Genomic DNA, 1,130,045 nt, shown 5'->3' with positions numbered 1-1,130,045 from the left:
CTGGTGGTGGCTGCATTCATTAGAGATGGACGTCAGTGAGAAGGCAAATCTGGAGGACAAGGTAGAAATACGCAGTCCAGTTCTCTGTTCCAAAGGAGATTTCCCACTGAGTTCCAACTCTGGAAGACTCTAGCTTTTATATTACAGGTTTTTTTTTGGGGGGGGGGCAGTGGTGCTTCTCTCCTTTAAGTTTTATTTTTATTGAGAAATATTGTATTTTTTTCCCACCAAGATCTTATCAGGTATGCCCCTATGCATATTTTAAAATATAAATGGGTATAATTATAGTAATTTTACAGGAGCAAAAAAAAAATGTGGTTTCTCAAGCAGAATTAATTTCCATTGAAATATTTACAATTTTATGTACATAGTTCAAAGTTAAAATCAATGTGGGTCAAATTGTCACATACTACACGTTGGTGAGATACAAAGTGACCTTTCTGTCATCAAAATTCAGCAATAAAAATCAGTGAGATAGACAAGTATATTTAAGAAAGGAATCTTTTTTACAGTAAACAATATGAAAGTTAATCGGTAAAAATAAGTGAAATGTGTAAATGAAAATCAACTTTCACACTCAGAATTATTATGAAGCATAAAGAAAGCCAGGAGAGAACACACTTCCACAAATAAATTTTCAGCCTGACTTTCCACAGCAAAAAAGCCAAAAACAAACAAATGAAAAACTACAGGGAAAAAAAAATCTGTCTTCAAATTAAGACGTATCATATGTTAAGGTGGTCCCAAAATATAGTATATCAAGCCCATGTTGTTACAGGAGAAGACACATGTAGGCAGAATCACAGAAAAGTTACTTCCTGAAATATCACAACAGGAGATTCCTTTAAAAGCTCAGCTTGCTTACGAACTAGAAAGAACAAGTTCCTGCCTTTCTGAAGAATTTTTGGACTTTGGGCACCAAAATCCCCCAACAGCACTAAACACCATCTCAAAATATTTCAGTAAAGTAGCGTAAACTCTTTGTTACAGCATCTGAAAAAGTTCCCTTTTTACCACTTCTGACATTCACAGTTCAAACAATTAAAAAAAAAATAGAACATTGATATTCTCTGAAGCATTTAAGTGGTAAGAAAGGAAGTATTTCCCGACGAATTTTACAGTGCACCTGAATGGAATTAGCCCGTCATGATTTAAAGCTTAAATCATATCCATATGGCTTTTCGAAAGACCCCAGAAGCAGAACCAACTCGGAAATCCAGAGACACTCCTATGAACCAACTTGGAAATCCAGGGACACTCCTATCGACACGGATGCATAGTTAAACAGTAATCGTTCCTTTGTCTTTTATAAATCACTAACAAGAATAATACTGTTAATTAATGGTGAATCATTCTCCAGTGATCTATTCATGTTCTCTGGCAGGCTGCTCTGGAGGTGGTAGGCAGCAAAGTGTTGATAAGTATATTGACTCAACTTGGAAAGAGATTCAGAATCTCAGTATGACAACTAATATGTATTTTCTTGTTATAGAAACATTTCACTCTTCTGTTCACAATCCACTGTGGCTTACTGAGTCTTTTTATAGAGCAGCTCAACTCCCCTGCCTAACCTTTAAGGCCCTCCATCAATTCACACCTCACACACCTTGATTTACTGGCTCAGATGCATTCTCTCTCTCTCTCCCTCTCTCCCCATCATGTGGTTTTTGTTTGTTTGTTTGTTTTTTCTTTTTATTTTTTTTTTTGCATCGCTTAAGTCTTTCCATTCTTTCTTTCCATCCATGTCCACTCTGTCCTCCGAATTTGACTCAAACAGCAACTGCAGTAACTACATGGGAAGAAGATGATAGAAGAAGTAGGAAGACCTTTACGTTTCACCTGGAAATCTTTTATGGTGTTTGTGGAAGATGATGCTGGTTGACTTCCCCAAATCCATTCCCCCTTCACCCTTAGTATCAGAATTCCAAGTTTGGTCAGGGTCGCAGCGTGCTTTTCTAGAAATACTTCTCCAGGCTCCCTTGCACTTAAGGGTACCCTGTGACATGGCTCTGGACAGTGAGACAGAAGTTAAGGGTTTTTGTTTTTGTGTGTGTGTTTTGTTTGTTTGTTTGTTTGTTTTTTGTTTTTTAGTAAGGAACTCCTTCCTGCTTTCTCCTTCCTTCTTTTCCCCACCAGGAAGGTTGATACCATACCTGGAGATATAGTAGCCTCCTGCCACCTTGATAGGACAACCCTGAGGACAAAGACGTATGTGCTAAGGATGGTGGAGTGGGAAAATGAAAATGCTTGGGCCATGAATGAGTGGCCACGAATGGCCTTGTTCTGTCTCCCTCCTCTTCCCCCAGCCTCTGTGTGAATCAGATCAACTTTACACCATTTGTGGGGTTCTTCTGCTATTGTAGACAAGCACATTCTTAAAGTTCACACACATTCATAAAGCAGTTTTAGGTTTATAGAAAAATGGAGTAGAAAACACAGTTCTCATACCTTCTTACCTTCCCGTACAGTCTTCCCTATTGTCATCATCTCTCATTGTATGGTACAGTTTTTACTATTGATGAACCAATATTGGCACATATTAACTAAAGTCCAACATGGACATTAGGGTTCACTCTCTGTGCTGTACTTTCTATTTTATTTTATTTTTTATTATGTTCTATAGGTTTTGTCAATTTTTTTAAAGATTCATTTATTTATTTATTTGACAGAGAGAGAGAGATCACGAGTAGGCAGAGAGCTAGACAGAGAGAGAGGGGGAAGCAGGCTCCCTGCTGAGCAGAGAGCCCAATGCGGGGCTCAATCCCAGGACCCCGAGATCATGACATGAGCTGAAAGCAGAAGCTTAACCCACTGAGCCACCCAGGTGCCCCGGTTTTGCCAAATGTTTAATGACCTGCATCCAACATTACCACACCATACACAAGAGTTCACTGCCCTTAAGATCCTATGTTTCACCTTCATATCCTCCCTTCCCTTGAGTCCCTGGAAACTGCTCATCTTTTTACTGTGTATATATTCTTGCCATTTCTAGAATGTCACATAGTTGCAATCTGACACTATGTAGCCTTTTCAGACTGGCTTCTTTTACCCAGCAATTTGTGCTTAAGATTCCTCCTGTCTTTTCATAGCTTGATAGCTCTTTTTTTTTCTAGTCACTGAGTAATATTTCATTGTATGGGGGGACAACAGTGTGAGCTCCATTCACCCACCGAAGGACGTCTCCTTTGCTTCCAGGTTGGGGCGACTATGAATAAAGCTGCTATAAACATTGGTGTGCAGGATTCTGTAGAGGCCCAAGTTTTCAACTCATACAGGTACTTTCCATCCCTTCTTGGAGAGACCCAGCGTCTGACATGACATCCCCTCCCCTTTCTCCATCCAGTTAAGAATGGCAGATGGCATGGCCAATCTGGAGATTGTCCCCAAGTTTGTACTGGTGCTGGCGTTGGCTTAGCAGGGATTTCTGAATCTCCATGTGCCTTAAGAAAGTCACATAAATAGTCTACCCAAGGACCAGCTCACTGGTGCCCATCACTCCTACACACCCTACCCCCAAAAGATTCCAACACGGAAAGGGGACCTCGTGCAGAACTTTAGAGAAAGCCGCAGGGATAAGGGTATGCAAGGATGACACAGTTAAAGACCGCTTCGTGCCTGGAGGCCTTGGAGGTCTGTACCCAGCAGGTGTGTGACACCCATCAGATGTGCCCCATGATAGAACCAGTTTCTGCAGACCACCATGGACAGGAACCAGACTGGGTGAATACAAATGAAGCCAGCGCCAAGGAAGGACAGACTTACTTTAATGGGAGGTGCCAATCTACTACCTCATTGTCAAGTGGGACAAATGTCATTATGGAAACCAACCGAAACAAAAGCAAGTATTATAAAGCTCTAAACTTTACACTGTGTACAAGTCATATGGGGTATTTGACCTTAACTGTTTCACCTGTAGAATGAAGGAATTACTGCCCCTTTCACCGAGTGGTCTTAGGGACGGAAGGAGGTAACTAAATAATGACATGTTGGTTTCTACCAGTACCCACCCCGATCTCTAATAACCCCTAGAATACTGCAGTATTGATAATGGGTTTTCATAGCCCTTAAGGCTCTATTAAGAAACTAGCTTGTCTGCATTTCTGAAATTTCTCATCTCTATGGTGAGTCAGGTTAAATTTATGAAAGAAGTTCACATACATTTCGTATGCCCTTGTTTCCCTCAGCAGGTTTTTCTTTTCTGTTCTTCCCCACTCAAAATGTCCTTCTATGTTCTAGGGTCCTCATTTCAGTCCCTACCCAGACGTACTTCCATTACAGGTCACGGGCCACCATATAATTCTTTTACTATCAGATCCCTTCCTCTGTGCTGACCCGTGAAGGGTTAGTGGCCTGAAAAATGGATCCCTCTTGGGTCTGTAATTAGTGATAGTGAGCTAATTAGTGTGTCATTGCTTCTTCCAAGGTGTTCCATTTTAACAAGATACTCTGGTAGATACTGGCTTTATCCCAAAGGAATACTTTTTTTTTTTTTTTAAACAGTTCTGATACCACTCTCGAGTGCTAATAATGAAACATTTTGAGGTTAGACACTCTTTGGGGGCCCCTCATATCATACTCTGAGCTGTCTACTCTGCCAACACATACTATACCCTGATCAGTCTAAACACTGGTATCCTAGAGACCTGAGAATGTTAATTTATCCCCACTTTACACAGCACCAAGGGGTGGCACGGGGCACTGTCAGCCTAAGCCAAGTAAGGAAATTTATTAGGCGGAAGTAATTTTACTGACCTTGAGATGAAATTCTGCCCTTAAACCCTTACTGGAGTTATACATTTTATATTGGAAACCAAAGAACACTATAAAACCCCCCTTTAAAACAGACATTTCACAAAGGGAGTGTATCAATAATGTGAGCATTGGGAACATACTGTATTTATTCTTACAAAAGTCAGCTTTGGGTAATGGTTGTGTCTACCCTAAATTTGGGATGTTAAAACATCTCAAATCTGTGATATTCATGCAGGGTTTCTTTTTATGTTTACCATCTTTGTTCTTTCCATGAAATATAGGTGCCATTACCCCTTACGTAGAGAAGAAAACACCGCCTGCCCCTTTTGGCTCTCATCCAGAAAGGCAGGCTTTCTACTCCTTCCCCATCCTGTCGGGCCATAAGTGGTGAGTCCTACTATCTCTTTCTGATGAATTACTAACACTATGTATTTAGAGAAAACTTTAAGAACGTTAGATCTGAGAACTGATTGGTGACAGCACCATCTTGCTTAAAATATTTGAAAACTCCCTTCTTCCTCTTGAATTCATTTCCTTACCAATATTTGTTGACCCTATTTACCAGGCACTAGGCCAGAAACTGTGGTGAATACAAAGAAATCATTTCTTCCCTGAATGGCTCTTAACAATCTCTTAGAAAGGCAAGGTACATACAAGGTAAGGGAACGTTCCCCTGGACCGTGGGCCAAGTCTGGCTCACAGCCTGCAAGCTAAGAAAGATTATTTGTATTTTTAAGGGATTGTAAAAAGCAAAACAAAACAAAAACAAAGAAGAATATGTGATAATCTGTAAGTCGCCGATGGCGCCCAAGATATTTACCATCTGGCCCTTTCCGGAAAGAGTTTGCTGACCCCTGCTCTCGGCAATTCTGGATGTCTCTAATAGGATACAGCCCTTCTCCAAAAGCAAATACTGGAGAATATTCTCATGGTCCCCATGTACACACCCATTGCCCAGCCTCCTCTCTGATGTGTTTCCAAGGGTCACATATGTTTCTTTATATCTTGAGAGAGAATTTCAGTCTGTCTCAGCTCTGTCTCCTAGTGCCGACTTGTGCGGAAGGGCGACTGCCGCAAGAACAGGAATAGCAACCTTGATCAGTAGTTGTGTCTCAAGTACAGAAATGAGGTGAAGGCATGCTTTTCAAGGTTTGGGGAAGGGGGAGAGAAACGCTCATCATGACCCCCTCAAGACCCCAAGAAGCAAGAGCCCGAAGTCTTGGAGCTCTTAGCTATCAGCCCTCGGTCACCAGATTGACCACCTAGGCACTGGGTTTCTGTGCACACCCTCCAGCACAGACCCAGAATTTCTGCTCTCTTGCCTTCTAGTGTGATTCTCACCTCAAAAGTGGGAAGGCTTCTATACACACCAGACATCCTATATTCATCCAAACCTAGTGCTTCAGGAAATTGGCTTGCAGAGGGTTTTAAATTCAAATCCATTTTCAATGCTTAAAAATCAGAAGATTTCATGAAGATCTGCCAGAGCTCTAACACGCAGCACTCAGTCACGATGGCAGCCATGAAGAAGCCATAGGCTCTCTAAATGTCCTCCTATCACTGCTTCAGGACCTTTGAGCCTGCCTCACTGTGTTTCCTGACCCCTTGGGTCCCTGTGGATGCTTGTGTTCCTAACTCCTGTTTTAAGTCCTCAAGAACGCCAAAAGATCTACTCTGCACCCATAAGGATGGCTACTGTCAAAAACCATACCAAAAAAAAAAAAAGTAAAGAACAGGTCTTGGGGAGGATGAGGAGGAAATTGAACACTTGGGGGCCACTGGCAGGAACGTCAACGTGGGACAGCCACTCTGGAAAACAGGATGGTGGTTCCTCGCAGCTGGGTAGGTGCCCAAAAGAATTGAAGCAGGACTTCAGCCAATATTTGTAGGATCATATCCCTAACAGCTCATTCATGGTGGGCAGAAGGTGGGAGCAACCCAAGTGCCCACTGACAGATGAACAGATAAACAAAACGGAGTGTATATATACATACAAGGGAATATTATTCAGCCTTCAAAGGGAAGGAAATTCTGGCACATGCTATGAACCATGAGGACACTACACTGAGTGAAATAAGGCAGTCACACACAAAAACACCCACAAATACTGTATGATCCCACTTATGTGAAGTGTGCAGAGTGGTCAAATTCACAGAGACAGAAAGCAGAGTGGTGGATCCAGGAGCTGGGGCAGAGGGATGGGTTGGGTTTATTGTTTAATGGATACGGAGTTTCAGTTTGGCAGGATGAAAAAAGTTCCAGTAGTGGACAGAGTTCGTGGGGGAGGAAATTACACAAAAATACCAATGTATCTAATATCACTGAACTTTATATCTAAAAATGGTCACAATGTTAAATTTTGTGTTATATATATTTTCCAACAACTTTCAAAAGTAAAAACATCCTCTCAGGATTTATATTTCTGTCTTGAAAAGCAATGGGTTTGCATCCAGACTATGCCACTTACTGGTTGTATGGTATCAGACTACACATTCTCTTAATTAAAAAAAAATCTAGTATCTACATTCATGGATTGTTAGTGAGAATTAAATCAGTGTCTATTACTCAGTCATCAAAAAGAATGAAATCTTACCAGTTGCAGTGACAGGGATGGAACTAGAGGGTATTCTGCTAGAGGAAATAAGTCAGTCAGAGAAAAACAAATATTGTATGATTTCCCTCATATGTGGAATTTAAAAAATAAAAGATGACCATGAGGGAAGGGAAGGGAAAATAAAATAAAAAGAAAATTGAGAGGGAGACAAACCATAAAAGACTCTTAAGTCTAGGGAATGAACGGGGTTGCTGGAGGAGAGGAGGGCAAGGGGAAAGTGTAGCTGGGTGATGGGCGTTAAGGAGGGCGTGTGATGGGATGAGCCCTGATTGTTACATGCAACTGATGAATCACTAAATACTACCCGTGAAACTACTACAAAAGTATATATTCACTAAATTGAATTTAAATAAAGCCTCTTTTTTTTAAAAGAATTAAATGAGTATCGATTGTGAAGCGAATTGTAAATAGTAAACCAAGTTCCAGATAGGGGGTAGTGTCACGTGACTGCCACCTGTCAGTGTGAAAGTTGCATGGAGATGTAATCCTTTCCAACCGGAATAAAGGAGGAGGCTTTGACGAAGGACAGGGCATTGGAACTGGGTTTCAAGGAATGGGCAGAATTTGAAAAGGTGCCAATACACGGGGACGTCGGAAGGAGAGGAAGAGGCATATGGAAAGGGCCTGAAGTGTCTAAGTAGGTGGTGTATTTGAGCAAAGAATCAGGTTTGACAGGAGGGCAGAGTGGAAAATAACATCAACGGTCATATTAAATGCTTGCCTAAGAAATTTGATTTTCATTCAGTAGACAATGGGAAGCTATCATGAAATTTTTTAAAGATTTTATTGATTTATTTGACAGACAGAGATCACAAGTAGGCAGAGAGGCAGGCAGAGAGAGAGGAGGAAGCAGGCTCCCTGCGGAGCAGAGAGCCCGATGTGGGGCTCGATCTCAGGACCCTGGGATCATGACCTGAGCCTAGGCAGAGGCTTTAACCCACTGAGCCACCCAGGTGCCCCAGCTATCATGAATTTAAGAAGAAGGCTCACTGGAGCTCTCCAAGTCCTAGTGCAGACTTGGAAATAGAAAGTATATTGAAATACAGATAGATTGACATGAGAGAGACCTGTTAAAATACTACAGAAATCTTCGGGGCAAGATGGTAGAAGAGGAAATTAAAACAAAAGGATACAGGGGCACCTGGGCGGCGTAGTCGATTAAGCATCTGACTCCTGATTTCGGCTCAGGTCATGATCTCAGGTTTGTAAGATCGAACCCCATGTAAGGCTCCATGCTGGGCGTGGAGGCTGCCTGTCTTTCCCCTCTGCCCGCTCCCCACCCCTGAAAAAAGAAAAGAAAAAAATTTTAAAAAAGAAGAGGATGCAAATCCTAACGTCAGACTAGTAAGAAAGTCTTCTGACTTGTTAGTACCTTATAATGATGGAAAACTCATAGGAAATGTGGACCTCTCTGATGTTTCCAAGAAGAGGACTAGATACCCAGTGTACAGCTTGAGTCCGGTGTTCAAACCATGCCTCCTTCTGCCTACTTGGGTAGATTGTCATCAAAATGTTCTCCAGACCCCTCAGGTTAAAGATGTTCATTGTTGAACTTAAAACCTATTTATGTCTCAGCTTTCTGATTCTTAAAGAAGTAACATTTGTGCTCCCCCCCCCCCTTCTTAAACAAGCAAAATATACTCTTTGTTGAACATCTGGGGAAATCATCAAAGTGCAAAAAAACAAAACAAGGGGCACCTGGGTGGCTCAGTCAGTTAAGCATCAGATTCCTGATTTTGGCTCAGGTCATGATCTCAGGGTCCTGGGATCAAGCCCTAGATTGGGTTCCATGCTCAGCATGGAGCCTGCTTAAGGACTCTCTCCCTCTGCTTTTCCCCCTCCCCAGCTCCCTCCTGCCCCCCAAAACAAACAAATAAATCTTTTAAGCAAAATAAAACAAAATGTCATCTTCACAAGTAGGCAGAGAGGCAGGCAGAGAGAGAGGGAGAACCAGGCTCCCTGCTGAGCAGAGAGCCGGATGCGGGACTCGATCCCAGGACCCTGAGATCATGACCTGAGCAGAAGACAGAGGCTTAACCCACTGAGCCACCCAGGTGCCCTGATGAACTTTTTTAATAAAAGAAATTAACATTGAACTCTACATGGTATTTTTAACTCCTTTCATTCTGGTGACCCAGTATTACTACAAGAGAATACATCAAGCCCGTTTTCCCCTTAGTCACACCGTTAAACGTTAATCAGGTAATCTAGAGTAAATCCATCCCCCAATTCTGTTTTCTTTACTCTGTAATGGGCATGCCCACTGCATTATCATAAAGCTGGGGTACCAAAACCGCTGCATACTGGAATCACCAGGTGAGCTTTTTAATACCCCAAACAGCAGATCATGCCTCAGGATTTTGGGGGTGGGAACTAGACACCCATCATTTCTAATGTCTCCATGTGATTCCAATTGGAGCAACGTGGAAGAGCCAGATTTCAAGGTTTAAATGGGACAACATCTACAAGGCAGCTTGTGGGTAGAAGGCACTCAATAAATAGGAACCGCTCTCATTTACCAAATGTCTACTGCACTGGCAAACTGTATTCGTTACATCCCTAACCACCCATCAGATCGCTGTGATGTTTCATTATCCTAACTTCACAGAGCAGGAACCCCCCAATGATGAAGGAACTTGCTCACTGTCCAGAGCTCATAATTCAGGAGCTGCGATTCAAACCCAGGTCTGCCAGAGTAGAGCCCCTGTGTTCCCACGACATTGCATTAAGCTACAGAATCCCCCTCACCACCACCACCTTTTTTCCTTCCTGGCTTTCCTAAACCTACCTAAACCAGTTTATCATGCTTTTCAAACTGATTCGGTTGTATAGAAAGGAAAATTAAATCTCCCTTCTGTAGGCTTCTATCCATATATCTTTTAACGTTACTAATTTCCATTCCGAGCCAAAGAAAATAAGGGTTAATTTGGTGGCAGAAGCAGACTGTGAATGTCTATTTGATATGTGATGTTACTTGAGTTCAAAATGTGGGTTTTATCACTTGACCGATAGACGAGTTAACCACGAACAGATTAGACACGGTTATACGTCTGCATCCCACTTGACGCCCTGTTCTTCTAAGTATCTTTTAAATATGGAACATTTGCTAGAAGAGAATTTGTATGGACTTCAGGCAAACTAATCACCACCACTAGAGAATGAAGCACACATGTCTACACATTTCATGTATGTACATAATTGTTTTGAAACAGACAAAATTCCTGGCGACACCGTGATTATGACGAGGCTGGCTATCCTGACTCTGCTCAAAGGCGCTGTTGGAGGACGACTTCCATCTGTGGGTACTTAGGAATCGAGTCAATTTTTATCATGTAGTAAGACACAGTCAAATTATTTCCATAACTTTGGAAGTTACTCATTCCACATTTTCTTTATTATTTTTTTTGGCATGTGAAGCTATTTTATTGCTCTGACCAAATGTCTATGCCTTGATAGCAAAAACATTTGCTTTCTTCTCATCTTCCTAGATATTTTTGGAAGAACAAATTGACAACTCCCATGAATGATTCTGAGTTAGCCAGAGAGCATCTGCTGCAGGACGGCTCTTTCCTCTTCTCAAGTTCACGGAGAACCTAAGCTCATCATTTTGACAGCGAAAGTATTGCCTCATCTGAGGGGACAATGAAAGGACGCCACATTCAAAGTCCCGGCCACTCACACCCATAAAATCTTAACATGTTAATGTTTCGTCGGTAGAAGCCAGCAGGTGCCATGTGTACTGATAAAGCCCGTCCACTCCTGAATGACTCCCGGACGAATCTTAGATTCACTTACTTAATTTGGGTCTTGACATTTCTCTATAAAATTTTGATATCCAGGTGGGTTCTATTTTCAAAAAGTTCAAATGGTGGGGAGAGACAGCCATGATCACGGCATATGATAACACTTTTCACGTTAAAATTGGTAAAAGAAATCTCTTTCAAAGGAATTGTCACACCTCGTTAGTGAAGACTCAGGGTTTATTTCTTCATTGTTCATGGTGTTGATTTTCTTCACCCAATTTCCAGCATGCCTTCAGGGGCCAGTTTTTGCTACATGTTTACTTTATTGATGGGTTTCTTTTTAAAGATGTATCTATCATTAAAGATCCCCGGGAATATGTTCAAGAAATGTTCAAATACTGGGCTTAATAAAATTACAATAGGCAACATAAGCCAGATTGAGAAGTATCTTGCCAAGCAATATTTCTCAGCAAGCCATTTGGAGGGACTTTTTTTTTTTTTTTTAAAGTAGTTGGTACCTTGATCAAAAACACAATTTCTGGCGCCTGGCTCAGTGGGTTAAAGCCTCTGCCTTTGGCCTAAGGTCATGATCCCAGGGTCCTGGGATCGAGCCCCGCATCGGGCTCTCTGCTCAGCGGGAAGACTGCTCTCCCTCCTCTCTCTCTGCCTGCCTCTCTGCCTACTTGTGATCTCTGTCTGTCAAATTAATAAATAAAATCTTAAAAAAAATGCCTATATTTAAAAAAAATACAATTTCTCCCTTCCCCCTTTTCTTCACATTAGTGTTCTTTATACTTATTAAGTCCTACATGGCTAACAATTGTAAACTATTCCTGGCACTTGTATGCAATCTCAAAGGAATTGAGAAGTTCTTAGTGACAGGATTTTTCTTTAGGAAATTAATTTGGAATTCTGTTCCAACCTTTGGGTTCCAAAACCAAAGGAGGGGAGGGGGAAGACTAATTCTCTTAGTGACAAACTCAGTGCTTTTTTGAGTTTTCCCTGAGGAGAAAACTGTATTTGAGTGACTGCTGACAGCTCATTCAGCCTTTGTGACCACCAGAAAAGAAAATCTCTACCTGCCATGAGGAAAACCATGGTGGGTGTTGGGGTCAGCGGAAATATATTTGGAGCCAGGGGCTAGGGAATGCCTGTGAGGCAGTAGATTGAAACACTGAATTCTGAAGCAAAAAGGAGCAAAATGATGTGAAATATGGAGGGGACGGAGAATTTTCTGGGCCAGGGGAAAAGCCTATAAAAAGGACGCTGAGGAAAGAGATCCCTATGTTTGAGGAACAGGCATGCCTGAGTGTGTCTGAAATGAAGTGGTAAAGAAAAGAGGGTCACAAGAAAGAATTATAATGGATCAGATAGATCACGAGGGACCTTTAAGCTAGTAAAGGGTTCCAATTTTACTTTATTTATTGAGTAGAGTTTTAAGCAGAACAGTGGTATGATTTAACTTCAGTTTTAAAAAGATTACCCTAAGGACGCCTGGCTGACTCAGTGGGTTGAATGTCTGACTCTTGGTTTTGGCTGAGATCATGATCTCGGGGGTGTGGGGACTAAGCCCCATGTCTGGCTGCACACTCAGCAGGGAGTCTGCTTGAGATTCTCTACCTCCCCCCTCCCCATGCATGTGCTCCCTTTCCCTGTCCCCTCCCATTTTCTCAAGTAAATGAATAAATCTTTTTTAAAAAATTAAAAGATTACCCTAGGGATGCCTGGCTTGCTCAGTCAATGGAGTGTGCAACTCTTGATCTCAGGATTGTGAGTTCAAGCCCCACATTGGGTGTAAACATTCTTAAAAATAAAAATCTTTAAAAAATGATAACAAATAAAAACAAATTAAAAAGAATATTTCCCTGGACCACTAGAATCTTAACCTAGATGATGGAAGATCAGTGAAGAAGCTGTTAAAAAAGAGAAATGATCAAAACTGGTTCAAGAAGAAAAAATCACTAAGGCTAAAGATTGATGATTTATGAGGCACCAGGCACAGATGGCTGTAGAGATGTATTCTTTCTAACTACCAATAAATATATAATTATTTTTAGCCCATCGATTCTAAGCTGTAAAAAAACACAAAGTCTTCCTGAATAAAGCTAGAATAGCTTTAATAAAAAAATGATGAAAGTAACAAAAAACACATTTATACGTTCTACTTTTTTAAATGAAGGAACCCCTCTACTTTTTGAAATGGAGGTATCCAGGGAAAAACCATATGAGTCCATATGAGAGTCATTTGATAAAATTCACTAGCTATTGCAAAGAAAAATTCTAAATAAAACAGGAATAGCAGAAAGCTAAGTGGTGGGTTTTGGCAGCCAGAGGGTAAGTTGTAAGGAAAGCTCCACCCACTGCCACAAAAGGACCAGTTTCTGTACTTGTTCTGAGGACACCTGCCCGTGGCAACAGGTGTGGACACCTTCAGCACCCCTGGCATGTAACCTCAGACCAAGACTTACTGCTTACCTCTATTTCAAGGGCCATCCAAGGGAGCAGTCCTGCTCCACCAAATACCTCTGCTCTGAGGATCAGCCCCCCTCGCCTGGCCTGTCTATGGGGCAGCGGTCCCAGGGATGGGGCATTTTCTACCTAGTTTCCTTTTCCTTCTTCCTGGAGACCAGAAATTTCAGGGACTTGGCTAGGCAGAGTTTCTCAACCTTGGCATTGTGGAGCAGGTCAGTCTTTGTTTCAAGGAGCTGTCCATCGATTGTAGAAAATGCTGCAGCATCCCTGGCCTTTACCCACTTGATGCTGGTTGCATATCACCCTCTCCATCTAGTTGCAAGACCCCAAAATGTCTCTGGACATGCCTTAATGTCCCCTGGAGGACATAATTCTTGCAGTGGAGAACTGCTGGGCTGGAAGACAACGGTATGACTCTGTCACAATGTAGGGCTTTATAGGGTTGCCTCTATACCCATAAATTCTCATTTGGGAGAGAAAAAGGGAAACTAGCTGTATTAGTCAGCTTGGGCTGACCAAACAAAATGCCATAAGTGGGGTGGCTTAAGCAACAGAAATTTATTTTCTCACACTTTTCGAGAATCAAAGTCTGAGACCAGAGTGCCAGAAGAGTTGGGATCTGGGGGATCTCTTTCTGGTTTGCAGACAGCTTGCATCTGTGTCCTCATACGGCGGATAGAGTACGAGCTTTGATATCTCTTCCTGTTCTCATAAAGGCCCTAGTTCTCCACCCCATCACCTCATTCACCTTGATTACCTCCTTCGAGGCCCTATCTGCATGCACCTCGGAGGGAGTTAAGTCTTCCATGGGTGAATTTTCGCGTGATGTAATCCCATCCACAGCAATACCTAAACAAGTTTTTTTTAACTCTCTACCTAAACCCAACAACTACATTATATAGAACAGACATTTCTAAATTTAAATCAGTAACAAGACAGGGATTTCAGCTTATTATCACTATTCTTCAACACATTTTAAAGATGGATAAGGCTAGAAAGTAAAAGAACAGTTTAATGTGGGGAATGGAAAGATAATACTATCCTCATTTCCAGTGGGTATGACTATATACTTAGAACATACAAGATATCCTGCTAAATATCTTTTAATACTAGTAATAGAATTTGTTAATGTGGCTGGCCACATCCAAAATTAATAGCTTTTCTTCCTACCAATATTATGCAATTAGATGTTAAAATAGGAGATAATCCATTCATAAGAACCATAAACAAGATGAATTATCCAAAGAAAATCTAAGAAGACAGGAATCGGATTTAAATGAAGCAAATGATAACATTTTATTGAAGGATAAGATCTGACATTGGAGGGACAGCCTTTCCTCTATTAATATATGACATTTATTGCAGATCCAACCAGATTCACAATATAATATTTTTTCCAGTTGGTCAAAATAAGTTTAAATTCATATGGAAAAAGAATGTGCAATAATTTTCCATTTTAAAAAATGACATCAAGGGTGGGCTCACTCTATCAGATACTATAAATCTACTGTACTCAAAGCACTACATCGTAGCATAATAATAGACACTAGTTAATTGGTACAAATGAAATCTAAAATGAACATAGTCAATGATAAAGCTGACATTTTGATTTCATAGCAAAACATTTTTTTTCTCTGTTCAATGATATTCGCCTTCCTGGTTAGTTATTTGAGGGAATATAAAAGTATCCCACAAGGGCTAAAGATAGAAGTGTAAAAAAATTACAAGACAAAAATATCCGAAGAAAAATTAAGAGCCTTTTTTTAAACCTTGGAATGGAGAGAAAGCAAGACAGTCAAGCCTTGAAAACATACGGAAAAAGTGGTAGATTTGGTTACAGGAAATTAAGAGGTTTTTGCCCAAGAAAGAGCAGCTGCTGCCATTGTCCAGAAGGGAGGGAAGAGTAGTCATAGTGGCGGTGGCAGTGGGGCTCGAGAGACAAAGTTTTGACTCCCATGTTAAGGCAGCAGTAACAGGATTTCCAGATAGACCGGATGTGGGTTTGAAAGTGGGGAAAAAAGATCCAAATCGTGTGAGATCATTTTTAAGAAAAGAAATACAAAATTACTCACATCAAATTAGATACAAAGTGAGTATTTCTTTAGAATGAGAAAAAAAAGCCACAACAAATTACAAATTTTAAAAAGCTGCCAAATACCATAAACATTACTAAATTTAAAAAAAACATACTATTTTTAATCAATCAACTGCTAGAAACATTTTGGCAGTAAACTCTTTGCTATCGCCTTTTCTATGAAAATGATTTTATTAGTTTATTTTGTAGAAAAAGAAAAGGAAAATAATTCAGTCTTTGCTGTAGCATGGTTGATCAACTCTTGTCTTTATTATTGAGAATTGGATATATGAAACACCTGCCATCATTTCATCTATATGTGTGTGTGTGTGTGTGTGTGTGTGTGTGCGTGCGTGTGTGTGTGTGTATACTTACTATCTGGAGTACAGCTTTATTTAACCTTGTAGTCTACATTAAAAAATTCTGATACATTCTATTTCATGAAATTTTCATCTAAACAAAGGATGGATTATTTATAATTGAATATGTTGCATTATTGAGTATTCGTGGCAAGAGAGAACTTCTGTTTTGACAAGGCAATTTTATGTCTCCAGTGTTCCAATATTTAGCTAAGTTAAAGGCTCTAATATTTAGCTAAGTAAACACTAAATATTACATGTCTGATGATTGGAAGAATTTTCCACAACCTGATTTCTGGCTCCTCAAATTTCAAGTATTATTATTTCTCCTCTCTACCCAATACCTCTCAGTGAGATAGGTCATGCTCATAATGCAAGACAACCACAGGACCTGACCCTTCGTGTCACAAAGCTGGCTGAGTCAGCATGGGGGTAGTTAGGAGCTTTCCTAAAGCTCCTGCATGCAAGAATACTGAGAAAGAACTTAACTATATGTAAGAGTGTCTGTGGACAACTTAAGGTTATCTTGCTAAATCCAATCTAAATACATTCCTAACACAACTTCTTCTTCTTCTTTTTTTTTTAAAGATTTTATTTATTCACTTGACAGAGAGATCACAAGTAGGTAGAGAGGCAGGCAGAGAGAGAGAAGGGGAAGCAGGCTCTGCGGGGCGGAGAGCCCGAGGCAGGGCTCAATCCCAGGACCCTGGGATCATGACCTGAGCTGAAGGCAGAGGCTTAACCCACTGAGCCACTCAGGTGCCCCCTAACACAACTTCCTCATAGCCAAATCTCAAAAGTGCTTATGGCAGCGACATGGGGGAATGTGATAAAGGGAAAGTCAGAGGGGGAAAAAAAAGAGTTTTAATTAATTGTAGTTAAAATATTCTACGTTTGCAAATATACAAAAATATGTGACATGTAAATACATTTAAGTACTAGGGTCTTAGGAAAGCTTCCTGCAAAAGAAGGAGACTGAAACTTAAGCTTTATTAATTCTTGGTAAATTCACTTCGGCTTGACAGAAGAATCATATATGGTTTCCAGGTGTCTGCTGGAATAACACAAGCAAAGCCCTTGAGTAAAGACATCTCCTTGTTGAAGTTCATGACATTTACCTAAAATGTCAAGTGGTTGGGGAGCACCAGGAAGGGGAACCTGCCCCAACTGGCTGCCTGGCTCAGGAAGCTTTTCTCCATTAGGAAAGAGAGCCCTTTCCTCTATTAAGAAGCACCAGGCAGCCTGGTCTGGGAAGACTTTTTCAGTCCCTTTAGGTGGCACTATCATGGACCTTTGGGAGTCCCCCTAGCATGAGATCAATCAAGCAGATGAAAATAGTACAAGAGCTCTGAAAATTAAATTGTCACTAGACCCATCATAGAGTGATTTATTGCTAGAATACAAGCTTTAAATAGGACCCAGATTCTTCTAAAATAATAGTCAAAGTGTCCAGGATATAATTTTAAAAAATCACTTGTTACATACCACGAACAAGGAAAATCATAACTCAGATGAAGAAGTACACTAACCAAGATACATCAAATATTGGAATTACCCAGCAAGGATTTTTTTTTTTTAAAGTAAGCTCTATGCCCAATGTGGGGCTTGAACTCACAACCCCAAGATCAAGAGGCACATGCTCTACTGACCGAGCCAGCCACCTGCCCTGATCCAACAGGGATTTTAAAGGAGCCAGGTTAAAAATATATAAGTAAACAATTACAAATTCTGTTGAAACAAATGAAACAATTAAAAATCACAGAAGAGAAATAGCAGTTACAAAAAGAATGCTGTAGAAAATATAGAGCTGAAAATACAACAGTAGAAATAAAAATTTGCTTGATGGTTTAATAGTAGAGTGGAAATGGCAGAGATAGAATCAGTGAACTTGAGGATCGGTCAACAGAATTTATCCAATTTGAACAATAAAGAAAAAATCGACCAAAATAACCCCCCAAAAACTGAACAGAGACTGAGAAAATGGGAGCAATAACAAACAAATGAAAATCCAGCAACTATGTTATTGGAATCCTAATCCTAGAATAAACAGGGTGGGTTGAAGAAATAGTGGTTGAGAACTTTTCAAACTTGATTTAAAAAAAGAAAAGAAAAAGAAAAAAAGAAAAAAAAAACAGGTGAGGGGGGGAAAAGCCCTTAAACTATAGAATTAAGAAACTGAGCAAACTCCAACTATGTTAAAACTCAAAGAACTCCATGCCAAGCCATAAAATTATACTTGTGAAAACTAAAGACATCTGAAAAATCTGGAAAGCAGAGAGAATGAACACATTCACTACAAGGACCACCACTCTGAACATCAGTGGATTTCTTTTTTTTTTTTTAATATTTTATTTATTTATTGGACAGAGAGAGATCACAAGTAGACAGAGAAGCAGGCAGAGAGAGAGGGAAGCAGGCTCCCTGCTGAGCAGAGAGCCCGATGCGGGACTCGATCCCAGGACCCCGAGATCATGACCTGAGCCAAAGGCAGCGGCTTTAACCCACTGAGCCACCCAGGTGCCCCCATCAGTGGATTTCTTATCTGAAACCACTGTAGGCAGAAGGATGTGCCACAACATTTTTCAAGTGCTGAAAGAAAACAGTTGTCAATATCAAATTTTACATCTGGCAAAACTATCCCTTAGGAATGAAGAGGCAATAAAAATATTTCCAGATGAAGGAAAACTAAAAGAATTTATTGGTAGCACATCTACACTTCAAGATTGCTAAAGAATTTTATTCAAAAGTAAAGAAAATGAAAAAAGAATCCATTTTGAGCATCAGAAGTTAAAGAGAAAAACCAATGCAAAGAAGAGAAATATGGGTACATGCAATAGACTATCCTCCTCATGGGTTTTGTAAATCATATTTGATGATTGAAATATACTGTGACCCTATCCTCTACTCAAAACAATGCTATGGAGAAGTGGGGAAGGTAAAGGAAACTGAATGGAAGAAAGGATTCCACATTTCACTCAAAGTAATAAAATGTTGATGTTGGGGGCACCTGATGTTGGCTCAGTTGGTTAAGCATCTGCCTTTGGTCAGGTCATGAACCCAGGGTCCTGGGATCAAGCCCAGTATCGGCCTTCCTGTTTAGCAGGGCATCTCTTTTCCCTCCCCCTGCTCTGCTCAAGTGTGTGCTCTCTCTTTCTCCCTCTCAAATAAATAAAGTCTTTTTAAAAAATTTAAAATGTTGATACCAGTAAAATGTTATGTCATATACATATTTTATAATACCCAGAGCAACCACTATGAAAACTATACAAAGAAATATACAAGGAAAAAGCACTCTACATAAATCAAGATGAAATGCTAAAAAATGTTTATGTAACTTTCAGGAAGCCAAGAAAGACAGGATTAGGAACCAGAGGAAATTAATAAAAGACAGACTTAAGTTCTAATATATTAAAATTCCCTTTAAATATAAATGGTCTAAATACAGAAATTAAAAGTACATCAAAAAACACAAGCCAACTATATGCTGCTTACAAGAAACTCACTTAAAATTTAACAACATGGGCTGGAAGTAAAAGGATAGAAAAGTACACCATGCTAATGTTAATTTTTAAAAAGCAGGACTGGCTATATTAATATTAGATAAAGTAGACTTCAGAACAGGGAGTATTATTAGAGGAAAAGAGGCACATTAGACAACAATAAGAGGATCGATCCACCAGAAAGACAACAATCCTAATGTGTTTTCACCAAACAGCAGAGCCTCCAAAACATGCAGCAGACATCAATATAGCTGAAAAGTAAAATAGGCAAATTCACAATTATCGTTTAGTCTTTAATACCTCCTCTTACCAAGCAATATAATTAATAGATGGGTAATCAGCAAGGAGATAGAAGATCTGAACAACACGACTAACCAACAAAAAATTGATATATGGAATACTCTACCCAACAAGAGCAGAATAGGCATTATTCAAGCATCCATGAAACATATACCAAATCTATCATATCTTAAGCCATAAAACAAACTTTCATATGTTTAATATAATTGAAAACAGACAAAATATGTTCCCTGACCATAATGAAATCAAATGAGAAATGAATAACAGGGAGACAAGTGGAAGATCTCCAAACACTTGGAAATTTAACCACATAATTATAAATAACTTATCAAAGAGAAAGTCTCAAAGGAAATTTTAAAATACATAGAAGTAAATGAAAATGAAAATGGAAACACACTATATTAAAATACATGGGATGCAGATAAAGCAGTGTTGAGAGGGATATTTATTGTACTAAATGCTTACCTTAGAAAAGAGGAAAGGTCTCAAACCAATAATATAAATTCCTTTGTCAAGAATTACCAGAAAAAGAGCAAAATAAGCCCAAAGCAAGCAAAGGCCATTCTTTTTTTTTTTTTTTAAACATTTTATTTATTTATTTGAGAGAGAGAGAGACAGTGAGAGAGAGTATGAGCAAGGAGAAGGTCAGAGGGAGAAGCAGACTCCCCGTGGAGCTGGGAGCCTGATGCGGGACTCAATCCCGGGACTCCAGGATCATGACCTAAGCCGAAGGCAGTCGCTTAACCAACTGAGCCACCCAGGCGCCCGCAAAGGCCATTCTTAATTCCTTCACTTCTCTTGTTCCCAGGCCTATATTCCATTGTCTAGCATTATAATTATTCCCCTACAATTGTCATTAATCACTTATCTATCTTCTTTATTTTTGTACATAGCCAGAAAAAATTTTTCTCCACATTTGTTTGCAAGATTTCCATATAACTGGAGAACATCACAGCACTATTGACCAAAGTCATTTCAAATCCATCACCCAACCTCTCAGATGATCACTTGACACTGATAAACCTATCCCAATTTTCTGGTAAATCTACCTTCCCACTATTCAGTGGACAACTTCAAATCACCAACATCCCCTTCCCCCTTTGCTCTAAGCTAATAACCTCTCTGTATATATTATACAAAAATAGTTCTACTCCAATAAGAACTGCCTCTTCTTACACCCAGAGAGCCCATCAACCTACTTGTATCTATACACACATATTGGCCTCCCTTATAATTACAATAGAAAATTCACTGTTCCTATCTTAGCTCAACCTTTCCACTTACCCTTTTTTTCTTTTTTTAAAGGAATTTGTACTGCCATTTTTTTCTTTCTTGACTACAGTATTAATTTCTACTAGATCCTTCCCATCCAAAGTAAAGCATACTCTAAGATGACCTGCTAAAACAAACAAAGAAACAAACAAAAATTTCTACTGGATACATCCCATTCAAAGTAAAGTATACTTTAAGATGACCCATTGAAACAAACAAACAAACAAGCAAGCAAACAAAAATTTTCCTGCGACCCCACATCCTAACCCAGCTACTGCCCATCTTTCTCTGGGCCTCTGTAGAAAAATAGAACATTGTCTATATTCACTGTCTCCACTACCTGGCCTCCCATTTGCTCTTCAAATCATCCTAACTGGGTATTTCTCTTGACTTCTCTAATAAAATGGGCCGTATCTCACCAATGACCTCATCTGGCTAGAGCTAATGTTCACTTCTCTGAGATCATCTTACTCGAGCTCTTAACATTTTGACACGAGGCGCTATTCCCTCCTGCTTGACACACATTCTTCACTCAGTGTCCATTCCTCACTTGGTGTTCTCTCATTTCTGGCTGCTTCATCTCAAACCTTTTACACTTCTTTGCCCAGACCTCTACATGTTTTGGTGACCCAGGACTCTCTCATTGGCTTTCCTCCCACCTTCTGTGATCTCATCTGGGTAATTTCAGTGGTCCCAGGGCTTTAAATACCATCTTTAGCAGACAAGTCAAATTTATATCTCTAGCCTAGACCTCTCTTCAGAACTCCAAACTCCTATATTCTACTTGACATTTCAATTTAGATGTCTACTAGAAAACTCAAATGCAGTCAAGCAGAATGATTAATATCCCTTCCTGATTTGCTGCTCCAAAGTCTTCTACTTCTCACCAAACACATTTACCATCTACCTAATGGCTCAAAAAAACCAAAAATTTATAGCTTTTGTAATCCTTGATTTTTCCTACTTTGGTGATAAAAACCAGTATTCTAATCCATCCATGGGGACTGCTGGAGCTGCTTTCACGATGTCCTATCTACCTATAGATAGATACCTCACGATGTCCTAATCTACCTAATCTTACCACCATCTCCAGTTACAACCTTAGTCCATTTCATCTACTCACCTCCCAACTGCTTCCTAATTGACTTTCTGAATTCACTTAAAACTGAGACACAGCTAGCAGGTAATTTTAAAGCAGCAGTACCTTAAACTTCTCTAGAGTCACATACTGTATGTGAGTGCTTGCTTTTACTTTGAGGCTTAAAATATATGTTAAGGGAGAAACTTGGAGAAACATCTTCAAATGTCATTTTAGACTGGAAATATCTGAGCTTCTATTTTGAAAAGACAAAAAGCAGAAAGAGGAACAGATAACCGAAGTTTGTAGAAAATAATAAGGCAGAAAGAGGGGAATTTTGAAAGTTATCCTAACAAGCAAGAGAACAAACAGGAAGGGGTAGGGTAGGCCCTCTGCTTGAGACAGATGGTGATAACAGACGACAGCAAGAAAGCAGGACCACTGCGTTCCTGTTCTGCCTGTCTTCTGCGTCAGAGACAATGATCTTCAGACTAGAGACAGGAGAACAAACTAGTTTAAGAGGGACTGATGTCAAAGATAGGTGGGAAGATAGAGAACATCAAGTGCCCTTGCTAAGATGAACTTCAAGAGAGGGCTGGAGAGAGCAGGGGGTGAATCTTCCCAACCAGTGACTGTTCCCTCTGAGGAATGGGAGAGAAGGGGGGGGGGGTGGGGAAAGTGTCACAGGACTGGAGAGGAACAAAGGCAGTGCAAATTTTCAATGGAAGAAAACAGTAAGTTCTGCAATTCTAGATCAGTGAGCCTGACATTAATCCCTAAGCAAAATTATAGAACAGATTATTAAAATGGATGGGTTTTCAAAGAGTATAAGATGAGGGCATGGAAATTCTTACAAAGGGAACTGGTATTCACTGAGACCTGGCACAGGCTCATTAAGATTAAGTTGTACCAGACTAACCTCATTTTCTTTTTGGGTAGGTGAACCGCTACTGTTAAGAAGAGCTAATATCCTTTAGCACTTATTTGATGTGAGCCTCTAGGTTAAATGCATTATTTACATTTTCTCACTTGATCCTAAGTATTATTTCTCTCTATTTTATTGATAAAGTACCAAAGGTTTAAGGCAGTAACTAGCCCCAGACCACATGGCTAAAACAGGTGAATATGCTTTTAAGCATAGGTTGGCATATTCCAGAATTCATGGTCTCAAACTCTGCTCTCTAATGCCACCAAAGAGTACAGGACTGCTATATTCCAAGAGTATTATTGAAATGGCACATCTGAATTATATCCATGGCCACAAGATAGGCAAAGATGAACCAGCTGATGGGATACTTGGGGTGTCCATCAATGATGGAATGATTATTTTCAAAAAGCGTTGAATAATGTGTATTGTTTACTGAAAAAGACATCTCCAGTGATCTTACCCCAGAGCCCCATCCTTAACCTATCATTGGTTAACTTTTCATGAACAACTTGTCTCAATAAGTAGGTGGCATATTATCGCTATGTGGATGACCTGAAATCTGGCTGGCTAGTACCTGACAACAGAACTGGATTCCCCAAAGATCTCAGCACAGGTTGAATAAAACCAGAGGCATTATATTAGGAATAATTGTAAAATCTATCACTTAGGTTTTTCAAAATCTACCCAATGTCACATAGGAAAAAAAAAAAAAAAGAAAAAGAAGAGCTAACAAGAGTTCATGAACGGCTCCTTCTCATGCAGTCGGTCAAGGGCAAGCTCAGTGGTATTACAGCCCCACAGTACAGAATTTCCCCAAGGCCAAAAGTCAGATAAGGAAGTTTTAGATTACATCACTGAACTGACTCTTTATTGAAAGTTTCCAAGATCACGCAGGTAGAAAAAAACAGTGCTAATAGCTCACTCCTAGAGAGTAACACAGGGAAAATACTGGAGAATAAGCAGCCAGGAAGCTGAGCCATGGTGAGAATTTAAAGCAGGAGAATTTAAAGATTTCAGTGAAATCTTTCTCATTCATGCTCTTTCTTTTTTTAATGTATACTGTCTTCTCCCTCTTATATACAGCAGAAGGCCTCCAGGTGCTTCATTGTTCTCCTTCCCTGTACTGTCAGCAGGCCTTTCATAGCTTTTGGAACAATATTATTTGGTTTACTTTATTATTTTAATGTTTAAAAAATTAGAATGTTTTCAGTTTGTTTGTTTTTTTTTAATCTTTCACATGGGCACTATTTTAGACAATTGTAGGCTTGAACATGCATGTGTCCCTTGATGTTAAGGGAAGCCCATTTTCAGATTATGGCAGGTGCCCTGAAGCTTTCTTTTTTGCTTGGTTCCTGATAGGTATTTTGGGAAGTATAGACAGCAGCTCTCAGGAGCCTATAAAAATCATATTTCATAGACATATGAGGAAAGAGTATGATGTGGCTATGCAGGAAGCTAAGATACTTTGATGTTACATTAAATTATGTGCAGTAGAAGAAGAAGCCGATCATCTCTCTCTACACACAGCTAAACCTGCACATGGACTAACGATTAGTTCTGACCCTTTAAGAGGACTCACAGACATCCCTGTATTTCCTGGGTGATGGAGAGATCTGAAACCATGTAAAATGAGAAACTCTTAAAGAATTTGGGATTTTTTCCTCTGAAAAAGACAGTAGTTGCTATTTAGCAAGCTATGAAAGTGACTAGGGTAATAATAGGTTATCAGAAGAAAGGGAAAAATCAGAGTTTTATCACTTTACCCACTAGTGTAGTGTTTCTAGCATTAGACTGGCCTGGGTATATAGCCCAGCTTCACTGCTTACTAGCTGCTTAACCTTGCTCAAGTTTCTTAACTGCTCTGTGCAGCAGTTTTCCTATGTGTATAATGGTCAAAACAATACTATGTGTGTCATTGGGATTAAATGAATCAAGCTACCCAAAACACAGAGAATAGTGGCTGGTACCTGTTAAGCACTCCATACATTTTAGTTACCCATAAAGCACAATAGAAATTTTCCTCTTGTTGGATAACATAAATGAATAATTAGACTTTGGGTGGTGATTCTGCCAGGAAAGGTAGTGATGGGGAAGAAAAAAATGATCAGGTCAGGTTTGAGAATTGAGTTTGCTGGTGTTTATCATGAAGTAAGCCAAGCTGCAGAGAAATGCAGTATAATTACTAAAGTTAGGACATTTGAAAATATCTAGTGCAGTCCCTTCACCCAGCAAGATCAAACACAAACTCATTGTTATTTAATTTTTTAAAATTGGATTGTCAAGACAGAAGTAACCTAGCCAGCCCAGGCGAACTTCTTGGACTTGGCATGTAAAGACAAGACAATAAACCCTGTTGAGAGTATTCTGTCCATACTATTATGGAAGTTACCTCTTACTTTAATATGAGCAAAGGTGGCCCATCAGAATAAATTATAGTCTTGCGGATTATCTGAAATAAGGACAATATATATAGACAGATGAAAATACTTCCATCATGAAGTAACTTTTATTACATCTCTGGGCAATTAACATTTCATGATTATTGTATTTGCTGCTCTAAATCTTCTTCCCCAAAATGACAAATTTGAGAAATAGAAGCTTTTTATTTAACAAAGAAAATGCTAGATAGCAGTTACCGGTGTTAGGCTAGATTCTCTCGGTCCCAGGGTCTCCTGATTCCTTCATTCCTTAAGCAAATTTTTATTGAACATCTACTAAGTGCCAAGCTCTTTTCTAAGCCCCAAGGAAAGAACAAACACAAAGGAGACAATGTTGCTGCTCTCATAGAACCCACATTCTAATGAGAAGACACACTCAATAAGCAGAAAGAAGTCCAGGAAGTGGATATCACAGAAAGTGTTAGAGGAGAACTGAACAGGGCATAAACATGGGACAAAACTAGGTGGTTACTTTGCATTGAGTGGTCAGGGAGCCGACATCTCAACTGAGATGGGAATGACAATAAGCATCCAGAACTATGAGGATCAAGAAAAAAATATCATTCTAAGAAAAGGAAACAGCACATAGAGTCTTAGGTGAGAGAGAAGGCCAGTTTGGCTGAAAGGCTATGGACAGGGTAGATGATGTGTATGGGACATTCAGAGATGCAGAGTCCAGATCACTCATGGCATGGTCGGACAAGGTAAGAAATTTAGACTGTAGAGGTGCCTGGGTGGCTCAGTCAGTTCAGCCTCTGCCTTCAGCTCAGGTCATGATCCCAGGGTTCTGGGACTGAGCCCTGCATTGGGCTCCCTGCTCGTCGGGGAGTCTCCTTCTCCCTCGGCTTCTCCCCATGATTCATGCTCACTCTTTCTCTGTCTCAAAATAAATTAAATAAAATCTTAAAAAAAAAAAAGTCAAGACAAGACATTAAGACTGTAACTACAATCAGAAGCCAGGCACTTGATGAATTTTAAGCAAAGGAATGACATGATCAGATTATATTAATATGAATCAATCTTGCTATTACATGGAGATTAGGTTACAGAAAATAAGCAAGCAAACAAGGAGATCAATTGGAAGGTTGTAGCAATAGTTTAGGCAAAGACATGGAGATGACTTAGTGAGAGATAAGATAATGGACATAAAGAGAAATAGATTTGGGGTAGTTTTTGGAGTTAGAAGTGATAGAATTTGGGGATATATTAGAGAAATAGCTAAATTATGGATGTGTTCTAAGTTTTTGGCCTGAGAAACCTAGTAGAAATTGTGCCGTTTTCACATATTTCCTAGTTTAGAGAAGTTCTCTCATGGACAAATTAAGTTTTAAACATCTATTAGCCACTCAAGAAGAGCTGCCACATATGAATTTGGGTATCTGAATCTAAATTTCAGAGAAGGGGTGACAAATGAAAGATACTGATTTGAAAAACTTTAAACTACCTGAAGCCATGAGAATGGGAGGTACCACTTAAGGGAATAGGGCCAAGTCACTGGGCCAATGGTACTCCAACATTTAGAGATTGGGTAGAAGAAGAGGAGGAGCCAGAATGCAAGACTGAGAAGGTTGGGGGCGCCTGGGTGGCTCAGTGGGTTAAAGCCTCTGCTTTCGGCTCAGGTCATGATCCCAGGGTCCTGGGATCAAGCCCCGCATCGGGCTCTCTGCTTGGTGGGGAGCCTGCTTCCTCCTCTCTCTCTGCCTGCCTCTCTGTCTACTTGTGATCTCTGTCTGTCAAATAAATAAATAAAATATTAAAAAAAAAAAGACTGAGAAGTTTGAACTAGTGAGTTAGGAGGAAAGGCGGAAGAGATGCTACGCAGGAAGCCAAGAGAAGAAATAATGTCGAGGGGGGAATGGCCAGTTGTGTTGCATGCTGGTTAATGAAATAGAGTCCTCCAGATTTGGCAGTTTCACTGGAATGGTGGGTACCAAAGCTCTACTAGAATGAATTCAGGAGAGAATGTGAGGTGAGGAAAGGAGGAGAGCAACGACTGACAGGAGAATACATCTAGACTGTGTCATGAGTACAGCCCTCCACAACTGGGCTTACTCATAATACTGAAGAGCTCAAAAAAACGTTCATAATTATAAAGAGGGCATTTGTGCACCTGTTTGTGATTTGGACCAGATGACCTTGGAAATACCTATCATATCATGATGTTCTAGAATTTTTTTTTATTCTACAGTATTTATCAGACACTGCTCTCTTGCTAGCCTAAATTGTCAGTGCAGTGTCCCCCACCTGATCCCTCTGCAACCTTATCAAGGACAGATAAATTATTTTCATTAGACTTTATAAAATACTGGAAATAGCTCTTGAATTTTTATTACTTTCTCAGTAGACTCTAGATTGGGAAAAATTGATCTCATTCAACTGTCTCATCATGTAGATAAGGCAGTTAAGGCTCTGAGAAGTGAAATGACCAGTCAAATGCAAAATTCAAAGATAATAGCAAAGTGAGGGCTAGAACCCACATCACCTCGTTTCAGGTCTCATCATCTCATTACTTCTCCATTTTTGGCTTATAACTCTTTAATTCTTATAAACTCTCTGCTCACAATAGGAACTTTCAAAGTTGTGTAAAAATAACAAAATAAAAAGCAAGCAAGCAAACAAACAAACAAAAAGCCCCCGAAATTCTCCAATTTAGAGAACTGAAGTTCTTTTTTTGAGGCATGAGCTAAGGCATTCATTCCTCCAGCTGCTGGAGTATTGGCCATGGATGGCTCCCAGCCAAGCCTTCTCTGGGAACTGTCAAGTCATAGGGTTAGATGAACCATTATAAGGTGGAAGTGGTAAATCCAGAATTAAACGTCAGCAGGATAAAGTGTATAATTAAACTGCATTGGCATCTTTCCCTCGGCAAACCTATGGCTACATGATGGGTCCAAGATGATGAGCTTACGGAGGAGGGAGAAGCCCAACAGATGGTTCAGAGATGGGTCATCCTGACGCGCAATGCTGTTGCACTACACCTTCACTCAAGGGTGTCTCTAAAAGAAAACTGTGAAGGGAAATCCTCACAATGGGCAGAGCTTTGAACAGCCATGTCCAAAGGGCACAGCAATGGACAGACATTGCATCTGGTCATCCACCTTGATGGAAAGAAGGATGGACCAAAATGACACTACATACCAATTCATGAACAGAGCAAAATGATTTAGCTGGTTGTTTAGGGACCTACAAAAAGAGAAATTAGCAGACTGGCGACAAGGGCATCTGGGGAAGATTTCTGTGGGTGGGCCTATAGGAATGAGCCCAAGTGTGAAGATCTTTGTACCATGTGTAAATATGCCCTCTGGAAAGCATGCTGCTCTCCTTCATCATTCTTTGTAGAAGAAGCACTGAACAATGAAAAATACAGAATGGCATGGCCATTTGCCACCCTCTAGCCTCTGTTATTAGCCATTCCAGTGCTGGCACAATGGTCACATACACAGAGAAGTCCCAGTAGCAGGGATGGAGGCTATGCTCAGGCCCAGCATGGCTCCGACTCACCGAGGCTGATCTTGCTCCTGCCAGTGCCAAGCATCCCACCCCCCCAGCAATGGAGACCAATGCTAAGTTCTGATATGGCATAACCTTCAAGGACACCAGCCAGCTACTTGGCGATCAATTGACCACTCTATGGCCCTTCTGTTCTGCAAGGAGCAGCAGCAATTCACCTTGGCTGGCTGGAATCAAAAGACATTCCAGGCGTGGGTTTGCCTTGTCAGTCCATAGGATCTCAGCACCATAATTCAAGGGCCTACAGGGTATTTGATCCACTGACAAGGGATCCCGCACAACATCGCATAGGCTTAAGAGACTCCACTTGACAACGAAGGAGATATTGCAGTCAACACATGACTGTGGGATCCACTGGTTTGATGACACCGCACCACCCATAGGTTGCCAGTCTAGGGTGATGGAGGAGCCTTTCGAAAGTGTAATGGAGGCACCAGCTTGGAGCTGAGACTCTACGACAATAGGGGGCTTATGCCCCATTGACACAGTAACACCCTAGACCAATGACTACTACATGATGCCATGTTCCCAATAGGTAGAATATATGGGTCTGGGACACAAGAACAGGAAGTAGGAGTATCTTTGTTCACCATCCCTCTGAGTGACCAACTTGTAGAATCTGTGCTTTACATCACTACAACTCGGAACAACGCAGGTCTTGATGTTCTGACCCCCAGAGGGGGACATGTTCTATCAAAAGATACAACAAGAATCCCATTAAACTTTCAATTAAAGCTACTGCTGTCCCTTTAGTGTCCTCATGATGAGAAGAAAGTAGCGTAGAGGGAAAGGAGTCACCATCCTGACATGGTTGGTTGCCTGCGAGCATCAGCGGGAGGCAGGGCAACTGCTTCACCATGAGGGCAGAAAGAGTATCTTTGGTACCCATGCAGTACCCTGGGGAATCTCTTGGTATACTACATTGCCCATTTTGACAATGATTGGGTGAGTGCAACAGCCATGGCCTAAAAATGTCATGGTCCCCTGGGGGCTCAGACCTGTAAGAGATGAGGGTATGGGTCACCCCATCATATAAGCCACTTAGACCAGCAGAAATGTTGGCCAAGAATAAGTGAAATCTACAATAAATATTAGAGTAAGGATATAGCGAAAAGCTTAAAAAAATATGTAAGTGGAATCAAGCAGCACAGGAATTAGACTTAAGACAGTATATGACCCAGATTCCTTGTCCAGGACTAAGGAATTCGTTACCTCAGTTGCGGGTAATAATGACAACTAACGGCTTTCAGTTGAATTTTTATCTGTGAATTGCCCTAGCTAAAAGAGCTGCCTTGCCCAAGGTCACACCTCTTCCTGGGGCACAGTCCCTATCTAATGATGGGTGATAAAGGAGTTCATGGACTTAGGCCCTTTGCCTTAAGTAGGGACAACTCTGAAGGCTCATCCCAGCTCCAGAGCTCCCAGGCTCTTTGTTGAAACTTCAGTATAGTTCTGCTCCTACCTTGACTCAAACCTGCTTCCTGTACCAGCCATTTAAGGGGACTCACCAATGAAATCACTGCACACAACACAGATCCCATTTCTCAGGGACAGCTAATTCAAAAAGCAAAAACCGTGTGAAATACTATCTCTAACCATGAGAATAATATTCTAGTAGAAACTTTCATGATATTGGGAAAATTGGGTTATGACAGTTGTAAAATATTTGCTCCCACTTTTATAAAACAAATGTGTATAAATAAATGTAAATATATCCTGAGAAGGAGCATAAAATCGTGAGATACTAACAGTAGCTATCATTGGGTACTAGGCTCAAGATGTTTTTCTGTACTTTTAATAATCAATACTAGACATGTTTATTTTAAGCAGATAAAGTGAAAAACTTGAGGATAATATATATAGAAAAATAGATGCACGTATAAAACAGAAATTCATAGAGACAAGAAACAAGATAATTACTCTCTATCCCAGAAGACTCTTGATTTAAGAATGGGAAACCATCTCTTCCCTAATTCATCCATTGCCTCTACTGAATTTGCCAGGTGAGGCAGACAGACTGGAAACTCACCCACAGGAGTGCAATTTCTTGGTCCTATGGTCATTCTATATGTAACCTTTGGAGGAACTGCTAGACTGTTTATCAAAGTGGCTGCACCATTTTATGTTCAGCACTCATAAGCCACATTATTTTTCTACCCTTGGTTTAAGCACGTTTCTCTTTGGGTCTGAATATTCTGCCACAAACAGATTAGTCATTTCTCTTAGATGGGTCTGCGCAGGTTCCAACCAAGTGAAAGGCTAGAGAAAGTCTTTGCTTCCCAAGGCACCAGCCATGTGGTGGGAACAAGTCAAATAATCTGGTTTTTCTTCAAGACTCACACTCAGCTCTTAGAGCATTTCCCTTGCTGTTCCCGTCCAGCCAGGTTGGGTACGCTCATAGCCAACCCACTCCAGAATCACTACATCAAAAGTGGGAGCTTTTCTGATTGGCTTGCTTATCCCCATGATCTTCTCAAAGAAAAGAACCTCGTTATTATCCACTCGATTGCTTTACCTTGCATAGGGAGCCAAATTTTAATAAAAACCAGAAACTGTGAAAATTGTTAGCCAGGGCAAGGTTGTTTTGTTTGCTATTAAAAAGATTATGCTACTTAAATTTTATAAGTAGGTGATACTTACTTTTCTTTTCTCCTCTCCCAAGGCTGGCTCATCCCCAAATTTGTTAGGAAATTCGCCATATACTGTGGTTGACCATCAAGTTCAATCCCCGGGTTCTCAGCAGCAATTCTCACCTGATAAAAGGAAGCATACAATCCTCAAAACCATTTTTCTGGTACAAAAATTTAAGTGCGGGAAATTATGATTTATTCAAGTGGCAACGAGGAGCACAATGGTCACAATGTCTTCAACAATTTCACAGAAAATGCAGAAAAACAGTTTCAAGAACAGTTGTTCTTTGATCAACTCTAAATAAAAACCAAATGAATCCCATCAAAATATATTTTCTGTGAAGTTTTTTTTTTGAGGACGCTAATCAAATGCAGTTCAAGAGCAACGTGGCTGCATTTAATGTGATTTCAAACTTCACTAATCTGAAGTAGTGTGGTTATAAAACATTAATAAAGCCTGTATGTATATAGTTTGATGTAATTCATATCTTTCTCAATCATGAAAAATAATCAAGCATTACATAATTCAAAGCTGACTGGATGCATACATTATAAACTGTGTTTTTGCTATTTTCTTTAGGAGGTGACAGATTAGCTGCTGAACAGACCCACCATCTTTTATCGGATTTATTGAAACTTAGTGTTGGCCTCTACAGATTGGAGATAAGTGCAGTTTCCAGGAATAAAGCATCCGTATTAATGTAACTACCCTGTGTCTAGCTTTCCAGTGTCCTGGCTTCCTAGAAGGAGAAATCCTTAATCTCTTAGAGACATGGATACTGTGTACTATGTACTATGTTCGTATGTACTATGTACCATGATATTAATATGTTACATATTATATATTTCTTGGCCACTAGATAAAGTCCTGGCTGAACATCAGACTTACTTGGAAAATTATTTATAAGCTATAACTGGTCATGAGTATTATAGAAATAATATTTTTCAGTCATTTCTGAATACATAATATTTTTACTTAGCTCAAATTTCAGAAGATACAAAAGGTTACACTGTGATAAAATCTCTCTCCCACCCCTATCTGCTAACCATCCAGTTCTTTGCTATAGAGGCAAAACCAGTATTATAAGCTTTTTGTGCAGCTTTCCATAGATATTTCATGCATATATAAGCAAATATATACATTCATCCTTCTTTTTAGCAGCACTGGTGGCAAATGATACTCTTAGATTTTTCACTTAAAGTATCTTGAAGATTGGCCCGTATCTGTACATAAAGTTCCTGATTCCTTTTTTGCAAATGCATTGTATATTATTGTATGTGTGGGCCATAAATTTAGTCTACCTGGAAAGCTTTTAAAAATATGTGTTCCTGGGCCCACCCATAGGACTATAAAACCAGAATCCAGGGGCTAAGTTTGGGGAAGATGTATTTTTAATCAGCTCCCCAGGTAACTGTCACCCATTCAGCCCCATATCTTCCTGCAGATTGGTTCTGGGGAGTTATCATTTTAGGTTATCTATTCTGAATATCACTATTTCCAGCTCAGCTTTTCACTGGGGCTAGCAAGCAGAGGTTATATTTTCCGAAAAGAGCCCGACTCATCATTAGTACGTTTCTGATTGAAAGGAGGTATATGCTACTTATTGCTAGATTTATAGAACCTTTAAAGCAGGAGGAAAAAAAAAAAGATTCCTAAAGATTGCTGCCAGTAAAGTTACCAACTGATTTGTCCCATATCACTCTCAGCTGAAATGATTCTCGGTGAGTTTCAACTTTTCCTCTGTTTTACCTAACTCCCCTCAGCAGCTCTGTTTTCCCTCTACTCAGCAGCTCTCAGGGGGAGCTGAGGCATCAGAATAATGACAACCACAGTACAGGCTCTGATCAAGTCCCCAGGAGAAGTGTACCCACCCCACCCGTGGATAAAGACTGATTTTAATTCTCCAAGAAGGCCATGAAAATCTCCTGGGTCATCACTATATTCATTCGGTCAAGGGGAAATTATTTATTTTTTTATCAAACAGAAGAATCAAAGGCAAATGATGGCACTTCTGTATCTTCTCTTCTCCCTCTCACTTGTATGTAACATGTTTTCCCCCCTCCTAGTTGCTTGTGTTACAAGATCATCTATCATCCAATGGTTTCTCATTACATTTGTATTAAAACTCCTCTTCCAATCCTCTCCTAAACTGAACCTTTCATTTTTTTAATGTTTGCTTCCTTTCTGGTTCAATCAGGCTTATTATCAGTGGGAAGGCTTCAGGGAAATGGTCCATCCCCTGAATTTGCCTGGGGGTCTTGCAAGTAGCTTTAGAGCCCTACTATAAGTGATACTTTGTTTCCATTTCAGCAATTTGAAAAAACAAATAGATCAATTGCTTTAAACAGCTAAAATAAAAGATATGGTGTTCCTTGCTGCTTTGGATTCTCAGCATCTTAATCAATGGTAGTGACCTTTGAGATGGATTTTATGAAAGCGGGAAAGGAACTAACATGTATCTATTGCATTCTGCATAGATTATTTAAACTAATGGTATAAGGTGTATTCATATGTCCCCATTTTATAGATGAAGAGTTTAAGACTCAAAGAGGTGAAGTAATTTACCCAAATCCCACATCTGGTGAGCAGCATTGCTAAGGCTGGAAACTAGTTCTGATTCCAAAAATTATGCTGCTTCTACTAAATCATGTTTACTATCTAGACAAATTATATAATTTAGAGGCACATTTGCTAGAAGAAAATAGTAAACATATTTAGATAAAACCTATTCGATATTTCATTATGAATCCCCAAACTGGATAATTGAGGTGATTCAATTTCCTAGACAAGCATTTCTGTGGCTGAATGGATAATTATTGAACCTATTGTGCTATCAGATCATTCAGATCACGTGCTATTGAAGAGAGCCATTATTCTAAATATAGTACTATACGTAAATTGCGCATTGAGTTTAGTTAGAATAGTTTTAGCTCTGAGTGTAGCAGCTCCTTGAGCAAGGCTACAAATGGAAAAGTGTTTGCACTCATGCACAGTTCTATACTAAATCTACTCAAACCTTAAAAGTGGATATACGGATTTAAATATTGGCTTTAAACATGGATCACTGACACACACTAATGCTTCTACGGCAACATCACATCGAGAAAGATCAACCTCAATAAGACCTTTTTTTAGTCTAAAAACAACAACAACAACAACAACAACAAACACACACACACACACACACACACACAAATTTGTTTTAAGGACACTGCTTATCTGTTTTGAACCTCTCTGGGTTGTGAAAATTTCTGCCCGTTTTCTCAGGAAAGCAGAATCTTTCCCTGTTGCCTTTTGCTTTTGTGTCACTGGTGGAAAACAAGTCACAAGGCTGCCACAAGTCTGAGGATAGAAAATATTTTGCAGAAGTGGGCAAGTGGGTGTGAATTGAGTAGCCCAGCGACTGAGTTTGCCAGAAGGCCCAGGAACCGTACTTGGCTGAGAGAAAGGATTGGAATTAATTATTGGGTGCTAGGGGTTTGCTATCTTAGGTAAGTTCCATATAGTGCACAGTGCCTGCTTTACTTATTAATGACCTTTAGCTCAGATTTTCCCAAAGTCTTATCCTTGGAATAGGATTCAGCGGGATTCTCTCAAGGTTATATGACCACAACTTAATACGGTCAAGTAAGCTTGAAAAATTAGAATTGACTTACTACCTTGTTAAAATATATTCATACATTAAGTTATAAGCAATTTCTCTCTGTCTCAAAACCCTTGTTGCCAGTGTATGCCTCAACACAGTTATTGCTCTTTTTAAATTTTCTTTCCTTTTCTTTCAGGTCATAGATGCTATATTTTGTATGAAATTATAACATGCCAGACTCCCTGATTCGAATTTCTCTTTATTCCAGTTCCCTCAAAGAATATAAATCCTAGACATGATTTTATTATCATTTGAGATTAAAGTCATAGGACTTCTTCATCGATCCTTTCCTTCCAACTATTTTTATTTTTGACATTTAAATTATTTTTTAATTTATTTAAGTAATACGTGCACATAGTTTATGAAATCAAATAATCCTAAAATTTTATAACAAAAAATGGTGGCTCCATGCCTCACCTCTCTCCTCTTCCTTAGGGGTACTATTCTCATATTTATATATCTCCCAATCTGTAAATAATATGCGTATTATTTTTATCTTGCCCCCTTTTCTTCAACTTTTATTTTTATGTTATAGTTCATAAAATTTCAAACATATTTAAAGATTTATTTATTTATTTTAGGGGGGACACAGAGGGACAGAGGGAGAGGGAGAGAGAATCCTAAGCAGACTCCACTCTGAGTGCAGAGCCCAACACTGGGCTCCATCTCACAACCCTGGGATCATGACCTCAGTTGAAATCAAGAGTGAGACACTTAACCAATTGATCCACTCAGGCACCCTCCAAAATTTCAAACATATTTAACAATAACAGGAATAATACAATTAACCCTCATGAACCCATCATTCAAATTTAACAATAGTCAACTTCACAATCATTCTTTTTGCTTTTAAATCTCTTTCTGTTCTATGGGATTATTTTCCATTTACTTTTTTTTTCATTGAAGTATAATATAGATCTAGAAAAGTACAAGTGTCAAAGTGTACTGCTCACTGCATTTTCACAAAGGGAACACACCCACAAATCCAGTATTCAGATCAAGAAGCAAAAAATCAGCAGCCTCAGAGCCCCTCCTTCATTAGAGTCCCTCACTCATGCTTCTTTCCATTTGAGAACCACCAAGAGTCACTCTCCTGATGGCACAGATTCATTTCCTCTGTGTTTGTACATCACATAAACGGAGTGACACAGTATGGATTTTTTTTGTGCTGACTACTTCCGCTCCTTGCTCTATTTCTGGTATCCATCCTGTTGGGTGTTGTAAGTTTTTCTTTCTCATTATTATTTAGTGTCACCTTATGTAAATATCCTACTATAGATGGGCATGTCAGTAAGCTCTGCCTTTTTTTAAGATTTTACTTATTTGTGTATTTATTTATTTAAGAGAGAGAGAGAGCATGCATGTGTGAGAGAGCATGAGTGAGGGGGATGGCCGGATGGAAAGAGAGAAGCAGACTCCCCGCTGAGCAGGGAGCCCAACAGGGGTTGATCCCAGGACCCCGGATCACAACCAGAGCCAAAGGCAGATACTCAGCTGACTAAGCCACCCAGGCGCCCCAATAAGTTCTGCTTTTTAGCTATTTCAAATAGCATGGCTTTGAACATACTGAAAAATGCTTTTGCTGACCATGTGCTTGTGTTTTTGTTGGGTATATACCTAGGAGTGGAAATTGCTGGGTATAGAATATGGTATCCTTTCAAAACGTTGTCCAAAGTTGATTATCTCAATATATATTCCCACCAGCGGTATATGGGAGTCCCAATAATTCCACATCCTTGACAGCCTTTTTTTTTTCTTTCATTTTTGCCATTCTGGTGCCACTGTAGTGATACCTTATTATGGCTTAATTTGATTTTTTTCTCTGTAGACTAATGAAGTTCAACACCTTTTCATATGTGTATTGGTCCTTTGGGTATCTTCTATGAAGTGTCTGGTCAAGTCTTTAGTCAATTTTCCTCTTGACTTGTAGAGAAACTCTTTAGGTGTTTTGAATGAGTCCCTTTTCAGACATACGTATAGACAATATCTCTTCCTACCATTCCAGTTTCCTTTTCAAGCACATAATGGTATCGTCTGATGAATGGGAGTTTTATTTTATTTTATTTTGTTTTATTTTAAGATTTTATTTATTTGAGAGAGAGAGAGCACAAGCAGGGAGGGAGAGGGAGAAGCAGGCTCCCTGCTAAGCAGGAAGCCCAACATGGGGCTTGATCCCTGAGATCCTGACCAGAACTAAAGGCAGATGCTTAACCCATTGAGCCACCCAGGCCCCCAGGAAGTTTTCAATTTTAAAACAGTACCATTATCCATTAAAATTTTTTTTTGGCTGGTGTTTTCTATGTGCTGTTTAAGAAATCTTTGCCTACCTCAATGTCCTTAATATGTTCCCCTATATTTAATTCTAAATGCCCTACTGTGTTACCTTTCATGTTTGGAGCAATCTATCCAGAATTTTGTTAATCATATAAGGTAGATATATGTGTATATACATTTTATGTATATACATTTTGCATGTGTATACACATTTTGATACTGATCCAGCACCATTTATCGAAAACTTTTTTGTTTTTCCACCCTATTGAAGTATTGTATTTGTCATAAGTCAGCTGACCACATGTGGATCTTTCCGGAATCCCTCTTTTCTGTAGGTTTGTGCTTACTCAAATACCACAATTTTAGGGGCACCTGGGTGGCTCAATTGTTAAGCAGCCGCCTTCGGCTCAGGTCATGATACTGGGGTCCTGGTGTCCTGGGATCAAGCCTTGCATTGGGCTCCCTGCTCAGCGGGAAGCCTGCTTCTCCCTCTCCTGCTCCCACTGCTTGTGTTCCCTCTCTCACGGTGTCTCTCTCTGTCAAATAAATAAATAAAATCTTAAAAAAAAAAACCTACAATTTTAGTCATGGTAACTTTATAATAGATATTGGCACTTGCAGTGTAAGCCCTCCAGCTTTCTCCTTCTTAAAGACTGTCCTAGACTTTTTTTTTTTTTTTTTTTTGGTTCATAGCATTTCCATATCAACTTTAGAATGAACTGCTCAATTGTTTGAAAAACAATAATAATCTGCTGGCATTTTTATTGGATTGAATTGCATATAGAAATTAATTTGAGGATAATGGACCACTGTAAAAGACAGAGTCTTCCGACCCATGAATATGATAAATATCATTTATTTAGGTCTCATTTAGTTTCTTTAAAAATGTTGTGCATTTTTTTAGTGTTCCTGTTTTGTATGTCTTCATTAGATGTACTCCTAGGTATTGGGTATTTTTGATACTATTATACATTATATACTTTAAAATTTTTTAATTTCTCTCTTTATGTGGCTGGTATACAGAAAAACAAGTGAAATTCAAATATTGGCTTTGAATTCAGCAATCTTGTTAAATTTACTGATGATTTAGATTCTTTTATATTTTGCTAGATACACAATCATATTATCTGCAAATAATGATAGATTTCTTTCTTTCCATCCTTTTTATACTTTCTTTTTCCCCACTTACTTGCTTGGCTAGGAGTGCTGGTATAATGTTGAATGGAAATGGTGTTAGCAGGCATCCTTATCTTTTTCCCAATTTCATGGGAAAAGTTTTCAGTATTTCATGAGTATCATATGAGTGATAGGTTTTTATAGATTTTTTCCTTTTTTTTTAATTAAATGACATCAGATAAAGGGCTAGTATCCACAATCTATAAAGCACTTATCAAACTCAACACCCAAAGAACAAATAATCCAATCAAGAAATGGGCAGAAGGGGCGCCTGGGTGGCTCAGTGGGTTAAGCCGCTGCCTTCGGCTCAGGTCATGATCCCAGGTCCTGGGTTCGAGCCCCACATCGGGCTTTCTGCTCAGCAGGGAGCCTGCTTCCTCCTCTCTCTCTGCCTGCCTCTCTGCTTACTTGTGATTTCTCTCTGTCAAATAAATAAATAAAATCTTAAAAAAAAAAAAAAAGAAATGGGCAGAAGACATGAGCAGACATTTCAGCAAAGAAGACATCCAGATGGCCAACGGACACATGAGAAAGGGCTCAACATCACTCCACATCAGGGAAATATAAATCAAAACCACAGTGAGATACCACCTCACACCAGTCAGAATGGCTAAAATTAACAAGTCAGGAAACGACAGGTGTTGGTGAGGATGCGGAGAAAGGGGAACCCTCCTACACTGCTGATGGGAATGAAAGCTGGTTCAGTCACTCTGGAAAACAGCATGGAGGTTCCTCAAAAAGTTGAAAACAGAGCTATCCTATGACCCAGGAATCACACTACTAGGTATTTACCCTAAAGATACAAATGTAGTGATCTGAAGTGGCACGTGCACCTGAATGTTTATAGCAGTAATGTCCACAACAGCCAAACTATGGAAAGAACCTAGATGTCAATCAACAGATGAATGGATAAAGAAGATGTGGTATATACACAGAATGGAATACTATACAGCCATCAAAAACCACAAAGTCTTGCCATTTGCAACAACATGGATGGAACTAGAGGGTATTATGCTAAGTGAAATAAGTCAATCAGAGAAAGGCAATTATCATATGATCTCTCTGAAATGAGAAATTTGAAAGGCAGGGTGAGGGGTCATGGGGGTAGGGAAGGAAAAATGAAACAAGACGGGACTGGGAGGGAGACAAACCATAAGAGGTTTTTACAGATTTTTAAAATCACATTAAATAAGATTCTCCTATTCTCAGTTTGCCGAGATTTATTTTTTAAATCTCGTTTCCTAAATACTTCTACCTAGATTAGAGGTCAGCAAACCAAAAGCTGATTGCCTCTTTTTTATAAAGTTTTATTGGAATTCAGCTACACTCACTCATTTCTGCATCGTAACATCTCTTGCTCTACAGCAGCAGTGTTGAACAGCTGCAGCACAGGTCCATATGTCCTTCAAGCTTAAAAGATTAAGAACCTGGCTCTTTAAGAAAACGCTTGCCAATCTCTGATCTAGATTGATCATATACTTTTTCTTCCTTTTCTATTAATAGAGAAAACCACTGATAAACTGGAACAGCAAACCAGTCTTGCATATGGGGGAACATCCCATGTGGTGATAGTTACCCCTTTTATAATTTGCTAGGTTGGATTTGCTAATTTTTATGTATTTATTGTCTCCTTTTAAAGTGCCTCATTTGCTTTCTAAAGTCTGCTGCATCTTAACCTTCTTTTCCACCTTTATCTGGACTTTCTCTTTCCTTTTTCCCATTGTTCTTATCTTGCTCAATTTAGATTCTACTCTAACAAGTCTCTTCTAAGTGTGACTGTGTCCCTCTAGGCTTAGGTCTTCTGGTTTGAGAGTTCCTGGGGCCACCAGTAGGTACTCACTAGAAGGTTCTCAGGAACACCCTTTGGCCTTCCCTCAGCTTTCTCCTTCATAATTCACAGATGGTGATGGGTCTAAAGCTATGAGTTCTTTGTCGACACCTGTTCATATTTTAGGTTCACGGGAATACTTTATCCCCTAATTTACTTGTAGATGCTGTACTTGTATTTTTACTTTTGTTACCCTATTTGTTCTTTCTGTTTTATTCTAATTTGGGGAGATTCACTGCTAACACAACAGCCTAGAATCCTGTTTTATTTCTAAATCAAGTAAAGGCATATTCTTTGTCATGCAGCGATGTAAGGTACTCACGTATGACTAAAGCTTTTATTTTTTTTTTTAAATTTTTTTATTTTTTCAGCATAACAGTATTCATTATTTTTGCACCACACCCAGTGCTCCATGCAATCTGTGCCCTCCACAATACCCACCACCTGGTGCCCCAACCTCCCACCCCCCACCCCTTCAAAATTCCCAGATCGTTTTTCAGAGTCCATAGTCTCTCATGGTTCACCTCCCCTTCCAATTTCCCTCAACTCCCCTCTCCATCTCCCCTTGTCCTCCATGCTATTTGTTATGCTCCACAAATAAGTGAAACCATATGATAATTGACTCTCTCTGCTTGACTTATTTCACTCAGCATAATCTCTTCCAGTCCCGTCCATGTTGCTACGAAACTTGGGTATTCATCCTTTCTTTCTTTCTTTCTTTCTTTCTTTCTTTCTTTTTTTTTTTTTTTTTACAGCTTTATAAACATATATTTTTATCCCCAGGGGTACAGGTATGCGAATCGCCAGGTTTACACACTTCACAACCATAGCACATACCCTCCCCAATATCCATAACCCCACGCCCTCTCCCAACCCCCTCCCCCCATCAACCCTCAGTTTGTTTTGTGAGATTAAGAGTCACTTATGGTTTGTCTCCCTCCCAATCCCATCTTGTTTCATTTACTCTTCTCCTACCCCCTCAACCCCCCATGTTTCATCTCCTCTCCCTCATATCAGGGAGATCATATGATAGTTGTCTTTCTCCGATTGACTTATTTCGCTAAGCATGATACCCTCTAGTTCCATCCACGTCGTCGCAAATGGCAAGATTTCATTTCTTTTGATGGCTGCATAGTATTCCATTGTGTATATATACCACATCTTCTTTATCCATTCGTCTGTAGATGGACATCTAGGTTCTTTCCATAGTTTGGCTATTGTAGACATTGCTGCTATAAACATTCGGGTGCATGTACCCCTTCGGATCACTATGTTTGTATCTTTAGGGTAAATACCCAGCAGTGCAATTGCAGGGTCATAGGGTAGTTCTATTTTCAACATTTTGAGGAACCTCCATGCTGTTTTCCAGAGTGGTTGCACCAGCTTGCATTCCCACCAACAGTGTAGGAGGGTTCCCCTTTCTCCGCATCCTCGCCAGCATCTGTCATTTCCTGACTTGTTAATTTTAGCCATTCTGACTGGTGTGAGGTGATATCTCATGGTGGTTTTGATTTGTATTTCCCTGATGCCGAGTGATATGGAGCACTTTTTCATGTGTCTGTTGGCCATCTGGATGTCTTCTTTGCAGAAATGTCTGTTCATGTCCTCTGCCCATTTCTTGATTGGATTATTTGTTCTTTGGGTGTTGAGTTTGCTAAGTTCTTTATAGATTTTGGACACTAGCCCTTTATCTGATATGTCATTTGCAAATATCTTCTCCCATTCTGTCAGTTGTCTTTTGGTTTTGTTCACTGTTTCCTTTGCTGTGCAAAAGCTTTTGATCTTGATAAAATCCCAAAAGTTCATTTTTGCCCTTGCTTCCCTTGCCTTTGGTGATGTTCCTAGGAAGATGTTGCTGCGGCTGACGTCGAAGAGGTTGCTGCCTGTGTTCTCCTCGAGGATTTTGATGGATTCCTTTCTCACATTGAGATCCTTCATCCATTTTGAGTCTATTTTCGTGTGTGGTGTAAGGAAATGATCCAATTTCATTTTTCTGCATGTGGCTGTCCAATTTTCCCAACACCATTTATTGAAGAGGCTGTCTTTTTTTCCATTGGACATTCTTTCCTGCTTTGTCGAAGATGAGTTGACCATAGAGTTGAGGGTCCATTTCTGGGCTCTCTATTCTGTTCCATTGATCTATGTGTCTGTTTTTGTGCCAGTACCATGCTGTCTTGATGAGGACAGCTTTGTAATAGAGCTTGAAGTCCGGAATTGTGATGCCACCAACTTTGGCTTTCTTTTTCAATATTCCTTTGGCTATTCGAGGTCTTTTCTGGTTCCATATAAATTTTAGGATTATTTGTTCCATTTCTTTGAAAAAAATGGATGGTACTTTGATAGGAATTGCATTAAATGTGTAGATTGCTTTAGGTAGCATAGACATTTTCACAATATTTATTCTTCCAATCCAGGAGCATGGAACATTTTTCCATTTCTTTGTGTCTTCCTCAATTTCTTTCATGAGTACTTTATAGTTTTCTGAGTATAGATTCTTAGTCTCTTTGGTTAGGTTTATTCCTAAGTATCTTATAGTTTTGGGTGCAATTGTAAATGGGATGGACTCCTTAATTTCTCTTTCTTCTGTCTTGTTGTTGGTGTAGAGAAATGCAACTGATTTCTGTGCATTGATTTTATATCCTGACACTTTACTGAATTCCTGAACAAGTTCTAGCAGTTTTGGAGTGGAGTCTTTTGGGTTTTCCACATAGAGTATCATATCATCTGCGAAGAGTGATAGTTTGACTTCTTCTTTGCCGATTTGGATGCCTTTAATTTCCTTTTGTTGTCTGATTGCTGAGGCTAGGACTTCTAGTACTATGTTGAATAGCAGTGGTGATAACGGACATCCCTGCCGTGTTCCTGACCTTAGCGGAAAAGCTTTCAGTTTTTCTCCATTGAGAATGATATTTGCGGTGGGTTTTTCATAGATGGCTTTGATAATATTGAGGTATGTGCCGTCTATCCCTACACTTTGAAGAGTTTTGATCAGGAAGGGATGCTGTACTTTGTCAAATGCTTTTTCAGCATCTATGGAGAGTATCATATGGTTCTTGTTCTTTCTTTTATTAATGTGTTGTATCACATTGATTGATTTGCGGATGTTGAACCAGCCTTGCAGCCCTGGAATAAATCCCACTTGGTCGTGGTGAATAATCCTTTTAATGTACTGTTGAATCCTATTGGCTAGTATTTTGGCGAGAATTTTTGCATCTGTGTTCATCAAGGATATTGGTCTGTAGTTCTCTTTTTTGTTGGGATCCTTGTCTGGTTTTGGGATCAAGGTGATGCTGGCCTCATAAAATGAGTTTGGAAGTTTTCCTTCTATTTCTATTTTGTGGAACAGTTTCAGGAGAATAGGAATTAGTTCTTCTTTAAATGTTTGGTAGAATTCCCCCGGGAAGCCGTCTGGCCCTGGGCTTTTGTTTGTTTGGAGATTTTTGATGACTGTTTCAATCTCCTTACTGCTTATGGGTCTGTTCAGGCTTTCTATTTCTTCCTGGTTCAGTTGTGGTAGTTTATATGTCTCTAGGAATGCATCCATTTCTTCCAGATTGTCAAATTTGTTGGCGTAGAGTTGCTCATAGTATGTTCTTATTATTGTCTGTATTTCTTTGGTGTTCGTTGTGATCTCTCCTCTTTCATTCATGATTTTATTTATTTGGGTCCTTTCTCTTTTCTTTTTGATAAGTCTGGCCAGGGGTTTATCAATCTTATTAATTCTTTCAAAGAACCAGCTCCTCGTTTCGTTGATTTGTTCTATTGTTTTTTTGGTTTCTATTTCATTGATTTCTGCTCTGATCTTTATGATTTCTCTTCTCCTGCTGGGTTTAGGGTTTCTTTCTTGTTCTTTCTCCAACTCCTTTAGGTGTAGGGTTAGGTTGTGTACCTGAGATCTTTCTTGTTTCTTGAGAAAGGCTTGTACCGCTATATATTTTCCTCTCAGGACTGCCTTTGTTGTGTCCCACAGATTTTGAACCGTTGTGTTTTCATTATCATTTGTTTCCATAAATTTTTTCAATTCTTCTTTAATTTCCTGGTTGACCCATTCATTCTTTAGAAGGATGCTGTTTAGTCTCCATGTATTTGGGTTCTTTCCAAATTTCCTCTTGTGATTGAGTTCTAGCTTTAGAGCATTGTGGTCTGAAAATATGCAGGGAATGATCCCAATCTTTTGATACCGGTTGAGACTTGATTTAGGACCAAGAATGTGATCTATTCTGGAGAATGTTCCATGTGCACTAGAGAAGAATGTGTATTCTGTTGCTTTGGGATGAAATGTTCTGAATATATCTGTGATGTCCATCTGGTCCAGTGTGTCATTTAAGGCCTTGATTTCCTTGTTGATCTTTTGCTTGGATGATCTGTCCATTTCAGTGAGGGGAGTGTTAAAATCCCCTACTATTATTGTATTCTTGTCGATGTGTTTCTTTGATTTTGTTATTAATTGGTTTATAGAGTTGGCTGCTCCCACGTTAGGGGCATAGATATTTAAAATTGTTAGATCTTCTTGTTGGACAGTTCCTTTGAGTATGATATAGTGTCCTTCCTCATCTCTTATTATAGTCTTTGGCTTAAAATCTAATTGATCTGCTATAAGGATTGCCACTCCTGCTTTCTTCTGATGTCCATTAGCATGGTAAATTCTTTTCCACCCCCTCACTTTAAACCTGGAGGTGTCTTCGGGTTTAAGATGAGTTTCTTGTAGGCAACATATAGATGGTTTTTGTTTTTTTATCCATTCTGATACCCTGTGTCTTTTGATTGGGGCATTTAGCCCATTAACATTCAGGGTAAGTATTGAGAGATATGAATTTAGTGCCATTGTATTGCCTGTAAGGTGACTGTTATTGTATATTGTCTCTGTTTCTTTCTGATCTACTACTTTGAGGGTCTCTCTTTGCTTAGAGGACCCCTTTCAATATTTCCTGTAGAGCTGGTTTGGTATTTGCAAATTCTTTCAGTTTTTGTTTGTCCTGGAAGCTTTTAATCTCTCCGTCTATTTTCAATGATAGCCTAGCTGGATATAGTATTCTTGGCTGCATGTTTTTCTCATTTAGTACTCTGAATATATCATGCCAGCTCTTTCTGGCCTGCCAGGTCTCTGTAGATAAGTCTGCTGCCAATCTAATATTTTTACCATTGTACGTTACAGACTTCTTTTCCCGGGCTGCTTTCAGGATCTTTTCTTTGTCACTAAGACTTGTCAATTTTACTATTAGGTGACGGGGTGTGGACCTATTCGTATTGATTTTGAGGGGGGTTCTCTGAACCTCCTGAATTTGGATGCTTGTTCCCTTTGCCATATTGGGGAAATTCTCTCTAATAATTCTCTCCAATATACCTTCTGCTCCCCTCTCTGTTTCCTCTTCTTCTGGAATCCCAATTATTCTAATGTTGTTTCGTCTTATGGTGTCACTTATCTCTCGAATTCTCCCCTCGTGGTCCAGTAGCTGTTTGTCCCTCTTTTCCTCAGCTTCTTTATTCTCTGTCATTTGGTCTTCTATATCGCTAATTCTTTCTTCTGCCTCATTTATCCTAGCAGTGAGAGCCTCCATTTTTGATTGCACCTCATTAATAGCTTTTTTTATTTCAACTTGGTTAGATTTTAGTTCTTTTATTTCTCCAGAAAGGGCTTTTATATCTCCTGAGAGGGTTGCTTTAATATCTTCCATGCCTTTTTCAAGCCCGGCTAGAACCTTGAGAATCGTCATTCTGAACTCTATATCTGACATATTACCAATGTCTGTATTGATTAGGTCCCTAGCCTTTGGTACTGCCTCTTGTTCTTTTTTTTGTTGTGAATTTTTCCGCCTTGTCATTTTGTCCAGATAAGAGTTTATGAAGGAGCAAGTAAAATACTAAAAGGGTGGCAACAACCCCAGGAAAATATGCTTTAGCGAAATCAGAAGAGATCCCGAATTGTGAGGGGGGAGAAAGGGGAAAAAAGGGGTTCAGAAAGAAAGAAAAAAAAAAAAGAAACTATTAAAAAAAAGAAAGCCGATAAAGAAAAAATATAAAAAGAGGAAAAAAATATATATATTAGATAAACTATTTAAAAAACGTTAAAAAAAGAAAACGGTAAAAGTTAAAAAAAATTCAGCAGAAGAAGAGAAAAAGAAAAAAAAATTGAAAAAGAAAAAAAAATTAAATTAACTGCAAGGCTAAAAAATCATGGGGAGAAAGCCATGAGTTCCGTGCTTTGCTTTCTTCTCCTCTGGAATTCCGCCGCTCTCCTTGGTAGGTGAACTTGGTCCTGGCTGGGTTTCCCTTAGATCTTCTGGGGGAGGGGCCCGTTGTAGTGATTCTCAAGCGTCTTTGCCCCAGGCGGAGTTGCACCGCCCTTACCCGGGGCCGCGCTGAGTCATCCGCTCGGGTTCGCTTTCGGGAGCTTTTGTTCCCTGAGCGCTTTCCGTAGAGTCCCGAGGACGGGAATGAAGATGGCGGCCTCCCGGTGTCCGGCCCGGAGGAGCCGAGAGCCCGGGGCCCCACTCCTCAGTGCGCCCTCAGAGAACAGCGCCCAAAGACTCCCGCCACCCTGGCCTCCGGCCGCGCTCCGAGCTGACCGAGCCTGCGACCGGTTCAAGGCAACCCCGAGCTGAGAGTCACTCCTCGGCTCTGTCTCTGCAGCCGGCTTCCCCGTTCTAATACCGGTAAGCTCTGCGACACTCAGACACCCCCGATCCTTCTGCGACCCTGCGGGACCTGAGGCCGCGCTGACCCCACCTGGGCTTCCAGTTAAGCCTCTGGAGCGATGTCCCTCAGCGGAACAGACTTTTAAAAGTCCTGATTTTGCTCCGTTGCTCCGCCGCTCGCCGGGAGCCGGCCCCTCCCCCCGCGGTCTATCTTCCCGTCGCTTTGGATTCACTTCTCCGCCAGTCCTACCTTGCAGAAAGTGGTTGATTTTCTGTTTCTGGAATTGCTGTTCTTCTTCTCTTCAATTTCCCGTTGGATTTGTAGGTGTTTACAATCTTTAGATAAGCTATTTAGCTGATCTCCCGCTACTCGAAGTAGTCTCAGCCTGCTACTTCTCCGCCATCTTGACTCCTCCTCCTGACTAAAGCTTTTAAATCACTTATTTAGCATTGAGTAATTTTAAAGATCCCACACAGGCTAAAGGGACAGGTGGTTCAGTTACGTGCTGACCAGAAGTTTAAGCCCACCCCTGTAACAGGACTGGGATGTGTGCAGTAGAGAATCGGCTTTATCCACAGAGAGTTCTGGCCTTTGCCTTGGCTATTGGGAGATCTCAAGGTCCCTGGAATAACCTGCCTGACAGGAGTGTTTCTTTCCTTGAGAGAGTTTGCTTCTGAAGAGTCTAACAGTGTGATACATGATAGTATTGGAACTTGCCCTACCCATGTTCAAACTTCTGGAAGACTGGAGACTAAATGTATTAGCCAGGACCTCCAGGAATGACCAGAGCCTGAACGTCAACCACATGGGATCAAGCCTCAGTAAAGGTTCCAGACACCAAAAGCGCAGATGGTTGGCAAGAGTCAGACGGTTGGCATATTGTCACAAATGCGGATCACCCAGGAGAATGATGTGTCCCTGAGGCTGATGGAAGGTTCATGTCTGGGACCCTCCTGGACCATGCCCTGTACATCTCTCCCTTTGGCTGATTTTGATTTGGTTTTGGTCATGGCTTGTTGGTCTTGTTTGTTTTCTCTATAATAAAATTGTAATCCTAAGTATAGGGCTTTCCAGAATTCTGAGTCATTCTAGTGAATTTTCGAAATTAAGGGGGTAGCAGGAGTCGCTGACTTTGTAGCCAGCTGGCCAGAAGTGAGAATGTTTGAGGAACCCCAAGCTTGTGGTGGGTACCTACACTGAGGGCATTTTTGTGGAGGACCGTGCCTTTTCCTGTGAAGTTTGGCCCAACTTCCAGGTAGGCGGTATCACGGCTTTTGATGAAAACATTTGGGCATCCGTGTATTATACAAATAAACACAAATTCATTATGGGATAAGACTAATTAGGAAAGTGTATGCTAAAAGGGCATATTATAGGGAATACAAATATTCAACAATGAGAAAGCATTAAAAACACATAAAGGAATTAAGGTAGTATTTGTTGCCAGTTTGATAGCATTATTGCTATTACTCTAGAATGCTTAACTCTTTCCTGCCAGTGAGTCCTACAGGGTTCAAGATTCATCTCTTACAACGAGGATCAATAGGAAAAATGGGAATCAAACGACAACCAGCTGCTACTCTAATGCAGATCTGAGGAAAGTACAAGGGTCCCTGGGTCATTAACTACACAGCTGCTTCGGAAAAGGACAAGGAAGAAGCAGATAACCAGGGACACAGACTTGTCTAGCTCTCCTTCACATGTGGAAAAAAGCAAGCACAAAGTACATAGGTAAAAGGATGCATATCTTGTGGCCATGCATTTTAAGTTACACTCAACCCACCCACTAGGAATGATGGCCAACCTTTTTCTTGGTCCACTGAGTTATGTTTTCTTCTGAGTAGAGTTCTCTTTTCTCTCTTGGGCAAGTGTGGTAGGCCATGCCAGACTTACTCTACGCAAAACTCAAGTAGGTTCAATGATACAGTAAGAGCTATGATATAGAAGCATAGGCTCTGGGATTATCTTGCATGAAACTACAGTGCCTTCTACCCAGCCCAAGTCATGTAAGAGACAACCACCAATGGGTCTATGATGACCAGCCAGGAAGATTTTGTACTTCATTTTGGGCCATGGTGACCACTAAATTTCCGGTATCCCTCCATGAGAGGCAACAGACAGTACTAGAGAAGCATGTCTACTAATTTGCATTCTTCATCACCTATAATTTTACACTTGATCTCATACAGTTTTGCTCATTCGGTAATTTACAGAGTGAAAGTCAATTTAGACTAAGTCCAAGTTGTCAACATCATCAGTATTTGAATGTAGAAAGTGTGCTCTGGTTTAGAGCTGTGGGTTGTTACTAATCAGGTTGGTGACTATGGGTATGGACTATGACTACAAGATTTTCAGGACAGACATTCTCCTTGCTCTGATAAACTCCACATGATATGTGGTTTATCTCCCCACCATAAGCAAGAGTGTTTTGCTCCTCAGTTTAGGGTTATTTTCTGCAACCATAAAGGAATAGGGATAAGTACATGGGTAGAAAGGCAGAATATGGGAGGCAGGGAGATCACTCAGCTATAACGTGGTAATATACGATCTTTATCAGAACTTTCCTAATATTTTATTAAATGTGATATTCTAGGATTCAGTCCACTTAACTGGGGGATGTAAACTGTTCCTGGGTGGAGGGAAGAAGCTAAGGTCCTCCACTCAGTGAGCAGTCCTAAAACCCTCACTTTCCTCTGAATCACACCCACTCTCATTTCCTCCATTTCCCTGGAAGCGTCATCTGTCATCCCAGAAAGAAGAATGAGATGCTAAAGACACCCACTCAGTTTGTCACTCTGACATTTGGTCATATTACTCAGCTTCATCAAGATTTTGTTGATTAACAGGTATGGTTTCTAGGCTGTCGGTACAAGATTAGGCACTATTTCTACTGGTTTTCCACTCTGCTGAGTGTCTTTATGTGTTCTTCTAATAATTTCAACTGAGTTAGGAGAGACTAACAACCATGATAGGTTCGCCCTCAATACTTCCAGGGAGAACTGTTTCCTTACTTCTTTAGGAAGAAAACTTTCTGTTAATTGGCATCTTTAATTATAAGAAAGTTATTCCCTGTGTTGAGTTAGTTTCCAAAACTTCCCTCCAGAACAATGTGTAGTAGATATACTTCCTTTCCCAGAGGACCAGATTTAAACATATAAAGACAGCTATCTACTCTTTTTTTCCCAGGCATTATAAATATATTCAATAACTTCATATGTTCCTTCATACACTTCTAGGATGTAATATTCCACAGACATCATCTAGGCAACTTCATGGTAACTGAGGCCCAGACCAGCAGATGAAGGGAAGCTCCATTCTAAATGCCAATTAATGAAAGTAGAAGGAATGACAGAATGAGGGAGACATCATTTCAGAACCTCCAGTTAATATCAATTTAGATAAAGTTCATCAGGGTTAAAATCCTTAGTTAAATTGTTGATGGAAACTTGGACATTCACTGGGTGTCAAATGAATACCACACAGAGTACTTCCTAACTACAAGAGGTTAAATAAAATTGTGTAAAGAAGGTTCAGACCACAATCACTCCAGTGAAAGTCAATTTTTAGCAATTTCAGCAATTAATGGTAGACGAACTAGAAGTAATATATCTTCTGATGTGATCCAAAGCATGAAGTATACAACATCGCCTATGGGAGTCTGTCCATGGTGTTTCCCTTGAATCTAAACAATTAAAATCACTATACACGGGATAAACCTAAAGAGAATATAACCAGGGAAGGCTAAAATGGTGGAATATTCTGGAGCTCAACTGGCTTTTCATCTTCAACAGTCATAGAAAAGGGACTATTCTAGATTAAAAGAGATGGAATGGATATATATACACACACACATATGCATATATATATGCATATGTGTATATATATGTATATGTTTGAGATGTATACATATACATCTCAAACATATGCACGAAGGTGTTAACAGTGTCAATCACCGAATGGTTGGATGTGACATTCTTTTCTTTTTCTTTGTATTTTCTATTTTTCTACAATGAATATTGCATAGTCTTTCTATTATAATAAGGCATTTAAAAACATTTATGGTCAACCTGGCTAAGTGAGTTCCTCAATCCATATGAGATTTTTTCCAGATCCTGCCATACTGGTCATTCTCCCCTGGTTGAGCAACTCTTTGCTATTATTGTCTTCACATAGGATACCCGTCATTTGGCAGTATGCCTCAGATGTGATCTTACTTGTACAAGGTGGAACCTCTGATCTGACCACTACTGTCGAGGCAACTGAAGACTACGTTGCCTTTCTGGAAACTCAGTCACATTGTTGACAGTATAAATAGTCTGTAGACTATAACACAAGTTAATGATTTAGAATAGACTATGTAGAACAGAAATTGCACTATCGAGAATAGAAATTAAGGACATGGCTCTGGAGGTTTGGGGAAAATCACTTAATCTCACTAAGCCTGTGTTTTCTCATCTGTAAAGTGAAAAAAATACTAGAACCTGCTTCATGGGGCTGTTTTGGGGGCTAAGTGAGACAGCATAGCAAAAGAGTTGAGTGTAGTGCCTGGTTCACAATACATAATAAATAAATAAATATGACCTATTATCATAATTATTATTGTGGTTTGTAAAATCTCAGCATGAAGATTGCTAAGGATCATTAAGACTCCCTCCAATATTTCAAAATTACTTTGATCAAAAGTGATGCATTTGACCTAGTGAAAATATCTTCTCATAAAAAAATACAAAATAAGTAATAAATAAGTAATTTTCTTCATCTGGCGATAAGTATACCACCTGTATTTGTTTTCCTTATACTATGAAGTCTTCTATTAACTCACCAACATTGGATCCATTGAATGTTTAGGATCAGTGGGGCCCCAAAAGCACCCATTTGAATGGAGTAACCCTAAGAATTCTAGGTAATACAGTTTAGGGGACTTTCATGTGCACCAATATTCTATGAGATACCCAGAATTTTTAAAAATATTTATTTGTTTTAGAGAGAGAGAGCAAGAGGAGTGGCAGAGGGAGAGAGTATCTCAAGCAGATTCAGCACTAAGCATGGATCCCGACGTGGGGCTCTATCTAATGACCCTATGATCACCACCTGAGCTGAAATCAAGGGTGAGATGTTTAACCGACTGAACTACCCAAGTGCCCCATGAGAATACCCAGAATTTAATGAATCCCCTGGATGACAGCATGCTCTGAGCTCTTTTGTGCCACACAGTCTGCTCCGTGTGCAGGTAATATACTCAACAACTTGTTAACAGAATCACAAAACTTAAAGAGCCAGGAGGCAAAAATCTCAGAATTTTTGAGAGCATCCATTAAAATCCAGAATTAAATGCCATGGCCATCTGTGTGAGAGGTAAAGTGATGGAGAATCTTAAGTGTTAAAATAACTGATGCCCCTGAAAACCCAAAACAATTAGCCCAAGAACAGAAAAAAATAGAGAGAAATGGAATTAAAGTAAAACATTCTCTTGGAGTTTTACATTATTTTAGTGATCTAAATGAAATAGCTAATTTTACTATATATTAATTAGGATCTGTTCCACTGCAAATTATAGAAATTCAAGGGATTTAAATAATAATGGCATGTACTGATTCACGTAACTGGAGTTCTAGAAGTACAGCAGATTTCAGGGTCTGGCAGGATTAGCTTTCTGTCCCAGGGGTGATTCTCTGGGCTCTGTCCTCCTCTTTCTGTTGCCTTTATGATATGGTTAGTCATAGCTTTAAAACCTGCTCATCACCTCTTTAAAAGTTTATCATTTCAAGGTCAGAAAATATTTTTCAGAGATTCCCAACAAGTTCCCCTTGACCTCACTGGCCACTACAGACGTCTTAGCCCCTCCCCATTCCTGAGCCAATCATTAACAAGGAAGTGGGATCCCTTCTGAAACACATGGCTTCAGGTAAGGGAGCTGTGGACGGGTGAATGAATAAAAAGTGGGGCATTCTTGGCAAAGGGGAATCAATGTTGGGTAGGTACTCAACAAGGAGTAATTAAACACTGGAGGTCGGATGAAGTAGGGTATTATTTTATTTTCAGAATATTAGTTTTTCTTACAAAACTTGGCTTTTAAACAATTATGAAGGAAAAGAATCCAAACCTTTTCCCATCTACTTTTCCCCTTTGCTAAAATGACAATAGTAATTCTGAGTGGGAATGACAATATTGTTATATGTCTTATCCCTACTAGGTTTTAGAATTCCCAGTGGTTCTGAACACTTTCAACATGTGTGCTGTTTGGAAAAACCTAAGTGGTGCTCCTTCCCTTGATTTTTAGAACATGGGATTTTTTAAAAAATGAAGATGCAAATCTGTATGTAATAACCCAAACTTCGGTGTGTTGTTATATAACAGCCATTTGATGTTTGACAAGTTTCTGACACTCTTTAATGAGCTTGTTTATATCTTTAACTTTAGAAATAAATTTACCAAGTACAAATCTAGCACCAAGTACGATAAATTCATTATTTTCTCCTTGAGGAGTGGAGTGGCATCTAAACTCAGCAAGCCCCTTCTTAATTTTCTTTAAGTGAAAACATACCTATATGCCCTAATGATTTCTGCCTCAGCACTTTTTCCTCTGCCTTTCATTTTTGTTAACCAAATTAATTATCATTTTCTTATTATTAGGGACTTCTAGGCTGTTGTTTGTGGGGGAAAAGTCTTAGGAAAGCCGTTTTGCGCCTCTGAATCACAATTTCCTCCTTGGGTCATCAGGTTCCATGAATCACTCATTCATTCAGTGAGTATCTAACTGCTGATCATGGTGTTGGGAATTTAAAGAGAAAAAGAAAAAGGACTTGGTCCTGGCTTTCAAGGAGTTCATAGGAAAGTAGGACATAGGCTATACATACATCTAGCACAAAGGAATTTTTAGAAGGGGTTCAGTACAGTGTTGGAGATGGGAATGGGGTATTTTGGAATACCTAGAAGAGATGACCTAAGTCACCTTAAATCTAGAAATGAATGGACGAGTTTTCTTGGAGACAATGATATTTGCGCTCCTTAGGGAAGGATGGGTGGGCATCAGCCAGGAAGAGGCAGGTGGGAGAGGAGGTGAGGACACTCAGTGACAGAAGACTGCAAGATCATAGGCATGAAGTAAGGACACAGCTAAGTACCAAGGGGAAATCATAAACAATTCATGGAATCAGAGAAAAAAGTGTGAAGCAGGGAGTAGGAAAAGACAAGGCTGGACAGGAACCAGACGATGTTGAGAGATGTTCTGCCCTGTAGGTGATGAGCATTCATTGAAAGGTACTATTTAAGGGTTCGACTGAAATGTCAGCCTTGCTCTAGCATCTTATTCTAACCTTCTTTAATTCTACTTGTGGATTTTATCTTTAACACTTAAAACAATCGGAAGGAAGGTCAAAAATTATGGGATCAGCCATAATTTTTGACCTTCCCAACCTCACGACCACTGCATCGTTGTTAGTGTGGTGCTATGATGTGCCAAGCTTCTTTCTCTTATTCGAATGAACCAAAATAGTTGTGAAACATTTTTGTGTCAAGGAAACACATAGTGAATTAGTCAAGGGTTTGTCAAAGGAGTTCAGCAAAACCCCCACCATTACCCTCGATTATGCCACCCTCCTTTCAATTTTCTTTCCATTTTCGTAAGGTTAACTGTTCCCCCAGGTACACAAACTTCAGAACTAGCAGAGTACTCTGTTGCCTTTGCACTCTCTGAGACATACAAAATTCTGGGTATTAGAACCAATTTTCTTCCTCCTCCTCCCTCCTCTTCCTGTACTTAGAAAAGTCTCCTATTAAGATGCAAATTCTAGAAGTGGGATTCATTAAGCTATTATCAGAGAATGGCAGCATGAATTCGCTGACTCGCAGATGCCCAATCACAAGGGAAATGTGTTTGCTGTCCAGGGTCAAGTGGCCAGAGGTGAAGGGAGACCTGAAGTCTGAGAAGGAAGGACCCAGCCTCAGCTCTGCCTTTTCATTGCAAGAGGGCCATTTGCCGCCACGCTGGCTTTTCTAGTAATGCAATCCGTGTCAAGAAATGCCTAATACTTCTTAACAAAATAATAGGAGAGTTTATTATTCAAAAGGTGTAAATTCAAAACCATTAAATAGAAGCACATTTCTTTGATTTGACTACAGACAATATCATCTCAAAAATAACGAAATGCTTGCCTTGTTGATGTGCTAAACTTTCCTGGGTGACCTGGTAGGAAAAGTATGTGCAGCTATGATGGGGAAACTGAGTTCAACTTGGAGCCCCTGTTTTCTTCATCCTCGCTTACAGGGTGCGTGTTTGTTCACCCCCCCCCCATGACTCCTACACTGTTGAATGAACAGATAAGAGATTCCATAAGTCCTGGCAAAGAGTGGGACACAGTTCTCTCAGAATTCCCTAGGAAGAGAGGTAGAGTCACTAAAGAACATCAAGACCGTCCTACATGGAGGTCTGAAGAAAGAGAGAAAAGGGTAGGGGGCTGTTTATAAGATAAGGAGGGGGAAAACACGAGAGGACACTTCTCCTCATGACAACTTAAGCCCACAGAAGCTTTCCAGTAGGCTGTGTGAAAGAACAGGTAAGCCAGAGAGAACTCCTGTGACCCCTAGTCTTCTCATTGTCCTGCAAGGCTGGCTTCATGGATGTACAACCGGTGTAGGCTTCGTTCTTAACCCACACTTGTGTTTCATGAGCGGACTGACAATGGAGCATGAGTGGAGGAGGTGTTAGCACCCGTGAACGCCACCCTTCTCTGCCACCCCACCCATGGCTAATGCTCAGGATGCCTCCTGAGCACAGAATTCCTCTGGACATACCATGAGTGCAGATTTACTGAGATTCAAAGCAAGGACATGGTAAACTTGTTACAAACATGTCTGAGTGAGCAGAGGCTGTGACAGTCACAAAAGGCCAGGCTTTCTGTTTGAACCAGAATTGGCTTTGAATGCAGAAAGAAGAATGGCACTTTAAGAAACGTGAATTATCCGATATCATATCCTTTCCAACTCAGGTTACATCCCAGGGTTAGCTAACTGCTTATGATAAAAAGGATGTCAGTCAGTTCTTCTTTACTCATCAGTAACCTAAGGTACAAAGTGTTGGTAAATTGTGCACAGATCAATAGATGAACTAAAAACAATAGTTCTCTGTAGTGATTCCACTGTTCTGGTAAAAACAAAATCCATATGCAAATATGAGCTATGAGATAGGAATTGTGTAAATTCAAAATTCTGTATACAAGTTCATTGCTCTAATATTTGCATTTCAAACTGGTATTGCACAATAAAAAGAATGGAAAAATTCATGCTAATAATTTATAATTTTAATTCATTTTTACTTAGAACAATATTAAATAGCAAACACCATGACAATTTCTGAAAGCTTTTCTTTTCTTTTTTTCTTTTTTTTTTTTTTTGGTTAAAGATTTTACTTATTTATTTGAAAGAGAATGAAAGAGAGAGCATGAGCAATGGGGGAGGGGCAGAGGGAGAAGCAGACACCCCGCTGAGAAGGGAGCCAGATGCAGGAATCGATCCTGGGGCTCCAGGATCATGACCTGAGCTGAAGGCAGTCACCCAACCAACTGAGCCACCCAGGCACCCTGAGAAAGCTTTTCAAAAGAAAAGAAAAACTTTAAGGTTTTTGTTTTTGTTCTTGTTTTAGTTTTAGGGTCTTTTTTTTTTATTAATTTGAGAGAGAGAGGGAGAGAGCATGAGTGGGGGGCAGAGGCAGACAATATCCAAGCAGACTCCCACTGAGGATGGAGCCTGAGATAGGGCTCAGTCTCACCACCCCATGAGATCATGACCAGAGCCAAAACCAAGAGCTGGATGCTTAACTGACTGAGCCATCCAGGCACCCCAAAACTTTAAATTTTAAGACCATTCATGATGTTCTTTTTCTGCTTTTTGAACAAGGGGCCCCTTTTGCAGTGGACTCCACCAATTATGTAATCAGCCCAGTGGCCTTATCTCTTGAGATCTACCTGAAACTTCAATACAAATTTTTGTATTTCTTAACAGAACATGTTTGTTCCAGATGAGCCTTGCTTTCTAGCAGGGCTCATTTCATTTATCTCTATCATCCTTTTTCCTGCTGTCAGATATAGGATAAGAAAAGCAATGCACTCCAGCCCCAATTCTGTCATCATAATTGAAGCTTCCTCTTGTCATCTGAACTATAGAGAGATCCACTTGGCTTGAGAGACAATAGACTGAATTCCTTGATGGTCTCCAGAAGTAAGCCCAGTACAACCTTAGAAAAAAGCAACCGGAAGAGGGACACCTGGCTGGTTCAGTTGGTAGAACTTACCACTCTTGATCTTGGGGTCTTGAGTTCAAACCCCACATCGGGTGTAGAGCTTACATAAAAAAAATAAAAAAGACAAAAGAAAGGCCCAGCCTACTATTTTTCTTCTTTTTTAATTGGATATATTTGACATATAACATTATGTAAATTTAAGGTGTAAAACGTGTTAATATGACGATTTATATATTGTACTGTGATTGCCATTGTAGTGGTCCTTAGCACCTCTATCCCTTCATATAATTATCCTTTCTTCCAGCTTATGATTCTTTTTTTCTTTTTAAAGATTTTATTTACTTATTTGACAGGGAAAGAGACCGTGAGAGAGGAAACATAAGTAGGGGGAGTGGGAGAGGGAGAAGCAGGCTTCCTGATGAGAGGGAGCCCAATGTGGGACTCTATCCCAGGATCCTGGGATCATGACCTGAGCTGAAGGCAGATGCTTAACGATGAAGCCACCCAGGTGCCCCCCAGCCCATGATTCTTAACACTTGTGATTAACCATCCTTTTCCAGGATGTGGGGGCCTATCTATTCAACTCTAGACTTCACTAAAAACAAATGTTCATCTGCAACAAAATTCATGCTTCTAGAATTTTACCTCCAAACTGAAGAAACACTATCCCCATTAATTGAACATTGATTCAACTGCCAGGGGCAGAAAGCCCTTCCCTGCCACCCACCCCCCGGCCAAATAATGGCTCCAGCAAGTTGGAAGTTCTTTCTTCTCAGAGTCTGGAAGTAAGTGATGCAGGCCCACTATGTGCTCTCTGCTGACAGTGACTTCTGTTTCTTGCTCTGCTATGCACAACCTCCATTCCCAAGACTTCCTGGAGGTTCAAAATGTCTGTAGCCATCAAGCCTGTCTGCAGAAGAGCAGGAATGCACAAAAGGAAGGAGAAGGCAATGCCCCCCTTTCTTTAAGGATGAAATGAAGTGAATGAAACACAGCACTTCTACTTACACCTTAGTAGCTTGAGTTTAGGCTCGTGGCTGTACTAGGTGCAATAGGGACTAGATAATGGAATACTGTGTTCTCAACTAACAACGTACGGTGCTGCTGCTATGAGAAATGAGGAGAGTAGAAGTGGTGGGAAACTGTCTCTGTGCCATATCGAGACCCCATCAGCTTGCATGCTACTAAGTCCCTCTAGTGCAGTGCCTCATACATAATGTAGGTGGTGATTAGCGAATAATGTTCAATGAGTTCCTAAATAGTGATCATTTAAATTCATAAAGTTTCCTAATTTCTTCATGTCTGTTCATTTTGGCTACTAACTCAGAAGCAGATAAAAAAGAATATAATTCAAATGCAATAACAAAAATATTTTTTTAAATAGTCACACTGTGTTATCTGCTTTAGACACACTGGATTTGTTTTCTAGTAACAGATATTCTTTTTTTTTTTTTTTTAAGATTTTATTTATTTATTTGACAGAGAGAGATCACAAGTAGATGGAGAGGCAGGCAGAGAGAGAGAGAGAGGGAAGCAGGCTCCCTGCTGAGCAGAGAGCCCGATGCGGGCCTCGATCCCAGGACCCTGAGATCATGACCTGAGCCGAAGGCAGCGGCTTAACCCACTGAGCCACCCAGGCGCCCTAGTAACAGATATTCTTAAAGTGAATTCTGTATGACAATGATAGACAGACTGAATGTGCCAGATGCTTTTTGAGGGGAATCTTTACTTCCATCAACACACATTCTGATTCAGAATGCTTGGGGTTGGGCCAGGAACGGGAATTTTCACTAGGTACCCAGGGTCATAACCATGAGAAACACTACCACAAGACGTAGCAGCCTGGGCTGTCTTCACTGTAGTTTGCTCCCTCAAAGCCCAGCAGAGGACCACATCTGTAAAAGTCTGATCATGACGTCCAGAATGTCATCGTTCTTCCTGTACCTTCCATAAATTACTGCTAATTCCAGGCTGAACTTATTTCTGGAGTTTTCTCTCCGAAACTATGAACTCCTTTCTATTTTTGCATTTTTCCTGATTCTATCCTATAAAGCACACTCTCAAGTTCTCTATAGTACAGGAAAAGATTCCTGAGAAGCCTCAAGGACTGGCTGGGGGCGGTGATGGTTTGGCAAGAATGGAACGGATGCTATTTGCCATTACTCTCATTCATCTCATCCCTAGATTGGTTAACCAGAAATGTCTTTAGGGCTGCCTGGGTGGTTCAGTCGCTTGGGTGTCCCACTCTTGATTTCCTCTGGGGTCATAATCTCAGGGTTGCAGGATCAGGTCCCCATTGAGCTCTATGCTCAGTGCGGAGTCTGCTTGGGATTCTCTCTCTCCCTCTCCCTCTGCCTCTCCCCCTGCTCATGCTCTCTAAATATATAAACAAAATCTTATAAAAAAATAAAAAACAAAACTTAAAAAATAAAAATAATAAAAAAGAAATATTTTTACTCAGTGCATCAATAGTACAGCTAGTAAGTACGTATCCTAACGTAATACTTATGCAATATTTGGTTTCAGATAGAATACATTAAGATATAATTATGGAGTTTTGATGTTGATTTCATCCTGTGATTCAATGTTTCCTAAAATATGTTATACATCTTATATACATGAGGTAATTTTAAGTGTACCTTTGAAGATTTATATTTGAGTAGTTCCATTTTTATTTTTACTCTCACCTTGCATTTATGGCAAGCAGCTCTAAATATCTATTAGTGGGAGTGATATAAAGTTTTCTTTTAATTTTTAAGAAGAAAATGAGTTAATTTAATGAAAAATATTAAGCTAAAGGGTGTTCAAGCAAAATGAGAATCATGTCCTTGTGAAATAGAAACATTTCTCTTAATAAAGCTAAAATAAACAGAAAAAATAAATAGAAATGGCAAATCTAAGAGTTGGGTGGTTTGGGGTGAATCTGTCATCTCCATAACCCTGTTTCTTCATGCGTAAAATGGGAACCATAATAACCAACTCAGAGGATTATTGTATTAAATGAAATAATTCACAGATAGAGTGTGTGTTCAATACTGACAACTAATATTATTAACGTGGATCTGATTTTTATGTGCATTATCTTGATGTTCAATGTGAAATCTGTCCAGACATGGAAAGAAGATCATCTGGGCTTGTAATGAAAACTTTCTTCAACAGGTAGCCTCAGAAGAAAGGTGGTAAGTGTTCATTAAGAGCCTGTGAGTAACTGATGCTTTGTCCATGCAGTGCAGCCATTAAAAGAAATGAGAGTTTGCTGGAACGTGGGGGTGATGCTTCGGCTGAAGTAGGCATCCCAAGCAAAGGTGCCTCCGGGCAGAAAGTTCCTATGTGGTAGAGCAGAAGACGTCACATCTCTAAGGACACTGTGGAGAAGAGGGCACCAGACCGGCCCTGGCCTGCCTGCTTCCAGACTTCAGTAGAAGGAAGACAAACAAAAAACTACCTTCTTTTAGCTAATGTGACTTTGGCTGTTTATTATTTCCTGTGGAAGGAAAGCAAAACCTGTCCGAGAGGTGATTATAGCACATCAGAGCAAGCAGTATGGCTGGCACAGAGGGGTCCCCTGGGCCAGGCTTGGGAGATCAAGGGGGAAGTTGTGAAAAAAGAAATGAGGGACACTTGGGTGGCTGAGTCAGTTAATCGTCTGCCTTCGGCTCAGGCTGTGATCTCAGGGTCCTGGGATCGGGCCTCACATTGGGTTCCTTGCTCAGCGGGGAACCTGCTCCTTCCTCTCGTTCTGCCCCTCTGCCTGCTTGTGCTCTCTCTCTCTCTCAAATAAATAAAATATTAAGAAAAAAAAAAGAAATGAGATAGATATAAATCTGTGAACGTGGATCCAACCCTAATGTATGAACATTGTTAAGAAAAAGGATGAGGGGATAGAACAGTGTTTTAATAAATTATCAATCATGTAAAAAAGGATATATATATATATGTTGCATGCATATGTTTAACATATATACTATATATACAGACACACACAGAAAGAAGGGAGTGCTGAGGTGGGGGGTGGGGAGGCTGAGGATTTGAAAAGTCTTCATAGCAGAAATGAAGGTCAAGTGCATTTGTGAGAGTCAAGGGTGGTAGGTTAACAAAAGGAAGACCTGGGACAGAAGCAGCCCCTGGAATGCAGCCACAGGTACATGGAAAAGCCTGATTTGGGGAGTGTGACTTTTTTGCAGAGAGGCAAGCCCCTCAGAGTGGCTAGAGCATGAAGCACTGTGAGGTGCACCCCAGGGTAGGGACAGAAAGGAGTCTGGAGGGACTGGAAGAGATTATGCTGAGTGAAATAAGTCAAGCAGAGAGAGTCAATTATCATATGGTTTCACTTATTTGTGGAGCATAACAAATAGCATGGAGGACAAGGGGAGATGGAGAGGAGAAGGGAGTTGAGGGAAATTGGAAGGGGAGGTGAACCATTAGAGACTATGGACTCTGAAAAACGATCTGAGAATTTTGAAGGGGTGGGGGGTGGGAGGTTGGGGGCACCAGGTGGTGGGTATTGTAGAGGGCACGGATTGCATGGAGCACTGGGTGTGGTGCAAAAATAATGAATACTGTTATGCTGAAAAAAATAAAAAAATTAAAATTAAAAAAAAAAAAGCAAAAAAAAAAAAAAAAAAAAAAAAAAAAGAAAGGAGTCTGGATGGATTGGCGCCAGATCACACAGGATGCCTGGCTAAGAGAAGGGGGACCGAGGGTGCCACCTTCAAGACAAGAAGTAACACGGTCAGGACTGTAGTCTTGAAAGATCAGTTTGGTGACATGGTGGAGGGTGGATCATCGTGTGACACGGGGGGCCATTGCCAAAGTCTGGGCCAGAAATGCAGAAAACTCCCTAAGCAGGGGCCACTGGGATGTGGGGGTTACTGGAAGTTGATGGAAACTGAGAAGCGGCGGCTGGTGTCTGAGCCCCTCGACTGAGCAGAATCTAGAACGTGGCAAAGGAGATTATCCCAGTGGAAGCTGCGGAGACGGAGGGCACAATTTAGAATTCACTGCATCGGACGTGCCAAAGGCACATCCAAAGGGCCATTAGCTCCATGGACCCATGGGTCTAGCCCTGAAGGGAGACAGGGACGTGGATAACTGATGCCTCTTGGCCTCATGTCAGAATGCTCCAGTAAAAGCCTGTCTGACAAAGTGTCTTGAATAATACAGCACGGTATGAATCAATGCAGATGGGAAATGACCTCTGATTCACGTCTTCTGGTTCGTTTCCAAGTCATTCGTGTCATGCTCCAGCATCACCAAGAGGGTCTGGTCTAGCTACGTGAAGGACAGTTCATAGTAGCTTTAGTTTCGGGACCCTCTGACACTGATTGGTGGTCCAGTCTCCCCCATCAGACCAGAATGTCACAGCTTACCCCAGAAGTTCTGCCAGGAGAGGTGCTAAGACATACTTCCTATTCTGAGAGTAAGATGGTCTGTTCCTGAAATGTACAGCCAAGTGGTCTTTCGGGTATCCTGGTAATTGACGATACAGAACGTCCCCCTGATGTCTGCAGTTCCTGAAGACAGGGTTGTTTTAAAAGTGATGGCAAAAGCCAGAAGACTTTAAAAAAAAATTTTTTTTTAATAGTGGGAAACAGTGTGGCATTCCTGCAAAACCTCACAACGATACTTGGCTCTGCCTGGTGTTAGAAGTGACCAAAACGAATCGGGTCCAGAAGAGCATTCGGTAAAGCTGCTTTTCTGACTCTCTGCCTCTGCCCTTCCCGCTTCTGCCACTGAGCAGATTGCAAGAGGCTGGCGCCGGCTCTACATGGCTTAGTAATAATTCTCATTAGCACGCTGCCTTGGATGTGTGTGGCAGAGCACAATTCAGCTCCTCCTCGGTGTGAATCAAGAGAAGAGCCATGAAATTCTCGGGGTGTGCAAAATGTTGGAAGTCCTCAGCCCAGGAGACCCCTTTGGGTGGGCAGAGAGCCCTCTCCTTTCTCCCCCCAACGTGGTGGGAGAGACAAAGAGGGATTTGGGTACCGCGTTGGGAACCTCTGGTTCCTCCTGCCCCCCTACCCTGCCGAGGTTTCATCTGTGGCTTCCTACAGCACAGTCGGATCCATTCCAAACCCCCGCGGGCCGTGCCAACCCATCGCCCCCGCTGAGCGAACGCGATCCGCTCTGGTCCGGGCGTTTGACCACCGGGCAAGAGTCCGCGTGCACCTGTAGTTCCATGACTTTGGGGAGGTGACTCCCGTTAGCGTTCATTGTGAAAGTGAACGGGCTGCTGTTTGCTCAGCTGCGGACGCCAAGGTGACTGAATGATACGCAGAGGAGACACGTGCAGCCTTACACATTCCCAGCCTGCTTCTCAGGGGCCGTATTTCCCACAAAGGCTTTCACATGCCATCTGCTGTCACATGATACCATGTGCCGGGGCCTTATAAGAAATGGATTGGATCACCCCCTTTCTCACTCCTTCTTTAGAAACGGCAAATTGAACAAGACATTAAGTAGGTTTCACACGGCAGGAATTATGTGCATATGAAATGGAGTGAACTAAAAAGAATTTTCATTGTAATTGCCGGCTGCAAGATGGCACACACACACCCTTATGAAAAATTTAGAGAAGTTCTCGGAGTTCGTGGCTAGCAGAAGAGAGGTGTGTGTGTGTGTGCACGCGTGTGTGTGAATTTGCTTGCCAACAGAATGCCCCCAAAGAAATTTAGATGGGGAATCCAGGGGCACTTGTGGTAGGTACATTTTTTTTTTTTCATTCTCCTCTTGCTGCCATGGCTTGGGCGGACCAGAGGCGAAACTCAGTGGTAGAGAAGTTCCACGTCGTGCAAGCCAACGGAACGCAAGCCAGAGAGAACTCGTGCAGAGTGTACCTGGGGAACAAATGAATTAGCACAGCCTGCCAGGTCTCATTCCTGAAAGATGGCACTTTTCTTTGTTAATTGAAAAGAAATGTAAAATGGGGAAAATAGCAAAAAAAAAATTTTTTTTTTTTTTTAAATAAGAAATAAAAGATCTCTAGCTCTTCTTTTTCTCTTCTCCTTCCTGACCTCTGACAGCACACTGGAAGGTTTCAGTCTTGCATTTTCATGTATTATTCTGATACCTGTCTGTAGGGAGCCTAGAACGGGCTGCCGGAGAGATAGTCTATAATTGAATGTTCTTTCAAGAGAAGGACTTCTATCAGTCCTGTCAAGGGAATAGGAGCTCCACCTGCTGACTTTTTTATGTTTGCCGACTCTGAAAGGATGCAAAGCATAAAGAAATTGAATGGCAGTCATTTCTTTTATAATTTCTCCGTGGAAATAGAGTTTTCAAAATTATTGATAAGATGTACCCATCTAACCAGGGCTTTCAAGACGAAATTGCAATCTATAGCTTGTTTTAAGAGTGGGGATTATATCTGGCTTCCCTGAGCCAGTCTAAGTAATTACTTTAATCTGTAACAACATATAAATTCATAAATTGTTGCCACCGTGGCTCTTAGGGAAAGCTTGGCTTTTCAAACCCCGCGTCTCTCAGCCATAAATTTACACTACGCAGCTGGTCCACGCGGGTGCTTTTTTAAGAAGCCACAGTCTCTTATTATAGACGGTTTGGAAGAAATGCTAGCTGGTTTTGATCTAAGGAATAAAGATCAAATCCTAGGGAAAACATTAGTATTTTTAATAGTGTAGATGTGCTTTGAGTATTTGCCGTCTGCATTTCTGAGAGTTTTATACCCACATACAACCACGAGCCATTCACTTGTCTTTTCCTTGCTGAAAATCGCCTCGAGGACCGTGGGCTACATGACAGCTATGCTCATGTAAACCAGGGGTGTTCACAGGGGAGCGCCCGTCAGAACCTCGGGCAGGACTTCCAACACTCGCTAATACGAGCAACACAGGGGCGCCTGGGTGGCTCCATTGTTAAGCGTCTGCCTTTGGCTCAGGTTGTGATCCCAGGATCCTGGGATCGAGCCCCACATTGGGCTCCCTGTTCAGCGGGGAGCCCGCTTCTCCCTCTCCCACTCACCCTGCTTGTGTTCCCTCTCTCACTTTCTCTCTGTCAAATAAATAAATAAAATCTTAAAAAAAAACACAAAAAAACAGATTGCTCGTCTTACCCCCCAGGGTCTCTGATTTGGGAAGTTTGGGGAAGAGCCCAAGACTCTGCCTTTCTAACAAGTTTCCCGGTGATTCTGGTGCTCCTGGCTCCCCGACTCCCCTTGGAGACACCCACTAGTCTAGACCAACTCAGTTCAAATTTGGGGATTCTTGTACACCGCTGCACAGCATCCCTCTACTAGTGCTCCAAGAAGAGCTCTTTCCCAGTCCTATCACACGGCTGACATCTTGTCAATATTCTGAAATAGAATTTTCCAAGACATGGTATTTCCTAGCGAATACACACACTCAGCATAGCTCTCTGCAATTTTGTGCTATGGGTCTGACATGTAACGAAGGCCATTCTAGACAGCAGCTACACGAGCTGAGGTTGGAAGCAAAAATCCAAAACCCTGAAGTCCACATTGCTCTGATGCGTATTTTAATTAAGAAATGCGGTCTAAAAGCAGGGCTGAGCAGTGGCAGCGCACACGAGCAACGGTAACTTTGGCTTTGCACATAAAATGTACATCAGGAGACAAAAAATAAAGCAGAAAATAAACAAGATGAACTCAAAATACTGTAGCAAATGTTGGGCTGAAACACTGCCAGGTGTGGAGGTGTAGAGAGAGATGAACACACATTTTGGTGGCAAGGCACAAAACTGTTTAAATCCTCTTGCAGAAGTTTCTGAAAACTGTCATTTTGGCATGAATCTATGAGCAGAGTTACTGGATTTATCATGGGGGCAAACCAGCAATGCTCTGTGAGAATTGTCCCATCTGACCTTGAACGCTGTGTAACCCCTCTCAAACACTTCCATCACATATGCCGAAGAATGGAACAGAGAAATGAATTCAGGAATTTTTTTTTCTATACAGTAAGAACATACCAGAAGGTGTGACATCCCAATGAATGGTAGTGAGTTCATGTTCTCCTAAGTAATTAAGTAATGTTCCTACAAAAGACTCAAACTGTTCTTTTGGGGTCTATGAGAATATGGTATACATAGGTATCTGTAAATAAATTTTTTTCTCTAAATTGTTTTATTAAGTCTAGTTTACTACAAGTTCAAAAATGCATCACTACTTCTTGTCCGTGTTGGTAGCAGAAGAAATGTCTGAGGTGGGAGAAGCCAGTGTAGGGCAGTGACCAGAAACGTTAGAATAATGACGCATCATGTCTTCGTTTACTACCTGGAAAATGGCTGTTGAAGGGCAGGCGTGGAGGCAGGTTACCCTAAACCCATTTGTCCTGCAAAGTAATTAATGAAGTGTTCTAGCCACAGCCCATTCACTGCTGCCATGGGAGAGGGTCTTCTCAGCCTTGAACTTCTGATCCTACAACTCAAGGCTCATCAGCAGAAGGGAAGACAGAGGACTGTGCTCTCTGACCACATATGCTTCAGGCCCCTTTGTACATTTCTAACTGTGAGGTCAAGACCCAACCTAACAAACAAAAAAAAAAGACCCAACCTAACAACAAAGTGGAAAAGATAACCCCTGACCCAAGGACCTGCCTTTGTGTCTCCAAGCCCCATCTGTGAAGTGCATTTTTATAAGGCAGGATTTCCAAACACTGCATCACTTTCTGGAAGGAAGATAGAAAAAGAAATAGAAAATGCTAGAATGAGACCATGAAGGAAGGAAGCATGAGAAATTTATGTATTAGTGAGAGAGGTTTTCCTGTTTTGGGGGTTGTTTTGTTTTGTTAGATTTTATTTGAGAGAGAGAGCTTTGGGGAGGGGAGCAGAGGGAGAGGGGCAAATGGACTTCACATTGGACGTGGAGCCTATTGCAGTGTCAATCCCACGACCCTGAGATCATGACCTGAGCTGAAACCAAGAGTTGGCCACTGGGTGGCTCAGTCTGTGAAGCATCTGCCTTCACCTTGGGTCATAATCCCAGGGTCCTGGGATTGAGCCCCGCATTAGGGTCCCACTTCTTCCTCTGCCCCTGCTTGTGTGCTATCACATAAATAAATAAATAAAATCTTAAAAAAAAAAGAGTGGCACAACAGACTGTGCCACCCTGGTGGCCCTATATTGGTGACAGAATTTAAGAAAAATGCCTTTGGATTCACCCAAAGTTTTCTCCCTTCACTATTTCCATATGACTAAGTTTAAAGGTAATCCAAACAGTTTTTACTGTTGTAAGGATAATAATAACCCAGCAGAGTGAGTGTGTGTAAATGATCCATGTGCAGACTTTGGTAACTTACTGTTATCACCACAGTGTTTAGAGGGAGGTGTTCCCTTAATATGACAGATGAGGAAACTGAAGGCGAGGGGCTTGCACACTATTTATAAATGAGTGAACTGGGCTGATTCAAAACTGGCTCTCAGACTCCAGAGCCCTCATGTTTCCAGCTGCCTCCACATACTGGGGGGATTTTAGTGGGATCTGGGAAGTGAAGATGTTCCTTAGTGGTTAACGTCTTGGGATGGCTTTAGCAGTAGCTATTCGAGAGTCAGGACATGGCATAAACCTAAGGGAAGGAGAGCATGAGAAAGTGGCACTTAGGAAGGACCTCAGGGATGGCCATCCTGGGAGGAAGGACCAATAAAATCAAACCAGCTTTCTGACATAGTTGAGGACTGTCCCTGGCTATGCTATTCAGGGCATGGACTGATTTATCATCTCAGCACATCTGTACAGGGGGATTGCTACTTATGAAGCACTAAACTTGGGTTCCTAAGACAGAGCCCCTGCTTTGATGACAGCCATGCAATGGTTCTCAAACTATCACAACTAGAACATGCTAGAACTTAGAAATTCTGACACCAGGCTGTTTGGATTCACTTGCTCTGGGGTGAAGTCTGGGTACTCTTCTTTTTTCAAAGCTCGCCTGGCGTTTCTAAGGTACCGCCTGAAAGCACTTGTCTAATGGGGGAAGTTCCCAATGTCAGGATGGGGTTGGGTCATAGGCACATGGACATAATATGTCCTTTGGCTTTTGTAGTGGCTGCGCAATTGTCATTTTCTGTTTGCTGCAGTATGTGAGAGGTTGGAAAACACCCAAGTCATGAGCAAGCAGACATACATCACAGTGTCTGGCAGGGGGCGTTCATGTCCACATGTCTCTACAGGGCGCTGTGGAAACAGACCCATTATAGAAGGTAAGTGCTCCAAGCAGAGCCTCACAGACTCTCTCCCAGTAGGGCACAAAACACAATTAGGAAACTGAGGGAGATCTCAGAAGTCATCTTCTAGCCCAACATTTTTGTCCCAGAGTTAAGGAAGCTGCTTCAAGTTACAGAACAACTCAGGTGGGGAGCCGGGCCATGGACCCTATTCTTTCAGACCCTCTCCAGATAATCTTAATGGTAACTTATAGCCATAACCCCGCAAAGGCTGTAGCATTTAATTGCATAAAGTAAAAAATTAAATGTCTGCCCCAGTCATATTTATAATGGGGCATCACCTTTCTTCCATATAGTATGTACTAAGGAGAGTGAGAGTCCCAGAGACAGACACTCAAGAGAAAGGATCTCTGGAGAATCTGATTATTTCCTTAAGCCCCATAAGAGGAAAAGAAGACACACAGAGCTTTCCCCAGGTAGGTAAAACGCCAACTTCCTGCCAAGCCTTCTTTGCACTCTCTGGTTGCCTCTCCAGCCCCTCTGCCAGCCGCAGCTTTTTTTTTTTTCAAAGATTTTATCTATTTATTTGACAGAGAGAGACACAGTGAAAGAGGGAACACAAGCAGGCAGAGAGGGAGAAGCAGGCTCCCTGTTGAGCAGAGACCCCGATGCAGGGCTTGATCCCAGGACTCTGAGATCATGACCTGAGCCAAAGGCAGACACTTAACCCACTGAGCTCCCCGGGTGCCCCTGCCAGCTGCTGTCTTCATTGCCATCATTACTGATATTTCTCTGAGGGTGGGAGGAGGCTGCCAGCCTACTCCGTCCTCCTCAGACTCTCTCATCCCACTCTTTCCTAAAGTGCCTTCCATCCAGCCACTGGCCCCTTTCTTTTCTCTAGCTTGTACACTATTCCTCCTTCTTCCTGAGGTCATGCCTGTCACATGGCTCAGTTCCTGACATCATCACCAACACTGCTGCTGGGCTCATCTGGCGATACGACCATCTGCACCACCATTTCCAGTGGGAATTGTGGCTGTCTGGCTTGTGACATTCGGACCCCTGGTCCTCCATCCCCGGGAGGTTTGGTGGATCTCTGCTAAAACGGGCTCTGGACAGGTACTGGGTGGCAACGCTCTTGTGCTCTGCCACCGGCAGGCTTACCACCACCAGCCCTGGGGCTCTGCTCCCGGACCATTCTCTGGCCCTCTGAGCCTCATCTTCTCCTCCATATTGGAGATGTTCAGCTTCTCAGAGTCCTCACAACTATTTGACTGCAACCGTCTTGCAGAGCTGTTGAGTCTAAGGACTTTGGCCAACACACTGAGTCTGAATGTCAGCTGTCTCATACGAGGTATGTGACTGTGGGCCAATCACTGACCTTTCTGAGCCTTTGTGAATGGGGACAGCAGGGGAGCCAACACCGTAGTGTTGTGAGGACTGAATGGGAGCGCATGTGCCGTACGTATGTGGCACGGTATCTGCCCATAGAAATTGCATGTAGTCATTCCCACTGTTGCTGTGACAGAGTACCCTACAAATGATCTGTCTACAGATTAGGATCTGTGTAAATCGCATACAAAATAAGAAGATCGCAGGCATCCAGACTCTCATCACTCATAATGATTGATGTCAAGCAGCAGAAGTTTTGTCATTAACCAGGAGTTTCCCATCAGAGTTGCACATTTTGCTGCTACTCTCAGCACAGCCTGGTGACATTTGACTCTGCCCCTTCTGTTCTCTATATGGCTCCATAGGCTAGCTCTTTGTTTTTAGGCTAATGCATATAGCTCTATGCTCTCCCAGATTCCCAGGAGATATTCTGTCATATAAACCCTTTTCCCTTAAATGTGCCATCGTTCAGAGATGAGACCCACATTTCCCAGACTATTATTCTATTATTCTTTTCATAAAATACTTTATCTTAAAAATTTTGCGCAATGATATTTTCCATATCATTTTAGTTAGGATATAGCTAAACTGCTATAAGAAAGGAACCCCAAATACAATGGGTTAAATAGGGGAAACTTGTGTTTTTTTCTCTCATGTAACAACCCAGAGGAATGTGTGTGGTCCAGGGCACACAAACCACAGGTCCATGACCCCAGGTCCTTTCTGCATTGTCCTACCATCCCCTGGGGTGTTATCCCCATCTGTGTTCTTGAAGCTATTTCATCTTGATGTCTAAATTCCAGAAGAAAGGAAAAGGCAAAATCCAGGGTAAATAGCTTCATCTTTACAGAAATACCTCAGTGAAGTCTCACACACCATTAATACCCACATCTAGGGGTGCCTGGTTGGCTCAGTTGGTTAAGAGTACAAGTCTTGATTTTGGTTTAGGTCATGATCTCAGGGTTGTGAGACCAAGCCCAGGGTCAGGCTCCATGCCGGGTGCGAAGTCTGCTTAAGATTCTCTCTCTACTGGGGCGCCTGGGTGGGTCAGTCAATTAAATATCTGCCTTCAGTTCAGGTCATGATCTCGGGGTCCTGGGGTCAAGTCCCGAGTTGGGCTTCCTGCTCAGTGGGGAGTCTGCTTTTCCCTCTCCCTCTGCCCTCCCTCTGCTTGTGTTCTCTCTCTCTCACCCACTCAAACAAATAAATAACATCTCAAAAAAAAAAAAAAAGGCTCAGCTAGAATGGAGGGAAGTATTATGAAAGTAACAGACATCTTCCTACTCTCTTGTCTTAACACCACTCCCGGAAGAAACCACTGGGGAAATCCAATGTTGTACTTTTCAGCCATTTTGAGATTTAGATAATGATAAACTTACCTGTTTATCTCTAAATAATATCTTATAGACTCTAAATAGTCTACCAAAATCATGTATCTCTATATAATACCATACTGACTTCCTGTAATGCCTAACTAGGTATTTTGTCCTCATGCTGAAGACAGCTGAAGAAGTTGGATGAAATACAGAAAGCACTTCCTCAAAAGCATCGAAGACTCGTGAGATGGTAAGGAGACTTGGGGTTCAGATGTCAAAGAAGACAACTAAAGAGACACCCAGTCCTCAACATGCTTTTTTTTTACCTTAGGACTTCGGCCAAGGCAGGAAGCAGTTGCACAGCTGAACCACCCTTTCAGTGATATCTCCGGGGCTGTGAGCTGGGAGGGGGCAGGCGGAGAGGGAGAGAGTCTCAAGCAGACTCTGTGCTCAATGTGGAGCCCGACACGGGGCTCGATCTCACGACCCTGAGACCAAGACCTGAGCTGAAACCAAGAGTCAGACAGTTAAGCATCTGAGCCACCTGGGCGCCCCAGGAGTAGGTATTTGATCAATCAAACCCCCTCTGAGTTGGAAATCTGAAAATCCATATACCCAATGTGAGGAGCAAGTAAACCAGCCTTTGCGTGGACTTGCAGCCAGGTGTGGCTCATTTAATGGTGCAAAGAACCAACCATTGACATTACACTAAGATACTTCTGGAATGATGACCCTAGTGCTATTTGTACAAGCAAATGAGTATCTTCTCAGGAAGAAGCCATCACCATACCAGGCCTCAAATTTTCCTCTAAATAATTTGTAAAATATACTATGCATATGGTAAAATAAATATAAATATATAAAATATATTATGTATTATATATAAATATATAAATATACAATATATAATATATAAATCTATATATATTTATATATTTATATATAAATATAATATATAAATATATAAAAATAAAATATAAATATATATATGAATGTATAAATATAAATATAAAATATATAGTACGATATACTATGCAAAATAAGCATGCATAAAAAATAACCAGGCTTGTAAGACCATAGGATGTGATGCTGAATAACAGAGGAAAGATAAACAACAGAAAGAGAACCCTGAACTCAAGTTATCAGAATTATCAGACATGGTTCCTAAAATCATCATGCTTGCAACATGTATGAAATAAAGTCAAAGCCTCAAAATATTAGAAGTGAATTGGAAACTCTAAAACGCAATGTAGCACATGAAGAAAAACCCCAAGCTTAAAACCACCTAAAAGAAAATATCCAGAATGTAGGGTGAAGAGACAAAAGGAAGAATATTACAAAAGAGAGGATAAATGGTATACGGGTATACCCGTATTGTTGTTGCAGTTTTAGCCTAAAAAAAGGTGAAATGAGAGAAGGGCATGAAAGTAAAATTCGAAGATGGATGAGTTCTGTGTTTTTCAAAAGCAGTGAAGGCATCCCTCCACAATTCCATGAATCCCAATGAACCCAAAGTAGATTAAACAAATCTGCACCTAGACACGCAGACTAAATAAATAAATAAATAAATAAAACCTTTGAAACAGCATGAGGAATAAGGAAACATTTCAAACATTTCAAACGTTTAGACTCAACACTGACTTCTCTGGAGTAACCAAAAAGCAGAAAACAACAGAGTGATATTTTAATTAACATTAAAGTTTGAGATGGTAAGAAAATAAGTTATTTGTAATTAAATCACTTCAAAAAGTGCAGGAAGAGTACAACTTGGAAGCTAGAAGACAAAGAAATTGGAATGTTACAAAGGGTAATCTATCAATAGAACAGTTGGGATAAGTCACACAAAACAAGATTACAGATTTAACTCAAACATATCAGTAATTACATTGAACATAAAAGAACCAAATATTCAATTTGAAGAAGGGATGTACAGATTGCATGTAAAACAAAAGAAAACTCAATTATACACTGTTTATAAAGATATACTTAAAAAGGATAAGGATACAGAAAGCTAGAGAGTGAAAGGAAACAGAAAAATCATTGAAATACTAACTCCAAGAAATCAATGGCAGTCATACTGATAACAGAGTAATCTTGAAGATGAGAAGCTTCAGCATAGTCTCTACAGAGAAATGGTTTTTCTACGTAATGATAAAATGTTCTACTCACCATGAAGACTTAATTTAAAATTTGAATGTGGCTAATAACATGGACTAAAAATATATGAATCCAACACTGATCCAACTAAAACAAAAAATTGACAAAAATGAGACAATTTAGTTTGTCTCTTTCAGTACCTGATAGAACAAAGCAAAAAAGGAATATGTGAGTGTTAAACAATGTGATGAACAAAATTGACCTAACAGACACAACTTCAAAGTACATATTTTTTCAAGATAAAAAACAGCCATAAAATTCTCAAGAGAGAATGTATTAAAGTATATTTCCTAAATACAATGAAACTGTAGTAGATATGAATAAAAATAGGTAGAACATGCCTGTAAGTTCGTAAATTAAGAAACAGTCTTCTAAATAATTAATGGGTAGAAGAAGCAATCACAATGGAGTTTAAAAATAATTTGTATGGAGCACTGACAAAAATACAATATATCAAGACTTGTAGAAAGCAGCTAATGCAGTACTTATGAGGAAATTTATAGCCTTCAATGAATATATCAGAAAAGGAAGTTAAACCATCAGTGATCTAAGTGTCTTTATGAAGAAATTATTAAAGAAGAACAAATTAAACCCATAGAAATTAGAAAGAAAGAGATCATAATGATTAGAGCAGAAGATAATAAAGAAAGAGAAACGCTCAATACTGACAATCAAGAAAGCTAAATTTGGGGCATGTGGGTGGCTCAGTGGGTTAAGCCTCTGCCTTCAGCTCAGGTCATGATCCCGGGGTCCTGGGATCGAGCCCCGCATCAGGCTCTCTGCTCAGCAGGGAGCCTGCTTCTTCCTCTCTCTCTCTCTCTCTCTCCCCCTCTCTCTCTGTCTGCCTCTCTGCCTACTTGTGGTCTCTGTCAAATAAATAAATAAATTCTTAAAAAAAAAAAAGAAAGCTACAATTTGGTTTTTCGAACAAACTGATAAAAGAGATCAGACCCTGGAGGGATTGATCCAGGCAGGAAGAGAGACGGCACATTAGCATTTGCTAGGAATTAAAAACAGGATATCAACACCAGTTGGACAGACATTGCAAAGATTGTAAGAGGATGCTGTGAGCTTCTTTACGTCAATGCATTAAAAACTTTAAACGAAATGGAGAAATTCCCTGGCAAATTTAATTTACCATTCAAGAAACAGCAGCTGTGAATAGTCATATGAAACTGAGTCCAAAATACACTGGTGGGGGCGCCTGGGTGGCTCAGTGGGTTAAGCCGCTGCCTTCGGCTCAGGTCATGACCTCAGGGTCCTGGGTTCGAGCCCCGCATCGGGCTCTCTGCTCAGCAGGGAGCCTGCTTCCCCACCACCCCTGCCTGCCTCTCTGCCTACTTGTGATCTTTCTCTCTGTCAAATAAATAAATAAAATCTTAAAAAAAAAAACCAAAACTGAGTCACCAGTTAAAATCTTTCCCACAAAAAAAACTCTAGGTCTACCCAGCTTGTCAATGGTGAGTTCTACCAAACACTGAAGGAAGAAACTATTACAGGCTTAAATAACTCCTCGAGATTGTTTGAAATAGGGTACAGTCCCAAGATTGATTTTATGACACTGATACCTTAATATCAAAACCTGACAAGCATAGTAAGAGAAGGGAAAGTTATCAGCATTCTCCCTCAAGAACACAGATGCCAAAATCCTTCATAAAAGAAAAGCAAGCATAGGACCAAGTTTTTATTTCCCCAGGACTATAGAGCACAAGGTAATTGAACTCAACATCCATTCATAATAAAGAAATGTAAAAAAAATTTAAAAGGGGGCTTTCATATGCTGTTATAACAGATCTATAGAGAAAAAAAATCTTGTAACAAACATTCTTAAAAAGGTTGCAAGTTTTCCTCTAAGATCATGACAAAGTAACAGAAGGATACTAGCTTTCAACATAATGACTTTTAACATTACCCATTATAACAGTAAGGCAAGAAAAGGAAATAAAGGATTGGGAAAGTCATAGAAAAGCTGTTATTAAAGAACTTATAATTGTATATGCAGGAAAAAAGTAACTATAAATTATTCAAATTCATAATTGAGTTTATAATTTTGTAGGTTAAAATTCAATACACAAAAAACCAGTATTTTCTGTCTGTCATCAATAACAGAATGAAATATTTAATGGGTTCAATTTTAAATGACATCAGAATACTATATATATGGGAAGATATCAAAATTAAAAATGTCTAAGGCCCTTCCAGAAAGAACTATAAAAACTTATTAAGTGGGGCGCCTGAGTGGCTCAGTGGGTTAAAGCCTCTGCCTTCGGCTCAGGTCATGATCCCAGGGTCCTGGGATCGAGCCCCGCATTGGGCTCTCTGCTCAGCGAGGAGCCTGCTTCCCTCTCTCTCTGCCTGCCTCTCTGCCTACTTGTGATCTCTGTCGAATATAAAATAAAAAAAAAATCTTTAAAAAAACTTATTAAGAGATATTTAGGAATACCTAATAAATGGAGAGATACCCTATGAACATAGATTACAAACTGAATGCTGTAAAAACTGTAATTCTTCCCAAGTTGATATAGAGATTGAGTGTATCTCATCAAAATCCCAAGAGACTGTCCCCTCAGTCCTGCTCGGGATCTACTTGTCTATCTTTTTGCTGCTACCACACTCACTTAGTATCAGGTGGGGCAAGTCCTCCCATCTTGTTCCTCATCTTCAAGAATATCTTGGCTATTTTTTTAGGGGCACCTGAGTGGCTCAGTTGGATAAGCATCTGCCTTAGGCTCAGGTCATGACCCAGGGTCCTAGGACCAAGCTTGGAGTGAGGCTCCCTGCCCAGCGAGGAGTCTGCTTCTCCCTTTGCCCCTCTGCCAGCTTGTGCTCTCTCTCTCTCAAATAATTAATTAAATCCTTTTCAAAATGAATATCTTGGCCATTTTTAGCTTTCTTTTCTTTTTTTTTTGCATTTCAGAATAAAATTACAATCAGTTTATCCAATTTCATTAACCAAAGTAAGAGACCTACACATGACTAGACACTAAAATTAAGACAGAGGCATCACCGCAGGCAAGAGGGAAAGGACTGGCTTTTTGAAAAATGGAACTAGGACGATTAGATATTTAAATGGAAAAAAAATGAAATTATACCCCCATGGCACAACATAACTTGATCAGTTATAGACGGATTATAGACTTAAATGTGAAAGGCAAGACAATAATGCTTATAGATGATAACATAGGAGGTCTTCCTGACTTCGCATTAGTGGGGACATAATGCACCTGCACACGGGTCTGTGCCAACAGCAATAGGGTCTTTAGATGAATGGGAAGTTGCTCGTTCTGCACTTAAGCCCTTGCCAGCCCTCTGGGAGCAATACCCTTCCCATAGCTATCACATGAGCACTGCTCATGGGACACCTGCTGTGCTGAACCAGGTGAAATGGTCCCAGCACCCTTATTCATGGGTAGAACTGGGCTTCTTGAAGTACCCTGGCCTGGGAATGCGAGAACCAGACATCCGCTTGGCCAGGAAACCATGCACCATTGGAGGATAGGCAACCATTACTTCTTTCCCCCCATTCTGAGTTTTAGGTGCCAATTTTTTTTTTTTTATGTGTGTTAATTGGGAGAGGGTGTAGTATGGAATTAAGAGAAGAAAATGAGGGCTCTGCCAAAGTGACAGTTCAAAAAAATTTCTTGGTGGCCTACTGACCCATAATTTGCTTGAGTTCTAAACAAGAAAAGCTTTAGCACGTAAGCAAAGCAAACGGGACTTAGATATGGAATGCAAAACACATGGGAAAGTCAGGTGGCTCCTGAAGACTGTTATAGGTCAGGCAACTCTCCATCATCTTCAAAGAACTATTAAAGATAAGCGATATTAGACAGTATCTTATTGGAAAGGTATAGGAACGTCATAAAACACCTCTCCCTTTCCTCTCCCTCTACCCCTTACCTCTAAATTGTCTCTGACCTTTTCCACCATGTCCAAAATTCCACCTTGGAGGAATTTTTTTTACTTTAAGCTTGGATCCCTACTACAACGTGAAGAAAACCACAGTTCCTGGCATTTTGGTATAAAAGACTGTATTATTCAGAATAGGTCTTGATGGGGGGTGGGGGAGCAGGAAGCACTAACAGGAGTGGAGGAAGGCTCTGCCATGGGGCAAAGACAGAAAAGAGAGAAGCAGAACCGGAGGGACAGGTGCCCCAGGAAAAGGGTTGGCTGGATATGGCTCAGGTTTGGAGTTCAACAGGCAGATCTGGGTAAGAATCATGGCTGCACTGGACTAGTGACTTACCCAGTGAGAACCTCATTTTTCTCAGCTGTAAAATGGGACTATATAGTACCTGCATATGTTTAAGGATCAACGGAAAAAGCTGCTAAAAAAAGCACCCGATATTTGGACCCAGAATAAGAGCACATTAATTGTTAGCTCCCATATGGCCAAGGTTTTGCCTTTTTTTTTTTTTTTTAAGATTTTATTTATTTATTTGACAGAGAAAGACACAGCAAGAGAGGGAACACAAACAGGGGGAGCGGAAGAGGGAGAAGCAGGCTTCCTGCAGAGCGGGGAGCCCAACGAGGGGCTTAATCTCAGGACCTTAGGATCATGACCTGAGCTGAAGGCAGACGCTTAACGACTGAGTCACCCAGCTGCCCCAGGTTTCGCTTTTTCAAAAAAATTTTTTTCCATGGGCGCCTGGGTGGCACAGTCAGTTAAGCTGCTGCCTTCAGCTCAGGTCATGATCTCAGGGTCCTGGGATCGAGCTCCGCATCAGACTCCTTGCTGAGCCGGAGCCTGCTTCTCCCCTGCCATTCCCCCAGCCTCTACTTCCTCTCTTCCTTTCCCTCCTTCTCTCTTCCCCCCGCCACCGTGTTAAATAAATAACTAAAAATCCTAAAAAAAATTTTTTCCCACCAAGACAATCTCTTTCAGAGCCAATTCCTTTGTAATATCTCACATCTATCCACACACTTAAAAACTTCCATCAATCAATGCCTTTTGGATTATTTAGGAAAATATTCTTTTAAAGAATGCAGAATGAGTCCTTTTTGTGTTCCTCGTCTCTCACTATTTTGGGGTACTGTTTTTCAGAAGAACAATCGGGACTGGAAGAAAATGAAAATATCATTGGCTTCCACAATTTTTTCTTCCTTTAAGTTGACAGTGTTTCTTCTGCCTCTCTCCTGATGAAATGTATGGAAGTTTCGATAAAGGTACATCACAATCTGAAATAATATATGAATAGTTCGGACATAACTCAAGGACAAGGATACTTAGGTAAAAGCCTACCTTCCCCGGAAGCAATGACACTGTCTTTGAACAAGGCCAAGGGAGAATCTAATTGATTAAAAAGGAACATGGCTTGTTTCTTTCCCTTTTGAGCAGGAGCTTTTAAATTCTTTCTTTAAAACCTCAACTCAGAGTAAAAAATATATTTTACATTGTGACCTGATACACACATATATATTGTGTGTGTGTGTGTGTGTGTGTGTGTGTGTGTGTGTGTGTGTGTGTATTGGGTTGAAATAAAAGTTTTATGGAATAAACCTTACCCTTACTGTATCTTATACACTAAGAAATGTTCCATTCGGGGCACCTGGGTGGCTCAGTGGGTTAAAGCCTCTGCCTTCGGCTCAGGTCATGGTCCCAGTGACCTGGGATCGAGCCCCACATCGGGCTCTGTGCTCTGCGGGGAGCCTGCTTCCCCCTCTCTATCTATCTGTCTGCCTCTCTGCCTACTTGTGATCTCTGTCTGTCAAATGGATAAATAAAATCTTTAAAAAAAAAAAAAAAAAGAAAAAAAAAAGAAACGTTCCATTCTACTCTAATCTTTTTAAATGCTGTTTGAGACCATTATATTGATTTTACGTTTCACACTTCAAAAGCCACTGCTTCTGGGTTTTACTCATTTTGCTTTTTTGAGCGAAAACCCTCCTCATGTTAGTTTTAAATGCATTTAATTTGGTCCCATTTCCATTCCTGGGATCTGTCTCTCCAAATATAAGTATTAGCTAAGTTGGAAGAATATCGAGAAAAATTAGGTCGTGATTGGCTTGCGTAACTGAGCTTCCATGTAAGTAAATGTAATAAGGCACCTCTTACCATCTTTTCTATTTCCTGCCCATTCAACTTTTATGATTTTACTCACTCTCTTTTCTTATTTTCCCCAAAGACAAACTTTCAGCTGTTCTTTGGCATAATAAGGACAACATAAGGACATTACTGAAGGTTACGGAGCACAGTATGTGCAAGGGGTATTATTTCTTCCCATTCATCACTCAAGGTTTTTTTGTTTTGTTTTGTTTTTATTTTGTGTGTGCGTGTGTGTGTGTGTGTGTGTGTGTGTGTATTTCAAAAAGAAGCTTTTACTTTTCATGAGACAAATAATAGAAATATAATATTTATATTATATGCAATACATATACTTCCTTTCAAACTATAAAAAAGGAGAGGTTTCTAAAACATCTCCTTTCCTTTATAAAGTTTTATAAAGGTACATTAAGGGGTGCCTGGGTGGTCAATCAGTTGAGCATCTGACTCTTGTTTTTGGCTCAGGTCATGATTTCAGTGTTGTGAGACTGAGTCCCTTGTTGGGTTCAGCCTTGGGCATGGAGTCTGCTTGGGATTCCCTCTCTCACTCTCCTTCTACCCCTCCCCCTTGCTCATGCTGTCTTTCTCTCTCTCTCAAAAAAAAAATTAAGTATGATTATATATTTGTCCTTTGACTTAATATTCCAGCTTACCAGAAAGAAAATATAATAGTATCCAAAGATAGGTAACCATATTAACGTTGGCACAACAAGGTCATCCCTTCTTACTTATACAGACGCTAGATTTAGACAAGTAGAGTAAGTTGCTCAAGATTCAAAAGCTCAAAAAGCCAGCTCCTGGTAAAACTAACCCACACACCTAGATTTTTATACCAAAAAACCACCATGTATTTCCTTTATGTAAACATTAAAACCACACACACAGATCTTAAACCTTATGTTTTTTAATCTGCTAATTCCAATAAAACACGCTTGTATCACTTCTCTTTGAGTTGTTTTATTGTTGTTGTTGCTAGACTCCTATATTTACCAATTATTATACAGAACATATGTTGAACCTTCCAACACATCGATTACATACATACTCCCAGCACACCATTTATTCATTTAGAGCACTCTGGAGCTTATAACCTGCTCCTGTAATTTTTCCCACAAGGATTCCGTGCTTTCTGTTGGCCTCACAAAGAAACTCAGGATTCTAATTTATCTTTACATTACATTTGCTTTTATTTTAACCCCCTCAACATTGAAGAGAAAATCAAAATAAAATGCTTTCCTTTGCAACCTTCAGTTCTAAGCAGAGCCCATCGGGGACTTTAAGAGAATCACATTTAAAACCGATTCTTGCATCGGTAAACACCTTGCATGAAGTTAAATAAGCTTTGCCCATTCTAGGAGAAAGCAAATTAAACAGCAGTGCATGTCACTTGCCTGAAGTGACAGGAATAACGAATACTTTGTATCCACTTCTCTACTCCCATTAAAGCTAACTCTTTCTCCTAAGATTGTATGGAGGTCCTAGGATACTTCTTAACCTACAGGAGATGCTGGATCTAAAGCCAGAGAGCCCACACCCTTTTTTTTTTTTTTTAATTAACAGCTCCATGGAGATGTCATTTACATACCATCACCCCGTACTGATTTTACCTGTAACAAAATCTCTGACTCTGAAACTTGAAAGGAAAGCAATTGAAACATAAATTTCAGGCTTTCTGGTTTACACTCATCAGCCTCCCTTATGATTTTCTCACTCCCTCTTCACAATTTTTCTTCCCCATTGCCCCATTACTTACTGCTCTGTATACAGTCAGTCGATTGACACAGCTACCCCGGTATTTTCGCACGGGAGTGTTCAAGGATTCCATACCAATTATGTTTCGTTCCAAGTAGGAACAACCATAAAATAGCATCATTATCCTTGAAAACACAATCATCCCTGTGTAGGGCAGGCATACAATTACTCCTGATGCTTTCTTTTCAGAGAGAAACAAATTGGCAGACGGGATGGATTTGGAGGTATAATTTTTCCCATCACCATTAACACCTACTATCAAGTTTTCCCTCCTAACATTTGAATGGCAGCATGGATGGCATCAGACCCCAGTCCCGTGACTAAACAAAAGGCAAGATGGCCATCACACGTGAGCCTGTTATGTCCTAGTGAGGACCAGCGGCGTCAGTTTCTGGATAATATCTGCGACAGCGATGTCTTTCTTAAATTCTGATACTTTTTTTTTTTTTTAAAGATTTTTTTTTTTAATTTATTTATTTGTCAGAGAGAGAGGGAGAGAGAGCAAGCACAGGCAGACAGAATGGCAGGCAGAGGCAGAGGGAGAAGCAGGCTCCCCGCCAAGCAAGGAGCCCGATGTGGGACTCGATCCCAGGACGCTGGGATCATGACCTGAGCCGAAGGCAGCTGCTTAACCAACTGAGCCACCCAGGCGTCCCAAATTCTGATACTTTTTATGCCAACTTTCTAACTCATCTGAGACTGTCAGATCTATACACATGGTTTTGGTGTCCGAAAGATCTTATGAAAACCCCAAAAAAGTTTCCCTTCAGCTGCATCGTGTCGTGAGTCTGCAGTTATCCTGAGGTTACAGTGGGCAATGTCCTGCTGGAGATTTGAGTTTCTTACTCTTACAGGGCAAGAGAGCATGCCAGAAAACCAGCTTTGGAACTCACCCCCAGAGAGAGGGAACATGAGGAAATCCTGGAATCACAGAAGTAGAGGCTGGGGCAGGACAAGGTGTTCTTTTTTGTAGGAAAGGGGAAAATGAGGTCCTGTGCACCTTGCAACAAGCCTTTGTCCCTAGAAGGAGGTTTAATCATGCTGGGTATGTTTTCAGGTTAGAAAAGGGATAGTTGGGTGCCTGGGTGGCTCAGTGGGTTAAAGCCTCTGCCTTTGGCTCAGGTCATGATCTCAAGGTCCTGGGATTGAACCCCACATCAGGCTTTCTGCTCAACAGGGGGCCTGCTTCCCACCCCCCAACTGCCGCCCACCTGCCTCTCTGCCTACTTGTGAGCTCTCTGTCAAATAAATAAATAAAATCTTTAAAAAAAGAAAAAGAAAAGGGATAGTTATCTAAACTCTGAGGGTATAGATTCCTGAGAGGCAAAGGTTATCAGTGGAAAAGCTGAATATTATGAAGCAACTGACAGAAGACAAACTGTAGGAACTTTTGGCCAAGACCAAAATGGAAGGAGCTGTATTTCCTTCTTTAAAAAAAAAAAAAAATTATTTACTTATTTATTTGAGACAGAGAGAGAGTACAAGCACCACTGGGGGGAGACGCAGATGGAGAGGGACAAGCAGACTCCCCACAGAGCAGGGAGCCCGTTGCGGGACTCCATCCCATGATCTCAGGATCATGACCTGAGCCAAAATCAAGAGTCGGAAGGTGACCTGGGTGACAGAGCCACCCAGGTTCCCGGGAGCTGTATTTCTTAAGGGTATTCACACCAGAGGCTGAACAGGAATCTGGACAGTGAGGCAGCATGTCAGAATGAGCTGCAATCTTATATCTTATGTGGGAGGGCAAAGGGGAAATTCACAATAGCAATTCGCAACGGCAACCCCGCAGCGGAAGAGCAAGACCCATCTTGGGTCTAGAAGTTTTACTGACTGTTTTGGACTACATAAGGCTGAGGAAATTTTTTTTTTTTTTTGGTGATAAATTTATGGAGACAGGATGTATTCATTTTCTATGGCTGCTATATCCAATAACCACAAATGAAGTCGCTTAAAACAACACACACTGATTATCTTCCAGTTCTGGAAGTGTAGAGTCCAAAGTGGGTCTCACTGGGCTAAAATCAGGGTGTTCCAGAGCTGTCTCCCTTATGGATACCCTAGGTGAGACCCATTTCATCACATTTCCCAACATCTAGAAGCTGCACACATTCCTTGACTGGTGACTCCCTTACTCCTGGGGGTCAGACTGAGTCCATCTCCCACTGATAACTCCTTGTTTCTCTTTGCTCTGCCTCCCTCCTCCACTTGTAAGGACCCCTGAGATTATAGTGGGCTCACTTGGGTAATTTCCTTATCATAAAGTCACCTGATTAGCTACCTTGATTCTATTTGCCACCTTAATTTCCTTTTTCTATTAACCTAACATATTCATGGTTTCCAGGGAGGAGGAGACAGATAGCTGTGGGGAGGGGGAATTGTGCTGCCTACCACACCCAGGAACTCCAACAAGATCATACCAAAGGGAACATAAGCAAGCTGCGGAATGAATGGACCCAACCCTGGTTCTCAACACCGGCTGCATGTACAATGGCATCACATTTACAAAAGCGTCACATTTACAAAATACGAATGCCCGTGTTACACCCTCAAGTGTTCTAACTTAACAGGTGTGGGATGGGTTTCAGACGAGGTCATGTTGGGATTCATGGCTCTGGATAACCCAGGGGTGTTTTACACACAGGGAGGGTTGAGAACCACTGATTCAGGAAGCAATGGAGTTGCCATCTTAACTCTAGGGAGCGAGCACAGAAACCCAGATCATACATATTCTAGAATTCTGGGCTCTGCCAATTTCCATCAGTTACTTCTATTACATATCAAGTCCCACCTCTTTAATTTACCTTGAACTATCAAATTTAATGTGTGGGCTTTCAATATTCTTAGAAGTAAAGAAATCTTCCCCTAGAAAATATATTATTTAAAATTGCATTTTATACATTTTAAATGTACTTCCCCAACCTGTCTAAAATTGTTTTCCAAAAATACTGTTCCCCCCAAAATTACATCAAGCGTCCATCAATAGTAGTTTATTCCACAATACATACCTAGCTCAAGTGTAATCAAGAGTTAAACTCAATTTCATTTACCTTAATGAAATCTATTTTCCCGAGGCTTCGCTCTATAGTACTTACTTCATAAACACTTCACGGTATTTCAATCGGTTTAGGCTTTTTCTACTTTGTTACTTTTCTTACTTTATTTCATTCTTGCATATAAAAATTGTTGGTAGTTGCCATGGCAATTCTAATTGATTTCTTTCTGCTGTTTTTGTAGGTTTTTTAAAAGATTTGCACAATACATCACTCATATTGTTATTTTTATCTCTGTAAATTTGTGATGGCCTCTCCAAAAAAAAAAAAAAAAAAAAGGCTGTGTAACAAGAGCATCAGATGTTACTTTGTTCCATGTTGAAGGCTGTGAAGAACAGCACGGAAAACTGAGGAAGAAAAGCCCAGCTGGGAAGGGCAACAATGAGGGTTACAATTCAGAAGTAAAAGCGTGTGTCACACAAAAGACAGAGTTCAGGTTACCCGAGGGAGTGGCCCCGCAAGGGTGAGGGATGTGCTTTTGGAGAGAATTCAACTTGTCAGGGTGACTCAGCTCTGGAAAACCAGTGAAGATGGAGGGAGAGGCAACCAGATGACAAGGCTCCCATTCTCTTTGCGTATCTCCTGGGGGATCTGGACACCTTCTCTGCAACTGCTCCACGCGCGCACACGTGCCCACAGACATGCGCGCGCACGTGCATGCAGGAGCACGTGCTCCCAGCCTGTAAACTGTACCTATTATCAGGAGCAGCTAACATTCTCATTTCAGTAAACTAGAGATGTCTTCTCCGACGGGCTGCTGCTGCAGGGAATGACCTACCATACCGTTCGCAGCTCTAGAGATCATCAGAAAAAGTAAAGAAAAATTCTTGTGGATCTGGAAAGAATTGGACTTGGTTTTAGGTTCACTATAGAACTCCAGGAAGTTTATATATCACACTTTTTTCCCCAAAAGCTAATTGCTGTGGAATACAAAAAAAAAAAAAACAAAACCCAAAAAACAAAACAATAAAACCAACAACCCCCCCCAAACAGAACCCAAACCAACCTACCAACCAAACAAAACCAAAAAACAATACAATCAAATAACAAGAAAGTGAAGGTAATTTTGAGTCATTATGTGGTACACCTAAAACTAATGTCATGGTTCTATGTCAAGAAAGAAACAAAAGTAAAGATGGAAGAATATGGTGAAGTGGGGTAAATTCAGGACACAGACAGGGGCCTGCGAGGGCTGCATCGTGGTTAAAGACCATTTGTGAATCTGCCTCAGAGCTTCTTGGTGGCCAACGCAAAGAGGAAAGCATGATTGGAATCAAGACTGAAGATGCCTGTTCAGGAAACACTGACCAGCTGCACCAGAGAAACACGGTCTTTCCAACGACTGAGACAAGTCAGAAATTCTCCCAGAGGAGGGGACATTTTAATGTCATCGACAGTTGCCTCAATAATATCCCTGCAAAGCACCAAGTTTCACAATAGCCACTTCCTCAAAATTCCCATCAGCTCAGGTCAAGGGCATGAGGCAAGGGTAAGACTCTGAGAAAGCTATGGAAAGAGGGGAAAGGTCCTGAAAGCCAAACCTCTTACTACCTCTTGGCCTTGGTGATCTAGAGAGTTAAGTTCCTCCATGTGGAGAGGACTGCATGGCCGGTATTATCTGTTGGTAAGAAAATTTCTGCTGAATCCCATCACGGAGTGAAACCAACCCATCTGACCAGATTGGATCCTACAAGACATTTCAAATTCTTGCTTGATGACAAGGAAACCTCATCTTACCCCGGTGTATGAGGAGAAGAAAAGGTCTCAGGGATGGTCCACATGATTCATCTGAGGAACCCGTTGTAAAAAGTACACGACACAGACCTATGTGAAATATGCAAAAGTGTTGGAAAATAAATGCCTCGCATAACCTACCATAAAACTTTTACATAAATTATTACGACCCTGTTCCTCCAGTACAAGCATAAATGTGTTTCCAATAAATGCATTTTATTATGTTTTGCTTCATAAGACCACCCTATTATAAATTCAGGATGGGTAAAAGAAAAATTAAAGAGCCTCTCTTCCTTTGGCAGTCAGAACAAGGTTTCTTAAACCAAAAACATATGTTTAAATTTAGCTCCACTTGGACCTGCTAGTTACTGACTGATTACTGACATGTGTTCGGGCTCTAGGGACCTCTGCCCGCTCTCTACTTCTCAGCTCAAGACCATGCATCTCTCTCACAAACACACTAGCACGCACTCCACACACTGGGAATGCAGACACTTAGCAGGTAATGGGGACCTCGTATTCAGAGTAGACACGATCCTTGAGGAAAGAACACCATGGAATGCCGCATGCAGTACCTTACCCCGGGATCTCCAGTGAATGATTCTTGCCCAATTCTGAACACCCTTTGAGCTCGTCTTGCTCATTGGCAAGTGGTTTTCCTCTGCATGTTTCTCAGTTATGTGCATGACATGCTAAAAACAACACATTCCTTGACCGGTGGTGCTTCCCTAGGTAAGTGAAAGCAACATTCTGCTGGTGGGACAATCTTAGCTAACAACCAGGGGAAATACAGCTTTGAAAACAATCTAGCCTTGTTCCTCTTGGTGGCGGATCTTGGTTCTGGCGGCCACAGTGATGGGCCTCACAGACCCCCAAGTATGGGGAGCAAAACTGAGGGACACTCTGAAACCCACCACCATGTTTGTGATTGGTGCCAAGGCTATGCTTCCTATGCTGCTCTAAGCCAGGGGCTCAGTGGGTCAGAGACACAAAATCAGGCCCACCCCCGGGAGACCCAGGGATCTTGTGATTAGCTCCAGGACTCCTGACGCCCTCGTTGTGGGGGGATGCTTCTTTCCTCAGACTTGCTTCAGGTCTGAGGACTTGTAACTTCTCCAGCTCCTTCTCCACAAACATTTCCCCTGAAGACACCTTTGCCTAGTTAATCGTGTCTTGGCATCTGCTTTGCGGAGGATAAGGACATGACATACATTGTTTAGTTTCAAGAGTAGGTGATGTCACCCACACTTAAAGAAATGCATCTTTCCAGGGTCAAGGACTATGGCTCTAAAGTAGTTCTTTTGCCTGGAAAGGATATATTACATTCTGAGCATGATATTGCCACCCATAGATTTGGATCCTGAATTGAACCAGACTAAAATTCCTTATAATTGATGTTCTAGAACAAATCCCTAATTTATTCTCTTAGGCAAAAAGTCAAAATGCTTCCTCTAATCCAAAAGTCATCCATCAATCCATTCTTCCCAAGAATGCTGAGTTTTTGTTTCCTTTCACATAAATCCTATCTGTAGATTCCATCAATTGGAATGTACCAACAAGAATATGGTCTGCAGCCTCAATCTCAGCCTTTCTCATGATTGACTATATTGGCAATATTCAGCCTCACATTTTTGCTTCCATGAGAGAGCCATCCTATCATCATGTGGATAGGTAAGTAGACATTTAAGATCACTCAAGGAGAGGCAGCTTTCTGGGATTCTCTGAGGCAGCAATCAAACCCTTTTCCCTCTCATAATTTGGAACCACAGTGGAGTCAGACAGAGACCAAAAGGTCATCTTTTAATACTTGGTAGACCTTCTGTCTAGACCATGGGTTGCCCTTCGAAGCTCCTAGTGCAGATAGAAGACTGTGGGACTCCCAGCTGTGGGTCAGAGCCCAGCAGAAGAAGACACGGCCACCTTGGCCAATGGCAGATTCAGAGAGAAGGGCAAGTCTTGCCTGAAAACAGGCTAGCTCAAAACCAAAAAAGTCATCTCTTCCTACCCCATGACTGAGGTAAGTTACTTTTCCTCTCTGGGGAAGTCGTGAGAGTGAGAAAGGCAGAAAGGAGTGTCTTATTTCTTCTGCAGACAGTGATTTTATTGTGTGAGCCATGATGGGAAATTAGAGAGTGAGGTCCTACCAAACCCCAGGCCCTGATCTACCAGTGGGGGAGGTCAGTGGACTTAACCGAGGATGCAAAGGACAGAAGGTCACGGGACCACCTTAGCTCTGAGGCTAGCCAGGTAGACCTCATGCAGAACACAAAGCAGACCGTCCTCTCCTTCATTTCATTACTATTTACATGTTTCAGAACATTCAAGATTCACATAAAGTTAGCTATGGGCTTTTCTAAATAGAGCTCTTACATCTTAAAAATAAATCCAAGGCTTTTAAAGCTCTGTAATTATCTTGTCTGTTATCTTGTCTGCTGCTTCATCTCCCTTCCCTCCCTTGATCTTTTATCTGTATGGGGGTTTGCCATTTTTGCACAGCTCTTAGAGCCTATTCTGGATATTTTCAGAGATGGGAGGTAGGAGAATAGATATGTCACAATTTGTGTGACTTACTCATTTTTCTGGAAATTAACTCCTCAGGCACCTGATGAGTAATAGGCACCTGGGCATTTGGATTTTGAATAGGATTTTAATCATGCCATGTCATTGCTGTGATCACATGTAAGGATGAACATTCTCACAATTTCCTACATGGTGGCATTTCTACCTCCAGTTAAATTGCATTTTTAAAATTGCATATTTTTAGAGACTCCATCCTTAATGATTTGGGTAACTAATTTAGAACTTGGTGACCTCTGCAGAGTAAACTTATTCTTTGGGGCAAGATGTATAGAGTACATGTGATGTATCTCAGAAAAAATACCATGTTTGACTGAAATACCACATAAACAGATGTAAATTTATGTAGAGCTTTCTGATTTAAAAAGTATTACATACTCATGCAAAATTTAGAAATTACTAAAAAATATATAAGATGGAAAAAAGGAATATAAAGTAGAATAAAAACCATCTTTTTAATTATCATTTGATGCAACCATTGACATTTGGGTATCTTCCTTTATAATATTTTATATCACACACACACACACACACACACACACACACACACACGAGATCGTACAAAGCAGAGCCTTGTATCTAACTTCTTTCATTCTGTGAGCAGTTTCAAATATCAGCAGATAGACATTAAAATGTTTTTTAATGATGGCATACACAAGAATTTACCATCAAGTATTTTATCAGACCACCCTTTTTTTCTTTTTCTTTTCTTTTTTTAAAATTATTTTAATTTTTTTTATCATGGTAAGTGCACTCTTTAATCCCTATCACTGATTTCCCCAATCCCCTACGTACTTCCCCTCTGCTAACCACAAGTTTGTTCCCTATAGTTAAGAGTCTTTTTCTTGGTTTGTCTCACCCCCTTTCTCTTTTTTCGTTCCTTTGCTTTTTGGCTTTGTTTCTTAAATTCCACATGTGAGTGAGATCATATGGTTTTTGCATTTCTTTGACTTCTCTGGCTTAGCATTGTACTCTCTAGCTCCATCCATGTTGTTGCAAATGTTGGGATTTCATTCTTTTTTGTGGCTGAGTAATATTCCATTGTGTATATTTATCACATCTTCTTTATCCATCCATCTGTGGATGGACACCTGGACTGCTTTCCATATGCAAATAATGCTGAAATAAACATAGGAAAGCATGTATCCCTTTGAATTAGTGTTTTTGTATCTTTTGGGTAAGTACCCAGTAGTGTAATTACTGGATCACAGGGTAGTTCCATTTTTAATTTTTTGAGGAGCTTCCATGCTGTCTTCTACCATGGCTATACCATTTTCCAGACTACTCTCAAACATGTAACACCTGCCACTCCAAATTTGCCACCTTTGTAAATAATGTTATCATAAGTATTCTTCTATAAAGTTTTTTTTATAATATTGCTGGTTTGTCCCATAAGAAAAAAAAAAACCAAAATTACTGAATTAAAAGAAATTTGTATTTGAAAGGCTAAGATCAAATGATAGGTTATTAATTTACCTTGGGGGAGAATCCAATGGAAACAATTTTTTGCTGGTATCAGAATTATTGAGAATTCAAATTAATAGAAATTCTTTCAGGGACTATAGAATCAGTACAGTTGGTGGGAATCTTGAAGAATATTTCATCCAGGTCATGGGGAGTTCTGATGCCTATGACTTCTTCAGTGGAACTGATGTCTTTATGTCAAAACATTCTGTCATCACCAACCTTATTCATAATGCAATTTAGAGAGCTCTTGAATTGCGGTACTGACCATATTATAAAGCATTTAAAGCTCCACCTGTGCCCAGGTCCCTCCCTACGATCAACCAAAGGCTTCATTTGTCCCAACTGAAATGCACCACCCATGGGGCCTGGGTTTTCCCAACGAGGATGTGCTGATGGAAATGACTAATAGATCAAGACGTACTGAAGAAGTAAAGTTCACAAGGAGGACCCGAGCACCAAGCATCATAAGGGACAGAGTCATGTGACAAATACTGAAGATGACAGGAAAGTACTGATTGCTTAGAGGTACTTATGATAGATAATTTTACTGGTAAAAGACTGTAATTTCTGGTTTTTTCATGTTTTGCATAAATAACCAATTTACTATGTACTTCTGACTCTTCCATCTTTCTCCCGACAGTTTGACTATGTTTTCATTTCTCTTGGGAATCAGGAGAATTATGTATGTGTTTCTGAAGTTCTCTTTCACCCCAACCCATTCCCAAAGGTAGGTTTGGAATCAGACGGGAAACCTAATTGAAGTATATGTGAAAACTGAGTAAGAAACTAACAAGGAAGACAGTCTAGTGCTGTTTACAACTGGAATATCCATGGTTGCCTTTATGGTTCAACATGGATGTGTCTGCATGTCTTAAAAGGGACACAAGAAGTGTAGACACTCTGATGTGTAGCTCTTTGGGGCTAAAGTAGGTTAATTAGCTCCTCAACCACTGCCTTTTGGGAATTTACAGGCTATGGGAGTATTCCTCAACTAGACAGGTCTTTAAAAATGCAGATAATAGAACCAATATTCAACAAGTACAGAGGGAAACAGATACTTGATGAGATGAGGAGGGCTCACAATTCTGAATTCACTTGGTTGAAAACTGATTCATTCATTTCTTTGGCACATGTTAATTGAGCATCTACTATATGGTAATGCTAAATGAGACACTATGGATTCAGGGATGAACAAGACATGCAACATCTTTGTTCTCTTATCTGCACTTACATTATGATGGAGGGGAGAGAGAATAAGAATACCCAAGGGCACTACAATTTTGAGTACTGATAAGTGCCAGAAAGAAAAATGAAAACAGCCGAAGGGGATGGAGAGTGATGGGGGTGCTACCTTAGTTAGAGGGTCGGACCTGATGAAGTAAGGGAGTAAAACCATGAAAAAGCACAGAAGAAGAGCTTCCCAGGTAGTGGGGAACTACAAGGTCAAAGGTCCTGAGGCACATAATCACAACACAGATGCCATTCTGGTAGACAGAACAGAGAAAGAAAGGGACAGGGTGCTAACAAATGAGCTCAAGGAAACGGAGGAAACCAGGACCTTCTAAGCAATGGACAGAAATCTAGATTTTATCCTCATGGCCCTATAGAAATCCTATGGAGGATTTGATCGAAAGAGTAACATAATCTTATATCCTGTGGTGGCTCTGTGCAGGAGCAGGAATTGAAGCAAGCCCCCCTGGAGGTCCTCGTCAGGGCAGAGGGTGACTCCAACTGTGAGGACAGTAAGATGGGTGGAAAGCGGTCAGCAAGATGGCTGATTTTGAAAGAGTCAATAAAACTTGCTGAAGATTGAATATGGGTTATGATGGAAGAGTAAGAAGAGGAAGAAGCACAGATTTTTTTTACTGCAGTAGCTGAGACAACAGTGATGGGATTCACCAAGAGCCCTAAGGGAAGGACAGGTAAAGGGTGGGAGGGAATTAAAAGTTCTATTTGGGCTGTTTTATCAAGCTGCCTATTAGATGTACAGGTGGACTACCATCTAGGCAGCAAAGGTGAATTTAGAGTTCAGTGAGGACTGTCCCAGACGGAGGTAAAAATTTGTGAGCCATCAAATTATACGTAGTATCTCAAGCTAGGGGACTGTATGAGATGACTTATAGGGAGAATATGGGGCCAGAAGCAACAAGAGAGAAGCCAGGGGATTTGAAATCCTGGCAGTGTGCCAACATTTAGAGGTCAACGAGAAGCACTGCTGGGATGTTGAGGAATACCACAGTGAGAAGTGACCGGGAAAGTTTGCAAATGGCGGTCACTAGTAGGATGATTTATAGCCTATGCAATTTATAGTCCAAACCATGACTTTTTAAAGTTATTAATAATTCTTCCAACACCACACACATAAACTGGTACTGTTCTGGGCAAACAAGAACATATGGTCACCTTCGCCACGGTGACCTTCATGAGAGTGGTTTCAGTGGAGTTGCAGTGATGGCGGTCTGGCCAATGTGGGCTAAGAAGAGATCAAGGAAGGAAAAATGAAAACAGGAGGCACAGGTAACCTTATTGAGAAGCTGGAAGAAAAATGGGGCATGGCTAGAGGGGATATGAAATCAAGGAAAGGGTTTTTTTTTTTTTGAATGGAAGATATTATAGCATCTATGTAGGCTAATGTGGAAGGATCTAGGAGAGAGAAACAGCTTGGCAATGCAAGGGGAAAGGAACTGCAGCAGAAGCAGATTCTGCAAGTAGGAGAATAAGGATGGAGTCTGTGTGTAAGGGGAGTGGCTAACACTACATGCGCATTAACACAATGGTGGCGATGTACACTGTGTAGACCTAGGTATACACGGTGGTTAGATTTGGTGGTGGGAAAAGGAGTTAGCTTCTCAGACAAAGCAAGACAGACTCTACTTTTTCCCCTCCCACAAGAAGCCACAGTTTCCCATTCGGGGGCAATTTTCTTCATAGGTGTTAAGAAGAGATATGGGAGCTATTTTTTTCTATCAGGAAAATGCTCCAGTATGGAGCCTTTCATAGTTTACCAGCAAATGTGGAAATTCTCTCAGGTCCAATTTAGATCTGGCAGAGAAGATGAATATTACAAGTCAGTCAGCAACTGGCTATAACAGATGTTTTTGTTGAACTGTGAACATTAGCAGTTCTATTTGGCCTTTTCAGAATTTGAATTAAGAAACTGAAGAAATAGCCAAGGGTACATGGAGACCCAGGTAGAAAAAAATCCCGTGGCCAGAGAGGTGGAATGTAACATCTCATGAAAGCTTTAGTGTTGTGTGTGACTCTGGGGAAATTACTGTGATTGATCTGTAAGAGGGAGAGGGGGAAAAAAACTTACGATTAGCAGAATTCAGGGGTTTGTGGATATGGATCGTCTCTGTCAACCATTAGTAGGAATTTTAGGGAAATGCAAGCTTTTTGCTGGAGCAGCATAAAATAAGCCCAGCAAATGAGCATTTCCAGTGATCTAATGTCTAGGAATAACTCAGTTCAATTGATGAAGCAGAGAAAACCAGAATAAAATGGTGCAGATTCCAAATTATGTTCTCTCCAGACTCGAACACCCTTGAACCTGCTCCAAGGCAGGGATAAGAGCAAGGATCATTTTTCCTTCTCATTCTAGATCATTCTCTCAAATGAACTAAACTTCCATTTCCCTTTTTGGCCAGATAAAGTTACTGAGAGACAATTTGCTCATCTGGAAAATGGTGAGTAGTCATTTCCAGATGTGCCTCCGGTTTCTATAGACATTGGTCCACGGCAATAGAACTATAATGCAAGTCACCTTTGGCTCCCTCCCTAACCATTGCACCTGCTAAAGTAACTGCAGGTAGGACCCAGGCCTGTGCACCAGGAGACCCAGCTGCTTGTACTGTGACCCTACCACCTATGCATGCTACTGCCATCGTGAGAAATCGACTATACCTGGGCAAGATCGGTGCTTGGTAAATTAGTACATTACATGGTGAGACATGGAGTCCCTAAAAAAGACCTTTGAAAATGGCATAAATTTAGCAGTTTATGGGTAGTTGAAAGAACTATCCATGGTTGCAAGACAGCTGCAAGACAGTTGAAAGAACAGGCTCCTAATGTTCTTGGTTATTGATCTCACAGACCATTCTGTAGTTCAGCACCTAATTCCTCAGCGTACCTGCTATACATTGCATCCAAAAGAACTTCCCTGTTCACAGTGGGGTAAAGGCAAAGTACATTTCATGATGTACTTTCATTATAGATATAATCAGGTTATCATCCAGTATGGATAACTACCACTTGTGGAGAAACGTTTTCTTCGCTACTGTATGCCATCAGTAGTGTTTGTGTTCACTGAAAGATGTTTTTTGAACTTTTTTTTTAAACGAACACAATGTTAACTGAAGAAATAGATTAACTAAAGAATGTAGTATTTCATGGTCAGTTCTCATTTAAGATACTGCTCAGATGCTTAGAAGCCACCGCAATTGTAGCCGTATCCTATGGACGTTGACCCACCCTTTAGAATTCACCTGTGAGGTGCAGGGGTAAAGCTCAGCCTGTTGTAAACTATGATCAAGTACATAGATGAGGTTGTTTCTATTGTTGCCAGGCTCTAGGAACCCTTACTTTTGGTGGTCACCTGCCTTTTATCATGTATATTAAAATGCACTCACATTCCACATTAAATGTAATACGTATATAGAAGAAATGAGTTGAGTTGCCCTCAACTAGTTGACCTACTGCCACAATTTAGAGGTATTTAATTAACACTTATTCATTTCAATACTACATTCTTCCTTGCATATTGTGGAGTCAATAAAATATTTTTTATATTTCCAAATATTTTTTCAGGGGTTTAATGAAACATTTGCTAGTTTTTGTATTGCAATTTTCCTTTCTGGTTTCAGAGTGAAGAATTTTTGTGGGGGAGGGTAACATCTCAAACATTTTTATAGGCCCTTGGAAAACTCATGGACCTTGGGTTTGGCACTCTCATGCTAAATGGATATAATGGACCTAGAGGTTGACAAAGACCTTGGCCTTGAACAATATCTGAAACTTCAGCTCTACAGAATTTCAGAAAAATTGGACTGGGGTATAAATTCTTCACCTGGTATCCCACCTTCTAGTTATCAGATGCAATGGAATATTCTTTATAACTTTTCCAACCAGACTCTGCTTTTCCTGTCTTCTTCCACCAGCTCTGAGAGGCCTCTGTCACTTCACAACAAACTATCACAATACATTTTAATTTTGTCTCCCTGCCTGAAGATGTTCCTTCCTCAACAGAGGGCCAACAAGTTGGGCTTGCTAAAATGACAGTCCACCAAACAACTTTAAGTATAATACAACTAAACAACTAATTAATTCATTACACTGAATGACTTGGATGTTGTGTAGTAAGGTACTACGTATTTTTTGCTGTGTAAACATAAATGTTTGGCTTTATCTGAAGTATCTTGTAACTTTCCACCAAAGCATTTTTACTGACTCTTCTTTGAATATGCTTAACACAGTTTTGCTGTTGATTGTTCATTAATCCAGCCATTCAACTAACATTATTAAGGACCTACAGAGTCCCAGACATTGTAGTAAGACCCTGAGAATTCAGGAATGAGTATGAGCAATCCTTGCCCTACTCTAGTAGAAGACAAATAGTAAAATACATTTACCCAAAATGCTCCAAAATGTTTTGACAGAGGTTCTCACTGGCTACAGTGAAAAGCACAAGGGAAGCGGGGTCAGTTCTGTCTGAGGAGAGGGAAGAGGAGCGGGTGATTCAGGAAAAGTTTATTTCTGGAAAATCCATAACCATTTATCTGGCATACATTTGGACAAGGGCATTCCACACAGAAATAGTAATAGGAACAAAGGCATTGAGGCAAGAAATAGATCTTGAAAGTATTGTTGAATTAGCGAGTTTGTATTTATCAGAACAAAGATAATAAAATTACAATAAATTGTATTTGGCACTTAATTAAAATATTAAAACTTAAAATAATGTTGTGAGTTTTAATATACCTGCTACTCAACTTGTCAGTATTTTTTAAAGCTATCTTAATGGTCTAGAAAACAACCATTTAAAAATACATAAACAAACAAAATGCATAAAAACATGTGTCTAGGGGCATACATTTTTATTTTTTGTCTCAGACTTTAATATGACTTAGCATTGGCACAGTCAGATACTGTTTTTATTTAAAATTTTGACATTTTGGGGGTGGCTCAATTGGTTAGGTGTGTGGCTTCAGCTCAGGTCATGATCTCAGGGTCCTGGGATCGAGCCCTGCATTCAGGCTGCCTGCTCAGCAGGTAGTCTGCTTCTCCCACTCTTTCTCTTGTTCCCACTGCTTGTGCTTTCTCACTCTCTGTCAAATAAATAAATAAAAGCTTAAGAAAAAGGCTTCCATTTAAAAAATAAAATAAAAAAATAAAATTTTGACATTTTCTTTATCATGGGTTATTTGCATTACCTTTTACTTAAAATTTCTTTCCAGAGAGGAGGAAGATGGCAGAGGAGTAGGAGACCTAAATTCGTCTGGTCCCAGCAATTCAGCTAGATAGTTAGCAAACCATTCTGAACCCCTCAAACTCAACAGGAAATAGGAGAGAAGAATAGCAGCAACTCTATGAACAGAAAAGTGACCATTTACTGCAAGATAGGATGTCCAGAGAAGTGAATCCGAGGCAATATATGGGATGATAGACTGCAGGGGGAGGGAGTCTCCATCAGTCACCTTACAGCAAGTGATGGAGCCGCAGAGCACAAAATCAGAACGTTTAGAAGTCTCCTTTATGGAGGGATGTCGTTCCAGGGCTAAGCGGAGGTGGAGCCTTGACTGGGTCAGTATAGTCTCAAGTCCCGTGGGGTCACAGAAAGATCAGGGGTATCTGAGTGTGGCAGAGCTCCCAGGTATCAGAGCAGAGAAGCCAGCTGCAGAGATGGAACCGAGGAGGGGCTCTCAACTCAGGGTTACAATAAACCATGATCCAAGGCACAGTTGGGTCACTGCTCTTCAGAGAAGGACCCCACAAGTAGCAGATCTGGGGAGACACCCTTTCCTCCTTCAGAAGAGCGGTGCAGGAGTGCACTGCAGGAATCTGCTGCATTTGGAGACTCCAAATGGGGCCATGTGCCAGAGACAGAAATGCTCGGTCACAGGCTGGGTGAGCTCGGAATGCAGTGGGAGACCAGGGAGACAAGAGGGATTCACTGCTTTTCTCCAAGGCGCACTGAGGGGTGGGGCCATGAGCTCTCAGCTCCTCTGGGCTGGAGATTGGGAGGCTGCCATTTTCATTCTCCTCCTCCAAAGCTGTATGGAAAGCATTCAGGGAACAAAAGCTCCCGAGAGGGAACCCCAGCAGATTACTTAGCCTGGCTCCTGGCAAGGGCGGTGCAATTCCACCTGTGGCAAAGACATTTGAGAATCACTGCAACAGGCCCCTCCCTCAGAAGATCAGCAAGAACATCCTGCCAAAACCAAGTCTACAGATCAATGAGAATTGTGGAACTACAGAGCTAGGGTAATACAGCACATGGAATTAACTTTTTAATTCCCCCGTGATTCTTTAGTATTTCAAAGTTAAAATTTTAAAAACTTTCCTTATTCTTTTTCTTTTTTTTTGAATTTTTCCTCTTTCCTATTTCATCCAACATCTTATCAATACCTTTAAAAAATCTTTTTTTTCATTTTTAGAGTCAATTCTATCCCTTCATTGTATTTAACTTTTATTTTTTGTACACATATGTTTTCTTCCTTTAAAATTTTGGGATACAGTTTCCTCTAATAGACCAAAATATACCCTAAATCTAGCATATGGCTTTGTTCTAGTCTCCTGCCTGATCACATTATCATCTTTTTTTTTAATTTTTTTCTTTCTTTTTTAACCAGCTTATCAATTCTTTTTAAAAAAATCTTTTAAAATTTTCATCATTATAGTCATATTCCATGCCTGCATCATATTTATCCTTATTTTTGTATATATACAAGTTTTCCTTTCTTTAACATTTTGGGAGGCAGTTTCTTCTAATAGACCAAAAATACACCTGAAATCTCATGTGTGGCTCTGTTCTATTCATGAGCATGATCATATTCTTTTCTTTTTTTTTTTTTTTTTCCCATTTCTATCCCCCCCCACCCAGGTTACATGTGTCTTCTGATTCGTTTAGTGCATATTTTTCTGGGATCGTTGTGACCCTTTTAGCATTTTGTTCTCTCATTCATCTATTCTTTTCTGAACAAAATGACAAAATGGAAAAACCTAAAAAAAAAAAAACCAACAACAAAAAACCAACAGGCAGTTCCAACTCAGGGACATAATCAATATGGACATTAGTAAGATGTTGGAAGTAGAGTACAGAATGACGATTATAAAGATAATAGCTGGGCTTGAAAAAAGCATAGACGATACTACAGAATCCCTTTCTGGAGAAATAAAAGAACGAACATCTAACCAAGTTGAAATAAAAAAGACTATTAATGAGATGCAGTCAAAAATGGATAACTCCTACTGCTAGGATAAATGAGGCAGAAGAGAGAATTAGTGAAATAGAAAACCAAATGATGGAGAATAAAGAAGCTGAGAAAAAGAGAGTTAATCAACTACTGGATCACGAGGGGAGAATTCAAGAGATAAATAATACCATAAGATGAAACAATATTAAAATAATTGGGATCCTAGAAGATGAAGAAAGATAAAGGGGCAGAAGGTATTTTGGAGCAAATTATAGCAGAGAACTTCCCTAATTTGGGGAAGGGAACAACCATCAAAATCCAGGAGGCACAGAGAATCCTCCTCAAAATCCATAAAAATAGGTCAACACCCCATCATCTAAAAGTAAAACTTACAAGTCTCAGAGACAAAGAAAAAAATCCTGAAAGAAGTTTGGGACAAGAAGTCTGTAACCTACAACAGTAGAAATATTAGCTTGGCAGCAGACCTATCTACAGAGACCTGGCAGGCCAAAAAGGACTGGCATGATAAAAAGTACTCATGAAAGAAATTGAGGAAGACACAAAGAAATGGAAAAATGTTCCATGCTCCTGGATTAGAAGAATAAATATTGTGAAAATGTCTATGCTACCTAAAGCAACTTACACATTTAATGCAATTCCTATCAAAGTACCATCCATCTTTTTCAAAGAAGTGGAACAAATAATCCTAAAATTTATATGGAACCAGAAAAGACCTCGAATAGCCAAAGCAACATTGAAAAAGAAAGCCAAAGTTGGTGGCATCACAATTCCGGACTTCAAGCTCTATTACAAAGCTGTCATCATCAAGACAGCATGGTACTGGCACAAAAACAGACACATAGATCAATGGAACAGAATAGAGAGCCCAGAAATGGACCCTCAACTCTATGGTCAACTCATCTTTGACAAAGCAGGAAAGAATGTCCAATGGAACAAAGACAGCCTCTTCAATAAATGGTGTTGGGAAAATTGGACAGCCACATGCAGAAAAATGAAATTGGATCATTTCCTTACACCACACATGAAAATAGACTCAAAATGGATGAAGGACCTCAATGTGAGAAAGGAATCCATCAAAATCCTCGAGGAGAACACAGGCAGCAATCTCTTTGACCTCAGCCGCAGCAACATCTTCCTAGGAACATCGCCAAAGGCAAGGGAAGCAAGGGCAAAAATGAACTATTGGGATTTTATCAAGATCAAAAGCTTTTGCACAGCAAAGGAAACAGTTAACAAAACCAAAAGACAACTGACAGAATGGGAGAAGATATTTGCAAATGACATATCAGAACACTAAATAAGAAAAATATGCAGCCAAGAATATTATATCCAGCTAGGCTGTCATTGAAAATAGGATAGATAAAAAGCTTCCAGGACAAACAAAAAGTAAAAGAATTTGCAAACACCAAATCAGCCCTATGGGAAATATTGAAAGGGGTCCTCTAAGCAAAGAGAAAGTCTAAAAGTAACATAGACCAGAAAGGAACAGAGACAATATACAGTAACAGGCAATACAATGACACTAAATTTATATCTTTCAATAGTTACCCTGAATATAAATGGGCTTAAATGTCTCAATCAAAAGACACAGGGTATCAGAATGGATAAAACAAACAAACAAACTAACTAACTAAGAAGACCCTTTGATATGCTGTCTGCAAGAACCTCATTTTAGACTGAAAGACAACTCTAGATCTGAAGTGAGAGGGTGGAAAATCATTTGCCATGCTAATGGGCATCAAAAGAAAGCTGGGGTGGCAATCCTTATATCAGACAAATTAGATTTTAAACCAAAGACTATAATAAGAGATGAGAAAGGACACTATATCATACTTAAAGGGTCTGTCCAACAAGAAGATCTAACGATTTTAAATATCTATACCCTAAACATGGGAGCAGGCAATTATATAAGTTAATTAGTAACAAAATCAAGGAAACACATCGACAATACTACAATAATAGTGGGGGACTTTAACACCCTCCTCATTGAAATGGACAGATCATATAAACAAAAGATCAACAAGGAAATAAAGCTTTAAATGACACACTGGACCAGATGTACATCACTGATATATTCAGAACATTCCATCCCAAAGCAACAGAATACACATTCTTCTCTAGTGTGCATGGAACATTCTCCAAAACAGATCATATCCTGGGTCACAAATCAGGTCTCAACTGGTACTAAAAGATTGGGTTGATTCCCTGCATATTTTCAGACCACAATGCTTTGAAACTAGAATTCAATCACAGGAGGAAAGTTCGGATGAAGTCAAATACATGGAGGCTAAAGAGCATCTTACTAAAGAATGAATGGGTCAACCAGGAAATTAAAGAAGAATTAAAAAAAAAAAACTCATGGAAACAAATGAAAATGAAAACACAAGTGTTCAAAATCTTTGGGATGTAGCAAAGCACTCCAAAGAGGAAAGTCTGTAGCAATACAAGCCTTTCTCAAGAAACAAGGAAGGTCTCAAATATATAATCTAATCCTACACCTAAAGGAGCTGGAGAAAGAACAGCAAAGAAAGCCTAAACCCAGCAGGAGACAAGAAATAATAAAGATCAGAGCAGAAATCAATGAAATAGAAATCAAAAGAATAGTAGAGCAGATCAACAAAACTAGGAGCTGGTTCTTTGAAAGAATTAATAAGATTGACAAACCCCTGGCCAGACGTATCAAAAAGAAAAGAGAAAGCCCCAAAGAAATACAACTATAAGAATTTATTAAGAGCAATTATATGCCCGAAAATTAGACAATCTGAAAGAAATGGATGCATTCCTAGAGATGTATAACTACCCAAATTGAACCAGGAAGAAATAGAAAACCTGAACAGACCCATAGCCAGTAAGGAGATTGAAGCAGAAATAAAAAATCTCCCAGCAAACAAGAGCCCAGGACCAGATGGCTTTCCAGGGAAATTCTACAAAACATTTAAGGAAGAATTAATACCTATTCTCCTGAAACTTCCATAAAATAGAAATGGAAGGAAAACTTACAACTCATTTTTTTAAAAGATTTTATTTGTTTATTTGTCAGAGAGAGAGAGAGAGCATGCACAAGCAGTCAGAGTGGCAGGCAGAGGCAGAGAGAGAAGGAGGCTCCCTGCTGAGCAAGGAGCCCGATGCGCAACTCGATCCCAGGACCCTGGGATTGCGACCAGAGCCAAAGTCAGCGGCTTAACCAACTAAGCCACCCAGATGTCCCCCAACTCATTTTTTGAGGCCTGCATTACCTTGATCCCCAAACCAGACAAAGACCCCATCTAAAAAGTGAATTATAGACCAATATCCCTAATGAATATGGATGCAAAAATTCTCACCAAAATACTAGCCAATAGGATCCAACAGTACATTAAAAGGATTATTTACCATAACCAACAGGGATTTATTCCTGGACTAAAAAGTTGTTTCAACATCTGCAAATCAACCAATGTGATACAATACATTAATAAAAGTAAGAATAAGAACCACATGATAGATGCAGAAAAAACATTTGACAAAGTACAGCATCATTTCTTGATCAAAACTCTTCAGTGTAGGGACAGAGGGTACATACCTCAGTATCATAAAAGCCATCTATAGAAAAACCCACAATAAATATCATTCTCAATGGGGAAAAACTGAGAGCTTTTCCCTAAGATCAGGAACATGGCAGAGTCCACTATCACCACTGCCACTCTACATAGTATTAGAAGTCCTAGCCTCAGCAATCAGACAACAAAAAGAAATAACAGGCATCCGAATCGACAAAGAAGTCGTCAAACTCTCACTCTTTGCAGATGATATGATACTTTATGTGGAAAACCCAAAAGACTCCACTCCAAAACTGCTAGAACTGTATGAACAGGAATTCAGTCAAGTGTCAGGATACAAAATCAATGCACAGAAATCAGTTGCATTTCTATACACCAACAAGACAGAAGAAAGAGAAATTAAGGAATAGATCCCATTTACAATTGTCCCCAAAACTGTAAGATACCTAGGAATAACTCTAACCATAGAGGCAAAGAATCTGTATTCAGAAAACTATAGAATACTCAGGAAAGAAATTGAGGAAGACACAAAGAAACAGAAAAACATTCCATGCTCATGGATTGGAAGAACAAATATTGTGAAAATGTCTATGCTGCCTAGAGCAATCTACACATTCAGTGCAATCCCTACCAAATACCATCAATGTTTTTCAAAGAAATGGAACAAATAAGCCTAAAATTTATATGGAACCAGAAAAGACCCCAAGTAGCAAGAGGAATGTAGAAAAAGAAAATCAAAGCTGGCAGCATCACAATTCCAGACTTCAAGCTCTATTACAAAGCTATCATCATCAAGACAGTATGGTATTAGCACAAAAACAGACACATAGATCAATGGAACAGAATAGAGAGCCCAGAAATGGACCCTCAACTCTATGGTTAACTAATCTTCAACAAAGCAGGAAAGAATGTCCAATGGGGGAAAAAAAAAGTCTCTTCAACAAATGGTGTTGGGAAAATTGGACAGCCACATGCAGAAGAATGAAACTGAACCATTTTCTTACACCATGCACAAAAATAGACCAAACTGGATGAAAGACCTCAATATGAAAGAGGAATCCATCAAAATCCTTGAGGAGAACACAGGCAGCAACCTTTTTGACCTCAGCCGCAGCAACTTTTTCCTAGAAACATCGCCAAAGGCAAGGGAAGCAAGGGCAAAAATGAACTACTGGGACTTCATCCAGATAAAAAGCCTATGCACAGCAAAGGAAACAGTCATCAAAACCAAAAGACAACTGACAGAATGGGAGAAGATATTTGCAGACGATATATCAGACAGAGATTTAGCATCCAAAATCTATAAAGAACTTATCAAACTCAGCACCCAAAGGACAAATAATCTAATCAAGAAATGGGAGAAGGACATGAACTGACATTTCTCCAAAGAAGATGGACAAGTGGCCAACAGATATATGAAAAACTGCTCAACATCACTTGGCATCAGGGAAATACAAATCAAGACCACAGTGAGATACCACCTCAAGCCAGTCAGAATGGCTAAAATCAACAAGTCAGGAAATGACAGGTGTTGGCGAGGATGCAGAGAAAGGGGAAACTTCCTACACTGTTGGTGGGAATGCAATCTGGTGCAATCACTCTGGAAAACAGTATGGAGGTTCCTCAAAAAGTTGAAAATAGAGCTACCCTATGACCCAGCAATTGCATTACTGAGTATTTACCTCATAGATACATAGGTAGTGATCCAAAGGGTCATGTGCACCCGAATGTTTATAGCAGCAATGTCCACAATAGCCAAACTATGGAAAGAGCCTAGATGTCCATTGACAGATGAATGAATAAAAAAGATGTGGGGTAGATATATATATAGATATATATCTATATATATATCCACACACACAATGGAATATTATGCACCCATCAAAAACTGAAATCTTGCTATTTGCAATGATGTGGACAGAACTAAAGGGTATCATGTTAAGTGAAATAAGTCAATCAGAGAAAGACAATTATCATATGATCTCACTTGATTTGAGGAATTTGAGAAACAAGACAGAGGATCATAGGGGAAGGAGGGGAAAATGAGACAAGATGAAATCAGAGAGGGAGACAAAACATAACAGACTCTTAATCTCAGGAAACAAACCGGGTTGCTGAAGGGGATGAGGGTGGGAGGATGGAGTGGCAGAGTAATGGGCATTAGGGAGGTTATGTGCTATGGTGAGTGCTATGAATTGTATAAGACTGACGAATCATAGACCTGTACCCCTGAAACCAGTAATACATTATATGTTAATAAAAATTTTTCAAAAAAGAAATATATTCATTAATTTAAAAATTTTTTTTCCCATTTTTTCCCATTAATCACTTATCTTGATTACTGAATTTTCTGGCAGCCCCTTAAATTCTGCATCCAAGGCAAGTGCTTCACTCAACTCACTGTAATGCCAGCCTGTAAAAAGCCCATAGATCTATCTTTTTAAAGGTCATTCTCTCACAGTGCCAGACAGGAATTGCTAAAGACCCTGGTGGTTAAGACCGGGGAAATGGGGGCAAATTCAAAGTCTCTTGTAAGAGCATAAGTGGAAAATAATGAAAGCCTGAGCTATGGCAACAAAGAGGGTAGAGTGGAGGGAGGGGGAACAAGGTATCAGGAGTGAAGAACAGGAAGAAATGGATAAAAACTGGATATATAGTAATAGTCTCTATTATCAAAGCCCAACAGAGTCCCCCTTCCTCCAGAAATTCTTTTAAAGCCATTTTACACCATGGTAAATTCTTCTACCTCCTTATCTCTTTAAGTAGATTATAACCTCTTTGCTGCAAGAGACCATGTCTCCTATTTTTGTTTCTCCTACAGTGTAATGCATACAGTAGATGCTCAATAAATATCTGCTGGAAGAACTAGAATCACCAGGGCTTTTTAACATGGCTCCAAGGCAGTGCCCATAATAATTAATCCAACAAAACAAGAGTTTATATCTTCTTCCTTGGGTATATTTTTAAGGTTAGGATGCTCATTTATCTGTCCGAGATGGCATAAATGATTTCTTAGGGCCCTTTCCAATTACATGATTAACAGTCCTTTTCTGAGAAGAGTTTTATATATGTTACTGCTAATAGCAAAATAACTTCTCCTGGGGCCTTTTCCCCTTTCATGTGATTACACTGATATTTTAGAGAAAATGAAATTACTGTATCCCAGCTGAGAAGTCCTTTTGAATTTATAAAATGCAGAGATTGCTATAGAACTGTAAAGTTGAGGCAGATCTCTTATCCAATCATCAATAGATGATTTCATTTTTTTTTTTACCATCTTTCTTACAAAAGTTGTACCATGGTTACCAATGTCCAAATTTGACATTAGTGTTACCCTTGACAACTAAATCCTAGAGTTTCTCTGGAAATTATTCCAGTTATAGTAAGAAGATGATTATAGTTGTAGAAAAATTTGAACTTCATACTTCTGAGTGTGGCTTTGACCGATTTCCATTTGTGGTGATATCTTGATCCATTTTACCAGAAATTGCTATTTGTCACTATTTATTATTAATACTATTATTTTGAACAAGGGACTTTTAGTAAAGCTCCTTAAAGGAGCTAGATCAATCCTTTGTCCTCTCTCCTTTCTGAGATGATGAACAAAATGCTGAATGTGGAGTGTCCAGCTGGCATGATGATGAAGCTGTCACATTAGCTCTATATTACTTAAATCTAGGTTTCTCATTTCCTTCTTTCTTTTTAAGATTTCATTTATTTATTTGTCAAAGAGTGAAAGAACACAAGCAGGGGGCAGGTCAGGCAGAGGAAGAGGGAGAGGGAGAAGCAGGCTCCCTGCTGGGCAAAGAGCCTGATGCAGAACTCAATCCCAGGACTCTGGGATCATGACCAGACCCCAAGGCAGATGCTTAACCAACCGAGCCACCCAGGCATCCCAAGAATTCTCATTTCCTGGGAAAAAGAAGATCACTAATAAGTTTATGCTGTTGTTTTCCAACTGTCTTATGATTCAGAGCTGAGTATAACTGATAACAGAATTCGGTATTTAGAAGTGGGGTGTTTTTGAGCAAACCTGAAATGTGGGATTGACTTGGTGCAAGAAATGGGGCTTTAAGCAATAAGGACTTGAACACCTGAAACTGTAAAGTTGGTGATCCTTGTTTTGGAGTGGCAGAATATTTGGTGAAATTGTTGCCTGCTCTAGTTGGAATGCAGGCAATGGCCTGGCTGAGGCAACATGATTAGGAGAAATGGTGGTGAACCTTTGATATATTGGCACATGCTGTTTCTACCACTTTCAGCAAAATCCAACAGAAGAAATGACCTCAGACTAGAGCTACTCAGGCCACAGACAGAAGAGGAAGGAAACATTATTTTTCCAAGGGACTCTTTCCCTGCCTGTGGTCTATGAGTTATGATGTGGGAGTCCCGAAGCCAACTGTTTCTGTTATTTGAACTTGAAGCAGTTATAAACAGTGATGGACAAATGACAGTCTAAATACTGGTGCCCACAGGGAAAGGGAACAAGCCTACTGCCACCAAGGTAATCAAGGATGTTGCCCTCTTATAGGATCCTGTTGACTCTAACTGCCTCTTGGCAGCAGTCATGGAGTCTAAGAGGAGGGAGATGGGTAGAACATAGAGACCTGTAATTAAAAGGAATTTCTCAGGCTTAATATCTATATCCAGACAAACTCTTTGGCTATTATTTCTTAAACTTGGACTTTACAAGAAGCAAACAGAGCAAAACTACATTACATATAGAGGGAATTCTATATCCAAAGTACTTCCTTCCCTTCAAGACTGGCTTGAAACAGTCTATGGCTAGTAAATCCCTTATAGTCTCTGGCCAGTAAGGGAGCCTTAGTCCCTAAAATTACACCAAGAGGAAGACACCTGGCTGGCTCGGTCGGCAGAACATGTGACTCTTTCTCAGGGTCATGAGTTCAAGCCCATGTTGGGTGTGGAGCCTACTTGAAAGAAAGAAAGAAAGAAAGAAAGAAATTACACCAAGAGGAGTTTGATTTGAGACCTCTGTAGCCCCAGGTAGGGCATCTTTACCAAGCCACTTCAGAGGAAGGAAGCAGAGGAAAAGGAGGATGGAGATCCTCCTAGAGAGAATAACCAGGTTCAGCTAGATTGGCCAACTGAGGAACTCATTTCATCCCAAGACAGAGAGTCCTTGCTATTCCTGTCAAGTAGAATTGATTAATTGCTATGGACAACTGATGGTAAGTTTCCCATCAGTTTGGGAACATCAGATGGATATTTCCCATCCTCTCCTTTCTGAATAAGAGGTCATTATGGTAGCTATCCTGTTCCTTCTTCACTATTGTATAAGGGACACCACTTGCCCTTTGATTTATACAGTGGTTGACCTATAACAAACCAGACAGATGAACAGCTTTCCATCTGTATCTGAGGGAAAGACCGCATTTCACCTAAAAAGCCTACACTTTGAGCTGGATTCAAGAAAAGCAAAAGACTTTATCTACTTCAGGTTGTTCTTTTTCTGGAAAGAAATTGATGTGTTGATAAATGTTTAACCACCAGCTGGGGTAGGGTTGAATATATTTACATATATACATAAGTTTATTATAAACTTTACTGATATAAAGGATTTGGAGCACATAATTTACTACTACTACTAACACTCTACTGTAAATTCCTTATAGTTAATTAATTCTCACAGAATGCTTTTTATGACAAAGCAATTGACGAGTGTTGTTCCAGCATGAATGTTGGTTGATGAGCTCATGTTAACGAGAAAAATGAAAGTGTAGTGAGGAAGACAAATGTCAGAATTCCACCAGTTCATCAACGGCGTGAGAAACTCTTAAATACTAGAAGAATATTTCCTCAGTATTTTATTTACAATGCAAGGGCTATGATCACAACATATTTTTAAGTTTAATTTGCATTAGTAACATTTTCTTCATCATTCTTAAGACAGCCAACAAAACAATAAATCAAGCACTGACTTATGGTATATGCTGATTTCCAGGGTGTAAATATTCCTACCGTGGCTGATTTTGAGAGAACATTGTGATGTTCCTGAGGGCAGAGTTGGGAACAGATGTGCTACCGCCTACCATTTTAAAGTATCTCTACCATATAGATATGACAGATGTAAATGTCAAGTGCACAGACAATAACAAAATGTAAAAAAAATGAGGAAGTGATCAGTTTTGAGTATATAATACCTTTGTTTTTAGTATAGTTTATTTAATTGCAAGTTCATATAATTCCATTCTTTTTATTTCTTTTTCTTTTTATTTATTTATTTTAAGTAGGCTCCATGCCCAGCATAGAGCCCAGTGTAGGGCTTGAACTCATGAGCCTGAGATCAAGACCTCAGCTGAGATCAAGAGTCAGCAGATGCTTAACTGACTGAGCCACCCAGGTGCCCCTATAATTTCCTTCTTAATAATGACTGTATCTAATCATGAACTCCCAAAATTTCTGAAATTTAACAAGTGGTTTTTGTGAGCTGGTGTAAGTCTTACTTCCACACCACTGGAAATTTCCACACCATCTGAATGATGGGTAACCTGAGGGACAGACTGTGGTAGACAATTGCCTACCCAATAGCTCTCCTTTTAATTTCCCTAACAAAATCTGATTTTATTAAATGAAGCACATGTCAACTTAAGAAATGACATTTCTTTGTCTTCCATGGAGATGGGGTGGCCCTATCATTCTAGCTAATAACTTATAAGTGAATGACACTTGAATGAGACTTCAAATCTCCTCACAAGTAGGCAGGAGGAAGCTGACTGTGTCTCTTGTTCTTGGCCCTTCCCATTGTTATGGGTCCGGTTAGGCTACATAATCCTCCAGTAACACTTTAATCCCCAAATACTAGAGGCTAACACGATCAAAGTTAATTTTTCAGTTCATGCCCCTTGTAGGTTTCTGGGGCAGCTCTGATCTCCGGATCACTCAGGGACCCAGATGTGGCCATTCCGCCATCTTGCAGCTATACGATCTAGAACACACAGGCTCTTCAGGGGATGTGACGTTTCTGTGTTTCAGCCCAGAAATGAGATACTTCATTTCTGCATCCAGCCTATTGGTCAGAATTATTCTTTTGTTTCTAACTACAGGAGAGACTAGGAGCACACCTTTGTTAAGTAAGAAAAATAAAACACTGAATTCATTTAAGGCCATCATTTCTGGATTTCTGTTATAATTAAATGCGATTCCTGAACAATACCCTTGGTACCAATTTTTGTAAGTGGACTACAGGCCCAGTCAGTGGCATACAGAGTGTGTTCTATTTTAACCCTGCTGGAAGCATATACAATTTCAGCAAGTGAAACGAAGTGGAAGGGCACGGACCCAACCCCGGCCTTCTTCTGCCAGGAAGAAAGACCCATGTTCCAACAAGAGACCAAGTTCTTGTACACTCCTCATCCAGAGTGAGTCATAAGGAATGCAGGCTTTCGCGAGAAATCATTTTCAACATTCATATGGTTTCCTCTTTTGCCTTTCTGAGAAGACCTTTGCCCTACCCATCTGTCTGAGAAGAGATTAGAAATTAAAGTGGAAAGTATGCAAAGAGAAAAGGAAGGTAGTATCCAGCTCTTGACGTTAGAAATAGGACAGAGCAACAAGATAGAGTCCCTCGAGCCAGGTTTTCCCCTGAGAAACATTGTTCCAAATATCCGGATGCCCCATTTAGCATCTCAAGGCCAAGCCCATCCTTGGGTCTGATCTACAGTCAGAAAGAAAAATGATATGACAGACACTAATTGAAAAACCCACCCTTGGGGCACCTGGGTGGCCCAGTGGGTTAAAGCCTCTGCCTTCAGCTCAGGTCATGATCTCAGGGTCCTGGGATCAAGCCCCACATCGGGCTCTCTGCTCGGCAGGGAGCCTGCTTCTCTTCCTCTCTCTCTGCCTGCCTGTCTGCCCACTTGCAATCTCTGTCAAATAAATAAATAAATAAATCTTTAAAAAAACCCCAAAACAACAACAACAACCCCCCCCCACCCTTCTGGTCCCTGAAGATCATAGGAAGACAGGGAAGGAAAGCAGACAACGAGACAGGGAGTGTTGTGACCAGACCTGAATACTTGGGTTTGTCCTCTCCAGGCTTTGGCTGAAAAGCAAGAGCAGTGCAGGAACTCAGTGATAACAGATCTGAAGGTAAAGCTGAGAAACACGACAAGCAGGCCAGAGAGCTGAGCCCCTGTGGTCTGCATTTCCGAGCCCTTCTGACTTCCTCTGTGGTATAGACAGCAAGTGGAAGCCAGTGGACATTCTGAAGGGTCTCCCGTGGATGAGTGAGGGGCTGGGGGTGACCTGCCAAGTGAGGGGATGGCCCAGATGATGCAGCTAAGGGCTCCGTGGGATCTGGAGCTGTGTGACCCGACTGAGGGGGTGAGGAGTGCCGAATACCACAGAGCATCCCTTGAGTCAAAAGAATGGATCCCAAGTCACATCGGCCACAGAACGCAGCACTTACGACAGTGGGGCAAGGATCCCACACGTGGGCAAAGAACGCCCCCGCAGCCCCAGTGGATTCCAGCCAGCACACGCCAAGGCAGCAAGTGCCTCTTCCCTCCCCAGCCTCACATCCATGAGGACCCGCCAGCTCCCTGGCCCCAAACCACGCGGATGTGATTTCAGAGAAGGGAACAAAAGGGAAGGTAGGCTCTTTGAGGACAACGATTTTGTTTTCCTAGAGAGACTAAATTTAACTGCAAGGGACCATCAAAATGATTGGATTGGACTAAACAGAATCTAGATCCGATTAATTACTAAGCCTACTCACCAGTTAATTTATATTGATCTTCAGGAGGTGGCACAGATAACTACAGACAAAATAATGGAACAAGCCCGTCCTCAGCAGTGGGATGGGTTAAACGTGGTGACCTCACCACAGAGTGGTTTTGCCATCAGCGTCTCAGGAGGATATTTTTTAAAAAAGATTTTATTTATTTATTTGAGAGAGAGAGAGAGCATGAGTAGGGGAGAGAGGGAGAAGCAGGCTCCCTGCTGAGCCAGGAGCCCAATGTGGGGCTCCATCCCAGGACCCTGGCATGATGACCGGAGCCCAAGGCAGATGCTTCACAGACTGAGTGACCCAGGAGCCCAAGATACTGTTTTTTGTTTTTAAAGATTTTATTTATTTATTTGACAGACATAGATCACAAGTAGGCAGAGAGGCAGGCAGAGAGAGAGGGGGAAGCAGGCTCCCCGCTGAGCAGAGAGCCCGATGCGGGGCTCAATCCCAGGACCCTGAGATCATGATCCGAACCGAAGGCAGAGGCTCAACCCACTGAGCCACCCAGTCGTCCGATATATTTTTTTATTCTCCTGCCTTATTTTTTAGGGTTCAGATGGATCTGCATGACAGGGCTTTTTTGTTTGTTTTAAATAACAGATTTCAGTCTAAGATATTGGCAAAGAACCTGTGGACTCTGGTTCAAGTTTCCCTTCACTAGCTGTGGAGTCATGGGTACCTTACTGTTCCTGAGCCTCAGCTTCCCAATCTGCAAAATGGGGCTGTATACCTCACCAACAAGTTCTTAGGGAGAGTAAAATAAATGAGTTAATCATTGGGAAGTGCCTGGAACAAGTCTTGCCAGAGGGTCAGCATTACACTTTGTCAAAGTAACTATTATGGAGGCTTTATTGTGTGAGAACTTCAAGCTAGCTCCCCTCTCCTATTCAGGACTGTGGACATAGTCAACTTCTCCAGAAGGAACCATTTATGTCCAGAGGCTATCAAGATCAAGAAAAGCTTATTGATTTGGGGAGCTAATGGATGCGAACAAAGGACTTCCTTCAGGGGAAGCAAAAGATACCCTGGGACTGACCACTCCTCATCTCGCTGATGTTTCCTATTAGGTTTTTTTTTTTTTTAAGATTTTATTTATTTATTTGAGAGAGAGCGAGAGAGAGAGCACAAGCAGGGAGGGGGCAGGAAGAGAAGCAGACTCCCCATTGAGCAGGGAGCCCAACCCTAGGGCTCAATCCCAGGACCCTGAGATTGGGACCCGAGCTGAAGGCAGACACTCAACAACCGCTCAACGTCCTGGGACACCCAGGTGCCCCGCTTCCCGCTTCCTGCTGCTCCTACCCAAAAGGGAAGCCATCAGTGACAACAACACAGCCACCCTAGGGGCCCTCCGGGAAGGACCACAGGGAGGACCAAGCCAGCGGACTCATAAACTCTGAAGTGATTCTGTTGCTGTCAAGGTGCAGGAGGAGGCTGCCGACCTCCACACTCCAGAATCTGGCTGAGTTATGTCTCAGCACGTCTAGATGGGGAAGAAGACAGAGAAAGTGAGAGAGGGAGACAGAGAGATTGAGAGAGACAAGGACTGAGACGGAGAGGGAATCTTACATTTACCAATGACAGGCGCATGTGGAGCCCAGATGACTGCCTTGTTCTTTCTTTCTTTAGCCCATCAAGCACCCTCGGATCCCACACAGTCGGCCTCAGGTGTCCTTTCTTGACTCCTCCCTTAGCCCTGGGTCTGCAAAACCAACTTTAAAAGGACCCTGTTTTCCCTCAGCTTTCTTCACTGCAATAAAGAACCCATGAAACTATGGTTTGGATGAGTTCATTTTTTTTTCCTGTAAAAATTATATTAAGATACATACACAAATATTTAAACTTTTTTTAAAAGGGTGTCCATATGCCTCCTAAGATGCTCTCTTCAATGACGGGGTTTCCGTTCTAAGAGCAGCTAGAGTCTACGAAGGTTATTATGGCTAGCTGGTGTCCTGGAGTGAGGAGCAAGGAGCATCCTAAAGGCATTTAGGAAGGGGCCGCAGGAGGATGTGTCAGGTGACAGCCACTGTGTAGCAGTGGGAGGCTGGGCAGGTTGCGTCTCCCTTTTCTCCGTGAAGAAAGCAGATGGGCGAATGGCAGGGTGAGAGCTGACTCGGGGCTAAGAATCCGTGGCAGGTGCACTGGGTAGCGATGGCAAATATATTACAACAACAAACACAGCTGGGCTACGTCCCATCGAACTACCAAGCTGAAAACCTCAGCAGCAGCAATGGGAAAACCTCATATAAATCTTGACCTCCAGCATCCCTTGCTTGGGGTCCACACTGGACAAGAAGCCCCGGGGACGCACGGGGGTTGGTGGACTCAAGGAAGCTGGAGAGCGTATGGGTCACCGGGGGTGTGGATAGCACTCAGGGAGAACATGCCGATGAGAATCAATGAAATAAAGTAACGCAGATGCCTTTCTTCTTTCTCAATAAGACAGTTTTTCCTAAGGTCTACAGACCTTCCGTTCGATTTTAAAGCCCCTCTTTAAAAAAATAAAAGGACATCCCCACTTTTGACGTAGGCTCCGGAATGCATAAGATCCATTGTAAAAATCTACAGTCTGTTTGAATGGACGTTTTAAAATATTTTCAATTACAGATTTACGGCAGAATTTTTCATAGGCCTGAATTGTCTGTTTAATATTAAAATGATTCTTGTAAGGAGCCATCTGTTATACGATCCGGCATGGAAACTCTTTACAGGGCTTTACATCAGCTCTCGCTCCAATGTTTGTCATGCTTCAAATATCCTCAGGCACTCGTGTTTCCACTTAGAGGAGCAAGGTGAAGGACTTGGAGGCAGGACATCATGTCTTCCTGATTATTCAGTGGCTGTTACTGAAAACACTATGTTCAGCATATGGTTTGCTAAATTGTCTTTTTCCCTAAAGAAACTTTGACGTTTTCCATTCCTCTGACAAAACGATGCTTTGAAAAAGAGGACGTTTTGATAATATTAGAATCTCCTGTCAGAACAAACTTGGCTCTTTGCATTGATCAACTCATTTTTTTCCTTCCAAACCACTGTTTTATCTTTTTTTTTTTTTTAAAGATTTTATTTATTTATTTGACAGAGAGATCACAAGTAGCCAGAGAGGCAGGCAGAGAGAGAGAGGAGGAAGCAGGCTCCCCGCCGAGCAGAGAGCCCGATGTGGGGCTCGATCCCAGGACTCTGGGATCATGAACTGAGCCGAAGGCAGAGGCTTAATCCACTGAGCCACCCAGGCACCCCTGTTTTATCTTTTTAAACAATAATCCACTTCTGCTCACTTTTCCCCCCGAGCTACTCCTCTCTTAAGGAATAGGTTTCACCGCAAGTGTTCAGCCTGGTCCACTGGGTGGGGAGCCGCCCGGATCGGTGTGTTGGGAAAGATTCTGAAGCTGAGCTCTGGCCCATTGGGAAGGAGCACCATGACTGATTACTTACATCCGCCGCGGGTGTAGGAGAAATGGGCATAGGCTACATGAGCCATTTATTTGCCGTCTCTGCCCTATTCTTCTTCTCTGTCCCCATGCTATGGTGCTCATTAATAAGCATTGCGAAATGGCTGACCTTGGGCCAAGCACACAGAGTAAAATTAACGCCTCCATCCGGGAGCCGAACTTGAATGTGACACCAAAGTAATAATATTAATAATGGCAGTACCAGAAGCTCCATTTGGTGAGCGTTTTCTCCCTTCTAGGCATCTAGGTACTTTGCAATCATGAAATAATTCAGTCTTTACAAACATTCTGCAAGACAGACATCATTCCCCTATTTCAGAGGGGACGAAAGCTCCAAGCGGTTAATAATTTTACTGTGCTCATCCTTTTGCTCAAAACATCCTCAGAAGAGGAGAGGCGCCCGGACGGCTCATTCTTGGTTTCTGCTCAGGTCATGATCTCGGGGTTGTGATACGAAACCACGCCTCAGACACGGCTTGGCTCAGAGCCTGCTTGAGATCTCTCTCCCTCTTGCCCTGCCCCTCCCCCTGCTCACACATGCTCATGCTCTCTCTCTTTCTCTAAACCTGATCCCCTATGGTTGCCTTGGGTTGGCTTTTCAGAAGAACAGACTCTGAAATGAAGATCTGCATGCAGGAGGCTTATCAGGGAGTATTCTAGAGACTAAGGGGAGTCAGAGGGGTAGGAGGAGGAAGTGGACCTCTTCAGGATTTGCAACAATGGCCTCACCCAACCCCACAGGGAGCTCCAGAATTGAAAGGGGCTTGTAGAGATGTCCCAACTTGACAGGAGGGGGCAAGGCCTTTGTACCCCTGCATCAACCAGTCGTTGGCCCTGGGTTGTGTATGAGGAAGGAGTTATCTTGGCTTAGGGCAAATCCCAGATCGCAATAATGCTGTAAGCCCTTGGCAGTTGGAGGAATGAAGGCTACACTTCTGCAGCGGGAACTGAGAGCCCACCCCCCACAGCACCCACCATACCTGTCTTCCCCATTTTCATAAGTACTCTGATTCCCTGCTCAGAATCCTAGGAATTGTCCTTTACTTCCCATTCCCAAATATGTAGAGTGAATGATTGAAACAACATTCAGTCTTCCCTACATCAGGCTCTTTATACTTCCTATTCCTGCATCTTGGAATCCTCCAGCCCACCCCAATCCACCCTTTTCCTCTGCCCAGCCCCCACCTGCCCACCCTCCTTTCCATGTTCCAAGGCTCAGCTTCATTGGCAGATCCTTGGGAAGCCTATCCCGGCTCCCTTATCCAAAGTACACCACAGTTTGCAATGATTTTACTGTTTGCTCACTGTATCCTCTCTCCCACTAGAACTGTAAGCTTCATGAACACGGGTTTGTTTGTTCATGTAAGCCTGGCACCTAGAACCCTACTTAAAGCCTATAGACTCACATTATAAGTTTATAGAGTGAATGGCCTGAAGAAACAATTTTGCAGAACGGGCAGAGAAGAAAGACAATGGTCATAAATGAACATGACCTAGTGAAGGTGGGCCAAGGTGCTGTGAGACCACAGGGCTGGAACCTGGAACTTAAGGATCAGGAATAATGTCCCATAGAGGTAATGGATTAGAGGTAATGGTATATTGATCAAGCAGTGGACAGAGAAGGGAAGGTGAAAAGATGGGAGGTGACAGAGGATGGCAGAAGTAAGCATCCATAGCAGAGAAAACAACTGCCTCATTTCTTCCTGTCTCTCCCAGACCAGTACCTTTCTTGGTGTTCTGGACACCGAGAGCCGCGCCCCCGCCTTCCACACCTGCTGGGTCATTTTCCTCACTGCATTCAAATCCCAGCTCAGGGTCTCCCTGCCTGGGACACCCATCACAGAACAAAGAGAAATCCCATCCTGAGCTTGGCTAAGTTGACCACTCCCTGAGTGGTAATAAGCTCCTCTCTGTGGCTAGGAGATATGACCCCACATGATCCATTCTTGGATAAGTCTGCAAAACCAGCTGTCCATTCAATTCTGCTTAAATAATCCCTTTTTAATGGTCTGGTCAATTGTCTGTGTTTTGAATTTAATTAAATTGTTACATCTCAACTGAGTGGTCAATTCAGAAGAGTGAGGTAGATCCAATCTGAGCTTTTCAATACTTGGTCAAAGTAAATAATCAATGTCAGTCTGCCTAATGGTCCTGCCATGAAAATTAGTTGTGATCTTAGTGGTGATAATTTAAAATGAAATGGCCTGACGATCATATCCCAAGTGAATTAATAATAATTTTATTGTTATTGTGAAAAGTGAAACAATAAGAATTTTTGAAAGGTGGTTGTGTCCAGTTCCCTTGGGTAGGTCCTCCTGTTAGGAGAGCCAAAAGCCTGGTGCTGTTCACTGAGGGCTTTAAAATCCTCCAGTGTAGGTGTGAATCAGTCATATAGTGATTTATAGACTTGAACATGGCCTCCATTTACATCTGGTCAGGAGGCCAATAAGAGTTCACATCCTCTAGAAAAACACCACCAACAGAAATAGCAAAAGGAAATTGTCTCTACGGGTCAGAGAGGGATGGGATGAGTCGAGCACTACTGTTTATATACGAATCAAGTAACAGGAAGGAAAAAATAAGCCTGTTAATACTTTAGGTTCTGTTCCCATGTCTGTTTTCAAGGCTGTTCTTGCTATTTTGCCTAAGCAAAGCTTTTGTTTGCCTTTTTAAGGCTTGCTTTGTTTTCAGATGTTAGCACATGAAAGGGTTTGGCAAATGTGTCTCTCTGAGGCAAAACTGAAGAAGTGAGAAATTCAGACACTTGTAAAATAAAAAGATATTTGCTTTTACTAAAGTCCACTTCCAGCTCTCCTGTCTGTCAGTTCACCCCCTTTTATCCAACAGTTGCTTGGACAAAAGATGTGTGAACTGATCTAATTCACAACCTGACTCCTACATCCTCAGTATGGATATCTAATGCTTGAGCCTCCACGCTGACCTACCATTAACCATCAAGGAGTCTTGTTTTCTCTCCTCTTGTGTGTGTGTGTGTAAGGAAATTAGTGTAAAGAGGTTTGCATCACTGCTTTTCTGTTCCTCTGCTTTTCCCAGGATAAAAATATCTGTTTTTGTCCATCCCTTTAATGGTGAGTTCAACTTTGACCACCACAATGACTTTGGCTTGAATTCTCCAACTTACTGAGGGTCTGGCATCTTTTCATCATTTCCCGTTATCTATCTTAATATAATTCCAAAGGCTTTCCTCTTTCTTCTCCTTTCCGTTCAAAAGAGTATGTAATTCTCCTTCCAGGCACACATCAAAGCTGCCTAACACGGTCTCTTACCCTTCTATTGCTCACTTCATATACTTGGGTCCTTAGCAAGGCTAGAGGCTTATTTTCATGTCTAACCAGAGTACTTTTCCCCTTTCTCCTCTGCCCACAGACTCATTTTCCACTTACCAACAAGCAAGTCCAGTTCAATCCTCTCTGCTCACGTTCTGCTTCTTTAGACTATACAGACAAAGCAGGTTGAAACAAGGTTTCCCATCTTTCCTACCACTTGGACTGTGTCATCATTTTGTAAAGATACCAGTGACCTCTCCAACGGTTTCCATGTGCAAGTCAAATTCTGTGTCTCAGAGTTCTCCCTACTGCCCCTGCCCCCACCACCTGACCCCCAGCACCCTCTGCCTGCTTCATTTTCCCCTTGACATTTCCACAACCAGACTGTTCCCCTGGACGGGGCGGGGGGGACATCATTCCCTCCAAATCACCTTGACCTCTTCCAGTATGCATTCTTGCTTACTTGCCAACTGGAATGCTATGAAAAAGATTTTACATGAATGGGGTCTCTCATTCTTTCCAAATTCTTCAAAGAACTACTTATGGTTAAATAAGTTTTGAACGAGTTTAGTGGCAGCCACCACTCAAAGATAGCCTTAGAATCTTTTAATCTATTTTTATCCCTCATTCTTTTCCATTAAAACCTTTGTATAACAGGTTAGCAGACGTTGTACATTTTCTTGACTTAGGAACTAATTATAAATGTTAGAAATCAATTTTGGGTTATGCTGCTTCGAGCTGGTGGCAAGTTGTCACTTGATTTTCCACAGTACACGGAAGAAGAGAGGCAGTTTCCATGTCTTGGGAGGAAGGTGGAACAGTGTGTCCCTGTCATTTGAGAGTGAAGGAAGAGTCTGCAAATTTCTTCAACCACTATATCATGTACCTAAAAAAAAAACATAACACTACTTCAGAGAGGAATGTCCCCCCTGTAATTAACTCACATTCACGGACTTTAAGGAACAAACTCTTGCTCATTCTCCACTTTTTGCTTCCTCCCTGTTCCCTACAATTGAAAAAAGAATTATTTCACAGCTTACAATTCAGTTCATACTCCATCTAACCTACTTGTTAACTCTCCCTGCTAATGCTGATAAACTGTCTTTCTTAACTCATCTTTGGTAACTCTTCCCATAGGGAGATAGGGGCTAAGAGAGGGAATAAAAAAAACCTTTGAATGTTATCTTTTAGCAGTTTGGTGATCCCAGTTCGACTAAAAAAAAATGATGTGGGAAGCATTTCCCCATTGGCTGTTTTCAGCTAATCCTTTTAAGCTTTGTCTGGACATTTATCTATAGATTTCTTTCTTTATCTCTTATTTATCTCTCTTTTCAAAGACATTAGTTAGATAGTAAGATACCCTTTGATCTCAAGATAAGTCATCTTCTGAGAATAAAATTAGAGAAAATCAATAATGTTGTGGGAGAATATTTTAAGACACAGAACGCTGTTCATGTTATATACAGTGGAAAATGTTGTAAAGCAACATGTATTGTGCAATCTCATTTTTCAGTCTATTTATTTATCTATCATGTATCTTACACACACACACACACACACACACACACAGGTACAAAGAAAGCCAGTTAAGGTAGTAAACAGAAGCTTAGGGGGAAACAGAATTATTAGGGCTCTTCTTTCTATCTTTTTTCCCAATTTTTTTTTCCTGGAGAGGATGCATTATTTGTATTAAAACTATTTTTTAATAGCATTTTTAGTATCTTAGCACATGTTGTGGACTGTTACCAGCAGAAACTCTATTAGAAAGCTTCTATTACTAAAGACTGACTGTTAAAGACTGTCCTTTATTGTAGCCATCTCTGTAAAATTTTTTTCAACTGGTTATTTACCAAAATCAACAGGAAAACAGGCTAACAGAAGGACAAGAGAGAGTCATTTCACTTTTTAGAAAGCACTAAACAATTAGAGAACACATAGCTCTCGGCCAGCTGTCTGCTCTATCAAGAGTGGCAGAGACACGGAGGTTCTGTTCCTGACATGAAGAGAAGGTACATCAGGGTTGGAGAGGATTGGAAGCCTGCTCCCTCAATGTTCTGGAGTCCCAGCCCCAGAAATGTGATAAAAAGCTAACATGTGTTGAGCTTACTGTGTGTATGCACTATTCTAAGAATTCTTTATGTGTTAACTCACTTAATCCTGTATGGTAAACTACTATTATCCTGCTTTTATAGATAAGGGAGCAAGGGCATAAAGACATCAATCTGCCCAATGTCCTAGCCAGTGAGTGACAAATCTGAGGTTTGAATAAGGCAGTGTGGCTCCAGAGCTCATGCTCTGCAGGACTGCACCTTACTGCTTCTCATTTGTTCCTACTGAATAGGGTCAGGGTCCTTTCATCATAAGAAATACTCCACTTGCAGTGATGGCTGATTCCACCATGAGACTCTATCTGAACTAGAGTTTTCCCAAGATACACAGGTGCTCCGATAACAGGTAAGTGGAGAGAAGACTCTGGTTGGATCCCCCAATCAGATCCTGGTTAGAGGACTTCGGTGCACATAGTTTCTCTGGAGGTGGTTTGGGAAGGGAGGAGTGAGGGAGCAGGGAATGTGAGGCCAGAAAGGAGGGAAAGTCAATAAAAGGAGTGTTAAGTTTATTATGGGCAACTGAGTCTTGACTTCCCAGGATCCCCTGACACATTACTTAGAACCTGTCTCAGACTGTCCTGCCCAAGGCTGGGAGAGCATGGGTATCTATCCATCAACAGCATCCTTGCTTGGTCAAGGATTGCTACTGGGCTTGCGTGCCTCTGGGCTGCTCCACAGGCAGGCTGAGCACGATGCAATGAGTTGGAGAAAGCCCCTGGATAGACAAAGAGTGAGGAAGTCCGTGGGTATGAGTGCGAAGCTGTCAGTGTGCACAACAGCTGTGCCCTGGGGAACTCAGGCAGGCCATCGGTTATGGGGGAGGGCCTCGACAGTGCTTCATTGGTGCCCCATCCAACCAGTGTTGGCTCTAGATTTCTTCAAAGTCGTTAGAGGAAAGGCAGAGGAATGCTCAGTGAATTTCAGAGTGGTTCCCAGACCAGACACATCAGCATCCCTTGGGAGCTCATTAGAAATGCAGATTCCTGGGTCCTCCCCAGGTGTCCTGAATCAGAAACTTGGGGAGTGTTGCCCAGCAAGCTCTGTTTGTGGAAGACCTCCAGGTGATTCTGATGAACATGGAAACTCTGCAAACCACAGCTTTAAGGTGGAAAGGGCCCCATCCATAAATCAAATTATCCTCTGAGAGAAGATGGAGACTCAAACTTCTCCAAAATCCCAAATAGCCACAATGCAGGTTTCCTAGCCCTGAGAATCTCACAGATTCAGATACTCCCCAGACGCCCTGTAGTTTCATAATTTTCTATGTTAGTTATACCAGGTGTTAGGCTGCTATAACAAAAGAAACCAAAGACAATGGCTTAAACAAATAGAAATGTATTTCTAATGTAACAGTCTAGCCCACAGAGGCTGGTGGGGATGGTTCTGCTCTAAGGAAATCATTCAGGGACCTGAATTCTTGCCCTCTTGGCACTCTGTCATCTCCTTGGGTGGTGTTGGCATCTGGGTAGGCAAAGCCAGGTTCCTGTCTCATCCAAATTCTGGCCATCGGATACAGCAGACAGAGACAAAGCTCAGAGCCAGAAGCTTATCTTAGTTTGCAAGTAACAGTAGTTGAACATAACATTGCCTCAAATATTCTACTGTTCCAGACTGAGTCACTTGACTGCGGATGACCACACACTGTGCTGGGCAATGTTGTTGGCAGCTTAGCAGCTTTGCTCCCAGGAAAAAGGGATCTAGAGGACAATCCACAGGCGGTCACAGCATGTGCCACAGTGCAGGCCTTCCAGTATGAAAGGTGTCACTGCTCCTGTTCTTTGCTTTGTTTTTTATTGTATTTACTCATGTCCTACCTTGTTCCTGGATGGTACTGAGGCGCCTTCAGTGTGTGAGTTAGAAGATCGCATTCGGATGGCTTATTAAGACTCCTACACCATTTTCAAGCCAGAAAGCACCATCTACTACATCTTTTAAAGAAATCTATGCTCAGGTATATTGGACCAGACATCTGCCGTCTGGTAAAGAGCATATTACTGACAAAGGGACTCAGATCAGAATGGTTCTGAAGAAAATAAAGGTATATGACAACATCAGCACTTTTAGATACAAGGGAGAGAGCAGAGAGAGGATGAACTCAGAGGAGGATGATAGTAGTAGAAGGCAAGCCTGTTCCTACTGCCATTTTGCCCAGACCTGGCAGGGCCCAGGGATGGATTTCTCTCTCTCTCTCTCATCTGTGGGTTCCAAACCCACCCTACCAGGGCACTTGACCAGCAGGTTAGTTCCCAGGTTTGGCTCAAATGGGGCTAATACTGGGGGAGCAGGGAGTCTAATGCATGGCAAGACTGGGAGGCGCCAGGAGGCGAGGTCAAAGCCGACATGCTATAGGACTCCAAGCATCCTTGGAAAGGAGCATAATGAACTACAGGTATAAAAGGGAAAAGTTTGCATTTTTTTTTCTTAATAAAAAGAGCAAAAAACCAAGTAAAAGAATCGGAGGAATAGAGCAGAATAAAATGAGGTGGAGAGCCAAGTGTGATGAGCCATTTCTGACTTTGGGGCCGGTTGGTGGCATTTTCTGACTGATGGCAAGTTCTGTGGGTGACGTGGGATATCAGAAAGAACCAGGGTTGGTGTGGGAAAGGAAAGTGCAAGAATAATGGTGTTCTGGGGCGCCTGGGTGGCTCAGTGGGTTAAGCCGCTGCCTTCGGCTCAGGTCATGATCCCAGGTCCTGGGTTCGAGTCCCACATCGGGCTTTCTGCTCAGCAGGGAGCCTGCTTCCTCCTCTCTCTCTGCCTGCCTCTCTGCCTACTTGTGATTTCTCTCTGTCAAATAAATAAATAAAATCTTTAAAAAAAAAAAAAAGAATAATGGTGTTCTGAACAGCGCAACTCTTAGAGCTAAAGGCAAATCTCTATTATTTCTAAAGTAATATGTCGCCTCAGCACAGTCTGAGAATGGATCTAAAATAACAATTTTAAATAAATCATAATTAGAAGGTTAATCAACGGATGTGGAGCACAATAAAAGACACAGGCCTTGAACTGGGCCCCGAAGCCCGCTGACTTGTTCTTTTGTACCTTTCCCTCTAGGAGGAGGGCCTATAGATTACATCTGAATATATCTCAGTAAACCTAACAAGTAAGCATGAGCACAATTAAGCCACTCGGCATAAGGCAAAAAGCCTCGCCCATGTCAACATGCCGTAGTGTCCTTTTATTTTTATTTTTTTTATTTTTTTTTAAAGATTTTTTATTATTTATTTGACAGACGGAGATCACAAGTAGGCAGAGAGGCAGGCAGAGAGAGGAGGAAGCAGGCTCCCCGCTGAGCAGAGAGCCCGATGCGGGGCTCCATCCCAGAACCCTGGGATCATGACCTGAGCCGAAGGCAGAGGCTTTAACCCGCTGAGCCACCCAGGCGCCTCCGTAGTGTCCTTTTAAATTTAAAGCTGCTATGAAGCCTGAAAGGAAATACCAATCAGCAGCCTTTTATCCTCTTAATGAAGGCCAGCACCTTCATATTTTTATCTCTTTGCTTTATACTACACAGAAATAGCCTGAGGATGTTGTCTTCTTCCTGCTCACCACAGAATTAGCAGAGAATTGTACATACCAAACTATTACCATTCCCTCATCGTGTACTCTAGCAGGCAAGAGATCTTCAGCACTATTTAATCGTGCTCACCTGTATGTATAATGTGCAGAGTTTCAGTTACATGAAAGAGACAGACTTCTCTGAATGGTTCCAAGGTCCTAGCACACCCTGGGGTTCCATGACCATGCACAGCTTCGCCTCTGCAAGACAGCAAGATGGTCTCTGTACCTCTTTCCTCCTCTTCCCTGGACCTTGCCTCCTCTTCTACCCTCTGCCCTGGGTCACGATGCTCTCTCAGGGTGAAAGGCACCCAGAGCCACCCTACCTGAGGTCATGTTACAATTCTGCTACCCATTAAATTACTTGGGTGAGCTCCTGGAGCTCTCTGAAGTCCAGTTTCCTCGTCTGTCAGATGAGGACAAACCTAATAGACTCGTTTGGAGGATGAAGTCCCTTGGTAACAGAAAGCCCTTTAGAACAGTTCCTGGCACAGAGCAAGGAATCAGTATGTTAAATGTTTCTCCACCTCTCTCTCTCTCTCTCTCGATTTTATTTATTTATTTATTTATTTATTTATTTATTTATTTATTTATTTGAGAGAGAGAGAAATAGCAAGAGAGAGCACAAGCAGGGGGAGCGGGAGAAACAGGCTCCCCACTGAGCAGGGACCCTGATGCACACTTGATCCCAGGACCCTGGGATCATGACCCGAGCTAAAGGCAGACACTTAACCGACTGAGCCACCCAGGTGCCCCAGCCCACCTGCTTTCATTCCAGCTTGTAATACCGAGGAAGGAGACAACACGGTGTCCCCAACCCCTGGCATGGCTCCGACCCACCTCCAGGCCAAGGGCAACAGTCCACGAGGCAAGCTCTGGAATTCCTAACTCGAGATTTCAGTTCCATTATACACACAGCACAGAATCTCTAACTCTTGACTCTCCTTTTGGCCAGCATTATGGACTTTTCCCACTTCAAAACTACAAAACTTCAAAACTTTGGCTTCTGGCCGAAACGGAGAGCCGTGGACAATTATTTCCCACCGGAAATGGCCAAACACAGAGACAGACAAAATATATAAAGGTATTCGAGATGCTAGAATCGGGCCCTGAGAGTGACTAATTCTTGAGGGAAGGGAAGTAAATGAAGTGGCACCTGTGATTGCTACAGCTTAGTGACTTCCTTGAGAGATCGTCCAGGCCCCATGTATGGAGCGAGAACCGAGTAGAGCCCAGGAGGCTCCCTCTTTCAGCTGCAGAGACAGAGCTAAGAATCCAAGGAGAACTTGGTGGTCCCAGAAAGGAGAGAACTGCATAGAAAGATCTCAGAGCATCTGTAGATAATATAGATCCGTCTATATGACCTGGAATCAGATGAAGGAATAGAGGGAAAGGATGGATCACAAAGGAGCACGAGGGAACTTTGGGGAAAGACAGATCTGCTCATTGTCTTGATCATGGTGTATACATAGGTCAAAGCTTTTCACTACATACTCAATATATGTGGTTTACTGAATGTCAGTTATACCTGACAGTTACAAAACCGTCAAACAAGAAACCTTACCCATAGCCCGGTTTCTCCTGGCTAACCTTGTAGTTTGGGGTGTTACAAAGATCATTCACAGTTCAAACAGGATTCACTCCATTCTCTTGGTTCTCTAAGCTCTGTTCCTGAAGCATGTCTGGTCTCTGAATCTATCGCTTGAAAGCAACTCCAGACTTAACCATTTCACTTCATTTCTTTGCCTTCAGCAACAGGAAGGATGCCTAACATCTTTTAAGGAACTGTCATTAGGGAGCCCCATGGAGCACTCCCAGAGAGTGAATCTGGTTCTGGCAAAAAACCAACAAAAACCATATTCTTTCTGGCACCCTGGCAAGAGCGGGCTGTCTAGAAGGTTTGAAACAAAATTAGTGTTGACATACGATGCAGCAGGCCCTGGGCTTTCTTCCGCACTCTTGGGTCCCTGTTATATGTTCTTGCTACACCCCTGCTCCCTTCAGCCCTTAAAGATACTTTCCATTATCTAGTCCCATGAACTCTGCAGAGAGACAGTGTTAATTCACTCCTAAAGTTTAAATACTGGAGAAAGTTCATCTCTAGATGAGAAGCTAACAAAAATAAAGGTGTTATTTAATACTGAGAATTAGGGACCTACACAGGATGCCTTTTGCTTCCCTACACCATAAGCATCTGATTTAATTACATATACTGCTATACTCCACTGCTTTCACCTTGATCTGAGCAACCATAACCGTCCACATGATTACCCAGCAGCTCCTTAACTAGTCTCTCTGCTTCAACCTTTGTCCCCCTCAGTCTGTTTGCAACACAGCTGCCAGAGCCATCCTTTAAAGATAAAAGCTAGATCATGTCACTCCTCTACTCAAAGCCTTGCCTTGGCTCCTTTTCCACTTGGAGCAAAATCCCAAATCTCCCATGTATTCAGGGTCCTTTGTAACCTGGTCCATTGTTACCTGTGACCTCTTGTCCTGCCATTTACTTTATTCTCATTCTTTTCAGTGCCTCTAGCCTCTGTTTCATTTCTGGGACTTATTGGGTAACTTACTGCCACAGGGGCTTTGCATAGTCCTTTTGCCAGTAAAGTTCTTCCTACCATCAGCAGCGTAGTTTACTCCTTCAACTACTCTAAGTCTTTGCTCAGATGGTTCAGTCCCAGTGAGGCCCATCCTGACCTTCCTATTTTATTTTGTTTTATTTGAGGGAGAGCAGAGGGAGAGAGAGAAAGAGAGAGAGGGAGAGAGAATCTTAAACAGGCACCACACCCAATGCAGAGCCCAATGCGGGGCTGGATCTCACAAACCTGAGATCATGACCTGAGCCAAAATCAAGAGTCAGACACTTAACAGACTGGGCTACCCAGGCGCCTCTGACCTTCCTATTTTAAATTGCACCCCATGCCTCATTTAGTTTACTTATTGTCATTTATTGTTTGTCCACAAGGGCATGGATTTTGGTGTGTTTCTTTCTCTAATATATCCCAAGCTGCTAGAAAAGACCGTCGTAGCATGTGGGAGAAGCTTAATAAATATCTGTTGAATGAGTAACTGATTTTGTATTCCTTGACCTAGACACGAATTAATACTTGAGTGATCTTGACCTGCCTAAATGTACATATGCCAAGGTGGCCTTCCATTAGGAGAGAGACCCTAGTCTGATTTGAGGCTGGTTAGGGTGAGTACAGGTCACCTCTGGTTGTTTTTCTAGCAAGTTGGGCAGTCAAGCTCTTAGTATTTTAACGATTCTCCTAGTATTTTAATGATTCTCCCGAATTGTGTTTACAGTTTTATTATTATGGCTACATGGCTTGTTCTGAGAGAGGCCCATCTGTCTCATACCTCCTCCCCACTCCATCTGTCTTCCCAAAGCATGCTCTCTCTCCCACTTTCTTTCTTTCTGACCTTATGATTTAAATAAGTGCAAAAAATCTTTGGCACTATCCAGAGTGAATGAAAAGCTCAAGGCTCTCTCTGTTGATACAACAAAGGGAAGCCAACTAAATCAATTAGAGGAGTGGGGTGGCAGGGAGTGTGGGGTGAGAAGTTTGTTTGCTTGTTTGTTTATTTATTTATGTGTGTATTTGTTTAAACTTCGCTTCATCCTAAAAAAAGACTTAAAGCTGAGCCAAGGAGAGGGATGGCTTTTTTTTTTTTCTTTTTTTAGTCTAAGGAAGGGAACTAATATTTTTAAACATCTACAAATTGTGAAAGGTGCTGTGCACACATACACACACATATATTAAAATATATGTCATCTATAACATAAACTAAAAATATGTTTAAGTTCAAAATTTTTTACATTTAAAAAAACTCACATACACAGAAATTTAGAAAAATGAACATCCAGATACTCACTATCCATAATCACAATTTTAAACACTTGGGCATATTTGTTTTATCTACCTAGATAACTTTTGGCCGAGGAAATTAAAAAACTATTGACATCATAACACATCACCCATAAATATTTTAGCATCCATTTCTAAATTCCCTACATCACCCGAGACCATTATTCCACCTAAAAATATAATTCCCTAATATCTAATTCATATTTAAATATCTCTAATTGACCACTGATTATTATTCTTTCTGATGTTCTGATTGTTCCCAATTAGGGCTATGGGAGCCCCATAAATCTGACTCCTTTTGATGTGATTCCATTAATCTTTAAGTATTTCATAGCTTTGAGGCTTACCGTCTTCTATCCCTGCCACAGGCCAGAAATCACATGGTTCTTAAAGGACCTCTGATTCCTTTTGGGAGAAAAGAGTATTTAGAAACCAAAATCTGGTCACCAGGGTGCTTATTACTCCTGTGATGTCATTGCTTCTAATCTAGGCACTTTCAGGGCTTGGACCTAGGAAATGTATTTTCAAAATAACATGGATTAATAATGGTATTTTCAATTCTCACTTGAAAGTCCAGAGTCTTTGCTCAACTTACATGATTTTCTACCTGTTTTATTTAGAACATCTTGATTCTTAATATATTATTTGCTTTATCCTATAATATTTATGAAATAGTTCCAAATCACAATACCATTATTACCACAAATAACAAAATTATTGAATAAAGTGCAAGATCATTTAGCAGCTTTGTTTTTTTTTTTTGTCCTTAGATATGCGGACACTAATGAACTGGGAATTAAGTACCTTGCTCAGATTTTCATCAGTAAGGGGCAGAGCCAATGTTCTACATAGATTCATTTGATTCACTTCTTCTTCTCACTCCCCATCACCAAAACTACAGAAAGAACTAGAGGAGACAATCAGTTGAAGGAGACAGATTGACAACAGAGAAAGAAAAAAAAAAAAAAGTCAGAAAGGTACTTGAAACAGAAGATGGGTGTGGGGCTGATGAAAAGTCTGCCTGGGGGTGGGTACAGTGAAACCAGTCCCCTGATTACTCCCTTTGCCCTAGGATTTCCCTTTTCCCTGTAACTACAGTCCCAGGTCAGCAGTCTCAGGAGTACCTGGGAACTTGCTAGAAATGCAAACTATCAGGCTCCACCCCAGATGTCCTCAATCAGAAACTCTGGTGTGGGACCCAGCCATCTGTGTTTTCACCAGCCCTTAGGAGACTCTGCTTCAGCCAAAGTCTGACAGCCACTGCTCTCTAAACCTTATGATTTCTGTTCTGGAAAGTAAAATTCCCAGAAGCTTCCTAGGAGAAAAAGGGTTTTTATATTTTAATCCCTCCCCACTCCCCTCACCTGCAATGCATATAAACTTATCCATAAATAATACATAGAATTTTTCTGTGAGTATATTAAAAATGAATATATGTGCTATTACTCCATATATCTCATTCCATTTTTTTACTTTTTGCACACAGCATTATGTTCCATATAAACAAGAGTAGGTATTTTGTGATAATAAAAGGACCAGAAATGGAGGATGAGGAATGAAGAATAAAATAAAAGAGAAACCTGTGTGGACGCCCAACAACCACATGCCCCAGACTGAGGTACATGACCACTCTGCAGCCCCCAGTCATGTTCCAATTTGTAAAATCGTGGGGATACAAGTGTTTCCTCTCAATGTCATAAAGTCACAACACACCTAAAACTCAATCTTCCTATCTTTAAAATGGGAATAATTACAGCCTGACCCATGAGGTTGCTGAGAGAATCCTGTGAGAGTTTTGTGAGCTGCAAAGAGCTACAGAATTGTGACTATTACCAGGTCCTTCTCCAGTGGACTGACTTGTAGTGAGAGCCATACGGCGTGTACACAAAGGTGGTTCTCCACACCACATAAGATCCAAGGACAGCCAAAACTAAAGCGTGTGTCTAATGAAGAAGTGTTTCCCTAACTGGAAATACATCAATGATGACATCACTAATACACTAAGGAGCCTTAGTGTATTAGTGATGGTGGGAATCTTCCACGCTTGTTTTGCTCTTTTAAAGCACCTTCATTTGTTTGTGTGTGTGAGATAAGAAGTTTCTTTTGAGTTATGTTGTCTCAGTTTATCCATATTTATGTTGCCATGCCCTATGTTCTGCTTTTCTCATACTCAACAACCATCAGCACTCACAATAGCATGACTGGGAAGGAAGGAATATGGACCAAAAGTCTCAAATTTATTAGGGATTAAGTGAACCCCCAAGAAAAATAAGCAATCACAAATATTCTGTCTTTACTATGCTTCTTTCTCTATACTTTCTTTTTTTTGGGGGGGGGGTCATTTAAAATCATTTGCAGAGTGACAACCAACACATCAGGTCTGTGCCAATGATCCACACATTCATGTCTCTTGGCCACACATCCTTATTAGACCCCAGACCCACATAGCTCACAGGTTTGTGGACATCTTTGAGTTCCAGAGATCCACAAACTCAATATATACAACACACACCATCACCTGCCTTCCAGGCCATCCCCCTCCCCCGATCTTCTGGTTTCATTATTTCTGCAACAATACTCTTCCCCTATCCGGCAAGGCTAGATGCTTCCGACACCTCTTTGCTCACCAAATGGTGATGAAATTATTTCCATTTTACCTTTAAAATGTCATTTGAATCATTTTCATGCCTACAGTTTCTTTTTAAATTTAGCACTTGATTATCTTTTATCTAAACAATTGCTGTAGCTTGATTTTTGTCTTGACTTCAATCTCTTCCTACTTCATTTCTTCTTCCAGGAAATATCGAAACTTTAATGACTAACATTTACTGAGTTTTGATTGTTTACCAACACCGTTCAAAGCATTTTCTGTATATTATCTCATTTAATCCACACACAAGGCATGCATTAATATACCACCTCGCTCCTCTGCTATGAAACCTTCAACTGCCACCCATTACTTCCTCCATGAAATCCAAGGCTTTCATTGCGTTCCCAGTATAGACCATCAGGCAGTTTCCTTACCACCCTTTCCCGGATTCACTATGTTCTAGCCAACTGGATCACCTATCATTTCCCTAATGCACCATGTGCTCATGGCTCTGGTTTCACCCATGTTATCACTCAGCATTTTCCATCTCTACCACTGCTCACCTTTTAAACTCTAGCTTAAATACTATCTCCTTCACCAGACTTGCTCTAGCTCTTACAGTAACCCTCATCATTGCTTTCTTTCTCTTGTTAATTCATTCACTAAACATTTATTCCCTTCATTGTTCTTTCAACCAAAGTTTAATTTTACTACTAGGCACCCATGCTGCCATTGTACTTCACATCTCTGGTATGTTCCTTAGAAATTGGTCTTAGACAACCGACAGAATGGGAGAAGATATTTGCAAATGACATAGCAGATAAAGGTTTAGCATCAAAATCTACGAAGAACTTAGCAAACTCAACACCCAAAGGACAAATAATCTAATCAAGAAATGGGCAAAAGACATGAACAGACATTCTCCAAAGAAGACATACAACTGCCTAACAGACACATGAAAAAATGCTGCACATCACTTGGCATCAGGGAAATATAAATCAAGACCACAGTGAGATACCACCTCATACCAGTCAGAATGGCTAAAATTAACAAGTCAGGAAATGACAGATGTTGGTGAGGATGTGGAGAAAGGGTAACCTTCTCACATTGTTGGTGGGAATGCAAGCTGGTGCAGCCACTCTGGAAAACAAAACGGAGGTTCCTCAAGAAGTTGAAAATAGAGCTACCCGATGGCCCAGCAATCACACTACTGGATATTTACCCCAAAGTTACAAATGTAGTAACCCAAAGGGGTACCTGGGCCCCAATGTTTATAGTAGCAATGTCTACAACAACCAAACTGGAAAGAGCCAAGATGTCCATCAAGAGATAAATGGATAAAGAAAATATGGTATATACATATACAATGGAATACTACTCAGCCATCAAAAAAATTAAATCTTGCCATTTGCAATGATGTGGAACTAGATGTTGGATGGAACTACTCTAGATGATGGAACTAGAGTATATTATGTTAAGCGAAGTAAGTCAGAGAAAGACAATTATCATGTGGTTTCATTCATATGTAGAATATATGAAACAGCACAGAGGATCATAGGGGAAGGGAGAGAAAACTGAATGGGAAGTCATTAGAGAGGGAGAAACCAGGAGAGACTCTTAACCATAGGAAACAACCTGAGGGCTGCTTGAGGGGAGGTAGGTGGAGGGATGGGGTAACTGGGTGATGGACATTAAGGAAGGCACTGATGTAATGGTTACTGGGTGTTATATAAGACTGATGAATCACTGACCTCTACCTCTGAAACGAGTAATACATTATATGTTAATTAATTGAATTTAAATTTAAAAAGTAGGAAAAAAAGAGAAATCTGTCTTAGAGTAGAGATAAGGTTAACACGTCTGTTTCCTTCTCATGATTATGTTTGAGGATCTCTTCATTTTTGTAGCTCAGTCTACCACCTCTTTGACATGGTGCTTAGGATTCATACATGCAAATGTTCATTCATTCATTCACTCATTCATTCAAAAAAAAGAAAAAAAGGCTTACAAAACTCTTGTGTTCCCAGAACTGGTACAGAACAACAAATAACCCAGTGACTGCCCTTTGGAGTTTATAGTCCAAAGGGTTATAAAAGTCTGTTTGCAAATAATTAAAATGCAACACGGCATATGCAGGAAACACAGTAATTAATCATGCCTCCCAGGGCAAAGGCAGGTGACAAAGGGCATTTGAGCCAAGTCTTTAAGGATAAATAGGAGTTCACTAAGGGAGAAAGACAATCCAGAACAAAACAAACTGTATGTCAATCAGCTTCTGGAAGTCCTTAGATACCATGCCAAGTGGACATGATTGTAGGAAACTTAAGGTAATTTTGAATAAATATTTGCTGGATACCCTATGAATGCTTTCTCCCATTTGTGTGGTTCTGGAATCTTATACCACATTGGGAATCACTTCCTTTTATCTACTTGCATTTGGGGTAAAACCCAAATTTTACAACCTCTTTTCTGGCTCCACAGTATTCACCTGCACAACCCACAGGCACTAGCAAAAACTCATGAAATGAAGTGGTCATACTGAGACGGGAATAGACATGTGATGTGCACGAAATAGGAAAAGGAGCACCAAGCCCAGAAGATTCGGTGCAGCCCTCTAAGGAAGAACAATGTAACTCATGTCACCTTTCTATGGGTAAGTTTTGCTTGTCTGGGTGTCTGTTTTAATGTGGGAAGAGTTTGTTTTCAAATTTGTTGAGCTGTCAGTAAAATCATTAATTTTCATCAGCAGTACAATATGCAAGAAATCTAAGCCTCTGCTAATCTGCTGAGGTCAGCATTATTTTTTCACACCAGTGCTTTGACCCCCAAACCTGCCCTTTTAAGAAGAAAATCTAGGATCAGTCATTTGACGCGCGCCCACGCCGCTGGTCCCGCCACACACTCATACATAGTGTCCAAGTGCCTCAAAGGAAAGACTTATAAGTCTTTTACTTCCTAGGTCCCAGGCTTCAGGTAGGTCTACACAGTAGGCCACTGAACCCCGGTCCCACCCCATCCAGGGGATGCTTGGTCACCCCTGTGGAGATGCTCTTGCTTTGACATTTCAGTGGGTTCCACAGTGGGGTCTGCTCCCATGCCTGAGCTGGGGCTCCCCACATCACAGCCCTATAACCAGACCCAGAACAACTGTCAGCTATAGCCCCAAAATATGATGGAACCTTGGCCAAAACATGATGGAGTCTTGGCCCCCATGTTGAGCTCCTTGGGCTAAATAACCTACCCAAGTTTGCACAGCTAGAGAGAGCGCACGCGATTTAGAGGAAAAGTCAAGTTTACATGTAAAGCCAAGACTTCTGGGAATGTCTTACTTTCCCCAGGAAGTTCCGCACCTCAGGTGAGAAGTCTCTGTTGGTTCAAGGGCTTGAGAAATGAGACACAGGTTTTGTGAGATACCTGAGCTTTCAGGATTATCAGCACTTGATGACTGAGAACCTCATATCGTGTCCAGCAGGTCTCTCAAAGGAAGGATTCCTTGAGTCTGGGTGGCTAGACTCCTGCTTCGTTTGGTGACTTGAAGCACATGATCTTTCATCTGAAGGCATTCTGGATGTGTCTTCCCGTGCTTTACGCAAAGCTCCGTGTCTGACCCAGTGGCCTGCTGGCATTGCGCAGGGAGAGCCTTTTTCGCACCACATTTGGTCAATCAAAATATGAACTTGGTACAAACATGAGGGAGGAATAGCTTTCAAATATGACCTCAAGATTTCAGAATGCATCACCTCGGGATAAAAAGTCTCAGGAAATGGGGGCACCTGGGTGGCTCAGTGGGTTAAGCTTCTGCCTTTAGCTCAGGTCATGATCTCAGGGTCCTGGGATCAAGCCCTGCATTGGGCTCTCTGCTCAGAAGGGAGCCTGCTTCCCCCACCTCTGCCTGCCTCTCTGCCTATCTAAAAAAAAAAAAAAAAAAAAAAAAAAGTCTCGAAATGTGTTAAACCATTGAGACATATAGCATATAAACCCACGTTTTTGTCCTTCATCCATGCAGTATTAACACACACCGTAATCATAACAATAACCCTAGTATGACGTACCCTTCAAATTATGTTATATATATATAATAGAACTCTCCATCAAAACAGATAATGAAATAATAAACACAAATTTTGACATGAACACACTGTCTCTCATCTGAAAGAGATCTTTTAAGAATGATAAAAATAAATGTCTTTCCGAAGTGGGCTGCTGATCTCAAGTTCCTATCAACGTTTCATCTTATCCCCTGACCTCACTTTTAACTTGACCCTTTATCCTCTTTGCCCCCGGTGGTGTGGTTCTCTCTGCAAAGATGGCCCACGTGCCCCAAAGAAGGCAAAGTGAATGCAAAGTGTGGAAGGACGGGCTGGGGGGCACCATTTCCTCCGGCTTGGCTCTGCGTCAGAAATGTCACCCACTTCCAGGTTTCAATTTGCTCGTTGGCAAATGGAGCAGGTGATGGAGGAAGGGCATTAGGTGACCTCTGTGTCTTTCCGCCTCTGACATTTTAGAAGTCTGGCAAGCTGAGGAGATTCTCAGCACCAGCCTCCTCCCGATGGTGAGGACCACTCAGATGCCCCAACCCAAGGTCGTGCCATTTTCTCACGTGATTGCTCACGTCCACAGAAGCCCCTCCAAGCCCAGCCAAGAGAGAAGCCCGGCCACCCACAGGGCTTGAAGTGAACATTCGAAATAGATAATATTTTTCATTTCAAAATATTTATTCAGTTTTTGTTGTTGCTGTTGTTTTTAGAAATAAAGGCATTCTCTAGTCTGTGGTGATTCAAAAAGGGGGGGAGGACATAAATTGAACAATCCAACAGCCGAGTGTACCCATCTTAGAGATGTAAACACCACCACCGGCTCGCGCCACAAACACGTAAAAGCCAAGGCATACCGTCCACACGCGGCAGGCCACCCCGTATCACCCGTCTACACCGTTGATATGTTACCCGATGGTAACCGTCGGGCAGCTTCCCTTCTGGGCGAGTACAAGAAGCCACTGGGCATCACCGCTTTTCTAACAGGGCGCCTGCGTGGACACCCAACCCGCGTCCGCCCCCCACGCCCTCATCTCCCGCAGGAACAAACTCCCCTCCTGTCCTCCGCAGCCAGCACGCGGCCCGCCGGCCCTCAGGTGCCCCACGCGGGTCACCCGCAGCCGTTGACGCGCATGCGGACTTCCCGCTGCAGAGAACCGTGTCTCGGCGGGACTCAGGGGCTCCACGTCTGTGATTACCTCAAGACCCCGATTTTCACTGTGGGCTCCCCGAGAGGGCTGATCTAGTCTCCCCGACTCTCCCGTAGAATGATGCTCGCGACACGCCGAACCCGACAGGAAGGTCCAGACCTCGCGTTCCGACCGCCTCGTGCTCCCTACGTCAGACCGCGGGCGACTACGGGTGCCGAGTCACAGCCCAGATGGGACGTGCATGGGACACATTTCTGAACCTATCGCGAGGGATCCCCGACGTCAGATCTGGGGGAGGCGTAGGGATGTGTCCAGCCCCTAACGCACGTGTAACGGACGTGAACCGGGCACCTCGGGGCGGGGGGCCCCCCTGCTTCACTCGGGAGAGAGGAGCGAGGGGGCTCGCCGGCGAGGGAAGTCTGCGGCTCAAGCTGCATTTCAATGCAGTGCTTACTTTATTCACCAGGGGTCATCAAAGGTCTGGATTTCCTTTGTCTACTTGTTGATTCCTGTACGCACTCTGTGCACTCAGGCACCCCTGAGGTCTTCAGCCTCGTCTCTCAGGAAATGCCACTTTGCTGCTCCCTCTCCCCACCGCTCCCGACCCTCCCCCGACCACTCAGCTCCCAGCCAGCTCCTCCTTCTAGACCTCTACCAGCGCGCGACAGACAGGGGAGGGGGACGTCCCCGGGAAGCAGGGCAGAGATGCCTTTCGTAACTAGACCAACTGATTTAAAAAGGAGAAAGAGGAAATGTGGTATTGGCTTCTTCTTCTTCTTCTTCTTCTTCTTCTTTTTTTTTTTTTTTAATAATCACTGCTTTGCTTCCATTTTTCAAAGTCATAAAGGAAAGGTAAGGCTAACCCACCTGTTTTCTAGAAGCATGAACTGAACCGTGTGCTTGGAAGGCAATGAATCACGACTCCCACCTGTTCAATTGTGCTCGGGAACTAGGTTCCTCGATGGCCAGAACGGGTCACCTGAAGAACACGTCAGGATTCCCTGAGACCTTTTCAGCCCCCGTGAACAACTAACTAAGGGAAGGCTTCCAAGAAGATTCTGGCACCAGAATGGGGGACGAGGACCACACAGGTCTTGGTGGGCCTGAGGATGGCTCGACTAAATGTGTCCTTTTGAGTGGCTCAAACTGTTTATCCTAGTTTTCCTGGGATGACACCCTTAAATGTCTTTAGCATGAAGCCAATTTGATTCTTTCTTACCCGTGCCCTCTGTAACTGAGAAGCTCTAAAGTGAGGCAGGCATCAGCCACAACGAGGTGTGGATTTGGCTTCTAGAATTCTCCCCCAGGGCTGTGCAGCTCCTACTTCGGAATCAAGTCCACTTGCCTTTCCTCCTGCTCCCAAACAGGCAGAAAACCAGTCTTGTTATTCAAGTGGGAATGTTTCATCTGTTTTCCTTTTATGCTTTATTTTAATGCAATAGTAGGGGGAACTTGGGGGCATTAAGCCTCTGCCTTCAGCTCAGGTCGCGATCCTAGAGTCCTGGGATCAAGCCCCACTTCGGGCTCCCTAATCACTGGGGAGTCTGCTTCTCCCTCTGCCTACTACTGCCCCTGCCTTGTGCTCTCTCTTTCTCCGACAAACAAATAAATAAAATCTTTTTTAAAAATGCAATATTATAGGATCAAAAGTCCTATATATATGCATCCTAAATATACGAGGTAATAGCGTTGAAAGAGGCAATCAAGGGGCACCTGAGGGGCTCAGTCTGTTGAGCACCTGCTCTCTGTTCCGGTCATGATCTCAGGGTCGTGGGATCAAGTCGGGTTCCCTGGGAGCCTGCTCGTCCCTCTCCCTCTGTACCTCACCCAACCCCTGCTCGAGTTCTCACCTTCTGTCTCTCTCTCAAATAAATAAAATCTTAAAAAAAGAAAGAAAGAAAGAAAGAGGCACTCGAGACCATGGAACAAAGGAGGGGTCAAGTGTGGCAGAGCGCACGGTTGAGGATGCGAGCTCTGAGCAGTTTGAGGGGACCCAGACCACAAGGTCGCCCAACGATCTGGGCTGCTGGCTATCTTCTTATGGGCTTGTCAATGACGCAATTAAAAGACTATGGGACACAGGGGCACCACAGTGGTGTCAACTAAAGACAATGACTTGCTAAGTCTTGTCAGAGAGAGAGTTGATAGCCGACACAAGTTGAGGGAACCTGGTTTGGCACAGCCCGCCGAGAATCCAGGACCTTTGGAAACCCTCACACTCATCTGCAATACACATTTTGCCAAAATGTCCTATGCCACTCTGCCTGGTTTTTAAGTTACAAAACCACCACTTATGACTTCTTAATTTCGTGACAGAATATGGATTTACGATCATGAAGAAGGGGGGCGGGGAGGGGGATAGAGGCCCAAGGCAAGGCCAGTTGCTGTGTATTTTCTCTTGACACAAAGTCTAGCTTAAGAGATGAACTAGAAAACCCTTAAGGAGCAGGACTGGTGCACTGGCCCCTCTGTTTTATGTGGACTCCTACAACGCAACACCAACTCCTGCAAAAGTGCAGCTTTTCCCGGCGTCCTCCCAGTAAATAGCAGGGACGGTTATTTCAAAGTGACATTTATACTGTCGACGGGGAGCTGATGGCTGAAGGGGGAGATAGTGATCAAGGGATTTAATCCCAGGACCAAGGGGAGGCAGGTGTCTGTGAAAAAGATAAGAGAGCCCAGAGCTGCCCATGGCCTCTTATATTTAGACAAAGGAAAAATACCGTGAGCACAGAAGGCTTTACCAGCGTGTGTGTGTGTGTGTGTGTGTGTGTGTGTGAGAGAGAGAGAGAGAGAGAGAGGAATAAAAAACTAAAAACTACTGGCTTTGTCCAATACTTCTTATTTGTGCCTCCATCATGCCCTCCAATGACGGCTGATTTCCTTGTCCTCGGACACAGCAGTGATGTCCCCTTCTGTCCCCAGAAAATTATCGGTAGGTCAACAAGTATTTTGCAGAGCTCCACGGGTCACAGACACCATGGGTAAAGCCCACAAAGTCTATCCCATTCCAGGGGTCTACCTCTCGTGACCCAAGTGGTTGTTTACTTGTTGGCTTTTGTTTTCGAGTGTGCCTTCAGGCTCTCTTGCCAGAGAGATGGCAAGCAGCTTGCCGGGACACTGGAGAGGGGACTCTGGAAAGAAATAGAGGCTGCTTTGGATAATCGCGAGGGCTCTTCCTGCTCAAACACCTCAGACTCAACATAACAACATCAGATGCGAATCACCGACCAACAACCTGTGGAGTGCGTTCCTACTCAGAGGTAACTCCGATAGCAAACGACGGAATAGGATTGCCTTGCTTGATGTCATTTTACCTAATGTGGAAGCTGAGGCTGTCTTCCTCCTTGCCCCTCTACACATTGCCGATCCATGCCCCACATCATCATAGTCCAAAGTGATGAGCAAAAATCCACTTCAGGAATCAATAATAGATTTCCAGCAAATATCAGAGGGTATATTAGACAGAATTCTGAGGTATATACAGAAAACCCCCAGGTGAAATAGTTTTAATAGGATAATTATGTATCCGTCGTGTAAAGAAATTTGACAATAGACATTTTGAGACTGGTGTAGGAGATCTGTGATCATGTTAGGGACCAAGAGGTCTAACTTTCTATCCCATCACCCTCAGTATGTGCCTTCAACTCATGGCACAAAATGGCTGCTGGAGCTCCTGCTCTCATCCCAGACAGCTGAATGGAAGAAAAAAAGAAAAAGCATACCTCTTGCCTTTTATGCAGTTTTACTGGAACTCCCAGAAAACGTTTTCACTATATCTCATCCACCAGATATAGACTCAAAGAAGGCAAGAAAACATATGTACGTGGACAGCACTGGCCCAGGCTTCTGTAACTGTGGGAAGAAAAAAGAATAGTTATCAGAAAGCAGTTGTCAGTTTGTTCTTAAAAGAGTTCGGGTACTGTACAAAACAATGTAATATTCCTTATTGTCTTAGTTTCTGTTTTCCTCAATATTTTAAAGTGAATTCACATATGCCAGAGACCCAAGCTTCCAAATAAATGGCGGGGGAAGAAGTTTCAAGTGCAATTTTACCTTGAGAAATGAAACTAAAATTCTGAAACTATATTTAACTTACAAGATTTAGATTATATCAATTGTTTCTTTCTTTTCCCCAAAGCAGAGCAAATGCTGATTATTTCATCTGATGTTATTAAATTTTTTTTTAAAGATTTTATTTATCTACTTGACAGTGACAGAGAGCACAAGCAGAGGGAGCAGCAGGCAGGCTCCCCGCTGAGCAAGGAGCCTGACGCAGGACATGATCTCAGGACCCTGGGATCAAGACCTGAGCCAAAGGCAGACGCTCAACCCACTGAGCCACCCAGGTGCCCCTTATCTGATGTCATTTTAATGAGAAAATAATTTGATAATAGGGCACTATCTGTTTCCATGTCTTTTCTACATGATTGTGTTTAAAGAATCTCTGTATGAAAATACATATGCCGCTTTTACCAAGAATTTCTCTTTAGCTTTTGATATTCAAGCCATTCTCTGGAAGAGCTTATCTTAGCATCCAAATTCCAGATGTTCACTTTGAAATTTTCATGGGTGGCCTTCTGCCAGTCCCTCATCTGTCAGGGACTTGGAGTGACATGATTACTTTTTCAACCTCACTTTAATTAACTTCATGAGATCTTGCCCTGTTGCAAGGTCTCCAAGCTCTATTTACAACGGATGCTTATCACCGGAGACACTCACAAGGTACGATCTGCTAGAGAGTCAGCTACAGGAGATGCCCTCCTCTTCAGTGGGGAGAGATGTCTGGGTGAGTGTTAAAATTCTAAGTGGACAGTTCGTTGGTAAATATTTTTGCATTATGAAGACTTTTGTTTCTACTGACAATCTGATGAAGACAGGAGTTTAGATAACAAAGCTGCGGATAATGAGGACTTTTTTTTTTAACACTGTGTTGTACTTCAGTTAGGAAGTCAGTTAGAAAACATTACATATATATACATACATATACATATATATACACATACATATATAGAAGCGTTTTGCCTCTGATCTCGTGTAATGTTCACAGCCTATAGCATAAAGTCTTAATTCCCATTTACAAATCAGAAAACTTGGGGCACCTGGGTGGCTCAGTTGGTTAAGTGTCTGACTTTGGCTCAGGTCATGATCCCAGGGTCCTGGGATCAAGCCCTGCATTGGGCTCCCTGCTCAGCTGGGAATCTGCTTCTCCCTCTCCCTGCACCCCTCCACCTGAATTGTGCTCTCTCTCTCAAATAAATAAAATCTTATAAAAAATTATAAAACTTAGCAAATCTAAGTAAGTTCTAAGTCCAGGACTGTCTTCCACCAAGGCCTATGCTCTTTAGTCTAGAAATACATTCTGCTTTGAGATTTTGATCACCTTGCTTTTGAAGATTCCCACTGTTGATGGAAAGGACAGGCAGGACAGAATGTTTCTTTCTGGGTAGCTTCACAGAAATCAGGCTTAGAACTTGGAAGGCGGGAGGCCTTCATATCTTTATGGGCTTTGCAGCCCCGTGCATATAAATTAGGGTGTTTTCAGCTGCAAAAAACTGAAACTCTTGCTGAAATGGACTGAGAGCAGCGATGATCAAAGTAGGATCCCCAGGCCTGAAGAGTCAGCAGAACCTGGGACCTTGTTAGAAATCAGAAATGCAGATTCTCACTTCTACCCCGGGATACCCCAAACCCAAAACCCTGGGGGTGGGCCCCAGTGATCCGTGTTTTAACAAACCCTCCGGGAGATTCCACAGAATGTTGCGTGGGAGGGCTATAGTTTTGGACAATAAAGACATGAATTTTCTCACTGAGCTGGATGTACACAGAGTTACCTTCAGGAGCCACAAGATTGGCCGGTTCTAGTTCTCCGGGATACTCTCACTTCCCTCCTTCACCCGAGGGCCACACCATCCAGAGGCAGATGGTGAGCCACCTCCTCTTTTGGCTTTTTCCAAGAGTGCAAACGGAGAGCATTTCTTTTCTTTTCTTTCTTTTTTTTTTTTTTAAGATTTTTTTATTTGTTTGACAGAGAGAGAGAGATCACAAGTAGGCAGAGAGGCAGGCAGAGAGAGAGAGAGGGAAGCAGGCTCCCCGCCGAGCAGAGAGCCCGATGCGGGGCTTGATCCCAGGACCCTGAGATCATGACCTGAGCCGAAGGCAGAGGCTTTAACCCACTGAGCCACCCAGGTGCCCCCGGAGAGCATTTCTAAAAGTCCTCCCGACAGGCTTGCCCTCATCTTTCAAAGGCTGGAATTCTGTCTCCTGACCAAATCTTCAGCTCATTATTGCTAAGTTGAATGGGGCCAACAGGAATGGATGAAACTAAGCCAGACCCATTCCCTGCCCCATGGCCATAACAAGCAGGAATCATACTGGAATAAAAAGGAGGTTCTTGGGGCGCCTCAGTGGCACATTGGGTTAAGCCTCCAACTCTTGTTTTTGGCTCAGGTCTGATCTCAGGGTCATGAGATCCAGCCCCAAGTTGGGCTCTCCATGCTCAGCATAACGTCTGCTTGGGCTTCTCTCTCCCTCTCCTTCTACCCCTCCTCCCATCTCTTTCCCAAATAAATAATTTTTTTTTTTAAACTGAGGTTCTTATTGGCAAGAGAGAGCAGAGCAAGGAGGTGGCATGGGGGGTACCATTTGGTCAGCTCACCACAGCAAGTTCTTAGCTACATAAGGACTTCAACCTGGAATCTGTAAATTTGTTTCAATAATCTGATCATTCTAAATCATTAGACTTTTAAAATTTCAGGTCAAAAGCAGCCACCTAGAGATCATGTTTTTCAGTTTGGGTGACTAGAGGCTGACATTTAGAATCAGCTGGGCATCATAATCTACTCAACCAAACAGTCCTTTACTAATACCAGTTAGAGATCTGTTTCACCCATGTTAGCGGAATGTTTTATATTTTTATACCGGAGCTCTGAGATCATTATAATTGAGAGGACACCAAATGATGGTTAAAATAGGTATTTTCCTTCCACAGTCTTTGAACATCTTCAAATGACAGGTGTTTCTTAAGAAAGGAAATTCTACTCATTGCGCTTTCTACAGCAAGAATAAATTTTAAGTAATGACTTTTTAAAAGCGGAAATCTGAAATGATGAGCAGCCTGCTTTGATCCCTGTGCTTTGCTGAACAACACACGCGGTTGTTGGAGGCAGGTAGGAGCCCCACAAACATTTCATTTCTGCTCGATTCACAGATGAAGCTATCAGTCGGGACGACGAGTAATTACCACATCCTCGACTCAATCACACATGAGCCGCGATGCTCTGCAGTCGCTTAGCTGGAACATGGAGGTGATCTCTGCAGAAGCGGTAAACGAGCTCATACCCAGGACCGTCTAACAACCTGCGCACAGCCTGCATTTCATTGTTGCTCTCAACCTCAGCTCTCCCCGACCCTCCCATTGCTTGAGTTTTTCAATTAAGTGCTTTCCTCATTTATATTCCGCCTCTGATCAAATACCAAAAAATGTGGATTAGTCACATTCCTACATAAATTTAAACATTATGTAACAAGTATCCCAGCAGCATGGAAGGGACCCTCAATGGCGCAGAAAGCCCCGGGCTGGCCCTCAGTGGCTCCGAAGCCCCACCTCTGCCACCGACCTGCCTCGGGGTGATTCGGTGCACACCTCCGGGCCCTCGGTCTCAGCCGGGAAGTGGAAGATGGTCTCCAAATCCCCTGTCAGTTCTACCGTCCGGCTAGAGAAAGATCCGAGGAGAGGTAGCTTGGCGCGGTAGGAGAAAACCTTGGGTTCAAATCTCAGTTGGGCTACTTATTAACTCTGTGCCCTTGGGCGAATTATTTAAAATCTCTGAGAGTGTTTTCTCATGGGTAGAACAGAGATAACATCAGCCCCCACTTCTCCGGCTGTTATGACACATTGAGAAAAATATGTTGGACGTGGCTGGCATTGTTGATGCCGTTGCGCTCGTCACTATTATGATTTAAAGGGAAAGGAAGAATGCCACCTTGTTTTTTCTCCCTATTCTTCCCTACTAAGACTCCTGCGCCCACATCCCCTACCCACAAAACAACAACAAACAAAGCCACAAAAATCCCAACCAGAAAACAGGTGGAGACAACATGGCCCCTTTCTTCCCACCACACATTTGTTAACCCCTTACTGTCCAAACACTGACACTTTGGATTGATACAATGTTACATGTCCATTACATCGCAGCAAAACTGGAAAAAAGAAAAGTCTGGTTGTGTCAGAGCATGCCTTGAAATGCTATGCCTCTAAGAAAAATCTGGAAAGGGCACTATTGGCTCCATTTAAAAACAAACAAACAAAAACAACAGGAGAAAGAAATTGACAGCTGGGCGTTGTTTTTCTTCTCTGTCCTCTACCTGAAGGTGCTTCAGCATCACCTGTGGGGCTTATTACAGTTCAGACTGGTGTGTCCTTGGCTTCCAAGTCTCTGGCTCAGGAGGCCTGAGAACCTGCATTTCTTACCCAGTCTTAGGGGCTGCTGGTCTGCGGACCGCACTCTGAGAACCACGGAACTGGTCCACGCCAGGCTGCTCCTCAGACTTTGACAAGTTTGTGAACGAATACAAGTTTCTAGCCCCAACACGGAGGGACTCACTCAGTAGGGCTGGGCCAGGTCTTAGGAATCTTTGCTCAGCTTTGAGGAAGCCGCTCTAGTGGGTTCCAGGTCTGCAAACACATTTCCCAAACTCGCCTGGTGGCTTTGTTGACGTGGCACTTTCCTCCAAAGATCCTTCACCCTCTGGGCCTCTCCTCCAGGTCCACTGTTCACTTGGCATCATTCACCCCAACTTTTTTTGATTTGTAGACGGCTGCGATTTCTCCTTGTTTTGATCTCTGCTGTTACCAGAAGCTAGAAGTCCCAATGCCTCCTAATATTGTGTTTCTGCCTTGCAAGACATTTCTCTTTCTACTTCTCATACACGTGTTGTTCATTTCTCCTCACCCCAATTCCTCTCCCCAACAGGACCAAAATTTCTTGGTCCTTTGGGGCAATGACTGTCCTACTCAAAGCACACCCGGGCACAAAGCCTTGCACGTATGAGGGATCGAAACAAAGATGTTAAAACAAGCGGATCACCTAAGGCAGCCAGTTGCCGCCACCTCCGCTACCATTATCATGGACCCCTATCCCCCCCCCCCGCCGCCAATGTTTCAGTAGTAATAGCTAACATTTATTAAGCTGATTTTATGGACTGTTCCAAGCACTCAGTCTGCATCAAATCATGTAATCCATTTGATTAGCTCAAGGCATCTTGCAATCACGGTCATTTTGTTCCCCTTTAAACACGCCTTGGAAGGTCTGAGCACCACAGCCAGCTCTAGTAGGTGAGCAAAACTGAAGGGACCAGATGAAAGATGAATGAGGCAAAGCCAGAAGTCCTAGTGCGACACAGAGGCTACGTCCCTCTGCTGTGTGGGAGGAAATCCTACCTCCCACAGCGCTGATTCCCCACCCCGAAAACGGTCTGCACAGACGACCAGGCTGATGACCATGTGCCTTGATTTGGGTATAAAGAGGAGCATGGGGGTGAGATCCTACATCAAGTACAAGGAGATATGGGCCAACACCATTAATTATGATATATGTGAATCACGGAACATTGATGGGCCTTATTTCCTTATGGGCAAAAATGAAAATAATAGGATCCCTTATTGTGATGATCCAGTGAAACAATATCATTGGAAAGAGCCATTTTGTCAGTTACTTCATGAAACTGGTAGAATTCAGGAGTTGAGGCCAAGTGAAGGCTGGGATGGGAAGTTCATAGGGGCTGTGTTTTATCACAATGATTTTGGACACCTGTGACCTGAGGGGCACCCAACTGGCCTGAATCAGAGAGGCTGTACAGCCTGCGATGGGCTCAGACAGCCCCGTACAATCGTCTTGCTTCCACCGGAGTTTCTCGTGGCAGACTTGTCAGTTCAAGAAGCCAGACATTTGGGTAAGTGAACAACTTGTTTATATTAATTGGAGGGTCTATCCTTACTCAGGTTAACATACAAACACCAACTAGCTTTGCATGGTTGGAATGTGCGTGGAGTTTTCCAGATGAAAATTACTGTGTACACTGAGGACATACAGAATTTAGTTTTGTTCAAAACGTCTCCGAGGATTGCCTGCCATTTTGAAATTCCTATCCCTGATGCCGGGGTTGTGGTTTGGGTCCCAATTACCACACGTGTGTTTCAGTCTGTGCTGGCAATTGTAGTATCTTGACATCACAAAGAGCGGAGAACCATCTACCTCCAGTAAATTCTAGTTCAGTCTCTTATACTTGTATTTACATAAACTTTATTTTAAAATGTGAAGAAACTGTGAGGAGGACAAGACTCATTGAATATTATTTCACTTTCAGACTTACGAATTTTAAGTAGGTGCCAGCATCTGGCTACTCCACGATTCTCTGGAGTGCCCTTGTACCGAAGCATTTACATGTCAAAACACATATTATTTCATTATCATTTCCTTCTCTCGTCATTGGCCTTTCTACGAAGTCAGAGCATTGTATTGATGTTTTTGAAACCGTGCTTGTAGACAAGCTATTTGAGCCATGAATTTAATTCCGGAAGAGTGAAAATGCAGTGGGAAAATGTATGCTTTGTAAAGAGAGAGCGCGGACTGAGTAGGCAGAGGACTGGTGATTGCTATTCGTCCTTGGTTTTGCACAAGAGACTGAAGTAGAATTAACTAGGGGTGGATGGTTCCCCGTTCTTTGGGATGTCAAGGCCGTTCTATTAGACATCTCCCTGCTTGCTTCGTTTGTCCTCTGGTGTGCGTCCGTTAGTTACGGTTTGCGAAAGTCATCATGGGCAGATCAGAGTTTTCTGAGGGATAAGTCAGCTGTGGGTGTGAGAGGTAATCCTAAGAACAATGGCCGCTGGCACAGCTGGACCCTTAATTTGATATCCACATGTGCATTTGTGCCCGGGGGCCTAATGAGAATGCCCAAGTGCCTTCTGTCAGCGGCTCTGCTAAGTGCCAATTATGCCATTTAGTCTAATGCGGTTATATCCTGGGCTGTGTTTAAAATATTATTCTCCTTCTGACCACTTACTGAGAAACCTTTTTCCCCTCACAGGTGTCAGTACGTCAAAAAGCTCCTGAACATTTGAGGAGAGCTGAGAAGGCTTAACCAAGAGTCAAGAACGAGACTCAGTTTCCAACCCTAGCCTGTGGGCTAAGGCACTTCCACAAACAACACCTTGTTCCCTCTTGATCTACGGACTTTGAATTACCACCTCAATTTATACTTGAGGAAACAGAAATAAGCAATAAAGGGCCCTTGTGGGGCTCATGGATAAGTAGAAAACTGGGGAATCTAACACACCTGGCCTGATCCCAAAGCTGGTGCGGTCTTTCCAAGATCTTTTCCTCCTCTGTACACCCTTTGCCTCACAGATCTACTCAGTTTATCCAGACAGTCTTTGAGGCCCGGTTGTGGGAAGAGCACAACAGTGGGTTTGAGCTTGGCTTTGTCTTTGGAGACGCTCAGAGAATTACAGGTAGGCAGATCGATAATAGGAGGAAACTGGGACCAAGAGTATGTCGCTGGAGATCTGTAAGGATGGCCGCCATCAGTTCATTCTTCCCTTTCCGGTCGTGCCACCCTTTCAACTGAGAACAGAAGAGCATCTCCCCTCCCCTGGAATCTAGGCTTTGTTGTGGTCTAGAACATACAGTGGAGTTCAGTATCTAGGACTTCAGATCCCTGACAGCTTCCGTTTTCACTCTTCTGGAGCCCTAAGCTGCTCTGAAAAGAAGTCCCACTACCCTTCTGGAAAGTGAGACGGGGCCATCCTCCAGATATCCCAGCCATTCCCGCTGAGGTACCCGACATGGGATGAAGCCTCTAATACCACACAGAGCAGAGCTGGGCCATCTCTGCTGAGCCCTGCTAAAATTCCAGACCGACAGAATAACGAGCCGCAAAAAGTTCTGGCTTTAAACCACCATCCTGCGGATGGTCTATTACATGGAAATAGACATCAGGGGCAGAAACACCACAGAACAACCTGAAGAGAAGGAAGAGACGATGGGGGGACTTTGAGCAGGATTCACAGATGTAGAAATTGAGTTGAACCTTGCAGGGATGAGTGGACCCTCGGGGAAAACGTTCTCCACCTTGACCCCCAGAGCACCGGTTCTATCTTGATATCAAAACACAACAAAATGACAAGTTAGTAATACCAGAAAAAGGCTCGAATGACCGGAGTTTTTGCCTTTGAGATGAAGAAGACCTCCCTTCTGCAGCAATCAGAACAAGACCATCGAAGGGTAAAGACCTAATTGCACACACGTGCTGAGAGACACTTCTGCCACATGGCACTCCCAGCTCCACGTCCATTTTCAAGCCTTCCCCTGTGTTGAGATCCAGCCTTTCTCTTCAAAGATTGCCCCTCAACCTTACCAAGTGACTTTATTTGCAGCCATAAAAACATGCTAAGATTTTTTTCCTCTTAGTTTCTTAATTTTTATGACTTCCAAAGGAAGCACTTTCCAGTGACTTTTCCGCAGTAGGTGCTCTTGAAACGGGTGTGGAATTAAATGGTACTGAGTATGCAATTAATTTGTCAAAAAGAACAATTTTTTTTTTTTTGCAAAGGAAGCTATAAAATCCAGTGACTTTTGCTAAACTTCTTCTCCCAATTTCTAATGAGTCAACATGTGTTGAGAAGAAGAAATTAGTCAGAGAAGAACGTCTTCACTTTTGCGAGGGTGACTCAGAGATTCCCCTGTTGTGGTGTTCTGGGCACCTGGCTGGGATGAGTTGGGTTAGGGGTGAAAGAGAAACTCTTTCTTCACAGACTTGAGAAGAAATGCTAGCAGAGAATCTTTCGTACAGAGTTCAGTTGAGTAAAAGCAAATCGTAGCCAGACTTTGGTTCTAGGACTCTGGAAAAATGGAAGACATTGTTTTCCCCCAGCCTGGATATCGCCTCAGCTTCTGACTGGGTTAGGCCAAGCCACTGCCCCACTACACAAGACAAACAGAAGCAAGATAAGCCTTCAGTGTGGCAATCTCACAGAAGACATGACTAGATAAACACCTGCCTTTAACCAGAATATTCCACACGTGCTTTGAGAAATTATTATGGGAAAACTGAACTAGGGTGAGGAAGGCCCAGATGAGCAAAGCTCAGCCAGCTTCTGAGGCATTGATACCTCAGTGGATGGGATAAACACGATGATAATATGACAGTGGGAGCGAGGGGGGCACGAGGGCATGAATTTGTGGAACACAGTCTGTGAATAGAATTTGCCAGCCTATACTACCTTCAACTTCAAGTGGGAGAGTTTTTCACTGGAGATGCTTGTTCTCTTTTAATTGAAGTACAGTTGAGACAGAATGTTACATTAGTTTCGGGGGTACCACACGGTGATTGGACGGGTCTTATGTTGTGCGATGCTCACGCCATCTGTCACTGTACAACCTGATTATAATACCATTGACTGTATTCCCTATACTGCGCCTTTTGTGCTATGACTTACTCATCCCCTCACCGGAAGCCTGTACCTCCCGCTGCCCTGGTTGGAGATGCTTTTAGACCCCAGCCTGGGAATGGGAACTGAGGGCAAGAGAAAGGAAGTCAGGCTACCTTCTCGTATTTGGACAGCCCCACTTACATTAGCCATATTTGTGGAACCCAAGATGGGAAACTGTGATCTCATACATTCTGACAAGACAAAATCTTTGAGGTATGTGTCATGGACTGAATACTTATGCCCTCCCCCAAACCGGTATGTGGAAACCCTAATCCTGATGTGATGGTATTTGGAGGTGGGGCCTTGGGGGAGGTAATTAGGTCACGAGGGTGGAGCTCTCAGGAATGGGACAAAGCGCACTTAGGAGAAGAGGCCGGAGAGCTGGCTCTCTCTTCCTGCCATGTGAGGATCCAGGAAGTCTGTAACTCCGGAATGGTTTCTCACCAGACCCCCACCATGCTGGCATCCAGAACTAGAACTTTGAGAAGGAAACTTCCTGTTGTTTATAGGCCACGAGGTCTAGAGTACTTTTACTTTTAAGCAGCCCAAACTAAGAGAGTAAAAGACCCAGGGTTAGAGAATAGCCATAGCACAATGAGGTAGAAACAAAGCCTTCACCCCAAGGCCAAGTTCAGGACCCTTGTCCATCTGTGTGTTACTGCCCACCATTGAAAATGCTTTTTACAAATTGCTATCTCTCCAGGAATTAATAATATTAGGCAAGGATGTCAGTGTGTTTGAATGGTGCTTTCCCCGCACCCCCCAAATCTTAATTATTATTTTTAATTGTACTAGTAACTGGAAGGAGCAACATATGGGAGGGCACAGAAGTGGTAAGCAATTATTTTTAAGTTGGATATATTCAAGCCTCACTTCGGCAAGGACCCAACCAGTAAACAGCACTGTGGGAACGCTAACATGGAAACTGGTTTCAGCTTTGTTTATCTCGTATTTAATAAACATTGATGGGGAAGCTGTGTGCAGGGTATCGTGCCTCCTACAGACCTGCTCTCCCATCTGCCTGGTCAACCTTTCCTTGGAGAGAGCCTGCCAGGACAGCGAGCTCCGCAGGTCCCCAACAAAACTCATCTGGCCCCAAACCTGTTCCTCCTCCTGTGTTTCTTATCTCCGTAAATGACATCACCGTCCTCCCAAATGTTCAGGCCCCCACCTTCCCAATCGTCCCCGCTTCCTCCTCCTCCTCCTCTCTCACCATTCCCCACATATCACGTCAACTGTCAAATCTGACCAGATTTCCCAGCCATCCCCTTCTGTCCATTTAATTCTTCTGCAACTTCTCATCTGATCTAAATGATCTGCCCATCGTAAATGGGCAGCTTGTCATTCGCGCCATCCATCATCTCTTTACTTTTCTTTCCTTTTCCCCGTAGCGGTGTAGCTGGGGGGAGAGAGAAACGCTGTTCTTGGGGATTTGGAGAAAGGAGGGCAAAAAATCAGAGCTGCTGCTGGGGCCTTGGACCACAGCAGAAGAGCGTCATCTGACCCGGGGCTAGCACAGACAAGGGGCACTTGGTCCGCCTCCTCTGGTAAGGCTCCAATATCCTTGTGGACCTAATTCTCTCTCTTCCCCTTCCCAGCTGATCCCTATGTCACAGCCTATCAGTGACTCTATCATAAAGTTCTAGTCACTCCTCTGATTAAAACCCAGAGGGACTCCCTAACAGCTGAAGGTAAATTCTAAACTTTTGAGCATTACCGAAAAGCCCTTTGTGATCCAGCCTCAATCTGATTTTCTGCCACTTTTTAATTGTCTTCAAAAATATTTGAGGTATCTTCCACCAACATCAGACCTTCAAATAGCTTCTTGACTCTCACACTTCTGTCATCTTCTCCTCAGGCTTTCCTCTCTATTTGGAATGTCCTTTATCCCGTATTTCTATTCGCCAAACTCCTATTCAAGCTGTGAAGCCCATCTCAATTGCTCTTACCAATAAGAAGGCTGCTTTGCTTCCATCTGCCATTGTCAGGTCTAACGAAGAGTTTCCTCCTCTGTGTGTACCAACCACAACAGCACCAACCATGTGTGTTTGGTGTTTTGCTGGTCTGTGTACCCATCTTTCCCTTTAAATTGAGGGGAGAAACCATGTCTCTCTCTATATATATTTTTCAGAAGATTTTATTTACCTATTTATCAGAGAGAGAGAGAGGGAGCAGGGAGAGTAGGAGAGGGAGAACTGAGCAGGGAGCCCAATGTGGGGCTCGATCCCAGGACCCTGAGACCATGACCTGAGCCAAAGGCAGATGCTCAACCAAGTGAGCCACCCGGGCGTCCCACTCTCTCTCTTAAAAAAAAAAAAAAATAACTTGGTTTTATTAAATCCTTCTAAAACCTCCAATGTGTACTTTAAAAAACAACAAATCATAGTCCATGTTTACAAAACATCTAATTAAGCGGCACAACTATAGTAAAGGTACAAATGCTGCAAACAATTTTGGAAATACACAAACCAAGCAAAAACACTCCACTGAGGAAAGGAGGACATAGAACTCTCAGAGAGTTGTGTAGCCCCAGCCACGTGAGCCTTGGGCGGTCCACAGAGCTTTCAGATGAACCGAAGAGTATTCATGAGTCGGGGACATTAGTGAAGAGACTTGCTGATACATTTGCAAGGTAGCCCGGAGTTCTAACACGCAGTAATTTGGAGTTTTATTTCACACAGTTATTTGGATAAAGTAGCTATTAAAACTTCGTTTCTTTGTGGAAAAATGGCCTTTGTGAAAGACGCTGATGATCAAAGTCAGGTAATAGCTATATAAATTACTTTAATATTAAATAACAGATCATAAGGGAAAGCATTTAAGTTCTTCTCAGTGTAATTTCATTGCATTTTATAGACAAAAATAATGTCATTATGATATCTGACAATCTAGCCCTATGCCCCAAATTCCCAGTGCCGAAGTTTTAATTGGTATATCCAATCTGTAGGCACACTTTCATCTATCTGAATAATATTCAATAACCAAGAAAGAACTGAGAGATTTCTTTTCTCTCTCTCTCTCTTTTTTTTTTTTTTTTGAGAGAGAGAGAGAGCAGGAGGAGGAGGGGCAGAGAGAGAGAGAGAGACTCTCCAGCCAACTCCCTGCTAAACGGGGAGCCCAATGCGGGCCTTGATCTCACAACCCTAAGATCATGGCCTGAGCTGAACCAAGAGTCGCTTAACTGACTGCACCATCTGAGCACCCCTCATATGTCTTAGCTTGTATTTTTCAAACACTCAGGAAAGCATAAGGCCATAATAATACTTTAAGAGTTGCATAGATTTTCTTTATGAATGGAATCTATTTTTAGCAGTTTTAACCATATATATACTTTCAATAATAATATTGATGAAATTCAAAATGGTCAGACTATCTGTTCTAAGTATCTTACAAGTATTAAGTATGAGCTCATTTAATGGGGATACAATGTACAGCATAAGGGATGTTGTTAATAATTGTAGCCACTTTGTACGGTGACCAACTCCTGATGTATATAAACGTGGAATCACTGTGTTGTGCACCTGTACATCACGATGGTCAGAGATCAGACCCCCGACCCCCTTCCTTATTGTGGGTGTAATCTACAAAATCTCGGGGCAAAAGGTCTTTGCTCCTTTCTAGGTGAGTAATATGCTCTTTTCCTTCAGCTTGAAAGGTATCAGACACCTGTTTTTAAAAAAGGCCTCCAGGGCACCTAGGTGGCTCGGTTGGTTAAGCGACTGCCTTCAGCTCAGGTCATGATCTTGGAGTCCCAGGATCAAGTCCCACATGGGGTTCCCTGCTCAGTGGGAAGTCTGCTTCTCCCTCTGACCCTCTCCCCTCTCATGCTCTCTCTCTCACTCTCTCTCTCTCAAGTAAATAAATAAAATCTTAGAAAAATAAAAAATAAAAATAAATAAAAAGGGCCTCAGGGCTTCTCTTTGTTCTCTAGATAATCTCCAAAGAGTTACGATGTCCTAAGAAGAGAGAGGTGAGGTCTGCTGAAAACCTGGCTGAGCCCCATGGGAGACCGGGTCCGCTAAGCAGAATAGCAGCCCCTGGAATTGGAGGACCCCACAGGGCAAGCCGGTGCCCAATCCCGTCCCGGCCGATCCCAGAGGTTTCACCCAACCCTGGGTGGCCTCTGCGTGTCTGTGTTTAAATGTGAGTATAGTCAGGGCTGCCTGGGTGGCTCAGTCAGTGAATCGTCTGCCCTCAGCTTAGGTCACGATCCCAGGGTCTTGGGATCGAGTCCTGTTCCAGGCTCCCACCTCTGCCTGCTGCTCCCCCTGTTTGGACGCTCTCTCTCTTTCAATCTGAAAAATAAATAAATAAATAATCTAAATAATTTTTAAAAAAGAAAAGAAAGAAGATAAGCTGCGCACAGTTGACACAGGATGTTACGTTAGTTTCAGGTGTATAACATAGTGCTTTGACAAGTTTGCACGTTACCCTGTGCTCATCACAACGTAGTTGCCCCGTGTCACCATACAATGCCATTATCACAGGATTACCGACTATATCCCTTGTGCTGTGTCTTTTATTCCTGTGACTTATTCATTCCATAAGTGGGTGCTTGTATCTCCCACTCCCTGGCCCCCATTTTGTCCACCCCCACATCACTCCCCTCTGTTCTCTGCATTTGTGGATCTGACTCTACACCTGATCCCAGACATTCTTTTGCTTTTCTCATAATAACAATGATGATCACTATAGTACTCAACCTGTGCCAGGTCCTGCTTTAAATGCTTTAGGCTTATTAAGTCGCTGAATCATTACAATAATTTGATGAGGTAGAGCATTATCGCCCAATCTGATGGATATGAAAAGTGAAGCACAGAGGGGCGCCCGAGTGGCTCAGTTGGTGATGTGTGTGACTCTTGGTGTCGGCTCAGGCCACATCTCATGTGTTCTGAGACTAAGCCCCATGCTGGGCTCTGCGCTCACTGTGGAGTCTGCTTGAGATTCTCCATCTCTCTTCCCCTCCCCCTGTTCACTCACTCTCTCTCCTCCTTCCCCTCCTCCCTCTCTCTAAAATAAATAATAAATAAGGTGCCTCCTTAGCGCAGTAGGCAGCGCATCAGTCTCATAAAATAAATAATAAATAAATCTTTAAAAAAAAAGTTTAAGAAAATGAAGCATAGAAGAGTTAAGTAACTTTCCCATGAGCTGAGACTTGAACCCGAACTAAATCGAACATCTACATTCCTACCACTAGACTACCCCGCCACTCAGGAGCCTTTGAGGGAAATATTCTGGCTCACTTTTATCCAAGGCAGGATAATTCAGATGGTGAAAATCATTTGGTGAACCCATTTTTGAAAACCTGGTAAGTGCAAGTGTCAGTGAGGATGGTACCATGAGGGACGCCACTTGCTACCGGTGGCACCAGAGGCTGGAGACTCTTTGCCAGCATGGAGGAAGATGAAGAGAAATAAAACTTGGTCTCCATCAATTGCACTGTCAGTCACTGACACCCTAGATATGTCTGAGCTCGTGTGTCAGGATATGGTGCACAAGACTGTCCTGACCTGCGTTGCTCGTGGTAACCCAAACATCCCTGAGAGCCTCCAGCAGTCCAGTGGGTGAGTACATTGTGCTATGCTCACACAATGGTATGTGACAGAACAGTGACAGCAAACGAACTTCTGTCTCACCCAGCCACACAGGTGAAATGCTAAGTGAAAGAAACCAGTGACAGATAAATACATATTGTGGGGTTTCATTTCCAAGTTCAAAAACTGGCAAAACTAAACTAAACTAGACTATTTATATATTCGTCTTTGAGCGATAAAACTGAAAATCAGCAAGAGAGTCACTACTCTACACATCACGCCATTGCTTACCCAGGGGACGGAGAGAATTGGAGTCAGGATGGGGTATGACAGGAGCTTGTGGGTATTGGCAAAAGACTAGTTCTTGACTCTGATGGTGGTTTTATGTGTTCATTTAAAAATGCTTGGTTAAACTTCAAATATAGCACTTCTCTGCACATGGACTAAATTTCATTATAAATAATAATTATTTTAAAAAGTTAAATGAAAGGAACCCAGAGAGAGGGAGAAAGAAAGAAAACAGGAGAACAGGAATCAGGGATGTGAAATAGCTCTTGTTCCCCCATCTCTGGGTCACACTGAAGATACTGAGTCCCAGGACAGAGCACCCTACTGTGTCAGCCTATGCCATGTGCCTGAAACTATGCCAGGGTAGGGACAGAGAGAATCTTGGTGACAGTGTGGGGTCCCCAGAGAAGTCATGCTAGGGTATTAAAGGAAGGGGGATCGGAATGCCAGAAGACCCCCAAACCAATATATCTAGTAGGAGTTCTAGAACTTTTTTTTCCCCCCACCTGCTAAATGGAGGTTGGGAAGGATGAGGATGTGATAGTTTATGTCCTTATTACCTCATCTTAGTGAGATAGAAGCCCTAAAATCACTCTGCAAGCCAGAAAGCTCCGCATAAAACAGGCAAGACGTTATTCCTAACAGCAACCCAGAGAGGCTTCACCAAAGGTGTGCTGCATTATATTTTGTGGCAAGCCCTTGAGAGGGCTAACCCCATTTCTAGAAACAAGGGTGGGTTGTGGCCAAGTTGGATGAACACACTGACTGGAAATCAACTGTGAAAACAAGCAAGAAAATTAAACACACACACACACACACACACACACACACACACACACACAAAATAAGACAAAGTTCATTTCATTCTTTCTGTTCCTCTTTAGCAGAGAACAATGAAGCCACAGGCTGGTGACTTCTGGCAACCCTGCCACAGACCAAACCGCACGACACATCACCCTATAATGCCCATGATTATGGTGGTGGTTGTTTTGAAAGTTGAAACCTGCTGTAACATTCATTTCAAAATGTTTTTAGGGCTTTTGCTTGTTTTGTCCTCCCTTTCAATAGGAGAATCAAGGAACAACAAAATTCCACAAATTCTTTCATATAAATTATTGACCAGGTTTTAGGGTAACCTTTGTTATGCCAGAGTTATCTGGTAGAAATGCACTTCCTGGAAGCAAAACAGAAAGAAATCAAACTCCCATAGTCACAACTTTGGGACAAGCACGGTCCCTGGTCCTTCAGGTGGCTGAAGAGTAGAACTTTCTCCTCCCATTTATTCTATTAAAAAGGACATAATAGCATGGATTCAGTAGCCACCGTACCCCGCCCCCACCCCCCGAGATCAAGATTGGCTTGTGAGTTTTTAAGAAGATTTTTTAATTGCTTCACTTTTTCTTCATTTCCTCTTTACTCAATTTGTTCTCCTGTCTTGGGTAAATTCAGCAAGACATGGCCACATCAAAGAAATGAACACCAACCACAAGGTCATTATTACTCAGAAGGAATGTGATGAGAGAGAATGTGTAAGAGTGGGAGTGTATGAGGCTTATGATTTTCAGATTGTACCAGAGAACAGATACAGTGATTTTCCAATAAATGATATCCCTCATTGGACAAATAGGTACAGTTTAGACAGAATAGTGTAACAATCTTTAAATGATGACAGGTATTATTATGGGAAGAATAGAGATGCATGTTAGCACTGTGGGTTAGTTGTATTTAAAAATGTTTTTTTGAATTGTTTGTATTATAAAAAATGTGTGCACCTTGAGGAATTAGAAAAATAAAGAAAAAGAAAAAAGCACGTATGAGAATTAAAAAAAAAATCACTTATTACCTACCACCTAGATAAACACCTAATACTGTGATATACTTCTCCTCCACAGTGTTTATTCTTTCATATTTCAAATCACATTCATCTACTTTGTTGGTATCTTATCAGAAGTTTCAAAATATGCCTAAATAAAAACTGAAGAGTTCCAAATGTGAATACATTAACTCATCCCATCATAAACTTCACAGAGAGTTTCAGAAGCCTCCAATCTAGTTTACATTAATAACACGTCAGTCAGACTCCCACAGTCCCACTGCTCAAGTTCTCATTCTGCTCTGCATCAGCCAGTGAGTTCTCATTTGGGGGCCAGTATGATCGGAGCTCCACCGGACTCTATCCCGATCTGTCTCCCACTGGAATGGGCTAAACTCTGCCAGCAGCTCCCAGCTGTCAACCCCCTGGATTCATGTGTCCATAAAGTACAGATTAGCAGTGAGACACCCCGTTACACTAGTCAGAATGGCTAAAATGAACAAGTCAGGAAACAACAGGTGTTGGCGAGGATGCAGAGAAAGGGGAACCTTCCTGCGCTGTTGATGGGAATGCAAGCTGGTGCAACCACTCTGGAAAACAGTAGGGGAGTTCCTCAGAAAGTTTAAAATAGAAGAATATCTATCTGTGGAAAGAGCCCAGATATCCATTGACAGATGAATGGATAAAGAAGATGCGGTACGTACACACACACACACACACACACACACACATACAGGAATAATACTCAGCCAGGAAAAAGAATGAAATCTTGCCATTTGCAATGACAGGGATGGAACTAAAGGGTATTACTTATACTAAGCGAAATTAGAGAAAGACAAGTACCATATGATCTCACTCATGTGGAATTTAAGAAAATAAATGAACATAGGAAAGGAAAAATAAAATAAAATAAAAACAGAGATGGAGGCAAACCATAAGAGACTCTTAACTCTAGGAAACAAACTGAGGGTGGCTGGAGGGGAAGGCAGTGGGGGGAAGGGGTAACTGGGGAATGGGCAGTAAGGAGAGCACGTGATATATGAGCACTGGGTGTTATTATGCAACTGATGAATCGTTGAACTCTGCCCCTGAAACTAATAACATAATTTACTTAAATTGAATTTAAATAATTTTTTTTAAATGCAGTTAATCCTCAACCACTCTAGCAATTAACCTAAACAAAATGATCCCCACCCACATCGTGGGGTCGGTTTGGATCACAACAGAAACTGCTGCTATTTGTGGCGAAGGGACTTACGGTTGTGCAAATATTCCCCTCATTATATTGCTTGCTTTTCCATCTGTCTTACACTGTTTGGGGAAGCATAACTTGTTTTGGTGTTGTTGTTTTAGGTATATGTAATTAAATCTATAGATATTTTGCTCTGTGATTTTATGTCTTTGCTTCAGGCTTTTTGTATTTAATTTTTAGGCAAGTTGGAAAATGCTTATGTCAGGGGAATTGTTAATCATGTCTCAGCCCAGGCATTTCCAACCATTCAGTTTGGTGCCCTCATCACCTTCAGTGTAGGGATCTGATTCACTCTCACCTCGTATCCCCAGACACAATTTCTTGTGACACCATAAGGAGTGGGTATCCACACCGAGCAGTGTGACAAGGACCAAGCCTAGGCTCAGGGACACAGACGGGCACAAGCCCGGATGCTCAGGCACCTGGTGAGCCAAGTGGGGCCCAGTTTCCCACCTGCACCCACTGGGGAATTTACTGCCAGGCCCCTCTTCGGGCAATCGAAGATTCTCGCTCTTTGGGTCTGCGCAATTGGCAAGTGACCATGAGGCTCTCCTCAGCTCTCGAGCGCTGTCCCTCCACGTGGCCCTTCTCCAAGTTGGCTAACCTCCTATCTTTTGATTTGTTCGTATTTTTTTGGTTACCTTCCCACCATCAGCTCCTGGAATTATGGGACTCTGTCTGGTGACTCTCCTGCTTGCTCCTTCTGGCCCCAACGCCCCATTTCCCAATTCTCACCTCCCATTCAGAACAGAGAAACAGATTATTGTGCCATCGTGACATCTTCAATGGGAATTATGAGCAACAGGGAAGCTGTGTCTCCTCATCTTTACACCCCTCAGAGGAATATCTGTAGGCCTGTTTACAAGGAGTGCCATCCCCTCCTAGAACTTAAAATGGGTTAGGGTCTCCTAACGTTGTAAACAAGAGAAAAAGAAAAGCAATGAAGGCTTATTTCAGTATTGAAATTGGTTAAATAAAAATTTAAACCTCACCCATATGGTGGAACTGCATGTATACAGGACTCGTTCCTAAAGTCAGTATTCAAAATCCTTTAGTCACTCCAAGCAGAGTTTCCTTACATCGAACACACTGAAGTTTGAGGTTCATTTTGTAGACCACAGGAAGGAAGTAAAGGATGATCTCTCTGTGGTTGTAAGTCACTCAAAGTATTCTGCCTGTAAAATAATGATGAAATCCCTAACAAGAAACGGGGGAATGGGTAGGGAATTCCAAAGTATTCCCCTTTTATTCAGAGATCATTCTACTCTATTTTGATACTAAACCTTGTAACCTTGATCTGTGTTAATAGATGTGTTTGTTACTCTGAAAATTGAATGAGAGAGCAGAGTGGTATTGGGAATAAAATTACCAAATAAACAAGCAAGTTATCATCTATCATCTATTGCAATAGAGAGATTAGGTAGATGTACCAACTCTACTGAAATCTTAATAACAGTATATAACTACTGTTAATATATTAGTGGGTTTTTTTCCCAGACTTTTACTCAAACACACACACACACACACACACACACACACACACACACACTGCATACATTGTGATGAACCTCTTGAAGCTAAATATTTTCATACTCCCTAATTATTTCTCAGATTTTTTAATCTTTGGAATTTTTGTATTTTTGGAATACAAATTTAAAGTTTTTTCTTAATCAAATTAAATTTTTAAGTTCATTCCATTTCTCGTTGTACAATGTTTTCAAAAATGTCTTTGCACAGGAAAATAAAATTAATATCAATGCATACTTTTTTAACCCTTAATTTATTATATCATGTGTTTTTTCCATTTATAACCCAGCTTTCTTTTGGTAGAAGATATGCAACAGGGAATCAAGTCCTTCCCCTGCAAAATGTTAGCTGATTTTATCACTATTTATTTTTTTAATATATTCCTTCTCCACAAATATATTTGAAAGGCCCCCTATATCATAAAGTAAATTCTTTTTTAAAAGATTTACTTATTTATTTGAGAAAGAGTGAGTGGGGGAGGAGAATCTCAAGCACAGAGTCCACACTGGGCTCAATCCCAGGATTCTGAGATCGTGACCTGAGCTGAAATCAAGAGTCAGATGCACAACCAACTGAGCCACCCAGGTGCCCCTATAAAGTAAATTTTTATTCTATTCTTAGAGTTTTATGACATTCTAGATTTCTCTCTATTCCTACACTGGATCACATTTTTTAAATGGAGTTTTATAATACATTTTATTATCTAGAAAATCTATATGTCTTTCCCGTCTAAATATTTTCCCTTGGGTTGTAAACTCTTTAAAAACAAGGACTATGTCATTTAAGTACCATATTTATTGAAACTGTACATAGGCCCAACACAGTGTTAGGCAATAAAAATACTTTTTATATGTAGTTATTTGATTTTCAAGGTTTTCTTCATATATTTTTCATGAGTTCTTCCATATCCCAATTCCATGATTAACAACCAATGACTTAACATTTTGGTAAGTGAAGTGTAACAGAAGTTCCATCCTGAGCTGAAACAAAATTAGAAATCTTCCGAGATTCTGCTTGAATTGTTCTGAACAGCAATTGCCCTGAGCCATCAGTATGGCAAGTACAATGTTCACAAAGCATCACAAAGACACCAGGATAAGTGTATCAGTATCTTATGGCTGCTGTAACAAATTTTCCCCAATCTGGGAGCTCAAAACAACACACAGTTCTTCTGTACGGTTCTGGACATCAGAAGTCTGAAATCAGTTTCACTGGGCTAAAGTCAAGGGCCATATACTCTCCTGAAGCTCTAGGGGTGAATCCATTTCTTTCCCTTTGTACCTGTCTCTACAGCTGCACGGTTTGCTTTCTTAACTCCCAGCCTCTTCCCCCATCTCCAAAGCCAGTAGAGGAGGATCTCACTTCCATCATTATATTGGCAGCTCCTTTTGTAGTTAAATTTCCCTCTGCCTCCTTCTTATAAGAACACTTGTGATTAAATTTAGCACCTACTGGAGATAACCCAGGATAATCTCATTTTAAAAATCCTTAATTCACTCACATCTGCACAGTCCCTTTTGCCATATGAGGTAACATTCACAGGTTCCAGAGATTCGGACCTGGATATCTTGTGGGACCATTATTCAGCCTACCACAGTGAGTGAGCCCAGCTCTCTGAGTCTTTGGTTTTAATTCATGGGTCAGGAGAATGCATTGTTCTCTCAAGGAGGCATCTCGATCCAGTAAGATGGTTCTTCTTTCACTCATAGAACAAGATATGAGCAGCTATGTAAGTTACAGAAAAGTGACTGCCTTCAAGGGGGATCTACAGGTTTGTTATTGTTGCTGCTGTGTTTTTAAAATGTAGACTATATATCCTGGACAGTAGAATCCATGGATGTTACCTATGTCACAGGGGAGGGAAAATCTTTTCCTCTACCCTCTTAGGTCTGTTGCTGGGGTGTGTAAATTAAACTGACAAAAGACTAACAGAAAAAGTTCATTTCATATGCACATGGAGAGCCTCACAGAAAAGAAGTGAAAATCTGAAAAAGGAGTTTACCTTTTTGGGAGCTTATATGCCATTTTAACAAAGGTTGCTAAATTTCAGATAAGTGGCAAGTGAAAGGAAAATGGATTTGGGTTTCTATGGGTGGTAAATTTGAGGAAAGTAAATATATGGTGAAAACTCATGGAAGATAAGAGTTATTTTAGTAAGGTTTGTTTGTGCAGTTTGTTTGTCCCTACTGATAAGGGTTGTTTTTCTTCTGGTAAGGGCGAGGGGGAAGGAAGACCTTCACAAGGGAAAGCTGTTCAACAGATAGGAGGAGGGCAAAGAGCCCTTCTTGCATGTGCTTCATTTTATTATTTTTATTTACTTATTTATTTTAGACAGAGAAAGAGAGAGGGAATACATGAGTGGGTGGGGCACACAGGGAGAGAGAGAATCCCAAGCAGGCTCAACACCCAGCACGGAGCCCGAAGCAGGACTTGATCCCACAACCCTGAAGATCATGACCTGATCTGAAATCAAAGGGTCAGACACCCAACCGACTGAGCCACCCGGGCACCCCACTCCTGCATTTGTTTCTTAATTGTCTTCAGCTCAAAATAATTCTTATGCAAAAGTGGTGTGTCTTGGGGTGGTGTATTCAGATCAGCTTCGATGCAGATGTCTCCAAGTCTTCTAAGCCTTGAGGACTTGTTCTTTTCTATTATATCTATCTGTCTGAGTCCTATTCCCTTACAATTCTCATTCTATTTGCCAGAGAATGATCACTCACACACACACACACACACACACACACACACACCCTTAACCAAATAAACATATGTATAAAATAATACTTATTAGAAGAGCTTTTTTAAACAATGTAAAGTAAGGGAGCTGAAAGTGACAGGGCAGAGCTGGCGGCATCATTTTTTGTAGGGTCGTTAGAGAAGAGCTCTCTGATGAGATTACAGCTTAGCAAAAGCCAAAAGGAAATATAAAGGAACAAAGAAGATGGTTAGTTGGGGAAAGAGTATTCTAGACCAGGGAACTAGCTCGTGCAAAGGCCCTGGTACTTTGCTATGTTGCTGTGCTTCGGGAGCAGTAAAGAGTATGACTTCACCCCTGCCACCCACTTCTCCAGGCTCCTCACCTCTCTCTTCTTGTTCCAGCCAACTCAACCCTTTACACATCGTCAGTTTTGTTTTTCTGAGTTTGTTCCTACAGAGTGTGTTTGTGTTAAGTAATGTTCTAATCTCAGTAACAAATTTAATTCCCTTCAACTGAAGAGGAAGAGGTTAAAGTAAATTGCTCAAAGCCATCCAGCAACTGGGCTGGAATCTGAATCCCCGCCCTTAGGTTCCTAGAGCCCAACCTCCTACAACATTGCCTATCACCTCTGCAGACATGGAAAACTTTGCCTTTCCCTAGAATGGTCCCCTCTACCCAGAGTCTTAGGACTCAGCTTTTGTTGTTCTTCTAACACATTCCTGATTTTCTCCCCAGTCACCTCTTCAAGGCATTCAGCCCTGTCCATTATGCTCAGATGACTCCCCGTCTTTTGGTTCCACAGGTGATGGTCTTATCTCCCCCAAAGGAACCATAAGTTCCCTGATACCAGAGCCCATTCTGCACTTCAGCAGTAACATCCAACGAGGCTGGCACACAAAGTGCTCAGAAAAAAAATAAAAATTTGAACTATGACTATTTTCCATCAATTTGAAGATACATGCTTTTGTTACACTGAACATCTCTGAAATCAGTCATTCAATTCATGGTGTGTCAGAGTTAATTGGCAGGTTTCTTTTCTCTCCTAGCAGCCTTGTCGATTTGATAAAATACAGTAATTAAAAATCTTGACCTTGACCCTTCATTTGGTACCTTCGTATTGTGAGGATTTACTCAGCGTGGTGGAATGAAGAGGAAATGGCCTTGCTCTTTCCTGACCGCACAGTGCAGGAGCAGAAAGCTCTCTGATACTCTCCAGCCTAGACCCAGTAAAATTCCACTTATTAGACTATTTAAGTGACTCCTGAAATAAAGAGAAAAAAATCTACAGGTAGAACATGATGGTAAGAGATTTGGGACCTTGTTACAGACAATAAAAAGGGGAGCCTGCCATCCGACAGAGGAAGTTTCTGAAGTACGCAGATGAGGTCTTCTACGATTTATTTTCTCTGCTGGAAAAAGGAGCTCATGCAGGAAACACGTTAAAACCAAATAACTACAAGAGAGATGCCCACACTTTCCTGCAAGTCTGATTATAAATAGGAGCTCTGTGATCGTGAGAGTCACTCATCTGTCAGCGGCAAGGCCATACCTTGGGAAGCTACCATATCTTGAAGCTCCAGAAACCAGTGGAAGGTGGAGGTTCCTGTCAGCCCTTTGAGGATGGGAAAAAGGCTACACCTCAGAGGCTCCTTGGGGCAAATAGAGGCTCCTCTGGGCAAAGACTCTGGGTAAAGGAGAGCTTCTTGATCAGAAAAGGTGGGTGTCAAAAAATTATGTGATTTCTTGCCTTCTTACTTCCCCATCCACACTGGCCCTCCAGTTTTGCCCTGTGTTCTCCAAAATGAATTCTAATTCCCTGTGCCTAAAAGATAGACTGAAATCTGCCCTTATTGCCGAAAAAGGGCTGTAAATAAACATCAGACTTTGACTGTCCCCTCCTTCACCTTACCAAAAATATCACAAACCAATGCAGATGTTAGCTCTGTTACAAATATTTATGGCTGCCTTCTTCATCGTCGTCTTTTTCTTCTTCTTTTCATGCCTGAATTATAGGAACATGGATTGGATCTTCAAAGCAATATACAGGGTTTAAGCCGAGCGATTCCCAGGCAAGTCTGTGGGAGGCACTCAGCGAGAATCCTGTAATATCTCAGAGGATTTATTCCTTTTTAAGGTCTTTTATAAGAAGCCTTTGCTAAGGGATTTGCAAGAACTCAAGATTATTTAGTGATAATGGCTGAGAAATGTTGCTGGAAGTGTAAAAGGCAGTCACATTACCACCCAAAGAATTCCTTATAAATAATGTCACTATGGCACAAAGAATACCAAACGAATTTAATCATTACCTTCTAATTGAAGGGCTCTGCCAAATTTGCTGCTTGTGCTGCGTTCACTATTCTCTGTCCAGTGGGACTCTGTCAAATTAGACAAAGAGCAAGAGAAGGAGAAGGAGCCTGCTTCATCACAAAGCTGGGGAGACAAAGTCTGGACCAAAGCCTTGGTGGTGGGAATCAGATATTGCGTCTCCTATGTCCCAACATTTGCCCTGCTAACTCCCAGAGGGGCCCCGTAATCCTCGGGTTTTGGCCAGTGGAAGCGAAATGGAGGCACATTCAGGGATGCAGGCCGAGATTCTCTTAAACAAAACAAGGGCCAAATAATGCTTCCAGACTGAAACAGAATACTCTCTTTGAATAGGTGTTTTCACCAAGAGGGAAAAAATAAAACAGAAAAAAGTAACTCAGTTACATGCCACATTTTTAAAGATAAGGACTTGAATCAAACTTTTCTAGAGTTCTTAAACAGGGCATGCATGTACACAACTTCACACATGAGTTCTCATAAAGTCCTCAATTACCCAGCAAGTCTGTGGCCCAAATCAACTAAATTGTGTAGTTTTTTAAAAAACTGCTGATATTTTACTTATTGATGTAAGTCATCTGTTCACCCAATGTGGATCTCCAGCTCATGACCTGGAGATCAAGACTCGCATGCCCAACTGACTGAGCCAGCCAGGTGCCCTAGGGAACTGAGTAATTAATTAAACAATGACTAAAACATTTTGCATTTAATATTTTGCAAACATTCAGTGAAAAGTTTTTGTAAATGGTTTTTTCATCTTTTATGGCTTATTCAGTACAGTAGTAGAAGGACCACTGTTGATTCTTTTGGTAACTGGGGATATTCTAGTTACTCAGAGTTATCTTCTTGACCATCAGTTCTATTTCTACAGAATTAGAGATGTGGAAAGCCAATTAATTCCAAGAGATGTCCTGGAAATTGTTTTAAGATTCTTGATATGAGTTCTTAAAGTATCACGGCCTCTCAAAAAAAGAAGAAAAAAAGAAAGAAAGAAAAAATGAAAAGAGAGAGAGAGAAGTTCCAGTTAATTAAAGACCCTGGTTAAATAGAAATTCAATGTTTTAAGTTCCTCACTCTTCCACTCACCCAATTCTTGTCCATACAAAACTACAGATTTAGTTTTACCTCAAGATATTCAAAGAGATAACATCCCCTTCACTGTGAAAGGGAGATGTAAAAACAAAATCACTTAATCACTTAAATCACCCCATATGCAAATACAGCACCTCCTAGGAAATTGTTAGTGAGTGAAAGGGCACACGCCTTCACAGCTGAAGCCAATGCTGAATGAAGATGGTCTGTCGTTCCCCCATTTTGTGAGGCCTAGGATGTTGTCTGTGTAAAGCAGACAAGATGGCTGGCTGACTGGCCTGTCATGGGAGAGCGCTACATGCCAGAGCCCTCTGTTTTGTTACCACGCCACAAGATAATGGGACCTTCTCATGAGAACACTCACAACTTGACAGACTCTGAGATGAACACAAATCGTTTAAGGGGCTTCATGTGGAGCTAGACAATAGACCTCACTGTGTTCTCAAAGGCAATGAAGTATTACTTACAGAGAATTCACTCAGGCCTGGGCACCAATGGGTTTCTCAGGGACGTGGCAACATCAAACAAGACGGGGAAGATTTAAACAAGCAATGTTTCTAAAGATTCTAAAGATTATATATATATATATATATATATATATATATATAATCCCCGTTCTAGAAATTTCCATCTAAACCCACGGCTCTGGGTTCCCTGCCACTCCTCCACAGTCTGGCTTTGCCAAAATAGGCTTAGTCTGTGGAGATGAGAAATAAGAAAAACAAACAAACAAAATACACACACACACATACACACAAACCTGAGAAAAATAAGCTGCCCTCTTATTTCTACTTTCCCTCTCTACTGAGAGCTCGGGAAGATTGAAAACTGGGAGAGTTAAATATAGAGACACTTCAGGGATTTCTCAGGCTATTTTCCCCATACTACCTATCTCATTTGGTTTCATTCTTCTATTTGACTTGAGCTTCACTAAGGATAGGAGGGCCCCATGTAATCTTCATTCCTTCCCTCTTATATGGTGCCCGTGACGGAAAGCCACCTTTTGGGAGCCAAAAGAATTTGGAATTCAAATGGAGTGTTTTCAGAGAGAAAAGATAAGGGAGAAGATTGAAGAAGGTAGGCTGATCCTGTGAAATCATTCATATTTATGTAGAACTTTCTGTTTTCAATGCCCACGGCAGTTCAAATGTGGGAAGAGCACACGCAGAAGCCGGGGAGCCAACGGGGCCGACTGTGTCGCTGGCCAGTAAATAATCCCTTTCTTTCCCAGATCCAGCCTGTGTGCTCTGCTTTGTGCAAGTGAAACTTGCCCTTTTAAATATTTTTCCTTTCCTTGATGTCATCACGTTTCTGGTTTGTAAGGAGGTTTGTTTAAATTTCAGTGTATGGAGCTGTTTGTTTATTTATTTATTTATTTAGAGAGACAGAAAGAGTGTATACGAGCGACGGTTGTGGGGTGCGGGGGAAGGGCAGAGGGAGAGAGAGAATCTTAAGGAGACTCCGTGCATGGAGCCAGATGTGGGACTCCAATCCATGACCTTGAGATCATGACCTGAGCCAGAATCAAGAGCCCAAGGCTTAACTGACTGAGCCACCCAGGCACCCTCAGTGTATGGAGGATCTTTGTGTGAAACTGTTCCATTCAAGTTGTTGTGTGGTTTTGTTTCTTGATGACACCCTGATACCTTTGCCATCTCTTGGATTTGCTCCCTTTTCCACCCACTCAGAGCTGACTCCAGTTGTCTCGAGTCTAGATAAATGCAACACTCTTGTAATATCTCAAGATCTGCAAGTCTCTCATTATGGCTCCTAATCTGTCTTTTTTGGGCATGTCAGTTTACTCTAGAATGTTATCCATCTACTCATGACATTGCCCAATTTTAAAGTCCTCATTGGGTAGACGACTCTGAACACGAAGTATAAACTCTGAGGCATGGAACACAAGGCTTTCTATTCTCTAGCCCCTTCTCAACTCTTGTGAACCAAACCCTGCCTCTTGGCCATTTTCTTTCTCCCTTCCTTTTGCACTTCAGGCACAATAGGCATTTTGGAGTTCCCTGTACAATTGGGTTTTTTTCTCTTTTTTCAATCGTTGTTAAATTGCTCCCTCTGCATAGGTTTCTGTCTCTGACTCCTATCTGTTTGGTGAACACACCCATTGCTCCTCAAGAAGCAATTCAAGGACTCATTGATTTAGTCTACCTTCATCTCCCAGAATGATAAATTCCCTCAAAGACAGGAGCCATGCCTCACTTGTCTTGAATTTCTAAGTTCTTCCCTAAAGTAGGCAATAAATACATGTATATTGAATGTTGAATGAAACAAATGAATTTTTTAAATGTAATTAGTCTTTGTACAACACTATAATGTTGAGGTACTTTCTACAAAATAGCTAAGGACACAAGAAGGCCTTTTTCTCTTCTCCATGAGGTGACATGATGAGAGCACAGAGTTTCTAAGTTTTGAGGCTAGTTCCTGGCTCCTCTACACTGTACGTTGAGTGTTCTTCCGTAAGCCACCCTGGGAATGATACTTTAATGTTGCAATTACCTGTATGGTGTGGGATCCAACAAGAAACAAAAGGTGCACTCGGTTTGGATTGCAAAGACAATTAATTACTAGAGTCTTTACAGTATGAGGAGCATTAAGTATGAGGAAGATTAAGGAAACCAATAGGGAGTGCTGGGGCATGTAGTAATTAGCAATGGTAATAAGCCATTACCACCTGGTCCTAAAGGGGCAAGTGGAGAAAACCATTCCTGGAGCCTGAGGAGAATGGGAGCTATCGAGCTATAAAGCTTCCTGACAAGAGGGGGAGGTATAGTGATGCAGTTAGCGCCAGAACAAAGCACACTTCAGAAATGAAGCAGGGAAGAATCCTCTTTCCTCTCTTTCCTCCCTCTAAGCTTTCCCTTGGTTGAAGCCAACCAGAAGCTAGATCCAAAGGCACCTGGTGATGTGGTCTGGAGAGTCAGACCCATCCTCCTCCAAGCACAGCACAGGGTAGAGAAAAGCAGAGAACATCTGGGGGAGAATACAAGGGAAGAAAACCAATAAGCCACTTCATTTCTTTGGCGGGGGGGGGGGGGGCACAAAATACATATGAAAGTGATGTATATCTTAGAAATGTAATGCAAAAAAGAGTATTTCCCAAATTCAACATTGTCAGAAATACCAAATAATCAACAGTTACTTTTCTTCTCGAAAGGATGACTGGGACAAGTGTGGGAACAAAGGATGATCTGTGCCTAGTCTGTGCTTAGATAGCTCTCTTATGGCGAGCCTGGTGTTGATGAGGCCAAATGAAGACATTCAGTCATGTGAGCACAGTGTTACATGGACACAGGGTACGGCTGGTGTCCGGCATCTTGAGGAGGCCTGTGAGCATCCGTTACCACTACTCCCCAAATAATTTGTAGCAGTGTGTGTCCTACTGTAGGTTTATGTCAGAGGTGAGATAATCAGGCATTAGAAACAATTTTTAACACAATGCTTTTAAAAGCAGATAAGCCATTCCTAGTAATTATCCAAAAATCACCCAACCACCCAATTCGATACTTCCTGTGATAAATACAAAGAACAAAGCCTCACAGAGGGTGTTAGAGTGCAATCCAGATGAGGATTTGAGAAACACTCCAAGGAACTCCCCCCAAAAAGGATTTACCCCGTTTACCATCCCCATATTCCAGTGTGAGAACCCCCATGAGTCTCGCATTAACAATCCTCCTGTGGGGCACTTGCAATTGTTTCAGAAGTCCCCTTCTAAAGTAGTCACAAGGTATTTAGGATTGGTGACAAATTGGCATATATCCCCATAATTTCATTTGTCAGACTGGTCAGATCACTAGTTTACTCATTTAGCAAGTATTTGCTGAGAAGTTACGCTGTGCCAGTCACTATACCAGATGGGTTCATGCAAACAAGAGGAGCACAATGGGGTAAGAGATGGGTGGAAAGAAATCACAGAACGTTCAGAGCTCGGGATCTTATCAGAGGAGACACATGTGTGCCTCACCAGCCTAAATGAAAGGAGGAAGGGGAGTGAAAGGAGAAAGCTACAGGATTGGGGCACGGATGAATAATGTGGGCTCGCTTTGGCAAAGAGACACATCTGCAGGTATCACGTACATTACGCACAATTATGTGAACACTTATTATGTGCCCAACAGAGTTTTAATATGTTGGTAATTTCTTTATCTTTCATTCTTCCCTTGCATGGTGGGCATTGTGATACCCATTCTTTTGATGGAAAAGTTGAGATTCAGAAAGAATATGGTTTCCCCCATACCCAAGCACCCAGTACATTATAGAGTCAGGAATCAAATCTGATTCTGTCTCCAGAGTCCATGCTCTTTCCACTCTGGATGTCAGCCTCCTGTGGGGCTGAATTAGTAAAACGTCTTCTCCTTCCCCTAAAATTTGGCAATTCTGAAAAGCTGCTTTGACTTTAGTGGTCTCTGGAAAAGAGCAAACTGCTAACGGGGAACTCGCATCCTTATAGAAAGCTCTTCACAGTTTTGCCCTCACTGGTTTTGTCTTCTGAAGAAAACCTAAGACAACACACAGATTACTCAACAAGTATGTGGTGAGTAAACAGCACCACAATGAAGCAGTTACAACAATAAAGCACAAGAAGATGTCTCAATTCTTTCCAAAGACTCATTTCCCATCAAATCCCAATTTTCCACTTGAGAACTGTGGACCCTCCCAGTATCAACAAGGATGAGGTGGTATTTCCCTGTCAGGCTGACGCTGCAGAGAGGCAGACTGTGACAAATGGCGGCAGGACCAAAGAAAAGACCAATAAATGAGGAACTTTGCTCAATGACCTTCTGGATTTCTTGGCTCAGCACCTCCCATAGAGAAATAAAACATGGCAGAGAAGATGACCAAAGTGCTTCAGGAAGTTGTGTCCCCTTTTCTGGGATTCGTCGATGGAGCTGGTTTCCATGATGACCTGTTCTTTTAATTGCACATCAGCAGGCTGAGAACCAGGCAGTTTCAAGGAATGGGCGGTCTGCCAGATACTGTTTCTTCCTTCAACGGGCTCAGTGAAAACCACGGGACCCTGCCCACCCAGACCACAGCAGGAGATGAACAAAAGCCTAGGTCAGTTGTGTCTGAGATGTTTCTGTTTCTACACATGGCTGACGTGATTCAGTAGCAAGTGTCCACTCACCGTGGAAGTAATGGAAACAAAGAGAACACAATCCTCCCTCTCCCCACATTAGCAGAGCCTGAAGGATCCTCCAAATCATGTACTTCCCAGGATCGGCTAAAACCATTTCTCCTTCCGCCCTGTGGAAAGCAGCAAATAAATCTGGGGCTACCATCTTATCTCCGCCTGTGTATTTCTACCTGTGATGCATGGTGGTGAAACATATTTTGGATCTTGCTTGATTGAAGGTGGGAAAAAGAAAGAACCCAGGGCATTCCTACTCCCTGGCTTGCCTTCTGTCTACATCACCATGGCTTCCAGTGAAAGCCGAGTCTCGTCTTTGTCTCTAGTTCCCACTGGACATGCCCACTAGGGTCCCAGCTTCTATTAGGTAACCTTGGCTGCTGAGCCCCAAGGTCACTACCAGGGCTCCTGGTGTTGCTAATCTCTGGGTTCCCTCATCATCCCATTTGGGTCCTCCCCTGCTCCATCACCTACATAACCAATTCCCTGAATAAATCCACTTGATCGACTTGAACTTGATCTTGAACTTGATCGACACAGGTGTGTTCTTCCCTTTACTCTGCGGGTGGTACCCAGAAGGCGAGACAGCAAACACAATCTCAAGTCCGGTACCTCCAAAGCCAAAACTGTCCTTTCTACCTTCCTGCTGGCTAGACGGTGTGTTCACATCAAGGGGGTGAGAAATTGGACTTCACTCTGGGGGCTCTCAGGGAATAACTGGTGAGCGTCTGAGTCTCTCTGACATGTTGTGACCTCCTGAGTTTCTCATGTCCAAGTGGCCAGCGTTTGGCCGGGAGGGAGGAGAGCCCATTCTGGAATGAGGATAGAGGGCTCCGTTCACCTCTGTGACCTGGGGTAATGGAAAGGGTTTGATATAGTATCAGACGCTCTAGAAATAAAACTTACTCTCGAACATGTGTCAGGACACTTCGCTGCAACAAGAGATAGAAACCTAATCAAATTAATTTAAACGATAACAAAAACTTAGTGACTCCCATGACAGGAAGGCCCAGAGGTCACACGAGCTTCAGACAGGGCTGGGCCTGAGGGTTCACATAACGCTCCAGGAATCTGCTCCCTCTCTCTTCACTGCTCGGATCTGCTTTGCTTTGCTTTGGTTTCTGTCTCCAGCAGCTCCCGCTTCTGTGGGATTTTAATGCCCTCGATCTCAGGAGAGACATTTCCTCTCGTGTCACTACCAGGGCTCAAGCGAGGACTCTGGTTGGTCCTGCCTGGATCTGTACCCACCCCCAGAACTATCTGTCACTCCATCGCTGGCGACCAGAGGTCCTGGGAGCACGCCACTCTTCAGCCACCTGTACCCGGGGCAGTAGAGTCCCAGGCAAGTGACCACAGCCCACAGGGTGCTGTGAGGCCGTTGGGCACCGAGGGAGATGTAGCTGAAGCAGGAGATGGGCATGGAGGTCTGAGCCCAACACCGACTCACTGAGAGCTCAGGCAGGAGTTCTAGCTTTCATCCTTGGTCTCCTCATTCGTAAGACGTGCAGATTGGGCTTAGAATGGAAATTTGTAAGCGCTTTGAACCCACAAACTCTCTATTTAAGCGTCATGCAAAATACACATGCAAAACTAGCGACGCTGGCTGGAGAGGTGACGGGGGGCTGTGGCCCACCTGCTCTTCTCTGCCTCCTCTCACCCCACACGGGGCTCCTCGGAACCCCGCTTGAGAAACCTTGAGGGAGCTGCTCTCCAAGGCCTCTTCCAGCCTGAACTTTGGGGAATTCTACATAGGTCGTCCAACCCTCTTTAATCTAATTTTTCTCACTTTCCCTCTGTTTATTTTTTGGCTAAAATCATGGACATTGGCTAGGTATGAGAGGCCACTTAGGAAAAATAATCATTTATTTAAATGCCCGGCCAATTTACTTTGGCCTATTTGGAGCTTGTTTTTCCTGACGGAGAGGGAATAAATTTCTCAAACCCACTTTTAAGTCCGGGCTAGAAAAGGTGAGTGTACAAGTGAGGAAAAGCCGGGAACGGAAGTTGCCAAAGCTGAGCGGAGCGGGAAGCAGTAAATCCAAACCCCCGGCCTCCCCTCAGATGCGCACCCGCCGGCGCCCAGGGCCAAGAGCCTCTCTGGAACGGATGGCAGGGGAGGGTGTTGTGGGTTTTGGCTTCGCCGCTTGTGAAAACTTGCTTTCGGGGAGACCCCTTCAGCTCCAATCTGAGTGTCCTTTATTGCCGCAGAGTATCAGGTGAGAGAAGGAGAGAGGCTGGGACGTGGCCTTCCTCCAGCCAGAGGCCAGGCCCGGTCGGGGTCCTTGGATCCAGGCAGCACCGAGGCTGGGACCTCTGCTTCCCTTTTCCCTGTGATCGTTAATTCGGAAAAGGGCTAAAGAGAGGCTAGAGGTCCGACACGCTTCGGTCCATCAGTGGTGGTCTTCTTGCCTAGGGACCTCAGAATGAGCAGGTGACCAACGGGTGACACTGCAGGGGAAGGCCGGCCTCCAGCTGTGGTGCGCGGGCTGGTCCAGGCTGGGGTCTGGTGGGATGGGTCAGGATCCGGGCCATACCCGCTGTTAACGAGTATAGATAACCGTCCCTGCTTGGCGAGGTGTGGGGAGTCAAACCAGATAGACGCGTCCACACCCGGGGGGAGCGCAGTGCAGGAGGGATGACCCTGGCGGAGCTGAAGGGAGCTTTACGAGCGTGGGCAGGAAAAGAGAAGGAAAGGGAACCTTCTAGAAGACGAGGGGAGTGCGACCACGTCCCGTGGCCTGATGCACCTGCAGAGGTTGGAAGGCTGAGCACAGGGTTGCTGGGACCCGGCCCGGCTGCCGGGGCTTGACTGCGGATGAGGTCGGGGAGGATAGGACGGGTCCACAGGCGCTGATTAAAGGTCTGGTCCTACTCGAGCTGCACTTGGGAGCCAGTGACTGGGAGCAGCGGAGGGACACACGCAGGCCTGCGTTCAAGAAGATTCTCGAGGCTCTCCAGGGGGAAGACCAGCCCAAAGCCGTCCGGCGCAGCCAGCCAACAGCCTGCTCCGCTCTGCTGCATGAAAGCGTTTCCTCAGCTCCGAGCCCTTACACAACGCTTGCTCCTGTGTGACCCTCCGCACATGCCCGCCTCCGCCAAGCCCGAGTTAAAGAGGAGACGCTGGAGACTTGCGGAAGCGGCCACTGGCCCAGCGGGAGGCGGTGCGGGGAGAAGGAAGGAGCGGAGTGGCTCGGATGCTCTTAGCGAGGAAAGGGACATTCGGGGAGAGCCTGCTGCGCCCCGGTCTCCGTGCGAGGTGCTTTGCACTAGGTTCTCACTGAACAGTTGCGCCCCGGTGGACAGCCCCGGCCTTCTGCCAGTTGCTCGAGGCCATAAACTTTGGAGACATCCTCTTTCGCTCACACGGCGTATCCAGGCCATGAGGAAATCACGTTAGGGCTCTTCCTTTAGAATCTATCAGAATTCAGCCCCTTCTCTCCCTTCACCGCAGCCAGCCTGGCCCAGCCCGTCATCTCTCCCAGATCCTGCCCCCTGCACACTGTCCTCTGTCCGGCAGCCTGGGGGACGGACTGAGAATCCAAGCTGGATCACCTAAACCCTTTGCTTAAAATCCTGCAGCGGCGCCCCATGTCACTAAGGTAAAGCCAACACCCTACCCTCTGTCTCTAGCAACCACATTGATTCCATCCTTCCATTACCCCCGGCCTCCAGTCTGACTTCTCCCCTCATGGAGAAGTCTCACCCTACCCATCCTGGCTTCCTTCCTCTTCCTCAAACTCTTCACGCATGTTCCTGCCTCAGGACCTTTGCTCTAGCTGTGCCCTCTGCCTGGAACCCTCCCCTGGCAGGCATCCCCTCATCTGGGTCTCTTATCTTCAGGTCTTCGCTCTTGAACGTTGCACTCACTACCCTATTGAATTTTGTGACCTGATACTCCATCGGGCAGTCAGTCAACTGGCCTTGGCCTATGCCTTTTCTCACAGCAATGACCGCTTTCCGTCACAGTACCATTTCCTTATTCATTTTGTTGATTGTTCATGTTCTCTTGCTAGAAATAAGCTCCATGAGGGCAGACGGCCTCCGTTTCACTGACAAGTTCCGAGGAGTCCGATCAGTGCCTGACGTTCAGTAGGTGCTCAATAAATTTGCACCCAAGGGCCAGGAGCACGGATTCGGCCGATGGTCCGAATCAGTGGGAGAGCCAGCATGGGGACTCGGGGCTGCTCAGGGGCAGGTCCTGGCTTCTCGCTGCCCCACATGAGTGGGAATGAGAAGCCAACGGAAGCCTTTGTGGAGGACAGTGTGGCCGGTGGCACTCGACACGGATTTTCCATTAGTCCTGCCGATGTGGGGCCGCACAGCAGATGCTGCTGCACAGAAGAAAGTGAGCTTTCCTTGCCCCATTTTGTTGCGGCAGTTTTTAAAAATAAACAAATGAATAAAACCGATGGCTGAGAAGACATCCTGTGTATGCTTGCCCATGCGCGTGCACACACATGCGTGCGTGTGCGTGCTTGTGTAGGCATTGGCCTTCATCCTAGAACCTTACCTCATTCAGCAGGCATTTAACAAAGGCAGCATTATTGAATACCAGCTAATTATCTGGCAACAGAGGAGAGACGGAGAGATGCATGGGGACAGCGCACCTGACAGGATGAAACGTTAGTCATCCACAGATGTCTTTCAGAAGGGGGACTAGTCAACAAGTGCTGCTTTACGAGCTCCCCGTGGAAACCCTTTATTTCCTGCAAGGTTTCAGACTCGAGAGGCAAGGCTGAATTTGCAAGAAGGAGCCTCAGAAGTCGGCAGTACTGCCTGGAGGTCTCCGGAATGGCCGCCCCGGATCTGCTCCTGCCACCACCACCTGCGGTCGGGGGCGGGGGGTTGGCGCTGGGAGTGGGTTAGCTGGCTCCCCGTGCTCTGGGTTAACACTGGGCCTTCAGTGGTTAAACCTAAGGCCCGTTCCCAAGTAGGGAGGGAATGTCGCTGCCACCACGATCCTGCGGAGCCAGAAGTCTAGGTGGGGAGGAGGCAGGCACCGATACGGGGAAACTGAGGGCGGTCCTCACTCTGAGTTACGTCACTCACTCGGCCAGATGCTCGCTCTCCATGTGCAGGTTTGGATATAAGCCAGGGAGGGATGTTTTGCTAAAATACAGGGGCTCTACGGAATGCTTTGTTCAGGAATAAGCCACACCTTCTAGTTGCCTCAATGTATGAGGTGAGCAAGACCACAAGCACTCTTGGTGATCCAAAGAGGTAAGAGTTTGCTCCAGCTTTCTCCCAAATCACAGGCAGTGGCCTATGGTAGGGTGCAGCTGGATAAGCTGCTGTTACAACAGAAACTAAATTTATTTTGCACAGAAATCAAATGATTTACCCCTCCCCCCCCCCAAAAAAAAACTTTCCGAACTACTGAAGACACCAGGGATGATATCAAAATGTGATCTTCAGAGAGATGTATTTTCTTATACAATAGCTGCTTTACAAAGTAGTTTCTTCCACAGAAGAAACATCCAAATCTCCCTGCTCCTCTCCCCCACCCCCGCCCACAACCCAGCTCACTTGCCTTGGTGTGTAAAAGAGCACAGGGGTTCGCTCAGTCCTAACCCTGTTGTGGTCTCCACACTTGACAAATGTCATCTCTGACATACTAGACATATACTGCCCCACCTGAGATTTGTAGGCTGGGGGTCATAAAACACGTCTGATAAGATACACTCCTGGTCTCACCACTGCTTTTCCAAATCTCCTCATTGTAAATGCTGATCGCATCTGCTCTCTGGTCTATGGTGACTTGGGACATTGTCTATGCCAAGAGTTCAGAGGCTTCAGCTTGCACCCAGATCCCCCGTGGGGCTGGTTACGATACAGTTTTCCCGGCCACCATCACCCACCCCCTTGATGTCCTCATTCCAGAGATCTCGGTGGGGCTCAGAAATCTGCATTTCTGACAAGTTCCCCAGGGGTGTTGATGCTGCCTGCTCTGGGCTCACAGACTTTGAGAACCTCTGTTCTCTGCTTTCTACTTTGATTGCACTTTGAGAAAGAAATAAACAACAGTTGTCTTAGAACTGAACCCACGTGGAGTCCGCAACATTGGCCCAGCTCTGAGGCCAAAGAGCAGCTGGAGGATTGGCTGGGAAGTGAGGGCTGGGCCTGAAAGTGAAGGTAGGTGTAGTAGTTCATGTTCCTCATGGGTCCTTGAAAGACCCTTCTTCACAGAGGAAAAACCCAAACAGTGAAATGATCAGTATCAGTTTGGATTCCTTCAGTCTTAAGGAACAACAACAAAATATAGGGGGCATTTACTGGCTGTTACAATCGAAAAGTTTAAAGATGGCTGATTTCAGGCATGGCTTGATCCAGAAGCTCAAAGGAGTTTTTCTCTATACTGCTGTCCTCGGCTTCCTCTCTGTGTGCTCCATTCTAAAATGGACTCTTCCATCTGGGTGATGAAATGAACTAGAGCCAGTCCCTCCCATTGGTCAAACTCTTGGGGAAGCATGCTGTGACAGCAGCTTGGGAAATAGCCCACAGGGTTCATGCCCTCCCTGTGTTCCAGAATACAGAAGAAGACAGGCAAGGCACGGATGGAGCCACAATGTGTGAACCATAATGGCCATTACCACTTGAACACTAAGGAAAGTTTGTGACAATTTAAAAATAGCCCAGTCCTATGTTTATTATCAAAGCTAACTATTATGCAAACCTACCTCCATTCAACTGAGAAAAATGACACCTTTTACCTCGGGAACTGTCACTCTACTTTCATCTCCTTTGCCACCATCAAGCGTGAAGTGGTGGGCTTGATGGTGGAAACCTGTCATTTTAATGGGAGAATTTGCCAGAGGGAGTAGCATAGGCAAAGCAAAATTGTAGCCATCATTCTCCCCTGGATCTACAATAACTTAAGAAAAAAACACACACAAAACTTTCCTTCAGCTGAAAAGCACCTGCCTGGCTGCAGAGGCGAACAGGAGACTCTAAGGGGACATAATGGTATTCTCCGTGCTATTTTCAGTCCCGTGGAGTTTTCATTTAGTTCTTCATGTAATAGGCACATGTACAAAAGCAATTAAACTAGAACAAAGCGGAAAATAACAGCAGGCAACTTGCTGTCTTCAGTTACAGTGCTCCCAATCTGGAACACTGTCAGTCACCGGTGGGCCTGCAGAATTAAATTAGTTGAGGGGGAAAAAAAAAATGTTTTTTTTTTTTTTTGGCTGAGTCAGCATCCAAATATAGGAATCCTTCTGAAGGATTGCAGGTTTCTCAGAGGGCTATGCTGGAGGCAAGGAGTAGATTGATTTCTAAAAGTCTATCCAGGAACAAAGAATTATTACAAAATGTGCTAGTTTCCTGAGTTGGGGTCTGGAAAAACCATTTCTGGGCCCTGGAATCATGCTTCCCTCTTGGAGACCCTGGACTTCGTCTTTATTTCCTTCTGCTACACCGTCACAATTACCATGTTCCTGGGATGATAGCTGCTAAGGATGGGCGGGGGTCCTGTTTTCGTTGAGTTAGGTGACAGTTAATGGGAACTCAAACTCACTCACGATTAGGTGGTGTCTCAGAAAGACACTGGAGGTTAATGGGACCAGAGGGACAGAAACTGCTGGACTTCAGACACTGGCTACTATCAACACCCCCTTGTAGGCCTTCTCTTCCACCAACTCTCTCCTCTACACGGTCCCCACCTGCTGAAGATAGGTTCCCACAGATGGTGGATGATGGCCACCAAAGGCCTCTGATTCATGCCCTCCAGTATCTATGACCTAAGAGGTGAGACACTCCCTCCTCTCTCTGCTTGAGAACAAATCGTGCAGAAAAAGGAGCCCACAGAGGAGGGGAGAGAGGAGTGCCCTGGGAGCGGAATACCCCAGAAGTCCAGGTCCCAGAAAGCAGAGTGGGAGAGAGCGCTGAGGCAGCGGAAATTGTCCCAAAGAGTGAATGCCACAGAGCGATCAAATAGAAAGGGACAGAAGAGTTCTTGATGAAGTTTGTGACACACCAAAGTCAATGTCACATTCATCTGGGCACATACCCTGTGGAGGTGTAAACATGAATCACAGTCCTTCTCCTGAATTTCTGTGTCCTAGTGTTGTCACGGGACGCATTACTGTGGTGAGTGTTGATATATTTGTGGCTGTACGTGTCAGTAGGTTGTATGGTTAATGGTGTTAATCAACATAAAACAAAATTTGATACAGGACCCAGGAACAACAGTGAAATAAATCCCAGAAGCGAGCCATGATGGGCCTCACTTGAGTCATAGGCCCCACCCTCCCTTACCTCATCCCCAGAAAAGATGACAAAGTACAACAGTTGGTCAGGCTGAGCCACGTCACAGGGACTCCTGTGGGCAAGGGGTCTAGAGAGAGCCCCACTGGGGTTACATAACCGGGTCCGGGGAGAAGTTGTTTCCCAAGGAAGAGCGCAAAGAACAGTGTGTGTAGGACCAAAAAGAATGGATCCAGGAGCACAGCGAAGATAGACACATTCCTAGTTACCCAATAACGACTACTAGTCATTCACATCCACTTTTCTGTCGCACCGACGACGCATCACGCCTGTGTTCCGTCTCGGGTGTGCAAACGTAAGTGGGACAAGGCCAGAACCCTTCAGAGTTCAGATTGCTGGGTTGACAGATGAAAATAAATCAGGTACTATGGGATGAGTGCTAAAGGGGAGGGATTTGCAAAGTGGTGGAAGAGAAGAAGGAAAAGGGGTGAATTCTGCTGGGAACAAGGGATTGGGCTGGGCTTTATGGGGAGTCAAAGTTTCAAGGAGGGCTTTGAAGGAGCGTAAGAGGTTCCCAGCAGGGCAAGATGGATTTCCAAGGACGTCTCCCCAACTCAACTGACCATTAAGCCCGTTTTGTTGGAGAAAATTACAGGTTTGCATGACGGAGGACAAGACTTGGGAAATACAGAGCTAGTCCTAATTTCAAATATGAAACTAAAGCTTCTAGAAATCAATTTGACCAAAGTCACCCCACCAGAGGGGGCAGGACTAGGGCTAGAACCCAGGCTTCTGACTATCCCGAAGGTGCTTCTTCCATTCCCCCACATAAAACCCTGAGTATCAGGGTCAAGAAGAAGGCTGGGCCCTGTCCTGGTTTGCAATAGACAGGTCTGGAGGACCAGCTCCGACCACAGCTGTCGTGTGCTCTGGCATTACAGACTCAGTAGCCTCGAAGATGTCTCGGCAGCAAGTGCTCCCTGGGCCTTGTAAATTCATGAACACGTGTCGGAGCAAATCTGTTTCAGAAAAACACAACCGGCCGCACAGACCCGTGAGTGCCCCTGCATGTTATTCCAACAACTGACGGGGGTTGAATCACTGTTTAATTAATCGCCGATGGCCGTGTTTTCACGGGGCCTATTTCCTTATCGGAGCAGCGCCTCACGGTGAAGGCTGGCCCTGTGGTTTCCAGCAGAAAACAAAACACTGGGCCGAGAGACCCTGTTTTACTCACATGAACCGGTGGGGCCCACAGCCCAGCGCTCGGGAGAGGCCTGCCTGGAAGCCGCGGCCCGAGTCCCCTGCTGCGGCGTTTTCCCCGTGGAAGGCTGGAGACCGGGTTTCCCGACCAGAGGCCCAAGGCCCCGGGCGAAGCCAGTGCGGGGGCCAGGCTGGATGAGCCAGACGGGCAAGAGGTTCGGTCTGGAGGCAGGAACCAGAAAGAGCAGGAGCAGCGGCTCGAGCCACCCCAGCACAGGTGCAGGCGGGCTCCGTGTCCCTTCCCCCACGGGCTGCGTGCCGGCCGCCCGGCCCCCTAGCGCCCTGCCCCGCCGGCCCCGGGCAGTGGCCAGCAGGTGGGCCGTATTACTGAATATCCGCCTCACCTGTGGGAGCACAGTCCCAGGCAGAGACAAAGCATCCCGCGTCCCTGGATGGCTGGCCAGAGGGCACATGTGCCCCCTCGCCCACAAGGCTCACTGGAATAGCCTGTCATTCCCGGGGACAGATCAACCCTGACAATTGTCAACACCAGGGAAACACTGTCCAAGGCACAGTAAACCAGCCGTGTTAAGATGTGAAATGAACCTTCACTCTCTGCAGCGCGGTAAAGATTCCCAACTGTCACCTCGGGAGAAAATAAACCACAAAACCTGGGGGTGCCACCTCCCCGAGGGACCTTCCCCACTCGAGCCCAGGCCTCTAGCTTCTGACAACCTGTTCGCTTTTCGTGCTGCGCTCGCGTCCTTGGTCTGCAGCAGGTCAGAGAACGGAGTCCCTGGCAGGGACCGGGCCCTCTAGTAAGACTCGCTTGGGTGTTTTTTGTGGTTTTAGAGAAAGACTCTCCATGATAGGATTCCTGGCTCTGCCGTTAACTGGTTGTGTGACCCCGGGCACATTATTTAACCTCTGTGAAACAACACTCGAGCATCTCACAAAATGACTGCATGGGATGCTGTCTGCGAAGTGCTGAGAACAGCACCGGGACGCAGCAGGTGCTCCAAATGGCGGCTGTTAATGTCGTTTTTATTATTAAAACACAGTCCTTGGCTTTGAACAGCTCACAGCCTAATGGGAAAAGCAGACCTAGGTGTGACTCATGCAGGGTATAATGGAACAGTTGTGTAAGTGTAGGTTGTGATTATTTCTGGGTTTAGGATCACTTTTGTATAATCTGTTCCCTGTGGTGGTTTTGGTCCAGCTTGACAGTGACAGCATTTGGAAAAATTCCGGGGAAAAAGCACAGATTCTCATCAGGATGGGAAGGTGTTCTGGATTTTAAAGCACATCAAGATCTTTGTCTAATAGGGAAGGGCAGGAGGGACCTGGTGATGCCAGAAGCGTTAAGCAGCTTGGACCTCAACTTTGTACTAGGGGAGCATTTAAAATTACTGTGCCCTTGGGGCGCCTGGGTGGCTCAGTGGGTTAAGCCTCTGCCTTCGGCTCAGGTCATGATCCCAGGTCCTGGGTTCGAGTCCCACATCGGGCTTTCTGCTCATCAGGGAGCCTGCTTCCTCCTCTCTCTCTGCCTGCCTCTCTGCTTACTTGTGATTTCTCTCTGTCAAATAAATAAATAAAATCTTTAAAAAAAAATAAAATTACTGTGCCCATTCAACCAAGATGCCAAGACAATTCAAAGGAAAAAGGATAGTCTCTTCAACAAACGGGGCTGGAACAATTAGATATCTAGTAAGCAAAACCCCACACCTTACAGAAAAATAAACTCAAAATGGATCATAGACCCAAATGTAAGAGATAAAACTGTAATGTTTCTAGGAGAAAACCTTCATGACTTGAGTTGGTAAAAAAAAATGTTTAGATATGACAAAAAAGCATAATGCATAAGATGAAAAATTGATATTTTGTTCTGCATCAACATTAAAATGTGAATGAAAAGACTAGGGGGTGATACTTTGCAATCATATACCTGATACAAGGCTTGTTTCTAGAATACATAAAGAACTCTTACAAGTCAACAGAAGAAGACAATCTGATGAAAAAAAAGGGCAAAAATTTTGAATAGATATTTCATGAAAGAAGATATATAAACGGCTAAGAAGCACTCGAAAAGATAGTCAATATTATTAGTCATCAGGGAAACAAAATAACAATTAAAAACACTAACAGCACTATCTGATCACACGGGAAGACAGAAGAGAAGACAGAACCCTCAATCACTGGTATTGGGAATGTAGAAGGTGCACACTGGAATGCAGTTTAGTAGTTTTTTAAAAAATTAAACATAAGCCTATCATATAATCTAACAATTCTGCTCTGTATATTTATAGAAATACACCTAAGAGACATGTAAACATGTTTCTACACAGAGGCATGCAAACCAATGTCCATAGCAACATTATTTCTAATAGCCCCAAACTGGAAACAACCCAAATGTCTGTCAACTGCAGAAGAGATAAACAAACTGTGGTCTATCCATACAGTGGAATACTGTTCACCAATAAAAAAAGAACACACTGTAACATGAATGAGCCTCACCCTCTTAAGAGACCTAAAAGTAGCCAGATGCAGAAGACTACATATGGTCAGATTCTGTTTAGAGATAAGATAAATTGATAGAGACAGAAAGTAGATTAGTGGCTATCTGGGCCCAGAGGTAGGAGCAAAAATTGACTGAAAATTTGTAGGAGGGAACTTTTGGGGATCATGGAAATGTTCTAAAACTGGATCATGGTGATGGCTGCACAATTCTATATTGTTTAAGTAACTGAATTTATAAATAATCAGAATGGGTAAATTTCATGCTATGTGAATTAGACCTCAATAAAGCCGGTTTAAAAATCCCAGTGTTTAAACTTCCCTCCAGATCCATTACATCAGAATCTTTGGGGCCCAGGCACCAGTAGTTTTTGAAACCTCCCCAGGGTGTTTCAATGGGCTGCGAATGAGAACCAACGAGGTAGAGGAAAAAGCATGGATTTGAATTGCTTCTCCGTAATTCACCAGCTGTGTGACTTAGTGCATATTATTTAATCTCTTCAAACATTATCTTCCTTGTTTTTGCAATGGAGAAATAGCATTTACCTTGTCAAGTTTTTTTTTTTTTTTTGAGGCCAAAATGAGATGATGAATGTAAAAGATTGCAGAATGATGTCAAGAGGGACAACTGTTAACATCTTGTGGGATCAGCAGTCTAGAGATGACAGACATATGATGTGAGCCGAAGACCTGGAAGTCAGCCACAGGCTTAGCAAGACACTCTGAGTACCACACATCCTTGCATCAGGATGCCCTCGGAGGCTGGGCTCCAGGATATAGATGGCCACTCTGTCTACGCTAATTTGTGATAATTTAAGACTCTCCTAAAGAGCACATCAATGGGAGGTGCCTGGGTGGCTCAGTGGGTTAAGCCACTGCCTTGGGCCCAGGACATGGTCTCAGGGTCCTGGGATCGAGCCCTGCCTCAAGCTCTGTGCTTGGCGGGGAGCCTGCTTCCCCCTGTCTCTGCCTGCCTCTCTGCCTACTTGTGATCTCTCTGTCTCTGCCAAATAAGTAAATAAAATCTAATTTTTAAAAAAAAGCACATCAATGAGACCAGGCTCCCAACACTAATGGACCAAACAATCCAAAAGCTTATTTTAGATTAAAAATATCTAGGTGTAATCAATAATTCAGGATAGTTTTGCAACTGGAAATAGGGCCAGAGAGTTGAGCTTCTGATCCATCAAAATCCTCAGCCTATCCTCTCATAGCTATCCTCTCATAGCTACTATAAAGATATTCACGTTGTATCAATTTGGGTGTGTTCAGCTGCAAGTAACAGAATACTTGATTTGTAATGCCTTAAATCAGGTTTAATTTTTCATTTAGCAGATAGTCTCGAAGAAAGTAATCTGACTTTGCTTTGGAAAGTCAGTAGTGTCATGAAGGATCTAGGCTCTTTAAATTCTTGACCTCTATCATTCATCCCACCCCTTGTGTTGGCAACCCCTCTCCTCAGGGTCAGAAAATGGCGGCCAGATCCCCCAACCACTCATTCCCATGTCTCACGGGACAGCATGCCAAGGAGAAAACTGGGCAAGGGGTGGGAGGGGGCCAGTGTCAAAAAGGTTGTCTCTTCACATACTTCTTTCTGATTAGGAAGGAATGAACCCTTTTTCCCAGAAGTCCAAAGATACCTGCACTTTATGTTACCTTGGCTGAAACTGGGTCAAATGTCCACCCTGTTCACAAGGAAGAAGGAGGAATGGTTGTTGGAGAGGCAACCGCGAACATCTGCTATGTCACTTATCTTCATATGGTGTTTTATAGCTATGCATATGTAGTAGACAATGTTCCTAATTACAGGCAACAGAAAATGTTACTGGCTAATTTAACCAGAAAATGACTTTATTCATAGGATTTTGAGTAATTCAGAGTTGTCAGGATGTCTGAAGAATGAAGCTTGAGGTTAAGCTGCCAGAAACAATGTCTAAATACATCCGAGCTATTCTGACGAAGAAGCCTCTGCTGTTCTCCGTCACCACATGCAGAATCTCCAGCCTGTGCCACTGCTGTTTCCCTGAGGAGAACTCCATCTTGCTGTCACTGTTACGGCCACCATCATCACAGAGAGAGAGTGCACCCACTCCCGGATCTTGGCTGGTGTGTCGCTCGCTCCCAAGTCCAAGTATACTGTGGGGGCATCTGATTGGTGGAGCCCAGGTCATATGACCTTGCCTGGCTGCAAAGGGGTCTGGGAAGGTATCTTGGCATTTTGGGTACTTCTAATGGAAGCAGGTCTTTGTCCTCCACCAAGACTCATAAAGTAGAGATTTGACAACTTAGAGCTTTAGACCATAGGCACCTAGAGCGAATTACACAGGGCTACCTCAATGTTAATAATCTCATCTAATTCACAACCTTCTGCAGTCACCCTCGGGTTATAAAAAAAAAAGGTTCAGAAGTCACTTGGCAGGTCCAAAAGTCTAAACTCTACAGGAACACGCAAGTTAGTGAAGATTAATGTCCAAGGATGGTCACTGTGCGTTGTTACAACACATTAATTGAAGACAAACCAGATGCCCTCACAGAGGTACCTGTTAATAAATTGTGGTTTATTTCCAAAATGGAATACTGTGTAGCCTTTTTTAAAACGGGGTAGATTTATATGAGCTGATTGAAAAAGATGTACAAGATGTTCCAAAATGAAGCGTAGAACATAACTCCACTCCTGTTTGGAGAAACTTAAATTATACACATACAGCCCTCCCTGATGCCAAACCCTTAACGGCGCTTGTCCCAAGGGGTGTGAATAATGGCAGCCTGCACTTTTTCTGTCATATATTTTTGCAATTTTTTAAACCACAAAACACCTGATACATGCCTTAATTGAACAAAATGGTTCGTCCCTCAGTCATCCACATTGCTCAGTGTCTCAGCTGTTATGAGGACGGTAGGTGGGGGCTTGTCCGTGCTGGAGGGCAGGTGTGCCTCTAAGGTTGAGACACTGAGGTGAAAATTAATGAGTCCCTCAAAAAGCATGGTCAGTGGGAGAGGAAAAAGGGCAGGGAGCTCGGTTTTCCATGAGAGGCTGGGTCAGCAACACTGAGGCAGGAGGGGTGGGTCACCGGCTAGAGCTGACGGAGGTCAGGGATCAAGAGTGGGTTCCAGGCAGCCAGGGAGTGGGGTACAAATCCTGTCACAGATCAGGACAGGATCCCACAGGCCCAGGCATGGTCAAAACTTTTCCTCAGGTACAGACAGGCAGCTGCCGGTTACTTTGTGAGATGCTGGCTTTCTATTTAATGGTACTAACAATGTTGATGAAAAATGTTCCTGGCTGTAGGAATCCTACATTCCAACACCATAAAGGGTACAAAGAGGGGGTACAGCCTTCATGGAGATGAGCATGGACATGGACTTAGTGATTTCTCAGCCAGTGTAGACAGAGTTGGTCTCGGATGACTCCAGGGGAGAATCTCTAGTTGAATGGTTGGTTTTTGTCAAGTCCCCTTGAAAGAAGTGACTTCAGTATTGATGGGGACATCCCAACCTAGGCTTCTCCCAGGTTTGCCTTTGTCCTAGACTTCAGCTGTGAGAATCACGGCGGGAACCCATCATGCTCCAACTCTGAAGTTCTTAGAGGATGTTCAGGCTTGAAGAACGTGTATGATGAACCAACAGCACTCCAGTGGGTGCTGTAAATCCTGCTGACGTGTCAAAGTGGGCAATATTGCTCGTTAGCAATCAGAATGCCTGACTCATACTGAACACAGGAGGACAGCTGAGGAAGGAGACCCTGGCTGAAGGGACCGCCATGTTGTCCTCTTTCCTTTTGTTGGAAGCTTGATGTTGGTAGCTCACTCTCCACACTCCCTAGCACCGTGTGGTGTCTGTCAGTCTGTCAGTGCAGGTATCACAAGTCACTGGTGTTAGGTGTGCGTGCAGAGGTGGGAGTCTAGAATGATCATTTGAGCCAATTCAGGAGCGTTTCCCCTGGAATGATCCTTCAACATCCGTGTGGACTTCAGACTCAGTCTCCTTGGTCAGTCCCCACGCCGAAGACAAGACTTCAGGGCAGTTTGTAGAATAATCTGGCATGTACCACACTATTGGGTTTTTGTCCTTCCCCATTTAAAAAAAAAATTACTTTTTAAAAAATTTTAATATTTTTAAAAATATTCTTTATTTATTTGAGATAGAGAGTGAGAGAGAGCATGAGAGGGGAGAAGGTCAGAGGAAGAAGCAGACTCCCCATACTCGGGACTCAGTCCCAGGACTCCGGGATCATGACCTGAGCCGAAGGCAGTTGCTTAACCAACGGAGCCACGCAGGCTCCCTCGTTCCCTGTTTCTTATTTTGCTTTGCTTTCCAACATCAAGACACCCTAAGCCACTAGACAGAGCTTCTGTCCAATATCTTCCTGTGAACAATCTCCAGGTGTGCTGTTTGGAGTCTGTTCAAAACATAAAAGAAACGTCATCAGTCTTCGGAGGCAACACAGCGTAATGCTGCAGAGTTCAAGCTCAGGAGCCAGACGGCCTGGAATTGAATCCTGCCTGTACCCTGTGGGCAGACTTCTTAACTTCCTTGTGCCTCAGTTTTCCCATCTGTAAAATGGGATGTTGTGAGGATTAAATTAGGTTTTTGTTTTTTTTTTTTTAAACCAAAGGGTATGCAGTAATGCCTAGCATACATTAAGTGCTGGACGAATGGTAAGTGTTGTCATCATTCAAAACTCTTGTTGGCGACCTCTTTAGGACCTCACAGGGTGGGAGGAAGGGGATGGAAGGCCTCGAGCATCATGGTGGGATGCTCGTCTTCATAGATGGACAGATGGGCTTGGCTCAGTGCAATCCCAGGTAAGTGGGCCGAGAGGATTATCTCACATAGACTAAACTCAGAAACTCACAAAAGTGTTTATAGCCCCCATACCAATATGTTCATTTAAAGCAAGATTTCGAATAGGCAAGGGGGGCACCCAGATATTCATGTCGGCGGGTCAGCGTGTCCTTCCCTGATATCAAAGTCTACATGAGAAACTGAGCTACCGTGAAGGTTAGTCGGTGAGCATGAAAATGGACACGATAACCTCAAATTGTACAGATTTCATGCTGTGATCCCCTCTTGGGAAGAGAATATTGGGGATTTGCCCGCAGAAGGGAGGGCATCTTCTAGTCCTCTGGTCAGGAAACTCTCGCTTGGGAACAGGGAGGACAAATTCGGACTTGTTTCCTTTTTCTCTGCGTGTTCCGGGAGTAGCCCATTGTGATGATATGCTCCCTCCAGACTGTGCAGGATATCAAGCGGGCAGGGTCCACAGCTTCCGCTAGGCCAATACAGCGCTCCAGGACTACCCTTGAGTCAGACTCGGGGTATGTCTGAGACGGTTTCGACACTGTAGTTCCAGACGAGTCCCTCTCGGACTGAAGGGGTGCCGAGTGGCGTTTCCAGCCACTGAGCGGGGAGGGGATGCTCTGTACAATAAGATGGAGATGTGCATTAAGCTGAGTTCTTCTAAAGGCCTTTACGGAGTGGAAGAGTATTCTGTAAGCCACTTGGTGCCCTTGTGTAGGGTACGCTCAGGGGCAACAGAGGGTCAGTGAGCTGCCTTCTAAGCAGTGTGGTTCTACCCAACAGAGCCCTCTGGGAGCAGAGATTAGAAGGGAGCATTGCGGGGTACGGGGGGGGCTCAGGAGGAGAAGGAGGAGAACGTCTCAGACGGGTAGTCAGGAAAACCCAGAGGTGGATGCAGACATTGGCGGGGATTGGGGATGTAAAGTGAGATCCTTCCGTTTTGCTCCAGCATTCTTCGGTGAAGCCTGACCTGCAGAGGATGATGTGTGTGTGTGGCTGTGGAAGGGACCAAGGGCTCGCAGTCGGCTAGGACTCGTCCCAGCCTCTGAGACTGTCTTCGGGATAAGAGGATGCCCCGCAGTTGGCTTTCCCACGGGGGAAGCAGTGGGGTTGAAAGTGCTGTTTCTTGAAGCTTGAGCCAAACTCTCTCTTTTGGACTGGTTCATTCTGCTTTTCCTATGTTCTCTCTATCTCTTCCCTTCCTTCCCTCTTCCTCTCCCTCTCTCCATCTGCCCCCTCCCCTCCCCAGCAGCATCTTACCTGACTCTCCCTGCAGTGCCCTTAGCTCTGCTCCTCTGGGATTCTGCCTGTTTCCTGAGCTGTGTTCTCCAATCTCCCCAGTAATTGGGTGAGCTAGGCTAACGGCCTTCCCATGAATTCCTTATTTCATCAATTTATTTATGGTGAAGCTAATTAGAATTGATTTCTGTTGTTTGCAGCCAAGAATTTGGAATGATAAATTCTTATTTTCAAATACCCTCCCCCCTCCTTGGTAATTTACACAAACACAACAGCTACAAGGAATAAGTGAGAAAATCCTGGCCAAGAGACAATTATGGTGAGTGTGGGACAAAGCCAGAGTGATTTTAATACACAAATTTTATGTTATATGTTTCCATGTCTTTGGTTACAGGTGGGTAGTAAATTTGGATTCAAGCTTCCTAGTAGCCAAAGCAATGACAGGAACAATTTGTTACACAATTCTGTGCTCATAAGAAAACAAAAGGCAAAACCCAGTAACTCCAGGAAGGCGTAACTGATACTAACACCTGAAAACAATGTCTTCCACGGGTTCTCCTAAGGAGAGCACGGACTGAAGTCCATCCTGTATGCTATCCACGCAGTAAATAGAACACAGTTTCATAAAACCACAGGTGAAAAAACAGAAGCCTTTTCAGCGAAGAGGAATTTAGAGAAATCACTTCTATGGAGAGTTAACACCATACAGCTATTGGGACGGGGTCTGGCTTAATTTAGGAACAGATCTTGTAAGAGTCAACTTTCAAGCAGCTCTCCCGTAGCGCGGTATGTTTCCCAACTGACCTTTTGAAGGGTGCCTGCTGCATTAAATCTCGAATTATACTTTCACAATCTCCTGGACTGCAGGTGTTCAATGCTTTTTGATTAATTGTAAATTCCTGTTTCCACAGTGGGCTGAACTGGGATTACAGCTAACTACTTCTCCTCCTTCTCCCCCTTCTCGTTCTTCTCTTTGGGTGAGATGTAAAGAATCCGATCTGATTATGTTTGGAGGGAAAAGCAGCCTAGCTGTTATCAGAGGTGTTCAAAGAAGTACCCATGAACACAGTCAAATCTTTTTCTTAAAAAATAGGCACATACCCAGGTTCATAGCAGCACGATTCACAACACCCCAAAGGGGAAGGCAGCCCAAGTGTCCACGCACAGATGACTGGATAAGCGAAATGTGATCTGTCCATACAACAGACTGAAAAGGAAGAAAATTCTGACTCTTCCGACGACACAGATGAGCCATGAAGACATTATGCTGAGTGAAATAAACCAGCCCCCGAAAGACCAGTGTACGTCTCCTCTCCGGTGAGGTACCCAGAGTAGTCAGTCATCGCGTCAGAAAGTGGGAGGGTGGTGGGCAGGGGCCTGGGGAGGGACGAGGGGGAGTTAGTGTTGAATGGGGGGCAGCTTCAGTTTGGGGACAAGGTCTGGAGATGCATGGTGGGGACGGCTGCGTGACGCTTCCTGCCACCAAGCCGCAAACTTTCATATGATTTAAGGGCTAAATTTTATGTTTTGTATGTTTTACTGTAATTAAGAAAAAAATGGGGGAAAAAAAAAACCAATTTGGAATACTCTAAAAAAATAGGTGAATGGCCTCAAAGTTTCACACCATAGAGCCCAGCCACAGTAATTTCTACTTGAAAATCTTTAAAAGTAGGCATCGCCAAATGCCTACCTTGGCCATTAAAAAAAAAAAAAAAATCCCCCCAAGTCTCCTAAGTTTGGAACGTCCAATTTTGAGCAATTGAGCGCTGTGGGGAGCCTTCCAAGATAGACTGATTCCGAAACATACACTGGGGTAGATGAATTTATCAGCTTGCTGCCTTAGGTTGTTGACTGTAGCCAGCTGAGGACGTGATCATATTAATTCCCACCAGCCTGTCTAAGCTAGGTCCATTTTGCAGACGAGAAAACCAAGACTCAGGAAAGACCAAATGGCTTTCTTTGGGTCACACGGAGAGTAAGGAGTGGATCTTGGATCTGAACCAACGTTCTCTACATGTCTTGTGCACAGAGACCGTAGGACTATCTTGTATTAACACCTAATGACTCCTCAAGCAGTGGCCATAAAAAATAAAATAAAAATAAAAAATAAAAAGTGGCCCTTTGCTGGGTTCTCTGGGCTGCATGGGGCTCACACAGGACAACTAGCAAGGCCTCATTCGTGACCGAAGGTGGCCTGTCCTGCATCCACCAACACCCTCGCAACTCACGCAGGGGTTAGAGTGGACACGAAATGCGTGCATTTCCCTCACGAGTTCATTTCCCCTTATTTTCTCCCAAGTCAGTGTTATGGAACATCTATGGGGTGTCACACTGGTCCAAAACCAGGGGCAGGGGGTGGGGTTCAAACAGCGCACGGAGAACAGACTTGGTGAGCAAGCAAATCTCTGCTTGCCCCGTGCCCCGTCCTCCAGCTTTGGGGCACAGAGCCCCAGGTGGGGAACCGGTGCAGAAGCAGCCCTCCCTCCGCCAGCTGCCTCCCACCGCTCCTGGGGTGGGGGGGGCAGTGATTTCCCAATGAAGCTCGTCCCGCCTTCTACCTCACTCCCCTCCAGCCCTTGCTAATTGCTTCTAATTATACGCCTCATGGGTCCCTCTCCCCCTGGGGTGCGTGTCCGGAAAACACACCGTGTTCTGTCTCCTCATGGGCTAATTAGGATTTGCTGCAGGAAGCCTCGGAGCTCGGAGCCTCCTGACGTTCCAGAGACGCCGCCCGCATTGGTCCTTCTCGCTGGTGTTCCTTGACTGTCTGCGTGTCTGTGTGGGCTCCTCGGCGTCATCAGCAGTCAGGCGCAGCTGGCCGGATGAAAGGGGTCTCTCCTCTCTTCGATTCCGTGCCTGGTTGGCAGCCCCCAAAGGGTGCTTCGCGGAGTGTGCAGAGAGCTCGCCCTCCCCTCTCTGCACTCCCTCGGCACAAGCTGCGTGCGAGGAGGGCTCGGGGGCATGTTCCGGAGTGGGAAGTCAGGGGTCTCCGTGGATTCTCCCACCGTGGAACATGAGCGCCTCGGACTCTCTGACACGGTGTCTTGGGCCCCGCGGCTGCGCGCGGTTGGTAGGACTCCCAGCACGGGGGGTGTTTCAACCACGCAGTGACGGGCCTCCTCAGGGCTCAAGCTAGGATCCCATCTTCAGTATCAGGGGGAAGGTCACTGCCCTGCTCAGCAGCCCCTTTGTGCCACTTCCAAAATGTTTTACTACTAATGATGTGCTATGTGCTGGCTAATTGAACGGGATAATAATAAAAATGAGATGTTTTACTGGGTGTCGGTCTTCGTTTCACCAACCCTTTGTTCACTTGGAGCTGCAGAGATTTGATGAGTGTTGTGGGCACACAGATTGTGCAAAGCCCGAGCTGGTCTTTAGTTAGCCTCATGCTACCCCCACCAAAGGGTTGCCTGGAATCACCCCCTTCAACACCCCCGACTTTTAAAGAGCTGACCACAAATGCAATGTGCTCTCACCTGCACCTGGGTTTGCGACTTCCCTTCCCCAACCCCTGCCTCCAAGACTCTCTTGGCTGCCACCTCACTGCCCTTTCTCTTGGAAGGCATGTTCTCTGCTCTTCCTCCTGTGGGGGGTTCATCGTATGCCTTCTTCAATGCTAATATTACTCTCCTCAGGAGCAGAACGCTCAGCCGTGTTGCTCGGGCAGATCTTTAAAATCCAGGGTAGTATATGAAGGTAAAACCTAAATTCTTACAAGCATTTGATATTCATCCCAGGGATCCAGAAATAGACTCCCTTCTCAGAGAAGAGAGGTACCGGCTACCATGGCACCGTTTGCCTTGGCTTGAAGGGTGCCATTTTGGACAGCAATGTGAGTTTCCTTTCTTCTTTTCTCTTGCCTCTGTGAAGAAGGAAGTGCCAGGGACCTGCCCACCCCCTCAGCCAACCCAGTACTCCCTGTTCAGGTGCTTCTGCCAACTAATTAACACCTCCTTCACAAGCTGCAAATTGGACGGCAGATGCACATGAACGCAGAACCCAGTGGGGAGTCTCCTGCTTTCTCTCTACATAGATTTCACAAAAGGCAGGAAGTGAAGTCAAGCCGGCTGATGGGAAATTCACTTTGCCATCATGGCCACCCCCACAATCTCAAATAAATGTACGGGCTTCTAACACAAAATAAATCTCACGTATGTTTGGAGGAGAGGCCCATGCTGGTTGTTTTTCAAACGTCACCCAGCGGCTTCTTGAAGTCCCGCAAAAATTACTGAACATCTTTGGGCAGCGCTTGGATGGTACCCGGGGTGCGGGCACATTGGCGGACCTGCCCCGGGCCCACTGAACGTCATCCTCCCGACCCTCCGAGGACCAGGGTCTCGATCATTACATCCCTGCCTCTGGTCTCAATCTGCTCCAATCTGTCCTTTATTTCGCTGCCAGGGTTCTGTCTATGAGCCAAAGAGGATCATGTCACTGGCTTAAAATAGTTTTTTGCCTCTCCAGATCCCAGAGGATGTATTTGAAACTATGGCCTGCGGGCCCACAGCCCCGAAGACGTCTCCTGCTTGCCTCCCCTTCTCTCCCGATGTGCCTTCATACTCCACACACCCGAGCCAGACTGAATGGACTGTGGCCCCGGCCCCCGCAGTCTTTCCCCATAGCTCTGCCTTTTAGATCTCGGTTCCTGTCCCATTCTCGCTCCAGAAGCCATAATTCCTACTTTCTCCAAAGAACTCGGCAAGAATTTCTTCCCTGTCCTTCCATTCAGTCCACGTCAATTCATTCCTATTCGGTCCGACAAAGTCTACTGAGTAACTAACTTTTCTGGGTCCAACACTCTGCCGTGCTCAGGAGACAGAAAGGTAAGTTAAGCCGCAAGCTCCCTCTCCAAGGAGCTTACAAGATGGTGGAGTAGGAGAGACATTCGTAAATAACTAGAATAAACTCCAGCGGGTCCTCCTGGAAGGCATGCCTCCAGGCCTGGGGTGACACAGAATAATTAATTCTGCAGAAATGGCAGCAGGCATGGGGGAGGGCACACATGTTGGGGGAAAACTTCAGAGCAGAGGCTGACATGGGAATGACACAACCTTAGCTTTCCTATCCCTTCATTTGGTTCCATGTTTCCTGGTGCATCGAGGGCAGAGATTTGTGGGAAAATGGGGAGAAAGAACACAGAGATGGGTGCACCCAGTTACGTGGAATGGGCCCAGAGTGCTGAGAATATTAAGTATAATGGATATTGGGAGATATGAAGAACTAAGCTTTGCAGTATGTCAGAAATTCCCTCTCAGTGGAAGGGGGCTGCCAAACCACTTTCGTCGCACTCCACGGACATGACCAGGGAGCACCAGCATCTTCCACTCCTTAGTCAGTAGATGCCTGTGCTCCAGACGCGGTTTAGATAGAAAATGCTAGAGAAGGTAGACAGCCCAACCGACCAGCAGTGAATTTCATGCCCTCTTTCTCCAAACCTTACCCCCTACCCTTTCTCTGAAAGAAGTTTTATTCATTTCTGAAGGGGAGAACTGGGTGTTGAGGAACACCCTGCCGTCAGTGAGGTCAGGGTTCCGAGAAGCATCCCGGTGGCTGCGGGCCAGCACCCACTCCCTCGCAGCACAGGTAAGCCTGCAGCTAGGTTCCTCCTGAGGTTACGTCATGATGGTGGCTGTCAGAGCGGCCCCCTTGCTAGGCTTCTGTGGGCCTCTTAGAGCATCTGCCAAGATCAGAGAGGACACCCCCTGTCGACTGCCCTTCGCTAATCCGAGGGGCCCAGTTCCGGAATATATCAAGGGCCGGGAGTCAGCGATCTGACCCAGGGTGGGATCCTGGGCCACAATGGGGATCTCAGAAGCTCTTCTTTGGGGATTTCAAGTCCAGATTGATAGGATGTATCTCCGTATGTCTGTATCTACACATACATACCCATCTATATTTATCCACTTATCTATATGTAGAGAGAGACGGGCTGGTGTGCTCTCTTGTCTTCAGGCTGGTGGAGTGCAAGCCTTGGAACGTGGGTTGGCCATCATATGCTCCGTGCATCAGAAGAGCAGAGGAGGCTGCTTAGATGGGATGGAACAGCCAGGCCAAGATGAGCAGAGATGAAAGGAGAGAGGGCGAGGGAGAGAGAATGAACGCCAGAGCCGGGTCAGTGTCTCAGTTCACTCACGCATCTCCTCACACTGGAGCCTGTGCTTTTCCAATCACCTTCCCTTCACCACTTAAGCAAATCCTGGCCCAGCAGAGTTGCCCTTCCCCCTCTGAAGCCAGGCCTTCCCAGCCTCCTCCCCCGACTCTGCAAGGGTCCTGAGGTTGCAGCCCAGAGAGCGGAAGGCCCAGAGAGGGCATCCTGGTATCCTCTGCTGGGGGCAGTGGCAGCCCCACTGTGCCCACGTGGTCCCCATGGCTGCCATGCTTTAGGGTGGCAGGCCCCCCTCCTGGAACCTGTCCCAGGCAGCCCCGGAGGCAATCCTGTCGCAGGTCACTTCCTGGATCCTTCTTCTTGGTGAATCATTAACAGGTGGATGGACTCTGGAGGCAAAGCCCTTCCCGGCCTGGGAAGGAGAGGGACAGCGGTTTTGTGGCACGCTTTCCAACGGACCCAGCTGGGCTGAGGAGGGGAGCAACCCGAGAGGGACGCCCGTCATGGACCCTGGAGAGAATGCTGAGAGAGGAAGCCGAGCGAGCGTAGAAGCCCGTCAGAGCCGTTGGGTTGTCTGCTTTGACTCTTAGAATTTTACAGGGGGGGATGGGAAACCAACATTTATGACAGGCCTGCCATGTGACAAGTGCCCGAGTTCCCCCAAAGCCCATCATTTCGGGAAGATCCTGATTGAATAGGTGAAGAGACCGAGAGCAGAGTGGTCAAGTCATTTGCCGAAGTGGTGAAGACGGAGTAGATTCCCAGGTCACCTTCCTCCCAAGCTCGAGAAGGGACCCGGCCACAGTCACCCAGCAAGAGTCTGGTCTCGGGCTGCCTGCCCAATGCCCTTCGCCTCCACCATGCGGCCTCCAGCAGGCGCCAGGCTGAATGGCTGACCCCAGGCAGTCTGAGCCCAGCCAGACAGGCGGACCCGAAAGAGAATGGAGCAAAGGCCCATGATCTGTCCCCCTCACCTGCCCCCCCGCAGCAGGGCTCTACCAGGGGCTATGGGCAGGCCTGCCCAGTGACAGCTCAATACAGATCAGTCAAGTCTCCATGAGGGATGAAGCCCTAGGAAGGGTCAGGGCGGAGGAAAAGTGATGTCAGAGGCAACAGAGGAGCCCAGGCTTCCTGTTCTTGGCCTGGGACAGGCCACCAACACTGCATCCCGGTGGCGCCAGGGCTGGATAGCATTCAGGGGCTGAGCCCTGGATGGCGTGGGCAGCCCTGGGGGCCTGGAGCCCAAAGGGGCTTCTTCCCTCACAGGCCCTCGACCTCAGACATGAGCTCTTTCTGGGGACAGGAATGTGGCCTTTTGAAAGTCGAAGCAGAAGTGAGCCCAGGAAAGATGATTGCGGCAGCCACTGGAGTGTCCAGAGCCAGGGGCTGGTGCAGGAGAGCCTCCTGTTTGCTTTCAAAGATAACCTGTGTCTTTTCTCGTGGCCCCAGAAGGACACCAGGGAGGCATCTGGGAGCACTTCAGGGTACTCTGAGCTTCTGAGAAAGGCCGACCTTGGCAGTGCACATGCCCAGTACCCTTTCTATGGCAAACTGGGAAACCTAATGACGGGGGACTCATGTTTCCCCCAGTGCCCGTGTGGCAGACACGGGGTGTGTGCCGGGCTGACACCCTTGACTTCTTCAGAGTCTTCGTTAGCTTCGAGGCTCTCCAGAGGGATTTCAGCCAACGAATGCCTGAGAGAGTGACCACCAAGATGCAGTCTTGTCAGGAGGGTGGGGGGCTTCTGCGAGGAAGTGGTATGATGGCCTCGCTGATTCCCCCCAACAAGGAACCCCTCCGCTGGGTAAGAGCAGTCTTTGTGCCAGAGCACCTGCCGAGCCTCCATCTGGTTGGCATCTCAGGCTGATGGCGCCCCCGCCTGACCCTGCTTCTGGCCCTTTCCTTTTGCAGGTGGCATTCTCCGGGGAACGTGCTGCACTCCCAGCTCTGTCTCAGCATCTGTGCCCCAGAGAGCCCGACCCTCGATACTCAAGAGCCTCACCCTTCACAGACAGCCAGACTGAAACAGCAGCCTTGAGGACAAGGGTGACTGTGTTTTCTGCATTATCCCCAGGGCCTCGAATGGTAGCTGGCACCCAGTGTTGGGTCTGGGGCTCAGTAAACACGTGTTAAATGAACGACGTCCAGATTTCCGACTTTGCTCCCGCCGGGTCAGGTAAGTCTGCAGTCTGCGCCGGTACTACTCCTTATCCATCTTCTAGTTCTAATTGTAAAAGACACACACATCCCTATAGTCACTGCAGCATTATTTCCCCCAAAGAAAACAAAAACACTGCAGCATTATTTCCAGTAGCCCAGATGTGGCAGCAACCCAAGTGTCCATCAACAGATCAATGGAGAAAGATGTGGTGTGCATGTGTGTGTACACGGAGTATCACTCAGGCACCAAAAAGAGTGAGATCTTGCCATTTGTGACCACGCGAACGGACCCAGAGGATATTACGCTAAGTGAAATCAGTTGGACAGAGAAAGTACTATTTGATTTCATTTATATATGGACAAAAAACAAAACAAGGAAACAAACAAAAAAACAGAAACTGACTCATAAATACAGAGAACAGACTGGTGGTTGCTGGAGGGGAGAGAGTGGTGGGAAGGGGTAAATGGGGGAAGGCGAGCGGGAGACACGGGCTTCCAGGGATGGAATGAATGCGTCAGGGGGATGAAGAAGGCACAGCATAGGGAACACCGCCAGTGGTACTGTGGCCGCGTCGTATGGTGACAGATGGCAGTCACACTGGTGGTGAGCGTTGCAGGACCTACAGGCTTGTCAAGTCACTATGTTGTCCGCCTGAAACTAAGGGGACACCGTGTGTCAACCGTACTTCAGAGAAAAAGTGCATTCCCAGAGGTGTGCAACCATCACCACTGCAGGATTTTTTCATCTTCTCAAACAGAAACTCCACACCCACGGAACAGTAAGTTCTCCTTCCCTCTTCCCCCAGCCTTTGGTAACCTCTATTCTACTCCCTGTCTCTGTGAATCGGCCTGTTCCAGGTACCTCCTACACGTGGAACTGTACAGTATTTGTCCTCGTGTGCCTGGCTTGTTCTATATAATGTCTTCAGGGTCCATCCATGCCGTGGTACCTGTCAGAGTTTCCCTCCGAAGCCTGAAGAACCTTCCTTTGTAGGCACAGACCACACTTAGTTTATCCACTCATTAGCTGATGGCTATTTGTGTTCTCTCTACATTTTGGCTACTATGAATAATGCTGCCAAGAACACTAGTGTATAAATACCCGTGTTTAGTCTGTTTTCAATTCTTTTGAGTAGATGAGTGGAATTTCTGGATCATATGGTAGTTGTATTTTTAAGTTTTTGAGGGCCCACCAAAGTGTTTTCGGCAATGCTAGCAGGCACTTTTCAGAAAAAGGGTCCCATGGTCAATAGACTTCATCCTCAAGCTCTTTTAAGACTCACAATGCACTTAGCAGAGTAAAGGCTCTGACAGGGCCTGAAGTAAAGAATCTAAGTCACTTTGATCCACCATCCTTCTAGCATTTTGGCAGTAGAACTCTTTCTTTGCAGAGTAACTGGCATACACACCAGCTTGCTGGTTTGGAAAACAGTTCTCTGAGCTCAGCAGGCTGACACAGAAAGAGCTGGGGCTCCAGGGCCAGTGCAGGGTCACTCAGAGCCCAGAGACAGGGCCCTCTCCAGCTCTCAAGCTAGCCCACGGGGTCCTCCTGGTAAGTTACCTTCCTTCTCCTGAGGCTCTGCACCCACTCTGTGCCCTGCCTGCCCTAACTTTTCTCTGCTTCTTTGCTTCTCGAAGGTTCACTTGGCCTTTAGGACCAGCTCAGGCACCTACCCCCTCTCTTGGGAAGCTCTGGCCCTGCTCTCCTGTCTTCCCAAGTGGGATTAGAAGCCCCTCTCCTGCTCCGCTCTTGTGCAACCGTGTTGCCCTGTTAAATGGCTGCCGTTCTATCAAGGGGTCAACACCACGATTCGCTTGCATAGACCACCACGGAGGAGCTTATTAAAAATACAGATGCCTCCATCTTACTCTACAAATTCCAACTCAGTAGCTCTGGGGTGTGCATTTTTAACAAGCCCCTCAGGCAATGTTCTTGGGCAGATGATTCTGGAATGGCCCTGGTTGTGAGCTCTGGGAGGAGAAGCACCACTTCGCCTCCTGTGTCTGGTTCACGATAAATATGGAATCCACTGAATGAATGAATGAATGGAGGAGGGCGTGCCCTCATTAAGGAATGAAACAGCTCCCGTTTCCTGTTCTGTAGAAAATGAGGTTGGAAGAGACGTTCTCTGTTTTCATAAAGTTCAGGTTATTTTTCCCAAGAAACTATCAGAACCATACACAACACACAAGCCCAGGCACCTGGAACCACTGGGCAGATCTGCTGAAGAGGGTTTAGTCCATGCCGAGATTTACCAAACAACCTGGGACTCATGAGTCACCATATTTTTGACTTTGTCAATTTTACCGTAAGTTAGAGACGCAAAGGGCAGCAGACACTTTTGTCTGGGTGAATTTGGTCTCATTCTCTCTTAGAGCAAGTAGCTGAGAGGCAGCACCGTGAGAGGCAAGAACCCTTAAGTCTGACAATTATGGAGGGAGGCATAGGGGACCCCCAGAGCTGGTGCAGCAGCCCTCCTTGCTGCTTGGAGGGGGCACAGACCTTTAGCAAGGGGAGGAGCTTTTCCTGGCACAGTCTTTGAATGTAAAACCCCAATTCCCCTCTCCCTGAGGACGCTGCAGGTTTTGAGAGACAGCACTGGCTTCTTATAAGAGCTATGGCCTGAGAAAAATGAAGGCTCCCATTGCTTATAACCTCTCACCATTGCAGAGGAAAAAGTTGGCTAGGACTGCCAAGAGCCAGCAAATATTTGGTTAGCTTGGAAAGAATGGCGCTCATTTTCCAATTCCCACAGACGTCTGTATGCCCAGTTCCTTTTATTAAAAACTTCAAATCCAGAGATAAAGTCGAATGGCACTCCAGGCTCTGAGCCTTCATCTGTATCCCAGGGAGCAGGACCCAGAATCTAAACAAAGAAAAGCTTCATCAATAGAGCTCATGAATTTCCTCTAGGAACAGGAGCCGGCATAATGCAAGGATCGGCAGAGGGTCTGAATTGCGGTTTTCTTTGCGTGGGTGTTTATGGAAAGTGCTGGAAGACATGCCCCTGTCCGAGAGGGACAGCAAATTACGGCCCATGGGACTAATCTTGCCTGCTGCCTTCCCGGTTTCTGCACAGCCTGGGAATTAAGAATGTTTTTGATTTTTACAGTTTTAAATAGCTGAAATAAATCAAAAGAAGATAAATATTTCATGACATCTGAAAGTTGTGTGAAATTCAAACTTGTGCCCACAAACACGGTTTTATGAGAGCACAGCCACACCCATTCGTTTGCGTGTCGTCTGTGGCTGCTTTCGAGCGACAGGACAGAGCGGCTGAGACTGAGACCATACGGCCCGCAAAGCCTAAAGCAGATCCTATCTGGCCGTTTGTAGAAAAAGTGTGCAGCCCCCTGGAGTAGGGGATGGAAGGCCTGGCTCTCACTGGTATTTGCACTAAAAGCTAGCAATAAATAAATTAAATAAAAATATAAATATATATAAACACACACACACACACACACACACATACACGCACAGTTAATGATAAAAGCAGATACCTTTTTAACCTAACAAGTGGGTCAACAAATAAAACAGTGCTGGTCAGCTCCGCAGAAGGCCTCGTGTGTCCTTTCCTCCTGACCGCAGTTAATCGGTACCTGGACCTTTGTGATAACGTGTTCCTTGTTGTTTGTGATACTTCTACCACCTAAGCTCCGTCAACGAGTCACGCTTGCTCTCGAACGAACCACATACACATAGAACACTGTGCGTTCGCTTCTGTGTCTTGCTTCTTCCTCTTAGCCTAGTCCGTGAGACTCAGCTCGGAGGGTGTGTGTAACCGCCTTTGCTGCCTGGCCTGTTGCTCTATGGCTTTAGCGAAGTCCACCTCTTCGTTTTACTGTCGCTGGTGGACAGGTGGGGTGTTTCCGGTTTGGGGCCAGTTGAGACGAACCATGCCGCGAACACCTTGCGTCTGAACCGTCGTCGACTTACGCAGGAGTCTCTCTGGAGAGGGCGAGGAGTGGAATTGGTGGATTGTGGACAACGTGTGTCTTCAATTCTACCAGTTAATGCCAAACTGTTTTCCTAAGACGCTGGGCCGGATCGCACTCCCACCGGCTGCCTCCTTGTTGAAGGAGCAGAGAAGCTCCCTGAGTCTGTCAGTCAGCTCTCTTTCTATCTTCAAACTCTGAACCACAGGGATCTGCTGCCTTCAACCCCCCTTCCTTGAAGGGCCAGACAAGGTGAGAGAGACCCATCATCTCTACTGCTTCGTAACTTAGGTCTTAAAAATGTAGGAAAAGACCGTCAATATCCCCAGAACGATCCTTGGGAGAACGTGATCTTTTCTAGGCTCGTGGGCTTGGCTGCGGGTCCGCCAGGTGTGAGGATGCCCTGACCACCCTCTCCCCCACCTGATGGCGCTGGCTCCGGTGATGGGAGCTGAGGAAGGAGGCTCATGGCAGCCGGTGGGTCAGGAGGCCTTCCAGAGCCTGCAGAGTGCACGGAGGGGGCAACTGCCCCTTTTCTCCTTCAGGCAATCAAAGGACTTCAAAGATCATGTTATCAGCTCCCAGGAAGCAGACGTTTGTGTCTTTTTCTGCAGGGTTTTGGGAAAACAAGGCTGAGAAGGCCTAATCCTGTTAGCCAGCGGGCCGTAATGCCCTCACCTGAGGGACCCAGCACTCAGCGACATTTCTGAGGCACGATGTAGCATGGCACGGAGAAGGCACGAATAAACCCCAAACCCTAGCACACATTTATCCAGTTTGTGAAGCGGATTAATAGAATAACCAATAAAACATGTATAAAAGCTTTAATTAAGTCTGATGAAATAAAACTTCATGTTTTATTTATGGACACTCCCAACATGTAAAGGATTCGGGGACACATTCATTTTTACTGCCATTTTGTCCTCATATCTATAATTAAATCCAGCCGGCAGTTCTGGCCCAAAGCAATGCGGCATTTTAAAGCTGGCCCTGGACGTGCTCTCCCCCACCCCCCCAATCTGCTTTTCATTATAATTACCATCCCAACAGGAAGGAGGCTTATGGTAAAACAAAACACAATAATCAAACAAACAAACAAACAAACAAACCCCCCAGGGTGTTCCCATTGTGTTTCAGGAGGCCAGGCTGAAGGAGCATTTCAGGCAGGTGGGCGGTTTTCTCCAGTTCCAGTTTTATTCTGTACCAAGGGCACAATCCCTTCATTTTACTTTTGACATTAAAAAAAAAAAAAAAAGGACTTCATGAAACAAGACAAAATAACTTATGATTATACGAAACATAACTGTGACAAATCACAAAACTATACATATTAATAGAAAAAAAGTGTACCTAATTCTTTAAAAGATTTATGACAACAAGCACCAGATGTGCCCCGAAAGAAAAATCGGCCCCATATCCAGTATGATATATGCAGTTCATTTCTCTACGTGAGTGTATAGCCATGTACAAGGGTCTGTGTGATTTATGGAAACCAGATTTCCACTTTTCCCCCCCAAAGTGCTTTATGTCAGCAACATTACACAGGATGGTCTTCTGTCTGTACACAATAAATCTCGTCTTTTTTACATTCGCCATTTCTCCAATGACTGGTTTTTGGTGCTTTGTTTTTTTCTTTTGCTTTATCCATTGCAAGAAAAAAAAAGAAAGAACGAAAGAAAAAGAAAAAAAGTAACCGCAGAAATCCCGCACTACCAACAAAAAGTGCCATTCCAAAATGCTGCTAGAACAGATCACAAACAGTCAAATAGAATACCAAAAAATTAAACTGGACATTTACAGTCACTATTCCCGATACTTCAGGGCGACTTGAGGATCAAGGTTCTTGGGCGGGGGAGCTGGCCCTTTACCTCTGCTCTAACCCAGTAACGTGCCTGACAGCGGGGAATTTAGAAACAACACAACACCACCAATGCTCTGTTCTATCAGTGGGTCCTCTGAAGGCCTTCTGTCTGCTTTTGAATCACCTATGCAACCTGGGGGAGATGGGCTTTAGTGAAGGGAGACACCCCACAGGACCAGTACAATCCTTAATAATGTTTAGCAGCTGATGGGTGGCTAAATCACAGCTGACATTTTGAAGTGGTCCCTTTAGGGAATTAAGAGGATGCCTCAAATGAAATGTCTCTCAGCAGACTGATTTTTTTTTTTTTTTTTTTTTTACTGTAATAGGATAATTGGCTTTGGGCTGTGTGTATTTTCACAAGCACCAGTTTTTTTTTGTTGTTGTTGTTGTTGTTTTGTTTTTTTCAAAAAGGGGGAATGACAATCTCTGCTCAGATGTTTTTGAAAATGGCTGGTTGTATATCAAGTAGAAAAGGGCCAGGAAATGGAAGGGAATTAATTTTTTGAAGCTTCTACTTTCGCTGCTGCACACACGATGATGAACGCATCTCTGAACCCTGTGCCATGTGAAAGCCAGCAAGGGACACATCGGAAGGTCAGGTGAGATTCTGGAAGCGAAGGACGGCCCGCACCGTCTCCAAGGAACCTGACTGTGTCAGGCCCTGAGAGCTGAGCTCAGAGCCACAGCCACCAGGAAACACTGACAGCCACGTGAGGGGACACGAGCTTGCAGGCTGCACTGGGCCCTGCTTCCCGCGCACTCCCTCTGCTCACACCAGTGCCCCCCGGGGCTGGTCTCCATTCCTGCTGAGGAAGGAGGCCCTGCAGGTGCAGCTCCCCCCACCCAACGCCCCAAAAGCAGCAGTGAGGGAAGAGAGGGGCGGGGCTGCCGCGAGGCCAGGGTCAGACAGACACTGGGGCAGAACATCTCCTCCAGCCAGAGAGGAAGTGACATCCAGAATGCCTGAGGCTCGGCTTCTGGCTTTGTCCTCCATCCCTCTGTCCACTTCACGCGATACAAAGCCATAAGGCAGGGCTCCCGCCACTGCAGTAACCCCTGGCTTTTCATCTTTTTCCTCCTCGTCACACAAAATAGGAAGTACGCTCTGAGCTCCTCAGAGAGGCTTCCCTATTTAAGGCCCGGCACGTTGTCTAAGGCTACAGGAACTCGCCTCCCTTTTCTGGGGGCACCTAGGACACACGAGGGACGGCAACATTAGCACGCCCGTGTCCTGGTTTAGACCAAGGGGCAGAACCCACCGAGTCTGCAAGGACGCTGGCAGCCCACCCGCAGACTGGGAAGCCTGGGGAGCCTTCTCTCACAAAGCGGAGCAGAGTTTTGTAAAGCGAGTGACCTCCCTCCTATGAGCTCAGGACGCCTGCACGGTGGCCTTTCTCAGATCAGAGCTCACGAGTCCGACGGAGTGGACTGACCGCGGGACCTGGAAAAGCGGCCCCCATGCGTGGCTCGTTAGTCCCCTCACTCTGTGGCACGTGGGGATCAGGTCCAGCCGTGCAGCCCGACTGCAACGACTTGCCTGTCAGGAGACAAATGGTCCCCAGATCCCAAGTGTGACACCGCGCCGGTGAACTCTCCCTGGAGACTGTAATGATCTCAGTGGGGCAAAGAGCCCTGTTTGACTTTACGAGAGGAAAGAAAATGAAATGTGACAGTCCTGGAATATCAGGCTTTACCCCGTGTCTTTGGGGTTTGGCTACTTTTTAGGGCCTACGTGTCAGACTTTAGATCTCTTTAACACCTTTGTAATCACATCCCAGAAAGTGGCTTCCTACTCAGGGTTGCTATCAAACGACCAAGAGCTCTGTGAACATTCCAGGCCCTGGAATGAGAGTTTCAGGAAAAAAGTTAACGTCTGCTTACCTTCCCTGAACTTTCCCTCTACCTGCCTCAGGGCCGACCTTGCGAGGGCTGATCAGGCGAGGGCGGGTGGGCATGACTGAAGGCAGACGAGCAGGAGGTGAGAATAATGAGGAGGAGAGGACAGTGCGGGGGAGAGACAGACAGACGGATGAGCAGGTATCCGAAAGGAGGTGAGCAGAAGCTGTGCACAATCACTGGACATCGGGCACCTCTAGTTTGGTTTTCTGAGAGAACCCAAGATCTCAGCTCAGGGGCCCCTGCTCTCACATCTCCTACAGAGGACGACTCGGCACAGCACAGCGCCGAGCGGAGGCGATGGGACAACCAGTCGAGCGATCTTTTCCAGGGAATGAGGTCTTCGAGGTGGAGTCCCTTTCTGCTACAGCCCAGGGAGGGGGCTGGGCTCACCCCGTTTCCCTCAGGTGGCTTTTGTGAAATATGAAACTACTGTCCCGGGGGGGCTCACAGGCACGGTGAGCCGGGGCCAGGACGAGCTACAGCGGTGGCAAAATGGACGTGACTGGGGTGATTACAAGAATTCTTTGCATCCAAAGAACAGACCACTATATATTTTTTTCCTTTAAAAGTAGACGTAAATAACAAGTCTTTAAAAATAAAAGAAGGAAGATAAGTTGCTGGAGTATAAAAAGGTTGTAGTGCCTTTCAAAGGACTGTGCTTCACAGAACCTTCTTATTTTGCTTTTGGAGAAATATTGCAAAGCAGTTGGTTAGCACGGGCATGGTGAGAGGAGAGAGGCAGCCGCTCCTGGGGCTGCCAGGCTGGGGCCGGGGCCAGGAACCGGGGCTGCTCCAGGAGCTGAGCCCACGCTGTGCTTTGGCGGCAGGTTTCCCTCGTTGCCTGGTTTTGCAGGAGCCAGCAGGGATGGTGAGCCGTGGGGGAGGCAGTTCACTGTGCTTCTGGCAATTGGGCTTGTCCTTCCCCATCTGGAGTCTGTGCAAGGGTGGTCCCCAGACTGTATCTGCACACACGCATCATTTCACTGGTGTCCTCTGAGAGCTGACAGCCGGAAGTCACAGGTATCTGGGAGAGTGACTCTAAATTCCCTTTGAGAAGACAGTCCTGCTGGTCACCAGCAAGCCCAGAGAGGAGGAGCAGCAGCGGCAGACGTTCCGGCAACGCCCGGCTCCGACCAGCCCTGCCTTCCAGAGACACATCTGTGAGTCTGCAGCCTCCGCGAGGAGGAGGACATCCTTTTCACGCAGTCTACGAGAACGGGAAAGTAAAAGGTGGCAAGCGACACAAAGGTTCTGGATGCCAGCGGGAGCGGAGGCCAGGGGAGCGTTTAGCCTTCAGTATAGACAGAGGAGAGCTGGCTAGGACAGCGGTCCACGGCGCTGATCTGCAGGAACGTGGCGTCTTCAGGCCCGCTGCGAAGGGACTCTCCGAAGAGGCTCGAGGACGCCGAGGGCAGGTCATACACTAGAAGAGAAGGAACAGGAAGTTCAGTGTCCCGCCCGGCCACGCCCACTGCGTGCGCACGCTGCGCATGCGCGCTCGCGTCGCAGGGACCGCCGCAGGGAGGGAGGCGGCCTTGCCGGCGGAGGCCCAGAATGAGTCTTGGCACAAAATACAGGCTGAGCAGAACTAAAGCGTTCTAGGCAAGGGCGAGGAGGGCCTCAAAAAGGAGATGATATTGAAGTTGAGTCATAAAGAAAGATGGGATTTTCACAGATGGAGAGGTAGGGAAAGAACATTCTAAAAGGAGGAAACAGTGCAAAGACGGGGAGGGAGAGGCCCGGGCAAGGTCAGGGGCAGCACGTGTAGCAGACGTGTGAGGGCGGGCCTGTGGGGTCAGGCCTCTCTCCTGGGGGCTGTGAACGCCGCGCCCAGCACAGCCTTTAGTGCTTAGGCAGCTGGAGACCAATCTAAAGTGTTCAAGGAGGAAGGGGGCTTAATTTATGGTTCACTTTTGGGAGGCCGTGCTCGTCGTGGTCCAAGGGGGGCAGGACGGTAGACAGAGCTGTCTCGGGGAACTTGCTGGAAGGCTTTGGCTGTTGCCACGGTCTGGGGGAGACATTATGGCCCCCCGCGCCTGGGCGGTGGGTGTGGCGCTGGAGAGGAACCCGAAGAGGAGAGACATTTCAGGGGTAGAGTCAAGAGGACGGGATGCGGTCCTGTGCCGGGTTGAGCCATTTCCAGGCCGGACACGGCAAACCCACCCGTCTCACCTGCGAGTCTGGCGGAGTTTCTAGTCTCAGACAGCAACCCACCTGCAATGCCCGAGTGAGCGGAGAAGGCTCTGTGGAACACATCAAAGCCAGCCTGCCCCATGGGCGTGGGGGCCAGGCAGTCCTCGAAGGAAGGCGCCCCACCGCAGGGGCTGCTGGGCAGCACGGTTCTCTGGGAGTCGGGGTACTGGGGGGGGCAGGATGTCTGCAGCTGCCCGTAAAATCCTGCAATGCAAGCACGGCCGTGAGTTCCCGCAGAGCCTCAGCCCCCAGTATCGCCCGGAGGTCGCCAGACCCCCCCACTCAGCCCGGCTTCAGGTGACAAGACACCTTCCCCTCTTAAGCCCACCTGTGAAATCTTTGCGGCGAGCATCTGAAATGCACTATTTGAGCAGAAGCTCTTCTACCTTCAGGGGCAGGCAAAGCTTGTTGGCCTCTGACTTTTTTTTTTTTTTTTAAAGATATTATTTATTTATTTGACAGAGAGAAATCACAAGTAGGCAGAGAGGCAGGCAGAGAGAGAGAGGAGGAAGCAGGCTTCCTGCCGAGCAGAAAGCCCGATGTGGGGCTCGAACCCAGGACCTGGGATCATGACCTGAGCCGAAGGCAGCGGCTTAACCCACTGAGCCACCCAGGCGCCCCAACCTCTGACATTTTTATCTCCCGCTCCAGGAAGGGCAGCTGAAGGGCTTCTGACCTCCCCCACATTCTCTCAAGAGTCCTGTCCACTGCAAGCCCGACCTGCAGAGAACATGCTTGCCCCATCCCTCCCACCAGGTTTTGAGGTCTATCTTAACTTCCTTTATATTCTGTTCTGCTTTTCACATTTGGTAAAACCTGATATATGCTCTTAACAAGGCCCACCTGGAAAAAAAAAAAAAAGAGCAACATAGCATCTAAAAGCAACATAGATCTATCTAAAAAAAAGCAACATGGATCTATCTATCCATCTGTCTAGAACTTATTCTAACAGATAATTTCATACACATTTATATCCTTCTGATTGTTTTGAATAGGTACATAAAGTCCCATAGAATGGGATGTGCTCTATTATTATTGCTGATCTTTGTAGTAATCGGGACAACTGGAGGTGAGGATGTCATGTAATGAAGAAATATGAGGAAAGACTGCTTAATATCTGAAAATAATCATTAACGTTCTGCTGATTTTGTTTCATTGATCTCTTTCAATATTTTTTCTTATGTGACAGAGGTTTCCGGGGGGGCTTTTGTGGTCCTTTTCCATAAGCCCTCTACACCTCCCAAGATACTTTACCTTTTCCTTCTTCCTGGTCTCATGACACATTTAAGTCAATGGATTGTTTTCCTAGAGTATAATATGCTTTTACAAATCTAATAATGAAATCTTCACTTGATACTTTATTGAAGGGAGAGCTGCAGCTCACCATGTCTGTTTGCTCAACTGCAAAGCGTGACGGTCTGTTTCACTGGCTACTGTGAAGATTAAGGGATAAGAGAGACCATATATAACATTTTAAGATTCTTCAAAGCATCAGTTATTACTGATATCACTTCTCCGGTAGAAAAAAAAACCGGAGGGATTAGTAGAGAATGTGACCCATGGTTCATATTGATGGTTCATAATGATGGAGAACATAGGACTAATTCATGGACTGTGGCTCCCTAGTCCTATGTGCCTTCTTCCACTAGAACTGCACCTTCTTCTTAGCGATCAGTAGGTAGGGAAGGTGTTATCTGGGTTCTTTTTAGCTCTCTTGAAGTATAACCAGGGCACACGGACATATCCAGCCTACTATGCTCATCACCTTTCTCATTTCTGGCCAGTGTTCTCAAGATGGCCTGTATAAACGTTCACATCACCCTTGGCCAGGAAGCCTGTTCTGTGGCTGCTGGGGACATTACCAAAGCATGTGTGCAGTAACTGCTCCAAAGGAGACACTCTGGCTCTCTAGGAGATTATGATCCAAGACAGAGGGACCCATGAGGAATTATGCATGGGGCACTCTTGCAGAAAATGAAATAATATCCTTTCAAAGCAGACTGTAGAATACTTTATAAAGAATCTGGAGAAAAGTGCACATAAGGTTTGGGGGGAAGATTAAAAGCATGTATAGCAGTATAGACTAGAAAAATACTTGGGAGAATACCATGTCAAGGCAAGAGAAGAAAGAATGGGAAACCATTGGCCCTTTTCTGTTGGATCCCCAAAGGCTTCTGTGTGATCTTGAAAGACAGATGGAAAAAGGACCCAACCAGACCACCTGAAGACACAGATAACTGATCAACCAATATGGACCAACTCGAGCCTGTAGCCAACAAAGAAATACAATCAAGACAATAATACAATACCACATTCCACCTATCACATTAGCAAAGATTTCAAAAAATCATTCTCGGTGCTGGTGTGAGAATGACAAAGTCACTTCTGTCCACTGTTGCAGACACTGTGAGAGGCAAGCTTCTTGGAAAACCACTGGACACCTGTATCTAGAGCCTGAAAAGTGTTCACATTCATACACCTGAACCTGGGGATTTTACTTCTGAGGAGGTATTCTCAGGGTCTATTCCAAAGAACAGAAAAAATTCTGCATCGACATGGTCATGACTGTGCTAGTTGTTAGAACAGAAAACCAAAGAGCCAAATGGGCAACCATAAAGGAATGGTTCAGCAGAGTAGTACATTTACATGATGGGAATATTAAGTAGGCACTAAAACATCTACAAGGAGTTTTTAACCACATGGAAAGACCATTATATAAGGTTCAGAAGAAAACAAAAATATGCAAAACTGAATATGGAGACTGGGTACAGACATGGGCAAGTCCATGCCTAGCATAGATGGCAAGGTAAACTTTCTTTTTTTAGAGAAGGGGAGAAAGAGAAAAAAACACAGGAGTGGTAGGAAGTGGGAGAGGGAGAGAGAGAGTACGGAGGGACAGAAGGGGTGGGAGAGAGAGAATCTTAAGCAGGCTCCCAGCATGGAGATCGTGTGGGGCTTGATCTCAAGACCCTGAGATCACCACCTGAGCCGAAACCAAGAGTCGGATGCCAGACCAATTGAGCTGCCCAGGCACCCTGGCAAGGCAACCTTTCTATGGTTGTCTTTAGGCCGGTTTTTTTGGTTTTATATTTTTCTGAGTTTGAATAGAGGTGAAGATCATGCTGGAGCCAGACTTCCTAAGTTCAAGTCCCAGCTTAATCACTTACCCACTGTGTAACCTTACTGAATTAATTAGCCTCTTGGTGTCTATTTTCTAATAGGTGAAATGGGGCTAAAAGTAGTACCTATACTTCATGGAGTTATTATGAAGATTAAGTGAGTTAATATTTACATATTTTAGAATATAATTTGATAATATAGTTATATAGTTAATACTTAATCTATTTTAATACATGTGTTTGTTAAATAAATAAAATTAAAGTGACATTTTTATAACAACCTGTCCTCAAAAACTAAAAAACCTCTAGTTATTAAGAGAAATAAAATTTTCAAAAGGGCAATAAGTAAGTCCTTCCCTCACAACCCAATGTGAGAATGGACATAACAGCAGGCATGAGGCACACACCCACTTCCCAGGCAAAATTCTCTGGAACATTCTTGTCCCTGTGGGGACCTGAGCTGTATGTATCTTGCCCCTATTGGTTCCTAGATCCTGCACTAATTGATGCATATCTTGGTTTCTTCACTTACCTCGTACAGCAACAATTCTGAGTGGTTTGAAGGAACCTGGGATGGGTGGTTTCGTGTTGTGGGAGGTTCCCTGGACTGATCTTGATTTTGGGTACCTGGTGGCCAGGCACAAACACCAGGAGGAAAACATGACCATGAACCACCATAGTTGGTTTATTAGAACATAATGTGTCCTGACTGAGGAGAAGAGACATTTGCTATTTCTATCACTCTGCTGGCTCAGCTCAGGTTCGTCACCCATCAATTCGCCGACAGCGTTCCTCAGTGTGCTGTTAACCCTTCCAAGAAGAGAAGCCACTTCTCACTGAACTCCCACAACTCCCCAAATAGGGACATTAATCATTCAGGTATGTCAGGTACATGCATAGAAACCTTCTTTAGCTTTTTGTGAAAACCATTTCTCTTTCTTCTCTTCTGCTTCTAAGAGGGCAGGAATGTTACCTGGCTTCAACCTCCATCTGAGTGTTGTGATGTGTGCGTACAGAAGGTCTGTCATGTGGAGAAACACACCAGGTGCCATCCCCTAGACTTCCCCGGCCGCCTGGATCAGTGTGAGGAGGCAGAGTGGACTGTAATTCTTGCCTGTGGGTGTGTTGGCTGACACGAGAAACAGCTGAAACCAGAAAGGGCCCGAACGTGTGTTGGATCACTCTCACAGCCAACTCAGGGAAAGAAAATCCTCTTTATTAAATCCCTCCCTCCCAGAAGCCAGGCACTGGAGATGCCAACTGCACTGGTGTGAATGGCTGTGGTCAAATCAAAGGGCTTTAACAGACCCTCTTCCCAGTGCAATTTCCATAAAACTAAGAAAAATTTTAAAAATTCCATTAGGGTCTTGCCACACACACAACTCCCCAGAAAGCTTAACCCATTTTCTGATGAATGGCTCCTGTATTCCAGCTGTTGGATTTTGTGTAGTGAATTTGGATGGAACTCTACCTCTCGACCAAAAGCAAAATGAGGCAAGATGTTAGCACATTTTGTGGGCATAACACGTAAGAGTGATGGCAAGGTCAGCTAATCTGTCAGTCAGTCCGTCCGTCCGTTGATGATGATCAGGGGCTGACCAAGGTGCTGTTGGGGAAACCAAGAAACAAGATAATACCTTGTCCTCGAGGACTGGCAATGCAGTTGGAGCAAGAGCACACAGTTACAACAGCGTAAGGACACACACAGACCTCCACGTGGGCAATAATTCTGTTGGCTGTCACCTTCCATTATAAAATCACCCTTCCCCCATTTAACACATTCTTCTGCCTCCAAAAATGGCAGGGGTGGGGGAGGGAAGAATCTACAGATACACTGGGTCTACCCAGACTGCAGGGTCATTCCTCCTCTTGTCAATTTTGGGAATTTTTTTTTTTCCCTTCTAAAACCACACCTGTTTTAATTATATGTATATTAAAAAAAAAAGTTTGGAATTAATTGTACCACCCAGAACATACTATTCTACAACATGTAGAATAGTATAAACAAAGAAGGGAAAACTTTTTTTATCTCCACATTCGGATAGGGCCAGATCCATCTACACAGAACTGGAATGTTCTATGTATTGCCAGGTCTTCTGTTTTCCCCTGTAATATTGTCTGTGCGCTTCACGCGTCACTGACCTTCATTCTTAAAGAAACCTTCCTGTTTTGTCCCCTGGGGTCACTGATCCTCTGTGACCACGGGTTTGATTAGGAGTCCACAGTCACTCCTGCTGCTGGGCTCCCCCCCAAGCTGGTGTGGGTCCCCTCCCCAAAGTGGAAGGGGGTGGGGGACATCCGAGGAGAAAGGAACTTGACTGTGGTAGCAGAAGCGTGTTCTCTAGGGCGGCACCGCCCCACAGAACTCTCTTCGATGAAGGAGACGCTCGCTGTCTCTGTCTGTCTGTCTTGCTGTCGGTATAGGAGCTGCGTGTGTGTCTGAGCCCTCGCGGTGCAGCTGGTGCAGCGGAGGGATGGGTTCTTTCAGTTAAATTCATTTTAATTATAACTTAAGTAGCCACGTGGGGCTCGTGGCTCCTGTCCTGGACAGTGGGCTCTCGGGCCGTCCGCCTTCCCAGTGTTAGCAGACCTTGTTTCAGAAATATTTCTGGCTAAATTCCTGAAGGAAAAACACATGACCCACCATGAAGGGCTTAAATAAAAGCAGACAATGATTCTTAGACTCACGGCCTCCAAGATAGAAAATATATTAGACTCTTGATTACATTTATCTTTTCCTTAAAAATTTACCACTCCAATCTTGGTGGAGAACACCAGAATATATCTACATCAGCAAGCAAACAACAGTCACCCAGCTTGCAACCCTCCAGAGGGCTGATGAGTGACCACTGGGAGCATTTCAGCGCTCCTGAAGGAGTGAGCCATGTTCCCTTCTGGAAGCAGGAGAAGGAAAAGGAAACAAGTCGCACACTTTCTGTGGGCTGTGGGCCTAGCTTGCTGGGGTCCTGGGAGGGGGACAAGCCCAGTCCTGTCTCCAGCGGCCCTACCACATGATGATGGAGTCAAGTCCAACACCAAGGCTCGACCCAACTGTTTGTCCCCATGGATTGGAAGAAGCCTACACCTTGTCAAGGCATTGCGTCGGGGGCTGTGTGCTCCCTGGGTCTGCTGAGGTAGTAGACGGCTTTGCAAAACGGAATTCTCATTTTCCTTTAACAGGCTGGGAACCACCATGGAGCTCTGGGCACCAGGAAAAGCGCTGGATGGACAGTGTGGCAGAATCAAAGACTGACCTGTGTCTGTGGTGAGCTCTGCCCGGACCACGATGACAGCTTAGAGAGGCAGGCAGCCCGCAGGGGAGCCCTTCACAGGCAACAGTGTGCTCCCCCAGAACTACTTCCCCAACCAGGCGTGGCCTGAGAAGGCTTGGCAGAGTCCTTTGTGAGTCTTCTCAAAAACCATGCCAAAGGCCATCACTTCCCAAGCCTCCTTGATCCCTTCGGATGGGAAAACCCTTCCACTTCTGTGTGACCTGGGGAGAGCCTTTCAGCAGTCAGGCCAAGCAAGGCCAAGGTTAGCCCTGGCCAGGCCTCAGGAGCCAGCTGCTTCCTTGACCTTCCAGAAGGAACTTGGATTACTGTGCGTTCTTGCCCCATTGCTGTATTTTTGTAAAGTGAGGGGCTCACAGTATCTGCTTGATCAGCAGATGAAAGTAGTTAAGGGCGCAGGTTCAAGAGGACTGACAGAGAAGACCTACGGGAAGTGCAGAGCATACGCCTGGCGCACAGCTCGTGCTCTCCAAATGCTCCTTTTTCCTTTTCTTCTATGAGCACAGGCATTTCCAATTCTATACTTTTATTCACTCAATGACTATCTACTAAGGACTCAAGTGCTGGAGACACACGGTGGATAAGACACACTGAGTGCCTTCTTGGAGCTGATGTTTTATTTTTTATTTTTTTTTTTGTTTGAAATATTTTATTTATTTGTCAGGGAGAGAGAAAGAGAGAGAGAGCGCACAAGCAGGGGGAGCGGCAGGCAGAGGAGGGAGAAGCAGACTCCCCACTGAGCAGAGAGCCTGATGCAGGACTCGATCCCAGGACCCTGGAATCATGACCTGAGCCAAAGTCAGCCGATGCTTAACTGACTGAGCCACCCAGGCTACCCTGGAGTTGATATTTTAGTGAGAAAGAAAGAGAAACATGTACATGAGAAACCTGGGAATACAGTTTTATACCCTATATGACACATAAAGGACACTTTCTTTCAGGGACCTATCGAGTCCGACTCTGCTGCAGCACACATTCAAGGCAGGAGGAGGTAAAGGCAACAGATGAGAGAGCAGTTTGGGTGCTGACAGCAGTTCCTTTTGTTGGCCCCGGCTCGTGGTGGCGGGTACAACTGGGGGGCATCCGCCCCGCAGCTCTGCTGAGGACCAGCCCTGACAGAGTCTTTTCCCACCAACCGCTCTGATCCCCTGGTGCCCGGGGGTGGGGGGGACACGCAGATATCAGAGGCGCAGGAAGAACTGGCTGTGCCCAGCTTTTCGGTGGTACAGTTGTTTGCTAGCCAAGTGGAAGGAAGGATATATATTTATGAGCTTTATGACTCTATTTTTCCGCAGAGACTATAATTTTGTGGGTTACTTTAGGAAATGTAGAGGGTTGGGGCTTTTTTTTTGTTGTTGGTTTTTTTTGTTGTTGTTTTTTGTTTTTTGTTTTTTTGCCTCTGTCCTATAATTGCTGCACAAGCAGGGGCATGGGTGAACCTAGGTGATGAACAGGGCAGGGGGCAACCCATTCAGAGAGCCCAGGGACAGACAGAGTAGACACACGACACCGCTCCCCTATTTTCTCCTTCTCCAACACTCTTATGGCTCTTTGCACCGATTCCCTCCTACTCTCTGGGGATCCTGGAGCTGCCCCCATGAATACCTTCTGTAAGCCCTGCACAAGGCCACTAGGGAAGAGAGGAAGACACAGGTCAGCCTCTGCTAACGCCCCCGAAGGACACCAGCATGTGGTCTTTGGCACTTGACTTCAGGGCAGACTTCACGCACTCCAGCCTTACTCAGAGGTGGGCCCGGTGAAGCACACGCTGACTATCCACATGATGCCTTCGTATGAGAAAACTTGCAGGATTTCTTCTTAGGGGCCTCTGTAGAGTCCTGCCTTGCAAGAAGGCGACTCAAACACTACTCCCATTGCAGAGACGAGAGATGGAAGCAGAGATCGGCCCCGCTCCCTGCCTCTGCAACCCGCACTGGGCATAGATGACACCATAAAAAGGAAAGTGGAAAACTCGCACAACTGTTTTAATATTGCCAAACGTCAGATTTTCGAAATTATTCAAGGACCTAGCCTTTATCTTAAAACAAATGGACAGAAGAACTAAAATAGCCCACTACATAAGTTCCTGCTGGTTCAGGGCATTCTCCTTCACAGTCCCTTTGCTTGGAGATTTTTGTGGAACACTCTGGTTGGTGTTATGCTAACTGCTCTGGGAATTCTGTCAGAAGGAAGGAAAGGGACTAATATTTGGTCCAAGTCAGGCACCATCCTATGTGTTTCATACAGAAAATCTTCATCCTTACAACAACTTTTGAGGTAAGCAGTGTTGTTCCCAGTTTATAGACAAAGAAGCAGAGAAGTTAAAATCACTTACCCAAATCCTCAGAGCTACCCAGGGTCAGAGCTAGGACTCAAACCCTGGTCTGTTTGGTGACAGAGTTCATACAGAGTCCTAGGGCTTGAGCTCATGGACCAAATCATTTTAAACAGAGTTTTCCATTTCTGTTGAGGTCCCTTACTGCCAAGATCAAAGGCAATTTACTGACATTGGACCAATATTTCATAATGTACTAGCACTTTCATTAGGGAGAAAAGCATTGACTTAATGAATAGAAATCAATAAAATCACCTAACTGCTAAAAAATTCTAAAAACCCTCAAAAGTAGAAACAGAAGAATTTTAGACATTTGCTTTGGCCAGTTTTCTGATTTAGCCACTATTTTATTTCTGTCCCTTGCACAAACAACTTGGATCTGGGTTTGAATCCTGGATGACCCATTAAGCAATGGTGTTAATTTATCCAGTTTGGACAAATTATTTTCCTGCTTGAGTCTCATTATCTTTTAAAATAACACCTATTTCATAGGGTTGTGGAAAGCACTATCCATGCACGTGTTTAAAAAGCATATATTGTATTCCGTGGCAGGTAGGAGGCCCTGCGTAAATAGAACAATTATTATGGCCACGAAATGAGCTCAGAAGTATTTCTAGATTCTGTATAATGTGCACGCAATTCCTCAGCAATGTTTTCCTCTCATAACCCACCACCCTCAAGTACAACATGATACTGCTTTTAAAAGTGCAATCTCCACAATTCGCTTGTCCTTGTTTGGCTCCTGGTCATGGCCAACAACACCCTCCAGGTCTTCATCTAGCAAGAACTCTGCTCAGTCTCCTCCCTAGAGGCCGTGGAGACACGGACTCTTCATTTTGATACAGAGTCTATAAATGGGGAAGCTGCAGGGACGGCTCACAGACTGTGTGAGGAAGACAGATTTTTCTCTGGGCTGAGAACTGAACCAGCTTGCACAGCGCTCGAGCTATTTACGACTGACATTTAAGCATCTACTGTACTGAGAAAGAGGAAAATAATGGAAATAATAACCCTTACAGTTCCATGTGGACCCATTCCTCTTGAAGGAGACCGGTGACGGTGGTTCAGAAATCGACCACCGGAGCAACTGCCTGGTCCCCTTGCCCTCGGGCAGGGGGGCTGCAGCACGAGCCCACCTGGATCCAAGAAGGGCGCCGTTTCCATCTGGAGCATCTGCGGCCGGGTGGCGGGCCACAGTGAGACGCGAGCGACACTCAGTGCTCTCCTCCCCTTGTGCCCCTCGGCGGGCTGCACGAGCTGCTGAGGCGTTTGGTACCATGAGCCACACTCTTGCCCTTGCCGTTGTTTCCAGGGCCGGGCTGGGGGAGAGGGAGAGGGTCTGCCAGCATGTCTGCAAAGGGTCCCACGAGGGGCTGGGAGGGGGCAGGGCCTGCTACTGACACGGACAAAAGGGAAACGCGGCACAGCAGAGCGAGAGGGAGGGCAGGCGTGAAACACTCCTGGTTCAGAGATGTAATCCATTTTCATTTAAATACCCTCAACCCACCCAAACCCTGGCCCTGTGGTGGCCTATGGCTTCCAGATTCTCAAAGCGACGAGCTGCCAAAGTAAACTGACTGCAATGTGTCTTAGGAATTGCCACGTGTGGGTATCGGCACTTACAGTAAAATGGTTCAGTGAATCCTGACGGTGATAATGAAACACTTGGAAATGATATAAAATAAAGACACTCAAGACCAGAAGACCCAAAGAGCCTGAAATGGGTCAGAAAGCCTGGCTTTGCCGCCTACCGGCTGTGTGGCCTTGAGGAAAACACAGCCTCTCTGAGCCTCTGAGTCCCCACATCTAAAAGGGGGATGATTATACTCACGGGGCAGCATAATCTTCACAGTGGGAAGGGAAAGCAGCAGAGGGAGTGAACGGATGGGGTTCACAGCCCCGTGGCTCACCCCAACACCCGCCTGTGACTCAAACATCCTGGACATATACGAGGCCCAGAACAGAGGGTTCAGGATCTGGCCATTCTGGGTCTGACGGTTGTGCGAGGTGACATCATACTGATGTGGCCACTGCTTGGGGTTCTTAAGAAGGAGCTGGGAATTTCTCTCTGAGCAGGCTCCGCCTACTGAGTGGGATCACATGGAACAGTAACTGTGCAAATACTTGGCAAATGGTAAAACCCACGGCAGACTCCAGCCCCTGCTGCCTGATTACAAGCCTGGTGCTACTCATCCTCCTACCTTCCCTGAGTCCAGAGCTGTGCCTGCCCCGGATGAGGATGGCTCTCTGCCCCACAAAGCTCACACCAACTCACTCGGGGCTATTTGGGCCTGGAGCAGAGCAAGGAATGAAGGACAAAGAATGAAGATTTAATTCTGGGTGCCCTTGGCCTTCCAAGCAAGCTCTGCTGTAAGACAGGTCTGGCAGGGAAGAGGAGCCCAGACAGAGATGAAAAGAAGGGCTGCAGCACCCCCACTGGGATCTAGGAGAGCCATTCTGGTCTTGATAGTTTTCAGGTTGTCCTATATTTACAGAACTTCCTCAGGAAGTAAAGGAAGAAGGAAGCTGGAAAGTATTTACTTTCTCCACCACTGGCCAATTGCTTCCTTTGGATTCTCTCTGATTGGAGCAGCATGGCAAGGGCGCACTGAGTCCTACACCTGGGGTCTAGGCCAGTGGCTCTGAGAGTGGGAGCTACAGCATCAGCTCCAGCTCGGCTCTGGGCAGACTCAGCAAATCAGAATGTCTGGGTAAACGGCCTGGAAATCTTCATGTTGAACAAGGTATTTCTTACACTAAAGACTGAGAGGTTCTAAGGACATCTTCAGAGCATTTTTAATCTTTGGGAAGTTTTCCAAATGAAGGACCAACAGGAAAATACACAATAGGTCTGATTTCATTTGAAATGGAGGAAGAGAGTGCTTCTGATGGGTCTCTCTTCTCTTCTGCTGCTCCCCGGCCTTTCTGCTGGACTCTGAGGATTGCAGGGATAAAGAAATCATGACTATCCTCAAGTGACTTTATATTCTCAGCAGATATGGATTAAACTGGCCTCCTTCCCCACCCCAGTGCTTTTCCTGCCCATTTAAGTTCTTGGTCAAGGTGAAATCATGGGGCCTCATTTGCGTGACTCAGAAGGCTTGGTCATACTGTGGGTCTCATAGTGATCTTGTGACCCAGACTTCTGTTGTCCAGCTGTAACCAGATCCCCAAATATATCTGGTCCACTAACTAGGTGACTTCCGGCTTGTTCGAAGCCAAGTCTGTGATTATACAATTTTCCAGCACTCAAATCTAAGAGTGGGCAAGTTCCCGGCAGTCAGATGGAAGGGGGTGACACAGATCCTGGAATCCAGTGACATTCTTAAGGTTCTGTAAATGGAACATCCACTGTGCCATCTCAAACCCAATGACATATATTTCTCTACTGTTTTCCTGCAAGCCCAGATTTCATCTCAACTTAACATTCTAGACAGTAGATTTGGGGGAGGCCTAATTGTACACAACAGGAACTTTACCATGAGGCCAAGGTTCAGGAGATACACTCAAGCCAATGGCACCAGTGTGAGATGGGGCTCCCTTTTCGCCACTTGAGGGTGCTCTGATCGGTGTATATAGTCTGCAGGGTCCTTCCTTTCCTGATTCATCTCATCCTGCTGTACACTTACGTCCTAAATTTTAAGAATGTATTAAGCATCTAAAAATTTGCCAGGTGCTACAGAGAATAAATAGATGGGATGATTCCCCATCTACACATGGACCGTGAGGACTATTCTCTCACGGTTGAGTTCTAAGGTCTTGCTTGCCAAAAATCACTGCTTACATATAAGCCCAGGATAGGCAGGATTTGTGTCTGTTCCCTGTCCTGGTAGAGCCTTCGCACCGCAAACAGAACCTCGCATGTAACAGGAGCCACGCACTGGAGAGTGAATAAATGAATGAGGGAGTGACACCCATAGCTAAAGCCTTTGGTGAAAATGCTGATGGGGAGAGGAACTGCAACTAAGCTCAAAGATTCTGATCTATGAGCCTTCTATACCATAGCCTATCGGCGTGACTTCCTGTTCTAACGTGGAATTTTTTTTTTTTTTTTTAATGCAGGAGGAAACAAAGATGATCAAGATATGATCAGCCTGGTCCAGGTGACCTGGAGAGTTTTGCTGCTCCAAGCCACCCTTTTCTGTTGGGTGCCAGAGAGGCTACTGAACCTGAATGGGAAAAAGAGCAGGCAGAGAAATTAGGTAACTTGACCCAGTCACAGAACGCCCTGAGCTCTTTTAGGAAACCATTCCAAGGTCAAGGAACTTGATCAATTACTCTGAGTTCCATCTCTAAATCAGGGCAGAAATATATTTCCAACTCTCTTCACAAAGTTATGATGAGAATTCAGATATTCATCCAATAATATCTTGCTGATCAGTTCCATTATAGTTAACAGGTACTGATAAAACTTGTATACATAGGAGTAATTTATAAAACCTACATTGCAATATAAATGTAGGTACTCTCATTGACCTCACCGGTAGTGATAAAAACGCTGCACCAGCCCAGATCGACAGGTACAAAAGACCCCGGGTAAGTACACAGCTAATTCAGATCTCTGGAATCGTTTTGCCATAATGATGAGAAAATTTAAGAACTTGAAGAAGAGGTTGTGCTTTGGGATGTGTGATATGAGACGGGGTTTGGTGGGGGAATATAGTGGGGGAAGGGGTGGTTGTTACACTTCAACGATCTAGAAAAATGCCTGAATGTTTTTACTTCATGGCCTCATCTTATAAGATCTAGTTCTTAAAGACCTCGGAAGAGAACGAAATGGAGAGTTTAGTCAGAACAATCTGGCTGGTGAAGGACATTTTCTATAATCAGAAAGGGCACTCACACTGTAAGTTAACCAACTAGAAATTCTAAGGAACTAGGTTTGTTTCGCAACATGGTCTGAGCCCAGAGGATCTGAATGAACGCAGATCAAGGCAGTTCTGTTGTTTCGTTGTTGTTGTTTTGTTTTGCTAACACAGTGGCCTCATTACCGATCACCCGTATGTTCCTGATGTTGGGTCCCCCCCGCTTTATTTTAAGGAAACGCCACCCATAGCTATTCACATTTTTTCTTCTAAGCCATCAACTGCTAGTCACAACTACAAGGACAATTCCAACTAAAAATACAAGAATCGTAAGACACAGATTGCCATTAATATGTTCAGCCCTGAAGAGTCCAACTAAGCAGCCTGTAAGATAGACTTACAAGAAAATATTTAACTTGATTTGAAGAGCTCCATTCATTAGAGGCTAAACTTCATGAGTTTCAGATAGAAGACTGAACATTTGCTTCTGGAAAAAAAAAATGTCATTAATTCCCCCAAAAGAATGAAAAAGCACTAAATCTGTAATAATGTTCATCAACCACTTTTCTATAAATGTTTTTAAGTTAGCTGACAGAGAAGTCACAATAGTCAATGAAACAGAAATTTTCTGGGTATTTCCCTTCTCTTCGATACATTTTTGGGTTCCAATTAGGAAAACAAAGTGTCACGCTACAAGCAACACAGCTTGGCGGGGAAAGAGCTAATAGCAAACTGCTCAGTAAGTATGATACCCACCCAAGCAGCGGGTGCAGCACTCCATCCGTGTTAATACCAAACTACCTTTAGAGCTCGATACAAATATGGAAAGAGGCTGAATGACATTACTAACCGAAGGAAGATGTGAAACAACCTTGCTGCACACGGCGGCGGGACTAAAATGATTGACCATGCCTAGGGCGGGGTCATGGGCACTCCGCTCTGTTGCCGAGTCCACACTGGCACAGTCTTCCTAAGGGATCGATGGCAGACCTACCCAACTTTAAAATATGCATATCCAATAATCCGGCAATTTTTCTTCCAGATAATTCCTGAAGAAAGTACGCAAAGAGATACAGATGTGTGTGAGGGTGTTCGTGTAAGCCCTCATGTGTGTATAAAGAGATTTAATATAGCATTATTAATAAAATCAAAGAAGTGTCTATCAGCAGCGGGATGCTTTTAAAAAATGACATGTTCCTGGAGGTACTATACATCTTTTTTTTAAAAAGAAGTTGATCTATAGACCTTTACCTAGAAAGCAGAAGCCTATATAAATTTTAAAAAAAAAAGGTAAGTCATAAAATAAAATGCAGAATATGAGCCCATTTTTACAACAGGGCATGTGTGTATATATGTTATACATGTAAGTATATGTAAGCGCACACACACACACACACACACACACACAACATACATTTAATTTCTATAAACATCTAAAAAGTCACTAATGGTCTTGGGGCACCTGGGTGGCTCAGTTGGTTGAGCATCTGCCTTTAGCTCAGGTCACAATCCCAGGTCCCTCGGATTGAGCCCCGCATTGGGCTCTTTGCTTGTAGGGGAGCCTGCTTCTCCCTCTCCTGCTCCCTTTGTGCTCTCTCTTTCTCTCTCTCTCTCATTCAAATAAATAAATAAAATCTTTTTTTTAAGTTATTAATAGTCTTAATAGTCATTACCTTTCATCAGTGCTGAAAACAACTTAAATTCTTTATAAGCCTAAGTACACTAAGCATTAAAAAAAAAAAAAAGAACAGGTAAATTTTCCTTTTCTAATTTAAAAAAATCAGTGAGAATTTTCAAACTGTGTTGTAAAGACTGTGCCACGAGTCCAATAGCCCAGATTTGATAGTAATCTGACTTCCAACAGTTACTCTCACATGCGTGCGTTTGAGAGGCAAACATGCCGCACGTGAAGCAATGACACACACACACACACACACACACACACACACACTGTAGTGGGGCAATCTCACTGGGGACAATGAGAGAGAGAGAGCGCCCCCTTCCCTAGCAAGGCATATCCAGTGGTTGAGAGCAGAGACTCTTGTCAGATGGTCCTGCGTGTGCTTTCCAACTCCACCACCGTTTGGAGCGTAAGAAATCTAGGGTAAGTTTCTGAATGTTTCAGTAATTCAGCTTCCTTATCCATACCAAGGGAGGAAACGATGCCTTCTTGATAGTGTTGTCATGTGATCACTGAGAAAGGGCACTGCAGGCATTCACCACCCTGCCTGACGCAGAAGACATGAGATTGAGTGGTCAGTGGGAAACCACAGTCTCACGGACCACAGTCCCTATACCACCTGCAGAATATTAGCCCCGGAAGGGACCTCATCATTAATAGTTCCACACTTCCGGGGCACCTGGGTGGCTCAGTGGGTTAAAGGCTCTGCCTTCGGCTCAGGTCATTAATCCAGCATCCTGGGATCGAGTCCCTCATTGGGCTCTCTGCTCTGTGGAGAGCCTGCTTCCTCCTCTATCTCTGCCTGCCTCTCTGCCTACTTGTGATCCCTATCTGTCAACTAAATAGATAAAATCTTAAAAAAAATAAAAATAAAAATAGTTCCACACTTCCACATCTCACAAACAGAATTCCCAAGCAACTAAACACTTACATGGTCCTGGGTCTATAGGCACCATCATGAAGGAGAATGAGTGTGGGACTGGGGTCAGACTGTTCCTCAAACCAACTCAGACATTTGCTAGGTGTGTGACCTGGGGCAGGGTGCTTCATGTCGCAGCCCTGCCTGGAGGCCGGGTATGCTGGTAATGTTACTAATGTTATTTTGAGGATCTAACAACACCAGTGGGTGTATCCAGAGCACCCAGCATCTGGAACATGGAAGAAAAAATAACAACATCAACAACCAGGTCTAATTTACTGAGCATCTACTACAGGCTATGTATTTTCTCTCGTTCTTATATCAACTCTGAAAGACAGGTGTTACTGTCTCCCGAGTAAGAGCCAGGAAACTGCGATTCGGGGCACCGCATGACTTGTCGATAGGATTCCAATTCAGATCTGCCTCACTCTAAATTCTTTTTATCTACTTTTTTTCTTCTTTCTTTTGTGGGGGGGCAGTGGGGGAGAGAGAAAGAATCTGAAACAGGCCCGTGGCCAGCATGGAGCCGGATATGGAGCTCGATCTCACGACCCTGGGATCACGATCCAAATCAAGAGTTAGACGTGTCACTGAGAGCTACTCAGGCACCCCTGCTTTTTCTTTCTTTCTTCTTCTTCTTCTTCTTCTTTTTTTTCTATAGTTCATTATTTCTCTCCCTGTATCAGCTGGGCAAGTCACAATTTCCTCTTCTGGTAATCTCTTCTGAGATAATATGACCAATTTAGGGGTACGTAAACTAGTGGCTGTGACGCTTTGAAAACAAAACAATGCTTTGAAAGTGTTCAGAAACAAGGAACTTTCATCTATGGGGATGCGTCAAACACCTCCTCCCCTCGCTGCCACCGCTACGTGTTTCACTGTTGGACACTCAGCCCCAGGTGGGCAAGGAGTCAAGGGAAGGAGTACTTGCTGCACTAAATTTCCCTTACTGTGTAAGGGGCTCATCAGATCATCCTCCTTCCTCTAAGGACAGGTCCCAGGCAGATGGAGCAAGTGCCCAGAGAACAGAGGGACCCGGGAAACTTGACACTTAATCACGGTTCTGCCAAGGGCTGGCTCTACCGATCAGCCTAAGAGGCCATAAGCAAAAATCTCTCCTTCCTCCTCCCCAACCCCCATCCTTTTATTCATTCATGTTTATTCAATAAACTTTTATTAAGCACTTACTACAGGAAAAACACTGCAGGAGCATACAGTTCCTGTCCCGAGGAACTTACAGTTTAAGGATGGTTAGTTGATCCAGTCATCTTAATATCCTTAAGGCTATATGGGTTTTAGTGTGTGTGTGTGTGTGTGTGTGTGTGTGTGTGTGAGTAGATACTTAATTACATGTGTGGATTATTCACACTTCAGTCCTTTCCATAACCAATCGTTTAAACAGCTCTTCCGATGACGATGACCAGCTCACACCCCTCCCACAGAGCCCAGCACGCTGTGACACCAACTACACCCCCTATACACACCTAAATTTAACTTTTGTTTAATAGAATTAGCACACTGTCAGAATTCATCAAGTACTAGTTATGTAAAACTGCTCTTGTGGTAATTTTGTAGTAATTAAGTATATAAGAGTAATTAAGAATTTCTGTGCATCTAATCATCAATCCCTAGTACTATATACACATTAATAACATCATGGCTGATAACGAAAATTGGTCCTGATTAGGACGGCTGCTGCTAACAAGGGAATGACACTGAAATGTGCTCCTTGGCTCATTCTCCTTGTGAGAATGTCACAGCTTTCTCAGTGAAGACTATTATGCTCTGATTTACAACCAATCTTATTTTTCTTCCTGAGATTTCAAGGGGAAATTGTGACACACGCTTAAATTCTAAGCAATACAATTTCTAGACTTAACTACTTTATTATTTCACAACTTCACCTCTGCTGAAGTGACTACATTTCCTGTGGGACGGGTTTGTTTATTGTCTCTACAATTTGCCTTTAAAAAAAAAATAACCTTTAAACATTTAGCATAAACCCCCAGAAATGACATCAGTCGTGTTTGTAACCCATAAGACACTTCTGGAAAGCACCCTTGCGCAATCCCTGTAAGTAAACAGAGGAACTCAGAGGAAGAAGCTGAGCTTGTAAGGGCCACCTCATGCCATTTAAATATCAGTGCTCTGAGATTCCTTCAGCTTGAAAGATGATTTGACTGTTTGGTAGGACAAGGCCTTTCCAAAGCCTGTTGTTCTTGGGGGCCTGCTAGCAGCTGAAACCTTTTGTTCCCTGGTGCGGTCAGTTTGCACTGGGCTGTCAAACTTCCCATGCCATCCCGAGGTGGGAAAATGCCACCACTGTCTGTGAGCTGACTTGCCCGCTATAGGGACTGCAGGCAGGACAACGCTAAATCCTAAGAACTACAGGAGCCAGGACCCACTGGGAAGGCCCCCCACTCCTCACGGTTGCTGTCTCGCTAGCAGACGGCCCGGGCTGGGGGGCAGCTCCCCGGGATTCTCCTCAGGAAATCTGATGACTGGCTCATGCATGATGGACATCTGTGTGTTGGCTACTGACATCTCCAGAGGGTAGAAGTAAGAGCAAGCCATGAAAGCACAGAAATCTGAGACTGGGGGGAGAGGGGCGTTAAGGGGCAGAACCCTCAGAAAGCCTCTACCACTGATTTCCAAGAGGTAATCAGGGTGAGGGAACCTGAGAGACAGCTCCCTTCAGCAGATCAGGAAACCAGCTTGGGGAATGTTTGGCCGGCCCCGCCGAGTGTCTAGCCAATAAACATTAGGAACAGAACCGCGGCTTGGTTAAGCCTGGCAATGCCCCGAAATACCCTCCCTTGCAGGTGAAGGCGGCCACATGCCCACACTCAGGGTTCGCTTGTACGTCCTTCTTCTCCCTCCCCATGTGTGACACCAGGATGAGATCCGGGGAATGCTAGCACCTATATTGTCAACGGGAGGGTGGAAGCCACCCTTCACAGATGGCAAAGCAAAATGCCGGCAGGGGCTGGCCCATCGTGGGCTCCACGGCTGCTCCCCAACCCAGCACTGTCCCCCACTGGGTGTCTTGTCTCGGGAGAAGAGCGAGCACGTACGCGGGGAGGGCTGCCCTAATACGAGAAACAAATCTGGAAAAGTCTTGTGCTCTGGATAATGTGGATTGCAAATGACAGGCTCTTTGGGAAAACTTGGGATCGGGACAGACCACTCAAAATCTGTGAAACCTTCTAGCTCTAGCAGTAACAACATAACCAAGAGGGAATCTGGGCAGCCGGTTCTATGTGGCTATAGGCTCCTTGGTGGTTTGGAAACGCCCACAGGTGTTGGCTGGAAACGCTGGCTTGCGGGAACTGAGGTGACAGGTGCTAGGACCACCTCTTGGTAAAGATCGTGATCTGCCCGTAGCCAAGGGCCACCCAAGGCCAAGTGTGCACCTCTCTGGGGAAGGAGCCCTTAGGGTCCTTCCCATTCCCAATTGTATTAAAGAGGCCCAAAGGGGCTCCTGCCTGTGTAGCAGCTAGGTTGAAGGCTCTTTTCACTTCCTTCTCTTGCTATCCCAGATCCTCTCGCCTAGAAAAGATTGTGGGTGAATGAACACAATTCCCCATTCTTCTGACATCATTCCTCTGCTTAACCAGTGGCATCTGAGTGAACTAGACTGTTGGTTCAGTCACTTGTTTGGGCGTGGGTGTGGCACAGGTGTGGTCCAAAATAATCCCAGCAGGTGGGATGCAACATTCCCCCCTCTCCAATTCCATTCCTGGCAACAATGCCCTAGCTTACTTTCTGAAAATACCAGGCTGGCTTCACGGTTCAGTGGGATTCTACTTGGCATGGTCCCAACTCCCTCTACAAGCTGGTCTTGCTGGTTCCCAGCCTTCTCTATTTATCTTCAAAATCCTATTTAAGAGTCACCTCTAGAAACACCTCTATGACACCTTCCTCTGAATAAACCAGGTACCTCTTGATAGAATTATTATCATCATCATCATTATTATTATTGCACACATCCCTGCACTGATTAAATGACATTCATATTTCCTGACACCTTGTGGGAGACCAATAAACACTTGCTGAATTGAACTTGGCCTCTCCTTGATGGGTCCAGAAGGAGGAAGGTTGTGAAAATGCTGTTTTAGGAATTCCCATGGCATTCTAACAGCCTGGAATGAATAGGGCATTTAGAAAGAAATTTTCCATTAGGACCATAACAAAATGTACAAATATCAACTCTCAGGCAACTAATCCAGGCAAAATTCTGAAGCTTGCCCGGGCAAGAGAATGGTCCTAAAGAGAAAGAAAAGACTGAAGAACGGGCTTACATGATTGGAAAACGCGGTTCCTATGTTTACATCTAAAATAAAAGACTAAAATGTACTTAGAAGTTGCCTTGGAGATGCCATCCAAACAGAGACCCATAAATGCTATCAACATTCAAACACGGAGAGAGACGACACCTCACCCACCTCACTAATGAAGGCAGCACGAATGGATGAAGTCGATACACAAACAACAAAACTGAGCTCTGGTCCTGGGTCACTCGCTAGGTGAACGAACTCAAAAAAGCAGCACTAATAATCTTTTCAAAGTGTGCCTTTTCCAAAACACTCATTAATGTTGTAACAATGTATGGCAACAGATGGTGACTATAGTTAGCACGGGAAGCACTGAGGAAGGGTACAGAATTGTCAGATCACTATGGCATACACCTGAAACTAACATTGGCAAGCATACTTTGATAGCAGATAAATACACACACACACACATACACACACACACACAGCACACAAAGTCTAAGAGCTATATCCATCAATACGGCAGTAGCAAAGCTCAGCAGGATGTCCGTCATTTTCTTCCTCATCTAGAAGACCGAGCCCTTTGAATTCTAACTTTCATGGCTCCATGTAAGGCAACAGCATCTACATACCAGTATATTTCCCCACGGAAAGATGGAAATACGTCTTGACTTTGGTGTGCCTTTGACTGAGAAACACGTAGATGAAGAACGTGGCTTGGAAACATGGACCTCTTGTTAAAGATGCCTGTGCCCTTTGGCAAGAAGCCAGCAATGCCTAGATATTTTGTATTCTTCTGTCTCAGCTCCCATCTCTAAAAATATACTGATGACATTTTTCTCTGACCTCTACCTACCGCAGGGAATACAGAAAGGATGGGGGTGATGGCGCTCATTAAAACCGTGAACTTCTTGGAAGACAGAACACTCCTTCATTGTGGCTATAGTGTTAGCAACCCTAACACAGTTCACAGGGTTTTAAAAATCTAGTTTTATTAGGGGATGAGGTTCTCCGTGACCAAGATGCTGGATGACGACACCCAGCAAACTAGTCCAGCCAAAGCTGCCAAAAATTGCAACTCATTTAGAAGGTCTGTGTGCCTCCCCTTGCTCCCAGCACTGTATCACCCGCTTGACAAATATTAGATGAATTTGCTCTTTATTCTAAGGAGTAGTTGATGAGAAATGCTCGTGCCTAGCAGGTTCCAGGAAAACATTTTCAGACAAAATGCTTGGAGGATGAAGTAAGGCTGCATTTGGATGCCTACTCCTTCATTCTTAGCAGTGGCCCAGCGGTTGAAGAGTAGAAACTCCCTCTATGAGCCCGTCACAGCAGCCACTCGCCCATCTTCTAGAACAAAGTTATGATTTCCCAATTTGCATAACTATATCCTGATCTCTTCCAGAAAGTCTTGTCATACGTATTTATTTTTAAACTGCTGCTAGCAGTTTCTTATTGGCCATGGGAATTTTTAACAATTGAAGTAAAAGTTAAGAAAAAAAAACTCAACAGTTTCAAGTTGACAATATATTCATTATTCAACTACAAAAGAGAAATATGGGAGAAGAATCTTTTGCCAGGAGGTAGGGTGAAATGATAAGGTAGATCTCATTTTCTATGTCGTCTTGTTTTGGTTTGCATTTGTTGGATGAGACAGTGTCAATCATTTATTCAGTAAATATTTACTAAATGCCTACTTTGCACCAAGAATTATGTGTGCCCAAAGGCTAGAAACATTATCCCCACTCTCCAAGAGTCCAATAAAGAAAAGGGAGGGAGAAGAAGGAGAAGCATTAAATTAATTAAGCTCCTACTCTGTGCCATGTGCTTTTCTTATAACTGTGCACTCTTATAACTACTGATGAGAGAAGGTACGAGATCCCCAGAAATTGTTCAGCGCCTCACAGTTGAGTGGATTGGTATTCGTAATCAAGTTGTTCTAATTCCAAAATCTCTTTTAAAATGTCTTCAGAAAGCAGAAAAAGAAGAAATTATCCATTATCCCTACCCTCATGATTTAAAGACAAAACAAAACAAAATTGTTAATGTTTTAGAAAATTGCCTCCCCCCCCCTTTTATTTTTTTTGTCTACATGTAGGGTGATTTTTGAATTTTTAAAATATGTTTCACAGTTGTCATCAAAGTGTTATACGGCCTTTCATTGGAACTATGGCATGATTGCCTGAAATACTCTGTTATTTTTTAATAGCACTGGAGAGAAAAATCATTGCTAGTCATATGACGACACTGACTGACACATGTCCAGATCTCGGCAAAGTTAAAATATGAAGGGTAAAAATGAGTTTGTTGTAGGGTCAGTGACTTCTTCTGCATTCCCAAAAGCCCACCCTCGTCTACCTCCTGCCTGCTGGTAAGGGTGGCTTCCCAGCACAGGGGACCTGGCTCTCTCCCACATTAGACAAGCCTCTCTCCTGGGTCAGGAGGTCTCTCTCAGCAGGGAGAGCGCTCTCTTTGTCTTCTCACACATGCACTGCTTTATGTACAGTAGGTACTCAAGAAATATTTCTTGTCTGGATAAAGAAATAACTAAAGCTTAAGAAGAAGGTTACCAACAAAAGAGGGAAACCATTACCATAGGCCCAAAGAGTGGGGGGAGCCTATGTTTCCTTGGGGAATGAGGGTTTGTGTGACTGCACTCAGGAAGAGAGAAGAGGTGGATGGAACTTGGTTGGAACTTGAAGTCAGAGCCAGTGGCCTGCTCTTCTCAAGGTCTTTCCCCTCCCATAGGCCACTACTCTGTCCACGTGGTTTCCTCTTTGGCTGTCCAGACCCCTATTCCAATATCCTCACCCAAGCCTGGCTCCACAGCACTGCCTGATTCCGCCATCTTGGGAAGCCACTCACATCTACTCATACGCAGCTGGCATACTGGGTAAGGTTTACCTGGGGACACCACCCAATAGCATCAAGTAATAACTCACATGGAGCAAATTCAGGAATCAGCAAGAAGCAGATACAGCAGAGTCCTATTTTTCAGAAAATCTCCTTTCAGTGGACAGTATCTCCTCTGCCCCCAGGAAGGAGAAGGCTACACATTCAGAGTCCAGGTTATTCCACAACTTGACTTAACTTTCTAAGGATGTTCACAAAGATATCTGCCTGAGTCAGCAAAATCGGTGTAAATAAAGAAATTCAGCCAAACTCAGTTCTCCATGAATGTTTGAAGTTCAACACCAGATCTTCACATTTTGAACAACATCATGATTTCTCCTGCCTTCCTTTCCTCCTTTTCTTCCTCTCCACACTTACCAGGTACCTTAGCGCATAGAGAACTGTGCTAAGTTCTCCAAGAAAAAGAACAACAGGTCAGAAAATTCTGACCTCAGAAATAAGCTTACACATTAATAGAAAGGCACGTGTTCCTCACAAAGGAGTAACTTAACAAGGTAGAGAAAGAGAGACCAAGAGTGTTATATCAGAAATGCAGGTGACATGCAGTCAGAGTCCAGAGCCAGGAGAGATGCAGTCCAGCTAAGACTCTCATCAGGGAAGGCAGCAGAGAGGAGGTGTCCTTTCACCTGGGCCTTGAAGGTTAGAGAGGTTCTGGGGATATGGGACCTGTGGGGGAGGGGGGTGGTATGCCTGGGCAAAAAGCCCTCCTGCTGTTCCCTTTTAAGTGACTGTTTATTGTTGAGGAAACAAGATGCTGTTGTTAGGGCCTCTCCATGAGGTGTTAAATCACTGCTCAGTAAACAGATCATCACCTTGGGCTGACTGCTCTGGGCTGTCCTGAGTTCTACCAGTTTAGGGCCAACACCGGGAAAACACTATGAAATTTCATGCTGATGAGGTGTGACATTTTAGAGGAAAGTTCTAAAAGCCAAAGCCTGGCATGTGACAGAACTGGAGGAACCCACCGCTGGTAAGGAAGGCTCCCGTCTGACAGCGACGGCCCGGTATCACTCTCCCAGACTCTAGGTCAGCCCCCCACTTACCATGGACGTGGATTCCATTTGGTTGAAAGGAAGAGTTTGTTTCTGGCTGGTAAGACTTCAGGTGTGGCCCACCTGCTGGCTGCTGGGTGTGGGGAGGCTGCGTTCTCTGCATCACTGAAGAAGGAGCTGGAACTCTCCGGGGGCTGATGTGGTGAGGAGATGGGGCAGAAGGTGCAAACCTGGGAAAACGATTACAAAAGGAAGCATGAGGGGCATGAAAAAGCGGGAGCAGAGACAAACTCTTCAAAGCCAAATTCCAATTTCCACACTGGTTGGATAAGAGCGTGACAAAAAGCCATCAAAAGAAATTGATGAAGACTTTCTCTCCCATTTTTAACCACTGACTTCTCAACTGAAGGAATAAAAGAGGTCAACGAAGGGAAAATGTAGTCACAGTTTGGGTTTGTCAAGCCTCTTAAAATGCATTTCAAATACTCTGGGTTTGGTGAAATTCAAGGCCCATCTTTGGCCAGGCTCCCTTTTCTGCTAATTTTTAAATTCGTCTGCATTTTAGGGGAAATTTGATCCTTATGTTTCTGATTCATTTACACTTAGCTCATAAACATTTTGTTCTGTGAGACATATCTGGGGTCCAAGAAGTATTAGAAGTCTTTATTATAAGCCTCTCTCATCCTGTTCTCTTTAAACAATACATTTTCTTTTGCCAAGAATGAGGGAATTTAAACCTCAAAGATCAAGTGTGGTTTGAGACCCAGAACCTATCTGCCTGGGTTCTGTGATTGGCAAAGAATGCTCGCTGCTTGGGGCACAACCACAATGCCACGTGGGACATCTCTGGCAGTCACAGATACTAATCACAGTAGAGCTACTGCTAGTTTCTGAGGAGGGACAGACAGATACAAGGTGATGTGGTCCATGTACCTGAGACACAGCCTGATAACCACCCACCAGTCTTCTAATTGCAAGGGGGACTTTGGCAGGGTCCGACTCCCTGGGTTTAAAGTGACTTTCTAGCACCAAAGGGAAGGTGTACTTGGCAGAGCAGCGTTCAAGTTTACCAGTGTCCACAGACCACCAAAGCAAACCTCGGTGCAGGTCACTGGGGGGCTGGGACAGGGAACCCGTCCGTGCTGTGAGATGAAGTGATAAAATAACCAGGGAGCCCAGGGAGCCCAGTGTATCAGCAATGGCTTGTTCCATCTCCTCAGAAAAGTCCCAGCAAGTTGAAAACTTCCAGTCGGCCAGCCTTGGCCTGACGCTAACACGCAGCAGGGGCCCCAGTGCACGTGGCTAACTGCACAAGGACGAGTCCCCTCCCTTTGCTGGGCTTTTGCGTCGGGCCATCGAGGGTCAGAAGGGAAACCCAACCAGGCAAGTTTGTAAAGCAATTTGCACCATTCTGAGTCAGAATATGTAATAGGGCAGAGCCTCTCCATTTGTGTGGCATCAAGAAGGAACCACGGGATGGGAAAAAAAAAAAAAAAAAGTACGGCATTCATATTCTAGACGATTCCTAAATGAATTCCATCCGGTGAGGGCTATGGAGGAAGGGGATGCGGGAACTGAGGAAGGAGGATGGGGAAAAGAGAAGACTCCAGAGGAGGCCGACACGAACTGGCTGTGTTAGGAGGCCTATTTTCACTCTGCTGCAGGAGAAGAGTAAGTGAGTACCCTGGGCTGGGAAATATATGTTTTCCAAGTGTATCATCTTAATTGGAATTAGCCTGGAAGATGTGCCAAGCGGCCGTGAGAGAACACATCGCAGATGAACCCTGTCACTGCCCTGAGAACATCTAGTAAAAAACCCGTGTGCCAGGATTCCTCATATGGAGGCTATTTTCTTGGGGAAAGAGTCCCTAACGCGTCTGGCAACTCTGTCGGAGGTCATGGGAGGGAGCCGGGGAATTGTGGGATCGCAGGCTTTAGGGCTAAAAGGAGCCCACACGACCACCCCACCCCAGAGCCCTGTGGGCAGAAGACCCCCAGGGAGAATGGGGAGGACTGGAACTGGAAGACAACCTTGTCACTGGCATTGCGAAGTGGCAAGATCCGTTGACTTGCTTCCTGACTGTATTTCTTCATCCGGGAATGAAAGACGCAGCACACTCCCGACGGTTTTCTGGTATTTTCTCTAGTACTTGTGCCACTCTTCCTTTCCATTGAGGACTGACGGGGCAGAGATGTGTGGTGGGGGCAAGTCACAGTGTGTGTAAGGCTAAGCCTGATATTGTAGGCTCGATGGAGGAGAGGGATTCTGTGTTACAATCCCCCATGCTCCCGGCCAGTGAGTCTGACTCACAAACAAGGGTTTGATGAACAAAGAGAGAAAACGTAGATGGCAAGGGGAAAGGAGGCAGACTGTCAGCAATACAAAATCTTCTATAATTTGGGGTGATCTGGCTATGGAGTGAACTATGATTATTAGCTATAAAGAAGGGAAGATTTCAACTCGCTGAAATGGCAGAATTCATTTAGGAGTCATCTAGAATGTAAATTCCATACAAGAGAATCTACATCTATATCTGGATTATAGAGCTACATATAAATTATATAGCTATGTATCTATCAAGAGAGCATATAATTATATGGTAATTATAAATCATTCTTATCTATATTCATTCATGCAAATTCCAAACCCTGGCCATGCCCTCTTGGCTACCACGTATTTCCATAATGTAGTAACGGTGAGCAGAGGAGAAAAAGTGCGGTGGTGTCACATCAAGGTGTTAGCAATCCTTATTTCAGAGACCTGGGAGGAGTCAAATATATATGCTGACCCTTCGACTGACTCCACATTTCACTTTTTGCATTTCTCTCCATGTTATTCGAATAAGTAAGATTATATCGTATAAAGTTAATGCAATTTTAAAGTATAGTGTGTCACTTCATACGAAGTATTAATAAAAATTTAAAAGTAAACCGTTCAAGGTGAGATAAATGTACACCTAAAGAACTCCCTGGCTTGAGAAGGAAAGGACTGATATAAAAATGTTAACTTTTACAATACAGAGAAAAGATGAGAAGTGACAAGATGTGATTACAATTATCCACACAATTGCTAGGAACAAGGAAAGAAAGAAGAATTCAGGGCTAAAAAGCCCAGCATAAGGAGTGAGTGTATAAATGTGACTGATTTTCAAGTGTAGTACTTAGATTCAATTTTGTTACTGCTCAAACATGGTACATAGTATTTTATGGAAAAACCTCTCACATTCTCTCTACTAATTTAAATTTCACTTTTATGAACCTGCTTCCACGTTCACCTGCTCACAGTAGAGTAGAATTTAGCAAATTAGAATCCGAGGCGAGGGGGCAGGAGGGGAGTGTAGGGGTCGGGTGGCTCCTCTGTCAGTGGGAAGGCCCTGGGAGCATCCAAAACAGTCACTGACCACTCGGAACAAGACTGATGCCAGAAGTGCTTTAGAAAAAGCCAAAAGGACTTGAGAACCGAGTGGTTTGAAGCCAGGCACTCCAGAAGCAAGCAAAGAACCAAGAACATCCACACTCACGCAGAAGCTCATTAAGCCGAACATGAGATGTTCTTACTGTTACTGAGGGTAGCGTGTGGGGGCTTAGGGCCCCATTTTCTTAGGGCCCTCACTGATTTTCCAACCTCGTTTCTTTAATACGCCCACATACACATACCAAAATGAATATGGTCTGGATATTTTGCCCCAAACAGATTTTTTTTTTAAGTCCAAAGATGGTGAATTAAAAATTTCTGATGCTAAAGTAAATAGTTTTGAGGCTGAGGCTAAACTGCAGTGATTTAAGATGTTCCTCCCAGGGACTAGCTCATCCCCCATTCCGTCGGGACAAGATGGCGTCACTCTAACTCACTGGGAGCTGCACAGTCTGCGAGCGGGAAGAGAGAACGTCTGAACATTTTCTGTCCCCCAGCTGCGGATCTGCACTTCACAGCTCAGAAACTACATTCAACGTAGCTTACCAGTCTCTTCTTCAAGACAATAGTTGGTCGTTAATATAAATATGCACGCAACAGACTAGAAATTAAAAAAAAAAAGTCACTGCTTACCAGAAACACTTCACACAAAAGCAAACCAGAGAACTGAGTCAACCACTAGTTCTCCTTTAGTGGAGGAGTTTGGATAACCTCAGCAGGGAGCCACTGCCGGGTTCAATGGTTTGTGCCCCTCCCCCCACCTCCTGCCCGAAAACACAAAAACAAAATAGGGGCGCAAACAGATTTTAAAGGGCTCATAAAAATAATCTCCTGGGGAAAGAAAACAACCTAAAAAGGCTTCTGTAAATAAATATCTATACACACCTTAGAAAATGTGTGATTATTTGGGGGGATTTGGTCAGTTACGCTCCTTCCCTTCTGTCGCCCACTGCCACCCTCAACTCACACGGAGCTTTCCAACCTTGCAGTGAAGTGGGCCAGAAGCAAAGAGGTCACGTTTCCGATAATGCGGTACTAGAAAGAATCTTAGATTGTTTCACAGAACAGCAGATCCCGATTGAGACACACAGTACTGACGAGGGTCATAGGACAAATTGCATATGGCAGGAGATGGATATCACCAAAGACCTACTGGTCTTGGATTCTGGCTCTGTCCTTACCAGCTGGGTAATCCTGAATAAATGCCCTGACTTCTCCCAGCCTCTATTTCAAGTATAAATCTCAACACCTACTGGGGATCATAAAACCTGAGATAACATATTCATTTATTCATTCAAGAGATATTTATTGAGCACTGACCCAGAGTGTGGCCCTATTCTAATCACAAGGGACAGAGCAACACATGACATGTGTCCCTGCTTTTGTGCGACTTCTATTTCGGGGAGGAGAGGCAGGCGATGAGCAAAATTAAGTAAGCAAACCGTATATTGTATTGAGGAAATGAATACTCTGGAGAAAAATCAAGAACGGAAGGTGAGGGGTGGGGTGCATTATGAATAATTTTAAATTGGGAAGTCAGAGATCTTGAAGTACTTTAGACAATATCTGACATCTTCCAGAAGATCAACACATGCTCATGGGATGACTGCTCTAAATGGAATGTACACTTAAGGTTAGCCTGATGTGAACGCATACCCAGGGCTTGAGAGCGCTGTAAGACTGTGGTTCCAGCACTGCATCTGAATTTCTATGGAGTTCTTAAAATTTAAAAAAAAAAATCTTAGGACTCTTTTCTCTCTTGACTACGCATACACGGAAACTAAGTCTCAGAGAAAGCAAGGCATTTACTCATTGGGCTAATTTTCTAGTTCTAAGAGCAAATAGTCATGGTCTTTCTTGTGTAAGGTCTCATTTCTTGGCCTTGGGTTTTCCCACAGAGTATCGTGAGTTCACATATTCATCCAATCATATCATGTTCCAGCTGGAAGGCAACAGAGTAGCCTTATTTGGATGAGATAAAATAGGCCCAGAGACATGAAGTGATTTTCCCAGTCACACAGCTAGTTCTCCAGATACCACTTTGTCCCAGTGAGGTCAGATGTTCCCTAGTGGAGACGCACAAGGCAAGGTGGAGGGGCAGGGTGAAGGAGGGCAGTGGAGGATTCCTATGCGAGCACCTGAGATTTGGAACCTTCTCACCAGCTGGCGGGGGACCGGTGTATCAACAACCCACGGCCTTGAAGAAACCTGGTGACCAGTTTCCCAGTTTGCTTTGGTGAACTTGTTCATTCTGCACTAGAGTTCTTCGTGCCCAAGTTGGGCTTACACTTTTGGTCTTTCCAGCTGGGCAACTCCTTTCAAATAATGCTGTCTCCTGTCTGTAAGTCCAAGGTATCTCTATGTCAACTAACAACTATATTTCTTCAAACAGTATCTGCTAATAGGCTATGTTGCAGGCTAAGCACATGTCATAAATATGTCTTACTTTTCTTCATTTGTGCTGGATATTCAAGCAGTTCTAGCAAGCAGCGTGGGACTGTGTGGTTTAGCATTGTGTTGAGGGTTAATGCTTTGAAAAGAGGGGTTTCCGTGATCACGTAGATTAAATGCTGGTTGATATGTGCTTTGGACAATTCTTCCCCCCCCCCACTCTCTTCCACAGGGGTAATGGACCTCCCAAAGAAGGAAGAATGCATCAGAATAGCTCGTTTCATTGTATTCACTCAAAAAATATTATTGATTTGCTGCTAGGGAGTAGAAATAATGGATACAAAATGGTCTATGGTAGATTTGGGGAGTCATTTTTTATCCCCCAAAGAAATGTGGTGGTTTTTAAATCCATCTGTGAAAACTAATCAATAAAAAGTGGCTTTAGCCGTTGGCCAACTACAGAGGGGGAAAAAAGGAATCCTTTTCAAAACCTAAAAAGAAAAGCACAGTTTTAAGGATTTCACATCTGATTTAACATCTAAAAAAAACCCCCCAGTGATAATACCCCACTTTGTATAGCCAGACAGCACTCCATTTTAGTAGACTTTAGTGGTCTTTATAACGATTTATGAATCACTTCATGAATTCCTGGCTGACTCATCTGGGTGACTATAGTATCTACTTATACTTCCCTTCTGTCTCACAAAAGAGACACTTGGACTCAGTTCAATCCAGATTTGTCCCCGAATGAATCACAGCACGTTACTGGGGGAACTGCAAATTGAATTCTGCTTCTGAGACAATCAAGACCAGCTTTTAGTAATGAAGAAACAGCCGCTGGGAAGTGTGGGTAATTGCAACACTGTCCATCTGGGCAGGACCAAGGCCCGCCAAGAGCTGTATGTCCGTCCGAGGGTTCTGTTCCAAACTAGTCAAAGAGCCGAATCCATCTCCTGCAAGGGCTTAGTGCTGGGTCAATATTAACTGTGAATAATTTCTCATGTTCAGCAAGACCAAGACTCAAACATGACTGCCGGAGCCTCCAGAGACCACGACAAAATGAGGGCTGTGAACTGGCTATAGGTGAAATGACCACGAAAGTTTTTCACAGAAGACTCACGCGTATATTATGATGAGTGAGTGTTTGTGGAAAAGAGGATGGTGTGTCCTGGAGGACACCTTCTGCACTTGGGTATAGGGGGTCGGTTCTAAGGCCAGAAAACAAAGTCACCAATGCCCCAAGGCAGAGTGGATTTTCTTCTAGGATAGACTGAAATAGGGCAGAGAGCATCACAGTCTCTCCCTCCCTGTGGGAATGAAAAGGGAGGGGAGAGGACACCCAGGATATGTCAGAGAAATGAATTATGCAGGACACATTTAACCGAGAGCTGGGATTTTTTGGAATATCTTGACTGCAGAATTGGCTGTGACTCTGTTGTTTGTCTATTTCAGAATCTGATGTGATGGGGAGAAAGGGAAGGAAAGTCTGATTCTGCCAAATCCTCTTTACAAAAAAATCACCAACCAGAAGAGAATTTATCCAGAGTGGTCTTAGACATTTGATGTCAAAAATTCTGCTATAAAAAAGAAAACCTGCTGAATGAGATCATCCTTTGGGCAGCTCCGAGCAGGTCAGAGCAAGAGGATTAACTCACGGTCCTGTGGCAAAGAGAAGCCTGTCTTGTTCAGGACGGTCTTAGGCAGAGAGTTCGGTCTGCTTTGCAACGGAGTGGATCAGATGAAAGCAAAACATTCAGAAGTGAGTGTAACGAGAAAGCCAGATGGGAAATGAGGGGGAAGAGTGTTGTTTTTGTCCAAACATGAGAAAGGAAGGCACAGGTATATAAAAAATGGCCCTTTCCATGTCTTTCTCATGGTCTCAAACTGTGAACATGAGCCTCTTGACAACATTGGAAGAATGTTTAGAATTAACTTTAGATGCAGGACTCCTGCCGAGTACGGCCGGGCACCTTTGGAAACCACTGCCAAATGAGACCTTAAAAGCCAATATAATCCATGAATTTGAAAGAAACTAGCTGGTGCTGGTTTGATCAGTAATAACGTGGTGTTTGTGTGGATTTTTTCTTTTTTCCATTTCAAGATGTCAGGTTACTACTGTAGTAACCATAAGGGAATTTTCTGTTCCTTCCATTGAATAAAAGGCTCAATATTTGATTAGAGAAACGAACTGGAGGAAACCACAACTACTAAAAAGTCACAATCAGAGAAGGGCTCTTGGCTCTTCTAGATGAAAAGAGCATCAAATCCTTCGATGTCTGCTACCATTTTGTATGTCCAGCTCCTTAGCCAATGCTATGCAAACACAAGTATTTAATACATGTGGGTCACTGCTGTTGAGGAATTACTCTGTTCAACAGACCATAGGCTCCAAAGACTTTGCTTCCAACCTGGTGCCAGCATTTGTGTCCAGGTGGATGGTACCTTTGCCCAGTTAACGCCCAGCCAACTCAAGTCCACTTGGAGACTATATTTGTCCAGAGGCCACAGTTTCTGTTTCTGAGGGGAAAGCATCTTATTCAAGAGAATGTTTCCAAGCACAGACTCTGGGGAAGATGATCAAAACCTAGAAAACTATTTCTCCTTGCAACTAAACAGAAAAGCAACCAAAGACTATATTTCAGAAAAAGGAGCAAAAAAATTTTGTCTCGTGGTTTCTGCTCACTTAGGTGGTCTCACCACCACCAGCAGGCAGATGGTTTTTTGCCTGTGAAAAGATATACAATTCCTTCACTGCCCTATCCACCAAGCGCTTCCCACCCAAGAGGGCAAAGGATAAAGTTGATTTCCAGCTCACCCTAGAAAGTCTTACAGGCTTTCATTTTGGGAATTCCGTCTCCATTTGACCTTTGTTTCACAGAATCCTTAGGAAAGGAATACACAGATACATCCGAATCACGTAATGGCTTAGTTTGAACTCCACGTTGCTACATGCTAACGCAGTAAAGTGGAGGCCGCAAGAAAAGGAATTCATTTTACCTCAAGCCTTCCTTGTTATTGTCATGACTCACTTTCCTGACTGAAAGTCCAAGGGGACTAAAAAAACATCATCTCGGGCTTTGCATGAGGTAGATTTGTTTGGAATGTGGGAACAAAATAAAGATGGCTGATTTGGCATTCAGAGGTGAAATGAATGAGACCTCTTCAAAATGAAGAACCACCGTACTTCAAAATTAAATATACATGGAAAACAATCTGCTATGAAGGGATATTTGGACCATGAGTCAAGCTGTTTGTCTGGAGGAGTGACACACGTACGCTCACATCGGCATCTCTTGCTTTGTCCTGAGGTGACACAGAGGACAATGTGCAGAGAGAAGAGCAGCAATCCCCTCTCAGGGTTACTGTTTCTTTTCCCAGAAACCATAAAGGAATCATACTTGTAGTCCTCCTTCTGGTCACATCGGTTCATTCCACACACTGCCCAAGCGCTGAGGGGGTCAGAGCCGTAAGCATGACGCAGCCTCTGCTCTGAGGGAGCTCCGGCTCTAGTGGATTGTGAGCAGGTCAGCAAGGATGCAGCATAATCTCAGGGACTACTACATCTTCGAAGAGAAACAGAGTAGAGTTACGGAAGAGAGTGGGGTTCGGGGTCTAGGAGAGGGATTAGGGGAAGTGGTCAAGAAAGGCCTTTCTGAAGAGGTAACATTGGAGCGAACACCAGAAATGAAGGCACAAGTCACGGAAAGTTCTGGTGAAGGTGCCTTTCAGGTTTCAGGAATAGCACGTACAAAGGGCCCAAGGCAAGATGAGTTGGTGTTTTCCAGGAATAGTAAGAAAACCAGTGTGGCCAGAGCAGAATAAGCATGAGGAGCTGCGGTGAGGGTGTGACTATGGCCAGACCTTAGAGGGCACCTATAAAAAGGAGTTTGGACTTGACTCCAAGCATGCTGGGGGAGGGGTGTGAGCAGGAAATCCTCAGAGACTCCATTTATATTTTAAAGGGTCCCTCTTGTGGTAGGGAGCCCTGGCCTTGTGTGTGCTAACTGGATGGGGGTCCACAGCTGGATGTGGGGGGCAGTTAGGAGCCCACGTAGTTGAAATGGGAGGGGGGCATAGTGGTGAACTCTGCTTGGAGAAATGAAGCTGATTGTGTGTGAGGGTAGAGCTAATAGGACTTACAGATATTAATGAGATGAGGGAATGCCTGAGAAGAGGAGAAATCAGTTGACTACATTTTTTAAGTTCTTAGTAGTAAGTTAAGATAGCCATGCAGGCTTAGCTCTTTATTTTCCTCCATTATCAAGAAACAGACTGGACTCTGAAAACTATGCTCATAAAAGTTTTGCAGACAACACAGACATTAAAATTAGAGACAGATCAGAGACAAAGTAGAGAAGACTAGAAAAGCCAGTTCAGCAATGTCTTCTGGCTGTTATCTATTTTTTTTTTCCCCAATAAAGCTATTCACAATCACTAGGTAGGTAAGAAGAAAGAAGCAAATATAACCAATTTCCCTGTATGTGCTAAAAGGACTAGATCAGGGGAGAATTTTTTTTTTTTAAGATTTTATTTATTTGAGAGACAATGAGCACAAGTGCAGGGGGCAGAGGAAGAACCAGGCTCCCCGCCGAACAGGGAACCCCCTGTGGAGCTCGATTCCAGGACTCCAAGATCATGACCTGAGCTGAGGGCAGCTGCTTACCCGGCTGAGCCACCCAGAAGTCCCTAAGGGTGGCATATTTAAGAAACTGTTAGTAAAGTGAGCATCTCTATGAGAACTTTCATTCCACAGGCCAATAACCCAACTGATTTATCCCCTGCCACAAGGGATAGAGCATGGCTGTGGTCACGGATCAGCACTGAAGAAGCTTAAAGACTTGTGGGCTCTTCTGCCCTGGAATAAACCTGGAGAAGCACCAGAAACCACAGATACGAAGAAAAAAAATAGAATAAGGACCCCAAGCTTTTCCAGTCTAAGACCCAATGTTGTAACCTCCATTTTCAAGGGCGGGACATTGGGATTTTCTGCCTCTTCTCTGCTCACAGCATTGACATTGGGAACAATGTTCATCACATTCAGAGATTCTCACATAGAACGTGTGTGTGTGTGTGTGTGTGTGTGTGTGTGCGTGCACTGCAGGCAGACTTTGAACACCACGTCTCTCAACCCTGAATATCTGTGCAAGTCATTTTCCTACCGAGAAACTGACCCCTTCGTGGGAAGCTGAGTGATAACTGTTTTCCAGAAAGTGCTGCAGCCCCAAGAGAAAGGATGGCGCTCACAGTCACGTGGCCCGGGGTGAGCGTGACATGAACAGCCTGTCAGAGGACGATGCAGAGGTCAACGAGCAGGCTGAAGAAATGGCTATCTGAGCCCGTGTTTGTCATTCAGCTCTGGCTTTTCTCGGGTATTTTATTTTATTTTATTTTTTTTTTAAGATTTTATTTATTTATTTGACAGAGAGAGATCACAAGCAGGCAGAGAGGCAGGCAGAGAGAGAGGAGGAAGCAGGCTCCCTGCTGAGCAGAGAGCCCGATGCGGGCCTCGATCCCAGGACCCCGAGATCATGACCTGAGCCGAAGGCAGCGGCTTAACCCACTGGGCGCCCACCCAGGCGCCCTTTCTCAGGTATTTTAATGCTCAAGATTGATAAGCTTTATTTTGGGGCCAGTGCTTATCAGTTGTCCTGAAAGTCAGGTGTCTTCCTGTCTGTGTGGGAGAGTCTCTGGGACACATGTCAGGGAAGGGCTTAGAGCAGTGCTCAGCAGGTAGAGCGTGACTACAGTACAACCCACAGCAACATGGATATCTCTTAATGACACCAGATCTTCTCCCACAGAACACGAGTGCGGCCAACTTCCTGATGATGTCAGAGCTCTCTAACACAGAGCTGATTTTTTTTTTTTTTTTTTTTTTTGGACACTTAGCGACTCTTCAAAATCCTCTAATATAGGTCATGACTACATAAAACACAAGCTTGGAATTGTAAGGGGCAAAACTGGCATTTCTAATTGTATTAAAAAAGAAAATAATATAAAACCCATGTAGCCCGGCTGGTTTAGGATATACAAAGAACAGCCTTTGTCTCTTGAGGACCACACAGCCCATTCGTCTATTCTTTGTCATTTCTTCTTCTGTTGGATGTAGAATATGTTCTGAACTCTTGCTGGGTGGATAACACAGTGAGGCCTTTGGAATGTATGCCAGAGCCCTCAGGGTGCCCTTCCTGGGCAAAGACATAAATCCCTGTGCTCAAGAGAAAGCCTGATTTCCTGAAGGCAGCAGATGAGGCCACGCCCCCAAGCACACACGGAGCCCCGCCCCTGCTGGCTTCCCCTCCTCGCAGCTCTTGGGTGCACCCATGGTGCTTGGCTGGGTCTGACAGACTTTCAGGGAGATTTTTTTTCTTCTATTCCTCCCACCTCCATGGTTTGGGGGTCATTTTCTGGGCCTTTCAGTGTGTCCCGCAGCCTCCTCTCCCATCTGTGCATAAGAGCCTAAGTTATGATGGCCTGTTGGCCACTGTCTCTCCTCAGCTGGCACACTTTGAGAGGACAGTTCTGTCAGCCTTGCTGACCACTGCATCCTCAGGGTATCGCCTGGCACCCAAACTCCAGCTGTCTAAGCAACTCAGTAAATGGATGTTGCCGGTGCTGGGGTATGTTTTGATAAACTTCACTATTTTATGTGATGCTTGTGTTTTTAGCCATTAATGCACATCTACTAGGAGATTAAGAAGGGAGAGGAGAGGAAGATTGTGCTGTATGCACACACGCACGCGTGCGCGCGCACGTGTGTGTGTGTAAGCCAAAAGCTGAGTGGGTGAAGAGCACAATATCCCTGTTTGCTGAGAAAGTCCCAGGGAAGGAAGGACAGTGAAGCAGCCGGCCTAGTTTTGAGCTGTTCAGATGCTATCGATGCAAATGGAGAAGGATGGGGGGAGTATTAGGTTTCTAGTTTTGACAATCACAGGAAAGCAACGTAGGGAACCACCACAACAGATTGGGGGCGGGGTCCTGGCACTGTGAGTGTGTGTGTGTGCACGTGCACACGTACGTATGTATTAGAGCAATTGTGTGTTGTAGCAAAGTATGCAGGTTACATAAGATGGCTTGAACTTCGAGAACTGGGTCTACCACCATCTAGACCTATGAATCGGGGGGACCACTCTCTTCTGGGAAACTCCCACCTGGACAGTGGGAGCTGGCAATGGCCTCCTGTGTCCTAGGCATTCCTGCACTGGTCCTTCTCCCCGTCAAGCCCTCCCTAGCACGCAGCACTGTGAAATACCACACACGTATTCTGGAGGTTATAAGGCAAGTTTTAGGTTCCTGCCCTCAGAAAACTAGTGATTCAGTTAGCAAGATAATATCCGGGAAATGATAAATAAATAAAAGAGATGATAAGAACCGAGAAACAAAACAGGGGAACTTGTCTCTGCGAGCTCTAAGATGCAAGATGGCTTTCTGGGTTGAGAACTAATCCAAGCTCCAGCCATGTTTAGTCAAGAATAGGACAAAAATGGACGGTCCTGATTTTTTTCTAGGTAGAAAAAGATCCTGAAGTAAGAAATAAGATGCAGAAATAAAGTCAGTGAGCAGGACTGTTTGACAAGAGTTGGAGAACAGTGCAGAATTCCAAAGAAGTTAAATAGAAAACAGTTGCTATCCTTAACCCCTTAGCATCCAGAAAAGCTACAACATGTTTCCAGTGCTGAATGAGAAAATGCTCTCAGTATAGACCAGTCCTGGTTATCCAAAGGCCCAGAAAGACTGTGTGTGTGGGTATATATACCTATCTATCTAGAATCCTAGCAATGTCACATCTGATATGGATAAAAATCAGTACAGCTTCTCAATGCTTGATACAGACTCAAGAAACTGACATTCCTTTTTTGGTTAAGGTATTTTGTTTGACTACTTTCTCAAAAACAATTGTCCCTAACATTCTCTGCTGTTGATTCCTGTCCTAGACTGTGTATGCCTCGAGGAGGCCACATCCGTTCCCCATTTTCAGTCTCTTCTGGCTCAGAGATGGGGCCCCTCGAAGCCCTTCAAGAGTTACCCCAGGTGGTCAATCCACAAGTCTCCTTGAGCTCTGCACCCTGTTCTGTAGCCATCTGTGGAACGGAGAGAGGCAGCTGCCATGCTCTTGGGCAAGCGGAGCGACGCAGATCCAGGGGACTTTTCTTGGGATTTTAAGATTTCTCCATCTCAAAAAGGGATTCACAGCAATATGTTCGTCTTCTCTGCTCTCACAGACATGCTATGAAACCCAGTGAACCGACATTTCCAAAGACTCTGGGTTCCTCTTATGGGAAGCCACTGTCATAAAGGATCCCTGGCTCGTTCCACATGACATCGTGAAACACCACTTCCCATAATAAGTTTAAATCAACATTAGGTGACATGGTGTGGTGCTGTGTAAATCACCAAAATGATGTGTCATTCAGGTAATATTTCCAAAATAAAAATGGAGCCTCATCAAATTGAGAGAACTTGCATTTACTTTAAGACGCCCAGGATCAAAGAACCTGATGCTAACTGGTAGACGTATTGGACCTTTCCTGACTTCTGACAGTGACTCAGCCCATTTTATTAACAAGCTAAAACTAAGTAAATGATGAATCAGTGCCTGCAAAGCAGGAAAAAGTGCGTTTCCCACTAAAAATTGCGAAGTGTGATAAACCTATTTCCGTTAAGAAAACTGCTGGAGTTTTTACTGGGGGATTTCCCAGGCAAACAGAGGCAAAGATATATAAACCAAAAGCGGAAGGTAAGCACATTTCCTCTTAGTGTTTTTAATGCTGCACACTAATGCAAACACAGTGCATAATTCAGGGCTGTTTCATGTCACCTCCTCCCCAAACCTGATCGGAAGAGATAACCTTCCATCGACTTGCCCAGTCCAGTTGGGCTGGCAAAGGAATGGGCCACATGCCTGGTGGGGATAGCACAGCACAGGGCAAACCACAGGCATGAGCAGGTCCATTTCATCACCCGGCCATGTCAAGTACCGTTCCCTTCCTCCCCTTCTCCTCCCCTTTTAACTTCCCATGATGACCTACATTATCAACCACTGTCATCACTTAACAACACCCTCTGGCTTCTACACCTCAGTCTCTCGGCCTGGCCAGGGTTGCCTGCCTTCAGGCTATGCCTCATGTGAGGTGTTTCGCCCGTGTGGCTCATCTACTCTTAATTCCCCACGGGGCGCAAGCAGAGGCTCAGAGGAGTAAAAAATCACCACATCCTCTACGTGAGGTTCCTGATGAGAAGGAATATGTCTGTTGGAGAGGAAAAGAGCAGGCAAGTCCCAACTCTGACATACCCTGCAAAATAAATGTTCTGAGTCTTTAGAAATTGTCAATGTCATGAAAGAAGATGATGATGATGGTGGTGGTGGTGGTGGTGGTGGTAACTTTTTAAAAACTGGGAAACTTCATCAGATTCAAAAGACTACCAAGAAATGAGAACTGGTATCTTATTAAATCCTGGATCAAAAGAAAGGAAAGAAAAGAAAAGGAAAAAATAAAAGGAAACTAGCTATAAGAAGCATTAATTATACAATCGAGGAAATTTCGGTATTGACTGCGTGTTAGATAATGCTTTATTGATGTTAAATTTCCGGAGCGTGATAATTACATTGTGATTATGCAGGAGAATGTCCTTCTTAGGCGATCCTTCCCAAAGTAATTAGGGCTAAAGCTCAATGATATTCACAACAATCTCTCAGAGTGTTCGGAAACCACGGGAAACAAACAAAGGCTCTCTCAAGTCGGGAAGAGAGAGAAAGAGGAGGGAAAACAGTAACAGTGGGTGAACGTGGATGTGGGGTGTATGGGTGTTCACTGTATTATTCTTGTAGTTTTTTTATACGTTACAAGCTTCCAAAGATGGAATTGAAAAAAATTAAAATTGTAAGCTAAGATAAAATGTTAAAGACACACAAACCCAAGCGGCAGGAGCGTCTGAGGAACGCATTCAAACATTCAGCACCCGCCGGAGCTGCGTTTTGAACGTCGGGTGTGTGGGGGGTGGTTCTTAACACAGTCACGGCTAAAGACTTTTTCTATCTTCATTTCTTTAACGGGTGTGTGCAAAAAGGAGACACACAGATTGCTTTTCTGTGGTGTCTTTGTAAACAGAGTATTAATGAGTATTAATAAGAAGATGGATGAAGGAGAGGCTCAAGTGAGAGCTTCTTAGCTTCTCAACCTTGTGGTGACCTTCACGACCTCATGGAGTAGGATTCTCAGCCAGGCAGAAGGAAACGAGAGGATGATTAGCCCGTGGCTAATGTCACTTAAAACCCAGCTCCAAAGTTAATAAAACACTAAAATGAATAAGCTCATCTCAACCTTAAGAAATACGTCAGATAACAGGCAGGACTGTCTGCCCTGAGTGTCCGTGAACTTAGGAGATGGTTACCACTTGCCCTGCTCTGCTGATGGAGTGTGGGGGAGGAGGTTAGGAGCTGCCTGCACTGGGCCACATAGGCGGAATGGTTGCGAGAGGTCTAACATCTTCAGATCCATATTCTGATGGACCGTTAGGCACATCTACATGGACGGTTTATAGCTACTTACTACCCCAACCCTAAAGTCCACGTATTACCATTCTTTCTCTCCCACTCTTACTCCTACTAAACACTCCCTTTGCTTCTGTTAATGACACACTTTTCCATCCAGTCTAGAGTTGTAACTCCCAAATGGATTTGGCCCTTGCTCTCCACTCCATAAATACATTAATAATGAGCAATTCTCCTACATAACGACACTTCACCTTAGTTCAGGTCCTCATACTACTCCCAAGGACTCCTACAATAACTTCTGTTTCATTCTCCCTACCGCCTGTCCCTGCTCCCAGCCTCGATGACTCTGCCATCTTGTTGCCCAAGTCCCTTCTCTATAATGACAATCTGATATATCTCTCTCCTCATAAGTGGGGTATATGGTTCCACATATGGAACCACAAGTGTTTCTTCACTTTCGGTAAGAGGTAAATCCCTTGGGATAAAATACATGGTTCCACACAAGCCAACCCACTCTTACTTGACTTCATCAGTCCTGTCCACTCTGGGTGATGGCACCTGAGCTTACCGGAACCTAATTCTATGCATGTCCTTGTCCCTCTTATGTCTCGTATGTGTCCCTCTGGCTGCCTTGGATGCTGCTCCTCATTTATCCATCTGGGAAGTTTTAACCTTCCTTCCATGCCTAGATCACCCTTTCTTCCCCTCACTCCCTGAGGCAGAATTAGGGACATGCTCCCCAGGCTCCTGTGGCATCTTGATTACATCTTTTATCCAAACAGCATCACTATCCTTTTTTATACATCTGTCTGTCCTCATCCACTAAATCCTAAGGACAGCACCATGTTTTCATAATCTTGACATCTCTAGCACCTGGAGCAGCGTCTGACACGTAGTACTCAAAAAATGTATTAAATGAACAGATGTATTAATAAGTAAAGAGGAGGCATAAGTAAAAAAAAAATGGTTTATCAAACTTAAAAACCATATATATATATATTTTTTTTTTACTTATTTAAATACTCATAGATCAGACCAACACCAATGAAACCACAGATTGCTTGAAAACCTTCCTTCCTGCTGCCCACTCAACCCATTCTCATGTCCTAGGACTCTAGGATCGCACAGGGGTCACCACAAGACCTTTTTTCCCTGTGGGCATCTGGGAGCAACCCCTACATAGGTCAGTTCAAGCCTGCAACACGTGAGGAGGAGAAGAAAAGGAGCCACATGCTGTCCACACCACCGGATGGTTGGGCAATCCAAAGACAGACGGAAATGTCAAGATTTAAAACTTTTTTCCCAAAAACTCTCTATGAGGGTGGTTTCAATGTAGAGTGGTTGGAGAACAGCCTCTGGCTGGTCACCCACACAAAATCCTGTGCCCTCTTACGCTATACTCTCAAGCTGACATCGATCTCGGTGCCGGAGGTGCCATTTGCATCTGGAAAGCTTTTCCGCCTCTGGGGACACTGCCTTCCAGCTGAGTCACCAGAACAAACTGCGGGGAGGTGGGAAAGATGGGAATTTGGACAGGTTTTCCCACCATCAGACACTTGGGCTGGTGACCGCCAGAATCTTCTCAGCATTTCCCCGGGGAAAGTAAGACAGATAATGAAATATTTGAGCCACGTGTCGTGTGCACTTTCAACATGTCACCTTTGGACAAGTCGGCCCAGCCGATGGATTATTAATCAAATTCAGCAACAGTCAAAAGACTTCCTTGTGCCGGGAAATTGAGCGGCGACACCTGTTAGAAGAGAGACAGATGGCCTTACCTCTCGGCCCCCGTGTCCACAGCTGCGAGCGGAGGTAACTGGGAGGCGGGGTTGTGGGGGCTCCCCTGCACATTCTGTCCCGGAGAAGGGTGGCCGACGGCGTGTGGGGGGGGCACGGCCCCGGCAGCTGCTCCGCTTCGGCTCGAATGACCGCTGGCGAAGATGGAGGCTGCAATCAAGGGAGAACCGCGTCAGACCGCTCGGGCTCTACACCTGGAGGCTGGCAGCAAGGGTGCTTTAGGGGCTCGTTCGTGGTTCTCTTGGTGGCTTTGGGGGAACAGTGCTTCACTCAGTGGATATACACAGCTTTTGTTTTCAGGGTGGGACAGGTTCCTGGGCTCCTGTGTCTTTCGTGCTGCTCGCCCCCCGCCGACACTCATGGTCGGACTCGTCCCCTGCCTGCACACCATACAATTAGTCGATCGTGTCGTGTCTGCATCTGGGCGAGGGTCTCAGAGTTAGCCCTGCTCAGTCACAGAGACACTGCTGACCCCGAAGGGCATAACAGGCCGTCTGCCTCTTCTCCTGGCTGCAGCGAGCCTCCGCGGGTCACGCTGCCTCTCTCTCTGTTGCGGCTAAATCAGGGTAATGAGAATATCGTCTCCTGGTCCTCGTACCAGTGTAGGAGCCGACACCCTCTGAACCTCAGGGTCTAACTGAGCCCGGCTGTTTCCCTGATGGTGTGATGGATGGACACACTCTGTCTCCATCAACGATGACTCCATGCCCGGCACCACAGAACATGAAAAGGGGCCCCAAACACAGCTCTGGACCCCTGACTCCCCCCCACACACACACACACGCACGTGCACGGTTGTCTATTACAACAGAGTGAGTTAGAGCCACACTCGTCGGGGCAGCCTAGCCTTTGAGAACTGTACGTGACCTCAAACTTAAATATGTGCCCATTTAGATCAGCTAATTGGTACAATGTCACAAAAGAGACGGGACTTGTCACTTTCCGAGTCTATCACTATCAGAGAGGCTCTCAGTGTCTGGGACCTACTCCGCACACGTCTCATTATGCTGCAGTCGCAGCAGCAGCGTTGCGCCGACTCTCTTCAACTTCCCTCCCTGTTCGAAGCGGCTCGAGCTTTATACCCATCTCTGCTCTTTTTGAACTTACTCTACTGATGTCAAAGAATAAATGGATCTAAAAAAAAAAAGGCATCAGGTTCAGGATTAAGAAGCAGCAGCCACATAATCAAAGAGATTGGAGGGTTTAAAAGTTCAGGGCGCGCCGCTTTTAGACCAGCCCCACTCTCTCCAACCTCTCCCGGAGAGCACGGATACCCCACATGACCCAGCCCCCCAAAGCTTCATCTGACGGAACAAGAGTTCAAGTACTTAAAGGAACATGTGAGGAAGCAGAATTACCATCTTCCCGCTCAAAAGCTACTGACAAGGACGTGCTCCGATGTGAACGGTTTATTTCGGGTAAGTTGGTGCAGTGTCAGGTTAACTCTTGTCCTCGGAAGCCCGTGTCCTCCATGGCCCTCCGAGACCTGTAGAGGCGGTGAGACTAGAAAGTGCTTACTCGCTCAGAAAGGCACCTTGGGCCGTCAGGGCGAGGGGGGTCAGGCTCCAGAAAAGTTGCACGTTTGCACACTGACTAGCGTCACCTTATGAATCACTACCCGCATTTGCGCTCAGCTCACTCGGGCAACCACAATTCTGCTTGTATCCCAGATAATAATTTTACCGCAGGGAGAGGGTTGTTTGGATTGACTGCGTGGTAGTTTCAATGCTGGTGTTTGTCAGCGTGGAGCTGGCTGTTTTAGACACGATTCCAGAAACTAATGGAATAATAAGAGGTCACAGAGACACTGTGGAAAAGTGGCTCTTTTTCTTTCTGCCTTAGTGCAGAAATGCGAGCTCTCCTTTTTATCCTGTTGTAGTTGCCAAATGCGCCCCTCGCTTGCTTTCCCCTGGAGGTATTTTTGCACGTGTGTGTGTGTGTGTGTGTGTGTGTGTGTGTTCCTCACGAGGGAACCACCTCTGTTGCCTCTGTTGTGTCCATCCCCGTGGGCAACAGGGACTCTCTGGTGTGTGTGCTCTGAGATCTACTCTGTGGTTCAGTAGAAAATGGGGTGTTTCCCAGAGGTCTCCATGAGCTGTACCAGCTACATTTTTGCATTTGCTGCAGGAAAATACCGGGTAGGAAAATCTGGCATTGTTCGCAGCCTGCCACACCCTTCAAGGCTGAAAGGCCTGGTTAAGGGCCTCTCCTTCATCCTATTTAGTAGCCGGGACCAACTGTCTGCCATCCCTCCAGCCCTCCATCTGTCCATCAAACCTCTAACCATTATTTTTTTAACCTAGTATTTATTAAGTGCCTACTACATGCTAGCCGCTCTAGTCCCCGCCCTTGGGGGGCTGCAGTCTAGTGGAGGACACAGATCTCTAGACACTCATTCTATCAAATTCCGAATCTGCCAGGAGAACCATCCAGTGGCGTCCTGAGTGCTTTAACACCCCGTCTCATCTGTGGCCCCACACTGTGACTCAGCTCTGGTCAAGTCGGACAGCCGGGCACGCGGCCACCACAGCACAGCAGCAGACCCCGTGCTTCCGACGGTAATGTCCTCTACCTTCCTCTACTCACTTGAATCCTTCTGCTCTGTGCGGTCACTTATGTTCTCTGACTCCTCTCTTGGCAGCCAACTATTCCACAAGTGTCTATGGAGGACGTACTGCGGGGCAGATGCTGAGCAAGGTCCTGGGATAGACGAGGGAACAAGACGCCCCTGGTGCTTACTCTCTCCAACAGCATCATTCATGTTTGGTGGAGTAAAGAAGGACGGACACAATCTAAAAGCCAATGGAGACCGTCTTGGGCCCAATGAGTAGGAAAGGAACAGAAAGGAACATTTATCTACCAAATCCTCTTCCTTATTGGTCAAAGGTGGCCCCATCTAGGGTGTTACTTCTCCCACACAAGTAGGTAGGTGTAGCCAAGTGGCTCAGGTTCCCGCAGATGCCCAATACCCGGGCATCAAAGAAACCCCAGGGCAGAAAGCCAGAGATCTATGGTACAGGGGAGGGGAAGGGCTTCTGAGTAATATTTGCTGCCACATGTGATGGTTACCAGAGCAACGGCTGCTGGGAGGACTAGGTGGCAGAGAGGGTATAAGGTGGGCTGTAAGAGGCGTATGATACAGGGAAGAAGTCTCCGGAACCTGCCCTCCAGCTGCACTGAGGTCAAGTGCGGCCTGCCCCACCGTTAAACCCACACCAGCAGCCCTTTCTTCCACTGCTAAAGCTGGTGGAAGGCATTGAAACCGGCAGTGACCCTGTGACTGGGGACCCCAAGAGGATAAGAAAGGATGGGTGTTAGCGTTCAATTCAAAGTCTGAATTTGTAAAATATACAGAATAGTTTCTTATGTTGGCTGAAAGAAATCACCTGTGTACAAAATGGAACCCAGGACTTGCCTCTGTTTCCCAAGAGATGGGATGAGAAGCAGAGTATGAAACCTCTCCTGGTGAGGTCATGTAGTCGAAACTCATGGTTCAGTGTCTACACAGAGGACTTGGCATACAGTCCTGGACAAGAGAGCTGCTTGTGGGTGTTGCCTGCAGCCCCTACAACCACCAGAGACTTAGAGGAAATGAAAACAGAGCCTGGTGTCCCAACATTCATTCAACTCCTTGTCACATACCCTTGTGCTATAATGGACAAAACTCGGATGAGAACTGAGGCTTGGAAGGGTTGCCCTTGGCCTCAACCTGAGACCCACATTTCTCAGGGGCTGTCCCTGTGGCACAGGAAATGCCTCTCCTACCTACACTGACTTCTAGGAATTTCCAGCTGTATCAATCATACATCCAGGATTCCATCTTCGTGTAGTCTAAGAATATCCATTCATTCCTTCATCCATCCATTCATCCATTCATTCATTCAAACATAATTTTCCAGCTCCGACTCCACACGAGGCAGGTTCTGATCTCAATGTTTGACTCCACCAGAGTGCCCAATGCAACACATGCTTCCAGACAAACGCTCGAGCTTTGCCAAGTGATTTTTTTAACCTCCAGAAGAAAATCTCCGCATCAGAGTGCAACGGTAAGGTCATTTACAAAAAGGAAACATTTCCTTCCACACACACCCAACCAAAGTGGCGTACAACAAGGCCTGTCAATCAAAGCATAGGGAAAGAAACTGATCCCTCTAGAATCAGAGCAATATTAACAAAATCGTTGTGATCAAATCAACAGGTGCGCAAGGCTGCCCACAGGGGTGGCCTTCATTGTTTGGTGTCACCCCAGGGGTTCGTGCTATTTTCAAGGCTGGAAGAGAGCTTTCAGGTGAACCTCCAGACGGCGCTGATGACTGGCAGCTGGAACAACTGATTAGGCATGGCCGAGGAACATATTGGAAATTCTTATTGCTTTTGTGATTAAGAGATGGTGGGCTCCCCAGGGAAATAAAAGCCTGGTCTTGAGATGGATTCGTGAGCCCTGCCTTCAGCAGAGGACAGGGAGCTGGCCTCCCTGACACTTTGGGTCTCCTCTCTGGAGCACAGCTCACTGCAGGGGGAGGTGTGAGTAACTCAGCGGGGCTTTATAGTTTCAACAGAGCTGGTCTGTGTGGCCCCCGGAGCCATCTCCCCAGCTCCCAGGACCAGGGCATTCAAGGCTTGAACCTTTAACTCTCTCGGGTTAATATGGGTTAAGAAACAGCTCTCTCTCTCTATCCAAATGAAAACAATCAATGTACTTTTCTAGGGGTATAGACGAGATACCCGGGGACCCTTCAGCTGTCAGGTACTCACTGTATGAATGGAGGCAGGCGAGGTGTGTTCCCGAGAAGAGCCCACCTGTTTCAGGCCCTCTCCCAAGGCCAGAGAAGGCTACCCTGGTCACTGCTTGGCGACTACTGTCTCATCACTCGAGAGGACAGGGTGGAGGACCTCCCTCGTCAGGTGAGGGATATGGAAAAAGCCAACTAGAGGGCATATGCCGGTTGAAAGCAGGATGGGCAGTTAAAAGTCCTGCTTTCCAAGTTTTCCCTTGCAAACCGATCACCAGGAACAGATACTGATTCTGAGTCACCCGGTCTTAGAGGCAGGGAGTGCTGAGCTTCTGAGCTCGTATCCAACTTCCCCAAGTCCCCTGGGCTGCTGAGGATTGCACCTGGGGATTGCACCTGGAGCCGCAGGTGCTGGGCCGTTTCGCAGGTGCATTTCATCTTCTTCCTGCCCTCTACCTCAGGACCAAGTGAACATTTTATGGAGTAATTTGCAGACCTTTCCTCAGTTTACTGATGAGCAACCTGAAGTCTCCTTGGGCTCCTGATGAGGGTACCTGGCCTGGGTCCTGTGGCTGGTAAGCAGTTGGGCTGGGACCCAAACCCAGGAAGACAAATGGCAGATCCCATGCCCCTAACCAGCCCACTATATTGCCTCTCGGACACAGGGCAGATTCAAGAGGAGGCCCGAGAGTGGACACTGCACACTCCATTTTGCAAAGACTGGGGTCCCAAGGCATCCTTCCCTCACACACACGATGCATACAGCGAGCTTCAGCTACCCAAAGTCTGGTTAGAATGCCAAAAGCATATTCCCATTTCCATTCCTGTTCATCCTAGAAGCCCTGAGGTGACCTCAGCACGGCTGAGAGAAATTTTCCAGCTCTGAAAATTAACTCAGGCAACAAGTTAACGAAATTATTTGGTTTGGAAAACAAACAGCTGGGAGGAAATGTGCTTTTTTTTCCCAAATAAAGATTTCAGATGCCTGTCAGAGACATATCGATCTACTGGTGGGAAGGAAGGAGATCAGGGAGGAGGTATCCGTGAGCAAGCAGACATACACACCTGTTACCGCAAGTGATCACGGTGTGGTGGGCTGAAAGGCCACCTCCTCTGTCAGTCACGCACAAAGCCAAGATTCGCTGTGCAGATCGGGTGTGTCTGAGCATGGATGGCACACGTGCATTTGGCATCTTTCACAATTGCTTAAAAAGCCGTGGCCATTGTAGTGGGCCTGCTCTCTTAGGAGAAGGGGAACGAGTTTTCCCCGCAGACTGTGAACTCACTTACAGTGAGTGCTGCAGTAACGCCAGGACCCTGAGAAATGGTGGGGAGTGCTTGGCAGCTGGTACACGGGAGGAGGTGGGGGTTCAGCTCTCATCCTTCCCGCAGTGTTTCCTGGTCTGGGCACAGAGGGCGCGGCTAAGCATCGAAGCCAGGCTCTGTTGGCTTCCACAGAGATATTAAAAAGAATTAGATTTCCGCGTGAATGGAAATGGTGAGGTTGACCTTGTGTCTGCCTCCCCTCTCTGTGCCCCTGAGCACCCCCCAGGAGGAATCTGAACCTGGGGAAGGAGTTAAGAAACAGCTGAACTGCAATGGGAACGTGAACTCCTCTGCCCTCACTGGAAGTTGGGCACCCGAGAGAGACCGTCATCAGGCCGGTTGTTCGGAGAACGGAGCGCGTTCAGTGGGAGTGAGATGGAGCTCGGTGTGAGTCTGAGTTTTACCAACTCCCAGCAGTGTGTCTTGGGTAAGTCACTTAACCTAAGCTCGGTTTCTTCATCTTAAATAAGGAGACTACCTCGCTCACAGTATGATGAGAAGATCGTATAATATATGAAAACACGCAGCACAGTGCCTGGACCACAATTTAGTGCTTGATAAACCACAGTCACCGTTCTTTACCTATTTATAATTATTCTCACCAACAGGATATAAAACCCAGGCTTAGTTTGCTCCCACCCGAGTCTGGCCTCCTACCTAGAGATGCACATACACGTAACCTGGGGACTGGGCTCGCTTTAAAATGCGGGCGAGCATGTAGTCATGCTCTCTGATAGTAAGCACTGTTTGCTCAATCTTTCTAAGGCAAGTTGCTGTAGAGTGTGGAGGGTCCGTGAAAGAATCCTGAGAGGGTTAAAATGTCCTTTGTTTTACACGGGTAATATGCACCTCTGAGTTACAACCCACACCGCCTTTGCTTTCGGTTTAAAAAACACCACCGTCATTTTCATGCGTGACTGTGCCTCGTTAAGGAGTGAAAATGGGCTGTTACTAGAATGTCAACACAATTGTCCCTCTTGAAGCTCAGTTTATCTTGAAGTTTTTTTTACATTTTCAGCCCTTCGTTTTATTTGTTTCTCCAAGAGCCCGAAGATGCGCTGCGGTTAGTTTTCAGAATTCAAAAAAAAAACCTTCCCTGCCATCGTTGTGAAGGACTCGGCCAGCGCTGGGGGGCGACAGGAGGTTTGCTCCCCAACAGTGGAAATCTGGGCCACGGTAATTTCTGCGGTTCTTTGCATTTCACACACAGAGAACAATTAAATTGCGCTGCTGTTCAAGGGAAAATGCTCTCACGGCCCAAATGTACGAACCAGGGAGAAGTTTCCAGCACGGGAAAAGCCTCATCCACTGGAGAAGGGCAGAGATGCGGCAGATACTCCTGGCCTGGTTGCTGGTGCGGGTGAGGAGAAGGGCTCGGTTCCCCTTCTCTCCCCTCCCAGGCTCCTGTGGGCATCCCCGCCTCCCTGCACCCCACTGGCTGGCGAGAGGCAGCATCCCACATTCCAGCCAGCATTAGGGAACTGGGAGGCTTCTGAAGGGTTCCCAGAGTCATCTCTCTAATCTTTCTCTCCTCCTGGAGGCATGAATAATTTTAATATTGCCAATCCCTAAAATTCTATTCTTCCCATCTGTCTTTTTTTCCTCCTCCCTCTTTGCGGTGTGGATTATCCAGCAGTACTGATAAGAGGATAATGAAACAATCCCTTCTCAACCGGCTCGGGCGGCTGTCAGAATAAAATGACACCATCCGTACATCCTTGACATGCTACCCCAAGCTAATTGATGGCAAACAATGGTAACTGTCACCTGTGCACTAAGACAAAGAAAACACACTCGTGTCACCTGATGGGAGAGCTACCTGGCAACCGATGAACAAATGTATTAGATAGACGTTCTATTACGGTAAGAGAGGGTACATCTCCGAAGAACATGCCTATTACCTTTGAGCTTAAGAGTGTCGCTGTTCACTGGGGAACAGAAATAAATAAGGTAAAATGAGAATTTATTGATGTCTGGACAGTTACATGAATATTCAGGTTCTCTTACAAATAGATATTCCCACATGAGCACCAGACTTCCGTGTAGGCTGCCCAATTATACTTTCACATCATGCAGCTGGATTTACAGCCAGGGAAGAAGTTATTAGTATTTGGAAGAGGACTCATGCTTACATGCCTTCCTGGGATGCACTGTGATACAGCTAGCAGATGACGGCTGATGTCATCCACATAGACGCCAAAGGTTACCGTCAGACATTCTGAAATAACCAGGTGTAATTAACTGCATGAGCGGAAGCTCCTGAAACAGCTGCGTTTCAGAACAAAGACATTGTGTTACAAGTAGAACGGCGTCATCTGGCAGCTCGCTCAACTTCTCTGGGACCAGCATTTCATGCAGCCCCTCTCGGGTCTTCCCAGACAATGCCTGACTTATCTAACCTCAAATCTCACACGGTATCTTTCTTCCCTTCACCTCCCAACCCACTTGCTCACAGAGAGTTCGTTACAAAGCCAGGCAGGAGGGTGATAGGAACAAAGAGGACCCTGCCAGGAACCCAGTACTGCCACAATGTGTCATGTTATCCAGCATGTTGAGCAGGGCGGGAGGGCGGAAAGAGAGACGAAAGATGGCGCAGGTGGGGACAACTTTCTGGGAAGCTCTTGCAGGAATGCTCCTCATCTCCACTTCTGGAATGAAGTCTGATTTGGCCACAAAAACCAGTTTTAGTAAAAAATACTGGTTCCTCCAGGTCCCCGTTTTCCAATCCTTAGATACCTCCTACCTGTACCTTCGTGACCACAAAAGAGGTGCCCTCACTTTCAGATGCTACAAGACAACCCCACCTACTCGACTTCCATGTGACTATTTCTTCTTCCTCTTCCCCTTTCTCCTCCTCCTCTTCCTTTCCCCCTGCTTCCTTCTCTTTTTCTTCTTTTAAAGTAGGCCCCTTGGGCACCTGGGTGGCTCACTTGGTTAAGCGACTGCCTGGGCTCAGGTCATGATCCTGGAGTCCCAGTAGAGTCCCGCATTGGGCTTCTCGCTGAGCATGGAGTCTGCTTCTCCCTCTGACCCTTCCCCTCCTCATGCTTTCTCTCTCTCTCTCTCTCCCTCAAATAAATAAAATCTTAAAAAAAAAAAAAAAAAAGCAGGCCCCTTGCCCAGCCTGGGGCTTGAACTCACCACTGAGGGATGGAGAGCTGCACGCTCTACCCACTGAGCCAACCAGGCGCCCTTCCATGTGATTTTTGAAATCATTTCACAGAGGAGACTTCTTGGAAACAGACATGGAACACATACAGCCAATCCAATTTTTAATGCAATATTCTTCTGGCCAACCCAACAGTTGATTTATCAACTCTGAGCTCTCCCGAGAACCTCTCTCCCTTTCCCCACTCAGTGAAACAGCCCCTTTGGGGAATTGTGGTATTAGTGGGGAACCATAGTGCACACTGACCCCTGGCTCTAGCTAAAGCTGCCCAGATGATGAAGGTGGACTTAATGGGACCCCAGAGGAGCCCCTGTCCTCTTTTTTCTGTACTTTGCCCATGTAGTGAGGATTTTCTTACTTTGCCTTCAGGTGCCTAGGGTTGCCTCTTAGTGTACTCTCAGGAGAGACAGTCTCTGAGAAGTCATTCACATGTAATCATGAATTATGCTCATTTACAACCTTTCTTAAGGAGTTTAAAAGCTTTCCTCCATCTGTGGGATGGAAGGTTCAGTCTTCAGTTGCATGAATTTCAAGCACCCTTATTGTTGGGTAGAAAGTATACTTTAGCATCCTCCCTATGGTCAATCTTTTACAATTTTGCTTTTCTCCTGGGCATTAGGCAGTATGTCTACAAATGGCCTGAATCTCAAAAAACAATCCTTGATAGTCAAGGGTTTAAGCCTCTTCTTTTTTTTAGGAAAAATAGACCTTAGCAGAATTAAACCATGGCCGTTCTCTGTGCTATCCCTGCCAGCCCTGGGCTCACCATAACCAGAACGGTGGAGTCTGCCTGACTTCTGGCAGCTTCTTCCTGAGAGGCAGCCGCATCAGTGAGGGCTCGTCTCCCACTGCGGCACGAGGCCGCCTCTGCAGATACCTGCTGACAGTGTGAAGACTTTCACAGTAATAATTCCATCTGGGAGTCACTACATTTGGGCTTCCATAAACTATGGGAAGGAAGACGGGGTGCTGTGCTACAGGCGGTTTAATAAGTGGTCTGGATCCCTTCAATGGAAACAGCTCTGCTGGTACCTGTTTTAAATACTGGGCCTTATAAAAATCCTTGCAAGCCCATGGGCTAGAAGACTACTAAAGTATTTGCTAAATCTAAAATGCAATGGGGAGGGACACCTGGGTGGCTCAGTTGGTTAGGTGACTGACTGCCTTAGGCTCAGGTCATGATCCTGGAGTCCCAGGATCGAGTCCTGCATCGAGCTCCCTGCTCAGTAGGGAGTTTGCTTCTCCCACTGACCTTTCTCCACTCATGCTCTCTCTCATTTTCTCTCTCTCTCTCAAATAAATAAATAAAATCTTAAAAAAAATGCTATGGGGATCAAAGAGCCTGTATGTACTGGCAGACTTTTATCTTATTTTTTAAAGATTTATTTATTACTGGGGGGGGGTAAAGGGAGGGGGGGAGGGTCTCAAGCAGAGTCCCTGCCTGGCACTGAGTCTGACCTGGGGCTCGATCCCACAACCCTGAGATTATGACCGGAGCCAAAACCAGGAATCGGATGTTCAGCTGACTGAGCCACCCAGGCGCCCCCGTATCGGCAGACTTTTGAAACACAACGTGATCAAACACATGGAAGCCACAAGTTTTCTTGATTTCACTCAGTCATCGATTAACACCTCAGATATTAGTGGAAAGCAAACCTGTTCTGTAAAGGGCCAGATACTAAATATTTTAGGCACTGCTAGCAAGAGGCAATGTCCTCAATTCTTTGAACAACTGTTCTCACCCAAAAGTTAATAGTCTTTTTTACACTTTACATTCACAAATCTTAAAAACATCTTTCACTCTCAGGCCATCAAAAACAGGAGGCAGGCAGGCCACAGGTGGCCCACAGTATCATAAATTATCTGTTGTAAGTCGACTACTAAAAGCCATATAGGAAATAAGGAGCTGTCTATGGACAGAAACTAAATTTGAGGTAAGCAAATGGCCAAGAATACTTTTCTAGATGCCCAGGGGTTATTTTGAGATCAAGGGCATGGCCTGGACAGTCTATTTATGAAGTGACGTCAGAAGGAACCAAGGCTTTCCCTCGGCAGGGCTGACCAAGGATGGTGTAAAACTGTGTAGGGTGAGGCCATTGGTCCTACTTCTTCCTTTCTCCACCCAAGTCCCTGCTGATCAGACCCTCTTTTCACCCAAGCCCCTTGACACTCTGTATGAGCAGCCCACGTGAATCCAAAATGCCGGGTTCATAGATCTGAAAATGGGTCTGAGAAGAGCGGAGTTCTGAGGTCACTTTTTGACTTGAATTCTTCTCAAAAGGAACATGCGATCTCAGGACAGTGACTTCTGAACCCCAAGTGGCAGCTCCCAGCACTGAAAGGAAGGCAGAGAAGGGGTTCCAGTCTCCGTCACAGACACGGACTGGGTCTGGGGGCGATTCTCTAAGTGTTTAAGCAAAGAGGAAGGAAAAGAGAAAGGAGCCCCCGCCGCAGGGAGCGCACCCGGCTCTCCCACGCCGTCTCCCTTCACTCCCGAGTCGGTCCTCGGAGCCGTTCTTCTTACCACCGATTCATGGGAGAGGAATAAGCTTCCCAGAGTCGAGAGCCAGGCCCGGAGCTCAGACCGAGCGCCACATCCTTCCTGCCATTGCACACTACCTCTAAAAGAAACACAAATAAACGGAAAAAAACTCTCTTTGAATTAAAAAAAAACAATTCTTCTCAAGACAGTTTGACGTTGTGATTCTAGAGGCATTGCTGCCCAGGTGACAGGCTTCTAATTTCAACTGGATTTTCGTTAGAGACCTCCAGGGCGTTTCCTTGACCTAGAAATGCTATGTGAACGACTAAACGTGCTGATCAAATCGCCCACTTGTTCAGGCTTCCGTGCGGTCCCCATTTCTCGCAGGGGCATGACGGCTGACTTCAGGCTCCTGATCCCTCTCTCCTTCACAAACTGTGGCAGACGTTGTCCTGGCATTTGGATAAAAGCAACAATAACTAACAGATGCTGAACACTTGCTGTGTGCTGAGGACGACGGCAAATGCTCTGTACGGCCTTGAACCCGGCGACTGACTTCAGGGAGAGAGAAACGAATTTGAGTTGGAAAAGAAGGAACATTCCCACCTATTAATGTCCCATCTGAGCACACAGCGACCACACAGGCAGTCAGAGGTATTGTATAAAACAGGGCCGACAACAGCACCTAAGAAAAGAGAATACTAAACTCGGGTTGGTGCAGCTCCCACCCCAAATGGCCTCGGAACTGCACAACTAGGGATCCTACATCATTACCAGCCACACAACGTGTTCGGGGCCGGCTGATGCATTACAGCTTTGATTTCTCAGAAAAGGTGACATGCATCCCTGTGGACCAGTGGGAGAACCAATTTCCTCCACATGCCGAGGACAGTCATCCCCCTTTCCCTCTGAAGAGTGAACACACATCCCTCTTTCTGCAACCCCTGGGAGAAGGGGGAAGAGGACTCTCACGGACTCCCCGGGGGAGGCTGCGGTGAAGACGGCGGGTCCACAGCCTCCTGGGGGTGTGGGGCGTGTTCGCAGCGCTGCTGCCGGAGCAGACGCCGGACACGAGCCGCTGAATTCACGGAGAGGGACCAGGGCTGGAGCCGAAGGGAGGGACCAGGCGGCTGTCTGGAAACTGTCACGAAACTGTCAGGAAAGCCAGTGCAGCCGCCACACTTCCTAGGAAAAGGGGGTTACGATGCTGAGGGGGAAGCTGTACCTTCTAAGGCATCGGTGCCAGCCAGTAAGGAGGCCTTGCTGCCGTGAGCCGTGGCCAGGGCCCTGAGAGGGACAGGTCACCCTCCAACGCTCCGGAAGATGCGCTAGACGCCAGCCCTCAGCCACCGGGAATGAATCAGGTCCACGATGCCCTCTTCAGCCAGTGCCTGTGACATGTTTTCCTTTCCCCGTTAAGAGTAAAACATGACAAATACTATCCAAGCTAATTCAGTCACGTCCTTCACTTCTGAGTTTTATGCTACTCAAGTTTATTTTCGGGGTGCAGATAAGTGTCAAAAAAATGAACTTTCACGGTGTGAACGACAAGCACCGTGAAAACACCCACTTCTCTTTTTCCTTCGTTCTTCACGGGAAAGACACATCTACCTCTTCCTCCCTTTCCTTAGAAGGTCAGTTCAGTCAAAGCAGAAGGTCAGGACTCTGGACCCAGAAGTCTGGCCCATAACCTCCTAATCGCAAAGTAATTAGCTCCTCATTCCAGAAATTCTATCCTAATTCTCTGCCTTGCCACCTGTTTCCCAAGACCTGCATGTGGCCTACTTCGAAGTGCATGCGGGCCTTCTTTCTCACACCTGTACGAATGCCGGCAAAATAACACCAAAGGAGAACAGAAGAAATAACTGTGCAAAGACAACCAAGACTTTGTTCAACGGGTGTAGAGCTACAACCGACCCAGCTTTACTACCTTCTTTTCCTCCACGAGGTGTGGAACTAGTTTTGCTCATCCACAGAAAAATATTTTTATAGCAAAAACCTGTATATATTATAAAACTGAATAATGCAGCTTAATCTTGCATGAAAAACTAACATGAATACAAGGAAGTAAGTGGATATGGGAAATTGAAGCACCAAATTAAGCAGCTTGCAAACATATAAAGTCATTGACATTAGCTGCAAACATACGAATGTGGCCTGTGCTGTCTGGGAATCACAATTTTAATTTTCTTCAGTTGGGTAGTTACAAGATCTCACTCTTAATCAAAATATGAGTAATGAGTAATGAGTGGGGGGAGTAATAATGAGTAATGGTCAGGGGAGATGAGCTTAATATCCATTGGTAGGTTTCCTGTAATGAGAAACAGAAATATATACTATGGGGCAATTTTTTCCCCACTATTTGATTCAGTTTTATTATCTTTGTAAGTATTTAATTATAAGTACCAGAGCAACATAATTCTATTTCTCATTGTAAATATAGGGCATATTAGCTATAAATTATGTTGTCTTCTGTGGACAGATTTCCATCATGTGGTTTTCACATATAGATTTTGCTCCAATTTTCCAATTATTATATGTTTAAACTTCACGTTCATTGAGGTATAGCTGACTGTAACATATTTTCAAGTGTACATCGTGGCGATTTGATATACTATCTAGATGTGAAAGGTCCCTCTCCCCCATCTTGTTAATTATGGGCAATTCTTATTGTAACTCCCACCTGTCACAACTGAGATCATGTTTTGCTGGAACAGTCCCACATTTTATGATCCAGAGCAGTAGTTTTCAAAGTGTATTTCCTGGACCAGCTGCACCCAGTGTCGCCTGAGAATTTGTTAAAGATCCCTGGCAGAAATTCAAATTCTTGGGACTAGCCCAGATGTACTGAATCAGAAATTCTGGGAGTGGGGCTCTGCAACCTGCATTTCCCAGATTTTCCAGGTGATCTGATGCACACGAATGGACTGGCTCAGAGCCGTAGAGGGCGAAATCTAGAGGTTAAGGGTACTAGTGTCTGCAACTGAGAAGAGCAGGGCTTGATGCTGCTCTTACTATTTTCTTTTTTAAAAAGATTTTGTTCATTTAATTTTTAGAGAGAGAGCAAGCATGAGAAGGAGGAAAGCCAGAGGAAGAGGGAAAAGCAGACCTCTCGCTGAGAAGGGGCCAGCCAGCATGGTGCTCGATCTCATGACCCTGAGATCATGACCTGAGCGGAACCTGAGAGTCAGACACTTAACTGACTGAGCCACCCAAGCCCCCCCAACCCCCCGAATTCCCAATCCAACTTGATAGATGAACCACAGATGTAAGGGATGTGAAGAAAAATACGAGATTCTGACAAGCAGTTCAAAGCAATGTCAGAAAGAACACGGGAAATATATGGCCAAATGTTTCCCTTTAAATCACTTCTGCAAGCCCAGTGTCTACCTCCTTCTGGCCACCTCCAGTTCCAAGTCCTTCTGTCCCTTTTTCACCTCTGGTGAATTCTTAGCAAATCACTGCTTTTGAAGATCAAGCAAGTAATATCTGTTGTATTTTCTATAATGTTCTATGCCTGCTTTTATAGAGTTCATGTTATTTGATCTTCATAATTCTGTAAAGTTTAACCTACTGGGAAATTTCTGTGTCAATTTAGAACCTTCTAATAAAGTCCTTAAGTTAACAACCACTGTTTGCAAGTAGACTGTATGAGGCACTTTTATATAACATTATTTCTAACCCCTACAACTCAGCAAGCTACCCCAAGATAGCAAATGTATTCAACTTAAGAATATAGAAAATGTATTAAAACATAGACCATAAATTGCATTAAAATGCAACATTAACTATTTCATGAAGTATGTTAAATCTTGCATAGATTTAATATGGTGCTATTTATTATAAAATGCGATGATATTGTGAGAGAGAAGGCTTCATTCCCCAGTAATGAGGGTGAGGGGAAGGGAAGGACAATATATGACTTCAAAAATTCCTGCCCTAAAAAGAGTCTTTGTTGTTTTTCTACAATTCTCTATAATATGAGCGTTATACTTATACTTTCTCCCGAAAAATCTAACATTACATTCAAAATAAAAATAGTTCAATAGAACTCGCAAGTTCTAAAACATGATAATTATTTTATAACTGAAAACAAGTGGTACCAATACAATCCCCCCATTCTTGTGCATTTCCTTGTTCCAGCTGCACGAGCTGCTCACTCGACAGGTGGTTTCTGTGGGACTCGAACATCTCAACCACGCTGGCCTCTATGTTGTCTTCATGGCTAAGGCCACTTGCAGATGTCACGTTTTGCTGAATCCATAGTTTTGTTTGAGGGGAGCCGTGAGTTTTGGGACCACCCGTGGGACAGATCCTCTCCCATACGGCATTCTCCATTACGACACTCTCATGGTATTACAGACTCACTTGCTTATGCTCGTCTGTGCGTTAGTTGACTGAGGAAGCTGACAAGACCTTCCTCACAGTCACTAAGCCTCCGAAGAGGCCACCTTGATCTACTGACTGTGAACTACTTTTCCCTCAGATGATAAGAGAAATCACCCAAATTTACAGGCTAGTCTGGGGCATTATCTAGATATCTAGGGTATAGAACTTCTCAACAAAAGGGCAGAAAACCTAAGTGAGCTGTCCCTGAGAACTGCTCCTCCTTGTCCCAGGCTTTCCATTGGGTCACCAAATTGCTCTCCAATTAGCTCAGGATCACGTCTGGGGAGCCCTGGGATTTTCAGAATTGTAGGCAAGTAAACGCCTCAGTGTAAAGTAGCCCTCAGCGCAGCCTCAAGTGATATTTTAGCTGCTTGAACCCGGAGCCCTGTTTTCCTTCCACAGAAATGCAAGTCTTTTCCGGCAACCCTTCCTAATCAAATTCTGTCTCATCAACTGAAAACGGTCTCCGTAAGGGAAGTCAGCATGGTAGGAGACTTGTAAGATTTGTATGTGTCAGAAATGACACCTTCCCTGTTCTTCCTAGTGCTCTGCAAACTCTCCGTCTCTTGGAATCTCACAAACTGTTGTTTACCAACCCACTAAAAATGTCCATTTCAAAACTGTGACTTCTTCGAACTACGAGTCTTCAGTCGTTGGTTTCTAAAATGTCTGAGTGCCCACTGTGAACCTGCTTCTGATCCTACAACCACACAGACTCAAAGGGTTTCCGACCAAATATTTTTATGATAAATCAATTTACTAGCACTTAGAAGTATAAGTGCTTGACAATCATTAAACAAATATTTTCTTGACTTTGTGTGGCAGCAGGTAAAAGGAATGGCTCCAAGCACCCCTACATTCAAACAACTCTTCATCTTTGTCAAATTGCCTTAACACCTCAGAGTTCACATTTAACTAACTGATGAACAGCTTCATTTTCCTTTGGCATTTTTCACTGTTTGACTTCTTTCCATAGGTCTTTGGTACAGGTTGGAAACCTGTAGAAACATGCACTCCCGGCACATGCATTTCTAGAACTTTAGGAGGAAGGTTTAACACATTTTCGTTTTGTAGTTTTTCCTCCTGCTTGGTTCTGCTCTGGGTTTGCTGTGTATTCAGCAAAACAGAGGACTTAATCAATTTTTCAAAAAGGCAAGAACAAAGAAAGTGAAATAGGACCCGAGGGAGAAAGGAAAGAAGAGAGACGTAGGCAAGATAAACTTTCAGCTACACACTGACCCGAGACGTAAAATTCCAAGAACAGAGTTCAAGAGCATGGCCACCTGCCTGCTTCAAATGTTCCCAGAATCACAGAAAATTCCAGGCACTCTGAAGACGCTCTGTTGACACTGCGACAATGCAGGCTCCTCACCCATTGTGGCAGCTTGCCTGCTGCGGCTGGCGGTGCGAAGCTAAGAGCCCATCATCGTTTTGAAGACCCAATACAGAAAAAAAAGTGTCGTGAACAAAAAAAGGAAATCTGTCTGGACTGACAAAGCTGGTTCAACATAAAAAAAAAAAAAAAAAGGGAACAACACCGCCAGCCGTACGAAGCACGCGCCAGAAGTGTGACTCCTAAGTTCTGAAAGTCAGCTACACACACAGCGAAGGTACTAACGTTTTCCACAGAGAGAGACAGCCACACTTGCCAAACCCATTTCCAAGTGGGAGTGCAGCGGGACTAGCCCATTACGAGAAACCACCTACATTAGACGCCGGGCTGTTTTTCAATCAAGTCTGGTTAGCTTGGACTCTTAACTGCCGGGTACCAGGTCCTTAGGAAGATCACGGATTTCTGGACTGAAGTAACTAGGGAAATGCTATATAGACTGCTGTAAACTGTTAATTAAATGTGCGAGAATAAGTGTTCACATATCAAATATTTGGCAAATCAAACAGACATATGTGCAAACAAAAACGAGTCACGCTTTCTCATGTATATATCTAATACAAAATATTTACGTGAGTTGATAACATTGTGCTTTGGTAGATCTCATGTGTATGTACCTGCACCCCAAACCTCTGTATGATGTGGTCTGCCCTTCTCCTAGGGTTTCAAAAGGCAGAGGCTTGCTTTTCTCTGAGAGAAGGAACCTGGAGCAACTCACCAGCGGGACAACATCAAGGATGTCTTTGACAGACCCTCTCAAAATATTTGCTTACAGCCCTTTCCCCTGCTTTCAGATCAGCTGAGAACTGGAAAGTTAAAAAAGTTACAGAAGCATGGCTTTTTCTATTCCGGTGTTATGCATCAATAACTTCTTAATTCTCTATGGCTTATTTAGTACCTTTAAAAAGAGGGGAAAAAGCCCAGTTTGCTGCCAAAACTCTGGGAATCAGATGGGGGTGGCAGGGGGACCTGCGATCCACAGATAATCGAAAATCCCCATCGTCTGGAGTGTGGAGCTGGTGGGACTTTTGCTTTCATATTCATAGCATGACAGTAAGAGCTTTCCATATGTGAGGATGACAACCAATTATGTTTGCACAAGTACAGAATCATTATAGAGAGTGGAAAATGGACAAAAATCTGGGCTAACAGAGTAAATGAAAAAAAAAACAACTTTCTTATTGCGTATTAATCCTTTCCTAGTTTTCATTACATAGGTGATATTTTCCAAATATAGAGTCACCTGTTCTTCAAACATGGGCAGAAGGACACTGGTCTGGGAGTGCCTTCCCCTCACCCCACCCAGTAGCTGACAAGCCCTTCTTACAAGGTGGCTGACTGATGTGAGACTTTTCTTAGAGACCTGGGGCTTCCTTTTGAAATGCAAACATGACAATAACTGTTCCATTAAGAAATCCACATGCAGCCTGTTACTTGAGTAAGGGGGAAACACTTCCTTTGGGTCTCAATCAAGTTAATAAATTTAAGATACCTGGGAGAGCCGGGCACACTGGACTTTTGGCAGAAGCCCAGAACTACAAGAGCTAATGCATGATTTTACTGTGTCTCTTTAGGAGAAAAAACAGTCTTCTGCCAACTCAGCTCAGCAATCAGATGGGAAGTGGGGGAGGGGGCAACTTGTAGCTCGTTGAGAAAGCAAACTACAGATGATCTTAGGAGAACTGTTCTTATGTGAGTGTTCCCTTGAGCCAGAGCGAAGGGCCTGGGAGGGGACAGCTGACGCGGCCTCTGCTGTGGTTACCTGGATAGAGGTCAGGCCCCGGCCCGGGGGAGCATCCCACCGCCCCATCAGCAGCAGCGTCGTGCGGGGAGGGGGCCGACTGCAGGGGCTGCACGGTGAGGCAGTCCGAGAGCAGGTCGGGATGGAGTTCTGCGCTGGACCGCAACTAAGAGACGGAGAAAACAGAAGACATGTGAGAAAGGAAAGCTGTCCCTCAGAGTACTTCTGGGGAAAGGCATCATGTCCTAAGGTTCAATGCAATGCAATTCACAAGTATTTATTAAGCAACAGTGGTGGGTCAGGCATTGGGCCTCACAGAGAGTCAATGATGGTTACTTTGCCAATCCTGATAACACCTGGCAGGGATTCCGGAAAACACAGCTGGAGAAGGACTGGACTCCAGTCTTTGAAGTTTCTACTTCTGGGAACCCAGTTTCCTATTATGCTTCCTTTTATTTGCTCTGTATCTAATCGGAACTTGTAGTGATAACAAAAACAAATTCAAGAATATTCGGTCCAGATTCGAAGGTGCTTTTTTTTTTTTAAAGATTTTATTTATTTATTTGATAGACAGAGATCACAAGCAGGCAGAGAGGCAGCCAGAGAGAGAGAGAGGAGGAAGCAGGCTCCCTGTTGAGGAGAGAGCCTGATGCGGGACTCGATCCCAGGACCCTGAGATCATGACCTGAGCCGAAGGCAGAGGCTTTAACCCACTGAGCCACCCAGGTGCCTCCTGAAGGTGCATTTAAAATACAGACATAGGACCAGGAAGATATCTTGGAGATAACTGAGAAATATCCATTGAGATCTGGTGCCTATAGATTGTACATGAGAAGAAAATACATAGGTTAACTTCTTAAATACGACAGAGCATAATTAAAAGCAAAACTCATGTCATTAGCAGCAACAAAAACCCAACAGTAAGTTACATGGAAAAAAAAAAAAAAAAGCCCGACCTAATTTAGATCTTCGTTTTATCACAGTAACAAAATAATTCTTTATATATTAAAGAGTTTCATGTAAGAAAAAAAAATCAAGCTATAAAATGTAATAAAGAATAGGCCAAATTTATCTGATTTCCTCATGAAAAAGAACTGTGAGTGTAATTTGAATGGGGAAAAATCATAATGAGAGGTTTAGGTGTAGAATAATATCAACCTTCTGCTTCCATAAAAACATAATACCTTAAAAATATAGAACAATACCACTGTTATGGATACTGCAAATAGTTAGCATCTTCAGTATTTCAAGAGAGCATATGAATTGATTTTGCTTTTATCCAGACAAATCTGAACCTTCAGCTGCATGGCTGGCGTACACTGACTCACCCAACAAGGACTCATGGAGCGTCAGATGCTCCTCCAGGCTCTAGGACCAGTGTGGTACAGAACGTCTACTCTAGAGGGGAGGGAGCCCGTGAGCACCTATAGTACCCCATGTCGGGGGCAGCTGACACTGTGGGGAAGCACAGAGCAGGGCAGGGAGACGAGTGCAAGAGTAGGGAAAACGACCTTAGGCGGAGGGGCTGGGGAAGCCTCTTGGAGAGGGCTCTTGTAAAGAGCTTGGAAAGGAGGGAGGACAGGAGTCCTGCAGATTCGTGGGGCAAGAGCCCACCAGTCCCACAGTGTACCTGGATGGCCAGAGAAGAAATAAGACTAGAGTGGGCCAAGCCTGGGGCCTGGAGAAGAGAAACAAGATGGAAGCATCGATGTAGGGCAGGGGGGTGTATGTTCCTTATAACCAGGAAAGGGTGGACCAGATCACTACAGGCTCTTAGAAGCCCGGAAATGACCCAGTGAGGGAGGTGGGACTGCCTCACTGTGTAGCCCTTGATACAAAGAAAAAAGATTTTTAAAAGGAGAAATATAAATGAACATAAAGGATGTTCAGCACGATTGCACGGAAACGCAATGTCACAACTTTAAAAAACCTTACCAAACTAATAATAAAACTTTTAAAAAAGAAGGAGTGGTAGTGAAGGTACAGTGAGAGAGGCATTCATAAAAGTTGTTGGAAGGAGTATACTTTCTAGCACAAACTTTCTAGATGGTATCTGGAAATACTTTTTTAAGAAGCATAACTGAGATCATTTAATCTTAGAATCTGTTTTAAGGAAACAGCCAGAGAGGTGAAGGAAGATTTATATCCGATTTTTTAATAATACACAGCATTATTTGTAGCAATATTCATAATTAGGGAACATTATTTAAATGTCCCCAACTAAGGCTAATAAATGATCTTACACCAATTTGATGGACTCTTAGTCAACCATTAAATTGAAGCCCATGTAGATAAAGGAAAACACAAAATTTTATATATATATATATATATATATATATATATATATATATATAAAATGATCATTTCATAAAGCACATAGACAAAATATGGTAAGGAAGTACAAAATCCAATTTTATTTACTTATTTATTTGTTTAAAAGATTATTTATTTATTTATTTGACCGAGAGAGATCACAAGTGGGCAGAGAGGCAGGTAGAGAGAGAGAGAGAGAGGAGGAAGCAGGCTCCTCGCTGAGCAGAGAACCTGATGTGGGGCTCGATCCCAGGACCCTGAGATCATGACCTGAGCCGAAGGCAGAGGCTTAACCCACTGAGCCACCCAGGCGCCCTAAAATCCAATTTTAAAACTCATTTTTGTTCCCAGCAGCAACATTATGTATGTTTTGTTTTGTTTTGTTTTTAAATCCTTTCCTCTGCTTTCCATATTTTCTACATTCCAATGATGTGTTGGAGCTGGCTTGCACCAATCCAAGAGTGCCATCCGCATGTATCTTTCCCAAATTCCCCACGCAATGATGTCAAACTGAGAGCTTGAAATTGGTCATGATGAGAATATTTCCGCCTTAGAGACTGGCAAATGCTACAAATTGGGCTTTTTTCATCTGGAGAGCCAGTGGTTAACTACACCGGCACTGTACAGACAATGACTGTGACCCATCCTCTGATCACAGAGAAAACAAGACGCACACACAACACCAGTAAGCTACTACTCCATAACTTTAGCATTTCTTGGATCCCAACAAGCTCCGTAAAGAGACAAACACATGTCCGGGTCTTAGTCCAAGAATACGAAAATGGCATAGTGACCTCAAGCATTAGAGAAAGAGCATTTAACACATGTTCATGAACTAGCCGTAATTACATTATAATTTCCTTAGCTTTGCCACATTGCGATCTCTGACCAAGACCATCTGAATTAATGGCTAACCCTCTCAGGGCTTTTGGAAGGTATGTTTGTTATTTTGGTACTAACCTAACACATGCCGCGTAAGAAAAACTGGAAAAAAATCAAGGCTTTGAATGAGTTCTGGTGATCACTTTTAATTTATATTTCGTTGTTACAATGTGATCTGGGGCCCATATGTTCTATTGAGCATAGACATGAATGTCTCTCTGCTTTCTATTACTCTAGGGTTTTATAGTTATCAGTACTGATGCTGTCTTTCCAAGGAATTTCATGGCCATGGACACTCTCAGAGTCAAAAGCAGACAACTATTCCTTAGCTTCAACAACTATTCATGGCTCCTAAGAGGGTGATTCCATACGACTTTGTGGGGAGCGTTAATTTGGTTTTCTCTGGGATTAGGCATGGTTCTAGAAAGTGCTTCTTAAATCAAACAAGCCTTAGGGAACTTATGCATAATTTCCAAAGGCAGGCCATATGCATAAAAATGCAGTAATGATGTGTAAGTTCAGTATTATCCTCTCCGGCCCAGATTATTAGACTAGGAAAGGGCCTTCCAGAACATTTACGGCTCTTAAACATTCTCAAGTCCAGGAATTATCTAAAGGGTGAGGCAGGGAGATATAGAAGGATCTCCTGGGAGGGATGTCCTTCCATATAATAATTTTATATCTGGAGTAAGAAACCCAACTATTTATATACAACAAATTACATAATGTATGTTTCAACATCTTCTTAACTGCTAGGAATGTAAAGAATATAGAAAGAAATTTTCCCAATAGGGGATGATCTCTAACTATGGCTCTCCAGACTGGGCATGTGGCAGAGTCACTTGGGGCCCTGCTGCAGGGCCTCTGACCCGATCATCTGGGCTGCATATCTAATAAAGTCCCAGGTGAGGATGACGCTGTTGGTCTAGGGACAGCACTTTCAGAACCACTGTTCTCTTCGAATCCTGATGAGGAAAGTTGAGATGGTTCTGGTTCCGGGAACAGGAAATGCCTTGTAGAAATTCAGAATTATAAAGACCAAATTGTCTTTAAGACATGAACCTCATGTAACCATTTCTTATTATGTCTCCTTGTAGACCTCACCACAAGAAACAGTTATATGAGATTCGTGTCTTAAAACAACTTGGATTTTTGTCTCCTTTCACAGGATTAAAAAGAGTTAAAAATTTTTCAATACCGTCTAATCACCTGCCCTTAGGAGATAGCAAAGAACTTGCCCTTTATGGAAAGAAACTTTACTGGTCTTTATAGAAAGAAGCGACATTTTAACCCACTAATCATCAATTCGCCTGTTTGAAAGGCCTGGCTGCTGTGTTGCCCAGCCCCAGGGATCCTGACTTATACCAACTCTGTGGCCCTAACCGAGCCCCGTGAGCACCAGCGTAACACTGTCTTCTTTATCCTTCTCACCCAGTCACTGCAAAACTACTTCCTGGGCCTCAGCCATATGCCAGGCAGTGTTCTAGTGGCCCGACACACATCAGCAATCGGAGCAGACAAACATGCCTCCTGAGGAGCTCACACTCTAGAAGCAGTGAAACAAACTAGCCAGATAAGTAAATTTCCTAGAAAGTAGTGACTGCTATAGAAAAAAACAAGAAAAAGATAAGGGGTCGCTGGTCCAGGAACACAGGGGAGAACTGTGGCCTCACTGGAAAGATATACTTGAGCAAAGGAGCTGGGGAAATTAGCTAAGTACCTATTGAGAGGAAGAGAGTTCTAGAAAGAGAGCTCCTGGAGCACTGCCTTGCTGTCTGCAAACATCCCATTTATCATGGCTGCACACTCCTCCTGCCTGGGATGGCCCGTGTTCTCCCAATGTAGCTTCTCCAAGACCCTGTGTAGGGCCTGGATGAGTGGAACCTTTTCCGACCAGGCCAGCCCCCACTGGCCTCCACGGTACAGGGAGCCTTGTTTCCTGTTACGAGCTGAGTCTGCACAACTGTGTTGTAAAGCCCACGAGGACCTGCTAACTGACTGCCCTTCAAACTTCCAAAATTCTGTGGCCCCTGGTTGGGCGGGGCCGGCAAGGGGGTACAGCATCCACCTCCCATGAGCTCCATAAGAATGAGACTATCTACAGGATGGTTCCAATCTCTAGTGGTTGTGGCTGTGTCTAAAAAATACAATGTGGGCATGTTTTAAGGACCCCTACACAAGGAGATTTTAAGAAGGTACAGATCATTGGAACTAGGGCAGAAAGGCTGCTGCTATTCTGCCCAAATCCCCTCTGATCACTTCGATGCGCTCTGTGCTGACCCCCTAAGCCTTGGTGTTTCCATCCTTTGGCTTCTGTGTACTTGACGGCCAACAGCCAGCAGACCACTCCCCACCCTGAACACATATGGAACCAGTCTCTTATGCTCCTCTGCCTCTAAGTGGGACAGACTCTGAGATGTGTTTCATGCTCTGGTGTCCCCCCACCCCCCACCATGGGGTCGCTCCGCCCAGCTTCTTCTTCCCCTTCCCTCCTTCCTCTCCCAGATTCTCCTGGGAACACTTCTTTCATAACACACACGCACCCCAACCTTGGCTCACGGCCTGCTTCCAGGAGCACACAACTGAGGAAACATCCCGCAGATGTGGCTCAGGAATGCACAGAGCAGGTCAACAGGGCTCACGAGATGCTCAGATGCACAGTTTCCTTTGGGACCCGCTCCTCCCCGACACCAGGGGCACGGTAAACATGATCACTGGAAGTGTGGTGGTCTAGGCGATTATGGATAAAGCTAAAAGCCTAACTATGGAGTCCAAGTTAAACACAAAACCCAAATTTACAGGAATAATCAGCATTCGAAGGGGCCTCAGGTACCATTGGGGCCAAAGCTTCGTCTTCCACATGACTTCCCCGCAGGACCCCAGTAAGTGGCTCTCAGCCTGGGCTGGATTCCTTGTAGTCACGGGCCACTTGCTTCTTCACCTTGGCAGTAAGCTTCAAGTTCAGACAGACCCGATTGTCAGGAAGTATTACTGCACACGGAGCCGCGACCTAGCTCTTAGCGATTTTTAGGGCTGCGTGTATCCTTGTGTTCACGACAATGCAGTAAGGCTCACAGACGAGCTAGGAGGAAATGAGACATCTCCGAGTCTCCAAAACCAATCCATGAGTCTTGGAGTGTTAATGATCCTGGGCTTCCGTAACCCATTTTCGGGCTTAGTTTCTCAGCCCATCCAGGTGCAAGTAAACACATTGGCTCCTAAGCTTCTGTACGCTCTCTCATTCTAAAATATTTGTTCCAAATGATAGTTTTTCAACGTTAATAATGAAATCACCCATCAAGGCTCGACAAGGTTTCTACATTTGGAAACTTGAGCTGCTTCCCCAACAATGCAGGGATTTTTCCTAATATATAAAAACAAGGCACCGTCAATTGCGATTTGTATTTGTTTTTTGTTCAAGACTATTCTGTTAATGTTTATAAGCTCTCGAAACAAGAGACGGAAATTCTACTCCCGTCATTTTCTCATTTCAGATATGATTGAATAATCGGCCAAGATTAAGTGAGTCAAGTGGAAATAATTAGGAAAGGGAAAAAGGCCCAGATTCTTCAATTTTCAGTTCCATTACATTTTCTTCCAAGAGCAAAGGCATTCTGTTAGTCTGAAGTGAGACATACTTCCAAAGAAAATGAGGCACAATCAAAAGCCTTTTGTTTTCCCTTTCTCCAATAAGCAGAGTCTATCTGGGCTGTGTGTGTTCATGCACCACCTTATAGGGATTCCTTTGTTCTCCAGAAATCAAATGCCACCAAAATATGTTTCTGAAGAAACTCAGCCAGAAGGAAAGACAAGTAGGATTTTATTATTTTTTTCCAGAGGGTTGAGGTTTAGTACCAGAACATTCTCATCAAGCGTTCTCTATGACACTTGGAGCAATGTGGATCTTGGGGAATTGACTCATTGCCGAAAGCCTTAAAAATAATTACAATGAATTAACCTATTCTATTAATTACAATTAATTTCCAATTGAATCTAAAAATTCTCTCTCTGGGGATTCCGCAGCACTGACATTTATAAAGTGGCTTTGGCACATCACAGGTAATTAATCTCCAACAATCTGCTATCAGATTAATTTCCTTTGGGAGTGACCAACTTACAAAAAGAAAAAGAAATGATAATGAAGACTTAGACAAACAGAACTGGGAGAAGCCTCGTTGGGAACATGAGGTACTGGCCAGTTTGGCACCTGAATTTCTATAATAGGGGATACCGATCTAGTTAGCAAGGATTCCAAAGGTCAAACATTTTTTTGCCCATAGCTGATGAATGAACATGCCAAAATATTGGCGCAGAAACACTGCGCTGGGGTGTATCTCAGTATGAGGCGGGAAACATCCATTCCAGTATAATGGACACAACAAAAGTGCTGGTTATCCCATCAAAATTGGTGACTGAGGGGAACTGTTCACAGAAACAGAATTTCAGAGTAAAAACGAACAAGGATCCAATCTTCCCATGGGCCCGCTCTATGGCAGTGCTGTCCAACGGAACCTTCTTCCATCGCACAAGTTCTGTTCTGTACTAACTAGCAGCCACCAGTCACGTGCGATTAATGAGCACTTGAAATGTAGCTAGTGCAACTGAGGAAACCACTTGTAATGTAACTTAATTGAATTTTAATTAATTTAAATTTAAATGAGTGCTGTTGAGATGCCCCCCATTACTGCATATCCTGGTGGCAGCTTAGGCTTTGCCTAAATATCTTGGACGACTCATTTCCCTACAACATGGTGTCCGCCATCGTTCAATATGTCTGATCCTTAGAACGTTCTGCCTCAACCTCAGCTGTAATTGGCCTCCCCTAGATTTCCACGCATGGGGGGTTTCTCTTCTCCTTCCGCAGACCACACGGAGCAACTTTGCTCATAGTCGACGTTATGGCTTTCTTTGTATTTGAGAAGTCTCGAAATGCTGTAATAACCAGCGAATTTCAGCCCTGAGAGGGGCCATGCTTTAGTGTGTCGGCCCTCCTGTAGCAGTTTTCCATCCAGACTGAACATCTACAGATTTTATGTAGATGACAGGATAGTGAAGCAGGAGGAGTGTGGGCGTTTTAGTTGAACAGACTGGTTCAGTGACTGTGTGATCCTGGGCAGGTATGTTCACTAGCCTGCCTGTAGTCCCCCTTCTATAAAATCAGGATGACAGCAAGGAGCTATCCTTCTTGTTTTGAGAAGTAATGTAGATTTAGAAAGCATTTACTAATGGCTGACACACAGAAGTCACTTACCTAAACCGTCAGCCCCTGCTCTCCCATGTAAGCATACTATTCTAACTCACCCCTCCAACTCCTCTAGACACTGGACCTCACTGGGTGTGTAAATGTGGAAATATAACCCAGTGCTGATAGACTGAACTAGGGTCTGGCCAGGACAAACTCATCACTTGTTCAAGATGCTCTACTTCTATCCATGCAGCCTAAAAGAATTAGTAGCATTTTTAAAATTCATGTTACATTTTCCTTCTGTTTTTCTCTCTTTCTTTCCCTCTTTCTCTCTCTCTCTCTTTCTTTTCTTTTTGTCCATTCATTCATTCATTCAATCTACTGCATTCATTCATTCATTCATTCCATCTGGATACATGAGCCCTTACCATGTGTCTAAAACTTGGTGAGGCCGAGGAGGTAGAGCAGTGTACAGGACAACTGAGTTCCGTGTCCCGTGGAGCTGAGAGTGGCTCAGATGAAACTCGCCAGTAAGGACACCCCGAGGCCTTCTTTTACAGGGGAAGCTCTGCACTCCTGAAGGCCCCCTACCTTGGGAGGTGAACTCCTGAAGGCTGTGCTGTTGGGCGGTACAGAATCTCTCGGCTGCCTATCAGTTGACTCTATCGCTGGCTGGCTAAGACTTCATTTTCTACTTCAGTGCCATAGGCAAACTTGGCCAAAATATTCTCTGGCTCCAGAGGTGATATCCCATCCCTGCGGGCGAGTGCATTCTCTCTATATAGAGTTCTCTCTATACCCACTTAACGTGGCGCAATCTGACTGTCAGCCGTTTACAAGCACTTAACTGTGTAGCTTAACTGTGGTCACGAAAGGAAAGAGGGTAGGCTCTGGACCCAAAACACCTGGATTTGAGCTTTCATCTCCTTACTTGCTGGAAATATTAGACAACGATAAATGACTTGTTAATATCTCCTTAGTTCAGTTTTCTCTGTACAATGTGGACAATGTTGCTGTTGTGGTCCAAGGTTGTTGTTAGTGGTAGGGAACCTGAGACAGCCCCTCATGCCTGGTATACTGCATTCAATCAATGCCAACTACTATTTCTATCCTTACTTTTTTTTTTAATTACTATTCAGTGTGGAGGCTCCATAACACCGTATAAGGTGTACTTGGATTTTCTTTTTCTCCAATCTATTGTATCTCCTTTTGTACCAACCTCTTCCTTTTGCACACCACAGTGTGGCAATACAACAAAGAGATGAGAATGGAAACTTTGGGGTCAATGGATCAAATTCAAATTCAAATTCAAAAGTCCAAATTTCGGTTCTGCCACCTACTAAGAGGTAGCCTTTGTCATGATGCTAACTCAGTCTTGAAAGGCTTCAGTAGTGTCCTCTGCAGAATGGGGGTGAAAACACCAACTCTGTGGGGTTATTATAGTATCACTTGACAGGACCTGAGGAGACTGGCTTGTGAGGTACAGAGTTAAATTCATTTGTCTCAGCAGAAACAATTATGGTTGTTAGGAGGGGTACCAGTAAGAATCCCCTGGGGTCTTATTTATCCTCAGAAGATAGAGTCTAGGGCCAGATAAATGGTATCTGGATCAAGACGTTAGCGTAGTTTTCGCACATGACCATCACCATGAAATTATTCTATCTCAGAAGAATATAGCTAGCTTTCATTCTCTTAGAAAAGTCCAAAATAGATCAGAAATCAAAGCCAACCACAAAACCTTTTCAGAACACTTGTGGGATGTGAGTACTTCATCTCCATGACCCACTTACCCAAGTCGGTACCACTATCTAGCCATCTTGGACAGACGTGGGGTTGAGTTTTGAAAGGATGTTGAAATCACAAAGGCATGCAGCTTTGGTTTTTCTGTATTGCTATATCTGTAAAAACACCATTTTCTTCCTAAGTCAATAGTGTTCTAAAACTGACACCAAGAATCTTACAGGGTTTTTGTTTTTGTTTTTCCCGAGTGAAAAACAATACTCGAATGGACACAGTCAAAGGCAGATGCAGACTACATCTGGAGGAACATCGCAAATGCAGAACGGGAAACCGAAGGGTGGATGTTATGTTTAAGACAATTAGAGAAATATTAATAAGGCATTTCACTTTGTCACAAAAAACCATCCTCCTTCACCCTTTGGGGCCAGGTTACGAGGCTGTGAAGACTCCATGCACGATAAGGGTTTCCTTCTACTCTCGGCTTCATAAATCCCTCCTGCCCACGGCTCAGCGCACTAATGTGACCACACGCACTCCAGCCCATCCAGTCAAGTGTAGCTTTTTTCCTCCTATTCAAGTATTCTCAAAGTTTAATTAAACCAGCCAGCTATCTCGCAATTACTACCCACCCCCCTGCTCCCGTCCATCTTACCAGATCCTCATTGTCTCCCTTTGAATTGATCTCTGACTAGAGCCCCAGCCGGTGCTACAGTATAACAAATGGGGGGAGAGACCAACAGCAGAACTCATTTTTTCTTTCCTTTCTTTTAATTAAAACGGATTGTCTGAAAAAGATTTAAGGCTGATTTTAACACGCACGAGTGTTTGGACAATTTTTTAAAATGCCTCCTTGTAGAAGTTGAAGGCCATCATTTCAATGGAGAGCCCTTGCTTTCTGCTCTCGCATCCATCCCATGCTCTCTGCTCAGTTTAATTTCCCCAACATGCACGGCTGACAAGGCCACTTCCCCACCTGCAAAGCCCTCTAGTGACTCTCCAGCAAGCATCACCTGCAGCCCCGACTCCCAGCTTTACCAGGCTGGCTGTCTTCTAGCTGTGTGGCCACGTGTCCCATGCCTCCGAGCCACACAGAGCCCAGCCAGTCCCCTCCATGCTGCTTGTTCAGGTTTCCCGTTGCTCTTCTGGTCACAAGCCTCCTGCACCTGGGGTCCCCTTACGTCTAGTCCCTGCATATTTACCACACACTCTTCATACTCTCCCAGGCCCTGTTCAATGTCATCCCTTCCCTGAAGTTTCCAGGTCTTCCTATTCCAGAGTCATTCCTTCCTTTTTAAATAGCAATGGCAATTTCTTTTTCTTTTTTTTTTTTTAAGCTTTTATTTGTTTATTTTTATGTGAGATAGAGAACACAAGCAGGGGGAGCAGCAGAGGCAGAAAGAGAAGCAGACTCCCCACTGTCAGGGAACCCGATGCAGGGCTTGAACCCAGGACCCCAAGATCATAACCTGAGCCAAAGGCAGATGCTTAACTCACTGAGCCACCCAGGCACCCAGCAATGGCAATTTTTATCACCCTGCGGGGACCCGTGGTTTTCTACACAGTGTCGTACTTATTAATAAAGTCTGTATGTGTGTCACAGAAGACAAAAAAGCTCCTTGTAAACAGAAACCATGTCTGTTTGATCATGTAAGCTAAAACAGTGCTTCTTTTTATATGAAAGGTCCTCCATAAATGTGGGGGGAAATTCATGAACAATGAATGAATAAAAAATGAATCAATAGTTGCTAAGGACTCATTAATCCATGCTTATCCCTAAAAGCCACCCCTAAAGACAGATAAAATCATGTCTTCCTGCACTGTGTGGGGAAGAGGAGCAAAGCAAGGAGAGCGCGCCGAGATTGTCCGCTAAGAATAAGACAGGAACTAGCCAAGTGGAATCTTAACAGAAGTTAAAAAAAATAGACACTTGGAAAGTTTATTTCCTTATAATACTCAGTCCCTGTTCATGCCAAATCTCACTAGATAATACTATTCACATTTATATATTGCCTCTCGGAATGTGCAAATGAGCAATCCTTCCAATAGGAAATGCTAATTCGTTACATTTATACTTCCCATCTCTCATTCATCTGGAAGGGCTGGGAACACTTCCCAATTTCTACCTTGCTTTTAAAGACTCAACATCTAACATATATTTGGTAAGGAGAACACAGAAATTTTGAGCCGAGTGGGCCTGAAATGGCATACTCTAGCCCCCTTTGAGACAACCTACACAGCCAAGACAAGGACTTGCATCTTCTGACACCTGGTGACCAGATGACCAGCCCCGGCCCTGGTTCCCCCATGACTGCTTCACATACTGCTGGATATTCCTCCAGAGCCTTGTCCCCCTGGGGTGATGCCACCAACATAAGGGCTGGCCCATGGTCTTCTTTCCATCAGTGCAGAGAAGCATGTACTGAAAGTAATGTCCCCACTCCTGTCCGAGGACTGTATGCTTCAGATGATGTATGAATCACAGGACCTCTGATCCGCAGGGGAAATGAAGCTCTTCTCTTTGGTCATGAGAAGCATGTCTGGCTCAGAAAGTTCTTTAGGGTTAGGCCCGGAACAGTGCCCGTTCTCCTCTGGAAGGTTCCTGTAGTCTCTACAGCCTCTGCCAAAGCGATTTCCATGTTCAGAATCTACCATTCCTCCTTGGGAATGGACAATCCTTTATCTTTCTTACCATCCAGCCCCTGCAATGAACTCCAGCTCCTCTCAAAAACAACCCTGTCCCAGAAACCCAGACTGGAAAGCCAGAAGTCCAAGGGAAGCATGGGAGGACGATGAGGGTGGCCGGCAGCCACTCATGGTGCCCGGACCACATGTCAGATGCTCTGTCCTAGACTATATCAGTCCTGCTGTTTCTGATCGCATGGGGAGAAAGAACACTGGCCCGAGACGAGGAAGCAGAAACAGGTGTTGTCAATGTCGCACGCTGTCCTCTAAGCCGAGAGACCGATGTTCTTTCTCTTCCCCAGATGCCCTGCCATCTGCAGGCCTCCCCGTGGATACTGTTGTTCTCAAGGACTGCAAGGAACTTCAGACCTGGTGGTCCGCCATGTCTAGCTCCACGCACATTCTCTAGGCCTCCCGTTGCCCGCCTGTCTTCATGATTAGCGCCCCCTTGGGAAGACACTATTCTTGGAAGTAATTTCACATTCTAACACTGCAGGAAGCTAGCCCAAGTTGTAGCTACTTCAGATCTCTGCAAAGGGCCTTGTGCATTGGTAACTCTTAGTCCACTAGAAATAAATTTATCAAAGATATACTCATATATATGCCCAGGGAAGGAAAAGTGCCATTAAAAACATGTCTTCCCTTAGTCCCCAATAATCCTCCCCCGTAGAACTAGGAAGGACAGATATGTTGTAGAGTCAAACAACAAATATTTTTAGCCCATGTTGGGGGGCATGGTTTTGGTCTGACTTTAAAGACAGAAAATTGAATTTTATTTTTAATCCAAAATTAACAAGTCTGTGGTAGTTCATATAAAAGAAAATCTTAGGAACATATGATTGAGAAATAATATTTGTCTACTCTTCTGAGAATTCTGTTTTACTGTCCATGGAAACTAAAGCCTGTGCTGTTCAGCAACGACCCAAAAGTCTGTAGACAATGGAAGGGCACACATCCTTGGTAAGACTCCCACAGTAATCAGACACCAAGAAAAAGCAGTATGCGCGATACTGGCGACTTCATTTTTCCCTAGTATTTCCAAGATCAAAAGAATATCTCTATTCGACTGACCTGACACAGTCCTCAAGCTCCCCACTGGGGGACTAAGCAAATTCCTTGGTTTCTCATGGCATGACTCTGGGCTAAAATGCTGTAACAGGAACAGCAAACAGGGCTGTCCCCCTGCGACAACGCTCTAATCAGTTTCAAAGTATGTTTTGTCGGTTCTCATTGACGCCACTCAAAGGAACTGGTCATTCGTGGTCTCAAAAGTTTGACAACAAATTGTGTGATTAAATTCCTTAAACACGTCTGTCCATTCCTAATCCTCTTTGGCCAACATCCCTTTCAGAGAAAAATCGCAGCACTCCATGGTGCCTGATTTATATTTCATTTTGAGAACAGGAAGTAAAGGGATTAAAGTTAAGGATTAAAACACTTACTCTTTACTGCATTTTTTTCTCCTCCCGAATGGCTTCCCGGTTGCTATGGCTACTGTTCACTGGTCCTTAGCCCTGAATGCGCACGTCTTTGCATTAATAAAATATTTTAAATGAGACTTCACAGAAAACAATAGGGAGAGTAGTTTCAGTTCAATTGCTCTTGGAAGAAGAAGCTAACATTAAAAAAAAAAAAGTCTTTTCTTTGTCTTTGTATGGGTATCCTCAAGAGTGAAGCCTGAGCTGCAAAACAGCACAAGGACCACGTCAAGCTGCGCGGTGCAAAATCGGAATTACGCCGGTAGGGGCGCGGGAAGGCGACTCTGACATGGTGAGTCCGACCTGCCTTTCCAAACCAGGGCGTGTAGGAAGTGGAAGGATCCCTGGGAATTTCTTAAATGTTGCAACACCACAGAACATTTAAAAGGCAAAAATGCACGTAGATGTGGTGTTGCAATTCCACATTGCAAACACCAGCCAGGAAATGAAAAACCGGGGCTTTTGACTATCACGAAGTTCAGTTAGGCACAGCGGGCGTAAATATCCTTGCTCCGTAGCCAAGTCACTGGTGGTCGTGGCGGCAGCATCTACAGAGGAGAGTGGCCACAGAGGCGACGGCCACGAGCAGCACGTGCCCCCAGGGCTGAAGGCGTTGGCGTGGATGGTGCACAGAGTGGAGGCTGAGCTGAGCGTCCAGGAGGGTGACAGTGACAAGAGAGCAAACACAAGTGTGTGTTTTGCTCCTCTAAAAACACTCCCCTGACATTCATTTTAGAATATACTGCCTACATTCCTTTACACAGCCAAGGAAAATAAAGGAGATGGAATAGTAAAACTCCATTTTAAGATTCTATTCTTCAAGTCCAATAGCAGGATGGGCTCCAGGATAAGCTATGGAATGACTTCGAATACACCACCCTTCCTCATCCATTTTTTTTTTTTTTTTCTTGATGCTTGGTTTTTCTCATCCCCGACATCCAGTAGTTTCAAACAGCCTATTGAAACTATCTCCCTGAGGTCTGGATATCCTTGTCATTTCTCCCTTCCTCTGAGCCATGATCCACAGAGGACGGACAGAGATGCTACTTGAAATCCTGTCATTCGAGCCATCTCGACAGATCAATGGGAGTGAAGGGACTGCGCATCACCTTTGCCATTTAACAAAACAAAATCATACAGGGGTCTTCTGGAGACGATCCCCCAAGTAGAGCCATTGTGATGGTGACACTCTGAGCCCTGTAATACAGGCTAGAGGAAGGAGTACTGTAAGTACAGGTGAGCAGCTCCCATAGCAAACCATGAGACAAACGGTGCTGCCCGTGGATGGGACGGCAGTTTCTGAAATGAACTTGAATGGAAATAGAGAGAGTTACATGCAGACCCACAAGGTACAGAAGCGTGTCTTTCCCAACACCCATGTTCCTTCTTTCCTGGCTTCAGTCTTTTCTTTGAGAAGCCACTTGTGCTTGGGGGACAATCCTGACGATGCATGGCCACGCCAGGGTCCTACTCTTCTTGCCCACCTGCAGTCAAGAGGGGGCAAGCGGAGCTTACTGCTGAGAGGCACGGCCCACTGAGGCTCTCAGGTCTCCGCATCTTGGGAGCAGAGGCACCAACTGCCTCTCCGGGCTCTCTTTCTCGGATGTTCCCACACTAAACAGCTTTGGAAGACTGACCGGGATCATCTTTTCCCAAACCAAAGGTCAGGCATGCTTTCATTCATTATAAAGGATTTGGGTTCCCTGTGCTCAGAATTTCCCTCGTGTCACACAGTCCACTGAGTGTACAAATGGTGCCTGGCACTCTCTGTGTCACTTAGAGAAACTGGCACAAGAAAATGAGAATATTCTGGCTACTGCTATTGCTATGAGGAATAAGTTTTCCTTTGTCTTCCACCAGCATCCACGAAGCTGGAGTTGGCTAACTTACTAACGCACACGCAGGGTCAAATCTCAGACCCCTTATGGTGCCTGCCACCTACAGAACCATCTCTAGCTATGCAGGGCACTGGACCAAATGCTTTTGCAGGGTTCCTTCCTGTCTCTATCATCAATTTGAGTCACTCCAAGTCAGCATGTCCACATCACACTAGAGGTCCAATCTCAAGTGATTCACTTAAAGAGTGTTCTAGCCATCAGCTCACCGGGCACTCTCCTGGAATTAGGGCCTGCCTACAGGGCTCTAGAATGATCCCATAGCCATGTGTTCCATGGCTCATTAGGGCACGTAGGCGATCCCACATATAGGGGACAGGATGAAAGGGAGCCCTGAAGGATAGAAATGGAGGGTACCCGTGTGGGCTCAGGGTTGCCCACCTGGATGGCCCTGTTAGCTCCAGCCACTGAAAGGAAGGTGTAGAGAATTTTGAGGCAGATAGTGCCAAACATGGGGGCCCTCTAAGGGCAGGGTCTCTGTCAGGGGGCCAGACCGCCATCTAACAGAGGGCTGGCCGGTCTAGAGCTTCCGAAGATGATCCTCCCACCAACAACTTGACGAGTTACAAAATTTCCCATGGTGGAAACTCAGACAGCCCAGACTAAAAACAGTAGCGTCAAAGGAGCACTGGAAGTAGAGTCAGAAAATCTCAGCTGGGATGTAGTACTCCTGTCGCCTGAGTGTGCTTCGTAAAGTCATTCAGCTTCTTGGAACCTTAGGTCTTTCATCTCTCAAATGGGGTTACAATAGTAATTGTGGAGCTGCTGGGAAGATTCAAGAGGTGAACAGCCATAAAAATTCCCAGGCGTGTTTTAAGAGCTAGCATGCTGCTTCTTGCTATCGCTGACAGTTGAAAAGCTAGAACTAGTACTGAGTTTGTGAGTGTTTGGCTGTGTTAAGGTCTCTGGTCAGTTTCAATCTTAACATCCTGATAGGGGAAGGGGCTCATAATCGGGGTGGATACGGGAGGTGGGGAAAACAGGAAGCATGAGGTTCCTCGGCCATGATTTAGAGCACCTTAGTAGGTCTGAGTCTTTAAGACCTGGAAATTGGGGAACTTGTACATATCTTTTCATATAAAAGAACAAGATTACCTTAAAAAGGAAGGAATCCCTGATTGCTATTCTGAATACACAGAAATGAAATGATTTTTGTATTTGCTTATGTATAGATGAGGAAATGTCAAGGATGTCCTTTGCACTGCCATCTCAAAATAGAATTTATTCAAAGTCGACAATGAGTAAATATTACCCAAATTCCTATAGCCAGTGATTATGGGCTAGGTTAGCCCAGAGCTACTATGATACAGAGCTGCTCGTCTAACATGTTCTGCCACCTGTTGACCTGTTTTCCTTACTGACCTTCCTTTTTCAGAGCCCAGTGATGTCCCTGCAAATACTGTGTAAGCAAAACTCCTCATATCAATGGTTGTTACCATACGCCACTGAGTAAAAAGAATAAAAACAGAGAGGCCCCATAATATGTTTATATGTGATAGAAAACTATATGGAAAGATATGCATTGGTGTTAGGCATGTCTATCACAACTCTGCTACTACATGGCTTTTATGCTTCCCATAAGTGAGAATGCCAAATGGGAAATACTAGAAAAATAATTGCCGGAAGTAGGGTGGGAGAGGAGTAAAGCCTCACACAGGAGAGGAAGTAGCCAGAGAGCTCAGCTAGCTAGTCAGGGAATGCATAGTTCTAAGGTTATTGGAAACTCTGCTCCCAAAACACTTATCAATGTGGTTATAAAAGTAAGCTTTGAGAAGGTACCAAGAGATAAGTCCCCAAAAATGGAGAGAGAGGAATCTGTACCTTCAATTTCAACAGGGAAAAGAAGGAAAGAAAGAAAGAAAGAAAGAAAGAGAGAAAGAAAGAAAAGTAAGGAAGGACAAGAAAAGAAAAAAGAGAGAAAAAAGAGACTAGAAATACCACTGAGCATCAGAATCCTTAAAATCATGCTTGGAAAGATTGTAGAAAGAATTATAGGTTGGTGAGCAGTTCAGAAGGAGGGATGTCAGTAGGAGCCAGGATAGGAATATTGAGATCTACCAGAGAATCCTTATCTCCTTTTTTGATGCCATTATGTGAAAGCAGCATGTATAAGGAAGCTAGCGTTCAAGAGGCTAAGTAGCAAAATCTCCCATGGTAGCATTTTGGACAAGACTGAGAATCCTGGAGCTGATGACAGCCCAGCGGGATGCAGTCATCACTGGAGGAGCCAGCGTATCTAAAGAATATCGATGAATGGGAATACGCCAGCCTAAACAGCCTTGTCTCCTTTCACCCTAAATTCCCAATTCATCCCCCACGTGACCACCATGATTATCTTTCTAAATCATGGATCCGACCACAGTCTATGTTTAAACATCTTAGCATGGCTTGGAAGGCCCGTTGAGGTCAGTTTCCTTGTCAACTTTCTCAACCTCGATGGCTTGCCTCAACAGCCAATAAAGGACATGCGGTTCTCACGTGACCCTCACTGACACTATTCCATGGCATGAACAAAATGGAATGAAGAGGGGAGAATGCAATCCACATGCTGAAAAATCTGGAAGCTGGATATTAAGAAAAAATTGTAGCGAACTAGAGATCCTAGCACAGAATCTCTCCAGACATCAGCGAGGTCAGAAATGGAAAAGAGGCCTCCTGGGAAGACAGATTAGGGCTTACGTGTGGGTGTTCCAGGGCGAAGGTGAGTTTTTGAGCTACGGAGGAAAAAAAACTATATATATGTGTGTGTGTGTGTGTGTGTGTGTGTGTGTGTGTGTGTGTGTGTGTGTGTGTGTGTATATGGAGTGGGGAGAGAGAGAGAATGTTCGGGCATATGAGGCTAATTAAATAACAAAAGAAGAGACTGTCTTCATCATCAGAAAGCTTAAGATTTCATGAAGAGGCTTTATGAATATCTTTTGGGACTTTCTAAATGTGATTCCCCGTGCTGGAGGATGTGATTACATTTAAAGACGCTTTTAATTCTGATGGAGTACAGCTGTGCCCACAGCTGGACCCGGGGAGTGGCAGTGTAGCATGCACCCGTCCCAAAAAGCCACTCAGGGAAAACATCTTTCTATTCCAGTTAAAAAAGGCAGCCAGACAGAGTGCAGCCTCCTAACAGTTAACTCAAGGGTTCGTCTGTACTCGACAAACAGCGGAAAGCGTGAGCATTTAAGATGTCACACGACACTTTGCTACAGTTTATAAAGAGGGCCCCGGATTGTCGGGTGGGAGAATAATCTTTTGCCAGAAGGTTCTGTGGAATGCCAAGATTGCAAACAGTATGTCAAGACTTATCAGACAGTTAGGCATTAGGTCATATTAGTGAACCTGGGTGCACATTTCTGTAGGTCTTTGGGCTTGTAGAAAAACAGCATGCCACCTTTTGGCATCATACTTGGCTCCCTCTCCACTTCTAAACTTTGTCGTTTCTCAGAAACCAACTGAAGAGAGTACAAGTAGTAATAAAAAACGTATCCCGATTCTAAAGGCCAAAGAAATAAAATGGGGTAATGTATACAAAATGGCTCTGAAATGTCAAAGCATGAAAGGTGGCAAAATAAGACTCTTTCTTTCTTATCCCTATGGCCACAGTCACCATTAAACCAGCCAAATTACAGAGATTGGATTCCGCCTGGTAAACCCCTCATGTGGAGCCTCGAGGAAGGCTCACACATGGGCTTGTCAGCCTCGAGGAAGGCTCACACATGGGCTTGTCAGGCTCCCTAACTTCCAGGCCAGATGGTAATTCAACCAGGAGGGGCAGGAAAAACCTCTGCTCCACCCAGAGAATTCTTCCGATTTTCGGACTGTCACTGCTTGACCCCACTCCTCAAAGCCAGGTTCCTCAGCAGCAGTGGAAGACAGGCCAGTTTCCTCTGTACTGTAACACCTTTTACTATCACCTCCCACCTCTGTGACCACAGCTCCCTCCTCCTGGGGCTGAGCTCTGTCTACGTTTAGGACGGCAACAAGCCCTGCGCTTACGTGCTCTCACGAATACCTCCGACAAACCTATGAGCTTGCTGCTACTGTCTCCAAGTAGCCAAGGAGAGCGTGAAGCTCAGGGACGTTAAGTAACTCATTCATGAAACCTGGTGACGTCTGGCTTTGAATCCAGGTCCAGGATGCAGAAGTCCGTGCATGGACAGGAGAAATGCACAGGTAACTCACACGAGAGGAAATGGAACAGTAAATCATTATAATAAGGAAATAATGAGGAGTCTTCTGTCAATCTAGAAAAGGCAGTCAGGAAACAACCAAGGTTGAAATGGGCATGAAAGCAAAACTCCTCGGCTGAAATCTCTAACCCTCCCTTTCTCACTCATGTAATGATATCTATGGGTGGGCTGACCAACAGTAGAGATTTCCAACCCAGAGATACGAATTCTCTGGATGAAAATAGACATCAGGTCAGTCAGCTTGTCTGGTCAAGATTTTAAAACATGTACACCTGACTACAAATGTGTTTCTTTGTGAGGAAAAAGCAAGGTAGATAATATAAACAATTACAGTTACGTCATGACCTCAGTGTCTAGGTATCGTTTTTAAAAGGCTAAAATCTCTTTGAGGGAAAAATAAATTAATGGAGGAGTCTGGAGTAGAGAAAACTGACTTACTAAAACTTCATTAATCACCTGTCTTGTCTCTTAGAAACTTTTTCTTAGAGGATTTACTTATTTGGGGAGGGGCTGAGAGGGGCAGATAGAGGAAAAAAGAGAGAGAGAGAGAGAGAGTATGGGGGTGTGCCAGAGAATTCTCAAGCAGACTTTCTGCTGGAGGCCGAGCTGGATTCCAGGACCCCGAGATCATGACCTGACACAAAATTAAGAGTTGGCTGCTTAACCGACTGAGCCACCCAGGTGCCGCTCTTACAAACTATGAATAGACAACATGATGTAATTCTTGTACTAATATGAATCTTTATTGCATAATGTGGCAAGCAGCACGCTAAGTGCTTTTCAGTCATTATTTCATTTAGTATGACATAAACACACTGTATTAACAAACATTGCCTGATATAAAATTAGGATAATAATGACTGATTTAAAAGTTAACATATTATGATCAACTTACATGGTCCTGTAAATTCTCTGATATGTAATGCAAAATGTTTGTAAAAAGTATCTGCTTATTTGCTTGAACTATAATCCTCTTTTACCCTCTTAGCAGTGTCTGTAAATTAGTTGGCACGAACATATTTGCTGTGAACAATCGAAGGGTAAATACAAAGGGGGTAGGACCAGGTACATTCAATAATTAACTTCCTTCTGTTTTCCCAGTGAGCCATCAATCTGCACTAACATTAACCACACCCTGAGGTGTGCTATACCCCGTTTTCATGTGGTTAGTGTCACCTTCAAATGAAGTAAGCTCAGCTGAATCATAACATAAAGGACTCGAGTTTGTGGGTGTGATGGTTATTTTTCTGTGTCCACTTGGCTATCCTCTCATCCCGCTGCACAGTAAGACACTGATCTGGGTGTTGCTGTGAGGGTATTTCTCAGACATGGTTAGTGCCTGTGATCAGCTGATTTTTAAGGAAAGGAGATTATCCTTGATGATCCGGCTGGGCCTGATCCAATCAATAAGAGCAGGACTGAGGTGTCCCTGAGGAAGAAGACACTTCACCTGGGGACTGTCCCCCAATCTCTAAGCTAGAAAATCTGGTACCATCTTGACTCTTCCCTTCCCCTCACCCCTGGCGTTCAATCCACCGTTACTTCCTGTTCACTCATGTTCATCCCAACGACCCGCTAACCCTCATCCAGGCCTCCATTACGTCTCGTCCAAGTACATCCCCCTCTGAACTGGTCCATGTGCTTCCTGTCTGTTCCTACTCCACATTTCTGCTTGCTCTCTGTCCGATCAGCCCAGCCCTCGTCAAAATCCAGCTTTGACATCTCTGGATGCCTCAAGGGAGAGGAGTGTGTCTTGCCATTTTTTTTTTTTTTAACACTCCAGCACTTAGCAGAATATCAGATACATGGTGAATGTCAGGTAAGTAGAAAGCAATCGACCAGGGCACATGAAGCCGTGATTCTTCTTAGTTGGGCAGAGTCTTTTTGGGTATTGTCATGAAAGCCATGTGAAACAGTCACTAGGGGTCCTGCATTTCTTTTGGCTCAGATAATCTTTCTTCTTTCCTTTCTTAAACTTAACTTTTCTTTTATATTGATTTGTACTTGATATACAAAGACCTGCATGTATTTAACATATACAAGTTGATTTGGACAGATGCACACATCCACGAGACGATTACCATAGTCAACATAACAGATACGTACAGCACCTTCCAGAGTTTCCTTGGGTCCTGTTGTGGGGTTGTTTGGTTTTGGGTTTGGGGTTTTGGGTTTGTTTTTTTTTTTTTACATCATTTTTTTTGTCATGGGAGGCTCTTAATTTTGGAGAGCCAGTGAAATCTCTAGAGCCTTTACTTAGAAAATACATCTTGGGGCGCCTGGGTGGCTCAGTGGGTTAAAGCCTCTGCCTTCAACTCAGGTCATGATCCCAGGGTCCTGGGATCGAGCCCCACATCGGGCTCTCTGGGCAGCAGGGAGCCTGCTTCCCCTTCTCTCTCTCTCCGCCTGCCTCTCTGCCTACTTGTGATCTCTGTCTGTCAAATAAATAAATAAAATCTTTAAAAAAAGAAAGAAAGAAAGAAAATACATCTTGCTCATAATTTCTGGTATTTCATGAGTTTCCTGAAATCCATTCAGCTGTGGAACCTCTCACCCCTTTATAGTCCATGGAGCCCAGGTTGATAACCCGTGAACAGAACCAAATATCACAAGTTCAAGTTTGTCTTTAATTCCCTCTGGTTTAGGTCTCAGCTTCCATTTCCTTGTTTGGGTCTTTCTTGCACCATCATCCAAGCATCCACATGACCCAGAAGGACAGGCTATCGTAGTCACGGAACCGTGACTCCCCCTGCAAGAAGATTCAGTTCTCAGGGAAGGAAAATATCTGCAAGGACGCTGTCATCCCATTGTTCTTTATAATATACTGCCCTGGATTGCAGGTGATGTGACAGAATGATGCCTTCTGCTGAAATAGGGCCCCCTTCACCTCTGAGGCCCTGCATCTGCCTTTCCCGTGAAGTCACCCTGGAAATAAATATTCACAGCTCAGAGAGCCAAGATACAAACAAAATGCGAAAATACTGCCCGAGGATGTCAAAGGCAAAGCACAGCTGAAGCTGAAGCTGGAAGACGAGCGCGTGAGCAGAGGGGGTGGTGACTTCTCAAGGATGCGCGGGCTTCGAGACCAGAGATGAAACATGGAGCCTGAGGATATCTGTGGTGAGCTCTGCCATGATATTTTAGGACATATATTTAGGCAGCAGAGAGTCTGAGCTAAATGCTTTCATTCCAAAACCATTTTCATCAAGAATTCACAAAATCTAATAAGAGAAAGGGAATGAGAAGCTTAGAAAGCTTCTGTCAATCAATCAAAAAAGCAATTACCTAGGAACCATCTCCATCCGGTAGCCGTGCTGGGCACCATACAGCCCAACTGCTTACTAAAGCACCTGCTGGAGGGTCCGTGTGCCTCACGTGGTTGGTCAGAGCTGGACCAAACACCCTCATTTTTTGCCCTAAATCAGAATTTTCAAGGAGAGGTAAAACTACTTTGCCATATATGACAAAGTATTGTAAAGTCATTGAGGACAATATAAAAACCCAGAAGACTTCACTCCTTAAGAATGTCTGTCGTTCCAAAGGAACTCTCAGACTCCACGTTCCACAAGCATTCTCTGTGAGACTTGATCATGGCATTTCTCCGATTGTACTGAAAGCACATGAGTCTGTGTGTCTTGTTGGAATGTAATCTTTGGGAGGGCAAGTTCAGGTCTCGTTTCTAAACTCAGAGCTGTGGCGGGGCCCCTCGTGCTGACGGTTCGGGGAATCACAAATGCTGACCGTCTGGCGTCATTTTCGTGGGTGGGAGAGGAAAGCTATCCATTTCTCTGTCTAGCCCCCAGTCCTTCTAATGCCACTGTGATTGAGGACACGCTGCCAAACAACGCAAGGACAACAAGCCCTTTCTGTAGCAGGCTCTTCTAAAAGAACTTCAAATAGGAAGGTGTTTTTTTTAAGTAGTCCTCATGCTCAGTGTGGGCTTGAAGTCATGACCCCGAGATCAGGAGTCTCCTGCCTCTACCAACTGAACCAGTGAGGTGCCCGGCCCCCACCCCAAGAAGGCCCAGTATTTTGACTTACACGGTGCTTTTTAAAAAACTGTGCAGCTGATGCATTTTTCTCATTTCCACTGTTATTCAAATGTGCTCCTGACCATCTCCCTTCAGTAGGTCCTTCTCTGTGACCTCCATATCAACCCCCACGCTGTGTCCCTGCCTGCATTTATGCTGCTCACTTTTTGTTAACCTTTTTATTGTCAGGTTTCCTCAAGACAATGGGGCTCTATGGAGACAGAGAACACACATCTGTCTCGTACCCACATGCACGTCTGAGTCTAAGCCAGTGCCTGGCACCCCGTGGGGTGCTTAGTAAATAATTGTTAGATGAAGGAAATGAACTTATTTGAGATTATTTCTCTAGGAATTTACTAGAAGAGTTTGATGAGATGCTCTAGAGGAAAAAGATGATGTTGTTGGCTGAGTAATTCTGACCAGTGCTTCAAGTTCTCTTTCCGTTGGGGTATCATTCATCTCTGGTTCTGAGAATTCTTACAAGAAGAAAACCCTGAATATTCTTTAGCTCTGCATTTCCCAAACATATATGACAACAACAAACTTGTTAAAAGGGGTATCTCATAACATTCTGTGGGATGAGTTCCAAAAACACACTTTGGGCAACACTGCTTTAAGTCTTACAAAAAGACCCTGGCTGGGCCTCTAGGCCCACAGACACTAGCTAGTAAGTCTTTTTCGGCATTTACAAGGCTGAAGACAGCTTTTCTGCTTTCTCTAGAAAGAAAGCGAAGCTTTTCCTCACTAACTGCTTCTTCCATGGACAGCTGACCCGCCTCTCCACTTCCCACACCCAACAGGGATTCTCGGGTCCCTCCTCACCCCACCAGCACCACATGGTGACAACAGCGCTCTCCAAAGCAGAGCCAGAGTCACTTTCCTAAGCTGCAGGCTTCCACGCGGCTGGTCTCAACTTCAAATCAGTGCGATAAGTCGAGTGTTAAACCAAGATGACTTCTTTTTATCACTTAAATTGAATTAATTAACATCACTACTTTGGACCACAGTTATTTGCCTTATAAAGACATATCCAGGGCCTTTCCCAGAATCAGTTACCCTCCACTGAGGCATCAGGACATTCCGGCAGGAGGGTAAGGCCCACCATTGTTTTGAGGAGAGAGAGAAGCAATTTGCCACCAACAATCTTTAAGGTTAGTGAATGACTCACTTACCAAGCATCAACAACAATAACAACAACAACGACAAAACATTTTAGTGACATTTCAACATCACAGAAGCATCACTCATCCAATAGGATTTCCCATGTGATTTGCTACACGTGGGAGTAAGGGGGCAGCTAGTTCATCTTGAAATCCTACGTCCATGATCTGTGCCTATGACTGACATTCCACTAAGAGACTGAAAGAAGATGAGGGGAGAGGGGAGGGAGGGAGGGAGGGAGAACAAGAGAAAAAGGAAAGTCACCATCTGGGAAGGCCTCTGATTATGTGCCCTTGTGCACACCCCTGCTGCACGGATGATACTAGAACCAACCAGGAGGAAAGCGAGAGCCTCACCAGCTCCTCTCATGGATGCCTCCATGTAGGGAACTGGATGTTTTCATGTAGCTTTTGAAGATCCCAACAAGGGCACAAAGCAAGGTGAGCTCTGCGGCGCTTAATGAAATTGTCTCACTAAGTGAAATGGTGGTGGTTCCGAGCAGAGCCCACAGAACCCCCAGATCTACCCGAAGAGGCGCGATGTGTACGTTGCTCCGTCTGAGCCAGACAGCGACCCATGGCGTCCCCCTGAGCACGAAAGCGAAGTGCAGGCTGCATTCCTGCAGGTTGGGAATGCTGTTCTGGGTTTATCACAGCCTGCTTGAGGCTGCGAATGTCCAAGTCATCAACCAGGGAGGGTCAGAGGTGATGTTAACTAAACGTTTCGCAAATCATAGCTAGAGTCTGGCACCTTCGTGGAGCTGTGAAATGGGCGAAAGATGCGTGCTGTCTCTAACTTTTGGCCCAGCATTCTTTTGCATTTGCTTTCTAAAGTCCATTTTGATAACAAGCCAGAGTTGAAAGGACTGCCCCCCCCCACCCCACCGCCCATCACCACCATCACCGCTTATGGGCACTTCCAAGGTGCAAATGAAAATTTCTGATAAAGCTCACAGCCTTGAGGGAAATTTCAAGCGGCTCATTGCCTTAGTTTTCTCTTATTTTGCCACTCATTATCAGGCCGAATTGAAGGACAGATTTTGCCTTCTGCTCTGCCGGCTACATTCTGTTCTCACCAGAGACCACAGCTGGTGACCTGAGTATCTTGCGACTCACTTATCCGTGTAGCCCCCTCTTTAAAGAGCTCCAGATCTGCAAGGCGCATTCATGGAGAAGTCTGTACATCAGCTGATGGAATGTGTGGGTGTGCACACATTAGGCAGAGATAAAGTTACTTTCTGCATGCAATGAGCCAAATTATCCCAATTCCTTTGCAGAAGAGCTTCCCCCCCTTCTTTCTTTTTGTAGCTCGAATAGTATTTAGCTAAGCTTTCAGGTCTTTGGGTTTTCACTAGGCTCCAACAGGTGTGGGGAGGACCACGTGCCCACGGCCAGGTCATCACTCTCAAGGACTCTGCCTCCCCCAGTAGACATCTGTCTTACGGCTGGCTGAGGGTGCCTTGTCACTGGCCTGGGTTTCAGAGTGGGGCCTCAGAAAGCCGGCAATGTTAAGACCCAAATAATGTCATTTAGTGTCCAGGGGGAGGTTAAAAAGAGGATTAGAGGAAAGCAGGCAGGCAGGGTATATTAAACAAGTCCATGACTAACAGGGTGTGACAGAAAAGGGTTTTATTCTTTTCAACAAAACAGTTCCCTAGGGCTGGGACCATTACTCCACTGTGCCTTTATCACCTTGGAATTTTTATGGTTATTTTTGATGAATTCACATTTTTGTAAAGGCTTTTTTGAAATGATGCCAGTTTTCAATTTTTAATTAAAGTCATAAATAATCTTAATTCTGCCTTAAAAGGTTTATTGTTTCTTACTTCTTCTTCTTCTTCTTTTTTTTTATTATTGCTGCCAGGAAATATTTCAAATACCAAGCACTGAAGTGAGTTAGCAATTAGAATCTCTCCAAGGTCTAGTAACAACATCGTACCATGTAAATATTCCACGCCAGTACACCGGCACGAAGTCTGAAAATGTGGATTGCCTGATTTGGGGTTCATTAGCACTGCTTCTCTGGGGAGTGGCATTTCCTCTTTTTATTGGATGGAGCAACTTTCCTCGTTTTAATTTCCACAGATTAATTTATCACTGATTCGTAACAGATTTTTAAAATCTTCAGATTAAAGAAACAGGTTAAAATTTGGAGAGTAAACATGGTAAACCGGTCCCTAAATTCTGGGCACTAAAAGGCAGCCACAGCCAGCTCACCCGTTTGCAAGGAACAGGGTGCGCAGCATCAAAAGCTGATCACCGCAGACATAGTATCTCATTTTCTGGAAGACGAGATTGAGAAAATATTGAAATATTTGATATTTAGTTATAATATTGCTCCTCGAAAGTATATCCTTGTTACCTAACTGCCTGACTGTTGAAGTCTGTCTGTAAATTGTCTTTACATTTCTATTTTGTAGTCTCAGGGTCTGATTTTCTTTTTTTAAATTAGGGCTTCAAGAATCTTTTACACAATCAGAACTATCCCTCCTTTACATAGAGGCTGAGACACACCACATTTGAACAATGGAAATCAATTAATTAACAATTCCTGAAAATATCTTATTCTGTTTCCATACATACTGTCAACCCAGGTCACCTTCTTACGTAGACTATCGCACTGGGGCTTATTCGACTGGATGTGAGACCTGCATTCTCTCCGGTTCCAGGCCGCTGTTTTTCTCAGGGAAGGCGCTCTCCAATCTTATGATGGATTTGGCATTACGGTAAAACCTCATGCATTTCAGACAACTTAGGGGTGAATGGTCAGATTTAGGAGAAAAAAATCTCTCCAAGAGTTGTGATTCTGGTTTGTTTTGGTTTTGATTCTTAAACAAAGATAACTTACATCAAGTTCACAAGACACACACACACAGAGATAATGACAAAAGCCAGTAGGCAGTGGTCCTGCCGACATAGCGAACAGGATGCGAGGTTGGTGTTATTTGAAAAAGATGAAGTACCCTCCTTACAACTTTGTTTATATCATTAACTCACATAGCAGTTCCTTTGCACTTGTTCAGGACAGGATATATTTAGTTCATCATCTGTTATCCTCTGTTGATAATGATCATCTGTTATCAGTTTACTGTGTTCCAATAAAAGAGACTTCATTGTATTTATAGAGGAAAAAAGTGATTTTAACAATTGACTTACAAGAGTGGGTTTATATGCAATTAAGATTTTCCAATCCTTCCGACTGGGCATTTTTCTCATTCACAAGGAAGAGGTCAAATTCTTTCCATATATGAGCCCTCAACTGGCATTGTGTTAACACCTCTCAAGGAAGAAAAAGCTCAAGTAAAAAAAAAAGAAAAAGACTACACAGCATTTCCCAACATAAAAGTGTTAAATCCCCATAAACCATGAAAGAATGCACGTTTCTAGTTCAGTAGAAGCACTGATGACCTGAAACCACAGCCACAGGGTTTGATCACATCATTGGTTTAAATCACTTGACATAAGTTAAATCTTAAATCTCCCTTACACTTGTCACGAAGTGCCCTTCCATGAATCAGTACCATCTTGACACAAAGGAAACACTCAAAAAGCTAAGGTCAGCTCAGTGTGTCTGTGTTTTTCTCCCATGGTCAGAAGGTACTTGTTGGCCCCAAAACTTACAAACTCAGTTATTGGGAAATGCGGTGAAAGGTAGTAAGCTCCTCAGATCTCAAGGTGTGGGAGCACGACATGACCAACCTCCTCCTAGAGATTTTACGAGGTTAAGAGAGAGAGAGCGTCAGGTGGGTTGGCTGGTTGATCTTTAATATTTCTTCCAAATCCAAGATGCTATGCTTTCTGTGTACTCTGAAAGATGCATTAATTCCTCAGTAATGTAAAAGTAATTTTAGGTTCAATTCCTTTCTCGAATTTTCGTACACCGTACGTATTAAGAAACGTGTTTTCTCCTAAGTTTGAAGCAGGGATGCTCTCTACTTATCCTAGAGATACACCTACCTTCCCCCTCAGAGCTAAAATGGCTTCAGCCAATTGATATTTTATGAAAAAGCACTTATCTCCAGAAAGGGTTTTTGTTGTGCTGTTTTTCCCAATTCAATTTTCTTTAGCTATGTGGACGTAATTTCCATAAAAGCTTTTTGTCATTCTCTAGTTTGGGGACTTTTGCTAATTTTCTCTGATTCTTATTATACGAGCCCTCCCCAGAAATTCACAGCTGGTTATATCAGCTGTGCAACCCACCACATTGCTATTACTTCATGAAGCTGTCCCTCTCCCCAAAGCGTCTAATGCATGTAACAACTGGAGAAGTGTAAGAATTCATTGCCCCGCACGTGGTCCCACTACTGCAGAAGTAATTTAAATGTGCCTTTCCTGGCTGGGTAAACGCTCTTCCAAAATTACCTTTTTCCTTGCTTGTTGATCTTTGGAAGAATGCGCCTTCACATGCTTTCGGAGGGAACTGGGGTCTGTATAGCGTTTGGTGCATCCTGGAATTTGACAAGCATAAGGTTTCTAAATAAGAAAGAAAAAAAGAAACCAACTGTAGTTAAATCATAAAGGTAACTGGGGAAGATTGACTCAGACTACTGACTTCAGAGCATGAACTATTACCAAGTGACTGAGGTGAAATGCTGGGTAACATTTGTGCCATTTATTTATTTATTTATTTATTTATTTATTATTATTATTTTTTTTTTACATTTGTGCCTTTTAATTTGAAAGCCCAGTAAGTTTGCACGAAGGCCAAGTGGAAGGCAAACTTTCAAGAAACAAGGAAACATCTTTAGAGGTTCACTCTTCCCACAAAAGCTCTTGCGGCATTTTTGGACGTGGAAATTATTAGTAAGCATCTCTAGTCATACTTACAGTTATACTCCCCTGAAAACAATCTTTGGTACTGTCAGAAACTAGGAAACACACATTCTTTAAGAGTTCAGGTATAAGGAAGCTGCAGGAAAGTCCAGAAAAGACTGGGAATGTTTCAGAGGAAACCTGATTCAGAAAGAAAGAAGGAGAGAATTAAAAGGGAATATTAGTGGAAGGTGAGTGAGAGACAATAGGTCTTTCAAACAACAGACAAATGAAAACTCAGCCAGAGGAACATTAATATTATTATAGGGATTACAGGATTAGAGGAGTCCCGGTACTCAGCCTGGGTTATATGCCCGAGCCCTTGACGGCATGCATTGAAAACACCAGTTTTAGCTACTTCAAGTCCCCCATGCTCCTGAGAGATGTGAGGTGTGGAGCCTAAGGCTGAGTCTAGAATCTTATTAATTTATGGGTCCCTGGTGATTGGTCTATAATGATTAGGAATGAATGAATGGGAGCATTGCACATTGATTCAAAATGTAGCAGCTATACTTATGGTAATAACAAAATGCTCCAAGGGCTGGAGAGCTATGTACTTGAGCTATGTACTTGTATTTCAAGCTATGAAATAAAGCAAATCTTTCTGTCTAATCGAAGAACTACACTAAAAAAAATCACAAGATAAACTGTGTTCGTAAGTCACAACTTACAGTCCCTCATCTACCCTGGACCTCTGTAGGTGAGACTACTTGGAGTTGTGCCTACAGGATTTTATTTTATTTTTTATTTTTTTAAAAGATTTTATTTATTTATTTGACAGACAGAGATCACAAGTAGGCAGAGAGGCAGGCAGAGAGACGGGGGAAGCAGGCTCCCTGGGGCTCTATCCCAGGACCCTGAGATCATGACCTGAGCCGAAGGCAGAGGCTTTAACCCACTGAGCCACCCAGGCGCCCTGCCAACATGATTTTAAATGTAAGGAGGGAAAGGAAGCCTGTCTCTAAAAGAGGATTCTCGCTTGAGGAGCCTACTATGACATTAACAAAACAGACCAAAACAGACCAAAAAACCCCATCAAATCAAAATAAAAAACCAGGAAAAAAAATTCAGATATTTTTCTCTTTATGTTTTGTTCCTGTTCCCTCGTGCATGCTTGTCATTTTGTGCGCCAACACAGACATGGGTTACATTATTTGCCCTGCTGAAAGCCATCTTTATGATTTGTTTTTATTTTTGCCACTTTTGATTCCAACCACAAGGTGAAGTCATGAATATATAATTTATTTTGACACACCCAATATGAATTCTAAGTGCAATGTATCTGTTCCCTGACTGACTGATTGACTCAATCACCCAACAGGTCTTATGGTTTTGTGGGGTGCTGGGCACCGTGTTACGACGTATGAGAAGTCTGACCATAAACAGTGGATGAACAAGGCTCTCGATATCTCAGGTTTTCCAAACAGTCAGCCAATATGGGTGGAAGACCCTTGCCCATGAGTTTCCATTGGGTAAACAACAGTTTTCTTTCCCGAGTTCACACGGTATTCTCACACTGGCCTTCCCTACCCTGCCCTGGCTTTAGGGGAGATCTCGATGATATCTGTATTGGCAGTCATGTTGTGACCACATAAACTCACATTTCGAGCCCTCCAGGAGATGTGGCATGTAAAAAAACTTTAGGAATATTAACATGTTATATAAATCAATATCAGCATTATTACCACAGTCGCTACTATTTGGGTTGGAAAGACAAGAAATGGGTAATGTGATTTTTGTACTTGATTCTGAGATGTTCTTGGAGAAGGCGTGAATACTCACCACTCTTCCCAGGTGGCTTCCCTCTCTCCCCTGCTGTCAGCCCCCTGAGATTCATGTTCCAAGTGAGCAATGTCTGGTGCTGGTCCAAGAGCTACTGGTATACTGGTCATTTTACCTCAGGTTACCGAAGCTTTAAGTGGCATGCTACACTTTATCAAACTATAGTTTCCACATGTACTGTAAAATCATTCCCCCTGTCTTGATATTCAAGATGCTGATAGAGAAATAAGTCAATAACACTTTTCAGGGTTAGAATTATGAACTCTGTAATCCTTGCGGAGCAAATAATTTTCCAAGAAGTAAAGAATCCATTGAGTTGAAGAAAGATACTTCATCCAAAATTCTGACAGCATTAGCATAAGGAGTGCTTAATGAAAGGAAATGGGGGCCTGAATTTAAATAACACATTCATTCTTCAAGCAGCTACAGTTTGCTTTTTAAGACAAATGTTTAGTTTTTACGTGATTTTAAAAGAGTTTACCAATTCATCTAATGCAATAAAAATTTAAACAGGAGGGCAGGTCTGCACCTTAAAGGAAGGATGATGGTTTTAAAAGATTTAATAGAGCAGTGTTTAAAAAAAAAAAAAAGTAGTTGGGTTTTAAAAGCTACTGCATTGAACCAAATCATGAAATTATTATCTGTGGTAGCTTTCCTCAAAAGTTTTAAAAAGTGATTTAAAAAAAAAAATCCAAAACGATTTCAGAAAACGCTCATAGTCTGATTAGCTAAAATTAGCTCCGAGTGAAGAAGGGTACTGTGGAGCCATAACACTTCGGCTCACAATAGTTCTTTCAAACTACAGATAACTAGCTAGAGTAGAGGCAATTTCTCAAGACAATCTTGTCTCGTGAATGTTCATTCTTCCATGATAAAGTTTAATGACAAATTGGAAAATTTATTAGATTCTACCAGGACAGTTTTAGACATACAACATAGGGCATTTTAACATAATTTATTCTTTTTCCTATTTCTACCTTTTAAAAAATCCTGCTATTCACCAAATTTATTCATTTCATATTCTATTCTGTTGGTCCTAAAATCACTGAATTTATTTCAGCTAGAGCAGAAAGGCGCTCTCCTCTGCCCATAGTGCTCTAATTATATTCTAGCTATTTACTAGGCAAACCATCACGCTTATGGATATTAGGAGATAATTCTGTTTAGAAAGGTTATGTGACATATAGCTAAAATGACTTCTATCAATATGACTAATAGAGACTAATAGAAAATTTAATAAATATGTCAACTATAACATCAGAAGAATCTTAAATATGTATGAGAAGGTGTGTAGAAATAACAGTATCTTTTCAAAATTCAAATTCTGGTGTAGTTTAATAATAGACATCAGAATGTTAACACTGAAAAAGTACTGTCATGAATACATTATTTGCGCGAACGTGGGATAAGAGATCTGTGGTGTGTATAATACATTTGTCCTGATGGCTTTGTTAAGTGGAGAGAAAGTGCACACTGTCTCCCTGGCGTCGTGGAAGGAAAATGGTCTCAAAACTCTAGAAATGCAAAGGAGGATGATCAACGGGACAGAAAACAGAAGAGGCTCAGGAAAGGAACAAAATGTTACTGCACGAAGAGAGTTAAGGTGAAATGATGAAAACCAGGGGTTCTCACACGGGTTATGTCAGTGGATGTGCGGCTGTTAACACACAGGAGGCATAATGAAGCTGAATCCTGGGGAGAGATCTGCTGATTCTTTTCAGATTGCCCGAAGGTGAAAATGCCAGGTGGTTTCTAAAGCAAAAGGCCAGACTCATACTCGGTGACCGCGCCAGCCTCAGAGTTCTTACGTCAGAAGGCAAAGAACCAGAGTAAGGGCTGGGGTGGCCGGGCAATGGCAGGTAGTAAAACCAACAAAGACCAAACCACTTCTTATTCCAAGCAATAGCGTATAGTATCTATTCACGCATGTCTTGGTATTTAAACACTTATTTTCATGCCCAGTCCCTGGTAGTGGTTCTTTGTCCTCCAGTCTCCTACGTGCCCCTGACCCATCTCTGCTTTGTACACAGAGGTCACCAAGGAACCTCTTGGTCTCAGGCAGGTGGGAGATTTCTAATAACTTGTCACTACAGGCCCCTCTGGACCTTCCCCAAGTTTCCACTGCTGCCCTTGGCATTGTCCCTCTAACCTGCAGACCATAAAGCAAGTCCCTCCACCAGCCCACCATCAAACGGGCACTCCCTCACCCCGGGACTTGGGGCTGGAAGTTGGAAAGCTCCTGCCCTTCTTACAGTGTCCAGATGCGTCCTCTGGTGCTTGGCACGGTCGCTGGAGTTACTGAAGGCCTTCTGACAGCCCGGGTGCTGGCAGAGATACGGCTTCTCGCCTGTGTGGCTCCGCAAGTGAATCTTGAGATTCTCAAGCCTGGAAAAGGCCTTCTTGCAACCTTCAAACTGGAAAAAAAAAAAAAAAAAAAGAAAGAAAGAAAAGAAAAAGAAAACAAGTTTTAGCTGTTGAGAAGGAACTTGAATGTTTGGGTCTGGGGGACAGGGGGAAAAAATGTCCTTAGCATGTATTTAGTCTAAAACGTAAAAGACAAAACAAAAAAATAAGATGAAATCCAAATAGTAACAAATGTGACTTCTAAAAATACCCATGTATTGATGTGAACTGCATTTTTCCACTAATATACATGCCACTTTCCCTACCAGATCTGGCTCCCAAACTGATTTCTGTGATTACTTGTGTCAGAGAAAATTTGCTGTGAGCCATCTGGCTCAGTTAATAAAAATACAGTAATGCGTGTCTTAAAGATTTATTAAAAAATTAACACACTTTTCCATTTCCAAATTGGACTAAATGGAAGGAACCAGGAAGGAAGAAACTTTTTACAACTAATAAACTAAGAACAACAACAACAAAAAATCGAAGTGATGGACGAGAGTGAAGGTGGGCTTCTGAAGACCAAGGGTCCAGGATGCAAAAGGCACGTGTCCGTGGGGTCGTCACGACCAGAAACTTCCTGAACTATCTCAAGGAGTTTTTCAGCTGCCAAAGAGCGACTCTGTTGGCGTACACACTGATGCCAAACCTAATGAGATAAAAGCTTTTAACGTGCTTTTAAAAAAAGGAACTGGAACACAATTCATGTACTACTGAGAATGTTTTCCAAATGAAGTGATAGTTTCACCTATTTTTGTTTTTCTAAGGAATGTTGTTACCTCGTTCATGAAAAGAGGAATTGAAAATGAGAGACCGAAGGTTTTAAGAAATGCTTTATTGGTTGGTCAATAATATTTATTGATGGGACTCTTTACTACATGTCTTGTGGGTAAAATACCAGCAACTATATTAGAGGCTCACAATGATCCCAATCCTGGAAGTGACAATCTAATAAAGAAAATGTGTTACAGAAAGCCTGTGCATGAGTTAAAATGTGTGATGGGCATTTATCCTGGGACTCTGTCTTTTTGGTAGTAAGCCCCAGAATACTGATGTCACTTTGACAGTTTCCATCCCATTTGAGTTCCCACTGCACAGGAGATTTGGGAATATGGAAATGGTGTTTAAAACAAGAAAACAAGAAAAAAAACCACCTCACTTCTTAGGGAGGAATGGGGGGCAGAGAGGAGGATAAAATAGAAGGAAAGAAGGTAAACTCAAGATGGTTTCCATTCCAAATCAGCAATGTTATTCAACCTTACTACAAGACATTTGATAACATCCCTCGGTTCTCTCATTTATTACAATAGGTGGTGGAGGACAGAGTGCATCGTTGGTGAAGGGATGGTCCAGAGCTGGCCAGGTTTAGGGAACGGATGGACCGAGGAGAAAGAATACCCAATGGTGTCATAACGCCATCTATTTAAGTCATCCAGATTTCACATGCTGGAGTATTTTAAGAAATTTATGAAAGTTGCACTTATTTTTGATTGAGAGTTATACATGTTTTGCAGACATATGTTGGTTTATTTCAATTTTGATATTTTGCTTAAAATAATTTTGGTGTTTTCCTGATTTCTATTTCACATAAAAATAAATTTAGCCTGAACAGAAGATGATTGCTGACAAAGCCACTACTTTTTCAACCCAGTGAAAGGCATATAATGATACACCGCTCGAGGGAGAGAGGGGTTGAGTGGCTTATTTCTGCAGGTTTTTGAGAGGGTCTCAAATCTGAGAAGAAAGGGGCTCACTGTCAACCCCCAATTCATGACTAAGAAGCCTCTGCCAACCAAACCCCTGGTTTTAAGGTTCTCGGGAAGGACCACTGGGAGCGAACTGCCGGAGCTCGGCTGATTTGACCTAGAGTCTCCTGGTGGATCACACTTAGGTCTGAAATGAGCTTGTGGTTTCGGCCCCCTCAAGCCCGTAGTCTGGCTCCTAGCAAGCCTCTTTGGTGGGACAGATGTCATGCTGGGGCCAACTCCAGGGTACAGACCCAGACCTGAGGCGGTCCCAGGCTCCCCTCTCTCGTACAAGTCATCCCAGGTGCTGGTCAGAGAGAAGGCTGCCTTGTGTAGGTACCAACACGGGAGAGGAGACCCACTTTAGAATAGACGATGAGGTTTCTGTGAGCGCCACACAACCAAGACCCCCAGATCTGCCACAGAGGGACTATAGGGACATGCACATCCTTGAACTAATTGAACCCATCCACTTGATCAGACATAAATTGGAAGGAAGATTGGCATTTCCATGCTCTCTCCTGTTCAGCATCTATATAAATGTCCAGTAAAATGTACAGTTCAAGTCAATTAATTGCTATTATTACTATTAGCAGAAACAGTGATCAAAGACCAAAAGGCTTGCTGCAACACATTGAAATGAGTGGAAAGTGAATTACATCTCAGAACATCCTGACTGTTTTTAAAGAGCAAAGATGGGAGGAAGACATGAGCTCCCAGACTGAAAAAGACAATCAAAAGATTATCTGTAAAAATCACGAAAATCCAGCTGATGTCACAGGTCTCCTCTGCAGCGGGAAAGGCTGGAAGGTGACAGGGTCTGTAGGGCTCGCACTTGCCCAATTGTCAGGGGCAGAGACTAAGAGTGAAGGGGTTTGACCCCACTGGGTTGTATATATAAAAGCAAGAGAAAGGCAATTTCTTGGACTCAGGGGCTCATAATATATACCACCCAGTCACTCTTGTTGGAGAAATTCACTTGAAACCAAGAGCCCCAAACCAGGAAAGTCAGCCACTGAGGAACTGACACAGGGCTCCATGGGGGGCCTTGCACCCAACACCTCTGGGCGGTCTGGAGAGCACCACACCTGACTGAACTCGCCACACTGACAATTCTGCGAGAAGAGGAAGGAGGTGCTATTCATTTTTCTAATGGTGTCTGGATGAAACTTAAAAGCAAACAATTGTGTAATGAATCATTATCATTCATTACGAGAAAAACCCTGTAATTCAACACAAGAATTTCCTTTCCCTCAGGGCAATTTTACCCCTAGATTTATAAATTCAGTTAAATGCAAATGCATTAAAAATAAACTAACATTGAGATAGAAGTATAAAAGACTGTTACAAAATACTCCCAAACCGGCTGCTTTGGGCGTCTGGGCAAATGGATGCTTTTTTCTGTATTAATGTTTTTTTCATGTTTTCCAGATCTTTAATGAGTGAGTTCCGCCTTGCAAATGAACATCTAAAACCTAGGAAAACAAGAACGACAGAAAGAGCATTTCCTTGGGTTTAGCCAAAGGCTTTCTCATGAGGTTCCTATCATGCAAGGTCCATCCTGAGATCTAAAGTCCAAAGTGTCACCTGACTGCTTTGTGCCACAGTCACCAACCTGGCCTTAAGCAATACTGGACCAACAGGCTCCTCTCAGGTGCTCTCCTTCCCCGACTGGCTGTAGACCCACACACCAAGGACCAGTAGAAGTAGACCACCAGGCCCCAGGTTGCCTGTGGTTCAAACACAGGTCATATGGAAAGAGACAAGAGAAAAACAAACTCTCAGACTCTAAGGGGACAGCAGAAGGAGGAAACACAGAATGCCAAAGAAAGACAAATACAGGACAGTAATGTGGGAGGGAGTGATGGCGGAGGGAGGTGTCTGATGTAGGCTAGTAATTTCACGTAAACATCATTGGTGTTTTTGGTCCCCAGCAAGTATGCAGTAAGCCCCCGAGCATGGCTACTATGTGTGTTAGGCTCTAGGAGCAACACAATGAATGACACTCAAGCTTTCCTCAGGGGGAGACGGACGCAAGGTCAGGTGTATGGTGGGCCAGCGTCCATACTGATGCAGCGGGAGCAGGGCTTCTCAAAGAGGCACCGCAGGAACCAGCAGCATCCCAGGGCCCTGGGCATCTGTCAGGTATACAAACCCCTGGTCCCTCCCAGAAGAACAGAGTGGAACTCTGGGGTGGGGACCCAGCGATCCGGGTGCCGACAAGCCCACCAGGAGATTCAGATGTTATATCCCTGAAAGCCATTCATACTGTAGCCACTGTTTATTTACTCCGGAGAACTCTCCTGACATGGGTAAAGTGTCCTGCGGGATTCACCCACTTCTATTTGCTGCAAGAGCTATGTGAACGAGCAGCAGCGCTGGCTCGAAAAGGAAGCTCTCCCGATGCTGGCCAGGGGTGGGGGGGTCATCTCCATTCACGCAGCGAATGGCACAATGTTTCAGCCAGTCTCGCACTCGAGAGTCTGGAATACTCCTTACTTTGTCGAGAGTCTGGAATACTCCTTACTTTGTAACTGGCCATCCGGCAGAGATGGTTCTGAAAGAGCCATTGCCCACAGGCTCCCTCAGTGGCCTCCAGACCAGCAACACACCCCACGTTTCTAGCGCCCAGTACACTCCCCTGCAGAGAAAAAGCACAGAAGGGGGGCCCTAGCTTTTCATTTGCACATTTCAGCAACTTTACAGAACACACAAGAACAATGCATGAAATTGTAAGTGACAGAACTTTAAATCTCGGGGGGGGGGGGGGGAATGCTGCATTACAGGAAGCCTCACTCTGAGAATGATCTCTAACTCCCAGGCTGTTTGCAAGTAACAAACTTTAATTAAAAAGTATAAATTGCCTCAAACCCAGAGAACCTTAGCTTACACCATTTTGCTAATTTAGGAGATTACTTCATATTTAAAGGATCACAACCGGACTGTAATCACCATGCATATATACTGGCTTGATTACAGATTGTTGACATTAAGTGGTATTAAGATGACCTTTGAAATATTACTTTCCCTTTCTATTAGAGGCTTTTGTGTAAGGTTCTGAAAATGAAAGGCTCATTAGACACCATTAAAATAGGATTTATTCCATATGTGTAACCAATAATCAAGTAGAATATTACTTCCCTCCCCTAATCAGCTACTTAATGTACCGAAAAGCACACTTGGTGTTCAAAGCAGTAGTAACAGCAAACCTTTCCTGATCAGGTTTCTGTACCATCACTAATGTCAACAAAACCCAAACAGAAAGGAGTCTAGGATGCCGGACAGGCTTTTTTTTAAATATACATTTGATTTCAATTAAGCGTCAGTGTTTATGACCCTTGGAGGTATACACTTTTACAATTTCATTGGCCAAGACCAATTAATCCCATTAGCGTGGCCATGGGTGCAGTTGGCCAGCCACTTGGGGAATGGACTGGCGAATTATAGGGGGCTGATGTCGTCTTCTTATGGCTCAAAGACAACGGGAAATGCACACGGGTGGAAAGATTGGCAGATATTTCCAAGGTGTGGATACAGTCAAGGTGACTTCCACAATAAGACCAAGAGTTCAGGCCCACTTGAATTACGGAAATACCTGCCAGAGGCGTAAATGAGGGAGAGGGCCAGGAGCTGAGTGCTGGGGCCACCTCGCACATCTCAGAGGAGGTGAGAAATCTGCCTCGAGGTTTCAGCCTTGCTTTGCAAGTTTCCTTCTGAGACAGTGCTCCCAGCTTGAGGTGTCACGAGTCCCCCAAAGTCACCCGGGCATCTTGTTAAAATGCAGATTCTGATTCAATAGGTGTGGAGGGAGGCCCGAGGTAGTGCATTCCTAACGGTCTCCTAGGTGACACTTCTAAAAATGTTGAGTATTTGGGCGCCTGGGTGGCTCAGTGGGTTAAGCCACTGCCTTCGGCTCAGGTCATGATCTCGGGGTCCTGGGATCGAGTCCCACATCGGGCTCTCTGCTCAGCAGGAAGCCTGCTTCCCTCTCTCTCTCTCTCCCTGCCTCTCCATCTACTTGTGATCTCTCTCTGTCAAATAAATAAATAAAATCTTTAAAAAAAAAAATAAATAAAAAAAAAAATAAAAATGTTGAGTATTCAAAGATTATCCTTTGAGAAATAAAGTTCTAGGGATCATTAAACTACCCTGAGGTTGATAATACACAATTTAACGGGATTTTTTTTTTAAAGAAGAGAGAAAATAAACAAAAGAACTAGAGCAAGAATACAAGAATAAAGAAAGGGATTGCATTTGATGAACCAAACTGTGGCAGCTTCATCCTTCAAAGTGTGGATGAGTAAAATCTAAATTTAAAATGTTGGCTGGGAGGATAACAGAAAGTGTTGTCTGGGGGAAAAAAAAAGCAGAAGAAAAGTTAAAAAAAAAAAAGGACAAAGATGCAAAAAGAGAAAGTCTGCGGACGCCCCTGGGGCCACCTGATTTCGCTTCTCCTCCTGTCACATTGGGACATTTGGCCCATCTCTTGCCACCCTGCGGTTTCCGTTCCTAGTGACTTCTTACTAGTACTGGATGTTTGCGTTAAGTTCTTAGTGTTTACCACACCGGTTTGTAGAAAGTGTTACATAAAGGGAGAAAAAGAAAAGAATTCCAACGTTTTGAGGCTTTTCAAGAGTATCTGGTTCAGGAATTCATGACACTGAGTTAGGATGGAATGCATTCCTCTCTGTGTCTCATTCTGATGCTGAATTCCATGGCGAGGGCCATGAAGAGGTTCCCACGTGCTCTCACTCTGTGATATTCCTCATGTTTTCAGACTAACCACCTTCTTATCTGAACAATGGACTGACAGAAAAGGGATTTCTATGTTTCCTTTGGCTTCCTAAAAGGTAATAATACGTTATAATAGTATTTCAAAGGTTCTACCCAAAGGAATAGTAGCCTCGCTGGGATATTATTTCAAGTCTTGGTACAGTTACTCCTGCAAATTTTAGAATTCTTTTAACTTCAGAGAAATCAGTGCAACCTCCCCCCCCACCCCGCCAATGGGACTGATTTTCCAAAGATCGCAAATAACTAAATAGATTTGCACTTGCATTTCCTACGCTAGCCCTCGGCGTTTCCCAGCCCATCGGTCTGGCTGCACAGCTCAAGGGGAAAAGAGACTGAGACACTCGGGGCTCATGAGTCGGCCTGTCGGTGCACACCACTCATCTGGTGTTTTGAAGTGGGCGATCGTACTCATTTATCCAGATCTTCTGGAACCATTAAAAATTTTGTAGAATTAATATAAAACCCTTTCCGTAATGTTTTCCTAACCCATAATAAAGAAATCCCAGTTACTATGTTTTTCCCTGTTATTCTAGTGTACACGATGAATCTATTAAATAGCTCATAAATGCAACTTCTTGGCTTGTTGTGCTTTTTGCTTTTGATTAAGAAATCTGTATAAAACAAAGTTTACCTACATCGGCAGTATGTATGCATTTCTTACCAGCTTAAGGCCATTCGTTGCTTCTTAACATTGTGGGTTACGGGTAGTGGTTGATCTGTAAAAGGGTCCTTACTCTACATGAGGTGGCAAAGTAAACGAGGATACCACTTAAGAAACAAAATGGAAAAGAGTGTTTTTGAGAAGCCACATGACAATGTAGAGAGAAATATGTTATTTCTGTGCCAACATTTGAACCATATTACATTTTTATGGAAATTATCAAGTGTCTGGTTTATAACAACTGACACTTGCTGGGGACAAATGGAACCTCATTGTGGGCCCTGTGTGTACACCCGGAAAGTGCATACCCCACAGTGAAACACTGGTATTTAAGTCAGATCCTATGGCCCTCTCCAGCTAGTCCGCAAATATAAGGTATCATATATTATTCATGATGTGTCAATACAACGCCAGAAAACTATAATCTCAAGCAAATAATTATTCTGTGAGTGGGCAAATAATGAAAAACGTTGTTTAAACATAACAATAAGTAAGTTGCCCGATTCTGCTGTTACTATTCACATCGATTTCATGCAACCTGCAAATATGCAACCACTCGAGCACGCGTGGCCGTTAGAGCTCAGTGGAGGCCGTCTGATTACACGTCATAGAGCAAACGTATTTAAGGCCTGTAATTGGTCCCACATAAATACACCTAAAAGAAATCAAATTCCTTAATTTTCTTTGTATCTGTGTTTCTGATCACGACATGTCATATATAACTCCGAATGAGTGTGCCTACTTAAGTGCCATACTTTCAGGAACTCTCTGTAAAGGGTACACAGAAAAGCGACTTGCAGATGTTTTGCTACTCTCTGTTAAAGAAGACAACTGTTCTAATTCCTTCAGTCCTGGTGTATACACCAAGAGACCAAGTCCCTGATCCACAAAGGGACCAGGGACTATAGTTTCTTACACATTCAGCATTCGATTAGGCCCTGCGGACGATACAAAAGTAACATCAGGCCCCATCCTACTTTCTCTGCATTCACAGAACATCCCAGGAGATAGACACAGAGCACAATAAATCTGGAATCTGACCCAGCCCGCTTCAATACCCCTGAATTGTTTTTTATATACTCAAGTGAGAAAGCTGACAGCAGTGGGAGGAATTGGCCTTTGGATTTTAGGCATTAATTTTCACCTTTCTTCTTTTTTTTAAAAGGTCAGAGACATTCCCTACAACTCTAATTTTACTAAAAGATCTTTCCAGTTTCAGGTCTTTCGAGACAAAGAGGGATAGCTAAAGTAAAACACAACAGAGTAAGCCAAAGGAAGCAGGGGAAACGGAAACAGAGAGAAGACTGTAGGCAGAAGAGAGGCTGAGCGCACCCGTGGTCAGCCTGCCCGCTTCCAGCCTCCCCCCTCCTCCCCGCACCCCGGGCTGCAGGCCAGTTCAGCTGCAGTCCCCTAATGAAGCAGCAAACTCCTTTTTGCCTCTGCCTCTGCACGCGCTGTTCCCTGCGCCGGTGACATATGACTGACCCCTCTACTTGGGGTCACCTCCTCTATGACGCCTCCCTTTCTGCTTTCACAAGGCACAATAGGTCACTCCCCACATGCCCACCGTGCCTCGCCCACAGCCTTGCTAACACGCGGAGGTACACTAATTGGATTGTTGGTTTCCCCCACTAGGCTGTGAGCTTTATGAGGACAAGGGACTGAGTCTTATTAATCTTTTTATTACCGGCACTGGGTACAGTCCTTGGCATGTACTCAAGTGACTGCAGATTATTTGCTAAATAAATGCTAAGCAAAACGGAGAGAATGAACCCTTTGTAAAAGAGCATATTGATTTCCTAGACTTCCTTGTGGAGTAAACTCATTAAGGCCTTTTAATTAGGTCGGGTGAGTTAGCACTCGTGATGACATCAAATGGTCAACATGGCAAAAGCTATAAAAATGTATTTATGGGCTTTGCCGGATTTGAATGTTCTATAGAACTACTGTAAGAGATATATTTAATTATTTTAACATCTAACTATGTGGGAAAACAATAGTAATACCAACATATGGGTGTGGGGTCTTTTTTGTTTATTTGTTTTGTTTTGTTTTTTTGGTGGATGCGATACATTGACCTCTCTATTGATGTTCTGAGAAAGATGTGCCAACCCTGGTGAAGGGAGCGAGCGGTTTTCCTAACATACCCTCTTCTAAACTTGAGCTAAACATACACAGACCCATTTGGAAGATGTTATTAGCAATAATTCAAGGCAAATAAATGTATGCCTTCTTCATACATAAAGGAAAAGAAACTGTTTTAAATTGCCCTTTAAAAGCTGAGCTAATATTCTCTCCAGCATGCCAGGAAAGAGCCTCTCATCAGAGCTTCTCATGCAAAGACAAAAGCTCGTTGGGACCCTGCCCTTCATCGCCCCGAGTCAAATATCCCCAAAGAGCAGATCAAGCAATTCTTACGATGCCACGCCTTTGCCCACATCCTATACCCAGACTCTTTGGATGGGAGCAGACATGAGCATCCCATATGATCCCACACTACAGCCATACCTCGTTCCAGAACTTTCTGTGCTCAGAGTATGGGGGCCGTAGCAAGGCCTTGGCTCTTCCTTTCCCTTTGGCAGTGGACTGCTACCCAGTAACTGCCTCTGACTGCAAAGATGAGAAATGCCACCGCTTGCCTTCAGTTTTATTAAGAATTGGCATGCTTGGTTTAACAGAGCTAAGCAATATATTTATTTACTATGGTGTTTCCCAAAATGATTGCTGAATTCTGTCATCTTTTGACTGAGAAACTGTTTGCGGGTTGCAACAGAATGTATGCTAACATACATACAGCAACACAAACCTCCAAGACAAACTGTTTAAGTCAATTTGCTATCATATAAGCACATAGGTGCAAATATGTGCATATGCACTTGTGGGTACAGCCATGGGCACACACTTTAACACTTACACACAGAGCCCACACAGATTCTGTAATAAATGTGTGTGTTTAAGATCCGTGTGCAGGGGTGTAGAGGCAAGCATGAATTTGCCAAGAGAGAAAAGGAAATTCACACACGAAGAGAATAATTTACCATAAATTGGCCCACACTGAGTTTATTCCAAAAAACAGAGTGCAAGATGCCAAATTTTTAATGGCTCTTACTATTCTAGATCTGGCCCTGACAAGCTTTGGAAGAGATGCAAGTGGGCAGGAAAGATGGGATTAAAAAATTATATCTTAAGCCTTTTCACTTTCAAATGTAAAATTTCTACCACTGTGACAGGGGGAAAGAGAGTGATAGGGATATTTTCCTGACACTGTGCTTTTCTCAACAAAAAGCCGTCGATTTTCATTATGTGCTGCTTAAATATAAATTCTGTTCTTGCTAAAAGTCATCTGTGTCTGGCTGCTTAAAAAAAGAAGCAGATACGAAAATCATGGAACTCAAACCTTGCGTTAGGCCCGCAGACCTTACAGAGGCGTGAGCTCCACAGGTCGCGCGTGGCCGCCCCACGGTTGAAGGACTGACGATCTTCTGTGACAGCCCACACTGCCTCATCAAAGCCACTCACTTGGTTGCTTCCAAAACGCATCACACCCAGTCTTCTGCCTTTCCCAGCTGAGCTTTCCCACATGGACTTTCCAGCACACACCTGAATGGTACACAGCAGGTGCTCAGAGGACCCTCTCTTTCCTCTGCTTGCTCTCCACCTTCCCTATTCTGATGGCCAACTACCTAGCCCAACTCAGAGCCTTCTTCCTTCTTGGTCGTTGAGAAAGCCACTGTCCCTTTTTGCCTCTTCTTCCTATGATCCTGTGGTTCCCTCACTGGCAAAAAGCGAAATCCATGAACCCTTTTCAATTATGACTATTTGGTTTTTGTGACCCACAGGACATTCAATCACTATAGGCACACACTGAGTTTTAAGATCCTTATAGTTCTTAAGAAAATACTTTGGCTAAGAATTATCATCTCAATTCCCTTGACTATTCTACTTCATGAAACTTCTACCTCCTCTCTTTGGAACTTGACTCCACCAATCACAAGAATGAGAGGTCTACACAAAATTCTATACCTAAAACCATGAAGCTTGGGGTAGATGTGGCTCATCTCAGATGTTTTAATTTGATGAGAATATTGGTCTTTTATGCAGAACAGTTAGTCTTTTCACTGAATTTAAACTTCTATTGTTTCTTATTCTCCAAGGAAATAAAAAGAAAAATGAGTAAAACATGTTGTTTCTAAGACACATTTCTTCCTTTATGTTACCTCTTTGGTCATCTTATAAAGCCAATAATCCTGACATGAAAGTACTTAGCACACAGGAAATTCTCAAAAAAAAAAAAAAAATTAGCCATTATCTATATCATCTTTTATGTGTTCAAATGTTTTCTTTTTGGAGAGGGGAGGGGCAGGGGGAGAGAGAGAGAGAGAAAGAGAATCTTTTGGTTTTTTTTTAAAGATTTTATTTATTTATTTGACAGAGAGAGATCACAAGTAGATGGAGAGGCAGGCAGAGAGAGAGAGAGAGGGAAGCAGGCACCCTGCTGAGCAGAGAGCCTGATGTGGGACTCGATCCCAGGACCCTGAGATCATGACCTGAGCTGAAGGCAGCGGCTTAATCCTCTGAGCCACCCAGGCGCCCGAGAAAGAGAATCTTAAGCAGACTCGGCGCTGAGTGCTAAGCCCAATGTGGGGCTTGATCCTAAGACCCAAAGATCATGACCTGAGCCAAAATCAAGAGTCAGAAGCTTAATCAACTAAGCCACCCAGGCACCCCAAATTTTCTAGTATTTTCTCCTTATTTTACAAGTGAAGGGACTTTAAGGCCTAGAAAGGTTCAGGAACTTGCCATAGTCACACAGTTGGTAAGGGGCAGAGCTGCAGTTAGAATACCACCTTCTGGCTCAATTATTTAAACATGTTTTCCCTCTATGCAACTCCAAGGGAATGTTAGTTCTCAAAAGGTCAAAGAGATAAAGAAAGAAACATGTCTTGTAAGGAATCCAAATACATTTTTTCTTTTGTTTCTTTACAAAGTGAAAAATATTAGTAGTTTAAATTTCCTGTCCTGAGTAGGGTCAACCATTCTAAATTATACCAATCATTCTCACAAACTCTGAGCATTGAATAAATTCATTAGTGATGACTAAAAAGTATTGTAAGCCTCATGTTCTTGGTTCTAATCTTCTTTTATGAGACCTGGCATGAAATAATCTACCTGAGCATTCTAGGAGGCCTCAAGGATGCCAATAATCAAATACTTCACGGCACGAACGCTGACTCATTTCATCAAATGAAGGGGACCCTGTACTTACTATCAGTTTATCAATGGTGACAAACGTTTGTTGTAGCACTTCTAACTCCATCTGAAGCAAAATTCTTCAAGAAAGAGAAAACAGTTCACTCTGCTATTTTCCTTTGTGGGATGGAAGAATCCAACCTGTGTCACGTTAGAAGACACATGGCTATCAATGTTTAAACCTTGGCCTCCACCCCTCGTCTGAGCTCCAGGCCTACTGCCTATTCGGTATCTCTGCAATGATGGCTCACAGAGGCCTCCAAGTAAATATTCCAACACTTAGCAAGGACCTTTCCCCTAAAACAGCATCTTCACTTCCTGCTCCCTCGTCACCCAGCAGTGTAAACCCAGGGTCTGCATGTAACCCTTGACAGCTCCCTCTTCCCCATACCCATGTCCATCCACTCTTCAAGTCCTCAGAAGTGTCTCTCAAACATGCCTCTTTCTCTCCAGCAACATCTGACCTCCCTGCTCTAAAGCATCCCCTCTGACCCGGGCTACACTTCAATAGACGCCCAGCAGGTCCCTTGGCCCACTCCTGTCCGCACCTGCCATCTAGTCTCCACGGTGCCACCAGAGTTATCGTTGGAAAACTGGAAATCTGATCTTATCACTCTCCTGCAGTACATTCTTCAAAGGTTTCCCACAGGTGTCAGAGAAGGACCAAAGCCTAGTCATGGCTTACAAGGTTGCACTTGCTCTGGCTCCCGCCCACCCTCCAACCTCGTCTTCTTCGCCACGGCCTCCTGCCCTCTCACCCCTCCGCTTCAGCCACACTGGTCTTTCAGCGGCTCCAAGGTACCATGAGCTTTCTCACCCCAGGGCATTTACACATGTTATTTCCTCTGCCCAGAAAATGTTTTCTTCCTATTTACCCGGTTGAATCCTCCTCATCGTTTACAGCTTAGATGAAATACCCCTTTTTCAGGAAAGCATTCTCTGTCCCCAAGCTTGGGTTTACTCTCCCCCTTAGAGAACGTCGTCATGGGATGTGAGCTCCTTCAGGACAGGGGCGAGGCGGCCTCTTCACCATGTGTACTAGCATACACAATAAGCTCTCAGTGCAAATTTGTTGAATAATGGGCAAACAAGTTATTCTATATTAAAATGCAAATTATTTACATTATGATGCTATCTTTCTCTCCCTCCCTCCCTTCCTTTCTCTTTTCACAATTATGTTTCTAGGGCTTAAAATCTACTCAGAAAAACTGTATACTCCTAAGACCAGTGCTCGTTCTAACCAACAATGGGGAATAATAAAAGATGAGTAGAACTTAACAGACCCTCAGGTCTGGAGAAAGAAAAAATATTTGTGAAGCCCTCTGTAATTTCTAAGTGATATATGAAATGCAAATGTTTTCTAGATTCCAACTGCACACACAGAAATATCTCAACTCATTTTGACAAAGTTATTCACCAGGGAGATGAATAAATAGCTCCACTAAATACATATGGTGCAATTATACCCAGCAATAAGTGACAATAGGTCTTGCTTTATAATAATCTGAAAATTCAAAGCCCAATTATTTCAGCGGCTCAGTAAATAATACTGAAAAGATGTGGTGGTAAAGCAACCTAAGAACAGACTGTATTAGTAAACGCTAACGATCTCTTTATGATCCGCAGAGCTAACTTCTTTTTCTTCTGAAGGAAAGAAAGCATTTCGTAAATTAATAAGAAGAAGAAGAACAAGAAGAAGAAGAAGAAGAGAGAGAAAAAAAAAAAAAAGACATCCACAAGCTACAGCCAAGAACAAAATGAAAGCAGGGAGTACTCCTTTTGATCTTCCAAAGTAGTATTTAGTTAAAGAATGTATGCTGTACTACAGAAAAACATGACCAGAAACATGAGCATTTGGGACCTGGAAAATACAGTCGTTGGCAGCTGGCCTTTAAAAAATATATTTATAAGATTAAAAAAAAAGAAGAAGGAAAAAGGGAAAAAAAAAAGGATTTGTCTCCATAGTTCCTAATTTTGGGGCAAAGTGATACTGACTTTAATGAAAGGGGTCAGTTTCAGACTTCCTTTTGGAACACAGAAGCCAAGTAATTGGTATGATTAGCAGTTTAGATATGCAAATCAAATTCCAACTTGAAATGACTGAGATGGAAAGGCAACCTCAACAGGAAAGAGAAGGAGGGAGAGAAGGAGAAGAAGCAGCGTGAAGGCCACACCTGCGTCCTTCTGGACAAGGGGTCAGGCGAAGACAGGTGAGGATGCTGCTGAGCCCATTCAGACAACCTCGAGGGCGAGAGGACAGGTCCGCCCACAGGGAGAGAATTTGGAGAATGACAATCAACAAGGCAGATCTGTAACTCCTGCCCCATTTAGAGCTCTTGCTTGCATGCTCTCTGAACTTGTGGTATTTATTATTTTTCTAATTTGAGCAAACCATGTAAGCTTTTGGCACCTCAAAAAATAAAATCATATGGCCAATAAAAATGTTTATTCAAGGGGAAAAAAGTTAGCTTAACAGCACTGGCTTCCTTCTTTATTAGCCACCTGACTACGGGGACGTGGTAGCGGGCCTCGCTGCTCTTCTGCTGGTTTGGGGCCCACCGGGTCGAGACCCACTGGAACCAGAACCTCCAAATGGCAGCAGCCTTTGGGGGATCCCAAAGTGCAGGGGGTCCCATGGTACTCTCTGATCTTCTGGACCCAAGCAGGCTTACCCAATTTGAGGTTTCTTTCCACACTATGTATCTCCATCATATTATTTACTCACATGCCATTAAGTAAGAGTTTCAGGAATCATCTGTGCAACAGCTATCTCTCAGAGCCTAGCACAGTGCCTGGAACCTGCCAGGCCTTCAGAGAAGGAAAACGACAAAATGTGGGACTGATGTGTAATGTTAAGTCCCATTATCCAAAAGTCAGAGCTACACTCTACCATCATTTAGTGAACAACCAAAACCCAATTATCTGAAGTTATCACGTAATTATGCGGAGACAATGCATAGGGCTGAAGCGATCATATGCCAAGGGGCTGGGACAATGCCTCTCAGACTTTAACGTGCACAGAAATCTCCTGAGGAATTCGTTATAACCCCAGCTCTGACTGGAGAGGTCTGCGTTGGGGCCTGAGAGTCCACTTTTCTAGAAAACTCCAAACCCACCCTGATGCTGCTCCTCAGGCCACGCTTTATATGGGAAGGTCCCAGGAGGCCCAATTGACAACCAAAACACAGCTCTTCCTCCATGGGAATCTTCCTTATTTTGCTCCAAGAAAACCCCACAATGTGATCTTGTCTGGGTGGTTCCTGGTTTAGATACTCACACCGGTGTCTGCTTGGAAGGGGAGAAAGACCACCATTTCTTGGTTTTCTCTGGGACTTGGGATCCCTACTAGGTATATTCTCTGGTGGATTCTGTATCCCAGAAGAAAATTTAGCCATGTCTTCATCATCCCAGTGAAAGTTTCATTTGTGTCAAGGGAATTTGGCCGGAGGAGGGGGGGCAGGGATGAATGTGGATTTTCTATAGGGCATTCTTTATGATCAAATACTTCAAGAATATTTGTCTTTCTTCAGCTCTTCAAAGAAATTAGTGGATATGTAGCATGTAGGTGTTTATAAAACACAGAGGGTCCTCTTTATTAGGATTTCTTTCCATTTCTGTGATCAGTGTCACACAGGTTTTTTTTTTTTTTTTCAAGTTTCCAAGCCATTGTGAAAGCCTGAAATGGGCTGATGGTTACTGGTATTTTGATCTTTCACACCAACTTCCATGTCGATTAACATTCAATGATTCCTTCATAGAGGGACAGAGTTTGAGGGGTTTTCTCAGTGACTTAATAGTGTAGACTGTTCTGCAGGCACTATCTCAACGTCTGTTTGTAAATGCGGGCTTGCCTCACACCACAGAACAAAAAGCCAATCCATATTTAATTATTTTCCTATGGATTAAAGGTAAATAGTTTTAAATATGTTTTTTTTTTAAGATTTTATTTATTTATTTGACAGACAGAGAGAGATCCCAAGTAGGCAGAGAGGCAGGCAGAGAGAGAGGGGGAAGCAGACTCCCTGATGAGCAGAGAGCCCGACATGGGACTCGATCCCAGGACCCTGAGATCATGACCTGAGTCAAAGGCAGAGGTTTAACCCACTGAGCCACCCAGGCGCCCTTAAATATGTTTTTGATAACAGTTCTTCTGCTAGTACTTGATGTGGCTCTCCTGGAAGAATACTTCCAATGGTAATTAAATTTGTTCATTATGTATGTGCCTCCTCCACCTCCAACAGACACACACAGACACACACACAAACATGCACACACACAGACACATATGCTCACAGGCGCGTGCACATGCACGCGTGCACGCAATTGCTGAAAAAGTCAACATGTGGTTTTATGTCTGTAGTACACCAATCAACATATCAAAATCCAAATTTAGAATCCTAATTCACAATACCATTTTTTTCCTTTTTTCTCCTCCTCACTTGGAGTAAATTAAATTCAGTCTTTGTTGGAAGGAAATGTAAAATGTGTTTCACACATACATTTAACACTAATCTGTTCTCCCTACCTTAATTATGCTTTGAATTTCTGTGAGATCTGATATTCCAGGGACTCAATTTACTTTTATAAATATTCATTGATTCTCCCCCCACCCTAACTCCATTAGTGCTGCCTTACCCTCTGTTTTGCACTTGGAGAAACTGAGGCACCAAGGAAGAAGCCAAGGCTTGTTACTTAACACAACTATGGAGCTGAAAATGTGACTCAGAAGCCCCTTCTGATAAAGGGACAACCCTCCCCTGAAGCTTAGAAATAATGGTACAATGTTCCAGGATTAAACCAGAGGCAGCCTGCCCATATTCTAGGCACAGCTATGCTCCTTGGTTTTTCTTCTCCCTAGTACAAAGTGCCGTAACAGAATAGCAGCCCTGTGGCTAAAGAGGAATGATTACAGAAAAGAACAGTTGGAGAAAACAAGGCGAAAGTACTTGGATTTTAGTCAGTGGGAGTCCATCACAGTAACTAATGGGCTGAGAATGTTTCTATTTTTTCACCGAGTAATCCATATGCAAATTTCGTGCAGTATTCAATATGCACTTCCAAGCTCAGTAAATGTTTTCTATTCTTTTCTGCTTCGCTCTCTCAGCTTTTTCCAATTAGGCCCTGTTTATTTAGAAAAAAAGAAAATGTCTAAAGAAAGGATTAAGCTCTGTATCTTATGGAAAAAGAATGAATATCAGAAATTCTTTCAGGATCTAGAGGACGCATTCTTTACTCATCCTCCCCACCGGGATGGGTAATGAGAATAAAGCAAAAGGAGGATGAAGCTTTTTACTTCATTTGGTTTGTTCAGCTGAAAACATGCCTTTGACTCTCTGGAATTAAATCCAAAATTCATGACAATTCAAACAATGGCACACATGGCATAAGCCTGTGGGCAAAAATAAATAAATAAAAGAGAGATGTGGAAGCTCAAAAGGACCCACCTGGGGAGCAGAAGTTCTACAAAAGCAAAAGAATTCCGGACACAGAGGGGACAAGGGGACAGGCTGGGGAGATCGAGCACAAAGGGCCGAAGCCAGCAGCTGTGTCAGATGAAGATGACCCAGGAAGCAGGACTGTAGACACGGGAGGGCTGACTCAAGGGGTGAACCCCACCCCAGCCAGGGGGGCAGCAAGGGAACATCGTGAGTGGAAGTCAGGTCCTTCTATCCTAGACCATGATACTCAGGCAGACACGTGGTGTTCTGTCTTTTTCAGGATTGAACAGGAAAGGTAAAGATCATTTTGTGCTTTAAAAAAATAAAGAAAGAAAGAAAGAAAAGAAAAGAAAAAAAGCAGGCAGTTCAACCGAAGTTTGTCCGTAAAAGCCCAGCACTTGAATTCCACAGGAGACACAGAGATATGGGTGTCAGGATGCCTGAGAAGCAGTTTTGCCACTGAGAAGGGCCTCAGAGAGAAAACATACATACGATATTTTACAAAGTTAAAAGCATCACAGCAATGGAAGAGGGCTCATGGGCAGGGGCTGTGCTTGGCACTGAAGAACAGGAACTATCCAAGATGCTTCTGGGATCTCAGAACAGATTCTTGTCCAACACAGTTGTGAGGATTTGTACACTTAACTCCGATCATTTTAACTCCCAAAATTTAGGGATTCAAAAGCCATTGGAAAAAATATTTGATAAATTATATTTCAGGACACCTGGGGACTGAATAATAGGTCTATTCTTCAAAAATCCCCATGTTGAGCTTGGTTGTTAGAGGTAGAGCAGGTAAAAAGCAAAATCTAGGGGCACCTGGATGGCTCAGTGGGGGAACTTATTATGACTCTTGATCTTGGGTTTGTGAGTTCAAGCCCCATGTTGGGTGTAAAGGTTACTTTAAAAAAAAAGAAAAAGGAAAATGTAGGAAAAGGAAAGGACCAATATAATCAGCAGAGAGAAGTTAATGTTTCCCTCTAATTGCAGCTATGGGAAAGAGGCAGAACTTGATTAGAGTAGAGCAAACACACAAGCCAGTGGTTAGGGCCACTCCATGGTCTGCTCCCCTCATGAATAGGTCCCGCTACAATCTATAGTCTCTGTGGTTTGGCCAAAAAAAAGAAAAAAAAAAAATGAAGAAGAGGAAGATGAGGAAGAAGAAGGAGAAAGAAAAGACTTCTTCACCTCTGGTCAATCTACCTGCTCATACCATCCATTGGGAAAAAAATATTGTGGTAACGTTACCTAATGGTCATTTATAAAAGTTAAATTCTATTCTTCAATGCAGCAGTTGAAAGAAAAAAATATCACCTCCCATAGCTTTTTAAATTTTATTTTTTAAGTTCTAAGACGCAGCAAAGCTCTCAAAATTTAAATTCCTTAAGTCTTGAGCTTAGAGAAAAATAAACTAAACAAAAGCCTGCCAAAAATCCAGGCTAACTATTAAAATGTTACAAGCAAGTGCCCTGGGTTTGAGACTATAGTTGGTATCCAGATCAACAGAAATGTCCTGGACAGAAGCCTTCAGATCACCATGGAACAGGCTTTGATGCCCTTTGTCTAATTCTGTGGAGACCCAACCCTCAAGCGGAATATTTTTGGCCCATCAAATAAAGGCCTTTCCCAGAAAGCCAGAGGGCTTGGAGACATCATTCGGATTCTCAGCCCATTCTTAAGTAACTTAACAAGCAGGATCTAACTTCTATCTTTAGGGTGCACCAAAAAACATTACATGGAGGTTTTCTGTTCTTTTTCTTTTTTTTTTCTTTCTTTCTTTCCTTTTCTTTTCTTTCTTTCTTCCCTCCCTCCCTCCTTTTCCTTCCTTCCTTCCTTCCTTCCTTCCTTCCTTCCTTCCTTCCTTCCTTCCTTCCTTTCTTTCATCCCATGGATCAGTTACATTTTTTTTTGCTTTCATTACCAAACTGGCTTCTTCCTTCGGCCAACTCCAAATCAACCCCAGAGTGTCATCCCGGTACAGAAGCAGTCTTGCGCACAAGGGGGCTGTCAGTGTGCTTTAACAACTCTGGATATTTTGACTCTGACTGGCTCTTTCTTCAGCAGCATCGCTGAAACCTCAAGAGCTCCCCACAAAGGGGACATTTCTGTCTCGCCTCTCAGGCACATCAATCTACACGGGGCAGGCGCCAGCTGATTAAGCCCCTGCATCTTCCCCAGCAAAGTGTCTAAAAGCGCCATCCCGAGAACTCTCCCTGGAACTCACAGCATGGCACACGCAGTTGGAGCTAAAACCTGCAAAATCTTCCCTAGGCCTCTAAGCCACCTGCCTCCCACTGGGCTCAGAATGGGAAGAAAATCTCACAATGGCTCCTTATCTGTGTATCTGTTCTTGCTTTGAAGGTGTGGCCTATGGGCCTCAGACGGAAGAGCAAGCTCAAACTGTTCTCCAGCAGTGGGTCTGGAGCGCCGGCCTGGGAGTCTGGGACTCTGCCTACGCAGCAAACTCCTCCTGTTTCTGCAGCCATCAGGGTATTTGGACAGAATCACACTTCTCCGCTTTGGCGGCCTAGCCAATTAATGTCTCTGCTTTCCCTTTCATAATTAGCACCTTGAAAAAGCAGACTATAAAAATTGCTATTGAGGTGGCACTGGGTCTGTCCGCACGAGGAACAAAGACCCAAACCACAGGGAGCTCAAGGTGAGCCTGGAGAGGAAAAGTGCGTATGGGAGATTTCAACCGGGAGAGACGATCTAGCCGCTCTGGGGGATACCGCTAGTGTAGCACCCACAGAAAACGGGATCCTCACCCCAGAGGCAACACAAGAGAAGAGGGATTTTAAACAGAAGCCATATTTAAAACGTTGCTATTAGGCACATGGATGTATGCGCCACCATTCTGGAAAACAGACCAAGAAATCTCAGCACCGACAGAACTCTTGGCGAAGTTTCTTTAATCCTCATCCCTAGTCTGCCTCACAGGCATAAAGGCAAGAGCTTCTCCGTGCGTTGCCTTTTTGTCTTAAACACGAAGGCTCGGGTCCACGCACAGACTCACACTATGGGTGTCATAAGACAGTGCACGGTGTACTGCCTGAGACGTGCATGTCACAAAGGCCCCTATGGGGAAGGGGAAATGAAGCCCCAAAGAAAGCTACTGTCATGGTTACTGAACCAGACCTTCAGTGCTGGAATGTTCCGTGGCAGTAAATGTCATTCTCCCGAAGTTCTTCATAAAGAGCTGATTGGTAACGCAAAGCTGCGGCGGCTCCGCTGCCTGGGTCCTGCTCTTCCACCAGGATATTGTGACGGCGCTCCCTTCCGCCCTCTCAGCCCCCGGAAAATAGCTTTTGCAGGTAAATATCTGCAACTGCCAAGCTCTCAAGTGAACAAATGTCCAGTTCAGAGGTCACCAGCCTCCACAAGTGATGCCATAAGAAGGCTTTCTGAAGATGAGGGCAAGAGAAAGAAAGTGCCATTTTATTGAGCAGCTGGTTGGTGCCAGGCCATGGGTCTGGTGCTGTCACAAAGGTTTCCTAAATTAATTCTATTTTTAAAAGGTCATGACCTGTTGGGCCCCTTTTACACGTGAACGAGTGGAGGCTCTAAGAAGTGAAGCAGCGATGCCCAGAAGTAACACTGGTTGGGGTCACCATGAGTCTGACGCGGATGTGCCTGCAGAGCCCCTCGTTCTTTCCATCCCTTGTCTTTTTCCGTGCAGGGTCCTGGCTTCCGTGTCATTCAGTCACTCATCCCACAAGCAGGGGGAGGCTCTGACTATGGGCTGGGTGTTGTAGGCCTCCGCACGGGCTCTCCAATGGGGCTGGAGTCCTTGCCCTCAGAGAGCTCGCCCAGCATTTGGTTAGGAGGCCACGTGAACAAACAGATGCAACAAATTGGCACAGAGTTAAAGACAAACACGGACTGTGTGCATCTGGGAGGATCCCACACAGGAAGGCACTTTGAGATGGGTGCCAACATATGGCTAAGAGTTCAGCGTGCGCAGTAGGTACATAGGGAGACCCAGGCAGAAGGAAGGCCACTGACTAGAGCTGGGGAACAGCTAACGAGCCGTGGGAGCCGGCTGTGAGAGAGGGGCAGGAGGCCCACGCTGGTTCAAGGCAGAGTAGGAGGCCTGGGACAGGCTGTGGTCAAGGCTGCAGGATAGCTCGAGCCCCACTCTGCACCGGGTACATTGCTTTGTTTTCAGTAGGCACTCTATAAATCCTGGTTTGAACATGAAAAGCAGAACACACATCTTCTCTGACTAAAACACTCCACTGGCTTCCTACCGTCCTCAAAATAAGAGCCAAGTCCTCTCTGCAGTCAGCCAGCCAGCGAGGCCGTGTGATCTGGTGGCTGACATGTCTCAGGCCTAATGTCCTCAGAAGCACGGCAGCTGCTCTCCCAAAGACACAGAAGGCCCCTTCCACCTCATGGGCTCTCCACGCCATTTCTTCTGCCCAAACACTGGCCTCTACCTATTCCCAGGGGTGGTTTCTTCTTCTCAGGTCTCGACTCCATTATTGCTCATTCTAGGATACACTCCCTGGCCACTTTCTCTTCAGTGGCTTAACAGCTGCAGTGAACTGAATTGTGCACCCCTCAGAATTCCACGTGGGAATCCTGACCCCTCCATTCCACAGAATGTGACTTTGTCTGAAGATGGGGTCTTTACACACGTAATCAATCAGCATGAGGACACTGTGGCGGGGGCAGCAAGAGAGGAAGGCTGATCCAGTATGACTGATCTCCTCACAGAAAGGGGGGATCTGGACAGAGAGACTCACATGCAGGGAAGACAAAGTGAAAATACCGGGAGAGGACGGCTGTCTCTAAGCTAAGGCGAGAAGCCCGGAACATTTTCTTCCCCCACAGCTCTCAAAAGTAGTTAACCCTGCTGATGCCTTCAGACTCCTACCCTCCAGAAATGGGAGACAACAAATTTCTTTTATTTAAGACATTCCGTTGGTGGCACTTTGCTATGGCAGTCCTCGCAAATGACTACATCTGCCCCGGTCCCTACGAATTTCCTCCATAGTACTTGCCGCCATCTTGTGGAATCATAGGGTTTATTTATTTTTTCTATCCCTGTATCTATCTTATAAAATGTTGTCTCTGTGCAGGCAGGGGTCTTTTCTTGCTTTGCTCATCTTATTCCCGGAACACAGGAGGGTCACAATAAATTAACAGTAAGTTCATGAAAAGATTGTGCTTGGGTAGACTGTGACCGACAGTCTGTGTATCACACACTGTACTGAACCTATGCATGTTTGCGGGGCCTCCCCACTCCGGGCAGATGCGGGAGGGCTAGCCTGCGGTGCCCCCGCAGAACCTGCCAATGGTGAGATCAGCATCATCCACTGGTGCCTTACAAAAATTCTCATTTTGCTCTTTGCCCAAGTTTTTTGTACGAACATAGTTTGAAAGATCCAGTTGTTTCTTTCAATGTCCTGATGTCCCGCCAAACCAAATTCAATTGATTGAAATATAGCCTGCTGATGCTTTTGTAAGGCTGGAGAAGTGGATGGCAACCTTCCACCCCTTTGCTGAATGGTGTAATTGGCCTGCCATAGAGAATTGGGGAATTTTAACACATTCCGCATTTGGCTGAGCTCACCAATTATTCCCCAGTTGCTATCAGAGCCACAGACTTTTCTTCTCTGGGGTCATTAAGCTTGTCAAAACTAATTTGTCACCACAACTGCTGACCCTCATTGCTCTGACAGCAGCACAAGGATCACCCTAAACAGGCTCTTGCATTACAAGAAAGTAAACGGTTCAGCAGAACTCGCTGTGTTCTTGCTGTATGCCTTTCGTGGCCTTTTGACCCCGGAAGATGTGGAAACTACCCCATAATGGACCAGGTCTCAAAATCCGCGTAGTAGTCACTTTGGTACTATAAAATCTGTATCTAGATCTATACATATAAATAAACAAGAAAAATGAATAAATGCTTGGAACACAGGCTCGAATCCAAGGTGTGACCAAAACTATGCTATGCTTGGGCTTGAGCAAAACCGAGCGCATTCCATGTTCTCTCCATGCAACCACCCGACGGAAGTCAGGTGGAATTAAACACACCATAAATCACAGATCCGTAATAAGCCAGTCAGAATAACATTCTTTGAAAGTTTCTTGATTGTAAATGCAAAAATATTCCAAAATCAAGGTTGCCAACATTCAACAGAGAGAAGGAGACTCGCCGTGAGGAAATAGCGTTCTGTTCTGAAGCGGTACTTTGTGGGCTCACCCAGATTGAGACTAGTTACTAACCATTTGCCAGAGTTGGCAGGTTTTGTGGGTCTACATGCAAATCTCTGCACAATCAGACAAAGGTAAGAACAAGTCTATTAATTTCAAAGCCACCGAGGAGGTCTGCAGACTGCAAAGCGGGCAGCATGAAGGCTGCCTTAACTCTTTCCGGCTCGAGCGCACCGCTAACTACGGGAGCCCATGCAGCCTTCCTGGGCAGGTGAGCATCTCAGCGCCTCTTGATGCAAACATGCAACAGGAAAACGACATTGTCTGAGAACCTCTGTCTTTTCTCCTTAAGGAGATTCAAGCCTCAGTACAACCGAGTTGAGAGTCACCAGCTGCTGCGAAGTTTTCTTGGTCGCGCTGTGAGTCAGACTTTTGTCAATCACAAAGGGGAGCTGCAAATACCTGGTCCTCCCGCTCATGCCTCATGGCTTCTTCCCCCGAATTATTAACTCCCTCCTTTTAAAACGGGCACCAGTTCCCTAATGAAAATTCACACTGCAAGTGTACAACTGGCGAAGGGATTAAAGGTCTTGAAAAAGAGCCAAGACTTTGGCTGTTTATTTATATTTATTCAAACAAATTGGATAGGCCGGTAGTTGGGTACTGATGTCACTGATGTCGAAACTGCCTCTGAGCAGTTTTTTGTTTGCTTTCAGGTTGAGAGCCGCCTGGAGGACCGGGTAAGGAGCAGTGAAGGAGGAAGCAATGACAAAAACGAGGCGGCGGAGGGAGCCGTGAAGGCCAGAATCCCATGGGAGCCGCAGATTTAGCTGAGTTCTAATGATGTCATTCCGTTTTTACTCTAGCGACAGGGATCCCCCACCCCCAGACTCTGCATTTTCAGCGAGGAGTAAGCTAAAATCTTGGCAAATCTCAGAGTCACAAAGTCCTGAATTGGCAGCCAAGATCTGGATGTGAATTTTAAGTTGTTTTCTTCCCAAATGTCCAACAAGATCTGCTGTGATTGAAGAAAGGAGAAGAAAGAGAGATTTATTGATATATAAAAAGCCGTATTTCAGAGTTGCCAGGGCTAATCGATAACTGGAATTTCACAAGAGACCACGTTAGGGTCAATAATGGGAAGGACACACATATAAAGGCAAGTATAATTACATGGCATAAATAAGGAGAGGTTACCAGAGTCTGCACATTGCCAAATGCCTCAAATATTCATGTTCTTTGAAAGACTTATTTTTGTGTCTATGGAGGATGAATAAACCTCACTAAAAAAAATTAGGCTCTTCCCAAACCTTTGCTCATTTCTGGAACTGAACCCTTTTGCAGGTTCTGAAATGTTTCACTTTGTTTTTCATTAATTTGACATGTTCACACGTCCCCTGTGCTGCTGGAGCTCTGCACAGCCCTGGCAGCCAGCACGGCCGCACAGCAGGGCAAGGACGGCTCCCACCGTCTTCCTGGCCCCGCTGGAGATGTGCCGCTGGTTCTCAGAAGCCGTGAGGTCATGCTCTGCACCCCCCGTGAAGCCTGAGTTATCGCAGGAAACCAGAGACTTCTTGGTGGAGGGCCAAGCCTGATCCCATCTCCAAGTCCTTGGTGACTCAGCCAGAGTTCAAGTCCACTCTGTGCTTGGGACTACCCTGTGATACAGACATCGAATGTGAAGAACCCCGGCTGCTTTAACTAAAGGGGGCTTTCTCCTTGGTCCTCGGCTCCACATCCCTACAGTGGAGGGTCATTTAAGACCCAAGCTCTGTTTTGTGACCCAGCTCTAGAAATGCAGGGAAGCAAAGGGTGTTATCTCTGCCAGCTCAGACTGATAATATTGTGGTAGGGCTTTGGCTGGGGGCAGGGGGGAGGGCTGGGAGGACAATGTTTGCAGTACAGAGAGTAGAAAATCACACGTCCTTTGGAGACCGTGCCTGCCAGGGCCTTCTGTATCCCTTAAGTCCGTTTTCGGTTTCATTGCTGAATCTGACTGCCATGAGGCTGCGATGAGCTGCACATGACATCCCACTGGTACACTGGGCACTCTTTCCAATCCATGCAGGTGTATGGACTGCTCCAAGCCGCCAGATTCGTCTTAAGTCAACCACGGCATCAGTGCGCTAACTGGTAGAAGCTTCTGGTAGCCGGAGGTGTTTTCTAAGCAGAAGGCCCAGAGAGACTGCTGAGCTGTGAGGTATCGCTGCTGGCCCCAGCCATTAGCTCCAAGGAGAGGATGTATTGTGTTTACCACAGATTGATGGGACTAATTCACAGAATCGTCAGTAAAAGCTGCGTACCTCCTCAGACTCTCAATAGCCTTTTGTAGACAGAAAGATAAATCTAAAGCTCAGTGAGCTCATTTAATTCTCACCTGACAGCCAGTAATAACAGAAGCATCATATAAAGGTTATGTTTCAATGAAAAAATCTATTACTGAGCATACAAAACACACTTGCATTAATTACATTTTCTTTGCACTGCATTTGACAAAAGGTCAGAAATTTAAAAAAAAAAAAAAAAAAAGAAGAAGAAGAAGAAGAAGAAACTACCCCACAAACCCAGGGAGAACATAGGAAGAGACCTCTACTTATTATCTGAAATTTTCTTTTTCTAATCCCCAGGAATTCACTCAGACACTCTGTACTTTAGTGACCATGTTTAATTAAATCTGATGTTCTGAAGATGACTGGCCAAAAATATTATCAGACATGTAACAACGATCAATTATTCTCCAACAGATGATGTTTCTACATTTTTGAAGTTGCACATGTCTAGAACATATCTTTCCTGTCAGGCTGGGATATTTGACAAGAACAAGAGAGAGGAATAGCATCTTTTCATATTTTGTCTTCACAAAAGGTTATCAGGTGAAATGATTTAAAACAGACAATGTCAAGGCCCTGGTATTTTCAGAGTTTCAGGGTGATCGTGGGTTAGGAGGGTGAAGTTATGTTTTTTTTTAAGGGGATTATAGTCCTTCAACTTCAAAAGTTGTAACAATTGAGGGAGATCTTAAGAGACAGGAAATTTTCCTCAACGAAGAACTCTCCAGGAGGGTAATAGGCTCAGGGTTTTGTTCTCATTTAGAAATCGGATACAAATAATTTTGTTCTCCTAATCTTAGTCCTACTGTCTCTTGTGTGATCTTAAACAGACTTAAAAAAATCATCAAAATACTCTTGAAGGCAACAGTTTTCACACTTGAAAAGGAAAATAATAGTAATCCCTCCTAAGTTTTAAGCATCACAGAATGCTTAGTGGTATAGAGTAGACACTAAAAAAAGTTAGTTTCTTCACATATCAACCCAATAAAGGTCATATATGAAAAATTCAGCTAACACTATATTCAATGATGAAAAACTGGAAGCTTTTCCTCTAAGATCAGGAATAAGACAAGGATGTCCACTCTCGTCACTTTTATTCAACACATTACTAGAAGTCATAGCTACACAAGTAGATGAGAAAAAAAAAAGACATCCAAATTGGTAAGGAAGAAGTAAAACTGTCACTATTTGAAGATGATAACACAGCAAATCCTAAGGATTCCACCAAAAAACTATTAGAAGTAATAAATGAGGGGCTCCTGGGTGGCTCAGTGGGTTAAAGCCTCTGCCTTCGGCTCAGGTCATGGTCCCGTGGTCCTGGGATCGAGCCCCGCATCAGGCTCTCTGGTCGGTGGGGAGCCTGCTTCCTCCTCTCTCTCTGCCTACCTCTCTGCCTACTTGTGATCTCTGTCTGTCAAACAAATAAATAAAAAAAAATCTAAAAAAAGAAGTAATAAATGAATTCATTAAAGTTGCAGGATATAAAATTAATATACCGAAATCTATCGTATTTCTACAACTGCGTTACAACACAGTAGTAGAAAGAGAAATTAAGAAAACAATCCCAATTACAATTGTGCCAAAAAGAATAAAATACCTAGGAATAAATTTAACTGAGGAGGTAAAAGTCCTGTACTCTGAAAATTATAAAACACAGTGAAATAAATTGAAAATTACACAAAAATGGAAACATATACCATGCTCATAGACTAGAAGAGCTAATACTGTGAAAATGTCTATACTACCCAAAGAAATCTACAGACTCGATACATTCTTATCAAAATACCAGTAATACTTTTCACAGAACTAGAATAATCCTAAAACATGTATGGAACCACAAAAGACCCTGAAAAGCCAGAGCAATCTTGAGCAAGAAGAACACAAGTAGTGTTCTTGCTTTTGTAAAGTTTCACAATCCCAGATTTTAAGATATACTACAAAGCTGTAGTAATGAAGAGAGTGTGGTACTGGCACAAAAACAGATGCATAGATGAACAGAAGAGGATAGAGAGCCTAGAAATAAACCCAAGCTTATATGGTCAATTAATAGACCAGTGGAACAGAGTTGAGAGCCCAGATATGGACCATCAACTCTATGGTCAAATAATCTTCAACAAAGCAGGAAAAAAATATACAGTGGAAAAAAGACAGTCTCTTCAATAAATGGTGCTGGGAAAACTGGGCAGCTATATGTAGAAGAATGAAACTCGACCATTCTCTTACACCGTACACAAAGATAAACTCGAAATGGGTAAAAGACCTCAACATGAGACAGGAATCCATCAGAATCCTAGAGGAGGACATAGGCAGTAACCTCTTTGATATCAGCCACAGCAACTTCTTTCAAGATATGTCTCCAAAGGCAAAGGAAACAAAAGGGAAAATGAACTTTTGGGACTTCATCAAGATCAAAAGCTCTGCACAGCAAAGGAAAACAGTCAAGAAAACAAAGAGGCAACCCATGGAATGGGAGAAGATATTTGCAAATGACAGTACAGACAAAAGGTTGATATCCAGGATCTATAATGAACTTCTTAAACTCATCACACACAAAACAGATAATCATATCAAAAAATGGGCAGAAGATACTAACAGACACTTCTCCAATGAAGACATACAAATGGCTATCAGACACATGAAAAAATGTTCATCATCACTAGCCATCAGGGAGATTCAAATTAAAACCACATTGAGATACCACCTTACACCAGTTAGAATGGCCAAAATTAGCAAGACAGGAAACAACGTGTGTTGGAGAGGATGTGTAGAAAGGGGAACCCTCTTACACTGTTGGTGGGAATGCAAGTTGGTGCAGCCACTTTGGAGAACAGTGCGGAGATTCCTCAAGAAATTAAAAATAGAGCTTCCCTATGACCCTGCAATTGCACTACTGGGTATTTACTCCAAAGATACAGATGCAGTGAAAAGAAGGGCCATCTGTACCCCAATGTTTATAGCAGCAATGGCCACGGTCGCCAAAGTGTGGAAAGAACCAAAATGCCCTTCAACGGACGAATGGATAAGGAAGATGTGGTCCATATACACTATGGAGTATTATGCCTCCATCAGAAAGGATGAATACCCAACTTTTGTAGCAACATGGACGGGACTGGAAGAGATTATGCTGAGTGAAATAAGTCAAGCAGAGAGAGCCAATTATCATATGGTTTCACTTATTTGTGGAGCATAACAAATAGCATGGAGGACAAGAGGAGATGGAGAGGAGAAAGGAGTTGAGGGAAATTGGAAGGGGAGGTGAACCATGAGAGACTATGGACTCTGAAAAACAACCTGAGGGTTTTGAAGGGGCGGGGGGTGGGAGGTTGGGGGAACCAGGTGGTGGGTATTAGAGAGGGCACGAATTGCATGGAGCACTGGGTGCGGTGCAAAAACAATGAATACTGTTACGCTGAAAAGAAATTAAAAAAAAATCATAAGGAAGAGAAAATATATTTACAGTTCTGTACTGTTATTTTCAAAGAAAAAAAAAAGTCCACATATAAGTGGACCCATGTAGTTCAAACCCCTTGTTGAAGGGTCAACTATACTATCACTCTGGTGGAGCAGAATGATTTTAAAAACCAAAAAAAAAAAACCAAAAAAAAAAAAAAAAAACAAATCCCCCAGCTGGTTAATCACACACAGGTGGTTGCCAGGGCTGGAAGGAGGAGGGAACAAGAGACTGCCTCATGGGTACAGTGTTTTCTGTTGGAGTGATGAAAATGTTCTGGAACTAAATAGAAGTGTGATGATTGCACAGCACTGTAAATGTTCTAGATGCCACTGAATTGTTCACTTTAAAATGGTTAATTTTATATTATGTGAAATTTACCTCAATAAACAACATTTCAAATGTGAAGAAAAAAAATGGGGAAAAGGGTCTTCGATAAATGGTTTTGGGAAAACAGGACAGGCTATAGGCAAAAGAATGAAACTGAGCTACTTTCTTAGACCATACACAAAAATAAAGTCAAAATCAATTAAGTGTGAGACCTAACACCATAAAAATCCTAAAAGAAAACACAAGCAGTAATCTTTGGACATCAACCTTAGCAATATCTTTCTAGATATATCTTCTCAGGCAAGGGCAATAAAAGCAAAAATAAACTATTAAGATGACACCAAAATAAAAAAGCTTATTAACAGCAAAGGAAACCGTCAACAAAATGGAAAGACAACCTATGAATGGGAGAAGATATCTGCAAATGATAGAATTGTTAAGAGGTTAATATCTAAAATATATAAAGAACTTATACAACTCAACACCAGAAACCAAATAATCCAATTAAAAATGGGCAGAAGACCTGGACAGACATTTTTCCAAAGAAGACATACAGATGGCAACAAATATATGAAAAGATGTCCAACATCACTAATCATCAGGGAAATGTAAATCAAAACCACAATGAGAGATCACCTCCTACCTGTCAGAATGGCTAGTATCAAAAAGACAAGAAACAACAAGTGTTAGTCAGAATGTGGAGAAAAGGGACCTTTTGTGCACGGGTGGTAAGAACAAACTGAGGGGCGCCTGGGTGGCTCAGTGGGTTAAAGCCTCTGCCTTCGGCTCAGGTCATAATCCCAGGGTCCTGGGATAGAGCCCTCATCAGGCTCTCTGCTCGGCAGGGAGCCTGCTTCCCCCTCTCTCTCTGCCTGCTTCTCTGCCTACTTGTGATCTCTGTCTGTCAAATAAATAAATAAAATCTTTAAAAAAAAAAAAAAGAATGCAAACTGATGCAGACACTGTGGAAAACAGTCTGGAGGGTTCTCAAAAAATTAAAAACAGAAAAAACATATGATCCAGTAATTTCACTAGTGGGTATTTAAACAAAGAAAACAAAAATAGTAATTCAAAAAGATAAGGCCTTATGCTTATTGTAGCATTACTCATAGTAGCCAAGATATGGAAGCAACCCAAGTATCCCCTGAAAGATGAATGGATAGATAATGGTTATCTATATATATGTACATATGTGCGTGTATTCATTGCATACATACATATGTATGGACACACACACACACACACACACACACACACACACATGCAAGGGAATCTTACTCAGCTATAAAAAGGGATGAAATCTTGTGACAACATGGATGGACCTAGAGGGTATCCTGCTAAGTGAAATAACTCAGACAGAGGAAGAAAAATACCAGGTAATTCTACATTCTATTATGTATTCTATTATTAATTCTATTATGTAGATTCTAAAAACATAATGAACAAATAAACAAACACCAGAAAAAGAATCATAAACACAGAAAACAAATTGGTAATTTGCCAGAGGCAAGGAGGTTAGGTAGCTGGGCAATACAGGTGAAGAGGGTTAAGAGGTACAAACTTCCAGTTATAAAATAAATAAGTCACAGGGACAAAAAGTACGGAATAGGGAACACAATCAGTAATATGGTAATAATGTTCTATGTTAACAGAGGGTAACAACACTAATTGCGGTGAGCATAGCGTAACATACAGAATTCTCAAATCACTGTAACATATACCTGAAATTAATACAGCATTGTAGGTCAACTATTCTTCAATAAAAAACATGTAGATTAATTTCCTTTCCCAATTCAATCACCATAATCCTAATAGTTCATAACTTTTGCTCACATGGTATGTTTTTAATCATCAAGAGTCTAGGGAAGAATTATAAAAATATGTAGAAAAAAAGTCAAGCTTCCTAACCTCCAGACCAACACGTGGATGGGAAGGCCAGTGCAGTGGAAGGGTAGCCAGAAGACACTACTTCCAAGACCACCGATGCCCCTTCTCTTTGCAGTGGACAACACAGCTCTCCTCCAACAAAGGAAATGCTGAAGAGGTACCAGCTAATGACCAGGAGCTACTGGCCACCAACCCCCCCACTCCCATCTGTGCTGTTTATTTGGGTCCAGGAAGTGGAGGGAATTGCAAAGAACCCCGTAGGAAATACATCCCAACCTCATATAACCGTGACCATCATGTACGTATGTGTTATTGTATGTTCGAACCTTCCTCCTCAAAGTGTGGTCTTCAGACCAGCGGCATCAGCATTGCCTGACTGCTTGGTAAAAATCCAGAATTCCCAACCCTATTTCTATGGAACCAGAATCTGCACGTTAGGAGAAATGCAGGTAATTGTTTGGGAAGCCCTGCTTCAAACATGCAACGGTGGTCTTCTCTCCTTCCTTAGACTTTAAGCTAGAGTATCAGCTCCAAGAGGGCAGGGAACTCTGACTTCTGTGGACACATATAGATTCTGAAAGACTCGAAGCAGCCTCTGGTGCACACTGGATGCTTAGTGTGTCACTGTTAAGTGACTGCCTTGTCAGGGCCGATAAAATTCACGTAAGACCCCGACTTTGCTCAAGACCACCCTGGGAGATGGCTACTGCAACCGGTAGGAGCAAAAAAGTTTGCTCAATTTAATGCAGAAAAATATTTATTAAGCATATTCTAAAAATTCTGGGATTATAGTAAATTAAACAGCTGTAGTGGACTAAAATTGACTATTAAAACAAAGTTTTTTTTTTTCTCCTCAGATAATGCTTAATGATGATATAAGGAGAAAATGGCCTATGAACTGCTTTAAAAATTTACCCCTTTAAACAACTTTATCTAGGTATAACTTACATACCATAAAATTCACCTATTTAAAAGGTTTCTGGTATACGAAATTTAATAAATCTACTGAGCTGTGCAACTTGCCATAACCCAGTTTTAGGAGACTGTTACTATCCCAGTGAAAATCTCTGTGCTCATGTGTGGGCAGTCTTTGTTCCTACCCCAGCCTCAAACAACCCCTAATCTACTTTCTGCAAAAAAGGGGCATCATCTTGAGGACTCTTCCATCGGGTACACATTTTTTGTTTTTGAAGATTTTCTTTATTTGACAAAGAGAGAGCGGGGAGAGGAGGAGAGGGAGAGAGAGAATCTCAAGCAGTCTCCACGCCAGGCATGGAGCCCCAGGCCGAGCTCGATCTCAGAATTCTAACCTGAGCCAAAATCAAGAGCCGGACGCTCAACTGACTGAGCCACCCAGGCGCCCCAATACCTGCTTTATCCAGTATGTGCAATACTTCCTGAGCATTTAGCAAAGAAGCCCGGTTAAGGATCGATCTCCGTCTGCCAGCCCTGGCTGAATTTCAGTTACTACAATGCACCTAAACATAGTTCTTTCAGTCCACTTTTCTCTTAAAAGTTCTTTAACCTACTGAAATATCAGTATTAGTATTTAAGAATAAATGTACCAGTGTGTTTTTCCCTTCCTGGGCTATTGGTGCAAAAAAAACAGGACATTGCCTGAATCCTTAGTTACAATGCCTCAGTGCCAAGGCTGCAATGTGGATAGTAAGAGAGATGTGTTAGGGTGACATGAACGGACTTGGAGACATGGCCATAACATCCTGCCAAAAGAGAAAAGCAGTGTGCTGAGAAATAAGTATGGTACGATCCTATTTTTATAATAAGAAAAAAAATCATATGTATGCACTTTTCTATGTTTCTATAGCCATCAAGAATGTGTAGACAGACACACACCGAACTGTTAACAATTATTACTTTAAGGGGGAGTGTTTCTGGGGGCAGGAGGGGAGGAAAACTTTTTCCACTGTAATGAGGAAACATTGTTTTGCTGTTTGAAAAGAAAAAATCCCATAAACACTATCTTTGAAAGAAAGGTACGGTACTATTTTCCAGTTTTCAGATTAGTTTCCTTCTCCCTCCTTCCCTCCCCAGCATAAATCTAAATTAATATGGTTTTACCAAATGTGTGAGCTAAATTATTATGTGGACTGTGGAGACCTCTAGGTTATAACTTGGGTTTCAGAACTGGATTTCGAATTCACCTCACTGGTGAAAGGGAATGAAGACGTTGGTAATGTGGTTTGATCTGCAGCGAGAGTAGACCAAGGTTTGAGACAAAACCTTACCTTCATTGGCTCTCCAAGTTTCCCTAAGTCAATGGAGCAGGGAAATAGGGCCAATACATAGACTCACTCTGGCACGCAGATGAAAGGACATACAGTCCAACAGCCCTGGTCTCAATACTCCTTGTTGTCCAATTCATTTAGATAGAAAACTTATCAGTAGAACACCGACGGAGATTTTTTTCAAAAAAGGAACTAGCATTTTTGGCATCACAAAATGAAACTGTGAATGTACACATATATGAAAAATACATGTTTGTGTGATAAGTGACCTATAAAAACGATTATTAAAGGTACATTTGCAAAGATGTTTGATTAAATAACACAAATGCACATGGATGCTCATGGCTAAGTTTTTCCCCCTTTTATAAGCTTTTGTTATTCTTGTCAATTTTGTCATGACTCCATTAAAAATATTACATCCAGAATATTACACCCAGAAAGCCACACCAATGGTCTGTGTACAGCTCGATTGGTTTTTGGACTTGAACACACTCATGTAACCACCACCGAGGTCAAGAAATAGAACCCTTCACTGTGATTTGTAAAAGAGACTGAATCTTTAATTTTGGGGAAGAAAGTCTGAATTATCAAATACCTTCGGCACATTTAAGCAGTTATTCCATCCGGCGGGATTCAGCCTGCTGTCTGGGTAAAATTTAAGTACGAGTGAGTGAGCAAATTTTAAAATGACTGCACAGAGTCTAGAGACAAAACATCCCTGGAAAATGAGTTAAGGCTCCAACAACGTGGCTCACCACCGGTCTTTTCCATTGTGTCACAGTACAGGCTGTCAAGACCGATGACTTGCTCAGGTTTGAGTCACACAATTCAAGCCAAACTTTTGACTCATCTCTAGGTTCATTTTTACCCCTAAGCTTCCTTTGTCACCAAGGTATAGTGCGTGAAACGCATGTGACCCGGCACACTGAACAGAGCCTCACTGTTCAAAGGAGGTAAAACAGACGATTAATTTGTCAGCACAAAGTGAAGACTCAGAAGCCCGGAATATCAATCTCTTGTTCAATTTGTTATTCTTTCTCTGAATAAAAGGCTGCTTAGAATCCACATTCAGGTTAGAAATGCAGAAGTTCAAAAGTGAACAGACCCTGCCTACTTTCTATATCTGACAAGAAATATCTCCAAAGAAGAACAGGTGTGGGGAAAGGATTTTTCTGTGGCCACAGGAGATCCTCTGTAGGTCCTGCTCCTACCAGAGGCACAGGGATGTGCTGACTTGATCAGGATCGACATAAGGCACTCAGAATCAATGCCACGAAAGCAAAGATCTCAAGAGCTAGAGGGCATGTCTCTGATTGTTCTTTTAGCTGTGCTGAAGCTTCTGGAAGGCTTGGACTCTGGAGAGCTCCTCTTCCCCACCACACAGAATGACTATGAAAGACTCCTCTGCTTGCTGTGTATGAATTAACCAAAATAACTCGGGCCCTTTGTTTTTAAGTTCCATGCCTGCTTTGTTAGAAGCCCGAATGGTCGCTTTCAGAGTCACTCCTCATGACTGGAAAGTCAGGCAATGAGCCCCTCTGTCCAGAAATTGAGTAAAATTCAAAAAGAGGCATTTTTTGAGTCCACTTTCGGATAAGGAAGCTAGGCGAGGGGCTTAACATTGACTCTGTTATTTCCTGTGTCCAGACATGCCCGAGGACTTGGTGGGTAAAAGCTACCTAGGATGGAATATTTTAGCTAGACTTGTTGAGTGGGTCTGCATCCCCATGAATAACATGCACTGCTCGGACACACCCTCACTCCCAATCAGGAAGTCGGCAATTCGGGTTCAGTTTCCCTCTCTGCGCAAGTACGGAAAGCTGGCGCATCAGGTAGTTGAAAACAATTATTAAGGGTGGTTTTCAGAGCTGAGACACATATATCACCGCCAAGAACCTGGCCCAGATCCTTCTAGTAAGCTCAGAGATTTCCTAACGCAGAGAGTAAATAAGACCTTTGCCATTTCACAGATGCTGGTAAAGATTTGGGACAAAAATGATCACAAATGAGATATTTTCATGGTGAAAAATACAAAAGTAATTTGATCTTCTAGTCCTTATATTATAAGCAGATAGTTTTGTTTCCTCTTTGACAGAAAATGCTGGTAATTTATGGAACATGGAATCCAAAATGCAAATTTTTCTCTTTCTTAGTCAACTTGGGAAAACAAATGCATTATTTGGGGGAAAAAAAAATCACAATTTTATCAACCTTAAAGCCTGCCGTAGCCATTTTCTTAAAAACTTCAGCAGTAGGAGACCACCAATATATCCCAGAGCAATGATCCTTAACCAGGGACGATTTTACCTCTGAGGACACACATGGCACAATAGAGTGTGTGTGTGGATGTGGGAGGGAGTGGGGGCAGAGCTCACACTAAGTGGGGAGAGGCTAGGCATGCGGTAATGCACAGGACAGTACCCCCAACCTAAGAAGGAACGAGCCCAAAATGTCAGCAGTACTGGGGATGAGAAATCCCTGTCCCAGAGTGTGGTGATAGACTATTTGTAGGGGTACCTGGGTGGCTCAGTCATTGGGCATCTGCCTTTAGCTCAGGTCATGAGGGATCGAGCCCCGTATTGGGGTTCCTGCTTCACATGGAGTCTGCCTCTCCCTCTCTACTCCCCCTGCCGGTATTCCTTCTCTCGCTCTCTCTCTCTGTCCAATAAATAAATAAAATCTTTTAAAAAACCCCAAAACTACTTGTAGGAGCAGAAATGCACAAAAAACAACAACAACAACAACAACAAAACCAAAAAACACCCTATCCCAGTCAACACAGTTTAATTCTTGGGAACTTCTGAGAACACTTCTGGAGGAAACCCTCCTGCACAGTGCTAGCAGTGAAAGATGGGGCTGGGGGGAAGACGCACATGAATTCAAAGCAGGTTTAGGGGTTCAAAGTTGGCTGTATTTGCCTTACTATCTGGCCTTGGTGTTTTGCAGTAAAATTAAAAAAAAAAAAAAAAAAAAAGGAAAGAAGAGGAGAGGAGAGGGGAGTTAAAAAACTTTATGGTTTCCATCCTCACTGAAAAGTACCATGGCAAAGTAGCCTCTTAAAATGAGGTCACTTAAGGGCTCATTTCAGACCCTTCCGGTCCACACTAAGCACTTCCTGTCTGACATCACCTACCTCAGAAGGAGCTTGAGGCTGAATTCCATTTTGTATTTTAATGGTGCCACTGACACAGAGCAAGACTGGCTCATGATAAAATTGACCCAGCACTTAAAAAAGGAGTCATTATCCGATTTCTATGCAGTCATCGTTTGTACCTAAAAATAGCATTCTTCTGAAATGAGACGACTCTAAATAAGACATTTGGGGAAACTAATAACAGGTTTGTGAGAAGAAGAGAGGAAGAGGAATGAAAAGAGATCTATCACACAATTAAGATGCAGACACAACCAACACACCAGGACCCTGCTGGCACCACGGCAGCCAGGATGCAAAGCTGGGTCTGAACACAGATTAATTTGCAGTACACACGGTAGCATGATCCGCATACGGTTATCTGATGGGCGCACTCAACTTTCCTATGAGGTGTATGTACATTTCAGCCTGTAATAACAGTTCCAAAAGGACGGTCTTGTATTTAACTGACGATTTAGCTCCAGCAGTTAAATCCCACTGCATTTTAGAATTCTGCTGCCTTCCCAGAGTTGGAAGGAGACAAGGTGACACACATGACTCACCCTTCTCTCTCAGGTCAGTGTTGGCCACTGGGGCAGCACTGGGGGGCTCCCGAAGCCTCTGTTTTGAGTGGCATCTGTTTGCGGACAGGAACCCACTTGAGAGGCAGACCTCCTCCTGCTGTCTGTGGTACAGTAGAGGCTTTGGTTCACAGAGGCATGTTAGGACACTTAACTTTCACAGAATATAGTATAGTGGTGTAACATTTCCTATCTCCACTAGTGTTCCCATCTAGACTAGAGTGAGAGGGGTGCTCTCCTATGAACACTGAATGAGTCCATTAGTTATGAGAGAGGGAGAGAGAAGGAGGAAAGGGAGGAAGGAAGGAAGGAAGGGAGGGAGGAAATGACGAAGGAAAGGAGGGAGGAAGGAGGAAAGAAATGGGTTTTTAGGAGTAATTCCTGATTTGGGAAGGATGAAACTGGATACAGCTCCATTTTCTCTCCCCTCCCTAGTATGGCTTTGAGGGCTTAAGACTGTTCCTCTTTGTTTTAGGATGAAATCTGTGCATGTAACAAATGGCCCCAATTCTCCATTCCTCTAATGGAACTCTTTTTTTTTTTTTTTTTTTTTTTAAGATTTTTTTTAAATTTATTTGACAGAGAGAGATCACAAGCAGGCAGAGAGGCAGGCAGAGAGAGAGGAGGAAGCAGGCTCCCCGCTGAGCAGAGAGCCCGATGCGGGGCTCGATCCCAGGACCCCAAGATCATGACCTGAGCCGAAGGCAGCGGCTTAACCCACTGAGCCACCCAGGCGCCCCCTCTAATGGAACTCTTAACTTCCCTTACTCTATGCCCTCGTTACTGGTTATCTCTGGGTCCTGTGAACGAGTCAGGCAGAATAGAGTTCTCAGGTCTGGAGGACATGTCAGCTTCTTTGGGGTTACAGATAATGACGGGGGCTCCCCAAGGAAGCATGAACTTCTTCCTCAATATTTGGGGTCAGCAAACTTCTACCTTATTTCTGATTTTTTAAAAATATTTAAAAAGAATTTATTATGAAAAACCATAAACATATAAACATATATGAGAGTAGAAAGAATAGGGAGATGAACTGCCCATCACTTTCACCAACAATTATTAAAATTTTCCCCATATGGGGTACCTTGGTGGCTCAGTGGGTTAAAGCCTCTGCCTTCGGCTCAGGTCATGATCCCAGGGTCCTGGGATCGAGCCCTGCATTAGGCTCTCTGCTCAGTGGGGAGCCTGCTTCCCACTGCCCCCCACTCTGCCTGCCTCTCTGCCTATTTGTGATCTCTGTCAAATAAATAAATAAAATCTTTAAAAAAACTTTTTCCACATATGCTTCACCTATCCCTTTGTATTTCTAATATATTTTAGTAAATCCCATATCACGAGTATATTTGTATTTATTTATTCTTCAACTCATTTCAAAAATGATTTAAGGGGCACCTGTTGGGGGGGGGGGCTCAGTCCTTAAGCATCTGCCTTCGACTCAGGTTAGGATCCTAGGGTCCTGGGATCAAGCCCCGTGTTGGACTCCCTGCTCAGGGGGAGGGAGCCTCCTTGTCCCTCCCCCACTCCCTCTGCTTGTGTTCCCTCTCACTCTCTCTGTCAAATAAATAAATAGAAATCTTAAAGAAAAATAATGAAAAAAATGACTTAAGAGAGGGGCACCTGGGTGGCTCAGTCAGTTAAGTGTCTGACTCTTAGTTTCGGCTCAGGTCATGATTTCAGGGTTGTGAGAAGGAACCCCTGTAGTGCTCCATGCTCAGAGCAGAGACTGCTTGAGACCCTCTTTCCCTCTCCCTCTGTCCCTCCATCCCCTCTCTAAAATAAATAAATAAATATTTCTTTAAAAATTATTTAAGAGAGACTTCACTTTTAGAAAAGGAGATTCTGATTTTTGTATTGTAATAATTCTTCCCACGGCACATGCTTCAGTAAGTCAGGTCATCCTGGAGAATTCCTGCTTCTGACAGTAAATGAACGTCAACCAAACTGTAAAGTTTGAGGGCACAGTCGTCCACAGATGGTCCTCAATTCTGGTGTTACCTGCAAGTTTAAAGGGTTCTCAAGAACCATCCTCAGGTTTGATAATTTGCTGGATGGACCCAGAGAACTCACTGAAAGCTATTATACTCATGGTTATGGATCATTCAGAAAGTAAATACAGATGAAAATCAGCCAAGGGAAAGACATATATAGGGAAGAGCCTGGGAGGGTTCCAAATATGACAACTTCTGCTGTCCTCAGAATATATTCATTACCCTCCATGCACTGATATGAGACAATCCGTGTTGGAGCACCACCATTTTGGTCTCCTGAGCTTTGGTGTCCAGAGCTCTTACTGGAGCTCCATTCTGTAGGCACGACTGACTGACAGCTCTCGTGGTTGATCTCCGACACCAGGCTGAATGACATCACGAGACCCAAAGCCCTTACCCTAAATTGCATGGTTGGCCTTCTTGGCATGGCCAGTCCACCTTAAGGTCCAATGTGGGCACCTACCACTCTAAAAAAGACACTTCTATCAAGTATGACATATATTACCTCCCAGAACCCAAAGGCAAAGGAAATCTCTCACTGGGCAAGGCCAAGTTTTTTACTGCACAAATTAACTTACTTGTTCTTATTGACCATGCTAACCCTAACCTTTTCTCTTACTACACTTGACTATGAGAATAGTTTTTACACAAAACTGTTGGGAAATTTTAAAATGAGAAGTAAGTTATATCCAGCAATAAATATCTCTGCTAATGCGAGAAGATCAAAAGAAGAAGCTGACCTCCACATAATAGTTAAAAATAAGAGTTACGGAAGAACAACTTGAAAAATATACACCCCTTCAACTACGTCCCAAAGAAGAGGAAACATCAAAAGTTTCCAATATTTTGTATTTTAATTTATTTTTTAATCTTTTACATGTTTACTTTTCTGTTGAAAGCTAACCAAGGTTTTGGATGTAATCCGTCTCAAGCCTCATGGACCTCTAGGTAAGTTTTCTTTACAGAAGAGAAGCTTCTTATAAAACTCAACATTTTATGAACTCAGATCACTTGTGATTCCTTTAAGTGCGAAAAATAAGTGGACATATGGTACAAATTCTCACTCATTTCTACGTTATTTTGCAAGTGAGATGTGTAAAGCTCTTCAAGACCTTCCCTGCCATACATGAAAACAGACTAAAGAGTTCTGGATTTACACCTTTTTTTCCTTCTCGATGTGAAATTTTATGAATTACATGCAGTGGCAGGTCAAGAACTGGGTTTGAATAAATTAATGAATGATTTCTACCACACTCACCAAATTGATGAATATGAAGGGACCATGGTTTAATTTCACGTTTTTTTCTGCTTTACTAATCCATTTCTAGATCCAAACCCTCCCCTGATGTTTGGCCAACCACAGCCGGGTTCTGTTTCTATTCAGTCGAAGCTTCTGGAGTACCTTGTCTACACACATGAAGAAGTATTTACTTCCATAAAGAATCCCTGCTCCGTTTGAAACTTATCTTTCTTTGTGATTTTAATGCAGTCGAGGCACTGAGTGGGGCTAGGAAAACTCCCTATGAACACATGTGGCCTCTCTTACTCACTAGAAGTCAGGCAGTTTCATCTGTGTCTTTAGAGAAAGCACTGGTTCTCAGCTTCCAAGGGCAGAGGAAATTTACAATGAAACTATCACAAGTTTAAAAGAACAGTGCTCCTATGTTTCTTCCACCTCCAAGTGTTAAAGACTATAGACTGCGGCTGAGGGGAAATTAAGGACCCTACTGACACATTTCACGGAGCCTGTGAAGCTGAAAAGGAAATGAACCCAGTTGCAAAAGTATACAGTTCGCTCAGGCAATTTCATTGCCTTCGTGTGGGGGCAAATGTCTTCGAATGTCGTCTGCTAGAGAAAGGTGAATATTCAGGAATCAAAAAAGCAGCCAATGTTACCATGAAAAAGAAGAAGGGAAGGGAAAGAAGAGATGACAGGCTTAAAGAATATGAGGATGCCCGTGGAGGATGAGGAAGGAAGAGAAGCAAAATGGGAGGGAAGCCTCCTGAATCAGGGATCCTCAGCTGTGGTAGGGGGGCCGGCGGGGGGGGAGGTGAGAATGTCCCGGGGTTACAGTGTAGTTTGAAAAAGGGCATTAGAGGAGCACCTGGGTGGCTCAGTGGGTTAAAGCCTCTGCCTTCGGCTCAGGTCATGAATCCAGGGTCCTGGGATCGAGCCCCGCATCGGGCTCTCTGCTCAGTGGGGAGCCTGCTTCCTCCTCTCTCTCTGCCTGCCTCTCTGCCTACTTGTGATCTCTGTCTGTCAAATAAATAAAAAATAAAATCTTTTTTAAAAAGGCATTCGATATTATAAGCTTACATTCCGAATACAGAAAAATATCTTTCATTTTTGTAACACAAACCTTGGTGAGTCCAGCTCTATAAAATCTTCTTGGCTGGTGGAGATAAGCCTGTTCTAACCCAGCAGCCAAGAAGATTCTCAACAGGAGAGGGAGTGAGCAGACAGAGGAGGAAATATAAAACAAGTGCATCCCAGAGTGCACGGGAAGGAAGGAGAGGGCTGGGATTGGATTTACGCTCTTCAAAAGAGGGCATTCCGTTTTTAAAGACTGAAAACCTGAAAAATATCACAAACACTTTTAGAACCCTGTTTCATAAAAGCACTTAATGCAATGTCAAGTTAACCTTGGGGGCACTTGACATTCTGGAACACAGTCAACCTGTGGTACTTTCTGGAACCTAGCTAAGCCCTGGGTGGGACATACTGTTTTGCTTTTGCATCTGCAGGGCTTCTCTTTTTTGAAAGGCTCAAAGCACTTTACAGGTGTTTACTTTATAAAATTCTCCAAGTGCCTAAAATAAACTAGAATCCATGTAACATTTCAGGTTTTGCCTACACTCTTCCAAATCAACGCATTTGGCTTTCTCTTAGTCCCTGGTGGCTGTCCATCTTGACAAGCCTCATGGATTCACCAGAAGACAAAACCATAATCACGGGATGACCCCACAAAAAGCACCAGGACATTCCAAACCTCCACAAGCCTGTGTCAACAAATTACAGCTAGCAATAAGCACAGATAAATTAGGTGACTATATGTGGAAACTGCTAAGGTAGATCAGTAACAACAACAACAACAACAACAACAACAACAAAATGAAATCGCATGTAGGTGAGCCATCATAATTCTGTCTCCGGCTCAGTGGATCAGTAGCCAGTGGGGTCCTGGCGGGCCATATGTGTATTTATAAATATATCTGCTAATGTAAAGGTCGTGCTGCTCACTGCTCAGGGAAATGAGGCGCATTTGGAACCATCCCTAGAAGATTTTGGTTTCTTAAAAAAAAATATTTTGACAATTTGTGACAAACGCAAGCCTGCCCCCATATGTTTTGTACTATTTAAAGGGAAATGACACCCAGTTGCTTTCACATCAACACGTGAAGTCTTCTCTTTTAATAATGAAATGAGGAGGTGAGAAGGGGGGAGGGGGGTTACCTTGCACACATATTTTAGAAGATGTAAATATCTTTTCAAACTTCGTATTTCCACGCTTCAAGAGGACAGAGCTTCTAAAATCTGTGTTACTGTTCACAACACAGGAAATAACAGAAACTTTCAGATTTGAGGAGGAAATGGGAAAATAATGAATGACAAGAAAACAGTGGTAGATTCTTGTCAGAAACACAGTCTTCTGGCCCCTTGCTCACTTTTTCTACCCAGTACTTGCTGCTTGCTTTTCTGGGCATGGGGCGGGGGGGGGGGGGTCCAGGGGAAGGGGCTCCGCTTCCATGTTCCGCTCTGCTCCCCTCTGCAGAAATCTCTTACGGATTAAGTTAGAACACCCAGGAAGCTCAGTCAGGCCTGGGAATTGCTCTATGGCCACAGACCCAGAAAGCCCAGGACCGACTTCACATCTGCTTGCACGCCACTCTGTTCTTTAATACCAACAGAATAACAAGGTTTCCCCATGGCATGGAAGACAGAAACTCAAAAAAAGAAAAGAAAGAAAAAAAAAAAACAACAATGACCCGCAAAAAAACAACAACACTTGGATGACATCTTTGGTGAAGAAAAAAAGCTTCTGACAAGAGGGAAAGGTATGAAAATATTTTGAGAGAACTTGTTTAATCACTCAGCAATGCCTTCCGTTCAATCTAGCCCTCGAATCTGAATAACCACGACAGATGGCGCCTGCTAGTTTAAAAAAAAAAAATTAGCTAAATTTTCAGATGACGCAGCCTTCTGTCATGTTCTCCTACTCCGAGGCGTCTGCGGTGTTTCACAGGCTCTGAACCACGGGCTGCTTGCTGGTGACCAGTTTCGCTCTGTATCCACAGAATTCACACCACTTGCTACCTTGTGCTCAGAACTCCAAGGGCGAGGGTTGGGGTGGGGAGACTGTCATTTTGGATGACAAAGACCTTGATAGGCCATCCATCCCCAACCCAGATATAAGATATGCGTTTAATGCACAAAACCATGTTTGAAATGTAACGGCCGAGAGGACAGCTCTGGGCTCTGTCAGCCTGGCCATCTCTTTGTAGCAGAATAAACTCATATCTGATGCTATAATTACAAGCCTAATGGACACACTTAATTTATTTTGGAGAACTGAAGTTGATATCCACTAGTGCTATTATTGAAAAGACTAATGAGAGCTGCTCAGTAAGAAAATAAAAGATTTATTGAATTCCTTTTGGCACCCGGCACAGCTTAGCAATTTTGAGAGCCCATCAAAATAGCAGATATATACCCCGCTCAGATGTGCTGTACAGGATGTGAGCTGGGTTTCAGATTTTCAATAACAAATCTGTCACTCCGATTTTAATTAGACGGCTTAAAGCAGCTACATCAATAATGGCAGAATGACGGCTCAGTTCAAAGATCATAGAGATGTTACTCTACTTTAATAGTTCTTTTATACAAGTACATATTTCAGAAGTTTGTGAGGTATTCATCTAGACTATCCTTTTCACCAGAGAAGAGGAAAAAATATTCCTAATCGAACTGAACCACGAACACTAGCCGTCACCAGCATTTCTGAACCAGGCTGTTGCATCCAGCTGGTTAGGAGGTCTAATTTCACACCGCACAGCAATGAAATGCTGCTAACTTTTATTTGTGAGTGTAAAACAGTAATATTTCGTGACAGCCAAAGGCCAGCAGACGCCGCTGGGTGCACCCTCCACTGGTCTAACCCTGAGACAAATGGCAGTCTCGACAGCCGAGCCTTTCCCATGAGCAGCTCACAGGAGTGCTCCAGGAGGACTTGCCCTGGGAGGGGGTAGAAGCCTTCGGGAGAAGTGCACCTGCTGCGGGGAGCACCCCGCAGCCCCAGAGAAGGTGAAGGAAGCCTCTGGGCCTCCTCATTTCTTCAAGGGGTGGGAGGTGTGTTTAATTGTCATTGTATCTCTTTCCACTGATTCTTACTATAGGAATAACAATCTATTGGTTGCATCAAGAAACACTGGGTATTAAGGAGGGCCCGTATTGCATGGAGCACGGGGTGTGGTGCATAAATAATGAATCTTGGAACATGAAAAAAAATAAAATTAAATTAAAAGAAACACTGTTAATATAGTGACATATCTCTTTCTGTATTTTATCCCATGGAAATATATACACAAATGTTGTTGATACAGATATATATACACAAACCCACTTTTCTTTAGAAAATAAAATGAGGCTACATACAATCTGTACGGTTTTTTGCTTAACAACTTACAGTAATTATCTTTCCATGTCAATAAGTGTACCTCTAAATCATCATTTTTAAAAAGTGCATAATATTCCAGTATGGATTGCCCATCTTATTTATTCAGTCCCCTCTTGTTGGACATTTAGGTAGTCTCCAATTATTTTGCAATGATATGAGAATATGTGTGTGTGTATATATTAATACTAATATAGAATACATGAACATGTTCTGTCTATATTATAAACATGTGCCATGCATATACATATAATTTAAGTATTATGTTAGAACAAGTTATTTTAGGATAAATTCTTAGAACTGGAATTTCAAGGTTAAAGTATCTACATTAAATTTTTTTTTTTTGGATTTAAGATAGACATTGTTTTATTTATTTATTTATTTATTTCTATGAACAGTTCTGTATCTTTTTAAAGTTTTTTTTAATCTTTTTTGAGTTTTTATTTACAGTCTTTTTTAAGTTTTTATTTACAGTTCAGTTAGTTAACATACAGTTAATGTTAGTTTCAGGTGTGTAATTTAATGATTCAACACTTGCATACAACATCTGGTGCTCCTGACAGGTGCACTCCTTCATCCCTGTCATGTTTCCCCCATCTCCCCGCCCTCCCCTCTGATAACCCCTCAATAGTTAACACTATTTCTTGGTGTGCTTCTCTCTCTCTCTCTTTTTTTTTTCCCTTTGCTCTTTTGCTTTGTTTCTTAAAATCCTCATATGAGTGCAATCATATGGTATTTGTCTTTCGCTGACTGGCTGATTTCACTTAGCATAATGCCCTCTAGCTCCATCCATGTTGTTTTAAATAAGACAGATACTGTTTTCATGCCTGGACCTGGAATGCTTGTTTCGGGAGCACCTTCTCCTGGACCAGATCCTGACAAAACCCCAGCCCCGCTACTATCACTGTCAGAGCATCACGCACATCCCTAAGTTCATCTCCACTTCCTCAACAATGTGGTCTATTGCTCTCCAGAATGATGTGGGCATTCCCTGGACCTACTTCCTGAAAGTCATTCTGTCTGCTCAGTCCTCAGTGATGGAGGCACAGCTGTCCTGGACTCCCAGCATGACCGAAGTCCCAACACTGACTCTGCTGTACCGAAATATCGCACGTTTAGAAGGGACACCAAGGCCCCTGTGGCAGTGCCGTTTCATTGCTCTGCATCAGCTCTGCCACTTTTTAGTCTCTCTGACCTGGGGGCAGTGACTTATCCTTTATGTGCCTCCGTTTCTTAAATGCTCATGCTTCCTCCTCCAAGAAGCCTTCCTGGACCGCGCATGTCTGAGTCAGAGGCCTTCCTTTGGGTGCTCACACCATTCCACACTTCACCCAGCACAACACTTACCACATACTTCATTGGTTACCTGTCCTTCCCCAAACCTAGAGTGGCAAAGCAGGAACCGTATGTGACAATACTGGCAACTACTCACGCACCATTCATTGTAAAAGGTAATCACTGCGGGCCTTCTTTGTTCTGGATACTAGGGCTACCCTGTTGCTACAGATATAGGAGAGAACACAGCTCTCATGTGACAGATACTCAGGCTGGGGAGGGGCAGACCAGTAGCCAAATAGGTCAATATATACAGTATGGCAGATATGGTAACTCCTATGGAGAAAAAACAGGACAGAGTAAGGGGAAGGGAATACCAGAGGTTGGTGGCTTTGAGCTTAGGTAGGGTGAGGTCAGAGGAGGTCTCCCTGAGAAGGTGACATGTGATGGTATCTACAATTGGGAGAGGTCACTCTTACCCCTGGAGTAACCAACTCCTTCCTTCGGTTTTAGACATGAGTGCTCTGAATAATATTTTGTTTACTAAAAGGGATCGGCTGCTCAAAACAATACTAGTAATAAGTAAAAAATAAAAATGAAATTTAAAAGACATTTTTGGGTATTTCTCCTCCTGCAAACAGCTCTGTGCTAGGCACTAAATAAAGTGACTTTCTGACCAGCATTAAGTCCCCAAAGAACAAAAGCTTCTGAGAGGAATCTTCAGCATTTCAAGTTCTCAGTGTTGAGGGAACTTATACACACACACACACACACACACACACACGTGTGGGTGCACACGGAAGCCCAAGTATACGCCGTGGCAGAACTGGTATTAGAATCCTGGTCGGCTACCTTGAGAGCCCACACCCCTCCACTCAGGCCAAGGTACTGGCCAGAGCAGCAGGCCGCCAAGCCACCTGAATCCCCATGTGATTCGGGCACTGCTCTGTCCGAGTGTCCTCCCCCCGGCCGTGCCGGGGCGTTTAGAGACTGTGGGAAGCTCAGGCTGAACCTAACCTAGAGCGGTCTTCACTTTAAGAGTTCACTGGCTGAGCCTCTGTACAGTGCAAGCGATGATTGTTTTTAGAAATGAGAAGGCCTTTCAATTGAGATTTCTTCTCAAGAACTAGGTAATTCTAACAGTCAATACAAAGTGAGTGTTTTCTAAGGACGCGCCGAGGAAGCGTTGCTCCTGGCCCAACTGTCTGCATCAGATCACTGTCCAGTTCTGCCTTCTGCTCCTCACTTGCCTTTTCTTCTTTTTTTTCCTGCTTCCAGCTGCCAGCAAGTCAGATAATTAAATGCCAAAGCAGTGACACTTGGCATTTCAACGAGCGCTCTGTATTTACTCCGCAATCCCTCTCGACAGCCCTGCTGCTCAGCGTGTGTGCGAGCTCTCGGCCGCTCTGCCCAGCTGAAGGCTCCTCTGTTGCAGAGCTGGACCCGCTGAAGAAAGATGAACTCGGGCGGCAGCCTAGGACCCAGCCCCAGAACTGGGGGGGAGGGGCACATTCCCAACCTCCTCACCTGGTCACCTCTCGGAGTTTGTGCCCTCGATGCAATTAAACAAGCTTTGTTAAGGCCAGAGCCCTCCCTGTGTTCACGCTCTGCTGGGGTACTTGTTAAGTGGATTCTGGATTAAAGAGAACGGAGCTGTAGGTCTTTTCATGGGAATCGGGCACTGCTGGGTTATTGCACGGTACGTGCCTGTTAGGTGATGTCACCTCCACGGCCCACCCTATTTTATATGAGGCTTACCAGTGAGAACACAAGTGGACATCGGACATGAGAGTCTGACCCTAGCCTCCGTGGCTGTTTGAGGTCTGGGAAGAACTGCATTCAAAATCTGCCTCTTCACCGAAGCTGTCACGTGCTCAGGCTGCAGCTTAGCCATCGCTTCCTCCTGGAAGCCCTGACCCAGAGAGTCTGGGGTCAGTGCCCTCCTTGGTGCTCTGACACAGCCGATACTTCACACAGCTCTCAACCACAAGCTCGAAGGACAGGGACATTGTCTCACTCACCGCCATGGCCCCCATGCCAAGAACAGGGCCTGGAGCAGATCGAAGGTTCCAAATACGTGATTCCAATCACACTGCTTGGTAAGTCAGACAGAAAGGTATTTTCAAATCCCTTCAAGTCTTATTGAGCTAAATATTGTCCTAAGATCATCAACATGATTATTAAATTCACAGATAATTTTTATTCATTCATTCATCCATTCAAGGTAATACATACATACTGAGCACCTACTATTTTCCATGAATTGTCCAAAAGACTTGCTATTCAAATATTCTTTTACTTCCTCCTCTAAGAGCTTTTGTTTTTCCTGCTCAGGGAGGCAACTCATGGGCTACATCCAAGAAACTGGCTCACAAGAGCTCTAGGGGAAATTTCTAATCAATGACCACATGGTGCTTCATCGGAGGTGGGCACCATTGCGAGGCTGTTTACACTGTGGGTGCCTTGCAGGGCAGAGGGCGTCTAGTAGATGCTCAATGAGTATCCATGGGAAAGTGAATAAATGAGCAGCCCAGACATGCTGGCCACTCCTGCATTAAGTTACTAGGTGGATGCGGTCCCTGAGATGCAAGGGGACAATAAAATCCGTGCGTGGTGCTCCCTCTGCCTCTGCCTCAATTCCCAGCACAGTCAAGATGGAGGAACGGGACCAGATTTACCCCTCTGGCCCAAAACACATACCACACACACACACACACACACACACACACACACACACACCAGACAAAATATATAAAACAACACTGATATTGGAAATCAGGCAATAAAAGACAGGGATCCCCAAGATGAAGAACAGTGAGGTGAGGCCTACTGGTGGCCCAGCTTTACCGCCTTGAGACTATTTCCAGGTGGCAGCCCAGGGAAGAAGGACCCAGGAAGAAGGCAGTAGTCTCCCTAAATTGAGAAAATAAAGGGGGTACCAGGGCAGCTAGAGTTTATAGGACAGAGTATAGAAACCTACAGAGAAGAAAACAACCCAGAAAGAGAGCATCTGCAGAGGGTCCCCCCAAGGATTCTGGAGAGAACTAATAAGGAAGCCCATGCATTTAAGTAACTCCCCGAGTGTGAGGAAAACATCAAAGGACTAGAGGGAACAGTGCTGGGCACTCAGGGAGCGGCCCTGATACTCCCACAAATCAGAACGGAAACCTCAGTGCTCACAGGGCATGGGGGCAGGCTACTCAGGGTGGTCGTAGGGAACAGTCAACCAAGAGACTGCTCCAGCTGCCTAACAAAGCGAGACCTGAGGGCCGAACTATATCAGGTAACTTAACTATATCCCAGAGCAAAGCTCAAGAATATTCACAGGAATGCAAAAATATCAACCACCTAACAAGGCAAGATTGACACTGTCCGGCATCCATGACTATCAGGCATGCAAAAAAAAAATCAATCTGGTTATGATGGTTATGATGGATTGATAACCGACCCGGATGTTGGAGTGAGCAGGCAAAACCATTAAAATAGTTGTTCTCACTGTAGTCCTTATATTGATAGAGCAAGAAGGGACATGGCAGGCATTTTAGAAATCAAACTTCTGGAGATGAAAACTGCAGTGTCTGGTAAGAAAGTCACTGGAAGGGATTAACAACGGATCTGACATCACAGAAGCAAAGATTAGTGAGGTTGAACACAGAGCCAGAGAGGACACCCAAAGTGAAACACAGAGAGAAAGAAGAATTTTTCGAAAGGAAGAGAACTTCTGATTGCATGACAGTACGTCTGGCTTCAGAACCCATGTTCCTGCCACCCTGTCACACCACTTACAGCTTCATGTGACCAGTGACACCGTCACTACTGAAATCTGCCTAGTGGATGTGGTGACGTGGACTGATGTTCGCCTTGAAGTCCTAAAAGCGGGGAAAGAGTGTGGGAGAGTGTGTATGTGGGGGGCAGTCTGTATGCCTGAGCTTCCCGTACAAATCTGGATCTGGACAGAAGTTCATGAATGGGGGGTAAAGCACACCCAGGCCTACACGCGCTGCTTCTGGCTAACGTGATCATGCACGAGGAAAGACGACACTGGAGCAGAGAGCAGCTTTTACACAATAAATTCCTGTAAAACCCAACAAGTTCCGAATTTACTCTTCACACATGAGTATGGCCCAGAGGCATCTGAAAAACCAGCATCTAATTAAAAATAAAATAAAGTTTTTACTATGGCCCACTACCTCACTCATAAAATTCTTTTCCCATGAAAAGAGCTTACGGTAATGTGGTGGTTAGCTCAACTACTTTTTTCTTTTCTTCTTCTTTTTTTTTTTTTTTTTTTTAAAGGAAAACAGGTTTTGATTCCTGTCTCCTCTCATGAGGTGGGCTCTCAGGGCCCAGGGTGTGGACCTAGCACTGGGCCATCCCAGCTGCTGGCACCGGACATTTGGCATGAACTCAATCACCATTAACTCCTCTAATCATTCAACCAAAAGAAGGCACAGAATCACCAAGTCACGACAGCCCCAGGTTGAAAGAGCTAGTAAGAGATCATCAGTGCATTTATCAGTTTTAGTTGTCCAATATTTATGCTCCCTTCCTAATTCACCCACTGTCCTTTGGGAGATTTAGGTCTTCGTGAACATGAGATATTGAAGGAAGACAAGAGTAGATCCAACATCAGGCCGTTCTCCATCCCAACCATGGGGACCAGGTCAGCCTGGGTCTGCATGTGTTACCTACTACAAGCTGGGCCAATACTGGGCCACTGAACTATGAGTAAGCAATGCACTTGTTAAAGAATTGGTTGGCGGCTGTCATGGAGAAAGTGTGCTGACCAAAGTTAGGACTCATTCACAGACTCTGAAAGATGCCTCGGGTGCCACGGAATGCCACGCGTGGTCCTCAAGCCTCCCGTTGATCCTGTGAGAACCCCACCTTCTGCCTGTGTCTGCTGACCTTCAAACTAGGGATAATAATAGTTGCTACCTCAAAAGTGCTTAGAGCAGTAGCTGACACAGAGTGGACAATAAATGCAGCAATAATAAGTCATGCTTTACTATTATTATTGTCGATTATTTGATATCTGTTGAATGGGAGAGGTATACCAACCACATGAGTTTATTTGGGGTCAAATGCTATACTAGCATTTATACTAGCTATACTAGCATATATAACCATTTGGTGCTATACAAATTTATGATGTACTCATCGTAAGTCTGAACTCTCTAGGTTAAGGAGACCGTTGAACATCCACTCATGGGATTCAGAGCTTTCACAGATCCCCTGAAACAGCACACGGAGTTGTGTGTGTGTGAGTGTGTGTATGTGTGTGCACACGTGCACCTCTGTGTTTTGAGCTGGGCTGGGAGTGCTCTGTCATCTTCGTGAGTCTCAAAGCCATCGATACCCCTAAAGGATGCACACCACTGTCTTAGAGCTTCTGGAGACAGACGCAAGGTCCCCTGACCTCACCCAGTGCTCTTACAAGTTTCTGGGCTGGTTTAACCATGCTAATAGCCCCCAGAGCAGCAGCTGCCCACAGCCAGTTCTTCAAGAGCTTGCAAGGCCCTCCACCTGGGCACTAGCCTAAAGGCTGGCGGCTCGATGAAGGGCCTGCTGGCAGAGGGAGGGAGCCAGCTCTGTTCCAGGCCACAGCATCAGCTGGGAAGGGGAGGGGACCGCACAGGTTTCTCCACTTTGGGGTTGTCTTCAGAGAAAAGCAGGGTGTGAGAGTTGCATTTCTGGTCCAGTAAAGGCTCCAAAATTATTTCTGGATTGATTAAAGCCCCGCTGGCATATAAGGGTATGAAGATAACTTCCCTGTTAGAATAATGTGAGATGGGGTGGGGAGGAGAAGGCGGTGGCTCAGGAAGCCTGGCTTGCATCGCGATAGGGCAGGTTATTTAGGAAGTTTCTAAAAGAGATCTCTCTGGTACATGGTACCATGGTCATTTGAAGGAGAGGATCAAGGCTTTGCTGCTCTCAACTGTTACTTCCCTTTTCTGTACCTTGGTTTCCTCACCCGTTAAGTGAGGCACCTGTGACAAGCTCTTGTGGTTCCTACAGCTCTATCACTTTGAAAGTTAGTAGAAAAAAGGGCAATTTTATACAAAAAAAGGCTGAACGTTTTCCTCAATGCCAATTGCACTGGCCAGGCTTAAACTGTCACAAATCTAAAGCAAAAGAATCCAAATTCATGAGTTTTTACACCATGAAAAGTCTTCAGCATAAGCCAGTGCCCTAGCCATTGTTCTAATGATGGAGAAGGCTGGACTCCCTCCCCCTAAAGGGCACCGAAGGGGGAGTTTTCAAATATGACAGGGAAGGCAAAAATGGAGGTCAGACGAATCCACATCTAAAATGATCACTAAATACAGGAGAGAAAAAGCTGAGAAAATTAAAATTTCACTTGTAAATAAAACGAGCCTATTTCATTATGAGAATAATGTCTGCAAATTTTCAAGTAATTTAACTTGAAATTCATTTCCCTTCTTAATTAAAAACCCAGACTATGTCACATGTAATTTTAAAATGCAAAGTGGATGAAGAATGGGAGCGGCTGGTGGGTGGAGGAGGAGAGCAGATTCTCATTTGAGGAATGTCTGATAATCCAACTTACATCCCCTCAAGCTGGTCCTCCGCACTCTTGTCTACGGGGGAAGCCTGGCTTTGGAGGTTTACACAATGATATACTCCATATTGGGCCTTGAAACTGCCTAAGGCCCGAGCCACATACGAAGTCCAAATGTTTCTTCCAAGACCTTCCTATGGAAATCAGTTCTTTTGAGAAGGTCTAGAAACCAATTCTTGACTCTACACCCAACCCATCGATTTCCTCTACTGTTTCCTACTAAGAACTCATACAAAACCTACAGACCTTTCCGGAGCACCTCCACCCCCACCCCATACACCACACAACTACACTAGTTTTTAGGTAAATTTAGGTAATTACCTAAAAAATAAACGAAAAGTAAAATATGATTAAAGCCTCATGAAATAGTTACAGGACCTCTGAACTAAATCAATCAGTAAGTGATTTTGTTTCTACTGTTGCTAAGACACAGTGACTGTAGAGGCCATAAAGGCGTACAGAAATGCATACAACATATCCCCTACCTTGAAGGAGTTTACAATGCAGGAGAGAAGGTAAGAGGGACAAGTAACTCAGACACCGTGCAGTGCTCTTGTGAGGGACAGACGGGCTGAGGGACAGGCCGGTTCTCCGCGGAGAAATACCTCAGTAGTGCGAGATTTCAGTTGATGACTAACTAGTGATTCACAAGAGGAAGGAAGAGAAGGAGGACGACTCAGGGACTCTCACATTCTCTTGTTGTGGTAACTGAGAAAGGGATGTTGTTATGAATGAGGTCAGGGAACAAAGGGGAAGGGAGAGACACAACCAGGAGACAGGTGGCCCTGCCCAGGACTCTCTCTGTTCTATTTGCCTTCGAGAAAACCAAGAACTGTGTCCATGGGGCAGCGGGTGTAGGGGTGAAGAGGGTGGGCTCTAGAGTCCCGGGCACATGGCCTAGCTCCTTAGGCCACAGTTTCTTCATCAGCAAAAAGGAGATGACGCGAATGCGTAACACAGCGGCTCTAAAGCAAGGGGCTGGGAAAGAACCAGCGGGAGGGTGAGCATCGGGCCACTCGCATAATAAACCTGAAATACATTCTCTCCTCGTCAGCCCTGGAGCTCAGGAGGAAAGTCTCCAGATTGCAGGCCCCAAGGGCGTGCGGGTCACAGCCGGTGACCTCTCCCGCGGTGGTTCTGGGTACCTGGCCTCCTGCAACGGGCGCACTGCATCTCCCCGGAGGATCTGCTTCCCTTGCTGATGAGGCTTCTGACCAGGGCCTCCCCCAGCCCCTCTTCGCTCTGGTCCCACCTCCCGTCCCCACTGCCGCATGAGGCCTGGGGTTTCCAACATCTCCCACGCCAGCTTCACCGTAGCCCTTACTGACTTGGGCTTCTCACCTGCCACCAAAATTCTCCGAAACCCAATGTGCTTCTATCATTTTCCTACTTAAAAAGCCCGCAGATATCCTCATGGCTTCCAGGGGCCAGTGTTCAGGTCGCCTGCCCTCCCTACCAAGACCTCATCCGGCAGATGGCCCCAACTACGAGGAGTTTGCCTCGCACGCCGCACCTCTGGGCCACAGCACCGCCGCCACCCCCCCGTCCCCAAGAGGAGACCCCCATGTCCACCTCTGCACGCTGCGCCCGACCTGACACCCAGGAAGATCCGGCTGCAGGGTCTCCCGCGCTGCAAAGCCTTTCCTGCTCTCTTGCCGGGACAGCCACTGCTCCTGACTGCAGGCGTCAGATGGCCTACAGCTCGGAGGGCTGCGCCACTGAGGCGCCACTGAGAAGCCACGGAGAAGCCACTGTGCTGATCCGGTCTCAGAAGCCACCTGAGAGAAGCCCAGAGAAAGCCCTGCTTTTTGGAATGGAACATCCGAGGCCACCAAGACGCTGCCGCGTGAAGCCAGTTCCCGCCTGCACGGAGGGAGCCGGGCTCAGCCCGCGGACCTGCACGGGGCTATCTGCGCTCGCTGGCACGGAGCCGGGGTTCGCTTCTCACCCAGAGCTGCCCGCGTGGAATCGGGCACTAGAGCCCATGGCCTTGCTTGCCACGGGGAGCTCACTCCCGTCAGCTGCTGGCGCAACGTCCTTTGTCCAGACATCTCGGCCCAGCCAGCCACACACCGGGCCTGCTTCGTCTCAGCATTACCTCTGAGGTTCCGCTGGCGAGCGGTGCCGTCCCTCCGCAGCGGAACACGCCTCGTGTCCTCCCGTGCACGCGTGGCCGCCCCACGCAGCACCCCAACCACATGGGCCTCCGGCGCGCTGAGGGTTACCGCGGACCCGCGGCCCGAGGACAGTTCCAACAGCCGATGGGGCAGGTGGACCGCGCCTGGAACGCCACGTGTCATCGCCACCATCAAACCCACAAGCGAGACCACGGAAGGGAGCCTCTCCCTCAAGCGCCAACAGCAGCTCCAAGGTCTAGAGGTTTACCCGCGGCGCCAGTTGGCCAGAGAAGCGGCTCCGGGGAAGCCGGCGGCACGGTGGGGCCGCGCCCCGCACAACGTCTGGCGCCAGTGCCGGCCTGCGGGAGCGGGAGGTTCTAGGGAGCAGGCTGTGCTAAAGAGGCTGCTTGACAAGTTGACGTCAAAAAAGCCTATAAATATGCCATCGGTTCCCGGTGCTGGAAGGTTCTTCCTGATGTGCGTATGGCGCTTCTCACTGATGCTGAGGAAAAGCCCTTCCGACTGGTTTCGGGCCAGCTGCATCTCGATGAATCTCTCAGAGAGACTCTTGGGGAGAAGCCCCCCTCCTCTCAAATTGCCTCAAAGCACCGGGTTCCTTTTCTTTTGTGGTTCTTCACCCATTTAGGTAAATCACGGCAACGCGTCCGCTCCTGTCCCGGAGCCGCGAGCTCTGCGGGGGCAGAGATCCGGCGCGTGTGGGCTCCAGCTCTCACTGCTCCGGGACTGTGAGGCCCTGACACACCGCGGGCCTTCAGGGACGAGAAATTCTGCAAAACAGCCTTGCTTTCCTTGCCTCGGCCTCCCGCTACCACCTCTGTCCGCATGTCGTTTCTGTCCTGTCCCACGGATAGAGTGTCATTAGCTCGGGGCAAGGCCCCCACGGCTGGCCCCAGGCTGAGAAGTCCAACCGCACACTCACCTTCCCTGCAGGTGAATGGAAAGGTGGCAGAGCTCATGACACCAGACACCACCCTCTAAATATCCCTGCCTCCACAGGAAGAGCGCGGTTAGCATCAGGGACAGTGTCTGATGGGAGGCAGGGTCAGCGCCCTGACGGAACTGACGGTTTAGTAGGGCAGATGAATCGGAAACACATAGAATGAGTGCGCACGGCCACACAGAGAAGGTGTCTGAACCGTACAGACAGAAGGAATATCTCAAGGAAACGGAGCTACAAGAGATAGGAGAAATTACTGGTCCCGGTGTAGCTTATTAAAAGTTACCTGGCTTAAGGCTATTTCACATGAGGAATTTTCATGCTTTAAAGGGATCAAAATTGATTCTGGTGAGTCAGGTGCAATCCCATTACTGATGCTAAATCTCTTGAATTCCAAGCATGTGCAAGAATTTCTTCCTTCATTATTGCCTAAAAGCAACTCTCCTCATTGTCTTGAGGGCCCCCAGAGAGATGAGGGAGAAGGGGCCACGTTAGCATGTTGGTTCCTCTTCCGCATCAACAAGAGGTCCTTGGGGGACATGAACTGGGTCCCATAACCATGGAGCCAGCACTCAGTCGGTCAGGACCAGCGAGGGCCTGTAGCAGGCACAGTGGGTCTAACGATGTTAAGGAGATAGAATTCCAGCATGTAAAACATGGAGAGAATAAGGAAATGTTAAGAATGTGGGGATTTAAGTCAGTAAGACACTGAGAGAGGGGAGATGACAGGAAATCATGAGGGTCACAGAGGAAGGAGGATGGAGGAGGCCTGGAACAACGTGTTAGGACTGTTAGGACAGGGAACAGAGGAGAGAGTTCACTTCCCCTGGGAAGGAGACCCCCGGGAAAGGGCAGGGGGCTGGGCAGGCACTGAGAGGGAGGACATGGGTGAGAAGTATGACGTAGCTATAGGAGAGGGTAAGGGTACATGAGCTAAAGTACAACCAGGAAGTTGAATCCCTAAACCACAGGAAACTTGCAGGATCCTCTACAGCGGAAAGAGGCCTTCTGTGGAGTTATTTCTGTGGAATTATTATGTCCCCCAGGCCTTGACTTTTATCCCCCCTGGAAAAAAGAAGATTAAAATGCAAGCAGTTGAAGACAACCCATGGAAAACCATGCACAGTAAATGTATGTCTGTCAAGGAGGCCAGTGGCCGGGGTCAGAGTCATTTGTTAAGAAGCTGGAAAGGGGCAGATGAGAGGAACGGCACCAGTGAACTGCAAAGGGAAAGGGGCAGTGGCCGGCTCAGAGTCCAACCCCAGAGCTAAAACTGCAGTGACACGAGGGGCAAGGAAACAACACGTCAAACTCCGACGACCTGATGGTTTGCCCAGGCTCTCCTGCAAGTGGCAGAGACAGAGCAGAGGGACGCCAGGGGGACGTCAGTCCTGGGGCCTATGTGCAGCTCTGTTTCCCGAGATGTGGGAAGGGCTGTTTGCAAAGGTGTTGCTTTGGTGTCCCACCACTTACGGTCAGTCCGTGAGACTGTCTAGTACTCCGAAAATCAAGATGTAGAAAGTGACCTAGCAGCCTCTTCTGCAAACGCATCTTATCAGCAGTTACTTGTAGTAGCTATGTGGGGCACTTTTGCGGGGAGGGCCTGACTTGCTGCTACAGGGGAGACACAGCACTAACATTCAAGGCTGTCTGCGGCTCCACTTGATGGCGTAATAAAGGTGGCGCATCTTCCCAACACTAGGAACAAATAAGGAGTTCCAGACTCATGGAATGGACGGTCGAGTGGATGGAGAGAGGAATGGACACTGTACATCCCTCATTGTTGCTAGCATCATCACATTCCTTGAAGGTTTTCTAAGAGACGCCGCATAGAATCTTGCTCTTCACCGTTTCCAACAAGCTCAGGTCCAACCCAAGAACACTGACTGGCGTGGGGCTGTGACAGGCCCATCTGGTTTTCTGGGGCCGTGGAAGGCATCAAGCGTAAGTTAATCCTTGTCGTGTACCATCTTCTCTCATACCACCTACCAGGCAGGTCCAGAAGACGGCAACATGTCTGGGTGGATGCCTGGCCACTTGCCAGCTAGTTTCTTTCACAGAAGGACATTTGGAGCCCTGAGAGAGATCTCAGAAGTTTCTAGAGGGCTCTGGCAGGCTCTGAGCTCTGCATGTCTACCACAGAGGGAAGGAATCGCGGGATAGCTTTAATCTTATTCCACCTGCAAAGTAATTGCTTACACTTAAAAAAAAAAAAAATCCTGGATTGGCCTGTCTGATTTTATTATGCCTTTCAGAATGGCACATTTTAATTCTTTTGTTGTTTCCACGGAGTGCTATTGTATTTACTTGCTAATGCAGAGAACAGAAAAGAACATGACATTCCAAAATGTACTCTTTCCCATGATTTGCCCTTCCTCTACCAGCATGGGGTACCTTTACTTCATTTTTCTCCCCTACACAGCTGCATAAATTAAAAAAGAAATCATCTGACTACAGTGCCTCTTTTTGTCTCTTTTTTTCCCCCTCTTTCCTATTAAATACAGCTCCTGTCCATGGTGATCTTGGCATGGAGACTCTAATCCCCCCCCCAAGTTTCCCCTACCCTAGTAAAGTCACGCTTACTTGTGCCGGGCTCCAACGGCTTGTTAGAGCTCCAACTATTCCCAACTGTAAAGATCAGATGTTTTGCTCCACACTACAATGTTTATACGTCTGACTGCATTCCTCTTTAACAAGTGGCCCATGACAGAAAACAAAGAAGTTTCTTTTTCTGTTTTTCTTCTCGATAAAAGCTGGGGCCCTCTATGAACACAGAAAAAGATGATCCATAAATGTAATGTCTAAGTAAGTGCAAACTAGTAAACACAGAAGACTCTTTGGGTTTCTGGTCGGTCAGAAAAACCAAGCCTGGCAATGACAATCTATATCCACGGGCATATTTAGCCAATGGACAGTTTCAAACTCTTTTCTTTACCAAGACTTTTCTCGGAAACAGGAAAAAAAAAAAAATTGGCTCGCATCTTAGCCTCCTTTATTTCCCCAGTCACTTGTAGAAGCCTTCAGGCAGCTGGCCAGAAAGGAGGTAGGGCAATCGAGGCCTAAGTCACCACAGGGTCACTGGCTCTTTTTTTTTTTTCCCTAAAGATTTTATTTATTCGCTTGACAGACAGAGATCACAAGTAGGCAGAGAGACAGGCAGAGAGAGAGGAAGGGAAGCAGGCTCCCTGCTGAGCAGAGAGCCCGACACAGGGTCTGATCCAGGATCCCAGGATCATGACCTGAGCCGAAGGCAGAGGCTTTAACCCACTGAGCCACCCAGGCGCCCCAGGGTCACTGGCCCTTAAATATTAGCAGGAGTGACATAGAATCCAAACGTGCCTGAATTGGAAGAAATGAGAGTCAAGGTGAAGGGCCATGACTGAGACTCTCCTGCTCAGTAAACAATGTTCTCCTATCCTCAGTACAGTCCTTGTCCCTGTACACAGACCCTAATTCACAAAGAAAATTTTAGACCATATCAGTCAAAATTAGATATGATTTTTCTGGGGCTCCTGGGTGGCTCAGTCGGGTAAGTGTCAGACTCTCAACTTCAGCTCAGGTCACGATCTCAGGGTCATGAGAACAAGCCCCACATCGGGCTCTGCACTGGACGGAGAGTCTGCTCAACACTCTCTCTCCCTTAGCCTCACCCTCTCTCTCTACCTCTCTTAAAAAAAGAAAAAAAGGTATGATTTTTCTGTCAGGAAATTCTACAATTTTAAGATTTGTTAATTGCAAGGCACTGGTTCCTGGTGGGTATTTGAGGCCAGAAGGGAGACGTATGTTCCTCTCTAGAATAACATCTTCTACCACAGATTGTGTGGACATACAGCAGCTACTATTAGGTCCATTATTATTATTATTTTTTTTAATGAAATGTGTCACCTAGCAATAGCGAGAGATTTTTCAAGTAATAAAACATCTTAGCGAAGAAAGCAAGGTTTGCTTTCTTCTAAGAAGTCTAAAATTACTCTGGAAAAGAGAGGGATTATTGCTATGCAACGGCCCACAGAAGCAGAGGTCATCTGCGTTAGGGATAGGAGGCACAGTCCCAAATCACAGTGTGACGCGGCAATCTAGTCCCATAAAAATTATTTCTTAATATCTCCTGGTGGTTTTTGCCATTCCCAATGGAAATGAAAGCTTTGCAATGTTACTAACCTATAAACTGCCTAGCTTGTTCTACCCACATCAGTTATAAATTCATTTGCAGAGAAAAAGAAGAGAAATAAACCAGTCAGGATAATTAAAATAAATTAAGTGAGGGACTGTCAAGAACGACTTCCCTGAAGGAAAATGAAGTCTTCTTTAGGCAAATTAAATAATAATTCATAGAAAATGAAAACTATCAAACAGATTCTCAATACCTCGGAGCCACGGGGTCTAGGGAGTGGGGCGTTTTGCACCTTGACAGTGTAGGCTGGGATTGACCGGACAGGAGACCCTGCCCTTCACCAGCACCTCCTGTGAGCAGATGGGGATACCTGTGCTGGGTCTGCAGCTGTGCAGCCCAGGAGCCGGGAAGCCTGGGAAATAAATCAGGCTTTGGGCATCTGCTGCAGATGATCTGCTCTGGGGGTTTGGTAGTTATCCAAATTCAACTTTTTTTATTTTTTAAGATTTTATTTATTTTTGCAAAAGAAACAGAGATCCTGAGCATGAAAGGTGGAGGAGGGGCAGAGGGAGAAGCAGACTCCCCACTGAGCAGGAAGACTGATGTGGGGCTTAATCCCAAAACCCTGAGATCATGATCTAAGCTGAAGGCAGACTTAGCCACCCAGGTGCCCTCAATCAAGCTTTTTTTTTTTTTTTTGGTAAGATTTTATTTATTTATTTGAGAGAGAGAGAGAGAGAGAGAGAGAGCACAAGTGGGGTAAGAGATAGGAGGAGATTCAGACTCCCCCCCTGAGAAGGGAGCCCAATGTGGGGCTTGATCCCAGGACCCTGAGATCATGACCTGAGCCAAAGGCAGATGCTCAACTGACTGAGCCACCCAGGCACCCCCCGAATCAAACTTTAAATAGGGGCTGAAACTTGCTTGTGTGATAAGAAACTGTTCACAGAATTCCACCACCACCTCTTTTCCCCAACCCCATTCTGATCTCTCAGGAAGATTTACTGCAAACTTGTTTATAATTAGGAATATCTTGCTATTATTCTACCATCTGATTTTTCATCCCCAGTGCCATATATACTACTGAGTTCCCAATTAACAGAAGCTATTCCTCAAAGCTAGCTATAGTTTGAGGCACAGGACTGGTCTCCCTAAAAAATACTGAGTAAGTCTTGAGATCAGGCCCAACATTTAGTAGAATGGGGTAACTGGCAAACAAGATAACACCACTTGCATAGACCAGGAAGGAGCTTCAAATTGGCAGGTCACTTGTTCGTGTGAGGTCATGCAAGGGGACAGACCATGCAACTCCCTCCACCTGCACTATGGCCTGGGAGAGAGGGAGAACAGAGAAGACAGAGGGCATGGGGGTCCAACAGCATGCGCACAATCAAAATCACAGGGGGCTGAGTTAGCAGATTATTACAAACCCAACGGGCCTAATGCCACTTATTGAACTCAGCATACCACTGACTTCAGTGGAACTTTTGCCCCCGTAAGGGAGGATAGCATGAGGCCCAGAAATGCATAGAATTTGAAACTACCCATTTATAAAAAAGGGACAAAAAAAATCTTTAAGAAAGATACTGTTTATATAGTTTAAACTAGATACTCCTGTGGGAAAGTGGAACCAGTAAGAGGGATCCAGATACAATCTGTAACACACTCTGGGAATCCTTTTTGTCCCCATGAGCCTGACAGACTTCTTCTGAACCTGGGAAAACTAAAGGGGAGACCCACTACACCCTCCCCCACTGAGAGACATCCAGTGGTGAAACCTCTTTTTTGCCCCCTCAGGAGACCCCAACAGAGACCAGTGGGATTCCCGGGGCACCAGACAAACCAAGCCAATCAAAATAGCACTACAGTGGCGCCTGGGTGGCTCAGTGAGTTAAAGCCTCTGCCTTCGGCTCAGGTGGTTATCTCAGGATCCTGAGATAGAGCCCCGCATCGGGCTCTCTGCTCAGTGGGCAGTCTGCTTCCCCCCACCTCTCTGCCTGCCTCTTGCCTACTTGTGATCTCTCTCTGTGTCAAATAAATAAATAAAATCTTAAGATACATATATATAAAATTATTTTTAAAAAAATAGCACTACAAAGGCTCTGAAGATTAAACTGCCACTGGAACCACGGCCTCTGCAGTAGTCAAAGACGCCAATGCTAAACCTAAACAGGGCGACTGCCTCTAAAATGAAAAACGGAAATAGAATCTGGAGTTTCCAAACATAAAAAACAACATGTCAAGGATAAAATAAAAAATCACCCATCAACCATGAAACCAAGAAAATCCCAACCTGAACGAAAAAGATGATCAACAAATGCCAATACTAAAATTAATCAGATAAATCAGATGCTGGAATTCTCTGAAAAGGATTTTAAAGCAGCTTTTGTAAAAACGCTTGAGTCAATTATAAATTTTCTTGAAATAAGTGAAAAAAATAGAAAAATCTTAGGAAAGAAATAGAAGCTAGATTCAAGTGGAAATCATAGAACTGAAACACAAAATAACAGAAATTTTAAAACTAACCAAAAAGAATCAATTGTAGGACAAGAGAGGACAGAATCAGTGAACTTGAGGCCAGAACAAAAGAATTCACCCAATTTCAATGAAAAGATAAAACATACTGAAAAAATAGTCCCCAGAGCCTTTGGGGCCTGTGAGGCAATAACTAAAGGCCAGTATTCCATCATCAGAGTCACAGAAGAAGACAAGAAAGAGAGTAGGTCTGGAAGATTGTATAAAGAAATAATGGCCAAAAACTTCCCAAATTTGGCAAAAGACACAAACCCACAGCTCCAAATAACTTAGTGGGTCCAAACAAGACAAACCCAGAGAAATCCACACTAAGACAAATCATGATTACAATTTTAAAAATAAAGGAGAGGGGCACCTGGGCGGCTCAGTGGGTTAAGCCTATGCCTTTGGCTCAGGTCAGGGTCTCATGGTCCTGGGATGGAGCCCCGCATCGGGCTCTCTGCTCAGCGGGGAGCCTGCTTCCTCCTCTTTCTCTACGTGTCTCTCTGCCTACTTGTCATCTCTGTCTGTGTCAAATAAATAAATAAAATCTTTAAAAATAATAATAAAAAAATAAAAATAAAGGAGAAAAATCTTAAAAGTAGCCGGAGAGAAAGGATACGCTAGTTATGCATGAACATTAAATCAAATGACAGTAGAATTTTCATCTGTAACCGTGGAGGACAGAACAAAGTGGTTTCACATGCTAAAGGGAAAGAGCTGTCAACTGAGAATTCTATACCCAGAGAAACCTTCTTTCAGGAGTGCAGGGAAAACAAAAATATTCTCAGATGAAGAAAAACACAGGATTTGATGTTAGCAAAGCTACCCATAAAGATGAACTAAAGATAGTTCTTCAAACTGAAAGGAGATGAAAAAAGAATCCTGGGACATCAGGAAGAAAAATAAAAAGGGAAAAGATAGAAATAGTGGTACTTACAATAGATGATCACTTGTTCATGAATTTTATAAATAACATTTGATGATTAAGACCAAAATTACAACATCATGTGATCCTCAAGACAATGATGTTTAAAAGTAGGGAAGATAAGAAGATTTAAATGGAAGTGAGGCTTCCATACTTCACACAAAATCTGTAGGGAAGGCACAGGCCCTACCACAGCTACCATGGTCTTAACAAAGAAGAACTGAGGGACAAGAGTCACCCTCTTTGCTGGAAGGCTTACTCAGGACAGTGTCCTAGTGATAGAAACACAGACATACTGATCAACTGTGGAGAACAGAGAACCCAGCATCTGGCCCACACAAACATGTTCAACGGATATTTGACAAAGGTGCAAATGACGGAAGGACAGCCTTTTCAACAAATGGTATTGGAACACCATAGGTAAATGGATGTCTATAGATGAAAATGAGTCTTGACCTAAGCCTCATACTTTATACAAAAATGAAGTAAAAATGGATTACAGGTGGTGAACATAAAACTATACAAGTTTTAGAAAAAAATAGGTAAAAATCTTTGGTGTCTAGAATTAGGCCAACCAGGCCAAGAGTTCTTAGATTTAACACCAAAAGCACTATCCATAAGAAGAAAGAGTGATAAATTTGTCCTCATCAAAATTAGAAGGTTTTGCTCTGAGGAAGCCCATAGGAAGACGGAAAAACAAGCTACGCTTGGAGAATATGTTTGCAAACACATATGCAACAAAGGACCAGTATATAGATTATTCATACAGATAAACAGATATTTTTAAAAACTCAAAATTCAAGGTAATAAAACAATGCAACTAGAAAGTGGGAAGAAATGTGTATAGACATTTCACAGAAGAGGATATATACAAGGGAATACATGAGAAGATTTCAACATCATTAGCCACTAGAAAAATGCAAATTAAAACCAGGAGATATCACCACTTGCCTCTTAGAATGGCTAAGAATAAAAAATAGTGACAACACCAAGTGCTGACAGGGATGCGGGGAAACCGGCTCACTCACACACTGCTTGGAGGAATGTCAAGTGGTATGGACACTACAAAAGAGTTTAATAGTTTCCTATAAAACTAAGCATAAGGGGCACCTGGCTGGTTCAGTAAGTAGAAGTATCTGATTCTTGAATCTCAGGGTTATGAGTTTGAGCCCCACATTGTATGTAGAGATTACTTTAAAAATTTTCTTTAAAAATTATCAGATGACCCAGAAACTGCAACAGTGGGCATTTATCCAGAGAAACGAGAACTTATATCCACACAAAAACCTGCACAAAAAATATTCACAGTAGTTTCATTTGTAAAACGCCTCAAATGGGACTCAACTTAGATGTCCTTCACCAGGTAAATGGTTAAACCAAGTGTGGAACACTGTGAAATAAACATACCCTGCAATATTACTTGGCAATAAAAAGGAATAAAATATTGATACAACAAACTGAATGAATTTTGAATTGAATTAACAAATTGAATTTTCAGTGAATTAGGTTGAATGAAAAAGGCCAATCCAAAGAAGTTACATATGTGTGATTCCACTTATGTAACACTTTTGAACTGAAGAAAAAAAAAAAGCAGTAGGGGACGGATTAATGGTTGTCAGAAAAGTCAGGGATCGGGGATGGGAGGGTGGGAGGCAAGTAGGGATGATTATGAGTAGGAAACAGTAGAGGTCCTTGTGGTGTGGTTTCAAATGGTCAGTATCTTGAATTGTGATGGTGGATGTGAGAACCCAAATTGTATAGAATTACACATGTGCACATGAGTCCATTTCTGTATCATTTCCTACTAGTGCCTGTAAACTACAATTATCTCAAAAAGCATTTCAATGTCAGAAACCTAAAGAGTGTCACAATTTGAACGATGAAACCAGGTAATATTTCCACTATGAAGTTAATTCTCAAACGTGGCATGTGGCACCCTCAGCCAGATGCACAGCATGGAGAGGTCCCTGGGCAAACAGCTTTTGTGGGGAGTTTTTCATCACTCAACTAATCACCACTGAAAAGCCACTGCTTTATGAGAGAAAGGGGAAGGGGATGTTACGTTCAGACAGTAGTAGAATCCTTCCGAATGAAGACAGATGCTAGTAAACACCTTATCTGTCAATTAGCAATTACTGACACCAACAGGTCTTTAGCTCCAAAGGCCAGTGACACATCTGTTTTCTTCACCAAAGACTGATCGGCACCTGGCACAGTCCCTGACTCATGAGAGACACTCAGTAGAGTCGATTGGTAAAGAACAAATTTACACCTCTCAAAGTGTGGCTAAAGAAAGAAATTCCTGCCAACTAGGACTTGACCATGCTCTAGCTCTGTAGGTCAAATAGGGATTTGCTGATGTGTTAACCATCCCCTAAGCTTGTGCCTTCTTCTACACAGAAGAGTGAAGAATACCTTTTTTTAAAATTTTTATTTAAATTCAATTTAGTTAACATACAGTGTATTATTAGTTTCAGGAGTAGAATTTAGTGATTCCTCAGTTGCATATAACACCCAGTGCTCATTACATCACGTGCCCTTCTTAATGCCCCTCACCGGTTACCCCATCCCCTCCCCTCCTCCCCTCCAGCAGCCCTCAGTTTGTTTCCTATGGTTACAAGTCTTTTATGGTTTGCCTCCCTCTGTGTTTTTATTTTATTTTTCCTTCCCTTCCTCTATGCTTGCTTTTAAATTCCACGAGAGAAATTATATGGTATTTGTCTTTCTCTGACTTATTTTGCTTAGCGTAATGCCCTCTAGTTCCATTCATGTTATTGCAAATGGCAAGATTTCATTCTCTTTGATGGCCAGTAACACTCCATTGTGTGTGTATGTGTGTGTGTGTCTGTGTAGACTACATCTTCATCCATTCATCCATCAATGGGCATCTGGTCTTTCCCATAGTTTGGTCATTGTGAACATTACTGCTATAAACATTGGGGTCCATGTGTCCCTTTGAATCACTATTTTTTTTTAATCCTTTGGATAAATACCTAGTAGTGTAATTGCTGGGTCATAGGACAGTTCTATTTTTAACTTTTTTGAGACACCTCCATACTGTTTTCCAGACTGGCTGCCTCAGTTTGCATTCCGATCAACAGCGTAGGAGGGCTCCCCTTTCTCTGCATCCCTGTCAAAACTATTGTTTCCTGAGTTGTTAATTTTAGCCATTTTGACAGTGTGAGGTGATACCTCATTATGGTTTTGATTTGTATTTCCCTTATGCCAAGTGATATTGAACATTTTTTCACGTGTCTGTTGGCCATTTGTGTATCTACTTTGGAGAAGTGTCTGTTCATGTCTTCCACCTATTCCTTGACTGGATTTTTTGTTTTTTGGGTGTTGAGTTTGGATACCAGCCTTTTATCTGATAGGTCATTTGTGAATATCTTCTCCCATTCTGTAGATTGCATTTTAGTTTTGTTGATTCTTTCCTTTGCTGAGCAAAAAGGCTTTTTATCTTGATAAAGTCCCAATAGTTCATATTTTGCCTTTGTTTCCCTTGCCTTTGGAGGCATGTCTAGTAAGAAGTTTCTGTGGCTGAGATCACAGTGGTTGCTGCCTGCTTTCTCCTCTAGGATTTTGATGGATTCCTGTCTCACATTTAGATCTTTCATCCATTTTGAGTCTATTTTTGCATATGGTGTAAGAAAATGGTCCAGTTTCTTTCTTTGGCATGTGGCTGTCCAATTTCCCCAGAATCATTTGTTGATGAGATGGTCTTTCTTCCATTAGATATTCTTTCCTGATCTGTCGAAGATGAGTTGACCATAGAGTTGAGGGTCCATTTCTGGGCTCTCTATTCTGTTCCATTGATCTGTGTGTCTGTTTTTGTGTCAGTACCATACTGTCTTGATGACTACAGGTGTATAATAAGGCTTGAAGTCTGGAATTGTGATGCCTCCAGCTCTGGTTTTTCTTTTAGAACATTATTTTGGCTATTTGGGTCTTTTCTGGTTCTATACAAATTTTAGAACTCTTTGTTCCAGCTCTGTGAAAAATGCTGGTGGTATTTTGATAGGGATAAAACTGAAAGTGTAGATTGCTTCGAGTAGCTTAGACATCTTAACAATATGTGTTATGAGTAAAGGAATACTTGATGTAATGACCTAAAGCTGTCCTAAAGTCAAAATTAATTTTCAAATACCCAACCATATCCATGTTTAATATTTAAACATATATTAAATTTTATACAAACTAAATTTCATACAAATCCAAGAACTGAGCACACCTCCATCCTTTCCTCACTCACACACACACACACACACACACACACACACACACACCAGAGTTCATCCCTTATAGTATGCATGCCCTAGAATTTGAAAAAAGAAAAGACCTAACTGACAAAGGGGTTCTTAGAAGTATGGAATATCAAAGCGAGACCGTTTCATCAGGCAGGGAACCACACTGTTGTTTCTGATGTGGAAAGTGAAGGCTCTGGAACTTGACAAGAGTTTCACAGTATCTGTGCCCTGGCTAGCTCTCACGCAGAAGTAGCTCCCTGAACATGAGCAGAAGCGCCCAGCTCCTGCCACCACTTGTACGGAGAGGGTGTTAAGAGAGAGAACAGTGTGTCAGACATCTTGCAGCAGGAAGTTGTGTCAGCTCTTAAAACGTGGAAAGCGTTTTACTGAGATGCCCTGGAGGCCAGTGTACAAACTGGTAGGTCAATAGCCACCATTATAATGGGTGTCCATTTTACTCTTACTTTTACTTTCCCCTCCCCACCCCCAAAGTCTCTTACAGGAGACACAAGCGTTTCAGCAGATGTCACAGGGCTCAAATCTTCAGGCAGCTCAATCAACGCAAAGGATACCAGAAGTAAAACACAAAGAATCATGTAATTAGAAAACCTGGATGTACCAGCTGCAGTTATAATTTCATCTGAAGGGTTAGTACATTGGGAACACTCAGGAAAATCACACAAGGCCTGGAGTCTCATCACTCCGCTTGCTATATCTTCATTTGTCATACTTCACATGGTGATGGATGCAATTATCAGTACTTTCATTTTTGTTTTAATTTAATTATAGTTTTGTATTTTAACCGAGGCGTAACATAGGAGTAGACAATATTTTCTTATTATACAGTTTGTAATGACTTTAAGTGGGTTTGAAATTCTAATTGAAATTTATTGTACCTTAAGGCCAATTATTTTTAGAGGAACTGAAGTCAGATTTTATAATACAAAGTCAATGAGACAATAGGACTCCCCACTGGAAACATCGCTTTAGGGCAGCTAGGCAGTCTGTTCATATCATGGCCACAACTAAGTGGTGTTAGAGTGTGGACACTCAGGGGACAAGAATAGTGGTATTCACTTTATTCTTATTTGGTGCCTAGGCTAATGCTTAGTGTTAATCACACACACACACACACACACACACACACACACACACACACAAGCAAGCGCGCGTACGCGCATTTTCCAGAAGTAGTTTTGGGGAGGGGGGGGAGTGACTTTTGTTTTCAGCTATTCAAAATGTGAAAGCACAGAACCAAAGAAAAGGGATTAGTGAAAAATTAGTTGTTTGTATATCTTAACGTTAGGTGCTTCTTTGAGAAAGGGGGAAACAAGGAAATCCTTCTGAAAGGTTCTGCATGGAAACTGCCCTGCTCCCTTTACCCATGGGATACACAAGGAATACAAAGAGGTTCTAAACCAAACCCCTCTCAAAGTAAAGGAAGACATGCTCATTTATGGGACAGAGTTGGTAAGATTCTTAACCCAGAAGCTCAATATTTCTTTTCCATTATTAAGGAGAAAATGGTATTAAACCTGGCTGATGGGCACATTTATTACAACAATTCCTTCTACTTTTGACGATTTTTGTGAATTTCCATAATAAAGTAAAAAAAAAAAGTTAACAGTGGATTTGCTGTCTTTGTAAAAGTATTCCTGCTCTCTAAATATTATTCTAGTTTTAATTTAACCAGTGTAAAACAAAAGACCAGACTGTGTGATATCCAATAATCTCTACTTTGACCAATTCTGATAAGGTCAAACACTTTTATCCCCTAGGAGGTGCCTTACAAAATTGTCTTTAGTTTAATTGGATGTGTGTGAAGATTTTCCACTTGGGAATAAAATCCTCAGCAAATCCTTGCACAGTGTTTTCCCTGTGCGATGTGGAGCCAACGGGCCAAGGCTCTCAGTAAGGCTGGCTGCCAGGGTAAATTGTGGCTTTCCTGGCTTCACACGTGAGCCAGATGTTGGGGATTTTCTGAGCTATAGAATCGTGGGGAAGAAGGTTTTTGCATTTCCTGTGTTCTCATTCCAGCTCTCAAACTTTCTGGATTTATGGCCAGTCAACAGTGTCACGAACTGGCCTGGAAACATCTCCGGAGTAAAGCCCATTGACAATGCACCTGCCTCTGCCATGGCCTCATACCATCTGTCAGATCAGGGTCTCTTCGTACTGCTTCTTCCCCCAACTGCTCTGCAGAAAGTCAGGGAGGAAGTTGTCATCTTTAATTTGCTGGAACCTGCAAGTCAGTGCAATTCTACTATGACTCGAAAACAGTTTATTGCCTTTACGATTTTATGATATTCATATTTGTCTATCATAGACAAGACATTCACGAAGGTACAAATGTATATGTGTTATCACGGGTACATGTAAAAATTTCCAATAATCTCACTGTCCTTGGAGAACCAACATCGTTTTCATTTATTTCCAAGGATAACTAAGCGATTCCTGGGATCACAATGAATGTCTATACTTGCCATATGCATGCAAACATACATTTAAACATGGTATTACAAGCACTTTCCTTATTATTAAATATTTTTAAATGACTTTGATGGCTGCATACTTTCATTGAGGTTATACCATAATTCATTTTCCTAGTCCCCTACCACTGGATATTTAGTTTGCTCTCAATTTTCTTTGTCTGTGTAAACAATCTGCTTTGCCACATTTTGACGCTAGAGAATCCAATGAACAATGATCTGTTTTCTGAATAGTCACTTCCTTTCTATTTCAATCAGCCTTCTGAGGAACAGCATTTCTCAGACTCTGGGATGCATCGGAATCATCCAGAAGGTTTTGTTAAAACACCAATTTCTGGGCCCCACTCCCAGGACTTCTGACTGAGAAGGTCTGGAGGTGGGTCTGAGAATTTGCATTTCTGACAAGTTCCGTGGTCTGGACCACGCCGTGAGAAACGCTGTTCTGGAGAAGCACCTGCTGGATCGAGGAAACGGACGCAGAGAGAGGCTTCTCGTCGTGGGCTCCTCGCTTCTTCACTCTCCCATCGAGAAATAAAAAGCTGCTTCAGTTGATACTTCACAGCGCAGTCCGTGGCCTGGCATGTGCTCAGGTGCCCTCCTTGTGTTGAAAAATGTTTGGCAAATAAGTAATGTTGGCAGGAGAGACTGCAGTTTTGACACCCACACCTCGATTTGGGATTCATTTTTCTCACTCAAGATCTGGCAAATGCATCTCTTCCTTAAGGTTAGGCTGTGAAAATATACTCTGACTCACAAACCTACTTTAAAATACCACCAAAAGTAATCAACTATTTCCACAACTAATGAGAATTAAACATCTTCGTTTTGAGTTGTTTTACATGTTTTGCCTGTACAGAGAGATCTACGTACTTAACCGGAACTGTGCATTATTGTGTGACTAAATCATCAGGACGAGAACGGTCTCCCTGCGCCTAGCCTCTCCCTGATGTCGCCCATGCTCAGCCCTGCTGCCTACGCTGTCCTCCTCAAATTCATTCCTTATTTACTGTTTATTATTTGTTGCCAACAATATGGCAAATGAGATGTTCAGAAATATTACTTCTGATGCAGCACATCTAAAAACGCTGGTTAAAAGCTTTTAAAGAATACCTTTTTAAATGCATGGCTAACCTGGCAACCGAGCAAGGGAATGTTTTAAAGGCCAGAAAACGTACACATACACGAAGAAAAAATGCCTGCAATCAAGGGTAAGCGAGAACTGGGGATATTCTACTACTTCTGGGCCCCTTAGAGCGCGGCTCCTAAAGGGGCAGGTGGGAAAAACAACAAAGCGTGGATCTAGATTTGGGTTTAAGTTCAGAGAGAGACTCACTCATAACGGTAACAAGGTCAGCAAATGAATGAGGAAAAAAAATATGTATAAACAAATCTGCCCTACAGAGTGGGACATTGGACAAAGATGTCTTATCGCTTGATAAAGAGAAGGGGAAGGGGAAGAAAAAAGAATTGCCCAAAAAATTGCCCAAAGAATTGCTAACCCCAAACCCTGGATTTGGATCATATATTCATATTACTTGTAGGGGCCAAAACACCCCAAAACTGCTATTTTCTGTTACGCTGACAGAGAGCTGAGAGAGTCCCTGAGATTTTAGAAGCAACAAAGGCAAGCCCTCTCTAGAAGGATGTGTTTTCAGTCGAGGCCTGAGAAACTCCCAGAGATGACGTTTCTCAAGAGTGTGGGCTCACAGTGAAACGTGACCCCTGAGCCATCGTCAGGAGACTACTCACTACAGAGTACGACCTGAAAAGATTGTCAGCTTTGTAAGCATTGAAATATCATGTCTATTAGTATTATTTAAATAGCCTAAGAAATAAAAGCGAAAAATAGCATATGTCAAGTAAGCAAACAATTTTAAAAATTGAGCAGACAGTTTTGAAAAATAAAAACTACTTCTGAAAATGGCATGTGCAATGAATAAAAACAAAAATTTAGTGTATGAGTTAAACAGCAGAGAAGACGTGGCTGAAGAAAGACTTAGTAACCCAGGAAGTGGATGTGCAGACATTAGGTGGGATAGGCAGAGAGCCAATGTGATTTAAAAAAAAAAAAATTATGCAAGTTTAAAAGATATAGAAAGTAAACAGAAAACATAAATCAACTACTAATCAGAATTCCAGGAAGTGATAGCACAGTGATGGAGGGAAGGCAGTATTTTAAAAAAAGAATGGTCCTGAATTGAAAAAAGACAAAATGCTGAGTCTTGGGAACGACGATGATTTCTAAGTGGCACAAATGGAAAATTCATCCCTAGGCACATTACAGCGAAAACACCAAAGACAAGGAGGAGACCTGAAAAGCAGCTGAAAGAAAACTCAGATCACATACAGGGAAACAGCAGTTAGACACAAGAGTGACAGCGGTGGCCAGGCAGAGAACGGGACCTCCAAAGTGCTGCTGTGAGAAGTAACTATCTAGGGCGCCTGGGTGGCTCAGTGGGTTAAGCCGCTGCCTTCGGCTCAGGTCATGATCTCAGGGTCCTGGGATCGAGTCCCACATCGGGTTCTCTGCTCAGCGGAGATCCTGCTTCCCTCTCTCTCTCTCTCTGCCTGCCTCTCCATCTACTTGTGATCTCTCTCTGTCAAATAAATAAATAAAAAAATCTAAAAAAAAAAAAAAAAAAGAAGTAACTATCTAAAACCACACACATGGTGTGAAGGTTTTTCAAAAACAAAGACAAAATAAAAATGTTTTCAGAAAAGGGCAGTTGGGTGGCTCAGTTGTTTAAGCATCTGCCTTCGGCTCAAGTCATGATCTCGGGGTTCTGGGATCAAGACCCTCATTAGTGTCCTTCTGCCTGCCCCTGTCCCTCCATCAGCTTGTGCTCTCTTTCTTTTTCAAATAAATAAATAAAAGCTTTTAAAAAAAACTGTTCCCAGAAAGACAACAAACAGAGATTCTCACTAAAAGAATTTCTAAATAATGTCCTTCAGAAAAAGTAAAAAATCATCTCACATTGAGTTCCTTTTTTTTAATAAAGATTTTATTTGTGTATTTATTTATGTATAGAGCACCAAGCAGGGGGAGGGGCAGAGGGACAGGGAGAGAGAGAATCTCAGGGAGACTCTGCACTGAGCGCAGAGCCCCACATGGGGTTTGATCTCAGGACCCTGAGACCATGACCTCCACCAATCCCAAGAGTCAGATGTTTAACCAACTAAGCCACTCAGTGTTCTAATCTCAAATCAAGTTCCGAAAACAAGAAAGACTGGGGACCAAAGAAAATAGAAAAATGTGGGTAAATACAAGTATTTACCATTAATATCACACTAAGATTTAATTTAGGGATTAAATTTTTTAAATTTTTTTTTAAGATTTATTTATTTATTTATTTATTTGACAGACAGAGATCACACGTAGGCAGAGAGGCAGGCAGAGGGGTGGGGGGAAGCAGCCTCCCTGCGGAGCAGAGAGCCTGATGTGGGTCTCAATCCCAGGACCCTGGGATCATGACCTGAGCCGAAGGCAGAGGCTTTAACCCAATGAGTCACCCAGGAGCCCCTAGGGATTAAAAAAAAATTTAAATCAATAAATTCTGGAGGATGGCATAAAATCCTGGTGGGGAGTGAGTGGAATGAAAATACTGTTTGGAGAAAAGGTACAGATATTGAATGGCTTTACTTTCTGTTGAGGTAAATATTGACATTATAATGTCAAAATCTGTGGGATATACTTAAAGCAGATCTTCAAAGAACATTCATAATCTGCTATGCTTATGTTAGCAAGTAAGAAATTACTAAGAGTTAGGGAAAAAAAAAAAAACCCACCCTGCAGAATTAGCCCAAAGCAATAGAAGGAAAAAATAATATGGATAAGAAGATAAATTAATAAAACAGAAAACAAAAACGCAAAATAGAGGATAAATGATTCAAAAATTAGTTATTTTAGGTGAATAATAAAATAGACAAATCTCTGACAAGATTAATGAGGGGTGGAGAAAGATGACATAAATTAATAATAACAGGAATGAAAAGGGGACATAACTATAGAAGCAGCAGAGCTTAAAAAGGTTAATACTTTATGTCAATAAATTTATAAAGATGAAAAAGACAAGTGTCTATAATAACATAAATTACCAAAACAAACTTAAGAAAAAATGGAAATCCTAAACAACACTACAGCCATTAAATAATCGAATCAGAAATTTAACATCTTCCTGCTTGGTCTAGATGACTTAACAGTTGAGTTCTACTAACATTCAAGAACCAGAAAAGTTCCAATATCTATAAAATCTATCAGAGAATTGAAATGAGATAGGACTAGCACAAGAAATAAAAGCTATAAGTGATCCTCATTAATATAAATGCCCAAAACGTGAAATAGTGATTGGCAAACTAACTCAATTCAATATATAAAGGATAGTACACAGCATGATCGAGCCCAACATTTCTCTCTAGGAATGTAAGTTTTGTTGATCATGTCACTGAGAGATTAAGGAGAAAATCATATGACTAGCTCTACAGAAAAAAAAAAATGTTGAATAAAATGCAGTAACCATTCAGGATAAAATTCTTTGCAAACTGAGCAGGTAAAAGTACTTGGTAACCTGTTCAAAAAATATCATACTCAGTTGGGAAATACTGCCAAACAGGAGCTTAGTGGAAACTGAGGAGTGCGTGTGCTATCGGCATTTCTACTCAGCATCACATGGAAGGTTCTGGTCTGTACAATCAGACAAGGGAAAGAAATGAAACCTATCAGGACTAGAAAAGATGACATAAAAATCACCATGTATGGATTATGTAATCTTACATAGAGAACTCCCAAAGAATCTACAAATTACTAGAATTACTAAGAGTTTGGAGAAGCTTCATTTATTCTCTTTTTATAATTACTCAATAATCCATTGCTGTCATTGTTCCTTTTGGTGCTTAAATTGGCCCAAATGCCTGTGGAAATTCCTGTAGGCCAGCGCCTGTGTTCTTGTAACATGATCCCCATGACTCTTTGAGCAGATCCTTACTTTTCAGTAAGTAAGATGCAAATCTTTTTTGGCCCAAAAAAGATGATCACTTTGGTCTTTCTGTACTCCAGATCTGGAATTAGCTACTCCTATAAGGAGCCCTATTTCCTTTTAGTGAAGAATGATACTAGAAACTGTTTGCTGAATGTGTTTATTACTAATGGGCTAACAGGTCCTTTCAATGCACAGGGTTAGGCAACATATTATTGTAAATTATGAATTCATTTGATAGAACCCATTCAAATTTACTACCGCAGATTTTTTTTTCTTACCTTCTTTTATCAGGTAATTTTATCTCTCTTCTCTTACAGGAAAAATATTGTGGTTTATAATTATATATAAAATATATCCTTTGCTTATATATAATATACATATCAATATATTAGTATACTATAAATATAAAATATATTTGATTTATATTTTAAGATATATTTATTTACACTTATTATTTATCTACTTAATTGTACAATGTTTATATTTTTCATACTTACAATACAATTATTAACACTAACAATAAACCTACTAGGTAGGGTTTAAGATTTCTTTGCAGTTCTTTTTGTCCTTAGTATATATTTCGTAAGAATACATATATATTATGAGTACGGTTAAAAGAATATGAATTAATTATTTGGTTATGTTATCTATTTGATATGCAGTTAGGATTGTTTTGTTTTTGTTTCTATTCAATTTTAAGGTTTGGTACTTTTTCATCCTTTATGGTTTTAATTTTTTACTCTTATTAGGTAAAACAGACATATAGTTCTAAAGCCAAAACTATATAAATAGGTGTACTCCAATCCTGATCACCAGCAACTCAATTATTCCCTAGCCCATCTAGTCAACCACTCCCATTAGTTTTTCATCTTACCCTTCCTATTTTTCATTTTATAAAATTAAGTGTATACACACACCATACCAACACACATCGCTGTAAACTTGTTTCCCCTTCTTTGTGAAACAAAGGGTGACAAACAATACATATTCTTTTGTATCTTGTTTTTTCCACTTACAAGCTATCTTGGCTATCACACCTTATCAGTTTATAGGAAGATTCCTTATGCTTTTAGAGCTTTATGGGATTCATTTGTGAGCATGAGCCATGGTTATTCAACCATTCTCTATAGTTAAACTTTTGAGTTTCTGATATTTTGCCATTGTAAAGAATACTACAACAATTAACTATATTTATGCTGCTGCCTATTTATGGAGGTATTTCTGAAGGTAAATTTTGAGCAGCGGGATTGTTAGGTCAAGGCAAGATAGATATGTAGGTCTCTTAGACACCATGAAGTACCCCATCACGGAGGCTGTGATCACTCTGCATTCTCACCAATAATGAGTGAGAATCCTTGTTCTTCTAGACTATCCAGCAGAATGCTTTCTTAAGAAAGGATGCCTTTCTATGCACCCAAGAATTTAAAATGTAAATTTGTTGAAGTAATTATTTATAAAAGCAGCAACAAAAATATATATTATGCCATGGGGGAAACATACTAACACCAGCTGCCTGAGATTTTTAGGTTAAAAGAAAAAATGTAAAACTTAGAGAAAGACCTTAAAGAAGATACAAAGAAATGGAGAGACGAGGCGGAGTATCCAGGAAGAAGAAGACTCACCTCTGCAAACATCTCAATGATTCTCTAATTGAGTTACGTATTCAGTGAGATTTTAATCAAAATCTAAATAGGGTTTTCCAAAGATGCTGATGAGCTTATACTAAAATGTATACAGAAGAGCCAACAGCCCAGAAAGACAGGCCAAGACAGGCTTAAAGGAAAACTAGGCTGGGGACTTGTTCTATCAAATCACAAGACTTAGTTGTTGTAATTGAGTATAGCACGGGGACAGAAAAAGAGACCATTGGAAAAGAATACAAATCCCATAAACAAACACATTCATATATGGAAACCTGATACACTACAGAGTAGGGAAAACATAGACTGTTAAAAAATGCCACCAGAACAACAGATTGTCTTGGTGGGGCAGAGGGAGGGAGGGAGGGCGGAGATTCCCCACCATTAAAATAAAATTTTTTTCAAATAAATCAAGAACTTAAAAGTGCAAAACAACAGGTTGACACATTTAGGCCAAAATATAGGACATTATTTTGAAGATCATAAGGTAGGAAAGGTGCCTTACAGAAAACATAAAAAACATAAGCCATAATGAAAAAATTGACGTTTCACTTGAAATTAAGAATGCTCATCAAAAGATGTTAAAGTGAATAAAAGTCCAAGTCACAAACTGGCAGAAGATAATCACCAAAGAATAGTATTCAGAATAAATGGAGGACTCCTATAAATCAGGGAGTAAAGGACAAACAATCCTATTTAAAATCAGAAGAAAAAATACAAACAGTCAATGAACATAGGAAAAGGGGCTCAGCTTCACTAGTATGTAGAAAAATGCAAATTATAACTCTAGTGAGAGCATATTTTATACCCAACAAATGGGCAAAGATTAAAAAGGTAATTAAAAACCTGAACACGCACATCCACCATGACTCCATGATTTCTCTCCCAGTGAAACTCTCATGCACATGTCTCCAGTAAACAAGTATAAGAATAATTAAAATAGCACCGTCCAAATAATAAAAAAACTTGATATAACTCAAATAACCATGATGGTAAGCAGGATAATTGACGCTGGTATAATTATTTAATAAGTACTGCATAGAAGATTAATGATCCTTCGGTCCACAGATCGACATGGATAACTACTGAAAACTGCATGGGGCCATAAAGAAAGTCATAAAAGAAAGGCCTTCGGTGTGATTCTGTTATACACACTTCATAGGCAGACAAAACCAAACTGTGTATTTCAGGGATACATATACATGTGATAAAACTTTAAGGAAAAGCAAGATAAATATTAATATAATATTAAAGTGGTAATTTCCCCTGATGGGGAGAGAGAATGAAAGAGACACGGGAAGATTCTAAGACTTAGATAATCCTCTGTCTCATAAGCTGCGTGTTAGATTTATCAGTCATTTCGTTATCCTTTTAACTGAAAATATACATATATGTTATATTCACTCTCTGATAAATAAGATATATTTCACAATTCCAAAATGTTTAATAAAAAGAAAGAAAAGATGATTTTCTTAGTCATTTACCTAAAAGTTTCTAGTGGCTTCCTGTTGCCTATAGGATAACACCCAATTTCCTAGTGAGGAAAACTCAATGCTCTTCCCACCAGGCCTCCAGTCACCCCTGCAGCCTCGTCACTCACCACCTATGCCGCCGGCCCTCATCTCAACTTGCCTATGGTCAGGTGACACCCTGTGTTATCAGTGCCCCAAGAGCTCACCTAAGCTACGCACCTGCCATGCCCACGTACTCCTCCTGTGTCAACGTCACCAACTCCTGTGCTTTCAAATCCAGCAAATGCCAGATACTTAGAAGAGTCTTCTCTGAAAATTCCTTTTTAAAAGATATTACTTATTTGACAGAGAGAGGAGAGAGCACAAGTAGGGGGAGAAGCAGAGGGAGAGGAAGAAGCAGGTTCCCCACTGAGCAAGGACGTGGGGCTCGATCCTGGGACCCTGAGATCATGACCTGAGCCAAAGGCAGACGCTTAACTCACTGAGCACCCTTCTCTGAAAATCTTGATGTATGTTTTTTTTCTGTGCTTTCACAAAGCTGTATTTTAATCAATCTGTTTATAGGTCCCATCTCATTTACCTTTGAGATCTTTGTAGCTAGGGGCTCTATTTTCAAAACAGTTCAACCAACATTTCCTGAGTATTAATTTTATGTCATGATTGTGCTAGACACTGAATTTCTCAGGAGCAGTCCTTATTTCCTACCATCAGAGAGCTTGCAATTTAGTCATGCTCATGTCTGTACTCTATGCTCACTGGGGTGCCCAGCGTAGTGTGGAATATTCAATTGATGTTTGACAAAATCAATGAGGGAATCACTCAGTAAATGAACAAACTAAGGGAAAAATAAGAACTAAGGGAAAAATAAGAACTGTTCTTTTCCAATGAACAAAGCCTTTTGGCTTTCTGGGTTTTATTTATGACTTTTTAAGGCTGTAAATTTAAGCTGTCAAAAACTAAGGTTTTTCTAAAAAAAAAAACTTACCAAATAGGTTTCTAAATGGAGATATTTTAATTTTTCTTATGAAACTTTTACAAAAGATTAAATTCAACCAACCAATTAACACCCAGATTCATTATACAACACAACACCAAGCAATAGTACAAGCTGTCTGGGGAAGTAGAAAGTATTAGTGAAAATATCTCTTTTTGATCTCTCCCATGCGAAGCTCTGTTTGTAAACATGTTTATTTGCTGTTCACATTCTTTAAAGTGAAAAAATTCCCAAGAAAGAGTTCAAATCAAGCATTCTTTTAAATTTCTCAATAGCTTCAGGCATCCAAGTAAGCAGTCTTCAGATCTGCCACTTACTTATATTATATGCCAAGAAATACTTAAAATGATGCATTTCTCAGATACTAGCTTTCAACAAACCACGTGGGAAAGCAAGTTTAGATCATCTGTGTAACACAGCTATGCCATTCAGATGCAACTTCATTCTCCCTACACCGGCCTCCCCTCTCCAGTGGACATGGACTATTTATTATTCTCCCCTAGACACCTCTTTGTGGCCTTCCTGGGTGGTTCCTGCTAGTCCTGCGGTGGTAGGCTGAATACTGGCCCTTCTAACCATGTCCGTATTCTAGCCCCAGAACCTGTGACACATGACATTACATGGTCAAAGGAACTTGGCAGGTTGATTAAATGAGGGTCTTGAGATGGAGAGATGATCTCGGATTCTCCAGGCAGGCCCAGTGTAACCACAAGCGTTCTTCTAACAGAAAGGCAGGAGGATCTGCATCAGGAGTAGGAGACGCTATGACCGCAGAGGAATGCCCCACAAGCGGAGGAAAGCTGGTGGTCTCTATAAAGCTGGAAAGGGCAAGGAAATAGGTTCTTTCTTCAGGGGCCCCAGAAGAAACAGGCCCTGCTGACTTTCGCCCAGTAGGCCCACTAAAACTTTGGGATTTCTGATCTCCAGAAATGTAACATGATAAATCTGTATTGTTTGAAGAGACTACATTTGTGATAAATGTTACAGTAGTAACAGAAAACGAATCTCCTCATTTTAGACTTTATTCCTGTATGCATTATCTGGCTTCAGCATCGTTCTGGGCCCTGCAAATACTCAATGCTCTCATCTCTGAAACAATCTTCATGCCTCGCTGGGCATCCCTTTGTACTCCGGTGTGATGTGGATTAATGTGTTCTTTGCTGGCTGTGATACACTGCTGATTCGTTGTTACCCCAAAGCCCTTTGCAACTCACGCCCTCGCCACCTCATGATGGCAACATGACCCAGTTCTGGAAAACGAGCCAGCTATGGATGTTTGCTGGGTAAAAGAAAAAGTATGAGGAAAATCTGCTTTCCTACAAAGGGGGATGGTGTGACCACTGTGACCATTTCCCTCTTCCTTTCCTGAAAAGGAGTGGTGGTGGTTAGACTTGCAGTCGCCATCTTACTGTCATGAGCAAAAGGCCAAGAGAATGACGAAGACAGGCTCTGATATTGTTGAGTCATGGAGCCAAAGCCAATAACTGCCTACCCTGGAAGCTTCCGGTCTCATGAGGACCACAGCTCTTGTTTGTTGAAGCCACTGCAGTGTGGTCTGGTGTTACTTGCAGCTAAAAGCACACCCACGAACACATGACACTCTCTCTCTGGTAGCCCCTGGAAGCACAAGCAGCCAGACCACTGAGCTTTGGAAAAGATAACAGAACGCTCCTTAGCACACAGTTTTATGCATTGCCAAGTATGAAAAGAAGGAGACAGAGAGAGGGAGTGGGAGGGAGGGAGAAGGGAAGAGAGAGCAAGAGAAAACAGGAGAAATGGGGCAAGGAGGGAGACAGAGGAGGGAGGAGAGAAGGAAACAACTCAAAGCCAAATTTCAGTCACTGCTGTACAAGTACACACTGAGAAAGAAATGCTGGAGAAAAGAACCATCCACCTTCATCACCTGGGTCTCACAGAATCCCATGCTATTTAATACACATTGAGGAACTTGCAGTGATAATCAAGTTGAGTCTTTCAAGCACGCAGTCACTCCTTTTGACATGAGCGTAACATCTCCAAGTTCCCCCACTGTCATTCTGCAAACCTGAACACCAAATCAACCCAAAGCATTCCAAAGGAGATTACAACTAAAATGTTCTGGACATGACACATAACATGAAATTCCCAGAGCAATGATCTGGATCACTATGAACCATCTAGAGGAAATCGATGTCAAAGGAGATCAAAACTTGTTCTGGGAATAAAACTACTTTAGCAAATTTCTGAAATTGTCTCTCCAGTGCTCAAATTACAGACTATCTCACAAAATTTGAGATCTTTTAAGGTTCTTTGGTAAATCTTTTGTGGCTAAGGCAGAGATCTAAAACAAACCTGGTCATTAGAACACTCCATTTATAATGACTGTTACTTTGGTGGTGCTTGAGTGTATCAGAACGTTTAGAGGCTGAAGTCACAGCATATATGGACAGCCTATCCAAAGACAGCCCCAGGACTAGGAACAGAGACAAGGAGAAATACTGGTCTTGTCCTCGTGAATCTCAGATTCTTGCTGAGTAACAGACATTAACAAATACATGTTACAGGATGTAAAAGGGGAATTACAAGTTTTTTGGGGGGGAATGAGAGAATAGATAAAAAAGAAAATGAGCAAGAGCACCCCTCCATTTTCCATGCTCACAGACTGGAAAAATTATTGTTGTGAAAATGTCTGTATTACCCAAATTAATCTATAGATTCAGTGCAATTTCTCCCAAAATACCAGTAGTATTTTTCACAGAACTAGACTAATCCTAAAATTCACATGGAATCCTAAAAGGCCCCAAATAACCAAAGCAATCTTGAGAAAGAAGAACAAAGCTGGAGGCATCACAATCCCAGATTTCAAACTATATTACAAAGCTATAGTCATCAAAACAGGCGGGTACCAGCACAGACACATAGATCAACAGAATGGAAAAAATGACCAGAAATAAACCCATGATTATATGGTCAATTAATCTATGACAAAGGAAGCAAGAATACACAAAGAGGAAAATTCAGTCTCTTCAACAAATAGTGTTGGGAAAATTGGATAGCTACCTGCAAAAGAATGAAATTAGATCACTCTCTTACACCACACACAAAAATGAACTCAAGATGGATTAAAGACATCAATGTGTGACCCAACACCATTAAACTAAAAGAAAACAGGTAGTAAACTCACAGACATCAGCTTTAGCAACATTTTTCTAGATATGTTTCCACAGACAGGCAAGGGAAACAAAAATAAATAAATAAATAAACTGCTGGGACTCCATAAAATTAACTGTTGCACAGCAAAGGGAACCATCAACAAAAAACAAAGAGACAACCTACTGAATGGAAGAAAATATTTACAAAAAATATATCTAATAAAAGGTTAATATCCAGAATACATAAAGTTACTCACACAACACCAAAACAACAACAACAATAACAACAACACAACAAAACCCTCACAAATAATCACTTAAAAATGGGCAGAAGACCTGAATAGATATTTTTACTAAGGATACACAGATGGCCAACAGTCACATGAGAAGATGTTCAACATCACTAATCATCAGGGAAAGGCATATCAAAACCATGAGATACTACCTCATACCAGTCAGAATGGCCAGTATCAAAAAGACAAGAAATAAGTGTTGATGAGGATGTGCAGAAAAGAGAACCCTTCCACACTGTTGGTGAGAATGTAAACTGAAGTCACAATGGAAAACGGTATGGCGGTTCCTCAAAAAATTAAAAATAAAAATATCATCCAGGGGCGCCCGGGTGGCCAGGTGGCTCAGTGGGTTAAAGCCTCTGCCTTCGGCTCAGGTCATGATCCTGGGATCCTGGGATCAAGCCCCGTATCAGGCTCTCTGCTTAGCAGGGAGCCTGCTTCCTCCTCTCTCTCTGCCTGCCTCTCTGTCTACTTGTGATCTCTGTCTGTCAAGTAAATAAATAAAAATCTTTGAAAAAAAAAACAAAAAAACAAAAACCATCCAACCCAGTAATTCTACTGCTGGGTATTTACCCAAAGGAAATGAAAGAACTCATTTGAAAAGATATCTTCACGCTTGTGTTTCTTGCAGCATTATGTACAATAGCCAAGATATGGAAGCCACCCCAGTCTCCACCGGTAGATGAATGGCTACAGAAGATGTGGTGTGTATATACAAGAGAGTGTTACTCACCCATGAAAAGAACGAGGTCTTGCCATTTGCAACAACATGGATAGACCTAGAGGGTATAATGCTAAGTGAAATAAGCCAGTAAGAGTAAGACAAAAGCTATATGATTTCACTTATATGGAACCTAAAAAATAAAACAAATGAACGAACAAACAATAAAACAGAAAATAGACTTGCAGATACACAGAACAGGTGGTCACCAGAGGTGAGGGCGTGGGAGGAGGAGCAAAATAGGTGAAGGGGATTATGAGGTACAAACTTCCCGGTGTAAGATAAGTCAGTCATGGGGATGAAAATTACAGCACAGGGAACAGATTCAATAATATTGTAATAACTCTGTATGGTGACAGATGGCGACTACACTTCTCATGGTGAGCATTGTATGATATACAGAATTGTTGAATCACTATGTTGTATACTTAAAACTAATACAACACTGCTATTAGCATACTGAATAAGCTTTAATTAAAAAAACAAAAACAAAACAAAAAACCTTCCTTTTTATTGATGGGTTGAAGACCAGACCAAGGTGTGGAACAAGAAAAGAGTCCTTGACATTTTAATAGGTCGGCCGAGCAGGGCTGTTTCAAGTGGAGAAATAACAGATAAGATAGAAGTGACGAGGTAGTGGGAGGACTTTAATACCTGAATTACTCAAGTTCTTCCACAAGCATCAAAAATGTCTTTGGAGACAAGGCTGGAGAATGAGTTAATAGCTAGTGACAAAGTCACCCAGGAGACGAAGGACTAAAGGAGAGCTTGGACAAATACTGTAGCTTGGGGAAGTTCTGTGTCCCCGAGCAAGTCCACAGCCCGCCCAGGGGCAGCAGTCTGTTGTGCAGGTCTCTTGGTTCAGGGATGGGGGGTGGTGACGCTGGAGAAACAGATACCGCTAATGGGATCTGGGGTTCCAGAGAGCACTTGAAAGACATGGAGACTACTGTACTGAGCAGAGGCTGTGTGATCCCTACAGAGGCTGTGGAATCCCTACAAGGATTCCATCCTTGCCGTGACCCCATGAGACACCCATCAGTAAACCCATTCTACTACCCTTAGAATATGGATTTTTTTAATACACTTAGATTTGAGTCCTGGCTCTCTAACGCATTCTATCTCTGATGACATAAATTTAAAATGAGACTGAATCAGTCAATGAGGTAAAGTTACCCTCCCAAAGAATCACAGCAAAGTCAAAGTAAAATTGAAATTCACAGGCCCTCCACTTACAGGCTATGGACTAGCTCCCTGAAATCGCCACGCTCCCCATGGTGAATCCTCCCATCTTCTCCAAACTGTCATCAGAAACATTCAAACTCCAGCTCCCACCTTCACACATTTTGTGTCACTTCTGCATTCAGTATTCTCTGTGGCACCTAGCACTGCAAAATGTGTCTTGAAACAACTGTTAGAGTACATAAGTGCATTCTATTTTGGGGGACTGGAGTGGGGCAGGCAATTTGGCAATAATGATCAACATTTCAAATGCACCCACCCTTTACATAACAATATCACCGCTAAGAATTTAAGCTGCTGCTATACAATGGAAGTATGTCTTGCCCTTCGTACATAGATAAATCCACAAACACAACCTCACACACACAAGAGGCTAATAAGAGACAGAGCAGCCCAGTGGGTCAGAGCATGGCCTCGGGAGCAAAACCGCCTGAAGTGCAAATTCTGCCTCTTCCTGCTTCGACCCCACTAGGCTTCTTGGATCTCTATTCCTCAGTGTGCTCATCCCAAAAGTGGGGCGAAGCATAGTACCGGCATCACTGACTTACTGAGAGAATTAATTATACTTGCAAAGGCCTTGGGCCAGCAAGTATTAAGTACCGGATAAATGTTAGCTGTTCTTATTACGACTTTCAGTCCAACAACCTGAAAATAAGCTTAGCACGTGGCAGGGGTAGAATGGCGAATTCACGGCGGTACATCTGCAGAAAAGGGAAGTCACGCAAGATACTGAAATTTATCTGTACGAGCTTCTCATGTGTCGGGCAACCAGTTCTGTCCGGGGCTTCTGTCCGGGGTTTTTCTCCCGTGCAGGTGTGTGTTAGCCGTCTGCTGAATGAGTACAGCACTACCGTGGCCTGAGGACATTCAGGATGAGCGGATACAGGAGACAAGGGTTCAAGCGGGCGGTGTGCGCGCACGGGCGTATCATCTTTACAGACCCACACGGGTCCTTCCTGCCCACTGCCTCACTGCTCAATTCCCAGCTACTCCGGGAAGGAAACGTGTGAGCTACCTTCCTCTCGTCCCTGCTTCCTAAAGACTTGCCGCAAAAGCTGCCAAAATAATTTGGGAGGAGGGGGCTACTTCGGCCGGATCTACACCGTCAGCGTTTTGCTGTGATTTCTCTCTCCCGCCCTCTCCGCCTGACAGGTGAGCTGCACGAGAGCTCCTGGCACAGGTTATTGTGAGCACCGGCTTGTAACTCAAATCGGTTACATGATTCAAGAAAACGGGAGCATTTCTAAATCACATTTAACCATCCATATGGAAATTTTGGAGAGAGAGCAAAGGGCCAAACCAGCCAATGAGAATATAACTGAGCTGTAGTCCAGGACATGAAAAAAAAAAAACTGTCGTTTCTGAATTCAGGTCTCGCCCCAGCATATTTCTGAGACGAGGAACAGGTGATGACCAAGGGCAGACTGTGGGTGAGGGTGGGGACAGGAGGGAGAATCAGCACGTGCCCCTTGCACGCCACAGTCACTGGGGACTCTGACCAATCCTGCGAACCAAGAGTCGCTAAGTCCGTGCTGCCGGTGAATCCATGGAGGGCGGCAAAGACTTAGCCTTGTTTATTGAGCAGGAAAGTGAGAGAACTAGGGTCTAAAACCCAGGTGGGCTGGTTGGAAAACCCCTGCGGTTTCCTCCAAAGCTCAACGTTTCTGGGCACGGTCTGACTTTGGTAATGGTAAAGGCTAAAGGAAAGGGTATTGGAAAAAACAGAAGGTCTATCAAAAACTCCCAATGGTGCTCCTTGACCCAGGGAATCACTGGGAGGTGACAGATGGTTCAGAGAGTCCTTCGGGATCTAAGCTGCCCGGCGAAGAGGAGAAGGTTACAGCTGAGGCCCACCATCAGGTAGGTACCCTGTTGTTGGCCAAAGTGAACTGATGAACCCTGGTAACCCAATGCATTCCTGGGACTCACGTGGAAGGTTTTGTTTATGCAGAACAGGCCTCGTGACTAAGAGCCTGATTCATCTTCCTGGAGGAAAGCACTACCGGTAGAAAAGCTCAGGAAACCAGCTGTCCATCCGAGCACCCAACAGTCTTGCGGTGCTAGGTTCAATGCTGCATGAGCCTGATGGGTGCCGCCCTGCCTCAGGGGACCCTAAAAGAGAGGGGACATCTGGGACTAGGGGATTAAGGGGACTAGGTAGTAGCAAAAAGCCCAGACTAGACAGCAAAACAGCCAAGATCTGAGCGTGGGATAGTGCAACCCCTGCCCCCCCAGACCCCCCAGGCTAATGTGGGAAATAAGGTCCAGTGCTCCCTGCGTCCCTTTTCCTCCTCCTGTTCAAGGCCCTTCCTTCACCCTGGTGCCAGCTACAACCATCTCTGGTTGCCATCCTTTTAGTCCTCAGCCACTGCTAAGAGATGTTTCGATCCCTGCTTGGTTAGCAGTTAAAAACAAATATGATGCTAACAGTCCCAGGGATGGTTGGGATTTCGATGGGGATTCGCTGACAATTGAAAAAAAAAAAAAAAAAGCCTAAAAAGCAAATATCTAGTAGTAGAATTTCAGATCCTATGAAAAATTGGTAATATATTCAAATCTTACACACAGGGGCCCGCAGGCACCCATAAGACAGGAAGATAACACATACGTGTAATTGAAAGTATATCCATTGCATATAAATCAGGAGGTATCTAAGTTCTAAGTGTACTCTTGCTGTGGAGGATCGAGGCGTGGGTAGCGATCAGATTCCCTTGGAACAGACCTACCGCCTGTCGTCCCTGGGGTGTCACGCCAGCTCTCGGGGAGGCAGCGTTTGCTCTCGGGACTGGAGGCTGGTCTTCAGCTGGTGTGCCTCTCCCTGTATACTCCAGGGCTGCATGTCCACGCTCTCTCTGTATATAGGCTCCCATTTGCCCAAAGAAAGCTCCTAGCTTCACAGTTGCTTAAATTCTACTTAAACTTAACTCTAACAAACTCTCCTGGTCTCTAGGAAGTCCACTGACAATAAAGGCCTGAGAGTGGCCTGGCCTGGTTTGTCCGTGGCTCAGAAGGGCATGCCATAGATCCCTTGGGGTTTTCAGAGGCTAGCACAAAGCATGGCGCTTGGCCCACAGTAGGCCCCACACATGTTTGTTTGGGGTCTGTGAACTGCTGGGCCAGGACAAGCTCAGCACTCAGGCAGGGTTAGAAATTGCCACCAGCCTTGGACATGAGCAGTGGTCCTGAGCGCACTGGGCAGTATTCTAGTCCTAGGTGAAGAGGAGGACGGTAGCTGTCCAGAATGCTCCCAGTGTATGTTCAAAACCCAGCCCCCACCCCTCCCAATAAAAGGAACAGGGCCTATAGAAGTCTGTGTGGGTCTCTCCGCCTTCATGAGCTCCCCCATCCTTAACTTGACGTCTTTTGTCATGGGGGTAAAGACTGCTTTCTGTGGCCGGGACAACTCTCAGAGCACTCCATGTTCATGTGTCCATCTGGACCATGAGCTGGTCACAGAGCATGTGCCCCACAGGTCTGCTTATGCAAACTCTGGGACAGTCAACAGGGTCACGGGCTGGTGATCTGGAAGGTTCCGGCCCCGAGCTCAATGCTATGAACTGACTCTAAAACCACTGACATTTAGAGCTGGAAGAAGGTTTCCAGATGATGGTATCTACATTTTGAAGATGGGGAAATGCTGGTAAGAACAGTGGTGATGCTGCCACGATCATGCACTTGATCCCACAGAGTCAGGACCCACCACCCAGTGCTATCACTGCCACGGCATGGCCATCTCTGTGGCTCAGCGTTCTGCGATCACAAGCAGCATTCCTGCTACTCACAAGACAATGGAGGAATCTAAAGAAGAATCTCCCAGCATCTAAGTTAAAACCCTGAGTCAGTTCGTCTCTGCCTCTCCCTCTCTCTCCTCCACCCCACTCCCTCCAGAGCCGTTCCGAACACCATGTGTGAAAGAAAACAACAGAATGGAAATTGCTCATATGGAGCAGGAGGAGGCTGCCCACCTCCCTCGCACAGCCCGTGCGCAAAGACAGCCCCTCAGCTGTGCCGCAGACACAAGGTGGCTCGTGCTCATTGTTTATTGTGACAGCTGACAAGCCAGCTGGCACAGATCACTCCTCACTGCCAACAGAGATGCCACCAGGACACGTGTGACAGGTGCCAGCTGCCACTCAAGAAGATGGGTGGTGTCCTTGCCAGTCGGCAAGGTGCAGCCCAAGGTCCAGGCCCTGGAGGGTTCCCAAGGGCAGGGGGACCGGCCCCACGCAGGCCGTCTGTGGGAAGGGCGCTAGCCAGGTTGTCGGAGCCAGGGGTGGAGCCCAAGTCTGTTCAGATGCTCCCCGCGGGGCTGTGTTATATTTGGCAAAGGACTTGCAGCTCCGTACAGAGCAAGGAGGACAAGGAAGAGGCAGAGTGTTGCATGGGAAAAGCATGCCGGGCACCGCCAGAAGTATGGGCCGGCCGCTGAGGGATCGGGCAGCCTCCGGAGCAGGAGAGGCCTCCTCTCCCCTAGCCTTGGCCAGAGCCACCTGGAGTCACTGCAAAGGGAAAAGTGGTTCCTCAGGAGAGCTGGGGGAGGGGTGAAGGAGAAGGGGCTAGTGTTGGGACAGGGCACGGGACACAAGGGCACAGGACACAAAGAAGGCTCTCAAGGGGCAGGCCTTAAGGAACACAAGAAACCCCTTCTGCCCTCAAGCTTCCCCTACCAGCCTGCTCCGCATTGGCTAGAGCACTGCTGTCTACCCTAGCACCGCCACTCTATTGGGCCAGATAATCCTTCCTTGCGTGGGGGGCTGTCCTGGGCCCTGCAGGAGGCTCCACAGCCTCCTCAAACTTTTCCTACTGGACTCCAGGAGCGACTCCTCCTTCCCCCAAGCTGTGGCAGTCAAAACTATCTCCAGACATGTCCCCTGTACCCCAGCATAACTCCCAATGGAGAAACCACCACTATCAAGGTCAAGAGCACAGAGTCAGGCCCCAGATGGCCTGGGTCAGCTGAGTCCCAAATCCGTCACTTACTAGACAGGTAATTTTGGCTATGTCACTCCATCTTTGTACTTGTGTCCTCAGCTGTCAAAGAAGAGGGTAATTACAGAACCCACCTCTAAAAGGTGGCCCCAAATGTTCATACAGGGAAAACTCTCAGAGGAGTGTCTGGCCCACAGGAGACATTCCTCTCCTACGGAGAAACCCAGGGAATAACGCCATTCTTCCAGAATCCCTACTGGCAGGGCTCCGGCTTAGAGTCTGCCCATGAGAGGCTTCTGTGTGCAACTTGGAAAACAGAGGAGAAGGAGAAGCCATCTTTCCCCACTAGGACAGGCCCATGGAGCTGTGTGTGGGAATTGGTAGGAGGTTAGCCTCAGCTTCCAGACCTGCAAATACCCTGCTGTGGTGCCATGATGACTGAGGTCATTTTGGCTGTTTCTTTTGATTTCTGGAAGCTCCTAATCTTTGGAAGCCAGGTGCATTTCCTGAGCCGTCCTCCACCAACCTGTCAATGTGTGTCTAAGACATAACTTTCTGTATGAAATCCCTTTTGCGTAAAATATCCAGAGATGGTCCTTTTTTCCAGACCAAATTCTAACTTATGAACCCACTGAATTGATCAAGAAACTAAAATCCTGGGGCACCTGGTGGCTCAGGTGGTTTAAAGTCTGACTCTTGATACCAGCTTGGGTCTTGATCTCAGCATTGTTAGTTCAAGCCCTGCTTTGGGCCCCACACTGGGCACGGAGCCTACTTAAGAAAGAAAAAGAAAGATACTAAGATCCTACCATCAGGAATATTGGGTATGTATGTATCTATCTACAATGGAACCTTTATTTCCAAAGAACATTCCAAAATATAAAACAGGTAACAGCAGTGCTTTTCAAGATGGCCAGGTGTGTGGAGAAGGGGTGTACCTTCCCACATCTGCATACCGTAAGGCTCTGAAAGACCTTGTTCGCAAACCTCTGTGGTAAGAGAAGAAGCCTGAAGTATACAGCAGGCCCATGTTCAGAAAGTACTCCAGCAGAAGTCTGCAGGAAGCTGCCCCCGGGCCAGAGAAGGGAGCAAGCGATCGCTGGCTTGATCCGCTGTGTAAGATGCACTGTGCCCGGCCCTGGCAGAGAGGGGATTCGTTAAGAAGCAGTTTCCCTATTCTTAAGGATTTCAGAGTCAAACGGCAGATGAAAATAGTAGCAAGGTCCAAAGACCAGGAAAAAATGGGTGACCTGTCTTGGTGAGAGGCCCGTGGCATTTGGTGGCTGATGAGGACCTGTTGTCGTCTGAACAGGGCCTCGGGGAGCAGGGGCTGGGCTGTGCAGCACGAAGGGCTCCCTGACTCCCAGGTGTGACAGGAAGCCGGCTCACAACGCATCTAGAATAGGCAGCTTCCCAGGCAGGGGAGGAAGCCAAAAACCTGGTGTTCCATCTCCCTGGTGAATCACGCGCAGAGCTGTGCTCCCGGTCCGCGTCTCCTGTCCAGGCGGTCCCACCGATTAGAAGGGAGTTGCCATATGGTCATTATTTTCTAATTTATTTTTAGCAAATTGCTTTCATCTGGTGAGCTCTGTTTGGGTGGGCCAGACACCTTGTTCCCTGTATTTCACTTTTCATCTGCTAGGACTTTCAGAAGACTCAAGGTACTCATGGGAAACTGGGCATATCTGCTCTGAACACTTTTTTTATTGTTTTGACACACCCGCCAAGAGATTGGTCTCTCTTTCCAGCACCGCTTTCAAAAGTCAGATTTTTATGGTTGAGAATTCTCATTAAAAATGATTACTTTTGGCAGCAGAAGTCGGAAAGGTGACAGGAGAGAGGGAAGTATTAGAGGCACTGAGTTTTTTTTTTTTTCTTCATTTGCAGAAAGCCTGCTTATAAAATAAACATCATGGGGAGAATGAAAAAATATATATGTCTGAAAAACACAATGAAACCCCTCCTAACCTTTATATGTGTTACTGGAAGTGATTTCCTAAGCACAGGGGCTAAACCACTGCCCGGTGCCCAGATCCCCTGTTCCTACCTCCGTAGCTGGCAGCAACCCCGCGGAGTGCCAGGCATGGCCCCCCCCACCGGGCCCTCCAGCAGCCCCAGCAATGCCTGAGCGGAGCATGCGGGACCCCCAAAAGAGATGCCTCTGAGCGAACACAGCCTCGGCTAACAGTTACTTGAACACAGGAGAGAGAAGAAGACAACGCACACCACGGGCACCAATGCAGGGACTAGAAATCTAGGCAAACCAAACTCTCGGTAATGCTATATCTCTCTTCCACCTGTGTCATGGGCAAAAATAAAACACATTCATTCCTAAGTCTGCAATAATTCTCTAAAGGAACTGAACATACACTTTTCTTGATACTCTATTTAGCTATATAATTTCTTAAGGACATTGAGATTCATGTTTATCATGCAAAAATATTCCTCCTTATATTTGTGTGTATGTGTGTGTACGTGAGAGAGAGAGAGAGAAAATGGCTGTGTTCCCGTATGCGCCATCAGGAAATGCGGGAACCTGGTGGGTCCCAGCCTGAACCGTTTTCTTCCCCTGCTTGTTCAGGTGTTGGATCTTGTCCCTGGTTTCCTATCTAGGAACAGAGGGAAAACGTGGCTGTGCTTTGGGAACCTTCAGCTCTCTGTGCCAGCTTGGCCCACAGTGTGGTGAGGCCTGTCAACTATTCCAGGTCCCTTGGTGGCCCACGACGTCCCATGTCCTCAACCATCCAAATACCAGCACCTGTCCTTCAGAGATGAGCCAGTAGAGGCTTAAGGTACAGACTTTAAGACCCTACAAGTTTAGAAACCACTTCTACAGCAGACTACTTTTTTCATTCTATATTTCTGTTTTGAGGAGTGTTGCGACGTTTATTCGCAATATCCCAGGAAGCAGTAACAATTATGTTAAAATTCAAAGACACTTTCTCATGATATAATCCATTTCCTGCCCTTGGAGAGTCACTGTTACTTTCTGTATGATTCCTGTACTTACATATGTGAATAGGAATAAGAAACCCATTCCGTGTCTCCATTTATACATTTATAATTTGTATACGGGGTCCGGCACATCCCAGGCCCTCGATAAATGTTATTTGGCTTCCCTATCAAACATGGAACACAGGTAGGTCTGAGATCTGCAATTCCTAGCTTATTATTTTGTGGATATAAAGTATTTGGTCATCTTTCCCTTCACTTTTCTCATTGGTGCATGATCTCTTGATGACAAACGGGAAGTCTGGAGGATAAAGAGTCTGCAGCCAGAATACCCCTAAGTTCAGGACAGTCACAGGAAGGCAGTTGCAAGCCTGGATGACCCAACTATGACAAGGGACAAGGCAAGACAGATGACCAGAAGTCCAGGTAGGCACTGATCAGGAAATGGGAGAGGTCAGGGCCCCAGCAAATGGTTGGGCAGGTGTTCTTAGCCCAGGCACCCAGTAAAGGATGATGGGAGCTGAAATCCCAAACATAGGGGACACCTTTTACTTCTTCATGCAAAAGTACCTTATGGGCTCCCTGTGATTCTCAGAGAGCCAAGGGCAATGAAAGGCAGGGAAATTTGAGGAAATAATTGACATGGGGCCCAAGAACCAAGAAGACTCAACAAAGTCTTCTCTCATTCAGACTCTCATTCAGAATCTCATTCAGACTCAACATTTTCTCCCAGCCAGCAAGCTTTGATATGTACTCAGCCAGTGGCAACTTGAACTCCTGGATTTGGCCTCCATGGAACCTACTGCATTTCTCAGACCTGCATGGGGACACTGGGCTGTGAATACAGGAGAAGGGGATCATACGAGGCTAAATCTCAGAAGCAGGAAACTGAGAGGGGGCTCCAGAAATTGTACTGGGCTGAAGAGTGTTCCCAGAATTCAAGTCCACCCAGAACCTCAAGATGTGACCTTACCTCGAAATTGGACCTTGACAGATGTAATTAGTGAAGATGAGGTCATACTGGAGTGGGATGGGACCTAAATCCAATCTGCCTCATGTCCTTGGAGGAAGAGGAGAGACGCAGACACACATCACAGACGAGGAAGGCCATGTGAAAACGGGAGTCAGGGAGCCACAAGCCAAAGGACGCCAAGAACTGCCTGCGACCACTAGGCAGTTTGGAAGAGACAAGGAGGGATTTTCCGCACAACTGTCAGAGAGATCACGGCCCTGTGAACGCCTTGATTTTCGACTTCCAGCCTCCAGAACTGGGAGAGGGTCGTGCTCTGTTGTTCTAAGCATGGGTTGAGATAAAGTTGGGTCACTCCATTATGGCCCACAGAAAACAAGTACAGAATCAGCCGTTCCGGAGCCTTCAAAGTCCTAGGATGCACTGAGACCCAGGGAGACATGGAGACTGACCTAAAGGGACAGAGCGGAGTCCCTGGGACTCCGAGGTCCCTGGGACCACCAAGCCTTTCACTCACTTGTTCATTCATTCTGTCAATAAACATTCACCAGGCGCTTTCTTGCTTGGAAGATGTCACTGCCTACTGGACGACACCAAGACAGACCTCTCCCTCATGGAGCTTTCCGTTTAGTAGAGCTGGCAGATAATAAACAACTGTCTACACAAGCAATTATTTAATTACAGATAAGGGAACAGCCACAGAGAGAAAGAGCCTCCAGTATGAGATCACGGGATGAGGATTCTGGAAATTAGACAAAGGTCCCCTGGAAGTGCACTGGAGAGGAAATCTGAAGAACAAATTAGAGTTAGCTCACCACGCTGTAGAAACATTAGATGTCAGCTCACCAGGCTATGGAAACGTGTGTGTGTGGCATGTGATGAAAGGAGCTTTTGGTGGAGGAGGAGGTAGAGTGAGAGGAGGATATTCCAGATAAAGATTGAGACCTTTTCATCAATCTTCTGTCCATCATACTACCTTTCTTAGAAACTGATACAAAAGCAAGAGAATGTCATTGTCCTACCAAGTTGTGTTAAACAGACGTTAACCACAAAATCCGTACAACCTAAAAAAGACAAAGGAAACTCTCCTTCCTGGGATGCACTGAACTATACATGTCCACCCTAGAAATACAATGTTCTATCTGAAACATTTCACCTTCTGTGAAGCCAAAAACACCCTCTCTCCATTTCCTCCCACCCTCTAGATAAAGTTACGTTGTCGTCGGATTTTTTTTTTTTCCCCTTCTTGTCCACAAAGAAGTTCAACTACAGTAACAAAGACTTCTCTCCACAAGAACTGGCATAACCAATCTGGCCTTGATAAATAGGAATTTGGTAAATACTGCACAGCTGATAAATTTGTCCCAATTATACATGCCTATCAAATTCAAAGGTGGTTTTGTGGCAGGCCATTAAATGCATGGTTCAGTTACAATCTTCCTGCACATAACATTTCTCTCCTGGTTAAGGCACCAAAAGCTAATTGAGAGATCGGTCATATTTTCCACTTGAAGTTCATTACATTCAAAGTAAGTTGAGTGCCGTGAATGACTGGCTGACCCCAACCAGCCCTCACCCAAAAAGTCAACTGCCACAGAGCAACGCTGTCCAACAAAAAGATTCACGCATCTGAAGCTCGTTTATATGGAGTCAACCATGAAGTCAGGAAGAATCAGAAACTACTGGAATTCCCATTGTTTCTGAAAAAGAAAGAGCTCCTGGCCAAACTGTCTCCTTTTCTTTCAACAGCGAGACCTTAAGTTCTATGATTCCTTTGCTTTCCCATTTCCACTTCACACTAAATAAGTAAGAAGAATTATATCCTCCTCAACAGAACAAAGGGCCTGAACGAGTTTCGGCATAATACACTGGGCCAGAAACGCCATGCGGGTGTTTTACGAGACTTCATGTGAAGTGACAGTGGGGCTTCCCGACACTGGAAAACAACGGAACTCCCCCGCCTCGAGATTTCCAAGCTCGTTCTCAGTAATTGCCTTTGCCCACCCATCCCATCTCAGTCAGAGAAGGCTCTGATGTGTTTCTGCAACCGCTCGGCTCTGATGCCGGCTTGGAAAACCTCCTCCACATGGACGCACTCCATCACCCAGCATTAAATGAGACATCTAAGGATTCTGCCACTCACCATCTCTGTCATGTTTCCTCAGCCCTTAGAGGACTCCATTGTTGTGCGAAGCCACTACAATCCCATTACCAGCTGGCATGCGATCAGATGATAACCAAAGTGAACACAAATACTTAAAGAGCACAAGGAACTGCGGAGGCCTCCCCCTTGGGCAACTCAGCCCAGGAGATTTTCTGACACCTGATCCACAGACCGAACAATCACATTGCAAGATGCTTTCAATGTCAAGGAACAAGCATTCAATCAGCCCTCATGTGCCTGTCATCTGGTCCTGGGTGCTTATGAAACAGGCAGCTTGACCTTTATTCTTCTCTAAAAACTTTTTCAGAAACCACTAAGTTGTTCCAGCCTTCTTCCCACCGCACCAACACTCACATGTTTGCGAAGGCCAGTTCTTGGTGCCCGGCCTCCTGCTCGGCTCCGTACGGCGCCTGGAAGTTTGCTCGGAGAGACTGAAGAGAGATGCCAGTTTGGTTCTAAGGGAGTGACTGGAACCCCTTCAAACTGTTGTTTAACTATGCCTTGACCAGTTTTCCCACTTCCTCCACCGACCGGTGATGGGGTCTGGGGGCCGGACACCGTGAGACAGAAGATGAACCGTCCCTGCCTTCCGGAAGTCGGCAGTCTGCTGGTGGGCACGAGCACATGCCCGCATGCGCACGCACACACACTAGCACTACAAGGTGAAACGTAAGTGTCATATGAGGGATAGAAACAGAGTGAGGATAAGCATTCAGAGAAGAGAGACCTCTCCTTGGGCAGAGGTGGTCCCCAAAGTCTTCCCAGAGTGCAGATGACCAGAGAGAGTCTATAAAAGTGGGCTAAGGTTTAGATCCCTGGCCCCGAAATTTGTGGAGATTCCCAGGAGGGCAGTGTCACAAGCAAAGACAGAACCCTTAGAATGAACAGCCTGACTGAGTGAGTCAGGGGAGAAGCTGGGAAGGAGCAGGAGGAGTAGCCCCTCCTTAAAGTACGTGCTCACCAAGTGGTGTCCTTTCATCCATATTTAATGTCGGCTGCTAAGCCCGATGGAGAAAATGTAGCAGAACCTGTGGCTATGAAGGTCAGTTGGTTCCATGTGTGACAGTGACATCAGCAGTCACACTGAGCTGTGCTGACCAAACTGAGGGCAAGCAGGATCTTTCCTAATGAGGCTGCTTCCCCACCAGCTGTGGGGACGGACCTCATCACAGCCCAGCCCCGTGGAACCTGCTTCCAATAATAAAACACAGTGACACTGCAGTGCTGCGGGTTTCTTCACAAACACGTGACTTCTGCCTGTTTGGATTGAGAGAGAAGCTCTTAGGGGGAGGGAGGGATGAAGGGAGGCCTGGAACTGAAACGAGCGTGGCTACTTGCGAGTGGCCTCTGGGCAGGCCTTGCTGGGAGGGATGGGGAACAGAGCGATTGCCAGCTGGGGATGAGGTGTGGAGACTTGGGCCGGGCTGTGCTCTTCATCCTCCCTCCTCGGTCCCAGGGAGCGCGCAACCTTGTTCCCAGAGCTCACAACTGAAAGAGAAGTCACTGAGGGCAGAAATAAGGTCAATCACCGCCTACGGGTTGTTTTCCATGAACTAAAAGAACACCTGCGTTGTTCTTTCTCAGTTACGGTTGATCATCTTTGAATTAAATTACAACAGACTAAAAGGAAAGGGGCTTCACAGGCTCCAAGCTGAAACTGGGATCCTGCCTGGGACTCAGGGCTTGAAGAAGCAGATGAGGATGGCATAAAGAATGGTTCTCAAACCATCTCTGACCTCAGCTCTGGGATCTGACAGTCCCCTTGGTGGCAGCTGTGGCAGTGAGTCCGGGTCCTGGGGAGGCAGGTGTGCACACTTAGAAAGAGCCCCCACACCCGCTTCACCGCCCTCCCCGCCAAGACGGAACATGCCCCTGGGGGATCCCTGTGACAGAAGGACAGACTACACGTGGCGACAAGCCAATGAGACAGTGTTCCCTGAAGAGAAAGGAAAGATCAGGTCTTCTCGATTAGAGGAATGAGCGCAAAGAACCCTTGAGTGACACAGGCTGGGGTTCACGTTCTGGCTGTCCTACTTCCTGTGTGTGCCCCTCGGGGTCTCGAGGTCTAAGTACAGAGCGAGGCAAGAGCAGTTTCTTCCCGCACTGGAGGGTAAAGGCCCCCACCCAGTGTCCGTTAGCGGGCAGCTAGTATGTGCTGGTTCGGCTCCTGTAATGCAGCACAAAGGACAGAGTCGAAGAATCAGGTGAAGATGTAAATAATCTGGGCTCTGGAGGATGCTAAAACTCATTAACAAAGGACTGAAGTTTATATGGGATATTTAAACAGTGCTTTCAACTTTGTGACTTTTTTTGTCTCTCAGAAGCACCCTCAGGGGTAACCCTGGCCCAGAAGGTTCTGTCATTTGCCTGACATCACACATCTAGCAAAAAACGAGACCAGAACAGGACGTGTGTGCAGATCTCTTGGATTAAATCACACAGTGCCAGAGTCTGGCAACCTGACCACCCCGCATATTTTCTTCTCATAACACAAATTTGCTCACTTAGCAAACATTTACTGAGTGCCCATTAGATGCCACTTGGCCCCATCAGTGACCGGCGCAGCAAAGAACTCTGTCCTCAGAGAGGGACGTGGGGAGGGAAGGCCAACAGTGCGCAGGAGACGTACTAATAAAGAAGGAAGGAGCACACATTACAGCATGCCGCAAAAGACGGATCATAGCAGGGTACCGGGCAGACAGGGTCAGGGCAGGGAAGGGTGCGTGGCTGCCGCTGGAAAGAAGGCGATAGGAAGAGATTTTGTAAAGACGGTGACTACTGAGCAAAGCCTTGGAGGAGGTGAGAGTCAGCAGATGGCGGGACAAGAATGCTCCAGACGGAGGGAACGGCCAGTGTGAGGACACTGAGTTGGGGCATGGCCACAGTGGGCTGGGAGGGGGAGGCACGTTTGCCTGTTGCTCAGATGGCACACCAGAGGCTTAAATGTCGGGAGGACGCTGTAGTTCTTCCTTGTAAGGCCTGGCACCGGCAAGGCCCTCACAATCCGAGGGTGCCATTGTCTGTGTACGCGGACACCGCACCCAGATTACTGGGTCGAGGGAAAAGTCACCCACCCACCCTTCCTAGAAAAGAAGCCTGAATTTTAAAAAGCTGTACTTAGTAACATGGATTCTACCACCTTGGCTTTTTTTTTTTTTAAGATTTTATTTATTTGACAGATTGAGAGAGAGCACAAGCAGGGGGAGCAGCAGACAGAGGGAGAGGGAGAAGCAGGTGAGGGAGAGCCTGAGCAGGACTCGATCCCAGGACCCTGGGGTATGATGTGAGTCGAAGGCAGACACTTAACCCACTGAGCCACCGGGTTCCCCCTACTTTGGCTTTAATCTTGAAACTAAGTAACTTTTCCAGAAAGCCTGGGCTTCCTGCTATGAGACAGGTTTTAGCCTTCTCCCCAGTCATTTACATGGCGTCAGCCTACAAATGTCTGATATCCTGAGAATTAGTGCCGAGCCGCACTGAACAGAATGAGTAATTAGCAGCAGCACACACGGTGGATTCATTTCAAATTCTCTCTTGCTGTCACCCTGATGGAAGCAAATGATAGTGGTCACGCAGCTCCTTGATCACAACCGCAGTAACACGTACCACAAATCAACCTCCACCTGCTTGCTGGGCCAAAAATAGAGCAGCTCCGAGATTTCGGTGCACCAGAGAAAGCAGCGGTCTCAGGGACTGACAAAGACACAGCTCTGATGCGAGCTTGTTCAAGAGTAAAAGGCATCCGCAACCCTTGGACAAGTCCCTGAGAGGATGCAGAAGTTTCTGAGACTATTACCTAAGCATACGCTATTATTGCTATCCTCTACATAATATGTGAACGCCACGCTCGGCTACATTAGAACGCATGCCCTAGCCTTTGCTGTGTTAGCCATCAGGATCAGGTTGGAATGATGGTTCAAAACAGAAAGTGGAGACCATCAAGGAACAAGCCAGAATTACTAACCCACATTTGTTTGTTTGTTTTTATAAAGATTTTATTCATTTATTTGACAGAGGGAAACACAGTGAGAGAGGGAAGCAGGGGAGCAGCAGAGGAAGAGGGAGAAGCAGAGGGAGAGGGAGAAGCAGCCTTCCCAACAAGCATGGAGCCCAACGTGGGGCTCGATCCCAGGACTCTAGGATCATGACCTGAGCTGAAGGCAGACACTTAACGACTAAGCCATCCAGGTGCCCTTCCATGTTTGTTTTTAAGTGATTATAACATTTTGTATAGTTTTGATGCAACTGGGTAAGAAATTTCTGTTCTCTGCAAAAGCTCTCCTAGCCACACTTACCTGCCTCATGCTTAATGAGTTAATATCACCAACAGATAGACGCAAGATTCTGTCCTCTACACGAAACTGTGGCGACTACAGTGGCTATCACAATCCATTAGCCCCAAATCTGCCTTCGATGAGGTAACTTCCAGCCTTGGGTAAATTCCCATTGTTCATCTTATGCTTTGCAAATGCAAGCATCCACTGTGCCCTAGTCAGACTTTGTGTCTAACAATTTAAGTTAGAATCTCGTTTTTTTAGAGATTTATTTATTTATTTGATAGAGAGAGCATGAGTGGGAGGGGCAGAGAAAGGGGGAGAGAGAATCTCAGGCAGATTGCCCACTGAGCTTGGAGCCCAACACAGGGCTCGATCTCATGACCCTGAGATGGTGACCTGAGCTGAAATCTAGAGTCAGACACTCAACTGACTGCGCCACTGGATTCCAGGCGCCCCTGGAATCCCATCTTTAATTAAGATGATGTAGCACTGCATTTAACACAGAGAGGCAGTTTCCTCATTTCTAGCAACTACTCAAGGACCTAGAGACCTTCCCTGAGCTGGCCCTAAGCTGCCTCCGGTTTTCTGTCAGAAACGGCCCGCTGAAGCACTTGTCAAACTGCGCATTTACCTGACCTAAGCATGTGACCAGCCGGCCTTCGCTTGGGTAATTCACAAAGCGTCGCTCAATTCTTTTCGGTTCATCTGGAACAACCTGTCTCTACAGTTTGAAGCTCCCAAAAGCACAGGCTTTGGTGTACTGCTTGGCCAAAGAGCAGCCGTTGGATACATCCAGTCACAAACAAAACATGTTGAACAGCGGTTCAGTTTTTTGTCTCCCACGCGGCTTAGGCACTTCTCAGAGGGTTTACTTAAGGGACCTGCTTAAATACGGCAGAAAGCGCCAAGTGTATGTCTGATGACTTGCTGTGGCAAGGCACCATGCTCAGACCATCACAAGGTCTTGCTCGTTCAACTCCGACAGCAACCCTCTAAAAGGCCACCTAGGGGCACCTCTGTGGTAAAGCCTGTGCCTTCAGCTCAGGTCGTGAACCCGGGGTCCTGGGATCAGGCCCCGCATCGGGCTCTCTGCTCAGCGCGGAGCCTGCTTTCCTTCCTCTCTCTCTCTGTCTGCCTCTCTGGCTACTTGTGATCTCTGTGAAATAAATAAATAAAATCTTTAAAATAAAATAAAATAAAAGGCCACCCACCACTATCACCCTCATTGCAAAGATAAGCAAGTGAAGGCCTCTGAAAGGTTGAGCACCTGGCCCAAGTCGCAGGGTCAAGAAATGGTTGTCCTCCAGCCCTTGTACTTGGCTTGATGTCTATATGACTAGAATTTACTCCATTCATCTCTCAAATTTTTCCCTGTCCTGAGAGTCTCTTTTATGAAAGCACATTTTAGCATGCATTTGTAAAGGATATCTTTACCTTTTCCCCAACCTGGTTCTATGCATTTATGTAGAAAAATTAAACTTTCCAAAATGCAAATATGTATGTATTTCCTGGTAGCTAAATTTAGCAAATATGCCCTGTCCTAATTTCTTAAAAAATTAGACTTATACCTACCAAATGACCCATACACTTTACTCCCAATGAAGTGTGCCCAGGAGAAACCCAAACATATGTCCACACTGACACTTGTGCACAAAGGTTTATGGCTGTTTTATTCCCAATCGTCAGTAACTGGTAACGGTCCAGCAGGAGAGCAGATAAATAAAATGGGTTGTATCCACAGAATGAAATACTCCTTGACGCTGTAAAGGAATGAGCTCTATCGATACACACAACACCATGGATGGGTCGCAAGGTCATCACAACGGTGAAAGAACCCAGGCACAAAAGAGCATGTGCTACAAGATACCATTTGTTTAAAATTCTAGAAAATGTAAACTAATCTGCAGTGAGAAAATCCAGATCAGTGGTTGCCTAGGATCCCCCACTGAGTAAAGGATGGATCACCAAGGGGCCCCAGGGAAACTTTTAGGCGTGATGAGAACGCCCTCTGTATTTTGTTTGGCCCAACGATGGCATGAGTGTATACAGCTTGGTTCTCTCTTTAAAAGGATAGATCTTATTATTATGTATAGAATATACCTCAATAAATCTGAATAAAGGTACATAGGTTTCTAAAAGGAACCATTTATATATTGAACTCCAGTTGATGAAATCTTTTTTAAAAACACACTCAGAAGTGTTTGAAAGTGCCCAAGTCCTTATCTGGTACAACACTCAGTTTCAGCTAGCTACACTGTTTATTTTAGATTCTAAAGCTCCCGGTAGTCAAGAACCAGTGATCATTTTTAGCTTGAGTTCTAGGCAGCTCCCAACACAGCATTAGGCATTGCAACTGTTCAGAACATTGAATCTAAACATATCTCCATTCTATTTTTCCTTGCTTTCCAAAGAGATCCTGGGAGCAGAATCTCCAGTGAGCCTGCTAGCCTGGTCATCAGATCCTGAAAGCGTGTCACCAAGAAAATGTTTGCATCTGTCGCTAAACATACAAAGGCTGCCAGCGACTCAAGATTTGGGGTGAAGTATTGCCCTTAAGTAACACTCAGAACTTCTCCAAAACCTTCTTTATGTTCAGACACGTGTTAGGTAACCTAGGTATACAGGTTACCTGTAGGAGCCATACAGCTAGCGTCGCCTCTGAGGGCTACGTGCAATCCGGAGCTCGAACTCCAGGTTTTCTGTAAGATGAGGGATAAGGGGAAGGAAGATGATGAAACAGGGTATAGCCTCCAAGAGGTTAGAGACTCACAGTACCTCAGCCCTAAATGTGTTCCCACCCCTTCCTGTCTCAAGAAGACTAAAGCCTATTAGACTACTCGTGCTGGTTCACAAACAGGGAGCTACTGACCGTCGAGGAGACTCAGACTGTTTAGAAGCTCACATGGCAGTTGGACTTGGCTGTGATCTGTGGAGTCCATTCTCATTGAACAGGGTTTACACCGGGTCTGATATTATCAAAAACTTCGAGTGAAACCAGTCATGGACAGTTTCATGTACAGTGGCTTAAAAATGTAAAAAGAAAAGCAAACACTTGGTCTTCCCCAACACATGGCTTGAGAAGCAGAGTTTTATGGCCTGGCTTACTCAGTGAGGGTTAATTTTTCCCCAAGTGACAATGGGAGCCAGAAAAAAGGCCACTCCATCATCCGATCAAATCCAAGTCACCCCAGCCTGTCTGTAGGTGTTTGGACTGAGACTGTAAAGGGAAATTAAATAAACCTTCTCAGAAAGGAAGTTTATCAAAAGTGCTAGGTTTTCATTCTAATTAGCAGCATGGCTGTACCAGTTGCAAATACAGTTGTCATCACGTCAAGAATCAAAATGAAGGTCACGATAATGTGTGGATAGAATTAATTCTTTTTCTTTCCTTTCCCCCCTTTCTTTTATTCTCCCTTGTTGTCTCTCTTCTTCCTCTTCCATCCTTCCTAGGGGAACACACTTATTTCTGAATCAGCCCCATCCGTGTTTGGAGCAGCAGAGGGAGGTAGCTCACGCAGATGGAGCCGCTCCTTGTGGCCACTGCTCACCCTGAATTAGGCTAGAATTCTGGCTCCTCATTTCTAATGTTTTTCACAAAGATTAGTTGGTGGGGAACTCGGAGAGTCTGATGGACAGGCTGCCGCCCACGACACGGAGAGTGTCTCAGAGGAGGTGTGCCCCCTTGGAACTGCCACTGAAACTGCACAGAAAGAAGTGGGCAAAAATAGAGGCGAGATTTTCTTCACGTTTATTCTGCCTTCCTGTCTCAGCTCAGTGATCAGTTTCCCAGACAGCCGTCCCCACTTTCCCGATTAGACTGCTTCCTCCCGCTGCCCACACCTTCAGTCCTGTGAATCCCTGGCCGCTGCCCATCTCCTCTCATGCTCCGTGAGTTCCACACGCCATGGCCATGCCTGTCCCGCCCTGTCAAGCACTAGTCCCCAGCACTTAATTTATTTAGCACAGTGATGAGCAAGAGAACACACTCAACCACTGTCTGCTGGAAGAAGAGGTGAAGGAATAAATAAATAACGACAGGGATGAACAAATGATGTCTCCACATGGTAGGTATGAGTATCTGTACACAATGCGTTTCTAGATAAAAAGATGAGATTAAGCATGAGTTTCACATAATTACTGCAATTTTTAAGAAAACTGGGTAGCCCATGGAAGCCTTATTACCAAGTCGAAAGGAAATAAAGATTCCTAAGAATTCAGGAGTGAGAGATACACTGAAGTACATAAATCATGATTCTTGTGCACAGAGGTTTTTAGAGATGGAAGAGCTCTTTTTGGGAAAAAATCAATAGGGAAAAAGACTTGGGTTATTCTGTATTTCAATTAGGATAAAATGTTGCAAATAATTTCTGGAAACAAGTCATAGCAGAGAAGAATGAATTTTATAATGTACCTTTATTTCTGCTTTGGGTCAAATCATGATCCCAAGAACATTATCGACTACAACTAGTAAAAAGCTGAGAGAACATGGTTAACCGGTGCTGTAGACCAAATGTGTCCTCCCAAAGTTCGTAGAGTGAAAGCTAATCCCCAGTAGGACAGCCTTTGGAGGTGGGGCTCCTGGGAAGTGATCAGGTCATCCCAGCAAAGCCTTCAGGAATGGAATCAGTGCCCTGCCAGGAGACCCCAGAGAGTTCCCTTGCCCCTTCTGCTGGGTGAGGGCACAGCAAGATGACTACTGTCTATGAGCTAACAATCAGGCTCTCATCAGACACCAAATCTTGACTTCAGACTTCCCAGCCTCCAGAAGTATGAGGAATAAATTTCTATTATTTCTAAACTACCCAGCATCTGGCATTTTTCTATAGCAGCCCAACTGCCTAAGACGACCTACGAAGGCTTTATCCAACATCAACATTATACAGGCAATAGCACTCAGGGTTGGGCTCTCAACATCCCTAGAGCTGGGAGAGAGTGGGGTTTACCCAGATAGTATTTACGAAAAGAGAAACAGTAAGCCACTCAATTATCAAGCCCCCTAAACACGGGTCAATTGTTATTATTATTATTATTTTGCTGGCAAATACACAATTACTGTTATTGTTTTCTATATGAAAATAATGTTTTCCTGTTAACATGAAGCAACAATGATATGGTCAGTTTTATTAATATGCATTTAAGTATGAAAGCTCAATGAAAGTATCAAAATGGATGTATTTTAAATTTCTTCATTGTTTGGAAAGGTGGCCCCCCAAAAGTCCACACACATATACACACACTGAGAGAAAAAAATCATCTATTTATCCAATGTTGTTCAACTAAAATAATACAATAATACAAATCACTTTTTTTTTAAGATTTTATTTATTTATTTGACAGAGATCACAAGTAGGCAGGGAGAGAGGAGGAAGCAGGCTCCCTGCTGAGGAGAGCCCGATGCAGGGCTCGATCCCAGGACCCTGAGATCAAGACCTGAGCCGAAGGCAGAGCTTTAACCCACTGAGCCACCCAGGCGCCCCTACAAATCACTTTTTAATGAATAATATACTTCCAAACCTAAGAGCCATCCCCCTCCCAACCGGGAGATATTTTAACATCTATTTTCTTTAAGCATACTTATTAGACCTTATTTTAAATATATGTTGAAGACCCTTTTACCAATATTATTTCATCCATTTAAATTAGCAGGTGAGACAGAAGTAACGTTTATTGATCAGGTATTATCAGTAGTATCTTATTTAATTCTCGTAATGTCCCCTGAAGTTAGATAGGTCTTAGCACTCTCTAACAGATGAGCAGAGAGAAGCAGAGAAGGGGTGAAAGTCACACAGCTGGTTAAAGAGTGGGGCTGGATTCACAGCCAGGTCTGACTCCAAGTTCCATGGGTTTCCAGGCTCTGAGGACACCTGCTAGGCCGCCCCCGCCCCCCGCCCCCTGCCTGGAACCTGCAAGGCAGGAGGAGGGATCAGCCCAGAGGCTCCTTCCAGTCTCCAGCCTGCCCCATCTTTCAACAATAATCACGGCTAAACCTTTGGACACAAACACAGCCTGAATCCGCTACACTGTAATTAGCTCTGTGGCTCGGGTAGTTAACAATTCACCAAAATACAGTTTTTAGTAACCCCGTTAAAAGGACACATCTATTTAACTGAACAAGCCTTAGTCCTTTCAGAGTAGAAACAACCAGTTCATTCTAGGATTGAAACCTTTTCAAATTGCACTGGAAAATCAAACATATTTCTCTCGAGCGCTCCTTCCTCTAAATGTGAGGCTCTTTCTTGTCTTTCGAATCTATTGTTCAGTTAATCTGTGCACGCCAGAATATTCTAATTTAAATCTGAGCCTGGGACATGCTATATTTTGTTTCTAGCTGCAAGAGTGTGAATACCATAAATAACATGCACCGTGCTTGTTCTCTGTTCCTAAACAGTCTGATAAGCTCGTATTGAAGCCATCTCAGCAACCACATTTGACAGCTCACTAGGAACCTGTTCAATCCAGCCTCCCAACCAGTCCGTCACTGCTGCCAGTTTCCAGGCGGACGAGGCATTCAGAAACCAGGCTCTACATGAGAACAGCCCTGGCAGAACCCTCGGAGGAGAGGTGTGCTCCGGCTAACAGGCCGTCAATCTGTCAGTTAAGATTCCTCAGCCTTCTCCAGCTGAAGGCCAGCTCAGTGCTGGGAGGAAGGGGGAACACGGCACAGGTAGGGGGCCTGTCAGCTCCATTTCCAGGGGGTATGCCAGACCAAACCGGCACAAACCAGAACACCAGTGCGGCTGCAGAGCACTTTCCTTCCCTGAAGTAACTCATTCACCCGTTAAATAAATAGTGATCCAACATCAACTAGGTAACAAAGACACCATGTTCCCAGAGACCCTTGAAACCAGAGCTCCGCAGGGTCAGTCCCTGAGTCTGTCACACACACAGCAATACAGGCTTCTCTACATTTTTGAACACTTTCTGGGCCTCAGTTTCTCCATTTATAAGATGGGGATAAGTTAATACATCATTTCACAGCCCTGCTGACAAGACCAGATGAGGTAAGGCACAATGTAACACAGTGTAACACAATGCTTGACTTCAGGGGAAATATTCAACCAAAAAATCTATCCCGTTCCTTCTCCTCCTTTCACTGGAACTGAAGATTTTCCCCATTAGCTCAAATCATGCAGCCTTTGTCTTAAAATCAAGAACATATAAGACTTGGAAGAAAAAGCAGGTTTTTTTTTTTCCCCCTTCTTTTTATTTTTCAGTAAAATGTTTACTGAAGTGTAACATACCAAAGAGTGTAAGTCATCAGGTTCCGGCTCCCTGAATATTCACGGTGACACACCCGTGCACTACGCCGGGATCAAGGAACAACCAGGCCTCCAGGAGCCACTTCATGCCCACTTCCAGCCACTTCTCCCCCAATGACACCCTCTTTCCTGAGTCCCAGTCCCACAGGCTACTTTTGCCTGATTCTGAATTAAGTAACATCTTAATCATGTTGACACACACAAATTGCAAATGGAAGTGCAGGGTGTTTTATGGATTTGCAGCCGATGAGCCTCGCTAAAGGGACAGGATGTTATAAAAAGAAAGAAATGCATTGACAGCAATGAAATTATCGTAAAAAAGGTAACATGTTGTTAAGGTGCTGGGATCTCCTCTCTGTTTCTTATTTTTATCCAAACACTATAGAACAAAAATAAGAAAATCTTATCCATTACCAGTGGTAGGACTCATTCTACCTGCTATCTAGCATGGTACTAGCTTGAGAAAGCATAACACTACAAAGCAATGGGGAAGGAAATATATATATATATATTTTTTTTAAAGATTTTATTTATTTATTCGACAGAGAGAGATCACAAGTAGGCAGAGAGGCAGGCAGAGAGAGAGGGGGAAGCAGGCTCCCTGCCGAGCAGAGAGCCCGACGCGGACTCGATCCCAGGACCCCGAGATCATGACCTGAGCTGAAGGCAGCGGCTCAACCCACTAAGCCACCCAGGCACCCAAAGAAATATATTTTGAGGAGAGAAGAATTATCTAATTCTGACAGTAACTGCCATCAGCCAAACTTAAAATATAAATCAGTAATTTCCCCAAAACACATTTGAAACTTAAACCTCCTTGATCTCCTCCTTAATACTAAAAAACTACCTTCGAGGGTGCCTGGGTGGTTCAGTTGTTGGGAGTCTGCCTTTGGCTCAGGTAATGATCCCAGGGTCCTGGGATCAAGCCCCACATCAGGCTCCCTGCTTGGCAGGAAGCCCGCTTCTACCTCTCCTACTCCCCCTGCTTGTGTTCCCTCTCTTGCTGTGTCTCTCTCTCTCTGTCAAATAAATGAATAAAATCTTTGAAAAATAATAATAATAAATTTTTTAGAAACTATCTTTGAAACCCTTGGGATCCTTGGAAAATAAATTTTAAAAACTATCATCTAGTCAACTATAATACTCTTTGCCCCTTGGGATTAGAAATTAGTAATGACCAACAACTCTTTTCTTCCCATTAGACCAAAACGGGTGCCCCCACCATTCTTTGTTTTCTTTTTTAAGATTTTATTTATTTGAGAGAATGAGTAGGAGCAGAGGGGGAGACAGTGAGAGACAATCTCAAGCAGACTCTGTGCTGAGCATCGAGCCTGACGTGGGGCTCGATCTCACCACTCTGAGATCATGACCTGAACCAAAACCAAGAGTCAGACGCTGAAGGGACTGTGCCACCCAGCCTCCCCCTGCTCCACCCCCCCGACTCTTGATGACACGACAGTGAGAGTCCGCAAAGCTCACACTCACCCAGGGGTCAGCAGTGCTTACAGGAGGCTACGACGAGGCGAGGCAAGCCAAGCCACCTATTTCATTCCAGTACCCACTACAAAATGCGCCTTAGGCCTGGATGGCGTAGCGTCATGCGCTGACTTGCCGAGACACTGGTCACAGAGGGGTGCGACATCACATAAGGAAATGCAAATCAAAACCCTGAGACATCACGTCAGACCCGCTAGGATGGCTACAAACCAGTGAGAACCCACAGGCGCTGGAGAGGATGTGGGGCCACTGGGACACCCGTGCATCGCTGTGGGGTGACTGCTAGGGAAGACGGTTCCTCAGAAAGTTAAACCAAGAATTACCAAGTGCCCCAGCAATGCGGCTCCTAGGTTCATGCTCGAAAGAACTGAAGACAGGAACTCCAACACACACTCATAGACACGAGCTCACGGCAGCCCTGCCAGAACGCCCAGAAGGCGGGAGAGACCCAAATGCCCATCAACAGATGAGTGGCTAAACAAAGTGCAAATGTACAAAATGGAATATTCCTCAGTCATAAAAAGGAATGTGATACAGAGGCACACTAAGTGTTGGCAGACCTCAAATACATGTTAGGTGAAGGACGCTGGGAACAGCAGACCCCATGTTATAGGATTTCATTTATGGGAAATGCCCAGGACAACTAAATGTACTGCATGTCACTGAATGATTAATGTCGCATTATATGAATTTCACATCAATTTTTTTAAAATGTGGAGAAAAAAAAGATAAGGAAAAAAATAAAGGAAAAAAGGGGGAAAATGGGGTTGGGTGTGAGGGGGAGAAACTGCTCATAGGCACCGAAGAAAGAAATAGTCCCAGCGGTATAAAGGTGATGAGGTAACAACTGGGAGATGTGGCAGAAATCGCTCCAGCAGGTCTGGTCCCTTTCTCTTTGACAATGCTGTAAAGGCTTGAAATCCTTTTTAAGCCCTATTTTTCCTTTCAGTATATGGGTGGCAAGGCACCTAGACTGCGATTGGCCAAGAAAGTCCTGGCCAACAGCGAGAATCCAGACAACCAGAGGGTTCGGTTCAGCCAAAAATCCGAAGAACGCCGTAGGCCATCTGAGCCGTGGCAGGAGGGGGAGGTGGCAGGCGAGAATTCTACCACTGAACCACCAATGACCCAGGAGGGGCAGGTGTCCAGCAGGTGGGACAGGGGCAGCACATCGGCTCTGAGAGCGAGAACAGCCTGGGAGAGAGCCCCATCCCGAGGGCCTTCCAGCCTACTGACACTGCCTGTTTTTTGGGTGTGAGGGCCCCAAAGCCCTGCATTCAGAAGAGGGTTTCAACAGGTCAGGTGAGAGTGTAGGATGGAGCAAGAGGCGCTGGGTTCATGAGGGCCATGCAGGCCTGTCACCGAGGGTCAGCCCTCCAGTTGGCGCCCTACATCCCAGCTGGGAAATCCGGTCCCCACCAGCCTAACCACCAAGAACCAGCTTGCAGTGAAATCTACCAAAACTATAAAATGTAAAAGAGTATCTTTTCTTTCTCAAGAATACTTTTTAAAATTTTACATTAACCTTTACAGGTTTCTTAAAAAATCTTACTCATTTTTTTTTAAGATTTTATTTATTTGAGTGAAAGAGAGAGAGAGAGCAAGAGAGAGCACGGGCGGGGTGAGTGAGCAGCTTCCCACTGAGCAGGGAGCCTGATGTGGGCCTCGATTCAGGACTCCAGGATCAAGACCTGAGCCAAAGGCAGACGCTTAACTGAATGAGCCATCCAAGTGCCCTAAATTCTTATTCTCAAAAGAACTTCTCAGTGATAAATACATTTAAAGATGGCAGAATGGCCCATAACACAAACCACAGGTGTAGAACTGTGCACCATGTAGCAGCCTAACAAATCTAAGTAACTCTAATGCACATCAAGGAAAAAAAATATGTGAAAAATATCAAATGATGAAGGGATAGATGATCTCACCCTTTTGGGGTCATGATGCATCTTTCATGAGACGTACCCCAACATTTATAGGACAGGGGCAAGAGGATGAATGGAGAGCCATATAGATCATAGGCCATGAGGTACCTGCTCACCCAACTCAAGTCCAGATAGGCAACTTCTGCCCATGAGATGCCCCATCTCTACTGACAGTGCCATCTACCTTTTAAGTTCCTCAAAGACTCTGATGCTGGAATCCAGGCTGAATCTTGTATTTTCGAATATCCCAGGGTTCTACACCAGAATGAAGCAGCGTTGGGAGAGCTGCCCATACCTGGAGTTGGCTCCTTTTCTCCATCTCAATTCTATCTTACACCACCATGGGCTTCAAACACACTCCCACAACAGCTGTGCCTTAGCCACCCTGTAGACCTGGGGTATACCCACCTCAAGTGAATGAACCAGAGGAGGACTCCAGAGAAGACCCAGAAGAAGGCACAAGGCCATTTGAGTAGGGCACTCTTGTCCTAGAGTTCTAGGAGTTGTTGTAGTCTCCACCTACAACAGGGTCTAGGAGGAGGGGCACAGACTGTGGGTCAGCACATACCCCTGGTCCTATAGATTCTTTGCCCCACAGGGAAGGAAGAAGATGGGGGAGGGCTCAAGTGGGACTCATCAGAGCTGGGCTCCTCAAACTGTTCCATCAATAAAAGTGTGGACATCACCTAGGAGCCTGCTAGAAATGGGGAATCCCAGGACCCACTCTGGGCCTCCTTAATCTATACACGTTCCTATACACATTCAGGTTCAAGCATGGGTGCTGGCTGGGGACCCCTTTGTCCCAACTGAAGCATGGCGCTGTACCTAGCGACTGTCAATTCCATGAATGTGCTACCTGACCAACTATGAAAATGAAAGCCAGCTATGCAGATAAAATGACATTCCCTTTATGTGCATGACAACACAAGGGCCTGTTTTATTCCCTAACAACGCAGGCAAAGATTCCAAGAAAACTGGAATGCCGTGGGTCCTATCTGCCTTTCTGGGTTCAGAATGAGTCATGGAGTTTAAAAAAAAAAAAATCTTAAGACATTCCCAGAAACTTTATTAATTCTGTCAGGGCATAATATCATCAGAAAGTAAGTAGACCCCGAGAAAAATCTGGCTCTATAATTAAGAGTAGGATTCCACAACCTAATTATTGTATTTTCAATTAAAGCTGAGCTCTCGGTGTGTTTTTCCACTCTTTCTTGAATTAGCAGAGACCTGTGAGCATGTTCAGAGCAAGGATATGTTAATTAGGGAGAGAATTTCCCAATAAGAAGCTGGGCCCATGACGCCTGGTAATTAGGAATATTCTAACAATCCCCTGACCCTTCCGAGACCGTTTCCTACTGTTAGCTGCCCTCGGGGACTCACTGAAGCTGAGTAGCAATTTCAGCTCCTTGTCACTTTGGCTGCTGTCTTTGCAGACTGTCACCTTTCCAGGTCTTCAAGTACTAGTTTGGGGAGCCCACTAGCACCGCACTCTCTGGCACTCCCTTTTTCAATATTGTCTGCACTTCTGTCCTCAGGGAAACGTGAACTTGAACCAGAAGTTCACGTTGGGGAGTTCAACACCCTTCTTGGATGGGGAGTCGAGCAGTGCAAGTTCCTCTCACACAGAATTCTGAATCTTGTCTTCAGAACTCAAACGTCGCTTGAGCAAGAGCATCCCTCTTCACCTAGTGGTGACTGGGGCCAAAACACAAATGTGGGGGGCGGGGTGGAGCCCTTCGTTACTTCAGATACCCCAGCAGCAGCAAGATGGTGCCTGACTTCCCCGTGGGGCTGTGGGTGCAGGGACTGGTGGGCGAGCCAGGGCGCTGAGGCTCTGGAGACGTGTGGCAAGAGTGCGTCTCTGACGGAACAGCAGATGAGACAATAAAGCGGAAGCACAAAGCGAAGAAGGAACAAGTCCAGCCTAAAAGTACCAGGAGCAGAAATAATCCCAGGGATTATTTATGCTTCCTAGGGCTTCGCAGTGTGCAAAAGCACTTTCCAAAGGTGCACGTTCTCCTTCGATCTTTACCACAACCGTTCATGGTTGATGTGATCCCCACTTTACAGATGGAAAGTGAGGCTTGGACTGCTTGTCGGAGACCACATAGCTAGCGAGTCAGGGGTCCACAGGAATTTAGGCAACATTAGTCAGAGTTCTTGACTAGTCTTCGACTGCAGCAAAAACCAGAAAAGACTCTAGAAGGTCCAGTCAGATCCTCATGAATTGGAAAACCTCAGGATATCCCAAACCTACCTCCTGATGGCCTCCTGTTCCACTTCCTATCTAGTTAAACCTCCACATCAGGCCAAATCTTTTTACATTTATCTCCCATAGACTCCCCACTTTCTACTTTTCATCTCCAGTGCCCCTGGCCTAGCAGGGGGCGTGGCCACTTCTGTTATTGCAAGTGTGCCCTAACTGACGTCCTTCCACCAGCCCCTCACTTCTGTCACACAGCTGCCAGCGGGTGACAGAATGAGCCTCTTCAAGCAAGGTCAGGACACAGTCCTTCTTCAGAAGTCACCCAACTTCCCAAAAGGCACAGCGTCTTCCTGATCTCCCTTCCTGTCTTGCCTTCCACATCAGTCTCCTCCTACATCAGTCTCCTCCAAATGACTAACTCCACCCCCCTCACTCCCCTCACCCAGGCCACCCATACACAAGCCCTCTAACCTTGACCACAGCTCCTGACACTGCCCAGGGGTGGGATGCCCATCTCTTCATTCTTCTCCAATCAGAATCAGCCCCTTCCAAGGCTCACTTGGGTGGGATTTCCTGTCACCTACCCAAACCCCTCTGTCAGAGTTTCTCTAGATGCAAAGGTGGGGAGTACGGTGGTTGGGGGGGGCGGTGCTTACCCTTGAGCTTCTTTATCTGTAGGTTTTATTTGCTTGCCTCACCTGCTAGATGGAAAGAGCTTGGGTCACCTTTATTACCACAGTGCCTGTAATTCTTTTCATGGGGAATTACCAACTGAAAAGAACCTCAAGTGAGAATTTTCCTTTAAAGGCTATTTTTCTCCTCCTCCTCCTCAACAAGAATTCGGAATTAACTGCATTTTGCATTTCTTTTTGTTTGTTTCTGGCTGGGAAGCTGGAAGTCAAATCTCTTTATCCTCAGGCCTTGCCCTATTCTAATTTCTATCTTCTCTCACCCTTATTTTCTACCTGAGTTTACTGTTCTATAGTCCCCTTCATTTACCTCAACCTCTGTGGGACAAGATGAAATATAAACAAATAGATATAGGCATAAAAATCAGGATTTTGAGAAATGACTGACACCTTGACCTGAAAGTAAGATTACCCTTGGGAAAGAAGTGGAGAAATCAGCCCGAATTCATTACAGTTTCTGTCAGTAGTCAGTACAGGCCCAAAACAAGCAAGCGGTTTGCTCCCTGAGACGCGAAGGGTGCTAAGGTGGAAAAGAGGGGTGGCTGCTGCTTTGCAGACCCCGCAGCCTGAGACACTGAGGTCCAGACAGTAAACAGGTACCCAGTAAAGAGAGCAGCACCCGGAAATGTGGCCCTTCCCTGGGACTTCCCAGGCTCACCCCCACCACACTAAGTGGTTGCTAGTGGGGCAGGGCTTGGAGAAAAACTAGGGTGATGCACCAGGAAGAATGACAGAAAGGCTGATATTTGGAGCAACCTCCTTGATGCAAACATCCCTCCAGCCTCCTTATATGTGAGTTAACCTCCAACTCAGGAGAAGGGGAAGCCAGAAGGAGGCGGGCTGGCAGGAGAAGGAGCGGGCTAAAGTAGATTTCTGCATCCCACCCCAGCGAAGGCAGAAGGAAAAAGCAAGGGCCCAAGCCAGGGGGCATCCAAGTTCCCACCTTTTGTCTCCATAACTCCCAAGCCAGGGGACTTTGGGAAAATCATCCACCTGTCTGAGCCCCAACTTTGTCCACCCTAAAATGGAAAGAGCTATGGTTTCCACACTGGTAGGGGGATCACATGAAATGGCACAGGAATTTGCTTTATAAACTCTTCATAGGTAAGACTTATTTTCATTTCAACAAAGATTTATCGAGAGAAGCCACACAGGAGTGCAGATCACAGACTCCCAAATCACAAGGCCTGGGGTTTAAATTCCAGTCTGTCACTTCCTAGTTTTGTGGCCTCGGACAAGTTACGAACCTCTCCAACCCTCCATTTTCTTATCTGGAAAATGGGATAAAAGTACCTGCCTATCCAACAGGGTTACATGAGGATTAAGTGGTTCGTTTTTTATCTAAAAAAGTAGCTGGCATCTAACACACGTTACACACGTGTTTCATGAATGCCTCATAAGCCAGGCACCAGGTCAAGTGCTGTAGGCAACCACACACTCACACAGAGTAACAGTGGACCCTGGTAGAGCTTTCCAGGCCCAGGCATTACCTTTACCTATGACTCAAGCAATAGGAGACAAACAATAAACTTCTCCGGAACAGAAAAAGAGAGGACCACCCTGACCAGGGGATCAGAGCTGGAATTCTCTCGAATTTCTAATCTCAGATTTTCATCTGCCCTGTGGTCACTTGATTAATCCGCAGTATCTTTCTAAGAGTTGCCGTGATTCATTTATGCTCATGAAATATTCAAGCAGTTAAAAAAAAAAACCATTTATTTAATGAACTATTATTATGACAGCTGTAGAGAAATTTCGCTTTGGTGTTTGGGAATATCTTATACACAACTTTCAGCTGCCCACATTCAAGCAAGACACAAACCCCAGGAAGGGCAAAATAAAAATCACTTCACTGGATAAAACTTTTACAAGATATCCCACCCATCGTTCGGAGCTCTGTAGCGTTTTGGTTTTGTTCCTGTGTTTGTTTTAAGTGGCACATTAATGAAGGAGAACATCGTTTCGTTCTTCCTGCTCACCTGGCCTTGAGGAGGTGACCTGGTAGAACTTCAATGAGGCCCAAGTAAATTTTGTCACTCTTGGATAATTCATTCTGTAATTAATCAAGGGTTTTATTTGAGGAAGATTAGCAGCCAGCCATATTCCAGTTCTGACGTTCTAAAAATATTATCCCATGATTGACTACTTCTTTTGAAGTATGGCAGAAAAGTCGTCCAACGTGTTACCAAGTTCCAAAAATCCTCTCTGTTGACACAGAAGGAAACCTCTAATTACATGAGTCACTGTAGTTTTACAACCGAATAAACTGTTAACTAAATTGGAAAAATTGTCATCAAGATGATAAAGGCCATTCTGGAACTCCACACCAAAGCGCTCCTGACTGGTACCTTTCAGAGAATGACCCCTTGTAAAAGAGATTGATGTGTGGGAGATTAGAGGTGAAATCCAATACACTTGTCCAGATCTCAATAGGCTGCTGTATCCTGATTAAAAGGAAAAAGAATTTCCTGGGCATGTTCCTTTAATATTTTTATCTTAGGAGCGGGCCCTGGAATCCACTCCGTAAAGTACTACTATGGGCATGTTACAAGATAACCGGCCCTCTCCGGCTTGTGCCAGAGTTTAGCCACACGTATTCAATTCCCTAGGGCCCTTTTGTTCATTCTTTTTCTTTAAAGTCTACATTTGCACAGATTCCTTAATCCTTATTTCTTAAAGGCGTAGGCCTAGCCTTTGCCTGCATTAAACGTGATGCAGACTCTTGTCCCAGCTGTAGAAACATCAGGAAGATGACACCCTGGGCTCCCTCCTAGCTCTGCTCACCTGCTTCCCCGCCCATGACCTCCAGGGCCCCCTCCTGCACAGCTGACAATCTGCCCGATAACCCCTCTCCCCCACCCCGTCTTCTCTTGTTGTGAGCCACTGGGTAAAGCCGGACAGCCCACCACACATCAGGCGCCGTAACTCTCCCACAAATTTGGGTACAACAGAAAAAGGAAAAGCAGTTTCACTTGGACTGGGCACCAGACCTGACTCTCATCCTGCCTTTTTTGGGGGAGATTTTAAGGAAAAACACCCAGCTGCTTCCACACACTACCTGCTTAATATGGAATTTGACCGGCCACCTAGTTCTCCGTGTGGGACTGTCCAGCACACTCACACAGCAAGCTGTATTTGCACATATAAAAACTGGCTGTGAGGAACAGCATTCGAGGGCTTGACTGAAAGAGGAAGATTTTTCCTAGCTGCCCACTGCAGTATTATTTCGTTGCTGAAGGGCAAAACAGAGAGGTGTCCAGACACTGTCTACTCTCACTCCGAACACCTCTTTCCCTCCTCCAACCAATGCATTACCCCGACTTACTAACTACGTGCTCCTTTCACTGCAGCAGCTGGGCTCCCACAGGTCTGTCGCCTACAGAATACAGCACTTCTCAGAGTCACAGGGCAGCGACACTGGAGGGAGGCTTACAAACTGTGGGGTTTAATTCCCCCAAACCAGAGAGATGAAGGCAGAGTAAGCGTAGTGACCTGTCCAAGGTCCCACCACCAGGTCATGCCACAGCCTGGACAAGAGCCCACTTCTGGCTTCCCAGCCCGATGTTCACTCCCACTATTTCTCCCAAGACATATCTGTTTTCTTCCAAAATCTGTCCAAACCGCTTCTGCCGGGGTCATAGGAATGTCTGTGAGAAGTTGACTCTGCAAAGCCTGTGGGCAAACAGCAAATGCAGGGACAGTCCACCTCAAACTGGGAAGACCTATATGTCAAGAGGCAAGACAAGGGCAGGAAGCCCTGCTTTAAAGGGACAAAGATGCTGGGGGAGTACCTCACGTCTGTCATGGCTGCTGTGGAGCCACTGCTCCCCAGGTAAGACACTGAGGGGAGGGTCATTAGCAAGGGCTCTCAAACGAGCTCCATGGTCCAGGGGCATCAGCCCCACGTGGGAACTTGTGAGACAACATCAGGCCCCAAGCCAGCCCTCATGAAACAGAAAGATGTCTTAGTGTCTAGCCCTCCAGGTGATTCTGCTGCTTGCTGAGGTCTGAAAACTGCTGGTCTGGTCAGCTCTGCGGCATGAATAACAGCAAGAAGCTGTTCGGGAACCAGGGGTATCTGCCAGCCTGGCCATTCGGCCACATGCTACTAGAGACTGTGCTTTTTAAAGCATGGCTTCTCAAATGTGGGTGCACGTTGGCATCCCTGGGAAGCTTTAAAAGACCCTGATGGTGTGGGTTCCCCCCTCCCAAGACTCGGACTTAATTGACATTGGGGTGTGGCCAGGGCATCAAGATTTTTAAAAGCCCCCAGATGATTCTAATAGGTAACATTTGGAAACCCATGTCTGAAAGAGCTTCAATCACATTCTGCACTCAATTTAAAAAGACTTCTTCTAGATTCTCTCCTCATGGGTCCACGACTCAGCTTCTGCTTCAAAACCCTGGTTATCATTGGGAAACCCAGACCAGTTGGGGTCTGTTTCCCGTAGGCCAGTAACTCTCAACTGCAGGCAATCCACCCCCCACACCCCGGGGGGAGGTTTGGCAATGCCTGGGGCCATTTTTGGTTGTCAAAAGATGGGGAGATGAATTTCCCTACTGAAATCCAGTGAGGAGAGGCCAGAAGGACTGCCTGACATCATATACTGGACAGAAGAGCCCCACAGCAGAGAACAGCCTGGCCCAAAATGTCATTAGTGCTGCTTTTGAAGAGTCCCACTGTAGACAAATAACGGTTCTTCTCAATCCGCTTCCGCTCACGCACCTTCGGCTGCGGGGAAGGAAGGATGGGTCCGTTCCACAGGCACATCTGTGCTGACTCACTGTGGCCCCACCAACGCCCCCTTTCCTGTGCGGGAACTTGTGTGAGGTTATCGATTGCTAATTAAACTGTTCTGCATTTTCTATTTGAATACAGTTCTTTTTGTATATGCGCTGTTGGTCAGGGTCCCTAGAGGGAAGAAAGGACAAGTGGGAGGATGTGGGTCCAGAAATCATACCTTATACCCTAGCAGTTCCCACGAGCAGCCTTGGCTCTTCATTTGCAACTACCCAAGCTTTAAAATGCACCAAGCCCAAGGGCATGCAGGATAGAGACGTGAGATGGAAGCAGGGCCAAACGCGGCCCAAACCCGGGCTAGCTACGAGCAGACAGACACGAGGAGCCACAGCGGGTTACCCCTCTGAGTCCGTGACACGCGGGCTGCAGGCAAGGAACTCGGGCAGGAGCCCGCCACTCGCTCATCTGCTTTTATTTTGCCAGAAAAACTGAGTAGAGCACAAAGCCTCTTACCATCTACTCTCCCGTTTTATCCCCAAATCTTCAGCATCCACCGTTCCAAGATTTCCGCACTGATTCCGAGCCATTTACGTCGGCCCAGGTGTTTAAAGCTCCAGGTTGAAACATTTGGTTAATTAACATCGTGCCGCAAACACTCAGAATCACTTCAGCTGCCACTAGAACAGAACAAAACTACCAAAGACAAAAACTGTAGGGAAAATACAAACAAATGGTGGTATTCTGTGAAAAACAATATATGATTTTAGCGACAATAAAAGCTGCGAGAGCTTTCTTGAATTAATACGGTGTTCGTGGAAAAATGCTTCTCTCAAAAACATTCTCTGGACTTTCAGTAAAGACGTGAAAGTCCGCATTTATAACGAGGACGCAGCTATGAGCCAGGATGCCGAATCACTGGCACCTTCTTGAAAAGAAAAATGGTGCGTGGAAAAGCAGTGCAAACCCCAAGAGTGGCGATTTTGGAACTCTCAAATGAAATGGCCATTCTTCTACCAACAACCAAAAGTCGTTTTTCTCCCCCAGTTTGGGGGGCGCCACGACGCTCTCAGCTGCGGTTCTCCACGCCTACAGCCCACCAAGTCCCCCCACCCCCACCCCCGCCCCATGCCAGGCCCAGGTTAACTCTTGCATCTTAATTCTTGTAAACACTCATTTGTGCCTTTCTTTCCAATCACTTTCAGTAAAACATCACTTCTTTGGAAAGGGGCCTGAGGTGGTTCTGTCAGAATTAATTTTTTTAAAGTATGAACTGTAGACAGTTGGAAAAGAAAGGCAGCTTTCTTCATTTTGAGGCAGGGGTCAGGGTGAGGCACACTGAGTTTTCCCTGTCTTGTCTTCTTTTCCAAGTATGAGGAGGGTGGGGAGGGTGGGGAGCAGGTCTGGCTCACGCCTTGGGTGGACTCCCAGGTGGCGTCCAGGTGTGGCTGGTCCGCGGCCAGCGGCAGATCAGTCTGCAGGAAGGGCTGGGGAGGGCTAGCACAGCACGACTCAAGCAAAGAGACTAGCAGGCCCACAGGTTGGTCCCAGGAACAATGTCTTAGTCACTGGAGGGCTGGGAAGGTGTAGTTTTGAGCACTGTGTTTTGTTACTCAGACTGCTCCCAGGAAAACCTTCTCATCCCACCCCCCACCATGTCCCGGCCACTGCTACAGACTTGTGCATGAAGCCCAAACGAATAATCAGAAAGATGCTTTCCCTCTACGTTTGAGCTTCTGGGAACCCACACAGTGCCTCTTTAGGAGAATGTAACCGACTCACAGCAAAGGGAGAGAAGAACCTCATTTAAGATAAGAAAATGATGCAGTTCCAACTCATCTGTGGTTCCAGCAACACAATACAAAACTGGTAGGCTAGGGGCTGACAAAGACTCTCTCATCAAGCAAACTTCACACGGGCTCCTCCCAGCTCTCTTCCCAGCAAGGCCTCCTGCTGGGCTCCATCCTTGGCTTCTCTAGTCCACCACAGCAAGAATCCCTCCATCCTCGATGCCTCCTCTTGGTAATTTTCCAACTATGGACCCCGCATGCTCCTCCTTGGCCATGAATCCCCACATGTCCTTCTATGGAATTGAGCCTATCTCTATACCAGCGTCTCTTTTCCTCAGTTGCGGTAGTTACTGACTCGAATCCAGCTCCGGTGCTCCCCCAGATGCAGCAGCTGCAGGAGCGTGGAACCTAGCACCTGGAGCCCCGGCCAGCACCCACTGCCAGCTGGGGTCCCCAACACTGGGGGGCGGCCTGCAGGGGACGGTTGAGAGCACAGGTAAGGGCCAAGAGGCGGAGGTGACCAGCATCACTAACAGGGGCCGGCCCAGAAGACAGCGGCAACACCCTTCCAGATCCCAGAGAAGCTGGGACACTGCCAGGGGATGCCCAGCAGCAAGGTTGGGAGGGAGGGGTCTTCTCCAGAGGGAAACCGAGCTCCTACAGTAGAAGAAAGAGCAAAGTCTTTGAAACCGCATGTAGCTTCCAATGTTCCTGCAAAACGTCCCACTTGAGGAGGCATCCCCTCGTGCCAAGTACTATGAAACAGGCATACGGTATTTATGCTATGGATCTGTCCAGAGACTGTGAGAGACATGCCACAAACCCTGCTCCTTTCCCTTAGGAAAACAGCACCTAGTCTTTCCCTGGTCTTTCAGAGCTTCTGAGTTTTTATCTCCTGCTCCTGTTAGCCTGGCCCTAGTCCCATTTTCCGTTAAAATCCTTCAGTGAGAAAGAATCTAATTTTGAATCTGATGGAGAGCAGTTATCCTCAGAAAGAAACTGTGGGCATGATTTTTATGCTGTGATTGCTCACAACACTGTCAAAGAGTTAGAGACATTAACAAGTTTTCCCATGTCCCTTTGAAAAGAAGAGCGTTACCCCGAAAAAATGTTCAGTTCTAGGACAAATACAGGTGATTTAACTTCTCAAAGACTTTGGGCAGATCCCTCCCTAAATTACCGCAGACACCATCTTAAAATCACCCCCTCCACCCCCCGACAAGAGAATGGGACAGAAACAGACCACAAAATGCCACAGGTGAGGCAGAGTTTCGGCTGAGTCAGAAAGATGAGTAAATGAGAATGCTGAAGGAGAGAAGACTGACTCCATTGTTCGGTATCACAGCACTAAGAGTCAACGCAAAGAAGGGACCTGAGCAGAATTGATTAATTAATTCATTAAGCCTGAGGTTGGCTCCAGGGGCAGGGGGGAAAAAAGGGAAAAGAAAGGAGTGGGGTTTGTTCTCGGCATAGAGCAGCTACCATAGTAGCCAGAAGCCCAGTGCCCAGAGTTGCCATAGATTTTCCGATTCCAAGTCCTGGCCATTTCTTGATTCAGTTCTGTGTTTCCGAGGAATGATTTTTACTAGTCTTGCCCCCACATTCTTATAAGAAGCTCTATTACTTGAAGAGACAAACTTTTTGCTATAAAATTGATTTTTTTTTCTTCTACACATGCAGAAGAAAAAGAAGTAAGTTCTTGGAAAAAGAAGGAAGTTCTGGTCCCAATAGGCAAGGGCTGGAAGACAATCAGACAGCAGGCTTAAGGTGAACTTAAACCTAGACCCAGACTCACAGCCTAACCGCAGAGATCACTAGTGCCCCAGCGCCGTCACTTTTTTTTTTTTTTAAGATTTTATTTATTTGACAGAGAGAGATCACAAGGGGGCGGAGAGGCAGGCAGAGAGAGAGAGAGAGGAGGAAGCAGGCTCCCTGCAGAGCAGAGAGCCCGATGCGGGACTCGATCCCAGGACCCTGAGATCATGACCTGAGCTGAAGGCAGAGGCTTAACCACTGAGCCACCCAGGTGCCCCCCGTTAGACACTTTTGAGTAATCGTGGAAAACGGAAGACGTGTCAAAGGCCGGGGGATGGGCAAATGTCATTCATGTTTCCAAAATGAAGAAGGTAGATTCAAAATTTGTACCGAGGTCACCTTGGGAGATCTTGGGAAAAAATCATCAAAGGTTTATTAAAAGGATTTTTCACGGGAAGCCAGAAAAACTAGCTGCAGTCAGTGAGAGGCAGCAAAGCTGGACTCAGAACTGGCCGTACCACCTAAGCTCATTTTCCCCTTTGATTACACCCAAGTACAGATTTCAACAATGAATTCTACAAGGTCTCTTACGATAGTCTTAGAAACTACGGGGTAGGGATGTAAAACTCGTCATAAACCATTCTCAAAGTTGCTGTCCACCTCAAGGGAGATTACTAGCAGCATGCCAAAGGATTCTGTCCTTGGCCTGCCCAGCTCAACATATTCTGATGAACTTGGGTAAAGACAGTAACAGTAAGGTGCATCCTTATCAAATCTTTAGAGGTCATAGCACTGAGAAAGGTAACAAATACACAGAATGGCATGGTATGGAGCCAGAGAAGAGGAGTCTGGTCTAGCGGGATATGGTGTTCCCTACTTGGGTCCAAAGGAGCAAAAGTACACCAGTATAGGCTGGTTGATCCCTGGCTTAAGCTGCAGTACAGGAAAATACTACGTTTTCATCAACAGGAAGTTAAATATGATTCCGAGATGGGTCAAGGTCATCAAACAGAGCTAATAAGGGAAGTTGCATTTAATGTGCATATGGATTCTGCAATTAGAGAGGTAATAAACCCTTTCTACGCTAGGCTGTTCCTGGAACATCCCTTTCAATTCTAGGGATGTATTTTTTGAGGAATGTGCACTCACCTGAACATACTCAGAGGCTAGCTCCCGGGATTGCGCAAGAACTCTAAATTGTGAATACACAGAATGGTTGAATGAACTAGGTGTGTTCACGTGGTAAGTGTGAGTGGAGAGATGTGGCCGTTTGTCTGGAAATTAATGAAAGGTGGTCATGTGGGAAAGAAGCAATACTCTGTCTAGGTATATCCAAGGGACAAAATTAGGGATTAAGCTACAAGAGGGTATTTTAGTTTAGTGTGAAAATAAAATAGGTTGCCTGGGCAGGTGTTCAAAGGCCCAGTAACACCTACTAGGAAAGCTACAGAAGAGGGTCAGCCATAGAATGGGTAGATGGGTCAGGTAATCATTTAAAGTCCTTTTAAATCTCAGAAGTCTATGCCTTTCTGAAACAGTACTTTTTTTTAGTCTTCTATTCCAGTTCTGGTCATGTCATTCTCCAAAAGCCTGCTGCTGCTCCCAGCCACAAGCAGCCTCAACTCCACACCCTCTGGCCTACCACGTCAAGCCCTCTGGCAGCCGGCTTCCTTTCCCTTCTTTTTAGTTTCACACATATTTACTGAAGCCCAGCTCTATGTTTAGCATGAGACAGAGGGAGACAGAGATAGAAAAATGACGAACACGTGGTCCCTGGCTTCAAGGAGCTCACAGTCCAGGGGAGAAGGAACTCGAACAGAATGTGGTCAGTGTAGAGGAGCTGACTCCATGGTCTACACCGCAGGAGCACAGGCCTCGGGAACAGGTCGAACCTGGCACTCTGGCTCCAGCTGCGTCCTGGTCCTCTCTGTATGTTCTTGCTCTTACGTGGCCCCAGTAACCCCACGTACTTGAGACAAGGCCAGTGGACTTTTTTGAGGTGAATTCTGCTGGGACAGAAAGGGTACAAGCAGAACCCCACTTTCCCACCCTCATACATTCAATAAGGGATTCCCAAGGCCCTCCAAAGGACAGAGCTTTTCTGTGGAAACCTCCTGGGCCTCCTGGCCATTCCTTGGGGAAGAGGAGGGGCCGATACTAGGGACCAGTGGTGGCCACTGATGCTGGATGCACAGGAGGCAGCACAGGCTCCACAAGCAGAGCTGGGAAGGTCTCTATTCCCTACTCCCAGCTTTTCCATCCATCTCCAGGAGGGAGGTCTGGCAAAGACTCAAGATTCGGCCAGTGAGGGAAGGGGCCCCACTGTGCTCTCCAGTCTCACCTAGGACCATGGAACCCTCAGGAAATATGATGCTTTGTCCCATTTACCACAGGCCTGTGTGCCCAATGAATTCAGCCAAACTGTGAAAATGCAGGGTGAGCGATGACACTGGAACTTCCAACCCTACTCTGACCCTCTAGCAAATTCTATCGTAAAGGGCACACCAGAGTTAAACCCAATGGAACATTTAAGCCAGCCACAGAAAGCAAACACTATTTTTTAGCTCAGAATGACATTCATGACGATCAAGAGAAGGAAATGTATTTAGAAGAAGATGTCAAGGTCCAAGTCCAGCTGTGAGACGGCTCCTGCCCTGTGAGGGATCCTGCTGAAAACCCGTTTCCCTGTAGATCCACTTAACAGTCCACCTGAAACGCTGATATTACATAGGGCTGTCCTGCAGTCATGCCGAGGCCCAGTATGTGCATGAGATAATGCGAGCCACACGCACAAACAGAAGAAAGGTTAGCCTGCACCGTCAGAAACAGCCTGCTTAACCACATTATGCTATTCAACCGTGTGCTTATTTTTAAATTCTATTAAGTCACTCTGAAGGCAATGACCTGATAGAAGGAGAAGCATCTCTCCACGGAGCCCATAAAAGCTTCCTTTAAGATGAGAATGGAAAGGTGGCAGCATCTCCTCCAGCTCTGAGGTCCTGACCTGAAGACGGAGACCAGACGTCCCGGCTGCAGACTTTCTCATCCATTCCACCCCACTCCAGCGCTGTCTTTCCAGCCACCCATCACACCACCAGACTCGGCTTGTACCCCTCTCCTGACCCCTGCATACACATCTCACCAACAACTTTTTTTTTGCTACTTCCAACACTTTGCCCTTTTCTAGAACAATCCTAACAAGCCAACTTTGGTTTGTTTTTTTAAAGATTTTATTTATTTGACAGAGAGACACCGTGAGTGAGGGAACACAAGTAGGGGAGTGGGAAAGGGAGAAGCAGGCTTCCCGCAGAGCAGGGAGCCCGATGCAGGACTCGATCCCAGGACCCTGGGATCATGACCCAAGCAGAAGGCAGATGCTTAACTGACTGAGCCACCCAGTGCCCCCAACAAATAAGCTTTGGGATGCCAGTGACTTCACTGCGTTCTTGCACTCTGGAGTAGTCACCAACACGTGGTAAGATGCGTTTAGAGCACGGGAGGACTCAAACAGTTTTGGGTTCCCGGTGCGGTCAGCCAGCCTCTAGCTGTACTGAACGTCACAGGCAGAGAGATTATTCCTGAGGACAAACGGCGGGTGCTAACCAGCTCAGATGAGCACCAAGAATGTCTGAGCAAATTCCCACACAGGCATACCCAGTCAGGAAAAAACATCCAACCACCACCACCACCACCAGCCGCCCGAGGTACTGCTAGGTTCCACCTAGATAGGAACTGCTTCAGAAGTCTGGGGTGCAGAGATTCCCAGAGCTGCAGCTCACATACCAGTGGTCTCAATCTTCTTGTGCCCCCCCCACTGGTTGGTAAACAGCCACTGTCCCGATACCGAAGTCCCCCCGTACTAGCCCGGCCTGCTCCTGTGGGACCCAGCCACCACTCTGTCCACAAGACGACTGCTGAAGAATGAAAGCCTGGCACAAAATGGGTTTTCCAGGACCCTGCTCCAGCAACATACCTGGCATTCCGACCGGCCAGTGCTCAGGCTAGCTCCTAAGACCGTGACTGCCACCAGGGCTCAGAGCCCAGGGACGCTCAAAGGAGTGTCCTGTGCTGAGCCTGTTTCCATAATCTGATTCTTTCCTTCATTTTCATACACTCTCTCCACTTCAAACACACACATGCACACTTAGGAAGAGGCCCTCTGCACAGGGGTTCCGCTGAAGAAAGTCTTCAGATCACAGAGTGAATGTTTCTATCTAGAAAAAGCTGTGCTGGGTCAGGCACTTCTCTTATTTTCAAACTTTCTTGAGAGATGCTAGTGGTGACTCTTTTCAATTTTCAAATACTGCTGTCCACAGAAAGTCACCAACATCCCTTCTATTAGGCTGGTGAGCTCTTCCCCCCACACCCAATCAGAGACGGGTCTCCTGGTAAGACGGGATAAAGAGAATAAGCCTTCACACCTGCAGATGAAACCCTAAACCTACCATCGGGGTCCTTGGAGCTGGGGGGAGCTGAAAGTTTCACAATAAACTACAAAGATTTATTTTTCCTCCTGTTTGAGAACAATAAACTCCTTCTGGTGAATGCTGGTTCCGAGATGAGGAATTACTACTCCGGCACACGTTTCGGAGAGCTGCCTGAAAGCATCCACTGATAATCTCCGGTGAGGCCTACTCCCTATTCTCTCTCTCCTCCCAGTCCCAAAAGAAACTGGGTCACAAAGGAAACAGTCAATGGGCCTCAAACACACAGAACAGACTCACTCCTCTTCTCTCATGTGTTTATGAGGGAAATCAAACATTACTTAAGCAAGACACAGCACGGCTCATTTCTAACGTTGTGTGTGGTAGGAAAAGCAGATAAAGAAGAAGGAAAAGTGTCTGCAGGAAAGGTGAACATGGGCGACTGACACTCACAAGTGGTTGGGTAGCGAGAACATATATGGAACATTCTAGATTGTTGGAGATTGTGAGAGTCCCAATATTTTCTAATACCCAATCTCGTGGAGAACTTTATACCTAAGCCAAAATATATCAAAACCCTCCTCTTCAAAGATATAACTAGAAATACATCCACTTCCTAATAACTGCAGATCAGAAGAAACAAAGAGGCCTGGTAAACATTTTTTTTTCATGTCACTCAAAGAATAGAGTCATATTGACTTGAGACACTAAATAAATACTACTTGAGAAATAACTTAAAAAAAAAAAAGAGCACAGCAATCATTCTTACCAGAGGTTTAAAAACCCTTCAGACGTCATCAGTAATTTTTCTGGGCTACAGAATATTTCTCCCATGTTGAGAAATGTCAGATGGATGACACACCAGACTCAATGAAGAAATATGGGACTATTGCTGTGACTAATATTTTAAAGTCTGACCAAAGGGGTTTCTTTTCCCCCATGTGTATTTACTTTAGGTAACAGGCCTGATGAAGGTGCTAACTGTTTAGATAACATATATATGAGTTGAAATCACATGCTAGGGGCACAGGTTAGCACTAAAACCCGGCCTTCTGAATGCCAGCCTGGTGTTCTCACCCTGACCCTGTGCTACTTCTAGTTACTGGCACATCTTCAACTTCATCTTGTGGGACCTGTCCAAACCCTCTCCGCCTATTTTGTTTTTTAAGTAGGCTCCACACCCAGCATGGATGGAGCCCAACAAGGGTCTTGAACTCACCACCCTGAGATCAAGACCTGAGCTGAGATCAAGAGTTGGTGGCTTAAACGACTGAGCCACCAGGCACCCCATCTCCACCTGTTTTAACTCCAAGGTGGGAGCTCTGGATAAGGAATCCCACCCCCTACCCACTCATCCCCAGAGTCTTCTCTTTTCACTAAGACCCCAGGAACAGTCAATGAGTTCACAGGACAGAAGTTTCCTCATATAAAAACAATCAGAGATGAGAGTCCGGGTTGGGGGGGAGGCCCATGTATAAAACACATCCTGTTCACTTTTAAATAATTTAGAGCTTTAAAGAATGGATTCATTGGAGAGATGTGCACACCTGCATATTTGCACACCTGTATTTGTATTCAGTTCTATTTTGATAAGTCCCTGAAAGCCCCATTTCAGAGGGCGAGGGCCTAAATAAATACCAAATAAAACCTTTCCTCCCTGAAGTAAAGGGCTAAGCTAGACAGCATACAATTAGTTTTCAGGACATTTTTCAAGTGTATATAAATGTCTGGACTGATGTCAAACACCACACTTGGGTTTAATTTTTTTTTCACTGTGGCAAAATGCTCATAACATTTTAACCATTTTAAAGTGTACAATTCACTGGTATTAAGTACATTCACTGTGTTGTGCAACCATTTCCACTATCTAGTTCTGGAACATTTTCATTCGCCTGAAAAGAAACCCCACAGCCATTAGCAGGCACTCCCATCCCCCACTCTTCTCAGCCCCTAGTCAACCACTAATCTGCTATCTGCCGCGGTGGACTGACCTTTTCTGGACATACCAGATAAGCTGAATCAGACAATGACTTAAAAGATTTAGAGATTTAAAAATCCTAAGAATAATATTCCAGTTTGGTTTATTACCACATTTGGGTTATCTATTCATCCACTGATAGACATTTGGGTTCCTTTCTTTTTAAGATTTTATTTGTTTAAAAGAGAGAGAGAGAGAGAGCGCGTGAGCATGAGAGGTGGGGAGGGGCCGAGGGAGAGGAAGAGGCAGACTCCCTTCTGAGCAGGGAGCCTGACGTGAGACTCGATCCCAGAACCCCGGGATCACAACCTGAGCCGAAGGCAGATGCTTAACCGACTGAGCCACCCAGGCGCCCAGGCGCCCCACATTTGGATTTTTTCCACCGTTTGGCTATCGTGGGTAGCGCTGCTAATGAACATTCATATAAAAGCTTTTGTTTGAACATCTGTTTCCAATTCTTTGGGGTATATACCTAGGAGTGGAACTGCTGGGTCATAGGATAATTCTGTGTTTAACTTATTGAGAAACCGCCCAACTGTATTTCTCAAGGGCTACTCCATCTTACGCTCGTGTTTATTTTGTAACTATTACTACACACCACGAGTGGCCAGTGCAGGAACAAGAAGTCATGGCCAATTGCTTGGTACCATCCAGGTTCGGCTCCCTGGATCCCCCTCAGACAGAACCGTGTGGCCGCCCAAACTGAAACAGCTCCTCCCGCCCCAACCCCGAGAATTTCTGGGCCATCACCCTGTTTCACTCTCCTTCACTGCACTTTCAGATTCTCTGAAATGATTAATCTCTTCATTTGCTTGTTAACTCCTACCTCTCTTTTCTAGAATATAAATTCCATGAGAGCAGGAGGCTTCTTGTTCACCATTCCATGCCCAGTGCCTAAAACAGTGTCCGGGCACAGAACACACATTTCTTGAGAGGGTGAATGTCTGAACAGTGCTCAAAGCTAAAAAGAATTCCTGCAACAGAGCCAGATTCCACGCCTATTAATTTTCTTTCTTCACAAAGAAGACAAAAGTCTGGATGACAACAAGCTCTAAAGCCCAAAGAAGAGAAAGGAATATGGCCCCAAGGGGCACCCAGTTAACAACAACGGTGACCAACTGTGGTCTGCTTAAATTTTAATTGTGCTAAGTGTAAGGCTCTGCCTTTCTTTCACAGACCAGTCAACACTGCACTTGGTTGTTTTTGTTCCTGAAGTAAAGCGAAAGGAGTTTACTAGAGGTCCTTAAGGTAAGTTTGCTTCAGGCTTTCATTTTGTTTTGTTCTTTCTGTTTATCAGATAGACGCTTCCAAGCACTTTTAAGGTCAAAGCAAAAAGTCAAGTTATCTACAGGATCCTTCAACTTGTACATGTTCACTCTTAGCCACATTGGGTCTTTTTTACAATGACCAGATTCTTGCCTCTTGAATGAGAGAGAAAGAGAAACAAAGAAAATGTTTGCTTTGAGCACAGTGTTCCAAAGATCTGAGTCTTGCCTCTAGGAGATGAAAACACCATGGCTCAGAGAGGTTAAACTGCTTACTCCCAGTCACAGAGCTCCCCGGTGGCAGAATAAGGAGCCTGTCTACACTGGCCAGCAGAACATCAGTTCCAAGGGGGCAGAGCCCACGCCTTCTGTGGTCACTGCTCGATTTCAGAACAGACCAGTGGTGGCAGGGGACTCAGGAGGTGTCCCCCCAACTCTCCAGCACTGCCACGTTTCCGAGCTCTCAAAGGCACAGAACAAATAAAACTATTTTCCTATCCTCTGAGGAACCACCTGAGTTTAAGGGTTGACAATAAACGCCTCGGTTGGAGTGACCTGGGCATGTGCTCCGGAGGGAAGTCAACGGTCAGAGCCCATGGGTTCCGCAGGTGCAGAAATGGCCACACGGAAGGAGGCAAGCACAGGCCTCGCCAAGAGCTCAGGTGAATCGGATCACACGGCATGTTGGCCACAGAGCTGCGTCTATGGCAGTTCAAGGTTTGAAGACGGAATCTTCTCTGCTCCTGGACCTGTTCCTTTAGTCATTTCCTCTATAGACCTGTACTGCTTCTCAGCAAGAGTAAATAAATAAATAGCACACCACAGAGAGCCAAACTAGGACATTCTGAAACCAGAGTAACTTTTTTTTTTTTAAATTATGGTGTGTGTGTGTGTGTGTGTGTGTGTGTTTTCTTGACCAAATCACCTGAAAAACCAGCAGTTCTAGACACCTAGCTCCTGGCACACCTGACCACTACAGGCTTTTAGGGCTTAGAAGATTCCATTTTTAAAATGAAGATACATATTGGTCCAAATGATGGGCTCCCAAGGCTTTTTCCATAGTAGCTACTAATTAACCTTCCCAGGATTTATAAAGGATCACCCTAATATTGATACCTAGGGCTTTTTTTTTCCCTTAAGATTTTATTCATCTATATATAGAGAGAGCACACACGCACAAGCAGGGGGAGGGCCAGAGTGAGAGGGAGAGAGAGAATCCCAAGCAGACTCCACACCCAGCTCAGAGCTTGGGGCCTGATTCCAGGACCCCGAGACCACGACCTGAGCAGAAGTCAACAGACACTCAACCAACTGAGCTACCCAGGCGCCCCTGATATCTCGGGCTTTTAGAAAATTATTATGATGCTACCTTGATTTTTTAAAATCTGTTTTCCTCTCCCTGGTCTAGAGGGGAAGGGGCAAAAAGAAGGTGATATCAGATAGGCTTCAGCTTTCTCCCTCCATTACTTCTGTGTCCCAAACCAAGAACGAACAGTACAACTGGGGCTTCCTACTTCTTAGCATATGGAGTTGTCAGCCTTGACATCAACAGACTTGGCAGGAGTCTCCGTGTTCTCTTTGCTGGGCTATTCTGAGAAATGTAGCTACAGATGTCGCATTTGACTAAGCATTATTTGGCCTCCCATTATTCTAAGTTCCAGGTAAAACTTAACCCAGGCGCCTCTGTGCACCCCTGTTCCTGATCTGAGAGCTGAATGTCTAAGCATCACCAATAAGCTTCTGTCCTGGGCACCTTCCACCTACCAAGTTCCGGGGGCAGACAGTGGGGGTTTCAACACAATCAAGACAGAGGAGCTGCCTCTCTGGGCTTACAATCTTGAGTTACACAAATGTTTAAAATATGTCATTACAAGACCAGGAATATGCAATGCTAAGCCTTACAGGGAGCCTTGCAGACCCCTCCCACGAAGTTCGCCTCAGAATTGCAAGCAGGCAGGTTGCTGTGGGGATGTCTGGAGGCCTGCTGAAGATGCTGGGAAGGGCAGTGCTGTCATTTCCATGCACAGGCCCTAGTGATCGGGTGGGAAGCAGAATGTAGGGAAGTTTTCGTTTTCCCTGGAACCACAACAGTAAGCCAGCTCATGTTCAAGCACGGAGTGATTTCAAAGAGCAGCCAGCCTGCAGCTCGGTTGGGGGGAAGTAAAAGGGACCCCACAGATGGTCTGGGTTTCACAACCGGACTCCTCTTCCTTCTTGAGAACATTTCTTTTGCAGGTAAAATTGGGCAAAAATGAACATCAAGGGCAGTGCCAAGGAAGAGAAGAAGTCTGCAATCCAGAGAGAGCAAGTAGGCAAAGGAAACCCTCCTTCCCCTGATGCAGGGAGAACGGGACCACCGATGACCGGGTGCGGCAGCTACGTCTGCCTCTGTCACAGTCCCCATCCAGCCCCTGGGTCGGCCCTGATTATATGGACCCCAGACTGGTTCAGAGGGAGACCTGGAGCACTGGATGGGCTGCCAGTGAGGCTGACAGCTGCAGCGCGAACAGCACGGGGCCCTGCAAAGTCAAATCTCTGTCTCTAAGACCCCATCCAGCTCAGAGAACCTGTGCTGAAGGTCTAACCTTGAAGGCGTGGGAATCAGACCGTCCTCCTGGGGACTTTATTCCTATTTCGTTGTCATAGACTAAACTCCCCAGAGAAGCAGCTTCAAATACATCAGTCCTTTTTCAGCTACTAGCTCTAAGGGCGGCTGAGATGGGTACCATCTGCTCAGAGGATTTCGTTTAAATGGTGAAAGAGTCCCCCCCCTTCCCATTTAAAATTGAGGATTTGAGAAAGGACAAACTGAATAAAACTCAACCCAAAATTCAAATGTAGTGTCTCAGGAGACTTTCTATAGATCCGGGTTTCTGGGAGCAAAAATAAAGGCTGGAGAGAGAAGTGGGGGAAGGGGGGAGAAATAAAACAGAGGGAAGAGAAGAGACAAAGGAGAAAAGACAGAGGGAGACAGGTCTATGAGGTCAAGTGGGCACTTACACACACAAAAACAAATTAGATCTATGTAGGAATGAGAAAATCTTAATGGATAGTTTGGAAAGGGAAGTTGGTGAAAGCACCTACTGCTTGCCCAAATAGCATCTTGAGCAGAAGAAAGCCATTCTTCTTCCTCCTTGAGTTGCTTTTTTGCCACATGCCAGGAAAAAAAAGAGAAAGGCCACAATAATCCTCTATATCTATGATGACTCAGAATGTGAATGTTTCTCCTTGAATTGTGCAGTGTACAACCTGCACATCCTGGCCATACATGGTTCATTAACAACTAGGCTCCTTGATTTCGGATGAATACCAGATGAGCAGTTTTAGGAAAGATCAACGATGTCCTAAGGAACGAAAGCTGAGATCATCCTAATTGCAGGGCTGGCGTCATGGGCATATGCAAGCTGTGTGGTCACCCAGGGCCCACCTTAGAAAGTTCCACACTTGGTTTCACCTTCTGCTGTTACCATCTTAATATTCTTAAACCATTTTTAAACAAGGGACCCCATACTTTCATTCTGCACTGGGCCCTGTAAACTACAGAGCTGGCCCTAATGTCAAACTGAATTTTCTCGGGTTGGGTCTACCCCCAAGAAAAACATCTAAAGATATAATGCTTTTATTCTAAAGCACAAAGACCAGTTTTAAACTGGATGATCCCAGATAAATGAAGAGAAGCACTTTTTCCATTTCCCGGAAAAGGCTCAAGTTCAGCAGGCATTTGGGGTCTGTTTCAGACTCATTATTTGTCCTTCACTGAAAGGCACAACGTAAAGTCACATCTTGCGTGAACCAGTTCGCTCCTCTTCAAATGAAAGGAAATTGAAAAAGAAATAAAAAAAGAAAGAAAGGTCAAACTGACTTCCTAGGGAAGAGAAGAATGCAGCTTGGGAAAAAAATAGTTTACTCAACTTTTTCAACGATACCAAAAGGACACTTTGACACTGCTTGGCAAAGACATGACAGTACTTCTAATGTTATTAAAAAAAATAAAAAAAAAAAAAAGAGGGGGGTCCTCATTGAGAAAACTTCAGAAAAGAGGCCCAGAGGATGGGCTTATACAAAAAGCACATGCCCCTGGCTATGAACCTTAATCTCTGTTACATGTTTGGGGGGAAAAAATGTAAAGAAAAAATAATATTCTCAAAATATCTATAGATGTTTATCTCTATTCTGGGCTTTGGAACTCAGACATTTTCTTGTGGTGCATCTGCCCTTTTGAATGAGTGGCTTCTCCAAAGCTGAGGGGGGGGGGGACATAGACTATCACCTGATGTGTGGATCGCCCAGAATCACAGACATACCTACTCCCAGGGCAGAGGAAGTGAATCCAGGACTTTGTTGTGAACCTAGCTTCTTGGACCACTGATTTCTCCAGCCCAGAAATTGTTTTGCTTTCTTTTCCTTTGTTGTTTCTTATTTCTGTGTTTTCATAATTGACAAGGAGGAATCCCACATTACAACTGGGGGAATAAAATCATGGCACAGAGTAAGTAGACTCTGCTCTCAGGTTAAGGAATCACACCCCTACAAATAGTGTCTTTCTTTTCCTGTTGACCTTTGACTTTCTAGACTCTTCTGCCCTAACATGAAAAAAAAAATTCCCATCTCTGCTGAAATTCTGTTCCCTGTTCCCCCATGTCATCCACTGATCCTTGAATATGCTTAGCATAATCATTTAGATCCTGCCTGATAAATTCCAAAATTGGACCCTCTCTGTGTCTACTTCTGTCATCAGCCATTTCCTGTCATGGGCAAGAATGGCACTGTCTTGTTTCTTCAGACAGCTTACAACTTGTTTCGTGGTGGACATTTCGGATCAAAGAACAGAGACTGAGTTAATAATATTTAGGCACAGAAAAGGCGTTGCCGCTTCTTTGGTAAGGTCGCTGTTCAGGAGGGGGGCAGGGAGTCAGCTCCCCACAGCTGATCTAGGCATGGATTTACTGCAGCTTTAATTAGACTCAAATTCATCACTGACTTCTACAGTTTGAGGGTGGGATTGGGCCTGTCCTCTAGCAGGACTTGAGATCTGAGCACTTATGAGATTCCAGAGATCTCTCTGCTTTACATCTAAACCATTGGTTTTCGAAACTGGGGTATGTCTATCTGCACTTTAAAGCCCACCAAGCATCCTTCTGGGTCATTAAGAAATTCTCTTCTTGGGGCACTTGGGTGGCACAGTCATTAAGCGTCTGTCTTTGGCTCAGGTACTATCCCAGGGTCCTGGGATCGAGTCCCCCACTGGGCTTCCTGCTTGTCAGGAAGCCTGCTTCTCCCTCTCCCACTTCCCCTGCTCTTGCTGCCTCTCTCTGACAAATAAATAAATGAAATATTAAAAAAAAAAAGAAAAAGAAAGGAAGGAAGGAAGGAAGGAAGAAAGAAAGAAAGAAAAAGGAAGGAAGGAAGAAAGGAAGGAAGGAAAGAAGGAAGAAAGAAAAGGAAGGAAGGAAGGAAGGAAGAAAGAAAAAGGAAGGAAGGAAGGAAGAAAAAGGAAGGAAGGAACGAAGGAAGGAAGGAAGAGAGGGAGGGAGGGAGGGAGGGAGGAAGGAAGGAAGAAAGGAAGGAAGGAAGGAAGGAGGGAAGGAGGGAAGGAAGGAAGGAAGGAGGAAAGGAAGAAAGGAAGGAAGGAGGGAAGGAAGGAAGGAGGGAAGGAAGGGGGGAAGGAGGGAAGGAAGGAGGGAAGGAGGGAAGGAGGGAGGGAAGGAAGGAGGGAAGGAAGGGGGGAAGGAGGGAAGGAAGGAGGGAAGGAGGGAAGGAGGGAAGGAAGGGGGGAAGGAAGGATGGGATTCTCTTCTTACTCCCTGACAGCTCCTGGCTTGTTACACCGCTGTAAATCTTCCTGCCCCGCTCTGGACACCCTCAACCTTTGGATGGTGATTCTGGAATGTCATGACTGGATTTCTGTCCACTCTCCCACCCAGTTCCCAGTGAACCTTCACCAGGCATTACTTTACCACGGGAAAGGCCACACTTGGAAAGGAAAACTTAAAAGGAAACTTAAAAAGGGGAAGGAAACTTAAAAGGAAACTCTATGAGCTTCTCTGCCTTCCTCTCAACCTTCTGCCTACATCTCCCTTTGCTTGGTGAAAAGGCCCACGGGCAAGACCCAGAGAGTGGTGCAGGCTTGCGTCGTGGCTGGGGATCCTTGGCTTTCGAAACACAGCCAAATGCAGCCACCCAAAGATAGTTAAAAGTTGGGCTCATTTCTTCTCACTCTGACTCTGATGGATTCCTCCTCTTCCTACCAATCTGCCAGGAATGAAAGCAGCCCTGAGTTCTTATCTCCTAGGAAGGGCCTGTCATTTTCTGAAATTTAATTTATGTATATTTCTTTGTGTCCTTGGCTCTCTCGCTGGTTTAAAAACATCTGTGATTGTGTTGCTTGTTCTCATTGTTAGAGGAGGTGTGAAGGCCTCTTGCAATTTTCTACATATGAACCAGAACCTTCCTCTTACTTTTAAGGTCATGTTGAATTCTAGATGCATCCTTCCTCCTGGGCACTTAGGCACCTGGCCAACATGGCCAGCTCCTCTGGGTCCATTTGCCAACCTCCCCCAACCTCCAAAAGCACACACCAGACACTTTGCTGAAGATATCCCAGCCAAGTTCCCAGTGTGGAAATTCCAGCCTACCCGAACCCTTCCGTTAATGCAACTTCCATACGTCACTCATTCATTCTGTTCTCAGCTGTCCAGGACTAAATGACTATACTCGGTCTCTCACTTCTGTCTTCACTTCAACTTACCAGCTTAACGAGCCTTGTCTTTTCAACTGTGAACCTGGTTCCCGATTCTCTTCCCAGCCAACCTCCTTCTTACCACCTTGGGTAACGGTCCCTCTCAGTGGGATCTAATGCTTGGTTGGCCCTTCTACCTGGGGGTGCTCCCCCCAGCTCACTGATAGTTGGCATTCGGACAGTATTCCCTTTCTCCTCCGTAAGTCAGCCAGCCTCTGCCCTGAAATCAAGCCTCAACCTGCCAACAAATACCACTCGCACACCCGATCCCATTCCTGCCTACGGCCTTTCTCCACTCAGACCCTGCCTGACAGTCCCCGCTCTCTGGCCTATCCCGTGCAGGTTTCTGTCTTCTGGTTCAGTTAGAAGTTCGACCTCCCTCCATTGCCTGCTTTATCACGGGGGTTGCTCAGCTGTGAGCATCACATTGCAATGTCAGAAGAGTTTGGAAAATAAGGACAACTCTTCATTCTAGACTTGGAAACTCATATAAATTACTGCAGCACGGCTTCATCCGACCCTTTAACGTCTTATGTTTAATTGTAGTAAAGACTGAACTACACAGCATATACAGCTGCATAGTTTAGTGTCAAACTGAGACGCCAGCAATGCTTTTAGGAGCCTCATCTATGCCTGACGGTAGGCAAAATAACTGAATTACCAAAAGCCAACATCGTGATATCCTTGAACAGTTTTCTAGAGGAAGAAAGCAACACGCTATTCTTTCTATAAACTTCTCTGTTCAATTCTATGAAGAATTATGTGCAATTCTAAGAAGAATTATACTAGAAAGCCACAAGCAAGAGCTAATTATGCTAGAAATCTGCCACCGCACATTCCACTTGGGCTTATCGGAGATGGGGGTGCCCCGAGACAGACGCCTCTGCTGGGCAGAGCTGAGCTGCTTGCTTGCAGACGGGAACGCATAGGACATACAAAGTGGAGAAGGCGCCGGGTCCTCCCAGTCCTCATATCATGGACTCCGAGGCTGTCCCAGCCTCTATCCCTGACAGGACTGCATGGCCACAACACACAGGCTGAGCTCCCTCCCTGCCTTTGCACACTAAGTAGCGAGGCTCGGAAAGTTGCTATCTACGCAGGACTGTGTGCTCTTTGAGCCAAATGAGCTCAACAAATGCAGTCCCAGGAAAAGGACAGTGGCCCCATGGCTTAGAGAACACCTTAACTCAGGAGACAAAAGGCAGTTCAAAACGAAAATATTCATGATGCTGGAGGCAGGCAGCCTTGAGGGGGCCTTGCAGGCTTCCTCATACTGGAGCCCCCACCGGAGTGGGAGAGCCGTGAGAGGACAAGGATGTGTTCCCAACTTGTTTTGCTTCTGCATCCGTTCCTGCGACAGAGAGGGCTTACTTCTCACCCTTAAAATTCCAAGGCAGAGATGGAATGAATCCTGACTTAAGGTTAAGAAGACTTGGGGTCTAGTCTTAACTAGTTCACTTATTTGCCGTGTGACCTTGGTTGTGCCATTTATCTAATCCGAACCGGTTGCACTCCCGTAAAATAAGGTAATAACAACTCCTCTTCCTGCCCCCATCCCTGCTGGGAAGATTAATTTAGCTGGCGTATGTTAAGAATGCTACAGTGTACAAGTGACACAAATTCTTATTGTTATGCTGACTAAGCACTTGGAATAAACTCATTTACGTCACTTGAATCCTTATCTCACCAGATTAATAAACTGATGATTAATAAACTGAGCTGCATTTCTGCAAAAAAACAACGCACAAAGGAAAAAATTATTTCTGAGCCTACACCATCTTGGGTCTGTTTAGGAATGTGATATGTGTGTTTTACAGCATTCCCAGGAGCAAAATAGATGAGCCTGGTCATTTCTTATTCTAACTTATACTTCTTTTTTATTCCCTACTTAGTGAAATTCTAAACACTTATAAAACATGTAGTACAATGGATAATTCAGAGAGCGTGGAAGAGACTTTTAGAAGTATGTAGCAGATTATAGTAGAAAGAGGGGGGATATATTTGACCTATTCATGCAGGAAAGCATAATATTATTGAAAACCAAATCCTACCACCACAAGTGGTTTACTCCAGGAATGAATGATGATTAAACATCTGGAAATCTAGTCATGTAATTCAGTACATTAACAGAGTCAGAAATCCAACCAGATGATTGTCTCAATAGAGGTTTAAAAAGCTCTTACTGGGGCACCTGGGTGGCTCAGTGGGTTAAAGCCTCTGCCTTCGGCTCAGGTCATGATCCCAGGGTCCTGGGATCGAACCCCGCATCGGGCTCTCTGCTCGGCAGGGAGCCTGCTTCCTCCTCTCTCTCTGTCTGCCTCTCTGCCTACTTGTGATCTTTGTCTGTCAAATAAATAAATAAAATCTTTAAAAAAAAAATCTCTTACTAAGATTCAACCCCAGTTCATGAGTTTAAAAAAAAATTCTAAAAATGGCACTGTATCAAAAGCATATTCAATGAAATCAGAAGCAAGACAAGCATATTTGCTATTACCTCACCACTAAGAACTCAACCATGTATCAAAGATCTTGAATCAGGCAACTCAACAAGAATACAAAGGAGGTGCAAACATGAAAAAAGAATACCTAGGAAAATTAACTGAAAAGAAATATTAAGGCAATTAAGGCAATAGGTTGGTCAGACACCAGGTGATCACAGAAAAACTTTTCTACTCACAACCAACCAATTAGAAGGTGAAAGTATTCAGAATGTGTGGTGTGTGTGTGTGTCTGTGTGTGGTGTGCGTGTCCAATTTCTAGTAATAAACCTACTGATAGAAGTGAAGCTGATATGTAAAAAAAAAGTCATAAAAATTTAATGTAGGACATGAAGGAAGTCATAAACAGTTAAAATATCAGAAACTGGATGGCGAGACTCAATATTATTCAGTGAAATGAATGTGTTTCCTATCAAAATCACAAGATTTTTTACAGAACTTATCAAACTGACTCTGCAGCCCATTAAAACTAAAAAAAAAAAATGTGTAAGATCAACAAAATTTAGAAAAAGACTAATAAGGAGAAAAAGCATCTAGTCCAGATGTCAAAACATATTTGAAAGCTATAAGACATTTCTTATAAACTCTGAAATGCAGAGACTCGATAATTGACAAAAAAGCCACTGAAACAGAAGAGAAAACCAAATAATAGAATAAAGCAAAAATCAGAATACAGTTTATGCTAAAGGTAGCATATTATCTCAGTAGGAAAAGAACAGACTTTATTTAAAGATGCCAAGTCAACTGACATTTATTGAAGAAAAAAATAGATCTGTACCTTGCATGATACATAGAAATAAATTCTACAGAAAATAAAGAGATAGAACTGAGGAGAAAAATTATACAAGTATTAGAAGAACACACCAGAGAATTCTTTTAATATTAGGATAAGGAAGGCCTTCTTAAATAAGATAAAAATCCACAAATAGTGTAAGTGATTGAAGGATATGACTACCAAACATTTAAAGCTTTTATTCAACAAAGCATAGAGATATTACCTATATAAAATTTATACATTAGTCCAAGGTTTTCCTTGATTGTCACATTTTCTGTGCTACAAATTTTTATTTCAGAAAATATATCTATTGGATTTATAATGTGGGTGATGCAAGATACACATCCGTATAGCTCACCCCATTCCCATCAGTCCTCAGTTCTAGAACCTCTGCTCAGAGATGTATAAGAATTAACCTAAGTCAGAAATGCAACTACTTAATTCCCATTTCATTCCCATTTCATCATAGAGGGAGATGGGCTTCAAACTAATTAAGACTAATTTAGAACAAGAAAAAAAAAAAGTAGCAAGAGAGCATTCAGTCCCATTAATGGGGTCCCAGTATTCCGGTGCAGATGGGTCCTAATGCCCCTGGGAGCTATATTTGTGGAAATGGCTGGTGGTGCACCCCTAACCATTGTCTGGGAGCAGAAAGGATTAACCTGAGGATCAACACTGGTATGGTGCCCAATTTTTTTACTAAAGGAAAAAGTTTGATTCTGGGAATTACAAAAAGGCAATGGATTTAATTAATCTCAACAAAACGTAGGGCTGGCTCTTCTTCCTTCTGTAGGTCTGGATTTCTGTTTTCTCCCAGAGGTCCCCAACCTTGGAGTTTGCAAACCAGCCCTTCCCGGAGACAAAGGTTTTTTCCCGACCCACAGCCATCCCTGCACAGGGTCCAGCCAGACCAGCAACGCAGCCCAGACAGAAAATGAAACTTCGGGAGACATGGGACAAATGATGGGTCAAGGGCAAGTGGAATGGCTTATTTTTTTAAAGTACCATAATGTTTATTTTATTTCCAAATGCTATATAAAGCCCTTCACTTCTTACTTACTGCTTTTGAATCTTTTCATACCAATACTGTACAACAGTCAAAGTGAGAAATTTTCTGTCATTTTTCAAAATTTAATATCAAATTTGTTTGTTTTATACAAATTCCCAACTCCTCTGCTTTAATGTATTAAGTAACACAAATGTCATGTTCTACCAATTAGCAAACAGGCTTACTAAAATAGAAAACTCTCTGTATTAACCTTATACATTTCCTGCAGGCCAGAAAAAGATGAAGTAGTAGAATCCAAATGTTTCTAAATCCACAAGTCAGTGTGATGCTAATTAACTAAACTGACAAGCACAGAATATTCCAGGTGAAGAGTTCTATTTAAGATGCTAGATTGGCTACACTATCTGTATAGATGGTACTCATAAAAATTAAACAGTTAAAGCATGCAGTTTATTTTTAGCCCGGAGATGGCATCAAACAGTTCTAAATTCAGTTGGAAAGGGCACGGAAATTACAGACTAAGAAGACTGGACTTTTTAGTATAAAGTTAAAACAAGTATAGGAAAAGAGAATTGTGGTACATTTAGAAAGGAGACTTGCTGGTGTATTAAGTACGCACGTCTCACTCTGCCTCCTTCTATAATCTCATTGAAGTAACCCAAAGAATATAAAAAACAGGAAAAGTTAACTCTTTTAAGGAAGTTAGAAGGGGTCATATTCATATACCCAAACTCTCAAGGCTTTCTATTTAATAAAAGAGCAAACAGTACCTGTCTGTGGGGAAAGCTGACCGTACAGGAAGATGCCAGGTACAGGAGAGCAAAGGGCTCCAGCAGGAGCTCATTAACACCCAGAACTGTGGGGCAGCCCCCAGCACGGTTTCTAGAAGCATCCAAGCAGGGAGGCCCCCCTGGCCAGGAAACCCTCTAGTGTGCGCTCCCAGTGCGCCCTTGATCCTGACCGTCTGTGCCACTTGCCGAGCACTTGCCCCTGTCCCAGGCACCCCGGGGTAGTGAGGCAAGAATGAAAAGGAAACTCATCAGCACAAAGCTGAGCCTCCTTGCAACCAACGCGGAGGCTCTCGCTCTCTCCCTGCTGCTCCAGGCTGCAGGACTTCGGAGCAGGTGGTAGAAGACAAGACCAAAACAATACCTTCCTTCTTTCACCTGATCCTCCGAGATCCTCATCTGTGTCAGTTATCAATTTACTGTCAACTCCAAACCTACCTTTCTCCGTTCTGCTCTGTGATACCAGAGCCGGACCCTGTAAATATCTCCTTTGCCAGCTGGTATAATATTAGGCTTTGCCAACAGAAAAAGCTAGGGGAAGCAGAGTGGAAAGAAGGGCTTCCCTTCCTAGTTCCAGTGTGCTGTTCTAGCTTCTAAGGCACCGCCGCCAGGTGTGCGAGACCCAGTGGTACAGATTTTCCAGGGAGTTTCTCCAGGACTCCAGTGCACATCCCTATGGACCAGCTCCCCGCCCTCTGGCACGGTGGTGGGGGACTTCCTGTTTAACAGCTGGGACCCACAGACTTTCCAGCAGGGGCTTCATGTGGAACCAGCCTGGCTGGCCAGCAACCCAGGGAGCTCGTCCACTGCAGGCAGCAGCAAGCCCAGCCCTCCCCATGACGTCTGATTCTCAACCTCCGTGGGGCAAGAGGGGATCCATCTTCTGAATTCTTAGTTCCGTACCAGGCCCTCAGCCCTAGAGAACACCACTCCCTGCATTTGCCATTCACCTGTTCCTCAGAATCCTGCTTACCGTTTTTAGTACTTAACACTTTCAACCAGTTAATGATACTTTACATTAAATTGTCTCCGTTCAAATTCCCACGGAGGTCTGTCTCCTGGTGAACCCTGTCTGATGCACTGTCCCAACACTTTATTTTGCATAAACACTTTATTTTGCATAAGCTCCTTTCTAGGACTGAACAATGAGGGAAAGACCAGAGAACACAGGAAAAGATGGTTTTTTTAAAAAGGCTTTTAAGAAGATGTTGTCAAAAGAAGGAAGTAGCCGTGAAGGATCAGAGTCAAAGCATGCCTATGAAATAGTTTTACTTCAAGAGCCAGGAGAATATTTTTGAGAATTTGCAATGTGTCTTTTCAGCAAGATTTAAGTAGGCACTTCACATATGAAACTGCAGAGCAAAGGCTCATGAAGAGAACAGCTAAGAACAGTATAGGGATGGAAGAGCGCCTGGGTGGCTCAGTCGGTTGAATGTCTGACTTTGGCTCAGGTCATGATCTCAGGGTTCTGAGATCGAGCCCTGCATTGGGCGCCCCACTCAGTGAAGAGTCTTGCCCCTCCCCCTCTCCTTCTGCCCCTCCCCCTGCTCATGCTCACTCTCTCTCAAATAAACAAATAAAATCTTTTTAAAAAAGGAGAGACTAGTACAGAGATGGAAAACAGACTTGCCAAACTTAAAGAGACAATTAAGACAAAGAAGAGCAGACTGGATTCCAGAAGAGAACACATACTAATAATGCCTTGTTTTGAGGGAAAAACAACCCCAACGATATAAGCATTGAAGCAAGAAAAAATAAAGAGTACTTGCAAAGATAGTTTGATCCCAGACTTCTCCTCCACAATACTAATAACTAGAAATAAAATGAAGCAACAACCACTGAGTTTTGAAAGGAAAAGATTATGATGTATCATTCAATATCCTATAAAGTCATCACTCCTGAGTAAAGGTAACAGGAAAAATCCTCAGAGTGTTTGAAGTCAGAAAGCATTATGCTACATATTCTTCCTGAAAACAGTTCTCAAAATACCACCAGCTGGTAAAGAAAGGATTGGAAATGAAAAGCTCAAAATGGAGAAGCCTTATATAAAAGGGCTGGTTATAAGCAAGAGCTCAGAAACTAAATGTTTCATAATTAAAATTAAATGTCATTTATAAGATTATATAAATGTAAAGCCAATTCTTAAAATTGCTTTTGAATTAAAAATGCAAACTATAACAAAAACAGTAATTTCCAAATTATCATAAAGGTCTCATTCTAAATTTCCAGTTGCAGGGAAGTAGTTCAAAAGATGCTATATTTCTTACCTTATACAAGTGGACAAAATCAACAGAGTATTTCGCTCATGATTTTGATAACTGGAGAAAAATCTGTACAGTATTTAATTATAAATTAATCTTAACCTAAAGACAGGATTTATAACTTCCAAATCACAAAAGAAAGAAAGGCAAAGAAACGTGTGTGTGTATGTGTATGTGTGTGTGTGTGTGTGTGTGTAAAATAAAAAAGATTAATATGATACCCAAAAAATGTTATGTGTTTGAGTGGCGGATTTACAATTTTTTTCCTCCTTCATATTTTTCTGAACTTTCCAATTTGTTTACAATGACCAAGTCTAATCTGCATAATCAGAAACAAAATAATAAATATTAGAAAAAATCCTGGGCCTCAAAGAGCAAAAATTTCAAAAGAGACATTCCCATCTGTCATTAATTGCACAGTCAAGCTACGTGCTCTATAGCTGCTGCCATGACACCCAGAAGGAGACAGAACAGTCATATGGACGAGTCTTGAAAGAGAGTGCTGTCAAAGGAGCGTTTTCTTTCTTGACTACAGGGTTTCGGGGTTTTTCTGCTGTGTGTGTATGCGTGTGCGTGTGTGAGAAATATGTCTGTTCCACTTCTCTCCTCCATGCAGATTTGACCAATTAAATCAGGTTTGACCATTGATTAAAGAATATCAGAATAAGGGATTTTAGAAATCATCTATAATACGACCCCCTCCGTCTCACTCAGAGAGAACTAAGGCCCAGAAAAATAAATGGCTTGTTCAGGTCCAGCCAATGAGTTAGTTCCAATAAATGTATGGGATTAGCAGAAATACTATAAAACTTATAGTTTTATGAAGCCTTGAGGGCCTCGGATAAGGCTCAATAAAAATGCCTTGTTGAATATGTAGGAACTTGCTGAGCAGAGATCTCTAAGATACCAGCCAGCTCTAAAAATTTATGATGGAGGAATTAATTGGCTACTTTGTCTTCCAGATTTTGAGACTTGCAGGTTGCTCCTTGGGGTCCCCTTTCAGCCTCTGGACCTAAAACCATTGGAGAGGCTCCCCGGCTGGTAGCTAAGCTTTTGGATCAGCTCCTCGGCCATTCAAAACCCCAGACTCATAAACCTTCCAGCTGTGATCCCCAGGGGAGAGCAGGGTTGCAGATAAGATATCTCCATATAAAAATCATTAATAGATTGAAATGCACATGGATCTACAAGCCCAATGAAGTCCTAGTCCCTGAGCGCGTAACAGTCCATGATGGCGTCCGCAGATACTTAATGTCTGAAAAACCCCATTTCTTGCTCACCTATCTGTCAAATACGAAGTTATTTTTTCCCCCGAAGATCAAAACTTTTTTTTGTTTGTTTGTTTTTAACTGAATGCCTACTTGAGATTGAGACAGAAAGTACCTTGCCATAAAATCACGTGTGAGGGGTGCTTTTTGGTCTATGGTGCGTACTTACAGGGAAATTAAGCCATTAAATTTACTCGAGAGCCTTTTATAGCTGTTTTGCTATTTTGCCAAAGGTCTTTTATGAAAGATTTGGGAATCGTTCTAAAATACCACAGTGGATTTTAAAAGACAAGCCAACTCCGAGGACACTATGCCTTTTCCAGTGAGCAGTGGAACTCTGAATGTTTCCATCTGGGAGGGGAAGCCTGTGGGTGACAGGACATGCTCCAGCCATGTGTGACAACATCACTGTCGAATCCAGGCAGGGACCCAGGGAACATGGAACCAAGGCTCCCAGCAGCCATTTGAGCCACCATCCCACTGGTCCAGGCTGAATTTATCTGAAATCAGGACTCAAAATGTTATATATACACACACACACCAATCCACACCACAGTACTGCATATGTACATACAGTTTACATATTGGGCCTGAATCCTGTCCTTACTATCTCTGCCAAGTTGAGATTTCACCGCTGAGACAGCTTTAGAGAAAAGTGTTTCAGATTCTTCAGTTAGCTAACCCCCTCATTATAGGAAGATTCTATACAGATCCATTCTGTGCTGAATTCCTCTCTCTTGAGTATAACAATTTAATGGATAATGACTCAGGATAAGTTCAGATTTGCTCCAGGGAAGAATAATGAACAAACTGAAAAATAAGGACTATTTCTTGGGAAATTCTATTTGTTAAATAAGATCTCTCAGATACCAAGGACTATATCCCCAGACACAAGGCTGTCTCTCTAAACCCTCTGGGACCAAAAAGACCCCAGAGGAGGTGGTGGTAACTCTGTGTGTGTGTGTGTGTGTGTGTGTGTGTGTGTGTGTGTGTGTGTGTGTACACGTACTCACCCACTCAGGTGAGAGTTTGGGTGGAGTTTTAACTCTGCCACAAATACTCAAATTCCCATAACCCAAAGCAAGGAATCAGCACTCACATATTTAAACAATGAAGTAATCAACTAATTAATCTGGTGCCAGTGAGTCTCCAATTATTTACTAGGAAGCTTTTTACAGTTGCGGGCCAGCCGGAGAAGCCCTGCTAAGACAGGAAGAGCCTCACAACATGGCAGCAAGGTTACCCCTCCTGCCAGCTTCATGGATGTGGACTTCAGCACTCAGAGATACGCACATGTACACTCACAGAAAACAGCGATCTTTGCCATTATTTTTTTCTTTTCACCACTGGGATCTTTCTTCTTCCCTTAAAACTGGCTTGTGATGCTTTGACCAATATTATGCAAAGAGATCTGTGAGGCCTTTCAATTTCAAAGCATGCTAATACACCAAAAGCTCCCACTCAGGAATTAACAATTGTCACAAAGCATTCCCTTGAATTTCAATCAGGAGACAATGCATTACAGGGAGGCAAGGGCTTCAAATGCCTATGGGTACATTTCAAAGGTACAATGTGATGGGAAATATTCATGGCAGATCTCTATGTAACCACTGGGCCAATGTGAATAAGGAAATAAAGTCATAAGTACTCATCTTTAATCAAAATCTTGCAGTTTTTCTTTCTTCAAGGTACCAAAGAACCCTTTAAACAGTCTAGAAATGGTCTGAGGGAAACAGCAGTATCAGTAAACCGTCCTCAAATCAAACCATACTAGCTTTGCCAACACCAAGTGCTGGGGTTGGATTAGAATAATGGTTTGAAATGAGCTATTCCTCATTTATCCATGACCCTGAAGTCTCTATCAGAGTTTGCTTCCTATCTTGGACCTTACATTGTCACTTTTAAGAGGAGTACACGGGTATCTGTAAAGTGTGAAGGAACAGAGGACTCTGCAGAAAGCCTAAGAGAAAACTGCCAATACGGTTACCTTCTAGCTCTTACTACATGTCTGCTCCGGGGACAGCTGGAGCCGAAAAAATTCACTTTTCCCTTTGTCATACTCCTTGGAACCCAGAATTTCTAACCTGGCATTTTTACTCCTTGGCAAAATTACTAAGATGGCTTTATAATTCCTAAAGTTCTCTCTTAAACATATCTTTTTAAAAGTCATCCTGAGAGTTTCAAAAAAGCCACATGAACTCATCCATCACAGACAAAGAGATAATACAAGATCAAGAAACACACCTGAAGAGGAAAAGCACAGACAGCATTCTCCTGCCTTGGTAACATCCCTGCAGCCAGCGAATGAAGCCAAGAGCTCTTGCAACATAAAGGATGGAGCTCAGTACATACCCACCTGCTACGTCAACCGATCGTCCCAGACGCTAGAGAAGGCCAGGCAGGGCTGGGCTGGGCTGCCTTCTCCGATCGTGAAAATAGTCCCCTCATCCTTTACTTCCTGTTCTGAGCCTCTCTTCCTGTTCTGAGTTCTTTACTCCATGGACTGCGGTCAAGCTACTCATCTTCTCTATTAGAGTTCACCTTGATCCTAATATCCAAGCTTGACTATTTTCTGAACATGGGCTCACACACAACTCAGAGCCCTCAAAGACGGACCCTCTTCTATTCACGACCACTGCAAGGTTTGGGCGGTTATGAAAAGAGCCAGGCGATGAAGCCTTTAGTTGGTAATCGCACAAGGACCAACATACAATGCTCCCATGTGGAGAGCGGGTACGGTTCCATGGCAGGTCCGTTCTTCCACGACAGTGCAGTCAGTGTCTTCAATCCACCAGTAAAGTTTGGGCAATAATGGGTTAACTTTCAGGCAGCAGAAAGAGTTTTCTATAAAACTTAGAGGGATATTTTAAATAGCCATTACTGAGCTATTACGATTTAGTTCCTATGTATGAAATACATTCACTGTAAATAATACATGACATTTTTTTCTCTTTACAATTTACCGAGAAGTCTAGCCAAGCATGAACTTTTTTTTTTTTTTATGACATCCTGCTTATTACAGAGATTTCTACACATTACAGAGAACTGGCTTTCTAGACAGGACGGTGCCCTCTTGTTGTCACATCACTGTGATGTTGTTGTGATTGTTTAGTTTCCTTCTTCTAGAAAAGTGAATTCAAAGAGAGGACCTTGTGATGTACGCTAGCAGCCTAACGAAGCCACACTTGTCGTCTCACAGTTCACGCAGAGCCCCAAATAGAACTGAGAGCCCAAATTAGTAGTAAAATAACTTAAATAAAAGCATATGCTTTAGCCATAGAGCATGATGTGTGCGGTTACGATCCTTTTTCACTTGGGTTTATTGCTTTGTTTTGTCAAATATCGGCCCCTTAAGGAAGTACCTCTCTCTCTCTCTTTTATATGGCTGCCAATCTCCAATTTGGGAACCAGCTTTTTAAGCTTGCAACCACTATGTTTGTGCTGCACACCTGTTCCTCTAATACCCACCACCTGATGTCTATAGCACGGGAGAGACAGAGATACATCTGTCTGCAAAGATTTATAAGAAGGATCATAGAGTTGGCTTGCATGAGAGCAGTGATGGGGAACATTCATCTAAATATAGGATGCTTAAATCGGTGGTTCTCAAGCTTCAGCATACTTTCAGATCACCTGGGGATTTGTTACACCTTCTGACTGTCAGGTCTTAGCTCATGAGTTTCAGAGTCAGAAGATCTTGGAGGGGGCCCAGAATTTTTGAGTAAGCACCCCAATTATCATTCTAGAACATTCATGGGCGGCCATACTTCGGGGTTCACTGGATAAAGGAGTCTGCATGTCCACTCCCTGGCTTAAAGAGCTGATAGACAGACTCTCACGGTAGGACCACAAGGGCAAACTCACTGGCAAATACAATACACAGCCACTAAGGGGAAACTCGGGGTGGTCGTAACACAGCACTCTTCCCCAACCATGACCAAGGCAGACCAGCTACAGGGTAACATAACATGGTGGCTGGCTGAGAGTGTAAATCATGGAGCCAGACTGCGTGGGTTCAAGTCCTTGCTTCACCAAGGACTTAACTTCTCTCTGCTTCTGTTTCCTATTCTCTGATATGGGAAAAATGTCAAGCATTGGCCTTACAGAATTAACGGGGAGTGTCAAGAAATGAAAACAAGCAGAAGACAGAGAGCAGCACCTGACATACAGGGGTGCTTAGTGGTTGGGGTGTGGTTAGGGATGGAAACCCCTGCTCAAAACGGTCACTGAAAAAATAATGCGTAGAATCCCATGATACAAATTGAGAGCCAAGGTACAGGTTTCCAGTTTTATTTACTTAAATCTGCACATGGAGTATGCTGCAGTCACTTCCCCCTGCTCTCCGGCATTTCTATTTCCACCTCCCCTCTAGCCAGCTGGTTCTTCCTCCCTCCTCAACCCCGGGGGTTAGAATCTTCTTGCTAGTTTACCTGTCAGGCTACACCCAGGCAAGTGATGGTCAATGGTGTGAGTCAGGAAGTCTTCAGAGGAGCAGGGTCATTTCAAAGTGGGTCCCCAAATTCTGCTTGCTTTCAGAAGCCATGACTTAGTACCCTCATTGGGGCTTTGTCTCAGAAATTCTAGGAATTTGGTTATCTTTTCTGAACACTTATTTTCTTAGCCTTTTGTGGCTCATATACATCTGAACACACTCATACTCTCCTTCAGATAGGGCTTTCCAGAAGGCTGATGTTGCCAAACCCTGCAAACTTGAGAGACTCAGTCACATCCCTGCTCTCCATCATTCTTCAGTTGTCACTCCCTGAACTCTTTCCCTCCTTTGTCAGATTTGAAGGTTCTATCCAACTGGACTATATTCTCTCGTGGCTCTGTATTTTAGAAAGTGATCCCTGAACACAGCGTAGAATTGTTGTTTTCCCTATTCCATTAATTTGGAAATGCCATCACCATGAAGAGCCATGTTTGGGGCTCTACCCCTGTACCAAGACCTCTTCCTAGACGGCATTTCTTTAAATCATCAACATAGGACCCAGTGTTGTGTTTCAGGCACCTGGTCTCAGCCCCCTGTGTCACCTACAAAGCAACAATGACCTCAATAAATGGGATTTTGCCTCCATCTGGCCATGGCATTTTCAGCAAACCACAGAATCTACAGCTAAAGCCAGCCTAAGAGGATCATCTACTACAACCTTTTGGATTTTCCACAGAGAGAAACATAGGTTCTTGTTTAAGAGACTTGCTCAAAGTCACATAGCTGGGAGGCAGCTTCCAGTTTTCTGGTTGCTCCAGCAATCTTTCCACCAACACTGATTTCCCAGTGAACATAAAGAAGACATACTCATGAAAAAAATATATTTGACACGCCAGGAGGATGACAGATGATACATCAGAACCATTCTCAGGAGGGTCCATTCTCAGCACTACATTAATTTTTGCCTTAGTAAAAAAGGAAATATACTTTAATTGTAAAATATGTTTAAAATACAAATAAACAGAAAGAAAAAAATGGAAACAGTCTGCTGTATCTCCACCTAAAAATAGCCAATCATACCATGGACATTTAGTATATACCGTCCCAATGTTGTTTTTCTAACGTGGATGTGTGTACAACAATGAAATGATGCCACGCATGCCATTTTATGAGCTGCCTCTTTTGCCTAAAAATATAACGTGCCTTTCTTATCATACTGTCAAACTTCCTTCTTCATCGTCATCTGTACCACCTGCCAAGTCCTCCACAGTACAACCAATCTCCTTTTCTTGAACATTTCTGGTTTCTCCCAAATTTTTAAAAATTATCAGCAACTTTGAAATTAATACCTTTCTAGCTAAATTTCTATGCAGACCATGCAAAACTCATAAGGATGAATTCCTAAAGTTGGAACTGCTGAGACTAAAGTATGCATAGTAGTGAGGCTTTCGGTAGGTGCCGACAAATTGAGAACTATATTTAAAGGAGACACTGACAAACTGGAAGGTGTCCAGAGCATGACAACCCAAATGTCTATTCAACATGTCCTCGAGGCAGGCTGAAGAGTCTGGATGTGCCTGGCGAACTCAGGCAGGAAGATAAATTCCCTCCAAAGGGAAAGGACTTTTGTTTTCCTGTCTGCTTCCTTGTTTCTCATTTAAAGCTGATGTAACAATGTCAGGGGACACCATGGGGGAATGAGGGTCCCTGTGTTGTGTATAGGTGGCTGCATCCCTGCTTCTGTGCTGTGCTTCGTGTGCTGGGGCTGGGCTGTGCGGTCACACTCTTCCTTGCCAGACCGCGCCAGGGGGCTCCCTGTCAGCTTCCACCTGCAGGGAGCACGAGAGGAAAGCCACAGGAGGGGCAAGGCTGGCTCCTTCCACGATCTTCTGTTCTTTTCAGCATCATCCCAGGGACGGTTCTCCATCTTGACAGCAGCAAGTGATCTTACTTCATTGTTCTTCCATCGCTCTCAGACCCAGCCTCGTCTGCACAGCTCCCTCCTCAGAGATCTGGTTCCTAGCTCCTGCAACCCTTTTCTGAGCTCCTAAGTTTTCATAATTCTGACCTCTTCCTCTTGTTCCCATCTCAAGGGCTGACAGCTGCCCCCTCCCCTTCTTTACCTTTCCATTTTTCTAATATCTAGTTAATAGTTCTTTATACTGGATTCTCTCTATTAAAATGACTGGTAGGATTCTAGTGTCTTTAGTGGACCCTGACTGATATGGTTCCCTATCACTGGAGCTGGTAAATTGAGAAGGAATAACCTCATGTCCAGGGTATTATAAAGGCAATTCCTGAACTGAGAGAAAGCTAAGCCAGATCAGTAGTCTTAAAAGCACTTTTGTCAGTGCAATCTTTTTCACAAATATAATCTCATGCCCAACTCAATGTGTACTATGTAACAGCAGAGGTGCTTCGGCTGAAATGGGAGTATGGAGGATTCTGCCCCTTACTTGCCTGGCCCCACTCCACCAGCAGATTTGCAGAGCCCTGTTTCCTCCTGCCTGGCCCCATCATTCCGTGGAACTTGGTTTGGTAGAGCCCAGTCTGACAACCACGAATCCACACAACTTGAGTCCCTTTCCAAATCTCATGATTCTGGAACTATGCAATTCTTCTTGCATGGTCCAGGGCTCTCTGGACATCTACATGACCCCAGTAACAGTTCAAGCAAAACAGAAGATCTGGGCCACGGGGTGCCTAGTAACTACCTGGCAGCCCCGTCTACAGCCCCCTCTTTCGACCACAACCAAGAGATCCCTTCCAGCCAGGCTGGGGTAACACGGTGCAGGAACCATTATTACTGAGTCACTTCCATGCCTACTGTTAACAATAGGTCAGCGTTTTTCATTATGAGCCTCCTTCTTTCAGAGGTTTCTAACATGATTTTAAAAATCTACTCTAGCTTAAAGTTTGGCATGAAAGTTCTTGGCCCCAGGCTGTACTTTCTTTCAGTGAAGCTACTAAAAGTGTGTTTAGCTACTTTAGAGCTCAGAGAGAGCACTAAAAAGTCCTGAATAAGAGAAATCTGCAGTTTGAAATGCCCCCTTTCCCCCTCAAAATCTATTAAGCTTCCATTTCCTTAAAAAAAAAAAAAATCCAGGTGATTTGCTCAAAATGTAGGCTTTCGTTTTCCATTATTAAATTGAACCAGGCCTTTGTGATACTCCAACTATTTAAAGATAAAAGAGTTTGATGCAAACAAGATATTTCATATTAAAGGTGTCTTCCTACATCCATCTTCCATTATAGTTTGGTTTTAGCTTACATCTTTACCTTCTTGATTCCCCCCGAAAAGAGGGTCACATGGCTTTTGAAACACATCCCAAACTGTACATTTTGCATAGGTGATATTTATAACCTGCAGATACTTTCCCTTTATATCTTCTCTACTACTCTCAAGAGAGGTGGTGAGTGGTAAGTATCAGAATTAGTCCCTCTTCGTAGAAGAAAAGATTGAAGCTAGAGAACTTGACTTGCTTAAAATCCTGGTCAAGGCCAGACTAGGAAGCAGACCGCCTCGATGCCTGCCCTGTGCTTGCTCAGAAAGGGACGCTGCCTTCCTAACGCCTGCTGCACAAGCAAACCAGAGCGAAGACAGAGTAAAGGGGAGGCCATCAGTCCAGGAACGTCTGCAAACTGGAGCAACTTGTCCTGATGGGGTTTCCCTCTCCAAGGAAGTTCCTCCAGCCAGGGCGGGCTCAGGCAGTTCCAGAGTCCTCCCTCTGCTCCCCTGCTTTGCAGACACAGTTTGGGTCATGACCAGGAAAACACCTCTATCCCCACACTTGTCCTCAGTGCTAGGAAGGGCCTGTGCTCTGAAGAAATCCAGAGAAATGTGGACTGAAATCCTAACTTTACCACCCACAGCCAGGGGCAGCCACCAGTTCCACCTCTGACAGATGAAACAAAAACAAGAAACAAAACAAAACAAAAAACAAACAAAAAACCAGCCCAGTACCTCAAAAGGTTTCTGTGATCAGTAAAAACACCCAGCACATGGGGTGCCTGGACAGCTCAGTCGGTTAGGGTCCAGATCCTTGACTTTGGCTCAGGTCATCATACCAGGGTCATGAGCTGGAGCCTCACGTCGGGCTCTGTGCTGAGTGTGGAGCCTACCTGAGATGCTCTCTCTTCCGCTCCTTTTGTCCCCCTGCCTCCACTCATTTGCCTGTTCTCTCTAAATTAATCAATTAATTAATTAAATAAAACCACAAGAGAAATTCAATAAACTATAGCTGTGATGAGCAAACATAAACACTGCTACCCAAAAACAAAACAAAACAAAAACTTCAAAAGGAAAGAGAAGAAAAAAGAAAAAGGTAGGTATTCAACAGATAGGAAGATGCTCCTCCCTAAAAGATGAGAAATGTGCAGGGTCACTTAAGACTACAAACAAGGACCGTGTGGGAAATACCGTTGGAAAAGTGTGCAGGAATCTGCTGGCTTGTAAGACCCAACGACTCTGGATATGCCGGCCACCACACAACCCGGCTTTATGGTTCAGCCAGTGACTGTGGGCTGTGATTGCTGGACCACCCTGTCCTTTCTTCCCATTCCAAGACGCGTCGCCTGTCAGTTTACCCATTTATCTTTCCAACAACCTTGCATTCTTGAGCATCTCCTGGATGTCCACTGCATCTCAGCATCGTGCTAGGCACTGGAGATAGAGAAGAAAGTAAACTAGGGCTTGGTCCAGGGTAAGCTGTGGGGATTCACCTCAAATACACAATCTAAGGGGCCTCCAACTCAGTAATCAGAATAAATAACATTTTGATGCAGTACTTTCATTAATCAACATCAACATAAAAAAATATCAAAACTTTAAATAAAGACAAGATCATGAACAGGGCTGTGTTGAGCCATACTAGAGCTGAAGCAAAAGGGAAAACCAGTAATACTGACCTGGTCCCATTTTAAATTTTTATATGTTATCCATCATGGGGTGTTTTTTGGAGGGGTATTAAGATTGATCACTTCAAATATTACACTAAAATGCTATTAATCTGGATTAACGAGCTTTTTTTTAAAGATTTCATTTATTTGACAGATAGAGTGAGCACAAGCAGGGGGAGCAGCTGGAAGAGGGAGAAGCAGTTTCCCCACAGAGCAGGGAGCCCGATGTGGGATTCGATCCCAGGACTCCAGGATCATGACCTGAGCCGAAGGCAGAGGCTTAACTAACTGAGCCACCCAGGCGCCCCTAATAAGCTTTGGCAGCCCCTCAGATTCTGGCTCTAATCTTGGCCCTAAATGAGACAGGTCTAATAGTCAGCTGAAACCTGAAATGTCCCCAGAGTCACCATGGGAAGCAATCCAGAGGCATGAGAGATCTATCATGGCTGAGAAAGATCAAGGGAGGAGCAGACAACACAAGGCTGGTCAGGAGTGATGCCCCAAACCGGGCCTGCTTCGGGCTCTTCTTCACGCCTCACCCATGCAACCTTCACGCCTCTTTCACCCCTTGACAGTAGGAGGTGGTTCTGTTTACCATTCACAGCCCTTGGCCACACACAGTCCCACAAACCAACCAGGTTTCTGCAGGCAGGTGTTCCACTCTGAGGCATGTTGTCCCAGTCTTGCCCCGGCTGGCTCTTGGTTGTGATGGGCGAGTCTGCTCCAGGACCGTGTGAGCACAGCGGTTCCCTGAGCTGTGCCCGGGGTTACTCGATGGGCTTCATACTCACTGCAGACCAAACACTCAAATCCCAACATAGACATAGACTACCATGCTGTGTGGGGACATGAGTGCCAGACACAACTGGTATAAACATGACCCACTTGATTTCTTCTCAAAATACTTTAAAGCATCCGGTTCCTATCTCCCAAGCTTACCCAGGCAGGGCTCTGCCCCGTCAACCCTTTCTGCTCTGCCGCACTTTACTGCTGTAAGCAAGTAAGTGAGCCCTTGATGGCAGAGGCTATCAGCTATTAATTCATCAGACTACATTCCCCAGCCCCCCTTGCACCTACATTGGGCCATGTGCCTCCTTTGTACCCAATGAGGGTGAACAGTATGGACTTGCCCATTTTCAGACTTTCCATGTGTAATCCTCTCTTCCTTTGCTCCCCATCTGGCTAAATGGAGAGAGAACACCGTAGACTTCCAGAATAATGGAGCCAAGGTGGACAGAGCATGGGTCCCTGAATGAAAGCACGGAGAGCCCCCAACTAGATGGAAATAAACTTTGACTAGAAACTTGAAAATAAGCTCACCGACATCGGGGGTCTGTTATAGCAACTAGCCTATCCTGACTAATATCTTCTCCAACTAGACTACAAACTCCTCACTGGATGGCTCTGTATCTGATGCATCCTCGTCTTCTCAACAGAGGGAGAGCACAGAGTAGGTGTGCAATATAATCCTGTGGTAATTAGGCACCTCCATTTCCCTCTTGAAGATATCATAAAAAAGTACGTCCACCGCCATTACCAGTAGAATGACTTATCATGAATCGCTCTCCATCTTATTTTTATACTGAAAATGAAGGCAAAATATTCCTAGAAACCCCTGTTAATTGTGATCACAAAATAGAGTGATTTCTGCTTCTTAAATGCCACTTTATAATCAGCTAATAATCTAAATATAAACAAACACACAAAGGCAAAGGATAGAGTCAGAATGGGAGCCCCAGACACATCCTTGAGTTTTCCTCTGGAAAGATTTCTAACGCACCATAGCGTCTTAGGATATGTTTCTGCTCTGTGCATATCACAGTTGACATCTTGTCAAAACCAGGGGAAATAATTGCATCCCCGAGTAAGAGGATCACGCAAGCAGCAATTTCAATGTGGCACTGCTCATCAGCACCGATTTACTAACATCTTACTGTATACAGCGTGCGTGGCAGGAGGAAAACATAGATATCCTCACCAAGGGTTAGGCATAAAAACAAAATCTTATGCTTCCAATTCAAAAGAAGAAGGAACAAAGGAAAAGAGAATAACATAAGAATTGGGGTTTCTTCCTCTTAGAAATAAACTTTTAAAAAAATCTGAGTCCTAGTCTGCTCACCTCCATTTGAGATGAGTGGACGAGGCATAAGCCAGACTGCTTAGGTCTTGAGGGAGAAGAAAAACAACCTATCTTATGAGGTTATGAAGCTAACACCTCAGCAAGCCGCAGGCATGCTACTCATTTATTACACAAAACCGAAATCTTCTGACAGTCCATAATTATGTGCTGAGAACTCTAATGAGTAGCTCTGAACCAGAAGGATTCACAAAACTTTGATCAGTGTCCCGAGAGACAGTGGGTCAAGATAAGCCTTGAAATCTGATTAACATCACCCATTCCCATCTAGCATTCTAAAAATAGTTTTCAAGCTCTCCATTCTTCACTGGGATATTTTGAAAACAATTTTGTCAAACATCCTAGAGCAATTATAAAAAAAAATTATAAAAAGTCACTTCTGGAACAGACTTAAGTTAAAGTTTATATAATTTCCCATGTACAATTCTCCATACCTTTTTGATACTAAGGTCATGATCATGAAAAAGTTACACTGTAGGGCTCAATGCTATATACTATATTAGATGGATACTGGTTATCATTTTTTATCTTGTCTTCTGCAAGCGAGCAAGATTTTAGAAGACCTGGGCTTGAAATGGTGATGTGTTTATTTTTATTTATTTTTTTAAGCAGAATCCACAGTGAATGTGGAGTGTGCAGGGCCCAAACCCACGACCCCAAGATCAAGACCTGAGCTGAGCTCAAGCGCCCAAACTCCAAACCAACTGAGCCACTCAGATGCCCATGAAGTGGTGATGTGTTTAAATCGGCCATCCTGGGGCGCCTGGGTGGCTCAGTGGGTTAAAGCCTCTGCCTTCGGCTTGGGTCATGATCTCAGGGTCCTGGGATCAAGCCCTTCATCAGGCTCTCTGCTCAGTGGGAAGTCTGCTTTCCCCTCTCTCTGCCTGCCTCTCTGCCTACTTGTGATCTCTGTCAAATAAATAAACAAAATCTTTAAAAAAAAAAAAATTAAAAAATAAAATGGCCACCCTCACACCCTTTTCTCTCTTCCCTTTGGTTTTAAGACACATGAAGCAGGGAAGAGAAATGTGATTTAACTGAAGCTAAATCATCTGGAGAAGGAATGGAACCCATGCTGATGGTTTCATCAGTTTGGTTCAAATGAGAGGTGTATGTGTGTGTGTGTGTGTGTGTGTGTACATGCACGTGTGTGTGCAAAATGAAAACACAGCTGCCCTCTGGTCCCTCTTAGTAGGGTTAGAGAAGGAAGGGCAAAAACAAAATGAAACAAACCAGATACTACATGCCACCACCCCAAATGCCTGCATGCAAGGCAGACATCACTAATCAATACTCCACTCTCTCCCACTGAGCCCCACAGTCTGTGATCCTTACCACAGCCCTCTCCTCACCGGCTACCTGGCACATGGAATTGAGACGCTAAAGTGAAATCCAGCTTCCAGCTCTGAGTCTGTCCAATTACTAATGAATGTTTGAAACGGAAAAGACATCAGAGTTGCTCAACTCCCCTGTTTATAGGTAAAGAAGATGAGCAAAGGAGATGTTAATTGACTTTTCAAAAGCAAAACAGCCAATCCACAGGGATTTTTTAATTGAAATCTTCAGATTTTTAAATTACTCTTTCTTGGTATGATTTATGCCATTGAAGGCATGTACAACACAGTTCAAGCATAAAGGGATTTCAGCAAGCTGTCAGGTCTATTCTACAAACCAAGACAGACAAACAAACAAAAATCCACGGCAGGAAGTGTAAGGAGAACTGGAAAATCATTCTCAACCTTGAAATGCGTGCAAGGCAATCGGCCAAGCTTCCTATAGATCCCGTCTCCTGAATCATTTGCCTACATCAACACTGTCTGGTATCACTTGCTACTTCAGGCCAGAAATAAAAGACGATCCATGTAGAAATTACCTCTAGAGAAAGAAACTGCCTCTGCTGGACTGTTCTGGGCTCACACCACTTACGCCCCAGTCCCATCTGACGGCCCACTCCCCTTCAGGGTGTCGAGATGGAGCCACTCGGGGCTCAGAAGCTATCCAAAGTCTGAGGTCAGGTTTTTCAGAACAAAACAAAACTTTTCCAGTCCCAGTTTAATGATTATTCTGTGTTTTTGGCTTAGTAGCATTAAACACCCAGGAAGGAGTCCTCTGGGAGGGAGAAAATGACTATGAAGCCCTTCAAACCCCTGATCTATCATCTTCCTTCTCCCTCTCTCTCTCTCTCTGACACACGCGCACACGCACACACACGTGCTCACACACTCCCCCCATTCCGAGAGGAGCCCCTGGAACACCCTCCATCTTGGGGTTCCCTAAGCATGAAGAACTCTTGGGAGCAACGTATGTGCGAGAAGAGGGAAAAGAGTGGCAAACTGCTCACGCTGCGAAGCCAAAGCCACCAGCAGGTTCTCCGTGGTGGAGGAGAAGCAGCCACGGGGAAGGACTTCACACAAGGAGACGAGGAGGAGCAGCTGGGGAGGAGGTGGAAGTGGGTGACAAAGACATGAAGCCAGAAACAGAGCTGTGAGGAAGAAGGGGGAAAAAAGGCTGAGCAGCCGAAAGCTGGTGGTTAAAATAACTCGTGGTAACAGAGTGTTCTTTGTTACCACACACTGCTCTTTGTTACCACACATTAAAGAAAGTTATAAACAACAGAAGCATGCCGTACACTAAAGCTGCTTTTCAGGCTCCGGGCTCCGGTGACCTCACAAACCCCCTGGCTTCCCCCTTGTGTAGACAGATGCTGTTCCCAGGACCCCAGGTTGGGGCTGTGGCCATTAATCTCGGCATCTCCACCGACCCACGGGCATCTTCTCTACTATCTGGCCTCGTGCTCGTTGCAGAGACGCCTTTTGCATTCACACGGATGCGGGTCAGAAGGATGCAGACAGGGCTGGTCCCATCTGTGAGGAAAAGGGACTCTCGAGGTCTACAAGCAAAGGGATGCAAAACTTTTCCGAGGGAATTAAAAAAGCCCAGAGAAAATGATCTCATTTGGGTCCATACATAAAATTAGAAACTCAACAGCAACAAGAAAACAGCTTGCCTGGGAAGACAGTGGACAGACATAGCCCAGGCTTCAGTGCTAGGAATGGACGCCCTGTGATGGCTCTGGGAACCTTCTCCCGCCCCTGCCCTGATCACCATCTCTCCTAACTGCCACCCTTCCCTCCCTCATGTGGCCTCTCATCTACCAACCGCGGGGGGGGGGGGGGGGGCAGGGTGCGCTAAGGAACATTCTGGTGGGAGGAGATACAGTACTCCCAGCCCTACTTCTTCCCATGATGCCACGTGACAGCCAATGGAGCCCATCAGGTCACCTCTGCCCCCTCCGAGGCCTTCCCCTCTGACCTTTCCTCCTCACCACATCATTCATCTCTGCCCTCTGGAGCCAACACGGACACTCTCACGGGCCGAGCTCTCTCGCAGCCTCCACTCCCCTTGACTTCTCAGTCAGGGTGGTCAGACACTAAGGGGCACTTCCTCCTTACTCAGACTCCCCCTGCTGTGGGGCTCTAGACCACACAATCAATCACTTTTCCTCTATCACTGAGGGCTTTTTAAAGGCCCACTGTTGGAGAGCTGATGTTGTCCCGGGGTTGCTTTTTCTCCTTGTTTCTTACTCTGCATCCTGAGAACGCTTGGTTTCTCACTAGACTGCGGGCAAAGACTACGGACAAAGGTTACGTCTAACTCATCTTCACGTGCCCCTTAGCAGGAGATCCCAGATCCCGAGCTGGGCATGTGCCTGATCCGTTTCTGTTACCCTCAGAGCCTGTCGCTTGTCTTCTGTGAGATCTCTCAGACCTGTTTTCTCATCATTCCCACTGCTGCCTTCTCATTTCATCCTGGCCCAGGTTCAGCCCAAGTTATAACCTAACTAACCCCACACTTCTACCTCCTTCCCGTCCGCTCCACGCCTCAGAGGACCGCCAAAATTATCCTTCTGGAAGACAGTTATGCCTCAAATCCCTACCATGACCATACTCTTTGAACTGCTTCCCTTCGCCCTTAGTGGGATGGTGTCCAAATTGTGCAGGATGAGAAATTCGGTGCCCCTGATAATTTGGCCTCAACCTCCAGACATATCTACCACTGCCCATATCCTACACCCTAGCTCTGCTGACCAATATACATTTTCAAGCTTCTCTTTCTCTGAGTATGTGCTTCTGCGGGCCAAGGATTCACTTGCCTCTCCTTCAGCCCAGTGAAGCCCACACCCCCAAGTGCCAACTGTAAGATCAGGGTCTCCGTAAAGCAGCCCCAGTACCTCTCTAGGGCATGAGTCATGACTCCCTCCCCGAGTTATCAGAACACTTAGCCCGTGTCTCCATCCTATCACCGAACATGTTACAGCCCAAGTCCTACCTGTAGGCATTCCACACTGTGAACGCTCAGAGACCAGAGTCCTGGTCTTGGTATTCCCAGGACTTAACACAGCACCCGGCATGTTCGTGGAATGTTCACTGCACTGAGTTGAAGGCAATGAAATCACAAAAGAACCGATCAGCAACAAATCTTTCACAATTAATCACACAAGGGAAATTGTGAAAAGTGGGTGTCTCTGGAAAGAAAAAGTGATGGAATTTGTCAAGAGACAGACCTACTTTCCACCGCTGTTCCTTTTAATGAGCTGAGGTGTTTTACCACCTATGAGCACTGTTTTTTAACACAGTCCGAGGAGGTGCCTGGCACTGTGCACAGTGGGGATTTTAGGCATCGTGGAAACAACTTCACTAACCAAAGAAATCCATGAACCTGGGATAACTTCTGTGTAGATTATCCTATTTTCCCCTCAGCTCCCACAGAGCCATGCTGTTCTTCCATTGTTACATGCTGTACAGCCTGCGAACAGAATGATTTATGGACATGTCCTCCCTGCTGGGTCGTGAGCCCCGAGAAGGCAGCGACTCTCCACTCCTCACCTTCACGGCCTCTACAAGCTTCTAGTGTAGTGCTGTGCACACACGTGGCCGGCACTTGTAACTGTTTAAGATAACTGGACTGACCATGAAAATGTGGCAAAGTTTCAAATTTAAAAAAAAAAAGTAATAATTATACTAGTTTGCTGCTAGTAATCCATGTTAAGTGGAGGTAAGGAAGAGGAAACTAATAATCCATGTTAAGTGGAGGTAAGGAAGAGGAAACCTAAAATATTGCTAAGAGAGAACAGTGAAAATATGAGGTTTATTATGGTCAGACTGAGAGTACAGAGCTAGAATAGCCATAAAAACATAACGTACTTTGATATTTTGCCATTCCTAATTTAGGTGGTAGATTCACATATATTATTCCTTCTGTACTTATCTTGGCAAAAGGAGCACTGTGCTTTCACGTGAGAGCCCTGAATATACATGCAGAGCCCCCACTCTATGGAACCACTGTCGGTAGAAGATGGGAGAAAGTTCTGAGATCAAAGGAGGAAAAGGAAAAATGGATTCTGAGATGATATCCTTATAGACAAAATAGGACAACCATCAGCAACTTCCAGGTAGATCTAAAACCTCACGCCTCTGGTGGAAACACTCCAGCCAGATCCTTTGGTGCCGGGAAGCAGTTTGCGAGCCCCCTGCCGTGGCGGAGAACAGAACGCAGGATGTGGACTCCGGCCTCACAACCCTGAGCAGACAGCTCTCCTGACAATCACATTCACAGTTAGAAAACAGTGCTCGCTTCGGCAGCACGCACATGAAAACTGGAATCATACAGAGAAGATTAGTGTGGCCCTCATGCAAGGATGACACATAAAAGTTAGAAAACAATAGGAAATTAAAAAAAAAAAAAACCCACAACAACACAGGATTCGTACCTATGAGATGAATATTCACTGAGCACCAAATACGGAAATACGCGGTATCCACGTGTCTACGTGACACGACAGATACGGGTCCTAAGGGCCCCCAATCTTGTCATACAGTCCAAGCCTCACCATTTCCTCCAGAAAGTCCTCCCCTCTCCTCCTTCCTTTCTCTCTCTCTCTCTCTCTCTCTCACACACACACACACACACACACACACACACTCTGGCTTCTGAACACTCCCGAGATTCATCCAGCCTTGCTTGTCCCATGTCACCACGTCCACTTTGCATCATGGTTAGTGGGCGTGTAGTCAGCCCGGCGAACTTTAGATCACTTGCACAGACTCCAGAACTCAGTCACTCACCAGTAAACTCTACGAGTTCATGACCCATGGAATGCAGCTCACTGGCATGACAATGTCTGATCTCAGCCTGGCAGATCTGGATTTGTCCTCTCTCCCCACAGGCCCTATGAGAATTCTGTCTCTTGAAGGGAGTAAGAAGAATGAAAATGGGACAGAGAAAATAATAAAAGCAAAGTTAGGGGCATATAGATAAGTCCTTCCTCTCAGGCCACTTGCAATAATTAACTGACTTGCCTCCTTTTGGAAGCAAATATTAGGTTTTATTTTCTTCTGTAGTCACATTGCTTAGCCCAATTATTCACACAAAACATAAGATTAATAAATAGTTGGTGATTCAGTTAGTTAACTAGAGTGGAGAGAGAGGTAAGAAAAAGAAATGTTCTCAATTAGTGCTCACTGAAATGAGACATAAGTGAGTCAACAGACGAAAAGTACAATTCTCCCTTACTTTGCCCATCCTAAGTGTGTCCTAAGTGATTTAATAAGGTGTCTGTCCCTTACCCCAAATTTGAAAGGGTATTAAAAGTTCACGGCAAAGGAAACAATCAACAAAACAAAAAGAAAACCTACTGAATGGGAGAAGATATTTGCAAATGACATATCCAATAAGGGGTTAATATCAAAACTACATAAAGAACTTATACAACTCAATTACCCCAAAACGCCCCAAAAAATCCAATTAAAAAATAGGCAGAGGACATGAACAGACATGTTTGTGATGGCTCTGCAAAGGAGACATCCAGATGGCCAACAGACACACAAAATGATGCTTAATATCATCAATTATCGATTATGGTGTGTGTGCGCATGTGTAACAGAACATTACTCAGCCATCAAAAAGAATGAAATCCTGCCATTTGCAATGACATGGTTGGAGCTACAGTGTATAATGCTAAGGGAAATTAATCAGTGAAAGACAAATACCATATGATTTCACTCTTATGTGGAATTTAAGAAACAAAACAAATGAACAAAGAAAAACAGAGACAAACAAAACATGGACTTAACTACAGAGAACCACCTGGTGGTCACCGGACGGGAGAGGAGTGGTGGTAGCGGATGGTGAATGCATTTTGAATTTGAATTGAATTTGACTCTATAAATATTTACTGAGACCGACTATATATAGGGTGTGTTTCCGACGCAGAGAGGAAAGAGATAGACAAGAGCTGTTCCTTCCCTCAAGTATCTCACAATCTAGCATCACGTTCCTTGAAAATTGTAGTGCCTTTTATTATGATGCAAAAACAAAAACAAAAACCCTCAAAAAAAAAAAAAACACCCCACAATGAAATTTCACAATATTTATAAAGTCGTATATTTTTTAAGCCATGGCCAAAAGAAATGCACTAGCATTCCTTTTCAAAAAGTACGAGTATTCCACCGCCAAATCCCAGACAGCAGCCTGCCGATCCAAAGAGCCTCACCCCAAAAGGCCTGTCTTTAGTCCTCAGAAAGAAAATTAAATAGGCAAGTCTTCGGAGTTACCCATGCCTTGACTGTGACAAAAACATCTATCTCCGTATGTCCATGTTTAAAAAAAATGCTGGTGGGAAGGCTTATCCCCCACAACTTCCTTTAAACAAAATGTAAATGTTTGCTTTACTTTCATTTTTATGGACTGCTCCCAAAGATTTTGGTCTGGGCTAGTTTTTCATGTCTCTTAATAACCTAAATGTTCATGTCTCTCATAACTGCAGTGTGACAGTTAAAACTTGGTTCTGGGGGGATACGTCACTCTATTATATAAAGGGGACAGATAACACCTACGGAACAGCTCAGTTTAATGTATTTATCTCAAAATTAAAAATGAAAGTGCCTAAAAAGTCTAATCTTGAATAGTGTATATTTTTCCCCTCACAAAATTTTAAGAGGGAACAAACATATATACACCTGTGTGCCAGTGTCTGTTTGTATATTCAAGATAATACAAAACTATGTATTCGCATACATAGCTTTAAGAATTCAAGCAACACATGACTAAAGGGAAAAGGAAAACAGATCACTATTTCAAAATTGCTGGGGAATTACTGAAGAAGAACATTGCCGAAATAAAAAAATGTTAAAAATGCAAAATTAAATGTCAGGTGTCTTCACTAATAAGGTAGTGAAGAGGGAAAAATTCACACCTCCTTATGATCCAAAAGAAGAGCACTTCTTCTTAGACAAAAAGTGACACGTACCCTTATGCATCATGTTCTTGGCTTAAGGGGCGTTAGGTCCAAGAACGCTGTTCTTCGTTTGGTCTCTTGTGTCCTGTGTCAGTGAGAGCTGTCCTGTCTGGGCTCCCAGGGGCCAAAGGATACATCCTTCCCATTCCCACCCCATCATGGTCAGTGTGCTTCTTCCAGAAACACCTATGGGGCAAAGCTGTGGTACAGATGATCTGCACTGCCTTTTCCCTACACTACAGAGGCCCAGCACCCTCACCCTCTTCTAGAAAACACTACACTTCTTATTGCTGGTTTCTTGCCTACAACCCCTACCAGACCCAAAACTGTGGTCCTGGCTTACTCAATATCTGAGTTTAAGAAAAGCCCTCACATTCATTCATACTGAGGATTACAAGGACTCACACTCGATGGAAACAAAGAAAACAAGACTTTATTACAGCTCCTATGGTGTCCCAGAGAATTTGTATTTCAGCCTTCTTTGGGACTTAAAAAAAAAAAAATCGGTACACACGAGTGAGGAGACCTAAGAGCAGAAGAAAAGGAGACAGATTCCAAGCCCACTGAAGCCACACTGCCGTCCTATCTGACACCCCTGGTCACCTGGCCTAAGACATGGACCTCAGGCAGGAGGCATTCGGAATGGTTTTAAGGCCAAGGACGCTGGAGTCAGGCATGTTCAGGCTCAGACTACGGCTCAGTCACGTGACGGCTGCCTTAGCCGCTGTGTCCCTCAGCTTCCTCCTCTGCAGGCTCGGGGGAGCACCGCCCTGGCAAGGCACCGGAAGCGGTGGGCATGACGCCTGCCCTCACACCGCTCAGCTGGGGTTCCGGCCGGAACTGCTGGGGCTGGGACCGCCATTGCCACTCCTGCGGCAAGTGAGAGCCACTGGGCTGTACTTTCTGCCAAGAGAAGGCTCACGCACAGCACAGTAGGTCCAACTGCTGGCTCCGGAGGCTGACTTCAGATCCCAACCTGGCCATTTTCTGACGCAGCTAAGTTCCTTGAACAGTGTATTTAACCTCTCTGTGCCTCAGCTCCCAGTCATGAAAAGGGGATGATAGTATCTATGGAGTTACAGGGTGTGAAGGGAATGTGCGTGAATTGTTTGCGAGAGTTGCACACAGTAAGCATTTTTTCTACTTAGAGTGTCTGAGATTTTTAAAAATGTATTATTAATGGTAATAGGCCTACAGGCAACTTCCTAAAAGATAGGCATGTGGTTAAGCTACACACACCCACTCCCACATATGTACGTATGTACGTATGCATATTTAATTATCCTCATTTACAGGTAACAAAACTGAGCCACGGAGTATGTGAGCAACGTGCTGAGTGGCAGAATCACGATTTAAACCCAGGCAGTGTGGTTCCAGAGCCCATGCACTTAATCACTAGGCTGTGCTGCTGAAGAAAGTGTTAAAACAATGAATAAATGTTCCTGCTGGAAAAATGCAGAAAAGAGTCAATGACCTTGACCCTCCTGTTCTCAACGAGCAGGGACAGTTCTTGCAAAGTGCGCACAAAGGGAGGACAAAGGCATGTGGAGGGCAGGGGAGGGCCGACTCAGCGTTCCCTCTGCAGGCCAGGCAGGGGTTTTCCAGGCCCAGTCAGAACACAAGAGCGGCCTAAAGATACAAAAAAGAACTCGGGGTTTTGGCCCTAAATCCAAAATCACTTAGTTTACAGCAAGTTTTAAATGGACAAAGAACAAATGCTTATCATGAGCTCGCCCTTCTGTGGTACCAAGAGGGATTGTAAATAATCAGGATATTGGTCTTGAGGAAGCTTACAGGAGGCCAAGGTAACTTCTACTTCCCTCTGACCAGTGGTGAGGCTGACCCCTCCACCTACAACTTCTCTGGACTGCAGCGGGTGTAGTGGCCTTGGTAATGCTCAACAGCCTGCAGCTGAACTTTAGGCCATTTGAGGTCAAAGACATATTCATTGGTCACAACAGGAGGAGTTGACCAGAGGCCTTATCAATTCTTCAATATCCCTAAGGCCTTACCTCATAAAAATCCCATTCCAAAAACCTAGCAATTTAAGGTCAACTGTGTGTTGAATCAGTGTTTTGCTATTGACTAATTCTCGGGAGTGATTCATTGCTTTTCTCATCCTGTTTGATTTGAATTTCCTGTCAATGTCTCAACTTTTGGTCCTTCTAGATCACCTTTTCAGGGGATGCTCCCTAATAAAAGACTTTAAGCAATCTAAAATCTCAACCCAAAACACCGGACAATGGACAAAAAGAGATGGGGAAGAAACACAGAGAAGCTGAGAAACAAGGGAGAAAATCAAAATGAGTCACTGGGTTCCTAAAAAGATGAACATTTTTCATCTACCAGATTAGCAAATACTGTGTTCCTGAGGTATGGAAGCAACTGGCACTGCCACAGATGTCAGTGAGAGTGCAGACAAGTGCCCATGGAGGTGAACCCTGCCAGTATTTGTCCAAGTTGAAATGCACACACCCTCTAGACAAGCTATTCCCTGGACACAAACCTTATAACCAGTGCCATCTCATGACACCAAAAAGACACCCAAACTGTGAGTACTTCTAACTTTCAGGAGAGATATTCAGAAAAGGGTTTTATGATAACCACAGGACATACAAATTACACACAGTGTAACCTTACTTAATTAACCAGTTATGGTATAACAAAGATGATGTCCAAGTACACAGAGATCATACTTGCTGCTATCCCTTTGGTGACTAGACTGGGGGCATTGCTGAGGTGGCTGCCGTGTTTTACAGAACCCAAGAGTAAGTCTTACTGGATCACAGGACAAGCCACACTGTAAGAGGAAAGGTCTGGGTTTGAGGAAGGGGTTCCGGCCTAATCTCTCTTCTGCCTCACAATCTATCCTTTTGAGTAAGACCCTTCCCGCCTCCGATTTCTTCATCCGTGAGTGACAAACATGAGCTAGCTGTAAATTTGCTTCACTTTTAATGATCCATTTATACTGCAGCTAAACAGAGCTGAATCTTCATCCGCCCACACAGAAGAGAAAAGGAACTCATGCTTAAGATACAGGTTTCTATGGACTGGTCATTACCATTGACCCTTGAGCAACCTGGGAGCTAGAGGTGCCAGCCCCACATGGTTGAATACCCATCTATCATTTCTGACTCCCCTACAACTTTACCAATAGCCTACTGTTATTCTGAAGCCATACCAATAACATAATACAGATTGTATCAATATTGTACTTATGTTAATATTGTATTTATTATGTATTCTTATAATAAGGTGAGCTCGGGAAAGGAAATGGTGTTGAGAAGATCATAAGAGAAAACACATTCGCAGTGCTGGACTCTCAACTGGGCACATCAGTGGCACCGTCCAGTTCAAACCCACATTGTTCAAGGGCCAAGTGGACTTCTCTTGACCCTGCCAACAACCTCATAAGGTACATATTATTATCTTATTTTTTATAGGTTAGGAAACTGAAGCTCAGAAGAGTTAAGTCATTTTCCGGATTCCAGAGCCAGCAAGAGATAGGGCAAGGGATCAAAACCACCTGGATTTTACCCCAAATCTGGGTTCTTTGCCCTTTGCTATATTTTCTATACACCTGATAACCCAAACTTAAAGAAAGAAAAAAAAAAAAGTCCTCTTTGCTGATTTTTGTCAAACCAATGCAGCATCTGAATGCAAACCAAAAAGAGAAATATATTTTTAAGGGAAATTAAGGAAAAAGAGTAAAGATAAGTTTGTTCACCAAAGTATTAAATAGACAATTAAAAACTTCTCTGAATCACCATAAATGACTTAAAATCTATGTTTCTACCTAGTGCTAAAATAACCAGATCACTTGTCGTTAATTGACTCTATTTAGACTAGGTAAATATGAGTGTTTGGGTTTTTTTTTGCCCACCTGTTGTGTTACAAAGACATAGACTGAATCACTCCTACACCTAGTCCAGGAATAGTTCCAACTCAAAGGTCATTTGTATTGTTAACTCATACCAAAAACAAAAATCGCACATTCCTCCTATGAATAACTCCAGAACTCTAAGTCCTTAATGGTCTTTTCTTTAATTTGGTCACCATTTATAATTTTTACAAAGCAGGGTTCCGGGGGCGCCTGGGCGGCTCAGTGGGTTAAAGCCTCTGCCTTCAGCTTGGGTCATGATCCCAGGGTCCTGGGATCGAGCCCCGCATCGGGCTCTCTGCTCGGCAGGGAGCCTGCTTCCCCCTCTCTCTCTGCCTGCCTCTCTGCCTACTCGTGATCTCTGTCTGTCAAATTAAAAAAAAAAAAAATCTTAAAAAAAAAAAAAGGCAGGGTTCGGGGGCATGGGGTGGGGCGAGAGCCCTTACTTAACGTACTTAAATCCATCTAGTGGCTGAAGGACTAAATCAAAAACTAAAGATGAACATAAAACCTGAAACTATAATTCCCCTGGAAGATAACTTACATAAGCTTCCTGACACAGGTCTTGCAGATGATTTTTTTTTCAATCTGACATCAAAAGCAAAAGGAACAGAACCAAAAATAAACAAGCGGACTATACCAAACTAGAGAGAGAGAGAGGGAGAGTGAGAAGAAGCTTTTCCACAACAAAGGAAACAGTCAACAAGATAAAAAAGCAACCTACTGAATGGGAGAAGACATCTGAAAATGATCCATCCAATAAGGACTTAATATCCAAAATATACAAGGAATGGACACAACTCAACAGTAGAAAAAGCTCCACAACAATCAAATTAAAGAATGGGCAGAAGATCTGAATAGATGTTTCTCCAAAGAAGACACACGAATGGCCAACAGGCACATGACAAGATGCTCAACATCACTCATCATCAGGGAAATGCAGTCAAAACCAGAGTGACATGCGACCTCACACCTGTCAGAATGGCTAGAATCAAAAAGACAAGAAATACCAAATCTTGGTGAGGATGTGGAGAAAAGGGAATCCTTGTGCACTGTTGGCAAGAGTGGAAAGTATGCATCCACTGTGGAGAACAGTATAGAAGTTTCACAAAAAATTAAAAACAGAATTACCAGATAATCCAGTAATTCTGCTTCTGGGTATTTACCTGAAAAAAATGAAAACCCTAACTCAAAAAAAATACGTGAGCCCCCATGTTCATTGCAACATTATTTATAATAACCAAGACATGGAAACAACCTAAATGCCCATCAGTGGATAAAAGGATAAGAAACACACACACGCACACACACACGCACACACGCATGCGCTGGACTATTAGCCATAAAAGAAGTATGAAAAATTCCCATTTACAACAACATGGACGGACCTTGAGGGCATTACACTGAGTGAAATAAGTCAGACAGAGAAAGACAAATCCTATATGATCTCTCTCATGTGTACAATCTTTAAAAACAGAAAGAACAACAGCGAAACAAGTTCTTGGGCTCCTGGATACAGAGAATAGACTTGTCACAGCCAGTGACTAGAGGTGGGGTAGAAAAAAGGGTGAAGGGGCTCAAAAAGTTAAAAAAAAAAAAAGGAAAATATTGCCTAGATATTATAAATTGGCCAAAGTTGAGGGGGGAAATGCCTGCTGCGGGCTGTAGAAATTTCAAGCATTACTCAGGTGGGAGAAATCCATTGTTCATAGAGTCTGTATTAAGTGCTAGGGCTTTACATATATTATCTCTCTTAGATCTCACAGGACCATCTTCATTTTTTTTTTAAAAGATTTTATTTATTTATTTGACACAGAGAAATCACAAGTAAGCAGAGAGGCAGGCAGAGAGAGAGAAGGAAGCAGGCTCCCTGCTGAGCAGAAAGCCCGATGCGGGGCTCGAACCCAGGACCTGGGATCATGACCTGAGCCGAAGGCAGCGGCTTAACCCACTGAGCCACCCAGGCTCCCCGACCATCTTCATTTTATACACGAATATAATGAGTGATTCTGCCAGCACGTGGCATAACTGAGATTTATACCCAAGTGTATGTAGATACAAAGGCCACTTGTCCCTGTAGGAATAACACAGAGCTTAAACTGTAGCCACTAGAAAAAGCAGAAGGGTAGATACTGAGACACAATGTCCAACCTAGCATAAATATGTTCTGTTTTGTACTGAATTACCCAAGTACGAATTCTGACCTCTCTCCATCCCAGTCCTCTCTCTCATGCTTCCATTGGTTTAAGAACAGTATTGCTTTTAAAATCTTCAAAGGAAAAAAATAATAAAATAAGATCTTCAAAGAAAAGGAAAAGGAGGAGAGGAAGGAAGGAAAGAGGGAAGGAGGGAAGGAGGGTAAGAAGGGAGCAAGGAGGAAGCTATCGTAGAGGGACCTTAAATGTGTATTACTAAATGAAAGAAGCCAGTCTGAAGGGGCTGTGCTCTGTATGATCCCACCTCTACGGCCGTCCCGAAAAGGCAAAACTATGGAGACGAGAGCATGAGTACTTGCCAGGGGTTTGGAGGATGAAAGGATGAAGAGAGCACAGGCTGCTTAGAGCAGTGAAACTACATTGGATGACACTATATGGGTGGAAACATGTCATTATACATGTGTCCAAATCCACAGCGTGCCCAGCACCAGGAGGGTACCCTAATGCATACTATGAATTTAGGGGATTACAATGTGTCTGCATAGGCTCACCTCTTCTAACAAATGCACTATGCCCGGTGCTGGGTGTTGATAAGGCGGCAGATTGTGTGTGTGGAGAGCTGGGGTATTGTAAGAACTCTTTGTACTTTGTATTCCATTTTTCTGTGGACCTCAAATTGCTCTAAAAAAATAAAATCTGTTTTTTACGGTAATTATGAACTCGACAGAAAACAAAATTTGCTTAGAAAAGGGCACTCCCAGTTCACTCTATAACTCAGCCAGGGTCACATCCAGGTTTTGTGGGGCCTGAAGCTTAAACAGTTGGGGTGGGAGGAAGGTGAGAAGGGGCTCTTAAGAAAAGAAAAACACTAAACCAGAAAAAAAAACCTGATTAAATGTCAGAGAATTTCTAGCACTTGTGTAAAAAATAAAAATAAATAAATGATCGAAATCACAGAGTAGGGTCTGTACTCTGTGGCTGCTGGGAGCAGGGACCACTCCCTCCCCGGTTTAGAAGTCAGCAGAGCCACAATCGGCTCTCCACAAGGCTGGGGGTGCAGGGGGAGGCAGAGATGCAGCGATGACAAGGCGGGTTATAAACTGACCGAGGAGAGGAGACAAAGGGTGGCGTCAGCTAGAAAGAAGTCACTCATCGCTCCATGGAGGCAGTTTTGTTTGCAGAAATCTTTCTTCCCAGAGGGACCCACAGGTCTGCAGAAGAGCTCATCTCCAATGTGCCGGGGCAGCAGCATCGCTCTTACAATTTCCCGCCATTGAGAGCTACTAGGGACCAGGGTTCCCCCTACTATAAATTAAGAGACAAAAGGGGGGCGCCTCGGTGGCTCAGTCAGTTAAGCGTCCAACTTTTGATCTCAGCTCAGGTCTTGGTCTCAGGGTCGTGAGTTCAAGCAGTGCAGGGCTTCATACTGGGTGTCAAGCCTACTTAAAAAGAGAGAGAAAGAAGGAAAAGTCTTCTCGGGTTAAGAGTGAAAAGGTATGAGTGAGCCTCTGCTTGTGTCAAGACTTGTAACACCAACAGGACGTCAACTTTGTAAGAAGAATGAGACAGAAACATGGGCCTACATGAAATTCTGGGCTTCGGGGCTCAGCTGATGGCAGAAGCATGGGCTCACATGATGCTTCCTTTACTTGCTCTTGGAGGTCACCTGGGTGCCCTTCAGTGAGAAGGCAGGTAGGTGGAGGAAGGTGGCTTCTCCCAGGACCACCTCCACCTCCTTCTTGTACTTATGACGGAAAACTTCAGAAATTAGTGCATAACCCAAAGCAAGACTAACAGACTCTACCAGCATCGCACACTGAGCAAATATTTTTCCAGGATAAAATATTTTAGAAGAGAAACAACCATGGATGTGTGATATCCTGTTGTACCATGTGAAGCATTTTGCTCAGTGTGAATGATACTCTCTTCATTCTATCCTGACCGTGATCAACATGGATAGTTTATTGGGATCATGTCCTAAGAACCCAGCGGTGATGGGTTTGCATCAGCCCCCGAAGTAGCAAGAAGGCCCATCACTCAGTTAAGGTGCGAGCACACACACACACACACACACACAAATAAAATTCTGAAAAATTAAATTTCCGTCTATTTGTGGGTCATTTCTGGGCTCTATTCTGTTCCACTGATCTACCTGGATGTTCGCTATATTATTCTTACAATTGCATGCATATAAGAAAAAGTTTGTAACTTTTTAAAACAGGGTGTCAGTATCATACTGAGAAGCCCACACATTCTACTACACAGCAGGGCACGGGATGATTAAAGAAGGAAGAGCCCGTGTGGTGGAGAGATATGAAAACAAAAACAAATTTCGGTCTCTCAGAATTTGATTTCTCACTGAAGCTAAGGGAGCAGGATCCATTTCCAAGACTTTGTAACACTTTCTTACTTAAATGCTAATTCCTTCTTGCAATTTTGAGTAATGATGCTTTTAAAAAGCCTGCGGCACCACACAGAGCCGTGCCGTTCACTGACCTTGGAATACTCCTAATGAGATGTCCCTCTGTGATACAAGAATTACTAATGGGGGATGGGAATAATGAATGGGGGCGGCAGAAGATGAATGATATACCAGGGACACCGTTAACATTTTCCGTGAGCAAGATCGATATGCCGTGTAACAGAAACATAATAAATCGCTTCATCAACTAACCCTCACCCCTGAAGAAAGCAACTCATAGGTTTGGCAGCAGAAGCCAGTAAACAAATTACCCCGAGAGATTAATTGGATGTGAACTAAGGTCTCTGCAGCATTTCTTTCGTCCAACTGTATATAGTATAACTTTGCCTTAAAACTATCAGGATGGCTCTAAACTTAATCTAATTTGTAACTTACTGAAATATTCCGTCCTACCCCTTGCTGTAACATCATACTTCTTCACCTTTTTACTTTTTCTTTATAGTAAGAGACAATGATAAGAGTTGACACATAAAATTACAGGGATTTAATTCAAGTGCAGAGAGTGATTCAATGTCCCTTCAAAGCTTACTCATTCGTCTTTCCAAGTTCGCGCTCACGTACTGCCGAGAGACGGGACACGAACGCGCGTGCTGAGCTCAAAGCGAGCGATGTCTCTGTCCGGGGCAGAGTGTGATAATCCCCGAGCTCCCGTGAGATGGGCTCAGATACACAGTCCAAGTTTCGGACCCCTGACGCATGACAGACCAGGATGTGTCCCCGGGAAACATCTGCTCTACCCTGCTCCGGCCCACAGGCTGAGAGAGACATGTAGAGCTGAGGCCAGACTGATGAACATTCCAGAAACCTTAGGAATGAGGACTGAACTCAGCACCTTCTCATCTAGGCTGTGACCTCACTGTCTCTCTAGTATAAAACTGGACCAGTATAAAACCCTCCTTACTGGTCCATGGTCTTGCTCCCACCATGCTTCCTAAATCCATTCTCCACATAGCAGCAAAAGTGAGCATTTCAAACACAGGTGTGGTCAGCTCCTTCTCCTCTTAACATAATCCCAAGGCTCCCCAGTGCTTTGAGATCAAGTGCAGAATCCCGCAGCAGGGCTCACTGTCGTCAGGATGCCAAGAAGGCAAAGCAGCAGCTGTAGCGCTCCTATCCCCGCTGCTGGAGGCAGCACGGGGCAGTAGGGGTGGGGTTGGGGGGTGCTCTGTATCTGTTCCTGTGGCTGCTGGAACAAAGTCCTACAAACTGTGTGGCTTAAAATGACAGAAATTAAGTATCCTACAGTTCTGGAGGCTGAAAGTCCGAAATCAGGATGTGGGCAGGCTTGGTTCCTTCCAGGACCTGCAAGGGGGGTCAGTTTTGTGCTCTGTCTGGGCTTCTGGCGGTTCACTGGCACTCCACTCTTTGCCTCGGATTCCACACAGCCTTTTCCCTGTCTCTTCACCTCTTGTTCATGCACGTCTGCCTTTGTGTCTAACTTTTCCCTTTTCACAAGGATCCCAGTCACACTGCGTTAGGGCCCACCCTGATGACCTCATTTTAACCTGAGGACCTCTAGGAAGACCCCATTTCCAAACGAGGCGATGTTCTGAGCAGTGGGGATGATGACAGAGGCCTATCGTTTTGGGGGGGACATGATTCAAGCCATAACAAAGCCCTACTCTGAGAGGAGGCCTGTCTCTCTGTGCCCCTTCCAGACCTAATTTCTATTGGTTTCTGTTTTGCAGGACCCATAAGTTACCTATTCAGTATAATCAGAAATATGTGACTTTGTGTTTTAAAAAACATTGTTTGCATTTCATCTCACCTCATCCCACAAAGAATTTAAATTGCTTAAAATGTGTTCTCACCCTCTATGCCCTAATACCATTCTGGGTTAAAAATGGTAAGATTTACAGCAGAACAGAAAGAAGACTCTGTTGTGTAATTGATTACCTTGGGCAATTCTCCCTTCTAATTGCTCTGAGCCTCAGTTTCCTAGCCTGTAAAGTAGAAACAACAGACCTGCCCATTCTGCCTCCCATACTGAATTTTGTAACACATACCACAGAGGAATGTTTTAAAAAGGTGTAAAATGGTATAGAAAGGGAAGATTGCGGCATTTTTACTCTTACTTAGTCATCCCTCTGTTATACATTAGTAACAGACACCAGCACCCTTACAAGAGAAACCAGAACAAGTGAGGTAGGGTAAGCATATGAGGTTTTACCCTGGCAAGCCATTTCCCCCTATCTTAACTGGCCTCGCTCCCTGCCAGGACCGACCTGCGAGACCACACATTCTCCTACTCACACACTTATCCTCTTGCCTGCATTATGGTCCCTCAATACTGATTATTCATGAAATGGGGACAAAAAGCTTCCAGAAAATGGGAGACTGTATCAGTATGTATATTTTAAAGGATGTCTACAATGAAATAGGATAAAGTCACCTGATAATTAGGAACAACAAGTTTTTTTAAAAGCTCACTTCCAATACCCCTTGATAATATGGACCAGAGATATGTAGTTCCGTATTAAGTGAAAACATGGTTTTTCCAGAATAACCAAATTCAAAAGACAAAATTAGATCATCTTAACTAGAAGAGGAAATGATCCTCTATTAATCCTCTATTATGTCCTCTATTAATGTCTAATTAGCTGATTTTAACCAAAGGAATAAAATCAACGGTGTGTCTTTCTTCTAATTTTGCGTGATTCGCGTGGCCATTTTCACAAGCAGAATTACAGAGTTTTATGGTACTTGAATGGTGTAATACTGTGGGAGCAGGGATGCAAGACTCTGATTCCTGAAAAGCTCCCACTTCACTCACCCAGGGTATCACTGCACTGCTTTTGCTCATGCAAACAGAAACTGCCCACTGGATGGCATTCTCTTGGCCCATGTGCCTGCTGCCCTCCAGGGACCTCGAGCTGTACAAGACCCAGGGCAGGCAGAATGAATGGTGCCCCCGGACTTGTGCAATGTGGCAGCCCTATGAGACAGAACTAGGATTTGGGGCCCTAAGAAATAGCAGAGTATGGGATGGAGCAGACTTAACTCACGGCAACATCATGGAAGGCTACAGTGGAATGGAGAAAAGCTCTAGCCTGGGGGCCAACAGACTTGGGTCCTCGCCATCTAGTACTTACTGGCCGTGTAACCTTAGATAAAGTCAGGTGAGCCGTTCCCTCATTTTTAAATGGAAATGAAAACCACAATCACCTTTTCTACCTCCAAGGATCACAATGAGAATCCAGTGAGATTATGCATGGGACAGGGCTTTGTAAATAGCCCTGACTTAGCAAACAGAAGACACGATCTTCTGGGATAGAGTTCAGCTTCCCTACCGTCTGTCTCAAACAACAAAAACACTTTTTCTCTTAGGGTCCAAAAGTAAAATATTCAAATACAGCTGTTCCTACTTAATTTTATTCTGTCATGAACATAGTGGGCTTTTTCTTATTCTGCACAAACTACATAAGGCTGCTTTCATTTGTCATCATCCTATTATCACTGCCACTAGTCCTTCTGTATAAAATATCACCAAACCAAGTGTTGACTCGAAAATTGTCTCCTGAGTGGAACGAGTTGGTTAAGCAACTGGTGTCTTGTGTTCACATTCTTCCAGGGTAATACTGGAACTACTGATAATTATACCTACTATCTTCCTGATGAAGATCCAGAAAGCTGTTTGTTTTTAAACTGCTTTTAATTAGCTGATTTCAAAAAAAACTTTAATCATATAAGCACTGTTGGCTTGACACAGATCTACAAATCCCAAGCTTCTTTTGGCTTTTCTTATCAAAGCTCGGTCGTGATGGGAAGAGAACTCCCTTTCCTGTTGATGAGTCATCGTAGCTAGTGCCATCTTGGGTACCAAAGGTGCACCCATTCTATGATTTATCCTAAATAGAAGAGTGAAATGATTTTCCTTCCTAAAATCAAGAGGTAGAGCATCCAAGGGCAGACATAGTGACCTGCAAATGTGAACCTCTAAATTTCCATGTATTTCAGCACAGTGTGGTTTCACTAGGAGTACTGAAGTTGTTAAGAAGTTAAACATTGAAGGGATTATTTTCACCTAAGGCTTAGAAGATCTATGGCTTAGAAGATCACACCCTATCTACTTTAGATGCTTCCCCATCAGAAGAGGATAAATTCTAGATACAACCATTCTTCTAGGACCAAGAACCAACCCTCCATTTATATCACAGTTTCTATAAGAAAAGGAAATCCCATTATCAGCTGGGGACCTGGAGGCATTTACAGCCCTTCCTACTATAATTTTGGACACATAAAGGATTGCTTCTTCTTCATCAACCAGTCACCTGGAGTTGCCCAGGTCAAGGCCAGAGTCCTTGATGAGGCCAGGGAAGAGGAAGAGGCTCGTACAAGCTCTCACTTGGCAACGCCAAGTGACATGCTTTTGTTTTTGTCTTGTTTCGGGGTGTGTGTGTGTGTGTGTGTGTGTGTGTGTGTGTGTGTGTGTATGTGTGTGTGTTTTAAACCAAGTAATTATGTTTCAGGCACTGGCTGTAATCTCAAAATAACTCTCCTGTCTCTGCACAGATAAGGCTGAGGAATCCAGTTTCCCCTAAACCCAGTGGTTCTCTTTGCCCTCCCAAGAGACACAGAGCAAATGCCTGGAGACATTCTGTCACCATTAGGAGTGAAGGGAGGATGCTACTGGCATCTGGTGGGTAGAGGCCCCAGAGAGTCCCTCAGCCCCAAAGAATCTCCCACTCCCAAGTGTCCATAGTGCACACACACACACAGAGCTTTCAAGCACTGCTACAAGCTCCATTTGCTCTTTGCAGTTACCCTCGACAGCTCTGCAAAGAAAGAAAAATGAAGGAAATGAGTGTGTGCCAGAAAGATGGAGAGGAGATGGGAGGTAACAAGAGGCCAAATTAAATGTAAAGAGAGGGTAGAAGTCCCTATCCCTTCTCTGGATGTAGACGTGACCTAACAGTTCAGTAAAACAAAAGAGGCATCCCGCTGGAGCCAGCGAAGTTTACTGCCATCAACATGGACGTCATAAAATTTTCCAGAAGCTAAAGTATAAGATTTTGTTCCCTAGCTATCATAATTCACAGTAAACAAGCCCAATACATGGTACAAAAAAGTTTTCTCATGAAGCTGCTTCTATAGTAAGAAGAAATGTAATTGTGTCATCTTAAAATGAAAATTATTTCCACTGGCTCACTGGGCTTCAGGCGCCAAGAGCAGAGTCCCTGAGCCTTTCACACAACTTACACATGTAGGATGTGAATTGAGTCAAAGCCCTGAGCCTCCAGCTGGGAGTCATTTCCTACTCCTCCTCCTCGACACTGACAGAGACATTCAAGGAGCAGGCTCCCGAAGTGGAGGACAGCCAAGCAACCGAGGAGTTGCATCCAGGAGCACAAGATACCATCAATTCACAGAGAAATTAATTTAGTAAAGGACAGAGCATCAGCATCTCACTGCTGGAAAGGTAGAAAACACACAACCCATTGCTTCAGCACACACTGACCAAGAAGTCATCTGGGCTGTTCCCGGACTCCTGGTCACCTCAACGGCACCCCAGTGGCAGAATTGACTTAATACTATAACTCAGGGTGTCTCTGCTCACAGGCTCTTATGTTCTATATGAACTAAAATACACACATCCTGTCACGAACGCCAATTCAAAAGCATAAAACCATGACGGCAGAAACCTGCTTAATGTCTTGAAACATAACCTCCAATTTTTCTATCTGCCCCTCTTCTGGTCTGGAGACATAGACGCAGCTGTGCCAATGGCAGGCCCACTTGGAACAAACTCTTCAACCCTGTCTTTTTCAGCGGCTCCTTAAAATTCTTGTAGGTACATGGGAGGTGGATAGGGCAACATAACAAAGGAGAGGAAAGGAGATACAAGGTATTTGGTAGAGAAGAGTTCACCACTCTTTTTACCTACTCCTCATGGAACCCAGAAATGCAAACATCAATTTTTCTATGACTCTACTTCTCATTTCACTTTAAATCTGGTCACCCCATCTCATAACCGTAAGTGCTATCAGTACATAGGTGACCCCAAAGTTGTACCAGTCTAGACTTTTCTTATCTCCAGACTTGCCATTTGGGACTCATCACAGGTTCTTTAAAATGAGCAACTTGGAAACCAAACTTTCTGCTTCCTCCCCAAACCTCCCCAAATCACCTCAATCTCAGTTAAAGGCAATTCCCATCCTTCCAGATATGCAAGCCAAGCCTTGGAGTCGCCCCGACCCTTCTGTCTCCCATGCTCCATTTCCAGCTTCTTGGGAAAGCCTATCAGGTCCAGCTGTTGCCCGGTAGCCAGAATGCCAGCCCCCACCATTGGACACAAGCAGGAAGACCAGAGAGAGTGCTACTGCAGTGACCCTCCTCACACAAGTCTGGTCTACTTGCTTCTACTTCTTGTTCCACTTCACTATGCTCCCCACACAGCACCCAGTAACCATATTAAACATAAGTCAGGACACCTGTATGCTCAGTCAGCAAAGTGTCTGCCTTCGGCTCAAGTCATGGTCCCAGGATCCTAGGATCGAGTCCCACGTCAAGCTCCCTGCTCACAAGGCCCTAAACAATTCAGTCTCCATTTTTTCCTCTCACCTTCTCTTCTGCCTCCAAATTGTTTACTCCACTCCAGTCAGCCTTGATTCCTTGATGTTTCTAGAATGTGTCAGGCTAACCATCCTGCCTCAGGGCCTTTGCACTTGCTGTCCTCTCTGCTTGAAATGTTCTTCTCCCAGATATCTGCATTACTTATTATCTCCCCCTCTAGAGCAGAAGCCTCAAGAGGACAGAGAGTCTGGGGTCTAATTTGTTCACTGCTATGTCCCCAGGGCCTAAAAGAGTGACTGGCATGAAACAGTTGCTCAGTAAATAGTTGAATGAGGGAAAGAGAGAAAGTCATCAGTGATCTTTCTTTCTCTTTGAGACCTGAGGATTACTTTTAGAGACCATAGAGAACATGCACACCTATAGGCAGAGGAACAACCCTATATTAAAATGTAAATATAAACTAAACACTCAAATATCTAACAGATCTTTAAGTGAAACAATTATAAAAATAACATTATTTTTTCCATATGAACACAGTTTTCCTTTATCAAGCCAATGGCATAGAATCGAGATTCAAATGTTGGATTTTATATAATAACTCTCTGAATAAAAAATGAGGGACAGAACAAAAGTAAAGTGTCTTAGAGATGGTCAGTATAAGGTTTTTAGAAATGCATGAATTCTGTATCTAAAGAATTTTTTACTGTCCCCTCATCGTAGACACCTTCAATTAAGCCTGTTCTAATCTTGGCTAAGTGAGAATCCAGCTTCAAAATTTCATTCCCAGGCACAGCTGTTTGACAAGTGCAGCAGGAGCCTGTCAAGACAATTGGCAGCATCATTCCTGCAGAACACAATGGGCTTTTTTATTTTTTGCCTTTTTTTTTTTTTTTTGTCATCCCCTATTACTCGCTGATGGTAATTAGCAAGCCAATCTTTGAAGGAAAAGTGCAATCAGGCAACTAAAAATGCCTTTTATGAAACTCCTCCCTGGAAATAAATCACTGACACTGCACATGGTCAATATGGACTCTTAATTTTAAACTAAATGCCCATTGATTTACCAAGATCTATGTTCCTGACCCTGTGGTCTAGTGAAATTCATTTTTTTCCTGAAATTTTGAGTTCGGGGAAAGTGACAGTGACACAGCTGTTGATTTTGATTTACTACCTCAATGGAGTAGGCAATTAGAGTGATTTCTCCATGATTTGTTCAAATTATACAGCTCCCTCCTGGACCGATGCCATCAGAGGCGCCATTCCCCGGACCAGGCTTCACACCGGGGTGACCGCCAAGAGCGCGCCTTCCGGGAGCCCGCAGTGGAGCAGGCTCAGGCTGACGCAGACAGCACGGGTGGCCTGGAGTCTTCACCAGCGGGGGCTGAACGTGCAGGGCTGGTGGACGGCTAGGGATGATGACAAAAACTCACTCTTTGCCCCAAGAACCTGACCACTCCTCACCTCCGTTTATGCCGCGGTTTGGGGCTTTCAGAGAAAAACAGCGTCTGTCTCCCTGTCACAGCTTTGTAACAACTTCCATCCCGGTACACCTCCCACCAACACCTTCGACAAGTTTCGACAAGTGCAGCTGAATCACTTGAGATGGGCCAAAAGGTCAGGGCCCTGAAACGTTGCCAGCCTGATTATCTAAAGCCACTGGAAAGCACTCCATGTGTTTCAGAGAACAGGTAGGCTTTCCACCACACAAAAGCAGCTTTGTTTCTGTATAGGTGACGCCTCCTAATTAGAATCAATGATTTTTTTTTATGGTCGCTCCCGATAAGCTTGTTTACCTAGCTTCATTTTCCTAAGACACTTTAAACGTTTCTAGGAAGGGTGAACGTCGGCAGAACACTGAGACAGGCCTTGAACCTGGGCTGTGGTATTGCATGATGTTTACAATTTGTCATCCTTGGGGGTAATTCTGCAAGCTTAAACACACTAAAGGACATGTTATAAAGAACCAGGCAATTTCATTTTGCTTGAATATCGTTATGGAAATGGACCAAAGGCGTCCACAGAGGCACACTGTCATTTTTTCCTTGACTGTGGGCCAGTTCATGACCAAAAGCAAGCATTCAGAGAAGAGAAGAGCATTTATGACCACACTGTGTGTACCAAATAAGCTACTTTATGAATAGATGGGGAATATAGTGTTTCAGGGTCTTAGTAAAATAGCCCTTCACACCAAATTTCTGTTCACAATGGTGGATCTCTTGGTGATTCATTTATGACCTTGCCCTTGATAATGAGCAGATCTCCCTCAAGGGTGAGTGCCTGTGGGACATGAAGACATCACATCCTCATGACTTAGATGATGAGAAGTAGGGAATTATGCACCAAGAACATGTAATTTGGACAAGGTGGGAAAAACTGAGTAATTCACTCGAGATAACAAGAGTTTTCCCAGCAGTGGTGACTGTATGGCGATGGAATCCTTGGAGAGTAAATAAAAAAATGGTTGGGCTGAGAAAGACTTACTGAGCTGAAAAGCAAGTTATAGGAGCCAGCGCTGATAAGAAAAAAGAAATGGTCTTTAAGAAAACCACTTTGATGACACAGGATCGCCTCTCACAGAAAGCTCAAAGATCAAAACTGAAATGTGTCTTCTTTTCAAGGGGACATAGAGAATCAGAACAAGTCAGCAGTGAGCAGGAGGGGCACTCCTGGTCGCCCCCAGCAGGTACATAATCTGTGTCTAACTTCCTCCTGCGCCACACAGAAGGACCACAATTCCCAGGCTTCCTTGTACTTAGCTGTTGTCATGTGACTGAGTGCTGGCCAACATGATGCAGGCAAGAGTGAAATGTGTCACTTTCAGACCCGGCTCCTAAAACTTTCTGCACCATCCTCAACATCCTGTCTTTCACCCTGGACTCCAACGGCAGAGCCATTAGGTTGACAGATCCTGAGTCACTGCGTGATCACAAGCTGTATTAGAACATGAGTAAGAAAGAAACTTTTATCATACCAAGATACTGAGATTTGAGACTGTCTGTTACAGAAGTTAGGTTATCTTCGCATATTATAATCACGCTTCCTTGTTAGCCTTTTTTGAGACTGACGCGCTGCCTACTGCACTAAGGAGGCAGGTAGCATTTGCCTTTTTAAGTATCATGTTATTGCCTAGGAGTTCTCTCTCCATCTTATTTTCAAGCAGAGTGATTTCAGAGCCCTCAAGAGCAATGGGAAAAAAAAATGAATTTGTTTTTAGGTCAGTGGAACATGGGTTACCCATAGGGCAAAAAATGGTTGGCACCATTCCCTGAGATGTTAGAGGGGGAAAAGCCCACCCTTCTCTGTTTCTTATAACTCAAAAAATAGTTTATTTATTTTTAGCTTTTTATTTTGAGGAATTTTAAATCATCACGTAAGTAGTAACAACAGAATAATGAATTTCCATGTATTCATTACCTAACTTCAAGTATACGGATATACAGGTATCTATCTATATACCCACATATACATATCTACACACACACACACACACACACACACACACACACACATATAGAGATAATAGACAAGTATGTATACATACACATTTGAGGTCTACTATCTGTTCATCTAATCACTGAGCTGGGCACTGCGGGCAAGACTCAAAGGGGAATAATGCCCTTTGAGTATGTAGTAGAAAGGACAGAATGTGAACCTCAAACTCCATAAATCACATTGTTCTGAGGGCTACAATGTGGATTAAAGTAATCCAGTAGCTCTGAGTTGGTAACATACTTATTTTATTGCCCCTCCCATTTCCCTGAAGGAGTTTTCCTTTAAGAGAGAGGTTTACTGCTTCCTTCCCAGTAAAAATGTAGCTACCCCTGGGAGGGCCAGCGCACTGAAGCTTTTCTCCACCATTCGCCATTTATATGTATGAATTTATCTTTCATGAAGTTCTTTCCCCAAAGCAAGACTTGAAAAGATGGAGAGAAGAATAAGGAGCAAAGCAAGGGGCCTTGAGGCAACATGGAAATTATGAGGGAAGAAGAGAAAACAGTAGAGTCTTGAGATGTAAGACAAATTTCCATGTTTGCTTAAGGTGAGAATTGCCAGTCCCAATAGCCACACCCCAACTTAAACATTAAAGTGCTTTCAAGTAACACAGAAAAGAAATTATTCTGGAGAGAGACTCCTGAGACCCTGCCTGGTAAGTTTTGAGAGCAAGAACAATCAGATGCCCCATCGGGAACCCTCTAGACACCTTATTCTGCTAGTGGTTGGCTCTAGGTTGTGCTCTCTGGTCACACAAGCAAATGCCCAACCTTGGAAGGCTCAATCCCCAAAGTAGGTGAGTGCTGCTAGAGCAGGAAGCTCAAGTAAACAAAAGATGAGTCTCTCCTTGCACTGTCTTCCCCACCCTGTAGAGGCTCTTGGCTCCACAGCGTTCCAGCTACCACCTCTGGGAATGGATGCCATTTTGGTGACAACTGATTTAATTTGTACTCCTCTAACCATCCCAAACATTTAGCTCTGCTCTGCATTAATTCAGTCTGAACAGAAAACAATTCCAAAGTAAATCTTAGCGTGGGGGCAACGTCTTGAAAGGGCTGACAGGCTCAGCATAATGAACACCCATCCAGAGTTCTGTTTAACAGTACTCCACTCTCTTTACAGATTATAAAAAGGAAATATTTAACTAATGGAAGGCTACTCATACACAGGATAATGTATGTGGCCTCTGTCCACATCTTAATCATTCAACACAACTGATCCAATAGCTTTGGTTTAGATGCAGGGTCTCCCAGATTTAGAATTTTTTTTCCTTTAAAGTTCTCCACAGAAAATGCTTTCATGCTTGTCTTCACTTGTGTGTTTCCCTGGCTGATCACCTGGCCTCAGAAGACTCTGTGTTTCATGTGGTAGAGGCCAAGAGATACAGTCTGAGGAGGTATTAAACGCTCAACCTGAAGAGACAGTGAGGTGGTTCGGGGGAAGGCACCATTACATTTCCCAAGCACGAAAGCACAGCACTTGCTACCTCAGTGACGCTGCCTCCTGAGATTCTGTCTTTGTATTAACTTGATTTGCCTTGGAATTAGCTAAGTTTGGGATTCTAATTTTCAAAACACTATCCTTATTTGATAGTAAAGGTCCTTTGCTGTTGGTCCAAGGTGGATTACCAGCCTCCCTTCCCTCTTCTGCCTAGTGTTGGACCATGTACCTACTTGGGAACTGTTTCTCCCCCCCGGCTCTTTTCACACCACTGTGTCAGCACATACCGTGGTCCTCCACGTGAACGGCCTCCTTCCCTTTCTCTGTGAGAACTGCTGTCTTCTTTCAAGACGCAGTCACCTCTCCAAGAAGCCTGCCCAGACTCAACACAGTTGGAAGCTTCTCCCCTGTTTCCACATGAAAACAATTTGCACAGATCTCTTACAAAGCCCTTGTTTCACTCTTGTGTAAATTAACTATTTATACATCAACTCCAGAAGACTGTAAGCTCCTCAAGAAAATGTCTCATTTATTTCTGTAACCCCTAGCTCCCAGGACAGGGCACGGCTCATGGCTCATACTAAGAGACCAAATGAATGAATGAACATGTGTCCACATCAGTGCGTACACTCTTTGGGGAGGACAAGCTATACCCCTTGGCCTTCCCAGGACCAGCCTGGTAAACACGGATAGCCCGGTGACACAGAACCCCTTTCAAAAGTCTCAAAAGTGTCCCTACTTAAATAATAAATTAATTACACCAACACCTCAAGTTTGGAGCATGGTGTAATGACTCATACCTACTACCCCTGTCTGCCCACAGCCAGTCATCTTATTTTCTGATTTTTCAACAATGTAGCAAATTAACTTTTTTTTAATTTTTATTTTTTAAAGATTTTATTTGAGAAAGAGAAAGAGAGCATGGTGGTCGGTGGCGGGGGAGAGAAGCAGGAGATGGAGAAGCAGATGCCCCATTGAGCAGGGAGCTGATGTGGGGCTCGATCCCAGGACGCCAGGATCATGACCTGAACCAAAGGCAGTGGCTTAACCGACTGACCCACCCAGGCTCCCCTTAACTGTTTTTTTTTTTAATTTTTTCTTTAAAATTATCCCTCACAAGGATTAGTCATTCTCCCTACTCAAGTCCAGTATCTGTGACCCAAGAAAATAAAAGGAAATACTGTAAAGTAAGAACACGCAGGGTCTCATTCGTTTTCTCACCAAATTCCTATGCACATCAACCTCCCCGATGAGTGATGACACCTATTAACCCAGCCCAGCTCTCCTCTGGATAAGGCTGCCCGCAGTCTGAGCAGATGGGAAGCCTAGCCTCCCCACCCAGGCCCTGTGCTCGCCAGTCACACATCTGATGCCTGGGGTGGGAACATTCATTGTCTTATTGATAGTCTAGAAGCCCCAACTCCGTAATTATAGTAAAAACTAATAAATCTGCATGGAAAGAAAAATAAACATCTCTTTTCTACATCATTCTCCCCAGAGCTTGAAGAAAACACTTCTGAAAGATCAAAGAGACTCAGACTACCTCTTTTTTGGAAAAATAAATGTGTTTGGTCTTTCACTCCACACACTCAGATTCTGTCTGGACTCAAAGATGTCAACACAACCAAAGGAAATCAAGAAATATTCCAAAGGTTACAAAAGACGTTTCTAATAAATTGCCAAAGTAATTTTATACTGATGCGATCTGAAAAAACGAAGAAAAACACACTTTAAAATCTATATGTGAGCAAATCCCAAAAGGCTGGAAACACATTCCCCTAATCAGCTCGTTCATGCAAAGATTTACATGACTCTTTCTAATTTTTAAAACATTATTTCGGGGTATGGAATTAGAGAAAAACCACAAAACAAATATGAACTAAAAGGAACATTAACTGTCATGTAGTTAATGATTTTGCTGAATGAGGATAAAGCCTCCAAATGCTTAACCTCTTAGGATTCCTCTCATTATCTATTGTTTTTCATTAATCCTGGAATCGCAGGGCAAAGAAATAGAAACCACGATTTACTTTGAAACGTCTGCCCAAATCTGCTACAAATTTATTTTCAGGACAAAGTTCGTGAAAGGCCAGCTCTCCAGGTAAAATGGATTAAATGCCTTCTAAAGGGAAATAAAATTAAACCACTACCAAATGGAAGGCTTCTAACCTGTGTTTTGGGATGTGAAATTCGATTTGACAGACGCCTTACAGACTGCGGTCAATGCCCCATCTGATGAGAATTTCTGTAGTTTGCATTTACCTGTACTAAAGGCTTTGTAATTTATGGTGACATATATACGTCTACAGTATGTTGAACATGTATATACACAGATAAATATGCCAGTATCTCTTCCTTATGTAAAATCATTGGGGGAAAAAAAACTTGCTATTTAGTTGTATTTTTATTTTTAAATTATTGAGCTTGCATTAACTATTTGACAGAGTGATGCCTCATGGGATCGGACTTGGAAGCTACACTCTCTCTGATCTTTACCAGATGTTTCGCTGGTGGTGTTTCAGCCTCAAGAGACAAAGAGGATATTAATGTTAATTTTATTTATTTAATCACATCAGGCAGATTTGATAAAAGGGAAAATTCAATATTTTGGTAATTTACCAACTCTTCAGAAATATCCCTGGTAGCAAAAATGTTTTGAAGATCATTTTATATTAAAAGCAGAAAGGCTGCATTGTATTTGGAAGACAGGACACTCTACGTTACCTTGAAAAATGGAAACAACGTGACAGATTTGTCAGTTCCACTTTTAACTCCGGGTGGTGAGGAGGAGGCGACAACATACGTTGCTCAGCACAGCCCCATCCCAACCTTTGACTATTGACTGCAGAGAAAGAGGACCCTTGGTTGAAAGCCTTCTGCCACTACCAGAGTTGCTCAATTATCTTCTTTCTTGTCTTTGAATTTTATTCCAAGGGAACACGAAATTATCCTAATCATTGTCAGGACATTGGAGATAATGAAGACGTACTCACTACAAAACACTGACTCCCCACACCTTAACTGAAAGTACAGAGGAGACTTTCACTTACTTAGGGTTCAAGGTCAGCACGCGGAAGCTTTTAAAGTGCCAGTTCTAACCCTTGGCTTCGCATTAAAATCACCCAGGAAGCTGCACCCCAGACCTATTACATCACAGACTCGGGATGAGATGCAGGTATGGGTCCTTTATAGAGTTTTCAGGCAATTCCAATGTCAGCCAAGGTTGAGAAGCACTGCCTTGCACATGCTCAGTAGGCAACAGCCCAACAACTGACTAGTCTAAGAAAAATCACTTAATTTCTCCAGGCTTTTTTCTCTCAAAAAAAAAAAAAAAAAAGTTATGTATAAGAGCGGGGGGAGTGTTATACTCATTGATTTTCTTTTATTTTTAGGTAAAAATCTATACTTATAGTTATAAAATATTTCAAACTGGCAGCACCACACAGAAAATATTTTAAGATTCCCATGACACCTCTATTACCACCATCAAGCTAAAAAGAAATGAATAGTTTGCCATATTCGTTTCAGTTTTCTCACTCTTGGAAAAAAGATTAGGCAAAATAACCTTCCCATTTCTTCTTACTTCTGTCCTCTCTAATAAGTATCTACTCTTCAAAGGTTACTAATTATCCTGCCCACAGTTTACTGTTTAACCAAGTAATTATGTATCTGTAACAACTATATAATATTGCTTAGTGTGTGTGTGTATGAATATATATAAGTTGTATTATACTGTATATATCCTTTTTGAATTTAATTTTTTCATTCGTTTTTTCAGTTGTTTTCTGAGTTGTAGCCACGTTGATATTTATCTACCCATCTGTCCATCTATAGAGATAGAGATTTATAGTTCATTAATTTTAATCTCCTTTATAATATTTCATTATGGATAAACCATGGTTTATAAATTTACCTCATCTATGGGCAGTTATTTACTTTTTTTTTTTTTTTTTTAGAAACAGAGATACAATAAGCATCTTTTTACATGTGGCCCCACTGCTATATAAAAGAATTTCCCTAGTGTAGACACATGGACAGGGTTTTGTTAGATATGCTCATTTTCATCTTTACTAGATGTTCCCAAATTGTTTTCCAAAGTGGTTACACCAATTTACCCTCACCAGCAATGTTAAACCATTCCTCACTCTCTATATCCTCACCAGTACTTGACATTATGAGAATTTATTAATTGTTGCCAATTTGAAGGTTGTGAAGTGGTAACTAATAGTTATACTTAGATATTATTTTCCTAAGGTCTCTTCTGGTCATATAATTGTGGTCACCACATCAATGCCAAGTCTTACCAAAACAACAAAATGAAGGATGTGATTTTAAAAACTTCTTTCAGAGTTTACAATGAATTTACTTTTCCTTAAGAAATGTCTTACATGGTTAACGCTGGCCCATGATCCCATAAATCAGGCCATAAAAGAGGAATGGGGACATGGCCCCAGCTCTGTATTTATTTTCTTGTATTCCATAATCCAATGTTACTTAAAAAGCAAACTGCCCAATCTTCTAGCCAAAGCAAATACTCTGGATTTTGCCAGGCAAAATGCCTGTGGAGAAATGAGTCAATTCATACAAAATTCAAAGCTGTCTTTGGTCAGTGACATTTTCGTGAAAATCTGTGGGTGGGTAAAAGTCTTGCAAAATTCCTTTTTGCTATTGGATAAAATTCATCCAGGAAAAATAAGCAAAATTTAAGTGGTGACCCGCATTCCCCCTAATTCCCTTATTAACACTCCCTAACCTCCCAACACAACTGCTTTCTATTGTGCGTGAAGGCAAGCCATCCGTGTTTCTGATGCTGGCAATAGAACCCTGTCCCTCTGCTCACTCTGCTCCCATCAGATAGGCTCTCTCAGGAGAAGTACTGGCAGACACAGTGGGCCTGATCTCATGCAGAACACACCTTCTGGGAATGCTACCCAGGCGTTACACACTCTTCAACTTGATGGCTAAAGAGACCTATGGTAAAAACATTCTCCTTGTGCGCTCTACTGGGACATTTACTATGGATACTGCTCGGGATGGTTAGTATGTAGCAATAATTTGGGGTTATACTTTATGCTACCCTTTTAGGACCACGAAACCAGAGTTTGAGAATCAAAATCTGAGGTTCCACGACTCGTTCTAACCTGAGTATTTGAACCCTTATCATCTCAGAAAAATGTAATAGAATTTAGCATAGCTGTACTCAAAAGTTTTGGTTAATTCTGAGACTCATCAGTGTTGGGGTTCGTCTAAGCTCGGGAAGGACTAAACAGAACGGTTCGGCAGCTCGAAATTGCTTTAGTTCGTAGACGGCCGTGAGTGCGCACAGGTATTTTGAACAGAATACTGCCGTATCCCAGTTTCTGACTTAACTGAGGTCTGGCTGGCTGCCTGCCGATGCCTTTACTTCTCCAGGCCCTTGCCACTGGCTGGGAATATCTCTGTCATCAGGGCCAGGCCTGGAAAGAGAGCAGCTGGTCTGGCTCTCTGCAGAAGAGTAAGAATGAGATACAGAAGGGCGGGGTTGTTGGGTGGGAAAGAGAAAAGAAACCATGCTCTTCTTCCAGTAAGTGACCCAAATAATAAATTAGCAATCCTCCCCCAGTTCTGACACCCAGAATCCTGAGCGATCCGAATCCCAGCGTCCTGGGCGAGGCCGAAGCGTCACCAGCACAGATGATGAGAAGGTGCTCTCCCTGCAGGAGACGGAACAGCGCGTTGAGGGAGCAGACGCTGGTCTGAGACGGAACAGCGCTAGTCTTGTACCGTAAGCAGGCTGTCGCTGAGCGGCCCTCTCACACACCCTTCTTCCACCAGGACTTCCAGAAGCACATTGTGCTGCCTGTAGTCATGGTCACCAAACACAACTGGGTCATCACATCTTTCTTGGGCCAATAAGCTAAGTGAGTGAAAATGGAGGCTAACTTTAACGATGGCTCACAGAAAATTAATAGCAGTGAAACACACATGAAACAAAAGCGTATGGGGTCCTATAATCTGAATGCCCTGAGCCTCTGCTGCATGTGACACAGCCACAGAAACCAAAGATCACTTCGTGTCTCCAAGAGATGAATGTGGGCATTTCACTCGGCAGTGATCCTGAGCTTTGCGTCAACTACCATCAGATTTCAAAGCAGCGGGAGATGAAATATTTCCGTTTTAGCAATGCTTTGTGTCTGGATTCCAAGACTGTAAAGATCAGTTTTGCAAAAGGCAGAAAGTGCGTCTTTTCAGACAGGCATCTACGTCAGGTACAGTGTCTTCTTCCCGGGGACTACAACGTGGGGGCTGCTAACCTCTCACAGCACAATCGCGCGTCGCCTCTTAGATCTAACCCTATAAACCAAGCAGACACCATGTGGCAACACAACAGTTTTAGAAGACATAATGCTCCCACTATGTAGGCTTTTTATGAAAATGGGTGTCTTCCTGCGAAAAACATACAGTCCCAAGACTAGAACTGCAGCATTAGTCAGCTCCTAAGAAACCCTGTTTTGTAGAAATACATTTGCACTATAACATGTATCACTTAATGCCTTGCGGGTCTAGATTTGATATGCTGTTATATCCAGCAATCTGAATTTTACAGGTTCCATCCAGAAGTGGGAAGGAGGCAGACTAGGAAAGAAAGAAATCACCTCCCATACCCATCCTGGATAATGCAATGCAAAGCCAAGCAGAGCCCTGCAAATAATCACCTCTCGGCTTATTCTTTCACTGAAATATTTCTATTTTTAATAGTCCTCCTGCACTTTAGCAAAAGTCAACTTTATAAAGTTATATGCCATTGCAAAGTCTGGGAACAGTGGGAAAATGGGGAAATCCTATTGCACGAAAATTAATTTTGCAACGCAAAAAATATGTTTTGGATAATTCAGGCCTTTATGTTTATTTCAGTAAAGCCAAATCCAGCAAACTATTTTCAGCCAGGATTAGTCAGAACTAAAAGGTTGGACTGTTTTCCCTCAGAGACTGAACGTCTTTCCTGCCTGCAATGGGCCGGTGTGTTCCAAAATGGAACTGCCTTCTATTGCTTGTCTCTTTCTGCAGTTTTAATGCAGAACCTTACTGACAGAGGAAGGTTTTGCCATCTGAAATGTAATTATTCTCTTCAGTCATATAACCTGGCATCCTCACAATGTACCAGCTTCTGCTTTTCCTTAAGAAAAATCACAACATGGGGCACAAGGTAATGGCAAGAAATGCAATTTCGTTCCACCAGAAATTCCGAAAAGTCTTTCAGAAATACCTACTGGATAGTGAAAAAGTGCTTCCAATACCCACATTACAGCTATCAACCTGTTTGTTCTGCTTTTACATAAATCAGACAACTTGGCCGATCTACAGTCAAACATAAACATGGCCCAGATTCTTTGTCAAGACATACTAGAGTAAGAAGGGACTCTGGCCGGGGGACCACCACCTGACTAAGTCCCTTTGCAAAATGATTTATATGTTTCACACATTCGGTGATCTGTAGCATATTCAATATCCAGGGAGTACCTACAATTCTCAGATTTTAACTCTGAAAGCAATGTTCCTGTCCATCTAAAGTAATATAAAACACATGCTCATCTTCTTCCCAGAGCTAAGCCAGCTGTCAAGAGATTGTGCAAAGCTGCCCTGTGATCCCAAGGGTGATGTCCTGCTTGTAAACCCTGAGGGTTTCTGTTAGGTGTGAAATGATTGCAAAATCATTTAGCAGCCCTATTATTCAGAAATAGCAAATTTTGCCAAGAAACAGAGGCAAGTTCCAGGATCGATGTTGTGAAAAGGGGAGGCAGGGGAGAAAGGGACACCTTGCCCTCTTCCTTCAACACCCAAGGCACAGTCCCCTCTCGGTTCATTCTCCTTAAACTTTCCCACCAAATTTTCTCTCCTTAAAATTCGGTGAGATCCTGTGAGATCCTGCCCCTGTGGGATCCCCTGGGTGTTTTTATGCTGCCTGTAAATCATTAACTAGTCTTACAACCCCAGAGTGTGTGGTGTACAAGCGTGTGGGTGTATGCAGCAACATTTTTACCAGCCAAGTTGCTAAGTGTGAGTTCCTTCCCAAATATCAGAACTGTCCCTCCTCCAAACCCAATACTTGCCCAGTTATTGGAGGGAAGGAAAAATCCCTGAATATTTGCTTTGGAAAAGAGCTCACACTTGCTGCGAGCACAGTGTGTCCCTCGGCCCTGCACCTTTCAGCAACTTCAAGTTGGCGCCTGGCACACGTGGATTCTCCAAGATTCTGGACAGTGTGGCAGATGAGCCTCCCCTGACGGTATGGCTCGCGTACATTTGCAGAAGGGAATCTAGAAGCGGAGCGGGACCCTGCCGCCAAAAATTAAAGAAATCTTTCCTACCCTGCGGCTAAAAAGAAGCCAAATTGCAGGGGTACCTGGAACCCCTAGTATCCAAATCCCATAAAGGAAGAAAATGTCCCCTGATTCGTGGCCAAGTCTGGAAGATGCCACGCACCTCGCCGAAGCCTGTGAACGTTAGCGGGAGACTCACCGTGCACTTGTTGGGCTTCTCTCCGGAGTGGACCCGCATGTGGATGAGCAGTTTATACCGGGCGTTGAACGGCTTGTACCTTCGAGGACAGCCGGCCCAGAAGCAAGTGAAGTCTTCACCTTTGCGCTGGTCTATGTGAACCTTCTCGATGTGCCGCACCAGTTCCTCCTGCTGGTCGTACAAGGCGCTGCAATCGATCCAGCGACAGCAGTGTTTGCCCCCAATGTCCTCCATCTCCCCGTCTTCCTCCAAGGCAGCCTGGGGAAGGGCCAGCGGCTGGCCACGGGCTACCAGCTCCTGGTGGTGCAGATGGGGGTGAGAGTGGTAGGGGGGCGGCGGGCCCTGGGGAGGTGGGGGCAGAGGAGGCAGAGGGGGTTCATGGGGCAGATCCAGGGCGCCGCCCGGGAAATCATCCAGGCGCTCCGTCTTCAGCAGGCCCCCTGGCTGGCTGTCGGGGTTGGGCAGGCCGTGCTGCACCACCATGTTGTTGACCAGCCCTGGCTGGAGGCCTCCATGCTCCAGCTGCTGCATGCGCTCATACTCCAGCACACTGTCCTCATCGTAGGCTGGGAGAGCCAGGCCACCGCTGGCCACCCGCACGCCCTTCTGGCTGCTTGGCACCGAGCACGGCTGGGGGATGCAGCTACCACGCACCCCCAGGAAGTGTCCATAGACCTCGGGCTGGGGGGACATGTTGGCCGGGGAGGCCCTCGACCCGTTGATGTAGGCAACCAATGACGTGGGCGATGTGCGGATGATGGTATTGAAGTCTATCCCAATGCCATCGGACAGTGGGGACAAAGACAGCGCTCTCTTCTTGGAGCGGGCTGAGTGGGACCTGGCCGATGAGTGCCGGGGACTAGGGTAAGGAGAATGGCTGGTTTCCATGCTGAAAAGGTAGGACGGCAATGAGTTAGAGATGCTATTGCTGGACATGGCTGTCCCAGGAGGAAGGCTAATGAGGTCCCCTAGATCAATGCCGTTCTGGGAGCTGTGGCTGGAGGACAGCGACGGGAGAGCCCTGTAGCCATGAGACCACTCTTGCTTCACACTCAAGGCTGACTGACTTTCTGTCAGACTCAAAGTCGTGGACGCTAAAGACTCACGAGAAATAAGGGACCTGGAACAGCAGCCAGAGGGAGGGGGAGAAAGAAAAAAAGACAAACATTTTAGCAGGATATGGATTGCTTAAGAGCTAAAAGAACACTGCATTGACAATCCCTTAAGTATTTCCCCTAATTACATTCTCGGCTAAACACACATTCTTTGGCTAAGATAAAACCCAAGGCTTTTAGTTCCAGGTAAATAACATTTTACCAAGAGGGACAATAGGGCTAATGCTCACTGGAATAATAAAACAAAAGATCTATTGTTATAAATAATCTTAGTACTTTAATGATAATAAATAGTCCTTGCTTTATTTTTAAATATCTTTTTTTAATGTTGAGGGGGAAGAATTAGAGACTGGGGAGTAATTATCGATGCCCGTCATGGCAAAGTGAATAAGCAAGTATTTAGTAAGTGCTTATGGTATACACGTATCATGAATAGGCATTGAAGGGGCTACAAGTCTAAACAGAGCGTCAGCCTTTGAGCAAAATCTATTCAGTTAAGTAAAACATAAACCAATGCTTAATTTGAAAAAAAGTATATCCTCCAAGTCAAAGGGTCATCTAGGGGATCCAATAATAAATTCACAACTTCATTTCACTGATGATAAGGAATTCTAAAGATTTCTTTGAAAGATAGTAACTCAGTCAGCACTCAGTCATAGCATCAAATCACCCCAGGAAAGGAAAAAATACATACGAAAGAGAGCTATGATACAGAAGAGAATGACAGCCTGAGATCAAGGCATATGGGGCATAATACGTTTGGGCATTGCAGGGTTTAATTACACTTGCTAGTCTAGGGTTTTCCTCGTGTTCTTGCACTGATTCAGAGCAGCTCTGGACCAAGAAGAGATTTCTCCCTTTCAGGAGTTCACTTTTGCAGTGATTTGTCTCCTGTTCTCCATACCCTGTATAAAGCATGTCCCACATTTACCTGCATACCCAAGATTTACCTGCACATCAAAATGGCCTATGATGTAGTCTGAACACTTTAAAACTCACCTTGCTTTACTATGACGTCATTGCCTTAAAAATCACTGAAAGGAAAAGCTACATCCCTTGGATGTAAATCTGTCACAAAAAGGCTAGCTATCATTCGCTCCATTTCCCAACTCAGACATGGTGTGGATCAAAAAAACCCAGTTTACCCATATGTACCTGCACTGGCTTTCTACAGAGATCTTTTTTCCAACCAAAAAATAAATTAATTAATTAACCAAAACAAAATATCAAACAGAATGTCTATCTTCCCGGGAATGAACTCATTCACTCCCTCCAGCTGTTATGCAGAAACCTGTTGCAAGGGAATGGAGGGAAAAGATAACCATTCTTGTCCCATCCGTTCCTCTTACTCCCTCTCACAAAATGGAAGTCGGGAACACTGTTTCCTACAAGCACAAGATTTCAGAAAACATCTCAACTCTCAAATGCACAGTATAAGGGGATAGATACCACCGTTACCAATCTGATGTTTCCACCGAGTGAAGTAATGTTTACCAATGACAAACACAGCAAGAATTTATGTCCAGTTGCCCTTGACACAGATTTGTCACTGTCCCCATTCTTATATTAGGGCTGAGGTCGTTTTGTAAGCCCCAAAGTGGTTTCTGAACCATCTGTTTTTAAATTCCCTGTGGATACTTCCAATTATTTTCCCAGCACACCCACAGCAGGCAGCCGTCCCTGCAGAGCTCAGCTGAAGGCTCCTGGCGATTGGATGTCAAGGGCCTTTTGGTCCCTTCCCCAGGGAGATTTAGGAATTGCTTTCTGACACAAGCCAAATCAGTAGTCGTGTCATATATGAGGCAAAGACAACTGACTTTGCTTTACACCCTGAGGTTGAGAAGGTTTATAGAACATTCCCAAATGGTACATCTGCCTGGCCACTGTCATACTGGAGCATTTCAGATTTTTGAGTGGTGAATTTCAGGCAGAAAGTATTCTACCCGCCTGCATATACTCTGCATGTGAAATCATATTATTTAGTTTGAGGGCAGCCTAGAGTGCAACATGTTCATCTGTTCTATTGTTGAGAGATATTTCTTATTTTTCCCCAATTACACCTAACTATGGCTTGATTTAAATCTGATCATAACCCCACACTGACACGTCCCCGTAACTCCTCAGACATCTGTCTTCTAAGACAGTTACCATATACTTTCAGAAAGCAAATCCTATCTTCTCTTCATGACAGCAATAATATGAAGAGAGAACTCTCAAACATCTAACACGACCATAACTTCCAACAAATGGCCTTTGCCCAGCCACGATCTCCCTCGTGTGCTATGACCCCCAACTTTCCATCTTTCGAAGTTCTAATCACTGAAACCTTCCCCACATACACCAGGTCTCAGAAGCGTCCTCTTTCCAAAGCAGGTGTGTACTGTCAGTACTGTGCCTCAAATGCAGCGCACTGCTGACATCTGTGTGATCTTCCTGAGAGAAATTCAAAGCCCTTCAACAGAAGAGATTGTTTTTATCTCCATGGTACCCACCAGAGTATGAGAAATATAATAAGTTTCCAAAAATTGTTTATTAAGTGAAGGTGAATAATCAATATAATGACAAACAGCCATCATTTGTAGCTTACAAGGCATTTTCCATACACGTGATCGCATTTGACACAGCGATACACACAGTGAGGTGAGGAAAGTCGATTTTTAAAATACCTCTACAGAGAACAGAACTGAGGTTCTGTGACTTCCCCCCACTGACACCCCCCCGACACACACACACCCTGGACAGGCCGTCACCTCGCTAGATCCCCATAGGTCCTGTGTTGTTCTCCCTGCATCATACCCCAAATGTGATCCGTAATGCTCCACCTGTTTAACAGACTGAAGTCACACAAGCTGTGCTTAGAACCCATGTTTTCTACTCTCTCTCTGTTGACAATGTGCTGAATGACTTAAAAGTTCCCAGCGACTCTCTCCTACAGCCCCTGATGCTGCACATGCCAGGCCTCTGGGAAAGAGACGGACAAACAGACAAGACTATCTCCATTTCCTTATGTTCATCTGCTCCCAAGGATGTTATTTCTAGTGACTGGTTAATTTGGATCTATAGCAAAGGAGAGAGATATAGCTCAAACCAAACACAACCAATATGAAAAACTCCTACACTGTCCGGGAAACAGGATAAGGTGACTGGTGAGGCAAGATCTCAGTGACTCTCATGGCGCCATGAGGGACATGATGACCAAGCCTGATTGCTTGGTTCAATGCCAAGTTCAAAAGAAATACTCACTTATGGATCAGGTGGAATTCCTCAAACTGATCCTCAAGAGAATATGTATTATCTATGTGACAGGAAAGACTAGTCCTAGGCTATCTGCAAGTTCTCATCTCTGTGCAGGGGCAAATCCCCCAGAGGTAGCACTGCATCTGAAGACAGCACGACTTTGTAAAGCATTAGAACTTCCAGAGGGCCCAGAGGCCATTCTCAGCCCCCTTGGCCTCCTCTGAGCTTTGCAGGCCTACTCCAACCCAAAAGGAAACCCTAAGAAAGTCTACCACCAGAAATCACCTCTAAGAATGTCTGGTTTAGGAGAGAAAAATGTGGTGTCTTTTGAGATCCAGAATGACATTATTAGATTGATGGCTGCACTTTGTAAATGACAAGCTAAGTGACACTAGGCAAAGCATTTGCCTTGGTCCATCATCTATAAAACAGAGGTAATATCTGCAGCTGGTTTATGAATATTAGATCCTAAGAGGTTGAATCACAATGTATGTGAAAGCACCAGGATGGCCAAACCTACAAAACCTGTGCCAGTGGCGTCCAATCTCTTCCATTGCCCAACTTCTACTGTATGGTATGTGAAACCACTGTGTGATGTTATCCTATCAGTACTTGTCACTAGAGGGTCCATACATACCATGGCCTCTGTATTACAGAGTTTTGGCAATGCCTAAATCAAGAATGGCTTCTGGATCTTCAAGAAGGTAAGGTATAGTCTGCATGTGTCATCAAATGGGGCTAGTCAGAAATGGCTGGGAAACTAATAAGGGCAAACCTACAGCATCAGTGCATCACCGCATTAAACAGGACCCAGTGAAGCTACAGAAGAGTGCTTCTTCCAAAGTGAGCACTTTAGGAGACAAAGGACGTCAAAAGAAGAAATACAAACAGTAAATCTATGGAGACTACTCAATATTATCAATAATTAAGAAAACTCAAATTAAGATAAAGTAACAATTTGTACATCAAAATTGCCAAAAGGTATCATTCTAGTTCCTAGTATGTAGTAAGGAAACAGGAACTGTCAGACAACTGGTGAGTGTATCAGTGGGGAGATCTTTGCTACAGTGCAATTTGGAATACAGAGCAAAAGCCACACAACTGGACAACTCCAAATGCAATTTTTAAAATTAAATTTTTAAAATAAAAATTATAGGTGTTTTTTAATAAAATGGAATCTGGGGCAGGAAGAAGCCATTATACTATACTGAAGAAGGTTTTCACTACAGAAGAAGGTGTTTTTATGAACTAAAAAAAAGTGGTAATTATAACACGATGTCAGTAATTATAGGTCAATTTGGTGAAAAGGAATACCTGTGCTTATTGTGAATGCATTTGTGTGTAACGGGAAGGGAATGTATCCAAATCGGTCACCCGGTTGCCTATGGATGGTAGCGTTCAGGGTGACGACCATCCACTACCGCGTGCTCTTCCATACTTTCCATATTTTCTACAATGAATAACAAGTACATAGATAACCAGGAAAAAACAATAAATCTTACAGCTTTCTAGAGGACAGCCATCACTCACAGCGTACAGCGCATGCCCCCTCCCAAGCCACTTCCTCTGGCGTGTCTCCAGTGGAAAACACACAGAGATGATTCCTCTCTCTGTCTTCTCTTTATCTTTAGACAGCAAAATGCCCTTAAGCTGAACTATTGCCTCCTACCCTTCTTTCTCCTGATGGAACACACAAACCAATTTAAGGATCACAAATAAATGCAACCTTCCCAGATTGCTAAAGGTAATTTCCATACTTCACCAAGCCACCCGACCTCCCAAGTCCTGTTTCTTTGCTCATCCTGCCAAAGAATTATTTCCATAGGAGGACTCAAAGAATACACAGTCAAAAACACATGTCAGGGGGCGCCTGGGTGGCTCAGTGGGTTAAGCCGCTGCCTTCGGCTCAGGTCATGATCTCGGGGTCCTGGGATCGAGTCCCGCATCGGGCTCTCTGCTCAGCGGGGAGCCTGCTTCCCTCTCTCTCTCTCTCTGCCTGCCTCTCCGTCTACTTGTGATCTTTCTCTGTCAAATAAATAAATAAAATCTTTAAAAAAAAAAAAACAACAACACATGTCAGTGCATCTTTAAGATGCTGTCCTTTAAGGATATAAAATTATGCAAGGAATCAAATATGCCAGAAAACACTGAGATAATGACCCTTCTCTGGCCGACCCATGAAAGGAATTGTATAAGGCACGTGGCTGGGGCAGCGCACGCCCTGCCTCCCGCCACTTTCTCCGTTAATTATGACTCTCTGCCTTCAAGGCATGGGCTGGACTTGCCACAGACAGGAAGCTGAAGGCTTTCCAATGACACCTACCACCCGAGTACAGTTAATTTTACATGCAACACTCAGCAAGTCTGAGGAGTCCCTCAAGGCATAATCATCAATGGGAAAATGACAGCAGCAGCTTCCATCACAAAAATTCTTAGGTGAAAAACAAGTTTCCATCTCATGAAAAAACTGGCATTGAAAAAAAAAAAAAGGATCCAGGATGCTTTCTGATTTCTGAGTCTCAAGTAGTGGTTGGGAGGACAGGGCAGAGATACAAGAAGGAAAAGGATACAGGAGGAAGAGGAGAACGGTCAGGAGAAGACACAGGACCCCACAACTGTGAGACACCTCAGCAGATTCCAGCCTCCAAGAAGAGGAAGCAGAAGCCCATAGAGTCCGATTCCTTTGCAAATTCATAGCTAGAGCAGAGGCAGGACTAAGAGGTAAAAACTGTTTCCCCAAGAAGGCTACTTATAAGATGAAATAATTCATTTCAAACATGGAAATGGACCTTACACATTGCACAGTGTTTTGGTTTTATGTCCCCTATAATATCAACCTTGAGAGATATAAAAATGTGTCTGAAAGGGTGATTTCCCTTTCCCATTCAATTCTCTCCCATACGGAATGACACACAGCATTTATTGGACCCCCTTATTCTGGCACCTAATCAGACATTATGTTGAAATGCTATGTAACTCATGCATGAAAGTGTGTCTTCCCAGACACATCATGAAGTCTCGAAATTCGTGAGTTCTCTCTTTACTTTTTCTACCATCTCCCTAAACTTCAACTATTATATTGTGCAGACAGTAGGTACTTAATAGATATCCAGGTGGATAGATGGACAGACAAAACAGATGGTAAAGCAGCCTGGGGACACTGCAGCCCTACCCTAGAAAATGAGCAGGTAAGAGATGTACGTGGCCCATCACAATTCTCCAGCCTCACCAAAGTGCCACGTTTACACACTGGGCTTTTGTCACAAAGTCCCAAAAGTCTCAAACCGGGCATTGACTACACTCACACTACAAGACAGCTGGGAGGAAGTCATTCTTCCCAATTAAGAGGATATAATGACACATACTTTATTTTTATACACGTTACCCTACAAATCTCAAATTGAAAGAGTTGCTGGAGCAGGTGTGTGTGTGTGTGTGTGTGTGTGTGTGTGTGTGTGTACGTGTGTGTGGTGTGCGTTGTGTATGCTTGTGTTCAGGAAGAGAAGGGAAAACACATGTGGGGTGTGATTATACCACAGGAAGGGAGAAAAAAAAAGTAACATGAGACCTGGTATCTGAAGGAGGTATATGCAGGCTGGCAGCATTCATTGCCCTCTGTAAGCTAGGACTGATCTGGTGGCATGCTGTAGAGACCTGGCTTGCTGGAGGTGAACTGGGTCCCAGTCGCTGAACCATCATGGGACTGCTGGTGACCACTAGATTGTGGCAGCTGCCTTTTCCAATGGACTTGCACTGAGGCCCAAAGCCAAGAGCCCCTAAAAACAAATGAATCAGGTTAGCTTTCATGTCCCTTACATCAGAAATCAGTAAATACACACATGAGCCCAATTCTATCAGGACTCCTCTTTCAAGACAGTCCTTGGATCACCTTTTTCTTCATTTTTAATGTTAGTGATACCCAAAGCTTTCTGTATTTCCAATGAAAAAGCCATTGCTACAATAAAAACCCTTTGATAATCACCATTCATACAAAATGTGCTTACATTTTGCTCCTTCTATGTAGAAGTACAAGTTATGAAGAATCATATTTTATCATCTCCCTACCTAAAGAGTCAAGGTAGTAAGTAGATGGGATTCCTTATATCTAGAAGTTTCTTCTAGAATAGCTAATACCTTGAATTGCCCACCAAGGAAAGTTGACATGGCCAAATAACACTTATTTAACTGGTTTACTTCCTTCCAATTCTGGCCTTCCAAAAAGGCTCTTTAAAGGGATAAAGTCTGGCTGAGTTTTTTCAATCTTCAATCTTGATATGTCCTCTTCATCCCAGTACACTGTCATTGGACATAGACCCAATTAAAAAAAAAAAAAACAGGATGAAAGAGCCATAAATAAAACACTTATTCTAAAAGCAGCATGGTAACCAAATTCAACATAGATTTATCATTTCATTAGTAACAATCTTCAAATGTAGTAAAATGTGGTATATACCCAAAGAAGAAAGAAAAAAAAAGAAACCCACAAAAATCTGTGTCATTACGGAGAAGTGAAAAGCATAGAGGAGAAAGTCAAACACGGCCATGACTCATTTATAAAAAAATAATAGTAATAATACTGGTTGAATCATTCTAGACATTCTTTTCACATGGATGTCCTTTCTCAAACATTTTTTGCAAACTACCTGGTCAAGTCTCAGTGACTGTACACTGTGTTCCCATTCCAAACAAAAATAAATATGATGTCAGATTTTAACAAATTAGACTCTAAAATTTTCTCATCAAATTCCCCATATTTCTCATTGATATATTTGGGATCAAAGTAAGTGGAAAATCATCACAGTAACTTTCCTTAGCCCTAGGGGACATAAGTTCCTATTTTGTTTTTCCAGAAATTAAATCAATAGCCAAAAAAATGACTTTGTCATCTTTTGTAACACTCTCTTCCAAGAGCCCACAGAACTAAAGGATAAACAAGACCTTAGAGCAATCACCATGCTCTCATCAATGAAACCACATCTCAAAAATGCTGAGAGAGCTGCAGTTTTTAGCTGGCAGGAACCTGCTTTTTCAGTCCAGCCCTCTGGGAAATCCCAGTGGTAATTCACTTGCCCAAGGCCACACAGGGATTCAATGACAGCGCAGAAATGGATTCTAGTAGGGCGTATTTTCATGGTGCCTGTGTGTTTAAGTTTAGGTACTGGATGCTTAGTTTCTTCCTTGGGTACTTGCCAAGATCATTAGTTCCAAAAGAAATTTCTCTCCGATTTTTTTTTTTCAGACACTTTTTTTTTTTTTCAGAACCTGCCCTTCAACCCCTCTCTCTGCCCCTTCAATCTGATGCATCTTCTTGTGCCTTGAGAGACCAATCATAGATAGTCTCTCTGCTTTCATAACTCACAGAACACTGTACCTTCAGGTCTCCATCTTGACACCAAAAGTAGTGGGCACGTTTTCACGCAATGATCATAAATTTAGTAACTTTGTAAGTTCCAACAAGCTACCTGCCATTTGCCTTTCAAACTCCCTTTTCTACCTTGGAAAGAGGTGATGTGATGGTTTGGAGTCTAGTCCAATATGTGAGACACTTGAATCGCCTCCCTACGTTCCATCACTACCAGCCACACTATGAAAAGCAACATCAGATGTCAGGTAGTTTGTCAAACTCAGTATCATCTACTCGTCTGTCATTTAATGCCCAATTCCTTCCCAATAAAAAGGTACTTATATCTGCCTTTAAAACAAATACATGCTAACAGCTGGAACAGCACAACCAAGAAATGCCAGCTGCACACTGATACTTTCTTTCCTCGAAGCCGAGGTGCCATATATTGTAAGGCCTGGTATTCTCTTATGTGCCGGTAAGAACACGCACGGCTGATGAACCTAGTGCATGGTATCAAGATTTCAGAGATATTTTGACGTGGAAATATGCACACCTTAGAATCATTAAATACAAGTATGATTGTTGAAACTTTTCACTTAACCCTTATCTTGTTCATGCTCTCCTCTCTGCCTGGAACACCCTTCCCCTAACTTGTCCTACTACTGAGCTCCTCTTCATCTTCACACTCTTGACTCAAAGTTCACCTCCTCTTCGGCTGCCCCTCCCCCACTGCCAGCTGGGCAGATGTGACCACGTCCTCTTTTTGTCCGTGCCCCAAGCCCCCATCTCTCATAACACATCTGCCTCAGCACCGTTAGGGAACTCTCAGGTTTACATGCCTGCCACGTTCTCCTCTTATGTTTTATCATATTTGAAGACAAAGACCTTGTCTGAGGCAGCTCTGCTTCCTCGGCACCTAGCCCAGGGCCTATACCACGTACACACACAAGTCTGCCGATGAAGTTCAGAATGAGTGAATGTGGACACAGAGAACAGATTAGTGGCTCCAGGGAGAGGGCCGGTCAAGGGGACCTACAGTTCCCAGTTATAAAATACGTAAGTCCTGGGCATGTAATGGACAGCACAGTGACTGTAGTTAGTAATACAGTATTGCATACTGCAAGTTATTAAGGAAGTAAATCTGAAAAGTCCTCATCACGAGAAAGAGAAGGAAAACAATGTATGTGACTGTGTGTGGAGACCAGTGGCCTGTGGCCTTACTGTGCTAATCATTTCACAGTGCCTATAAAGAGTGAATCACTATGTCGCACACATGAAACTATTAGAATGTTACATGTCAATGACACCTCAATGAACAAAAATTTTAATGAATGAATGAAAATAAAAGACAGTTGTACATGAATATTAAATACTCACACATTATTTCCACTGAAACCCTCCTGGTTTGTTTTTCTAAAATGGCGCTGGTTTTCAAAAACAAACTCTAACTAAGCCAGTCCCTTAATGCTCCCCCACAGTACCTGGAACTCGATCAGAACTGAAGATGAAGCTCCATGGGGAACATCCTTACAAACCTACCTTCCTGGGCGAGAGCTGTATGCTGGCCAAGGCTGCCTGTGTAACTCTCTAGCCCGGATTCACACATTCTGACGATCTTCCCACTCTGAAATACGGAGACCCTGATCCTCCCTTTCCCAGTATCCTGGTCGCTTTGGCTCCTCCACCTCCTATCCCAAATCCACTGGCCACCATGAACCTCCGGTAACCACAGAGGAACGACAGCTTCTGAAAGATATCATAAATGGCACCCTTGAAGCACGAGGGTGAACAATAAGTTTATGGGAAACAAGTAATGTTTGTGGCCCAGCTGTGAGAACGTTCTGGAAAATGGCATCATCTGTCTCACAAGTGGAGGCAAAGAATAGCTTGACCAAGACCCAGTGGTGCCGAATGCAACCATCAAACTCCAATGTTGTTTTCATAGTGTCAAATGCAATGGCCACCACCAGACTGCTCGGAACCACGCTGTGCTCTGGGGTCTGGGGTCTGGGCTCTGGGCCCTGGAGATGGCCTGTCTTGGGGCTGCCCCCCGGCACCCGTGCTGGTCCTGTGACTCCAGCAATTACTGAAGCATCTGTATGCCTTCCCACCTGTAAAGTGGGAGTAAAAATAACACTGCCACTTAAAATTACTGTGCATCTCATATTCATTGGACACATGAAGGACTCTAGAGCACACCTTCTACCATGTACTAGGTACTCAACAGATGTCAGATGTTATTGTCGGGACTCTTACTAACATTGCTCATGCCCTCACTGCTTTTTTGTTCCACTCTCTTTCCTGAAGAAGAAAACAGTTCCTTATAATTCTTTGCACAAAACAAGATAGTAAATGATGCTATTTAATTCTCTACACGCTTCCAATATTCTCTCTGCTTCAAGGCTCAAGCCAACTTTTTTTAAAACCAGGTGTCACCACAGATAGAAGAAAAGTTTTCAACTGGCCAAGTTTGAATGTTCCTTGGCTTGTCATTCCCTGAAAACAAACCATACAGCTTTTCTGTCTACCAGATGTGCCAACTACTTATGTGCAGGTTTTCGTTTTGAAATACCGCTTATTTTTAGAGGCTGCATGATGTTTTTTAAAAATGTGTTTACTGCTCAAACCAGGATCCGAGTAGATGGCCTTCTGAGTACTACGTAGATTCCAGCCAAGATCACTGCACGCTGGTGGGGAGTACAAATGCAGTGCCTTTCTGAGTTTCTGAACTGAGAGGTCATCCTAGCAGGGGCATGTTTTTAATTAACATCTTCATTAGTTAAAAGTGTTCTCTTGAAGTCAAACAGTTGTTTGTGTCGCAGTTACCCCTGCTGAGGCTACATCCCTCAGAAGGGTTTGTGGTTATCCGCTGGTTCCTCTAAAAATGACACGGATATGGGGGGGGGGGGACAGAAATGGCATATACATGGGAGGGAGTTTGGGAGAACTAATCACAGTTTCTTTGGCTGTTACTGTTCATTCAACTGATACTTACCAAAGGCCAACCATAAGCCAAGGAGTTCCTGGAGACAGATGGACAGAGTTTCGGGCCCCATGGAGCCCTTATTCTGGCTACAAAGATGGACACCAAACCAACTGTTCCTTAAAGAAGAGGTGATCCCTGCTGCTAGAGTGGATCACGGGATGTGGCTTTCCTTATAGTTCAAACATGACCAAATAAAAGCAATTTCTCTATGGTTCAACCTAACACAAATCCAGGGTGTTATGGAGACAGAAATAATAATACACATCAGGGTCTGAGTCCTGCCTCCCCAACTCACTGGCTGTGTGACAATGGGCAAGGTCTTTAAAGTCTCTGTGCCTCAGTGTCCTATCCCTAAAATGGGGACAGTAGTACTATCTAACTCATAGGATTGTTAAGGAGGATTAGAAGAGTAAGTATATATTAGTACATGCCTCACCACCATACACTACCAATATGACATGCACCACCATACACTACCAATACACCATATACCAACTGTATAATGTCTTACCACCTCTAAGGATCTGGGTTTCCTTCCCAGCCTTTCACTTTAAAACATTGCAAAACTATAGGGGGACGTGGATGGCTCAGTCAGTTAAGCGTCTGCCTTGGGCTCAGGTCATGATCTCTGGTTCCTGGGATTGAGTCCCGAGTTGGGCTCCTTGCTCAGTGGGAAGTCTACGTCTCCCTCTGCCCCTCCCCGCTGCTTGTATTCTCTCTCACTACCTCTCTCTCTCTCTCTAATAAATATATAAAATTTAAAAAAAAATTTCAAAACTATAGAAAAGTTGCAAGAACAGGACAATAAACTGTTTTGTCTATTAATAAATTGTATTTACCTCTTTATCTGTCCATATCCCTTCTATATAAGCTTACTGTATTATTACTAATTTGTTGAACCATTTAAGAATAAGTCATAGAGGGGCGCCTGGGTGGCTCAGTGGGTTAAGCCGCTGCCTTCGGCTCACGTCATGATCTCAGGGTCCTGGGATCGAGCCCCGCATCGGGCTCTCTGCTCAGCAGGGAGCCTGCTTCCTCCTCTCTCTCTGCCTGCCTCTCTGCCTGCTTGTGATCTCTGTCTGTCAAATAAATAAATAAATAAAATCTTAAAAAAAAAAAAAAGAATAAGTCATAGATATCTGTCCTTCACTCCTAAATACATAAAACCATAGCAAAATCGTCAAATTCAAGACATTTAGTAAGGACATAATAATGGCATGTAATATACCATTGTTATTCAAATATTCAAATATTACCAATTATCCCAAGAACAGCCTGTGGAGCAAGTCCAGGATCATGCATTTTAAGGAAAGGTTTTAAGACTCATGCTGAGGTAGGTTAGTAAGTCACCGCACATCAGGGCACTGAATGCAAATAGAAAAGTATAAAAACCGAAAAGGAAAAAAAAAAAGTGCAAATAGGCACAACAGTTATGAGCATGGGTGAGCTCCCCAGCTCCACCATGGACTGGCCATGTGACCTTAGACAAGTTACTTAACCTCTCTGTGCCTCACTGTCCTGATCTCTAAAATGGGATTAATACTAGTGCACACCTCATGAGTTGTTTTGAGGGTTAAAAGATCTAACGTAAGTCATAGTTTAGTGGTTTGGCACTTAATAAATACACTGTAAGTTTTAATTGTATTTTATTTTAAAGCACTTATTTCTGGTACTTTCTGATATTGTCTATAGCACCTTTTTTCTCCAGAGTGACCAGTGACCAAAGGCTGACACTTCCCTTTCTAAGACCTTCTCCTCAACACACAATAGACTTGTCCTTCTCTAGATAGGCCTCAGGCTTCAAGCCTCCCTTTTTCCTCATTGCCATTCTACCTTAATCTTAGATTCTCTCCAGCCTTCATTCATATGCCTCCCTAAAACTAGAAATAAGAAATTCTTGCATACTAAACATACTCAGCTTGCTATGCCGTGTTTTGTCAAATTGGTAACGTTTCACTGCTGAGATACAGTAGTGACAACTTAATGACTATATGTGAGTGTGTAGAGTGATACTCTGAAATGCATCAAGGCATGGGTAAATGGCTAAGAACACCAAATGGTGAGAATCAGAATGACATGATTGGTTTTCTATTCAGGGGTAAAGCATTTCAATTCAGCAAATGTTACAAATGCTCAAAACTGAACAAGACCCGTGGGAGGTAAGGAATACTGATAGAGCGTCCTGCCTCCAAGGAACTTACAATCTGTAGAGACAAAGCACGCGCACCTAGGAGCAATCAGATAATGACAAGGGCTGGTGTAGGATTAAGCACGAAACTGAATCCTAGAAACAGGCATTCAGAGACGGGAGAAAAATCCAAGTACCAGACAGTTCCGTGAAGAATAATAATTTTAACCACAAAGGCATTTCCCAAAGTTCTTCAGGAAGTCCAAGGGTATTCAACAGAAACATAAGGCAAGGTCATGGAGAGATCCACAGTCAAACAGCTTTGGGAAACCCTAACACACTGAAGGTAAACTACATCTTTATATTACAGAGCCTTTACTTTCAGAGCCTTTAAAAATGCAAACGCGGGGCGCCTGGGTGGCTCAGTGGGTTGGGCCGCTGCCTTCGGCTCAGGTCATGGTCCCAGGTCCTGGGTTCAAGCCCCGCGTCGGGCTTTCTGTCAGCAGGGAGCCTGCTTCCTCCTCTCTCTCTGCCTGCCTCTCTGCCTACTTGTGATTTCTCTCTGTCAAATAAATAAAATCTTTTAAAAAAAAATGCAAACGCATGTAACTCCCAGAGGAGCAAATAATATGCAATATATTTTTTTTCCTTTCCCTGTGAGCTCACCCAAGACTGATATTCAAAAACAGTCTTTGGAAAACAACGAGCTAGAAATGAAGGAAGAATGAGCACATGAACAAGAAGGAGATGGTAGTCATGGAAACAGAAGGGCTCGGGCATGGTGTGTACCGGGACGAAAGGAAGAGAAGTCCGGGCTGTCTGCAGGCAGCAGCTCTGTCTGGCCATGAGAAAGAAGCAGACCGACGGTGGGCCACCGGGATGGTATGTGTTCCCCAACAGCTCCACACTTCGTTGCCTATCAGTGCTACCAGGGAAGCTTTTCAAAACTGCAAATTCACAGGCTCCATCTCAAACCAACGAAGCCTGATGACGTTGGTGCCCCCGGCCCGCTGCCACGCACCTGGACCCTGGGCTGGGGTAGTGCTGTGGCCTGCCAGAAGCCTTGCTGTCCCAAGACTTATCTGGAGGACTCAGGGACGAAAGCTGCAGGAGCACATGAACCAGAAGCGAGCCACGTGCTGGCAAACGACAGAATGCAGAAGGCGGCAGTTATGGGAGCAAGCTAGAGTAAGGCTGGAGATTTCAAAACTGGGAGATAAGGATTCAGGCGATCACATTTTAAAAGGAGGGGGGATTCCCTAAAGCCTACTTTCGTGAGTTACCCCGTCCCAGCCAATGAACAGGCCAAAGCTGAATCCAGATTAATGAAGATTCCCACGAGTTGTGCATTTCTCCTACCACTCTGCCCTTCGGAGTGCAGCAGGCACCTACCAAGCTTACTTACCCCACAAAGGATGTAACTTTCACACCAACACTCTGCTAACCTTAGTCAGCATTCAGGAATGTTGGCCCCCAAGTATGGAATTGTTAGCATTACTCATTTCATTTGATCCCTGCATTAAATGGAATCGTATTTATACCCCGAGAGATTAAAAAATATCATATTCCCTTCTGTACCACTTAGTGCCCTGGATTCCTGGACATGAAGCCTCAATCCATCTCCCCACCGCCGGGCACTCCTGATAAGATGTTATTAATACACCGCTCCAAACCACCTCATAAAGATGTAAAGATATATTAAACAACATTCCCCAAGTTTATATGCTAAAGTCCCATCAGTCAGCTATTGTACATCAATTATCAACTAATTAGTACAGAGTGCTTATGCTGACCCTTCTGTTCTCCCTTGTAATGATTTGCCAAGTTAACTGAAAGCTGCTCCGCTCCGCAGAGACTCTCGGTTTAGCAAGAGTGTTAAATAAAGTTCACCAACAATTAGCCTAGAAAACCAAAGAGGAAATGTAAGCACATTTTACTGCTTTTCCCTGGACAAATTTTCGAACAATCCCATGGGAGGAGAGTAGATCTATTGTTTCAATAAGCAAATCAGGGCTCGGAAAGGCAGAGGCTCGAGCAGGCCGGGAGGGGCTGCTCACTGGAGGGTTATTTGTGTACCGCGGCTCTAATCCGAGCCAGAGTGTGTGCTCCAAGGCGTGCGGGCCCACCGACCGGCCTGATGATGCTTGCTTACCATCTGAGTTCACAGGTTTAAAGCAGGGGAGTGATCTGCGAACGTGAAGGGGTTCCAGATGCAATTCTTACATGGGCTCTATAAAGATAGGGCTTCCATAAACAGTAAGAAAGCCTGGGAGCAGAGGAGGGGGGGTGCACACTTTAATGGGAGGAAACTGCCTCTGTCCCCCTTGGTCAGGTCGCATTGATCGAGCACGCTCTGTGGGCTTGGTGCCGTGCTGCCAGTGGAGCCTCAGGCCATTGGGTTTCCCCCACAAAGCGCTTCTGACCAGCTGGAGAGAATTTTAAGCAACACGTGGAACAATTAAGAAACACCTGATCTTAAACTCGGTCGCCATGATGCTGAGCACACACAGAGTCCAGACAAGAACCAGATCGGCACGCACCAGAGGGGGCGCAGTGGAGGAGTAGACCCCATATGAGCTCCTTGACGCTGCACGGGAGAGGGTGGCCAAAGGGTGGGCTGGCCAGAGTGGAGGAGGGCAAGTGGCGTGCAAGCAGCATGGGCGAGCCTCGAGAAGGGAAATGCTAGGGCCAGCAACCAAGGTCACCAGCTGCGTGACCTTGGGCAAGTTCCTTAAACTCTCTGTGCCTCTGTTTCCTAATCTGGAAAATGGAGATGGGACTTGCACCTATCTCCCTAATGCTGTCTGGAAAATTAACAACTCAATGTGTGTAAAACACGGAGAATAGTGCCCAGCACACAGGCTGTACTCTGTGAGCCCTGGGTATTCTCGTTCTTAATGAAGGATTACCAGATTATATAGGACCTCCAAGGCTAGCCTTCTCACCCCCAACAAAAAATGCTATAGGAGGTGTTTAGGCATGGGTGTGGTGAGGAACTATGAGGGGGATAGTCCAACTACTTCCCACATATATGGAAACAGAGCAAAGACTAGAGGCAGGAAACCAAGCTAGGGAAATATTGCTATGATCTCAGGTGCAGGGCTGAGGCCCTGGGACAGGTCGGGCAGAAGCAGAGGCAGAGTAATCCCAAATGACCTTATAAAGGAAACAAAAAAGAAGGTTGTTAAAGGGCCTGTCAGAATTCCAAACTCCAATTCCAGGGCCTGTACTAGATTCCAAACCCTTCTCCAGAAATCAAGATCATGTCTTCCCTAAACTCTTCCCCCCTCCAAGTTAACCAAAAGATGGGATGAGAAAAGGCAAAGCTGCCCAACGGTGAGACCCCTCACTGTATGGCCCAGTGGTGACTACACTTGTTGATAAGTCTTAGTCCTTGCATTACTGAACAGATGGGAATATTAATTTGCCTTCCTTTCTCTACATACACACACGCACACTCAACATAGGGGAGTGTAGTCTAAACTACTCAATATAAACCAATGAACTTTTTTTTCCAGCATCTAAGAGCTGGTTCAGAGGCAAATCCCATTCACTCCTTCATATTAGAGATGACTTCTTAGTTCTCAAAGTCAAGGCTATACAGTTATCATTAAAAGCTGCTAGGCTAACCTTTGTTTTCCTTCAAGCAATAATTCCTCAAAACTGTCCAAAGGGACACATACTCCATGACAAATATTTTCTGTTACATATTCTACATGGGCCTGCAAGTCCAGATGGGATGCCCAGAAGCATGAGACCCAGAGAAAAGGCAGATGATTATGGAGGTTACACTTTCTTACAATAAAAATTCAGTCACCCATCTTCTAGAACCAGACAGTACCCAGCTTCCTACACCCAGAAGTCCCCCAGGGCTGCTCATTGTGCCTCTAGGCTGTGGATTCTGGACTCTATGCTCTAAAGCCCATTGGCGGTCCAGGAATATGGCAAGAAAATTTGTTGAGCTAGGATTTGTAGTTGGTGCTCCTTTGTCTGAGAGAAGTTATTCTCAGAGACCTAAAAAGTAGATGCTGTTTGACGGTATCCTCTTTCCTAGTCCTGTGCAGAACCCTAAATCCATTGAGATTATGCAGGTGCTAAGAAAGCTATGGGGACAGAGAGGATTGCCCCTGAGGAGGAAGCCAGGAGAAGGGGAGGGCGCCCAAAGTCAAGGAAGGCAATGTGTGCGTGTTGGGGGAGGGGGGCTCATGGCTGCATGACAAATGTGCAAAGGGCAGACTCCAGGTCTGCGCTCCAGCTGCAGCAGGTCCCTATGCCCAAGCAATGTACAGAGCAGCAACTTCCGGCCTTGGCCAGTGGGTACCTCAGCAAGAACCCGTGGACCACGAATCAGGAAAGCTCTTGGCATGTTCTGCTCTGTACAAGGATGCTGGAATCTTGTCTCATCCTGGCAAGGCATTAGGCACCCCAGGCAAAAATGACTGAGATTAGATTTCTTGCTCCTCAACAAGATGGGGTCTTGGAAGCTCATATATTTTGATTTAAAAGAAATAATTCAAAAAAACACATTTCTTGTACATGTATTGGTGAAGTAGATTACGAAGGTATCTCTAAAATATTTTCACTGAGGGGGAGCCTAGGTGGCTCAATCAGGTAAGAGTCCGACTCTTGGTTGCAGCTCAGGTCATGCTCTCAGGGTCGTGAGATCGAGCCCCATATAGGGCTCTACACTCAGCATGGAATCTGCTTGAGATTCTCTCTATCCCTCTCCCTTTCCCCCTGTACCCCCAAATGAGCATGCGTGCACATGCTCTCTCGCGATCTCTCTAAAAAAAAATTAAAAATATTTTCATGAGGATGACTGTTTAGACATAAATCTTAGCAAGATCACTCTAAATTCTCAAAATATAGTCCATATAATCTGCATCCAAATAAACCTACCCCATCTAGTATATAAAATCAGTCAGTGCTTAGAGATGTGCATGTTTCAGAGTCACAGACTTTGAGAAATCAAATTACATTTTAAGGCTGAGGAATTAGTGAGAAAATAGATCACTTTTGCAGAATTTCACAGGTATCCCATTCCCTTTCTTCTCTCTCATAGCTGTTAAATACTAGTTAGCCAAACCTACTCTTTTAGATACTCATCTTGTGAAATATCTAGGAAAAAAATAGTAATAAAAGGGGGGTATATCTTTTCTTTGGTCGTCTTCTATCAAGCACACCACACTTACCTGTGGGGAAACCTTCTCAAGGTTCAAAAGAGATTTTGCTCCTTGTTCAGAACTCTAGGACCAAGGGAATGGACAGCTTTTTCCTTCACTGTTTAAACACAGTGAGCACCTTTGTTTGGAAAGATTTTCCCACTACCTTCTTTCAAAAATGTGTCCGAACGGCTTGGGGGAGGGTGGGAAAATATGGCAGCTGAGATGGTTGTTATTGTACCTCAGGTGAGCCAGCGGAGGGATGAAGGTTGAGAAATCCTGCTCCGTGAAGACTGACTGCTATGTCATCTGACACCAGCAGCACAAGGCACTGAGGTAACACCTCCGTCCAGAGGAGGAAGGAATAGAGTCCGAAAGAAATTTGTAAAGAAGACATGTAATTCAGCTCGACTCATTCGTTTTTTTGACATGTAGCCTTGAAAAGAACAACTCTGCCACAGAGTCTTGGCAAGTGCAAAGTGATTTTCTGATAAGTTTTAACATGCATTTTACTAAATGCGTGAAGAGAGAGTGAGGGAGAGAAAGGCCAGGTATCCAAAGACAGGGAGGCTGTCAGGTCTCTCTTTTCTGTGTCATTTTTGTTTAGTCGGTCAAATGAAAATTCAAAACCATGTAATTAGACGGTTGTTTATACATGATTAAGCATGAGCTCATTGGACTTTACACGCCAAAAAGTCAGAGATGTGGTTGAGGGCAAGAAGGAACTATTAATAAAAGGAAATAAAGCTGTAATACATTTTTCACTTATGAATAAAAATAATTGAAAGGTCTCTAGATGGAAAAAGAAAGAAAAAAAGTCAACCATGAATAGGGGCAAGAAACCAGATAATTTTATAAATGGTTAGAATTCATGTGATATAAAACATAAACCACTAGTACAAAAAAGCTTTTCTTCCTCCTCTATGATTCTAATCCTATTTTTGCTTCTCGTAAACATAACTCACAATGAGAACATAACAAAACTTACCTGTATTATATTTCTCTAGAATTGTTCTGGGAAATATTTAAGCAAGAACATGTTCTGCATTCAAAAGAGTTACTTGTTCTCTTCATAACTGTCTTCACCAGTAATCCTCTCTGGAGAAACCAAGAGCTGGCAGCTTCCTTGAAAAAGGCAAGTGTCCTTCATTTTCTACAAATGCAGAATTTTTCTTTCCCAAATGAAGTGAGCCCATCGAAAGCAAGGTTTAACGGGCCATAAACTTCCTATAGGTAAAGGAGACCTTCCCAGATCTCTCAGAGAATCTGAGATCAGAGCTTGGGGCTTTCAAAAGTAGTGAATCAACTGCTCACAGAGATCAAACACCGAGCTCTGGATGAGGTCAGTGGGCAAGTCTTTCAGATCAGAAAGAGAATGAACTGATCCAGGATCAGCCTACTTATTCCACCTTAGGTAAGGTCTTCGAGCCACTACTACAACTTCTCCCTACTGCGAATATACACCAATCTGGGTCACCCCCAGAGGCCACCCAAACAAACACTAAACAAACCCCAAAGACCGTGTGACTGTGTGTCCTATATTCCACAACCGAACAACTCCTTGGGTTGCCAAGGACTGGTACCTTCGCACATGACTACTGTGATATTCAGTAGAGCCTACTGATCAGAATGGGTAAAGCCCATGGGAAACCCAACAGACAGGACTTAAGACTCAGGGGGAAATGAATCTACTAACACTCAAAGAGCCCACAATTCCTAAGAAGCACAAATATTGACTTTTTCAGCCTCTGAGAGCAATGTTTCCAAGCCCTATCAGTTCCCAATCGGTCAGAAAGACCTTCCATCTCTACCACCCACGCCCTCAGCCCTCTCCTCTCCTCCCCTACCCTCTCCTGCCCCCACACCTCACACACACAATATGAACATCAACTAACTCTGACTCCCAGAGTTATCATCAGTCCTGTACATACATACCTGCCCACTGAAATTTGAACACAATACTTCATTTAAAGCTATATGATAAACCGCAAAGCATGGAAACTCCCTAGAAGTTCATTTCCAAGAAACTAGGATGATCATAGACTACATCTCTAAAAAGGCACCAATATTTGAGACAAAGCACAATACTCACAATTAATTTGGCAGTGTTAACTCACAAAGCTTTGTGTATTACCTATGTGTTTTGCATGACGTATATATTTGTTCTAAAGATACTTTTTAATTATTGACCTGATTTGGTCAAATAAAGTTCTTAACATACTCACTTAGCTTTAAAATCCACCCAAAGCTGAGGGAAAAGTACATTTTCACAAAACAAATTCTTTATGAGCCAGAAACTCATGGCTTCTTGTTTGTAACGCTGAAGAAGGATCTTGCTAAATTAATATATATTGATTATTTGAAATAGTTTAATATCTACTATAGTTCCAGATAAGAAATGTGATAATTTATTTCTAAACAATGTGTGGCATGTAACTTAAAACCGCTTTCCATCAATAATTAATATTAATAATTAACAAGTATAAACAACAAAAATACCTCTTGGAAATGTTTCAACCCGACCTTTTCCTCATTCCACAGCCTGCCTGCTGCCCCCTTTTACCCTCTATGTGGGGTTAATAACTAAACTTCCCTCCTCCCTGACATGCAACACTACCCCGCAGCAATCTTCCCAAGAATGTGTGCACAAATGCATAAGACGGAAAAGAATAAAAGTCTTACAAAGTCACCTGAATCTGGCAAACAGATTTCTAAATTAGCATCTGCGGTTACAATCCCCTCCACAGTGAATTAGATTTTGCCCCAGTACAGAAATTCACCCCAAACACCTACGCTCCTACTTACAGATGGAATGTCTTATGTCTTTAATCCAGGGATTAGCCTCGTAATAAAAATTAAACAGCCCTCTAGATAAACACAGCGGAAGGGGAGGATAATGCAAAAACTGCTCATTTAAAGAGAGGCCGGAGCCAGTGCGCCGGGATTTTATTTGGCAGTGGCTGTGCAGAGCAGTCAGTTTGACTTTTAGAAGCGACATTGTTTTCCTTCCTACACGCTGACTGTCTGCGGAACAGCATCTTCAGCGTCAAACACACCCTTACACCAACGGTGCTCCACCGGCTGTCTCTTACGCTTCTCTGGCCACCTGCCCTAGCACTCGGTGTTCACGTTTGTAAGTCCGCTGCAAGTCCCCTCTTCTGGCCGCTCGTTCCTTCACCAAACTGAACACGATGCAGGTCGGACCCTAAGCTCCTGACGTTCAGCGTCATGCTGTCCCGTGACTCCTTACAGCAGACACGAGCTCCACCATCCCTGATCCCTTCCTCCACGTACCTCCGACCTCCTCTCTCCACATGGTACGTTACCATTGTTCCTCCTGAAAACTGATCAGAAGCCTCAGCAAATCACCAAGTGCTTAAGGTGTTCATGTTCCCAGGCTGTCTGGTCACTGACATTTAGACGGGCTGGAAGTCGGGGGCCCTCCCCCCGGGGGAGCTTCCGCACCAGAGCCAGTGTCTGCTTGTGTAAAGGTGTGGGGGGAGAGGTGTCGCCACCTTTCTCCTGGCTGGGGGCCTCGGGCAGCTGTGCAGAGTACTTTGCTTAGATTTGCAGAGCTACCTGGCTCTTCGGCTTCACAATGTCCCGGCGGGCACATTCAGGAACAGCTAGGACATTTAGCAAAGGCTGGTGTGCCGAAGAGAAAAGCATCTGACAAACGCAGCCAAGGAAACAATGTCTCCCTTCAAGTGGAAACGCGGGTGAAGTCAGCCAGCCAGCGCTGGCCGCACAAACAATGCTGGGCAGGTCATTAACTTGCCTGGTTCAGACGGCGGCGATGAGCTCACCCACCTTTCTGGAAGTGCTGTTTTAGCCGCTGAGTTTATACAAATAAAACCCATAATTTTCTAATGGCTAAACTAGGAATGTGTTCGAAAATAGCTAAGGCTCTGAAAACCCTGCCGAAGCCACATGGGGAGCGCACGAAGGTGAGTCCGCAGTCCGAGGTTCAAGTTTGCAGACATCTTTCTAATTGCTGCATATGTATTACCTCGAAAACAAGCAACCACAAAAGCAAATGGGATTTTTTTTTTAAGTTAGGTGATTCCTGCTGCATTGTGTTTTCTCCTTCTCTTTTCACTTTTTGCAAAAGAAAAAGTTAAGTTAGTTGTTAACTACACAAAGGAGTTAACATTTAACTTGAACACTGAGAGCGCTTTAGCTTTCACTCCCTCCCCCCTCTTTCTTATTATAGTGAAAAGAGGTTCAGGAAAACTCTTACTAATTATCGCAGATCCTGGATGGGATCTGGCTATATCACTTTGCTCGCAGCACTCACAGGAGGCCCCAGGTCCTTGGCAGTCCAGAATCCGGGCCCACCCCTGCTCCCACTCCCCACCAGACAGACTACACCTCCCAGCACACATAGTTCCGCCCTATGGATGCACTGAACTGTTGGCCTGGTCACCTTTTCTGTGAAGCCCTCTATGGAAACAGAGTCTAACACACTCCTCTCTCCTCCCCCCTTCTCCTTAGCCACTCAGAAGCAGCAGGACGGAGGTGCGGGGTTACTTAGATATTGACATGGTGATCATATTTCCACACCAAGAACTTGCACTCTTATTTGCTGCTGCTATTATTACTACTATTAATGATAATACATCTATACACCAAAAACACAGGAGAGCTAACAGTAATGGAAGGCTTACTTGGCACCACGGAGGATATGTGGCGCTCTGCCTGGATGAACCCACTCACCTTAGAGCACAGTTCTGATCATTACCACCCCATCTCACAGAGAAGGCAATCTGAGGTTCAAAAAAACACAGTAACTTGAGAAAAATGAGGAGTGAGGAGTCAAACCCAGCTAGTCCCACTCCAAAATCACATAAGGATGCCTAAGAGTGCATCCCTTCTTAGCCATCAACCTCTACACAATGCGACAAATACTACTAAACTGGGGAGGAGACAGGACAACGGGATGCTGAGTCTTCTCCCAACTCACGAACACGCAGCACCCACAGCCTCTCACACTCTGGTTTCCACATGTAAGCGACAGTCAGGAATGATACCTTAATTTGCACTGTTTGGGTGCCACAAATGGGGTCATGAGTGTGTGCAGAAATAGGGGACACTCTTCTAACCTCCACAGTAGTGGTTAAATGTCCTTATTATGACCCTTCTCACTTTCAGGAATTTGGGGTAGATAACATCAACTTCATTTGTTCACTCATTCATCCCGTGGTTAAACAGTATGGTAAGAGCAGCTAAAACACAGAGCAAGACAATGACAGCACACACTCCGTGTCTGGTGAAATAAGGTGAGACCACAAGGCTGTTGGGACACCAAGGAGGATGTGATGGTGACAATGACCGTGATCTTCAGGAACACGATACGAAAATACTCACCTGCATACATCTCACTACAGAAGGGACTGACTAATGTTCTCTTCATTTAACAGTTTTGAGGGCACACATTCATCGAGATATATACCAGATATATAGCAAATAAGAACATGAGAGGCGTGTGTGCAAACACACAAACATACACACACACACAGAGACAAGCACAATTACACAATGAGTCAGGTTACACAGTCAGGTTACACAACAAGAAATAAATATGAGGTACCCTGAAGGGGCAACCTCCCACCCAGCCCAACACTTCATAGGGACCCTTTCTACTAGAAACCAGCCTATCCTTAGGAATACAAATAACTTTAAAGGGGGTCTTTTCTAAAAAAAAAAAAAAAGAAATCCTGCCTCAGCGGGGTGCCTGGGATGCTCAGCCAATTAAGTGTCTGCCTTTAGCTCAGGTCATGGTCCCGAGGTCCTGGGCTCGAGTCCCACATCGAGCCCCACATTGGGCTCCCTGCTCAGAGGGGAGTCTGCTTCTTCCTCTCCCTCTGCCCCTCCCCCCCACTCATGTGCATGCTCTCTCTCTCTTTCATTCTATGTCAAATAAATAAATAAAATCTTTAAAATTCTGCCTCAGTAACACAAGGTTTTATCTTTCAAAACTGCACTGACATGAAAGCAGAGTCTCAGCAGCTATCACCTGTCCGTAGGCATGCGGCTGCTCTCGGCTTACACTCCACAGTAAAAACAGTAACGGAAGGAGGAGAGAGATGTGGAGGTATAGGGGGGTGTGGTCAGTGGTATGGAGACAGCGGGGATAGGCCAGAGGCAAGTCATAAGGCCAGGAAGCCAAGTTTGGTCTGTGGCTATGCAACTGTGTGAACTTGACCAAACCACTTAGACTAAACCTCCCTGTCAAGCCTAGCATGGTGAGATCATATAATAAATAATCTAGCCCCTAGCTGAGCAAAAACCAGATGCCTAGCAAGGGTTATTTTCCTTTCCTACTTGCAGATCACAAGGAGAACCTTTTATCTCTCATAAACTGAAAGACTAACTTTGAACCAGAATAAATAATGAAATCATTTCAAGGACTTCCTTCACGAGAAAAGATGCATCCTTGCTCCCACCATGCTTTGAATTCATAGATTTACATGCCAAGAAGGAAGAGTTTCCAACCTCCTTATTATACAGGTAGTAAAATTCAAGTCCAGAGAGGGAAAGTGACTATCCCCAGGACACACAGCTAGTTAGCGGCAAAGTCAGGACAAAAATTCCAGTAGTCAGGTGCCTAACTAATCTCCTTTTCTACTGTATCCTACTATTTTCATGGGACTGTCAGTTATAAATGACGCTTAATGGTGCAAATACCTCTGAGGCAGTTTAAAATGTCTTTCGCCTTCAAAATAGAACAACGATGGCAGATGGCAGGGCTCCTCCTACACAATGAGAATTGAATTTGGGACAGGAGCAATCATGAAGAGATGAACAGTCGGAGGAGAAAAGGAGTAAGCCCAAAAGAGGGGATCAGGAGTGAAGAAGGACACAGAGACCCCCTACCTTACAACTGTGCCCAAAGAGAAATCCCATTTCCGCCCAAAAACTGAGTCTTCAAACACCCCCAGATTTCTCCTTCCCTTTGTCTACAAGCCTAGATGATACAAAAGACACCACTCTCCCAGATCACACAAAATCTATGAATTTTCAGGAGCGAAGAGAAATGAGATTATTTATCTTCAATAGTTAAAAAAAAAATTTTAAAAAAAAAGGAGGTCCAGTTTGAGTTTGCTTCAATCTCTTAAACCTTGGGTTTTAGCTGAACCACAGATGAGCCCCAGGTTCTAGTGGGACCAGCACCTGACTCTCTATCTGCCCCAGGTAAACGTGCCCTGGGACCAATACTCAGGCTGCTCCGGGATAGCAAGCATCTAGTTAAGGAATGGGGGGAAAATCTAATTTCAACATATCAAACTTGACAGCATAAGTTTTAAAAAGATTCCCATCTCAAAGAAAGTTGATAAGCAATGAGCGAGGCTATAAGGCAATGATTATGTTCTGGAATAATAATAATTGTAGAACAATTGTCCAGTTAGCAATCATGCACTGAGGGGGTTCCTTCACATTGTGGCGTTACTGTCTTTGTCTTTGTTCTGAGGCAAAATTCTGCCTTCAGAAGTCTGAAATAACGAAAGGGCTCTTCATTATGTCCATGAGTTTGGATGGAGTCCCCATGGCACACAACCCTGCCGGTAATGAATCACAAGAATCTTCTGTTCCTAGTTAGACCTGCTCATAGCCTCCCCAGCTGGAGAGAGCCTCAGCTAAAGTCCCCAAGGAAGGGAGAACCTCTGGAAGGTGGCAGGACCAGGGGCATTTGGGGTTAGTATGCTCAGTCCTCCTTGGACTGAACTCTTACCTAAGGCCTCTCAAAAAAAAAAAAAAGAAAAAGATCAAATAACTTCATATAAAACTCTATCTGACAAGTATTTATGGGACACCCAGTTCACACGGGTCTTGTCCACCTGAAAACTGGAATTTCGAACCCTCCCAACCCTGTATCTCAACTAGTCAGCCGACCAGTACGGTTTTCCCACTGCCCTTCAAACCTCTGTCGGTGCCACCTCAGCAGCTGTGAAAACGCTGCTTCCTCCAACACCATTCACCCATAAAGAGTGTGTTGGCCTCAAGAAGGCAGAGCACGGCTCACCCAAAGGAAAAACTTTCTAGCAAGCAGAAGTGACTTGGGGATGCTTTGGTGAGGCAGAGTTCTTGCCCCGGGAAGAACGTACAGACAGGTTGCCAGGACACTGCAGATGAGGCCGGGAAGAGGCTAGGAGGCAAGGTTCCTAAACTCATTGCCAATGCTCTGCGACATCCCCAAAGGCTTTAAAACCCAGTGTGGAGTTCTCAATTTTTATGTAAACCAGGAGAATTTTCAATACTCTCATCCAAAGGCTATTTTTATGTGTGCTTCTTTCTTCTCTAGTCAGCTACGCTATGTGACATGAGGCAGGTAAACTAACTTTTCTAGGTCTCAGATCTATCATTATTTACAAGAAGGCAAGGGATTAAGGAACCTCCCAAGTCCCTTCTAGCTCTAACATTTTCTGAGTAAATACTGAGTTTACTCTCCACACCTTCTACCAAATTAAATTTCAGGAATTCCATCTACCTATAAAATGCAACAGAATGTACTAAAAATCACCATATAGAAAAAGGAAATTCGATCAGGTGACAAGTCACAATGTAAATAGGGCAAAAGCAGTAGATTTCTTATATATTCTCAATTATGAGTTTTAAAGTATAAAGGGAAATTATTTTAGGGTAAAAATACCTAGCAATAGCAGGTAATATGAAGCAAACTCCTTTTTTTTCTGAAGACATGAATAAATATAGACATATGCGTGTTCCGAGGTACAAAAACTAATAGAGTGTGTTGACTTTTCTAAACTATTTCGTAACCTCAATGCACGGTTTCTCAGCCTCTTGCTACTGACATTTTGTGCCAGATAATTCGCATGTGTGTGCTTCTGAGTGTGTGTGTGTGTGTGTGTGTGTGTGTGTGTGTGTGTTGGGGAGAGGGTGCCCTGGACATTGTAGGGTGTTGAGCAGCATCTCTAGCCTCTACCCACTAGATGCCACTAGCACTCCCCCAGTTGTGACATCCAAAACTAAAGTCTGTCCAGACATTGCCAAACAACTCCCGCGGACAACACCATTCAGGTCAGGAACCATGATTGATTGCGAAGTGCTAATGTGCCCTTCCTTATTCACTACCTTGACAACGGATTCTAAAATTCTTCTGAAAGAATGAACTCTGCTAACCGTCCAAGAGGCTTTGAAAAAATAAATACATTATAGAGCTACGAAAGTAAAAATTGTGAACACTGAAAGAAGGCTACAGCACTGGAGAGAAACACAAGAGAAGCAAAAGGTCATGACCTCAGATACCTAATAATAATCAGCACACAATGGCACATTACAAATGAGCAGAGGGAAGGAGGCTGTTCAGTTTACCACAGTAGAGCAACTCTCTGTTGTTTGGGGGGATAAAAGCTGAGTCCTTATCACACTATGTTCTGATTATGTATTGCTACATAACAACCCACCCCCAAATTTACGGCCTTTAAAGCAACAATTTATTAGGACCTTGTATGATTTGGCCAGGGTTGGTTGACTGGGCTCAGAGGCGTGCTTCTCACTCTGGGTCTCACGCACTGTGGCCGGATGTCAGCTAGAGCTGAAGCGGGGGACTGCATAGACTTCTCACGTGCTGGCTGTCAGCGGCAGAGCCTCCACATGGCCGCTGCAGAGCACGTGGGCTCCTAACAGCATGGCAGCTGACTTCGAAGAGGCCACTAAGGACCACTCCTGCAACGGGCACAGTATGACTTCGGCCATATATGATTGGCCAAAGGAATCTGGGATTCACCCAAATTCAAAGGTGGAAGAGGAATGAAGGCTGCTGGGCAAACTCACACCACAAAAGAACGCACGGAATGGGAGAGACAGTTCTAGCCATTGGTGGAAAAATCTAAGCAGTTGTAACACAGTACCAAAATAAGTTCCTAGGAAAACTCAGAGCTGAATATTAAAAATAAAACATAAAACAACTAAAAGAAAATACATGAGTTCTTCTTGAATATTAGGATCCAGAAGACAAAGACGGAACTGCAAAGATAGTTTAGCTCAAAACGCACCAAAAGCAAAAAGAAAATGCAAACAAAAGACTAATAATCTGCCAGCGTTCCATGTAACAAAGGGTTAAGGGCTTAACATATAAAGAGGCCTTAGGAATCAATAATAAAGACAAACATTCCTATGGGGGGAAAAGGCAAAGGTCATAAACAGTTCACAAAAGAAAACCCAGTAGACAAGCCATAAAGTGGACCCTCTCAACTCTACTCCTAGATTGAGTGGGGTATGAAGTGTGATCTGACCCATTTGGGAAGTAACTTGGTAATACAATCAAAAGTATTTAAAATGTTCATCTGACCCAATCATCTACCAACATTGTAATGATATTTGTGATAATAAAAAGAAAGCAAACTTGATTAAATAGAGTACACTTCCCACATATATAAAAAATGTCTGTTGTACTTAAAAATTGTATCTTCAAAGAATCCTGAAGCACATGAGGGAATGTTCCTAACAATGTGGGGTAAGAGCATGCAACACTTTACTTAGAGATTAATCATCGCTATTATCTATTACAAAACAGTCACACATGTTTATCTCCTAAAATATTAACAATGGACAACTCTGTGTCTGGGGAATACTGGAAGGTAATTTTATTGTATTCTTTGGGGTTTTTTTCCCCTCAGTATTTAAAAATTTTCTAGATAAACATGTTATTTTTATACTCAGAGAAAAAAACAAAAAAACAACAACAATAGAAAAACACTACTTAAAAAAATACCCATACTGGTGGGTAAAAAATTGAAAAGGTCACATTACAAAGTTACTGCTGAGAAACTAGAAAGCCATAGGAGAAGAATAATGACTGTGACATCAGTGGTGATTACACCTGGAGCCACTGACCAGCCACACAGTCCATTTCAGCCACAACCAAGTCACTTTCCCAGACTTGTGACCTGGCCATGGTGTAGATTCTCATGTCTGGTTCAATATGACTGCTGTAGAAATTTTTCTCTTTCCCCTTTTAATATTCAGCCCATTTGTTTTCTTTGCGAAGCTCAAAATGTTTCTGTTTCTGTCTTCAGAAGCCTTTCAAATGATGACATATTTAGGAACAATTTATTGTCACACATAGGAAAACAATGGCCAACAATAGCCCCTGCCACTTTTTAGCCAAATCCTCCTGAATTTCAGAGGGTCCTAGTCAGCTACAGCCTCTATTGTTCCTGCAACTCCAGGGGCCATTAGGGTAGTAACTCCCTAGTCCCCTGGTTTGCCAACTTGAATGTGTGATCAGAACCCCCCAGAGGACCTGTGCAAGCACAGGATACTGGCCCCACCCCAGAGTTTCTAGGTCCGCAGGCATGGGGTGGAGCCTGACAAGCTGCAGTTCTAGCAACTTCCCAGGTGATGCTTCTGCTGCTGGTCTGGGGACCCCCACGTTGAGAACCACAGGTGAAGATCAAAGGACCAACCAAACATCTCCCCACCATGAGCTACAGCTGTTCATTTATCCCTATTATTCCCATTAACATATATTATTTGGTGTTTGCTGATACATTGAATGATTCACAACCCAAGTAAATCCCAGGACCCCTCACTCCAGTTTCAGATGGAGTAATCTCTTCAAAGACACAAACCTTGGCAATGCATGTAAACATCGCTTTTGCTGCCATGGCACTCTGTCATCCCCCTTCACTGATAATCTTCACATCCTTTGGCAGCCCAAAGCCTTCCTTCACTCTTGTACTCTCCCACAGAACAGAACAAACTCTCCCCAGGGTTCCCACAAAAATAATGTTCTTCATGGGGAACCTGGCTGGTGCAGCCAGTTATGAGTCCGACTCTTGGTTTCAGCTCAGATCACGATTTCAGAGTTATGAGATCCAGCCCTGCATGGGGCTCTACGCTCAGCAGGGAGTCTTCTTAAGGGCCTCTCTCCCTCTCCCTCTGCCCCTCCCTCTGTATGCTCTCTCACACTCTCTGTCAAATAAATAAATCTTAAAAAAATAAAAGATAGGGTCTTCCCTCCCTTCTCTCCCTTCTTCCGCTGTTCTCTCCCAACCATATTAACCCATGCCCACTCCTGTTCATTTCCCCTTGCTATTTGCTGATAAAAATCCCAAAACAGGTAGAGCTGGGTGGGGATATACCCTGGGAAAGCATAGGATTTCTTTATTTTCAAGCAACACTATGTTTTCCTTACAGAGGAGAGGAGAGGAGAGAGAAGCACTCAATCACACAGGCAGTTGATTATTTTTGTCCCTGTTGCACATCCATCCCTCCATCTGTTCGGTGTACATGGGCCATGTGTCCAAGGTTTAACAGGCCCTGTGATAGGGATAGAGAATATGCAAGCAAAAGGGGTCTCATTCAAGAGGGCACAGGGGCAGGACGATGTTCTGTGGACACATGGAGTGGTTGGCCTGAAAGATGTGAGCTCAAACCTGAATTTTATCCCTTAAAACCCACTGGCAGATACCAAAAATACCTTCCCCAGAGCTTAAGTCCTTTGATTTTGCCCCCTTAAAATGCACACGTCCTTGGTAAGGGTAGCTCTTTAAGTTGCCATGGGTCACGCCTACATATGAGTGAAGTTTCGAGTCCTTATCAGGTAAAAAGAGCCCTGGATATCTTAGAGAAAGAACAGAAGCGTGTGTATGTGTGTGTGTGTGTGTGTGTGTGTGTGCATGGGTATGCATGTTTTAAGGAAGAAAGGGGTACAGGATGGGAGTCTAAACGGTACCTGAGGCAAACCACATCCCTCCCTGGTAGTGACCTCTCAGAAGGGTGTCCCTGACAGGCCTCTCCCCACCCCGGTTGGCATCTTGTCCACAGTGGTTCTCCAGCTGTGCTGCCTGAACCAATAGTGTCAGCATCACCTGTTAGAAATGCAAGTCCTCAGGCCACACCCCAGACCCACGGGATCAGAAACGCTGGGGGTGGGGCCACCCACTGGCACTTTCACAGGTCCTTCTGGGACTGCTGACCTGGCCTGGAGTTGGAGAACTACCGCCCTCACACCCAGCACGGTGCCTGCCCCTCCACCATTAGTACGTACTGTTCCTGTGTGTCTTAATGGTTAGCCAGGCTCCTTTGTTAGCGTAAGAATGTCATTCTCAGAAATGCAATTATAAACTACTCATTAAGAGCTAAGTTCTGTGATAACGGGGCAGAGAGGAGGCGCCTGTGCCTGAGGAGAGAGCCAGTGGCTACGAGGAAGATGGTCATTGATAAAAGTCAATGCTAACAGCCTTGTTCAGGTAGGTCGTCGGCCTTCCCAGCCAGTAGGACGTATAATGGCCTCCAAAGCAGGGGCAGTTTTGCCTTCTTTTGTACATTCTTGGAGCCCTCAACGGAGCATGTCTTCACACGCAGTTGAAAAGGCCCACAAGATTCCCCGTTGCACAAAGAAATGCTCAACTCGAGTTATTTAGCATCCTTGGTCTCTCTGTGGAGGGGAGAAGGGAGGGAGGGAGATGCATATTTTTAGAACCAGGGAACGATTTATCATTCAATGAAACAGCATAGACAGAGGCTTAAATCAAGTGTGTGGAAATAATACGTTGTTATTACTAGTCTTAACTCTGCTAAATTATAACCTATAAACCCTGCAACGCTCGACTTAAACATCTCAGGAAATCTAAATGGTTATTTCCTCCTTTACTGCGCACATTCCAGGAGGATGTACTGTGCCTTCCACAAAGGGTGTGTGAGGAGCGTGCTGCCCGGGACGTCGGCGGAACCAGGCACGATGGGTAAGCACACAGCCCACATCACGTATGTGTTCTGGGAGCCTTTATGTGCACTTAATTAGTTCAGCTATTGCTTTCATGGTTCATTTGGAAGCTTCATGCTTCATTAAATATCAATAAATTTTATCCTCAAAAAACCTTTTCAGTAAAAATACGATTGTCTCTTCCAGTGATAATCTTGTTAATGGAGGTATATATTGCTAGCATGTCTGTCAGCAGCGACAAAGCTCTGCATTGCCATGGTTGCGGGACCCTGAAGTAAAACGCAAATCCTCTTCCATAGTTTAGAACACATGCCTCATCCACACATATTTTCTTACAGTAGGGGAAAAAAGTCTTTTTTAACTTTCCCAAAACGATGCGTCTTTTAAGCTTCTATTTTTATTTTGTCAAGAATGCCTACTTCTGTTTCATAAGCTCCTTTTATCCATTACATCAATTCCAAGTTCTCTTTATTGGAAAGACAGCTTTGAGCAACTTTTCACCACATGAAAGAGAAGTTTTTAGGAAACAGGTGTTCCTCACTTCCCCGAAACATGCGTCCGAAGAGGGCAGGGGTCACGATGAAGGCCGTATCCCTGCCAGGTGTTAGAGTCGGCTCTCCCAGGGAACCATCCGGGCTGTTCACTGCAAGCCAGGAACGAGTGTGTCCAGCTGGGGAGGGTCAGGATGACGAAGGAACAGCTTCATGTGCCCAGGCAGAAACAGCACCCACCGACAGGCCTCCCCCGCCTGCCAGGTTCAGCTCGCATAGATGTAGCCCCAACCTGCTCAGTCAGGGAAGTGGTCGCTCACTTCCTCCTTTTCCCAGAGCATTTCGTTAACGTGCCCGTTATAGAACGGATTATCATGTAGTATAGTGATCTATCCATTCATTCAACAAAAACGTATTTCTACGGATACAGTGGTAAACAAGAAAAGTAAGATCTGCTTTTCCATAAAATGCACGTTCTAGTGGTGAGGAGATGCACGAGGAAATGAGGGAATGAATACATGAACGAGCTCATTTCAAACAAGAAGTGCCTCGAAAGAAAGCAGGTAGAGGGGATTCCAAATCATGGAGGGCTGGCGGGGACTTTGGACTGAGTGGCAGGAAGGCCCGTGGAAGACACAGCTCATAACCTGGGACCTGGGGGTGTGAAGAAGGCAGCCACCAGGAGGCTGATCCAGCTCGGGGTGTTGGACGAAGGGAAAGAAAACCAGGCTGGCTGCAGTGTGCCCAGCAAAGGGGTGCATGGTACTGGATAAATTTGGGGATGACGTGCCCATCTTTTGACTTGAGACTATGAGCTCCCGCAAAACAGGGCCTGCATCTTTCCTGAGCCTACACCTCCGGTCCTTACTCTCATATCTGACTCACGGCCAACGAGCAATGTGTTGAATGAATGAACTGGGTGAGCCACTGCCCAAGGTCACAGGCAAAAACCACTGAAGACATTTTTCTATTGCTTTGCACCTTCTGCCTTCTCTCAGCCCACTCTTTCAATACAGACGATCACGTTCTACCTTTTCTATGCAAAGATATCATAGCATGTACTCTTATGGCTGGGGAAGCTTCTTTTAGTTATTTTTCCATCAGAGATGATAAATGTGTGTCTAGATGTCCATGTGGTTTCCCTGATGGCTCTTGTAACCAAGAGTGAAATGCATTCAGGAGGGAAGAAGCAGGAGTTTTAAAAGGGCAGACCAACAGGGTTTCAAAAAGCAGCTCTGAAGGGTTCAGACGCATGCCCTAGGATCAGTGTGTTTATATGGGGCTTTGATTCAGCCAGTAACAGCCAACCAAGAATGAACATTAATATTAATGTCACCACTGCCATCATCATCATCATCTCTTTGAACACAGAATAATATAATTGAACTTTCGCAGTGGGCTTTATTATCATGATGGATGAAAAGAAAGAGAAGAAGGAGACAGGCTGCTAGAAATACTTCCATTTCCACCCTACAAAACATTTTCAGTCCTTCCAAAATTGGTTTCTGTTGCCTCCTCTGTTTCTTCCTCATAATAGGCATGGTCGATGGGAGACAATTTCTGAAAAGTGGATGAATGAATTCTTGGTTTCATTTCTTCCCAACAACTCCCAGTGGTGATAAGGAATGGACCACGTTGGCAGTGACAGGCTTCAAGACCACCACAGATCCAGAAAGCCAAGTGTGACCACATTGGATATGTGTGGGAAATGCAAAACTTGCTGGATTTATGCACACCAGTAAAAATTCCAAAGGGGCCTGATGCCAGGAAAATGCCTTATTTTGTCAGAAAGTACATCTCCCACACAGCAGCAGGTCTGGCGTAGCTGGAGCCACATGTTAAAAACAAAGCAAAGTGACATGTGATACGGGCCTCACCGCCTGATGACAGAATTCACGAGCTGTCTTCACTCTGAGCTTTTCTGGAACAAACTGAGTCCACATAGCCTAAGCCTGTTTGATGGCTTTGTCTTATATCATGCTGTTTTCTGCAAAGTTCTTGCCTTTTAGGTAATGAAGACTTAATTTTCTTATGACAATTTCAAGACTTATCCCCAAATTACCAATTCGTAAATGATAATCTCATTCTAAGGAACTCTGTACCTTGCAATCTATTCTATAACCAAGTTAGTGTTTTAGACATACCGACCCTTTTCAACTTCTGGAAGCATGTATGTGACTTCAAAAAACACTCAAGTCGACTGGTAAAGCAACAGTGGCACCCCTCCTCATACTCACAGTGTGGGCTACACCATGGGTAATCATCAGAGTCTACAGAATGCTGATTTTTTGAAAGCCATGTTTTTAAAAATGTCAGCCTAAAAATCTCCTTTTTCGGTCATATTTTTTGCTTTGTCACTTCCATGACACCTGCTCTGAACTGGAGCACGAGAGTAAGGAGCTTTACTTACTCCGGGCAGAGGAACCTTGATGGCAATACATGGCTTCCAAACACCCCTTTATGGATTCTCTGTATTTTCTTTTCTCCCTTAGTATCTGTCTGTCTCCCTCTCATCTAGCCCTGATTATTATGGTTTAGAAACAAGTGCCGTTCATGCTGCATTGGTTTCCTAGGGCTGCCACAAGAGAAGTACCACAGACTGGGTGGCTTTCAACAATGGAAATGGACTCTTTCGCAGTTCTGGCTAAAAGTCCTAGCCAAGGTGTTGGCAGAGCCTGTGCTCTCTGAAGGCTCCCAGGGAGGATCTCTCCCTGCCTCTTTCCAGCTTCTGGTGATTTCCAGCATTCCCTTGCATTCCTTGGCTTGTAGACACATCACTACGATCTCTACATCTGTCATCACTTGGTGCTTTCCCGGTGTGTCTTCTGTGTTCAACGCATTCTCATTCCCATGTCCATGTCCAGATTAGGCCCCGCCCTAATTCAATGTGGCCACACCTTTTAAGTTGATTACCTCTACGAAACCCTATTTCCAAATCAGGTGACGTTCTGGGATTCTAGGTAAGCATGAATTTAGGGGGGACACTATTAAACCCTGCACAATTGCTAAACCAGCATCCTCTCAATTACCACCACTTGTTCCACAGAGAATGAAGGACATTGGTATTTGAAGAACATTACAGATAAAATAATTATTCATAGAGGGACAGTGACAGGAGGTGACACAATTCAATGAAGAAGTCTTAGAGGAAAAATGCCAGCAGCTTGGTGGTTTCAGGAATGAGGCGTTCTCACCTCTGAGCCAATTACCAGCAGATCCGTCATGCACAAATACGTACCAAGCTACTCTTCAGGAAATTATCCCTTCCGGCTCAACCAGTCTCTCCTCTGGACCCTGCTACCTAAGGGAGGGCTTCTTCTACCCACCTCACACACCAGCTACATGGGGACAGACAGGAGAAATGCCAGTGATATTCAGACACCACACTCGGCACTCTAGGCACAGGGTATCATCGCCTCCGTCAGAGTAGGAAGAAACTAAAATTCACAGAGATGACGCAATCAGCCAAGTCACACAGGAGAGTTGGGATCTGAACAGAGACCCGCCTCACCTTTGACATCTGAGCGGCGGTGCACATATGCATGCATACACACGCCTCTCAGAAACCACCATTTCATTTACCCTGTATCTGAAACACATCATTTTCTTAATCCATAAAATATTAGAACCAGAAGACACCTTAGACATCACCTAATACCATAATTTCATTTTACAGAGGAACACACTGCAGATCAGAAATGATAACTGGACGACTTATCCAAGATCATGGGACTAACTAGGGACCACACTGGGACCAGAGCCTCCGACTCCTGGCCCTCGGCTAGCCTGGCCACATTGAGCCTCTCCGGCAGCAGGCAGAGGTCTATGCAGTAAGGCCATATCTCACAGACAGGTCAGCGTGGTGGTCTGGAGTATGGTTGCGGGAATGAGACTGCACGGACTGATCAGATCTTGGCTCGTCACGTAGATATGTGGGCCAGCCACTTCCCTTCTTGGCCTCAATATTCTGAACTGCAAAATGGAGGTAATGAAGACACAAGTCGCACGGGATCCAGTATCTAATGGGACTGCTGAGAGGATGAAATGGGCTTAGAATGGAGCCGAGCGTGCAGTAAATGCTCAGTGAGGATAGCTGCTGGTAGCAGCTCTGTTGTGGGTCTATCGCTACACAATTCTCCTTGCTGTGTTACCGCGGTCATCATCATCCGATAAAAAGCTACAAATGAGGGGCGCCTGGGTGGCTCAGTGGGTTAAGCCGCTGCCTTCGGCTCGGGTCGTGATCTCAGAGTCCTGGGATCGAGCCCCGCATCGGGCTCTCTGCTCGGCAGGGAGCCTGCTTCCTCCTCTCTCTCTGCCTGCCTCTCTGCCTGCTTGTGATCTCTCTGTCAAATAAATAAATAAAATCTTAAAAAAAAAAAAAAAAAGCTACAAATGAGTGACTGCAGTGTTTTCATCACCGTACGATTCTAGTGGCCACAACGATTCCAAGTCCTCATTCGAGGACACAGTGGTACAGGGATTTCTGGTCCCTCCTAATAATTAACTTCAACTGTATTTCATAATCTACTGTACGCTGATCCAGCTGCCCTGTTTTCTTCTAAACATAAAATGTGCGAGAGGTCTATTTCCTGGCTTTAATTTCTCTGATTGTGTGAGTCCACATTTAACTGCCTTCTTCAAATGACGGTGGGTCACTTAGAGTCCTGACAAGCCAACAATGTTATTACATCCTGATTCTAACAAATCCTTGCTCTTGTCTCTCCCTGGTCTTCTCTCTTTGAGTCTCAGGAAGGCAAAGCCTGGGAAAATTATACAAACAGCCCCAAATATTTGAAATCAGCATTGTCTTCACATGCGCATGCCTCTCCGAAAGCTTAGAGCGTTTCTCTTTCAGTTTTATTCTTTCATTAGCCCGAGGCTTGCTAATTAATTGGAATTTTCCAGGGCTTTTGTTGCCGTGACAAAGGCGAACAATGTGAAAGCTCATTCCTTCTTGTTAAAGAGGTCTATCCACCCTCCGAAGTGTAGCATGAAGAGGGAGGGGTGAGAGGGAGGATTAAGTCGACTTTGAAAGGGTTAGACTCTGTGGGTTCCTGCCCCCCTCCCCCACAGCTGCCTTCATCCTCACCAAACCTGATTTATGGGAAGTGACATCTTAACCATGGCTTTCATCCTTCTAAAGGAGAGGCTGCTTGGAGAGCATTATGTTGGATCTAAAATTAGATGGCAAAGAACATCCTATAAGTATGGAACAAACAATATTGGGAAGCAAAAGATACTGTATTAGTTGAGAGAGCTATTTGAGAACAAAAATTCATGGATCAGGAAGGAAGGGAGTAAAACCTAAATGAACACTCCCAAGCGAGGCACAGACCAGACCTAAAGGAAATAAAAAGATGCTTAATCTTGGCAAAAATAGCACTGCTTAAACCAAAGATAGCAGAGCAGCTGGAGGCTAGGAGTAGAGAAAGGGAGTGAAGAGAGATTAATTCTGAATTTTGTTCCTGGTTTCCCTTTCAAAGTGTCACGTTATGGCTTGATACACTGGGTTACTGGAACTCGCGGGTCCCCCGTGGGCTGTGAAAAGTTCTATGGACGAAGGGCAAGGGAAGCTGGAGGGGCCCACGAACATGGTGACAAAGCCATTTCCAGCATCGCCCCTGCCAAGTTCCTTTTTTCTTATTATTAATTTTTTTATAAACATATAATGTATTATTATCCCCAGGGGTACAGGTCTGTGAATCGCCAGGTTTACACACTTCACAGCACTCACCACAGTACCTACCCTCCCCATTGTCCATAAGCCAAGTTCCTTTTGATATAAACACCTACTTGAATACCCAAAGCAATACACACACACACACACACATATATATATAATATATATTTATATGTAATAAATATATATAATATATTATATATATTTATATGTAATAAATATATATAATATTTATATATTATATATATTATATATATAATATACATGTATATCTCTTCTCATGCTTCTTAAAACCATATTTATTTTCCATAAGAGAAAAAGTTTTCCTAATTTACTTGTTCATTGGTAAATGCTTATCAAAAGCATCTTGTAACACTGTACCCATACATTGTGACACGGAGCTACCCCTGGAGTTTGTGCAGCAGAACCTGGAAAGCCCTCAAAACGTCTCCCACGTCCAGGCTGATGCCTGAAGGGCGATCACTCCAGTCACACAAGGGGCCCCATGGTTTGGAACAAGTTACGGGTGAGGTGCCCATGCAGGCATCTAGGCAGTGGAAGGGAGGTATGGAAATAGGGCTAGAGCCAGGCTCTGGGGGGTCAGTAAACCCAGAGTTTTCAAAGCAGATGGGATTGCTCAAGGCTCACATATCCAGGGGACACAGGATAAGAACAGGGACAGAGCTCTGACAGTCTCCTATTCAGCAGTGCAGGCAAAAAGGAATTTGCAAAAGAAGAAGAGAAAGTGGGTTTGGTGTGGGGTGGGGTGAGCAGGAGGGAGCAGGTTGGGGCGGGAATATGCCACAGTATTTAAAGGCCCAGACTCTCAGATGAGACCACTTGGCCTCAAATCATGGAAGCACCGCTTACAGGACCTGGAACCCCAAAGCACAGAACTTGCCTCTGCTGGAAACCAGCGAAAACAGTACATCCCATAGTTGTTCTCATGTAAAAGTCCCCAACAAGGGTCTTGCCCACCTAAAGTATTCAAAAACTGTTTGCTTCTCACTAAACATTAGTCATGGCTAACAGGAATAGATACACAAAGTCATGGGCGGCTCAGGGCACGTCAGATCCTTCCCTGGAGCTGCTCAGAATACGCTGAAGGATAGAAAGGAAGTCTCAGCCCAGGAAACATCAGGGGAGCGGGAAGTACACCATAAGGCAAAGGGAGGCCACAGGCTGCGGAAGATGGGGGCCCCCCGACAATCTTTACCAGAAAGGAGGCGAGTGGCGTTTGGTGGCTGAGCGGTGGTGATGTGGACAGAGACTGGCAGCGGCAGAGTGAAAGACTGCCATGTGGGAGACAGAGTTCCAGCTCCGGACTGCCCTCGCCTGCTGCTCCCCCTTGGGGAGGTTCCTTCCCCTCCCATAGCTTCAGTTTTACACACGCAGAAGGGCCCCTTGGGCCGCTCTGTGTCCTCACCACAGTTCCCTGAGTCCACAGCTGCGCTCAGCGCAGTGACCCTGGTGAAGGCGTTTGGGGTCCCTACAAGAGACGGAAGCAGGAGTCACCTGCAGCTCGGCCACGGGGACGGCGCGCTGGGCAGATGGCCCTGCTCTTCACTTCCCCCACATGCAGAGCTGAGAGGAAGGAAAAGGAGAAAACCAACTGAATCCAAGTTGAAACCAAAGCAGTGTTTCTGTGCACTAGTAACGCCAACAGAGCTCCGAGGATGCGGCGGGGAAGGTGCCCATGAGAAGACGCCACGCAGCTCGTACCGATCCGACTGCATGACGGGCAGAGAGCTCGACCCGCGCCGCCTCCATGGGAAAGAGCAGGCCTGCCGAGCCCACAGGCCTCCTTCTCAGAAAGGAACAACTCCCAAGGTGCATCGACTCGCAGAGGACGCGAGGCTGCACCGGGAGCTCCTGTTTGCTGACTCAGTTTAGCAACGATTCCATAGAAGTATGTGACTAACTGGTCAAAATCCAAATCCTGACATTTTCTCACAAGAGATTTTGTGTGGGATGTAATAGGAATGACTGACTACAGTTGCTAAATTCTCGGGAAAGCTTGGATTTCCCCATTTTCAAGGAAAGCTGAGAACACAACCAGGAAAAGAAAACAAAACAAATGAGCTCTCTATATGCTGGAAATCCTGCCATGTGATGTCACGTATGTTCCCACATAAGCCGCACCACTCTGGGCCTTAGAGGTTCTGAGCTCTCCAAGGAGGAGAGCATCGTACTCATCCATAAGTCCTCAGTGCTCAACAGAGTGCTAGTACACAGTAGGCGCCCAGTGTATGCCTGCAGAACAGAGTGTAAGATTTTGCTGATGCACAAAGTGAGGATCAGAGAGATTAAGAAGTGTATCCAAGAGGGTTACCTCGCTGGTAAAAGTGGCAGCCCTGGAACTTGGACTTGGGGTTATCCGGCCCCCGTGGCACATTCATGTCGCTCTGCTTACACGGCCTGACCTCCAGATGCTTCTCTCCAACCCCAACAAAGACACTTCTTTTCTAACAAATAGACTGGCTGATGTAGATCACACCTGGGGCTACCGCCTCCTCTTCCTTACGTCCTAGCTTGCTTTCAAAGTGGTTCTTTCGAGATACGATCCTTGGTCTGGGGCTCTTCTCCAGTGACCGAGCGTGGTCAGGATCTCCGAGGGCCCTGAGGAGAACACATGATCTCAGGGGCCCGCAGAGAGGAGGCACAGAACCATGGGAGGAGCTCACTGGGCTCCCGAGAGCTGTTCCTACCTGGTAAAAATATCATAACTGGCCTGGTCAGTACCTTCTTTCCTTCCCTTCTTAACAGCAAAGGTTTCAACTTACAACGAACAAGTCAGACCAACTCTTGTCTTTCTCTTCTCTCCCCGTCTCTCTGCCTCCTCTCACTTGCCAAAGCTTCAAACTAGCTCTCTGTTGTAAACGATTCTCTAAAGTGTGTCCAAAAATGAAGGGTTTTTTCCCTAATTTTATATGTACACACTTACATACATATATAGCAAGTCTTTCAGACACTTTTTACTTGAAGCTATTCATTGGACTCTGTTTTTCCACCCAGGGAAGCCCAAAGCAATGAACAATGAATGATCCAAACCAGACTCCACTGGAGCAGTTCTGTATATTACATGCAAAGAAATGTTCCCACAACAAAGTCACTAAATGAATGTCACTCGGCTTGAATAGAGGAATAAAATTAAATTGTGATAAAAGCAAGTTGTTTAAAGGATCTTTAGTTCATGTCTACCAAATTACCCTGAACATTATGTGCTGAACAAAGGCTCTGATACTCCTGATATTAAGTAATAGAAACATTTTGAGAAATAAGCCAATATTTTTACTCTAAGAAAGATTTATGTATCATTTTCTGGTTTTATGGGTATTGTGATTGTCCTCCAAACCTCTGAATAGTGTCGAGTTCTTTTCCAGCTGAAATTCTACTCTACTATGTTCTCTTTAATGCTGGAAGCCCTGGTGGGATGTCTAACAGAAAATTAAACAAGGAACTCCATGGAAATCAACCTAAGTCTTTCTTTGTCACTGGCTAGGCCTAATCACTAAAACAGTGCTATGCTTAATACAGATTCCCTAACTGGCATGTAAGCAGAAGATCTGGTTAATGAAAATCATGGTAGCCAGGAAGGAAAATATTTAATTTATAAGTGATGAGCTATTTAAACTAAATCTCGGCACTCAGATATTTTTTCCCCTGGAGTCAAAGATCATCGCCACCATCTTTGATGAGGAAGATGGAGACAGTGGACTGGTCCGCCTCCACATTCCAGGCATCTCTAACCCTTAGTTAATTCTTGGCCAAGGTTCTGCTGCTGTTGACGTTGTCTACTTTCTGTTCTTTGGACTTTAACCTCGTAAGTGAGACCTCTACTCCTTGGCCTACAGAAGGAAAGCAGGAAGAATGACATTAAGAATTCTACTTTGCATTCACTGATCTTTAAAATAAAATAATAGCATTACTAGCCCCAGATTCCGAAAGTTATTAAAACCACTTTGAAAGTCCTGAGTTTACCAAGGCTTTGAGATAACTCCAAGACGTTGTCAGAAGGGAGGTATCAAGACGTTGCTTAGTGAAGAGAGGCAGAAAACACTGAAAGATCTGGCTGCTAGTCTCATAGCTCCCACTTACATGTGATCCCAGATTTTCCTTCACTCCAGTGGACCCTGGGACAACTGGTAAAATCACTAAATCTATATATTAGATAATAGTATATATCAATATTAATTTTCTGATTTTGATACTGTTAGATGGTTACATAGAGAACTTTCTTGTTTTTAGGAACTATACACTAAAGATTTTAGAATAAAAAAGTGCCATGTTACTTACTCTAAATGGCTCAGAAACAAAAAATAGAGAGAGGGAATAATGGAGAGAAGTTTTAACATCTGAGAAAACTGAGTAAAGAGTACAAAGGAATTCTTTATACTATCCTTGAAATCTTTGTTCTGTCAGAAATTATATCAAAATAAAACTTAAAATAGGGCACCCGGGTGGCTCAGTTAGTTAAGTGTCTGACTCTTAATCTCAGCTCGAGTCATGATCTCATGGTCGTGAGACTCAGCACTGCATTGGGTTCCACGCCGGATGTGAGTCTGCTTTGAGTCTCTTCCTCTCCCTCTCCCGCTACCCCCACCCCCAAGTGCCTGCACTTGCTCGCTCTCTTTCTCGCTCTCTAAAAAATAAATAAGTAAATATAAATTGGGGGCACCTGGGTGGCTCAGTCAGCTAAGCATCTGACTTTGGCTCAAGTCATGATCTCAGGGTCCTGGGATCCTGAGCTCAGTGTCAGGCTCCATGCTCTACAGGGAGTCTGCTCTGCTTTCCCCTCTCTCTCTGCTCCTCCCTATTTATGCACACTCTCTCTCTCTCAAATAAATAAAATCTTAAAAATAATATTAAAAATAAAACTTAAAGTAAATGCTGGCTATATAATTGGCTCTCAATAAATATTCATAGAATGCCACTTTAACTACCCTTTGGATCCAACATGGTCATGTGAGCTGGTGTCAGAGTACCGGGCTGACCTGATAGGAAGCCTCTAGCCCACTCTGCCATGAACGGGGATTCAAAGTCTCTGAGACAGTTATCCAGGAGCAGGCGCCAATCTTGCTCTCCGGGCACACACCCAACACAACATCCCAGAGATCAAGCATTGGGTACAGCCAACACGCTGCTCTCAACCCAAACAGGCAAGTCTCCTTCAGAACTGAAATATAGAGTGGAAGTCCTTTCCTGACTCTGCAGAGTCTTCAGAAAGGTATCCGTGTTCTGTCCAACATGCCTATGTTCAGGGTGTGTGTTTTAGCAGCAGCTACCTAAATTCACATTCCAAAGCTTCCACTATCAACACTAAGCAAGAAACTTCCATGACTCCTAACTGACGGTCACACACAGAGTCAGGCAGGGAACACAAGGAGATAGAAAAATGAATTGATTAATTAACAATTATTTAATTAAGAAATCAAGTACCTAGAACTGTATTCATGATACTTAGCACATACAGATCACACAAAGGGAGTCACAGGAGAGAGATCGAGTTTCTAAGGATGAGATTTATCACCCCCCAAGCACACAGTGAATGCACTTTTATTGGAATCACCTGTAAGTCATACCTAGACTATCAGGCACTCACTCCTCAAAAGCTATGACTTTCTATCATGGAAGGGATATTTATTAAATTCAATTCTGCAGGGATGGACATGACAATATACATATAAGTACAATATTCACCCAAAACATATGGAGATAAAAGGCTGTGTTCTGTTAGGTTTTTTTTTGGGGGGGGGGTGGTTTGGTTGGTTGGTTGGTTGGTTGGTTGGTTTTATTCACTAGAAGAGAGTCTGGGGAACAGCTTAAGTTAAGCCTTCAAAAATGAAATGTGTTATACCCAAGCCACATCATAATGATCCCATAGAAGGTGCTTAGAGAAAGACTAGATTACAATTTAACCTATCCCGGCCTGTTCTTCACCTTAAAAGAAACGATAAGCTCTCTCTTTGGGCTTCCATTTTTATGGGGAAGGAAGGAAAGAAGGAAGGCAGGCAAATAGATGGAATAAACTTCATTCACTTATTTTGAAAATCAGATGCAGACTTCAAAATCCGGAATAAAGCAAGATTCTTGTTTGCTGAATTATTTAAAGAATTCATCTTTAGCTGAAAGGGGAACTCCTGACATCATCCAGTGCGACCTGTAATGGATTGGTAAGTTATCACGTGATATAGAGCTTTATGACAAAAGCAGTCATACGGAAGAAATCTGCCCAAGATGGTTTAAAATCCTCGTTTTTTTAATGTAGATTAAGTTTAAAATTGGGTCTCGAGGGTGTGGACTTTGCAGGTTTTTGATGGGTGGAAACAGAACAATAGTACCACACACACCACAAATGCCGCAGTGTTAGCTGGCTGAGGAGGGCTGGCTCCTCAGGAATAAAAATTTAAAAGTCATTTGAAAAGAAACTACAACCAAACGTTGAGAAATCTGTGTATGTTGCTTGTATTTGAGGTCAGAATGATGAAAAGAATTTTTGTGAACGTTGTTAATTTCAACAATTAATAGATTTGCTGAACATCTCTTTTTTGTAAAACGTCTCCTTTATACTAAGTACGTTGTATTTAAGGGTTTGTGAAAAGTGAAGTTCAGCTCTGCTTCCAAATGCTAGGATCTAAGAAAAGGAAAAAGAAAAAAAAAAAGTGTCCCCAAATGAATCACATTCAGTCTTGGAATAAATCCACATAATTCTCTTATTTACTTAAAAAGTCTTGTATTTGCATCTGTCTTTTTTACTATATCGATGAGCTTTCTTCTCTGGAGTATGGCTCAGCTCCAACCCTCAGTATCTACAGACTCTCTGCTCTTCCGTGCCTAACAGTAATGAGGTGGGAGCTGACAGGACCTTCTAGCCACCGGGGCCATCAGGTACCCATATCAAGAAGCAGACACAAGCAGTTTCTCCCACTGAGAATTCAGAGCAAACTCTATGCATCTTAGATGATCCCAAATCCTGCTGTACAGTACTTCTAAAGCACTTTCTAAAACTTCAACAACAGACAGCTCTCTCTGGACCCGAGTTTCGGTAGGGTACACAACAGAAAAGTTTTTGTAATAAACAATGCAAGAAGGAGTGAGTGAGTGACTGAACAGTGAAGGAGGATGTGTCATCTGAGATGGATTATGGCACAAAGGGCATCATGTGTGCTCTGCACAGGGAGGGGTGGGGGAGGTCTCTACGAGGCAAACGCGGTACTTCTCCGGACAGCAGGCTCAGGCTATGCAATACTGACCCCCACTCTCTGTTAGAAGGACTGTGAGCTCTCTGCAAGCAGGGCTGTTGGAATCAGGGGTCTTACTCCCCCATGCCCACCCAGACCAGGCAGAGGGGAGGAGCGCAAACCCATCTGGAGCACAAGGGCTGAGGGCCTTAGTGCAGGACGGGGAGGGCTGGACGGCTCGTTGCTCTTTCAGCTTCCCGCAAGAAGTCGAAAGTCTGAATTCTGCTATGCAATCCTCTCCTTCTAAATGTTAGCTCTGTTATTTTTTTCTTAACATTATGTAGAATTAACAAAACACAGCTGCTGCACTCCACATTCTGCCATGGACTCTCCCTTCCTAACCTCCAACCTAAACCTGTCTACGTATCCGTAAGAGCTCACTGTCCAGTTTTTGCCTTAGCTTCAAGTCTGGCAAAGGACGGGAAGAGGGAACAGCAAATCAGTGTCACTGAAGAAATCACCCACGACAGAAGGGGCAAACCAAGCATGGCTTTCAAGAGCCGAAATTCCAGAAAGGGCTCATGGAATACAAGTCCTGAATGCCATGAGCAAGTCTGCTCCCACCTCACTCTGCACTGTTTCCTCCTATTTTATCGCCCGAAATCTCAAGCTCCCACCAATGTGCCCCTAACTGTTCTTATTTATTAATCATGCCAGATAGGTCTTCTTTTCTTTTTGTAAATAGTTTCAAATTCTTTTTGAAAAGAGGTGGTAAGTTTCAAATAAATAAATAAAGTCTTTCATATGTTCATGATATTATAATTACAGACAAGTGTATTACTATATTTAGGACCTATAGATTTTTAACACAAGGAGTGATTCCTGAAGGGTGAGATTTTCAATAAATGTTACTGAAAAATTCTATACTTAAAATTCATCATCGGAAAATACTGAAAGATCCTTATTTCAATGATTTATATTCTTAAGCCTTTAGCATGAGACAGAAATCTTAGTCTGAGCCCCTAGTTAAAACACACACATACACACACATTTTCATATAGAAAAATAACCTAAACACTCCTATAAATTTAAAAAAATGAACATTTAGATTTCCACATCTATATCTTAGTTATAACCCTCATATTTTTATATATTTGGACCTCTGCAGGAAATTCTGCATAAGTAGGTGAGACCATGAAAAACTTTTGGAGCAAGGACATCTCTCCAGAAGAAAAATCAATTAAATAATATTTGGTCCTTGTAAAATAAAGATAAATACAAATGTGCAAAAAATAAAGGAATAACATGTGAATTTCTTCATATAACAATAAGAAGCATTTGAGTTCTTATTATCAGGAAATGAAACAGCCCTCCCGTATTGCATCTACTTAGAAAACACAACCCGGGAACTTCAGCACAAATGTACTGCTTGGACAGCCCCAGGAGAATACACAAATAGACAATTTTCAATTCACTGATTTAAGTTTTTAAAAAAATGAGTTCCAGAAATTCTGATGACAAAATGGCATGCAAAAATATATATAAATTCTTTCAGCTTAGAATATTTAACTCCTAAAAGACATAGGGTGAAAGTACACATTCTGTTCTGAAATGATACCTCAGTAAGGATCAAGAGAGAGAGAAAAAAAGAACTGGGTATAAAAAAAAAAAAGATTAGTACCTATATCATAAATTATCTAACTGACATTTTTATAAATCTGCCATTCTTTTTCTTTTTCTTTTTTTTTTTTTTTTTTTGGTCAGAGAGAGGGAGAGAGAGCGAGCACAGGCAGACAGAATGGCAGGCAGAGGCAGAGGGAGAAGCAGGCTCCCCGCCAAGCAAGGAGCCCGATGTGGGACTCGATCCCAGGATGCTGGGATCATGACCTGAGCCGAAGGCAGCTGCTTAACCAACTGAGCCACCCAGGCGTCCCCATTATTTTTCTTTTAATGCATATGCTAAACAAGCAGATGCTAAGTCTGTAAACTGTGAATTAAGCTCCCTTTTAAATTAATTGTTCCTTTGGAATTAATAGCATTTAAATCTTGTGCTGTGGTTCCTTCGTCTGAGATGCGTATGCCAATCTCTTGTCCAGGTTCTCTGGCTAGGTTCCAGGAGGCAGTAAACATTGATTCCATTTCTGATTATTTAAGGAGTCATTTGCATCCTATTTATACACTGGCATCTGACCTGACTTCATATTGCTTTCTTCCAGCATGAGCCCTCAGGCCTGTAAGGATCTCTACCTGACCGTCTTCACAGCAAATGTGGCCAGTGATGTTCGGAGAGGTGAGATAACTCGGGCCGAGGGGACAAAGGAATGAGAGCCAGAGAAGAACCCACAAACACCAATGGCTCTCCCTAAGCACCTGGGACTTGTGAGACCAGCATTCCGTCCTCCTTTCAAAAAAGCCAATAGTCCAAACAGGAAGCTTCCTCAGAAGTTATTTCAAGGCCTTTCTAGATAGTCTCCCTCTGTTCAAAATCTTCTCCTGCTAAATGGACCTCAGAATTCTTCCATCAGAATCCATATTCTTAGCTATAAGCCTTCTAACTAAAGGAAAATGCACCTAAGAAAGAGAATATCAAAATCTGCTAAGGGTGTCACTCTTTCCAACACAGAGGATGAGGCTTTGACAGCGGCTTTCTAGAAGGGCAAAGAGGGAGACAGATTTAGGGCACTGGGCAGAGGAGTGAGGAGATGCAGGAGAAACGGCTTCTTGGCAGCTCTGAAACTCACTAGACACCATTTCCAAGTCACAAGTAACATAGTAGAAAGTTGGACCTCCAGCTACTGAAGACAAATGGCTGTGATTTTTATATATCACCGGAGACACACACATGAACATACATGAAGTTCTTAACCATGACAGTCTCCAGCCCCTGAAAAACAGCAACGGCCATTTGTTGTTCTCTGGAATTGCCAGAAAGATCTACTCATCTAGGACTATGCTTCTGACTCTTGGGGTTCTATCTACCCAAGTGTGCACTGTACATTGTCGAAGCCCAAGCACCTTTCCCCTTAAACAACTCCCACAATATGGGGAGAAGGCCTGGAGGAAGTGAAGGAAGGTAGCAAACACAGACTGAAGATGTCTTTTACATCAAAACCATGCATTATGTTATCCACATTACCTGTCCTTTCTTGCACTAATAACACCATAAAGGAGGTATCATTGTTCTCATTTGGGGGAGGAAAAAAACCTGAGCCACGGAGAGTTTCAAAATTTGGTCACAGTTGCAGATAGGAAATGAGGTAGCAGGGCTGAAACCCAGGCCTTCTCCTTTTTGTGAGCTAGAAGAAAGAGTCTTCACATTGAGATATCCTCTCGAGGTCTAACACCGCCAATATACTCTCCCTAACATAAAGCCAGAGTTCCTTCGTGCTAACCTGAAAGACTCAGGGAGCTGTCGTTGCCAGCAGACAAGTACGAGTGTATGAACGACGACCTGTAGAAATCTCTGCTCACAGAACCAAAACAGCGCAGTGGAAAGCAGACTCTGGCCCTTTCTTCATGCCGGGGTTATATCAGAAAATGACCCAGGACCTGGATTTGGGTGGTACCTTCAGTGGACTTGTCAAAAAGAAAAAATTCATTCTCCCTCTTAAGAAAGTAACATATACACAATGTGGAAAACTGTGGAAATACTTTAAAAGTCAAAGAAGAAACTAATAATTACTCATAAGCTCACTGCCCAGAGACAATCATAGCATTTTAGGTTATTCTCTCTTTAGACTTCTCGGTATTTATTCATATTTTATAAAAATATTTTTCTTTATTTGAGAGAGAGAGAACACGAGTATGGGGCAGAGGGGTAAAGGGAGAGGGAGAGAGAGTCTTAAGCAGATTCCACGCTGAAAGGAATAAGATGGAGGACATTAGGAGAAGGAAAGGAAAAGTGAATTGGGGGAAATCAGAGGGGGAGACGAACCATGAGAGACTGTGGACTCAGAAACAAACTGAGGGTTTTGGAGGGGTGGGGGGCAGGGTGAGCCTGGTGGTGGTATTAAGGAGGTATTAAGGAGGGCACAGATTGCATGGAGCACTGGGTGTGGTGCATAAACAATGAATCTTGGAACACTGAAAAAATAAAATTAAATTTAAAAAAAAAGGAATTAAAAAAAAGAAGAAGAAGAAAAGACTCCATGCTGAGCATGGAGCCTGAAGCAGGGCTCAATCCCACGACCCTGAGATCATGACCAGAGCTAAAACCAAGAGTCAACTGACTGCATCACCCAGGTGCCCCATGTATCTTTCATATTTTGAAAGCATTCCAGCCTACACCTTATATAAAGTTCTGTTCACTTAATGTATATTAAAATTATTTTAACACTTCTGAAAGAACTCCTTGTACACTTAATTTTAATATTTCACCACAGAGACATCACCAGTTTGCTTAACTTTTCTTTACTGTCATGCATTTAAGGTAGAGATGATTTTTCACTAAAAAAAAATATATATATATACAGCAAAAAATATTATATTCACATTTATTTTACTGTATTTCAAATTATTTTCTTAGCGTCGATTTCTGGAAGAGGCGTTGTTGGGCTATATGGGGGAATGAGAGGCGACACACTGAATCCTGGACAGCATGAACACCCCCTAGTCAGCAAGCACACAGGGACTGATCAGAAAAGATGTGGCTTATAAACATTTGCTAGGCTGTACCAGACTTTACTAGTTGATAGCGTAACTGTATCTTAAGTATTTTGCCAGCTTTCTACATAAATATGGTCTCCGAAGCACACGATGAGAACTCCAATCTCAATGTATTCTGCTTATCCACTGAGTGTTATTTTCTTTGCCGATTTGATAGGCTTATGCAAAAAAAAAAAAAAAAAAATCACCAGTGTTTTCATTTATATTTCCAAATTCAATGAAGTCAAGTATTCTCTAAAAAGGCTTATTTTGGGGCGCCTGGGTGGCTCAGTGGGCTAAGCCTCTGCCTTCAGCTCGGGTCATGGTCTCAGGGTCCTGGGATCAAGCCCCACATTGGGCTCTCTGCTCGGCAGGGAGCCTGCTTCCCCTCTCTCTCTGCCTGCCTCTCTGCCTACTTGTGATCTCTCTTTCTGTCAAATAAAAAAATAAAATCTTTAAAAAAAAAAAGGTTTAAAAAATAAAAAATAAAAAGGCTTATTTCCAGTTTATTCTTTGTATTTTTCCTTTCATTTGTTCATTTGTTTTTTAGATTCCACATATAAGTGAAATCAGGTGGTATTTGTCTTTCCCTGTCTGACTTACCTCACTTAGCATAATACCCCCTAGGTCCATCCACACTGCTACAAATGGCAAGATCTCATTCTTTTTTAGGGCAGTGTAGCATTCCATTGTGTATATATATACACCACATCTTCTTTATCCATTCAACTATGACGAACCCTTGGGTTGTTTCCATATCTTGGCTATTGTAAATAATTCTGCAATAAACATAGCGATGCACGTTATCCTTTTAAGTTAGTGGTTTTTTGTTTGTTTTTCTTTTTCCAGGTGGTTGCCCCAGGAGAGGGGTGAGGGGATGGGCAAAATAGGTGAAGGAGATGAAGAAATACAAACTTTCAGTTATCAAATAAGTTATGGGGATGAAAAGTATACAGCACAGGGAACAGAGTCAACAAAACTGTAATAACCTTGTATGGTGCCAGATAGTAACTACACTTCTCATGGTGAGCATTTCATAATGCATAATGTATACATAAATTGTTGAATCACTATGCTGTACACCTGAAGATAATATATGTCAACCACACTTCAATCAAAAAAAATTTAATTACTTCTTCACTGTGAATGTTCGCTTCATGATTCTATTTATCTGTTTGTTGGCAGGTGATGCCTTCATTTCCTTTTCATAGGTTGTAACAATAAAATAACACAGGAGAGCCAGAGGATCCAGGCACATTCCAGACCTAGTCCCTGCCATTTACTAGTTGGAACATTTGGGGCTCATCACTTCTCATAGACTAAAAACTCTCCATTTTTGGTTGACATCGTCAAGAGAAATTTTACACAGCCAAGTGTAGAAACAGATCAAAGCAACGGGGCTGGGGCCAAAGTGAGGGGCAGTTCCTTCTTAATGCACCCAACCCACCTCCCCGCCCTTAGCTTCCTGAACACCCTGGAGAACCCTAGTGTCCTGAAGAATAAAATAAAACATCACTGAGCATGCTTGTTCAAGCTCTCTTTCAGCTTCTCTGAAACCAGCCTTCCCAGGTTGCAAAAGAAAAACACCACCAAGACTTGGTGAGTTCAGGAAGCCAGCAATCTCAGAGACATAGTAAGAAGCCTCCACGTGGAAAATATTCCCGGTCAGTCTGAAGGTTTTGGGTTTTTTTCCTCTCTCTCTCTCTCTTTCTTTCTCTCTTTCTCTTGCTTGATGTGCAGTTGGTACAGAGATTTAAAAAAAAAAAAGGCAATACTGAATAAACTATGTGACAGAAAGACAGGTCTTTTCCAAATACTGAATGTTTCCAGCAGATGTATCAGCCATTCTTCAGAATTCACAAACTCCCATCACAGCTTGGGTCCTGGATGAGAGAAATCAATGTGAAATATTTCCTCCTCCATTCTTCCCGCTCAAGCAGAGTCAAAGCACATTGATGATCACTACCTTCAGGGAAATATAGTGATTTATGGAGTGAAGCCAGCAATCAGTAATTCCTAAGGCAAAGAGATGGGATAAAGAAAGCTGGGGAGTAGATGGAGAGGTATAGAAAAATCTGGACCTAGGAGCATCCAGCGCTGAGATTGCTGAAAACAGATAACTGTCGAGAGTTGTTGAATTTTACGTGTCTCAGGGTTTTGCCTAGAGCCTGTGCTACATAAACCTTAGGTATTCCAAAATGGTAAGTGCAAGCAGTTCATGTCAAAGGTATCCCAGTGTAACTATGATCAAAAACAGGAAAATACAAACCCAAACTTTCTAAGAAATCCAGAAGGTCTGACACATCATTTTCTGGGGTATAGAGTTCTTCTTGACATATACTGATTTATAAGAAGTCTTTCACTAAAGACAGTTTTCAGTTATATAACCCCCCTCTATTATCCATTAGTAACATTTCTTAAAAATCACTAAGAAAAGAAACAAACATCTTTCAGCCTATCTAGCATAAACACTAGTTATTAAAATAAACTTAAGAATCTGAAGATGAGGTCTTACTATTTGGGTTTTTATTTTACAGTTTCTACCAGCTTAAAAATAGACATTTAAAGACAATATGAATTCTTTAGGGCTGTAATTACCAGGGCTTTTTGTTCTACAACTTGGCAAAGAGCCATTCTTGCAATCACAAAAAGTCACACTTCAGTCTGAGTTATGCATGGTGCACTAATTCACACCTTGGACATTGTTTCGCCTCAGTATCTTACTGCTTCATTAAAGATGTTTATATTTGGATAGTTTGCAAATGTTTAGTATGAAAGACAGAATCCAAATGTGCGAACCAGGCAAGAGAAACTTACTGGCAATCTGAAAGCACGGAGGCTATTAATAACGAGCAAGCCAAAAAGTTACTTTTCCTTTCACTGTTTAGAAGTTTGCCCAGGAGACATGCATGGATTGTCTTTAAAATTATTAAGATACTACCTAAAACAATTTGTCATCAAATTATAAAATACACGCAAGTAGTCCCCAGCTTTCAAAGGTGTTCTGTCCTAAAATTCCCTTATGTGGGGTGGCTATGCACCCCTGTTTATCCGGGATAGTCCTGGAGTATTATTAATACACCCTCTTCCACTCTCAAAAGCACTCAGTTTGGATGATAAATTATTTGGAAACCCTATTTATTACATCTCTCTAGTTTTTAGCCTAGTATACAACCTCCCATAGAGAGAGAAGAAATATAAGCCTTTTTAAAAACCATCATTTAAAATTAATTTCTAGCAACAGAAATGAACTACTCATGTCACAGCATTTCTATGAGAAAGTAGGCTTGAAATTTAAACTTGACATCTCTCCATGAGCCCACGCCATTTCCTTGGACCTGTAACAGCATTCTTTTTGCCACTTGACAGATACCTGATTTGGAGATTCCTTTGGCTCCAAGTTACCAATGGTTACCTGTTCAAGCCGAGCTGCAGGGGTCAATGCAGAACAGAGACAGAAATCCAGGGACAAGGAACAAGATGGGGCAGCCTGGAGGGCCACGCATAAGGAGAGGGTCGGATGGAGGAGAATGAAGGGCAAACAGTTACGGGGCGGAGTGCCCTACGAGCATCATCCCCAAAGCTACTTCAGTCCTTGGTGAGCAATAACCCCAGCCCACCCAGACGCCTCCTCCCCTCCTGCCCTCAGAGTCACTATGGAAAGCCAGGCCCGTCTTCACCCTAGGTCAGTGGGTATGCGTGGGATGTTTAGCTGCTCTGGGCCTCAGTTTCCTCACCATGACAAGGAAACCCTTACATAAATTTTTAGGGAATAGACCCTTCTCATGTAATTTTTCCTACTCTCCCTGCCCTGAGGCACATTAGTAGCCTTAAAAACAACAGCCATACCCTCCTCCTACCTTATACGCAAGGCCTTACTGTGGTAGGGTAGCAGGAGGCCAAGAGCCAGTGAATAAAATCTCGAAAGTGACATGTTCAGATTTATCTGAGGACAGATGCCGGGTGGGTGGCATCTCTTCCACCCCAGGACTGCCCCCATCACCCCGGCTGTCCAGAATGTCACTCTCTACTCTTGAGGGAGGGAATAAGGGGACTTAGAGTGTCCTTGGATGTTGCAACAGGGTGTCCTGTAGAGAAGATGAGCAGATGAAGTCTGCAGCTACAGGGTGGTGGCAGTCCATTGCAGGACGAGTACACGCCGGGCCGTGAGCCATCCTACAGATGCCTTTGCCTGACAGGAATGAGCAGGGCTTCGGGCACGGCTCCTCTCCCAGGCATCATTCAAACATGCTCCCTTAAGGATCGATGGGGACTGTTCCGGCCCCATCTGTCTCCCAGACACTGGGGCAGACCATGGACAGCCCTCGTGCCGTGAGGACACCTGTTTTTCCTCTGGTCCTCCTCGGTCCATGAGGCCCGCAGTCACTATCTGAGGCTCCCTGCAGCCGTCTGGATACTCTGCTTGTTCCTCCCACTCCCTCTGAGCTCTGGTAACAGCAGGGGTTCCAGCCTAACGGTGCTCCACGACATCAAGGCTGATCCTGCCATGCTATGCCAGGAAACACTATAATGAACATCCGTCCTTTTTGCCTGGCCACCACCCGAATCTCCTTCCTGTATGGAGAAAATTTCCCACCAAGCAGAGTCCTCTCTCCCTCTGTAAACAGAAAGCACCATATAGCATGCCGGGCACATGCGATGATCTTGCCATTCTTCCCACGAGACTTGGAGTCCATGTACTCCTTGAATCTGTGCTTGGCCACGCAACGCCCTTTGACCAATGAGACATTCTCAAAAGTGACCGAGCAGGGGCTAGAAAAGTGGTTAGGCACGGGGGCTTATTGCCACTGGGAACCCTGTGATTCCCACATGAAGAAGTCTGGGCTAGCATCCTTGAGATCAAGAGGCCACAAGGAGCGGGGTTCTGTCCCAATTATCCCAGGGAAGGACTGGGAAGGACACCCTAGGACATCTGGCTCCAGCTGAGCCAATCCAGATGAGAAGAATCTCTCAGCCAAACAAGAGAACTCTGAGAAATAATGAACAGGCATTGTTTTAAGTGACCAAGTTTTGGAAACTGTTTGTTATGTGGTGACAGCAACTGATAAAGTGAGTTTAGCTTTGTGAAGATGCAAATGTATCCACTTTTAAGTGTATGTATGGTGAGCTCTTATGTGCCAATGGGAAGAGAGGGAGGAATAAAAAGATTCGAGTAAGGACTGGGGCATGTTAGTATGGTTGTTGATTTTGATCAGAGTTGTCGAATTGGTGCCACAATTTTAAAAATATAAATTCAACACAGAGCTTTAAAGAGAAATTCAATGAGTGTTGGGGTTACTTCAACCATGACAGTCCAGGGTTCCATGAAATCAACACGAACCATATAGCTCAGAACTTCTGCCAGGAACCCCCATTTCTACACCCAGATGTTTCCATGCCACTCACTGTTGGTTTGATAGATTTCCCAAGCAAAGACTCCATGTCTTTTTCATTAACTTAATTAGCCTCATTTTCATTAACTTAATTTAGCTTCATTTACATGGTCTAGCACACTACCGGAGACAGCAGCAGTCCCAAATCAACCTACGAATTTTCATCTGAGTCCTGGCTCCTTTATGCCAATCTGTGTGACCTCATAAAGTTCCTCTATCAGTTTACACCTCAGTTTCTCCATTTATAAAATAATGGCCTGTTTAGATTTATTTCAAAGGTCTCTTTTGGACCCAACTTTTCTTATTATGTTAATTTATCTTTTTTTTAAAAAAGATTTTATTTATTTATTTGACAGAGATCACAAGCAGGCAGAGAGGCAGGCAGAGAGAGGGGGGAAGCAGGCTCCCCAGTGAGCAGGGAGCCCAATTACGGGGCTCGATCCCAGGACCCTGAGATCATGACCTGAGCTGAAGGCAGAGGCTTTAACCCACTGAGCCACCCAGGGGCCCCTATGTTAATTTATCTTAAAAAATATTTTAAATAATACTTCCCAAATCACTTTCAACTAGACCAGCTTTACATGCCAACTGATTAGGGAGTTCCTTCTATTTCTTCCTGCCTTGTCAGGCTCCTGACATTTACTTTGGATCATTTATAGGTTAGTTTTTTACATGTCTGACTTTCTGTTAGTCCTTGAGGGCAGAGAACTCTGAAGGATTCTTCTAATACACTGCTGCTGCCCATCAGAGTAGGCACTTTAATTAAACTACAATTACATTAAAACCAACTGTAGTTCAGATTTGTATGACAAATTTCAATACCTTTTATTTTTATTGCCATAGAAAATCAATGGAGAAAATGAAAAGTTTACCTTCTGGTTATAAAGTAAGCCCTGGAAAAAAATTTAACTCAGGTTATTTATACTGAAAACACCAATTAATTATATATAAATTACATAATTTATATATAATTAATCACACATTTCAAATCAAAGTATAAGTTATTACAGCCAACTCTTGATTATCCTTGGCAATGTGGGAGGGCATGGGGTAAGCACACTTGTAGATAAATAGTATCCAATTTACATCTAATCTAAATTCAACAATAGGGACCCCTTACATTCTTATGTGAAGATCCAGGACTGCTCAAGGAACTTGTTCGGAAGAAAACTTAATAAAAAACTTATTTCATCCATAAAATGAAATACCATGCAGCAATTACACAGAAGAAAAAAATGTAATAATATAAAGATGATCCTATTTTTCTTAGCAACTACATTAGAATACCCTGAGCCCAAAGAGAGAACTGTTGTGCAGTGAGCAAGATCTATAATGCATTTGCCTGAGAGAGTGAAGGAAGCGAAGGGCAGAGGAGGGAGGGAGATGGAGCAGAGCAGGAGGGGAAGGGAGAGAGAAAAGAAAGGACAGAGCACCCCACAGAGCACAGAGGGCAAAATATCCATGGATGCGGGAGCCCCTAGTTGGAGGTAAGGCCTGGAGAGACTTGGGACCACAGAGCTCTCTCCTATGGATACTAACTCTTCCCTGCAGAATTTTCGATAGGGTTTATAGCACTCTGAGTGCTTTTATGCAAATAGATTATTTGGAGGTGAGGCAGGGAATGTGGAAAGGGACTGAGGTTGAGCACTGTACTGCATGGTAGAAAAACAAAATTATATTCAAAAACATTAAACATATGGGTTACAGTTATAGTAACCAACACAAAAAGATTTCCAACATGTATTTTTACAAAAACAACTTTATAGAAGTACAATTCACATACTATAAAATTCACCCATTTTAAGTATACAACTCAATAAATTTTAGTAAATTTACCAAGTTGTGTAACAATCACCATTATCTAGTATTAGAACATTGCCATTACCCCAGTAGTACCCATGGTGCCATATAGCTAATCCCTGTTCCCAACATCAACCCTGGGCAAATACTAATCAACTTTCTGCTCCACTGATTTGACTTTTTGCACATTTCACACAATTGGAATCACACTGTGTGAGCTTCTGTGTGATTCTTACACTTATTATAATTAATTTTTGAGGTTTAACTACGATAAAGCATGTTTCAGAATCCATTCCTTTTTACTATTGAATAGTATTCCATTACTATACCACATATACCATATACCACACTTCCTGTTTATTCTCCAGCTGATGAACATCTGGGCTGTTTCTACTTTCCAGCTATTATGAATAATGCCACCATGAACACTCGTATGCAATTCTTTATGCTAACATACCAACATGGATGTTAAGATGAGGGGAAAAGGCTATAGACTGGCATCAATTCCAAGAGCTTCATCTTGGAAATTAGGATGCATCATACTATCAATCATTTATGTATCAGTCAAAGTCCCAAAGGGAAACAGATGACATATTCAAATTGGGATAATTTGAAGAAGTTTTAATAAGGGAATTAAATATAAAGGTAACAATGGAACCAAATAAGGAAAGAGTCAAGAGATAAGAGTCTGCCACCTTGAATGCACACTGGTGTGGCCCCTGTAGAAAAGAGCATGGATATTCCTCAAGAAAATTAAAAATAGAATTACCAAATGATCCAGTAATTCCACTCCTGGGTATTTACCCCCCAAAATATGAAAACTGCAATTCAAAAAGATATTTGTACCCTTATTTTTACTGCATTATTTACAATAATTTTTATTTTTATATTATATTATTATATTATTTTTATTGCATTATTTACAATAACCAAAATACGGAAGCACTCCAAATGTCCATCAATAGACAAATGGACAAAGAAGATGTGTTGTGTATGTGTGTGTGCATATGTGTCCACATATGTCCACATATGCACACACACATACACACATACATATAATACAGTGTTATACAGCCACAAAAAAGAATGAAATCTTGCCACTTGCAACAGCATGGATGGATCCAGAGAGTATAATGCAGAGACAAACACAAAAAAGACTCTTAACTATGGAGAAGAAACTGGTCATTACCAGAAGGGAGGTGGGTGGGGGGGAAGGAGTGAAGTAGGTGAATAGGATTAAGAGTACGATGGTGGTGAGTACTAAGTAATGTGTAGGATTGTTGAATCACTATATTGTAAAATGATGTAACTAATATAACACTGTGTGCTAATAACATTGGAACTTTAAAAAAAAATTAAAAAGAGCTTGCCATCTTGAGAAGAAAGCGCCCTTCCATCAAGAAGAACATTCAGAACAAGGTACTGTGGGACAGAGCTATGTGAATAAATCCTCCTTCCTCACTCCCCTCCTTCCCTCTGATCTCCTACAGGGCTTCTCCACTGGCCATGTCCAACTGGAAGACAGAGACCGAGAGGCCATTGACATGGTCCATACAGACCAGCCTTCCTGGGCAGAGAGCTGGTAGAGAAGGGCGGAGAATGCACAGGGCAGAATAATCAGTGTACATACGTGGTGCAGTGTGTCAAAGTTAAATTGGCAAAGTTTTCTTCTTTCTTTAGTGATACATAAGATAATGGTGTATCTTCATTTGTGAATATTTGATTTGATGAAGATATGATCCCAATTTGGTAGGAATCATTATTAATAATAAATGTTCATATACACATGAAAAAAATTTGGATGTATATATCATGTTAATGGGGGAGTTTAAAAGGAAACCTTCTTATCAATGTTAAAATTTTCTATAATGTTAGGATTTTTTACAGTGAGTATATCCGGTTACCAAGACTTGGATCTTCCTGGCTTCTGAACACCGAGCCTTGTTTTTATTCTTCAAACTTCCTTTCCTTCCTACTAACTCCCCTTTGCCCACGGTGTTTTCTCTAACTGATACAGAATATGGACTTCTTAGATTTAGAATGTGTTTTAATAAACACATGTCATACAGAGGAAAGACTTAATAAACAATTCAATTAATAAATGAAAGTGACTTGAAGCTAGTTGTGTAATCACTGATCACACTGGTGATCTCATAGCCAAGTTACAAGGAAATTAAATACCACAAGAGAAAATCCTGATGATTCAGAGAGAAAAATGAGGAGGAAAAGGGAGGAAATAAGGAGAATAATAATTCTAAAGCAAAAGAAAAGGTTAAGATGAGATAAAATGCAATTTTTCTAAAGGAGGTAGAAGTAAATGGTTAAGATTTTTTTTGCCTCTAAAATATGTATTATTTACATCCAAGTCAAAAATGGACACAATCTTCTTCTTTTTTTTTTTAGAGATTTTATTTATTTGAGAGAAAGAAACAGAGATAGCAACAGAGAGCATGAGTGAAAACAAACCAGCCCTGAGGAGATGCAGAAGCAGACTCCCACTGAGCAGTGAGCCCAACGCAGGGCTCAATCCCAGGACCTAGGATGATCCAAGCCAGAGGCAGATGCTTAACCAACTGAGCCACCCAGGCGTCCTGACATAATCTTTTCTGATGAGCCAAAAAGAAGTTCTAATAATAAACATTTACAATGACAAAGGAAACTAAGTTTTGAAGTGATAATGAAAAGAATCCAGAAATGATGCTCTTGAAATCAGTTTCCCATAGAATGTCCAGAATCTGTCTGCCTTCTCTATCCACACTAAACCTTCACCATCATTCAGTACTATTTTTTTAAGGTTTATTTACTTATTTTAGAGAGACCGTGGGGGGAGGGGCATAGGGAGAGAATCTTCAAACAGACTCCCCACAGAAGAGAGCCCAGAGTCCAGACACTCGGGCTTGATCTCACAACCCTGAAATCATGACCCGAGCTGAAATCACAAGATCAACCAACTGAGCCACCCAGCTCCCCAGCATTCAGTATTGTTTTATTTAGAATATTATAAAATGTCAAGAAACACCTTTCAAAGTTTATTGAGATGAGCCATGGGTTGATAATATTTTAATAACATGTGAAAGGTGATACCTCAGTTTTAATTTTCTAATTTATAAAAATTCTAATTAAAAAAAAAAAATTTCAATTCCACAGTATTTCAGGGACAGGATGCATCAAATAAATCTTTTGTGAACAAGTGTGAAGAATTAGCATAATTTATAACATCACTTATATGGGAAAATGCATTCCAAGTTCTGAATAACCAATGCACAAACAAACTTTTGGAACCTGACCCATTCCGATGTTAAAAACTGCCTGTACTGGTTTCAACCTGTGAACTTACCAACACTTTGGTCAGGGTTGTTAGCAAAATAGCTCAGTTGGCTCATTTAACTATTCCATTCCACTTACTCATTTGTCCATTCATTCACGCGTGCATGCGTTCAGCAAATATTTATTGGTTGCCTACTTTAGCAGGGCACTGGGCTAGAAGTGAGATGATAGGGACACAGAGTAGAATAACACGGGGTCCTGCCAGCAGGAAACAAACTTCTTAGCAGAGTGAGCAAACCAGCAACTCAACTCGAATGCACTGTGAAAAAAGAAAAAGAAATAAAAAGGGGAAGACGTTCTGAGAGAGGTCAGTGTCCCGGAAAGAAGCAGCTCGGTGTGGGCAGAGAACAGAGGAGACCTGTATTCTGAAGAGTGCAGAGCAAAACCTGCGCTGGTGGGGAATGAGGCTGGACCTGTGATCACGAAGGAATTAAAAGACCATTTCAAGGAAGAAAACCCGTATTTTTTGGCCCCTGTCGGCCAACCTTTGATGATGGGTTTCAGCATACAAATGAGATGTTTAGGCTTATATTTTGGTTAGCTCATTCTGGTAACCCTGCAGAACTTGGGTCAGCAAACTACAGCCTGTAGAATTTTGTGGCCTTCAAGCTAAGAATAGCTCTTAGGTTTTTTAATGGCTTTTTTAAAAAAGATTTATTTATTTATTTGACAGAGAGAGAGATCACAAGTAGGCAGAGAGGCAGGCAGAGAGAGGGGGAGGCAGGCTCCCCGCTGAGCACAGAGCCCAATGCCGGGCTCGATCCCAGGACCTTGAGACCATGACCTGAGCCGAAGGCAGAGGCCTAACCCGCTGAGCCACCCAGGCACCCTTTTTAATGGCTTTTTAAAAATCAAACAAGAGTAGTATTCTGTAGCACATGAAAATTCTATGAAGTTCAAATTTTGTTGTCCATAAGGTTTTAAGGGAACACAGTCACATCCATCCGTCTACACAGCATCACTAACCGTTATTGCAAAGGCAGAGGAAGGATGGAGACTGTGTTTCCTACCTGCCCCTGTACAGCTTGCTGACCTCTGATACAGAAGATGGATGAAAGAAGAAAGACCTATGCCAGGGCTTCTGGGACTGAACAGACCAGCTGAAAAATGACCCAGGGCTGAACTAGGGTAAGTGGTAAGCGGGACAGAGTGAGTAGGGCAGTTTCAGGACACAGGGTGTCAAATCAGCAAGGTGCATGGATGAAATCAAAGGTCGTGTCAGGAATAATTTCAGGTTTCAGTTTTGAAGAACTGGGGGGTGGCGGGTATCTCCATCTGAGTGAGTGAGAAGACGCAGGACAGATGGATGGATGAGGTGTCCTTGAAGATATTTCTGTGGAGATGTCCTGGAAGTAACCGGACGCAGCTGGAGGCCGCAATAAACACTCACCCATTTCTCCTCTGTACACTGAAGTCCACACATCACTTTCCACATGCCAAATATTGACTTTGTTTCCTCGGCAGATGAGTGAATACTCTGAGGAATCATGTGGTGACAGTGCTTATCAGCCAGGTGTTCGGTCCTGGCTGTAACAGCAGCATATTCTCACAATGCGTACGTGATTTTTTGATGACTGGGGTATATTACACTTTGGGTTGACTATTTTATTAACCAAAAGAAAAAAGGCAAAAAGAAAAAGAAAATTAAGGTGTTGACACTAATGATAAGAAATACAAGTATCATTAAAGTCAGAAGTTAGTAAGCATGTCCAGATAGTCACTGGATTTAAGTTGAATACACAATCCATTAGGAAGGAAAAGCAGCAAATTAAGGAAAACAGGTATACATTTGAGGAAATACCTTCTGGTTGAAGATAATATCTAAAAAGAGAGGTGTCATTAGGGCTTCTGTAACCATTTTCTCAAAGACATATCCCAATGCTTCTAGAGTATATTTGACTTTTCTATGTGTAACCATCCAACACATTTTCAGAAACTCGTTTTTCTAAGAGTAGGAGACTCCCTGCATTCATCTGGGAGCAGAAGCTGAGAAGATACAGATGATAAAAGTAACCAAAGAGAATAAAAGGAACAGGAAGAAAGGGTTGCATTCCAAGGAAATCAGTACTTACTGGTTAGGCCAGGTTAAGGAGAGCCCCCAACAGAAACTGAAGTAAGACACCATGGGAGATGTACGGAGAACCAGGGAAATGAGAGATACCACAACAGAAGGGAGTCAAGTTTTGAGAAGGAATAAGTTATGACTACTGCAAAGACACCAGCCACCACTGTCTCTGCCTAAGACACTCTACTCTTCCTTCCTCTACTCTACCCCACCTCTGCCTTGGAAACCTCTTTTCCCACTCCTCATCATGTCATCTGAATGTACTGATCCCACCCATTGCTCCAAAGATGGGCCATGACCGGCTTCAGTCAATTGTCATCTTGGCCAGAGTGACTGATTGGTTCGGGGATGAGCAGGAACACAGCAGAGACAATGGGAAGCAGAGAGGTATTTGCTGGGGCTTCTGAGAAAAACACATTCGCTCCGTCTTCCCTGGAAGGTTTAATGGTTTAACGTGAGGATATGAAGTCTGGAACGGCTTGCAGACACTGCCGTGAGAGGGGAAAGTCTAGAGCTGGGGGTGGAAAGGTTTAATGCTTTCTGGTCGTTACACCTAAGGCAATCTATAACAGAACCATCTGGAAAGGGCATCTTAAATGTGTTCAAGAAAATCTGCAACTTAGTTTTATTTCCTATACTGTTACTGAAGACATTTTTTGAAATGATCAAGGTCTTCATTCTGGAAAGAAGAAAGCTTAAGGAGGCTATAAATGAGGGTCTCCCCAAAATTTACAAGACTGGCCAAAAACAAGATCTCTTTCACCAAATTTTACTATACAAAGACCAGTTGGCATCTGCTAATGTTAAAAGAGATTTACTTTCTATTAATAAAAATGACTGTTTCCAATAGAAAGTTATGATCACATAGTGGACGTTTAAAGAAACCACCATATTTCCAGACCTTTGAAGTCTATGAAATAAGAAAGTACTTGATCATCTCTCTCATAGCATGTCGCTGGGCTACCAGAACCATGGGCCTCACACCTCAAATTCTCAGGTCTAATGAGGAGTTCATACCATCCATAAACGAAATGATATATCTGTGAAAAATGTAGAACTGTGGTAACTGCCTGAATAAAGATCTTTGATAGATATGAACTCTGGGTCAATTTACACCAAAGCTGAACAGTTTAACTGTCTATTGAAATGTGACCTGTCAAATCTGAGTACAATTGAGAGATTAACCCAGTTTTCACATTTCAGTGTAGATACTTGGCATGTTGTGCTGGGACGAGAGTGGGAGGGGCTAAATCCTTGTTACTGACAAACAACAACTATTTGACACCCACATTTGGACAGTCACGTCCATGGAAACAAAATGCATTTTTTGTGGATCCAGAGGAGCTAGAAGCTGACGAAGACAACTTGCCCTTTGAAAATTAAAGATCTGTAGACCGGAGGGCATCTAAATGTCATCGCATTCCTTCCCTACCTCCTGGTCACACTTCCTAATTCATAATGATAGAACCCAGTTCAATACTGTGATCTAACCCCAAATCTACTCCTCATGCAGAGCCCCGCATGCTCCAGCCATCCCTCCGTCTCCTCTCCTCCTCCTCACCATGGGGAGGGGGAGAGGCCTCTGCCAGCCTTGCCTAAACTCTCAGAATGCAAAGGATATATTTGCAAGAATTAAAATGTACATTTTTTCCCCAATATGCCCTTACCTCAAAACAGTGCTTTCAAGTGATTTAGAAGACAGGTGACAAATCTGGGAGGATCCATGATTTTTTTTTCCTGTTTAAAGTTAATAGTAATAGCTAACATATTACAATGTGCCTTACACAGAGCAAAGTCCTTATGAATATCGTTCCATTCAATCATTGCAGCAAATGCCATGATAGAAGTATTCTTTTTCTCATCATGCCTGCATTGTAGATGAGGAAATGGCAGCACGGAAGGGATACACAGGTTGCCCAAGACTACAGGGTCCCAAGGGGCAGAGGCGGCCTTCTGCGGCCCATGGCTGTGCCCTTCACCGCCGCGCTCCACTGTCTCTGAGCAGGGTAGGAGACGAGGAAGCACAGAATGATCATTTAAGATCACTTTTAGGTCAGTGATTCTAGGACTCTAACTTTGATTTATCTGGCTAGGGTGAAGTACTTTCACCTCTACTGCCACGGAAATACAATATGTACCTTGAGCAAAGCCGGCAGCAATGACAGGGCACTCAAAACAGCGTTTAGAGTGTGGGACTCAACAGCCATCCCGCTCGCCAATAGCAAAGTGACTTCTATTCCACCAACGTCACATTACCCTCTTTGCCTGCCAAGTGCAGGCCCAACCAGGCCTACAGTCTTCATTTCAGCCCAGTCCCCGGGGAGAAAAGCTTTCATTTGTGAAAGCAGATTCTTGGCCCACAAAAGGAATCTAAGAATCTAGCTGATTTCTAAAATATGGCTTCTTTATATGACTAGCAGCGCGCGTTCCCCCAAGTGAATGACAAAAGGAGATGTGGCTCATGATGGGGCTGGAGATGGGGGGGATGGCGAGCATTTCTATTTTAAATCTCGAGACTGCAATGACCGTGGACAACTTCTGGTCTTCGGGACGCCCGGCTCCCTGCTCCTCAACCTGACGTCAATGGAAAGAAGAGTGCGTGAGAGCCATGTCTCTGAGCAGCTTCCAAGAGTGGTCTTAAGATTATAAAGTCTACTAAGTTGCTCAACATGGTATAGCCTGAGTGTCTGAGAACGAGTACACTCTTCTGCTTGCACTGGAGTGGACGGGATGGGAAGAGGCCGTTTCTACTCATGGCCCTTTTGTGAGTGGCAATTATGCAATCCAACCATGTCCCCATGCTCCTTGTAAAGTGTGAATCAAATTTTCTGTCAGGGAATAGTATTTTCCACACTCATGTAGAGAATCATTTGAAAAACCCTGGTTGCTTGCCAGTTTTTTAAAAATTCTGATTCTCTGTGACAAGAGAATGTGTCATTTTTTTTGCCCAAAGCCCTCTGTCAATCTCCACATGCTGAGAGACAGACCTGCGGGTGGCTGCTTCTTGGTGACACCAATGTCCACGTGAATCCAGGGCTAGAAAGCCTCCAGCTTCTATGATATTCCTTCCCATAACTTAGACTGTCAGAATAGGGAGAGGTCTGGTTCCCTAGCTTCTCTGACGGTACCCCCCCTTCAGGTACAATATTACTGGGCATGCCCTTCATAAATGTACCTTCATTTTTATTTAAGGTATGTACCCATGTTACTGGTCCCTGCTAGTTACATTATAAAACGTACACAAAAGTGCCACTTCTAAAAGAGGACTTGAAAAATAGGTAAAATTATAGAAGTTCTAAGAGTTTTTTCTGAACTAAAATGGATGCCCATGCTCCACGCTGGAGACCCTGATCTAACTCAATCTCCTCATTTTATAGATGATGACACTCAACTCAAAGAGGTAAAATTAATTCCAACAGGAGTCACTGAGTTCACTGAGAACCCACATACCCTGACCCTAGATTGGTGTCCTTCTTGAAGGTTGTCACCATTAGTTTGTGTGACCTCCTTCGGGGCATCTGTAAGCACATGATGTGTCTGGGTTTTTCATAATGGCTGGGAATATTCCTGGCATTAGGTGTGGGCCGAGGATACCAAATATCCCACAATCTATTGAAGAGATACCCATACAAGGACTCCCCTACTCTAAGTATCAATAGAGTCCCTTTGGGGAGCAACCCGCTCAAGACGGGCATCCTGTTTTTGTTTTTTTTTTTTAAGATTTTGTTTATTTATTTGACACAGAGAGAGAGAGATCACAAGTAGGCAGAGAGAGAGGGGGGGAAGCAGGCTCCCTGCTGAGCAGAGAGCCCGATGCGAGGCTTGATCCCAGGACCCTGAGATCATGACCTGAGCTGAAGGCAGAGGCTTAACCCACTGAGCCACCCAGGTGCCCCCGGGGCATCCTTTTCACAGCAGACACATCATCAGTAACAAGTCTGTGTTATGCTCACTGCACCAGCCGTGCTCTCGGATTCTTAAGTCCAAGTCTTGGATCCCTGATTCCATTTCACTTTTCTCCACAATATATTAATCACAACATTTGTCAAAGAGAGACTCATGGCTAGAGCCTTTGTACAATTCCTATCACTTTATGTTCTGCTTTTCTGGAGATTCTTAACCTTGGTATGGCTGACATTTGGTGCAAAATAATTCTTTGCTGGGGGGGGCAGACCTATGTGGCACAGATGTTTGAGAGCGTCCCTGATCTCTATCCACCAGAATCCCCTAGCATCCCTCCATGACAATCACAAGGTGTCTGCCACTGCCAAAACCACCCACGACTGAGAACCACTGCTCTAAGGCTAAGGCTGCCAATAAGAAATCACATAACAGAAAAGCATAATAGACATGAGACATCCCATCACCACACCTTTAATTTTTCTATCACTGTCAGTCTATAGCATGGCGTGAAGACAGAAGACATAGTTCACACAACATAGGGAAGATGATCTGTTCGTCTTGGTATCTCCAATCCAGTAACAATGCCTGGCACATAGCAGGCACACCTTAAGTATTTACTGACTGAAAAGAGCCTTCCTTAGAGCAATACATACCTTAGTTAACTCAAGCCTTAATAAATGAGCCTAATTCCAGTAACACAAGCCCCAAAGACCTTCTTGAGAAAACATCAGAAAGTACCCATTATGACAGCTTTGTAATATATAAAGGATTTGTGGTGTGGTTAATCATTCCATCTTTGAACAACCCAACCAGAAAGTAACCATCAGATTATCATGCCTCTTGTTATCAGTGAGGTTCGGCATCCAATTGCCTTCCCTATTTTGCAGTGGCCTTAGTTTATCTTAACGTCCTTCTGTATTATCTGGGAAACCATTTGAATTGCCAATCTGAAAACAGGGCTGTGCAACATGCTTTGAATTAGAATAGAATTTCAAATTTGGCCTGCTTAAATTCATATCCAGCAAGCTATTTATGACTGCTAAGCAGTGATTTTTTTTTTTTTTTAAAGCAAACTTCAGTGAGCTGCCCTGGGGATTTTTTTTTTTCTTATGTTGGGATTCTATAATCCAGAAAACCTAAGTCTTTAGTTTAAAAATAAGCAAGCCTCCCTGGAAAATAAAAGAACCTCCAAACACAGAAAGAAATGCACCCCTTATCCTGCTAGTCCCAGGAGGGAGAATACCTGCAGGCCCCGAGCACTCTCATCCTGATGTAGCCTCACTTCCCAGCCCAGTTGCCCTTGGCTCTGACCAAGGGAGCCTCCTCAATGTGTCACCAACAAGCTACAGGCCATCTCGCCTTTGGACATTCTCTCACATTGAACGGTACCCCAGTTCTCTCTTCCAAGGTGAATCCTAGCAGGTACATTCCTTCACTCGGGAAGCCTTCTCTGATACCTCCAGCTCTCCTAGAAAGACCATCCTCTCTTCAAAGTTGCTACCACACCCTTCCCCACTTAGCCAAACCTTGTCTTCTAGGTTTGGCTATGGCTTCCTATAGGCCAAACTGGTCCCCCCAGTCAAGACTCAATTCCCTGAGCATCCATGCCATCCATGCCCCACCAGCATCTAGCTCAATTCTGGTCCTGTGGCCAGTGCTCAAGGAAAACTTGTTCACCGTGCTATTTTAAATTGTCCTAAATATATGAATCTGTGCCTGTTCTTTCTGGACATTTCTTTTGTACTCCTTGTGATTTATATAAATGCAAGGTCCACTTTGGCCCTACTCTTAACAAAACCCACAAAACAGATTCTCATTGGGATGAGATGTGATGGGCATCTCATGGGCAGTGGGTTTACCAGCAGGCTCCTAAGACAGAGTATCCCTAAGGAGGTTTCGTTCACACTCAATGCAAAAGAGACCCACCACCCCCTGCCACCATCCCCACTCATCCCTTGATCTCTATGGAGAGAGACACTATGTTACTAACTGTCTGCTCACAATACCAGGTGGTGGGAAAAAGGAGTATGCAGCCTTGGTTAAAGTTAGCTCTTAGGAACAAAGGTCACTCACGGTAGGAATATAAAATGGTGTAGCAACTTTGGAAAACAGTTCGACAATTTCTTAAAACATTAAACATCACACTCATTAGGGTGGTTCTATTTTTTTTTAAAAGAATTTTAACAGAAAATAGTAAGTGTTGGCAAGGCTATGGAAAAACTGGACCCTGGTGTACCCACTCTGGAAAACAGTGTGGAGGTTCCTCAAAAAACTAAACACAGAACTACCCTATGATCCAGCAACTCCATTTCTAGGTATATACACAGAACAGCTCAAGGCAAGATCTCAAAGAGTTAACGTGCACACCCACATTCATAACACCATTATTCACAATAGACAAAATGTGGAGGTAACCCCTATCCATTTGCAGATGAACAGATACAAAAAATGGGTCATATATATATCATGTATATATGTGTGTCATATATATGACATATATGTTGTATATTTACGACAACACTGTAGGAGTCTCCTTATATGGGTACCGAGATTAGTCAAACTCACTGAGCCAGAAAACAGAATGATGGTTTCCCAAGGCTGGGAGGAAAGAAGAATGGGAGTTACTTAACAGGTATAGAGTTTTCGTTTTGTAAGGTGAAGAAGAGTTCTGGATATTGGCTGCATAACAAATATGAAGGTATCTAATACTACTGAACTTTCCACTTAAAAATAATTAAGATGAAGGGTACCCGGGTGGTTTAGTCAGTTGAGCACCTGACTCTTAACCTCAGTTTAGATCTTGATATCAGGGTTCTGAATTCAAGCCCCACACTGGGCTCCACAGCAGGTGTGGAGCCTAGTTAAAAATAAAAAATAAATAGAAATAATAATAAAGATGATAAATTTAATGTCCTGTGAATTTTAACACAATTAACATTTAAAAAAAAAATTTGATTCAACAATCCCACTCCAACATAACTTCCCATGAGAAATGAAAGCATACAGCCACAGAAAGATCTGAGCACAAATGTCCACAGCAGTAATATTCATAAGAGCCCAAAAAGCAGAAACAACTCAAATGTCTACAACCTGATAAGAGATAAATAAAATGTGGTACATCCACACAACGCAATACCATCAAATATAACAAGAATTCAATACTGGTACTGGCTACAACATGGATGACATTTGCTAAGTGTAGGGCACCTGGGTGGCTCAGTCGGTTAAGCATCTGACTCTTGAGTTAGGCTCAGGTCATAATCTCAGGGTCAGGGGTTTGAGCCCCACATGGGGCTCTGCCCTCAGCAGGGAGTCTGCCTGGGGTTCTTTCCCTCTCCTTCTGTCCCTCCCCACCCCATGCTCTCTCTCTAAAATAAATAAATAAATCTTTTTTAAAAAATTGCTCTGTGGACTCTTAATCTCACAAAACAAACTGAGGGTTGCTGGGGGAGGGGGGTCGGGAGAGGGTGGTTGGGTTATGGACATTGGGGAGGGTACGTGCTATGGTGAGTGCTGTGAAGTGTGTAAACCTGGCAATTCACAGACCTGTACCCCTGGGGCTAAAAATACATTGTGTTTATAAAAAATTAAAAAATAATTTAAAAAAAATTTTTTTTAAATTGCTCTATGAAAGAAGCCAGACAAAAAAGACCACATTTATGTGGTCTTATTCATTTGTATGAAACAGCCAGAAGAGGCAAATCCAGAGACAGAAGTAGACTCATGACTGCATGGAACTGGGAGTTGGACTAGGAAGCAGCTATAAAGGCACATGAGGACTCTCACTGAGGAGACAGACATGTCCCAAACTGGATTATGGTTGCACAAGTTTTTAAACTTACCAGAAGTCACTGCAAGTGAGCGAGCTATATATGAAATTACACCTCAATAAAAAAATCAAGTATAAAAATAAACAACAAGGGTCACTGATGTGCTTTCTTCATGGACTGACATCCATCTCTTTTCCCCGCCATGTTTGAGTTTTAGGAGTTTCCTCTAATGGGCCACAGCTTTGCTTCAAAACCATACGTGGGGCTGACTACACCTTGGAAACAGATGGATCATCGGATCCATCCGTTCATTCAGAAAGCAAATATTTACCGAGGCACGATGCTGGGTACTTGGGGCAAAACCAGAAACGAGGCAGATGTGATGCCTTGCAGTCCCAGGGCTAAGAGTTACAGACATATGAGCAGGCAAAACAGAACAGTGTGACATGGTCTACGACACAGGGATGTGCAGGTAGGACCGGACACGCCGGTGGGGAACCTTAGCTTGAGGTCAGTATCAGGGAGTCCTGAAGAAACTCACTCTCAGCTGAGGTCTGAAAAGCAAGTATGGAAACAAAGGGGAGGCAGGTGAAGGGAACAGTTTTCTGTGCAGAAGGAACAGCAGGTGCAAAGGCCCAAAGGCAGGAAAGATGGAACACTTGGAGAGGGGGCACTCTCCATCATCATGTGACAGGTGAAGAGAAGGAAGAGAAATTCTAGAAAAGCAAATGGGCAGACCATAAAGAGCCTCACAAGCATATTCAAAATGCGGCCTTTATCCTTAGTGGTATAGGGGCATGATAAAGGGCCTTTAGCAAGTGAATAAGAGGATCAAATTCAGAGGCTGGTGGACACAACATGCAGAGGAGTCAAAACCAGAAGCAGGAAGGTTCAAGAGGAAGGGGTTACAGACTGATGGTAGGCTGGGCCCAAGGAGAGATAGAAGCTGCCATGACAAATGTTATCTGCCTGCCAGGAAGTGACTTATCCTCACGCACCTTCCCCTCATTCCTGTGTAGACCTCAGAATAAGATCCCAAGTCCTCCTGGAACTAATGAGGTTAAGGCATTTACTCTAGCCCTCTTCCTCCAGCTGCTTCTGTTGACTCTGACACTGGCTGTGCTGTGCCCCCCTTAGCCTGCCTCATTCCTATTTGTTCTCAATGTCTCAGTGTAGAAATCCTTCCTCCAGAAAGCCATCTCCGACAACCCAGCCACACCCTAGGCTAGAGCCTTCTTCTACATGATTTGTTTGAAACGTGCTTACTCTCTACACAACATTTATTGTGTATTTCTGGAGTGCAAGTGCCCATAGACTGACCTGTCTGATCACGAAGTGCATGCTAGCCAACAGAACTTTCTATGATAATGGAGATATTCTGTATTTGTGCTGTCCCATACGGAAGCCACTCACTATGTGTAAGCACATGAAACGTGGTTAGTGGGACTAAGAAACCGAGGGGTTTGTTTTATTTTATCTTATTTTATTTAGATTTACAAAACCACGTGTAGCTGCCATGTTGGTCAGCAGAGCACTAAGAGCTGTCATCCGCAAACACAGGCACTGTGCATGGTTCCCTCCCGACACCGGCATTCCGCAGAAGCACTGGGAACACAACAGGAACTTGATTAACATTTGTGAATGAATGGATAGTATTCACTGGCTCTGAGCACCAATAATTCTATGCACTCATTCCATTCGCTCATTCAACAAGCACACTTATCAAACATCAACAAGGTGCTCGGTACTGCTCTAGACATGAGGGTCACACATCATATCCTCTGCTTTCATGACATTTATACTATCGTGGGGAAGGCAAAAAATAAACATGTAAGCAAAACGAACAACTTCAGTGAGACAGATTCTATTTGAAAAAAAAAAAAAGGTGGAGGGTGACGGTGGGAGTGTGGGTTTTAATGTCACTATCTCACTGAGACGATCTGCAGAGCCTCTGCTGCCCCAGCACATATCAAACAAAACTCACGATGAAAGTTAATGGAACAAACTTTAACAGAAAGTAAGATAATTGCTTAAAAATAAATTCTGCTCTCTGATCATCTTGTCATAAAAGCTTTCAAGTATGCATTTTTGTGGAAAGGAGGCAGTGGCAAAATTGACCCATATTCTGTTTCAAAGCTATTAATGTGTCAAATGGTTAGCCCCAGCAGGCAGAGAATTTCTGCAAACTTGGGGAGAAAAACATCTTCTGAATTACTTAGTGTCACAACATGTGTCAGAACCAGCGGCCAATCAAAATCTCCATCTGCGGCATGTACCTTCTGTTTTGCAATTCAATCCACCCCACATCTTCTGAACACCTCCCTAAGCGAGGAAGGGGCCGTGCGAAGTTTCAGGATAGAAAGCCATGGGTGCCTCCCCTCCGAAAGCCCCAAACTGGGAAGAACAAGAGAGATCACACATTAAAACTAATTAATTAATTTAAAATAAAATAAAAAGACAATATGGGCAGGGCACGTCACACACCATTTTCTTTCTTTTTGATGAAAGAAAGAAAGCTCCTTTCTGAAAGCTCTTTATCCCTGGCCATAAAGTCTCCAAGGATGCTGCTTTCTCTCCCAAGGCCAAGGCTGTTTCATAATTCCACATTGTGCACAAAATGAAATCTCCCTTCACTACCGCAGCACCCAGCGCCGCTGAGATCACAAATCACGTTGCCGGGAAACATGTCGGAATATAAAGTGCATTTAGTAAGGCTGGATGACGGCATGTAACACGTATTAGTCAGTTATCCAAGAGGAGAGTCCCCTGTAAGATTATCTGGGCTTTAAAAATACTCGCCCAGCTCTCCGGGTTGTGAAAGTGAAGGGAAACTGGGCAGGACAGCACTCTGGAGTTTAAAAAAGCCTTGTATAAATGGTCATTAGGATAAAAATGGGAACTCTGCCCTCAGAGCACGAGCTGACTGGTGCACAGATGAGCCGATATTCAGGAACAGAGAAGAGACTTTGAAAACTTAGCCTCGTGAACAAAGAAGCAAAACTTCGCCGAGCTCGGCCCCCCACCTCCTCCTTGGAGGAGAGGATGAATATACAAGCAAATCATCAATGTGCAAAATGTCCCACCTCACCTTTGAAAGTCTCCAAGTAGAACCCGTCTGAACCGCACCCCTAAGTCACTGATCACATGTTTGTCTGTGAGGGGCAGGTGAGAGATAGGCATATACACACGCAGGAATGCGTGTGCACGTGTGTGCACATGTGACTACCTGTGCAGATGGCACAGACACCCTCACTTTCAGGTGGGAAAGGAGTTTGCCTCGCTTGTTCATTATGATAGTCAGCTTTTGTGGAGGATGACACGAGGCTTATCTCTGATGGCGAGAAAACAATCTGTTTGGCCTTATGGCCACTCTGCTGAAAGAAAGATTCCTGGGTTTTCCCAGGCTCCACTTTCATCTTCCAAGCATCAGAAAACCCTGGAGCTTCACTATAATGCCATCGCCTGGGTTGATGCCATGGAATCATTTTTCTATGATTCAGTTTCCATGCAGTGAATACTCCCATCATCAGCTTCCCTTTCCTACCTTCCCTACCGAAAGCTCTAGACTCTGAAAACATGTCTGTGTAATTGAACCACTTCAAAGTTCCTTCATGACACTGCGTTACCACGGAGTCAAGTTCCAGCTTTCAGTGTTTGTTTTCTTCAACAGCACCCACAATACTTGGTTGATATTTGCTTGCCTTTAAAAGAAAGGCAAACTCCATCGTTTTCAAAATCCTGTTCTTAAAATGGTTCTGCAGTATCAGGATAGATAGTGTGAAAATAAAAAACCTGGTTCCAAGGCAATTCTAAATCCAAAGAGAACTCTCATCTTGATGCTGGACTCCATGTTCTTTGGTGTGATGGTCCCCCTGTGGACTCCCCAATGTTTGAGTAAAATCATGTCCATATAAATTTATCACATATGCTTAAAGAAGCTTGGGGGTTTTGTTTTGTTTTGTTTTGTTTTTTTTAAGTCTTTGACTTTCCTTTCTATTTAAATAGACAGATGCCAGGGCACTTTTCCTTTTTTGGTTCCAAATTAATTCCACGTAGGGAGAAAATGTGGATTGAATTGGCAATCCCGTTGGACTTGGAGAACCCACCAGGGTTCTGAAAGAAGGCGGGGGAGAGCCAGTGTCCAGCGGCCACATGGAAGTTCACCACGACGCACACCTGACTCTCCAGTTTTAGTCCTCTCTCAGCGTCTCTGGTTTCCAGCCCTCCCAAAGGCCAATGCGGCCTAGGACTCAGGTTTCAGAACGCCTCACGCTTGCCTGTAAGTTTACTCCTCCGACAGCTATGGATCTGTAAATATTCATTCTCTATCTGACGAGCGGGATGTGGGGGAGGGGGCTGTCACAACAGAAAGAGATGAAGCAGACAAGGAATGTCACATGCATTATATTAAAAATCAAAACTCCTCCTCTCCTGAATAGCAAATTGGAATCAATCTGATTTGCCCAACAGCGTAAGAATGGAGACCTCAGTCCTTGAAAGAGCAAGCACTCAAAGGGGAACGGAGCCATGCTAGGGGGACAGGGACGGCTGCTGCCAGGAGCTGTGGTGCTGGAAAATGCGTGAGGGAAGCAAACAGAGGAAACGGAACATTTCCAAAGTCAACTCCAGTTTGTTTGTGTCAGCCTCTCTGCGATAGCCCCCACTGCCACGGTACAATTGAACAGGGTCTGGAAACGTGAAGCAGGGCACCAGGGGGACCGGCTTATGAGCACAGAAGCGGTCGGCCCAAAACCCCGCCGCCAAAGAAGAATGTGTGCAGGGACACGCGCAGAGCGTGGCTGTGACTCGTGCACTTGGCCCAGAGGCCATACCTGTGTGCAGGCCACCAGCCTAGAGAACGCTGCAACATTTAAAAAAACAGCCTTCCCCACCCTTGACAACCGTCTGTACAGGGTCCCCTCCCTAAACGTGGGCAGGCAAGGGACTCCTTCTCCAAAGAGGGGCAACACCGGCAGAGATCTCTGAGAATGAAAAACTGCAGGTGTACGTGTCCACACCCAGAGCACAGCTCGGAAAGTCCCGGGATCTGAATTGTATCACCTTCTGGAAAGGACTGAGATGTGTCATTTGGTTGGGAAGGAGGCCGCTGGCAGTACCCTAATCCCCCAGTGGTTCCTCTTTTAGAAGACATGCCTTGCTTATATATTTTAAAGTGTTAAGCTCCCAAAAAAGGTAAGACTAGTATAGTTTAATTTACCTGTCATAACCCTGGGCCGGGGTCCTATACCTCTGGTCCCTTAAAAAGTAACTACAGCAAGTAAGCAAAGAACAAACTCCCCATTTTCTGGTCACTTTCAGTTGGCATCTCAAATCACAATTCAAACAAAATTAAAATAAACAAAGGGATTTCTGTGGAATTAAATTTTGCAGCAGCATGAAATAGTATTTAATAAAACAACCAACAGACAGTAATGGCCTCTTTAAAATTAAAGCAAGATGAGGACTTACAAACATATGGGACTTATTTAGCATCTTTTATGAGATTGAAAAGCTCATCAAAATGGACTTTTCCTTCTCCCTCTACCTCCATTAAGATTTATTTAGATTCTGCACTACAAGAGACCACGCAATATGCCTACGGCAGAACTCTCTGGATCGGTATGCTCAGCTCTGCTCTCTCCAGGCTGATCTAGTCTACCCCAGCTGCTCAGGCAGAAAAGCTGGACACGACCCTGAATTTGGTCGCTTCCCTTCCGCCACCATACCCTATCAGTCAACACGTCCTACTGGTGATGTTCCCCGAATCCATCCCCGATCCATGCACTTCTCCCCACCGCCATAGCAGTCACGTGGTCTACACCAGAGCTGTCCAACAGAATTTTTTGTGGTGCCAGAATTGTTCCAAGGCCACCCAGGTGCCCCTTTTTTTGCTTTTTTAAAAATTGTGGTAAAATATACTTATAAAATTTATCATTCTAGGGGCGCCTGGGTGGCTCAGTGGGTTAAGCTGCTGCCTTCGGCTCAGGTCATGATCCCAGGTCCTGGGTTCGAGCCCCACATTGGGCTTTCTGCTCAGCAGGGAGCCTGCTTCCTCCTCTCTCTCTGCCTGCCTCTCTGCTTACTTGTGATTTCCCTCTGTCAAATAAATAAATAAAATCTTTAAAAAAAAAATTTATCATTCTAATCATTTTTAAGTGTACAGTTGAGAATGGTTAAACATACTCACATCCTTGTACGTCAAACTCCAGAACTCTGTTCATCTAATAAAACTAAAACTCTACCCAGGAAACCACATTCCCTTCCCATCTAGCCCCTGGCGATCACCATTCTACTTTCTGTCTCTATAAATCTGACTACTCTAGGGACCTCATGGAAATGGAATCAAATAGTATTTATCTTTCTGTGGCTCATTCCTAATATAATATTCCTAGGTTCATCTATGTTGTAGCATTTGGCAGATATGTTCATTTATTTGGAATTAAGTTTAAGCTGCCACACATGGCTAATTGGCTACCATATTGGAGAGCCAAGTCTAAATCATCATCATTTTTCTCCTGTGGTCCCACACCCACTCCTGCCCTTTAAAATCCATGCCCTGCTTTATCAGCCAAACTGATCTTTAAAAAAAAAAAAAAATCACAACATACCCAAATGGCCTATGCCCCCTGACCACCAACTTTAAACACTCCTATAACTTTATTTTCTTCAGAACTATCTGAAGTAATTCTTCCTTATTATTTCTTTATTACCTGCTTCTTCCTCTAAAATAGGAACGCCACAAGAGCCAAAACTGGTTATCATCAAACACTGCTTGACACGTAAGTAGAGCTCAGCAAATAATTGCTGAATAATAAATAAATTAATTTGGGATAGACATTGTTTTAATTTAATTTTATATTCCTTTTTTTCTTTTTCTTTCCAAAACCCTCCACTATTGGAGGTGATTAGTGAATCCTCCTATGATGGGGCCAGAGTGCTCCAAGCTTCTGTATCTACCATGACACAGCTTGTTGTGAGATGCCCACTTTCTCTTGCGTGGTCCCTTGGAACCTCTGGTGCAAATCCGACAAACTAGCCAACCACCAGGTCCACAGGCTACAGACAGCAGCCTTAGGTCCTCAAGGAATCTCAGCAGCTTAGGAGTGCCATGCTCTAAGCCAGGGCTTTCAAAGCTGTGTCGCTGCAGGATGATGGGTATACAGAGACACGGGTCACCTGAGCACCCACAGCCCCCAGGCCTGCTGAATGCATGCCCTATGAATCTTAAACATTTAACTTTGTGTACTGTACAAATATCACCATTTTCTATGTGTCTCAAGATACAAAAAGGATTCTGAAGCACTGTTAACCCACTAAGCCCACCCCTCAATAAATGAGATCAAATCCAAAACACTCAAAATATCATTCAGATATCTAGAAATCAGTTACTTCTCTCCTCCCCATATTTAACAGAAAGTTAAAAAAAAAATACAACTTATGAATTTTACCTTAGTTAAAGCAATCCTTATTATAAGCATCTTTTAATGAAATAATGTTAAGATTTTTCTTTTTTTTTTTTTTCTTTTAGAGAGAGAGAACATGAGCCTGAGAGGGCAGAGGGAGGGAGACAGAGAATCTTTAGCAGACTCCAGACCCAGTGCAGAGCCGGAAGTGGGGCTCAGTCCCACGACCCTCAGATCACGACCTGAGCTGAAATCAACAATGGGATGCTTAACTGACTGAGCCACCCAGGACATCCACAAATTTTTTAAAAGCTCGCAAGTCACACTGCTGAGCCAAGGGGAGGGAGAGTCATTAGTCAGTAGAGTCAGCATGTGCGTTAGGCCTGTGGGAGGCAGGGTAGGGATGGGGGCCTGCCCTGCATGACTGCTATTTAAAGAGGTTAGGCCCCAGGAGGCAGCCCACAAGGCCAGGAGATTGAGGGAAAAAAGTGAATATACTAAAGACACTAGAAGCAGGTTCTCAGTGTTGGAGCAGGGAGATACAGACACGTTAAAGGATAAAACTAGAATAAGCCCTGTGCTGTTAGACTAGAACTAAAGGTCGTGATATGGACTCGAGTTTTTTAACATCTATAGGTAGATATCGAAAGACATACAAATGTGTGTGTGTGTGTGTGTGTGTGTGTGTGTGTGTGTGTGTTTCCTAGTTCTCTCTGCTGAAAGAGCCTAGAAACAATGATACTTCAGTAGCAGTAAGCACACCCACCACCCAGACCCTGTTTCCAAATACCACTCTCCACTGAAAGGAACAAGGGCTCTTTGGAGAAATGACCAATTCCTGGGCTGGGACGAGAAAGTACTAGATGAGCCCAGAATATCTAATTATAGCAGAAAGTTAAAAAATCACTTAAAGAATGGTAGGGACATTTCAGAAGGACTCAGGAGACAGTTTGAAGGGCTCCCACAGGCCAAATCTGGAACATTTTGAACATCAAAATAAATGTTGAGAGCAAGGGATTAAAACATATTGGAAGAAATAAAAATCCATGATATACTATATGTATAAATATATCCTTTTTTTTAAACTGTTGAGTTACATTAATAAATTTAGAAGGAACAACGGGGCTACAAAATAATTGGTATAACTAAAAGCAGAGGGTAAAAATCTGATGAGGAATAGAATATTTAAATAATCTCCAAGTATCTCCTTATCAAAAGCTTATCAGTTACTTTCAAATCCCTGGATATAAAATATTTACTACTTAACTTTACAGCAGAGAACCTGGCACACACTACCTCACCAGGGTGACAGAAGGTAACATCGCCAGCACTGGGCACACTGATGTTCCTCATCTAACGCCCTGAGAATACAGCATCACAGCTGAGGTCCTCCAGCCCGAAACACACCACCTCACTGCAAGCAACGTGGACAGCCTAAGAGGCAGGTGCTCTTCAAAAATGTCAACTCGTCAAGGTAAAAAGAGAGACTAAGAGACCAGACCTCAGTGAAGAAAATGAAAAAGACACAACAAAAAGAATGTGTGACTCTAGGTTGGATCCTAGAGCAAAAAGGGGGAAATGGAAAAGAAGGATTTTTCTCTTCTAAGAAATATATTCTGAAATAGTTCAGGGTATTGGAACACGCCTGTAACTACTTTCAAATGATTTGGAAAAAAAAAAAAAAAAAAAAAAAAACATATACCTATATTGAAAGATATATATCAAAACTCAACATTTTTAAAGAACAGAGGGGCGATGGTAAAGTAAAAATGAGGTAAAATGGTAACATTTGGGGCATCCAGGTGAAGGGCTTATGGGAATTCTTTGCATTAATCCTATAACTTTCCTGGAAGATCCAAAGTGTTTAAAATCTTAAAAGTTAACCAAAAATGTATAGGTAACCAATGAAAAATAAAACATATTCATTTTTATTTGGCATTTTCTTGGAACCCTAAAATACATGCAAAATACATGTTATATACAGGGTCGATGAATTAGCTGGAAAAAAAATGTTCTCCTGTTCTGCTCAGATGAATGGAAATATAAAGATCAATTAATGAGTAAGAAAGAGGCTTTGAAATTTCTCTAGATTTAATTCAGGTCCCTGACCTGATTTTTTTTCTCACAACTCTCCTTTGATATCAAAAAATGTCTGAAGACAAAGAACTACCAATGCACAGAATGGAAAATCTAATTTTGCCTTTGGCTAACATGTGACCATAAAGTGAGAGGAAGGGGCAAAGATAACATATGGAAATACCAAGGGGCAGAAGCAGTTGAGAAAAGCACGGCATGAACTGAGGATGAAGGAGAAAAAAAGGCCAAGGCAAGCATGATGACAGGAATCCGACAATGTGAAAAGGCAGCATCATCTGTCCTTAAGCAAGAAGTAGTCCCAGGGCTGAGAACCATCTCTAAGAGCTCTTGAAAGGGACCCGAGGTCATGCAGGCAGACTTCCCGCTGTAAGGAGAAGGAAATTGACAACTAGAGCTGGGCCGTGGCTTGTCTTCCAACTGACAAAACCAGACGAAAACCCAGAGCCTCTGAGGTCACCACATCCCCCTCTTCTATGCAAAAAGTTCTTTTGAGACAAACGGGAGCCATCTGCATGGCGAGCGCAAAGGACTTTCTGCCGTATATGCAGGAGTCCAGGCTCTATCCTGCATATGGCTCTGTGGGAAACATCAGGACCAGAGCAGCTGCGCATGGACAGAATCGGGAAGGGAATGAGGAAGAAGCTATTTCGGCTCTTGGGAGGATGGAATCGGGCTTTGCCACAGGCCCCAAGGACCCTCTAGGTGTCTTTGGCTCGTGCTGCCAGGGACGCCTTTGGGACTCCCCTTTCACCGCCCGCATTCTCCACCCAGAGTCAATGAGACGATATGTACAATAACCACTTTACAAGCTCTAAGCTTTCCGTCCACATAACCTGTGATGGACCAAACTTCTCTAGACCCTGTACCCAAAATGGATCTGCCTTCTCTCTCCTCTCCCATTGCCACTCCCACACTTAATACTGTTCCATCTACCCAGCTTCTCCCACCATCCGTGGATATAAAGATGACCTCTCTCTGCCTCAGACTCCTCATGACTGACTCACTCCTTCTGGAAAGCCATATACTGACTCACCTTGGGACCTAGCAAATGGACACACAGAGATGAGTTGCTAAGGATGGGGCCTGTCTTTCCCCTTGTGTTCAACCTTTTCTTTTGTGAACCACCTCACACTCACCCCCTACAGCAAACAGAAAGAGCCCCAGCCAAGATTTTGCTTAACCTCATGGTACTGCAGCTTTGCCCAATGTCTCAAGTCACAGTGTCACTCTAATGTCAAGTGCTTGCACAGACCACGAATTCAGTTGGCAAGTTCTAAGACGTGAGGGTCAAAGAACAGCAGTACTTGAGAAGGAGGGGGGGTGGGGAAGGGGGGGGGATAAAAGGCATCATTCAAACCACGTCTGGGCAGCACCAAGTCCAGGGGAATGTGTTAAACTTTAACTACATGCTAGCAATTTGAGTAAAAAAAGAAAAAAAATGCAGTATATGTTTTTGTATCTTAACACATTGGCTTAGCAAGTGCATATGTTTGAGATAAAAGACATCAAATTTATTTTGCTGTCAGTAAGATGGAAAAGAGGCAGCGTTCCATTTCTTGGGCCAACATGTTCATTCACAAGGGTACACCGAGCAGAAGGGGGATAATAGACTGTGCCTCCGCTCTGTTTATCTCAGTAGCCTTCAGGTTTTTACTCCTTTAACTGCCATTCCTTAGAAAATTAGAGGAAAAACACTTTTTAGGTAGGCTGGGTTTCTTTTTTAAAGACAGAGAAAGATTACTTTTAAAGTACTTACATCTCCCACACCTACACTTTGTAAGAGGAATTCTTTTTAGATTCATGAAGTTGCTTTGAGATAATCTGGCCCCAATTTTTAATTCTACAAATGAGGAAGCAAAAAGACAGATGGAGAAGAGATTTAACATCTGCACTGCCTCTTCTTCCTCTCCAACCCTGCATGTCCCCACACATCTTCAAGCTGGAGAAAACTCAAGTCTTAGGCTCCTAGTTTGTGACTTTGGTAAAGTCATTCAACCTTATCTGGGAGACAAAAACGACAGATGGCTTCTTCGTATCACTGCTTCCGGTGTTTACCGCCCATGATTCACTACCCCCAGGTCAAAAGGTTATAATTGCGCCTCTCTCAGTAACACAAGCAAATTGCCTCACAAACTGACCATAAACAGTCAAATTTCTCTAAAATCCTCAAGCCCACTAACTGATCCTCTTGGAGACCCACCTTTATTTTCTCTAGAGCCTTGGTCCCCTGTATTCCCATGGTTGATCTCACGGTTCCTTAATAAAAGAAGTTTGTTTTAATCAGCCTCTAAAACACCCACAGGAACCTCTTGAACAATTGCTACTTACATCAGAACTTTCCATGAATACAAGCAAATAAGTTCACTGAAGAAGCCAACCTAAAATTCCCTTAGGCTTTTAGCCAATATTTTTAAGCGCCATCTATGTTCGAAATTAAGATCTGGGGTTTTATTTTAACTTTCTTAAAATATCAGTGTCTTTCTGCATTTTCCGATTATGTCTCTGACAACAGTGCTAAGGGTGCTTTATGAGGATGGTCATTCCAGGCAATAAATTTCCAAATTTCCGAAATTTTACGTATAGAGACCTGTTCTCCATAAATTTCTGATCAGTTTGTCAGGCTTTTCAGTAACTTCCATGGTGGAAACAAAACAAGAAATATAGGGAGACGCCATCAAATCCAATAGCTTCTACACTTTTACAACCAACAGCTAGAAAAAACCCACCACAGTAAACTGCTAAACTCACAATTAGAAACATGTTGAAAGTGCCAAATGGTATTTATATTGAGACAAGGAAAGCTCCCACAGCCACACAGAATGGGCTCAGAGCAAAGTATTTTCACTGACAGCTCCTCGTGCTGACACAAAGCACAGGTAACCAAGCCGACACTCAGCCCCGGCAGGTCACGGTTCCCCAGCCTGTAAGACTGGAGAGGCAGCAAGGTGTTCTCAGAGGTTATTTCTAGGCCTGACACACATTCCATCATGATTATAACTGAGTAACTAAAAGCTTGCTAACAATGAACTTGTCAATTTCTCATCTGACGGTCACACTGATAAGAATTTCAAAAAAGGTACAGAGATGCTTAATCATCAGCGTGTTTTGTGGGATGTTGGTCATCACGTACCGTCTCTTCAGGAGGGCCCTGGGAAAATCACTGTCTCGTGTCTCATTATTAGAAATAGCCCTGCTTCACTATTTAGCCTCACGGGCACCATGATTCACACAGCTGGTTATGGCTCCCTCATCGCACGGGCTGCAGGAAAACTCCGAACCAAATCTCTGACTCACCTCCCACAAATCGTACAGAGCCTCACAAGACTCATTTTGGGTCCTAACTTAACCCTTTGCTTCATCCCACATCCCATTTCCTCACTTAACTTTTTTTTCTTCTTTTTCCATTGTTTGTATCTTTGAAAGCTGCCTTTAACCATTTTTGAAACAAAGGAGGTACTTCAAGCTATTTTCATTTACTGATGTCGATGTTGAACGGCAAAATCGTTCCTTCGGTGACTTGCATTTTTCAACACTGAACACTGTCACTATACCAACACATGAAGGCATCCAAGCACCCATTTAATGTTCTCTTACACATAACGGTATGCCAAGATTTAGATCACAATTGTCACTCTGAGTTTCATTATCATTACTACAACATTTTTAAACCCTCACATTTACATAGATCTGCACAGCATTTTGCTAGTGAGCGTTCACAGTCAGCTCATAAGATTTTCTGAATAACCACACGAGGTAGTTACAGCGGACACGACCGGGACTATCTTCGTGTTTACAGATGAGGAAGACAGACTCAGAGAGGTTAAAGCAGCGTGCCCACACGGACAAAGTTAATCAGTTAATAAAGCAAGACCACAAGAGTTTTTTCCTCCACGTCTAGCATTTTCCCCCGTAACTACAAAATGCTGTCTCTTATATAGTTGACTGTGAAATTTTGTCCTGGGATATATGAGTCAGATGTTTTACTTGGTTTTCTAAGCAATATCAGCCTGCTAGTCAAAATCACATCAATTACTCTTTGGTAATGGAACCTGGGCATGATGAAAACGAGGCAGCCAAGACTCTGGAAAATTTCTTAACCATTAGAAAATGCATGAGTAATTTATTTCCTCCATTGGAATTCAGTGATGGCATTAAGAAAACTCATTCCTGCAACCTAGCAGGGAACATGAATGCTTTAATGTGGTCTGCTAAGGCGGTCACACCGAGTAAAACCGCCTCTTGTATCACTAGAGCGAGTAGAGCCGTTCAGTAGTAGAAGATGAGATTCAGACGAGGCCGGCTGGAGAGAAGAGCTAACTGCCTGTTTCTTGGTGATGAGCTCACACTACTTCAACCACATCTAAGGGAAAGAATCATGGAGTTCAAATCATATTAATTTCCAAGTCATTGACATTGCTAATGTATGAGAGGGTGAAATGTTGACAACTTGAACTCCGGGGACCTTGAATAAACCAGTCTATTCATCCTGCGAGTCATCAATTTGGGAAGTATGGGAACACTGCATATGCAATTTCTCTGAGTTTTAATTTCTGCAGGGGAAATGAAGGAGAAGGTCACACATTTTTAAATTCAACATTCTATGACTGCATGAATACCTCTTAGCGCCATCTACCTGAAATCCTATCATTTTAACAATCGGCCAGGATTTTTAAAAATATTTATATAATGTGTGGGTAATGGGTAATGTTCCAGCACATTTAAATCATTATTCAGGAATCTGACTATTTTCCTTTAATCAACTTCAAACATATACTGGTTTGAATTACTAATTCCTGCCTATGAGACAGTGTATCCATCTACGTGTCTTTTCTCAACAGATCATGCATTAGGCGCTCAAGTTAATTCTGCTTTCCATCTCGACAGTGAGAAGGAACAAAAGTAAATTGGTCTCTTACTTGTTTTTTATTTACATAAAGCATGAACTGTCCCCAACTAATCTACACAATTCTACGGAGACAGGACCCTGTATGTGTTTTTAACAACTGCATGCTCAGTGTTCCGCGTGGGGTCATTAGAATAAGCATTTGTTGAATACATTTAAAAATTACCAATGGAGACAACTTACGAAACTCTAACAGCGATAGTAGCTCCTCCCTAGAGCAGGTTAAAGGGTAGCCTGCCTAGGTTCAAACGCTATTGGAACCAGCCTGTGGCCAAGGGCAAGTGCCTGGTGAGCCAGAGCTAGGCAAGGAGAGGAGAACCCCATGGCTTCCTGCTTCCTTCTGAAACAGAACTTCACAGCAGGACTTCAAAGTGTGCAGTTAGCAAGGTGTGAAGGAGAAAGCCAAGTCAAATTCAGGCTATTCCTTATCTGTATAACCTTAGGCAAGTTACTTAAGCTTCCTGAACTTTGATTTCCTCCACCACAAAATGGGGCAGGAGCAATAGTATTGACCTCATAGAGTTGTTGGTAAGGACTAAAAAGATAATGGGTATAGAGTGTCTCACTTACTGTAAGACCTCAGTAAGTGGTGGCTATTATTACTAGTTGGAAGTAAATTCCTAGAATATTAACCCACCCAGTTTTAAAGGGAATCAGAATTATTCATCTCTAAGAGGAGCACAGCTGATCTTGGGGGACACACACACATACACACACACACTCACACACGCATCTAGTGAGAATAAGTATTAGAAGAAAAACAAAAGTCCTACTACAGAAGTAAAAAGCCTGGTGCCAGGAGCAGTCTGCAGGGGACAACACAGGAGTCCGTCCCCCTGCTCTGGGGATGGGAAGAGGTGCGGAAGGAAGCCATGAGCCGGGCAACTGCCGGCAAGCTCACCAAGCACTTTGGCTTTTCTCTTCCTCCCTTATCTTGGGTATTCCTCTTCAGGCAGGTGATCCTTCCTGCTCCCCAAAAGATAGAGCTGAGTTTGCCAGACTCCCAAGGATGGTTCTGAGTCATGGTATGTGTTACGAAAAGAAAAAGCAGTAAGTTAGGCCCACATAATGAGAGTCTTAAATGGAAAGACCACGGGAACTACCGAAGGTTTTCAAACAGGACTTGGGGAGGAGGCGCCCCTCCGGGATTGAACTGGCCTCCTTGGGATGGATCCTTGTCCCAACACCATGACAAAACATGCGGCAGCTCCGCCCAAAACTGTGAGCATGGACGACATTCATGATTCTGAATGCGTGCTCTGCCGTCTCCGTGAGAATACCACACTACGGGCTGAAAGCCAACCTGAACAAGGCGCTGAGAAACTGGAACACGATCTGAAAGAGCTGGTATCTCTGGGAGTCCATACTGATTCGCAGAAGACAAAGGGAGATTCGGGAACTCTGGGATTTCTAAAGTCTGAGCATAACGTCAGCAAGCCTATCTAAGGCTTCTACAGTATTGAAAGTTTCTAAGAAGACAGAAACCCACAGGTGTCACCGTGGGATAAAACCAAAGCCTGATCCCAAGTGAAGGCTAAGCGGTTCTGAATTCCCTTCGGGAAGGAAAAAAAAGGAGAGACCATGCTGATCCAACCGAAGGCCATGTGGTTAGGGATCCCAGACCCTCCCTTCATTTCTGCAAGGGCTGCCCATGGACCCCAAGGATATATGCAAGGGGACGGTGATGCCAGAACGGGTGTGGGTTAGATCACAGAACTTGTTGCGATCAGCACGTGTTTAATTTGGAAAACCTTCTAGGACCCTCTATCAATTTTCCATCCTCAAGCCAGGAGGATTATCCTTCCTATTCTTAACCAGAACAGAATGGGAGTGGACAGGAGGATCACACAGTTCCAAAGTGACCGAAGGCCTGTATCCCCAGGGAATAGAACTAAAGAACATTTTGGAGAGACAAAAGGCTGAATTAGAAATTGGTGGAGATGGGGTGGCCTGGGTGGCTCAGCTGGTTGAGCAGCTGCCTTCGGCTCAGGTCATGATCCCAGCGTCCTGGGATCAAGTCCCACATCGGGTTCCTTGCTCATCAGGGAGCCTGCTTCTCCCTCTGCCTCTGCCTGCCATTCTGTCTGCCTGTGCTTGCTCTCTCTCCCTCTCTGTCTCTGACAAATAAATAAATAAAATCTTAAAAAAAAAAAAAAGAAATTGGTGGAGAAAAGTTTAAGGGGACAATGAAAAGGGGGAAAAAAGGTGTGGGGGGGTACTGCTCCCTGGGGAATTATGATAGAAATTTAATTTTTAAGTGCTGTATTTTAAATGCTGATGGGACATTCTAGGCACGGCTGACAGGGCACACCGGGGAGTAGGAGGCGCTGAAGTGGTCAGGAAAACAGATGGGCCACGGTTAGTGGTGAGCACACAGGACTCCTCAGCGCGATGATGAACTCTTGGGTGTGTGGCCAAATTTCCATCAAAGTAAACCTGAAAAAAATCTACCTACAAAGGTGGATTTTGCATATAGAAGCTCACATTCATAATTAGTGAAATCCAACGAGTTAACGAAAACGCGTGCTCTCACTAGATGACTGCCACAGATGGGGGCAAGGAGCAGGGAGCCCCATGACAGCCCAGGTACCTTTCTGCAAAGTGCTGCTGAATTCCCCGCGTACCTATGCCTACTTGCACAGGCCTCTCGGCCTTCAGGCAAACACATCTTTGTTCTTAATAATCTGTGAACACAAAGATATGAAATGAAAAATGGTCAAAATAATGATGCTTCCCATCTACATACAGCCCAAATACAGAAATTGCTGGTGCCACCTATTGTTGAAAACATAGAACTGAAAGGCTCCTTGAAAACTGCCACACAGACAGAAGCTCAGCTCTGTTATCGACTCCAGTATGAAGTTCAAAATCCACCTGCCCAGAGAGCCAAATAAAGTAAGTCCACGCTACTTGAAACTAAAACAAACCCGCGGTGGACATTAACAGCTCCTACGTAATGCCTTGTTCAGGACAAGATGATCTGAGCGATAATTAACAGCTTTAAAGTAAAAAAAAAAAAAAAAAATCCTCCAAAGGCTCTCTGTATACTGACAGAGGGTGAGCTCCAGGTGTGAAGCCTGTCAGGTGCAACACCAAGGTTCAGCACGGTGTGTGTGCCCTGCGACCGTTTATTCTTGCAGAAAGAGAACACGCGTGTGCACGCCTGGGTCACGGGAGCACGGCCACGCAGGAGGGCAGCGGCGCTCTTGGAGGGGGCCTGCAGAAGGGAGGCCGGGCTGGGGAAAGAGGTGTGCTTTCAGTGAACAAGCCTTGTGTGGATATTTGACCTCGTATGCATATTAACTTTTCAAGGGATTTTTTTATAAAAAACAACCGAGAAGAGGTAAATGCTAATCGTGAAAACAACAACAGCTGATATTAAGCTACTGGATGTTAAGAAGGCATTGCGAGAGATCTAACCTGGGGAGGTTACGGCGACCAGTCCCCAGACTCAAGGATCTGAGTGGAAGAGCATGAGCTGCTCACGGGACAGCCCAGTTACCGCAGGCTTCAGAAGCCTTTCCGGGGGCTGAGAAGTCGTCTCAGGTGTACAGCAGCGCCTTCATACCCTGAAGAAGTGCCCGGAAGTGGGGATAGTTTCTGGTTCTTTGAATTTATTAACATGTGAAAACAACAAATTATTTTGCAGGTTTATTAATGTTTGCTTTTGTAGAAGCAAAGTCTATTCTACCATATTATTTCTGATTTCAACGATAAGGGAAACCCTAACAACTGGGGAAGCTTTGTCAGCTATTTCAACACACAAGAGCTAAGGGAAGTTTATACTTGGGTACACATCATATCAAATGTCACATCTCCTGAAAATTGGTTCTGGAGAATAATTTCTGTAAACTGACTTATTTCTTAATACTATTCTCCTTAACTTGGGATAATACTGACATTTACACTGAAGGTGGAGTCTTGAAATTTATTCTGAACATTGCCTAATCAAAGTAATACCAGGAATAAAGAAAACCCCTTAGTTTCTGAAGCAGTTCTGCAAGAGCAAGAAGAAGGGACAGGCAAAGCACAATACAATAGCACCTGGGCATTCCTGGGAAAACTACTGTAAGACCGGCCAGCTGCACAAAGTGAACGTGATACAGGTCAGCTTAGCTCAGCCCTGCAGGTCCCAGCTCTGAAGCAGTGTCTCTGATCCAAATACATATTTTACATTTTGAAATTTAATTTTTAAAGAAGAAAATCAGTAAGATATTATCAGATAACTCTACTAACTGGAATAGAAACAGAAAGAAAGAGGAGGGGGAGAGGAAGGAAGGAAAAAGGGAGGGAGAGCAGGAGGGAGGAAAGCAGGCAGGCTGGGATCAAAGAAATGCCGGACTCCCAAATCAGAAGGAGACAGCACAGAGAGAACTGGACTTCTGAGGGGTAGGGAGACCCCGCTGCCACATGCTAGCTGGAGATGCGGCCCAGCTCACTGTCTGAAGCCCTCTTCGGCAAGTATTCAAGAACCCACAGATTTGTGAAAGCTAGCTAAACGAAACAACAGAGCTCCTAGTACCTGCGGCTCCAGTTTTATTGGCAGGCATGGGCACAGGCAAGGAAGGAAGCCTTAGGAGAGAAAGGGAGTTATATTGCCTGCTTGCTGTATGAATCTATATACTCCTCTAACCATCACAGAGCAAGCATAAACACCATGTAATACTCAGTTATGGACAGGGCCTGAAGCACCAAGTGGAGGCAACTGCAAAACCACAAAGCCATTAGTCAAGGAAGGAGAATGAGAGACAGAAACAATGCAAAAAAGCAAAAATCCTTCACATTTGAAAGGAATCCACAAACTAGAATTCCAAACATATAAAAAGATCTAGTTCTGAGAAAGTCGAATCAACCATCCAGTTATGAATTCAACCCAAATGAAAGTAATCTCATACAACAGTCCGACAAAGTTTAAAACAAATAGGTTTAGGATGATTTCAAAGATAAATAAAGATGCAATATCCATCAAAAATACACAAGAATTTATGGGGAAAAAATAAGAACAGATTTTTTAAATTTTATTTGTTTATTTATTTTAGAGAGAGACAGACAGAAAGAACATGAGCAGGGAGGAACAGTGGGGGAGGTAAAGGGGGAAAGAATCTGAAACAGACTCAACACTGAGCCTGAAGCCTGACTCGGGGCTCGATCCCATGACCTGATCCCATGACCAAAACCAAGAGTCAGACACTTAACCAACTGAGCCACCCAGGTACCCCAGAACAGATAGATATTTTTAAAAAACAATCAAAAGTCTTAGATAGTGAAAGCATCCTCACTGAGCTAGAAAAATCCAACAGATGAGGTAAAATCTATACCTGACATATCCACCAAGTACAGTGAATTAGAAGACAATACTACAAGGTATAATTTTATTTTACCTAAAAGGTAGAACAGGAGAAAAAAATATTTTTCTTTAAAATATTAAGATTCAATTAGGGGATTCAGAAGATAGATGAAGAGCTCTGTTACATGTCTAGTAACAATTCTAGAAAAAAAGAATGGAGGGAATTACAAAGATGGAATATTTGGAGAGATCTCTCCCACAATTTAGGCAACAAGTCCTTAGAATGAATGCATGAGCAGGACAAAGAAAGATAAATTCACACCTTTGTACCCTGTTATAAAATTTTGATAAAAATCAGAATAAAACAAAACTCCTAAAGGAACTAGTTAGATGGTTAGCAAGCTTAAAAAGCAAAATTGAGGCCAACAACAATGCTAAAAATCTTCAAAATACCGAGTAAAATTGCTGACAATCTAGAATTTTATGCCCAAATAAGCTATTATTCAATCAATCAGGCAAAATAAGACATTTTCAGACATTCAAAGGTCAAGATTTGACCACTCAGAGACCCTCACAGGAAATACTATTAAATGATATTCCTACTCACAGACCATCACGCGAAATACTACTAAAGTACATACTGCAAATGAACCTAAGGGAAGGCATGGGATTTAAAACACTGAGGTCTACAAAGCTGATGAAGGCCTTATGGTTGTTCTTATGCTCCTGTTAAAGCCCTTCATTCTGGTCTACAAAAGTTAATTTGCCCAAACGATACTTTTTTTCTTTTTTTTTAGTTACCAGAAATCAAGATAAACAATTTCTTTAAATCTTCAGCTTTTTAAAAAGTAATATTTATATCAGTTTTTTTTAAAGAATTTATTTATTTCATTGACAGAGATCACAAGTAGGCAGAGAGGCAGACAGAGAGAGAGGGGGGAAGCAGGCTCCCCGCAGAGCAGAAAGCCTGATGTGGGGTTTGATCCCAGGACTCTGGGATCATGACCTGAGCTGAAGGCAAAGGCTTTAACCCACTGAGCCATCCAGGTGCCCCATATCAGTTTTTTAATTCAGTTTTATGTTTCAAAAAAATTGTTTAAAAAATTAAACAAAGGAGTCTAACTTCAGCACTACATTTTCTGAGGTTCCTATCCTCACTCTGCCACTAGCTGAATGACTTTAAGCAATAAGATAACTTCTCTGGATCTCAATGTGTTAACTAAAATATAGATAATAATCTCTAACTTATTTGCTTTGTTCAGAAGTTAAAATACAAGAAAATTTCTAAACATGACATGAACATGAACAGGTAGAATACTATAAAACAATAACTACCACCACCACCATCATCATCATCATCATCAATAGAGGTTTCCGGAAGCAGCAATAATAAAGTTGCAGAAGTTAGAAGAGCTAGAAAAGTCATCTAAAATTAGGAAACCACCTGCTATTCCTATTCTCTTCTTTTCCTCCTACAATTTCCATATACTAAGTCATGTTTAAACATCTGGCACTGAGATGTAAGTAAGTGACAGGTTAAAATTACCCAGGGCACTGTAACCATACCAAAGAGAAGACTGTTAATCCTAATATACCTCAGTGGAATCAATGCGCAGACAAAATGTTTTTGTGTTTGGGACAATTTCTTTTCTACTCTAATAATCAAAACTCTTCTCTCAAGATCACCACATGGCAGTAATGCCTATATTAACAAAAAGGATGAGCCCGAACAACCAGTTACATCATTTTGATATCAATGATATAAATATACTGGTGACACCCGTTTTCAACGAGAGTGTTCCCAAATTATCTTCAGTCTGTTCAACTGGCAGACAAGAGGGAGTCCTTGATCCTCCTGGTTAACTACTGCTTCTTTTGTGACATCTCCAGCCCAACACCCAGAAGGTACAGCTGGCCTCCATTACGACAGAAACCCCTGATCAGGCACTCGCCAGGTCTCCTTCAAAAAGGCTTATCTTTATAGCAGGACTGATCCCTCCTGCTCAGTTAACAGGAGGGGTCCTAAGCTTGCCAATCTTGAAGGATCCAGAACCTCCAACTCCCTCCAGCTTTGACTAAGGGAAGTTTTGCTCAAGGACAATGAAGCCCACAGGGCTTAGGGTATGCTCCAACGGACATTTCCAAAGACTCCCACTTCAAGACTTGGTGTGACTGCCATAGTCCCGCTGCACAAAGTGTGTGATTCCCTCTATCTCTGAGCTCAAAGACCTCTGACTAAAGTGATTCCCTAGACCCTCACCTGGGTTTTCCTGCATTATCACTGCTATTATTACTTCACAGACCCTTCTGGAGAGAAGTCTGTCTGTGGAATGCCTCAGCCTTTGTAACCCTTTATTTCTCAGTACCTCTAAACCTCTTGCCAGAAACCACTTTGACCAGTGATGAGTTAGAATGCCAATTCTCATAGCTCTATCCTCCGCGCCCCCTACTCCCCAACCAATAGAGGTTAAAAGCCAGCACAAGTTTAAAATCTGGGGAACTCCTTGGTCAACCTTTTCAATCTCATCTATTCAATCTTTCAGAAGCAGAAACCCTGGTATATAAGAAGTCACACCAGGGAGTTTTAGGCAAAGTAGCAAGGTGTAGTGGGATAATCAAGGCTCTAGATATACAGTTGTTTGCTGCATGCCACTATGTCGCCGACAACAAGCTCTTTAACCTCTCCGGTCTTGGTTTCCTCATTTGTAAAATCAAGATATAATAGGATGTACTCCAATGCACTCTTATGAGGATTACACGAAACAGCATATGTAACATGCCTAAGCATAGTACTCAGTATACAGGTAGGGTTCAATCAGTGTTAAGCTATATTATGTTAGCTCATTATCTATATCCTCATTCTTAACACTGAGAGGTTAATGACTTGCTCAAGGTCAAACAGCTATAAAAGAGATGGTGTCAAAGTGAGAACACCAGTCTCTCTGACTTTACACCTCCTGGTCCAAGCTCTTAGGCGTTACCCTCTTAGCCCCTCACAGCACTGTCTCAAGTTGGAAGGACTAGAAACCATGCCACTCCATACCCTCCCTGGTGTCAGTCTAGTCTGCCTCAGTCAGGTACAGGAAACTGCACTCCACTTAATAAAAATGTAATGGGGGAGGTCAGTGGGTGGGCAGAGCTGGGGAGGGGCTCCTAAAATGTGCATGCAGGGAGGAGGCTCACATGTGCGCCCTATTGAGGACTCAAATCGAAACTTTCGAGCTCTGTGTCTAACAACTTGATCTCAGTGATTCAGCCATGCTGGGAGTAAGCTCAGAAAGTCTCTTGTAGTGATTTGGTCCTTTTGGTAAGTGCCAAACAGAGCAGAAGAATTCATTCACCCCGGTCACTCCTACTGGCTCTAGGCGAGCACCCTTCCTAATGGCCCACAGTCATCCTTTCTGTACTTCTTGGAATCAAGGTCCTCTGTGAGCGTGCAGGGTGTGTGAATGCATGTGTGAGTGTGTGAAAAACACAATCCATCCCGGGGCACTCAAGTATCCCCAAAGCTGGAGAAATCTGTCATCTCAGAAGCAAACCAAGATCATTATCGCTTAATCACTTCGCTGTACTTAAACATCAATAGTGGCAGGGCTGTGCGCTGACGAAAACTGATGAAAGAGAACCAAAGAAAGGAACAGAGGACTGAGTGAAGCCTTCTCGGCAGAGAGCATCCCGGCATACTGATGAACTTCTTTTTCAGATGGTGCCAATTGACAGAGACCACAATCACCGCCGAAGAGCAAAATAACTATGTAAAAGAGATTCTGAGTGTGGCCCAAGCTGCTTACTGATGAACGCTTTCGCACACCACACTCAGCACCAACCTGCGCCATCATTGTTCCTAGTAAAACAAACCTTTGTTGACAACTGGAGACAAATGATCCTTGCTGACCAAGTTCACTGTTCTCACACAGCTTAATAGTTGGAGTGCTGCTCCCTGGCCGCGGCCAGGAAAACTTGACGTGGTTGTCAAAAAAAAAAAAATAAATAAAAGAGAGAGAGAGGGAAGAGAAAGGGGGGAAAAAAAGCAAAATTCTAGAGAGAGGAAAACCTTTTGTTTTGAAGGTGAGAAGGAGGCTGAATGATCTCATGTGCTAAACATGTTTGTGGTTTACATCGGCATGTCTCCTTCACTTATTAAAGCTGTGAGTTTTTAAATAGTTCCTGCTCCAACCAAACAATTTATAATATTAAGAATTCCCACTTTTAAAAAGTATTTCCCTTTCCACATGGGTTGGGATGTGACAGACTGAATATTTGTTTTCGTGTTTAAACAGTTTTTTGTTACAGTATTTGCAAATATTGGCTGTAGCATTGAACTGTAGAAGCATACCTCATTTTAAGAAAACCTGGGTGGAAAAACATCTAAAATTTCAAGCAGAACAGTCTAATTTCCACCACATGATCAAAAAGAAAAAAAAAAATTCCCTTCAGGGTTACTTCCAATGACAAGTTTCCCACGGCATTTCATTTACTCACAAATAATATTGAGCCCCACTATGCAGAAGGCATTTTTAGGTGCTCTTAGAAAACAAAATTCAATTTATTAAAATTTTATTCACTCCCTAGCTTTGGGGCCCTAGTTCAAGCTCTTACATAAGACAGTGTAAACCTAAAAAAATAAATCTTCCATCAGAGGCTATCTAAAGTTCTGACTGGTAGTTACATTTCCTTCTTTTTTCAGAGCAATTAATTAAATATATTTCTCAAGACCAGGATTCCCTTGGGAGATGACTCAGCATCACCTCTGGTGAGAATCATTTCCAGTTGCATTAAATCTGGGGGATCCTTCATACAGTATAACCCCACTTAGGCACAAGTGGCCACATGCACGCCTACTACGCCTTGTGAAAATCATGGTAATGTTTTAGAAAGCAGTTTGACAATAAGGATAAAGAGTCAGCAAGACGTTCATTTCTTTTACTCATCCCATTAAAAACAATCTTAAGGAAGCAGTCCAAACTAAGGGAAAAAGGTATATTATGCAAAGATGTTTGCAGCGGACTATCTGTAGTAGTGAGAATGCTCTTTTGAAGTAACCTGCCACTAGGCATGGGGAGGCAAAGAGCCTCCAGGAGGAATATTACGCAGCCATAAAAATTACTCCAACAGGAAAAATGACAAACCGCTCACGGCAACTTCGTATTAACTGACGAAAAATCAGAACATAGCATTAAGTCTATACCATGACTGTGGATATTTTAAAAGCAAATATTCAAAACAAAACAAAACAAAAGTGGTTTCAAGTTAGAGCCAGAAGATATCTCTACATCAGGCCATTAGTGAGCCTTGAGGCATGGCTGAAAACCTGTAAGTGGGATCTTTATCGGCCCAGATTAATGATTTTTTTTAGACCACAAGTACAGCTATTTTAATATGGCACTTTCATTATCAAATTCTATTACCTTTCTTACCCCCAGTATCATAAGGCTAAGTTTTCAAACGTGGTTTATCAAGCTCTTGATTCTCAGAACTTGATTAACCCTCTTATAAGACATGTCTTTTGTTTTTCAATATTTTTTCCACTGCTTCCCTTGAGATTAAATTCAGATAATTACAACTGACAGGTTCATTTCTCTCTTCCTGTTTTTGGAAACACTGGAAGCACATTTTCTCTTTTCTAGTCCTCTGCTTTCCAGCACTTCATGGAGCATGGTGTGGTTTTGAATAACTCTCCCTTCCTTAGTTAATGGCCTAGCCCTGTGAGTTTCACTGGGCAGCCTGAGTCCCCCATGTGCTCCTTTTATTCTACATCTGACCACTGACTATCCAGATCTCCTTTCTCAGAATTTCTACCTAAGAATGCTCTAGAAAAATTTTCCCCAGAAATGTCCGGCTGCCACCCTGTCTTACTTCCGTAGCAACAAGCACACTGTCAGGGATAGGCCTTAAGGGCTGCATTCTCCGTGAAAGGAACCAGGACTTCTCAGTCGGCTTGGTGTGAAGCTGAACTTCGTGAGAGGCAGTCTGAAACAGCGTGGCCGTGAGAAGACCACAGGGCAGGACGGGACCTCTTCACAGACACTCCGTGTTTATCCCTCCCCCGTTCCCAGACTCTGCCCAGAATGGAACTGACCCAGGAGGAGAGGGAAGTGTTGCTTTGCTAAGAAAAAGAGTAAGCATGTGAATATACTGCTTTTGCGTTGAGAATGAGAGCGCCTACTCACATGAAAGAAGGTGTTAATCATCCCCCAACATTCTCACTTCCTTCCTAAAATACACCTACATCTACCAGTTTATGATAAAAATTTTTTTTTTTTTTTTAAATTTTAAAAGCACCAAATCTCCCCCCACCCCACAGTGCTAAAACCACTGTGGCTACCTCAGCTCAGAAGGCCTGGATGAGGCAGCCAAAGAAACCTTAACCATTTGGGGACAGTGTGATTAAAAAGCCACCAGCATTCTCAGTCCCTGATAACAGGACAAACAAGTTTCTCAATGAGCGTTCGCCCCGCGTGCCATTCCTCGTGAGTCAGCGCCTCCTGCCCACCGCATCGTGTGCCCACTTGACGGCCTTCTTCCAGAGGTGGCTTTCTTTAATCAAACCCTTCAGCACTGATGCCCCAGAGCATTCTGTGAGTCAGGCTTTCCTGGGGTTCAGAGGTTTGAAATGCCCAGCAGAGAGATGCACTTTGTAATGACTGCGGCTGGTGTGGCCATGAATTCTCCGCCATGAGGAAGACGGTTCAAAACAAATTATTAGACAGTTGTTTTCTCTGATCATGGAGTTGCAGCTTCTTTTCCTCTGCGACTAGGGAAGATGAAGTTCTTGTACTTCTGCATTCCCATGAGCAGACCTAGCTTATGGGCTCTATGCCATTCCTAGCAACCTGGGAGTCAACTCTAGTACTTTAGTCATTAAGGAGAAAACATCTAGGACAACCATCCCAACAAATGACAATCATGGAGACCCCAGCATAAAAGTTGAAGGGCATTCCACTTGTGCTATCTGTCCTTAAATTCAATAGAACAGAAGGCCTGGACTTTGGGAGCTGTGGGGATCTGATCATCATTGGGTTCTATCCTCTCCTTTTCAGAGAGCATTACCAAAAAAATGATCTAAAGGTTTTTTATGGTTTTCTATTACGTATTTCCCTCCTCTTATTACATTATGTCTAGAATGTTAAATAGGTTTCCACTTGACTTAGCAATAGCTGATTAAAAAGTATTGTGACACTATGCCTAGGTGCACTGAAAAAGACGACCATGGCCAATGAGTGCTCACCACCATGATCACTAGATTTCACGAGGGCCTGCAAAGGGTGTCAAGCACATCCTAACTCCAAATCATTAGAACTTTACCAGAATAAAGTGTGATAGCCCCATCTCACCCACCTACATTAGATCATTCTCTAGGTTCCTTTTTTAACTTTAGTTTTTCTCATGCTGAATTATTTCTGTTAACTTGACCTTTTTTGCAAATGATAGACAAAACGATAATATGTAAGTGGTGGGCATATATTTAAAATTTTTATGGTTATTTCATCATCTGAAGCATCGCACTGACCCTCTATTCCTAAGGTTTTCCCTCCAGAAAAAAAAAAATTTAAATAGCAATAATCAGGGGCACCCAGTTAATTCAGTTGGTAGAGTGCACAGCTTTTGATCTTGGGGTTGTGAGTTAGAACCTCATGTTGGGTGAGAGATTATTTTAAACTGAAATCTTTCAAAAAATTAGCAATAATCATAAATAAGATTCTAAGATGGCACTAATATCACAACACTAACAGATAACTGTATCTTCACACAACCAGGATACATTAGTCTTGTAATCAGAGTAAAGCAAAAATGTTTGAAAAGATCTAAAACATAAGCTGGAATCCTAAAGGGAATAAAATAATCATCTAAATAATATAGTCCTGGCTCATCAAACTTCACAACAGGAAATATTCGAATAAAAATAATGGCATGGGGGAACGAGAACCTTGGCTACTCTCAAGTAAAGAATGTGTATGTGTGTGAATGTTTATGTGTATGTGTATTTCTTTAAACTGAATTTTACTGAAATTAATCTTAACAGGAATTTGTTGTCCTTCTCTTTCAAATTAATGATTTCAAATGAACCTCTCCACACTGGAAAATCCCCCTTTATAACTGTGGCTTCACGAGCATTTCCTTGCCTTTCGTGCTCACCCCAGAACCTGCAGGTGCACTAAACTCCACACTGGAGGAGGTACGCTGGGATCAGGAGGAAAGGCAGTGCTGATAAAAAGTATTCCTAACGGTGAAGGGAAATCAGCTTTTTCTAAAGAAGAAGTTGGTGTGTCCTGAAGCAATTCGCTGTCATTTTTTTTTTTAAACAGGACTTACGTTTTACGTTTTAAAATGCAAGGCAATTTTGCATTTTACTCCTAATACATCCACCTTTGTTTTAATGTAAAAATATTCTGCTCTTTTCCAAAGTCTTAGAGTAAAAGCATACCATATTTACCTGTGGCTTTGGGCCCTCAGCAAAGCAAAGGAAGTGACAGGGCTACCCCAGGGGTCTGAGCAGTAGGGGAAAGCCGCTTCGCTGCTCTGGACACCTCCCATCCTCCCTGGACCTCGGCAGACAACTTCTAACCCGGTCAATTTCAGGAACATGGTGTCATCTCCAGTCCTCCGCTGAAACACATGCTGTTTCTTTACCATCTCATTCTAGGGTATCTCCAGGAAGCAAAAAAAAATGTGTGCCAGCCAATCTACAGAAAACCTGCTCAGGCTTGGCCATTATCCAGGAAATCCTAGACCTGTTGCTCAACACGTCTCTTTCTAAAGAACAATTCTTTTTATTTAGAGCTCTATAGGAATCCATCTGCTCCCTTTGAGGTGAAATCAAACACACAGTGGCTTTCCAAAGCCCCAGGCTCGACAAAACGTTCTGATTTACCAGCTACATACTGGGCATGACCAACGCGTACCTTGGAATTGCTTGGCAGATGGCAGTCATCTAAGAGGCTCCCTGTATCCCATGGGATCTAGCACTTAGAGAGGACACGCTCCCTGTTCCCACAATGGGGCACTCCCCAGAACTGTACCGTCTAAAAGAGTAGTCACCAGACCCGTGCAGCTACGGAGCCCTGACTACAGGTGCACTGAATAAAATATACACCAATACTGAAGACAGAGCACACAAAAAAAGCAAAGTAGCTCCGTAATTTTTGTACATTATTTGTTCAAATAGCATTTTAGGTATGATGTGTCAAATAAAATATATGATTAAAATTAATCTCACTTCTTTCTTTTCCCTTTTTTTCTAATATGCCTACAAAAACATTTCAATTACATATGCTGCTCCTATGTGTGGCTTATGTTCTATTCCTACTAGAGAGCACAGATAAGCTGCACTTACAGGAAAACCCACTTTGCATGGACACCAACAAGATTTCAGTATCGCAGACAAACTAGCACAACTGGCCCCGCAGCCACTTGGGCCCACATTAGAAATTCTAGGCCTTCGGTCTCTAAGACCTTCTGTCTTCAAGGCCTTCCATCTCTAGGAATCCTCTCTTAAAAACACATAGCCCAAAGAGACCAATACCTGAATCCATGTGTAGCAACAAACCCATTTAAGAATCAGAAAGAGCTCAGCAAACTGATAAAAGACTGCGATGTTGTTTAATCTGTGAAGCAGTACAGAGCACAGGAAGGAGCAGGAAGTGGCCAGAAAGGATCAGACCAGGAGTGCGTAAGGGAGAAGGGTATCAAATAATCAACCTTCCTTTTTGTCAGGTGATCTCAACAGACAGAACCTTGACATTCTGACTTTCAAGTTCTAGATGAGAGCTTGCCCTTGGCACTTCATCCAATCAAATGTCTCTCGAAAGCTATTCTGTCTGTGGATGACTGTGAGTGCATTTATGTGTATATACTTACACACTATGTTTTAGACCTATGTTTATGTCATACATGCATCCACACACACAGCATTAACATATATAGTACTCACACCCTTCATGGCTGATTTGAACCTGTACATGGGACATGCATGCTCTGTATTTTTTTCTTTCCACTTTATAAATTTAGAATACGAAAGTATGACATGATGATCCTAGCACTTTGGGATAATCCAACCCAGACACTGGAAGATGGATTTGGTCATCATTTTTAAACATGTGCAGAGCTATGACAGAAGGCTGGAACATCAGAGGGGATCACTAAGGGAAATCATAAATGTGTCCCTGCTGGGTTTCTTAAAATAGGGATGGATCTGCCTGGAGGAGTTAAATGTGGTCCACACCGAATGTGGGAGACTGAATAACCATCTAAGTTTCTAACTACCACGATGATTTTACCTGCATTACAAAGTGAATCCAAATCTTCACCAAACCTACCTGATTTCCTACATGAGGCAAAATTCAGAAAAGGACTGTGTTTAGACGAAGTTGGTCTATCCTAGAAGTGGATTTCTTTTCCTTCTTTTCCTTTGCTGAGAACACCTGGTCATTCGCCACTTACTCTCTGTCTCTGTCTCTGTCTCTGTCTCTCTCTCTCACACACACACATGCACACATACACACAAGAACTCCTCTCCTAAATCCCACCCATCTCTCTAGCCCCAGTTAGCACTCCAAGCCACACATCAGTTTTTTGGGACCACCTCAACACACCTGCTCTCTGAACTTCTGTAATGGTACAAACTGTTCTAGGTTACAGAGCAGCTAAATCTCTCTTAACCAACTCGTTGGCACGACTGGTGTCCCCCACTCCCTCTGTGAAGTACACAGACTGTTCCCCGCAGGACAGGGAGTGCTCTGGCTAGGAGGCTACCTTCTAATATGCTGGTCTACTTCCATTCCCACCAGCTGAGCTGGATATTTACCAAGAGTCATTATGTTTATTCTCAAGCCCATGTATGACAGACATGTTTATGACTTACATGCTATTATATTTACATCATTTGCTTAAAGATTACATAAAACGAGTAGAAAGAGAAAGCAGCTTGTTTTTCTCTGAAACTACACTGGAAAGAGTAAAAAAAAAAAAGGTGACTGCTTTTAAAAACTGAATTAGGCATGGGGTGAGTATCTGTAAAAGAGCTTAGGTGGGGGCTTGAAGATCTAAAATGGTTCTACACTCAAGATTGCTTCACAAATGTTTTTAAGTTCTCACTGCACATTAAAGAAATCAATAATTTTAAATTATAGAAGAACCATGCAAGAAAAATGATTGAAGTGGACTCCCAAGAAGAAGACCCCTTAACCATAGAAAAGACCTTGGTCCTACATCAAAAGACTGGCAAATAAATACGCATTTAAATCCTCTCAGTTGCTATAATTTGTGGAAGGTATGTATATAAAGCAACTTCAGGATTTCCCACTTGAACCAATTTTTTTTTAATTATCTGAACAATTACCAGTCCATACCATGCTGGTTGAGGGGAATTCTGCTATTTGGAAGGTATGTGACCTCAGACCCCACAGAGACTGTCATCACCTCTCTCCAAGAATAGATAATTGTGGCCTGCAACCTTAGCATTCCACACAGTATTAAGTGTTGTACAAAAGCAAGAAATTTGTTTAAGAAATTAAAAGACCAAAATTCTGGTCTGAATTCACCACTTTCCAGCTTTCGACTGGGAGCAATTTTCAGGTTCTCTATCTATAAAAGAAGAACCATAAAATCAGTCCTACTAACTTCATAGTGTATTTACAGGAAATAAGACAATTTTGTAAAGGCATTTTGAAAAGTACACGGAGCTTTATACATGCAAGGACATGATGGAGGATGCTGGGCATTTTTTCATAAGTGAATGAACAAAGAGGAGAATACATAGGGGAAGAAGGATGGAAGTAAAAGAGGGACTCTCTAAGACCCTAATGACATGGAGAAAGGGGTGTTTTGGAAATTGATGTAATGTCTAAATGCAACCCAAATGCATTGTTGGTCTTTCCCCAAACGCATGGTTATTTGCTGCCAAAGTGGTCTTTAAACAGTTCAAATCACGGCATTTCTTTACCCGACATCCTTCAATGACTTCTATCTGCCAAGACAGTCAAGACTGCTTGGAAGGACTTTCAAGCCTCCAGCCCCAACGCTTCCACACCCCCAGGCTATGCCCCTGTTTTTACCCTGTCCTGGCAGGGACTTCGTCCACAAATCCATCTCTGGATTGAAAAGCTCAAAAACCCTCCACCTCTTCCATTCGTCCAGGTCCTCTGGACTCCCACAATACTTCATATTTTCATCATAAACTGAATTCTGCCTTAGGCTGGAGTTAAGCAGACCCTGCTTGTTAACTGTCTCTGGGGTGGATACCTCCCGTTTCATCTCTACGTCACCCGAGAGTATCCATTCAAGTGCCCTACCCTGGGCAGAGTGGGCCTGACTGCAGAATTCTGACTATCAAAAGTTAAAGCTAGTTAAAGCTCACAGGTTCTGTTCATTCTCCTATCTTCTATTCCTTACTCTGGCATTTATTTTTCCTTTTCCAGTTTGATTAGCAAACTACATAAAGAATAATCAGGGACAAGTAATTCTTGGCTGTGTTTCTTCCTCCCTTATCTGTTAGGAAAAGGAAACACCCCAACTGCAAGTAGGGGACCAGTTAACATAGGAGGCCAATGAGTAATGACCCCTCTTGAGATATTTTTTCCATTTTAAGTGGTTAATAATGCTTTTGCTGATCAGCCTTTGAAGAGCTTTTTTTTTTTTTAAGATTTATTTATTTGGCACAGAGAGAGAGAGATCACAAGTAGGCAGAGCAGCAAGTAGAGAGAGAGGGGGAAGTAGGCTCCCTGCTGAGCAGAGAGCCCGATGCAGGGCTTGATCCCAGCACCCTGAGATCATGACCTGAGCTGAAGGCAGAGGCTTAACCACTGTGCCACCCAGGCGCTCTTGAAGAGCTTACATAAAGTCAGTCTCCACCTACAGCAAGAAATAGGCTGCAAAGTGTTCCCATGTATGCAGATAGGAAGAGCGCCTCTCAAGATCTTGTTTAAGGTAAAATGATTCCACGACTCTATAGGGGATCCTGTGTGGCTACAATTTACATGCATTTTTCTCTAAGTGCCCCTTTAGGTTGTTGTGGGATTTCTAATGGCTCCCGCCAAAACAGTTCTAAGTATTTGCTGAGGAAGCCACAGCCACCATCGTAATCACGGTCTTTTCCAAACTGAGACTGGACTTAGGGATCCCCACTAAGAGTTGCGGGCTCAATGCAGCTACCCGATGAGAACTGTGCTAAGGTTAAAGGTAAGAACTGGTACCACCCTTTTCTCCTGTCATTTCCTGAAACAAAAGTGCACCCGGTCCACTGTAAAACCTATCTGGAGTTCGTAAGCAGGCTCGTCAAGTGCCATCCCTGTAACTCCTGACAGTGAATTCCATTTCATTTGTTTCCATGAATACTGTCCAATGAAACAGTCTCTGTCATTTCCCTCAGGTTTTCTTTTTTACATCCTTTACTTACACACTGACACCAAAAAGAAAAGAAAAGAAAAGAAAAAAAAAGAAAAGAAAAGAAAAAGGCAGCTTTACCCTAAATAAACCAGCTCACAGTTTGGCTTAAGCATAAAACAATACATTTGTGAGAAGTGGTGACATTCTCCATTCAGAATCTTTCATGTGTCACTTTGTCAGTACTCCCTGCCTTGGTCCTCATGAGTTCAACATGTACCAAAATGCCATTCAAATAGCTTCCCTCCGCCATTTTCTAAGTATCTCCAGCCTCAATCAAGCAAAGTTTAAATCGCACCACTCCCTGGGTTCTCCCACCGGCTGGTTTCCCTGCAGAACACAGTATCGTCAGTCCAACCAGCTATTTCAAGGGACATATCCTTCAAGCTTAAAGGGCAGCTGTTTTAAAACAAATGCAAGGAAAGATGAACTCAAAAAAAGGATAATAATCTCATGATAAAAAGAGAAGAACAAAGGGACATATTATTTACATGATTAAAATTATACATCTCAATATAAAATTTATTAAAATATATGTTATAATATATAAGAATAAAAATATAAATACTTCCATACACAAAATCTCTCACATCAAATCAAATCTGCCTACCTATTCTAAGGGTTAACAGCATTATTTGGGGGAATATAGACATCTCAATAATATACAGAAAAAAAAAATTTCAGTATCAAAAGAAGTCACAGAGCAGTCATTACTTATAGAACATGACAGTATACTGAGAAAGTCCAAGATTACGAACTAAAAGGCTAACCAAAAAGCATAAGAATTCAACAGTGGCTGGATAACAGAGGAAATTGATGAAAATCAATTATTCATTTCACGAAACATTTATTTAACATTTACTGCGTGTCAGGTAATATGCTAGATGCAAAGGGCACAAAGAAAGATAAAGTTCAAGCACTATGTAAGAACTTCACCAAAAACACAATCAAAAGACATGTAGAAATGAAGATTCCATTCATAGTAGCAACAACATCAACAACAACAAAGCATAAAGTAACTTTAACAAGAAATGTGTTGGATCTATCTAAAAAAAATTATAAATCACCTTGAAAAATACAGAAATTTTTTAAAAAGATTGAATAAAGAAACATGACATGTTACTGATTGAGAAGACTAGCAATTATAAAGCAATCACAATGAAACTGGACAGTATATATTCCTCTCTGGAAACCGGAAATAAAGTTCCAAAGTTCATCTGCAATGGCTGGAAAAGCTAAAACATTTTTGGAATAAAAAGATAAGGAATTTTCCCAAGCTCTTAATAAGAGTTCTAAAGGTAAAATAATAATGGCACTGGCCAAAGATACAGAGAAGTCACTGGAACAGATGAGTGACCCCAGATAGAGACACTCCTATAAAAAAAGAACATCACAGTTCAGTGAAAACAAGATAGGCCATATTCAATTACAGTCTTGGAGAACACGGACTATGTAAAAAAAAGTCTTTCTAGATCATTATACCCTACTATTCATATTCAGTAAGTGTAAATTTAATTAGTGATACCTCAAATTTTTAAGTATAAAATGTTAATTTATATAAGCAGAGAAAATATAGGTGAATATTTATCAGGTAAACTTTTGTAACAGAGAAATGCAAATTAAAATTATTAAGACATCCAAATTTTCATCTGTGAAATTGTGGAAGATTAAAAATTATGATGCTCAATGCTAGTAAAAATGAAGTAAGGTAAGTATCTCAAAGAATATTTTGGGAATATAAATAGGAACTATGTTTCTCGATGGTAACTTGGCATACATCAATGGAGGCCCACTGATCCAGCAATTCCAACTCTAGAAATTATCCTGAGAACATCATCAGAGAAGCGGTAAAAGATCTATGTTACACACTTCACATCAAATGTAATTTATAGCCAAAATTAGAAAGAGCTAAGGGCTGTTTACCAAGAGATGAATGAGTAATTATACATTTGATGTCAAGATTTTTAATTAAATAAATTTCTCCTAAGGTAATGTCATAAAAAATATGCAATTTAATAATTGCAGACATAATAAACTTCATTTGTTAATGCATACATAAACACACAACACAAAATTGGGTCAGGGATGGGGCTACAATTAATTTTATTTTATTCTTCATGTTTTTCAGTATTCTCAATTTTTACAATGAAAAATTGTATTTTTTGTTTTCAGAAGGGGGAAAAGCACTATTTAAATAAATAAAGTAGAATTACAGATAGTATCAAACTTTAAAAAATAACTTCAATAAATTCATAGAAAATGATCCACAACAAACTTGTGAAATCTGAATAAAGTCTAGAGTTTAGTTTATAGTAATACACCAGTACCGATTTCTTGGTTTTGACAAATGTAATATAAGGTAATTTAGGTAAATACTGGCCAGTACAAAGCAACCGGGAAATACCTTAACATTCATTATGAGTCCATGAATAACCTTGGTCAGCCAGCTGGCCTGCTGGTGGGTGAGGGAGGCCTGTCTTTGGGGCTTTGTCTCTGACTCTCTTTGCAACTTTTCTGTAAATCTAAAATTATTCCAAGATAAAAGGTTTACTTAAAAAAAAAAAAAGGAAGATTCATGGTGCTTCAAGAATTTCTTTCTTTGGAAGATGATTTTGCTTCTAAGGACCTCATCACCAAGGGACCATGTTCATTCATAAATCACCTCTTAGAACTCTCAGAAACTACATAAAATCAGACCAGTTGATTTTAAGTGGCAGGATGGGGGGTGATTTTATGTTTTCATTTGTTCATTTTTTAAAATCGCTACAATGCTAAATGTAAATATACTAAAAAATGTGAAGCCACTTGAAGACAAAATACTGGGCTACCCTAGTATAACATTTCTTGGATTCTTTTCTTTCTTTTCTCTGTTATCCGAGCAATCTTCCACATTCCCAACATGCAGTAATAATTCAATCTCTGTACTTCCCCAATCCTATCACTAAATGTAGTTCTTCAGCTTACCATCACAAAGCCCCAGATGTCATCCGGCAAGCAAACTTACTCTGGCAAAAAGCAATGGACTTTTGTAAGCTTGCCATCTCCTACTTTTCCCCTGCTTCGTCTCATACCCTCTCCCCACACGTTCTAGTACTTCTTCCCCTATCATCAGTGGACATACTACCACCTCTTTGTTACAAGAGCACAGATGAGCAACACCTCAAGTAAGGTCCAAAACTCAGAAACCTAGTAACAGGAACTACTATAGGACCTTAGACTTCATGAGATCCAAGGGTCTCTGGATGCACATTTCTAAGAGAAGCCAGATAATCAACTGCAGAACCAACAGTCCCCAATACACCACTAGCACCGTCAACACCCCTCCACCTTCCCCACTGCACACAGAGAATGGAAAATAGACCTTCTTTCGGAAAAACACTGGAGATTCCTCATCTAATCAAACTCCCCATTTCACAGGAAAGAAAACAGATGGAAATTAGGAGTAGGGGGATTAGGTGGGGGTAATTAAAACTGACCGTATTTCCATTTTATTTACCTGGTTCTTGACAACTTACCAACTCCCTACCCCCACAGCCCCAGCCCTTCGTCCTCAGGCAGACTCAGACCAAAGTTAAATGGGGGCGCTTTCAGTTTATGCTTGTGTTGGTGTTATGCAAGAGCAACCCAAAGGACACAAGATAATGCTTAACCAAGGAGAAAGAAGTGGGGCCTGTTCAAACTTGTCTCTCCATTCACAGATGGGGGCTGGGGGTGGGTAGCACCTTTCTGTCACTGTGACCTGCAAACCATGAAAATGCATTACTTAGACTTGCTGGCATTTCAGTCTTCCTAGAGTAGTGTCACTGGGTAATTTCAAGACAACAGATAGATCTCCTCCTTCTCCATGTGACCCAAGGTATAAAAAGGAAGAGAATATGTTTTGCAATTTAAAGGACCTACCCAAGCTCTTAACTACTAATTTCACCAATAAGACTAGTCTGTCTCTGTTTAAGTTCTGGACTTCCAAGAATTGGGGAAATTTAAGTATGGCAGGTGGAAACAGGGAGCAAAAGTGTAACCGGGTGGTTGTATAAAAGACTGCTGGTGACTCTTGGATTTCTATCACTTCAGGTCGATTCCCTGTGCCCCCAGCACACAAACTATCTGATTAAAGTAATTAAAAGACTGACATTGAACTTGAAGGTCCTTCCCAAGACCATCTTATTAGTCAAGCACCAGTTCCACTCACTCAGCATTCTGGAAGCATAAAGCTAAAGAAATACTTTTGGTTCATTAATTGTCTGAAGCCTCTCTTTCTCTCCATGCCTAACTACCTGGAGCCTCACTAATATGGTAGCTAGTAACACAAGTGGCTCTTGAGCAATGGAAATGTGGCTTATCCAAATTAAGATGTGCTTTAAGCACAAAATACACACTGGATTTCAAAGACTCAGCAGGGAAAATATCTCATTAATAATCTTTTTATGTTGATTACATGTTGGGATAATAGTTTGAGGATATCTGGTTTAATTGAATATATTATTAAAATTAATTTAACTATTTGATGTTTTATTTTTTTTAATATGTCTACAAAAAAAAAATTAAAATGAAGTCTTTGGCTCACATTTGTGGCTACCATAATATTTCTCCAGGGCTGCACTGCTCAGGAGATAATGTGGTCCCACAACTAGAGATGTTTAACCAATCAGCAAATACAGGCTAAGCTTTCTGAATTTTTTGGAATTCTGGAAAACCAGTGGGGGAACTGAGACCTCAGTAACTGATCCCAAGGTAAAAACTCATTCATAGAGATCATCTGTGTCCCACCCACAAGTTCAACACAGAAAGTGTCACAAAGGTCTGGTGTGCCATCCAGATCTGGGGGGATGCTCACAGTCCAACATGAGCACCTCCTTCCCTTGAGGTTACTTAGAGTGAGACGTGGCTTGAGGAGTCTGCTGTGATGGGAGCAATGAAGGGGGATTACAGGTGGAGGAAGAGGGGAGCAGTGAGGGGAGGAAGAGAGGCGGAAGGGACAGACTGAGATAGAGAGCAAAGGGGACAGTGAATGTATGGATGGGAAAATGGAGATTAGGAAGCAACAGACAGAGGTAGGGAAGAATCTCTCTGTGGTGGACAAAAACAGCCTCCCTTCCCACTGCTCCGGGGGTTGTGAAGGCAAAGACTGAGAAGGCCAGGATCAAGAAGGAAGTGACAACGCCCAGGGAGGTAACTCAAGAGGCTCACTCCACTCAGCAAAGAAAGACTTTATAAAACTAAAGAGAAAGGAAACACCTCTGGGCACACAGAAGCCTTCAAACACCCCTAAGCAAAATGGACAAAGCCACATCATGTCACTCACTCACTGCCTTTCATCTCTCTCAGTGGTCACAAACGTGCAGTTTTGCTAAGTGTAATTCCCTTTCCAGAATCTTAAAGCACACGGCACTGCCTCATGACTCCATGAAGTGGGATCTCTTTCCCTTTCTTCTCTTAAATCTTAAAATAAATAAGTAAATAAAAACAAAAAAGCATATTCCTATAAGAAAATAAAGATCTCTCTGAGTCTTTAAGGGCCAAATATAGTGCATCAGAACTAGACTGTCCTCTAATAACATCTCCAGAGATGGCTGTCCACAGATCCATCCAGCTGGTTCCCAAGTTACAAAGGGCTGTGTTCTGAAAGTCCACTAGTTGTCTTGTGCTCAGAACACACTGTCATGGAAAGGAAAATTTAAAAAAGCGAATGGCTAGAGAAACTACATGAGAGAAGAGTCCCGGCTTTAGGAGCCGCCGTGCAGCGCCCAAGGGGAAGAAAGAGGAAAAGGGGACAGATGTGCTTTCACTCTTTCACGGGTGGGAAGCAACAGGGGCCCTTCTTAAGTAGGGGCCAAAGGCTCAGCGTCACAGGCAGATGCCCATGGGCACCCGTTACTTGGGCGTGGAAGAGTGCGAGTTGGCCTGTGGTGTGTGATGGTGTGGTGGGCAGGAGGCCCAGCTGGAGACGGCCTCAGGACCTCTCCCTCCCCTCCTGCCTTCTGCTCCCTAGTTGAATACTACTCTCACGGTGCCCCGAGGCCCAGAGAAGTAAATACCCAACCCTTCTGTCTGTGAAACAGGTAGGTTCAGACAACTTAAGTGTCTGTCCTAACAACTTAGTAGCCACTCGAAAAAATAACAGACATAAATTGATAGGAAAGCGATGTTTTTATTATTTCACTCGTAACTAACCACAGCTGCTCCTGGGATGTGACTGTGGCTGGCGCCGGACAGCAGCTCAAACTTCGGGGTCCGTTTGAACTCTGCCATCCTATTTCCTGCTCCACTTAATTTTTACACAGGACTGGCTTTTTAAGGATAGTAAACCCCAAAAGCCCAGCTTTGCAAAGATATGACATCATTTGAAAGTCATGCAGTGAGTTAATACGGAAACTAGGAACCACCTGGAGCCAGGAGTTCACAGGGTAGCTGACAAATGCTGAGTATTTGTTTTCCTCCAAAAAATTAAAATATCCCACAGCCTCTCTGTGAATCACTGTGGCGCCCTAGGGTACCTCAGAGAACAGTTTGGGAAACCTCGAGCTGAGACTCATTCCCCTACAACCAGTCAAGAGCGTCCTTGCTGGTTTTCATCTAAAACAAACAAGAAAAGATCTATGCGGCCTGGACCGAAACGGCCTGTGGTAACCTCTGTTCTGTTCTACTGAAAGGACTACATTCGAGCCCCAGCAGCCATTGGGTAACAGATAAACCCCCAGGTGACTCACGTAGGTTCTGCAGACACGATGCAGGGAGGGCAGGGGGTGCCGTGTTAATGGAGCAATCAATCACCTTTCTTTACCTACTTCACCCCACTGGTAAATGGGGGACATTGTCTAGAAAAGTGGTAGTCCGCATGTTTTTCGTTCATTAACACGAGAGATGAATGCTGGGTCAATATTACGGACTGCTGACAGAAGGCCGGTGCCTTGTGTACGTGTTGTAACAATCACGTGGTTTCGTTCCTGCTAAGACTAAAATCTAAACTCTAAAATGCGCAAAGATTGGGACACCTGGGTGGCTCAGTGAGTTAAGAGTCCAACTCTTGATTTCTGCTCAGGTCATGATCTCAGGGTTGTGGGATCGAGCCCCACGTGTTGTCTGCTTCTCCCTCTCTCTCCCTTCCCCCTGCTTGCTCGCATTATTTTCTCTCAGATAAATAAATCTTTAAAATAAATAAAATTTATTTTACAGATCATACTGAGATTAAATCTCATACTGAGAGTAAACTAAAGGAGGAAAGCAAATTCACTCATCCATCCATCTAGCATCCTATAGATGTTTTTCAAGTTTTTGTCATGCTCCAGGCACGGCCTGTATGTCACTGGGAGCACAGCAGTGAACAAGCCAGGTACGGCGTGGCCTCTGTCCTCTTGTCAGAGGCAACAGTGGCCTCTGCCTTCCCCAAATCAATAGAGAATTTTCAGGCATCGTCTCCGCTGACCTCCTTGCATCATGTGGCTGAGGGGACCACTTCCTCTTTGCTGGAACACCTGGTGCACCTGGGTTCCCAGACCTCTTCTGCCCTGGCCTTCCCCTGCCTCTCCGGCTGCATCTTCTGTTTCTCCCTTTTCTCAGCCTCCAATGCTGACTGCCCTATGGCTCAGCTCTGGGTCAGTGTCTCTACCCTCACTCCTTCCCTGGGTGTTTCCTTGCTGTCCCATGACATTGATAGCATCTCTGTACAGTGATCTGGCACATTTCTAACTCTAGCCCCCACTTTAGCCCCGAGCTCCAAGCTGTATATCCAATGATGGACTTGACACCTCACTCTGAGGACAAATAGGTATTCCACATACCATATGTGCAAAACAAAATCCTGATCTCCTACCCCTAAACCCTGATTTCTCCGCCCCAGGAAATGGTACTGCCATTCAGTACATGCTCCACACCTAGACCTCTTGATACTTCTCTTCCTTATCACTGCACCTAATTCTTTAGCAAGTGCTGTCAGCTCTAACCTTCAGATCCTATCCTGGATCTAAACGCTCCAGACCATCTATCTCGCTCGCTGCAACACACTAATGGTTTTCCTGTTTCCACTCTGGCTCTCCCACTCCGTCTATTCTCAACACAGTAACCAGAACTTCCTTCTTAAAATGTAAGCTAGATAACATCAATCCTTTACCTAAAACCCTTCAGAAAGTCCTATCACACTTGCAATCTCTGGACACCCTCCTTCAGGCTGGAAGGACCTAACTGCACGGGAATCACATGAGGACTAACATTGCTTCTCCCTCCTCCAGGAACGCTTCTCCTTAGATCTTCAGATGACTCACTCCGGAGTCACTCGAATCAGAGAAGCCTTCTCTGGACACCCTTTCTAAAATACTCTTCCTCTCCTTCGAACCCCATTATCTGTTTGATTTCTCTTGATAGCACTTAGTAGCCGGTGGAAATACATCTCAGGTGTGAACTAGGGACTGCTACTCCCACTGGAGCATAAGCCGAGTGCGGTTACGCCGTCTTGTTCACACAGGCACTCGGTGAGCTCCAAAATAGTGAAATAACAGTCTCCTGCCTTCGCAGAGCTGACACACGGTGGAAGATGACAGGGAGAAGACCTGGGTGCCCAGTTTAAAGTCTGTGTTTAGTTGCTTCACCTCCTGATATGTTACCTAATATGTGAGCATTCCGTGTGTACCAAACATCATCCTCCTAATTCTGGATATATGTTATCCCATTTGTTTTATACTTCTGTCAGGCGGGTAAAAACACCAACCCTCAGAGAGGGCAAGGCACTTGCTCAAGATCCCAGAGGTGGTCAGAGGGAGAGTTTGCATTCGCCTCTGACCCATCGCGCTCCTGGGCTGCACACGTTCACCCACAACGCCATGCTATGCACAGCCCCTGGATATCGCCCTCTGGGAAGGGACGGGCTGCGCCACAATGACCTCCCATGCCTCCATTCTACCTCCCATCAAAGAAAAAAATGTTGTCACTTGTGTGCTTGAAATTTAATTTCTAGATTAAATCACAAGAACTCTTTGACCCAAGGACAGTTCCGTGATGACAACGGACCACCGACCACGCCCGAATAAGTGCATCCAGAGAGCAGGGGGGTGGGGGGGGGTGTGAGGCATCAGGAGAGACATTTGTCCTGCTACTTCAGGACCTGTATTCCCCACACTAAGAATTCTCCACTTCTACAGATCACACATTAAACAAGAGCTGTCAGAGGTGACAAGCTCCCAAGTTTGGCTGGATTCAACCAAAGCAGAAGACTTCAGCAAAACACATTCACCCTGGTTCTTTATCTGTCACCAGCAGAATTAGCTGCCTGACTTGTGCAGAAAGATCCAAACCAACCCCTCACCTTAATCTTTCCATACCTGGCTGTGCAAGACAGAGTGCCTCCGATGTGACCATCTTACGGCTTGATACAACTCTAAGCTCCATTCTGGGATGCCCTCCAGCTCAATTCTGGAACAGCATGAGACCTGAGAACGGGCACCACAACCTCAAAGATACATTAAGGTGACTTTGCTTCTTTCTTCTACTGTCATAAAATTAGGAACAGGCCATCTGTGTGTTAAGATACCACTGGTTCTCACGCTCATGTTAGCTAGCACACACACCGGCAGGCCCACATTTTATACACACAGACACACACCTGTGCACACACTCACACACACCCTCATTATTCAACCCTGTGGTTCTTGGTTGCATATGGGATAAACATCACAAAGTATGACAACGATGCATAGTTATTTCACAGCAAATATTACAAATGCTAAAAAATACCCAGACTCATTTCAAAGATTATAAGGAATTATTTTGAAAACAAAGTATCTGTATTCAACTTTACTCCTGAACATGAGCCAAAATTACTCTTCTGTCCTAGATTTACCAACTATAACATCAACTGTGACATTTGGCAACACCTAGTACCTAATTTAAAATCACTCTTGCCTCTAAACCCATAAATTGTGTAGAACTGCTAATAAGTGCTTCATGCTGTAAGATGGCCCATTTATGTAATGGCTTCAAGGACTTAATCCTTTGGTAAAAATCAAGACTTGGGAAATGTGGGTGGGAGAAGAGGGATAGGAAGGAAAACAGGAGAGTGTCTGAGCATAAAAGAGAGTATCACTGCTTAGAGAGTAAGAGAAAGCTGTACCCCCAAGTGACACCCACCCCCCACATACCCATGTTCCCTCCTTAACCTCAGGAGAAAGTTTTTTAAGCCAACACAACTCATCACCCCTCTTCTAAGCGCAGAGTATTTTTGCTACACTTTTCTAGCTCCTGGGCATTTTCTCCATCCCTGGACTACAGGTCTCCAGTCCTCAGATCAAAGATGAGACTACAGATGGGCTCCCTATAAACTGAGAAAGCAGACAGCCCTTAAGAGCATGAAAAGCTTGAAGAAGGGGCCTACTCTCTTGGCTAAATCCCCAGAGATGAAATGACTCCTAAGTAGTGCTTCGCAAATTCCTGGCAAGATTGATTTCTGGATGCAGGAAAATGAAAATTAAGGGGGGGAAAGGGGGTACTCAAACAACAGCCAACACCACAGGGCTCAAATGTCTGAAGAAAATACGTCCTTAATCTCTTCGTCCTTGATACTCCCGGGCTAGTTAGCATCAACAGTACTTCCACTTCCAAGTCTGTGTCTGACACTTGGTAGGAAACTGACGACTACCTCACCCTGAAGGTCAGGCGTCAGCTCTAGCTCCCAGTTCCTGGAAAGTGATCAGGCTCCTTACAAACCAGAAAACAATGAGAGTTAGAAAGGAGTCTCCAAAAAATTTCACTCAACTTCTTCATTTTACTAAGAGTCCAGACTGCTAAGGTGACCTCTTTTAAATCTCTAAGAAAGTTGTGAAAGACCTAGGTTTCAAGCCTCCTTCTCCTAATTCCCAATCTCCTACACTACAAGAAACAAATGGATTTGTTATCCATGCATCCATGCATCCATCTGTCCATAAATATCCATCCATAAATAAATAAGGACATAGGTTTAAAGAACAGACATACAGCCAATATGCCTTAGTAGTTAAGACCATGTACTCTGGAGCCAAACTGGCTGGCTTACATCCTGCCTCCGCCACTTATTAGCTACGTGATCTTGGGGAAGTTATTCAACCATACCTCAGTTTCCTCATCCAAAGAACAAGAAGAGGAAGAACAGTAACAACTAGCATGATGGTATCTGAGATCTCCTTAGGTTTTTGAGGCAACTCAAATGAGTTAATATGTCTTTTTAAAATGGGAACTCAAGCACCTAAAATAGTATCTACCACATCATAAGTGCCTCTGGGCACTTTTGTTTATCAATTTAATGTTTTACATATAAACCTCAGTATATTATAGATAATAATATATAATTGTGCATGATATAAACATAGGCATAGTACATCAAATAGCATATATAATTTATATTATTTTATGGGCTTAATGTATTTATATTACTAGTTACAGATTATATATAAGTACATAAAGTCTATGAAATTCATTTATTATTTTAATGGACCACTATTTATACAACTTATTGGGGTTTTATTTTAATTTGAGAGAGAGAGAGAGAGAGAGACTGAGGGAGGGGGGAGGGGCAGAGGGAGAGGGAGAAGCAGACTCCCTGCTGAGCAGGGAGCCCAACACAGAGCTCCATCTCAGGACCCTGAGATCATGACCTGAGCTGAAGGCAGACACTTAACCGACAGAGCCACCCCCTACAACATGTTGCTTTTTAAGGTTTCTTCTTTTCTCTCATTTGATCGTGAGCTCCCTGAAAGCATATGCATGTGTGTGCACGTGTTTATGTGTACACATGTCTGGCGCGGTGCCTTGGCTTTGTAAATGTGTGCTGGATTGAGTTACAATCCCAAACCTATGGAGATTTCAGGCTACATCTCAATGGCCTTTGATCCCTGCAGCTAAGTACAACAACATCTTGGTTAAAGTCAACGTTCAGAAAATATCAAGTGATTGACAGAGAAGCTCTTAAAATACAACCAGATTTGAAAAAAAAAAAAAAAAGGAAAGAAAGAAAAGAATTTGACTTAGAAAGACATCTAATTTGTCATGTAAAATGTACATGGAGCCTAAAGAAAAAGGATATAGGAAGAAAGGCTAGAATCAGAAACAGAATGCGGACATTAGGCCATGTAGTTTAAGGATTGCAAAAGGGATCCTCCTCGCCCCTCAACTTGCCACCTTCCTACCCCCTACTAACTCTACCACGAACACTGCCGTTCTTTGTCTTAAGGTTTTAGGCCAGTTAAAAGACAAACACCTCTGGAAATGGTCATACTTTAGTCAGTTGACCAGCTCTTTTACTGAAAGGAGATCTAGATTTAGATCGGTGGGTTCAAAGGGTACTGCCCCAGGGAAACAACTGCAAATTCCAGGGCATTCTGGGTTATCACCATTATAGGCATTCAGTGGTAAAGGCAGGGACCCTGCATCACCCTGCACACAATGAATGACCCACATTCCACATGATTTTCAAGGATCTCACCAGACATTCATGTCTGTAAAAACCTGCTTGTAATTATCAGTGTTTACATCAGAAGTCTATTTTATTTTCATGATGCCTACTGATGCTAAATTATCTAAAATGAACTTAACAGTACAAATCAAAGGAAGACAGATCATTGTTTGGATAGACATATTGTAAAGTATTGCCCACCATTTTGTAAACTCATATCACTGAAAGCAAAACAACTAGATACCTGAGCCACCACAAATACAATTCTGAATCATCAGAGTTTGAGCTAAATCCACATTTAGGTGCAAACTTACCTGACTCCTTCCTTATGTCTTCTGGCATAGTTATCCTGAAACACTGTCATATTTAAATCCATATTTATTATGAATCATGTTCTTTTTTTTCCTTATATCTCAGTTATGAAATTATATTGACTTTTTAAAATTACATGCATAGGTAGATAATATTATCTACAAATTTTGTTTGAGAATAATAAAGAGGGCAATAAAGAAACAGGACTGTTGGGGCACCTGTATGGCTCAGTTGGTTAAGCGTCCAACTCATGATTTTGGCTCAGGTCATGATCTCAGTGTCGTGAGATCAAGACCTGTGTCAGGCTCTGCGCTCAAAGTGGGGTCTGCCTGAGATTCTCTCCCTCTGCCCGCTCCCTACAAGTGCTCACGCACTCCCTCTCTGTCTCTCTAAAATAAATAAACACATCTTTAAAAAACAAACAAACAAAAAACAGGGCTGTAAAACACTGGTTTAGATGGAGAGAATGATGAGAACAGCAAAAGGGAACACACCACTGAGAAGGAAGAGAGAGTGAGGCCTGGCAGGAAGCCCACAGAAGGTGTTTGATGAATGCCTGAAGATGAATGGGCTTTATGTAAACCTTTTTCTAGGCAAAACTGCCACATCCGTGTTTGTAATGGCTTACAGAAGTTGATCAGATGCATGGAAGGAACAGGAGCACCATAGGAAGGTAGACCAGCATCCAAACCCTGATTCTGCCTCTCTTATGAGTCATGTCAACTTGGACAAGTAACTTCACTTCTTTGAGTGTTGATGCTCACATTTGCAAAATGGAAGTAATAAAAAGGGCTTTACAAGTTGGCCTTCCTGAATCTTAAAGTCTATCACCATGTCCGGCATACCATATGGCCTTTGACATAAGCTGTTCTTAGATTTTGCCTCATTTCCTAGTATGCCTAGAAAGAGAGAAAAGCCAAGATGATAACTGCATTAGATACCTGCTGCTACATAACAAACTACCACCAAATTAGTGGCTTAAAACAACATATGTACAGTTGACTCCTGAACAATGCAGAGGTTAGGGGTCCTGACACCTTGCACAGTCAAAAATCTGCATATTTAACTACTGACTCCCCCAAAACGTAACCACTAATCAGCCTACTGTGGACGTGAAAAAGCCTTACCAATAACAAAAGTTGATGAACATATATTTTTATGTTATATATATTGTATACTGTGTCCTTAAAATAAACTAGAGGGAAGAATATGCCATTAGGAAACTCATAAGGAAGAGAAAATACATTTATAATACTGTAATGTAAAAACCTTTGTTTACGTAGACCTGCACAGCTCAAACCGTGTTGTTGGAGGGCCAACTGTATTATCTCAGTCTCTATGGGTCAGGAATCTGGACATGGCTGAGTGGGTCCTCTGATCAGAGTCCCTCACAGGGCTGCCATCAAGGTGTCAGCTACAGCTACAGGTGAAGGCTCAACTGGGGAAGCTCTGCTTTAACACTCATGGGGTTGTTGGCAGAATTCAGTTTCTGGAAGGTTGTTGGACTGAGGCCTTTGGTTCCTCGCTGTCTGTTGGTCAGCTGCCTCCCTCAGTCACTTGCTACGTGGGCCTTCCCAACATGGCAGGATGCTTTATCAAAGCATAAAACCAAGGAGACAGCGAGTCTCACAGCAAGACCAAAGTCACATCTTTTGTAATCTAGTAACGGAAGTGACATTTCATCATCTTTGTCATACTTATGAGCAAGTCACTATATTCAGCCCACACTCAAGGGGTGGCTGTTACAGAAAGTATGAATCCGGGGAGACAAGAATGGTGGTAGACGGGGAGGTATCTTGGAATCTACCTGTTACAAAATAAAAATAGATAATTGTACAGAATTTCCTTTTAGGTAAGTGAGGAAATTAGCTGAGCCAAATATGTAAAAATAAATAAATAAATAAATAAAGTTTTCAACACCCAATCCATGTACCCTAACTTTTAAAAATTTAACTTATTGATTAATTTTAAAAGTGTTTTGTGTCTGGCAGATTCCTATTAAAATCTGACATAAAAGCCAGGAATATTCAAATCACAGTGCTCTTTAGAGCACCTGGGCGGCTCGGCTGGTTGAGCATCTGACTTTTGATTTCAGTTCATGTCATGATCTCAGGGTCATAAGATCAAGTCCCACGTCAGGCTCTGTGCTGAGCATGTAACCTACTTGAGATTGTCCCTCTCCCTCTCCCTTTGCCCACACCCCACTTTCATACTCTCTTTCTCTAACAAAAAACAAAAACAAATAACAATGTTCTTTGATTATATAACCCAACCAGAAAAAAAAAATATGCTGAAAACTTCTAATCTGACAGCCAAACCTCTTCTAATTGCTATGTTGTTCAATGTGGTTTCAAACAGAAATCATGGTTCTGTGTACCTGAACCCTGGCAATCCTCCCCTTCACTGAACTCTAAATAAAAATAAACCTAAAGGCTTAATGGATCATCCATTAAATGCTCTTTCTTAATTCCCACATCCCAAAATGAAGATCTACATTACCTTAAAAAATGAATTTCCTTATAAAATGTGGTGGTCTCCACTGAAATCTCACGCAAAGCACCACAATCTATACAGGTCAGTGGTTCAGTGGTTCATCTTACAAGAAGAAGAAGAAATCAAAAAAAAAAAAAAAAAAAAAACAACTTCCTAGAGCAATCTGTAGGGAGAAAAAAATGAAGCGATGTGTACAGAAAAGCAGAAGTAGAAGATCATGTTGCCTATGCAGAATAAGTATGGAGAAGTATCCTGTTCTTACAGTCCTTCAAAAGATCTGGTTGTCCACCCTGTCCTTGGGTAACCATGATTCTTTATAACAAATACCCTTTCACATAAACTAGCACAGTGGGTCACAGGCACCCGCAACCCAGAGTCTTGAACAAGGTACTTGGTGAACCAGCGCTCTTGCAGGACAAAGTCCCCATCTCTAGCCTGGCTCCCTGCCTCATCCTGATAGAACACAGTGAACAGCCTGCATTCAACTCCCAGCTCTGCCACATACTAGCCATGCGACTGCTGCTAAGCGACCTCACCCTTCCAAGCCTTGGTTTCATGATCGGAAGACACATGGGGTTGTTATGAGAATTAAGGGAATTCTGAGCTCCAGGCCATCATGGAAAGCCTTCTGGATAGCACTCCAGTTGTGTGACCCAGGTAGCTGTGTTTAATGCAGCAGCTGGCCCAGAGGAAGGGCTCAAAAGTTAGCCATTACTTTATCTTTTTTACGTCACATTCCCTACCTGACTGCCACCAAAGCCACTGTCTTACGCATGTGAGGAGGGGCACTTTTTTTTTTTAAAGATTTATTTATTTGACAGAGAGAGAGAGATCATAAGTAGGCAGAGAGGTAGGCGGAGAGAGAGGGGGAAGCAGGCTCCCCGCTGAGCAGAGAGCCCAATGCAGGGCTTGATCCCAGGACCCTGAGATCATGACCTGAGCCAAAGGCAGAGGCTTAACTGACTGAGCCACCCAGGTGCCCAAGGAGGGGCACTTTTAACACAAATTGACACAAACATCTGCAACAATGTGTCAGTGGTTTTTCTGCTTCAGCTCACTATATTTTTCAAAATAAATATATACCGGACACTACACCACCACGCATAGTAAAAATTATGGTAGACATACTGTCTTTCAGGAAATCATTCTCAATTGCCAAGACCTTGCTTTTGCTGCAAACCCTGAACCAAAACACAAAACAACATCCTACAGAAGTATAGGGCTCTGAAGTCAGTGAGACACAGGTTAAAATGCCCACGTATTCTTGGTCATGTTTCTTATTTTTCCTAAGCCTTTCTTTTCTCGTGTTTTCAAGGGGATATTTCATAAGATTGGGAAGGATTAAATAACTTATATAAAGCTAAGAACAGTAATAAGAGGAAGTACTAAATAATTATTAGCCTCTTTATTTCCAACCCTAGAATAACCAGGAATGAATACATTCTACTTAATAATATACTAATAATCACTCAATGGCTCCAAGAAATAATTTTGCTATTAACTTCTCTGGGTCTAATCTTGTCAAGGAGGTTGGACTACTTCACCTTAAAGAAGCTGGGTAAGATTCTGAATCCAAATGTAATTAAACTTCACCCTAAATGTAGGGGGGTCCTGCAATCCAGCTCATCCGGGATAGCTCTGGGCATCATTATTAATAGGGCCCCATTTCACTCTTGAAAGTGTCCTGGTCTGGATAATAAATTCTAGGATCACCTTAAAATAAAATCTTTAGGTGAAAGATACACTTTTAAAATGTGTTGTTTCACATCAATGTCTGTTTACAGCAGTTTGTTAGGATTTAAGTGTTTTCTGTCTTGCCTCTGAAGCAAACTGAAACTAGAGCTCACTCAGGTTTCCGTGTCTACACGGCAAGTAGCTTTTCATACCTGCCCGCCTTGGGAGCTATGACTGTGTTTCACAGGACGTGTGACAGGGCGAGCAGAGGTGTAGGACAGGCCGTCCTGCCCAGCAGTGGCTGCTGTGGTTTACGGAGACCCACACTGCCCAGCATGGACTTACAATGAAGGAACAACACGACTCAACATGCCTCTGGCGCCAGACAGTATAAAATGCACTCCCCCATTTGCCATCGAATTTAACTCTCCAAAGCAGACACCATTTTCTGCTTCACCATGTCCTGTGCTCCTGCTGCTGTCACACGACCGGGTGGCCACCCAGAAAGCCAACGCATTAGCTCCCCCCCCAGTTCTCTGAAGCTCACTTTGTAACCACCCAAGCCCCAGAACTTGCCTGCCTCGGTGGCTTGACCCTTACTTTCCACCCACTAACATGGATGTGAAGACCAGTTCTGGGTCTTCTTTCCCACGTGGGGCCCTGCCTAGAATGTCTAGCTTTGTTCGTCAGCATCATGAAGCTAAAGCCAAAGATGACTGCTACTCAAGGGTATGTGACCGGGTCTGCCTTTCACCTAGACCCTGCCCAATTGGAAAGAGGGACAAAACATTACCCCCTCCCCATTTTACACATGAAGAAACCAAGGCAGGGAAGGTCACACACTGGGAGTGCATGAACTGGGAGTGAGTCTTCTGAATCCAGTGGCCACCTTCTTCCTCCCATACCAGTGTTTCTCAGATTTCAGCAGGGTACTTACAAGGCCAGCTACATAATTTGCAAGGACCAATGAAAATGAAAATGTTGGGTCCCTTGTTCAAGAAGCAGAAGAAAAACATTTTTCATTCTTCTCTGGTCTTCCTCATGATGGGCTGCGGTGTTTTTTTAATTTGCTATTTACCACTGGGCTCCTTCCCCATGGGGATACTTACAGGGTAAGCGCAGACTCTCAAAGGTGCTGTGAACCTCACATGGGACTGGACACACAGAGCACACGCACCCTACCCTGACCTCCCCACATTCATGCCCAAGTCCCCAGTGGAGGAGGCAGAAGGCAGCAGGAGATACTGGGCAGGGACAGAAGAGCCAGTAGCTATCGTAGCAGGATGGGGGACACGAATGGAGACTCCAAGCACCCCGCACATGCTCCAGGGGCCCATCAGATTTCCTTTACAATACACAGGTCCGAAGACAAAATCAGTAAGAATGTCAAGACAGCAATTCCAGAGCATGACACCCCAAGCACAGAGCACTGCTTCTGAGCACAAGACCCCGTACAGTCACTGCTCACACAGCCAAGAAGCTGGCCTTGTGCCGGGGATCTTGTTAAAAGACACAATCTGAATAAGTCGGTCTGGAATGGCCCTGAGACCGTGCATCTCTAACCAGCTCCTCAAGGACGCCACAGCTGCCGGCCTCAGCCTATCCCTGACTAACAAGCTCCTACACAGGTCTCATTTTTTAACTTGTTTATTATGTCAGAGACAATTACAAGCCTTCTATTTCATTATTCAAATAAGGCAGCCATTAAAATAGGTATTAAATACAAGTCACCATCCATTGTTTCCTTAAAATTTGATGGGTCAGAAGTACCAAATCTATTCATATTCATGATACCCTCCTGCCCAGGTCTAAAGACGTCATAAACAGAGGTGTGCAAAGCTACTTCTGCACACACTCATGTCACACGGGGGGCCCCTCATTCCTGCCCAGGCAGACACTGCTCTCTCTGCTCAGAAGGGCCTGTTACTGGAAATTGTCAAGTCCAATTTTCCAAAATAGGAGCAAGGGCCCATTTCCTCAGCTCATGGATGGACGTAGCAGCTGAACAGTATGCATCCTCATTCCGGAATGGCAGCAACTGTGACCTCTAAGGAAAAAAGGGGACAAGGTTTTTCAGAACCCCCACAGCAGGAGCTGTCAGACTGGAGTCCCACTTTGAGTCAACCCACGTAGCATACGGAGAATGAGATCTCCAGCAAACTGAGCCTCAGTCTCTCAGTCCCTAAAATAGGGCCAATCACACTTGCCCAGCCTCCTTGGATGGAACCTTTGATCCAGTCACAGAAGACAATATGCAAGTTTGTGAACTACAGAGCTCTGTGCAAGTCCGAAGCTGCTGCTCTTTAACAGTCTAAGAAAATGCTACAGGTGACGAGTGGATGGTACCTTCCAGCCTGGTGTTCTACAGTACGTGAGGCGTGTCTAGGGGGCAGAGAGCACTAAAGGAATATGTTCTTTTACAGGTGGACAGTCACCTACATGCTGCATCCGTGCATCACACGAAGGGTAGCGGGTGGAGCCCAAAGAGTAAACAAAAGCAAACACCGTGTTTCACCTGCTTTGTTGGCGAGACCAAATGAGAACTCCGGCTACCTCAACTGGAATAATGCCTTCGGTCTCCGACTGGTTATTTTTGGAACACTTTATGGAATATTAACTTTATTTGCTCTAATTCTGCAGGAAGCCACATTGGAAGTGCAAGGAAATAAAAATGATTAAGAAGCTGAAGTGAAAAAAAAAGGTAACCAAATATTTTGCCGCAACTTTCATTAGCTAATACAGTAACTGCTTCTCTTCAAAAACGTGAGATCCCAGTCGCTATTCCTGCTCCAGTGCTAACATGACAACATTCAACACAGTTTACTGACTGGTGTTAGCCAATTTTTTTTTCATTGTCTGTTTGTCCAGAAATAAGCATAAGTAAAGAAATGATTATAGGAAAGTAACATTCTAAATCAGTGACAGTGTTTTAAAATTTAGAATGTGGCAGTGGTGGCGGGGGGGGGGTGCAGTTTGAAGCTAGCTGACCCACTAGGGAATCAAGCTCTAGTCTAAGCTCCAGGTTATAGCCCACTGAATTAGCAAACCACAAACAGTAAAAAATCAAAACAAAACTTGATGTATTATTTAAAGTACACTTAGTTTCTAGACCTCCCAAGTTCACACAGCACATTGTTTTTTTTAAAACCAGGTCTTTACAAGAGACACCAGCCTTAAGTTATACAAAAGAGTTTTTTAATCCCAATTAGTTAGTGTCCTTTGTTGATATTATTCTGCTTTTTCTGACCAACAATAATGAATAACCCACAAGCGCTAATGAATAACTAACTCCCTTTGTCTCCAAGGACAGCGGAGCCCAACAAAACATGTCAGAGGCCCTAAAGTAAAATAAAAAACCTTTAACAATGAAAATCTTCCCAATTAGACAGTCCTACGGGTACTGCAAATGTGGAATTGTCTTAAATATTTAAATAGCTGTGTCAAATGTGCTTAAGGTGGGGATCATAAAACTGATTTCCCAGATGCTTTGAAAAATGCATTTCTGCCAGTCTAATTACAATTCATAACTGCTGAACAGGAAGTAGAGAGAAATGCCATTCTTGGTACAATATAACTGAGGGCCTGGCAGGGCCTGGAAGTTGCCCACGGTGGAACACGGTCCAAGCTCACTTGGTGACTCAGATAAACACAAACATTCTCATCTCGGTACATGAAAAATTTACATGTAGTAAAGAATCATTTCTAAAACTAATTTCTGCTATCTTAGAAATGTAAAGCTCTAAGTACTCCTCATTGTAGGACAGAGCCCATAAACAAATACACTGACGTTGCTGAGAACCAAGCATCCCACTACCACGTGTGCAATGAGGAAGTGTGAGGAAGAACGCTGTAATGCCATGTTTCAACAGGAACACATCACCTTCTGATAGATTTCCTAACTCTGTCCACACACAGGGCCTAGAGGTAAAGACACCCCAGAGTCAATACAAACATGCTTTCATCCGGTTTTCCAAATATTTCCCACCAGAAGGGAACCAAGTGTTTTCGAAAAATGGCTGATTCCAGGTCCGGGGCAGGGAAGTACTAGTGGGCCTGGAGTATCTTGTTCTGTGTGAAAGCAAGGAAGTGCTTCATGGGAACATAGCGAAGGGCATCAGGGCTGGCTTGAAGGGGCTCCCACCTGCCAAATCTGGGACAATGTCAGCATCGAAAAGATCAGTGATGGTAATGAATTTTGGCACAGGGACTTTTTTAAAAGAATATCTGAGGTCTGTAGTGATTCTCCAAAAAAAAAAGGAGAAAAAGAAGTTCCTCTTTCCAGAATACCAACTAATAAACGCAGAAGGAATGGTGGAATGAGAAAACCACCGTTATGCAGTTAATAATGTAGTAACTGATTCACACAGGCATCACTGATGGAGAACAATATATCTGCACAAGATTATGTATGAATTTTGAAAGGGAAAGAGTCCACAGTGCAGAGATCCTGGGGACACCACCTTCGCCAGATGATCAAAAGCAGCACCACAAACACCATGACAAACGAGCATTCAGTGCTCCCAGTATTCATAATCCACAAATAACCTACACGGTACTCCTGTCAAAAACATTTAACCCAAACCAAATCAGGAGGAAATGATCAGATGAACCCAGGTGTTAGACAAGACAACTAACCGGAACTCCAAAATATCAACATATTTTGTCAAGAAACACAAAGAAACGACAGAGGTAGAGGGCCACTCTAGAAAAAAGGAGACTAAGGAGACATGACAACCAAACATAAGGTAGGGTTCTTTAGTTCTTTTTTTTCCTTTTTTTTAAAGTAGGCTCCATGCGCAATGTGGAGCCCAACATGGTGCTCAAACCCACAACCGTGAGATCAAGACCTGAGCCGAGATCAAGAATTGGGCACTTAACCCACTGAGCCACCCCGGTGCCCTGTAATGCAGGGTTCTTGACTGGATCCTGAATCAAAAGAATAGCTACAGAGGACATGTGGGCTATAAGTGGGAGGAAAACAGTATGATAAGTAAAATAAAATATAAAATAATAGTATCAGGGTGCCAGAGTGGCTCAGTGGGTCAAAGCCTCTGCCTTTGGCTCAGGTCATGATCCGGGGTCCTGGGATGGAGCCCCACATCGGGCTCTCTGCTCAGCAGGGAGCCTGCCTCCCCCTCTCTCTCTGCCTGCCTCTCTGTCTACTTGTGATCTCTGTCTGTCAAATAAATAAATAAAATCTTTTTTTTTTAAAGAAAAAATATATAAAATAATAATATAAAAAATAATTTGATTATGAATTTAAATATGTATTATATTTTAAGATATAACTCTATATAATCAATACGGTTGTATCACAGGTAAATTCCTTGGTTATGATTCATGTATCCCAGCTGTACAACATGAAAGACACCTGCTTAGCAATTTAAGGGTGAAGGGTCAGAATGTCTGCAACTTACTCACACGTGGTTTGACTTCCTTGAGAGAGAAAAAGGTAGCAAATGCTAAAAAGTGAAATAAAATATAATAGAACATAATACAAAATAAGATAAAATCTAGCTTTTTTTATAAAGATAAATTCAGGAACTAAGAACGAGTTTTATTTATAAGTAAGTTATGTACGACTGACTAAGTAGGGATAGTTGGGTAGGGCTCCTGGGAAAGCCAATTAAAGAAGGTTGATTTGGAGGGAGTTGTCCCTTTCATCCTTCTGCCTTTTGTCCTTCCTCCTTCAGTCTTCTTCAGAAGACAGACACCACAGCAGGATCAGGAGCTGTGGAAATGCAAAGGGAAGCTCCACGCCCGTGGACCTGACATCCCTGAGCTTCTAACCATTAGCAGCATCTCCGACCCTGGGCTGCTCTTTGTGTAAGAAAAATTAACTCCTGTGACGTTCTCAGTTCATGGCATTCTTAGCGTCTCAGTAATTTTTTCATGGTGCCCCTAGGCCAAAAGAATACAACTAACACTACCTTTTATTAAGTACTTCAGTGCCAACAAGTTAATAGTATTTATGTACCAACAACCTATTAGCTGTTTGAAAAAAATAATATACATAAATTAAGAATAAAAGTATTTTAATTTCATTCTTAAATAACCAGTCTTCCTGGTGGGATATGCATTCTAACTGTGCCCTCTACTACTTCAGTTCTTGGAATCAGATTGAATACCACCACCTCAGCTCCCATTCCATGCTGATTTTCACTTAGAACTTGCTTGTCTCTATTATTGTGATAAAATACACATAACATAAAATTTAGCATCTTATCCAATTTTTTTATCTTAGTTTATTTATTTATTGAAGTAATTTCTATACCCCATGTGGGGCTTGAACTCAGGACCCCGAGATCAAGAGTCACACACTCCACCAACTGAGCCAGCCAGACACCCCCAATCTTAACTATTTTTAAGTGTATATTAAGTACATTCACACTGCTGGGCAACCATCACCACCATGCATCTCCAGAACTCTTTCATCTTCCCAAACTGACACTCTGTACCCACTCAACTCTAACTTACCATGCTCCCCTTCCTCCCGTCCACAGCAAACACCGTTTTACTTTTTGTTTTTATGATTTCACTGTTCTAGGAACCTTGTATAAGAGGAATCATACAATATCTGTCCCTTTGTGCCAGGCATAATTGACTCAGCATAATGTCTTCCAGGTTCATCCACATTGTAGCATATTTCAGAGTTTCCTTCCTTTTCAAGGCTGCATACTATTCCACGATAGGTATAAGACATACATATTCTTTATCCACTCATCTGCCTACACTTGGGTTGCTTCCACCTTTTGGCCTACAGAGTACTAGCTTTTTTATCACAGCTACTGAAAGCGAGTATGACATCACTAAAAGGATACAGTACAATTTCATGTTGAAACTGTGAACCTCCTTAAGCTAATAGTTTGCCCAAAGGATGCCACAAATACTTCTGTGGCTTCAAAATTAAAACTATCCCATGGTTCCAGTTCTCCAGTCTGCATGATTGTAAGGCTAGCTCCTTATCCTTCAGGTGTCTGCCCAGATATCCTACTCTCCTCCTGGATCCATTTATCAAGCATGGGCCGGGAACCCTCCAAATGTTGCCCTACTGCTGTCAGTGTATCCCTATCAGAGCTTTAACTGTGTTTTATTCTAACTGCCCGTTTATTTGTCTGAATTCTCCTAACTCCTTGAGGGCCAGGACTATGTTTTATTAGCTACTGTATCCCCAGAACAGGGGCTCACCTTTAATACATCCTCAATAATTATCCGTTGAGTAAATGATTAGATGAAGTTCAAACAGTCCTAGATCACCATTCTTAACCAGTTACTGGCTTAGCTTAGGAACTGTCAACCAAGACCTGAAAGGGGCACATTCAGCCACTGCTGGCACCATCCAGAGCAGTAGCCAAGCTCCAAGGCTAGAGGGGATAATAATACAGTTATTCTCAACCCCTAATCCATGCTCAAGCATACCCCAACCCTGCACATCCAGAACAGGCACTGTAAGCTTGGAAGCTGAACAAGGAGCCAGAAAGTTGAAAAAAGAAGAACCAGGGGACAGCACTAATTTTTACAAGAGTTCCAAGATGTATTAACCCTGACAGTTCACTATCCCTGAATTACTGGAAACTATTTTTTTTTAGCTATGAATATAATTATAACCACTTCTGGTCACCATCAAAGTAATATCCCCAACCTCCTTACCGATGGCAATGCTGAAGTTATTTATTCTTTCTAGACCTTAGCTCCTTTATCAGTTAATCAACACTAGCAAACAACTCGAGGTTGCCGTGAGGGATAACTGAGATTTTACATCGGAAGCACTCAATACAGTAGCTGACGCATGCCCAGTTAGGACATAATAATAAGAAGTTATTATATTATCAGCATTAATAATGCCAGCCAGGATTCAACGCAAGTATATGCAATGAAAGCAAGCTACATACAGTTTATTAGACAGGCAGGAGCTGCAAGACTTTACCGGGCCTCCGCCCCTGAAAATCCAAACACACAAGCTTGACATCACAATTTGCCTTACCATGGACGCAGCAACCTGACAATGACGCAGCCGTCTTGGATATGCCCCCAGGGAAAGTTTTTCCTGTACGTACACTAAATATCAGTAGGTGTAGGAAATAAAGCAACCTAAAACCAAACCTAAACCAAGATAAATAGATAAGAAAAGAAAAAAGCTACATATATAGTTTCTTATACTTTAAGGTTGTATAGTTTAGGGTTTTTTCTTAATCTGCCCATTTACACCATGCAGAGGAATACAAAGACACTAAAACAACTTTAAGGATACAAATAATTATTCACCTGAACTGGGTGGGTGAGTTATGAGTTAACTGGGTGAATGGCTATTCAAGCTGCTAATAATCTTATTTAGTAGTGTACACGCTTAATATAAACATTTAAAACCAGATGCTAAAAATACCTAAGGGCATATAGAATTGTTCTATTTTACATAACAAAGCTATTATTTCACATGAGGTACATACTCTCCCTTTTTCTAGCCCAAACATACATTGCATGTGCACTATCACCCATTAAGTCAACATCAGTTTCTACAGAGTGTGCCGTTCAAATAATTTGCTATTCTCTAACAATTATTCATGATTTAAAATTTACATTATTCAAACACTACTGAATTAAAAGCACACACTCTCTCTCTGCATTTCAAATTAACCAAGTGTCTAGTTCTCTACAAACCCCAAAATACATCCTTTCATTATTCTCTTCTAGCTTCCTCCCCTCTTGTCACCAGCTGTATTACAACACTTAAGGGTTCTGCTCTTAGAATAATTTTTTATCATTTCTATGTACTAAGTCCTCACTTCATTGGCTGTTAAGCTTTCTCCCTTTTTATCCTTTTCTTTCCAAACCTTTCTTCTGGCACCAACATGCACGCTGACAGCTCTGGCCACCCCTGTCCACCGTGACCCAAGGAATCCATTCCCTCTGTGCATCTCGAGGGTGGAGACTTGCTACAGCAGCTCTTCCCTGCCTCTACCGTCACGCACCCTCACTCCCTGTTTCTGAGCTCCCTGTCTCGCCTTTTACCCTTCTTCACAGTTCCACCAGGTATCACGTTTATCACTGTGGCCTCCTCCCCTTCCCATGCACCTACACATCCACCCCTCAGCAGGGAAGCTACAGATCATCGTGACACCATCAGCTTTGTCCCTGACATTCAATCCTGTAGTTTTCCATAAGATTTGCTGGCAGAGAAAAATCTGGAAAGGAGAAAAAAAAAATCGTTTCCACTTTTAAAAGATCCCAGAAAGACAATCCTACCTTTCCCAGGATTTGGAGGAAAAGGACTTCCAAACTCCTGCTGCTTTGGCTTTAAAGTGTGTGGCCCTGACATGCCTCCAGCCTGGGTGACCTGGAATCGTGGCTTCCCATTGGTGAGCACTTGTCTCCTGGGGCTCAAGGCAGGCAGATGGAGGGGGCTCTCGGCCATGTTGCTCTGAGGAGCCGTCCCTCCTCCTGAGGGCATCTTGAGATGGAGGCTGTTAGCAAGGCTTCCAAGGGCAGGGCTCGCTGTGCTGCCACAGGACGAGGGACCAGGAGTCCCAGAGTGGGCTCGGATGGGAGGAATGTGTTGGCCACTGACCATCCCGGGCCCCTGTGGGGTTCCTGATGTCCGGTGGAGACTCATGCTGCATGACCTTCCATTCATTCTGAAAAAACCTGTGGCCAGGATGGTCAAATATCCAATGGCACTAATGACTCCTTTCAGGCAAAGTCCAATAAGTTATCCATGGTGTGGGATATTAGCCTGTTTAAAAAAATAAATGCAGGCATTTTTAAAAGTAAAAATGAAAATAGGTCACTGAGTTTTCAACCTGTGTAGCATTCATAGGAAGAAAAGAAGCACTCTTAGCAAAACGGCCTTTTACGTAAAGCGGGGTCATCAAACACATGGGTCACTGGCAGGCCCTCTCCCCTTCTGCATTCATGGTAGACGTGGATTATGGATCACTGTATTGTTTTGTTTGCCACTGAGCCCTTCTCAATACAGTGCTCTTGGCAACCACGACCAATCAACTGGTGCCAGCTTGCAAAATGAAACTTACTTTGCTCTGTAGAGGATCTGTCCATACTAGTTCACTTTTGCTACAGTGAGTCTTGGGAAACCCAAAGCATTACCTCTGTGATCTCTGAGACCAATGCTCCAAAATTTTCAGTAAACAAGCAAAAGGCTAATAAGGCCTCTACGTGAGATTATGAGGATATTAAACCACGTCTGATTTTTACCATAATTGCAAAGTTTTCAGTCCCTAGGCTTACAAAAGATAAAAACAGGAGTCTGGGACTCTCGCAAAGACATCATGGACCCACATATCCAAAGACTCACAGCAGCATCGGAGTCTTGGTTCCCTAACGATTCTGAGTTATGGGGATGGAAACAGAATCAACATGACAATACTCTCACCTTCTACCAAGATCCTAGAGAAGGAAAAGTCTGTGCAAAACACTTTATGGAAAGCATCCTGCAAGAAGAGCCCTTCTAAAGGTAAGTGTGTTCACCATACACCACACACAGTAAATCCACATGGTTCCACAAACGTAGCTCCATCTGCCATCCCGGCACCCCGTTCCTCAAGTGGCGAAGAGAGAACCAACAGCACTGATACGACCACAGGACATAATGTCAGTACTCCCTGGTTACAAATCTTCAGGAAAGTTCTTCCCTCCCTTAACCAACAGCTCCCCAAAACATATACAGACTCAAGGTGACTAAGCATCACTATTCCAAATGATTGACAAACAAAGTCACACTTTGTATTCTTTTGCACAGATATGATAGTCATGAAAAGAAGCCAAAGCTGAACAAATACAGGAGAGATGACTGAGTGCAAAGCAAGAAGTGGTCAGATATTCTCAGCTGGATGATTCCTACTTTGTATGATCCACTCCGTGTCTTAGACAATTATTCCCAGCCAGCTCCCAAGCAAATGGCTCCATTCGACGTTAGGGACAGAACAGCACAGAGGGAAAACTCTCTGTGAAGAGGGTTTTTTTTTTTCTTCTTTATCCTTTTAGAAAATCAAAAATCAAGCACTCACTCTGCCCTCTACAAAGTTTACTCTGTGTGCCCGAATGTTGAGAAACTTCAAAAATTACTAACAATATAACATTTGGAATGTTTTCCTCATCTTTGCCAATTCTCTACTTTATTAAGAATTCTACCGGTCTGCGGGGCGCCTGGGTGGCTCAGTGGGTTAAAGCCTCTGCCTTCAGCTCAGGTCATGATCCCAGGGTCCTGGGATCGAGCCCCGCATCGGGCTCTCTGCTCGGCGGGGAGCCTGCTTCCCCCTCTCTCTGTCTGCCTCTCTGCTGACTTGTGATCTCTCTCTCTCTGTCAAATAAATAAATAAAATCTTAAAAAAAAAAAAAAAAAAAAGAATTCTACCAGTCTGTCGCATTTCATACTGCCATGCCATCCAGTCCTAAGAAATGCTCTGAGGTCCGGCTCCTGCCCTTCTCTCCACTACCGTCACCAAGAATGGACAAGGAAACCCAGCTCAGCCAAACCTGATAAGGTTTGTTTTATGCTTGAAGCTTTTTTCATGTTTTAAGCTTTTTTTTTAAAGATTTTATTTATTTATTTGAGAAAGAGAGCACGAGAGCGGGAGGGTCAGGAGAAGGCAAACTCCCCACTAAGCAAAGAGCCGGATGTGGGACCCAATCCTGGGATTCTAGGATCATGACCTGAGCCAAAGGCAGTTGCCTAACCAACTGAGCCACCCAGGTGCCCTATGTTTTAAGCTTAAGTTGTTTCATGGAACATTAAGAAGTGAACCCTAGTATCAAAAATCCCAATGCCTTCGCGGCTATGTCCATTTAAGAACTCCAGTGTAAAAAAGAAAAAGAAAGAAAAAGGAACTCCGGTGTGTTATCAGCAGGTCTGCTGAGTTGTGGGTTGACTATGAACAACAATCATTACATGTCTCTGTGCTTTGCCAGAGGATGTTTCCCATCTATTCTCCACACATTCATAAAACTGTGTTTTCCGAGTACTCTGAACCTTGCAGAAGAGACCACTTATTCAGCACCAACCAAAATAAATAATTAAGTATATGTGCTGGATTGGCAATTTGCTGAAAATGAGGAATCATCCAACATGACTGGCACTATGAGTCACCCTGAGTCCGTGAGACAAGTGTCTGTAGATTTGTAGAGTATGCCCACTTACAGGTTTTTTAAAACAAAGGAGTCCTTTTTGTCAGCAAGATCACATACAAGCAAAAATCTGGATGAAAAGACGTAAGTAGGTACTTAGCATTAGGTTAGATCATTAAGAGGGTGAGTCTGCAAGAAAAATAATTAACATGCAGAGAAGTTAATTAAGTATCAGACACTCATACCAGCCTGTCAAACTGGACTTTTATTTTATTTTATTTATAAACTGCACTCCTGTTTTAAATAGCTTTAGGTAACGTAACAACAATAGCAAAAATGCATTTAAATTTTATCACTAAAAAGGCGAAACCAGAAAGTAAAGTGATTAATGCCATAAAGAAACACCAGTAAGGCAATGGCATACAAGCTAAGAACACCAGCCTCAAGACAAAAATAAAATAAACTCTATGCGAAAATATGACTAATAACCCAGTTTTTACATTAATTATGCCAACAGATATTTCAAGCATTAGAAACCAGAATTTAAAAATCAATTTTTTCTGTCAGTATTATAGTACTTTTATACTTTTTAGCAAGGCCCTGTGATCATTTATAATCCTAAGTCCAGGTGTAACAAAAAAGGAACAAACTGCTAACTTTTCAGGAAGACTCATCCTTACTGAGTCAGAGTGCCAGGACACCTGAGTTCTACTTCTAGCAAATCATTTATAACTTCCCTGGGCTTACAGATTTCATCCATAAAACGAGGAAGTTGACAATAAGCAATACAGTCTCTTGAAATTCTGATCCCCCAGATAATCAAGATAAGGAAGATTATCAAAAATACCCACTTAAGGTGATCAAAGATAAACCTGTAGATTTTATATCTATGGCACTTAAATCAAGAGGACAGAGCAGACATGGAAGCAAAAATAGTAATCTTCATCCACTCCACCAAAGCAAGAGCTGATAGGAGGTTCTCACCTCAGCAGTGTGTTATAAGACAACACTTACCTTAATAAATGGACCTCGGGATAAAATTTGCCTACACTTTGCCAAAAAACAAAATCACAACTAATCAATATCAAAACCTAACTGGTAGGATTCCACTGGCAGATCATTTTTCTATTTAAAAACCTATTCAAGGGGTGCCTGGGTAGTGTAATCAGTTGAGCACCCAACCCTTGATTTTGGCTCAGGTCATGATCTCAGGGTCATGAGATCAAGCCCCACATCTGGCTCCACACTCCATGGGGAGTCTGCTTGAGATTCTCCCTCTCCCTCTGCCCCTCCCTCCTCCGCCAGCACACTATCTTTCTTTAAAAAAAAAATTGTTCTAGTTCTCCAGAATTACTTTCTCCTCCACCCTCCACCCACTGCCTACCCAAAGCTGTCAACAGGAACAAAAAAAAAGAAAGAAAGAAGAAAAAAAAAAAAAAAAAGAAAAGAAAATGCAAGGAACATCCGAAAGTACAAATTTAGGGTACTTTGGATCCGACATGGTGATACATTTAGAGTTTCAATGCTCTGTCTGTTCAAACAATGAAAATGCTCATTTTGTTAAATGAGTCAGCATAAGTTAATAAATCTTTCCTGTTGACCACTTTCAAACTCCTAAAACATGCTCCTGTAAGTCAGGTCAGAAAGGAAATTACTTAACTCTTAAGGAAACTAAGGCATAAAACCATTTAATAATTTCACTGTTTTGAAAAAGCTACGACTTTGATCAAAATACAAAATCATGACTCTACCTTCTACCCAAGGCTCCAGGCACTATGTCTCAGATTTAAAAAAGATCCAACAAGTGAAAAGCAATGTTAACTCAGCCATTCAAGAAAATTCCAAAAACACAAGTTCCATAATGCCTATTTACAGCCAAAAGCCCTTTCTTAGTAAATATCATTAATAAACTCATCTAGAGTCATAATTCATCTGATGAGCCAGTTAATTATTAATTTTCATATATCATTTCATTTCCTTAGGCTACATTTAGCCTTTGTTACATTTTCCATTCCTTATGCCACAAGCATTTCTTACCCTGCTTAGAAAATCTGAAAATGAGACACAAAATACTGGTCAGCAAACAAAAATGCTCCTGAACTGCTACTTCTATATACATCTAAGCCATCTAAAGTCGGGTTTTTATTGATTCTTTTTATTTTTTTCCCTTCGGGTTAATGATTCTATAATTTCATTAACTGCCTTTTCAACATCACAGCCTTCATCATTAATAGGCCCAAGCTATTCCCCTGTGCTTCTCTCAGTTACGGCTTTTGTAGCCAGAAGAATATAGAAATGAAAAGCCTATTGACAGATAATATAAGTTATTCTCATGCACGGCTGCAGTGTGAAGCACATTTTGCAATTCAATCAAGGACAGATAGAGCTGAATGTTCTTAGATCCCAGGAGTTCATTTTAATCAGCAGAATGTACCTTGTCCTAACACAGGTGACTGACTCCTCAGAAAAGATTGTATAAACAAAAACCAATCGTGTAAGTCATTTTATTGGCAACAATATAAACATGGCTATATTAGATGAAACCAATAAATCAAAATTATTCGTCTGCAATTTTAACAAGAGGAAAGTGCAAACATGCGCCTGTGAAACAGGAGGGTATTATAGAGGAAATGCACTGGACGTGTACAGTACCATGTCTCTAAGTTGAAAGGGAGTGTGCTATGTAATGATAAAGTAATCCACAACAAAGTGGAGCTGATCATTTCTGTGGTTTCATAACTTTATTTGGTGAGACTGACAGACTCACAGATGTTACACAGAAGTTACACGGAAACAGGGCTGGGTGGGATACTTCCACAGTAGTGGGACATCGAGCAAAAACTACAGAGGCTACACCTGGTAGTTACCACGTATGGATTAAACAGTCATGTAGGTACTACCCAGGTCTGATGTCAGAAATGCTAAGAATGTTAACATACTTATTCTGAACACTAAGATGTACACACATTATTCAAGCAATATAATCACCAATAAAATACAATCTTACAAATCAAAGAGGTTTAGGGCTGAGTTATATCAATTACAAATATGAAGACAAATCACTATTCCCTCCAGGGATTCAAGGCCATTCTTTCAAAGACCACTCCGAAAAGATAATATAATGCACATTATGGATCCCATCAAATAGAGTTCCTGATTGTCTTAGCTGTGGATTTCAACCCTTAGCTATCTAGAGATATACACATTTTAATTTTTTTATTTTTATATTTTATAAAATTTTCTCAATGAAAATAATCTTCCCTAAGTAGGGAACATCTGGCAGTGCCCTTTTAAATTTAAGTTAATGGCTATGATATGCCAAATGCTGCAGGTAGTAAATATGGACAAAGGAAAGAAAGGCTAGAGGAAAGGGGAAGAGGGACAGAAGTAGGAGAAAAAGATCAAGTCCAATTCAGGAATCTAGTCTCTAAGTCAGCCAATCCTAACTCAAAAATCAAAGCAGAATCGACAACCTGCCACACAAAGGCTGTGATTACAGACTGCTAAAAGAAATCCCCTATCTTCAGGAAAATACTACCAGAGGGCAATATTAAAAATTCAGTAACCTCTCTTAGAATCTGTTCACCATACTTTAATCCATCTATACAACTCTCAGACCACCCCCCCAGCTTACCGAATGTCACTAATTTTAGTAGTAATTACCTACAAATGTTTCATTTACTTTGCCTCAATCATTAACTCATCAATGAGTACAGGAAGTTCTAGAAATCTGTGACCCTATCACAAATGGCAGGGTGAGGGGAATAATTAGGACTGTAAGAAACCACACAAAATGAGAATGTACTTGGAACCAAAAAGATTTTTAAGACAAACATAGATATGTTCAGAAAGGTAACCATGCATGGCCCTAAGTTCCTAGATCTACGTTTAACAAAGGGCTCTTTTTAAAGCAGTGTTTCTCACACTGGTTGCAATCTGTTGGTAGGCACTGAAATCAATTATTCAATTGAAAACATGTTTTTTAATGAAATAGAACTGACTAGAACAAAGTAGAAGCTGCCAGAGTACATCAACTGTATTAATGGTTAAGTACTATTTTGTTTCAGTTATTGTGAGTGTACATGTCTGTATATCTTCAATGCATATAGTGTATATTGGGTAAGATGAAAAATAGGTTTTATGGTGAGTTACAGTCAAAAAGGTATAAAAATCACTGTTACAAAAGCATGCCCAGGCACCTAACAAAAAGAAAAGGTGCAGGTATAGACAGTGTTGAACCAAAGCAAAACAAATATCAAAATACAGCTGTAATGAGCAAAGGATCTAAAAGCTCATCATTTTTATCTTTATAAAACATAAGGATTCACCAATACAAAGCTATTATTCTACCACTGCTTTCTTTTCACTGTGCATTCAACTCAGTGAATATCACTAATCACTTGTGCTCTACAAACGTCAAAAATCAACCAACTAACAGAATTAAGATCAAAACGACCCACAATTGTAGTGATTCCTCATTGCAGAACGGAGAGGACCTTCCCTGAAAGAGAATCTCCTTCTTACAATGCTAAGGGGGGACAAGTTTCAATTAACACATAACTGCCTTTGAGAACTGAGTTTTTCAAAATGTGTTCTTAATATGAGTTAACCATCAGATCCAATGAAGAGGAATTTGAAATGGAAAAATGAACACATTCCTTATGATGTCACCACTGAATTAATTACCTGAATTGCAAAGAGGGAACTCCACACGGCCACGGTTTGAGACACAAAGGCCTCTTCAGAAATATAAAAGAGTAACTGGCTTTTCTTTCAAAAACAAGATATCCTCCAGCCTCATATGAGGAGATACATATGTAGCAAAATACAGCAAATGCCAAGTGCATTCTTTGTCATTTTTCATTTACAGATGACTACTTGGTCCATATGAATAACTATTTACAAAGGTAAAGATCACAATCCTCTCAAACAGGTAATAAATAACTACTTACAAGAGATTCTAGAAATAAAATCTAATTCAACACTCATTAAACCAAATACTCAAGCGTATTAAAGTGTCCCGCATCACATGTATAACTGAGTGATTTCTTTCCTTCAGTGTAGTTATTACTTAAAAGTGACTGATAAAACTATTTTTAGTGTTAATAGACAAAAGTTTTACACAAGTTAAATTATGTTCACTGACATCACTGCAGAAGTATGAACATTTACAACAATGACTAGGCTTTAAGCAACATGACAACATATTTATAGGAAGGAAAGAAAAGAAAAGAAAAGAGAAAAGAAGAGAAAGAAAGAAAGAAAAGAAAAGAAAACAAGAAAGAGAGAGAAATAAAGAGAGGAGAAAAGGAAGGAAAAGATAGAAAAGAAAGGAAGAAAGGGGAAAAAAGGAAAACATCAACATGAATGACTCAAGTTACAGAAAGAAGTGGAATCCACTGGTCATGCTGGAAAGGTTGGGAAAACATTAATCCATTTCTTCACACACAAGAATAACAAGAATTCATACATAGCCCTGGCATCTGATTAGTTTTCTGCGTACAGTATTCAGCAGGCCTAGAATTGAACCTTCGGGAATAACTGATATTTAGAAAATCTGATCTTGAAGAAGAAAAAGAAAGGAAGAAAGTCTGATCTCTTTACCAAGGCCCCTGGGACAGGGTCCGGTCTGGTGCTGTAACCCTATCTCCCCATCTGCAGTTCAGCAAGGCCTGCTGCACCTGAAGGAATGTGCAGTTGTTCCCATGCTTGGCCTTGAGGAGATCACATCAGACGAGAATGGCCCCATCAGCTTTCTTCTTTTCAAGCCTGCTCTCAACCACTTACAGCTCCCATGATTCCAGTTTTAGAGACAAATCCCCTGATTTTGTTCCCACAGTGGAACTTAATTGGATCCTTGTTTCTGCTCATCCTATAATATTGTCTTAGAGTCTACATGGGTGGTCTTTCCCCCTCTTCCTTGTTTTGTCCCCCTTTTCCCCAAATCCAAATCCTACTTACCCTCCAGGTCCACCCCAAACACCCACTTTAGGCCTTCCCTGATCCTCTCTTAATATCTGTATCTATTTGCAAAATGGTTAGAATTACACTATTATACATAGTTCATGGGATTATAAAATATTAAATGAGATCAAGTATGTTACTTGCTTAACATAGCACCTGGCACATAGAAGGACCCAATAAATGTTAACTATTTTATTCGAAATCCCTCTCTTATATCATTCATAACTTTCTACATTGCCTTATGGTTCTGTCTGTGTTCCATCTCCCTGCCTAAATTGTAATGACAACATGATTAGCGGCTCTAATTTACCTTTGAACTGTCACTGGTCCTTATATGTACATAGATGGTTTTATATAACTATATACTTACATTTTCATACTACATGTATTATACATGCATGGATTTTTATATTACATTTGTATATTATGTGCACTTATTATACTCATACTGTACTACTCATTTATACTGAAAAAATGTGGGATCAATGAAATATATAATTACATATTTATATCCTATATTTATCATTTATGGCCCAAATAAATCCAGTACAATAAGGTGTAACTGTATGATCACAAATCCCCCACTCTGTGTCCTGCGGAGCCAGTTAAATCACAGGTGCATGTTCCCCAGTTCATTCCTTTCTCTGACAGGAGAAAGTAGCACAGACACTACAGCATTCTTCTAAGCCTTCTGGCCTTTATCGTGATATACTCATGAACAATGAAAAATCGTAGGTCAAAGCTGGAAAACAAAAACAGTCACTTCAGTATGGAGACCAGGCACTTCTTTTGGTTGGGGATTGGTGGCCCTAGCAGAGGGGCTGTCAAATGCACTTGGAACAGTCATGGAGGAAGGAACCCCTTGGTATTCTCCTTGCTCATCCCACTGGCTTCATGCTGGACCTTTTACTCTTGTCTGCTATCCCCCATCAGACCATCATTAGCAGAGAAAGTATATCTTGTTTTGTCAGTGTTCTCTTTAATTCTATCATATTAAGCAATGCCTGATGAACTAACTTCTGCAAGCTAAACTATTCCCACCATGTTTAAAGGGAAATCCAAATTATTTGGCCTATTAGAAGACTGTTATGTCAGCGAAAGAAGCCAGACCCAAGACTATATATTGAATTATTCCACTCACATTAGGTATTTTTTAAAACAGGCAAAACTAATATATCTGTTAGAAGTCAAGGCAGTGTTTATTGTGGGGGTGGGGGGAACACAGTGAGTGGAAGGCTGTATGTGAGAGGTATGTAGAGTGTTGGTAATGTTCTATTTCTTGATCTGGATGCCAGTTAATCAATTGCATTTAGCTTGTGAAAATTCATCAAACTTAAGATATGTGTATTTTTCTGTATGGATATTTTATTGCGTCTCAATAAAAAAATTGGGTTTTGTGTTAAGTCGCCTGAAGTAAATGGAAAATTGGAAAACTTGGAACATGGGCATCTTCTTATCAAGCTACATGTTAGAGTCATTTCAAGATTTTCTCGCACGTCTCATCCTCTAGGAATGAGTAAGGCAGTACAATTTCCTATGCTCCATTTATTTATTTTTTAATTTTATTTTCAATCCTAATTAAGTCTATGAAGCAACCAAACTTAGTGGAAAGTCCTGTATTTCCACCTTCTTTATAATATCCTCTACAGAAAATAATTATAAAAACATAGAAAATGACTTCTCCAGGAAAGAGAATGTGCACAGGATGCCACTTCCTGAATTATCTCCTTCAAGAAGTACTTCATCTCTATTCGAGAAGAATTACAAATTAACATTTCAAATCCAGAGATCAATACCTACAATATGAGAGGGACAAAAGTAAAAAGAATGTCCTCGGGCTTATTTTAGTAGCAAGAAAGAACACGCAGAGAAAAAAAGACTGAGAACACTCAGCTCTCTTTTGAAACAATGGAAGACCACTTTCTGCCATATGAATGAAGACAGGACTGGTACCAAATACTAGTTTGCTGTTTTTCACCTCCCTCATCCTGCCTATTTGGAGCCAAGAGGAATTTCACCCACTCGCTGAACCTCAGGGCCCACCCCACCCCCCAAAATTCGCTTTTCCTATTTGGAATGATGATCACTTCCAAGCAAACCAACAGACCCCCGGTATTCCATCTCTGACAAACTAAATACTATTAAGGAACTTGGGTAGAATCAGGGTTCCGAGAAAAGATGTCCTCTCACAGCTGGCCTAAGGTGAACCAGGAAGAGAGGAAGTTACAGCAGCACTTAGACTGAACTACTCATACTCAAGAACTGTTGAGTCCTCTGAGCAACAAAAGAAAAGAATCCAACTACCAATAAGGAAAAGTGTTTTGAAAGGAACTGGACCCTGAGATCATGACCTGAGCCGAAGGCAGAGGCTTAACCCACTGAGCCACCCAGGCGCCCAAGAAAGGAACTGGAAAAGAAATGTCCCCTACTCTTCCTTTCAAAGGCAGTGGCTGGTCTAGTGGGGCTGCCATAGACAACTAGTGAAAACATCTGAAAATTGGAGCGCACGTACACGTGATCCGTAACCTTCGGCATGTTCCCAGTTGCAACAATACACATGTAATACCACACACTCCTGTCTCTACATGGAGGCAAGCTGTCCCCCAGCCCTCACGTGGGCAGATCCTTTTTCTGCAAAACTTCACAGGTTGCGCTTACTTAACATTTCACCAAGGAAGCAAAATTAGAGGAGGGAGAAGAGGAGGAATGAGAGGATTAAAACCAAACAAATCAATTCTGTATTAAAAAAAAAAATAGGCTTCCTAGTTTAGTGTAAAAGGGTACTCTAAAGGAGAACGGGACACAGGGGAAAACGGACGTCTGGCTAACTCCCAAGGCAGAAATCATGACTCATCAAAGCTTTCAGTGGGGACATAAGGAGACTTCACATTTGTCTTGAGTTCACCTTCACGCCAAGAAATGCTCTCTGCACTGGAAATTGGGAAACTTGAGTGTGTGCCCGGCATCTGTGACAACTGGCTATGAAGGCCTGGACGGAGCCCTCAAAGTCTCTGGGTTCTGGGTTTCCTTGTCCATAGGTGATTTCCAAGGTCCCTGCTAGCTTTAACAGCCTAAACTTGGTATTCCCAGCTCCCATATCCTAAAGGGAACCGGTCCGCTGGGGGGAGCTGCAGTACGTCCCTCTCCTCACAAACTCCAGCACTCCACCCCCATTCCGGCCCAAACTCTGGGGAGATACTGATGTTCTGGAAGTAGGTGGGGAGAGGGTGCAAAGCCCATTTCTCCCTTCAAAGGGGGTGGCAGTTGCAAGAGTCCAGTCCCAACAGACGCTGCTCCCTGCCGTTCCGGAAGTACCCTCCACGCGCAGCCCCTGCCCCGGGTTTAGGTGCTCCAGAGATGAGGGCCTCTAGAACCCCGTGAAGCCTAGCAGAATACAGAGCAGAAGGGCGGGGGGCTCTCCAGGCCGGGGGAGGGCTTGAGGGATCCGGAGAGGTGCTGGGGACTCGCCGGGCGGAGAGACACGCCTGGGGCAGGGCAGAAGAAGGGCAGCCCTTATCAGTTCCCGACCCCCCACCCCCACCCCACCCCCACCCCCCGTTGGGCCCGCAGAAGTCCGGGTCGAGGGCATTAAGCTCCACCGCAGGGAGCGAGGGCGGGTCTGAGGGCGGAGGCGAAAGGCCCCGGCTGGGGCGCTCTGCTGCGACCCTGTCACTCGCCAGCCGCCTCTGACCCTAACCCTCCGCCTGGTCCGGGAGCTAGCGCAGCAAAACAAAACAAACTCGTGCCGGTTTCCTGTTGTGCAACCCAGTCCTGAGTAAGTCGGGCCGAAAGGGCGCCGCCGCTAGCCCACGGCTGGAAAACCCAAGCGGCGGGGACCAGCGCACTGCCCTTCCTGGCCCGAGCTGGGGTTCCGGGGTAGCCGCGCTCCGAGCTCCCAACAAGCTCGAGTCTGAACCCTCGGGTCTCCTTTCGCTTCTTGCCTCCCAAACACCCCCAACAAGTCGAGGGCGCGACCCAGGAAGCCAGAAACCACCTTTCCCAAAGCTTCTCCCTCCAGGTACCTAATTGAATCATACATAGGATGACAAATCCATCAGGGCCAAGTTTTCCAGACACTTGGGTAACTTCCTCGTCCCCGAGGTGACTTGTCAGCTCCAGTGAGTAACTTGGAAGTGTCGCTTGGGGCAAGGTGTGTGTCTAGGCGAGAGCCGGCTGCTCACTCACGCTTTCCAGAGAGCGGCCCGGACTGACTTCAAAATACACACGGGGTCATTTACAGGGACTGCAGCCGCGACCAGGACAGAGCACCCGAGACTGAGACATTTTCCAAACAGTGCTGACATTTTGTCGGGCCCCATAAAATGTAAACGCAAAGTGACGAACCCAGTGGGGAGTGTGAGCGTCTGGGTATGTCTGAGCATTCCGCGGCGTAGGCGGTTATAGTTATGGACCTGGCGGCTGCGGGTCACAGAACCTCTCCCAGCGACAAGCCAACGTACCCCCAACCCAAGGACCTTCCGGAGCAACGGGGACATTGTCTTTGGCGAGATGGAAGGCGTGAAAAACACCCTTAGCGGAGCTCCACAAACACGTGGAATTGGAAAACGCAACTACAGCCCCGTGTGCGCGCGGGACCTCACGTCACCCCATCAATTCCCACTTCTCCCAAGTTTCCCTTCAGTTGGGACTCCTGGGTGGCGTGCAGGACATGCCCCCTGCGTCCTGCAACTTGCCTTGATTGTGTGGCCCTCTAGCCCCTGTTGTTTAAAAGAAAAACCAAAAACAAAAACTCTTCCTAATTAAAGAAACTTTAATACCTTGTTGATTTCCTTTCCGTCTTCTACACTCGGTGCTCTTAGGCAACTGACAACAACAGGGCTTGATTCCTAACCCAGGGTTGCTATCTCAACAAACAGAGCTTTTAGAAAATCTGGGGCTGGGGGTATGCTTAGCCTTAAACCCGCGCAAACGCCACTGGCTCAGCGTGGAAAACTATTTCTAATCCCTAGTTTGTGTCTCGGAGCGTGAACTCCCCCCACTCTTTCGAGCACCGGTTTCTCCCGTCTCTCGCCTGCGAGCAAAGTTCCTATGGTATCCACTTACCAGGTAACCCGGATTTCCACAACAAAGCCAGGCGTGCGGGTCCCTTCCCCGGCCCGCCTGCGAGTGACAGCGGCGGCCAGCGCTGGCGAGGAGTAACTTGGGGCTCCAGCCCTTCAGAGCGCTCCGCGGGTTCTGCCTCCTTCGGAAATGAAAACTCCCATCCAAGCCGGGGGACGGAGCGCGGAAACCCGGCCCAAGTGCCGTGTGTGTGTGCGCGCGTGTGCGAGGGCAGCGGCGGCAGGGGGAGGAGGAGGCAGAAGGGGGGGTGGCTGGACCCTCGGCATCAGCTCATTCTCCCCCCACGCATACACATACACACGCAAATGTTTTTAAAAAGTTGAGTTTCGACTTTGTGCCTCGCCTGTCCTGCTCATCCTCGCCCTGGGCCGGGATGCGTCTGGGGGCCGGTGCGGGATGCCGGCTAATTGCTTTCCGCGGGTTCCGTTGGGGGAGCGCTGGTGCGAGCCTGGACGGCTGCGGCGGGCGTGGAGTGGGGGGCGGTGCGGGGAGGGGCAACTGTATCGGCCCTGGCGCTGGTGCCCTTGCGCGCCGCGCTCTGGGCTGCATGGGCGGCGCAGTGTGGACGCGGCTGCAGGGGGAGGGAAGAGGGAGGGGGAGAAGAGAGGGAGGGGTGAGGGAGAGAAAGGAGGGAGGGAGGGAGGCGGCCCGAGAGGAGTGTGGATGTGAGATCGGCCGCGAGGGCCGGCCTGCAGCCAGCTGCTTCCTGACTGTGAGCGCTGGAGGGGGAGGGGGAAGAGGGTGGGGGCGGGCTCGCCGGTCACCGGGCTGGCCAATTCGATGGCTGCGCTCAGGCCTCCCGTCCACACATTCACACACACACTCGTTCCTGTGTGCCAGGGAGGTTAGGAACTCCAGCACAGGGTAACGGCAGGGAGACACTCTGCCTTCTTTCTCGGGCCCTATTTGTTGAACTGGCTTTTTTTTTTTTCCACTTGAAAAAGTATCCACATTTCAACAGGATCTGATGTCAAATAGTAAAGAACAAGTGGGGGAAAAAATACCCAATTGTAAAATTCAGAAAGAAAAACTTTTTAGAAGTGGGAAATGACAAAAGTCTTTCTGATCTACAGGGTTACAGGAACGTAACTTCCGAAAATGGCTAGGTGAAGCCCAGAAGTTGCCTTTGGCATCTCTTCTAAGTACAAGCAGAGAAGAAATGAAAATGTTACCTGAATAGAAACTCTAAAAACAGACTGTTAGGGACGGAGGCAAACTCCCTGCAGGGGTGGCGTCCATACAGTGACACAGTGGCGCTTGCTCCTTAAGAAGTCAACATCCTCACCTTCGTACCCCACTTCACTGTGACCCCAGCCCTTCTGCTTGGGTTGGTCAGAGCCTTCCCGCCACCGTCCGGAAAGACCAGCTCTTAGTGGTTCCCCACACGCACCCCTGCAGAGGCACAGACTTCCATCCTGAGAATCCATGCACAGGAAGCACAAATACCCTCCAGTTAGGCCTTTCTATAGGGACAGTAGACCTCACCTCTCCTGGTGGCTCAGTCAGTTAAGCATCCAACTCTTGATTTCTGCTCAGGTCATGATCTCAGGCCAGTGAGATCAAGCCAACCACCTCTCCACACTGGACCTAGAGTCTACTTAAGATTCTCTCACTCTCTTTCACTCACTCTTCCCATCTCTTTAAAAAAAAGAAGAAGAAGAAGAAGAAGAAGAATTCTACCAGTCCTTATATTCTATTCTAAGGGCTTTCACTCAAATATAAATTAGCATTCCTGTGAGCAAAAGAGAAGGCCTCAAGTACACAAATGATCCCTCCCAAAAAAAAGTGTTGCTAATAATTTTCATTTATCTTACTTCAAAAAGAATATTACTAGAGTGGGTCCGTATCCAAAATATTGACATCACAGACAAAAGTCCATTTTCACAATACTTCTTATGTCTTGTTCTGGTCTGCTTTTCAAGACTGCCTTTGGGGAAGACATATTTTCCCTCCCTCAAAGACACAAACTCATCAGAATATTAATCATCAAAATATCTGTCAGCAGACATGGAGGGAGGGAAATAAATTTATAAGTGCTTAGGATATGTCATTCTGTCAATTTTCCAGTTTCTTTCTCTGTTCTTCATCTCCTTTTAAATACAAGTATCCAAGCCCAAGATGGCAATAGATGGGTTCAACCACACATAAGAAAAGACTCATAAAATGAAGCATGCAGCAACGTCACAAAAACAAAGAAACCAAGTGGTGGAAGTTGCTATGACTATTCCGCTGTGGCTAGCTATTGCAACATGCCTGACATTCACAGAAAAACTCTTCCTCATTAACTCCAGCCTTCAGGAACAGAGCAAGTTGGGAACACTGACTCTTTAATGTGTCTCAGGAAATTCTTTTCATCCAGACTCTTGTGCTGTACCCAAGAATCCCCAGGAACAAGACAAGCCTGAGTGGAAGCTACAAAAAACCGATCTACCATCTCTCAAATATCATTTTAAATACGATGGTTTTCATGCATGAAATGATATCCTAGGGGCTTGAAGAAGCTTCCAGAGCTTCCCACTTGATAGGAATAGCTTAGCTGGAAGAGAAAAATATTATGCTACACCCTACTTTAATCAATGGCTCATGGAAATAAAACACTGGGAAAACTATGAGTCATCAACCTGGAGATCCCCAAAATTCTCTTCACTTAGAGCAGCCCTAGGGTGGGAATGTCATTCTTTATTTAGGTGGGATTTGCATGAGCCTCTAACATTCCTAAGACCTTTACCACTAAACAGGTACAGTACTTCACTTGACTTTTTGTGTGTGTGTCCAGGAATGTAGATCTGCAATGTCCTTACATTCCATGGGCTATAGTAAAAATGCAACATTCCCAATAAAACCCTGGAGTGACTCAGAATGAGATCCGCACCTCTTCTAGACTAAATTGGACTTCGGGGCTGGGGGAAGGGAGACTAAGAAATGGTGGGAAAGGAAACAGTGTAGTTCAGAAATGACATTCTCCCTTCTCCATAAGCTCTCCATCAGACTTGGGACTCATGCCCTGGCAGCCTGTAGCGAGAGGTGGGAAGTGCAGTCTCCTTGCTATCTTCCCTCCCTGGAGCTGTCGGCTGTGTGCATCTCAACCGCTGACTCAGGGCAGCTGACTCAGCAGACAGAGCCCTCCTGCCAGCTCAAGTCCAGTTCGCATTTACTGGAGAAATATTCAGTGAGGACCGACTCTGTCCCAGGACGGGAGGTAAAGGAATTAGCACTTGTAGGCACTGCACAAGGGAAGTGGTCACAGAAAGCATTCGGCCCAGGGCCAGGGATGTAGCAAACCCTCAAGAATGATGGCTCTGCGTACAGCACCTTATCCCAGCAAGCGTATGAATAGCGTGGAGGGTCTCCTACATGGAAGCAAGGAAGCTGACGCTCAGTGAAGAGTCAAAGAGAGGGACAGGCAGGGCTAGGTTTGCCAGTCTTGAAGCCCCAAGTCCTTGCAACGTTGCTCTTCTACAAAGTTATACCGCGTGTTCTCTGAATGTTCGCAAAGTACACTGCAAGTGTATGAAGGCATCTTGTGATCAGTGTCAGATAAGCACAGCGGAGTGTGGAGGAGGTGGGCATCATTTTCTACTACACGCCACATGCAGTGGCTTGGCTGTTTCCGCTGGACTTTAAAGAAAGGGTAGAGAACTGATAAGAGAAGAAGACCACTGCAGGTGGAAGGACCAGCCACAGAAAGGCACCAAAGGCAGAGATCCCATGTACCTGCTCACACCAAGCAAGAGCACAAAACAGTACTCCCACAGCAACAGCCACGGAACACAGTGGACTCTGGGATGGAACATCCTAACTATTGTTTGTGTCCGCCTGAGTGATCCGACAGTAAACCTTTACAAACTTGCCAAAAAGGAACCACAATCAGATTCCTACTCCTGTAAAATGTCTATAGAGAAAAACAAGTTTTGACCCCCAAATGCAGATAAGTTGAACTAACAGCACCAGTGATAGCCTGCCTAGCAATCTCTCTCACACACACCCATACACACGTGCGCGCGTGCGCACACACACACACACACACGCAGGGGTTGGCGAGAGTCCAGTTATGGAGAAATGCAGTGGAAAAAGTCAGTGTTTGCCAGCTTAAAGAGGGGAAATAAATGTGTCAGATGGAAAATTTCCATTTTACCTTCCTAAGTGAATAGTACAGATAGTGGAATGTTATCAGTGCTTGATACCCTAATAAAACATTTAAGTTGATCTTTCAACTAATTTTGCCACAAGTGTGGTCAGCCCAGACTCTCCTGCTTCCACAGCACTGGTGCAATTTTTTAAAATTATTATTTATACCCATTACATTCAGAGCATCATACCTCTTTTCCTTTCTGAGGCTGAAACTATAAATCAAAGTCTAAAATGTATCATTCCTTCTGCAACTGACCAAAATCTGAAATATTTTACTCAATACAATGCCTCTTCATCTTTTTTTGCGGAGGTGGGGGATAAAATTTTTCTTCCTATTTTATATAAACCCGATTGACATGCATCTTGTGCTCTGCAAAGGTTGGCAAGGTATTTCTTGACATACTACTAATGTATATCTATAAAGAGTTTACCAAAATAAAAAAAAAAAATAAGTTCATGGACATACACAACATTCCACAGGCAGCCAGTCTCCTACTATTTACCACTCAGCATCCATACTGGTCACTTCCATATGGTACATAATATAAAATTAATTACCCCTTCATAACACTATCTGTCCCTAACTTGCCTCCTCGAAGTCCCTTCTCATAGGGAGAATTGACACTTCTTTACAAGTCTTTTGTGGACTAGCAATACAGCTGGGCACTAGTAAGTAATTAATGCTAAGTGAGTGAATGAATGAATGAGGAAAGGACCTTTTTTTTCTGCTTTGAGAGGTGGTGAAGAGCACAAAGGACTGTCTTTACCCATGGATGTGATCATTCCAGTACTCCGAAAGAGTCCAAACACCTGATATTCTCTTTCTGGGCCCCAAGGCTCATCACTGTAAACAGAAGGTTCCTCCTTCTTGGGGAAGAAAACTGTCTAAGCAATGTTTATCATCAGTTTATTTATCAATGTTTATCCACTGCCCCAACGATCTTCCCCCAACTGACACCCCACTCCTCTCCTGCCACACCATACTAGGTCATTTGCATCACATCCTGAATTCTACCAACAGGAAAAAATATGTACTACATTATGGGAAGAAAAAAGAAGGAAATTATAGAATGAGGGTGCAAGGAGGAAGGTGATTTTTTAAAAAATAAGAGGAAGCTGGGGTGCCTGGCCGGCTCAGTTGGCTGTGTGTCAGACTCTTGATTTTGGCTCAGGTCATGATCTCACGGTTGTGGGATCGAGCCCCATATCAGGCTCCGTGCTCAGTGTGGCATCTGCTTGTCACTCTCTCTCCTCCTCTGCCCCTCCCTGCATGTGCATACTTTCTTCTTTCTCTCTCTCAAATAAATAAATAAAAACATTGTTTAAAAAATGAGTAAAAAATAAAAACAGGAAGCAAGGAAGGGAAGACAACATTAGGACAGCATCAGGATAAGTGAGAACAATGAGTAAGTTGTGAATAGAATTAGGCTCTGAAAAAAAAAGTGACCCAGTGGCTTTTTGGACTCTTCCCCAGTCACCTCAAGTTCTAAATACACCTGTCTGCAAGGCAGTTTGAATACATCTGGAAATTGTCTACAAATTCTAAGGCCCCTTGTTGCTGAAATACTCGGGAGGTTTCCATAAACACTCCTACCCCCCTTTTGACCATGTAGAGGATGGGGGAGGACAGTTTTATTGTCCATCAGACGAATGACCAACTGCCCCATTGGAGACACGTCCTGGGCAAAGCATTGATGCCCTTCAGGCTGGAACACTGTTCCGAGTTCACTGCCTGCATTAGTTTCCTTAATTTTCATGACATCCCAATAAGGTGAGATTTAGCACAAGTTCTATTTTACAAATGGAGAAACAGAGGCAGAGAGAAGTAGGTTAAATTTGCAGCATTACCCAGCTTGTGGGGGGATGGCCAGGTTTCCAGGAGAAATGTTCTCCCACATTAACCATTCCTCTACTAATCTTTCCATGCAGGGAGCCCTGCCTCCCTCATACATTTGTTTGTCCATTCACTCAGGCAGGATGGTGTGTTAGAAGGAGGTTGGACTCTGGAATCAGAAAACCTAGAAATCCTAACTCTACCACTTCTGGGATATGTTGGGCTGGTTCCTGAACCACTCAGGACCTCAGTTCTGTTACCTGAGTTATTGCAAAGATTAAGTGGAAAGTACAAAACTAGCCAACACAGGTACACCCAGGGGCTTTGCCTCCTGATGAAGGACACAGCATAAGACTGACAGGGGGAACTAACCCCTACCCCCAGCTCCAGGAATGGGTGTGATGTCTCTGAATGCAATCTCTCTCCCCTGATCAAAGTGAAAGGCTCACAAATTCAGACCTAAGGCAATCAGGCCTTCCCCAGGCCAGAGAGATTAGTTCATTGATGGGCATGTGACCTAATTTCGGTCAATATGATGTGAAGAGAAAGCTCTGGCTACAGGGATTGGTTCAATGATGGGAATATGACCCAATTTGGGCCAGTGAGATGTTCTCATGAGAGGAAAGCTCTTTGATAGCTTCTGAATATAGCATCTCTTCTCTCTAGGAAGCCATTAGAAAGGTGGCTTTTCCTCTTCTGTATGTTGTGAAGAGACAAAAATGAAGCTGCCTTCTTTTCAGGCTGCCAAGGAAGGTGACACTTTGTGAAGAGCAAGGTGGAGAAAGTAGCAGAAAACAGACCCAGAGCCCTGATGGAACCATACCTGATCTCCATCCAATTTCTGGACTGTTTCATCTTTGGGAGCTAAAAGATCCTTCTTATAGAAGTACCTAAGGTGTTCAGTATATCATGGAGGGTATAAAGAAAAGCAATACTTAATAACTTACAGGAGTTCACACCCAATAATAAATACTTAATTTTTATGTTATCATTTTAGCCTGTTTATTTAAAAAAAATAAGTTGTTGCTCGTGTTCTTTTTGAGATCCTCCTACCATTTGGTCATATATTAAACAAGAGACATTCTATTTCCCCAGTAATTACACAATGCCCCCTTTCAGACCAGCTGGTCAACCTTTGGGAGTCAGATAGAGTAGCTTATCCATTTGGTTGTCAGACAAGTGCCTCGAAAAGGTAGGCCATTTCTATGTGTTCTCAGTTACTGGTTAACAAATATAGCCCCAGAACTCAACACCTAATAGGAAGTGTGTGCATTCCCAAATTCCTATTGAAATTGGACTTTATCTCACTCCCAGATAAAACAGAGTCAAGATTTTCCTGGAATGACATTTGGAAGTGAAAAAGTAGAAAAGATCTGCCCAGGCATCTCTGAGTCCTACTCATTTCTGTTGTTGCTGTCATTCATCCCACCTGAGAAAGTTTCAGTTCAGCCTGGAATATCGCTGTCCCCATCCCCAGGCTCTTCTGTCTTGCGTTTTGCAACCGAATGTTATTTAAAACTCAGCTATAGATACCATTTGGGGCTACTGGCATAAGCAGCAGGAGCAGAGTCCTCAGATTCTAGATCGAACTTAGGGGCCAGCAGTTAGAACGTCTGAACCTAATAATAATGATGTTATCTCACCTGGTTGTATAGGTCAGAAACAGTCTCCCTGCCACTGCTTTCATTTTCCTTTCACCAAGAAGGGGACACTAGGGAGAAAGTGTGAGTGGCAGGTTATAAGCCATAAGCTTAAGACACAGCTTAGTTATGGCAATAATAAAAGCTCACATTTATTAGGGGTTTATTGTGTGCCGGGGCTGAGGCAAAGTACTTGAGATTCTTGATCTCATTCAGTCCTCACAGAGCTCAGTCTACTATAAGGGGGAGGCAGGACGAGACCCCAGCTATGGCTAGGGCACAGGCCCTCAGCCACACCACCCCAGTGCCCCCACACAGGACTGCTTACTAGAAGACATTCTGATGAGATATGTGCTAACAACAATTACATGTAAACTTCATAAATAAAATACACCATATAGATGGTACGTGTCGTGACTAGTTACAGGACTCTACCAAGTGACACTACACTACCATGTTCCTCAAAACCTACCTTGAACACTCTTCAGATTCCCCAAACCTTTGCATCTGTTCTCCTGTTATACTGAATGTCTGCTTCTCCTGCTCTATAAGGCTGCTTTATTATAGGGAGAATAATGTCCCCCCAAAAAATGCCTATATCCTCATCCCTGGAATCCATTAGGTTAAAATATGTTTTTATGTTAGGTTATGTTAGGTTAAATGGCTAAACGGAATTAAGGTGCAGATGGAATTAAAGTTGCTAACAAAATGACCTTAAAATGGAAAGACGATTCTGGATTATCCAAGTGGGTCCCATGTAATCACAGGAGCCCTTAAAAGTAGAAGAGGGAGGCAGAAGAGGAGCTTCAGAGACAGTGATCCGGCAACCACAGAAGGGCCAGAGAAGCGCCACGTTACTCCTGGCCATGCAGATGGAGGAAGGAGCCGCGAGCCAAGGGACGCAGGCAGCCACTAGAAGCTGGAAAACACAATGAAGCAGTCTTCCCCAACACCCCCAGAAAGGAAGCAGCCCTTCCAACACTGGACCTTAGCTTAGTGACACCCACGTCAGACTTCTCTCTTACAGAACTGTGAGATGTGAATTGAGTTCTTTAAGTCATTAAGTGGAGGGCAGTCTGCCACAGCAGCAACAGAAAACAAGACACACCTTCCGAGCTCTCCTCTCTCCCCTCTGCTCCAGAGCCAGGTGCCACAGTGCTATGTCCCCAGGGAAATGGCCCTTGCTAGCATTAAACATGAATTACAGTATTGGAGAACCGGACGGACACATCCCAGGCCTTCGCTTGATTTCAGATTCCCTCAGGAGCACCGTGAATGAGCTTCAAGATCCATCCAAAGCCACAGCTCTGCCTCTGCCCACCTTCTGCTGAGACGAGGGATGAGGTCAAGTGAAATGACCATGAGGCCATGAACTAGAAGGAAGCGGTGGGCAGGAGAAGGAGAAAATATGAGAACAGCAGGAGGAAAGAAGAAGATAAAGAGGCTGACAGGAGAGGAGGAAAAGGGAAGAAAAGATAAAGGAGGACCATGCGGTCAGAGAAGAGGAGGAAGACCCAGAGCCTGATGGTGGGAGAGAAGAGGGAAAGACAGAAGACAAAGCGGGGGCCTTGCTCTCTGCCCCCAAAGCCCAGGCAACTGACCTCCCCCTCCTCCCACCTTCCTGAGCTCCTGCCCTCTCAGGCTCCAGTTCTGGTGACTGGTGCCCCCAGCAGCTTCTCAGGCCGGCTGCCCTTCAGAATACCTGACCGGGCCTCCCCCCTGAGATTCTGATGGAGTGGCCTGGATGAGATCTGGTCATCAGGACTTTCTCAAACTTCCCAGGGACTGTAATGGGTAGCCAAGGTGAAGAACCACGGTCCGACAGGCCTCCCTGCCCTCTTCAGCTCACTGGAATGGACCATGCACTCCCATCAGAGCCCTCGTCTGTGTCCTGCACTTGGCACTCATCCTAAAGCCAGAGACGCGGAATCGAGCTGGCTCTGACTGCTGGAATTCAGTTCCGACCTCACACTTACTGGCCAAGGAACCCTGGGGGGGCACTCTCTGTGCCTATCTCTCTGGCTGCAGAACAGGAACGAGCACTGTCACAGACACTCACGGAGTTAATATTTGAGAGGCCCTTAGAATGGTGTCTGCCACACCGAGCGTATGGAATGAGCACTCGTTAGATCGCGCCAAATCAGCCCACTTGTCTCGGCTTGCTGCTGTGTTTTGCCATGCTCTCTCACCTTTTATGTAAATGACCCCTGCCCCCTCAAAGAACTGGGCTCCCTATGCTAAATCCAAAGCCACTGCACTCTGCATAAAAGACACTCAATAAAGTCAGTTACATGAACAACAACAGAACAACAACAACAACAAAACAGAAAATATTTTTTAAAACGTAATCTGTTAAATTAAAATCATTAAAATCAAGAACTGGCTATGAAAGAACAATCATTTAGGGGCGCGTGGGTGGCTCAGTCCATTGAGCATCCAACTCTGATTTCGGCTCAGGTCATCTCAGGGTTGTGAGATCGAGCCCCACATCAGGCTCCATGCTCAGCAGGGAGTCTACTTGAGAGTCTCATTCTTTCTCCCTCTGCCCCTCCCCACCCCACTCCTGTGCGTGTGCGTGTGTGTGTGTGTGTGTGTGTGTGTGTGTGTGTGTGTTACCACCAGAGCTCCTCCCTGATGAGCAATGCCCTCAGGAGGAAAGCAGCACAGGACACATGAGTCCGCAGGGAGAGCAGAAGCAAAAGGAAACGTGAGGCAGAAGGAGTCCCAAAGTCCTGAGCGCTACCAATTCTCTAGCAGGTTCAGAAGGACAGAAAGGAAGACTAAGAAAGAACAAGGGCAGAAGTGCTGGAGAAATACCTAGGTGAAGGGCATGAAAAGCCGCAGAAAGCAAACTTTGTCCTTGTGATTGTGCCTATGGCTACCCAGCCTAGATTTCTATCTGGACGGCTGATTTGCATACACACGCATATACATTTTAACTCTGAAAGTAGACCTTCCATATGTGTTTTATTTACTCTCATTTCTTTTTTATCTTTACCAGTTGGCCTATTTTTTTCTTCTTCACATTACATCAGGAGATCTTCCTTGCAACGAGTCACTCAGCTTGGGGATGGCGGAATAACTCCGAGAAAGACATTTGAGACGAGATGTAGAACTTTGTATCAGGGTACAATAACATTTACAAGACACAAATTTGGCGGCCAAAAGATTTTTCTCAAAGGTATGAAAAAATGTCTGTGCTCTATTTTCAAAGAAACCAAATAAGACATGGTCCCTGAATCACTGTCTGAATGCAAACAGCATTTGGCTTTGATCTGAGTTGTTGAAAACTATGACCAATTTATCCCACGGATGCCAAACCATCAGAGAATGTTTTTAAGTCTGGATTTCCATATCGGGATTCAACTACACACTTTTTCTCTTCATTTCACATTACACAGGGCCAACCCAAAATAGTGCTTCCAACAATGGATGTAGTTGCGATGATGATTTCATATCTAAGGGCACAAAAGCTCCTAGTAGCAGAGAGTAGAAAACCTCTTTTCCTATAGAAACACTCCTGTGTCCTGAGAAAAAAATACAGAATCATAAGTGAAGAGTAAATGGGATTATTGGATGTAAAAATCCTCCTCTGCTATATTAATGATGACTTCATAGGAAGGCTCAGCCAATTGCTGAGTAAATGGTTGATAATGAAAATCTCCAAAACTCATTTTTCTACTGTATCTGTCCCAACAAATCTGCCCTGGGCCGTGACTGCTGTTAGCCTTCTTCTTGCTTTCCACCTCGTCCAAGAAGAGTCACTGGTGATATTCTGAATTTTATTTGTAAACTTAAACAAATATAAACTTATTTTTAACAAGCATATATATATTAACAAATATAAAATTTGTAAACTTAAACTTAAACATGCTCAGATGCAGCGGGGGCTGTGGGGGAACGGATCCAGCCCCAAAGGAAAGTGCAGCAACCATCTTGCAAACATGTGGAGCATACCAAGATCCTGCTGCAATGAGTCAATAACCAGCCCCGGGATCTCAGTGGATTTGGAGCGGGGGCACTATGAGGACTTGATCAGTGCTCAAGTCTCCAAAGTACTCCTCACTCTGCCAACACCTTTCTGAAATAAGTAACCTGGGGTGGTGATATTGATGTTTTGCATAACTTCTCTAGGTTCCAGGGTTCCAAATTACCTGAAGGCAGGCCCTTATCTAAAATCACAGTCTGAAGCTAGAGATCAGACTCATTCAGAATTCTGGGTATATCTATGGCTTTCTATACACACAAGGCTGGGAGGATTTAGATGGCCCCTAAGGATGGAGTCTTCATAGAAGGGCCACATCTGAAAGCTGGAGGTGTCTTTACAGGAGTTCTGAATCCCAAAGGGTCTGTGGATAGGAGTGTCTACCTGCTATAATCCGCATCTTTTATTTTAGGTCCCTTATTCTGAGAAGTGGTCCCTAAGCTCATCAGATTCCCAAAGAGGTTCACACACAACAACCACAACGCTCCGCTGCAGCCCCCTCAGTCTGGAGCTGTCTGTGTCCGCTCCTCCTCCCTCCCATACTAGACTCACTCCAAACCTAACTAGTACACTCCCACCAGGACCCAGCCCTGCCCTCCCCGGCACCAGGCCTCAGGGACCTGACCCTCCTGCCTCTGGCCTTATCAACCACTTCTGCTCTTTGGGGTCCTCTCCCCCACTTCCTACAATACCATAATTTCCTGTTTGCTTTTGCTTTTCCAAAGTCTGCTAGCAATGGCTGGCTGACAGGGAGTAGGGAGATGGCTAGACCACAGATCACAGGAATTTAGTTCTAGGATGTTTTATTTTTCAGAGTGAGGCTGTTTTAATTTAACAATAAGAAAAACAGATAAGATTTTTTTTTTTCAAGTTCTCTATTGCTGTTCTTCCTCCATATTTCTCCTGGTTGCTTCTCATATTTCTCTTCCTCCTTCTGCCACCTGGATGTGCTGTCCCACAATGCCTTTCACTCCATGCTCACCTCCGCGAGGGCCCAGCTCTCATTCCAACACTACGCTGCGGAACGTCCAGAAGTTTTGAAGCCGGCTTTCCTAGCTGTGCGTCCTCAGCCCTCGGTGATCCCTCCACCTCACTGCCACTCAGTTTACTTGTCAATAGGAAGAGCCCACAGTTCTAGGCGCTAACTCAGGCCACCAACTTAATCTGTATTAACTCGTTTAATCCCCACAACAGCCCTCTGACAGGAGCCATGTTATCCCCATTTAACACATGCACACACTGAGGTACAGAAAGATTACATTTCTTGCCCAATAAGCAGCTCCTCTATGTATCCTAGTCTTCTGGCTTCAGAGTTGGCCCTGTCAGCACTCTGCTATGTTGCCTCTTAGGGGAAGGAAAAAGAACCTCTAAAATGAAAGTCACACACCTATAGAGCAGTACTCTTCTGCTGATTAGCGATAACGGGTGGGGGGAAATACCTGGCACATCGCTGTCATTATCGTCTTCCTCTAAAGATCATTACTCTGACCTTCAACCATAAAAATCCACTAACTCTGGCCAAACTCATCTGCCTACAGAATCCACAGGACCCTCAGCTGGAAGAAGTCAGCAATTCAACTGTCTTCCCCTGCAAGCCACTGTCACCCTCTCACTTAATCTTTCTGCTCACTGTACCTATCCTCTACCCATTTCACCTTCACCATCCTGCTTGCCCCAAGTTGCTGGCATCTGGCCATTGTTCAGTCCCTGTCACAACTTAAGGCTCTCAGTTCTCACTGAGAACTCTCCTCCACTCTGGCCCTCCACAAATGTGATGTTCACACTACTTCAAATATGAATGACCCTGGACCTGACTCCTTAAACTTGGGCCTCGCACCCTCCCTCTGGCAGTGCCCCTGCCCAACAGCCCATTCTTCACCCTAATGGGCTAGTTACTATAAAGATCCCCAAACTCGCCTTAAGTTTTACTTCTGCCTGTGATGTCTTATCTGGACCAGGATCCAGCCTTAGGATCAAGTTCCAAAACCAGCTTCTCCTGCAGTCTTATGTGGACCCTCACTCCTTTGCATTTTGCACTGTGTGTGTGTGTGTGTGTGTGTGTTGGGGGGGGATTTGGAGGAGGTGAGGAAGGTGTCTGTGCACACAGTCCTTCCCAACTCTACCTGACCTATAATGTCTTACACAAGCCTGGAACTCAGTATTTGTTAAAAACATGAATTTATAAATGGGGAAAAGTAAAGCCTGGAAAGGTTAACCGATACAACTCACAGATCAGTTACCTGAACGACAGTATTACATAAGAGTTAACATAGTAAGCTAGACTGCCTGAGTTTCAGCCAACTTTCTATCATTTTCCCCAGTGTGAACTGGGGAAAGTCACTTAACCACTATGTGCCTCAATTTTCTTATCAGTAAAATGGGAATAATAGTACTCATCCATAGAATGGTCACGAGGATTAAGTGAATTAATACACAGAAAATGTTAGGAATGGTCCCCAGCACATTGTGAGCCCTCAACTGTTAGTGGCTACTGCTGTTATTGTAAACGGCAGAGCCAGAACTAGAGCTGAGGACCCCTGACTCCCAGTCCAGTGCTCCTCACACTGGCTCCATCTTCTGGCACCACGCCCCAACTCTTGGTTCAACGTCCCTGCTCCATGTAGAAGAGACACATGTGCCTGCATATGTGTACACACACACACACACACACACACACACGTTCAAGTCAACAGGTGGGTAAATATTGTTTTTCCATTTAAGGTAGCCTAGAACTTTGATGAAGCTGCAATATCTTTAGTCAGAAAGTAAAGGAAGGAAGTGAAGGAGGGCGGAAGGGAAGGAGGAAAGAAGGGAATCCTCTGTCCATCACCGTGCAGGACAGCCTCTTGTATCTAAGAAAGACGTGAGCCATCGGGTCCTTTTAGCTTCTCCAGCTCCAAGATAATCTCACTAGCAATACCCGAAATGGCGTCGTTACAGGTTTAGAATGTCATACGAAGAAGATCATTGTCTGTGGGTCCAGGCAGCACTGGATTCAGATCTCATCCTTCCACTGCTAGCTCTGGGACAGCAGGCAAACTCCTAACCCTCCATCCCTGAGCCCGTGCTGTTCTCCCTCCATTGGGCTCTCGGGAGCATCCACGAACCGATCTGTGGAAGGCAATCAGCCCAGTGCCTGGCACCCAGTGCTGGCTGTGAGTACTAGTCCTTTGGGATAAGGAGCACTCCCTTCCTCTCATTCTAAGTTAGGTGAAATCCTCCTGACAGTGCACCTTAATGGGAAGCTAAGTTTCATGTGACTTTGTTTATCAGGATCCAGAGGGCTGGAATTCCCCAGGGATTGAGTGCTGCTAGGATAAAAGTGGGAAGCCCCGAAAAGCCAATCTACCAATACACAGCTTGTCAAGTCCTTCCCTGGCTGCCTTCTCCTCCTTCATGGTCCTTCCATTCTTCCCCATTCCTTGGTACACTCACTCAGTGCAAGTGTTTTTTCTCTCTGATACCACTTCCACCAAAGAAGTCCAAGGCTCTAATTTTGGATGTCACTTGATTTAGGAAGTGGCCTTTCTCATGCCTCCCATCATGTGTCCCAGATGCATCTTCCCCAAAGAGGAAACAAATCCTATGCATCCTTGTTATCACCTCTCGTGCACTCTTCAAACTGACTGGCAAAGTACTGAGAGGATAAGCCATCAGGACCATCTCCTCGATGAGGAGCTGGAAGCTGAATGGTTTATCATACAACACCAGTACCATGCTGTCTTGGTGATCACAGCTTTGTAGTAAAGCTTGAAATCAGGCAACGTGATGCCCCCAGTTTTGTTTTTCTCTTTCAACATTTCCTTAGCAATCCGGGGGCTCTTCTGGTTCCATACAAATTTTAGGATTGTTTGCTCCAGCTCTTTGAAAAATACCAGTGGAATTTTGATTGGAATGGCATTGAAAGTATAGATTGCTCTAGGCAGTATAGACATTTAAACAGTGTTTATTCTTCTGATCCGTGAGCATGGAATGGTCTTCTATCTTTTTGTGTCTTCTTCAATTTCTTTCATGAGTGTTCTGTAGTTCCTTGAGTACAGATAGATCCTTTACCTCTTTGGTTAGGTTTATTCCCAGGTATCTTATGGTTTTTGGTGCTATAGTAAATGGGATCAATTCTCTAATTTCCCTTTCTATATTTTCATTGTTAGTGTATAAGAAAGCAACTGATTTCTGTGCACTGATTTTGTATCCTGCTACATTACTGAATTGCTGGATGAGTTCTAGTAGTTTAGGGGTGGAGTATTTTGGGTTTTCCATATAAAGTATCATGTCATCTGCGATGAGAAAGAGTTTGACTTCTTCATTGCCAATCTGAATACATTTTATTTCTCTTTGTTGTCTGATTGCTGTTGCTAGGACTTCTAATACTATGTTAAGCAAGAGTGGTGAGAGTGGGCATCCTTGTCGTGTTCCTGATCTCAAAGGGAAAGCTGTCAGCTTTTTCCCATTGAGGAGGATATTCACTGTGGGTTTTTCATAGATAGATTTTATGAAGTTGAGGAATGTTCCCTCTATCCCCATACTTTGAAGAGTTTTAATCAGTAGAGAGCCCAGATATGGACCCTCAACTTTATGGTCAACTAATCTTTGAGGAAGCAGGAAAAAATATACAGTGGGAAAAAGACAGTCTCTTCAATAAATGGTGCTGGGGAAAACTGGACAGCTATGTGTAGAAGAATGAAACTCGACCATTCTCTTACACCACACACAAAGATAAACTCAAAATGGATAAAAGACCTCAATGTGAGGTAGGAATCCATCAGAATCCTAGAGGAGAACATAGGCAGTAACCTCTTCGACATCGGCCACAGCAACTTCTTTCAAGATATGTCTCCAAAGGCAAAGGAAACAAAAGCAAAAATGAACTTTCAGGACTTCATCAAGATCAAAAGGTTCTGCACAGCCAAGAAAACAGTCAACAAAACAAAGAGGCAACCCACGGAATGGAAGAAGATATTTGCAAATAACAGTACAGACAAAGGGCTGATATCCAAGATCTATAAAGATCTCCCCAGACTCAACATATACAAACAGATAATCATGTCAAAAAATGGGCAGAAGACATGAACAGACACTTCTCTAATGAAGACATACAAATGGCTAACAGACATGTGAAAAAAATGTTCATCATCACTAGCCATTAGGGAGATTCAAATCAAAACCACATTGAGATACCACCTTACACGAGTTAGAATGGCCAAAATTAACAAGACAGTAAACAACATGTGTTGGAGAGGATGTGGAGAAAGGGGAACCCTCTTACACTGTCGGTGGGAATGCAAGTTGGTGCAGCCACTTTGGAAAACAGTGTGGAGGTTCCTTAAGAAATTAAAAATAGAGCTTCCCTATGACCCTGCAGTTGCACTACTGGGTATTTACCCCAAAGATACAGACATAGTGAAAAGAAAGGCCACCTGTACCCCAATGTTCATAGCAGCAATGGCCACAGTCGCCAAACTGTGGAAAGAACCAAGATGCCCTTTGACGGACGAATGGATGAGGAAGATGTGTTCCATATACACTATGGAGTGTTATGCCTCCATCAGAAAGGATGAATACCCAACTTTTGTATCAACATGGACGGGACTGGAAGAGATTATGCTGAGTGAAATAAGTCAAGCAGAGAGAGTCAATTATCATATGGTTTCGCTTATTTGTGGAGCATAAGAAGTAACATGGAGGATATGGGGAGCTGGAGAGGAGAAGGGTGTTGGGGGAAATTGGAGGGGGAGACGAACCATGACAGACTGTGGACTCTGAGAAACAGAGGGTTTTGGAGGGGAGGGGGGGTAGGAGGTTGGATGAGTCTGGTGTTGAGTATAAAGGAGGGCACCTATTACATGGAGCACTAGGTGTGGTGCATAAACAATGAATTCTGGAACACTGGAAATAAATTTTAAAAATAAATAAATAAATTTAAAAAAAAAAATAAACCAGTGCCCGTCCTGTCAGTGTCTCTCACTTCAGTCAACATTCCAGAACTCTACCATCTATGTAATGACATTTTCTGATGTAAATTCCCATTCACTAATGTGTCTCAGAACAAAGCTTTATTTTTAAATGAAATGAATTTCTATTTTTAAAATCTTTAAACAGATTCTAACCCTTTTAAAACAGAATTAAGTTCTAGCTTCCCCCCGAACCCCTTAACAGCAGAGCCATCTTTGAAATCTATGTGGTGGAACCATAACTTACATAACAGCATTCAACCAAATACTAGTTCTATCATTTTCCACCCAAGGCTATTGATATGTTTCCTCAAGGGAGAACTCTTCTCATGAGAGAGACTCTTGCAGAAGGCATAAACTTGGAATACCATACTTTGTGCAGCTATGTCCTCATGAACTTCCCCATGAAACGTGGTGGTTGCTGGCAGAGAGCTTTCCTAGGCCTCAGGTCCAGCCTCTTAGGACACCTCCTCTGAGCCAAAACAACGGAGGTTCCTTGTAGGAAAAAGTGTACCTACGGTAGGTCAGTAGGTGGCGCCCTTTCCCCAGCGTTAGTCCTGACCCTAGCTCAGTGGTACCTGGCGGTGTTCCCCAGGTCTAGGCTCCAGAACACAGAATGCTGTTGTCCCAAAACACTACGCCACCCTACATCTCAAAAGGAACCAGACAGGCACTACCTATTACGTTTTAAAGGAAAATACATTATCATCCGGAATGATGATCATTTTTACAAAACCTATTCCCCTTTATGAAGCATACACTACACTTCCACCCGCTCCCCCAATGCCACGGTCATTCCATCCCCACCAAAAAAGATTTCCCTGGCTTTTTCTGGGTTTGGAAGAGAGGGGAGGAGCCCCATAAACTAAGTTCTAAGGGATAATCATTAAATTCATCTACCCTTGCCAAGCCGGGATTGTTCATGTGATAGTCAATGTAAGTGTGTCACAGATTCTCCCAGAAAGTCCCACAACCTATCTCTCTTGCTTTTAAAATCCATCTTCATTTTCTGTGGATATTTAGCTGGATTGATTTTATTACAGGTCAACAAGATATTTTAGTAGTTCCTACTATTTAGCCAGAAACAGAGGAGCACCTTCAAGTTGCTTAATGTAGATGAAAGACAAAGACACACACAGAAAGAAAGGAAGAAAGAAAGAAAGAAAGAAAGAAAGAAAGAAAGAAAGAAAGAAAGAGAAAGAAAGGAAGGAAGGAAGGAAGGTAGATGAAGACACTTGAGACACATGCGCAGGGCACTACATGTTGGGGACAAATGGGGGTGCATGCCAAGACCACCATGGTAGGTCCCAGAGCGGAGGGCTTACCGAGGCCTGTCGGGCAGGGAGGCTCCTCGGAGGATGCTAGGCTAAGAATCTTGAGGCATGGCTGAGCTTTGGACTGTTACAAAGAGGAAGAGAGTCCTTCTGGGGGAAGAAGAAAGAGAAGAGTAAGTAAGAGGCCCAGAGGAGAAGATGATGGAGAGATCCCATCAGTGAAAGTGCAATGAGTGCAACAGCAGAGGCAGGAGGGAGCAAAGGCAGGTCAAGGGTGAGGAGTACAATGGCCTTGTTCATGTGAGAAGCAGTGGGGAAGAAAGTCTGCAAAGCAGGCTGGGATTACAGCTGGCAGTTCTGAACTACGGAGCCAAGGAAGGGCTCTGGACAAGCGTCTGTCTCCAAGGTTGCACTCTGCTGTAACAACAGTGATGAGGATTTGCAGGCAGCTACCTTAGGACAGTTGAAAAACAAAGGCACTGGTGTCAGAAAGCTCCTGGCTTGAGTCCCAGCTCTCTGGTTCACTATCACTATGACCCTAGATGTGTTTTTTTAAGTTCCCCAAACATCAGTTTTTTCATTGGTAAAATGGGTTTAAAAATAGTAACCACTTCATAAGGCTGTTACAAAATTTAAATCTGGTAATGAACACCAAACCCAACGACACCCCTAAGTAGGATATGTAGACTGTGAACCGGCACATAGCTGGCTTCGTCCTCTTAGTATTTCCCAAATTTGTCTAAAGATAGGAATCATCTCAGATGCCTGTTAATAACACAGATTATCCACCTGTGCCCTTGGAATTATTTTCCCCCTTGAAACCAAAATTGGACAGAGTTGGGGTAGAGCCCAGTTTCTGTGTTTGAAAGTATGCAGGGTGATTCTTATCATCAAGGAAGTATGGGAACACTGGCAGCATTTCTGAGAACAGTGGTTCTTAACCTTCGTTCTGCATCAGAATTTCTGGGTGCCAGTGGAAATACAGATTGCTGGTCCCTACTTCCAGAGTTTCTCATTCAGTAGGTCTGGGGGAGAGCCTGAGAACAAGCGCTTCTAAGAAGTTCCTAGGTGGCGCTGACAGTACTATGGAGGGAGCAGAGGGCAGCTTGTTGAAAATGGCTGCTCAGAACAAAGTCCAAGGGCCTGGTGGATCGGAAGCACTTGAGGGGCTGACTGTACAGGTGCTTCCAGAAGGTCCAAAACTGGCCTACAATTTCACACTTTTAACCACAATTCCCAACGAAAGCTGAGTTTTAAGAGCCCTGCTCTAGGTACAGCTTTAGAACGTAACAATGTACGTGTATATGCACACATGTGCACGTGCACACACACACACCTTAATTTTAAAGGTATATTTTTTATTTTTTCTTAAAGATTTATTTGACAGACAGAGATCACAAGTAGGCAGAGAGGCAGGCAGAGAGAGAGGAGGAAGCAGGCTCCCTGCTGAGCAGAGAGCCAGATGCGGGGCTTGATCCCAGGACCCTGGGATCATGACCTGGGCCGAAGGCAGAGCCTTTAACCCACTGAGACACCCAGGCACCCCCACACCTTAATTTTAGGTCATAATTTCAGAAACATTATAATGTGAAAATCATGTAATTCTTAGAATAAAGAGAATATGGCTGGCTAATAAAAAAAATAAAAGAATACATTCAGTGCTTTTAACTGCTAGGTGAAGCTCAAAATATACCCTTGCATACTTTTAAGCAACAGTATTTGAATCAGAAATCAGGCCCAAATCAAGGTCCCTTGTATTTAGCTGTGACTGAAGCCAATCTCTCCAAAACAGCACAGATTTTCCTCGGCCATATAGTGGCTGCTTACTGAAATCTGGACAGCTTTAGAAACAACTGATGTCTACTCTAAAGATTCTGATTTAATCAGTAAGAGGTGCGGCCCTACTCATATCTCTCCGAGAGATTCCATAAAGTCATGTTCCAGAATCACCCCTTTGAAAGGATTTGTAAATCAGTATATTTAGGAAGCAGATATCCTTTAAAAATATCAATCTGGAGTGCCCAGGTGGGTCAGTCGGTTGAGCATCCGACTGTTAATTTAGATTCAGGTCATGATCTCAGGGTCATGAGATCGAGCCCCGTGTAGGCCTCCATACTAGATATAGAGTCTCTTTTAAGATTCTCTCTCACCCTTTCCCTCTGCCTCTCCCCATGCACTCATGCACAAGCTCTGTCTCTCCCTCTCAAAAATCAATCAATCAATCAATCAATCTGAGGAAGATATGAAAATTCCTACAAAAATTAATAATAGCAAACAATGCCTACATGAAGATAAAAAATTTTAGATTGTCTACCGCTGAGGATTATCCATGCTTTTATATGATACCTGTGTTCATCAGTCATCAATTCTCAGTGCATCTTTTTAGAAATCAGGAGGTATTACTCGAGTCCTACTACATGAAACATTCATGAAGCTCTAGGTTTATTTATCTACTGTCCATTTTATCTGGGACCTAAGGAATTTGAAGCATGATGAATAAAGTAGCACATGTAAAGAAGTACTTGGTAAACCATAAACTGCCAAGCAGATGGAAGTTATTAGCCACATCCCCCAATCCAGCCTCGTGCAAAGCAAAGGGCTTGTTCTTTGTTTGATTTATGATAAGTAATATTAATACAGTACTTCTACACAGTGAAACCTCTGCAAATATATGCTTAGAGAAACCTGGACATGCTTGCAAGTGAGAAAACTCATAAGAAAAAACTCTTGAAACTGAAGAATGCCAAAATAAATGATCTCAGCAGCTAGAAAAGAAAGGAGGCAAAGAGGAACACTCTACTGCTTTAAAATTCGTGCTTTAAATGAGCAAATATGTTGACTTTGTTAGGGGCCAGGTACTCAGAGTGGGAGAAGGAAGACAGACCAATGGATGCAGTGAGGGCAAGTAAGGAAGGTCCTCTAGTATTTGACTGGATTTCAAGCATTAGGATGAACCTCTAAATGTTTAAAAATATATGCCTCTGACTCTGTTCCCTGGAAGGACCTAGAATCAATGACATTTTAATAATGGTGAGCACACCTAGTTTTAGTTTCTAAAATATTTTAGTATCTAAATACGTTCATTCCCCACTAAAAGGAAGTGGGGCCCTTGGATAAATGGCTGATTCTGGGGCTGGGGCAGGGAAAGGACTAAGTAAGCCATAAGCATCCTGTGGCAGAAAGTAAATCCTCAGAAACTAATGAGGACCTGACAAGGAACAGAGGAGAGGCTTGAAGGGCTCCCACAAGCCAATGTGGGCAACTATGGCATCACAACAGTAACAGGTTAGAAGACGTTGGACCCAAGAAGAGTCCAGGTGTGCACGGAATACAGAAAGATATAAATAGTAAGTAAGTAGATGGGGAAGAGAAAGCTCTTCCATACAGCAGAATACTAATAAACATGGAAGAAATGTATGTTTTTAAAAAATCATAGATCTGCGTGGCACCTGGATGGCTCAGTTGTTCATCATCCAACTCTTGGTTTCAGCTCATGTTATGATCTCAGGGCTGTGAGATCGAGCCCCAAGTCAGGTTCTGGGCTGAACTTGGATCCTACTTAGGTTTCTTTTTCTCTGCTCCTCCCCCCACTCATGTATCTGCATGTGCACATGCGCTCTCTCTCTTTCTCTCTAAAAATAAAAAAATAAATAAGTTTTAAAAATCACAGATGTGCAACCTACGTAGTAATGACATATTTAGGTGGCAATTTTCAGTGGATTCTAAACCACTGGGTGAGAATCTGTTGAAGAGACTGTTCAGAGTCTCAAACTGTCTCTCCACAGAGTATGCGCTGATTACAAAGGGGGTAAGTTCCTGTAAGTGGGGAAATCTGGCAGACACATCCTTCCCTAAAGGATCAAAATGACATCATGGGGCTCCCAACGTGAGGCACTGAGGACACAGTACTTACACAGTACTGCTGCCAAAAATGCATAACCTGAGTCTAACCATGAGGAACCAATCAAGCAAACTCAAATTGAGGGGCATTCTCAAAACAGCTGGCCTATACTCTTCAAAATGTCAGTGTCATCAAAGACATGAGGAACTGCTCCAGATTAAAGGAAACTAAATTTACATGGCGACCAAATATGATGAGTGATCCCACTGGATTCCGGATCAAAAAAGAACTGCAAAACTGAATATGATCCGTGTATTAGTTATTTACCATTGTATCAACCCTCCATCGGATCCCTGCATTGCGGTTATGTAAAAGAATGTCACTGAACTTCGGGAATACATGTTGAAGTATTAGGGGTCATGATTTCTGCAATTTACCCTGGAATGGTTCAGAAACAGGGGAACAGGAGCTCAGCTGGTAGGGGGAAGAGAACTCCAATGGAGAAATGCATTACAAATGGTAAATCTGAGTGAAGGTATATTCATTATTCTATCTGTATATCCTTCCTGAGGATGTAAAAATTTTCAAGATGGAAATTTTAAAAATTAAAAAATGATGTTCTAAAATTGAGTATGGAGTACATTTTGGTAAAATTCAAATACAAGTAGCTCTTAATAATGCTATGTTATCAGAAAATTTTGATCCCAATAATTGTCCTGAAATGTACTTAACCAATAAATGTACTTAACCAATTACTCATTACATTAACCAATAATTTAATGAGTAAATTAGTGTTAATGAATGATTTAGAACCAAAATTTTAATCTGGCTACCCATGGGTTCCAGATTGCTTGTGCTTGATCCGTACCACAGGACTGTGCCTTATAGGTATTTCTTCTTCCCCAAACACTGAAGTAGTTACTTACTAACATACATAAAAATCATGACTTATTTAATGGGGGGGTGGGTTCTCTTGAAAAACATTCAGCCTCCCAGTGCACTGAGCCAAGTCACAGCCACCCCATGGGTCATGTTCTCGACAGGTCACTGAAGTTCTCACCATTCTAAATATCTCCCTGACCCAGTCAGCTCCACTCACTCCAGTTACTGCCTGACCCCAGAAAGAATTCGAGTTTGTGAGCTCTCATTTAGGCAACGAAAAGGAAAGTAAGAGCGCCATCTGTGGAAAGGAGTTGAGGAAGAAATGGAATCTGAAAAAGCATTTCGAACTTAGCATGCCCAGAACTGAATTATTGATTTTCCTTCCTGCTCCATCCCCACATTACAAACAAAGCAAAACCTAGGACTTACCCTTGTTGTCTTCCTCCCCATTAATACGTCTATCAAATCTATTCCTAAATTCTATGGATTTTACTTCCTAAACACTCTCAAATCTGGCCATTTAGCTCTATTTCCAATACCAAAGCCATCATCATCACCGTACTACCACCACCACCAGAACCATCACCATCACTATCACCACCATGACCACCACCATCACCATCACGATCACCACCATCATCACCACCGCCACCACCAACACTATCACCATTATTACCATCACTATCACTACCATCATCACTATCACCACCATCACCACCACCACCATCACCACCACCACCATCATCACCATCACCACCACCATCACAATCACCACCATCATCACTACCACCATTCACCATCATCATCACCACCATCATCATTACTATCACCACCACCATCACTACCATCACCATCACTTTCACCACCATCATCACCACTATCATCATCACTATCACCATTCACTACCACCACCACCATCATCACCATGACTGACAAAATCATCACCACCACTGCCACTACAACCTCCACCCTATTCTAAGCTCCCACTATCTTACATCTAAACAAAGCCTCCTACGTGGTTCATCCACATTCATTCTGGCCTCTCTTCAGTCTGGTCACTACACTGAAGGCAAAGTGACCTTTTTCAAAATGAGAATTTTGAAGCCTACCTCCTGCTTAAAAATCCTTCAAAGGCTCCCACAGCTCATGGATAAAGAGAAAACCACGTAAAAGGACCTGCAAGGCTCTAACATGGTCTGGAGCTCAGCCACCTCTACAGCCTCATTTCTTATCTTTCCCCTTCTCCCTGTGCTTTTCTATTTCAGCCATCCTGATATTCTTTAAGACCCTAATACTCAGCATAATCTCTTTTTAAAAAATCCCCCCAGGGGCGCCTAGGTGTCTCAATCATTAAGCGTCTGCCTTCAGCTCAGGTCATGATCTCAGGTCCTGGGATCAAGCCCCGCATCAGGGCAAATAAATAAATAAAATCTTTTAAAAAACTAAATATAAATATAAATATAAATATAAATATAAATATAGAATACCCCTAAATTGGATTAATCTTAATTCTTGGTTTATCACACTATTTAAATTGGCTGATGCATAGCCCTCTGTATTTCTGTATTTAAAATATTATAATGAGCTCTTCAGAGCTCAGTATCTAGAACATTACCAATAACTTGTATGTCCCTTTATGAACCTCCCCATACCCCACTGCCAGTCCTCCTCTGAATTTTCACTCTTTCTAAATTTTGGGTTTATTTTTCATTGGTTTTATCACATATATTTGTATATCTGAGCAATCCATTGTTTAGGGGTTTTGCTTTTAAACTTTATAGAAAGGTATCATGCAGAATACAGTCTCTAGAGCCTGCTTGTTCTCACCCAACATTATGTTACCAATATTCACCCATGTAGTTGTGGGTAGCAGAGAGACTTGCTGGTTGGTATTGCTGTACAATATTCGTTATGTGAATGTCCCCTGCCTGCGTTGTTCTTCGTCTTCCTAGACTAGCTAAGTCTTATCTATCCTTCAGCTCTCGGCTCAGGCGTCACTTCGTCAAATGTTTCCTGACCTTCACAACCAGGTTAGACCCCTTATTTATTAGAGGCCTTCAAAGCACCCTGTATGTCTCCTTTGTCGCCAATACCGCAGTAGTGATGCCACACTGGGATTGTTTGAGTTCATCTGTCCTCCCACCCACTTGGCTGTAAGCTCCTCAAGAACAGGCACCGTGCTTATGTTTGATTGCTATCAAATCCCCAGCTCCTAGGACATGATAAGGACTCAGTAAAAGCTATTGCCTGAATGAATGTATGAATCATGAACATAAGTATTCATCTCTACTAAAGAGTACACCCAACTAAACATGTTCAGAGATAAATAAATGTAAAACAAGTCTCTCTTCCTAACTTTCACCTGTTTTTAATGCCATTACCAATCTTCCATTTATCCAGCTTAAAAATTTTGACATTAGATCTGATTCTGGGCTTTCCCTAATCCCTTACATTTGATTGTTTCTCATTTCGGCTCCTTCTACTTTGAAAAGCGTACTTATTCCAATATATTATTCCAACCTGATATGCCTTCCACATGTCTTATTTTCAGTTCCCTAAACTATACCAGATAATTTCTCATCGCTTTATCTTTGCTTATGCTGTTCCCTATTCCTAGAGAGTCCTTCAGGTCTGGGTATTTCCTTTCTACCCAATGCCCACTGCAAATGCTATATCCCCCCAAAATACTTCTCTGATTTCCCAGATGCAATGATCTCTTCAATCTCTAGCCATTATCACCCACTACCTGACACAGTGCTTGTCTGTACCCAGTCAAGAGTTCTTCTTGGTGTACTGAACAAACATGGGCTTTGTATTCAAACGGGATGTCAAATCCTTTCTATTGCAGGACCTTCTGAAATTATCTGTAAAGGAGCAATCATATCCAACTCTTGGATATGTTGGTCACGTTAAAGTAAATAAATACCTGGAAAATGCTAGATAGGAAGCCCCTTCCCACTTGCCCTGTGTTCTCCTGGTGTAACTCTTTTGGCTTTAGCCCCCACCTCTTACTCACTTCTCCCTTGGGAAAGGGGAAGAGTGATTTAACAGATTAGAGAATTTAGGAGAAAAAAAAGTGAACACCCTAGCTTAACTCCCTTTCCCTCTACCCCTCCTTCCTCCTCTACTTTCTCTCTCCATCTCCCCACCCCCACCCTCCTCTGGACTGTCCACCCTTCACCAGCTATCATCTGCATGTCTGCAGGATTCCCATTCTGTTCTGTCCCTTCCTTGGTGCCTAGAGAGACAGGCTCCACCCTAGGGGTGGGACTGGGGGCTGGGGCTCAGGGGTAAAGCTCTAACTTGGAACTGGATTATTGCCAACAATTTTGGCCACACTTCTCAGGCCAGTTCTCTTCATCAGCTTATCAGAGATAAAGCTCATACTTTCACCTCTATCTGCCTGCTCTTCCTGTCTCATTTCTCAACTGGTACTGAACTTGGGTGGGGAAGAAAAGGAGTTATTTATTGACTTCCTACAGCCACAGCCATGAAGTAATATGACCCTTGTGTTTAAACAAACACACCAGAACTTTCACACCCAAATAAGAGATGCCTTTCAAAATAGTCCCCAGAGGAAGTGACACATATATTCCAATATATTCCAATAAGGCAACTCTAGTTTAACTTCTCTTAAATGTCTCATTGGAGCCTGTGGATTTTATATAACTGTCTTCACTGATCACAAGTCACAACTGAAAAGGGTAGATTGGAACTTTGAAAATAGCAAAAAGTCATTTGGAACCAAGACTAGTGAACAAGTGGGCATTTAGGACCAACAATGGAAAGGAATTTAAAAATGAGAGGCAAGCGTGTCTCATAATTGGAAGTGTCCTAAAAATGCTTACCCCAGCCCACATTTCCAAAATAGTACCCAGCACCCAAAAGTGACCACTGTGAGAAACAACACTCATCCAGCTACATCGGAAGGGCTGTATTTTTACAGTATTTAGTATTTATAGTATTTCTATCACTTCATAATGATGTTAACAGCATCAGATGGTGACTTTTTCTAAACAATGTGGAGTCATGACCCTCACTCGTTTTCTGTGTTGTCTGAGACAACTTATTTAACTTCTTTCAACCTTGTATTTTCATTAGTAAAACAGGATTAATAATAACACCCACCATAGACACCTCACAGGATTATTTTGAGAACTGTATGAGCCAGAACAGGTGACAAAGCTCTTTGTTGACTGTAGGGGCAAAACAAATGGTAGTCGTATCATGGTAATTATTATAATGATTAATATTCTTCCGTGACAGTTTCAGACTTTTTCCCCCTCCTTTCACATAAGTTTGGCAGCAGATCTGGATTCTGAAAGATCATCTCATAAAGAGACTGAGGTCAATATGAACACATATTCCAGGATTCACAGAAATTGCTAAGGAAAATGCAAGGAGCCAGGAAGGCTGCCAATGACTCAGTAAGCCCCATTTTTTGTAAATCACTGATTTGTTTTGCCCCATTTTCTGTAAGTCACTTGATTTGTTTTAGTTTTGGGTGATTTATTATAAGTTTCTTTTAAAAAATAAAAAAGGATTAACTTTGGTCATTTTCTCTTATCTTGCTTTAAAGACTAAAAAGATATACCCTACGAGCTTAAACGGTACTTTCCTGCACTGAACAGCAATTTACATTTCTTGAGAACTTCTTGTGTGCCACGTAGCAGGTTAAATACTTTAATCCTTAAAAGCAGCCTGAGGCTATACGTCCCATTTTTGTATCCATTTCATAGACGAGACTGTGGCATCAGTGAGAAAGTAGATAGAGCGCGCCAGCAGGTAAGTGCCTCCGCTGGGCTGGTGTGACTGCAAAGCCCGTCTTATTCAGCGCACTCTCCCTTCTGAACCCAGAAGTCTGGGACTTCCAAACTGCAAACCCAATCACATTTTTTTCTCCTTTCTGTTTTACTTTTGAGGCCAGAATGGGACCTATTCTAGGGCTGTTTGTGTGTTCTTGATGAGTGACAAGTTCCCCTTGAAACCACTTTAAAGAGTTGAGGACCCCCTAATGTGGTGACCTGAACTCTGAGATATGTGCTAGGGTACAGCATCTGGGCACACATGAAAGAAAGAAAGGTTTAAGGAACAACATACAGGTCATCTTTAAATCAGCATTCGTGAATGTCCAATTCAGAGCCTACTAGCAATTTTTACTAAACCCAAGTCCCTCAAAGGTCGTCCCCACTTAGCCTTCTGGTTGCTCTCCATTCCCTGATATTGATCCCTTTCCTGGAAAACATGTGTTTCTGCAACCACCTCCAGAACGAAGATGCCTCTTCTGCCTTTTCTAATCTTTGTCTGAGCTGGAACCTGACAAAGCACACTGTAGACTCACATTCACCTACTGCTGGCACCAGAAACAACTCCTGCATTTTGGGAGGGCCATAAGTACCATGTTTTAGTTTTTTTCTTTTTTCAGCTACAAAAATAATCCTGTTCCTGGTATGAAGCCTGAGACATAAAGAAAGAAAAATATGTGCTGGGTATGAGTGCTCTATGTCAGTTATATGTTCACAAATTATTATCCACAAATAACACAAAAAAACATAGTTATATGACACAGTGCCTAGCATCTGGAGGTACTCGATAAATATAGGTGATGGGTAAATTTTTTTTAAAGACCCGTGAACATTCATTGCCAATGATCTCTACAGCTGTTATGCATACAGCACTCAGGGCATTGCTCACCGGTCAGAAACACTTAGTGGGCACTTTGAGAATACACAATACCGAAACAGATAAATGAGGAGAGTCCAGGTGCACAGTGGGCCCTGGGTACATGTTTGTTGAGTCATATATAGAAAGATTCAGCAAAGCCTACTGGTAAGGCCAGCCCCCATGCTCCAATAGAAAGCCTTCTGTGGTGGGCTGAATAATGTCCCCCTCCCAAATATGTCTGTGTCCTCATCCCTGGAACCTGTGACTACGTGACTCCACACGGCACAGGAGCATCTGCGGGTGTGATTAAGTTAGGGATCCTCAGGTGGGGAAATGATCGCAGATCACCCAGGTGGAGCCAATGTAGTCTTAACAGTTCTTAGAAGAGGGGTGCAGGGGGAGTTAGATTCAGAGCAGAAGGCAAGCAATGATGGAAGCAGAGACTAGACTGATGTGCTCTGGAGACAGAGAAAGGGGCCAGAAGCCAAGAAATACAGACAACCACCAGAAGCTGAAAAGGCAAGGCAAGGATTCTGCCATCAGATCCTCCAGAAGGAACCAGCTCTGCTTGCATGGAGACGTTAGCCCTGCAAGACTCATATTAGACCTGTTGCCTTCAGAACTATAAGAGAATAAATTTGTGTTGTTTTAATTTGTAAGGGTTTGGTAATTTGTTGGAGCAGCAACAGGAAACTAATACACATTCTGTGCCACTCTGGTCCACACTGATCGCCCCCCATCTCTCTGAATTCTGATGAAGTTTGAATACACAACAAAGCATCCAACAACCCCCAGAACCTGTTTCCCCATCCAAGTGGAAGCTACTTGGGGCATAGATATCCCCTATGCTTGTTTAATTTCTCAGAAGATGGATGTGGAACTTGGAGACGGCTTGTGAAACAGTTACCAAATACTTGTTTGGAGGACATAAACACACTGCTCAAGACTCCATTACACCAAGATGAAGGAGAGACCATCCTTTGATCTCACAATTACAGCATATCATTAAAAGTGGAGCCTGTTGAACAGATTTTTGTATACCATTGTTCATTGCACACCCCAAATGGAGTATTATTTAGCCTTGAAAAGGAAGGAAATTCTGACACTTGCTACAAGAGGGATGGATCTCGAAGACCTAATTCTAAGTGAAATAAACCAGTCACAAAAAGGCACATACTGTATGAGTTCACTTATATGAGGTCCCCAGAATCGTCAAACTCATAGAGATGGAAGGGAGAACAGTGGTTATCAGGCAGGAGCAAGAAGTGGGGAGTCCTTGTTTAATGAGTAGAGAGTTTCAATTTGGGATGATGAGAAAGTTCTAAAGATACATGGTGGTGATGGCTACACAGCAGTGTGAATGTACCTGATGCCACTTAACTGTACACTTAAAAATAGTTAAAATGGTAATTTTTGTGTTACATACATCTTAACATGATTTTGAAAAAATGGAGTCTAGATCTGCAGTGGGGCAAAGAATGAGAGAGATGTGGAAATATGCTTAGGCTGGAAGCACCTGCATGAGAGTGTGGGCTCAATCTGGAAAGACGTAGGGGCTGGCATGGGTATGGGAGATCCGTGTCTGTGGGTTGACCTGTGCTCATACACTGACCAAGATTTCCCTCCTCCCCACCAGAGGGCAAAGAAATTCCTTAAGTGACAACAAATATGTAATGAGATCTCCGTGCTGACACTGGGGGCATAGCACTAAACAAGATGCATAGCTTAGAGTCCCACGGGGGAGACAGACAGAAAACACACAACCACTTCTATAAATGGAGGTCACAGTGTGATTCGTGTCAAGGAGGTCAGACGAGAAAGCGGTAGATGAGCTAAGCCTGAGGAATGAGTGAGGTTTAGGGTGCAAGGGGCAGGGGAAGGTGAAGGGAGTGTAGGCAGGAACAGCAGGTTTCCGGGACCTGAACAGAGCAGTGAGGCTGAGGGAGCAGAGAAAGCAGGATGCTTCTGGGAAGGTGGGCAAGGGACAGAGGTCAGTGCCAGGGGCCATGTTCAAACCTGTGGTCTCTGTCCTCAGAGCAAAAAGGAATCATTAGAGTAGTACTAAGGGTGGAAATGAGGGTAGGAGGAGGCTGGGATGTCATGATCGGATGTACATTCTGGAAAGAAGGCACAAGAGAGATGTGGGGAGGCCATGAGGAGGCTACTTCAGTAGTCTAAGAGAGGGGCCACAGAAGCGGAGAGCCTAGAGAAGTGCTGCAGGAGATGAAGACAGTAGGCAGATTCAAGTGAGACTCAGAATTTGAGATGAAGCAGATATTATGATATTGTAATTTATAATAAGATATTGTTGCATTAATTAAACAAAGAGGTCATTAGACTATTATAGCTCTAATGCCATGGCTGCCTGCATAAGAAAACCAAAATCTAAGCCTATAAAATGCCTACGGTCACATCATAGTGGAAAACTTCAGCAAAGTTTCAGAACACAAAATCAACATGAAAAATAAGTTGCATTTCTACACACTAACAAGAATAACCCAAAAAGGAAATTAAGAAAACAATTCAATTTACAATAACATCAAAATGAATAAAACACATAGAAATAAATTTCACAAAAGAGACTGAAAGCCTTGCATTATGAAAACTACAAATCACTGCTGAATTAAAATTAAAGACACAAAAGAGTGAAAAGATGTCTTGTGTTCTTGGAGTGGAAGATTAACATTAAGATGACAATACTGCAGGGTGCCTGGGTGGCTCAGTGGGTTAAAGCCTCTGCCTTCGGCTCGGGTCATGATCCCAGGGTCCTGGGATCGAGCCCCGAATCGGGCTCTCTGCTCAGCGGGAAGCCTGCTTCCTCCCCTCTCTCTCTCTGCCTGCCTCTCTGCCTACTTGTGATCTCTATCAAATAAATAAATAAAAAATAAATTAATTAAAAAAAAAAAAAGGTACCTGCTGAGCCCCAGGGGCTCTTGGCTTTCTCACTGCCTCTGGAGGTGATGGGTAAGTCCTTCCTAGATCCTAGCTCCACAGTTTTGGCACTATGAGCTTTCAGACTTTATTTGAGCATTTCCTTTCTTAGACTAGTTCTGGAAACCAGCTGGAGTCAAACTGGGTCCAGGGTCAGACTGGATCTGACTTGGATATTGACTGGGTCTGAGTTCAGACCAGGTCTGACTTAGAACCTGGACTGGAGCCAGGGTCAGACTGGTCCAATCTGCAAACCAGACTGGGTCCAGTATAAAGACTCAGGTGTTTTAAGACTAAACAAAAAGGTTACCCTAACCAAAGATAATTTTCAATTACAGTGACCACAGTGGAGAAATGTTAACCTAGATAAACTTATCCATTTAGGAGGTGTCTTTCAAAAAAGGGGGTCTCAGCCAAGGACACTTCACAAAAAGTAGAGGAAAATTTATTTCTCCTCCTCTACTGTTTCTTTAGAGTTTCTGGTGACCAGGATGAGACCCACTGGGACACCCCACATGCTTCAGAGCTTGCACATGGGTCCTGGGAAAACTGGTAAAAAGCCAGCAAAGGGTGAGAATTCCAACCAAAGTCAGCTCTCCCAGAACTCTCTCTGTGGTGCCTGGTTGAGAGGGGAAGGTAAAATTTCACATTGTCCCTTTCTTCCCGAATTCCCAAAAAATTTTTTGTAAGAATAAGGTGGTTGAACTGTGACTCGTGACTTTGCCTTTGGGAATGCATTAGTTGTAGATCCTTTCTCTCCCAGAGATAGCTATTGCCTTCTTGTTCATCCTGTTTGTGCCCTGAGGACTTGGCTTTGCAACTCTCAGATAGGGAGCCCCAAAACTATGGATGAACGAAAATGTGGGTTGCACTCCATTTATGGGTAGGGTCTTACTCATCGCTGCCAGCTCTCAGGGGAATCGTCTAAATCTTTTTTTCCCCCCCTTTGGCTATCTTTGGAAGTGGCTCTGGAACACAGGAGAACTGTACCTTCTATCCTTCTTTGGGGATACCTTTCACATCCATGGGGTTGTTCAATACTGTCAGGAAGCCTGACAAGAGATTAAAAATAATTTAAAGTAACTCAACAGTCAGAAGGTGGCCAAATTGGAATCTGAGATTCAGAGCCTGATAGGAAGGGTTTTAAGGCCTTCTCCCCCAACTTAAATGAAACTACGTAACCAAAGGAAATAAAAATATTCCAAAGATAAACAGCTCTAGGACACAGGAATCCTTTGATTTCCATCTTGGTTGAAGATCTTCTTCCTGATATAAAGAAGCAAATTAAAGATAATGTAGTTGGATGGGTAGGACAGCCCTGACATCATTTGGGTTGCAACCCAATGCTTTGAGAAAGTAAAAAACAACTGTACTTGTCTTATAAATCAAGTCTTTACAAAAGCAGAAATGCAGCTCTAGAAAGAATTCAAAGCCTTCCTATCATTTTTACCAATTCTAAAACCTTCCTTATCCACTTCCAAAGTCTTGCAAGTGTTGTAAGATTCTTGATTTTGGAACAAAAGTCCTTCTTAGAGGAACCTGCATTCTTCCCTCCGCCTTTGAGAAGCAAATGTTCTACCTGCCTTCCCTAGGAACTGAGGGCTATCTCTGAAATGCAAATTTCAGAAAGGTGATTCTTAGCAGAAGAGAAAGAAAAAGAAAAAAGAGAGGATGCTATTTGGAAAACAGGTTAATTAAAAATCTTAAAGATCTTCTCCACACATATTAGTAAAAACGTTAAAGCCATCAGAGCAGATAAACTTAATGCCATCTTCGGGGCACCTGGGTGGCTCAGCAGGTTAAAGCCTCTGCCTTCGGCTCAGGTCATAATCCCAGAGTCCTGGGATGGAGCCCCGTGTCGGGCTCTCTGCTCCACAGGGAGCCTGCTTCCTCCCCTCTCTCTCTCTGCCTGCCTCTCTGCCTACTTGTGATCTCTCTCTCTCTGTGTCAAATAAATAAAACCTTTAAAAAAAAAAAACAAAACTTAATGCCATCTTCAAGAAGCACTATTTTAGATCCAATTATTCTTTTATAAACCAGTGAGTTTTACATTATAATACCTGTTTCATGGCTAGAATTTAAAATAAAGGCTATAAGGTCTCCATTTGTATATATCTATATGTTTATGTGTATCTACATGTGTATGTTATAGATGTGTGATATTTTTTCACATCCATACGGCATTGCCAAAATTGATCTTTATTTAGAACTTTATTTAACTGGCCTAAAGAGAAACAAGCTTAAAGACAAAAAAGCACTACATAAATTTAATATATTCTCAGAAATACAAACATTAACCCAAATGTTTTTCAAGGTCACATGATCTAGGACAATCTTCAGTAAATAAAAGTTATACTGACATAAGTTATATAAGGCATATTCACTGAGTATCTAGATCACTTCCAACTAAGATAAAACAACGAAACGTTAATTACCGAACATAGTTTTTATCTACTCTTGGCCTCTATTACAGAGGAACTAAAGGTATTCAGGTCTGTTAGTAAACATGTCCCGTGCCTCACTGAAATACTGTACTACTGAGGAAGCATATGCTTCTAGAAATTATGGAATATAGTCATGACTTTGTCATTCTAAAGAATGCCAGTGTAACAGACAGTTCACAATTGCTTACTTTGAACTTTTCACTAGAAGTTAAGGTTTCTAAGGTTAAGAACTCTAATTAATATGTAATTTAAACTACCAGAAATAATAAGGGAAACAACTTTATATGCAAGGAAAGTAAGATGAATTTGGGGGTAAGAAGGTACTAAGGAGGTACAAAGATGGAGTTTTGTTAAGGCAAATGAAAGTAATTTTGCCCTAAAGTAAAGCCGATTCCTTCAGAATAGGAAAGAGGAGAACAAAGGACAAACTAAATCGGTTACAGAAAGCTGGGGAGAGAGAGAGATGGAGGAATTTTCAACTTACGTACTCAAGCTGGCTAAAACTGAACTGTAATTCCAAGGGTTTTAAAAAATGAGCTTTGATACCAATAATGTACTTACATAAAACTAAAAATTTCCTTTCATCTACTTAAGAGACAAGGTTTTCCTAAACTCTTGGTCTGCTCTTGACAATGAGAGACTGTGAAAGGTCTTTCCCTTCTAAATAATATGCCTAGAAAACAACTATTTCCCATTTTCCTAAAATTACATCCTGTACTCCAAATTATCTTCATCAGGTTTTTGATTACTTAAGAAAACAGAGTCTTCTCAATATTAAAAGAGCTAGGCTTTTCTCACAGCTATGTAACCTTCTGCATTTGCCTCTGAAATCTTCCGTCACTTTGGTTAAACAGATAATTAAGTGTATTCTCTCATAATGGCCTGTGATCCTGCTTAGTCAAGCACCTAAAGCCTTTTGATATTTTTGACAAACTTCCCAAAATCAAATTCTAAATGAAGTCTTTTTTGACCTGGAAGTAAGTTTAGGATTTTCTAGAGGGTCCCTGGAACGTTTCAAAAGATTTATTCTCTCTCTTCATAAAAAGACCAACATTAATTAGATAACAAATTAACCTTATTTGCTATGTTAAATTACATGAGAAGCATCATCAAGGAAGAACTAATAATTACACTATATTTGTATGGATATATGTTATTAATATAAGTGTTCCAGAAATTGTGTAAAAGCCCTAGAAATCTGATATATGTCCTGGCATAATGTGATCACTTATAATTTTAGTTATTATCCTGAAATGCTGTATTCACAGTAATAACCACATTTTCTTGCCAATAGCATTATAATGAACTCCCATCTGCTCTTTAACCATGGCCATTTTTAAATCTTTGGTCCCTTACAGTTAGTTACTGGGGTTTTTTGTGGGTTTTTTTTTAAGGTTTTATTTATTTGAGAGAGAGCATAAGCAGGGGAGGGGCAGAAAGAGAGAAGCAGACTTCCTGCTGAGCAGGGAGCCTAGTGCAGGGCAGGATCCCAGGACCCTGAGATCATACCCTGAGCCAAACGCAGACGCTTAATGGACTGAGCCTCCCAGGCGCCCCGACAGTTACTGTTTTACTCAGATGCTTTTGCAATTGCTCCTGCAAATTTCATCTTCAAGACAACTCACAGTAAAGACTCTAACAAGTACAGGTTTCTGGTAACTTTCAGATCACACCCCTAAACTGGGTAAGAGGTTTGGCTTCATAAAACTAACAAAAGATCAAGATCATTAAGATTTAATTATATGGGACTGAATGAACTGATAAAAACTTTATTGTTTTTATGACTTTTGTTTAAAATATGGTGGTACCTTAATGTTTTGTTTTTCTAGAGCCAAGAAAATCTTCTTCTCTTTTCTCTTAAACTATCAGCAATTTGGTAAAATATCCCTTTGTAAACAAAGATGAAACATTTATCTTTTCTATCTTATCCCTCCAAAATTTGGAAACTCTCTTCTTACTTTTATGATAATATATTTATTTGCATAAGTTTAATAAGAATCTATTCTCCTTGCAACAGGACACAACTGGAAACATTGGTTATATACCAAGACTTTGCTGAAATGTCATATTTGGAAATATGCATAAAATCAGATGTGATCAGGTGGTTTTAAGGAACCAAAGTTGACTTTATGGAGTCAATGAAAGTCCCCTGGAAAACTCAGCCTGGTACTGTGCCTACAGGACTCCTGGCAGCCTCGCAGGTGAGTAAGGCAGGTCACTTCCTGGCAGGCCCAGGAACCTCAAGATATCCTGGGGACCTCAAGTAGAGGGGAATTCATGCAAATCTACAGGTATCACAGCTGAAGTCTGATGGTGAGTTCTTGGCTTGGCTTCTTAGCCTGGAGAGCCTATAAAAATCCAATCCAAGAATCCTTGTGAAATGTTCCAGCAAAGCAGATTTCTAAAAAGCCAAAATGGTCAATCACTATTTTTGCTGCACTTATGTAAATAATCAGGCCAACTTTAATAAGATTAGATGTATTCTGAAATGAATTAGTCTTACTGTAATTATATTTAATAGAGAGGAGGGTGATATAGAAGAAAAATTATGTTTCAGTAGAAAATTATAACACAACCTGTAGATATCAGATTCTATGCCTATTCATTATTTTTGAGGTTTTGTTATGTGTGTGTGTGTGTGTGTGTGTGTGTGTGTGTGTGTGTATACATATATATATGTGTGTGTATATATATACTGGATCCCAAATTCTTCTAGTTTCACCAAATACCTGGCTACAACTCTCCAAACTAACATTGCCTATTTGCTCCCACCCTTCTGATATGGAATCACTAAGAACAGAATCTACCCTCGAAGCTCCTTCAAGAGAACTACACCAGGCTCTCCCCACTACCCAGAGGGCAGCCATACTTCAGGGACTTAAACCTTATATCTCCATCCCCCAGATAAAAAAGACTCTTTCAGACTTTTGGAACTGAATATCAGCTGGAGATCTTAAATTAAAATTGACTAGGGGTGTTCCTCCCCAGAAGTCGACAGCATCTTGAGGTAGACAGCTCTCCCCAGGTTATGAATAAGAGATTTTCAACTCCAGTATGAAACTTTTTATTCCTTTTGCCTTCTCGCTACTTCTCTCTCTCTCTCTCTCTATCTCTATCTCTCTCTCCCCCTGTTAATGTACAGGAAGGCAATGATCCTTAACTGTGGCAGTTGTCACTGAATCTACTGCTTAAGTCCACAGCTACACAACAAAAGTCCCCAGACCTTCTTGCTAAGATGGTTTTAGATAACAGCATTGCTTTATATTACTTATTGGCTGAACAAGGACGACTGAACAAGGACGAGTCTGTGCCACAGAAATACCACGTGCTATACCTAGACCATTACCTCTGTTATTGTACCAAATACAAGAAATTAACAAACAAGCCACTGGGTTAAAACTGGCCAATGCCCCTCATGTACTTCTTCAATTTACTTGATACCAGCCAGTTGGTTCACGGAGGACCTGGCTAGGGAGTACACTTCAGTCTCTTGGTATTACCCACCTAAGAGTCATCACTGTGGTCTCCCTGGTGCACTAGTTTCTCTCCGAGATCTTATAGTCATGTTCACAGCCGTCAGCAGAACATCACATGGTTTTACTGCGCTTTGAGAAAGAGAAACAAGATGAGCAACAAGATGAACAGAAAAACAATTCTTCCACAGTTCTGACCTCATTATTTAGAGGAGTTTTACAATGAGACAAATGTGACTTAAATCTCACAGTGACTGAGAGTGGCACTAATACCAATTTTTTGGTCAATTTCTCATGCATGAGAGGATGACTAAAAGGGGCAAACTGTTAAATTAATTAAACAGGAGGGACAGAAGACCAATAATATTCTAATGTCATGGCAACCTATATAAGTAAACCAAAATCTAAGCCTATAATTGCCTCAGAGTTACAAAATCACAAATCCCAACACTAAAAACAACCAATCATGAACAGCTAACTAAACTTTAAGTGATAGCCAATCAATAATTCTCTTACTTTTCTTTTTTCTTAATTTTTTTTCTTATGTTCCCCAAGTTCCCACTGGGGGAACACTCCTAACCAGTTTTGGTTTGGCACTGCCCAATGCGAATCAATTTTTGCTCAAATAAACTCAAAATTTTTAATATGCTTCAATTTATCTTTTAACAAAATACATATTCTCTCTTCATTCCTGGCACAGAGCCCCTCAAGCCCTTGCAATTTCCTAAGTGATGAGGGGGATAAATGTATCTTTTGTTGTGTTAATGAAGTGACTTTAGAACCACACCTAAGGATGCCAGTTGGTTCAAACTTGTGATTTGAGGGTTGGAACTTTCAGTCCCCTCCCGGACCTCTGCGTCCAGAGGGGCTGGAGGTTTAATCAATTGGCAAATGCCAATGATTTGATGGTTCATGCCTACGTAATGAATTCTCCATAAAAACCTCAAAGGATGGGGATCAGAGAGCTTCTGGGTTGACGCATATGTGGAGATCTGGGGAGAGTAGCCTGCTCAGAGAGAGCAGGGAGGATCCTCTCCCCTTCCCCATACCATGCCCTCTTCATCTCCTCCATCTGACTATTCCTGAGTTTTATCTTTTAACAAGAAATCTAGAACCTACTAAGTAAAATGCTTCTCTGAGTTCTGTGAGCCTCTCCAGCTATCTAATTGAACCCAAGGAAGCGGGTCACTGGAACCTCTGACCTATAGCCAGTTGATAAGCACACGTGACAACCTGGACTTTGGCATCTGAAATGTGTGTAGGGGACAGTGTTGCAGGACTGAGCCCTTAGTCTGTGTGTTCAGACTCTATCTCCAGGTAGACAGTATCAGAATCGAGCTGAACTGAAGGACACCCAGCTGGTCCCTGAGAACTGCTTATTATTGGGGGGAAACCCACACTGGAATTGGATGCTGAATCAGGAGATATGAGGAATGAAAGAGAAGGAAGGGTCACAAATATAGCTAAGCTTTGTGTTTTGTGGAGCTGGATGGATGGGGCCTTCGAACTCACTAACTAAAGGCCTACTAACTAAAGGCCTGATCAGTGTCACCACACTGCACAACTCCAGGGGGGCCCATCTACTTTGAAGTAAATGTCAGCGGTATTTCCTGGACTTGTGCCCAAGCAGCTACCCCATGAGACCTGTGACCCACAGACAAGATGCTGCTCCCTGATCCGGGCCTCATTTCCCCCTATTGATCATTTTCCTCCTAGTGTACCTGAAGGCTGTCATCAATGACCAACATGTCAAAAGCCCAATGGATTCCAGTGTTTCCTGTTCAGCTGTTCAAGTTAAATTCCAGTGAAATCATGTGATGAGCCTGGGCTTTCAGAAGGATTCTGGGCAAAAGGAAAGTAAGAAGAGGAAAGGCTGTATGCGCCCATGTCTCACGTTGATGGCATGCGGGAGGGCTGTCTACGCTCTCCCCACTCATCACTGTTATCAACATAATGTTTACGTAGCCCCGCACATACGGCTTTCTGGTCACATGGCCTATTGCTGGGAAGAGCCATGGCTGCTGTTCTTCCAGGGCCTCAGTGCCAGCAAGTCATGTTCCAAAGAATGAACCAGAAGCCTGAGGCTGACTCACCCCTTGCAGCCTGAGAAGGCTAAAGCTAGGAAACAAAGATCTCTGCAAGCCTCCCCAGCCACTCCAAGGCAGCCCAGATGATGACATGGCCCCTGAAGAATGACTTGGACACACCTCCACCTGGGTTCCAGGTGAGAAAATCAAGACAGGAACCCCCTCCTCCCACTAACTGGTAGCAGGTGAAGGTGTTCCCACCTTCTGTTCACAGCAGAACAGACAGCACTGGATGGAATCTGGGATCCTCACCTGCCATTTTGCCTCCTAGCTGCTCGCTTTTGTGGACAAGTAAACCATGGCTCTGCCCCAAACCATGATCCACTGGCACATCAGCCTCTGGGAAGCAGGGAATCCTAGAGAAGCCAAGTCCTGGGTCCCAGAAAGATGAAGTCTCCTGACTCCCAAAACTAAACATGATCATGTATATTAAGAAGAAATTGACAGAGGAGTCATTGTGATGTCTGGCTGGAATCCTACTCTGCCTATCTTTACCTGTGTGACCTTGGACGAGATTCTTAACCTTTCTGTGTCCCAGTTTTCTCATCTGTAAAATGAGGGTGATGTTGCTTGTCTCTATCATACAGGGCACTGTGAGGATGGAAAGTGTTAGAAACACATACAGCCCTTAGATCAGTATCTGGTGTGTGGTAAGCATCTAACATCATCCAATAACAACATCCACTATTTCTACTTTTTTTTTTTACTTTTAATTTAAGTTTAAATAATTTAGCTAATGGGATAAACAATACCAGAGAACAAAAGAAGTGAGGAGACTCAGGGGTCCAGATTTTTGGTGCCCTTAATTCTGCTCCGGAACATTACAACTTGTTGTTGTTGTTGTTGTTGTTCCTTTTTGGCCTTACTTTCCATTCTTTATTCTCCCACATTCTTTTTTATTTTACTTGTACTGAAAAGAAGATTTATCAGAGTTGGAATCTGGGAAGCAATACTACTCTTTTTTTTTTTAAAGATTTTATTTATTTATTTGTCATAGAGAGAGAAGCGAGAGTGAGCACAGGCAGACAGAGTGGCAGGCAGAGGTAGAGGGAGAAGCAGGCTCCCTGCCAAGAAAGGAGCCCGATGTGGGACTCGATCCCAGGATGCTGGGATCATGACCTGAGCCGAAGGCAGCTGCTTAACCAACTGAGCCACCCAGGCGTCCCAACAATACTACTCTTGTAGGGCAGGAGTCTCACACAGCGCTCCTGGGCTGTAGGCAGCAGACTGACCCTGTGAGTTCCCTGCTTGCTTCTCAGCAGCCCCAGCAACCCCACCTTGTGAGCTGAGTGTCGAGGACACATGGGAAAGACACCAACAGCATTTGATACAAAAGGCTTATGATGATGAACAAGAGTCTCAAATCTTACCTTATTGCCAAGCTATCGTTTTAGCACTTAAAGAAATGGCCTGAACCTTTTTCACTTCCCCAATATATTGTCTACTTGAACAGCTGTGTGGCGCTGAGAAGTTTTCCATCTCCATAGGCCTCAGTTTCTTTGAATGTAAACCAAAATCTCTCTGAAGTCCCTTCGAGAAGGGTCCTCGACCCCAGGCGCACACAACACCAGCCAGGCACCTCTGAGTGTTTGAAGTTCCCTTTTTCACAGTGAGGGTCTTAGTCTTCGAGTTTTTATCTTGTTTCTGGCAATCAACATTTCAATATTAAAGTCAAAGTAATTCTCTAAATTTACAAATGTGACAGCTGAAAGGTACCTCTGAATGATAAAATGCTTCCCCATGGGTATTTCTAACACCTCACAATTTGTCCTGGAACTAGGTGGTGTCCAGAACCTGTAACAATCACTGGAACCCCACCTACCTCACCCTCACTGAAGAAGTCAAAAGGCTCTAAAGCATTTATCAATACGAACATGCCAGACACTGTGCCAAGTACTGCACAGACCCACACTCTCTCTGCAGCATCCTATCGCGAGAATTACAGCATTCCAAGGTGGGAGAGAGCTGTACAATGTGTCTCCTCTGACCACCTGTCTGATACAAGAACATCCTCTATAATATCCCTACATCTACACTGTCCTCAAACACCCTCGGAATGGGGAACCCACAATCTCTAGAATGTATTAGTTTTTTCAGCTTTCCGTCAAGTTGCCAGGCCCACAGCTAGCTAATCCAACAATGAACAAGACTGAAACAATCCTTGTACTCAAAGAGCTTATGGTTTAGACAGAGGTACAGATGACTGAATGAATGCAGTAAAATAACTATATTGAAATACTCATCTTTGTGTTTTCTTTCCCACATTTCCTTCAGCAGCATCCTTCTCTAAATCAGCCACAGGTTTTCACACATCCCTGATGAAAGTGAGGATTATTCTAGCAGGAATGCTAATAGAAATGGTTAGAACTCACTTTTGCAATGTCCAATGTAGGGTCCTGAAGCCCAGAGCAGAAACAACAGTTTTGAAAGAAAAATCACTTTGACTTAAAATGTCTGGATTGTGCCAAGAGAAAAGCCCCTTAAAATTAAATCAGGGCCCCAAAACAGTAAGGTGGAGAATGCTCAAACTCTGGGGCACATGAGAATCGCCTCGAGTGCCTGTGAAAACACAGGCTGCTGGCAACCACGCAGAGTTTCTGATTCTGTAGGTCGGGGTTGAGTATTAAAACCTTCCTAGATGACACTGTTGCTGCTGCTCCAGGGACCACACTTTGAAATCCATCCTGACAGTGGACTGGAAAGAGAAAGATCCAGGTTCAGGTCTAGAAGGAACTAAATGACCTCCACCTGGGCTGGGAAGCAAGGTGGGGAGGAACTAGAAGGCTCACAGCTGGGAAAGGGCAGAGCTTGCTGAGAAGAGAGCCAGGACGATACTTTGGGGAAAGAGGAGTCAACACTGAGAAACTTTTCATCTTTACCCACCAAAAGCACCAGGGTGGCTAGAAGAGAGCTAAGCTGGTGTCTACAGCTCACCTGCTGCCCTCTGAGCAAGCACGGCCCTGTCACTTGTGGAAAGGATCCTGTTAGCTGGTCTTCTCTCGGCTGCCCAGTTAGGACCCTCTACTGACTGTGACATGCATGACACCTTGAGACAGTCTGCCCTGCCTGGACCATCTGTATTCGTTTCCCAGGACTACTGTGACAAATTGCCACACACAGTGCAGCTTAAAACAACAAAAATGTATTCTCCTACTGTCCTATAGCCTAGAAGTCCAAAATCAAGGTGTCAGTAGGCCATGCTCCCTCTGAAGACTCTTGGAAAGGATCCTTCCTTACTTCTTCCAGCATCCAGAGGCCTCAGACATTTCTTGGCTTATGGTAGCATAACCTTAATTTCTGCCTCTATCTTCTCATGGCCATATTCTCTGTGTCTGTATATCCTTTCCACTTCTTGTAAGGACACCAGCCACTGGATTTGGAATTTATCTAATCCAATATGACCTACCTCATCTTCATGTAACTAATTACACCTGTAAAGACTATTTCCAAAGAGGGTCCCCTTCTAAGGCTCCAGATATACATCAATTTTGGGGGGACACTATTCAATCCGCTACTGAACTGAATCTAATCACTGAACTTCCCTCACCCCCTCCCCTTTACAACAGCTCAGAACACTCACTGGTCCTTCAAAATAGAAAGTGCGATTGTTGACAAATAGAAGGGAGGAGCCAGAGAAGTGATCCAGTGTCAGGAAAATCCCCTGCACGTGGGTGGGATTGGTCAGTAATAACTCCCACCCATTCCACAGTCATGATACGTGTGAGGGGTTATGATGAGGAATGTGGGATGCCATGGAAATGCAGAGGCAGGCACTGAACACAGATGTGAGTGCAAGGCAAGTTTTCCCAATGTTTAGAAGATCTTAGTTGAGATCTGAAGGATGAGCAGGAAATAGTCAAATGGAGATCTGGGTGGGAAAAGAGACACTGGGGAAGAATGTTCCAGACAGTGGAAACACCTGGACACAGACCCAGAAGTGAGGAAAAACAGGGTTCACTGCAGGAGCTCGAGAACACTTAAAATAGCTGGGCTGTCGAGTGGTACATGGGTGGAAGGGAGAGCCCCTGAGGGACGGAGTGTGAGGCCCCGGCTTCTTTCTCTTAAAGTCCCACGAAGTCATCTAGTCATTCTTCAACTCGAGACTCCTTATGTCACTTTAGTCCTTTAAAGACGAGTATCTTGTTGTCCTTAAATGTTCTCTTTTCTAGGTTAAATACACCTAATTTCTCCAAGGACTTCTCATATACTTTAGAGTCCCCTCTCAACCCTAACTATCCTGGTTTAAGTCCTTCAAACACACTCCAGCTTGTCTAAATCTTTCCAGACAGAATCCCCAAATGGAAGAAATACTCCAGCCCAAACCATAAGACGCATGTTACTGATGGCACCTTTCCTTTCTAGACGTAGGAATATAACTGATACAGGTCTTTGTGGCAGAGACTGCTAACTGGACCTCAATATCCACCATTACTGTTTTCCTCTGTACTGATATAAGCACGCCAAGGTTTAGCTAAATACACGGGTCCCCAAGTAGAGACTGTCTTCTTTATATGTGAGTATGTGACCCTGTAGCTTAGTTATGTGACTAAGTTCTGGTCCATACAATCTTCTTAACAAAACCATTTATTCTGGTCTTCCTCCCTCCCCTGCCCTGCTGGCTGGAAAGAGACAACCGTAGCAGCCTTGCACTCAAAGCGGGGAGGGAGCCCCAGATTGAGGAGGACAGAAAAGACCAGTCCATCTGGGTCTCTGGATAATCTCTTGAGGCAGAGAGTAGCTACTTACTCTAGACAGCCTACCCACTTCTGAACTGTTCGAAGAAATACAAAGAAATTTCTGTGACCTTTGAGCCACTGTGATGACTGTGGGAGTCATCCTTGTGTGGACCCTACTGACACAGATGCACTAGGTACAGATGCAAACCCAGGTGTTCATCCACCCATGCACTCGGGAGACACATCCAGCATCTACTAGGCACTGCGCACCATGGATGTGGCACCTTCCATATGGTGGCATCGTTATCTCTGAGATGAGCGTAGATTATTCTTTGTTTATGATCTCTCTTGTAACACCAGGAAGCTGGGTTCAATGTGACTCTCTTCTGCTCTGTCTGCGCTGTGGCCGCTTCTTCATCCCCAGCCTGCCCTCTTCAATCCCCAGGAGAACTTCATGAAACAGTTACTGTTATTCTCATCTTACAAACTTAAAAAACTAAGCCTTTTTAAAAAACTTATTTTAATTTCCTTAAGAACCAGCCAATAATATAATCTAAAAGAGACAGCAAGAAGTTTCTAGCATTTTCCGAGTCGAGAGTGACAGAACAAGATCTTGTTCAAGGACCTCTCAACACTGCTCTGAATCAATTTCCCAAATTTGACCCATTGAACAACAAGCCTTCTGCTCTATGGGGGGTGGTTTATTGGTCAAATAAGTTTGAGAAATTCTGCATAATAAAAAGATTCATACCGTGCATTTAAATATTGAAGTCTCTGACAAGACCTACGGAAGAGAGACCTGATCAACCTGATTTAAGCACAAATGTTTCCCAAATAAGCTTGGCTAGGAAACTCTTTTTGCAAGAAATGCCACAAACTTCCCCCAGCACTTTGAGAAGGGCTGTTCAAGACATGACTGTGATGCCAGGACACTCCCTGCTTCATCTGCTGTGTTTCCCCGTCACTTCCAGGTGTTACACCTGATCAGAGATCTCTTCCCAAGAGAAATTTGTGAACATGAAAGTCAAAATAATGTTTTACAAAAAAAGGCAGAATTTCAGGCAACAACAGGGAAAACCACTTTGCTTTGGAAGCTCCCTGAATTCCTTAAATCCTACCTGGAAAGCTGTCACCATGTCTGCTCTGCCGACCCGTTAGTGGGAGGAAAGGACTAGATTTGCTGTTTCAGGTTTAAACACTTAGAAACAAGAGTGACTTCTTCATGCGGCAGGCAATATGGTGTCTCATAACTCAGGGGGTTTGAATCTGCATCTCAGACAAGCAGTTACAGCAAATGTGACTCGACAGTGTGATCTCACACAGGTTCAGTCACATTTGGGAAATGGAACTGATTCTTTTACAGGTCATTTGGGGGGCCAGCTAAAGACTGTCTGTAGAGAGCAAGCCCCAGGCAGGCTCTAAATCTTCTTTTTCTAGAGGAGCTTTCTGGATACAATATTCAGAACTTCTACAAATTTAAAAGGAGAAGGAGGAGGAGGAGGAGGAGGAGGAGGAGGAGGAGAAAGAAGAAGAAGAAGAAGAAGGAGGAGGAGGAGGAGGAGGAGGAGGAGAAGAAGAAGAAGAAGAAGAAAGAAGAAGGAAGAAGAAGGAAGAAGAAGAAGAAGGAGGAGGAGGAGGAGGAGAAGAAGGAGAAGAAAGAAGAAGAAGGAGAAGAAAGAAAGCAAGCAAGCACAAACAACCAAGTCTAAAACCAGGCAGCCTGGGGGATGCAGATGGACAGGAAAGGTGGGATTTTCTTTTTTTTTTTTTATCAGCAATTTGATATTTTTATTTTTTTTTTAAGCTTAACATTGAAAACTATTCTCTCACACTCATACGGCTATAGGGAACATGTAGCATCCGTTCAATAACGGGGCGGATCTCCAGTAAAAGGAGGAAGGGCTTAAGGGGTAAGCACAGGAGCCTTTGTGCTCTGTGAGTGTTGGAAAGGTGGGGTTTTCACAGACTGATGGCTGTAGAGGCTGGGAAGCTTGTGACTGTCTTCTGCCCCCTCCACCCTTCCAGAAACAAAAGCAGTGCAAATGCATGCTCATTAAGCAGCAGGCCTACTGGAGAGCCAGACTCCTCTGGCCTGTTTGCAATGCCAGGGACCTTACTCCAGGGTTGTCATGGGAAGTTACTGTTGTCCTCCCGGCAACAAGTTACCCTGGAACACCAAACAGCCCGGTCTGGCCCAGTGAGCGATGGGTCTGGCGCCACGTGCTGGCCCCACACTGCCTTGCCCACCCTCTCCTTTAAATTCTCACACTCCCTCACCCATACCACCACCTAGGCAAGAGGCGGCATCTATTTCTGTGCACAAAGGCACAACAGAAGGCCATCGGGATGAGGGAGCGGGGTGCCCACAGGCCTTTCCTACTTCTGACCTTCAAGAGCTGAACACAGTTATACCTGCTCCCTTCAACCCACAACTAACATGGGAACAATTCTCAGAAGAAAAACCACTTTCTACCTATTTTTACTGAACATCTCAGTGCCATAATTAAAACAAATCAGAAGCAGAAGAAATGCCTCGATGATGATAGTGATGACTAAAGTCTATAGCACAAAGTGAAATGAAGCCCTAACCTGTGAATGGGATCAATTAAACGTAGACAGCGGAACAAAAAGATTCAGCTAAAGCAACTCCTTAATTGCTCACAGAGTTGCCAGATTAAGCAAAGAAAAATAACTGGCAATGCTACTCAGCAAAGGGTTTTTGCTCAAATTGTCTGAAGAGCCCTCAACTTCATAGGCTTCCTGTGCGCACAAAGATTTCAGGTGTGGGCAGCAGAGGGGCAGAATGCGATGATTCTAGGGCCCACAGGCACCCCACTGGCCAGGGGATGGTGTTGACCAGCCTGTGTCTGGCATCTATCCTGCAGGACCCTAGAAACATCAAGATCTCTGTAGACCTGTCCTCGAGGAAGCCAAGAAAGCCTTCCCTGCATCCCTTGTCCTTTGCTGAAGTGCCCTAAGTTCCCTTCCCCATCGGACCAGATGTAAGGGCACATGATGATGGGACTGAGTGATCCTCCCCTCATCCTGTCCTTGGTGTCTGGGTCTAGTTCCAAGAAACTCGAGTAGTTAATACAGTACTATGACCACCTAATGTAAAAATCTGCTGACTCAGAAACATCTCCTTGGTACAACAAGATGTAGAAGAGCAGTAATTGGTGAGTCAGGAGACCTACGTCTGAAAGGAAGGGCCCATGTGATCTTTAGCAAGTCATTGCTCCATTTCCCCATCTGTTTGTTATCAACAGACCACAGCCTGACGTTAAAGGGGGTCACAACAGCAACAGAAAACAATACTTCTCTGGCTCTAGCGCACTCCAAAATCCTCTCCCTGCAAAATCCTCTAACTTCCAGAGCCTGCAAACAGTATCTCATGTAGGTTCAAAATAAGTCCTCTCCATTGCCTTGTAGCATGTGTGACTTTCCTCCTCTTTGGCTCTGGATCCTTGTAGAGATCCCTGTGTCCAAGGCTATGTACCAAACCCTTACCGCTGGTGCAACTAGCATTGCTCCACAGGGCCAGAGCCACCATGCCACACCAGGCCACCAGTACTCAGCATGACAGTCTTGGGTCAGGACCCCCAATATCTTGGTATCATGCTCCCATGACTGGTGCCTGACCCTGATGTGTGCATTAGGGTGTCTGTAGAAGCACCATTCCTCTGAATCCTCACACATACCCTGCAAACCAGATATAATACTTCCATTTAATGGAAGAGAAAAATGAGACTCAGACAGATTAAATAGGAAAACCAAGACCCCAAAACCTGCAGGTGGCAAAGCCAGGATTTGGACCCAGGTCCACATGCTGTTACACCATGCCACTACTTAAGGGAAACGTGAGGCTCTAGCTGCTTGGAGTTAATATCCCAAGTCCTACACAATATGTGTATCATTTCCCTTAGTGGTAAGCCTTTATGACAGTAGATAGATGTTTAGACTAATTACACTATAGATTCATTAAAAAAATCTGTGAAAAGAGGTCTACAAAATCATGTCAACTATATATAGAAATACTGGAGCAAACAGACCAGGAAAATGTTAAATTCCAAGAGAAAAACAGACCAAGTTAACAGATAATTCTCAGGGGACAAACTACAAATAATTAATAATTGTGTAAAATTCCAGCATTACTAGTAAATATCTTTAAATACACTAAAATGAGTTTTTAACCTGTGAAATTAGAAAGAAAAATCCTCAAAGGTGGTAGTGCCCCTGGCTTCCAGGGCACTGGTACAATTGGCCAAAAGGTGATCTGGTAATTATTTAGCAAGAATCTTTATTGGTTTTTTTTTTTTTGGAAATTTTTAATTTAAATCCTAGTTAACGCACAGTGCATTACTGGTTTTAGGAGTAGAATTCAGTGGTTCATTACTTCCATTCAGTACCCAGTGGTCACCACAACAAGCACCCTCCTTAATGCCCATCTCCCATCTAGCTCATCCCCCATCCACCTCCCTCCATCTACCTTCTGTTTGTTCTCTATCTTTAAAAGTGCAAATCCTTAATCCAAAAATTCCCATTGTAGAACTTCATGCTGAAAAAATCATCAGAACCTTTAAAAAAGACTTATCTACAAAGACACCCATCGAAGGGTTAATTTTTGTAAAAATCAAAACAATATCAATGTCTAAAAATCAGAAAACGGTTAATGAAATGCAGCCATATGACTGGATACCATGCAGCTATTTAAGTGCTATAGATCCGTCAAAAAGATTAATGACAGAAAACTGCTGAAGCTATCGTTAATTTGAAAATAATAATACTAAATTGTTGTAGTTTAAATAATACTGTCGAGTTTAAGCGATTGAAGGCAATATTTGCCAAGAATTCTGAACATTGCAAGTGTTTTCTACAACGACGTGTATTTCATTTAAAACCAGGAAAATAGAGCTAACGAAATTTCAGGTGCCTGCAGCTCTTTTTTCCTAACATGCTGAGTTGGATGAGGGTCTCCAGCATCCTCGAACTGAAAGAGCATGGTGGATCCCTCCTGGGCAACCATTTTGGCTCTCTTCCTCTCATATCGCAAAGCCAGACAGGTGCTGAACAACATAAACAGCAAGAACAATGGGAACAGGAGCAGCCAGTTTCAAGGATTTAGTCAGCGCCAGGCTCTTCAACCCGCTCTCTACACATACCGCGTCATTCAATTCCCACAAAACCCTATGAGACAGGCAGTGCCCATTTGAAAGATGAAAATACAGGCTCAGGGAGATGAAAATACTTGCCCCAAACCTCACAATTAATGTGTGGCTAAGCAGGGGCTAGAAACCAGATAGGACTCTCTAGAATGCTTTGCTGTTTTCCTCATGTCTGACTGGGAAGGGTTGGAAAGAAAATTCATCAGATTTTTATTTTTGTAATACAAAAATTATATTTATCCATAGCATGACTTCTTTTCATAGAAGTCCGGACACTCCATTCCAAGCTTGTGTCTTTTCCTGACAAATCAAGTGACACTGAGCAAGTCATATTCCTTCCGAGATTCTGCTACTTCCACGTACTGGAGGTTTGGTTTGTTAAAACCCAGCTTTCTAGATCATTCTCCAGAACTACTGAATGGGACTTTCCGGGATTGAGTCTAGTGTATATTTTATTCTTATTCAGAAGAGTCAGTCTCTGGGCTGGTATTTTGGAACCAACATATTAAACAATCTAGGAGGTAGCTTTCCTGTCCACCAGTCGATGACTGCATGGTTGGGGACCCAAGCTTGAAGTCAAGAGGTCGCCGCCACTGGATTTCAGGTGAATCTGAGATGATGGGTGTAAGCTACAAAAGATGGACCCCCTGGGGATCGGTCTGCATGAGCAGAACTCAGAGACAGCAACAGGGAGAAAGCAGTGTGAGTGCTGGACAATGTCCCTGCACGCAGTGGGAGGGACAAGGACGTGAACTCTAGGAAGGAGGTGCAAACAGAGTGTAGAAACCAAAGGAGCGGCTTCACATCGTCACTGAAGGAGCTTTTAAAAAAAAGTACTGCAGACTGGTCCCACCTCCAGATCCTTCCTTAACTGGACTGGGGTATGTGCCTGAGCCTTGGAGGTGTTTTTTTTGTTTTTGTTTTTGTTTTTTAAGGTTTTATTTTCTTTATTTGAGAGTGACAGAGAGACAGAGAAAAAGAGAAGTAGCAGGCACAAGCTGGGGCAGGGGGAGAGAGGGCAGAGGGTGAGGGAGAAGCAGACTCCTTGCTGAGCAGGGAGCCCGATGCGGGGCTCAATCCCAGGACCCCGGGATTATGACCTGAGCTGAAGGCAGACGTTGACCCAACTGAGCCACCCAGGTGCCCTGGAACTTCGGGTTTTTAAAAGCTTCCCAAGGATTCCATTTCGAAGCTAAGGTTGAGATTCTGCATTAGCAAACAAGACACAAAACCCTCAAAATGAGGTGGCTTTATGTGTTACAGACATACCTTTAAAAAGGTTGAAAACTGATATTCCAAGGACCCTCCCGGTGAGTTCACAAGAAAAAATAATCATCTTTTGGGTTTAAAAACAACTGAGACTCTCAAAACACGACCTCCTCAGTACACGTAGGGGATGAACTTCAAACCTCAGTCATGTTTCGGTAGCTGGCTCAGCTTCTGTGTTCAGTCGCATAGAAAGGACTCGGTCTCCAGGTGTATGAGTCACGTGAAGCCTCGCCTAGCTGACTGGATTTTTCTTCTTCACTGAAGTGAGTGAATTGATCTGTTGTTCTGTCACTGCCTAGCTAAAGCCAGTGGGAGGGTGCCAGTTATCATTTGGAGAAAAGGTATCATTTTGAAGTATCAGAGACAGTGGATGAATTGTATTCACACAGCAGACATTTCACTCTACTTTTTAATTTGCTCCTGTTTGAGTTAACGGAGAGTTTCATCTTTATTTTTAAAGAATGACATTTACACAGCCGCTCAAACCGCCAATCTGTTACATAAACAGCCTTGTTTTCCAAAAGGCTGGCACCGCCTAGAGGCCAAATAATGTGCAGCGTTCTGGATTTCTCTTTGGAGGAAATTTTCAACCTGTTGCCTCCTGCCCCTTGTGATGTGCCTCAGTTGGGAGCCCTTAGGGGCAGGTGGGGCAAATGGGATTTTTCATACTGTAGAATTTCCTAAGACCCGGAGGAGTGGGGAGAAGGAGTACCAGAAAGAGATTTTAAAGCCTGACTGCAACAGGATGACGGGGTTGGGGAGCCCTGGAACAAAAGAAGCTTCTCACTGACATCAGAAGCTGAGCTTTGGAACCAGACACTGGGCTTGGTCAGTAAGCTCACACGCAGTGACCTGGCTTTGCTGTCCATACATGAACAGAGGAACCCAAACCTTCTGACTCTAACCCAGGGCTAAAATCTGAAGGTTGCAGGACACCTGGGTGGCTCAGTCAGTTAAGCATCTGCCTTTAGCTCAGGTCATGATCCCAGGGTCCTGGGATCGAGCCCCACATTGGGGTCCCTACTCAGCAGGGAACCTGCTTCTCCCTCTCTCCCTGCCTGCCACTCTGCCTACTTGTGCATGCTTTCTCTCTCTCTCTCTCTCTCTCACACACACACACACACACACTCTTTCAAATAAGTAAAATATTTTTTAAAATAAAATAAAATAAAATCTGGAGGTCTTATAAGTTGGTCTCACCAAGCCTCAGGACAACAGCCCATTAAGCCAGTATTTTTCAGTTTGGTTTACACACCACTTATATCAGTATCATTGTGGGTGCTTGTGTAAAATGCTATTCCCTGGTACCCATCCCAGATCCCAGAAGCAACATCTGTTGGTGTAGGGCCCAGGAAGCTAAATTTTAACAGTCCATTGCAAACGGTGTCTCAGTGCAGCTCTCATGGAAGCTTGGAGTGGTGGCTGAACGCCCATGGGTTGCCTTGGGTGCGACGGGCTCTCTTTTGATAGAGGATGGCTTTTCAACAGAGGAAGCACCAGTGTGTGCATGGCTGACCTCAGAGCTCTTGCATGCCCCACACTCACCCGGAGGCACATGTGCACTCTGGACAACTGTGTACAGACAACCTGAACTCTGTCAGCCTTTTCCACTGTCTCAATGGAAAGTAACTGGGTCAAGACTCTTGAATCGAAATGTCAACCAGCTAATCTGATCCATTAGTCCTTACTCATTGATTTGTGCTAATTAGCAAGGTCTAGACCCCTGGTTCTCCAACCTTAGTGTTCATTGGAATCACTGGGAGCATCTGTTAAAATACAGATTACTGAACTCCACTCTTGGAGTTTCTGACTCAGTCGGTCTGGGAGGAGGCCCAAGAATCTGCATTTCTTACAAGTCCCCAGAAATTAATGCTGATGTTACTGATCCAGGGACCACTGGTTCTCAAGTTTTCTTGGGTATTAGAATCACCTAAGAGAATTTTAAAAATTTTTAACAAATAGTTCACACCTCATCCCAGTTCAATCAGAATATCTGGGGGTGAGACCAAGCTATCAGTCCTTTTTAAATCACCCCAGGTGCTTCCAACCAAATTTGAGAATTATTGGTCTATTCATAAAAGCATGTGGAGTTTGCTAGGTTGAAGATTCCTGGGCCTCTGCCCAAAGAAATCTGGCTCAGAATGGCTCCAGGAGAGTCTGTGCACTGGGGTTTTGGACAAGCAGCTCAGACACTGATGATACAAACTAAAGTGCAGAACTTCTTTTTTGTTTAAGATTTATTTACTTGAGAGAGAGAGCGCGCGCGCGCGCAAGCTTTGGGGGAGGAGCAGAGGCGGGAAGAGAGAGAGAGAATCCACAAGCAGATTCCCTGAGGAGCTCAGAACCCAACATGGGGCTCGATCCTATAAGCCTGAGATCATGACCTGAGCCAAAACCAAGAGTCGGCTATTGAACCTTCCGAGCCACCCAGGTGCCCCCCTAGTGTAGAACTTCTAATGGCACATGAAATTCCATGGAGAGTTTTTTAAGCACTAGTGCCCACCTGCCTAGAGATTCTGATTCAGTTGGTCCAAAGTGTGGCCCTTGTATCTGAAATGTTCATGGCTCCCCAGTTATTTTAATATTTTCATAGAGAGCCAGGGCTGAGAACCACTGGTTTGTGCAGAAGCAACACCTGTGGGACCTGTTAAACCACAGAGATGCCCACTCCCTACTCCCAAGTTAGTGAATCAAAAAGTTTAGCACTGACACCGGGTACATGTTTTTAACAAATCTCAGAGAATATTCTAAGCAGAGCCAGATTTGAAAACCATTGGTCTAAATTAAATTTCCCTTTTTTAACCATGGACTTCTGAGAAAAATCTGTGAAAACTACTGGCTTAGATTAATGCTATTCTCACTGTTTCTGATAATAACAGCAAGCATTTTTTCAGCACCTAGATATGCCTGCTACTCTAAATACATAATCATTGATTCTTACAATGACCCAGAAGGACTGAACTTGGGGAGGAAAGCAGGGAAAATAAATTCATCCAAATCCAGATGCCATCTACCATGAAACAGCTCCATTTCTAAGGTGGGCCATTCTCATATGCTGGGCTCTTGGTAAGATGATTCTGGATGACCCACTCCCTCAGGTGCTGGTGCCTTCAATTCCACCAGGAAGCTTCCCCACTGTCCTTGTGTACCCACATGGGATGCTGAAAGCTCCATGACAAGTTTTTTCTGTTTTTAAAAAGAAGAAAGAGGAGGAGGAGGAGGAGGAAGAGAAGAAAAGAGAAGTATGTTTCTTCTGATAGAGTGGACTTCTCCCACTGATTGACACTGGCACAAAGATGGGGCAGACGTCAAGATCTAACACATGCCAGCCACAAGTGGCTTTGCTTCCTGTTCAGCGGTGATCTTCTTTAAGGCTTGGTCTAGTACGAGGTTATTACTTCCCTACAATGTCTGGATCTATTTATTCCTTCTTTCTCCAAACATCTTACTTTTTCATATTTCTTACATGGCCGACTTTTAATTGCCACCAGAAGACAGGAATAACCTGTAGTTTTAAATCCCTCAATAATCCAAAATGTCTATATCCAAGTGGAAGTTTACTAACTACAAATCAAATAAAGAAAAAATTATATCACTTTTCTTTATTCCCCACAACTGACATTATCTGACTTTTGAGTCTGCCAAGAGGTAGAAGTTAGAAGGGTAGGGAAAGGGTTCAAGTTATCAATTAAATATAACTTGGTTAATTCTAGTATGAAACATTCTCTTATTGTCTCATCTCACTCCTGTGTCTAAGAAATGTTCCATCTCTCAAAATTATCTTCCCTTCCCATTTCCCTTACCAGGATAGCTCCTGAGCCCAGGGGTAAGCTTCTGTGTACTATGGTGGCAGGAGGGCAGGAATGGAATGATGGCCCACGTACTAACCTCCACATCCCTGCTGTTATCCATGAGGACACTGGGCTGATGACTGATCTTCTCCCTGGACCCCTGAACCTGCATGCCACTATAGGTACCTGATCCCACCTGACTCTTTGGGAAACTGTGGTACCATCCACAGCTAGAGTCTGTTGTCCTTGAGGCATCCTCTGGCTGTCAAGTCTCGCTTCATGATCTCTTATATATTTTCTGCTCCATTTGACCCCTAAACATTTCGGTGTTCCCTCTTGGGGGGAGAGAGTTTTCCAGCTGGGTACTCTGACCCCACAGGCACATGTTCCATTCTGTACCCAGTCTGACTTCCTCCATGATTCCCATCCTTCTGCCCCTCTACCATTCCACTGAAACTACTCTTTTCAAGTTCACTGATGACCTCCATATTGCCCAACCTAGTGGCCAGTTCTCAGTTCTCATCCTATTTCCCATATCAGCAGGATTGGACAGTTGACTGTTTCTTCCTTGAATTACTTTCTTTACTTGACTTTCTAAAAATCTTCGTCTTCCTCTAACCTCACGATCTATCAACTCTTCTCTGACTCCTCCCCTGACCTCTAACTGTGAGTGACTCAGGGCTCAGATCTTAGGTGTCTTCTCCAATTCTCCTTTAAACTCACCCCCTTGGTGTCCTCATCTAGTCTCCTGGCTTTAAATGCCACCTCTGCTAACGATTCTCAAAATTCACCACAAGTCTCAACCTCTCCACATAGTCTAGATGATTCCAAGATCCAACTGTCTAGTCCACAGTGCCATCTGGATAACCAACAGGCATCTCAAACCTGACCTGTCCACAACTAAATTCTGACTTTTCCACCTTAAACCCGCCCCTTCTACAATTTTCCTTAATGCACGAAGTGGCAATTCTATCCTTCCAGTTCCTCAGGCCAGAATTCCTTGTCTCTTCTCCTCTCAGGTCATCAGAACTCATCCATTAGCAATCTTGTTGGCTCTACCATCAAAATATTTCCAGAATTCACACTTCTCACTGTTTTCACCACTGCAACTCTAGTCTCATTTTTTTTTTTCACTTCAAAGGGTGAAGTATTTTTTTTTATTTAAAATCAATTAACATGTAGTGTATTATTAGTTTCAGAGGTAGTTTAGTGATTCATCATTACCATATAACACCCAGTGCTCATTACGTCACATGCCTTCCTTAATACCCATCATCCAATTATTACATCCCCCAAACCCCCTCCTCTCTAGCAACCCTCAGTTTGTTTCCTAGAGTTAAGAGTCTCTCATAGTTTGTCTCCTTCTCTGATTTCATCTTATTTCATTTTTCCTTCCCTTCCCCTATGTTCCTCTGTTTTGTTTCTTAAATTCCACATATGAGTGAAATCATATGATAATTGTTATTCTCTGATTGACTAATTTCACTTAGCATAATACTCTCTAGTTCCATCTATGTCATTGCAAATGGCAAGATTTGGGGTTTTTTTTTATGTCTGAGTAATATTCCATTGTATGTATATACCACATCTCTTTATCCATTCATCTGCTGATGGACATCTGGGGTCTTCCCATATTTGCGCTATTGTGGACATTGCTACTATAAACATTGGGGTGCGCTTACCCCTTCGATCACTACATTTGTATACTTTGGATAAATACCCCGTAGTGCAATTGCTGGGTTGTAGGGTGGCTCTCTATTTTTAACTTTTTAGAGACCTCCATACTGTTTTTCAGAGTGGCTGTACCAGCTTGCATTCCCACAAACAGTGTAAGAGGGTTCCCCTTTCTCCACATCCTTGCCAACATCTGTTGTTTCCTGACTTGTTAATTTCAGCCATTCTGACTGGTGTGATGTGTCTCACTGTAGTTTTGATTTGTATTTCCCTGATGCCAAGTGATAGCTAATTCATTCTTATCTGTACTTGGATCATGGATGGCATTGGTCACCTATCTGGTCTCCTGCTTCAATGCTTGCCTCCCTTCAATCTATTCTCGATATAACAACCTTATTGATTCCTTTAAACAAAAGTCAAATTAGGCCACTGCTCTGTTCAAAAGTCTCCAGAAAATTCCACCTCAGGCTAAAAGCCAAAGTGCTTACATGGTCCTATACAATCTACTCTCAGCATTTCCTGCCACTGGGGCCCACCATTACCTCATGGACCTCATCTCCTACCTCTGCCCTTCCTTCGTTCTGCTCTTCTCAGAACACCCTTAGCCAGTTTCCTCACCCTCTACAGGCACTTACACAGATACTGTCTTCTCAGTCAGGTCTTCAATAACAACCCCAGTAAAAAAAATTACAAGTCCACCCCAACCCCACTCCTCATGCTATCCAACTCCTTGCTTTGTTTTCTCATAGTATTATTATTATTATTATTATTTTACCAAGGGACATGTATTTTACATATTTGTTTATTGTCTTCTTCTCTCAAAATAATGCAAGCTCATGATGTCATTTTACTGAAACAGTAGTTGCTCAACAAATATTTCTGAGTATATCTTATTAATTCTAATATTCACTACCCCCCACCCCACCAACTGGGGTTTTGACCTAAAGAAGAAGAACCAGGGTCCACGCATCGCACCACTTGTCTTTGTTCCCCATTGTCCCCTTCCTTAAAGACTTTAAGTGTGGCAGATTGAATAGAGGTATTTATCTCCACTTCTCCCCAAACTCATTTTCCAAAGTAAAAAGTCAACAGATAACATTTAAAATTTAAAATTCAAAGTTACCTGTAATTCTGTAATATGGCAGAAGATAAAGCAGAATTGAGTGCTTGCCTCTGGGGAGTAAGAATTTGGGGATGAGGAGAGTAAGAGATTATGCTGTTGAGTTTGCTGTTTTTGTCTTTCAAGTTTTAGGATACATTTTGCAAAATTTTATTTTATTTTTTTTTAAGATTTTTTATTTATTTATTTGACAGAGAGAGATCACAAGCAGATGGAGAGGCAGGCAGAGAGAGAGAGAGAGAGAGAGGGAAGCAGGATCTCTGCCGAGCAGAGAACCCGATGCGGGACTCGATCCCAGGACCCCGAGATCATGACCTGAGCCGAAGGCAGCGGCTCAACCCACTGAGCCACCCAGGCGCCCACATTTTGCAAAATTTTAAAAGAAACAGATAAAATAGAGTAATAGTAGGAAATTTTAATATACCTTTTACAAACCAGTGAGATCTAGGAGATAAGAAGTAAACACAGACACAGAGAGACTGAATAGTACAATCAACTCACATGTTTTAATTGCTAAAGAACTTGACGCTGAATGAAAGACATATAAACATCAATCATGTACATGACTGCAAAGAAAACCTCAAGAAAATATGGAAAGTAGGGATTTTTTTAGATCTCTTTCTCTATTAAGAACCCAGTAAGATTAGGAATAAATGGTATATAAAGGGAGCTTTAGAAATTCAGAAATTCCCTTTCTCTCTTGACCGGGCCTAACTTTCAACAGTATTTTCCCCTGGGAACACAATACATAAAAAGCTTCATTTGACAGTCAAAGCTCAGCAATGACTTTGGTGTTCTAGCCAGAGACTACCCTGCCCCTGAAGCACTGAGAGTCATTGATTAAAAGGATGTGGAGCCATATGGCATCTTGATTTAAGGGGAATAAAAAATACATTAAATAATTCCTAAAATACCATCTCCATTATTCATTAGTGTGGTCATTACTTTAAATCCGGAGCCACAAAATGTCAATCAATTGATGGGAAGGACCGGAATTGCCAATCTCAGCTGTACCTCTCTGCGCATCTTTGGTCAGCATCTCTGAAAGGACTGATGAGCAGTGAAGTAGTAAGATTCAGTGATGGCTGGGATTTCAATCATTACTGAAAAAAGATCTTTAAGGTATCTGGACAAGTGCTTCTCAAAGTTGTGTGTCAGTTAAAATGCATATTCCTGGGCCCACCTCTGCCCAACCAAATCAGAATACATGGAAAAATTTTAAAAATCTACATTTTTCCTGATAGGCTGTTTGTTACAGTTTGAAAACTACTGATATACACAATCTACTAACAATAATCTCCCAATAATCCAGAGTGAACTAAAATCATAGAAGGAAATGGATTTAGCATAGTAACTCTCTTTTTTGGTGGGGGGTGGTGGTGAGGAGGGTCTATTGCTTTACAGTTTAATTAAAATGAAAGTCTTAGGGTGCCTGGATGGCTCAGTCCGTAAAGCAGCTGCCTTTAGCTCAGGTCATGATCCCAGGGTCCTGGGTTCGAGCCCCACATCGTGCTCGCTGCTTAGCAGAGCCCCTGCTTCTCCCTTTCCCTCTGCCTGCCACTTTGCCTACTTGTGCTCTCTCTCTATCTGTCAAATAAGTAAATAAAATCTTTAAAAAGTAAAATAAGGGACGCCTGGGTGGCTCAGTTGGTTAAGTGGCTGCCTTCAGCTCAGGTCATGATCCTGGTGTCCTGGAATCGAGTCCTACATCGGGTTCCTTGTTGGGCAGGGAGCCTGCTTCTCCCTCTGCCTGCTGCTCAGTCTGCCTGTGTTCACTCTCTCTCTCTCTCTCTGACAAGTAAATAAATAAAATCTTTAAAAACATATATAAAAAATAGGGGTGCCTGGGTGGCTCAGTGGTTAAAGCCTCTGCTTTCGGCTCAGGTCAAGATCCCAGGGTCCTGGGATCGAGCCTCACATCGGGCTCTCTGCTCACCAGGGAGCCTGCCTCCTCCTCCTCTCTCTCTCTGCCTGCCTCTCTGCCTACTTGTGATCTGTCAAATAAATAAAAATCTTTAAAAAAAATATATATATATATATATATAAATAAAATAAAATAAAAAATAATAAAATAAAATGAAAGTCTTGGGGCACCTTGGTGGCTCAGTTGGTTAAGTGTCTGCCTTCGGCTCAGATCATGATCCTAGGGTCATACCCCACGTTGGGCTCCCTGCTCAGCAGAGTTTGCTTCTCCCCCTGCCACCCGCCCTGCTTGTGTGCAAGCCCTCTCTCTCCCAGATAGATAAATAAATAAATAAATAAAATCTTAGAAAGAAAGAAATAAAGAGAGAGAGAGGGATGGAGGGAGGAAGACTTAAGAATAACAACCTGACAGGCTTGACACACAACTATTATATTGGGTTATCTTTCATAATTTTGACTCATAGCCAATCCAGTAAAGGAAATGATATAGTTTCAGCTTGACATGCACCAATGGCTTTCATCTGCTTGTCCCATGTTGTCAACCAATTCCCAGCACCATATCTCCAGTCAGTGTCCCACACGTGCTGGTTGGGGATTCCTGCCCCATTTGTTCATTACACAGGAGCATCCTCAACAAGAATGCCTTCCCAAGTTAGGCAAGACATTTCACAAAATAATAAAAGATGTTCATGAATCTTTTAATTGGCAATTCTGCTTCTGGGACTATGTTCTAATGTTCCTCAGACTAATGTGCTGAGACGTGTAGACCCGTGTGCTAGTTGTAGCATAGCTTATGATAGCAAAAATCAGAGTCATCCTAAGTATCTGTAACATTTGGGAGTTAAGTGTGTCTGCATATAAGAGAACATTTAAAATAATCATCACTTAACCAAACAGAAAAGTATTTCTTTCTCACCTAAAAGAAGATCAGGGGAGGGAGGCCGTCCTGGGCTGATACAGCATCTTGGTAGTGCCATCACAGACCGAGGCTCCTGTCTTGCCAGGTGACCATCCTCAGGAAGTGGTTTCCATCCTTCAAGTCCCAGTGCACAGCCATGTTTGCTATTCCTCCTGGATACCCCCTCACCACCTGGGAGAGCAAAGGGAAAATGGTTGAAATCTGAGCAACCTTTAAATCGAGAACAAAAATTAAGCTTAGGGGCACCTATGTAGCTCAGCGCGTTAAAGCCTCTGCCTTCAGCTCAGGTCATGATCTCGGCGTCCTGGGATCAAGCTCCGCATCTGGCTCCCTGCTCGGTGGAGAGCCTGCTTCCCCTCCTCTCTCTCTCTGCCTGCCTCTCTGCCTACTTATGATCTCTGTCTGTCGAATAAATAAATAAAATCTTTTTTAAAAAATTAAGCTTAGAGGGACTTATTGCACTGGACCAGGTTTACTAGATTCAACTTAAAATTTAGATTTTTCTTCCTACTTCTATATGGATGGGAATTATTCATGAAATCCGAATAAAAAATTTCTTTAAACTACATTTTCTCTGTTCACCTGAGTATAGTGGGAGTAAATTTACAAACCTACTATATTGTATCTCTTTGAAAAATTTAAAAATTTTAAAGTCCCCTTCAGATTGCTTTATCATCTCAGTTTTAGAGATAGGGGACTGAATTCTTCTTCTAGAGTCAAAAGTGTTAAGTGAGACCAAAGGATCCCACCTTGGTGTTCCCCTTAAGTCAAATGATAGCCTCCTTTCTGGGCCACAGGGGAAGTGGAATCTGTGTGTCTCATTCACTGTCTCTCCTGCCTCTTCTACCCACAATGTCCTAGGGTCAATAAAGTTCAGCTCTTCTTTTACTTCCTCCTCCTATCTCTCAGGAGTTCCCTTAGTACCAGGACCAGCTACCTAATTCTTGGAGCCCAGTGCAGAATGAATAAGGGGTCCTTGTTCAAAAATTATTAGGAACTTCAAGATGGTGACAGCAGAGCATTAAGCCAAGTACAGGGCCCTGCTAAGCATGGGGCCCTATGTGGCTGCACAGGCTGTGTGCCCACACAGCTGCTCCCATAGCTGGCCCCACATGTACCCAAGGTCTTGAAGTCTTAAAGTCTTTGGGGCTTTCACTCTCCCTACATAATATCTTCCTCCTTTCTGTTTCTGGCTTACCATTTAGACCTTACGGCTGGTTAGAATAACTCCTCTAGATGTAAAGGAACCTGGACTTCAAGTTACTTTTCTTGTTGTGGAACTGAACAAAATTTAACTTGATGATAAATCTGATTAATGTCTTTTTAGAAAACACTGGGTGTTTCCCATCCCCTTTCCTAGAAGCCCTGCCAATCACACTGCAGTGTAGGGGGAAAGAGTTTCAGGATAGGAAAACAGATCATCTGAAAATATTTTTTAAATAGTATTCTTGTCACAAAGGGAAAAAATACAAATCCCTTATCTAAGAATAGGAGCTTATAAAACAAGAACAATTGGATTTGAAAAAGAACTGAGTAGAAGTCCAAAAATGAAAATATGCTCATTAAAAAAAAACCTGAGAAGAGGATTAGCGAATTGAGAACTTAAACAATAACAGGACACACAGTCCAGAGAAATAAAGAAAATTAAGAATATGAACAAGATGCTGGGGGTGCCTTGGTGGCTCAGTCAGTTAAACATCTGACTCTTGGTTTCGACTCATGTCTCAGGGCTGTGAGACCAAGCCCCATGTCGACCTCCAGGCCCAATGTGAGCCTGCTTAAGAGTCTCCCTCTCTCTTTCCCTCTGACATTCCCACCACACTTGCAATTCTCTTAAAAAAAAAATAAAATAAAAAGAATACGAACAAGATGGTGAGAGATAGGGAGGAAAGAAAGAGAATGATTTAGTATATTCCTGGTCAAAATTCCAGAAGAATGGAAGGGAGAAACTCGGAAAGAGGCAATAAAGAAACAACTGAAAAGAACTTGCCAGAACCAAAAGAATTAGACTAAATAAGTAAAAAGTCATGAGCAGGATAAATAAGAACAATTTCAAACACATTGTAGTGAAACTACAGAATATTAAAGAGAAAATCTGCAAATCAAACAGAGAAGGCAGATTATCTTAAAATGAAAAACCACACGATCGTACTGGCTGCAGACTGACGGCAGACTTCTCAGAAGGAACAGATGCCAGAAGAGAATAATTCCATCTGCACAGTTGTTCAGGGGGAAAACCGACACGACAGAATTCTACCCACAGATAAATGATCATTCAAGAGTGAAAGTAATATAAGTACATTTTTTATACATCCCAAGCCCAAGAGAGCTAACCGACCTTCACCAAAAACACTACCACAAGAGAGATGCCAGCAAGAAAGAACAGGAAGCCAGAATGAAAGATGACATTCAAGAGCAGAAAGAAAGAAAGAAAGAAAGAAAGAAAGAAAGAAAGAAAGAAAGAAAGAAAGAAAGAAAGAAAGAAAGAAAGAAAACTGGTATAGAATATGCTAACTAATAATAATAACCATTCTTTTGTATTTAAGAACAAGGTAGAACTGAAACTCCAGACAACAGTAACATGGGAGGTTGAAGACGGTTGTGTAGTAGGAAAAAAATGGGCTTAATTCCTCACCTGTTTAGAAGGAGAAGATAAATTAACTTTAGTATTTATTTTAAAATACTGTGAGTTGGGGCACCTGGGTGGCTCAGTGGGTTAAGCCTCTGCCTTCTGCTCAGGTCATAATCTCAGGGTCCTGGGATCGAGCCCCGAATCGGGCTCTCTGCTCTCAGCGGGGAGCCTGCTTCCCCCCTCTCTCTCCTCATGCCTCTCTGCTTACTTGTGATCTCTCTGTCAAATAAATAAATAAAATCTTTAAAAAAATAAAAATAAAATAAAATACTGTGAGTTGTGTGTAACAAAATTATAGATACCTGCTAAGGGGCTAGAATTAGAATGTGTTAACTTTCAAAGTGGGAGAGAAGGGGAAAGAGAAAACTTGATCATGCCATCAAAGAGGAGAAGGGCAGGGGTTGGCAGGGGAAGCAAACAAAATAAAAAAACCAAAAGCAAACAGAAACAAATTAAAATGGTATCAATGATTCCAAATATGACACATACCATAACCGATACCACAAATAAGACTCATTCACTGACAGAGATCTTTACGGGTAAGTCATATCAAATGAGAAAAGCAACCTGGAATATAATACATTCCATCACACACACATATGCTAGTATATTCTGTCCTTTGACGTGTAAGTATGCACATCAGAAGTATTGAAAAATATTTTATGAATACAACTTAGGGGCACCTGGGTGGCTCAGTTGGTTAAGCAACTGCCTTCCCCTCAGGTCACGATCCCAGGGTCCTGGGATCCGGTGCTGCATCGGGTTCCGCATCGGGTTCCCTGCTCAGTGGGGAGCCTGCTTATCCCTCCGCCCCTCCTCCTGCTCATGCTCTCTCTCTCTCTCTCTCTCTCAAATAAATAAATAAAATCTTATTTTAAAAAAAAAAGAATATAACTTAAACTCATTTCTGGGATGGGACAAAACAGAATAGGGAAAAAAAGAACTTCAATTTGATCTGAAATATTTTTCAGATTTTATATTTTATATTTCTTATATTTTCATTTAAAAAAAAAAAAAGACCAGGGGCGCCTGGGTGGCTCAGTGGGTTAAAGCCTCTGCCTTCGGCTCAGGTCATGATCCCAGGGTCCTGGGATCGAGCCCCCCATTGGGCTCTCTGCTCAGTGGGGAGAGCCATATCCTCTCTCTCTCTGCCTACTTGTGATCTCTGTCTGTCAAATAAATAAATAAAATCTTTAAAAAAAAAAAAAAAAGACCAAAAGCAAATATTACAAAATGTTAATGGACTTTGAGTATACAGGTTGTTTACTACTCTTCATACTGTTCTGCACTCTTTAAATTTCAAAAATCAAAAATAATTAAATAAACTATAAATCAAGATGGAAGAAGGGAAGTGAGGAGAAATCTTTTAAATATCTCAGAAAATATTTTTTTTAATTTTTTTATTTTTTTCAGCATAACAGTATTCATTATTTTTGCACCACACCCAGTGCTCCATGCAATCCGTGCCCTCTACAATACCCACCACCTGGTGCCCCCAACCTCCCACCCCCCACCCCTTCAAAATTCTCAGATCGTTTTTCAGAGTCCATAGTCTCTCATGGTTCACCTCCCCTTCCAATTTCCCTCAACTCCCTTCTCCTCTCCATCTCCCCTTGTCCTCCATGCTATTTGTTATGCTCCACAAATAAGTGAAACCATATGATAATTGACTCTCTCTGCTTGACTTATTTCACTCAGCATAATCTCTTCCAGTCCCGTCCATGTTGCTACAAAACTTGGGGATTCATCCTTTCTTTCTTTTTTTTTTTTTTTTTTTTTTACAGCTTTATAAACATATTTTTTTATCCCCAGGGGTACAGGTCTGCGAATCGCCAGGTTTACACACTTCACAACACTCACCATAGCACATACCCTCCCCGATATCCATAACCCCACCCCCTCTCCCAACCCCCTCCCCCCATCAACCCTCAGTTTGTTTTGTGAGATTAAGAGTCACTTATGGTTTGTCTCCCTCCCAATCCCATCTTGTTTCATTTACTCTTCTCCTACCCCCTCGACCCCCCATGTTGCATCTCCTCTCCCTCATATCAGGGAGATCATATGATAGTTGTCTTTCTCCGATTGACTTATTTCGCTAAGCATGATACCCTCTAGTTCCATCCACGTCGTCGCAAATGGCAAGATTTCATTTCTTTTGATGGCTGCATAGTATTCCATTGTGTATATATACCACATCTTCTTTATCCATTCGTCTGTAGATGGACATCTAGGTTCTTTCCATAGTTTGGCTATTGTAGACATTGCTGCTATAAACATTCGGGTGCATGTGCCCCTTCGGATCACTATGTTTGTATCTTTAAGGTAAATACCCAGCAGTGCAATTGCAGGGTCATAGGGTAGTTCTATTTTCAACATTTTGAGGAACCTCCATGCTGTTTTCCAGAGTGGTTGCACCAGCTTGCATTCCCACCAACAGTGTAGGAGGGTTCCCCTTTCTCCGCATCCTCGCCAGCATCTGTCATTTCCTGACTTGTTCATTTTAGCCATTCTGACTGGTGTGAGGTGATATCTCATGGTGGTTTTGATTTGTATTTCCCTGATGCCGAGTGATATGGAGCACTTTTTCATGTGTCTGTTGGCCATCTGGATGTCTTCTTTGCAGAAATGTCTGTTCATGTCCTCTGCCCATTTCTTGATTGGATTATTTGTTCTTTGGGTGTTGAGTTTGCTAAGTTCTTTATAGATTTTGGACACTAGCCCTTTATCTGATATGTCATTTGCAAATATCTTCTCCCATTCTGTCGGTTGTCTTTTGGTTTTTTTAACTGTTTCCTTTGCTGTGCAAAGCTTTTGATCTTGATAAAATCCCAATAGTTCATTTTTGCCCTTGCTTCCCTTGCCTTTGGTGATGTTCCTAGGAAGATGTTGCTGCGGCTGAGGTCGAAGAGGTTGCTGCCTGTGTTCTCCTCGAGGATTTTGATGGATTCCTTTCTCACATTGAGATCCTTCATCCATTTTGAGTCTATTTTCGTATGTGGTGTAAGGAAATGATCCAATTTCATTTTTCTGCATGTGGCTGTCCAATTTTCCCAACACCATTTATTGAAGAGGCTGTCTTTGTTCCATTGGACATTCTTTCCTGCTTTGTCGAAGATGAGTTGACCATAGAGTTGAGGGTCCATTTCTGGGCTCTCTATTCTGTTCCATTGATCTATGTGTCTGTTTTTGTGCCAGTACCATGCTGTCTTGATGATGACAGCTTTGTAATAGAGCTTGAAGTCCGGAATTGTGATGCCACCAACTTTGGCTTTCTTTTTCAATATTCCTTTGGCTATTCGAGGTCTTTTCTGGTTCCATATAAATTTTAGGATTATTTGTTCCATTTCTTTGAAAAAAATGGATGGTACTTTGATAGGAATTGCATTAAATGTGTAGATTGCTTTAGGTAGCATAGACATTTTCACAATATTTATTCTTCCAATCCAGGAGCATGGAACATTTTTCCATTTCTTTGTGTCTTCCTCAATTTCTTTCATGAGTACTTTATAGTTTTCTGAGTATAGATTCTTAGTCTCTTTGGTTAGGTTTATTCCTAGGTATCTTATAGTTTTGGGTGCAATTGTAAATGGGATGGACTCCTTAATTTCTCTTTCTTCTGTCTTGTTGTTGGTGTAGAGAAATGCAACTGATTTCTGTGCATTGATTTAATATCTCAGAAAATATTATTTAGTGCTTTAGTGCTTATTACAAGCATTTGAATATATATTAGAAAACACAAAAATATAATTGTTTAAGAATTCTTTATTATTTAGATTTTACAGTGATTGAAAATGAACTTTACACTTAATTGGTCAGAATTAGGAAGTTTTCAGACACAAAAAGAGCAAAAAAATATGTAATCAGGATTGCCTAACGATGGACATCAAAGGATAATGAAAGATTTTGTTTTGGACAAAATACTGTGGTTCCTCGAACTAGGGAGCAGATAGTAGTACCCAATGGACTCTCTGTCATTTATTGATGAGCCTTAGGTTTTTAAAATTAGTTTCAGAGCCTCTTCAAAGAATCCAATTTTATCTCAGAGCTAGAAATCTGGAGCACAAAGTTGTCATTTTCAGAGAAAATGAACGCACAGTTTTCTTTAAAAAAAAAAATTTTTTCAGGATTCTGAATCTGGGGGGTAAAAAATTACAGTGTTTCTACTTGAGTTGTGTTTTGGATCTAAGAAGTTTGATTTAATCCCCAGAGGGCTTAATAGCTGTTCTTGGTTAAAAAATAAATAAGTGAGACTATTTTGTAAAATACCTTCCTTTTCACAAAGTAAGTGTTCAGCTTCAACTATCGCGTTCATGAAGTCAGATTCACAACTACAGGAGATTTTTGTAGTTCTAAGAAAAGAAGCTTGTCTCAGTTCACCCTACTCCTCCTTTAAATAAAAAATGCAGCCGCTGTATTGAGCTTTCCTAACATCAGTAAAGCTCAGGCAACACCCAGAAGTGCCCTCTTTGGGATGGCTAACTGATTTTCTCAAGGTCATGCAGGGATATGGCTCAGGAAGAAGGGGGAAACCTTAGGTTTGCCTGACTAGTAAACTTATACTGGGCTCTTTGTGTGAAATCTCTTGGTCACTGATCTCCAAATTAAAAATAGCTCACAATTCACCTTGGGTCCTTTTGGCTCACAATTCAACATGGGAACATGAATGGCTGAGGCCTGGTGGGACATATTCCAGGTAAAACCAAGAGGCCTTCCTCATCTTCAGTATTAAAGAACACAGAACGGTAACCAATGAGCCATTCCTCTAGATGACCATTAAAGTGAATTCTGTCTGGGTTAGGCTGTCTCTGCATAGGGAGGCCACCCACGGGCTTTAATGGGCATGGAAATCAGCAAGATGGAGGCAACCAGAGGGAACATGACCAGGACCAAGGCAGGCTAAAGGGCTAGGTGTGGTGTTGGGCAGTTCAGCTTACCTTGGTGCCTTTGTGCCAAGAAACTCTGGAAAACAACACTCGGATGGAATGGTCAAAACAATCAATTGGCCCTAAATGAATGTTCTCAGGCATTGGCCAAAAATGAATATTCTTTGTTTGGTGAACCACAGAACAATTTTGTGAACTTTAAAAGAGAAACATATCCCATGGTGCACAAAATAAGTACTGTTTTCTACACATTTAGCAGGTGTAAGTAACTACCCTTCAGGCTGAAATGTGGGGGTCCCTGCACTCCTTCAGAGCACCAGCCCTTAATGGTCCGTTGGTTCGCGGGTTCGGTCAGGAGGTTAGTTAGCTCTTTGAAAAGTTGTGTCAGCCTGGGTATGGAAGCCACCTCCTAAGACTCGGTTTTATCTTTGATCCCTGAACGAACAGAAGCAGCTGCCCCAATCTCTCTGTTTTCTCCGACTCTGAGAAGCACCCTGTCCTGACATCCCTGTGCCATTAAAGGCTAAAACTGTTGAGGCAAAGGTGACCAGACTTCTGTGCCCCACCAATCAAGTAAAACCACAGGCTGGGTGCAGACCTCTGTAGCCAAGCAACCCCTCAAAGCCTCCACTCTCCTGATGCGCATGAAGCTGCTTGCTATCTGCTCTGCTTTTGTGAAGTCTCAGACCTCTGACCTCAGGCAGCTTTCTTTAAAAGATGAGGAGGAGAGGTGTGAGAGTATACTAGCACCGAAGCTAACCGTGTCTACTGAACCTCAGCATTCCAAATTCAGGGGCCAGTGTTTGTCTCTGGACTCAGCCCAGCTCAGAAACAGCAGAGGCATTTCCAGAACTGTCTCTGGGCATTGGCCAAAGGGTAGCATGTGTATCTGTGGTTACTGACAAAACTAAGAACTAGCCTCTGATTCCTCACCAAAGAGAGTCTCTCAGCAGGTCCAACGAGAAGAAGTTACCAAAACGCATCCAAATTTGGGGTAGGCTGGGGTCTGGGATGCTCCTGACACAGACCCAGACCCGTCCCCCAAACTGCTGTAAGAGTGCTCAGCCACTCCTCCTCGGGCCTGCTGGTCCCCTGCACAGAGACGGATGCTCTGAATTATACGTGCTGTACTTAATCTGGTGCCTGTAGCTGTCGAGTTGTTTTTATTTCTCACGGTCTCGGCTGTACCACTTCAGGAAAACTCCAAATAACTAAGAGGGCTTTCTAAAAGAGTATCATGCTAAACTCACAAGTCAGACAATGACAAGCAAAGGTATATCAATGAAATTAGGTGCCTCCACTGAAATGCCAAACTTCCTAAACATTTTCTTTGTAAGATCCAGTTCATACCCTTAAGCTAAGGCACCTCTCTCTATGCTGTGGGAAGAATGACAGAGCACCCTGCTAGCGGATAGGAGGTCCCGAACCAGAGTCACTTTCCTAAATGAATAGGTGATGATTCCTTTCCCTTTCACTGTATTTAACACATAGTTGTACACTCTGGCCTGGAATCTCACTCTTCATAGGCAATATTGCCTATAATAACTGTTTGCCTTCGAGAACCCATCTGCTCCATCTCATTGAGCCCACACTACAATGCACGGGGCCGTCCCTGCACAGTGAAACATAGCTACACTCATACGAAGCGATGCACCATTCACAGGCTTTCTCAGGCCTCTCTCTTGGTAGTCATGGGACCAGGACAACAACTTCACTGGCAAGCATGAGATGATAGATAAGTTGTCCGTGATCTCCCCGGTCAGATGTCATTCTCTCTCCAGGAAGATATGCTACAATTCTACCTTCAAAGAGCTATTCCTTTGGGTGAAGACACAGTCATCTCCAAGAGTTCCTAGAAGTGAAGGAGCAAAGTGGAGAGTGTCCTGACTTTGGAGTTGGGCAGATCCGAGTCCCAATAAAAACTCTGCTGCTTATCAACTGTGAGAGGGTGGGCCAGACACTTAACCTCCTGGAGCCTTAGACTGGCCTTATGTAAAACCCAAGAACTTCATAGGGCTCACATAAGGCAGCATTTATTTGGGCAATGTATCCAGAATACTAAACTTGTGCCTGATACAGTATAGATCCTAATGAACTATAGATGTCGGTACAACTATTAAATACAAGCACTTCCAGGAGCAAAGTTATTAACACCCTGACACTTCGTAATGGTATCTAGACCAGCTCAAAACCAAGTACAGAATCAAGTGGGGGCTAGAGAGAACTAGTGACACTTTACAGCCCAGGAGCTATAAAAAGATTCTGAGAACAGAAGGGTAGGAAGAAGAAAGAGCTAATCTGGCCCTCTGTGTGTACCCCATCCTACAACAGAGACACTGACTCAATGAGACTGTTTGCCTAATATCATACAATTAGATGAGCAGAACTAGAATTAGAACCCATACTCTATTTCTAGCCCCGGGCTCTTTCCCCCAAATGAGGAGTGTATGAAGGGGTCAGTAGTAGCAAAACACTAGATCAGGAACCAAAAACCTGCCTTTAAACTAAAAAGGAGCATTGCAAAATCACTGAGGGTAATGAAATGTTCTGTATTTGATTGGTGTGTTGGCTATGGTTACATAGATACATACATTTGTCAAAATGCATCATCTGGATACTTCAGTTCCTGCATTTTACGGCATGCAAATACACCTCAGTTAAATTAGTTTAAGAACATATATAGATTTCCCAGCCTCAGCTCTGACACCAGTGAGCTGAGTAGTCTTGGCCAAGGCAGTCCACATCCACCCCAGCCCGGGCCTCAGTTTTCTTGTCTTTATGATGAGGGGTTATAATTAGACAAAACCTAACAAGCCGTCGAGATCAACACTACGATAGAGTAAACAAGACCTCTTCCCTTCATTTCAGCGACCCTTTTATGCCCACTGGGCTCAGCAGCACGCTCAGAGAAACAGGCATACAATATGGCGGGAGTGGGCAGGGACAATGACACTAGCAGGGAACCCAGTGTCTTTCTACTTTCTACAGTGTCTTTCTAAAGTCATTAACTTTCCAGCCACACTTTAAAGAACACGACTGGTTTTCCACAGGGACCCAGCAGTGCAACCTGACTGAGCTTTGGGATGAGGGTGATCTGGCCACAGACAAGCTGTATCTGCCACCAGAGATAACAACTTTCACATGGAGAGTGGAGAGAATGTTTCCTGGACAATGGGGATGACTGACAGATATTAAACGGGAGGAAATTGAAGGCTCTGCCAAGTTTCATGATAAAATGCTATTTCTCACGGTAAGGTCAAGCTGTCTCTAGTGCAGCTACTGCTTTTATAACACAAAGGGAACACGGCAGATTCAATAGCATGCATCAGGCTTTGCAAAGAGTATGCGATCAAAGGCCACTTGTTTCATTTTAAATGAAATTGAATGACTATTACAGCAATAAAAATCATCAAGGATGAATTTGGAATTTGCTGATGAACTAAAAGCTCAGAAATATCAGTAAGAAAATCTCTAAAGGTTTGATCCTGAAGTCCTTTGGATGTAAAATGTCCACTGATGTTTTTAAGATTACATATGTAAAAGGAAGGTTAAATTGGACTTTCATGGGAGAGCATGATACCAGCAGCATTATAATAATGCCAGCAGTTGGCATTATTATAATGTATTAATGAGTGCTTAAAAAGGTGGAATATATTCACTGGCATTAAGTCTTATGGTTTCCAAAGACTGAGAATCTAAAAACAAAATTTAATGTGTCTGAATCATTGAGTATTAGTGCATTTACTTAGGCAAATAGGACAGAAATAAAAGTCATATTTTAGTCTCAAGTTGCATTAAAAAAGAGAATAGCATTTGTTTCCCATTTGTAATGTTTACAGGACACACCTGTGATGGTCAGTTTTATGTGTCAACTTGATTGGACCACACGGTGGTCAGATGTTTGATCAAGCATTATTCTGAGTATGTTTGTATTTTCTGGGGTGAGATTAACATTCGAACTGGTAGACTGAGTAAAGCAAATTGCCCTCCCCAATGTGGGTGGACACCATCCAATCTGTTGAAGGCCTAAATAGAACAAAAAAGGCTAAGTAAGAGAGTTTGCTCTCTCGGCCTGACTTTCTTCAAGCTGGGACATCCAGCTCCTTCCTTCAGACTCAGAGTTGGACTGGAACTTATACCTTTGGTTCTCTGGATGTCAGGCCTTTGGACTCAAACTCAAACTATAGCATCAGCCCTCCTGCGGCTTCAGCTTGCCTCCTACAAAACTTAGGAATTTTCACCATCTACAATCACGTGAGCCAATTCCTTATAATAAATCTCTTCATACGTATATGTTCTATTACATACACACATATATACACATATTCACATATGTATGTGTGTGTATCCATGTACATACACAGAACCAGTAGGATATATATCTATCTGTTTTTCTACAGATCTCTAATACAGACTGCCTCAAATATTTCATCAATTGACTCATGTTGACATCATTCAACATTTAGGGGATTAGATATCAAAATTTACATTGAGAATAGCCTTTGAACCAGGACTCGTCCTTCTAGGAATTTATCCTACAGAACTACTTGGACATGAGTGCAAAGAACCAAGTATAAGGATGAGGACAATGTGTGTTGTACAATGTCAGGTTCAGAGGCACCATTATCACTGAGGCTCTGTCAATGGTGCCCCTGAAGCATCACAAAGACATTCACTATTATGTTGTTTGAAATGACAAATAACCCAGAACAATGAAATCTCCACCACTGAAGGATGATTAAATAAGTTATGTTGCATTTATGATAGGATAGTATGGACATTATGTCTCCATTGAAAAAAGGCCCATCTACATGATCTGATAAGGACAGATGTCTAAGTCAAGAAAACCAAGGGTAGAACAGTGTAGACTATGTTCCCACATGTGTGTATATATGTTCACACACAGCACACAAGGAAAATTTCTAGAAGGCCGTATCAACTGTTAATACTAGTTACTGTAGTTGCATACCCTTTTTTAGGGTGTGTATGTGTTTACTATGGCCAAGTATTACTTTTGTAATTAAAAAAAAAACTAGACTAATACAAAATCTACCCATTCTCTCAATGATTCAGAGTAATGTACTGGGTGGTGCGCTAATGTACCTCCCCAAGGTGAAGTGCTCATTGCCTACTGAAATTCTCTGCTTTGTTAGTGTGGTTGCTCTTGGTAGTGTTGCTGTTGTGAATTTCATTCAATAAATATTTATGAGGCACCTATCATGTGCTGGCACTCTTCTAGGTGCTAAGGATGTATTAGTGACCAAAAAAGACAAAAACCTTTGCCTTCAAAGTTTTTCCTCAGATAAAAAATTTTGCAGTCTGTGCACCACCTTCACATGGCCACAACATACCTCATACAAGCAGTTATCCTACAAAAGCTCTCAGAAAGAGGCCACAGGTGTGTGTGTGTGTGTGTGTGTGTGCGCACGCGCACGTGACGTGTGGATGCACACAGACGTGGCTGGGTTATGTCTGGCTGGCATTCACATCAACAAGCCCATACAGTGAGGTCTCTATTCAGAGCAGATGAGATAGGTGTGTAAAAGATGCCTGTAACATGTAAAATCTTTGGAACAAGCAGAAGTCATCGTACAGAACTCAGTGTTGGCTACGTCTGCTGTTGCCCGCCCTCCTCCACTCCAGATCCCCTTCAGGATGGCTGTGGTTCAGCACACAGCTAGGTTCCTCAACCCCAAGCTGGCTGGATTTTTAAAAATGGCTGGGTGCCTAAGTCCTTAAAACTTGTCACTAGTCCCAACCTTGATATTTCCATCTGGTAAGACCACAGTGGCTTACAGAGACAGGAGGTTTGCCTAGTTCACCAAAGGGAGGTTACAGGTCCCTCCTCATTCTGGATTGTCATCCTACTTATCACTCCCTGGGAGCTGAAGTTCCCCACCAAGTCAAGTGCTAGAATTGTTCCAGCATCTACCAAACCCCAGAAGTCCACGCATGCCCACAGCTGTGCACACCCACACACACATGAATCTCCCTGCACACCAGCTTCTTCACAACCTCTTACACTAGATCCATGCTGGCGTGTGACTCATCAGACCTTCTATTTTCCTTCCTGCTTTGACCTTGCAGATTCACCTGAACTGCTTCTAGAACCACTAGCCCCAGGCAGTCAGAAACAGCTACTTAACCTGCTTTATAGCGAAGAGCAGGACAGATTTCTGCTTGTTATTTCTACTGTACTGAGACTCAGACCTACAATCTTCCTGGCTGACTTCTTTGAGTAGCTGCTCTCACCTTTTATCACCTTAATGATTCCCTCCCATCTGTAGAGAAAAAATAGCTTCTGACCAGTGACAGGAACAACAGACCCAATAAATGGTTTATTTAACATTTTGTAGAAAGAACTTGGGAGTACATGGTACCCCTAAGATGCCAAGGCCTGGATTTTAATTTAATTTTAAGACTAACATTTATTTTAAAAGGTAGAGTTGCCTGCTTTGGCCCTTGGGAGTACAATTAGCAGACATTGATTTCTGCTGAAGTTAACATCAAGAATTATTGAGCTGAAAAGTGCAGGCTGCCCTGGTCTCCACCTCAGTCAATATTTACCTTGAAAAATAATTAATCTTGATCTTAAATAAAAGCAAGCACCAATGTATGTGTGATTACTTGTTCCATGATGAGACAAACGTTGAAAAAAAAAAGGCACATGTATATGATTTTAAAGGAATACCACAACTGGCAAAAACTTAAATTACAAAAATGAAAGCCCACTTAAGAAATTCCTCCATCTCCTAATGAAGTCACTCCACTTACTCATACTTACTCATTTGCCTTATATGGGCAGTGCTCTTTGCTCCCAAGGAGGCAGCGGCTTTAAAACACTAGAGGCATCACCTAGTATGATTGCCCCCTCCCTGGCCTCATCCTGGTTTTTAGACAGCTTGACATCAAAGGGTTGTGTGTCTCAATGTCTCTTTCATGAGCGAAGAGGAACAACAACAAAAGAGCACATAACTGAGTACGTTTGGCTGCTACAAGGAAACCAGGACACATCTTGGAGACACCGTCATTCTCCCCAAGTCCCTGTGCATCTGCACCCAGAAAATACACACTCTGTAGCTCAAACCAACATGGCTGATAGCTAAGAAGGCTACTACAAATATTACTAGTAATATTCAATTGCTATCATTTAAATCACATGCATGAAGTTCTTGGCGTTTACCATGTCAACTTTGGGCTTTCGTAAGGATTATCTCATTTCTTCTTTACCTTCACCCCAGGAAGTCGGTATCACTGGACCTGTCTTAGAAGTGAGAAAAAAAAAAAAAAAAAACCCTCATTCTTGAGAATGGTGGCTGCTGACAGCTCCCAGCTGCCCCTCTTCAGGAACTGGCCTCTGAAGAAGGGAGCCACTTCACCCAAGGTGACACCCTCCCTTCCTGGGGGCAGCCTTTATGTAATAACCAGTAGATGGAGGGGAGTACCAAGGCCTTGGCCTCCTGTCTCCAGAAAGGACCCCTCTGACAATCCCAGGGGTTGTCTGAAATCTCTCCTGCAATTGCGGGGCAGTTCAACTTCTCCTTCTGCTCCTTCCTGCTTCCCTCACCTGTTAAAGCTGATACTCCCTTTCCCAGGGAGCCCAATCTCAGACAACAGTTCTCTTAGAAAACGACTTGGTGCTTGGACTCTTCTCTTCTGTACAGAGTGCAGCAAGGTTCCGCATGCTCGGAGATTTAGACTGACAGTGCTGTGGTGTGTGAACCATTCCTTGTTGGACGGCTCACGTAAGGGGTCAACATCAATCTTGGGATAGATCCTGGGTGGAAGTTCAAGCTTCCAGATTCCCACATTCATTCCGGGCCACTCGGAAAGCAGTCCTGACTTGATCTTGCAAACACGTAGTGGGAAAACTTGGCATCAAAGTCCGTGAAGGCTCCTAACCACATTTCCTGACCTTGATGTAGCATGATCATTTTATTACATCTTAAAACCCTCGATTTAAGTATCACTAGAAAATCTACGGCCTAATTTGAACTCCTTATCCTGATGTAAAGGGAGAGACCATAGAATCTTTCAATTTTTTATTTTGTTTTTACCAGTCGGGGATGTTATCTCTCTTGTCTCCATCCAAAAGGAATAAAATGTGTGAGCAGTTTAATAAGAACAATCTAAGTGAAATTCCAATGATGCACCGATACTCTCTCACTGGTAAAGCAGAAATTACAAGAGATGAACAGTCCGTGAAGGAGGATACATTTACTTACACGACACTGAATCACTAAAAAGTCCTCATCGGTCCCGCACCCCCACAATAACCCAATGTGCCTGAAGGGCCACCTGCCAAGACAAGATCCAAGACAACTCATTGTATATCAAACTCCCCTCTTTTCTCTGAAACCTGTGAAGGATTCTTTAAATGTGTTTTTGCCATGGACTTTTTTCCTTACTTGTTTCTTTCCTTGTTCCTTCTTTTTATCTTTCTTTCATTCTTTTAAAAAGAATATTCTCTCAGCTAGAAAGGAAAGCAAACTCTCATTTTTCTGCTGACTGGCTTGTGCACAACTGGAAATTATAAAAGAAATTGCTGTATCATTGATGTAGTAAGAAAACAGGAAGACAATTTTCATCCCAAAATGAGCCCTCTCAGCTGAAGCTCCCTTTGTAGTTGATGACCACACGCTTTCCATCTCGGCATGGGGCCAGTTTTATTAAAATCCTATAGCAACAGCTTATTTTTCAAACAACACTCAGAAAAGGCACTTTATGATGAATTTCCCCTGAAACTGCTCATGGTCATGTGTTTGGCACCCTCAAGGACTCCAATGGGAAAGGGATCTTACTTCACAGGGGCAAAGTCTGAATGTGATCCTTTGATGAAAAGCATTTGTTGGGCTCTCAGGTAACGCTCAAGCAAAGAGGCAGATGGGCACAAAAGCACAGAGGAACTAGGGACCCAGCTCTTCGTACATCACTTCCCTAAACAAAAAAGAGTAGACTCTGTGGGACCTAAAGAGCTTGCCAGGAAACTGAGCTATTATGCTGGAGAATGGTGGGAAAACCTAAAAGATGCCTATTTTTGAGAAACTGGATCAGAGACTCCTATTGATGAGTTAAAAGAAGAAAGGAGAGAGGAGGGTAGTGAAGGAGAAATACTGTACTTCAAAGAAAAAATGGAGGTCAAAGAAAAAGGAAAGGTAGAGGAGCAAAGAGAGGAGAGAGGTAGACCCTAATTCCTTATTTACTGTGTAATTTGGAGATCAGTTCCATTAATCCCAAGAGACAGCCTTGATCTAGAAAACCACCAGGAATAGAAAAACGAATAAACCATTACACCAAAGCTAGTCTTAAACAACTTGACTGCTTTAGCACCAAGTAACTAGAGAACTTTAGGACACAAATGATCAAAGTTAACCTGCCTCCATCCATCTACTGACTTATCTAGTTACTAATCTGTGACCAAATGCCCCTCACACACATACACACTGAAAAAGATACAAGATAAAATCTGCAATTGAAAACAAAAAAAGTAGTGATGACTTTTATTTTATAAAAAGTAGTAATAATAAATAATAAAGTAATTAAACTCCCTCAAGCATATTGACAGAGCACAAAAATCAAACACAAATTTTGGAGTAACGATAGTCTTGTCCCACAGATGTTTCTCAGTGTCTAAGCTGTTGGCACTGGAAGGCTCCTTAGTGGTCAGCTTCTGCAACAGTGTTCAATCCAGACTAGATTTTTTCCACCTCTGTCACATCCTCGGCAAATAGGTACTCAATAACACTTCCAACTGCACTGGTTTTTCATCTGTATCTTGGCTCTACTCATGGGAAGTTCACTCAATCCTTCTGTGCTAAGAATACAAACATACAAACGTCCTCCCTCTGTACCAGCTAGAACCACCCCACAAGGGCAGGATGGCTGGTGAAGTTAATAAATTGGGTTACAACAGCCTGTGGCAATTCTGCATGCGAGGATCCAGCGGTGTTAGCAGGTACAAGGAATCACAGCGAGACTCCCAGTCCAATATTACAAAAGGTTTCTGTGGTCCCCAAACCTTTGCTTAAATTCCCCTTTAGTAACTCTGGTCCAGACAGAATTCCTAAAGAGACTTGCACGTGTAAACCTACACAGCTGACAGAGTACGTGGTCAGGTCATAAAATCTGCCCTCCTGGGTTGAACCTTGGCTGAAAACTGAATGGAATTCCCAGGGCTCTCTCTGTGAGAGTGGAGAATGTTAAGATATCTTAAGATATCCTTGGGTTTGGGAGCCTGGGTGGCTCAGTGGGTTAAGCCTCTGCCTTCCACTCAGGTCATGATCTCAGGGTCCTGGGATCGAGCCCCGCATCAGGCACTTTGCTTGGCAGGGAGCCTGCTTCCTCCTCTCTCTCTCTCTCTGCCTGCCTCTCTGCCTACTTGTGATCTCTCTCTCTGTCAAATAAATAAATAAACAAACTCTTTAAAAAAAAAAAAGTTTAAAAAAAAGGATATCCTTGGGTTTACTGAAGAACTCCTACCAAACAGGACAGTCAATCCCTCTCCAAGCCTCTGTAGTCCTCTGGTCTCTCTCTCAAGTGAATTCTGAAACTTTAAATGAAACCAAGGACCACAGTATTTTTAGTTAACATTAGCAAACTTCTTCCTCTAAAACGGTAAACTTCAGGTGTGATATTCAGCCATTTTTAAGCATGAAGGTCCACTAATGGGAGATGGGTTACATTGCTTAAGTAAATGATGGTTCTTTCAGGCAAAAGAATTCTGCACTTCCAATTAAAATGGTGGAATAAACGGTGTTTACAATACATAATTAAGTGAATAAAATCAGGTTACAAAATAAAAACCATAGTATAACATCACTCATTTCTGTTTGAAAAATGTCTGTGTATGAAAGAAAGATAACTAAAGAGTTCCAAATGTTCCAAAATGCTAATAGTTTAACAGTGATTATGATTATTCTCTAAAAATGGGATCATGCTTTTCTTATTTTCTTCTTTACATTTTCTATCATACTTTATATATATATATCTTTAAGCAATATCATGTATTGCTTCCAAAATACAAAAACTATAAAGTTTTGGAATGAAAAGAAGTGAGATGCTCTTAACGTACAAAAAAGGTCCCTGTCCTTACAAGATGATTTCTTCATAAAAAAGGAGTTTCCGGGAACCTGGGTGGCTCAGTTGGTTAAGCAATTGCCTTTGACTCAGGTCTTGATCCTGGAGTCCTGGGATCAAGTCCCTCATCAGGCTCCCTGCTTGGTGGGGATCTGCTTCTCCCTCTGACCCTCGCCCCTCTCATGCTCTTTCTATCTCTCATTCTTTCTCAAATAAATAAGTAAAATCTTTAAAAAAAAAAAAAAAGGAATTTCCCATTTTGGAAGTCTCTGTTTCTGTGCAGGTCCTTCCCAGTCACTACCATCAAAAAGTAGCTCTGGTTTCCACAGGCATGCTGTCAAGTGCCATGTATGGGGCAGGGAAGGCAGTTAAAAGAGGGATGATTTAAGCATGTATAGAAGCCCAAGTGTGGATAAAAAACATCAAATCACACATAATGAAAACCTGTACTGCCTCTCATCACCCTGACTTGTTCATGTGGAGGGACAAAAGCTGTGATGCCAAAAACAGCATCGAACATAGACGACTAACCTACTCACAGCGCTGAGAAGTCCTGCTCTAGCTCACCCCACTCCACCAACTGCCAAAGTATTTCTTTTCCAGAATACAGGGGGGAAAATCACTTCGTGCTTCTTCTTCTTCTTCTTCTTTTTTTTTTTTTTTTTTTGGAATATCTAAAATGCCACCACCATGTATTCATTTGAATTAACCAAATCTTCACCTAGTATGCAGCCCTCACCCCGCCGCCCAACGAGGATCAAGGAGCTAGAAAGTTCTGGGTGCTCCTACAGTCACACAATAGAGTCTATTATGATCTCAGAGTAAATCAATTTAATAAAATTTCTTTGTTTCAAACTCAGAAACTTTCAGGTTTCATTCAAAAGTGTAGGAGAGAAAACTGGCTGGCAGGAGAGGTTCTAGGAAATGCTCTGGTGGGGAACTGAGGTCTGATCTTGGGTCTGAGAGTCCTGGGCACCCAGAAGAGAGGAAGAAGTAGGCCAAAGGGGCAGCGGAGAACATATGAAGGGTGATAAGTGTGGTTAAAGATAAACTTCACAATTTCCCAAGGCTCTATGCTATCCTTAGTTGTATTTAGCCAACCAAAGAAAATCAGACCACCTGCCTCTTTTAGATGGATTACTCTGATCATATACTCAGGCCAAATCATTATTTTCCAGTAATTTAAAACAGAAAAAAGAAATACTGAATTTTTTTCTACCGGTTGCCTAAACCTGAATACTCTCCAGTGAATCCAGCGCAACAAGTTGAAAAGTGAAAAAAACTTACAGCCTTTTCTTGGGATGGGAGGGAAAGGGGTCTATACCATGCCAAATAATTGGTTTGACTAGATTTTTCCTGCCTGAGATGACCCACAGTTTGGGTGTCATGAAGACACAGCCTCCCTGTTTCTTTCCTGTACTCAGCAAAAGAACGTTCCATTCCACGCAATTCATGAATTTTAAAAACCATGAACCTTCCTTCACATTCCGGAGGAACACAAACGTTTTCCTGTCAGAGCGCTGTTTGGAGCATAAATGCTCGAGTGATTGCGATGGTGACAGGGAGAGGCCTTTTCAGACTAAGTCTTTGTTCTGAGCTGGCTGAAGGCTCCAGCAGTAGGACTGCCAGTAGGGTTTGGACATATGGTTGAGCACAGAGAGAAGGGACTGAATTTACTAACCACCAACTGCCATAACGGCCCTGTGTCTGGAAAATGGCCAACTGTTGAACCAACTGCCAGTGCTACCATGTTGTCATTAGACAGTGAGCCAACAGAAAATTACAGGGCCATGGAAGACCACTAGCTCCCTCTTGTGGTAGAGCACAACAGCCAAGTCCTGCCACTTTTCCAGTAGGAGGACATCCCTGAATCACAGGAACAAAGGATGAAGGCACTTTCCGGAGCACCCTTATCAGCCCATTTGAATAGTGACCTTTATCTACACCTTTCCACAATGCTAACACCTACACCCTTCTAATTTTGATGACAAAAATCATACCGCTCCAAACTCAAAGCTCCCCAATGATTCTCTTTTGCCCTTCAAATTAACTTCCAAAATCATGACCATGGCTCATAAACCCCTAAAGATCTATATCTCCTGCTCACCTCTCAACTGTCACTCTCCTCCTCACTTTACATTTCTTGAAGTCTCCCCCTTTAGTGTTTTCACTCTTGATCGCTGCCCCTATTTGGAATAACTGTGACTTCCCTTCTCCACCTTCATCCCATCTCATCTGGCTAAATCTAATACATCTGTTCAGATTTAACTTAAATACCACCTCCTCCTAGAGGCCTTTCTTTATCCCCTAGACTAGGTCTCTCTGTTCAGTCTGAACGGAGCACCCCGAATGTCCTTACCCAAGCACTCATCACATTCAGTCATTTACTTAACATTTTTCTTCCCCACTGAAAGATGTTCTCTACGAGGGCAGATACTGTGTCTACTGTTCACACCCAACACACAGACTACACTCAACTGAAAGAATATGTTTGAAGCAGTAAATTCTAAAATGGAAAAAAGAAGTAATATATTAACACAGCAAGGAAAATATTATTATCTTAAATTTATAGTGAGGAAAGTGAAGCTCAGAGAGGTTCATGTGGCTTGGCCATTGCTATAAGGTCGAATGTGTCAAACCCAGAAGTCACACCCAAGTGTAACTCCAAAGCCAATGAACTTTCTACCACATGATGCTTCCTCTTAGGGAGCCCAAGTCAACCAGTCAATTCTTGTTTATTCATGTCAATGAAAGCATCACATGGCATGATTACTCTCAAATAGTGAATAATCCTAAAATCATTTCTATCAGGCTTTAGGTCATATTTCTTTTAGGTGGTGCTTTTTTTCTTCTATTTTAGAAGGGATTTCTTTTAATGTTCTCAATATCTCCAAAGGAAATATCTAAGTCATCCTGAGAAGCCCTTACTAGCGAGTTTTCCCAACCAGGAGGCAACTGAGCATCACGAGGCAGAGAAGAGAAAGAGCATTGGGTTAGGGGTCCACAAGACCCCAATTCTAAGGCAAGCACTGGTCCAAGCCTGAAGGACGACCTGGACTAAGCTACTTCATGTTTCTGAAACTTGGTTCCTCATCTTTGGAAAGAAGGTGGAAACACCTACTAGAATAGATTTCTAGGGATCCCTCTGTTCCCAAATTCTATTCTAATTTAAAGTGGAGGTGATCTCTACAAACTTGCTGATTTATACTTGAATAAGACAGTTATTTTGTTTGGTATTAAGAGACCTCCTTCTATACTTCAGTTAAAAAAATCAGAATCTTGTTTAACAAAGTCTTAATTAAACAGAGCAAACAATGCCCAAAAGAATATTATCTTCTTTTTTTCTGAAAATTCTCTCCAACTTCTCTATTTCTAAATGTAAAGGACGAGACTTGGAATTCTAATCAGATCCCAAATGGTGCTTACCTCCTTCCTTGCTATGCATCTCTTTGGAAATTGGTTTCAACTTTGAATTTTTGTACATTTCTCTAATATCATGAAGCAGACCTTGAGGTCCTCCCACTCCAACAATTCCTGATGGGTTGTTCAGCTACCCTTCTAGGTCTTCTGAAGACATCCCGGAGATGTGTTAAGAATCTCAGGAAGAAAAGACATATATCAAACCTAACTGTTCTCTGCAGTAAGTGACACATAGAGCCCAGGCCTTTCCTAGGCCTTTCCTAGGCCTCTCCTCCATGAAACGAGAGCAACAATACCAACTGTAGAGTTACTAGAAGTACTGGTTGCAATCCCCTTGTGTAAGGATTACTCAAAGGGTAAATCTATCACATTGTGTCTAGGGCTTCTCACTCTAATTTCTACCATAATTTCAAAATTGTCTTGAGAGGGTATGGTGTCATGAAAATAAACACTGGCCTCAGAATCAGAAGACCCAGATGTAGTCCAGGCTCTCTGATACACCCTCGCTGTAAGGACTTGGGCAAGTAGTTATCCCTCTTAAGGCTCTTATCTCTCATCCATACATAGAGGATTATAATATAATGGTATGTTGATCAAGTGTGCATACACCTGGAAGAGTTGGCTTAGATGCTAAATGAATAAATCAGAATCCCCAAAGACTGGGATTCACAAGGTGGAAATAGGAACCAGCTCTAAAGAGAGTTTATCTAATAATGACCTATGTTCATGGCCAAAAAGCAAACAACTAAAAAGGAAGCGTATAGTTATAGGAGAAAATGAAGGGAGAGAGAGTGAAAAGAATTGGAGACAGGAAGTAAAACACAAGTCAATAGCACACTGTGGTTATCCAAAAGTTAGTATTTTCATGGGCTCCTGTATTAGGGGAAAGCCTCCTGTTGTCCACAAGTCTTCAGACAAGTAAGCAGCATCACTTCCTCAGACTTTTCCATGATGAGCGCCCTGTTCTTCCAACCCTTCCTCTTAAGCCATGGCTTGCCATCTCATCACCACCCCAGAGTCGGGTGCTTCTTCTGTGGTTCTTGTTAGATTTTTGGTTGCTTATACAGGACTTTCTCTCTCTTGGATAAGTATCTCTTTAGATTTGGTTCACGCAGTTCATTATCCCAGATCGTCAAAATCTTTAGGGATTTTTAATTGCTCACAGTCTCTTCACTCTGGATGGTGATAGGCTCTCAAACTGTGGCTCATATAGAAGGACTGAGGGAGTGAGTGGGGGCTACATAACGTCAGGTTTTTCCGTCACATAATGTCAGGTTTTCTAGACATAAACCACACTACATTTAACATGTGTTCTATATGTAATAAACACATATGGAATTATTTTATAGAACATAAATATATAAATAGAAATATATTTCTTATTTAATTATTCTTTCTTTCAGCTAAGGAATAGAGATCAACCATATTCCATGCACATTTCCTGAGGTAATTAGTCCTCAAGTCAACAAGACTTATTATTTCACCAAGACTCTAGAGAAGGAATTAGAATGCTGTGGGGAATTGAAAAATAAACAGCAGTCCTGGTCCTGCTTCCAGAGAGGGGGACCTGAAAAAAACACATATGAATATATAGAAATCACAAATAAGTGAAACTCCAACAGATAAAACATAGAACTCCTCCAAACTAGATGCAGCATAAAAGACACGCATCTTTGTAAATTAATTCAAAGATGAATTATCGAAGGGACATATCCCAAATGTTAACAGTGACCCAGGACAGGTTAAATTCTACTTTGCATTGACTTTTCATTTCATTCATCTGTACTGTTGAAAATTTTCATTTTGTGAAAAGAAAAAATATAATTTTTTAGTTCTTAGAAAGATTTACATATAAACTGTGGTCAGGGCTGTTTCCCAGGCTTGGCATTGCCTCTGTTCCTCATGAGAGGAAACACAGTATTTCCACCTGCTGACTCAGTGCATGCCCAAGACAAAGCTTGATGGATTGGGAGAGAAGGCATTTAAGTAGCCCCAGCACATTATCTGGAACTACTGAGTGACTCCTTCTCGTGGGCTGTCCTCCCAGCGGCACCCCACTTCTACTGAACACCTCTTCAGTCTGAAACCCCAGGCTCTCCTCCCTATATCAGTTCATTCTTTCCTTCAAGGTTATGCTTGTGGGTCTATGTTGCTCCACACACTCTCTGTGGATGGAGTCCTGCCCACAAAATCCCAATGCAGTAAAAGCAGTTTTGGTGTTTTTCCCTGCCTAGACTTGCTATTAGGACCCCCTGCCCCCCCACCCCCAGTGTGGCCCTTCCTGCTGATCTCTCATCAGGATCTACTCGGTATTGGACTATTGTAACAGCCTTTCCAAATGGACCGGCCCTTGTCTCTACCACACCCACTAAGGGCCTATGGCCAAAGTCATCTTTACGAAAACAGAAAGCACCCCATGCTACCTCTCTTAACTCTTTCCAGTGGCTCCCCATTCCCAAAACTAAGTTCAAATTTGTTGCCTGGTCCAAGTCCCCTTCAAGACCTGACCATCTGCTGAAGGGACAGGCTACGTTCCAGTCCTTCTGTATCCTGCACAATAAATGTGGATGGAACTGACCTGTGTTTCTTTGGATGCTCAACTCTGTCCATCTGCACCTTTTTTAAAACCATTTTCTGCAGCTGGTCTGTTTCAGGCCCAATTTCCCCCAGCGCCCATGGGTAGTTCTGGTGCTGAGGCCTGTCCCGCACCCCCTCTTGTAGGAGTCTCTGTTATTTTGAACATGAAGCTACACAACTTCCATTCAACCTACTCTGCTTATGCTATGAAGGGTGGATGGAGTGCCAGCCACCGAGACAGGAGGAACTAGTCTAGAAGACACTCATGAAGCTCAAGCTTCATGGGCATACCACCTATGCAGCTGCACAAGGCCTCTGCTCCATGGGGCCCTGTGCTGGGTTTAATGCTCTGCTGTTGCCATCCTAAAACTTGCATGTTAAGTTGCTTTTTTTGTTATTGAAGTGCAGTTGACACACAATATTACATCAGCTTCAGGTGTACAGCTTGATTTGACAACTATGCTCACCGCAAGTGTAGCTACAATCCATCACCACGCGACGCTATTACAATGCCACCGACTACATTCTCTATGTTGTACCTTCCATGTCTGTGATTTATTCCTTCCATAACTGGAAGCCTGACTTCCACCATACCTCATGCATTTTGCCCATCTCCTCATCTCCTCCCATTATGCAAACACCAGTTTATTCTTTGTATTTATGGGTCTGTTTCTGCCTTTTTTGCTTGTTTTGCTCTTCAGATTGCACATAAAGTGAAATCACATGATATTTGTCTTTCTCTGACTTACTCACTTAGCACAATATCCTCTAGGTCCATCCACATTGTTGCAAATGGCAGGATGTCATTCTTGTCTATGTTTGAGTATACTCCAGTGTGTGTGTGTGCACGCACGTGCACATATTCATTCATCTGTTGATAGACGCTTGAGCTGCTTTCGTGTTGGGCTATTGTAAATAATGTGGCAATAAACATAGGGGTGCATGTATCTTTCTGAATTAGTGTTTTCGTTTTCTTTGGGTAAATACCCAGTAGTAGAATTTCTAGATTATATAGTATTTAACTTTTATATAGTATTTAATATTTAATTTTTGGAGGAACCTCCATACTATTTTCCCCAGTAGCTGTACCAATTTACATTCTCATCAACAGTGCACAAGGGTTCCTTTTTCTCCAAATCCTTGTCAACATTTATTTCTTCTTGTCTTTTTGATGCTAGCCATTCTAACAGGTATAAGGTGATATCTCCACTGGTTTTGATTTCCATTTCCCTAATGACTAGTGAACTTGAGCATCTTTTCACGTGTGTTTGTCGGCCATCTGTATGTCTCCTTTGAAAAATGTCTATTCAGCTCTTCTGCCCATTTTTTAATTGTTTCTTTGGTGTTGAGCTATAGAAGTTCTTTATATATTTTAGATATTAATATTAATCCCTTACTGGCTATGTCATTTGCAAATATCTTATCTCATTCAGTAGTTTGTCTCTTCATTTTGTTGATGGTTTCCTTCACTATGCAAAAGCTTTTTATTTTGGTGAAGTATAGGTGTTGTTGTTGTTGTTGTTGTTGTTGTTGTTGTTAAAGATTTTATTTACCTGTTTGATAGAGAGAGAACACAAGTAGGCAGAGCGGCAGGCAAAGGCAAAGGGAGAGAGAGAAGCAGTCTCCCCACCCAGCAGGGAACCCAACGTGGGGCACTATCCCAGGACCCCAGGATCACGACCCAAGACAAAGGCAGCACCTTAACCAACTGAGCCACTCAGGTGCCCAATGAAGTATAGTTTATCTTAGTTTTTGTTTCTCTTGCCCAAGGAAATAGATCTATAAATAGGCTTCTAAGGCCAATGTCAAAGAGACTTCTGCCTATGTTTTCTTCTAGGAGTTTTATGCTTTAGATCTCACATTTACTTCTTTGATTCATAATAATTTTATCTTTGAACTTCAGTCATGTAAGTGAAATCTGATGGAATAATGGAGCATAAGCATGAGTGGAGGAGACACACACAACATGCACGTCTGTCACTGTTCCTTGCTGCTGTGTCTGTATACAGCATTTGCAACGCCGTGTGAGTACAGAATCTACATGCGTGGAAGTTCAGGAAGACTCGAAAGAGTACAAAGTGAGCATGTTACATCTACTGACACCTTAGGCCACTCTTTCCACTTGAACCAGAGTTTGCTTTGAATATAGAAAGAAGACAGAAATACGAATGACCAAGGACCTATCGTATTCTTTCTTAATCATGTTACTTCCCAGGATTAGCCAACCACTTATGCTGAAAATGATGTCATAGAAGGAAAGGGAAAAGTAGGGCAACCCTCAGCTCCTTTTCCTTTAAATTCTTCCTTACTTATCAGGAGAGAATGTTGGTAGAATGTGCACATATCAAGAAGAGAAACTGAAGAGCTGCAGTAGCTTTATGTGGTGATTCCACTATTCTAGTAAGCACAAACTAGATACGCATGTACGAGCTATGAAACACAAATTGTATATAACAACACCGATTCTGCATACAAGTTAAACACTCTCATACTTACATTTAAAACTGGCATTATACAATGTAATAATAAATGGTAAAATTCAGGCTAATAATTTAAGCTTTTAATTTTCATTGCTTAGAATGGCATTAAACAGCAAAGTTAAATTTAAAACACCAAATCCAGAGAAACTATAGAAGAAAGAACGATGTGTTATATTTTAGTAACTTTCATGGCACTTCTTTCCTGCTTTTTAAACCAAGGGTTCCTGTACTTTTATTTTGCACTGAGCCCTGCAAATTACATAGCTGACCCTTCACAGGCAAAAAGGAACCAGTTACTATCCTGATTACCACCAAACCCCAAATGACACTTACAATGGAGAAGTGAGGGCTTACTAAGTGCCTACTGTGAGTTGTGTTTTGGCCGGATTGAAGACTAAACTATCATTTCCAGTGGTGGAATTCAGAACAAGATCCTTCTTCCCTAATCCAGGACCTTTCACACAAGAAACACAGTCTTAACAGAAATGAACCAACACTACCCAGAGAGAGGGACATACCCCAGCCCAGGAGACATAAGAGCTACAGACCTCATCACTCCAGGCAGTGCATGCTGGCGGAGGTGGGGGGGGAGAAGCACCTTCCTGGGGTTGGGTGCAGCCATCTACAGTTAGGAAAGAGGCAACAAGTCTACCAGTGACTTCCAGCAGGTTTATCACCAACGGCAAGAGCCACTGGATACATCCCGCTGTCGCAGGCTGCCTCAGACAGAGAGTCAGAGGTTGTAGTCAGGATTCAATGGAATACAGCTGGGCATTCATGGAATAGGCCACACGCAGACAGTAATCTTCCCCCAAAAAATCACCTTCATCATCATCATCATCATCATCACACAGCACTCGCACTAACTACTAGACTTCAGGAAGCTCCTTCGAGAAAGCCTCCTAGTTTTAACTAATTTAGTTAAATTAGACTGTCTGATAACTAAAGGGAGAAAATCTTTTTACAAGCAGTATTTGCTTAGAGGGCCTATACTTGTTAAAATAAATGATTTTCCTAGTGAACCTTAAAAATGGAGTCAAGAATTGGGGAAGGTGCTAAAATGATGATAGCTCATCTAACGCCTGACGGAGTTGTGTTCTCATTCCACCCATACTCTTCTCACCCCTGACACCAGGGCAGATGTCACTCCACGTAGTAGATGACTTCACTGTCCTTCCCCAGGCTCTGATGGACAGTGAATTCTCAGGGCCAGGGATGACGGCGGCTCTTTCTATCCACCTCAGTACTTCACGCACAGACTCATCCTAGTAGCACTGCATAAATGCTTGCAGAAGGCAAAAAAAAGTGTCATCAAGAAAAATACAAGTTGGATTATTAAATGCCACATCTGAGAACCAGACACCACCCCTAGGAAAGTGGTTTCTGTGTCCCCTAAATTCCAAATGTATGAAAACATGGAGCCCTGTGATTTACAAGTTTTGAAAAGCTGCTTAGTTTCATGAAACTGGACTAGGCTGGCACCATGATGGGATGTGGGGAAGGCAAAACACCATCCTCAGACGTCACTATCTGCTGCATTAAATGGGGAAAAGGAGCAGTTAGAGGCTCCCTCGCCCTGTAGGTCTGGGTAATCCCAACTTCAGAGTCCCCTGGGAGATTAGGGTTCTGTGGGCCCACTGAAGACTTACTGAACCAGAATTTGGAAGTGGCCTAGAGGGACAAGGGTTAGTTAAAGCTCTCCCATGTGATTCCAATAGAGCTGATCTGCAAACTAGCCTTTGGGAACCACTAGTCTAGGATGACAAACTGTTGAAGCTGTTTCTGAGGCCCATCTCCATTCAGAAGAAGAATCAATTTGAACCACGTAAGTGTTACACACAAGACCTGGACAAATTCTCTTTCTGGGGTCTATAAAAAACCTCTTAACACTCAGTGTGAAATTAACAATTTTTCTTTATCTGGGGCAAAACATGGATTTCCAAACTGTGACTATAAACAATTTACACCACACATGTACACCTTTCTGTCAGACACGTTTCACATCTTGCAATAAATGAACAGGTGGTGGGGATGCTTTCAGGTAATGTAAGAAATCTCGGCCCAAATACATACCTCTGTTATTTAATTTTCTACTCTTGTCCAGAGAAGGACCTGCCCATTGCAACCGCTTCAGTGATGCTGCTTTCTGATTAGCCGTTGCAACTGCCAAATAGTTCTGCTCCAAGAGTGGTTACAAAAAGAGAACAGCTCCCCTCCTTTGAGGCAATAGCTATTATGGGCAAAACCCTCTATGGCCCACTTTCTACTCCAGTCACCCCTTCAAAGGAAAAAGATGGAAGGTGCTGGTGGTCAACTTTGGCTATCTTGAAACTTCTACGTCCTAGCATATTAAAAAAAAAACAATACTGGGGCCAGCACAGACAGGCCTCCCAACCAATTACTGACCAGTGCCTTAAATAAACACCTCACACCGACCCAGCCTGAGGCCCTCAAGACAGCTAGGCCTATTCAGGCCAAGCTGACACAGGCATTCTTTCCTCGGGGAATGACCCCCCTCCTTCATTCTGATGAGGCCATCAATCCAGGCATCACATCTACCCCACGTGAGGATAGAAATGAGACCTTTGTTGGCAATAGAGCTTTCCCATCTCCTAGGTGAGTGATCGCATACACAAAGCAGGCTTATTATAGAAAATGCAGAGAACGCTCAAGGTCAAAAAAGTAAATTAGCTACACTTTTCAGAGGGAACCACTGTTACTTATTGTGCATCCTTCTTGACACACACACACACACACACATGTATACACAACTGAATATACTCTTTTGAGATCCATTTTTTAACTGAATCCATCTTGAACATTCTTCCATGTGCTGGAACATTCCTCTGCTACTGGCTGTTTATCACGTGCAACTGAATGCCTTTAGATGGTTGTTCCATCCCACTCCCCACTGCTGGACATCTGCTTTGCTCTAACTTTTCATTATTGTAAATAGTGCTCTGATTGCTCTCTCTGCTTGGTCTTCGAGGCAAATCCCATCTTCTCCTGACATGAAACACTATTCTTAGTCATTTACCATCTTGCAAAACTGAATTGCAAGTCCCTTCTGACCTCTATAGTCGGCACTCTCCAAAGGAGAAGGAATGCTCCCAGGTTTGAAGGGAAGGGGGGTTTCAATCAAGCCTACTCGATTCCCACATTTCTCCTTCAGTAGAAATGAAGGAGGTCCAAATATTTTTGTAGGACAAAAAGAACCTTGGCTTTTTTTTAAGGGCAAGAGCATGGGTATAAAGAAAAGAGGTATTACAAGATATACAAATCTCCTTTTCACTTTTAATAAAGGAACATAACTTTGGTCTATTTTAGAACACCGAACATAAAAGCAAGACTTATGTGCTCATGCTACAATTTAACCTAAAATGAATCTCCTTTCTATTGGATCCTTTGAATTCTCCCATATCTGACCCATGCTCTCTCTAGGCTGTGCAAGGGTACCATCTTGTGGCTGATACAAAAGATAATCGGAAGACACTTAGCTTTCTAGTATGTGAGGGTATGAGAAATACCAACTAAGCACAACTGCAGGCCCCTCTTTAAGAAAAGGTTTGCTTCTACAGCAATAGAAAATAAACATCATTGTTTATTAGCTTTTTAAAAAACATGTGCACATAAAGCAAATGCTCAGAGAGCTTCTGGTCCCCAACTGATAACATTCTGATATGAGTGGAACATTTCGGAACCTTCTAAACAATACGTGCAAGGAAAATGACACTGTATTTAGCTTGCTTGTTTCAACAGTAAGTTATTTATAAACAACGAACAAAACAACTCCGGAGTAGTGAAAAAATCACAAGAGCTGGTGTCATAATAACCAGGTTGCCATCCAAGCTACATGAGTTTCGGTGACCTTGGGTCACTTAACTCCTTAGTCCCTGATCCTTCATCTGGAAAAGGGAGAGAGTACCTGAACAGTGGAACTCACAGAGATGCTGAGGTCATATATGGGAAAAGTGCTGAAGTCTGCTAAAACACCAGACATAACATAAAGCCTTATTACTGTCATTCAGCTGGATTAGCAATCTAGATTTTTTTTTTTTTCGAAGAAATCATTTACTCCTGTTCCTTAAGTATTCTCAGACCTGATCCTACGAGAGAGCAAGCCCCTACTGGAAGAAAGGGCAAAGGGTCCTCTTAGGGAGAAGTCAGGACGGAAAGGGGTCTGCTGAGAAAGATTCAGAAAGAAAAACTGACCATCTTTTAGGGGTCAAGCATCTTGACTGTTAGGAGAATCTGAGGAGAACTTTCAGAAGCTGAAGACAGTTCTTCCTAAATAAAGCCTTTGAAAAAGCAATGGCTTACAATGTCCAGTTTAAAATGCTGGACAGGGATGCCTGGGTGGCTCAGTTCATTAAGCGGCTGCCTTCGGCTCAGGTCGTGATCCCAGGACCCTGGGATAGAGTCCCACATCTGGCTCCTGGCTCAACAGAGAGCCTGCTTCTCCCTCCTACCACTCTGCCTGATGCTCTCCCTGCTTGTACTCTCCCTCTCTGTTAAATGAATAAATAACATCTTAAAAAAAAAAGATTATAAAAATGCTGGGCAGAAGAAGTCACAAAAAACAAGACTGACACACCTCTCTCTCTACAGTTAAACTTCATAAGCCAAAGATCCAAACACAAAACTAAAAGACAAGCCAGTTTAATTTGTTCTTTGCAGCAAACGACAACAGAACGCGTGCAACTGGTTCAACACTAATATGCTAAAGGGTGTGGATATAAATACATACCTTATAAAAGAAGAAATAGAATTTCTTAAACCATATTTTTAAAAAGCTCAACCTTTTTAATCAAATAAATACAATTTAAAAGCTGTTAGATACTATTTCATGCCTATCGGATATGAAGAAAAAGTTTTAATGAGAAGAGTCAATGCTGAAAAAGCAGAGTTGAGGGGCACCTGGGTGGTTCGGTGGGTTGAGCCTCTGCCTTCAGCTCAGGTCATGATCTCAGGATCCTGGGATTGAGCCCCACATCGGGCTTTCTGCTCAGCGGGGAGCCTGCTTCCCCCCAACCCGCCTGCCTCTCTGCCTACTTGTGATCTCTGTCTGTCAAATAAATAAACAATATCTTTAAAAAAAAAAAAGCAGTGTTGAGAAATTCATGAGTTCCTGGTGCAATCTTTCTGGAAAGCACTTTGGCAACGTGCATCACATGCACATGTGCGTGCTCTTGGTGTCACTGATTCCACAGCTGGAGGCTGCAGAGTGCCATGGACAAGAATGCAGGCTCTGCGACAGGTCACCTGACACTGTCTCCCAGCTTCACTGCTTACTAGCCAAACAAGTGGGCAAGAAAACGCCTGACTTCTTTGTGCCCCAGTGCCTCACCCATAATGTGGGGTAATACTGTGACCTATTTCCCCAAGTTGTAGGAAGATTAAAGCAAATTTTTTTCTAAAGCAAATTTTAAATTTGAGCAAATTTAAGCCACCTAGAATATGGCAGGTATACCATAAGATGGTATTAATATTATTGCTATTTTCATCATTGGAAGAATCTAGCAATAATCTGGAAGTTGCATTCATTGAGGAAATATGTACAGAGCAGTATTTTTTATTGCAAGATGGAGAACACAACAATTTTGGTCTCTGACCTATAAAGCTCATAACACAGTTGCCCCCCCCAAAAAAAAAGAAGTTACACTCTCAGATAGTCATTTCAATAATATTTACAGCAGCAACGACCAGAAATGACACCAGTATTCAAAACTACATGTCTACGAAGCAAAAGAGTTAATGGCGTACTGTGGACTATTCTACAGTCAGTAAAACCTACTGTTTATGAGGCTTAATTTCCTCATCTGGTGAAGGACATACCAGAGAGTCACTGAGAGGATCAGAACAGTCATGAATACAAGGCAGCTTTGGAAATAGTAAAGTAAGGCCAATGCTAATTATTATTATTAGTTGGGGCCTGCAGGAAGTCAGTTACGAACATCATTGTAATGCATCTCTACTGAACACTGACCACGTGCGTGATACTGTACACATATTGTCTCATGAGGCCCTAATCCCAACAGCTGTCAGGGCTGGAAATAAAAGTACGCGGCACCGATTCAGTTAGAGTTTCAGATCTACACTGAATCATTTTCAGTATAAACATGTCTGAAATGCAATTATTCAATGTTTATCTGAACTATATGGAACACACTTATGCTAAAATTATTCATTATTTATCTGAAACATTGGAAACATACTTATACTAAAAATTTATGTTGTCTACCTGAAATTAAAATTCACCTGGGCATCCTGTATTTTATCTGGCAACCCCACATCAATCCTATGTAATAAATACAATAATTATATATGTGAAAGAGAATCAGAAACAAAAACGGAGATTCCATTTTAGTTGGTGCAATGACAGATCACCTGCCACGCCTAGCACGGACCAGAAAGAGGACGAAGCATTAAATCAAGAGGCAGGATAAGAAAGCCAGAAATTGTTTCCTAGTTTTCACTGCTGTGTTCTCGTTATTTAAAATGTTGTAATTTCTCAGAATACATTAAACCCAAATTCAAAAACTAAACATAAAAACACGTTGCAAAGCCAAATCTAAATGACTTTGGAATTATCAGGCATTTTGGAAGACTGACAACATCCGTCCCTTCTTTTAGTGCAAATTATCTAGAGATGGGAGAATAAACATGTAAATGCTTATAAGCTGTTCTGAGTTGATGAGATTTCAGGTTCTGGGAGCTAAACCTTGGGTTGCTTCATTTCTACTGGATGGTGGCAGCTGACTTGTTTTCTGCTATTTCAGTGGACCTTGAAATTATCATAACTGTTTCACATCAGTGTGTGCCATCCCTCCCCATTTGTAATCAGCACCACTCCGGGAATGAACTGTGTTAATTCACAGTGGCCTTGGTGATGAGAGAGGCATTTTCAAGGATCTTTTTGCACTTAGAGAAAAGATGTCACCTTACTTTTGCAGAAGGTAGGCATGATAAAAGGGACAATATTCAATATATGTCACAGTACATTGCAAAGGGTGAAAGCAAGTGTGTGTGTGTGTGTGTGTGTGTAGGCCTTGTATCACTAATGCCAATTTAAAAAAAAAGAAAGAGAGATGTGACTTGAGAGGATATATACAGTAAAAGGATCCCAAGAGGCCTGGGTTCCAATCTCAGCCCTAGAACTAACTAGCTGTGTGACCTTGAACATGTCCCTCTTTCTGAACCCCACTTTCACCATCCATATCCTGACATCAATATATGCAAATACAGGAGTATTTTGAGACAAGGTTGCAAATCTAGAAAGCATTTTGGCTGTATGCTACTAACAGAAAAAAGAGTATAACTAGTTCAAAGCAAAATGATTACAGGAGTAAGGAGGCAAACTTCAAATCACTACTGCCCATCTCTGAAGTCCGATAAGACAGTATTCAGATAACAGTATTTTCAAAAGCAGCAAAGGAGGTGAGAAGAAAAATGTCAGAGCCGAAGGCAATGCCTCTATCAGTGCTTCTTTTTTTTAAAGATTTTATTTATTTATTTGACAGAGAGAGAGAGCGAGGGCACGAGTAGGGGTGGGGGGATGGTGGGAGGACAGAGGGAGAGGGACAAGCAGATACCTGCTGACCAGGGAGCCAAGTTCAGGGCTCCATCCCAGCACCCCGGATCATCACCTGAGCTGAAGGCAGACACTTAACTCACTGAGCCACCCAGGCACTCCCTGTGCATCTCTCCTTAACGTGACAGAGTCATCCAGGGAACTGGTTAAACATGAGTATTTCTGGGCCACACACCAGAGACTACAAATCCGTAGGACTGGAGCTGCCCCAAAAGTCTGCATATTTAGTAATCGCTAGGCGATTCAGAACCAGGTGGTCCATTTAAAGCACTTTGAGGGGGCTCCTGAGTGGCTCAGTGGGTTAAGCCGCTGCCTTCGGCTCGGGTCATGATCCCAGGTCCTGGGTTCGAGCCCCGCATCGGGCTTTCTGCTCAGCGGGGAGCCTGCTTCCTCCTCTCTCTCTGCCTGCCTCTCTGCTTACTTGTGATTTCTCTCTGTCAAATAAATAAATAAAATCTTTAAAAAATAAAAAAAATAAAGCACTTTGAGAAACATTGGTCATTATCAATCAAATACAAACATATAGTTAAGATTTTTTAAAGAAAATGAAGTAAAATGAAACCAGTAGAAAGCATAAAGTAGACTTGATTCAATATAAAGTTCTGAGCCAGGAAAGGTAAGACCTTCCCAAGAGTAGGGCAGTAGAAAGGGATTCACAGCAATGTCTGATCTCTCAAAATATCTCTCAGCTTGATTGACAAGAGCCAATTGGTGAAGATGATGGAAGAAAATAGACAAAACCCAAGAGTGAAAGAGGCCATACAAACTGGAAGAAAAACAAGGGAAGAGAGAAACTGCCACAGGATTTGGAATAGTAGCACTGCAGAGTCCTATAAATACGGGAGAGATTCAGGATAGTCACTGGTCAGAGAAGAAAACCAACATCAAAAAGGAGCTTAATAGTAAAAATGTCAGTGTCCTTATAATAAAAGGATATACAATGTTCCTAGAAAGTTTGTAGGTAGGAAATAAATAAAAATATGTTCAACATGAAATTTTTTAATCTTATGAGAATTTTAGGAGATGAGAAAGTACTTTGAAAAACATAAAGAATAAATGATATGATTATTAGTTACAGTACTTTTGTGACTATCAAATTCATTAACTTCCTGTCAGGCTTGGAAACTAGTTCAGGAGGGCAGTATGGCTCTATTTTTGGACCCCCAGTGCCTACCACAGTGTCTACCATATAATAGGCGCTAACCAGATGGATGAATGGGCAGATGGACAGATGGATGGGTGGATGGGTGGATCCGGTTAACACAAGAAATGCCAAGGCAAGAGTTGCAAGTTCATATAGTATTCACCAAAGTCACAAGCTTCCTTCTCCATTTGGACTGAGCTGCCATGGGACTGTCACAAGACTGGGGCATATTCTCGCACTAGTACCTGCTGGCAGTCGTGCGTGAACCTCTAAGACAAGTTTAGCTGTCTTCCTGATTCATCTAACCTGGTGTGGCCGTTCCCTGTCGCCTCTCAGCTGCACCCCCACCTTCTTCCCTCGATTCTGTGCTGCCAGGATTGGTCCCTACAAACTACAGATTCCCCTGATTGCTAGTTTTCTGTTCAATTCTGGCAAGAGAAAGAAAATTCTTTCTTCCTCATAATCTTTTTCTTCTGCTCCCATTTCTGGAAAGAGCTGCAGACTGTCAATGATCAAAGCTTCTGCTGTAGCTGCCCTTCTCCGATGGTCCCTGAACTGGTCAGAGACCATTCTCCACAGTCCTAGCAGTGGTTAGAAGGAACCCCTAGAAACCTGCTCTTGGGTTTTATAACACCCCTTGTTTCCTTTTATTCCCCCTTTCCCTAGAATTGATAGCTGCTTCCTACAGATACACACTTATCTCTAGATATTATTCTTTCTCCTTTTTGCTTCTCGAGCCCCCTTCCTTTTTCTCTTTAGCTCTCTTCCATCCCTTCAAACACCCATAAGACCAAGGTTTATTTTAAATTCCCTCTTTTTGAAACTTTTATTTGAAACAGAACTGGTTTCTGTTTTTGTGACCATACTCTGACACACTAGGTAAAATCAGGGGAAATAAGATCATAGTAGGTATTGAAAGCACAGGTTAGAGAACATTTCATTTGTTCCCTAAGAATCCAGAATACACACTGAAATTATAGGATTAGAGTATTAAACAGCATATGTAGGGGATAAAATGCCTTCCCTCTCTCCTGGAATATCTCCTTGCTTTTATTACCTTATTACTGTTGTTATCTTTTAACCTCTCTGCTCTTCTACATACACCTGCAATTATCCTTCCTTATGGAAGTCTCTCTGATGACCCCACCTAACCTTGCTCTCCCTTGGTCTGAATTCTTCCGGTCCTTTGATTCTCTCATTTCTCAAGTATTTCTCTAGGTATGTTAGCAGCAGTCCTGCCCTGATTCACTCCCCACACCCAAGTAATAATTGGAATTCTCAGAAAAAAATATGTACGGATGCCAAGACACCACTCCCACTCCTAACCTCCTGAATCAGAATTTCTGGAGGGCGAGGCAGTGGAGGTAAGATATATATATATTTATTTATGTTTTTTATATTCCTTAGATAATACACCCCGTGAGATCAGGGCCCTTCCATTTCTTATGCTTTGTTTACTGTGCCTGACACAGTTTAAGCACGTGTAATAAAAATGGGTCCGTTTTTCTAATGAGTTGATTGAGTGAAGATTCCCAGGAAGACCAGGTGGTGTCACTACCGCCTAATTAATATTTCTGCCCCAATGAAAAGCACCTCGAGTAGTAAAACCAGACCTTCCCTGGACTCACTGATTCTGTACTTTCCATGTTTTCTTTCTTAAAAGGGAACTGTATAAACCTCACCAAGAAAATAAACAGCAAAACTTAGATACAGACAACTTGGGTCCTCTGAAAAGAAGTGGCGGCTGTGTTCTGAGAATGCCAGACTTCCTGGGAGGAAGCAAGCCTCTCCTTGCCCTCAGATCTCATTGCATTAAATTCCTGGCATTAGCATTCTGAAGAGCAACCCTAAGAAAAAATGCTTAGGGGCGCCTGGATGGCTCAGTGGGTTAAGCCTCTGCTTTTGGCTCAGGTCATGATCTCAGGGTCCTGGGATCAAGCCCCGCATCAGGTTCTCTGCTCAGCTGCTCCCCCCTCTCTCTCTGCCTGCCTCTCTGCCTACTTGTGATCTCTCTCTGTCAAATAAATAAATAAAAATCTTTTTTTAAAAAAAAAGGAAAAAAGAAAAAAATGCTTAATGAGCACACAAGAAACACTAAACACCAAACAGATTGAGTTTTTATTCACCTCTTGCAACTCCATTAGTTTCAATGACATTTGGAGATGTTACTTGAAATTTTAATTTTCCTTTTATGTCTTCTATTTTCATGTTATTGACTTATATTACCCCTCATTCCTAGGTGAGCAAACCAACCTAGGTTTACCATGAGCCATTTATTATGTGACTTCTAAGGCAATATAGAACCCTCACCTATGACAGAAGCTGTTTAGTAATTACTTCTAATTACTAATGGGCTTAGAATAGCATGTTTTCCAAAAGCAGTTTCCATAAAGCTCAGACCTGACCATATTTTAACATTTCTGAATTCTAATACTCTGGCTGTATTAGAAATCCATTTTGATGGTTGAAAGGAAACGAACTCTTAGATTTATGGATCCAAAAGGGGCTTTGAAATGTCCCCTAGAACCCTTCTTAGGTTACACCCTGATCCTCCCCATTTGAAAATCTACCTCCAGAAAAACAAATTTCCTGGATAATCAGCCCTTTCTTCATAGGCTTAAATTTCAATGAAAAGGGAGGTACTGAACGGTAAACAGATCTCCAGTAGTAGAAATGGGCCCCCCTTTATGTGTCAGGAAAGGGTTAAGTATAGCAGGGAAAGACAGGAGGCCGCCAACTCCCCTGACTAGGCTTATGCACGGGGCTACCTGACCAGGCTCACAGAAATCCCAAGTGTGTAGAAATGCTGAGGTGTACAAAACCAGAGACAAGGGACCAAACCAGACCACCTATCCCTGGATGTTAGGGAGTATATTTTTTTGGCAGCTATGCTGTAATCACAGAAGATGACCAGACCTCAAAGAAGTAAGCCATTAAGGATGTTATCAATAGTCCTTGGTCAAACCAAGATGACATCGGAATCCCAAGGCCACAGGCTTCCCAGTCAGTTCTCAATGAAAGACCTCCAGTAAAAGCCCACAGTGGCAACCCATTCCGGACCCTCTCACTCTAGAGAGCTTCCTCTTTTCTTTCTGTTCTCCCCTTCACTTAATAAACTTTCTCTTCACTTCACCCTTTTGTGTCCATGAGATTCATCTTCAACTCCATGAGACAAGAACCCTGCAATCCTGTAACACTTATTCTTCATTAGGTGGGTGGTCCTTGAATCCCGAATTACCTAGATCGCTAATCACCGCTAGATTCCCCCTCCTTCAAGAATAAATATCCCGTAGGGGCACCTGGTGGCTCAGTGGGTTGAGCCTCTGCCTTCGGCTCAGGTCATGATCCCAGGGTCCTGGGATCAAGCCCTGCATCAGGCTCTCTGCTCGGCAGGGAGCCTGCTTCCCCCTCTCTCCCTGCCTGCCTCTCTACTTGTGATTTCTCTGTCAAATAAATAAATAAAATCTTAAAAAAAAAAAAAAAGAATAAATATCCCGTAAACTGCCCCCACTTTCCCAGTGAACAGCGAGCTTCTATTAACAATTTACAATAATCTGCTGGAGGAGTGTTCCTGTCCTTGGTTGCCAATCAATCATTTCACCTCAGGGTGAAAAGCTGCGCCCCGTTGGGTTAACCAGTTTTTGCCCAGCACTCTGTTCAGAAACTGTGTCAGTGACATTTAAAAGTTTTCCTCCCACTTTGTGGAACCCATACGTGTGGTGAACTCAGGTTGCTGGACCTCGATGACTTGGGTTTCAGTAACTTAGAAGCAACAGCAATACTGCCAGTAAACAAAAATGAAGGAGCTTTTGAGATAATACTCTTCATTTAGCCAGGACTCAGAATCACTGGAAAAGAACTTTCTAGAGACTCCATATGATGATAAAAGTTAATTTTCTAAATTGTCATTATGTGTTGTGTTCTTTAATAAGGACTGTTGCCCATGGTCAAGTGTTTGCCAAAAGCATTGCACTTCATTCCTCTTCCCCACCATCTTGTTTGTTTCCTTCCTTCTTTTCTTCTTCCTTCTTTCCCTATTCCTTCCTTCCTCCTCCCTTGTTTTCCAGGTCTTACAAACTTCTTCTAGTCTTTATAAACTTCCTTTGGAGAAGTTTACACCACCAGCTGGCTAATATCTACAACCTTGTGTGTCCTCCTCCTACTACCATCGCTTACCCCTCACTCACACCCACTCAACCTCTACCCACCAACACAACCCTGGTGTCCAAAACATATCATATAATATTTTCCATTCCTTGACATCCGGACTGGGAAACTGAGCCTCAGTGGAAATGCTGTTGCACGACACTGGGTTATAACTGTCATCATCACAATTTCAAGTCACCTGTCAACATTCAGCTGCTCAAATTTCATGTTATCAGTCTGCAGAGAGTCAGAAACCAAGGGGAGATGCCTCAGCCTTTTAGGAAACACTTGAGGAATTGACTCTTTCCTTACATGTTTTATTATGATTGATTATGATTATTATAATAATACATATCCACAGAGGAAAGTTTAGAGAAGAAAAAAGAATAAAGATAAAACCTAAATTTTATTATCCATTATATATATACATATATATATGTAATTTGATTATCAGTGTTTATCATCCCATTATAACAAAAATTACATATATAAATATATATATATCAAAATAAACAATTTATGTGCAGCCATGAATATATTTTAAAGAAATTCTTAGAAACAGAATCAACTGATCAAAATTTTAAGCTAACAATAGTAATCACAATACCATTAATGTTACTGACAAGTGCTCCTGCAGTAGAATGCATGTCAGGTACTATCTAGTACTTTATAGTCACAAAGATCTTAGGAGGTAAATACGGTAGCACCCTTATTATAAAAATTAAGAAACGGAGGCTTGGTATATGTGCTGCCGAAGCGAGCACAAGAAACGGAGGCTTGGGACTTACGCTGGTTCTCTCTGAAAGTGTGCTAGAAAATGACAGATCAGGGGTTCAAACCCAGGTATACTTCCATAAGCAATGCTCTTTCCATTACACACAGAAAGGGGGACTCCCTCGCTGTACCATAGTGAAAAAACAACTAGGGTTTTCACTAAAACAATGAAAACTCAGTGAATCAAAGAATGCCATATTGAGAGGAGCCACAAAAGTTCTTAAACTCAATCCTCATCCGATACTGGCATCATCCTTTCAACATTTCCTAAAAGGATCATTTAATCTTTATTTAGTCACCTTTAAAGACAATAAACTCCCTCTCTTCCTAGACATTTTTACCTTTAGACTACTCTAACAATTAAAAAAAATAATTTTTTATTCTGAACTGAGAATCATGTCCTTTAAGACACCCCACCACCAATTAATTGGATGCTACCATTAAACCCCAAGGCCACAAAGTCATTATCCCTCCTATCATGTGACAGCCCCTGCTGTGTGTCATCTACTCCTCAGGCCCTACTGAGGTCTTTTTCAAGCCCAGAGTTCCTTTAACTATTCTTCCTACCCTAGACCACTGAATGTCCTCACCACTGGGGAGACTTTTGTTAACCAGACTCCAAGCTGTGTATCTTTCAACAAAGCTGGGCACCAGCTGTGACACCAGACAGGCCATGCCTAGAGACTAAGGAACATAATCCAGAGCAAGGCTTAGTCCAGACCTACCCTAACAGTGCCCAAAGTCAAGTTCTGGCAAGATCCTCAGAGGATACAGAGTTTAGAAATTGAGTCCTATGGGATTAAAAAGCAGAACATAAAGAACAGAGCCAGTGAAATAGCTGTGTAATGAGACAGATGGTAGCTATACCTTTGGTGAACATAGCATAGCATAAACTTGTCAATTCACTGAGTGGTACACCTGAAACTAATAGGACACTATGTGTCAACTATACTCAAAAAAAAAAAAAAAAAAAAAAAAACATTTTAAAAGTCGAGTCCTGTCCCTGAAGCCATGAAACTACTAGAAGACATAGGTCTTGGCAACATTTTTTTTAAATCTAACTCCAAAAGCAAAGACAATAATAGCAAAAATAAATAAGTGAGACAAGATCAAGCTAAAAACCTTCCACATAGTAAAGAAAACCATCAACAAAATGAAAAGGCAACCTGCTGAATGGGAGAAAAATTTTACAAATCATACATCTGATAAGCACCTAATATCCAAACTACACCAAAAAAATCATACAACTTTATAGCAAAAAAAACCAACCAATTAAAAATGGGCAAAGTACCGAAATAGACATTTTTCCAGAGAAGACATACAAATGGCAAACAGACACATGAAAAGATGCCCAGTATCACTAATCATCAGGGAAATGCAGATCAAGACTATCATGAGATATCGCCTTACACATGTCAGAACGGCTAGTATCAAAGACAAGAAATAACAAGTACTGGAGAGGATGTGGATAAAAGGGAGCCCTGTGCACTGTTGGTGGAGTATAAATTGGTACAACCAGCACAGAAAACAGTATGCAGGCTCCTCAAAAAATTAAAAATAGAACTACCATGTGACCCAGCAATTCTACTTCTGGGCACTTATCCCAAGAAAACAAAAAAAAAACAAATTACAAAAGATATATCTGCACCCCACGTTCACTGTAGCACTACTGACTATAGCCGAGATGCAGAAGCAACCTAAGTGTCTACTGATGAATGAACAAATCAAGAAATTGTTGTATAGGGGCGCCTGGGTGGCTCAGTGGGTTAAGCCGCTGCCTTCAGCTCAGGTCATGATCTCAGAGTCCTGGGATCGAGCCCCGCATCGGGCTCTCTGCTCATCAGGGAGCCTGCTTCCTCCTCTCTCTCTGCCTGCCTCTCTGCCTGCTTGTGATCTCTCTGTCAAATAAATAAAATCTTTAAAAAAAAAAAAAGAAATTGTTGTATAGACACATATACACAATGGACTATTATTCAGCCATGAAAAAGAATGGACTCTTGCTACTTACACAACGTGGATGGATCTTAAGGGCATTATGCTAAGTGAAATAAGTCAGAAAAAGACAAATACTAGATGATCTCACTTATATATGGAATTAAGAAAAAAAAAGCTCATAGATACAGAGGACAGAATGGTGATTACCAGAGGGGTGGGGTAAGGGGTAGGTGAAATGGGTGATGTGGGGTCAAAAGGTCCTGTTATCAAATTTTCCAGTTATAAAATAAATGTCATGGGGATGTAATGTACAGCATGGTGACTAGAGCTAATAACACTGTATTATAGATAATAGTAACAACGTATTCTATACTTGAAAGTTGTTAAGAAAGTATATCTTAAAAGCACTCATCACAAAACAAAAAACTTCTGGTGTATGAATGGTGACAGATAATCATCAGACCTACTGTAATCATTTTGTAATGTTGTACACCTGAAACTAATGTAATGTTATGTGTCAATTACCTCTTAGTGAAAAAAGAAATTTAAAAAAAGAAACTGAGCCTTTCCCAGGTAAAGGCACCTGGGAAACATCCCAGGCCTTCCACCAATCTTCTCTAACAAGGATTATGGACTACAAGGCATAAGGACAACAGGTGAAAAACTCACTAGAAGGACTTAACAGCAGATTGAAGACGGCAAAAGAATCAGCTGGAGATAAAAACCAATAAAACTTAAGATCAGAGAGGGGGGGAAAAAGATTAACCAATGACTGCAAAATCTATTCTCCTAATAACTGAGCTATCCTGCCTCTCTTTGGGTTGCTCCCTGGCTCTATCTCTTCCCTTTCAAGGAAGCCGCGGATTCCCTGCCAAATACAAAGGCAGTGGGTGGCATGGCCCGTATTCCAGAATCCACACACTGTGGGGAAAGAGGACTTACAGTGTCTGGAGATCCCACAGCGCACAGGGCCGGTTCAGAGCTTTCCAAAGGCTGCTGAACGTCATAGGAAAGGTGGGCCTTTAGAGTCTGTATTCCCAAAGGCTCTCTGGATCTTGAACTAATGAAAAAAAAATAATTTGCAGTTCAAGACAAGGATCTGAATGAGAAATAACCAGCTGAGTATATTCCTTGGTCCTGGACACTGACAGTATGCTGATTTCCACGCAGGACAATCACATCCTGCGAAGCCACAAAACCACACCACAAAAAAGCCTGCACTTGAGAACCGTATACAGACTTGCACTGACGCCCAAGTGCAATGGATACGCAGATGTCCAAGAGTGAACCCAGGTGCCTGGATGGCTCAGTGGGTTAAACCTCTGCCTTCGGCTCAGGTCATGATCTCAGGGGCCTGGGATCGAGCCCTTCGTCCGGCTCTCTGCTCAGCGGGGAGCCTGCTTCCTCCTCTCTCTCTGCCTACTTGTGATCTGTCAAATAAATAAATAAAGTCTTTATACATGTCAGGCACTGTTCTTCTACTGATCCCGCGAGGACAGACATCAATAGCGCCAGCCATCAACAATCTGTCAGGGCTTACAAAGAGCCCACCTAGAACGTGCCTTTTCCGGGAACTTCGTGGCCTGGTGGGCATGGACCAGTCCCTGGTAAAAAAAAAAAAAAAGGCACTTTTTATGCGCCTTCAAGCGCCTTCAAACATGCCGGTGATGAAGTTCAGTGTAAGTGCCAGCATCGTGGAGGCCAAGAACAGGCCGCTCTGCCGAAGCTGGTGGAGGGGCCGAAGCAGCTGCCCCCAGCCCCGCACCTCAGGCAGAGCATCACTGAGGAGTCGGGGGAGGGGGGGGCACATCATGGCGGGAGCGGATGAGCTGCGCCCGGATATGCCCGAAAGACCTGGAGGAAGCCCACATCTGCATCCCCATCAAGAAAGCCAACCGGGTCGTGTCGTGCGTCCAGATGGTCAACAAGGTGTCGAACGTGCAGCCCCTGTCCCAGTCGCACAACAAGCAAGCAACTGCACGGGAAGGCGCGGACCATCCCCCACCGGGGGTCGAGGACATCAGGCTTGAGGTGTCCGCCCTCCGGAGCTCAAGCAGCAGCCGGCCGCTACCGCTGAGAGCGTGAGCCGGCGTTGGCCCAGGCCTGCAAGACCTAACGCTGCGCCCCAACAATCTCCCCGGCTTCAGCAGGCGCCCCCGGCGCCTCAACCCGGCCGCGCGAGACGCGAGGGCTGCCCGCAGCACGCGTACGCCCAGGGCCGTGCGCTTGGGCGCAGGCGACGGGACGCTGCACGCAGACGGCGTCCTCCCGCCCAGCCGCACGCGGGCTGCTTCTACGTCAGCGTGCTGATGGCGCCGCCCTCGCTGGTGCGGCCGGTCGGCCTCGTGGAGGCCCGTGGGCTCTGCCCGGTGGTGGGCGGCACGTACGGCACACCGAACAGGGAGTGCCAGGAGGCCGGCACCTCCTTGTTGGTGATGGAAGCCTACCTGCCCGCCAGCGAGCCCTTTTGGCCTCACCGCCAACCTGAGGTCCCAGATGGCGGCCAGGCCTTCCCCCACTGCGAATTTGACCACGGCCACCCGGAGACCCCTCCCACGGCACAGCAGCCCCAGCGCATGATGGCAGGAACGTGCAGGTGCGCAGGCCTCACAGAAGGCACCCCACCGCCAGAGTCCTGGGCGGGACACAGCGCTGCACCTGCAGCCTGACCACTCACAGCAGCAAGCCCACCGCGCCAGCCAAGACTGTCCAGTCACAGGGACGCCCCCCCCCCGACAATTTTCTGGGGCGCACTCTGTGCCATCGCTCAACACGAACGCTTGATGCCCCTTCCTTCAAGATTTCAAAGGCCGCGGAAATGCCCTCACCAGTGTGGGTAGGGGAAGGGATGCGACACCAAAGAATTTTTTTTTTCATTTTTTCAGAGGGAAACTTAACTGTCAAATACATACATACATTGACAGGTTTATTAGGGTATATGGCCCCTAATGGGTTTTCCCCCCAGTAAGAGAGAAGGAACAAGCAGGTAGGCATTTCTCTGAAAAGAAACTAGAAGACAGGAGATCTTGTGCCATGTGTCACCACCAGCACCTCCAGCTGTGTTGGTGCCTCTGGAATAATCAATTTGATATGTGGTGACAAAACAATCCGCCTAGGGGAGTGAGACAGGTAAACAGGCAACACAGAGTGTGAGTGAAACAAATGACACAGAATGTCTTAAGACAGCACAGAGAAAGGGGTGATTAACTCAGTGTCGGGCCTCTTTCCGTGAGCGTTTCCTGGACACGTCACAATGCTGCAATGGACCAAAACCTGGACAAATACATTTTCCAACAGAGAGGAAAAGAGACATTTCAAGCAGAGGAGACCACATACACGTACAGAGGTCTCAAAGATTATGGTGTGCCTGAAGAACAGTAAGACATTCCAGATCGTGGAGAATAAAATTTGAAGGACAAGAGCAGCAAATGTGGCGGAAGTATGCAATAACTCATACTATGTATGGAATCCAATAATTCACAATTTGTATAGGGTTTGATCATTCATACTATGTGCAGGAAACAACATGAATAAGCTTTGTGGAGGCTCAAACCCCAGACAGTGTTCGTATATGTTATAGTATAGTAGAAGTAGTATGGCATGGATAGTATTACAGATTACATTAGTCTTGAACTTCTAGTAGGGTTATTTGCTTTTACCATGGGAATACTTAACCTTTCTGGCCTTAGCCTACAAACTTCTTGCGGGACAGGGTTTGGGGGAGGGTGTTAAGGGGCATCAGGGAATTACCTTACTCTCCCTCAGGCGGGAAGACCCTCAGCTGGTGGTGGCTCTTCCCCACCCAGCAGCCCACCAAGCCGCAGGATCAGGGCCATCAGATAATAAAGCATGGCTACTTCTCCTTAGACTAACTTTCCCACCTCTGAACTCCACTGGGAAACTTAACATTATTCTTTTTCTGAAGGAAACATGTGTGACCCAAAGCAGTAGGGAGCTGGGGACAGAAACAAATTATGCCTTAAAAAAAAAAAAAAGTTAACATTTGTATATTTCAGAAGGAGAACAAATCAATGTTTGGGGCTTTTAGAAAGTATCTCCATGAAGGCTCATTCCCTTCCTAACTCTTCCTCCGTCTCCTTATCTTCCTATCTTCCCGTCTATTTAGGCCCCACTCCTCCCTGTCTACCTTCCCTTTCCCTTTCTATCACTCCCTATAATTCCTGCCAGGGTGTAGATAAAGCCCTGGTTCCAGCCATCTATCTCTTAAGTCTGGAATATTCTGCAACCTTAGGTTTCAGCTGGATGCCAGTGGAAGCTTTCTCCGACCACCCCCCTTTCAATAAACCCTCTTTTGTAGGGTACATTCTCTTCTGGGAGAGACATGCCATGAGGGTGCTTCAGCTCCAATGGGCCTGCCTCCAGTTTGCCTTCTGATGTTCCTTAAAGACAAACTTTGTGAGATAAGTAGTTTCTTCCAAAGGTTACCCCATCTAATCTATACAAGGAGTGTGTTCTCTTATTAGCACAGCTTTAACCTTGCTCCTTGCGAGTTGATAACACTAGATCTCTTTCCTGGCCTCGTTTTCATTAGGGCTTTCAGGATGAACTGAAAAATCACTCTGCCTGGACCACCTGAGACAGAGGGACCGTGCTCCAGTAGTTTCTTCCTCATTGCCAGGTTTCTTCCTGATCAAAGTGTAAAAGAGTTTGGTGTGTGTGTGTGTGTGTGTGTGTGTGTGTTGGAATAGGTAGGGTGTGACATTCAGTTTGCTGCACCAGATATGTAAATAGTTTTTGGAAATTTGCAATATAATCCCATTTCTCCATCCCCATTGAAATCAGGAAAATCAGAGACAGGCTTGCATTGTCAAAAGGGGTTTCAGTAAACCACGTGGCACAAGAAAAGACCCATCTAATACCTAGAGACTATTATCATTTTACAAAAGTGCATTCCCAGGGGGCCTTAGGATGGGCTGGTCTAGATGGAACCTATCTTCTTCCCTGGCTTCACTGGGGTTTTGTGGCCCCTCTTGGGGAAGGGGGTTAAATCAGTTACCTCGAAGTACACCTCCAGCTGATTCTAATAGAAAACATGGTTGCTGCTTTTTTTTCCTATCTGCTCTAGGACTTAAATAATGTTTTCTACTCCCACACAGATCACCACACAAATTCAACATCCTTTGGGAATACTGAAGCTGAGGCAGGAAGGACACACTGTTTATGATTTCCTTTTGTTTCTGGCTGAATTAATCATTTATTTCTGCTGTCATTGGCGGGAGCACCTCAAAGCAGCCCCATTCTCTGAGTCAGTATTACCGGTGCTTCAAGCGATAAGTGGAAATGCACCAGAATACACAGAGATGTCATTTGCCAGAATGAAATAACTGGGGAAAAAAAAAACCCAGAACTATTTTAGGTCACTCTTCCTCCTGAATTAGTGCTTCTGTTTTATTCCCTACATATTGGAGCTTAATTTGTTAAAAAACAATTTAAGGTGAGTTTTTTTTCTTTTAAGATTTTATTTATTTACTTGACAGAGAGAGACACAGCAGGAGAGGGAACACAAGTAGAGGGAGTGGGAGAGGGAGAAGCAGGCTTCCCGCCGAGCAAGGAGCCTGATGCGGAGCTGGATCCCAGGACCCTGGGATCATGACCCAAGCCGAAAGCAGCTGCTTAACGACTGAGCCACCCAGGCGCCCCAAAGGTGAATTTTTCCTAATCCAGCAATCCCACTTTGGGGAATTTGACAGCAATAAAATCACATTAAAATCACAGCATGTGTAAAAATTGTTTAATGCAGCATTATTTATAGGATCAAAGAATGAACTTTTCTTTCTTTTACATTAGTTTGCTGCTTGCTAGATTTCAAAGGGAAACTTAATAGAGAACATGGTTTGTTTTAATAACAAGAATAGCAGGAGTGACCAGGGCGGAAAAAAAAAACTTCAAGATGACACGATGACTCAGTGGACCAGTTATCATTTATTGTCTAAGTTGGCCGTTCACAAGAGGCTAATATATACCAGACCTGGTATCAGGAAATATCTGATATGATGCAAGTGTTTGTTTTCCTTTGGACAAGGAAGAAGTCTTTGGTCAATAATTCAGAACCTCAGTGAAACGCCCTCAAACTATCACGCTGCCAGCTCCCAGCGTGTTTACGCTCCAAGCAGATTCGGCTCAGGTGGTAGAGATTTGTTAAGCAATTATTACATGTCAGGAGGGTGCTAGGTGGGATGAAAAAGAGATGGCCCAGCTCTCAATATGCTCAGCCTAGCTGGGAGGAGGTGGGGTTGGTGGCAGATGTACATGAAAAGGAGGATGTCGGTGACGATGACAACAGAGCGAATGTACTTTCATGGAGAAAAAAGCAACACTGGTCACTGGACTTGCAGGAATAAAGGCGGGGGGGTCTGGGTGAACCTGTGGACTTATGGTATTATTAGGGTATGAAGTGCAAGATAAGGAAGGGTAGTAGACGCAACTGGGAAGACTAGTCTTTTTTTTTTTTTAAGGTTTTATTTATTTACTTGACAGAGATCACAAGTAGGCAGAGAGGCAGGCAGAGAGAGGGCGGGGAAAGCCCTCAGAGAGCCTGATACGGGGCTCGATCCCAGGACCCCAGGATCATGACCTGAGCCGAAGGCAGAGGCGTGACCCACTGAGCCACCCAGGCGCCCCTGGGAAGACTAGTCTTTGCCAGACCATAGAAGATTGTGTATGGTATTCTATGGGATTTGGGAATTTTTTTCTTCTCCGCAATGAGGAACCCCAAAGATTTTCCAAAGGAGAGAACATATAGTCAGATTTGCATTTCAAATAGATCACTCAAGACTCAGATAGGTACATGCCCAAAGGCAGGTCCAGGTGGGTGACAAAGGCCTGCTTGTGGGCAGCGGAAACTGATGAAGAAGAGGGATGGCTGCCAGAGAGATTTAGACTTAAATAGATAGGATGATATGATTGATTGGATATGGAGATGAAAGGGTTCCTAAGATGACTCCTGGGGTTTTGGTTTGGTTGTCTGGGTGGATAAAGGTAAGTAATAGAGCAAGACAGGTGCATTTATTAAGGGCCAGGCTCTGCACTTGACTCTGGATATATAGTGATGCACAAGATATTCATGAGTCCTGTCCTCACAGAGTTAACCCATCTAGAGAAGGGGGCAGACATTAACCAAAAAAATGCCACATAAAAAATGTCATTGCAAATTGTGCTTGTACCAGGGACTATAATGGAAAAGTGAAGCTATTACAAGACAGAATAAGAGGAGCACCTGGTATGCAACAGGGAGTTGTGGACATTGTCTCTAAGGAAATAATATATGGGGGGGGGGGGTAAAGTCAGGACCCAAGAAAAGCGGTAGGCCAAGGATGAAACCCTGAGTAACACCAAATGGGAAAGGAGGACTGAAAAGGCACTAAAAGGCAGAAAGGTGAGAGAAAAAAAAAAAATAGAAGGAAAATTTGTCATGGAAAACAAGTAGAAAATTTCAAGGGATAATGTTCCAATGTTAAATTTAGCAGAGAGGAAAAGCAACGTAAGGGCTAAAAAAGACCCATTGGTTTTAAGCGTGAGGTGGCTGGTAATCTTGACAAGCAGCTCACTTAGAATCAGAAGCTAGATCTTCATGAGTCAGAGAGTGAACGAGAGGAGAGCAACTATCGAAGGGAAGAAAGACCTAACACGGTAGTTAGAGGGGCTTTGAAGCAAAAGAGGAGTTGATTTTAGGATCAGAGAAACTTAACAGCAGGTGGAAATTACAGGGAGGAAGAACAAGGAAAATTTTTCCCTATTAAAAAAAAAAATCTCTTCCATACCCTGCATTTATTTTTATCTGCACTTACTTGTGAATTTATTGCGACTGCCCTTGGCTACTGACCCTGAAGACTCGGGATTCTTCTCAGGGAATGCATAAAACATGAGGTTTGCAGCTTTCCTATCTTTTGGGAGAGCTCAATTCAATTCCAATTTTTTATCATTATTTCAGAGCCCCTAACTCAGACTAAATGAGCAATCTGGGGCAGTTCTGAGCCTTTGGCTCAGAAAACACAGAGTTGGGCTTCAGTATCTCTGCTTCAAAAACAGATGAAGTCTTTATGGTTATAGTGCTTGAACAATAAGCAAAAGAAAACCATAAAGCTTCCTTCAAGCTTGAATTTGACCGCACCGTGTGTATCATTGAGTGGGTGGAAGGAAGAAGACTTACCTTTAATTCAGATGAAATACATCTGAGAAATAATTCATATCCATTCAAAAGGTCAGCTTTGTATCTCATACCAAAGGTTTTCAGACAAGGGGGCCCACTGCATTCATCTGATTTTCCCGAAGAGAACCTGGTTTTGCACATCCAATTCTACAATTGTTTTTAGAGAGGACAGACTCATGCAAGCACACTTTTCATTCCATTCACTACTAATGAGAAAAGATTATAACTCGAATAACTCTTCCTATCTTACAGCAATAGCAAAACACTACCAAATATAGCCATGTCTAACTATTATGAATATCTTTAAGCTTGGGGACCATAGCGGTAATAGCTAGCACTATAATTAGCTGCTTCATCAGCCTGGCTTGGGAAAACACACTGTGAGTCCAATTCTTGCACTGCTTATCCAGTAGATGACTAATTGCTGATTTAGAAATTCAGACCCACAACTCCGGAGAATGTCTGTAACAGTATAAAACGCTTTCTAATTATTCATTAAGAATAAAATGGGCATCTCTTGCATGTCTCCAACCTATTAAAGGTTAATGTTGAAGGTTTTATGCAGGCCATGTTCATAAATTTACAAATTGTGCCCACGAATTTAAATCCCAATAATTCAGCTTATTAAACTCCAGTCACATATTCTGCCATAAAAGGCAGAATTTTACAAGTAGAATATAAATGTATTCATTGACTTGTGATCACTTATATGGCTTCCAAAACAAGGCAAGTTGCACGTGTAGTCTGATTATTTTGTTAGGTTCTGACATGATTTTCTATTTCCCCTTTCTCACACACTACAATATTTCAATGTGCACACGTGACTGTTGGAAAGATTCTAATCCACGTTCCTTCTTAGGCACCTGAAAGGCAGCCCAAGATACATTGTCATGGTGTCTGCTACCCAAGCCTAGCTCAGAGGTTCTAGCCAAAAGGAAAGAATCCCTACACCACCCATGAGTCACTTCGGGACCTATGCCTGGGAAGGTGATACTTCCCTTTCCAAAAGGGGCTTAAGCCCACTACAAACTGGTTTTTGGACAGGCTTCAATGGAGGATACCTTCATAGAAGTTGCTGTGAGTTTCTGTCAGTCAGGTTAAATCCCACACCAAGCGATTGCCTTCCTATCTAAATTTCCCTACCACTTCCATTTCATAAAATACGATTATCCTTCCTACGGAGAAAGGCATTTGACCCTAGAGGTGGTTGAATTCATGGCAGGTCATTTGTAATAGGAAAATCCATAGAGATTTTTATTCATTCGGCAAACACTTCCTAAGTACCTATTAGACCCCAAGAGATGTGAGGGCATGAAACTGAAAAAGACCTAGCTTCATCTCCACAGACTGCCTCATCCCCTCTACTGGAAATGATGGTGCTTTGCCAAGTAGAGATGAAGTTCTTAATCATTGACATTTTACAATCCCTAAGTTACCTGTTTCAATTATTTGTACTTTTCAGAGCCAGGATGTTTTAACATTTATTCCAACTCCTGGTTTCTCAACCTCAGCCCTTTTGATATTTGGGACTTTTGATATTTGATATTTGGGACAATTCTTTATTGTGAGGGGCTGTTCTGGGCATTGCAGGATGTTTGCCCATTTCTTGGGCCTCTACCCACAAGTCTCCAGCAGCACCTCACTCCCACTAGTGGAGACGACCAAAAATTATCTCCACGCATTGCCAAATATTCTCCGGGGGCACAAACCTTCAGATCTAACTTGAGTTTGTTCTTCTATAATTTGATGTCACATTTTTGTTGTTGTTTTTATTACGGAGACAACGGTAATGGGCTACCATTCCCTGTGGAATAAGATCAAGGGAAGCCATTTTTACTTTTCTAAACAAATTTAAGTTTCATCATCCTCGGACTGGATTTCACTATTTTTAAGTGAATGACAGCATAACATTGAACCAACTGTTTGTATTACTTATTGACAACATTTCTAGTTTTCTTTCTTTCCTCATGTTTTATTATTTTCATAGGCAGATGTATCAAAGACAGATTTCTAGCTGGCTTTCATATGAAGTCAGTGATTCTTAACCATCTTTATGTGACCCTTCGATATTCAATTCCATGAAAGCTAGATGGCCACTCCTTAGAAAAATGGGCGTGTGCACACATATTTAATTTTTGCACATAATTTTAGTAGAGTCAAGGCTACCACCTCTCCAAGCCCTTACCTGGACCCTAGGTTAAAATTCTGTTTCAAACAAGTGCCAGTTCTTTGAATTACAATGTTTTAAGGTTATAAAATAAAGCAAGTCAGAAAACGGCTGATAAAGTTTGATCATTATGAAGGCTTTGCTATTTTCTAGGTAAAACTTCTAAGCACTGTTAGCCTTTTCTAAAGCACTCAAGCATCCTACTTCTTATCAGCCCTGTCATTGTTCCTTCTGTGTTTGCCAACCCATTATTGCTCTTTGCTTTAATTACTGATTTTGATACCAGTAGAGACCTATCACCCTACAATAGAAGGCAGGATGAGTCCCACCCTCGCTCCTGCCTACCCGCCACCCAGCAGCTGCTGAAGAGAACCTAGCGGGGCCGTGGAGGCTAGTGTGACCCTGCTATGACTGGTCCCCTCATCCACTTCTTCAAACCCAACCCCCTGCAAAGAAAGAAAGAAATCACATGCACAAAAGCTTTGGCAAGCAATGCAAGCGATCCCTGGCAAGGGATGAAGAAGATGAGTATATTGTCAAGCAAACTCCTAAATACCTTTATCGACAGTTCTCCAGTGTGGCCTCCCTATTTCTCCGATTCTCCCATTCAGGCTCTGTCCGTCCCTCTGGCTCCCCTCTCATCCTATGCAGAGCAATTACACCCTGCCCTCAAACCCACATACCACTCCATCCTGGCTGAGACAAAAAGGCCTTAAGTTTAATGAGACCCACCTCCAGACAAGATAGTTTAAGATCATCAATTATTACTTCAACTTTGGTGAGTCACCACCACCACCATCCCCAACCCCAAACCCCAGTGATTTTTCAGAGTATTTCTTCCAGACACACAGAGTATTCTTCCTTAGAGGAATTCTCATGGCCCCCGCTAAGAAGCTAATAGCTTCTCCATGTCATTACACCAGTACGAGCCAGCACAGTGATTATTTCCTACCTCCTTGCTACCCTAAGTGTGCTCCTTGGAGGAATTGCATAAGCATTACCTGGAAGTTTTAGAAATGAAGACTCTCAGTCTCCTCCCCAAAATTCCTGAATCTGAAAACTGCATTTTAACAACATCCGCAGGTGATCTGTGTGCACACCTAAGTGCCCTTCATCACCAGTTTTACACGCCTGTGCTGGAATTGCTTTGGGGTCCCAGACATTGCACGGGGGGAGCATGCTGGCTCCTTCCTCCTCCACCCTGAGCCCAGACTGCAGAGTGACTCCAACTAAGGGGCCTGTCTGTAGATTTCCCTCAAGCTAAAGTGGCTTCTCACTCACACCTTTGCCCCACCCTACAGACTTTGAAATGTTTGTTCAAGATCTCAGCTTCCTTTGATTGTCTGCGATCCCCTCATCCATGTATCACATGCTTTGTAGGAAAGGAACGATCGGAACATTTTACAATAGCAACCCCTTATTCTAAGTAGTCTAACATGTACTAGGCATTGTGCTAAGCTCTTTTGTATGCATCATTTCACTGAACGTCTAAAACCACCCTGAAAATGGATAACCTTATCCCCATTTACAAATACAGAAACTAAGGCTCAGGAAGACCAAATTACTTATCCAAGTTGTCACAGCTGGTCAGGAGGCAAAGGCAGGGTCTGTCCTTTCCCCAGTACCATGATGTTAAGTGTAATTACCTGGTACTCAGGATCTATACAGATGTCTAATATATAAATATATACACATATATATCAGAGTGATTTCCACCCGCACCCCCTTCCCTTTCATCAAGCAGCCCATATTTGGAAGTATAAAGAGTAAATTGAAGAGTGAATTGGCAATAGAGTGTGATATGCGTTGTCATGGTGCTAAGCGTAGGGTATTGACGCCCCCACAGGAGGAGTGCCTAACTCAGCCCCGGGTATGAAGTTCAGTTTACTGTGAGGCATGACACGCAAGCCAAAACTTGAAGGAAAAGATGGGAAGAAGAATATTTGGGCAGAGGAAACAGACAAGGTCAGAAGCAAGAGACGGTGTGGCCAGTTCAACAAATGAATGGAAAGAAATACGGTATGGATCGAGCAGGATGGGGGAGGCTGGAGTCGGGTAGGGAGGAGGGGGGACAGGTAATGGGATGAGAAAAGGCGCAGAGGCAAGTGGGAATCCTAACATGGACCACCTCAGGAGCCATGTAAGAAGTTTGCTCCAAATACAAAGAACAAGGAGTGTTGCTGAAGTTTTGAAGCAGAGGGAGGAATGTGACCACATTTGTTTTAGGAAGACTGTTCTTCCAGGGGATGATGGATTGAAGGCAGAGCCTGAGAAGATGATGAAGAATGAGATGAGAAGGCAGCTGAAATGACATGGATGATAGATGATGGTGGCCTGAACTCAGGTAAAAGAAGGAAGAACCAGAGAAGCAAAGGGTAGAACTACTTTGGACCCCAGTAGGGCTTGATGGATGATGGATCCAACATGAGAGTGACAGGGGTAGGGACAACGGGAGGAAGTCCTCCATGTTTTGCTTAGGCAGGATACCACCATGTACTTAGACATGTTATCAAAAATCCCCCTACGTCTCAGTGGCTCAGTCGGGTGGGCGTCTGGCTCTTGATCTAGGCCCAGGTCTTGGTCTCGGAGTTGTGGGTTCAGGCCCTGCACTGAACTCCATACTCAGCATGGAGCCTACTTAAAAAAACCAAATCCCTACAAATCATCTCTAAATTAAGATATGAATACCAGTTTATCTATTAATACACCTATAGCTATGTCCCCTTGTGGTTACAAGAAACCCCCTCAATACTTTATTATCAGATGGACACACTTACTGGTATAACTGGGTCATTATGGGACATACACAGTGAAGATCATTGTCACAGCATGATTTTCTTTTTTTTTTTAAAGATTGTATTTATTTATTTGACAGACAAAGATCACAAGTAGGCAGAGAGGCAGACAAAGAGAGGAGGAAGCCGGCTCCCTGCTGAGCAGAGTGCCCGATGCGGGGCTTGATCCCAGGACCCTGGGATCATGACCTAAGCCAAAGGCAGGGGCTTTAACCCACTGAACCACCCAGGTGCCCCACAGCATGATTTTCTAAACAAAGATCATTGGACAGGGGAAACATTTGAAGATCCTACTCATCTCCACTAAGTTATGCCTATCAGTGTGAACAGTGATTTGGTTGGAGGATTATCAAACACAGGTTAAAACAAAAGAGGAAGAAATAGTAAGCCACACACTATAGGAAAAAGGGGATCCATCATAAAACATAAAGATTCTCAAGGAAAAAAATACCGGCCATAGATAACACAAACCTAGAAGCCTATATAAGAAACATGCTTATTACTGACTAGTTCTATTTTTTTGTTTGTTTCAAAGTTTTATTTAAATTCTAGTTAGTTAATATACAGTGTAATATTGGTCACTGGAGGGGAATTCAGAGATTCATCACTTCCATACAACACCCAGCACTCCTCACAAGTGCCCTCCTCAATGCCCATCGCCCATCTACCCCCTCCCCCACCCACCTCCCTCCACCCACCCTCCATTTGTTTTCCATACTTAAGAGTCTCTTTATGGTTCACCTCCCTCTTTTTCCTTCCTTCCTTTTCCTTCCTTCTTTCCTTTCCTTCCCTATGTTCATCTGGGTCTCTCAAATCCCACATATGAGTGAAATCATATGATAGGTATCTTTCTCTAACTGACTTATTTCACTTAGCATAATACACTCTAGCTCCATTCATGTCACTGCAAATGGCAAGATTTCATTCTTTTTATGACTGAGTAGTATTCCATAGTGTGTGTGTGTGTCTGTCTGTCTGTCTGTCTTTGAGAGAGTGTGTCTTTGAGAGTGTGTGTCTTTGAAAGAGAGAGTGTGTGTGTGTCTTTGAGAGGGTGTGTCTTTGAGAGAGAGAGAAAGAGATACCACATCTTCTATATCCATTCATCTGTCAATGGACATTTGGGCTGACTCCATGATTTGGCTATTGTGGATAATGCTGCTATAAACATCGGGGTGCATGTGCCCCTTCAAACCAGTATTTTTGTATCCTTTGGGTAAATACTCAGCAGTGTCACTGTTGGGTCATAGGATAGCTCTATTTTTAACTTTTTGAGGACCCCCCCGCATAGTTCTTTCCAGAGTGGCTGCACCAGTTTACATTCCCACCAACCATGCAAGAGGGTTCCTCTTTCTCCTCATCCTCGCCAACACCTGTTGTTTCCAATGTTGTTAATTTGAGCCATTCTGACGGGTGTGAGGTGGGATCTCATCTTGGTTTTGAATTGTACTTTTTGATGATGAGTGATATTGAGCATCTTTTCATGTATCTGTTAGCCAGCTGGCTGTCTTCTTTGGAAAAATATTACTGACTAGTTCTAATTTCAGACATGACTACTAAAACTTTCTCCACCCCCAAATGGCTATAAATGATTTTCAGTATATTTTTTGACAGCACATATATTAAAAATAGGAATAATTTCTTGAAAACCCTATGTATATTAAATCTGAGGACTAGATTCTGTGTAAGTTGGTTTTTTTTTCCAGATATTAAGAGGAAGGTAGAACGCCAGAGAAGCAAGTGCTTTTTTCTCGTTAGCATAGAGACAGGTAGAAAAGGCAACCTCATTTTTTAGTTATACTTGTAGGCCAAAAGGTAAAAATGGATGACGAAGATAATATTAGGATTTCCTATTTGTATAAGGAATTTATGCATATATTGAAACTAGGATTTAAAAACACTCATAAGAGGTGCCTGGATGGCTCAGTGGGTTATAGCCTCTGCCTTCGGCTCAGGTCATGATCTCAGGATCCTGGGATCGAGCCCCGTGTCAGGCTCTCTGCTCAGCAGGGAGCCTGTTTCCCCCTCTCTCTCTCTCTGCCTGCTTCTCTGCCTACTTGTGATCTCTATCAAATAAATAAATAAAACCTTTAAAAAAAAGAAAGAAAGAAAAACACTCATAAGGATTGCACATAAATCACATATAATATTTGTATACTTGTTTTGGTCCATTATGGATTCATTTTCATCAGTATGTGTCCTCCCTTGTCTCACATCAAAGGATGCTATGAAAGCATCAGTGGTAAACACACTGTTTCACTGATTAGGAAAGGGGTCAAGGATACCGACTTTCCACTGCTAACTATCACTTTTATAGGTACACCTGGTGAAATTCTGCTCATGTTCAACTGCCAGCAAAACTTCTCCATCCCTTGAGCAAATGCAGTCATTTCTTATCTTAAGATGAATCTTTTGCTGATCAAGTTTCTCTTTCTTTTCATTTTAGCCACCAAGAAGATCAGAATGCAGAATCTGGAGCCCAGCTTTAGTCTTTATAAGGGACATAATCCCCATAAACCAATGACTTTTTCCTTAAATGGTATACGAGCCTAAAAAGAGTTCTAAATTCTTTATATTTATAGCCCTGCTACACTTGTAAGAACCAAAACAAATATACAAAATTTAATGCAAACAAAACAGTAATTTCACTGGCATTAGTAAACATGACAGGTGAAGCTATGTTGTCAAAACCGGTCATTGCTCAGAGTTCTCCAGCACCCCATCTCTGTCAGTCACATGTGTGGCGTGCTGACTCAATGCTCTCACTCCATTTCCCTGTTAAAATTATTGTGAAACTGTCAATTGTGTGATGTGTGGTAGTGACATTCGGGCTTTGGTGCAAACAGATCACTTCAATGTTAGGTCTGTCTTTGTGCTTTTCTCATCAGTCCACATGACCATCCAAAAATAGACATAAACTCAGTCCCAAAGACGAGGTACTGAGTGATCATACAGTGGTCCTAGAGTGTTCTTATATTACTTTCTACCATAAAAACCCAAAAGTGAAAGTATCAAGTACTCCCAGAAAACTAATAGTCCTTGAGAATATATCTGGTATATTCCTGCTGAAAACCCCAGATTTAGGGGTTAGTGGCCTATCAGTTTGCCCCTCTCCCCCCCGGTACCACCTTTCTGTTCTGCTTTTATTTTCTGCTTGGCCTCATTTTTAGAAAATCCGTGTTTTTGATATATGGTGCTGTACGCTTTTTTGTAAACTGTCTCAACTTTTCTGAAGCAGAACAAAATTAAAAACCCACAGCTCATGCTACCAAAGAAATCATTGGTAACCAATTGGTGTAAATCACCATCAGCCACAGTTTCAAGCTGAAACTTTTGCTTTTTTATCTGCAATCTTTCTCTCCCATCAGCCTTTGATGTGTATTTTCAAAACCATAGAAAGCTAATGAAATAATTTCTAGAATTGTTTTCTGTTAAAAAAAAAAATACCACTTAATATTGTGGCTCATTGTAGTCCTAACTAGTGTGGATGAACTAAGTTGGCCTAATACCAAAGGAACTTTACACAAAAAAAATAATTATTTTAAGAGGTGGCCCAAAATCTTAAACATGGGTAGCAAGAAAGAATGTGTCAAATCCTCTAACAAATTTGCCTCAGTCTCCTAAACAGCACCCGTGTCCTCAGTGACCTTCTGGAGAAGACCTTGCTCATCCTACCACCCCCACAGCTGGTAGCTGGCTTAAGGATTAGGTGCACTCTTCCAAGAGACACACCTTCAGGCCTGCAGAGGTAGAATGTCTATCCTGCGGACAGCTTGATAATGTGAGTGGGGATTGTGGGCCGTGAACAATGTGGCTTTTGTGTTGAGAGTGCCTACAGATGGGTTCCTTTAATCAAAGGCTTTTAAGAGGGGAAAACCTGCCCTACAGGGGCACCTCAATTCAGATCCTGCAGCAGACACTGCTAGGAACTCAAAAGGAGCTAAATCAGTCATTCTGAACTTGAGTGTATTCCCACATTCACAAATGCAACCTGAGCCAAATGGTCTAGAACAGTTATCCATGTAAACAAACCGTCCATATCCCTCTGGGTGTGCACTTGGGAATGTGGATTCAGTCTTACTCATTTTTAAATCCTCAGAATCTGGCACAGTATTTGGCACTTAGTAGGTGACAACCTTTCTTTATTGTATTTAAATTCTGGTAACTACAGAAAAACACGAGTGTAACAGATCCAGGCTGGCTACTCGCCAAATCTTTCTTTCTTTCCTCCAATGCCTACTATTGGTCTACATTTCCAGCAGATTCCCCGGAGGTAAAGGTAGCCACACGACTGAACTCAACCAGTCAATTATGAACAAAATGGATTTGCCACTTCCAGGCCTGGCCCCTGAAAACATCATCTGATCTCCCACTACCTCTCCTTCTTCATTTGCCTCTGATTGTTGGTCAGAGTGATCTCGGAAGCCAGGGTCAGAGATGACAAAGCCCATGTCAGCTTGGATCCCTGAATGCAGCCTCCTTAGCCGTCCCTTGCTGCCAAACAGACTTAACATGAGTAAGAAATAAAATTTTGTGTTGGCAAGCCACTGAGATGTAGGGCTTCTCTGTTTCAGCAGCTAGCATCATCCTAACTGACAGAACATGTATAGAAGACACTTTATTGGTATTTTTAAGGGCAAGGTATCATGATGTTAAGTGTGCTATGTAGAGTCAGATCTGGGCTTGAATTCTAGATTTGATGCCCACTCTCTCTCAGGCCTTGGGAACATATTTAACACCCCAATCCTGGATCAGGGTTGCTGCGAGGCCTGAATGAGATCTAGCAAGGCTATACCTGAGTATAGCTCCTGGCTCTTTGGACCACACCATTGGTGTGACTGCCAAGCTATGGGAAATGCAATCCTATCTGTTGGACTCCTTCTTAATCTCTTCCAATATCATGGTCTCATTCTTAATTTTCTAATCAGGAAATTCAAAAGAATTTCCACAAGTTTTGGACTTGCCTTTTAAGCCTGCACATTTTATGCCCTGGTGATTTTTCAGGTACGTATTTACCTCAAAGGGTGTGCAAGTTCCAGTTTCTGCCCCTAAAGAATCACCCTTTTGACGTGTTCTGTTGGTGAATACTTGATAGATTGTCAGACTCTTCAATGCTCTGACAAGCAAAGTTCTGTAAAGGGGCCAGATAATGACGCTCTCATTTAGGAAGGAACATCGATAGCTCCTGGGCATTGCCCCCAGACCTAGCATGACCTCAAGTGAAGGAGGAGGCTCTGTGTTCCCCGAGTCTTCTAACAGGTAGGGAATGTTTTCCACTGCCCACTTCAGTCACTACTTCAATACCCCAAAAGAATACAATTTCCCTCTTCCAATGATCAATGGAGACCCTATAAGGGTTAAACCCTAAACTGAAAACTTGGATTTTGCTAAATGAAGTTCTAGCTTTCCAAACAGGGCTCCATATTGCTAGGTTATAGAACTGCACTCTGCCCGACTTGCCATCACTTTAGTTTATAGACCTGTGGTCAGTCGCGCCTTATTTATAGACACAGAAGCCTTTGCCAAGTCAGTAAAAGCCAGAACCACACCATCCTTTAAGGGGAAATGCTAATGCTCATGTACTTTTCTCTGAGCTGGTTGGAAGATGGAGTTGGCTAAAGCAAGATGATCCCCAGCCAACAAGGCCATATGGGAGAAACACAACAGGGTAAAAAAGCATGGTCACAGGCTTGGATGCCCACAGTGCCGAGCCAACAGGTAAGTAGGGTTCAAGCAGTAGAACAGGGTTGGGCAGATTTTAGATTAGATAATCTGGGGTTAGCAAGATTTCTGGTAAAAGGAAGATACAACAAAATAGGTACAGCCCAGGGGTGTTTCTACGAAATTCAGAGCTCAGTGGGTATGTACACAGCTTCAGGAATTAGACTTCTATTCCTAGTCTATCACAGAACCCTACATGGTAAAGGGCAAGTGGTTTAATCCCCTCAAACCCAGTTGAACCTCAGTGTTCTCATGAGGGATATTGGGGTGGTAAAAGCAATCATATGAAGGTTTTAATGGTTAAATGAGATAAAGCACATGAGATGCTAATTGATGGGTTATATCCTGTGTACTGCTGGATTGTCTGGTCATTCTTGCCCACTCCCTAGACCTCCAAGAGCCTTTTCTTTCTTCTTTTTAAAAAATTTTTTATTTAAACTCAATTTTATTAATACATACTGTACTATTAGTTTCAGAGAAAGAATTCAGTGATTCATCCTTGCATGTAACACCCAGTGCTCATTATGTCAGTGCCCTCCTTAATGCCCATGCTGCAGCTCCCCCATCCCTCCAGCCACCTCCCCTCCAGCAGCCCTGTTTGTTTCCTAGAGTGAAGAGTCTATTATGCTTTCCTTCCCTCTGTTTTCCTCTTGTTTTATTTTTCCTTCCTTTCCCCTATGTTCATCTCTTTTGTTTCTTAAATTCTACATATGAATGAAATCATATGGTATCTGTCTTTTTCTGACTGACTTATTACGCTTAGCATAATACTGTCTAGTTCCATCCATGTTGATACAAATGGCAAGATTTCATCCAAGAGCCTTTTCTGATGAGCATAAGCTTACATCTTCTAATGGACTTGCCCATCTATCCAGGAGGCCTCAGAGAATGCAAGAGAAGATGGAAATCTATTGTTTAGGTGGATTTAGGGAATCTGTGAGAATCCTTCCACCCCAAGAACTCCCTCAAACCAAATCCAGGGTCCCATCCTTCATCAGGGGTCAAGTCCTCAGCCCAATCACGGTGGGACTCTTCCTTCTCTGAGTACCTACATCCTGGCAGGCTAAATCACCTCAACATTATCTCTCCAAGAGCTCCTTGCCATGTATTTGGCATTTTGTTTGCAAGCCAGTAAATTTTCAAGGTTGCACACAAGGTCACACTTTGCTGCGTTCTAAACAGATGCGTGTTCAGTCACCAGACACGGCATAAGCATTTTGTTTAAGGCATCTGTCTGCAAATTGCACTTGAACATCACCATCAGCTGGACTTGTTTCAAGGCCAATTCTCCCCACAGACAAATGAAATCAATAACTCATATCATATTCATGTGTGAAGAAACTGCATATTTTGCAATTCTCTCTGCTTGGGACCAGGGTGCCTATAGCCATGGATTTAAATAAACCTTTTTGGTGTCATGAATTCTTTTGAAATTCCACATGAAAGCTCTAGATTATCTCCCCAGCAAGGGGGAAAAACCCAAAGCACAAATCATATACATAAAACATTTTAATGTCTTATCAAATTATCTTTGTCTTTATATTGATTTTTATTAATTAGGCTTTATATCAAAAAGTAAGACATCTAAAGGAAATACAGCCCAAGAGTTCAGAAGGGCAGAAAATGAAAATAAAATTTCCCTTTGCCACCACTCTCCCTCAGCTCCACTCCTCAGAAGTAACAACCATTAATGATTCTTTGTGTATATATTTCCGTTTAAAAATACATACACACAGTGGTCTTTGCTTTGCACAGTAGTCTTGGACCATAATAATAACTGTGCAAACTGAAACCATGAAAAGTGATATTAGTAATAATGAGGAAAATTCCAACTGTTTCATTATCCTTGAAGCTTTTGGTCAAACCCTAAAAATTTTCTGTTGATTATAAACGTAGAAGAAAAGCAAAAAGTAGTAAAAACTACTCTTTATTTAGAGTTATCAGAAGCACTGAGAATTAAAGTACTGTCCTTCTTTGCAAAATATTCGGCAAGAAGGTTTGCCTTCCTTTTGTTATATAACCTGATGGCATAGAGAGTGTCTTCTCTTGTCAAACTGCCATACTCCTTTCCAAATCTGGGTCCGTTTCCAACATTTATGCTTTGCAATTTCAACGTCATGAAGTAATTCTGACAACTTCTTTAATGTGAACTGTTTCCCTGGTATCACCACCCCTGAGGCACCCTCATGTTTCTTCCCACAATGTCTTCTGTTGTTTACGCTGGTGAGTATGGGCCACCTTCCGGAAGCTTCCCTTCTGCCAATCCCCGAGTCTCTCAGGTGGAGGCAGCGTCAACATTCCCATGGTCAGCTCCTTCTCCTACACTTCCATTTCATGAGATTTGAATTTATCTTCCAATGTTATCACTAGTCCTTGTGCACCCAATTCCCTCTTTTGATTATTCACTTTTGTAAAATGTCACGTGGGTCTACAACTTGCTTTGCCGTGGGTTTGTGACCTGAATAACACACATGCAGTGCCTATTCACAGACATTGAAGGAAGTCTTAGTGAATATTCACTGAGTGTGGTGTGCATCTATTATTTACGTAGTGATTTGTGGGCTGAAGAGGTCGCAGCAAAGTTTGTACTTCATCCAATGACTCACAGGTAATATACCTGGTAACCGAAATTGGAAACCAGTTGCTGTGCGACTGATGTTATTTAACCAACCCATGGCAACTGAACCATGCAAAATGAGGGTTGCTTTATGTATGTGCATATAAATGTACATTTATACACTCTAAAGAAAAATAGATCTTTTCATGCATACCATGCTTCACTTTTTCCTATTCAATGTATCATGGTACACATCCCCTTGGTCACATACCATCATATGTCTGTACCAGTGTTTATCTAACCATTCTCCAACTGATGGCCATATAAATTGTTCTCACTATTTTTGTGATGGCAATCAACCTTGTTATAAACATTCCTGGTCATGCAACTTTGAGTCTTTGTGTAACTACATCACAGGATAAGCTTCTGGCAGTGACATTGCTAGGTTAAAAGGAATATGCATTTTAAATATTGATAAGCACTGTCTTCCTCAGAAAGGTTGTGTCTGGGGCAGCTGGGTGACTCAGCCAGCTAAGGGTCTGACTCTTGATTTTGGTTCAGGTCATGATATCAGGGTCGTGACATAGGGCTCCTTGCTCAGCATGGACTCTGATTGTCCCTCTCCCTCTGTACCTCCCTCTGCTCATACACTCTCTCTCTCAAATAAATGGACACAGTATTTAAAAAAAAAAAAGTTGTATCATATAACATTATCACCTACATAATGTGAGAATTCTGGTTTCACCAGCCAGGAATTATCCAATTTTGTCATCTCTGCCTATCTGCTGGCACGCCCAGGACATTTTGCCCACGATCTCACAGTGAGTCTTAGGAGCTTCTCTCTTTTCTCCAAACCAAGTTGTTTTTTTTGGCTTTCTGTTTAAGTATTCCATGATGTAGATTTGTTAGAATTTGCTAGGATGGGTATGGGCGGTGGGGAACAATTGGTATTTTGAAAGACACAACTCTTTTTGTAGGGGCTTTCCTACACACTACAAAGCATCTGGGATTCCCAGCCCATGTCCACTAAACGTCAGTAACACCTCTAGTCTTTGTGATAACCCATATCTCCAAAGCCCTCTTATGAGTGGGCTGCCTAGCTGAAAACCACTGCCTTATGTATCTCAATCCTCTCACCAAGACTTAACAGTCACTCATGAGCCATCCCAAACAAATGGACTAGATACAGCCAGTCATCCTTTAAATAAGCCACCCTGAATCTTAGACTGTGCTAGAGTACACCAGGGCAATTTTTTAATTCCACAGTCAGTTATTAAAAGAAAGGAACTGGACCTTAACTGTTGATTTCATCCTACTCAGGTGGGAGAAACAGACTGTAACCTTTGAAAGTCACAACACTGTCCAAAGGAGAGAGTTCAAATGAGAATGCTACAGGGTTTGCTCTGTCTGCAAAATCTCCCAAACTAATTATTGGAAAAGACTATATAAGAATTTGGAAAAGACTAAAATGGAAATACAAAGTGGTATAAAAACAAAATGGCAGAAGGTCTTGACTCAGGCATTAGAGGGAGAAAGGACTTCATGGGTAATACTTGAGTTGGACCTTGAAGGATGAGTAGGATTTACTTGAGTTGTATCCTTAAGGATGAGTAGGATTTCAAATGGTGGAGAGGAGAAAGACTCTACATGTAGGAGGAGAAATGTGAGCCATGACAAAGAGTGGAAACATTCAGGACTTCTTTAGGGAACAGGTTGCTGCCCGGTGTGGTGGAAGTCAGGGTGTGGAGTACAGTCAACTAAAGACAAAGCTAGGGAGGGAGGTGGAGAACAAATAACTGAAATTTCTTGGGAATACCACATAGGTCTTGCAATGTGTAATTAAGCAATTCAACTATAATCTAGTAAATTGCAAAATATCCTCACCATTGCTGAAGGGTAAGATTTTAAAATTTCTTAGAAAGAATTATTTTATGAGTATTGCTTTCTGGCCTCAAATATGGGAGACGTATGCTCACTCTCTCTCCCCAAAGTTTCATCTTTCTGATTACATCAGGAAGACTCTGGTGCTCATCTGGTTTGATCAGCTGCTAATCTCTTTTGAACAAGGAGGGTGGGCTGAGAACCATCTACTGGGATCTGAACAGAGGTCATCCAGGGTAGTTGGTGGGAATTTACAGCAATGGTCCTGAACCCTGGATGCTCAATTTAATCACCTGGGGAGCTTTTTATAAATTCCTGGAGTGAGGCCAAGGCATGTGTTGTTAACAAAAAATAAATAAAAATCACTCCAAGGATGCTGTTGGGCAACCAAGATAGAAAACCACAGATTTAGGGAAATCATTGAACGGGAGGCCACCAAACCCACATGGAAGGGAAGAGGCAATGTGAGAATCCTGCAACCACAAGTCCACTGTAGAAGAGGCCAGGAATGTTACAGAGTTCAAGAAGAGGAAGGATATCATTTCCTTCCACTGGTTGATCTGCATTCCATTATCGTGACTACCTTATCTGATAAAGCCCAAACCCCACAAACCTCAAGAGAGGAAAGATTATTAGATGGTTATATAGTTGGACAAGCAGCTCTAGCCCCAGACTATTGCTTACCAAGCATTTGATCAGAAAGGTGTAATTAGTTACCACTTAGTATCATGTGAGACAAGTCAATCAACTTGGGGTGGTAATGTGGGTGGGGACCAGTGGAGCGTGTTTACTATGTGATCTGCATGATAACACAGAAAGATGGCATCCACCGTGCAATTACAATAATGCAGGTCCATGAAGAATATCTAGTTTTTACGGCCACAAAATTGCTGTTTATTTCCCCAAGCTATTTGTCTTTGGCCTATTAAGAAATAGATCTTTCATTTTTACAGCACTTTTCCATGAATATTCATTTATCCTTAACTGTCTTAGAAAGCATTCCAACATTCTTAAGAAGTGTCTGCTACCAAGAGATGCATGTTGGCATCTGTACTGCTGATATATTGGGAATTTTTCTAAAGCACTGAATAATGAATTCAATTTTGCCTCTGCAAGCCCTGAGTTTTCATGTTAAGTCCTGTCAGTAACTGCTGACTTGTAAGGCATCACGACAGCAAAAAATTCACATAGCGCTGATCCTTCCAGTTGATATTCATGAGAGACTGAAATAATCTGTCAGATGATGGAGCCAAATTCCTAGTGAGCCTGCTGTCCCACGGGCCTTCTCTTCCCACCGAGCAGGAAAAGGGGTCCGTCTAAAACAACGCACCAAGGGTAGGTGTGACGATGGGGTGGTGGGAACTGAGAGGCGCTGTCATGGTATAAGGCAGGACCTCACCAAAGCTGTGTTCTTGAGAGTCCAGGACAGCCCAAGGAGTCAACTGATGGGTCTGATAGAAGTCTCGATATTATACTCGACAAATTACAGTGTGGGGGTTGTCCCTTTCAGCCAAAGAAGCATCTCATCATCCAAGTTCATGTTTTCTGTCAGTTATGGGTGAAGCACTCAGTGGGTTTCAATAGCATACAGAGGACCTCACCTAAGATTCAGTCATTACTGGAACTGGTTGAGAAAGAGGGCACTCTCATTTACTAGTGACTAGCTTCCTGCCGTGCCTACAGGATTCATTAATTCAATCACCCAGCAATCTTGTTCTAAGAACAGTGTTAGACCCAAAGAAGAATGTTTTCTTTCCTTCTTTCCTCCCTCCCTTCCTTCCTTCTTTCCTTCCTTCCTTCCATAAATAAGTAAGAAGCACTTACTAAGTCTTAGGTGCTAGGTTAAAAATGGTGAACTAAACTTAAGTGATTCATTCTAATTCAGGAATTCTTAACCTGCAGTCCATGGACTGCCCTAGAATCTGTAGATAGACTTTAGGGAGTCAGGGAACTTGGATGGGAAAAAAAAATTATGTCTTTATATTCCCTAATCTCTAACTGAAATTTGTGTTTGATGCCATCACGAATGTAGGCAACAAACCACAGCAGTATCAAGAGCATCCGTGCCACTGTCATCAACACGAATGACGGACATTTTTATCTCACATTACACTTTCTGCAGACATCTCAAAAAAGCCAGTTATGCTCGTTACTACATCGAAAATTATGGTAGATTTTGTTACTAAATGTGTTAATGAAGATGCGCGTGTAACTATCACAGATTTACATTTTAACACTTTGATGATTCTACTTCAATATCGTTGATTTCCTTTGTAATCCTATGTGGTTTACTTTGTGCATTCAAACACATTATTCTGAGAAGGGGTCCAAGGCTTCACCAGACACCAAAGCAGACCTAGGCACAAAGGAACAAAACAGTCATGAATCCTTGACCTACTATGACAGATAGGCCTGAAGGAAATAATCCCACCCACAAGTCATTACAAAGTTTTAAGAGCTCTAAAGAAAAAGTCCACATGTGTGAGATTCCAAAAAGAAGAAGACATGATCCCCTTGTATCTAGTCTAATGGGATCTTCTGAGACTCTGCTCCCATCTCTCTTGTGCCAGGCCTTGGCGGACACTGAAGAATACAGTGGCTATGCCTGCCAGTCCAGTGGGAGAACTCAGGGCCAACCATACACAAGGAAATACAGAACCAAAATGACTTCAGTTAGAGATCGGAGCCTGAGGAAAATAACCTAGGGTAGTTGAGCTAAAGGATGAATGCCAGGAGGTGCTGTGGGACATCTAGGGGGACAGGGAGGCTCTCCCTAAGGAGGGGACATTCATGCTGAGACCTGGAGGAAGAGTCTGACAGACAGATAGGACAAAGGTCCCGAGAGAGACCCAGGAAAAACCTCAGTACCCTTGAATCCAAAGACCCAGCCCTCTTAATTAGGGGAATTTTTTCCCTACTTCCCATGCATGCCCTACTTTTGAGACTTGTAAAACAAATCACAGGAGTCAGGAGAGGAAACTGGAGGTCATCTAAGGGTCAGATGGTCACACATGGCCAGAGGGAGCTGTGGGGATGTGGGACCCTCATATGTGCCAGACCCTCCATGTGGGCTGTTTCCTGAAATACGCAATACCTCTAGGCAGCCCTGAGCCTTTCCTACACCAGCTCAACCCTACCTGCCTTTCAGACAATAAGCCACTCTTATCAGAGGTCCCTCCTCATTCCTGGAGAGGATCCATAAATAATTAACACCCGATATCACGGACCAAAGACCCCTGATTTTGGAGGCCGACAGCAGTGAAATGACCTCTCTGCCAGAGGGATGAGGGACCTCTGCACCAGAGGAATGAAAGAATGGGAGCTATTGGCCTTGCAGCCGCATCTCATTCTTACCTTCCAAGGCCCCGTCATGAGCATACAAGTCCTAGTCAACCCTCCTTTTCCCAGCTGGACTCAGAGAAAGCTACTCATCTGCCCCCATGCCTTTGACCTTCAGGAGAATCACTCTTTCTTAAGAAAAAAAATCACATAAAGCTCTGATCTGGCAGCAGCCTCTAAGACATCATTTAATAGCTTCTTTAAAATCTACAAAAATCCTACCCAGTGGCTATTAAGCAAGCTTGTAGGAAGGACTTACTTAAAAAAAAAATCATTTCTACAGCATATCACAAATCACTGAACATTCGTGCCACACCCTATAATGCACGTTGGCTGAATTATTGTGTTAATCCCATAAAAGGCACATGGAACCATTTTTATGGAAAAGTAGACCAATTGCTTCCATCATGCTATCTTTGCTGATGCTTCCAAACGTTCAGTTGCCTCATTCTTGCTCATTGCATCCTACCACACCTACTAAAAATGTCAGAAGGAAATCAGTGAAGGTTTAACATCTCTTATAAAATATTACTAATCTCTTTCCTGCTCAGTCTGTGTCCATCTACACTTAGTCCATGGTCAGATGTGGGACAGGGGCTAATGATCAGCAGCAGACCTCACCCACTGAAAAATGGTGCATAATTAAAGAAAAATGAAATTCTGTCTATTGCAAAGACAGGTGAGTGGATTACCAAATGTTGGAAATAATTTCCAAAATCAATAGTTGAGGTGAAAAGGCTTTTGGCAGAATGTTCATTAATAAGAAAATCCTCAATATCCTTAGATTTCTCGTAAATCATCCACAGAAAAATTTTTCTTTCTAATGTGATATTTAAAACAAAGCCTGGGGTAGCAAAGCCCTTGAGTTTGAAATCCATTGACAAAGGCTCCAGAACCAACTTTACCATGTGATCTTGAACAGGTGATACCATGTGCCATTTTAATCTCTCTGGGCCTCTGTTTCCTTATCTGTAAAATTCCTGGGTTAGAAAAGATATTTCTAAGACCTCTTACAGCTCTAAAACTCTATGAATCTCTACCTTTCTAACTAGAATAGGTGTGCGTGCACACGGCAGTCGATTCCTAAGAAGCACGTGATCCTAGCAAATGTCTGCAAAGGTTCAACAGGGTCTACGAGGGGAGGCACCATCATGGCGGCAATCATAGGGGATCTGTAGGCAGTTGGTGGATTTTTCTTTTTTTTTAATTTATTTATTTGACAGAGAGAGAGAGATCACAAGTAGGCAGAGAGGCAGGCAGAGAGAGAGAGGGAAGCAGGCTCCCCGCTGAGCAGAGAGCCCGATGCAGGGCTCGATCACAGGACCGTGGAATCATGACCTGAGACGAAGGCAGCAGCTTAACCCACTGAGCCACCCAGGCGCCCAGATTTTTCTTTTTTTAATTAGAGATTTACTGATGAAAAGAATGTGTCAGGCATTGTATTTTTGTATCTTCTCCATGCCACTTGCCTTTAGCCTCTTTGGGGTGATTTGTACTGTTTCTGATGGAACACCTCTTAAGATTGGAGTCCCTCGGACCCTGAGAACAAGAAGAGAGGAGCAACCCTTCCTGCCTATATTCTAGGCAGCCTCATCCTATGAGAGCTCCACTGTTCTTCACTAATCCTTTTTTAAAGGATTTCCAGGTCAAAGGAATTGGGGCAGTGCGCCATATTTTTTCCTCGTGAAGATTTACAACGTATACTAGCCTACTAAAGAGTCTGAGAAGTCCTGCAGGAGAAAATTCCTGCTGAGCTTTGTTCAACTCAGAGTTTCCCAAACTCATTTACCTGCAACCCTCTTTTCCATAACACCTCGCAGTGTTATGTGAGCACACTGGAAAGGCTGGAGTACAGATCAGGGACCCAGGGAGAAAGAGCTCAGTCAGGAGGCATTCTCATGGGGATGTCCACGTGTAGTGGGCCGAGTGATGGCTTCCAAAGGATGTGTCCCCCCAAACCCCAGACTGTGGCCTTATTTGGAAAAAGGGTCTTTGAAGATAAATTAAGTTTAGTATCTTGAGATAAAATCATCCTGGATTAATGTGGGTTCTAAATCCACTGAAGATTCCTTATAAGAGACAGAAAAGGACATGCAGTGACACAGGAGAGAAGGCCATATGAAAACAGGCAGTGCAGAGCCATGTCATAATAGCCAAGGAAGCCTGGAGCCTCCGGGAGCTGGAAGAGGCAGGCAGGAATGCTCTCTAGAGCCTTGGCTCTGTTGTCAGAAGTCAGACTTCTGGCCTCCACAGTGATCTGAATAAAAGTTTCTGGGACACCTGGGTGGTTCAATCGGTTAGGCATCTGCCTTCGGCTCAGGTCATGATCTCAGGGTCGTGGGATTGAGTCCTGTGCTGGGCTCCCTGCTCAGTGGGAAGTCTGCTTCTCCCTCTTCTCCCTCTCCCTTTGCTCCTCCCCCCATTCATGCTCTCTCTCTTTTTCTCAAATAAATAAATAAATAAACAAAATCTTAAAAAAAAAAAAAAAGAGTGTAAGTTTCTGTTGTTTTAACCCACCTGGTTTGTGGTGATTTGTTACAGTCCTAGGAACATAATATATCACCCTTACCTTCCTTTGTCACAACTTCCTAATTGATATCCCTGATCATCATTTTCTTCATCTAAGTATGGAAAAAATACCCACTCTGTACTCTAGGATATGTTTGAGTCTTGAAAGAAAAAATGGACATAAAGATGCCATTTAATGAAATAGTTCAGGGATGCAAACCCAGCTGCTAGGGTTAGGACCTCAAGGAGAGATAGGACATGAAACCAGAGAACACTGATGGTCGTTCCTTCTAATGTTCATTCATTAGATATGGATCCAGCCCTATTGTAGGCACTAGGGTTGCAGAAGTGGAACAAAATATAGCAAATCCCTGCCCCTGTAGAACTCGCATAGTCATTGAGGGAGTTAGACAATGAACGCATAGGTTAACCATAGTTACTATGTCGGAGGGGGGATGGGAGGGGTCTTGGGTTCGGATGCAGCCTATAGCTCTTAATTCCACATCACCTCTGATTTCATGTACACCAGAGTTTCCGCCACAAAGACAGCAAGTGATAATGTGCTTGGTGGTAGCAGTGTGGTGGTGGAATTAGCACCTCCTACACTCACTTTCCACCTGGAGAAAAGCCAAAAAATGTATAAGTTAATGGCATTGGGGGCATTTGTCTTTGATAACAAACTAATCAGATATCAGAAGCCAGGATGACCCAGTAACTCCACTGCTAGGAATATACCAATTGGTATGAAAACATGGGTTTGTGCAGAACTGAAAAGAGGTCTTCAAACAAATCACACAGGGCACCTGGGTGGCTCAGTCGGTTGAGCAGCTGCCTTAAGCTTAGGTCATGATCCTGGGGTCCTGGGATTGAGCCCTGCATTGGGCTCTTTGCTCAGCGGGGAAGTCTGCTTCTCCCTCTGCCTCTGCCTGCCATTTCCCCTTGCTGGTGCTCTCTCTCTCTCTCTCTCTCTGTCAAATGAAAAAAATAAAATCTTAAAAAAAAAAATCTCACACACAAATGTTCATAGAAGTATTACTCATAATAGATAAAAGGAGGAAGCGAGCCAAGCATCCATTGACAGATGAATTGATAAAAAATGTGGCTAGCCATATGATGGAATATTATTCAGCCATGAAAAGGAATGGAAGTATTAATACATGCTATGATTTGGATGAACTTTGAAAGCACTACACTAAATCATAAAAGCCAAACACAAAAGGCCATGTATTATATTAATTTATATGAAATGTCTGGAATAAGTAAATGCTTTGAGACAGAAAACAAATGGTGGTTGTCAGGACCTGGGAGAAAAGGCAAATGGAGAGCAACTACTTGATGGTAACAGGGTCCCCTTTGGAGCAAAAAAAAAAATGTTTTAAAACTAGGTAGTGGGGTGATGGTTGCACACCATTACAAATATACTAAATGCCATTAAATAATATACTTTAAAATGGTTAATTTTATGTCGTGTGAATTTCAACCAAAAAACAAACAAACCATTGTGGCCCTTTTAGGTTGCTATCTGGAAGGGGCAGAAGGGGCCAGAACATCCCAGGGCTCACGTCACAAGTATAGAATCCAGTGTTGCTCAAGTTCAAAGCCGGAGTCCTACCAACAGAGACATAGGAGATGTGCCCTTCCGTGAAGGTTACTTACTGTAGGTTGGGGAGACTCATAGCTGGCAGTGCTGGGGCTGGGGCAGGGGTGGACCATGAAGTCGTCCAGACACAAAACAAAGATGGAAAGTCTGGCCAGAAGTTGAGGCGCATCATGGAGGGGGTGGGGTCACACCACCACCCCACCACCCCCGGTGAAGCCCCAGGTCTTGAAGTAGCTTCCCTTGTATGGAGCAGGGAGAGCTCACGGAGACAGTGACTCCACCTTTCTTGTCCTGGCACCACGGCTTCTTTCTGAGATCTTCCCTCCCGTGTCCGTAAAGAGCTTCACATGCCCATTGCAACACATCATGGTGGGGATAGGGTGGGATTTGGCTTCAAATTACCACAAACTACATGACAAACGATGTAAATTTATTACTTACAGTTCTGTAGGAGAGACGTCTGATGTGGGTCTCACTGGGCTGCAACCAAGGCTTTGGCGGGGCCGTGCTCACCCTGAAGGCTCTAGGAGAGGGTCCATTCCTTGCCTCTTCAGCTCTAGAGGTGGCTTGCACCCTTCAGTTTATGGTCTTCTTTGTCGTCCAAGCCAGCAATCACACCACTCCAGCACCTGTCTGTCATCCTATCTCCTTCTCTGATTCCCTGTCTCCCTCTTCCATCTTGAAAGACCCTCATGATTCCATTGGGCCCACTTGGGCAATCCATGGTAATCCTCCCATCTAGAGGTCCTTAACTGAATCACACCTGCAAAATTCCGTCTGCCATGTAACATAGCATTTTGCCAGTCTCAGGGGACTTGGACAGGGACATTTGCAGGGGCCATTTTTCTACCTACCACCAAGTGGTGGCGAAGGAGGGACGCCTGCGTGGCTCAGTCGGTCAAGCGCCTGCCTTCAGCTCACATCATGATCCCAAGGTTCTGGAATCAAGCCCCGCATTAGGCTCCCTGCTCAGTGGGAAGCCTGCTTCTCCCTCTCCCTCTGCCTGCTGCTCCCCCTGCTTGTACACACTCTCTCTCTTTCTCTCTGACAAATAAATACATAAAATCTTTATTTAAAAAAAAAAAGAAAGTGGTGGGGAAGGAGACATCTGCTGTACAGAATCACCAATAACCATCAGCAGAGAGCCCCACAACTCGAGGGGCACAAAAGAAGGACTAAGTAAACAAGCTAAAACTTGACAACTGCTCCCTCAATCAGCAAAACTACCTTATTAAACAGAAAAAGAGGAGCCCAACAGTATGTGATTATAAGAATAAGAATTTAAAGGCCACATGGGTGGCTCAGTCATTAAGCGTCTGCCTTTGGCTCAGGTCATGATCCCAGGGTTCTGGGATCAAGCCCCGCTTTGGGCTCCCCACTCAGTGTGAAGCCTGCTTCTCCCTCTCCCACTCACTCTGCTTATGTTCCCTCTCTTGCTGTGTCTCTCTCTGTCAAATAAATAAATAAAATCTTTAAAAAAAAGATAAGAATTCTTTTAAAAAGAATAAGAATTAACATGTTTGAAGTATTTACTAGGTACCATAATCACACACACACACACACACACACACACACACACACATCCCATACATAGTATATAAATTAAGCCACATTTTATAAATGAGGAAAGAGAAGTTATTAGTCAGAGGTTAAGTGAAATTACTTGAAATCTCACTCTCAGAGTTAGCAGGCACTGCACATGGCATTTGAATCCAGTTCTGTCTCACGTGGGAGCTGAGTTAACCATCCTTGTACGCAACCTGCAGCACAGCCCGTACCAAGCTTAAGCTGCTAGTGGTTCCTTGTTAATGTCACAGAGGAGTTTGGGCATTTGGGGGGGGCAGATTTCCCTGGGGTGATTCTGGAGCCTGAGCTCCCTCTACATGGGTCTCTGCTGTCTACTAGGCCTCAGGGTCTCTGGCCTCCAGAAGCAGACAGGAAAATAGGGGCTGGGGACAGCATGTCTATTTTTCAAGCACCTCCTCCCAGAAGGGACACATCTCCTCTCTTCCCATCCTGTTGGCAGAAGCCGGTCAGATGGGCCCACCTCGAGGATGGAGGCTGAGACACCTCACCTCTGGCCGGACAACCACTTTCCAGAAACATCTCTACACTTTGAATAGGAAGCATAAAAGCGGTGCACAGCTGACCGTCTCCGACGGGACGGTGCTGACACCTGAATGAGTGAGAGGATGCACAAACGCGGGAATGAGTAAATGAGGACAGCCTGCTTCTCACGCTCCTACTAACAAGACTAAAGAAGCTCTCCAGGACAGGGGAGGAATGACCAAATCACTTAAATGAATAAAGCCGGATCCAGGTTTGCTAAGGTCTCTGGAGTTAGTAAAACGACATCCCAACATTCCATCTTCTCTGAGGACACTGTGTAGAGAGACATCTAGCCGTCCACATGTAGACGTGGACGTGTTTCCCTGGACACTTCGAGGCCCAAGTGGAAGACCAGATTCCAACCAAGTCAATGCTAGTTGCGATCAGTGTGCTCGGGACAATGGCCAGCAAACAGAACTGTGACCTTTAAGTGTCCTTCAAAGAAGCAGTTTCCTCTGGTCCCCTCTTCCTCTTCCTCCAGGCTAGAGGCTGGGGAGCCATCCTAGATCACGAAGCAGCTCCCTGGGCCGGGTTTAGTGGAGGAACAAGTGAGGCGAGCCTGGGTCCCGGCTGAGCACGGAGTTGCCCAACCGGTCCTGAATTGTTGCCTCCAGATTAGCTCTGCGTGAAGAGAGAATTTTCCATCATCTGGAAGCCGCGCTTGTCTTCAACTTTTGGTCACGTGCAGACATGCCAATCCTGACTAATGTACCCAGGACTCCGTCTGTCTCTATCAAAGAGCATCATGATGCAAAACACACCACTAATGACCACACCACCCTCCAACACAGCTATTTCTGTGGATCAAAGGATCTGCCTGGAAACCTCGCTTTCGTCACCGGCACTTCTGCCTTCCCCCTCTAGTCGCCTCACCCGGCATCCGTGATGGCGGGGCCTGCTGGGCGAGACTCCACAAACAGGAGGAAATGAAGGGTTTCCTCACAGGCCTTGCCCACAGGTTGCCTTGCTGTCAGGCCTGTTATATGCTGAGTGACTCTGGTGGGTTGGGTTAAAAGTGCAGTCATAGAAATCCTTCCAGACAGCTGTCATCTTCCTGGAAATTGTAGCTTCCTGTTCCCGTTGAAAGCCTCTAGGGACAAGAGCTCAAAAGTGATCCACTTCCTCCTGACACGTTAGAGTGAGATGTGCTTTCCCTGACCCCTCCCTGGTTAGGCGTGCTAACCGGGCTCACCTGCTGTGCTGGGCCAGAGGCTGACTGAGGCAGGCCTCTGCCGACGCGCGGAGGTGATATTTCTGTGCAAAGTTCTGCTTGTCAGAGTGGAACTCAGATTCAGTTGTGAATCCCAAAGCTTCAGGGTGCACGGTGGGGCACTGCTTCCAGTCCCTGTCTCCAAGGAAGGTCCCGTTGAGACTGTTGCTGGCTTTTTCTCCGTGGAGCTGTGGTTTGCCATATTTCTTTGACCGTGAATGCTGAGAGCAAGAGATGAATCCTGTGAACCACCTCCTCCTAGACAAGAAGCTCACATATTCATGCAAACACAACTTTGCCCATAATCCTCTAAGGCTCTAGGATCCCTGACACGAAGTCTTACCTTCGAACTCCAGGGCAGATTTAAAAATCTCTGAAGTCATCTAGTTTCCTCTTTGAGGGAGAGTCCTCACTACGGCTCCAAAACAGAGTCGTCTAAATTGATTCTAGAGGCTTCACTTGCTTAAGGCTTTACTGTTACTTATGACCAACAGTGAGAAAAATGCAGCACACTCCCTCCCCACTTCCTGCCCCAAGGTCCTTTATCCAAAATTTAAGTTCTAACTAACTCTCCTCTTCTGACTTATACAAATAACCCACACCGAGGCACATTGGACTATGTGCAGTTTCCCAAACGTGTTGAGGAGCCTTCTTCTGAACTGTGCCTTTTCTCTATTTCCTACCCCTAGATACCTCTTTGTCCATCACCATCTGTCAGAATGCCATGACTTCTCCGTAAAGCTTTTCTTGAACCCTTCTGTTGGGCCATCAGCCTGGGTTTGAATATCTCTTACGGAACCTATCAGTTTCCACAGTGGATTATCTGGGCCTCTGTAAGGCAGAATATTTGAATTCTTGAGGTCTGGAATCAGAACAACTGGGTTTCAATTCTGGCTCTGGCTCTTTCTTCCTGGGTGACCTGTGTACATTTCTCAACCTTTCTGTTCCCTCATTAACAAAATGGACACAGTAGTGTTTCCCACTTCATAGGTTTAAATGAACTTACCTAAGCAAAATTCTTAGGGCAGTGCCTGGCGCGTTGAAAGCGTTTGATAAGGAGTATTTTTATTTTAGCTGATTGTATACTTTGGTCCCCATCCCTTATCATTAAACTGTTAAGTAGTTGAAGGGAGAGCCTGGATTTTAGTCATCACTTTATACCTCAGAGAACCCTAGCAAGAAAAACTTGGACATAGTAAATAGTCGATCAATGATATTTGAATGAAAATGAATCAGCCATAAAGATGCTATCTAAGGACTTCAAACAGCACTGTTGTCATCTATATTTCATGAGTAGATGAGAGGTGGGAGTGGTAAAATGGATGCTAATTCAAGATGACACATCATTCTGGATCTTGAAAAAACATCCTGACTGCAACTCTCGGTCCTAACCCCAGAATTTTTATTCCATCATGAAGGATATGCCAACAGTTCTCATCTTCTCCAGGTATGACTTTTTTCCAACCCCTGCTTAATTATACAGATATTTATTTGGCAACTATTAGGTGCCCTGGCATGTGGGCTGGAGATCAAAGCTGTCTTTCTTGGGTTCCTGAGAACCAGCTGCTCCAGCGCAGGAACTCCAGCCCAGGACCCACGTCACATACACATTTTCATATTCTGCGAGCTCACAGACTAATAGCAAGGTCAGATGGCAAGTGGCCTGTAGGATTTACCTGCCTTGTGACAGGAGGTGTGTTTTTATGTCAAATGACAGAACAGCACATCATACATCCTTAAAAACTATTCTAATAATATGTATAGAAAATTTACTACATCACTTCCGACCACCCAGCCCACTGAGCTGACCCAAATAGGCCCCTTGCCATGTAGAAATAGCAGACACAATGTAACAAATTTATTTTCCATACAGCCAAGTTTCATAAGAAAAATATGAATCCTCTGAAGCCAAGAATGTTATGAAATTAAGTCAAAAGAATAAACAAAAGAATAAATATGAGCTAATACCAGGAAATGGCCACAGGAGCAAGGGAAATTCCCTCCCTGGGCAAGGGAAATATTACAAAAAAAAAAAAAAAAAAATGTAGGTTTAGGCCTGAAGGAGAAAAAGAAACTGAACGCCCTTCACAAACATACCGTCTGCCTGGGGTTCTGAGAGGAGTATGAAAAGTCATTATGGGGGCGCCTGGGTGGCTCAGTGGGTTAAGCCGCTGCCTTCGGCTCAGGTCATGATCCCAGGTCCTGGGTTCGAGCCCCACATCGGGCTTTCTGCTTAGCAGGGAGCCTGCTTCCTCCTCTCTCTCTGCCTGCCTCTCTGCCTACTTGTGATTTCTCTCTGTCAAATAAATAAATAAAATCTTTAAAAAAAAAAAAAAAAAGAAAAGTCATTATGAAAATTAAAACTCTGAGTCTACACCACACATAGGTTTAGGGCCTTAACTTACAAAATTTCCATGATGTGGAACCTTCCGCTGGTACTTTAACATAATCTAGGGCCACTCGGTGCCCCCTGAAATTCAGCTAAAGCCAAGGCAAGATATATCTGTAGAGATACTTTCAAAGGCGATCTCCTTTTGGTTCTTGCAAAGACACTTTGAACCCCATGTGGAATCATCCCTGCTCACCAAACCTGGCCATGTGCCAGTCTACCCTACTCAAGCATGACACCACTTCCCAAGAAGGCACACAAGTCCGGGCATCGTCCTTGATACCCTACACCAATCCATCACTAAGGCTCGTCGATTTTACCTCATAAATATCCATCAGACCTGTGCCCTTCTCTCCATTTCCAATACCCCATCCTAGTCCAAACCATTGCCATCTCTCCCCAGTCCCCGAACTGGTTTACCCTGCATCCATTAGGTGGAACCATAGGAAATGGTCATCTTCTAGGACAAAAAGAATGTGGATCTGACACTTTTATAGAATTCAATCTGATATTTTTTCCCATCTGATTTCCACACTACAGAGTGAGTTACCTTTCTGTAAAGCCCCTTGTGGAAACCTTCCATAGCTTTACTACTGCTTTTAAGATAAAGATAAAGCTCTTAAGCATGGACTACAATGCTGTTTAATCTTACCTTCCTCTCCAGCCGCATATCCCCACTCTTCCTTATTCCCTCTGACCTGACTCACTGGATTTTTTTCTAGCTCCACACCTTCTCCATATTTCCTGTCCCCACAGAACTTTCACACATGCTGTTTTCACAACCTAGAATATTCTTCAAACCACTCGTCAATCATATAACTCCTTATCCTTCAGATCTTGAGAGCCTTATCTGACCTTTCTGCCTTCATGGAAGGCCCCAGAACAAGGTCTTTTTATGCGAAGGTCATCTCCTTCATAGCACTTCTCCTAGCGACAGCTCGACATTTATCCATGTGACTATCTGACATATATCTGCTTTGGCCATCAGAGCTGCGAGGGTGGGTAAATAACACATTTTAAAACTATGGAATGGAGGAGTGAAAAGACTAGAGGCAAGGTGACCAAGGTGGAAACAAATGTAAATGTCCTTCAAGAGAAGGGGAAGACCTAATACGGAGGCCTATTCTTCATGCCTTACCTTGGTTAATCTCCAGAACAGTCCATCTTTTGCTTCAGGCATTTTATAAACAAGGAACATAGAGATAATAGATGACTTTCCCCAGGTCACATAATAGTAGATCTAAGATGCCTATCTAGGTTATCCCCATCCAGTCCTGGGGCGCCTGGGTGGCTCAGTGGGTTAAGGCCTCTGCCTTTAGCTCAGGTCGTGATCTCGGAGTCCTGGGGTCGAGCCCCGCATTGGGCTCTCTGCTCGGCAGGGAGCCTGCTTCCTCCTCTCTCTCTGCCTGCCTCTCTGCCTACTTGTGGTCTCTGTCTGTCAAATAAATAAATAAAATCTTAAAAAAAAATTTTTTAAAAAAATGAGCTAAGCAGAGAAGACAGCAAGGAGCACTGGACTGAGAGCCAGGAACTCTAACGCCTACAGGAGTCAGGCAGGTAAAGACAGACGTACACCAGAGCTGAGAGAGTGTTAGGAACTGTATCCAGCTGGAAGGTACACACCCATTTCATTCCAGCTCTGACTGTTGTTGGTGGATGGGAATGAGGGGCCAGTATTTTTAGGCTGCCCTAATTTTTAAGAGAAATTTAAGCCTGGACGTTTGTACGAAATCACTCTGATTTTAAGACAGACCATGCCTGTAGGAGGAGCGTGGGCTGCTGATGCCAGTTTGCAATCCTCAGTCTAGCTGGATAGGGGAGCAGGAGGAAAGACGCAGTGTTGTCAGCTGACTTAGCTTGCAACTTGCATAGAATACATTTGGGTAGGACCTCATAAATAATCTTAGCCAGAGCTATCCAACTTGGACTTTGATGGTTCCATGAAACTGAGACTCTGGGATCAGTTAATCTGTAACTGGCTTTATTGTTTCAAGATCAGTGTGTTCTGTTAAAGCAAAGAAACAAAACCTGTGGGAGGATAAATATCTTCATTCTCCCCCAGGAAGGCAGTGGGGCAAGGAACCCAAATGGCCACTGGGGGTGAATGTATAGATCACGGACTAGATTGTTCCCCGTCTAAACAAAACACAGTCCAAAGATACAGATACACTGTGGATGGCCCTCGCCTTCATTCAGATTCCCACGGAGACGCCACGGTCACTTTCAGCAATGCAGAGATCCTGGGAAAGTTTATCTTGATCTCATTCTGAGTTCCCTTTCCCCTAGAGTTTTTCACTGAAGAAAGAGAAGGACATCACACACACTGCTGTTAGAAGAAAGAAGGTGCCATCGAATCAGTATCTGCTTTAGCTTCCATTCTTCTAGCTCTGGAGGGGCAGGACGCATAGAAGAGCTTTCCAGATTGTTCCAGTTTGACCTCCCCCACCTGACCCCTAACTGAGTACACGCCCCAGTAATCACTGGGATCTCTTTTTCCTATACTGTTTATTTATTCAGTTAAATCACTCGCAACTCAGCCGCCATCATGAGCGTTATTTTCTGGAGCATGTTGCTGACTTGAGATCCTAGAGTGTTTCTCACACTCATCAGTAATTTTTAAAAGGCACTGGAAGCCAGTAAGAGAGCTCTCCAACAACTCCCACACTGCCGGGTCAGGGGAAGAAGAACCACTCCACTGCTACCCAGGATAGTCCGCGTGTTTACGTCTCTCTTGCATTAATGAGGATAGGCCAACTACTGGGACAAATAACCTGAAGGTTTAATGCATTAACAGAATGAAAATTTGTTTCTGACTTCCTTTACAGGTCAGTTCAGGTTGGCGGGATACAGGGCTGGACAGTTCCACTCCACATAGTCAATCGGGGACTCAGGTCCTTCTGTGATGTGGTCCCACCATCCTCTTAGCCCAGGGGATGGCGATGCTTTTCTGCAAAGGGTCAGAGAGCAAATATTTTAGCCTTGGTTGGCCATATGGTCTCTGTCTCAACTATTCAACTCTACGTTAAAGCACAGATCATAGGTGGGCAATACATAAATGAACGGGCCGAGCCATGTTGCCGTAGAACTCTGTGTACCAAGCAGGCAGCGGGATGCAGTTTGCTGGTGTTACTCTAGGACCTTGTCCCTGTCTCTCTCTGCATTCAGACAGTGAACAGAGAAAGAGAAAACTCCAGGAAAGAGGCACATATAAAATTAATGTCTATCCCCACAGAACTGTCATAAGGATTACATTACATAGTGTTTGCAAAATGCCGAGTGTAAAGGTCACTATTTAGGAGTTGTTTGATAAATGTCATCATTTTTAAAATCCAGAATAAAGTACCTTTGATATTTACAGGAGTAAGTGGCCATATTTAATTGAGGGGACACAAGAAAGGTTACAGCTGATTCTCAAAGGTAGGATAGGATTTTAACAAACAAAAGTGGGGAAGCAATGTGAGCAAAGGTGTAACCGTTGGAAAGCAATGGAGGGTTCGTAAGTGCATATGGCTCAGTTGGCTGGAATGCAGGGTCATGAGGAGGAATAGTAAGATGTAAGTCTGGAGAGATAAGCGGACTTTGAATATCAGATTGAAAGATTGAACGTTCAGCGGCAATAGGGAACCACTGAAAGTTGTCGGGGAGTACACACATAAGTCTTGTGTTCCAAAAATCTGTTTGTAAATTTGTTATTTGAAACACAGACTATATGTTTTCTAACATAGTAAAGGCAATGTCCCTTTGCCTTCTCTGGGTCAGGAGACCTGGGTCCTGACCTTTGTCACAAGAGCCTCAGAAGCATCCCCTCAAAGTCCTTTTTTGTTTTTTCCAAGATTGTATTTGAGAGAGAGAAATTGCGTGCACAAGTGGGGTTGGGATGGGCAGAGGGAGAGGGAGAAGCAGACTCCCCACTGAGCAGGGAGCCTGATGCAGGTGGATCCCAGGATCCTGGGATCATGACCTGAGCCAAAAGCAGACAACTTGCTTAACTGACTGAGCCATCCAGGCGCCCCTAAAAAAAGTCCTCTGATACTAGTTTTATAGGATCCTGCATCTACCTAGAATTGAAAGACAGATTTGCCATGATGCTGAAAAGGTTCTTTTGTTTTTAAATCTCAACAAAGAAGGGTGACACAATAGTATGTAACGAAAATCTCCCCCAAGATTTTCTGTGGTTTGTAACTCTCTTAAGGATATTCAGTGCAAATGTGAATACTTGAGGAAAAAAAAAAAAAAAGCCCGTTTGAGACTCAATACACTCATGCTGGATTTTGTTTCATTTTGTTTTTACTACAGAAAAAGCCTTAGGTATCCTGATATATTCTTTTCTTTTCTTTTCTTTTTTCCAACAGAGAGAGACAGCAAGAGAGGGAACACAAGCAAGGGGAGTGCTAGAGGCAGAAGCAGGCTTCCGCTCTGGATTCGGGGCTCCATCCCAGGACCCTGGGATCATGACCTGAGCCGAAGGCAGATGCTTAACAACTGAGCCACCCAGGCGCCCCTCTCCTGATATATTCTTGAACTCAACAACGGTCCTTCTAGGAATTAAGGTATAAACATACATACAGCTATAAGGAGGCTCATCAAAGTTTTGTTTATAGTAACAAAAGCTTGGAAATAACCACGGAGAAAAGTTTAATCTATATTATGGGAAACTACGCAAGGAAAATGGTGTTACGGAAAAATGTTAATTGTAATATATTAAGTTTAGAAGTTGGTTTCAAGTTCATATAAACAGTATGATGTAATGTTACTAGGAAATATGATTAAAATTGTACCAGCATAATATCCACATTCTTCCTCCCTACACCTCCAGGGCAAATTCAGTCTTTGCTGCCTGGGTTCCCAGCACCGCTGCTGCCACGATACCCAAGCTACCTTTAAGGTCCCCAACAACAACATCTTACCCTAAGCAAAGAGTTCTGTTTTTCTCAGATAGATTCTTTGAGTTTTGTGATATATAATCGGAATAATGAAGAGAGATGAACTAAGGAGAAGGAGGACCATCTAAAAGGATAACCAAATCTACATAATAATGTACCACAATAAACAGAAAAATGTGCCTGGACCTGGGGAAGAGGAAGGGTTTTCTAGGGGGTGTGGGACAGCGTGGAGTCTAAGGAAATGGGACAGAAGACACGGAGCTGTGAAAACTTATTACAGAAATGTATTTTAAGCCCTTCATGGTTTTGCAGAAGCAGCAATAAAGAATTTGAGTTTTGCGAATACAGATTTTGCTTGCCGGAGACCCAAAACTGCACGAGGGACTTGAATTTATGAGGATTATATTTATACGCACAACCACAGGGGAAACAACCGCAGGCATACCCACCAAGATATTACTATGATTTGGATGAGATGGTTTTATTCTTCCTACATATGTGTATTTCCCGAGTCTTCTAGCTCTGTGCGTAGGTGTACCATCTTTTTCATTTAATCCTCAAGTACTTCCATGAAGCAGTTCCCTGACGACACCTGGTTTACAGGTGAGGAAGCTGGGGCACGGCAAGAGGAACAGTCATGCTGCTAGTATCTGAGGCGTGAGGAAGGGACTGGAGGAATCTGACCCCAGAACCAGTGCCCTAAACACTGACACTAACTACATGGCTTCTTACTTTTGTTTATTTTATACATTTATTTTCAAATGAAATATTTTCTCTTTTTTTTTAAGGATTTCATTTATTTGACAGAGAGATAGAGAGTACAAGTAGGCAGAGCGGCAGGCACAGAGAGAGGGAGAAGGAGGCTCGCCGCCGAGCAGGGAGCCCGATGCGGGGCTCGATCCCAAGACCCTGGGTGACTGAGCCACCCAGGTGCCCCTCAAATGAAATATTTTCATTCTGTAATTCACTGTAACAATGAAACTAAAATAACAGATGCTCAGGGACCCAGCACACCACCTTAATAAATCTTAACTTTTTGCCATATTTTTCTTTAGATAATGTTTAAAGAAAAGAATTATAGGTACAAGTATATCTCTTTTAAGGATTTCTTTATTTGAGAGAGAGAGAGAGAGAGGACACGCATGGGGGTGGGACTGGGAGGGGCAGAGGAAGAGGGAGAATCTCAAGCAGACTCCCTGCTGAGCACAGAGCCCACTCCAGGCTGGATCTCACCCTGAGATCATGACCTGAGCCAAAACCAAGAGTCAGACACACCGAATGATTCTTTAATAATGAAGATTGTATTACTAAAAGCAACAAAAGGCTGGATAACAGACTGTATTTGTCCATGACCCGGAGTCCCCTTCCCCATAATCAGTAAGAGAAAGCTCTGAAAATATGAAGACGGATGCTCATTTTCCTAAGGAGGTGGCGGGTGGGGGGAGAAGGAGCCAAAGAGACAGTGAGATGGTGACCATATAAAGCCTTTTTCACACTGACCCTGGTCCTATTTTGGAAGCAACATTTTATCTGAAATTTGGTGTTTATCATTTCAAGTTTTATGTAATCTTACTATATATATAGATTTTTATTAAATATGTAGCCTTGTCTGGCCTGCTTTTAAGAATTATACACATGGGGTCATGATGCATCATCAAAATGTATACAATGTTCAAAGCCAGTCCCTCTCAAGTTCAATCTATCATCCCTTCCATACACTTTGATTTTTTTGTCCTTTCATCTCCCTGTGTTGCATTCCGAGTAACTTATTCAGTACTGCCTTCCAAGTCATTAATTCTCTCTACAACTATGAAATGTTATATTGCAAGGACTTTCATTGTTTCTGTTTTCCAGGATTTCTATCTAACACATCCTTTTTCATATCAGATTTTGTTGCTTTTGTTCTGTAATTTATTTTTTCAGTGAAGTTTATTACTTCCTTTTTCTCCTTAAATACCTTAGACATGCATAGTTCATAGTCTCGGTCAGGCAAATTAATACATTAAATAAATTCATAAATCAGTTTTATCCCTAATGAATTCAAGTCTTTCTTACTATTAGATTCCTTCATATGTTTGTAGTAGTCATTAATTTCCAGGTTTGTTTTAAGACCTTATTTTTAAGTAATCTCTACACCCAATATGGCACTTGAAACCACAACTCTGAGATCTAGAGTCACATGCTCAACCAACTGAACCAGCCAGGTACCCCTGAAGGTTTGTTTTAAACAGAAAAGAGAGACAGAGAGAGAGAGGAGGAGGAGGAAGTAGGCTCCCAGCTGAGCAGAGAGCCCAATGCAGGGCTTGATCCCAGGACCCTGATCATGACCTGAGCTGAAGGCAGAGGCTTAACCCACTGATCCACCCAGGCACCCCATGATTGTGTTTTCATTTTCCTTTGGTCCCTCTTTGTTGTCTGTCCCTCATTCCAGGAGTTTCGAAACTGCCTCCACCCAGTGTCTGAATCCAGAGTACTGCCTCATAAGGACAGGCTAGAGAAGCAATGGGGATGACAACTGAGATGTTGCCAATTAAGATGTTGAGTCAGCAGGAAGTTTGGTTTAGTTGCTGGCCAAACCTTGGAGCCCATGTCCTTCTTCCTCCCAAATCATGCGTGTGCCAGGATGCATGGGATCCAAGCATTTCTTGGTAGCAGTTTTTCCCCCACCCTTCTTTTATGAGATATCAAGCCCCATTCCAAGACCTGGCTTCAAGTTACAGGGATTGTGTCCAATCCTCCAATTCTCATGAGATATTTTCAAGTCCCTGTTACACAACAGAGCCAAGCTCCTACAGCTACTGCCGCTTCCAGATCCAGCAAACCTATAACTCCAGTCCTACTCACCACTTACATTGTTTGTCCATTTCTGATACACAGGGATATTTCTCTGGTGTTTTCAGCCCATTTATATTTTAGGACGAACCATATAAAATTTCTAAAATTTGATGATTTTACTCTATAAGAACTGTAATCACAGAAGTTCTGGTTTAATATTTTTACTTCTTTTTTTTATGTTTTATCTGTTGTGTCAGCATTTTGGAGCAGAAAATATATGTCAAAATATGAATTTATTTTTCCAATTTGACCAGAAGTCTCTTCTCTCCATTAGATAGAATTCCCACTCATGAGTTAGAAGTCAACTATCAGAAAAAGAAACAATGGAGGTGCAGGACTCTTAGGGTCAGAGCAAGGAATTTAAAAAAAAAAAAAAAAAAGGGAAATGTCAGGGCACCTGGCTGGCTCAGTCAGTAGAGCACGTGATTTTTTTCTTTTAAAGATTTTACTTATTTATTTGAGAAAGAAAGAGAGCATATGCAGGGGGAAGAGCAGAGGGAGAGGGAGAAGCAGACTTTCCACTAACCAGGGAGCCCAAAGCAGGGCTCAGTCCAAGGACCTTGGGATCATGACCTGAGCTAAAGGCAGACGCTTAACCAACTGAGCCACTCTGGTGCCCCAAGCATGTGACTTTTAATCTCAGGGTCATGAGTTCAAGTCCCAAGTTGGGCATGGAGCCTACTTTAAACTACATATATATATATATGTGTGTGTGTGTGCGTGTGTGTGTGTGTGTGTTAAAAAAAAAGTGCCATCCAGTAAGTACACTGAAATTGGGGGAGTCAATGATGGAGAAGAAAATAACTGGGGTTGAAAAGGGGGATAAAATGGGATTAGAAGAATCAAGAGAACACTCTTAGAGAAAACACTCGTGAAACATGTGTCTGGAGGCCCATTCAGGAAGTGAATGTGAGGTCCAGGAAAAGCAGTAGTATGCTTATATGTCAAGTGCAAATAGAGCAGATGTGACCTAAACTCTAGACTGTCCTGCAAACTCCATCAGGAAGGTCATTGTTTTTCTCAAGGAAAGAGAATTAGCTTAGTGGGGCTGGGGTAAAAGAGGTAGACTCAAAGAAGACAAAATCATGTTATTCCCATCTGAGATAGATGTTACAATTCCACTGTGTTTGCCGCTGTCTAGTGTCTGGCTGCAAAGTGGTTCTGTACAAAACTTCCCCACAATACAATCAAGGAGACTTGACTCCCTACAGCCAAGTGAGGCACTAGTGATTTGCCAGAGAGGAGGACCCCTGGGAAGGATTAAGGGAAAGGACTATGTCCAAAAGAAGAGAAATCTTTGATCTGGTGGTTGATCACTGGAGCAATGAGCCCAGAAGTGATGGAAGCTGATTGTCTGAGATGCAATCTTGGGTTGTGTTTTTTGTTTTTTTTTTTTTTCATTCAGCTCAGGCTGCTGTTTCCCCAGTGAGCATCTCAAGCCTACAAAGGCTTTTCTGCAAAACAATATACACCATTTAATTCACAAGAGCATTAAAATTACTATGCTTCACATACACAATAATAAAGACACCTAAGCAATGTTCTTCCATCTGAAGCAATAGGAAATCACATGCTAAGTTTTCCCCTAGCCTTTCCATTTCGGCTAGAATCGTGATCTTGGGGTGCCTGGGTAGCTCAGTGGGTTATGCCCCTGCCTTCGGTTCAGGTCATGATCTCAGGGTCCTGGGATCAAGCCCCACCTCAGGCTCTCTGCTCAGCAGGGGGCCTGTTTTCCACCACCACCACCAACAACCCCCGCTGCCTGCCTCTCTGCCTACTTGTGATCTCTCTCTGTGTGTCTAATAAATAAATAAAATCTTTAAAAAAAAAAAGAATCATGATCTTATTTGTCTTCCAGTTCACACACTTTTCTTGAATGCATAGGAATGATGAGCTCTGGGCTCTGGTGTGTCACATGCGAATCATTCAGCCGGATTCCCAGTAATTCCATTGTTTGGTGATCTCATTTCCAGCAACTTCACATTCAGCTCTATGAAGCAAACTATCTGGCTGCTGCCAGTGTGGTATCCCATTACCTTGCAGGTTATCATGAAGACAGCAAATCATTGCATCACTAGCAGTCCAGCTTCCTCTCCTTTCAGAGGACCACATTAGAAGAGCCAAAGCCCCTGGTGTATGTGGAACCAGTGACATCTGCTTTCCCTGCAGATATACCCTTTCACTCTAACTAGTCCCAGCTTCCCTGCCTCTGCAGATTGTAAACTGTTTTTAGACTTGATTACAAAATTGCTTCAAAGATTTTATGCTTGAATAAATTGTCTGAAGAGAAGTGAGTAAAAAAAAATCTTCTCATGAGCTCAGTTTTAGCTCCTTCTTCCTTAGGATGCCAAAACATCTTATAAGAAACATGAAGTTTAAAAAAAAAATAGGTAAGGCTACTATTTTTTTTAATCATATGGAAACCATCCCATTGCCTCGGAATTATACCTCATATATTTTATCTCATACATGCTAGTTGGTCACATTTCATTATTCCATTCATGATGCACCAACTTTGGGGACTATCAGAAAAGAGAAATCCAAGCACAGCACTGCTGTATAGCAAAGGGAGAAAGGGCAGAGGATTTGTTTCTTGGCCTCTCTGGACCTCAGTGTACTCATCTTTTTAAGAACACAGTACTTATCTCGTAGGGATCATTTAAAAAATTAAATCTTTGAAAACTGTACAGTACTAGAGCATTTTTATCATTATTTTAATGATAAAAGAAACATAGAATGATGGGTCAAGAAGGGACCTTGCAAATTAACTAGTCTGGACTTTAGAAATGAAGAAACTGAGCACCAAAAGGACCAAATGACCTACTGATAGGTGCACATTGTGCAGGGACAACTTAAACTCTGGATGCAGGTACCTGAATCCTTTTGCAGATATTCTCTTCAATACAAGGGCCACACAGATAAAAAGAGAGAGAGAGAAGTGAGCCAGGTGCCAGCTGAGGAATCAGTGGAAAGCACTGAGGAAATGCACAGGACCATCCCAGAAGGACAGCTCTTATTTATTTCCAGGCAATTTTCACCATATCAGAGGACAGACCGGGATTGCCAGATCTTCTCATTTTTTTCTAGACAGACCAGAAATCTAGATTTTTGATATGTAAAGACTCCCAATTTTTAAATCAAAAATAAACAAGTGGGACTACATCAAACTCAAATGCTTCTGCACAGCAAAGGAAACCATCAACAAAGTGAAAATCTTAAAAATTTTAAGATTTTTATTTCTATTTTAAAAATGATGTTGTACAGGACAAACAACACACCTGAAGGTAAAAATTAGCCTATGGTTTACCAATGTGTGACCTCTGATCTACAGGGGAATGTCCAGGTTCTTTCTCATGGTAGCAAAGGCCCTACATGATCTGTCCCCTGCTTCCCTCTTCAGATCACTCTCCTACCTGTCCTTGCCTTGCACTTAGGTTCCACCTCCAGTAAACAGCTTATTTACCGCAACAAACACGCCTACTGACTCTTGCAAACGTGCCGGCTGATTGTCACTCTTCCTCCCCTGCCCCTTGCCCCTTGTGCCTTATGCCTATAATGCACCTCCGTCCCCTATCTCGTATATTTCTTTTATGATGGCTCAGCTCTTATTTCCCCTAGCAAATTATCCCTAGGCAGTCTCCCCCCAATGCCACCACCACTCAACATGTTCCTCCATTATGCTCTCACAGTATCTTGCACATCTGATTGCATTTACCTCAGAGTACTGTCAATACTTGTTTCATGTCTGTTGTTCCAACCAGAATCTCAACAAATGTTGAACTGAAATTAGACTCTTCATTCTTACTCAAACATGACCATCCATCTGCCTTCCTGAACCTTACTCTGCTTCTATCCTGGTCTTTGACTCCAAGTACTATTGATCTACTGGAAGAGATGCGGAAATCTTCTCAACAATGGGTGACCTCATGGAGGACACTCTCCTCAGGAACTGAAGTGACTCCACCTCTTCCTTGGATGGGAGGTTATGGGAAGCAGTCAACCTCCTGAACACAGCCCTCTGTTCAGCACCTGAGACAAGACTATCCTATGTCTAGGTCCTTCTTTATTTGTCTCTCTCTTGTGTTATTGTGTACTGTTTGTTTCTGTCCTATTCATGCACCAAAGGAGCTAAACGTTCCCTGACTGGTATCGGCCAATAAGCCACTAAATCTCCTTAGAGCTCCCACCCGATTCAGCCCCACTTGGGATCTTGTACAGAACAACAATCCTGCACTGTGGGCTAAATGGAGGGGAGACGTGAAGGGTGAAGTTGGCTCTACCTGAACTGTATGTACAGATGGCAGAAGACTGACTGACCAAAGGAGTATCATGGTGCTGTTAATTGAAGAAGAGTAAACGAATGCCCGAGAGACAAAAGCATAGATGAGCATTGTACTACATCTCTAATTGCCAGTCCAAGACTTCTTCCACAGCTTCCTTCCACTCCAATCTGGGTGGCTACTAGAGTTCATGCCATTGGAATCTTGATGTTTAACCAGAATAAACTCTAATTGAGGTTATTTATCGTAATAAAACCTTGAAATACAGTTATAAAGATTTCACTTTAACTTGGCAGAACCGTGGACAGCGCCCAAGTTTGGGCCATAAATTCTTACCCTAGGAAGCAGGAAGAAATCTTTGCAACAACACATTAAAGTTATTTAATTCTACAGATGAGAAAACCAAGGCCCTGAAAGGTTATATAATGCCTTGTCTAACATTATTCAGAGATGAAGGTCAAATTCAAGATTTAGAATCCGAGTTCAGGTCCCTTTGCCTTATACCCTGTTGTTTCCCAAAACATTAGGACAATATGTGGGAAATGGCAAAGGGACAGATCCAGGGAACTATGGGAGGAGACCTCTTATTTCTCATTTTTCTGCATAAATCTCTTCTTGCTTCTGTTTTGGGGAACTACAGCTCTGCTATTGTAGGGAATATATCCTGCTCTCCTCTGGCCAGTGGGGGTGATGTGATCCAGACTGGGTCAATCTAGGTTCTCTCTCCCACGATTTCAATATGAGAAGGGTTATTTTCAAAAAGGACATATAGTCGGTGATGTACTCTCTTGATGGCATCCTGACGTGAATCTTTCAAATTTGAAGAAACTTGATTTCATATAACTAGAACCATGAATGTATAAATATATATATATATTTTTAATTCTCCCAAATAATTGTTCTACGTCTTCCTTATTCTTATAGCACTCACCTCTCTAAAACTATCAGGTATTAAGGAGCATTTAGTATTTTTCCATTTTATCAGGTGATTCATACTTTTTCCAGCCTGCTAGACAGACAGTGGAATTTAGCTCTGAGATAATAATCAATTTCTCATTCTAAAATAGAAATATAAAAAATTCTACGCATGATGACCTTTAAACCTGCTTTTGGGACATATTCTAAAGTTATTATTCTTTCACATGGATGAGTCTATAAATTGCTGAGTTTGGATTGATTCATATTTCATTCATAGCTTGAGTGAGATTGCCTTCCATCTTATAGTCCTTGGTTACCCTGAGTTCATTTAAGATGTGTCACCACACTCTCTGGAGACACCTAGATAGCAAGCCCACAATTTATTGATGGAAAGATTGTTAATAGAGTTTACACAGCTATATATAACCTCAGAGAACAGGGTGAGAGTGAAAGGACAAGGGAAAAAGGAAAAGTTATGCATCTTGCGTAGTAAAGAGAGCCTGAGTTGAAAGTGAAACAGCTTTGTAATTTTGGGGTTGTAGATCCAGCTTTGTCACTAACCAAGTTATCTTGAGTCAATTATATCATTTCTCTAGATGGATGAAGTCACCTCTAACATTCCTCCAATGTAACAACAAAGGACTTCTCCAGTCATTTATGCAATTCATAATTCTGTTCTTAATTTCACCATGAATTGATCAATAATGGGACATTCAATGATGATGTGTTGTTTCTTTCCAGATCCTGAAAATAAATGTTCATATAATAAATTGATGGCACCCTCTGGAAAGAGGAAAACGGGTATGTAGCAAGTTTAGCAGGATCGCATCATCTCCGACACCTTCCGGGGCCTTGTTTCAAGTGGATTTGGGCATAAATATCTTTGGGTCCTGTAATTAGATAAGGGCTTTAAACTGCAGAAACACCTGGTATGATGATAGATTGAAAATCCAAGACCTGATTTCTGGCCCTGCTTATCACTCCTTCTGTATATATGACTTCAGTGCATTCATTAGGACCCTGGTAGATGCAGAAATCCAACTCAAGGCCACTTACACACAAAGGTCCATGGACTCCATGGAAAGATTGAACCACCAAGCGGCAGGGGATCAGAAATGCACTTCAGCATCTGGACCAATCAGGAAATCGAGCTCAACCCGGACTCACCCTTCACCTGGTCTCTGCTCCCCCCCACCCCAGCATGCTGGCTTTGTTCTCCTCTATTTTATGCTGGCTTTCTCTCCTTGCTGGGAAACATAGTCGCCCACAGCTCTAGACGTACGCTTATTTATTCACTCAATCAGCGATTGCTTTAGAGTCTGACTGCATGACAGGCCCTATTTTGGCACTAGGGGCAGGGTAATAACAAGGAAAGTATCTGCCCTCAGGAACCTTATATTCTAGTAGAATGGAAAAAGTTGCCCACTAAACAAATATACAAATGATATACCAGTAGTCATAACTGCTGTGGAGAAAAATAACCAGCATGCATAAGGGCTTAGAGAGTGTCAAGTGGTGGTGACGGTTATATTGTATATTGTTATATTGTATATATGCTCTGTTATATTGTAAACGTGGCCAGGGAAAGTCTCCTAATGTTTGGTATTATCTGAACAAACAAAGGAGTTAGGGAGAAAGTAATAAGACTATACAGTGGAACAGAAAACACAAAGACTCAGAACTGAGAACGTGCTCTTGACATGTTCAAAGATAAACAAGGGGGCCAGTGTGCTAGAGCAGATGCAGGGGAAAGGAACAGTGCTGAAATAAAAGATCAGGAAGGTAGCAATGGCCAAACCACTTGGATCCAAGATTACTGTAAGGATTTGGGCTTTTACTCTGGGAAGGAAAGTCACTGGAAAATACTGAGCTGAGAAGTGACAGGATTTAATTCATGTTTTAGTAGAAGCACTCTGGCTACTCTGTGCAGATTAAAGGGTAGGAGGGCAAAGTAGAGGAGGGGAGACTATTTCAATAAGCTAGGTCAGAGAATAAGTGGTTGGGTAAAAAGTTATATGGTAGAGTTGTTGAGAAGTAGTCATACACTGAATATATTTTGAAGGCAGTCAGCATGATATGCTGAGATATTGGATTTGGAGGTTAAAAAAAAAAAGAAAAAGGAGAGAAACCAAGATAGCTCAAAGTGGAGAAAAAAAGACACCTGAAGACTGAGCCCAAGCTCTCCGACCTTTAAAGACTGGGAGCTTGGAACAAACCTGCAAAGAAGACTGAGAAGGAATAGCCAGCAAAGTAGGGGGAGAAGCAAGAGTGGTGTCCAGAAGCCACCTGTAGGAACTACAGGACAGAAAAGGGATGGGGACACTCACATGTTGTGAATGATGGAGAAAAACGAGGCCTGAGAACTGGCCAAAGGTTATGACCTTAGAAAGTCCACAGGTGACCTTGACAAGGCCTATTTTTAGTGGAATGGTAGAGAGACATGTTCTAAACCTTGTGTCCTTGAAAAAGTGCTAAAGCCTCAGTTCCAGTGTGTGAAGTCCTAGAGATACTCCATGATTAACGTGTTCAGGTAAAGTACACATTTTTAGACAAATAAACTCCAACCATGGGGAAAGTGAATTTCACGGATCAGTAGAGGGTCAGTCAACAGGGGCGGATCTCAGGCTGTTATGTAAGAACATGGGCGCTCTGAGATGTGTAAGTGCACGGAGAAAGGGGGCAGGAAGGAGGAGGAGGAAGACAAGATCCCCACGGATATCACCAAGGATCTCCCAAACACAGGGTCTGCCATTGAATCCTCTGCTATTTAATCCAGTTCTAAAGTGGCAGTGGAAGTCCCAGTTTCTCAGAACTGGTGTTAAAATCAAACCCGAGAACTCTGCATGTACTGTAAACGTGATGGGCGACCATTATTTTGCCAAAGTGGAAGGACACACTTATATGGCATTTCTCCAGGCCACTCCCTCGCCACATCAGCCCCAGGAAGAAGCTGCAAGCAGATGTATATTTAAAACAAGCGGATATGCTGGCTACAAAAACACAGTTCTTTTCCCCAAGTTTACACATTGAGAGCTCTTAGGAAAATGTACTCTTAGTATCTCACAAAACAGAAAGGAAAAAAAAAAATCCCAAGAGGAGTTTAAAGGAGGAGCATAATAAAAGTAAGAAATTGGGCACCTGGGTGGCTCAGTTGTTGGGCCTCTGCGTTTGGCTCAGGTCATGTTCCCAGGGTCCTGGGGTCAGGTCCCATGTCAGACTCCCTGCTTTGCACGGAGTCTGCTTCTCCTGCCCCTCCTCCCACTCGTCCTCTGAATCTCCCTCTTTCTCTTAAATAAATTAATAAATAAATAAAATAAAATCTTCTTTTAAAAATAAGAAATAATTAGCAAGAAGGAAAGAGGCAAATAAATTTTCTTTTCTCGCCCTCCCTCCCTCTCTCTCCTTATCTGCAGACAGCAGGGATCCATCCTTGTTCTTTCTTCTAGTTCTGACAAGACATTTCAAATCTGAAGTGTTTTAAAAATAAAAGAGATCTTGAAGAGGCCTTAACCCCAAATGAGCCTAATTACTCCATGGCTGTATGTTAGGGGCTTAAGGAGTCTTGTTAATTCTTTGATATGAAATGAAACCTATTCAGAGAAAGATTTGAGGACTGTTTTTCCTAGCCTCAGAGAATGAAGAATTTTTAAGAAGTGCTAAGACTTGTCAGACTTCTTCTCTGGGAATTGTAGATGTCCTAACTTATTTTATCAAATCAGAAATTTTCTCACAAGGCTCAGTACACGAATATGTGACTCTTTTTCTGTGATATCCACATCTTCTAAAATGAACCACAAAAATCAAGATAAAAGACAGTGAAGTTCTGAAACCTCAGAAATTAGCTGAGTGAGTTTCCTGCTGCATTTCATCTTCTTTTGTGTTTACTTTATAATCATGCTTACGTATATGTCATCCACATATACTCCAGAGAGATGAAAAAATTCCCTTGATGTTTCTCTTTTTAACATAAAACATCTATAATTCTTACATAGGGGATGCATTTTCCACTTGTAACAGTTAAAGAACTAATCTCACATAACCTTTAAGACAGAGGAGAATGAAGAATTAGTATTGTTAAAATGTCTGTTCTACCCAAAGCCACCTATAGATTCAGTGCAATGCCTACCAGATTCCAGTGGCAAATTTTTTACAGAACTAAAACAAACAAACAAACAAAAACCCCAAAAATCCTAAAATTGATGTGAAACCACAAGACTCTGAATAGTGAAAAGGATCTTGAGAAGAACAGGCTGGAGGTATCACCCTGCCTGATATCAAACTATATTACAAAACCATAGTAATAAAAACTACATGGCATTGGCAGAAAACACACACAGAGATCAGTGAAGCAGAATTGAGAACCCAAAAATAAACCCACGTATATATAACTATCCAATATTTGGCAAAATAGCCAAGAATACTGAATGGAGAAAAGATAGTTTTTTCAATAAATGGTGTTGAGAGAAGACTGGATATTTACATGCAAAAAAGTGGAAGTGGAGCCCTATATTATGCCACTCACAGAAATTAACTTGAAATATACTGAAGACTTAAATGTAAGACCTGAAACTGCAGAACTCCTACAAGATGTTTAAACATAGGGGAAAACTCTGACATTGGTCTTGGCAATGATTCTATGGATGTGACAAGCACAACTACAAAAGCAAAACTAAACAAGTGGGGGGCGCCTGGGTAGCTCAGTCGTTAAGCGTCTGCCTTCAGCTCAGGTCGTGATCCCAGGGTTCTGGGCTCGAGCCCCGCATCAGGCTCCCTGCTCCACAGGAAGCCTGCTTCTCCCTCTCCCACTCCCCCTGCTTGTGTTCCCTCTCTCGCTGTGTCTCTCTTTGTCAAACAATAAATAAAATCTTTTAAAAATAAAATAAAATAAGCAATTGGGACCACAAGAAACCAAAAGAAACAACCAACAAAATGAAAAAGCAACCTACAGAATGGGAGAAAATAATACTTATAAATCATGTATGTGATAAGATGTTAACATCCAAAACATGTAAGAAACTCACACAAGTAGGTTCCCTCCAATCCATCCAATCTCGACAGGAGTTTTCCTTGGAGCTGTAGGTCCCCTCCTGCAACTGACTATGCAGACCTTGTAGGCACTATGTGCCCCACCCTGTGTCCTCCTGTGGACTCCAACCCTCCAACCAGCCCTTGGCCAGAGGCCATCCAAAGTGGTGTCATGAGCCTTGCAGTGTGCAACCAGCCCCAACAGTGATTCCTGCCCAAGTGGTTCCATCCCTAGGGAGAGGGGAAGATAACCACATACACTACTTTGACTGTGTCTCCAGCAGCAAGCTGGGGTCATATATCTGGTCTGACAGCAGGCCCCACCCACTAAAGAAAGCTTCTTAGGGGACCAAATGAGGAGAGCACCCTGAAGCTTGGTGCTACACAGCTCTAGCAAACACCTGGTCTGACTCAAGTTCTACCTCTTGACCACTAATGACACAGGGACCAAACCCTGCCCCCAACAGGCCAAGAGAGCCACTGCAGATGACTTGATTGAAGGCAAAAGCAGCTCAGTCACAACAGTACGGCACACACAACACACATACACAACATTTCTGAAGGGCCAGGTTCTGGCGAGCAGGAGACACTATTCTGCAGGGCACTTCAGGACCACTTCTTCCTAAGGACACAACTTTCTTTTCTTTTTTTTTTAATTAAAAAAAAAATTTCTTTCCACCACACTCCCCAGTGAGCACAACTTCCAACAGCAGAAGATAGAGCTAACTCTCCTAACACATAGAAATAGACACAGAGAGTTATAAAAAATGAGGAGACAGAGGACTACATCACAAAAGAAAGAGCAGGACAAATCACAGCAAGAGACCTAAACAAAACAGAGATAAGTAATATGCCTGATAGAGAATTTAAAGAATTAGTCTTAAAGACATTCACTGAACTCGAGAAAAGAGTGGAGGACCTCAGTGAGACCCTCAACAAAGAGATAGATAACATAAAACGGAACCAGAGATGAAGAAATCAATAACTGAAATTAAAAATACACTAGAGAAAATAAATAGTAGACTAGAGGAGGCAGAAGAATGGACCAGCAACCTGGAGGAGAGAGGAATGGAAACCAATCAAGCTGAACAGGAGAGAGAAAAAGAGTAATAAAAAAAGGAAACTACATTAAGGGAACTCAGAGACACCATCAAGCATAATAACATTTGTATTATAGAGATCTCGGAAGGAGAAGAGAGTGAAAGGGGACAGAAAACTTATTTGAATAAATAATAGCTGAAAACTTCCTGCATCTGGGGAAGGAAGTAGAAATAGAAAAAAAATAGAAACAAAGCATAGAAGCAGATAGGTGGTTGCCAGGGGTGGTGGGGTAAGGGAAGTGGGGGAAGATGGTCAAAAGGTATAGACTTCCAGTTTTAAGTGAACAAGTTCTGGGGATGTAATGTACAGCAAGATAATGGTGATTAACAATGGGATACTGCATATTTGAAAGTTGCTAAGAGAGTAGATCCTAAAAGGTCTCACCACAGATACAAAAATTGAAACCCTGTAAGATAATGGATATGTTAACTACTCTTATTATGGTAATCATTTTGCCATAGGTACATACACCAAATCCTTATGTTATATACCTTAAACTTAAACAATGTGATATGTCAACCACATCTCAAATAAGGCCGGGGGGAAAAGGGTAAAATGATTTCAAATTGGTACTGAAATTAGTACAAATAATTTTTATCCTTTTCATTTATGGAATAGATTTCTCTTTGAAATGCCTCTCTTCTCTTTCCCCACCTCTCACACAAATCTGAACGGTGAATGTGGTAGGAATTGTTAGTGTTTGAATTCTCTGCTGCTCCTCCTTCCAGTCCCTTCCCTCTGGAAGGTTCACCATCTCTGACTCATTGAAGTCAGGTTTGGTCACGTAACTTAATTAAGCCATTGAAATATCAGGGAAAGTAATGTGTCCATCTTTGAGCACAGCTTTAGGAACCACCACATGGCCTCCATTTTCTCTTTTCCTGTCAAGATCATCAGTGCCTCAGCTAGGGCTATTCTTTCAGCATGGGCTCTAAAATTAATAAACTAGAGCCAAGCTGACCCCACTCATGACAGACAGACAACACGAACAAGAAATAAATGTCCACCGGTATGAAGTTCTGAGATTCCAGAGATCATTTGTTACTGCAGCATAACTGAAACTGACAGAAAGTACTTTATAAATTATTTTATATATTATGTTTATATAATATAAATATAATAATTGTTTAAGAATTATATAATAAGATCTCCAAATTTTCTGGGCTCCTAATTTTCTGGTAGAGTTCAAAAGAAAATAGCAACAAGAAAATTCCAAGAGAGTTGGAAAATTCATGTTACAAACCAATAATTCTCAGATTATTTTTGTATATGAACCACACTAACAGATTGCATTTATTTTAGATCAATAAAAGGACTTCCCAGGACTAGAGGGGTCTTGTCATTTTATAAAAGGAACTCTCAGAGAATACCTATTGGACCAGTCTACCCAAAGTAGAGTCTCTGAACTTCTTCTCACTAGTCTTCAATGTGATAAGCTGGTATTAGGAATAAGTATTGATAAGTTCTTAGAGCAACTTGACATTACCGGAACATCCAAGCTCAAGGCTGGTCAAATTGCCTTTTTGAGTGAGGTAACAGGCCAGTGTGTGTGTTGTCAGACCAGTGTGGTGAGTCACATGTGGCATGAGCTGCACACTAGGATTGGTCTGCCATAGATCAGAAATAAATAGATAGATAGTTAATTGATCAGATCCTGGTCTTTCACCACAGATAGTTTGAAAATCACTGACCGAGAACCTACTTAAAAATCATCACATCAAGTGATACGTCACTTAATAAAGGACCTGAAAAACACAGGAATGTTATATATAAAATTGAACTGTTCTCTTGGGAAAATCCACATCCACACTAACAGTCTTCCTAACATTTTCTGTCCCACTGGAGATTTACAAAGGCAGATGGAAGTAATAACTTTTCTTAATTACCCATTGTGTGTGGAGCACTATAGGTACAGTTCTCAGATTACCACATATGTGTCACCAAACACAGAAGACATCTTCCCTTAAGAGCAATTTTACTAATGGTGGGGGAAATCATACTTAGCCTTTAAAGGTTGACTTAATCTAAGAAGTATCTGAACCATACAATATCTAACTAATCTGACTTCTGGGTTTCTAAAACAGAAACTAAGGTGACAGAATAAGGAGAAGAATGAGAGAAAAATGTTAAACTATGCTGAACTCTTCTTTGAGATGCTCTGGTCTTCCTTTCCCTCCCTTCCCCCTCTGCATGCCTTCCCAGCCAACCCTATTTCCTTCTATGCTCCCCCAGTCTCTCAAAATAAACCACTCATCAAAACTATTTCATTCCCTCCCCTTCATTATAGGTAACCTCAGGTATTAAGGAAATAAACTGATTGGATTAATTTATACTCAGGTGTGGATGACTAATGATCTCTTAATCCTCCTGGAGGCATCTGTCTTTTTAACTTATTTTAACTCAGATAAATATACTTATTTTCCTTTTTTTTTTTTAAATTCAAACTTTAGAGGGAAAGTACAAGAAAATGAAAAGGAAATGCTTGGAAAAATAAGTAAAATTATACTCAGTCAAGGAGGCAAGAGACTTCTGTCTGAGTCACTTCCCCCCAAAAACTTCCTGATTTTCACCCCTTTTTCGATTTATTTTACATAAAAATTTTCAAGTTTTTTTTTTTCATAGTGACCCTCAACACTAAGAACAAAGGTAGTCATTGGTAGAAAGGAACATGAGGTGTAAGTCAGGGACAGTTTGCATGAATGAGAATTGAGGGAGGAAATATACAAATAATTGGAAGAGAAAATATTTGAAACTCCATAGATATTGAAAGTGGAAAGATACCTTACCGATGATCTAACCTAGTGTATTCCTAAGTGTGGGACATGAAATGCCTTTACGTGGTAGGCTTGCAAGTCATTAAAATGAAATGGAATCACATAGTAAATAAATCACTGATTTTTCAACTATTTTTCAGGTTTTTTTTTTTTAAAGATTTTATTTATTTATTTGACAGAGAGAAATCACAAGTAAGCAGAGAGGCAGGCAGAGAGAGAGGAGGAAGCAGGCTCCCCGCCGAGCAGAAAGCCCGATGTGGGGCTCGAACCCAGGACCTGGGATCATGACCTGAGCCGAAGGCAGCGGCTTAACCCACTGAGCCACCCAGGCGCCCCAAGGTTTTTTATTATTACAAAGATAACAACTCAGTTGAGATAGGCTTTAACAGCCCTCTCACTATTGCTTATTTTAATAAGGAGAGGAGGCCTAGGGCTCAGAGTCTTCAATAGACAATGGTCTCTTTGTAGCATTCAATAAAATTGTTTTGTTTTCATTATTTTTTATTTTTATCAAAATCTTGGAAAAGTGTTGATTTTCAATTTGTAATAATGATATTAATTTTCTTTTAAAACGCATTCGTTTAGGAAAAAGAAAATGAGTTCAAAGAAAATCTTAGGTAAATAGTTTAAGTGGTACATACATGTGGAGATGAATTATGAAGGCAGTATGCAGAAGATTGAAGCTGGGAAAACTTCATACTAATGAACTTCATACTTAAATTTAAAACTGATGAGAGAGATATGCATACAGGTAGGGGGAGAAAACTCCACCGGAAATGGTGTTAAGATAACACACAAACCTAAGGCTTGTAGGTAGTGTAGGTAGGTAATTCTCTGAACAGACCAATTTGCACAAATTATAAAGGAATGTGGCCACAAGGTTAGAGTTTACAAGCTTCGGTAACACATGTCTTAGGAACCTCTGTTTATATCTGCACACTCAATCTACAACATTACCAAAATCAGGGCATTTTTCCACTGCTTCCTCCTATGAGACAATCCTTGGGAATTTCCCACCATTTATAGATCTCTCAGTACATATTCTCATTTGTGACCAGAAAGAGGATAATCCTATAAAAATTACACAGGAAATTTACATATAGCACTGTATACATTTTTAGTCTAAATAATGATAATAACCAATAATTCAGCATGATCTGTATTAATTAAGATGTTATCAGTAACTATGGGTATACAGTTCAGCATTTCCTCTTGGTTAGTAAGTGAGAATTTTAACCATTAATGTGAAATAGCTTTGGTTGAGCTCAACAAATGTTTATTAAACATCAAAATATATTCCAGGAACTGTGCTATGTGTTAAGGAATCATGATCAAAAAGAGATTCAGTCTCTGCCTTCAAGGCATCCACAATTATACAAATTAAATATGAGCCATACTATAGTTATGACACTTGTCATAGTTCATTTAAACAGTTTTTCTTGGAATTACTTAATGCTTACAGAAATATTTTGATGTAAGATATTATTGCTATCTCCATTTTATAGACAAGAAAACTTACGCTTACTCAAGTTAACTTGCCCAAGGTCATTATTAGCAATATTAGTAAGCAACAGAGAACAGTCTTCAACACAGGAATCTGCCTCCAAATTAGTGCTTTTCCTGAAATACCCGCCACCCAGAATTATTCCTCTCAGATTTCTGCTTCTGGCTGTAATGAAGTAACATGTGCTCTTGCAGAGAACTACTTAAAAAGCCAGAAAAAATACAAAAATGAAATCTATTTGAGGGCATTCAGTCTATTTGACATCATTAGAAAATTGCCTTACAGGCACAATTTCAAGAGTACAAGATGACAGAGGTGAGGGAACTTCAAAAATGAGGCCTACCCAATAGAAAAACAATGTGGAAAATAAATGAACCCAAAAGTTGGATTGGCGGGGGGTGGGGGGAGATGTTAAAATTCACAAGCTCCAACCCAGACTGATCCAGAAAAATATGAAGAGAAGACAAATTACCAGTATCAGGAATGAAAAAGAGGACATTACCACAGGCCCCAAAGTTTTTAAGGATATAAAGGTATATTATGAACAACTTTATACCAATTAATTTGACAACTGAGATGAGATGGGCACATTCATTGAAAAACACAAATTATAAAATTGATACAAGAAGAAATAGAAAACTTGAACAACCCACTACCAATCAAAGAAACTTAATTCATAGTTAACTACTTCCAAAAAGAAACTCCAGGCCCAGAACACTTCATTTGTGAATTCCATCTGACATATATGGAAGAAATAGTACCAAACCTACACACAGTTTTCCAGAAAATAGTCAAGGGAGAAACACCAAATCATTTTATAAAGTCAGTATTATTCTGATTCCAAAACCAGATAAAGACATTAAAACTAAACAGAACTAGTTGCATGGGTGGCTCAGTCATTGAGCATCTGCCTTTAGCTCAGGTCATGATCCCAGGGCCCTGGGATCCAGCCCTACATCAGGTTCCCTGCTCAGTGTGGGGTCTGCCTCTCCCTCTCCTACTCCCTCTGCTTGTGTTCCCTCTCTTGCTATGTCTCTCTCTGTCAAATAAATAAATAAAATCCTTTAAAAAAAAACACTAAACAAGGGGCTCCTGGGTGGCTCAGTTGGTTAAGCCAACTGCCTTTGGCTCAGGTCATGATCCCAGAGTCCTGGGATCGAGTCTCATATTGGGCTCCCAGCTCTGTGGGGAGTCTGCTTCTCCCTCTGACCTTCTCCCCTCTCGTGCTCTCTCTCACTCTCTCTCTCAAATAAATGGATAAAATCTTAAAAAAAAAAACAGAATTATAGAAATTATCTCTTATAACATAGATGTAAAACAACAAAATATTAGCAAGTTTAATCAAATAATATATATCTAGCATATTGGGATATATATATATATATATATATATATATATATATCCAATAAACTAATGCATCAAGATCATGGGGATTTATCCTGGAGATGCAGATTGGTATATCATTCAGGTCTCAGTCAGTAGAAAGAAATCACACTGTAACTAAAACAGAAAGTTCGATATGAAGAACTACTGATTCCAGGGGCACCTGAGTGACTCAGTCAGTTAAGTAACCAACTCTTGGTTATGACTCAGGTCATGATCTCAGGGTTGTGAGATCGAGCCCTGCATCACACTCAGCATGGAGTCTGCTCGAGATTCTCTGACTCCCCCTCTCCCTCTGCACCCCTACCCTGCTCATGCATGCTCTCTTTCTCTCAAATAAATAAATAAATAAAACCTAAAAACAAAACAACAACAACAAAAACTACTGACTCTAACAGAGGAGTGACTATAAATACACTAGCCCTGGGGAAAGTACCCAAGGATTGACAAACGTAGAAGGGAGCCCTCATCCTAAAGCTGGGATGCACACCTAATTGGAAAAGATGTGGTTATAGTCCACTGGATGGTGAACAAGTTCCCTGGCTTGCCCAAGGACTCACTTGTCCATAGTTACTAGACAAGAAAGAAATGCCCTTCCTAGGTTTGGGTGGATTAAAGCTGGTGTGTGGGCATGAAGAAAAAGTCAGGCACCAGGAGCCCAGTCAGAAGAGTAGCACAAGGTCTGGGGCATGAAGTGTTTACACTGGGCCAGAGGAGGGACTAAGATAAGCACAAATGCATTCTTCAGAACTATAAGTGAGATAAAGACATCTCCAGACAAAGAAAAAGGTAACTGATTGTCATAAAACCAACATTACAAGAACTACTAAAGGGAATTCTCCAAGAAAAAGAAAAATGAGGGGCACCTGGGTGGCTCAGTGGGTTAAGCCTCTGCCTTTGGCTCAGGTCATGATCCCAGGGTCCTGGGATCCAGCCCCACATCAGGCTCTCTGCCCATCGGGGAGCCTGCTTCCCCCTCTCTCTCTGCCTGCTTGTGATCTCTGTCTATCAAATAAATAAATAAATAATCTTCAAGAAAAAGAAAAGAAAAATGATCCCAAACAGAAATACAGAATTTAGGAAGGAATTAGGAGCACCAGAAAAGGTAAATATATAAGTAAACCTAAATGAATGTGGACTACATGAAGAAAACACCAATATTACTACTAATTCTGTCTCGTGGAATTTTATATTTGTGTAAAATTAAAACGCACGACAACATAAACATCAAAGGTAGAACTCATACGTTCCAAGGTCCTGTCACTATGTAGAAGTACCAATTTGTATTAGACACTAATAATTCGAGAATGAATATAGTAATAATCTCCAGAAATAAAGAACGTATAACCAACAAGTTGATTAGAATGATTAAAAAAATTATTTAAACCAAAAAGAAGTAATGAAAGAAAAAAAGGAGCATAAAACAGGTGAAACAAATATTAAGTTAGTAGAATTCAAAATATATTAGTAACTGAATTAAGCACAAATAAATACTCAATGTAAGAGCTAAGCTTTTCAGACTGGAAATAAAATCAAAGCCAACTACTTTCAAAAGACACACCTTAAATAATAAGGACATAGAAGTTTTAAAAATTAAGAAAATTATATATCATGAAGACACTTATTAAAACAAAGCTACTAAAAAGGAGACCAGTATTGTAAGACTTTTAGATATAAGCCATTACTAAAGATTAAGAGCAATATTTCATAAGAGAAAAATGTTCTCTTCACCTTTCTATAAGAGTCTGTAAGGCTGAGCATATTTAAGGACGCTCTAGCCTGGCATCTAAAAATTTCTCAATCCTTGCATACTCCTTTTAACAATGCTAAACTTGTCAACTATCCAGAATTATTCCTAAATCTGTGCAGCCAGTTTTTCTGTGAGCTGCTTTAAAATCATGCCTTACATAAAGCTGACTTCTAACAGATTGAACAAGTCTGAATCGAAATAAGAAACTCACCAGTCTCAGATGACAGGTGGACACAGCACGGACACAGCACGGCTGTGGAAAGTAAGTTGTAGACTCAGGTCATTGAGCAGCAACTCCACCACCCCCTCACCCAGCTTCCCGGAGATCAGCCCAAAGCCAAGCTCTATAGAGGATCACAGCAGCCCCTCCACAGTACTGATCTGCCCAGCAACCATGGATCTATCAGCTCTCACAAGCCCTGGTGAATACCTCAACATTCCACATGGACCCCAACCAGCCCTGGGAAGTCTGGATTGGCCAGTGACATCAGTTATGGTGGAAGGGATCTGTACATAAAAGTATGCTTCCTTCCAAAAAAAAAAAAAAAAGTATAGAAAATTACATATCATGAAAACACTAATTAAAATAAAGGTGGCGGGCGCCTGGGTGGCTCAGTTGGTTAAGCAGCTGCCTTCGGCTCAGGTCATGATCCCAGCGTCCTGGGATCGAGTCCCACATCGGGCTCCTTGCTTGGCGGGGAGCCTGCTTCTCCCTCTGCCTCTGCCTGCCATTCTGTCTGCCTGTGCTCGCTCTCTCTCCCTCTCTCTCTGACAAATTAAAAAAAAAAAAAAATCTTAAAAAAAAAATCTTAAAATAAAGGTGGCATAACTACACTAGTATTAGAAAAGAAGAAAACTTTTAGGTAGGAAGCACTACTAAGGATTAAGAGGGATATTTCATAAGAATAAGTCTCAATACATCACGAAATCATCTATTCTAAAGCTGTGTGTATCAAATAATACAACTCGGATACACAGAGAGTAAAAACTGACAGCACCAAAAAATAGACAAATCCACAGTTACAATAGATTTTAATTATTTATTTGACAAATACAGATCACAAGTAGGCAGAGAGGCAGGCAGAGAGAGAGAGAGAGAGAGAGGAGGAAGCAGGCTCCCTGCTGAGCAGAGATCCTGATGCGGGGCTCGATTCCAGGACCCCAGGATCATGACCCCAGCTGAAGGCAGAGGCTTTAACCCACTGAGCCACCCAGGCGCCCCAGATTTTAATTTATCTCTTAGTAACTTAAAGAATAAAGAAGAAAAAAATCTGCAAACATATGAAAGATCTAGACAACCTGGTTAAGAAACTTGATATAATTAATATAGGTAAAACACAGAACCAGACAATGGCAGAATACTTTTTCAAGGCATAGGGAACATTTACTAAAATTGACTACATGGTAAGCCATAAAGTAAGGATCAAGAAATTTCAAATATTAAAATCATTCAGAATGTTTTATGAATTCAGTAGAATTGAACTAGAAAATAATGAAACAGATCAGCTAGTGAATTCTTCCAAACCTTTAAAAGGGGGGGGGGGGCGGAGGAGAAAAATATTACATAAATTCTTCTAGAGAAATACTTTTACACATACTTTTTAGCTGAGTCCTAAAGCCTATGAAACCTTTATACTCCAATCGGACAAGGGCTTTATAGGAGAGTAATGTATTACGCTAGTAAAGAGCTCATGAACCTAGAAGCAAAACTTATTTTTAAAATTAGTAGGGATGACTCCGCGGGTCAGTGGGTTAAGCACTGACTCTGGGTTTAGGCTCAGGTCATGATCTCGGGGTTGTGAAACGGAGCCCCTCATAGACTGCTTGAGATTCTTACCTCTCCTCCCCCTACCCCCAACCCCGCCCCACTCATGCTCTCTCTAAAATAAATAAAATCTTAAAAATAGAAAATAAAATCAGCAAATTTAATCAGGAAAGAAAACATGAAAAGGATAGTACATCACGACCAAGCTGGGCTTAATCCGGGAATGCAAGTGCTTATCATTCAATTATAATTACCATAATTCACCACGTTGACAGAAAAAGAGGGGAAAATCATATAATTATCTCTATAAAGGCAAAAAAGCTCGGTTGATATAATTCAACACATTTATTAGGAAAACACTTAGCTAACTAGAAGGGACTCGCATAATCTGATAAGAAATAGGGCATATCTTATTTAAGGTAAAATATTGAAAGTTTTCCTCCTAAGACCGGGAAGAAGACATGGATGTCTATTAACACCACATCTACTCTATGTACTAACCAGGACAAGAAAAGGAAACAGAAGGGCAAAAAGGAAAGAACTAAAATTGTCATTGTTTACAAATAATGTATTTATATATTTAAAAAATGAGAAATAATATATAGACACTTACTAGAATTAAAATAAATGAATTTAGCAAGATTGCTGGAAAGAAAATTAATATAACAAAAAACAATTGTGGGGGCTCCTGAGTGGCTCAGTTTGTTAAGCATCTGCCTTTGGCTCAGGTCATGATCTCAGGGTCCTGGGATCGAGCCCTGCATCAAGCTCCCTGCTCAGTAGGGGAGTCTATTTCTCCCTCTCCCTCTGCCCATCTCCCCCTGCTTGTGCTCTCTCTCTCTCTCACTCCCCCTCTCAAATAAATAAATTTAAAAACCTTTCAAAAATCTATTGTTTTCTAGATATCATTAATAAACAATTAGAATATAAATAATTTTATTTTTTATTTTTTAAAATTTGACAGAGATCACAAGTAGGCAGAGTGGCAGACAGAGATAGGAGGGTGGCAGGCTCCCCACTGAGCAGAGAACCCAATGCAGGGCCCGGTCCCAGGACCCTGGGATCATAACCTGAGCCGAAGGCAGAGGGTTTAACCCACTGAGCCACCCAGGCACCCCAGAATATAAATAATTTTAAATATATCATTTACAATCATAAAAACCTAGATGTTTTTGTGAGACATCTTGTGAAAGATGCACAAGATAGCTACACAGAAAATTACAACTTTAAAAAAAATAGTGAAGGAATATACCAGGTTCATGTATTAAAAGACTCAAAATCCATAAACCTGGTATATCATAAAGAAGCCAACTCTCCCCAGAACTGATCTACAAAAGAGACCCCAGAAAATTTTTTGGTGTGCATTCACAACCTGTCTAAACTTTGAAAATCCAAAGGATCCTGAATAGGCAAGATCATTCTCTTTGTTTTTCTTAAAGAGGAAAAGAGGATGTATATCAAAGTATCCATGCTAATTACAAAGCTACAGTAATTTAAACAGAGTGGGGATTGGTGGAAAGACAGAAAAACAGACAGATGGAACAAAACAGAGAATCCAGAAACAGAGCCACACATACACATATACAAAAGGGACACTGCTGTGCACTGGAGAAAGGACGATGTCTTCAATCAGTGTTGCTGGATTGCCTGGATAGCCATATAGAGAAAAATGGATCTTGACCCCTACCTCACACCATTCAAAGTAGGAATTGCCGGAAGATTTTAGATCAAAGGAGAGAAGTAAAACAATAAAGCTTTTAAGAATAGAAAACCTTATATCTTTGTGCTCTTGGGGTGCACAAGTATTTCCTCAACAAAATCAGTATTCACCAAACTTAACAGAAAATTTTGTTAAACAGGATCACATTAAAATTTTAAAATTCAGGAAATGAGAAGAAAGTAAAAAAGGCAAGCCATAGTGAGAAAAGATCCTTGAAATATATCTATCCAGCAAAGGGCTCATATCAAGCAAAGAATACGATGCATAACCTGTTAGAAGAGGGAATAAGACTTGAACAGCCGCTTCACGAAAGAGGAGATAGATTCCCATTAAATATATGAGAAGGTGCTCCTTCTCATTAGCCATTGCAGAAATGGACAATAAAACCACAATCACATGCCCACCAGAAGGGCCAAAATTAAAAAATTTTTAAATCTAACAATACTGTCCTAATCACTGTCCCAGGGAAACATTATCTGGCACTTCCAAACTTATATACTAAGAGGTTTGCTGGGCAGTAAAACATCTTCAAAGTGTGAGAGACATAGGACTGGACCGAGGGGAAAATTCTGCAATTCAGGCCTCAATTAGTCTTGCAAGAAACTTCAGAGTTGGCATGGCCCTTGGAAATTGTCTCCACCCCACCATCACCACCATGACCACCTCCTCTACCACCAGCACCATCACCATCCCACAGATCTACTCCCAGAAGAAGGTGCTTGACTTTGGATGTGGAATCACTCTTTGCCTGAGGGAAATTCACAGAGAGCTGTCGCCACCAACACGACCAGCAGCGAAGTCAATGAGCACTTGGTCCCAAACAAGAATCTAGGTAGACTCTTCCCTAGTATATTGGTCAAGATGGGGAACAACCAAACTCTCACACAGTGCTGATGGGAATATCATTTGGTACAGCCACTTTGGAAACAATCTGGAAATATCTCATAAACCTGAACATAAGCATACACTATGACCCAGCACTCCCATAATGAGCTATATGCCCAACACATACACACCGTACCAAAAGACAGGCCCAAAAATGTTCAGAGCAGGATTATTTATAATTGTCAAAAGATGGATATAACCCAATGTCTGTCAACAACATAATGGGTTAATAATTGTTACACAGTCATACAAGAAAACTATTGCTATAACAAAACAGCATGGGTGAATTTCACAAATGTCATGTGCATTGAAAGAAGCCAGACTCAATAAAGCCTGAGGTGTGATTTTACAATTACAAAGTTCAAAGACAGGGAAAATGAATATATGTTAATAGCAGGTAGGATACTAGGTGTGGACTTAAAGAGTCATTCTCGTGATACACCCAGAACAGAGGAGCTGGGCCCAACATAAGCGGATGTCTCTAGTTCCAGGTCCCGAAAACCACCAGTAATTTGTACACGGCGTTCCCCCAGCCGAGATAAAATATTTGCATTCCATCTTCCCATGGCTTCCCTTTATATTTAACCAGAAGAAAGAAGGAATAATAGAAAAGAGGGAGGAAGAGAAAGAGAGAGGGAGGGACGTGTACGTAACACTGTACATTTTAGTCTTTCATGTGTACTGTTTCTTTGTTTCTTCCAGTAACAGTATAGATATCACTAACTTCATTTTACACCTTAAAAATCTTTTTTAAGTTAAGAGAAACAAAGAAGAAATGTAAAATACATTTTCTTTAAGAGAAACAAAGAAGAAATGTAAAATACAGACTTTGCCCATATGAATTTATAATTGCATATAATCATTAGTGGATTAGAATCTGGGAGGCTGGCATACACATAAAACACCAAAACAGTGATTCAGAAAATATGTGTCGTTTCTACAATGATCACTGGAGCATCAGCACTGGAGCTCGGAGAAGAGATGAAGAAAAGACATAATCAAAGGTGGCTTTTTGGAGCGGCTGAGCTTAAAAGATTTCGTGAGAAGGGGAGCAGGTTGCTCGTTGCCTAGCCAATATTCATTTTTCATTTCTTACCTAGTAAATTAGAAAAGAAAAAAACCTATTTTATTTGAGGCAGCAATATGCACAACTATCCCCATTTTCCAGCTTTTCTTACAGCTCGATATGACCAGGTAGCCAAGTGCTGTACAGCAAATTGTAAGCAGAGTGCTAGATGGGGTCTCTGGGAATATCCTAAAAAGTAACTGAGTACACAGAGCCTTTCTTCACTTCCTCCTGCTGTCTGGCATATGGACATGATATCCGGTGCTCCATCAGCCACTTTGGACCATGAGGCTAAGAGAGCAGAACAGAGAGAAAGGAGCATGGGATACCAACCACCATGGAGCTCCAACATAAGCACTAAGTTGTCTACCTTTGAACTTCTCTTCTGGAGAAAAAAAACTGATGGATCTCTAGTTTAGACATATAGAAGTTTCTACTCAGGTACTAAAATGAGGTGTGGACTTAATGGTGTGATGGCTCGTACTGGCTCACAAGAGCAGACTGTTTAACTTTCAGGAATATCTGTGAGCTGGCTGTCAAACATCTCTGTTTATTTTAAAGATTTATTTGTTTGAGAGACAGAGAGATCATGAGGTGGGGCCGCAGAGGGAGAGAGAGAAGGAGCAACAGACTCCCTGCTGAGTAGGGAGCCCACCGCTGTGCTCGATCCCAGGACCCTGAAACCATAACCTGAGCTGAAGGCAGATGTTTAACCAACTGAGCCACCCAGTTGCCCCTAAGCACTTCCATTTTTTAAAAAAAAAATTTTTTTAAATAAATAAATTTTATTTATTTATTTGACAGAGATCACAAGTAAGCAGAGAGGCAGGCAGAGAGAGAGAGAGGAGGAAGCAGGCTCCCCTCGGAGCAGAGAGGCCAATGTGGAGCTCAATCCCAGGGCCCTGGGATCATGACCTGAGCCAAAGGCAGAGGCTTTAACCCACTGAGCCACCCAGGTGCCCCAGCACTTCCATTTTTTTAAATAAAATTAGGGGCACCTGAGTGGCTCAATTAGCGCGTCCAACTCTTGGTTTTGGCTCTGGTCATAATCTCAGGGTCATGAGATCTAGTCCCATGCGGGGCTGTGCACTCAGTGTGGAGTCTGCTTAAGATTCTCTCTTACCCCCTTCTTCTGCCCCTCCCCACCACTCACGCTTTCTCCCTCTCTCTCTCAAAACAAAATAAAATGAAATTATACAGATGTAAAGCTAAATAAATTAGATCAAAAACAAAGAAATTATATCAAAAACAAAAAAATCAAGGCTTCTTCTTTTTTCTTTCTTTCTTAAGCTTTGCTTTTTTTTTTTTCTTGGAGAGCTTGCTAGTAAACACTTGCCAGCACACTTTTGAGTGAGGTAAATGCTATCCCTTGTGATATTAATTGTAATAGCAAAATACTGGAAAAGAACCAAATGTCTATCAGTAGGAAGTTTGTTTAAAAAAAAAAAAAAAACTATGGGTCTATCCACACAATATAGTATCCTGTAGCATTTCAAAGGAATGAGGAAGACTTCTTCATACCAATAGCTACACAAAGGAGTATTGAACAGAAAAAGGAATGAGCAAGATGTCTGTATTAGAATATTGAGCGAGCACCAGGATAAATGAAACAAAGTGAGGCAAAGAACAGGGCTTAGACAATGTTACCTTTGTGTAATAAAGGGTGGGAGAATAAAAATATATTTTGTTTATGTTTTCTAAAAAGAACCAACTGAAGGACAACTAGCACAATAGATAGCTACGAAGTATTACACAGGGGGAGAGGGAAAGGAGATGAAGACTAAAAGGAGAATGCTCTGTGCTCTTTTAGTTTCGACTGAACTATGTAAATGTTTTACATGCTTTCATTCAAACTGATGACATAACCACACAAGGGAAAATAATTACCTCAAGGGACCACTGAACACAGGAATTTAACTGTATATACCTTGAGGGATACATTCTGGGGTCAAAAGCGCCACAAGAAATCTTAAGCTGCATTCAGTGGTCTTACTATTAGAAGTAATGTTCACACACACACACACACACACACACACAATTTTTTTTTCTTTTTTAAGAAAGAGAGAGAGGAGTGACAGAGAGAGAGAGAGAATCTCAAGCAGGCTCCATGCCCAGTGCAGAGCCTGATGTGGGGCTCGATCTCACAACCCTGAGATCATGACTTGAGTTGAAATCAAGTCGGATGTTAAACCAACTGAACCATATATATATGGTTTTGTTTTGTTTTGTTTTGTTTTTTACTATTACATGTACATTATAGAATTAGGAAATAAATACTTAAGGCCTTTAAGAGCCAAGATTTCCAAAGTAAAGAAAAAGTGACGAGTAAAATCAAAAAAGTTTAATCAAAACTCTGCAGTGTTAAATGTGAATTGACTCACACACATTGGGATGGCTACAATTAAGATGAATAAAGAGAAAAGAACGAGTGTTGGTAAGGATGTGGACATACTGGAACCCTCATACACTGCTGGTGGGAATGCAAACTGGTGCAGCCACTGAGAAAAACAGCATGGCAGTTCCTCAAAATATTATACATAGAGGACGCCTGCGTGGCTCAGTCAGTTAAGCATCTGCCTTTGGCTCAGGTCCTGATCCCAGGATCCTGGGATTGAGTCCTTCATCAGGCTCCTTGCTTGGCAGGGAGTCTGCTTCTCCTTCTGTCTGATACTTCCCCTGTGTGTACATGGTCTCTCTGTCTCTCTGGCAAATAAATAAATAAAATCTTTAAAAATATACATAACCCAGAGAATTACCCCAAAGAATTCCACTTTGGTATATACACGAAAGAATTGAAAGCAGGGACTTGAACAGATACTGATACACCCATTTTCACAGCTGCATTATTCACAGCCCAGGTGTTGATCAGTGGATGAACGAATAAACAAATAGAAATTATTCAGCTGTGACAAGGAGGGAATTCTGACTCATGTCAACACAGATGAGCCGTGAGGACCTTAAGCTAAGTGAAACAAACCAGAACCTGGTAGAGATGAGTACCCCCATCACCAAGACTACAGTTTCTAAACACTATTCTCCACAAAAAGGAACCCAGAGACTTTGGGGAAATGGCTGCTTCTAGGGCAAGAAATGTACAAGAGGGTCCTGGGACATCTTGTTGACCCAGAAAATAAGAACACTATTTGAAGACAAATGGTTTGGCCAAAGGACATGGGAGCCAAAATGAATGGACTCCAGTTAGCTAAAGATTCGGCAATTTGAGCAAGGAAAATAATAACGATCGTAACTGATTGAAACACATAAATCCATCCAAAACATATAAAATCTATGTGCACATGTATAACTGATTGAAGCACATAAATATATCCAAACGATATAAAATCTATGTGCACATGTATAACTGATTGAAACATGTGTATTTATGTGTTTCAATCAGTTACATATGCGCACACAGATTTATATGTTTTGGATGGATTTATGTGTTTCATAATAACATAATAAATTTCATTTCATAATAATGCTAGTAAAAGTATTCACAAAAACACGAGTAGACATAATAACACGAATACAGTGCCCATCAGTGTTCAACAGTAGTATTCATAATAACACCAGTAAGCATAATTACCCTAATACAGTGTCCATCATAACACGCATGAAAAAACAAGGGAACAAAACGATGTCAGTCACCACTGGAGGATGCTAGGGCCCCAATTCATGACTGAGAAAACCAGCAAAGGGAAAAAGTTCATCACGGATCCTGCCTTTTCTGTACAAACTCTATTTCAGGGTAACCAAATAGCTGATGAGGTAAAAATTCTTTTTATAGAAGAATTCCAGCAAATATATTCAGAGGAACGATAGAACGAGAACAAATTAAATAAAGCGATCTTAAGCAACCATCACTAGCAGATGCCAAACCATATTCAAAATGTTGACGGCGAATTTATCCCAGATGAATCAGGCTGACATCAGAATCCAGTGCTGGTTGGATCTTGGCCCTGCCAGCTGTCAGACCCCTAGATCTAACCTCCAGCTCAGAGGAAACAGTGCGGGAGGAAAACAAATCAATTGCCACCATGAAAAAGCAATCAGCCAAATCGAGTATGGGGGACACTTATAGGACAAATGAGCCAGTCCCTTTAACAAACAAATGAGATGGGGGGATGGGGAATCTGTTGCAAAATGAAAGAGACTTTAAAACATGAACAACCCAACGTGATGTGTGGACCCACCTGGATCCTGGCGTCCAGAACATGTTCCCTGCTTGCAAGTTGCCCTGCAGGTCTTCCAGGTTAAAATGTGCAGTTGGGAAGACATATTCTGCTTTTTCTCTTGGCTTCATTAGAGCTGAAGACTTCTAGGACAGCCTCAGTCTGGCCTCAGCTGCTGACAGGAATAAAGAAGTGAGCCTCTGTATCGGGCCGGTTCACACGGGACTCCCCCAGCCCAAGACTCTGAGAGTCGCCTCATCTGGCACTGACCATCCCGAGGCTCTCAGCTCAGCATCCCTGCCCCCAGGAGCCGAGGGTGCCTAGGACGTGAAATCTCAGGTCCTCTCCCCTGCCTCAGGTCCTCTTCCTGCCACATTTGTGTTGATGTGGCTGCACCCGGGTTGGTAAGAAACAGTCTGGGAGCCAGTCCCTTAATGGGTGGTCAGAAACAGAGCTGTCACCCTCCTGTCTCTAACATACACCGCCTTCCTTGGCAAAGCCTGGAGAGAGAAAACCGGACCAGCATCTCTTTTACTCTCCCTTTCGTCTTCCCACCATTCCCTTGACCAGAAAGTGGTGAGTCTCTCATCTAATCCCCCTGTGTCTTCACCTCCTGCTTCAACGGAGGGACAGCTGCTTATAGGTAACGGGGTGTCCTTCCTCCACTCCAGAGAATTCTCTGAGATGGTTCTTTCATGCTGGGATTCTGATACTCTAACGGGGAGGTGAAGGACTACGAAACATTCTTTCTCGTGATGATAGTCTTTCCTGCTACATAATCCTAAACTTCATGTAGAAGTGGAATGTTAGTATATTTTGTTCTTTAAATTCCTTCTGTAGCAAATCCTAATCTCCCAAGCATATGAACACCTTGGCCTAGCAGAGCAAAGAACACGTGCTCACAAATTAATAATATTCAGATTACTGGGCGCCTGAGCGGCTCAGTCAGTTAAGCATCTGTTTTCAGTTCAGGTCATGATCCCAAGGTTCTGGGATCAAGCCCTGCATAAGGCTCTCTGCTCAGCGGTGAGCCTGCTTCCTCCTCTCTCTGCCTGCCTCTCTGCCTACTTGTGATCTCTCTCTCTCTCTCTGTGTCAAATAAATAATTAAAATCTTAAAAAAAAAAAAAACAATTCGCCCACTGTTTTATAACTTACTTTTGCCATTTCAAAACATAGCTGTGTGTCCTTACCATTTTCCCATGTAATTTTTGAATTACATGCTTAAATATGCTTTTCAATACCTGAATGGTATTCCATTGCCCAGGATACCTTTACACACTTAACCAATCTTTACCCTATCCACTTTATTAGGTAGTGAAATTATTTCCAACTGAACTGGAATGGACAGCCCACCCCCCAACCATCATTTTTTGGGGGGAATAAAGTTGAAGAGGTAGAATGATTGAGTTCAAGAATACAAATACTTTTAATGAAAGATGTTACAAACTACCGAATAAGCCTCAGAAAAGTCATAGCATTTTTTAGGTCTACCAGCAGTCCTCGACGCTGCCCATTTCTACATACTTTCTCTAAGTTTACAATTTATAATCTTAAAATTATACATTTTTAAATATTTTATCTTAAAATATCTTTAACTGGCAAACAAATACTGGTTTAAGTTTTCATTTCCTTGAGTACTTGTGAGACTGAAAACTTGTTCATGTTTCAAATATGTATTGGCCATTTGTATTTATTACTTCAAATGGTATCTTCAGATGAGGAAATGGGGTTCAGAGAGGTTAAACAACTTGCTCAAGGACACACAGTTTCTACGAAGCAGATAAATATATATATGTATGTATGTATTATATATTCTGAAATGAAACAGAATTGATCTTCAGTTTGTCAAAGCAAACAATAAAGCCTGTGGGGAAAGTTCTGTTCCATTCAGCCTGCAAGGACATCTAAATAATATATAAATCTCTTCAGGCCAAATCATCTTTATAAAATATTACTTGGAGAATTATTGTGAAGATTTAATGAATTATAGTTCTTTCAACTTTTAATTTATAATTGCAAGATGAATTAAATAAGGAAGAGATTGCTAAAAAGATTGAATATGCTGACAGCATCTTTCTTACCACCCATCAGTCATGAATGGCTATGCAGCGGTAGATGCTGAAGGAGACTCTGGTACCCCATGACCTCCTTCTTCCCATTACCACAGCATGAGGACAAAGCAACCAACTGCATATGTTTTATGATGGTAGACCAAAACCAGCCTACTATTTCTGGAGGTGATCAGAAGCTGATGCCTTACTTTTTGCCCCTGAATGCTTTTCACTTCTGTCCCAGTAATATATAAGCCAATGCTGTCACCTGATGATATAACCTTGTATGGCAAAGTCAAAGTCTCTTTCCTTTCGTAACAAGAGAGTCCATGACTCAACAACTGAGGATGAAAAAAAGAAAGAAACAACAGCAGTAAAAGAAATGCCAGAGTTGCTTAAATGTTTGGGAAAAAAAAAAAAAAAGCACACTGGCAAAATGTAATGTATTAAGACATGGCCAAAGATTTGTATCAGCAGGGTTGAAGGCATCTGAGGGGTCTGAGAAAAAGGAGATGTTAACACCTATTGGAGGGGGGAAACCCTACAAATGCCTTCTACTTGGCTTTAAGGTCTTACCCCAGGAGAGTGAAGTTCCTGTTCCAAGACCTGAGTGGTCAAGTTCCCCTCAGAGAGAGCTTACAAGAGAAACATCTCTTAACTTTTGTCCAGTTTGAGATCATGTGCATTCATGACTATCATAGACAATGAAAATTTTAAAAATAAATCTAAAGCCCTAAGTCTCCTATCTCCCCCCAAAGTGATGCTTACTACCTGTAAGTAGTGCTTATCTCAGGCAAATATATCATAGAATCAGGGGTCAGTAGTAGCCACAGAAAGTGAATTCAGGAGTTCAGCCACCAAAATGCAGGCAGGTTCCACCTGAGAACAGCACTTCAAGACACCCTAATGTCCCCTGGATTCGGAAGGATGGACTCCTGAAGATCCTGCATAAAGTAACCCCTAACAATTCTGTGTCTGCTCCTCATATAAGAGGCGGTCCATTCACCTTGAGCCAGACCACCTAGTTCACCTTGATTTTCCTCTTACCAACCAAGGGAACTGAAGGAATTTCCTTACCTTCTGTGTGCCCCAGATTCCTCAGCTGTAAGACGAAGATGTTAATGACACAAAGTATCTCATCTGATTCTTCCAGCAGTTCCACGAGGTAGAACACCAGTCCCTACGGCATTCAGCTGTTGGGAGGATCAAGGGAGATAATGTGTGCAAAGTGGTTAGAAAGGTGCCTGGCACAAGGCAAGTGCATTATATCTGCTTATTAATTATTTTTTATTGCCACCTAAAGTGGGACCGCCAAGGAGCAATGGCATGAATGCAGTTTATAATTCTCTTGGCCTACTTGCTTTGAACTTTGGAGATTCTTGACTCTTACATTTAATTTAGGAGATTTTTATTACTTCAAAATGAGTGTGTACATGTTGGCTTTATTCATCTTTTTATATTGCACTATTTTAAAATTGCATAATTTAAATAAGCATAAAGCCAGTTACATACTCTATGGAGTCTTAGGTGTGAAAATGCAGTAGATTTAGGGTCCATGGCAACTTTAAACAGCAATTACTCTTGATAAAAATGCCAGGGTTCTTGTGGGTCTGACGTCAGGAGGCGTTCCCGACAGGCAGGCCACAGGTGAGAGGGAGTAAAAGGCACCTGCTCCCATTATCTCCAAGTACAACTGGGGATGGTGCCTGCACTAAGTCTTTTAAAAACATTGTATTCGACTCTTACCATACCCCCGTGAGAGAAATAATATTAATGCCTCCATTTTACAGATGTAGAAACTGAGACAGACAAAGAAATTTAAGCAATTTGCCCAAAGTTACCCAGCTGGTAAGTGGTGGTACTGGGATTTAAACCTAAACATCCTACGCATAAAACCCAGGTGTGGTTGTTCTATTAGACGTCAAAAAGTTGTGATGTACAAAGTTCATCTTAGTCCTTCCACTTTTTTCTCTCTTTAGGGCCCATTCTCTTTAGGGAAACACTTGGGAAAATACACAAAGATAGAAAGCAGAAAGATTCGAACACATTATTATATCACCCAAAGACAACCACTGTTAAAAATTTGGCGTATTTCCTTCTGGACTTTTTTTTTCCTAAGTATAAGGTTTTGTTTTCTATGTTTGCTTTACACAGTTGTGACCAAACTGTATGCACAATGTAATCTTCTTTTTTTTCCCCTTTTTCCCCTTTCCCTTTTTTTCCCTAATATCATAACATAAGCTATCTCATGCAATTAAAAATTTCATGAACTTCCTTTCTATAGGCTGCATAATGTACTACTGCACGACAATGTCATAATATATTTGCCATTTCTTTCCTGAGTACTTCCCAGCTTTTTGTGTGTTGTGAGGTGGCTATCTCTGTCCCCTCTTTCTTGATAGTTTCCCTCCTTCTGACATTTCCTCAGATCCTGCTCAGGCACAAAGTGACCTTGATACCCCCTCTATCCTTCCTGCTCTCAAAATTTAGTTTCTGGAGAAAAACTGATAAAGTTATTCATACTAAAGTGTACCTGGTTCTTAAAGCTGAATTATAATCTCTTCAAGAAGGCTTGCATCAATTTCAGCCAAAGGAATGAAGCTCTAATTGTGGGGTTTTAGTCATCAGATAATCCAGTTGGGGAGCTCCCCCACCCTCCCCATTCAGAGAGTAACCTCCACAATAGCAAAAAAAAAAAAAAAAAAGTGCAGATCTTACTTAATGTTAGGAAAGCTGACAGGAAGGCAGCCTAGAGCTGCGGAGGTGGTGGTGTAGGAAAGGAAAGAGTTTGTGTAAGTGACGGTGAAATAATGGGGTAGAAGAATTGAAGAGAACTAGAAAATTCACTTAGGGTCGCATAATATATTTGGCACCACTTACCTAGTTTCTCCAACTCCCCCGTTTGCCTTCCCAGTGCATTTGGCCTTAGGAATGGGCCCTCCCACCTTCACCCAGCACCGCTCCGCCCGGTGCTCACACCTAGTTACTCTGCCAAGTCTCACAGTTTGGAGGCCTTCAGCGGCCACAGAGCCACTCAAGTTTCTAAGAGGGCCCACTGAAAGCCCTGTGTCCACAGGCCATCCTACTGGTGCTTCCCCTCCTACTACCCCGAGAAAGAATTAATAATGGGGGCGGGGGGTTAGGGGTTGGAGCTCACCAAGTCCTGCTCTGCCTCCCCCCACTCCCCAGCCGTCTCTCTTCTCCGCTAGGGGCTTCAGGCGTTCTAGACGGCTGCGGCCGGGAGCAAAGGGCACCCACGACAGAGCTGTTCCCTCACCTCTCCCCACCCGCGAGGGCTCCGCGGCGCCCGGGGGCAGGCGTGTGCAACGCGGAGGGGAGCGGGTGTGCAGGCGCACGGCCAGACTACGGCGGCTCCGCCCATTTGGGCTCCACGAGGAGGAAACCCCAAATCCGAAAAGCTGGTCTGGCAGGACCAAAAAAAAAAAAAAACAAAGCGAGCGACTCCAGGTGAAGGCTGGCGGGGCGCGGGGCTGCGGGCTCCCGGGCTCCCGGCGCGCACGGCGCACGCCCCCACGCGCCCGCCGCTCCTCCCCCCTTCCTCGCTGGTTGGCCCCCGAGCTGCAGAGCGCGGCGGCGGCAGGAGGAGCCGGGCGCGCCCAACGTGCACTGCCGGCGAGGTAGCCCGGGCGACAGGCGCGGCGCGCGGTCCCAAGTGACAGCGGGGTGACAGCGACAGCGGCGGCCGCAGCGGCCCGCGCGCACCCGCCTCCCGCCCCCGCCGCGCCGCGGAGCCTCCACCGGTCCCTGCGCTCACGGCCGAGCTCCGCGCACAATAGCGGCGGCCGCGGCGGCTGCTCCCGGCTCCGGCGCCCGCCATGGGGAAGCCGGCGAGGAAGGGATGCGACTGCAAGCGCTTCCTGAGGAACAACTGGCTGCTGCTGTCCACCGTGGCCGCGGTGGTGCTCGGTGAGCGGCTTGGCGGGTGGGCGAGGCGCGCGCCCTCACGCGCTCCCCGCGCCCAGGCCGCGTGCGGGGCCGGCGGGTGCGAGGGTGGGCGAGGCGCCGCGGGTGCACTTCGTCGGCCTCGGAGCCACGCGGGGGCTTCCCCGCCGGGGTGCCAATGTCTGCGAGCGAAGAACAAAGCTCCTCGGGGACTCCGATTTCGGTGCTCCACGAGCTGCGGGTTCCTGCTTTACCCAAAACGATCAGAGGGGCTTGGAAGGGGAAGGCGAAGCTCCTGGTCCTTCCCGTTGGGAAGCAGACACGGTTTATTATGGGTTTTTCAGTCCTGTGTGCTCTCCGGCGCCCCCCCCCCCCCATTTTTTCCCAGAACCGTGCTGCCTGGACAGGGATCGAGTGTGGATAGGGTCCTCGGTCCTCGGTTGGACTGGCAGAGGCACCTTAGCCCCAGGGGTGGCTGGGCCCCCGAGGGGAGGGAGGTACAGGGTGTTGCCGCTCACCCTGGGCCAAATTCTTGCCCGAACTCAGGTGTGTGCAGTTACGGCCCGCAGGAGGTCACTGGGGAAAGAGAGCTAAGAGAACTCACATTTCTTCCTTTCCCACCCTGGTAACCTGCCAAAATAGCATCCTGGAGCCTCCTCGCTCTCCACATTGTTGTTCTATTGAAAATAATTTTGAGTCCTATTTGCGTGTTTTTAAACAAGGGTGTATTTAAATGATTACTGGACTAAGCGGATGTCTGAGCCATTGCTCAGAGGTAGGAGTTGTTCCGATTTCGATTATGAATTTCTGCCAGTTTGCCTGTCTTAGCACTGGGGCTCTGGAATCCACTCCTTTGGGGCTGGAGTCCGTCTCCTTTTCTCCTTGAGCTCACACAGGTGGGGACAGCTAGCAGGTGAGATTCCTTTGAAGTCCCCATCTTCCCTCTGGAAACAGCAGCTGGGTTTGCTGAAAAAGGGATGGGGTGCCAGCCTCCGGACCTCCTGCACCTTCTCCAGGGATTTCTGAATCTCAGAATATTGGGCATTGCCTATCCCTACTCTTGATGCCCTACCCGCCCCCCCACCAAAAAAAAACCTGTGGAAGTTAATGGAATCCTCAGAGTCAGATTTGCTCCTCCAGAACCTTGTGCAAAATATAGTCAGTTTTCGAGTAAAGAAATAACATCTTGGAATTGCTTTAGCAGAGGCCATTTGTGGAGGAAAGGAAAGAAGTAGAGAAGAAAGTCTTTCTTATCTGTTTAACTCTATTTCTCCCAAGGGCTAAGTGGGCTTAGGGGGTTTTAGGGAAGGTTTATCCTGCCTTCACTACATTTAAATAATATGCCACAGAGAGAGAGTGATTTGATTTCCCTGTATCAAACCGATGAAATGGCCTTGTTTGTTTTCCCTAGTGATAAGCGTCCAGAATTAATTGTTAAGCCCTTTTTAAGGATAGTTACTGGGTAACTTAGATCAGCATTTCCTCCTAATTCCTGGTAAAAGTGGAACAATGCTGCCTTTTTAGCCTCAGAGTTCTCCAGGAATACTCACCTGTTAACCAAGTGTTGCATACCAATGTTCAGTGTACCCATTCACTGGAGGCTGGTTTGGAGAGGATTTTGAGCAGTTGTTCCCTGGCCTTTGGAACCTGTTGCAAAAATACAGCTTCAGGGTCAAGAGAGATTACATGCCCATTTTGCAGATCTGGCCTTTGGCATCAGGGCACTTTCCAACAGTTTTTAACCTGGGTGAAGCTCGATTCAGACACTTTTCTCAAGAAAGAGAAACCACCATATAAAAATGTCAAGTGCCCCACTGAGGTCTTTCTGGACATTTGCTCCTCCAGGAACAGCACAGGGCTAGCCTGAGGGTTTCCACTCCTGGTCTGAGAAGTGTCAAGCCTGAGCCATCCCCATTGTGCCTATCACAGGCACCTCCCGGGGTCTTTTTTTTTTCTCTAGAGCACTGGGTCTGAGTGGAAATCATACCTCTCTTTGGAGTACACGAGCTCAATTATTTAACCAGAATGAAATTCCAGCTAACTTACAACAGTGAGGCTGAGTCCATATATAAACTGATAGTAAGTTTATTTTAGAAGTCTTAATTGATACAGAAAGTCACCAGCTTTCTCCGGCATCCTCCTTTCTAGACCTTTTTAAAGAAGAAACTGTTAAATTTATTATCTCCCCTGACAGAATGTCGTCTTCTGATTATAGCCACCAAAATGTTTGGTCCACCGTCAAAATGTTTGATCCCTGCTATAATTCAGTGGCCCTGACACTTTAAAATATTTTGATTATTGAAATGAGGGACAAAGGTTTTTATGAGCCCGCTTAAAGCCTCTGTTTTTCAAGACCTAGGATATGAGAGGAAATGCAGTTAAAGAGATTTTTTTTTTTTTTTACAAAAATATGGGAAGGATTAACCATTTTGTTTCATGCCCCATAGCCTGGATCTCAATTCATTGAACAGGCAGAAATTCTAAGGGTAGATGTTTTTGTGCTCCAGCTGGGAATTCTGTCCAAACAGAAGCACTGTGTGTAAAAATTCTGTGTCTCGGCATTCTGATTCAAGTGACTCAGTGACGATCATTTCGTGTACAGATCTTCCTCAACTTGGGATGGGTTTAGGTCCCCATAAGCCCATGGGAAGTTGGAAATATCAAATATCATAATTCAAAAAATGCATTTGATACATCTGACCTGCTGAACAGCATGTCTTAGCCTGGTCTGCCTTAAATGTGCTCAGAACGTTTACATTAGCATACGGTTGGGCAGAATCATCTCACACGAAGCCTATTTTATAAGGAAGTGTTGAGTATCTCATGTAATCTGTTGAACGCCCTAGAGAGAGAAGGTGAGGAACAGTGGTTGTTGGGTGCAGAATGGTTGTGAGCCCATCTGTTGTTTACTCTCTTGATCGCGGGGCTGCCATGCCCAGCGTCACGAGAGAGGACGGCACCACATCTCACTCACCCAGGAAGAGATCAAAATTCAAAAATTTGAAGTCTGGTTACTACTGCACCAGTGTCGCTTTCGCACCGCTGTGAGGCTGAAAAATCACGCCAGGGATGGTGTGTGTCATGTTGGTAAAGCGCTCGGGGAATCCTCACCCCCGTCACAGCCCAGAGCAGGCACTTTCTATCCAGGACGTGCCTTATTCCAGCCACCTGGAAAACCTGATTTCCACCTTACGGGTCTTCAGGAAAGGAAGAAGATGTTATTTACATGACAGAGCTGGCAAGCTTACTCATTCTGAATCATTTTCTTCCGAGCCGCTCAGGAAGCTGTCCTTTATAGATTCAGATGCCGCTGCTTGACATGGAGAACATTCTTCCAGCTTATTAGGAATACCCTTGCCCCGGCTTCCCGTCCCCTACCCTGCGCCCCAGCAACATGCATTCCGCAGTGCTCGTTTGAGTCATGGTAGATGCTGTATTCCTCTGTTTCTGGGTGTCTGTGAGGCCTCTGATGAGGGGGGCCGGCTGTGCTCACCTGCACAGAGCCTTGTGCATGGTAGCATTCCAGAATATGCATATTACTGATAAAGTTCATTTGGTTTTGCGACTCCCATGCTTGGTACTGCTGGGCCTCTAATCAGCCCAGTCTTGGAATATATCTGTAGCAGCCAACACTTAGATTGTCCATTCGGTAGAGACTGTCCCAGAGCCTGGGCACAAAGCAGCGAACAAAACCGTCAAAACCCCTTTCCTCATGGAACTTCTGCTCCAGTGCAGAGAGTAACCATCAACAGAACAAAGAGGTAGACTACCACGTGGTGTGTGTCAGATGGTGAGAACAGGGAGGGGGCTGGGAGGGGCTTGCGCTTTTAAGCAGGGCCACAGGGAGGGTCCCACTGAGAAGGAGACCACTGAGCCAAGACTAGAAGGAGGTGCGGCAACAGGTGCACAGGTATCTAAGGAGCATCCTGGTTTATTTGAGAAGGAACAGGGCGTGGAGGGAGGGAGAGGAGGTTGGAGGGGACAGAGCAGTGGGAGAGTGTGGGCTCCTCTAAGGACTTTGACTTTTCCTGGGAGGTGGGAAACCTTTGAAGGGTTCTGAGCAGAGCAGGTGGTCTGGTTGTATTTTAATCTGCTCCCCCTGGGCTCCCCCTGGCCGCTGTTTTGAGCACAGACTGAGGGAGGGGGCAGGGGGTGGAAGCAGAGCCAGGCTAAGGAGGCTAGAGGGCACTTAACCTGCTACACATTTGACTTCTTATACTTCTCCAACCTCATTTCTATCATGCCTGGTGAAATATTAGGAAATGCTCATGGAAAAAAGGCAGTGAAAATGTTTTGCGGCTACAAAGTAGGTGTTGCCTCCATAACTGTCTATGAGGACACTATAACATTGCCCACGTAGGGGTGAGTGAACGGAGACTCAACAGTCATGGTCACTCAGATGAAAACTGATCCTCCGGTTCCTTTCCCTCCCCTCCTTTGGGCTGCTTCTCTCTGTCTTGCTCCCCAGCTCCCTGTTGTAGCCGGTCCTTGCCGACCCTCCTGGGAATCACAGTAGTGTGGGCCGAGTGCCATACTGGGGTGCCATACTTTGGTCTGTGTTGTCCTTTTCTCCCCTGAGACTGGGCAGGGGCAGAAACATGCCTCCAGGACTCTGCGAATCCCCGTGGGTGCAGTCGGAGGGATGCTGCTCTGGTGGGACTTGGCAGTCTCATCAGCCAGACTGGCCTCCACGGTGGGTTCAGACCCACCCTTGTGCCTCTGGTCATGAGGCTGTGGGGTTCTTCCTTCCACCTTCAAAGCCTGCCTTTCCTGCCTTCTAACGGAGGAGCTGGGCAAGACTGCAGCGGAGGGTATGATGGAGGGACATGGGAAAATAAAAGGAACAAGGCTGCCAAAGAGGCAGAGGCAGCTCCTGGGGGTGGGGGGTGGCCTAGAATGCCATGCTGATGAGTTTGGACGTGGTCTGAGGGTTATGTTGGCAAGGACATGGTCAGAGCTGTGCTTGGGAAAGATCACTGACAGGTGCGTGTGGCGAATGGATCCTGGGAGGGCAGTCTTGCAGGTGGGCACACTACCAAGGGGACTCATGTCTGTGTCCAGACAAGGAGAGCTAGAGCCCTTGGCTGCTCAGCTGCAGTGGGAATGGAAAATAAATGACAGTTAACTCGAGGTGCTCAGCAGGTTAAGCTGATGGGGTGTGGCCAGATTTGGTCCTCCAGGGGAAGGAAGTGACCATCTCTAGCAGGAGATGGAATCCTAGAAGTGGCACAGACTTGGAAAAGAACTATTGTGCACCCCCACCGTGCAGAAGGAACATCTACTTGTATGCAATACTGTGCAGTTAGAATATATTCTCCCCACCCCGCCCCGCTAAGCCATGAGCCTCCCTAAACCCGCAGCATCTGTCACAATGCATGGTGGACTCGAAACATTTGTTGATTTGTTGATGAGACATTTATGACCTGGAGAGTAAGACATTGTCCTGGTTTATTGAGTGAATAAATGAGCCCTAAGCTTAGCCTGAGCTCCATTTCCTCCATAAATTTTCTTCTGTCTACTTCAGCATTCTCCAATCTTGACATCAGTACCCCAGATTAACACTTAGTCTACAGATATTTCGCATGATCACCTTTTCCTTTTCAAAACTAGATCATAGATCCCTTGAGGCCCAAAGCACCCCCATTACTCCTAGCCAATGCTGGAAAACGAAACGAGACCTTAAAGTAATGGGACTGACTCTTCAGAGCTCTTTAAGAAAGTGTATCTGATACTTAAACTTTCTGGGCCTTTGTTTTCTTATCAGAAAGAAGAGGGATTTGGATGAGCTGGAAGAACAAGGATTTCATTCACATGCCAGCTCCCCATTATAGATAGTGGACTGTCTGGCAGGATATGTTTGTTGAGAAGGAATTGGAAACAGAAGTTCTGGAATTGATTACTGATGTCTGCCAAGGGCTTGGGAACAGAGAGTAGGGGCATGTGTGCTGTATACTCAGTTGGCCCTGGGTTAGAAAATCTCTGTGGTTCCTTCTACCTTTAGTCCTTTTGCTCAGAGATGATGTCATCGTCATTCCTCGGTTTATTGCTAGGAACTCCTCCATGGGACACTAAGCAAGTGATAAAGGAATTACAGGAGGATGACACGGTCTTGATGCTGAGTCAGTTGTAAACCTCCAGGACTTGAGTTTAATAATGGAAACTATAAAAATAAATAAATAACGTGATTTATTTGTTCCATGTCAGCTTTAGATTATTCAGGAATATGAGGTCTAATAAACTTATGTTTTTTCTCTATACGTATACATATCTTGCATGTGTCTGATAAGTACTTTAGAGAATAGGTCCTTTGATTGGCGTGGCCCAAGTTCCACATATTAAAGAATTAGAAAAAGAATTTGGGGCTTTGAATGTCCCTCCCTGATCTTTCATTTTTTAAACCAAATCAGAACCAAGCAGATGTGGGGACTCACTAAAATTCTGAGTTTGGGTTGTTCTGTGCATGGTATATACACCTCGAGCCTATCAAACCAAAACCCCACATAAAGCTATATGAACCCAAAATGATAAAATAAATCTTTTAAAAATTATCACAGATGTTAGACTCTGCCCTGCACCTTATGTTGCATACATGTTCTTAACGCCATCTGTTGGGAGGAATTTGAAGGTAAATTGAGGAAGAACAGAGAAGGGCCAGAGAAGGTGTGTGTGTGGGGGCGGGGGGTGTGTATGTACCTGTCTGTCTGTCTATTCAGTTTAATAGTCAGAAAAGAGAACATTAGGGACACCCAGGTGGTGCAGACAGTTAAGCATCCGACTCTTGATTTCAGCTCAGGTCATGATTGCAGGGTCCTGGGATGGAGCCCCACATTGGGCTCTGCCCTCAACAGGGAGTCTGCTTGGGATTCTCTCCCTCTCCCTCTGCCCCTCCCTCCTGTTGGTGCGCTCTCTCTTTCTCTCTCTGTGTCTCTAAAATCAATCAATCAATCTTAAAAAAAAAAAGATTGTTCATAGCTACTCAATATCTTGTTAGATGTTGCTTAATGTGAGACATTGGATTTTTTTTCTTTACAATATACAAAAAGAAAAAAAAAAAACCTGTAAAATCAAAGTTACCTACCTGCCAAAAATTTGAGCAGCAAGCAGTAAAGGAAACTTCAAATGAAGATACATGCTATAGAAAATTACCATGAGCCAGATGAGGCTCTGGTAGAGCTCCCGTAGTAGCTCAGACAGCAAAACCCCCGCTAGGTCAGACAGGATGTGCTTACCTGGGACGGGGAATTCAAGAGAGAGCATATGCGTGCTCGTGGGAACGCTTGCTTATGAAGAGAGAAAGCTTTCCACATTAATTACTTGTGAGAAATTGTGATTACCTGTAACAGAGCTGAGCCTCCCAGTAACTGTCCTGTGGGGACTAGCGACACGCTGGCCGGGTGCCAAGGAAGCGCAGTTTGCCCGAGGAGCTGCAGATCCCCCCTGCCCCCGCAAACACCCCCCCCCCCACGCCCTGTCTTCGGTGCTGGAGATCCAGAGTCATGTATGCTCTGAGGACCAGCACTCTCGAAGCAAACGAACTCATTTTCAGTGACACCAAGCAGCCCATTTAAAACCCCCTGCAGCAGTGCATTAACGTAGCAGGTGTTTTCAGGGGCCTTTCCTATTTAGAATGTTAAACATACATCTAATAGCAGAGAATATCAGAGACAGTGACTATTAAGCCAATAATTCACTTCAGAGCCGTCGTTCAACTCAGTGGCTAGATGGAGAAGGAGCTAATTCATTGCACTTGCTAAGGAAACAGACCCGACTGCAACAAAGAGTGCTCTGTTGTAATTAGCGCACTCCACAGTAACACCTCTGTTGATGGAAAGAAAGTGTTTCAGTGACTCACTCGTTGCCAGAAATGTTACAACCCCACGTTAGAGAAGTATCTGCCAACTGCCTGTTCCATTACCAGAGGTAGAATACTTCCTTTCCAGCAAACACTCCTGCACTTTCCGGGATAAGTGGACCTTGTCCCAGGCCCCAGAAGTTCCAGGCTGTGTGTTCTGGGCTGTTCCTCCTTGGGCCCCGGCTCCAGTTGTGTTCCGGGCAGTGGTCCCCCCTCAGCCAGGACGAGGAAGATGCTGTGCCTCATTCTCCAGCACAAGACCCAGAGGCAGCACTAAGGAGATGAGCCCCTCCCACCAGTCCCACACGTGCGGCCTGAGGTCTTTGTTCCCCCAGGCCTCCTGGTCTCAGTGTCCCTAACTGTGTCCACAGATGGGACAGCTGTCACAGCACATCTTCATGTGTCCAGGAAGTCTCCTGACGTGAGCATCACATGTCTCTGTGAGGTCTTCATGTTGATTGCAAAGAGGTGGCCTTTGGGACTGGAACTTCCATTCAGAAATGACCAGAGAGGGTCCATGCTGTGTGTTTATTCTTTTAACTGCACTGAGACAATTACTCGAGTTCAGTGCCCTCGGGTTTTTAAAGCTCCATTTACTTACTCAACTAAGAAGGAAACCCTTTGGGAAGAGAGCTTAAGTGAGTTTATATAATCAAATTATGTTTTACCACTGTTCTGTTGCTCAAGAGTTATCTGGTTACTTATAATTCGTAAAGAAGTAAGTCATCAACAACAATAAATGCATCATTACCAGAAATACCTAACCACTGAAAGCCTAATCTCCAAGCCTCTTCCCACTTCTGGAGGATAAACTGACTTTGCTCAGTTCTTCTGGGTATTTCAGATACTTCATTGTCTTCCAATTCCATTAATCACTTACAGGTTTCATACAAGATTCCCCAAATTATGAGACAACAAAGGAGACACATTTTCTTCTTTGAAAAGTTATTTCTCTTGCAGTTCACCAAGCCCATGATTTGCTAACATTTGTTGAGAGCTTTCTGTGGGTTTTATGCACATTTATTTCCCATTTGAGCCTGAGTACAATGAGGTGGGAAGTTTGCCCTTTCGCAGATGAGGAGAAAGGAACATAAATGGCTGAAGTCCCGTGGCTGAGGTCCCAGGCAAAGCTGGGATTTGTACCCAGGACTGTCTGACTCCCAAAACTGAGGTTCATAACCATTGAGCAAGGTTCCTTCCTTTTTAGCAGACCTTGCTACACCAGCACGTAGTTCAAATGACTCTTGCAGACTTCGGTCTTGTACGGTAACTAAACAAAGCCTGTGCCCCACCTTCTCCCTCCATCCCTTGCCTGTCTCTTGGACCCTTTATCCTGTCCTGGACTTGGGGTCCCCAGTGGTTAGCCTTCCCCTTTTCCGCCCTCATAACCCCTCTATTTGAACAGGTATTCTGGCCGAGCTTGTCTAGTGCTTGCTTTCCCAGGGTGTGTTGTATTTTGCTGCCCTAATGCTTCTGCTCGTTGTTTCACCGACTGTTACCCTACTCATCCTTGCAGGTGAATCTCCTAATTTCTACTTTTACTGTGTAGACCGTCAGAGATGATCTGCCTTCTCTGTGCTCTTGTCACCTTTCATTTAAATCCACATGTCACAATGCATTTGCACCACCTCCCAAACCCTGCCCTGTGGCAGACCTCACAAATCGACTACTGCAGTCTTAACCACAGAGCTCAGTTATGGCCTCAAAATCCCCAAAACTGTCCTCTGGGAAACCACTGTCAATCAAAGGGAATTGGGGTGTAAGAGGAAAGGTGTTGTCTGTGATTGGGAAGACCTATTCACTTGGCAATCGATTAAGAGCTCATTAAGCAAATATTAATGTTACTGGCAAAAGATACAGGTGAAATCTGTGTTTCGTCCCAGTGTGTCAGAGGCATTGTGCGTGCAGATACCACTAACAGTAGCCCAGGTGTGGTAAATGCTGCAAGAAAGCCCCATCTTGCCTTGGGCCTTCAAAGAAGAGAGGCAGAATTGAGAAAGGATTCCTGGAGAGGGCCAGGAATGGCCTGGAACAGGTGTGGCAGGATTCCCCAGGCTGGACAATTGGAAATATTACAAGAGCCCAGGTCGAGATAACGATAAGAGGACAAAGGCCCATATCCTGTCTTATGTCCAGTTTTGGTACCATGTGCAACTACTGTGTAATCAGTGTGTTGCTGTGTTTTCACAACTTCTCTGTCTCACCTCAGTTTCCTGAGGATAGAAAATATGCTATCTTTTTTGGGTCTGTCATACTCATGGCACCTAGCACTGCACCGGTTTTGTAAAAGATGCCCCCAGATCTTTTTTCACTGGTTATAAAACCTTTTTTGTTGAAGGAAAGATAAATCCTTGGTGAGCCTCTCCCATCGGTCCCCAGGCTAACCACTTAGTTGTATGGGTTTTTGTTTGTTTGTTAAGATTTTATTGATTTATATGAGAGAGAAAGCACAGAGGGAGAGGGAGAAGCAGACACCCCACTGAGCAGAAAGCCTGTTGCAGGAGTGGGTCCCAGGACCCTGAGATCATGACCTGAGCCAAAGGCAGATGCCTAACCAACTGAGCCACCCAGGTTCTCTAGTTGTATGGGTTTTTGAGTGAAGACTCTGGGGAACTTTTGTCCAGCTGCAGTTATCCCAAATATACTTTACTTCTACTTTGGGAATCCCAGAAGAGGAAGCCTGGTTCTGAAGCCATTTTAGTGTGAGCTCCACATGGCCTCAAAGCTCCCAGACTCAAGGGCTTCTCCCTACCCTGAGGAAGGTGTAACCTTCTTGGGACACCAGCACCAGAACCAGCCTGATCTCCAGGGAATTCTTTGGACTGATTAGAGAGATCCATCTGGCCTCCCAGATTTGGTTCATGGCATAAAGCTGAGTCAGCCTTGAATGATAGAGCTTTTTTGAATGTGGTAGTTAACGATTCCTATGTCTGTCGGTGAATTTATTTCTAGGTTTCTCTCCCCCTGCCCCCCCCCATCTTTTTACATCCTTGTCCAAATTCTGCCCATTTTTCTCCCTGTTTGGAGATTATTTCTCTGATAAGGAATTAATTAGCCCGTCTGTGCTGTCTGTTCCAGGAGATCTTGAGCTTAAACTGCTTGGATAAACACTAGATTTGGTCATTAAAAAGTCTGAAGATGGGTTTTTCCTTTTTTTTTTTTTTTAAGATTTTATTTATTTATTTGACAGACAGAGATCACAAGTAGGCAGAGAGGCAGGCAGAGAGAGAGAGAGGAGGAAGCAGGCTCCCCGCCAAGCAGAGAGCCCGACTCGGGGCTCGATTCCAGGACCCCGGGATCATGACCTGATCTGAAGGCAGAGGCCTTAACCCACTGAGCCACCCAGGTGCCCCAGGTTTTTATTGGCAAAAGTTAATTGTCAACCAGGAGACGTAGCGGGTCGGCTCCATTTCTGCTTCCTCTTCATCGATTCCTTTCGAGAATTTCCTCAGGTTTCATGTGTGGAGGAGGAATGGAGGTGGAAATGTTGTAGTTCAGAAGGCACAGACCCTGAGAAACAAAGTTTACACCTACTCTTGTTTAAGTGGGAAGGACTGAAACTTGGCTTGCTTTTTTTAACCTCGAGTAGGTAACCATAGAAGACAGGACTTATGGAATCTAAGATCTGGAACCCTTAAGTTCCCTGGGCTTTAGGGCTCATCCCAGAGCTTCCAAAGCCTTTGGGAATCCTGCTCATTGCTCTGGGCTCTAGGGGAAAGGGTTACTGGATCAGAGCAGGTGGGTTTGCAGCTGTGGCTTTTAGATTTTTCTCTTTCTCCCCCTTACAGCATTCCCCCCGCCCCAGGCAACATCTGTTGTCCACCCGGGCAATGAAGAGAAAGGGAGCTGAAAAGCCTCACAAACATTAAACATTCCAAGATTCCAAAAGTAAATAAAACCCTTCAATGTTACTGTGAAAAGATCACACTCACCATGTTTGAATTTGGGGGGGATCTCTGGTGGTCATCTAAAATGCATTTATGGTTATTTCTAGACCTTCTGTTTAATCCATTGTTCTCAAACAAGCTTATCCATGGGCAGATACTTTATAAACCTGTGGAGTTACTTATAAATGTTTCTCATTGTTTCTTATTGTTGGGGGGGTGCAAATGGGGAAATGTGGATCCTTGGTACGTTGTCATTCCTTGAAGACGCTAGTATACAATGTCATCTTTGTGTGTTTTTCTGGGGCCCTACTCTCATCCTGTATGAAAAGGCATCTGGGCTCCTTTGAGTGGCTGTTTGGCATGTTAACATTCTAAACAGGACTGTTCTTTCACGAATAATAATCAAACAAGTTGGCCATCTTTGCCTCTTTTTTCTTCCGGTGAGGATTAAGAGAAGTATCCAAGGTATTTACAGACAGATTCCTGACTCAACCTCTCAACACTGGAGACCACTTTCATTTTAATTTTTAAAATACCATAAACTTCTTCGAGAAGTCTTAACTCACTTGAAGATAAATGTAAATATTTCTGTGGTCCTTGCGGGGGGCTGGGGAAGGATAGTTCAGATTTACAGCTCCATAGAAGCGAGGGCAGATAGGTAAACAGTCAGCAGGCAGGTGGCATAGCTGGGAATCATGAGAGAACAAAGATCAAGGTGACAAGTTTTCCAAGCAAAGGTGAGAAACAGCCAAGCAAAATAGGGGAGTTCCACTTACTTAGCCTTCTGGGTGCAAGATTCCTCAGACTGGGAATTGCAGGCTTGGGACAGGTGGCTGGCTGCCTTCTTTCTGCCAGAGATCCATCTCTTTCTCTGCTCTCAAACTGTTCCTGACCAAAAACCAGCTGTGGGGAAGATGGTCAGATTTTGTTTACTCATAGGGAAAAGTCTTCCTGAGATTATGTAGTGAACCCAGAAGGTGTTTGTGGGAGCCATAAGACTGCTTACGATAGGTAATGTTCCAGATATATAGTGTTAAACCTGAGGAAAAGTGTATCCTCTAACCGGAGATCCCAGGGCCTCTCCAAACCATACGAGTGTGGGTGAGGGGACTTAAATTCCTCTAGGGACTTGGAGGCCAAATATTTGCCCAGGTACCAAGGATGGGAGAGAATAGAGTGAAACCACAAGGTAGATGAAGGTCTTTCAGAGACATACATAAAACAAGCTGAGAGGTGGTATCATCCATGAAATTATCAAACATGGTAAAAAAAAAAAAAAAGGGTGATTTCAGAACCCACTAGTCAAGTCATAGATAACACGTCTTAGAAATAGCCCAACCACACAAGTGTGGGACTGACACACCTTTGCGGGAGAGAGGGTCTGTTTGTTCCTGGATTGAAAGTTTCACTCACAACTGGCCTCTAAGCCAGCTGATGCTTCCTGTAGGGACTGGAGTCCTGTGGGGTGGTCCTGCAGCCAAGCTTGAACCCAACAGGCTCTTTGGACTCCAGGGGCCCCAGAAACCTGGGAGAAGTCCAGAGGCATAAGAACCGGCTCCCAACTTCTCATGGGTGCGTCACCATCGCCATTGTCAAAGGAAGACAATCCCACCGGTCAGGAAATACTGGAGAGGCTGCATTTATGACGGATGGTCCTGGAACAATGTGGCACAATTCACGCCCACATTCCTGTGGCCCAGTTTTCACGCCTAGCCAGTGGCATCCTCTCTCTGAGGTTTCCTCCTGCCTTTTGTAATTTGGTATGTTGAGTAGAGTAGAAAAGGCGGTGGCCTCCTGGGCCCACAGAATGCATGGTAGTTAATGCATCCTGGGTTCATTTCAGAGCAGTACTTAGCAAAGTAGCTGTGGAGGGTCAGGCTCTGTGCCTGGGGCAGTGGGTGTGCGGAGGTGAGCAGAGAGGAGCTCAAGATGGGGGGATGGGCCGGGACAGAGGTCTGTTCAAGGAGGTAACCGATACAGATGAAGCTCTGCAGGCCCAAAGAACAGGTTTATTCCACCGGAGAAGAGAGCCCAGGAAGTGCTTTCTAGAGGAGGTGACGTTGTAGCTAAGTTTTGAGGGGCGAGTAGGAGTTCACTAGGCAGAGAGTGATGAAAGAGTTCTTTTTGTTTTGTTTTGTTTTTAGAGGGGGATCTATACAAAAAAGGGCACAAAAGCAAGGAGCATCTTTAAGAAATAGCAGGGAGTTTGCTGAGACTGTATGTGACGAGACAGAGTGGTGAGGACGTGCAGTCCTGGATCGGTTAGGGAACTTCAGAAACCCAGAACCCACTCGCTGAAAAGTGTTTCACTGGGGCGCCTGGGTTCCTCAGTTGGTGAAGCATCTGCCTTCGGCTCAGGTCATGGGATCAAGCCCCGCATCAGGCTCCTTGCTCAGCAGGGAGCCTGCTGCTCCCCCTGCTTGTGCATGCACACTCTCTCTCTCTCTCTCTCTCTCTCTGGCAAATAAATACAATCTTTTTTTTAATCTTAAAAAAAAAAGACACCCAGTTCTAATAACTGTGGGAAGCTGTTAGCTGTTAGCTGTTAACGGACAAGGGGAGAGGGCAGTATTACAACAGTGCAGTGAGGAGTGGGGCTGTGGTAGAGGGGCCCCATGATGGGGCCTGTCTGGCCCCAGGATCACAGCTCCTCCTAGAAGCATGGCCAGGCAGGGAGGGAGTACGGGTGATGAGTACCCCAGCCTCTGTCTCTATGTTTGAGATCATAGCTAGTGCTTCTCCTTGGCTAAACTCAGCCAAAGCCAGAGGACACAGAACTTTTGGTTACACACTTTGAAGAGCTCAACCTCCTGGGATCTAAAGCAGGGCAAGAAAGGACAAGTTAAGTCCAAAAGGCAAATAGAGAAGAACCAGCACAGAGCCATATGACATTGAGTGCTAAGAGGTTTCCTTAGGACACTTTTTTTTTTTTTTTTTTTTTTGGCAGAGAGATAGAGAGCACAAGTAGGCAGAGCGGTAGGGAGAGGGAAAAGCAGGCTCTCTGCCAAGCAGGGAGCCCCAATGTGGGACTCGATCGCAGGACCCTGGGATCATGACCTGAGCCGAAAGCAGCCGCTTAACTGACTGAGCCACCCAGGTGCCCCAAGACACTATTAGACCAAAAAAAAAAAAAAAGTTGAAAAGATGCAAGGTCTATGAATGATGGCAGAGAAGTAAACTTGATTGTGTCTAGCGATACTGGTCGCAGCTGCTTGTGAGGCTCTGTAACTATTACCAGCATGACCATTCTCCCACTGTGCCCTGTCCCACAGACCCAGCCCCTTGGCCTCCACATCTAGAGAGCATTGCCCCTACATCAACCAGCCTTTCTTCTATGCAAAGAGGGCAAATGCTGTTGATGGTGGAAGCACCCAGAATACCAGGGACAGCTTCTCTCCCCACCTATAATTTAGGAGTCTTCTATTTAGAAGTGACGGAAAATCTAGGTCACATGGGCTTAAGACAAAAGGGTGGGGTGGGGGGTGACGTGTAGAATTTATGGCTCACATAATTTAAAAGCTCAAAAATAATACTGGCTTCCGGTGTGGCTGGATGCAGGGATTCAAACAATATCATCCCAGTCTGTTCTATGGGCGCAAACAGATTCTGCATGCCTATGTTGTTTTCACCATCGGGCAAGACTCCCATTGGTGGTGACATTGTTGTCAGCAGAGCTGGGGGTTTCCATGTCCCTGTTCCACACCCAGCACAAGAGAGAAAGTTTCTCATCCTTGAGTTCCAACAAGACTCTCGTGCCTAAAAAAAAAAAAAAAAAAAGACTCTCGTGCCTTGGCCTGAGCCTTGGGCAACCCTGATTGGGTCATATGTCCCTATTCCTCAATCAGTCCTGGGACAGAGGGAGTATGGTTATCTGGCTGGTAGGGCCAGAGTCTGTCCCTCTGCCCACACAGTTCCCCCAGCTCTGAGCTGGTTAAGGTGTCCCTGCACCTGACACAGATCGAGAGCGGGGAGGTGTGCTGGCAACAGCAAGGACAATGGGTCTCAATCAGGTGGCAGTTACAACAAATGCCCTGCCTTTTACCTTTTGTGTCCCTATGCTATTTCCTGAATGCAATTAGTACATAATTATAGGCTACGTTCTATTGAATTCATAGTGTTACAGAAACGTTTGAAGTTGTTTAGATATTCACTATCGGCCTTGAAATTGATTAATTTTAGACAGAAACCACTTTAAAATCTGAGAGAGGGGAAGAACAATTAAGCAAGGATGACAATTGAATTTTTGCTTTAAACTCTAAAGAATTCAATTTTTGAAGAGCCTACAGCTCATATCATATTTAATGATGAAAATCTGAGTGCTTGGCCCCTAATATCAGGAAGAAGGCAAGGAAGTTTATTCTTACCATTTGTATTCAATATCTCACTGGGCCCTGAACTAGTCCCATGGAGCAAGAAAAAGATATAAAAGGCACAGATTGAAAAGAAAGAAAGGAAACTGCCCCTAGTGACAGATGACATGATTTTTACCTATGAAGTTCTAAGGAATCTACAAAATAACTCCTAAAACTGATAAGTGATTTAGCACATTTGCAAGATACAAAGTTAACACACAAAAATCATTTTTTTTCTAGGTACTAACAATGTATAGCTGGAAATAGAAATTTTGAAACTATTATTTATCAGCACTCCAAAATATCTGAGATTAAGTGCAATCTGACAAAATATATGTAGAATCTGTAGGCTGGAAATTATAAAACACTGACAAAAGAAATTATGGACCTAAATAGGTAGAGAGACATACCTGTTCATGGATTAGAAGATTCATCACAATAATCATATGCATTTCCCCCACATTGATTTATAGATTTAATGTAATTTTTTAAAGATTTTATTTATTTATTGAGAGAAAGAAAGACTGAGCAGGAGCAAGGGGAGAGGCAGAGGGAGAAGGAGAAACAGACTCCCTTCTGAGCAGGGAGCCCAGCTCCGGCCTCAATCCCAGGACCCCAGGATCATGATCTGAGTTGAAGGCAGATGCTTGACTGACTGAGGCATCCCAGATTTAATGTAATTCCGATCAAAATCCCAGCAGGATTATTTGTAGATACATCAGACAAGATAATTCCAACCTTTATGTGGAAAAGCAAAAGAACTAGGAACACTAAAACAGTTTTAAAAAGAAGAAGGAAGTTGGAAGAATCACACTATCCTATTTTAAGACAGTGATCAAGACACTGTAGTATTGGTGAAGGGACTGACACACAGATCAATGAAACAGAACAGAGAGCCTGGAAACAGACCCCTGCAGAGATGCCCGATTGATTTTTGACAGAAGTACAAAATGTATTTGAAGAAGAAATGATAGTCTTTTCAGCAAGTGGTACTGGAGAAACTGGACACCCATATGACAAAATTTAAAATGAACCTCAGTCTAAATATCACATTTTTCGAAGGTTTTATTTACTTATTAGAGAGCACATGAACAGTGTGGGGGGGGGGGGACAGGGGGGCGGTGGGAGGGCAGGGGTAGAAGGGTCAGAGGGAGAGGGAGAAGCAGACTCCCTGGTGAGCAGGGAGCCCTGTGCAGGGCTCGATCCCAGCACGCCAAGATCATGACCTGAGCAGAAGGCAGATGCTTCACCAACTGAGCCACCCAGGCGTCCCTAAACCTCATGTTATATACAAAGATTAATTCAGTGTGGATCATAGATCTAAAAGAAAAGAGGTAAAATATAAAACTTGTAGAATTTTTTTAAAAAGGGAGAAAAACCGTGATGACCTAGTGTTAGATAAGAATTTTCATATCCAAAGCACACGTCATAAAAGGAAAAAGAATTGATAAGTTGGACATTATAAAAAATAAGAACTTTTGTTTCATGGAAGATACGGTTAAGAAAATGAACACGTATCAAATCATCAAGTCGTACATCTGAAGTTGTACGCAATTTTTTTTAAAGATTTTATTTATTTATTTGACAGAGAGAGATCACAAGTAGACGGAGAGGCAGGCAGAGAGAGAGGAGGAAGCAGGCTCCCTGCTGAGCAGAGAGCCCGATGCGGGACTCGATCCCAGGACCCTGAGATCATGACCTGAGCCGAAGGCAGCAGCTTAACCCACTGAGCCACCCAGGCGCCCCCTTTTTTTTTTTTTTAAGATTTTATTTATTTATTTCACAGAGAGAGATCACAAGCAGGCAGAGAGGCAGGCAGAGAGAGAGGAGGAAGCAGGCTCCCTGCTGAGCAGAGGGCCGAAGTTGTACGCAATTTTTAATTGTCAGTTATACCTCGACGAAGCTGGAGAGTAAGATGATGAACAGTGTGCATACCGGGAGGAAATGACCACACATCACCTGTCCAACAGATCTGAGCTCGTGTCCAGGATATAGACAGAATTTTCAAAGCTCAAAATAGTAAGAAAACAACTCAACTTTGATAATGGGCAAAAGAGGGGCGCCTGGGTGGCTCAGGCGGTTAAGCATCTGCCTTCGGCTCAGGTCATGATCCTGGGGTCCTGGGATCGAGTCCCGCATTAGGCTCCCTGCTGAGCAGGGAGCCTGCTTCCCCCTCTCCCGTTCCCCCTGCTTGTGTTCTCTCTCTCTGTGTCTCTCAAATAAATAAAATCTTTTAAAAAGGGGGGGGGCACAAAAGATTTAACAGAACTTCACAGAGAGGGTACACGGATGGCAAATGAACACACCCAGAGCTGTTCCGCACTATTAGCCATTAGGGAAATGCAAATTAAAACCAGGATGAGATGCTACCCCATACATACTAGAATGGCTGAAACGAAAAACACAACAGCCAGTGCCGCTGAGTGTACGAAGCCGCTGATACTCCTGCACTGCCGAGGGGATGTAGAAGGCTACCGCCACTCAGAAAAACCACCCAGTGGTCTCTTAATAGACATGAAACGTACCTTTACCATATGACCCAGCAATCCCTCTTCTGGGTAGAAACCTAAAAGAAAAACTTATATTCACGCAAAGACTGATGTATAAATGTTTATAGTGGCTCTAATCATAGTCACCGCAAACAGGAACAACTCCCACACCCTCCAAGCAGTGAATGGATACGCTCACTGGTGTGATCTACTGGGCAAGAGAAAGGAACGTACAGAACTGGGAGGAATCTCAAAAGCCTTGGGCTCAGTGAAAGAAGCCAGCCTCAGAAGGCTACCTCTAGTATGATTCAGTTACGTGACACTCTCAAAAAGACAGAACCATAGTGTGTAGAACAAATTCGTGACAGCCAGACATGAGGGGTATGTGTGTGTCTATGAAGGTATCATGTGGGGGGGTTCTTGGCATGACAGAATATTCTTTGTAATCCACAGCCTAATCTTGATGACGGTGGTCAGAATTTTAACCCATGTTCAAAATCATAGGACTAGACACTAAAAGTGTCAGGGTTACCATATGATAAGTACACTTAGGTACACACACCAACCTCAGGAGTCAGGCCGGTGCATCAAGGCCAGTGTTTGCAAAAGGAGGTCTGTGTTTAGTGGTGAGGAATTTCTGCTTTCTGGTGTGTGATTTCTAGGAAGAACAATGCCTCCCGTGGCCTGATGCTGTCCTGGTTAGGGATATCTGATCTCACTGTTCTGAGGGCTATCGGGCATGGACAGAAAGGGAACTTCTTAACTCTGTATCTTCAGGGCAAGCCAGGGCCTGCTGCTTATCTGGCCTGAGGACACACATGTCACATGGATCGTGGAGGAGGTTGGGAAGGCTTGGCAAACACCCTTGAGCTATGTTTTGAAATTTCCAAAGTAGGGGAGCCTGGATGGCTCAGTCAGTAAGCGTCTGCCTTCGGGTCAGGTCGTGATGCCTGGGTCCTAGGATTGAGTCCCACATCGGGCTCCCTGCTCCGTGGGGAGTCATCTTCTCCCTCTCCTTCCACCCCTTCCCCAGCTCATACGCTCTATGAATGAATAAATGAATGAATGAATGAATGAATGAATGAAATTTCCAAAATGGCAAACAGGTAAAGTGGGAAAGCAGAGGCAGCAAAGAGGCAAATCTCAGACACTGGGGCACAGGACAGAACTGAAATGCTGGGGTTGGGACAGGCCGGGACTGGGGCTTAGGGTTGGGCCAAGGAGTTTGGGAGCCTTTGTGATGGGAAAGCATTGAAAGGGCTTTACAAAGCAGGAGAGTGACTCAGCCAGATTTGCATCTTGGAAAGATCACCCTGGCTTTGGTTCTGAGCATGAACTGGAGGGGAGAAGACCAAAAGTAGGAGGGTATAAGGAAGTGGAGGAAATCTGTCTTGGTGAGAAATGAGGGTGGGAGGGAGGGAGACAGATCTTGGGATCTACTGTTTAGCCAGTAGAGTCAGCAGAACCTGGCAGCGCCTCAGTGCTCTGGGCCTGGAATGGGACACCAGGTCAGCTAGAATGTCCCCGAAGTATACCAGTTCGGACCCAGACTGCTTTGGGATCTCAGCTGTGTCACTGTGTCCTGTGGGGCCTTGGGCCTGGTACCTCACTTCCTGTGCCTCAGTTTCTCATCTGAAAACAAAGTTAGCTCAGGGAGTTGTTGTGAAGATCAGTCAGAGCTGGTTATGGTTAGAGCAGAACCTTATCAGAGTCTACCCAGCAGTCAGTAAATGTTTGCAGTGACAACACGAATTTGGGAGGTAAGGAAGGAAGTCTGTGTAACTGATCACTCCCAAACTTTAGTGGCTTAAAAAACAATTGTATTGGGGAGCCTGGGGAGCTTAGTTAGTTAAACATCCCACTCTGGGTTTGGGCTCAGGTGGTAATCTCAGGATTGTGAGATTGAGCCCCATGCTGGGCTCTGAGCTGAGTGGGGATTCTGCTAGAGATTCTCTCTCTTCTTCTCCCTCTGCCCCTCCTTCCACGTGCACTTTAAATAAATCGGTAAATCAGTAAAATCTAAAATAAAAACAAAAACCTATCAATGCCCCTCATGGTTGAGAGGCTAGGCTCAGCTAAGCAATTTTCCCTTGGGGTCTCTTTTGTGACAGCGGAGATGGTGGCTGGAGCTAGGATCACGTGAAGGCCTATCGCTCACTTGTCTGCTGCCTGGGGCTCCTCTGGTGTCCTTCTCCCTCTCTCTGTCTCTTTCTCTCTCTCCCTGTCTCTTTCTCTCTCTCCCACGTGGTCTCTCCGACACGGCAGCTTCAAGGCAGGTGGACTCCTCACCTGGAACCTCACGGCTTCGAAGGGAGTATCCCACAAAGACAAACCACACCGCCTCTCTTCTACTGAATTCTCCTTATCAAGGCCTGCCCAGTTTCAAGGGGAGGGGACAGAGACGCCATCTCCTGCTGAGAAGAGTGGCAGATAATCTGTGGACCTGTTTTAAAAGCACCAGGGTGACCCAGGAGTAAGAGTCAGAGGTCTTCTGGGATGGAAGGATAAGTTCATCTTTCCCATATCGGAGTATGCGTCCGGGTAGGGATTACTCCATAAAGACAATTGTATACTGAGTCTGGTACTTGGGAGACAGAGCAGAGGGGGAGATGGAAGCTCTAAGACCAGGTAGATCACATTGGGAAAGTGACCGTCCTCATCAGGAAGAGGGTGGAAGGCAGACCCCTCAGGAAGCACCACACCAGTGTGAAAGGGGGTGTCCAGATGTGGGGAGAGGGAGGCCCGCTCATCCTGGCTGGAGGCCTCCACACGCCCATCTGGTTTTACCCTAGGACAGTGTCGTCTGGGAATTCTTTCTCAGCACCCAGCGTCCTCTTGGGAATGAGTTTCCTTTCCAGCCAGGCTGGACCTCGCTTGGCCACATCAAGCATCCCCTCCAGCCAGATTGCTGATTGTCACCGTCCCCATCCTCCCCACAAGAACAGACAGTCATGCAGGGAGTGTGGGGTTCTGATTGCTTCTGTCCTGTTCCCAGCGTGGCACAAGGAATTAGAGCCTCCACACTCCTCCCTCTCACGTGTCTTCCCTCCAGTAAATCAGCACTTGGCCGGCAAGTTGTTAGGGAAGGTCCTTCCCTCCATCCACCTCAGCGTCTCCTTCTGTACTCAAGCCATGTCCGTCTAATGGGCCTTCAGTTCCCGACCTTTTAGAGAACCGCAGGGCCCCAGGGCCAGCCCGGCTCCTCTCTCTTGAGTTGCCACAAGGAAACGGGAAGTCACCTGCAGTTCTGTGAAAGGGCCGGGCTCCCCATCAGGTCTGTGTGACATCAGAGCCGAGCGCTTCACCCCCCACATGCCTTCAGAAGACACCAGCATGAATCTGCCCTCGGCGGCCTGAACATGGAGACGGTTGCATACGGTACACACCAGCTGATTCCCCCAGCCCGAGCTCAAGTCTGGTGGGTGGATGTTGAGCGAGCAGGTTAAAGGAAGAGGAGGCTCGCCGTGGGGACATAGCAGAGTCAGGAGGCTCGACCTCTTCTCCGTGGGAAACATGAATTAACGACGCGATTCACACTTCCCCTCAACCCCAGCTCTGATATGAACCCCCCTTCCCATCTTGCCAAATGTCCCCCTGCCCGAACCGTGGATGTGGGGGTCTCACTCTCCCCCTGTCTTTGCTGTCTCCCCCTCCTCGATGGAGCTGCTTTTCCATCCTCCCGTCCTGCGATCTCCCTGCCGAGGAACAGCCTCCTGACTGCTCTGTCTCCCAGTCTAATCCCCCTACACACCTCAGCTTTATCTCCAGTCTGGGCCCGCCTGTATGCAGACGGTGCTCAGTGCTGCTCATGATCTCTCCTAATAGCTATTCTTCGTGTTTACTTTCTAGTTGAAGATGGTTCGGCTCATGTAACTTGTTGGTAGGGAAGGGACTTCAGGGCTATACACACTGTTCTCCTGAGCAGTCTGGGCATCCCGGGGTATGTCCCAGATTTTGTTTCCGTAGTTCTCAAAACCGCTGCCCGAGCACCAGCCAGACGGGGGGGCTGAACTCTGTGAAGAAACACAGCTGTGGGGTCAGACAGACCTGGGTGTTTAGGCTAGTCATGTGACCTTGACCAAGGTTCCTGACCTAACTTGTCTTACTTTATCACTAAATTAAAAGCTTATTAGATCCAGAGATTAAATAAAACAATGGATTATAAAAGTGCTTAGGACAGAGGGACTTGCATGTTTGTTTCTTTTTCCCTGACCCCTTGGTTTCGGCATGTTTCCCCCACGGTCCTTCCTCCTCAGCAGTCCCTGCCTGTGGAACTCCTGTTCTCCATCAAAGATACATCTGAACTTCTGCCTTTCTTAATCCAGTCTCAAGGTTATCTCAGGGTAGCCTTGTACTCCCAACAACTCTGGGGTGGCTCTCCTGCAGAGTCGCAAGGTCTCTTGTCTATGATCCCCGTGCACATGCCACCTGCCTGCGGGGAGGTGTGTTCTCAGGGACAGGAGCGGCCCCCCCTCGTTGGCTTCACCCCACTGCACTGCCCACGGTGTTGCGTGAAAACGTCTCTCGGAGAGCACTCGTAGGACTCACTCAGGGCCGCGGGGGGCTTCACAAGGTCACAGTGATCGTTGCCCAGTCGCCATGGTGTTTGCTGTCGCATGAGCATGGGGTGTCCTTCATCAAGTCTGTCCTCCTACCATCTTCTGTGGGAGCACTGGAATGAGAGATGACAGCTCAAGGAGAAATTGGCTTATGGGAGGTATCTCGTGTGACCTCAAGGAGTTTAACAATTGTTTTTGAACTTCACGTTTAAGAATGGAGTGGTTTCACACCAAGACTCGGGTTTTTTCATTTCTTTTTTAGAGATGGAGGAGATGAGGCTGCCATAGGCCCCCATTTCCACATGACAACGCTCGGCTGGGGGTGTGGAGGTGACCCCAGACCCCAGGGCATGCGGCTCACTACTGCTCTGATCCCCTGGCCGTGGACGGTTGCAATCTTCGGTGTAAACTAAAAAATCACTAACATCTATTTAAATGCTCTATTTAAGAATGGTTCCTCATTTTCAGTTTAGGACAGGAGACCAAGTTGCTGTTACTTCCCCAAGTGGTAGGATGGTTCTTCTTCTATTCCGTGTTTTTTCCAATGTCTGTGCTCTCCATCTGCAGACGTCTTTCGGTTGCTTGGAAGCCAGGGCCCCCAGCCCCATGCCAGCGCCCCCCGCTTGTCACTGCGGCAGCGGTGGTTTCTTTTGACATGGAAGAGCCATCAGTCCCCTCAGTCCATCAGGGAAGAGGGACACAGGTCAGGTCATTGCTTCCACAGTCACCTTTCTAGTCACTTCTCCCCTCCCCCAGGGGCAAGGTCGGCATGACAGGGAGGGAGAAGGAGGAAGACAAAGAGAATTTTCTTCATTTTACATTTCATCGTGTTGAATCCCGTCCCCAAGACTCTGAGTCAGCTGTCATTCCTTGTAGACCGGTGACAGAACTAAGGCACCAAGAGGCTATTGTTGACCTTCTGTCCCGCGGCGAGGACGAAAACAGTGAGCAGAACTTGGGCGACTTCATATCTAACTTGGGGCACGTCCCCCTCATCTGTCTGCCTTAGGGTCTTGGACCCGGTCCCACCAGGTTTCTGAGACTGGTGTTTGTGGAAGTATTTGCTGGTTGGAAGACAGTTAAGAGAGAAGCTGAAATCAAAACGTGAGTGTCTGCCGGCTCTGAATAGACTCTTCTGTTGAGCCCTGCCCTGGGGTTGGGTTGCTAGGCCTCCCCACTCATTGTCTCTGTACCTGGATGGTCTTTGAGGAAATAGGACCAAGTCAGAGAAGAGAAATGTGTGGTGAAGTAGGAATATATGTCCTTGGTTTTAGATCAACATGCTTCCCGCATACATTTCCTCACGTGGTTCTCACAACATTTCTGAGGTACCTTCGTTGACGTATTTAGGTGAAGGAACCCCCCCACACACACACACACAAAGGCATGATAGCTACGTATGTGGTAGAAATGACAGTAGATTCCAGATTCCTGACTCTTCATTCCCTTACGTGCTCCTGCTTGGTTTTTTCAAGAAGTTAGTTCTGAAAGCCCTTTTCTTTCTACTTTCGCCGTTGCTGTTGTCACCCATGTTGTTCATCATGGCTCACACTTCCAGAGCCTTCTGCCAGGGGCGGGTCTAAATTCTCCACATTCCTTAGCCCTCCCCACCCTAACCACTGTGCTGGGAAATCCTACAGTCCTTCTCCCTCTTTGACTGATAAGGATACTGAGTTGTCCTAAGGGGTCTGCATTGGTAGCTTCCTCGGGTCCCACAGCCAGTAACTTCTTAGAGCAGACTCAACTCCAGATCTGGGTGACGTACCCGTGTTTCTCATGTGACCTGTATCACAATGTACCTAGACTCGAAACCACATGAGGATCAGGACCCTGAGTATATGGTCCACAGAGCTTAGCAAAGTGGTTAGATGCAGCCAGGTTGCAATCATTAAATAATGACAGCTGATTTTTTTTTTTAGGCTATTAGTTTGATTTTTCTTTTCCCCCAGGGATTTTCGGGTCATCCTGTTCTCAGAATAATCCTGGTTTTCTGTTGGTTGTTTCGATTGATTTTTCTACCCTGTAATTGAAAATTAAGCTCCCAAACATCTCCTTTGTGGGCTATGAACGGCAATCTGTAATCACAACTTTCTTTAAATTGATCATCTTCTTTTGAGCTGTTAATAAACATGTCTGGCTTCATTGGAGTTTTCAAATTGTTATTTCCAGATGGTGAGGCCTTCAGATTTGATAAGCTCATGCATATCCCACTAAATGGGAGTTTGAACAAAATGCCACATTTTTGGCAGTCTTTGTTCTATTAGCATGGTAATTAAAAGGAAAAAGGTTTCCCTATATTTTGTCTTCTGTCCCACCCCATGAAAAAGCCATTGACTTGTTAACCAGGTCAAAATAGAAATGAATCACATTTAATATAATTACCTGCCCTTTCTATTTTCCTTTTTTTTTTTTAATCACTTTAGCTTTCTGAATGTGTGTATATGTTCTTTTTTAAATTGAGATGTAATCCCCATAACCTAAAATTTAAAAACAATTCCATGGCTTTTCATATATTCACTGTGCTGTGCAACCATCACCACAAACTAATTTCAGAGCATTTCCTTTTTAAAAAATTTTTCATTTATCTTTTTAAAGATTTATTTATGTATTTGAGAGTGAGAGAGCACAAGATCGGGGACAGAGGGAGAAGGAGAAGCAGACTCCCCACTGTGCAGGGAGCCCGATGCGGGTCTCAATCCCAGGACTGTGTGATCATGACCTGAGCTGAAGGCAGCTGCTTAACTGACTGAGCCACCAGGTGCCCCAGTTTCAGGGCATTTCCAGTCACACCCCCCAAAAGAAACCCCACACCTATCCCTCACCCCCATCCTGGGGCCACGACTAATCTGGACTGCTCTATGGATTTGCCTGTTCTGGACATTTCATATAAATGGAATCCTATAACTATAATATGTGGCCTTTGTGTCTGCCTTCATTCACCGAGCGTCAAGTTTTCAAGGCGTATCCCCGCTCTGCTGCATGTCTGTGCCTTGTTCCTTTCCACGGCTGAATTGTGTTCCATTATATGGATATACCACAGTTTCTCTACCCAATAACAAGTGGATAGAAATTTATTATTTTCACTTTGGGTACAAGGTTTCATATGAAGGCATGTTTTAAATTTACTTGAGTATGTGCTTCAGAACAGAATTATTGGGTCACGGGGTAACTGCATTTGACTGCTCGAGGATCTAGAGTTTTCCAAGGGGTCACACTGTTTGAACAGGTCCACCAGCAACACAGGAGCACTCCAGTTTCTCCACGTCTTCACCAGCCCGTCATTTTCAGTTTTATTTGTTTGCTCTTTGAAGAGCCACCCTGATGAGTGTGAGTGATACCTCATGGTGATTTCCGCTTCACATTTGCGTGATGACAAATGATACTGAACATCCTTCTGTGTGATTATCACTCGTCTGTGTATCTTCTTTGGAGAAACGTCTCTTTAGTTCCTTTGCGCAGCTTTTAATGGTTGAGTTGTAAGAGTTTGTGTATATATTCTGGGTACTAGATCCTTATCAGATATATGATTTGTATATCTACCTTTCCTGAGTCGGTTGCAAAGCAAAACTTTTAGAGATTTGTATTTTTCTGCCATTGTGGTTTTTACCAGACCCTACCTCATATTTAATTATTGACGTCTGGAAGGTCACCAGAACTTACATTCAAAAGTTTGGCTTGGGGTGAAAAGGAAGCATTCTGTGGGCCCAGGGTTTTGATAGTGAGGTCATACATGAGTCTTGGAGAAAGCCATGGTCCCCATCTCCTTCCGTGGTAGAAGCCGTGAGGGCTAAGGTACGTGTGGTGGCAGAAGCTTGAAGGTTTATGGCATTTTTATCCACGGTGGGATGGAAACTGTGTTTTTGCTTCAAAGTTAGGGTTTTTTTTTTGCTCTTAGAAGAAAGTTCTGGGGCAAGTGAGCTGCCCTTGCCCTCAGTCCCCATCATTCCAGCGCATTTCTTCTGGTCAAAATGAGTTTGCCCGTTCGAGGCAGCTTGGTTGGAAGCTTCATGATGGCTGGGGGAGGACCCGTTCTTTCTCATCTGGGCTCCACTGGGACTTGATCACTGCACACCTTATAGAAGCCGTTATCACCCCAGAACTGAGGCAGAATGGTGTGGGGGGCAGGTGAAGAAGGTGGTTCTGACAGACTACGAGTGAGCGAGAACAGCTGTGTCTTTGGGGTCTCTGTGAAGGGAGCAGCTCCACTTGCTCGCACACTGACTGTGCCCATTCCTCACTGTGCTGGGGCTTGGGGCTGGCCGCAGCTCTTTCTGCTGTCACGAGGTGGGTTCACCGTGATGGGCAAGGTCTTGGGGTGCCCCTGCCAGGCTCATTTATCTCTTTGCTAACTCAAAACATGATCCCACTGACTGAATCTGCCTTTTAACAAAATCCCCAGGTGGGGTGTCTGGGTGGCTCCGTCGATTAAGGAGTCCAGCTCTTGATCTCAGCTCAGGTCTTGACCTCAGGGTCGTGAGTTCAAACCCCACGTTGGGCTCCATGCTGAGTGAGGAGCCTACTTTAAAAATAACCATAACAACAACCAAACAACAACCAAATAACCCCAAATCCCCAGGTGAATGATATGCACGTCAAATTTGGGAAGCCTGTGTTCGTGTCGGTCTCCCTGTCGCTGCAGACCTCACACAGGTTTTCTTCTTTCTTCTCGTGGCTTCCACAGGTTTAGCCTGATGTGATGTTGGTTCTGTCCCAGTGCTGGCTGCAGGCTCTCTTCATCACTGGAGGGTGGAAACCAACTGGCATTTCCCAGAGGTGCTCTTGGGCTTAGAAACAATTCAGTAGAAATCCAGAAATATCTATTTGTATTCAGCCTTGGGTCTTCTCAGCCTTCTCCACCTCCCTGTCTTCCCAGGGAGGGAAGGCTGCCTCCGTGACGGGCCCTCATTAGACGAGGAGCCCCTTGAGGGAAGGGGTCTTAGACCGTCCATTTTTATATCTTTATTCCTCCCCACGTCACCTAACATCTCTTGGACAAGTAAATATCTGCAGAATTTAATTATGAATGAAAATTATTCCCGAAGACATCAAAAAAGAATTAAAAATGCTTTTTCTTGGGCACCTGGGTGGCCCAGTAGGGTAAGCCTCTGCCTTTGGTTCTGGTCATGATCTCAGGGTCCTGGGATCAAGCCCCGAATCGGGCTCTCTACTCAGCAGGGAGCCTGCTTCCCCCTCCACCCTCCTGTCTGCCTACTTGTGATCTCTGCCTGTCAAATAAATAAATAAATCCTTTTTAAAAATGCTTTTTTTTTCTGGTGCCAAGATCCTGAGAGTTTCGTTTCAGGGACATCAAGTGGTGTGAAGATGAACAATCATTATTTACAGCTGGAGGGTCTCCTGGGTGCTTTGTGTCTCATTGCTTTAACCCTGAAATCTTTTTCACTTATAGGGTAAAACGAAATATTTTTCTACCAAAATAAATAAGGTAGACCAAGGGAATCGGTTTGTAGATTTATCACAATGCAAATATTTTACATGAATTTCTTCCCCAAATCTCTCTAACTACACTGCTTTTGAGCTCAGTGACCATGACTCACCTGTGAGAGCCTAATTATGTCAAGGATCTTACAAGAAAACCTGTGAAGAGAATAGAGCCTATAGTAATAGCCCACATTGCTTGAGTACTTACTATGAGAGGTAGCTACTGTTTACTCTGAGCGTTTCATATATAATCTCATTTTTAAATCTACGAGTGGTCTCTGAGATTGATATTTTATTATGCCTGTTGTTACCCATGAGAAAATGGAGGCCCAGGCAGCAAGATAAATGTTTTGCCCAAGAGTACACAAAGTGGTGAGGCCAGTGTTTGAACACAGATCATCAGACTCCAGAGCTTACCTCCCAAAGAGCTGGTGAATTAGTTTCTTCCCTCAAGATGTCCCACATGATTTAATAGGCCACATTTCATCACGTAGATGAAAGGCCCCTTGAGTATGCATTACTCTCATCTCTATTTCCCTACTGGGCAAAGGACTGCGGGAATTGGGTGGCCTGTAAATGACTGTTGGCTTAATTGATCCCACGAGGTTTCATGGGAGTCCTTGGAACAGCAATGGATGTTTTACTATAGCAAGATCTTTCCTGTATATGTGGAACTCTCAACTTTAATCTTCGCAGTCTCCCTTATCCATCTTAAAGAGGACATCTTGGAAAGAAAGGGAGTAAGCGATTGGAGATGTTGTAACATCTGGTAGTGTGATGGTTGGGTTCCTGTGGATTGGTCCCTCCCATCTCAGACACGGAAAGATAGCACCCCTCTCCAAATAGCCAAACCCAGACCCAAAATAAAGCCCAGACCAAAATAAAGGAAAATCCTGGGGCACCTGGCTGGCTCATTTGGTTACAGAGGTGACTCTTTTTTTTTTTTTTTTTTTTTTTTTTTAAGATTTTATTTGAGAGAGAAAAAGAGCCCAGGCAAAGGGAGGAGTAGGCTCTGCACTGAGCAAGGAGCCCAGTGCAGGACTCGATCCCAAGACCCTAGGATTATGACCTGAGCTGAAGGCAGATGCTTAGCCGATGGAGCCACCTAGGTGCCCCACACATGTGACTCTTGATCTTGGGGTTTTGAGTTCAAGCCTCATATTGGGTGTAGAGATTACCTACAAATAAAGTCTAAAAAGGAAGGGATGGAGGAACGAATGTAGGTCCTCATGTGCCAGAAATAAAAAGGTAACTCAAAATCAGAACTATAGGGGCGCCTGGGTGGCTCAGTGGGTTAGGGTCTCTGCCTTCGGCTCAGGTCATGATCCTAGGGTCCTGGGATCACCCCGCATCGGGCCCTCTGCTCAGCAGGGAGCCTACTTTCCACCGCCCCCTCTCCCTCGCCTGCCTCTCTGCCTACTTGTGATCTCTATCAAATAAATAAATTAAATGTTTTTTTTAAAAAATCAGAAGTGTAAAAAGAAAAAAACTGTAATGCTAAGGTCTAGACCCAATTATAGGCCTTAATGATAGGAGACAGAGGTTTTACTGCCCATATGGGGAAGAAACGTGAGTTTGGACTGTGTGAGTAAAGAAGCTAGAATCAGACCTCTGTATAAAGTGTGGACTCTCAAAATTTGGCCCTATCCGTGAAAAGAATACCAGAAGAATTCTACCCAGTGACTCAGGAAAACCTCAAGAAAGTGTGCCATCTGCCCATGGCTGCAAGTAACAGGTTAGAGGGGCACCTATGAAAAATTAAAATGGGGACTTAACTGGGTATGTGATCTAAATTTACACCACCACAGAATGCTGACTCCCACTATACAGAACAAGCTGAGGGTTGCTGGAGGGGAGGTGGGTGGGGTAGGCTGGATGGGGATAGCGTTAAGGAGGACACTTGATGTGATGACCATAGGGTGTTATATGTATGATGAATCACTAAATTCTACTCCTGAAACTACTACTACACTCTATATTAACTAACTTGAATTTAAATAAAAACTTGTCGTGGTGGGGGGAAGAACCTGGCTGGCTCATTTGGTTACACATGCGACTGTAACCACATTAGTTTTTCCACTGAAAAACTAATAGGAAGACAGTCCTGGTGACCTTGAAATTCCTAAATCCTGAAGAGAAACAGGTTTCCTACTCTCTCAGAGTAGGAAACCAAAAGAGAAACCTGCAGTCACAAATTACAAACCACACAAGGAAATGGCAAAAGTTAACATAAACACTACAAGCAAAAGAATGCATATTCCAAAAATTGGAGATGATACCACAATCCGTAAGAACATGAAGGGTGTTTAAAATTAGTAAAGAGTGAGGCACCTGGGTGGTGCAGTTGGTTAAGCATCGGACTTTTGGTTTCAGCTCAGGTTATGATCTCAGGGTTGTTCAATCGAGCCCCATGTCTCTGCTCGGTGTGGGGTCGGCTTGATATCCTCTCTCCTTCTGCCTGCCCCCACACGTGGGCACTCTCTGTCTCTAAAATAAATAAATAAATCTTTTAGAAAAGTGATTAAAGAGAGACCGATGAATAGAAACTAGGAAATAGAAGGATCCTCTGGAAAGTAGACAGTAACTTCCAGAGATGAAACTTAGAGACGATGGAACGAAAAACTCAGGGAATGGATGAAATACCCAATAAGAGCAACTGAAGGAACGATGGGTCACCTGATGCAGGTTCAAGAAAATCAGTGAGGATGCATCACAGAGATAAGAAGAAGGAATATTACAAGCCCCCAAGTCCTTGTGTATCTGGATACTTACAAGCCTAGGTTTAGAGAATTTACAGTTCGAAGAAGAAATCACCATAGCAATTGGAAATTGCAGTTAGAACTAAACAACAGTGAAAATACTATGTCATAACCTGGGGAACACAAACACAGAATTTGGAAGGAAATGTATACCCTTACATGCCTATGTGGAAGCAGACTGGTGTGCTAAGCAGTCAGCTCCCAAAGTTAGAGAAAGAAAAGGGCAAACCTAGAAAAAAAATGGAACAATTGATCATTCAATCAGAGCAGAACTGAATGATACAGAAAGCAAAAACAAAGCAGGGAGTGTGGAACAGCACTTAGACTGGATCTACCCGTATTAACATGAATAAGCCTCGTGACTTTCGTAACATGCATAACACATCGTGAAAAAAATATCAGAAGGAAAAATCAGGTTACAAAAGACTGTATCCAGACTGGTATTGTGCAAGTCAGGTTTTCAAACACATACAAATCACATGATACATTTTTTCCTGGTTTTTACATATTAACATATAATATGTTACTTGCTTCAGGTGTACAGGTCTGTGAATCATCAGGTTTACACACTTCACAGCACTCACCATAGCACATCTCCTCCCCAATGTCCATAACCCCACCACCTTCTCCCTCCCCATTACCCCCAGCAACCCTCAGTTTGTTTCCTGAGATTAAGAGTCTCTTATGGTTTGTCTCCCTCCCTTGTCCCATCTTGTTTCCTTTTTCCCTTCCTACCCACCACAACCCGCCACTCTGCCTCTCAAATTTCTCATATCATGGAGATCATATGATAATTGTCTTTTTCTGACTGACTTATTTCGCTCAGCATAATACCCTCCAGTTCCATCCACGTCATTGCAAATGGCAAGATTCCATTTCTTTTGATGGCTGCATGGTATTTCATTGTATATATATACCACCTCTTCTTTATCCATTCATCTGTTGATGGACATCTAGGTTCTTTCCATAGTTTGGCTATTGTAGACATTGCTGCTATAAACATTCGGGTGCATGTGCCCCTTTGGATCACTACATTTGTATCTTTAGGGTAAATACCCAGTAGGGTAGCTCTATTTTCAACTTTTTGAGGAACCTCCTTACTGTTTTCCAGAGTGATTGCACCAGCTTGCATTCCCACCAACAGTGTAGGAGGGTTCCCCTTTCTCCATATCCTCACCAGCATCTGTCGTTTCCTGACTTGTTAATTTTAGCCATTCTGATCGGTGTGAGGTGGTATCTCACTGTGGTTTTGATTTGTATTTCCCTGATGTCGAGTGACGTGGAGCACTTTTTCATGTGTCTGTTGGCCATCTGGATGTCTTCTTTGTAGAAATGTCTGTTCATGTCCTCTGCCCATTTCTTGATTGTATTATTTGTTCTTTGGGTGTTGAGTTTGATGAGTTCTTTATAGATTTTGGATACTAGCCCTTTATCTGATATGTCGTTTGTTAATATCTTCTCCCATTCTGTGACTTGTCTTTTGGTTTTGTTGACTGTTTCCTTTGCTGTGCAAAAGGTTTTAATCTTGATGAAGTCCCAGTAGTTCATTTTTGCCCTTGCTTCCCTTGCCTTTGGCGATGTTTCTAGGAAGAAGTTGCTGTGGCTGAGGTCCAAGAGGTTGCTGCCTGTGTTCTCCTCAAGGATTTTAATGGATTCCTGTCTTACATTTAGGTCTTTCATCCATTTTGAGTCTATTTTTGTGTGTGGTGTAAGGAAATGGTCCAGTTTCATTTTCCTGCATGCGGCTGTTCAATTTTCCCAACACCATTTGTTGAAGAGACTGTCTTTTTTTCATTGGACATTCTTTCCTGCTTTGTGAAAGATTAGTTGACCATAGAGTTGAGGGTCCATTTCTGGGCTCTCTATTCTGTTCCCTTGATCTCTGTGTCTGTTTTTGTACCAGTACCATACTGTCTTGATGATGACAGCTTTGAAATAGAGCTTGAAGTCTGGAATTGTGATGCTGCCAACTTTGGTTTTCTTTTTCAACATTCCTCTGGCTATTTGGGGTCTTTTCTGGTTCCATATAAATTTTAGGATTATTTGTCCATTTCTTTGAAAAAAAATTGATGGTATTTTGATAGGGATTGCATTAAATGTGTAGATTGCTTTAGGTGACATGATACATTTTAATGGCTAGGGACATATACAGAAACCTGTTAGATGATCATCAAAACAACTTCTTTCCCAAGCCAGACTGAATTCTTAATTGTAGGTAGCAGACAAAGAGGGAGTGATTTCAGTGTCATCAGTCATCAATATAGACAAAACAGTGTGGACAACCAGGGGACGGATCCATCCATGAAGAAAAATATTTATTATTGCAGTAATAACAAAATTGTTTTCTTTTTCCAACTCCTCCCCCTAAGGTCCTCTAACATTCAATACAGGCATATAGTTGGATTTTAATGAACATGCACTTGTTTTTGGTTTTTCTTGAATCTCGATACTACAAAGAATGCATTTAAGTTACTTTCTTCCCTTGAGCCTGAAAATGCACAATAAACTCAAGCCTTTGTATCAGATTTTATGCTTGCCCCATTTGGTTGTGAGGAAAAGTCTGTAACATTCAAAAAATTGTCAAGGATTGAAATGTTTAACAGTGGGGTGGTGGTCAAGAAACATGTCCATCCAAAGTAGTGTTATTAGTGTCTTAAAAAAGATGCAGACGCATAGCATGAGGAAATGCCTAGAATATAATGTTAAATGCGAAGTACCAAAACCCAAACAAAACCCTTACAATATTCACAGATGAACTTTGAAAACATACAAAGTGAATGAATCCAGTCACACAGGACCCAGTATCAGTTGGGATTTTCCAGAGAAACAGAATCTTATGCGTAAACCTACGTGAGATTTATTTTAAGGAATTGACTCACACAATTGTGGGTTCTGTTAAGTCCAGAGTCTGTAGGGCAGGCAGGCAACTCGGGTAGGGCGTTGGAGCTGGCGTCTTGAGGCAGAATTCCTTCTTCTGCATGAAACCTTGGTTTTTGCTCCTCAGGCCTTCAGCTGATGGGATGAGACCACTGAGATGCTCAAGGCTCCTCTCCTTTAGTGAAAGTGAACTAATCGGAGACATTAGTCAAATCTACAGAATACCCTCCCCCGCACCTGGATCCATGTGTTATTGACTAACTGGTACTGTAGCCTAGCCAGGTTGACCCAGAAGATGAGCTGATCATCACAGCCTCATGTTATAAGACTTCGTTTATATGAAATGTCCAGAATTGACAGATCAAAAGAAAGCAATTCGTGGTTGCCAGGGCCTGGGCCAAAGGAGGGTTGGGGAGTGGCTACTAATGAGTATGGGTTTCTTCATTGGTGGTAGAAATACTCTGGAATTAGGTAGTGGTGATGGTAGCACAACATTGGGAAGGTACTAAAAACCGCTGAATTGTGCATTTTAAAAATGATAAATTTTATTTGAATTTTATCTCCATGAAAAACTGCCCCCAAGCCCTATAATTATACAGCCATTAAAAAATTACAAGAGGGGGTGCCTGAGTGGCTCAGCGGTTAAGTGTCTGCCTTCAGCTTAGGTCGTGATCCCAGGATCCTGGGATCGAGCCCTGCATCAGGCTTCCTGCTCTGCGGGAAGCCTGCTTCTCCCTCTCCCACTCTCCCTGCATGTGTTCCCTCTCTCTGTGTCACTCTGTCAAATAAATAAATAAAATCTTAAGAAAAAAATTACAAGAGATAACTCTGGACTCCGGGAAACACACTGAGGGTTACAGAAAGGGAGGTGAGTGTGGGGATGGCATAACTGGGGGATGGGCATTAAGGAGGACACGTGATGTGACGAGCACTGGGTGTTATGCACAACTAATGAATCATCCAACATTATATCAAAAACTGGTAATGTACTATATGTTGGATAATTGAATTAAAAATACAAGAGATAATATACAAGAGATAATTCTTTTGAATTGCTTAGCACAGACTCTGACATAAAGTAGGTACTCGATAATTGTTAACCATTATGTTATTTTTTTCAATTTTTTTATTTAAATCGTGATTAATTGCAATAGTATATGAAAAAAGTGAAAACAATTTCTCTTTGCATATATTTGAGTTGGTGAACTTGGGAGTGAATTTTTGAGCTTGTTATTTCCAGTAGAACTGTGATAATATTGCTTGTGCCGTAAGTACATTTTTTAAGGGTTTAAAAATAAAGCTTTACAGAGGCATCTGTTTGGAGCCAAAGTGCACGTAAAAAGCTCTCAATGGTGGGAGAACACAGGAAATGGGAACAGATCTGTTTCAGGGGAAGGACAGGCTAGAATCTATGCAGTGTACACACATAGTCATTTGTTAATAACTATTCATTCTATGCTTTTTATTTTCTGCTTATCAATGTTCATCTTAGTTGAGCTCCCAAAGGGCAGGAAGGCATATTGCTAATTCTCCTAATATAGTACCCAGCAAGATGGCATGATTAGATCACTAGTTCTGGGGTAATTAAAAATATTTTTTCCTTTGCCAATAGTTCTTATTCAATCAAGCCAAAATCAGTTTGTGTCCCAGAGAACCATTCTGGGGTTTTGATTTAAAAAAAAAAAAAAAAAAAAAAAAACCCACAGATTTTAATCTCTTTCCTGAAAATACCCTAAAACAGGAACAGTGCTGTTTTTATAAATCTGCTTTCTCAAGTGCAATTCAGCTACCATCCCCAGATTAATTTTTATAGCTATAAAAAAACATGTACATAAGAACAAAGGCTGGATAGATCCTGAAAAGTGGAGGGGAGGGGAGGGGAGAATAGGTCGGTATAAATTATTTTACATGACTTCTTCTTTCATTTGGATTTCCAGAATTCTCTCTCTCTCTCTTAAGATTTTTATTTTTAAGTAATCTCTACACCCATTGTGGGGCTTGAACTCACAACCGTGAGATCAAGAGTCACACGCACCATTGACTGAGCAAGCCAGGCGCCACTCTAGAATTATTTCTTGAACAATAATTTTTTATGAGCTTAGAGTAAAAAAAAAAAAAAATTCACCCATTTCTTCCACAATAGAGCTACTGGACTGGCAGTTGTTTGAGACAACATGGACTTGAAGAAATCTCCAGCCCAGGTCTTAATTGTTTTCCTCCCTAGTGTCTTCCTTCCCTGTTTCACTGATGCACTTAACCATGAAAAGTGGGAAAGGCCCAGCCAGCTCTCTAGGAGCCAATGAACTGATCCTATGAGCCCATTTCATTTTGTTTTTCTAAGATTTTATTTATTTATTTGAGAGAGAGAGAGAGCACACGCAGGGGCAATGGCAGAGGGGGAAGCAGGCTCCCCACTGAGCAGGGAGTCCAATGCAGGACTCGATCCCAGGACCCTGATAATGACCTGAGCCAAACACAGACGCTTACCTGACTGAGCCACACAGGCACCCACTACAGGAGCCTATTTTAAAGCTGAGGACACCAAGGCTCAGAGATTATCACAGCATCTTGGCATTAGAATGGACTTTGAGGGCATCTCATCCAAGCCTTTTGCCCTATACCTTCAATCCCACCACTCGATGATGGGAGAGGTTAAAATTACGGCCCAAGTTTACAAACCTTGTGAATGGCAGAGCCAGAACTCAAGCCGGTGGTTCTAACACAGAGCTCTTCCCAAGCTGCCTTTGTACCGGCTTGGGCTCTTCCTGCCTACGTGAGAGAAAGCCACCCAAGAGAATTGCGGATAACTGACTGGGCTACAGAGGTCTACATAGCAATTCCGCCTTCGGGCTTCCTCGTTGGCCCTGCTGAAGACCTCCGGAGAGCTACTCCATTCAGAAAGGTTCTTCCCTTTCCCTAGTTCTAGGAGTGATCCTGCCAGGGGGGTCTGACCTGTGTACCTCCAGGCAGGCTTGTGTTCCCAGCAGCTTTTGACTTTGAACACCACTCCATGCTCTTAAATCCAGTCCAAGATCTGGCCCTGGAAAAGGGTAGAGAAGGATTGTGTGCCCAGGGAAATCCCGACTTCATCATGGGACCTGGAAAATCTTCCATTGATTTTTCTTAGCAGGCATCCAATTTTTCCAAACCCAGGATAAAACCCACATATTTACAATGTGTAACTCCTGGCCGAAGTTCTTCACCAGCCACTTCTTAACCCTTGAGGGTTCTGGGATGACATCTCTGGCCCGGGGTCAGCCTTTCAACTGCTTTTCCAGCTCTTGGCGTTTATATTTTTCTCCTTTTCAGTAGAAAAAAGGAAGGAAGGAAGGAAGGAAAGAAGGAAGGAAGGAAGGAAGGAAAGGAGGGAGGGAGGGATAAAAAGGAAAAAGGAAAGGGGAAAAGAAGAAATTACAATTTGTGATACTCAACCTCAAGAACACGCTTGATAGAAGGTTTTCATTACTAAATAGAGTAACCTGTTCATGGCGCTGTCACTTCTGAAAGCTTTGAAAATGCTCCTTGTGGTGACTCTTTTATCTCTCCCGTAAAAACCCATTATCTGGATCAGGGCTGAAAAACAGCAAGTATGCTTCTTTGTAATTTCCCGGCATTTATTTGGGGTGGAGATGATTAGAGGCAAAGCTAATTGCTAGTAATATAAACCCTAAAATTGGAGCCCCTCAGGGGTTTTTTTGCTACTCAACAGAGTGCTTTTGTGGTGGGTTTTTGAGCACAGACACATCTCCTTTCTTTTTGCATACAGAGCTTTCTTTGACATACAAGCCAAAAATTTACTTGAGGCAACCTAAGGAGTATAAGAGAGAATGTCTGTTTGTTTGGTTTTTCAAAACACTGAACACTACTGAGTATCCTTACAGCATAAGTAGGTATGTTCCATATAGGACAGCTGAACATAGGCATTTGTTAAGTAGGAAGTGAGCACAACGTGCTTTTTAAATTCACTTAAAATATTTTGAATCCTTGGCGTTCTGAACCACTCTGGAATCTCTAACCCTAGGTTTTGAAATATGAACCAGGCAGGATTGATACTGAGCGTTTTTTTTTTTTTTTTCTTTTTTTGGTCTTAGCTACAATTTGAGAAATGTTTGTGTATATGTTTGTTCCGATAATTAAAAACGGCTGATCAGACATACATTTAGAAATGCATGCCTAAAATAAAGAGATCAAGACAACGATGGAACAGGTAGGAAAATAAAATTAAGCCAAGGATAAGGTCACTATGCGGATACACAAGATTCCTTTATTTGGCCCTACTAAGAGACATTGGAAGTGCACCTGAATTTAAATGAAAACTCTAGTATGATTATAATTCACACGTCTCTTTGTTGTCCTAGAATTCATAACTATGCCCGAGCCACTGTAAATTTTCACGGACTGATTGAGTCTGTAAGGGAGCAGACCCAGTAAGGTCCTCCTTGGGTCTTTCTGCTGTAGCTGTTTTATCTCCCATTAGCCTGTCATCCTCAGAGGCTGATGAAGGAAAAAAGATGTGCAAGTCATCCCAGCCCATTTTATGTCTTGGTTTAAAAATCATGGGGGTGTGGTGGGGCTCCTGGCTGGCTCATTTGAAAGAACATGTGACTTGATCTCGGGGTTGTGAGTTTGAGCCCCAGGTAGGGTGGAGAGATTGGTTAAAAGAAATAAATAATTTAAAAAAAATAGAAGTAAGGGGGGGGGGCGCCTGGGTGGCCCAGTCGATTAAGCATCTCACTCTCAGTTTCAGCTCGGGTAGTGATCTCAGAGTCGTGAGGTTGAGCCCCACATGGGGCTCCATGCTTAGCACACAGCCTGCTTGAGATTCTCTCTCTCCCCCTCTCCCTGCTCATGCTCTCTCTCTCTCTCTCTCTAATAAATAAATAAAATCTTTAAAAATATAAAAGGGCGGTGTTGCAAAGGGTCAATGTGTGGGGATCAGAAGGAGTAAGGCAGTTAGATGTTGGGACCACTTGGAAGAGGATAAGTAAGAAAAGTTTGTGATTTGTAGTTATCAAAACCAGCCCCAGAAAGAATTCCTGTAGATGTCTTGTGCAGGCAAGCTTTCAAAACTTGAACAACATGGGTTTAACCTGTGCGAATCCATGCACACAGGGATATTTTTTTCAATAAATGCGGTCAGGCACTGTAAATGTCTTTTCCTTGTGACTTTCTTAATAACATTTTCTTTTCTCTAGCTTAGTTTATTGTAAGATTCCAGCTCACAGTACGTATAACAAACAAAATGCACGTTGATTGACTGTTTATGTCCTGGGTAAAGCTCTCCGTGAACAGCAGGCTATTAGTAGTTTTGTTTTTGTGGAGACAGAAGTTATACACGGATTCTGACTGTGTGGGGATTGGTGCCCCGAGCCCCAGCATTGTTGAGGGGTCCACTGTGTAACATTTCTTGATTTCGAACACTTCCCTACAGTCCCAATCTCCAAGGCACTCAGGTTTAGTAACTTCATCAAAAGCCTCTTGATCAGGCCAATTTGGACACGTCATCGTCTAGAAATAGCCAACACAGAATGGAGAGCATTAGACCACACCATCGTTCAACAACATGTAAATATATCAAACCAAAGGAAACCTGTGTTGCTATTAAAATCACAAAAGGTGCATAAACAGAGAGTATCATGGAAAGAGTATTTATGAGAAAAATGAGAAAATTAAACACTGATATGTAAACTATAAAATGTGAAACACCTGGGGCGCCTGGCTGGCTAGTGAGTTGGAATGTATGAGTCTTGATCTCAGGGTGGTGAGTTCGAGCCCAAGTTGGGGGTAGAAATTACTTAAAAAAAAATAAAATGTAAGATGCCTAAGGTAGACAAAGACTAAGGGGAGTGTGTAAAAACAAAATAGTTATATTGGGTTGACAAAGATGATGTATTTCTTTTCCTTCTCATAGTGTTTTTTGATGTTTTGTCATAATAAGTAATATAACTTGAGGAGAAAAGAAATAAAAACCAAAACTTTCATGTGAAGAATATTTTTACAAACCCACTGAATAATGTGTACTTTGTGTTCATTAAAATGTGATTTGTTTTTTGAGTCTAACATTTACAGAATTGTGGAAGAGAACCTAAATTGTTTTTCTTGCCAATAAAATGTGGTTGGCAGTTGAGTGGATATTTTTCCATGGAGATGTATACAGAAGAACTCAATGCTGGTTTTCTTTTCTTCTTTCCAATCTTTGTCTTTCTTAGGGATCACCATAGGAGTCTTGGTTCGAGAATATGGCAAGCTCTCTAGTCTGGAGAAATTCTACTTCGCTTTTCCTGGGGAAATCCTAATGAGGATGCTGAAACTCATCATTTTGCCATTAATTATATCCAGCATGATTACAGGTACCTTGAGAAAACTGATGGTTCTCTGTGATTATTTAAGGAGCTGTCTGTTAAGTTGTTCTTTTCTAATTATGGGAAATATTGAAATGCATTTGAGCATCACACGCACACACACATACTCCTTACTTGGAAAGTGTATATTTGCTTGAGTGGAAATATTTCATTACTCACAGGGTGGCATGGCTCTGCCTAGGGCCCTGTCCACCACTGCTCGAATCTTCATTTGGCCATCAGTGTGGTGTCTTGGGGGGAAGATGCCATTTTCAAACATATTATAAATAAAATTCTACCCAGGGCACAGGACATTAAAAAAAAACAAAAACCTGCCTACATATTTGGTCACTGAAATGTCAGCCAGTGTCCCCAGGCGAAATGTGGGTGTCAGTTTTGATGTTGTTTTGAGTAGTTTACTCATCTGTTTCCCAACTGCCACCATGCCCCGCCCCAAACTCTATGAGCCTGCCCTCTTGAGTCTCTCTGCCTTCCTCACTCCTCTTCCACGGCTCCATATGCCTGCCCTGAAAACTTACAGCCACACGCTGTGGGAAATGTTTAAGGATGGATTTACACCATATTTTGAAAGCCTAGTATTTTAAAATCCGAACTTGTGACCCAGTTGGGTTTGGAAATGCTTCTTCCCTTCATGGTCACTGTGTTGCAAATTCCCTTTAAAAAGCAAGCTTCCCTCTGGAGGTAGAAATTAATTTTGCTTACAAAAATGTCATTGGTCTGGATGTGGTAAGCTTCGCAGTGCATTCTGTAGTTTCTTGTGCTTATCTTAATTCTGCCACTAAGTAAAATGTGGCCTGATGGTCGCTAGTGTGGTCAGGTTGAAAAATCAAGGTTTTCCATAATCATGCAATTAGGATTCTTGGCATGTCCTCTTCTGGAATCCACCCCCCCCCCCCAAAAAAAAACCCTGCTACCACTAGAAAGACTTGGGGCTGATATATGTAGAGTTCTGGACGTTGGCTCAGGAAAGGGAGGGTGGGTGTCAGGATCTGCTGTACTCAGCAGCTGAGTTGCTTGAAAAGCTGTAGATTTGGCTGTTGAACTTCCCAAGTGCCAAACTCCAGTCAGACTAGAATCCCCTGGGAGCTTTGTCCTTAAATGGTCTTGTTCTTCTTGGCTTATTACAAGCCTGAAAAGAACATTTCATTATTTTTATGTATATATTTAATATGCTTTGAAACACCTGGTCTCTGTTAGACCCTGCAACCTGGGAGCCAAATCAGTAGGCCAGTGGTTTAGACCATGGACGATTTATCTGTTCAACTTAAAATTAGCAGAAGTGTTTAAAATTTGGAAGATTTCATGTAAGCACCCAGATTTCCAGGTTCCTCTGAAAAGAATTGAGATCAGGAAACACTGGACCCGTGTCCCTCCACGGACCAACCAAGATGGCTATTCTGTTTAGTTGAAGCAAATACATTGGAGGATCCCATGGGCCCCTACCTCTCCCTAGCCTCTGATACCCCGTCCACTGCCTTTGTTTACATTTTCTCCTAGCTCCGTAGCTGTTGGCTTTATAATTCCAGAGCATTTTCTCCACATCAAGATTCTAAATCTTTTCTTAGGCTCCTTTGAGAACATGATGAAAGCTTTGGACTCTCTCCCAAGAAAAATGTTCACGGTTGTATGTACAATACCATATTTTGCATGCAGTTGTACAAGGTACATAAATCACTTCACCAATACCATTTAAAATTGGGGCCTATGGCGGGGGGCACCTGAGTGTCTCAGTTGGTTGAGCTCCAATTCTTGCTTTTGGCTCAGGTTATGATCTCGGGGTCATGGGATTGAACCCCACAGCAGACTCCGTGCCGCTGAGTACGGAGCCTGCTTGGGAGTCTCTCTCTGCCCCTCCCCTGCTCGCTCACACTTTCTCCCTCTTAAAGATAAAAAGATAGATAAAATAAACAAATAAATAAAACTTTGGCCTATGGAAGAATGTATGGAAAGTTGATCCAAATTAGGCAGCAAATTCAAAACTTGTGCATTTAACCAGGTTTTAGAAGAAAAGGTAAAAATGCATGTACGAATACGCTCATATAATATCAGATGTTGAAATATGTACCACTCTTGGCAGCCAGTAACTGCTGGTGTTTTGCAGTCTGGGTGTTTTGTGTGCTAGTTCAGCCTTGCAGATAATCTAGGAGAATAATTTGCAGCCATCAGCACTCTGCTCACATAGCCCAGCTGCCTTCTAGAGCGGTAGCACAGGTCTGGACATTTCTACATTTTTTTTCTTTAGCAAAACCCCCAGCAGGGAAATAGGAATAAGAGGGAGACCGAAACTGCTACCCAAAGGGACGTGAATAAAACAGTCTGGGAACAGTGATGCCATGTTCCTGATTTAAATTGTCAGTTTAAAGGGGAAACATAATATTACTAGTGTTGGCAAGGGTGTGGGAAAGCAGGCTCATTCATACCTTGTCGATTATTAACTGGAACAAACTTTTGGGCGTGCAGCTTGGAACATATCCTGATCTCTCCCCACTTGGTAATTGTACTTCTCAGAATTTCTTGTAAATAGTCAGAGATCTGTTCAAAGATTTAGGTATAAGAATGTTCATGGTAGCATATTTTTTATAATGATGGTGAATTATAAGCAACCTAAATGTACGTTTTACCCCCAAGTTATGATTCTCTGCAACCGTTAGAAACCTTGTTTTGGAAACATTTAATGACATGTGGTTATGTCCTCACACGGTATAAATAAGGAAGATAAAAATAAATTATACAACAGGATGCTGTGTACAATCTGAAATTTATCAAAATTTATGTGCATTTTTAATGTTGGGACACACACCAAACAGTTAATGATGGTTAGATCAGGGTAGTAAGGAAACATGCATGACTCATTGTGCTTTCTTTACATTTTCAAGGCAAACACGTGTGTGTTATTTTTGTTTGTTTGGTTTTGTATTTTCTTTCTCTCTTCCTCCCTCTCTCTCTTTCTCCCTGTCTCCCTCTTTCTTTCTTTTTTAAGAAAAAAAAAGGGGGTGGTGCCTGGGTGACTTAGTGGGTTAAGCATCTGCCTTTGGCTCAGGTCATGATCTTGGGGTCCTGGGATCGAGTCCCCACATTGGGCTCCTTGCTCAGTGGGGAGTCTGCTTCTCCCTCTGTCTCTCCCCGTGCTCATGCTCTCGCTAGCTCTCTCTCTGTCTCTCTCTCTCTCTCTCTCACATGCTCCCTCTTCTTCTCAAATAAGAAAGAAAGAAAGAAAGAAAGAAAGAAAGAAAGAAAGAAAAAGAAAGAAAGAAAAAAGAGTGGGATGGGTTCTGCTCTGTGCTCCTCCTGCTGAGCCTCTGGCAGGGTCCTGCTCCCTCCTCCCCGGCTGTGCTTCCAGGCTCCTGCAGCTCCTCACCACCTTTTCCCTGGCGCCCCATCCACCCCCAAACCCTGCAGGGGTCCTCAGCCTCCCTCCCCCACCCAGCAGGGAGCCAGCAGGGGAGAGCACAGGACTCCTATGGAAATACGAAAGAAGAGCCCTTTTTACATCCAAATACCTTTATAAACCCAGCAGATCAATAACTTATTTTATACACTTACTAGGACAAAGGAAGATGGATGTTGGAAGATGGGGAGAGTGAAACGAATGCCCTTAGCACACACAAATTAGAAATAGAAATAAAAATTGAGGGCACCTGGGTGGCTCAGTGGGTTAAGCCTCTGCCTTCGGCTCAGGTCATGATCTCAGGGTCCTGGGATAGAGCCCCACATCGGGCTCTCTGCTCAGTGGGGAGCCTGCTTTCTCCTCTCTCTCTCTATGCCTGCCTCTCTGCATACTTGTGATCTCTCTCTCTCTGTTTCAAATAAATAAATAAAATCTTAAAAAAATAAAAATTGAGACCTGCGACTAGTAAACTGTGGTTCTGCATAAAGGAAACTCTCTTGACGAATTAACAAAGAGGGGGAAAAACCCTCTGCCATCAAAGCCTCAGCTGACATAAAAATACGTAATTTATAGCTATTTTTTTTTTAAACAGAAGGAGGCTTCTTCATGTGACAAAGAGGGTAAGATGTCACATTAATCGGGGAAATTTGAATATAGGCTGGCTGTTAGATGGTATCAAGAAATTGTTGATACATTTTCTTAGTGGGGGTGATGGCAGTTAGTTACATAAGAAAATGTCCTTTTTGATGTGTATGGAATTATGTAGGGATAAGATGACAGAATGTCTAGAATTTAGTTAGGGTAAAAAAAGAGAAGGCAGAGTAGACAAAATCTCAAGACATTTTCAGAGACAGGCAGTGTAGGCACTAACAGAATCCTTCCCGTAATTTATATCCTGAGGGACACACCTGTGATGATCAGACTGTTAACATTTAGGTTTCTAAGCTGTATTTGTAGCAGACCACCAGGAGAGTAGCAAGGGAAGTGGCGTATGCAGGTGCCCGAGGACTGTGGCTCTGGAAAATCCTGGTCCAGGTCTCACCAACCACTGAGTTTAAATTCAGAGAACGTTTTCCTTGATACACAAATGATGATGACTTGAGCCTCCTAGGACCAGTGTGGGAAAGGCAATGGCCCCTCAATGGTCGCTTCCAGAGGTTCCTTGAGCATCTTTCCAAGATGGCACCCCAGCTGTGCTCAGGCAGAGTTCCCCATCTCTTCCACTCTAGCCTCTCTGCCCCCACCACCTGGGCCAGAAGTGCTCTGCCAGGCACAGCTGCACCCCTACCCCTCTGACCCTGAGGATTTACCCCTGTGGAATGAGAACATAATTCTTCATAGCATAGCTGAGCCCAGGCTGTTCCTTGGAACAAAGCTTTATGAAAGGTTGGGGAGTGAAAGTAGGGGAAACACCAGTAGTTACACCAGGTGCTCCCCAGTGAAGGTCTTCTGAGAGTCCCAGGGTCTTAAGAGGGCTGCCTCTTTGCTTAGCTGCCAGCCTAGTCCTTCCTCCACATGACGACGTTCGAGACATTGCCATGCCCCCAGCCTCACCCCTTGACACTAGGTTTTGAAAAGGACAGATTTCACCATCACACAGTGATAGTGAGTGTCCTTGTCCAGGGGAAACTTCTCCCTGGGAGGACCACCATCAAGCAATATCCACTTTGGAGGAAACCCTCCTCACGGCTGCAGAGGGATGGTCTGCCTTGGGGACCCCATCAGGAGACTCACACTGGAATGCGTGCCGTTAGTGCCGGCCGGGTAGGGGCACAGCCGCCCAACTCGCAAGACTTGGGAGTCGGTCCAGGCTGGGCTGTGCTGAGTCTGTGCCAACTCTTGTGCACGGTTCCTCCCGGGAGCAAGATGCTTATTCCTGCCCATTCCTATGTCGCTTCACGCTGGATTTCTACACATGCTGACCCTCAAGAAGCCACAGCAGTATGCAGCGGTCCACTCCAAATCCAGACCAAGCCAAGGAAACTCCCTCCTTTCCCCCCACCCCAAGACCCTGAGTCCCGGGGTGCTAGTACTGCTTTCACCTCCTGAACAAATCACATAACAAACATAAGACCTTGGTAGGAAACACTTGCATTCTGTTTACTGAGGACCTTCCTATTTTGGGAAGAGCACTGGCCGGGTACTGGATTAACATTGGTGGGGAGCTTCTTCAAGGATAAATGTAAGACTCCACCCTTCAAAGATTTTTTTTTTAATTGCTTCAAATTTTAAATTATTGTCACTTCAACATCTACATCAGGATTTCCAAATTTAGGGGGCTTGATCTCAACTCTAAGGCCAGAGGTTTTCCACTGCTTTTTAACCAAGAAAATAAATTAAGTCGTATAGAGGCTTAGGCAGTTGGTCTTTTAGCAAGCAGGGGTTTGCAAACGTTCTTTGTAAAGGAACAGATAGTGAGTGTTTTAAGTTTTTCAAGCCAGACAGTCTCTGTCCAGCTTCCCCACTGGCTGTCACCAGAAAGCAGTCGTAAGCAACGTGTAAGTGATGGGCATAGCTGTTTGCCAATAAAGTTTGTGTTTGCGATGACGGGAGGCCAGCCAGTAGCTGGTCAAGATGGCAGACAAGAGGGGCACCTGAGTGGCTCAGTGGGTTAAGGTCATGATCTTGGGGTGCTGGGGTCAAGCCCTGCATCGGGCTCTCTGCTCAGCAGGAACCTGCTTCCCCACCCCTATCCCCCGCTTACCTCTCTGCCTACTTGTGATCTCTCTCTGTCAAATAAAGAAATAAAATCTTTTTTTTTAAAGATTTTTTTATTTATTTGACAGAGAGAGATCACAAGTAGGCAGAGAGGCGGCGGGGGGAGGGGCAGGGGAAGGAAGCAGGCTCCCTGCGGAGCAGAGAGCCCGACGCAGGGCTTGATCCCAGGACCCTGGGATCATGACTTGAGCCGAAGGCAGAGGCCTTAACCCACTGAGCCACCCAGGCGCCCCAAGAAATAAAATCTTTTTAAAAAAATGACAGACAAGACTAGTTTGAACTCTCAAGATACAGGTTAGTTGAGGTGGAATTATGTGGCAAAAATAAACCAACACAGCAAACAGCTACTACTCGTATCAAGCAATGAGTATAAATGCCTCAAAGAGACACTGAGGAAGGGAGAAGTCAGTCAAGGTTGTTGGAGGTGCCTGTTTTCTCAGGAAGCGATGACGCATTTGGGTCGTGTGGGCTAGGGAAGGCATTTTTTTTTTTAAAGCTATGTATTCATTTACTCCTCAGCCACTGGGTACTTGGGTACTACCCCGTGTCCTCCAGTGGAAAGAATGCTGCCGTGTGCCCCCTGAACCAGGGTTCGGTAGAATTCAATATTTCTTAACTCCAACCGTGTGAAAACAGACAAAGAGAAAGCCCCCTGGTGAGGTGCCTGCTACCCACCTGTTCGCGGAGCCCAGGAGTCCAGGAGTTCCCTCGTGGGCAAGAAGGTAGAAGGGTGGGAGACACAGGTATCACTTGGTTGTACCTCTCGCCCGAGGGAGCTAAGAGCATTTGAGGTCGACTTTAGCTGGTGGCGGCACAGATGGGGTTGGGGGAGTATGTGTGATTTTCTGGAAACATTGGTAGGGTTTTTGTAGTTTTATCTCTAGAAAAACTGTCATTCCCGGGTGGCCTGTAACCTTAAAACTCCATGCTGGGGAAGGCAGGGTCGTAGCCTGAAACTGTGCGACCAAGACAGAAACTCTTGCCTCATATGCAACATCTGTAACCACTGGGCTCTGCCTGAATTGAAGGGCTGTTTTTTAACTTTCCCCAGCCTCAATGGAGAACCGAGAAAATAAGATGAACTAAGCAGCTTTGCACTCATGAATTAAACATTTCCCGAAGATCATCGGGAAATTCGCGTTGAGTTAGGACACAGCTCTTGAAGCCAGAGGACTTATTATATTAATTTGATGTCTACGATACCTTTTCTGCAAAGAGGAAAGGGGCACCTAGTGTATAAAGAGTGGAGATCCCACGATGAACGTGCCACTTACCACAGCGAGCAAATGAAAAGTGGCAAGAGAGAAACGGGCCCTGCTTCGGCCTCATTCTGAGACAGTGAAACCCCGAGAACCAGCCAGGGACAACGCCGACGCCATGACTCCACTGGCTCACAGCTCCGTTCGACTGTAAATTAGCCTGATTTTGTTTCTTTTTTAAAAAAAGGAGTGAAAAACTATGCAGGGACTGTGATACACCTTCTATGTGTTGAATGCATGGACCTGGGATACCACTCATTCATTCACTCACTCATTTACTCATTCATTCACTCACTCATTCATTCACTCATTCATTCATTCATTCCTTCATTCACTTATTCATTCACTCATTCATTCATTCACTCTTTCGTTCATTCCATCTTCAACATCCCAGGCTCTGTGCTAGGCACACATGACAAAGATGAGTCCTGTTCTAGCAAGAAATATGCGGTGTGATAAGTGCCTTGTACGAATGAGGATGGTGGAGGGGACGCTGGGATGGAGTTTTCAAGAAAAGATCAGAATCCATCCGATGAAGGGAGCAGGGACTCCAGGCAGGAGAAAACAACAGACGGCATGGCATCCCTCAAAGAGGACAGTGAGACTTCGAGTGGAACTCTGGAGACACGGGGAAGAGGAGTGGGGATGGGAGGGTACACATGTGCCTTCATCAGGTGTCTGTCTAGGCATGGCGAAGCGAATGACAGTGGTGACCGCCCCCCGGGCTGTTCTCTGCAAAGCAACACCCTGAATGGGAAGTATTGTTTTGTTTTATTCATATTTAAATTTTAATTCAATTAATTAACATGTAATGTAGTATTGGTTTCAGAGGTACAGGTCTGTGATTCGTCAGTCTTATACAATTCCCAGAACTCATTCCATCACCTGCCCTCCTTAATGCCCATCACCCAGTTATCCCCTCCCCCCCAGCAACCCTCAGTTTGTTTCCTATGATTAAGAGTCTCTTATGGTTTGTCTCCCTCTAGGGTTTCATCTTGTTTTATTTTTTTCCTCTCTTCCCCTATGATCCTCTGTTTTGTTTCTTAAATTCCACATATCAGTGAGACCACAGGTAGGGAAAAAAAGAAAAAAGAAAAAAAATTCAATGACACTTGTTAAAGGTGGTAAGGCAGACATCATCCCAGACCATCGTGACAGGTGTGAGGACCGCTGTGATGGGATTCTGCAGTCGGGAAGGGGAAAGAGATGGGGCTCAACTCTGAATACAGCATCAGCAAGCGAGAACTGATCTTCAAGGAGCAGGAGAGGGGGATCAGTGGATGGAAAATCACTGAGAGAAACCATCAGAGGAAAGGGGGATTCTGGCTAAACCAACCTAGTAGGATTCTTGCTGAAGGCAGGCCGGGGCGATGGTGGAAAATGGGGGGCCTGATTAGGGATGCAGAGTGATCAAATACTGGGTTTGGTTAAACCGACTTAGGAAAGTTTTTATGAAAACTAGATGATTTTGCAGGAAAATACACAGATGGATTTAGGAGAAGGTCCAGGGGCCTGACAAAATGTGGTCAAACAAAAACGTTTGTCGGTATCAATCACAGGGGCAGGAGAGTCTAGTGGTGAAGCGAACAGACCAAGGAACCAGACTGCCCAGGTTTGAATCCCAGCTTTGCCACTTGCTAGCTGGGAAACCCTGACAAGTTACTTAACTTGTCCTCAACTGTGAAATAGGAAAAATATTAATACTCTGTCGTGATATTCCTGATATCATCAGAAGTTTCTAGAAAGTCCCTGTATTGGCATCAGAAGCTACAGAGCCAGTATCAGAATTGAGCCATACAGATGCAGGTACACACGATGCATTCATTCTGGAAAGGAAAACGTTATAAAAAAGACTTACTCTTCCTAAGTATTAGATTGTAAAGTTCACCATATAAGTGATAAGCATATAAGTGGCTTCTACCCAGAATCCTGAGCTACCGATTTTACAGGATAAGGACAAGCAAAAAGAGAGCTCAATAATAATTAGGTTGTGGTTAATAAAAAGAGAGAGAAGCTTCACTGAACTGTTAGCTGTCCTGATGTCAAAGCATTCCTATGGACTTTGAAGAGAATGGCTGAGTTCCTCACATCCTCTAAGGTGTGTTTCATGCTCCTACTGAATCATAAGCCTCCCATAAAAGCTCTGGGGTCTTCTGAAAAGTGAGGCCCAACTATAAATAGCACCAAGATCTGTGGTATTGAAAAAAAAAATATTGCAGACTGCTCCCTGAATGGCTGAAGACCAGGAGACCGGCCAGCTTCTTCTTGATACACTTTGAACATCAAATGAAGAGGCTGCAAAGTGACCTTTAGTGGGTCCTGCGCAAGGACCGATTTATTTTGTTAACTTCACAGAATAGTCTAAGGTGGTGATATACCTATTTTTAGGGAGTTCTTTGTATTGATGCCTCTAAGAAAAGTAGGTGTGATGGGCACGCCGTGCCCGGGAATATATTTTGCATGCTCCTGTCTGCCTCCTCTCTTTCCCTGTTACATCCCAGGGGTATTAATCAGGCAGCAGAGATGTGTCTGTGCTCTGGAATTGCGAGGTGAGGTTGTATCCAGCCTTGTTTTCCCTGTGGAATGAACTTGTTCATTTAACCCTCTTAGCAACCCAAGGAGGTCGTAAGGTAGGGGAAACCTTATCTCCATCTTCAGAGATGAGGACAGTTCCAAGGACTGTTCAAGATCGCGCAGATCATAAAAGCAGCACCTGGGACTGGTGCAGAGTCTCCAGTTCTGTTCTGGAACATTCTGCCATCCAGGGAGCAGAGACTGAGGGAGGGGTGTGCGGCAGGGAACTATAACTAGGTGACTCATTCTACCGCCACATGTAAGTCAACCTCCTCCTACATGCTGACACTAGGTGTGCATGGGTGAACATGCAGACTTCTGGGTCTCCCGGCCTCCGTGCTGCTCACTATAGTCTAGTGTGAAAGACAGCTGGTAAATAATGAGCCCATTGATGCAACTTGTGAAATGTGGTATGAGCAGGGTGCCAGGTGAGGAAAACAGAGGAGCCTGGTTCAGCCTGGTGACTCAGGGAAGGAGCCCCAGGAAGAGACTTGAACGTAGACAAGACAAGAGCAGAGGGAAGGCAGTTGGCAGAAAGGAGTCCCTGAAAAGTGGGAGGGAGCTGGGTCTGCTCCGGGGCGAGGGCTGGGGGACAACCAAGCTGGAAGGTATCACAGCCTGGGGCTGGGGGGGGCGGTTGCAGGTCTCTTCAGCCAGGATGAGGATTCGCTAGTTTGTCTTCCGTGCCGTTGGAGGTCATACCAGAATGTGATGGATGCTCTTAAAGCATCTCTTTAGTGCTGGTGTGATGAAGGAATACAGAAGGATTCTGGGAAAAAAGAGAGGGAATGAATGAGCTAATACTTGCTAGTGCCTTCCGGTGACTATTTTGTGCAGGAATAATGGGGGCTATTTGCCGGTACAGTTAAGGTCTAGGCCCTGTACTAGGTGTGTTGTAGATACTGTTTCTAATCTCCTCAGCAGCTGTGCATCTAGAGGTGGCGCTGTCCGGCATGGCCGCCGTTACCCACGTGTGACATTCATGAGCGTTAGGCAAGCGAAAACTCCTAGTCACACCAGCCACATTTCAAGCGCTCGTTGGCTGCACGTACCTTCTGGCTACGACATCAGACCGCAGGAATAGCATTTCCATCATCCCGGAAGTTTTTTGAGGCAGTGCTGGTCTGGATTTAGTAGCACATGACTAGAGCCAGCCGGACACAGTGGTTAAGCATTAGGGTCGAATCTGGGTTGGGATCCCAGCCTCACCCCAGTATGGAGCGTGAAAGAAGGCGACACCCTTCACCTGCCATCATCGCCCACTACACGGTGTGTATGTCATCATCATTTTTATTATAATTATCATCAGCATGTTTGCTGTGATTGGCAGGTAAGGGGTGTAGGGCTTCCAGATGGACATTTTATTTTCACATGAAATTCAGTCATGTTCCTGTTACTTACGGAGGTTTTCAAAGATGAGGCTGTTTTCTTGCTTCTGTTCCCAGCCTCTGCGGTGGTCACCACCTCTCTCCTCAGCACCATGTTATGAATCCAAGAACCTGGACGTTGGGGCGAGCTCTGCCCCCGATCGGGGATGACTGGAGAGGTAGAAGGGTAACTCTAGAGGTCGAATGTAGAGGACGATGGTTGGTTTGAACACATTTCTGATCTACCCAGGAGAAGTGGAGGACAGAAGTAGATTTGAGGAATGAGAAAGCCCTCTCGAAAGTCATACAAGACAGGTGCTGTACTCCAGCAGAGAGGAGCTGGCTGGCTGCTTTGGGGGATGATTTGCTTCTGGTATTTCCACCCAGAATCTCATTATTACAAAGCCTTTCGTTACCAGCTGGGTCCTGGAATAGAAGTAGGGGCACCAGCCCATGGCCAGATCATTAAGACAAATTAAGACATATTAATATATGCTGGAAACAAAACAATTACCTACATAGATTTAATTTGTTTCCCTGCTGGAGGAAACCCCTGAGAGGGCACAAAACATGTACCCAAGAACAGCTCTGCAGCTCCCCTGCGAGCTTGGCACTCGTCAGCCCCCTAGGGGCTGAGAGCTGCTGAAATGAGACTTCTGCCCAAGGGTGGTTTGTCTGAAAACAAATCCTCTCTTGGACCAGGATTACGTGAACCTGCTGATACAGGTGACCTGGAGTTTTGTTAAATTGGCGATTTTCCTTTTTTTTTTTAATCACCTTATTGATATAGTTATTTTGACTGTTAATGAAGATAATGCCCAGAGCTCTAAAATAGGATATTAGAGCACATTTTCTATTCACATTTAAAGTTAGCAAATTTACATATTTGTATTATTGTTTGTGCTTTTTTTTTCTTTTTAGATTTTATTTATTTATCTGAGAGGGAGAGAGAGTGAACGAGACAGTGCAAGCAGAGGGAGAGGGAGAAGCAGACTCCCCACCGAGCCAGGAGCCCGGCTCGAGGCTCAGACCTGAGAGCATGACCTGAGCAGACGCTCAACCGATTGAGCCGCCCAGGAACCCATCTGCTCTTTTTTTGAGAGACTGAAGTGGAATATGAGATAGTTCCTTCATTTCTGAGTTGGGGCCTTCATTGTCTCTTGATTTTTTGTTGTTATCGCTGTTGTCGTTTCTTGCCCGAGTCATGATTTTTTTTTTTTTAAGATTTTATTTATTTATTTGACAGAGATCATAAGCAGGCAGAGAGGCAGGCAGAGAGAGAGGTGGAGGCAGGCTCCCTGCAGAGCAGAGAGCCTGCTGCAGGGCTCGATCCCAGGACCCTGGGATCATGACCTGAGCTGAAGGCAGAGGATTAACCCACTGAGCCACCCAGGTGCCCCCGAGTCATGATTTTTAATTGTCTCACCATGAGGAGAAGACAGCCTTCTCACCACACCCAGGTGCATTTTTCCCAGAGAGAGACAATGGAATCTATCATCGGAGTTCCTCTAGGCTGTGTCTGGGACAATAGGCCCATCAGATGGCGATGGCACACTCTTGTCCCCGGCTTGGCAAACCGGCCCTTACAACATCCTGGGGTGGTCACCAAGGAGGCCAGAGTCCCTTCTCTCAAAATAGTAGCCTCCAGAGGCACAGTCCCCAGCTGGGAGGAACTGCATGTTTACAGGGAGAGATGATTTCTTCTGTCATCATGATGACGACGATAGCTTCCTTACAGAATATGTACAATTATATGAGAAGCATAACCCCTCAGTCGCTTTTAAAAAGGGACCTTTTATAGTGTCAGGAGTGAATATGCGAGCTACCTTGTATATTCCTTGCGTGCTGGTAGCCGACAGGTTTATGGCCTTTCCTTGGGGCTGCCCTGCACATCAGGCTTTGCTCACAGCTATGGGACCTCTCACGCAGGCAGAAGATGCAGTGACTTTCTATGATGATCATTTGACTCAGTTGGTTTTCATTTTGGAAATCGGGCAGGGTAGGGTCTGAAACCTTCAAATGACAGCTTGCTGAAAGGTGTTTGGCTGCTTCTTCACTTCCCCGTCTTATCCAAGGAGCGACATCATTTGGCTCACTTTAGAGAAGCATCTTTTCTGGAGGTCAGGGGTTTCTAGCAAGAAGGGATGTTGCCTCCCACCTCTACAACTCTTCTCGGCACTCTGGACAACCCTTCCAGTCCCAGGCGACAGTCAGTCATTTGATAGGCCACCAAAGGCCATTTGAGTCTGCAGCTAACACTGTGGCCAGAAGTCTCTTAAATTGGAAATTTATAAATTGGAAATCTCTGTTTATATCCTACCTCTGGAAAATGGATATTTTAAGTTGTCTCACAGAGCCATACATGATAAGGTTGTTCACGTAGAAACAATTTAAAAAATCACAGAAAGAAGAAAATGTGCTAGCCAGGATAAATAATGAAATTGCGGGGATTGATTATGGAGGTTGGCTCTGAGACTCTCCAAAGCTCCGGCAGTAAGTGGATTATTAAGTACATTATGGTTCTGTCACATGACAAGATTATATAGCTACTAAACTTACCCTCAGAGGTTATTTATAACAAGAAAATTCTTGCAATACTGTATGAATAAGAGAGGATTAAAAACTATAGAACTGGACTCTTTGGTGGCTCAGTGGTTGAGCCTCTGCCTTCGGCTCGGGTCATGGTCTCACGGTCCTGGGATCGAGCCCTGCATCAGGCTCTCCACTCAGTAAGAAGCCTGCTTCCCCCCTCTCTCTGCCTGCCTCTCTACCTACTTGTGATCTCCCTGTCAAATAAATAAATAAAAATCTTAAAAAAAAAAAAAAAACAACTATAGAATTAGCTATGTTTACCAAAAAAAAAAAAAAAAAAATCAAGAAAAAATACCGGCTGGAAGTTCACCAGCATGTCAGCTATGGGTGATGAGACGGAGTGGTTTTCGTTTTCCTTCTTTCAGAGTATTATAATGAACATCTCTTACTTTCATAACCACACACAAAAGTTATCTTTTTGGTTGATTCTGAGCTTCCTGACGGAGAAAGGCAGAAGGGCAAACAGTCACGAGTTTTATGATGTTCATTATGTGAGGACAGAACAGTCTCCATGCTCCAAGATCAAATTTCTGGACCCTGAATTCCAGAAGGGGTTTATCCTGAGGGCTGTGGGGTGATGGGACATACAAAGTTTGATGAAGTTCTTCGAGCAGGTGTGGGAGGGGAGGGCTCCTGTCTCTGACCAGGCAGCGGGGCGAGCGGCTCACGGCTATGGGACCCTCCTTCTGTCTCCATTCCCTATGGGCCTTTTGAAGGGTTTCCTTTGCCCATTGCGTCTTATCCAGAAGGCATGTGAGATAGGCCTGGCAGGTGCAGAGGACAGCTCTCACACTTTGTTTCACAGCCTGAGGGTTGAACGACCTCCAGTGCTGGAAATGGCTTCTTTTAAAAACGAATGTAACTTGACTTCTCCCCTCCCCCTCCCCACTCCCCGCAGGTGTAGCTGCGCTGGATTCCAGTGTGTCTGGGAAAATCGGTCTGCGTGCTGTCGTCTATTATTTCTGTACCACCATCATCGCTGTAATTCTAGGTAAAATCTATTTCGATGACCTTATTCCTCTGTATAATGGTGACTCATCCTTTAAAAGTATCTGGGCTTTTTTTAATGCATTTTTTTTTTTTTAATTCAAAAAGTAGTTTTGTCAAACCACCATGAAGCCTTTGGGCTTAAAGTCTACCCAGCACCTTTTCTATAAAGAAAATACAGGACCGACTGAAGTTTAGCCGTGGGCCTTATTCACGTTCCTGGGTGACAGTCCTGTGCCTCACCAGGTTCACTGGGTAGAAGGAGGTGAAGCCAAGAGCTTATATAATCTGTAAACGGAGTGATTCGTCAGCAGTAGTGGAGTTGAGTGTAATTGTGAAATATTTCCAAAACGATGCCATTGCAGTGCGTTTCAGATTTCACGTGGTACTCAGAGTAGAAATTCCACTTCAAAAAGGGAGAAAGTTCTAATAAGGGAATATCACTGCTCTTGTGCCTTTGGCATTCTTTTGTGAAGAAAGTGCTGTCCGTCCTTCGTGACCTAACGTTTTTAAGGCTGCCCGAGCAGGAGGAGAGGCTGGAGCGTACTCAGACGTTGCGGCCGGCGTGATCCTGGTCCTCTGCTTTAATGGACTGGTAGGACATGGTGAGGTTGGTCGTGTGAGGCAGGGCACCTGGGAGGGCCCGAACCCTGCCTTAAACCAAAGCCACCTCTCCTCATGAGGTTCCTGAGGGAGGGAGACATGAAGGGGAAAGCTGGTGTATGTCTCTCTAGCAACCCTGAGAGGGAAGAAGGAACCACACGCACCATGGTCCTTGGACTCGCCCACTGACTCCCCTCACTGGTAAAACTGACCTGCTCAGCATCCTGACATCCTGCCTCCGTGGACTGGCATCCCCCTCCAGTCAAGCAGTTTCTCATGCCATGATCTGCTCTCCAGCCTCCCGCCTTTGGACACCTCAAAGGACAGGAACCCATTACCTCCAGGGGCCAAAATGGCGCTCTCAAGAGACTCCCTGTTTAGACAGTTCCTTACGGCAAGAATTCTCTTTCCCTGTAACACCTATTTGCCCTCACTCCATCCCCCCAGAGTCACAGGAAATGCGACTTTTCCTAACCCTGAACTTTTTTTTTTATTAGACAGCAGCTTTTCAGATGTTTGAAGGCTTGGGATATGGAAGAAAGATAAGGCATGTTCTGTAGGCACCTCAGGAAAATAACTAGCATGTGTGGGCAAAAATTACATAAAAATATTGAATGGGTGCCCTGAGCTGGAAATCACCCTCACCCAGCCCCTGCCTAGGCTGACTTCCTAAGCTAAAGAAAAGAAAATAGAAAATTCTCAGGTGTTTCCAGAAGCAATTCTGGAATGCATCTCTTCATTTAAAAGGCGGGGGGGGGGGGGGGGGGCAGAATTTCTTCTGCTTAATTTAAATAGAAGAGTAATTAAGGCCACTGCTGAGGCCCCGGATGGGGTTCAGCATCTTGGCTGGACCTCGGAGTCTCCTTCCAGTATTGCCTGCTTCCACCATGCCTCCTGGTTCTAAGAAGGATGCACTGTTGGGGGTCAGGGGCAGGTGTTCTGGAAGGTTCTGAATGCTCGGTGATACTCTCCTTGGCCACAGGCATCGTGCTGGTGGTGAGCATCAAGCCTGGCGTGTCCCAGAAAGTAGACGAGATTGACAGGACAGGCAGCAGCCCCGAAGTCAGCACGGTGGACGCCATGTTGGATCTGATCAGGTGAGTGTCCTCCCAGCCGGGCCGCTCCGTGGCCCTGCCGCCTCTGATGCTGCCGTCACATGGGACCCATGGGTGCTCTGAGGCTCTGCTCTCACTGGTTTGAAATTTCTGATAGTTCTTGAATCATTGTGTTTGTTCAGTGAGCCCTGTGTCCCAAAATTACATATCTGGGCCTGCTTGCCAGACTGTGTGGGTCCAAGAGCGGTTGAGAGAAACAGGCTCCTCCGTCTGGATTCAGGATGGACAGAGCTGCAGAAAGTATATACTTGTTGCATTAAGATGCTGGGCTGAGTGGGGGATGGGATCCATTCTAAAGGACACGTGAAGAAATACACTTTTTAATTATACAGGAGAAACCCTTTTATCAGAAGCGATCAGGGCTGGAAATTGGTCAGTTAATTTTAAGATATCAGTTAAAGCAAAAAAAAAAAAAAAAAGACACAGCTATGCCTGACGTATTTTGTTGACACCTATCATTTAAATGGCATTTATTTGCCGACCTCTGACATAAGGCCAAGGTCTGTCCTTCGAGTGTGTCAGGTGATTATAATTTCGTATCATTTCTCTCGCACCTGCTGTCCTTACAAAGGCATCATGTACGGTTTCCAAGCTCAGTTTCCGTGAAGGAGAGCAACAAAACCCTTAGAAACGGCTAACCAAGCTGTGTGCCGGTTTTTCTTTCCATTTCAGTGGCCCTCCCAAACCTAATTTAACCACAGAAAGCTTAATCCTGTGCTTTGGCCGAGTTTCCAGGCGTGGAGTTTAGAGTTGATAAAAACCACACCTTCTGATTCCTAGTCCTGTTTCATCCATTCACATCATTCGTAATTCAGTGACTGACTACTGATGTCCGCAGTTGGCGTAAAGACGTTGGGAGCAAATGCAGTGGCCTCAGGAAGCATGCGCTCCCGTCGACGAGCGCAGAGGGTGCAGGGCATTAAAGACATCCCTGGGCGGTGAGCGTCCGCCTGCCAGTGCTGTGTGGCACGGAGCACAGCACGCGTAGACTTTCTCTCATCAGCTAAGGGATGGTGGCTGGAGAGTGATGGTGGCTGGAGAGAGCTTTCTGGACTGGGTTGAAGCTCGGCGGGAGGGACAGAATCTTTATCGGAGGAAGTATTTGCAAAGGAGAGGCCAGAAAAGATACCAGGGTACTGATGCTGTGTTCTCCTCATGTTCACCAATGTATTGAGTGTGACAGAAACAAATAACAGAAAACAAAACACTTGTGCCTTAACGTGACACTGCTTTTCATGTCTCCAACAGGAATATGTTCCCCGAGAATCTTGTCCAAGCCTGTTTTCAGCAGGTAATCCTAATGGCTTTTGCCTCCAGATGGCTCCCCTCTTTGCTTGACCCATTCGAGATTTTTATGTCCTGCTGCGACCCAGGAACTGGAATGCGCCCACCCCGAATGGCAGCAACTGTACCTGTGACGATGCAGGCGGAGCCGTTGCAGGTGGCTTCTCTGCTCTGTGCCTCTGGTCTTCCAGGCCCCAGGGAAGTCCCTGTTGCAACGGACCCAGGCTCCCTTTCCCTGTTTTTGGAGAACCCCGTGGTATTTGCAAAGAAGCTTGGATCGTCTGTCAGTTACACGCCCTGCAGAAACAGCCCCGGCGCCTCTCCGTCCTCCCGCATGAAGGAGACGGTATCTGACACACGCGGGGGCTTCGCGCGCCTGCTCTCCGGTCTTTTCCTCGATCCTCGCACGCCCGTTGCCGGCCCGCCCCGTGGCCGTGTAACAAAGCCCTGATTTTTGCCTCTAGGACAGCTTCGCGGTCTCTTCACTCCATCTCCTTGCTTCCCTTCTCTCTTGTTTATCTGTGCACTTGAAGACAGCAGAGTCTGTCCCAAAATGCCGAATTCATTTACATAAATTATACCAGCAGAGCCCTCTGTGGACACCAACAAGAGTGGCCGCGAGCTTGCTCCCTGCCAAGCCCCATGAGGCACAGAACCACCTCCCTTTCAAGGTTCGGCCTCGGGGGGTCACTTGTAAGGTTCTCGAGGTCGGCAGAGCCTGGCAGGACTGACACGGATGCCCGGCGTGATGGTATAGGCGCTCTTTCTTCAGCCTCCCTGCGGAAGCTCGGCAGAACGCCCCAAAGCTGAAGGAAGGGAATTCAACAGAAATGTCCCTCGTGGCCTGGCCCTAAAGGGGTTTTCGATTTGGGGACAACCATCTAGTTCTTGACATGTATTAAAGCCATGGTGACTGCACTCATCAAAGTAATGAGGCGTTTCTCCCAGATTAATAATAATGAAGGAGTAAACAGAGAAACAAAATGAGTGGCAGGATCCCCGTAATGTCTGTTAAAGCAAATGAAACCTATACTTTCTTCCCCATTATCGCTCTGTTAATTTGCCCCTTATTATGAAAGAGAACGTTCTGACATCGTTGAATGGTGGCTGTGGGAATCGGGGTTTGGATCTCGTGGCCTCGCCTTCGCTTCCAGAGCCTCACGGGAGCCCAGAGAGGCGACAGGGGCAGAAGGCTACCGTGGTACTTATTTAGCCCAACTGACATATTCCTGTGGTTTAGGCTCAGATGCTTGAAAAACGCTTATTTTGTTTGTTTCTCTGGTCTCTTTCCTCCCCCTCCAACATGCAGTATAAAACCAAGCGTGAAGAAGTGAATGCTCCCAGTGAGCCAGGGACCAACATGACAGACACACCTGTCACAGCCATCATGACAACTGCCATTTTCAAGGTACGTCGTCGCCCGCACCCCTTCCCCAGCAGGCAGGGTGAGCTGCGAACAGGCAGGAGATGGAAATACAATCAGTCCTCACTACTTGTGAATTCTTCTACCCTCTAAAATGTATTTGTAACCCCCCAAAATCAACACAAAGCTCTCACGTTGTTCGCAGAAACACAGGGAGTCGTGAGAAGTTCCAATCACCCAACACACGCGCTCCCAGCTAAGGGCGAGCAAGGCCGAGCTCTGCCTTCTTTTTTTCTCTAAGTAGGCTCCATGCCCAGTGTGGGGCTTGAACTCATGACCCTGAGCTCAAGAGTCACCTGCTCCACCGACTGAGCCAACCGGGTGCCCCAGGCGCTGGCTTCTCGTTTCAGCTTTCTTACTGTAAACCAGTGTCCTTTTAGGGGTGTGTTTATGCCATAGTTTTTTTCACATTTTTGTGCTTTTTCATGATGATTTCACTGTTTGAGATGTCCCCCCACGCATCATGCTGCAGCGCTGTGTGTGGTTCTCGGGTCAAGAAGGCTGTGACGGGCCAGACAGAAGACACCTGTGCCTTCGGTCGGCCTCACTCAGGCATGATGGTGTCGGGGTGGGGTTGTTGAGAGCTGCGGGGCTTTCAGCAGTAGAGAAGAGACCACCATATGGGCATGAAGTAGTTCCTCCCTAGTCCTGTGGTAGATTCTGCCAAACGCTCCCTGCCTCCACACAGGAAGAAAAGATTTAAGGAACAAGTGTTTGGGAGACTTAGGAATGCAAATCCGATAGAGCGAGGTGGCCTCCTGCTTCATCCTGCGGAATCCTTAAGTCCTCCGCCTGGCCCAGTGGCCCTCCACGTCCGGGCGCCTCCCTGGTTCCCCAGCTCCCCTCCCGGATGCCCTCTCTGTCCCATCCTGACCCACCTCCTTGGTTTCTCCTTCTTTCCACCTTTGCACGTGATTCCACCAAGAGTTTTGTGAACGGACCCTGCTGGGCACTGGGAGGCCAGTGGTGCAGACAGGTGTGGCCTCTGCCCTTACGTGACGAGCATTGCAACTGGGAAGAGCAGGCTACTCGGGGGCATTCAACACAGAGGGTTAAATTAGTTTGGGGGCCATAAAGGAAGAGTAGGAACTCTCCAGGCACGGTAGGGCAGGCCCAGAGCATGATGACTTTTGCCTCTCCTTACATCATTTTTCTGGAAAATGCTTCCATCTCCTGCCCGTCTGTTGGCGAGGCTGCACTTTCCCCAACCCTACGGCCCCAGGTCCGTCTCTGCCTGATGCCTGCAGCTGTGGCTTGGCGTGCAGTTCGTGATACACCGTATTGCTCTCATGGGTCTGTTTTCCCTACGGTTAATCTTAACCTGTCGAGCTGTATTTCTAAGACTTATCCTGTAGCCAGTGCAGTTAGCACACTCTCGCGGCTCGATAAATCCGTGTTTGAGCATATCAGGTTATAAGTAAAAAATGACGGGCACGCCAGGAGCTTATCAACCATTTATAATACTTTATAAGGCTGACTTGTTCTGCTCCAATTATGTTATCTCCCTGTGAAATCCCTCAGAAAACCTCATGCAGCCCTACTCAGAGTAAGTTTTTTCCCAGCATCTCTCACGCTGTTCTTACCCAGGATAAGGGGAAGAAACAGTTCACAGTAGCAGCCGTTTGGGTAATATTTACATCTCTAAAGTCCTGTTGGCCACCCAGTTAGAGGCAGTAAAGAAGGTTTCTGTGCGTCACTATCAGATAGATAACCTAAAAATGTTCACCCTGGCAAATAATTTGAGCTTCCTGCATTCTTAAGTCCTATCTTTTTCACGCAGACTCCAAAGTTGCTAGTAGTTAAAATAACCCCTGAAAAGTGGGTTCTAAAGTTGATTGATTGATTCTAAAGTTGATTCTAAAGTTCTTATTAAAAATGTAAGACATCCCAGAATAAAAATACTTCAAAAGAAATCTTCAAGTTTGGGTTTTTTGAGAAAGCGAAAAAAAAAAAATCACTTTACGCTTTGGTGGCAGAAGATGGGAGCAGTAGGAACTCGATACACGTGTAGGTGGTTTGTTGTTTGTTTTCTCCCCGAGTATTGTTGACTCTGACTGGTGGACTACGAGTTTGTTATGTTTGGCTATCATAGCTTCTCATTTCGGGGCCTCCGCCTTCCAGCAAAATCAGAATCACGCATCAGTATATTCTCTTGGTTTTGATCCACAGAACAAAACAAAGGAATACAAAGTCGTAGGCATGTATTCGGACGGCATAAATGTCCTGGGCTTGATTGTCTTCTGCCTTGTCTTTGGACTTGTCATTGGAAAGATGGGAGAAAAAGGACAGATTCTGGTGGATTTCTTCAATGCTCTGAGTGATGCAACCATGAAAATCGTTCAGATCATTATGTGGTGAGCAGATGCTGGTGAATGCCATCTTGCTTCTTCTTACACTTGTCCCCTCAAAATTAGAATAGAGGGGCCTGCGCTTCTCCACTGACCTCCCCTAGGAAGGAGGAACGCGGAATGCCGAGACACTGGAGTGTTCAGGAATTCTACGTATCACTTAGGCATGAGTTCACTGATAAGAATCTGAGTGTCAGCCGTTGTCTGTTCTCCCAAAGCCCCTGGTCAGCTTGCTCCCAACCGGCATTTGTCTAAGAAATAACTCTTAAAATAGTGACTTGAAGGGGTTCCTGGCACATCAAAACCCAAAGTGCTCTCCTCATTGGGCCCAGATGTGATATTCAAAATACTTCCCATTGTATTTTGTTTCCATCCGAATGAAACTGCCATTTGGATGAGAACACACCAGCCGCACTGCCTGAGTCCCTGCCCTGTCCCTGGAGGTGCCAACAAGTCCACCTTTGCGAAGTGATCTCTGCCCCCATTTATGTCTTACTGAGTTGACCCGACATTATTTACTCTCAAGTGTAGACACCGACAGTGATGCAAAGGCTCTAGCAACTTCGACCACTTACTCCCACTGAACCTCAGCTTCTTCCTGTGTAAAAAAAGGATAATAAAAGTCTGCCCCTCGGGTTGGGAGAAGTACATTAGGGGAAATGATGCATGTCAAATACTTAACCCAATACAAGGCACGCAAATAGAGCTGCACAAACAGAGCCGTTCTGAGCACTTCCACGACTAATGGCATTGCTCTGTTGCTGATATGACTACCTGGGAGACAAGATGACTGAGGCTAGAAAGAGCATGGTGCCATCTATGGAGGGTCAGGCAAAAATGAGACCTGCAGATGGGACCATTGGCAGGACGTCCGTGCCCCGGGAGCACGGTGCAGGATAGGCAGCTGTTCCACCACACGAGCTTGCCCAGTTCACTCATCTAAGGTAGCTTGGGTGAGTAGAACTTAAGGTGCATGCACAGGCGCTAAATCCTGGCGCCAGTGTGGTCCACCAGGACCGGAGGCTGAAACCTTAGCCTCGCTGTGGACCCAATGCTCCTCCCAGCTGAGCGCACGCACCAAGCCAAAGTACATGCCCTGGCTTGTTTCCTCCCTAGCAGTCCCACCTCGAGAAGACACCTGATGACGGAAGTGTCTTTGCTGTGCTTATGTTCTAGCTACATGCCACTTGGCATTTTGTTCCTGATTGCTGGGAAGATCATAGAAGTTGAAGACTGGGAAATATTCCGCAAGCTGGGCCTTTACATGGCCACCGTCCTGAGTGGGTATGTCAGACTCGGGAGAGGAAGCAGGAACTGTGTTTGAGCCACTGGATCACTGAGAAGCAGAGTTCCAGTTTTAACTGGTTTCTCCCATGTGCCAAGGAAGATGGGGTTCAGAGATAAGAGAGCAGGGTGGGGGGGGGGGTTGGCCTTTAGCAGCTGTACTGGGGGAGGATCACACTGTGCTAATTGCCAGATCTTGGCAGAACAGCCTGGACCATGGTTTATTGCTGCCTTTATTTGTTGTTAAAACCCTTCATTGGAACAAGCAAAACCCACTGGAAGCCTTTCTTGGCATTCACTTCTTCAAGGATGGAAACTCACCAAACTCGTAGGAATAGCCCACGAGGACCCCAGTCCCAAGAAAGAAATCAGGCAGGGCCTGAATGCAATGAGACTTGAGCAAGTAGGAGCGTGTGGCTGGTTGGTTCCAACCCCACTAGTTGGGGCTGGGCACTGCTACCGCGCCCTGCACCACCCGAGTATCAGAAAGGATGCCGGGAAAGTCTTCAGGCTGGGAAGAAGTGGGTAAAGCAGGGAAGCAGCAGGTCGTCTGCATATTCATTGCAGCCCATTATTGGTTCCTTGAGGGGAGGTAGAGTGAGATAATTTAGGAATGGTGCCCCTGGATATCTAGCAGGGACAGGATACGTCACACATGCTAAGAAATATGGATGAAGGGAATGAATAAACCACCCACATTTCCACAGGTCAATGCTCCCAAACACCTGCCTTGGGCAGTGAGCTCACCTGTTGGGAGTGCAAGTGCCCTGGGGAATCCATCTGTGTTTACCAAAAGCACAGCCCTTCCAGCCAACAAGCAGCAGCCTGGGTGTCTACAGCATCCAATCCCAGGGCCATAGTGGTATGGGAGCAGAGCTTTGCACCCTTCTAGAGGCCAGAGCCTGTGTCCCTGCAGTGATTTGGCTGATGTTTATTATGCTGAGTCATTTTATGACACATTTCTGCTGGTTTCTGTTTGTCCTACCTGGGTTTCTAACAGAAAACTAAATTTCTCCTAGTTCTTAGCCATGCCTGCTATCTAGAAGACCCTCATGACGGACCTTCAGGATCTGTATTTTCAATGGCCTCATTTCTTCTTATTTTAGCTTTGACTAACTGATCTGTAAACTCTTACATGGCACCTGCTGGATTGGTCTCATTTTTTAAGCCCCCTGTTTTACATAACCTGTATAGTCCTACATGAAACAAGGAATCGTTTTGGAAGGCAGGAATAACAAAGAAAAGGAGGTCAGTCCTGAGGTATGCCTGTAGGAAAGCAGGTACTCACCCCTTCCTGGCCTTCTTGGAGGGTGGGCACCATCCATCCAGCAGGACAGCAGTGTGGTCCAGGGAACAGGGGGTGCTGGGTGTAGGATGAGGGTTTTTGGTAGCAATGAGTGTGGAGCCACAGAGCTACCAAGGAAACAGGGGTCAAATCCACCTGTGAAGGTGAGGGAAGGCTTCCTGGAGGAGAGGGACCTTTTGCTGAGTCTTAGAAGAGTGGTAAGAATTCAGCAGCAGAAGGAAGTGAAAGCTCGTTAGCACCTATTGCAGGAAGAGCACGTACAGGGCTTGGCGGTGTGACATACGTGTTCTGTGAGCTCCAAAATGTGGATTCAGCTACTGGCTTCACCACTTTGAAAAGCTACTTCATTTGCTAAGTGAGTCTCCTCATACTCATTGGTGGATATATGGAGACATATGCCCTTGCCCTACTTCTCATTTTCTCTTGGGTCATTATGAAAATCCAGTGATCTATCATGAATTTTTAAAAAGCTGTTTGGAAAAAGGGATTACTGTGAGGAGGTGGTGCCCTCTACGAACCTGCTTTCTTGTTTACAGGCTCGCGATCCACTCCATTGTCATTCTCCCACTCATCTACTTCATAGTCGTCCGGAAGAACCCTTTCCGATTCGCCATGGGAATGGCTCAGGCTCTCCTGACGGCTCTCATGATCTCTTCCAGGTGAACAGAGGAGGGGTGTCCGGGAGAAGTCTCTGGGCCATGCCTTGTCAGCTCTCATCCACTGCGGATGAGAGCTGTCCCCACCACACATGAAACTGACCACTCCCCGGCTTGTGCTTTTGTGGCTGCCTTTAACTCAGGGAATGACCTCTAGATTCTCTGCCTGTGTCCTTGAACATTTCTGCCCCCTGCTGGGTATTTCTCATCCTTGCGGCATGGTCTGCAGCCCCAGAATGGGTTACACTGTCACTTGGAGCAGCCCCGGACCCAGTACATTCTCATTCCTGGACCTGCCGGAAGTGCCAGCATGCTTTGGGCTCTGGGTTTGGTTTTTGGCATAGAAGTGTCTCTCCAGGGTGGAGACTGAGCCCTGGCATTCCTGGACCATAAGTTTCTTTCTCTTTCTATCACACAGTTCAGCCACACTGCCAGTCACTTTCCGCTGTGCTGAGGAAAAGAACCAGGTGGACAAGAGGATCACCAGGTTCGTGCTGCCCGTGGGAGCTACGATCAACATGGACGGGACGGCTCTCTATGAGGCAGTGGCAGCCGTGTTCATTGCACAGTTGAACGGCCTGGACTTGGGCATCGGGCAGATCATCACAATCAGGTAGGGTACGAGGTCATGCTCATGTTCATTTCTGTTACTGGAACTGTATCAAGGAAAAATTGCCAGTGGGGGGGAAAGAAAATAAAAATCTGGAGGGCCAAAAGCATCACTGTTCTTGGTTCAGCATACCCAGTGGGTGCTAGGCACACAGCAGATGCCAAGGATTCAAGGTGGAATAAGGGCCAGTCCCTGCTTTCAGGGGTTCCCCAGTATGTAGGGGGATACAGATACCTAAGCAAATGCGGGGATGTGCTAAGAGCTATCATGGAGGTTTCAGAGGACATAGAGGGCACCAAAGAAGGAAGGGAAGGTGAGGAGAGGCTTCCCAGAGAAGCAGAAGGTTTAGTCTCAGAAGAGCAAAGAATTTAGTAAGAGAAGAAGGAACTAAGAGCATCTGGGATAAAAAGGCCTAGCATGTATGGGGGCTCATGATATAACCATGGCCTAGTTACAGAGGACAGATTATTGGATGTTGGCGACATAGATTACAATGTGAAGAACATAGAGAAACAAGAGGGCAGGGATCATCTCCTGAAAGGCTTCTTGAGAGCTGCTCCTGGAACGGGCACAGACAGTCTTTCATAATATGGACAGATTTGCGTTTTTAAAGGGTAACTTGGCAACATGGTGGATGGACTAGATGGGAACAGGAACATAAACTGGAAGACTAGTTAGGAGACTACTGCAGGAGTCCAAGTAAGGAATTAAAAGGCCTACATCAGGGGCTCTTGGGTAGCTCAGTCAGTTAAACATCTGCCTTCGGCTCAAGTCATGCCCAGGGTTCTAGGATCAAGCCCCACTTTGGGCTCCTTGCTCCGTAGGGAGTCTGCTTTGCTCTCTCCTTCTGCCCTCCCACCACCACCCTGCTGGTGCTCTCTCACTCAAATAAATAAAATATTTTTTTAAAAAGCCTACATCGGGGCGCCTGGGTGGCTCAGTGGGTTAAGCCGCTGCCTTCGGCTCAGGTCATGATCTCAGAGTCCTGGGATCGAGCCCCGCATAGGGCTCTCTGCTCAGCAGGGAGCCTGCTTCCTCCTCTCTCTCTGCCTGCCTCTCTGCCTGCTTGTGATCTATCTGTCAAATAAAAAAAAAAAAAAAATCTTTAAAAAGCCTACATCAAGGCACTGTCACTGAGGATGGAGAAGAGCTAATGAATTCGAGAGGCATCAGTTGGATTCACAGAGAGGGTTGGGAAGCGGGGGACAGTTAGGATGGCTCCAGGATAGGCGGATGGTTCTCCAGGACTGGCGAATGGTGCCTACCAGAACAGAGACTAGTGGAAGAGAAGCAAGCATAGGAGGGAAAATAAAGAGCTTATGCTTTTTGTCACATTGAATTTGAAATGCCTTCAAGATATCCAGGTGGAACTCTGCAGTGAGAAATGTGCAGATACGATGTCAGAGGCTTCAGCGGGAGGGCGGTCATCAAGCATGTGGTTTAAGTCAATCATCTGTGTTTGAGGCTTAACCTCACCATGATTAACTGTGACCTTGGCCAAGGTACTTGACTTCGATAACCTCCTGTTTTCTCACCTGTAAAATATGGATAATAAGAGTACCTACATTTTATGCAAGTAGTGATAATTAAGTCAGTGCACATAAAACGCTTCAAAGGGTGTGTACAGAGTGAGGGCTCAAGATGTTACATAGAGAGGGTTTGTGCCAAATAGAAAAGGACTAAGAACCGAGCTCTAGAAAATCCTAATATTAAAGGCAGGCAGGGGAGGGGAGAACCAAGAGGGAGACCAAGAAGGAACAGAAAGGTAGAAGGAGAGCTATGAGACCATCACATCACAGAAACCCAGTGAAGAGAGATTTCCAAGGATGGGATCCTCAAAGAGCCTGATACCACAAAGAATTCTACTCAAATGAAGACTGAAATTGTCTGCTCAAGTCGATGCTGAAAACGTCATTGATGAATGTTGCTCTGAAACAAGGCTGTTCAAGATGGTAGCCACAAGCCATGAACACAGGTTGGACACAGCAAGTGTAGGAGCTTCCGTCATTGTAGTTAGGTTCAGTCATGGAAAATTCTACTGGATAGCACTGCTTTGAAGGGATGGGTTGGGTTTAGAGCTAATCTGGCCACTCGCATTCAGTTTGGAGTGCAAGTTTACAACTCAGCTGGGTCCCTGGGCCTGCACAAGGCTGGATCTGGCCTTTCCCGGTGAACACAGTCTTGTAGCCCCGGTGCTTGGCACAGGCTCTCACTGCAGGTGTGAAGGCAGTTCTAACAGTGTTCTGATACGGTGGATTTTGAACTCCTCCCCAACCCTAAGTCATAAAGTACTTCTTGCTGTTGGCTTGACGCTAACTAAAGCAAGTGCCAACTAGACCGTTGGGACATCAGCCGGGACACTGTCTCTGGGCTCTGTGGTCTACAGTGTCCGTGGCTTAAGCAGCCCCAGCTGAAAGAGCTTGAGTAAAGTCCTACAGTTTGAGCAGCAGTGAGTGTGTTAAATTTGAAACCTTGCATCAGGCCTGAGAAAGCTCCACCACTTGGCTTTGGTCCTTCCCAGGGCCCTTGGGCCTCTCCCTCACCCTGGCCTGCTGGACCCAGTCTGCCCTGGACTGATTTCCAAGGAGTGGCTGTGTGAGGTAGCTGCTGGATTGGGTATTTGCCGCTTTGTGGTGAACTCCCTCTCTCCCTAAGCCATAAGTTCCCTAGATCTTAATAACCTTGTTTTTTTGTTAACCTGACTGCTAGACAAATAAACTTTGGGTGGAGAAGCTAAATATTTCACATCAAAACCTGTCCGCCTCCGCTCCTCCCCGCTCTGGTGTATATTTTTCAAATCATCTCGACACCCAGCAGTAGGACTCAAACTCACAACCCCGAAGATCAAGAGTCACACGCTCTCCTGACTGAGCCCGCCAGGTGCCCCTATACCCTTAAATCAGACTTGCTGATCAATAACCACCGGCCCAGAGACAACCACTGCAACTGTGAGGCCCAGTCATCACTGACCTAAAATTTAAAATCCTGCTGGCTCTGCTCGGGACAGAATGAAATATCAAACATGGTTTTTCCCTTCACAACCTACGGCTGCGGCCCCTGAGGCCGATGGTAGAGAGACCCATGGCTCATCGCCTTCCGCAGCCCGCTTGGCTCGACATCAAGGCAACACAGGCACCATCCACCCAAGACAAACCCTTTTGTGGTTTTATTGCAACATTCACTAATCAGAGGTTACGAGTGATGGAAAATAGGATAAATGTGCCTTATAATGAAAGGTGATGCCTGGATTTGGGGCCGAGAAGGAGCCTGAGGGAGGAAAGGAGCAGCAGTGGCCTTAGTACTGATTGTTCTGTAGCTGTGAGGGGTGATCCTGGGGGCAGCAGGGATGGGGCCAGCAGCTGCTGACGCAGCAGAAGTGGCCTCAGTGTGTAAGGATCTGGGGCATCCAGGTGCCCCTCGACATGGTCTCCCCATCCCACGAGCTAAGAACTGAGAAACGGGGGGACTTGCTTAAGGACGTGCTGCTACTGAAAACAGGTCTGATGCTCAGGCCTCTGTGGGCTTCAGCTCAGACCCCAGTCCCAGCCTGGATGGGACCGGAGCTAAGTATCCCGTCTGAAGCCAGATCTCAGCACCAGGAAGGAACTTTCTACCAGTGACTACTGTGTGTTCGACTGTGAAAACCCTGTAAAGACAAAGTCTAATATAGTCAGAAGGACCGGGCTTTTATATTGTTCCCCCATCTGAAGACTGATAGTTCCCAGTCTCAGACCAAAGTCAGTCAAATGGCTGAAGTTTAGGAACCAAGGTCAAGGCTCTAAGGCAGAGTTTTCTTGGACGCAGTGGGTTTTGGATTTTGAACCCAGCCAGAGGCTATAGGCACACGGTTAACCGTGATGGGCTGGGACTTCCAAAAAGAGATCCATGGTCACAGGCACAAATCACTTCTGGTAAAGAAAACCTGCTGCTGTCTTCAGTTTAAATTTTTTTTCAACCCACATTAAAATAAACTTGGGTTTTCCAAAGAGTACTTAAGTCAGGACAGATCTAAAGGATTATGTAGGTCTGAAACGTTTCGAGGAATTGGGACAGCCCAGAAATCTTTAATTTACTATAAACTGGTGGCCCACAGCCGCTGAAGGAAAAGACGGTTGTCAAAGAAAGCTGGCCTGTGTTTGACCAGACCCTCAAAGGCCATCTGCAGCACATGGCGAGGCAGGAGAAAGAGCCGTGGAATCTGCTTCGTAAGAATTCTGAGGCGTTTCTGAGCCCACAAGAATGTAGATTTGTGGACAGAATCAGGGATACTTCCCGTTTAAATGGACAGTTTCTGTGTCTTCACTTTTCAACCCAGTGGCATCCTTGGACTAAGGATGAGAACAGGCATCCAAAACATGCAGCGGATGTCCTTTCAAGTTCATTCAAAATTCAGGTGCTTCTCAGGGCATGGTGAGCCCTTGTTTCCTCCAAAATGACCAGATTTATTTTTTTTCTTTTTTAATTTAAATTCAATTAATAAGCATATAATGTATTATTAGTTTCAGAGGTAGAGGTCAGTGATTTGTCAGTTGCCTGTAACACCCTGTGCTCATTACAAGTGTCCATCTTTATGCCCATCTTCCCACCCACCTCCCCTCCACCAACCCTCAGTTTTGGGTGTTTTTTTTTTTTAAGATTTTATTTATTTGAGAAGGAAAGTGTGAGCGAGAGAATACAAGCCGGGACAGAGGCAGAGGGCGGGAAAGAAAAAGGCTCCCTGCTCAGTACCAGGACTCCAAGATCATGACCTGAGCCAAAAGGCAGACACTTAACTGACTGAGCCACCCAGGTGCCCGTTTCCCTGTCATTAAGAGTCTCTTATGGTTTGTCTCCCTCTGGGATTTTGTCTTATTTTTCCCTCCCTTCCCCTATGAGCCGTTTTGTTTCTTAAATTCCACATATAAGTGAGATCATATAATTGTTTTTCTATGATTGACTTACTTAGCATAATATCCTCTAGTTCCATCCGTGTCATAGCATATGTCAAGATTTCATTCCTTTTGATGGCTACATAGTATTCCTGTGTGTGTGTGTGTGTGTGTGTGTGTGTGTGTGTGTGTGTGTATACATACATACATACCACATCTTCTTTATCCATTCATCTGTCAGTGGACATCTGGGCTCCTTCCACAGTTTGGCTGTTGTGCACATTGCTGCTATAAACATTGGGTGCACGTGCCCATTTGGATCACTACGTTTGTGTCTTTGGGGTCAATACCCAGTAGTGCAGTTGCTGGGTCCTAGGGTAGCTCTGTTTTCAATTTTTCAAGGAACCTCCGTGCTGTCTTCCAGAGTGGCTGCGCCAGCTTGCATTCCCCACCAGCGGCACAGGAGGGTTCCCCTTTCTCCACGTCCTCGCCAACATGTGCAAAATGACCAGATTTAAATAAGGATGATATTTTTTATGAAAACCTGCATATTCCAAAGGGAAGAATCCCTAGCGCCCCACTTCCTCTGCCTGAGAGGGGTCTTTTAAATACACTGTAATGAAGTTCATCCAACTGCCTCTCCGGGCCGCGAACCTCTCTTCCTGTGGCAGAAAGCGCATCCACTGGCCAGAGCAGTCAGGAATAAACGACTTTACCTCCGCCAGGCGGCATGGCTGTCTCTCAGTTCAGTGCCGTGGAGGGCAGATCCCAGAGGTCAAGAGTCTTGTGATGTCAGGAAAGTGCATAAGACCCTCGGCCCGGGCTGGCAGGTATCAGATGCCAGGGAATGCCTGGCTGGGTGAGTAGATGGGCACAGGGAGCAAGAAAGGCAGAGATCATTGGCACCTGTCGAGGACAATGGATGCCTAGAGAGGTAGCTGAGCCTTCCCCGCACGCCCCCGCTGGCGAACTCTGTCTCCCTCTTGAATACCTCTTGCCCATTCTTGGCCACTCGGGCAGTTCTTCCCTTCCTTGCATTAGAGAGATTTAATTTATCTCCCCGCCCCCCCCAAGAAGATCACCGCTCCCCGCCCGTCCCCCGCAGCCCTCTAATGCGACAGAGCTGATGCTCAGGAGAGAACGGGTTCTGAACGGCCCATCTGGGGACACAGCGCGAACAGCCATCGGGACTAAGAGTTTCAGGCCGGGGGCCCCGAGGGGAGACATGGGCGTCTAACCCCTGCGTCCTGTTTCGGCCGCAGCATCACCGCCACCGCCGCCAGCATCGGAGCCGCCGGCGTGCCCCAGGCCGGCCTGGTGACCATGGTGATCGTGCTGAGCGCTGTGGGGCTGCCCGCAGAGGACGTCACCCTCATCATCGCCGTCGACTGGCTCCTGTGAGTTGGACTAAAGGCACTTCCTCGGCCGGGTGGGGAGGCGGGTGCCCCAGCCGCGCGGCGTCTGCGGCCCGTCAGCATTCTGTCCTCAGATTGCCCAACGAGCCATCTGTCCCCGCTGTCATTTCCCTCCCACCAGGCCATCTGATAACGTGCTTAAACATTAACTCCTCCTAATTCTGAGCCGGGATTCTGAACGGCCAGTGATCTCCATTAGCTCATTCAGACCTGATAATACTCAAGGACAGGAGTTGGGTGCAGGAGCAGAGGATAATAGGGGAAGGAAGCTGGACAAGGTCCCAGACAGTCCAGACCCCAAAGGCTCCCCTCGCCTCTCGGGGCCCTGGGTCAGCCCCACGGGTTCAGAACGGCCTGGTTCGAGGGCAGCCCACCCTCCCGAGATCTTCAGCATCGTCAGGGGCGGTGGCACGAGCAAAGACTCTGGGGTAAGACGGCCTGAGTTGGAATTCCTGTTCCGCATCTCAGTGGCTGTTTGGCCTCAAGCAAGTTCCTTAGCTTCTCGGGGGCCCAGCTGCACGGGCTCTGAGGTGGGAACTATTCTGTGTCTCTCTCCTGGTGGGGGCGTGGTCTGAGCGAGCTAATGTGAGCAGGGAGTCCAGAACAGGGTTCGACAGGCAGTGTGCTCAATCATGGCTGGCTTTATTGTCACCATGAGAACAGTTTGGACAGGTCATGTCTCCCTCGACAACTCTCTCACGTCCACACACACGCATGGGTGCGTGCACACACACACACACACACACAGGGCTGAGGAACACAGAACACCTGGGCAAGAATGGGCCCTATGTGATCCCCAGGTTCAAGTTAGAATGAAGTTGGGGTCCCAGGCTTTATCCTTAATACGCACTCTGTGCCTTGGTCCCCTGGCCCTTGGGGGCACGCAGGGCTCCGAATTGAGCCTTTACTCAGCACCAGCCGGGGCTTACAGGGGAGAACAGTGCCAGCTGGCTGTTGAGAGCAGCTGAAATGGTGAAGATACAGTCACACCCGAAGGAAAAGCTTCCGCCCTGGGAAGGCAGGCCAGGTGGGGCCCCCTCAGCGGCTGGCTGGTCCCGCAAGCCCCCGGCTGAGGTGACACCTTTCTTGCCAAGATACCCTTTCACTGAGGCAAGTGCTTCCAGTTTTCTTTCTAGTGATGAGGGTGGGTTCGCATTTGTCTCCTTTCCCTGATTCTTCCTGGAACCCATGACCTTCACTTCCAAGATACCGAAAGAAGTCAAAGGTCCTATCTAGTCTGTGGGATGAAAAGACACTGGTTGGTTCCTACCAGGGACTAGTTCAGTCCATGGCCTTGTTCTAGATCACAGAAGGGCATCCAGAATGGGGCTGGGCAAACGCTGGTGGCCTTTCCTGTCCTGCAGAGGTGGTTCTCACGAGAAAGTGTTCACGTGCACACTACCTCCCAGCAGGGCCCCCTGTCCTCTCACCAGGACGCCTTCTCGGCTGCATGTTTTCTTCCCACAGCATCTCCTCCAAGCTTTGCAGAGTTAAGGCTGGCTCGGGGTGCCACAAGGAGGAAGCCACTCCTTGGCTGGTCCAGCTTTCTGGCTCTGTGCTCTGTAGTATCCCTGCTGACTTGCTCGTAGAGTGGCTCAACGTGGCAGAGAAACGACTCCTCTCAGGACACACAAACACACAGGAACCCTCAGCTGCACCCACAGACACGCACTCCCCACCAGACATCTCTCACGGGATCCCCTCCCCTTAGTCAAGAGAGAGCCTAGAAAAGTTCCAAGATTGGGGGGCAGGGGGTTTCACAGCTTGTGCAGTTCTGACCCTTCCTCACATTTCTTTGGGAGGAGAGGATGGAATGTGGGGAGACTGGTGTTGGATTTAGGAGGGTCATTGTGCCTCAGCAGGAGCACACACCCGGGGAGCCCGTTTGCTCATTCTGCACTTCTGTAAGCCACCGTCTGCCCCAGGCCTGAGAGGAGCGGAGCCTCTGAGGCGATCACCAGGATGACAACTTTCTCCATTTGCTTAATTTGTAACTGAATGCTTCAGATCCTTGTCTCTGTCCAGTGTCAACTGGAAATGAACTGCGGACCTCCTGTCTCTCTCCTCCCCAGGGACCGGTTCAGGACCATGGTGAACGTCCTCGGGGACGCGTTTGGGACAGGCATCGTGGAGAAGCTGTCTAAGAAGGAGCTGGAGCAGATGGATGTTTCATCTGAAGTCAACATCGTGAACCCCTTTGCCTTGGAATCCACAGTCCTGGATAATGAAGATTCCGACACCAAGAAGTCCTACGTCAACGGAGGCTTCGCGGTGGACAAGACTGACACCATCTCTTTCACCCAGACCTCACAGTTCTAGAATCCCTGGCTTCACAGGACCAGGAATGATGAAGGACAGCTCCAAGAGAGTCATCTCTTAGCAAATCCAAACATTAAATAAGGAAGAGAAAAACACGAATGGCCAACTGTACATTTGATTTGATACACAGACTTCCAGATTATTTTCTATATTTGAATTCACAGCTTTTGCTCTCTGGGTTCTGGGATTTGGGGGTGGGTAACATGAACGAAAACAGAAGAAAAGGAAAGCTGGATTGTCTGCAATGTAAAAATTCTACGAGAGACAAAGTTTGGAAGAAGATAGAGTAGTAACTGTTGGATTAGGACATGGACATGGAAGGAAAATTGCTTTCTCATACACAGCCCAGTGTTTTGGGTTTTTAAAAAAAAATACTCTCATTGATTACAACTTTTACTCAAGCTTTCTATTGGCATGGATTTCCTTTGACTTCTCACATTTTTATAGATTACAGTGCATATAAACACCCCTCCCCCATTAATGTGCCAAATTGTCCATTTTTGACTCATCTCCAGCCAATTTCAAAGTAACTGCTTTGAAAGAAAACAGACCAGCACAGTTCTGCTATCAGAGTTTTAAGACGGGTGTGGGGTTTTGTGGGAAGGGTTCTTTTTTCAATGTACTGTATTGGGACACTGGTAACTAGTAACCCAGTGTTCGGTATAGAGCTAGATAGATATATATATGTGTACATATTTATTATTTTCATATAAGTTGCCAGACAGAGATCAGAATTGAACCGTCAATGTGAAACAAAGAGCTCTCCTCGTACTTGAACGATAACTACGATCTCAATCCAGACCTGCTTTAGGGCTTCTCCAAACTCCTGTCTCAGGAGCAGGAGAATGAAAAATCATGTCGTCTGACTGTTCCACGTTTGCGTATCAGCCTCAAAGCAGACGTGTCTTACAGTGATTCTCCAAGATGGCAATGCTGTTCATCTACGACTCCCGGACTCGACTATACTGGGAGGGAATCCCTGTCAGCACTGCATAAGATGGCACACAGAGGTGTCAATCGCGTAAGGCTGGATGTGCTGTTATCCAGCTGGAAGTCTCCATTCTTCCGAGGTCAGTTATACCCACTTAAAAATGACAGGACTTCACCCTTTGGTACCCACGGGGCTCAAACCATAGTGGCAAGCTCCCAGCTAAGTTGTATTTCAATATGGGTTTGATGGATCGAACAAGTGACATTGGGCAGAAAAAGCACCGTCCCTGCCCTGTATTCTTGCAGAGTTCGGTCCCATGAAATGAGACGTGGTTATCAGTGGTTCAGGGAAATTCTCCCATTATATGAAACTCGTCTCCTCCTCAGGGAGGTTCGTTCCAACTGCTAGTCTAGCCACCTCGGCCCTGCTCCTGACCATCCATTTCCTGTCATTCTTCTGCTAATTTGTGAAGATAGTTGATTAAAAAGTCTGTGCTTCGGCTCTCGCCTTGTAAATAACGCTTAACATAAAAACTTGTATTTACACCGAGACCGAAATAGTCGCGCTCCTGCAGTACCGAGCAGCCAACGGAAGCCTGTGCTCTGGTATTTAAGAAACCAGATGCTGTGCCAAAGGTCGTGGAAGAGTAAGTACGAGCTCAGTATTGACCACCCGTCCCTGGGATCTAGTGGAGAATGAGCCTGGACTGTCATCATACACCATCAATACAGACCAGTGATTCAACAGGAGATTTAAAAGGCAAACACGGCTGGTGCGCATTGGAAGTCTGTCTAAATACTGATGCGGCTGAATCCCTCATTTGTCCTGGGCTGACAGGTCTGACCACCTTGGCAGGTGGCTGGGATCTTAGGTGAGGGAGGTGGCAGAGCTGCTGGTGACCTCAGGTCACCCTTACTTGGAGTGAGTTTGTAACCAGCCTCTTAACACACTGTGCTGTTAACCCGTAAAAGAGAACAATGTTCCATCCCAGTCTCAATAAATACTTCCGTCCTTCCTCCTGGCCAGCCTCCTTCTCCCTTTATTCTTTAATCTCACGTACTCAGAAGGGGCGTGGGAAGGTGGGGACATGGTCAGTGGATTCAGAGCGAAAACGGATTATTGTTTACACCCAAGGTTGGGAAAGCCGGGCTTGACGAAAAGTAAGGGGATGCTTTGCGTGAATCTGCGGGGATGGTAAGGCTGAAATACAGGGCCCTAAACGGTGGAGAGTTTGTCCGTATTTTATCACTGAGATGAAAGGGAAGGTATAATTTGACTAGAAATTCCTGTACTAGGAGGGAGTTTTATCTCCATGTCATGGTGCCCTGGTTTCACGGAGGGACCAGTCCTGCCCTCTGAGATGTGCCTACAAACAACAAATGGGTCATGACAGGGCTCTCCTGGTGGACTCACTCATCTATGACCAACAACAATGTACAGCTCCCTACCCTGAGAGAAGACAGTGTCTTACAGAAGTGCTTACCACCACCTGGACAGACTAACTGAGGACAGGTACATCTTCAGGTGACGCGGGATGCAACACCAGCTCCCCAACTACTCAGACTTATTTGCAAGAGTTAATCCACCTGAGCAGGGCACCCCAGGACTTGGATCTTGCCCAGAGTACACTCACGTACTGAGAAACAGTGTTACCCGCTCTCCTAAGGGACTTGGTCTCAACAGATCTTTGTGAGCCCAGTGGGTACAAGGCCCTTTGTTAAAAACACACCCCATTTGGGGCGCCTGGGTGGCTTACTGGATTAGGCCTCTGCCTTCTGCTCAGGTCATGATCTCAGGGCCCTGGGATTGAGCCCCGCATCGGGCTCTCTGCTCAGCAGAGAGCCTGCTTCCCCCTCTCTCTCTGCCTGCCTCTCTGCCTACTTGTGATCTCTCGGTCAAATAAATAAATAAAATATTTTAAAAAAAACAACACCCCATTCTTGGGAGAGCCGGGGAAACTATGCTTGGCTCGTAACCCGGCAGTGAGCCAGCAATGGTGTTGGCTTTACAGGTGTTGAGAATCTTCCCTCCTGGAACAGAAAGAGGAAATGGTCCCGCAGAGCCTTGGTAGAATGCCAAGAAGATTCTGTGCAACAGGATCCATAGTCTGTACTCCCTAACTGCCCAGCAAGGCACCAGAGAAACCAGTGAGTGGACGCACCGCCCTGACAGCTAGTCAGCTCTGGGACTCGTGCCAATGGTGTAAGCCCCGATTCTTATCCTGTGAAGTGAGGATAACAAATCTTGTCTCGTGAGACTGCTTTATGTATCAGATGAGAAAACGGATGTGGTGCATTTAGTGCATTACATGTCCAGTAACTGCTAGTGCCTCTTGCCCCAAAGAACGCTGTACGCCCTCACCCCCCGTTTGCAGGGGTGAACCACAGACAGGCAGCTTCACGAGTTCAGTTTTAGCCCTTACCACTCACGTGGCTGAGGACTAGACCTCTCACTGCTTGGCCTTACTACCCGGGTTATTGGAGCAAACAGTAAATCCAACCTCGTGAGACTTAATAATGCACTCTGAAAAACAATCTGAAGGGTTTGAAGAGGTGGGGGGGGGGGTGGGAGGTTGGGGGAACCAGGCGGTGGGTATTAGAGAGGGCACGGATTGCATGGAGCACTGGGTGTGGTACAAAAACAATGAATACTGTTATGCTGAAAAATTTTTTTTAAATGATTAAAAAAAAAATAAGCAACCCCCATTCCATAAAGGGGGAAAGCCTGTTCTGAAAAGGGGACATTTCCACCTCAACAACCTAAGACCTTGAACATTTCCTCCTGCAGAAGATCACACAGGGATGAAGCACAGGTGAGTGGCCCCATCTTTCTTCCGTGCTCCGAGACACACGGGGGACTGGAGGGGCTCGGGCACAGGCTTGAGCCTGAGATGCCCATTCGTGGAGCAGCCCTTCCCACATGCTGAAATCACATAGGACACGAAGTTCGCTTTTGTTGCCTTGGTCCCTAAACCTCACGTGAACCGTCCCCACCTGCTGCGGCAGACTTTGTTCTGGGCCCCACGTGGGGCTTTGTAATATCCCCTCTGCGGGGCAGCCCGCCTCCCTCCCCTGCAGTCGTGGACTTCTTAACTGAAAGCCCGGTCATGTAAACAACCAGAAGCAGGCCTTGCCCGGTTCACTTAGGGAACAACCACCTGATCTGTTTATATTGGATTAGGTGACGGCGCCTCACCCCACGAAGTTACTGACCGTGCGTGGGAGACCACTGGGGACGTGTCTCGGGGGCCTAGGCTGAGTAAGGCCACAAAACTCCTAAGCAAGCCATAAGATTAAGCATATAATTGATGCCCCATTTGCCCTCTCACTAGGAAAACCCAGTGCTGGGCGAGATTCAGAGGCGGTCTCTCTGGGATTACAGACACATTTCTGGTTTCATCTACAAATCTCCACTTTGCCCAACTGCAAGGCATCACAAGGTTCGGTACAGTTATTAGTAAACCCTCCAAGCCCAGATAAAATCAATAGCCCTTTTGTTGCTGGAAGAAAGGAGAAAGAAAAGCAGTGGCCTCCTCAGGAGACCGTTCACTGATCTCTAGAGGCCTTGCTCGCCTGGAGCTGGGAAGCTCTGACCTCAGGACAGCAAAATCAGGATATTCCGTAGAGAGAAGCTGCCCCACAAGAGTACGGTTTATCCAAAGATGGAGGCTGGGGCGCCTGGGTGGCTCAGTGGGTTAAGCCGCTGCCTTCGGCTCAGGTCATGATCCCAGAGTCCTGGGATCGAGTCCCGCATCGGGCTCGCTGCTCAGCAGGAAGCCTGCTTCCCTTCCTCTCTCTCTGCCTGCCTCTCTGCCTACTTGTGATCTCTCTCTGTCAAATAAATAAATAAAATCTTAAAAAAATAAAAATTAAAAATAAAAATAAAACAAAGATGGAGGCAAAGAAATCCAGAAACTAACATACAGAATCCACCAAACTCCTGAGCGGTAGTATCTAGAATCCAAGCCCAACCCCACTGCCCCCCACCCACCCCTCAACTTCTCTCTGACCTGACCGACTGGATGGAGGCTCTGGGAGCTGCCTTTCCTCCATGACTCAGGAAAGCTCTTTACTGGATTATATGAGGACATCACATCCTCTTTCCTCACTTCAAGGTATCTGAGGGAATGCAAAGCAAGTTTGCATCATCTGGGCATTTGAGAGTCAAAGATCTGGCTGCCAGGGCAGAAAAATGAGGAGTCTGGAGATCTGCTGGTAGTTTGTTTTTTTTTTTTTTAATTTATTTGACAGAGATCACAAGTAGGTGGAGAGGCAGGCAGAGATAGAGGAGGAAGCAGGCTCCCCACTGAGCAGAGAGCCGGATGCGGGGCTTGATCCCAGGACCTTGGGATCATGACCTGAGCCGAAGGTAGAGGCTTTAACCCACTGAGCCACCCAGGCGCCCCCTGCTGGTAGTTTTTAACCTCGTCCGGCCCCATGGGAAAACGTAGGTTTTTCCAAGGTGAGGATAAGAGTGGTTGAAATGAGTTGAGTGTTTGGTCCCAAGAGAAGGCCCCACTCATCACTGCACGGATGTTTCTCCGTCTTCTGACAGGCCCTCAGAAAGTGCTGAAGGATGCACACTTTAAAGATGGCTTTGATCTTCCTCCAAGCATGCAAATGTAATTTTCCTTTAAGGACTCCTTGTGTTTCCAAGGTCCTCTGCTTAGCTTGGCAAGAATAATTCAAGGCCAGCTCAAAGATCTGTATGAGCTGAGGCTTGGGGTGGGGCTGGGGAGGAGAGTTGGGGGAGTTTCTCCAGAATCAATCTGTGGATAAAGAAATATCCGGATCTTTAGGAAATTGTGTGGGTCTCACAAGGGTCTGAAAAGTGCTACTGTGTAACACATACTTGAGTTATTTACACAGAAAACAAACCAGCAGCAGTTAGCTAGAGGAACATAGCTGATCCTTCCCCAACGCTTGCTCTTGTCTTCCCAGCACTCCAAATTGGCTTCAATGCCCAGAGCTAATCCATTAATCCTGTTTTCCTAATTTAGCCAGAAAGGGTCAGACAGACAAGAATGGGTCAACTTCCCATTAAGCACACACACACTCAAAGCTCTTTGCTGGGTCAGGAGGGGCCAGTTAGGAAAACATGCCCCCTATAGCCGAGAAATCCGGAGAGCGAACAAGGCAGGGGAAAAGGCTACCGAGCCTGACTTTCTGGCACGAAGGAAAAGTCTGTTCCAATGCCATCCCAGGCAGACAGCCACCTACCCTGTTCTCCGGCAACATCACCTCTTGTAAAGATGACACTCGAAGGCAAATAAAGGTCCAGTTTCTTTTTTTAAGATTTATTTATTTGAGGCGGGATGGACAGGGGGACAGGGACAGAGAGCCTCAAGCAGACCCACACAGGGCTTGACCCCACCACCCTGCAATCATGACCTGAGCCGAAACCAAGAATCAGATGCTTAACCGACAAGATCCAGGTGCCCCAGGTCCAATTTCTTGGAAGATGTTGACCTGACCATAGGGCTGCAGGCTCTAAGGGAGGAGTTTTCTCCCTGCCAGGACGAGCACAGAGGGGACGGATGACACGACTCCAGAAAAACCAACAGCAGCAGCACCACCGAGCAAGCTCATTTTTATTGACTTGACAAATGTTTGCAAAGCAGTTACTCTGTGGCCAGCACTGTTCTTAGCAGGGAACAAATATTAACTCATTAAAAATATATATATTGGGGCGCCTGGGTGGCTCAGTGGGTTAAGCCGCTGCCTTCGGCTCGGGTCATGATCTCAGGGTCCTGGGATCGAGCCCCGCATCGGGCTCTCTGCTTGGCGGGGAGCCTGCTTCCTCCTCTCTCTCTGCCTGCCTCTCTGCCTGCTTGTGATCTCTCTCTGTCAAATAGATGAATAAAATCTTTAAAAAAAAAAAAAAATATATATATATATATATATTAACTCATTTAATCCCAACACCACCATGAAGTAGGGACTGTTATTATCCCCGTTTCTAAAGAGGAGGAAACTGGTACAAAAGGTTCACTTGCCCAGGATCACACAACAGAGATCACCCGGCAATTTGGCTCCATGTCCACATTCTCCGCCAGGTGATGAGAGCCAGAGAAGGCCAGGAGTGCTAACTCGAGTTTGGGGGGCCTAAATTTTCAAGACAAACCATCATGATTGTTGACACCTACCAAGTGTTGACTGTGCCCGACACTGTCCTAGTTTAGTGCCCCATGGCATTTATCAGCCTCCACACTCCTAGCAGGCGGGTGTTATCGCCCTCGGCTTTCCAGATAAGGGAACTGTGGCTCAGAGAGTGACGGGATTGCCCCAAGTTCACACAGCTGGGACTCAAACCCGATTCCAAAGCCGGCGTTCCTAACCATCAAGGTGCTGCTTCACTGTGCATAAAAACTCCACGCAAATGGAAAGCAAGGGGAATCAAAAACCTCCCAGCCAGGAAGAGCCCAGGCCCACATAGCCTTGCCAGTGAATTCTACCAAGTATTTAAAGAATACCAAGGATACAAAAATACTGATTCGAAGGGACATGTGCACACCAATGTTTACAGCAGCATTATCGATGATAGAAACATACGGAGGGGCATCTGGGTGGTTCAGTCAGTTAAGCATCTGCCTTCGGCTCAAGTCATGATCCCAGGGTCCTGGGATCGAGCCCCATATCAGGCTCCCGGCTCAGCGGGGAGTCTGCTTCTCCCTCTCCCGCCCACACCCCCACTTGTGTGCATGCGTGCTCTCTTTCTCTCTAGCTCTCTCTAAGTAAATAAAATCTTTAAAAATATATATATAAGCAGAGTTAACGCTTTCAAATTCATCTTCCAAGGCCAGAATTACCCTGAAATCAGAGGCAGACAAGGTCATTACAAGAAGAGAAAATTATAAGCCAATATCCCTGATGAACATAGATGCAAAAATCCTCAACAAAATATTAGCAAACTGAATTCAATAGCTCATTTATTAAAAGGACCATACACCATGATCAAGTGGAATTTATTCCTGAGGTATGAGGATGATTTAACATCCACAAATCAGGAAGTGTGATATGCCACGGTAATGACAACAAATGGCCATCTCAACAGATGCAGAAAAACCATTCAACAAAGTTCAATATCCTTTGTGATAAACTCTGAACATATAGGAGGAACATACTAATACTACAACGTAATAACAGCCATATACGACAAGCCCACAGATGACATCATACTCAATGGTAAGAAGATAAAAGCTTTTCCTATAAGACCAAGAACAAGACAACGATGTTCACTCCCACCACTTTTCTTCAACACAGTACTAAAAGTCCTAGTCAGAGCAATGAGGCAAGGTAGAGAGAAGAGGCATCCAAATCAGAAAGGAAGAAGTAAAATTGTCTGTTTGCAGATGACATTATATATAGAAATCCCAAAAGACACCATCAAAAAACTGCTTGAATAAACAAATTCAGTAAACTGATGGGACATAAAATCAATACACAAAAATCAGTTGAGTTTCTATACATTAACAACAAATTATTAGAAAAAGAAATTAAGGAAACAATTCTATTTATACTAGCATCGTAAAGAATAAAATAATTAGGAATAAATTTAACCGAAGAGGCTTAAGACCTATACTTTGAAAACTAAAACTGATGAAAGAAATTGAAAGAGACACAAGAGAATGGAAAGAAATTCCAGGCTCACAGACTGGAAGAATTAAGATTTTTAAATGTCCATACAACCCAAAGCTTACTATAGATTCAACCCAATTTCCAATACAATTCCAATGGTATTTTTTTTGGAAATAGAAACAACAATCTTCTCTTTCCCTATGAAACCACAAAAGCCCTCCAAATAGTAAACGCAATCTCGGAAAAAAAAAAAACAAAAAACAAAAAACCAAAGATGGAGTCATCACACTTCCTGATTTCAAGCAGTATTACAAAGCTATAGTAATCAAAACGGTACTGGGATAAAAACAGACACAAAGATCAACAAAACCAAATAGAGAGACCAGAAATAAACCCATGTATATATACTCAATTAATTAATTTTTGACAAAGGAGCAAAGAATATACAATGAGGAAAAAATAATCTTCAATAAATCAGAAAACTGGATGTCCACACACTGAAGAATAAAACTGGACCCATATCTTACACGACACACAAAATGAACTCAAGATGGGTTAGAGACGGGGCGCCTGGGTGGCTGAGTCAGTAAGCACCTGCCTTCAGCTCAGGTTATGATCCCAGGGTCCTGGGATCAAGCCCCATATCGGGCTCCCGGCTCAGCAGGAAGCCTGCTTCTCCCTCCCTCACTCGCCTGCTTATGTTCTCTCTCACTCGCTGTGTCTCTCTCTGTTAAATAAATAAATAAAATCTTTTTTTTTTTAAATGGGTTAGAGACATAAAGTAAGACCTGAAACTGTCAAACTTCTAAGAAATAAACATAGGGGAAAAGCTCCTTGACATCCACCCTGGCAAGGACTTTTTTGGATTTAACACTAAAAGTAAAGGTTAAAGCAAAAATAAGTGGCGGGGGGGCACCTGGGTGGGGCAGTCAGTTAAGCATCCAACTCTCAGTCTCAGCTCAGGTCTGATCTCAGGGTCCTGAGATCGAGCTCCACCTCAGACCCCACGCTCCATGGGGAGTCAGCTTCAGTCTCTCCCCGTCGTCCTCTGCCCCTCCCCACTGATCGCTCTCTCTAAATCAATCTTTTTTAAAAAATAATAAACAAGTGGGACTACATCAAACTAAAAATCATCTCAGCAAAAGAAATCACCAACAAAATGAAAAGGCAGTCTATGGAATGGGAGCAAATATTTGCAAACCATCTATCTGTAATCATAATCACAGGACACAGGAACTCCTACAACTAACTTGACAGCAGAAAGCAACCCCGTTTAAAAACGGGCAAAGGGGGCACCTGGGTGGCTCAGTGGGTTAAGCCGCTGCCTTCGGCTCAGGTCATGATCCCAGAGTCCTGGGATCGAGTCCCGCATCGGGCTCTCTGCTCTGCAGGGAGCCTGCTTCCTCCCCCCTCTCTCTGCCTGCCTCTCTGCCTACTTGTGATCTCTGTCTGTCAAATAAATAAAATCGTTAAAAAAAAAAAAGAAAGAAAAGAAAACATCTTCACTGAATAAAATATTAAAAAAATAAAAATAAAAATAAAAAATAAATAAAAACGGGCAAAGGAGGGGTGCCTGGGTGGCTCAGTGGGTTAAAGCCTCTGCCTTCAGCTTAAGGTCATGATCCCAGGGTCATGGGATCGAGCTCCACACAGGCTCTCTGCTCAGCAAGGAGCCTGCTTCCTACAACCTCTCTCTCTGCCTGCCTCTCTGCCTACTTGTGATCTCTGTCAAATAAATAAATAAATAAATCTTAAAAAAAAAAAAAAATGGGCAAAGGACCTGAATAGACATTTTTCCAAAGAAGCTCTCCAAATGGTCAGTAGATATGTGAAAAGTACTTGACATCACTCATCAAGGAAATGGAAATCAAACCACAGGGAGATGTCGTCTCCGATCTGTTAGTCTACTATCAAAAACGATAAGAGAGAACAAATACGTGAGAACGTGGACAGACAGGAACCCTCATGCCCTGTTGGAGGGAATGGCAGACGGTGCCGCCACTGTGGGAAACGGCACGGAGGTTCCGCAAGAAATTGAAAAGGAGCTACCCTCTGATCCAGCAAGCCCACGTCTGGGTACGTATCCAAAGGAATGAAATCACCACCTCAAAAAGATGCCCGCACTCCCAGGTTCACTGCAGCACAATTCACAAGAGCCAATATGGGAAAACAACCGAAATGCCCAGGGTGAATGAACAGGAAAAACGAACACAATATATACACGCAATGGAATAGTATTTGATCTTAAAACCAAAAAGAAGGAAATCCTGCCATTCACAACAACATGGATGAAACTGGAGGGCATTATGATACGACATAAACCAGACAGAGAAAGAAAAATATACTGTGGGGCACCTGGGTGGCTCAGCCGGTGAAGCGTCTGCCTTTGGCTCAGGTCACAACCCCGGGGTCCTGGGATTGAGCCCCGCATCGGGCTCCCAGCTCAGCGAGGAGTCTGCTTCTCCCTGTCGCTCTGCTGCTCCCCCTGCTTGTGTTCTCTCACTGTCTCTCTCTCTCTGTCAAATAAATAAATAGGGGCGCCTGGGTGGCTCAGTGGGTTGAAGCCTCTGCCTTCCGCTCAGGTCATGATCCTGGAGTCCTGAGATCGAGCCCCGCATCGGGCTTTCTGTTCAGCAGGGAGCCTGCTTCCCTTCCTCTCTCTCTCTCTGCCTCTCTGCCTACTTGTGATCTCTGTCTGTCAAATAAAGAAATAAAATCTTTAAAAAAAAAATAATACTAAATAAATAAATATCTTTTTAAAAAAAGAAGAAGTAGAAGAAAAGAAAAATACACTGCATGGGATCCCATATGTGGAATCTGAAACACAACAGTCCACTTCCTAGTAACAGAGGAGAATGTGGTTTGTCGGGGGCTGGGGTGGGGGGGTCCGGGAAGGGCTGGTGAACGGGTACACGCTTCCATCTGATGTACAACGCCGTCGCTCTGCCTGACAGCCCTGTACTGCCCAACTCACGTTTACTAAGAGCAGAACTTACGAGTTCTCACCGAACAAAAACCGGAAGAGTAAATACGTGAGGTGAAGGTGTGTTCATTAACTCGGTGACGAAGATCCGTCCCCCATGTATACATGTATCAAATGCTCACACCGTACACTTTAAATATATTACAGTTTTGTCAACCGTATCTCAATAAAGCTGGAAAAACCGCCTACAACGTAAAAAGGGAAAGTATCTACATTTACTTTCCTATTTACTACAAAGTAAAAAGCATGGAAGTACCCAAGTGTCAAGTCTTTAAAATTACTCCTTTTCTTCAAAGCGTCTGTCCTGTCATTTGTTGGGATCCTTGGTCCTCAAGCCGCCCCCTCCTCACTGTCCCATTCCAGCGCAGACTGGAGCGCATGTGTAGTTCCCCCGCCTGACCTCCCTTGGAGCCCAGACAGTGTTGTCGGACCCGCGCTCCGGGTCACTTTCAGCTCTTTCATTCTAGCCTCATCCTGCCAAGGGTTCTTGCCTGTCGTGAAGCCAGAGGTGGGAAGGCAGCAGAATAAAACCAGGTCCCCTATTTCTCCTTTCCTTTCTTGCTGATGCTCAGAGGGTGGACAGCGGTCCTTGGGCTCAGCCTCCCCTTCCTCCCTCTCACCAGCACCTTATTCCCCTGGCTTCTAGCCCCACAGCTCTCCTAAAACTCCATGGTAAACCCAACGGGCACTTCTCAGTGGCCCGCTCGTACTCTTGTTGGCACTGTTTGTCACTGTTCATTGGCTTGTTTCAGTTTTAAGATTTATTTATTTGTTTATTTGACACAGAGAGAGAGAGAGCGCACAAGCAGGGGGACTGGCAGGCAGAGGGAGCAGACTCCCCGCTGAGCAGGAGGAGGCTCCATCCCAGGACCGTGAGATCATGACCCAAGCTGAAGGCAGACACTTCACCGACTGAGCCACCTAGGCGCCCCCACTGGCCTGTTTTCCACTAAGCTCTGCTCCCTTGACTACTAAGACATTAGAAGTGCCGTCCCGATGCTCTCCCATCATCTTAGTCACCTGTGCAACCTCCTTCAGCTGCTCCCTTCCCTCAGGCCTCACCTCTGCCCACTGCCAAATACACAGGAGCCCCTCAAACATTTGTGGTTTGAATGAACAAACCCCATTTCCTCCTGCTCTCCCTCTCCACGCTCTCCACCAGAAATTCACTCATTATTATGGCTTCCAGTACCACCTCCATGCAGACAATTACCAAAATGTGGATCCACAAAATCCATGGCCGTTCTTGGTGGCTTCCCTGATCTCTGGCCAAATTTCAGGTACAGATCCCCAGTGTCTACTGGGCATTTCCCTTAGACCTCTCCGGCATCTTTTTTCAACTGAGATTATCCAAAAGCAACATTGTACATTTCTTTTGTGGTCTCTCTTTTCAGAGTCAGCAACCATGTTTTCAAAATCCCCCTTATTTCCACAGAAACCTGGCATCATAACAATGTCTTCCCTCTTTGACCTCAAAAGGTTTCAAGTTGTGAGGCAGGTCTGCAGGGGCTCGTGCATGTATTTTAATCTCTCCACTTTGGCGGCAGCAGCTAGTGACAGCCCCCAAGTGATAGGGTTCCCTCTTTGCGAAATGAGCCACCCAAGACTTAGCATCTATTTGGACATGATAATTGGGCGGGGTGCATCCCGGCATCTTCTCATCCCTCGGACTTCTCAAATAAGCAACATGTAACTTGCTAAGTCTCTAAATTCTATTGACAATAATGAGACCTTCCTTCATAGGAGGAAGAAGATTCAGAAGTAACAACATAAGAACCCCCACCTAAATTCAAGAGAAGGCCCCCACTAGCTCTGAGTCCTACTGCCAAAAACACACCATGAAAAAAATTATATATATAATATATATATATATTATATATATATCCCCCTGAAAGGTTGACTTGGCCTCATCTTTTATTCTCAGTCCTGAGTTCATCTCACTGAGGTCACGGAGAATGCCAATCTGTAACGTAAAGGACGCTGTGTCCTCATGTTGGCAGAGTGATTATTCTCTCAATCAATACCTCATTCCTGATGATTAAATAATTTGCCTTCACTTTGCAGCTCAGCCCTGGCCAGCTGCCTTACAGGAGCCAGTCTCCCCCACCCTGCACCCCACGCACCATCAGAGCACCATTAAAATAAGTTGCCTGATTTTTTCTTCCTGTCCCCGATGTTTAATGGCCGCTTTCGTCTCTGTGACCCTCCCACCCAGTCCAGAATTGAAGGTCCTCATTTCCAGACTTCTTCAAGGACTATGTCCTAGCCTCCCTGCCGAGAGGCTCTACCCACTCCCAAACCACCGTGTATAGGATCATCAGATGAAAGCCTGCCTTTCCATCCCAACTTCTAACGGCTTTGTACTGTCCACAAGACAAATTCTCATACGCAGGGTCTAATATTTAAGCCACTTCAGAAGCTGTCCCTAGAGGGTATTTCCTCCTTTTCCGTACACAGATCTCTCATTAGATTCCAGGTTCCTCACTTTTCCCAAACCTCTTCTCCACCTGGTCTTCCTACTCCTTGATGTCAAAAACTTCTTGGTCCTCAGCCCCAAGACCTCAACATCTCTAACCCATTATTTCTCACCTTCTGGAACCCAGAGAAGTAACAGTACCTTGGTCCACAGTCAGATGCTGCATTATTAATTTGAGACTTGATTATAATATAACAGAGTGCCACAAACTACTGATAATAATTCAGCATCATTATTCGATACTCTTTTTTCTTAAGATGTTATTATTTAGAGAGAGAGAGCAGGGGGAGGGGCAGAGAGAGAAAGAATCCCAAGCAGACTCCGCATTGAGCACACAACCCAGTGTGGGGCTCGATCTCACAACCCCAAGATCAGTACCACCGGTGCAGAAACCAAGACTGGGAATGCTTAACCGATGGAGCCCCTCAGGTGCCCCTCATTATTGGATATTCTTAATACGAGTCAAAACACATGGCAGTGGACAGGATTCAGCTTCAGACCAGCTTTATGTGGCCACAGAGCCTTTTGTTTTCGATCCGAGCTTGGAGACCTGGAATGGAGGTGGAGGGGGTGGACTTACACTGTCCAGTTCCCTCAGTCCCCACTGGTTACCTCAAACCCCACTGCTTCGGACGGTCACGAATCCCGCAATGGAGTCTGCAACAGCTTCTGAGAGTCACACAGGCCGCATCTCAGGGCCCTAGCAAGTCCAGGGACTCCTGAAGGCACAAGCTCTACCTTCTACTCCTCACAGGGCTCATCACTACCCCCACCCCCCAGGGCACGATACCATACTGAGAACACAGTAGGAGCCTAATAAATGCAAATTGGGTGAGCCCATATGCGACTGTGGAACTGATTTAGTGAACTGTCAGGGCTGGAAGACCAGGGGACTCCATGAACACAGGGTGGCATCCTTCACCCGTGCAGAACTTCCCTTATGCAAGGACATGTGACCGTCTCACGATGGCGCTTTCTCACCACGAACCCAGCACTTCCAGCAACGACCCGGTTACACACAGTCCGTCCCTGCGAGTCACCCCACTGAAACGGCCGTGAGAGTTACCTCCGTCCATGAAACCAACATAAGTGTCAGTTCCCGGAGGAAAAGGAACAGAGATTTCTAGTTGGGGGCAGAGGAAGGGAGGTGGCTTCCTAAACACGCTATTTACAAACATCACATTCCAGGGATATGAAATCAGAGCAGAAAGTCTCTCTCGTTGACCTCAACAAGAAGCGGCTGACCTCGTTCCAACTCCTGTCAGGAGAACTCAGTTGCTCTGTCACTCTGCTGGAATGTTCAGAGCTCATTTTTGCACACCCCTTAGGTTGAATGATCTAGGATGCACAAGCCTCGGGGAGAATCAGGTGACAAATTGGGGGTGGCAGAAAGTGGTAGAAAGAATATGAGGTTAAGAGACAAAACAGACCATGACTTGGAAATTGGCTCAGGCACTCATTAGCTCTTCTGAGCCTTGGTAGCCTTAGCGCAAAAAAAAAAAAAAAAAAAAGCGGGCAGGAGGCCAAACGCCTTCCTCAAATAATGAAACGAGATGCCGATGGTAACAGCCGGTACTTACGGAAGCTTCTTTTGTGCCGGGCACCAATACACAGTGCTGGACAGTGACGTCACAAAGTGGATACTGTAATCCTCCAACGTACGGGGACAGATGCTGAGACACAAAGAGATTCTAGGTCACTTTGCCACGGTCACTCACCCAGGACACGGCAGGGGCAGGACTGAAATCCAGGTGCACTCCAAAGCCCTCACTGTGGTGCCCTTGGGAAGCTCCTGGCACCCAACAAAGGAACGAAAAAATGAGGAAACGCTTTACTCCACTTCTTTACTGGGATCCCAAGTATCCCAAAGTTAGATGGTAAGGTCTTTACAAGGCTGTAACTCTCCCTCAGCGTTGCCTTGTCCTGGCCTCTGTGGAAGGGACTGGAATAAATCGCCCTCCACACCCACTCAAGCTGGGAGGACAGGCAGTAAGACAGCCCGGCTGGTTCCCAGACGATCCCAACCCAGCACAGCCTTCGACTCTCACCTGAGCTCGAACTCTCTGCCTTGCCAGCGGGCTCCCTTCTCCCTCTGCCCTTTAAAGCCCTACTTCTGGGGGCACCTGGGTTTCGGCTCAGGTGGTGATTTCAGGGTCAGGAGATTGAGCCCCGAGTCTGCTGGAGAGTCTCTCTCCCTCTTTCTGCCCCTCCCACTTGTGCTCTTTCTCTCTAAAACAAATCTTTTCAAAAATAATAAAGTCCAAATGCGGATGGTTCAGCAATCTGGCAGCCCCCACAAATCCCCTTCACCATATCCGGGGCTGGCCTTGGTGACCCTGAGCGCTGTCAGCTTGGTGTTCCTGGTGTTGAAGCTTGCCTCCCCGACCCCGTGTGACCCTCCCACTCAGACAAAGCAAATCCGGCCCCTATATCACGGTTATTGCCTGTCTTATCAGAGGCAAAGCTGCAGTCTCGGAGCCACAGACAGCAAAGGAGCCCCAGCAGGAGATTTACAGGTAGATGAGGAGGACTGATTGTACACCATGGGCTACGGGCACTTTTTAAAAATAAAGATAAGAAAAATACATACTTACAGGAGTGCTGGAGGCTCGCTCTAAAAGATACAGAATCCCCAGGAGGACAATTCAGACTGGGATCGCCTTAATCTGCTGGAGAAGCTTCGACAACCCACCCATCCTGGAAATGCCCCTTTGCAGCAAGGAAAAGCTCTAGTCCTCGGCATGATGACTCTATGCCAAACGTCCTCGCCGTGAAGGGGAAACCCAGCATAAGCTCTTTGCTCCCTTGTACAAAACAGCCGCAGCTGCCCCAGACCCAGCGTGGAGGAGCCAGTGAGAGCAGACCCAAGGGGTGAAGTACTTCTCACCGCCCACAAGGTTCCCAGGACCTGGGAACTCCAAACCCGCACGTCCCCAGGGGGTGTGGGGATGGGTCACCAGCTCAGAGAAGGACAGCAGCACCAGTGGGATCACTGTCACCCATGGACAGAAGGCATGCCCTTTCCTCGGGCTGCCCCCAGACACGCCGGACAGCTCCTTTAATGGAACTAGTGGAGCAGAGTCATGGCCATTATTAAGAGTGGCCAGGCCTTGGGCGCTAGGTTGAACTCGCACACGTGACCCATCCATCCTCTCAGTTATGCGTTTAAAACCAACCACCTTTTCTTAAGTTAAACGTATCGCGTGCACACTCATTTTTTAAATCTTATTTAGAATTCACGGTCTATAGGTTTCAGTTAACTCTGGGTCAGTCAAGAGACCTTAGGAAAATGGCCACTTTGCACAGTGGCTTTTGCATGGAGGGCCCAGGAGATTTTCCCAGGAGCCTCTGCAAACCCAGACCCCATCACACCTGCTTGGAATATACAGTCCAGGCTTTGACAGATCTGCACCTGTGCAAGTCAGAAAGGAATAACAAATTGAAGCAAGACAGGTGGGAATGTTTTACCATGTTTAATGACACAGATCTTCCCAAAGGAATCCCAATCCCTCACAAAATTATTCACATTCTTATATACCCCAAAAGCAAAATACCTCAACTGCAATCCTGGCCCCAAGGTGATTCCTCAAAATGGAAATAACTCCTTGAGACATAAAAAAGGTAAAATAAGAATAAACAATAGAGTTAACTGATCAGAAAGTGAAAAGAAGATTGATTTGCAGAACAGAAAAAAAAAAAGACTTTAAATAAGTATGGGCATTTAAGATCTGATACCTAAACTGAATCGAGGAATTAGACTCAAACCATTTCAGAAAACCTGAACAGCGACCGTGCCGGCATCCGCTTGAGCTGACTGACCCGGGACGCCATCCCACTGGAATGGGCTTCCTCGAGCTGCTTATGTCCTTTGTAAGAGGTTCTTTTCCGGGCCTCATGTCACAGCCTTCACATAACACAGTATTTTTTTATTTTTAATGATGACTAGACATCAAAATAACGGACAACTGTAGTCTCAGACACACCCGAACAGACAAGCAGGTGTAATCAAGCATTTGTCTGTTTTCCAAAGTGGATGAAATCCCTGTTATAACATACACATCTTTACTATGTGGCTGGAAATTGAGAAGAGAATAAATGAACTTTGTTTTATTGTTTTGGGGTTTTTTTCCTCCTTTATCTATTAATGTTGTATTCCTAATTTACCTCCCAAACCGATTACTGTGGTCCTAATAAGAGAAGGAAATTTGACTCTCACTGAATCCTTTAAAAACTAAAAAGGATTTAGGGTACGGTAGAGGAAAATGGCAGGTTATAACGCGAAGGAAAGACCAAGGCTCCCGTTTTCAGGCCCCTTGGCTCTGGGCCTGTCCGCACAAAGACAAATGCGTCTCCAGCCCCACATCGTCCCGGCCGGTCCTCCTCCTCATGCTTCCTCAGTCTGTGTGAACATTTCCCTAGGGTGCCTTCTAGTTCATTTTAAATCTGGTTTTGGCAGTCATGTTTGCAGAGTATATTTACTTAAAGTAGCTCTCCACAGAAATGTTTGGGGAAGGTTTTGTTCCTCTTATAATTAAGAGGATATTAAGCACTGCTGGAAAAGAGGTGGGGGCAGGTGACAGAAGGAGTGGTTTAAACTACAGTCCTATCAAAGTACCATCCATTTTTTTCAAAGAAATGGAACAAATAATCCTAAAATTCATATGGAACCAGAAAAGACCTCGAATAGCCAAAGGAATATTGAAAAAGAAAGCCGAAGTTGGTGGCATCACAATTCCGGACTTCAAGCTCTATTACAAAGCTGTCATCATCAAGACAGCATGGTACTGGCACAAAAACAGACACATAGATCAATGGAACAGAATAGAGAGCCCAGAAATAGACCCTCAACTCTATGGTCAACTCAACTTCGACAAAGCAGGAAAGAATGTCCAATGGAAAAAAGACAGCCTCTTCAACAAATAGTGTTGGGAAAATTGGACAGCCACATGCAGAAAAATGAAATTGGATCATTTCCTTACACCACACACGAAAATAGACTCAAAATGGATGAAGGATCTCAATGTGAGAAAGGAATCCATCAAAATCCTTGAGGAGAACATAGGCAGCAACCTCTTCGACGTCAGCCGCAACAACATCTTCCTAGGAACATCACCAAAGGCAAGGGAAGCAAGGGCAAAAATGAACTATTGGGATTTTATTAAGATCAAAAGCTTTTGCACAGCAAAGGAAACAGTCAACAAAACCAAAAGACAACTGACAGAATGGGAGAAGATATTTGCAAATGACATATCAGATAAAGGGCTAGTGTCCAAAATCTATAAAGAACTTAGCAAACTCAACACCCAAAGAACAAATAATCCAATCAAGAAATGGGCAGAGGACATGAACAGACATTTCTGCAAAGAAGACATCCAGAGGGCCAACAGACACATGAAAAAGTGCTCCACATCACTCGGCATCAGGGAAATACAAATCAAAACCACAATGAGATATCACCTCACACCAGTCAGAATGGCTAAAATGAACAAGTCAGGAAATGACAGATGCTGGCGAGGATGCGGAGAAAGGGGAACCCTCCTACACTGTTGGTGGGAATGCAAGCTGGTGCAACCACTCTGGAAAACAGCATGGAGGTTCCTCAAAATGTTGAAAATAGAACTACCCTATGACCCAGCAATTGCACTGCTGGGTATTTACCCTAAAGATATAAACGTAGTGATCCGAAGGGGCACGTGCACCCGAATGTTTATAGCAGCAATGTCTACAATAGCCAAACTATGGAAAGAACCTAGATGTCCATCAACAGACGAATGGATAAAGAAGATGTGGTATATATACACAATGGAATACTATGCAGCCATCAAAACAAATGAAATCTTGCCATTTGCGACAACGTGGATGGAACTAGAGGGTATCATGCTTAGCGAAATAAGTCAATCGGAGAAAGACAACTATCATATGATCTCCCTGATATGAGGGAGAGGAGATGCAACATGGGGGGTTAAGGGGGTAGGAGAAGAATAAATGTAACAAGATGGGATTGGGAGGGAGACAAACCATAAGTGACTCTTAATCTCACAAAACAAACTGAGGGTTGATGGGGGGAGGGGGGTTGGGAGGGGGGGTGGGGTTATGGATATTGGGGAGGGTATGTGCTATGGTGAGTGCTGTGAAGTGTGTAAACCTGGCGATTCGCAGACCTATACCCCTGGGGATAAAAATATATGTTTATTAAAAATAAAATTAAAAAAAAAAAAAAAACTACAGTCCTAAGAAACCAGGCTCCTCTTACAAATGTATCCTAGAAGGGGAACATTTAGAGCAAGATCTGAGTTCTCCAGATGTAAGGCTCCCTCCTCCTAAGTTGTCAGTGGACTTTGTGTAAATCAAGCCTATCACTAAAAAAACAAACCAACCACAAAAAACAGATTTACCGAAAAGAAAATCAGGTTGACAGCCTTTTCCTGGAGGATTTTTCAGGTTATTCCTCTACATAGCAGCCTCCTCTAGCTCATGTAAGATCTAAGCTGAGGAAGGAAGAAAGGAAGGAGGGAGGGTAGGAGGAGGGGGAAAGGAGGGAGAGCAGAGGAAAGGGGGAGGCGGGAGGGGAGGGAGGGAAAGGAAGGAAGGAAAAATTTAAAAACTTTCCAAAAACACATCCAGTGGGATGCCTGGGTGGCTCAGTTGGTTAAGCACTGCCTTTGGCTTAGGTCATGATCTCGGGAATCCCTGCTCAGCAGGGAGTCTGCTTCTCCCTCTCCCGCTGCCCCCTCCACCCACTTGTGCGCGCGCTCTCACTCTCCCTCTCTCTCTCTGGAATAAATAGTAAAATCTTAAAACACACACACACACACAGTGACACAAATGAGGAGCACCTGAAAAGGCATCCTGACACTTTCATTAGAATTCCAAAAAGTGCTTTCTAAATGAAAAAGCACCTGCCACCCAACTACAATTATTTTCTATTAGGAGCTCGAAACACATCGGCCAACTATAACATGAATTCTCTGACTTGACAAGAAAATATGAGCCCCACACAGGAAACACTTTAATCAGTGACTCTTACCTGGGCACAAAAGACTGAGTACAGGGTTTGATTTGAAAGGGGTGAGACACTGGTGATTCGTAACAAAAGCTGTTGTTCTTTCTCTAAGGACGTGTCAGTTGGCTTCCTGAGTGAATTGTCCACGACGCTCCTCCCGCTCTCCTTCAGGTTCCCTTGTGCAGCTGGAAGTTTCACACGCTGCACATGGTACAGAGAAAAAGGCAAACTGTCAGCACCCGGAGGAGAAGGTGGTGTCACTCGAGCCCAGTCCTGGCACGGAGCCCTACCTGGGATCACCGGGGTCTGAGCCGGCTCTACAGCCTCAGGGTGGGAGGAGGCCGCATTAGGTAGCAGGACTCAGTGGCCTGTGACCTTCGGCAAGCTACCAGCCTTCTTTGCATCACATCAGGATGAGATAAGCCGAGTATCTACCTCTTAGTGTTCTCCTGAGGAGTACACAGCCTCCTGGGCTCACAGTGAATGCACAGAAGCTGGGCTGAACTGTTAAGCCCGCCCCCATTCTGTTCCATGAACAGGATCATATTTTTGGACACGGAGAGAGTCCGTACAGGATTGGGGGGGGTGGTATTCCAAGTCCCCCATCTCAAGCTGCCTGCAGGATTCTCCATCCTAAATGTGCATCAGAATCTCCCAAAGAACATTTTTTAAAATATCCTTTCCAGGGGCACCTGGCTCAGTGGGTTAAAAGCCTCCTCCTTTGGCTCAGGTCATGATCCCAGGGTCCTGGGATAGAGCCCCACATCAGGCTCTCTGCTTGGCTGGGAGCCTGCTTCCCTTCCTCTCTCTCTGCCCGTCCCTCTGCCTATTTGTGATCTCTGTCAAATAAATAAATAAAATCTTTAAAAAAAAGCAAACTCAACACCCAAAGAACAAATAATCCAATCAAGAAATGGGCAGAGGACATGAACAGACATTTCTGCAAAGAAGACATCCAGATGGCCAAGAGACACATGAAAAAGGGCTCCACATCACTCGGCACCAGGGAAATACAAATCAAAACCACAATGAGATACCACCTCACACCAGTCAGAATGGCTAAAATTAACAAGTCAGGAAATGACATGCTGGCGAGGATGCGGAAAAAGAGGAACCCTCCTACACTGTTGGTGGGAATGCAAGCTGGTGCGACCACTCTGGAAAACAGCATGGAGGTTCCTCAAAAAGCTGAAAATAGAGCTACCCTACGACCCAGCGATTGCACTACTGGGTATATACCCTAAAGATACAAACGTGGTGGCCCAAAGGGGCACATACACCCGAATGTTTATAGCAGTAATGTCCACAATAGGCAAACTATAGAAAGAACCTAGATGTCCATCTACAGACGAATGGATAAAGATGATGTGGTATATATACACAATGGAATACTATGCAGCCATCAAAAGAAATGAAATCTTGCCATTTGCGACGACGTGGATGGAACTAGAGGGTATTATGCTGAGCGAAATAAGTCAATCGGAGAAAGACAACTATCATATGATCTCCCTGATATGAGGAAATGGAGATGCAACGTGGGGGGTTTAGGGGTAGGAAAAGAATAAATGAAACGAGATGGGATCAGGAGGGAGACAAACCATAAAAGACTCAATCTCACAAAACAGGCTGAGGGTTGCTGGGGACAGGGGGGTCGGGAGAGGGTGGTGGGGTTATGGACATTGGGGAGGGTATGTGCTATGGTGAGTGCTGTGAAGTGTGTAAACCTGGCGATTCACAGACCTGTACCCCTGGGGATAAAAATACATTATATGTTTATAAAAAAATTTAAAAATGAATTTTTTTAAATCTTAAAAAAAAAATCCTTTCCAGGCACCAGCCAAAGAGATTCCAATTAAATAGGTCCAGAGCGAGGCCCAGGGATCAGGAGTTTTCAGAGCGCCTCCCCCTCCCCCGGTGATTCTAATGTTCACCGAGGACCACTGGCCCAGGAATGTGCCCCATGGTTTGGGTGGCCAGTTACCACCTGTGTCTGTTGGACTGGCGAGACTAGAGGTCCTGGGATGAAGGGAGGGGAGACATCATCCATTGTATCAATCCCCATAAGCCACCAAATAGGCCCCTCCGAGCTGTGACTGAGTCAGAGAGAGGCCCCGGGGTTGAAGCTGGGGATGTGCAGGCTGACCCGCTTTTTGCTTTGGTTGTAACACAGGTGAAGGGACCTCAGGGAGAGGAGGTACCACAGCCCCTGCCTGTCCACTGGGGACAAGCGAGGTTGGAAGCCGTGCCAGCCACTGTTGCAGGACCTGGAGGCCGAATGAGCTATGACAGAGCAGAAACCAGCTTTCTCACTAATTTCTGTCTTTTTTGTGTGTTTCTTTCTTGGTTTATTTCCATTTTGCTCCTCGTTAATTTTAGAAAGGGTTCTGTGCTACCGTTCTTGTCTGCGTCTGAGGACATAAGCCCTGAGTTCCTTGGCCGCCCTCCTAGGAGGATCCCTAGTGGGGTGGCTCCTGCTGGCCGGCCACGGTGGTGGGACACTCATGGGCCAGCGCTGGGGCCATCTGGTCAGTCTCTGCTCCCTTCTTGGGAGGGTTACCCTAACGAAAACCAACTCCGATATGAGGGTTGGAGGAATTAGGTGCTAAGTGGAGGCAGGTCTGGGAGCAGAAGGCAGAGGGCCTGGGTCTGCCTGCGGGACCTAGAGGTGTCAGAGAAGGGGGCCCTGGAAGCCCGTCCTTGAAAGCGGAGTCCCAGTGAGCTCATGCCAGACAGGGACGATCAGATCCCACCCTTGGTAAGGATCATGACACAGAGACAATCACACCTTCTAAGAGAACTAGGGCTGATCCTAGAGGGAGTAGGAAGTGGTTTGTGGGATTTGCCGGGGGCGTGGGGGGGCAAAGTCACATAACACGAAATTGTGCTTATGGTTATAACATTTTAACCATTTCAAAGTATACAAGGGATCATCTATTTTATACCAAAAGTACCAAGTCCCAAAACATCCAGAATAACGAGAAATAGATGTACTCCAACCCCCCGCCCACCCAGTTCTTCCACCCGTTCCCTTGTCAGACAATCGGATTCACTGTTTTTGGTTCAAGAATCACTGGCCCTTCTGCGCTAAGGTTTACTGTTCCATTTCCCCCAGGCTGGAGATCACTAGGAACCCAGGAGAGAGATGTCCGCTAAACAGTGAGCGCACAGAGGTTGAGAAGGCATGAGATAAGAACTAGAGCTGCAAGCAGGAGGGCGTCTTTGAGAAAAGCAAGGTGGGGGACAAGGGGTGGGAGCCCGCGGGGGCTCCTGCACATGCTCCTCCCAGAGCTGTCTTCCTGACCCCGGGGGGACTCTAGCCGACCCATCTCGGCAGCCTGATCTCCTTGTATGCACCCTCCCTGGATTCACGGAGATACTCAGCATCCTTCTAATAAATGCCCTGTTTGCTTAAGATAAGCTGAAGTCACCTGAGTTTCCTTACAACCACCAACATGTTCACCAACACGGCCCTCCAGCCCTGCCTCACCATGAATGCATGACCCAAATGTGGGGCTGACATTCCAAACCACTGGGTGGGAACTCGTGTCATCAAAGAAACCCATTTTCTGCCCTTTTTTTTTTCCCATAAACTCCACCCCCAACATGGGGCTCGAACTCCTGACTCTGAGATGGAGAGTCACACGCTCCACTGACTGAGCCAGCCCGGCACCCCAAGGAAACCCACTTTCTAAGACAGGAGTTACTCAATTTTTTTCTTCCCTTCTCTCTATTCCCTCCCACCAGCAACCACGTATCTGCTGATTTTATGTAACTTGATGTCCCCCATGCTGAGAGTCAACACAGCTTGGCATTCAGCAATTACGTGGCCACGTTCCCATGGCGGTCATTACGTGGCCACATTCTGTGTAACTGCCTAATAAATACCTAGATGACGATTTTGGCAACTGGAGCTTAAGTGGCCCGGAATCCACCCTTTCATCGACCGAGCAGAACATTCTGAGGTAGAAGCTAGCAGAATGGGCTATCAGCGAGCCCTCCTCCACATTCCGTGGTGCTGATGGCGGAGAGTCCTGCCAGCCTGGGCGCAAGGCGGCTTGTGCCTAAAGCGCGAATGGCCCTTGAGCCAGACTTTCAGGAGCCTGCCTACCGTGAACACCTAGCGTGTCATCCCACACGCCTTCACGGCTCAAAAAGGTTCCTAATAATTTCGATGTCTCTAGGCTGTCGTTGCTGCGTTCGTAAGAGCACAGGCTCCTCACGGGAGATGATCAAGGGTGATGTCCACAGACCCTCCTCAATTCCAAAGGGCTCCCTCTTTCACCCCAGGGCTCCCCTATCACACTCTAGGTTTGGGGAGACAATGGAATGTAATGCTTTAATAGCATGGTTGCTGGGAGCGCCTGGATGGCTCGTTTGGTGAAGCATCTGCCCTCGACTCAGGTCATGATCCCAGAGTCCTGGGATCAAGCCCCACAACAGGCTCCCTGCTCAGTGGGGAGCCTGCTTCTCCCCCCCCCCACTCTCTCTGCCCCTCTCCCCTGCTCATGTTCTTGTTCACACTCTCTCTCTCTCAAATGAATAAATTTTTTTTAAAAATCTTTAAAAAAATTTTTAACGTAAACAAACAAACAAAAAAAAAAAAACGCATGGTGTCTGAAGCCAGACCACCCAGGTTCATATTCTCAGACATGCCATTCACTGGCCATGTGACCCTGAGCAAGTCACCTAAACCTCCCCATGCCTCAGTTTCCTTATCTGTGAAATGGAACTAATGGTAGAACCTACTTCATAAGGGTGTGGTAAGAATTAGGTATTAACTCATCTGATGCATGTGAAGTGTTGGCACCAGTTCCTGGAGCTTGGGAAGTGCTTAATAAGGAAGAGGTATCATAATTCCAGGCCCAGATAGAAAGGGATGAGAAGAGAACACCTCAGGAATAACGTCACCCGACAGTGTGGCCAACTACTGACCACAGACCTGAATTCTACAGCTGTCTCGTCACCCCATTCCACATTCACTCACGAAAAAATATTTACCCAGTGCCGAGGTCATGTGCTACCAGGATGGTAGCAGGATGGCAGGAGGGGGAGTGAGGTTCTCACTCAGGGCCCACTCCCGGCATTTGGAGTTGACTTTGTCTATGTTCAGTGGGATTCCACTGTTGGGTGCCAAAACTGGCTACTAGTTAGCAGAAGGGACAGAGTCCCTGACCTTGGGAAGGTTTCATTAGTAGAAGGGGCAGTCAGCCCTTTATAAAACCCATGTACAAATATAACAACAAATTGTGTCAGCTTTAGGAAGGGAAACGGTGGCGCGCTAAAAAGGTATGCCTTGGAGGGGAAGGAAGTGTCCTGGAAAGTCATGAGACCAGAGGATAAAGAGAAGTGACCCAAACAGGATCAGGAAGTACTATTTCAGGCAGAGCATAACAGGAGCAAAGGCCCTGTGGCAGGAAGAGACTATTCAAGGAGCTAGAAGTGGTACCACGAAAGAAGATGGGAGGGAGGCAGAGGAGAGAAAGAGAGACAGAGACAGGCCTGGCAGACCACAGACACACATGCTGTAGTCCTCCTGTGTGGTTCTTGGGGTCTCCAACCCATCTCCTCTCCACCACATTTTCTAATTACTTCATCCTGACAGCAGGAAATTATTTAAGCCAATCAAAATAAGAAGCAGCACTTAAGCTGCTTACTTACAAAAGACAGCAGCTTAAAAATATCTCTGTTCATGCACTGGGTATCCCTTCACCAGGTAGCTTGGTCTTTCGATGATATACTTTGCTCCAGAGACAGAATATTCCTATAACAAAAGACAAGCCAGCAACTGCGTTACACATAGTGTAACATATAAATCATTACACATATAAATCAATGCTACTCAGATGTGTGCTTTTGCATTTAAGAGGCCTATGGACCTCATGTCTGCCATACATGGCAGTGGGGAGGGTTTAGTATCCGTGTGTACGCGTACATGCAAATTCTCCCTTCTTTCTTGTTCTTCTCCCTCCCTCCCTTCCTTCCCTTCTTTTTACATTTTCAAAGGATTATTTTACTTGAAAAGACAAAGCAAAGCCAACGACTTTGCCAAGAGGAAGCAAAGTAATTTACAACCCCTCCCTGTGAAAATCAATATTCGTTTATAAGAGTCATTCTATAAATCTGGGCTATGCCTGTGTTTAAGTTAAGACCAAGATGACCACTTTGACTATGATACAGTATCCTTAAATCCAACCACTGGGGCCACTGCTAACCTTTCATTTGAGTTCTTTTCACATGATGATGGGTCACTTGGCTAACTGCCGCTAGCCTGCAGTAGAGAAAGTACTGGGTGTATCTTATCTTTGGGTCAGAAACACTCCCCAGATCCCACACGTCAAACAGCCAAAACACCTTATCAACTTTTAATGTTTTCTTCCATGTTGTAGCCTCACACAGACCACAACTTCTCTGGACTGGGGGATTCCTGTGCACAGTGCACAGGTCTGGGCTTCCAGCCAGGGAGACCATCTTCTCTCTTTGAAAGATCCATGCTCCCCCTCCCTGCAGGACCTCCACCCAGCAGGTGCCACCCTGCAAACTCTCTGCAACTCATTGCTCAGATGGAAGCTCCCTGGTTTCTTCCTCCAGGAAGCCTACCCTGATTCCCCACCAAGTCAAGTGCCCCCTTTCAGATGCCCTCAGGACACCAGGACCCCTCTTTGGTAAGCATCACAATTTTACATTTAACTCCGTGGTTACTGGATTAATGTCTGTCTCTCCCCCCGCCCCACTGCCCCTAGCCCTAGACTGACGCCCCCGTTCCCATGTGATTTTGTCAGTAGAGATTCCGCTGTTTCGGAAGCCCTACCTTGTGCAGGTTTTGCTGAGCTCTGTGGGATGTCAGGAGACTGCACACCCTTTCATGGATCTTCCTCCAGGAGGACTGAGAGCAAGGGTGGAACCTGGCCAACACACGAAAGCAGGGCGGAATATTATACAGCTGCTAAAAAGGATACTTCGAGTACAGAACACAGTGTGCGGCTATTTATAACTTACTAGCAAGAAGCAGCAGGAACGAGCAATATACACAGTGTGCTTTGCACGTCTTCATTAACCATCCGCATAAGATACACACTGACAATAAAAGCAACCGGAATGTGAAGAATGGTTGGTGTTTGAGTCTGTGGCTGTGAGTGATCCTTCCTTGTACTTTACTGGGCATTTCAGGTATTTCTCTCAATCCTTAGAAATTTCATCCATAAATGTTTAACACAAAATGTAACCCCAACTGTTTTCCGCCGCAAGGATTGTATGTTTCATCTCATTTACTTGAGGCTACTCAGACCCAAACATCACCACAGATGGTACCAGAGCCTTCCAGTTCCTCCGATGGGAGGCTCCCTTCCACGGCTGGCCAACCCTGCTCCCCCGGCCTGGAAGGCCGCCACCCCAACCCCAATCCCAACTCGTGTGCACCCTACCCACCTTCAGAGCTCAGTCCGATCACTGGCTGCTCAGCAAAGCCCTTCCTAACCTCCTCCCGCAGAGGGAGCTGTCTACCCTACTACCTGCACTTGGGGTCCATTCCCCCTTGCTCACAGTTTTTGACCACTGACACCTGGTCAGTATTTGGCTCATGTCTGTGTCCACCCCTAGACTGAAACTGGCACTGGGAATCCAGGGCCCTGTAGGTACTGAATACCACGTAGGTATTTAATATTCCTTGAGTCACTGAATTCATCCCTTCATTCATTCATCTTTGGGAGGGGAGTGGGTACCAACACCTAAACTCCGAGGCAGAATGGGCCATTTGGTGATGAAGAGCACAAAGACCATTTTCCAAAGATTCTTAAAGAATTTCAGAAATTTGGGTACAATCATTCTCCTTAGCTAATGTACGATAAACACTGGACAGTCCTGGGCAAACCAGATGGCTTCTCCATGACTATGCTATCCTTTGTCACAGTTTCATGGCCTAATTTACAAATTCATAGTCAAATTATTTCTAAAGCTCTCCATTTAGAGGGACTCTGGGCAAACAGAATTTGCTGATCCATCAGAGGTAGAGGATAACAATCTGGTCTGCAGCCAGAGTCGTCATCCTGCAGTCAAATGTGCTAACTCCCGAGAAGGAACTTGCAAAACCCCCTGCTGCCGTCCAACAAAACCCAGACTCCTTAGCTCGGCTTCCCCAGTCCCTCAGGCTCTCGGCCTTGGCACCCACTATTCCCGCAAGCTGGTCTAACTTCTAGACGCCACCAGGGCCCCCTGCCTTCTCACCACCCATCCCTCCCCTCCTTCAATTCCATCATAATCCAATACCCTCCCCTCAAGGTCCCCATGGAAATACACCCTCCTCCGTGAAGCTTTCCATCGGTGCATTCCCTCCTCCTCCTTTCTACCCTAATAATGTTTGGTCCATACTATCTCAAAGCTCCGCCTGACAGAAAGCCCTCTGGGCACACTTTTTTAAATCCTCTGCTAAGCTGGAAGTTCCCAGAGATCAGGAGAAATGTCTTAAATGTTAGGGTTTCCATTCCAGGCTAGCAGACCGGCTACCAATCCTGTTCTCCTCCAAGGCACTCTTCTGCCCACAGAGACGCTACAGGCCGCCACACACCCAGCTCCAATCCCAAGGATTCTGCCTCCGTAGATAGGAGGCGAGTTCCTAGTGAGCCACAGCTGAGAACACTGGCCGGCTGCATAAAGACACTCAGGAGAGGCTGCTGGAGATTGCACAAGCCATCTCAGAAATCTATTTTAAAAGAAATGAGGCCTTCCTTATCTCCCTCTTGAGGAAGTTACCCACCTCCTGCTCTGTCTCTCACCCACTTGTGGATGGTCCTTCTGTTAAACGCATCTCATCCAGTGACGTGAGTGTATGCCGGCCTCCCGGTCTAGTATGGGAGCCACGGGCAAGCAGGGAGCCATCCTGACCATTCCAGTCCACCTGGTAGGAGCTCAGCAGAGGCAGCCCCAATTCCGTCCCTCAGAAATGCTCACTAGACTGATTATGAGGAGTTTGGGAAATGTATAAACACAGGCACATGGACAAAAGCTATAAGCTGTCCCTGATTCTGACAGCAGAGAACCATTTTGTACCTGTAAGAGAATGGCTGTTTGATCATCACACCCATTTTACAGATGGGGAAACCAAAGTCTAGAAGGTCTACAAGGCTGAGCACTTCTGTGAGATCACACAGCAGTTAGACACAGATGGGCACCAGAACTCACATCCCTGACCACCAGCTGAAGGTCCTTTCCCGTCTCTGTTTAAAATCTTTATGTCCAGAGGCTAAGCCAAGAGGAGATGAAGGCCAAGTAGAGAGAGGGTCGTAAATGTCTCTAACCACCTGTCTCTGCGTGCCGGGGCTGGTTTTTAAAAAATCTATTTCATGTTATTTTCCTCCCAAGAAGTAAGTAATCAGGAATTCACCATTCTTTAATAGATTTTACTAAAATATTTGACTTGGTCTCCTCAAGTCTATGATACAACATTTCAATGTAAATGTATTCTATCATTTCTGCAAAGCACTAAGAACGCACGGCCACTTTCTTAGTCTTAGTCAAACTTAATATAATTCCTATTAAAATTGCAGGACTTTTGTTTCATTGTGACTTTCATTCTGGGATTTACTACCTACTGGGTAGTACTACCTACTATACTACTTACTGGGATTTACTACTACTGGGATTTCCTACCAAGTCCCTTTGTGAGCAATCGTGTCACTTGGATACGAGACTCTCTCTCCTTATTGTCATGACTAACAGTGCAGAGAAGAGGAGACCGGCATAACAGTTTGTTTTTTTGTTAGTTTTTTTTTTTTTTTCCAGAACAACTGTCTTAAGAAAGACAAAAACCATGTGCTCTCATCTGTAGATGGAATTAAGGAAGAACACAAACAAGCTCACAGCTACAGAGACCAGACTGCTGGTGGCTGGACTCTGGGGATCAGGGGAGTCAAAAGGACAATTTCCTGTTATAAAAGAAATATATAGACATATGCGTGAAGACTACAGTTAACACCATTTTGGATATTTAAAAGTTGCTGAGAGAATAAATCTTTTTTTTTTAAAGCTTTTATTTATTTATTTATTTATTTGACAGACAGAGATTACAAGTAAGCAGAGAGGCAGGCAAAGGGAGAGAGAGGAGAAAGCAGGCTCCCCGCTGAGCAGAGAGCCCAATGCGGGGCTCGATCCCAGGACTCTGGGATCATGACCTGAGCCGAAAACAGAGGCTTAACGCACTGAGCCACCCAGGTGCCCCAAGAGAATAAATCTTAAGAGTTCTCAGCACTCTGTAGAAAAAACAAAATTCTATAGCTACGTATGGTGACCGAGGTAAACTGGGTTTACTGGGATGATCATTCTGCAATATACACTAAAACGGAATCATTACTCTGTACGCCTGAAACTAGTATAATATGTCAACTATCCATTTTTAACAACTGTCTTAAAAAGGTTATCTTCAGTGCCATTTTCCCGGAGCTAAGGTGACCAGACCGTCCTGGCTTGCCTGGGAATCAGGGGTTTCCCAGAATGCAGGACATCAAGGGCTAAAGTCACAGTAGTCCCAGGCCAGCTGGATGGCTGGTCATTTTACCAGATGGTACAGTCTGGAAAACAAAGGTCCCTCTCTCTATTTCTGGTCTGCCTGTCACATATACGCAACTGGGCGGGAGGTGGGGAATGTTATTTGTGACAATCCTATACATAAGCCAAGAAAACATGTCCCAAAAAAAAGAGAAAATACACCTACATGTTAATAATCTTTGCCTTTGAGTGGCAGAACTATGGGTGATTTTTTTTTCACTCCTTTTGTTTTTTTATGGAAGACAAAAATGGATAGATAAATAGCACCTATGCCAAGTTAGCTGTTTGTCCCATTTTCTTTTTTTTTTAAGATTTTATTTATTTATTTCACAGACAGAGATCACAAGTAGGCAGAGAGGCAGACGGTGGGTGGGGGGAGGAGCAGGCTCCCCACTGAGCAGAGAGCCTGATTCGGGGCTCGATCCCAGGACCCTGGGATCATGACCTGAGCCTAAGGCAGAGGCTTAACCCACTGAGCCACCCAGGTGCCCCATTTTTGTCCCGTTTTCAACAAACATCCTGAGATATGCTTTCCACAGGCGAGAGAAAAGGCTTCAACTCTTCCTTCTGGGAAGACTTAAAAACGAACACTGATTTTTCATATCAACAGCTGAATAACCCTAAGGAAGCAAGCGATGGAGTGACCAGGCTTCACTTCTGCTAGACGACAACACACTTTTCGCACAATGAAATAAATAGGGGGCTTGCCGCTGACCTTTCATCGCAGAGAAGGGGCTCATCCAGAAGAGGGCTGGCGGATCTGGAATGCTGGGAGGTGGCAAACGAAGCTTCCCCGAGGAAATCAGCATCCCCTTGGTTACTGTAACTGGGCGAGGGTTTTCCGAACTTACTTGAATCGAAAGGTGATGATGATTCTTTCCTTAAAACAATCCGTTCATCTGGCTCTTTGATAACCTAAGGGACAACATGCATGATTCTTCAGCTGTGATTTTGTTTTCGTTTGCTGAATTTAGAGCTGGGGGTGGGTGGGGTGAGGAAGGGGACAAGCGGATAGAGGGCCTGCCCCCCGGGGAGCTCCCCCAGTAAAAGAGGAGAAGGAACTGGCAGTGTGAGAGAGAAAATGCTCAGAAGCTCAAGGTCAAGGAAAGGTAACCAAAATTCTGCACATTTGGCATATATCCACAAGCCGAAAGAAACTCATGCTCTGAGGTTTGATTTATGAGCATATGGGATTATCAGGTTTGGTGAAGACATCATTTTTTAAATAAACTATTTAAATGCCACGGCATGAAAAGCCCCATATACTCCATTCTTTGCCTGTATCTATTTTCATGTTGGAACATCGAAGTTTGAGCCTTCATCTTCCCAAACCAATCAAACTTCAAGAGCAAGTGACTTACCACTTCTATGTATTATGAAAGTATCCGCTTAGGGAAAAAAGCAGGAAGAACACCTACTCCTGAAGCAGGTTCTGGGGCCACATGCAGGGGGATTCATTCCACAGATGAAGAGCGCGTACGTGAGGGCAACAAACCAACGAGCACAAAGCACACAGGAGGGCCCAGGCACCGCTCAGACTCTGCTGAGACTCCAGCAATCCATTCCCATGAGCAGCACTTGCTAGCAATACACTTCCCACCACTCGTCGGGGAAGGCACAATAACCAACATTAGAGCAGGAAGTAAGTCATTTCACAAATGCTATTTCTACAATTACCTTTACGTTAGCGGCAAGGCTGTCAAGAGAAGCAGCTAGAAGAAAGAGGAAGAGGTATTTCAGTGACTCATTACGACCAATTACCCCTAACACCACTGTGACATTTGTTCCACAGAGCACGGAAATATGACATGGGGATGAATTATTAAAGAATTTAAGTGCTCCCTTGTAAGTTACGCTGTCAACTTTTACAAGTCCCTTGAGTCACTGCGATCCTATCTAGGAGTGTTTCTGTCCTCCTGAGGCCCGATGAAGTTATGTTATTAATGACAGCGCACAGGGATGTGGGAAGGGCAAAGGAGAGCCTAAAGTGAAGCCATAAATTCGGTAATCCGTACACAGCCTGAAAAACAAAACTCGTACTGGCCCAGGCACCCAGAGCCTGAAAGAAAGCCAGGTGGCTGTCAGATAAATAAAATGCATCTACTCTGCCTTTTCTGTCATTCCCTGTCTTTGGTTTACGTGGAACCCTATTTATGCAGGAATTCTCGAGCATACTTGTCCAAGGTAGACACAAAGGTTAGGTAGAGACAATAAAGAGACAAGAGCTGGGGAAAGCATAAGGCAGGAGAGGTGCACAGCATAATCATTACCCTGAACGATCCTAAGTTAAGCAGACCTAATGCCAGAGGGTGGTGAGAATGACCAGGAAGTGATGTGATAAACACACACAAGCAGAATCAAGACTAAATTGGATTTTTCCAAATTCAAAAAAAAAAAAAAATGCTTTTGGAAGGAGTCTTTGCAAGGCTAGGCCAAGGCCACCGTGCCTTCCCCCTCTGTGCTTGGGGCTTAGGCAGTGACAACCGGCTTTTCGAGGATTGCTGATGCCCCCGTGCCACTAGCACTAAGAAGAGAGATACGAAAAGGGCTTTTTTCCAGCCCAGCGCTCACAGCCTCCAGTCACAGCCGTGGGTGTGTCTGTCTTGTCTCAGAAGCTGTCTTCTCCCCAGCTTCCAGCTGAGCAGGGGGGCTGGCAATGCTAAGGCCCTTTACAGCCACAGCCACAAATGTGCCTGTTGCCTAGAAACCCCCTTGCAACTGTTTGGAGCACTCCCTTTCACAGGAGGATAGCCCTTGTTCCGTTGTCTCTCAAAGTGCAGTCCGTGGGCCAGCCACATCATCACCTGGAAGCTTGCAAGAAAAGAGGGCTCCCAGGCCCCACCCCAGCCCTGCTGAATTCAAATCTACTCTTGAACAAGACCCCCAGGTGATTTAAATGCACATTCTAGCTTGAGCAGCACTGCTTTCGTCTACCTTAGGCCTGGATGAATGAGTGGACAGGTGACCTAAGCAAAGGTCTGGCTTGGAAGCTACAGGGACTCCAGCTGAGAAACCAGAGGTCTGAATGTCTTCTCTAAATGTAGGTATGCCAAACACTGGGGGTGTGACCAGTGCACACTCTGTAAGCTCTCTGGAGCCTCCCTTCTCCACCTGCCAGGATTAAGACAAAGAGGCCAAGACCGGTGTGATGCATGAGAGCCCCATCGTAACCGAGCCAGCATTAAGCCCAACATGTCGTCCCCACGAAAGGATGTCTGCCGTTGCCAGATTTCACCGTAAGAGGGAAGGCAGTGCTGCTTGTATGGGAGACATGGGTGATTTTCAATCCAAAGGACTTAAATGTCAGAGGTGACAAAGCACCTTCTGCTTCAAACCTTGCACTCTGTCCTCGGTGGGCTGCTAACAGTCACCGTGATTCAAGAACACCAACGTGAGTTACCAAAAGAGACCATGTGGCCCCCTTTAAAGTACAAGCCTTTAAGCCTAAAATAGGGAACTTGTCATCAGGGATGGCCTAGGTCCAATTCCACCAGGAGTCAAGAAAACAGGCTGGCATTTCTAGCCTAAGAATTCTGATCAAGTTCAGGAATGGACGAACTTCACCACCATGACCTTCAGAGCTTATATGGTGCGGGGGTTCAATCATAAGGTCAATGCCACCAAGAGATGACTTACTCAGTGACTCTCAACATATCTTGTGTCCAGAGATCTCCCCAGGGGTCACCAAGAACTTTCAGGAGCTCTGCAAGGTCAAGACTGTTCCAATAACACTAAGACAGGACTTCTCTTTTTCTCATTCTCTCACAACTGTACAATGGAAGTTTCCGAAAGCTACATGATGCGTCATGACATCACCACTCAGAATGGCTAATGGAAGGTGTGCTTGTGTATTCCAGTATTTTACAAATTTCTCAGCTTCCATTTCTAAAGTGCTAGATATTAATAGATCTCATCTATATAAACTATTAATAGATCTCATCCGTATAAATAAAAACAAAAAAACCTGTATAAATAATATTTAAGAAGGCAAAAGGGTCCTGACACCTCCATGGGTGGGATTCCCTGCCTTAACCTAAATGAACCTTGCTTCAGGCAGTGTTGGTTCCCCTCCTCCCTGACCTGGAAGGAGCAGAGGTTATGCCTCCTGATCTCCATCGAGCTCCCACTCCTTCCCGTCCAAAGAAATGCCAAGCCTCATCTGTGAGCTCTCAGCGGTGTCTCTGAGGGTGTTCACACCAGGACAAGCCGACCCCCATGTGCCCGGCCCACCCAGGGAGCACCTGCCGCAGAGCTCGCAGGTGATGGTGTGACAGGGAGCACGCTCCTGCAACAGCTCGGGGAACTGGGAAAGGGACAGCTTCTCCTCCGGCTCTGCTCCAGGGGAGCTCCCGCCCTGCCAACTGCACCACTGGACTCGACTTGAGAATCAGGCCTCGAGTTTCCAGAGAAACTCTGGATGGCCCAGAACAAAAGAAGATTTTGAAGGAGGATGCATTTGTTCCCACTGGGGAATGTACGGACGTAACAAGAAGCTCGAGTACCTCTTCTCCCCGGAAAAGGCAGGTTGGAAAACTTAAGTTTTCTTCTCGACTTTCGGGACTGATACTCTGAAATATTCTCGCCAAAAGGCTTTGCACTGTCCACCTGAAAGAAAGGAAAGAAATACGATCTGAACCCACCATCGCTTGTGTTACCTTCTCCTCGTTACCTGTAGTGGCCTTCTCCCCCTCAGCTGTGGGCCACTCGCGTAAAAAAAGGCCGGGAACAAATTAAATCCCAGTCTCCAGGCACGTTCAATGTTATCCCAACAAGGGAAGCTTGCTTCAGCATGAAGGTATGGGCTAAATGTTAGCATAAAGTCAGACATCAATGATATTTTAACCACAGGTTTAGGATCGAGCCCAGCAAAGCGCAAGTGGAGTTTATTTCAAAATATTTCAAAATAGGACAGAGTTTCATGGTCCTAAACAGTGAGCAGTGTGGGCCTAGATGGGGTCCTCCCTGAAGACAAGGGATGATGACGGGCTGGTATTTCAGCCATCCACACTCCCTTCCCGTGTGAGGGTCTAGAACCTTGGAAAAAAGAATAGTGGCAACTACGTTATTTTAATGAAGGTGACCTTATGTTCCTGAATCAGACAAGACAATCTGTAAACCAGTCCAAACACTTGGAATAAGGACTCCTCTCAAATATTTACGACACAGAGTTGCTGGATTTTTTTTTTATCTTGTCTATTTCTATCTTTTTTTTTTAATTTCAAGCAGGCAAGTTATAACATTATTCTTCACCCTACTTTCAGAAATATATTGATTAGAATGTCCAGTCTTCACATTAGGACCCTCTAAATTTTAATGCTTCTACTTAAAGAAATGTCACATACGATCAGGAAATCAGGCTACATAAGAGTGAATCCGAGAAAGCATTTAGAGAAGGGCGTGGTACACAGTAGAGACTGTACGAGAATTTGTTAAATAAAATAAATATTAAGCCAGTTTTATTCCCTATGAAATCTACCAAGATTTTAAGATTATTTAGCCCAAGGGGCGTCGACTACTGTGTATCTCACGAAAATCTACTTCCAACGGAATGAAGCAGACTGCCTAATAAATTCAACTCAACCACAGTTTTATTACGCCATGTTTAAAGACTGGTTGCTAGACTTTGCCATTTTTACCCAAGTCACTAGGAGGAAAACAGCTGTTCTATGGTTTCTAGCCAAGTAACCTCTGTTACAAACCAGCCCCGCATGCCGTCGTCCCTGTCACATCCCCGCTTTGTGGCTGACTGCGCTCTGAATCTTATGTTCACGCACAAACATCACCAGCAGGGATCTGAAGCCAAGTTATCGACTTGACAATAATATCAACAGTTAGTGACCGGAGTTATAAGAGCTCTCAGGGAATAAGTCATTAACCAGAACGTGAAGAACGTGAAGAGATGCTTTTAAATGTCGTATTAACCATGTATATATTGAGAAACTCGTCTGGATATCCAGTAGAACTACAGCTTTGGGGTGGCGGGGGAACCTTATGGAATTGTAAAAAGTGAAAGGAAATGTACTCAATTGAATAAATTTTTTACTTTCTTTTTATGCTGGTGAGCCAATAGGTAATTTTTTTTTTTTCATTCTTTTCTACTTTCCATTACTCTCCCAGGCAACACAAAGGCAGGAGGCTAGTGTGATTACATGTGCCGGCTGCTTCCTGGGGGCTACCTCTAAGCCGGCGTTGAGGGCTGTGAGGAGGCCCATCGCCTCTACTTCCTGCAGACACGTTTGTCCTGCCAACAAACAACCACCTCATTTTAAAAACTCAAGCACTTTTTTCTATTGCCACAGAGCACACGTCAGCCTTTGTTATGTGTGTCTTCTACCCCTGCCAGTCCGCTGATCCTTCTGGATAAAAAAAAAAAACAAAAAAACGGCAGGTTGTCACAGGGAGGGATCACACTCTATTAATAATTTCCAAAAATTAAAAATAGGGATGACTGACACGTACTGAGCAAGTCCTCTGAATGAGACATCTTTGTATGACTTTCCTTTTTTTTTTTAAGATTTATTTATTTATTTGTCAGAGGGAGAGGGAGAGAGCATGGACAACGGGAGCAGCAAGCAGAGGGAGAATCAGGTTCCCCGCTGACCAGGGAGCCCGAGGTGGGACGCGATCCTAGGACCCTGGGATCATGGCCTGAGCCAAAGGCAGATGATTAACCAACTGAGCCACTTAGGCGTCCCTTTGGATGACTTTCCTGGCAATGAGTCTAGGCAGCGAACTTCAGCTAATCATAGTTATTATTTAATTTGAATTCCCTCTTTTTTTTAAAGGTTTTATTTATTTATTTGACAGATAGAGATGACAAGTAGGCAGAGAGGCAGGCAGGGCAGGGCGGGGAGGCAGGCCCCCCACTGAGCAGAGAGCCCAAGATCAGGACCCGAGCCGAAGGCAGAGATTTTAACCCACTGAGTCACCCAGGCGCCCCAAGAATTCCCTCTTTAAGGGCACCTGGGCAGCTCAGTCAGTTAAGTGTCTGCCTTTGGCCCAGGTCATGATCCTGGGATCCTGAGATCAAGTCCCACCTTGGCCTTCCTGCTCAGTGGGGAGCCTGCTTCTGTCTCTGCCCCTCCTCCATGCTTGTGTGCTCTCTTACTCTATCTCTGACAAATAAATAAATAAATAAATAAATACAATCTTTAAAAAAAAAAATGAACAGATGAATGGATCAAGGCGTGGTTCATATATACAATGGAATATTACTCAGCCATCAGAAAGAATGAATACCCATCTTTTGCTTCAACTTGGATGGAACTGGAGGCAATTATGCTAAGTGAAGTAAATCAAGCAGACAAAGACAATTACTCACTCATATGTGGAACATCAGGAATAGTGGGGAGGATCACAGGGGAAGGGAGGGAAAACTGAAGGGGAAGAAATCAGAGAGGGAGACAAACCATGACTCTGGGAAACAAACAGAAGGTTACAGAAGGGAAGAGGTGGGAGGACAGGGTGACTGGGTGGTGGGTATCAAGGAGGGCACGTGTGGTGATGAGCATGGGGTGTTATATGCCACTAATGAAATGTTGAACACTACGTCAAAAACTGACGATGTACTATGTGTTGGTTAATTGAACATTATAAAAAATACATTAAAAAGTAATAAATTAAAAAACAATAAAATGTTTCCAGTTCAAAAAAAAAAAAGAATTCCCCCTTTATTTAGTATCACCCACGTGTTCTTATGGCCCAGCCTTCCTGGGTTTTCTCCTCATTCGCACCTTCACCCTTCCAGACTCTGAAAAATAATTTAAGGCTCACGTGTCTCACTACAAATGGAGGTTTGCTTCCCCCGGAGAGCCTGATGTTATTTCCAAGGTTCAGCTGAGCAGGCTGGTCGTGAAAGCAGCGTCGGGCAGACACAGGAGAGGGAACGCGGGTTTGCACGCTTTGGGGCAGTCTGTTGAGATTACTGTCCTTTGGCTTCCTCTTCGTATTATTTAAGGGGAGTTTGGGTCCATCTGTTGCAGATAAAGCCCTTCCTGAGTTATTATATCTTTCTTCCTGGAACAAAAACAAGAAACGCTGTTTTTAAAAATGGAAAATGGGGGCGCCTGCTTCCTCCTCTCTCTCTGCCTGCCTCTCTGCCTGCTTGTGATTTCTGTCAAATAAATAAATAAAATCTTTAAAAAAAATTTTTTTTAAAAATAAATAAAAATAAAAATGGAAAATGGGGGGGCGCCTGGGTGACTCAGTGGTTAAAGCCTCTGCCTTCAGGTCAGGTCATGATCCCAGGATCCTGGGATCGAGCCCCTCGTCAGGCTCTCTGCTCAGCAGAGAGCCTGCTTCCCCCTCCTTCTCTCTGCCTGCCTCTCTGCCTACTTGTGATCTCTGCCTGTCAAATAAATAAAATCTTTTAAAAAAATAAAAATAAAAATGGAAAATGGGAGAAAAAAGAAGAAAAATTCAATCAGGATAGAACTGTATTGAACGGAACTTTGTCTAACTCAGGAAGAAGACTGAACATCTCAGATTTGCCAAACGTGAACTTAAGGGTGTTCTCTCCTTAGTTTTTCTTCAGCTCAGCTTAACATCACTTACTAGGCTGGCATCATATATTTCAAACAGTGAAAAGTTTTTGCATTAGGAGGAAGTTGGAAGGTATCAGACACCCCTCCCTCATCACAGATGACTTATTGGGGGGAGGGGCTGAATGAGGCATACATTCTGGCCCAGCAGTTTCACGTTAAGAAATTCATTATAAGGAAATAACTATGTATCTGTATAGCTACATTCTTTTTCTTTTTTATTTGAGAAAGAGAGAGGACTGGGCAGGGGCAAAGGGAGAGGGAGAAGCAGATGTTCCTTCTCAGCAGGGAGCCCCATGAGGGACTTGATCCCAGGACGGTAAGATCATGACCTGAGCTGAAGGCAGACATTTAACCGACTGAGCCACCCAGGCGCGCCAGCTACAGACATTCTTATAACCATTCAAACAATGAGAAATCATTTATACTGGTAAGCAATTTCCTCTCTGCTCCAAACCCACGTGGCTGATACTCAGCTTTGGGATACAGGGGCAAACCCTTCTGCTCGGCCCGCCAGTCAGCAGAGGCTCCACCACTAGGGGGCGCCAGAGGGAAACTGAAAACGGGAAGAGGAAGCCAGGACTCCCACTGAGTTCTGCCTTCTACTCCCGTGAGCGTCACCCCAGCCACAGGGCTTCACCGTGAGAGAGGCACATGGGGCCAGTGTTTAGTTTTCGCCCCAATAACCCCAGACCCGGCCTCAGTGCGCCCCACTCAGATCTACCAGCACCAGCCGGCCAGAGTCCCCTGCTCAGAGCTTTGAGGCCTGCCCCACCGGACCCTCCCTCCAAGCTCCAGAGGGACCAGCAGTGAGCACTGTCCCTCCAAGAGGTCCGAGTCCCACTCAGCAGAGCCCCGTCTCTGAACCCCTGAGGAAGCGCCCAGGGAAGCAGCCCCTCCCCACAGCTCTGGTCCCACCTGTGTGGGGTCTCTCCCGCAGGCTCCTATGAGCTTAATGACCCCACCTCTTCCTCTCGTCCCTCAGCCCTAGGGATGGAAGCCGCTTCCTCAAGATACTATGTCTGTCACTTCGTGTCCCCTTTTACCCTCAGTCCTTCAGTCCTTTAATCCCTGTTTGGCCTTTAAAAAATAATAATAATAATTAGATCTTTTTACTAAAAGAACAGGTGTGGTTTTGCTTCCTGACCAGACTCTGACTACTGTATCAGTGAAGAACCCAACAAGAAAACCATTGGCCAAATCATGGTACGTCCAGACAACGGCCAATTATGAAGCTGTGAAAAACTGCATGGCCTAAGGATACTTAAGGATGTGAGAAATGGGGCACCTGGGTGGCTCAGTCAGTTAAGCATCTGATTCTTGGTTTCCGCTCAGGTCATGATCTCAGGGTCGTGAGATCGAGCCCCCCACATCAGGCTCCAGGCACAGGGTGGATTCGGCTTGAGATTCTCTCCATCTTCTACTGCCCCTCCCCCTCCTCGTGCTCTCTCTCTAAAATAAATAAATCTTTAAAAAAAAAAAAGGATGTTAGGGGCACCGGGGTGGCTTAGTCATTAAGCATCTGCCTTTGGCTCAGGTCATGATCCCAGGGTCCTGGGAATGAGCCCTGCATTGGGCTCCTTGCTCGGCAGACAGCCTGCTTCTCCCTCTGCCTGCCACTCTTCCTGCCTGTGTTTTCTCTCTCTGTCAAATAAATAAGTAAATAAAATCTTTAAACAACAACAAAAAGATTGTTAGAAACATGTTTGTGGAGTATTAAGTGAAAAATGAAAAATACAAAATCATATGCAGTATTGCATGATCCCAATATTTTAACATTAAAATAATGTGTGTGTGTGTGTGTCTGTGTCTGTGTGTACAGAAGAATATAGTCAAAAAAATGAGTCATGCTCATGTCTGCATAATAAGGATGACAGGCAATTTTTAGTTTGTCTGGTTTGCTTATCTGCATTTTCTGGTGTTCTAAACTAAGTACTTTTGTTATAAGGAAAAAAACGATAAGAGGTACTACTTTAAAAAGTTAAGATTTAATGAAGACCGATATTAAGAGGCCAAAACAATATTAAAATGGCAGAGTAGAAAAGAGAGACAGACTGAAAAAAATCACTGTGTGGGGTGCCTGGGTGGCTCAGTGAGTTAGTCTCTACCTTCGGCTCAGGTCACGATCCCAGGATCCTGGGATCCAGCCCCGCTTCTGGCTCTCTACTCAGCAGGGAGCCTGCTTCCTCCTCTCTTTCTCTGCCTGCTTTTCTGACTACTTGTGATCTCTGTCTGTCAAATAAATAAATAATCTTTTAAAAAAATAATAAAAATCACTGTGCACCCATATCAGATTAGAGAAAATAGTGGGTAAATAGGGAGAAACTAAAAAGCAGCCAACACGGGGGCGCCGGGGTGGCTCAGTCACTTAGCATCCAACTCTTGACTTCGGCTCTGGTTGTGATTTCAGGGTCATGAGATCGAGCCCCACATCCAGCTCTGTGCTCAGTGTAATTTGCTTGGGATTCTCTCTCCCTCTTCCCTCTGTCCCTCCTGCTCATGCTCTCTCTTTCTAAAAAATAAATTTAAAAAATTTTTTTTAAAATAAAAAACAGCCAATGCCTTCCAGAATTAATCATTGACCTCCTGAGTTGTGATGCCCAGAGGACTGATGGCTTTGCACGGATCAGTGACCCTCTGCGTTCAGTAGCCCTTAACCCATAGTCTACACTTTCAAGGATTTTCCAGGACATCCAGGCAACATTTGGGATGACAAGCAAAGCCCCTGAAGAAGCTTTACAAAGTACATTCATTCATTTTCCACATTGTTCTAGAAGATATTTTAAATGGTTAAAAATTATGTACAATAAGGTAAAAAGAAACACCGAAAGCAGTCAGCATGACAGAGAAATGGAAGAGTGCTCAAGAACGCCCCAAGGCCCTTCGTGATCGCCAAAGACAGCCCACCAATATAGCTCTGTGCTGCGGCTTCAGGAGAAGAACGAAGGGACGCTATTATTCAAATGATCAAGGGCAAAAGTCACGAAATAGGAACAAGAAAGCTAAGCAGCCACCTTACATCAAACTTGTGATTTTAGCTTTTGCATCTCTTCCACCAACGAGACTATGATGAACACCTGTCAAAAGCACTCGGTCAAATGTGATAGGGCTGAACAAATAATTTGAATATGGAAATTCAAACCCAGCAATAAATCTCCAGGTTTCTATTCATCCAGTTGCATTGAAACTTGGTGATGGGCTGAGATTCTTTAAGTCTGTGGAGAAAATTCCTGACAGTTCTATCACTGGGTTCTTGGTTATACTTACAGGAAATCTGTTTCTTTGCAGAAACACACGTTCTCTGATGGCTGTCCTTGTAGAAAACTCTATTTTGGGAGCAATGCCCTAAAAATAAAACAGCATAAAAGAAGCAAATAAAATTATTGGAAATAGATTTTTGGCCCACATCATCTAACTTGAAAGCATGTAAGCACTTAATTACTTTTTTTGTGTGGTTGGCATAATCCACACATATTACCTACAATATATGCATAACAAATATATACATACGATGAAATACTATCCAGCCTTTAAAAAGAAGGAAATCCCAACTTTTATGACCACATAGAATAATCTAGAGGACATCATACTAAGTGAAATAAGCCAGACACAGAGAGACAAATATGGTGTGCCTGACTTATGTGTGGGATCTAAAACAGTCAAACTCATCGAAGCAGAGAGGAGAATGCTGTTCCCAGTAGGGGCTGGAGGATGGGGGAAATGGGGAGATGGTGGTCAAGGGCACAAAGTTTCAGTTAGTTGTGCAAGATGACTAAGTTCTAGAGGTCTAGCTGATGTGCAGCAAGGTGACCATAGTTAATAATACTATACTGTAAATTTGAAATTTTCTATGAGGGTAGATCTTATGTATCCTCACTACAAGAAGGAAGGAAGGAAGGATGGAGGAAGGGAGGGAGGGAGGGAGGGAGAAAGAGAGAGAGAGAAAGAGACACAGAGAGAAAAGAAAGAAAGAAAAGGGAGAAAGAAATAAAAAGGAGAAAGGGGGGAGGAAGAAAGGAAGGAAGGAAGAGGGAGGGAAGAAAAAAAAGAAAGAAAAGGCTAAATGAGTAATAAGTGATGGATAAGTTAATTAGCTTGATGTGGCAATTATTTCACACTGTGTATCAAAACATCAAGTTGTATACCTTAAGTGTATACAATATTTGTTGATTATACATCAGTAAAACTGAAAAATAAAACATAAGCATAATGAGAAGAGCTACGCCCTGTGTAACACTCAATCTGTGCCAGGCCTTGACCTAAGTGCTCTGCGTTTAACGACCCATCGGATCCTCCCAACAACCCCTCGAGGTGGAGCTCCAGAATCTGGACTCTGTGGATGAGTAACTAAGTCAGCTGACCGCTGGTGACGGCCGGGCTGGTCGCTGGACCCGGGCGCTCTGGCTCTAGCGTTCTTGCCGTTAGTTACTCTCTTTAATGCGCTGACCCGTAGGATTGAGTGACATTATCTGGGAAGAGCGATACCCAGTGGTCCTCCTTCCCCACCTGCTTGCTTTGAAAAACGTGCTTTGTATTGTACCAAATATTTATGTTCATTAGCTCTATTCCCAAACTCTCCATTTTGTTTCATTGATCGGCACTCCTGTCTCTGACCGGTACCACATTGAATAATGTGCACGCGCACACAGATGCACACAGGCACACACAGATGGACACAGACACACACAGACACACACAGACGCACACAGACATACACAGACACACACAGACGGACACAGACGCACGCAGGCACACACAGACATACACAGACACACACAGACACACACAGACGCACACAGACATACACACACGCACACAGATGGACACAGACGCACGCAGGCACACACAGACATACACAGACACACAAAGATGCACACAGACATACACACGCACACACAGATGCACACAGACGGACACAGACACACACAGGCACACACAGACATACACAGACACACAAAGATGCACACAGACATACACACGCGCACACAGATGCACACAGACGGACACAGACGCACGCAGGCACACACAGACATACACAGACACACAAAGATGCACACAGACATACACACGCACACACAGATGCACACAGACGGACACAGACACACACAGGCACACACAGACATACACAGACACACAAAGATGCACACAGACATACACACGCGCACACAGATGCACACAGACGGACACAGACGCACGCAGGCACACACAGACATACACAGACACACAAAGATGCACACAGACATACACACACGCACACAGATGCACACAGACGGACACAGACGCACGCAGGCACACACAGACATACACAGACACACAAAGATGCACACAGACATACGCACACACAGATGCACACAGACGGACACAGACGCACGCAGGCACACACAGACATACACAGACACGCAAAGATGCACACAGACATACACACGCGCACACAGATGCACACAGACGGACACAGACGCACGCAGGCACACACAGACATACACAGACACGCAAAGATGCACACAGACATACACACGCGCACACAGATGCACACAGACGGACACAGACGCACGCAGGCACACACAGACATACACAGACACGCAAAGATGCACACAGACATACACACGCACACACAGATGCACACAGACGGACACAGACGCACGCAGGCACACACAGACATACAAAGACATGCAAAGATGCACACAGACATACACATGCGCACACAGATGCACACAGACGGACACAGACGCACACATACACACACGTGCACACAGACGGACACAGATGCACGCAGGCGCACACAGACGCACACAGACACACGGTCAGTGGTAATGAAGAACAGACTACTGACACACGCCATCACATGGACGGCTCACGATGGCATTTTTCAAAGTGAAAGAAGCCAGTCTCAAAGGGTTGTAGACTATGATTCCATTTACATGACCTTCCAAAGAAGGCAAAACTTCTAGTCCCCTGATGAAGAACAGACCAGTGGCTGGGGTAAGGGACTGTCCGACCCTGAACAAGTCACCACCTGAGGCACCGACTTGTGCCGCTGTCTCATCGCCTCGCGGAGAGGCCGTGTTAACCCCTGAATGACAGTATGACAAACTGTAACCGCTCACATTATGTACTTGCCCGTACTTCCAGATAGCATGCGAAACCCTACACATAGATTTAACCCTCATTTAACCCGATGGGGGAAGGACTAATATCAGCCCATTTTATAGGTGAGGAAACTAAGGTACACAGAGACTAAGTAATTTACCCAAAGTCACAGTCACTGAGCAACAAAACTGGGACTGAACCCAGGCAGTCGGGGTCCAGCCTTAACTTCTGCACCTGTGGCTGTCTAGCTGGCCTTCAGGCCCCTGCTCCATGTCGCCTGGAGAGGAGGAAGAGGGTGCCCTACCTGCCAGGAGTCCACACCCTGTAACACATTCCTGTTCACCTCCTAGAACCTCGACCCCTGACAATGACTTACAGACAATAAGGAGGAATGTACTTCCTTTTTCACAGCAGTACTGATTTTAGCTTAATAGTTTAGAGCTGAAATTTACAGGTTCTCTCTTGTCCAGTTTCCTTAGCAACGGGAGGAAGGTGATAATGGTTAGGTCAACAAACAGATTTCACAGTACAATTTTTCAAGAATTCCAACACCAAAGGAAAAATGAAATGATTAGCTACAAGTTAATAATTAAGAAATAATGTTCTTTCTGCTTACTTTACAAAGTCAGTCTTCACCTAACAAGGAAACATATTATATTAAAAAAGAAAATTCTTGGGGCACCTGGGTAGCTCAGTGGGTTAAAGCCTCTGCCTTTGGCTCAGGTCATGATCCCAGGGTCCTGGGATCAAGCCCTGATCAGGCTCTCTGCTTGGCAGGGAGCCTGCTTCCCCCTCTCTCTCTGCCTGCCTCTCTGCCTACTTGTGATATCTCTCTGTGTCAAATAAATAAAATCTTAAAAAAAGAAAAGAAAAGAAAAGAAAATTCTTGGGGCTCCTGGCTGGCTCAGTCGGTAGAGCATGCGACTCTTGATCTTGGGGTCGTGAGTTCAAGCCCCATGTTGGTCAAAAAGCTCAGTTTACCAAAAAATCAAATTATGCAAAAAGCCCAAACAAAGCAAAACAAAAAAAATTCTTGACCTTGCCAAGGAAAGGAAGGAGAAAAAGCTGTCAAGGTATCAAGTGAAATAAAATGAAATGTGGAAATACAAAGAAAAAGTCACACTTCTATGGAGGAAATAAGTCTAATTTTTAATGAAATAATAAGAGAAAACAAATGAATGAATTGCCTGACCAGCACACAGAATCCACACTCACGTTCTACAATATTAATGAAGAGAAAGTGGACACTGGGCTGACAGAAATGAGAATCAGCCTCTCGCTGCGACCAAGCGTGCAGACTTTGAAGTCCGACAGGCCAGCACGATAACCCTCTCTGGGAGGCTTTGAGCACATTAAACTCCCCGTGCCAGCTTCCCCAGCCCCAAAACCGGAAAAGAATGGCAGCCACCTCGCAGGGTTAAGGAGGACTGAACAAGGTCAGTCATGTATCAAACTCAGCACGGTTCCTGGCATCAAGTGATCACTCAGCAAAGGTCAGCCTTCATTAAAACTATGCCAACCGGTTTTGTTTTGCCTTCTAGAACATTCGAGAAAAACTAAGCTCCTCTATCTTTTTCCAAATTGTTTTAAACATAGTTTCATTAACCTTACTGATACTTTATCCCTAATGCATGAGGATCTTTCCCAGCAGTTTTCAAGCCCTTTCTCTGATGATTACCCGTGTTTATGAGTAACTAAACACAACTTCCTATATGTTCTTCTTCCTACTTGTGCTCACAAAGTTAAACAGAGATGACATTTGGGAGAAGATAAGATCATGTGTTTCTCCTCGTCTTGATACCCAGCTGGATACCAGCCCCGTGTTTGCAGAATGGCTTTGACTTAATAGAAAACTCAGGCAAACCACAGTTAATATGAAGAGTAACCCCCATGTGATGGGCACCGGTTTTTATCCTTTCAGCTTCGGGAGAGCAGTATACCAATAGCTCTAAATAACAAAGGCAAGCATTCTCACAAGTACCATGGATATAAGTGACAGACAAAGAGAGTATCTCTGAGGGGAAAAAATGGTGTCTGTGATCTTCACCAAACCATCATGATTATGGAGGGTTTAAAAGTTATGCTCAGAGGCGCCTGGGTGGCTCAGTGGGTTAAAGCCTCTGCCTTCGTCTCGGGTCATGATCCCAAGGTCCTGGGATCGAGCCCCACGTCGGGCTCTCTGCTCAGCCGGGAGCCTGCTTGCCTTCCTCTCTCTTTCTCTCTGCCTGCCTCTCTGCCTACTTGTGATCTCTGTCAAATAAATAAATAAAATCTTTTAAAAAAATAAAAATAAAAAAAAAGTTATGCTCATTAGCAGTTCGGAGGAGGACAACTTTGGATGAATGCTTGCTGCTTGAAATATTAGAAGTTCTGTCACCATAAACATCACAGAAACAAGGGTCCTTCGTGTTACGTATTCTACACCGTACTCTCAACAAAACAGGAGGCAATGACATTTTATGAGATTATAACTACAGCGATTCATGGGGGAGTAAGAGCAGGGGTGAGTATTAAATAGGCTTTTTAAATTCATAAAGCTATGGCCCTTCCAACAGAGGCCCTCTGAGTAACATAAAGGTTGAGGAAACTGTCAGAGCTGCTGTGGGGTTAGAAACCACCAGAGATACCATCAAAATGAATATGCCGAGTTTGGGTTCAGGTAAACAGACTGCCATGGGAGTAACTGCTGTGTCGTTCAAGATCCTTCCATAGTCTCACTGTTAGCCTCTGTCCCTTTCCCTTCCATTAAGTGGAGACTCTGAATCTGCCTTGGCTGACAGGAGAGATATCACAAGGAAAATAACATACCAGAGGAGGGGCGCCTGGGTGGCTCAGTGGGTTAAAGCCTCTGCCTTCAACTCAGGTTGTCATCCCAGGGTCCTGGGATCGAGCTCCACATCGGGCTCTCTGCTCGGCAGGGAGCCTGCTTCCACCCCCCTCCTCGCCTGCCTCTCTGCCTACTTGTGATCTCTGTCAAATAAATAAATAAAATCTTTAAAAAAACAAAAACAAAAAACATACCAGAGGAAAACTCAAAAGCTCAAAAGAAATGAGAGGCAGCATTATTACTCTCACGACTCTATTTGCTTCCATTATCACTACAGAAACATCAAGTCTTTCCGTTAATCTGCATTAAGAGGAGGGGGGAAAGCATCCTTAGAAGTAAGTGACAGGGGGCGCCTGGGTGGCTCAGTGGGTTAAGCCGCTGCCTTCGGCTCAGGTCATGATCTCAGGGTCCTGGGATCGAGTCCCGCATCGGGCTCTCTGCTCAGCAGGGAGCCTGCTTCCTCCTCTCTCTCTCTGCTTGCCTCCCTGTCTACTTGTGATCTCTCTCTGTCAAATAAAAAAAAAAAAAAAAAAAAAAAAAAAAAAAAAAAAAAAAGTAAGTGACAGTATGAACAAGGCAATGATTTGGCCTGATAGGTTAAGACACCCACACCTCTCGGATCAGCAGTGGGAATCAATATAATCGGGGTTTTGAATGGGGCATCTAAACGGGGCCACTAGGAGTACCAACTGAGATGCCATGATCTGCCCAAGAACAAGCCCTATCAGAAATAAGATGTCCAAGTCCCAAGAGTTTCTCCCCACTGAAGTCCGGCTGGGCGTGAACCACTTACTGGAAACCCCGCGATCGTCTTCATGAGCACCTCCCGGCACATCCTAGGGAGCGAAGGTGTCAGCTTGGGTTCAGGGAAAAGGAAATCCCGTGTGTTTTCTTCATAGCAGGCCAACTCCTCCCACACTAGAAAGAAAGAAGAAGAGCCATAAGTAGATTTACATTCTCAAAATGATCTACATTCCCAGGTTTAACAAAATAAAAGCTCAGACAGGTGACAGCTCAGATGGCACTCAGCTAAAAATAGACATTTTGATCAAAGCACCTGTAATTCAAGAAGTGGAGTAGAAGAGACTTCTACTACTTCTTATCTCATGGATCATTTTTAAAAGCCTTCCCACGTCATAACAGAGAATGAGAAAAAAACTAAAGGATTGCTCTGCTAAACAGAACAAAGAGAAAAAACTCTTTTCATCCATCCATCCGTCTGTCCATCCATCAGTGCATCCACCCATCCTTTCCTTCAACGATGTTTTCTAAGGACACATCTTCTGCCAAGTCCTAGGGATAGAACAGGAACAAGGCAGACAATGCCCCATTCGTGCAAAGGTTACAGCGTAGACTGGGGGGATGGGAGGGTGGAGGTCAATGTGTCCTCTGATACAGAGGTACCAGCATCACCGTGGCCCATAGAACAGCCAAAGCTGTGGTTCTTAGCAGGACTGCTACCAGCCACAGGGACGTTTCCAAAAATTTGCATGTTAAGATGTCCTGCGATGTTCAAGACGTTCCTGCACAACATTCTAACATCATAACATTCTTTCAGGTGAGAAGCTGTTTTGTAATTGGCCGAGCCTGGAACCTCACTGTTACATATGAACACGGAGCACTTGCTTTGCATGATCTTAACATACACTGAATTTTCAGGAAAGCAGCTACCATGTAAACTAAGGGTCAATTGTACGTGGCTGTGTTCAGCTCTTTACTGAGACGCAACTGGCATTTTGAAAATCATGCCATGTCTAAATACCTCCTTACACTCAATGTTTGGGTATCAATACCAGCATTTTATTTTCAACCATTTTCCTTTTATTTCTCCTTTGCTGCAACTGAGATATTATACCGTTTGCCGTGATGTGTGTGAGCTGGTTATATTAACCATGAATAGTATCTCAGGACAGCAAAGGGATGCCACAGACCACGAGTTCCCCGAAAGAAGATCTCAGGTCTAGGAGGGCTGAGAGTCACCGCACTGAAGGGCGACTACTGGCGGAACCCTCCTTGTCTACACAGCAGGTGCTCCACGAAAGGATCAGACCGAGAGTGGGCCCTGCACAGAGTACCGCTAAAAAAGAAACCAGAGTCAGTGAGACGGCTTAGCCGTTTGGTGACTGCCATTTGATTCTGAGAACTCTGATGGGGTGTATTTCTGGCACATCAGTGGGACGAACAGCTGACATTGTCAAACGTGACAGAGTAATGTCTTCCTACTTATTCTGCTCAGCACAAACGCTTGGGCTCTAATAAGGATCAAAGGGCAAAAAGAACGCATTATCTCTTTCATCAGGAAATCATCTTTCCACTCCTCTCGTCTTGTCTCAGATGTGCACCAGCCACACGGACTGACGAGCTGTCTTTCCCTCCTCCACTACGTACGGACTCCCTCACCCCACGCTGCTCCTTCCAGAATGTCCTTTCTTCTTTCCCATTTTCAGTGAGATCCCATTCATCTTTCAAGTTTCACCTTAAACGTCTCATGTCTCCAAGGTAACAGGTCAAAACTGAACTCTTGAGTTTTTCCCACAAGTAAGCTCTTCCTTATCCTCCCATCAGAACGAGTACCACAAGCCTGAGCCAAAAATCTAGGATTTACCCTTAATTTCACTCACTCCTCACGTGAACCCATTAGCTAGTCCTGTAGACTCCATCTCCAATATAAATCTAAAGTCTGTGTCCTCTCTCCACCCTTACAGCCACCAGCCGGGTCCCAGCCCCACCACCTGCCTCCCGGACCATGGCCAACGCCTCTGAGCTGGCCTCCCTGCTTCCGCTGTCCCGCTATCAGACTCTCCTCCATATACTGCCATGTTATAAATACATCTCATTGTACCTTTCCATCTTCTTACAACCTTCCAATGGGCTCCCCATCCTGCTAGAATAAAACCAAAGCATCTCACCCTGGCCTTCAAGACTCCGCCCTGCTGCCCTTCCTGCTGTCCTTCAGACACACCAAGCTCGCCCGAGTTCTCCTGTCACGTTCCTTCCCCAGATCTCTGCACGGCCGGCACCCTCCTCCCCGATGAGGGACCTCAGTTGAAATGTCATCTCATCAGACAGGCGGGACCCCAACCTAAAGAAGCCTGGCACTCCCCACCACATCACCCTATTTCACTTTCTGCCCGACAGGTAGCACGAACCAAGACTGGCATCACACCCGTGTTTGTGATCTCCTGTCAGTGCTGGGACCGTTACATTCATTACCGCATGCCTGGCAGGGCCTTCCCCTGGAGGGCTGTGAGTGTGGGCCGGTTACCAGCACGCAGCCCAGCCAAGACCACCTCACCCAGAAGGGGCTATTCTGCCAGCATCTCTCATAGGCCCCTGCAGAGGTCATTAAAGATTAACTTCTAAAAAAAAATTTTTAAGGTTTTATTTATTTATTTGACAGAGATCACAAGGAGGAAGAGAGGTAGACAGAGAGAGAGAGAGGCACAGAGAAGCAGGCTCCCCGCTGAGCAGAGAGCCCGATGCAGGACTCGATCCCAGGACCCTGGGATCATGACCTGAGCTGTAGGCAGAGGCTTAACCCACTGAGCCACCCAGGTACCCCAAAGATGGACATTTTAAAGATTTCTTTTTTAATCTATTTATTTAGAGAGAGAGCAACTCCCACTGAGCACGGAGCCAGACATGGGGCTCAACATGGGGCTTGATCCCAGGACCTCGAGACCACAACCTGAGTCAAAACCAAGAGTCCGTTGCTCAACCGACTGAGACACCCAGGCACCCCTCAAGAGGGAGCTTGTACAACTGCACTTCAGGTGGTCAGAAAAGAGGCGCGTCGGGCAGCCTCCTGGAGCTGCCCCCAAGCAGATGACATGAAAGAACTTAAGGCTCTGCTTACATTAGGTGCTCAGTTAGCAAAAGTCGTTGAGACTCAGCTTCCACCATCGGAAGAGGAGGAGACAGACTGAAAGTCCTCTAAAACCTTTTCAACTCCCACCCTTCATTCATTTCCCAACCACTTCCTGTCCAGTTTTTCAATCTCTTTTCATTCATAAGTTCCAGAAATATGCACTGAGGACCTACTGTGTGCTGGGAGTTCTAGATCCTGGGTGTATAGCCGGGAACACATGGGTACAATTCCTGCCCTGCCGGAGCTCACGGTCCACAACTGGTAAACAGTTACACGAATGAATATACGTTGTACACAGATGATAAAGAGGAAGGTGGGGGGCAGTTCTAAGGTGAATCTCCCGCTTTATCCCAGCCTCCTTTTCATCAGTGCTCCTTTGACAGTGCTCTTTTGGTGATGGGCATGATGTCCCACCTCTCTGGCCAGAGACTTCCTCCAGTCAGAGACCTCGTAAGTGCAACCTGAAAACAGGCAGTGATGTGACTGTCTCCTCGCCCATCACTAGCAATGAAACACAGCTTTCTTTCTACTAAAGCCTGTGGCACGGTGGTTAAGAATTGTTTCTTGGGGGGGCGCCTGGGTGGCTCAGTGGGTTAAAGCCTCTGCCTTCGGCTAGAGTCATGATCTCAGGGTCCTGGGATCGAGCCCCGCATTGGGCTCTCTGCCCAGCGGGAAGCCTGCTTCCCTTCCTCTCTCTCTCTGCCTACTTGTGATCTCTATCAAATAAATAAAATCTTAAAAAAAAAAAAAAAAAGAACTGTTTCTTGGCTCAGACAGAGCGGGTTCAAATCCCTGCCCCACCATCTACCAGCTCTGTGACCAGGAGCAAATTACATAAGCTCCTAGTTTCAGCTTCCTGTTCAGGAAAACATAAAAGTCGTAATAGTCCCTGCCCCCGGGGCTACTGTGAGGGCACATGACATTTAGAAAGTGCCGACAACACCACCTGCCATCGCCTGCCTGCCGCCATCAGGACCGCTCCATGCCGCCAGCCGAGCAGAGGCCCAGCGCCACCCTGCTCTCTGGTCATCACGTGTTTTCGATCCCATGCTCCTGCTCAGATAAACCCCGACATGCGCGGTGAGATGCTCTCCACGCTGGCCTTCTCCTTTCTCCTTCCATAGGTTTTCAGCCAGCTCTCGTCACTGCATTCAACATGACAACTACTAAATCACGATTCGTGGATTTAGCAAGAATCAAAATAAAAATAAAGAGGTCGGAGACTAGGAGGCTCATCTCCTGTCTTGGAATCACAGGAACAGAGAGACTGAAATTGGAGAAGAGAAGTAAAAGGCTATGTGTCTCAGTTCTCTCTCTCTCCCTCTGCTTTGGTCATGTTCTGGAGTCCAAACTGCCACCCAGTGTGCAAAGGCTGGCATGGCAAGGGGGGACACGGCAGCAGGAGCCTCGGCCATGCATCATAAGCAAAGACACCCGCTCAGCGATCCCCCTAGGCCAAGGGAAATGTCTGGCAGAAATCGGTGTTCTTGTAGACTCAGACCCAGACATCATCAACGCCTTCAGTGAGAAACTTGTCCCCCAAAAATGGAAAACAAATGAGTCTTCAAGAAAAACGGTCATTTTCATAACCATGCTGTTTTGAAAATCTAGCCTCTGCAGAGCATATCAGAAGTTACAGCTTGCCCATCTCATGTGACACCTTCTGTACAGAGGAGGAGACCGGCTCTGTGAGCAGGAGGCACGTAGGACACCACGCAGCAGAGTAGGAAATCAGACCCATATTAACTGAGGCAGGAGGAGCTCTTTTGTTGGGGATGCCTTGTGAACACCCCTACGAAGGATAAAACGAAGTCTGATAGAAGGAACGGGCGCCCACTGAAATAGCATTTTACAGCTGGGCGGAGCCTCCGTGATTTCTCCCAGAGGAACACATGGGTAAGAAGAAAGCCCCAAGCTCCCAGGCAAACAGGATTACACTGCTGCCCCCCCCGTGTCTGCTGGCTTTTTCTCAGCTTTTGTAAACATGAATGTGGTGGTGGGCGGGGGGGTCCTTCATGGCTTCTAAGCCAAATCATGGGACCTCTTTAGCAGTAAAGCTATATGCAAATCTGAGGTACTCGTGTCATTAACATAATGGTCATAATGTGTCTTTTGACTCTATGTGTTTCGGAAAGCGGTGCAAATGAACATCAAACAATAAAATAGGGGCACCTGAGTCGTTAAGTCGCTAATTGTCTGCCTTTGGCTCAGGTCATGATCCCAGGACCTTGGGATGGAGCCCAGTATTGGGCTCCATGCTCAGCAGGAAGACTGCTTCTCCCTCTCCCACTCCCCGACCCCGACCCTGCTTGTGTTCCCTCTCTTGCTGTGTCTCTCTCTGTCAAATAAATAAATAAAACCTTTGGGGAAAAAAAAAAAAAAAAAAAAAAAACAAGGGCGCCTGGGTGGCTCAGTGGGTTAAAGCCTCTGCCTTCGGCTCAGGTCATGATCTCAGGGGGAGGGGATCTTACAGCGGGGAGCCTGCTTCCCCCCTCTCTCTGCCTGCCTCTCTGCCTATTTGTGATCTCTCTCTCTCTGTCAAATAAATAAAATCTGTAAAAAATAAAATAAAATAAAATCTGCAGCAAAATGAAAAGCAAAAGATTTCAGCCACATGAAGGATGGGTCCACGTGAACTTAAATGTGGTCCTGGGACCCCACAGTGCAGCCTACATGAGACAAATCATTTTTGCTTAATTATCCAGCATCAAGAACAAAAGGAGAGCCAAAAGGGCTCCCTTACCACCGTTCTTCCTGGAGCCACGGGCATGATACCAGCAGCCCAGCATGGGGCATGTTCTGAGCACATCTTAATACACAGATGTTGGACCAGTCAACAGACCAATCTGTAATGCATCTGAAGCCAAGTGAAATTATTTTTATCAGTTTTAATTTAATGCTATTAAAAATTACAATTCGCAATACAAGGACTGTAGACAAAAGGAAAGTAAGTACCATATGGCCTCCATTTCACATCTGAGTAGCTTCTGAGTTATAACCCGTCTGCATGCACCCAGCCTCAAGGTTCTCCAGTCAATCATCATTGCCTTGAACTACTCCTGCAACCTTCTCACAGATATTTCTGGTCATATGGTAATCTAAGATACATTAAGTTTTAAAAAGCAAGGTGCAGGCTATTGTACATTCAATCAGTATGTATACTAAACATACATATATTAAATACTAAATATATAGAGTATGTTCACGTATACATGTGAGTATGTATAAATGTATTTTAGATTTCCTTGAATACACTAAATGCATTACGTATACATATATCTGAAAACATCTAAAAAGCAACACAACAAATTATTAGTAGTAATTATTGTCAGAGGTTGTTGATGAATGTGGCTTTTAACTATTTTATAAACTTTTTGTTAGTTAAATTTTTACAGTAGTAGTATTTAGGTATTGGGTTACATTTTTTTAATATTTTATTTATTTATTTGACAGAGAGAGAGAAAGGACAAGCAGGGGAAGGGGCAGAGGGAGATGGAGAAGGAGATTTCCCACCAAGCAGGAAACCCGATGTGGGGCTCGAGCTGAGGACCCTGAGATCATGACGTGAGCCAAAGGCCAGATGCTTAACTGATTGAGCCACCCAGGCGCCCTAGATATTGGGTTATTTTTTAAAGCTTCTTATAGAATTTAAAAAGACCAAAATGGACCTGCTTCTACTTCATTAATACTGAAATATAACTTGCCAGTTTGCATTGATAGATGCTTGAATATAAAATTAGGTCAAAAAAGAAAAAAAATGGAAAAAAATTGAATACCCTGATTTTAGCCTATCACTGAAAAATATTCAGTAAGAGTTTCTGAAAAGCAGGTAGAAAGCCTCTCTGATCTTCCCTCTGTTCTCCCTAAGAAAGCCCTGACATTACGAGACTGCCTATCCTTAGATCCACACAGGGTGGGGTTCCTGTTTTCAGGGCCTGCTTCTGCCAAAGAGCCAAGAGGCAGAAGAAAGAGCTATAGACTTCTGGGACCCACGACTAATCAGGGACTGTGTCTTGCTCTGGGGAGAGCCCCAACAGGGCAAAACTACGATCCTCAAACGGCCTCCAAGGCTACATCTGCTTTAGCTTGTGGAGCTGTGAGACTCACTTTCCTTCTCTCACACTTTCTTAAGAAAACAAAAGATTCAAACAATAAATAATCAAGGAGGGCCTGGGTGGCTCAGTGGGTTAAAGCCTCTGCCTTTGACTCATGTCATGATCTCAGGGTCCTGGGATCGGGCCCCGCATCGGGCTCTCTGCTCAGCAGGGAACCTGCTTCCTCCTCCTCTCCACCTGCCTCTCCACCTACTTGTAAATCTGTCTGTCAAATAAGTAAATAAATAAATTTTGAAAAAATAAAATAAAATATCAAAAGAATACAACAGAACAGGAGACATACATATGCATTATGCATAACTTATTAAAACTTCGATAAAAATACCCCAGGAATGTATACCAAAGTGCAACGTTAACATCCAGACATCACTCCACAAGGAATCAAAGGATGAAATGAAAGTCATGTTACACAGAAGAAAAGCAAGAAACAAATCATGGGAAAATGGAAACTTTTAAGAAGTAAATTTTAAATTTTAGGTTGTCACAAATCTAAATCACATATCTAAAAAGAAGGGGCCAGCACATATAGTAAAATATATTTTGAAGAAATTATTTACTTTGCAAACACAATAAATTCACATAATATCCAGCAGCAGCTAGGCTTACGGGCAAGGGGCATCCCACAAACTACTGAATACAGTAATAACGGAAACTTGCTGGCGATCAGCTTACTCCCAGGTGACAAGCTACAGATGTTCAGTCTAGTACAGTTGGCCCCCCTTGCCCACAGTGGATTCTGTTCCAAGGCCCCCAGTGGATGCCTGAAACAGCAAAAGTCCTCAGTCCTATATACACTACGTTTTTCCCTAGGCATATCTACCTATGATGAAGTTTAACTCATAAGTTAGGCTTAGTAAGAGATTAACAATTATAACTACTAAGAAAATAGAAAAATTATAACAATATACCGTAATAACAGTCATGTGAATTTGGTCTGTGCAAGATCACCCTTCCCATGATGATGTGATTTGATAAAAGGCCTACCTGATGAGAAGAGGTGAGGTGAGTGACTCAGTTGTTAAGCTACTACTGACCTCCTGATAATGTCAGGAGGAGGGTCCTCTGCTTCTCAACCATGGTTGTTGCCATAGGTAACTGGAACCATGGGAGCAGAAGCCCAGATACGGGAAGACTATACTGTAGTTCTATTCTTTACAAACATACCAAGAGAAAAAAAATGATTTTTTATAAATACGTAAAAGACAAAACCTAAATGTTTAACAGTATCAATTTAAGGATAATTATACTACAAAAGGGCACCTGGGTGGCTCAGTGGGTTAAAGCCTCTGCCTTCAGCTCAAGGTCATGATCCCAGGGTCCTGGGATGGAGCCCCACATTGGGCTCTCTGCTCAGCTGGGAACCTGCTTACCACCCCCCGCCTGCCTCTCTGCCTACTTGTGATTTATCTCACTGTCAAATAAATAAATAAATAATCTTAAAAAATAAAAAGGATATTATACTACAATGGAAAAACCCATAGCTATTGAGAATGAGAAACCACAGCAAAACCCCAAATACTATGTCTCTATTGTTCATGGACTTACAATAACATGTAAGTAAATTAATGAAATTCTTTATTGTCATTAAAAATAATGATGTTCGGGGCGCCTGGGTGGCTAAGTGGGTTGAGCCTCTGCCTTCGGCTCAGGTCATGATCTCAGGGTCCTGGGATCGAGTCCCGCATCGGCCTCTCTGCTTGGCAGGGAGCCTGCTTTCTCCTCTCTCTCTCCGCCTGCCTGTCTACCTACTTGTGATCTCTCTCTGTCAAATAAATAAATAAAATCTTTAAAAAAAAAATAATGATGTTCATCTATGCTTTTAGAAATGCCAGTGCAACAGTCTTCTATCATGGGGAGGCCAAAAAGAGAAGAAAGTGTAAGTGACACTATTATGTAGAAATTCTTTATCTAGGTGTTGTTCTGTCCACAGAGATATAGCAAGAAACAGGCTCACCAAATTATAAAGGTTTTCTCATCATTTGGGAATGCTTTTTGCAGCAAGTAAAAACTATAAAGATATTTTCACTTTGGGAGGAGAAAAGGCAAAAACCTGTAACAGTAAAGATCAAAAAGGAATTAGAAATGGTTGAGTTTTAGGGCGCCTGGGTGGCTCAGTGGGTTAAGCCGCTGCCTTCGGCTCAGGTCATGATCTCGGGGTACTGGGATCGAGTCCCACATTGGGCTCTCTGCTCAGCGGGGAACCTGCTTCCCTCTCTCTCTGCCTACCTCTCTGCCTACCTGCCTACTTGTAATCTCTCTCTGTCAAATAAATAAATAAAAATCTAAAAAAAAAAAAAGAAATGTTTGAGTTTTAAATATTCCCTCCCTCCCTCTCTCTCTCTCTCTCTCACACACACACACACACACACACACACACACACACACACACACACTAAAATCACCAGGTAGGGATGCCTGGGTGGCTCAGTTGGTTAAGCATCTGACTTTGGCTCAGGTCATGATCCCAGGGTCCTGGGATCAAGCCTCTGCATCAGGCTCCCCTGCTTGAGGGGAGTCTGCTTCTCCCTCTCCTCTCCCTCTGCCCTTCCTCCATCCTTGTGTTCTCTCTCTCACATAATAAATAAATCCTTTTAAAAAAAAATAGACACACAAAGCAAAGGTACAACAGGAAAGTTTCCTCCTAAAGTCCCATGATTCTAGCAAGCATTTTTTCTGTAAAGGGCCAGACAGTTAAATATTTTAAGGTTTGCAGACCATATGGTCATAACTACTCAACTCCAGCATTAAAATAAAAAAAGCAGCCACAGACAATATTTAAACAAATGAGTATGGCTGTGTTCCCATAAAACTTTATGGGCAACAAAATCTGAATTTTATATAATTTTCACATCATGAAATACTTAAAAAGTTTTTTCCAACCACTCAAAAACGTAAGAACTGAAGACAGTTTGGCAGTTCCTTAAAAAGTTAAACACAGAGGGGCGCCTAGGGTGGTCAGTCAGTGAAGCATCCAACTTTTTTTTTTTTTTCAAAGATTTTATTTATTTATCTGACAGGGAGAGACAGACAGTGAGAGAGGGAACACAAGCAGGGGGAGTGGGAGAAGGAGAAGCATGCCTCCCACTGAGAAGGGAGCCCGATGTGGGGCTTGATCCCAGGACCCTGGGACCGGAACCGAAGGCAGACGCCCAGAGACTGAGCCACCCAGGTGCCCAGCATCCAACTCTTGATTTGGCTCAGGTCACGATCTCAGGGTCATGGGATCGAGCCTTGCGTCAGGCTCGGAACTCAGCATGGAATCTGCTTGTCCCTCTCCCTCCCCCTGCTTGCATGTATATATGTGCTCTCTCTCGCTCGCTCTCTCTCTAATAAATAATTTTTTTTAAATTAAACATAGAGGTACCATATAACACAAAAATCTGCTCCTACGTATACACCCAAGAGAACTGAAAACATGTACTCACACGACCACTTGTACATGCATGTTGAGAGCAGTGTTATTCATAATATTCAAACAGTGGAAACAACCTGTATGTCCACCAACCAGCAACAGCATAAGCAAACTTTGATATATCCGTAAACTATGAGCACATCATGCAGCCCTAAAAAGGAATGAAGTAATGATCCATGCCACATCATGGTTGCACCTTGAGAACATGCAAAGTGAAAGGGGGTACACAAAAGGCCACAGATTGTCTGAGTCCACTGACATTAAATGTCCAGAACAGGCCAATTGACAGAGAAAGTAGATTAGTCACGGCCAGGGCTGTGGGAAGAGGGAATGGAGAGGCACTACTAAGAACTACACATTTCTCTCTGGAATAAGATAGTGGTGACTGTTGTACAACTCTGTGAAGATACTAAAGCAACTGAATTATACACTTGACAAAAGTGAAATTTGTAGTATATGAACTAAACATAGAGTATATGAATCTCAATTTTTAAAAACACAGACATTTAGCTCATGACTCATACAAAACAAACTGCAGGCCGGATTTGGCCTGGGGCCTATAGTTTGCCAACCCTGTTCTAGCATTTAACACAGAAGCCAGCTTTGGGTATTACAGACCCACACGTGCCCCATAAATTAGAACAAAGCCAAAGGCAACAACTGGAAAGAGACTGAGCCAAGATTTTATTATTTGATGATAATTAGATAAAGTTATGAAAAAACAGAAAGTCAAATGCCTGCTCACGTTTACTGCCACCAAACCCATAAAGTTATTTTTCCAGGAATGGACAGAATTCAACAGACCAGTGGGGGAAAAAAGGGAGTGTTCTAGAAAGCACAACTTGTAAATACCAATCCATTCCGTCATGCCAAAGTCCTTTCAAAATAAAATAAGCAACTTTAGAAATATATTTACTGGCACATTACCTGGAGGTACTAGCTGTATTAATTCAAACCTGGTTAGGAAGCCTAAAAGGGAAAAAATGAGATTTTAACACTTAGAAAAATTGCTGGAGTTGTTCATTAATTGCTAAGCTTAAGACTGCCGTAACATCCCATCTACATTAATAATAATAATAATAATAATAATAATAGGTGCTGTACCAACAATGGTTTAGGTATTTTGAGGCCCAGTAATTCAAAGGCATGGAATGAGAGTAAATGGTATTTTATGCCCTGATTTTAATATATTCATATTTTAATATATTCATGAGTCAGTGACATAATAATCAATTTCTCATTTTTAAAAATTCACAATACAACTGTTGTCTATTAACCTATACAAGTTAATCTTGCTTTAAACAGTATACTCTCGGGGCACCTGGGTGGCTCACTGGGTTAAGCCTCTGCTTTCAGCTCAGGTCATGATCCCAGTGTCCTGGGATCACGCCCCAATTCAGGCTCTCTGCTCAGTAGGGAGTCTGCTTCCCCCTCTCTCTCTGCCTGCCTCTCTGCCTACTTGTGATCTCTCTCTCTCTCTCTCTGTCAAATAAATAAATAAAAATCTAAAAAACAAAAAACAAAAAATAGTATACTCTCTGACTGCATAAATGAGACATAAAATATCACATTTTTTATACTTCCTGAGTCCAAAAGGCATTTATAGAGTGAGCCCATGTACAAAATCTATAAAGACAAGAATAAATTTCAAATCTTAAAGTAATTTAAACATAAATGGTATTAAAAGTGGTTATATATAAAAGTGGTTTTATATATATATAAGATATATATAATATATATTATATAAATATATATCTACATATTATTATATGTAATATAAAATATATAATATATTTATATTATATATTATATATAATATATAATATATTTATATTATATATTATATAAAATATATATAATTTATATATATTTATATATATAAAAGTGGGTATATAAAAGTGGTTTTCACTTTTCATAAAGATAATTTGTTATCTTTATGAAAAGTGAAAACACTTTAAAATAGATAATATTGGTGACAATTATAGACACTTAAAATTACTAATACTGTATGATATATTTGAAAGTTGCTAAGAGACTAGGTCTTAAATGTTCTCACAATAAAAAAGAAACGGCATTGTGTGATGTGCTGAGTCTTAGCTATTGCTGTGGTAGTTATCATTTCACAAAATTTAAGTGTTTGGAATCCACCTATTGCATACCTTAAATTCACACAATGTTATACATCAATTATGTCTCAAAGAAGCTGGAAATACATGAAAGAAAAGTAAAATTGCCTTTTTGTGGACTTATGAGAAATATATGAGTGTATGAGGACAGAATTTTAAATGCCAAGAAACTTAGCAGCTAAAATAGCTTGTAATTTTAGGTTTACCAAGTAGGGAGAAGGAGTATCTTTGCCAACCATCACTCCAATGGTAATATGAAGCACTTCATTGTCTCAGGCCCCAAATTCCTTACATTCGACTAATTCTCACCACACCCCACGTTCATGGATTGGAAGACTTAATATTGTTCAGATGGAAGTATTCCCCAAGCTGATTCACAGGCTCAGGGCAATGCCTATCAACACCCTAGCTGGCTTCTCTGCAGAACTGACTTGCAGATCCTAAAACTCACATGGAAAGCCAAGGAACGCCAAATAGCAAAAACTGCCTTGAAAAAAGAACTAAGGTGGGGGACTCACATTTCCTGATCCAAATACTCTTATTAATATATGGCACCAGGGCAAATGCATATCCAGATGCAAAAGAATGAAATTGGACCCCTACTTCATGGTATTTACAAAAATCAGCATAATATGTGTCATAGGCCTAAATGTAAAAGTTGAAATTATAACACTCTTAAAAGAAAACATAGACATAAATCCCTGTAACTTGAATTAGGTAATGCTTTCTTAGCTATGATATTAAAAGTGCAAATAACAAAAGAAAACAGATAAAACAGAACTCATCAAAATTTAAAATTTTTGTGTTTCCAAGAACACCGACAAGAAAGTGAAAAGATAGTCCAAAGAATGGAAGAAAATACTTATCCATTGTACAACTGATACGGGACTTATATCTACAACATACATAGAACTCCATATATTACAAGTCTATTACATAATACAACTCAATAATAAAAAGCCAAATAACACAATTAAAATATAAGCAAAAGCTCTGAATACATATTTCTCCAAATAAGATATACAGTCAATAAGCACATGAAAAATGCTCAGCATCACCACACCACAAAGAGATTTCACTTCATACTCACAAGGATGGCTAACAATCAAAAGGATAGCGACTAACTAGTGCTGGCCAGGATGTGGAGAAATGGAGCCCTCACACGCCTTGCTGGTACAATGTGAAACGATGCAGCTGCTTTGGTAAATTTTCTGCAGAGATTAAAAAGAATTACCATATGATCCGGCATGTCTATTCCAAGGTATGTACCCAACAAATGAGCATATGTGAGGGCGCCTGGGTGGCTCAGTGGGTTAAAACCTCTGCCTTTGGCTCAGGTCATGATCCCAGGGTCCTGGGATCCAGCGGATCTCTGCTCAGCAGGGAGCCTGCTTCCCCCTCTCTCTCTGCCTGCCTCTCTGCCTACTTGTGATCTCTCTGTCAAACTCTGTCAAACTTAGCAGCTAAGATAGCTTGTAATTCTAATAAATTGTAATTTTAATAAATTGCAAATTTAATAAATAAAATCTTTTAAAAAAAGAAATGAGCATTTGTCAACAAAAACACTTGTACACAGATATTCATAGCAACATTATTCATCATAGCCCAAACGTAAAAACAACCCAACTTTCCATCAACCAAGGAATGAATAAATAAAATGTAGTTTAGCCACACAATGGAACACTATCTGGCCACAAAAACAGATGAAGAACTAACACGTGCTGTAGCAAAGATGAATCCTGAAAACATTATGCTAAGTGAAAGAAGCCAGTTACAAAGGACCACGTATTGTATAATTCCATTTATATGAAATATCCAAAATAAGCAAATCTACAGAGACAGAAAGACTGGTTAGCAGTTACCTAGGGCTGGGAGTGATTAGTGTTTAGGGCTTCACTCTGTGGTGGTAAAAATGTTCTAAAATTAATTATGGTGATGGTTACACAATTGTGTGACGATACAAAAACCATTTAATTGTAATAAATTAATAAAGAATAAATCCCATCTCTATCTAGAAAAGAGTTTGTGATAAAATAAAAAACATGATTTAAATCTGACATAGACTCTCCTGAATATAAATGTGGAAATGTATATCAAACATGGAAATATCACAACTTAGAATATAGTAGAATTTTACATCTGTGCACACAATTACATGTACACAACAGTTATTTTGTTTTGAGAGTACCTACTTTCTAAAATGTCTGCTACAGCCCCAGGATCTATTGCATTTTCAAATACCTGCAGGAAAAAAAAATGATGAAAATACATTTTCAAAGATTAATATATGTTTATAGAAACTGTAGATTATATTCTTCCAAATAATTAGCACATGCCAATTCCAGCCATATAATATTTTAGACTATTTTAAACTTCAACAGGAGTATCTTTAACAGGAATGTGGTTAAAAGTTCAACGAATGACTATAGAATGAGAACACAGTACCACGTACAAGGGAAGCCTGAGTTAGCTGAATCTACCACTGCTCAAAGTGTCATCAACTTGACCTAGTTCCACAGTTTGTTCCTAAAAGCATATCTGGCATCAACCTCAGAGTTTGCTTGAGGACCTAAAAAAACATTATGCATACCACAGACACTCATTAAATGATGTTAACCGAATAAATGATATTAGCAATTGGTTGTGCTGAAAAGGAACGTTAAGAAAAATGCTCTCTATGTGTAACACAAAAGTAAACTATGAGCGAAAAAAGTCAATCGGAGAAAGACAACTATTATATGATCTCCCTGATATGAGGAAGTGGAGATGCAATGTGGGGGATTTGGGGGGTAGGAAAAGAATAAATGAAACAAAATAGGATCGGGAGGGAGACAAACCATCAGAGACTCTTAATCTCACAAAACAAACTGAGGGTTGCTGGGGGGAGGGGAGTTGGGAGGGGGGGTGGGGTTATGGACATTGCGGAGGGTATGTGCTATGGCGAGTGCTGTGAAGTGTGTAAACCTGGCAATTCACAGACCTGTACCCCTGGGGCTAAAAATACATTATATATTCATAAAAAAATTTAAAAAAAATTTTTTTAAAGTAAACTATGCACTAGTAGCTAGACTCCTACAGAATCCAAAATACCCAGAGCAAGGGAGAGCCTTGTAAGTTTAAAGTATATCGTGAAGTACAAGACAAACGTTGTGGTCTCGCTCTAGCCAACGCCAAATCTGCTTATTTTGATCTTCAGCGGAAGGATCTGGGAGGGGACTGAGATTAAAGCCATAATACGCCCTTCTCCCTGAACTTTGGAAGTCTCTAAGAAACCAAGTTTTCAGCAGAGTTTGATTTCAGGCGTTGAAGTTCTGATTTAAATGGTGTTTAAACATGGTTAAAATCTGCTCCTGATCCAAAGCCAAGTCACCTTTAAGTACAAAAATGGAGGCTGTCCCCTGTAATCCATTTTTGTCTTACCAACTTCAATTTAACAAGCAAATGCAGGTGAGAGGTTTTTCTCTTGAAATATTTCAGTACTAGCATCCCTTGACTTCATCCATGTCTATGGATTTTCTCAACTATGATCCTGGGGAGTAACTGCTCAAACAGAATGTCTCATGCATTCTTTTTCTTTCTAAATTGTACTTTTTTATTTGAGAGAGAGAGAACACGAGCAGAGAAGAGGCAGAGGGAGAGGGAGAGGGAGAAACAAACTCTCCGCCGAGCAGGGAGCCCAGTGTGGAACTCCATCCCAAGACTCCGGGATCATGACTGGAGCCGAAGGCAGATGCTCAACCGACTGAGCCACCCAGGCGCCACGTCTCATGCATTCTTGATAAGCAATTTCTTATTTATCCAAATGTCTAAGAACATTCAGTTCTGGGTCACACAGAGAGTCCACAGAGGAGAAAACGTCTTGGATACTTGCTGCAAGTATCTGTAGCTAGAGAATGGAACAAACACACAAGACAACTGGGGCCGGGTGGGAGAAAGCTGGAATATGAACCCAAACGGCTCAAAAACGAGGGCAATATTTCAAAATAGACTGGATTTTCACCACCCACTTCCTACCACTACCAATATCTAAATAGTAAAAATGCGTTCCTCTGGATTCTGACCATATGTCCCAAGGTAATATCCATTTATTTCTCTCCCTTATCCAACCAGTTTGATAGACTCTATTTAAATTTCTTCTGTGATTTCAAAAATATTACCTAGAGCCCTAGCCTTTTAGAAAATCAATCCTCATCTCCTCTCCCAGTCTCAGCTGGAAACAGGTTATTTTCTGGACAGTACCATCCAGACCTTTAAAAGTGATGGGCTCTACTTTGTCTAGCCTTCCCACACTCATCCCTTCATCCAAAAAGCAACTCAGCAATATTGTTCCCGGGAAAATGATTAGGCTTATCAAGGTTAAAACTGATTCTGCCTTCAAATTCCAAAATGAAAACTTCAAAGGACTGTGCATGATGCATAATAATGAAATTAATGTTCTAAATAAAAGTGGGGGAAAAGTCGTAATGTTCTATCAATATCATGTTCATATTCACTAGAATGGAACCTAGGCTTTATCACTGTAGCTAAATAAACCAGGGATGACCTAAGAAAATTCAATAAATCTGAGGAGGCTTGTTTTGTTACAGGATTTCAGATACAGGATTTTACAAATCTGAATACAGTTTTTTTTTTTTCCATTATTTTTCTGAGTCTACAAAAGTTTGTTTCTAAGGTCCACTAATTAACTGATAATCCCTGTCATAAATGTAATGCAGCTGCCTCTAACACCTCCAAGAACATTCAGAAAATGCTCTCTGCTCCAGTTAGAAAATGCCATGGGAATTCCAAGAATAGAAAACATCCACTGGGGCACTTAGCGCTGGCTTGACAGAACTTGGCTCAGACCTACAATCCAAAAGCAAGCCCTCCAACTCTGGTTGTCCTGTGCCCAGGTCCCTTCAAGTCATTTCTTTCTTTCTTTTTTAAAGAAAATATACAAAATAATTTTATAAGAACCATTAGATGACCTCCAGACAACAACATTTAAACTTCGCTATTTGGCAATGAGAAAGTCAAGATTACCTTTTCAAACCTCATGCTCTGCTGAATCATAATAGGGAACACAGAGGGAAAGCAGTCCGTCTCCAGGTACTGATTTAGGAGGTACACCCCAAGGTACACATCTTGTTTGTCAGGAAGGAATACCCCTGGGCAAGAAATCTTAAAAACAAATGAAAAATAGAGAACAAGGTTTGTGTGGTGCCGCTTTTCTAAACGGAGCTCTGTTTTTTCCTTAACCCCCACAGACGACGTCAAACCCCCCACCCCCACCGCGCCCCTGCCCCTGGAGCCCCCACACCTCCACCTTCCCCCGTCCTCTCCTTCCTCAAGTGCAAATTCCAGTTTCCTCCCACGTCTCCGCCAGGTGTCACAATCGTCCTCCCGCCCGCTGCTCTCCCCGCCCCTCCGGGATGGCAGTGCGGAAGCGGAAGAGGCTGCAGGGCCGGGAGCCTCGCGCTAGGCCGGCCGGCTCCTGGGGTCCGGGCCCCCCGCCGCGATGCCGAGCCCCCGGAGGAACGCGGACGGACGCCCGCTGGCCGCCTCGGCATCGAGCAGCAGCAGCCCCGGCAGCCCGGCCCACGGCGGCGGCGGCAGGTTCGAGTTCCAGTCGCTGCTCAGCAGCCGCGCGCCGGGCGCGGACCCCACCTGCGCCCGGCTCCGCGCGTCCGACAGCCCGGTGCACCGCCGCGGCTCCTTCCCCTTGGCCGGGGCGGGCCCCTCGCAGGCAGCCCCGGCCCCGCTGCCCGAGGAAGACCGCATGGACCTGAACCCGTCCTTCTTAGGCATCGCCCTGCGCTCCCTGCTAGCAATCGACCTGTGGCTGTCCAAGAAGCTGGGGGTGTGCGCCGGGGAGAGCTCGTCCTGGGGTAGCATGCGGCCCCTTATGAAGCTGCTGGAGATCTCGGGACACGGCATCCCTTGGCTCCTGGGGACCCTCTACTGCCTGGCCAGGAGCGACAGCTGGGCCGGGCGCGAGGTGCTCATGAACCTGCTCTTCGCCCTTCTCTTGGACCTGCTGCTGGTGGCCCTGATCAAGGGGCTGGTGCGCAGGCGCCGCCCGGCTCACAACCAGATGGACATGTTTGTCACCCTCTCAGTGGACAAGTACTCCTTCCCCTCGGGCCATGCCACCAGGGCCGCCCTGGTGTCGCGGTTCATCCTGAACCACTTGGTGCTGGCCATTCCGCTGAGGGTGCTTGTGGTCCTATGGGCTTTCATCGTGGGCTTCTCCAGGGTCATGCTGGGGCGGCACAATGTCACTGATGTGGCTTTTGGCTTTTTTCTGGGCTACACGCAGTACAGCATCGTGGACTATTGCTGGCTTTCGCCCCACAATGTCCCGGTCCTCTTTGTACTTTGGAACCAACAATGACACCATCTCATTCATTATGGCATCCGGAGTTCTGAAGGTTTCCTCATGCGATGAAGCCAGCGTAAGCCAGAGGCAATCCCGCTTGTCCCTTTAAGGACATTTCAAGCTTCGTTTGGGGTTTCAGGTGTCATTCCGTCTTGATGGGTTGCTAGGCTGGAGAACATGCCGGCCATTATGACCACAGCCATATTACAGAAAGCCCAAAAAAAAAAAAAAAAAAAAAAAAAAAAGCCCTCTATTACATATTTATTCAATAACTGCTTATATCTCCAGGACAACTACAAAGAAAACAAGCTGGCTGGGGTGACTGTAATCATGCTGTTTTTTAAAACTTGACAAAAGTAAATTTGTGTTTTGTAGTAATCCTGTAAGTATCACTTGTAAAGTGAACTTTGAAAAAAAAAACAAAACCTATGATCTTCATTCTGTAAATATACGTGCAGATATGCCACCTACTAATACTAGGTTGAGGTAGATTTTAAACAGTATTTTAAAAGTCTAAGACATAGATTTTTCTCATTTATTCCCTGAAAATCTGTTGCCACGGTGTCTTCTTAATCCTGATTTTCTTGATAAGCTTTCTTAGTCTCTTCCATCTTTGTGGCTTGGGTAGTGATAAGAGAGATTATAATACATATCTTGCTTTCCTTTCCCTCTACCTCCTCAAAAACTCTTTAAATAGATATTTATTTCCCATTTCTCTCTAATAGTATCTTTTTGCATTTAGAGAACAAGCCAAGAACTTACTTGAAGAAGAAACACTTAAAGGTGGGCATAGCACAGTGCTGATAGAAAAGGAAGGATGGAACTATGGCCAAATGTTTAATTCTGTTGATGACAAATAGCGTGGCATGACAGAGGACAGAAAAGCTAACGAAGGCTGTCAGGAACTAAGAGTCTGGGGGTGGGCTTACCATATACTATGTCAGTGGGCCAGTATGGCAGGAGATGGGGCTCTGCTGCCCATCATCTCTACTGAATAAAGATTACCTCAACTGAGGTAATAGGAAAATAACGGTTCTTTGCAGTGCAAGGGCATAAACTTTCTCAGAGCCACCACAAGGATGACCCTGTATATTAGAGTTTTTCATATAGAATTCCACTTCCCTGTATACAGCACACTTCAGGTAACAGTATTACTTGAAATTCATCAGGGGAGCCCACTGCTATACCAGGCACAAGGTGTAACTAACTCCTAAATTTCCCTTTACATTGACCTTCACATTTAAAGCAGTTTTTCCAGGATGCCTCCCCAAATCACAAGACCAAAGACCACCAAATTCAGGATGGACTTTACTCATTCTTTGACCAGGGAAGACCAAGAACGGAATGTGCTTTAAATGCTGTTCTACCTGAAAAATGAGAACTTTTGAATTACCTCTGGAACTGGTGTTTTCAGATAATGACAAAATTTTGACATGTATAAAGAGAGAGGATTATGGCCTTTGATCTATCAGGTAGAGGGCCACACAGGAATCTGGAGAATGGTGAGACATGTGGGCTCTGCCTGGGTAGAAATGTGAACTTTCTCAGTGGAAGAGGCACACGGAAGAACAGCTACTCCTTAAAGTAAAATAAAATCATTTGTATTCCCATAACATCCTGAACACAGACTACCTCTTCTCTCGCTGAATCAAACTGTAAAGCTCTAAGTGATTTGCTTTATTGTTTAATCTTAGATCTTTTGTTTTAATCCAGCAATATTCAGGCTGGATCTTTTTGAAAGTAATGATACTTACTTCCTTTTGCAGTGTTCATAAGTTTGAATATTGGGGGCTCACAATTAGTTTTATCTTCAGGTTCCTGGTTATACTTCTGGAACTCCCTGTCTTAGCTGATGCGGACCTGAGTCTGCAGGCTTTTAAAGCACAGATAATTCAACTGATGTCTCTGAAACACTCTACCATAGAGTAGAAAATGATTTTACTGTAAATTAATGGTACACTGAAGAATGCCTTTTAAAAATTAAAATAAACCAGTAATGTTGAATGAAGTGAGATGAAAACTTGTTTGATTTTTGCCTTGGTTAAGAAGAAGACTGCTTGGGACGCCTGGGTGGCTCAGTTGGTTGGACGACTGCCTTCCGCTCAGGTCATGATCCCGGAGTTCCGGGATCGAGTCCCGCATCGGGCTCCCAGCTCCATGGGGAGTCTGCTTCTCCCTCTGACCTTCTCACTCATGCTCTCTCTGTCTCTCTCTCAAATAAATAAATAAATAAATCTTTTAAAAAAAAAAAAAAGAAGAAGAAGAAGACTGCTTTATCACTCAGCTTCTCAAGAATTCCTTCCCCTTACCACAAAATTTTGAGGGTCAGCACTTGATGTAGCACAATTTGATAGAGTCTGGGCCTATGTGCTCTCAGCGAAATGGGACAAATTCAGGAAATTTTTTTAAAAAGACTTTTATTTATTTATTTGACAGAGAGAGATCACGAGTAGGTAGAGAGGCAGGCAGAGAGAGAGGGGGGAGCAGGCTCCTTGCTGAGCAGAGAGCCCAATGCAGGGCTGGATCCCAGGACCCTGGGATCATGACCTGAGCCAAAGGCAGAGGCTTTAACCCACTGAGCCCCCCAGGTGCCCCAAATTCAGGAAATTTTTTCTTTCAGAACTGCATGAATGATGAAGCCCCAGCACTTGTCTCTTGTATGGAGGCTAACCAGATTTTCCGTGACCGTAACTTACTGACATTGTGCTTGTAATCATGACTGGTAGAGAAGCCCCTATAGCTGGGAGTATATGACAGTCTGTCACCAACTTCAGATGGAAGCTGAATTCAGAGTAGTGACTGACCCCAAACAGGAACAATGTAATCATTCTGCCACAGCACCTCACTTAAGCAGGATTCTTATAAAACAGGTGTTGACTAATTGACTCCTTTTGCAATTAGCAAGCCAGAGCCATCTCTAGGGAAAATACTTAGGAAATATTCAATTAGGGGACACCTGGGTGGCTGTCGGTTGAGCATCTGTTTCCGTCTCAGGTCATGATCCCAGGGTCCCTGGATCCAGCCCTGCATTGGGCTCCTTGCTCAGTAGGGAGCCTGCTTCTTCCTTTGCCTGCTGCTTCCCGTTTGTGCTTTCTCTGACAAATAAATAAAATCTTTAAAAATATATATTCCGGGGCGCCTGGGTGGCTCAGTGGGATAAAGCCTCTGCCTTCGGCTCAGGTCATGATCCCAGGGTCCTGGGATGGAGCCGGGCATCCCGGCATCTGGCATCTGGCATCGGGCTCTCTGCTCAGCAGGGAGCCTGCTTCCTCCTCTCTCTCTGCCTGCCTCTCTGCCGACTTGTGCTCTCTGTCAAATAAATAAAATCTTTAAAATATATATATATATATATATATTCCATTAGTTCATAGAGGTGGCAACTTATTAGGAAGTGATTGGGCTTTCTGAAATTGAATTCTTGTTATTTAAAAAGAAGGGTGGGGTTTTTTGTTTTCGTTTTTGTTTTTAATTATTTCACAAATCTTCATCCTGGAAAAATAATAAAATTCTTCTTGGACTTAATGCATGGTTATTTTAAAATAATAGAAAATTTTACAAAGCTAAGAAACAAGTCCTATGAGGGGGGAAAACGCTGAAAGAGGTTGGGCTGAACTAAAGGTGAAGAAATCAGGGAAGACCAATGTAGAGATCTGAGGGACACAGAGATCCGATCTGTCCCAAAAGATAATGATGTGTGTGGTGAGGAGGTGGTTTAAGTGGTCGCGACCATTTAGGAGCCCTGGGGAAAGAGTCTGATTTAAAGCAAGGTGTGGAGATGCGTCGACTTCTCTTACCGCCCGGATCTGTAGTTCCACCACCACTTCCAGAGGCATCGTTCCCTGCGTGGGCGAAAGGACGGGAATGAAAAGATCCTTTTGTGCGGAGCCTTGGACCGCTTTTCCTTAGTTTAGCTCACTCCCCGGGGCAAACGTTCCCAGCGGCTTCCCCTGCCCCCTTCGCCCTCGTCCCCCCATCTGTCCCCCCGGACTCAGCCCAGGTCCCTCGCACCCGGACGGGTCTCACACTGCGGGAGCTGGAGCCAAGGCTTCCAGAAGGCGGAAGCGCGGCGTTGCCATGAACGCTCAAACGCGCAACCTTCCACCTGGAACGCGGGCGGCTCGGCGCACGCGCAGTCCCGAAGCGGCTTCCCGGGCTGGGCGCCGGCCGCACAAACACCGGGTGCCGCCGTGGGCGCTGCTGGCTCGCCGGATGCTGGAAGAGCTCCAGTTTCCCTTCCCATCACCTTCTTTACGGCCCCCGTTGCTAGGTTAAAATGTTCACAGCGTGCATTCTGTAAGGGGAATAGGATCATTAGCTCCGTTATCATTTAAGTGCTTCCCATTTTTAGTAGCTCTATGGCCACCGAGCCCTGGAATTTCTTCAACAATTCCAGTTAATAGAGTAGCCTGTCCCTGAAGGTACTCTCTTGCTTGTGAAATGTTAGGTCCTTGGGTTTGGTTTGGAAAACATGGCCCCCATCAATAAGAAACCAACATGTGTGCTAATTAGAAATACAAGGATAATTCTGAGATTAAAACTTTTGGTTTCCCATGTTAGCCACAATGGAAATATTTGTCCGTCTCTCTTTTCTGGCGTTTAGTTAACCTGAGGCAAGCAGGGAATTACATTACGTCCCAGGGGGTAATAGTTAAAGTGGTTGCCAAAGCCAGGGCCACACTGTGAAAACCATCAGAGGTGGCAGGCAGAGCAAAAGTTCTTAACCAGTAGGGGAAAATGCACTTTTGTCCACTCACTGTATTTGATAGACAAAAAAGAAGGAAAGAAGGAGGGAGTGGTTGCTTCTAGCCAATCTGAAAATCCGGGAGGGCTAATGCTGTCTCCGGAAAGAAATCTGAGATTGTGATGAGTCATTCATTACTAAGCTATCGGAGGTTTCTGCATTTGCAGGAATGCAAGTGCACAAACATGCCCAGAGACAATTAGGCATTAACTTTGGTAATTGGAGTTCTTTTCCCTGGAACGGGAACACTCATGATGAGGGAGGGTATATTTTGTCCTTACACGATCCCTGTTGCTTTGGCTGTCTGCACACCAAGAGGCACATGCGTGCGTGCTGGCTCCCTGCCACATCCAGAGAAATGATTCATTGACTCACAACAGCTTGCTGGTATCCAGGTGAGCGGTGATATACAGGAACAGGACCAGAGTCGACCCTCACAGGTAAGTCACCAAAACCAATACTAAGTCATCAAGGAGAGTAACAACCAAAGCAAGATGACTAAACAAGTGGACAGAGACATAGGGGAAGGGAGAAATCAATCTTGATTGAGAACCTGCAAAGTGCTAGACACTTTGCATATGCTCATTTATTTCATCTCCACAATAACTCTTAGAGGAAGGTATCATCTCTGTTTTACAGATGCAGGATCTGAGGCCAGACAGCCTTTTCCCCAAAGCCACACAGCTAAAGGGAAACAGCCACACTTGAATCCCGGTGTGCCCTGCCACCTCACAGCCCCTGTGGCATAGAAATCCTGTTGATGTGTACAGACACACTGTCCCATCTCATGCTCTTACTGGTGTTAACTGCACTCTCCTTGCTTGGCTCCTAGGGTTGGATACAAGTCTTATCTGGTTTCCCTTCAACCCTCTGCCCATTCTTTCTCTCTCTTCATCCTCCTCTACCTGGCTATGCATGTTTCTAGGTACTTTTCTTTACTTGCTCTGTGCCCTTTAGCTATGGTGGCATACGATGTTGGTAAGGACAAAAACACAGATCTACATATTTCACCTAGGCCTTTCTTCTGTTCTCCCTCCCAAGGAGGACTCTCCTGACTATGAATACATGTGTCTCTTCTTTGTAGCAACTATCACCATAGCAGTTTCACAATTGTTCCTATGATTGTTGATTGTCTGTCTCCATAAACAGCGAGTTCTGCGTGGCTAAGAGCTTGTATTCTAAATACCTAGCATAGCAGATGCTCAATAAATATCTTTGAAGAGATGTTAAATGCAGAGATGGTCAAGCCAGTCTATAGGGTTCAAGGTGTGTGGGTAAGTTGAAGAAGGTCATCAAGAGGACATGACCACTGGTTGACCCATAAGCTGAACCAGAGAAATTGGAAGCTTGTCATCCCCTTCCACTGTCCTTGGATATACGTTCTGCCCATCATTCCTACAACAGGAGTCATTTCAAGAACACAGGCCTTGAGAGAGCAAAATACTGTTGAGACCATCTGGATGGTATATGTGACTGAACCCAGTTAAGTCCTCCAGATAAACCTTTAAGTTTCTGGAGGGTGGGTGCAGAGATCTAGTCATCTTGTGGCTGCCTAAAACAAGCCTCCTGTGTTCCTAATTACCCTTGCTTATTAAAACGGCCACCTACTGGTCTTGAGTGGCCTGCCTCTTTCTTCAGTCTCTCACTGTCCTCCACATCTAGGAACCAGCTTCAGATTTCACCCACTGAAACTGCTGAGTTTGGGAATCAACACCACATCAGGGAAGACTAAATTCGCAGAATGAGGAAAGACCGGGTATAGCTACTCCTCGTCTGCCATGGACGTATTAAATGAGTTGATGATGAATATTTACGCTTGTTCATTTTACTCACCATGGTCACCTGAGCTACCATGGAGTTGTAAAAGTTTCTACGTACACAATGTACACAATGCCTCTGGCCCAAATTGCAAAGTAGTGAATCACTGAGGCCGCCATCTGGGTGGCAGAAAACAAATCCCACTGACCAGCTTGTGTTCCCAGTGTTTCTGCAGAGCAGACTGGCCAGCAGTGATATCAGCACTGCAGAAATGACACATCAGCAGATCCTGCTCACATCCTGGCCACTGCCAAAAAAAAAAAAAAATGGCACATGTCCCACATGGGAATTTTCCAAACACTTAGTTGGCAAAGAACAAAAGTGTAACAGTCAGATAATTATGGTTGCAAATTTTCCATTTAACCAAAGACATGAATGATAAGACAATAAATTGTAAACATTCCACAAATAAGGTAGAAAGGAGTATTCATATGGAGAGGGAAACTAAGAGAGAGAAGGCTCTAATGGCTTAAAATAAGACAAATCTTCATTTATTATTATTAGTTTTGTGGGTCAGAAATCGAACACAGATCTCACTGGGCTAAAGGCAAAGCTAGAAGCAGGGCTGTATTCCTTGGCTTTTTTCCTTTGTTTTTCCAGCTTCTAGGGGTCACTACATTCCTCAGCCAGGAGCTCCCTCCCTTCATCTTCAAAGTCAGCAATTTGAGCGAAGTCCTTATCACACTGCTATCTCTCTGGTTCTCTCTTTAGGGATCTTGGTGATTACACTGTCGGATCCAGATAACCCAGGATCGTTTCCCTATCTTAAGGTCAGCTGATTAGCCATTTAATTCTATCTGTAATGTTAATTCCCCTTTGCGGTGGAAGCTAACATATTCAAAGGTTCCAGGAATTAGGACAGGGATATCTTTGGGAGGCTATTATTCTGCCTTCCACGGACCTCTTTAGAGAGCAATTTGTTAATGTCTATCAAAATGTTTCATTAGACTCAGCAATTCCAATGCTAGGAATGGGTGTGTGGATATACTTTCACACATACAGAAGAATACAGGCTGCAGTATTATTTGTAATTTAAAAAGATACGGGGGCAGGGGGGGTGGGGGTGCCTGGGTGGTGCCGTGGGTTAAGTAACTGACTCTTGGTTTCAGCTCAGGTAGTGATCTCAGCATCGGGCTCCCTGCCCAGCACGGAGTTTGCTCAAGACTGTCTCTCCCTCTCCCTCTGCCTCCCCCATCCCAAATTAAATAAATCTTTAAAAAAAAAAAAAAAGGTACTGGGGGCACCTGACTGGCTCAGTCAGTACAACATGCAACTCTTGATTTCAGGGTTGTAAGTTCAAGTCCCATGTTGCAGTTTACTTTAAAAAACAAACAAAAACTAAAAAAAAATAAAAAAAATTAATGACCTTAATGGTCATTAAGTACGGTCAGATTTAATCAATTATGCTTAAGCCTTAAGCTGGAACACTATGCAGCATGGAAAAAGAGTAAAGCAGAGCTGTACATCCTAGGAATAAATACTCTCTAAAATACAGGACTAAGGGGGGCAAAAAGCATTGAACGACAACAAAAAATGTGTTAAGTATGCTTCCATTTGGAAGAGACAGGGAATATATATGCATACATGCTTAGAATATTCCTGAAAGGATACACTGGAAACTGTTAGTAGTGGATGCCTCAGGGGAGGGGACCTAGAATAGAGAGAGAAGAAATTTCCTTTTCATTGAATATCCTTGGGTACTTTTTGAGTATTTCTGCCAAGTATTTCCATTATCTAGTCCAAACAGGAAAACAAATTAAAATAAGTAGAATAGGGGTGCCTGGGTGGCTCAGTGGTTTAAGCCGCTGCCTTTGGCTCAGGTCATGATCTCAGGGTCCTGGGATGGAGCCCCACATCAGGCTCTCTGCTCATCGGGGAGCCTGCTTTCCCCCCTCTCTCTGCCTGCCTGCCTCTCTGCCTACTTGTGATCTCTCTCTCTGTCAAATAAATGAATAAAATCTTTAAAAAAATAAAATATTCTGTAAAAAAAAAAAAAAAAAGAACAAAAACAAGTAGAATACATAAAAGACCAAAAAGGCCCAATCTGGCTAACTAGGGAGGGCCGGGAACGGATTCTGGAGTTTTGGGGGCGGCATCCTATATGCTGCATGCCTTGAAAAAGTTTGCTTTTCTGCTTCCAGTGCAGTGGGTCTTGTCCTGTGACCCTGGGCATCTCAGGGATCCTAAAGCCCCTAAAATAATGGGCAACATTTCCTGCATGTGTATATAGGCATTTTTCTGGGAAGAGAGGCTGTCGTTTTCACCAGAGTCTGGAAGGGATGGAGTTAGTCACACCAGGTTTTAGATCCACTGTCCTGTCCTCTATCCTGACATTAGTTCCTCTCTAGAGGACAAAGAAGGGCCACGTGGGTGATCTGACAAAGCAGCAGGTAAGGAAAGAGGGGCTATTCTCTGCAGCACTTAAATGCCCACTTACGAGAGCAAACTGTCTCTCCCAGGGAAGCTGTATTCAATAATAAGTGAAAAAGACCTCCCCAGGTCCTGTTCTGGGCCATTAGTTTATGTCTGGACTCAGACTCCTATTTAGGCCTACAGTCTTCTGAGATAGTGAATTATTCATTAGCACATGTAAACAATACCAGCAGATTAAGTTTCCAAAGTGAGCTGTTCATTAACATTTGTGAGAAATGCCTGAGAAGGAAAGATTAAAAAAAAAAAAAAGATCCAAGTACAGGAAACAATCCGGATTATTTCAGCAACAATGCATTTTCAGATCACTGATTTTTTTTTTTTTTTCAATTATTTATTTGAGAGAGCAAGTAAGTGAGCAGGAGCAAGGGGAGGGGCAGAAGGAGAGTGAGAAGCAGACACCCCGCTGAGCAGGGAGCCCTAGTCAGGCCTCTGTCCCAGGACCCCTCTATCATCACCTGAGCCAAAGGCAAATGCCCAACCAACGGAGCCACCCAGCCCTGATTTTTTTTTTTTTTTTTTTTTTTTTTTAAAGCACAGACCCAGGGGCCCCTGGGTGGCTCAGCTGGTTAGTTGCCCGACTCAGTTTCAGCTCAGGTTGTGATATGGGGGTTGTGGGATCAAGTCCCGCATGTTGGGCTCTTCGCTGGGCACAGAGTCTGCTTGTCCCTCTCTCTACTTCACTCCTAAATCACTCTCTCTTCTCTCAAATAATTTCTTTTTTTAAAAAGCACAAGCCTAGGGACGCCTGGGTGGCTCAGTTGGTTGGGCAGCTGCCTTCGGCTCAGGTCATGATCCCAGCGTCCTGGGATCGAGTCCCGCATCGGGCTCCTTGCTTGGCGGGGAGCCTGCTTCTCCCTCTGCCTCTGCCTGCCATTCTGTCTGCCTGTGCTCGCTCGCTCTCCTCTCTCTCTGACAAATAAATAAAATCTTAAAAAAAAAAAAAAAAAAGCACAAGCCTAGGCTTGAGACCCAATAAATAATTGTTTTATATCTGCCTTCTCCTAAATCTTTCTCTGAAATGTTCTTTTAACAGTTTAGTTTTCTCACAGTTTGATATGCAGAAAAGTTCACCTTTCTCACTCTTACTATGAAAGTATAAAAAAGCTCAGTAAACAATGCTGGACTCTTTCCTTGATTCTCATAAACTGCATAAAAATGAAGTTTAGGGGTGCCTGAGTGGCTCAGTTGGTTAAAGCCTCTGCCTTCAGCTCAGGTCATGATGCCAGGGTCCTGGGATCGAGCCCCACATTGGGCTCTCTGCTTGGCAGGGAGACTGCTTCCTCCTCTCTCTCTCTGCCTGCCTCTCTGCCTACTGTGATCTCTGTCAAATAAATAAAATCTTTAAAAAAATATTAACTAAGACTAAATAAAATTGGAAATTCAGTTCCTCACTCACACCAGTCACATTTAAAGTGTTCAATAGCCACATGTGGCTAGTGGCTACTATACTGGCTAGGCAGGTAGAGTATTTCCAACTTCACAGAATCTTCTATTGAACGGTGTTGCTCTAGGGCTAACTCCACTTAAAGGAAAAGTGGAGGAGAGAGAAACATGTCCGTGACACAAGGAATCACACGGACATACTGGAATATGCGACATTCTATAGAACAATTGATGCAGGTAGTCTGCAATAAGTCAATGATGTTAAGGGATTAAAAAAAAAAAGAAGGGAAGGATCAGGGGAAATGCTCTATATTAAATAATACTTCAGAAATCGAACAACCAAATGTAATATGCAGCCATTACTGGGATGGGACCTTGATTTAAACAAACCAACCTAAAGAGAATATTTGAGATTATTGGGGAAATGTGATATGGGTATGAGTTAATTTTGATAGGTATGATAATGTCCTTATGTTTATGCGAGGTAAATATTAACACTGTTTCAACAACATGTTTACATATTAAAGTGTGTAGTAGTAAAATGATCTGAGGTCTAAGATTTGGTTTTCAAATGCTACAACAAATTAATAAAAAGAATGGATAAGGCAAATGTAGCAAAATCTTCATCATTATGATCTGGGTGATGGATATATGGTGTTTATTATAATTCTATACTTTCGTGTATAAAATAGTCATAACAATTTTAAAATGTTTAACATATACTTAACTAAGAAAACCAATCCTTATATCCAAAGTATCCTTATGTGACCCTCCTACTGTCCTAAAATAGTCCAACAAGAGGACGCTTACTGGTATCACTATGAAATGCCCTTCAGTAGAATTCTTATAGACACTTTAAGAGAACACATGGTGGATCTACTTACCTCAAATGCAGATTAAGAAAATTATTGGGATACATAACACTTTCCAAGTGATTCAGAGGGAAACCCACTTAAGGAAGAAAGAAGCAGTGTATTAGAAGAGTGGCCTCTGCGTGCATATCCAACACAGGAGCTGGCAAGCTGAGTATTTCTGTAAGTGCACATACTTCTCCAGAATTTTCCCCAAGTATCAGGAAAGCATCCAAGGAAGGAATTAAATTGCAACTGAACAGGGGCACCTGGGTGGCTCAGTGGGTTAAAGCCTCTGCCTTCGGCTCAGGTCATGATCCCAGGGTCCTGGGATCGAGCCCCATATCGGGCCCTCTGCTCAGCAGGGAGCCTGCTTTCTCCTCTCTCTCTCTCTGACTGCCTCTCTGCCTACTTGTAATCTCTGTCTGTCAAATAAATAAATAAAATCTTTAAAAAAAATTGCAACTGAACAGCTTTTAACAATCTTGGAGTCATCTGGGATCTGGACTCACACATGGGATCTATTTCACAAACTTTATTAGAGTTTATGAGTCAGACTCATATGTTACTCTGGCTTCCACTTTGATTCACTGGCTTTTGTAGGCTCAATACTACACAGACCCTTCCACAAGGACTGCCCTTGGGCGTTCTGGACTACATAGTCCATATCCTTTCGTTTTAAAGTAATTTCTACCCAGAAAAAACTAATTTGCTCCTTTGAGTGTCAGCTGACTAGTTCCATGACCATGGGAGCAGTAGGATAATTATGACCCAAAGCAGTTTCCAAAGAATTATATTTATGATCCAATATAAGAAAGTGTAAGAGTCTGATTGAGTTCCAAGACTTGTAAAAAGTATCCACTGAACTCGAGCGAAGGATTTAGGCCCCAAAGTCAGCAATGGCTAAGATGATGTCATTATATCCACCCTTTATTCTCCTACCAAAATATACCTCTTTCCATTCCTTTTTCACCTTTTTCTTTTTAAGGCTGTTGTCCGAGGTTTATTGAAGATATTACAGCACAGCAGAAAGATTTGAATGGCTCCACGTGGTGTTTTGAAATTCATCCCAAGTGCAGCCTGAGTGACCTGCAGGTTGGATGGGCTGCCAAAGTCCAAGAGTTTCAACATTTCCTTAGTGTCGGGATCTCCTGATCCAGGGCTGAGATCTTGGGAGTGTAATTATCCCTCCTTTCTCTCTCCTCTTCCTGCAGCTTGATGGAGATTCCTGTCCCCAGGGCCCCCCCGAATCTGCTTCATCAGGTGTGTGATAGAGCCTGTGATCCTGCTGAGCTCCTTGCTGGGCTTGGTGGTGAGCTCCTTGCACATGCGCATGTTGGTGTGGAAGTCATGGCCCAGGTGAGTGTAGTACTTCTCAGTGATGACCGGGCCACCTTCTTCATGGTTTTGGTACAAATGCAGCCCAGGCTGGCCAGGATAGTCTTCTGTCTTTACATTATTACCACATGTTTCCTTTTATCCTTGTTTCCACTCATTCATTCATTCCTTATTCATCAATTCAGTACGTATTTATTGAATACCTACTGTGTGCTAGATACTGTTTTAGACAATCAAGGTACAAGGGTGAACAAAAAGACAGTCTATGCCTTTGTGGGCTTTCCATCCTAGGAGGGGAAGATAATAAGTGAACATAAGATAGTTACAGTATGATAAATACTAGGAAGGAATCCAGGTATTGGGGGTGAGAAAGAAATTTATAGGTTGGAGAAGGAATAAGAACCTAATTTAGACCCAGTGGACAGAGAAGCCTAAGGGGATGACATCTGATCTAAGATCTAACAAGAAAAGCATGACCACTAGCAGGACTTTTAAAGTACTAGACAGAAGATATCCCAGTGAAGGGAGCAACAGAATGTAGAAGGCCAGGAGTCAGGGAGGAAATTGATTTGTTTCAGAGACTGAAAGGAGGCAAGTGAGCATACTAAGAGAGACCTGGGCAGGGGGCAGAGGAGGTTAAGAGATGACACTGAAGAGTTGGCTGGCATTAGACAGTATAGGAACTCAAAGTTAGAGCAAACAATGTTTGCTTACCTAATAGCCATTACCTAATAGCCATAAGCTTTTCTTCCTGGCTACTGGAGCTCCAGTTTTTTGTTTGTTTGCTTTTGGGTTTTTTTTTAAAGATTTTATTTATTTATTTGACAGACAGAGATCACAAGTAGGCAGAGAGGCAGGCAGAGAGAGAGGAGGAAGCAGGCTCCCCGCTGAGCAGAGAGCCCAATGCAGGGCTCGATCCCAGGACACTGGGATCATGACCTGAGCCGAAGGCAGAGGCTTTAACCCACTGAGCCACCCAGGTGCCCCTGGAGCTCCAGTTTTGCTTGGGTGGCAATGCGTTCTTACTTCAGGGAGTGAATCATAATTTATTTAAGCCAATTCTGGACAATGAGATATAAGGGGAAATCACTGGAAGGTTCTGAGAAACATTTTTATTTCTGATAGTAGAGCCACAAGTAAATATAGCTGTTTGCCTCCTCTCTTCTTGCTTTGGCTATTGTCCTGTTTTGCTGTGATATCCAGAGCTATGGCAGCCATCTTTCAACCACGACAAGCCTGAAGATGAAAGTCAACAGACTTAGAATGGTGGAAAGGATAGAAAGAACTTGAGTCCTTGAGGACATCAACAAACTGCTAAACCAATCCTGAGAACACTGATCCTTTTTTGTTAACACTGATCCTGAATTTGCTAAAAATAACTTTCCTTATAGTTTAAGTTTCTATTAGCTGGGGTTTCTGTTATTTGTATTGGAAGCATTTAATTGACAGAGCAGGGGTGTGACATGATCTGATATAGATATATATATATATATATATATATATATATATTTTTTTTTTTTTAAGTCTCTTTGGTAACTGTGTGAAGAGTTATGAGCAAAAATGGAACAGAGACATTGAAGACTACTGTAGTAGGCCCAAGGAAGATAATGATGTCCTGGGCTAGGGAAGAAGCATTACAACTGAAGAGAAATAGATTCAAGATGTATTTGAGTAAAAATAACAAAATTTTGGGGTGCCTGCGTGGCTCAGATGGTTGAGTGTCTGCCATCAGCTCAGGTCATGATCCCAGGGTCCTAGGATTGAGCCCCGCATCGGGCTTCCTGCTTGGTAGGGAGCCTGCTTCTCCCTCTCTCTCTGCTGCTCCCCCTGCTTGTGCTCTCTCGTTCTGTCAAATCAATAAGTAAAATCTTAAAACAACAACAACAACAAAATTTGCTTGGGTTCAGACATGGGAGAGGAAGGAGGAGGATAAATTAAGGCTGACCTCTTTTGGGATTGGTGGTGGGGCCATTTATTGATATGGAGAAGACAGGAAAAGTTTGGGAAAGGAGTGGAATCAAGAGGGGTTTTTTGAAATGTTAAATTTAAAATATGTATTCAAAGAGAGATGTCGGGGCGTGGACATTGGACTCCACATTGGGTGCAGAGCCTACTTTTAAAGAGAGAGAGAGAGAGAGAGAGATGTCAAGTCAGCAGGTAGACAAATGAGTCCGAAGTACTTTAGGTCAAGGCTTGGATTTCAATTAGGAAGCTGTCAATACACAGATGTTATTTAAAGCCACAAGAACAGATAAGGTCCTCTCCACTGGCCAAAATTTGAGGAATTCTAAAATTAGAGGTCTGTTAGAAGGTGAGAAGCCTGCCAAAGAGCCTGAGGGGAAGTAGTGAGACAGGTAGGAGAAAAAACAATGAAACAATTACTTAACATTTATATAGAGCTTACTTCAAGCCAGTCACTGGTCAAAGCACTTGGAAAAAAGGAGGAAAAAAAGTGTTTTCCTTTTCTTCCCACCCTTTCTGTTTTAACTCCTGTGGCTTTCCCTAATCCCAAAGGTTTAGGCACAGTGCTTCTCAACTGTCATTTTAACTAATTATTAATTAGTTATTTCACTGAAAAATATTCAAACCGTATAATGCACGAAAGCTAAAAATGGAAACCAAAGAAACTCAGAAACTCTCCTCCTCGCCTGATCTACCATCATTACGAATTCTTGCTCACTCTCCAGGAATTTTCTATACACATGCACATATTTTTACACAGATTGGATCATTCGCTCTGATAGCCATAGATAGATATACACACAAATATATCTAATTCTGTAATTTTTTAAAACACATTCTGGAGATTTTCTCTATCAGCACATACATAACTACTCTTTTTAAAGACTATCGTATTAATATGCCATAATTTAAGTTCCTTTACTGATGGGCAACTAGTTTCCTGTTTTTTGGCTGCAAACTGCTGCGATAAACATCTTTGTAGGTAAGTCATTGGATATTGTTACAAAACCGTTGGATAATTTCCTGGTAGTGAAATTGCTGAATCAAAGCCCTTAAACCACTGATATTGTCAAATCACCCCTCCAAAAAGGTGACACAAATCCCATTCTCTTCAACAGCATTTTCCTCACATCTTGTCAACACTGTGTATTGACAAACCTCAAAGTTTGTCAGTCTACGAGACTGGGAAAATGGCGTCTCGTTTTTATTCGGGTCTCTGTAATTATGAGCAGGGCAGCAGCGTGGTACTGCTGGATATACACGGTTTGAGGTTAGACCCTCGCATAGGGTCTGATATTAGGCTGATCGCATGTCTTCACCTTAAACGTGTGACCTTTGGCACGCTGGGTGTTTCTCCTCAACAAAGGGCTAAACGAAAGCGCACGCCTTCAAGACTAGAGGTGCGTGGGATGCGGGCTGCCCGGGCTTGGACCGTGATCCTCCACCCTCGCAAGCATTTCCGAGCCGCGCTTGCTCGGGTCCTTCATCTTCCGCGCCCTCCCGTCCAACTTTCGCGAACTCCTGTAACTTGGAGCTCGAAACGGGAGAAAACTTGGCCCTGCTTTTCAAAATTCCGCCCTATTTTCCGCCCACCAACACTAGGCAACAAGGACTTGCGCCTAAGTGACTCGCAATGCCCGGAAGGGTCAACTGGCAGCACTCAAACCTTTTAGAGAAACGCAAGCGCCAGACCCAGCCCCCGCGGGTGGGCGCCCAGACTTGCCTCCGCGGCCCCGCCCACCATACCGGAAATGACGCTACCAAGCGAGTCCGTCTTCTTCCGCTGTCCGCGGCCCAGGCTAGCGCGGGGTGTGCGTCGGCGTCGCGGCCAGCAGAGGGATTCTGGGTAACGGCCCCGGCCGGCTGGGGCGGCTGGCTCCGCGCAGCAGGTTCCACTCACGCCAAGTCCGTTGGCAGTGGCGGTTCTAGGGCTGGGGGCCACCGGACATGGAGCAGCCGTGGCCGCCGCCAGGACCTTGGAGCCTCCCTCGGGCCGAGGGTGAGGCTGAGGAAGAGAGTGACTTGGACGTGTCCCCCAGTTCTCCCCGCTGCCCGCAGCTGCCGGGCGGCGGCGCGCAGGTGAGAGGGGTCCCGCGTTTGGCGAGGGGGATGGGGAGGTGTCGCCAGGCCCCCGGAGTCCCCTGTCTCTGCGACCCTCCCTGTGCCCTGTTCTGCGCTCCCATCTCTCCCGCGTGTCCGGAGCTTGATGCCATTCCACGGCTATTGTAGCATCTTCTGACGGCTTCTAAGAGGGTCTGGCCATATATATATACCCAACCTCCTCCTCCACGCACACCTTTTCACCTTGGCTAATGCCTTCCCATCCTTGGAAGACGTTCCTCCCCCACCCCCACCTTCACCCCACTCCTGACAGCACCCAGATTTGGGGCGGCTAACGTTATAACGTTGACCCTTTGTCCCCTTGTGCGTGTCTGTATCCGAGCGCGTTATTCTGCTGATGGCTTTGATACTTGTGCGCGATTAACAGGAACGGTGAATGGTTGGTTGTATTTCAGTAATTCACTGAGCTCCTGACTTTAGGCAGATTTAGGACCCAATTTCACTGACTTCTGACACCTGAATAAATTCTGTAAACCTCACTTTTGGTGCTGGTGTAAATCTGTCTCTTTAACGTGACCATTTTTCCCGTCCAGTTATATTTTAAGTTTTGCTTCATATCGTTTTCCATTGACAACATACAGACACCCGTTTGCCTTTTCCTTCAGGCTTTTTCCTCAGATTCCTGGTGCTACTTGTGGTTTTCAGTCCAGCCTTCTTTCTGGGTCCATTTAGGATTTTTCTGGGTCCTGTCTTAGGAAGTGCACACATACTCTCATCACCTTGTCCTGGTGTTTCTCCTAATTTGAGTGTGTTTGGAAGTATATTTCAGGAAAACAGACTAAACACTAACATGTTCAGTGACATGTTATGGGTTTCTCTCTGCCTTCTAGGCTTCTTGCAAAACGGGGTCCCTAGGAGCTTAACTGAATTAGCAGCTCTTCTCTAGGCTCATCTTGCTAGCTGTTAGTGAATATGAGTTATTTACATCGTTTGCCAGTAAGTGTAAGGCCATCGGTCCTGTGCCCAGCTCACTGAGTTAGTTGGCTTCACGGAAAAAAATGCTGTTTCATAACCATTGACTGTACTTCGGCCAGCCAGTCTCTGGGAAAGTGCAAGACATTTTTAGGAGGCCAGATTGAGAGTTGATAGGTCAGTAGTCACCCCCTAATTATGGATTGCTAGTGTCATCTTTATATACAAAATGTGTTATATGAGCATATAATGAATGTGTTACAGAGGGGAAAAAATGAACAGCAGCTGCTGTTGTCAATTTTGAAGGCATATGGAGAGAATAAGAGGTCTCCGGAATTTCAGTGCGTTGTGGTTGAATCACGAAAGTCTAAGAGAAACTCTGAACTTAGAAAATATCTAAGCTGAATAATACCTGGCTGGCTAAGTCGGAGGAGCATGTGACTCTTGATCTCGGGGTCGTGGGTTCGAGCCCCATGTTGGGTGTGGAGATTACTTAAAAAACAAAACAAAAAAAAAAAAACCAACAACTTAAAAAAAAAAGTACTTTTTACTGGTGCACTTGGAATTGTAAGCTTATATAGCTGAAAGTGATTTTATGAGTAAACAGGCTTATCTTCATTAAAAATGATTTCTCTGAGATCTTGTTGCTAGTTAGTGGCAGAATTAAAACTAGAACCCACTTCTGACTCCTAGTAGTGTTTTTTCCTACCTGCTGCACTTCCCATTCTGTGATGTAATGTAAAACCATACGCCAGACGCTACCTTTTGTGTTAAGATTTGCAAAGTGATTACTAATCCTAAATTAGTTCATGTGTTTAAAACCACTTACTTGTCTTGCTGACTTTAGGACTTTAAGTTTTTGGATTGCAATATTTGGAAAGAATAAAATGTTTAATTAAAATTATAAATATTTTATAATTTTTTTCAAAAACAGCTCTGGTTTAATTTTACTAGACATGGGAAATCTAGATCTCTTAGTGTCATATGTGATGTATAGTTCTGATACCCAGTTAAAGTAAAAGGAATTCAGAATTTAGAGATCCTATATGAGCATTTTTTTTAAGAGTTTATTTATTTATTTAACAGACAGAGAGATCACAAGTAGGCAGAGAGGCAGGCAGAGAGAGAGGGGGGCAAGGCTCCCTGCTGAGCAGAGAACCCGACTCAGGGCTCGACTCAGGGCTCGATCCCAGGACCCTGGGATCATGACCTGAGCCGAAGGCAGAGGCTTTAGCCCACTGAGCCACCCAGGTGCCCCTCCTGTATGAGCATTTTTAATGTAAAGTATTAATAAACCTAATGCCAGCAGTATCTTTTTGAATTCATGTTCATTAAAATATTATTATGTTTAATGTTCTTCTAAAACCCTGGTGTGTTCACAGGTAAAATGTGATTTTTTTTTTCCCCCTAATCATCTCAGTGTATGTTGGATAGTTTGCTCAAATGGCCAGATGCTGTCTGTGTAGTCTGTGGAGAAGAATTTAAACATGAATTATTTTTAGAATTTAGAAATAGGATTTCTTTGTTTGATTTGAGACATAAATATTTGTTCCCACATAATTTGAAAATGCAAGGTATTTTCATTTGTCCATATTGCTTTCTTAGTGTATCTTTGTCTTACAAAACAGATTTTATAGCTTCATTATTCTCCTTTTTCTGGCCTCTTCTTAGCATAGTTGGGCTACAGTTATTCTTGATCCTAACTAAGAGAGCAAAAAATAAAAATAAATATTTTACTTGGTTGGTTAGGGCCTTGTGGTACCTGGGCTCCAGACCTGCTAAACTAATAAGCCACCTGAATACCAACAATGTCCACATTTGCCACAACATAAATCTAGGACTCCTCTGAAAACTTGAGGCCTTGCGTGCTACTTGCCTCAGAATTCTTTGCCACCACTGGTCTGTTCCAAGAAGTGGAGAATCATTTATGCATCTAAGATTGATGGAATTCTAGCCTCTTGAGAAGCTGCTGGTTGAGTAAACAAATAAGCACAACATTCTGTGAAAATACCATTAAGGAGTATGTAAACCTTGGGTGGGAAGGGAAGGACTTGGAGGAAACTTAATGGAAGCGATGCCAGAGTCTGGAATGGAGATCGGAGTTAGGGGACGAGGAGTTGTCACATTGAAGAGTAACTAGAACTGACTCTAGAGAGATAATGGAAATGAGATCATGAAGAACCATGCCATGCCACAGAATTTGTGCTTTATCCCAAGACACTAAGAGTGTGTAGAATTATCAGATTTGTTTTTTGGAGAAATTACTCAAAGTCTAGTGGAGTGGAGAATGGCTTCAGATGAGAAAGACTGTATTTCCATAGCTGAAGTATGAAAGTATAAAGGCTTGAGTAGTGACGCAGATTAGGGAACAAATCAAAGTAAAATTGTTCCAAATACTTAGTTTGAAATTGATACATTTTGGCTGAGAAGTCATAAAGAATGTGCCTTCGGCTTTTGTTTTATGGAGTTGAAGAATATAAGAAATTAAAGACCCATCACAGTGCTGTCAGTGTAGTGGTTCAGTGAATATTAAAACTAATTAGAGGCGCCTGGGTGGCTCAGTGGGTTAAGCCTCTGCCTTCGGCTCAGGTCATGATCTCAGGGTCCTGGGATCGAGCCCCGAATCGGGCTCTCTGCTCAGCGGGGAGCCTGCTTCTCCCCCTCTCTCTCTGCCTGCCTGTCTGCCTGCTTGTGATCTCTCTCTCTCTCCCCGTCAAATAAATAAATAAATAAATCTTTAAAAAAAAAACAAACTAATTACTCTTGCTTCTGAATGGAACAGAGTCCATGAGGATGGTCCAGTTTTTGGTTTTGTTTTGTTTTGTTTTTTTAAATAATTTTGCCTATGTTGATTAGGATTAAGTTAAAGAATGTCTGACAGAGTCAGTTGTGAACAGAAACTCCACATATAAGAACTTCTCAGATCACTAGGGATTGGGATAATAAAGAAAATAGAAACCAAGAAGTAATTCCTCCAAATAAAAGGTTCTTTGCAGTGAGGAACTTCCAGAACAAAACTCTAAAGATCTGGTTTTCAGCATGTTCAGTTTTAAGGTGATGGGCTAGATTGAAGCTTTTGTTCTCATTCTGCTGTTTCAGGGCTAAGAAGCTATAAATCAAATATTCCTTGAGCACCAGCTATAGGCAGAACACTGGGCTAATTATCAGGCTTTTTGCTGCTGTTAGTCGTCAGGAGAGAGGCGTAGATTAACAAAGAAGCTTTTAGCATCTAGTTGATGAAAGAAGACCTAGAATATAAAAGTATAACTGCATACACAGAAGGCAGAACGCGTGTGTGCCACAGATACCATACAGCAGTCCTTGACTAAAAGAAAACTGAGTTGTGCTGCATAAACATACCATTGCCTTCTTCATTTCTTCCAATATTGTTTTTTATCCAGATGTATAGCCATGGGATTGAACTGGCTTGTCAAAAGCAGAAAGAGTTTGTGAAGAGCTCTGTGGCATGCAAATGGAATCTCGCCGAAGCTCAGCAGAAACTTGGTAGCTTAGCCCTGCATAACTCCGAGTCCCTGGATCAGGAGCATGCCAGAGCACAAACAGCAGTGTCGGAGCTAAGGCAACGTGAGGAAGAATGGCGGCAGAAAGAGGAGGCCCTGGTACAGAGAGAGAGGATGTGTCTGTGGAATATGGATGCCATTAGCAAGGACGTTTTTAACAAGGTACGACTTTTTATGGGATTATAATGAAAGAAGAGAAAACGGAAGTGTTTGTACAAACCAGTTGTGCGTATTTGGTAACAAAGCAACAGAACCTGTGAACAGTATTCAGTTTTGACAGTTTTTGAAAAGTGTTTGTTACAGAAACCTGTCTCCCCGGTAGTGCCAGTGTGGGTAGTCGTTACTATAAATCTGTGGCTGTAGCATAGCGCGCTGAATGTAAGGGTGGACTCTGGACTCACACTCAGCTTTGTCACATGCTGCTGGCTTTGTCACCCTGGGCAAGTCACTTAACATCTCTAAGCCTCAGTTTCTTCAACAACATAGGGTGAGTATAAAGACTGAGCTAATTCCTTAAAAGCCCACAGGATAGGGCCAGGCACGTGGGAAAGCTTAGATGCTACAAGAGCTTTCCGATGTTGCTGCCAGCTTGCTGTCAGTTCCGTGACACTAATGTGTAGGTACTGGGTTTGTTAGAGTCTTACACCCTTGCTTACCAGAATGTATTTAGTAAACCTCAGGTAATAGTCCAGATTGGGCATTACCAGCATTACAGCACTTTTGCCAACTTAGTAGTTACTAAGAGTAGTTTCCAATTTCTCACTGGATTATGTCGGTTTTATTCTTTGTGCCGTATCTGAAGAAGAACTGGGCAGTGAAATTCATTTTTACTAATGTGTGAAGTAGCACTTCTATCTGTACTAAATTCTCGAAGCTGCAGGGAGAGATTGCTCCTTCTTGTCTAAGTCCACATTCACTTTATCTTTAACCATCATTACTCTCTAGACTTCTCGGTCCATAACATTATTTGTTTCTGTCCTAGCATCTGCTCTCAACCCATCCTCTTAAGGGCTTTCAATTTCCTTTCCCTGGACCAGCCCTCGTTCGGCTACAGCAACAAGGAATACACATAGGTTAAATGTACAACAGCAGTAGGTCCATCAGTGCATGCTTACTGTAAAAAAAACAAGTATGTAAAATCGAATTGAAAGTCTTCCTTCACTTCCAGTTTCATTCCCAGAGATAACCACTGTTAACAGTTAGTTATATCTTTCTAGACTTTTTAATATGCCTGTGCCAGTTTGTATTATTTCTGCGCTGTGCACGCACACGCACCAAGATCATTCTTTATCTGAATGATTCACTGTATCTATATATATTGTTCCAAGGGGGCGTGTCTTCTTAGCACTTATTTCTGGTTTGCGTTTTTACACCATAACTACTTAAAATAACTTTTTTTCCTTCCAGAGGGAATGGTCAAAGTAGTGTTTCTTTGTTTTATAAAGTTAATGTCTCTTAACACAGTGGTCACAAAGGAAATATTTTCATTTGTCTGCTTTTAATTATTTTTATGTGTGTGTGTTTTTTTTTTTTAACTTAGGTTCTAACCTAGCCTACATTTATACCACAAATTAATTAGGATTATCTTTATGTTCCAGTCATTTGCTCAAAATCGTACATTGATTTTGTCTGGGAGCTTGAGACTTGAGAGGACTGGTCTAGATCTGCGCTGTCCAACTCGATAGCCACTAGTCACATGTACTATTGAGCGCTTGAAATGTGGCTAGTCCGAATTGAGATGTGCTGTAAGTGTAAAATACACACCAGATTCTGATAACTTAGTACCAAAAAAAGTAAAATATTTCATTAATAATTTTTTTGTCTTACGTGTTGAAATGATCATATGTTGGATATGTTGGGTTAAATAAATGTGTTACCGATTTCATCTGTTTCTTTTTGCTTTTTAATGTGGCTAATACAAAACTTTATATTTGTGACTTGGGTCATGTTTCTATTGGACAGTGCTGGTCTAGATAGCAGGATATATAAAGGAAATGTTTCTATTTTGAAATATATAAACTTGTGTGCTTTTGAGTTGTAAACTGGCAGAGAGCTAGTTTGTGATTTTTGTTTTTGGCAGTGATGATCACAAGGTTTAAATGCAATCACAGAATGTTCTGAGAAACTGTCCTGCCAGTTTTTCTGGCTACATAAAAACTTCATCTTGGTCTACTTTATGGCTTCTTAGCTGAAGATAAGCATCTACTTAATAGAAATCTGTACTTGATTTCAGAATCAAACTGACCTCTCCTAAGAAAAGTTTATGATAAAGGTCCATTTTAGTTTTATGTCTTAGCGAAGAAGTTATAATAAATACATTTTACACACTTTTGAATGTCTAAGTTTATTTCCAGAGAGAACTCCAGAGATTAGGCTAGAGTTGAAAATATTTAAAGGAAATGAATAATGTAAAATATATATTATGCATGTAAAGGATCTTTCTGTATACTTTGGTAGGGAAATTCCGTTTAACAAAAAGGTTAATTGGCACTTGGATTTTTTGGTATGATTTCTAAAATAATTCTATAATTTTCGCATGTACCATTTTAAAAAATAATGAAACTAATACATGAAAGTTTTTATTTTTTTAAAAGAGTTTAACAGATGAATTTGATGGTATAATATCAGTATAATACTATACCACCTTTTTATAGTGTCTGTAGGAAGCATTGCTAGACATTCAGTATCTGAGAAAGAATATTTGGTGAATATAAAATCTGATTTTAACTGCAAGAATTTTTTTCTTAGAGTTTTATTAATCAAGATAAAAGAAAAGAAATAGAAGATGAAGATAAATCAAAATCATTTATGCAGAAATATGAACAAAAAATCAGACATTTTGGTAAGTCTACTGCTTAGTTCCCTTCTTTTATAAAGTGTTTGATATCAGGGCACCTGGGTGGCTCATTTCGGTAAGCGTCGACTATTGATTGCGGCTCATGTCATGATGTTGGGGTCGTAAGATTGAGTCCTGGGTAGGGCTCCGTGCTCAGCAGGGAATCTGCTTGAGATTCTCTTCCTCTGCCCTCCTGCTTGCTTGTGCTCTGTCAAATAAATAAATCTTTAAAAAAAAAAAAAGTGTTTGACATCATAAATATGTGTATAAAAAGTGTATTTATAAAATGGGGGGTCAAAAAGAAGATAAGTGGCAAAACTCCAGTTTTGTGGTACTTTGGCACAGTCATACAGCTCTTGCTGCAGACTGTTTTTGGTCATAAATAGATTGACAGTAAACTTAATTGAGAAGAGAAGCAAAATTCAATCTATTATTAATTAATGCTGCCATCTTAAGGCACAGTCTTTGTTTACTCCATAGCCTTTTTCTATTCCCCAACTAGTCTTTGCTTTTGTCATTTTCCCTCTTTGCTTCCATGGTATCTGATTATTTTATGGTTATAAGATTCACATTCATTATTTTCAGGGTTTGGATATGTTCCTATATAATTCCTGCAGATCCTTCGACTGCAACTCAGATAAACATAGTCACAGACAGACATATACAAAGTACTGAGAAGTAGTTTTCTCTATGGGAGAAAGATGGTGGGCTGAGGGTTGATGTGGTGAAGACTTTCCATAAGAGAGAACATCTGGGGCGCCTGGGTGGCTCAGTGGGTTAAAGCCTCTGCCTTTGGTTCAGGTCATGATCCCAGGGTCCTGGGATCGAGCCCTGCCTCAGGCTCACTGTTTAGCGGGGAACCTGCTTCCCCCTCTCTCTCTGCCTGGTTGTGGTCTCTGTCTGTCAAATAAATAAATAAAATTTTTTAAAAAAGAGAGAGAACATCTTAGCTAGATTATGAACACGTAGGAGTTCTACCTGTAGATAAGGGAACAGCAGCATCGTGTGCAAAGGCAGAGTCAGGAAACAACATGCTGTGATGGGTAAGCAGAGTGGTGCCGCTGGGGTCAAAAAGCCACTGGAAAATGTTAGGGGGTTAAGGCTCAAGGCGTAATTTTTTTTAGGCCAAGTAATATGTTAATTTCATAAACATAGTTTTTATTTGTAATATGTTAATAAGCTTATTAAGTGGCATTTTGAAATATACTCCCAATGGTGTTTTCCCCCCTAAGTATTTAAAATTTCGTTCATCCTTCAGTTTTAGTAAGACAGTGGATAGATTTTTTCCCCCTTTTTATGTAGTTTATCCATAAAGGATTTATTTTTCTTATATTTCTTCTTTTAAAAAAAGCAGGCTGTGTGTTCAGGTTAATTCAAGGATAGAACCCGAAGAAATAAACAAAGTTTACTTTTTTATTTTTAAAAGATCTTATTTATTTATTTGTGTGAGAGAGAGAGAGAGAGATTGAGAGCACACACAAGCAGGTAGAGTGGCAGGCAGAGGCAGAGAAGCAGGATCCCCACCAAGCAAGGAGCCTGATGTGGGATTTGATCCCAGGACCCTGGGATCATGACGTAAGCTGAAGGCAGCAGCCCAACCAACTGAGCCACCCAGGCGTTCCAAAAAAAATTGACCTTTTTTTTTTTTTAAAGATTTTTTTATTTATTCATCTGACAGACAGAGATCATAAGTAGGCAGAGAGAGAGGAGGAAGCAGGCTCCCCGCCGAGCAGAAAGCCCGATGCGGGGCTCGATCCCAGGACCCCGGGATCATGACCTGAGCCAAAGGCAGCGGCCTTAACCCACTGAGCCACTCAGGCGTCCCCAAAAAAGTTGACTTTTTTTAAAAAGTCTTTAAAGAGTCTTGGTTGTGATAATGTGATTTGCCCCTCCCACCTGTAGCCCTTGCTTCCTACACCTGTGTGTTCCACTGCCTCTAGGGAATAGCATCCTGCAGGTGGTCATCATTAGCCGCATTCTGTAGGCTTGTGCTTTGGAGCCATGGGACACCTAGCAGGTGCAAAACAGTTCCCTCATTTTTGCTGTAAACTGAATGTCTCAATAAGAAACAATTTTGTGTGGGGAAAATAACCCAATCTCAACAAGGTGTTGTAACCCACCTGGCAGTGTAACTGTATTTAAGTCTCCAATAAAACATTTAACTATTCCATAAAATCTGCTTCTGGGTAATGATGTGTGTAAGACCATTGGATTTCGTGAGCCTGTTGTCTTCATGTCTTTTGCTGTAAAATGAATTTTTGGGTCAAGAACGAATGTGGTATGGTACTGAATAATTCATTTAGTAAGACCACAGATGTATTACTTGTAGAAGCATGGCAAGCAGGGAGGGCAATACCAGATCTAGAATGGGTTTGTTCAAGTGAGGAACCACTGCTTTCTATGGGATGAAATAGGACCAAGATAATCACTCTGTTACTTGATGGCTGACTGGTCCATCCAGCATATAGTGCCATATTTAGTTTTCAGCACTGGTTTCTGCTACTGGCACATTAGGTATTCAGAGGCTATACTGGAATCTCTTAATGGGGAGATCCCATGCCGTTGAATCTCTGCGTAATCTCAAGTCTGGCACCATGACCCCTGAGCTTAGATTTTGCGAGCAGGGAGATGGCTGAGGAAAAGACTGACTTGACATCCACAGGTGACTAAGAAACAGTGGTTTTGCCATTGCGTGTTGGGGCCTTCCAGAGTCTCTTCCTGTAATACTAACCAGAGCTTTCTGTCTTCAAAGCCAACCAGACCTGATAGCTACTCCCAGATTCACGTTGTGCCTATTTCTTAATGGAAATGTACACTGGCTTTTTACTTTGGAGGAGATATCCTACTTGCCACAGCTTCTCACATCCCCAGAAACTTCACTACAGTAGTAGGCTCCCAAATGTTCATGTGTATTTTTCCCCCCACTTTCTGGCATGAATGTATCTTACCAGGACACCTGGATACCTGATGTTTCCTGCTCACCAAGTTCATCAGTATGAAATGGGCCAGCTGGTAATCACGTGGGATGATGAGATGATAAAAGTCTTTGTGGACTAAATTGTGGCACAGAACTGATAGACCTTAGGCAAGATAGTGGAAGTTCAGTGCTGTTCTTGCTGGGTGGAAGCAAATGTTTCTGGTATTATATGCTTATTATGGTAAAGGGGAAAAAGCATTTGTCAGAATTATGACTGCAATAATATACTCTGAATTAAACACATCTGGAATAGCAACTGTAATTAAAACTTCCAACTGGAGGCTTTCCAAACTTAGATTGCATTCCAGACTCTTGGAAGACAAGGGCCTGATACGTGGGGGGCTGTAGAGGGCTCCAGGGGCTCAATACTGGTACTTCTCTGTGGTTTCAAGTGTACTTAACATTAACATTTCCATTATGGTATTTGTTGACTATCTTATGTTACTTATGCTCTTATAATTAGGTGGACTTTACCACTTAATGATAAATGGTATGAACATACCATGGAGTATTTTGAAGCAGTGATGTCTTGATTTTTCCCCTTATATTTGTATTTATTACTTTATTTAATTCATGTTTTATAAACATAACATACCAATTTAGCAACAAAGTCTGTTTTCTTTTAAATTTCTCTAAGTTTTAAATTTCTTTAAGTTTTAAAATTTCTTTTAAATTTCTTAAGTTTTATTCAATGTCATATACATCTTTGACATCACTTACTTTGTGATCATGTGAGTAGGTTTTTCATGATCTAGCATAGTTTTTCATGGTACATCATCTGTTCACTTCCAGCCAAAGTTAGCTATGATTTTACGTTTTGAGTCTGTAGAGTGCTGTCACTGGAAATTTTATCAAAAACTGTAAATGTGGGATGCCTGGGTGGCTCAGTCGGTTAGGTTGCTGCCTTCGACTCGGGTCATGATCCCAGAGTCCTGGGATCAGTCCCCCAGTGGGCTCCTTGTCCAACAGGGAGTCTGCTTCTCTCTCTGCCTCTGCCTGCCATTCTGCCAGCTTGTGCTCTCTCTCTCTGACAAATAAGTAAATAAAATCTTTAAAAAAAAAAAAAAGCTGTAAATGTTTACATAAATGCTATGCTGGATCTTTCTCATTTGTATGGAAGGTGGATATTTAGTCTCCTCAGTGTAAGCACATACATACTGCTTTTCAAAAACACATTAATGTACTGTTTTTGAAAAACATTTACTATAAAGTACTCCTGAATAGAATGTGGAATGACATGAATAGAAAATTCATATGTATGATAGGATTCTAGTTTTTAAGTCATTAAAAAATAAGCCCAGAAATAAATACAATTCAAGTGTTAACTAGTTTTCTCTTATATGATTGCAGATGATTTTTCTGAATTTTTTCAAATTCTCCACAATGAATATACATCATTTTTATAATAGGAAGAAAATATTTTAAAGGGGTTTATCCTAAGAATTCAAGGATGGCTTAACATTGGAAAATTTACTAATGTGATTTACTTTATTAACAGTTTATGATAATAAAACCACAGGACTTGTGATCAGTTTGATGTGGGAGGCATGGAAATGTTTAGAGGAATTTCTAGAATTTTTGAGTGGGTGACATGGAGCCTAGGAAGCACCATAGATGGCAGGGAGGGAAAAATGGGCTTAGTTTCAAATAGATGAATTTTTGTGCAAGTCTGTGTAGAAATAGTTGGCTGGTGGTAGGTAATTGAAAATACAGGAGCCCTGGGCCTGAGGAAATACAGAAAAAGAGGTCATTTATTTTTCATTAAGAAATTTACAACCTGGGGCACCTGGGTGGCTCAGTGGGTTAATAAGCCTCTGCCTTTGGCCCAGGTCATGATCTCAGGGTCCTGGGATCGAGCCCTTCATCGGGCTCTCTGCCCATTGGGGAGTCTGCTTCTCCCTCTCCCTCTGCCTGCCTCTCTGCCTACTTGTGATCTCTTTCTGTGTCAAATAAATAAATAAAATCTTAAAAGAAAAATTTACAACCTTTTGGGGAGATTTTTTTGCAGATAGAGACATTAAAGTGATTAATTTAAAAGATTCAAATCTATTACTCCATAATTATAACACAAAGAAAGGGAAATCAGTAACAATGTGTATTGGAGGACCATTTCAGGAATTAGGTGGAGTACTGGGAGTCGATGGATGGATTGGGATTTAGATGTTGAGGAAAATACATAGGTGAAAGCACATAATTGAAATATTTTAATTTGTCAAAGTAAGGTTTTTCAAGCATTCAGAGATTGGTTGGCTAGTTGGAATGGCTAGATTAATCTTAACCAAAGTATTTGCTATTTAATGAAAGAATGAATTGTTTCCTTTTGTGTTGATACTACCTAATGGTTACTCTGCATCAGCCACTGTCCCAAGTGCCTTATATGTATTAACTCATTTAATTCTCACAGAAACCCTGAGTGAGATACTATTTTTTGCCTTATTTTATAGAAGAGGAGAGAGAGGCATAGAGATGCTTATCTCTATGGTAAGTGGAAAGGCCAGTTTTCAGACCTAAGCCGTTGATTTCCAGAGTTGACTTTAGTCACCATGCTAGATTGTGCTACCCTCCATTTGTTTTTAAATTTGTTTGCAAATTCCAAAATAACATTAGTAATTTCAGCTATGTTCTGTTCCACTAAAGCCATTCATTATCTTTAAGTGTTTTGTTCATCAGATTCCACGCTCTTTTCACAAAGGAGTGTGTGGACTGACTACCTGTAATCTAACCTCAGTTTCATAATTATCAATACGCATTTTTGAAATCAAGTGATGACAGGTATTTCTCAGATAAAGAAAAGCTGTGGTCAGTCTCAAGTATTAATTTTGTCTTGGGTATCAAATGGATAGCTTAAAAATTGCAACATTTAACGATGCCCTTCCTCATGATCCCTGTAAGTGTCACTAACCATTTCATACTATCCTTCCTATAAAAGAAACCAAAATGGATAGGATTTTGGTGCCTCGGTAAGTGATGATGCTGCCGTGGAGAAGTAAAGAGAAGCAATGCTCTCTCTGTTGGGTGGTGGATAGAGTTGAAAATACTGCCTCTTCAGGAGTATAACAAAGCTAATGCAAAATTGCTTCATAGGATTTATTTTATGGCTTCAGGTATAAGAAAGAAAGATTTATGCCTTCTTTAGATCTTAGCCCCAGAAGTTATTAGACTCTTTAAGTATACCTTGAGAAGTAGTTTTAAGTAACTTTGAAAATCATTGTTTCTCAGTATTTGAAGTGCCTTAATTGCTGTATCTAAAGTGTTGGGGAAATACTTTATAAAGCTTGTAAAACTCTTTATGTGAAAATGCTAAAATGAATACTCCCTTGTTTTTTTGAATGAGGGAATCATTCACTTTCAGTTGATTCCCACGTGTTGCGCTAAATGTGTATTTCTCAGTAAGACATTTGTTCTCAGTTTTGTTCTTGTGTTCTAATGTGGAACTTTAATATATAGGAGTTCAGTTTGTGTATAGAGGAAAGCCAAACTGTTGAGACCACCTTGTGAAATCTCCGTAATGATTCAGTGACATACAGACTTCTTTGGATGAGTCTTTTTTTTTTTTTTTTAATATATATTTTATTTCTCTATTTGAGAGAGAGAGAGCATAAGCAGGGGCAGAGACAGAGGGAGAAGCAGACTCCTCACTAAGCAGGGAGCCTGATGCAGGGCTTGATCCCAGGACCCCAGGCTCATGACTTGTGCCGGAGGCAGACACTTAACCAACTGAACCACCCTAGAGCCCCTGGATGAGTCTTAAGAATCTAAAGCTAACATAGTTTAATTGGCTCAAGTGTAAGGCTTACTGAACAAAATTTAAAGCTGAACACTTTGCTGGTTCCATGACGTCATTGAACTTTCCACCAAATTTCTTACTAATTTGGATAAAGATGAAGATACACCTTAAATAATATTTGGATTAGCTTGATATTTTGAAGCAAAATGGTATCTGTTTTCAAGTATACATAACTGATTTCATTTTCTATATGTTATAAATATGACTAAATGATTAACATGACTGAAATGGTTAAAGTATATTTACTATTATAATACCTACTGGATTGGTTTTCTATGCTGTCAGTGTCTGACCATATCACCTTAGACATTTTATTTACTTTTATTTTTTTAAAGATTTTATTTATTTATTTGACAGAGAAAGATCACAAGTAGGCAGAGAGGCAGGCAGAGAGAGAGGGGGAAGCAGGCTCCCCACTGAGCATAGAGCCCGATGTGGGGCTCAATCCCAGGACCCTGAGATCATGACCTGAGCCGAAGGCAGTGGCTTAACCCACTGAGCCACCCAGATGCCCCTTTCTTAGACATTTTAAATAAGTTAGAGATAATACAGTTTTTCTATTTTAGTAAGTGTTTGCTAAATACAGTTTCTTGAGGTTTTGCTTTCTTTGCCATCTTTCTAGTAGAAAAATTTGTATTCTGTGGATAAATAATACTGAGTTTCTTTAAATAATCTGTACTCAGTTTAGCTTAGGATGACTAGTCATCTCAGTTTGCCTGGAACATCAGGCATTTCCCAGATGGAGGGGTTTTTGGCTTTAAACCCGTCACCCTACTTTAACCTGACTAATTATCTGGAATAAAACTTAATTTGTGAACTCGGGAAGCTCTTTCCAATATATTGGGTATTGCTTTAAAAGAGTTTTATCACCACACCTGGGTGGCTCAGTTGGTTAAGCGTCTGCCTTTGGCTCAGGTCATGATCCTGGAGCCCCGCATGGGGCTCCCTGCTCAGCAGGGAGTCTGCTTCTACCTCTGCCTCTCACACCCTGCTCCTGTGTGGGTGCACGCGTGCGCGCGCGCTCTCTTTCTCTCTCTCTCTCTCAAATAAGTAAAATCTTAAAAAATATATAAAGGAGTTTTATCCCTCTTATTTGCTCTTTTATCATTAACAAATTGCTGTGGTGATACGAATTGTCTTTAAAGAGAATCATTTAAAATACCAGTTTCTTTGTTTATAAGAGTATTTGACAATTGTGGTTTAATTCTTTTTTTTTTTTCTTTTAGGTATGTTGAGTCGATGGGATGATAGTCAGAGATTTTTATCTGACCATCCATATCTTGTATGTGAAGAGACTGCTAAATATCTTATTTTATGGTGTTTTCATCTAGAAGCTGAACAGGTATTGTGTGAGTCTTGAGTTTCTGGAACCTTAGTGGAATTCTGATTTGCTCTTTTGGTTTTTTGTTTTGTCTTTTATGTTATTTCAAATGAAAGCAGAAAGGTTATTAAATGGTAATAATAATTTTTTTGTTTTTAGATCTACTTGAGTTTACTGTGGGAATATTTTCAGTTGTTTTAGTTAGCATATGGAAACTTTTCTCCAGTGTACTTTCTTTGCCACCTCATTTCTCTTGTTCCCACATACTATAAACCCTTTTCTTTTTTAACCTGTTGGAAAATCATGTTTTAAAATCCAAACAAGTAATCACAATATTAAATACATTGTCAGAGGTATTTCTCATAATTTTAATCTCTCTGTTTTCAGAAAGGGGCTCTAATGGAACAAATAGCACATCAGGCTGTTGTAATGCAGTTTATTATGGAAATGGCCAAAAACTGTAATGTGGATCCAAGAGGGTGTTTTCGTTTATTTTTCCAGAAAGCCAAAGTAAGTAACTATTTAATATTTTTAAATGGGAAGCTTAAGCCTTAGCTGAGACCTCTTTGGTCCATATACATCAAAGACAGCCGTCCAACCAGAATGCCACAGACTAAACTCTCCATAGATACTATAGTGGGAAAATTATATTGCTGATTTCATGCTAATTTAGAGTTAAGGGAGCTCTGTAAGAGGCTGTACTGTAACATGCACATGAAATTGAGGCTTGTTTAAATGAATGTGTTCAGGAAAATTAGAGTGTTGCATCATTTATTCAGCCAATAAGTCTTGACTGTCCACTAATGCAAGGACCGTTTTCAAGATGCTGAGGATACAGTATTGAATGAAACAAATAGTGTATCCTCCATGTATAGAACTCAGAGTTTAATGAGAAATGACTTTTGTAATGAAATAATAGGAAACAACCTAAAATTTAAACAACCAGAAGAATGGTTAAAAACAACATGTGGGGCGCCTGGGTGGCTCAGTGGGTTAAGCCGCTGCCTTCGGCTCAGGTCATGATCTCAGGGTCCTGGGATCGAGTTCTGCATCGGGCTCTCTGCTCAGCAGGGAGCCTGCTTCCCTCTCTCTCTCTCTCTCTGCCTGCCTCTCTGTCTACTTGTGATCTCTCTCTGTCAAATAAATAAATAAAAAAAAAATCTTTAAAAAACAACAACATGTGGTACAAAGAATATTAGGACAACCATTAAAATTATATTTAAGAAAAAAAACTTTTTAAGATTTTATTTATATATTTATTTGACAGAGAGAGAGATATCACAAGTAGACAGAGAGGCAGGCAGAGAGAGAGAGAGAGAGGGAAGCAGGCTCCCTGCTGAGCAGAGAACCCGATGGATGCGGGGTTCGATCCCAGGACCCTGAGATCATGACCCGAGCTAAAGGCAGAAGCTTAACCCACTGAGCCACTCAGGTACCCCTAAGGAAAATTTTTAATGATCTGAGAAAATGCTTTGCTGAAAGTCGAAAGAAGTGATATATAAATAGGATGATGTTGGCCATATTAAAGAAAAATAGATATGTCTGGATTAAATACCATTTCACACTCACTAGATTAGTAATAATTGAAGAGTTATGCAAGAAGTAGAGCAGTAAGATTTCACATTCACTGCTTATAGGGATATAAATTGGTACAACCATTTTGGGAAATTTCCTAGCGAAGCTGAACAAGTGTTTGCATCCAGAAATTCTCCTAGGTATATGTACTAGAGAATAGATTTCTCAGCATGTGGTCCAGGGACACCCAACGGTCTTCAAGACCTGGTTTCAGGAAGCCTTGAGTCAAAACCGTTTTCATAATAACATGAAGATGTTACTTGTTACAGAAAGCAGATGTGTGAATCCAGCTGTCTTCTGTTCAGCCAGACTTGTCACTAAATATTTTTTGTTTCAGAAATAGTTTTTTTTTTTAAATAAAAATGTTATAAATGTTAACATGTAATGAGTTTGTTGTTAGATAATATTTTTCAAATTCCCGGGTTTTAATTTCTAAAACAGGAAACAATGACAAATAATAGCCCACATAATCAGGAGCTCTTTAGTTTCCTCAGTAATTTTCAACAGTGTGAAGGGAGTCCTGAGACCATCAAGTTTGAAAAGAACTGCTGCCTTCGAGAAGCTCTTATACACGTACACCACATACCATAATGTTCATAGTAGAATTATTCATAGCTGCAAAAAGGCTGGGAGCAACCCAAGTGTCTGTTGACAGTGGGATGAATGGGATATTCATTTGGGTAAATATTAACCAGCATTACTATGGATGAAAAAATGGAGTGTGGGGGAAAAAACAAGTCACAGAATGATTTATCTAGTATCTTTTAAAAAATATTCTATATTCTTGGGGCACCTGGGTGGCTCAGTGGGTTAAGCTGCCTTCGGCTCAGGTCGTGATCTCAGGGTCCTGGGAATCAAGCCTCACATCAGGCTCTTTGCTCAGCTGGGAGCCTGCTTCCCCCCTCTCTGCCTGCCTCTCTGCCTACTTGTGATCTCTCTCTCTCTGTCAAATAAATAAAATCTTTAAAAAAAAAAATTCTATATTCTTTATGAAGTTGCAAAACAAGCAGAACTAAATAATATATAGTTGAAGGGTACATAAGTAAGCAGTAAAACCAAAGAGGCAAAAGAGTAACTTTTTAAGAAGAAAGTAACCTCAGAGAAGGGAGAAGAAATGATCTTGGGAATTGATTTGTAAGATGCTAGTAATGATCCATTTCCTAATTTGTTATGGGTACATAGTGCGGTTTTGCCTAGTAAAGTACATATGTATTTTACATTTTTTTGCATATAATACATTTTGGCATACACAATTAGACATTAGAAGGAAATTTACCAAAAGTTTAACTTTGATTATTCTTGGGTGGTAGAATTACACGTGATACTCTATTTTATAAAGAGGAAAAAATGTATGAAGTTAAATGTATTTTAAATTTTAAAAACTTGGGGCACCTGGGTGGTTCAGTGGGTTAAGTCTCTGCCTTCGGTTCAGGTCATGATCTCAGGGTCCTGGGATCGAGCCTCCCATTAGGCTCTCTGCTCAGCCGGGAGCCTACTTCCCTCTCTCTCTCCACCTACCTCTCTGCCTACTTGTAATCTCTCCCTCTGTGTGTCAAATAAATAGTAGCTCTACCTTAAATGTTGTAAATGCTTCTAAAGTGCAGCCTAAATATGAAACTTTCCCAAAACAGTAAGAGTTTTAATGAGTAAATGATTTGACTTGGTATTTTAGTTAAGGCTTCTAATGACTATTTTAAATGTTCACTTGACACACAGGCGTAATAAAAACCATACTTAGTTCTTCACCTTACATGATTGGATATGTTTGAACTAGTGCTTATAGGATTATAATTATTATAATATTATTATAGCATTATAGGATAATGGAACATAGCCAACCTATGTCTAGGCTTTGAAATTTACTTTGTCAAAATAGAATTGAGAAGTCTTTAAAATTAGCATTGTGTTCTTAACAATTTTTTAAAATTAAGGAATAACTAACTTTCATGGTACTTATTACTTTGTGCCAGGTACTATTCTAGGCAGTTTACCTGGATTAAGTCATTAAATCCTCATATGATTTTATGAGGGTTATTATTTCTATTTTACAAGTTAGGAAATTAGCATAGAAAATAGGTCACTTAAAGCAAAAATTAGTCAGGTCTCCAGATGTAAATCCCCAGGCCTTCAGCATGCAGTAAGGCTGGGAGCTGTGCCCCTTGGCTCTTCTCATGGTTTGTTGCAGAAGGATTACTTCTGGACTTGAAGGCCAATATCCTGTATGTCTATACAAGTACCATATATTGATTAAAGTGAAATGCTATAATATAATTAAGGAAACTATTGCTAAATTCATAAAAGGTAGAATGCAGCACAGAATATTGTCTGTGTGATTTGTATAGATATTGATGTTAATAACCAACTCACAGGTTTTAATTGATTACATAATCTAAACTACATTAAAGAAAAAATAGCATTCCACACAAATGGGCCCAGCGATATTATGGAATGAGATTTTGACAAAAATTTCTTCCATCACCTGAACTTAAAGCCTGAAGTCCTATTAGTGTAGAATAAGTGTTGTATCATTCCTTATTTGCAGAGGAAACTAAGTGGAGGCTACTGCCAATTAGGTGTTTTACATCAAGAATCTTGATTGTGTTCTACATCATTGGAGGGAGGTCCCTTCCTGCAACATAATACTCATTATACCTTTTTCTCTCCATAATGCTGTAAAGGTATTTGCTTCACTAAAACACTAAGGTACTTCCAGAATGGAATAAAATGTTAAATTTTATTTGGTTTTCATGGTTTTACAAATAGGGAGTATAGAGCTCGAGATTTATAGAAACAGCTAATAGTGCCCTATCATTATTTGATGGAGAATTAGAAAGTTTTAAGAATATCCTGTGGTTGTTGCTTGACAATGTGAGAGGTGAAATGAGAACTATTTTGGATCCTGTCAAGAATCAAGAGAAATTCGGAGAATTCCTACTTTTGTTGTATTTGTGTGTATACATATGTATTTGTGTGTGTGTATATATATTTGTTTTATCTTACTGGAGCAGAGGGAAGTGGAGCAAACCAATGATTGTCCTATAAAACAGGGAGTATTCACAAATCTGACGGGGATCTTGGTGGTGTCTACAGACATGTAAACTATTCATCTTATCTTTACTTCCTCCACTTCAGATCTGATACGTTTGTTAGAATTTACTGTGTGGTCTGAAGTCTTGAAAAACAGAGTCTTGTCTTGTGTGTTTTCCAGGCAGAGGAAGAAGGTTATTTTGAAGCTTTCAAAAATGAACTTGAAGCTTTCAAGTCAAGAGTCCGACTTTATTCTCGATCACCAAGTTTTCAACCTATGACAGTTCAGAATCATGTGCCCCATTCTAATGTGGGATCTATAGGTTTGTTAGAATCCTTACCACAGGTAAGTTGGAAAAGTAAATACTTGTTTTGTTTTTAAAGATTTATTTATCTGTCAGAGAGAAAGCTAGCGACATGCACAAGCAGGGGTGCAGCAGGCAGAGGGAGAAGCAGGCTCCCCGCCAATCAAGGAGCCTGATGTAGGACTCAATCCCAGGACTCTGGGATCACGACCCGAGCCCAAGGCAGATGCTTAACCAACTGGGCCACACAGGTGCCCCTATTATTTGTTCATAAATTTATTCACATAATTTTTGTTCTTTTATACTACTCTTTGTTCTTACATGGGAATGTATATGGGATTGTTCTAAATATTCTTGCCTCAGAAGAAAACTCATTTCATGCCGTGTTTTGGCACTAAGTCTCTTGCATCTCTTGGGTATTTAGAGAGGCACCAGATTCTACTCATGTAATATAGAAGAGCTGAGTTGTACCTAAGCACTCTCAAATGCAGGTGTTACCTCTTGATCATCTCAATCATGAACTTTTTAAGATGGCTCCTGGGGAACATCTCATTCTTAGCAAACTGTACTGTTAAGTATTTTCTGGGTTGGGGGCGCCTGGGTGAGGCAGTCAGATGAGTGCCCAACTCTTGGTTTTGGCTTGGGTCATAATCTTGGGGTCATCGGTTGGAGCTGGATGTCAGTGTGGAGTCTGCTGAGGTTTTTCTCTCTTTCTCTCTGCCCCACCCCCTAACCCACTGTACACTTGCACAAGCTCTCAGTCTTAAATAAAAAATTTTATTGGATTTTTTTGGAAAATCCAATTTTGGAATCCAAAAAATTGGAGGGAAAAAAATTTTCTTAGGATGAATTAGCTTCAGAGCATATATCCAAGTGGGAACCAAGGTAATTTGTTCCATGAGTTTATTTACTATTACATTATGAAATGTTGGTGTTGCCTGCCAGAGATAACATGTTTAATACATTAATGTGCCTTCTGCTAAGCTGCTCTTGCTAGTAATGTCCACCAACCATTTGAGCCTCTGCTGCGAGATCTAGATAAAGCTGTGTTTCTAGCATGACAGGGGTTTTGTCAGAAGATTTAAATTACCACTAGAAAGTTGCTACCCATGTTGATTTTAGTAGTGTTTTAACTGAGCCCAGTCATCCCTCATTTCCAGACACCAAGATTCTGAGACTAGCTTTAGCTAGTTCAGTCTGTTGCCTACACAGTGAAAAGGGTAGACTCAATCAGGAGACAATGTGAGGAGAACCCTGTAGTTTTAAACTCATAAAATGGTAGGATTGAGATTTTCAATATCTACAGCTTATGTCTCTATAATTTCACCATTTGCGTTATATAAGTCATAGGCCAAAGCGACAATTAAGAAAAGCAATTGATAACTCAGAAAAGAAATTGATTCAACTCAGCCAAAAACCCTAATTCTCAAGGATAGAAATAATCAAGGTCTTGATTTTTACATAATTAGTAATACTTCCCCTCAGTTACATATATTAGTGGTATTCCCCCTCCATTTATCCTACAGAGTATCTCTTAATGCTCTTTAAGTATAGTAATGATTTTCTTTTCCATTCTGAGAAATAACCCATATATAACTAGTCTTTCCAAGGGAATTTTATGACTGTAGGACAGTGTCAAGTCCAATATATAAACCTATAATTAAGATATCACGGAATGAATACAAAGGGAAAAAGAGACTTTGAAGGATGTTACTGGCTCTAAACATAAGAGGGAAAAGATACCCATTGAAATATCCCAAGCGGCCTGTATTATCAACAAGTTGCTTCTGGTTTGAGAGAAGTAAGTTCTTCCTGCACACGTCCGATAGCTGCTGAGACTGCTGCTTGGCCGCCCTTGGCGAAATGGGGTTGGGGCTATACAGTTTTGATGCTTTAAAGTGGCTGGTATTTTCAGGATTGTTCGGACTTAATTCATTTGGGCTAATTCCTCGTGATTGGAGAAGTTGAGCATCCTGGTCTAGCCCTCCTGAGGGAGAGAAGGGCTGGGTAAAATTTCAGCTAGATGAACAGAAGGACTAGACGGGGTGATGGGAGGCTTTTGGGAGAAAAGCTTTACCATAATTATATCCCATTTTTATTATATCACTTTATAGATTGTAAAACACTTTCATATGTTGTTTCATTTCATCTTCTCAAAAGCCCTGTGATTCATTTTCATTCATTTTTATGGATGAATAAACTGCAGCTCAGGGAGGTTAAGCAGTTTGCCTGAATGACGAGGCTAATACTGCAGTCCTGGATTTCTGTCCTCCTTCGCTGCTCATTCACCTGCACTAAGATTGTTGCTGAATCATGTGCTAGAAACAGGACAGGAGACACAGTCATGTGCTCTTACAGAGAACCAGGGACTGGGATGAGAAATGTGTTGAGAATGCTACTAGATGAAAATAATGGGGGTAATTAGTGGCATTTAAGTGTACACTAGGTTAGGCATGTTGATTGCTTTTTGCTTTTTTAAGTCTCCATGTTGAGGTCTTAACAGTTCTCAGGGAGTTCTCAGGGATGATAGTTCTGGAGGACTCCAGTCCAGTCTTGGCAGAGTAATTGTGAGCTCTGTTCTGAAGGCCTTTGGAATTGGGCTTTCATTGTCAGAAAAGGTCTTAGCCCTGTTTCTTTGGAGAATGGGATAATGTAATGAGAGCTTAGTAATTTTTTATAAAACTTAAATTGGCGTAACACTTTAGCTTTTTTTTTTTTTTTTTTCAGTTGACAACAGTCTTATGAAATAAGCAAATACCATCATTCTTCGTTTCAGAGAACCAAAGCAAGGCCTCTTGGACAGAGGTGTTGTAACAGTTACCTTAGGTTTATCCTATAGACCAGCTTTCAATTTTATTAAATTGTGATGAGGAGGGGCACCTAGGTGGCTCAGTTGTTAAGCGGCTGCCTTCAGCTCAGGTCATGACCCTGGAGTCCTGGGATCCAGTCCCTTCCTGCTCAGCCAGAAGCCTGCTTCTCCCTCTCCCCTCCCTCTGCGCCCCCCAGCCTGTGTTCCTGCTCTCTTTGTCTCTGTCAAATAAACAAATAAAATCATTCAAAAAAAATCTTGGGGCGCTTGGGTGGCTCAGTGGGTTAAGCCACTGCCTTCAACTCAGGTCATGGTCTCAGTATCCTGGGATCAAGCCCTGCATCACGTTCTCTGCTCAGCAGGGAGCCTGCTTCTCCCTGCCTCTCTGTTTGTGATCTCTCTCTTTCAAATAAATAAATAGAATCTTAAAAAAAAAAAAAAAAAGTAAGAGCTGAGGTCCAGCATTGCTGTAGTATTCTCTACCTCAGTTATTGGGACCACTGCCTTCATCAGGACTTGATGGGAAATAATCTGGCTTCTTGTTAGCTTCTGGACTTTTACAAATAATGGAATCACAATGTATTATAATTGATTAAAAGACAATCTTTTGAAAACCGTGCCTCCCTTTGGGATGGGAAAGTTTAAAACATCTATCCCGTTTGGACTGTTTTCCTCATTGGTGTTCATTAAATACAATAAACAAATGAAACCAGGTGATAATGGTGGTAAAACTGAGTAGCTCGCAGATATTCGGAATAATTGAATAGATAAAATTGAAGGTCCTGGGTCTTAAGGGCTTATGTCCCTGGCCATGGTGCTTTAGTAAATAATAGTTTTATTCCTAGCTTTAGAAATACAGATAAGGTATTTATGAGTTTAAAAAATAAAGAAAATCCAAATTAAAATGTTCTTTTAGTTTCAATTTTTAAAATAATGGATCTGAGTACCTCTCAAAAGATTAATTTCTCACTTGAGTTTGTTTTTAACCTTTGAAAAACCAAAATAGACTCTGAAGGTAGCTGTAATTTTTACTTGGTAAATGCATTTTTTCCCTTATTTTTCAAGTGTTTTGCATTTTTTATATTTACTGTGGTAATTAGATAGTAATTTTCAAAATGCATTGCCACCTTAAAGCCATATTTATCTTTTAAATTGTCAGTTGCTTTGTACATATAATTATGTGGAAGATGTACCCTTATATGATTAAATAATTTAAATTGCAAGCTTTGTTAAAAGGAAGAAAAAGTGTTTATCCCAGTTTCATTTTTTTACATATATCTTTCTGTTATTGTCACATCCTCTTTGATCAAGTGGTCCAGTCTGTTTTCTTTATACTTGGGTTTCAACCCAAGTTTGTCTTCGGGGTCCATTTTCTTTCCCTCCTACTTTACTTTTGCCATACTGCTGAGACAGAGACCGTGTGAAACTGAGTATGTAATTGTGTACAGTGGCATAAAACTATTATCCATTGCTTCTTCCTTATATTCTTTTTTTTTTCTTTCCAGAATCCAGATTATCTTCAGTATTCTGTCAATACAGCTCTCTGCAGTTTAAACTCAGTGGTACATAAAGAAGATGATGAATCCAAAATGATGGACACTGTGTGATTTGGTTAAGACTGCTGAGGCCAAGTGCTATTTTGTTACAAGAAAGGAAGAACTTGGCTATTTTCTTGACACTTTCATGGGTGCTGCACTTTATTTTTGTTCGGTTTTGATGGGAGGGGAAAAAAGAGTACTGAAACGTTTTGTAAAATTTTTTTATGTGCTGCTAGGTTTTTTGTTTGTTTGTTTGTTTGTTTTGGGAAGAGAGGAGTGGTCCCACATGTTGCAGGAAGTCAAACTGGACTCTTTTTTTTTTTTTTTTTTTTTTTTTGGCTACTAAATTTGCCTTTAATCTTATTATTCTCAGTTTTGGAATCAAAGTATGAAAATCTGCACAAATGCAATGTTTACAAGAACTGGTTGATTCTAGGAGGCATCTGCTACAGTCTCTTTTTATGTGGATATGTACATGTCCTACTCTACAAAAATGATTAAAGATAAAAATGTTCTTGTATCCTCCTGCAAATTTCGCTGTCAGGTCTGGTGTTGCATCATAGTAAAAGCAATAAATCAGTAGTTGATAATCTACTTTACTAAATAAGCTGGGTGGTAAAAATTAAAACAAAGTCTTTTCCCTTTAAAATAATACTACATTTGTATTTTCGACACCTTCAGTTAAATCCTTGACTATAATATCATTTTTATATGGATACTGACTTTATCCCCTGTGTATTCTCAAAACTGTATTACTTAGAAGTTAATTTTACTCTGTTGACTTTTTAATATTAAGGGTTATAGTAATATAAAAAGTGATAAAGCTAATACAGATTTTTTTAAATAAGATCAAGTTCGAGCTCACTCTTATTTTCTTTACTTGACATAGTCTGGGATCTCTCAGGGAACAAGTTTTAAAAAGAATACTAATGGCCTGTAAGAAAAAATAGAAAGCATAATCTGATTTTTAAAATCGTGGTTGTTTCATTCTGATGTAGCCCAAGGACTTTTTTAAAAGGCAGGAGAAATCTTGGAAGACCCAACTGCCTCGAGCTGCCAACTCCTTACTTCTAAGAATTTGGTGATCGTTTTCAGTAATGATGGCTTTTACTACATTTGTCATTTCTGTCATTAGATCAGTTACCATAGAATGCTTCTGAGCTTTACTGCTTCCCATAGAATTCATTTCAGATGTGCCAGGGTGTTTGCGGTTTCATTTGGAGTTAGATGACTGTGCTAATTATGCTATTATCCTTATTACTGAGGGTTCATCTTCTGACTTAGGGGAACATGGGCTTTGGTATGTATTGAGTATAGTCTTTGGCTCAGTCCCATTGAGAGTAGCAGCACACATTTGGAAGACAGCTCACTGAGATTGGGAGTACATGTCTCAATTTGAGAAACCAAATAATGCTAAGGGACCCATACGGTGATCAGACCTATGACCGTGGCCTCATTTGCACCTTGTGTTCACTGAGGTGATACGGCACGTGATACCCATAGAAATGGACTGGAATTACTGAATCATACTTCTGTAACATCACATTCTTCCTGGTTTTCAGAATAAAACTTTTTGTGCTTTTGATAAAAATATATACTCTATAATAAAATGTTTGACTAATTTATATGGTAGTATTCATCAGCCTGTACTTTTTTTTAAACTAATGACCCAGTTATAGAAGGCTTGTTTTTGTTTTGTTTTCCTGTTCTGGAGTAAGCTCTCGTTTTTCCTTTCCTGTCAAATAGAAATTGGACACAGGAGTGAAATCCCCGATTTCACAGAAATGTTACTGGAGACATTACTTTCCATTCCTCAACTTCACCTTTCCCCAGGATCTTCCTGGAAGCACCCAAATTGTTTTGAATCTCTTTTGCCTTCTCTAAGTTAGAGGTATGACCAAGTATTGGGAGGAAAGAAATGACCAACAGAGTAAATTACTCCTGAAGGGTTTTTTGGTTGTGTTCTCTGAAACAGGAATTACTGAAGAGCTGTTTAAGAAGTCGTTATATTTTTTTACTTTCAAAGGGAAGCGTTCTGTGTTGTGTATGTACGTGCAATTGCATTGACTCTGGAAGCTCGGGACTAATGCCGTGATCTGCACGTAGAGACTCTGACGTATTTAGCAGTACTTTAGCACTGAGAGCAGTAAATTGACATCCTTTTTGTGTTTATTTTTCTTTGGTACTAAACTATCCCTTTTAGAAAAATATCCTCTTTTCTGTTTCTTTTCTTTTCTTTTTTTTTTTTTTTTTTTTTTAAGATTTGATAGACATTTGACAGACAGAGATCCCAAGTAGGCAGAGAGGCAGGCAGAGAGAGAGGGGAGGAAGCAGCCTCCCCGCTGAGCAGAGGGCCCGATGCAGGGCTTGATCCCAGGACCCTGGGATCATGACCTGAGCCGAAGCCAGAGGCTTTAACCCACTGAGCCACCCAGGCGCCCCGTCTCTTTTCTTTTTCTTAACAAATAATAAGAATCTTACACTAAGCAAAGGGATAATTCATATTTCAGATTGAATTTTGCTGGGCTGTCCATACAGATGAAATGTCCCAACAGATGAATGAAACATCTTTGACATCAGAGTAGCCATCAACTTGCCCATTTCTTTTGATAAAATTAATCTTCTAATAAAAGATTTTTTTAAGTAGCTACCACTTCATCTATTGCCTGTTAACTCAGTGTCATTTTATCCATGAGAGTGGAGACAATTCTGATCTAAAAATCAGGGCTTCTGGGTGGCTCAGTCATTGGGCATCTGCCTTCGACTCAGGTCATGATCCCAGGCTCCTGGGAGCAAGCCCCGCATCGGGCCCTCTGCTCAGGGGGGAGGCTGCTTCTCCCTCTCCCACTCCCCCTGCTTGTGTTCCCTCTCTCTCTCTCTGTCTCCCTGTGTCAAATAAATAAAATCTTAAAATACTGATCTAAAATTAGTCTCTAGGAGTTAGATGGGCAACATTCTCATCCAGTTATACCATTAATGGGCTCTTACCAGTTTTGCATAAGCTCATAATGTCCTGTAACTTCTCTTTAGGAAAATTGGGTGTTCTTGTAGATTAACATTCCTGTTCCCATTTTAAAAGTGAATTAATGTGCTGTCCAAAGAACATGAGTCTGGTCTAAAAAGTGGATTTATTTACAGGATGAAAAAATTGTTTGTGGGTTTAGGCAGAGCGATCCTGAATTTAACCTTGGGCCATTTTCAGAGAAAAAGATGTCAATATACTGTTCTCAAGATCCGTCATGTATTTCAGTTCTTAAATTGATGGGGGACGGAGATGTGTTTGTGAGATTTAAGGTCAGACTGTTCGTTTCAGCTTTATCACTGTATCATATACATTTTAAAAATTCCTAAAATCCTTTGCATCCATTTCCCATCTCTAATAGATACCGTGTACCATTTCGCAGGTCTCCAAGAAGTGGACTCATGGAATAAGTATTTGCTTGCTTACTCCGTAACGTGATGGGGGCATGGTTACAAAAATGAATAAACGTTGATTATGAATTGCTTAGCATCTAATAATGAAGTCAAAACCATTCTCATAAACCTTGAAGAATTAGACTTGAAGTTTTTTCTGAGTATGAAAATGATAAATTCTTGCATCTTTCCCCTGGTTTCTTAAAACAACATGATTCTTTTCAAATACTTAAGAGTCCTTTGGTAAAATACGAAACATCACCAAGTTGATTTACTTTGGTAAATCAATTTGTTAATCAGTTTGATTCTGCCAAAGTGCAATTTGGCGTTAACAGTTTAACTTTACTCAGTGCTAGATCTATGGAAAAACTGTTGATTATTAGTGAGTTAAAAAAGCAAACCAAACACCAAACAGAGTGGGGTGTGCACTCTACAAAGCATATTGGCTTTTACTGTGTATTAAAATTTTTAAACTAGTAACTTCCAAAATCAAAATCTTGAGTCCCAAAACTAAGAAAGCTATTTCTTTGGTTGATGAGAAGACACAACTTACATGTTTTGTTTTGTTTTGAAAGATTTTATTTATTTACTTGACAGAGAGCACAAGTAGAGCGACAGGCAGAAGGAGAGGGAGAAGCAGGCTTTCTGCTGAGCAGGGAGCCCAACGCGGGGCTCGGTCCCAGGAGCCAAAGGCAGCCACTCATGACCTGAGCCGAAGGCAACCGCTCAACCAACTGAGCCACCCAGGTGCCCTACAACTTAACATGTTTTAAACATGTTTTAAAACACAAATTGATTCTTGCTGTTGGTTGCAGGTATTACAGCAATTTAACCTTCGGTCTATAATTACCATGATTTGTTGTTAACAGGTAAGTTTTGTCACAAACTATGGAGTGTCCAAAATAGTTTGCTGGGCGCGCCATTGTGAGTACCTGGGGGAGAAGTAGCTGTGGGCTGGGGCTCAGAAACTTGAGCATCTTATCTATTTCAAATGAAATTAAGAAAATTTGTGGATGGTTCTGCTAGTTTGCATTTCCCACAGCACCTTCTGTTTATGCAAAGTGCACCAAAGTAACTGTGGTGTTCTGGAAAGTAGGAAACGGTTAAGGAACTGTCCTTAGCCTTCCAGGAGGATGGTGCCTCCGCAGAGCCACAGCATTCAGCTCTAGCAGATTTCCAAGTGGCGCCTAAATCACGATGGCGTTGAGCCGGATGAGCCCCCAGCAATGACAGCCTTCATCAGAATGCTCTGAGAACAGCTCAGTCAAGCATAAAACAAGTTTTCATTTGCTTTAATAAAGGAAAAAATAGTGCAGGCATTACCCAAAGTAATAGGTGTATGTGCATAACTTTGGGTGACGTGTTTTGGGGGTGAGGAGGAAACGGTCACAGGGATGAAGTCTTTAATTTTCAAAGCCATGTTCTTCTACCCCTTTTGTTGATTTTCAGATCTGTATGTGTTAAGGCCAGTGTGCCGGCAATCTTATAGCAAGAGATAACAGCTTTGAATGAAACCAGCCTGTGTGCTGCTGTTCGACAGTTAGTAGAGAGCAGTCACCAGTTCAGAAGTCAGGGAGACATCAGGGCATTAGAACAGAGGCTGGGATGGGATGGGCCCTGTGGAATACTGGAGGCAGAGTAACACCCACAATTCTCAAGGGTAGTTTTATTGTAGTATATTAATGTTCATGTATGCCTGGTAACCCAGTAATAATTCATGAGCTTACTAGTTGACCACAGTTTTAGAAAGCACATTAACGTTCAAGTAAGGCATTACAGAAAGTTTCGTAAAGAATTAAATGTGTCCTATAATCCTTTTTTAAAGCCTTGGTCCTTTCTGAAAGATCAACATTAAATTTTTAAAAATCAAAAAAAAAAGCTTTTCCCCCGACAAAATACATAACCACTTGCTGGCATTTCATTTTAAGTGCCCGGGATATCGTGGGCCGGGCGTTCAAAGGCCACTATTAACAGTCTGTACGAGGACTTGTTGTGCTGGATTTAGCACCAAGGAAAGAAAGAGGAAATAGGCCAGTGAAGATGTAGTTGCGTTTCTCCTCCAGTTCTTGGCCCACTCTTCTAGCCGGGCCACAGGACAGAAGCCTGCATCCTTGTTGCCCCACTAAGAGAGCAAATCATCTTCACTTTTAAATGGCTACCTAGGTACCAGTCTCTCCCTGCCGGAAGTTGAGGTGGTGGGGACCCCAGCAGGTGTCCACTGCTTTGATCAGCAAGGGGATTAGTAAATCCTTTTAACTGCTACTAATTTGATTAGTTTACTACTTCTGATTGTTTACTAATTGGTTGTTATGTGTCAAGGGAATTCTCCCCAGGGTACCTGATTCTACTTCTGAGGACCAAGAATGCTTACTTTACTTAGGACCATGGGTTTTCTTTTCTTTTCGTACTTTGTTACTCATCACTCATGAGATCTTACACAGTGATCAAAAAGAGAAACGGGCAAGTAGATCCTAAAGCACATATTTCTTAACCTGAGAATTTTCCTATACGCTGATGTAATATAATTTTATAGCAGACTGAAAATTCTGAGTAAACTGAAGGTTTAATAACACAAAAAATACAGTATATATGGCCAAGCTTACAAGTTTCTTAGTGTAAAGGCAGCAGTGAATTTGGATCCTGAAGCTAATCTGCATATCTAGTTGTTTGTTTTCTAGAATTTGAAAGACACAGTGTCTCACAAAACCATGTACCACAGTGCTAACAATGCTGGGTTTTTGGCATCAGTCTATACACATTTCTCTAATAAGACGCTTTACCAAGTGACGTGAAAATTTTTTTTAGCTTTTCCAGAAAAATAAGAAAAATTTTATCAACCACTTTTCTGAACAAAAGTTACACTACTACCAATTGCTCTTTTAATTATCCTCTAGAAGATTTTTCCAAAGTTAAGACATCTGATGCTTTTTTTAATTGCACGCCGATAGAAGATATCTGGGTAAAACACACTAGACCAAAAGAAGAATCTTAGTATTAGACTCATTTGACACATCCTTAGTTTCCAGAATAAAATCAGTGGAAGTGAAACTAGTATAATTGTCAAAGAATTCATACATGCCAGTCTCAGAACAAGGAGCTTCTAAATGCACAGGCGAGGAATCCCTGCTCGTTTTACTGGTCATGTGAACTTTTCCTCATGGAGTAACTGATGCTTTCTGGTTCATCTGTGGAACTTTTGTTTGTAGGAAAGCATAAACATAGGGCCAGATCTTGTCAGTTTCTGTTCCAGAGAAGGTTTCCAACACTCCCTTTTTCCTAAAGATGACAAGAAACAAAACAAAACAAAACAAAAAAAACCACAAAAACAAAACCAGGTCTGACTTTGTCTGATGAGCTCTTTCAAAGTGATCCCCCCCACCCCTGGAGAAACTACTCAAATCTTGGGTCATATTAGAATACTTCCAAAATCAAACAGAGTATTAGTCAAATGTTTAACTAGACAGACAAGGCAAAAATGTCAGAAACAAAACAAAAAATTTGAAGGTGTTACTGCTAACAAAGCCAGGCAGGCCCCTAAGCAGCATTGTATTATATACTTGTCATAAACCCATACTTTTCTATTTTAATTTTTTTCAAAGAGTGCTAATTTTTATTTTTATTTATTTTTTTAAAGATCTTATTTATTTGACAGAGAGCACAAGTAAGCAGAGCCTCAGGCAGAGGGAGAGGGAGAAGCAAGCTCTGCTGAGCAGGGAGCCCGATGCAGAGCTCCATCCCAGGACCCTGGGATCATGACCTGAGCCAAAACCGAGAGTCAAACGCTTAACTGAGTCACCCAGACACCCCAACAGTGGGAGTTACTTAAAATTAAGTCTTAATTAATTAGTCTCTTAATTAATCTCTCCAAATTTTATAAGGTATCATAGAGGAATGCTTTTGTCCTCAGGGAAGCCTCTGAAAATCAAGTGAAAGGTTGCAGAGCAAAGACTGATTCTGTTTGTGGAAAGAAACCAGAGTTCCTCGGGTGCTCTTGGGCACACTTAAAGACACTGTGTGTGAGTTGGGGGAGGACAGCAAGCAGGAGGAGGAATGCCAGAACCTCTGGAGGGAGAGTGTGTTCTGAAAAGCAGCCCTGGGATTCTGATTCTGCTCACCACCTTACCCCCAGGGGTAGAGACATTGACAGCTGGTGTGGCAGCAACACATACCAGTCTGCCTTGGGGAAAAATGGAGAAACACAATAGGAGACACCATAAAAAGTTTTTATTGCCATTTCCCTCAAAATTCGAAAGAGGAAAAAAATAAAGCTAAGGAAGCATAATCAAGCATTAGGAAGTGGTCTTGCAAGTGGGTAAGCAGACAAAGCCTAGGGCCCCGTGTTTGGAAGCCTACTACCAGCTTGGAGATCCGGGCTGTTACTTTACTTTCAAATATACAGTGTTGTCAGTGAAATAAGGAATCTGAGCTTTAGAAAGGATTACGTGAGCTATTATATTTAAAACACTGAGCACACACTCAATAAGCGGTCCTATTTTGCAACTGACCATTTCCATAAGCCACAGGACACAAGTGAAACTAAAATCTAGGTTTACCATTGCAAGCCAATGCCTTTCTCTACTGATCACAGACTGTGCTTACTAGACCCCTAAATCCACATTATCATTTTTTAAAAAAACTCTCCTCCCCCACCCGCTGTGTGAGGTTTGAACTCAGGACCCTGAGATCAAGAGTCGTGTATGCTCCACCCACTGAGCCATCGAGGCGCCCCTCACATCATCATCTTCTGTTAAGAGTCACTTAACAGTGATCCTCAAGCCACGAGGAAGTCGTCGTGTGGAATGTTCCAAGGGCCAGCACAGCTTGCCCATAAGTCACCACTGCATCTATGCGGGAAGGACCTGTGAAATGAATCTATATAAAGAAGAATTTATAGAGTATAAAAAGAGATGCCATTTCATCACTGACTTTGTTCTCTGAAGAACAATCCCGAGCTGGAAGGAAGCACCATAATGCTTCACAAGATCACGTCTCAGCTCAAACCGAGAAAACCTACACCCAGAAAGGATTTACTGTTGGATCCAGATGTGTTGTGTGGTCAAGTCTAAGAAACACATGGTCTAAGTGTGAGACTCTGGAAATGCCTGAAGGAGGCACAAGGGTTTTGAACCTTTCAAATGGCATGGAGGAGACCGTGAACCCTGAGAATGTCTGGAATGGCATACCCAAAGTGAGTAAGAGTCCGTTTGAGGCTATATTCCAAATGGGGGTGGGGGGAGAGCTTTACTTCATGTCATCGGATGACACTACAGCTGAAGGAAAGGGGTCTGCAGGTGATACTGATTTAACATGGACACATGGATGGCGCCAGTCAGCCAGGAGCGGATTAAACAAGTGGCGTCTCACCCAGACTGACAGAGCATTTGAGCAAGTTGAGAGCATGAAATCACAAGAAGCTGTCGTTTTTGAGAACTTTGATATGCACTGAAAACAAAACAGATCGCAGGGTGACTATGCGATGTATTTATAGGGCTTCTGCTGTATATGTGGACCTGGGATCTTTCCTCTCCCTCTAAATATGTTCCTTATCAGGAGAATTTATTTTGCTAAACAATTTGCTAACGTATTACTCAAATTACAAAAAAAAAAAAACCCAAACCAAAAACCCCAAACCCTATTTTTGTTTCTTTTGAATATAGTGTTTAAAATAGAAGTGCAAAGTCACAAGTGAGTACATTACTGAGGGCACAAGTGCAGGAACTTATCCAATCTGAAAGCTGTCCCTGGATAGACATCTGTCATTTTCATTTTTCTATAATAAAACCAGTCTCACCTACAGGTCCCCGTAAGAGTTACAACCTCGTGCTCTTTGTTAGCACAGACCTAATCACTCTGTATCACTGCTGAAATGCTAAATGTCTTAAAATGTTTTAAACTAACAATGCTGATTACCACCGAAATTGTTGCAAATACCACTTTTCAGTTTTTGGGTAAGCCCAGCCTTAGCTCTACATGCCGGAGTTTAGAAGGAAAACTTCAATTCATGGCAAGAGGGAGCAAAAGCTGGAAGCCTGGAAAGACTAGGGTTTCTCCTGGGGTGTCTGGGTGGCTGAGTCGGTTAAGCGTCTGCCTTCAGTTCAGGTCATGATACCAGAGTCCTGGGATCGAGTCCTGCCGTCAGGCTCTCTGCTCACGGGGAGTCTGCTTCTCCCTCTGCCCTTCCCTCCCCCTGCTCATGCTCTTTCTCTCTCTCAAATAAAATCTTAAAAAACAAAAAGCCTAGGGTATCTCCTAAGATAGGGACCTGGATCATAACGCTTCCTCTCTGCGGCCTTCCCAACTCTCCTCCCCACTCCTGAAGAGAAATAACCCCCATTTCCACTGGTGTGAGTTCGTAACCTCTATGAATAGCCTTGCACTGTTCAGATCAGCCCAGCTACAATGCACTCTCTCTTCTGATTCCTTTCGAGTGGGTAACAAAACCGTGTTTGAGTAACAACACCTTCACCAAAATCGATCCGCACTCCCCAGCTTCCAGGATGGACGTGATCAGAGGGAATGGGTCCCAACTCCAAACTCTTCCTGGCAAACAGGCCCTCTTTTCTGCTCAGTAGCTGAAGTGGTAAGAGACAAGCTGGGATGCTGGGGGGCTCACACAGGGACAGCCCAACTGAGATTGAAGCCAACACAGAAAAGGAGCTGACCGTGACCAAGGCCGGAGGATGCCCTCTGAACACTTGGACCCAGGGTCTACCTTTGGACTTTGTATTTAGAATTAATTCCCCTTTGCTGAGGTTAGTGTGAATGAGGCTCCTGACTGATAGAAGCACATAGCCCATGGTATGGAAACTATGATTTACCCAGCTCTCTGCCTCACCCTGGAGCATGAGGTGCAATTTCCTGGGGCCTGGACTTGACCCGTGTGGACCTGTGTCCGCAGAGTAAATAAGAACAGCAACCACCACCTAGTGATTTATTGGTACTGGGGCTGCGGTAAGCCTTTATGTGGATTCTCTCAATCCCCTTTACAGCCCTATACAGGAGGAACTGTTTAATACTGCTCTGGACTTCACACATGACGAAACTGTGGCACAAAGGTTGAATGAAGACCAAGCCCAGGGCCACACACACAGCTCATCACCTGGAGAGCCAAGCTCGTTACAGAAACCACAGACGCACAGTAACAGCCACTGGAGAAACCGAATTGCCAACTCCCTTGTAATTTCACTGTCCAGAAAGTACTACTCTAGAACAGTTTGGAGACGATGGCTTCAGAGGTCACGGAATGTGTACCCATCACACCACCACCAGTAGCAGCCAACAATGACACAGCGTTCACTCTGCATCAGACCCAGTTCTAGGAGTCAATCCTAGGAACACACTCTTCGGATCCTCTGTCCTTACCCCCAGTTAAGCAAGAGGTTAAGACGGAGTTAACCAACAATGAACTGGGATTTGAACTTGGGCAATCAGGAGCCAAGACCTGCTCCAGCCACAGCACTGGGCTGTCTTGACATGGAATCACTGTTCAGTTAGTGAATGTTATGAAGGGAAAGGGGGATGCAGTCACTCCTCCATGAACAGAGGTCAAGACTGAGCAGGCAGACTGCACTGAGCCAAAGAATTATTCACCATCATTTCCTATTTGTTGTGGGAAACAAATTCCCTAACAAGCAGACAAAATTGTGTTCAAATACAAGTTCTAAAGACTATTAGCCAAATAAAGGATGTGAGGCTAGGCTGCCATTTGAGGCTTCTGTGCCTCCAATGGCACGGGTGGCGGGCGTTAGCCGACTTGCCTCCCCACCGTCCGCAGCAGCCCTCCCTCTACCCAACAGCAGACTCTGGCGGGACTCCCCACTCCAGAGGGTGACCAACCAGCCTATTCCCTCCCAACCAGGAGCTGGTTCCAGAACGGGCAGTAACCTAGGCCTACAACGGTCAGTACAAGGCATTCCCCGCCCACAGGGGCTGGTTTGTGTCGGTGCTACCTTCATGACGTGTGGGGCTTTGCTCACTTGGCGGAATGCTGACCCCTCATCCCCCCCATGAAAAACAGCCCCCGCCTCTTCCTGGCAGCCGGCTGCAACCCGGCAGGGAGTCTAAGGACACAGCCAATGCAAAGCTCCAAGTATGGCAAAACTCTGACCAAACCTAGCGGTGACTGAAGCCCCATCAACCTTCTGGAATTCTCTGTTACATAAGCTAATACTCTTCCCATACTGTTTAAACCAATCTGAATCGGATCTTCTGGTGTTTCGCATTTCAGCTTCAAAGCACAGATAATCGAAACCTAACTTAGTGCTTCATCATGCAAGAGAAGCTCTGAAAAGCGACAAACTCACTGGTAATATTCCAGGACCGGCTGAGTTTGGACTTCATAAGCCTTCAGTCTCTTGACAACGGTCTCTGGCTTGTCATCGTCACGCTGAATGAGAGGCTCCCCAGTCAGGTCATCGACGCCCTAAACAGGAGTTACAAGAGGCTGGGATCAAACGTCTCATCTTCGAAGCGTGTTTTTAGACATCCCTCTGCAGGCACCAAGCACACAAGTGTGCTTCTAAGTAAACAGAACCAAATCCGAACACAGACCATCATGACGCAGAGCCCTGAGAGCCTAGGTCTTTGCCGGTATCGGTGCTCAGAGTTAAAAGGTTTCCTAAAAGCAGCCTCTCAATAATCTCAGATGTATATAAAATGACTCAGCGAAAGCCTGGGAATCCCAACTGTAACCCCTAAATGAGTCACAGCCGTCACTAATCCTTCTCACCCCAACTCCTAGCACACTTCCCGGCAGGGAGTAGGAAGTCCTTAAATGCTTCCGAATGAGTAACAAACCCCCATTGTTCCCGCGGATTCCGGGACCAACAAGCTGAGCCCCCTGGGCTGGTCCACCGCACAACGTGACCTGAGAACATTCCCCCTGGAGCAGACGTCCTAACACGTCTGCGAGGGCAAGAGGAGTCGGAGGCCGTCTGTGCCAACACAGTGACTCACCACAGCTTTGGGAGGGTTGAATTCGATGTTGTAGACGCGGCCGCTGGCTGGATGAATCCAGCGCGCGGTGAGACGCTGCTTAATGACCTCAAAGGGCACGTTCAGATTAATCACTGTGTCTATCTGATAAGCTCTATCCAGGGCTTCTGCCTGTGGAAGTGTCCTTGGAAAACCTTTACAAATAGAAGAAGGAGAAGGAGAAGGAGAAGAAGGAGAAGAAAGAAGGAGAAGAAGGAGAAGAAGAAGAAAGGAAGGTTGGGAGGGGGGAGAAGGAAGAGGATTAATGAATGATGAACAATCCGAAAAAAAGCAGGAATACGGGGCAGGCGGATCAGATCTGTAGGGCAGCTGTGATGGTGGTTAATTTTATGCGTCGACTTGACTGGACCCGTGGGATGCCTGGATACTGGTCAGACATTATTTGGGGTCTGTCCGTAAGGCTGTTTTTAGGTGAGAGTGACATTTAAATCAGGAGACTGAGTGAAGCAGATTGTTCTCCCTGATGTGGGTGGGCCTCCCCTAATCCGGGGAAGGCCTGGACAGACCAGAAGGGGTGACCCTCCCCCCGTAAGGGGCAGTTCCTCTGCCTGACTGCCCTGAGCTGAGATACTCAAAAGTCTGAGGCTTTTCCCACTTCAGATTCAAACGGAAGCCAGTTCCGCCTAGGTCTCAAGCCCGCTGGCCTTCAGACTGGAGCCTGACTGACCACCCAGCGGTTTTCTGGGCCTCTGGCTTGCACACTCGTCCTGAAGATCTCAGGATCTGTCAGCCTCCACCATCCTGTGAGCCAATTCCTTAAAATAAATACCTCTCTCTCCAAAAACTAAAAATCAACCTCTCCTAAAGGATCCCACCACAGCTCTGGGTGGGGAAAGTTTACAGCTGACTGCAAATTACTTTCCACCCTTCCTTCTCCCTCCTCATAAAATATTCTCTGAGGAGGGGGAAGGAACAGGTCACAGCTGGAGGGAGTGTAGGAATCCGGCGGTCCACCGCTGCCTTTTGCTTCAGAGGAAGAAGCAGGCCCAGAGAAGGCGACTGGCCTGAGGCCTCAGGGTGGTGAATGGTGGCACTCGGCCCCCCAGCCACCAGATGTGTGTCTGTAGCCACGAGATGCCCTTGCTCTGCCCACACGCATCATCCCGCTGGCTGAAATGCTCTGACACCACTTACCATCCAACAGCCAGCTGTGCTGTGCGAGTCTCTTCAGCTCATGAAGGGCCAGCCGAGTCATGACATCATCTGGGATGAGCTTCCCTTGGTCAATGAACGTCTTGGCTAACACACCAATTTCTACAGCAGAAGAGGGAGGGAAACACTATCAGCAAGCGTACTCGTCTCACCCCATTCCAGGCCCCTAGCAAACCACAGGCCTGGAGAGGACCTCCAGACAGCACCGTCATACAAAAACGTGCATTGTCAACTTTTATGATAAAAACAGAAGTTACGAAACGATCTATACCTATTTCAAATTCCCAATTTACAAAAATATGTAAATGCAAATGTAGAGACAGAAAAAATAATAGAAAGCTACTGACACCGGGTTAACAGCCGTCACCTTTGTGTGACAGAAGTGATTTTTTTAATCTATCTGCACTATTCTGTATTTTGGTAAATTTTCTAATCAGAAAAAAATGTACAGGATACTAGAAATTTTTTTTTAATTTTTTCCTTTTTATTTGATAGAGAGAGAAATCACAAGTAGGCAGAGAAGCAGGCAGAGAGAGAGACAGGGAAGCAGGCTGCCCGATGAGCAGAGAACCCGACGCGGGGCTTGATCCCAGGACCCTGAGACCATGACCCGAGCCGAAGGCAGAGGCTTAACCCACTGAGCCACCCAGGCGCCCTCAGATGATCTTTTCTTAATGCTCTTCTTATACTGATGAAATTCAGAACTTTAAAAATAAGCCCCATCCTCTCAATCCCTTTGATGTCATTAGTTGAGGGCTTACACGAGGACTGTATGAAGTTGAAAACAAGTCCACCAACTCATGAATGGATAAATAAAATCTGCTATATCTATTTGATGAAATACTACTCAGCAATAAAATGGATGGAGAACCAACACACACTACAACACGGGTGAACCCTGAAAATGTCAAGCTAAGTGAAAAGAAGCAGACACAAAAGACCACATAGTGCATGAGTCCATTCGTCTGAAATGTTCAGAAGAAGCAAATCAATAGAGGCAGAAAGTAGACTGGGGTTGCCAGGGGCTCAGATTGGGGAGTGGAGGGGAGACAGGAGTGACTACTAATGGGTATGAGGTTTCTTTAGGGGGTAATGAAAATGCTCTAAAATTGACTGTTGTAATGGTTCCACAACTCTGGGCATATATTAAAGTCCAATAAATTGTAAACTTCAAATGGGTAAAATAGATGGTATATGATTAGATCTCAATGAACCTATTAAAAATGAGGCAATCCTTACAAAAAGCGCTATTATGAAAGGAACAATACATATGACAGTTTGCTGTCATTTATGTAAGAGAAAAACAGGAAAGAACAGGTAACATTTGGTTGTATACACATGAAATAGCTCTAGAAGGATTTTTTCACTAAATGCTCTTTTAAATTTTTTTGAATTCCAAACCATGTAAATATACTGCCTCATAAATTAGGCTTTTGGGGTTTTTTGCCTTTATAAAAATAATTGGCCCTACTGTCAAAACCATTAGGGGTGCCTATGCTGCACAAGTTTTATTAGGGAATCCTGGGAGCTGACAGAGACTTTGACTATCATCTACTGAGTTCAACTTCCCCAACGTACAGATGAGCACAGAGGACATTTGAAAAGATCAGCTCTCTAGTGCAGGGTTAGGTCTCTGAGAAGCGCTAAACCACAAGGCAGTTTCTCAAACTTTGGGCAATCCCACAGCAACCTCACGATCTCTGCCACAGCCAGACCATTACCAGTCCAAAAGCGACCGAGCTTTTCAAATTCACAAATTCTGATGTTCATAAAATGAAGGCTTGGTGTGTTCACTGCTTTTCAAATAGCCTTTGAAATAAAGAGATTAAACAACTGTCCCCATCAAAAATGATCTCCCGACCGTCAACACTGCATCAGCAAAGTGTCTAACTGGTGCTCGAGGGGACCTGAATGTTCACCCCTGTCTCCGGGTAACTGCTGTTTACAAATGAGCGAGTTCTTCAACCCCTCCTGCACTCAGTTGCTCATCTTTAAATCAGCGGGCTGGCCTAACGTCTTAAGAGTCAGGCTCCAGCCTCTTGACTCTGGGTTCGTGCCCGTCACCATGACTCCACGTCTGGTCCTGCCAACAGGTGGCCTCGCGTGTCCAGTGTCCTTGTCACATCCTCTGGGTTGATTTTTAAACTTTAGCTCTAAAATACAGCTCTAGGTTATAAAACCCAGCACCGTCATGAAATAGAGGCTAGAGAGTAAGCTAGTGCCCTCCTTCTTCAACCCTATTTGACAGGACCACGTTTACAGAAATGCCACGCTCAGGATTTCATATTGAAAGGAAGTAAGCAGGGATGCTGCCAAGTGTTGATGAATAAAGACGGTCATAACAGTATTTATTTATTTATTTATTATTTTTTTTTAAAAGATTTTATTTATTTATTTGACAGACAGAGATCACAAGCAGGCAGAGAGGCAGGCAGAGAGAGAGGAAGGGAAGCAGGCTCCCTGCTGAGCAGAGAGCCCGATGTGGGACTCGATCCCAGGACCCCGAGATCATGACCTGAGCCGAAGGCAGCGGCTTAACCCACTGAGCCACCCAGGCGCCCCATAACAGTATTTATTATAGCAAAGAATGGTTAACAACATAAATGTCCAATGACGGGAAAACGTTAAAATTAAGTATCATTTTTGGGGCCCCTGGGTGACTCAGTCAGTGAAGCTTCTGCCTTCGGGTCAGGTCACGATCCCGGGGTTCTGGGATCGAGCCCCACATCAGGCTCCCTGCTCGGCGGGAAATCTGCTTCTCCATCTCCCTCTGCCTGTGCCTTACCCCCCCTTGTGCCAATGCTTGCTCTCTCTGTCAAATAAATAAATAAAATCTTAAAAAAATATATAAATAAAAAATTAAATATCATTTTTATGACTGCCTCATGGCGTGTGGCCATGCTCACAGTAAGTGACAAAAAAGGTATATGAGCAATCATTTAGAATGCAACAATTTTGAAAATACATACAAATGCAACAGAGAAAAAAGCATCTAAGGCACTAAAGGGTTAATTGTTATTGTCTCCCAGTGGTGGAATTATGAGGATTTTAATTCTCACGACATGTTTTTCTACCTTTATAATAAATATACTTTACTTTTAGTATCAAAAAACATGAAACAGTATTTTTTTTTAAAGATTTTATTTATTTATTTGAGAGAGAGAGATCACAAGTAGATGGAGAGGCAGACAGAGAGAGAGAGAGAGAGGGAAGCAGGCTCCCTGCTGAGCAGAGAGCCCGATGTGGGACTCGATCCCAGGACCCCGAGATCATGACCTGAGCCGAAGGCAGCGGCTTAATCCACTGAGCCACCCAGGCGCCCCGAAACAGTATTTTTTAATAAAAGACTACAATGCTTTTTCGGCTCTGATCCTGTGGGAAATATCCAGTTCCACTAAAAAACGAAACAAAACAAAAGAACAAAAGAACAACAACAACAACAAAAAACAAGAAGAGAAAAATGTTAGAAGAGAAAAATATTTATTGAGAATATATTTAGTCCTGAGATACAGAACATCTGTAATAACAATCTTCTGATATCTCCCCAAACTCTACTTTGTTTTCTTTGTTAAAGAACTGCTGTTTTTGTTTTTTTTTTTAAAGATTTTATTTATTTATTTGACAGAGAGAGATCACAAGTAAGCAGAGAGGCAGGCAGAGAGAGAGGAGGAAGCAGGCTCCCTGCTGAGCAGAGAGCCCGATGTGGGGCTCGAACCCAGGACCTGGGATCATGACCTGAGCCGAAGGCAGCGGCTTAACCCACCGAGCCACCCAGGCGCCCCAAGAACTGCTGTTTTTAAAAACCTTTTAAAGAAGGAGCAGGCGCCTGAGGCTGAGGCGAGCTGGACTTCTTACCAAGGGATGCTCCCCTCCAGTCCCTCCAGCCTCCCTTTCTCCACTTGGGAGTCAGAAAGAGAATAGTGGGCCTGTCTGGGGATATTAAGGATAAACAGGCATTGTTTCTCAATTTTGAAAGAAGTTCACATCATTGGCTTTCAATTTAATTTTTTAAAAATGCTTGGGTGAGCCTGGAGGTGGGTATTAAGGAGGGCAGGTATCGCGTGGAGCACTGGGTGTGGTGAATAAACAATAAATCTTGGAACACTGAAAAAATAAAATTAAGGAAAAAAAGCTTTATGTTTTCACAAATCAATGGAACTTTAACTTCCTGCTAAAAGTGTTCCTTAGGGGCGCCTGGGGGGCTCAGTGGGTTAAGCCTCTGGCTCCGGCGCAGGTCCTGATCTCAGGGTCCTGGGATCGAGCCCCACATTGGGCTCTCTGCTCAGCAGGGAGCCTGCTTCCCGCGCGCTCTCTCTGCCTGCTGCTCTGCCTACTTGTGATCTCTCTCTGTCAAATAAATAAATAAACTCTTAAAACAAAAAAATAAAAGTGTTCTTTAACCACACAGTGATACCTCACTGCTCTGTTATTTTTCAGAGAACCTCTTAGGCATTCTTTAAGCCTTCCCACTTTGCATAAACTTACCCCCACCAGGTGCCGGGTTGGAGGCTGTTGACTGTTACCAAACTACTTAAGAATGTTGCATCAAGAACATTTAGCAAGCAGGTCAAACAATTTAACCTTCTGAAGAAGTGTTAACTGACCACAGAAGACAGTATACACTGTATGTTTCTTAAAAGATCAATGTTAGAAGAGAAAAATAAAAGCACTCATTTGCTAGACTCCGAGCCGTGCGGATTGAAAGAACTCCAAGAGACAAACTAAAACCACTGAGGTCGTTTTTTCTCTCTTGTATCTTAAAACAGACAAAAACCCCACCTAGAAATGATCTAGATTCAGCAAACAGATGCCTATACAACCACGAACAGGATGCAAATGATTTTTATGTTCTGATGTGGAAAAATATCCTAGATACAAAGTGAAAATATGCTGGTGCAGAATACATACACAGTGTGATTGCATACTGCATAAAATAAGGGCGAGATACGTGTGTGTTTGTACACAAATATACATTTCTAAAAGGAAACACAACATCCTGTTCCCCTGTGAAGAACTGGACTGAGGCAGGGAACGAGAGAGGGCTTTCCTTTTCATTTCAAGTACTTCTGTCCTTTGTCCAATCCTTTTTTCAACTTGTCCAGGCAATACTTCAAAAATTTTTTAGAATGAGGTTCAAAATGAGTTCCGTTTTGGAAAATAAAGGTCAATACCTTTGAGGAAAAATGCCTCATCTTACTGTTGACTTCTTAAAAACAGCTTTTTTGGGGCCTTGGTTGGCTCAGACGGTAAGTGTGAGACTCTTGATCTCAGATCTCCCTGTTGTGAGTTCAAGCCCCACGCTGGGTGTAAGAATTACTCTAAAAACATATTTTTAAAATCATTATTAGAAAATTAAAAAAAAAAATAAAAACAGCTTTCTCAACATATAATTTGCTTAACATAAAATTCATCCGTTGTAAAGTATAGAGTTGTTGACTGGATTTGGTGCTGAGTTTTAAGAATTTATTTGGCATGAGAAACGAAACAGTCGGGGGCCTGGGTGGCTCAGCTGGTTGAGCGACCTTTAGCTCAGGTCATGATCCTGGAGTCCCAGGATCGAGTCCTGCATCGGGCTCCCTGCTCGTGTCCCCTCTCGTGCTCGCTCTCTCTCAAGTAAATAAATAAAATCTTAAAAAAAAAAAAAAAAAAGAAAGAAAAGAAACAAAACGGTCTTTCAGATAACTATGCACAAGAATAGTTTTCCTGTCTAAGAAATCTCTGGGGTATCAAAGTTCTAAGCCAATTTTGTGATTGCAGCGAGCACAAATAATAGCCGGCCTTCAGATTATAGCAGAATGGGTGGATCCAGAAAATCCCAGCGTTTAAACAAAGCAATAGGAAGCGCAAACCCTTCAGGTCAAACTTCAGCTCTCCAGGTGAAAGGGCAGGTGGACAGGCCACAGATCCTCAGGGAGCAGAGCGACTGGACCGGGACGTGCCTCTCAAACGAAGCCCAGCAGTTTACTCTAAACTCTGAACTTCGAACTCGTCCTAACTCTCTAGTCTTTTCCCCCAAAGACCCGCCCAAAGCTGCCCCGGAGCCTGGAGCTTTCGGGGCGCAATTGCTCAGCTGCCTAAGATCTCTCCCCTGGGCGGCGGGAGGGGCATCCCGCCTCCGCATCCCTGGTCCCGCATCCGGGAACCCGCATCCCCGGACCGCCTCCCGGGGCCCCACTTTCCCCAGACCCGCATCCCCGCCCGCAAATCCCGGCCCGGGCGACGACGCTCCGCCACCCCTCCGGCCCCGGCTCCCACCTGTGCCCCGGAGCATGTTGTCCCGGAGCAGGTCCCCGCTGGAGAGGTGCTTCAGCGCGAAGTGTTTGGTGATGCGCGACGACACGGTGCCCTTGCCCGAGCCCGGCGCCCCCATGATCACCGCGCGCAGCAGCCGCGCCGACGCCCCCATGGCGGGAGGGAGCGGCCCGGGCCGCGCGCGCTGGGGACTCCGGCCTGGCTGCGCGCTCGCCGGGCTGCGAGGTGCGGCTGTGAGGTGCGGCGCCGGCCGGCAGGCTGCGCAGCGCGCTGGAGGCGGGCGCGGCGCCCGGGCGCTCCCGGAAGTGAGGCGACGGCCACCGCGGCCGCCCCGCCCGTCCCCAGCCGGCTCCCGCGCCCCCTGCCCGCGCCCCGCCCGCGCCGGCGCCCGCCGCGCCTGCGCCTCTCCGCGCCTCCTACCGCGGGCCGGCGCCCCTCCGCGTCCGCTCGCGGGTCTTCGCCGCGGGCCCCGGAGGCCTCCTCGGCGCCCCCTTCATTCCCTTCCCCCGAGCCTCCCTCGGGTCCGTCCTGCCCAGGCGCTTCCGAGTGCCGCTCGCAAGCCCTGCGTCCCCCTCGCCGCCAGTCCCGGGTCCCCAGGCCGTCCCCTCCTGCCCCCGTGCTGCTGGGCGACCTCTCCTCCTCTCTCGCTCGCTCGCGGGCTTGTGAGGTACGTTTGAATCTGTGTAGAATCGCCGTGAGTGGCCGTGGTCGTTTCCCCCTCCTGTCACAGGAGGGCACAGCGAGCTGCGCGGAGTCCCGTCTCCGGAGGGTGCCTCTTCCTCCCCGGGTCCCGCTGCCAGATTCCAAAGGGGCTGTTGCTTTCTCTCTCGGCGGAGTCTACAGGGGCTGGCTCCTCCGCCAGCGGCGTTGTTTGCATCCGGCAAATGCACGGATTCCACGAGTCGACTCCTGCCGACGCGCGCCGCAGACTCGGAGGAGCCTCAGGAACGCAGTGTTGAACAAGACACAGATGTCTGTTCCTTGAAGTCTGAGGTTCAGACGTGGAGGCAGATCATTGCAAGGAAACAAAATAGATGAATATGATAGTTTGAGGTAGTGCTATGAAAACAGTGTGTGCAAGTGTGGAGGGAGGCACTTTTAGATCAGGCGGTCAGTGTTTTACTAAACTCTCCTTGGAAGAAATGGCATTTGCTATGAGTATTGAAATAGGAGATAGAGGAGAGGGGCACAGGCTGGGGGATCCCTTAAAACGGAATGTTCAAATGTCCCCGGAATAGTAGTAACACAACACAGACAATTTAAAAATTAATTAATTAATAATAATTATTATTATTATTTTTTAGTAATCTCTACACACAGCATGGGGCTTGAACTCACAACCCTGAGATCAAGAATCACGTGCTCTTTTGACTGAGCCAGCCAGGCACAACAAGACAGACATCTGAGTGCATATTTCATCTGTAAAATGGGCATGGAAGATTAATCTGGGATGTAAAAACAATGTGTGTAGAGTACAGTGCCAGCTACAGGGTAAGTGCATCTGAACTCAGTGACCAGATGGGGGGATTTAATGGGTAGAAGGTGCCTTACATAGAAATGTAATGGCTTGGGGGCACCTGGGTGGCTCAGTCAGTTGAGCGTCTACCTTGGGCTCAGGTCATGATCTCAGGGTCCTGGGATCAAGTCCAGAGTTGAGATCAACAGGGAGTCTGCTCTCTGCCCCCTCATGCTCACTGGTGTGCTCTCTCTTGCTCTCTCTCAAATAAATAAATATCTACATAAAAAAGAAATGTATAGCTTGTAACATTCATGATTAAGAGAGAATGCAAACAAATGAAATAAACATTCAATTCATGTAGTTAGAAAAAGGACATGAAAAATAAACCAAGGAAATCAGAGGAAGGGATTATGTAAAGAGAAAGAACGTACATGAAAGGATTGGAAAATTGACGAAACAGGACTAAACAAAAGACAGGAGAAGTCTGGGCAGGTACAAATTGTGAAACACTAGGAAACCTGAAAGGGTAGAGAAAGGGCGACTAATCCCCAAACCTGGGGACCTGTGACTGTTTAACTGCAAAAGAGCCCTGAATGAAAATCCTGGGAGAATTTGCCTTAGAAAAAAAAGTAGACAAAAGAGCTGAAGAATCATCTTATCTGGGGAGGAAAAGCTGAGTGTTGTGGTCACTCAGCAGGCCCTGCAAAGCTGTCAGCTAACTGCAGCTTTGCTAAAGTTTGCCGATTACGAATGAGTAAGTAAGTGCCACAGTGTGGGCAGTCTCCTGGCAGCGGGAGTCATTTCGCCATACATAGGCATTCCTGGGGCTGGTTCCCTTGCTCCAGCGATAAAGACACTGAGCTCATATTGGCACATCAGAAGCTGTAAGTCGAGAAGAGATTTAAGACGGGCTTGTATGCCGGGGCTTGCCCGCTAGGAGTCCTGTCGAAGCCAGGGTCTGCAGAAGTCCGAGGTAGCCCTGCGTGGAGAGAGACCTGCTGTCCCAGTCATTCCAGCAGTCCAGCTGAGCTGTGGTCACATGAGTGAACCCAGGAGTAGGTGGCTTCAAAAGAGTGGGCCAAAAGGTTTTCCCTCAGCTACGAGAACAGAATTGTCACTAACTTGGGAAGACTATAAGGGAAACAGGTCTAGGGGGAGAATATCAGAGTTGTTTTGGGAAAAGTTAAATTGAAGACACATTTGAGACATCCAGTGGGAGTTGATAAGGAAGCGGTTAGAGGGGCGAATCATGAGTACGTGGTGCAGGTGCAGGCTGGAGATGTAGAATTTGGGAGTCCTCATTTAAATTCTCAAGAGCGGGTGCCTGGGTGGCTCAGTGGGTTAAGCCGCTGCCTTCGGCTCAGGTCATGATCTCAGGGTCCTGGGATCGAGTCCCACATCGGGCTCTCTGCTCAGCAGGGAGCCTGCTTCCCTCCCTCTCTCTGCCTGCCTCTCTGTCTACTTGCGATCTCTCTCTGTCAAATAAATAAATAAAAATCTTTAAAAATAAAAAAAAATGTATTAAAAAAATAAATTCTCAAGAGCATAAACTCGCTCAGGGAGGGAGTTTAGATGAGAGGAGACGAGGTCTGAAATCTGAGTTCCGGGGCGCTCCACCATTTGGAGGCTAAGGAGGAAATACTGAAGGAGTGTGAGGAGGGGAGGCATCCGCCGAACGTGTGTCGTGGACGGAGTGCTTGCAAGAGTCCAGCTCTCTGGATACGTACAGCTGGGAACAGGCTGAAAATGATTTCTAATTGTGCAAAACAAAACCCCAATGAAATGGAACATTTTTTTTTTCACTTACAGTGTATAGCTGAAAAAAATCTGAAAATGGTTTTGTTCCAAATCCCATAGCTATTCAGCATCAATTTTTGTAATTTCCAAAAGTGGTAGATGAAGTTTACAGAATGCTTTCTCTGCGAGGAAACGTCTGGGTGTAGAATTCAAATTATTCAGAGTAAGGATATCAGGGGGAAAAGAAAGAGAAGGTGTCTACCAAAGTGGGAGTACAGACCAGAGGAACACAAGTCAGAAGGCTGTATTTTTTTTTAAGATTTTATCTATTTATTTGACAGAGATCACAAGTAGGCAGAGTAGGCAGAGAGGCAGGCAGACAGGCTCCCTGCCCAGCAGAGAGCCAGATGCGGGACTCTGATCCCAGGACCCTGAGATCATGACCTGAGCCGAAGGCAGAGGCTTAGCCCACTGAGCCACCCAGGCACCCAAGGCTGTATTTTTTTAACACTTGGTAAAGCAGCAGAAGAAGGAACCTTGGAGTTAAGACAATTTTATTTTGGAAGATTAAATAAACACTTGGAAGATTAAATAAACAAGACTATTTGTGAAAGCCCTGAGAAAGAAGAAAATGAAGAAAGCCTAGCTTTACTAGTTATTAAAACATCATAAGGCTTGGATAGTAAAATTAAGGTGTTGGCACGTGAATACGTAGATCAATAAAACAAAGTGGAAAAATCCAAAAATAATTGCATCAGGTAATTTAATATGTGATAAAGGTGGCATCTCAAATCAATGGAGGAAAAAGGTATATGGGGGTAAGTGGATATCCAGACAATCATATCTGTTTCCTTTTTTTTTTTTTTAAGATTTTATTTATTTAAGACAGAGAGATCACAAATAGGCAGAGAGGCAGGCAGGGGGGAGGGGGGAAGCAGGCTCCCCACTGAGCAGAGAGCCGGATGTGGGGCTAGATCCCAGGACCCCGAGATCATGACCTGAACCAAAGGCAGAGGCTTTAACTCACTGAGCCACCCAGGCACCCCTCATATCTTTTTCTTACACAAGATAAATTCCAGATGGGTCAAAGATTTTTAAAATTTTTTTTTTATTAAATAAAGCTATATAAGTACTAGAAGGAAATAAGGGTGGATTCCTCTGTAATGGAGGAATTGGAGAAACTTTCTGAACTCAAAAGTTCAGAGTTCTGAACTCAAAGTTCTGAACTCAAAACTCAAAAGGCAATTAAGGAAAAGGCTGAAATTTGCATTATCCAAACAACAGCAACAATAAAATTTTTTTGCACAGCAAAACACATCAATCAGCCAAACAAAAAGACAAGTTAAAAACTGGGAAAACAAATTTCCAACTTTCAGAAGATTCCTGTCCTCTGGTTGTGTCCTGCAGGGCAAGGAGGACTTCCTGTTTCATGGGATTTGCCAATCACCAGGGAGTAAATATTCCCACCATAACAGATTTTAAATTCGCGAGATGCACTCAGCTGTACCAATGTGGCATCAGCTGGGTCACAGAATTCCTGATGATTTAACAATCAGCTACTAGCCACCTCTAGCCTCTCACTGTAAATATCCCTAATATATAAAGGGCTTAAAAAGATGGAGAGGGAAAGGAAAACCATCCCCTTGTGGGAAATAAGCAAAATATACAAACACACATTTACCAAAAAAAAGAAAGAAAAGAAAAGAAAATATAGGACCTTTAAATACATGAAAAGAAGTGTAATCATACTTGTAACAAAAGAAATGCAAATTAAAACTACAGTGAGATACTACTTTTCAACAACTTTGGCAACAAAATGTGTTGACAAAGTAGTCAGGAAACGAGCACTTTTATTTTTTGCTGGTGGAAATACAAAAAGAAATATCTCTAAATACTGAGACACGATCTCCAGTGAAAAAAAGGAAGGTGGTAATACTAAAGAGTTTTGTTTGTTTGTTTGTTTGTTTGTTTGTTTGTTTTTTTAACTAGAGGGGGAAGAAGAGATGAATAAGAGGTTCCTGGCTGGCTCAGTCAGTACAGAATGTGACTCTTGGTCTCAGGGTCATGAGTTCAAGTTCCACCTTGGTCATTGAGATTACTTTTTTAAAAAGGAAATAAAAGGACAAAAACAAAGTTAAAAGGACAAATGAAGGGATGACTGGGTGGCTCAGTCATTTAAGCATCTGCCTTCAGTTCAGGTCATGATCCCAGGGTCCTGGGTTCAAATCCTGCATTGGGCTCCTTGCTCAGCTTCTAAGCCTGCTTTTCCCTCTGCCTGCCACTCCCCCTGCTTGTGCTCACTCTTGCTCTCTCTCTCTCTCTCTCTGACAAATAAGTTAAAAAAACAAAAACAAGAACCCAGGGGTTCCTGGGTGGCTCACTTGGTTAAACATCTGACTCTTGATCTCACTTCAGGTCTTGATGTCAGTATAGGTCTTTTTTCTCTTTCTTTCTTCCTTCCTTCATTTCTTTCTTTCTAAAAAGATTTATTTATTATTTTAGAGAGAGAGAGAGAGAGAGAGCATGCACATGCCAGAGGGGCAGAGAGAATCTCAAGCCAGCTCTGCCCTGAGCGCAGAGCCCCACTCGAGGCTCTCCCACCCATGACCCTCAGATCACCATCTGTCAGCTCAGGTCCTGATTTCAGGGTTGTGAGTTCAAGTCCATGCCCAGCGTGGAGACTGCTTAAAACAAAACAAAACAAAACAAAAAACCCATTACCTCTAGGGGGAGGAGGGAATGGGGCAGAGAGACAAAGAAAGAGATAAGACTTCTCTTTTTCTCTTTCTCTCTCTCTCTCTTTTTTTTAAAGATTTTATTTATCTGTGAGAAAGAGAGAACTTGAGTGGGGGAGGGGTAGCAGGAGAAGCAGACTCCCAGCCGAGTGTGGAGCCCGATGCGGGCCTCCATCCCGGGACTCTGGGATCAAGACCTGATGGACGGCAGAGGCTTCACCGACTGAGCCACCCAGGTGCTTGAGATCAGACTTCTCTGATTATGGTTTATAGATTGACTTTGTTAATTATGCAACAAGACAAATTTTTTTTAAGATTTATTTATTTGAGACAGAGAGAGCTAGAGCGAGCAGGGGGAGGAATCAATGGAGAAGCAGACTCTCTGCTGAGCTGGCAACCCATCTTACAACCCATCTTACCCATCTTAGGGCTCCATCTTACAACCCCAAGATCACCCCCTTGAGCCAAAACAAAGAGATGCTTAACCGACTGAGCCACCAGGCGCCCCCAGACATAATTTTAAAAAATGTTTTCAGAAGCAAGCCCTAGAAATCAGAGGCAAAATGAAACAAATGAACTTGGTTGTGTAATGACCTTGTTCTGTCTATTTTTATAAATTGCTACTGCTCTTTGAATAGCTTGCAGAAACATGAGTAGCCTCCTTCGGTACTGAGGTAACCCACGTTCTGAAGTTTTCTCTCGGAATTTTTTTTTTTTTTTAAAGATTTTATTTGTTTATTTGACAGAGAGAGATCACAAGTAGACAGAGAGGCAGGCAGAGAGAGAGAGAGAGACGGAAGCAGGCTCCCTGCTGAGCAGAGAGCCCGACGCGGGACTCGATCCCAGGACCCTGAGATCATGACCTGAGCCGAAGGCAGCGGCCCAACCCACTGAGCCACCCAGGTGCCCCTTCTCTCGGAATTTTCCATACTATCTCACATATCTAACTTTGGCATTCCTTCCAGATGACAAATACCAAAACCTTGGCCACTTTCCTAGCCCGTGTTCTCCTCGCCTGAGGCATCACCTGTCTTTTGAGATAAAACTTCTCCCATCATACACTGACTCCTTTCAGAAATGAGACACTGGGTTATTCTCCTAATAATACCCCTTCATTTCCAAAACTGTGGTCCATCCGGGGCATGTCTGTCCCAGGACCAAGGGATAAGGTAATCATACACCCTTGAGGGTAATCCTCCTCCTTGAAATTCAAGAGTTTCTTGGGTCCCAGGATTTGGAGTTGCAGGTAGCTAAATTTGACTCTCACAAGCTGAGGGACCTTGAACAAAATAATTAACTTCTTTTAACTTCAGTAGCCTCATTTATGAAATGGGGGGAAGATTACACCAATCTTATGGGGTCATTGTGAGATTTAAACAAGATGTTGTATGTGAAATGTCAGGCATGTACTTGGTGGTCCTTCTCTTCCCCTCCCTCTGCTTCCCTCCTCTTTTCTTTTTTTTTTTTAAAGATTTTATTTATTTATTTATTATTTATTATTTATTTATTTGACAGAGATCACAAGTAGGCAGAGAGGCAGACAGAGAGAGAGGAAGGGAAGCAGGCTCCCTGGGGGCTTGATCCCAGGACCCTGAGACCATGACCTGAGCCGAAGGCAGAGGCTTAACCCACTGAGCCACCCAGGCACCCCCCCCCTTTTCTTATTTCCCACTTTCTTTCCACCCAATCTTCTTTCTACCTTCGTCCTTCATTAAACGAAATGAATTAGGTTAGGAGATAGTTAAGGTTCTTTTCAAATCCCAAGATCCGGGGCGCCTGGGTGGCTCAGTGGGTTAAGCCGCTGCCTTCGGCTCAGGTCATGATCCCAGGTCCTGGGTTCGAGCCCCGCATCGCGCTTTCTGCTCGGCAGGGAGCCTGCTTCCTCCTCTCTCTCTGCCTGCCTCTCTGCCTGCTTGTGATTTCTCTCTGTCAAATAAATAAATAAAATCTTTAAAAAAAAAAAATCCCAAGATCCTTAGAAACATTGATGGAGTACAACACATTTAGGATGGGCCTTGGCTGATAAGGATTAGAAATTCAAAGATGATAGAAATGTGGGTTTAGAGACCAATAGCAATTTTAATGGAAGAGGAGTTTAGGATCAAAGAAAACACAGGGGAAAGGGCTTCTTGGTGGAACTATTTTAGGTTCTCAATAATATTAGAAATTCTGATGATTTATGTAAAGGAGGGGAGGAAATAGGGGAGTGAGTGAAGGAAGTGGGGAAAAAATTGAAAAGTAAGGCGAAGATTAAAATAAAGTTAGATTAGGGGCGCCTGGGTGGCTCAGTGGGTTGAGCCGCTGCCTTCGGCTCAGGTCATGATCCCAGGTCCTGGGTTCGAGCCCCACATCGGGCTTTCTGCTCAGCAGGGAGCCTGCTTCCTCCTCTCTCTCTGCCTGCCTCTCTGCTTACTTGTGATTTCTCTCTGTCAAATAAATAAATAAAATCTTTAAAAAAAAATAAAGTTAGATTACAACAGGTGTTGGTGAAGATGTAGAGAAATCGGAATTCTCATGTGCTGCTGGTGGAAGTATAAAATGGTGCAGTCATTTCAGAAAGTGATCTGGCAATTTCTCAATTAAACATCGAGTTACCATATAACCCAATTCCACTCCTGGGTATATACCCAAGGGAACAGAAAGCTTAGGTCTATACAAAAACGTGTACATGAGTGTTTATAGCAACATTGTTCATAATAGCCAGAAGGTGGAAACAGCTCAGACCTCCTTCAACAGATGAATGGATAATAAATAAATAAATAAATAAATAAATAAATAAATAAATAAAATGCCCTATATTCATCCAACGGAATTTCACCTTCCAAAGACCTGCAGATGGCCAACAGGTTAAGTACATGAAAAGAGGCCCAGCAGCGTTAATCATTGGGGGAATGCAAATCCAAACACAACGAGATATCATCTCACACCTGTCAGATGGCTATAAGATGATGGCCAAAGACCAGAAATAACAAACATTGGCGAGGAGGTGAAGCGAGAACCCTTGTGGCCCATTGGTGGGAATGTCATTGCAGCCACTATGAAAAACCCTATGCACTACGGAGGTTTCTCAAAATATTGAAACTAGAACTGCCATACGAGCTATCAACTCTACATCTGGGTTTTTGTCAGAAGAAAACAAAAACAGTTATTTGAAAAGTTATCCACACCCTCATAGTCATTGCAATATTAGTTATGTAGCCAAAATGTGGAAACAACCTAAGCATCCCCTGATGGAAGAATGGATAAAGAAATTGTGGTATATGCAGTGGAATGTTATTCAGCCCTAAAAAAGAATGAATTCTTGCCATTTGCTGCAGCACAGATGGACCTTGAGGGCATTGTGCTAAGTGAAACCAAATACCGGATGATCTCTCTCCTATGGGAATCTCAAACAACAACAGTGGCAGCACAACCTGGTGGTGGTTGGCTGAGGCAGGGATGGGGAGTGAGAGAGAAGAGAGAAAGGGGTCAAAAGATTAAAAGAAGAAGAAGAGGAAGGAAGAGAAGAGAAGAGAAGAAAAGGAAGAGAAAGTTGCTTTCCTGATTAAAAAACACCCTCCCCAAAACTAAAATAAAAACCTTTGAAGTGGGGCGCACTGGTCAGCTCAGGTGTGGTCCATCCATATAATGAAATGCTATGTAATGGCATTCAGGAGGGAGGCCGAAAACAGAAAGAGGAAGGCTTTTTTTTTTTTTTTTTTTTTTAAGATTTTATTTATTTGTTTGAGAGAGAGAGAGCTTGGGGGTGGGTAGGGCAGAGGGAAAGGGAGAAGTGGACTCCCTGCCTAGTGGATGGCAGGGACCCTAAGATCATGACCTGAGCCACCCAGGTGCTCACATGGACACTTCCTTACTCTGTCCTCACTCGGTCCCTTTTCTTTGTGTGTGTGCTGTCCTAATGGGTGTCATGTGTTAATTTTTTTTTTTGTCACTTTTCTGTTTCATTTGAAAAAAAAAAAAAGTAATGAACCTATATAATTTTTATTCCCCCCCATCTCATATTTAAAATAAAACAAATCCAGGGGTGCCTGGGTGGCTCAGTTGATGAAGTGTCTGCCTTCGGCTCAGGTCACGATCTCAGGGTCCTGGGATCAAGCCCTGCATTGGGCTCTCTGCTCAGCAGAGCCTGCTTCTCCCTCTGCCACGCCCTCTGCTTGTGCTCCCTCTCTGACAAATAAATAAAATCTTCAAAAAAAAAAAAAAAAGAATGAAACAAATCCAATTTAACATAATATCACTTAAAAAAATGACAGTGGAATTTTTCTCAGCCTTTTTTCCGATTTATTGAGGTATAATTGATAGCATCGCCTTTTTACTCTTCATATTAATTGATTCTTTTGTTTGTTTCCATCAGTGTTTACGGAAGGCAAGGCCTGGTTTTAGGAATATAGCAGTAAACACAGCAAAGCTCTTCCGCTCAGGGAGTCTTCCTTCTAGTGGGCGGGAGATGGGGATCTTAAAGATTGCTGCAAAGCAAAGCAAGAAAATAATAGGAATCTAATCATAAAGCAAAGGAAAATTAAAATCTGTGAACAATTCTTTCAAATATCAACCTCTCTTTTCAGTCACTATTTGCAGCCTCTGCCTCGTGGGAAATTCCCTGCCGCAGAACGAGGTGCAAAGATCAAGGGCTGAGTCCTAGGCCTAGTTCTGCGGACCTGGTGGAACCTTCCTGGCCTCCGCAGTAAACCGGGATGGATGGCAAGTCTCGGAGCGGCGGGTGCGGCTCTTCCCCATTGGGCGCCTCCGTCGTTTTGTAAATGTACATCCACCGACAATGTCTTTGGGCAACTCTTCTTCTTTTTTTTTTTTTTCTAAGATTATTTATTTATTTTTAACACAGAGAAAGAGACAGTGATAGAGGGAACCCAAGCAGGGGGAGCAGGAGAGGGAGAAGCAGGCTTCTGGCCAAGCGGGGAGCCCAACGTGGGGGTTCCATCTCAGGGCCCTGGGATCATGACCTGAGCCTAACTAAAGCAGACGCTCAAGGACTGAGCCGCCCAGGCACCCCTGGGCAAATTCTCTTTCTTTTGATCGCCCCCCCCCCACCTTTGCCTCGAGAGTCCACAGACTGCCTTGAAAAGACGAACATGTTAACAGGTTCAGATACTATCATGTAGCAAATAACTTTTTAGAAAGTTAATTACTCAAATTAGTCCTACTCTAGATAAAACTGTGATGCCTTGGGGCACCCCGAGGATTCAGGTGTCATGGGAAGGGTGGTGAGAACAACCTGGTCCCAGGCTCTTGGTGCTTAAAACAAAAACAGACCATCCTTCCCCCCCGCCCCCAAAAAAACCCTGTACAGAAAGGACCCCAAGACACAGTCTGCAGTTTCGCCCTGGGCTTGTCATTCATTCACTGTCTGAAGAACAACAGAGTATGTGGCTGGGCAGGCGAGGAATACTGATTTCTCAGCCAGCACTAATTTAGCTAAATAAATATATAAATATATAAATATGTAAACATTATAAATATAATAATATAGTTTATATATTATATAATATATATTAATTTTATATAATATGTTAAATATATAAAAATATAAATATATGTATATATAACATATAATATATAAATGATCTATATTATATATATTTATTATTGTTTATGTAATATATGTTATATATTCTATATCATTTATATATTATATAATACATATAATATATATGTAAATATATATGCATATATGTAAATATATGCAAATACATGTATAAATTTATAAATATATAAATATATGTATATAATATATGTAGTTTATATGTTATATATTAATTTTATATAATACGTTAAATATATAAATATATAATATATAAGTACATTTACATATAATATATAATATATAAAAATAATATATATTTATATATATATTTGTATAAATAATAGAAAAACGGAAAAAGATGAACTCTGCTTAAACAGCCTGTGTCCTACAGCTCTCACGAGTTCCCTTCGGGAAAAGCGCCCCGTGCGGAATGGAGCCCTGCAGCAGGAGAAGTGACCGCTGCTCAGGTGGGGGTTTTGGCTGTGCGGGTTCCGAGCCCAGACTGAGCGAAGGGACAGGGAGCGGTCCAAGTTGAACCGGGAGGAAAGTCATGCAACCACGGATGGAGGGAACGTCAAGTAGGAGGAAACCAGGCGGATCTGAGGCTGCTCCTCGTGCGCTGCAGTTCCTGAGACGCCCAGAAGGAGGTGCTGTTCCTGCATTCTTCCTGCTCCCGCCCAGCTCTCCGGGAAGCTACAGGTGATAGGATTTATCATTTAGATTTCAGTTCACAGATTTATTTTTTTAATGTACATTTTACTTTACTTTTTAAAATATTTTTAAAATTTATTTGAGACAGATCGAGTGAGCATGAGCAGGGGGAGGGGCAAAGGGAGAGAGAGAAGCAGACTCCCCGGTGAGTGGGGAGCCCAATCTGGGGCTCCATCCCAGGACCCCGAGATCATGACCTGAGCTGGAAGCAGATGCTCAACAGAATGAGCCACCCAGACACCCCTGTTTTATTTGATTTTTAAAGTAATCTCCGCCCTCAACATGGGGCTGGAATTCATGACCGCCAGCCCAAGAGTCTCACACTCTACCACCTGAACCAGCCAGGCACCCCTCATTTGACGGTTTTGTGAGCGCTTCCCTATTTTATCCTTACAACAACCAGGGAATGTTGGGGGACAAGTCTTATCATCCCTGTTTTACAGAAAGAAAACTGAGAGGCAGCCAGTGTAAGTGACTTACTCCACATCAGCAATTTTTTTGACTGCTTACCCAGTGCTCTCTCCACTCTGTGGCCTAGAATAAAGCAGGCTTAGGTACAACTGAGGAATGGACAAAGACCCAAGAACTCCCTGATCATTCCTGTGGGTCCTTTCCACATAGCAAATGGAATGTTCTTAGGATGTTTGGAGGTCAAGTTGGGTCCACTTGTGTTTCAAGCATATAATTAAATTTAGCTTTGTTGGGTCACTCTGTGGTCAGGCCATGAGTTGAGTTTGGCCAAGGGGAAGGAAGGGTATAAGCAGAAGTGGGTTGGGCACCTGCCACTTTGCCAGCTCAGTACCTCCCTTCTCATGGACTGAAGACACCCAAAGTCACCCCTCAGCGGCTATAAGTTGTGAAACCTCTAATGATTGCTCTTAACAAAGGCTGAGGAGTGCCTGAGTGGCTCAGTCAGTTAAGCAGCTGACTTCGGCTCAGGTCATGATCTCAGGGTCCTGGGATCGAGTCCCACGTCAGGGTCACTGCTCAGCACACACTCTGCTTGTCCTTCTCCCTCTGCCTCTCTCCCCCACTCATGCACTCTCTCTCAAATAAATAAATAAAATCTTAAACAAAACAAAAACAAACAAAGGCCGAGAAGGCCTGGTACACTGTTAGAGATCTAGGGCCCTCGGGCAGTTGATGGTGCCTAGTTCAAGGAGCTTAGTGGAGAGACATCAGAGGCTTTGAATAAATGTAAAAAAATTGGCCAGAAAATGGTTTCCTCTATCAGTGTATTTGCAGTTGTTGCAATAATGCTGTATAACAACAGCACTCTATAAATTTGCATCTCAGTGACGCGCAGCAAACATTTATTTTCTTGCTCAGAAGCCTCTGAGTTGACCGCTCCTCCCACCCCAACTGAGGCCGCAGGTCTAGCCCAGGTCTGCTCTGTGGTCTTCATCATTCCAGACCCAGTGGCCAACGAGGTCATGCCTGGTGAATTGCATAAGCACAAAACAGCAAGCCAGATCTCACGAGCACATTTAAAGTCTCTGCTTGGATCCCAGTTTCACTCATACTGCATCGACCAGAGCAAGGTGTGGATGCCAAACAGGGGAATGCATTCTGGGCTAGAGGGAGGTGCTGAGAAGTTGCTTAGCAAAGGACATGGGTGTACAATTCTAAACTTTTGTTATTATTTGAGAGAGACAGACAGACAGAGGGAGTGCTGGGGATGAGGGGCAGAGGAAGAGGCAGAGAATCTTAACCAGGCTCCACACTCAATGAGGAGCCCTACGTGGGACTCAGTCTCACAACTCCAAGATCATGACCTGAGCCAAAATCAAGAGTCAGAGGTTTAACCAACTGAGCCACTCAGGCGCCCCTGGATGTACAATTCTAAAACAGAAAGCACAGCATTGGGAGCAATGGGGTGCACTGGAACCCCAGTCAGTAATCTGGTAATAGATCATAACATCAGTTGAGTCTTACTATGTGCTAGGCACATGACAACAACTCTATGAGGTAGATACTATTATGGTCCTTATCTTACAGATGAAACACAGCCAAGGCACAGTGGGATTAGGGAAGAATGAAGATCACAGTAAGTGGCAGGGGAGGGCAAGGATAATTGCACGAGTAAGGAACACTGTTCGTGTGCTCTCTCCCTTTTTTGTCTCTCCTATTCTTCCCCGACCCTCCCCAACACTGCCCCTCGCTCTGTGTGCTTTGTATTTGGAAATGATGCCATCTGGTCTTCCAGTCCAAACCCTTAGCATCATCTTTAGGTCCTCTCACTTGCCCTCCCAACCCCGCCCAGGGTATGGGTCCTTAGGTTCTACTGTTTGGACACCCTTACCTCTTCCTGTGTCTGCCCCCTTCTCTTCGCCCTGTGCTAGTCCCTCCACACAGAGACCCACCACTTCTTTCCCAGTGTGTCCCCTCCTTTCGTCCTGCACCCATTGGCATTGCTGCCAGAGGGCTTTTCCTATAATGCACTTCTGGCCTCGTCCTTCTCCTGCTTATACAGTTTCCGCATTCCCCAGAGCTTTCAGGATAAAGTTAGATTTCAGTACTGCAGGTCTTTCCTTTCTCTTAACCACATTTGGCTCCAGCTTCCCAAACAACCTGCGTGTGATCTCATGCCCTCTTGCCTCTGTGGATGCCACACCCTCCGTCTAGATCCTCTGCTCCCCTCTTCACCTTGTCAAATTCTGTTTGTCTAGAGTCTTACCTTCTGGGAAGCTTTTCCCAGTCTCTGCCCTAGTCTGATTAGTGTCCCTTCTCTGAGTCCCCAGCAGACTTTGTCTATACTTTGTGGCATTTACAGATTACAGATTACATTGTAAAAGTGGATTGCGCTATCACTTCTCTATCATCAGTTTTTCTCAAAACACGATTCATGGAATCCCTCCTTCAGAATCACCTGGGAGCCTAAAATCTAGGCTCCTGGGACCTTAGACCCACAAACTCAGAATTGTTGCAAGGCAAAGGCTAGGAGTCTCCATTTGAAAAATCCCCCAAGGATTGACTGGGTGGCTCAGTTGGTTACGTGTCTGACTTTGGCTCAGGGTCATGTTCTCTGGGTCCTGGGATTGAGCCCCAAGTGGGGCTCCTGGCTCCTGGCTCTGTGGGGAGTCTGTTTGTCCCTCTTCCTCTCCCTCCGCCCCAGCCCCCCGCTTGTTTTCTCTCTCTCTCTCTCTCAAATAAAGAAACAATAAACAAACAAACCAAGATGATTCTGACTTGTACCAAGTTTGACCACCACACTGGGCAGGAGAGTGGCCGTGCTTTCATGGGCATCCACCAGGGCTCTGAATGAGTGAAATGAGCTGCACTGGTCCTGGGTGCCAGAAGATGGCGCTGTGTCAACGCAAATGCTTTCGTGTGGGGGGGGAGGAGGAAGACGGGAAGTTCTGTTTTACTGGAATTCAAGCCTCAAAGGCTGCGTAATTGAATTTATTATTATTACTTTCCTGTTCCATTTGCCTACCACCGTCCCACTTGCATGAATAAGTTGATTTTTGATGGGATGAGAAGTTGGACAAGCAAAGCAGAGAGAGGCTGGTCACGGAGGAGATCTGAGCTGGCAGGGTAGAAGGGAAGGATATTCCTTAATCCCCTTATTTCCATCCTCAGTGATGGAAAGCTGCTCCTAGTGAGCTCTGCATGTTGTGAAATCACCCAAAGCATTCAAAAGAATATGCCATTTCAGCAAGAGGGTGGAGCCATCCTGTAATTTCTGGTAGTCCTCCCCTGTTTTCTTTATGGACTGTCACAGACCTGTATGGTTAACCTTTTATCCTAAGTAGGTTCCACACCCAGCACAGAGCCCAATGGGGTCTTGAACTCAGACCCTGATATCAAGATCTGAGCTGAGATCAAAGGTCAGATGCTTAACCAGCTAAGCCATGCAGACGCCCCCATGGTTAACCTTTTTAAAATTGCTTCCCTCCCTATCAAAAGTCTGAAAGCCTGAGTCTTCCTCCTGGGCTGAGTACTTGATTCTCCAAAGGGACAGGGGCCCCACAGACAGCCCTTCCTCCCTCTTCCAGCCTCCCTCTTGCCCCCCAGTAGCATCCATGTGCAAATAACTGATAGGACTGGCTTGGGGCCAGGGAAGACTATCAGGCAAGGCCAGAGCTAGGGCCTGAGCTGTTTTCCTCTGCAGGGAACCAGGGGTGGGGTTTGCTGCATTTTCAGCTCCAGGCACAGGGGAGGAGAGAGTGGTGAATGCAAAGGAACATAGTCTTAATCTTATTGGGAAGGCACAATTAATTTATTTTTAATATTAATTTTATTTTAAGTAGTCTCCACACCCAGTGTGGGGCTTGAACTCATGATCCCGAGATGAAGAGTCGCATGCTATACCAAATGAGCCAGTCAGGTGCCCAGGGAAGGCATAATTTAAAGGTATCACACAAATTAAGGACAATGGCTACGAAGTAGGAATAACTACTGAATTACAAGCTCTGAACGACCCAGTATAAACTAGATGGCAGTGCTTCCAAAGAATGTGGGGAAATACAACTCTCCTTTTCCTTTCTTTTCATTCTTTGAACTGTCAAGTTCAAAAGTCATTAAGTGGGAGGCCAAGCAAGGCTAGGACTTCATGGCCTGTTCCTGGTCATAGCCGCAGGTGAGGGCATTCCTCCCAGGCCCCCAGCATGGGTTCGATGGCCCTCACGATGAGAGGTTGGCCCACAGCTACCTCTAGATGGAGTCCGACGCCTGGAGCCTGGGGAGCCCCAAGCAGACGTGTGTCAGGTGACCCGTGTGAATGTTCCTTGTCTTTGTCTGATGTCCCCTCCTCCAGCCTGGGGAGAAGGGCTGTTCTGGGCATGAAGGAGCTGTCCTCTGGACAGGGAACCGAGCCTGCCCCACCTACAGGCAGCACCCATGATCTCTGAGCAGACTGAATACTGGGCATCAGAGAACAGTCTGCACGTTCTGGGCAGCCTAAATGCTAAGGCCAGCAGCCCTAGCAAGAATGTCACCCTCCAGGAAGTTAAGGGAGAGAGCAGCCAGCCAGGAGCAGGTTCTACAGGCCACACAACACGTGTTCCTGCTAGGGAGGCCAATCTGGTTCAGCCTGTCCAAGGAGGACTGCCCGGAGTGGGGCAGGGAGCCCTCTAGCTGGAAGCTCTGCACCCATGGGACAGGCTCTGGCCCCTAAGGTTGGGCTGGACAGGATGGCAGGGCTCAGGCCCAGGATGGCCGTGACCAGCCTTCTTTGCCTTTCTCTGCTAGTGGCAGGTACAGCACCCCCTATAGATCAGAGAGAGGCAGATCTATGTTCTCCTGATTGACAGGATATTGTGAGGGGGCAATGCTTCCTCTCGGAAGGGGTCTCAGCCTTGGAAAGATGGGAGGGAGGAGTTCCCCTTCTTTCTATTCCACAGATAGTCTAAGGTGCCACTGCTGGCTGGGGGAGTCTTCAGAAAAAATCCTCTTCTCTCTGTGTGTGGTGGGGGGGTTGGTTAGGAGCAGGTGCTGCTGGGGAAAAATTGTGGCTAGCCTCTTCCTCCCCTAGAGGCTGTAGAAGATGACTCAACAGACCAAGGTCAAAGCTATTCTGGGCTGGATCCCCAGCTGGGATGACGGTTGTTTGACCACTGGCTGCCCAAAACATGGTGTGTCCCAGAGAGATCTGGGACAGCTGGGTTTAAGAGGAGGGTCATGGGAGCCAGCTCCCCGGTGGCTGTTACTATTGGTGATTCCAGAGCTGGTTCCTCTTCCTTCTTAGATGGTCAGTTAGGCCTACCATGGGACTCTAGCTTTCGAGTCCCAGATCTACTTTTGTCTCATATTCCTCATCTCAGGACTGGCACTTACTATCTACCCAATTGTTTGAACCAGAAAGCTGGATGTGACCTTTGCTTCAGCCCTCCCTCTTCCCCTTTGTGTCCCCGATCTTCACTGCCACCACGTTAATCCAAACCATCACCATTGGCTGCCCAACAGCAGGAGACTCTTTACTGAGCTCTCTACTTCCTCTTTCACTGCCCCCAACCCCACCCATCTGCATATCTCCCAGCAGCCAGCACCCAACATCTTGGGCACAGCACCATGGTTATTTCCTTCAGCTACTCGGCACAAATCATACGTTTATTTTGTTGTTCACTTTGTCATCTGTCTCCCCCACTAGATTGTGCACCATGGGACAGGGGAGCTGGTCTGCTCAGTGTGTCATTGTATCCTTCCGGCCAGCATGGGGCCTGGCACAGAGTAGATAATAGTTTTTAGATGAATGACCTTAGGCCAAAGAGTTTAGATTTGCAAGGAGGAGTTTCACGCATTTTGGAAAAGGACTGATAAAAAGCATAAAGGCATGTTAGAGCATTAGAGGGAATGATGGAGGCAGCTGGAGGGATGTTAGTGCCTCTTCCTTACTAACAGCCTCCCAGTTGATGGGGCCTAAGATAATGGTATAAAAAATGCAAATGGAAAGGATGGAATCCTAAAGGAAGTTTAAAGGGGGAATTCCTATCTTCCCAAATATGTTGGGAAGGAGAGAGTCACTGACATTGTAAGCCTGGTGAGCCAGAAAAGTAGTGTTACTTCATTTCTTTGGAAAAGCAATAGCCTGACTAGGGAAAACCTCAGTTTTTAGACACTTTGAGTTTGAAATGACTCTAAGTATTTCTGGCAGGCCATGGAGAATAGCCAAACTCCTTCGACTTCTTTGGGAAACCTGTTTGACAATGTGGTCAGCCGTGAAACGGTCATCAGGCTTATGATTCTTGATTTCCTTACATGGGAAGTCAAGGAATTGAAACAAATTCTATAATTCTAGCGGAAAGGAGAGAGTTAAATCAAAATTAATTTTTTAATTATTTTTTTTAAATTCTTTTTTTAAAGTTTTTTTTTTTAAGATTTTATTTATTTATTTGACAGACAGAGATCACAAGTAGGCAGAGAGGCAGGCAGAGAGAGAGAGGAGAAAGCAGGCTCCCCGCTGAGCAGAGAGCCCGATGTGGGGCTTGATCCCAGAACCCTGGGATCATGACCTGAGCCAAAGGCTTTAACCCACTGAACCACCCAGGCGCCCTTAAATCAAAATTCTAAATGCTGTTGCATTTTAAGACACAGCCAAATAATTTTGAGCCATAATTTTGTTATATCAGACAGGAGTACTAATGGCTTTACCATTATCTGTTAAATATGCAATGATTTTATTTATGCATATCTGCCATAACTAATTAACTGCCACTTAGGTGTATTTTTCCGTGTTTTCCAAATTTTCTATGACAACATTTGGTATTTTTATAAATCGGGAGAAATAAGGGATACTTTTTTCAAGCAAAAATATAAAGACTCACTGTGTCAACTTCTGAATGAATAGCTTTGGGGTAAGCACTTGCCTTAACACACCAAACATATGTAAGCACAGAAGTTACTAAATGTTCCCAGAAATCACTGGAAATTTCCCTCCAAGAAGTATCACACATGTTGATATTTCTTGGAATTCTCTGCAGCTGGTTTCTCTTCCCTAGTTTTGGACTGCTTGGTCCCAAAAATCACTGGGCTGGAATTATACAGTAAGCCCATTGTTGCAATAATTCTCCCTGAAGGGATTTGTCTCTTTTTTGTTATTATAGTTCCAGACCTAACTGTTAGCTATTCTTCTTGAAGTGGTTTTGATCTCTTGGAGGATTTTCACATCAGAAGTGTCTTTTAGGGGTTTGTTTTACTGTGGTAGGACTTCCATTAGGGGAACAAATCAGCATGGAGTAGTAGCAGGGGTGGGTGGGCAGGGGAGTACAGAATATTACATACAAAATCCATAGTCATTTTGGTTATTAGACTGAAGAATGGCCCAGAGGTAAGTGACTGGGAAAGAATCATCTGGAAATAATGACATTGAAGACTACTGCAAAAAATGGTCATATTTCACAATGAGAAGAAGGTAGGACGTTGCGCTTTGTAGCAAGAAGGATTAAGCTCTACTCACAGAAGCAGTGGATCACAATAATAAGAGGAAGAATGAAGTCAATCTGATCTATGAAGAACAATGAAAGTTGCAGGAAATGGAGCACACCACTTCATGGGACCTAAGCTGTCTACCTATGGAAATTTTTGAGAGGATTCTAGAAGACTGTTCTCTAGGAATGGTCCAGGAAGGCTGTGTGTTGGACAGAGCCCTGGACTTTATTTCTCACTTAGGCACGATGTCCCTGGTGGACTGACTCCTGCATCCTGTTTGTCCTCACTCCAGGACCCAGGCTAATGGAGAATCAAGTAACTGGAAAAATGGCAGTCGCCATGGAAAAGGGAAAGAGGAGCTTTGGTGTGAAAGCGACACGGGTCATTTCTGCTCACATTTTGCTGGCCAAAGCAAAATGCATGGTCACCCCTAAAATCAGGTGGGCAACTCAAGATGCATATGCCTTATTTTAGTGGGCAAATAGAAATGGTTTATAATATGAGTGGCATAGAGCTTATAATTTTTTGTTGTTGTTGCTTTTAAAGATTTTATTTATTTATTTATTTATTTATTTGACAGAGATCACAAGTAGGCAGAGAGGCAGGCAGAGAGAGAGGAGGGGAAGCAGCCTCCCTGCTGACGTGGGGCTCGATCCCAGAACCCTGAGATTATGACCAGAGCCCAAGGCAGAGGCTTTAACCCACTAAGCCACCCAGGCGCCCCAAGCTTATAATTTTTTGAAACTCATATGTGAATAGAACTTTTGAAATGCTTCATGGGGCTTGGGAACAGTTTGTTCTTTGTGCTCTTAAGTAGTTCCAGCATGACTCCAGCCAGAGGACAAGTTCTAGGGCCCAGAGGATGGTGCGGTCCTGATGGGAGTTTTGGAATATAGGTGAGGTTTGGTGGGGTGAGGCCCAGAGCTGATGACTAAGAAAGAATTCTTTTTTTTTTTTTAAAGATTTTATTTATTTATTTGTCAGAGAGAGAGAGAGCGAGCAGACTCCCTGCTGAACAAGGAGCCCGATGTGGGACTCGATCCCAGGACGCTGGGATCATGACCTGAGGCGAAGGCAGCGGCTTAACCACTGAGCCACCACGGCGTCCCCCAAGAAAGAATTCTTGAGCCGTCTTTGGTGCAAAATGGTTTTTGCGGGACAGGGACAGGACCTGAAGAGCTGCTACACCTGGGTTGTGAGGGGTGGCTGATTCCATACTTGGGAGGTGGGGGAGGTGAGGAAAACGGAGGTTTCAAAAGGATTTCCATGTCTTAATTAAAGAAGACCCATAGGATCCCGGAGGCCTTGCCGTTGCCAAGGTCCGTTTGTTTTCCCTCTGGCAAGGCATTAATGTTAAGACTGTTGGGGACTTCCTGGAGGAATGTCACCCATATTCCACCCAGGAGTGTGGGGGTGGGGGAAGGTTGCAGGGTATCAGCTCCTGCTCTACGCTTAGATAGCCTTCTGCTCCCTCATCAGGCCTAACTCCGTGGTTATGTCTAAGAAGAGGCAGACTTCTGCGGCGGAAACTAACAGGAATCCATGAGTCAGGGATGGGGTTAGTGTTCTGACGCAGAGCTTTGCAATGGTAGTGTTAGCATTGTTGTTCTGAGACGATTTTTTTTTATGTCTTGTGGGAGAAAACAATGGAGTAATTATGTTGGAGGTGCTGGAAAGCAAGATTATTGCTATGGAATCAAAGAGGTACAGACGTAGGAACAACAAGGTGAATTTCATTTTGCTCAAATCCTGATTTTGAATTGCAGGTACTGCTATGAACTCAGTATATTTTCTCTCAAAAAGGAAAAGAAGTATTTTCCAGCTCTGTTTACTGAGAAAGCCTAGAAATAAAAACAAAGTTGCTAAGGAGTGCCCAGGTTATGGCCTCTAATTACCATTACCACTTCCCACTAAAAGAAATCAAGCTTCTTGGAAAAATGGCCGATTCCAGATTAGGCACAGGAAACATAGAGGTTGAGCCTGGAACATCATGTGACCCAAGACCGCAAGAGCTTTATCAGGGAATCCTTGAGTCATGCAAAAAGGCTCAGCAACCAGGCTGAACGGTCTCTTCCTGGACAGAGGGGATGCTCTGAACATTTTTAAGACTACAAACTGCCATGGATTGAAACACATCTAATGTGCTTGAATTCACCCGCTCATATACCTACAAATCCCCAACAGAGACGGTTACAGAACTTGTTATTTTGGAAAACTGGGAGATAAAAGAAGAGATCTTACCTTTCCTCTATGAACTGCACCTTGTAGTTGATGAGAGGGAGTTTCTCTTTTTGGAAGTATTCCAGTTAAGAAATAAGAAATCTTCGGATTAGAATAGGACTGTTTTGCATCCCCTAATGAATCAACGGAGGTAGGCAATAATCATCAGCAGCAGTCAGCACACAAAAAGAACAGACCTCTAGACATGTATGCCTATTGACAGAAGTGCATAGCCTACCTATAAAATAGACCTTCTGGGGGCACCTGGGTGGCTCAGTGGGTTAAAGCCTCTGCCTTCAGTTCAGGTCATGATCTCAGGGTCCTGGGATCGAGCCCAGCATCCGGCTCTCTGCTCAGCAGGGAGCCTGCTTCCCCCTCTCTCTCTGCCTGCCTCTCTGCCTACTTGTGATCTCTGTCTGTCAAATAAATAAGTAAAATCTTTAAAAAAAATAAAATTAAAAAAATAAATAAATAAAATAGACCTTCTGCAAAGACAATGCATGACTTTCGGCACTTTTGCCTCGCAAGCGTATTTGGCATTGTCTGGAGATATTTTTGATTGTCTCAAGTGGGAGAGAGAGTGCTACGAGCATCTAATGGTTAGAGGCTAGGGTCACTGCTCAACTTCCAACACGGCATAGGACAGTTCTCCACCATGAAGATTTGGCCCCAAATGTCAATAGTGCTGGACTTGAGAAATCTCACTTTAGATCAAATAATCAAATCACATATAGTTATGTATATAGTGACAGGGGAACAGGTCAAGTGACATTGCAGGGATGCAGTTAACAAAATCAGATCGTGGGAACCTCTGTAAGATGATTGAGGTCGTTTCTTTAGCAAATAAAATGGTACTTATCTTTTACAGATAGATACCGAAATATTTACAGATGAAATGTTTTTGATGTCTGGGTTTCCTTCAAAATAATTTACAATGGATATGGGTCGATGGATGGGGGTCTGCATAAAATAAGATTGGCCATGAGTTAGTAGTTGTTGAACTGGGTAGATAAGTATATGAAGTTTCACTCTCTGGTATGTTAAAATTGTGCATGATGACAAGTTAAAGGATTTTAATCATTTATTATATAAAATGATGGTAGAGGGTGCCTGGGTAGCTCAGCTGGTTAAGCATCTGCCTTCAGCTCAGGTCATGATCCCAGGGTCCTGGGATCGAGCCCCCAGTCACCTCCCTACTCAGTGGCGAGTCTGCTTCTCTCTCCCTCTAATCTCTCTTTCCTCCCCCTGCTCATGCCTCTCTCTTTCTCCCTCAAATGAAAAAATAAAAAAACCTTCTTTTTTTAGAAGGTTTTATTTATTTATTTGACACAGAGAGAGAGAGAGATCACAAGCAGGCAGAGAGGTAGGCGGGGGTCGAGGAAGCAGGCTCCCCACTGAGCAGAGAGTCTGATGCGGGGCTCCATCCCAGGACCCTGGGATCATGACCTGAGCCGAAGGCAGCGGCTTAACCAACTGAGCCACCCAGGCGTCCCAACAGTAAATTGTTTTTAAAGGTGAAGGGATATATTGAAACAATTTGAAAGAAACAAAGATGAAGATTTTCAGTTAAGGAAGTACTAAAAGGTACGGTGAGATTTTTTTTTGTTTGTTTGTTTTTTTTAAGGTTTATTTATTTATTTATTTGAGAGAGAGAAAGGGAGGATGCGTGTGCATGTGTGCGCATGCCAACAGTGGGGAAGGCAGAGGAAGAGAGAGTCCCAAGCAAAGGACCCACCACAGGGCTTCATCTCACAACCCTGAGATAACGACCTGAGCTGAAACCAAGAACCAGTCTCTCAGATGAGTGAACCATCCAGATGCCCGGGGTAGGGTAGATTCTGAAGGGGAAATTCATTTGCACGATCCCTGAGAATTCTCACTGGAATTAAAGGAGAGCAAAGATACAGGGTTGTCACAAGCCAATGAACAAAAGCCAACTCTTAGTTTCTCATCTTCCAAATATCCACAGGCTCATCATAATCAGAAACATTCTCAGTAGGCTGGATGTAATCCCGTAGTTTCCTTTATAGGAAACCCTAACTTGTGCAAAATGCATGGTATAAGCTAAACAAGGACACTGCTTCCTCCATCTCTCAGGCACTCACCCTAGTCCTGAGGCAACTCTCTGATGTGCTGTCCCCTCCTTTTTGCATGTCTTTCTTCTTCCTTGTATCAGAGAATCTCATGAAGAGTAGTTCCTAGACCCCGTGCAGCATAATCACCTGAGGCATGTATTTAAAGACATTTCTAGAGCCAACCCCACTCTTACTAAACCAGAAAATCTCAGACTGTGGCCCAGAAATACACATCTTTAATAAGATCCCCAAGGTGAAATTGTTTTGTTCAATAAAGCTGAAGGACCCCTGTATCAGGCTGTGAACATGAGAAGAGGGTCTGTGTCTCACTCGTCTCTGTATGCTTAGTCTCTCACCTGTATCTTGTACTTTTCCTGGCATAGGCACCCCAGCATGCTGGTTGGTGTTAGAAAAATGGTCAGGGACTCCTGGGTGGCTCAGTTGGTTGGGCATCTGACTTCTGCTCGGGTCATGATCCCAGGGTCCTCGGATGGAGTCCCATGTCGGGCTCCTTGCTCAGTGATGTGCCTGCTTTTCCCTCTGCCTGCGGCTACCCCTGCTAGTATACTCTGTCTCTCTAATAAATAAATAAAATCTTTAAAAAATATTTTAAAAAAAGAAAAATGTTCATGGAATTGAACTGACTTGGAAAGATTTCCACATCTTAATTTTAACTCCACTAATTCATGAAGAGATTTTAGGTTGAGGGCTCTGTTAGGTTTGGTGAGGTGATCGTGCACTATTTTTGCCGGTCTAGCCTCTGTTATCTCCTGTGATAACAGCTCCACTCCTCCCTTGTGCTCCGTTCCTGTAGTCTGAGAGGCACTGGCAAGACTTTCCCTGCAAAGGAAGTGAGCCTGTGTTCCAGGTTTGGCCAATCAGAGCGTATATTCCCCCAGACTACTGTGACTAGTTCAGAAACGGGTACGTGATGTAGTGAGAGCTCCACTCCAGATTTGCTGGTGCGGAAAGAGGTGGCTTCTTTGCGCCGGGTTCGCTAAGCTGGAGGAACGTGAGTCTGGACTTTCCAGTGACTATCTTTTTTTTCTTTTTTTATTCAATGAATTAGCATAGAGTGTATTATTAGTGTCAGAGGTAGAGTTCAGGGATTCATCAGCTGCAGGTAACACCCAGTGTTCATCACGTCAAGTGACCTTGGTAATGCCCATCACCCAGTTATCCCCTCCCTCCACGCACCTCCAGTGACCATCCTGTCTCTACCTAATCTACGTGGTCTCTACAGATTTGCCTGTTTGGGACACTCCATATATATGGAACCATATAATAGGTAGGGTTTTTTTTTCTTGTTTTTTTTTTTTTGTTGTTGTTTGTTTGTTTGTTTTGTTTTTTTTTTTGGCTAGATGGCTTCTTCCACGTAGCATAATGTTTTTAAGCCTCATCCATGTTATACCATGTAAAGAGCGTCATTCCTTTTTATTGCCAACGAATATTCCACTGTATGGATATAGTCTATTTTTATACTATCCATTCATCAATCAGTGAACATTTGGGTACCCTTTGACTTCTCATGGATCAAATAAATTCCTTTTTGTGCTTAAGTATTCTTCTAACAGTGAAAAAGTTGTAGTGCTGGTGATTCTGAATCAAATATTGGGACATGTGATTTGATGAGTGATGAGTGTGATTTGAGTGTGATTTGAGTGTGAGGGTGAATAAAATGTGATAGTGAATGAAATATGAGAACTTTCAACAATCCTAGAAAATCAGGGCTGTATTGTTTACATAACAATGTTACTTTATGTATTACGCTTCAATTCACAACTGAAGCTTCATAATTATAAATCCTAACGTTTCATAATTATGATATGGCTTCAAGATTGGCAACTGGTGCCTTGAAAATTCTGCTCCGAGCATTTATCACCTGCCGATCACCCACTTCTCTGTCACTTTCACACTCAGTGACCATGGTTTCAGGTCGTCTGTAAGCCAAAACTCAAGTTCCTCACCCCACCCCTTCCCAAAGCCTCTGAAACAAGCACAAAGATGTTTTCAAATTTTATCAGTGTTTTTCCTGCTAACAACTATAGGAAAACAGAGATTAAATGTCACAGTGAATGGGTCTCCAAGAATCATAAAAAATCTTTAAAACACTACTTGCAGTTATCCCTGGTCATCATCTCAGTGTTAGTGGGACTCAGGCCATTGTTTTCTAGCTCAGTATCCCAACCTTCTTAGATGTTCCCTCGAGAGAGCGGGGATCTGCTTGTCGTAGGGGGGCTGGACTAATGACCTGTGAGCTTCTTGGAGCTCCGTAAGTCTGTAAATTCTCCCAACTCCCCAGTTAGCATCTTTCACAGTATGTTTAATCAAGAAAGAGACAAGAAGCACAGACTGCAGGAGCCAGACTGACTTGGGTTTGAAACCCAGTGTATTAATTTTCTGTAGCTGGGTAACAAGTAACCACACACACAGTGCCTTGAACACGTAATTATTATCTCACTGTTTCTGTGGGGTGGGAGTCCAGGCACGGCTTAGCTGGGTTCTGTGTTTCAGGGTCACACCAGCTTGTCATCAAGGTATCAGCCAGGATGGGTTCTTATCCATAGGCTCAACTTCTATGTACTGACTTTAACAACTTGGATGTGCAAATTTATGTATTTCATTAAATTTGGAAAGATTTGCTCACTATTTTTTTCAAATATTCTTTCTGCTCCTTTCCCTTTTTCTCTTCTTTTGCAACTTCCATTATGTGTATGTTGGTACACTGGAAGACATCCCAAAAATCTTTTGTTTGTTTTTTAAGCTTCTCAAAGTGTGATTCTTTTTTTTTTTTAAATTTTTTTAAATTTATTTATTTGACACTCAGAGATCACAAATAGGTAGAGAGGCAGGCAGAGAGAGAGGAGGAAAGAGGCTCCCCGCCGAGCAGAGAGCGAGATGCGGGGCTCGATTCCAGGACCCTGGGATCATGACCTGAGCCGAAGGCAGAGGCCTTAACCCACTGAGCCACTCAGGTGCCCCTCAAAGGGTGATTCTTTTTTTTTTTTTTAAAGATTTTTATTTTTTTTTTAATTTATTTGACAGAGAGATCACAAGCAGGCAGAGAGGCAGGCAGAGAGAGAGGAGGAAGCAGGCTCCCTGCTGAGCAGAGAGCCGGATGCTGGGCTCCATCCCAGGACCCTGAGATCATGACCTGAGCCGAAGGCAGCGGCTTAACCCACTGAGCCACCCAGGCGCCCCTAGGCTCAAGTAAGGTTATGTATGTAAAGCCTTTAGCAGAGAACCTTCCTCTCAGTAGGCTTTCAGTAATGGCTTGTTGTACCAGTCAGGGTTCAACCAGAAAAGCAGAACCACTCACTAGAGATTTGCTATAGGGATTTGATCTTATACAGTTGTGGGGGCTGGTTTCACAGTCTGTGAGGCTGTTGTCTTTGTGCCTGTTGATAAAACCCAAAGTCAGTAGGATGTGCTGGAACTCGCATCAGCTCTCACTGCCTGCAAGTCTCCAACCTCAAAGATGTGAGTGACCAGCAGGGGATGGTGTCCTTCATCATGGAGGTAAATGTACTTTGGCTCAGTGCTTGGGAGTTGCTAAAGCAGGATCAGGTGAGAACTGGAACAGCTATGGGCCCAACTGTTGCTCCCGCCCACTAGGCAGGATCAGCGTCAGATAAGTATTCCCACTGCAAGAAAACCTGGAACCTTTCAAACACAAACAATGTGGCTTTGACTTTACATCTTTCAAATCTCATGCAAGATGTTTCTTCTCCTGGTTTGCTAACCTAGAGTTATGAAAGGAAAGGAATTCAGGGATATGTAGTTTCAGTTATTTGTTACTGTGTAACAAACTACCCCCAAACCTATAGCTTAAAACAGTAACAAACATTTATTTAGCTCAGGAACATGCAGTTTGGGGGGCTCTGAGGACAGTTTATCTGTACTCCAAATGGTGTTAGCCAGAGTGGCATCAGAGGCTGGCTGGGGACTGCAATCACCTGAAGGCTCCATCACCCCCATGTCTATGATTGATGCTAGCTGTCAGCTAGAATAGTCCACTCTCTGTGTGGTCTCTCTGGCCTGGCAGCTTCATAACAAGCAGGGGAAGTGGGAGAGGGAGAAGCAGGCTTCCCGCTTAGCAGGGAGCCTGATGTGGGTCTCGATCCCACGACTCTGGATCATGACCTGAGAAGAAGGCAGATGCTTATTGCCTGAGCCACCCAGGCGCCCCTCTCTGAAGGTTTTGAGCAGAGGAGTGATATAGTCCAATCTTTGGTAAGATTCTGGTATGCAGGATTAAAAGACAGCAAAGAGGCAAAAGCAGAATCTGTGTGTGTGTGTGTGTGTGTGTGTGTGTGTTTTGTTATTAACTATCCGTTTTGAGGCATGCGGGATGGGAGAAACTGATTTGGCGGAAGCGCTGTGCACATAAAGAGACCGATGTGAAAGGGGCACATCTTGGTGTCTCATAATAAAGTAAGCAATGGCCTGGTATCGCAAGACTCCGGTCCCCATGCATAGGGCCACGCCACCTGTGCAATGTTCCTCGCGTCTTTCCTCCCGTGTAAGGCGGGAATGGGTGCACCTCACGGGGTTGCAGCTGGGGGCGAGGGGACCGCGCCGGCTGCGCGCTCAGCACAGAGTCCGCTACAGGATAACGCGCTAATCCCATCTTCTCCAGCAGGAAAAAGGCGGGGGAGATAATACTAGGTACATCTAGGGTTTGCCGTAAGTACTAAGGCTAAGTACCGCGCGTGTAGTGGGCACCAACGCCAGCCCGTCGCCCCCTCCCCGGCCCCCCCGCGTGGAGAGAACGCACAGAGACTATCAGGGAAGGGGAGCTCCCGCGCTTGGCTAACGAGCTGCCCCCGCACGCGCTCCCTCCAGCCGCGCGCTGTTGCCGGGGCCCAAGCACCGCCCCACTCCATCGCGGGCCAATGGCAGCGCGGCCCGGGCACCGCCCAGCTCCAGTGCGAGCCAATGACTACATCTCACGGGCACCGCCCTGATCCTGCGCGGACCAATAGAGGCGAGACCTGGCGCGGGAGCCGTCCCCGGTCGGGTGGGGAGGCGCGGAGACGGCTACCGACTCCGCCCCTCTCCCCTCTGACCCGGTGTCTCGTCTCTCCGTCTTCCTGTTCCAAACCACGTGGACGCGCCGGGGGCTGCGGGGCTACGGTAGAGAGCCCGGGTCACCACCGCCGCTGTCGCCGCCGCCGCCGGGGTCGCGACCCCCGCGCCCGTCCGAAGTCGCCGCGCCCCGGCCGCCCGCGCCTTTGCGGAGGGCGCGCACATGGCGACCCAGGCGCACTGCCTCAGCTACGCGGGCTGCAACTTCTTGCGCCAGCGACTGGTCCTGGCCACCCTGAGTGGGCGCCCCGTCAAAATCCGAAAGATTCGGGCCAGAGACGACAACCCAGGCCTCCGAGGTAACTCGGGGCGGGCAGTGCGCGGGGTGGGCGCGGGGGCCGCGGGAGTGCGGCGCCGATGCCCTGGGGGCGGTGCGCGGGGAGCCTGCGCGTCCCGCGGGCGCGTCGGGGAGGCCGAGCGCTGCGTCGCCCCCACGCCCGAGCGCGCCCGGGGCTGAGGGGGGAGGCGGGGTCGGGCCCGAGGGGTGTGCTCTGCTGCGCGCTGCGCTGGCGTCGCCCGGGCGCCGCTAGTAAACAGCTACACGTTTTCCAGCTCTACGTGTTGCAACAAATCCCGGGCATCTCCCCCTCGCCTGCCTTCAGTCCCTCTTGCTCCGCCGCGAGCCTCTCAAAGGATAAAGGCACTTTGCTGGACCGGAATGTGGCGATTGGGCAGATAGAAGATGGAGAGAGAATTGGAGAGAAAAGTACCACTGGTTGGTTCCGTGCCCTGTCCCAGAACACATCTCAGAAGCCGTTGCCCCCTCGGACATCGGCTGTCTCTGTCCCCGTGATTTCTCAGCTGCCTGCACACCTTTTTTTTAAAGAAAAAAAGAATAAAAATTCTTTGTTTGTTTTTAGCCGTAATTGGGATGTGCGCAGGACAGAAGCTTTGTGATGGTTTTTTTTTTTCCTTTAAATCATAGGTCTAATTGCCTTGACTTTAGTCACATTTGGTGACACGCGTTGAACTACAGCTTTTCAAGCTTTCCCCGACAAAGGCGTATCGATGGAAAAATAGGCCCTGTTTAAACTCACATGGAGTTAAGTGGTGCCGGTTTTAAACTGGCCCCTGAAATAAGACGCATGCATTCGGAAGCTTCTGTCTGGTTATCCCAAATTGGGAGATTCACTCGAAGCAAATAAGGAAAAACCTACCTGCAAATGGAAGGGTTTGTGGTTGGTCTTGGAAGCTTTGTCGGTCCTGTTGAAGTGTTTATTTTGGCCCCGAGTTCTGTGCTAGGTGGCCGGCCCATTTCGTCATCTGTCTGAATGCATGTTCTGGAGGGTTACATCTCAGCCTCTCTTGAATGGTGATTGGTTGCCCATGAAGGGAAAATGCTATGTCATTGATGGAGATAGCCCGTTAGGAAAGAAAGACCCTCCATACCTGGTGACCGTGGGGAGGGCTTGTGTGGGTGCAGGATTCTTCTCCCTACCTCTCAGAAACACTGAGGAAGGTAAGGAGGGACCCCTGGCACGGTGTCTGCTGGGTGCCCTCCACATAGTCCTTATTCTGAACTGGCTTGGGCAAAGCAGTTGCTTGATTGCTCTGCTCTGTGGCCTTCTCATCCACCTCGCCGCTTCACCTCCAGTTTACTGTAGAGAATTTGCCATTAGTTAGATATGGTTAAGACAGGCTTCTACCTCTGTGAACGGTGGGCATAGGTTTTTGGTTTTTGGTTTTGTTTTTTTAAAGATTTATTTATTTATTTTTTATGTGACAGAGATCACAAGCAGGCAGAGAGGCAGGCAGAGAGAGAGGGGGAAGCAGGCTCCCTGCTGAGCAGAGAGCCTGACTCAGGGCTCGATCCCAGGACCCTGAGATCATGACCTGAGCCGAAAGCAGAGGCTTTAACCCACTGAGCCACCCAGGCGCCCCTGGGCATAGGTTTTTTTGGTTGTTTGTTTTTTTTAAAAGCAATATAAGTACTTTGGCCTGGAAACCTGGGATTTCTGTGGGAAATTTAGTGCTTGTAAGATACAATTTAGCGTTTGTTTTTTGAAGGTGGTCTGCGGACTAATATTTAGTGTTCTGAAGGGTGCTTCAGCACAACACCCCCCGCCGCCCCCGCCGTCCACTGTTGGTGAACATCTCTTTACTGCCACACACGCAAACTCTCATTTCTTCCAAGAGGGCTTGGCTGCTTGGCACTTCCTGAAAGGATGCCAGGCTCCACTGCTTGGGGGACGTCGTGCTCGTTGGCAGATTGTGTTGGTATTTTATGGGGAGCACTAGGGGAAGCATTACATCAAGGGGAAAAAAATTAATACATCAAGGGGGAAAAAACAGAGGCTCCTGATTTAGATCTTCTTGTGTTGGTTTCAAGTCCTTAGAAATCTTGTAGGTGTTCACTTAATTTCTTCAAGAGGGCGGCCTGGGTGGCTCAGATGGTTAAGCGTCTCCCTTTGGCTTGGGTCATGATCCCAGGGTCCTGGGATCGAGTCCTGCAGTAGGCTCCCTGCTTAGCAGGGAACCTGCTTCTCCCTCTGCCTGCCGCTCCTCCCCCTGCTTGTGTGCTCTCTCTCTCTGTCTCTGACAAATGAAATCTTAAAAAAAAAATTTCTTCAAGAGCAAACAGATATTTGTATGCATATATATGCATTCATAGTTATGCATACATGTATGCGTAAGTACACATATACATAAACATACATACATGTTTATGTGTATAAATCCACGTGGCCCCTGCTACATGGTATGTGGTCATAGTCAAGCGAGTCCTTGGTAGTTTGTTTGAAGGTGTAGCCAGGGGGGTGTGCTGCCAGTCATCTCTCCCTTTCTGACTCAGATTCTGAGAATTGGAAAAAACTTGGAGCATATCCAATAGAATCTTCAGCTTAAGTATAAAAATTGCATCTCTCCAAGGTGCTCCAATCATTCCTCCTGGTGTGGGATCTGGAGGGTGGGGGGTGTGGAGGCCTTTTGCCTCAGGGGCAGTGGTTCAGAAAAGGTTACTGAGCCCCAGTTTGTGCAAGCCTTTGTGGGACTGTAAGCATGAGAAGCGGGTTGCCCCACTTCTGGAGGAGCTGAGTAGGAAGTGCTTGAGAGAGTAGCTTCAGTAGCGTCAAGTAGGAAGAGCTGAATGTTGCAGAGGGACTCCAGGGACTTAGGGCAGAGGCTTCCCGGGGATTAGGAAGGAAGACTTTCTGGGTCTGCTTGTGGTCTGGACAGATACCATGGTGGACTGTTGCTGAAAGGAACAGCTTGTGAGTCAAAGAGTTCTTTATTTATTACGTTGAGGTAAAATCCTTAATTTGTTGTGGTTGTAGTAGCTTGGTGGTTCCAAGCTTGGTCTCAGAGTTAGACCTTGGTTTGAGTCTTGGTTCTGCTTTTGCTATTAGCTCTTGGACCTTGGGCATATTCTTTAACATTTCTGAGCCTCAGTTTTTTTGTTTTTGTTTTTGTTTTTGTTTTGGTCTATAAAGTGAGGACAACATTACCAACTTCACTGGGTTATTGTAAAGATTGAATGAAATAATACTTAAAGTACACAGAATAGTGGTGGGCTTGCGGGAAATACAAATGTTAGCTGATTTTGGAGTGCCTGGGTGAACTATTTGGTTAAATGTTCGACTCTTGCTTTCGGCTCAGGTCATGATCTCAGGGTTCTGAGATTGAGTCCTCAGCAGGCTCTGCGCTCAGCAGGGAGTTTTCTCCCTCCCCTGCCCTCCTTGTGCACTGTCTCTCTCTCTCATATAAAAAATAAATAAATCTTGGGGCGCCTGGGTGGCTCAGTGGGTTAAGCCGCTGCCTTTGGCTCAGGTCATGATCCCAGGTCCTGGGTTCGAGCCCCACATCGGGCTTTCTGCTCAGCAGGGAGCCTGCTTCCTCCTCTCTCTCTGCCTGCCTCTCTGCTTACTTGTGATTTCTCTCTGTCAAATAAATAAATAAAATCTTTTAAAAAAATAAATAAATCTTTTAAAAATAATGTTATTAACTGGTTTTATTATTATTTTAACTTTTTTTTTTTTTTTTTAGATTTTATTTATTTCTCAGAGAGAGAGAGCACAAGCAGGGGAAGCAGCAGGCAGAGTAGGCAGAGAGAGAAGCATGCTCCCCACTGAACAAGGAGCCTGATGCAGGACTCGATCCTAGGACTCTGGAATCATGACCGGAGCTGAAGGCAGATGCTTAACTGATTGAGCCACACAGGTGCCCCGGTTCCTGCTTTTATATGGAAACCTCACATATTTAAAGAGAATTATGCTTTCTTTTTATCTTCTCTTTTCAGTCTAAAGTTTTCCTTTTGGGTGATTTTGTCTTCCAAATATTTGTGTGTATTATGTATAACGTAGTGGTTTTCAACCAGGGCAGTTCTGCTCCCCACAGGGACATTTGGCAGTTTTTGGAGATATTTTTGGTTGTTACAACTGGAAGGCTGCTCCTGGCATCTTGTGGGTAGAGCCCAGGGTTACCATTAAACATCCTGTAGTGTACCAGACAACTCCCTTGCACAAAGACTATTGCCCAGAACGTCGACAGCATGGATGTTGAAACCCCCGGCATATGAGAATTAATTATTATGCATTTTCTTTTCTTTCCCCCTATCTGTAGTGGTTGGGAATAGTGTATGGACCAAGAAAGCTGCACAGGGATTCAGAAGGGGATGAGACACAAGTCACACTCTGTGACTTCAGGCAAACAAGCCGGTCTCTTTAAGTAAAACTGCCTCCTTCCAGTGCAGAGCAATTGTATGCAATGAGAAGATTTTGAACCCGTAAGAAAGATGATCCTAGAATGGCTTTTACTAATTACACAACCACATGTGTGGTTTCTGCTTCATTCTGAGAAACACAGACAATTATGTTTCATTCTACTCTTGCTGTTCGTGAGGAGGAAGTAAATATTTTGTTTTCCTTCTGCGTTCCTGCAGGTAGAAAGCCAAGGCATAGTTAGGTGAGGGAGCTGGGGGAGCTGGAAGGAGGCTGCAGCCAGCTCCCGCTCGGAGGGCTTGTTCTCCCATTTAACTGCGCAATAGACTTGGCTGTTCCTCGTCATACCGGAAAGCAGCTGTCTGCAGCGCCCCTGTCCCTGGATTTCCTGTGGACTGTGTCTTGCAGGGTTAGTTTGAGTTCACAGTTTATGAGTAAGGTGAGGTCCACATGGAAAGAATTCCATGAGGGTAATTGTTTAAAGTGGGACTAGGGAAAGATGGACTTGGGCAGGAGCACTGGTTCAGCGGTTGGAACGCTCTTGCCCATCCCTGAGCCAATCTGGTGACCAAGCCTCACTGTCTTCCCCTGTGAAATTGGAGAGAGGGGTTTTGTGGGCCCACGGGAGTGCCGCACATGGCTTTAGCGGATGAGATTCTGAAAAGGGTGGGGTAAATGGAGTTTTAATCGAAAGAATTCCTTAAAATGTGTGGCGGAAATGCTACGTAGAAGTTCTTTGAAAGGAAAATATCTTTTGGTGAACTGATGTGCTGTTTTGGGGCTAAATCTAGCTGTTCATAAATTGCATCTTCTAGAGGGAGAATTGTAAGGGAAAACTTTCTCCTCTACTCTCAACACCTGTGACCCCAGATGTGTGGGATTTTTTTCCCCCTACAGAGCAGTTCTCCATTTCGCAGCGAGATCCGGCTGGGTGTACTACAGACTGAACTCCATTCTGACGCTGTCTACATGGAAAGACTGCAGATCCCACTGGGTAAGGGCTCAGTCCCACAAGACTGCTGCCCGCTTCGGACAAATCCCAGTTGCAAGTTCAGGCCTCTTGTACTTCTGACCCACTGGTTTATAAATCGGGGGTTCCCACCATCTCCTCCTCGGGTCTGCTAATTTGCTAGAATGACTCACAAAGCTCAGGGAAACCCTGTATTCACCAGTTTATTGTAAAGAATATTACAGAGGGCACAGTTGAACACACTCAGAGGTATATAGGGCCAGGTCCTGCAGGGTCCGGAAGCAGAAGCTTCTGCCCTCTGGAACAAGGCAGGGTGTGCACCACCCTTCCCGCGCGTGTGTTCATTCACCCGCCTGGAAGTTCTCTCCTTGTGCAAGAGTTTTAATAGGGTTTAATCTCCAGGCAGCCTCCTTCCCTTCCCCAGTCAGCAGCCTGCTAATGACTCGGTGTTTCTCATGACTAGCCCAATCCTGACGTTGTTTAGGGACCCCATCCGACGTCACCTCATCAGCATAAATTCCAGTGTAATTGAAAGGGGCTTCTTAGGAATAAATTTTAGGAGAACGCCTCCTATTATTTTGGAACTTCCAAGGATTTTAGGAGCTCTGTGCCAGAAATCGGGGACAAGGGCCAAATGCATTTCTTACTATACTGCATGGATGCACCTGTAATCTGGCCTGAGACTCACAGTTACTGATCAGTAACTAGATTTGGGGAAGCCTGATGACTCTATCAAGGATAGTTGATTGAATATTGTCTCATGGATTGGGAACCAGCCCTCTTGTGCCTCTGTTGACTGTTAGTTTGCTATCATATGTTGATTATTGGGTACCCAAAATGAGATACTCCTCTTTGAAAGACAGATGCCAGGAATCCTAATTGTCTGCCTTCAGATCTGCTGTTGCTTGGAAGCTATAAAATACTATTCCAGATGGAACCGTGCACCGTCTTTTTTTTTTTTAAGTAAGCTTTTAATTTTGAGATTGTTGTGGATTCACATGAAGTTGTAATAAATAATACTGAGAAAGCCTGTGTACACACTTCACACAATCCCCTCCTCCCCATGGAACATCTGGAAAAACTGTAGTAGAATGTCACAGCCAGGAAATGGACACGGATGAGAGTGAAGGTATGAGCCTCCGTTACCACGAGTCTTCCTCAGTTTGCCTTTTCTCAGCCACACCATCGTCTTCCTCACACCATCAGCTCCTTAACCCTTGGCAATCACTAATCTGTTCTCCATCCCTACAATTTTGTCACTTGAAGAATGTAAGTGGAATCATATAGTAAGTTACTTTTTGCAGTGGACGTTTTTCATTCAGCATGGTCTTCTGAAGATCTCAGTTTTTCTCAGGTTTTTTCCTTTTTATTGCTGAATAGTATCCTATGGTATGGAAGTATTACAGTTTTTTTTAACCATTCACCTGTTGAAAGACATCTGGATTGTTTCCTTTTTTTTTTTTTTTTTTGCGCCATTATGAATAAAGCTGCTGTAAACATTTGTGTACAGGTTTTTATGTGAACATAAGTCTTTCCTTGGGATAAATGCCCAGGAGTATAGGCGCTGGGCTATATGGAGTTTGAATACTGAGGAAACTGCCGAAGTGTTTTCCAGTGTGGCCTTAACCATTTTATATTCCCACCAGCAATGTGTAAGTGATTCAGGTTCTCTACACCCTTGCCAACATTTGGTGGTGTCACTTTTTTTTCCCGACGGGCTTTAAAATGTGTTACTTTTTCTAAAATCAACATTTTAATAACTTGGCTAAGCCTGTGCAGCTGGTGGCACTGAGGCATCCTCCTGGCCTCTGGCCCTGCCGACCAGCTGCAGAGTCTGCGGGGCTGTTTCTGGATGAGTCCCAAGGGTATTGGCTAACAGGCAGCAGCTCAAGGTTACCGTCCCACCCCTGTCCCCCCAGATGTCACATTTTGGAAAAGCCCCATCTTGGTAACACTTTCTTGCAGAACGTGATGTTCTCCGATTTGGGGGGACGGGCTAAAATTTCCTTGGTTGTTGCCAGGGGTTGGGGATGCTAACAATGTGAAGGCCACTGACGGCCTTCAGAAGGAGGAGGGAGGAGGCGAAATGGTGCTGGAGCAGTCATACAAAGTCAACTGGTTGAGAACCAGAACACTGGTTGAGTATGGCCTGGGTTCAGAGGACGAACAGGAAACTCAGGAGTGCCCTCCTGTCCCCCCAGGAGGGGACAGAGCCCACGGCCCACTGTGCTCTGAGTGGCATTCCTCACACACCTCGATGCCGCAAGGAGCTGCAGGCCAGACAAGGCAGCTGCCGCATGGGCACCTGCACCGCTGGGGGCGGGGACCATGCCGGGATGGTGCCCACGGCAGCCTGGGCCTGACCCAGGCCTCCATGCAGGGTGGCGGGGGGCGCAGGAAGCGTAGACAAGCCACAACTGGGGGATGCAGGCCTTAGGCTGCAGCAGGTGGCTGTCACCGGAGGAGTCACTGCAGGAGCCCGAGGAGTCCGAGTAGGATGTTCATGTTGAGAGGCAGGAGGAAGAACTCCACGGAGGACCGGTCCCAGGCTAGGGGGTGCCTCCTTGGGGCTTGCAGCCTCTGTGCTTTGTGCTACGCCTGGGCTGCTCCTCGTGCCCTCCGACCGCCGTGCTCAGGGTTTCTAGTTTTAGCTGTCCTGATTGTACTGTCTTGTTTAATTTGCATATTCCTAATGGCTGATGAAGGCCAACATCCTTCCCTCTGCCTGTTTACCATCAGCACCACTTCCTCTGACATCTTTTGATCATTGACTACTAGGATTGTTTTTAAGCTTAAGTTTTGAGAGTTCTTTATGTGTTCCGGTCCTTACGTGTCAGACATGTGGATGGCTGATATTGTATCCCACACTAAAGCTTGTCTTTTTGTGTTCTCTCTCTCTCTCTCTCTTTTTTAAGTAAGCTCCATGCCCAACATGGGGCTTGAACTCATGACTTTGAAATCAAGAGTCACCTGCTCTACCAGCTGAGCCAGCCAGGCGCCCAGTCTTGTCGTTCCCTTAACATGGTCTTTTGCAGAGCAAAAGATTATACTTTTAATGAAATATAATTTATCAAATTTGTCTCTTATGGCTTGTGATTTTGTGTTGAGTCTAAGATCTCTTTGCCTAGTTTTAGATTTTGAAGATTTTCAGTGTTGTTTTCTGAAGGTGTTATAGTTTCACATTTGACTTTGTATGACTGCTCCAGCACCATTTCTTGAAAGGCCATTTCTTCCATCAAATTGCTTTTGTACCTTTGTAAAAAATCAGTTGGGCGCATTTGTGTGGGTCTCTTTCTGGGACCTTTCTTTGGTTCCCCTGATCCATATGTTTGTCCCCTTGCCAGTACCACAGACTTGATTATTGTACCTATAATTGTGTAGACTGATACCTTCAGCTTTATTCTTACTTTTCATGATTGTTTTAGCTGTTCTGATTACTTTGCCTTTCTGTATAAATTTTAGAATAATCTTGTCTTTATCGACACAAAAATTCCCAAGATTTTGACAGGAACTGTGTTAAACCTATATGTCAATTTGGGGAGAATTGTCATCTTTACTGAGTCCTCTAAGCCATAAACATAGTATATATCTCCATTTATTTGGATCTTCTTTACTTTCTTTCACCAGATTTGTGTAGTTTCCAGCATACAAGTCCCGTAAACACTTTGTTAGATTTACACGTAAATATTTTACTTTTTCTAGCAATTGTCAGTGGTATAGTATTTTTTTTTTTAAGATTTTATTTATTTGACAGACAGAGATCACAAGTAGGCAGAGAGACAGGCAGAGACAGAGAGAGGAGGAAGCAGGCTCCTCGCTGAGCAGAGAGCCTGATGTGGGGCTTGATCCCAGGACCCTGAGATCATGACCTGAGCCGAAGGCAGAGGCTTAACCCACTGAGCCACCCAGGCGCCCCAGTGGTATAGTATTTTTAATGTCAGTCTCCAATGCTAGTATATAGAAATATGGTTCATTTTTAACATGTTTATCCTCTACCTATGCTGAATATACTTATTAGCTCTAGGTGTCTTTTTGTACATTCTTTGGGATTCTCTATGTAGATAATCAATCACATCATCTGTGAAAAGGAATAGTATTATTTCTTCTTTCCAAACTTTATATCTTGTATTCCCTTCTCCTTGACACATTGGCTAGAGCTTCTAGCACCATGCTAAGTATGCAACGAGAGCAAACTGCCTGGCCTTGTTCCTTCTTTTAGGGAGAAAGTGTCCAGTGTTTTGGTGCTAAGTGTAATGTTAGCTGTATGTTGTTTTTGATTTTGTTTTTTTCCAGATGCTTTCATCAATGAGAAAGTTCCCTTCTATTCCTATTTGTCTTATTTCTTAGGTACATCTCTAAAGAAATTAAAATCGCATTGTGTACATTTTAAATTTTTTCCTTAATATGAGCATTTCCTCATGTAATTAAATAATTATTTAAAATTTTTTTTTTTAAAGATAATGATTTTTTTTTTAAAGATTTTATTTATTTATTTGACAGAGAGAGATCACAAGTAGATGGAGAGGCAGGCAGAGAGAGAGAGAGGGAAGCAGGATCTCCGCTGAGCAGAGAACCCGATGTGGGACTCGATCCCAGGACCCTGAGATCATGACCTGAGCCAAAGGCAGCGGCTTGACCCACTGAGCCACCCAGGCGCCCAATTATTTAAATTTTTAAAAAAGATTTTTTTTATTTGACAGAGAGAGACACAGCGAGAGAGGGAACACAAGCAGTGGGAGAGGGAGAGGGAGGAGCAGGGAGCCCTATGCAGGGCTCCATCCCGGAACCCTGGGATCATGACCTGAGCCGAAGGCAGACGCTTAACACCCAGGTGCCCCTATTTTAAAATATTTTTAATGTCTTTATGGTATCATAAGGATCTTTCACAGGCTATTTAATGAGAGCAGTTTTTTTGCTATTTAAATTGTGTTACAGTGCCGGGGCGCCTGGGTGGCTCAGTGGGTTAAAGCCTCTGCTTTTGGCTCAGGTCATGATCCCAGCGTGGGATCGAGCCCCACATCGGGCTCTCTGCTCTGCAGAGAGCCTGCTTCCTCCTCTCTCTGCCTGCCTCCCTGCCTGCTTGTGATCTCTCTCTCTGTCAAATAAGTAAATAAAATCTTAAAAAAAAAAAAATTGTGTTACAGTGCCTTGATTTGTATTTTTTCTAATATAAATTTCGTATATTTAAAAAAAACACACATGGTGTGAAAATCAGAGGGAACAAAAAGGGTTTACGAATTGTGTCTCTTTCACTTTCCCATCCTCCCTTTCCCATGAAGCAATCAGTGTTACTAGTTTGTTGAGTTTCTTCTCAGGGCTCTTTTTTCCACAAACAAGCAAATACAGGGGCGCCTGGGTGGCTAAGTTGGTTAGCTGGTTAAGCGTCTGCCTTTGGCTTAAGTCATGATCCTGGAGTCCCAGGATCAAGCCCCACATCGTGCACCCCACTTACCAGGGAGTCTGCTTCTCCCTCTGCCCCTCCCGCCGCTTTTGCTTGCTCTCTTACTCTCAAATAAATAAAATCCTTAAAAAAAAAATACATATGCACATTTTTCTTTTTAATTTCACTCAAGATATCATGGAGGTGACTTATATCAGTATATAAGAATTCTCCTCATTAATTTTAAGTCTACAAATTGTTCTGATGTATATCCAATATCTGTACATCTAACATTTATATGTGACATGTATATAATATTAGAAATTTATTTTAGCACACTTATTGTTTCTAGATACTGAAATTGTTATGATACTTTGAAGCTAAAAATGTATTGATTGAGATTTGCTCCTTGATTAAAAGTGTAGGTCTTGGGGCGCCTGGGTGGCTCATTCATTAAGTGTCTGCCTTCGGCTCAGGTCATGATCCCAGGGTCCTGAGATGGAGCCCCACATCGGGCTCCCTGCCCAGCGGGAAGCCTGCTTCTCCCTCTCCCACTCCCTCTGCTTGTGTTTCCTTCTCCTGCTGTGTCTCTGTCAAATAAATAAATAAATAAATAAATAAATAAAATCTTTAAAAATAAAAAGTGTAGGTCTTTAGCTTGTATTCTTTCCTTCACTGCCCTTGTTTGAGACATAGTTTGCCTTTCTTAGTGAGGAATGGGTCAGGTGTTGTGTTACAGAGTTACAGAAGGGATGAGCTTACTTCTTGGGGGGCTGTGGAGGAAAGTGCATTAGACATTTAAGGAGGCAGTCTTTAAGGAATTCTCAGATTGAAGGGCCTAATGGTATAAACTGCTAAAACATGATAAATACAGTAACATAAAAAATGCGTGAAACATAAAAGTAGTGCTTAAAAGATTATAAAATGAACACCTGTGTGACCCCATCCGAGTCAGGAAGTAGAACACTCTTGTACCTACAGGGCCTCCTCTGGCTACGACTCCCTCCTCTGCCCCTGCTGGTAGCCACTTTCCTGACCAGTACAGTATTTGTGTTGATGTCTTTATAGCTTTATGACCCAATTATGTATTCCTCAACAGTGCAGTAAAATTGTGCCTGGTTTTGGATGTTTTCCCCTGGCGTTTTTAGATAATCTGACCTTCTGTATCCCCAAGAGTGGTCTTGAGGAGGAAGAGTCCAAGAGGATGTGTAGGAAGTGAAGGGGTAAGGAATCCACACCTCTTGTCTTAATGAAGTTTGGGGTCATCAGTCTTACTATATTTTTAGGTGAATTTGAAATCTTTTTCATACCACGTGATGGAGCTGTGTCTTCACTGTTGCCAGGATTCTGGAACTAGCTCTGGTTGGTTCTTTGAAGTCCTGCTTCTGAATCAGCCTTTGCTGTGACCAGGGGATGGTCCAGCCTGGAGTTCTCTTTATGTGTCCATTCCGTTCCTGCTGTATTCCTCTGCAGGGCATTTTTAACTAACTGTGTTCATGCTTAAGTGCCCCTGTGGATTGCAGAAGAAAAAAAATTCTAAGATTCCTTCTTTTTGTTTTGTTTTTTTTTCTTTCCTAAAATGTAAAAAGATAGGGAGTTTAATCATCGACTTTATTCATAAATGTCTGTTCCTCCTCTCTCCCTTTAGCCACTTCAAAAGCTTGAGCAAATCAAGAGTTTTCCTTTTTCTGTGCAGAGCCCATTGCATTTGCTAGAAAGATAGGTGGAAAGTGGCACTGTGGTCTGGATCATGCCTGATTTTTTAAAAATTTTTTATTTTTTAATTAACATATAATGTATTATTAGCCACAGGAATACAGGTCTTTGAATTGCCAGGTTTACACACTTCACAGCACTCAGCATAGCACATACCCTCCCCAATGTCTGTAACCCAGCCACCCTTTCCTTAGCCCCCTTCCCCCAGCAACCTTCAGTTTGTATCCTGAGATCAAGAGTCTCTTATGGTTTGTCTCCCTCCCGATCGCATCTTGTTTCATTTCTTCCTTCCCTACCGCCCAAACCCCCCATGTTGCCTCTCAAATTCCTCATATCAGGAAGATAATATGATAATTATCTCTATGATGGACTTATTTTGCTCAGCATAATACCTTCTAGTTCTATCCACGTCACTGCAAATGGCAAAATTTCATTTCTTTCGATAGCTGCATAGTATTCCACTGTATATATACACAACACATCTTCTTTATCCATTCATCTGTTGATGGTCATCTAGGTTCTTCCCATAGTTTGGCTATTATGGACATTGCTGCTATAAACATTCGGGTGCATGTGCCCCTTCAGATCACTACATTTGTATCTTTAGGGTAAATAACCCAGTAGTGTGATTACTGGGTCGTACGTAGGATAGCTCTATTTTCAACTTTTTGAGGAACCTCCATACTGTTTTCCAGAGTGGCTGCACCAGCTTGCATTCCCACCAACAGTGTAGGAGGGTTCCCCTTTCTCCGCATCGTCGCCAGCATCTTTCGTTTCCTGACTTGTTAATTTTAGCCATTCTGACTGGTGTGAGGTGGTATCTCATTGTGGTTTTGATTTGTATTTCCCTGATGCTGAGTGATGTAGAGCGCTTTTTCATTTGTCTGCACCATCTGGATGTCTTCTTTGCAGAAATGTCTGTTCATGTCTTCTGCCCATTTCTTGATTGGATTATTTGTTCTTTGGGTGTTGAGTATGATAAGTTCGTTATAGATTTTGGATACTAGTCCTTTATCTGATATCTTGTTTGCAAATATCTTCTCCCATTCTGTCAGTTGTCTTTTGGTTTTGTTGACTGTTTCCTTTGCTGTGCAAAAGCTTTTGATCTTGATGAAGTCCCAATAGTTCATTTTTGCCCTTGCTTCCCTTGCCTTTGGTGATGTTCCTAGGAAGAAGTTGCTGCGGCTGAGGTCGAAGAGGTTGCTGCCTGTGTTCTCCTCGAGGATTTTGATGGATTCCTTTCTCACATTGAGGTCCTTCATCCATTTTGAGTCTATTTTTGTGTGTGATGTAAGGATATGGTCCAGTTTCATTTTTTGCACGTGGCTGTCCAATTTTCCCAACACTATTTGTTGAAGAGGCTGTCTTTATTCCATTGAACATTCTTTCCTGCTTTGTCGAAGATGAGTTGACCATAGAGTTGAGGGTCTATTTCTGGGCTCTCTATTCTGTTCCATTGATCTATGTGTCTGTTTTTGTGCCAGTACCACACTGTCTTAATGATGACACAGCTTTGTAATAGAGCTTGAAGTCCGGAATTGTGATGCCACCAACTTTGGCTTTCTTTTTCAACATTCCTCTGGCTATTCTAGGTCTTTTCTGGTTCCATATAAATTTTAGGATTATTTGTTCCATTTCTTTGAAAAAGATTGATGGTATTTTGATAGGATTGCATTACATTTGTAGATTGCTTTAGGTAGTGTAGACATTTTCACAATATTTGTTCCTCCAATCCATGAGCACAGAACATTTTTCCATTTCTTTGTGTCTTCCTCAATTTCTTTCATGAGTACTTTATAGTTTTCTGAGTACAGATGCTTTGCCTCTTTGGCTGGGTTTATTTCTAGGTATCTTATGATTTTGAGTGCAATTGTAAATGGGATCGACTCCTTAATTTCTCTTTCTTCTGTCTTGTTGGTTTATAGAAATGCAACTGATTTCTGTGCATTGATTTTATATCCTGACACTTTACTGAATTCCTATACGAGTTCTGCCAGATTTGAAGTGGAGTCTTTTGGGTTTTCCACATAAAGTATCATATCATCTGCAAAGAATGAGAGTTTGACTTCTTCTCTACTGATTCGGATGCCTTTTATTTCGTTTTGTTGTCTGATTGCTGAGGTTAGGACTTCTAGTACTGTGTTGAATAGCAGTGATGTTAGTGGACATCCATTCCATGATCCTGAACTTAGGGGAAGAGCTCTGTTTTTCCCCATTGAGATTGATATTCGCTGTGGGTTTTTCATAGATGGCTTTGATGATACTGAGGTATGTGCCCTCTATCCCTGCACTTTCAAGAGTTTTGATCAGGAAAGGAAGGGGTACTTTGTAAAATGCTTTCTCAGCATCTGTTGACAGTATCATATGGTTCTTGATCTTTCTTTTATTAATGTATCATATCACATTGATTTTTTTTTGCAGATGTTGAACCAGCCCTGCAGCCCTGGAATAAATCCCACTTGGTTGTGGTGAATAATCCTTTTAATGTACTATTGGATCCTATTGGCTAGTATTTTGGTGAGAATTTTTGTATCCGTGTTTATCAAGGATATTTGTCTGTAATTCTTGTTTTTGATGGGGTCGTTGTCTGGTTTTGGGATCAAGTAATGCTGGCCTCATGAAATGAGTTTGGAAGTTTTCCTTCCATTTCTATTTTTTGGAACAGTTTCAGGAGAATAGGAATTCTTCTTTAAATGCTTGGTAGAGGGCGCCTGGGTGGCTCAGTCAGTTAAGCCTCTGCTTTCGGCTCAGGTCATGATCTCAAGAGTCCTGGGATCCAGGCCCACATCAGGCTCTCTGCTCGTCAGGGAGCCTGCTTCCCCACCTTCTCTCTCTGCCTGCCTCTCTGCTACTTGTGACCTCTCTCTCTCTCTGTGTCAATTATATAAATAAAAAAAAAATCTTAAAAAAATTTTTTTTTCTTAAATGCTTGCAGACTTCCCCTGGGAAGCCATCTGGCCCTGGGCTCTTGTTTGTTGGGAGATTTTTTTTTTTTTTAAAGATTTTATTTATTTATTTGACAGAGAGAAATCACAAGTAAGCAGAGAGGCAGGCAGAGAGAGAGGAGGAAGCAGGCTCCCCGCTGAGCAGAAAGCCCGATGTGGGGCTCGAACCCAGGACCTGGGATCATGACCTGAGCCGAAGGCAGCGGCTTAACCCACTGAGCCACCCAGGCGCCCTGTTGGGAGATTTTTGATGACTGCTTTAATCTCCTTACTGGTTATTGGTCTGCTCAGGTTTTCTGTTTCTTCCTGGTTCAGTTTTGGTAGTTTATATGTCTCTAGGAATGCATCCATTTCTTCCAAATTGTCAAATTTGCTGACATATAGTTGCTCATAATATGTTCTTATAATTGTTTGTGTTCCTTTGGTGTTGGTTGTGATCTCTCCTCTTTCATTCATGATTTTATTTATTTGGGTCCTTTCTTTTTTCTTTTTGATAAGTCTGGACAGGGGTTTATCAATCTTATTAATTCTTCCAAAGAACCAGCTCCTAGTTTTGTTGATTTCTTCTGTTGGTTTTGTTTGTTTGTTTCTATTTCATTGATTTCTGTTCTGTTCTTTATTATAATTTCTCTTCTCCTGCTGGGTTTAGGCTTTCTTTGTTCTTTCTCCAGCTCCTTTAGATATAAGGTTAAACTGTGTACTTGAGACTTTTCTTGTTTCTTGAGAAAGGCTTGTATCGCTATATACTTTCCTCTCAGGACCGCCTTTGCTGTGTCCCACAGATTTTGAACAGTTTGTGTTTTCATTATCATTTGTTTCCATGAATTTTTTCAATTCTTCTTTAATTTCCTGGTTGACCCATTCATTCTTTAGAAAGATGTTGTTTAGTCTCCATGTATTTGGGTTCTTTCCAAATTTCCTCCTGTGATTGAGTTCTAGCTTCAGAGCATTGTGGTCTGAAAATATGCAGGGAATGATCCCAATCTTTTGATACCGGTTGAGACCTGATTTGTGACCCAGGATGTGATCTATTTTGGAGAATGTTCCATGTGCACTAGAGAAGAATGTGTATTGTTGCTTTGGGATGGAATGTTCTGAATATCTCTGTGATGTCCATCTGGTCCAGTCTGTCATTTAAAGCCTTTATTTTCTTGTTGATCTTTTGCTTGGATGATCTGTCATTTCAGTGAGGTGGGTGTTAAAATCCCTACTATTATTGTATTATTGTCTATGTGTTTCTTTGATTTTGTTATTAATTGGTTTATATAGTTGGCTGCGCCCATGTTAGGGGCATAGATATTTAAAAGTGTTAGATCTTCTTGCTGGACAGACCCTTTGAGTAGGATATAGTGTCCTTCCTCATCTCTTATTATAGTCTTTGGCTTAAAATCTAATTGATCTGATATAAGGATTGCCACCCCAGCTTTCTTCTGATGTCCATTAGCATGGTAAATTGTTTTCCACCCCCTCACTTTACATCTGGAGGTGTCTTTGGGTCTAAAATGAGTTTCTTGTAGGCAGCATATTGATGGGTTTTGTTTTTTTATCCATTCTGATACCCTGTGTCTTTTTTTTTTTTTTTTAAAGATTTTATTTATTTATTTGAAAGAGAGACAGTGAGAGAGAGCATGAGCGAGGAGAAGGTCAGAGAGAGAAGCAGACTCCCCGAGGAGCTGGGAGCCCGATGCAGGACTCGATCCTGGGACTCCGGGATCATGACCTGAGCCGAAGGCAGTCGTCCAACCAACTGAGCCACCCAGGCGTCCCCCCTCTGTCTTTTGATTGGGGCATTTAGCCCATTTACATTCAGGGTAACTATTCAGAGATATGAATTTAGTGCCATTGTATTGCCTGTAAGGTGACTGTTACTGTATATTGTCTCTGTTCCTTTCTGGTCTACTACTTTTAGGCTCTCTCTTTGCCTAGAAGACCGCTTTCAATATTTCCTTTAGGGCTGGTTTGTCCTGGAAGCTTTTTATCTGTCCTTCTATTTTCAGTGACAGCCGAGCTGGATATAGTATTCTTGGCTGCATGTTTTTTCATTTAGTGCTCTGAATATATCATGCCAGCTCTTTCTGGCCTGCCAGGTCTCTGTGGATAAGTCTGCTGCCAATTTAATATTTTTACCATTGTATGTTACAGACTTCTTGTCCCAGGCTGCTTTCAGGATTTTCTCTTTGTCACTAAGACTTGTGAGTTTTACTATTAGATGACAGGATGCGGACCTATTTTTATTGATTTTGAGGGGGATTCACTGTGCCTCCTGGATTTTGATGCTCATTCCCTTTGCCATATTAGGGTAATTCTCTACAATAATTCGCTCCAATATATCTTCTTCCTCCTCTTCTTCTGATTCTAATATTGTTTCATTTTATGGTGTCATTTATCTCTGGAGTTCTCCCCTCGTGGTCCAGTAGTTGTTTGTCTCTCTTTTGCTCAGCTTCTTTATTCTCTGTCATTTGGTCTTCTATATCACTAATTCTCTCTTCTGCCTCATTTATCCTAGCAGTAAGAGCATCCATTTTTTATTGCACCTCATTAATAATTTTGATTTCAGCTTTGTTAGATTTTAGTTCTTTTATTCTCCACAAAGGGCTTTTATTTCTCCAGATAGGGTTTCTCTAATATCTTCCATGCCTTTTTTGAGCCCAGCTAGCACCTTGAGAATCATCATTTTGAACTCTAGATCTGATATTATCGATTAGGTCCCTAGCCTTTGCTACTGCCTCTTGTTCTTTCTTTTGTGGTGAGTTTTTCTGCCTTGTCATTTTATCCAGGTAAGAATATATGAACGAGAGAATAAAATACTAAAAGGATGGCAAGGAACCCAGAAAAATGTGCGTTAACCAAATCAGAAGAAACCCCATATTGTTGGGAGAAAATAGGGGTAAAAAGAAGTCCCCCCCAATTTTTTTTTTTTTTTTTAAAGAAAACATATAAATTAGACTGGTGAATAGAACAGAGCCACCCACTTGATTTTGGGTGTATTTGGTCTCTTACAAGAAACTACCACCCAAAATTTTAAGGAAAGAAAAAGTTACATATATATACAAAAATAAGGGTAAACACGATGAAGGGATGGAATATGACTATAAAGATGAAAATTTTTAAAAATCCTAAAAAAGGAGTTGATAAGTTGGTTGGGAAAAGAATAAAAAAGATAGTGGAGAGAATTTTCTCAGGCTGGAGAGTAGAACAAAGCCCTGTGCTAGATTTAGAGTATATTTTGATCTATTAGAGGAAGTTGTATCCCAAAAGTTTAAAAAAATTTTTTTTCTAGATTTTATTTATGTATTTGAGAGAGAGAAAGAGCATGAGAATGGAGAAGGTCAGAGGGAGAAGCAGACTCCCTATGGACCTGGGAGCCCAATGTGGGACTTGATCCCGGGACTCGCAGAATATGACCTGAGCTGAAGGCAGTTGCTCAACCAACTGAGCCACCCAGGTGCCCTCCCAAAAGTTTTTAGAAGAAAAAACCTTATATGTATACAAAAAAATTAAGTTAGATACAATGAAAGATAAAATAGGACTATAATAATAAAGGTTCAAAAATATTTTTTAAGAAAAGTATTGTTAAGATAAACTAGTTAAAAAACGTTAAAAGAGGAAAGAGTAAAAGTTAAAAAAATTAGTATAAGAAAAAAATAAAATTAAAAAGATTTAATTAACTTTGCAAGACTAAAAAATCATGGGGAGAAAGCCATGAATTTGATGCTTTGCTTTCTCCTCCTCTGGAATTGCGATGTTCTCCTTTTTTTTTTTTTTTTTTTTTTTAAGATTTTATTTATTTATTTGACAGAGAGATCACAAGCAGGCAGAGAGGCAGGCAGAGAGAGAGGAGGAAGCAGGCTCCCCGCTGAGCAGAGAGCCCGACGCGGGGCTCGATCCCAGGACTCTGAGATCATGACCTGAGCCGAAGGCAGCGGCTCAACCCACTGAGCCACCCAGGCGCCCCGCGATGTTCTCCTTGATCAGTGAGCTTGGTCTTGGCTGGATGTTCTTGCTGATCTTTTGGGGGAAGGGCCAGTTGTAGTGATTCTCAAGTGTCTTTGCCCAAGACAGAATTGTACCACCCTTGCCAGGGGCCAGGCTAAGTAATCTGCTGGGTTCTCAGGAGCTTTTGTCACTTTCTGTCCAGCTCTGGAGGACCGGAGTGAAAATGGTGGCCTCCCACCGTCGGTAGGAGCCGAGAGCTCGGGGCCCTGCTACTTGGTGTGCCCCTGGAGAAAAGCTGTCAGTGCCCGTCTCCCTGGTGTCCGGCAGCACTCCGACTCACGCCACCTGTGCCTGAGCGTTTCTGTCTCTGGCATACAGCCCTGTTTGGAGTCTCCGAAACCTGCAGATTCCTGCTGCTCTGCACTTCCGGGGGTGAGGGTGTCTCCCCAGATCTGCCACTTGTGGGGTCCCTGCTCAAAGAGCAGTGGCCCCCACTGTGCTGGGGATCCCAGTTTAAGGTGACCCCGAGCTGAGAGCTCACTCCTCGGCTCCGTCTCTGTAGCCGGCTTCCCCGCTCTAATACCTGCGAGCTCTGCGACACTGAGACACCTCCGATCCTTCTGTGACCCCACGGGACCTGACACCATTCTGTCCCCATAAGGGCTCCACCCCCGCTTAGGCCCTGGAGTGATGTCCCTCAGCGAAGCAGACTTTTAAATGTTTGAATTTTGTGCTCCGTTGCTCTGCACTTGCCGGGAGCCGGCCCCTCCACCCTGCAGTCTATCTTCCCAACACTTCAGATTCACTTCTCCGCCGGTCCTACCTTTCAGAAAGTGGTCGATTTTTCTGTTTCTAGAATTGCTGCTCCTCTTCTCTTTGATCTCCTGTTGGATTTGTTGGTGTTCGGAATGGTTTGATTACTATCTAGCTGAACTCCTGCGACCTGATACCATCTCAGCCTGCTACTCCTCTACCATCTTGACTCCTCCCCCTGCCCGATTATTATTTTTTTTTAACAGAATATTCTGTATCAAGAGGTCATGGAAACAGTTTTGTAGTTGAGTTATTTTCAAACTTTTGTGATGCTACGTAACACCACAACCAAGTTCACATGCAGGGGATTATAAAACCCAGTGAGGTTTCAGGAACAGTGCCCTATGTACGGTTAACTCTGACATGGTTTATTCTGTTCTAATTTCATTAAAAATAATATACTTTTAAATGGTCTGCGGGATCCTGCAGTAGATAACTGCCTGCAGTTAAAAGGTTCCGTGATCTTCTAGAGGAGGTTGTTGAGGCTGGAAGATTAAATGGAGTTCGGCAAACTGGTGTCGGGGTTTGGTTAGGAGCACGGACTCTGCCGAAGCACGGGCTTGGCCTCAGCCCCCAGCTCTGTCGTGGTGCCAGTGTCATGCTTGGGCCTCAGCCTTCTATAAAATGGGAACGGCACTCCCTGCCCTGGGGCTTTGAGGACTAGGTGAGAGAATGTCTGTATGGGAAGCCTGACAGCATCCCTGGTGAAAGCAGCCGCTCTTCCTTGTTTCAGGACTTACTGGATTTTCTCTGACTGCTAGCCCAGTGCTGTCTGTGCAGAGCGCAGCATCTACCGTGACAGTTGTGGGGCAGCGTTCAGTAAGGGAACAGGGGGATGAGCATTGCTCAGTCAATGTGCTCACCCTGTGGGATCAGGTCAGGTGACTGCTGCGGTCTGCGCGGGAAACATTCTGCTGGTTTATTACAGGCGTGGAAACTGCCTAAACCGTCAGGTGGTCGCACTGCCTTCGGTGCAGAAGAGCTGGTGTTCCTCCTCTTGTTCCCGGGCAAGAGGTTGATGCTAGAGGGGGAGGGAGTGAGCGTGTCTGTGTGTTGTGAGATCCACTCAGGGGAAGGCCACAGGACATATTCTCCTGCCTGAGTCTTCTCTCTTCCTCCTCTCATAGTTCGCATTTAAAATCCTTTTCCTCCCTTTCTACCCACCCCCCTTCTAAATAGTGACCAGCTTTTATGTTTGGGATAACAATCTGTCTATAAAAGGAATTGAAGCAAATTTGTACATGAGAATTTAAACAAGAAAATTAAATTCACATAAAGTCCTGCCATGAAGAGAAATCTGTTCATTAACACGCGGTGTTTTTTCGTCCAGTCTGTTTTCATGTGTTAAAAAGAAGGTGGTAATAATACTGTACATTCAAGGACCTTTGTAATGAAATTAAAAACTGAACTGGTCAGATAGCTCTAGATGAGTAAGGTGGCAGGAGGGAGAAGGGACAGAGTTGAGTGGGGGAGACAGTGACCTCCTACTGCTTCTGAGACTGAGGAGTGACCTCCAATTTCATCTGCCCTCTCGGGTATTCTGGAAGAAATAAGAAATTGACTTTAAAATGCTGATATTTCTCCCTTGTTTGGCATGCACCCCTGAGGTCAGAAGAGCCGGTCGTTATGGGTGTTAGGCTGCTGAAATTAATACCCCATCAGATTGGTGGTAGAGTTGTTGTTTGTTGTGGAATATGATAGCTGAATTGTTCCTAATGGTTCTGCCAGGCATATGTGTGCCAGCCAGTGCTTTCCAGCTGCTTTGGTTACCTCGACCAATGGTCCCACCCCAGTCCCGACAAGAACCTGTGCGTGAGGCAGGGAGTCACGTACCTTCCACCGCAGCTCCTGGATCACACATGTGCTCTGGAAATGGTGACCTGACCTGAAGCCGGTCCGTTTTCTCTTTTCCCTACAGACTTTGAAGCCAGCTTCATAAGGCTGTTGGACAAAATAACTAATGGTTCTCGGATTGAAATAAACCAAACAGGTAAGCTCTCTTTTTTCCGGTTCCTGAAAGGATCCACATGTACTAAAATATTCCTCTACTTCTCATGCCTTTTGACTATATATATACTCAGGTGCGAAGAACCAGTTTTCTGTCTGTGATACAGTTGTGCTGAGATGTATGTGAAATTTCCAAATGTAAGGGGTGTGCACTTGAAGTCAGAAGGCTGGAAATTCAGATCAACAAATAAGCACCTCCCCTTTTCAGCAACAAAAATATTTTACACCTAAAATTTATGCACAACTTTTCAGAGTCTGTTTATTTATTTTGTTCCAATAAAATTTTATAGCATACTCTGTGAGGTAGTCGTATGTGCTGAATTATTATTATTTCTTTAATTTGTCTTTTAAAATAAATATGCACAGGGCGCCCGGGTGGCTCAGTCAGTTGAGCATCTGGCTTTTGGTTTCTGCTCAGGTCATGATCTTGGGGTTGTGATATCGAACCCTGTGGTCGGGCTCCATGCTCAGCACACAGTCTGCTTGGCATTCTTTCCCTCTACGTCTCCTTCCCCCTGCCTAGCCCCCACATGCACATTGTCTCTCTCTCAAATGAAAAAAAAAATCTTAAAAAAAAAAAGCACAATTATATGTAAAAGATGTGCAAATCCCTTCCCCTGTTCCTCTTCTCGTTCTTTTACCGTTCCCTCTGAGGGACAGCCGCGGTCCTAGCCTGGGATGTGTGCTCTGGTCTCCGTCACAGGCCTTTGCTTGCATGGGCTTCTGGAGCTTCTGGAGCTCAAGCTCTTCCTGGTGCGCCGCAGCCAGCTTCTTCGCTGCCGTGCATGTCACAGAATGTCCCCTGCCAGGCACACGCAGGCCCATCTCATATTCCAGTGGGCCTAGTAGACTATTCTGTTGTATGGAGGCATGATAATTTATTTGACTGCTCCTACTGATAAATGTTTAGGTTGTTTGTAGCTGTTTGTTAGCTCTTAGAAACTCTTTTCTCAACCTTGTGTGGGTAACCATGCAAACACTGTTGGGCTGGTCCATGAACTCTCCCACTTAGCACAGGTAGTCCACAAAGGAAACTGTGCATTTTCTCATCCATTGGCGCTATACAGGCCCTGCATCACATGAGACTTATGCATCCATAGCTGCGTTCGGCCCTACCCTACGGAGAGCAAGTTTTAGGCACGAGACTTCAGGTGCGCTTTGTGACCTCTGATTCCTTGAGTGTTCCTTGACTGACTGACTTTGAAATTGCTGGAGATTTTAAAAAATTTTAAATCAAAAATTTTTTTTCAGCAATTTTTATCAGTGATTCAGAGGGTTCATAATTTTCTTTTAAGATTTTATTTATTTGTTTGACAGAGAGACAACGAGAGAGGGAACATAAGCAGGGGGAGTGAGAGAGGGAGAAGCAGGCTTCCCCTGAGCAGGGAGCCTGGCTCAGGGGTCCATTCCAGGGCCCTGGGATCATGACCTGAGCTGAAGGCAGATGGTTAACGACTGAGCCACCCAGGCGCCTCCCCATAATTTTTATTTTTAAAGATTTTATTTATTTATTTGACAGAGACAGCGAGAGAGGGAACACTAGAAGGGGGAACCTGGAAAGGGAAAAGCAGGCTCTCTGCTGAGCAGGGACCTCCCCCCTCCCAACACCCCACCTTCATGTGAGGCTGGATCCCAGGACCCTGGGACTGTGACCTGAGCCAATGGCAGATGCTTAACGACTGAGCCACCCAGGTGCCCCAATTCAGAGGGTTCATAATTCTTTTGTGGTCATATCTGCAGTTTAAATTGGGAAGTAAGACATTTTACATGATCCTGCTTCTACCTCATTACCGCCTGCCCCACCAGAGTAGAAGCCTTCATTCTGATGATCTGACCAGTTTCTCACTTGGTTAATTTGTAGGCACAGATTTGAAGACTTTTATGATAATACAGTCTTCTTCTTCCTTTTTTAATGAAACTCCAAATTTTAAAATTTTATATAACTCCAAAGAACTGCTTTCCTTGTGAGTGACCAAACCCAGATCTCTTTCCTCTAATGTTAAATTTATTGGTAAATTATGCTAGTAAACAGTGGCAAAAGGTTTTGAGCAGCAACAATCCCTTGTCCACCTGTTTATGAATCCCCCAATAATCGAGAATATTTTACTTTGCTTTTTCCCCTAATACGTACACCCAGTAAGAAACTTTGTGGATGTTACAAGTACGAGAAAGAGTGAATAAGAATAACAGGATTTCCAATAAAGCTATTCAGGCATTTTAAGATCTTTCCACTTGTTGCTATTATAAAATAGCTACTTTTTTCTTTTCTTTTTTTAAAAAATAGCTCCTATTAACAGAATTTAAGTGCTATCAAGTACTTGCCTTCTCTAGGAATCCTGCTGGTGGAGTATGCTTTATGGAAAATCTCATTTCAAGGGTCCGGAAGAAGCCGATTGCTGGTGTGATGGTTTCAGCGTGTCATTTGTAAAGCCCCCACCTGCAGGCAGGGGTGCTGTTGGAAGCCCAGGGCGCCTGCTAGGATCTGTCCTCTGCACCCTGCTGTGACTTTGGCAACTCGGATGCTTAGGGAGGGGTTTAATTTATTACTGTTTATTAAATTACACTCACAGTGTATTATTGTTACAGGGGCTTGACAGTAATGAGTTAGCTTTTGGAGTGAGGTGTGGGCTCTTAGGAATGGCATTTTGAACTTCTTGGATGCCCCTGTCAGACTTTCCCCTTGGGATTTACTGCCTTCGTTGCCTTTGTGACACCTAAGTGTTTTTTTGTTTTTCTGTTTTTTTCTGTTGAATGTGGCTCTTCTTCCGGTGCAAGGAACGACCTTGTATTACCAGCCTGGCCTCCTGTATGGTGGGTCTGTGGAACATGACTGTAATGTCCTTCGCAGCATCGGCTACTACCTGGAGAGTCTTCTTTGCCTGGCTCCGTTTATGAAGCACCCGTTAAGAATCGTTCTTCGAGGAGTAACCAATGACCAGGTTGACCCTTCGGTGAGTAGTGAGTAGTTTTGTCGCTCGCAGCAACCCAGCGTTAGAGAAACAAGTTCCCAGTAAAGCACAGGTTTATTGCTGAGTGTCTTTGTTTTGTTCTTTACCTGGAGATTTAAACACTAATCGCTCTAGGAAACAGATGAGCCAAGACTTGAAATCATCAGATTCAGTGACGACTGCTCACATTCATCAAGGTGCCTTTCGTTGTCACGTCTAAGAGCCGTTAGAGCGGAAGCGTGCAGTCTCGTCACAGTTGACATGAAATAGGCTCTGTTGGCACAAGTGCTCAAGAGTGGAATCTTCTTAAGGTCATGTGTTGGCTGCGGCTGGAAGGCAGCAGACCAGAATTTTAGACAGAAAATAATAATATCTCCTTGGCATTGCTGTAGCATAATCTTGACTTACTCGGGTTTTAATCATAAATTTTAGGGCTTCTTCCAAGAAGAGTTTGCAGATTTAGAAAATGGGCAAGGGCAGGGAAGGTATATGTGAACTTGGATAGTTTGTGGGCAAGCTGCTGCTGCTTCTTTTATTTACTTATCTGAGAGAGAGAGAGAGTGAGAGAGCATAAGCAGTGGGGAGAAACAGATGACGAGGGAGAAGCCAACTCCCTGCTGAGCAAGGAGACTGACGTGGGGCTCCATCCCAGGACCTTGGGATCACAACCTGAGCTGAAGGCAGACGCTTAACTGACTGAGCCACCCAGGCGCCCCAGCAAGCTTCTTATTCAGCGTCCTAACTTTCCTGCTTGTGTGGGGAGGATAGTTTGTTATACACATGGGATCCACAGCTGTCTTAGTGCCCTTCTAGGGTGGGTTTTGTCATATGTGCGTGTGTGTGTGTGTGTGTGTGTGTGTCTGTGTGTGTGAGAGAGAGAGAGAGACAGAAACAGAAACAGAGATGAGAGCAGTTTTGTCCAGTCCTGCCTTGTACTTCTCTTGTGTGGAAGGAAGGATCCCCACCTTTCAATTCTTTGCTGGCCACAGAAGATATCATAAAGCTGAGGGACATGAGGTGAATGTCCCTCATCCTGACCAAGGACACTTGCCTTCATCTCTACTGATACTGGACTGGGACCACTGAGGGCGTGGCTCTGAGGCAGAGTGTGAAGTGTGCAGCTTTCCTAACCAGAAAAGACCAGTTAGGTGGTGCAGTGGGGCCACATCTACTAAGGTACAGCCTGGTTAATGCGTTGCTAGGCACTAAAAGACTCAATTCTCAGTTCTTGGGAATTCAGACACATAAACTCTTTTCTTAGGATCCTGAAGATCTGAAATTCTCAGTCGTAAAGGAATATTGTATAAACTGTTTAGAATTTAAAGATTGATTTATTTACTCTAGAAAAGGAATGGGGGGGAGCAGAGGAAGAAGGAGAGAGAGAATCCCAAGCAGACTCCTTGCTCAGTGCAGAGCCTGACATGGGGGCCCCATCTCACCCCCCCGCAATCATGACCTGAGCTGAAACCAAGAGTTGGGATGCTCAACTGACTGTGCCACCCAGGTGCCTCTCCCCGCCCTTTTTAAAAGATTTATTTATTTAAACTGGTTAGAATTTTAAACTAATTTCAGATGATTGTTTTTTTTCCTGCATATTCTGAAGATTCTAGGAAACTACCTTTCAGTTAAAACTGTGAGAGGAGGCCTCTGTACTTACAGAATGGAGTGGGGGAGGAGGAGGAGCCTTGCATGTTGGGAAAAGCTCTGAAGCATGCAGTAAACTTGGACACTATATGTCTTAGTTTTCTACTCTTTTTTTTTTTCTTTTTCTTATAATTGCTAATAATCTTAAAAGCTGTTTCTACTGGCATTGTTAAAAAAAGTTGTTTTTTTTTTTTTAAAGATTTTATTTATTTATTTGACACAGAGAGGAAGATCACAAGTAGGCAGAGAAGTAGGCAGAGCAGTCCCAGAGAGAGAGGGAGGGAAGCAGGCTCCCTGCTGAGCAGAGAGCCCGATGCAGGGCTTGATCCCAGGACCCTGAGACCATGACCTGAGCCAAAGGGAGAGGCTTAACTCACTGAGCCACCTAGGCGCCCCCAGTTTTTTTTTTTTTAAGATTTTATTTATTTGACAGAGTGCACGCACAAGCAGGGGAAGGGGCAGAGGGAGAAGAAGAAGCAGATTCCCCGCTGAGCATGAGCCCAACACAAGGCTTAATCTCAGGATCCCGGGATCATGACCTGAGACAAAGGTAGACACCTAACCGAATGAGCCCCCAGCACCCCTTGCATGCAGAGTATTTAAAAGAAAATCTATTTTTGTATGTTGCAGAGCTCTCTGCTTTTGCTAGCTACTTTGCTGAAATGACCTTGGTTAGTTCCTGGCTCCAGACCAGGATAAAATAAATACACCTAATCCTGGATGAGAGTAACTTCTAAAGCCCATGACTTCGTCATTTCAAGCTTTCTCTTGAATGTATGGCTCCCCTGATTCATGTCCATTCTGCACATGCAAGGACAAATTCGAAGAGTTCCCTTCTGGAACTCAATCTTGTGAGGTGGACAGTTAGGGAGATGACAGGGTCATCTCCTGTCAGGTACAAGCGAAGTGCTGAGAGCTGGGGAGGGTTTTCTAGGGAAAGGAAGCCAGAGTCAGTCTCAGATTTTAGGAAGATAAGGATGAATTGAGAGGTTTCAACTATATTGAGCATTATGGGCATGGACGTGAAAAGGAGGGGACAGATCTGATGGACATTGTGGAGTGAGACACTTCTTGATTGACAGCTGATCGGAGGTGGGATAGAAGGAAGTAGTTATAAATTACACCAGGATTTCTATTCTTCACTGAAAGGATAGTGTGGAAGGATAGAGATCAGATAGCTTTTGACACAGGGAAGAGGAAAATTGTGGTAGGATGATGGATGATGTGTTTAATTTTGATTCTCTTCCTGGGATATTGGCAGGAAATTGACATGGACATGTTCAGCTGGCAGTTAGAAATTACTGTCTGAAGCCTCAGAGGTAGGTCATAGGATCTTACCTATTGATAGTTAAGTCCCCTGGAGAATGACATTGACCGGTGCTAAGGTTGAACAGTGGTGGCTGTTTGAATTAATCCTACAGGTGTTCTCCCTCCGACTTGGACAGTGTGGTGGTGGTGTGTGTATCCGAATCAGTGGTTCATATTTGAGACCCCAGATTTTATGTTATAGTAAGTTGATGTGGCTGTGCTGAGTGGCCATCAGCGGTACCTGCGTGGTGCTGCCCTCTTTGGATAAATCGTGAGCTCTCTGGATGGATACAGATCTTAGCGGACCTCATGATTCATTACAATTCCCTTTTTGGCCTCTGGGGGCCACATGGTTCCTGAGACTGAAAACAGAGGAAGAAGAGGAAATGAATGTTTAAGGTGTGAGTGGGAGAAGAAGGGCGGAGACAGTGACCGTGGAGATCGGGGTTGAGTTCTAAGAAGTGGGGGATGACTCCAGTCTTGACTGGAGCTCCCTTCGAGCTGGGCGAGGAGATTCATTGGGCAGCGAGAAGTTGTGCTGACCTTTGAGAGAATGGTGTCATTGGACTATAAGGACAGGCATGGGTTGAGGAATGAGTAGCAAATAGAACTGTGGAAACCTGGGAGATTCTTCTAGAAGGTTAGATAGGATGATTCTTTAAGAACTGAGTTTTTGTTTGGAGTTTGTTTGGTTTGGTGTGGTTTTGTTTTCTGAACAAAAGGGGAAGCTTGATTGTGTTTGTGGGCAGAGGTGATGCTGTAGTGGAGAAAGGAACAATTAAAAGGAGTGGGGGTGTTTGTAAGGCTGACTCCAACAGTTGGAGGAGTGAGGGTCAACAGTGGAAGTGATGGGGTGAGCCTTGTGTGAGAAGAGGGACATTTTCCCCTGGGGACAAAAGGAAGGGAAGTGGGGACAAATTCTGAGGAGAAGCCAAGTTCAGGAGGTCTCCTCTGATTCTCAGTAATTCTGCATCAGAGCCGCGGGTCAATAGGCAAGTGAAGATTCCAGTCTTTTTTGTTCCCTTCTGGGAGGGGAAACGAAATTCAGGTCCTTGTGCTGTGTGCTGGGCACTCTTCTGGGTGAATCTGTGTTCGTGTGTGTGCATCCCTATTTATTTAATTCTTACACCAGCCCTGTGAGGTGAATGTTCTTACCATCATTTCAGACAAGGTAGCTGGGAGCGAGTTTCTGCCCTTTTTCTTTTTGGCTTGGATCTGGTCACATTTCTGTCTGTTGACTGATTGATTGGACGGAAGGATAATTAATCCTTTGGATAATTAATCCTTAATAATCCTAATAATCCTAAGGATAATTAATCCTTAATAATTAAGGCCTTTGCTCTCAGGAGCCACCTGGGTTGGACTTCTGCCTGTAATCACAGAGTTACAGCTCCGTTTTTCTTAAGCAGAACTTGCAGACTGTTCCTCTGTCTGCTAAAGTTAGTGTGGAACCAGGGGAGCATGTCCCGTCTAGTCCTTCACTATGCAGAAGGCACCCAAGACCCTGGGGAAGTGGGGGAGTGTCCAGGTGTCACAGTGGGTTTAAGAGGCAGAGAGGGACTGCTTTTCCTAGCCCCACGACCACATTGCCAGTTGTGTGTGTCAAACAGAGAGTGAGTCAGGAGACCAGACCACACCTCGGGTCTGCTTCTGGCTGACCTTCAGAGTCCATTTGACCTCGTCCTTTTGACTCCAAGCACAAGTAGGCTGAACCTGGCAGTGATGCACCATTTTTCTTGCCTGTCTTTCCCCGAGGAGGGCTGGTAGGCGCCTGGTTCCTGGGAGTCGTGCCATCAGAGCAGCCTATATCCGTGCATCCCCCACTTTTCCCAGAGTCTGATTTGGCCTTCTCCCCAGTTCCCTTCATTCTAGTCTACACTGACTTCTCTGTTCTGGCAACCCCAAATGCATATTTTAAGTTTTTAATGTGTGTTTAGCTGCAATATTTAATGAAATTAGCTAATCTTTAGTGAGTTTTCCTCGTAGCTGCTTCTGCCCCACCTGAGTCGTTGTGAACATGTTCCTAGGCTTCATAGTCATTTCTGCCTCTGGTTCGTTTTGTGGTATCAGAATACGTAGTTGGGGCCTGTTCTGTGCTATGGAGCATTCCTGGAATATCATTCTGCTAAATCTTACCTTGTTAGAGTCGGTAGCAGCTTGTAGACAGGCTGAGCCCCTTACCTCAGAGACAAGGAAGTTCAGATGTTTGGGATTTTCTGACCTGAGGCCATACAGCTAACTGGAGGCAGAGCCTGGATCACGACTGGACTGTTCCCTCCGTGCCATGCTCACGCTGCCTGTCCTCGCCGCCAGCGGATAGGGTCAGCCCCTGCAGACCAAGGAGCAGCTCTGTTGCATTGGGAGCAAATAAGGGAGTAATCTTCCTTCCCAAGTTGCTGTTGAGACAATGTTCACTGATTGGTTAGCTGACCTGATTTGAATGTCATCCTACTCCCTCTGCAGATAAGTAAGCAGAGGACCTGAGGCCTCTCAGTAGCCCCAAAGGAGGAGACATAACAGAAACATTTGGCATAGCCTTGCTGTTAACTGTGGGTTATTGTCATCAGAGTCCGGGTCTGTGCTGCTCCTGGAGTTTGTGGCAGCCTGTCCCTGTCTGCCTCCACCCCCTCGTGGGCTCACCACCTCCCCTTTACCTGCCTGCATGGTGGGCACCAGTGGGATCCCAGGTAGCCCCAGCTCAGGTTCATTTGGTTTGCTTTGGCTTGGCATGCCAACAGCTTTAAATGTTAAACAACCATGTCTGAAAAAGAAAAGGCTGATATTTTCTTCTATAGCATTTATACATACAAGAATGAGCAGAAGTTGGGGCCCCTGGATGGTTTAGTCGATTAAGTGTCTGACTCTTGCTTTTGGCTCAGGTCACGATCTCAGGGTCCTGGGATCGAGCTACACGTCGGGCTCTGAGCTCAGCAGGGAGTCTTGTTTGAGGGTTTTCCCTCTTGCCTTGCAGCCCCCCACAACGAATAAATAAATTAAAAAGGAAAAAAGAAAAGAATGAGCAGAGGTCCCAGTTTGTTTTCTAGATGAACTCAGCAGTTTCTTGATGCTTTTTGCATGATGCATATGAGCCTCCTAATGACACACAGCGTAGGTGTATAATGTATAAAGCGGGGGAAGAGGCGCTCGGAGAAGCCCACGGCTTGTAGGATTGTAGTCTTAACTGGGGAGCAGAGCCGGCCCCTGCTGCCGCAAGCCGGCGTGCTTTCTCGTCCCAGGACCGCATCAGCTCCCCAGTCGCTAAACCTCATCCTGCTTCGTGGGCTCTTTATTCTTTCCACCTCTTAAGGTCTATTTTTCATTTTTTTAAAAGATTTTATTTATTTATTTGAGAGAGGGAGAGCACAAGCAGGGGGAGCAACAGATGGAGAGAAAGAAGCCGATTTCTTGGTGAGCAGGGAGCCTGATGTGGGGCGATCCCGATCTGAGCCGAAGGCAGACGCTTAACAACTGAGCCACCCAGGCGCCCCTGAAAGTTTCATTAACCTTTTTTTTTTTTTTTTTTTCTAAAATAATTCTACAGGTTGATGTCCTTAAGGCAACAGCCCTTCCTCTGTTGAAGCAGTTTGGAATTGACGGTGAATCGTTTGAGCTAAAGGTAAGAATGTGTACGTGGTTGGCTGTGCATGCATGTAAAATATTCTCTCACGAGCTCATTGGAAGACACAGTGTGTCCATGTGTGTCACACTGAAGTCACCACTGAGGAGATCCCCAGGAGCCATGAACAGACATTGCGGACTGCCCTGAGAGGGGACTCAAGCTGTGACCATGGTCGCGCCAGTTCCCTTGCGCATACTTTGTGGTGGGCGAAGTCATGCTCGCTACACCCCGGCCCCTGGGCTTCCTTATTCCTCACAGCAGCTCCACAGGGAAGCAGCCAAGCTGGGCTTCTGGCCACACACCCTTTCTGAGCGAGATCATCCAGATGTCATTTGGGTCTCAGGCCTCCCAACCTGGATGCCCCGGAGAATTTTCGGTGTTTTCAAAACCTAGAAGTAATTTAAGCATCTGTTTGTTTGCTGTCGAAAGGAATTACTACATCAGTAAGTTAACTGGCTATCTTAATCTGTTTAGCATCTCTACTTCTTTTTTTTTTTAAGATCTTATTTATTTATTTGACAGAGATCACAAGTAGGCAAAGAGGCAGAGAGAGGGGGGGAAGCAGGCTCCCTGCTGAGCAGAGAGCCTGACTCGGGGCTCGATCCCAGAACTCTGGGATCACGACCTGAGCCAAAGGCAGCGGCTTAACCCACTGAGCCACCCAGGTGCCTCGCATCTCTACTTCTGAAGCTAATGTTTTAAACAAGGGAAATGACTGCATTTTTATTTAATAAAATGAGTTTTGGGGGGCACTTGGGTGGCTCAGAGGGTTGGGCCTCTGCCTTCAGCTCAGGTCATGGTCTCAGGGTCATGGGATCAAGCCCCGCATTGGGCTCTCTGCTCAGTGGGGAGCCTGCTTCTCCTCTCTCTCTCCCTGCCTCTCTGCTTACTTGGGATCTCTCTCTCTGTCAAATAAATAAGTAGGGGCACCTAGGTGGCTCAGTGGGTTAAGCCGTTGCTTTCAGCTCAGGTCATGATCTCAGGGTCCTGGGATCGAGTCCCACATCGGGCTCTCTGCTCCGCAGGGAGCCTGTTTCCTCCTCTCTGTCTCTATGCCTGCCTCCTGTCCACTTGTGATCTCTCTCTGTCAAATAAATAAAATCTTTAAAAAAAAAATAAATAAGTAAAATATTTTTTTAAAAAATAAATAAATAAAATGAGTTTTGGTAGATTAGTTAATTGCATAGGGAGGAGAAGTAGTTCCTGATGGGTAAGAAAGGGGCCAAGCCGCTCACAGTAAGTGCGAGGGAACCAGCGCTGGTGGTGAAGCGACATGCTGGCCAGGGCCTGGGCTGGGCTGGCCCCGTGTCTGCTGCTCTTCCGGCCATGCCGTTTGGGTCCCTGCTTCTCACGCGCCTCTCGGTGCTAACGTGAGGTGCTGATGATCTTGAAGGAGTTGACGTGTTGGCTGTAGAGAGCTCACTGTTCTAAGGAAGAGCTCCTTGGCCTGAACCAGCCGCGCTGGGTGTCAGTGTCCCCAACTCTGCCGCACGCTCACCTCTGCTTTCTCGCCGCCTGTGCAGGTGGTGCGACGGGGAATGCCTCCTGGAGGAGGAGGGGAAGTGCTCTTCTCGTGTCCTGTCAGGAAGGTCCTGAGGCCGGTCCAGCTCACAGACCCGGGGAAGATCAGGCGGATCCGAGGGATTGCGTATCCTTTGCATTTGATTTAGATTTCTTAGTTTTTACGTACCTCATGAAGATAAGAATGACTCATAACAGTTTACTTCTTTCCAGTCATTTACTTTGTAGACAACAGTCTTGGAGAAGTCTTCACAGTGAAATTGTAATTGTTGGCTGAGATACGACGTTTTATTTTTTGTCTCACCATGACTAGACTAATGCATTCCTTGTTTTTGTTTTGTTTTGTTTTTTTGGTGAATGCTGAGGCGGACAGCTCCTGGGTGTGGGCTGCTCTCCTGAGGGCTTTGGTTTAGGGACCACCAATGCACCGCAGTCCCTCCCTGAGAAGAGCTCATTGTCTGATGAGGGAAGCGTGTACAAACGTGTAAGATGGTGTAGACGGACGCATAGGGGGTTGGGGGAGCTGAGATGGGGCTGGCACATTTTGTCTGGAAGATGTAGGAGAGCAGGAATGGTATCTACTCATTACGTGGTTACTCTGCATGCACTGTGATAGTAAAACTATATACTTATTTCCTTTCCAAAAAACTACTTTACTGATAAACGATTTATGTGCAGAAATCTATACATATTCAGTGTGTACCGCTTGATGAGATTGCAGATGAGTGTCTACCTGTGAAACCAGCAGCATAGTAGTACCATAAACATACCTCTTACACACAAAAGTTTCTTTCTGCCCTCTGTGTTTTATCTTTACACTTTTAATTTTTTTGTGATAATAGTACTTGACCTAGATCTACTCTGTTAGCAAATTTCAAAAGAATTTATTGAGATGCCTCTGTGGCTCAGTCAGTTGAGCATCTGGCTTTCTTTTCTTTTTTTTTTTTAAGATTTTTTTTTTTTTTTAATTTTACTGATTTGAGAGAGAGAGCGCGCACAAGCAGAGAGGCAGAGGGAGAAGCAGACTGCCCACTGATGCGGGAGCCTGATGCGGGGTTCGACCTCAGGACCCGGAGATCATGCCCCAAGCTGAAGGCAGGCACTTAGCCATCTGAACCACCCAGGAGCCCCAAGCATCTGACTCTTGATTTTGGCTCAGGTTCTGATCTCAGGGTCGTGCGTTTGAGCCCTGCTTGGGGCTCAGGACTTCATGCTTGGCGTGGAGTCTGCCTGGGATATCTTCTCTCCTGACCCTCTCCCTGCTCACTCACATGCTCTCTCTCTCTCTCAATAAATAAATATGATCATGGGGGACCTGAGTGGCTCAGTGGGTTAAAGCCTCTGCCTTCGGCTCAGGTCATGATCTCAGGGTCCTGGGATCGAGCCCCGCATCTCTCTGCTCAGCAAGGACCCTGCTTCCCCCCACTGCCCTGCCACATCCCCCTCCTGCTTCTCTGCCTACTTGTGATCTGTGTCTGTCAAATAGATAAATAAATAAATAAAATCTTTAAAAAGAAAATCTTTAAACCCCAGTATACTTATCTTAGCAAATTTTTAAGTATATAATACAGGCATTGTGGTACACAGTAGATCTGTGGGACTTAGTCATCTTGCATAAGTGAAACTTTGTACCCCTTGATTGATGTCTCCCTGTTCCCCCTCCCCTCCCTCCAGCCCCTGGCAACCACCATTCTACTCTCTGCTTCTGTGAGTGTGACTATTTTAGATTGCTTATATAAATGGAATTATGTGTATTTGTTCTTCTGTGTTTGGCTTATTTCACTTAGCACATTGTTTTCCTTGTTCACCCATGTCACAGATGATAGCATTTACTTTGTTCTTAAGGGTGAATGATATTCCATTGTATGTAAATATTACATTTTCTTTATTCATCTTTCATTGGACATTTAGCTAGCTCTCATGTCTTGGCTCAAGTGAATAAAGCTGAGATGAATGTAGGAGTGTGTCAGTTTCTGTGACTGTGTACCCAGAAGTGGATCAAATGGTAGCTCTCCTTTTAATTTCTTGAGGAACCTCCCTACTGTTTTCTGTAGTGGCTGTTCCAGTTTGCATTCCCATCATCAGTGTATAAGGATTCCCTTTTCTTCACAGTGTCAGCAATACTTATCTGTTTTTGTTTGTTTGTTTTGATTGCCACTACTCTAACAGGCATGAGGTGATAGCTCATTATGGTTTTGATTTGTATTTCTCTGATGATGAGTGATGTTGAGTACTTTTCCATGTGAATGTTTGAACATCTCTGGGTCTTCTGTGGAGGAATGATCTATCCAGGTCTTTGCCCATTTTTTAATTGGGTGGTTTTATTTTATTTATTTATTTTTTTAAAGATTTTATTTATTCATTTGACAGAGAGAGAGAGATCACAAGTAGGCAGAGAAGCAGGCAGAGAGAGAGGGAGAAGCAGGCTTCCCGCTGAGCAGAGAGCCCAACTCAGGGCTCCATCCCAGGCACCTGAGATCATGACCCAAGCTGAAAATAAAGGCTTCACCCACTGGGCTACCCAGGTGCCCCAATTTTATTTATTTATTTATTTTTAGATTTTATTTATTTACTTGAGAGAGAGAGAGAGAGCATGAGAGAGGAGAGGGTCAGAGGGAGAAGCAGACTCTCTGCTGAGCAGGGAACCTGATGTGGGACTGGATCCCGGGACTCCAGGAACATGACCTGAGCTGAAAGTAGTCGCCCAACCAACTGAGCCACCCAGGCACCCTCCAATTTTATTTTTAAGATTTAATTTTTAAGTAATCACTACACCCAGTGTGGGGCTTGAACTCCCAACCCTGAGATCAAGAGTTGCACACTCCACCCGCTGAGCCAGCCAGGTGCCCCTGGGTTATTCTGTTTTTATTTTCTTTTTGCTTTTGAGTTGTATGAATTTCTTATGTATTTTTTTCTTATGTATTTTTTGATATTAATCAGAGGTATAAATTTCATACATTTTCTCTCATTCTCTGGGTTGCCTTTTCACTTGTTTTGGTATTCCATCCAAGAAAGCATTGCCAGTGCTAAAAAGCTTTTCCTCTGTGTTTTCTTCTTGGGGTTTTACAGGTTTAGGTCTTAAGTTTATCTTTAATCCATTTTGAGTTGATTTTTCTGTGTGTTGTTTGTCTGTTGAACACATATTTGCAAATATATTTCTAGGCTCTCTGTTCCATTGCTTTGCATGTTTTTATGTTGGTACCGTGCTCTTTTGGTTATTGTAGCTCTGTAATATATTTTGAAATCCAGAACTCTGATGCTTCCAGCTTTGTTCTTTTTGCTCATAATTGCTTTAGCTACCTGGAGTCTTTTGTAGTTCCATTTAAGTTTTAGGATTGTTTTTTCTGTATGTTATTTTCTCTATTATTCTATTAAAAAATTAGAGTTTTGATAAGAATTGCATTGAATCTGTAGATCACCTGGGATAGTATGGACGTTTCAAGAATATTAATTCTCTCAGTTCATGAATAGGGGCTGTCTTTCCATTTATGTGTAATTTTTAAAATGTCTTTTTTAAGTGTTTTATACTTTTTTTTTTTAAGACCTTACCTATTCATTTGACAGAGAGAGACCACAAGTAGGCAGAGAAGCAGGCAGAGAGAGAGGGGGAAGCAGGCTCCCCACCGATCAGAGAGCCTGACGCTGGGCTCGATCCCAGGACCCCGGGACCACGACCCAAGCCGAAGGCAGAGGCCCCAACCCACTGAGCCACTCAGTCGCCCCAAGTGTTTTATACTTTTTTTTTTTTTTTAAGATTTTATTTATTTATTTGACAGAGAGAGAGATCACAAATAGGCAGAGAGGCAGGCAGAGAGAGGGAGGGAAGCACGCTCCCTGCTGAGCAGAGAGCCCGATGCGGGGCTCAATCCCAGGACCCTGAGATCATGACCTGAGCTGAAGGCAGAGGCTTAACCCACTGAGCCGCTCAGGTGCCCCTGTACTTTTTAGTATATAAGTCTTTCACCTTCTTGGTTAAGTTTATTCCTAAGTATTTAAATTTTGGGGGATGCTCTTGTAAATAGGATTATTTACTTGATTCTTATTCAGATAGCTTATTGTTGGTGTACAGAAGTGCAAGTTGATTTTGTAGTCTGCAACTTTTAAAAATTCATTTATTCCAGTAGTTTTTTTTTGGGGGGGGGGTGGGTAGGTTTATCTTTGGGGTTTCTAACATATAAGATCATGTCATCTGCAGATAGATGATTTTACTTCTTCCTTTCCAATTTGGATTCCTTTCATTTCTTTTTCTCGGTTCATTGCTCTGGCTAGGATTTACGGTACCAGGTAATAGTACTGTACGTGTATATACAGTACCATGACTAGCAGTGGCAAGAGTGGTCATCCGTGCTTTGTTCCAAATTGTGGAGGAAAAGCTTTGAGTTTTCCACCGTTGAAGATGTTAGCTGTGGGCTTTTCATGTATGGTCCTCATTGTGTTGAGGTAAGTTTCTTCTATAATTAATTTGTTGAGAATCTTTAATTATGAAAGTGTTGAATTTTGTCAGATGCTCTTTCTTCATCTCTTGAGACAATCATGTGATTTATGGCCTTCATTAGTATGTTAATATGGTGTATCACATTAATTGATTTGCATATAACCATTCTTGCATCCCAGGGATAAATGCCACTTGGTTATGTCATATGATCCTTTTAATGTATCATTGAATTTAGTTTGCTAAAATTTGTTGATAATTTTTGCATCCATGTTCATCAGGGATATTGGCCTATAGTCTTCTTTTCTCGTAGTGTCTTTCAGGTCTGGCTTTGGTATCAGGGTGATGTTGGCTTCATAAAATGAATTTGGAAGTGTTCCCTCTTCAGTGTTTTTGGAAGTTTGAGGATCGGTAGTAATCATTCTTTACATGTTTGGTAGAATTCACCAGTGAATTGATTAATCTGGTGAAGTCATCTGGTCTTGGGCCTTTTTTTTGGGTGAGGTTTTTTGGTTACTGATTCAGTTTCCTTACTTGTTACTGTTCTGTTCAAGCTCTAGTCCTGATGCAGACTTGGTAGAATTCATCCATTTCTTCTAGGTTGTCCACTTTGTTGGCATGTAATTGTTCATAATTTTTAAAAAAATTTCTGTGGCTTTAGTTGTAATGTCTTGTCTTTCATTTCTGATTTTATTTGAGTCTTTTCTCTTTTTTCTTTGTCTAGGTAAGGGTTTGCAAATTTTTTTTTATCTTTTCAAAAAACTGACTCATAGTTTTGTTGATTTTTTCCTGTTGGTTTTCACTTTGCTGTTTCATTTATGTTTTCTCTATTATTTCTTTCCTTCTGCTAACTTTGAATTTTAGGTTATTCTTTTTCTGATTCCTTGAAGTGTAAAGTTAGACTGTTTATTTGAGATCTTTTCTTCTTCCATAGAAAGAATGTAGGTGCTTATCACTATAAAATTCCTTCTTAGTACTTCTTTTCTTTGTCCCATAAGTTTTGGTGTGTTGTGTTTTCATTTTTGTTGTCTCTAGGTATTTTCCATTTCCCTTTTGATTTCTTCTTTGGCCCCATGTTTGTTTTTTGTTTTGTTTTTTATTTTTATTTTTATTTTTTTTTAATATTTTATTTATTTATTTGACAGAGAGAGAGAGAGAGAGATCACAAGCAGGCAGAGAGGCAGGCAGAGAGAGATGGGGGAAGCAGGCTCCCTGCTGAGCAGAGAGCCCCATGCGGGGCTCGATCCCAGGAACCTGAGATCATGACCTGAGCCGAAGGCAGAGGCTCAACCCACTGAGCCACCCAGGCGCCCCTGTTTTGTTTTTTAAAGATTTTATTTATTTATTTGAGAGAGAGACAGTGAGAGAGAGCATGAGCTAGGAGAAGGTCAAAGAGAGAAGCCGACTCCCCGTGGAGCTGGGAGCCCGATGCGGGACTTGATCCCGGGACTACAGGATCATGACCTGAGCCGAAGGCAGTCGTCCAACCAACTGAGCCACCCAGGTGTCCCTGGCCCCATGTTTTTTTAAGAATACATTCATTTTCATCTGATTGTGAATTTTCCCATTTTCTTGCTGTTATTGATACTTAGTTTCATTCCATTGTGGTTGGAAAGAGTACCTGAGGTGATTTCAGCTTTCTTAAACTTGTTACGACCTGTTTTGTGACCTACTGTGTGATCCCAAAGAATGTACATGTGCACATGAGAAGAATGTGGACGCTGCTACTGTTGGGTGGAGTGTCCTGTGGAAGTCTCTTAGTTCCTCTGGGTTTATGATGGTGTTCAAGTCACCTGTTGCCTTACTGATTTTCTTCCTGGGTGTTCTATCCATTATTGAAAGTGGGGCAAGGGGGCACCTGGGTGGCTCACTTGGTTAAGTGACTGCCTTCGGCTCAGGTCATGATCCTGGAGTCCCGGGATCGAGTCCTACTTGCGGGGGGAGGGCCTCTGCTCAGCAGGGAGCCTGCTTCTCCCTCTGACCCTCCCCCCTGTCATGTCCTCTCCCTCTCATTCTCTCTCTCTCAAATAAATAAATAAAATCTTAAAAAAAAAAAGAAGGGCGCCTGGATGGTTCAGTGGGTTAAGCCTCTGCCTTCAGCTCAGGTCATGATCTCAGGATCCTAGGATCAAGCCCCACATCAGGCACTTGGCTCTGCGGGGAGCCTGCTTCCCCCTCCCCCTCTGCCTACCTCTCTGCCTACTTGTGATCTTTCTTTCTGTGTCAAATTAAAAAAAAAAAACAAAAAACAGTGGGGCAGGAAGTCTCCTATTACTGTTGTGTTGCTGTCTTTCCATTCAGATCTGCTGTTGTTTGCTTTATATATCGAGGTGATCTGATGTTGAGTGCGTATATGTTTATAGTTGTATCTTTCTGTTGAATTGACCCTTTTATCATTGTGATTAACTTCTTTATCTCCTGTGACTCTAAAGACCTTTTGGACTTTGTCTGTTTTGTGTGATGGAATTATAGGCAGTTCTACTCTCTTTTGGTTCCCATTTGCATGGAACATACTCACTTTCAGCTTCTATATGTCCTTATATCTAAAGTGAGTCTTTTATAGACAGCATATAGTTGGATCTTGTTTTACCCATTCAGCCACTTTAGTTTCTTTTGATTGTGGAGTTTAATCCATTTACATTTTATATACTTTTATTTTTAAGCCTCCAGGTGACTCTGAGTTTACCTGCATTCCGTTCTGCAGTTGGGAAAAACCGAGGCTTCACAGGCTGAAGGAATTTGCATCCACATCACACTGTTCATAATGGCAGGACTGGGATGAGTTTTTGATCCCAGTTTTTGAACCTCTGCTTTTTCTCAGAGGAGGGATGGGCGTTTGGATTGAGCCTAGAGGAGTAGAGGCCTGTGAAGTGGAGCATGGAAGGTGCTTCAGGCAGGAGTGTGGGCCTGTGCAGACGCAGGGGTGCACACTGGTGCTGGGAGTGGCAGGCCGTGGGTGTGGCCTGAGTGCAGGTCTGTCAGTGGTGCTCGGCAGTGGAAGATGGGATGTGACAGATAAGGCTGGAGCCAGTGACGCCTGAAGGCCATGCTGACCAGTTGGCCTTTATTCCGAAGTCTGTAATTTTCTTGAGAGAGAATTTCCACGTGAAGAGGATAACTTCAGTGGGGCTGAAGGAACTTTTGGCTCCTTTTGACTCATTGTGGAAACTCTGGAAGGTACAAATTAAAAAAAAAAAATTACCACCTAACGATGATCACTTAGAGTGAAAGATATCAGGGAGTCATTTTGCCTTGAAGAGGATGGCGAGGGTCGTGCCTGGAGCACAGGTGAGAGCTGCTGGTTTACAGAGGTCCTAGGGGCAGCATGTGTGGAAAGCCGTCCCCACCTGGCTCTGTGACAGAGGGATAGGGTGTCCCCGGCACCTTGATAGAGATGTAGGTTCTGATAGTAGCTGCATGTTTGGGGCAGTGTAAGGCGGGGTGGGGACATTGGTGATAAGTTCCGTTTTATTCCTGCTGGGTTTGAGGGCCCTTCACAATGGTTGTAGGGAAATGGGTCTAGAAAGGAAATTAGAAATGAACATCTGTAATTTGGGGGCAAGGTGAGAGCCAGAAGTGGGTGATTTCAAGTTGGCGACCGAACAGAATGCGGAGAGAGGCAGGTGGATCCCTGAGACACCGCTAAGACTTGAAAGCAAAAGCAAAATGCTCCCAGGAAGTGGGACCAGGGATAGTCAGGTCGCTGAGAAGAGAGTAAAGAAAACTTGGCTACTGAGAAGCCCTGGCAGCCCCAGTCAGTAGCCGGAGAGGCCCGAGGAGTCAGTCAGGGCGGAGGACGCTCCGGACAGCACGCGGCTGGGAGGAGTTCCTTTCAGAGAGGAGGAATTAGCCCCGACATCCATTTCCAGGGAAATGGTGCACCGTGGGGGCTGCTCTGTCAAGAATCTTGACAGGAAAGAGAAGCAGGAGGAAGGATGAGGTGGGAACCTGCCACAGGGAGAGAGTTGAGAAGATCTTCTCCCTTCTTTTTTATTTTACAGTTTTTTTTTTCTTTTTTAAAGATTTTTATTTATTTATTTTTGAGAGAGAGAGAGACAGAGTGAGAGCATGAGAAGGGAGGTCAGAGGGAGAAGCAGACTTCCCAATGGAGCTGGGAGCCTTATGTGGGACTTGATCCCAGGACTCTGGGACCATGACCTGGCTGTCCAGGGGCATATCTCAGGGCCATGCCCAGTAAAAATGAGGAGAGAGTGGGCGGCTGGGAGCCCCGAGATTGATGTATGTAGTTAAACCGACTTTCTAAAGTGATGTTCTCCATAGAGAAACGGAAATGCAAGTAGGTAGGGTTTTTTTTTTTTTCTTCTTAACCAAATATGCCTTTTCTGCATGACTCCTGGCACTTGCTGACTCAGCCTCCTCCCGGCTAGCAGGCACACTGTATTTTATCATATCAAGAGGCCAGAATGAAACCTGCTGGTGGCCGTTGAGTTGCTTTCCGTTTTCCTCTGTTGCTGAGAATGCTGTAGTCGACGGCTTTGCACATGAAATCCTACGCACGCTCTGGACAGTTCCAGTTTGTTTTTACTCATTTGAGATTTGTTTCCTTAAATGCTCTATCGTGACGGCGAACTCTGCTTGGATTCCATTCTCTGTAGTCTGGAAATGTGATTTCCAGAGTGTGCTTTTGTTTTGACACAGTCTTGTGGTAACTATGTGGGTTCCACAGAGATTGTCCCGCTGTGGTCCCACGGTACACGTAGTACTGGGTGTGCAAATGGCTCATGGGTCAGCCTTTGATGAGGACTCTGAGAAACGGGGAAGCCTTGGGGGTAGTACGGGGGAGAACATGAAAACTGGAAGAGCCCTGAGCCCTGGAGTGTAACTTTCTTCCTCCCTGGCTTCTCCCTCTGGTGTTCTTCCAGCCTTCTCTGTAGAGACTGGGTGCCAGGAAGACACTGGAGAGCCCCTTGCTTGGGGCTGGGGCTCGGACACCTGAATCTTCCCGACACATCGGACCTGTGGAGTCTTCCTCCCAACTCCGCAGGAAAGTAGACACAAGTGGCCATGCTCAGATTCTTGTCTGCAAATGAGACATTCCAGCCACTGGTCTCCAGAGCTGCCCCTCCACAAACACCTCAGTGGAATGCTGGTTGGAATTGAGATCACCTTCTTCGCCAGTTTTGGAGCCTGGGGAAAAAAGAGCTGCCTTTGGAAAAAAAAGCTTTTGTTGGTTTTGTGGGTTTCTTTTTTTACTTGCAAGTCTGGTTGACTGTTGGTCTGAGCTTGGAGGTTGCATCCCCCATAGGAGGGCTTGGGTGGGGAGAACTGGCCCTGTTCTTGTGGATGGTTGTGGCTTTAACTGAGTTACCCCGCAGAGAGCATCTTTTTTCTCTTGTACTGGCTTTCCAGGGCCTGGGAGGGATCCAGTGTTGGCTCCTGCCAGCAGCAGTGACTGGACAGTGTGGTTACATTTTATTTAATGCCACCCACTCTCATTCTCCCCCTGCCTGAGGAGGGGTGGTGGGGAGAAGGGAACATGCACTTTTCAGTTTGTGGCACTATCCCTGAAGCTCATGATCTAGGACATAAGTGTCAATTGAAGAAGCTGGGGTAGAGGCAGAAGATGGAAGTGAGTTGGAATTTGTAGGGCAAACTGGTTTCCTTTCTCTGACTGTAGGGCAGGTACTTAGACAGTCAGCCTCTTTGTCTCTTTACACACACACACACACACACACACACACACACACTCTTTTGCTCACTTGCGTGTGCTTTCTCTGACCTGGACCACTACGGAGGGATAAGAGTAGGAGTTCTATATGGTTTATAGCTGTGAAATTGTCTCTCTTGGATATGAGTTCTCAATATGGTATTCATATGAGGGCTTCGGGAGATTCACAGTCCCCTGAAATGGTCTGCAAAATGACGTGTGTGTGTTTCTTGAGGGAGTGTTCATAGCTTTCATCAGGTTCCCAGAGGGATCTCTGATTTCTGAAAGAATAGGAACCTCTGCTTTGGAACTTGAATCTTGGACTAACTGCAAGAAAAGCAGTAGGGGGCGTTCATTGGGCTCCTATCCCACAGCAGGCACCACTAAGCCCTTTACTGCATTACTTCATTTGAGCCTCCAAACCTTGGGAGGAGAATGTTATGACAGTCCTTCTCTTACTGATGAGGAGATGGACACACACCAGACCCAGAATGATGCAATTTGTTGGAGCTGGCCCTTGAGCACAGATGGTCTGATTGTAAAAGTTTTAGCCATTCCTCAGGAGGGCCTCCACACCGATTCAGGCGGTTCCACAGTGACTCTGGCATGTAGCCACCTTGTCTGTCTCCACTGCTAGCATTCTGGTGTAGGGCTCCACTGGCCCTGAGTTGGTACAGTTACCCACCTGGTTTCCACATGTCTGTGGGGGTTGGAGGGAGGAGGTTGTCTTTGTGAAGTCAGATCTGTTTAATTTTGTATCTCACTTCTGTGACCTGGGTGTCCTCAGTGTAAGCCCTGGAAGTAGGAATCCATGGCCCTGGCCCACAGGGTCACTCTGAGCATAAAATCAGTTGCTAATGTACCTGAAAGAATTTTGGGAGCCGTGGTTGCTATGGGATTATATGTCAGATTAGTGACATCTGTGCTCTCCTCAGGACAGTGGGCAGCATCAGGCTCAGAAGGACAGCACCCACCTGGTCCAAAGGGTATGAGACCCAGGACTGTTTGTCTAAGCTGCATGGTCAGAAGTACATTCTGGACAGAGAGGCGGTGATGTAACAGGGCCTTGTGTGTGTACTGAAAAATCCCCCTTTGCTCTTTCCTCATTTCAGGTTTGTTCTTTGAGTCAAGTCAAATATTTATTGAGTATTGCTGAGAATAAAAATAGGGTATGAGAGTCATCAGAGAGTTCTGCTCCATATGGAAGCAGAGCCCCTCTTCTTACGGAATGCGTGGTCTTGTTGGTGGGCAAGGACAACGTGTATAGATGAAGGGAGACGTACGGTAAGGTCAGGTAGAGACCACAGTCTGGTGCTGGCTGGAGGGTGTTGGGAAGAATGAAGGAAAGATGAAGGAAGGCAGTTCGGGTTGAAGAATTTGGACAGTCTGGGTGAGTGGCAGGGGTGACAGTGCCCGGGCGGGGGTGAATGCTGACCAGACTGACCGTGGGGTCTGGGGTTCTGGACTAATGGAATGGCAGATTCTCACAAGCATGAGGAAAAAAACCCACCAGCCTTTTCATATGAGTTGTTTATATCATCCTCTTTTTCTTTCTGGGGGTGCCCCCCTGGTGTAAAAGTGCTAATTATCAATATTTTGATTATAAGGGAGCAGTTGTCAGGAGCCTATATTATCCACAAATGGAGTAATTGACACTTAAATAATTGAAAATAAGCTCTGTGAGTTGCAACAAACCTATTTAGATCTTTATAAATCAGCTACTGTACTCTCTTTCACTAATCTTTTTCTGCTTTTCCTGTCAACAGTCTAGGGGTGGATTGGGATTGGCCCAGGTAAGCCCCAGTGTGATGTCTGTTCCGGTCTTAGGTCCTCAAGGGAAAGATCCATTGTTTCCAGCAGTGAGGAGGGTCGGAGAACTTCAAAGGGACCCTGGTTCATGCCAGACAGGCAGGCCCATGTCTCCTCTTGTTCCGAAATTGAGTTGAAGCATTTCTAGGAGAAGGGAGGGGCCTTGATTGGGTAGGAGCTCCAGAGCAGGGTTTGGAACTCTTATTTTATACTTTACGACTCTCTACATCTGTGTGTTTTTTGTTGTGGTTGTTTATAACAATAATATAAAAAAACTGTATCATAATACAATAATAAAAATAATGACCTGAAAATTGAGTTAAGGTATTACAAAGTTAAACAATTAAACACAGTTGGAAAATAGAATGGCATTAGAATGGCATTTTATTACAGTTCCACAAATAGCCGCCAGCACCAGAAGGGACCTTTCTCTGGCGTCCGAGCAGAACAGCCCCCTTAACTGCGGACCACAGGTACTCCGTGCGCGTGTCACCGCAGATGGCCAACCGGGTCGTGGATTCGGCAAGGAGCATCCTCAACAAGTTTATCCCCGATATCTATATTTACACAGACCACATGAAAGGAGTCAACTCTGGGAAGTAAGTGTCTGTGCGTTTCTAGAGCTTATTTCTGCAGCTGACCAAGCCTTTTCACACTCCTGTCCTGACTGCAGTGAAAGCTGCCAGCTCTGTGTCGGCAGCCGGAGGAAGAGTGATTTCAGAGTTAATGTCCTCCCGACTTATTACCGTAGTCACCAGTGAGCGTCTCTTGAGCTCCTCTCACGTGGAAAGCATCCCAGTGCCCGGTGCTGGAGATCCGGGGTCCAGACCTTGGCCTGGGGGCGTTCAAACCCAGCTATTAATAAACGGTGCTTCCAGCTTTAAATTCCATTTGTTTCCACAAAAAATTAAAGCAAACAAGTTCTTCCACCCTGAGTTAATAACAGTTTAGGGGAAAATCTCCTTTGTTGGTCTGTGCCAGCCAGCTTCTCTCTCTATCATGGGAACAGCACCCCTAGAGCCAAAGAAAGTTGTTATTGCACATTTGACTTGGGATTAGTTAAAGCCTTTGTGGAAAACCTCACTTTAGAAAATAAAAAGTTAATGATGATCTGTGTAATGAAAATACTTGCTTTAGGCTTCGCTTGTATATTTAGCAACCAGTAAGTTGGGGAAGCAATTAAAAACTAATTTTTTTATTATGAAGATGTTAAATGTACAGAAAGTTGAAAGGCTAGCACAGAGAACACCTATGTGTTCCTACTACTTGTAGTCAACAGTGACTATTTTGCCAAATTTACTTGTGTGGGTTTTCTGTGTTTGTTTTTGTTTTTGCTGAATCATTTCCGTGCGAATGACAGTATCATTGCACTTACAGTCTGAAGCTTGCAGGTTGTGTCTTCTAAAAATGAGAACGTCAGAGATTGACTGGTGTGGGCTCAGAAATCAGTTCTTTGCTAGGTAGTAGCACAGCCCATCCTTTCTCACAGCCCTTCTGTCTGTGCTTTCCTTCGACTTCAGCCAAAGAAGGAGAGGGCACAGGAGGGCTGAGCGTGTTAAAGCATTTCTGACCTTGACGAGGTCCATGGGGACACATGAAAGTGATTTCAGCAGCGTGGTGGTGGCTCGTAGTTCAGAGCAGTAGGGGTGTCAGAGGGCACAATTGGGAAAGGACGTGTGTGCCGAGCTGGCCCTCCCTCTGGGTTTGGAAAGGTCGCTGATGGTCCCAAACCTTTGGCGCACTGCTCAGATCTCACCAGCGCTTTCCTTGCGCATGTGGTGGGAGCCGTAATGCTGGCGTTGTTAGGGGACTGCTCTCACGCAGCAGCTGGCACACGGTAGGTGCCACCGAGATGCTAATGCCGCTCCTCACGCTTCCCTTTCTCTCCCCTCTCCTCTGGGGAGAGGCGATGACAGAGCCATGGTGGGTGTAGGCAGTCACAGCGGCAACTGAGTGGCCTGGTCTCCATCAGGCCTTCTCTGTCTCGCCTCTGGCTCTGTGGGGGTGTCCAGGCATGAAGCAGAGCTGGCCTGAAGGCCATGCTGCCCCCTCTGTGCTGCAGCTTTTCACAAGGCCATCGAGTCCGGTGACCCCGGTGTGTAGTCCACCCCCGTCCTTGCTGGGGTGAGTAGCAGCCTCATATGTAGATCAGGACATGGGCGTGATGGAGAGTTGTGGGTCATCAGCTCCAAGCCCCACTTAAAAAAAATGGCACGTGAAGGCAGTGTGTGATCATAGACTTGTGTTTTCTCAACTGCAAGTTACAGAGGACAAATGGTGCTCGCTCTTCTCTGTTCGGAAATGATGAAGTCACAGTGGGCATTTTCCTCTTCTCACTCAGTGGGGGATCCATGTAATGAGGTGTCGTGAACTCTTAGACTGAGAGTGTGTGTGTGGCTACAGCCTAGAATGTTGGGGAGCAGCAGTTCTGGGTGGTCTCTGTCCACTCTGACCCATACACACAGCTGCCTGTTGTCCCATTTTGATTCTCACAGTCAAGACTTCCAAAAAAATTTAGTCCTTTATCAATTGGGAAGTTTTTGTTTTTGTTTTTAAAGATTTTATTTATCTATTTGACAAAGATAGTGAGAGGGGGAACATAAGCAGGGGGAGGGACAGAGGGAGAGGAAGAAGTAGGCTCTCTGCTGAACAGGGAACCCGACGAGGGGCTCGATCCCAGGACCCTGGGATCATGACCTGAGCCAAAGGCAGATGCTTAATGACTAAGCAACCCAGGTGCCCACCAATTGGGAATGTTTAGGGGCTGTCACTTGCAAACTGCGAAGTCAGATCTTCAGTGAGGTCACCTGGTGACCAGCTGCTTTGTCATCATAACTTGAAACAGGCTGGATAACACACATACCCCAGGCTGGAGGGAGAAAATTGGTGTAAAGCACATAGGGCTTCGTGTGTTCTTGTACTGTGTGTTCTCGTATTCTTTGTTTTTTTCCTAAAACAAATACAATGTTACATGGAAGAGTCTTGATTAAATACAACATTTATTGTAATAACAGCTACACGCACCTCAAAAATTTCACATGGATGGAAAAATCAGAAGTTCTTGGGAGCTGTAAGTGAGCTGGTGAAAGCAGTGATGGCAGCCTATCTCCTGGTCCGGCCTCCCTTTGTTTTCCATTCTCCATGTTTGCGTGGCACCACCTGGACCGCTGAGCTGAATGCCCGCCTTCCCCCTGGTCAGCTGACTCAGAGGCAACTGGAGATTGTCCCCTGGTGTGGTGGCCAGGCGGCAGGGCGTTAGGTGGGAAAGCATGACTCGGAGCACCCCAGAACCTTTATTCTCACTCACTCCCTTCTCTTGGCGGTGTCTGTAACCCTTGGTTGCATAAACAACTTTTTTTTTTTTTTTTTTTTTTAAGAAATTAAGGACTGACTAATGTAGCTCATACAGTACATTTTGAAACATTATGGATTTTGTACATAGTTTTTCTGAAACCGGTATTTTGGCTAGTTTTGTCCTGGACATGTAGTGCTTTAGGAACATGGGTGTTGAATTGTGTTAAAGGGGGCACGTGTGTGTAGTGATTGCATATGGAGTTTACTGCTCGGAAGTACATATTTTTTTAAAAGGCACTGGGCAAACTAGATGTCTGAGATGTCAAACTTGGAAATGTTACAGAGAGGAGATTTTTATTGTCGCGAACTGATTTTATTTTGTGCCAGTCAGATTGTCACTCAGCTCTATGAGAGCAGGAACTCCCATGTTAATCGTGGTGGTCCTGGTCCTGGGCCATGGAAACTTTTTCCCCCAAATGTTTGTTGGATGCATGAGTGAATGAGTAGGCTGTGATCGTGGACAAGAAGGGTGTTAGCTTCTGTCTGTTGGTGGTAGGAACACAGCAGGAGAGGACGTAGTGCCAGCTCACTGGTTAGAGGAATGAATTCTGAATGAAAGACATTCTTCAGACAAAAGTCTATAGGCCCGTTCTGGCTTGTGTGGTAACTTTCATGCCGGGGGAACAGCCTGGTATTTCGGAAGAAGAGCTGTCATTGGTGGCCTCCAGCCGCTCATGCCTTCTGGACTGGTTGATGGCTGAGTACTGTGGTGGAGTACTGGAAACTCTGGAGACCTGTGTTTGAAATGCATCCCAGTCACTTTCTAGCTGTGTGGGCATTGTGCTGGTTGCTTAATTTCTCATTTGTAAAATGAGGGTGGTAATATTTACTCTGCAGAGTTGTGGTGTCAAAGCCCCTAGCTCAGAAACTGGCGATAAGTAGGTGCTCAGTATCTGGTAACCCTTGTTAATGTTACTTTATATGTTGATCATTCCAAACTCGCACAGTAGGACCTTTCACAGAGTAGGAGTTGGGGGAAGGAAGGCAGGGCTGAGGGGAAGAGCCGTGCAGACTTGTTCAGTCTTTGGTTCTGCCCTGATGCTCTCACTCAGTCATTTCTATTTTCAAGTATAAGCTAGTAGGAACTCTAGGAAGGCTTGGTGTGGCCAAACAGAATGCCATCAAAAAGATACTTGTCTTCTCTTCCTTTTGCTGGTGAATGTGAACCACCACCCCACCCCACCCCCGACCCCGCTTAATGAACCCTGCTCATGTGTGTGCCTTTGAATCCCCAGGTCTCCAGGCTTTGGGTTGTCACTGGTTGCCGAGACCACCAATGGCACCTTCCTCAGTGCTGAACTGGCCTCCAACCCCCAGGGCCAGGGCGCGGCGGTGCTTCCGGAGGACCTCGGCAGGAACTGTGCCAAGCTGCTGCTCGAGGAGATCTATAGGGTATGTCCTCAGCCTCTGCAGGTCTGGGAGCGAAGCCATCAGGAAGTGGTTCATTGTCTCTCACTTTTATTCCTTAGCAACTTTCTTCCCTTCCAAGGGCTTAAGCCAAGGAGTTAATTTGTTCCTACCCATTTGGAGATTTAGCATTAATTACTTGAGTGGATTAGGTAAGCTAGTCCTTGAGCAGAGAGATCCAGCCACACTGGTTTGGGAAATAGGGCAGGTAAATTTAATGGGGAGAGGAAGGAACTAGACAGTCATACGAGAGAGAGGGTAAAAAAATGAAGCTGGTTTGGCGGTGATTGGCCTGTTGAAGAGCACACACTGCCCTGACCAGCAGAGGTACCATCTCTCAGCTCCCCAAGGCCCTACCGTAGGGGAGTGGAGTCTCACTGTTTCCAGATTTTTCAAGAGAAGCCAGAAATCTGGATTTGTATGTGACAGTTCAGGTAGAAAAGCATATTGCTAGGCTAGGTTTTGCAGTGTGCTCTGGAGCAGCGAACAATATCTGGGGAAGGCAGTCCTGCATTGGCACACGGTAGAGGCTTGGAAAGATCCGAAAGCAGCAAGAGACAGGACTTCACCACTTGCCATTTTGTTTCTGCAGCTCTGCTGTGGGAAACGGCTCAGACCTGCCTAGACCAGCCTGTCCTTTTCAGTAGCCAGGGTCTTCTCTCTGTCGGTCCGTGCAAGCAGTGTGCATGTGCACACGCACACACTTACTGTGTCCTAAAGGCAGTTGACTGGCCTAAAAGAAGCAAGGAAGATGGGCACCTGGGTGGCTCAGTGGGTTAAGCCGCTGCCTTCAGCTCAGGTCATGATCTCAAGCTCCGGGGATCAAGTCCTGCATCGGGCTCTCTGCTCAGCAGGGAACCTGCTTCCCTCTCTCTCTCTCTATCTCTCTCTCTCTTTGGTTGCCTCTCTGTCTACTTGTGATCTCCCTCTGTCAAATAAATAAATAAAATCTTAAAAAAAAGAAGCAAGGAAGAAATTGGAAGGGAAGTAAGAATGATGGCTGGAGAAAATAAGAGGAAGCTTCCTGAAAATACTCTCTAAGGTCCATAAGCTTGGGGAGGTGAGCGTCACGGATGCAGCTCCAAGGTTTCTGTTATTCTGCACTGTCTTCTGCTTTGGTTCCACATCTGGAAGCTGAAACTTTCCCCTTGGCATGCAGAATCCAGTTTAGGCTTTGTGGGATGTTCACTTCTCTGCCGTGTAGACATGGCCCCAAGTTCTCGAACTGAGTACCGGTGAGAGCTGTCCTCTGGATGGTTTGCTACTGGATGGTGTATGGTATTTGTCTTTTCTGTTTAGCTCAAGAGCCTTTCATCTCCACATTTGTCTGTGTGTGTATTCTGGGTTACTAGACCGTTCTATGGGTCCTTCCTAGAGTCCCCCAGGGAAGTTTTGCCCTGGTGAAAGCAACAAAAGTCACATGGGAGCCCAGTGAAATAAACCAGTAAGGTGGGTACAGTGGTGATTTTATTTTTTTTTTCATTTACTTCCTTTTGCCACTGTCATTGATCACTGTGGTAGGGTGATGGCTGGGTCATGGGATCCCTGTACAGGCCGTACTGGGGAAGATAGCTTATAAACAGTCTACTCGCCTGATCCAAGTCAGCATTCTTGAAAATATAGGATTGGTCACAAGGTGGAACAAGTAAGAATGAACTGTTTTCAAGTTGCTTAGGATTTGCAGGTCCTAAGTGGCTTTATTTCATGTCCCTCTCATTAAGATGAAGACAGAGAACCTGTAGGTGTGTCTTCCTTGGAGTGCCTCAGCCCCTCTACTCCCCGTTCAACGGGGAAGTAGTGAGGAAGGAAACACCGTGTCAGAGGCGTGCACTCAGGTCTGGCCTCAGCTCTTTGGGTGCTCAATCAGCCCGATGGTGCTAAACTCGGTGATTTTTGAAAGACGGGCAGTAACCGGAAGCTGGGAGTAAATGATTAAGAGCTTGTGCTGCCCTTACTCAGTTCAGGAAGTTAGTCATCTAGGTTTGTATGAGGAAACACTGCGTGTTTTACCCGTACCCCTCAGTCCCTGTTGACGTGAGCAGGTGTCCCTTCCTAGGTCCTGTGGTGGCTGGCAGGCCCTCTCCCTCACTGGGGGGGTGCTTCTATCTCTTTCCAGTGGACCTGGGGGCATTGGGAGCATCGCGTCATAGAACAGCCCCTTGGGAGCCCACGGGCATAGCTGGAGTGTGCAAGTTTTGTCTCCCCGTAAAGAGGGGATTAAAAGCCTCTGGGTGAAAGCACAGTCACGACCCATCAGTCCCCAAGAGAGAAAGCATGCAGTCTGCACTAGGTTATTTTATTTTTGTTTACATTCCAGTTAAGTTCTGTTTTATGCTGTTTTCTTGTGCCTGGACCAGCTTTTCTGCCTTTGTTTTTAATCACTAAGAAAACATCCTTTGTATGTCTATGATCTTTAAGTTTTAAAAGGATGAAAATGCTTTATGCTTTTATGAGTAATTATTTTTAAGATTTTATTTATTAGAGAGTGAATGCATGTGCAAGCAGGGGGTACGAGAGGGAGGGGAGGGACAAGCAGACTCCCTGCTGAGCACGGAGCCCAGATGTGGGGCTGGATCTCATGACCCTGAGATCACGACCTGAGCTGAAATCAAGAGTCAGACGCTAAACTGACTGAGCTCCTCAGGCGACCCTGTGAATCATTTTTCCTAGGAGTGCGATGTGACATGGTTTAAATGAGTAATAAAAATCCATCCCTTTGAGGGTGCTGCTTATTTTTTATCGAAGTGTTCATCCTCTTCTCTGATCCCTCATTCCATCAGCGTCTCCTCTGTTACCGAGCCTCCTTGATTCTGCGGCAGGCTCTCTCGAGCTGCCTTTCTCACCCATCTTCTGTTGCCCCATCTGCTGCTCCTTCCTTCCACCCTCCTCTCTAACATCTCTTCTGTTCAGATCTCCCCGAGACACTGATCTCCTCTTTTCACTGATCTCTGTTCAGAGATCTCCGGCTTCTCACTTCCCCAAGATAAAGGCAAAATCTGTGGCCTGGTTAGAAAATGCCTGCATCAGTCTGTCCTTCCCTTCTCCTGACATTTTCTCATCCATCTCCTCCACAGACAGGATGTGGCCAGTTTTCGACGAGCCCTGGCTGCTCCTTGCTGGCCCTGGGTCCTGTGTCCCCCGTCCTCCTGCCCTTCTCTCTGGGGTCCCCTCAGGCCACCATCCCCAGAGTCTCTCCCTCTGGTGCCAGCTGAATGACCACCTGCTCCTGTCGCCTTGGAAGCCCCAGGACCCATATCCCCCAATGACTGTGTAGTGCTGGTTCTTCCTGAATTGTCTCTGGGCCTGCTCCTGTCTCATCTTCGCAGTAAGAGCCAAGCCACTTAGAACAGGGTCTGCACCCTGTGCCTTGGCAGTGCCTCCACTGCTCCCTCTGTGGCAGCCTGTACACAGACTCCAGCAAATCGATGGCACTAAAATACTGGCCCAGCACATACGAGAAAGCAGTGAGGATGCTAGGAAAGCAGCACAGTGATAAGAAGGAGAGATGGAGGAGAACAGTTTCATTTTAGGCGGTTAGGAGAGGAAGGAAGCAAGTTGTGTAAGGCAGGCTTAGTGTTGTTGGGCCTCCTCTTTTCCATGGGTCAGGGTGTCCTTTTTAGATGGAAATATATAAGCTGTAACTCTTCTTAAGATTTGCTAAATGAGATAATATTGTCCTGCAATATCTCCGGGAGTTTGGGAGGAGCAGTGGGTTTTCATAAAGGCTAGCAGTAGCATAAACCCCCTCATTTTCTGACTCCATTGTCACAAATGAAGTCCAACAGCAGAAAAGGGGTACCTGCGCCTGAGCACTGAGTTATTCTCCACCTCGCACATACCCAGAGGACCGAGGCATGGCCACAGAAGCAGCAGTGGGGGGCTACCCGTTGCGTTCACAGTCCGGGAGAGCCGCGCCCGGAAACAGGGTGTCTCACCGTGATGCTTACAAAACACATGGAGACCCGGGGTTGTCTTGCTTTCGCTGTGCACGTTGTTTGAATTGTTTTCCATCAAGTTCTCCCTGGAAGGGTGATGAGAAATAAAAACACTTTGAAGGGCATAAATGCCAATAGCCGTGACGCATGCATCGGCAGAAGCAAAATGGCAGAAACGGTGGAGAAATTCAGGAGCGAAAGAAGAAAGGCAGTCGAAGCAACCGTGTTCTGATATGAAGGAAAAGGGAGGGAAGGTGGGGGACAGTAATACATAAGCAAACAGTACGAATGGAGGGACTGATCGTGGCAGTTCTCCAGTGTTAAAGCACACGGGGAGAGAGATGAGAAGCTCCTGGAACAGGCCAGCAGTCTCTGAGTGTAACAGAATGTGTGCGTTGGTGAGACCCCTGGATGATGGTCCATTCACGCCAGATCAGCTTCAGGACCGGTCACATAGAGAGGCAGCACTCATGTAGCCCTGGGTAGCGAACTGTACGTTGCCTAGAGCTGATTACGTGTTTCTGCTTGTATGTCTGTCCTGCCACTGCTTTCCTTACAAAGACAGCGTCTCATTTTTCACTGGATACATCTCAGTAAACGCATGGGCTCCGTGATTACCGGTGTTTTTATTAAGCTGTTCCTTTCATGCCCTAACGTTAGTTGGTTCTAAGGGTTACTCTTAAAGGACCAGCCCTCTGTTTTATTACCGCTTGAACTCTGTAGTCTGTGTTTCTGTGGTTCTGATGCTCTGAGCTGTGCGGTTATTTCCTTCCCTCTGTTTCGTTGGATTTTCCATTTTCTGGTTAGTACAACGATTAATCTTTAAAGTGTTTGTGTTTACAGGGTGGATGTGTGGACTCTACCAATCAGAGCCTAGCTCTGTTGCTCATGACCCTTGGACAGCAGGATGTTTCCAAAGTCCTCCTCGGACCGCTGTCTCCCTACACGTGAGTGGTTCCCCTCAGCCTCACCGTGCTGTCTGGTTTAAACTTCCAGGTGCTCAGAATGACCCAGGTGTTGGGCCTCACGCAGCTTGTCTCTGTGAACACCTGCTTGTACTGATGGTTAGAGAGCCGGAGGCTGTCCCCCTAAACCTGGTGTTTAGCAAGGATTTTGCTTCGATTCTTTCTTGTAGCTTCACCATTCCCGTCTGTCATTGTCATTCTCATGTCATCCGTTACGTGACAAATACTGGGCAGTTCTCCTGTGTGAGCTTTAGGTTTTGTTTCCATTTTGGAGGTAAACTCCTGGTTCTGTTATAGGTTGGATTTTGTTGTTAGTTTTTTAAATCCTCCTTTTCCTTCCCTGTGACAAAGAGGACTGTCTTTTTGTCCAAGATGATAGGGTGTAAGCTGGCTGGAAAGATGAAGGAGGAGGCAAAGTTCATAGTCCTGCTGCTGGACTAGCGGGGAAATTAGAGAGGTGAGTTTGAGGCCAGGCTGTTGTCCGAAGTAGACCGCTGAGGCATGAGAGCAAGCATTCACTGAAAAGAGCAGCTCAGACCTAGTGATAAACAAGACTTAAATGATACACAGCCAAGTAGAAGAAGCATTTCCCATTGATAGCAACAGCCTTTGAGCACTGACCTCTGTGTGTATGTGAGTGCGTGTGTATCTACCTAACACCCTTATGTGGTCATCTGTGGGCTGGGTGGGCCTTGTGTGGGCAGAGATTTTCAGGTAGATCTGAGACTGAACTGTCCTTTTTCGGTTATCATGGTACCGATGCTGTCTATCTGAAAGGTACAGTACTGTGATAACTGAAGAATGGTGGTGCCATCACCTTGGGAGAGGGGCGTGCCCCGCCACGGCTGGGGAGATCAGGGGACTGGGGGAGAGTCTGATGGAGGTTTTTTTTTTTTTTTTTTTAGATTGGTGGTGGGAGATTGTTTTGGAACAGGAACTGGAAGAGAGTTCATTCTGTTAACAGAGGGGGAGGGCTGATAAGCAGGAGAGTGGTGAGGACCACACTGTCTCCTGATAGCTCTTGTAAAGTATTTCATAGCACAGGAGACCGGAAATTGAGTAAATGGCACTCTGGCACCAGGAGTCAATACTGCTAAGATAGACTTTGTAACTCGGGCAGTTAGAGAGGGGGGTCAAGGCTGGGAACACAGCACCCTGAGTGCAGAGACTGGCTTCCTGTGGAGAGTTTGCGGGCTGTGGCCGATAGTCTGGGCCCGCCGCGGCCCCTTTAGCTGGTTAGTGGCTCTCATGGCGGCGGCTTCCCAGCCTCTGCTCTGGGGCCTCCAAGGGCCTGATTGCTCGCACAGCATGAGGCTGTGTCTAGAAACGTGTGGTCGTGGGGCATGGGGTTTGGCAGAACATTATGTGAAAAATGGAATGTATATTTTTATTTTTCCTTGACAGTTTTTTTTTCTTTTTTGCTTTTGGAGATTTTTTTTTTTTCCCCAGTTTGGCTCCAACGCCTTTATAACCTTTTCAAGTCAGCCATCCCTGTGGAGAGGTCAAGATGTAACTGAACATTTTTAAAATTTTCTGTGTCTTTGACTCCCTCCGCACCAAATATTAATCACAGTGTCCTATCTTCCAGAGACCTTGCCTAAATTATATCTCTTGGGAAAACAAGGTGGTCTGCTCTGACTGGAGCTTTAGAAGAGTAGGACGCATTGCAAAATTATGTGTTTTGAGGCTTGGGGCTGGGCTTTACAGGACATTTATCTTCTGGATTACCTGCCTCCCAGGCTTCGTGTAAGGGAGGGGATAGCCTACCTTCTTTTTGGTAAACTAGCACAAGGGTGGGGGCAAGGGACTTTATTTTTGAAGCTGGATCTGATTGGGACCCTCTTTGCTTTGTCATCATAGAAGGCTCCAGTGGCCCAAAGTGATGAAGAGGCAAAGGTGGGAAGAAGTATGTCATTGAGGGACCTGGTAAGCGAAGTTGACATAGGATTTGTGAACAATTAAGGGTGAAAAGGGACAGAATCCATAATCAAGATGATCATACTTGGGGGGAGTAGTTTATTGTAATCAGATTCAGGAGCTTTTGAGATCAAACTGTCACACTCACTTTAATGAGCTGTTAAAGTCATAAAAATTTGTTTTCTGAAACCTGATTTCTGACAAAAACCAGAACCTTCGTTTAAAGAAGTGTATTCTGGCACTTGGCACATTTTGAGTTTTATAAATAGCTTTTCCAATATCTGTTTACAGGGCACTGGGATTAAGGATTTTTTTTTTTTTCCCCATGCAGTGTTGCTTTCAAATCCTTCTGGAAAATAAGGGTCTCTATGTTCTTCCCTTCTTTTCCTCCTCTCTCTGTTTTATTTCAGGAGATTGCTGTTGGTGGTTTTCTGTGTTACTTGAGAAAGTAAGTCTATCTGTGTGAAGTTCTTCAGGAAGGTCAGAGAGATTTTTTTTTCAGTAGAATAAAATAGTATTAAATGGCATGCTAGTATGTATAATCTATTTTTGTTGAATTTATTGAGTTTTAGATTGTTAGAGTTGGTGAAAGTAGCTCTGCCTTCCCCTCAAAAAGCTTAACTTCAGAGTTCAGGGAAGGATTTACACTTTATTTAAAGGCAGGGTGAACAAGAAGAGTAAATACTAATGAGCATCTTAATTAGCACTTGGGGAAATTGTTCACGGCTAGAGGCTGCGGTCCCAGAGCGTGCTGCATTCTACTTTTGTGTAGGCATCGAATCCTCTGGATTTCAGGTGCGGCTCTGCCCCAGAGCTCGGGACACAGTGTGGACCAGGCAATGGGCACCCTGAACTTCTGTCTCTTCAGTAGAGACGGTGATGGTCCTGAAGTCATGGGTTTGTGGAGATAACAGGGAGGCTCGAAAGAGGTCGAGCACTCAGCCCTCCCAGCCGTGCAGTGGCGCTCACGGAGCTCAGTTGATGCCAGGAGCCGAGGTTTGTGCCTGGGCGTCCCCTCGGCCTGGGAAGTCCAGCCTCCTGGTAAGGTCACTGTGGACAGCAGGAGGCCTGGGGAACTTGTTTCGGGTGTTCTCGGACCTGAAGTCACTGTGAATTGTCTGCTCAGCTCTCTCTAAATCTGTATTCATTGTGACAAGCCGCCTGCAGTTATGTTACTAAACACACTGCACTTTTTTTGGTTTTTTTTTTTTGGTGATGCCTAAGAATTCTGCAGGCTCGGTGTATTTAATGAACACTTACGGTGTGTACTGTTGTCCGGATGTCTAGGTGCTTTAAAAATACGAACTCATGTAGTTTTCATGTTGACCCTGTGAGGGTGATAAAGGCAGGAAGGAGCTCATGCTCCCATTTTCCCGGCGAGGGGGCTTGAGGCTGGAGAGGTCAGGTCCTGTGCCCTGGGGACTAGATCAGCCAGTGGAGTTCTGACCCAGGCAGGCTCATCCAGAGTCCCTGCTTCCCTGGCGCACTGTGCTCTTGTGTAAGAGTGGGATTCCGTCCACATTGCTGGGCCCCAGGCACCTTCCTGCTGCCTTTGTCAGAGCCCTTGCTTCTAATTCTGCTGTAAAATGATCTCCTTCTATCTTTAGTTAGAAGTCTAAAATAAACCATGCCACTTTGTTTTTCCCCCCTCACTTTAATTAATGACCTTTTTCCTCTGCTTGTGAAGTGCTGGGGAGAGAGAGCCCGGTGTCCTTGTTCACTGGCTGATCGGGGCCGTTGGCTCCCCCAGTCCGCAGCACAGCTGCGGGAGACCAAATGAGGGAGCCCCCGGCGGTTTGGGCTCATTTGCTTAGCTGCTCTCTGCAGGCTAGTGCGGCCTGCTCCACCTTACCTCGGGGGAGTGCAGGAAGTCCTGCAAAGCCCCGTCCCTTCTCTTATGCACTTTGTACCCCAGAATGTATTTGGCATGGGGGAAAAGCCAGGGATATCCTTATTTTTCAGATGAAAAGAGTGAAGTAGTTAAATTCAGTTGTAAAGGTGGCAGGAAGCAGAGAGTCGGGCTGGGGGAGATGTGAGGTGGCCAGGTTTGGCGGAGAACTTGCTGTGAACATTCGTTCTTGGAATAGAGGTCAACAGGTTTTGGGAAAGCCACTGTTGGGCAGAAAAAGCACCACCTGTGTATATTTTTAAAAGCTGGTCTGTCATGGGGCGCCTGGGTGGCTCAGTGGGTTGGGCCGCTGCCTTCGGCTCAGGTCATGATCTCAGCGTCCTGGGATCGAGCCCCCTTCGGGCTCTCTGCTCAGCAGAAAGCCTGCTTCCCTTCCTCTCTCTTTGCCTGCCTCTCTGCCTACTTGTGATCTCTGTCAAATAAATTAAAAAAAAAAAAACAAATCTCTAATTCCAGTTCTACTTAACCTGTTCCAGCTTCTATACCTCATGGTCCTAAATGTCTGTGATTTGGAATTCTATCAAAAAAAAAAAGAAAAAAAAAAAAGCTGGTCTGTCATGACTGTGGGGTCCCATTGAACAGATTCTCTTCCTACCCCTGAAAATTTCCCCTCAACTTCCAGAGCAACACCTTAGGCCTGAGAAGAAGGTAACCCTAATTTCTAAGTGACTTGGTGACGCAGGAGGCAGGACTCTCGGTCAGGTTTTGTGTCTGTGGAGCTGCCACACAGAGGCCTCTCTCGTGATCCTGGCACCCCCGCTGTGTCAGACTTCAGAAGGGCGACCTGGTGAGGGGGGCTGGTGTCTAAGGGGTGGGGTGGGCCACGTGGCAAGTCGCAGGCAGTTGGGGTTCAACGGGCAGGTGTCCATGAGCCCAGTGGACTTCACCTGTTGACCAACAGTGGTAATGGGAAACCACCCGTTGAAAATACACAGGAAAAATGATCTCTCTGCACCAGTAGTCTCTGAAACATATTTGTCAGATGGACTAAAGGCTTTCATAGGAAAGTATTTTGCTACAAAAGTATTATTGTTTTTGGTTTTGTTTTTTCCTGAAAATAAATCCTCACTTTTTCCTGAGCAACAACCAAAAAGCTCACTGTACAGTTGTCTAAGTCAGGAGTTCAAATCCTTCATACAGGAGTTGTGTAGAGAGAATTCCAGTTGTCTAAAACGGTGGGTCTGCAGAGCCGCCCAGTACACCCTGCAGGTGGTCCCAGTGCCCCACCCAGCGGCAGAGCTGCCGTCAGCGGGCCACAGCCCCTCTTCTGTGTGGCCCTGTGCTTGTGTGCAAGAGGTGTGATTCTGCCGGGTGGTGCTGGGGAGAGAGGGAAGGGGGGGCATCCTGCCCCGGGAGGCACAGCCGCAGCCGCACAGCTATGCGTGGTGAAGGGCGCAGGTCCATGCGGGCGTGACTTACTGAATTCCCGCAGGAGATGGTTAGGATTTAACACCATCTGGTTATTTCTCGGCTTCTGGAGAAGCGGCTTCTGGGGAAGCCATTCTGAAGCCTCCCCGCGGCCCCTTCATGCAGGCCTCCTCAGACAGGCAGAGGGGCTGGCGGAACATCTTGTAGGATGTGGACCCGACTTTGCTTTTGCTACAAACACCTGAGGCTGCAAATATGTGGGCCTGTGTTTCCCCTGCGCCAGCTCAGGGGCGCGCGGAGGCCCCTCGGGGCTTCTGCCAGCTGCCGAGGGCATCTGGGTTTTCCAGCACAGTCCAGCGATTCACCACACCACAGGCTGGGGAGGCGGCGGGAGCAGAGCGCGCCCTGGTTCGGTGCGAGGGCTCAGGCGGCGACCGAACAGGCCGTGCGCTCCTCGGAACACAGACAAGTGGTGAGGTGCCTGCCGCCGCCTGCCTTGCTGCCTGCAGATGTCGAGTGTTTATCTGTGGGTTCGATGTGTTTGTTTTCTCTTCTGGGACAGGGTTGGGGACGTGGTGCGCCTGGGACGGAGAGCAAGAAACTGGCCATTTCAGTTGGTGAGGAGGGCGGGGAAGCCCGCAGGGGAGAAACGGGCTTCCCTTCAAGCTGAGAGCGAGGACGCCACTTGTCAAAGGCAGCGGTGGCTCCCGAGCCCCCTTCCAGGCCTCACGCAGCTGGTAGGGCGCGGGCCGGGGCATGAGCTTTCGCTGCAGACGCAGGCTGTGTCCTGGGGGCGCTTTACCAGAGGCTCAGAGGGCAGTGGCAACACAGCTCTGCAGAAGCATTAATTAGACACCACGAGCCGAGCCAGGCGTACCGTGGAAACCAGAGAGCCTGCTGGCCGAGGAGGCTTTCGGTAGGAGAGTTGCCAAACGGGAGGTTACTTTAAAGATGGGGGTGAAGAAACCATGAGAGACTATGGACTCTGAAAAACGATCTGGGAATTTTGAAGGGGTGGGGGGTGGGAGGTTGGGGCACCAGGTGGTGGGTATTGTGGAGGGCACAGATTGCATGGAGCACTGGGTGTGGTGCAAAAATAATGAATACTGTTATGCTGAAAAAATAAAAAAAATTAAAAAAAAAAAAAAAAAAAAAAAAAAAAAAAAAAAAGATGGGGGTGAAGAGAGAGCAGACAAGCAAGGGACTTCTGGGCCAGTGTGCCCCATGCACCAGAACTGCTTCCCAGCGCAGTTAACTGTTTCTTCTCTTTGTCCCTGAGGTGCCGGTCATGTCGGCCAGACTGGCTGAGGAGTTGTCCCACCCCCTTTCCTTCTTTGTAGACTGAAGGACAGACAGACAGGAGGGGTGCGAAATTCACCACAGTAGGCTTTGTGCTCACTTGGATATATACTGTGTGAGGCTGTTAGCCAGGCCTAGTACTAGGCCAGTACTTTTGGAATTTCACGAATATTGTATTTTTTTTTGAACAGCTGTATTTTTTTTAAATGCTTCTTTTTTTTTTTAAGATTTTATTTATTTATTTGAGATAGAGAATGAGTGAGAGAGAGAGAGAACATGGGGGTGAGGGTCAGAGGGAGAAGCAGACTCCCTGCTGAGCAGGGAGCTCGATGCGGGACTCGATCCTGGGATTCCAGGATCATGACCTGAACCAAAGGCTGTCGCTTAACCAACTGAGCCACCCAGGTGCCCCTTGAACAGCTATATTGAGATATAATTCACCTACCACACAGTTTACCCATTTAAAGTATATATACTTTAAATATACAGTTTATATATATATAAACTGTATAGTTCAGGGGTGCCTAGATGGCTCAGTCAGTTAAGCGTCTAACTCATGGTTTTAGCTCAGGTCGTGATCTCAGGGTCATGAGATTGAGCCCCACATCGGGCTCCCCGCTTAGCGGGGAGTCTGCTCGAGATTGTCTTCCTCTGTCCCTCTCCCACAGATGCATGCGCGTGTCCGTGTGTGCTCTCTCTCTAAAACAAATAAGTAAATCCTAAAAAAAATAAAGTGTACAATTCACTGATTTTCTGTATACTCCCAAAGTTGTGTAACCATAACCACAGTTTCAGAACAGCCCTAATTTTAGAACGTGTTTACCACCGCAGAAAGAAACTCTTTGCCCATTCACGGTTGTTCCCCATCTTTCCTGCTCCCCCCAAGCCCTGGGCAACCACTAATCTGCTTTCTGCCTCTGTTGTTTGCCTGTTCTGGCCATTTCATACAATATGTGGTCTTTCGTGACTGGCTTCTTTGAGCACGATGTTTTCAGAGTTCATCCGTGCTGTGGTGTGTGTCCGTACTGTGCTCCTTTTCTTTTCTTTCTTTTTTTTTTTTTAAAGATTTTATTTATTTATTTGACAGAGAGAGAGAGAGAGAAATCACAAGTAGGCAGAGAGGAAGGCAGAGAGAGGGGGAAGCAGGCTCATCCCAGGACCCTGAGACCATGACCTGAGCTGAAGGCAGAGGCTTAACCCACTGAGCCACCCAGGCGCCCCTCCTTTTCAAGGCCAAATAATACTCCATTGTAGAGACACCCCGCCTCTTGTTCATCCATTCATCAGTTGACGGGCATTTGGGTTATTCCAACTTTTTTGGCTGTTACGAATAATACTATCACCAGCATTCGTGTCCAGCTCTTGTGTGGGTGTGTTCCACTTCTCTGTGGTTGTACCTGCAAGGGTAATCACTGAATCATGTGGGATGTCCTTACTGAAGACTTAACTGCCGGACGGTTGTCCACAGGGCCATGCCGGATTAACATTCCAGCCAGCAGTGCCGAGGTGACTGACTGCTTCACATCCTCACCCAGACACGGGAGGGCTCTCTGTTCAATTGTGGCCATCCTGTGGGGTGTGAAATGGGATCTTCTAGTCGTTTTGATTTTCATTTCCCTAAAATGACTAACAATGTTGAGCGTCTTTTCATGTGCTTATTAGCTTATGTGCTTATTATTTGTATGTCTTTGGAGAAATATCTATTCAGATCCTTTGCCCATCTTGGATTATTTGGGGTTTTTTATTACTCAGTTGTAAGATTTCTTTATATTCTCAATACCAGACCCTTATCAGATACATGATTTGCAAATACTATTTTTTTCCATCCTGGGAATTGTCTTTTTACTTTCTTGATAATGTCCTCGAATGCACAAAAGATTTTAATTTTGAAAGGGATGCCTGGGTGGCTCAGTCATTAAGCGTTTGCCTTCAGCTCAGGTCATGGTCCCAGGGAGCTAGGATGGAGCCCCGCATCAGGCTGTCTGCTCTGCTGGAAGCCTGCTTCTCCCTCTCCCACTCCCCTAGCTTGCATTCCCTCTCTCACTGTGTCTCTCTCTGTCAAATAAATAAATACAATCTTAAAAAATAAGATTTTAACTTTGATGAAGTGCAATTTATGTTTTTACTTTTATCACTCTGCTTCTGATGATGTATGTAAGAAACCAGTGTCCAGCCCAAGATCATGAGGATTTTCTCCTGTGTTTTCTTCTGTGAGGTTCATGTGTTAGCTGTTAAATTGAGGCCCTTAATCCATCTTGAGTTAATTTTTGTGTATGATGTGAGGAAGGGGCCCAGCTTCATCTTTCTGCACGTGGGGTTGTCCCAGTAGCATTTGTTGAAAAGACTATTATTTCACCTTTGAATTACTTTGTACCCCTTTTGAAAATCAGTTCACCATAAATGTATGGGTTTATTTCTTGACTCTCAACTCTTTCCCATTGGTCTTTATGTCTAGAATCAGTATTTTGAAAGCTGCTCTGGTAATTCCATGTGTAGGCAGGGTTAGAACCACCTGGCTAGGGTCGGGAGTTTGGACGGTTCAGTTGGGAGGCTGTAGGACACATGGTTGCTGGATACTTCATCACTGAGATGCAGACCATGTCTTCATACTAAACCGGTGTCCCCAAACTTGCCTGATTAAGAATCACCAGGGAGGGGCACCTGGGTGGCTCTGTCAGTGAAGCGTCTGCCTTCAGCTCAGGTCATGACCTGGGATCCTGGGATGGAACCCCGCATCAGGCTACCTGCTCGGTGGGAAGCCTACTTCTCCCTCTGTCACTCTCCCTGGTTTTGTTCACTTTCTCTTTCTCAGTCAAATAAATAAATAAAATCTTAAAAAAAAAAATCACCAAGGTCCTTGTTAAGAATAGATTTCTGGTCCTTGTGCATTAGGGAGACAGGGCCTGTACAGGGTGTGGAAGGGCTGACTTTGAGTTGGCCTGTGCTTCCAGGCTCTACTATGTGGGCCCTTGCTCCCTACCAGTTGTTAGTTGCATAGAACCTTCGGGAACTTGTGTGTTTAATGAACTCTCCAGGTGAGTCTTATGGTCAAGGCCAGCTGGGAAGATGCTGCATCTGCTAGGGCAGACCAGTAGAAGCCTGCTTACCTGTCCCATGGCCTTTCCATGGAATTGCTGTTCCTAAGGTACTGTTGAGATGAAGCCATCATTCTGTCTTAAAGGAGATGACGAGAAACAGCCCTATGAAACTCCGTGTCACATTTACTGTGAGCTCCTCCCTGGCCACCTAGTTTAATGTGGCCGGCCGTATACACACAAACATGTTGTACCCACATTTCTTCCCACCCCCTTGCCTTGTTTCCTTTCTTTAAATTTCCACAGTTAAAGAGTATTTAACTTGTCTACCCCACTACATTGACAACGCCCTGAGAGAAGGGATTTTTTTGTTGACTGCAACATCCCTAACACCAAGCACTGTTCTTGGTACAACGTACACACTCAGGAAATGTGTGTGGAGTGGATGGAAGGGTTGTATTGAAGTTGAGGAGTGAAGAGAGATACTGTCAGTTTTGGCCTCTGCTTGGTTGTCCGGCGTGATGCTGTGAGTCACGGGAGTGCATGTGTATCTCTCCGCATGTTAGTCTCAAAGACTAACGCTGTATTTATGTCCGCTCGACTGGAATGGGGCCAGATGACTTATGTGTCCTGTACTAACCTCGGACCTTTAAAAATCTAATTTATCTTACATTGTTTGCATCTCCATAGGCTGTCCAAATCCACTTTGGAAAATGGCGGGCTGTGAATAAATACTATTTAATGAGCTTTGATTGAGACGTTCTTAATTTTAGATATTCTTGATCTGTGAAAAGTAAAGGCTTGGGTTCTAGATGCGGGAAGGAGAACTTTTTTTTGAAAATGGAATTCCGTTTTCACCCCTCCCTCATTTTTTGTTTTTGTTTTTTGTTTGTTTTTTCCTTTTTAGGATAGAATTTTTGCGGCATTTGAAGAGCTTTTTCCAGATTATGTTTAAAATTGAAACCAAGCCATGTGGTGAAGAGCTCAAGGGTGGGGATAAAGTGCTGATGACCTGTGTTGGCATCGGTTTCTCCAACCTTAGCAAGACCCTCAAGTGATACTCTCACCAGATAAGGCCCCAATGCCTACAAGCAAAGCAGAAACTGCCACGGACACCCAACAGGACCAAGTCCAAATTCATCCAGGACAGGTTATGCTCTTACATTAAGGATTTCTTAACTTTCCATTAAAAAAAAAAATCAGAATATTCGAAGAAAAGACATCTCTGTATCATGTGGCTTCTAGCTGTTTTTGCGGTGGCACTGACATTCCTCAGGAGGCCCAGTCATGCCGAGTACACCCTTGGCTCACCTGATGACAAGTATGCTTTCAGGACACAGTTGTGCCGCTAGAACAACCTCCCAGCTGCATCCCTGGGCTTCCGGCACGTGGAGCCTGTCACCGTTCTTCCTGCGAGGGCTGATGCGCTGAGCTTTGGTTTCTGTGTAGGGATCACTGAGATAACACAGGGCAACGTGCACTGCTCGCCCGTGTCAGGATCGGTCTGTGAAGCTCACTGGTGCACCTCGTCTTCTGAATGGACTCACATCTTGGAGGCAGGTGTTGCCCCCTGTCTGGCTCATCGTATGTGTGTGTGGGGCGAGGTGTGCCTGGGGAGGGCAGGGGTCCATTAAAGTTATTGGATATTTTCTCTATCTAAGGTGTGCGGTACATTTTCTTATTTTATCTTCATGGTAGCTCTGCAATATGGATTTTATTAAATTCTTAAGAAAATCCATGGAGGGTATTTTATCCCTTTGAAGTTTATAATGTAAAGATAGTATATGTACTGATTTAAAGTGCTGCATGTAATAGTGTCAGAGTCTGGAACTGGACCCGACTTGCAAGCTCCTAAGTCAGATGGTTACTGCCCCATGGATGCTAGCGGAAGACCTGCGGATCTTAGGTCCGAGATAGAGAACTTTGTAGTTGGAGCACAGCAAGCAGCATGAACCTCATGTTTGGATCGGATTCCCTTGTCCCCCAAGTCCCAGAGTGACAACATGAGGCAGGGGTGGGGGGCAGGGCGATGCCGAGCATGCAGTGGGCTTGCCCCGTGGCTGAGGAGTCTGCATGCTCGGGGACTCCTCTTCTTCCAGCAGGGCTGCTCTTTCTTCCAGATGGGGACATTACTGCATCCCTCAGGACTGCTTGCTGGGAGCACCATTAGGACAAAGGGCCCAGGGAAAGGCCTCCCGAGCAAGGACATGCAGGAACGCTCGGACAGCTAACAGTCTCCATTTGGTAGGTGTATGGGGCCACAGTTGGTAGGAAAGAAAAGATCTAATTCTTTCTACGAGGATTCCAAATGGTATTCTCCACCTGGGGGCTGCAGGTAGTTTGAAGTAAGGAAAGATCTTTTTCTCCCCAATCTTTGTACCCTTTCTTTTTCGGGGGAAAGGGACTAGAGAAATTCTGCGCTGTCATGACTGGGGGTGTGGGAAGATGTGGAGATGTAAGCCTAACATGGCAGGAGGCCAGGCTGTTTGGAACGATGGCATTCCACTTACTGAGAACTTTACATAGCTGTTAATTTTTGTTATGCATAAGAAATGAACACACAAACTGGGGGACCTGGGTGGCTCAGTGGGTTAAGCTTCTGCCTTTGGCTCAGGTCATGGTCTCAGGGTCCTGGGATCGAGCCCCACATTGGGCTCTCTGCTCAGTGGGGAGCCTGCTTCCCCCTCTCTCTGCCTGCCTCTCTGCCTACTTGTGATCTCTCTGTCAAATAAATAAATAAAATCTTAAAAAAAAAAAAAGAAATGAACACGAACTTAGCAGTTGAGAACAATACCCATGTATCCTCTCCATTCTCTAGGTTGGAGGTTCTGGTGGGCTTGACTGGATTCTAGTCTTAGAGTCTCACAAGGCTGATGCCAGCTGGGCTCTGGCAAAGAATGAGCTAGCTCATTCAGATTGTTGACAGAATTCAGGTTCTAGGACTAGAATTCCTATTTCTGGCTGGCTGTCAGCTGGGGACATCTTTCAGCTTCTAGAGGTGGCCTGGATTCCTTGTACCTTGCTTCCCTCTGTCTTCAAGCCAGCGATGGTACATTCAATCCTGTTGCCTCCAGCCTTTCTCGCGCTTTGTCTCTGACTTTTTCTTGTGGCACCAGCTGAAGAAGACTCATTGCTTTAGTTGCTTTTAAATGCCTCCTGTCTTACCTGGATAATCTCTCTATTTTAAGGTCCCCTGATCACAACAGTACCTAAGTTTGTGTTTGAATAGCTAGGGGCTTGTATCAGGGTCAGCCATCTGAGAATTCTGCCTACCACACATGCTGTTGCTGTTTGAACCCAGAACGGCCCGTGAGTAAATTTAGAACTAAGGGGCCATGTTGCTTTGGACACGACAGATACTATCCTCAGGGGCTTTCTGTCTGTTGTAGCAAGCTCCGGAAATGGTACTGTTGGCCAGTTTAGGGTGGCGTGTGGACTGCAGGCAGATCATTACCAACAGTAGAAGGCTGTGTGCTGCTCTCTGCTGTGAACATGGGAGGGTCTAGTGTTTCTAGCCCTCCTTCTGGTGTAGCTGCTTCTGCAGTAGGAATATCTGGTAGGGGTGTAGATATGGCCAAAGGAGGGGAAATTTAGTATTTATGTATACTGTATGCTCCCAGCCCCTTCTCAAATGCCCAAGAGAAGCAGTACCGTTTACTGAGCAGGAGCCATTCTGTGCAGGTAGCTGGTCCGTCTTTGACACTGGGCACCTCCAGTTTCTGCCTTGTTCTTAGATTCGCTCCTGGTTGGTCCAGCTGCCCCTGGGGTAGTTTGAAGAGATATTCTAGCATTTTTAGGCTTGGTTTTCTTAGTTTTCCTGTTTCCTGTCTGTCAGACAGAAACAGACCATCCTGAATTCATTGAGGGTGGTGATTTTTATTTTAAGGACCTATACACCTGTGACCTTGTTGGGGGTCATGGCAGAGCTGTCTTTCAGCACCATTCAGACTACATTCTATGTAAACACCAGCCAGCCTCCTTGGTCATGATTATTTTACCGTGTTCGTCAAGACAGTTGACAAGAGGTGGAGGAAGCCAGGATACTGCAGCATAGCGTGCTGATGGGGAAAGAGCAGCAGGAGGCTCCACGGAAGTCCAAATTGCCCTCAGAGACCAGCTAAACCTCATGGTTTATTTATTTTTAATCTTTTCTGATAAGAACTGGTGAAGGACATCACTGATTACAAACCCAACAAGAAAACCCAAAAGCTTACGTTGCATCATGGTGCCTGTCTTCTCACTGTCACGGGAACACAAAACCCCATGAGGCAGCCATTTCCTGCTAGGTCTTTTGTTTTGGGAGCCTCCTCAGCGAGGTCCCTGCTGGCAGATAGTTTTATGCTGAGTGAAACCTTCGGAAGTAGGCTGAATGGAGTAGGGGAGCCTGGAAGAAGTGGGTATGATCAAAGGTAGATAGATGGGAGAGAAGGAAACACCAGGGAAGTAAGGAATTCCCACAGGGTTGGCCATGCCTACGGTGGGGGTGGGACTCCCCCGGGTGAGGTTGGGGACTAAGGTGGGCTGATGAAATGGATTTACTGGGGGCTTTGGTCATGGTGTGAGGAGGAGATTGTGGGGTTCCACTGGCTCTGCTGGTTGTATTGGAGACCTGCGGCTGGACCAGTATGGGCAATGTGAGCCCATCCGTGATGAACAGGGAAGCAGCCCCACGGGCTGGTGCCCCACCCACATCTCCGTTGTTCTTCACGGACTCTGGGGGGGGACGAGAAGCAGCTTCTGCTCAGTCATAGTATCCATGGTCAGACCACGCTAGTGTGTTCTTCAGAAGGACTAATGGCTAATGCGAATGTCAACGGACAAGTGGGGTCTTTGGGGACTCGAGTTGACTAGGTCTAAGAGGCCATTTGAGTGGAATAATTTATCAGTGTTCGGCATCTTACAGAAGCCAAGCCACATCGCTCATTTTCTCAAACAAATAAAAGCCTTCATTTTGTCTGGGGCTGCTCTGATTCCTTGTCATATTTGGCCCACACCTGTGAGACAGTCTGACCCCAAGCCTAAGAGCAGGCTCTGGGTCAGCCCTGTTGACCAGCCCAGGTCAGAATTTGGGCTGATGGACTGTTCCCTCTCTTCCTGGTCCTTCTGATGCTGGTGGTTCCCGATGTGGATCCCACTCTGCTGAGACCCTTCCATTGGGTCTGCAGGGGAAGCGACAGTAATCTCAGGAGGTAAGTGTGGTGCAGCTTGCTTTCTGGGTCATCTTGGCTGCTGACCAGCTATTATGACATTAACTAATTTACCTCCCCACACTTGGGTTTCCTCTGTGGAATTGCAGTCGATGTGTGAGATGGTGCAAAAAAAAAAAAAAAATCAGAAAGATGCCCACCATTGCGTACTTGTCCTGCCAACCCTCCTCCATTCTCCTATATGTTTATTTGGGTTAGTTGGCATGAGTTTTTGTTTTTGTTTTATAAATAGCAAAATATTTTCCCCGAGGTCTCAGGACACTCTGTTTCCTTCCCAATCCCAACCTTCTAAAGAGCTTTGTACCCAAAAATATTCAGATTGATTAATTTGTTAATAATTTCTGCTACCATTTGGGCAATATTGTATTCAAGCCTATGAATTTCTAGAAATCAGAGGCCAGCTTAAAGACAAAGGATAAGGAACCAGCCCAGCAAGGAGACACAGGACAGCTCTGTATGTCTACTCCTTGAATACCCTATCACCAGGGCCATGAGAATCATTGGCCTTGCTGCTGGACTCACTGGTGTCCATTTGGGCAACTGGTCTTGGGAGCAGATGATGCCCTAAAAGAAGAGGGATCTTCATAGGTCTTTTAGGAAAGACACTGGTGGGGACTATATATTTTCAGATGGTGCCTGGCGTACTGTGGGGACAGATCCAACTTCAGGCTGTGACAGCTTACCTCAGGCTGTTTTAAATGCTGAATTCACTTGGTTTTGGACCTCCTGCGTCCAAAAGAGGAGTCTTTTGGACTCCTCTTTTGGTCTCGTGCTTTGTTTTGACCTTCCTGTTATTTTTACCTGCTGGCAGCTAAAGTCCTCTTGCCTAAGATCTGTAAGCTTTGAAGAACCAATGGAAATGTTTGCAGAATGCCAGGAAAAAGAAAATCCTCGCTCCAAATTATGCAAGGAAAAGAGCAAAAATTATTAAATATCCACAAAATGAAACGTTTCCTTCCTTAATTGTTAAAATATTGAGATATATGTTGTATAGGCAAGAGTTTCTTTCTTCACAAGCATTTCTAAGCACTCAAGACTGCCAGGGAACCATAGCTAATCATCTAGTAAGTGAGTTGCTGGGCTCCGAGGCAATTTAAAAGACAAAATTATAAAAAGCTTCAGAAATGTAGGATGCGGCTACATTTTAATATGTGTGGTTTGATAATGCTGTCCTAAGAGGCCTAGAAAGTAAAAAGTTGTGGGAGCCCTCCCCTGTTCTGAGCCACCGCCTCAGACCGAAAGCCTCAGCAGTTGCTGAGAGGGCCCCCATCCCATGATGCAACCCCAGCTGCACGTTCTCACGGACCCCAGGGAGCCTCCCCTGTCTTGGCACTTAACTGCACTTGGTCAGTCATTCCTAAATTGTCCCCTGCCAACATGTGATGGGATGGACTGCATTCATCTTTAAGGTTTGATATGGCTATGATTTTAAAGTTATTTTTGAAAGGCTTTATTTTAAAAAATATTTTATTTATTAGAAAGAGAGGGAGATCACAAGCTGGGGGAGCAGCAGAGGGAGAGGGAGAAGCAGACACCCCGCTGAGCAGGGACCCCAGTGCGGGGCTCGGTCCCTGGGCCCCTGGGATCATGAGGTGACCCGAAGGCAGACACGTAACTTACTGAACCACCCAGGCGCCCCAAAAACCTTATTTTTAAAAAAGATAAATTCAGTAATTTCTGAGCAAAGTTTTTGGTTTCTCAATTTCAGTAGAGTGTTGGGCAGCTAACACAGAGGAAGGAATGAGTCCTGTGTGAACCCTAGCTGTGTCCGCTGATGTGTGGCTGGGGGCATGGAGGCTCATTTCCTCGCCTGCAGTATGTGAATTGTCTACCATCTACCCTAGTACAGAGAAGATTTCTTTAACATAATGGTTATGTACTAAATGCTAGCCGTTTGGTCCCAGGTGAAGGTTGAAAGGCGGCTTCAGCCTAACAGGTTAGCATCAGCGTGAGTCACAGGGTTTATCTTTAACATCTAGTACATGGATGTGCTCAGCTAGAAGGCCAGAGATGAGATGATGGCACCTGCAGGGCTTGGGGTCAGACTGCCCCATGACAAATGGAGTTTAAAACAGGGCCTGCAGGCATCTCCACGGAGTTCACCTTGTTCCAGGTGGTGAGTTAGGATCTGTCCAGTCAGGGTGAACTGAAAAGATGGACTCTGCCTCAGGGCTGTTGGATCCTAGAGCCACTGCGTACGCCAGACCCACCCAAGGAACTACGATGTTGTTAGAATTCAGCTCTCTCCCATCTCAGCCTGCTTCCTTCAGTTGTTCTCCTCCTGCAGGCAATCTCTTGAATATTCTGTTCTCTCAGCAGCCATGGTGGACAGAGAGACTGTCTCTGTCCAATATTTAAAAAAAAATCCCCTGAGAGTTGTCTCCCTCTGTTGACTACAGAATGCTTTGACTGACCACTGGTCCGCTGTGGCACCTTCCAGAGCATGCTCTGTGGCACAATGGCATCCTGACATGCTTCCCCTGGAAAGGGTTATTAGAGGTGTAGACATTGCTGTAATATCCATCCCAGGTTTGAAGCATCACAATGTGCATTAATTTAGCAAAGGCTCTGTAAAGTCCTGTAGTCAAAACTCTTTGTTCATGCTACCACTCTTCAAGCTGACTTGACCACAGGACTCCATACCTGCCAAAAAAAAAAAAAAAAAAAAGAGCATTACATACCGTGCTTTTTTTTTTTTTTTTTTAAAGATTTTATTTATTTATTTGACAGAGAGAAATCACAAGTAAGCAGAGAGGCAGGCAGAGAGAGAGGAGGAAGCAGGCTCCCTGCTGAGCAGAAAGCCCGATGCGGGGCTCGAACCCAGGACCTGGGATCATGACCTGAGCCGAAGGCAGTGGCTTAACCCACTGAGCCACCCAGGCGCCCCCATACCGTGCTTTTATTCTGCAGATCATACTTTGGCTGTTCCTGGTCTTCTGGTATTATTGTAGAAAAGTTTTAGGGATATTTTTTAGGAAAAAATCAACTCTTCCATTCTTTTTTTTTTTTAAGATTTTATTTATTTATTTGATAGACAGAGATCACAAGTAGGCAGAGAGGCAGGCAGAGAGAGAGGAAGGGAAGCAGGCTCGACGTGGGGCTCGATCCCAGGAGCCTGAGATCATGCCCTGAGCCGAAGGCAGAAGCTTTAACCCACTGAGCCACCCAGGACCCCAACTCTTCCATTCTTGATTGGAGTATTTGTGAGAAGCTGAGCAGTTTGAGGTCCCTGGTGGGAAATAGAGTCATGTGTAACCCTTGCCCCAGCCTCACTGTGTCAGGCACCCACACATACGAGCTTCGAAGCAGCGGCCACCAGCCCTACCCATCCCTGTACCATCTTTTTTTCCTGTCTGGG

At 43.9% G+C, this 1,130,045-nt stretch overlaps 6 protein-coding genes, 3 long non-coding RNA genes, 1 other non-coding gene and 1 pseudogene across 18 annotated transcripts; 5 read left to right on the top strand and 6 right to left on the bottom strand.

Annotated features, from left to right (window-relative positions):
* Nucleotides 1–201,429: 201,429 nt before the first annotated feature.
* GLIS3 (GLIS family zinc finger 3) lies at nt 201,430–745,530 on the bottom strand. Its single transcript, XM_047700417.1, has 13 exons — nt 745,368–745,530; nt 701,765–701,938; nt 627,216–627,702; nt 504,013–504,220; nt 496,093–497,212; nt 302,201–302,362; nt 298,182–298,307; nt 297,717–297,827; nt 267,826–267,970; nt 248,556–248,724; nt 230,528–230,706; nt 206,170–206,352; nt 201,430–205,378 (listed from the first exon to the last, which is right to left on the bottom strand). Exons 3-13 carry the CDS (start codon nt 627,601–627,603, stop codon nt 205,242–205,244), a joined length of 2,928 nt encoding a protein of 975 aa, XP_047556373.1. The 5' UTR covers nt 627,604–627,702; nt 701,765–701,938; nt 745,368–745,530; the 3' UTR covers nt 201,430–205,241.
* Nucleotides 464,961–465,067, top strand: LOC125084155 (U6 spliceosomal RNA). The gene has a single exon (XR_007122512.1). It is a non-coding gene; the product is annotated as a U6 spliceosomal RNA (small nuclear RNA).
* A 37,113-nt stretch (nt 745,531–782,643) lies between the features above and the next one.
* On the bottom strand, nt 782,644–822,355 carry LOC125083655 (uncharacterized). 3 transcript variants are annotated; one of them, XR_007122330.1, is made up of 3 exons: nt 821,864–822,355; nt 820,061–820,176; nt 782,644–783,815 (listed from the first exon to the last, which is right to left on the bottom strand). It is a non-coding gene; the product is annotated as an uncharacterized LOC125083655 (long non-coding RNA). The 3 variants fall into 3 exon arrangements; XR_007122332.1 differs by lacking the exon at nt 782,644–783,815 and adding an exon at nt 794,375–794,528; XR_007122331.1 differs by lacking the exon at nt 782,644–783,815 and adding an exon at nt 807,737–807,850.
* Nucleotides 822,356–822,703: 348 nt separating this feature from the next.
* SLC1A1 (solute carrier family 1 member 1) lies at nt 822,704–899,530 on the top strand. The gene is made up of 12 exons (XM_047700482.1): nt 822,704–822,910; nt 863,310–863,450; nt 878,259–878,351; nt 879,933–880,047; nt 881,314–881,356; nt 882,659–882,757; nt 884,942–885,126; nt 886,297–886,404; nt 888,247–888,369; nt 888,785–888,979; nt 895,107–895,241; nt 897,332–899,530. Exons 1-12 carry the CDS (start codon nt 822,820–822,822, stop codon nt 897,576–897,578), a joined length of 1,575 nt encoding a protein of 524 aa, XP_047556438.1. The 5' UTR covers nt 822,704–822,819; the 3' UTR covers nt 897,579–899,530.
* Nucleotides 834,138–836,229, bottom strand: LOC125083656 (uncharacterized). Its single transcript, XR_007122333.1, has 3 exons — nt 835,989–836,229; nt 835,402–835,528; nt 834,138–834,248 (listed from the first exon to the last, which is right to left on the bottom strand). It is a non-coding gene; the product is annotated as an uncharacterized LOC125083656 (long non-coding RNA).
* Nucleotides 899,531–918,530: 19,000 nt separating the features above from the next.
* On the bottom strand, nt 918,531–970,471 carry SPATA6L (spermatogenesis associated 6 like). 5 transcript variants are annotated; one of them, XM_047700911.1, is made up of 13 exons: nt 965,369–965,741; nt 965,082–965,222; nt 962,252–962,300; nt 958,861–958,902; nt 947,332–947,456; nt 940,892–940,969; nt 936,858–937,100; nt 933,587–933,689; nt 930,762–930,796; nt 929,800–929,999; nt 925,357–925,450; nt 924,207–924,309; nt 918,531–918,749 (listed from the first exon to the last, which is right to left on the bottom strand). In XM_047700911.1, exons 1-12 carry the CDS (start codon nt 965,606–965,608, stop codon nt 924,220–924,222), a joined length of 1,440 nt encoding a protein of 479 aa, XP_047556867.1. In that variant the 5' UTR covers nt 965,609–965,741; the 3' UTR covers nt 918,531–918,749; nt 924,207–924,219. The 5 variants fall into 5 exon arrangements, 4 of the variants coding, with proteins under 4 accessions (XP_047556867.1, XP_047556868.1, XP_047556869.1 ...); XM_047700912.1 differs by lacking the exon at nt 965,369–965,741 and adding an exon at nt 970,212–970,470 and having other exon boundaries at nt 918,674–918,758; nt 965,082–965,219; XM_047700913.1 differs by lacking the exons at nt 958,861–958,902; nt 965,369–965,741 and adding an exon at nt 970,212–970,471 and having other exon boundaries at nt 918,674–918,758; nt 965,082–965,219.
* A 7,675-nt stretch (nt 970,472–978,146) lies between these two features.
* LOC125083734 (40S ribosomal protein S17-like) lies at nt 978,147–979,706 on the bottom strand (annotated as a pseudogene).
* A 3,046-nt stretch (nt 979,707–982,752) lies between these two features.
* Nucleotides 982,753–1,009,297, top strand: CDC37L1 (cell division cycle 37 like 1, HSP90 cochaperone). Its single transcript, XM_047700918.1, has 7 exons — nt 982,753–983,022; nt 987,378–987,659; nt 990,246–990,339; nt 998,324–998,439; nt 998,806–998,928; nt 1,003,202–1,003,366; nt 1,007,640–1,009,297. The coding sequence occupies exons 1-7, from the start codon at nt 982,891–982,893 to the stop codon at nt 1,007,739–1,007,741; spliced, it is 1,014 nt and encodes a 337-aa protein (XP_047556874.1). The 5' UTR covers nt 982,753–982,890; the 3' UTR covers nt 1,007,742–1,009,297.
* A 3,440-nt stretch (nt 1,009,298–1,012,737) lies between these two features.
* Nucleotides 1,012,738–1,027,786, bottom strand: AK3 (adenylate kinase 3). Its single transcript, XM_047700920.1, has 5 exons — nt 1,027,488–1,027,786; nt 1,021,215–1,021,334; nt 1,020,042–1,020,214; nt 1,019,390–1,019,508; nt 1,012,738–1,014,362 (listed from the first exon to the last, which is right to left on the bottom strand). Exons 1-5 carry the CDS (start codon nt 1,027,636–1,027,638, stop codon nt 1,014,242–1,014,244), a joined length of 684 nt encoding a protein of 227 aa, XP_047556876.1. The 5' UTR covers nt 1,027,639–1,027,786; the 3' UTR covers nt 1,012,738–1,014,241.
* A 154-nt stretch (nt 1,027,787–1,027,940) lies between these two features.
* Nucleotides 1,027,941–1,045,070, top strand: LOC125083912 (uncharacterized). The gene is made up of 6 exons (XR_007122405.1): nt 1,027,941–1,028,477; nt 1,028,789–1,028,975; nt 1,031,989–1,032,262; nt 1,037,981–1,038,135; nt 1,039,349–1,039,656; nt 1,040,998–1,045,070. It is a non-coding gene; the product is annotated as an uncharacterized LOC125083912 (long non-coding RNA).
* Nucleotides 1,045,071–1,056,900: 11,830 nt separating this feature from the next.
* On the top strand, nt 1,056,901–1,123,135 carry RCL1 (RNA terminal phosphate cyclase like 1). 3 transcript variants are annotated; one of them, XM_047700916.1, is made up of 11 exons: nt 1,056,901–1,057,219; nt 1,079,254–1,079,325; nt 1,082,118–1,082,293; nt 1,088,784–1,088,858; nt 1,090,385–1,090,509; nt 1,102,765–1,102,890; nt 1,106,881–1,107,037; nt 1,111,831–1,111,934; nt 1,113,813–1,113,878; nt 1,114,280–1,114,317; nt 1,122,388–1,122,525. In XM_047700916.1, exons 1-9 carry the CDS (start codon nt 1,057,084–1,057,086, stop codon nt 1,113,868–1,113,870), a joined length of 1,029 nt encoding a protein of 342 aa, XP_047556872.1. In that variant the 5' UTR covers nt 1,056,901–1,057,083; the 3' UTR covers nt 1,113,871–1,113,878; nt 1,114,280–1,114,317; nt 1,122,388–1,122,525. The 3 variants fall into 3 exon arrangements, with proteins under 3 accessions (XP_047556872.1, XP_047556871.1, XP_047556873.1); XM_047700915.1 differs by lacking the exons at nt 1,113,813–1,113,878; nt 1,114,280–1,114,317 and having other exon boundaries at nt 1,056,906–1,057,219; nt 1,122,388–1,123,135; XM_047700917.1 differs by lacking the exons at nt 1,056,901–1,057,219; nt 1,113,813–1,113,878; nt 1,114,280–1,114,317 and adding an exon at nt 1,060,058–1,060,129 and having other exon boundaries at nt 1,122,388–1,123,135.
* Nucleotides 1,123,136–1,130,045: the final 6,910 nt, after the last annotated feature.

This window comes from Lutra lutra, chromosome 13 (genome assembly GCF_902655055.1).
Source record: "Lutra lutra chromosome 13, mLutLut1.2, whole genome shotgun sequence".
Lineage (NCBI taxonomy): Eukaryota > Metazoa > Chordata > Mammalia > Carnivora > Mustelidae > Lutra > Lutra lutra.
The sequence above is the reverse complement of the archived record's forward strand: the minus strand, read 5'-3'. Positions and strand labels throughout refer to the sequence as shown.

Coding starts and splice junctions, on each gene's coding strand:
- GLIS3 (XM_047700417.1), bottom strand. CDS start 627,603: ATGAATGGAAGGTCATGCAGCATGAGTCTCCACCGGACATCAGGAACC. Junction 230,707..248,555: donor GTGGACACGGGGGCCGAGAG/GTAAGGCCATCT, acceptor TCGTTTTCCCAG/GTTTGCACCTTCTGCCCCAT. Junction 205,379..206,169: donor CGCTCACTCGGGCATTGCAG/GTGGGTTGCTGT, acceptor CTTCTCTTCTAG/TGTATGACCTGCCCTCGGCG.
- SLC1A1 (XM_047700482.1), top strand. CDS start 822,820: ATGGGGAAGCCGGCGAGGAAGGGATGCGACTGCAAGCGCTTCCTGAGG. Junction 822,911..863,309: donor CGTGGCCGCGGTGGTGCTCG/GTGAGCGGCTTG, acceptor TGTCTTTCTTAG/GGATCACCATAGGAGTCTTG. Junction 880,048..881,313: donor GCCATGTTGGATCTGATCAG/GTGAGTGTCCTC, acceptor TGTCTCCAACAG/GAATATGTTCCCCGAGAATC.
- SPATA6L (XM_047700911.1), bottom strand. CDS start 965,608: ATGCCGAGGCGGCCAGCGGGCGTCCGTCCGCGTTCCTCCGGGGGCTCG. Junction 965,223..965,368: donor TGAGGAAGGAGAGGACGGGG/GAAGGTGGAGGT, acceptor TCATTTGTTTTT/AAGATTTCTTGCCCAGGGGT. Junction 958,903..962,251: donor TGTAGCAGACATTTTAGAAA/GTAGGTACTCTC, acceptor TTTCCCTTTTAG/GCTTCCTAACCAGGTTTGAA.
- CDC37L1 (XM_047700918.1), top strand. CDS start 982,891: ATGGAGCAGCCGTGGCCGCCGCCAGGACCTTGGAGCCTCCCTCGGGCC. Junction 983,023..987,377: donor TGCCGGGCGGCGGCGCGCAG/GTGAGAGGGGTC, acceptor TTTTTTATCCAG/ATGTATAGCCATGGGATTGA. Junction 990,340..998,323: donor ACAAAAAATCAGACATTTTG/GTAAGTCTACTG, acceptor TTTTTCTTTTAG/GTATGTTGAGTCGATGGGAT.
- AK3 (XM_047700920.1), bottom strand. CDS start 1,027,638: ATGGGGGCGTCGGCGCGGCTGCTGCGCGCGGTGATCATGGGGGCGCCG. Junction 1,021,335..1,027,487: donor CAACATGCTCCGGGGCACAG/GTGGGAGCCGGG, acceptor CTTCTGCTGTAG/AAATTGGTGTGTTAGCCAAG. Junction 1,019,509..1,020,041: donor TCAACCCTCCCAAAGCTGTG/GTGAGTCACTGT, acceptor ACTCCTGTTTAG/GGCGTCGATGACCTGACTGG.
- RCL1 (XM_047700915.1), top strand. CDS start 1,057,084: ATGGCGACCCAGGCGCACTGCCTCAGCTACGCGGGCTGCAACTTCTTG. Junction 1,079,326..1,082,117: donor GATTGAAATAAACCAAACAG/GTAAGCTCTCTT, acceptor TTCCGGTGCAAG/GAACGACCTTGTATTACCAG. Junction 1,090,510..1,102,764: donor AGGCGGATCCGAGGGATTGC/GTATCCTTTGCA, acceptor TGCGGACCACAG/GTACTCCGTGCGCGTGTCAC.